Below are 1,094,496 nucleotides of genomic sequence, written 5' to 3'. Positions count from 1 at the left end.
TTTTAACATATTGAACGCCAAGAAAAGAGGCTTTTGTAGTATTTTTCCTCCTATATTTACATATTGGAATGTAATTTAACGTATTGAAGGTAAAGTATAGAGATTTTGTAGTATTTTACTACCTATATTGGCATTTCGGAAGTATATTTTAACGTGTTGAATGTAGAGTATAGAGAGTGTTGTAGTATTTTTCTTCCTACGTGACTACACCGGAAACGTCTCTGTGTTATTCGCTTTAGTAATCAAGCCGACTCTGAACATATGTTTTACTCTTTATTCTACGAGGTTTAAACATACACCATTTCAGTACATTCTTAACTTATTCCATACGCTATTTAAAACACATGCGATAAAGATAACGAGGAAACAAGTTAACTCTGAACATATATGTTATGCTCTATACGTGAAGGATGTTGTAAGCTTAAATTCATAATGGTTAATGTGTAGTATTTTTCTACCTTTTTACATTTTTACCTCTCCGAGGGGACAAAGTCCCCTAGGAGGGGTCTGTGGGTGGGTCTGTGGGTTCGTCTGTGGGTGGGTCTGTGGGTGGGTCTGTCTGTCTGTCAGGACTGCGAACGCGTTCGCATTTTCGGTGCAAAGTGTAATCACTGCGTACGCAGTTTCTCAAAGGGTTGGCAAAACCACCGTGTGACGGTGAGCGTTAACGGATGCATTTGCGGTTTGGTTTAGATGGTGTTTTTTCGCTCACCGTCGTGACGGTTTGGTGTATTACGTTTTTGTAATGTTTATGCGTAGGTAGTGAGTGTTGAATTTGTTGTGTTTGTGTTCTGATGGTTGTGCATGTTGAGTCTGTTGTGTTATATGGGCGTTTTCTCTCCAACTTCTTCTTAATGACTTTGGGACGGACCGAGTGCTGAGTGTAATGCTACCTCTCAACGTCCAATGGCAGGGTTTCCACCAGTTGTACACGGTATTCGTCTTAGTATCAATTTGCGATCGCATCGGGCGGGATTTGAACCCGAGACCTCCTGATTGACAGGCGGACGTTCTACCACAGAACCACCGACACTTGTTACGCCTTATTGAAAATTAGACCTTCAGCTTTATCGGAAGCGTATTTAATAGAGTACGAAATTTTGGTTTAATTGAAATAGAATTGAAATTGAAATTATTGCATCGAAGAAATTCTAATTTAGCGATTTCTCATTTGATTAAAAACAAATGCGCCACCCAGGTTTCGAACCCAGACCATTCGGCTTGGCAGTCGAGCGCTCTACCACAGAACCAACGATAACTTCAAGCTACACTGCAAATAAGACACTCATTGTAAGCATTATAGTTAACAAAGTCCTGAATTTTTTTACGAATGAAATTGTGAAGGCCTAATGTGGTTTTTTTACGAAAAAATTATAAAGACTTAATCTTGTTTAATATAATAAGTTGCTTTATTTCAATTTGGTACTTTTGTTTAGTGTTTTTTTAATGAATGGAGTTTAAGATTGTTTCTTCTATTATTTGACGTTTTATTTTTGCGGTTGTATATTTGTTTTATCTTTTATTCTTTTAAAATTATTTACTTCTTCCGCAAAATGGTTCATTTTTTGGAGGAACCTTTTTACTTATTTTTTGTGTATTAATGTTTTGAGAACCTTTACGTTTGGGAAAGGATAATTTTTGACGGAACCTTCAAAGTGTATACGTCGCATTTTCAAAAAATTTAATGGTCAAATCTTGTTTTAGCGCAGTCAGCAGATAAGATAAAGGGTAGAACCCGTTAGTTTTTTGTAATTTATTTAGTTTTTTTCAGTCGTATATTCTTATCTATTAGGTTTAGCGTATTGGTTTTCAAGCTTAATAATTCATTTATTAACAACATATCGAGTTGGTCTGGTTTTCAACTCGGTCGTAATTTATTTTAAACGTTTTCTCGGCTGATTAAGATGTTTAATGCAGTTCATCAATTGGGTTCGTTTGTGTTTATTTATAAAGAACCCTAACTATTCCCTCTACGGTCATTTATTGATATACGTTTAGTCAAGTGGCTTTCTGTGCTTTGTGAATGGTAAGTTTTTCGCTTCTTGTTAATAAGTTTTTTGTTGGTGTGGATATTTGGATATCTACGATTCCTAATGCAGTCATTGATATCCTGGGTGTGCGAGTCATTATATGATATGGGAAATTGGACGGTTTTGGTCTTTTTCATGCGGTATGTGTCACAACGTCAACAGGTTCCGACAGTCTACGAGTCGTCCACTACCAGATATCTACGGTATCTTGATCGGGCGATAGTTGAAATAAAATGAGCGTTAACTATGCGGCAAGTATTTCGTAAGCGACAAAAATACAAATACCCTCTGTAGATATTTCTTTCATTAAAATTGGCTTCGTATTATTTTTAACTGCTAAACTTGTACCGTAAATAGGGTTAAAGTCAATTGTGCATTGTTTTAGTACGTCTAACTCACTGTTGTAACTACTTAATTTATAATATTCTGAATAAATTAATCTCCGTTGTTTCGTCTCAATTATTTTAATTCAAATTAAAATTTTATACCGGGCGGGATTGAACCGGGATTACGTTATTAGTAAATAACTCTGAATTGGGGAGATATAACTTTGAGGGTCATCTCGAGAAATTATTACCACTAGGGACAATGCTTCCGAGGAGAGGTATATTTTGGCTTGCCAACTTGTATAGTATTTCTTTATCTATATTTGTGTATCGGAAATGTATTTTAACGTATCGAACGTAGAGTAAATTTTTTTTATATTTTCTTTATATATTTGCGTATCAGAGTTGTGTGTTGTCGTATTAAAAGAAGAAAAAGGAACTTTTCATAGTGTTATTCTACCTATTTACATATCGGAAATGTATTTATATTTTACCGTATTTAAAATATAGGTAATTGTTTTTATTGGCTTGACTTAAATAAAGCGTGAAAGTTATTAGTTTCAAAATGATATTTACAAATCTTATCCACACAAATTTAATTTAATTTTAATTTTAGTGTTTTATAGTATCTTTCTGACTATATTTGTGTATAAGAATTATATTTTACCGTATTTAAATAGTAATAAAAGCGAATTGAAAGTTTGAAGAAAATATGAATTAAGTCCGTAAATAAAATCCTTTTATAGTACTTTGAAGGACTCTTAATACGTTTTCAACTTGAATAAAATTAAAAACAATAATCTAAGATACCCTTTAAAGTTAAATTCCTTTAGAGTTTATCAGTAAAACCACTTTAAGTATTTTTTCAATCCTTATACCTATATTTACATATTGGAATTGTTACAAAAGGTTCTTTTAAACGTAACTTAGTACACTAATTAAGTATTTTTAATTTACCGTAATTAAAATATAGGTAAGTGGTTTTTATCTTATTTTATACCTATAATAATAATAATAATAATCAGCTAGGCTAATACCCAAGGCACCACCTTAGGCCTAAGTCATCATGCGACTTTTGAAGCCCTTAATTCAGGTGGCCGGGTTACAATGCGTAGGAGGGTGGTGGCAAGCCCTGCATGCCACGAGATCGAGCCAACAGCTCCCTACACTAACTATTACCGTTAACCTAGACAAGTTTTTATGGAAGGGGAAACCGAAGAACTCGGGGGAAAACCCCTTAAACCAGTGGGAAGCGATAAATAAATTAAAGCAATACATTTTTGGAGTTTGGAGATGGGTGGGAAAAAAAAAAATAAGGCTCTTCGTTTTTCCAACTGCTTTTCTGATGTACCCAAAAATGGACCAAAATAGAACAAAAGTACCCTTAAAACGACCAAAGTCACCATTTTCGGCCCTATGTACCCTATTTCGGACCAAAAGTACCCCAAACTGGACCTATTAGCTTTATTGTAATGTTAAACTCCCATAGAGATTCCCCTAAAAGAAAAAAAACTTGCGGTCCAATTTTGGGTACATGAATTATTTCGGAGAGGGAATCCATGTTTTAAATTCAAATTAACCGCGCGCCCGGGCAATCCGCGCCTCCCAGGTAATCCACGCCTCCCAGGTAATCCGCGCACGCGCGCGCTATCTTCCTGCCTAGGTTATCAATCATACAACTTACATAATTTCTACTTATTTCGTACGATAAAACGCGATCGAGATATTCGTTTTAAGAAATACTCGTGAGATTGGTTCAAGTGTCAAGCATACTACAATGATATTAAAATGAAGTTTAAAAATATTTCCATTCTACTTTAACAACGAATATTCCATGACGTCAAAACACTTCAATTCAAATTAACCGCGTCCCCCGGGGTAATCTGCGCACGCGTCGCCTAGGTTATCAATTTTTACATCATTTCAACTTATTCCGTACGATAAAACATGATAAGATATACGTTCAAGTATCTTTCGAGATAAGCGTAGATAAATGAACAAGTTGGCCTGGACACAATATGTTGATATACGGGAAAACAAATCGTCGCGAGAAATACCCTAAATACATTGACTTTTCGATGATTTTACCCCCATTTCATCCCTTAAATCCCGGATTTCGATCCCGAACCCAAACCCGAACCCGGGTTCGGAGTGTCGACCTCACTTTCCTTCTACTGGGGGGGGGGGGGGGGAGGGTTCAATTTAAAAGTGTTGGAGGTCAAAATGACACTGCGCCGAGGGTCTGCAATCGTAGAAACGCGCCAATGTGCAGAACGGTATTCACGAGAGAAAACACCAGGGGTTCTTACTCTACTTAGAAGTCACGGCAGATGGCCCCTGTTGTTGGAGTTACAATTTTTTCTGATAACACTTTACAGTTTTCTTGAGTACAAAGATGCATGATGCGTACGGTTAAGTGGCCAAATTACTTGTATAGTGTGAGCGGGGCTTAACGTACAAATAAGTGTTATTTCTATTTATTGTTGATAAAATGTGAATTTGCACACTCCATGTCAGGTTCGAATAAAGGGGGTCAAAAGGGGTAATTGTCGCCAAGCGCCATAAATCTAAAACGGGAAGGGGGGATACTTTTAATTTTAAATAAAAATTCCGAAATTGAAAATTAAGGTATTTTAACCTTTTTTAAATTACGGAAATGTTTTTGAAGCGAGGTATTATTGAACGCGAGATATTTGTGGGCTGGCGGAGCTGTGGTTAGCACTTTCGCCTCGCAGCAAGAGGAACCGGGTTCGATCCCAACTTGTGGCACTGTGTGAAAACTCGGAACCACTCCTTCCGCGTTGAGTTTACCAATTCTCTCGCCACCAGAGGTGGGCAAAAAATTGCGAGCGTTCGGAAAAATGAGCATATAGAGTTTTAAACACGGCTTGCTCAAGTGAGCGAGTACTCAAGGCAAACGAGTTTATTTTCTCTATCTCTAATTGAGAAGCCTCTGGGCGAGCGCCGAATAGTTCGCTCCGGCGTTGATGGCTGACGGCGCGCTGAGGGAGATTCCCCCCTCAACGGGTTAGTTCCCTCACTTTTAAGCGCTCACCGCGCGCTGAGCGAGATCTCCCGATCTTCGGAATAGCCCCCTCACTTTTAAGCGACGCGTTAGTACCCTCAGTAGAAAGCGCTGACGCAGCGTTAAGGGAAAATTACCGAGAGAAGGAATAGTTCGCTCAGATTTGTGCGCTAGCTACGCGCGGATTTTGATCACGGTGAGCGACGGTAAAGTTCGTTTACGCAAATCGCTCACAGCGCGGCGAGCAAAAATTTCAAAAATCAAACATTAAACTATTACTCGGCTATGGGTTTATTATATACTTTTTTTATTAATAAAATGAAGGGTACTCTAAACGTCGGGAGTTAATGATATCTTCGATTGAATAAAATTCAAAGGTTCTTCCTAATTTATCCAACGATAAACTAGACTGCAAATATTCCGTTTAGTGTTAAAAGAGCTTTATTAAATATTAAAAGCCACAAATTATAACAATAGGCGCTAGTATACAATCTTTTGGTCTTGACAAACTTGGCAGGTGAAATGGGCTACGCGGTACGCGTTTCTTCATTTTTAGGGGATTGTGGCTCGCGCTACTTTAATGGAAAATATTAATTAATGATCGGTACCATAAAAACAAGTGGACATTTACTAACCCCTAATCCAACTCATTTGTAAATCTCCAGAATTTAATAGACAGTTTTAGCAACTACCTACAGGGGCGGTGCCAGAAGATTCTTAGGTGTAGGCTAATAATGTTTAAAAAATCAATGTAACAAAAATCAACAGTGAAGAAGCTGTCAACGATCACCGTCAAGCTCAGCATGTGGGGAGTGGGGACCCGCTGGCTGCCGGGGAGTATGAACAAGGAGGGAGGGGGGTGGCATTACCAAGGTAACCTATTTAAAGTTACTATAGACAATAGGCTATAATCACTATGCTGTAAACATTTGTGTCGCGCGAAAGCGATCCAAATCTAACGACTGACGATTACGATAAAAATTACATCATTCTTCCGAACTTCAAAAGGGCGTTATTTTATTTCTGGGGGGGGGGGGGGGATTTCTATTTGAACTTGTAATAACTTACACACAAATATTTTCTTTACATTTTTCTGTTTTTATTGCTTACGATGTTACATTTTATATACAATATCGGAAATATTTCAATAATTATTTAAATCTTCGCTCTTGCTTGATACCTACAAAGATTCTCAAAGAAAATTGTGTGGAGCGTGTCATTTTCGCCTAATTTGGTTTGACAACAATGAAACGAAACCAAAATTAGTTACCGCCATACGCCAAACGAGGAGGCAATGAACACCGCTAATGCCCCACAATGGAACATTTTGAAATAAAAAAGGATCCACCGTGGAACTTCGGATGTCATTAGAAAGTGTTCATCTTGTAAAATACGGAACAATTAAAACAGCGAATATATTTTAGTTTCAATAGTTCAGCATTTTAGAATCACACAGCCTAATGGCCTTTAGACCAAACGAAGGTGGTCCTGAAAAGGACCGTTTTGGTTTTAGCCAATTATTTGGCTTCTTCTGGTTTTTGAATTTTTGAGACCTTTACGCAAGAACAACCAGCTACAGCCACTTCGGGGGCTTTGTTGGCATTGTCCAACTGCTCCTTATACAACTGGAGTTCAAATTCCATTGCCCCGTTCTTTAACTTGGCATTCATCAGCTCATCTGGCCTTTGGTCGAGTTCTTGTTCGTTACAGAAAATATCAAAATATTTTTCTGTAAATCGTCCTAAAATATAAAAAAACAAAAATTATCAATAATTAGTAACAATAATAATAACTATAGGTAAAACTAATTTGCTGTATTTACGTTTTAGCGATCGGCTTTCAACTTGAAGCTTGAAAAGAGGGGGGGGGGGGGTGGAACCTCAACCCCTTTCCAAACTATCCCAATCGTTTCAATTTTGGGACCCGCAGGTGGAGTCCAGACACGAAGGCGTCTCTTTCGGCATCTTAACGAAAAGGGAAAGGTTGACCACTCATAGGAAACGTCTCTTCGTCGCAGCGGGACATGACTAACCAAATATTTCCCCGAAATAGGCATTCACTCGCTAATTTAGGCTTGACTTATAATATACATATATAAATATACTTTTCGCTAAACTGAACCCCCCCTAAAAATGAGTCGTATAGCTTCATAGACTAGATCAAAGCTAGCCCTTCTGAAACCAAAATAAGTATTCTATAATAAAATACCATATAGGAAAACGGAGAAAACCATGTATATTCGGGCCGCGTCTACGGAACGTTAGCTCCAAAGTATATTTTTCTGGACTACGGATAGACTAACATGAAAACGTTAATCAATAAAAATAAAAATACTACGTAATATCATAAATCCATAATTTAATGGAAATAATTCACTAAAACCTATTTACAGAGTGACGTCATCACGGTAAAAAATCACCCCTAGCGAGATGCTGATATAGGGCACGTCATACACGAGAAGCCCTCTATATAGAGTGTCTCTTGTGGCTAGTTATCAGTAAACGTTTTGCATATAAAGAATAAGACGTGTCATACTTATGTAACAATATTATTAACTAATGGTATTATTAGCTATTTTTACTACATTTATTTACAATGTTTATTTATTCTGTGTTACTATTTACTAAGTTGCGACTAATCGGGCCGATTAGATATTATTGAACCTTGGAATCTATAGCCGACATATTCAGACATTAGAATAATATTAGTTAATTCAAAAGCATTGAATTGGCGGCTTGGCCCGATTCATAAAATCCTATTTGGCTCTGCAAACCTTTTTTCCCACTTTGGGCTTTTTTTTCCAACACTGCCCATTCCAGACAGCAAGGGCGCCACTTACTCCTTACTGCACCTGACAAAAATATTAAAATAGGGGGACAGTCGATGGAGGTTTTTTTCTATTTAGCATCGAACCCATTTTCTTCATTCTCGCAGTTTTCAATTTCAACAATAGCGTGTACTTCTTAACGTCATATGACGGGGTCAACGCCAGAATTACGAACTGACGCCAATGAGTCGCCCCTCCCTTGGGTCTTAGCCGTTTAAGATAGCCAATGCTAGGGCAATTTCGAAGTTTCCTATACTTATACCTCGCTTCGTAATCCTTTCTACAATAATAGTATAAATAGTAGGTTCCTTTCTCATTTCGTTACAGTTTCTTGTCGACTTTTCTCAAGTCTGCGTCTTTCGATTCGTATTTCGGTCCTTCCTTAGTTTAATTTTTTCGTGTTTTTTGCTTTAGCTGTTCATAATTTTTCTCGCCTTCGAAGTTTAATTTTTTCGAGTCCATAGTTTTGGAGTTATAGTACTTCGACTGTGGCTTGAGTTTTTTTATTCAGTTTCAGGCTTTAAGTTCGCTTCCGTATTTTACAAGATGAACACTTTCTAATGACATCCGAAGTTCCACGGTGGATCCTTTTTTTCAAAATGTTCCATTGTGGGGCATTAGCGGTGTTCATTGCCTCCTCGTTTGGCGTATGGCGGTAACTAATTTTGGTTTCGTTTCATTGTTGTCAAACCAAATTAGGCGAAAATGACACGCTCCACACAATGTTTTTGAGAATCTTTGTAGGTATCAAGCAAGAGCGAAGATTTAAATAATTATTGAAATATTTCCAATATGGTATATAAAATGTAACATCGTAAGCAATAAAAACAGAAAAATGTAAAGAAAATATTTGTGTGTAAGTTATTACAAGTTCAAATAGAAATCCCCCCCCCAGAAATAAAATAACGCCCTTTTGAAGTTCGGAAGAATGATGTAATTTTTATCATAATCGTCAGTCGTTAGATTTGGATCGCTTTCGCACGACACAGATGTTTACAGCATAGTGATTATAGCCTATTGTCTATAGTAACTTTAAATAGGTTACCTTGGTAATGCCACCCCCCTCCCTCCTTGTTCATACTCCCCGGCAGCCAGCGGGTCCCCACTCCCCACATGCTGAGCTTGACGGTGATCTTTGACAGCTTCTTCACTGTTGATTTTTGTTACCCGCACAAACTAGACATTAGAATTATTCAAACATTTTTATTATTACTAAAATTCGGTGTGAAATAAAAACGAAAAGAACGCTATTAGTTTCAAAACCAGGTATCTAAAAAATATTATTTAAATTTGATAAAAATTTATAACGTAATTCTTTTTAAAAATGGAAAATAATCGATAACTTTGTAACTATACATTGGCCGCTATTTGTAATATTTATATTTTTAGTGTAAAAGAAGTTTGAAAAACGGCAAAAAAGAAAATTCGCGTAAATCAAGTTACCTCAATTTGGAACTAAAACAGTTTTAATATTGGCACAGGCTGGCCATTATATTAATTCCAACCCCTCCCTTTTTTCCTGAAAAAAATTATTATTTAAAAACCGTGAATCTTCGCAATTAGCTTGATCATTTGATGATATGGTTATTTTTGTCGATGTCATAAACAATGGACAAAATCGAAGATGGTTATATGCACAGATATTGTATTATATTTTACATATACATTAAAAATAATCTTATTATTAACTTATTCATACCGTCAAATGTGAAGTTTAATTTTTGAAATGTTTGCTCTTCGCGATTTACCGTAAACGAACTCTGTCGTCGTTCACTGTGATTAAAATCCTGGTGTAGGTAGTCAGGAGCGGCGTTATAGGGGTAGGCAACTAGAGCTATAACCTACTTTTGTGTTCAAATAGGGGCCCACAAATCGATCTGACGGGGCCGAATCAAGTCGATTTTTAAATTCAAATAAAATATGTGATGATAGTTAATACTGTAAAATTTTAAAAACCGCACTAATATCAAATAATAAATAAATTAAGTGAATTTGCAAAATTGAATTTTAAGTCAATACATAGAGGGGCCCAATATTGAGGAACAGGGGGCCCACAAATGATAAACATTATTAGCCTACACCTAAGAATCTTCTGGCACCGCCCCTGTAGGTAGTTGCTAAAACTGTCTATTAAATTCTGGAGATTTACAAATGAGTTGGATTAGGGGTTAGTAAATGTCCACTTGTTTTTATGGTACCGATCATTAATTAATATTTTCCATTAAAGTAGCGCGAGCCACAATCCCCTAAAAATGAAGAAACGCGTACCGCGTAGCCCATTTCACCTGCCAAGTTTGTCAAGACCAAAAGATTGTATACTAGCGCCTATTGTTATAATTTGTGGCTTTTAATATTTAATAAAGCTCTTTTAACACTAAACGGAATATTTGCAGTCTAGTTTATCGTTGGATAAATTAGGAAGAACCTTTGAATTTTATTCAATCGAAGATATCATTAACTCCCGACGTTTAGAGTACCCTTCATTTTATTAATAAAAAAAGTATATAATAAACCCATAGCCGAGTAATAGTTTAATGTTTGATTTTTGAAATTTTTGCTCGCCGCGCTGTGAGCGATTTGCGTAAACGAACTTTACCGTCGCTCACCGTGATCAAAATCCGCGCGTAGCTAGCGCACAAATCTGAGCGAACTATTCCTTCTCTCGGTAATTTTCCCTCAACGCTGCGTCAGCGCTTTCTACTGAGGGTACTAACGCGTCGCTTAAAAGTGAGGGGGCTATTCCGAAGATCGGGAGATCTCGCTCAGCGCGCGGTGAGCGCTTAAAAGTGAGGGAACTAACCCGTTGAGGGGGGAATCTCCCTCAGCGCGCCGTCAGCCATCAACGCCGGAGCGAACTATTCGGCGCTCGCCCAGAGGCTGCTCAATTTAGCCCTCTCGCTGAACAAGAGCAGCTGGAATTCGAATTTGAAGCGCTCGCTCATTACTGCAGGATTTTCAAAAACGAGTGCTCACTATTTTTGCCCACCTCTGCTCGCCACTGGTTTAAGGGGTTTTCCCCCGAGCTCTTCGGTTTCCCCTTCCGTAAAAGCTTGTTGAGGTTAACAGTTATAGTGAGTGTAGGAGGCTGTTGGCTCGCGTGGCATGAAGGGCTTGCCACCACCCCTTCCTACGCATTGTAACCCGGCCACCTGAATTAATGGCTTTAAAAGTCGGTTGATGACTTAGGCCTAAGGTGGTGCCAAGGGTATTAGCCTAGCTGATTATTGCTTTGGCCGTGAGAGGGCTGAGAAAGGAGCGCGAAATGTTGTTACTTTTTATTAAGTCGCATCGTCGCCATTTGTGTCTTTTTTCGGGTTATAGTTTCCCAATGAGGTCATCAGGCAATTGCTCGGGCAATTGCCTGCCACCCTCGGCAACATTCCCAGTAAACGACGTTGCAGTTACGTTTTCAAGCGTCTGGGAGGCAGAGTTTGTGGATGGCCGTTTGAGGAAGACCACCAAACCCCCAACGGGTGGTCGGAATACTTCCGCCACGGGTGTCCTCACCCCTGTCCCCACGTATCCCCCCGTTGGCGTGGCCGTTACACATATCTCGTCCTGATTAATCAAATGGACGAGAGGACACAATCGACTAAAAAAACCCTTGAAGTAGTTGTTCAAAACGATTCGCTAGTTAAAAGCGTCCGCTTACCTACCACTCAATCTGCCAACGGCCGCCGAGAGAGGGAGCGATAGATTTATGTCGCTAATTGACTGCTTGCTCGTAGCGTCGTTGGCACACATCGTAGCCGCCATGACACACTAATTTCACGTCACAGATCACGAAGCGAAACGCCACACGATCCAACGAAATAATCACGTGACCGTCATGAGCGTGTTAATGTCATGGCCGTCCTGTACGCGTTACCATGGCAACGAACACAAGCTACACCCACAAGCGAGCCACGAATAGTTCGTTTAAAAGTAGTACTCTCAGATTTCTCTATTTTTAAAAAATATAATAAAAAAATAAATCGGTCTGAGCCTGATCTAAGCCTGAATTAGCGGAACCCAGTATAGTACCCACCCGTCTTATAATTTAAACTCGTACCTTAGATTCGAATACTGAGAGCTTTCCCATTGACGATTTTTTCTGAGTTCCAGCGGGAAGTGGCTAAACGCTTTCGGCAACGCGCGAGAGAGTGATTTCGAATCTAGTGCTTATTTTGCTTAATTGTTAATCCAGAGCTCTGAAAATACTAATTAAAGTTTCGTGTTTTAATTTAATTCTCGAAGACCTATAAATTTGTCCGAGTTTCGCGTTTTAATTTTATTCTCGAAGACCTATAATATCATTACTTTAAATTTGTTAGTGTTTAGCTTTTTTGCCCCCTTTTCATTGTGGACTTTTATACCTTTTCAAGTAATTTAACTGCATTATAGTCCATAGATGGTTTTTATTATCTTAAAATCTCGTGGCTTGATTTAAACATAAGAATGACGAAGAAAATTGCACGCTCTAGCGTCGCGAGTCACGCGTTTTCAATTTATAACATTCATTTTGACGTTTACCATTTTGGGAGGCTCTCGAATTTTTCGGAAACTAGCTACATACCAACGAGAGATTTCTCAAAGTCTAGAAAGTGTTCGGATTATTTAAGATCGCTAAAATGAATAATTCGTTAAAGAAAGTTCTGAATGACCTGCGGACAGACGGCGTACAATGCGACACAGTTTTGAAACGCATCCCGGCGGAAACTTACTTCCACTGCTCCGAACAGAGAAAAGAGACGATCAGCCCGGTCCCACACGAGTCGACGGACAAAGCCTCCAAAATAATACTGTATTCATGCAGTCCATTCTTCAGGTACGCGTGACTAGACGTACATGTAGCAACGGTTTCTTAACCTAAAATAACCTAACCAACTCGCAGCGAAAAAATTGGCCCAGAGAACACGGAGAAGAAACTCAATAGCGTAATCCGCAGACAACGGATTTCCGACACGCTAGTTAATCTAAGCTAAGCCGATGTGGCGCTTTCGATATGATCTAACGAGACTAAACTATTTAGGTCCTTTCTTACCAACTGGCAAAACGGTCCGCAAGATCGTGACGAAATAGGCATCGGAGGTATACCCATCGAAGTCTTAGAATCAGTCGTGGAGTACGCCTACACCCGAGAATCTCAGATCGATGACGACAACGTCGAAAGGATCTTTAAGGGAGCTAATCAACTCTTGGTTAACGGATGGGTTCGAGACTGCGAGCATTACATGATCAACATCATGGGCTGCGAGAATTGCATTGGCTTTCTCAAATCCGGTACGGCTCACTTTAGTCGCAAACTGGCCGGCGAGGCCCAGTCGTTTATTTTGTACAATTTCGAAGAAGTATCGACGTTAAGCCAAGAACTACTCGAGTTGTCCCTGCAAGAAGCGCTGGAATTGTTTCAAAACGATCATCTGAACGTTCGGGACGAAAAGGTTGGACATTTGTAGAACCGTTTTAATGATTTTCACGCGCCAATGGTTGTTCGTTGTAGGTCGTCTGGAGAGCCGCGCTTCGCTGGTTAGAGTACGACCGACCACATAGAGTTCCTCAAACGGCGTTACTGCTAAGGACAGTGCGATTGGGACTTCTGGACACTGAATACATCACCCACGAGATCATGAAGCGCGATTACGTTTCGTCAAACAAGCTCTGCGCGCCAGTCATTTTTGAAGCTTTGTGTTTTTTCCACGAAATGGATCATTTGGAGGATCTAGGTCGCGTAGCCATTACACCGGAGTGCGCCATTCCCAGAATGCCTCAAGACCTTCTCTTCGTGATTGGGGGCTGGAGCGGTGGCGAGGCTACAGACATCATCGAAGTGTACGACACTTGAGCAGACCGCTTCACGCAAGTCGGTGTTAATTATAGAAATGCCACCGTTGCCACGGGTAATTATGTTTACGTAATTCGTGACCAAAGGTGCCGGACATTGACCCTTTCGGACCAAGGGCCTACCACGGTTGCGTCGTCACGGGGCACGAAATTTACGTCATCGGTGGCTTCAACGGGTCTCGGTATTTTCGAAGTTGCCGCTGCTACAACGTCGTCACTAGAACATGGCGCGAAATCGCTCCCATGAACTGCAAACGGTGCTTAGCATTTCGGAATAGCTATTTGTACATTAATATAATTAACGGGCTCCGTTGTAGATGTTACATCAGCGTGGCGCTGGTTGACGGATTCATCTACGCCATGGGCGGATATGACGGGCACCTCTACGTCATTGGTGGGTTTAACGGCGTCCACAGACTGAGCAGCGGGGAAAGGTTGTCACCAGGATCGGAAGCGTGGGTGTCCATCCCTGATATGCGAACCCCTAGGAGTAATTTTGCAATGGAAGTAGGGAAAACTAGTTTTATTTTAAACCAAATAAATTCGAATTTGGAGTGAAAACGAAGAGTTTTAAGGTGATTGACGAGACGATATTTGTCGTCGGAGGCTTCAACGGACTCACCACCACCACCGAGGAGGTTGAGTATTTCGATATCAAGATTGGACGGTGGTTCAATGCCACGGACATGAGTCTGCAGAGATCCGGCCTGGACGTGCGCGTGGTCCGCCAGGTCCCCAACGCCGGCTCTTACGCCTACTGCCACCGAGACCAACTGGCCGAGGAAAAGCGACAACGCTTGATAGGACAAATTAATCCCTCGACGCCTCTAAATACCATAATTGAAGGCGATGACGAAGATGATGACGATTTAGAAGATGCGCATCTAGACCGAAGAAGCGTGTTGGGGACACCTTGAAATAACTAATTATGATGCCAAATTTTACCATCATTGAAAATGTATATAGACCGGTGAAGCCACCCCTCGAACACGTGTAGAGGAAGCTTGTAGCTGAGTGTAGAAGTATCTTTATCGCGTACACTCTAATCTCAGCTACAAGTTTTCCCGTTCACGTTTTCAAGAGGGTGGCTTAACCACGGTCAATTATTTAAAATACACAAAAGTCAGTGCCGTCTTTCCCATTGGGCAAATAGGGCACTGCCCTAGGGCCTCAAGATTCTGGAGGGCCCCATTTTCAACTTTTGTAAGGTGAAAAAGATGAATCTTACAAATATTGTTTTTCACATTTTTTAAATTGTAGTATTGTCTATTTACATTTTACAAATTTTTAGACTATCTAAAACATGTCTTTTCGTGATATAGACGGTGTAGACCGTCGCATTTTTTTATTTGAACCAATATTTGAAGATTCGGGCGACGATGGACTTTGCATTGGAGGTTAAATGCCTAGTTTTTCTTCTGCCTGCCCCTCTTTAAATTAGGCCAACATGTTCAGCGGTTGGCCTACCACCGGGGTATTTGTGCTCCAATAAGTTAATTTAAAGGGGGACAGGCAGAAAAAAACCTAGGCCTTTAAGAAATTGTCTGGAATTATTAGGGGCCCCGCGTATCGCTTTGCCCAGGGGCCCCCAATCACGTAAAGACGGCCCTGACAAAAGTCGGAAGAATAAAAATTTTAAGTGTCGATACACCTGTTTGTCACTTATCACAAATCTATAGTGAGCGCTTACAAGGTTACTACCCGAGGTGTTACACACCGATTTTGTTTGGGATTGGTAAATTGAACAAGTTGGCAAGCCAAAATATACCTCTCCTCGGAAGAATTGTCCCTAGTGGTATAAATTTCTCGAGATGACCCTTAAAGATATATCTCCGCAATTCAGAGTTATTTACTAAAAACGTAATCCCGGTTCAATTCCGCCCGGTATAAAATTTGAATTTTAATTAAAATAATTGAGACGAAACAACCGAGTTTAATTTATTCAGAATAATATAAATTAAGTAGTTAGAGTAAGTAAGTTAGCGAGTTAAACGTACTAAAACAATGCACAATTGAATTTAACCCTATTTACAGAACAAGTTTATCAGTTAAATATATTACGAAGCAAATTTTAATGAAGCAAATTTTAATGAAACAAATATCTACAGAGGGTATTTGTATTTTTCTCGCTTACAAAATACTTGCCGCATCTTTAACGCTTATGTTATTTCAACACTCGCCCTTGATGAAGATACCGTAGAATAGCTATATTCGACATCTGGTAGTGGACGACTCGTAGACTCCCTGTTGACGTTGTGACACATGCCGCATGAAAAAGACCAATACCGTCCAATTTCCAATATCACATAATGACTCGCACACCCAGGAAATCAATGACTGCACACCAATAAAAAATGAATTAACAAGAAGCGAAAAACTTACCATTCACAAAGCACAGAGAGCCACATGACTAAACCACAGCTCGTATATCAATAAATGATGGTAGACGGAATAGTTACGGCTCTTTATAAATAAAACAAACGAACCCAATTGATGAACTGCATTAAACATCTTAATCGGTCGAGAAAACGTTTAAAATAAATTACGAAGTAATGACGACCCAGTTAAAAACCCAGACCACTATGTAAACAACTCGATATTTCAAATCTCAGCGTTTTTTTTGGATATTTCGCAAGCTAATGTGGTTTTTATATTGACAGAACTTCCTTTTTATCAGTCATTTGAAGCGCAACCCAATGTAAGGATATTTGACATGATTTCTAGTCGAAAACCAATTTTTTCTGAGTGAGTAAACGGGTATCTGTTTCTCTCAACTTTTTGTTCTTACATAAATAAAGATCAACCGGCTTCAAAGTTTAAATAGGTACACCATATTTCACCAAATTAATCCAATTACATTGAATGCCGGTGTACGAAATTACCTTTAGATTATTTTAATAAAACTTCGGTCGTTCCTAATGATCCATGTATGTACTTCGCCCCCCCCCAGGAGAGATGCCTGAAAGAAACACTGGAAATATGTATCGCGCAATATGGAAACCGGAAACGGATTTACGTCACTTCGCAACGTTAAAGGGACTTTCAAGAAAGACCTAGTCGATTTGAAATACGTCATTCGGTGGTAACTTTGGCTTCACAACGAACGGCGACCGAATGACGTATTTTAAATTGACTAGAGGGTTAATTATGATAGGGCTCAGAGGAAGAAGAACATGAAAGATCACTGTTAACGATCGCTGGATGATGTATGGGGGAAATATTTGGTGGGTGAACAATAGGAGAGCAAACAACTATCCAACAATCAACTCCATGAATCGGAAGTGTTATACGCTGCTGCTGCGCTAAAACTTCTCCAGACCACCGAAGAAAAATCAGAAATTTTATTTGCAGGAATTAGAATTAGAGATAGGTTAGGCCTTTTCCCACCAAAGGCAAAACTGAATGACTATTTAAGTGATAAAAATGGTGTTGCGCGTAGACGTTGTTAAATGATATTGGTTTTATGCAAATATGTACATATTTTATCGGCTGCTTTGCTTTTCCCAATCGAGGAATAGATCACAGTAAACGAAACTAGGTAGTGACTTCTCAGATTTCTATGGGTAGCGATTGAAAGGCTGAGAAGCATTGCTGCGTTCAACAAACAAAAGCGTAAAATAACCAGGCGCGTAGGAACGTTTTGGATTAAGGGGGGTACAGCTTGGATGCTAAATTTGGCACCCCCTCATCAGCATCCTTTTTGCGCCCTTTCAAAAACAATTTGGTGCCCTTTTCATACCACTTTGGCACCCCTTTCCAATTTCAAGGGGGGTACCTTGTACCCCTGTACCCCCCGTTCCTACGCCACTGAAAATAACCCAATACTTCTTATTGCGTTACCGTTCGTTCCGATAGTTCTTTTTATAAATTCAGCTACGCTTGCCGAGCTTGTTTTTATGTTGCTCTTACGTCACGATGTCATAGATTTATTATAAATAGTTTTGACACGCGCACGTGAAAATCTGAGTTTTCTCGCGCGCTCGTAATATTACCAAAGTTAAAGTTGTAATTGACGGCTTTTAATATTCATTTTGCGCGAGAAAATACCTCTACATGTTATGGTCAAAAAAGCACGCAAAGAAGGCTGTGTGCCCAAGACATGTACCGGTAGTGTCGCGCGCTAAAACGTCATTTCAAAATCCGTCAATAGCCACATTCAAACCAGAAGGCCACGTTAATTTATAAAAACACCAATTGCTTATAGTGACGTAAAAGGTTGTTGAACTCCAAAACGTTGAAAATCCGTATAAAATTAATCAATCAAAATGGAGGCTAACAAAACTCTTCTACGTGCCCGTTCAACAACCAAACTTTTATTAAACATATCAGAAAAACCTGCTCGTCGAACAGGTTAATTTGATACGGGACGTCACAACCGGAAGGATCAAAAATCATTCAACAACTGTTATAGTTATCTAGATATGTAATCGGGTATCAATCAGAAAGTTGTTGAACGTACCCGTGATTTCAAAAGACCGATATACATACGAAAGGAGAAAAACCATTTGCGGAGGTAACGCCATTAGAGGTGGATTTTTAAATACCCGAAATCTTACCAGATGGCGCCAACAGTCTGACACGGTTAAATATTAATCGTTTCTACGTCGAAGTCTTCACGGGTTGATCTTTCGTTTACATTTTGATATAAAGCATGGCTTAAAATAATGTTAGAACTTGTATTTTATTTTAGAAATCAGTAACTGTTAATTGTCGCCATCTAGTGACTAGTGTAAATGAAGCATTAAAATCAAACCTCTAATGGCTTACCTGAAAATGTTTGTTTCCCTGTAGACATTTTACGAATCGCGGAGGGCAGTATTTCAGGGCCAATTTTAATATAAAATCTGAAATATATGAATAGTAAGGTTTTATTATCTTTTCCGAACGAATAAACAAGATACATTCGAAACGATTTATTTCATCAGTAAATCGCTTAACTTCATTTTAAATACCCTCAATTTTAAAATTAATTATTTCCAAAGAGGTCAAAATAATGATAAAGATTCTAATATAATAAAATATAAATAATTCGCAACTCCTCTTCTCAAACTACGTACATTTGCTCACAAAAAACTTACTTTTTTTAATCAAAACTTGTTCCAAATAACACTGACCTCATGGCAACGGAGTGCAAGAAGTTAGCTGACTTCTCACGGAGCAACGTCCCAAAGTAAAATGTGATTCTCTCCTGGATTTGCTCTGATGAGATTGTCTCTGGGATCTGATAGATAACCCTATATAAAACGCGATTCTATCTTGGAAGTTTTTCAATAGCCTAATGCAATGCGATTCTCTCTGGGAACCATCTTCGATAGCCCCAAATAAAATTTTTTTCCAGGAAGTACTCTTGATAAACCAATGGAATACGCAATGATTTGGAGCAGTTGAAACAGCCCAAAGAAAATCGCCATAGAAACTTGCATTTTTTAATTTAGCAAAGCTATTGGAAAAAAAAAAGCGATTTTCTTACACTTTTACTCCAGGAATTTTATTTTTGAATTTTATGAGAAATTCATTTTTTTCAGTGATAAACTGCGTTTCATCAAATATAACAAAAACCTGACTGCCGAAAGTGCCTTCTAATTTTATTTCATGCTGCGAATTTTTTAAATAAACCGCAAAAACCAAGTACCCATAAAAACCTATATTAATAAACCACTTTGACAATTTCTATTTAAATGAATCGCAGATGATATGTACAATTAATCTACTGAAATTATGATCTTTAAACTTCATAAAAATATGATATTAGGCACAATTTTACGCATATTTTAATATGCAAATGAATACGAATAACCGAGATATCACAAAACCAGGGTAAATATTAAGTAACGCAAAACTAGTTACGCTAAACTAATAATAAATGGTTTTCTATAGTACAGTGGGCTACTTATTTTGACATTGCTTGTGAATAGAATTTACTTAATAAATTCATAACCATGGCTTGAAAAGAAAATTTTATCATTCTGAAACGTGCCCTGAATAATAATTTTAAATCACTTGCGGGATATATAAATAAAACTCTATTTGAAAAGGCATGAATAAATAGTTACATTTTGGTCAAAATTGGTCCTTTAGTAAAAATAAAACAATAAAATATTACAGCTATTATTAAATTTAATTATAATTTTTTTCCGTAAATGTTTAAAATATGGTCACTAAAAATCCAATATTTTAGAGTTAACTAAAATTTTTTAACATTAAATTTCATTTTGCGTAGTTATTAAATCATATCTATGGTTTTAAGCTATAATTTGAAGTATATAGAAACCACGTTTGTTTTTACTTGACGTTAAAATTATATATAACTGAAAAAAATTGCTTAACTATGCAAATTAAACAAGTGCTTATAATAATTAAGAACATCAGTCTAAAAACAAGGTCTACTTGCTCTTAGTGGTTAAAACTATTAAAAATTAGGATGTTAAAAAAAACACAAATTTTAAATAATTTTGTTGTTCGGCAATCTGTGACTCAAATCCTGTATTACTTCTCAGGCGCACCCTTATTTCTGCTATCATATACTTTTTTATATTTTAAAAATATAGCAAACATTCGTACAAACGTCAGATCACAGATTTTGGTTTGTTTTTTTGGGGGGGGGGGGGGGGGGGGGAGGAGGCTTTTAACAGTCTATTTAGTTGTTGGCTACAATACCTCCATTCCTTGGAAAAAATTTTTACGCATTAAAACACAAATACCACCCCGCTTCAGGATGAGATCTCTTCAAGTTCTTTAAGTGTATATGAGCAAATATCTTTGATAATGCACCACACTGTTGTGATATCCCTATACTTTGATATTTTTCTTTATATTTAACAATTTAATAGAAAAAGCTTTTTTCTTCTCTTCAACATGGTATAAAAATCAATGTATACTGATTAACAATAAACTACCCATAAAAAACAGCACACCAAACTGTTTTAGTTCAGATTATCTTTAAAATATAAAACGGTTGAAAAATTGGTCATGTAAGAGCAGGGAGATATTTAAATCTTCCATTATTATCAGAGTCTGTCTCCAATTATGATTCTTACGCACTAAAAATAGATGATAAACAATTTCTGCCTTGGTATGGGGTGGAAATATACAAAAGTTATCGCTTTTTGGAGCGTTTCTTCTTCTTTTTCCGACTAATAGAAGTAGAAGCGTCACTATTTGTTGAAGGGGTATCAGTCACTGGGGACGGAAGTTCGTCCGTTTTGCACTCTGCTAAGTTAGCTTCTTCCTCAACACCTTGACCACCACCATCACCAATTTTTTTACGGTCACTTTTTATCTTTTATTTAATCACATTTAACGAGCTGCACCATTGGACCAAGAAATAGTACTATACTCACCATTTTCAGGTCTATCGTCACTTTGTTCCGATAATTCTAGCGAAATTATCTTCTCGGTTGTTGTTTCAATCTAAAAGTGGATAATGAAATTAGCCCCTCAAAATGTTTACATTCAAAATAACAACAATGCTCTTAAAATAAAGCAAGCGTATCTCTGAGATAACTAAAAACTTAAAATAAGCGTGGAAAAAATTTAACTATAACATTCCCTGCGGTACTGATATAAACCAAATATCTACAATGACACCTTCAAAAGGTATTAAGTCTTCCGGTTTTAGTAATACCCGTTGAACTAGTCGGATGTTATTAAAAGGGTGCGTCTAAAACATAGACATGCCTAACTATGGAAAATATATACATCAAAGAAAGGTGGATAATCTACGCGCAACTTGTATGAAGTTACAGGACTCATGCCTGGGAGAAATAAAAAACCAACGGAAATGGTGCGTGGATTAAAAATGAAAATATTTTGCTGATGCATATACACGTAATGCATACAAAATAAAAGGCCGCAGAAGATGATTCCAGTGGTTTAGTTATTAAATACCTCTTTTTCAACCACTTTCTCTACGAATTCTACTGTCCGTAGCTTAGATAAGCCTGTTTCCTCATCAATATATAGCTCAGTCTTGCGTACGATTATTTTCTCATCAACAATTATGTCTCGTTCCACTACCCGAGTTTCCCCATCTTCCACTTTCATGATCAAGTGGGGAAAATCTTCAGATGATGGCTTTAGCACAAACTCCTCCAAAACATTGCAAAGTTAAAAACCAATGAAATTGGGCCAGGGGAAAATACACCTTATTTCGTAGGAAAAAGTTACAAAACCCAATAATGGTACTAAAATGTAACGCTGAAGGGGAAATATTATTTAAACCTTTAACAGTTAAAAATGGTTAAAAGTTGGTACTCACTGTTTCCTCCTCAACATCTCCGTTTTTGGTCCGAGTTACGTGATTTTCACTCTCCATACCTTTTAACAATAGAAAATGTAAAGCAATTTCAGGGATGATGAATAAAAATAAATTTATCCTAACCGTCAATATCAATATCAATGTCAATCGTTGAAAGTCGTTGAGCCACGGGTTTCCTTTCCATAGCTTCTTTCAGTTCTTGTTCTTTCGTGATAACAATTTGCGCTTTCATGGCATCTTCCTCCAATGATTTCAATCTTGCTTGCCTCCAAGCGGCTCTCTTCTCAGCTTTCAAAGCTCTCACTTGGGCTGGCGTTAAATTTGAATAGCTCCCATCCAAATCGCTATCATCCAAATTATTGTTCTCTCTTTTGATCTTATCCTGTAATCTCTTTTCGGCTTTGGCTGTTCGAACTGGAATGGGAATACCACTGATACCCAAACTGTTTGGCCTTGTAGCGGTAGAATTTAACCTTTTAAGGAGAAAAGGTAAATTAATAAGAAAGACTGAAAGTTTGATAATGAAATTGGTGAAACCTTACATTTCTTCTCGAGATTGTATAGCCATTCCATCAACTTTGTCTAAAGAACCTAAGGCCTTAACTTCATCAGTATCATCTTCGAAGTCTTCTTCAATAGATTTAAAGAACTGAATTTCTTCCTGGGTCATACTGGCTATTTTCTTCTCTGAAATGCAAGTATTAAAATTCAAATACTGAAATTAATTTAATGGAAATTACGCGATACTTTACCTTCTTCCTCTTTCATTTTTTCTAGCTCATCCTCCGAGAGATAACTGAATCTTCTGAAGTCACTATTGGCAACAATTGGTAAGGAAGACGTTTGCATCGCTTGTTCGAAGCGCTTTTTCTTCTCACTGAATGTCAACCTTTCGGGCTGAGATGTTTCTAGATCATCCGCATTTGTCTAATGAACAAATCATTATTAAAAATTATTAAGAAAATGAAACAAACAAAGTATACATAATGGAAATAAACGTGCCGTTCGATTACGAGGAATAGGTGGTTTAGCACCCGGTAGTCTGGAATGGCTAATTGGATCCAGCAATGAATCACTGCTCAGGTTTAATTCCGTATCTCCTCCAGAAGGTGGAAATGGGGAAATGTTATTTGAAGGGGAATAACCTCCGATGCGCCTTGAACCAACAGGCTGCGTGTGGCCCAAGGGAAAAATGTAGTATAATTGGAAGAGGATACGAGCAGAAATAGAGAGGGGAGAAGGATTTTTTTGGATTTTTAGACAATCACCAAAATAATAATAATACAAATCAAAGGAAGAAATTGTGCAAAAAAAAAAAAGAAAATTATTAGAATCAGTATTCAAAAATGAAAAAAATTGTAAAATATAAACAAAAACAGCACATGCTTATGAGCTAACATCAACTGATCAACATTGTATAAATCTGCCCATGCTTCTAATAATTTTTCGAACTTTTTAAAAAGTATTTTTTTTTCTTAGTTATCAAAAATCTACTTATTATTAAGCTGCCAATATATAATATATTTGTTAAATTAAAATATTTCCCCAAAAATCAAAATTACAGTACTCCTAAAGGGTTAAAAATAAAAAAGCACAACTAAAATATCACAGAAGGGTATAGAAAAACACATATTTCACATTTTTTTTAAAGGAAGGTTTTTGGCAGAGGTTAGGACTGTAAAAAAAGAAGAATTGGCTTACAACAGGATTATATCGAAGAGAAAGAATAAATAAAAAAAAATAGCTAAGATAACCCCAAAAGTTGCAGCTTTTATAACGCGTGAAATCAGAATGAATCAGTTAGTGTATCTTGGGAACTTAAAGTATTATTAATAACTACCGTGCTCGTCTGAGGTTCCACAACATGTTTCGTCATAATGATGGTAGTAGTTTTTTGCTCTCTGACTGTCCCTTCGGGAAGGTTCAATTCGTCATTTGATAAAGAGTTAGCGGACTGCAAGACAGGCTTCACTAATTGTTCAGCAGCTCTGACAACTTCCAAAACTTTCTGATCAACTGATTTACGACCATGTGGAACAACAGCGCCGGATACACTCTAAACATTGATAAAACGTTCGCTTAAATATCAGAATTATAAAAATCAATTGATCAAAGTATTTATACATCAGTTTCTGGTGCCACTTTAGCCAAAGTTCTGTCTGATGGAGATGGGTCTTGAGCTTCTCTTTCTTTCCTTTGCCTTTCCTACAAAACCATAAGAGGGATTGACTGAAGCTACAAGCAATTAACAATATAACAAAAAATAGACATAAGATTTACACTAACAAGTTTTTCCAAATCTTCTTTTTCCCACTCCGCAGTTTCTTTTAAAACTTCTTGTTCCTTAAAAAGTTTTTATAATTATAAAAATGATATACAATGTATCATTCCTATGAATATCTTACAAGCCTGACAGCCTCCGTAGAATCATCTTCACGGTCAAGTGAAGATGTTGATATGGCAGTAGAAGGATAGTTTCTACTTCCCAACTCTCCACTGGGACTTTCTATATTGCTAACCAAGGTATCGACATCAGCCGGATCGTACCCCTCGCAAACTAGAAGGCTTATTTTATCCCCTGAATTGCGCAGCGCATTGACTGCTTCCAGATGAGATGCACCAAGTAATGATATTCCATTTACCTGTATTCAAACAGTATTATAGTTTTAGGTTGGAAACTGTGGTTTTACTACAATTACTCACTTCCACAATTCTCATTCCTGTGCGTAACCTCCCATCTCTTGCTACTGCTCCATCAGGATTTATCTAAGAAATGAACATCATCGTTTACAAAGTAATAAATATAGGGATTTGACAGAAAGAGGAGAATACTCTTGATATGAAGACTCCCTCATCATCTTTATTGAGTGGATTTCCAGCATGCCCTCGCGCTCCTCCTTTGATATTCATTCCCAGTTTCTCATTTGGCTGTTTGTAAATCACAAACTCCTGAAAAATTATATCCCAATCCCAAATAAGATTAAATAGTGGAAAACCAAGTCTTGTTAGAGAGAATTTAAAACCACACTTGAGAACGAGTAGTGAGAACGTGTAGGTAGAAATGTAAACTCTACTTGGTAAAGCCTGATCTACACTCTTCAGTGGCATAGTTAAAGGGGGTTCTACGTTAAAACGTCATTAAATCGCAAGTTTTGTTGCTATTACTGTCATAAATTTTCACCCCTCTCTTAAATAAGTTTGATCTCCATCACCTACACCACTGACTTTCTTACACATTCTCCCTACTGGTTTTCTAGAGCAGGTGTAACCTCTCTATTAACTAAGTAAACAAAATCAACATGCAAAATTTCTAAACCCTTACGGGTTACTCAAAATCTACAGGCACTATGAATACCATGCCTCAAAAAAAGCCATTCTGCAAAAACTATAAAATAACTTAAAATCATTGAGAAAAAAAAAAAGAACGCTGACAGTTTATTAAAGTTTATTGAAGGGGCATTAATAGAATAAAAATTATAAAACTGTCAGTGGATCTTAGATTCCAATTACTTCTAAAAACACAAGAACGTAATAAATGATAAAGCACAATGTTTTTTAAAACTTAACGTAACACTTATCGTTTACTTTGGCGTTTACTACAATAATAGATAAAGCTTAGCATTTCACTAAATCACGCAAAAAAAAACAAAAAGGTAAAAAATTGGTCAAAGATCTAAGCTCGAGATCTACTTACAGTGAGGCAGACAGGCTCAAACGAATAATTCTGCCACACAAGAAACGAGAGCATGAGTAAAGAGAGAAAAGGAAGAAAAAAAGGAGCGATAGAAAGTAGAGATACTTGGCACAAACTATAAAGCACACACCGAGGGAATACTAACGTAAACACGCAATAAATATCTACACATACCATTTTGCCAACTTGTTTACACTTAAATATTCCACTTAAAAACAGGGCTAGGTAATCATACTGAACTGAATGTATTAAACATTGTTTCAGTATAAAAATGTTTATTTTGTTATTAAAAACAAAATACAGATCTTCCTGTCCCAGCTATTATTTAGCACGAGTTTTGAGCATAAAATTTATGATACATTTACATCTTTCAAACCGTTACTCAAAAATTTCTTATATAGTAGGAAAAAAAAATTTAAAACTGTTTCTAAAAAATTTCCACCGAATCAAAAGAACAACACAAGCAAAATATAAACTGAAGTTTTACCCTGTCGTGCCTACAGACACAATAGCACTTTAACCAATAATAAATAAGAGATTCCTTTTAAACGAAATTAAAATGAAAAACAAAAATGGTTGTTTGTGGTAATAAATAATAAAAAGCAATGCCCGGGTTAAATAAAAAATCAACACTTTGGCAAAAAATTTATCTGTAAACTATAAAATGAACCTCAATTAAAGAGGTATATACGGTATTTTAAAATAAATGATTTCGAAGCTCATATTGCATCCCGTAATTTACATTTAAAGCATCAAGTAAATACATTAATAATCTAATATAGTTTTGAAATAGATTCAAATAATTTCATTAAAAGTAGCTCAAATTACGTGTTGGCAAAAATATAAAAATTCTATCAAATTAGAAAATATAAATACATAATTTTTGCGTGAAGTGGAAAATCTACAGGCACCTAACTTAAGAAAACATAAGATTTCAAGTGGATTCATCTATTGATTAAGAGTATAAACATTTCTCAGAAATTTTTACATTTATACTCCCTGGTTAAGAATTTGATAACATTTTAAGTAATGGAAAAGTAAAGAAATTTGGCACAGCAAGTCATTTAAAAGTTAAGCGAGTTTAACAGTTATCTACACATTAATCATCCCAAACAAGGCCGCTAGATTTAATAAATAATTTAGCCAATAACTGAACTGTAATTTTGGTGGCTTCAAATCTAACAGCCACGTTTACCCCATGGCGATTTCGCTTAGCTCAAGCTTAAAAAATATTAAAGAACCAATAAAGGTGATTAAAGTCCAATTAAAAACAAAGAAATGTAGAATTTTGAAGATAAGCGTATCGGTGAAAATGAGAACAGACCATAGTAGACCAACGAAAGAAGATTTGCGCATAAAGGGTCAAAGGATGACTAGCTTATCATCGTCAACTAATTGGTTTCCTACCTGCCAACCCTTTGGCAGAGGATCGTGCCTGATCCGCAGCGTCATCTCATACGTTGGAGCCAAAAGAGACAGAACAGCATCTTGATGCGTCGCTTTACTAATATCTTCACCATTGACCTACATTGAAATGGGTGTCTCATTAGGTATGAATAACAAATTTAAACAAAGTTTTTTTTTAACTTACCATCAGTAATCTATCACCAACTTTCAATTTGCCCGTATTAGCAGCTGCTCCATCAGGTACAATCTTGAAAGAAAAAAAGAAATATATTTAATACGAACTCTAAGAAAAACCTTGATGATGTTTACCTTTGAAATGAAAATTCCAGGTTCATCCCCACCAAATGGGTGGCAAGAATGGTTGGAACCTCCAATGATACTAAGGCCAAGAGGACCGCCAGCTTTAATTAAGGATATGTCCTTCACGAAAGAAATAAAATTATTAATCAAACAGCAGTAAACATTAAAAATAAAAATAGCTTACCTCTTCCATGGGAGCAGTAATGGAATGGGCATTTTGGGTAACTCTGGTGGTGGTGGTCTCGGTAAATGTACTTTTAGTTAAAGATTCTGTCACCTTACCCAAATTTTTAGGGGTGGGTGGAAGATCTGATCCTAAAGGCACGTAAGGGTCTGGCTGTTGAATTGTTACAGTCACTAAAGGACCTTTCCTTAAAGATGACGGAGTCACGTTACTTTGCGTTTGAGCGATATTTGTCGTTCCGAGAGTTTGCAAAGCGGAACTAGGTTGATAAACACTTGAAACTGGGGCTTGTTTAAACGTCGAAAAAGTAGAAGTTGGGGGGTGAGAATAAGACACATTAGTATTATTGGCCACTGATCCGTTTGTCAAGTTCATTCCGGCTGTTGACGTAATTAAAGATGGTGGATGACTATATGTAACTGTGGTGGTGGTAGAACTGGCTGTCACAGCGGTATATGGTTCATTCCTTAAGCCAGGGAGTTTTGTATAAATTGAGTACATGGGTTTATCCGAACTAGTATAGTTATTAGTCACGAGGTTGGCCACTGTCGTCGTTGGCGTTGTTATTTCAGGTCGCCGATAGCTACCCAAGTAAGATGGCCTGTTAGCCATATAAGAGCCCGAACTATATATGCCGCTGTAGGGTCTTGGTAATCCAAACAATTTGGGTGATTTTTCTCCCAATTTTGGCGCATTTGGGTCATAAGGTACAACCTTAACAATTGGATAAAAAATTTGTTAAACAGTTACAATAAAAAATTATTTAACAAAATAAATATATAGAATATTGAGGAAAAATTACCTGTTCCCTTTGTACAACAAGCCTAACATATCTTTCCAAGCCTGTAAGCATGGAAATAACTTGATCGTGTCTGGCCCCCTCCACATCTACGCCATTAATTGACAAAATTTGATCACCAACACGAAGTTTACCATCTCGATCTGCTGAACCACCTTCAGCAATTCTAGATATGTGCACACCCTGAATGAAAGTGGAAATAAATTAAGATTTTATTCCAGCTAAAGAGGTTCGAGATACACTCTTACGTCGCTTCCATCTTTGAAAGGAGTTCCATCCCTACCACCAGCTATACTGAAGCCTAGGCCATTCTGGTCTCTGATTAATGTCGAATATAAAATCTGAAAATATTAAGGGAAGAGTCAAGCAAATGTAGAATTTTAAGTAGATTAACTAACAGACCTCTAGCCTTTTCTCATACTGAGGTGTTTCGGATTCAACCTTGGCATTTATACCATCAGGTATCGTTAAATTTGGCGGTACAGTTTTGGAAATATGGTTCTCAACTACTTTTTCTTCTATAGAGACAGAGGGTTTTGTGTCATGTTGAATGGCTTTGGATTCGTAGCTTTTAGGTTTTTCTTTCTTCACTTCCTCGTGCACCACAATTGGTTTTTGCGTCACTTTTGGAGGTGGTGGTGTGAATGAAGAAGATTTTACGGCTTCAAGCTTAGCTGGAGTTTCAGCTCGCGAATTCACCGATGTAGCATCCTTAACCAATAATTAATAACTTATTATAATAATAATAATTACCAAATAGCTAGGCTGAAAAACCTCTCATATAGAATTCGAAGTAAACTTACGGCATTTCTGGAAATTGGTCTAGGCACTTCTCTCACGATGACAAGAGTCAATTTATTTCCAGCAGCTTTAAGCGTATTAACTGCTTGATAATGATCAACTTCAATAACATTAACATTGTTAACCTGAAAAATAAACAGCAAAAATTAGGGCAAACCTTTCCAAATTAAGTTTAGTTTAAAAAAATTTGAACTTACAGAAGTGATTTTATCACCAATTCGTAGTCCAGCTAAATCAGCGGGTCCACCCTCAGTTACCCGCGAAATAAAAATTCCTTCATCACTGCCCTTGTAAGGAGTAGAGCCTTTTCCTCCAGCTATGCTTAGACCTAGACCAGCATCTTTCCTCTCAATAGAAATCTCCTGACTCTCCTCCATCATATCAACCAAGTTAGAACTTGAACCATCTTTGAAAATCAAAAAAGTTAAATGTTTTAAAAACGATACGTATTTAACAAATAAGCCTTACCACTCATGGGAACAGAAGTATGTTCAGAGTCTATTGATCTATGCAATGATGAATTTGATCGGGGAGGGGAGGGTGGTGGAGGAGGCAGAGCTTCGTCATCTTTCTTGAGAGCTTGGGCCAATATACTGGCTACCTATTTAACAAGAGAATCTACTTTAAACAACCCTATAAGCTGTTTAAACATTAAATCTAATATTTTATGCAAAATTTCTAATAATAAAATGAGCTGATACAAAATTTGGGCCTCTAAATAAGGAATTGAAAATACACCCCATAAAACTGATAAACTAATCTATTAACCCAAGAACTGATAAGATAAAATCTGCAAAAATTGTTAGAGCACTTACTTTTTCCTGAGCTTCTTTGGAGTTAACCAAATGTACCCTCTTGTTCTTTAAGTGATGCGGCGTATCCCGCCTGTGCAGCCTGTTATGTTTCTCCGGTTGATCATCTTCGGGCTCATTTTCATCTCCAGTTGATACAAAACCAACATGTTTTTCACTGGACTAATTTATCAATCAAAAATAAAACATAAATCAAAAAGAATAAAAAAATTAAAATTTTATGTACTTTTGAAACTTGCTCTACTGAGCTAGCGTCATTGTCATCATCGTCTTCATCTTCCGAAGATGATGAGGACGATGAAGAGGATGAATCCTTTTCACTGACATTATCCACTTGTTGGGCATTCCCATCATGGCTATCGTGGCTAGCGTCCATGGAGGAGCCCTCTGTTAAAACTTCTTCGCCCTTAGAAGTATTTGGTTCATGGCGTATGCGGGCATTTTCATCTTCAGAGAGGCTACTTCTTCCTCCATCATGAGATGTTCTTGTTCTGGGTTCTTGGCTCGTATGCGCTTTAGGATGTTCGGAGGTCTCTGAAGATGATGAACTGGTTGAAGTTGTACTTGTTCTTTGAGGTCTAAAACTTTCAGTAACTCCATTTTCTTTCTAATATTTAAAAACCAGGGTAAATTTAATTTCCTTTAAGTTTTTAAAAATTCATAGAGATAACTTACAACATGCTCTTCATCGTGTCCAACAACGTGTCCATCTATATTTTTCCCTTTTTGGTTAAATAATTTCTGGTGCCTGGCCTTAAGGTCTTTAGGGTGGGGAGTATCGTGCCTTACAAACTGCGCCTAAAAAGAAATGAACGCTAGCCTTAATATACTATTATAAAAAAAAAAAATTCCAAAACTACAGGTTACCTTTCTTCTCTTTTTTAGAATGGTTGTTATATCTAAATTAAACCTGACTTCCATACCAGTCTCTACAGTTTAATCTACTTTAGAATGACGCGAGTGACTGAGCAAGAACACAAAGCAACCATTCGAGAAGAATATAACACCCAAAATGAGAAGGGAAACAATAGAGTCCACACCGAAATATATGGGCTAATTCAGCCTTCACCCCAAAAAAAATCTGTTCCTCTTGGAACAGATTTGAAACCCCGAATGGAACCTCTTTTCTAATACAAGTGACACTGGCTCAAAACCCACCAATAGAAAACGAGATAAGTTTTGCCTGAACTAGAACACAATTAACAATTGCTTAGTACCATAAATTATGTCTTTTCGTGTCAGACAAGGGCTATAATACTGCAATTGAGCTTATTTTTTAAACAGATGCGAGAAAAATTGCTGGGTTAAAATAAATTAAATAATACCCCTTCAGCTAAAATCTCGCGTAGCAACTCGGCATAATTGAAGAGTTACGAAACTAACTCTTTAAAGAGTAAAGGGATCAAACAAAATAGAAGCATAACAAGCTCACCGCATCTTTATCTTCCTTATCCTCCTCACTGTCTTCCGCAAATTTCACCGCAGAAACTCTTTCCGAAGCTTTATGGTCCCAGCTGAGTCGGCTATCTTGGTCTACACTGTCCCGCAGCAAATTTTCTGAAGAGGACCATTTAACTACACAGTTTAAAAAAACACAAAAAACCAGCACGAACGAAAAAAAAAAAACAAAAAGGAACACATTGATCTTATACAATTATCACCAATTAGGAATTATTTTTAAAAGATAAATTTTGTAACTATAGTACTGTAAGTTAAAAATAATCCTATATTGGCCTAGCTTGTGCTTATTTTAATAGGACAGTGACACAAAAGAAAAAAATATTAAATAAGCTTGAAAAAGGAGAGAGAATACGAAACAAGAACACGAAAGAGAAAGAAACAGGAAATCGGTTATTAAATGAGGAGATTCAAGATTAGAGACTCTTAAGAAATTTAGAGTTAGTTTGGAGGATGACATTTACCCATACTCTCTGGATGATATTCCAGTTGCGGAAGCAAAAAACACGTTAAAACTTTCATTCCCGTCCTTTGATCAATGTCTGTTTGAAATTTCAGCATTGATTGAGACTATTAAAAGTAAAAATTTATGTTATGATGTCAATCACATTTATTTATCTCTTATTAGTGTAAAGTACCTGGTTTTCAGCTAACCATAAAGCTTTCAAATTCAAGGCAGTAATTGTTATTGGTAAAAACTGCAATCTGATTGTAATGAAAAATTAAGTTAAAAACGAGATATTGGCTAATTTATTTGTAAGGACACCGAAACACACCTGTTGCCAGACACGTCCATAACGTGCAATTCTTTTAATTTACCCATTTCAAGGGGCAAGTAGGATACGCGATTGTCCCTCAATGAAAGAACACCCAACCTAACTAAATTTCCAATTTGGGGAGGCAATTCCGATAACGAATTGCGATCAACGTTCAAATTGGTCAATTTAACTAGATTCCCAATGCTGTCAGGCAGTTCTGTTAGGTTGTTTTCTGTCAAAATTAACTCTTGCAAGCTTATACAGTTCCCGATTGCTGGTGTCAGATTTAATAATCTATTTTGGTCAACCTATAAACAAAAACTCTGTAATCAAGCGATGAAAAACTAAGAAATGAAAACTAACGGTGTATGAAAATTCTTACTTTGAATATAGTAAGCTTTTTTAAATTGCCTATTCCTTCGGGTAAAGTTTCTACAGAGTTTTGGGAAAGAAGGAGATCGGTTAAACTTTCCAAACCCGAAATTTCTTCAGGTAGATATTCCACTCGGTTTTCGCTTATATCTAAGCAGGCTAGCTTTTTACAATTGCCAATTTCCTGTTAAATAAGTTTAAAATTTAAAGAAATTGGAATAATATGAAGTGGGGAAAGATAAACTTTAAAAATTCCTAACAACCCCAAAGACAAAAATCTATTTTAAGATTCAAAATGTTTATTTACATTGGGTAGAGTGGTGAGCTCGTTGCAATCTAGCCACAGTTCTTGTAAGCTAGACAGTTGTCCTACTAACGGGGGCTGAAATAAAAGAAATATCAAAAATGTACAAGAGTTACCTAAACATTGAGATTTAAAAATAACTTAAAAAATTTATTTAACACTGACCAAATCTTCGATTTCGTTACTCCCCAAGTCTAATCTTTCCAATTTAACTAAGAAGGCAAACGATGCGGGTAGAGTTTTAAGTAAATTCTCTCTTAGTTCCACAGACTGAAGGTTGGTTAAGCTACGCAAAAAGAAAAATAATTAATCGAAGTTTCCCAGTGTTGAGAGGAAATTAATTTATCAATTCAATTTGATTATTGAAATGACTTCGGGGGCTCCTAAATCAAATTAATTTCGGATTACCTTCCAAAATCGGGTGGTAACTGGGTTAGAGAAACGTCATTCAAGCCTAGCACTGTCAAGTTACGGAGCTGTACAAACCCCGGGGGAAGCCTAAAAGATAATTCGTCAAAATTAATAAAAGTGATTAGGAAATGGGGAATGTCAAAGTTCATTTAAACGATGTTATACAACTACATTTCAAGTGGAAATATTGCAAAATAAATATATTTACTTTGCCAAGGGATTGCTACTAAAATCGGCAATTTGGAGGGATTTGAGGAATTTGATATTTTCAGGAATATCTGGGATATCTGAAAATTATAAAAAAAAAATGGAAAATTTAACATTTTCTAGTAAACGGTGGCGTTTTAAATGAAAAAAAAAAGATAAATTAATAAAACTTCCGGCAAAACCCCTTCCCTCCCCACTTTGAATGGTACCGAGAAGGGGTTTCCGCTTCCAACTCCCCCCCATTTGTCGTAGCTTCAACTGTACTAAATTTTCACCCCTCCATGACTCATTTTTGGCTACGCCACTGCCCACTTTTAATATAATTTTTTTTTCATTTATAGATATTTCCACAAGCCTCACTTTCAATGAATTAATGTTAGCCAAATAATAATAATAATAATAATAATAATAATAATAATAATAATAAAAATGATTTTATTGGGTTTCACCTTCAGGACATGCCTGATTTACAAGGAGGCCCGTAACATAAAGTATAAAATAGTTTCTATATTTAATTAAGAGTTAATTTAAATAGAAATCATTTGTCTTTTAAAATATGTAGACGCAAATGGTGTTTAAATTCACTTAGGGGTTTTAATTTATTTATAACAGTTGGCAGATTATTCCAAGTATATAATAAGAAATAACAGCAAAAGTTTTCTTTAAATATAAAATTTGCTAGGTCAACAAACTGACGTGGAAGATGGGCGTTGGAGAAGAGACTGATATAGCAATCAAACTTTAACAGAACCACACTCGAGCGACAGTTCCGCGGTCAGGGGGAGACGAGGTAAAGTCTGCGCGGGATAAGAGTCGAGCTTTCGTATCAGAGCAGCGTGTGACAATGGAAAGTATTGTGTAACGGCTAGAGAAGCTACAAGGGCATTAATTCGCGCTGACCAGGTAGATGAAAAGGATCACTGTACAATCGTATAACGATAAAGGTCACGCTCGGGTAAGCGGAAAAACCACACCCACAGAGAACTCAACCCCTTTGGGAGAGAATTGGAAGCGCGCACATTTTGTTTCAAAAGCGACGAGGTTTTTCAACAAGCAGGAAATTGAAAGGAACGGTAGCGTGCCCCCAACATCACCGAAATCGCAGCGAGGGGAAAATTATAGGGCAGAATTTTAATTCAAAAAGAATCCCCGAAACTTTTTCGGGTTGTTAGATATGACGAAACTTTATTATATCTAGCGGCGTAGTATAGCCGCAACAACAAATCCACGCGTAAAACGAAAAATGTATGTGCAAAGTTAAACGAGGTTATCTCGTTCCAGTTTAATTACTGGGGGGTGTGTTAGCTCAATTTGTATCAAGACTTATGTTTGCTCAAACCCACACGAATTGGCTCAAAAGGGCACTATCGCTATAAATCTTCCTCGTCTTTGGAGGGCGAAAATCATCAAAACTTGTTAGAGAAGAGCTTTCGGTATCATTATTATTTTTATAATATTTTGTTGAAATTATAGAAACAGGGAATTTAGTTTAATAATTGGCAAGCGACGAATTCTAATAGGGTGGAAACAATTTGGATTTAATCTTTGTAGTTTTGGAATGTCATCTATCTCAAAGCGCGTAATTGCAATAGGTAAACTTGTCAAGTATGAAATATACCCCAAAATATGAAAATAGCGTAATTATAAAAAAACATTTATTTTCTACGGATTTCAATATACCTGAATACCCTGTAAATTTAAAAATATATTATTTAGAGACCCAACCAAATTTTACTGAAGAGTTTCAACTTATATATTTAAAAAACAACAAAAGAAAACCCGATTGTTAAAATATAACAAACTCGGCATTCAAAAGGGCATCCATGACCTGGAATACATTAATATTACACAACCTTATCCTTTTCCTTCGATTAGAAAAAAATGCCTATTATTGAAACTACAGAAAGTTTCAAAACTAAAAAAAAAAGGTCGTCTACACTCCTTCAAAAAATAACAACGTCTTGAAAAATATATATAGATATCAGGGAAAGAAAAATGCGCGTAAAGCATTCTGAATATAAAAGGCGAACTAGAAAGTTGGGGCTTCGATACCTCAGTTATCGTTAAGGCCGAAGAGGAGAGCCCAACAGAGAAGAGAGTGAAAGATAATCTTTAGGGAAGCTGAAGAAGCGGAGAAATCTTGTTCCAGTCTGCCCCAGGTAAACAACGAAACGATGCGCGAAGAGAAAAAAATTGGGTTAGGGAAAGAGAGAAAATCCTGGAAACGGAACAACGATAGTGACTTTTTGGAGCCGTTAAGAATCCTGGCGAACCTGGCCTTAGGAAGGAGGATGGGAGAAAGGGGTTGTTCGCGGATAGAAGATGACGTCAATGTGACGCGCGGGGAAACGCCTAATAGGTCTAATTTAGGCCGCCCGTTACAGAAATTTGGAGCCCGCCAGAGCTGCCGACAAAGAAGTCATCTTGAAGGAATCCACCCGTAACTACGATTTATAAGATGACGAAACAACGACGCTTGGTCGGAAAGACTAAGCCCACCCCTTGGCATTCGTCGAACTGTCAGGTTAAAACGCGACGTTTACTTTGGAGGATTGAAATTATCCCCTTTTATTTCATTTAAAAGATCCATCTTTTCGGTTTTAAAGGTACGCCTTTTTGAAAGAGGAGAGTTTGTCGATAAAATACCATTATCGAGATGGTTTTAAAGAATATTAAAGGTTCGGGGTTCGTACTGAATTTTAGGATTTCAAATCCCCGACTTAACCTGGCCGTTTTTTAGCAATATACCTTTTGGGTAATATTCAATACAAAGCGAAACAAATTTAATTATATTTTATAACAACATACTGAGAGTCTCTCTCTAGCTCTCTCTCCTCTCTCGCCCAAGAGAAGATACCTTATTTTTCTCAGGGTTGGCAAAAAACCGGCATTTTTAAAATTGAAAAATCCAGTATGGTTAAATCCGGCTGTAACCGGTGGTTTAAACCGGTTAAAACCATTAATAAAAAATGATCAAATTGCTTATATCAAGCCCTCATTGCTCAAAATTCCCGATTTAAAAATTACGTTTTTGCGCGTGACAGTACCTTTACATTGTGAGGTATAGCAGACTTATTTACCCGCTTTTATACCCTAACATGGCAGCGTATTTTCACGCGCAAAATTAATTTTAAGATACCCTAATTGCTTATATGTTAGCTCTCATTACTCGCGACAAAAAGTGAAGGTTAAGTTTTGTCAATGTTTCTAATTAATTTATCAATATTTTTTTAATAAAAAAAAGTAGATTTAACCATGGATTTTATTTGGTGGTTAAATCCGGCTTAAACCAGGGTGGTTTAAACCAGTCTGGCTGGCTCTTGCCAGCCCTGATTTTACTCTGTTGACTAATAAAATCCTTGACTTTTTACGATATTATTTAAATGCGAGACTTATCCCTGACTTTTTACAATATTATTTACGAACCCCGAGCCACGCAAAACATAATTCGCCAAACCACTCTTAAAAGCAAATTATAATTTTCATCTCCCTTTCTTCAATTTTGAATAAAAAATATATCCATTTCCGTCGCTTTGTTGTATAAAATGCGGGGATGAATCAAATTTTACTTTAGGGAGAAGTGACTCTTACTCGTTTAGGTCAAGGACTTTTACTGGACTCCTTCAAAGAAAGATAAACAAATATTATCCCGCTGCTCATCAAAAAGATTTATCATCATTATACCAAGACTGGATATTAAATTCTCCAGTATAAACTCGCGGAAAAAATTAACATCTATTCCGGATTGCCACTGTTTTTTCATATTCAAATAGGCGAAACTATAAAGTCCAGGCCTGGGGGCTGAAAAGATGGTAGTCACGTGACTTTGTAGAGAACTGCAGCGCCATCTATCCCAAGAAATACGAATTATTATTAATTTTCTTTTGCTAATGTCGGTTTAAATTTTGATCGATTCATCTAAATAATCTAATTATTATTTAAAACATCTTGTGGAAGTTATTTAGCTGCCTGCAGTATCTGGATGGAATAATTTTTTTTCTTTACCGTCGCACGGCCAACTATGAACACGAGTTACCGAATCGAAGTTGGCTTTGAGATGGTAGTCACGTGATTTTGTTTTCCCATTTTAACTTTATAGTTTCACCTTTTCCCTGACCATCGCCGTCGATTTTCCCTGACTTATTTTGTGGGAAAATTTAAAATTTTTTACCCTACATTTTAGTAAAGGTTTATTAGCAACCTAACTTAAATTCCCTGACTTTACCCTAATTTTTAGACGATTTTTTAAAATTCCCGGACTTTACCCTGATATTTAGACGAATTTTTAAAATTACCGGACTTTTCCCTGATTTTTTACACTAATTTTTTAAATTGCCCGACTTTTCCCTGATTTTTACACTATTTTTTTTAAATTGCCCGACTTTTCCCTGATTTTTACACTAATTTTTTTAAATTGCCCGACTTTTCCCTGATTTTTACACTATTTTTTTAAATTGCCCGACTTTTCCCTGATTTTTACACTAATTTTTAAAATTCCCTGACTTTTAGACCCATATTCAATTTCCCCGACTTTTCCAGGAATTCCCAGTACCGTGGCAACCCTGTATATTTTCGCTAGATAAAATAAAATATTACAAAAAAAAATTCCTAACAAATGAGTGAAGAGAAATTGAGAAACTTTCTGTGAAAGTACCGTATTAAAAGCGACCAAATATTTATATTATCATACGGGTATTGTTCGTAAATTCCAAAATCAACAGCGTTAAGGTAGAGAAACTGGAATCGATGAAATCCAAGACTAAATAACCCGTTTTATTTGAGGGGACAATTTACGGTATAAAGCGACTTAAAATATATAATAACGGGCGCCTTAGTCGCCTCCGAGTCTTTATCGATCGATTTACGTGACGAGGAGGCGATTCGGGACATTGGAAACACTCTGAATGTCGAATTATTCATTGTGGCTCGTCGCTATTCATTCCATTAGATTTCGTGCGAGGACTGAAAGAGGCTCTTGGACAAATATTCGCGTTTGAAGAACGGCGCGACCTAAATTATGCAAATATTCCGGGACGATTGTTCCCGTTCGTTTATTCCAAAAAAATTCGTTTTATTCGTTAACTATTCATCCAATCAAAAGACGCTACTTCAGAACTCTGCAATAATAATATAATATCGTAGTCTATTAAATAATTTTGAACATTCCTGAGTATATATATATATATATATATATATATATATTCACGAAAAACCAAGTTATTATAGGGTTCAGTGGCGTAGACAAGGGGGGGTTTCCCTTGGGTCTACCTTTGACTGTACTAAATTTCCACCCCCTTCTTGACCCCCTCTTAACATTCACATACTTCGACCCCCCCCTTGACGAATTTCTGGCTACGCCACTGATAGGGTTGCCACAGATTTTTTAGATTTAAATTTCCTAAATTTTACAGGTTTTCCTTAGCCATTTCTGGAGATTTTCCCCGACTTATTGTATGCCGAAATTCGCCAATTTTTAACCAATATTTGAGTAAAGATTTCCTATTTGCAACCATTTTCCAGGTTCTCTATTTTTTGTGACTTTCCCCGATCTATTTTATGATAAATTGAGAATTTTTAGGAACTATTTGCCACCAAAATTAAATTCCCCGACTTTTGACCTTTTTAAAAATTCCTTATTTTTAGACTTTTTAAAAATTCCCAATTTCTACTTTTCTCAAAACCCCTAATTTTTTTATTTTTCTCTTCAAAATCCCTAACTTTTAGATTTTTTTCTTTAAAATCCCTAATTTTTAGACCTTTTTCTAAATTCCTCATTTTTAATAGTATTTCTTCAAATTCCATGATTTTTCCTAGGTCTACAAACTTTAGCACCGAAGAAATTTCCATTTGAACACCTAGCTGATTATTAGTTATTAAGTTATTAGTTAAGTTAATACCAAAGGCACCACCTTAGGCCCCAGTCAACTATCGACTTCTAGTGCCTTTTAACAGGTGGCCGGGTTACAATGCGTAGGAGGGTGGTGGCTAGCCCTTCATACCACGCGAGCCAACAGCTCCCTACACTAACTATTATATAATTAGCTATGCTAATACCCAAGGAACCACCTTAGGCAAAAGTCATCTAGCGACTATTAATGCCTTTAAACAGGTGGCCGGGTTGGCAACAGCCAACCAGACTGGTCAAAACCACCCTGGATTAAGCCGGATTTATCCACCGAATAAAATAAAACACTTTTTTAATAAAAAAATTGAGAAATTAATTAGAAACATTGAAAAAAATGAAACTTAACCTTCACTTTTTGTCGCAAGTAATGAGAGCTTGACATAAGCAATTAGGGGATCTTCAAATTCATTTTGCGCGTGAAAATACGCTGCCATGTTAGGGTATAAAAGCAATGTAAAGGTACAGTCACTCGCAAAAACGTAATTTTGAAATCAGGCAATTTGAGCAATGAGCGCTAGATATAAGCAATTTGAGCATTTTTTATTAATCGCTTTAAGCCACCGGTTACATCCGGTTTTAACCATACTGGATTTTTAATTTTTAAAAAAGCCGTTTTTTTGGCAACCCTGACAAGTGGCCGGGTTAAATGATTAGGAGGGTGGTGGCTAGCCCTTCAGGCCACGTGAGCCAATAGCTCCCTACACCTCACTATTACCGCTAACCTCTACAAGTTTATATGGATACGGGAAACCGAAGAACTCGTGGAAAAACGCCCTCGGAGTGGTTCCAAGTTTTCACCCAGTGAATAATAAAACTAGCAGATCCCAGGTCCCTATGTACCGAACGAAGCGAAGCAAAAACAGCGAATCACCGTAGACCATTCCTAGAATCTAAACAAAACAGTAAAGAAGCGATCGTAGGCTGGCGAAAACGCTTATGGGGGGTATGGTAGGAGGAGAATTTGGTAAAAACGACGGCGAACTCGCTCTTTTAATTTAATATACACGCAGAGACGCTTACGCTGAGAAAGCGTGTTCTCTCAGCGACGCACGAGATACCGCTAAAACTACTTTACTTTTGTATCCTCCGAGATGAAAGAAGATGTAAACGGAAGCGAAAAGACATCTTAGGAGAAAGGGAGAGGGGGGGGGAGGTGGAGGTAAGAACATTTTAAGACGGCCAGAGGGGGCGGAGGGGGGTGAAGGGCTTTTTATTCTTCCATCGGAACGGCACGCTTTAGAAGACCACCGGGAGGAGACACGATAGTCTATTAGAAATATATCAAATGGAATCTGCAGCGAGACCGACGATCAATAGATTTAACCCGCCTACATGACCCGTCTAAGGTCACGCGTCTCGCCGAAAAAGGTTAAGTTATATATAACCTGTTGGAAAAATCTAATTTATTATTCCGCCGCGAAATAACGTTTCATAAAAGACATCTAGTTTTATTACTCTCCTTCATTATTTAAAATAGTTTTCTCAATTCTAAATTCAACGGTTAATTCATTATAACAGAGTTGCCACCAAATTTTCAGATTCAAATTCCCCGATCATTTAAGAGATTTTTCTTGAATTTTTAAGGCCAAACTTAAAATAGACATATTTCAGTAAAAAGGTTATTGTTGAAAAGTTTAGCCAATCTTTCAAGGAAATAAATGATAATCATAGAATTTGTCATAGATCTAGAATAAAATTACTTTCAAAAAGTGTCAAGATAAAAATTAATTCCCTGACTTTTCCCCGAATTTTTACGAATTCTTAAAATTCCCGGGCTTTTAAGGCCCATTTTTTAAATTACCTGACTTTTCCCTCTATTAAAGCAAACTTTAAAAATCATAAAAACTATTTTAGAAACTAAAAGAATATTAATTCATTGTTTTCAAAGCGGACGTTATCACCGTTGAAGTTTACTAAAATATTTTATCAGTTAGCTAATCTTGAATTAAATTAAATCTTAACTAAATTTAATTACTATTTAATATTTTAGTTTGCTCAGATTTTCTGTATTTTAATTTTTTTAAGAACCTATTTTTTGTAAATTTTTATTTTATCATTGAAATACATTGTGTGATTTAAATCTACGATTTTTTTAATTTAATTTGTGTTTTACTAAAAAATTCAAACATTTTTAAATTCCCGGATTTGTATTTTTGGTGGATTTGTTATATATTCAATTTCTTTCAAAATGTGAAAACCGCGATTTCCAAATGTGAAAACCGCGATTTCCAAATGTGAAAACCGCGATTGGAAAATGTTAAAACCGCGATTGGAAAATGTTAAAACCGCGATTTAAAAATTATAAAAACGCGATTTAAAAATTATAAAACCGCGATTGGAAAAAGTTAAAACCGCGATTGGAAAAAGTTAAAACCGCGATTGGAAAAAGTTAAAACCGCGATTGGAAAAAGTTAAAACCGCGATTGGAAAATGTTAAAAACGCGATTGGAAAATGTTAAAACCGCGATTTAAAAATTATAAAAACGCGATTTAAAAATTATAAAACCGCGATTGGAAAAAGTTAAAACCGCGATTGGAAAATGTTAAAACCGCGATTGGAAAATGTTAAAACCGCGATTGGAAAATGTTAAAACCGCGATTGGAAAATGTTAAAAACGCGAGTGGAAAATGTTAAAAACGCGAGTGGAAAATGTTAAAAACGCGATTGGAAAATGTTAAAAACGCGATTTAAAAATGTTAAAAACGCGATTTAAAAATTATAAAAACGCGATTTAAAAATTATAAAAACGCGATTTAAAAATTATAAAAACGCGATTGGAAAATTATAAAAACGCGATTTGAAAATGTTAAAAACGCGATTTCAAATTATGCAAAATAATAGCCGGGTTTTTCGTTGAGTGTGCGAGATTTCACTGAACGTCCGACCCCTCTGTTAAAAAATGTATTGACAATTTATCCAACGGGAAGATGGCGATCATCAGCTAGAACCTACGGGTGATGTCAGCAGGTGGTTAAAAACTACCAAAGTACGTCGTATGGCTCATTCGGAAACATCTCCAGAGTAATTTCAGTTTCATTATTTTTCCCATATAGAACGTAGCCCGCTCAAAATGATACATCAAAAACCGAAATTTATTTTTCGATAAAGAATGAACTAAAGATGGAGCCACACTCGCTCCCAAACGGATTCTTCTTCCCCGAGAGACGGCGAAATGTTTCAAATATTGATTCAACCCAAGACATTCTGCCGGCAAAAGTCTAGTAGGGACAATAAATTGTCCCTCATACACGCGTGGAATTCGGTATATTTGGAAATTATAGCAGAGGTTTAGATTGAAAAATAATCCCCGTATTGGACACTACTCCCATCTATCGTCTGTCGTGGGCGTGAGCGAGAATACCGAAACTAGGCCGCCATGAAAATGTATATAGCCTATCATCTACTGGAAAATGGAAAGGATGTGAGGGGGGGAATCGCCCCCCCCCCCTTCGTCCGACTGCACTACCCCCTCATCTTCAGATATTGCGTTTTTTGGAATTCCATTACTCAAAAAATAGCTTAGCAGCATCCCTTTACAAAAATATTTCCATTTTCGTCAATTTCTAAGGTTTATATTTATTGTAAATCAAGGGTAACTTAAAAAATAGTTCCATTATTCGCTTATAAGATATCAAGGTTAGAATGTATTTATTTAAACTAAGGAAGAATTACTATTTCCTCCTCGTACGGAGAGGATGGAAGGAAAACCGAAACAAGAGTGTGTTTTACTCGTAATTTCAGAGAACCAATGCCGATTTCGACGGTATTTAAATGGGAGCACACTGTTAACGCGTGACGTGGATTGGGAGAATATTGACGAAATTGAGATTAAGCCTAACTATAAATGATGTAAGTTTATCAAATAAATGCGGCCGCCAACGCAATCAATGGATGTTACGAGCACCCTCTAAAAAGTGAATTTCTGCGCAAATGTTATATGTATTATCTATTATAAAATGATATCGCGTTACAATTAAAAAAACTCATTCCCGCTAAATGCGTAAAAAAACCAATTCCCGCTAAATGCGTAAAAAATTCCCGCTAAATGCGTAAAAAAAATTCCCGCTAAATGCGTACAAAAACCAAATCCCGCTAAATGCGTACAAAAACCCAATCCCGCTAAATGCGTACAAAAACCAATCCCGCTAAATGCGTACAAAAACCAATCCCGCTAAATGCGTACAAAAACAAATCCCGCTAAATGCGTACAAAAACAAATCCCGCTAAATGCGTACAAAAACAAATCCCGCTAAATGCGTACAAAAACAAATCCCGCTAAATGCGTACAAAAACCTCTAAAAGCGTAAAAATAATAGCATTTCATTATGAAAACAGTATGAATTGATACCAAATCCAATGTACTATTTTTTTTGGTAAATATGGAGCAATGGTATGGAATGATGTTAGCTTGTCGGCTCAATTAAGCTCGATGCATTTCAAACAGAAAAAAATGACGAAGCGAATAAACTGCACGCGCGCGCGATTGAAAAGGTCGGCTGGTGTAGATGCGGATGACGGCAGTTCCCCAGGACGGAATGCCCTTGCCAAAATGTTACTAACATCAGAGCGCAACTAGGCTGGGGAGGGCTATAAAACCAGTATACTCCATTCATACAGAAGCCTCGAAAACTGTTTCGAAACATCACATTCCAGAAAGATATCACGCCGCGATTACAGGCGGAAGACGAGTTCGCGACTGAAATTCAATCAGTACGCGAGCAACACCCCCGCTTGTTGTCTTTTCCCTGTACACCGCCGTACTGCGTGGGGAACACTTTTACAGGCGCCTAAACTGAGAGAGCTGATTCATACTTCCACGTATAAATAATATTTTATTCGTTATCGAAATAAAATGTATTATATTTTACCGGAATATTTCCAATATTAAAACGTAATTTGTAACAGGGATGCTATTCTGTAAAAATCAAAAATGACCAAAAAATCATAATCCGTCAAAAATGACAATGAGCGTGCTGGTATAAAATCGGGTTCGGATTTTCAAAATCTAAAATTATAAAATCGGGTTCGGATATTAAATTTAATATAAAATCGGGTTCGGATATTAAATTTAATATAAACTCGGGTTCGGATTTTAAAAATTTAATATAAACTCGGGTTCGGATTTTAAAAATTTAATATAAAATCGGGTTCGGATTTTAAAAATTTAATATAAAATCGGGTTCGGATTTTAAAAATTTAATATAAAATCGGGTTCGGATTTTAAAAATTTAATATAAAATCGGGTTCGGATTTTAAAAATTTAATATAAAATCGGGTTCGGATTTCAAAAATATAAACTCGGGTTCGGATTTTCAAAATTTAAAAATATAAACTCGTGTTCGGATTTTCAAAATCTAAAATTATAAAATCGGTTTCGGATATTAAATTTAATATAAACTCGGGTTCGGATTTTAAAAATATAAACTCGGGTTCGGATTTTCAAAATTTAAAATTATAAAATCGGGTTCGGATTTTCAAAATTTAAAATTATAAAATCGGGTTCGGATTTTCAAAATTTAAAATTATAAAATCGGGTTCGGATTTTCAAAATTTAAAATTATAAAATCGGGTTCGGATTTTCAAAATCTAAAATTATAAAATCGGGTTCGGATATTAAATTTAATATAAAATCTGTTTCGGATTTTCAAAATTTAAAAATATTAAATATCTTATATGACGAATCATTACTGGCCGTGTATAAGTGGGCGTTTGACGAGCGTCTTTCGACGTGACTAACAACTCGAAAAACAGTTTCCTCCTATTATGCAAACACAAGGCGCCGATTTATGAAACAGCAGTAGCGCTCGATTACAACGAGAAGAGTTTTAATACCGAAAGATCGATAAGTTCAAAGGGAGGGGAGGGGCAATTCCTCTAATTAAACACGAATCTAATTACGTCAGGGAAGGAGGTAGTTCCCTAATTACGCCAAAGGATGGCGTAAGATACCGCAAGTATAGAGGGTATATCGTATATCCTCTCCATATATGTTATTCGTTTGGAACACGTACCTTTTTTCAAAACACATTTCGGGAGTGATTTATAAATAAACAAATTCCCATACTACTAAATTTTATATTTTATATCTTTCAGGGTTCGTACAAAATTTCCGGAATTAATTTCCCTGACCAATTTTCCAAAATTTCACTGGACATTTTTGTAGAATAAATGAATGGTTTGAAGTAAAATCTTGCAAAATATTTAATATGTATTTTTCCTGGGTCATTTTCAAAATTCCCCGACTTTTCGGGGTCATTTTCAAAATTCCCCGACTTTTCGGGGTCATTTTCAAAATTCCCCGACTTTTCGGGGTCATTTTCAAAATTCCCAGACTTTTCGGGACCATTTTCAAAATTCCCAGACTTTTCGGGACCATTTTCAAAATTCCCAGACTTTTCGGGACCATTTTCAAAATTCCCAGACTTTTCGGGACCATTTTCAAAATTCCCCGACTTTTCGGGACCATTTTCAAAATTCCCCGACTTTTCGGGACCATTTTCAAAATTCCCCGACTTTTCGGGACCATTTTCAAAATTCCCCGACTTTTCGGGACCATTTTCAAAATTCCCCGACTTTTCGGGACCATTTTCAAAATTCCCCGACTTTTCGGGACCATTTTCAAAATTCCATGACTTTTCGGGACCATTTTCAAAATTCCATGACTTTTCGGGACCATTTTCAAAATTCCCAGACTTTTCGGGACCATTTTCAAAATTCCCCGACTTTTCCAGATCGTGTCTTTAGGGATGGAATAATACAAGCGGCCATCGCAAACAGAGTTATTTTGATGGCTTAGAGGGATACTTTTCTCAAGAGAATGTTATATACTTCTGTTGACACTACTTCAATTATCAGGATTAAGGATACGCGGGCCTAAGGGCGGTAATCTATAACCTTTCAGCCATTTCACATTTAGATAATTAGAAGCTAGGTATTCCCCAGATTACTCGTCTTGCGAAGAACCGCGTGTGTATCTTAAAGACTAGGCTTAATTAGTTTTCAAAAGAATAATATCTAAAGTGTTCCCTTCATCAACAAAGCCATAGAAAATCGAATATTCAGCGCGAAATTCCTCCATTCTCAAAGTTTTTGGAAACTCCCACCAGAGGGATCGGGATGACCCTATTCGTAAGAGTATAACAATATTTTTAGATAGAGAGGTGGAATAAATACGCGTTTGTTAGTTCCGAATATATATTAAAAAAAAACGTATTTGAGGCGATGAAGAGGCGAATTAAGCACGAGCGGAACAGATGTAACAGAGGCGGCATCAGATCTGGGTTACTCGCAGCAAAAACGTACGGGTGCGATTATTATGATTGCGTTATTTTCAACGACCCATTGCTATAATGACGAATATTCAACGTGTTCGTCTCCAATGCGAGACAAATTTTCTTAAATTTCGGGTAAAACTCGAACCCCTCTTTAAATATACAGGATAATTATATACAGAGAAGGGGGGCGAAAAGCGTGGGAAAATATGCGAAATATTTGAGGCACGACCCAGACACGTCTGCGAGCACCCAACCGCCGCCACACATGCCCGAATGAAAGGCGAAATTGGCCCCAAAAGTGGCTGGGCCACCAACGTACGATGATAGGGACAAAGCTTTTTCCGGATCGTATTGATGGACAAAACACACATTCTTCGGAATCCCACCGGGTTCGTACTAGTTTTGTCCTTTTCCTGCAAGGCTTTTGACCCGAGGAATTGACGCCGGACCAAGTTACCCCAAAGTATAAGATTTCACTTCCAAGGAAGTTGATTTGGTTAAAAATAAAATTCAAAATCATTGAGAAGTAGTCAGTTTGTTTATTAAAAATAAACTTCAACAAGTTTAGAAGATAATGTCTTCGAAAGCTTTAAGAAATTGACATACTTTTTGAGAAAAAAATCAAATTCAAATATAACCGAATAACAATAATTAAATTTTAATACGATTAATCTTAAGTTCAGTTTTAGTTGCTAGAAATTACAGGGTCCCCACTCAAATCTTTAAAAAAATATAGGAAAATAAGAGTATATTTCTAATAATTTAGGACTTAATAGGATTATTTATTCAAAATTATAGGATCCCTACTCAAATCTATAAAAAATATATCGAATAGGATTATAAATCTAAAAATATAGAATTGGATTATATTTCTAAAAATATAGAAAAAATAGGATTATCTAAAAATATCGAATAGGATTATAAATCTAAAAATATAGAACTTAATAGGATTATTTTTCAAAATTAAAGGATTTCATAGGACTATTATATTCCATTTCATTTACTAACTTTATGCATTCAAAAACCAAATCTATATTTAGTGAAATAAATATTTGATTTTCACATTAAAAATAGAAACTATTTAACCATTTTATAACAAAAATATACTAGTAGCTAACCATGTTAACAATATCAAAAGTATATACTAGAATGACTTTGTATATGAATTTAACCTATAGCTAAATCTAGCAATTTAACTGACGTTGTGAGTAGCGGAATTTGAAATGGGCAAAATATCAAAATTATAGGACTTTTGGGGAATTTTGCTAAAATATAGGATGTTATAAGACATTTTTGAAAACATTGGATTTTATAGTAATTATAGGACTTCTGGGGTTTCTGGTATTTGTTTATTTAAAAATAAATTATTTAAGAAAATAACAATTTTTGAAAAATAAATTCAAAGATGGATAAACAACGAATATCAATGAGTAATTAAATTTTAATATAATTTATCTTAAGTTAAGTTTTAGTTGCTACTAATTATGCAGGAAAGAGTACTAAAAAAAATATTCAAATAAAATGAAAACAGATGTGATGAAATTTAACTATGCCCATTTTGAGAATAGTTAGAAAAATACGATCTTTAGCGGTCACCGGTTTTAGAAATTATAAATATATAGAAAAACACCTTCATTAAAATTCTCGGAAAAATCCTATCCCAAAATTCAAACAGTTTCGCCTAATTTATATAATCCATATTTCAACCTTCGCAAACGGCTTAGGACAAGAGAAAAATTATGTCAAACCAGTCAACGTAATTACGTGAAACGGCTTAAATATCCGACAATAAGAGCGCCCCCTTCCGCGAATAACAAATGATTTTGTTTTGTAATTTAAATAACTTCCAATTACGATGACATCGCGTCGGCAGCTGAACGCGTAGCCGATAAACAAAAGAACGGGTAGTTGTAGGAGGCCCCATTATCGAAATGGGAAAGCAACGGTTCGGTAATGTTCGATCAACGGTCTCGGGGGGGGGGGGGTGCAGAAATATTGAGAAGCCATTAAAAGGGAAAAGAGAGAGGTAGCCCGGCTGTCATCAATTAAGGCGAGGGCCCTTTTAATCCCCCCCCCCCCCGCCTTCCCACGCGCTAAATGCCTCTTTTCCCGGGCCTCCGAAGAGGATCTCTTTACTCAAACGGTTTCCGCTTCCGATTATCAGCGACTCCAACGAGACCAATTTCTACTTGGCAATTCAACCGTAGCCGCTCAAATGGGTAAAGTCTGTCTTAATAGAATACGATGGCGAACTATCAATTAACCCCTCCCTTAATCTAGGGTTCACTTTCAAATCCACTTTTGTGACCAAAATACAGCCTACGTAACGATTAGCAAACAATTTGCAGTTTACGCCGGGTAATTAACGTCTGAAGGTCGATTCGGGGTGTTCTTACTCGTGTGTTCGAGGGAAAACGAAAAGATTGGCGTAGCAGTACGCGGGTTAAAATGGAAATAAAAAGTAGGAATGTCAGATTAATTTAGTATTCGGAGAATCTTGCCAACAACGGTGCAAAAAACAACATTAATAATTAATGGATTGGTTCTCGGAAATGAAATGGTTCTACCGGAAAGTAAAGACCACTGAAATTCTATTTGCTAGACTCTCAGGGAGTGTAATATCGGCGTGACGTATGTCGCCGTCCCCCATGCTTTTTCCTATAGTTAAAAAAACTGCCCTCAAAATGGCGGCTCTAAAGCTACTACTCTATAGGTACACGAATAATAACAATTTTCAAACAAAAATATATAACTCCATAGAAAATCATGGACATTCATTTTTGAAAGATATTTTTGGTCTCTTTCATTTAATGTACTGAAGCATGTCAGATTTGTTAAAAAAATATGTAAAACTATTTATACAAAACAAATTACGTTAGCAAATTCGATAAAAAGTGCCTTCAATATAGTATCGCTCGGTAGCTTTGGGCTATGGCCGCCATTTTGAGGGCAGTTTTTTATCTATAGGAAAAAGCATGGGTGACGTCGACATACGTCACGCCGATATTACTCTATAATCAGCTAGGCTAATACCCAACTCACCACCTTAGGCCTAAGTCATCAAGCGACTTTTGAAGCCATTAATTCAGGTGGCCGGGTTACAATGCGTAGGAGGGTGGTAAAATTAATACGCAAAAATTGAAATCGAATCACTTTTTTATTTATATTGTTATGTATCCAATTAATGTCTTTTCCCTGTCTAATTTAAAGATATTTGGTTAAAATTTAATAGTATAATTAAGTTTTAATTATTTAAAAATTTTATTTGAATCGTTACCAAATTATTTTCCTTGCAATTTTGTAATTCCTACATTGTAATTACATGCTGTGATTAAAATCAATAAAAAATAAATTGATTTAAATCAACCAACACTGACAAATTTTATCGTCAAAGATCACAATATTTGTAATTCAATTTTCAACATTATATTGGATTCAAATTCCCTGTTTTCCCTGACCATTTTAAGGCCAAAATTAAAGTTTTTTTTTAAACTTTTACATTTATCAGAAGTTAATAAATTTAATCAACTTATATTTCAGTATAAAAGTAATTTCAACGTTAAAAAACCTTCCAAGGATCTAAACAATAATAATAGAATTTGCCATAGATCTAGAGTAAAATTTCCTTGAAGTGTCAAGATAAAACTGAATACAAATTATTAAAATTCCCCGACTTTATAGGCCCATTTTTAAATTCCCTATTATAATTTATATAAAAAACCAAGATTTCTACAATTTAACCACCTATTGTCATACTGATAATCACGCAATATCATAATTCCGGTGGTAATGAACCAAGGCACCCCAACACAAAGGTATTTTGACGCTTACGTAAAAAGATTACGACTTATTCTTAGATAATAACTCTTAAAAAAAGAAGATAACTACACGCAAAGTCAAATAACTCAAATGAAACGAAGCATTTAACGGAAAACTCGTTAGATCCGAAATATTTACGGTTAGCGCGGCTCGTTAATTAAGAATATAAGCACGCCGCTATTCCAATGTTTTTGTTGCAACTACAGGCTCCCGCGCCCCCCTGCTTTTCCCCTTCCGTCAAGGTTACACCCTTTGGCTTTTCAAAAACCGGGAAAAAGTCCAAAAAATGTCGCTAGGAGAGAAAGCATTATTTTCATAGTAACCCAATGTATCAGAAAACGTGGTTTTGAGGCAGAACCTGCGCCTCGGAATTTGTTTTTTTAATGCCTATTAATCGTGCAGTCGAGCTGAAAAAGTTGTCGAGGGGAGGTAGTTACCGAAAAAAAATAAGATCAAAACCCAGAGTAAGGCTAAGACTGGAGGCCGGTGTCAACGGCCCTACAGACACGATTTCACTGGCGCTTCATTACGCGGACCGAGACTGGTTTTGGCCATCAAAAATCCTCTCCGCTACAGTAGACCAAAATATTACCTCACACTTCACAAAGCAGGTGGGGAGGAGGTACGGTTGTGACGTTGTCTCTTAACAATTACTATCAGATGATACTTGTTTTAAAGTTCATACTTCAAAAAATTTAACATCCCCCCCAACTTTTTAAAAGGGTGGAAATCAATGTCCACTATATATAATTAAAACAGAAGCTACCTTAGTAGAGACCTCTCAAGTACATGGTTAGTAATTAAAACTCGGTAGAAAATATACTGGTATTATATAAAAAAAAATTTAATGCGGGATAACACGACCATGGATGGTTTAAAATATAAATCACGTCTCAAGATCCTGGCGTAGTTGTTACGAAAACTTAAGATTTTAGGCATACATAATAAGCATTTATCTGGCTTTCTTAAGTCATCTTTTGTGGCTGCCATGAACGCGTGGCACGACTATAGCGCAATATCAAACATCGCATTGAGGAGAGTAAAAGAAAACACCTGTCTAAATGCGTGGAAAGGGATTTCTTAGAGATTTATTATAACCCTTGTAATTTCACTTTAAAAATGTTTTTGTGGGTCAAGAATTGCCAGATGCAAACCAGTTTTCTTTTATATTTTTAGAGTGTAAAAGTTTTTTTTATACATAATTTATGGTTTCTTTAAGGGTCTATAAAAGCAAAGACATCTCACCTCCGCCAACCTTCGGAGGGGGCTTATTGATAACAAACCCATCCCTCTTACTAAGCCACCCAAATTCTGACACTTTTCAGATAAACAAATACCCTATTCTAATGATAAAATATACAACTATTAAATATTGACGGTACTAGCAATTTTATATAAACTCTTTCAAAACTGCGCTCTTTAAATTGCTTTTGTTTTGTTTTGTTATAAATGGCCATTTTTAAAATACTATTACTCGAGTAAGCAATTTTTGAAGGAACAAAACACAATCGCTTCGGAACTTTCCCTTTCTTGTACCGGTAATTCAATACAGGAAGTTTGAAATTTAGAATTGAAAGGGTTTTTTTCTTTTTCCGACACAAGGAAATTGAGACAAGCGCGATACAATACAAATTTTTCACTTACCATTTTTGCTGACATCTATATCCACTAGATTCATTAAATTGGCAATATCAGGAGGGAGCCGGCCAATTTCATTGTCGCTAACACTTAACCTCCGTAGTTTCGTTAACCGGAAAAGGCCCTAGAATTGTGTGTATTTTAGTTATCAAGTATAAGATAACGAAGCACTATCAAAACAACTACGAACTGCCATTTTAAAACCCATTTTGGCTCCATTTAGAGAGTGAAGATATTTAGCATAATTATAATTTGGGACGCATTCACTATCCTTACTCAAGAGTGAAAAATGTTTTACTGAAATGGGGAAAGTAGTATAGGGTGAAGTCGGTTACCCCAAAAAAATTAAACCCGCCCTCACCCAATCGCCGAGCAAAGGCTTAGCAATTTGACTTTGTTTTAGCGCGTTCCGTTGAAAAATTGTTCTTTAACCCATTATTTTTGTTATAGTTTCGTGGAAAATGGGTTCGACTGGTAATAAATTAAACATTTCAATAAATCTCTTACCCTGGGAAGATCTCTGATATGGTTAGCGTCCAAAAGTAACTCCTCTAAAGTACGGGCGTAGCGCAACACATCGTCAGGTACATTAGGCAAACTACAGTGCCGTTTGTCGATATATTCCACTAATAATAACAAATTATAATTAGAATACGATCATTTATAGCTTTAATTACTTCCAAATCATGCAATTTCAATACGAAACATGATAGTAATACTAAAAACAAACCTTGACGATTGCAGCCCCGAAACAACGGAATGCAGCGAAACATGGTTAGTTAATCCTAAGTCGTGGCTGACTTTCGTTATGGAAACATAGCTTCGTTAAATAGTCTTTAAAAACCGCAATTTAATAAACATTCGATAAAACAAACTTTTAAAACACAAATCCAAGCTAAATTCTCAGGATGCCGAACAGAATTTTAGATAAAATTTAGGGCTGGCGGCGCTCGCACCACTTCACTCCCCAAAAACCCGAATTTTGAAAGAGAAAAATTAGACCCGTGACGTCATCCAAACAAAAAAATCTCTTTATTTTTCCCTAAACGGCGATAGTGCTGCCATCTCTTGGCCAGCGTGAGTATCTAAGTTAGTTTGCTTTGCAAGTGACATCTCTTGAGAAGTTTTTGCCATCTATTGGTTCATTTGAACTTTCTGGATAGAAAAGTTATTAACAGTAAATTTATACATAAATGTCTAAGCTATGCATAGTTACACTGCTAAATTACACTTTATTTATATTTGATATACAAAACTAGGAAAATAAAACCCAAACCGGTAAGTCCAATAATTTAAACTTCGCTCCATGACAGACATTCTTAAAACGCTAAGATCAAAGGTACCATAAGTGTATAAACAAAGAGTATGGAGGAAATAGAGATAAAACAACCTTCCTAGATTTAGGCTGAGGGCAAAGGCGTAGTGATGGGGGGTAGGGGGGGCATACGCCCCGGGCGCCGACGGCCCGGGGGGCGCCAAAGAGGCGCCTAAAGTATTAAAGCGGATATTGGAATCTTGAAAAATTTTTAATATATATATATATATATATTTATTTTGTTATTGATAATGATTAGGTTTCGTTTAGAAACAAGGAATTTTATGGCGGAAATTGGGGCCGACGTAGGAGGGGGGGGGCAAAAATTTTGGAGTTTGGCCCTGGGCGCCAAATAACCTCACTACGCCACTGGCTGAGGGTACAATCAATGAAATTTGTACACCCCTAAATTGGCCTTCCAAAAATTTCATAAATCACATTTTAATTTTTAACTTTCCAAAACCTTCATAAATTATAAATATATTATACATAATATAATAATATATTCATATAATTCAATGAAAGTTTTTTAATTAAATACTTAATTAGACTTGTTATTTTCTAAACACTGTTCTGTAGTCGTGAAAATCAATAGCAAACTTGCCATACAAATTCATAATCTTAAATCTTCTCGGAGAGCTGTGGGCTGCCCCGGATTTTTACTTTTGTATCCACCCAAATATGTGCCTTCCGCCGCCACTGCTTAGCCTAATAATGGAAACAAAACTTGCTTAAAGGGAATATAACCTGTAAAGCAATCTTTATGGAAGACCCCTTCAATTTTTAAAATTATCCTGTACAGTGGCGCCAAACATTTTTAAAGCCAAAGGCATGAGTGGCCAGAGCTGCAAACGTTGGTGTTCCACACCAAATACCTGAGATTATATTCCCTTTAAAGCCTATAAAATTTCAAGAATAACATGACAGAAGTGCAATTCATCGGAAATGTTCACTTTACTTGTATGGGGTTAACATATAATTTCAAAATCGATCGAGTTTTAAATTGAATGCTCCCCACCGAAACGAATCAAATCAAATTTCAAAATTTTGGAGAGACCAAAGTTGGTAGGCTTTGTGCATAGTATAAACAGAGAGTGTAAAGATTATGAGAGGCGTCTCTCTTTCAAAAAAGCGTACTAACTTTTTTTTTCCCAAAAATGTCCACTACTACCGTAAGAGCGATGGCGCCACCAGTGGCGCCGTTCTCACAGCGCGTGCGTTTCGATGTTAGCAGAGAGTATAAAGTCGCTTCGCTATAGAGAGGCGCCTCTCTTTAAAAAATCCGTGGTACGATTTTATTTGCTGAGAATGTCCACAATTCCCGGCCGTTTGATGGCGCTAGTAGGATCTCCGGCACGCGCTAAATTAGAGTTTGAAAAGACGCAAAAAGGAAGATTGTTTCTTTGGTATTTTTGCGAGTTAATAAACTAATTAATTTATTTTGAAATGTCTTGTTCGGCTAAAAATTGTAAATCTAATAAAAAGGGAACCTCGCGTCTGTCTTTTTTCAAGTTTCCAAGGGATAAAGATCGGTGAATACGCGTTTTAATTTAATATTCCTATTCTTATACATTAACATTTCTTAAAACTTATAGTTCTGCATTGTGGCTGCAAAATGTTAACAATGAAAAGCTCCAAAATAAAACTACAGATTACTTACACTTTAACCACGTACTTTGCGGTCTTCATTTTACTGACGATGGTTTTATGAATATCAAAACCAAAAACAGGCTTACACCATTCGCTACACCTACTATTTTTTTGGAAAATTCCAATGAAACCACGGTTTTTCCTAGGCACACTGAAGGTAAAAACATCTTCCGCCATGGTCTCTTACTCCTTAATGTTCATTTATAATTAATTCAAATAGTAGCAAATGAAAAAGCGCCCGAAGATCATGTTAAAACTACAAACGGGTGTAAGGAAAACGCGTCTGAAAGTAACCCAGTACTACAAATGCATAATTATGTCCTCCAAAATCAATGCAACAAAGCAAATAGTAAGTTATATAAAATATTCCCAAGGATGAACACTAGCTTTAAATGAATTTTTTTTTACAGTGGATGAAATCAATTCCTACGGAAAAAGGGCTTTGAATTTAAACCCAGAACTATCAATTCCATTTAAATATATTTGTATTGAACATAATTATAGCTATTCAACTAAACATATTGACAGTGAAAATGGTAAGAAAAAAAAACACCATTTGTTAAAATTGATTTAATTTAACTAATTAAGTTATTACACTAGTACCAAATATAGGAGCTGAATTAGAAGTTTCAGAAAAGCCAGTTAAAAATCAAGCTGTTCAAGTTAGTGGGTTAAAAACCAAGAGAGAGTCGAGACTTCTCAAAAGCCTGCGCAAGAAGGATGCAAAAATGCAAAGAATGAAAAAGCAGTTGGCAAGGTTAAAAGAAAAGCTGGCAGACAGTGGAAAAATATGTGATACCAAAAATGCCACTAGATTCTTGTCTGATTTTTCTAAAGAACTATTTGATTCAGAATTAAAACTGAGACAACGGAAAAAAAAAGGAAGAAGATACTCAACCATATTAAAGAAATGGGCTCTTTCTCTTTTTTACCACAGCCCACAAGCTTATAGAATGTGGCAAGCTGTTTTATGCCTTCCAACAAAAAGAACACTAGAGAAATGGTTGGCTCGCATGAAAATTTCTCCAGGTTTTGACCATAAAACTCTAGAAGCTCTGAAAATTAAGTTTCAGAATAAGAATAGAAGCGAAAGAGCTGTTCTAGTTTCTTTTGATGAAATGAGCCTAAGAGAAAAGCTGACTTACAATAATGAAAACGATAACATTGAAGGTTTCGTAGACTTTGGTCCATATGGAAGGTCAAAACAGTACGCAAATCAGGCCCTAGTGTTCATGGTGAAAGGCATAAAACTGAAATTCAAACAACCAATTGGTTACTTCCTCACAAAAGATGCTTGTCCCGGACAGACTTTGAAGATATTGCTTCATGATTGCGTAACTCACCTAAAACGTATCGGCCTTATTGTCAAAGCTGTGGTCTGTGACCAGGGAACAGGGAATCAAAATTTGTTCAAAAGTATGGGGATATCAGTGGAAAAGCCATTCATTGAAATTGAAGAAGAAAATATTTATTTTTTCTTCGATCCTCCACATCTCTTGAAAAGTGTGAGGAACAATTTCAAACGGTATCCCATAATAGTGGAAGACAATCTAGTTTCTTGGGCAGTCCTAGAACATTTTTTCGAAATAGACCAAGAAATTGGTAAGTTTCGAAGCGCACATAAGCTGAAACGTAAGCATATCAAGTTACCAGCTTTTTCTAACATGAAAGTCAGTTTAGCTGCCCAAATTTTCAGTCGAAGTGTTTCTAATTGCATTCAAATGGCCTGTTCACTGGGATTAGGAGAGTTAACAATTGAAAGCACATACACAGCAGAGTTCCTCTTGCATATGAACGACCTTTTTGATTGCTTCAATAGCAGGACATTAAACAATGAAACACGCTGTAAGAGAGCCATGACTGATCAATCCATCCACATACCAATGCTGAAAGAAAAATTGGAATGGTTTAATACATGGAAGCCTCAGAACTGTAGGTATAAAACCTTACCTTGTATTGAAGGGTGGAAACTTTCAATTCAGTCTTTGCTACTCCTATGGAATGATCTAAGGGATAATTTTGGTTTTAAGTTCTTACTAACTGGAAGAATTAGTCAAGATTTTTTAGAAAACTACTTTGGTTCCATTCGCCAAAAAGGAGGTAATAGAGATCATCCAAATCCTCAACAATTCCGGGCAGCGTATAGAGCTGCATCCGTCAATAATCTCCTAAAACCATCAGATTCAAATTGCATTGACGATTTAGATGACTTTATTTTAAACATAGACTCGTTTAAAGTACCAGCTCCAGGACCCGATGAAGATTTGTCTAATTATGATAACCATTGGGTTTTTCAAGATAAAGGACAATTCACTGACGAAGATTTCGAAATTTGCAAAGCTATTGAAAGTCCAAACCTTCTAAAAGAAAATGTTCTTAGTTATATTTCAGGATATTTAATTCACCGCTGCTATTCAAAACACCAATGTTCTACTTGCCTTAGTCAGCTTAAAAAGGACAGTCCAATTCTTGATCCAACAAATATACTGGCATACTATAAGGCATACAAATCAGCAGACAACTCGCTTTTTGGTAATATCATCGTACCAACTGACAATTATTTGAAATTTGTAACTGAGGCGAATGAAGTATTTGACACCAGTTTTAAATTACTTTCACATATGACTAATATTAAAGGGCGTTTGGAAAGATTCATCACACGTAGACTTCACAAGGAATGGTTTCAGATTCCTAAAGACTCTACATCATGTTCAACCATGTTTCAAAGTATGATATCTTTTTTCATAGAGTTCTGCATCCACAGTGCCCTTAAAAAGCAAGATCTTGATCATCAATATGTTAAAACACAGAAACGATTAGACCGGAAACTGTTAAAAATTCAGCACTAGTTCACTGATACTGTGATACAGGACAATGATTAAACATTTATTACCCTATCTGTCGGAAATATTCTTCCTTAAATACATGTTCTCATTGTTTAAAATATCAAACTTTATTTATATTATTCAAAATATATCAATTTTAATTTATATTATTATTTAAATTATTACTTTTTGTAATTAACTTTGTTTTGGTATATTTTATTAGGCAGTGTCTATTCTCACGTCCCCCGTGAAAATAGTCATCAGGCTATTCTCACGGGGGGCGTGAAAATAGTCATCAGGCTATTCTCACGTCCCCCGTGAAAATAGTCATCAGGCTATTCTCACGGGGGACGTGAGAATAGTTAACAGGCTATTCTCACGCCCCCACGTGATCAGCGTTAAACTCGTATAACCCCGTAGCGGCATTCTGGTCAATAAAGAGGTGAGTAACCACATTTTTCTTCCTATTCTTTAGTCCAAATTTGGTTATATTTCGTATTCTTTAGGCCAATTTAAATAAACATATATGTATTTTTTAAATAAAGCTTGATAATTTAAATGATTTTCTATAGGGACGCCTGCTCTACAATATATTCTTAGTGGTTTTTCTTCACTAAGCCTAGGTCTTCGTAGTTATACTTCACTAAGCCTAAGCTTAGGTCATGGTAGCATGGAGGAGACTGACTTGCCTCTGACCTATATCAGATAAGTAATAGCTATGTGTAAAGTGTTTTCACTTGATTATTGAAATTATTTTCTTTGGTTTTTAGATCATGGCATAAATCAGGTAAGTAGTTGCCATGAGTCCAGCTATTTATGAGTTTTTAAGTTTCCTTATTTCCTTTATAGATTTCCTTGGTCTGATCCGGAGATTTGGTTCGTTTTAGTACTGTGAATTCGGTGAGTTTTGTAGTTTGAGTAATTTTTGGGCAATATTTTAGTAAGATGTCTAAATCTCGTCCAATCTTCGGCCCCCGTGTTGCACCTCAATGCTTGGCTCCTGGAAGAAATCCTCTAAAGGTTCCTTCTGGCGGTAGCCCTTTTTGTATATTGGGAGCCCGAAGCATTGGAACAAGATGAGGCATCGGGGTTCTTTAGCTCTTTGTCTAAAGAGTTTCGGAGGGATTTTTCTTTGACCCCTTGCTGTTCCCCGTTGAGTAGCGTATAGGGGTTCTTACTGCTATTCCTACGGGAGAGTGGTGCATGAAGCTGACTCGTGCTGGCCACCGGTTCTTCTCTCACTGAAGAAATTTGCTGAGGGTAAAACTGGTATTGCGTTCAATGCAGCGGTTGTGAATCTCTACCGTAATGGTGAAGATTCTTTGGCATGGCATTCTGACAGTGAGAAATGTGTTCATAGCACCATTGCTTCGCTCTCTTTTGGGACAAGCCGAAGTTTCCAACTTCGCTCCATTGGCTCGCAGGGCATCGGGGATTGTATTGATGTTTCCCTTACCAATGGCTCCCTACTTGTAATGGAAGGGTCATGCCAGCGGTATTGGCAACATTAAGTGACAATAGCGAAATTTGTCCGACACCCACGGATAAATATCACTTTTCGGTAAATGGGTCCAGCAGTTTCTGGACCAATTCTTTGAAATCCCACCCTGCGTTGCTTGCCCGGCCCCCAGGCTCCTTCTGGGCCATTTGCGTTTGCGGCACCTTTTGTTCCATCTTTCCCCTCTCCTTGGGCTTTGGTGGCTCCTGCTCCGGGCTTTAGTGCTAGGGGATTTTTTTCCCAGCTGAGAAGGCTTCCTCTGGGGAGTCTTCAAAGCTATCCTCTTCTCCTGCTTTTGGGAATTCCTTTCTGGCCAAGAAACATTCCTCCGGGAAGGTTTTGGAGCCATCCCTTGGTTTTTCTTTTCTTGAGAGTGATTTTCCTCTTCTTTTGTCCAGGTCATCACTGGCTATTCTTGCTTTGCTAGCGCCTGCCCCTGGTCTCGTCCCTGTGGCTTCTCGCAAGCCTGCATCTGGTCTCGTCCCCGTGGCTTCCAACTTATAACTAATTTTAACTGGTAAAGAATATTTATTGTCTAACATAATATACTAATTTATTTTAGCATGAAAATTCCCTGTTTTAAGAGGAACTTTTTACCGCCAAAAGTTTTTATAAATATAAATTTCAGTTAACTGTTTATTTAGGGACATTATTCGAGGTTATAAAATGATTTAATATGCAAAAATATAAGTTTATTATTTATAATTTTTGGTTATGGATAAAAACAAATAACTGATTTCTTCCCCAAACACCAAGCTGTTCATACTTATCTAATTTTAATATTAAAAAAGTCCGTCCCCTGAAGATATTAATTTATTTCGGCTTACTAAAAAATCCCTACTGTACTAATTTTAGTATAGTAGGGATTTTTATCCTAATTAATTAAATTATTAATTTAATGTGGGTTTTTTCTTTTTGCTCTCCTTAAATGCAGCCTCCACGTGGCGAGAGTGGTAACACTTACTACTTTAGTTAGGTTGGCACAGTTACAATGAAAGTGGTTTTGATTTGGCAGGACTTAGTAAAATAAAAACACTTTAATAATCTGTGAAATCAAACCTAGTTTTTGAATAAGTGGCTAATGGCATTTAAAATTTTCGAAAACATTACTTGTAAATATTAATTTGATTATTTCTAATTCAAAAATAAAGTTGCAAGAAAAGAAAATATCCACTAGCACTGAAATCTCAAAGAGCCTTTCTAGCAGTACTTATTAAAGCATAGTTATACTTCAAATCATCTTTGAAATGAGGTTTTTAATGTTGGTAACACTTATTTTTGTACATATGTAATAAATGTTTGCCTTTACAAATTTTGTTTCCTTTTTTTGGTCAATTTAAACAAAGAAGACGCGTTATTAATATTTTATTAAAATACGAGTACATTTGAACAAGATAAAAAACGATTAATGGAATTCCAGTTAAAAGGTTAAATAGATATTTGAATAAATTACAAATATTAGTGTAGGTTTCGTAATTATAGATAATTTTTTGTGTTCCAAAAACAGCTTGGTTACTGTGTGGGATTGTTCTTCAAAATTAAAAAGAAATTTTCTATGAGACTTTTGTATTATTTGAATGTCTTAACTCCCTATGCAAGCAGCTATTCAATGTGATGACACACAAAGCCAAAAGCAACACGGCTCTTTTAGTGGACTAATGATTATTTATTTTAAAGAAGTTACTTCAATTAAATAGTTTTTGACATCAGTATTTTATGGGGTAAATTTATAATTTATCAAGCATATTTTACTTTTTTATAGGGAAAGTGTCAGTAAATGCAATCAAATAAACAATATAGGGTCCAGTAATTAAATACATAGGGCCGTTTAATTATATGCCATTTACGATGATTCTGGCTACATACCCCTATCATTTTCTTACTTCTTTAAAAATCATGTGTCGCTTATTTTCATCCACAAATCTTGAACAATTCTAAGTCCACCAACTCCTTATTTGCTATAACTACCAAAGGATTAAAGTACCATCGTAATTGGTTGCATTTAGCTTCAGGTAACAAATTTGGTATAATAATCTAAACTTTTAAATTTTCCTAATATAATCACATTATTTAGTTAAAAAATAAGCAACGAATAAGATTAAATACATAAAAATAATTCAAAAGTTAAAACTTTTTTAAAATCAATAATATTGAATGTAAAACTAAATAAATCACATTGTTTAATTGTTTGAAATGAAACTATTACTGAAATTTTAAAAATCTGGTTAAAAGCCTAAAACGGAAAAAAAAAATATTTTTGGAGGATCCAACAGATTTATTTGTAAAACGTTTATAAGACTTCTGTCGTTTTTAGAAGTTCAAAATACGAGTTCGGGTTTAGTCTTTTTTTTAACAACACAGACTACTTTCCTCTGAATGCTGGAAACTGGATAAGGGGCAAATCGATTGACAATTTAATGTTTCTTCAAATTTTTAAAAATATTGCAGTTTTTTTCGATTTTAACTTAGGTTTGAGTGTAATTTAGATAAATAGCTAAAAATTAGCCAATTTCACTCGTTAATCCTAGTTTTAAAACAAATTAAACTTCCCGCCAACAATTCAAATTATAGGATCGCGCTCAAACTTAATTTGACGATTAAATGCTTTTATTTGTATATAAATTGAACTACTTCAACAATGCCCTTTACAATTTCGTTTATGAATGCTAAGCTAAGAGAATTTAGGGCTTATTTCACATTTAGGAAAAGCTACAATATTGAACGATTTGGCGGGAATTTGAAATACCTTATTTGTTGACAAGCTAGCAGTAATTTTTATTTTCAAATTTGGATCTGTTGAGTCACTTTTAGAAACCAAAATAAATTATTATAACATTATTATATCTTTATGCTTAAAGTTTAACTATTTCATGAGGAAATAATTTTTATTAAAACTTTAAAAAATATTGGGAAAAATAAAAGAACTAAGACTTTGGAATAGAAAAATTCCAACACCAACGAAAGAAATAAGGAATGGGTGGCTTTCACTATTGTGTCAAAGGACTTGGTCAAAAGCTCAGGAACCTCTGAAGAAAAATGAATTTTCCAAAACCAATTTCTCAAACTAATTATATTATTTGGGTAAATTCGAATAACAGTCGGTTAAAATAAGTAATATTAGATAAATTTAACTATTTGGGTAAACTGGTATAATTTTGGCTATAGATGGGTTTGACTGGACGAAATCAAATTATTTGCATAAACTACAATTATTTTGGGGGCAAAACCAATCATCATAACTCGATATTTAAGCCAGAAAATCCAATAGTTGACCGGTTGCGACCTTTAGGAGCTCAAGTTCAAACTCAAATATTTTATTGTGAAGTCAATATTGATTTAAGGTATTCGAGGGCCAAGTCTTCATGCGACTTATACTCATTAGTACTGTGTAGGATTTCTGGCTTCAACTTCAAGAATTTAACCAACTCCATGAAAAAAACTGTAAACGTTTAGTCATTGAAATTTGCTATCATCCTCCAAATGGGAGCTATGCAAGTTGTCACCTAGATTTTAAATTTCAACTTCAAATATTGGTAGATGAACTGGGAAGTAATGAAATTATATATCTTGGACATTTCAACTCAAACCTACTTGGAACCATAGACTCACAACTCTCGCATACACGTAGCTTGAAGTCAGCTACATATGAGTTTCACCAGTTGATATCAGATGCAACCAGAATCAAGAAGAAAACTAGTTCTCTAATTGATCATATTTATACTAACATACACTCAAGAATAAAGAAATTAATTAACGTTCCATTGGGGATTTCAGAACACAACCTAAATGTATGTACTTCTAAAAGGAATATCCCGAAAATTGGGAAAAAGCTTGTGAAAGTCTGAGATTACAGGAAAGCAGTGGCAGTCTTTTGTTAAAGACATGCAAGTCAATCTTAACCAGACATCAAAGACGCTGACAACAGAGTCATTACACTTAACTCCATAATAAAAAATACCTTGAATATACATGCACCTTTTGTGAGTAGAAAAATAAATGCATCTAACCCACCATGGCTAAGTAGAGAAGTCCAACATTTAATGCACTTACGAGATGTCTATCGCAGGAAAAGTAGAATTCCAGGTCAAAGATAATTTGAGGCTCAATTCAAAGCCTATAGGAATCAAGTGACGGAGAAAATCCGAAGAGATAAGTGAAAATACTTTCAAAATAATATCCATGTTGGAAATAATGGAACAAGTGATGTCTGGAAAACTCTAAAGCCTTTTTTAAAGGCTAAAAAGACAAATTAGAGATGCACCGATATATTGGCCTATTTTTCTAATATCGGAATCTGTGAATATTGGCCGATACCGGTATTAGAAAAATATATTTAGAAAATTCTCTATTAACTAATGATCATATTTTATTGGATTAGCCGCACCACTTCAGAAGCTAGATCATACCTTTTTTTAGACAGCTTTGAGATAGAAAATATGTATCACGTAAAATCAGAAGTAAATGAACCGAAGTTATCAGACTGCTATACTCCCCATGTTGGAGGTGTTTTCCTTATGAAGTTACATTTTGACCTCGAATTTAAAGTTTTGCACGCTCCTACGCCAAAAAAAAAAGGTTTTTGTTTTATGAAACCATTTTTTATACATAGAAATAGCTATACCCACAATTCTCAAGTGCAATTTATCGCTTTAAAAGACTGAGATGGAAATTAGCTTTTTTTGACTCGATTTTCTCATCATTTTCATAAGGAAAACGCCTTCCAATTCTTGGTGATATTTTGATAACTTTGGTTCATTTACTTCTGGTAAAATTAAAAGAAACATTCGGATAAAATGGTATGAAAGTGTATTGAACTGTCGTTTACAAAGATTTTATCACATACACTAAAGTTATGATGGATAACTTTGTTAATATTGGACAATATATCGTCCGATAGTACCACCGATATAGCTGATATATCAGCTATACCCTTATCAGTGTACCCCTAGTATAATTACAATAGAATCACGAGGAAATATCTTAACCACTCCCAAAGAAATTGCCAAGGAATTCAGCAAATTCTTTGCAATGACAGAAACAAAAATAGAATCAGAAGAGTTCCAGCACAGTATAAACCAAGGCGAATCTAGAAAAATATTTGACTTTCAACCTGTTACCTAGTATTCTGAAAATTTCCTACTGAATCAAACAAGCATGGGAATATTTATACAAGTTTCGGTGTTACCTTGCCTTTCCAAGTTTTTGGAACCAAGGGTGAAATTGTTAGGATCACGGATGGCTCCAAGACTCACTCAGGGGTGGGTGCTGGAATTTATTGTCAGACTAAGAAGTTTGGCTTCTCTGAGAGCCTTGGCGTTGTTAGACTGAGATTTCGGCCATCTGCTTCTGTGTTGACTTCTGTCTTAAGAAGAAGTATCGGGGCAAAACAGTCAGGCTGCCCTTAAGGCTCTTAATCAGTTTAGTAATACTTCTAAGCTCATTCTTAGCTGTCTGGATCTCCTTTCAGAACTGGGCACCCATAATAGGGTTCATCTATATAGGGTGCCTGGTCATAAGGGGCATCATGGCAATGAGATAGCCTTCTAAGAAAAGAGCATTTGAGTTGCTCTCGCTCCCTAAGAGTAGTATCAGGGTGGTTTTACGTTACTGCCAGCTTAATAGACATCTGCATCTGATTGATATCAGTGAGAGTCCTATGTGCAGGGCATGCCTTGCAGAGGAGGAAACTTCGTCTCATTGATTCTTATGCGGCTCAAAGGTTTGAGCATCTTGGTATGCATAGGCTGGAAACGAGCGATCTTTCCCGCCGAAGCAAATCGTGCGCTTAGTTTCAGAGACTCTGCTTTCCCATCTTTAAAAGGCTGGGCCTGCACAATGGTCGAAGTGCTAGATTGGGTCTAACCCAACTCTTACTTACTACCTTGTCTCTAATCCAATAGAGCATTTCTTGTTTGCAGCTTGTACAAACACATTTTTTTCCAGACAAATAACCACCTATATAGACTGCAGTCAGGCTTCAAACCAGGCTATTCTACCTTCTGGAAACCAAAATAAGTCGACTTACAAGGGCTGCGTTCATCAACAAAAAGCTCAGCGCTGATCTCAACGGTCAGCGGTTTTTTTACTTCCGGTTTTGACGTCACGTTGATCATCGGAGACTCAGCAGAAACATCGGCTGAGCAAGATGGTTTTGCCGTTGCTCATCGGTGTCATGACGTCATTTGACAAAGTTAAAGGAGGGGCAGCAGACGATATTTTGTTCGTTAAGTCAGCGAACCATAAAATTGTACAACAACTTTTAGATTTTTGTGATTAAAAGAACTCAACGATAACTCAACGGTTTTTCTCTGTTGATAGTTGTTGAACGCAGCCAAGGAGACGACCCAAGGTGTAACCCACCGATTTTGTTTAACGTAACTTCAAAATTCCCAAAGGGAAAAGTTCCGCTGGGCTTTCGTTTTGCCATGGCAACCAAAAAGGTTTTTGACAACACCAAATCCAAATTTCTCTATTTGATTTAACATGGGAAAATCACATATTTCACAAAAAAATTTCAAAAAATATGTAAATTGGGAAAATTTTTGTATTTTTGGGTAAGAGAGACTATTTTTGGGTGTACCAATTCACCCCAGAGGTGGGCAAACATTGTGAGCGTTCATTTTTGAAAATCCTCTCGAAACGAGTGAGCACTTCAAATACGAAGGTCGGTTGCTCTTCTTAAGCGAGAAAGAGAAATTGAGCCAGCTCAGGGTGATCGCCGATTAGTTCGCTCAGTCAGTGATTTTTCACGGCGCAGTGAGCGAGATTGGCCGATTGAGGCGCTGGCCTGCTCAATTTTAAGCACCGCTTCCCCTAGCGGCGAGATAATTCGTTCACTAGAAAGCGCTGACGGCGGGCTGAGTGAGATCGCGCCGAGAGAAGCACTATTTTTTTAACATTGGAATTTCTCATCCCACTGAACGACGGGGTAGACTGTTTCCCGGAATTCGCTCAAAGTGCTGTGAGAAAAAAGTTTCATTTCTTATAAATTATTTCATAAAAAAGTACATTGAATAAAAAAAATCGTCAATTATTTGTATAATATTTTCTCACCGCGCTGTGAGCGAATTCCAGAAGAAAGACTATACCGTCGCTCAGTGGGTTGAGAAATTCCGATGTTAAAAAACTGCCGCTTCTCTCGGCACGATCTCACTCAGCCCGCCGTCAATGCTTTCTAGTGAACGAATTATCCCACCGCTGGAGGACGTGGCGCTTCAAATTGAGCAGGCTAGCGTTTCGATCAGCCGATTTCGCTCAACGCACCGTGAACGATCAGTGACTGAGAGAATCTCACGGCTTTCGGCCCGAGCTGGTTCAGTTTAAGAGAGAGAAAATAGCATCGCCAGTATTGAGCACTAGCTTACTTGATCACTCAAATTAAAAAGGTCTGAGCGTTCATTTCAGAATTCGCTCACAATTTTCGCCCACCTCTAATTCACCCAAAAATACAAAAAGTTTCCCAATTTAAATATTTTTTGAAATATTAATTTTTTGAAATTTCTTTGTTTTTTTCCCATGGTAAATCACATAGAGAAATTTGGATTTGGTGTTGTCAAAAACGTTTTCGGTTGCCATGGCAAAACAAAAGCCCAACGTAACTTTTCACTTTGGGAATTTTTAAGTTACGTTAAGGTCTACTAATTCACCAAGTTTAAGCAAAATCGGTGGGTTACCACTCGGATCGTTTCCTTGTCTTCATTGTACGCCTTCAAAGGCATTTGTTGAGCTTGAGAAAACATTTTATCCTGTGAAAGAAAATTAATTAAATTATTAGATATTTAAAAAATTATAAGAATAATTTACTTCATTCAATCTTTCCAATGCATGCAAAGTTGAATTCCATCTAGTAACGCAAACCACTTTTAAATCTATACTAGGCATGTGTAAGTCCGGATTTTTGGTTTTCGAGTCAAGTTAGAGTTTAAAAATTTTTAATTTAGAGTTTCAATTTTATTGCTAGTTTTCGAGTAATTAGGCTTAACTTAAAAGGAGGTTTAGAGTACTCAATGATTTAGGTTTAGGTTTCGAGTGCTCGAAAATTTAGTCTTACTTTGAAGTACTCGATTCTCTACACTATCAAAATTCTTTCATTGAGACTTATTTACTCAAAGTAAACAAAATAAAATAATTTTTCGATAACACTGGTTCCAAAATTTCCTCGTGAAAAGAATACTCGAAACTCGAACGAGTACTCGACCAAAATCGAGTGCTCGCACATGCCTAATCTTTACCTGTTTTAGCAACCAATTGGCCTGTTTAATAGTTTTTTCTGAAAAAAATTATGATTGTGGTGGAATATTCAATCAGCTTAGTATCGTTTCCATCTTGGTTCAAACCGTCCTTGACTGTTAACTGTAAAGTATGAGCTAGGCATCGTACTTGATCCCAATTCATAGCAATCATTGCCAATTCCTCTTCGGGAAGACCTAACTCACCTAGTAAGAAAAATCCAGATATTGAATGAGTTTACATTCAAATTGATCAATAAAATTCGCTTACTGTAAGAATCTTTCAATCCATCTCCATATAGTATTTCCTCATCCGAATCATCTTTAGACATTTCAAGGTCATCTGTTGGTTCATTTTTTCTTTGTTTAACTGCAGTCCAATCAAAGCCTATTTCTTCCACAATGTTAAAAGCTGAAGTAATATTAGAAGCGTTATCCGCCATGACTTTGCCAACCTGAAAAAAGAAAAAGAAAAATGGTAATTTCCATTGATAAAATTAAGTATAAATATATTTTACCTTTAGGGGATCAATATTCCATTCTTTTAGCACTTGAACAACTTTATCTCCTATATTTTCCCCGGTATGTCTTTCTCCAAAAGATTTAAATCCTAAAGTTAACGATTTCAGCTCCCAAGAGTCTAAGTTCGTAACATAAATAATAGTTAATAGTTCCAGTTCTTATTTAAAAAATGGATAATTGCATACCAGAATGAAAGTGGCATTTAACACCAATAATACCTTCTCTTGTACGTGAGGTCCAAATACCATGAAAGGTGTACGGTTCCTTCATCTAAGGTTATTGCAGGAACAACTTCATTTTCCACTGCGTTCTTGAGATCTCTAGAAATTGTTCTCCTAGACCAAGTATTAATAGCAGGATTCAATTCGTGCATGAATTCTTGAAATGCAGGGGATTAACAAAATTTTTAAAATATAAAAATAAAATAAAATAAAAAAATTTCTATTAAAATTGGTATAGTTACTTTCTGTTAAGACTAGAGGCATTCCTGATGTGGTTGGTTATATAATTCAAAACTGCTCTCCAGTATTTTTTTGGAATCCAAGCATCATTATTTGTTGAAATTTTTTATGATGGTCTTTTCACAGCCTTGTTTTCCAAACCAAGGTCTAAAAGTGTATTAGGGAAATGCTGAGTGCAAATTAAAGAACTTGGAGGGCTGTCAATGTCATTAGATACATTTGAAGGCTTTGCAGGTGTCTCGTTTGATATTTTAAATGCACGGAGTCTCTGTAATTTAATAAGAAGTAGAGGAAGTTATTTTTAAGTTGAAAATTTTAACCAGAAAAATTTAAAACTTACTTCAAGATGTCTTGTGAATTTAAAAGTTGCGTTACAGACATTTCCATATATAGTTTTATCACAATACACACATTTCAAGACTAAATTTGAATAGGTATTTGTTTTTTCGCTGAATGAATGTCCTTCATATGTGAAATATTTTTTGAAAGTTGTCTCCCAGCACTTGTAAGTTCAAAAACCAACCCATTTTTTCTTTTGATTAAACGAGTAGCCGTCTCATTCCCTTCACTTTCATATTCAAATTCCGATAAAGAAGTTACAATTTCATTTTCCAATGAATCGTACAAATTAGCGGTTTCTTCTGTGACACTATCTTTCTCTAAGTCTTCAACGTGAGTAATCAAACTTAATGGGGTACTTTAGCTAAGTAAGCTGGTACTGTTGCTTACACCTACACTAGAATCTGTAACTGGAACTAACACTTCTTTTTTTTGCTTACTTTGCTTTTGATCTTAGAGTTACTTCCACGCAGATGTAACATCAAGTACTGTAAAGATTTTTACGTCCATGTTAGTTACTGAAGATTTCTTGACATGTGGGCATTTTGGTATGTTCTCTTTTCAATGCTTGATTCAAATTTCTAGGATCCAAACCGAGTCGGATGGACCCATCAGGTTTAGGAACAATTACTATGGGATGAACCCAATCCGTTGGTTCTGTGATGGGTTTAATTATATTTAACTTAACCATCTTTTCCAGTTTGTGTTTTAATGGTTGTCTAAAGGCCTGAGGAATGATCTTGGTGCCGCTATTTCCTGGATTGCATTAGCTTTCAATTTTAATTCATGATAACCTGGAAGGCATCCAACCGCTCCAAAGCAATCTTTGAATTCTTCTATTTAAGTATTTGGTGTGACAGTTGAATTGTAAAATCCCTTCAAATTACAGGTATTTAGTCTAGGTATTTCTTCCAAGATATCAAGGCCTTTGACAAGGTTTAGTCGAACTGAATCTTTCTCACCAATAATAGCAACTGTCTTGAGCGTTGTCACGTAGAATTGTAAAACCATCGACACTTTTGTAGACTTACATAAGATGTTGGCAATGCCCAACATTGGAACTTGAATCTGGTTATAAGCCATCACTTGACGTTGTGGTCGTATTAATTTAGGTGGGTTTTTCAGTTGTTGATACGTGGATGCTGGGATGACATTGACCTGTGACCCTGTGTAGATTTTCAAAGTGGTACGCAGTTATTGTAGATGCAATGGGGTCAGCCATACATCATGTGTTGTACCTTTATTGGCTCTAAGTGTTAATAGATTTTTGTAAAATGGGTCTATATCATAATGGTTGTCAGCACCGTGTTCATCATATTGTTCCTCTTGCAAATTATACAATAGCTGATCTTCATCACTGGTATTATCATCTTGATGCATTAATTCATCCTCTTCGTACATCATATAAGCTGATTGGCAACGCTGTGAAAAATGATTACGTCCTTTGCATCTTGGACTGGTAGTACTGTAAGCTGGACAAGTGCGATAAGGATGTGTAGTACCACATCGATTACATACTGGAGTGTAGTCGTTATTCCGTTGTCCGTATCTTGAAGCTGATGCTGATCGTGTATGTTGTTGATGATGTTGATATTGTCTATTATTGTTATGTATTGGTGATGAGTCCTCCATTGGCTGCCTCTTCCAGTAGTATTTGTTTGTTGTGCTCTCCTGGATTTTTTACGTAATACATCCACTGAAATAGGTTCTTGCCTTTCAGGTATATTAGTAGCATTAGTAGTCGTATGTGGCATCATTACTGTGGAGATCACCAAGAGTAGTATGACAATGTAAATAGACTATCAATGGAAATGGATAATCATTTCGTAGTTATTAAAGGTTTTTATTATGATAGTACGACTTATAAATAAACATACAACATGGTGTCAGAAGTGGAGTGAATGTAAGGAAAAGGAAACTTCATTCAAAGGGAACTAACAGTCATTAAGCCACTTTTAAGCCTCGTGTCCCGTTAGCCTTGGCGTATCTCTCTTTCAACACAAAGTCGCCAGCAAGATGGATGAAGGCAGACAGCCTAGCGTTATTGCAGTAATGCTACCTAAAGCAATGCTAGTGACAGGAAACTTAGCAGATCATTTCGTTTCGTTTAGAGAAAGCTTTGATGATTATGCTTTAGTGACAGAGTTGGCTGCAAAACCATCTGCAGTACAAGTTGCTTACTTGCATTTGCTCATGGGAAATGAGTGTAAGAAAGTTATGAAAAGATTAACGCTAAAGGTGGAAGGAGTAGCCACAACGGAAGGGATATTGGATGCCTTATCTAAGCATTTTAAACCAAAAGTGAATGTATTATATGAAAGGTCAGTGTGTCAGATGGAAAATGAATCAGTAGATGAGTTCTATGTACGAGTCAGGGCGTTGATCAAAGAGTGCAACTACGGGCGGTTGGCAGAAGAAATGATACGGGATAAATTGGTCATGGGCTGTCGAGATAAGGAAATTTGAAATCTGTTCCAGTTGCCAAAGCACTTACTGCGTTACGAACTTGCGAACAAGCCAAGTCTCAATTATCGCAACTAGATGCTAAACATAAGGAGTATAAAGTTGAAGAGACAGATACAGTTCATGCATTCCAGAACAGAGGCCTTAGGGGTAATCAACAAGGTGGCAGAGTACACAGGCAGGGCCAATTTCGAAATATACAGGGGCAAGGTAGAGTAGAGGATGTCAGACCAGAGACTCGACTTAGACCTTGCTATTACTGTGGAGGGGCACACGATCATAGTCAAAACCAAGAGCAGTGTCCAGCTTATGACAAAAAACGCAATTTTTGCAAGGCGTTCGTATCATATTAAAAGAGAGTGTCAAAAATGGAAAAGAAGTCAACCCGGGCAGTCATCTCAGCAACGACCAGGTCAGTCATCACAGCAACGATTCTTGCAGACACAGGATATTCAACATGCTGAGCTAGTGGCAGAAGAGGAAGAATTAGAAGATATAATTATAATGGAGGACATAACTGTGGTGAAGAGTTCAAGAAATAGACCTACAAAATATTTTGGGAAAGTACAATTTCAAGATGACAATTGGCGAGTAATATTCTTGGACTGTCAAATAGATATAGGGGCAGCGTGCAATATCATTCCTATTACAGATCTGACTAGGATCAAAAGAATAGATGCACCAGTGTTACCACCCAAGTCGGTGTTGAGGTTATATGATGGATCAGAAATACATCCATTAGGAGAATTCAAACTGATATTTAAGGTGGTCAGTGGAAACCAACATCCATTGCCCTCAGCGTTAGCATCTATTGATCTGGGGTTGGTCACAATTCATGTGCAAGAGAAATTCAACATACACCATTCAGAAGGTGTTAAAGACTCGAGTTGTCAGGAAATAATGCAAATGTCAGCGACTCATCGACGTCGGCATTGGACATAATAAAAGCACTTCCTCAAGCGTTCATTGGCCTAGGTGGTTTACCTGGCGAGTACAAGATAGAGATAGATCCAGCTGCAGTTTCAGTACAAGAAGAGTGTCAGTGGCTTTGCTGGAACTATTGAAGAAGCTAATTATAGCGCCAGTTACGGAGCATACTCCATTGGTTAATAGCATTGTAATAGTGCACCGAAATGGAAAGTTGAGGTTATGCTTAGATCCCAAACCTCTCGTTTTATACACATGCATGTTAAGAGAGGGCGCTGATAGTACAAGGAGAAAGAGGGATAGGGAGGGGAGCGGAAAATGGAGGAGATGGAAAAACCATGTATGTCCGAAGTCAGAACAATCTTGTCTCACTCTTTTAGAAATATGATTAAGGCTCCCCTACATTAATTAAATACAAACACAACAAATGGAGACGAAGATGGGATTGGATTAAAATAGATTCTAGAAGAGCTTTAAATAATTCAACAAGGATCCTCAAGAAAAAAAAAACGAGACAAGAGGAGGTACACACCAGGAGGTGAACTAAGCCTAAGAGAGTCAACTTTAAGCTATCAATCCTCCACACAAAGGTGGCAAGCTACGCCTAACTTATTTTTTTTTCAACTCGGAATTTTACCAGATATTAGAATATGCCTTCCATTAGCAAATTAACTCCTTTCAACGCAACAGAATCTTGGTCTCAATACTCTGTACGATTAAAAGCATATTTCCACATCCATGATATAACGGATGATCTAAAGAAAGAATCTTTCCTGATGAATTGGCTCTTCTAACTAATCTTGTACTACCAGCGGAGATAGAAACTGTGCCCTATGAAACTCTCATTGCAAAATTATATGAACACTTCAACCCCACACCATCCAAATATGTGGAGATTCAAATTTTCAATCAGAATAAGGAAACCAGAAGAATTCTGAGCTTCATTGACTAAAAAGATATTGTGAATTAATACGAACTCAAATGGGGGAGAGGCTATTGGAACAATTAATCAAAGGTATAGCCAATGATGAAATGCAGCAGAAACTCCTAACAAAGGACTCCTATCAGCGTATCCCCTACGAAAACTCAATAGAACCTGCAGGAGTCAACTTACGATCTTACTCAGGAAACAAGCTGGGCATACTGGGAAAATTGACAGTACGAGTGGAACATGAAGGAAGAACAACATAGCTCTCAGTCTTAATCGTTGATGGAACTGGCCTTAATTTATGTGGCCGAAAATTGATTTATTCAGACCTCAACATTCTTCCTCGGCCGAACCACGTGACTGATCAACGCTATTCAACAATGGCTGCAACAACAGAACCAGCACATCCGAGGCAACGTGACTCTTGAAACAATACTTGAGAAAAATAAAGATGTTTTTGCTCCAGGAGTGGGAAAACTAAAAGGGATTCAGGTTCGCCTACACATAAAAGAAGATGCGATTCCAGTTTTCTGCAAGGCAAGGAGCATTCCCTATTCAAGAGCTGAAGCAGTGGAAGAGGAAATTAGACGTATGCAGAGAGAGGGAATTATCGAAGAGATACAATACTCGGAATGGGCATCACCTATTGTTCCGGTAAGGAAACCAGATGGCAGCATTGGCCTATGGGGAGATTTCAAGAGCACACTCAACAAGCAACTTAATGTGGACAAATATCCAACTCGCGGGTTGCCGCTTTTTCTCCAAATTGGATTTACGAGAGGCATATAATCAAATTGAATTGGACGAAAACTCACGTGAATATGTGGTCGTCAACACACCATGTGGGTTGCTCCGATTCACCCACCTCACACAGGGGGTAGCCTCATCATCTGCCATTTTCCAACGTACTATGGAATCTCTTTTACGACCACTCAAGAACGTCCTGCCTTTTCAGGATGGCATTCTCATAGGCGGAAAAACAAAAAGAGAACAATTGCTACAGCTGGACAGAACACTGACGACTTTAAGAGACAACAATTTGAAATTAAAAAAGGAAAAATGTAAATTCTTTGAGACAAGAGTCGACTTTCTCGGACATACTCTGGACGCAGAAGCGTTGCATCCGCAGAATGTCAAGATGGAAGCAATCACCAAAGCACCAGCTCCAAAAGACTTGGAAACACTTCGATCTTTTTTTGGCCTTCTAAATTATTATGGAAAATTTGCTTGAACACCACACAAGGGTACAGGACCAAACCTATGTGGAAGAAAGTCGTTATTTTCTACTTTAAACATTTTGCAAATTCAAGGGTAAATCAGACCAGGATGGAAGCCCCACCAGCAAAAACATTTGCTCAAGTACTGGACAACAACAAGGAACTTTTCTCTCCCAGATAAGGAAAACTCAAAGGAGTAAAAGTACACCTCTACCTTAAGCCGAATGCTATTCCTAAATATTGCAATGCTAGGACAATACCTTAAGCAATGAAAGACCAAGTAGAGGAGGCAATCCAACGTATGGTAGATGTGGGTATACTGGAACCAGTATCATTCTCTGACTTTGCATCACCAATAGTACCAGTGCAAATCAGGCAAAGGCTCCATGACAGTAAATGCCAATCTGGACATTGAAATGTACCCATTACCACAACAAGAGTGCATTTTCGCAAAGCTTGCAGGAAGTAAATATTTTTCAAGACTAGACCTCAAAGACGCATACAATCAGATAAAACTAGATTACGAATCAAAAAGTTTCATTGTAATTAACACATCAAAAGGATTATTAAGATAAAAAAGATTACCCCATGGTATATTGCTCCTTCCATGGGTTGTTAAATTATTACACACACTTTTTGCCCAACAATGCCACAACACTTGCCCCATTGAACGACCTACTTCGTAAGGACAACAAATGGAACTGGTCAACGAAGAAAAATGCTTTCCAAATAGCAAAAGCTAAAATGAAATCTTCAAAACTGCTTGTGCATTATGATGTCACGAAAGAGCAAAATTTAGCCACCGATGCCTCACCAGTTGCATTGGGTGTGCCAATTTATCATGTCATAAACGGAATCGAACGACCAATAGCATAGCCTCACTACTGCAGAGCGCAACTATTCGCAATTGGAAAAAGAAGGTTTGGTACTCATCTTTGAAGTGACTAAATTTCGAGATTATACTTATGGAAATAAATTTATTTTGTATACCGATCACCAACCATTAGTCACTCTATTAGCTCATAGCAAGCCGGTACCTCCTATGGTAGCTGCTAGAATTCCAAGATGGTCTCTTTTACTGTCAGCATACACGTATGAACTCAAATTCCGAAAAGGGAAATCCAACTGCAATGTAGATGCACTTAGCAGACTGCCGATATCAGGTGCAGCAGATGTAACGCCAGTGCCTATGGAATACGTGTTACTATTGACAGCTATTGATGAAGGCTCAATCACCGTGCACAAAATGATAAATTTTACGACAGCAGACGAAACACTAAAAACACTTGCTTGTTACATGCGCGAAGGATGGCTGCATAAAGTCTCTTCGGAACTCAAACCTTATCATACGAGTTCAAAATTGTCTATCAAACATTGATAATATTCTACGTGGCAACAGTCATAGTTCCACAAGTTTGCCAAACATTGATTTAGATATTGAGAACAAAGTGAAGCAATGCACGATTTGTCAACAAGCTTCAACGATGCCTCGCACTAAATATGTTCCATGGCCCATACCTGCATCACCTGGAGAGACAGTTCATGCTGATTTTGCAGGCCAGTCAAAAACATATACATTTTGATAATTGTGGATGCACATACCAAATAGATCGAATTAGAAGTAACACAAACCACATACACTGACGCTGTAATTCACTCACTTCGCCAATATATCGAACGTTTTGGTATAATGACAACGCTGGTTACAGACAATGGAATTTGTTTTACAAGGAAATCATTCCAAGATTTTACATCCCAAAATGGAATTACACATCTCCGGACAGCACCCTATCACCGAGAAAGCAACGGTCAAGCGGAAAGAACTGTCCGTACTGTCAAAACTACCCGTAAGAAATTGGTAATGGAACCACTGAAAGCATCGATTTTTTAAATCATGGGTTAAACATTTTCAAAACAGGAGATATCGACACACGTCTAACATGAGTTTTACTAAATCATCACTGAACACAAAACCATACAGGAAAATCCCCGGCTGAATTAATGCTTGGTAGGAAAATCAAAATTCGACTTGATTTATGTATTCCACAATGGTTACAGGAAACTACAAAGCCACCACATTCAGATAAACTGACAGCGATCCCGAATTCCCCCAATACAAATGATCAACCCACCTCCAAACAGCAATACCAAATATCTGACCCTGTATATGCCAGAAATTTTGGCATTGGAAATAAATGGTATGAAGGCTACATAATAAGGAAATTGGGGACAACTATGTTCGAAATAGCAAGACCACAGGGAAATATCCAACGTCATTTTAACCAAGTCAGAAGACGCAAGATGGAATCTGAATCTAATCACAAACAAGACTGTGATCAGGCCCGGACTGGCCCGGGCGGCTAACCGGCGATTGCCGGTCAGATCGGGGCCAACTCAAATTAGGGGCCAAAGAGGAAAAATTTGGCATTAATGGGAAATGGGGCCCAGACGATTGCATAGCCGGTGGGGCCAACTACTAGCCAGTCCGGTCCTGACTGTGATAAACCAAAACCTGAATTTACAAGCAACACATCACACGGTTCAATTAAACCCTTCACAAAGCCAACTGCAACTACCTGTAGTTCCACAAACGCCAATACAGCAGAGTACAATCCAGTCTCGTCTCAATTTCATGCCATTAACAGTATCTAGAGCTTACAAAAAGACCCAAACAGAACCAAAGTACATGCCGCAAGTACCTCAACCACTTTTCAACCAGTACGAATCCAACCAGCCGAACAGAAAAGAAACCATCACGTTATATACACATGCATGTTAAGAGAGGAGAAAGAGGAATAGGGAGGGGAATGGACAATAGAGGAGATGGAATGCAGAACAATCTTGTCTCACTCTTTTAGAAATACGAATACATGTTGTTTAATATGATTAGGGCTCCTCTACATTAAAAACAAACACAACACCTGTAAATAAAACGATCTGGAAGAGTAACTTACAGATGCCAACGTTTGATACGATCTCCGATAAATTACGAGGAGCAAAGATTTTTCAATTTTGGACGCGAAGGATGGTTTTCACGAAGTCAAATTACCAAAAGAAAGTCAACACTTAACCACGTTTGGTACTCCTTTTGGCAGGTATTTTTATAAGTGAGTGCCCTTCGGAATTTCTTTGACTCCAGAGGAGTTTCAACGTCGAATTTGGGGGGTGTTGTAAGGTCTTCCCGGGGTTGCAGATGATAAAGTAGTCATTGGTCGTGGCGCGACACCAGAAGAATATCACAATGCGAACTTGAAGAAACTGCTAGAGAAGGCAGAACACGCACATTTGGTTCTGAATGAACGTAAAATACGGCTGGCAGTATCAGAAGTAACTTATTTGGGCCAAATTATAAAAGCAACAGGGATCAAATCAGATCCGGCGAAAGTACAAGCCATAACAGAGATGTGTCGACCGAAGGATAAACAAGAGTTCCAGTTTCCTGGGATGCGTAAATTATTTGGCACAGATTTTGCCTGCAATGTCCACAGTTAGCGAACTGTTACGGAAATTATTAGAAAAGAAGTCAGTTTGGGAAGACGGTCAAGACAAAGCTTTTACAACGCTAAAGGAATTGTTGACTAAAGCTCCAGTCTTGGCATATTACGACGTAAACAAAGAGGTCTCAATATAGTGTGATATCCCGGAAAATGGACTGGAATTTCCCCCCATAGCTTGGTAGGTTCTTTCGGTTCAAGCTACAAAGTGAGAAATAATATAAACACAGTAACCATACGAGTAATAGCAAAATTCATACTTTGTAGGTCATCAATATGAGTTCAGGTTTGATGGCAACATTAGAGGAAACATGATAACAATCGGCAGCCCTGGAAAAAAAAAGATAAATTAACATTTGAGCAGCTTTGTCAAAGCTTTTACAACGCTAAAGAATTGTTGACTAAAGTTCCGGTCTTGGCATATTACGACGTAAACAAAGAGGTCTCAATATAGTGTGATATCCCGGAAAATGGACTGGGATTTCCCCCCATAGCTTGGTAGGTCCTTTTGGTTCAAGCTGCAAAGTGAAAAATAATATAAACACAGTAACCATAGGAGTAATTGCAAAAATCATACTTTGTAGGTCAATATGAGTTCAGGTTTGATGGCAACATTTGAGAACACATGATAACAATCGGCAGCCCTGGAAAAAAAAAGATAAATTAACATTTGAGCAACTTCGTCAAGCGAGCGTGCACTAGAAGTACTTTGGCAGTTTGACTTTCTAGCAAACGGGATTGCTTTCACAAGCCAGGCGCTAAATTTGAATACTACACCATCAAAATCCAAATTTGCACCACTATAATAATAATAATAATAAAAGCATGCCTGAATTACATAAGTACTCAAAATAATATTAAGGTTTGATAATGGTAGGGATGGTTTTACCCAATTTCGGAATCTATCGTTAAACTTTAATGGGGATGTTGAATGGAACACCCAACTTTAAATGGTCCTTCTAGGGGTCCAGTTTTTAATGAAAGTAACACTAAATTATAAGAATAATATATTTTCAAGCTGTAGAATTGTATATTTATATTGAAATGATAGGGGTGTGAAAATAACAACATGGGAATAAGCATCAGAAATCTAGTCCTAGCTGCTTGGCAGCTCATTTGATACTCATTCTTTACAATATTCTAACAGTTTTAACTAGCCAAAACGTATTTTTTAATGAAAGTAGAAACATTAAATTATAATAATAAAATATTTTCAAGCTGTAGAATTCTATATTTATATTGAAATGATAGGGGTGTGAAAATAACAACCATGGAATAAGCATCTGAAAACTACTACAACAGATTGGCATTATCTTCTGCAATATTCTAGTAAATTTTAAACTGCGCAATTATATTTTTATATGATAGTATGAGCATTCACGTAACATAATTTAATAATATTTGTTTGTATGGGGTACTTTAATCTATGTTATAATACATAATTACTTACCCCTTAATTCGAACATGACCGTTTGAAATTGAACGATATTTTAAAAAGTATACTTCTAATACTTTGTTCTGATTGGTTGGCTCTGCTTGTCACGTGGGGACGTGAAAATAGCCTAATGACTATTTTCACGCCCCCCGTGAGAATAGTCATTTTGCTATTTCCACGGGGGGCGTGAGAATAGCCACGGCCATTTTATTATTTTTTTTGTAAAATTAATAACTTACCTTGTTAATATTGAAGACTTGGCCAGACCATAAAATATTCCATGAATTTCTTTTGATATATTAAAAAGTATAGTTGTTAATATTGAAATGAAAAAAGGAGTGATTTTTCTTGTACTTACTTTTTATATTTCTTACGAAATCAACTGTTTTACTTAAGATTTAAATAATTCAACATCACAGCTGAGTTCAACTTAATCTACTGAGAGCAAAATTTATTTTTCTTTGATAAGCAATTTTACAGTGCCATCGTGTGTCCGGGAATTGCAAACACTGTCGTCTGCTTCTTCAACGCCCTTATGGGGAAAAAAAATACCACGAAATTTTTACATTACGGGGATAGGAAGAGGCGCCTCTCTGTAGCGAAGCGACTTTATACTCTCTGATGTTAGGTTTAAAAGAGACGCAAAAACTTTCCAGATTTTTAATGCTAGTTTTACAAGGTTTTTAAATAATTTAGTATGTCTGGGGTATATTGTTCCGTTTTAAATTGTAAAATATCGAAAACAAGAAATCCTTGTTTATCTTTTTTTAAGTTTCCAAAGGAAAAAGCCTGGTAAATTCGCATTTTCATTAGATAGGCTTATTGGCATATTAACTTAATATAAATTTTAGTTCTATTTTGTGGCTGAAAATTGTAAATAATGAGGACTTACAAATAAAACTACGGAATATTTACACGTTAACCATAGAATTTGCGCGAATCATTTCATTGATGCCAGTTTCATGAATATTAGAACCAAAAATAGGCTCACACCATCCGCTGTGCCAACAATTTTCAGTCTTAATGACTCTACACCATTGGAAATTTCAGAAAATGGTAATTTCAATTCAAGCCTTGCTACTCCTCTGGGAAGATCTAAATGATAATTTTGGTTTTAAGATTTTATTAACGGACAGGATTAGCCAAGATTTTGTAGATAATTTTCTTGGATCTATAAGACAGAAAGGAGGCAACCGTGATCATTACAATAGACAACAATTTCGAGCTGCATACAGGGCTGCCTCTGTAATAATCTCTTGAAACCACCGGATTCTAATTGCATTGATGATTTGGATGAGTTCATTTTAAACATTGACACTTTTAAAACTGCAACTCCAGGACCGGATGAAGATTTCTCCAATTTTGAAAATCTTGTAGTCTCGCAAAGCCAGGGGCAATGTTCCGATGAAGACTTAGAATTTTGTAAATCTATTGAAAGTCCAAACCTGCTAAAACAAAATGTTCTTAGTTACATTTCAGAATATCTAATTCACCGCTGCTACTCAAACCTTCAATGCTCTTCTTGCATAAGTCAACTCAAAAAATACAATCCAATTGTTGACCAAACAAATCTGCTCTTTTACTTTTAAGCTTTCAAACCAGCAAAGAATTCTTCTATCAGCTGTTCAGCAGCCTCATCGTACCAACTGATAGTTTCTTCAAATTTGTAACGGAGACAAATGAAGTATTTGACACCAGTTTTAAGCTTTTATCGCACATGACAAATATTAAAGGACGTTTGGAGAGATTCATCATTCAAAGAATTGACAAGAAATATTTTAAAGCTAATGAAGATTCTCCATGTGCAACTGCTTACCAAAACATGATATCTTTTTTCATAGAATTCTGCATACATAGTTCCCTTAAAAAACAAGATCTCAACCATGAATACATGAAAACCCAGAAAAGATAAGTTAGGAAACTGTTAAAAATACAATATTAATCACATTTTACCAACTTCAATGTTTCCTCGTATTTTTTAACTTATACCGCTCTGTTCTCGTTAAGCCTCGGCCATTTCATAAAATTTCCAATGAATTTCCTTGGTTAATCAAACAAATTAATTCTTTTAGTATCAAAATATTATAAATAGTCCGCTTTCTTGTACTTACGTTTCTTTATTTTTCATGGAATTGAATTTTACTAATTTTAAATTAGCATAATTAAACTATGTTTAACAGCCATTACTGATGAAAAATACTTTCCGGATGTTTACAAAATTTAAAAATTTTCCAGTAGCGACATCGTGTGTCGGATAGTATCGTAACCTCTCCTATGGGCGCGTGCACTCAAAATCTTGTACGAAATTTTAACGTTACGGGAATAGGAAGAGACGCCTCTCATAATCTTTACACTCTGTGGTATAAATTTGGTCCACAAGTATCGCCGCCTACCGATCGAGTTTTAAATTTAATATTCGCGACCGAAACGAGTCTAGGTGGCGTAACAGCGCCAGCTTTTCCGAGGTAGCGCCTGTTATAGACATGTCTGCTTGTTCAAAATTATCTCTGCACCAAAATACAAGTGCTTCAAGTTTTAACCGAAATTCTAAAGTTGTCTGCTATTTCTTCATATATTAGGTTGAGCGATAGGCGATATTAAGGCATATGACGATTGACGCTATATTTCCTAAGCTTGCTGCTTGCAGCCTATAATAACACGCACAGCTTCCGCTTAGTACGTTCTTTCTATAAAATCGGGTGAAGGAAAGCATGTTCCTGTCGCGTCACGAACGACGTCATAAGCCGCGTTTGCCAGAAAATTTTTAAAGCTCGACGAAATTTGACGAAATTCTTAAAAAACTTTTTAAGCGGCCTAGCGGGGTTTTTCGATTTTTTGCCTGTTATAGCAGAGTATAAAAACTATTCTTAAAAAACTTTTTAAGCGGCTTAGCGGGGTTTTTCGATTTTTTGCCTGTTATAGCAGAGTATAAAAACTATTCTTAAAAAACTTTTTAAGCGGCTTAGCGGGGTTTTTCGATTTTTTGCCTGTTATAGCAAAGAGTATAAAAACTACGTAACCGTAGTTTTTATACTCTTTGGTTATAGTAGACTAGACGAGAAGTAATTTATTTATTTATTAATTAAACAAAACAAACTGCTCTAAAAGCCACAACTAATTTTGAGCATCAAAGTATAGATATTTTTATACAATATAAAATAGTATACAAAGTAATGAATTACATAAAACAGACTAAAAAATATGTTGTATGATATTTTTATGGAAATAACCAAGTGAAATCTTTTAGATTAACTTTTTGAATATTGTGTTAAGTGGCAAAATTCAAAATTTTTATATACAAATTAGGTTCTTCATAAATTTTGGTGCTATAAAGGTGTGTAAAATTGAATTTATTCAAAACTTAGCTAAGGCTTAGTAATCCCAGGGTAAATGATAAAGCCTGAATAGATTAAAAATGTTAATCAAAGTACTTATTTTTTATTGAATTTAACATTTTTATTTCTAAATCACTACTGCAATTTTAGCGACAGATAGCTCTTTCTTTAAGAGTATCGCAGTATTTTCCAGGAGAGTGTCGAACGATTTTATGGTAGACTTCTTTGTGTTTTTGTTGCGCTCCATGTTCGGATCTTTTCTGTACACACTTGGTCATCCGGTACAAAGACTTTATCTTGGCATTTGCAATCTAAAATATACCAGAGTACAGCTCCAACGTGCTTACAATAACCGGGTTTACAGCCCCACAAAACTGATTCAACTAACACAGTTTGCGTACTTGATTTAACAGCAACGTCATATTTAGAATGCAGTGGAATGAACCTTCAACTTTGCTTTTAATGAATATGCTTGTAGTAGCAGTTGAATTTACACTGGAGCGTGATGTTTAGTAATAGAATGTTTTTAGAAAATCTGTGCCACTATCTTTAGCTGTTTGGTCCAAATTTCTACTGGCAATGTTTATAGATTTAGCTTGATCGCACTTCTTTCGGCTAAAATTACCAACATCATGGTTATTGAAAACGTTTTATTATCACAATACCCAGGATAATAAAAAATTGTTAGCACACAGCTCCAGTACTCTTGTAGACTAGATTAATACTATAAAGTTTATAGTATAAACTGTATTTGTTTTGACCTAGGCTTAGCGAACAAGGTCAAAATCTGGGCATTAATTTATCTTCATCGTGCTATAAGAGAGGGATTTCTACAAAAATGATAGTATTAATTATTATGTAATAATAGAAAAGTAAAATAATCGACTGACTTACTTTTAATTAATATTTGGTAATCAGATACGACGTGAAGCTCTCTAACTCGAACATTGCCCTAGGTTCAAAAAACATATCCTTAACTCCCCCAGTAAATGACGTGCCAGGACCCATCTCTTACAAGTTGGGCTAGCACAAGAAAATTTATAGAAAGAGCTATTTGGTAACCTATTAGTAGTAATTTTAAAGTTATTAGAAGAGTGTATTTCTTTTAGAATTAGTTAAGTAACTCTGCCAGATGGCAGAGTTTTCAAAAATTGCCTATAGGCTCATTGAATGCTCTTCCCCACGGTAATCTTTAGTAAAAGGCGAAAGATTAAAGCGGCTGAGGAAAAGCCCGAGCGTTTGTTAAATTATATTAGGGTGAACATAGTTTCAAGTAAGATTTCAACTACACTCAAGCCTCACATAATGACCTCTAAACAGTTACATTTACTTTTTTACTGTAAATGTTAATTAATCTATACCTTCATATATCATTATGTTGGTACTTTATATTGGTACTTTTTTATATTGTTGGAAACATAAAGTTGATTTCGTGGGTCATTCGTTTATTTAAGAATGCAAAAAACAAAAAAAAAACAATTTTTTCGGATTTCTTTTTGACCCAAGGGAAAGATTTTGGAGCTTTCAGCAAATTGAGTTGTGTATTTGATATTGACATTTAAATTGATACTTGACACACAGTTACTGACCATTGGCATTGTCGCATTTTTTCTTAATAACTGGTACAAATGTAATTCGCCATAAATAAACAAAATAATTAAATAACGAACAAATTTTTTAACTTAATTTATAAAAGGTTTCGATTTATTAATTTCAATCGAGAACCAAAATTTAGAAATTAAGGAAGATTTTTTAATTATGTTTGAAATTAAAGTTTAGGGAACTTAATTTGTAACTGTTTTACTGAATAAAGTTGAATTTTTTCTTACGAATAGTGAAAAGAGCGCCAGAGAGCTTCAAAGTGTGGCCTACTAGCCCCTGAGATATATAACAAACACAAATGAGTAAATAAGAAATGTGCAATGAGTTTAATTAAACACAGAAGAACAAAGTGGGAAAATGGTAATTTTGTACCAGTTACAATAAATGTTCAAAGTTTCTTCCTTCAACTCTTACACAAAGACGACTGCGTCGAAGGAGGGAATTGCGTACTTGTTGAAATACTCACGTTGTGTTCCGAATCTGTTCACTTTGTTCTTCCGTGTTTAATTAAACTCAATGCAACATTTCTTATTTACTCATTTGTTTTTTGTTATTTATCTCAATTCCCACGCATTTGCAAATTCGTCGTACCCCTGAAATCGCATTTCCCTGCTGCTTGGTTTTGCGCTTGTTGCAACCTACTTACAGGGGCTAGTAGACCACACTTTGAAGCTCTATGGCACTCATCGTAGGAAAATGGGAAAAAAAACAGGCATACTTCTCAACTCACCCCTTACAACTCCTTAAAATTTTTGCATAACCTTATGAAGCACCCTGTATAAAAATATATGAATGGAAGGGCAGAAAGCCACACTTATCGGTCGATGGCTGGAATCGTCCGTAACCGGAATAGAGCGAATCGAGAATATTAGTATCAAGGGTTGTCTGATTTTAATTCATGTGATTGAAATCAGTTATTTCAATCGCGATTTAAATCATCTATTGGATGTATTTCAGAAAATGTACAAAAGTAGTTTCTGTAGCAACGCTTATTCTATAAAAATAATTAAATTTAATTAAGATTAATTTAAATATTAATGTTTCATAAATTTGAAATAAGAAATGTTACGACAAATGTAATGTATGGCGGGTAGAATTTTGAAGGTCAGGAATAGTGGTGACTATCTTAATAGGGTCTCCGAGCAGTTATAAGAGTTTAACAGACAGTCTACTTTAGCCAGTTTGTACGCTGCAAATAAGGTTTGAGCCGTTCAACAGAGACCACGGCGGTCATTAACCTCGTGGTATCTTTAGTATACGCAAGCCTTCCATCGTGTGTCCATCTTTAGCAGTGGCGCACTCAGAAATTAATTTAGGTGGCCCTGGCGCTTGTGGGAGGCTAGGATTTTAAAATAATTGGAATGCCTATGTTCATATAGGGGTCGGGTCTCAAGCCCCATCCTGGGTGCGTTTCTGTTTTTTACCAATGCAAAATATTAATGAGAGTATAGTTTGTTAAATGACTAGATCCGGTAGTTCAGACGCCCGTGTATTTAAAATTGATACTTTTTAAAGGTTGCCTGTCGATTCAAATAAATGTTTAAATCATGACCTTTATAGAGTATATCTACGGACAAATTTACGAAAAAATACAGAATGATATGGTCGGAGTATTAGGATTTCAAATGGGACCAAACAATCCACTTTCTCATTCCCCCGTTTAAGGACAAACCCCCTCATTCTTCAAGACAGATCATTTCTTCGAAGGTCTACACTAATTCCGGTCAATTTCGCTTCCTCCCCTTTTAGGGCCTCTAGCGAAATGGCTAGAAGTTGTTGTGCGGAGGTCATCGGTGTATCCAGTAATCTTGGTTCGTTCGCGCTGACCCCGCCGGGAATATTTCCTGTAAGCCTCTGGCTCTCCTCTGACCCCCCCCCCCGTCAGATTAACCTTTTGGGTTTGTTTTCTTCCAATTTTTATTTCCTATACAAACGGTTTCTTTTTAATATTTATAAAAATTACACATTTCATTATGGGTCATTCCATACGATTTCGACCACTCATGTCACCATGGGTCAATCGATTTTTTTTAATTTTAAACACTGATAGATCTGTCTAAAAAACGGTGATATCCAAGGTTTTAGCTGAAAATATTGAGAAGTTTTAGAATAAACACAGTTTAACCGAAACCCCACATTTTTTGGTATATCGTACCATTATTATATAAAATCATCTTTTCCATAAGCAGATATAAAAAGGTGAGTTTTACGAAGTGAGAAACATGAGCCGTTGAGTATTATTTTAACACAACTTTAGTTTTGTGATTGTATACGTAAGTAATATTGTTTTAGGGTTAGTAATTGAAAATATTTCAAAGAACCACTCCTGACTATACATATAAATTATTATTTTTTCTTTAAATTGTGAATTCCGCCTAAGATTCAGTGAAAAATGAACTGGTCACAGCCGAGGTTGCCCCCTAAGAAGGTTAAATTGAACCTATCACACATTATAGATGATATAAAATGAATCTTTTGCAAGTGTTGATACTTATGGTATTACAAAAGGTAAAAATAAAATTCGGAAGCATTTATTGTACCATGTGTTTCTTAATGTATTTTCCAAGCTAACCAAAATGGTGGATTAGAAAACATCAATACTGAAGGGTATATGGTTTTTTCTAGTTATTTATAGATTAGGTTTAATTTTCAGTTACAATAAACATTACAGGCGATACTAAAAAGTTCAATGCCTCTATTTAACACGCAATTATTTTCAATTAAATATTTTATCAATTTACTACTCAAAATTAAGGGTTGAAAAATACATACATAAGTTAACAGTCTGTCATGGCCTAAGCGGAACGACAAATGCCATGTACCTCTTAACTTGATTTTGCGACTATTATGAACGCCTACAGCGACTTCTTCCAGGGCTAGATCCTTTATTCTTAAAGATTATGATTTAGAAAATATTCGAGCATTATTTATCACACATCGTTAAATACGTAGTAATAATTTCTAAAGGATTTAAAACATTTTTTGTATGATATCAAAAATAAAAAATTTCAAAATAGTTGAATTTCAAGAAAATGGTTATTGATTTATCAAATAAAAACAAGGAAAATACCCCTTTTCTTTAAGAGCTTATTTTAAAGCTCTTTTATAGAGCTATCTAATAGTGTATTTATATTTCGTGTTTTCAATTGGCCACATGACCCTTTAACCCCTCGAATTAGACCCCCCAAAAATAAAAAGGTACATTTTGACATCCAATAACCTGTAATCAATTCTAGTTAGGACTATATAAACTCCACCATTGAATTGGCCTTGCCAAAATGTGTAAGAATGTGTTATTTTGTTAAAATAAAATATATTTATAAAACGTTATTAAACTTAAAGCGAAGGGGTACTGAAATCGAGGTACGATATACCAAAAAATGTGGGGTTTCGGTTAAACTGTGTTTATTCTAAAATTTCTCAATATTTTCAGCTAAAAACTTGGATATCACCTTTTTTTAGACAGATCTATCTGTGTTTAAAATTTAAAAAAAAATCGATTGACCCATGGTGACATGAGTGGTCAAAATCGTATGGAATGACCCTAATGTTAATTTATATCGGTTTTGTTAGTGTTCATTTTAGTGAATTATTTAAGTCTCTAAGCTTCACTTGTTCAGCTATATAGCACTCTCGAATCGTTTACGTTAAAACCAGTGGCGTAGTCAGGATTTTGTTTAAGTAAAAAAATAAAAATATTTGTACGTTTCGAGGGGGGGGGGGCATGTGCCCCCTGTGCCCGGTATGTATTAAATTACGGTACGGGGGTATACAAATAAAGATAACGAATGTGTCCCCCTTAGCTACGCCACTGGTTAAAACGTCTTATCAACTCGGGGAACGTGATCTAATAAAACCCATAAAAATATATATTTCATCACTGTTACCACAACCAAAGTCGTGGATATTTTAAACTTCGCCTCAAATATTGTCCCCTACATAACGGTAGTAGTTAAGTAATTATTAGATTAAAACATGTGATACCTCTATCAAAAAAAGTAATAAAATTTTACAAAAATGCTTCTAAAAGCGCTTCTAGGTGGCAGCTAGGAGCAAAAAACACAATTAGAACGTAGCTAGCCTTTAAACACGCTAACGAAGGGTTGTGTACGAATTTCATTGGACGAGCGTCACGAGCCTTTACTCTGAACGTTTTACTGGCGGGGGGAAGACAATTTCCGAATTTTCCCCTTCCGACGGCAGCAGGCGCTAAAGCGTCTAGCCAATGAAAAATGTACACAAGAAAATCCACGACTTTGACGGGTTGCGTTCTCCTTGTGTGGGGTGTTGTGTTTGTTGCTCCTAGGTGGCAGCACCTTCCGGGGTAATGGCGTTTTCCATTGGGACTGCTCCGAGCGTGATCCGGATTTGCCTTCTACGTCATCGCTCTACCACGGAGAACTCCGCTAGGTGCTCGGAGAACTAGACTTCCAGCCCTCCCAATGGAATACGAATTTTTCTCGGAGTCACTTTGCTTAAAAATTGCTCTTTTTTGGTTGCCCCGTCCCTCGAGTTGGGGCAGCTCGGATCAATCCGCGAGGGAGCAACAGTGCCAATGGAAGACGTGCCTCCTTTTTGGAGTTGCCCTTTTTGTCCCAATGGAACACGTTTTATATTTAGGAGCGCTCCAGGAGCGCTCAGAGGACTCCAATGGAAAACGCCATTAAAGCAAAGGCGAGTTGACCACATGATTAGTAAGTTAATAATCACGTGATACTGAAAAGCCAATCAACGCGAGAAGTTCCCAATTTGCCTCACCTTTTAGACTAGATTTTGATGCTCACTCAACTTGTTTTGATTTATACACTAACGACATCTAGTGCGAGCGAATGCAACTAGACAGAAGCCGCCCCTTGCTTTAAAGTTAGGTTAAAATATTTTCGAACACTAATATCAAGTAGAGTCTATAGTGCCGCTTGTAAGAACCTTGAAGTAGAGTATTTATTATTTTAACAGAAATATAACAAGAATGAAATTCAAATTTAAAGTAACACAGAAGTTTAAACTTTATTTATTCTTCACCACATCCGCTGCAGCTACAAGTTAACAGAATGGCAACAGTGTTTTTAAATAAAATAATCTGTAACCAAGAACCTCACAATGGACAGAAAAAGGTTGAAAATTATCACGTTCATTTTTATTTACGAGCTTCAGTACAAAATCCGCAAGAGGTGTGTGTGTGTGTGTGTGCTGACTGCTGATATTTAGCGATGCCATCTACCGATCAGTTAATAATGTTCCTCGGATGATCGTTTATTGACAAACGCCAGTCGCTTTACTGGTCTCGGTATAACATTGATGTCGAGCATAGTTCTTTAATTTTTTTTGGAAAGGGTTCAATTTTGATTTTCAACGATTGGTTGAAAGTTTTCAGTTTTTAGAGGAGAACGGTTTTGTCGAAATGTAAAATACAAAATTCTTTTCCCTGATTGGATAGTTTAAAATCGTATTATAGTGCCATAGCGGAGAGTGTTAACTACAGTTAAAATTAATTGTTAATTTAAATTACAAAAATTATATATTTTTAATATGAATTTAAAGTACTATAATTTAGTAATTAATTAATAACTTTTTAAAAAAGTTTATTTTTCATAAACTCAGGAATCCATAACGCTACTTGGAATGAATAACGGCTTCGATTCCCCGCCGTTGTGGCGGAACATAGTAGGCGGAGCTTATAAGCCTTTGTTTGTCACTGAATTTGACGTCATTTAAGGCGGTATAAGCGTTTTTAACCCCTCCCACAATGTTCCGCCACAAAATACCACAGGGATATGGGGAGATACTCATTCCAAGTAGCGTTATGGATTCCTGATAAACTTTATAGTGTCGCCATCTACAGGTCTTTTCACACGAGCCAACTTTTTGATACAACTAGATGAGTCAACTTGAGTTGAGTCAACTAGTTGGTTCGTGTGAATAAAAGTTCGATGAGTTGATCCACCAAAAAAGTACGCGAGAAAAAAATGGATCACTGATCCATTTTTGCTGACTCAGCATTTTGATTTGAAAAGTTGGCTCGTGTGAAAAGGTCTGTCTCAAATAATGTCAGCAAATCCTACAATACTAATTTAGCGCCATCCACGGCATCTACGTGAAGTATTAAAAAAACGACCGCCATGGTGGTCATATTTTCCTAATTCCTGTAATTATAATGGCTCAAAGATGTTGTGTGAAGGGATGCAGAAGCTTAACCGGTAATTTAAATGAAAGTGGGGAGAAAATAAAATTCCATAGAATACCAAGACCAATAGTTAATCATTGCGAAAAAACTAGAACTTTATCGCAAGCTAGAAATAAACAGTGGCTTAGACAACTAAGGCTTAGCACTGAACTAGCCCGAAATCATCACCGGGTATGCTCCACTCATTTTTACTCAGGTATTTGTTTTTCTTTAGTTTTTTCTGAAATAAGTGAGTTTGGAAAGTTATAAAAGCTTATTTCCAGGAGCTCCAGCTGCTCTCTTTGATGATTCTAATCCCGACTGGATTCCAAGTAAACACATGAGTTTGGATGAAAGTATAAATTCAAAAGATGAGGCAAAGCTTTTGTCTAGGGCTAACCGTTACAAAAGGAAAAATAACAGATCAAAATCCAAAACAAGTAAGTTTGAAATTATATTAAAATTTGGATTGAAGTTCAGTTAATATTCTGTAGAAATATTTACGTAGCTTGTGAACTTTATTTTAGATACCAAAGTACCTTCGTTTGTTGGGAAACAGCATTCAACTATCCTTTCATCAACCAGGTCCTCAGTTAATGAGGAGTCATCGGATTTAATTAACGAAATGTTTAATATGGTTGCTGGGGAATCATCAAATAATGTCTCGGCTGACATATCTGCCATCCTAAACAGTACCACCATTGAAGGTACTGAATTTGTTTTTAACAAATCAACTGATGTCAGTCTTGGTTTGAACGAAGTCAGTGACGATAGTCAACTACAAAAATCCCTAGAATCTAAGAGTGTCTCCATTCAAACGGATTTGAACAAGAAGATTTTCGATGCTAGTCAAATAAGAAAAAAATCTCCGGAAACTAATAGTGTTTACATTCAAACGGAATATATTTTTTCTATTCATGTAACTACACAAACTGATAAACTAGTTGAAGATGGGAGCACAAACATTTGCCAAGTTGTGTGAATCATTTCATTTAGAAGAAGCTATGATAGCTTTAGGAAAAGCTGAAGCCCAAATGAATGAATTAAGGGCAACGTTAGAAGAGAGACAAACACTCCTTTTGAGTTACACCAATGAGATTCAAGACAAAATTTCTGAGCTAGAGCGGTTACGTCACCATTTGGAAATGAAAACCTTTTCCAAGAATTACTTTGTTGGAAACCACGATAAATTAAAATTTTTGACAGGTCTTGAGACTTATGAATTTTTAATGGAAGTTGTTGACGAAGCAAAACCATATCTATTTCATAACTCAGTGTTTTCAACAATGTGTTCTAAGTTCTAACCCTATTAAAGTTAAGGCTTGCTCTCACGAATAAAGACTTTGACGTATCTGAGAGAACGGTGGGAAAGGTGTTCTATAATACCTTGATGCTTTGGCAACAAGACTAGTAAGATATGTTCACTGGCCAGAAAGGCACATTTTGCAAGCGACAATGCCAATGTCTTTTCGAGAACATTTTGACACGAAAGTTGTGGTAGTAATTGATTGTTTCAAAATATATACGGAAAAACCATCTAGTGTAATCGGACAAGCCGAAACGTGGTCAAATTATAAGCAGCACAATACTGTGAAGTTTCTTATTGGCATCACACCTCAAGGCACTATCAGTTTCTTATCCAAAGGATGGGGTGGCAGAGTCAGTGATAAACACTAGACTGAAAATTGTGGATTTTTAGAGAAACTAATACCTAGGGATGTAGTTTTAGCCGATAGAGGGTTTTACATTCAGGATTCTGTTGGGCTTTATTTTGCTACAGTAAAACTCCCAGCCTTCACCAAAAATAAGAAACAATTAGACCTAAAAGCTATAGAAGAAACACGAAAAATTGCGAATGTACGTATACACGTAGAAAGAGTTATTGGTCATTTACGTCAAAAAATTTCTATTCTGCATAATAAAATCCCAGTTGAACTATAGGGACTTGGCAGTGCTACGTCACAGTTTTTTTTCAATAGTTTTTATCGTGGGGAGAAAAATATGACCATAATGGCGGCCATGGCCAAAGCTACGGAGTGCCAAGTCTCTATTACATGGTACCCCAGAGTAAAGGCTTGCGCCGCCGCCGATAATTTTGATAGAGCCGATCGCGCCGCCGCCGATGGTTCGAAAATCGGCGCACGCCGCCGCCGATACAAAGAACGGCGCGCCGCCGTTTCTTTTTTTCTTTATACACTTTTTTTGGTATATTAAGCTTGGTTTTCATTTACGCAAAAATAACTACATTTGAACATGACGTCGAACGTCCAATTTTATTTTTCGGATTTCGGTCGACGCAGAGTAATAGCATTTTGTTAGCGTCAAAAGATTCCAGCATTACTATCTTGGCTATAGACGGAGGCCCACTTCATGAACGGTCCATGGGATCCACGTCATTGGGCAGGTTACCTCTATAGCCAATCTGAGACTGCTAATTTTTACCTCTCCGAGGGGACAAACAACCACCGTGTCTGTCTGTGGGTCTGTCAGGCCTGCGAACGCGTTCGCATTTTCGGTGCAAAGTGTAATCACTGCGTACGCAGTTTCTCAAAGGGTTGGCAAAACCACCGTGTGACGGTGAGCGTTAACGGATGCATTTGCGGTTTGGATGGTGTTTTTTCGCTCACCGTCGTGACGGTTTGGTGTATTACGTTTTTGTAATGTTTATGCGTAGGTTGTGAGTGTTGAATTTGTTGTGTTTGTATTCTGATGGTTGTGCATGTTGAGTCTGTTGTGTTTATATGGGCGTTTTCTCTCCAACTTCTTCTTAATGACTTTGGGACGGACCGAGTGCTGAGTGTAATGCTACCTCTCAACGTCCAATGGCAGGGTTTCCACCAGTTGTACACGGTATTCGTCTTAGTTTGAACCCGAGACCTCCTGATTGACAGGCGGACGTTCTACCACAGAACCACCGACACTTGTTACGCATTATTGAAAATTAGACCTTCAGCTTTATCGGAAGCGTATTTAATAGAGTACGAAATTTTGGTTTAATTGAAATAGAATTGAAATTGAAATTGAAATTATTGCATCGAAGAAATTCTAATTTAGCGTTTCTCTATTGATTAAAAACAAATGCGCCACCCAGGTTTCGAACCCAGACCATTCGGCTTGGCAGTCGAGCGCTCTACCACAGAACCACCGATAGCTGCTTAGATTCACTGAAATTAAGACAGGCATCGTAAGCATAATAGGTAATAAAGTCTTTTTTTATTAATGAATTTATGAAGGCCTAATCTGGTTTTTTTTAAAGGTTAAATCTGTTTTAGCGCAGTCAGCCGAGATTAGAGGGTTAAAGGGTAGACCCTGTGGGTGGTCCACTTTGTTAGTTTTTTTTGTTATTTAACGACCTATATATAGTTGTGTTAATTCAAAGGAGATAATTTAACGTTAAATGCTTTAAGAGCTGGCGGTTAGTCAAGTGGCTCTCTGTGCTTTGTTGATGGTAAGGTTTTTGCTTCTTGTAAATACAGGGTCTTTTTTTTTGCTCGGAAAAGTGTTTTTTTTCAAAAACTATTTATAGTACCGATTTCAAATTTGGAAGGTCAATTCTCTATACCGGGGGACATCAGTTTGAGAAATTTGAGCGTTTTCGGTAATGTTTTTCACCAATTTTGAAAAATTATTTTTCGACCACTAGGTGCGAGATAAAAAATTTCTATTATAAAGTTGTAGGCCGTCATCGAAAACCCTTAAAAATTGTTCACTCGACGAAAAACAATTTATTTATCAGTGAAAATTCGAGCTTGAAAAATTTACAAGTTGGTGAAGCCAAATTACGATTGTTTGAAACCGGATTTAGACTTCGAGAACAATGTACTCGCGTACTTTGTGGCATATCCTCGTCACAGTTGCGCTAACGCCGCTGCTGATTTGGGTTGTTCTGCAAATCGTGTGTGGAAAATTCTTCGTAAGAATCGCTATCACCCATACAGAGCTACGCTCCACCAAGGACTAATTGACGGAGACCATCAAAGACGTTATGAATTTAGCAACTGGTTACTAAATGCTGTCCAAGAAGATAGACAATTTTTGCGCCATGTTTTGTTCTCCGACGAAGCGTCATTTTCTAGAGATGGGCCCTTTAATCATCAAAACAGCCATCTTTGGTCTGACATCAACCCACATTGGGGTTTTGAATATCATCACCAGGTTCAATTTGAACGGGTCAATGTTTGGGTTGGACTTGTTGGAAACCGTTTGATTGGTCCCTTTTTCCTGCCGACGAACCTCAACGGCCAAAGGTATTTACATTTTCTACAGAACGAACTGAGTGACGCAATCTACGACCTTCCATTGGCTGAAAGACGTCAGTTGTGGTTTCAGCAAGATGGCGCCCCTCCGCATTTTTCCCGGCAAGTAACTGAGCACCTCAACAACGAGTTTCCTGAAAGGTGGATAGGGAGAAATGGTCCAGTGCATTGGCCAGCAAGGTCACCTGACCTAACACCGCTGGATTATTTTCTCTGGGGATTCGTTAAAGCAAAGGTATACGCCACGCCCATTGAAACTAGGGAGGAACTCATTAGACGAATAATCAGTGCTTGCCGAGACGTCACACCAGAAATGGTAGAGAAAGCGTTTGAGAACTTAATTGTCCGCGCACAAACCTGTGTTGCAGCCAATGGTGATATTATTGAAAATGTTTTGTAAGAATTTATGTGAATAAAATATCTGCATTTAAAAACCAAACGTGTACATTTTTTCAAGTGTGAAAACTCTACTACGTTTGTATTAGACTTGTTCCCTTTTCAATTATCGTTTCAAACAATCGTAATTTGGCTTCACCAACTTGTAAATTTTTCAAGCTCGAATTTTCACTGATAAATAAATTGTTTTTCGTCGAGTGAACAATTTTTAAGGGTTTTCGATGACGGCCTACAACTTTATAATAGAAATTTTTTATCTCGCACCTAGTGGTCGAAAAATAATTTTTCAAAATTGGTGAAAAACATTACCGAAAACGCTCAAATTTCTCAAACTGATGTCCCCCGGTATAGAGAATTGACCTTCCAAATTTGAAATCGGTACTATAAATAGTTTTTGAAAACAAACACTTTTCCGAGCAAAAAAAAGACCCTGTATATTTGGTGTGGATATTTGGATATCTACGATTTCTAACGCAGTCAATGATTTCTTGGGTGTGCGAGTCATTATATGATATTGGAAATTGGACGGCATTGGTCTTTTTCATGCGGTATGTGTCACAACGTCAACTGGAAGTTGAAATAAAATGAGCGTTAAAGATGCGGCAAGTATTTCGTAAGCGAGAAAAATACAAATACCATCTGTAGATGTTTCTTTCATTAAAATTTGCTTAGTATTATATTCAACCAAAAGTGGATATAAAACAAAGTCTGGGAGGACCCGGTAGCCCTGTTCCATCAAAAATGAGGATCCCCCAAGCATGCCCCTAGTTTGTGCCTACCCCCTTTGGCGGAGCATTACAAATGGCGCTTTACTCGCATGTACCTGCGTAAATCGGCTGATATATTATAGTTCTTCTTCAGTTCCTTATCCACCTGATTATATAGTCTTTGGGCTGGATTTGGTGCGTCTGCTCTTTGAGAAAATTCACATGTTTGGCAAGGCTTAGTTAGATAATTGATAAAAACATTTTTGTTTTGTTTGAATGGGGTGTGCGGCTTAAAGTGTTTAACGAATTTAAAAACAATGGAACTTTAAAAGAACTACTAGAAGATATGTGTTCTCAACACGAGTTGTTACATTCGCATTACTCTGAAGAAAGAGGAGGATAGTGGCTTTCTGTACGCATGGAATAATTGGGTATACAATTTAGTACTTAATGAAGAAGGAATTGACCCAGTTATAATTTATGACCCAATATATGCAAATGAAGTCTCCAATGTAGTACATTGGATAGCTTGGCAAAAAACCTCAATAAAATCCCTGTAGTTTTGAGGGGAATTAACAACGGAGGTTTATTTATTGCACATGATTCCCTAATGCCATATGTGTCAACAGTTACAAAAATGGTTATCGGATCAGTTTCGCCTCTCACCTGGTAGAAATAATCCAGGGAAAACAATTAAAGAAACTACTTCAGTTGTGAAATATGATTAAAATTTAAAGAAACATTTTTAACTATAATTCGAAAAGTCCCAGCGGTGATTGAGAAAAGTTTCAATATAAAATATTATACACGACAGGCTACATGGGACATTATCAACTGAAGTTAGTAATTTAATCGGGGTGCAGTTATCCACTTTTTATTTCTTCAACAGTGTAAAATCTTCATCACAATTTGTCTCCTTAGCAGCTTCATTTGGCTCACATTTACGTTTAGCACATTTAAGTTTATTAGTTTTAAAACAATTAATTTCATCCCCCTTTTCTTGAGATACAATAGGGACTTGGCAGTGCTACGTCACAGTTTTTTTTTTCAATAATTTTTATCGTGGGGAGAAAAATATGACCACAATGGCGGCCATGGCCAAAACTACGGAGTGCCAAGTCTCTCAGTTTGCGATTCTGCATTATTACCTTGGTTATTACTATCATTGATTAAATAACCTTATAAGGTTATTTAATCCATGTTACTATACTAAAATTTATCTGTACATCCCTATCTACTGGAATTTTAGTTAAGCCTTGGTTTAAATCTTCATTGGTTTGTATAGTACCAATTGAATACAAATCTTTTATAAATAAATTACACTGACTAAATATACTTTTCGGCTTTAAAGCTAACTCTTCTGGTGTATATTTCTCACGAGCTTGAGCCACGCTGAACTTAACAGAGGCAAAATTTTTGAAAAAGGAATAAATTAACCAACGTGACAACGTCTTCGGGAATTTTACCAAGGAATGCTTCTTGGTTTTACCGCTAGGTTAGCTAGCATCGCCGATCTGAACTATTTCCTCTGACCGTGACGTCATGAGACATAGGCCAAACGTAACAGAGTCGTTCCTGATTGGCTCAATCATTGTATAGGGGAAACAGCTCCTTATTTTTGAAGGAAACCACTGAGAAAGCTAACGAACCCTTTTCCTCCCAGACTTTCTGTTTTATATCCACTTTTGATTCAACTGATAAACATGTACTGTAAAAAGGGTTAAATTCAATTGTGCATTGTTTTAGTGAATCTAACTCGCTGTTGTAACTACTTAATTTATAATATTCTGAATAAATTAAACTCGATTGTTTCGTCTCAATTATTTAAATTAAAATTAAAATTTTATACCGGGCAGGGTTTGAACCGAGAATACGTTTTTCGTAAATAACTCTGAATTGCGGAGATATCTTTGGGGGTCGTATCGAGAAATTAATACCACTAGGGACCATACTTCCGAGGAGAGGTATATTTTGGCTTGCCAACTTGTTTAATTTAAATTCAATAAATAAGGCATTTGATATACTGCATTTTAGACGTCCAATACGTTTATAAAATCACATCATATTACTTTAAATTATATTTAAATGGAAAATAACATAGCAATATGTATGTTCGCCGTGCGATGATAACCTTCGGCAACAAAAATTATATTAATCGTAACTCCGATTTATTTTAGATTGGAAGGCTCAGAGCGTCAGTGGCGTAGCCATAAATTCGTCAAAGGGGGTCCAAGAATGTTAATATTAAGAGGGGTGTCGAGAAGGGGGTGTCAATTTAGTATAGTCAAGGTAGGCGCAGGGGTTTGACATTGAACCCTACTTGTATACGCCACTGCAGAGCGTTATCGTGGATCACGACCAAAAAAAAAAACCCATATCGAGCCTTCCACCGAATTTCGACCCGGCATAACTGCGAATAATTTTGGTTGTCGTTTGACGTCAGGCCAGTGGCCTACCTCGGAAGGACCATGGACTAATTAATGTACTTAGCACATTAAAACAAACGTTTTACAAATTGAGCCAGTCCCACGTGTTTTCCAGCTGCCGAGTTACATTTGTATTTTCCCTTCCCTCACCCCTTTTCCTTCTTCCCCGGTTATCATTAGTTAGTTAGTTCCTAACTCAGCCGCCAGAGCGCACATTTAACAATCGCCCGAAGCAAATATTCGGGAACGTGGCGTCCCTGTGTGAAGTACATAAATTAGTCCATTGAGTTGGGAATATTAATCTAGAGATACAATCAAATCTGCTCACCGCGAAACAAGTTTTTGAAAATTACGAATGTTATATGACCCGTGGCGCCATCCAAAGGACCATTATTTTGAAAAAAAAAATATTTTCGCCGTAAAAAGCGTCTTATATGAACGAACCATTGAGAGATAGACGGCGCCACGGGTAGAATGATAAATTTTTCTCATCATTTGGGAGCAGACGGCAGTATTCTTATTTTTTTAAACTTGTTTCGCGAAATACTGAAATCCGACGTTTTGATTGGACCTATAGATTAATATTCCCAACTCAATGAGTACGAGTTGGTATTTGCCCTTGCCCTTTTGGTCGCGTGTTTTTTAAACTGTCGTTACAAGAAATAGCTCTAAAATTTATACAAACGCCGCCGCCGGTCATTTTGGCCACGCCGAAGACGCCGCCGCCGTAGGCCTAAACGCCGGCATGAGCCGCCGCCGGTATATTTGGGGTCAAACGCCGCCGCCGAGCCATATCAAATCGGCGCAGGCCTCTACCCCAGAGAAGGATCAAGCTCAGTGCCGGATTTAGACTACTGGGTAACTGGAGGCCCTGTGCTTAACATACTTATAGAGGCCTCCATGGAGGTACTGGAACACAGGTTCCCAGCAAACAGGCTCCCTTTCGTGCTTCGACCGTGGCGCCTAGCGCAGCTGCACAATCTGGACTGGCTCTTCCACTCCCCCAGGAGTCACCTACCCATTACATACTCCCCGCCATGGGTGCCACCAGAGGCCACGATCATTCCGCGGTGGCTATCTACTCCCAAGGAGGCATTAAATTTTGTACAGTTACGTCAACTATTCTTTGAAGCCTTAGATCCTCACCTCACAGACGCAACGGTGATATATATACGGACGGCTCCTGATTCAGGTTTCACGGGTGCGGTATTATCGATTCCATCTCTCAAGGTGGGTGCGACTTCACTGGTTGACTGGGTTCATCCTATTAGTAGGATAGAACTCTTCGCTATCCAAATGGACCTCTCATACGCGTTCACGCATCTTAAAGGACCTGTAATGATTTGTTCAGACTCACAACGCTTATTCATAATTTACGCGATTGGTACATTAGCCCAATTACCTTCTTGCTGTGTCCGGCTCACGTTAGAGTTCCTGGTAATGAGTGCACCGATCAGCTAGCGTCTGTTACTCGGTTGATTCGTCCTTCAAAGGTAGACTTCCTTCTACCTTCTACTCTTGCGGAATTAAAGGGTGCCTGTGCGTGGTTGGTCATCTCCGCGTGGACACAGCGCTGGCAGTCTATTCCGGGCTCCTGGCCCCAACGCGAAGTGAAGCCATTCCCGAGTTCTAGGTATGTCTTCACCGTTTAACTCTCGCGGGCGTGACGACACTACTGGCGTGGCTCGGGTGTGGACGGCTACCCACCAATTCTACCCCCAGTCGATTTCATTTAAGCCCCACCGACTCTGGCCCGCACTGTGGGCCACGGGAAGATACTCAGCATGTTTTATTTGACTGCCTCAAGCACCGTTAGTGCCGAGGTTCTCTTCTACAGACATTAAAAGTTTGTAAATTGCGCGCCTGGTGTGAAGGCTTCTCGCTATATACACCATTCTCACTCTCCCACGTTATTCTGCCCCCCCCCCCCCCTTAAAGGTCCAAGTCGTAGAGCATCAGCGGCGTTAAAGCAAATCGCGGCTTTAAGATGTTTCAATATTATACAGGATGTTTAAAAATTCAGTACAGAAAATTTGAGGTGTTGTAGGGGTTGAGTAAAGATGTTTAACTGTCTTCGTGGCGATCCTCTGCAACGAATTGGACAAGCGCTAGAGTGTTTTAAAGTTCGGCCTGAAGACGCCTAACAGTACAGTAGGCTGGCTACCTTACGAACTCAAGAACCCAGATAGGTAAGCCGATTTCAGGGGTAGGAAGAAAATGGGACTTTATAAAATAAAGAAGCAAAACATTATCGTGTGCGAAACGTTATTTTGCTTAATGCTCAAAATTTCGTCCTCCAACTCTTAGAAAAGAAGGCAGCTGCGAAGAAGAGATGGACGTATATCCTCGATCACTTCAGGTGGGGTAGGAATGGGTTCCACAGCGGCGTTAATTATTACAACTAATTCCACCTCTGATTTGACTGGAGTTTCCTAGACAAAATCTTTCATCCAGCCCACAAGAAAAAGTCTAGCATCTTTAGATCTGGCCGGCCTGGCGACTGGACCTCCTCGACCAATCCATTTCTGTGGAAATTTTTCGTTGAGGAACTTACAAACCTGCAAGGAAAAGTGAGCCATAACCTTGTCATACTGTTACCACATTTATCGTAAAATTTCTAAGGAGGCATCATCAAGAAGGTCAGGTAAGTCATTACGCGGAAAAGCACTGTACGTCTTCCCATTGACTTTTGGCGGCAACATGTAAGGACCAATCAAATCGGCTCCGTTAATCCAGCCCAGAAGTTAACAAATAATATTTCCTGGTAACCACGGGTAAATGTCGCATGATGATTACATGAGCCCATTTGAGCTGGTTGTGAGTGTTAAAAACACCATCCCTGGAAAATGTGTCTTCGTCACTGAAAAGTGCAGTGTTGGAAAAACGGAATCTTGGACGGAACGTTCTACAAACCATCGCGCAAAAATCCACACTCAATGGGAAATCGGTTGCTGTAAGATCTTGCACCTTTAGTCGATGATAAGGGTGCTGTCCGTCATCGTGAAGAGCACGAGAAGCAGAAGAATGATTGTATCCGGGTGGCCTCTGTCATGATTGGCTGCCTGTAAGCAAATCAGGTTAGTCTCTTTACTAAAAAGTAATTACTACATTTTAAAGTAATTACAAGTAGTTTAACTATACCAAATGTTACCTGTATGGCGTCGGTCTCCGCAATCGTCGATGGACATTAGCGAAAATTCGTGGGTTCATAATATTCTTGTTTGGATACCTTTCACGGTAAATTTGTTGAACAGAATATGTATTACCATCCGCTACGTAAAATTAATGCCCACACGTTCTTCAGTCGTGTAACAATAACGCTCCATTACGTGTGGTAATTTCACAATGATTGAGAACATCGGCCAAAGCCTTTAAATACCCTACTTAACCCTGACGATACAATTCAGTAGAACATATTTCCATATTATTTTCACGAGTCCGATATGAGACCTTTTGATTTTTGAGAATCCCTAATGAGTTCGTTTTTGCGCGATATTGTTGCCTTGGCCACTGGGAAGCTCTGCGGCGCAGCGCAACCCGTGCCGTCATGGTTTCTTCTTAGCCCAGACAACCCACTTTGATCACGTGCTGTTCGCGCTATCTCGAACAGCGCTGGCCTACTGGGAGGATAGTATACTGAATTAACGTAATTGATTAGATAAAGTAATTTAAGCCAGGCTTTTTCTGATTGGTCAAAAGTAAAAACTAGCATCTAAAATTTTCGAAGTTTGTTGTTAAATAACCTGGCTGTCAGCTTTCCGGTTTCGTCACTTTCATTTGACTTTTGAATCGAGTCGCGGCTCGCGCGCGTAAGGATAGGTAGGCCTAACGGAACTTACCAAAGTAAACTTGTCTATATCAATCAAATCCTATATGGGAAATTGGATTGAAATTTTGAAAGGAAAGAAAAAGATCTTATTTAAAAAGGTTGGGGGGACTCGAGGGAGCCAGGCGCTAACTGAACCTTGATAGCGCAATAACTCAGAAAATCCGCTACCTTTCGGAGGAGAGTGGAAGCTAAGAAGCGGCGAGGCCCCTTCAAATCTCGAGGCCCTGTGCTGTAGCACACTTAGCACATAGGTAAATCCGGCACTGATCAAGCTAGTATCGACAAAATAGCTTTAGTAGCATGTGCCCTTATAAACCTTTGCCCGTCAGTTGTTCCATTGGAATAATTTAATTTTGAAGTAATTGGACGTTATCAGTCTTGTGATTGCTTAAGAATAACAAAAGTTAAATGACTAAATTGTAAAATTTATTTTAAACCAATTTGGCTATTTTATTTTATAAAATCAGGTACTTAGGAGATTAAAATCTGGTACTTTTTAACTAGTGTATTTCAGTTTCCTTTTTTTTGGGATTGGCAAGTTTTAACACAATCTGGACAATACCATTTCTTTTCCTTCGGTGGAACTTTTATTTTCAAGCACATTGTGAAACCATTGTAGTTTACAGTTCTCCCCATCACAGGCAATCATTTCAGAACCATAATCTTTTCTGTTACAGTAGCACCATTTTTCATCACTATGATTGAAACAAAGTTTGCGTGGAATTAGAATGTTTGACTTTTTATCATTGACGAGAGCTTTTTGCCATTTTTTGATGGGCTGAACATGCTCAACTGAATAGCATAATGACTAGATTCTTTTGAAGTATTATTTGTTTGACTTAAAATGAGGCTAGTTGCTTGACTAGGAATATGTCCTTGGCTATTCTTTTGGGAAGTTACAAGGCAAGTTGGGGTGGAACTTGGGTTAACTTGAATTGTTGAGCAGGACTTAGAGGTGCTTGTAAGGTTCCCTTGACTATTTATTAGGTGCCTATTTGCTGGACTAGAAATATTTCCTTGGCAAGTGGTTAAACATGTTTTGGAAGGACTTATTTTTGTTTGTCTGATGACTGGGATTATCTGGTCAGGCACTTTTACTTGACCTTGACATTCAGTGTTGCTTGATGTGTCCGGAATGTTTTCCACTGGACAGATCTCTCTTGAGAAACATTTTCCTAGCAGCTCATGTAATATAGCACATTTAAAAAAAATTCAGCCTTTGGAAAGTTCAATTCCCAAAATTCTACATCTGGATTAATCGTCTCAATGTGGCAGTGCACTGTTGTCCACACGCAAAAATCAGCGTAGAGCGCGGCTGTAGTAAATATTTGTGTTTGTACCTGATAATAGTACGGATGGCTCGAGATCTTTTTCAGTTTATATCCCTCATGATTTGTATAGCGTTCAAATTTCATAGTTTGAGACGATACTGATTTGTTAATTTCGCTTCGATAAAAATTGTACCTTTAACCAATATATTTGTATAATCATATTTTGATGTGATAATTAATATTCGCGGTCACGCGCGAGCATTCTTTCTCATGTGACCAAAATGGGAAGATACACTACTGATAGGTTTGTTACATAGGGTATCAATAAATTAAAAAATAAACTAGTTAATCATGATCAGTTTTTAATCATATATTTTTCTACTTCGCCATCTAATCTTACATCGATAATATTAAGCCAATTAACTTTATTTAATTAAGTTTTTAATTATATTATTTTTATTCTCAAAACGTTATTTAATCAGTTTAATAGATATTTAATCTTTTTCACGATTTAACTAAAATGACCGTCTCATTTATTATGTTATTTTAAATAGTTATAACTTGCTAATGAATTGTTGTCCTCATCCACGCAAGAGATATCGCTGAGATTCTCAGCTAGTTTTATTTTTCGAGGCACTCCACCCCAGTAAGCCCCCCAAACCCTTTTTTCCATGCGAGAATTTCCGTGGTACCCTTTTCCCCGCAAAAATAACCGACGTCAATCTGCCAGAACGAAAATTGGAAAAGTTCATTTATGGCTAAGGTAGAGAACGCGAAGATAGAAAAACAATGTTGGACTAAACTAAAGAAACATAAGTTTAACTGTTATATCCCATTTCTACTAAGAAAATGACAAAGGGAGAATTATTTCAAAGAATGATACCAAGTATAGACAAAGGGAGAATTATTTCAAAGAATGATACAAAGTATAGACGTGTAATGGAACTATTTATTTCTAAACATTACCGTATTTCGCGTTCAACTTTTTTCATTCGTTTTTTGTAATGTCACTTTTCGGGCCGAATTGCGCCAATATGACAAGGCAGAATTATTTCAAACTGCTACCTTTAAATCTAGGTTAAATTACCTATCGAATGATACAAAGTGTAGGCGTGTACGTCCTAAATAACGTGAACTATTAATTTCTAAACATTACCGTATTTCGCGTTTAACTTTCTTCATTCGTTTCCTGTAATGTCACTTTTCGGGCCGAATTGCGCCAATATGACAAGGCAGAATTATTTCAAACTGCTACCTTTAAATCTAGGTTAAATTACCTATCGAATGATACAAAGTGTAGGTGTGTACGTCCTAAATAACGTGAACTATTAATTTCTAAACATTACCGTATTTCGCGTTTAACTTTCTTCATTCGTTTCCTGTAATGTCACCTTTCGGGCCGAATTGCGCCAATATGACAAGGCAGAATTATTTCAAACTGCTACTATTAAATCAAGGTTAAATTACCTATCGAATGATACAAAGTGTAGGCATGTACGTCCTAAATAACGTGAACTATTAATTTCTAAACATTACCGTATTTCGCGTTTAACTTTCTTCATTCGTTTCCTGTAATGTCACTTTTCGGGCCGAATTGCGCCAATATGACAAGGCAGAATTATTTCAAACTGCTACCTTTAAATCTAGGTTAAATTACCTATCGAATGATACAAAGTGTAGGTGTGTACGTCCTAAATAACGTGAACTATTAATTTCTAAACATTACCGTATTTCGCGTTTAACTTTCTTCATTCGTTTCCTGTAATGTCACCTTTCGGGCCGAATTGCGCCAATATGACAAGGCAGAATTATTTCAAACTGCTACCTTTAAATCTAGGTTAAATTACCTATCGAATGATACAAAGTGTAGGCGTGTACGTCCTAAATAACGTGAACTATTAATTTCTAAACATTACCGTATTTCGCGTTTAACTTTCTTCATTCGTTTCCTGTAATGTCACTTTTCGGGCCGAATTGCGCCAATATGACAAGGCAGAATTATTTCAAACTGCTACCTTTAAATCTAGGTTAAATTACCTATCGAATGATACAAAGTGTAGGTGTGTACGTCCTAAATAACGTGAACTATTAATTTCTAAACATTACCGTATTTCGCGTTTAACTTTCTTCATTCGTTTCCTGTAATGTCACCTTTCGGGCCGAATTGCGCCAATATGACAAGGCAGAATTATTTCAAACTGCTACTATTAAATCAAGGTTAAATAACCTATCGAATGATACAAAGTGTAGGCATGTACGTCCTAAATAACGTGAACTATTAATTTCTAAACATTACCGTATTTCGCGTTTAACTTTCTTCATTCGTTTCCTGTAATGTCACTTTTCGGGCCGAATTGCGCCAATATGACAAGGCAGAATTATTTCAAACTGCTACCTTTAAATCTAGGTTAAATTACCTATCGAATGATACAAAGTGTAGGTGTGTACGTCCTAAATAACGTGAACTATTAATTTCTAAACATTACCGTATTTCGCGTTTAACTTTCTTCATTAGTTTCCTGTAATGTCACCTTTCGGGCCGAATTGCGCCAATATGACAAGGCAGAATTATTTCAAACTGCTACCTTTAAATCTAGGTTAAATTACCTATCGAATGATACAAAGTGTAGGCGTGTACGTCCTAAATAACGTGAACTATTAATTTCTAAACATTACCGTATTTCGCGTTTAACTTTCTTCATTCGTTTCCTGTAATGTCACTTTTCGGGCCGAATTGCGCCAATATGACAAGGCAGAATTATTTCAAACTGCTACCTTTAAATCTAGGTTAAATTACCTATCGAATGATACAAAGTGTAGGTGTGTACGTCCTAAATAACGTGAACTATTAATTTCTAAACATTACCGTATTTCGCGTTTAACTTTCTTCATTCGTTTCCTGTAATGTCACCTTTCGGGCCGAATTGCGCAAAAATGACAAGGCAGAATTATTTCAAACTGCTACCTTTAAATCTAGGTTAAATTACCTATCGAATGATACAAAGTGTAGGTGTGTACGTCCTAAATAACGTGAACTATTAATTTCTAAACATTACCGTATTTCGCGTTTAACTTTCTTCATTCGTTTCCTGTAATGTCACCTTTCGGGCCGAATTGCGCCAATATGACAAGGCAGAATTATTTCAAACTGCTACTATTAAATCAAGGTTAAATTACCTATCGAATGATACAAAGTGTAGGCATGTACGTCCTAAATAACGTGAACTATTAATTTCTAAACATTACCGTATTTCGCGTTTAACTTTCTTCATTCGTTTCCTGTAATGTCACCTTTCGGGCCGAATTGCGCCAATATGACAAGGCAGAATTATTTCAAACTGCTACCTTTAAATCTAGGTTAAATTACCTATCGAATGATACAAAGTGTAGGCGTGTACGTCCTAAATAACGTGAACTATTAATTTCTAAACATTACCGTATTTCGCGTTTAACTTTCTTCATTCGTTTCCTGTAATGTCACTTTTCGGGCCGAATTGCGCCAATATGACAAGGCAGAATTATTTCAAACTGCTACCTTTAAATCTAGGTTAAATTACCTATCGAATGATACAAAGTGTAGGTGTGTACGTCCTAAATAACGTGAACTATTAATTTCTAAACATTACCGTATTTCGCGTTTAACTTTCTTCATTCGTTTCCTGTAATGTCACCTTTCGGGCCGAATTGCGCAAAAATGACAAGGCAGAATTATTTCAAACTGCTACCTTTAAATCTAGGTTAAATTACCTATCGAATGATACAAAGTGTAGGTGTGTACGTCCTAAATAACGTGAACTATTAATTTCTAAACATTACCGTATTTCGCGTTTAACTTTCTTCATTCGTTTCCTGTAATGTCACCTTTCGGGCCGAATTGCGCCAATATGACAAGGCAGAATTATTTCAAACTGCTACTATTAAATCAAGGTTAAATTACCTATCGAATGATACAAAGTGTAGGCATGTACGTCCTAAATAACGTGAACTATTAATTTCTAAACATTACCGTATTTCGCGTTTAACTTTCTTCATTCGTTTCCTGTAATGTCACTTTTCGGGCCGAATTGCGCCAATATGACAAGGCAGAATTATTTCAAACTGCTACCTTTAAATCTAGGTTAAATTACCTATCGAATGATACAAAGTGTAGGTGTGTACGTCCTAAATAACGTGAACTATTAATTTCTAAACATTACCGTATTTCGCGTTTAACTTTCTTCATTCGTTTCCTGTAATGTCACCTTTCGGGCCGAATTGCGCCAATATGACAAGGCAGAATTATTTCAAACTGCTACCTTTAAATCTAGGTTAAATTACCTATCGAATGATACAAAGTGTAGGCGTGTACGTTCTAAATAACGTGAACTATTAATTTCTAAACATTACCGTATTTCGCGTTCAACTTTTTTCATTCGTTTTTTGTAATGTCACTTTTCGGGCCGAATTGCGCCAATATGACAAGGCAGAATTATTTCAAACTGCTACCTTTAAATCTAGGTTAAATTACCTATCGAATGATACAAAGTGTAGGCGTGTACGTCCTAAATAACGTGAACTATTAATTTCTAAACATTACCGTATTTCGCGTTTAACTTTCTTCATTCGTTTCCTGTAATGTCACTTTTCGGGCCGAATTGCGCCAATATGACAAGGCAGAATTATTTCAAACTGCTACCTTTAAATCTAGGTTAAATTACCTATCGAATGATACAAAGTGTAGGTGTGTACGTCCTAAATAACGTGAACTATTAATTTCTAAACATTACCGTATTTCGCGTTTAACTTTCTTCATTCGTTTCCTGTAATGTCACCTTTCGGGCCGAATTGCGCAAAAATGACAAGGCAGAATTATTTCAAACTGCTACCTTTAAATCTAGGTTAAATTACCTATCGAATGATACAAAGTGTAGGTGTGTACGTCCTAAATAACGTGAACTATTAATTTCTAAACATTACCGTATTTCGCGTTTAACTTTCTTCATTCGTTTCCTGTAATGTCACCTTTCGGGCCGAATTGCGCCAATATGACAAGGCAGAATTATTTCAAACTGCTACCTTTAAATCTAGGTTAAATTACCTATCGAATGATACAAAGTGTAGGCGTGTACGTTCTAAATAACGTGAACTATTAATTTCTAAACATTACCGTATTTCGCGTTCAACTTTTTTCATTCGTTTTTTGTAATGTCACTTTTCGGGCCGAATTGCGCCAATATGACAAGGCAGAATTATTTCAAACTGCTACCTTTAAATCTAGGTTAAATTACCTATCGAATGATACAAAGTGTAGGCGTGTACGTCCTAAATAACGTGAACTATTAATTTCTAAACATTACCGTATTTCGCGTTTAACTTTCTTCATTCGTTTCCTGTAATGTCACTTTTCGGGCCGAATTGCGCCAATATGACAAGGCAGAATTATTTCAAACTGCTACCTTTAAATCTAGGTTAAATTACCTATCGAATGATACAAAGTGTAGGTGTGTACGTCCTAAATAACGTGAACTATTAATTTCTAAACATTACCGTATTTCGCGTTTAACTTTCTTCATTCGTTTCCTGTAATGTCACCTTTCGGGCCGAATTGCGCAAAAATGACAAGGCAGAATTATTTCAAACTGCTACCTTTAAATCTAGGTTAAATTACCTATCGAATGATACAAAGTGTAGGTGTGTACGTCCTAAATAACGTGAACTATTAATTTCTAAACATTACCGTATTTCGCGTTTAACTTTCTTCATTCGTTTCCTGTAATGTCACTTTTCGGGCCGAATTGCGCCAATATGACAAGGCAGAATTATTTCAAACTGCTACCTTTAAATCTAGGTTAAATTACCTATCGAATGATACAAAGTGTAGGTGTGTACGTCCTAAATAACGTGAACTATTAATTTCTAAACATTACCGTATTTCGCGTTTAACTTTCTTCATTCGTTTCCTGTAATGTCACCTTTCGGGCCGAATTGCGCCAATATGACAAGGCAGAATTATTTCAAACTGCTACCTTTAAATCTAGGTTAAATTACCTATCGAATGATACAAAGTGTAGGCGTGTACGTTCTAAATAACGTGAACTATTAATTTCTAAACATTACCGTATTTCGCGTTCAACTTTTTTCATTCGTTTTTTGTAATGTCACTTTTCGGGCCGAATTGCGCCAATATGACAAGGCAGAATTATTTCAAACTGCTACCTTTAAATCTAGGTTAAATTACCTATCGAATGATACAAAGTGTAGGCGTGTACGTCCTAAATAACGTGAACTATTAATTTCTAAACATTACCGTATTTCGCGTTTAACTTTCTTCATTCGTTTCCTGTAATGTCACTTTTCGGGCCGAATTGCGCCAATATGACAAGGCAGAATTATTTCAAACTGCTACCTTTAAATCTAGGTTAAATTACCTATCGAATGATACAAAGTGTAGGTGTGTACGTCCTAAATAACGTGAACTATTAATTTCTAAACATTACCGTATTTCGCGTTTAACTTTCTTCATTCGTTTCCTGTAATGTCACCTTTCGGGCCGAATTGCGCCAATATGACAAGGCAGAATTATTTCAAACTGCTACTATTAAATCAAGGTTAAATTACCTATCGAATGATACAAAGTGTAGGCATGTACGTCCTAAATAACGTGAACTATTAATTTCTAAACATTACCGTATTTCGCGTTTAACTTTCTTCATTCGTTTCCTGTAATGTCACTTTTCGGGCCGAATTGCGCCAATATGACAAGGCAGAATTATTTCAAACTGCTACCTTTAAATCTAGGTTAAATTACCTATCGAATGATACAAAGTGTAGGTGTGTACGTCCTAAATAACGTGAACTATTAATTTCTAAACATTACCGTATTTCGCGTTTAACTTTCTTCATTCGTTTCCTGTAATGTCACCTTTCGGGCCGAATTGCGCCAATATGACAAGGCAGAATTATTTCAAACTGCTACCTTTAAATCTAGGTTAAATTACCTATCGAATGATACAAAGTGTAGGCGTGTACGTTCTAAATAACGTGAACTATTAATTTCTAAACATTACCGTATTTCGCGTTCAACTTTTTTCATTCGTTTTTTGTAATGTCACTTTTCGGGCCGAATTGCGCCAATATGACAAGGCAGAATTATTTCAAACTGCTACCTTTAAATCTAGGTTAAATTACCTATCGAATGATACAAAGTGTAGGCGTGTACGTCCTAAATAACGTGAACTATTAATTTCTAAACATTACCGTATTTCGCGTTTAACTTTCTTCATTCGTTTCCTGTAATGTCACTTTTCGGGCCGAATTGCGCCAATATGACAAGGCAGAATTATTTCAAACTGCTACCTTTAAATCTAGGTTAAATTACCTATCGAATGATACAAAGTGTAGGTGTGTACGTCCTAAATAACGTGAACTATTAATTTCTAAACATTACCGTATTTCGCGTTTAACTTTCTTCATTCGTTTCCTGTAATGTCACCTTTCGGGCCGAATTGCGCCAATATGACAAGGCAGAATTATTTCAAACTGCTACTATTAAATCAAGGTTAAATTACCTATCGAATGATACAAAGTGTAGGCATGTACGTCCTAAATAACGTGAACTATTAATTTCTAAACATTACCGTATTTCGCGTTTAACTTTCTTCATTCGTTTCCTGTAATGTCACTTTTCGGGCCGAATTGCGCCAATATGACAAGGCAGAATTATTTCAAACTGCTACCTTTAAATCTAGGTTAAATTACCTATCGAATGATACAAAGTGTAGGTGTGTACGTCCTAAATAACGTGAACTATTAATTTCTAAACATTACCGTATTTCGCGTTTAACTTTCTTCATTCGTTTCCTGTAATGTCACCTTTCGGGCCGAATTGCGCCAATATGACAAGGCAGAATTATTTCAAACTGCTACCTTTAAATCTAGGTTAAATTACCTATCGAATGATACAAAGTGTAGGCGTGTACGTCCTAAATAACGTGAACTATTAATTTCTAAACATTACCGTATTTCGCGTTTAACTTTCTTCATTCGTTTCCTGTAATGTCACTTTTCGGGCCGAATTGCGCCAATATGACAAGGCAGAATTATTTCAAACTGCTACCTTTAAATCTAGGTTAAATTACCTATCGAATGATACAAAGTGTAGGTGTGTACGTCCTAAATAACGTGAACTATTAATTTCTAAACATTACCGTATTTCGCGTTTAACTTTCTTCATTCGTTTCCTGTAATGTCACCTTTCGGGCCGAATTGCGCAAAAATGACAAGGCAGAATTATTTCAAACTGCTACCTTTAAATCTAGGTTAAATTACCTATCGAATGATACAAAGTGTAGGTGTGTACGTCCTAAATAACGTGAACTATTAATTTCTAAACATTACCGTATTTCGCGTTTAACTTTCTTCATTCGTTTCCTGTAATGTCACCTTTCGGGCCGAATTGCGCCAATATGACAAGGCAGAATTATTTCAAACTGCTACTATTAAATCAAGGTTAAATTACCTATCGAATGATACAAAGTGTAGGTGTGTACGTCCTAAATAACGTGAACTATTAATTTCTAAACATTACCGTATTTCGCGTTTAACTTTCTTCATTCGTTTCCTGTAATGTCACCTTTCGGGCCGAATTGCGCCAATATGACAAGGCAGAATTATTTCAAACTGCTACCTTTAAATCTAGGTTAAATTACCTATCGAATGATACAAAGTGTAGGCGTGTACGTTCTAAATAACGTGAACTATTAATTTCTAAACATTACCGTATTTCGCGTTCAACTTTTTTCATTCGTTTTTTGTAATGTCACTTTTCGGGCCGAATTGCGCCAATATGACAAGGCAGAATTATTTCAAACTGCTACCTTTAAATCTAGGTTAAATTACCTATCGAATGATACAAAGTGTAGGCGTGTACGTCCTAAATAACGTGAACTATTAATTTCTAAACATTACCGTATTTCGCGTTTAACTTTCTTCATTCGTTTCCTGTAATGTCACTTTTCGGGCCGAATTGCGCCAATATGACAAGGCAGAATTATTTCAAACTGCTACCTTTAAATCTAGGTTAAATTACCTATCGAATGATACAAAGTGTAGGTGTGTACGTCCTAAATAACGTGAACTATTAATTTCTAAACATTACCGTATTTCGCGTTTAACTTTCTTCATTCGTTTCCTGTAATGTCACCTTTCGGGCCGAATTGCGCCAATATGACAAGGCAGAATTATTTCAAACTGCTACTATTAAATCAAGGTTAAATTACCTATCGAATGATACAAAGTGTAGGCATGTACGTCCTAAATAACGTGAACTATTAATTTCTAAACATTACCGTATTTCGCGTTTAACTTTCTTCATTCGTTTCCTGTAATGTCACTTTTCGGGCCGAATTGCGCCAATATGACAAGGCAGAATTATTTCAAACTGCTACCTTTAAATCTAGGTTAAATTACCTATCGAATGATACAAAGTGTAGGTGTGTACGTCCTAAATAACGTGAACTATTAATTTCTAAACATTACCGTATTTCGCGTTTAACTTTCTTCATTCGTTTCCTGTAATGTCACCTTTCGGGCCGAATTGCGCCAATATGACAAGGCAGAATTATTTCAAACTGCTACCTTTAAATCTAGGTTAAATTACCTATCGAATGATACAAAGTGTAGGCGTGTACGTCCTAAATAACGTGAACTATTAATTTCTAAACATTACCGTATTTCGCGTTTAACTTTCTTCATTCGTTTCCTGTAATGTCACTTTTCGGGCCGAATTGCGCCAATATGACAAGGCAGAATTATTTCAAACTGCTACCTTTAAATCTAGGTTAAATTACCTATCGAATGATACAAAGTGTAGGCGTGTACGTTCTAAATAACGTGAACTATTAATTTCTAAACATTACCGTATTTCGCGTTCAACTTTTTTCATTCGTTTTTTGTAATGTCACTTTTCGGGCCGAATTGCGCCAATATGACAAGGCAGAATTATTTCAAACTGCTACCTTTAAATCTAGGTTAAATTACCTATCGAATGATACAAAGTGTAGGCGTGTACGTCCTAAATAACGTGAACTATTAATTTCTAAACATTACCGTATTTCGCGTTTAACTTTCTTCATTCGTTTCCTGTAATGTCACTTTTCGGGCCGAATTGCGCCAATATGACAAGGCAGAATTATTTCAAACTGCTACCTTTAAATCTAGGTTAAATTACCTATCGAATGATACAAAGTGTAGGTGTGTACGTCCTAAATAACGTGAACTATTAATTTCTAAACATTACCGTATTTCGCGTTTAACTTTCTTCATTCGTTTCCTGTAATGTCACCTTTCGGGCCGAATTGCGCCAATATGACAAGGCAGAATTATTTCAAACTGCTACTATTAAATCAAGGTTAAATTACCTATCGAATGATACAAAGTGTAGGCATGTACGTCCTAAATAACGTGAACTATTAATTTCTAAACATTACCGTATTTCGCGTTTAACTTTCTTCATTCGTTTCCTGTAATGTCACTTTTCGGGCCGAATTGCGCCAATATGACAAGGCAGAATTATTTCAAACTGCTACCTTTAAATCTAGGTTAAATTACCTATCGAATGATACAAAGTGTAGGTGTGTACGTCCTAAATAACGTGAACTATTAATTTCTAAACATTACCGTATTTCGCGTTTAACTTTCTTCATTCGTTTCCTGTAATGTCACCTTTCGGGCCGAATTGCGCCAATATGACAAGGCAGAATTATTTCAAACTGCTACCTTTAAATCTAGGTTAAATTACCTATCGAATGATACAAAGTGTAGGCGTGTACGTCCTAAATAACGTGAACTATTAATTTCTAAACATTACCGTATTTCGCGTTTAACTTTCTTCATTCGTTTCCTGTAATGTCACTTTTCGGGCCGAATTGCGCCAATATGACAAGGCAGAATTATTTCAAACTGCTACCTTTAAATCTAGGTTAAATTACCTATCGAATGATACAAAGTGTAGGTGTGTACGTCCTAAATAACGTGAACTATTAATTTCTAAACATTACCGTATTTCGCGTTTAACTTTCTTCATTCGTTTCCTGTAATGTCACCTTTCGGGCCGAATTGCGCAAAAATGACAAGGCAGAATTATTTCAAACTGCTACCTTTAAATCTAGGTTAAATTACCTATCGAATGATACAAAGTGTAGGTGTGTACGTCCTAAATAACGTGAACTATTAATTTCTAAACATTACCGTATTTCGCGTTTAACTTTCTTCATTCGTTTCCTGTAATGTCACCTTTCGGGCCGAATTGCGCCAATATGACAAGGCAGAATTATTTCAAACTGCTACTATTAAATCAAGGTTAAATTACCTATCGAATGATACAAAGTGTAGGTGTGTACGTCCTAAATAACGTGAACTATTAATTTCTAAACATTACCGTATTTCGCGTTTAACTTTCTTCATTCGTTTCCTGTAATGTCACCTTTCGGGCCGAATTGCGCCAATATGACAAGGCAGAATTATTTCAAACTGCTACCTTTAAATCTAGGTTAAATTACCTATCGAATGATACAAAGTGTAGGCGTGTACGTCCTAAATAACGTGAACTATTAATTTCTAAACATTACCGTATTTCGCGTTCAACTTTTTTCATTCGTTTTTTGTAATGTCACTTTTCGGGCCGAATTGCGCCAATATGACAAGGCAGAATTATTTCAAACTGCTACCTTTAAATCTAGGTTAAATTACCTATCAAATGATACAAAGTGTAGGTGTGTACGTCCTAAATAACGTGAACTATTAATTTCTAAACATTACCGTATTTCGCGTTTAACTTTCTTCATTCGTTTCCTGTAATGTCACCTTTCGGGCCGAATTGCGCAAAAATGACAAGGCAGAATTATTTCAAACTGCTACCTTTAAATCTAGGTTAAATTACCTATCGAATGATACAAAGTGTAGGTGTGTACGTCCTAAATAACGTGAACTATTAATTTCTAAACATTACCGTATTTCGCGTTTAACTTTCTTCATTCGTTTCCTGTAATGTCACCTTTCGGGCCGAATTGCGCCAATATGACAAGGCAGAATTATTTCAAACTGCTACTATTAAATCAAGGTTAAATTACCTATCGAATGATACAAAGTGTAGGTGTGTACGTCCTAAATAACGTGAACTATTAATTTCTAAACATTACCGTATTTCGCGTTTAACTTTCTTCATTCGTTTCCTGTAATGTCACCTTTCGGGCCGAATTGCGCCAATATGACAAGGCAGAATTATTTCAAACTGCTACCTTTAAATCTAGGTTAAATTACCTATCGAATGATACAAAGTGTAGGCGTGTACGTTCTAAATAACGTGAACTATTAATTTCTAAACATTACCGTATTTCGCGTTCAACTTTTTTCATTCGTTTTTTGTAATGTCACTTTTCGGGCCGAATTGCGCCAATATGACAAGGCAGAATTATTTCAAACTGCTACCTTTAAATCTAGGTTAAATTACCTATCGAATGATACAAAGTGTAGGCGTGTACGTCCTAAATAACGTGAACTATTAATTTCTAAACATTACCGTATTTCGCGTTTAACTTTCTTCATTCGTTTCCTGTAATGTCACTTTTCGGGCCGAATTGCGCCAATATGACAAGGCAGAATTATTTCAAACTGCTACCTTTAAATCTAGGTTAAATTACCTATCGAATGATACAAAGTGTAGGTGTGTACGTCCTAAATAACGTGAACTATTAATTTCTAAACATTACCGTATTTCGCGTTTAACTTTCTTCATTCGTTTCCTGTAATGTCACCTTTCGGGCCGAATTGCGCCAATATGACAAGGCAGAATTATTTCAAACTGCTACTATTAAATCAAGGTTAAATTACCTATCGAATGATACAAAGTGTAGGCATGTACGTCCTAAATAACGTGAACTATTAATTTCTAAACATTACCGTATTTCGCGTTTAACTTTCTTCATTCGTTTCCTGTAATGTCACTTTTCGGGCCGAATTGCGCCAATATGACAAGGCAGAATTATTTCAAACTGCTACCTTTAAATCTAGGTTAAATTACCTATCGAATGATACAAAGTGTAGGTGTGTACGTCCTAAATAACGTGAACTATTAATTTCTAAACATTACCGTATTTCGCGTTTAACTTTCTTCATTCGTTTCCTGTAATGTCACCTTTCGGGCCGAATTGCGCCAATATGACAAGGCAGAATTATTTCAAACTGCTACCTTTAAATCTAGGTTAAATTACCTATCGAATGATACAAAGTGTAGGCGTGTACGTTCTAAATAACGTGAACTATTAATTTCTAAACATTACCGTATTTCGCGTTCAACTTTTTTCATTCGTTTTTTGTAATGTCACTTTTCGGGCCGAATTGCGCCAATATGACAAGGCAGAATTATTTCAAACTGCTACCTTTAAATCTAGGTTAAATTACCTATCGAATGATACAAAGTGTAGGCGTGTACGTCCTAAATAACGTGAACTATTAATTTCTAAACATTACCGTATTTCGCGTTTAACTTTCTTCATTCGTTTCCTGTAATGTCACTTTTCGGGCCGAATTGCGCCAATATGACAAGGCAGAATTATTTCAAACTGCTACCTTTAAATCTAGGTTAAATTACCTATCGAATGATACAAAGTGTAGGTGTGTACGTCCTAAATAACGTGAACTATTAATTTCTAAACATTACCGTATTTCGCGTTTAACTTTCTTCATTCGTTTCCTGTAATGTCACCTTTCGGGCCGAATTGCGCCAATATGACAAGGCAGAATTATTTCAAACTGCTACTATTAAATCAAGGTTAAATTACCTATCGAATGATACAAAGTGTAGGCATGTACGTCCTAAATAACGTGAACTATTAATTTCTAAACATTACCGTATTTCGCGTTTAACTTTCTTCATTCGTTTCCTGTAATGTCACTTTTCGGGCCGAATTGCGCCAATATGACAAGGCAGAATTATTTCAAACTGCTACCTTTAAATCTAGGTTAAATTACCTATCGAATGATACAAAGTGTAGGTGTGTACGTCCTAAATAACGTGAACTATTAATTTCTAAACATTACCGTATTTCGCGTTTAACTTTCTTCATTCGTTTCCTGTAATGTCACCTTTCGGGCCGAATTGCGCCAATATGACAAGGCAGAATTATTTCAAACTGCTACCTTTAAATCTAGGTTAAATTACCTATCGAATGATACAAAGTGTAGGCGTGTACGTCCTAAATAACGTGAACTATTAATTTCTAAACATTACCGTATTTCGCGTTTAACTTTCTTCATTCGTTTCCTGTAATGTCACTTTTCGGGCCGAATTGCGCCAATATGACAAGGCAGAATTATTTCAAACTGCTACCTTTAAATCTAGGTTAAATTACCTATCGAATGATACAAAGTGTAGGTGTGTACGTCCTAAATAACGTGAACTATTAATTTCTAAACATTACCGTATTTCGCGTTTAACTTTCTTCATTCGTTTCCTGTAATGTCACCTTTCGGGCCGAATTGCGCAAAAATGACAAGGCAGAATTATTTCAAACTGCTACCTTTAAATCTAGGTTAAATTACCTATCGAATGATACAAAGTGTAGGTGTGTACGTCCTAAATAACGTGAACTATTAATTTCTAAACATTACCGTATTTCGCGTTTAACTTTCTTCATTCGTTTCCTGTAATGTCACCTTTCGGGCCGAATTGCGCCAATATGACAAGGCAGAATTATTTCAAACTGCTACTATTAAATCAAGGTTAAATTACCTATCGAATGATACAAAGTGTAGGCATGTACGTCCTAAATAACGTGAACTATTAATTTCTAAACATTACCGTATTTCGCGTTTAACTTTCTTCATTCGTTTCCTGTAATGTCACCTTTCGGGCCGAATTGCGCCAATATGACAAGGCAGAATTATTTCAAACTGCTACCTTTAAATCTAGGTTAAATTACCTATCGAATGATACAAAGTGTAGGCGTGTACGTCCTAAATAACGTGAACTATTAATTTCTAAACATTACCGTATTTCGCGTTTAACTTTCTTCATTCGTTTCCTGTAATGTCACTTTTCGGGCCGAATTGCGCCAATATGACAAGGCAGAATTATTTCAAACTGCTACCTTTAAATCTAGGTTAAATTACCTATCGAATGATACAAAGTGTAGGTGTGTACGTCCTAAATAACGTGAACTATTAATTTCTAAACATTACCGTATTTCGCGTTTAACTTTCTTCATTCGTTTCCTGTAATGTCACCTTTCGGGCCGAATTGCGCAAAAATGACAAGGCAGAATTATTTCAAACTGCTACCTTTAAATCTAGGTTAAATTACCTATCGAATGATACAAAGTGTAGGCATGTACGTCCTAAATAACGTGAACTATTAATTTCTAAACATTACCGTATTTCGCGTTTAACTTTCTTCATTCGTTTCCTGTAATGTCACTTTTCGGGCCGAATTGCGCCAATATGACAAGGCAGAATTATTTCAAACTGCTACCTTTAAATCTAGGTTAAATTACCTATCGAATGATACAAAGTGTAGGTGTGTACGTCCTAAATAACGTGAACTATTAATTTCTAAACATTACCGTATTTCGCGTTTAACTTTCTTCATTCGTTTCCTGTAATGTCACTTTTCGGGCCGAATTGCGCCAATATGACAAGGCAGAATTATTTCAAACTGCTACCTTTAAATCTAGGTTAAATTACCTATCGAATGATACAAAGTGTAGGTGTGTACGTCCTAAATAACGTGAACTATTAATTTCTAAACATTACCGTATTTCGCGTTTAACTTTCTTCATTCGTTTCCTGTAATGTCACCTTTCGGGCCGAATTGCGCCAATATGACAAGGCAGAATTATTTCAAACTGCTACCTTTAAATCTAGGTTAAATTACCTATCGAATGATACAAAGTGTAGGCGTGTACGTCCTAAATAACGTGAACTATTAATTTCTAAACATTACCGTATTTCGCGTTTAACTTTCTTCATTCGTTTCCTGTAATGTCACTTTTCGGGCCGAATTGCGCCAATATGACAAGGCAGAATTATTTCAAACTGCTACCTTTAAATCTAGGTTAAATTACCTATCGAATGATACAAAGTGTAGGTGTGTACGTCCTAAATAACGTGAACTATTAATTTCTAAACATTACCGTATTTCGCGTTTAACTTTCTTCATTCGTTTCCTGTAATGTCACCTTTCGGGCCGAATTGCGCAAAAATGACAAGGCAGAATTATTTCAAACTGCTATTATTAAATCTACGTTAAATTACCTATCGAATGATACAAAGTGTAGGCATGTACGTCCTAAATAACGTGAACTATTAATTTCTAAACATTACCGTATTTCGCGTTTAACTTTCTTCATTCGTTTCCTGTAATGTCACCTTTCGGGCCGAATTGCGCCAATATGACAAGGCAGAACTATTTCAAACTGCTACCTTTAAATCTAGGTTAAATTACCTATCGAATGATACAAAGTGTAGGTGTGTACGTCCTAAATAACGTGAACTATTAATTTCTAAACATTACCGTATTTCGCGTTTAACTTTCTTCATTCGTTTCCTGTAATGTCACCTTTCGGGCCGAATTGCGCCAATATGACAAGGCAGAATTATTTCAAACTGCTACCTTTAAATCTAGGTTAAATTACCTATCGAATGATACAAAGTGTAGGTGTGTACGTCCTAAATAACGTGAACTATTAATTTCTAAACATTACCGTATTTCGCGTTTAACTTTCTTCATTCGTTTCCTGTAATGTCACCTTTCGGGCCGAATTGCGCCAATATGACAAGGCAGAATTATTTCAAACTGCTACCTTTAAATCTAGGTTAAATTACCTATCGAATGATACAAAGTGTAGGCGTGTACGTCCTAAATAACGTGAACTATTAATTTCTAAACATTACCGTATTTCGCGTTTAACTTTCTTCATTCGTTTCCTGTAATGTCACTTTTCGGGCCGAATTGCGCCAATATGACAAGGCAGAATTATTTCAAACTGCTACTATTAAATCAAGGTTAAATTACCTATCGAATGATACAAAGTGTAGGCATGTACGTCCTAAATAACGTGAACTATTAATTTCTAAACATTACCGTATTTCGCGTTTAACTTTCTTCATTCGTTTCCTGTAATGTCACTTTTCGGGCCGAATTGCGCCAATATGACAAGGCAGAATTATTTCAAACTGCTACCTTTAAATCTAGGTTAAATTACCTATCGAATGATACAAAGTGTAGGTGTGTACGTCCTAAATAACGTGAACTATTAATTTCTAAACATTACCGTATTTCGCGTTTAACTTTCTTCATTCGTTTCCTGTAATGTCACTTTTCGGGCCGAATTGCGCCAATATGACAAGGCAGAATTATTTCAAACTGCTACCTTTAAATCTAGGTTAAATTACCTATCGAATGATACAAAGTGTAGGTGTGTACGTCCTAAATAACGTGAACTATTAATTTCTAAACATTACCGTATTTCGCGTTTAACTTTCTTCATTCGTTTCCTGTAATGTCACCTTTCGGGCCGAATTGCGCAAAAATGACAAGGCAGAATTATTTCAAACTGCTACCTTTAAATCTAGGTTAAATTACCTATCGAATGATACAAAGTGTAGGCATGTACGTCTTAAATAACGTGAACTATTAATTTCTAAACATTACCGTATTTCGCGTTTAACTTTCTTCATTCGTTTCCTGTAATGTCACCTTTCAGGCCGAATTGCGCCAATATGACAAGGCAGAATTGTTTCAAACTGCTACCTTTAAATCTAGGTTAAATTACCTATCGAATGATACAAAGTGTAGGCATGTACGTCCTAAATAACGTGAACTATTAATTTCTAAACATTACCGTATTTCGCGTTTAACTTTCTTCATTCGTTTCCTGTAATGTCACCTTTCGGGCCGAATTGCGCAAAAATGACAAGGCAGAATTATTTCAAACTGCTATTATTAAATCTACGTTAAATTACCTATCGAATGATACAAAGTGTAGGCATGTACGTCCTAAATAACGTGAACTATTAATTTCTAAACATTACCGTATTTCGCGTTTAACTTTCTTCATTCGTTTCCTGTAATGTCACCTTTCGGGCCGAATTGCGCCAATATGACAAGGCAGAACTATTTCAAACTGCTACCTTTAAATCTAGGTTAAATTACCTATCGAATGATACAAAGTGTAGGTGTGTACGTCCTAAATAACGTGAACTATTAATTTCTAAACATTACCGTATTTCGCGTTTAACTTTCTTCATTCGTTTCCTGTAATGTCACCTTTCGGGCCGAATTGCGCCAATATGACAAGGCAGAATTATTTCAAACTGCTACCTTTAAATCTAGGTTAAATTACCTATCGAATGATACAAAGTGTAGGTGTGTACGTCCTAAATAACGTGAACTATTAATTTCTAAACATTACCGTATTTCGCGTTTAACTTTCTTCATTCGTTTCCTGTAATGTCACCTTTCGGGCCGAATTGCGCCAATATGACAAGGCAGAATTATTTCAAACTGCTACCTTTAAATCTAGGTTAAATTACCTATCGAATGATACAAAGTGTAGGCGTGTACGTCCTAAATAACGTGAACTATTAATTTCTAAACATTACCGTATTTCGCGTTTAACTTTCTTCATTCGTTTCCTGTAATGTCACTTTTCGGGCCGAATTGCGCCAATATGACAAGGCAGAATTATTTCAAACTGCTACCTTTAAATCTAGGTTAAATTACCTATCGAATGATACAAAGTGTAGGCGTGTACGTCCTAAATAACGTGAACTATTAATTTCTAAACATTACCGTATTTCGCGTTTAACTTTCTTCATTCGTTTCCTGTAATGTCACCTTTCGGGCCGAATTGCGCAAAAATGACAAGGCAGAATTATTTCAAACTGCTATTATTAAATCTACGTTAAATTACCTATCGAATGATACAAAGTGTAGGCATGTACGTCCTAAATAACGTGAACTATTAATTTCTAAACATTACCGTATTTCGCGTTTAACTTTCTTCATTCGTTTCCTGTAATGTCACCTTTCGGGCCGAATTGCGCCAATATGACAAGGCAGAACTATTTCAAACTGCTACCTTTAAATCTAGGTTAAATTACCTATCGAATGATACAAAGTGTAGGTGTGTACGTCCTAAATAACGTGAACTATTAATTTCTAAACATTACCGTATTTCGCGTTTAACTTTCTTCATTCGTTTCCTGTAATGTCACCTTTCGGGCCGAATTGCGCCAATATGACAAGGCAGAATTATTTCAAACTGCTACCTTTAAATCTAGGTTAAATTACCTATCGAATGATACAAAGTGTAGGTGTGTACGTCCTAAATAACGTGAACTATTAATTTCTAAACATTACCGTATTTCGCGTTTAACTTTCTTCATTCGTTTCCTGTAATGTCACCTTTCGGGCCGAATTGCGCCAATATGACAAGGCAGAATTATTTCAAACTGCTACCTTTAAATCTAGGTTAAATTACCTATCGAATGATACAAAGTGTAGGCGTGTACGTCCTAAATAACGTGAACTATTAATTTCTAAACATTACCGTATTTCGCGTTTAACTTTCTTCATTCGTTTCCTGTAATGTCACTTTTCGGGCCGAATTGCGCCAATATGACAAGGCAGAATTATTTCAAACTGCTACCTTTAAATCTAGGTTAAATTACCTATCGAATGATACAAAGTGTAGGTGTGTACGTCCTAAATAACGTGAACTATTAATTTCTAAACATTACCGTATTTCGCGTTTAACTTTCTTCATTCGTTTCCTGTAATGTCACCTTTCGGGCCGAATTGCGCCAATATGACAAGGCAGAATTATTTCAAACTGCTACCTTTAAATCTAGGTTAAATTACCTATCGAATGATACAAAGTGTAGGCGTGTACGTCCTAAATAACGTGAACTATTAATTTCTAAACATTACCGTATTTCGCGTTTAACTTTCTTCATTCGTTTCCTGTAATGTCACCTTTCGGGCCGAATTGCGCAAAAATGACAAGGCAAAATTATTTCAAACTGCTACCTTTAAATCTAGGTTAAATTACCTATCGAATGATACAAAGTGTAGGTGTGTACGTCCTAAATAACGTGAACTATTAATTTCTAAACATTACCGTATTTCGCGTTTAACTTTCTTCATTCGTTTCCTGTAATGTCACCTTTCGGGCCGAATTGCGCCAATATGACAAGGCAGAATTATTTCAAACTGCTACTATTAAATCAAGGTTAAATTACCTATCGAATGATACAAAGTGTAGGCATGTACGTCCTAAATAACGTGAACTATTAATTTCTAAACATTACCGTATTTCGCGTTTAACTTTCTTCATTCGTTTCCTGTAATGTCACTTTTCGGGCCGAATTGCGCCAATATGACAAGGCAGAATTATTTCAAACTGCTACCTTTAAATCTAGGTTAAATTACCTATCGAATGATACAAAGTGTAGGTGTGTACGTCCTAAATAACGTGAACTATTAATTTCTAAACATTACCGTATTTCGCGTTTAACTTTCTTCATTCGTTTCCTGTAATGTCACCTTTCGGGCCGAATTGCGCCAATATGACTAGGCAGAATTATTTCAAACTGCTACCTTTAAATCTAGGTTAAATTACCTATTGAATGATACAAAGTGTAGGCGTGTACGTCCTAAATAACGTGAACTATTAATTTCTAAACATTACCGTATTTCGCGTTTAACTTTCTTCATTCGTTTCCTGTAATGTCACTTTTCGGGCCGAATTGCGCCAATATGACAAGGCAGAATTATTTCAAACTGCTACCTTTAAATCTAGGTTAAATTACCTATCGAATGATACAAAGTGTAGGTGTGTACGTCCTAAATAACGTGAACTATTAATTTCTAAACATTACCGTATTTCGCGTTTAACTTTCTTCATTCGTTTCCTGTAATGTCACCTTTCGGGCCGAATTGCGCCAATATGATTAGGCAGAATTATTTCAAACTGCTACTATTAAATCAAGGTTAAATTACCTATCGAATGATACAAAGTGTAGGCATGTACGTCCTAAATAACGTGAACTATTAATTTCTAAACATTACCGTATTTCGCGTTTAACTTTCTTCATTCGTTTCCTGTAATGTCACTTTTCGGGCCGAATTGCGCCAATATGACAAGGCAGAATTATTTCAAACTGCTACATTTAAGTCTAGGTTAAATTACCTATCGAATGATACAAAGTGTAGGTGTGTACGTCCTAAATAACGTGAACTATTAATTTCTAAACATTACCGTATTTCGCGTTTAACTTTCTTCATTCGTTTCCTGTAATGTCACCTTTCGGGCCGAATTGCGCCAATATGACAAGGCAGAATTATTTCAAACTGCTACCTTTAAATCTAGGTTAAATTACCTATCGAATGATACAAAGTGTAGGCGTGTACGTCCTAAATAACGTGAACTATTAATTTCTAAACATTACCGTATTTCGCGTTTAACTTTCTTCATTCGTTTCCTGTAATGTCACCTTTCGGGCCGAATTGCGCAAAAATGACAAGGCAGAATTATTTCAAACTGCTACCTTTAAATCTAGGTTAAATTACCTATCGAATGATACAAAGTGTAGGTGTGTACGTCCTAAATAACGTGAACTATTAATTTCTAAACATTACCGTATTTCGCGTTCAACTTTTTTCATTCGTTTTTTGTAATGTCACTTTTCGGGCCGAATTGCGCCAATATGACAAGGCAGAATTATTTCAAACTGCTACCTTTAAATCTAGGTTAAATTACCTATCGAATGATACAAAGTGTAGGCGTGTACGTCCTAAATAACGTGAACTATTAATTTCTAAACATTACCGTATTTCGCGTTTAACTTTCTTCATTCGTTTCCTGTAATGTCACTTTTCGGGCCGAATTGCGCCAATATGACAAGGCAGAATTATTTCAAACTGCTACCTTTAAATCTAGGTTAAATTACCTATCGAATGATACAAAGTGTAGGTGTGTACGTCCTAAATAACGTGAACTATTAATTTCTAAACATTACCGTATTTCGCGTTTAACTTTCTTCATTCGTTTCCTGTAATGTCACCTTTCGGGCCGAATTGCGCCAATACGACAAGGCAGAATTATTTCAAACTGCTACCTTTAAATCTAGGTTAAATTACCTATCGAATGATACAAAGTGTAGGCGTGTACGTCCTAAATAACGTGAACTATTAATTTCTAAACATTACCGTATTTCGCGTTTAACTTTCTTCATTCGTTTCCTGTAATGTCACTTTTCGGGCCGAATTGCGCCAATATGACAAGGCAGAATTATTTCAAACTGCTACCTTTAAATCTAGGTTAAATTACCTATCGAATGATACAAAGTGTAGGTGTGTACGTCCTAAATAACGTGAACTATTAATTTCTAAACATTACCGTATTTCGCGTTTAACTTTCTTCATTCGTTTCCTGTAATGTCACCTTTCGGGCCGAATTGCGCCAATATGATTAGGCAGAATTATTTCAAACTGCTACTATTAAATCAAGGTTAAATTACCTATCGAATGATACAAAGTGTAGGCATGTACGTCCTAAATAACGTGAACTATTAATTTCTAAACATTACCGTATTTCGCGTTTAACTTTCTTCATTCGTTTCCTGTAATGTCACTTTTCGGGCCGAATTGCGCCAATATGACAAGGCAGAATTATTTCAAACTGCTACCTTTAAGTCTAGGTTAAATTACCTATCGAATGATACAAAGTGTAGGCGTGTACGTCCTAAATAACGTGAACTATTAATTTCTAAACATTACCGTATTTCGCGTTTAACTTTCTTCATTCGTTTCCTGTAATGTCACTTTTCGGGCCGAATTGCGCCAATATGACAAGGCAGAATTATTTCAAACTGCTACCTTTAAATCTAGGTTAAATTACCTATCGAATGATACAAAGTGTAGGTGTGTACGTCCTAAATAACGTGAACTATTAATTTCTAAACATTACCGTATTTCGCGTTTAACTTTCTTCATTCGTTTCCTGTAATGTCACCTTTCGGGCCGAATTGCGCAAAGATGACAAGGCAGAATTATTTCAAACTGCTACCTTTAAATCTAGGTTAAATTACCTATCGAATGATACAAAGTGTAGGCATGTACGTCTTAAATAACGTGAACTATTAATTTCTAAACATTACCGTATTTCGCGTTTAACTTTCTTCATTCGTTTCCTGTAATGTCACCTTTCGGGCCGAATTGCGCAAAAATGACAAGGCAGAACTATTTCAAACTGCTACCTTTAAATCTAGGTTAAATTACCTATCGAATGATACAAAGTGTAGGCGTGTACGTCCTAAATAACGTGAACTATTAATTTCTAAACATTACCGTATTTCGCGTTTAACTTTCTTCATTCGTTTCCTGTAATGTCACTTTTCGGGCCGAATTGCGCCAATATGACAAGGCAGAATTATTTCAAACTGCTACCTTTAAATCTAGGTTAAATTACGTAGATTTAATAATAGCAGTTTGAAATAATTCTGCCTTGTCATTTTTGCGCAATTCGGCCCGAAAGGTGACATTACAGGAAACGAATGAAGAAAGTTAAACGCGAAATACGGTAAGGTTTAGAAAATAATAGTTCACGTTATTTAGGACGTACACGCCTACTCTTTGTATCATTCGATAGGTAATTTAACCTAGATTTAATAGTAGCAGTTTGAAATAATTCTGCCTTGTCATATTGGCGCAATTCGGCCCGAAAAGTGACATTACAGGAAACGAATGAAGAAAGTTAAACGCGAAATACGGTAATGTTTAGAAATTAATAGTTCACGTTATTTAGGACGTACATGCCTACACTTTGTATCATTCGATAGGTAATTTAACCTAGATTTAAAGGTAGCAGTTTGAAATAATTCTGCCTTGTCGTATTGGCGCAATTCGGCCCGAAAGGTGACATTACAGGAAACGAATGAAGAAAGTTAAACGAGAAATACGGTAAGGTTTAGAAAATAATAGTTCACGTTATTTAGGACGTACACGCCTACTCTTTGTATCATTCGATAGGTAATTTAACCTAGATTTAATAGTAGCAGTTTGAAATAATTCTACCTTGTCATATTGGCGCAATTCGGCCCGAAAGGTGACATTACAGGAAACGAATGAAGAAAGTTAAACGCGAAATACGGTAATGTTTAGAAATTAATAGTTCAATTTATTTAGGACGTACACGCCTACACTTTATATCATTCGATAGGTAATTTAACCTAGATTTAATAGTAGCAGTTTGAAATAATTCTACCTTGTCATATTGGCGCAATTCGGCCCGAAAGGTGACATTACAGGAAACGAATGAAGAAAGTTAAACGCGAAATACGGTAATGTTTAGAAATTAATAGTTCACGTTATTTAGGACGTACATGCCTACACTTTGTATCATTCGATAGGTAATTTAACCTTGATTTAATAGTAGCAGTTTGAAATAATTCTGCCTTGTCATATTGGCGCAATTCGGCCCGAAAGGTGACATTACAGGAAACGAATGAAGAAAGTTAAACGCGAAATACGGTAATGTTTAGAAATTAATAGTTCACGTTATTTAGGACGTACACACCTACACGTTGTATCATTCGATAGGTAATTTAACCTAGATTTAATAGTAGCAGTTTGAAATAATTCTACCTTGTCATATTGGCGCAATTCGGCCCGAAAGGTGACATTACAGGAAACGAATGAAGAAAGTTAAACGAGAAATACGGTAAGGTTTAGAAATTAATAGTTCACGTTATTTAGGACGTACACGCCTACACTTTGTATCATTCGATAGGTAATTTAACCTAGATTTAAAGGTAGCAGTTTGAAATAATTCTGCCTTGTCGTATTGGCGCAATTCGGCCCGAAAGGTGACATTACAGGAAACGAATGAAGAAAGTTAAACGAGAAATACGGTAAGGTTTAGAAAATAATAGTTCACGTTATTTAGGACGTACACGCCTACTCTTTGTATCATTCGATAGGTAATTTAACCTAGATTTAATAGTAGCAGTTTGAAATTATTCTACCTTGTCATATTGGCGCAATTCGGCCCGAAAGGTGACATTACAGGAAACGAATGAAGAAAGTTAAACGCGAAATACGGTAATGTTTAGAAATTAATAGTTCACGTTATTTAGGACGTACACGGCTACTCTTTGTATCATTCGATAGGTAATTTAACCTAGATTTAATAGTAGCAGATTGAAATAATTCTACCTTGTCATATTGGCGCAATTCGGCCCGAAAGGTGACATTACAGGAAACGAATGAAGAAAGTTAAACGCGAAATACGGTAATGTTTAGAAATTAATAGTTCAATTTATTTAGGACGTACACGCCTACACTTTATATCATTCGATAGGTAATTTAACCTAGATTTAATAGTAGCAGTTTGAAATAATTCTACCTTGTCATATTGGCGCAATTCGGCCCGAAAGGTGACATTACAGGAAACGAATGAAGAAAGTTAAACGCGAAATACGGTAATGTTTAGAAATTAATAGTTCACGTTATTTAGGACGTACATGCCTACACTTTGTATCATTCGATAGGTAATTTAACCTTGATTTAATAGTAGCAGTTTGAAATAATTCTGCCTTGTCATATTGGCGCAATTCGGCCCGAAAGGTGACATTACAGGAAACGAATGAAGAAAGTTAAACGCGAAATACGGTAATGTTTAGAAATTAATAGTTCACGTTATTTAGGACGTACACACCTACACTTTGTATCATTCGATAGGTAATTTAACCTAGATTTAATAGTAGCAGTTTGAAATAATTCTACCTTGTCATATTGGCGCAATTCGGCCCGAAAGGTGACATTACAGGAAACGAATGAAGAAAGTTAAACGAGAAATACGGTAAGGTTTAGAAATTAATAGTTCACGTTATTTAGGACGTACACGCCTACACTTTGTATCATTCGATAGGTAATTTAACCTAGATTTAAAGGTAGCAGTTTGAAATAATTCTGCCTTGTCGTATTGGCGCAATTCGGCCCGAAAGGTGACATTACAGGAAACGAATGAAGAAAGTTAAACGAGAAATACGGTAAGGTTTAGAAAATAATAGTTCACGTTATTTAGGACGTACACGCCTACTCTTTGTATCATTCGATAGGTAATTTAACCTAGATTTAATAGTAGCAGTTTGAAATTATTCTACCTTGTCATATTGGCGCAATTCGGCCCGAAAGGTGACATTACAGGAAACGAATGAAGAAAGTTAAACGCGAAATACGGTAATGTTTAGAAATTAATAGTTCACGTTATTTAGGACGTACACGGCTACACTTTGTATCATTCGATAGGTAATTTAACCTAGATTTAATAGTAGCAGTTTGAAATAATTCTACCTTGTCATATTGGCGCAATTCGGCCCGAAAGGTGACATTACAGGAAACGAATGAAGAAAGTTAAACGCGAAATACGGTAATGTTTAGAAATTAATAGTTCACGTTATTTAGGACGTACACGCCTACACTTTGTATCATTCGATAGGTAATTTAACCTAGATTTAAAGGTAGCAGTTTGAAATAATTCTGCCTTGTCGTATTGGCGCAATTCGGCCCGAAAGGTGACATTACAGGAAACGAATGAAGAAAGTTAAACGAGAAATACGGTAAGGTTTAGAAATTAATAGTTCACGTTATTTAGGACGTACACGGCTACACTTTGTATCATTCGATAGGTAATTTAACCTAGATTTAATAGTAGCAGTTTGAAATAATTCTACCTTGTCATATTGGCGCAATTCGGCCCGAAAGGTGACATTACAGGAAACGAATGAAGAAAGTTAAACGCGAAATACGGTAATGTTTAGAAATTAATAGTTCACGTTATTTAGGACGTACACGCCTACACTTTGTATCATTCGATAGGTAATTTAACCTAGATTTAAAGGTAGCAGTTTGAAATAATTCTGCCTTGTCGTATTGGCGCAATTCGGCCCGAAAGGTGACATTACAGGAAACGAATGAAGAAAGTTAAACGAGAAATACGGTAAGGTTTAGAAAATAATAGTTCACGTTATTTAGGACGTACACGCCTACTCTTTGTATCATTCGATAGGTAATTTAACCTAGATTTAATAGTAGCAGTTTGAAATAATTCTACCTTGTCATATTGGCGCAATTCGGCCCGAAAGGTGACATTACAGGAAACGAATGAAGAAAGTTAAACGCGAAATACGGTAATGTTTAGAAATTAATAGTTCAATTTATTTAGGACGTACACGCCTACACTTTGTATCATTCGATAGGTAATTTAACCTTGATTTAATAGTAGCAGTTTGAAATAATTCTGCCTTGTCATATTGGCGCAATTCGGCCCGAAAGGTGACATTACAGGAAACGAATGAAGAAAGTTAAACGCGAAATACGGTAATGTTTAGAAATTAATAGTTCACGTTATTTAGGACGTACACACCTACACTTTGTATCATTCGATAGGTAATTTAACCTAGATTTAATAGTAGCAGTTTGAAATAATTCTACCTTGTCATATTGGCGCAATTCGGCCCGAAAGGTGACATTACAGGAAACGAATGAAGAAAGTTAAACGCGAAATACGGTAATGTTTAGAAATTAATAGTTCAATTTATTTAGGACGTACACGCCTACACTTTGTATCATTCGATAGGTAATTTAACCTTGATTTAATAGTAGCAGTTTGAAATAATTCTGCCTTGTCATATTGGCGCAATTCGGCCCGAAAGGTGACATTACAGGAAACGAATGAAGAAAGTTAAACGCGAAATACGGTAATGTTTAGAAATTAATAGTTCACGTTATTTAGGACGTACACACCTACACTTTGTATCATTCGATAGGTAATTTAACCTAGATTTAATAGTAGCAGTTTGAAATAATTCTACCTTGTCATATTGGCGCAATTCGGCCCGAAAGGTGACATTACAGGAAACGAATGAAGAAAGTTAAACGAGAAATACGGTAAGGTTTAGAAATTAATAGTTCACGTTATTTAGGACGTACACGCCTACACTTTGTATCATTCGATAGGTAATTTAACCTAGATTTAAAGGTAGCAGTTTGAAATAATTCTGCCTTGTCGTATTGGCGCAATTCGGCCCGAAAGGTGACATTACAGGAAACGAATGAAGAAAGTTAAACGAGAAATACGGTAAGGTTTAGAAAATAATAGTTCACGTTATTTAGGACGTACACGCCTACTCTTTGTATCATTCGATAGGTAATTTAACCTAGATTTAATAGTAGCAGTTTGAAATTATTCTACCTTGTCATATTGGCGCAATTCGGCCCGAAAGGTGACATTACAGGAAACGAATGAAGAAAGTTAAACGCGAAATACGGTAATGTTTAGAAATTAATAGTTCACGTTATTTAGGACGTACACGGCTACACTTTGTATCATTCGATAGGTAATTTAACCTAGATTTAATAGTAGCAGTTTGAAATAATTCTACCTTGTCATATTGGCGCAATTCGGCCCGAAAGGTGACATTACAGGAAACGAATGAAGAAAGTTAAACGCGAAATACGGTAATGTTTAGAAATTAATAGTTCACGTTATTTAGGACGTACACGCCTACACTTTGTATCATTCGATAGGTAATTTAACCTAGATTTAAAGGTAGCAGTTTGAAATAATTCTGCCTTGTCGTATTGGCGCAATTCGGCCCGAAAGGTGACATTACAGGAAACGAATGAAGAAAGTTAAACGAGAAATACGGTAAGGTTTAGAAATTAATAGTTCACGTTATTTAGGACGTACACGGCTACACTTTGTATCATTCGATAGGTAATTTAACCTAGATTTAATAGTAGCAGTTTGAAATAATTCTACCTTGTCATATTGGCGCAATTCGGCCCGAAAGGTGACATTACAGGAAACGAATGAAGAAAGTTAAACGCGAAATACGGTAATGTTTAGAAATTAATAGTTCACGTTATTTAGGACGTACACGCCTACACTTTGTATCATTCGATAGGTAATTTAACCTAGATTTAAAGGTAGCAGTTTGAAATAATTCTGCCTTGTCGTATTGGCGCAATTCGGCCCGAAAGGTGACATTACAGGAAACGAATGAAGAAAGTTAAACGAGAAATACGGTAAGGTTTAGAAAATAATAGTTCACGTTATTTAGGACGTACACGCCTACTCTTTGTATCATTCGATAGGTAATTTAACCTAGATTTAATAGTAGCAGTTTGAAATAATTCTACCTTGTCATATTGGCGCAATTCGGCCCGAAAGGTGACATTACAGGAAACGAATGAAGAAAGTTAAACGCGAAATACGGTAATGTTTAGAAATTAATAGTTCAATTTATTTAGGACGTACACGCCTACACTTTGTATCATTCGATAGGTAATTTAACCTTGATTTAATAGTAGCAGTTTGAAATAATTCTGCCTTGTCATATTGGCGCAATTCGGCCCGAAAGGTGACATTACAGGAAACGAATGAAGAAAGTTAAACGCGAAATACGGTAATGTTTAGAAATTAATAGTTCACGTTATTTAGGACGTACACACCTACACTTTGTATCATTCGATAGGTAATTTAACCTAGATTTAATAGTAGCAGTTTGAAATAATTCTACCTTGTCATATTGGCGCAATTCGGCCCGAAAGGTGACATTACAGGAAACGAATGAAGAAAGTTAAACGCGAAATACGGTAATGTTTAGAAATTAATAGTTCAATTTATTTAGGACGTACACGCCTACACTTTGTATCATTCGATAGGTAATTTAACCTAGATTTAATAGTAGCAGTTTGAAATAATTCTACCTTGTCATATTGGCGCAATTCGGCCCGAAAGGTGACATTACAGGAAACGAATGAAGAAAGTTAAACGCGAAATACGGTAATGTTTAGAAATTAATAGTTCACGTTATTTAGGACGTACATGCCTACACTTTGTATCATTCGATAGGTAATTTAACCTTGATTTAATAGTAGCAGTTTGAAATAATTCTGCATTGTCATATTGGCGCAATTCGGCCCGAAAGGTGACATTACAGGAAACGAATGAAGAAAGTTAAACGCGAAATACGGTAATGTTTAGAAATTAATAGTTCACGTTATTTAGGACGTACACACCTACACTTTGTATCATTCGATAGGTAATTTAACCTAGATTTAATAGTAGCAGTTTGAAATAATTCTACCTTGTCATATTGGCGCAATTCGGCCCGAAAGGTGACATTACAGGAAACGAATGAAGAAAGTTAAACGAGAAATACGGTAAGGTTTAGAAATTAATAGTTCACGTTATTTAGGACGTACACGCCTACACTTTGTATCATTCGATAGGTAATTTAACCTAGATTTAAAGGTAGCAGTTTGAAATAATTCTACCATGTCATATTGGCGCAATTCGGCCCGAAAGGTGACATTACAGGAAACGAATGAAGAAAGTTAAACGCGAAATACGGTAATGTTTAGAAATTAATAGTTCACGTTATTTAGGACGTACACGGCTACACTTTGTATCATTCGATAGGTAATTTAACCTAGATTTAATAGTAGCAGTTTGAAATAATTCTACCTTGTCATATTGGCGCAATTCGGCCCGAAAGGTGACATTACAGGAAACGAATGAAGAAAGTTAAACGCGAAATACGGTAATGTTTAGAAATTAATAGTTCACGTTATTTAGGACGTACACGCCTACACTTTGTATCATTCGATAGGTAATTTAACCTAGATTTAAAGGTAGCAGTTTGAAATAATTCTGCCTTGTCGTATTGGCGCAATTCGGCCCGAAAGGTGACATTACAGGAAACGAATGAAGAAAGTTAAACGAGAAATACGGTAAGGTTTAGAAATTAATAGTTCACGTTATTTAGGACGTACACGGCTACACTTTGTATCATTCGATAGGTAATTTAACCTAGATTTAATAGTAGCAGTTTGAAATAATTCTACCTTGTCATATTGGCGCAATTCGGCCCGAAAGGTGACATTACAGGAAACGAATGAAGAAAGTTAAACGCGAAATACGGTAATGTTTAGAAATTAATAGTTCACGTTATTTAGGACGTACACGCCTACACTTTGTATCATTCGATAGGTAATTTAACCTAGATTTAAAGGTAGCAGTTTGAAATAATTCTGCCTTGTCGTATTGGCGCAATTCGGCCCGAAAGGTGACATTACAGGAAACGAATGAAGAAAGTTAAACGAGAAATACGGTAAGGTTTAGAAAATAATAGTTCACGTTATTTAGGACGTACACGCCTACTCTTTGTATCATTCGATAGGTAATTTAACCTAGATTTAATAGTAGCAGTTTGAAATAATTCTACCTTGTCATATTGGCGCAATTCGGCCCGAAAGGTGACATTACAGGAAACGAATGAAGAAAGTTAAACGAGAAATACGGTAAGGTTTAGAAATTAATAGTTCACGTTATTTAGGACGTACACGCCTACACTTTGTATCATTCGATAGGTAATTTAACCTAGATTTAAAGGTAGCAGTTTGAAATAATTCTACCTTGTCATATTGGCGCAATTCGGCCCGAAAGGTGACATTACAGGAAACGAATGAAGAAAGTTAAACGCGAAATACGGTAATGTTTAGAAATTAATAGTTCACGTTATTTAGGACGTACACGGCTACACTTTGTATCATTCGATAGGTAATTTAACCTAGATTTAATAGTAGCAGTTTGAAATAATTCTACCTTGTCATATTGGCGCAATTCGGCCCGAAAGGTGACATTACAGGAAACGAATGAAGAAAGTTAAACGCGAAATACGGTAATGTTTAGAAATTAATAGTTCACGTTATTTAGGACGTACACGCCTACACTTTGTATCATTCGATAGGTAATTTAACCTAGATTTAAAGGTAGCAGTTTGAAATAATTCTGCCTTGTCGTATTGGCGCAATTCGGCCCGAAAGGTGACATTACAGGAAACGAATGAAGAAAGTTAAACGAGAAATACGGTAAGGTTTAGAAATTAATAGTTCACGTTATTTAGGACGTACACGGCTACACTTTGTATCATTCGATAGGTAATTTAACCTAGATTTAATAGTAGCAGTTTGAAATAATTCTACCTTGTCATATTGGCGCAATTCGGCCCGAAAGGTGACATTACAGGAAACGAATGAAGAAAGTTAAACGCGAAATACGGTAATGTTTAGAAATTAATAGTTCACGTTATTTAGGACGTACACGCCTACACTTTGTATCATTCGATAGGTAATTTAACCTAGATTTAAAGGTAGCAGTTTGAAATAATTCTGCCTTGTCGTATTGGCGCAATTCGGCCCGAAAGGTGACATTACAGGAAACGAATGAAGAAAGTTAAACGAGAAATACGGTAAGGTTTAGAAAATAATAGTTCACGTTATTTAGGACGTACACGCCTACTCTTTGTATCATTCGATAGGTAATTTAACCTAGATTTAATAGTAGCAGTTTGAAATAATTCTACCTTGTCATATTGGCGCAATTCGGCCCGAAAGGTGACATTACAGGAAACGAATGAAGAAAGTTAAACGCGAAATACGGTAATGTTTAGAAATTAATAGTTCAATTTATTTAGGACGTACACGCCTACACTTTGTATCATTCGATAGGTAATTTAACCTTGATTTAATAGTAGCAGTTTGAAATAATTCTGCCTTGTCATATTGGCGCAATTCGGCCCGAAAGGTGACATTACAGGAAACGAATGAAGAAAGTTAAACGCGAAATACGGTAATGTTTAGAAATTAATAGTTCACGTTATTTAGGACGTACACACCTACACTTTGTATCATTCGATAGGTAATTTAACCTAGATTTAATAGTAGCAGTTTGAAATAATTCTACCTTGTCATATTGGCGCAATTCGGCCCGAAAGGTGACATTACAGGAAACGAATGAAGAAAGTTAAACGCGAAATACGGTAATGTTTAGAAATTAATAGTTCAATTTATTTAGGACGTACACGCCTACACTTTGTATCATTCGATAGGTAATTTAACCTTGATTTAATAGTAGCAGTTTGAAATAATTCTGCCTTGTCATATTGGCGCAATTCGGCCCGAAAGGTGACATTACAGGAAACGAATGAAGAAAGTTAAACGCGAAATACGGTAATGTTTAGAAATTAATAGTTCACGTTATTTAGGACGTACACACCTACACTTTGTATCATTCGATAGGTAATTTAACCTAGATTTAATAGTAGCAGTTTGAAATAATTCTACCTTGTCATATTGGCGCAATTCGGCCCGAAAGGTGACATTACAGGAAACGAATGAAGAAAGTTAAACGAGAAATACGGTAAGGTTTAGAAATTAATAGTTCACGTTATTTAGGACGTACACGCCTACACTTTGTATCATTCGATAGGTAATTTAACCTAGATTTAAAGGTAGCAGTTTGAAATAATTCTGCCTTGTCGTATTGGCGCAATTCGGCCCGAAAGGTGACATTACAGGAAACGAATGAAGAAAGTTAAACGAGAAATACGGTAAGGTTTAGAAAATAATAGTTCACGTTATTTAGGACGTACACGCCTACTCTTTGTATCATTCGATAGGTAATTTAACCTAGATTTAATAGTAGCAGTTTGAAATTATTCTACCTTGTCATATTGGCGCAATTCGGCCCGAAAGGTGACATTACAGGAAACGAATGAAGAAAGTTAAACGCGAAATACGGTAATGTTTAGAAATTAATAGTTCACGTTATTTAGGACGTACACGGCTACACTTTGTATCATTCGATAGGTAATTTAACCTAGATTTAATAGTAGCAGTTTGAAATAATTCTGCCTTGTCGTATTGGCGCAATTCGGCCCGAAAGGTGACATTACAGGAAACGAATGAAGAAAGTTAAACGAGAAATACGGTAAGGTTTAGAAATTAATAGTTCACGTTATTTAGGACGTACACGGCTACACTTTGTATCATTCGATAGGTAATTTAACCTAGATTTAATAGTAGCAGTTTGAAATAACTCTACCTTGTCATATTGGCGCAATTCGGCCCGAAAGGTGACATTACAGGAAACGAATGAAGAAAGTTAAACGCGAAATACGGTAATGTTTAGAAATTAATAGTTCACGTTATTTAGGACGTACACGCCTACACTTTGTATCATTCGATAGGTAATTTAACCTAGATTTAAAGGTAGCAGTTTGAAATAATTCTGCCTTGTCGTATTGGCGCAATTCGGCCCGAAAGGTGACATTACAGGAAACGAATGAAGAAAGTTAAACGAGAAATACGGTAAGGTTTAGAAAATAATAGTTCACGTTATTTAGGACGTACACGCCTACTCTTTGTATCATTCGATAGGTAATTTAACCTAGATTTAATAGTAGCAGTTTGAAATAATTCTACCTTGTCATATTGGCGCAATTCGGCCCGAAAGGTGACATTACAGGAAACGAATGAAGAAAGTTAAACGCGAAATACGGTAATGTTTAGAAATTAATAGTTCAATTTATTTAGGACGTACACGCCTACACTTTGTATCATTCGATAGGTAATTTAACCTTGATTTAATAGTAGCAGTTTGAAATAATTCTGCCTTGTCATATTGGCGCAATTCGGCCCGAAAGGTGACATTACAGGAAACGAATGAAGAAAGTTAAACGCGAAATACGGTAATGTTTAGAAATTAATAGTTCACGTTATTTAGGACGTACACACCTACACTTTGTATCATTCGATAGGTAATTTAACCTAGATTTAATAGTAGCAGTTTGAAATAATTCTACCTTGTCATATTGGCGCAATTCGGCCCGAAAGGTGACATTACAGGAAACGAATGAAGAAAGTTAAACGCGAAATACGGTAATGTTTAGAAATTAATAGTTCAATTTATTTAGGACGTACACGCCTACACTTTGTATCATTCGATAGGTAATTTAACCTAGATTTAATAGTAGCAGTTTGAAATAATTCTACCTTGTCATATTGGCGCAATTCGGCCCGAAAGGTGACATTACAGGAAACGAATGAAGAAAGTTAAACGCGAAATACGGTAATGTTTAGAAATTAATAGTTCACGTTATTTAGGACGTACATGCCTACACTTTGTATCATTCGATAGGTAATTTAACCTTGATTTAATAGTAGCAGTTTGAAATAATTCTGCATTGTCATATTGGCGCAATTCGGCCCGAAAGGTGACATTACAGGAAACGAATGAAGAAAGTTAAACGCGAAATACGGTAATGTTTAGAAATTAATAGTTCACGTTATTTAGGACGTACACACCTACACTTTGTATCATTCGATAGGTAATTTAACCTAGATTTAATAGTAGCAGTTTGAAATAATTCTACCTTGTCATATTGGCGCAATTCGGCCCGAAAGGTGACATTACAGGAAACGAATGAAGAAAGTTAAACGAGAAATACGGTAAGGTTTAGAAATTAATAGTTCACGTTATTTAGGACGTACACGCCTACACTTTGTATCATTCGATAGGTAATTTAACCTAGATTTAAAGGTAGCAGTTTGAAATAATTCTACCATGTCATATTGGCGCAATTCGGCCCGAAAGGTGACATTACAGGAAACGAATGAAGAAAGTTAAACGCGAAATACGGTAATGTTTAGAAATTAATAGTTCACGTTATTTAGGACGTACACGGCTACACTTTGTATCATTCGATAGGTAATTTAACCTAGATTTAATAGTAGCAGTTTGAAATAATTCTACCTTGTCATATTGGCGCAATTCGGCCCGAAAGGTGACATTACAGGAAACGAATGAAGAAAGTTAAACGCGAAATACGGTAATGTTTAGAAATTAATAGTTCACGTTATTTAGGACGTACACGCCTACACTTTGTATCATTCGATAGGTAATTTAACCTAGATTTAAAGGTAGCAGTTTGAAATAATTCTGCCTTGTCGTATTGGCGCAATTCGGCCCGAAAGGTGACATTACAGGAAACGAATGAAGAAAGTTAAACGAGAAATACGGTAAGGTTTAGAAATTAATAGTTCACGTTATTTAGGACGTACACGGCTACACTTTGTATCATTCGATAGGTAATTTAACCTAGATTTAATAGTAGCAGTTTGAAATAATTCTACCTTGTCATATTGGCGCAATTCGGCCCGAAAGGTGACATTACAGGAAACGAATGAAGAAAGTTAAACGCGAAATACGGTAATGTTTAGAAATTAATAGTTCACGTTATTTAGGACGTACACGCCTACACTTTGTATCATTCGATAGGTAATTTAACCTAGATTTAAAGGTAGCAGTTTGAAATAATTCTGCCTTGTCGTATTGGCGCAATTCGGCCCGAAAGGTGACATTACAGGAAACGAATGAAGAAAGTTAAACGAGAAATACGGTAAGGTTTAGAAAATAATAGTTCACGTTATTTAGGACGTACACGCCTACTCTTTGTATCATTCGATAGGTAATTTAACCTAGATTTAATAGTAGCAGTTTGAAATAATTCTACCTTGTCATATTGGCGCAATTCGGCCCGAAAGGTGACATTACAGGAAACGAATGAAGAAAGTTAAACGAGAAATACGGTAAGGTTTAGAAATTAATAGTTCACGTTATTTAGGACGTACACGCCTACACTTTGTATCATTCGATAGGTAATTTAACCTAGATTTAAAGGTAGCAGTTTGAAATAATTCTACCTTGTCATATTGGCGCAATTCGGCCCGAAAGGTGACATTACAGGAAACGAATGAAGAAAGTTAAACGCGAAATACGGTAATGTTTAGAAATTAATAGTTCACGTTATTTAGGACGTACACGGCTACACTTTGTATCATTCGATAGGTAATTTAACCTAGATTTAATAGTAGCAGTTTGAAATAATTCTACCTTGTCATATTGGCGCAATTCGGCCCGAAAGGTGACATTACAGGAAACGAATGAAGAAAGTTAAACGCGAAATACGGTAATGTTTAGAAATTAATAGTTCACGTTATTTAGGACGTACACGCCTACACTTTGTATCATTCGATAGGTAATTTAACCTAGATTTAAAGGTAGCAGTTTGAAATAATTCTGCCTTGTCGTATTGGCGCAATTCGGCCCGAAAGGTGACATTACAGGAAACGAATGAAGAAAGTTAAACGAGAAATACGGTAAGGTTTAGAAATTAATAGTTCACGTTATTTAGGACGTACACGGCTACACTTTGTATCATTCGATAGGTAATTTAACCTAGATTTAATAGTAGCAGTTTGAAATAATTCTACCTTGTCATATTGGCGCAATTCGGCCCGAAAGGTGACATTACAGGAAACGAATGAAGAAAGTTAAACGCGAAATACGGTAATGTTTAGAAATTAATAGTTCACGTTATTTAGGACGTACACGCCTACACTTTGTATCATTCGATAGGTAATTTAACCTAGATTTAAAGGTAGCAGTTTGAAATAATTCTGCCTTGTCGTATTGGCGCAATTCGGCCCGAAAGGTGACATTACAGGAAACGAATGAAGAAAGTTAAACGAGAAATACGGTAAGGTTTAGAAAATAATAGTTCACGTTATTTAGGACGTACACGCCTACTCTTTGTATCATTCGATAGGTAATTTAACCTAGATTTAATAGTAGCAGTTTGAAATAATTCTACCTTGTCATATTGGCGCAATTCGGCCCGAAAGGTGACATTACAGGAAACGAATGAAGAAAGTTAAACGCGAAATACGGTAATGTTTAGAAATTAATAGTTCACGTTATTTAGGACGTACACGCCTACACTTTGTATCATTCGATAGGTAATTTAACCTAGATTTAATAGTAGCAGTTTGAAATAATTCTACCTTGTCATATTGGCGCAATTCGGCCCGAAAGGTGACATTACAGGAAACGAATGAAGAAAGTTAAACGCGAAATACGGTAATGTTTAGAAATTAATAGTTCACGTTATTTAGGACGTACACGCCTACACTTTGTATCATTCGATAGGTAATTTAACCTAGATTTAATAGTAGCAGTTTGAAATAATTCTGCCTTGTCGTATTGGCGCAATTCGGCCCGAAAGGTGACATTACAGGAAACGAATGAAGAAAGTTAAACGAGAAATACGGTAAGGTTTAGAAATTAATAGTTCACGTTATTTAGGACGTACACGGCTACACTTTGTATCATTCGATAGGTAATTTAACCTAGATTTAATAGTAGCAGTTTGAAATAATTCTACCTTGTCATATTGGCGCAATTCGGCCCGAAAGGTGACATTACAGGAAACGAATGAAGAAAGTTAAACGCGAAATACGGTAATGTTTAGAAATTAATAGTTCACGTTATTTAGGACGTACACGCCTACACTTTGTATCATTCGATAGGTAATTTAACCTAGATTTAAAGGTAGCAGTTTGAAATAATTCTGCCTTGTCGTATTGGCGCAATTCGGCCCGAAAGGTGACATTACAGGAAACGAATGAAGAAAGTTAAACGCGAAATACGGTAATGTTTAGAAATTAATAGTTCACGTTATTTAGGACGTACACGCCTACACTTTGTATCATTCGATAGGTAATTTAACCTAGATTTAATAGTAGCAGTTTGAAATAATTCTACCTTGTCATATTGGCGCAATTCGGCCCGAAAGGTGACATTACAGGAAACGAATGAAGAAAGTTAAACGCGAAATACGGTAATGTTTAGAAATTAATAGTTCACGTTATTTAGGACGTACACGCCTACACTTTGTATCATTCGATAGGTAATTTAACCTAGATTTAAAGGTAGCAGTTTGAAATAATTCTGCCTTGTCGTATTGGCGCAATTCGGCCCGAAAGGTGACATTACAGGAAACGAATGAAGAAAGTTAAACGAGAAATACGGTAAGGTTTAGAAATTAATAGTTCACGTTATTTAGGACGTACACGGCTACACTTTGTATCATTCGATAGGTAATTTAACCTAGATTTAATAGTAGCAGTTTGAAATAATTCTACCTTGTCATATTGGCGCAATTCGGCCCGAAAGGTGACATTACAGGAAACGAATGAAGAAAGTTAAACGCGAAATACGGTAATGTTTAGAAATTAATAGTTCACGTTATTTAGGACGTACACGCCTACACTTTGTATCATTCGATAGGTAATTTAACCTAGATTTAAAGGTAGCAGTTTGAAATAATTCTGCCTTGTCGTATTGGCGCAATTCGGCCCGAAAGGTGACATTACAGGAAACGAATGAAGAAAGTTAAACGAGAAATACGGTAAGGTTTAGAAAATAATAGTTCACGTTATTTAGGACGTACACGCCTACTCTTTGTATCATTCGATAGGTAATTTAACCTAGATTTAATAGTAGCAGTTTGAAATAATTCTACCTTGTCATATTGGCGCAATTCGGCCCGAAAGGTGACATTACAGGAAACGAATGAAGAAAGTTAAACGAGAAATACGGTAAGGTTTAGAAATTAATAGTTCACGTTATTTAGGACGTACACGCCTACACTTTGTATCATTCGATAGGTAATTTAACCTAGATTTAAAGGTAGCAGTTTGAAATAATTCTACCTTGTCATATTGGCGCAATTCGGCCCGAAAGGTGACATTACAGGAAACGAATGAAGAAAGTTAAACGCGAAATACGGTAATGTTTAGAAATTAATAGTTCACGTTATTTAGGACGTACACGGCTACACTTTGTATCATTCGATAGGTAATTTAACCTAGATTTAATAGTAGCAGTTTGAAATAATTCTACCTTGTCATATTGGCGCAATTCGGCCCGAAAGGTGACATTACAGGAAACGAATGAAGAAAGTTAAACGCGAAATACGGTAATGTTTAGAAATTAATAGTTCACGTTATTTAGGACGTACACGCCTACACTTTGTATCATTCGATAGGTAATTTAACCTAGATTTAAAGGTAGCAGTTTGAAATAATTCTGCCTTGTCGTATTGGCGCAATTCGGCCCGAAAGGTGACATTACAGGAAACGAATGAAGAAAGTTAAACGAGAAATACGGTAAGGTTTAGAAATTAATAGTTCACGTTATTTAGGACGTACACGGCTACACTTTGTATCATTCGATAGGTAATTTAACCTAGATTTAATAGTAGCAGTTTGAAATAATTCTACCTTGTCATATTGGCGCAATTCGGCCCGAAAGGTGACATTACAGGAAACGAATGAAGAAAGTTAAACGCGAAATACGGTAATGTTTAGAAATTAATAGTTCACGTTATTTAGGACGTACACGCCTACACTTTGTATCATTCGATAGGTAATTTAACCTAGATTTAAAGGTAGCAGTTTGAAATAATTCTGCCTTGTCGTATTGGCGCAATTCGGCCCGAAAGGTGACATTACAGGAAACGAATGAAGAAAGTTAAACGAGAAATACGGTAAGGTTTAGAAAATAATAGTTCACGTTATTTAGGACGTACACGCCTACTCTTTGTATCATTCGATAGGTAATTTAACCTAGATTTAATAGTAGCAGTTTGAAATAATTCTACCTTGTCATATTGGCGCAATTCGGCCCGAAAGGTGACATTACAGGAAACGAATGAAGAAAGTTAAACGCGAAATACGGTAATGTTTAGAAATTAATAGTTCACGTTATTTAGGACGTACACGCCTACACTTTGTATCATTCGATAGGTAATTTAACCTAGATTTAATAGTAGCAGTTTGAAATAATTCTACCTTGTCATATTGGCGCAATTCGGCCCGAAAGGTGACATTACAGGAAACGAATGAAGAAAGTTAAACGCGAAATACGGTAATGTTTAGAAATTAATAGTTCACGTTATTTAGGACGTACACGCCTACACTTTGTATCATTCGATAGGTAATTTAACCTAGATTTAATAGTAGCAGTTTGAAATAATTCTACCTTGTCATATTGGCGCAATTCGGCCCGAAAGGTGACATTACAGGAAACGAATGAAGAAAGTTAAACGAGAAATACGGTAAGGTTTAGAAATTAATAGTTCACGTTATTTAGGACGTACACGCCTACACTTTGTATCATTCGATAGGTAATTTAACCTAGATTTAATAGTAGCAGTTTGAAATAATTCTGCCTTGTCATATTGGCGCAATTCGGCCCGAAAAGTGACATTACAGGAAACGAATGAAGAAAGTTAAACGCGAAATACGGTAATGTTTAGAAATTAATAGTTCACGTTATTTAGGACGTACATGCCTACACTTTGTATCATTCGATAGGTAATTTAACCTTGATTTAATAGTAGCAGTTTGAAATAATTCTGCCTTGTCATATTGGCGCAATTCGGCCCGAAAGGTGACATTACAGGAAACGAATGAAGAAAGTTAAACGCGAAATACGGTAATGTTTAGAAATTAATAGTTCACGTTATTTAGGACGTACACGCCTACACTTTGTATCATTCGATAGGTAATTTAACCTAGATTTAAAGGTAGCAGTTTGAAATAATTCTGCCTTGTCGTATTGGCGCAATTCGGCCCGAAAGGTGACATTACAGGAAACGAATGAAGAAAGTTAAACGCGAAATACGGTAATGTTTAGAAATTAATAGTTCACGTTATTTAGGACGTACATGCCTACACTTTGTATCATTCGATAGGTGATTTAACCTTGATTTAATAGTAGCAGTTTGAAATAATTCTGCCTTGTCATATTGGCGCAATTCGGCCCGAAAGGTGACATTACAGGAAACGAATGAAGAAAGTTAAACGCGAAATACGGTAATGTTTAGAAATTAATAGTTCACGTTATTTAGGACGTACACACCTACACTTTGTATCATTCGATAGGTAATTTAACCTAGATTTAATAGTAGCAGTTTGAAATAATTCTACCTTGTCATATTGGCGCAATTCGGCCCGAAAGGTGACATTACAGGAAACGAATGAAGAAAGTTAAACGAGAAATACGGTAAGGTTTAGAAATTAATAGTTCACGTTATTTAGGACGTACACGCCTACACTTTGTATCATTCGATAGGTAATTTAACCTAGATTTAAAGGTAGCAGTTTGAAATAATTCTGCCTTGTCGTATTGGCGCAATTCGGCCCGAAAGGTGACATTACAGGAAACGAATGAAGAAAGTTAAACGAGAAATACGGTAAGGTTTAGAAAATAATAGTTCACGTTATTTAGGACGTACACGCCTACTCTTTGTATCATTCGATAGGTAATTTAACCTAGATTTAATAGTAGCAGTTTGAAATAATTCTACCTTGTCATATTGGCGCAATTCGGCCCGAAAGGTGACATTACAGGAAACGAATGAAGAAAGTTAAACGCGAAATACGGTAATGTTTAGAAATTAATAGTTCACGTTATTTAGGACGTACACGCCTACACTTTGTATCATTCGATAGGTAATTTAACCTAGATTTAATAGTAGCAGTTTGAAATAATTCTACCTTGTCATATTGGCGCAATTCGGCCCGAAAGGTGACATTACAGGAAACGAATGAAGAAAGTTAAACGCGAAATACGGTAATGTTTAGAAATTAATAGTTCACGTTATTTAGGACGTACACGCCTACACTTTGTATCATTCGATAGGTAATTTAACCTAGATTTAATAGTAGCAGTTTGAAATAATTCTACCTTGTCATATTGGCGCAATTCGGCCCGAAAGGTGACATTACAGGAAACGAATGAAGAAAGTTAAACGAGAAATACGGTAAGGTTTAGAAATTAATAGTTCACGTTATTTAGGACGTACACGCCTACACTTTGTATCATTCGATAGGTAATTTAACCTAGATTTAATAGTAGCAGTTTGAAATAATTCTGCCTTGTCATATTGGCGCAATTCGGCCCGAAAAGTGACATTACAGGAAACGAATGAAGAAAGTTAAACGCGAAATACGGTAATGTTTAGAAATTAATAGTTCACGTTATTTAGGACGTACATGCCTACACTTTGTATCATTCGATAGGTAATTTAACCTTGATTTAATAGTAGCAGTTTGAAATAATTCTGCCTTGTCATATTGGCGCAATTCGGCCCGAAAGGTGACATTACAGGAAACGAATGAAGAAAGTTAAACGCGAAATACGGTAATGTTTAGAAATTAATAGTTCACGTTATTTAGGACGTACACGCCTACACTTTGTATCATTCGATAGGTAATTTAACCTAGATTTAAAGGTAGCAGTTTGAAATAATTCTGCCTTGTCGTATTGGCGCAATTCGGCCCGAAAGGTGACATTACAGGAAACGAATGAAGAAAGTTAAACGAGAAATACGGTAAGGTTTAGAAATTAATAGTTCACGTTATTTAGGACGTACACGGCTACACTTTGTATCATTCGATAGGTAATTTAACCTAGATTTAATAGTAGCAGTTTGAAATAATTCTACCTTGTCATATTGGCGCAATTCGGCCCGAAAGGTGACATTACAGGAAACGAATGAAGAAAGTTAAACGCGAAATACGGTAATGTTTAGAAATTAATAGTTCACGTTATTTAGGACGTACACGCCTACACTTTGTATCATTCGATAGGTAATTTAACCTAGATTTAAAGGTAGCAGTTTGAAATAATTCTGCCTTGTCGTATTGGCGCAATTCGGCCCGAAAGGTGACATTACAGGAAACGAATGAAGAAAGTTAAACGAGAAATACGGTAAGGTTTAGAAAATAATAGTTCACGTTATTTAGGACGTACACGCCTACTCTTTGTATCATTCGATAGGTAATTTAACCTAGATTTAATAGTAGCAGTTTGAAATAATTCTACCTTGTCATATTGGCGCAATTCGGCCCGAAAGGTGACATTACAGGAAACGAATGAAGAAAGTTAAACGCGAAATACGGTAATGTTTAGAAATTAATAGTTCACGTTATTTAGGACGTACACACCTACACTTTGTATCATTCGATAGGTAATTTAACCTAGATTTAATAGTAGCAGTTTGAAATAATTCTACCTTGTCATATTGGCGCAATTCGGCCCGAAAGGTGACATTACAGGAAACGAATGAAGAAAGTTAAACGAGAAATACGGTAAGGTTTAGAAATTAATAGTTCACGTTATTTAGGACGTACACGCCTACACTTTGTATCATTCGATAGGTAATTTAACCTAGATTTAAAGGTAGCAGTTTGAAATAATTCTGCCTTGTCGTATTGGCGCAATTCGGCCCGAAAGGTGACATTACAGGAAACGAATGAAGAAAGTTAAACGAGAAATACGGTAAGGTTTAGAAAATAATAGTTCACGTTATTTAGGACGTACACGCCTACTCTTTGTATCATTCGATAGGTAATTTAACCTAGATTTAATAGTAGCAGTTTGAAATAATTCTACCTTGTCATATTGGCGCAATTCGGCCCGAAAGGTGACATTACAGGAAACGAATGAAGAAAGTTAAACGCGAAATACGGTAATGTTTAGAAATTAATAGTTCACGTTATTTAGGACGTACACGCCTACACTTTGTATCATTCGATAGGTAATTTAACCTAGATTTAATAGTAGCAGTTTGAAATAATTCTACCTTGTCATATTGGCGCAATTCGGCCCGAAAGGTGACATTACAGGAAACGAATGAAGAAAGTTAAACGCGAAATACGGTAATGTTTAGAAATTAATAGTTCACGTTATTTAGGACGTACACGCCTACACTTTGTATCATTCGATAGGTAATTTAACCTAGATTTAATAGTAGCAGTTTGAAATAATTCTACCTTGTCATATTGGCGCAATTCGGCCCGAAAGGTGACATTACAGGAAACGAATGAAGAAAGTTAAACGAGAAATACGGTAAGGTTTAGAAATTAATAGTTCACGTTATTTAGGACGTACACGCCTACACTTTGTATCATTCGATAGGTAATTTAACCTAGATTTAATAGTAGCAGTTTGAAATAATTCTGCCTTGTCATATTGGCGCAATTCGGCCCGAAAAGTGACATTACAGGAAACGAATGAAGAAAGTTAAACGCGAAATACGGTAATGTTTAGAAATTAATAGTTCACGTTATTTAGGACGTACATGCCTACACTTTGTATCATTCGATAGGTAATTTAACCTTGATTTAATAGTAGCAGTTTGAAATAATTCTGCCTTGTCATATTGGCGCAATTCGGCCCGAAAGGTGACATTACAGGAAACGAATGAAGAAAGTTAAACGCGAAATACGGTAATGTTTAGAAATTAATAGTTCACGTTATTTAGGACGTACACGCCTACACTTTGTATCATTCGATAGGTAATTTAACCTAGATTTAAAGGTAGCAGTTTGAAATAATTCTGCCTTGTCGTATTGGCGCAATTCGGCCCGAAAGGTGACATTACAGGAAACGAATGAAGAAAGTTAAACGAGAAATACGGTAAGGTTTAGAAATTAATAGTTCACGTTATTTAGGACGTACACGGCTACACTTTGTATCATTCGATAGGTAATTTAACCTAGATTTAATAGTAGCAGTTTGAAATAATTCTACCTTGTCATATTGGCGCAATTCGGCCCGAAAGGTGACATTACAGGAAACGAATGAAGAAAGTTAAACGCGAAATACGGTAATGTTTAGAAATTAATAGTTCACGTTATTTAGGACGTACACGCCTACACTTTGTATCATTCGATAGGTAATTTAACCTAGATTTAAAGGTAGCAGTTTGAAATAATTCTGCCTTGTCGTATTGGCGCAATTCGGCCCGAAAGGTGACATTACAGGAAACGAATGAAGAAAGTTAAACGAGAAATACGGTAAGGTTTAGAAAATAATAGTTCACGTTATTTAGGACGTACACGCCTACTCTTTGTATCATTCGATAGGTAATTTAACCTAGATTTAATAGTAGCAGTTTGAAATAATTCTACCTTGTCATATTGGCGCAATTCGGCCCGAAAGGTGACATTACAGGAAACGAATGAAGAAAGTTAAACGCGAAATACGGTAATGTTTAGAAATTAATAGTTCACGTTATTTAGGACGTACACACCTACACTTTGTATCATTCGATAGGTAATTTAACCTAGATTTAATAGTAGCAGTTTGAAATAATTCTACCTTGTCATATTGGCGCAATTCGGCCCGAAAGGTGACATTACAGGAAACGAATGAAGAAAGTTAAACGAGAAATACGGTAAGGTTTAGAAATTAATAGTTCACGTTATTTAGGACGTACACGCCTACACTTTGTATCATTCGATAGGTAATTTAACCTAGATTTAAAGGTAGCAGTTTGAAATAATTCTGCCTTGTCGTATTGGCGCAATTCGGCCCGAAAGGTGACATTACAGGAAACGAATGAAGAAAGTTAAACGAGAAATACGGTAAGGTTTAGAAAATAATAGTTCACGTTATTTAGGACGTACACGCCTACTCTTTGTATCATTCGATAGGTAATTTAACCTAGATTTAATAGTAGCAGTTTGAAATAATTCTACCTTGTCATATTGGCGCAATTCGGCCCGAAAGGTGACATTACAGGAAACGAATGAAGAAAGTTAAACGCGAAATACGGTAATGTTTAGAAATTAATAGTTCACGTTATTTAGGACGTACACGCCTACACTTTGTATCATTCGATAGGTAATTTAACCTAGATTTAATAGTAGCAGTTTGAAATAATTCTACCTTGTCATATTGGCGCAATTCGGCCCGAAAGGTGACATTACAGGAAACGAATGAAGAAAGTTAAACGCGAAATACGGTAATGTTTAGAAATTAATAGTTCACGTTATTTAGGACGTACACGCCTACACTTTGTATCATTCGATAGGTAATTTAACCTAGATTTAATAGTAGCAGTTTGAAATAATTCTACCTTGTCATATTGGCGCAATTCGGCCCGAAAGGTGACATTACAGGAAACGAATGAAGAAAGTTAAACGAGAAATACGGTAAGGTTTAGAAATTAATAGTTCACGTTATTTAGGACGTACACGCCTACACTTTGTATCATTCGATAGGTAATTTAACCTAGATTTAATAGTAGCAGTTTGAAATAATTCTGCCTTGTCATATTGGCGCAATTCGGCCCGAAAGGTGACATTACAGGAAACGAATGAAGAAAGTTAAACGCGAAATACGGTAATGTTTAGAAATTAATAGTTCACGTTATTTAGGACGTACACACCTACACTTTGTATCATTCGATAGGTAATTTAACCTAGATTTAATAGTAGCAGTTTGAAATAATTCTACCTTGTCATATTGGCGCAATTCGGCCCGAAAGGTGACATTACAGGAAACGAATGAAGAAAGTTAAACGAGAAATACGGTAAGGTTTAGAAATTAATAGTTCACGTTATTTAGGACGTACACGCCTACACTTTGTATCATTCGATAGGTAATTTAACCTAGATTTAAAGGTAGCAGTTTGAAATAATTCTGCCTTGTCGTATTGGCGCAATTCGGCCCGAAAGGTGACATTACAGGAAACGAATGAAGAAAGTTAAACGAGAAATACGGTAAGGTTTAGAAAATAATAGTTCACGTTATTTAGGACGTACACGCCTACTCTTTGTATCATTCGATAGGTAATTTAACCTAGATTTAATAGTAGCAGTTTGAAATAATTCTACCTTGTCATATTGGCGCAATTCGGCCCGAAAGGTGACATTACAGGAAACGAATGAAGAAAGTTAAACGCGAAATACGGTAATGTTTAGAAATTAATAGTTCACGTTATTTAGGACGTACACGGCTACACTTTGTATCATTCGATAGGTAATTTAACCTAGATTTAATAGTAGCAGTTTGAAATAATTCTACCTTGTCATATTGGCGCAATTCGGCCCGAAAGGTGACATTACAGGAAACGAATGAAGAAAGTTAAACGCGAAATACGGTAATGTTTAGAAATTAATAGTTCACGTTATTTAGGACGTACACGCCTACACTTTGTATCATTCGATAGGTAATTTAACCTAGATTTAAAGGTAGCAGTTTGAAATAATTCTGCCTTGTCGTATTGGCGCAATTCGGCCCGAAAGGTGACATTACAGGAAACGAATGAAGAAAGTTAAACGAGAAATACGGTAAGGTTTAGAAAATAATAGTTCACGTTATTTAGGACGTACACGCCTACTCTTTGTATCATTCGATAGGTAATTTAACCTAGATTTAATAGTAGCAGTTTGAAATAATTCTACCTTGTCATATTGGCGCAATTCGGCCCGAAAGGTGACATTACAGGAAACGAATGAAGAAAGTTAAACGCGAAATACGGTAATGTTTAGAAATTAATAGTTCACGTTATTTAGGACGTACACGCCTACACTTTGTATCATTCGATAGGTAATTTAACCTAGATTTAATAGTAGCAGTTTGAAATAATTCTACCTTGTCATATTGGCGCAATTCGGCCCGAAAGGTGACATTACAGGAAACGAATGAAGAAAGTTAAACGCGAAATACGGTAATGTTTAGAAATTAATAGTTCACGTTATTTAGGACGTACACGCCTACACTTTGTATCATTCGATAGGTAATTTAACCTAGATTTAAAGGTAGCAGTTTGAAATAATTCTACCTTGTCATATTGGCGCAATTCGGCCCGAAAGGTGACATTACAGGAAACGAATGAAGAAAGTTAAACGCGAAATACGGTAATGTTTAGAAATTAATAGTTCACGTTATTTAGGACGTACACACCTACACTTTGTATCATTCGATAGGTAATTTAACCTAGATTTAAAGGTAGCAGTTTGAAATAATTCTGCCTTGTCATTTTTGCGCAATTCGGCCCGAAAAGTGACATTACAAAAAACGAATGAAAAAAGTTGAACGCGAAATACGGTAATGTTTAGAAATAAATAGTTCCATTACACGTCTATACTTTGTATCATTCTTTGAAATAATTCTCCCTTTGTCTATACTTGGTATCATTCTTTGAAATAATTCTCCCTTTGTCATTTTCTTAGTAGAAATGGGATATAACAGTTAAACTTATGTTTCTTTAGTTTAGTCCAACATTGTTTTTCTATCTTCGCGTTCTCTACCTTAGCCAAAAATGAACTTTTCCAATTTTCGTTCTGGCAGATTGACGTCAGTGCAAAAATAACCCAATCGTCCCAAACCCGCCTGTACCCATTTAAAACCCCTGTATCCAATGGCTGATTTACTCTCACAACGAACAAATAAATATACGCTCGTCCTTGAGCCCCGATTTCCCTCTGTCCCAAAAAAAAAAACACGCGAGCCTTCTACAAAAGTAAAATAGCGCAAAACAAAAATATTAGAGATAAAGATTGCAAGCCCCCCCCCCCTCTCCGGTAGGGTCCGCGCCGAATGCATCGCTTAGGGACATAGGAAGTAATTTTTTTTTTCTTTCGAGTGTAGCCCCCCCCCCTAGTTTTTGGAAAGGATGATATATTTTCTCGCTAAAAGTGAATTTGAACCGAGGTGCTAACCACTTCCTAAAATTCTGTACACCGATTACGAGAGTACAGCCTTTGGTAGTGCTAAATCTGTAATCAGTTAGGTAATCATTTTAGTACGGTCAAAGCTACAGGCGTGTACACCGATTACGGCAAGTGATCAACCCCTCGATTTGAACGGCCACGTTTAAGATTTTTTTAAATAATAACTAAAATGGTGATTTAAAATCTGAGACGGTCAAGTTGGTAGCTGCACAAATAATGCTATAGTTTCACATTTTTTAATATCTTTATCTGTTTTGTTATAAAGTTTTGGTCCCAAATAAAGTACATGTCTCTGTCCAAACCTTATACACATTTTCTTTATTGCTACATTACAATTTCCAATATTTATAATGTTTTTTCTTTAGTTAGATGGAGGGATAGTATTACGTATTTTAATCATGATTAAGCCGATTAAATCAATATTAAAATATTTTCTTGATTAAATTAGGATTAAAAATTTCAATCGTGATTAAATCGGATCAAAAATTTTATCACGATTAACACGATTTAATACATTTAATCGAATTTAATCCGATTAATTATGCGCTCAAAAGAGGAGTGAACTGCCCCTCGGGATTAAAGCTATTTCATAACATTATCTATCATGTTATTTACCACTTTCCAAATTTAATATATATCATCTGACAAATAGGCTTTCATTTGGCGGTATTTGGTTGAATTATTATAATTTTTAAAAAATTTATTGATTTGGTTGGGGTTTTAAAATGTTTAAATAATTAATATTTAAACTAATTAGAAAAATTATAATACGGTTAAATTCACTAAAAATAAAAAAAATTCTGTATAGATAATAAAAAAAAAGTGGGTAACGGCCAGATAATGCCGACCTCTAGGTGGGACGAATAGTTTTTTACCTAAATTCTGCTATGTGAAAGTATTAAAAATAAAGCAAGGACAGTAGATACAGGGACGAGAAAGTGTATTGGCGGCCTCCGTTGGAATATATCACCTAAAATGACCTAAACGCAAGGAGAGTTAGTTGTAAACAAACAAAATGGCGGTCACCTAATTTTAGCGGTTCTTGACGAGGCTTAAGTGTTCAAAACAAATGGGCATTTTTTTAATTACGCTCGTAGTTTTATTTTTAATTTAACATCAAAATGGTAAAAACTAACTACAATAATACTGTCCATGGTGAACCACGTCTTAACAATGGCCGCGGTTTGTTTACATCTAACTCCCCCTGAATATGAAGACGTTTAAAATCGAAATTTTTTTTCCTGCTTTCTCGTCCCTGTATCTACTGTCCCTCCGATTCTGAGCGCTATTTCTATAATTTCGGTTCATTTACTTCTGATATTGAAGCCGCAGAAATTTGAAATCCAGCCGTAAAGTGGTTAGATTCAAATAACGCGCCAGCGACTGGAGGGGAAAGGCGGCGAAAACGCTTCGCTTGCGCAGAAGCGTGCGCGTACGAAGTATACAAGTTTGAGCGTCGAAAGTATGGTAGTTCGCGCGTACGAAGTATAAACGTTTGCGAGTGTCAAGTATGATAGTTCGCGCGTTAAGCTTGTTTTCCACTGGCGCGCGCAACGACGCGTTTCTCAGCTTTGAAACGTTCAAACGTTTTTACGCGCGTAAAGAAAATAACATTATGACGCGCGCTAGTGGAAAACAAACTTTAGAAGTATAAACGTTTGCGAGTGTCAAGTATGATAGTTCGCGGGTACAAAGTATCCTCGTTTGCGTAAAGTATGCTCGTTTGCGTAAAGTATGCTCGTTTGCGTAAAGTATGCTAGGTTGTGAGACAAAAGTATGAGATATAGTAGAAAAGTATACAATAGTGTGAAGTAAGAATTTTGTCCGGTTTGGCGTGCCATACTCTTCGTTTATAAAAACGCGAATAAGTAAAAAAGAGAGTCACTAACTGGGGGAAAACTAAAAGTTTTATTATGGAATAATACGCGGTATATATGTATCGGCAATCTCGTCACCTTGAAGTCCTATCGACCGGTACACCGCGTATTATTACCTAACGTAGTTGTTTCTTCGGTTATTGCGTGGTTTTTCTTGTTCGCGCTGTTTATCAGAGCCAACCGAATGTTTCAGAATGGTGATGGCCCTGATTAAAGCGCTTACGCTATTTCAGCATGTAGTTACTTACAAATAAAGTACTATTATTTTGAACCTCAAATCAGTGCAAATGCAGTCCGAGTAAAAAGACAGTTAAATGAAATAAGGCAAGGTAAAAATCCACCGAATATTAAAAATAGAAAGAAGTTAGACATTAAGTTGCCATTTTTAAAGTAAAATCAGGAAGAATTGTCGATGCCTAAATATAATTTTTACAATGAACTAGTGTTTTTTTTTGGTTCAAAATCGAAACTAGTTCAATAAGAACATTTTAATAATATTTTAAAATATTTTAACAAGCTTCAGGCAACCAAGAATTGCTATATAAATCGATTTAGGATAAACGGTGGTTGGAGTTCTTTATTCTCTTCAGATTCGGCAAATAAGGCCGCTTAACTCAGGGCCAGACTGACGTTTAGGGCAAGAGGGCGATGGCTCCTCGCGCCTTTTCTCAAGAAACAGTTTGCCGACCTAGTTCAGAACTAGGAACCCTACGTCCGACTAAGGCAACTTTACACCGCACCTTTACGTAACCAGCCCAGCCTTAGCTAAACTAATGAAATGTATAAATTTAATTTAGTCCTCCAGGAAGCCACATTTTTTAAAACTGTTTATTGTCTGGGGTTCAAAATTAAGGCTAGCTGTAAAAATGTGTCACACATTCATCACCATTCATGATTATCGCTGAGCAGCCCTTTGGTACACCCCCAAAACAACGCCCCTGATTCCGAAGATATAATACCAAATGATATCAACCTAAGTTCCATTTTTATAAAGTTGTTCCAATATACGTTCCTTTAACCTTACCAAAAATTTGGAGCTATTAAATAGCGAGCTAACTCATGAACCACTCACGAAAAAACTCGACTCATAACAATTTTCAAGCGAGCAGACTCGGCTCGTTTTAGCGCTTAATTTCTTAGCTTGTGGTTCGATTTGCTCGTCAAGAAACTAGATCGACTCGTTGCTCGCTCGATATGACTTTGGCTCAGCTCACGACTCGGCTCGTTTTCCGCTGGTTAACGAGCGAGCTCTAAAACTCGGTTTGATAATTTTTAGCTCGATTCGACACTCGACTTGTTTACTGCTAGCTCGACTCGCTTCGATTCACATTGAGCCGGGCGGAGTTGTGAGCCCTCATGAACTGGCTCGGTTCGTTGACACCTCTACTCCAAGCTATACCTTTACCTTTGGTTTCCATGAAATCTAAGGTGCCAACCCCCAATGCTTCCCACCCTTTGAGTGCCACCCAATCAGATCGCCTGTAAAGCTTTTGAAAATTTTGGTTGGAAATTTGTAAAAGCAGTGTTTCGCGATGCTAAACACCCTGGCGGGATTTCCTATAAGCTCTTTCGATCGTCCGCTTAATTTTCAGTTCTAGATGGCTCGAAAAAAACCCCAGCATTAATGCCTAAAAATGCTAAAAACCAGGCAAGTCAATGTAATTTTTACATAAAAGAGTTGCATACGACTGGAGTCTAAACTGAACTCGTTGAAATTGAAAACAATGAAGATATTTTATCTTGGGACTCCAGACTAGTGTATAAACATTCACAATTTTCATTGAAACCAAAGTTTTGCACTACACTATAAAAACTTTTATTATTATATACAAAATATACAAAAAGTCACACGTTACATGTTTCGGCACTATGCGAGTACGCCGCCGTTATCAAACGCTAAAGCAAATCTCGCATAGTGCCGAAACATGTAACGTGTGACTTTTTGTATATTTTGTATATAATAATAAAAGTTTTTATAGTGTACTGCAAAACGTTGGTTTCAATGAAAATTGAGAATGAAGATATTTTTAAAAAAAGCAAAGCGTTAGAAGACTTAGATAAGGTAGACCTAGGCTTAGTAACTGAATATCCAAAATCTGTGGAAGAGAAAGAAACGAACACTGAAATATTCGGATTTATAATTCCTTTAAGAAAATGGGATCTCCGAGAATTTTCCATCATTAGAACAGAAAACTAAAACATTAAGTTTTGATTTTGGTATACACGTGCGCGCGGAGACTACGAACTTAGCTGCTAGCTATTTCGCGGAGAGCGACGTTTTTAAAACCAGTTTTCGCATGTACCTCGTGCAATGCCCTAAATTTGTAACGGTCCGCGAAGGGGGTCGGCACCGCCGAAAGGGGTTAAAGTAGTTTCTCAGATTACATGGCGCGAACGGTAATAGTTAGTGTAGGGAGCAGTTGGCTCGCGTGGCGTGAAGGGCTTGCCACCACCCTCCTACGCATTGTAACCCGGCCGCCTGTTTAAAGGCATTATAAGTCGCTAGCTGACTTGGGCCTAAGGTGGTGCCAAGGGTATTAGCCTAGCTGATTATTATTATTTAACTTTGCCTCCAATTCGAGACTTTCTGTTTATGTCTATTTATTTTTGCAAATAACTTTTAACAATGACAAGGAAGGCATGGACGGATCGGAATTACATGCCCTTTTAAAATTGGATGCAGTAATCCTTCCTGCGCGTAGTCGCTGCGAAAGTTTGCTTGTTGATTGTAGCTTTGTTTCCCTTTCGGCTCTACTAATTTGCTGATCTGTGAGATAAATGTTTATATTTTCACAGGCAAGCAAAAGTTCATTAAATGGCAAAGCCACGTTTTTTTTTCAGAGTACAGGTCTGGTAAATAAGTTGTATATTTTTCATCAACACATTTGGGTTTGAAACTTTCGTAAAACTCAGGCAGGGTACAAAATCTCGCAGCTCTGGGATCCTTTTGAAAAAGTCGACCATTTCTCACGTTGATTTCCTCTAGACTCATGGCAGGAATTTGTTTGTTTCTTAATATTTGATTTTATACTTGAGGACTTTAAACTTGTACCAGCTTGGGCAGAGTCTATTGACTCATCAAGAAGCTTTTGCTTAGCTCTGGCAGAAACTAATTCCAAATTAACTACTGGTCCATATGTGATGTCTTTCATCGTTGGAACTTTCCAGTACGCTTTTTTACCCGTCACTGTTACAATCTCTCTGTATCGAACAGCATATTTCACATAAAATAATCGAGCTGCGATATGAGTGCAGCACTCATCCAACTCCAATCCTGCCATGCACGCGCAATGCCCTAATTTTATTACCCCAAACTCATTCGAAATTATCCAAGTTTTCAGCGGAGTTTCTCTCAACCTTTGAGAATGTAACACCTACAGAAGATACAGTAATTATTATAGGTAAATCTATACGTACCTATGAAAAAATAAGTCAACACTTACCCTGCATTTTACTACAACATTCTTGGACTTTTCAATTACTTTAACTGCAACTTGTTGCACGAAACCGCAAACCTTTATAATTTTTTAGTTGTTCGTAAGTGAACGACGAAATCCCATAAATTAGATAATTATATATATATCTGGGTAAAGAATGCTCGAAATTCGTGTTTGTACCTTGCTCTACGTTCTCCACAGTACAAATACATTCACTCTTTTTTAATTTATAAGGGTAGACCCTTATATTTATATGAGAAATCTTCTCTAGATATCGTTTTTGCATAATGGGGGTTAATGAATCTAAATAGTTTTTACTAGACATTTTTCCAGAAGGCTTCATTTTTATTTTATTCACGATTCCACGTTTAAAAGGAAAAAAAGATGACCATAATGGCCGCCGTGTTAGTTGATAAAACTTCCGCTAGAGTACGGTTTAAAAACGATACGTACAACCTGACATCACACCTGTGCGACCCCCAGCTGCCAAGTCCCGGCGAAATCTCCGCTGATCAACTCCAGCTCGAAATCTTCGCCTTGTTTCAAGAAACTTACCAAGTAGGCGATTTGCCGACTTCGAAGTTCGACCGCAGCAAAAAGACGTCTGAAAATATTTGTGTGCTTTTTATTTGTTAGAACTCGGATGGTAATTGTTTTCCAACGGATTAAAGTTACACTTGCCGGCATTGAGAAAATATTTCAAAGACTTTTGGCAATGGTCCAGTTAGAGATTGGGGTTTTTCTAACTGAAAACATAACCGGTGGGATGAATGGAACTGAAAATTTTAAACTAATTAAAACTGCGCGCGATAACTTCATTGAACTGACATCTTAAGTTCTTAACCGTAATGATCAATAATTTATTGAACCCAATTAATACAAAACTTCACTTAAAGGGCAGTAGCAAGAGCTACACGCTGACAAGAAAATGGACCATTTCGGTCTGAGTAATTTCCGCTATAGATGAACTCAGATAATCATTTCAATGGTAAAAGCGTTGCCTCCGTTATATCAAGGCCTGGGTACGCTTATATTTTCGCCCCCCACCGTGGATTTCCAATACGCCACAATTTCTCTCTAGAGGCACTATGAATCATTGTGAAATTTGAAATTTAGAGCGTGCGCATTTCGTTTTTTGCAAGGGTGTTCTTTGGATCTTTCTTCCAATGATTCGCCGTGGTGGTTATTAATAAGTAAGTACTTAACTAACTGTATTTTATTCCACATATTAACAAACGTTTACTTACATTTGTAGTAATATAAAATGGTTGTCTGTTCAGTTCCTAATTGCGAACAAAGTGATTGGAAGAGAGTAAAGAAACGCCAAATTGGTCAAGAGGAAAATATAAGTTTCCATTCATTTCCTATTAAAATGTCAATGAGAAAAAAATGGATTTGTGCAATTTTTAACCTCCAACAGGATTACGATCTTTCATTTCATGAGGAACTTATATCAACTAAAGGAGAAGCTAAAATCTGTAGCAAACATTTTAAAGGGGCTCCAAAGTTCGGTGGCAAAAAAAAAGAAAATTGAGCATGCTTTTCATTCCCCCCAACCCCTCAATCGGCCTGACAGAGGCGGGCAGAGCCAACCGTAAATGTCGCACTTTACTGACTTTACACACATTTAGTATATCAACTAGTCGAAAACGTCTATTAAACTACGCTGTGCTCCATGTTTCGCTAAATGAATTTGAAATAACGAAGGCAACACTGAAAGAGAGTTCTTCACCTCCCCCCCGCAAAGCATTCATATTTTTAAGGAATCATGAGGGAATTTCGTTGACTTTTTTCGTAATTTTTTTTCATAACATCAGAAATGTATTATATATTTTATTGAAAGGTATAATATAATTACACTGCTGTATAAAAAAGGGTGAGGTATAACTGTCACATGGAAAAGTATCAAGCGCGTATGTAAGGGGAGGTTTGGCAAGCATTTTTACGAACCTTGGTTTGGAGGTAATTGGAACCCACCCCCACGAAATGTAGATGACCGGAAGGGGGTTAAAATGATCGGAATTCAACCGAATACAGTAAAAATAGTAATAAATAACGAGCGTAGGTCTCACGTATACACCTTCCAGCCACGTTCGAAAGATTATCTGCCGTATACACCTTCCCACCTCGTAGTAAATCGCATCTCCCGTATACAACTTCCCGCCTCGTTTCCACCTTCCCGTCTCGACTACACCTTCCTCCTATCTCGACTACACCTTCCCGTCTCGACTACACCTTCCTGTCTCGACTACACCTTCCTCCTGTCTCGACTACACCTTCCTCCTGTCTCGACTACAACTTCCCGCCTCGTATATGCTTTTTCGCTTCGTATCCGCCTTCCCGTCTCGTATACACCTTCCCGTCTCGACTACACCTGCCTGTCTAGACTACACCTGCCTGCCTCGACTACACCTGCCTGTCTAGACTACACCTGCCTGCCTCGACTACACCTGCCTGTCTCGACTAAACCTGCCTGTCTCGACTACACCTTCCCGTCTCGACTACACCTTCCTGTCTCGACTACACCTTCCCGCCTCGTATATGCTTTCTCGCCTCGTATACGCTTACTCGCTTCGACTGCACCTTCCCGTCTCGTATACACCTTCCCGTCTCGACTACACCTGCCTGTCTCGACTACACCTGCCTGTCTCGACTACACCTTCCCGTCTCGACTACACCTTCCCGTCTCGACTACACCTTCCCGTCTCGACTACACCTTCCTCCTGTCTCGACTACACCTGCCTGTCTCGACTACACCTTCCCGTCTCGACTACACTTTCCTGTCTCAACTACACCTGCCTGTCTCGACTACACCTTCCCGTCTCCTATCCCCCTTTCCGTCTCGACTACACCTTCCCGTCTCGACTACACCTTCCTCCTGTCTCGACTACACCTTCCCGCCTCATTTATGATTTCTCGCTTCGTATCCACCTTCCCGTCTCGACTACACTTTCCTGTCTCGACTACACCTGCCTGTCTCGACTACACCTTCCCGTCTCCTATCCCCCTTTCCGTCTCGACTACACCTTCCCGTCTCGACTACACCTTCCTCCTGTCTCGACTACACCTTCCCGCCTCATTTATGATTTATCGCTTCGTATCCACCTTCCCGTCTCGACTACACCTTCCTGTCTCGACTACACCTGCCTGTCTCGACTACACCTTCCCGTCTCCTATCGACCTTTCCGTCTCGACTACACCTTCCCGTCTCGACTACACCTTCCTCCTGTCTCGACTACACCTTCCCGCCTCATTTATGATTTATCGCTTCGTATCCACCTTCCCGTCTCGACTACACCTTCCTGTCTCGACTACACCTGCCTGTCTCGACTACACCTTCCTCCTGTCTCGACTACACCTTCCTCCTGTCTCGACTACACCTTCCCGCCTCGTATACACCTTCCCGTCTCGACTACACCTTCCTGTCTCGACTACACCTTCTTAGAAGCTCCCTGGTTGCACCACTTTTTACGGATTGTGGGAGCCTTTAAGCCCTCCCACTTGATGTCGAAGAAGTCAACTGCAGGAACATCATACAGGCCATAAATGATTTTGAAGGTGTCAACTAAGTCAGCGCGAAGACCTCTGTCCTTAAAGGGAATATAACCTTTGGTATTTCTGTCACCCTCCGAGGGTTCCAATATTTTTCCGCTGCCTCCCATGGCTTTTCACACCTGCGGCGCTGATAATCGCTGATTGTGAAGGGAATAAAGGAAATTTATGGGGTCTTCCATAAAGAATGCGTTGGAGGTTCTATTCCCTTTAAGGGACAGAAGACCCAACCTTTTTAACCTCTCATCATATGGTAAGGTTCTGAACCCTGAAACTAGCTTCGTGGCCTTTCTTCGCACCCTTTCCAGCTTCTCAATGTCTTTGACCAGGTGGGGGGACCAAATGCTGGAACAGTAGTCTAAGTGAGGGCGAATGTAGACACTGTACAGGATTTTGAAAGATTTGACACTAAAATGAGAGAATGATCTCCGCAGCATATATAAAGCCCTTGTACCGCGCGCGGAAGCGGCTTTGCTATGGGTATCCCCGAACATATGGTCGGAAAGCATGACCCCAAGGTCCCGAACCACAGCATGCGCCTCTATCGCTTTACCCCCAAAACTGTACTGATAGCGAGGGTTATTAGCCCCGCAATGCAGAACAACCGATTTAGTAGTATTGAAGCTCATACCGTTCGAGGAGACCGAATGGGTCAAAGCATAAATGTCACGTTGAAGTAATAGCGAATCAGTCGGTTAAGCTATTTTATGACCAATCTTATTGTCATCGGCAAACAATTTGAGAAAAGACTCCTTGATTACCAGAGGAAAGTCATTAATAAATATAACAAAAAGAGTTGGGTCTAACACAGATCCCTGAGACACCCCACTGGTCACCTCACACCATTCGGAACAGACCCCCAGCAGGACCACTCGCTGCGTTCGACCACTCAAAAAATCCGCGATCCAATTGACAATCAAAGGTGGAACCCCTAAATACTCAGTTTTCGAATAAGCAGCGAATGCGGGACCGTATCGAAAGCCTCATATACACTTTCTTGCCTCGTAGGATCGACCACCGTTTGTATACCCCTTCCTCTCCTTTATTGAATATCCCTTCCTAGATAAACTTTACAATGGCTTTTACAAACACACCTTCTGGCTCTGTGTATACCTACCTGTGTTAATAATTTTGGCTGAAACGGCGTTCCATACATTACAAACATAATGTTGCTGATCCACCAGGCCCGTACATGGGGGGGCGCCAGGGGATGCTCAGCGCCCCCAAATGAGTACTTGAGCATCCCCAACTTACTAATTTCATAGGTGGGGAGATAAAAATTACTCAAGGCATTGGCACCCCCTAAAATAATTTGAGTGCCCCCGAGTTTTGGCGGCTGTGTACGGGCCTGTGGTCCACGTGAGTTAAATTAACTCTAACAATAGCTCTATGCCATTTTTTACATTTTTCTAATTTGGTCTTTTTCTTAGGAAATGGGTAAAAATTTGCACCTTTCACAACACTTGTATCCAAACTTCTAGAGTCATTTCGACAGCCACGATAACAACAGTTCTTAGTCACCACCATTTTTAATGCACTTAAATTAGAAACTAGTCCTAAAATTATAACTTATTTTTAGTTCTTTATTAAAGGGCAATGCAAGTGGTCATGCAGGGGGGGAACTATGTTTTCTTCAACAAGCCTTAAAGGGAATATAACCTGCAAAGCAATCTTTATGGAAGACCCCTTCAATTTTTAAAATTATCCTGTACAGTGGCGCCAAACATTTTTAAAGCCAAAGGCATGAGTGGGCCAGAGCTGCAAACGTTGGTGTTCCACACCGAATACCTGAGGTTATATTCCCTTTAAGTAGGTTTTCCAAGGATGATTTTATACAGCGCGAAAGCCTTATTCTCCTTGGTGTAGCCACGTGGCGCAATTTCGCTCTCATTCGCGAATTTTTCGATTTTCTTCGCTGAGTTAGCTCGCAATCAACGAACCCAGGAATTTAGGCCTAGCTTAATTTATTTATTATGGAGAAAAGAGCTGGGTTAGTTTCCGAGAGTTGGACTTTGATATTTTCGATTTAACAATGTTTTGGAATAAAATTATTTGTGAATTGAACATTTTTAATAATGGAAGTTGAAACATTAGGCCTTGGACGCGGTAAATCTCTGCCGCTAGCCTCACATTGGATTAAGAAAATTCAACACCACACACTCCTATATCCCGTCTCCCTTAACAATTTCCCTATCATTATACCCCGACAGAATATTTATCTTTTTTTATTACATTTATTTTGTAGAAGTTTAGGATCCGATTTGTCGGTAAGCACGGAGACTTCACTTTCCTCGGCCATTTTCGCGACTAAAGAATGCATGGATTTTGCGTAAAAACCGCGAGAGGCGCATTTATACAAAATAAATTCGGCAAATATGGTTCTGCTTTTTTACAGAGGGAAAGGCTATGGCAGATAGCGCATGCGCAGTCGTTCTTTTTATCTATAAGATAATTTACCCCCTGCATGGTCACTTGCGTTGCCCTTTAAATTTATTACCGATTCTACCGAACTTTGGTAAGCCTTTGCCAAAAACGCAAACTAACAGAGACAGCTCGCTCTGGACTGTGACGTAGTTACGCACAAGATTCAGTCGCTCTATAATAATAATAATGGACACAAAACTTGCTTAAAGCCTATAAAATTTCAGGAATAACATGACAGAAGTGCAATTCATCGGAAAAGTTCACTTTACTTGTATGGGGTTAACATATAATTTCAAAATCGATCGAGTTTTAAATTGAATGTTCCCCACCGAAACGAATCAAATTTCAAAATTTTGGAGAGACCAAAGTTGGTAGGCTTTGTGCGTAGTATAAATTTGGGTCACAAGTATCGCCGCCTACCGATCGAATTTTAAATTTAATATTCGCGACCGAAACGAGTCTAGGCCAGCTTTTCCGAGGTAGCGCCTGTTATAGACATGTCTGCTCGTTCAAAATTATCTCTGCACCAAAATACAAGTGCTTCAAGTTTTAACCGAAATTCTAAAGTTGTCTGCTATTTCTTCATATATTAGGTTGAGCGATATTAAGCCATATGACGATTGACGCTATATTTCCTAAGCTTGCAGCCTATAATAACACGCACAGCTCCCTATGGCACGCCATCCTGGTCAAAATTAAGTTGAAATATAGGGTGATGGTTTGGAAATATAGGGTGATGGTTTGGACATGGACTAATTAACAACAGGGACGGCCCAGATCTATAACATTTCCCTATAAAGACCCCTATGGCACGCTATCCTGGTCAAAATTAAGTTGAAATATAGGGTGATGTTTTGGAAATATAGGGTGATGGTTTGGAAATATAGGGTGATGTTTTGGAAATATAGGGTGATGTTTTTCAAATATAAGGTGATGTTTCGGAAATATAAGGTGATCTTTTGGAAATATAGGGTGATGTTTTGGAAATATAGGGTGATGTTTTGGAAATATAGGGTGATGTTTTGGAAATATAGGGTGATGTTTTGGAAATATAGGGTGATGTTTTGGAAATATCCCCATCTCTCGCTTTTGCTTTAAAACTATTATTTGCAGTGCTACCGCTCACTTATCGTGAAATCAAGGAATGCGACCCTCCTAGTGTTTCGAGAAAAGATAGGTCTATAATGGACGAGGGTCTATTTTTCCAACAGATCACCCTATATTTCCCAAAGATAACCCTATATATTCAAAAAGGATCACCCTATATTTCCAAAAGATCGCCTTATATTTCCAAACCATCACCCTATATTTCCAAAAGATCACCTTATATTTCCAAACCATCATCTTATATTTCCAAAACATCACCTTATATTTCCAAAAGATCACCTTATATTTCCAAAACGTCACCCTATATTTCAACTTAATTTTGCACAGGATGGCGTGCCATAGCTCCCGCTTAGTACGTAATTTGGTAACTTACTCTAATAACATAATAGTAATTATTAGTATTATTATTTATTAGTATAATAAAGAATAGTAAAAACAACTTTAATTACAATTTGTAATTAAAGATGTTTTTACTATTCTCTCTAACTCGAACATTGCCCTAGGTTCAAAAAAAATATCCTTAGGAACTCCCCCAGTAAATGACATGCCAGGACCCATCTCTTACAAGTTGGGCAAGCACAAGAAAATATATAGAAAGACCTATTTGGTAGCCTATTAGTAGTATGTTTATAGGTGTTAGAAGAGTGTATTTCTTTTAGAATTAGTTAAGTAACTCCGCCAGATGGCAGAGCTTTCAAAAATTGCCTATAGGCTCATTGAATGCTCTTCCCCACGGTAATCTTTAGTAAAAGGCTTTTATTGTGTATTAAATTATTTACAAAACAAAAAAAAATTGATTTGTAAAAAAGCCCTAACTTAATAACTTAAAATATATTACAAGTTAATCATACATTCAATTTTAAACAGACAAAAATATAGTTCTTAAAATGCAATTACTCTGATAATGATAAAATTTTCCTTACAGTATAAATTTGATTAGAATAAAAGATCTAGGTTTTCGACCCCAATAACTCGAACTATTGGCAACTCAGCGCGGCACCACTTATCAAGGAAATCAGGTTTCTTCAACTGTTGAAGATCAGCCCTGGCCCGTAATATAATCCTCGATCTTGCTTTTGCCAGCATAAGGAACGTTGAAACGTCCTTCTTCCCATATACTTTTGAATTTCGAGCATCCCATGCTTGGAACCGCAATTCTGACGCGATAATTCGGAAAACGTAACGGAGAGGAGTGACGACTGGGACCGTCTGTTGAAAGACGGCAGCGCTTGCGGAGATGAAAGGCAACCGGAAAAAGTATCGAAAGTGTTGCCACATGCGTTGGACGTTGGTGCAGTCAAACAGCGCGTGAATAATGGTTTCAGGAGCCGGACATAATGGACACTTCCGGGAGTCAGACATGTTATGCTGTTGAAGGTAAAACCTTACTGGCAAGATCCGATGGACAGTTTTCCAGAGGAGATCTCTTCTTGACGACTCAATCGCCCGATTGGAGGCCTCCCAGAAAATTGATTTCCAGTTCATTTTGGGTTGATCCCGGACCACTTTGATTTCTACTTCTTTTCGTAGAAGGGCGCCAATCTGTTTGTTGGAGGACTTTTTCCAGTCGAAATTCTTGTCTTTGTTCTTAAATTCTCTCGTTAGCCTGGTGAAGTCTTTGTAAGACTGATGGGTTTCTCCAGCATGAGGCACGCGTTTGTCCCAAGACAGGCCAAATACAGTAACGAGAGTACTTGATAGAAGGTAATTCACGGTGACGTTGACGGGATGAAAGGGAGTAGATAAACAACGTGCGTTCCTCGTGTAAGATAACGCCAGGATTTCGTTTTGCAGGTTCGGGACCCCAAGACCGCCTTCTTTAGCTGGCAAATACAATGTGTTGCGAGATACCCACTCAGTTTTATTCGTCCATATGAATTTGAACATGAGAGCCGTGAGCTTAGCAATATCATCTTTGGCGAAGGAAATCAGTGGGACACCATACGTTAAAGATGGAACTGCGATTTGACGAATTACTTGAGCCTTCCCTAGGAGGGATAGGTCAACTTTTTCCCAGGAACGTAGAGCCTCTCGGAAACGACCAAGAAAAATCTCTTCATTTAACGGGGAAAGTCCATTGCTACAGAAGTGAATTCCGAGTATCTTCAATGGCTTATTTGTGTAGGCAATCTTCGCCGATTTCGGTAATTCAATTGCTTCACCGTGGCCCAGTTTGAGGGCTTTCGTCTTTTCCATGTTGACGCAACTGCCTGATGATGAGCAAAAGTCCTGGACCGTTACCATAGTTTCATACAAGGATTCGCTGTCTGCCAAGAGGAAGTTAATGTCATCGGCGTGGCTGATTGACTTGTTGTCATTTTGTCGGGAAAAGCCTGGTCCATCGATGCCCCGAATATTTCGGCTTCTACGGATATTGGCAAGAAGAACTTCTATGGTAATGGTAAAGAGTGCTGGAGACAAGGGACAACCTTGTCGGACACCCCTTTTGATAAAAACCTTTTCGGTTAAATGGCCGTTTATCGAGATCTTACTATAAGAATTCTTGTAGAGGTTCTTCAGTGCAAGAATGAAACTGTCCGGGATTCCAAAACTGGCCATGGCGTTGTAAAGGAAGTTGTGATCTATCCGGTCGAAAGCTTTATTCAGGTCCAGCGCCACCAAGACTGCGGGAACATTCCTCTTGTCGATATGCGCTAGCAGGTTACGTAAATAGAATAAATTGCTGTATAACGTACGGCCTTTGACTCCCGCGGTTTGCGTAGGACCTATTATTGATTCCATTACCGAGGACAGACGGCTTTCAAGTATCTTGGCAAATAATTTCCTGTCCACATTCAGCAGCGTTAGAGGCCTCCAGGCTCCGAGTTCTTGCTTCATTTTTTCGTCCTTGCATAACAGACTTATCATACCGGACTTAAAAGAGTCCGTGAAGTGACCATTCTCCATACTAGTATTGAAGACGTTAGTGATTACGTGTTTCAGGGTTTCCCAGTACATCAAATAGAACGAAACCGTGAGGCCATCAGGTCCTGGAACTTTTTTACGAGAGAAAGTCTTAAGGGCCGCGGTACATTCAGCGACAGATATTTCAGCAGTCAAGGTAGCTTTCCTGTCTTCGGGAATCTTTGGAAGATCTCGTAGTAAGACGTTCTGCTTGGGCTGGTCCGTGGCACCTTCGTCATAGAGTTCTTGGTAGTATCTTTGTACTTCCTCCCGGATTTCGTCCTGAGTGGTTAAAGTCGTCGTGCCAGCTTTGATTTCCGATAGTACTTCTCTCTTACGAGACATCTTTTGGCGACAGTAGAAGTCTGAATCAAATTTCGTTTCCAACGCTATTTCTTGACCATGTTCCTTCGATCTTTGTAGCCGGAGTTTAGACTCATATAATGCGTGAAGTTTGCCTCTAATGTCAGTTAGTTCAGATACAACGGGAGTGTCTTGGTCTTCTTTGGGTAGACGTTCTAGAAGGGACATGGACCAACGTAAGAAATGTGCCTCTTTTCTGGTAGACGCAGCTCGGGTTTTGCCCTCCTCACGGAAGAGATCAGCGACCTTAACTTTGAACTCCTCCCAGTCCTCGCAGGACTGCACTCCTTCGATAAGATCAGTGATTTTGGGATTCAGGGCCTCAACAAAGTCGGCATCTTCTAAGACGGTGTCGTTGAGTCTCCAGACGCTGTTGCCTCTAGGAACTGAGTGCGGGATACAGACCTCCAGGATGACGGCACGATGGTCCGATACGTACGACGAAGAACTGCCCAGGGAGGTGATAGTGCAGTCTTGAACATGGGAAACCAAGTCTGCTGGCACGTAAATTCTGTCTAAACGACATTTTACATTCTTCGCTTCCCAGGTGAAAGATTTAACTCCCGGATTACGAAGTCTCCAGATATCGACCAGATTAAGCGAATCCATTTTCTGTTCCAGGGTTTTCGCCGACGCATCGCCGAATAGGTTACCGCCTTCCTTGTCAAGGTCGATGTTCGCTACACAGTTAAAATCTCCGAGAACGAACAGATGCGAAAACGGGCCGTCCAAGTAATGATGGAAACTATTAAAAAAACGGGTCCTATCCCCCATCGAATTCGGTGAATAAACATTTAATATTCTAATCCTGGAGGCGTTAAAGTCCAAGTCGACGCAAACAACGCGACCGGAATTATCCAAACGGAGACTGCGGAAAACAGCGAGAGATCCCTTTTTAACAAAGAAAGCGGTGCCACGGCTGAAATTGCTGCCCTCGCTAAAAAACAACTCCTCTGCGTTAAAAAGTTTTTTTAAGAACTTAAAATTGTCAGACCTAATCAAATGGCTCTCTTGAATGCAAAAAATATCAAGTTCTACTGTACGAAAAAAACCCGCAATATCCTTTTGTTTTTTAAGACTACGTAACCCCTCTACATTAAAAGTTCCAATTCTTAAAACCCCCATAAAATTGAATAAATTAAAAACAACAAAGGCATATCAAAAGTCAATAAAAAAGTTCAACTGCAGTTACTTCTTACGCGCATTGCCGCTCGAAAAACTGCCTGGACGCTTCGGATTGGTCCGAACTCTTCCTGGTACTGTACTAGGTGGTATGGTCTTCAGTTGACTGATCTTTGGACGTGGAGGAATCTGCGTGGTCGATGTCTCTGATTGAAGTATTTTGTTATCGGTAGGTGGTGTCTTATTTTTCAAAGTATCGCTGTAGGAACGGTTAGGCCCAAGGGCGACTTCGATGGGCGGGAGATCTGGGTCGTCAGCCCATAAGGGCGGGAGCTCAGACGTGCTAAGTGAGGCTGCATTCAAGGAGGACAGAGATGAGTGCTGGTTTGCCCTGGACTCGTCGAGAACTTCGTCTCCTTCATCGGTAGGAACTGACTGGTTTGGCGGTGGCTGGGATGCTGACTCACTTGTCTCCTCCTCGAAAGAAATAAGGAGACTGTTTTGTACCTCGTTGCTAACCATAGACTCTTCATCGGCTATTTTGTCTTTAGCCGATAGTACTTCGGGAGATTCCTCTACTGGAGTGCCATCAGCGGTCGATTTCGAAGTCTGGGAATTCTCGTACGCTTCCAAAGCCACTTCAGCCGCTTTCTGGACCCAACGACGGTCTTCCGTGGTACACACTCGAGCAAGATGATCACTATCTCCGCATTTATAACACTGGCGCTTGACACCTCGGTACTGGATATTTACCCTGAAACTCCCGGCAAGTATGACGTTCGGGACAGGCGCTCTCATCTTCAGTTTGACAATTCTATTTCCATTCGTGAGTTGCGGGAAGTCTTTGTCCGCTTCGTAGTCCCACGAGAGGACATCGCCATAAGGTCGCAGTCCTCCGCTGACGACGGCTTGGTCAAGTTCATAAGGGGCACCGATAACGGTGATCACCATCTCATCTGAATCAACTGGGGAGACTTGGAAGGAACCTTGGCCAATCGTGATGGAACCGGAACTAAAAATTTTATCATATTCTTCTTTCGATGAACAGGTTACGTGGAACACGCCTCTACCTTTCGGCTGACAACACCTGATTGACGCAGGTCCAAATTGGTCGAAGAAAGCCTTTGCGACATCCAGAAATTTCAGATTGTCTCCTCCAACATCGAGCTTGAGAGAAAGCGGACGTTTCAACCGCCCCGAGGACGGCGCCATGATTCGAAAACACCCGACTGCGCGATAAACTGTTAAAAACTATTAAAAACCAAACTCAATTTTTTAGTAAAAGGCGAAAGATTAAAGCGGCTGAGGAAAAGCCAGAGCGTTTGTTAAATTATTCTATGGTGAACATAGATTCAAGTAAGATTTCAACTACACTCAAGCCTCACATAACGACCTTTACAAAGTTAAATTTACTTTTTTACTGTTAATGTTAATTCATCTATATCTTAATATATAACTTTGTTGGTAGTTTATAAATATACCGTTCAAAACAAAGTTGATTTCGTGTGTCGTTCGTTTATTTAAAAGTAGAAAGGTAACGAACTTTGTCGGATCACGTGGTACCATAGGATTTCTTCTTCACTCGCGGGTAATTTTTTTTATTTTTCATCAAATTGATTTGTGTATTTCATATTGACATTTAAATTGATTTATGACGCACAGTTACTGCTAATTGGCTAAATGTAATTCGTCATAATTAAACAAAATAATTAAATTAAATTTTTTACTTTATAAAATGTTTCTATCTATTAATTTTAATCACGAGCCAAAATTTAGGTTTTAAATTATGTTTGAAATTAAAGTTTAGGGAACTTAATTTGTAACTGTTTCAATGAACAAAATTGAATCCCAAGGGAAATCTCAAAAACTCCAACCGATTAAAATATGAAGGAACCCTTAAAGAAATTAAGTGAAGTTTCATCCGCTGTGTTTTTGGAATATATGCATATTATTCGACCTTTTCAGATGAAATAATACCGAGCAAATAGTTTATGTGATGAAAAATTAATCTTTAAAATTACTTCTTCAATTTTCTTTTATTTCTAGAAATTTATATGATTGAGGTTTTAATTTCACCTTATTTCAGTAAAACAGTTACAATTAAAACCTATTTTAGCTCCCTAACCTTTAACTTCAAAGTTAACTTCTAAATTTCAGATTTCCCCCCGAAATGTAAAATAATCGATTCAAAGTGAAACTTATTACGATTATTTTCGGTGTTAATAAATCGAACCATTTTATCAATTAAGATTGCAATTACGTTGATAAATAATTAAATTTTCTGCTAAGTGAGATTATATAACCTTAAAAATTCAATTTTGATTCCTTATATTTATTTTAGTAAATTTAAAGAGGAACGGTGGAGCTTTAACCAGTTAGATAGCGCTATAGCCCATTAAAAACTAAAATTTATGGCGGAAACCGCATAAAAAAATATTGAGTGGTTAATTTTTAATAAAATAAAGAAATTTCGGGAAATCGAAAAGCGCCCGTCCGCCGCGACACCTGGTGAGAAGTCGGTGAGACAGAAAAACAACGTAAAAGCGCGCGCTGCTGAACACGCGAAAAATTTGTTTTTCACGCGCGGCGCGTTCCAGTTATAAGAGACCTAAGCCTAAATTGCGCGATTTTAAAAGTTAGGATAGTTCGCAAATCGCTCATACGGGGTTAGGGGCGCTGGCGGCAGCCCCTAAGATGGCGGCAAAAATTCAAACCCAAACACCTGGCGTTATTTTTCGTTTCAACTTTTTGGGCCAAAAGCTATTTTTTCAAGACAAAAAAAGTAGGTATATTGAACGTCTTGTTACTCTTTTGATACGGAAATAAGGCCATTTTTGGAAAAGCTTGGCCGTTCCCCTTTAAATTTAAAATACTCGTTTCCAATTAACCATCAATGTTCAAATCCCAAAGTTGCTGGAAAAATCCCACATCGGCTCTGCGGGTTACGTGGTACTAGAAAGGTATAATATATCTCTTACGACAGTAGTTATCCATCTCACTGTCCTGCTAATGGCTCAACTGATTTTGAGGGGGGGGGGGGGGAATATAGTGGGAGGCGAAAATCATCATATAGACAAGTTCAGGGCCGTCTTAAGGCATGGGCTAAATGGGCTACAGCCCAGGGCCCCCACCCAGTTTTGGGGCCCCGGAAAGGCCAGTCCTACAGCCTCTACACTAGGGATAAGGGTTTAGTTGGTTAAATATTATTTATGCTCATTTAATATTATGTATATTTTAGTTACGTCCAAAGTAATTTGACTCATCGCCACATCGCGTATCATACGGTACCAACAATTTCTAAAACCTAACAGTGAGTCACTGTTGAGTAGGACTATGTTATACTTTGAAATTAAAAGTTTTGGTTTGATTATTGTGTAGTTGAATTTAGACAACGGACATACAAAGGCTGACCGTTGGGGATCGCAAAGGTCTTAAGAAATAATTTAGCCCAGGGCCCCAAAAGGTCTTAAGACGGCCCTGGACAAGTTTCTAACATTATTCCAGAGGGAAAATGATTAATTAGTGCATATTCTTATGCAGCGTAATTTTAACATTTTACATGATAGAGGAAAACAATAGACGCATTCACATATTGCCTACAGGGAAATATGCAAAAAGGGGCGAAATTCACCCGAGGTACCTTCCTATTTAAAGGGAATATAACCTCAGGTATTTGGTGTGGAACACCAACGTTTGCAGCTCTGGCCGCTCTTGCCTTTGGCTTTAAAAATGTTTGGCGCCACTATATAGGGAAATTTGAAAAATTGAAGAGGTCTTCCATAAAGATTGATTTGCAGGTTATATTCCCTTTAATAATGTTTGAGGTAGATGGCGACACTATAAAGTTTATGAAAAATACACTTTTTTAAAAACTTATTAATTAATTACTACATTATAGTACTTTAAATTCTTATTAAAAATATATAATTTTTTAACTTTAATTAACAATTAACAGAAGTTAACACTCTACGCCATAGATGACACTATAATACGATTTTAAACTATTCAATCAGGGAAGATAATTTGGTATTTTAAATCTCGACAAAACCGTTCTCCACTAAAAACTGAAAACTTTCAACCAATCGTTGAAAATCAAAATTATGACGTCATGCTGCTATCAGAGCGCCATCTACTAACAAATAGCACCATCACCACGTTACCTCGGATGAATATTACCCCTTTAAAGTCGTCTTTGCCCCTTAAAAATTGTAAATCGATCTATACGCGTGGTCGGTATTCGGTGGACACATCCGCGTCGAGCCTGCAAAGGTACGTGTTTCATTTCGTGGATACTTCTCTTGTAAGAGATTTATCATAAACTTCTGGTGATAGCTGGTTACAGGGAGTATGACATTTCATGTTTACACATTTCACATTTTTAATATCACTAAATATATCAGATATATTTAGTGATATTAATTTATCGATGAAAATATGCATAATTTACCTAATGTACTCAGACCCGTACCGAGCCGCCAAAACCCGAGGGTGCTTAAATCGCGGCTTAAATTATTTATGGATTGTCTATTTTTAATTTAGTTCATACTCCCTTTAAGGATCTTCTGCTGGATTTATAAAGTTATCGATGAAAATACGCGTAATGTACCTAATGTACTGTAATAAAGATTCATTGTACTTTTATTTGAAATGGCTATTTACAGCAAAGTATGAACATTTCAGTAGGCAAAAGTGGATGACCTATATTTATTGCCATTTTTATTAGCGCCATCTGGTAATTCCGGGGGTGGATCTTCGGGGATTTCCTCCTTTGAATAAGAAAAGACAAAATGAAGTTCATATTGGTTAAAAACAAACATATAGAAGGCGTCGGTAAAAATAACTTTAAATCTTACCAAAACTTCGTGTGCTTCCCAGAAATCGACGGGTAAATCCACAAGAGTGTCTTTTGTTTCCTGAATTTCGGGAGCGTGCTTCGTCAGCACATTTTCTCCTTTGGCATGAAACACGTTGTTCGGATCTGATCCAAAACAATTTGAATTAAAACCAATTATTAGGGTCAATTGAGAGGTTAGAGCCAAGACCTATCTATGCCGTATAAGGTCCCAATCGTTGTCTGCCCCTGGTGAGAGTAAATTAAAGGGAAAATAACAGTGTCTAACGCCCGCTAGTGGAACTAATATGAATTACGGTAAAGTGAATAAAGGTTGTACACTACTATCAAGAATCAGGGAGAATGAATATGTCGAGACTATCGACGGACACGTTGAGGCCCTAACCCCGTCACGCTAAGGGGGGGGGGGGGGGGTGAGGCGGTCTCGGTCTTATTTTTTGCGTCTTCGCAGCAGCGTTAATCGCGTCGAAAAACGAAATTTTTAAGAACCAATGAGATTGCAGTATTATTTTATTTTATTAAAGTGGAGCATACCGGGGGCCCCAACGGGTGGAATTGGAGAAACGCTAAAAATAATCTTGACATATTCATTCTCCCTGAGTATAAATAAATACATTCTTGAATCTTAATATGTTAATATATTGTATAATTTTTGTTTAAATATTAGGATATTAACTAAAAAGAGAAAACAAATATAATTTTTAGTGTTGTAATTTGGAAAATTTTCTGGAAAATGGCGGAGGCCTTTTTTTCCGGAAAATTTTCCGTATTTTTCTGAAAATATTAAAAAAAAAGTTTTAATTCCATGATTAGTCTAATATTGTATGTAAATTTAAATAAAGCAGCATTTTCGCCTAATGTTTTCGAATCTAAAAGTAAAACTAAACCTCTAGACTAGATTTAAACTGATTAACAATGTGACACTACTATTTTTTGTAGTATGTTTACTGTTATTAGACATTTTATATCGATAAAGAATTAAAGAAATTAAAATCCCTTAAAAAGTAATTTATGTTTAAATTTTTTATTTTTCCGATTTGCGGAAAATGTTTCGGAAAATTTTCCGCATTTTATTTTTCCGGACAATTAACAACACTAATAATTTTACTATAAAACAATTTATCTTATGGCGCAAAACTACTAATTTGGTTAGAGGTCGGCGTTTGGATAACAATTAACCGTTTGTTTGGATAATATCCATTAACAAAAATTATCCAAAAATAATCAGTTATTTTTGGCTTTTTCCCATATTAAATCGTTTTTGTCCATGGATAATATCCATGGATAAACGGTTAACCGCAATTTTTATGATTAATTGAAATTTTGCCAGTTAATTTATCTGCTCCGCCGATCTCTAAATTTGGTTATTTTAATTCGAAAAACTGCCATACCACCAACCGCGAGATTGGGCACAATTATGTCTTTCCCACCCCGACTTCGACCCTTTTGTAACTCAAGGAACTAGTCACCGTCTGGATGGGTAACTCACCGGCCTCGAGTTTGAGTTTCACGTCGATCTCGGCCTGGTTCTCGTTAAGCAAAGAATGTCTTCCGAAAGTCTGCGTGGCCGCGGAAGAGTAGTAACTGGGTCGTCGGAAACCAGATCCAACGGAGACCACGGCTTTGGAAGTTGAACTGTAGACGGGCAATGGCGAGTCGTAGAAACCCAAATAGGAGTGACGGATCGATTCCAAATCGTTCAGATCGGGGGATGGCATCTCGGCGGTGCTCGTTGTCTTCCGAAATTCTGGAAGAATGGTGGCTTCGGCGGGGGTGGTTTGTTCGATGTCTTCGCGAGTGGAAGAACAAGGTCCCGAATGAAAGCCTTCGTCTTCGTTGTCCGCCAACATTTTCTGTTCAAATAGTTGGAGCGGTTTGGCTGGGCCCTCTTCTTCGTCCTTAACATGTTCGTCTTGACCTTGAACATCTTCTTCCTCACCTTGAACATCTTCTTCCTCACCTTGAACATCTTCTTCCTCACCTTGAACATCTTCGTCTTGACCTTGAACATCTTCGTCTTGACCTTGAACATCTTCGTCTTGACCTTGAACATCTTCTTCCTCACCTTCCGCTATATCTTCGAATTTTTCGTCCGAATAGTCGTGCTGTTCGTCTTCGTCTTCGTCGGCGACTTCTTCTTCTTCAAAAGCTTGTTCTTCGTTGTCGTCTTCGTACCGATACTCGTCTTCATCTTTGTCCCGTTCCGGCGGGATGGGAGACGCCTCCCGATCAGCGGCGACTAAGGAAGCACCGGTAACAGTCTGGCCCGGTGTGAACCCGAAAATAGTGGCCGCTTTCACGTTCGAAGATTTACGTTCGCACTCAACAGGAAGATAATTGCGCCGTCGAAATGTCTCGAAGTTACCCACGGCCACGTACGTTTGTCCGTCTGACAGTTCGTCGACCCCATTCAGAACGTGGCCGTTCAAGGCGCATAGTCTGAACCCACTGTTGGAACGAAATAAACGCCGTAAATACAAATAAGACTCTCGAATTGATTTCGCAACGAGCCAAGTTGATCCGACATATTTACTTTCTAATGTAGGTGATTTCTGGCAGGACAGTCTGGCTTATACGAGTCAATACTTTATCCCAGAAAATCAACTGCTGCTTGCTTAGAAGGAATTTGGTTGGCGTGGCTTTCGTTTCCCCGTTACTGTAAACACTAGGAAAAGGGAAAATATAATTACGGTCATTTCGTGTCCACTTTACTTTATTACTATTACTCGGCGCCACTCGTTAGACGCTGTATAATAGAAAAGCTAGATCTAATTATTTAAAAAAGGGGGCGGAAAACCTTGACCACGGGTCGGCCGAAACGCGATAAACAACCGGTCCGAAACACGCGTGTACGTCCAGCTAGCGGAACGACCCTCTAACTATAGACCCATTTCCCTTCATAGGAAAAAGAACAATCTCATCGACCGCGATAAAAGGGGATTGGTTAGGTTTCGGCTACACAAACTATAAATTCGCGGGACTATCAACATTTATATCTTCAACCAAATCTGCGTTGAAACCATTGAATTTGAATATTATAGATACAGTTACTATGGGACCCGTCTTAAGCCGAATCTGTGTTGAAACCATTGAATTCAACACTTTTAGATGCAGTGACCTTGGGACCTATCTTCAACCGAAACGGTGTTGAAACCATTGAATTCAGCACTTTTAGATGCAGTGACCTTGGGACCTATCTTCAACCGAAACGTTGTTGAAACCATTGAATTCAGCACTTTTAGATGCAGTGACCTTGGGACCTATCTTCAACCGAATCTGTGTTGAAACCATTGAATTCAGCACTTTTAGATGCAGTGACCTTGGGACCTATGTTCAACCGAATCTGTGTTGAAACCATTGAATTCAGCACTTTTAGATGCGGTGGCCTTGGGACCTATCTTCAACAAAAACTGTGTTGAACCCATTGAAATCAACACTCTGTTGTATATAGCTCGGATTTATCCTTAACCGAATATTCGCTGAAACCAATGAATTCAGCACTTTTAGATGCGGTGACCTTGGGACCTATCTTCAACAAAAACTGTGTTGAACCCATTGAAATCAACAATCTGTTGTATATAGCTCGGAATTATCTTTAACCGAATATTCGTTGAAACCAATGAATTCAGCACTTTTAGATGCGGTGACCTTGGGACCCATCTTCAACAAAAACTGTGTTAAACCCATTGAAATCAACACTCTGTTGTATATACCTCGGAATTATCTTTTACTAAATATTCCACACTTTTAGATGCAGTTACCTTAAGACTTATCTACCACCGAAACTGGTGGAAAACTAATGAATTCAACACTCTTAGATGCAGTTACCTTATGACTTATCTACCACCGAAACTGGTGGGAAACTAATGAATTCAACACTTTTAGATACAGTTACATTGAGACCTATCTTGAACCGAATCTATTTGGAAACCACTTAATTAAACACTTTTAGATAGTTACCATGGGACCTATTCTACCGAATCTGTGTTGATACCAATGAATTAAACACTTTTAGATACAGCTACAGGACTTAAGACCTATCTTCAACCGAATCTGTGTTGAAACTATAGAAATCAACAATTTTAGATGCAGTGACCTCTCTGATTAAACCCCTTTTATTTATATATTACGGCAACGCATATAAAATTATTATTGAACATTACGCATTCTAGTTCAAGGCGTACAACTCAATTTCTGTATTTCCTCTTTTAAAAACCCAAAAGCAGCACACGGGAAAAAGCCTCTTTTATTCATTACCTAAAAAGGTTTATGTTAGTTGAAAACGAGCTCGATTTATATGGCATATTGCGAACAGAAAAAATATGCGAATATACTCTCGAAAGTCCAGCATAATAATGCTTTCCGAGTCATTATTTAGAGCTCGAAGTCGCGTTCCTTTCATTACAACAGGGCGGGTCTCCAAACATAGCAGTACCGCCAGAGAGAGCTGGCAATGGACAAACAGTTGTCCTAAACCGACTGTACCCCTTTCCCGCCCTTTAAACCACCCTTAAGAGAAGCCAGGGAAGAAAAAACGTTCATTGTTATTGTTTAACATCGTGTCCTGGTCGCGAGAAACGTATATCGATTGCGTACGTAAATTGAACTGTAATGATGAAGGCTAAAAAAGAGCAGATATGTCTTACTAAATCGTTATTGGTTCGTTGGAAGACTTGTTCGAGTTGCCTCTTTTTCGTAGATGCCCGGTATAGATGGGTTTGGACGGTGGCTAACAATAAAGAAAAAAATGACGTTAATTCCGATCATATATTTTCCATATACGCCGATATTGACGACGTACGGTGAAGTTTGATGGATTCGACGTTTTGAACAGTTTTCGATGCGCATTTTGGACGGGTTCTTGATACCTGCCCAAATAAAAACGTGTTTATTAGGCGATAACTCAGTTTTCTTTATATAAATAGAGATTAATAGAGATTGTAAGCTTCCCAAGCCAGGGGCGTAGGAACGTTCTAGAAGTTGGTGGGGGCAAAGAGAAACGAAAAGGGGTCTAAAGAATGGGTTTGATTTTTTAATGGAGTGTAGCTTCTCCGAGTGCATGTGTACTTTTTACTACTATGTAAATTGTTGGGAAAAGACTGAAATTTAAACACAGTGTAGTTCTATAAGCTTAATATGAGTTTAAAATGAGAATTTGAGCCTTTTGAGGATTTCAACAGACCAAAAAGTTGGAGGGGGCAATAACATTAGTTGCCCCTCCCAGCAAATTTCTAGGGAGGGGCATTGCCCCCCCCCCCCTGGTTCCTACGCCCCTGTCCAAAGCCATAAGTTGTCGTTCACGATCGGACGTACGGAGCTTAAACTCTCCAATAGCGTGCGAAGGACTTTGACGGGGAAAAAAAATGTAAGCCAAAGAGATCAGATTTATAGCTTTTTGAAATAGGGGAGAAGTTTTAATCGTCAGAAAAGTTCTTTTGTTTTTGTAAAATAAGACTACCAATTTCCGTGACGGACTTAAAAAAGGAAAGTAATAAATTTTGTCCTTAATTTTCTAGTTAAAGCGCGGAGTTTGGTAATATTTTGTTCTTTCAAAGTGTAAAGCAGCCGGTCGCCAAACATTGTTTGCATAAAACTGTGGAGGCTGTACATTAAGAGTTTCGAGTCGATAATCATACATAAATTCGCGTGCGAAGGCGACTCGTGGAGAAAGCTTGTTTTCTTCGGGCACGAAAGCGGCGATTTAGTTATTTTCGTCACGCTTTCTTTAGATTATTTATTGCCTTCAGACTAACTTTACTCAAAAAATGAGAACGCTAGAAGTCAACCATAGAAACGTTAAGGTATCGTAATTTTACGCGTTTCTAAATAATACCAGAAGTACATAGTATTTTTTGTGAGAAGTATCAATCTAGGACGTAGAAATGAAAAATATATCTTCGCCCTCTTGAGGCAGTTTGCCAAGGACGCGATTTTCCCGCCAATCAGCGGAAGAGTATACCGCATCACGGCTGAAAATTTAGTCCGCTTTTATTCGAGGGGTCGGACATTTACCAAAATCCCGTACACTTTGTCTAAAATCGCAAAAGCCAAAATCTTTTAACTGTCTCTATGGTAAATTAACATTGAAATCCCAAAATCACTTCAAAAATAATGATAAAATCGCCAAAATCTCTACGAAATCCCGAAATCCCGAACAAAATAATGGCAAGTGTCCGACCCCTCGTTTATTACTCCACCAAACGATGTAAAATGTAAATATTGCAACGCTTTAGGTTATTTACCTATATACAAAACACGTTATTGGTTATTTAATCGCCCCATTGTCTTCCAAACCCATTATGAAAAATCAGTGGGAGATTGTAAAGGTCCATGTTTGAGGCGAATTGAATACTTCCATATATTATATACTTCTGATAATAATAAATAATATTTGACGACGTAGTAACGCTAAATACAATTTTTCTAAGCTAAATGTTCAAGCGTAAATTACCAACTGATTCCTAACTAATAATTGACCTTAAATTATCGTCTGATAAATAGCGTCACCATGCACTTACCATTTTTCATTCCTTCGGAAGGCTTCGATTCCCGCAGCGGCGTATTTCTGGCTATGTTTGAGCTCTTGAAGCGATAAAACTTTACGGCCGGTGTGAATGTCATAGATTGTTCTAACTGCTCCGAATTTTGGCTGGAGTTTTTCGCTTAAATGGTTCAAGAATGACGAAAAACTTTTCGTTTGTTTCTGATTAAGGACGAATTTCGCTCCGTTAAAATGGTCGTGTCCATTCAAAACAATCGTGATACATTTTGTTTCGCCTACGAAATTCGCGTTAGCTCTACTAGATTCGTTTCTGAGATGCACGACGGAAGAACGCATGGCATTTTTTCCTCCAATGCATAGCTAAAAGGACAAGACCCGTGGCTGTGCCAAAATTTAGCTGTCTCGCCCCTTTTCCAAATTTATCCACACGTTTACAGCACGTTTATCCACCCGGAACCATTCTGGAGCTCTGCGCGACCCTCCAATGGAAATGAAAAATCCAGTTGCTTAGCAACGCTTAAACTTGTCTCGATTAAAATTCCCGAGAGCTACCGCCATCTATCGCGGAACCGTAGAGTTAGCGGCGATTATTTCCACGACACCTCGCGATGATTGCTCCCAATTCCCCGGTTTGATTTAAAATTTTAAATAGTTATCAAAACTAAATCGCATCTAATACATTTAAGAAACAGTCATGAAAGCAGTAACAGCCATCAAATATTTTTTACTTACCGTTCTAACTCAACCTGATGTGATATTTGGCACCTTATCTAAAAGTTCCAAAAGTGATAAAAAGTCTAAGCCCCAGGTCAGGCTCTTCTTGAGAAGGGTTACCCAAGATAAAATTCGTAGTACCTACCTGTATCCTGATAATTAATTTCTTTAGCAGACTGTGTACTCGCAACCTGGACAATTTGATGTATTTGAACGTGGTTTGGTGACAGAAGAAAGTCCGAAATCAAAGGATATAGTCAGCGAACACAAATCGTATTGTTTAAAAACAAATAGACGTAATTTTCAGGGAGATAATCTGGTATACGTAACGCCGGTAAAACCAAATTAAAATGAAATTTAAATGTGTAATATATGGGTATTAAGAAGTTTTTATTATATAGTGGAATAACCACGGTTACGATGTGGCCAAAATATTTTCTCCAAAGTTTACGTGGGTTTCTCCCGTTTGGTTGCAACTAAAACCCAGTGAACTATCATTAGATGGAAGTTATATTCATGGAAAGCACGATATAGATCAAGGGTGGATGAAAGATGTCAAGTCAAAAAATAAGAAAGTGAAAATTGGTAAAAGACTGGTCAACTTAATCATTTTTTTACCTCTAAATTACAACTTATTTCTAATTTTATCAGTACCCAGAATAATTTTGGAGCAATGGTCCTCAAATAGTCTGAATAAATTATTTTCTGATAGTAAAGAACAGCAACAAATCCTGCAACAATTGAAAAAACTGGCTCGTGTAAGCTTTTCTTGTTACTTGAAGAAATTAAAAATATTGTTGCTAATTAAAATGCAAATATTTAGTCTAGCGGTTTCGATGGCTACGTTTTGGAAGCGTGGAGTCATTTAGGCAAGCCTTTCAAACTGTAAGAAAATAATATTTTGTATCATAAACTGCAATAGAATACAAACTTTGCCACAATTCCAGAGAATTACGTAAACTAATCAACAAATTTGCGGATGACCTGGCAAACAACAATCTCGATTTTATTTTAGTCATTCCACCACCTTTGACGCAATCGTAAGTTGGGTTTGTAGTTTAATATTGTTTTATAAACGTAATCTTATCAATTTAAATTTGGTAGAAATTCTCTCGGCAACTTTCTGAAAGATGATTTTGAGGCACTTTCTTCGTCCGTAACTGCATTTAGTATGATGACGTACGATTATTCAAGTACTGAAAGGTAAAACGTATATATTAAAATGATGGATTTTACATTTATTTCCATAAACATACCTTTTTAGACCGGGTCCGAATAGCCCAATCCAATGGGTTAAACTATGCATCGAAGCTCTTACGAGTGATACGTCACTGAGAAAGAAAATTCTAACCGGTTTAAATTTCTACGGAAATGATTATACAAGTATCGGAGGCGGTCCTATAATAGGATCAAAGTAATTAGATTGAAAATTCTTAAATAATTACAGTAGAAGAGAGGTTTCTTAACCCTAACAAACTTATTTTTTTACAGATATATAGAAGTATTAGACAAGTACAGGCCTAAATTTCATTGGGACGAGATATCGGGAGAGCATTTTTTTGAGTATCGAGCTGGATTTGGCAAACAACTAGTTTTCTTCCCTACGTTAAAATCAATTCATTTAAGATTAAATGCTACACAAGAATTAGGTACGGGAGTTTCCATTTGGGAAATTGGACAAGGTTTGGATTATTTTTATGATTTGTTTTAACTTCTCCGTTAAAAAAAGTTTTCTATTGAAAACCTTAACCATTCCATTAAACTAAATAACGCAAATTTAGATTTCGGTCCTAATTTACTTTGTACCTCTGATTTAGAGGAAAAATAAAGTTTTTTCCATTTTTACAAATTGTTTAAAATTTATTTTTTTTTGCGTATCACTTGGAAGATATTTTTCAACGTACATTTTAAACCTCCAGTTCCTCCAAACGGTACCAGAAATCCTACCGGAACATTTATTACATAAATATGTCAAAATATGACTCGACACACACTTTCTTTAGTGTAAATATTAATAAAAAGGAACGTTAAAGAAGATTCAATGGAAGAATTTCTTTCGGTGGAAGGGATTTTTAAATTTTAGGAATAATTGTCTTTGAGACTCCTTCAATAACCAGGTCCACTGAGAGAGAGCCCGGGCCCCAGGAAAATATAAAGCCCCCCTTCAAGAGAGTCATAATTACTAGAGAGATTCATGAGTTTGTACCAAACCAGGGCCCCCGGTAATAACTCCCTTTCTCGTTGGAGCCCTGTCAGTAACTTTGTTATAAATTTAAGTATTGTTTGGGGCAATCTATATTTTCATCGTCGACTTCCTCAACGTCGATAATTTCTTCAATCCGGGCTCGTTTACTGCCTTCGTGCATTTCGTTTTCCTCGTTATGAATTAATTCTTGACTAGAAGATTCGTTAGGGTTATTTTTCGTACTCTGCTTTTTAAATCGTTGCCTTTCATTTTTCCACCAATTTTTTAAACTGGCCATCGTCACTTTCGGTCTAAGTCAAGAAAAAAAGTGAAAGTCAGTTGAGGAAAATTCGTCAAAATCAAAGATTGCGAATAAAACCGGCAACCGTTCGCGAGAAATTAAAAATAATTACCTATCTTGTTGTCTAACGTGTCCATTGTTGATTTCTTCCACGTATATTTCCAAATTCTTAAGGGTGGGATTTCGGCTTTGCCTAAACCATTCCCTTAATTTGGGCAATTCGTGAACCGGATGAAAAGTTAATCTTCCGTCTTGGGGTTTCTCCGAATTGGACGCGCCAGGCGGGCCTGCCAATTTCGGGAAAAAATAAATTAAATTTTGATACGAAAGAAAACTTTTACCGGTTAGAAAATTACCTGGATTATCCGTTCTGTATTTGGTGTACCAAGCTCCGAATTCGCCGCATTTATCTTTTCCTAATTTGCCGCCGTGTCTATTATTGACTATATTGGATATAAGCGGCTGCAATCATTAAATAAACGAAACAAAAAAAAACTAATTTAAAATTGAAATGTCTAATTCGTTAAGCAAAACGCAATTTGCTGGCGAGCCATTTGAATTTTATATCGTTGTTAAGAGCGGTTTAGAGTTTTTATCTCTTCTTTAATTTACACAAAAAGGGTTTTTCAAGGAATTAATTACCAAATAGGCGACCGTAGGCTACAAATTGATCTTTTTTTTCTTAACTCGAAAACGATCCCATTGACGCCAGTCTAGAGCGTCTTCCGAGAATCTCTCTTCAGACTTCATTAATTTTATTTTAATTTTAAAAGATTTTTAGCGCTTTAGGCTGAAGAGAGTAAAGACTGAAATTCTAAATTAAGGTTTTAATACCAACCTGAGACATGGGACATAATTTGGCTAGTTTACTCTGAGACATCTCGCGCAGTAACTCCAATACCGCGCAACGAACTCCCGCATCCGTCCATTCTTCGGGTGGATTTCTGAAAATTGCGCATTTTTTTAAAGTTGCACGACTCTCCGATAATTAAAATATTATTAATTAAATAAAAATCACCACAGTTAAAAACATGACGAAGCCATTTTTATTCCGTTATGGAATTATATAGTTGTTCATTTTTGGTTTATTATTACTTTTCTTTCCAACATTTTTTGGGTTTTATTTTTGGTTTATCATCCTTAAATATTTCCATCCGTTTCGTTTCAATATTTTATTACACATTTCAAATTATTATTTTTATTTTTTTTTACTTTTACTCGTGTTTATACCGATATCGAGTTTAGACTCCTACTTTAAGAGTGTTTTTTATTACGTAAGGAATTACGGAAATTATATATCGTATTAGAGATGGATTTCGTATTTTTTTCCGAAGAAAATTATCCAAAATATATTGAGAATCGGTGGTATAGGAAACCATCTATAAATGAATTATTATTTTGTAAATAAACGTTCATTATTTGGTTTGGCGTTTTTTTTTCATAATAATTAGCGGAACGAAAATTCACGCTATCGGTATATTATTCAATATGGAGGGAATAATTGTAACAAACAAGATAATAGTTATATCTATTGCTTTTCGGATAATTATTGTTTATTTTCGAGTTCATCGCGTGTTGGGCTCAAGAGATAAATCTCCATTTTGGTATTATTACTGGCTTATATTATTTTAGTTTATTATACTAAAAACATTGGTTTTTCTAATAACTGGCTATTAAACTTAACAGTACCGCTAACAAAAAGTACTTTGTTAAACAATTTGTTTTCCAGTTCTTTTTTTTAATTATTTTCAAAAATTCATTAATAATTTTTCAATAGCTCCGTGTAACTAATTTCTTATACTCCTACGCAAAAATATTGTAATAAAAATATTTTAAAAACTTCGTACAATAAAAAATAAAAATTATATATATATACTACAAGTAAAAAAATAAGCGGGTTTTGTTTTGAAAGGGGTTAAAAATGTGACAAAATGTATACTAATATATATATATATAGATATATATATATACACCAGAGCCTCCTTTTTTACTGTATCGTGGACATAATATTGGACTATATTTCATTTATGTTTTTTTGTTTCGGTACAAAATACAAAATGGTCTTTTCCCTTCATTATTATTATAATTCTTCTTATATTTTGTAAAATGAAAAAATTGTCTAAAAAATAAAATTTGTTCGGGAAACAATTTGACTGTGAAATAGTTCAGAAGTAAAATCGTCGGTTATACTCATTTCTTAATATATAGTAAATACGGTTAGATCTTCATTAGTTTCGCGTACATTATAATTTTGTTCAAAGAGCGAATTTATCATCAGCCCGGGTTCAAATTTCTACACGTGAATTGTTCATGTTTTCGTATCCACCTCGACTAGAACCTAACAACGCAACTTTTAAGCTAGTAAAAAAATCTCGGAAATAACGAAATAACACCAACAATATTTACAAAACTGTACAAATATTTAATTTATATAATATACGGTCTAAGTACCTAACCCGAGAAAAATTCATTCATTTATTACTCTTTTTTTAATAATACTTTTTTGTTTTCCAGAGGATAATCGAGAAGAGTGGTAAGGGGAAGAGTATCTCTGGGGGGTGAAACGACACCAGTTTTCGTACCGCGACTCCTAACTATAATTAATTACTACTATTCTTATTTTATCAATATGAGAATGGACTCGTTGTCGCTCTCGTTGGAGGGGTTGTTACTGAGAGCGTTCGATTTTTCGGGGATTTTTCATTCGAGAAGCGGGAGGGGCGAGGGATGGTGGGCTCTTCCTAAGACAGTCTCAACAACCAATATCACATGGCGGCGGAAATGCCCCGAATGGAGGCGTTGGCGCTTCCCGAGTCCACGATGGATGTCGGGGAGAGACCCCGAAGGGAGGAGGACCCGTTTCCGCCTCCGGCCGAGTCCAGGATGGCGGCGGAAATACTTCGAATGGAGGCGTTGGCGGCGTTTCCGGCGTCACGGATGGAAAGGCCGTGCATGTTCGCGTTCTCCGATTCCCTGATGGCGGTTTGCATCAGCCGCTCGACGCCGTTGTGAGGGAAGTTGGCCAAGTGTAGTCTCTTGAGCTTGGCTCGCCGGTTTTTGAACCAAAACTGAATGTTCTTGGGCTCCAGTTTTGGGAATTTGGTGCGGTAGGGCATGAGGTTCAGTTCCTGGGTGTATCGCACGATTTGGCTGTGGCTGGGATGCGTGCTGGAAGAGAACCAGTACTCCAGCCGAGGTACTTCCGTCACGGGGTCGATGAACGTCCGGTTGCGTTTCCGCTTCTCCTCCAGACTGTTCACTTGCAAAGGGACGCACACGCCGAGTCCGTTCTCGCCGTGTCCCTGAGTCGGCGCGCCACCGACGCCCGCCGCGGAGGTCGGAGTCGAGTTGGGGGAACCGGAGGAGGTCGGCGACAAGTCGTCGGCTTCGGCGTTTCCGTTGCTCGGCATCGGGGCCGTCTCGAGTGGCGGAGAGCCCAGCGATTCCCTGTTCGGGGTGACCGAGGCGTTGTCCCCGAGGCCGGGACCATCCTCGGGCTGATCCATCAGAATGTCTTCGTCGCCCGATTCGCTGGAGTCCAGCGAATCGCTGCTCGAGAAGTGAGGTTCTTGCTTGATCAGCACGACTTTGTTGTTATTATTGCTATTGTTCTCCAGGCAGATTTTGTTGATGTTGTCCAGGCTAATGTTGTTGACGCGCGTCGGGGCATCGCTCTTCTTGTCGGCTTCGTCCTCGCCGCCACTGCGTTCCTCCTCGACCTTCTGCCTCTTGACCGATAAGTCCAGAGTGTGGACGTAGTCGTCGTCTTCGTCCATGTTCTCGTCGCCGGAGTCCATCGGGTCGTAGCCCATCGAGGACTCCTGGTTGTGGCCGCCCACGTGCTCGTAATCGACGTGGAAGGGGCTGCCCATGACTAGCCGATGATGCCCCGTGGTCAGTCCGCCGTTACCCGTATCGTAGCGCTCCCCCGGATGCGAGTGGTGGCTCTCGCCGGCCATCTCCTGGAAAGGGCTCCTGAGACCGTTCGAGGTGCCGTCAGCGTGGTACCGCTGCTCTTGCCTCTTATGCGCGGCGCGCGCGTTCTTGAACCAGTAAACCACGTTGTTGATGTCCAGCGGTTTCCGGCCCCGGCGAGACTCCAACGAGTTCAGTTCCTTGACGTACTGCTGGATTTGCACGCGGGAAGGGTGCTGGTTCTCGCCGAACCATTGGTGCAGTTTGGGAAGCTCCAGTTCCGGGTCGAAGGAAGTCCGAATGCGCGTCCGGTGTTGCGACAAGGGCGGCGCGCTGACCAGGCGCGGAGGACTGGTGGTGGAATAAGTAACTTCCGGTTGTTGATTCGGCACCGTCGGTTTGGGTTGAATCTTCTGGAGTTGCTGCTGGAGATGGACCGCTTGTTGCTGCTGCTGGTGTTGCTGCTGTTGATGGAGCACCACTTGGCGGCAATGATGGAAGACCTGCTGCAAGTACCACTGGTCGAACCTCTTGCGCGTGTCCTCGGAGATATCGCACTCTATCCGCCCTTTCGACAGAGCAGCCAAGATTGTCTGAAACGAAACCAAAAATTAGCATCATTTTACGTTACTCGTCGAAGTCGACATAAATTACGAGTACGGTAATTAATAATAATAATAATAATCAGATAGGCTAATACCAAGGCACGACCATAGGCCTAAGTCATCAAGCAATCTTTAAAGCCATTAATTCAGGTGGGCGGGTTACAATGCGTAGGAGAGTGGTGGAAACGTCCTTTGAAAAGTCCTAAAGCGCGGATCAGTATGTGTTACCAAATTAATAGGTAAACACTATTCGCCATGAGCTCTCTTAAATTCGTCTGCGATAGTTTTTTCAGGGTTCATACGGCTATTGGCCTTCCGATTTCCCTGATAAATCCAGGTTTTGACACGAATATTTTCCTGATTTTCCAGGTACAAGATAAAATAAAATTAATATTTACAGAGTAACTCATTTCATGATTGTCATTTAAGTTAAAATGGTTCAATATTAATAAAGAAGAAATAAAGGAAAATCTTTAATAAGAAAAACTTATTGATGTAAATTTGTATTCATTAGGGCAAACTTTCTGAAACCGCATAAATTTCCCTGATATCCCTGATTTTTACAAAAAAATGGGAATTTCCCTGATATTACCCTGACTTTTCTATCGAAAATCAAATTCCCCTGACTTTTCTATCGACAATCGAATTCCCCTGATATTTCCCTGACTTTTCTATCGACAATCTAATTCCCCTGATATTTCCCTGACTTTTCTATCGACAATCTAATTCCCCTGATATTTCCCTGACTTTTCTATCGACAATCGAATTCCCCTGATATTTCCCTGACTTTTCTATCGACAATCGAATTCCCCTGATATTTCCCTGACTTTTCTATCGACAATCGAATTCCCCTGACTTTTCTATCGACAATCTAATTCCCCTGATATTTCCCTGACTTTTCTATCGACAATCTAATTCCCCTGATATTTCCCTGACTTTTCTATCGACAATCGAATTCCCTGATATTTCCAGGTTTTCAAGGTTTTCCAGGTTGTATGAACCTTGTGTTCTGAATTTGGTGACGTCACTGACGTTATAACTTGGTCCGAAACAGTTCTTTGAACGGTTCCGGACTTACGAATATTTTTCCACCTATTATAACCAACTAATACTTTAAACCGCATTAGACGATGGGAAACTCCCACTAAAATAGCATAATTTTAATAAAATTGAATCGTGACGATAAACAAAGAAGAATAATTCTAAATTAATAGTTAACATCGTCGGGATATTGAGTAAAATTAGAACGGTTACTCTTTTAGGATTTCCTCGAAAATTGCATTATCTCTAAGAACATCTTATTCCGTATAAATGAGAGATGAAACAAAATTAAAAAAAAAGTGGGAGAGTAAAGAATAAAACTTCGCCGAATCAGCTATTCTCGTTTTAACATGATTAAACTGTAAAGCGATTAGCTCTTACGACTCCTCTTCCTAAGAAATTTCGCTCCATCGTCGTAGCTAGAGGTGCTTTGGAACTGAAAATTTTAAAACTTAAGGGAAAAATAGCTCCTCCTTCCTCCCAATAAGAGAATATTTAAAATTATTTCCTACAAGTTACATTCACTAAAACCAAGCATCCTTAAAATGTTTCGCGATCAATTATTAAGAGTCGAGACTGCGAAGCCTCAAAAATGGTCATTTAACTAATTGAAAAGATCAGCGCTGATGACAAAACTTCGAAGGTAAACGACGGTAGAAAACCTTTCGTATCCCGAAAGGAAAGGATCATGTTTATTTACGTTTAAATTTTAAAATCTTTTCGGTTGATATCGAGGGAAACGAGATTCATCCGGGACTTCTTCGTCGTCCCCCCCCCCCCCGGCCAACTTTATCTCTAAGTAATATAGAGATGTATATAAGCCATAAGTTAGATATTTACAACTTTCGAAAATATACGTTGGACTTAAAAGACGGAGATAGTTAAGTAAAGCTACGGGGGGATGGGACGAGGGGGTTTAAATAAGCGGCCGCCGTATTTTCTTCGTACTAGTTGACGTACGCTGGGAATGGATAATTCCTATATTACTAGAAAATAAATATCAGAGCATCCTGTAGGTATTAGTCGGCAGTATAAGTGACGGGATACGGGGGGTTCTTAAGGCATTGACGGCGCTGACGGCTGAAAGCGTACGTAGACTGTTAGTAAATTATTCGTAAAACATAGAGGCGGCCCTCCCACCCACTTTCACTCTTTCGTATCGCGCGAATTAAGAGAATTTTATCCCAGGGCGGGTATACCTTTCCGCCAAAGCCAGTCGCAATTAACGCCCCAACTGACGTTTCAGACCAAGTAGGGTTGCACGTAGGCTCGTCTCGGCCGAGAAATGTCAGGTGAAAGCGACGGGGCATTATCCGCCCGTTCTTTTATACCCGCGGCCAGGAGGCAAAACTTTGAAGCAAAACCTGCAAGATTTGAATAACATCCAGAGGAATGCTTAATCATTATAGACGCCCGCGTCCCTCGCGCGAAATAAAACGAAAGTCGGGTGGGTTCGGGGGTTCCTTGTTAAGAAAAGCCCCCCTTCGGAGCGGGGGCTCTCTCCGCCGCAAATCCCGTAGAGAGGAGAAAGGAATACCGGGAGGAGAAATATCTCTCTCGGAAGCGATTCGTAAATAAAACAAGCTTTAATACCGTTATATATTAGAAAAGCGTACACTGCGGGGCAAAAGTCGTCGAGAAAGAGAGAACGCCGAATTATTGCCGCCGCGAGCCCGTAAGGCGAAGAGTGCCGTCCGTATAGCGAAAACACAGGGGCGAAACTAACTTTTCCACAGAAGTATCCCGGAGAATCTTTCTCTCTTTATCTCGGGCCCACTCTTCGTCGTCGGCGACCCTCGGAGGTATATTAAGGAGAAACTCTAGCTCATCTCTTCTTGGCTTTTCCCTCTTAGAAAATTCGACCCACAACCTCTTAAAAGGAAAGACACCGGCGTGTGACGAGGAGGGTTGAGAGAGAGGGGTTTAACAAGGTAGCGCGCGCGGATCTTTTAAAGTATTACCCCCGCCCCCAAAAGTATAAAGTCAGTCCGCTCGTATAAAAGAGGCAAGGTGAAGGGGGGACTATTTCTGCTTAGCTTCGTCGAAAAGGAGCTTTTAAAACTTCAAAACCTGCCATTAGATTATGAAACGCTAATAATAACCTATTGACCAAACGAACTGGAGGAGTCGGATACGCTCTCATCCTTCCTCTGGAAACTCCTTTCTCCGTTTAAGCGTGTATCAACCATCCTTTCCCCTCAATAGCCGCGGCCGGGGGTACCACTCGTTGGGGTACTCTTGGTCCCTTTCATCCTTTTGGCCATCTCTCTTCATCTTCTCCTTCGCCACCATCCTCCTCGAGTCTTTGCGCCGTCCTAGCTCCGGGCGCGCTTATTTTGCAGTCCGAGTCTCGGACGAATACGAGGATATAGGGATACGCGTCCGGGGGTGGGCTGCGGGGATTGGGGGTGGGGAGTCGCTTCGTAAAAGATCAAACGTTAGAAGCCGACCATTTCCTACGTACCGCGCGGGAAAGAGAGAAGCGAAGGGGTGGGGGGAGGGGTGGCCGGGGTTCGGGATTTGTAACCCCAGAGTTTGATGAAAGGAAACTGAACCAGAATATAATCCCTTCTAATGAAGATTAAATTACGCGGACGGGCACAAAGCGTCCCCCGCCGTATCCCCCCTCCCTCTCCAGGAACTATTTCCAAACGCGGAGAGTTTTATACCTCTTTTGGCGAGAGTATCCACCCATTTTAACAAAATACAAGTTCCTCGAAAGATAGCCTTCGGTCCGGAGCGTTTTACGGCGAGACCACTCTCCCGCTAACCCCCTCTTTATATATCTTTTTGGCACAAAGAAGGGGATCGGCGAGAGGGAGAGCGTTCGGCTTCTCGGCTCCTCCGCATCCTCATCCTCATCCCTCAGCATCGCTTCGTAAGAACTGTCTAATGTTTGCCAAATTAATTCATTTGCTTCGAAGAGTGAGGCTAATAATGATATTAAAAGCGTAAGAGGCCACCCGAAAAGGAATCAAACGAAGGGGCTTATAAAACAGCGAAAACTTCGGGGCGTAAGACCACCACCCTTTTCTAACCTTCTTACTTATTCGCGGGCGGCGTTCCTGGGTGGGATGGCTTTTAAAAGAGACACCGAATAGCTGGCCCCGATCGACGCTTCAAAAGGAGGAGATATTTTCGGGGCTACAAATTGAAGGGAGGCCGGATAAGAAAGAGGGTACGTACCCGAGCAAAAGGTACCATTCAAAGACGGCGCGAGGGGAAGGAAAGGGTTCATTGGGGTATTTTAAAAGAAGACGGCAGGGGGGTTCCTTATTAGTAGGAAAGACGGCCCCCTAAGAAGATAGCGATATGTAGAAACGAGGATGAGATAGGCCCGTTGACGATCGCGTCTCGAAAAAGATCCATCCAGAACTGTCATATATATAAAGCGATTCGTCCTGTCCAAATTCCTCCTCCCGGATGAGGGTTCAAACCCGTGGTTTTGCCTAATGAGAAGGTTTGGTCGTCGCTTAAGAGAAGGCGGCGCCCATCCCCGCTAAAAACAAGGAAAGAGCTTATAGCAAACAACTCGGTTTTAATGAAATTATAAGAAGGAACGCGGTCAAAGAGATGATGGCGGGAATGGATGGAGACTTAAAATCCCCCGCTCACTTCGATAACTTTGGCGGGAAGAGGTTGGAAGCCGGGGATCGCGCTGCGGAAGCGCACGAGGATTTACTCGAAGCGGGACGCGAAAAAAGACCAAAGAGCGAAGAGAGAGAGAGGAACGCATGATCCCGAAGAAAATTGAAAAGTTGGGCGGAGGTTCGGGAGGGCTCTGGAGATGGCGGGAGGAGCGGCGAAAGATGAAAGCGAAGCGCGGAAAAGATTTAAGACGCCGAGACTAATATCCGCTCACCTTTTAAGTCTTTTAAAACCCGAACATTACTTCAAGAAGGCGAAAGGAAGAAGAAGAAACGGCGGAGGAGGCAAAGAGTTAACGCAATTATTCGTACATTCCCCACCTCCTCTCGCTCCTCCCGCTGCCAGCATCTTCTCGGGATCCCATCCTCCGTCTTTTCTCTCATTAGTCGCGCTCTTTTTCGTCAAAATAGCCAAAAATCGTCTTTCCCTCTTGTCGCAAAAATTAATTTCCACTCGGCCGTTCCTAGCCCCCCCCCCCCCCTCCCTCTTCGTCTCTTCTCAGGGTTTTCTTTTGACGAAAACTTTTCGTTTGTCCGATTATAAGGAGGGAAAATAATTCCTAATAACTGAAGCCTTCCGAAACGCCAGGAACTAGTCATCGAGATCTTAATACGATTTTCGAGCGCGGGACTGTTTGATGAATTTGCTAGCTCTCCCCCCCCCCCCCGGGCTACTTCGCTCCTTTTAATTCTTAAAACCCAAGCGCCCCCCCCCCCTCTACGTCTTTACGTATGACCAGTCTCTCTTTCCGAGCCGGGTCAAAAGAAAAATAGAGACACTCTTTTAGAAAGTTGTTACTAATATCGTTCAAAGAGATGAAACGGAATTATCTATGTATCGAAAATTATACTAATTATTTGACGGGGGAAATTTTCTCTTTAAATATAAGCGAAGTTATTTTCAAAGTTAAATATTAATAAAATTGAAGAGTTCCTATACTATATAAAAGATTTCACGACGACCCGACTAAAATTAGTAACAAAATACGTCAAATTTTAAATTCTTAAAATAATATGAAACACTAATTAATTAAATACTATTAATCTAAAGAAACCATTTTAATACGTCATAAGCACCAAAATATTAAAAAAATTACCATACTGCTAAAATAGGCCAAATTTATAAATTATAAGTGAAAAAACTAACTTTTCGAAGGAAATTTCAGTCAGAAGGCCCGGGTCCGAAATTTGACTGCACGGCCCTAGGTCTGTTTTATACCCCTTCGATACCCAATTTTAAATGTGACCAAATTCGACAAAGTTATACTTCTAAATATCAGGGAACCGAGTTAGGCCCCTGTTACACAATCGGGGAAAAGTTGAATCTATACGATGGCTGTGGAGTTTGGCATATCCGTCGCGTACCCACAGCGCCAACGGGAACAAGAACAAAAGAGTACCCACAGCGCCACGAGAACAAGAACAAAAGTGGCCACAGCGCCCACGAGAACAATAAAAGAAGTGGCCACAGCGCCCACGAGAACAATAAAAGAAGTGGCCACAGCGCCCACGAGAACAATAACAAAAGAGTACCCACAGCGCCCACACAGAAAAGAAGAATTAAGGGTATGCCAAAAAACAATATCGGATAAATAGAGTTTTTTTTTGCGAGTGGAAGGCGTTTGACAAGATACTCTCCTTCCTTCTAATTTCATCCTCTCACCGTGCACCATCTATGTCGAAACGGGATAGAAACGAACCCGGAACCCGTCCGACTAATAATCTCCCGTACGGCTAAAATCACCATCCATCCTTAGCGCGCACGGAGATATTTTACGCCCCCGTTTCTAGGAAAATAAAAAACTCTCGTGTCCCATCTCTGGCAAAGTTAATCCCGCGCCCAACTAGCGAAAAAATGGAGAAGACACTAGTCTCGAATGAGAAGGGAGAAGGATCATCATCAAAACTCCTTCGTTTAAAAAATAAAAACGTTAAAGCTCACTATACGCTAACAGAGAGAGAAAAAATGAATCCGGGGTGGCGTGCCAAAAAATATCCGCGACTCAAAAACGACATTAAAAATATTGGAAACGGTTGCTTGTTGCGCGTATTAGGAAGATGAGAGATTTACGGGATTTGCCGTAGAGAGAAAGAATTTTCTTTTCTCTCCGGTCCGGGTACTAGTCTCATCCTCATCCCTTCTCTCTGCCCCCGACGGTATCTCGGAGATAACTTTTTTCCTTCTCTCTCTCTAACCGGATGGCTGAATTAGAGGCTAAGGAAAACTTGTCATTTTAAATAAATGATACTTGGTTGGATATAGAGTTTAAATCAATATGTAAAAAAGAAGAGCGAAAAATGGAGAGAAGGAACGGAAGAGGTCCCTTCCACCCCCTCTTTTTTAGCGCACTGAAAAGAAATCGCGGATAATAAGGGAGAAAAGGGTGGTGGCTGTCAGCTTTTTTCTACCCTCTCATCTTCCAGTATACCCCGCCCCTCAAGTAGCTCGAAGTGGGAGTTAGTCGATAGGCGGGGGACGAGGTACAGTTGACGTCACGAGGATTTAGTCCTTAATTTCAGCTTACGCGCCCGGTCGCGGGCAGTTTTTATTCGAGAGAAAATAAGGGGATAAAAGTATAGAGACGTTCCTCTCTCATTCTTCGCCGCTCTCACTAAGCTCTGGATTTCTAATAAACCCGGCTTGACGACTTAGAATAACCGTCGCAAAGATTCTTTTTTTTACGCGAGTGTGTGCTTTCATTTTGTACGGCGTAGGGGGGCGGTTGGAAGGGGGAAGGCACGCCAGGTATTATAGCGAGCGTATAAGATATTTATTTTAAGGATTTGAATATCAATCTATTTTTATTTAGATAAGGAATTAAAGTTTTTGAGAGAGGACGGATAGGAAAGGGGGTGGTCCTGTTTGGTTGGGAAGCTCTACTCGAAGGGGTTTAATAAAGAAAGGTATACATATAGGGGAAAGGGGGAAGAGGATTTAAGCTAGTATTTTCTTGCGAGAAGCGGGCGAGATTTGGGAGCGCTTGAGCCGAAACTTCAAAATTATTTGAATAATAACTCCCTGGAAACGGGGCGAGGATGATGGAATCAAAATCTTTCCTCTTCTTTCTACTTATTAAGGCGGGATTAGACGGTTGCTTTCGAATGAAAAACGCCATCCGAACTCCTTCTCGAACGAGAAAGGAGATTAAAGAGCGACTGACATTTTTAAGACGTTATTACGGTTGTGGTGGCGAAATAATGAGGCTGTAAACCTTCGGAGAACAATAATATCGTACCTCGTAAAAATCCACTTTTCAAATAGTCAACATTGTCTCGTAATGTAGTATTTTATTCAGGGTTGCCACAAAATTTTCAGATTCAAATTTCCTGTTTTCCCTGACTATTTTAACAGACTTTCCCCTGACTTATTAAGGCCAAAATTTTCCTTTTTATATTTTACTTTTATCAGAAGTTAATAAATTTAGATGAACTTATATTTCAGTAAAAAGGTTATTGCAATGTTGAAAAAATTAGTCAAACATTCAAGGAAATAAACGATAATCGTGGAATTTGTCATAGATCTAGAGTTAAATTACCTACAAAAAGTGCCAAAATAAATTTGAATTCCCTGACTTTTCCCAAAATCTTTACCAATTCTTAAAATTCCCTGACTTTTAAGGCCCATTTTTAAATTCCCTGATTTCCCTGACGTGTGGCAACCCTGTTATTAGTATTTTTTACAACAGTGTATATTATGATAAAACAATCACCCCAGAAAGTATTTTAAATAAAATTACGATGTTATTATTCTCGGAAACCAATTTTTTGTAATATTTAGTCAGATGTTTATTACCTTTTTATTTAGTATCGATATTGCATTCAAAATAAAAAGTACTAAGTAGTGGGAACGGAACCCAACTAGAGCCAGTTCGTACTATAAATTGTATTTTTTATTATTTACTTACACTAAAAATATAATCAGCTAGGCACCACCCTAGGCCCAAGTCATCTAATGTCTTTTAATTTTAATGCCTTTAAATCAGGTGGCCGGGTTACAATGAGTAGGAAGGTGGTGACAAGCCCTTCATGCCACCGAAGCCAAGAGCTCCCTACACTAACTATTACCGTTAACAACAACCAATAGTTAATTATGTTCCTTTGAGGCCCTAGACGAAATTTTATCACAAGGCGCTTGTAAGTAAAAGTGGTTTTCATATATTTTTTTATTGTTAAGTATTTTTGAGGCCACCAGAGATTACATTTTGAATAATTCGCCAACTGACATCAACAAGTTTTTTTGGCAAGGGGAAAGCGAAGAACTCTGAGAAAACCCCTTTAATAACTTGCAAACTAAACGCAGAAGAAGTGGTTCAGAGTTTTCACACAGTGATATTTGCGAGCTATATTAACCTAAAGTCATGGATTAAGGTTATTTAATCCATGCTAAGGTTAAGCTGGTTGCAAGTGCAATATGCGTAGTTGACTGTGAAATTAAAAAACGACTTCGTTATATTTGCATATTTAATAAAATTGTAAATTGTAAATATCATCGTTTTATTAAATATGCAAATATAACGAAGTCGTTTTTACCTCTCCGAGGGGACTTTGTACCCTAGGAGGGGTTATACAACCACCGTGTCTGTCTGTCTGTCTGTGGGTCTGTCTGTCAGGCCTGCGAACGCGTTCGCATTTTCGGGGCAAAGTGTAATCACTGCGTACCCAGTTTCTTAGAATCAGGGAAAAGGTTTTTCCAAAAGCGCCCTCTTTTTGTCATTGGGTGTAGTATAATTTTTTAATCAGCCGGGATTCGAACCCGAGCCCTCTTGCACGACAGGTGAGCGTTCTACCGCAGAACCACGGATACAGTTACGCTTCACTGAAAATTAAAAACTCTTCCGCGGAGAGGTATATTTTGGCTTGCCAACTTGTTTTAATTTCACAATATTAACCTAAAGCAGGGTTATTAAGGTGTATTCTAATAACCCTGTCTAAAGTCAATTTGATTTTTGAGAATGCTAAGTAGCCTTCGCGCTATTTATAAATGGATTTATCTTAGTTAAAGTATAAAGAACCCTAAGTAAATAAAAAGTATACGAAAAGGTCGTTCTTACCTGGTCGATGGGGCAGCCGGAATTCATGAGCACGCTTTGGGATTGAGCCAGTAGCACCTGCAGTAGCTTCTCCTTGACATCGGTGGCCGCGTTCGGTTTGGGACGACTGAAATGAGGGGAAAAGCCCCATCTGGAACTCTTTCATTCATCCATTGCCATCACATTTTATATAAGCGTAATAACAAAGAGCATACATACGCGACAAATATCTCTACAATTCTTACAACCAATTTATATAAATCAAATCAGAAACCGAAACGATGACTTTGTTTCGTCCTGTTTGTTAATCGGAATTATTCCCACCATACATATTTCATATTCAATATTTTTTGGAAAAAAATAACTATTTTCGGCTTCGTCAGTTAAACTGGGCGTTACGAAATTTAAGGAGTGGCGGATAGAAGCGTTAGACTCCACCGGCGTATATGGAGAAGAGCCAAAAACGATGATTATAATGACGGAAGATAGGGAGGATGGAGAGACCCGCGTTTTTTGCTCTCTCTCCCGCGAAGATCGAGGGGTAGTAAGCCGCTACTACAGTCGACCATAGAAGGACGGTATTAGTCTGCTCCGTGGCCAGTATTCCCCCGTCCGCTATGCGATAGCGGACGACGGGTTCTATTTCTTTATTAGCATCATCTGGATCGGAGCGGCGGAGCGAGCATCATTCTCCGCCGCTAAGTTAAAGGTCTTTTCCATAAAGAGCGGATCATACGGGGAGATTAACCTCTTCTAACGCCACCTCGTGTTTCTTCTTATCAAACTTATTTTCAACACCCGTCACCCACCCCCCTGCCCCCCCCCCCTTAATGGGAAAAACCTCTTTAATAATAATAATAATAATAATAATAATAATAATAATAGAAAAAGAAAGTTAAAGGTTATTGATTTTCATAGTTCAGACGAAACTTATTGTTACCCAATCTCAATTTGATATCCCGCATGAGTGAGTAGGCTTAGCTCGAAACGGCTAAATATTTAACGTGATTTAAATGGATTGCATTTTCACCAACTTCTATTTCAATTTTGATTGTCCTAATTCCATTAACTTAGCTTATTATATTAAAAACTCTTAAAATTGCCAACTTTTAAATTAAAAACACTTAAAATTGCCATTTTTTAAATTAAAAACTCTTAAAATTGCCATTTTTTAAATTAAAAACCCTTAAAATTGCCATTTTTTAAATTAAAAACCCTTAAAATTGCCATTTTTTAAATTAAAAACACTTAAAATTGCCATTTTTTAAATTAAAAACACTTAAAATTGCCATTTTTTAAATTAAAAACACTTAAAATTGCCATTTTTTAAATTAAAAACCCTTAAAATTGCCATTTTTTAAATTAAAAACACTTAAAATTGCCATTTTTTTAATTAAAAACACTTAAAATTGCCCAATTTTAAATTTTATACACGAATTTAAAATTTGACTAGAAATTCAAATATTCCTTTTAAAACAAAAAAAATAAAAATAAAAAATTATCAATGCTATCCAACGAATGACTTAAATTATTGAAATTACCCTAAGCCAACTGGATATAGAATCTATCAAGTCTTAACAAAAACCGTTAAGCCGTAATTTTTGTCCTAGTCGTCGTCGATTTAGATACATTTAAGTTCAAATTGAGATTGGAGAAGACCTTACATAACACGCGAGTGGTTTGTATATAGCTAAGAAACGCGGAAGTAAGAAAAAAAAACCCCCCGAGAAGAGATGGAGGAAAGGATAAAGAACCCGGAGGCTATCTCTAAGGCGACAGAGGTAAGGTCGGGGATAGGTGCTCACCTGTAGAGTCTGATCCGGAGCATAGCGACGGTGGTAAGTTCTCCCAGAATGTCGCCGACCGTCGCCTCGGAGTTCTCGGTGATTTGCTCGAAGGTGAGAGGTCTCCAGTTCTTAATCTGAATGGCTCCTGCGGAAACCAGTCCGAAGAGAAAAAGAAATAAATATGCAAATCTGGAACAAAGCTTCCTTTAATTACTTCTAAGCTTCGGGAAATCTTTTCGTAAAGGTCTCTTAATCCCTCGTGTTTTAAAGCGAATCTCCGTCTGAACCCCCGCGCTTCCCTTCCAATTGCCGGATGACGTCTTCTGACCCGCGGAGAAATACGGGAACGAAGAGAGATGGAAAGACGAGCCCGCTTACAAAAACGGCGCGCCAAAAGCCGACTACTTTTAATTTTACGGCCGCCGACGGAAAGAAAACCCTACTCATTAACGAACTTTCTTTTCGCACCCCCATTTTAACACCAAGGTATTACTTTTGTAATCTTCTCCCCAACCGATTCTCCTTCTCACCTTCCCGATTCCAAACGATCAAACCCCTTTTTATTATCCCCGCTCGCTTTCCGCGCTTTAAAATGCTATAACCTTTCGAGTCAGTCTCCAGAGAGAGAACGAAAATTATTACACTTTCGACAAACGTTTTCACTTTCGAAGCGAAATTTATAGGCTTAAAATAGACCTAACGCCTGTAGAAATGTTCTAACCGCGGTACACCGGTGTTAAGGGACGAGTCCTCTACCAGGGGTAACATATCTTCGTCAATTACATATTACATCAATTCCCAATTTAGACATGGCGAAGCCTAATGCTGGAGTAATTTGATCTGAGGTTTAGTAATTTGATGATTTGGATCTCAGGTATAATTATTTGATGATTTGAGGTATGGTAATTTGAAGGTATTGATCAGAGGTATGGTAATTTGAAGATATTGATCAGAGGTATGGTAATTTGAAGATATTGATCAGAGGCATAATAATTTGAAGATATTGATCCGAGGCATAATAATTTGAAGATATTGATCCGAGGCATAATAATTTGAAGATATTGACCCGAGGCATAATAATTTGAAGATATTGACCCGAGGCATAATAATTTGAAGATATTGACCGAGGCATAATAATTTGAAGAGCTTGATCCGAGGTATAGTAATTTGAAGATATTGACCCGAGGCATAATAATTTGAAGATATTGACCCGAGGCATAATAATTTGAAGAGCTTGATCCGAGGCATAATAATTTGAAGAGCTTGATCCGAGGTATAGTTAAGCTAACTATATAGATATAGTAACACTAGCGTAGTTAACAAATCGTAGGTCAGTTAATTGGCTCGATGCCAAATATTTGTAGAAAGAATTAAATATAAATTTGGTCATAATTTAGCTAAGAATTTACCTCGTACAATACAAAAAATCGGGGGCTTATAAAATATACCTCAACTAAATCGAGGCAATTCGGAACTTCAAAGGAACGAAATACATTTAAAAGGGGCTAGGCGAAGAATTAAGCCTACCCCAATGGAAAATTACCGAAAAACACTATATATATTGATATATTTTGTTATAGAGTAGAGATTTTTTTTGGCAATCGCTAAGATCTTTAAAAATTTATTCCGCTAAAGAGTAATGCTTTTAAAATCAAACCGGCTTTCCGTCTTTTCATCTCCAGCGTATAAACAGAGAAATCGCAAAGTCGAACTCGGAAATCTTTCGCAGTAGCAGCTTCCGCCCGCGAGAGTAGATAGAAAACGGAGGAATAAAAAGAAATGGAAAGATTTAAATAAAAAGAGAAATCATTGTCGGGGAAATAATAGAGATTTAAAAAAGAATAAAAATACTAAAAAGACACATTTGCAGAGGAGCGCCGCGGAGTAAAAACTTTGTCCAAATTCCCCAATGATTTACGCGCACCATCCTGGGGGGAAAGGGTGGGGAGACCGTTATACTTATATACGCTTCCGTACGCGCCCAGTCAAAGAGGTATTAAATACGGCGCTAAGTTTTCGTACGGAGAAAACTTTTATTATAAAAACGCAGGACGAAAGGGTGGTGGCAAGTTTTTGGCGAGGTTTTTCAAAGAATAGTGGCTTAGTGCTAAGTATATTATAAGCCGCTTTATACAGCGCGGGGGAAGGAATACATTCAAAATGTTTCGGTTTCTAGGACGGTACGCGGATAAATATGGAAGGATGAGAGAGAAAGATGGGGGGGGGGTCAATCAGATGAAGACGCAATTCAACCCCCTTTATATAAACTTGGGAGTTGGAAGACACTTTTGTAATACCTTTATACTCCTGGCTATAAGAATAAGTGTATATTAAGTTGCTTCCTTTTTTGTTAGGCCTTTCTGTTAGGAGGAGAAGGAGGGGAGATAAAACTCTTCTATAAAGAAACTGGAAGGAACACCAATAAGATTAGAAGCGCGTGTTCTTAAAAATATGCCACCGAAATCCCCCCAAGGGTGCTACGACGGTTATACGTTCCTTCATCTGATAGAATACAAACTCAAACTCTACCCCTTTTGAGAACTATAACCCGTATTGTCAGCTTATATAACATTCCCTCCCTCGATCCTAATTCAAACGCAACAGTTCTTTTCTTAAAAAAAAATAAAAATCTCGGGGGTGGTTTTAACTTTTTAAGATATATTTATACTATCCTGAATATATCCGCTCAAAATCTTCAATACGCTATAGATGCAAAATTGTTTCCACTAAAAAGACTTTCCAAATAACGTGGAGGAAAATAAAATTGGTGTAGATTTTTATTTGAAAGAAATCCCACGCTAATGCCAAGTTTGAGTAGATATAGAGGAAGCGAAATAAAGAAATTGTCATTTTTCCGTCGTGTTATTTTTTCTTTATAAATCCGGATTTCGAAGACGATATAACATTTTTTTTTCCAATCTAAGATATAGATATTCGAAGAACAGACTCCGTATGAAATAGTTAATCCCGACTTGAAGAGTGTGAAGAATATACGGGGTGGAAATAAAAATTGTATCTTCTTAGGAGGAAGGGCAAAATATCGGAATTGGTTTTATACTATCGTACACGCGTGGAAAAAAATAATAACATACCGGATTCGAATAGATTGATATCGGGAGACGATCGTAAGAGGACGGTTGAGGGGGAAGGTAGGGAACGGGGTACAGTTTGTTCGTATCAGGCCCCTTTTGACTGACAATCCGCAAACGGTACCGTAGGCAAATAAAAAAAAAGATTGTCAGAAAAATATGCATCTGCCAAAAAATATAAGGGATAAGAAGACTCCGGAAGAAAATACCGAGAGAAGGAATATTGTCATACTTTTGGCGCGTAATACGTATCGAAGGAGGTATTTACTTATACAAGCGAGGGAGATAGGGGGGGGGGGGGTTGGTTGGAGTTTCGCGCTAAATAACCTTCGAATATTATGGCTTCCCGTGTCTCGCGTATCAAAGGATAGCTTGTCTCCGCTCGAGCTATAACATTCTTTAGGCCGTGAGGAGGGAGACACGGATAGGAAGGCGGTAGCTGTCACATCCCCGGGGAGGGCCGGAGTAGATCCGAGCACACGCGGGCTTCTCCTAATCCTCTTACACCTGACGTGTGTCAGCTCCTAAGCCCGGATTCCAAGCTCGCATCCACCCGACGACGGTACTATCGGCGGCGCAACAAAACCAGCTACGACGGAACCCGAAAACGCGCGAACCCCTTGCCACGTAAACCCCGTCTCCCCACCCCCCGCTCCCTTACCTTCTTTCGCCTTAATCCAGCTTTAAATAAAACATGGGGCATCCCCCCCCCCTTCTTCAGTTGTCCGTAGACTTTTTATACCGTCGTCTTCCTCCGAAGTAAAAGTTAAAATCCGCTTTGAGAGGCCAGAGAAAACAGAGCGCCGACCACCTTCGCCAAAAATGGCGCCTTAATACCAACAGCCGTTGATAAGTTTATACATACATTATTTGCCGCTTTCGCAATTGGCTACTGGCCCGGATAAGGGTGGTATACAAACAAGAAAGGATAAGTCGACATCCTTAGTCCGGCCAGTCTTACCGAGAATCCGGTGTTGTCTCCTTCCCCGCGCCATCGACAAACAGCGGAGTCAAGATTCGAGAAAGCGCCAAACTCATAAACTTCACGGCGCTAATGTAGTCTGTAGATTAGATTTTTTTTTCTATCCCCATCGCCTCGTGCGTTTTTTTTTCTTTCTTTTCGTAGGATGTCTCGGGTCTTTGCTGATTCCTTATTTTTTTTTACTTCCTTTTTCTTAACTCTCCATCCTCCGGCTATCCCCTCCCCAGATTCATCCCTCTCCCGGAAGATCATCCGCTACTTGGGACAAAGGCGGGGGTGAGGGTGAAGTTGACGCGAGAAACAACGAGTCGGGGGTTGTCAGATAATCTCGGGGTTTTCTCTAATATATCCCGAAACCTAAGTCCATCCCACTCGTCCTCATCTTAGTCTCCTCCCGCCGAGAGCCCCCTGGCGGCGTCGGCGAGAGATTGGGACGCTGCGCCGGGGGTATTAAAGTGCCAGCGGTAGAACAGTGACAGCGGAGTGCAGTTTAATCCTGTAAGTCAAGCTCCTACTCGCGCATATCAGATTAGGATGGCAGGGCCTAAAAAGGGATCCGAAGGTATACCGGGATGAGGAGGAGAAGATGAACGGAAAGAAGAGCGCTAGAAATGGGATTTTAAAAGGAAAAAGCGCGTACGGATATAGTCCGGAGAATTGGGGAAAAGGAAATCTATATATACGTATAAACTTCCCTATTTTACATTAGCGGGCCACCCAACAAAAAAAAAAGAGTTTAAAAAAAATCCGACTGCCTTTTGGCTGATTGTTAAGCCAAGGTAAATGGGTAAACTCCCGAGGAAAGAAACTCCGTGTGTAAAAAGTTTCTACTTTTTATCCGCTGCAGATATTTCTTCTGATCTTATTTGCCTGTTTCCATCCCTCGATATATATAATATATATAAGCGGGCTTCTCTCTTTGCCCGAGAAAACTAGATCTCTTTAGTGTGGAATAGAGCAATCCCTTTTCTCGCATTACCATTTACCAGTTATCTCGCGCGAAGATGAAAGAAAAGCGACGGATGGGGTTACGAGTTTGAAGATTTTTTGATGCGCCCTAGAATATTTACGACCAGTGTCTTAACACGAACCATTAAGAGAAACGCGAAGCATTACGAAAATTAAAATGGTATTTGGTAGACAAACAAACGAAGAGATAAATTTATTAATTAAAATAATAGGTATGGATAAGATCGTATTTAAGTAACTGAGAACGTGCGAATTCACGTATAGCACCCTCTAGTATCAATCGCGAGATAATTTGGTTTATTATTTCGATAATAATGGTTACTGAACACTTCGAGTTAATGTAATTATTCGTCACTTCGATTCAAATATAAATTTAACAAAAGTGGAATTCATCGCGTTAATTTAATTATTCATCACTTCGATTCAAATATTCATTTAACAAAAGTGGAATTCATCGCGTTAATTTAATTATTCATCACTTCGATTCAAATATTAATTTAACAAAAGTGGAATTCATCGCGTTAATTTAATTATTCATCACTTCGATTCAAATATTAATTTAACAAAAGTGGAATTCATCGCGTTAATTTAATTATTCATCACTTCGATTAAAATATTAATTTAACAAAAGTGGAATTCATCGCGTTAATTTAATTATTCATCACTTCGATTCAAATATTAATTTAACAAAAGTGGAATTCATCGCGTTAATTTAATTATTCATCACTTCGATTCAAATATTAATTTAACAAAAGTGGAATTCATCGCGTTAATTTAATTATTCTTCACTTCGATTCAAATATTAATTTAACAAAAGTGGAATTCATCGCGTTAATCTAATTATTCATAAATAGCAGAATTCAGTTAAGGAAAAGTTTTAAAAAAGTTCGTTACAGATGGCGTTACTGTTTCAGTCTGGATTACGTAATACTTTTTGTTTGCGCAAATAGGTCGACTCATACGTTCTCAGAATCTCAGTAACTTAAATAATTAACTGTTATGATATTTTCATGGACGTTAATAATAATCCGCTAGACTAATTATCCAAGGCACCACATTAGAGCCACGATTTCGGAAGCTATTATTCCACTCGGGGGAAAAACCCTCCAGCTAGTGGGGGGATGGGGGAGACGTTCTTTGTCTTTTACCCAGTGTCACAAGATGGAATCGAACCCGACTTTGCTTGCTGCGAGTAGAAACTGCTAACCACACAAAGTTTCTTTATTGTTTCAATAAGAGTTCAAACAATCGAAATTTAATCTTTATTTATTTACTATTTCAATTTTATTCAAAATAGTTTTATTTGTAATTTCATCGTTATTTTTTTTCTATTTATAGCTTATTTCATTTTTTTATTGAAGAGTTATTTTTTAGTAATTTCATCATCTCTATTTCTTGCTATTTACGACGATTTAAATTTTTGTATTCGAAATTTGATCTTTATTCAAATCTAAATACGATTTCATCATAAACTTACTCTTAATTTTATTTTATAATAGATAATATGTCTGAATATTAGAGGGAGAGATCTTGATATCGCACGTAGATACAAACGAATTGGATACCACCTGACCAATACTCTCGACAAAGTATATATATTTTGAAGAAAACTAACAAATTGTAAGTAAAGCGTTCTTACCCCTTGCACCGATGACTTCGCTGGCAGAGTAGCCGAGTCTGATTAAGGCTGTCCGGACCAAATCCGAGAAGAGTGTACAGCTGGGAATAATGGCATAGCTGTCCAACTCCACCGTCGGCTCCGTGGCTTGACTACACGCTTGTTCCACCAAACAATGAACTGGAATGGATTTACCTGAAGACGAAATAGAAGTCAATATAAAAAACATTCAAAAAAATCAATCTAAACCGTCAACGCAATCAGCCTGTATATTTCCATTAAACAGGGTTGCCACAAAATTTTGAGATTCAAATTCCCTGACCATTTTAAGAGATTTTCCAAATTTTTCTTTTATATTTGACTTTTATCAGAAGTTAATAAATTTTAATGAACTTATATTTCAGTAAAACGGTTTATTCAAGGAAATAAATGATAATCATAGAATTTTTCATAGATCTGGTCTAAAAAAATACCTTAAAAAAGTGCCAAGATAAAATTTAATTCTCTGACTTTTTACTAATTCTAAAAATTCCCTGACTTTTTAGGTCCATTCTTAAATTCCCTGACTTTTCCCTGACGTGTGGCAAGAAGTCAATATCAAAAAAATCAATCTTAACCGTCAACGCAATCAGCCTGTATATTTCCATTAATACAAATTCCTGGTACGTACAAATTCATTTTGTAGCTTTCATTGTAAGAAGTAAATGATGCATCACTCCCCAAACAAAACAAGAAAAAAAAAACAAAAGTAATATATAATTAAAACGAAGAATAATTAAAAATCTAAAAAGTCCGCTCACGCTCGGGGAAAAAGCTTCAAATAGCGTTTTATTTTAAAAGAGCCCAGAAAAAAAACCGTTTTTAACTCCCAAATCCTAAAGGCGAGATGCTATTGGGAGAATGGATGAGAAAGAAGCTGCTAGACTCTCTTGGGAAGTAGAGGGGGGGATGAGAGTAGGATAGAAAAGGCGCATCTAGTGCCACCGAAGAAGAAGAAAAGAGAAAGGGGGGGGGGGGTGATGAGCTGGGAGACGTCGGAAACGGGATGAGATAGAGAGGGATGAGGAAGAAGGAAGCTCGGGATGAGACGATGCGGGGAGAGGATGGAGATTTAGGATTTTTTTCCTCCTTTCTTTTATACGCAACAGATTAAGAGCGCAGAATCCAAACAGCTTCGGGCCATAATCAATATTAAGCCTTATTTGTTTTCACTGCGCCAGCCAAGACTGTCTTTTCAAGAGAAAAAAAAACCGGTTTAAAAAATGCCGCTAAAATAAAGAGATGGAGCGTCATAAACTGCGAAAAAAACGGTAATATATATTTTATACTTATATATACCGGAATACCTCTAAAGAATGACACGAGGTGATTAGCGAAGGGAAAAGATTTCGGTAATAAGCCCGGGGAAATTTGGACATAGGCGTAGGCTACGCCCCCCTTTCGAATCTTTTTTTCTTCGCTTAACCCTTAAGATAAAAGTTAAGACGAGCACGTCAACTACGTTTAGATTTTTATTTCGAAAGAGAGAGAGAGGTTTCGAAAATTAAAGGAGCCACGATGAAAGCTAATAACAACCGAGTTGACTCAAAGACAAGTTTAATAAAGGTCAGACTGTACCCCCTCCTTCAACTTCGTCCGAGCTGTCAGTTGATTTATTAACTTTACCCGTTACGTCTAACAAAGAATTGAAGACCCTCGTATTAATTTCTCTTACCGTCTCGAGTAATATTTATTGCCAGTGGAGAGAGGTTAAGAACGACGTAATACGTCAAGAGAATACGCGTAAAGATATCAAGATTTTACTGGCCATTTATTAAACCCCGAAGTAGTAACTAGCCGTATTTCTCGAACTTAATCTCACTAATAAAGACGATGCAAAAATTAAAACGAATCCCAGGAAAAGAGACAAATTGTAAGTTAGTAAAGAAAATGAAAAGCGATTATATTTCCAACCGCGTCAAAACCCAACCAAATCCCAGGTTACAGTCGTTTGACGGATATAAATGGTCTCCACATTTGACCCTTTTTTCACCACCGTAAAGACAGTCAGTTGGGCAGAAAATCCCCAAATCCCCGAACCGGTCAAAAAGGACGTAAACGAAAATAAAGATCAATTTTATTTATTTAGAAAAAACGTATATACTTACAGGTTTTTAGCCCCGCGAAAAATAACAACATATACCAGTCATAGACGTTAATTCGTGACTGTTTTTATGCCCGGCAACAAAAATTAACGATTAATTTTCTGGAATTAATGCGTCAAAACGCGCAAAGATACTGAGGAAAAATAGAGTGCAGGTTTATCGAGTTTATCCCTCTTAAGAGACTCCGTAAATAAAAGATGGTTTATATTTACGAGATACTCAACAGTCGCAGTTTTTTTTAAAGCATACTGGTATTTGTCACTAAGCTGCCACTATTAATTAGAATTAATGGGTTTTTCGAAAATATTGTCGAATAACAAAAACAAGAACTTGTCGTACGTAGCGACTTAACAGCCCTACTAGAGCGATTTCAAAAGATATTTTACATATTGACATTCTTTATCTGACAGTTACCCTTCTTATAATACGCAAAAAAGTTACCATTTGCATATTCTTGAAGAAAAAAAAACCCCAAAAATGTGAAGCGTGTGATTTGAACCGTCGACGGAGAACGCCTAGAGATAGGATTTATATTTTATTTTTAGCCCTTTATTTCTAACAAATAATCTACAGCTTAAGCCCGTGAAGTAGGCCGTCTACGGAGAACGCGTAGAGGCACTTTACATTTTTTTCAAACGTGAAACCTATATCCATTAATCTAAATAAAAAAGTGAAATAAACCATCTACGGAGAACGCATAGAGGACGTCTAAATTTTATTTGGAATGCGAAATCTAAATTTCATTTGGAACGCGAAATCTAAATTTTATTTGGAACGCGAAATCTAAATTTTATTTGGAACGCGAAATCTAAATTTTATTTGGAACGCGAAATCTAAATTTTATTTGGAATGCGAAATCTAAATTTTATTTGGAATGCGAAATCTAAATTTTATTTGCAATTTGAAATTTCAATCAATAATCCTAATAATGTAATATAATTTAATTAAACAATTTAATAAAATCATTTGAATAGTGAAATTTACCAGAATTATCAGTACGGGCTTGATATCTCTAACAGGTAAGTTCCCCCGCCTTTGACTGAATTCTCTACGTTCGAGAGCAATAAGAAATTGGTCTTTTGGCAGCACAGCGATTCACGATAAACCCTCCTAAAAATAGCCCAAAAGTAATATACATCTTTTCTCGGTACAAAAACGATACGAAAAGTTTCCCATTTACGTAACAGACATCAAAAAATTCGTTACAAGGGCGTTTTAAAGGAAAGCTGGCATCGAGGATGATATAACAAAGGCGGAGTGAAGGGGAGGGGGTGGATGGGGGGGGGGCACGCGAGAGATGGAGCGTAATAGCTAAATCCCAAGCCGCGAGTTTCGCAAATCGTCTATAAAGCAGCGACCGGTCTGCCTTGTTAAAATTGTCTTTAATTTTTGGCCTTGTTAGGCGCGGAGACCATAAAGGACTTTCCTTAAGCGGGCATTTCGTCGGAAAGCGGGGCGAAGGGGTCAAGTCTGCGGCGGAAAGAGGCGGTCGCCGCGTCGTCGGTGATCCGGGGGATCGCGGCGAATTAGGGCCGGCGAAGGCGCGGCGTCCGTGTCAAACGCGGCGTCGGCGTCGGGCGCGGGTTTCGCATTCTGATTAAACGTTAATTTAAAGCGAACGAGGTCTGATTACCCAGAGGGACGTTTTGAAAATGACCCCAGGGAACCCTTTGATTGGCCTCTCTTTTATAATCCCGGCTGCTTATGGATTGACTCGTCTAAACCCGGCCACATCTCTCGCGGGAGCCGAACCTTTTTTCCCCGTTAAGTACGACGACCGGCCGACCAATTTTGCCGAGCCTGATGCCAAAAACATTCGAGCAGGCGCCCATTATTAAAGAAGGCTCTACTACTTAATAAAGCTTGTTAACGGGGAGCGGTTATTAAAGATGGTTCGTATTTGACGTGCTCGGGACTCGAGGCGTTTTACGCCTACCTTTCTCTCCCAATCGCCTTATTTACCATATAGGAGCTTTTTTCGACGGCGTTGTCACACGCGAAGGGCGTAGGAATAAATGTTTTGGCTTTTTAGGGGCTTCCGAAACGCGAACCGAAGCTAATAAGGATTTAAGGAGGTTAAGAACGACCAAATATTTCCGCGCGTAACTCGTATCGCGCTTTTTACGAGGCATTTATTAAGCCTAACACGCGTAAGAATAAAAGACGTCAGGCTTAGGAAAACGTCTCGGAATAGGTTGAAAGGTTCGACGTACCTCAGAGCATTCGGTCTTCTTAACCTCGCTAACGGGAAGCCCTAGCTCGATCCATATCTGGGCAACTTTGACTGACTAGGGAGACAATAAGCTTCGGCTAAAGATTAGCCGCTAACCAAGTGACGGTTGATAGGTAACCCCAATACGTCGGCCGGCATCGAAACCCATATTTGACAAAAGCTACCGTGTCCCGCTCGTCCCCCCCCCCCTCTGCCGCTACTCGGTCGGATTGAGGATGATAATACCCCTTATTACGACCAAAGAAATTCTTTACCGGCCTTCGAAAGCTCCCGGAGAATTGCGCACGTTCAATTAACGTCATCGCTACTTCGATGCGGATCGCTTCCACATGGTTATTGCGATACTTATGGGGCCCCAGCTGAAAATGGACGATAATAGGGGACCTCACAAAAAATGGGCGATAATGGGGCCCCCAAGTAAAAATGGGCGATAATAGGGGCCCCCAAGTAAAAATGGACGATAATAGGTGCCCCCAACTACAAAATGGACGATAATAGGGGCCCCCAACTACAAAATGGACGATAATAGCGGCCCCAACTACAAAATCGACGATAATAGGGGTCCCCAACTACAAAATGGACGATAATAGGGGCCCCCAACTACGAAATGGACGGTAATAGGGGCCCCCAAATACAAAATGGACGATAATAGGGGTCCGCAACTAAAAAATTGACGATAATAGGGGTCCCCAACTAAAAAATTGACGATAAGGGAACCCTAACTAAAAATGGACGATATTATTAACGAGGTCACTAAATTTATCAATCAAACATAAGGGTAATAGCAGTTAGCAATAAAAATTTGTGAAACTAAAATGACTCGATGGGAAAAAGGGATGACATTAGTCAACTGTCGAAACTTAGTTTTCTTAGCAACAATCAAGCTGGTATTACAAGATTGAGTGAAAGCAAAGTCGAGACTTCTTCTACGTCTTAACAAAAGCCACTATTAGCAGCGTAAAAAACCCTAGACCCCCCTCCCCTTTACAGTAATATATTATCCCGCTGCGAAGGAATCCGAAGTAATTAAAAGATCAAACTCTACAGAAGTATCTCGACGTTGTTAACGAAACTCCGAGACGAAACAGTAAATAGCGGAAACAAAAAAATACTATTTCGGATTTAATTTTCTTGCTCAATCCTTAACCAGTTTGGACAATTTGGACTTACTGGGGGGCGGGAGGGAGAGGAGGTTCAAAAGCCAACCAGAGAAAAGCTAAGACAGATAACAAAACAAGAATCGTAACAAATAAGCGAGATCCTTTAGCTTTAGCCGGAGTTCACTCGCTTTTTTAACAATCTCGGATTCGCGACGAGACCGAGACAGACTTTACCATCACCCCGCCTTGTAACGTAACTATCCGGTAAATATATATACCGAAAACAATCGAGTCCGCGGATACGGGACGGTTAATTCGGAGTCGCAGACTTTACCATTTGGCAGCCGTCGAGTGGACAATCGGGTTAAGTCGCCGTTACGTCATAGTATCAAGCATCTTCAAACTCGGAGCAGATAGGCCTTATACCGTCTTCGGCGAGAGAAAACGAAGCTAGATATAAACTCGACGCGGAAAAAGACAAGTCAAATAATTGGCACCGTTGTTTAGCGGGGTTTCCTAAAGCCTTCTTCCAAAAATCCTTCGTTGAGCTTAAGTCCTTTTAGACTTTGACTTTAGCGGGTAGAGCTGGATGGTACGGGCGAAACGAAGGAAGGGAAAAAAAATCTTAGGCTTTAGTCGTATTTCCTTGTCTTTCTAATTTCTCGCTTCGATCCTCGGCAGATCCCTCTTCAGAAATCCCTCCCTCCCCTTTTTTAGGGTTTTTTTGAAGAATGGGGGTGTAGAAGGTTTATAAAAGAAGGATTTAAAACTATCGCCGCTAAGGCTTCGTAATGAAGGGAAGTTTGCAACGGGTACACCTGACGCGGATTTATTCGGAATTTTCCGCCCGTTTTCCTCGTCGTCAGGGTCACCCTGCAGTTCGGAAGATGTGGCGAGATGGGCAAAGCGTCCGGAGAGTAAAAGGGATATTGGCAGATTGCGGATTTTGCGAAACCCGGAATTATAAGTGAGCCAAGGCCACGTCGGATTAAAAAAAAAGACTAGTGAAGAATTTAACATACGAGAGAAGAAACCTACGCCGAAATCGTTCAGAAAAGTCGAATCCGTACGCGTCGAAAAAAATCTGGTTTGTTGTTTGCCGTACATTGAATGTATATTCTTTTGAAGGTATAATCTTCTTGGTTCGTTTCACACTCGACGAAAGATATGACGAAATCACGATGGATATTTTCAATAACGGTACGGCCAAAGTTTGTCTCCAAGTTGATGTGCCAAAAATGTTATTCTTAGTTAGAATAGTTGATTTTATAAAATGTCTTTACGCTTGCCCAACTTGTTGAAATGTTGCCCTGGAATAGTTCAGCCAATGTCTAAGAATGAGTTCATAAACTCTTCAGTGGGAGAGAAAACTGATCCACAGCTGAAGCGGGGAGGCAACATTACAACAAGATGGCCAAGGTTATTTTATAAAAAGAAATATTCTTAGTATTTTGACGCACAATAGGTAGGTACAAGCTAGGAGCAACAACAAACACAGCACCCCACACAAGGAGAACGCAACCCGTCAAAAGTTGTGCATTTTCTTGTGTACAATTTTCATTGGCTAGACGCTTTAGCGCCTGCTTCCGTTGGAAGGGGCAAATTCGGAAATTGTCTTTCCCCCCACCCGTAAAACGTTCAATGTAAATATTCGTTAAATGAAATTTGTACACAACACTACGTTAGCGTGTTTAAAGGCTAGCTGCGTTCGCCTTGTGTGGGGTGCTCCTAGGTACAAGAAACGTGTACTTTAACTAACGGTACGGCAAAATATCCCGTCTCCAATCCGTTAAACCAAATTCTTACTTAGAATTCTTAGTTTTTTGACGCACCCTAGGTAGGTACAAGAAACTTGTACTTTAACTAACGGTATGGCAAAATATCCCGTCTCCAATCCGTTAAACCAAATTCTTACTTAGAATTCTTAGTATTTGGACGCACCCTAGGTAGGTACAAGAAACACGTATATGGTCTAAGTCATTCTCTTGGAAGCCTTGGCAATGCCACGCGATTTTTTTCTGACCAGTAAAAGACTGACGGGAAAAAATGTATTAGGTTTAACGTATATTTTCACGTCGATGTCCTCGTGAAAAGCAGGCTTTAAGAGCGTATGACGAGCGCCACTCTAGAGGCTCTCCCGCTTTCCGTTTTAACACTTATGGTTGAATCGGATACATTTTAATCACAAACCCATAGGGTTTAATCGAAATTCAATGGGGAAATTTAACAAAGGCTCATCTATCTCTTAACGGATAGAGGCGATATTGTATAGCGTATAATTAACATAATCATTATTAATTGAAAGAGGGAGAATTATTCTCTCCGCAATTGTCCGTTCGAAGTACGGCGCGAACGGCGGCTCATTTGGCGCTGGAAGCATCCTCCTTCATATTTTAAAGGAAACTCCGCATGATTCAATATAAGCGATGACCAAAACGTGGCGCAACTAGCCCAAGAAAAACAGCGATATTTTTCATAATGACGCAATAAGCCGGAATTAATTCATAAATTTAAAAAATTAACGCAACTTTAGAAACGTCCCCTTAGCAGGTTTGGCAAGAGCCAGCCAGACTGGTTGAAACCACCCTGGTTTAAGCCTGTTTTAGCCACCGTAGAAAATCCATGGTTGAGAAATGAATTTGAAATATTGAAAAAACTATAATAATAGCTAGAAATAAGCAATTAGGAGAACTTAAAATGCATTTTGCGCGTGAAAATACGCTGCCATGTTGGGGTATAAAAGTTTGTAAATAAGCTTGCTATACCTCATAATGTAAAGGTACTGTCACGCGCAAAAACGTAATTTTGAAATCGGGCAATTTGAGCATTTTCGAAGTAATGAGGGTTAGATATAAGCAATTTGAGCATTTTTTATGGTTTAACCGGATTAAGCCACCGGTTACAACCGGTTTTAGGCATACTAGATTTTTAAATTTAAAAAAACCATGCCCCTTAGAGACGAGATATTCCATTCGGTAGAAACCATAATACTCGGCTTAAACTCCTAAAGAGGCATCTTTTTATAGAAAGGATTTGTTGAGAAGTCGTATATACATTCACTTAAGACTCGTAAAGAAGAGGCCTGAGGGATAAAGTAGAAGGTTGAGATTCGGAGAGAGGGACAGCCAATATCCGGCGAGGACCACCTACCCCGCACGCGGATATAACCCCCCCTTATCCTCGTCCTCTCTATCTTCCCAAATTTTCGATTTATTGTCTCTTCTTTCGGAGACAGAGAGGGACACAAAAGAGCAAAGTGAGGAGAAAGGATCAGAGTGTCCGAAGTCCTTAATCCTTGATCCCGAGACGCGCCTACGAATTAACCTCCCGCGCGTCGAACGGAGCTTCTCCCGCCGACAAATCCCCCTCCGTCGCTTACTTCGATATCAAACCGGGCAAACTCTTTACGGGATTAACTACTAACTTTTAGCCTCGCTTTTAGCCGTATATTCTCCTTCCAGCTACCCACGTTACTTTTCCATCTAAACTTCCGGGTTTAAATTGTACGTCGCGACGGTAGCGTTTCGTACAACAATCAAACTAGCGAAGTTACTTTTTTATATCTTAGCTCAAACGGGTTGACAAATTCGACTATATACCGTTACGGTTTCCTTAGGCGGGATGCCATCTATGAACGCGATGGACAAATATTTGTAAAATAGTCCTATAAATATTAAAAGGCGTCTGTGATTTAACTGAGCAACGGTTCTCCATTTTACGCTGTCCCAAATACTTTCACAAACCAAGTAATTTTTTCAAACAGAATCAATTATAATTGACTTCTAACTTAACCCGACCGAACCAAATCTATTCTTAACCCAACCCAAGCTAACCGAATCTTTTATTAACCCAACCAACACTATTCTTAATCTAACCTAACGAAAGCTACTTTAAACCTAAACTATTCTTAACCCAACACAACCTAGACTATTCTTAACCTAACCTAACGAAAGCTACTTTAAACCTAACCTATTCTTGACCCCACCCAACGAAAGCTTTTTTAAACCCCACCCAACCCAACCTAACCTATTCTTAGCCCAACTCTACCCAACCTAACGAAAGCTATTCTAAACCCCACCCAAGCCGACCTAACCTAACCCATTCTTAGCCCAACCCCACCCAACCCAACGAAAGCTATTCTAAACCCCACCCAACCCAAACTAACCTAACCCATTCTTAGCCCAACCCTAACCAACCTAACGAAAGCTATTCTAAACCCCACCCAACCCAAACTAACCTAACCCATTCTTAGCCCAACCCTAACCAACCCAACCCAACGAAAGCTATTCTAAACCCCACCCAACCCAAACTAACCTAACCCATTCTTAGCCCAACCCTAACCAACCTAACGAAAGCTATTCTAAACCCCACCCAACCCAAACTAACCTAACCCATTCTTAGCCCAACCCTAACCAACCCAACCCAACGAAAGCTATTCTAAACCCCACCCAACCCAAACTAACCTAACCCATTCTTAGCCCAACCCTAACCAACCCAACCTAACGAAAGCTATTCTAAACCCCACCCAACCCAAACTAACCTAACCCATTCTTAGCCCAACCCTAACCAACCCAACCTAACGAAAGCTATTCTAAACCCCACCCAACCCAACCTAACCTATTCTTAGCCCAACTCTACCCAACCTAACGAAAGCTATTCTAAACCCCACCCAACCCAAACTAACCTAACCCATTCTTAGCCCAACCCTAACCAACCCAACCTAACGAAAGCTATTCTAAACCCCACCCAACCCAAACTAACCTAACCCATTCTTAGCCCAACCCTAACCAACCCAACCTAACGAAAGCTATTCTAAACCCCACCCAACCCAAACTAACCTAACCCATTCTTAGCCCAACCCTAACCAACCTAACGAAAGCTATTCTAAACCCCACCCAACCCAACCTAACCTATTCTTAGCCCAACTCTACCCAACCTAACGAAAGCTATTCTAAACCCCACCCAACCCAACCTAACCTATTCTTAGCCCAACTCTACCCAACCTAACGAAAGCTATTCTAAACCCCACCCAACCCAAACTAACCTAACCCATTCTTAGCCCAACCCTAACCAACCCAACCCAACGAAAGCTATTCTAAACCCCACCCAACCCAAACTAACCTAACCCATTCTTAGCCCAACCCTAACCAACCCAACCTAACGAAAGCTATTCTAAACCCCACCCAACCCAAACTAACCTAACCCATTCTTAGCCCAACCCTAACCAACCCAACCTAACGAAAGCTATTCTAAACCCCACCCAACCCAAACTAACCTAACCCATTCTTAGCCCAACCCTAACCAACCTAACGAAAGCTATTCTAAACCCCACCCAACCCAACCTAACCTATTCTTAGCCCAACTCTACCCAACCTAACGAAAGCTATTCTAAACCCCACCCAAGCCGACCTAACCTAACCCATTCTTAGCCCAACCCCACCCAACCCAACGAAAGCTATTCTAAACCCCACCCAACCCAAACTAACCTAACCCATTCTTAGCCCAACCCTAACCAACCTAACGAAAGCTATTCTAAACCCCACCCAACCCAACCTAGTCTAAGCTATTCTAAACCTAAGCAAAATTAACCCAAACACTAGGCGTTGACCAAGGAAAAGAAACAAGAGGATGTAATCTGCATTAAATTAAATTAGGAAGCATTGCCGAAAAGCGTACGTGCATTGATATTATTTGATGTGAAAGCATTTTAAAACGCCCCACGAACAACCACAATTCGGCTATTTAAAAATAAAGGAAAAAACCAACCCCTTAATTACACGAAAACATTACGACACCCGGAATTACCCAATCAGGCCGTATTAGCGCATTAGTATTCAAAACGACCGTCTAAAACTATCTCATTTCTGGCTCACCCGGCTAAAACCGCCATGAAATTGGCATAAATCTACAATCACGATTGTTCTACTACTTTTGCAACACGCGCGGTTTATCCGCCCCCCCCCCCCTTTAAAATCTACAAAAATATTTTGATAACAGCTTCAATGGCCAACACTGCTTCTAAATCGATCAATCTATTGCCAAATCACTGACAAGTGAATAGTATAAAAGAGCTTTTTGCAGCGACGGGTTTATACCGGATAGAGGTTAGCTTTATTTTATATACCGGTACTTGACTTATTGAAGATTTTCTAATATATTGCGAGTGACCTTGAAAAAATATCCTTCTACGCAATACCGACTAATCCCCCTTCGGAACAATATAGAATAAAAACCATTTATAGAGTTCGGTAAATTTTCGAATAATTTAGCTGGAAATTAAAAAAAAAAGGTTAGAGCGAAATTAAGCAACGCGTGAAAACGTGTACTACGCGTTTTAACTGACTTAATTTCTTTTACCGAGTTGAAGTCGGTGCTAGAAAACGTATAGGGTTAACGTATGTTAGTCTACACACCTTATAAGTTATAACTACACTTTATAGCGCGCTTATGATCGTACAATAAAACTGGAAAAATCGTGGACGGTGCCAGAAAATATACAGCTTTATATATATCCACTGTTATTCAAAATGCATCTCAGAAGAAACAATAGTGCGGTGAAAAACCTACAGGGTGTTTCAAAAGGTTATGCAAAAAATTTAAGGAGTTGTAGGGGGTGAGTTGAGAAGTATGCCTGTTTTTCCCCATTTTCCTACGATAAGATAAAAGAGCGCCAGAGAGCTTCAAAGTGTGGCCTACTAGCCCCTGGAAGTAGTCTGCAACAATTGCAAAACCAAGCAGCAGGGGCTTGAAATACTGTTTAAATTTACTTTTTTACGCTGGTTACCTCGATTTGTTTACAAAGTCCTTTTTTACCTATCACACGAACCCAAACCTTAATGTTCGCGTTTCCCCGCTGCTTGGTTTTGCGCTTGTTGCAGCCTACTTCCAGGGGCTAGTAGGCCACACTTTGAAGCTCTCTGGCGCTCTTTTCACTCATCGTAGGAAAATGGTGGAAAAACAGGCATACTTCTCAACTCGCCCCCTACAACTCCTTAACATTTTTGCATAACCCTTTGAAACACCCTGTATATTATAGTGATTTCACAAAAGTGTAATTTTGCCATTTTACATCGTCAGGGGAACGCTTCCGCGGTTTTGCGGAAACATAGCGCCCACTGTAATTTAGATAACTGCCAAGAAAAGGTACATTTCTTCCGTAAGAGATGAAGTTTATTTCAAATAACGTTTAAATATGATAAATTCGGTGTTTAATTAAATCATTCGTGAAATTAAATTTACCGGCTCAACTCTTACTTCCTAGGCGTTTTAGCGTACGTGCTTAATCTCCCTAATACGGAACTATCAAAATACACCAGTTTAAAATGTGTTTAAAAAAAAGCAATTAGATGGAACTACACGTGCGAAACTGCGCGTATAATAAACCGGAGAGCAAGTTGTATTTCCTTATACGAAAAACTAACTTATGGAAATTGGGGAAATCACCCCCTCCCTCAAGTAATAAACACGAAATGAGAGCTGACAATTCGCCCAACTCCAGCTATATTTAGGCTAATACAAAAACGCACGTGCGAAAATCAACGGTGCCCAATAGTGCGTATTGTTACATAAAACGTTTTTCAATAAAAAAATAAGAGTAGGATTATTAGAGAAATATTTCCAGCATAACGGGTATTATCGATAATACGTGATCTCGACACTGAAAAACACAATATACGGAAAACCAGCGGCCACGCACCGATTAATGCAATATTTTAACGAAAAATCGCGTAAACAATTGATAGCACGTAATTAACTAGGACAGAGTAGTCAACGTACCTTATAATTAAAAATTCGGAAATTTTTCGCAATATCTAGTGTCAATAATTAAAGAATATTTTTTACGCCTTTTTCTCACACAGGTTATAATATTTTTTTGTCACCACGCGGTAACCGCGCTTTCGAATTGAAATATTCGCCAAGTCGAAAAAAATAACGCGGAATTTATTTGAAATTATCACATCTCAGTGTGTCAAAGAGGCCGTTAAACGATCGTTTTAACGTTAGGCTTAACGCTAAAAAACTGTTTAAATCGATAGATATTTTTTTCGACAGAGTACTACCGCAAGTTGGACCAAAACGACAATCGTCTCACTCTAGTTAGCACAACGACGCGAGGGTACAATTCATTCTTAATCTTTCAAATTCTCTAGATATAGTCAAGATATCGCTATAAGACATAATCAACCCGTTACGAATGGAGGGATTTTTTTAAATGTTTTATTACCTGTTAAATTGGTACAATTCGGAGGTGTTAACTTAACCCCCATCGCCGAAAATATTCAACCTACGAGGTACTGAAGAATAATTTGCAACCATACGAATGTCACCGTACGAACATTACGAACATTAGTCATGCACTATTCATATTTAATAGAGAAACCCCGTTGAGGGTTCACACCGAAAGTACGGACAATAATATATTGACAAATTAAAGTTGAAAAAAAGGGCCTCTGTGGTAATCAAGGATACGGCTTTTTTCAGAAAAAAATCTGTATAAGACTCCCGCGGTTTGCTTACGCAGTGTATCTTAAACTCAACACGGTCCAATGACGTTGCGTATAAGACTACTTTGGGTTTAAAAGGGGGTCTTTCATGGGGTGTAATAACTCCTCCTTATCGCGTAATTATACATTATTAATATTTAAAAGTATTTCGCCGGAGGTTTTAATAGATTTCTACACTCTTAAGGGTCATTTAATATAAGTTTCCATTCGTTTTAAATTCATTTAACGTGTGGTTGCTTGCTTTAAAATCTCTCCGGGGGGTTCGTTTAAAAATGAAAATGTATCAAAGATAAAGTAAATATTTTCCATTGATGATACATGATAAGCCAAGGACGTACAAATATCGACAGGGATTTTCAATATTAAAACGTTTACACTAAAAAGGGGGAAATTTTACCCTATGAGATATTACGTTATTTTCTGATATTTGAGTCATCAAACCGCCTCTAAATTTACAGATTTGGAAAATTTGTTATTAATGTAAAATTTCGATTAAATCTAAAATTACAATTTCACTGTATAAATTGCACAATGTGTCTATTTTCCGTACTGTAATCTGAGTACCAAACAGATTTTGAAAAGCTGATATTTTTTCCATAATTGAAAAAAATATGATTTAGGGATTTAAAGTGTAAAATTTCCATTCAATTTTCGATTTTAAAACGTGTTTCTCCCGATTTTTCAACATGATTGAGATTTCCCGCGTTGATTTTGACATTTTGGGATCCGATTTAACTTAAAAGTTTGGGATTAAAAAATAGTGTAAACATTTATAGATGTTATTATAGTAAACCAACTAGCATGAAAATCATAAATCTAAAGGCGCTTGGAAGCAGAAAATCGTAAAATCAGGTGCTTGTGAGCAGAAAATCGTAAAATCAAGTGCTTGTGAGCAGAAAATCGTAAAATAAGGCACTTGTGAGCGGAAAATCGTAAAATCAGGTACTTGCGAGCGGAAAATCGTAAAAGCTAAAAGCGCTTGATTTTTTTAGAGTTTTAGAAAAGTAAATGGATTTTTTATATGCATTCAATCATTAACAAATAGCTATTCCACCCAACCGTAATATAAGTTTCAGATCGATTGCGTTTCAATGTTAGATTTAACTCATCGGTACCCCAGAGATGGGGCCGCTCACCGGGCCCCATGAGAGACGTTTTTACTATAGACAACCATTTGTTTTTGGTAAATACCAGGGCCCAACCGAGTATATGGGCCCCGGAAATTTGTACCGTCTTAAACCAGTTTATTCCGCGACACAGATTGCCTAATATAGCTCGGATATTTCCTATTCGAGATCATTTACATGACGATGTGAAACTAAAAATGAGACCTCGGCCTTGGGTTATATTATAGATTAGGTTCAGTTACTTAGGACGCGCTATTTAAACTGGTGAATAACTAACTACACTCACAAGGAAACTACCCGAGGTGGTTACCACCGATTTTGTTGAAACTCGGGGGTTCGGTAGACCTTATGGTAGTATGAAAATTCCCAAAGGGAAAAGTTGCAATGGGCTTTAGTTTTCCCATGGCAACCGAAAATGTTTCTGACCACTCAAAACCAAAAAATCTCCATTTAAAAAAGCATGGGATTTTCTCGGTTAAAAAATTAAATTTTCAAAACTTATTCGAAAAGATGAATTTGACCTATTTTGGGTAAAATTGATCAAGGATTTTGGGTAAAATGGATCAATTTTGGTTAAATTTTAACAAAATTTGGGTAACCGAGAAAATCCCATGCTTTTTTAAACAAAGAGGTCAAAAACATTTTCGGTTGCTAAATGTAGGAAAACTAAAACCCATTGTAACTTTTCCCTTTGGCAATTTTCATACTACCACAAGGTCTACCGAACCCCCGAGTTTCAACAAAATCGGTGATAACCACCTCGGGTAGTCTCCTTGTCAGTTAATTGATCTTAATATTTATTAGGAAATGGGGTGACCATACCGCCATCAACCTCCTGAAAACGAACAACCACTTGAAACTAAAATACATACAAGCTACTGGCTTTCGTGCTCAGCCACTGTAAAAAAATCACGAATTTCCGCGGAGAAGATTTCAATAGTTGATATTCTTTAGACCATTTTGATAGTCGTATTCTAAGAAATCTGTTTCGGATTTGTCAACTTAAAAGGCGACAACTTCAGTTAATTGCCAAAATCACTTAACAGCGCATGAAAACTGAGGAAAATCAACTATTCCGTGAATATTTCATTCGAGTTGATGTACAAAACAAGCCCCGTACTCGTGATGATCGGGTACTTGTACAGTCTGAAGGACTTTGGGAAATTTTCATCTAAAGGAATTTTGTTAGCAGCATATCTAAAGGAGTTTTGATTTTTTTCTCCCAAAACTCCTTAAGATCAGATTTTTTGCTCCCAAAATTCCTTAAGATTTTGATTTTCTTGCTCCCAAAACTACTTTAGATTTAAATTTACGGGGGTTTCTGGGAACAGAAAATCTAATAGAACGAAGTTTCGGAACAGTAAATCTATAGCTAAAGGAGTTCTTTGAACAGAATATCTAAAGGTGCTTAGTAACAGAAAACTAAAGCAGGCGCTTCCTAAGAACTCTCAGTAACAAAAATTAAATGGTTTCAAGGCCGCGTACATCAGCACAAAGAGATTGACAAAAAACTTTAAACCGATAATTTAAAAAACAAAAACCGCTTTTAAAACATTAAACAAAGGTCCCCGATTTCATCCCACCTCAATAAGAGACTTAAAGGTTACGACATTCAAAGCGAAACCCCGAAATGATTTTTTGAGGCGGCGGTTGATTTTCGCAATGTTTAAGCGCCACTTAATAATATAGGTTTGGGAGACGAAAGAATTCGTCGGCATTAAGGGAGTTAACCGCCAATATAATCCCCGGGTAGCTCGGACCAATATCGAAAAACCCCCTCAATTCTCGAGAAGATGAAAAGAGAAAAGAATTGCTATAAGCGCGAGCGACCAGTTTAGAAAGAGCGGCTCGAAGATGATGATGTACGCTGGATTTCCTCGAATCCACGTCAAAATGACAAGTGGGGAGAAAAAGAAATAACAGGCCATCTCTAGAGAGGGTACGAGTCCTTTATATAATACCCGGCGAGTAGGCGAAAGGCGCCCACGCCGAAAGTGAAACGGACAAACTTATAATTATTTCAGAAACACGCGAATTCCTACACCGGGTTAAATATAACAAAACAAAAGTATCATTGAAGCACCTACAGTGACTTAATCTTCGAGTCTATTGCGAAATACCCATTTTAAATTTAACGTACATTACCGAAGAGTTTTAATACGTGGATTTCGTCAGTATGGAGAAATTAAACCCACACGCCTGCACGAATGGTTTCTGGGAAACGTCCAGTAAAGAATTCAGTAAGGATAATGTCACGTATTGATATTTTTATACATCGGGCCACAAATTTAGGAGTTTTCTTTAGGGCAAAATTACAGTACCCATATCCTTCAGACAATTGGTGTAAGTGCTATATTGTATACCCCTATAACCATAACCGGTCAGTACTTAAATAAATATATTACCAAAGTTTAAAATAAAATGGTTATTTCGTTATTTCCAAAATAGTCTCATCGTATAAAATTTAAGTTTTATTAGAAATAACCGTTAAAGTCAGAATTTTTATATCGAATAATCGCGGATAACTCGGTGTTGGTAAAATCGTTTCATTCACATTCAAATATATTTAAGTGAAATAAGGATAACCATTTTTAAATGAAATTCCCACTAATGTAATAAACGTAAATGGACTCACTGTTGGCGACTGAGATGGCGGTGGCCGCTACAACGGCGTTGGAATCGTTGCCGCGATCTTGCAGAAGACCCAGCATGACAGTATAGTGTGTGGCTGACGCTACAGATATCGCAAAGGTTGTCGGGTTATTGACGGTTTTTTTTGGGATTACGATTATGGAAACTGGTAAGCTATATTATATAATGATTTTACGGAGGAGGGAGTTTCCCTATTACAATTAATAATTCGATCTTTTACTTAGAAACTGAAAGTTAGCAAACATCCGCCGGTTACGAAAGCGCCGGGGACTTGAACCAATCAGCGAGTTACAATAAATGCCGTACTCTCAACCGCTTTTCCTCTTCGCGTTTCTACAATTATTTAAAGTAGCTAATATACATGATGCAATATATTGACTTTTATAAGTGACTCAGAACACTAACTAGAAAGTTTACCTTAAAATAGCATCGGTTATTATCTATAAGGTGTTTTTAAATTTAATACGGGGAAAATATTTAAGATGGGGTTTCTCTAAGACGAACGCGAGCCCAATCGTAATAAATTTGACAATTAAACGATTTATCAAAATATTAAACAGAAGCATAAAGGTACTCTTTTTTCCGCGTAAGTCAGTTAGCTCAAACAGACAAGCGACAACCGACGGATCTGCCAATACATTCAATTACTATTCTCATTGACAATAAAAAAACTTAACCAAGGTCTCGCGTACCAATCCCGGCAGCAAAAAGACATAAATCTCACACTACTAATAAAAACAGTCGGGTCAAAGAATCAAAAGAAAAAATAAATTCATCGTGCTGCCGAATTAATACCGGAATAAAAGAGGTCCCCCCGCGCTTAATCCAAAAGATGTAAAAATGGGGGGATGCTAGATATAGGGGGAATAAAAACCATTAAAAGAAACCCCGCTAAGAATAAATAAAAGCCAACTAACCTTCAAAATGATTTTTTTTTAAATTTTCTCTTCCCAAAAAGAGAGAGAGAGAGAGAGAGAGAGAGGGGGCGGAAGAAAGCCAAATCTAAAGAGGAGATTCTTTCTTCTGACTCTTTATTTTGACAATCAGTTTTCGCAGAGATTTAAAAAAATTCTTGGGCGTATATTTTTTCTTCCAAGTTTTTCTCTATTCGTTTATTTCGAATACGACCTTATACTATACTCGACGCGACTTCCTAATATACAATAATCGGTAACTCTAGCATCAGCCACCGATGCGAAAGTCTTTTTCGAAGTGAGCGCGCACCACGTGTGGGGCGACTTGACTCGGCTGTTCGTCGGCGCTCACGCACGCGGAACTTTTAACTTCGTCCTCTTTCAAGCATGGAAAAACGGGCGACTCTCCTCTCTCTTCTGTCTCCGTAGTTTTACTTCTTCTGGCGCTCTCTCAACCGCCCCCCCCCCCGCTTCTTCAACAGATTCCCCCCTCAAACGACCCCCCCCGCGTACTCTCCGCTTTGGCTCCCCCTCTTTCAAATCCGGCTATATTTGCTCCCGCGTCTTATCCCGATTCCCGTTCCGTTCCACCCCCCCCCCGTCTCATCCCAGAAATGAATTAACGGGGTCGCGTTCGAGTCTGTTTATCACCCTTCTTAATCAGCCATTTTTATCGGTATTTACCGCCTTTATAACTACGCGCCGGATTTGAAGATTTCGAAACTGAGACGCTTATCTAGCTAAGATTTTAACACGATTATCAATCTGGATTGTTTAAATTTTAAACAAATAGAAGTTTCAATAAACAACAGGGTTCCATACAGATATTGGCAATCCGATTTTCCTGATATGTCCAGGTTTTTCCACGGAAATTTTACTGATTTTTACAGGTGCAAGATAGCCGGCTTCAAATAAAATTACGATTTACCAGTGGCGGATACATAAGGGGTGCACCCCCCCTCCCCCTTGACGCTTAAGCTTTGCATGTGACTTGATGATTTGTTATTAGTTTTGTCTTGAGTTTTTTCTGTATCCGCCACTGCGATTTACAGAGTTAACTCATTTTATGATTGTCATTTAAGTTAAATTGGTTCAATATTATAATATAAAAGAAAAATAAAGTCAGGGCCCCCACTCAAATCTTAAATTTTTTTATAGGAAAAATAGGATTATATTTCTAAAAATATAGTTCTTCATGGGACTATTTTTACAAAATTATAGGATTTTATAGGACTATATTATATTCCATTTAATTTACTAACTTTATGCATTTAAAAACAAAATCTATATTTAGAGAAATAAATCTTTGATTTTCACTTAAAAAATAGAAACTATTTAACCATTTTATCACAAAAATATACTAGTAGCTAACCATGTTAACAATAACAAAAGTATAGACTAGAATGACTTGGTATATGAATTTATCCTATAGCTAAATCTAGCAATTTAACTGACAAGGAGAGTACCCGAGGTGTTTATTGCCGATTTTGTTCAAATGAGATATGAAATTTCCCAAAAGGAGACGTTGCACTACCCATTCGGTTTGTCATACCAACCGAAAATGTTTTGACCACTTAAAACAAACTTTTTTTCTTATTTTACCCAAAAATCGTTACAATTTTACCCCAAAAATGTTCCAATTTATCGAAACGTTGGAAATTTGCCTATATGTGGTCCAAATTACCCGATTTGTGATTTTTTTTTTAAATTGTCGTAGGTGAAACCCAGAAAATCCCATGCTTTTTTAAATGGAGATTTTTTTGTTTTAAGTGGCCAAAAACATTTTCGGTTGCCATGGCAAATCTAATAGGTAGTGCAACGTCTCCTTTTTCGAAATTTGGTCTACATTACGCCCGACTTTGAACAAAATCGGCAATAAACACCACGGGTACTCTCCTTTTGAGTGGTTGGATTTGAAATGGGCAAAATATCAAAATTATAGGACTTTTTGGGGATTTTGCTAAAAATATAGGATGTTATAGGACATTTTTTTAAATGTAGGATTTTATAGGAATTATAGGAACTCTGTGGGCCATGTAAGAAAAAGTTATGGATGTAAATTTGTATTCATTAGGGCAAGCTTTCTGAACCCTAATAAATGTCCCTGATTTTTACCAAAAAAATGGGAATATCGAATTCCCTAATATTTTCAGGTTTTTCAGGCCTGTATGAACAAAGAGAATAAAGCTAGTCTTAAAGTTAGGGAATTTTAGAACTAATTTCATTTTCACCGAATGTTTATCTTTTATTTTTAAGTTAATTTAATAACCAACAATACTATTTTAAATTTGTTTGTTATTATCTTGGTTGTTTTTATTGAAATATATCATTTTAAGTTAATTTAAAGGAAAAGTCCAGGTTTGGTAAAACTTGGGTCTATTTGAAAGATCATGTTTAAATAAACTCAAAAATATCAGTCGTAAAATTGTATCTATTTTTAATGACGAGTAATTAATTTTTAAACGAGCGAAATTTACCGCCAAGCGATCTGCCATTTTTTGTTTCGCGGTGACGTTTTAGGACTTTAATCACGCGCTGTTCGCGCTATAACAGGCTTTAACAGCGCTCTGTTTCCCGCGCGCGGTCTGCGGAGGGAAGGCGAAAGAAAATGGCAGCTCGCTTGGCGGTAAATTTCGCTCGTTTAAAAATTAATTTATCGTCATTAAAAAGAGATACAATTTTGCGACTGATATTTTTTAGTATATTTAAACATGATCTTTCAAATAGACCCAAGTTTTACCCAACCTGGACTTTTCCTTTAATAACCAACATTTAATTTTAAATTTGTTTGTAATTATCTGATTTTATTTTTAAAATATTTGTAATTTGTGTTTGACTTGGTGATTGCCAACGAAGCTTTCCTTGGCAAACGTCATAGATTAACATTGGCAAGTCTTTAAGAGGGGCAACGTTTTTAGTACCCGCGCAAATGTTAAGAGCGACACTTTACAGTTCTGCATATCTTCATCATATTTTATTAATCTGTCTATGTACGGATAATTCCGATTTCACAACTTAGAGTAAATTTAAAATGATTAGTTACCCCCTTAATTTTGTTATAAAACGAAGCGCTTACGTTTTAAGTACCCAAATATAAAATTTCGTCGCTTTCCGCTTCGTATAGTTAATTAGATATAATTACTATAACGCCAAAAACAATTTTAATTTTAATGTGGTAATTGACGTCATTGACTACACGTTATTTCTCATTGGCCGCTATCCCCAACATTGAGTTTAGGCTTGGATACAAAATGTTGGTGCAACTGATTCCGTGGTCAAATCTGGAAAATCTATAGAATTATGGGATTCTACTACTGAATTGTGTACGTGGGTGCTTACATTTTTTTAAAGACTCGCGCTAAATAAATATTATCTAGCAAGGATATTACAAGAATTATCTTGGTGGGATAGTGGGGACTATAGAGTCTACCAGATGCAGTGGGAAAAATTCAAAACAAAACCATAGTCCATGACGTCACGTAAATTTAATTTTAATATGAAATAAACTTAAAGACGGTATTTCATAAATGTAATTTAATATAAAATAAACTTAAACAACGGTATTTCATCAAGTGAGTTACATTTTCAAATGAACGAGAAAAATATAAAGTAGTTAAATTTTTATTTCAAAAATCTATTTGCAACTTACTCTTTAAGACTAAGTGTTAAAATAATCTAAAAACACTACGTAGTGCACCTTGAGCGTGTCAATTCTGAGATTGAGCCCGTGTAGAGGGAACGTCTAGAGAAGGCCAATTTCAGAATACGAATGATTTTATAGTGGTTATTTCGTTACTTTAAACTTATCAATACCCAATTCGATTAAAATTATTGGAAATAAATTTAACATGAAATAAGTGTTCAGAAATCAGACGTTCTCCATAGCCGTTTTGTTGTAGGAGCTTAGTCTCGGATCAGAATGTGTAGAGGATATCAGAGGGTGATGACAAATGCAGGGTCCCGCCTTGGTCCCGCGCCCTTTAGAAAAGGAATTTTCCCAAATTCTTCCGTTTGGAGTAGATGATGTTACAAATTACTCCTCTAGTTCGCGGGAAGGGCTCGTGAAAGCGCAAATTCATTAAAAACCGTTATAGGCCTTTAATTGAGCGGGAATACATCGAATAAAACAAAAGAGCGGCGCGCGATGAGCCGATTGATCGACGAAATCGAAAATCAGCTAATAATTAAGCCAAGGCCGAGGATTACCATTATCTCGCTCTACGACACAAACTCGGGTGACGCCGTACATACACTCCGCGAACTAGCGAACGGATACAAACTCACCGGCAATTAAGACCGCGTCCAAAGCTAAACAGAGTTTACCTCCTCTCCGCCTCAGACTGAATATTCAGTGAAGGATATATTAGCGGGGGAAGAGATCCGATAATATATCCCGCGCTAAATCCGCCTAAGATTCGCCGGGGGTCCTATAGCTCCGTTCCCCCTCGAGCCCGCTTAGACACAGACACAGAGGTCGGGGCGAAACGGCGAAGATGAAGTTGAGGAGGCCCGAGAGCGTCGTCCGGACGAGGCCGGGATCGACACATTATATCCCCTCTCTCTGGCGTCTTCTCATCCCCATCGACGGACGGAGCTGGCTAATACATCCCCAGATAACATTCTTTCGTCCCGGTACGCGTGGTTAGGCATACCGAACCGGGATTAGCAGAGGACGACGCTAGTTCGCCTTAATCCCAAACACCCAGCTCCGTCTCTCGCCTCTCTCCATCTCCTACTAGATATAATACACGCCGAGAAACTCTGAAGAGAGGGAGAACCGCGGGGGTCGTCTGGGGAGTCTTAAAAATGGATAAATGCCCGTATAAGAAAAGCGAGGCGAGGGCCTTTCAAATAAGAATGTTATAATAAGAAACGCCGCTGGAGTGACTGAGTGTGTGTGACTGAAAAATTGACGCGGCGATTAGCAGCTATCCGAAGACCTGGGATAAAAAATATGGGAAGATTATACAAGGTATATTTATAGAGAGAAGATATCACGGATGAATAAATACATAGATTAGGAACGATCCTAAAACGTGTTGGAACAGAGTTCGTCGGAGATTTTCTGATCTAAAATCACTTATACTTTTCCAGGTTATTTTGGACCAATATCATTGACATTTTTAATAATTTTCTTCGTTATTTTTTTCAGCCATAATTACAAAAACTAATATATAAAATAGTATTCTGAGATTTTTAGGGGATAGTTTTAATTGTTAAATCCCTTACTTTTCCAGGTCATTTCGGACCAATTTTGGGTTAAATATCATTGACATTTTCTTGGTAATTTTTGTTCATCCATAATTACAAAAACTAATACCAAAAATAGTATTCTGAGATTTATAGGGGATAGTTTTAATAATTAAATTAACTAAACCCTTTACTTTTCCAGGTTATTTCGATCCAATTTTGGCTAATATCATTGACATTTTTAATAATTTTCCTGGTTATTTTTTTCAGCCATAACACCAAAAACTAATATCAAAAAAAGTATTATGATATTTTATTATTAAATTAACTTTTAAAAATAAATAATTTTTTAACCTTCTTCGTGACGTTTTATGAAATTATTTAAATCCGATTATCTCCGGATTATCCATGTACGGACGTAACGAACCCACTAAGGAAGTAAACCGTTCTAGTAACTCAATGGTTGGTTCTTAATGCAAAATTTCTTTCAAAATTTGACTTCGTTTTATTCTATAGCCTAATTTCTCAAATGTGTGTTATTGAAACTTAAGCCGTTACACGAGGGTTTTAATAAAGTAACTTGAAAAATCAAATTTTGCTAAATTAATTTGGGATACTGCATTCATATCAAATGTAACCCGGCCACCTGAATTAATGGCTTTAAAAGTCGATTGATGACTTAGGCCTAAGGTGGTGCCTTGGGTATTAGCCTAGCTGATCATTATTATTAGTATCTTATGAAATAACGTTATTATGGGAAATGCCACATCATTCTATAGAAACTATTTACAATTACGACATTTTGTGTTTATTTCTATCTGAAAAATCTCTGTAAAAATAATTCGCCCAAAAAATGCTATTAAAATATCATATAACAAAATTATGTTTTTGGTTTTTAAAGTGGATATTTTAAAACAATAGAAACCAGCAGTTACTTAATACACCGTGGAAAGAGTAAATAGCATAACGACCAGATGCGTAGCCGTGGGAGTCACTGGGGAGGGGATACGTGCCCCCCCCCCCCCTAGAACTAAAACCCAGAGATCCAACAGATTTCAATCAATCATTTAACAATCTTTTAATTATCAGTTTCAAGCGAATCAATGCAAAAAAAAATAATACGTTATGAGGTGGTTTCTTTTCGGTTGTTCCGGGATTTCGGAGCAGAGTAAGTATAGTAATGCTATGACTTCATTTTACTCTTGATTCTATGGTGGCGAATAGTTCGAATCCGAGTAAAAACGTTATTCCAAAATGGCGGCCTGTAGCCTTTTTAGCAGATAAATTCTGGCTAACAGACGACAAAATCCGATTTACTCCTTTAACCTCGACCTCCTTTTCAAAAGGAGTAAAAAGTGTAGCCCTAATACTCCGGAACAAGCGAATAGTTTATGGGGCGGAGTAATTATCATCCCCGGAACTGGCGAATAAACCGTTTTAGGGTAAAAAGAGTACACTTTTGGTCCGAGAACAAGTGAAAAGAAACCACTAACAAGGAGAGTACCGGTGGTGTTTATTGCCGATTTTGTTCAAAGTCGGGCGTAATGTAGACTTATGTGAGATATGAAATTACCCAAAAAGGAGACGTTGCACTACCCATTCTATTCGCCATGGCAACCGAAAATAGTTTTGACCACTTAAAACAAAATAAGATTTTTTTCTTATTTTACCCCAAAAATGTTCCAATTTACTCAAACTTGATGAAATTTACCTAAATGTGGTCCAAATTACCCATTTCGTGATTTTAATTTTTTTCAATAATTTTCGTAGGAAATCGATAAAATACCATACTTTTTTAAAATGGAGATTCTTTTGTTTAAAGTGGTCAAAAACATTTTCGGTGTCCATGGCATATCTAATAGGTAGTGCAACAAAATCGGCAATAAACACCTCGGATACTTTCCTCGTTAGTGATCAAACAGTTCGGAAAGAACAGAAGCGCCAACAAAACAAGGAATTCGGGCTTGCGATCCAAACGTGTGTAGTGGTGTTGCGGATAGGGCGATTGCCAAAAGTCATCACGCCTTTATTTCGAGAGAAATCCTAGCGACCGTAAGTACGATTTTAATTCGTCTGAATCATCGCGACGAAGAAACGCGCCTGCGCCAAATTATTTACCTGGGCGGGGTCCGCTAATCGTTTCCGTCTAAAAGGTGAAGTGAGACTTACACGCTCCCCCCCTCCGCCCCCACCCCATCTACTTGAAACTGGCTGCGCTTCAGATCAGATATATTTCTTGAATAAATCGTTACCTTAGTTCCAAAATCAAGTATCTCAAATTGTTTGTACTTAATTTTTTTTTAAGTTTTAAAATTTAGTTTTACGCCATGCCTTTTAAATAGGAAAAAAACTGTAATTGTGACACTATACCGGCACTTATTTCCAACAATTTTTACTATAAATGAAGGTTGAAATAGCTCTTTCAAAAAACACCATTAAAGGAAATTGGTTTAAGCAGAGTTACCTAATTTTTGAAATAAGGTAGTGAAATTTGTCAACCGGGCGATTTCCCTGTGTGTTTTTTTTAACATTTTATCGCGCGCTCCTAATGAGATAAAACAACAATTGTTTATTCTTAAGAAAACGAATTCGTAGAGGTAACATAATTACAGTGTCGACAATATGTTCCAAACCAGAGAAATAAGACCGACGATACGCTTAAAAATAAAATTGTTATCAACATTTCAAGCTAAATTTATTTTTATTTTAGAACGTGTACAATGAAGGCTCATTTTTAAACGCGTCTTAAAGTTTTAATTATTTCAAGCTAATTAAGGAAATATATATCAGACGTTTCCCGTAATGAGTACCTAATAGGTATCTTAAAGGCCTAGGTTTTTTTCTGCCTGTCCCCCTTTAAATTAACTTAGTGGAGCACAAATACCCTGGTGGTAGGTCAACCGCTGAACATGTTGGCCTAATTTAAAGGGGGGCGAACTTGTAGGAGCGAAAATTGTACACAATAAAGCTACGTCTACAAGTTTCTCCTATACGTTTTTGAGGGGCGGCTTAACCACCTAAGGACTACATTGGATGATAAAATTACCGAATAAGTAGATTAGTCTAAACCCTAAACAAATTTGAAGAAATTACAAAAAAAACTTACAAATAGTTCGTACCGATAGGTCTTCGAGCAAACAAAAAGTCGCGAAACTCGGACCAAATAGATCTTCGAGTGAAAAACTAAATTGAATTAAACAAAATAGCCAGAAATTCCAACGGTAGACCGGTTTCGTCCTATTTGGGACTAGTCAGTACCGTGCGGGAAATCTGGCTCGCGACTATAACACCGAAAAATTTCAAAACGAGTTGCATAGCAACGGAAAGCCGAATTGGGGGTTGAGTGGTGGAGATTAGTATATACGCAATGTTAAGTTAAAAGGAACCACCTATGGACTGCATTGCAAAGGATGATAAAATTACCGAATAAGTAGATTAGTCCATTAAAAAAGGGATAATACAACTAAACCCTAAACAAATTTGAAGAAATTTTAAAAAAAACTTACTTTTCTTGGTGTGATTCACGTAATCTTACTATGTGTACTATTCTCAGTGTACTCCCGAGTAATAAAAGTATAAGCAAACTACGGTAATCAGATCCACGAAAATAGTCGAAATTCGAAAATCAAATATTTTTAAGCTCAACGTGCTAACGTGCATGTTTTTTTGCGGTAAAGTCCAATCTTGCCACTTTGCAATATTAATAGGCCTTTCTATAAAGTAACATTGGCCTTATTGTTTTGAGGTTGCTAACGAGTTACGGGTGACGTATCGATACCTTTTCACTACGAAAGGCCCTGAACATAAGGCTAAATTCGACGAGGCACCCTGTTCAGGGTTCTACAAAATTTCCGGAATTAAATTCCCTGACATTTCCAGGTTTTCACTGACTAAATTGCCAAATTTCCCTGTCCATTTTTGTAGATAAAATTTATGTTTTGAGGTAAAATCTTGAAAAATGTTAATTATGCAATTTTAATACATTTTTCAAAACATTATTTGCCGGATTTGTTTTTGGACAATTTTAAATTTCCCTGACTATTCCCCGACCATTGAGAATCATTTTCAAATTCCCTGACCTTTTGGAAACATTTTCAAATTCCCTGACTTTTCCCTGACCATTTGGAAACATTTTCAAATTCCCTGACTTTTCCCTGACCTTTTGGAAACATTTTCAAATTCCCTGACTTTTCCCTGACCTTTTGGAAACATTTTCAAATTCCCCGACTTTTCCAGGTATTCCAGGTCGTGTACATAAACTGAACTGAACTACGTATTTCGTGACGAATGAGCTACGTAAAAACCAGTTCAGCAAGCATAGCTATATATTTTATAGAAAGGCCTATTTCAGGATATATATAATTAGGAGCTGAAATAAATAAAATGAAAACGGGTACCAAAACGTCCGCAAATACCGCTTGATTATCCTAAAAATGCAAATTTTCGTGAATTTTCCATCTTCATTGCAAACATCGCAACAACAAATATCCGCGAAACACGAGGATTACTGGAGCCAAAATATATTTATAAAGTCACGATCGAGATAAGGCGTTAATTTTAACGACTATTGGATTAACGGAGCGCCACTAAATATATATACGTACCGAAAACAGAAATAAGGGGGTCTAAATCATGAAAGCACCAGTAATACCAACCGAAACTCTGGTATATACGCCAAATTGTCAGTCCGGCGTAAAGCCAAATCTCCCACTCTGGCTGGTGTCGGATAATTGAGGGAAAACTCCAAAGGATTAAAACAGGCGCGTACTGGATGTATACTTGCTTCCTCATCCACCTCGCGAATAGTTCCGCGAAAATATATTTATAGAGAGGGAAAGCTCGGGCTTAAGCTTATCCGGGAGACGGCGAGATCCAAGTCGGTCGGATCGCTCTAATCCCATAATCCCTGGCCCACTACCGCCGTATTAGAGATCGACTAAGACTAGGAAGGTTCTTCTCTCAAAGACGTCCCTTTCATTCCAAAGTTCAAGGAAAGGGGCTTTGGTTCTAGCTAGAACTCCGCGGACAGTTCATTCCGTAAGCGGGATTAAAACGGGACGAGCTCGCCTTCTGACAGGATCAAAACCGCCCGGATGATACTTCTGACCATATCGGCAGTGACGTCATCGGAAGGTTCGGGTCACAAGACTCATAGCTTGGCTGCGAAAATTATTTTCGTTGGACCAAGGACAGTAGATACAGGGACGAGAAAGCAGGAAAAAACAATTCGATTTTTAACGTCTTCATATTGATAGGGAGTTAGATGTAAACAAACCGTGGCCATTGTTAAGGCGTGGTTCACCATGGACAGTATTATTGTAGTTAGTTTTTACCATTTTGATGTTAAATTAAAAATAAAACTAAGAGCGTAAATAATAAAATGCCCATTTGTTTTGAACACTTAAGCCTCGTCAAGAACCGCTAAAATTAGGTGACCGCCATTTTTTTGTTTACAACTAACTCTCCTCGCGTTTAGGTCGTTTTAGGTGATATATTCCAACAGAGGCCGCCAATACACTTTCTCGTCCCTGTACCTACTGCCCTTGGTTGGACCGTTGCTAAACGTGACGTAGCACCTTTTTGAACACTTTTAAGCTTGTTCTTACACAATAGTTGATTTTATCAAATAAAAAGTGGTCTTAAGCTTGTTTCCCACTAGCGCGCGTCATAATGTTATTTTCTTTACGCGCGTAAAAACTTTTGAACGTTTCAAAGCTGTTGAGAAACGCGTCGTTGCGCGCGCCAGTGGAAAACAAGCATTAGCCCAACTTGTTAAAATTTTGCTCTTACATCACAAGACACAACTTTATTAATATATTTTTCGCAAGAGCGATTTACATGCGCGCTAAAAAACGCTATATTCCTCTGGCACGCGCGCTCGTTGACTTATGAACCACATTTAAACAAGGAGGCCACGATATTTTATAAAAACAACTATTCGTATAATATCGCCCTGCTAACTACAATGCACAACTGGATTTGTGATATCGGCACATGAGGAAATCATATCATGTTAAACTATAAATTTCAGAGTGAAGGACAATTGCTAACCTTCCATTGATGACTTAGGCCTAAGGTGGTGCCTTGGGTATTAGCCTAGCTGATTATTATTATTAGTATTACTTCAAACAACGCAAGGGGAGTTGGGAAAGGGCTAAATTGTTGAAAAATATAGGTTTCAAATAAAATTAATAATGCCGATTATAAATAAGTTCAACTACAAGGTTTCCACAATATTTTCAGAATTAAATTCCCAGACTTTTTCTTGACCATTTTACTTTTATCAGAATTAAATTAATTTTCTTCAACTTGCAGTTCTTCAGGATATGTGTTAACTAAAATGCATTTAATTTCATCGGCTAAAACCATAAAGTTTAAGGAACTAAATAATAATAAAGAATTTATCACAAAACTATACTAAATCTACAATCACTAAATATACTAAATCTACAATCACTAAATAATATACTAAATCTACAATCACTAAATAAAATAGTAAATCTACAATCACTAAATAATATAGTAAATCTACAATCACTATATAATATAGTATATCTACAATCACTAAATTTCATATATAGTAAATCTACAATCACTAAATGTTATAAATAGTAAATCTACAAATATTTTAAGATAAATTTAAAAATAATTCGTTGACTTTTCCCAGAAGTTTTTATAAAACATTCCTCGACTTTTTAGACCTATTTTCAAATTCCCAGAAACGTCGCAGCCCTGAAATATTTATGTAAATCGGGGTATAAATATGATATATGAAATTTAACAATTATTAAAAGAGAACGGTCATCATTAGGATTCAGAACGAGCAAAGATATTAAGCAGCGCATCTATAAACTTCAAGGAGGCCTTAATTCCTACGAAACTTAAAAGGGTAGATAATAGATAAATACGGGTCGGTGGGGGGGTCGGAGAGGGTTAACATGACTGGATGGATCCACGAGTGAAGGCCCCGCCGTAATTTAATAGTTGGCAGATTCCAAAATTCTTAGTCGATAAACTTTCCCCAACCCTCGCGAGATTAAAATTCCCGCCTTTACGCTAATATGAAATGAGCGGGACCTCCAGGTTAAGGTGGCTCTTTCAAACGGGAATCAATCCGCGCCTATCCTTTTGAAATCTCCCACCAAAAGGATTCTATCTATCACAGAGAAACGGAATCTTGTTTACACTTTCATGTCGGACTAGATTCCGATATTCTTAATAAGTATAGACGGTTCCTATCCTACTACGCCACTGACTCAATTAACAAAAATTAAACGAGTCGCCCGGTAACACTGCGCGCGTGTCTTTGTATAGCTGCTCAGAATTGGAAGAGAATCCGATAATTATAGCGAACTAAAGCGGTCAAAAGAGTTATTTCAGCTCCTTTGCCACTGAAATATTGGTTGATTATCTTTCATCCCGGAATTAAGTAACGTTTAAACAAGGAATTTATTATAATATTAGATTTGCGATTAACTAGAATTTCATTGAAGTTCCTGCACTAATATTACGTATGATAACAGCGTATCAGTTGCGATGAATGTACGGGGTTAGCCTCCAGTTTAACTCGTACTAGCTTTGATATAGGCTTGTTATAATTGTCAATTGTACGTGGGTACATTCTTTTGGTAATGTTACATCCGTAATCAATCGTTGCCAATTCAATGATACAAACTTATTTAAATCCCAGACCACCTACCCCAAGAAGGACTTGCATCAACCTCTAAAAAGTGATCTCGTTGCCAATTCCGCGATACAACCGTATTTAAATCACAGACCACCTACTCCAAGAAGGACTTGCATCAACCTAAAACATTATGTGGCTTTTTTTACAGCAAACCGAAAATGGCGTGTGAAAATCCGTTTAATTTACAAAATAAAAATAAAAAGTCGTGCGTGAACCAGCTTCTACAATACATTTTTTAATGTCACGCGTTCGCGTCTTTGTACCTTTAAAACTGCCTTTACTTGCCGTGAGATGGCGCACTCTTAAAAAAGCCGCATCAGATTCGAGACAAACAAAAATGAAATTAATACCCGTGTTTAAATCAACAGTCTAGAAAATACGGATTTATGGTTGCGCAATGTGAAAAAATATGAATATCATACAAATATTGCAAGGTAGTTTCACACAATCGATTAATTGAAATTCAACAAACTTTTTTATTTTTTTGGATAATAATGATATGCACAATGACGTAAATGAGGTTAGAACTTTCCCATAAAATAACGGAGTATTTAAAAATGGCATTTTACATATATTGAAAATTCTATCGGTAACGATATCTAAAAGTCGCGGCGGGGAAAAACCAATGCAGGATCCGACGCGCGAGCAACTTCCTTTAAGCAACCGGGTATTTTTTTCTCTCGTCGATGATAATAATATAAACGTTAACGGAAACTAATAGCGTATTACGAAATGATGAGTAACAACCGGCTACGTTAAAATAATCAACGAATACAAACGTCGCGTATTCCCACGGCACAACCCCCCAAAATACATTTTTTCCAACCGAATTAAACAATTTTTTCAACGTAAAACTCATCGCGATTCGGCGAAATGTAAAATTAAAAGAAATGTCGAAAAAAGTGCATTCCCATGATATTAGGGGAATAAACCCCCGCTAAAATAATCAAACGATCAGGGTGGAAAAAAGGCTAGAAAAAATTAACAACATGAAAAAATACCTTAAGTCTAAAATGACAAGTTTCTTACGCAGACTGCACCCCTTCATTAGGCATTCGACCAAAGTGCAAATCAGCCTCGTCTTCTTTATTAACGTAACAAAATAAAAAAAAATCCCATTGTGACAAATAAGCCGTCGACGCTAACCCCTTCTTTAGTGTCTTTATCAGGCCTTTAAGTCTTTCGTTACCTTTCGACCGAGGCACCCTTTAGATACGTAGAGGGGGAAGAGGGCTGCAAATTTCGCATAAACTTAACACGCTTTCGTGGCTACGATTCTCGGGCAATCTCCAAAACTTGGAAAGGCAAGGCTAATTCGCTAAAATCCCCACCTAGATAATATATAAAGTAGTAGCGAGTCCGGTTTTTTTCATCCCGTTCGACGGAGGGAAAAAAAGGTTCCATCCAGGATGGGATGGAGATGGGTAAAAAACCGAACCCTATATTAGAGAAGAAAGAAGGGACGCTGGGGATGCGGGGAGGATGAAGAGGATGAGACGAGATGGGTGAAGCGATGGGGATCGAGGTTCAAGAGTTGAAAATAAAAAAAAACGCGAAAAAAAAACCTCCGGACTTAAAGAGTGGGAGGACGCGGGACGTTGTATATAGATCTGAGGGAGGGGGGTCTTTTTTGCTCCGTCTCTCGGTTAGGGGTGTGATGAGCGCCAGGTGACACGTGCTGGCTGTCACGTAATCCCGAGGAAATGAAATCCACGAGTCCCCTGTAATTGCATTTGGGGCCGGTTAATCCCGGGCTCCCTGACAGCTTCCCCTCCCAAAAAAGCGGCGCGCGCGGTGGGCGGATTCATCCCAATCCTCCTCCCGAGCGTCCTTTCGCTCTCGGACTCGCCCTTTTTTATCTGGAGGAAGAGGAGCAAAAAACTGCGGGGATGGTGGTGGAACGCGCGCGGGTTTAAGGGCAGAAAGAGACGCTATAGGGATGAAACCATCGGGAAAATGATGAGTCGGGATTAAAAATTTGACACGAGTCTAAGGCTAAGCCACAGAGATGGGTCTCTCTCTCTCTCTATCTATGTCTATATAAGACGTAATACGGATATTATAAAGAATACAGGGTCCCCTTTTTCCGGCGGTGACTTTGGAGCGCGGCACCGCCTTCGAAGGAAATGTCAGGATCGCGGCGAGCGCGTATCCTTTGAGCCGGTATACCAGTTTTAAAACTGAACGAGTTAAAACAAAAAGAGGAAGATGAGGAGGTGGTGGGATCGGATGCTGGGACGGAGACACCGGGAGAGCGCGCGCCGAGCTGATGGAAAGTGACAGTGGATGATTACGGGAGGTGAGTACCCCATCGGGCCGGCCCCAGATCTCGAGCGAGAGATTACAGTTAAGGAAGATGCGAGCTGTGAAAAAAATATTTTCCCCCCTTCTTAAAAAAACCTAAGGGGAGGACTAGCTACCCGCCTGTATCTATATAGGGTTAAGATATCGTTAAAAAATTGTTTTGTGTTTTATTATTCAAGAATGGAGTTAAAATTATAAAGAACATTCGACTACGCTAACGGTATTAAACACGAGACTGAACTCGTGCCAAGGTTGGATGATTTAAGTCCATTTGATTTATATCGTGTTTTTAATTCATTAATTTAAATCACATTTTATTACAACGGAAGAATAAAAAGTGTGAAAAATTGGTTCCAAAGCAATTACAATACAAAGCAAATCTGATCCAACTAAATTATTAAATAGTAATTAAATTTAACTAAGATTACCGTTAGTTTTATCCATTAAATGGAATATAACCTCGGGTATTTGGTGTGGAACACCCAACGTTGGCAGCTCTGGCCGCTCTTGCCTTTGGCTTTAAAAATGTTTGGCGCCACTGTACAGGAAAATTTGAATTATTGAAGGGGTCTTCCATAAAGATTGCTTTAATTCCCTTTATTTTGATTGGAAAAAAGTAATTATATGTTGAAAATCAATGAATTTAATAAAATAAAAAATATATTTAATCTATTGATTTAATTTTTATTGAAAAAGGTAGTACCAACTCTGATTAGTACTTGTTCAGTTAATTTGCAAAACAAATATATACGATTATATGAAAATTCAGAGTGACCAGGGAAAAGCTTTGAAACATTTATAGGTAAAATAGGAATTTTATAGGCGAACTAGAGGAAAATATAGGAAACTAAATAGGCGAATTAGAGGAAAATATAGGAAACTAAATAGGCGAATTAGAGGAAAATATAGGAAACTAAATAGGCGAATTAGAGGAAAATATAGGAAACTAAATAGGCGAATTAGAGGAACATATAGGAAATTAAATTAGCGAATTATAGGAAAATATAGGAAACTAAATAGGCGAATTATAGGAAAATATAGGAAACTAAATAGGCGAATTAGAGGAAAATATAGGAAACTAAATAGGCGAATTAGAGGAAAATATAGGAAACTAAATAGGCGAATTAGAGGAAAATATAGGAAACTAAATAGGCAAATTATATGAAAATATAGGAAACTAAATAGGCAAATTATATGAAAATATAGGAAACTAAATAGGCTAAATATAAAATAGGCGAATTATAGGAAACTAAATAGGCTAAGAAAAAATAATAAGGTAATTATTGCATATCGGTATACTTTGACTCGAATCACCTAGAATATTGATAATGTTTTGTACACTGCTTTCTTGCATTATTGGGCCACTTAGCGGATTTACAAAGCTCGTATATTTCAAGATTTTGTTTGAAAAAGGCAGTATTTACACTAGATGATGACACGTACAAAAGAGTTCTTTCATTTTCAACGGACCGTGAAATTATGGGAAAATAGGCAAGAATAAAGGAAATTATAGGAAGGCATTAAAAATATAGGAAAATATAGGAAGTCTGTTCACCCTGGAAAATTAAATATTACTGCACGTTACATCGACTTTCAAATGGGACCGAAAAAGGTCGATTTTATACTGTATTTATACGTATTTTATTCTCAAAAGTTTGAGTAAACAGTCCCTAAAATATAAGGTCGTTGTTAAATAAATTAAAAAATACCGGTAATGAATGCAAATATTCAAATATCAAAATTTAGAATACCGCAAAATCAAAAAATAATGCACGGCAATAACGGTATAAAATTATCAGTCTTATTTCAGTCGCGCATTGCTTCGAGTTGCTTTTTCGTTCAAGAGATTCCAACGTTGTATCCCTACGCCGCGCCGTAAGTTCCGAGTCGTCAGTCAAGAGCGACTGAATAGTTGGTAATCGTGAGGGCGAAACATTTCTCGTTATAACTTTATCTTATCTAACTCTCCCAAGGCAAAGTCGGTATAAATTTGCGGCCGTCTCTTTAACCCGAGCTTTAATTACGTTTAAAAATAACTTAGAAGGCGAGCGGAAAGACTCTCGCGTCGCTTTACTACTAAGCAGAACGTACCAGTCTCCTCAGCCTGCAGGCGCTAGCGGGTGACAATAGATACGTACGGGCGTTCAATTCGGTATTCGCTTTCATCTCGTCGGGTTGAGAGGCTCGAGAGGTTTTAAGTCGCTTTCCATTTTAAATAGACACGGCGCTTCGCGAATTAAAAGGAGACCAGGGATGAACACACTCGCTGTTTGTTTACCACTAATAAGATGGCAGGATCTTGTTTACAAGACGCGGAGCAAAAATACGGACTGATTCCCTGCCTTTTAAACGTAACCCAGGCTCTTTAAACTTCTAAATAACTGGCGCGACGATGACAGATCAAAGGTACGTCTCTCTCTCCGCTGGTTTTAACATTAAAATCCTCCGTTTTCAAAAGACGCGACATCAATGCGACGGTATAAATGCGTTTTCTTAATTCCGAAAACAGCGGCGAATTCTTTTGTGGAAACTTGAACGGAGTTTTCACTTTCGCCTCTCTGGAGGAAATGTATTAACCTACCATACATCAAAAGGAACTACTTTAAACTTTTGTCAATCGCGAAGAGCTCAAAGTTTTACAATAATAAAAATTGGTTACAATGAAGCAAACTCTGTCTTCTTCCTATTTAATTAATTTTAAAACATTTAATGTTTTTCTGTCGTGTCTAGTTGATTATTTTTTACTTTTATCGGTAAAGTAAAGAATTATAACATTAAATAATTTAAATTTAATAAGCAAAAACTTATTTTTAATATATTCCATTGATTTAAATCAACGGTAATATTTACAAAAAAAAATTATTTAAATCCAACACTAAAGAATCCTGGAACCACGTCACTATATATTTAAAAGGATTTCCAGGTGGATTTAAATTTGTGTCATAGCTATATAAAGACAATTTTCTAAGACGAATACAAGAAGATATTTCAGTACAGACAAGCCCCTGCATTTTATCAATCACCCTGTACATTAACGTAATAAGCGCATTATAACAAACTCTTCAATCACTCTCCATTCCTGAACACACATTCGGATGGATTAAAATCCCTTCTATACAGCAGACTTGGAAATAGCGGGAGTCTTGGGGCCAATGGCTCTTAAAAAAAATCAGGTGGCCCTTAAAATAAATAATTCGAACGGGGGTTGCGGGACACAATGGCTCCCAAATTAATTAAAAAATATTTATTACAAATATCATGGACATTTCTGGAAATTAATTTTTTTTACGCCGCTTCTGAACCCCCTTGGGCCAGTGGCTCTCAATAAAAATAAAGTTATGGGGGGTCGGGAGCCCGTAGGACCCCTGTTAAAAATATCACTATTTCCAAGTCTGCTATATAGCATCCGGGTTGAACCTTTGATTGTTCGCTCAACAAAATGTGGATAAACATATGTACAGTAATTGCCAACAGTAGTGAAATAGCATTAGATGTATAATGAATTTTCAAGCCTTTCTCAGGTTTTCCCTGACCATTTTTGTACAATAAATGAAGGGTTTGAGGTACAATCTTGCAAAATGTGTAATATGTATTATAAATACATCTTTAAAAAATTTATTTGCCTGATTTTTGGAACAGTTTTCAAATTCGCTTACTTTTCCAGGTTTTCGAACTCGTTGCAATTGCACGACTTGTGTGGAGAATAGCTCACAGTTCTGGGAGAGCGTTAATAGCGAGTTTAACTATTTAAAATAATACGACTAAAATAATGAAAATGAACTTTTGGAATACATATACATGATTCGGAAGCACGTCCTCCTTCTCTCCTTTTCTTACAAGGAACTGTTCTTTTTCAGGGCCAAGCTCTTACAAACTGGTTTTTCCCATTGCGCGTTTTTATTCCCCTTTAACCCCCTTGGACAGTGTCCGAATTCTTCGCAAAATTTTACTGGTGCAGTATCGCCATCTAGTTACAAATATTCAAGACTCTATTCATAACAACTTGCAATAGTCAAGAAACTGTAGGAAAAGTAGCCTAACTGTTCGAAGATGCTGGGTACAGTTAATGCACTAAAACGTTATATTAAATTACAATTAATAAATCCAACTATAATGATAAGTCAAAATTGTAAAGGCCTAACCAAAAATATAATATTTCATGAACTCCAGCCTAATACGAAAGGATAAATTAACTAAAAACCTCTGTGTACAATAAAGTTTTATTAAAAAACTAGACGACTAGTTTCGCGGCCCATTAGGGAGCTTCCTTAGGTTTGATGATTTATATCAATTAGGATTTGAATTAAGTTTTAATAATTTAAGGCATATGTATATTTGTAGGCAAAAATAAACCGATTTAGCCAATATTTGTGATGGACGGGCTTCTCTCATTTTGAGCGAAATTGAGCGGTAAAATATATTGTTAAAAGAGCGCAAAATGAAAATGAGAGGAGCGAAAATTTAACCGCTTAAAAAAGAGCGAAATGAGACGAGCGGATATCACAGGAGTGAGCGCGAGTGGTGTTCGAGCTGAGCGGTGCCCATCACTGCATGAATTTCACAATTACTGTCGATTGATATATTATTTACCATTTTTATCAGTTCAAGTTATGTAGATTAACAAAATTTGTCCAAGATCTCGCATCGCCAATATTGATATTGGGGTAGTTCCTATCGATTGATGTACTATTCAACCCTTCTAACCCTATCATTTGGAAACTTGCGCAGAATACTGTGAAATCCCAAAAATGGACACTGACCAAAGTTTAAGACCTCCAATCGCGTCGTACTTGGGATATCAAGGACTTTTAATTTCCTATCAATTAAAATATTATTTACCCTAACGATGGAATAGTTATTAAAATACGACGATGGCGGACTAAACTAGTACTTGCAAATTCCAAAAAGGATCGGGTGTTAAAAAACGCCGAGTTGAAACATAAAACAAGATGTCACGGACATTTAGGTACACACAATCCCTACCGATGTATTAACGATATTTCAAATATTAAATTTAAATTTGAACAAATTCGAAATTCCCAATTATCTTTTTCTTTTACATTAAACCCAAGAGGAATTTTATCGAAAAATAATTTTCGAGTTACCTGGTTTTGGAAAAAAAGGTAGAGAAACGCGAATGAGGTAGATGGCGCCTGTATCAATTGCCACGAAATTGAAATATGACAATAGTGCGTACGTAGGTTGTGGGAGGTTGTGGGGTCCAGCGAATTGGCCAGAAATCTCACTTAAAATTAAAATTTCTTATTGCAACTGAAAAAGTAGTTCGGAAATGATCAGTACTACCTAAAAATATAATATTCAACCAAGTTGGTCTTATTTTAAAAAAATAATGTACATTTAAATTGAAAATTGCCCACAATCACTAAAATGGGCCAATGCCCCACTTCCGGGGCCCCGATCTCACAAATGTTAACAATTCCAACGATGGCATGATATTTCCAATTTATTGACATATCACGTGTCTTTGTACCTTTAACGTACCGCGAGGGATCGTGCGAACACCTACGACAGCGGCGGCGTTGGACACCATACGTGAAACCAATACACACAAATCCACAACAGATTATGTGTAAAAAAGTGGTTGAGCCGACGGAGAAGGAAAAGAGAGGGCGCTTGTTGGTGGCTCCTAAAGTAAGCGGGGAAGGAAGGGGGTAAAAAAGAAAAAAACCAAGGCTTTGATGACGGAGACAAATTAATACGACTAGATGAATCCCCCTCATTAGCATGTTTTGGCGTAAGGCCCATCACGAGGCTCCTAAATCCCATTATCAGACGCCAAGAGTTGCAGCTAGTACCACCAAGTCATGTACGAACCAAGCTAGACTGATTTCTGACCGTCCAAAATTTACAAAACTTATTTGTTCAGATATTTCGTTTAGTTGAAAAAAAGGCATAGCTTGTCCCGATACGTAGCAGATACGATATTTTGGAAACATTCACGGAAAAATAATAAATAATTTACCATAAGTTACCATGTTTTTAAACTCTCACTAGTAATAACCGATTGTTTTACGAAAATCAGTAATCAGGTGTACAAATCATGGGTAATCACGGGAAATCACGGGAATTCACTTAAAATAACCGGAAACCACAAAAAATTGTTGAGTAATCAATCACAGGAAATCATCGAAAGATTATCAGCAATCACTAGTAATAACCGATTGTTTTACGAAAATCAGTAATCAGGTGTACAAATCATAGGTAATTATGGTAATTCACTTAAAATAATAACCGGAAATGACCGAAAATTGTTAAGTAATCACTGGAAATCATCGAAAGATTATCAGCAATCACTAGTAATAACCGATTGTTTTACGAAAATCAGTAATCAGGTGTACAAATCATAGGTAATTATGGTAATTCACTTAAAATAATAACCGGAAATGACCGAAAATTGTTAAGTAATCACTGGAAATCATCGAAAGATTATCAGCAATCACTAGTAATAACCGATTGTTTTACGAAAATCAGTAATCAGGTGTACAAATCATAGGTAATTATGGTAATTCACTTAAAATAATAACCGGAAATGACCGAAAATTGTTAAGTAATCACTGGGAATCATCGAAAATTGTTGAGTAATCACTGGCAATCATCGAAAGCTTATGAGCAATCACTAGTAATAACCGATTGTTTTACGAAAATCAGTAATCAGGTGTACAAATCATAGGTAATTATGGTAATTCACTTAAAATAATAACCGGAAATTACCGAAAATTGTTGAGTAATCACTGGAAATCATCGAAAACTTATAAGCAATAACTGGAAATCACCGATTGTTTTACGAAAATCAGTAATCAGGTGTACAAAATATTTACGAGTGACTACCCCCTAGACATCCAGGTCCGTTTTCTTGAGGTTAAAATATAAGGGCCCCAAACAAAAAATAACTACTCAGGTATTCCACCAGTAAGTAAATTTATGAACGCATCACGCGCGTGGTTATACGTTCCTGAATTCAAGTAATAAAAATATATAAACGTAAAATCCAATAAATCATAATTTCAAAATAATTTTAAAATATCAGGAAAAAATGTTGGAAGATTATTCAACTCGGAAGAGAAAAATCCATGTATTTCAAACTCGATAACTCGAGGTTTTTTCGTCCGTGTTAAAAGTGTAATAGATTGGGGATGAGAATTAACAATTCACCTCATGGTCGCAGTTAATTCGAGCGGCTATATCGTGTCACGCTAATAACTATATAGCCGAATCGGCCGAATACGCGATCAAGTGTAGCACCGTTTAGCACACGGATAACAATATACGACGCTTCCTAACACTCGCCTCTTGTTAGACTGCCTGTCTAATTGGTCATAAACCGAATTACATATTCAAACCACGATCTACTCAAAATTCGAGAGGAAAAAAAATGTTCCACCATACCAGTATATTTCCCCCCATTCTGGCTCTCGCAGTCAGAGCGCCGTTGAGCAATTACCGAATTAACGAATAAAGCTCAATCCGTTTTCCATCTTCCTCGCACGGATTACAAATTAAGCCATTACGCGTTCGGGGAAACTATCTAACTTCGTTCTCCCCTCTTTTAAGTTACTCTATATTGGCGTACGCGTTCGGGGGACAAGCCGGCGTTCGGAGAGCGTCCGTAAACGCCTAGCTATAAGGCTTTAATCCTTCGCCTTTTTCGCAAACTGCTGAAAAATTTTCCAACCGAAATTCTCCCATTATCAAGGATCGTTCTTATTTAAGAGATTAAGCCCGACGTGTTTTCTACACGTTTAACACCGCGGCGCTTAATATTTTCAAACGTATTACAGAAAAATACTTTACTCCCATTATATTACTTTGAAAAGCGAATAAAAAATATATATTTAAAAATGGTCGACCAACCGCGACGAGCAAATTCAGCCAGAAAAAAATATATCTCGTATTTCTCTACAAGTGGCAGATTATTGCCAGCTAATTAAGTCCAGAGATCGCCTTATTATCTGATAGTCGAAGGGGAAGCGGGCGAAATGGTAACGTTTACGCAGCGCCTAATTACTCACGGTGCGCGGTGTTGGATTACCGCGTCTTTGTTGTTTACGCGTTACAAAAATGGCGAGGGTCGGTCGGCGACCAACTCCGATCCGAGTTGTTGATAATGTAACGCGTGCACGTTTGATGTGTAACCTACTTGGATTTTGCGAATTAATTATGTACGGAGGTTAAGCGAAGTCCCGTAGTATTGAGCGCTGTGGAATTGTCTGAGCGTTCGTAAAGTCTGTTACTTAACCTCTCTATTAGTGAAACGACATTTCCTCATTTCACTTACACTCGTAACAAGCCTAATTGCCGAATGTGAATTTAATAAGATTGAGAGCAAAAGAATTACCAAAATAATAATAAACACATTGTTTTTCAAAAATTCTGACGTATTTCGAAGCAGCAAGATTTTCAAACTGTCATAGGGTTAATAATTTTAATAAAATTAACCCTTTAATTAATATTTAATTATTTAAAAGCAATACTTTTCCCTGGCTTTAGTACCGATTGAAACGGATAGATGGCGTTCCTATTACGGAAGAGTCAATATTTCGTTGAAGAGCCTTAGTGTGTTCTGCTTTAGTCACGTGGCGCTACCTGAAATTCAATCGGAATTTTCAAACGATTTTGTGAACCTTTAAGGTTCAAAGACTGGAAACACGGTGATCACGGTAAAGGTAAAATTAAAAAAATACCCTCGAGTAGGTTGCAAATGACGTCATTTCTACAATGGAAGTCTATTGTCACCCCCTTACCAAATATATCGCGAAACCTTCCATATTAAGTCAAATTTTCTTTCACTAAATACCGAATCACAGCGTTCAAAAAAACAACCCGAATTTCTTTATTTGACCGTGAACGAACAAAAATTGACCGTGAAGAGATTAAATTCCAATTTTGTAATTCGCGACGCTAATACTTTGAAGAAAAAAAACGCGACACTAAAAACACAATATTTGACTAAATGGAAAGCGAATTTTTTCCGTTAACTATATACTAAATCGCGGCTAGGTCAACATTTTAAAATAATTGAGACTAAATTGAGTAGAACATTTGAGAAATAACGATTAGCGAGACTCCTCATTAGCGAGTTTATCTGGGTTAAATGATAAACTCCCAGTCTCGACAAATGTAAATGTTTCCACCTACCCCGTTAAAAATACATTAATACTTGATCCGTACAATGGAGTGTCAGCCTTGGTGTTCCGCAGTTTTTACACAATTACTACTTATATCCGATTTATTTCCGACTAGTAAGCGTCAATATATATTTTTTCACGCATTCCCAAGCGAGACCCGTTTGCTTAGAACCATATAATACGACTTTTCAAGGAGGCGAAAGGATTGACAGAAAAAAAAACAATAATTTATTCTTTTTCTGTCGAATCAGGAAGTACAAATACCGCGCGTTGGAGAATTTTGACGCAATAATTGAAACTACACTATAAGCGGCGAGAAACGGGGGGGGGGGGGGATAATAGGTGTAGTCATTCAAAAGCCATTACATTTGTATCTTAGCAACGCTTAGCCATCTTTCCGTTACTAATCTGAAGGGCAGAAATTGACACCCCCAAACTTGGATCACTCTTTTATATATTTATGTACGTTGTAGACAATTTATATATATATCTATGGACAGCGATTTCTGTGAGGGTGGCGAAATGAGTAAGGAGGCAGGGGGGGGGGGGGTGCAACCGTGCCTCAGTGTTTTCGGCAACCTCTCGCCTCATTACACGCTCAGTGCGCTGGCCGGTTCGCTTTCTCCGCTACCAATATATTTACATAAATAATGATCCCGCGCGGGGTAAAATAAGAGAATTCCCTCCTTCCTACAACATTTTGTCACTCTCCTATTAGAAAGTCGTTTCCATAGAGTTTAATCGCCATTGGGTCCAATATTAAGTTGACAATGACTATGTTCTACCAACTTAATTTCGGATAGAAATAATAAATATTTATATTGTTAATAATCAGCTAGGCTAATACCCAGGGCACCACCTTAGGCCTAAGTCATCTAGCGACTTTTGAAGCCTTTAATTCAGGTGGCCGGGTTACAATGCGTAGGAGGGTGGTGGAAAGTCCTTCATGCCACGCAAGCCAACAGCTCCCTACACTAACTATTACCGAAGAGCTCGGGGAAAACCCCTTAAACCAGTGGGGAGAGAACTTGCAAACTCAAGGAGTTGTTTCGACTTTTCACCCATTGCCACAAGCTGGGATCGAACCCGGCTTCTCTTGCTGCGAGGCGAAAGTGCTAAGCACTCCACCACCCCATTAGCGGTTAGAGTCTTTTCAACATTGGGTTGAAGTTTAATTACGTGCTGTTTAGTTACCACAGTTTTTTCACAATCATATTTCCTGACTTTTTCAGGTTTTCCCTGACCATCTCCGGAGATTTTCCCCGACTTATTTTGTGCCCAGATTTTGTATTTTTTAACCTTTATTTTGTAAAATTTTTCTATTTGCAACCGAAATTAAATTCCCCGAATTTTCCCTAATTTTTGTACCCATATTCAAATTCCCTGACTTTTGCAGGAATTCCAGGCAACCCTGGACTTTAATAAAATTTAAAAGTTCTATGAAAATTCGTGGCTGGATTATAAAATCTTAAATACGCATTGAAGATTGAAGTATGTGGTCTTAAAATTTAAATTATTTAAAAAAGGGATATTTTATTTTATTACGAATTAACGTGAAAGAACGTCCAAAAATACGAAATTTAACAGAATTTAATTACTAAGAACTTACAATCTTTATGACAAATTCCTAAAACAGTCTAATCTATCCAAACCGTAAGGACTAAAAGCGTCTATAATTATAGTAACGTACCCATAAATAATATTTTGAAGCTACCGTTAAACAAGTTTTAATGCTATTCTTTAGAAAAGCGAATTTATTTCGGTTTTAATTATCCTTTCAATAGAAGTGGTTGTAATGAAGGAAATGTTGATAAATCCATTGACAACCATTATCCCGACCACAAGCTATAATTTCAGTGGGGGTGTAAACGAAGAAGGATTAAGTACTTTTACCCCCCTCCTTCCCTCCCCCCACACACTCCAAATTTCAGAGTAGAAGGGCACAACGTGTAGAAAAACACGCCGTTTTCGACGGGGACAATTTTCGGCGACTGCGAAAGAATCAAAACGAAGAAATTCTTCAATTCAAGGAGAAAGTTTTCTTTTACGCGGTATTTTTTTTTTCTCTTTTTCCGTAAGTAATACACCCATAACCAAATAGCACCGTAATAGGCCGAGATACAAATACAGTCTGCGCCCTAATATATTCAGTATTAAGAAGCCATTACGGTGGCGGGTTATTCAGGAATTCCGTTAATTTTCGCTTTCAGTACCGTTTCTATTAAAGGGTTTAGAGCGAGGCAGCGTTGCCAGATCGAAAATCTGAAATTATCGTATCTAGGCCAAAAAATTATCGATTTTCCTGGAAAATTATCGTACATTTCTTTTTGGCGATAAATTTTAATTCATACATAAATGCGTTGAATTTAGATGATTTTTTAAAGCACTACAGGAGTTTTATTTCAGGGAAATAAACAAAATGTCTATTATCATTATTAACTGAACTTAATATGTTTAAAAATGTTTCAAAAAATGCGGTAATAGCTAGGAGTAATAAATTCACACTCTGGACTACGCGTACAGAAAATGTATATCATTCATTTTTAAGTAGAAAAGTTATATAAATTAATAATAAAATATAAATCGTTCGTAGGTTTTTAAAAAAATCTAAAGATTATCGTACATTATAGTACGTTGAGGCAGAATTATCGAAATAATGGTACAATATCGTACGCTATGAAAATTATAGTACGCCCTAAATTTTTGATTAAATTATCGCACTGTGCGATAATTATCGTACGTCTGGCAACGCTGGAGCGAGGCGTGTTTCTTTGTTGCTTCGTTATTTTGACTATAGGCGCTCTCGGTACTTGTCTGATGAGGAGGCGGCACCCCGACCCGCTAACGCAACCCTTCTTTACAGGATTAACTTTAATAAGAAACTCATTTCGCTAAGAGTTATTTCTGCTACCGCTCGTTTACACAATTAGCCGAAAAAGAGTACACGTCTATACTTTTGCGAAATACCGAAATAAGGGAAAGCTTTAAAACAGATTTTAGGAATTCATTAAAAGAAGTTAAACCACCTGAATTTTGAAAAGAAATTTGTATAAATTGCGACATCTTCCGAGAAATTCCACTTAAGTCCCGCAGTTTCGTTCGAACTATTGAGAAAGATTTCACTTTTATTAAAACACCGGTTATGTTGTAAGTGATGAATGATGTAAGGATGGAATTTGTCAAATGTTTATTCCGTACCTCAACACGATTGATTTAGCAATTTGTTTGCGAGTTGGGAAAATATTAGATTTTGTTGATTTATTCACTATGATTGAGTGGATATTTTGCTTACGTAGGATTTTTAGCCCTAAAAGGGATTTAATAAAAGTCCAATAATGGATTAAAAATTTTAAAATATAATTTTAGATGTTTTAAAATTGAGTACGATTTCACTGGGGATTTTGGATTTTAAAATCGGATTACGGTTTTCAGTCAAGATTTCTATATTTTTAGATGTCATAAAATAACAAATAGATAAATTAACCCTGCGCCCGAAATAGATAAGGAGGAATTTGTAGAGTACAGACGTACTTTCTGGTGCTGGCTAATAATAAGGACTAATAATTTGGAAAAGAGTTGCAAAAATAAGAGCTACCCTTTTAGCAATATGACCAAATTCTCTAGCAAAAAAATATTGGTTTTTACTATTTCAATATGGAAATATACCATGAAGAAATGCGTGGTTTTTGAAAAGAACTGAAACAATAGGCAAAAATTTATTTCGTGGTGGCAATCTTAAAAATAGTTGGTAACGATTTTAATGATGAATAGCACGAAAAGTATTTATTTAAGAAGACTAAAATTAAAGAGCGTCTCGTTCTGAAACCAAACTAACTTAAGTGGTTTTCAAGTAACGTATTTGAAAAGCTATCCCGTTTCTTATCACTATTAGAAAACCCCACATCTTCGAGTTTTGGGTCTTACAAGGAGACTACCTGAGGTGTAATACACCGATTTTGTTCAAACTCGGGGGTTAAGTACACCTTAATGAATCATGAAAATTCCCAAAAGGAAAAATTTCAACGGGCATTAGTTTTGCCATGGCAACCGAAATTGTTTTTGACAACACAAAATGGAAAATTCCATACCGAAAAAAACATTGGATTTTGAAAATTTCTAAAATGCAAAAACTAGAAAAAATTTATCAAAATTGACGAATTGATACATTTTTTCTAGTTTTTTTGCATTTTAGAAATTTTTTAATTTTTTGGAAAATTTTCCATTTTGTGTTGTCAAAAACATTTTCGGTTGCCATGGCAAAACTATTGCCCGTTGAAACTTTTACTTTTGGGAATTTTCATGATTCATTAAGGCCTACTTAACCCCCGAGTTTGAATAAAATCGTTGTGTTACACCTCGGGTAGTCTCCTTGTTAGAGAAAGCATTGTCTATAAAATATTATCTATCACTCTTAAGAATGGAAACAGATACTCTGAAATTGCTTACAGGGAAACAATCACCTTTCAAGTTTAAATATTTTATTTATAATAGATGCTATAAATTTTAACGTTTGGGGCTGAAAGGAAATTAGTACTTTGATTTATATACACAAAAACTACATAAAACAAATATAATATAGAACTCAGGATAATTTTGTCATAATATATGAATAATTTTCGTGGTTTTTAAATAATTTAAAAAGTCTTCGTTTCAAACTTGGTGACATCTGGTAAAGCTTGGGGTATATAAAAGTATACCTCAAATTGCGCTACGGCAATCAAATAATCTTTTTCTTTAACAAATATATATATCATTTTCATAAATTGAGAAAGCATATGTTAAAAGTACATAAATATTTCAGCTTCGGCAATTTTAGAAAATAGACCAATATATTTTAAATAATTTTTTCCAACATTTTAAACTTCAATACTTAAGAGACTATACATTATTTACTTTTATTTATTTTAACTTTTATAAATATATACAAAGTTTCATTACAGATCAAACAATGATATCTTATCGTTAAAATCTAATTCGGCATCTCAGATTAAAAAGTCTATCTGTTGAACGATCGTTTTATTAAAAATTATCAGTACTAAATAAAGATGGCGGCACCGATAACGAGCCTTTTCGAGCGTAAAATAACATTTATTTTCGAGTCGAGAATTTTTTTCTTTAATCCGCGTTCAGCAGAGCGAGGAAGATGTATTTTTAATACACGAAATATTTGATATAAGTAAGCTGCTCACGCTTCGACCCTTAAAGAATCTTCTGATAAATCAGTATTAGAATTTTTTTATCGTAAATTGATACGAGTACGAGATACCAGAAGGAAACAATTCTAGGCGATCTTTGTTAACAAAGGCGTGAAAATTCCAATAGAAACGTTCAACAATGAGCGATTTCCTGAAAACATGAATATTTAATCACTGGCCCGACTCCAATTGGCGGTTTTTACCAATAATTCCAGAAGAAAAATCAAATATTTTAATATTTAATTTCTTAATATATTACGAAAAATATAGATTTTTATCCGCGATGACGTTTTGCGAAATAATTCGAGAAGGGGCTAATTTTTTGCGCGTGTTCACAAGATTCAATTAACCTACATTCTCTCAAATAATGGGTTTTATGGTATGGTAAACATTATCGTTTCAAATGGCCCGTTATATATATTGTCAACACAGCAATTATACCAATTTACTTCGAATTATTGAAATGCCATATTATTTTAAAACGACTAGAAAATTATCTAAGCCTGATCTTGACCCAAATGGTTTATTTTATTTTTTAAAGGGTCACAAACACTTGAAATATTTGACCCGAATTTAAGGTAGCTCCTCCGCTATTTTCAAAATTCAAACTATTCACGATTAAATAAAAAAAAAATAATTGGATTGTTTTCTTCAAATAGATACGAAAAACCAATATCAAAAATTCCTAAAAGTTACGTTTTTAATTAATATTAATTCGAATTTCAAAATTCGAAATTCATTGAAATTTTAAAACTGAATAGTTATTTTTATAAATTAACTTATTGTTTTAAATGTTTCTTTTACGTCACTGTCTTTTAGTGTCACCAGAGGAATTTCAGATTTTCTAGCGCGTGCAAATCGCTAGTAAAGCTCTGTCTTGTGAAGCAACAGCAACCTGTTTTATTTATTTTTTTTATTAATTTCTTAACTTTGTTTTATAGAAACCGAGGGGCTAACCACTCTTAGAAAGTCTGTACAACAGATTACGCTTAGGTAGGGACTTCAAAGATTACGCGTAATCCCATTAGTACACCGATTACGCGGAGTGATCAGCCCCTCGATAGAAACATCTTATAGAGATAATTTAATATATATTCAGTGTATTTCTTTAAATTTAACTGATAAAATCTGATCAGTCAAAATTCTTAATTTAATTTAATTTTAATTTAATTTAATTTAGTTCATTTATTAGGTGTTTTGATTTGTATTTATATTACTATGTGTTGTGTATCGTCCTGGTAAGCACCCTGTAAAGGCTTTGCCTCCGTGGTTGCCTGCATTGGTTTTTCTTTGCGTAATAAATATTATTATTATTATTATTATTATTAAAAATCTAGGAAAAATTATTAGCAATTAACAAAATTAATTTTAATTTATAAGTTTTGGTTTAGCAAAAATTGTTTTTCATTTCGAAATGAAACGCATTATGTCGCAAGAAACGAGTTGACATCCATTTGAGAAAAAAAACAAGAGAGAAGGATAAATATTGGATGGGGGGGGGGTTGAATAGGGCGTAAGAAAAGGGCGCCGTTTTAAGATAAATTTGGGGATAATAGGCAATAAAAAGAGATTTGAGCAGGGGGTCACTCCGCGGGTGTATAGAATCACCCCTCTTATACGTGAATGGAGGAACGTAGATCAATGGAGACAAGGGATGAGGGAGAATCTTGTATAAACACACCGTGACGTTTACTGCGATAGCCAGCTTAAAGAGACATAAAAAGTGTAAAAGTGGGCACCCAAGGCGCCAAAGAAAACCATCGAGAGACGCCATTCCAGAGCGTAAACTTAACCCAGCCAGCGGCTGCGGGCGGCGCTTCCAGGTTATTAGGATACGGAACCGATGTTCAACTGTTTGTCGATAAGCCATATTTAGGTCTTCCCCGTATCAGCGCGGGCCTCGTAACAGATTTGATCTGGCGGGCCCCCGACGTGATCTACCGTAACCCCGCTCGGACACAATGGTTATACTTTTAAGGATCAAACCGCGCCGGGCTCCCTTACTTATTATTCGACTAGTTTGACTGCGTCGAAGAAGGAGATGTAGATCCTCCTAAGACTGGATCGGGGCTGGCTATAAAAAGAAGTCCCAGCCTGACTGAAATATATGGGTTATTTATACGCGAGGACCGTTAATCAGGCACCATATTTTTTGGCCTATTTTCTCCGGACGCGCTGAACTTCTATACTTTTATTTTCTCTTTAGGTCTCTTGGTAAGCGCCTACCTTTCTTACGTAAGGATAATATTTGAGGATGTCTATTGTGCTTCTGGCACCGCGACCTAGAATGCTATTTCAAACGCAAATTTGCATGTTTGGTGGAAAGACTACACGAGAATCGCGGAAGTTTATTTAACGCGGTTAGATCAATCCGCCGGTCTCACTTTCGGGTAAATCACCCGTTCTCGGAAGGAGAAATGGCTCGTGTGACAAACTATTTTTTATTTTCGTCAGTAAGTTCCAATTTTGAAGCGTACGTAAACAATCATTTGCAATTTTGTCACGTTTTTAAAAAGTAATAATTTAAATTCCTTATAGGATAAATGATTATATAGAACAAAATATTACCTAGGATAATAGAGGACAGATTTATAAAATAGAAGAAATTTTCAGCTTAAAAAAAGCAATATATGATTTAAAAAATAAAGTGCAATTTTTTAAATGGATAAAATTATTTGAGAGCGAAATGGAGGCGCTGATGGACCGACATTCATTTGTCGGTGAAAGTCGGCAATCGAAAGATGATTAAGCGATAGGTTACGCTCAGGAATAATGTTGTTAAATACGTATTTCGGGAGCATATACTAACTCAAAGTTATATATAGGGCATTTCAAGGATTTACCAAAATATAAGACAGATTTAAATATATAGGATTATATAGGAATTATAGGACCGCTAGGCGGGATGTACAGTAACACCTCTCCTTATCTACCTTTTTTGAATACCTTTCGCTTTTTACATTTTCCTGTTAATAAGAACCACCTATTTTTAGTGCCTAGCGCAGCCGATCCAACGCCGCCGTCGCCGATATTTTCTCTGGCGCCGAACCGCCGCTGAGTTACTTACTATTCGGCGCGCCGCCAACGATAAATTTTGCTCCCGCCGGCGTAATTTTTAGAGTTTTTCTACAAAACTTTATTTTTTCTTTCAAAAACATTTGGGAATTTGTTTTTAGAAAATTTTAAAAAGGGGGGGGGGACCTTTTTTCCCTTCACGCCGTTGAAAAAAATCAACAACATCAAGGATATTGATGCTTTTTGCTAAACGCCGCCGCCGACCGAAATTAAATCGGCGCTATGAACTGCATTAGCTTAACATTTCGTATATATTATTCTCCACCACTACCCCCTATTCGACTTTCCGTTGCTACGCAACGAGTTTTCAAATTTTTAATGTTTAGGCTTGGTTTGTCTTTTCGGTGTAATAGTCGCGAGCCAGATTTCCCTCGCGGTATACTGATGAGTCTCAAATAGGACGAAACCGGTCTACCGTTGCAATTTCTGGCTATTTTAGTTAGTTTTTTACTCCGAGATTCGCATCTTTATGTTTGCTCGAAGACCTATTGGTACGAACTATTTGTAAGTATTTTAATTTCTTCAAATTTGTTTAGGGTTTAGATTTTTTATCCCTTTTCATTATGGACTATTCTACCTCTATACCTTTATCTATTTTTAATTTAGAAGATTCCTAATACAATTTCACAATAAATTTCCGTGAATTTTACCAGAAATAAGCCATTAGAAGGTCTCATTCCGAGAATACCCAGAATAGACTGACGAGTAAGGACAATAGAGTTACAGGTATTTTATAATAAAAGAAAATTAGGTAAAATACCCTCAAATGGACAGCTTTATATCGTATCAAAAACGCACGAGAATCATCGTTGCTTGGATTGGAGCATAGCGCTGATTTAATTTCGGTCGGCGGCGGCGTTTGGCGAAAAACATCCGGCGGCGGCGGACCCATCAATTATTAAAAAATCCTCGGCGGAGTTGATTTTTTTTTCTGCGGCGGTGGCGGCGGCGTAAAGGGAGAAAAAATGTCTCCCCCCCTTAATGTCTTTGAAAGAAAAAACAATTTCAGCGGGTACAAAATTTATCGGCGGCGCGCCGAAAAGTAAATGACTAGGCGGCGGCGTTTCGGCGCCGTGGAAAAAATCGGCGACGGCGGCGTTGGATCGGCGGCGCTATCCTCTATCATGGATATATAGGCTAACGTGTTGGCTATAAGTAAAGCTACACGCGTAACCCGGAAGAGGTGGATAGGGAGGGGGTAAAGGTCAGAGATATTTGAATAAATTACATAATGGGAGCTCGATCGAGGAGGAGTCGCCCGACTCTCGTAAAACGAGTTGGTCAAGCGAATAAAGTCCTTGGCGTTAATCGCCGCCACTTACTATTGATCGGCAAATAAGAGGGCCCCCTCCCCCCCGCCGGAGAAGCCGGGGCGAGGACGGCCATCGTCCGGGAGCAAATGCGAACGCGCTCATACGGCCGACATCGAAGGCTATTTATTCCCCCGCCTCTCTTGCAGAAGCGAGTTCTTGAGGCACGGATAATACGCTTTAGCTGACAGCTAAGCCGTTTATATACTTTGCAATCTATTCGATCCCGAAGTTGGATTCGAGTTCAACTCTTATTTTGACGAAAAAAAATATATTTTGGTCTTGTTTCGGTTACGATGGATACTTTTATTAAAGGGAATATTTTTGCGCGATGTGTACGGAATATCTTTGAATTGTTACTAGTTTTCCGCACCGGCTCTGGATATAGGGCTAAAAACTCTCAGTTTATGATTTGCCGGGTTTATTATCACGAGGTGATCTTTTAAAGGATGGAAATTAAATTGAACTCAAAAATTATGTCTGTTTAATAATAATAATCAGCTAGGCTAGGCTAATACCCAAGGCACCACCTTAGGCCCAAGTCATCTAGCCACCTTTAATGCCTTTAAACCAGGTGGTCGGGTTACAACGCGTAGAAGGGTGGTGGCAAGCCCTTCATGCCAAAAGCTCCCTAAACCTACTAATAGCGTTAGCCCCAACAAGTTTTTATGGAATAGGTGTTTCTATAAAATACGGGAGGTCACGTGTAAATGTTTTTTCTACGTCACTAGCTATAGTTATTGAAGATAAGGAGCGTGCGCTCGAGTCGATAAAGATTTTGGAATTTGAAGTCGACGTGCGAAACGCGCGTGCCAATAAAGCACTAAAAAGCGGGGAAAAACATTTTATACATTCAATTTTTTTATTGATTTATTTTATAGAAACACCGATTAAGACGTTGCCAGCTAATATTTTAAAGTTAGTTTGGGGCTCATTCTTTAATTTTAAATGACGCTTTAAATCTTTTTGGTATATTTTAATAATTTATTTACTATTGAAATTATTATACTAAAAACATTTGCTCTCAGGTAGCGTAATGTCATATCGGTTACCATTCCACACCAAGAAGCAACCTACAAATTGGGATAACGGTTTAAATGATAGTTAACAAGTTGTTGGAAACAACTGGCAATAGAGTATCGCTCTGTAGCTTTGGCCGCCATTTTTAGGGCAGTTTTTTTTATCGATACACTCTTTTACGAAGTCGGCCATTTCATTACAGGCCTAATTTAAAATAGTACAGGCAAGGGCGCCTGTACGTGTTCATCAGCTCGAGACGTCGCGTGCACTTGACCGCGTGAAGCTATTTGAAATCAGACCTGTACTGCCGTGCAAAGCACAAAAGCATTAACGACCAAATTTTCGATTTACAGATGTTTGTTTTATTTCTCCTTATTTTATACGGTAACTTCAATTTTGAACTAATTTTCGAATTTAAAATTTTTGTTCTTAGAGAAATGACTTGTTGCAAAACGCATTATTTTAGGTTTTTGCATTATTTTCAAACCAAAAACGCATTAATGTGTTTATTATCTTTAAAAGTCAAATCAAAACGCATTTTTTTCGAGTTTTAAGACATGGTTTTAATGATATTTCTGAAATATCGTTTGGCCTGTAAATTTTTTAGTACCAGAATATAATTTGAGTTGAAAAATCCAAGTCTACTATATAAACTTGAAAGAAGTAAGTTGGGGTATGTTAAGGCAAAGAAAGTTTGAATTTCGCGGGTTTTCTCCATATTTTGGTTTTGGTCGTTAATGCTTTTGTGCTTTGCACGGCAGTGTAGTAAAATGGCAAAGAGTGTATAGGAAAAAAAATCAGTGACGTCGCCATACGTCAAGCCGATATTACTCTCTAGTCGAGATGATATTGTAGTATCGTCCAATCACTTTGGTCTTCTTCGTGTACCCTAGTTTACCGAAATAATAGCGTTGCTTCACAAACCGCACTCTACCGAAATAATAGCGTTGCTTCACAAACCGCACTCTTCGTAAGTAGTTTTGAAAATACCATGACTTAAGTCAATAGATGGGTTAAGCAACCCCTCGAAAACGTTTGGGAAAAACTTGCGGGAGTTTAGACGTAGCTTTATTCCGTACGATATGCACTCCTAAAAGTTCAAACTATCGTGTGACCGCGTTTTCAGACTCGAGAAAATTAATGTATTAGATAAACTCTTAAATTGGGCCAAACATTTTACGGCCTCAACCTGAGCTTATATGGCCTCAACCTGGGTTCAAATAATTGTCACGTGTTTGTATAGACAGAGCTAAACTAACACAGGATTTAATTAAATCCTTTAAATTTCATTAATTTAGAAATAATTCCATATTTATCAACGAAATCGAAGTTTAGCTTAACAGAAGCTATTGTGAAGATTGGCTTTAATAAAGTTAACAACTTGTCGTGGGGCGTGTTAACGGACGAAATTTGAATTTAGTTTCTACTCTTGTAAGGTTTCTAGAAATTGAATGCGGAAAACTAGTGCGGAATGTAGCGGGCTTCTTTAAGGACACTTGTCTCAAATTGGAGTCGAAGGCGCGCGGCTAAGGATCCAATCCGCGAATGATCTACGCGTTAGAATCGGAAGCCGGCCCGAGGACGAAACCCGGGGTGACATAATATAATACGGAAAAGGAGAAACTTGCCTTTTTTCCTCCGAAGTATAAATTCTCTTTCGCCCGAGGCTCGCTGCTAAAGGAGCCAATAAAAAAACACTATAATCCGTCGGGGTCACGCCATTTTTTCGTCGCTGCTGCCCTCTATCGCGATATATAGGAACTAAGCCATTCTCTCCTCATCCCTACAGCATCCCGGCTCTTCATCCTCCCATCGGCGGAAGAGAAGGAACCCACGAGGCATCGTTGTTGAAATCGTTTCTTATAGATATATTTTTGGCTCGGCACAAAGGGGCGCGGGTGTCCTCGGCCGCACCTTGTCGTCGTCGGAATGAAGTTAATATATCACCATCGCGAACCCCGAGATGCGACCAAAATACGGGGGATACGCGCGAATAGAAAAAAATATCGTAAAAAGCAGGTCTCGAAGTTCTCTATTAAGAAACGGGCTAAAGGCGGATGGTGTAAAGAACGGGGGGGGGGGGGGGCTCACAAATCCCATAGAAATCTCAGTTTCCACGAATAAAAGATTGAAAGGAGAGGGTCCCGCCACTATATAGTCGCTATTACCCGGCTGAACTGTATTAAAAACGGGAGGGCTAACAATGGAATAATGCCCTTTATCGGGCGATAATTTTCGGGGGCCCCAGCGGATCAAAAAGTCACAAATTATTGGGGCAGCACCCTCTCCGTTTATTTTTATCACGCGCGAAAGTGTGAATTCTAATCCGTAACCGCTACATTACGAAGGATCCACTATTGTCATCGAACGGGGAAGGAGGAGTGAAGTCTGCGATGACAATGGGATTACGCGTAACCAGACCAAAGCGGACTGGATCTGAATACGTTCTTCGCGCTAATTTTTGTGGCTGCATATTTTTAACTGAAATTTTTGCTTAAAGGGGTTTTTGAATCCTAAATGGTTTTCGAAAAATTATTTTAAAATTTTAAAATTTTATAGTAAAATTGCAGTTTTTCGATTTGTCCAGATTAAAAAAATTCGTAGCTGATTTTACGTTGAATTAGACTAAGATTTGTAAAACATTTTCTTGGAAAATTCGTACCCAAGTGAATTAGAAATGGTCCGTATTTTAGGTACACAGTTATTTATATTTTATTTTATCTTATGTTATTGCCATTTGGTTTAATATAGTCTACAATGATATTTCGTTAGCCGCGAATCCTACTTTAGTTCAAAAGTATTTAAATTACCAGAATCTGTTTTTTTTTAGTTAACTTCAGAAGTAATAATCAACAGAGAGAGTTTATGAGAGTGTGCAGTGGCGGATACAGAAAAATCTCAAGAGGGGGGGGGGGCGCTAAAAGACATCTTGAGCTATGGGTGAAATAACAAGTCATAAAGTCACATGAAAAGCTAAAGCGTCAAGGGGGGCGCCCCCCATATGTATCCGCCACTGACAAGGAGACTACCCGAGGTGGTTATCACCGATTTTGTTGAAACTCGGTGGTTAGGTAGACCTTATGGTAGTATGAAAATTGCCAAAGGGAAAAGTTTCAATGGGCTTTAGTTTTCCCATGGCACCCGAAAATGTTTTTGATCTCTAAACAAAAAATCTCCATTTAAAAAAGCATGGGATTTTCTCAGTTTCACAGGGTACTTACTTAAAAAATTTTTAAAAATTTTATTTTCAAAACATACCCAAAAAGATTAATTTGACCTATTTTGGGTAAAATTGATCAATGATTTTGGCTAAAATTGATAAATTTTGGTTAAATTTTTACAAAATTTGGGTAACCTAGAAAATCCCATGCTTTTTTAAATGGAGAGGTCAAAAACATTTTGGGTTGCCATAGGAAAACTAAAGCCCATTGCAACTTTTCCCTTTGCGAATTTTCATACTACCATAAGGTCTACCTAACCCCCGAGTTTCAACAAAATCGCTGATAACCACCTCGGGTAGTCTCCTTGTGAGTGTGTGTGATTGTAGGACTGATTCAACTGTGGCATTTTCCGAATTTTACCCACCAACTCAACTAATTATTTATAACTGTTCTAGGAATACCGTGAATTTCTAAAACTAAATAATGTATTCGTATATATATAATATATCATTTATTTTTGAAATTTCACTAAAAGAACCATATATTAACATTTTTAATTTCGCAATGTATAGCGGAAAGATAAAACTTGGGTGTACATCTGCCCCGATAATGATGCAAAACTAGAATTGGAAAGAGTTAAATAGTTTATTAAATGGATGGAGATCGAGGCGGAACGTACCACATACTCTCGTAATCCCCGCTATGACGATATTTTTGCCATAGACGCGTACCAGGAAAAAGAAATAATCTCAACGGCTCATCATAGCGTGTAATATAGTCGGCTTATGATTTTTTCTTCATTTTAATTTAAAATATTTAATATCGAATATAGTTCCAAGCGTCAAAACACGTGTTAGGGAAAAATGTCAAACAAAGCAAACTGAAATACTTTTTCTTAATTGGAAGTTTACGATAGTTAATTTATTCGAGATATTTTCGGCTGGATGAATTTAAAACAAACAAGAAAATTGATTATCTTGTATACAGCGTAACGTTAAAGCGAAAATAAAGTTACAAGTTCCATGGCGGGTCGAAAAATTTCATATTTTTCGCCACTGTTGGTTGATTTTTAAAAACCGTTCATCCTAGCTTAGTGGACGTGCAAAGAAAATTAAATAATAAATAAATAAATAATAATAATCAGCTAGGCTAATACCCAAGGCACCACAACTCATTACCAAAAGTTAAGAGTGAAAACTCCTATCTTCTACAGCGAAGATTTGGAGAAGAGTGAAATGAGGATTATTAAAGGGTTTCAGAATCTAAATTTTAAGGGTGGGGCTAAGTAATCACGTGTTTTTTTTGGAAGCGAGAAGATATGTCCGAGGGGCAGATCACTTCCATTTTGGGTGCGTCTTAATCATAGTAAAATGATTAAAAGAGGGTAATTGTGATTAAATCAGGGTAATCAAGATTAAAAAATCTAATCACGATTAGAAAATCTAATCACGATTTAATCAATCTAATCGAGATTAGAAAATCTAAACGAGATGTAATCATTCTAATCACGATCTTATCTTTTTAATCACGATTTCATCATTTTAAACATATTTAATCTTTTTAATCATTTTAATCACATTTAATCAATCAAAACTAGAGTACGATAATTTAATATTAATTATTAATATTGATAGTTATATCGCAATTGTGTTTGATTCTCGTTTAAGCATACTAATCACGATTTATTCGTTTCAATCAGGATTTAATCTTTTTAATCAGATTTATTCATTTAATCATGATTAAATCAGATTTAAACATTCTAATCATGATTAAACGTGATTTAATCAACATAATCGTAATTAAATTGAATTTAATCAAAATAATAACGATAAAATCGGATTTAATCTTTTGAGGGGTGCGTCGTTATTCAAGGAAGTGACCTGCCCCTCGGATATGTCCCACAATTACTACCCCCATTTTCCAAGATTTTATACAACCTTTAAAAGGGTTTCGAAAAATTTCGTAATTTCGCTATTATACCCGTTTCAGAGCGTTGTCAGTCAAACGCGAGTGTACGAAAAACCTTGAAATAATAAAATAAATCTCGGTTTAAGGTAAAGCGTAAAGTATGTATTCGTTTCGTAAGTATATAGTTGTCAATCTGAAACGCGCATTGCCAAAAAATGTATATATTTTAAAGCTCCGTCTATAAAACAATTTATTGATATGTGCGCGCGGGATAAAAGAGAGAGAGAGAGAAAGAGAGAGGAAGAGCCATTCTGGAGATTATTCCTAAAGCGAAATCCCCTTTCCTTATCTTTATGGTAGGCAATCCAGAAAACTGTTTATGGCCTCCCTCCGTTTATATAGACCTTAAGCGGATGCCGAAGTTCAGCCGCGCGCGACCGGACGCGAACGTCTACTTGCCAACATTTAATATTCGCCAAATAGTGAAAAACATTTAAATACACGGAATTAAGTTTATGGTTTTACTAGATAAAATTTACAGAGCTACCAGTCTTACCACATAATACTGCAGGTACGTGATTTCAAGTTTTTCAGGAGGGGGCAGAACTTGAATGTCCGGGGGGGGGCTGGGAAAACCGGTTTATTTAAAGGGCAAAAACGCGTCCAATTTATTTTTTTTTGATTTGTACATTTTTTGTGAACTTTTTTAGCTCATTAACATTCCGGGGGAGGGGAAATACCCCCTTTGCCCCACCCAAATGACGTCCCTGAAATACTGCCTCAAAAATATATAATTATAGGATGAAAAAAATCCCAAAATCATAGGATAATTATAGAACAACAAATTTCCGATTAAATATTTTTATGGGATTAAAATAGCAATGATTTGAAGTGTTGGCCCTCGTGGAGGTCAGAATTCCCAAGGACAAAAATATTTACTTTTTGCTTGTAGTATTTCTCAGTTGAATTTTAACCAATATGCCGAGGGAAAAAGGATAAAAATGGTATCAGAAATTTATAGGAGCAACAGGGCCTCCGAGAACGGGCCCGGGCCCTGGATAAATATTTATTTCGGGCCGTAACTATTGGAGATAACTATACATTTTAGGGGACAAGTATAACTCGTTTGTTTTAAATCGGGCCCCGATAATTTTTCGGTGCCCGAAAACTATTTAATAATAATAATCAGCTAGGCAAATACCCAAGGCACCACCCTAGGCCCAAGTCTTCTGGCGACTTTTATTGCCTTTAATTCCGGTGGCCGGGTTACAATGCGTAGGAGGGTGGTGGCAAGCCCTACATGCCACGCGAGCCAACAGCTCCGTACACTAACTATTACCGTTAAGAATTATAGGATGACTGTGAGCCTTGAATTTATGGAATTTTTATACCTTTCGTTTGTACGTGTTTCGCAACCTCCCTCCAATTATTTCCTTGGCAGGCGCAACGACTCGAGGAGCGAAGGATTGTGACCGATTTCACCATTTCGAAATGGTGATGACCATCTAAACTATATTTACTTTTTAGTTAACCACAGAAAGACCACGAGAGTTTTACAAGATTGACATCAGAGCCATCTTACGGCCAAAATAGCAAGCCTTTCTTCATAGCGGAAAACCCCTATAGAAAGAAGGGATTAAGGTTTTGGGCGGGAGATAACTCCGATGTCAACTATCAGGGAAAACCGTGACCTTGGATTTTGGTTCTTTGGAAATATTTTCTCACGAAAAAGAAACGATTTCGAACGGTCGAATGACTTAGGGAACTTTGGATCTGTCAATTATATTTGAGAACCGTAACCGACTATGGTCAATCTGCAAACCCTTAATCCTGGTATGCATACTACCAGAAGTATATTATATATTAGAAAAGAAGTGTCCATCTTTCCGTTAAGGCTATAGAAATTAAATATAACGTAAAACGCAGAAATTAGACTGCTTATTTACTTATATACGACATTGTAGTTGTTTTAGTAAGTCACTATACTCCGCACCATATTTTCTTCCGAAACGCATTTTGAAAAATCAGCTGGGTCCTGTTTCAAGCCAATAATTTTTTTCATAAGATATTTATATACTTGTGATACTACAAAAATTGCAAAACAATAACATTCAGTGGCGTAGGAATTGCCCCCTAACTTTATGCACGGTTAAAAATAAAAATTTATTAAATAAAGGTAGGAGCGATTTATTAGAATAAATATTAAAATACGGTCCTTAATTTTCTTAAGAAATAATGTTTTTTTATCAAAATAAACTTAAAACTTATTAAAATTTCTTCCATTTTTCTGTTAATTATCAATAGAAATTCATCTACAAAATTTCTAAATTCAAAAAATTTCTAAATGTGGTCCGTTTGTGGGGTGTCAATTTGGGTTTCTTATAGCCAAGGGATAGCCCTCCCAGACCGCCAAACGTTCCTACGCCACTGACAAAGACTATATATACGCTTCGCTTACTAGACAGGCGTGTTCCTAGGAAAAACCTGTTAACACCTCTGTAGCACTGTAAAAGCTGGGTTAATATTTGGACCCGCGGCTAGAGGCGCCACTAGTAACACAGCTCAAGCTAGGGGAAAATTTTGACTAGCGTCGAGATGGAGCCACAATCGGTATGCAAGTTGAGACATAGTAAGCGAAGCGTATATATAGTCTTCGGCCACTGATAACCGAGGGGTCGGACACTTGCCATTATTTTGTACGGGATTTCGGAATTTCGTAGAGATTTTGGCGATTTTATCATTACTTATTGAAGTGATTTTGGGATTTCAATGTTAATTTACCATGGAGAGAGTTGAAAGATTTTGCGATTTTAGACAAAGTGTACGGGATTTTGGTAAATGTCCGACTCCTCGCTGATAACAGACAATGCATCCAAGCGTTACGGACAGTTACGAGCTGATCAAAAGACAGCCAACACCGCAATTATTAAATAGTAAAATTTCGCGAATTTTGCAAACAAAACCCAACAAATATCCCAATATATACGTAGACGTTCAAGTAGGGTGTTACTTAACCTCGACATATTTCTATCGTTCAAGATAGTAGGAGCGAGACAAGTAGTGGGAGGCGATTCAGTACGGCGGGGGGGAGTCGGCAAATCTGCGTGGCGGATTCCAGAAGGGATTATCGTATGAAAATAAATCAGCTGCAGAGAAGCGGCTAGATTTTATTACGGCCGCGCTAGAACGGGGGGAGGGCGACGGGGGAGGAACACGGGATTAAATTCGATGGCTTCGCAACGATAAGACGGGCCTGGGACTGTTTCTAGGTTATATTACTTTATATTGCCGACACTACGGACCGTACCACGGCGGAGCGTAACGAGAAACGCAGACTGTACCGTTATTCCACGCCTTCAGCGGTACCGTCACGTTACGTCGGATTCCATCGAGGGGGAAATTATTTTTAAAAGCCCTAAATATTCGGCGCTGTGTGTCCCCCCGCCCGCTTGTCGGAATATCTACGTATATATTCGTCCGAGCTGGTCCCGTACTAGTAAACACAATAAAGAATAATCCAGGTTCGCGATAAATTCTTGCAGATTAAGGTGCTGTTGCGGGGAAGGTTATAAATATATAGATTTGTTGTTTTTATATGGAGGGGGGGGGGATAACGAACGTTGCGCCATCTATATTACCGCGCGGAGTTATATAGACCTTGGGATTTATTTATTTCGGAGATTACGTAAGAAAAAGGATTAAGGATTGCCCCGAACGCGGCCATAAAGCGAAAGCCGCTCCCGCATAAACCGCCCCTGTCCGGCCCTCCCCTCAACTTCACTTCCTCTTCTTGGCTAACAGTCCGTATAGGGTAATAATAGAAGACTGGATTTTTCTAATGATTCATAGAGATCTATAGTTCGCTTTAAATTTATTTGCTTCGATTGAAATCCTGTATTATAAGTTCGGTAAACTTTCAGGACGATGTAAGTCGTGCTTTTTTCCCCCAGTCGACAGAAACATTATATCAAAATGGTGTCTATAAACCACACTACGGTGGTAAACAAGGTTTACACTTTTGACTTTCTGACGTTTTCATTAAATATGTATAATAATATAATAATATAATGAGAACGTACGAGTCGGACCGTTTACAGAAGCAAGACTGAAAATAGCTATACAAATTGAACCGTCTTGAACGAAACGCCATATGTAGCTGATTTGTTTTCAAATATTTTTGACACATTGGTTTATAATCTACTAACTATTTTATTTATTATTATTTATTATTCAAAATTTATTAAATAATTAAATACAGCTTTTATTACAGTAAATAATGGGGAATATTAAAACTATTTTTACCTATACACTATGATAAATTTTAATAAGTTAAAATCTGCGTTACATGTTTCGGTTATATATTATTAAAGTTGCTAGGACTAAATTAAGAGTTAAAAGTTTCCGCAATTAAATATATAAAATTTTACCTAAAAAAATGTGCTTACAACAGAAACTATATGAAGTATGCAAATATTCACAGTTACATTATTCTGTAATGTATTTTGGTCTATACGAAATTTACTTTACTTAATCTAAATTAAACTAAATCCTCGTGATATAGAGTAATGGCACTCCGTAGCTTTGACCAGGGTCGCCATTTTTGTCGCGATTTTTTATCTATAGGAAAAAGCATGGGTGTTGTGCCGTGACGTCACACTGCCATTACTCCCACTTCGTATGCTACACGCGGTGGCTGTCTACATTTTCGACATCCCATAAATAAATTACGAACACTTTTTGTCATCCGAATTAAGTCCCAAATTGCGATATAATTAATACGGATTAACAATGGCGCAGACAAAATACCGGAGGGTAAATAAATATGAAAAATAACAGTCAAACAGTACAAAAGTCATCACCCCGACTCTATAGGGCGAGTTCAAAAAGTATATGTTGAGATAAAGTTATAACATTCCCCCCCAAATATAACGCTTTATTTAACGAACAACCCTACCAAAAACGCGCCTATAGAAAAATGAGATACGCGGAGGTAGGACCTTTTATCAAATTAGCCCATTCGACGCGCCGCGTCTAAAAATATAGAAATTAGTCGGCTGAAAAGCCCAATCTCCATCCCCGCTATCCCGCGCAAAATGGGAGATTGAAAATATACCCGAAAGGGGGTGCTGGGTGCCTGACAACGGAAGAAAGTAAGGCGGACATATACGACGGGGGAGAAATCTAGATTTTCTGTTAAAAATTTCGTGGATTGACGACAACGATGATCTATACATTTAGAAAGTCGTCTCCTGATCTATATAAACGCGTCGCGAGAATAGAGCGATAAAACTGCCTCGAGCCACGGTTATGGATTTGTTTTATCCCCCGAAAATAGAAACCCAGCGCCGCTATACGATTCAGCCCCAGTTGACGATAAACGGAGACGGTCGGGAGTGGGTGTAGTCTGCGCCTCGCGACAAAGGTCAATCTTCGGGGTTCCTTCTCTCTTTTGAAACACAGTGAGGCGAAGCGAACGTAGCAGGGGTGCGCGGGGGTGTCAATTTGATCGAAGGGGTGCAGGCAGCCCGTGCGGGGGGGGGGCTACGGGAAAACAAGGGTGATAAGGGCCCCGGCTTAATAATAGAGACCGGGAACAAAATGAGGGGGGTGTCAGATGTACGCGAGCTGGGGGGGGGGAAGTGGTAGAAATACCGGAGAGCGTAGGAAAAGGGGGAGGGGGGGACCCGGGACATTTATGTTTTATCCCAGATATATATAATAGGAAACTCAGTGGGTTAGAGCGGCTGATGATCGGACCCCGAAAACTTATCTCTTGGCCACGCATTGGTTTCTTAATAAAAAGAACTTGAAATATATATCTATATATCCAGTAGTTGCTGCCCTCTGCCACCCCCCCCCCCACCTAGTCGGACGTTAGAGGTCTTGTTTACACACGTGTGCCTCTCGACAAAATAATTTGTCGGAAATGTTGGCATGGCCGTCGAGAGCGGGCCTGATAAAACTAATTCCAGCCCCCAAGAGAGTCGTTATCATACTGGAGATAAAATATATTTATATAAACTTGGGAAAGGGGTCCCAGCTCGGGCCCCAGTAAAATTATAAATACAGGTCCCAAAGAAAGTGGGTATTGTTGGAGATAACCTTGCGAAAATGGGTTCAAACTCACTCCCCAGTAAATATATAATTGTAGTACCCAAAGAGAGTGGGTATTACTGGAGTTAAACTTTCGGAAAAGGGTCCAAGCTCGGGTCCCGGTAAAACTATAATTCGAGGCCCTAAAGAAATTGGGTATTACCATAAGTCTATAAGATTGACCATATTAGCGTCCTTCGTAGTAGTATATTTCATCTTTAACATATTTAGACACTAGGGTGCTCTGTGCTAAACAAACCTTGATTGCACAATAACTCTGAAAATCATTCAGTTAGAATATGTGATAAAGTGTCATACCGATTAGTATTATCATAAGTCTATAAGATTGTTCCATAAGTTTGTCACTTTAGGGAACATTTTACTGAAAGCTAGTAGCGAAGTGACGTCCTCACAAGAAGAAAATCTCCCCCTAGCGAGGCGCTGTCAAAGGCTACGCGTGACGCCTTAACAAGCGGACGCAAAACGGCGACGAAGCCACTAATTCAGTCTGTCTTGCGAAAAGCTCTCAGTAAAACTTTTGCATATGAAGAATAGGAAGTGTCACACTTATGTAACAATACTATACACTTATGTTAGTACTGATTACTTGAGTTAAACTTGGCTAAAAGGGTCTCAGCTCGGGCCTCGGTAAAACTATAATTCCAGGCCCCAAAGAGAGTGGGTATTACTGGAGATAAGCTTGGGAAAAAAGGTGCAAGCTCGTGCCCCAGGCTTCACGGGCCCAGGAAATCTGTACCCGCCTCCCAACTCTTTCGTCGGGCCTGAATGTATGATACGAGACAATCCAGTAATTTCAGACAAGAAAATTCTAACATAAATAATTTAAAGAAGCGCGCATTGGGAGTCAAACCACCTTTTTGGATTTTCAACAAATTCGTCGACACTTCTCATTTTAAATTATGAATGATGAATATTTAATTAGCGGGCATATTTCAAAATTAAGTAAGGAGGTAAATTTTACAAAATTCCATTATAAAAACACGTTAATAAGAAAAAATATTTAAATACCGCCGTTAATTTGATCAAAATCAGTCAATTTAAATTCGCAATTAAAACATACTAAAAAAAATAACTAAAATTTCACAATGACCGTAATCGTGGTGTATATACTTCAATGAATCGAGAGAGAGATTGAAAACCTACTTAAAGAGTTATTTCCGCGAGAGCTCGCCGAAAAACACCAAAAAATTATATTCAATTTCGGAAATACTTTTAACAGAACCGCGTTCGGTGTTTTCGTCACCCCCGCTCGGCCTACATAATTCGCTCCAAAGCGGGTGCTAATTACGCTATCTGGCTCTGGAATCTGAAAAGAACGCGCGAAACGGTGCGTTTCTTGAAGAGAAAACATATTTTGGGGTCGCTTTTTAAGCCTCGACAAAGAGTCGGAGTTGAAACAAAAAATACACCAAGTATTAAGAGTCCAAACTTCGCGGGTAGGGAGGTTCGAGGACCCGCGCGAATTAAAGCGTTGAATAAAAGAATCTTTGTAATTTATAATTAATGAGGGAAATGAAATAATATAAGGGGCCCTAGATAAAGCGAAGGCGGCGGCGGCGCGAGAGATCTGACGGGTTAACTGTTAGAAACCTCGCGACGAGTGGATCTTGGGAGAATTTAATTAAAGCCGAAACCGCGTCAAGGTTTTAAGGAATTAAGATTAAAGAGGTCGCTCGACCCTCTCAGGCACGCTCCAGGCCTACGTCTGCAGGCCCATACACTTGGAAATGACGAAAGTCGCCTCGTACTTGTCAATGAGATCCGTTTCTCGCTTTTCGAAAGGGAAGCTTTTCAGTGTCTCCATTTTTATCTCAAAACGGATACGTATGTAAATCGCTCGATACCAGTAAAATAACATTTGATACTAAAATCGTTACATTGACGATTTTGAAATCAAATTGGAATTCATTAATTGATAATATTTGTGTATTTTTATTTTAAGTGCGTGGAAGTTTGGTTGGGTTCAAATGTGATGGAAAATCGTAATATAGATATATTTACTGTGAGGTACACGAGGCCTAGGCCTAGAAGTACTTAGGGTCTACAGTTAAGGCCGACGATTAAGGTTCTACAAGGCCGACGATTAAGGCTCTACTAGGCCGACTATTAAGGCTCTACAAGGCCTACTATTAAGGATCTACAAGGCCTACTATTAAGGATCTACAAGGCCTATTATTGAGGTTCTAAGGCCTATTATTGAGGTTCTAAGGCCTATTATTGAGGTTCTAAGGCCTATTATTGAGGTTCTAAGGCCTATTATTGAGGTTCTAAGGCCTAATATTGAGGTTCTAAGGCCTAATATTGAGGTTCTAAGGCCTAATATTGAGGTTCTAAGGCCTAATATTGAGGTTCTACAAGGCCAACGAAGGACATAATAGAAAACTTTACCACAATTCTAACAAATATTTTACGCAACCTGCCATTCAAATTGAAATAAATAATTTTTTATTTTAAGTAAATCCGCAAGATTTGTTTTACTTAAAACACATCTCCAATAAGGTAGGTTTCGCGTGACATTTGGTCAATATGTCAACCAAGGTTCACAGGCACGCAGTGAGGGGGCAATCAGACGGATGACACTAAGCTTTCACTATAGAAAATGACGTCAAGCGACCAGGATACCTATACACGAAATCAACAGCGCATTTTCTCTAACCTTGAAGTTCTCCAAAATAAAATATTATAATTTTTACGAATAAGGAAGTAGGGTCCTCCGTTAGGACCTGTTGGTTGCCCAATACCTTTAGGCAACGTACAGCGCGTATGCCACCGTGCCACGTAGATACAGGCGCCATCTAGGGAATTTTTGAAGCAAGCATCGAAAATGATCGTAATCCGAGATCTCGGGGTGGTGCGAACGGAGCCGGCATCCAAAACCGGATAAGCGCCCTTGGAAGGATGATTTGGAAGACGCGAAACGGGAGGAGGAGGAGGACAGCGATGGGGGCGGATGGAGAAGAGAGAGAGTGAGGAAAGAGAATGGGTGGATGGCTGTGGGAGTGCAATCTCTTATCCGAACGGGGTACTCGACGCTCTTGCCCTTTATCTGCTGCTAGACCTCCGGTTAGGGAAAGGGATTGAGTCAGGAGAGAGATTTGGCCGGAGACACACTGATGGAGGGAGGGAGGACATTGAGGGGGGGGGGGTGCCGAAAAAACAGAGCCAAAAACGTCAAGATTTCGGTATTATCGACTCGACTCTTTTGGTTTACGGGCACGCTATCGGATAGTAACGATTTTAAGTATAATATTGATAACTTAATGGATTAGGAACGCTGATAACGTCCCCTAAAAGCCCGCTCGGATGGAAGATTATATATATATATATATATACACGTACTCTAGATTAGTTGGCAGTTCAGTCAACAGCCGCCAAAGGGGTACGGACTAAATTGAATCAACGTTATTATATCCCAATAATATATCTTTAGAAACAGAAAGCGGACTTGAAATATAACCCTATATTATAGCGAGTCTTCGTCCCACATTTTTATATAAAGAGAATGGTTTTGGAGACAAAGTGTCTATTCGACTATTGGACTAGTTATTAGTCGCGACCAAAATCGACATAAATTAAAAATTCTAACAACGTACCACAGTCCAATATTAAAATCTCCACCACCGGTCGTTATTTTTACAGCCATACAACGCGTTGGTTTCTCTAAACAATATTTATATACTCCGCGGCGAAACTACCGTAAAAATCCAAACTTTCCAGGACTAGACTGGACTCTTCCCTCTCCACGGGTTAATCAATGGCCGAGACTAAAACGTAGTTGGGTCCACGGACAATAGGAGGGTGTTGTCCCTCCCAAATCCAGGTAAAATTCGGAGGGGCGAGTATGATCTTCGTATCCCAGGGTGGCGCACCAACTACGCCGCTGCACTCCTTAATTTTTAGGAAACAAACATTCTCTGGCCAAACAAACATCGCTACAGAGGTAATAATCACGTAAAAGCTATAACCCCTTTTCAGGGCCCGTAAAAGGGGGAAAGGAGAGAGTACCCCCCACCGTCATCTAACCCCCGGTTAAAACGTACATGTATCCGCAATCTCACGCGTCTCTCTCCGGCTCGTAACTGCACATAGCGTCCTACGTTGGAATTTATTTAATCTGGCTATATATGGGAGACACGAGGAACCCTTCCTAAGAGAGGGGTAACGCGACAGAAACTAGGACCAGGCGGATGAGGGGGCGACCAAAGAGGATGGAGGAGAGACGCGGCGGGGGCGGCGCGGGGGATGGGGTTATACCTCTCCTAAGCCCGGGTAAACTCCCGGAGCTTATCGGAAAATCAATGGATAGACAAAAGGACTGAGCGGTCGTGTAAGTTTCCTTTTAAAACGGGCCTAGCGTTTTACATCATCAGGCGCGGAACCGGACCGCCAGCTTTTGTATTAAGTTATAGCCTCCCCCCGCGCGCGTATAGGCCTTCTCTATTTCCAGCACCCTCCGACCCCTACACCCCCCCCCGATATTTTACCGTCCCTCCCCGGGTTTTAACTAAAATACGGGGAGGGGATGCAGTTTTGGACCCAAGGAGGAACTAACGAGCAAATAATGTAGGGATGACCTAATAGTACTAAGTGCAAAGACTATAAAACGAAAAAGGGGTGGAGGATGAGATGCGGGCTATAGGTGCCCAGCCTCGTTACTTGACAGTGCCGCTCTACATCGGCGAGTGGAGCAGTCTGTACGGGACGATGGCGCGCATAGGTTGTCCGCGGCGGGGGTGGAGGGAAGGGATGGTCTCTTTCAGATTAGCTTTCTGTTTTAGGATAGGAAGCTCCACTCGTTTTACCCCGTCCTCGCCCCCTTCGCACCCCCCCCCCCCGGCTCTCACTCCGGGGTTATCTATTATAAAAGAGGCCTATTTTACGCAAAACTGGATGAAGTTTCTATTTCTCTCCGCTCTGTAACTGATGGTGGAGGGTCGCGAGGTGATGGAGCATTTTTGGGGACAGGCCGACCGCCAGGGACAGAGAGAAAACGGGCTAGATAGAAAAGTTATTAGTTATTAAAAGCGTTTAGTTGTAAAGCCCCCGAGTTTTCACTATAACGCACCCCATCCCGAAACTGCTGCGTATCCCCCGACTTCACTCCCCCCCCCCCCGTCCGAGTCGAAATTGTTGTCGTCGAAACGAAAGAGTTAAGGCTGGCTATGTTTTTAAAATTTTTATAGTACCAGAAAAATATTTACGTTCGAGGGGAGGAGGAAAGTTTTTGAGGTTGACCGGGACTTTAAAAATATTTACCGCTTTTAAAGGATTCTGGATTATAGCCACGGACATTTTTTAAAAACGGAAATTAGAAATACGGTGTCACTTCTACTTTTAATTTTTTCGGATTCGGTCGAAGCAGTCCGTGGTGGTTAATCCAAAAATATACTTTTGGAAACTTAATAGACGGGTTAAGCTATCCCTCGTAAACGTGAAAACTTTTAGGAGTTTAGATTGCGCGTAATAAAGCTACTTCTACAAACTCCTACAAGTTTCTCCTACAAGATTTCGAGGGGTGGCTAATAACCCGTCTATTCACAGCAAAAACTAAGTTAAAATTTTTATCTTAAACGTCCGAGGGTGGTGCTGGTTTCTTATCGTAACGGGGCCCACAAAAAGCAGGCTGGCGGGCCCTTTTCTGTCGGGCCCACAAAAAGCACGCTGGCGGACCCTTTTCTGTCGGGCCCACAAAAAACAGGCTGGCGGACCCTTCTCTGCCGAGACCGCACTTGTCCCCCTCTGCACGGTCTAAATCGTACACTACATGTCCGATTAAACAAAATCATCGAAATCAGATTGACATTTTAGACGAAAGATGGCATTGTATTCGGATTCGTACCAATATCGCTACTAATAAACCAAAATATCTCCATAACCCATAACTATATTAGCATAGGCAATATTCAGCGGTCCCATTGAAAGTTTTTACTTTCGGCGGCCTGCTCATTAGCAACTTCGGTATGGGATTTCACGCGTCTTATAAGAGATTAAATCACCTCTAATCGCAGACTGTCAAATTTGACAATCGAGATAATGAAGGATCTCTTTCGACGCGGTTTACAAAATGATAAAGCTTATAAAAGCTCAACGAGATTAAATAGAAATAACGACAAATTCTACTCCTAGGAAGAGTCTCTCGAGGTGAAATTCATCACCTCTCATTATGACGAAAAACGTTTTTCAGCTCAGAACCAGAAGACGCGACAATAATAAAATAGGCTTATTTTAGACAAATCATGCGTTAACATTTACATCTTAATAACCATAAGTAACGCAATAGACATAAGTATGACCGTTACTGTTTAAATCTTTTTTGGACACAAACTCTAAGCGAGTTCAGACCGGAACTTGGTCTGAGTATCATCTTATCGTTCATATTTAGAAATTAGGGTGCTCTGACTTTTGAGTTAACCTAAACCTAAAGTGCGCAATAACTCTGAAAATCAGTTCGATGATATATTTTCCTAATTACCATACTTATAGTTATTACCATCATTAACTTATGTTATTACGTTAACCTATGATAATAAAATTGATCAAAATGGTGGTTGTTGCAATTTTAAATTATCTTTAAATGTTTTGGATTGGTAGTAAAACAATAAAATTTCATAAGTAAATTTACTTTCAAATGAATTAAATAAATAAAAAGTACCATGTTTTACGCAAGATTTCACTTTTTGTCTTAAGTATTGAATACAAAGTTATTTCATTTTATATTTTAGAATTATCCTAATTTCCAAGTAAAATCGTAACAACCAAACTAAAGCAGGGCTGTTGATTTTTTTTAATCTGATTTTTATTGATTTCAATTAATTTTATTAAGGTTTTATACTTGTTTTTCTTGAGAAATTGATAAATAATTTGAAGGCGGCGATCACGTTAACTATAGTTTAAATAAATCTTTATTAAATTGAATGATTAATTAATAATAAAATATTTATTTTGGTTTCTCTGAATTTAAATTTTTAAAGAAAATACTTTAGTACATTTTTAAAAATGCAATAAATCAATGATTATTTTTAAAAATAACTCGAGTTAAATCGATATTTAAATCAGACAACCCCGTAACTAAGGTAACACATGGTGCAAATTTAGTTACGTCAAATGTAGTAAATAAAAAAAACCCCAAGAATTACCAAAAACAAAAACAACATTAAGAAAAAACAAACGTCAATCACAACGTTCAATCGTTATAGGGCTACGAAACAGCGGAGTCAAAAGTCACAACGCGGGTATAAACTAGGCGATATCTTTTGACCACGCTGTATCGTAAACGTGGAATGGAGTATAGTTTTTGGAGTAAAATTGCGGGTAAGGACAAAACACTTCGTACGTAGAGATAAATGTAGGAGGTCAGTCTTACTTGACACTGGTATTTGCTTGGCCGAGGAGTTCCGAAAATCTCCGGCGTTGGGCGCGTGATTTGTTCCGACAGAGGACGAAGAAGAAGAAGTGGCTCCCCCCGCGGCCCCGCCGGAGGGGCTCCGGATGACGCGGGCTGATCCCGAAGAGGGCTGATCCCCCGGATCCCCGTCCAGCGCCGAAGAAACGGCCATCTCGCCTCCTCCTGGCGCGACTCGGCGATCCGGCGGCGCGGCGGTAGTCAGCTCTTGCAGGGTGGCCACGGACGAGCCCGCCGACGGAGGCGGGGGAAGGGCCCCCGAAATGCTCGCCTGGTTCAACAAAATCCCCTGCAAAAAGAAACGGACAAGAAATAGCTCTTCAGTTACAGATATACAAGATTGAACCGGTTCGCACTTCATTCGAAATCGCGGGAAAGTGAATACAGTTCTGCTAGCCCCCAAAATGTAAAAAGCCCGTAAATTAAAGAATAACAGGATACAAATTAGGAAATTTTAAGATAATTAAAGGATAAAATACCCGAAAATTAAAGGATAATAACAGCATACAAATTATGAAATTATAGGATAATTAAAAGATAAAATACAGAACAGGATGCAAATTACAAAATCATAGGGTAATAACAGAATACAAATTACAAAATTATAGGATAATTGGTAGATTAAAATCACGAAAAATATAGGAGAATTGAAAGGAAAAATTCAGAAAATTATAGGATAATTAAAGGATAAACATCCCGCAAATTATAGGATAATTAAAGGCTAAAAATCCCGCAAATTATAGGATAATTAAAGGATAAAAATCCCGCAAATTATAGGATAATTAAAGGATAAAAATCCCGCAAATTATAGGATAATTAAAGGATAAAAATCCCGTAAATTATAGGATAATTAAAGGATAAAAATCCCGCAAATTATAGGATAATTAAAGGATAAAAATCCCGTACATTATAGGATAAAATCCCGTAAATTATAGGATAATTAAAGGATAAAAATACATAAAATTATAGGATAATTAAAATACAGAAAATTATGGGATACTTAAAATACAGAAAATTATAGAATTATAAAGATAAAAATACAGAAAATTATGGGATACTTAAAATACAGAAAATTATAGAATTATAAAGATAAAAATACAGAAAATTATGGGATACTTAAAATACAGAAAATTATAGAATTATAAAGATAAAAATACAGAAACATTTTGGATAATTAAAGGATAGAAATACATAGAATTATAGGATAATTAAAGGATAGAAATACATAAAATTATAGGATAATTAACGGATAGAAATACATAAAATTATAGGATAATTAAAGGATAGGAATACAGACAATTATAGGATAATTAAAGGATAGGAATACAGACAATTATAGGATAATTAAAGGATAGGTATACAGACAATTATAGGATAATTAAAGGATAGGAATACAGACAATTATAGGATAATTAAAGGATATGAATACAGAAAATTATAGGATAATTAAAGGATAGGAATACAGAAAATTATAAGATGATTATGGATTAATTGTAAGGTAAAACATCCAGAAACAAACGGGATAGCAACAAGGATAAAATTACCAATTTATAGGATAATTACCGGAATAAAATTACCAATTTATAGGATAATTACCCGAATAAAATTACCAATTTATAGGAGAATTACCCGAATAAAATTACTAATTTATAGGATAATTAGCCGATTGGAAATTTATAGGATAATTAGAGGACCAAAATTAGAAATTTATAGAATAATTAGAGGACTAAATTTTCAATTCATAGGATTATTACAGGATTAAAACTACCAATTTAAAGGATTGTTATTGTAATAAAACTACCAATTTATAGGATTGTTACTGGAATAAAACTGCCAATTTATTGAAAACTACCAGTTTTTAGGATTATTACCGGATCAAACCTACAAATTTGTAGGATTATTATATCTAATATAAGAGTTATCTGGGATGTATTTAAAAGAAAACTAAATTCTTAAATCTTTGCGCACGTGGAGATAAATATACACCGTCAGTTATCTCGAGAAAGCCATGCTTATCGAGAAAAGTAACCAAATAAATATATTTCATATCTTTTTAAAATTTAATCAGTTTGATTTTAACTGAAAAAATTAATTATAGGATATTATAGGACCATATATACATATATATATATACACACATATATATATATACAAAGAAATGAAACAGTTTTGCAATTAAATAGGAAACTAATATTTTTGGCGAAGCGCGCCTTGCCTTTTTATCAGCTTACATAATGAGGGAAATTTTTACAACGGTTGATTAGCCTTTTAAAAACCAGCGCCTAAACTCTGGTTTTCGAGATTATTCATTTATTAATGCGATTCAACCATTACATATTTTCGCAATCTTTCGGTCGACGAAAAACGGGGTAAAATACCACAGTAAAAGAGAGTCTTTAAATATAAACGAAAAAAATATTGGTATATAAGTACAGCAGTACTTTTATAAACTGGTTAAAAGTACCCTCGAAATGGTTAACGAGATCTGCCCTAAAAGTCAACGGAAATAAAAGGGTGTTGAATAGCATTCCAATATTTTTCAGCGCTTTTATAAGAATTAAAAAAAAAACATGACCACCCACCTATAATTTACTGACTTTTAAAATAGCGTCTACGGAATTTCCAAAAGCGGATTTTCTTAAATTTGTTTATTTTAATGAACAACTACAGTGGGAAAGGAGAACGTAAACCAAACGAGCTATTCGGAAACCTGACCTTCGTGTGTTTATAAAGCTCGCAACCCTTCGACATTTATAGGCGAAATCGTCCTAATAACTTTTCATCAGTGCCAGAAAAAAATTTAAACTCGAATATTTTCTTTTGAAGGTAAAAATGCCCCCGAAAGATCAATTTTGGAATTTTTGGCAAAAGGGGAGGAGGAGAAAAAGGGACGCTAGCATTCAAAAAGAGCAAATCCTGTTAAAAAAAGATCAACTGGGGTAAAGCTAAAGAGTTGTAAATCCTGTGTAATTATAGGCTTCGACTTCTTTCCAAAAGCGATACATACTCTGTTAGGTCGCTAGTAAACCCTCATCTTTTCAAAGTATTTTCAAAAGATTTCGGTTCTACTGGCGTATACGGGTTATAGGGGGCTATATGGATGGCGATGGACCCCTAGGGGTTTTCAAGGTCAGATGAGATAAAAAAAGTAAGGTCCATATCTGGCGAAAACCCGCCTTTTAAATAGTAGCCAGCGTATCGGGGAAAATATAGACAGCAGGGTCGCCGGGAGAAGGGAATACCGCGAAAATAATTACCACGGGGGCGCGATAAGCCACCGAGTCTATAATCAAATTGACATGAAAGAAGTAGGCCTGAACGATAAAAGAAGAAAAATAGAGAGAAAACATTTTATCCGCGTCTCCCAAATGCGAACCCAAATGTTTCTCTTTTCTTTTCTTTTTTTTTTCGTTTCTTCGAGGAGACTTTTCATTCAGCCGCCCCAAGGTTAGATGCCATTGGCTAGCTTCGAAACGATCAGAAAGCATCGCATCTCGGCGAAAGCCACGGAATGAAAAGCGAAGACGCCTTTGGGATTGATTATTATCCGGCGCCGAGGCCCGAAAGCGATCTTTAATAAAACTCTCCCTTTCAAAACAACATCCGCAAATCGTTTCCCATGGTTTCCCGTTAGGATATAAGCAGACGAGCGTTTATGTAAACAAAACATTTCGCCCAAACACACTCGGCGAACGCACCGACGCGTTTCGTTCGAAAACTGGGCGTTTATTGGTGAGCCGCGGTTTAAAAATGGAAGGGCGACAGGGTCCTATCGCCCCGTATAATCCCGTAGATGGATAATCTTCGATTAGCCTCTCGAAATTTCAGGGGAAAGATCAGATCTAAGGCCTAGCCCCACAATGATAGCCGAGGCCTAAGACTCTCGCTCGTAGGAATACGAGTAAGAATGACCAATCTAACTAACCCACGCGGGCGTTTAATTTCATCTTTTTTTAACCGCTAACTCTACGGTGTTCAAAACATGCCCGATTTATCAGCTTGAAAAATATGCCCGCGGATAAATAAAACAACGGAGGAAAATGATTACCTGAGCTTCAGCCGCTTCGGTTAAGGGTGTACTGGTGGTATGACATAAGTACGCTTCGGCAAACGCTTCTATTATTGCGCTCTGGAAATCCATGACCTCGGCCGATTTAAGACATTTATTTGTAATAAATGGTTACGTCTTTGACCAGCTAACTGGCCAAACACTTGTCCAGTTTGCGCGTGACTTTCTCAAATATTTAAGGAAGAGTGACACTCACAGCCCGATCATTCTCACACTCTTTGACAGACTATGCCGTGAGCTCGTCGGCTTCATTGGAAAAGGGGAGACGCAAAAAACGAAATACGGACAAGTGGCTCCCTCTCTCGTGGAAAAACTTACAAAATATAGTTCGCCGTGTGATGCGATATAGCTTAAAGCTTAAGACATAATCGTAATGAAAGACTTTAAAAACCTCATTAAAATTAATAAAACTTCTTAAATGTTTTTACAAATTTTCAAAGAGCTATTCACGTAGTTCGCGGATGAATTTTAAATGTAATGAGGTTTCCCGCGTGCTCGTGTCGTCTGCTACTAATCGGTCTAGAAAAAATCAATAAAAAGGCTTTGGCTCTCGATAAAGTGGAACTACCGAAGTAGCAACTTAAGAAATATTTATTTATGGAAAATTTAAATAAATTCGAATCTCATAGGCGAAAAATCTTTGATTTCCCGCCTAGGACAATGTAATTTTAGTTTCCGAAAAAAAAAAATAAACGAATTTTGGATTGAAAAACCGTTAAATCCGTTTTGTTAATTAGCACTGTTTAAATAATTCTACTTTTAGCATCGTCTGCTACGCCGCGCGTAGATCTCCCAGCATCCCGTGTCAAAAGAACCCAAAACAGTAGGGGATCGATAATCATCAATGAAAGTTGAACGCCGCCCTTGTGCTTATAAACTTCTTTAGTTATTTCCTTTGTTATTTAGTTCATAATGTTCCGGTTTAGATTCTTTATTTCAATTTTTGTTGTATTTACTATTGCGGATGGTACCGCGTTCAAAGAAGAAGAAAAAGTAAGTGTTTCGTGGCGTTTACCTCAGTACTAATGTGGGCCTCGGTTCGTATCTGACGGCTGAGCTAACTCTCAAGCAGCTGGTTTGCTTTCCTGCCTAACCTTTTTGACGTCTTTTAATGTTTCCAGTTTGACTTACTATTTTCGTAACCCAATAAGTTAATATAATGTCTTAATTTCAGGTAATTTTATACGTAAACAAAGTGGGACCTTATTTTAATCCACACGAAACATACCATTACTACAAACTTCCTGTGTGTAGACCCGAAAAGGTAATGCTCCTTCTTTATTTTTCAATGACATCAATTTGTTGTCATTTGGTGAACCACTTCATCCTTTGACTGGAAGGTTTAGAAATTTCCAAATATCAAATAATTCAAATATCTAGGTTTTGATTTAGCTAATTCGAAGCAAGAGCAGTTCATCAAATGACATTCATGAAAATATTTTGTATACTGCTCATTCGCTAATTCACATGATTAGAAACAATGCCCTATATTTGCAACTAATTTATTTGTATTTAATTTCTAAAATCAATTAATATTGATAAAAATATATAGTAGTGGCATTAATAGTATTTATTAACTACTAATTAGAATTTCAAAAGGTACCTTAGAACGAGGGACAGATCACTCATATCGATTATTAGTACACCCTTGTATGATTAAATCGGATTGAAATCAAACCTGTAGGTTTGGCTTACAAAGTTTCAAAATGATTAAATTGTGATAAAATTTTTAATCTTGATTATTGGGAGACCCTGTTAGAGAGTAATCTGTCCCTCACCCGAAATTGCTAAAATTGGGCCTAATTTAATAGGAATTTTTATTGGTATCATAAAAGTTTAGGGTTAAAATACTGATCCTTCAATGAAAGTAGGATTAAAAAAACAATACTTAAGTTAATATGTATTTCTTGGAGAAAAGTTTTTTTTAAACAACAATTTATAGGAATATCAAATTATTAATGTTCGTACTGAGCTTTCAAACTGGCACCGCTAATCTTCAATGATTTTGGGAGTATAGTTCACCTAAGAAAATACAGATGCATAATTGAAACTTCAAACTTTCAAGTTAGTTTTCACAAGGGGTCAAAAATGTTTTGTAAGTTTGTAAAATTTTAACTATAATATATCACGATACGGAGTTACGTTCCTCTCAAGTTCTCTATTTTCATTGAAATTTTAGAGTTGAGTTATACAGGTGAAATAATATTTTTTTTTAATTATTACTGTAATTTCGTACAAAATAGTTACTAGTAAGTGTTTTCATCAAGCTGTTGCCTTCAGTTTGCTTATTATTGTAGTTCTTATTTTAACTGTAAGATGGCACCACGCTCCAGACATAAAATTGGAAAAAGCTTATCCCGCGTCTATCAGATGTCTAGATAAAGTATTAATTATTGAAACAAGCATTTGCAAAACTGAAATAAAACGATATAGCACATTTAAAACATTATGGTCTTTTGGCAGTGATACTTTAAACAGCGTGTATTATCAATATTGGTTAAAAACCATTAGTGCGTCTGATGATGTACCGAGTCGTTTAGTGAAGATTAGAAATAACTACCAGGAGTGAGAATTAGGTGCGCGTTTCTGACAAAATTCCGTTCATGCCAAGAAATTCAAAGAAGCGAGGGGGGAGTGTGATTGTAAAAATAAGGGGGGGAGTACGTTTTAGGAGGGGGGGGGGAACGAGCGAAGAGGCAAGTTTGAGGAATCCTTATCTAAAGTACTGGTCGTTTAATGTGGCATAATCTAGCGAGGAACCCCGGAATATCCCTCGCGGCTTACCATATCAGTTCTTCGTACTACTAAAATTTCATCCTTTTTTCGGGTCTCCTCGGTTATGACTCTCGCGGCTTCAAATCGTAGAAACGTTACTAGAATTTGAATAACTACAAAGTTCTACCTTCTCCTCGTTCGCTTTCCCCTTTTATCTTTTAAAAACTGGACCATTTAGGAACGGGGGGGTTCCTTCTCTCTTCTCTAACTCCGTCTATGGGGGAAAACTACCTTAAAAATGGATAGCGGAGAAGGTATGAGTTTAAACGATCTTTGAAATCGAAAGTTCGCCCTTCTACTCTTATCTGACGCTTCCGGAGAAAGTCTAGACTACGGGTAAAATCTGCTTCAATTTAGTACGGCGTTAGTGGAGCCAATATTTCGTTTTCTACACTACCCACCACCCAAAAAACGGTGGGTATTCTCAGTCGCTTACCGCTGTTGCAATTCGCGATTTAATGTGCTAAAAGTAGACTTTCCTTGATAAATAAGACTTATGGATATCTTTTTTTTTGACAAAGTTGGGGGAAGCCATTAATTTCCCAATTTTTTTTCCCGTTGGTCTACCTTCATTTTTCCACGGGAATCGGAAAGGGGTTCGCCCCGGGCGATTTTTATTTCTAGAGATAGGAGAGAGTCCCAAGTTAAACTATTTCGATTTGGGCTTATTCCTCGTTATTCTGGCCCAAAATCGTAAAGGAGTGAGGTTACTCGCCAAAGAAAAATCCCTAAAACGTTCCCTTTTTAGTAGCTTATTTTTCCCCTGGCTGGCACCTTTTCTAATGATACCGGAATACCTCGAGGGCGAAAATACGCTAAAAACTTCTCTGAATCATTGCGCGCGCGGTCTCGGCCATTGTTATTGTCGCTACACCTTCCTCTCTTCGGCATCCACCCTTCGCCGAGGAAGAAAAATTCGTGATAAGCCAAGTTTTATATAAAAATGGCTTTATTGCCATATCCCCGCCGTACTTCGCGCAGACTAGGCCACTGCTTTTTTTTAACTTCTTTGTATATTTCGTTAGATATATATATATATATATCTTCTGATATATAGAGCGGGGAAGGAACGCTCTAGTAAAAATGGGGTATAAGGGGGACCAAAGAGGCATTAAAATTCAAATATTCCGCCCCCCCCCCACCCCACGGGTCCCCGTCCCAAAAAATGGGAACTGTAATCTTGGTGTAATGACTACAGGGGTTCCTAACCTGATAAGCGTGGATTGATAGTGCGGGATTCTTTTATCCGGCGATGGAGTAAGGCTCCATCGCCGTAGGACTATTTAGCCCCTCCGTCATCCCCTTGTAGGGCCTTAAATGGGACTGGGGGAATCGGCGGGTCCTAGGACCCCCGAAAAGTTACGCTTTACAACTTGAACGGTGTTGGACCAGCAGAAGCGCGTGAATGGCAAATTCCGCGGGTATAAGGTATTCAAACCACGATTTGGCCGTTTTAAGTTAACGTCGGATAGCCAGGGTCATTTAAATTCAAGCAGGCTGGAGGCTGAGTTTCCACTTTGGCGTCACCTTAATACCGCGCCTTGGCTCCCTGGAACCAGAGCCGAAACCAGAGTGAGAGAGAGATAGTTCTTGGTCATTACGACTATACGGGAGAAATTCATTGGAAGGTTCTCTTTCTTACTTATCTTCAGCGGATGTTCAATGGGCTCACCAGAAATTTTTGTTATGGGCTTTGCCTCTAAGCACCGTTCCCCCTCTCGTCCGCTTCTCCGCGGGTTCCATTTTTTGGAGGAATTTTTTCGCGCCGATCCGCGGTGGCTCACTTAAATTCTTATCTCGGGTAGAGCAGTTATAAAAACCGCTTGTATTCTAATGGTCTTTTTAGCCCTCATATCGTCTTCCTTCTTTAAAGCTGGCTAACCAATCTTTTTCCTCCCTATTTAACCATCCACCTACTAGTCGACCGTATTATATTGGATAAAGAAGATGAAGTCATATATTTCTAGGCTCTACCCCGCCCCTACATTGTGACTTAGTACCTTAAAGTGTCATCTAGCCCTTGGCTATGCCCGACCCCCGCCGAAGAAAGATATAAGCTATCAAGTTCCAATCTAGCTTTCTATCCAGGACTACCCCCGTAATATTCTGTCCTCAGTTCCGCAGACGGTTTTTTTCCCTCGGTCCTTACAAATTCTCATCCCGCTGTGACAGTGATAATGTGTCGCGAATTTATCATTACACTTTATCTGGTGAAGTGTAATGAAGTACGCATTTTTATTAGGCGATTTAGAAAATCTTGTTTTGGGTAAACAGGGAGACCAGAGTTAAATTGTTGTCGCTATACCGAAATGACCCTGGAGCGAAAAAAGTAAACACGAGGAAATATGAGTTTAAAATTGCCATATTTTTTATCACCTTCCCTCTAGGTGGAACATAAGAGTTTAACGCTGGGAGAGGTACTTGATGGAGATCGTATGGCCGTGTCCAATTATGATATCAAATTTAAAGGTTGGTTGGGTTTTTCCCTCTTACTACAAAATCGCTTTTTGTGCAATATTAAATTAATCATATTTTTTCCAGTTGATGTTGATGACGCGAAATTGTGCAACTTATCAATAACAGAAACGGAAATTAATCAGCTAAGAGAAGCTGTTGAAGATCTTTATTATTTTGAATTTGTTATTGGTAATTGTTATCTATTCATTATTTAATCAATAGGCACTTCAGTAAAACATCTTCAAGAAAATTGCCAAGAAGTAATATTTCAAAGAGCTAGGATATGCAAAATCTGTTTATATAGTGCTTGTTGAAATAATGGAAACTTTTCATCTGTAAAAAGAACGTTGTGTTTTTGCTAAGCCTTAATATGTAAAAAAAGATACCTGGTTAAAAGGAAACACTTGTTGCAAAAGTTTCAATTATTTCAACAAGCACTATACTATAAACAGTAACTTGCAGGTCCTGGCTCTCAGAAATATTACTTCTTGGCAATTTCCTTGATGTTTTATTGAAGCGTCTATCAAGGAAAATATTAAGATCATCCACCGATTAGATATCGACACTAGCACTGAGAACTAGGGGGTTATTCTATTTCCGCCAATGGGAAGGAGGGAGAGAGGTCAAGATTTTGCATTGTTCTTTTTCTCATTGGTGCAAATAGCGTAACCCCCCTAGTACTCAAAATTGTCAGTGGCGCCATCTAATCGGTGGCTGCTCTGAAAATTTCCCTTATTGGTTGTGACTAATGTGAAATATTTTGCATTTAGATGATCTTCCGATGAGAGAATTCATTGGCCATTTGGTAGAAGGAGGGTTCTTGCCACATAGTCATAAAATATATTTGTGGACCCATTTAACGTTTAATTTCGAGTATAATGATAATAAGGTAAATGTCTGGTCGTGATGAGGCGGAAAATGGATTTCTCCTGGTAGTTGACCTCTCCCTGAACACAAATGCGCGGCAGGTAGAATACTTCTACAGGCGTCTGACCTATATTTGGTCTACTTTCAGATTATAAGCGCTAATGTCAGTATACGAGATCATTCACCGTTAAATTTAGACAACATCAAAGCTCCAGCGCAAGTCACTCACACCTATAGTGTCAAATGGCATCCTACATCGTTAGTAATTTCAATAAATGATAAATTTTATATTCCAAAATTGATTGTAATTCTTTCTTACAGATTGACATACGACGATCGTTTGAAATTAGCCAGGAAATCGACCTTTTTCCCACGAACACTCGAGGTTGGTTTATTATAATCTTATAAATCTAGAGCGTAATTACAGTTATTGAAATTCTATTTTTTAGGTGCATTGGCTGTCTATTTTAAATTCGGCAGTTCTCGTTGTCCTTCTCATTGGTTTTGTCACGGTTATTCTGGTAAGTTGTACTTGAAAATAGGGCTATTTAACTTAATTATTGCACAAATAAAGCAAAATTCTTGTACGCAATTAACTTTTAATTGGTTCTAAAAAAGCATTCCGTGAGGACTGCTAAAAAAGTAGGTGGACTTATTTGCCACTAAAAATTACTTCAGTTGCAATATTAAAATAAATAATTTAACATATAATTAAAATTTCTTGATTAAATCTTCAATAAATAAAAAATAAATTGGAAAATTTTAACTGTTGTAATTTTTAATGGGAAAAACAGAGTGCACCTGCTTCAAGAAATCCTCTCGTAAAATTGTAATATTTCCTTTTCTTTTCACACGCTTTTTCTAGACGAGAATATTGCGAAATGATTTTGCCCGTTACAATATGGATGGAGAAGAGATTGAGTCGTTAGACACTGATGAGTATGGCTGGAAAATCATACACACCGATGTCTTTCGTTTTCCACAGAACAAGTCTCTGTTTTGTTCCGTTCTTGGTAAGATTTAAAATTCTACAAAGAAGCAAAGTTACGAGTGGTAATATTATATCGCTTTCAGGTGTTGGAAGTCAGTTCCTAGCTTTAGCTCTGGGTATAATGCTCATGGCCATTCTCGATATATTCAACGTTCACAAACACGGAGCCATGAACACGGCTGCCTGCATTTTATACGCTTTAACCTCTTTTATCGCTGGCTACGTTTCGTCTTACATGTATCATCAGATGGGAGGTCAAAAATGGGTCTGGAATATTAATCTCACTACATGCCTATTTTCAGGTACATTGAATTTTATCATACTTTTGTACCCAAACAAGCGCTTATTTTTTAAATACGTGAAAAGGTAGAAATGTCAATAATAAAAGGGGCCAAAAAAGTTTAACCCTAACAAATTTAAAGTAATGATAAAACTTTCGCGTATTTTAACTGCATTATAGTCCATAGGTGGTTTTTATTAACTTTAACTTATCGATTATTTTTAAGCCACTCGTTTATTTAAAATTTTCTAGTTTAAGATTCAATCAACCCATTTTTAATAATCAGCTAGGCTAATACCCAAGGCACCACCATAGGCCTAAGTCATCAAGCGACTTTTAAAGCCATTAGTTCTCGGTCTTATAAAATTTAAAAACATTCCGTCATGACACTATTGTTTTTAAAGTCAGTCGCGGCTCGCCGTGAAGTAGCTCTTTTTTTCAATAGATGTCGCCAGCGTCGAAATCAAAAAGGCGGTACTTTTTGCAAAGATAATTTAAACTCGTACCCTAGATTCGAAATCACTCTCTCGCGCGTTGCCGATAGCGTTTATCCACTTCCCGCTGGAACTCAGAAAAAATTCGCTCCATGGTTTGCCCCTTACCGCAACCGATGCAGCCCGATTTTTCTGAGGTCACGTGCCGGAAAAGGGTAAACGCTTCATAACAAAACCGTCAATGGGAAAGCTCTCAGTAGTCAGTATTCGAATCTAGGGTAGAGTTTAAATTATCTTTGCTTTTAGGGACCCCTTGTGTTGATTGTTCCATTTGTAAATTGGTCAGTAACATAAATTACAGCAATTATAAACAATATTTTTACATGGGATATATAATTTAGGTATGAGTTGTCTAACTATAATGTTCTACATTGGCTCTCTGACGACGTTATCATTTGGCTATTTTAAATTTTAGTTTCCTTTGACATAAATAGATGGCACCACGCTCTCCAGTAAAGTCGCGTTTTTCGAAGAATAGGGTAGATACATGGCCATCTCTATTAATAATACAGGTGGCTATGATAAAGCCGCCACTTGCTTTAATGCTAATTTTCTGACTGATACTCGCCCAGTTTTGAATTGGACTTGCAATCGAAATGAGAAGTTTATTAGCAAACTTTTTTTTATTTAAAATAAGAAAAGGGATAATAAGGTCTGAGAAGACCACAAGCCATATTAGCTTCCTTGGTGGTAGTAGTATATTTCGTCTTCAATATATTTAGACACTAGGGTGCTCTATGCTAAACAAACCTTGATTATACAATAACTCTGAAAATCATTAAGTGAAAATATTTGCAAAGTGTCATACTGATTATTATTATGTTACTTATGATTTTGTACGTCTGTAACCACCCCAAGTCATTATGCCTTTTCGTATGATCTTAGAGTTCACCCTGTTTCTTTCATTTTATGTTTTATACAACAGTAATAAATTCTATAAATAAGGGTAGAAACCTGTCCGAAGGTACTTCTCTCTTTTAGGAAATACATTTCCTCCAATCGCTCTCGTCCCGCCATCTTGCGGGGAACGGGAAAAAGGGTTGGCGCGAAAATTCAAAATTGAAATAAAGCAATGTCCTTGTTGTATGCCTTATACAACGTAATTTTTATATTTGAAATTCAATTTCAGTTCCTTTTTTCATAATTTGGAGTATACAAAACAGCGTTGCGTGGGCATACAACTCCACGCAGGCACTTCCGGTGTCCACAATCATTTTACTCTTAGCTATCTGGCTACTAAGTAAGTATTTCAGACGCAAGATATGGTCTTAAGTTTTATTTGCTAAAAATTCCCAAAATCCTTCCTGCCTTCACTCAGCAGGCTTTAAACTATTGATTTTTCCAAGGGATGTTTTTAGAGACCTCTTGAGGCCGAAATTTTCAAAAATCAATATTAAATTGTTGAAGTTAAATCCTTGTTTTTCAAATGTTTTTTAGTTGGATACCCACTAAATATAATTGGAGGAATTATGGGTAAAAATGCGAGCAAGGACTTTGCTGCCCCATGTAGAACTAAAAACATAGCTAGGGAAATACCATCCGTAACTTGGTACAGATCAGCGGTTGTTCATTGTGCCATCGGTGGATTTTTACCTTTTAGGTAAATCTAAACAAAACTTACAAAATTCCTTAAAATTTAATTTTGTCTCGTTTTTAACTGTTACAGTGCAATATCAGTAGAGCTTTATTACATATTTGCGACTGTTTGGGGACGAGAACAGTACACTCTATACGGTGTCTTACTGGCTGTTTTCCTTATACTGATTAGTGTTACAGCATGTATATCAGTGGCATTAACGTACTTCCAATTGTCAGCTGAGGACTACAGGTGGTGGTGGAGGTCTATATTTTCATCTGGGTAAGTCGAGAGTTTTTTAATATTGTCAATAATGTATTTGTGTATTTGTGATTGTTTGTATTCTGCGCATTGAGGTAATTATTGGGGGAAAAATAAAGAGTTTCTTTCAAACAATTCACATGTTAAACCTTAATTAACGACTTGCGCTGATGTTGTTTGCAGAGTAGTATTTCTAACTAGAAAGAAACAAACTGAAATGCTTTGTTAAAGAACATTGGGAATAAATTGTCATGGATAGTATTTTATTCCAAGTTCTTAACAACATTTCATTCAAGATTGGAAGTGCGTATCATCGATTAATTAACCTTCCACTCCACCCCCCTCAATGTCTAATTGAATAAGTGGAATTTCCCAAAGGAAAAAGGGTCTAATTTGGAAGGAAATCCTTCAACCCACTCTCGCAGTCTGAGAAATAGTTTAAAATTCCAGCCTTCCTTCGCCGATGATCATTTATTTAACTGTGGCACTTCTCCCCCCCGCACTACTACTGTTTGTGGGGAGAAGAAAGGGTAGCTTTTCGAATTTATATTTCTCCGTAGATTTCAATCTTCTTTGTGTAGAAGAATGCGTGTACTCTAGTATCATTAAATCTTGCTGTTTAGAAATTCGGGCAATGCTGAATAAACTTCTATTTAAAGGTCACGCCATCAGTAGGCGCCATTTTAAATCTTCCTTCGCGGCGCAAAAAAGGGGCGAAGAATTCGTTGAGGCAGGCATTTGTATGAAAAAGTTTTTACTTGGCACTTTTGTTTTAACTGCATTTTTTCCCCGTTGCGTGCCTTCTCGATACTACTAACTTTGTTTCCTAATTTTAGCCCTCGACCCTTAGCAACTTCTTTATCGAGGGTAATCCCTACCTCCACCTCGTTTTTTACCTCCTCATTTCTAGGGGTTTTTTTAGGGGTTGGGAGTTTTCTTTTTATATAATTAATGACTAAGTAAATTCGGTGAATTTGACGTATTATTACGCTAACAAATTAGTGCCTTTGTTTGAATCTCCCCTTACGCCGACAAAAGCCCAGTTTCCACTTGAAACTTAAAACATTTCTTCCGCGTATTTTCGGATTCAAAATGTCGCGCCGTACCTAGTGTAGCGGTTTACCGCTAGATGGCGAGAGCGTCAGGTTTTTTAAGAATTCTTTAGTCGAAAATCGCGTCCTTTGTGTGGGTCGACGAGCGATAGACGGTTTTTCTTATATCGGTTTCCAACTTCCATTTGACTGCTCTAGATCGCTCTGCTCAAATCTGCTCTGGGGCGTGATTCTACTCTTATCGTTAGCTACTTAACGAAAATAATTTTTCGTTAGCTAATATAATCTCAATGAAGCCAAGCCAACGAAAATTTTCTTTCGTTAACTCGTAACGAGAAGAGTAGAATCACGCCCCTGATCGGAGCAAAATATTTCGTGTTCCTTTTAGATTTTTTTGGCAAAATGGCAGACCAAGACGCGAAAATAGAAATTACTAGCAGACGAAAAACCACAAAACGCGGGAATATGATAATGGGATGTTCCATTTGCGGTTTTACTCTTGTCTATAGAGTGCCAGCAGCTTGAAACCCTGCGACGTCACGAATGTTAAACGTCTATTGAGAAAAAACGCGAGTTTTCATGACAACCATTACGGAAGCTACGGCTGTGACGTCACTAACTTTTAAAAACGCATCAACTGCTAGCACTCTATTGGGGCTAGATCTATGACGTCAGAGACGGATTCGGAGCGAATTTAGAGCAATCAAATGGAAAACGCTATTAATATTAATAACAGGGTTGCCACCAGTCAGGGAAAACAGGGAATTTGAAAATAGGCCTACAAAGTCGGGAAATTTTAAATATTTTAACTATAACCTGAAGATTCACCCACACTAAAATAAAAACTGAAATAAAAAGATTGAAATCCGATAAAAGTAAAATATAAAGTTCCTTAAAGAAAACGTCAGGGAAAATTTCAAAAAGTGCTAGGGGAAAAGTCTGGAAATTTGAAACTGAAATTTTCTGGCAACCCTGAATAACCAAGTTAGCTTATTTTTAAGTAACGGCAATTGTTTCTACATTATCGCGTCAGTTTGCACGTAAAAATAATTATTCACAATTAAGTTATTAATGAACAACATGATAAGTTACTTCGTCTGCTACCAAGTATCCACATCTCCCGCCGAACTCTATTGAAGTTAGGAAGGATAATAGTAAGTAATTAGCCATTTCAATTTACATAGAGCCTCGTAACGGCTTACGAGAGAACCTCAAACTAATATTTTTCTAATCAGTCAATTTGTTGATACGAAAATCCAATAGTTTGTGCTTCTCTATTCGCGACCGAAACGAGTCTAGGTGGCGTAACGGCGCTAGCCTCTACGAGGTGCCACCTATGATCTAGCGTCTGCTACAGGCAAATTAAAAAGTCATAAGAACGTTATTTCTTAAATACACGTATCAAAATATAAGCAACCGTTGCAAAATTTTATATTAAAATGCAAGTATCATTATTTATAAAGTCAAATTTACGAATAACGATGAGGAATAACTAATAGCGTCTGCTATAGCCGCTACCTATCTAGCTTTCAATGGCGAACCAAAGGGGGCGTAGCGTTAGTTTTCGGTCGCGAGTATAAACTGAAAGGCAAATTATAATTAATATATAACATGTCGAAATTACACCTAAAATATTGTAAACAGACTTATAAAATGCGAAATCGTAAACCCCTGCTATCATGGAGAAAAAAACTACTTCTGGAGAGTCTAGCACGAGCCGATTGTTCGAAGTGCGGCACGGAAATCCGCTAGAGGCGCTAGGAGTTACTCCTGGTTCGTAGGCTTTTAGCGACTCCTATTTTAGGACAGCCATTACGGAATTTTTATTAAGTTATAGTTATTCCGTTCAACTATAGGTGGCGACACATTACTAGGCACAAAGGTCAATTGTGCCGCTGTTCGCTTTTCTTCTCCAGAATAGTAGTTTCTTCCTCCATCCTACTATTGTCTTTCTCAATAACCACGCTATAACTAATTTGGGATAAATATTGTGATTAACAAGAGTGAAGTTCAACCATTCAGCCTCTGTATCGGGTAATACAAATTGCGAACGAGGCCAAAAGTTAACTTTGAAACAAAATACAGCGTAGCAGGAGAGTAGAGAGAGGGAGAGACAGAAATGGGAGGGAACGTTCCCTTTATAGCCGTGTCATTTAAATGATGTTTCACTCACTGGATGGCACTGTTTCGGTTATTCTTTTTTCCCGCCTTCCCCTCAGGGGTCGTTTCCCCACCGTTAGAGTAATCGGAAAAAGAAACTAAGAAGAAGCTGCTTTACCCCGAATTGCCAAACACGGTGGGCTGAAAAAATTTGATACTTTAGCTAAATTTTCTTCGTTTTGTAACTTCTGTTACTGCTATTTGTAAATTTCGGAGGTCATTGGTACCTCTTAGAGACGTAAAAAACTGGTAAGGTAGAAGGTATTTCGAAGGGGTTTCCCCTCGTCACCCTATAGACTACGATAGAATGAGAGGCGCAGACTTTATCGTCAGCCCCTCTTAGAATGAATGCGGCAGTTAACCTTTAGGCTAACGCGTAGTTTTTTTAGGCCTCGGCGTAGATAGAGAAGAAGAAGTAGTCGTGGTAGTAGGGTTTACGCGTTTAGTTCAGGGACTCGGCTATCGGGTGTCGGGCGAGAGAGAGCGCAGTCTCGCCTCGTTACCGGGAGGTCGTTTGTCTCTGTCGGCTTCGTCAACCTTCCATTCCCCGTCGAAACGAACGAGCCAACTTCGCGCTCCCTTCAAGCCTTTTCTTTCAATTCATTCAACGGCAGGACTCGAATCTCTTCTCTCCCTCCCCCTCCGGTCCTCAGCAGAAGCACGCTCTCAGACAAGCAATCCTTCTCTCTATCATTCGTCATACATCATGTTTCGCAAAACCCAACATTTTCTTCCCAAACTTGGCCTATTTCCTCCTCCTGTAATTTTTTTTACTCTTCCGAGCGCCTACTTCGCCATCTCTGAGAATCACACCCCCCCTCCTTTATGAAATGGACGTGCGTTTTGGAGCGTTATTAATGGTTTTTTCACAAGACGTTCCGTTACTTTTTAGTTTCGGGTATAGGCTTAGCTCAACTCTCTACGGACCCGGTAACTTCGTATTTCGTACTAGATCGGTACATATTTAGCCCTTTTTTTACTTTTCATTCCCGATATTATTAGTTCCGTTTATGGAGAGAGATGGCGCTAGTGGCTCGGTGATGCGGGGAAATAAAAGCCCCGTTTGCCAGATCACTTCGTTAAAATTAGGTTTTCAGTTTAAATTCGTTAAAAATACCATCTTTCATAGGTTTTAAATTTAACGTCATAAGAATTACCATATTTTATAGGTTTTCAGTTTAACTTCGTAAAAATTATCATATTTCATAGGTTTCAAATTTAACGTCATAAAAATTACCGTATTTTATAGGTTTTCAATTTAACTTCGTAAAAATTATCATCTGTCATAGGTTTTCAGTTTACATTCGTTAAAAATTATCATATTTCATAGGTTTTAAGTTGAACGTCATAAAAATACCATGTTTCATAGTTTTTAAGTTTAACGTCATAAAAATTTCCATCTTTCATAGGTTTCCAATTAAATTTAAAAATGGTATAAAACGAATAATTATGATTTAAAATTTTATTTATATTCCAATAATCAGGGTCAATCTAGTTTGTCAGTGAATTTTGTATTTACTTTTTCATAATTTGCTAAATCTTAGACGCAATTAGACTTGGTACCCATAATTCTTAATTATATACATCGTCAACGAAAATGCGTGCTTCGGGAAAAGGCCGAGCGAAATAAATAAATTACGAATAATAAGGCTTGCGAAAATTGTTAAGTCGGTCGGTAAACTGCAATTAGTTTGGTCGGTGAGCGCGACAATTTAATATATGTTGCTGTACAACGGTCTTTAAGCGAAGGGCGCGGGGAACTTGATACGCGGAATACAAGATCGTGCCAGAGTGGCTAGACGGTAAATCTTCCATTGGGTGTTTGATCAATGCATTAAGCTATTCGGTTCCAAATTTTAATTCTGTCTTTAATTATGGATATAAATGCAATTACCCCCCATCCCTGGCCGATTGCCAAGGATTGGAAGAATACCAACGGAAGATTTCCGACTAGATTGACACCAAAAGTCATTGAAATAAAATAATTTTTACTTAACCGTTGTGTGATATATATATGTAGATGTATATAGATAAATACGGGGTAGATATATAGAAATTTGAATTAAAGACAGGATTGAAGAACTATAGAGATATAGATCGGAGACAAATGCAGAACTGTAAAACTATAGAGAGCATATAGATGAGAGATGTAGAACTGTAGAGGTATAGATGAGACAAATGTAGAGCTATATAACTGTAGAGATATAGATGAGAGATGTAGAACTGTAGAGGTATAGATGAGAGATGTAGAGGTATAGATGAGAGATGTAGAGGTATAGATAAGAGAGAGAAGTGTAGAACTGTAGAGGTATAAATGATAGATGTAGAGGTATAGATGAGACAAATGTAGAACTGTAAAGGTATAGATAAGAGAGAGAAGTGTAGAACTGTAGAGGTATAAATGAGAGATGTAGAGGTATAGATGAGACAAATGTAGAACTGTAAAGGTATAGATAAGAGAGAGAAGTGTATAACTGTAGAGGTATAATTGAGACAAAATGTGGAAGTGTAGGGGTATAGATAAGAGGCAGAAATGAAGAACTATAATCTATAGAGATATCAATGAGATACCAACATGTATCCCTATATAGGTAGAACTCTAGAAAAAAGATGTTTTGGTAGAACTCTAGAAAAAAGATGTTTTGGTAGAACTATAGAAAATTTTGTATAGGTAGAACTATAGAAAATTATGTATAGAGAGAATTATAGAAAATTATGTATAGGGAGAACTATAGAAAAAATTTATTGGTAGAACTATAGTTATGTAGAATTATAGCAAAAGAGGTACGTAGAATTATAGCAAAAGAGGTACGTAGAACTCTAGAAAAAGAGGTACGTAGAACTCTAGAAAAAGAGGTACGTAGAACTCTAGAAAAAGAGGTACGTAGAACTCTAGAAAAAGAGGTACGTAGAACTCTAGAAAAAGAGGTACGTAGAACTCTAGAAAAAGAGGTACGTAGAACTCTAGAAAAAGAGGTACGTAGAACTCTAGAAAAAGAGGTACGTAGAACTCTAGAAAAAGAGGTACGTAGAACTCTAGAAAAAGAGGTACGTAGAACTCTAGAAAAAGAGGTACGTAGAACTCTAGAAAAAGAGGTACGTAGAACTCTAGAAAAAGAGGTACGTAGAACTCTAGAAAAAGAGGTACGTAGAACTCTAGAAAAAGAGGTACGTAGAACTCTAGAAAAAGAGGTACGTAGAACTCTAGAAAAAGAGGTACGTAGAACTCTAGAATGAGAGGTATATAGAGCCATATATGTATGTATATATATATATATAAGTTCGTTAGAATAAAATTCGTGGGTAATTTATCACTGGTGAAAAGTGTTACGGTGCCTAAAATTTAGCGTCGTTGGAGCAGCTACAGCGGCCTTCGCATTTGGTCTGATTTGAACTGCGAAGCGCCTTCAATTAATAACCCCGCGATTCTTCGCGGGGTTACAGTAGACGTCTTAAAGTTTACTCGGGGAATTAGGGAAATTTTTCTGAGTTCCGGCCATCATCCCACGCATTTAGACAAATGACTCCCCCGTTTTGCCCGCTCATAATTTACAAAACTGATTACCATTATGGCATTTTTGCTCGTAATATTTCAACATAATCCTGTCGACCACTAGCGCCAAAATAAAGCCTACCGTCGAGTTTTTGTTCTAAAAATATAGAAGCAATCGGGCATTGTAAATGAAACGCCAAATCCACAAGACGACTTCCATTATTTCTACCTGTTCTTTCATTGGAGAGAGACTTTGCTAAAGAAAGAGATTTCGAAAAAATACTCCCCAAGAGTAAGAGGGAGGAGAAACTGAAAAGCGAAACCACGTAACACGAGTTACAAGCGTTTTGGTTTTAAAGAGTTATTGATTTCAATTCAATGTCGAGTACTGATTTCCGTGCTTTTTCGAATATTTAAAGAAAACGCCTTGGGTGCTTTTCCGTATTACGGCAAAAGACTCCTTAAAGTGTGCAAGCAGCGCGAAATGTACACCAATAAATACTTTTCGTATTTAAAAAAAATAATTTGGGTTAACCGGTGAAGAAAATATATCTTAATTATATGGCGCCACCTAGGAGCAACAAACACAACACCCCACACAAGGAGAACGCAACCCGTCAAAAGTCGTGGATTTTCTTGTGTACCTTTTTCATTGGCTAGACGCTTTAGCGCCTGCTGCCGTCGGAAGGGGAAAATTCGGAAATTGCCCGTAAAACGTTCAGCGTAAAGGCTCGTGACGCTCGTCGAATGAAATTCGTACGCAATCTTTCGTTAGCGTGTTTAAAGGCTAGCTGCGTTCTCCTTGTGTTTGTTGCTCCTAGGCGCCACTAACAAGGAGATGACCCGAGGTGATTTTCACCGATTTTGTTTAAATTCGAGGGATAAGTAGACCTTTATGTAACTTGAAGATTCCAAAAAGTAAAAGTTTCGACGGGCTGTAGTTTTGCCATGGCAACCAAAAATGTTTTGGTAACTTAAAACCTATTTTTCCCTAAGGAGATTATCATGGATAAATCGCAGATTTTAATGGTTTCCTTCCTTCCTTTGAAAAAATTAAAAATATTAAAAAAATAATTATATTATAAAATTTGTACATTGGGTAAATTCAAGTTAATTTGGGTAAATTTGGGAAACAAATTACCTAATTGGGTAAATACAAGTAAATTTGGGTTATATTGTTTAAAATGGGTAAATGCATGTACGTTTCGGCAAATATATTAGTAAAATGTGTAAATTAGGTAAATGCAAGTAAATTGACAACATTTTGGTCATGGAAGGTAAATGCCATTTAAATTGGATAAATTTGGATAAACTTAACTTAAATTTACCCAAATTTATCCAATTTAATGGCATTTACTATTTGTCCTTCCATAGTGAAACTTTTGTCAATTTACTTACATTTACCTGATTTTCTAATCGGTTGTTGATAACTATAATAAAAATGTGTAAATTTTCAATCGAAAAGATGTCTAATTACAATTTAGTGAATAATATTTGTTGCTAAGACTCGGTCAGACCTAAGACATCCTCTATTGAGTCATCGAGGTACTACACTAGATCCGCCACTCGCTTTAAATAAATACTTTCCCAAAATTCCCGGCGCAATTGTTACTTGGTTTTGGCTTTCAGATGGCGTTATAAAGTGTGTGGGTGAATCTCATTGTCTTCCATTTTTGTAAAGTTTCGTTTAAGAAACTAAATTCTCCCCTTGGCCGTTGCGTAGAGATATTGAGGAGGAGAAACTTCGAAATTAGCTCTCTTTTCTATACTGTCGGGGCAAAGGGGGGGGGGGTGCCTCTTCCATAATGAACGACATTGCCCCCCGGCCCCAACCGGCTCAAAGGAGCTTTATTTTCGGCGCCTTTTATTCCTCTTCCGGCCGACTTAAAAACTTCTTTTCTTCCTTCCTTCCATCGAAACCGCGGCTGCCTTGGCGTCTTTTTATAGATTCGGATGTGGCTTTTGACTCGCGATAGCTTCCAATCCCCGCTCATATTTTCATCATTTATTTCTACTATGTGTACATTATTTCTTGGTTAATCTTGATTTGTAGAGATATGTAGGTGTAAATCAAGATTTGTCGAGATGTAGATGTAAATCTTGATTGGTAGAGAGATGTAGGTGTATATCTTGATTGGTATAGAGATGTAGTTGTAAATCTTGATTGGTAGAGATATGAAGGTGTAAATCTTGATTGGTAGAGATATGAAGGTGTAAATCTTGATTGGTAGAGATATGGAGGTGTAAATCTTGATTGGTAGAGATATGTAGGTGTAAATCTTGATTGGTAGAGATATGTAGGTGTAAATCTTGATTGGTAGAGATATGAAGGTGTAAATCTTGATTGGTAGAGATATGTAGGTGTAAATCTGAACTTTTCTAGATGCGTAAAAATAAATCTGAACTTTTCTAGATGCGTAAAAATAAATCTGAACTTTTCTAGATGCGTAAAAATAAATCTGAACTTTTCTAGATGCGTATAAATAAATCTGAACTTTTCTAGATGCGTATAAATAAATCTGAACTTTTCTAGATACGTTGCCATAAATCTGAACTTTTCTAGATACGTTGCCATAAATCTGAACTTTTCTAGATACGTAGCTATAAATCTGAACTTTTCTAGATACATAGCCATAAATCTGAACTTTTCTAGATACATAGCCATAAATCTGAACTTTTCTAGATATATAGCCATAAATCTGAACTTTTCTAGATATATAGCCATAAATCTGAACTTTTCTAGATACGTAGCCATGCATCTGAACTTTTCTACATACGTAGGCCTACATCTGAACTTTTCTAGATATGTAGCCATAAATCTAAATTTTTATAGATATGGCGGTCTGAAAATTCAAAATTTATACCTAAATGCGTAAATCTCGATTTTTGAAGATATGATTATATAAATCTCGATTTTTCGAGATATGAATATATAAATCTCGATTTTTCGAGATATGAATATATAAATCTCGATTTTTCGAGATATGAATATGTAAATCTCGATTTTTCGAGATATTAATGTATAAATCTCTATATATAAATATTGATTTTTCTACCTAAGACTATCCTATATTCGTATTCCTAATATCTCATTAGCTCCTCAACCTAATAGTGTTGTTCTATTATTGGATATAAATGTTGAAAAGCAGGGTACGTTTCCGCCTTAATGGATTCTATCCAACAGTAAACGAAGTGATAGTCCATCTCCGTAATTACCCGACACTTAGCAACGTCTCCTTCTCTCCGATGTCTCCTTGACGTGGCGCATCCCCGCGGTACGACTCCATCAAAAATTAAACGCGCCGAATCATAGCTGGAAGACTTTAATTTGAATGAAATCCCTCTTTCGCAGTTCTCCCTTTTAAAAATTGAATCAACCTTCCCTCCACTTCCTCCCAGTCGCCGGAAAGAGAGAAGAGAACGAGTAATCTCGCCAACATAACCTAACAATTAAGTCCCGAGTCGGGGATGAAGGTACAGTCAACGAGGTACGACTTCGACCCAGAATGTCCGTTTAGAAACGGGAGAACTTTTCCCCTCTTTGGAGGGCGGCCTTCTCAATCCTTTTATTCCGGGCGAAAAGTCCGAGACAGCGACACCGGATATGTTTGGCCGCGATAACTACTGAAAGCGTTTCCCGTTTACCCTAAGCGGACATCGGACATCTGAGTGTGTTTGTACGTAGAGGGGGGAGACTAACCCGATGGCGTTTGGTTCGTCGTGCGCACTCTGTGTGTCTTTGAAAGTCATCTTAAATTACATTATCAAACTTATTTCCTTCGCTATGAGAGTTTCCGCGGCTTGATGAAATTGGGAATCGGCTCTAAGATAATTTTTCGTCTTCTCTATTTCTCGGGAGATTTCCCCCTCCCACCTCGCGAATGTTTAGTACTGGCGTTTGACACTAGATGGCGTAAGACGTCCCTCAGCATTGCGCTGTATTGACTTGTTAGGGTGAATTGAATTCTGTCCACGCAGAGTCAGATAACAACCCGTACGCTTCTAAAACCCCCAACTTTTAAATAATTTATATTTTCATCGTAAAGAAAGTAAATTTAAATTAAGTAATTGGAACGCGTTAAGACGTGTTATGATTATTTTAAAAAATATTATTTTTAGTTGGAAGAGATGGCCAAAGTCTACCATCTACATGCTTATATTAAATAGTTTTAAAATTTATTAAAATTTTCTCACACACAATTTACAAATATTTGTAAACAGAATAATTGAGGAGTTTACCCTACCCCTGCGAAACCTAGAGTGCAGTTTCGCGGTCCGAGAATCCAAACAGGCTAAATTGTAATTGTGTGCTGATCGGTGCTTATTTAAATAAAATATTGGCCATGTTTATTAAGTCTTGAAATGTGCTTAGAGATCGGCGTTTGAATAAGAAATTATCAAATTATTTATTTTTATCCAAAAAATATCAGAAAAAACCCATTATTTTTGCATGTCAAATCGTTGTTTATTCGTATAAAATGTTCATAAATAAACAGTTAACCAAAATTTTTATGATTAATCGAAATTTTGGCAGTTAATTTATTCGTTCCGCCAATCTCTAAATGTGGTTATTTTAAAATAATTTGCGCCAAACATTTCTTCTAAAATTGTCAACGTTCGAACCTGGCGATACAACATGTATCGATACTTAATCGACTTGTTCCTCTGGAGTGCCTCTTTTATTTGGTTGGCGCGTTGCCATGGTAATGCCGAGAGAGATGACGCAAAGATGGAAAAGATGAGGATGAAAGTCGGGGTCTGTCCCGAGTCAAAATAGGCGCATTCTCGCCAACACCCTTAAATTGAGCGTCCATGGTGCCACGTTGGGAGAAGAAACGTCATCTTTTTGGGTGACGACGCTCCTGGAAGGGTGCAACGGATTTACTCGTTCCGGGGGTGAGGAATAAATCCTTTGGGGGGGGGGGGGTAAGGGGCCGGTGCACCCTGGGCGTGAGTTACGCGGAGGCGGTGTCCCGAAAAGAATGAATTTGTGAAAGGAGTGAAACGAGGGTCGACCTTTCCGCCACCTACGTAGACGCTAAGCCATTCATTACACCCTGCAGTCCTTCCTCTGCCAGCGGAGGAGGGGGGGCGTCAACGTAGATTCCTTTCACCCCCCTTTCTTGCACTTCATCCCAAAAAAAATATAGCAGTTTCCAGAGATAAAAAGATAAAGGTTAAAAGGTTTGGGAAGTTATCAACCTTTGAAAAAGCTTAGTTTTCACGGACGTTCACTTTTCACTTGTTTAATTTAATTATCTCCGCGTGTCACATGTAGTATTTGAAGTCAAATTGACCTCATACTGGTAGCTAGGAGCAACAAACGCTAGGAGAACGCCGCTAACTTATAAACACGCTAAGGCAGTGTTGTGTACAAATTTCATTGGACGAGCCTTTACGCTGAACGTCTTACGGAAAGGGGGAAGACTATTTCCGAATATTTCCCTTCCGACGGCAGCAGGCGCTAAAGCGTCTAACCAATGAAAATTGTACGCAAGAAAATGCGCGAACTTTAACGGGTTGCGTTCTCCTTGTGTGGGGTGCTGTGTTTGTTGCTCCTAGCTGGTAGGTCATTCTTAAATGACAATCTCTCCGTACATTTTATCGCTGATTTTTGACGGTAAAATTTTGGACCTAATAATAATAATAATAATAATCAGCTAGGCTAATACCCAAGGCACCACCTTAGGCCTAAGTCATCAAGCGACTTTGTATATCTTTTATATTTTAGAGGAGTTTGTAAATTAAAAGAAATTTTGGTAAAATAACTGTACTCGTAAAACTTCATTATTGAATAATTTAACTACGTTATTCCTTTTATATTTAGGGGAGTTTGTAAATTAAAAGTAATAATAATAATAATAAACAGGTAGGTTAATACCCAAGGCACCACTTAAGGCCTAAGTCATCAAGCGACTTTTAAAGCCCTTAATTCAGGTGGCCGGGTTTGTAAAACTTCATGTTATTCTGAACGTTGCGAAATTGAGCATATTTCGCGGGGATATCCAATAACAATCTACCTCAAGGTCCGCCAAATATGCCATTAAATCGGAAGTCTTACCCACTTATTAATATAGGCGTGTATATCAACTAATTTTCGAACCGAAAAGCTCAATGACCACATTTATTACAAACCCACAATTTCTAGTGCATTTTTATCTTGAGTAACATAGCTCTGTATTGTCTGGGGGGGGGGGGGGAGCTTTTTGGCAAAGTTCAGCAGCGCGCGATGAGTCATGGCGCGTCAGCCAGTGTCAGTGAAAGGTTGGCCCCTTTTTGTTTTCTCAAAATAAAGAGAGTCGGGGGGGGGGGGTCAATTGGCTGACATCTCGGAACCGAAGAAAATTCGTGTCCTGGCCTCCGTGATTGACAGCGTTAATTCCGTTTTTTTTTTGTCTCGACGTAATAGCGTTAGGTCTATTGAAACGAGATATTTTTGGGTCCCTTGGTGAAGAGGTGGGAAACTAGACAAAGCTGCGTTGTTCAGAATGGAAAATTTTATTTTGAAATTTACTGCTAGAATATTTAAGCCGAATTTTAACCTCGTGCGCTAGATCAGTGTTTACCAAACTATAAACGCATTCACATATTGCCTACAGGGAAATATGAAAAAAAGGGGGAAATCCACCCGAGATACCTTCCTATTTAATAATGTTTGAGGTAGATGGCGACACTATAAAGTTTATGAAAAATAAACTCTTTTTAAAAAGTTATTTATTAATTACTAAATTATAGTACTTTAAATTATTATTAAAAATATATAATTTTTGTAATTTAAATTAACAATTAATTTTAACAGTAATTAACACTCTCTGCCATAGCAGGGAAGATAATTTTGTATTTTAAATCCCGACAAAACCGTTCTCCACTTAAAACGGAAAACTTACAACCAATCGTTGAAAATCAAAATTATGACGTCATGTTGCTATCAGAGCGCCATCTACTAACAAAAAACGCCATCACTACGTTACCTCGGATGAATTTTACCCCTTTAAAGTGGTCTCTGCCCCTTAAAAATTGTAAATCGATCTATACCCCGACGCCGCGAAATTTTGACCGCCGGTGACGATTCGGTGATTTTCCATTGGCGGCGGCAGGTCGATCGACTTCTGGTCGGCGGCGGCGTTTAACCGAAATTTAACGGCGGCGGCGGCGTTTATATGGAATTTCGTTTTCATTGACATATGACGTTGGGGTGGCGGAGTGGTTAGCACTTTCGCCTCGCAGCAAGAGGAGCCGGGTTCGATCCCAGCTTGTGAAAACTCGGAACCACTCCTTCCGCGTTGAGTTTGCAAGTTCTCTCCCCACTGGTTTAAGGGGTTTTTCCCCGAGCTCTTCGGTTTCCCCTTCCATAAAAACTCGTTGAGGTTAACGTTAATAGTTAGTGTAGGGAGCTGTTGGCTCGCGTGGCATGCAGGGCTAGCCACCACCCTCCTACGCCTTGTAACCCGACCAACTGGATTAATGGCTTTAAAAGTCGCTTGATGACTTAGACCTAAGGTGGTGCCTAGCTGATAATTATTAAATACTAATTGTATTGTATCCCTCCCTTTTCTAGGAGCTTAAAACGTTAAGAGTGCACGTGAAATACCAAAGAAATAACAAAATTTTTGTTAAAGCTGCAAAGAGACTGATATCAATAGAAAATCTGGTAGCCCTGTTAAAAAATTACTGTTTATTTAGGCTTTATTTGAATGCAACTTAAACGGCGAGCACATACTATCTTGGGTATAAATTATCTTTCGTTTTCGTGGGAGCTGATGCATTTGTAGTTTAGTCTAAAATGTTTCGCGAGTCCTGCTGCAGAATATTTTATTAAAAAGAAATTTCGTTAAAAGACGCCATCGCCCATGAGCCATTACGGTTTGGTCGCCGAAATGAACAACAGCTCAACATTATTTAAATACTAAATCCGGGGGTTTTTCGCTATAAAAAACCAATACACGAATTGGCACCAACCCATTTGGGCTCCGCGGATTTTTTTCAGATACAAAAGGGTTCCGCCATTCAAAAAGTTTGGGAACCATTCATGAAAGATGGCAAATGTTTCTCTGAGAAGGAAATGTCGTGGCTACCGAATATTTGACTATAGCGTGTGAAATGAGCCTACAACGTTCAGAGAGGCCAATAATAGGGGTGCAGTCTGCACGGGAGGGGGCAGATGCTTCGGAACGTTTTGGTTCAAGGGGGGTACAGCTACAATATTGTATTTGACGCCCCCACCCCCCTTAATCGCAATGAAAAATAACTTATAATACATTTTATTTTTAATCCGAAGATTAATTACTCTGCACTTTCGAACTGAAAATATTTTATTTGGTAAAATTATGTTTTTCCAAATACTGTAGTAGAGGGTTCGTACAGAACCTGGAAAACCTGGATAAGTCCGGGATCTGTCAAATGGACGAAAAATGTCAGGGCTAAGTCGGGTATTTAAATAATTTCGTAGAAAGTCAGGGATAAGTCAGGGATTTTAGTTAGTCAACCAAACCACACATTAACAAAGAATTTTTATCTAAATTTCTAAAATAATAAAAAAATGTTCTAAAATATAACCAGAAAGGTCAGGAATGTTGGCAAAAATTGGTCAGGGATAACCTGGAAAAGTCAGGGATTTTAGATCAGAAAATTTCGTCAAACCCTGTAGTACCATGATTGTTTTTATAAGTAAATTACAATTACCTTCTTTATTGGTTGGACAAATGAACTTTTACAAGCTTATTTATTAATTAGTCAGTCCAAAACGTTTGGTAGGGCCATGGTAGGGCATAATTTTTTAGTTATAGTGATAGATTTTGAATTATTTATTTAGTACTCCCTACCCCCTACATTTATTGTAAGCTAGTGAATGTAGGGAGCTGTTGCCTCGCGTGGTATTAAGGTTTTTTCCACCACCCTCCTACGCATTGTAACGTGGCCGCCTCGTGCCTTGGGTATTAGCTTAGCCGATTATTATTATATTATCCAAACAATACGGAAGTTTTATTTATCTAAACAAAGGTGTTATTAATACAATGATTTATTGAAATACCATACAATATTTCATATAAAATATGTTATTCCGTGTCTTTAATCTTAAATGCTAATTCAATTTTAGGGAATAACTAACAAGTACATATCGATGAAATATCCTTAGTTAAACACTAATATTGATAATTTTATGCAAAATCTTTATGATCATTTTGAACTTTGCAACTGGACGGGCGTATTATTGGGTTTTTCGTCAATAAGAATATTATCAAAAGTCAAAATTTTAGCCAGAGATTCTAACAGTAGACCGGTTTCGCCCTTTTGGGGCTCATAAGTACTGTGTAGGAACTCTGGCCATACTCGGAAATCTGCCGATATCAGTAAAACTAATAAGTCTGATAAATTCTGATTGTTTATTAATAAGAATATTGTTCAGTGGAAAGCACTAGCCCTTTGATCATTGTCTTCAACACTGTAAGTCTCCAGCAAGGGGACGGTCGTGTTACCTTAGAAAATAAACCTTAAATGTCCGAACAATCGCTGTCTGTTACTCTTCTCTTGTTTACCCCGAAAGTCTCCCAGAGAACAGCGGTTGCAAAGTGACTTCTCGGGATGGACTTATTTAGAATTATCTCCTGTTGTTTTGTGAATATCAACCAACAAATCCTGCCTTGACCACTTCGCCGACTGTTTAAGTCACTAGTCCACTGGTTACACTTTGTCTGCAAGAAACGGACGGAGAGAAGCAATATTTGTAGGGGTCTAGGATTAGTGGAGTCGTGAAATCTCTATTGAGGACAGTGGCTTTGAACTCTGTGCATCTTGGTGATCTAGCTCCATTGGTTGGTTGTTGGGTCGAACCTGTCGCGAGAGTCCAGGCGTTCGCGGCTATCGTAGCCTCTCATTCGTACGACATTGACGTAAATTACAGCCGCGCAGGGCCTGCCTCGCGGGCGGGCCCGCAAGTTATTCCTGAAAAAATGGCCCTCGACCTCATGGACGCTACTATGAACTATAAATGCACTAATAAAGGTATGAAGTTCGTTCCCCATTGGACAAGGTATGAAGATTGACCTCCTTTGAAAACTTTATCCGGGCGCCCCTGGGACCCTTCATGAAAAGAAGGGGCCTCAAACGAGTTTCGCGGGCCCCAGATACCTTAGTTACGCCACTGCTGCTGACATCTGGATATATTTCGGACGAAGCCTTCAACGACGTAGATATGGTTGTCGCGGATGACCATTCCGTGGTTGACCCTCGGGTGTGATCACCGTTGCCAGTTAGAAACCCCAGATTAGTTAGAATATCGTAACACTTACACTGCACCCAACCGTCGACGGCAAAGACAATCTTGTAGGGCATTTTGGGGCTGCTAAATGGAATGTTAGCGACGAAGATTGAATCGCCTTCTCGATTTTTCTCTGTTGCGCTTCGTTCAGCAAGACTAGTACGCGCTAGGCTAATACCCAAGCCACCATCTTAGGCCCAAGTCATCGAACGACTTTTAATGCCTTTAAACAGGGCTACAATGAGTAGGAGGGTGGTGGCAAGCCCTTCATGCCACGCGAGCCAACAGCTCCCTACACACACTATTACCGTTAACCTATGGCAGGGCCCCCAGAGGTCCTATAATTCCTATAAAATCCTATAGTTTCAAAAATGTCCTATAACATCCTATATTTTTAACGAAATCCCCCAAAAGTCCTATAACATCCTATATTTTTAACAAAATCCCCCAAAAGTCCTATAAAATCCTATAATTTTGATATTTTGCCCATTTCAAATCCCGCCACTCCGTTAAATTGCTAGATTTAGCTATAGGACAAATTCCTATACCAAGTCATTCTAGTCTATACTTTTGTTATTGTTAACATGGTTAAATAGTTTCTATTTTTTTTAAGTGAAAATCAAAGATTTATTTCTCTAAATATAGATTTTGTTTTTAAATGCATAAAGTTAGTAAATTAAATAGCATATATAGTCCTATAAAATCGTATAATTTTGTAAAAATAGTTCTATAAAGTCCTATATTTTTAGAAATATAATCCTATTTTTCCTATAAAAAATTTAAGATTTGAGTGGGGGCCCTGCTATGGGGTTTTCGTTAAGAATCTCGGAAGATAATTAAGATAATAATTAAAAAAATGTTTGTCAACGTCTGCTCTGGGGTCGCGTATCTTGGTGGTTGGAGCACAACGCCAGGCGAACCGAACCGCCTTGATGAGAATTGTGAAATATGCAGTACGATTCTCCGACTCTCGCTCTCGCCTCGCTTTGAGAGCCTTGGATATCAGCTACTGGAAGACGTCATCCAACTGTAGACAAAGGAAATTCTCTTTGTCGCGGCGCCTCGGAGAGAAGCATCTGTCAATTCTGTAATTATATACCCCCGGGATGTATTTACTTACGGTACGGTGGTATATAAATCAACCAGTAAATGTCAATTCTGCCACATCCCCCAAGTTAGGTTCAAGTTATCGTCGTAAACGAAATCCAACGTTTGTCACAGCAAAGCAGTCGATCCTTCCAATTCGCCAAACGTTATTTCGAATAACCAAACTTTAGAAATATTACAAATAAACAACGAGCATCTAATATTAGAATTGATACAGACGCCATCTAACTCGTTCGCCTAAAAATAAATTTAAATTGACGTGTTCACGTTTCGCTACCTTATTTCCAAAACCAGGTAACTTGAAAAATTCGGTTTGCCTAAAAATAATTTTAAATTGACGTGTTCACGTTTCGCTACCTTATTTCCAAAACCAGGTAACTCGAAAAATTCGGTTTGCCTAAAAATAAATTTAAATTGATGTGTTCACGTTTCGCTACCTTATTTCCAAAACCAGGTAACTTGAAAAATTCGGTTTGCCTAAAAATAAATTTAAATTGACGTGTTCACGTTTCGCTACCTTATTTCCAAAACCAGGTAACTCGAAAAATTCGGTTTGCCTAAAAATAAATTTAAATTGACGTGTTCACGTTTCGCTACTTTATTTCCAAAGACAGGTAACTCGAAAAATTCGGTTTGCCTAAAAATAAATTTAAATTGACGTGTTCACGTTTCGCTACTTTATTTCCAAAGACAGGTAACTCGAAAAATTATTTTTTTTAATTCTTCTTGGGTTTATTAAGTTAATGTACAAGATGATTGGAAATTTGTTCAAATTTAAATTTAATATTTGATATATAGTTAATACTTCGGGGGGATTGTGTGTACTTAAATGTCCGTGACATCTTGTTTGTTTATGGGATTTGTTTTATTTTATTAAATAGCTTGTAATATAAAATCGGAACAGATCACATTCCATTTAGATCCTGAATTATTATATAAAAATTATTTGGAATAGGCGTTTTAAGTAGCACTGAAGCAATCGTTACCCCATCTTGTGACAGAAAACGTTACTAATCATTCACAGGGTTTTCCATTAAAGTCAGTGCCTATTAACCATTAGGCTGAAGCCTAGGGGGCCATGCGTCACAAGGGAAAGGGGGAGGTTGAGGGGCCCAAAGAAGCTCGAAGCCTAGGGGCCCATGCGTCACAAGGGAAAGGGGGAGGTTGAGGGGCCCAAAGAAGCTCGAAGCCTAGGGGCCCATGCGTCACAAGGGAAAGGGGGAGGTTGAGGGGCCCAAAGAAGCTCGAAGCCTAGGGGCCCATGCGTCACAAGGGAAAGGGGGAGGTTGAGGGGCCCAAAGAAGCTCGAAGCCTAGGGGCCCATGCGTCACAAGGGAAAGGGGGAGGTTGAGGGGCCCAAAGAAGCTCGAAGCCTAGGGGCCCATGCGTCACAAGGGAAAGGGGGAGGTTGAGGGGCCCAAAGAAGCTCGAAGCCTAGGGGCCCATGCGTCACAAGGGAAAGGGGGAGGTTGAGGGGCCCCAAAAAGCTCGAAGCCTAGGGGCGCACCAAGAGCAGGGGCCCATGAGTCACAAGGAGGAGGGGGTGTTGAGCAGGGGCCAATGCATAACAAGAGAAAGGGAGCGATTGAGAGGCCTAACAAAGCTCCCGACCATGGGTGAATAAGACACTGCTTTAAGGCCCTATAAACCTCGTTGACACCAAACCATTAGCGACCTGATGACGCACTTCAAACTACGCCTCGAACCAACTTGGTGCTGTATGCATAGACAAATAAAAGATTATCCAGGTCAAATATCCTCTCTAAAACGCGTCTACCTTTTTTTGGCGGCATGTTTTTTTTCCCTGGCAGCGCTGTTTCTCCACACCGAAAATGGCGCACATTTCGCTAATCCCCCGATTTTTCAACCTTTATTTTGAATTATTCGGTTATCTTACGGAGGAATATATTGGGTAGCCGTGCTGGATAATCTTTTGTTGGTCTATGCAGCGTGTAACTTCAAGATAACGACGGCGATAATCTCCTTCGCTAGCTAAATTTTGCCTGATGCCAAAGCCTATTGATATAGACCTTACTATAAATTCCTAGCCAGACCGGCCAAACACTTTTACAAAGACAACATAGCGCTACTTCAGTAGGACTGGCAAACTTATTTATTCTTTGATTTTAAAAATTCTACTTCTGCCCATTCCTATTTGATTGGTATTTTCTGAGGCGTTACCCATCAAGTCAATTTTCAAAATATAGTTAAGGTAGCCTACGTGAAGATAGTATATTTCAAAATATAGTAAGTCCATAACTGTAATATTTACAAAATCATTGAGATATAGTTATTTATTTATAATGGTTTGTATCAAACTATAACCGTTAAATGAGTAGGATTTTGATAAAAAAATCAACTATTTACCCAGACAACTAGGTTGGCAGGTTTGCCAGATAATCGATTTTTGAGCCTCCCTGGTTCATGAAAAATCGGGCCAAACCTTCTGCCTCTCTATACACAAAAGTAAAGTAGTATTTTATTGAATGGTCTATTTAATACTTTTATAGTGACGCTTACTTTGGCCAAATAATGACAAATCGTTGAGTCTGACTAATTAAAACACTGGCTCTTTTCTAAAGTTATTTTATATGACATTTGATATCAAAAACGATATTTCACTAGTATTTATCGCCATATATGTAACCTGGTAATCATTCAAACAACGAAGAGGCATGACCTAGTAGCTAGATATTTATCATAGGAAGGTCAGGGAGTTTAAAAATTGGCCTAAAAAATCAGGGAAAGATTAGCTTATTTAAAGAATTTGTAAAACGTCACAAATTCTGTGATTATTATTTAGTTTCTTTGAAAACTTTGCTATTACCATTATAGCATTGAAGCTCTTTCTGGTCTTCGAAGATTAGTCTACATCGTCCAATTCTTCAACAGATAAACATATTTGTATATTGGACTTGAAAATTTTCTTTAACCTCAGTTAAATTTCGCCAAGGAATTTGTAATTCTACTTCATCATAGCTACTCTGATATACAATAATAGTATCCTGTGCTAAATTTATATCACATTGTGCATCTACAACCTCTAAAACTATTTCTTTCTCATTGACCGGATTAAATAATATCAATTCTTCAGGCCAAGGCATCAAATATTACGCAGAATCATCTTGTTTAATTATTGTAGCAGGCCTAAAAGTTTAAAAGTGAAAATAAGTTTTGGCTAGGTATACCATTTGAATAAAAAATACAAAAATTTACCTGCAATATGGATGTTCCATATGCACATGAGAACGAATTTTGAACTTTTTATTTCTACAAGACGAATTTTGGTCACTATTTTTTTATTTCTACAAGATGAATTTTGGTCACTAACTTTTTAGTTCTACAAGAGATACCTAATAAAGCCGTTCTTTAGCTATGTTGGTTTTATTTTTATTAAATTCCATTATTGCTAAATTATTTATCTAAACTAATCTAAGCGGTTTAATTACAAATGACTCCCGGTGCGCGACGTAGATGTGCAGAATATCAAACCAATCTAGAACTACCAAATATTCACCACTACCTCGTCCCTGTAATACCATGTCCATGATGAAGGTCTACTTAACCCCTGAGTTTGAAAAAGAAATCGGGGAGAACCACCTAGGGATGTCTTCTTAGTTGAAAATAAAATTTTTCATGTCGTCAATAAGCTTCGGATTCGTCACTGTCGCCTACGTTGTCGTCAGATTATTCGCTAGAAAGTATTTTATAAGGACCTCTTGTCCGTTTTGAAACTAAACGCGCTCGCTTAACTGAACATACCTATCGCTTCGGTGGGTGGCTTCTTTGGTCTCTTACTGAAAAACGTTTTGCAAACTTTTATCATATTCCGCAAACGATTAGCCTTTTTGGTCGTTGCTGCGAATCTGTCCCATTGCGCCGAATCCCATTCGACCGAACACAATCCCATTTGACCGAAAAAGCCGCACTTTGGCGGATTTAGGATTCGGTCTAATGGAATTGTCCCATTCGACCGAAAAACCAGCACTTCTCCGGGTTTAGGATTCGGTTTTATCCGTTTCAGCATCTGTCAGAACAGCATGCAGTGTTACCTCACCTCACCTCACCAGGCAATTTTTAAAGTGGTCAAAGCAGACCAAAACTAAAAGAGGATAAAGAAAAACTATTTTTTTTTGCGGTCGCTCAATTGTGAATATTGCGTCGGTCGATTAGAAAAATACAAAACCCGCCTTTTAGCTAATTTCATCAAAAACATTGGCGGAATTCGGTCGAATGGGATTCGGCGCAATGGGAAGATACCGTTTCTGCGACGCAGGGGCGTAGGAACGTTCTAGAAGTTGGAGGGGGCAAAGAGAAACCAAAAGGGGTCTGGAGAATGGTTTTGAATTTTTAATCGAGTGTAGCTTCTCCGAATGCATGTGTACCTTTTACTACTATGTAAATGGGCGGGAAAAGACTGAAATTTAAACACAGTTGAGGTTCTATAAGCTTTTTATGCTTTTAAAATGAGAATTTGAGACTTGTGAAGATTTCTACTGACCAAAAAGTTGGAGGGAGCAATAACATTAGTTGCCCCTCCCAGCAAAATTCTAGGGAGGGGCATTGCCCCCCTTGCCCCCCCCCTGGTTCCTACGCCCCTGTGCGACGGAACGCTCTCTCGAAGGTGTCTTTGATTTATAGAAGACGTCTTCTTGGCCATCGATGTGCCTAATCAAGGCAATCTCCATTTCCCACATGGGTATCTTTCGATGGAAACCGTGCGTTTAATAGCAATTGGATGGCGAGGAATTTTACGATAAAGATAATGTACTTGCTGGCATCGCTGCTTTCGAGCTCGTTTGCTCGCTTTACGGGTCGATCCTGACGTCGTTTAGTTTAAGTACGCTTTAGTCAGTCATCGCTGGAATCGTCGGCCATTTTTGAAGGTCAAGAACTGACCCTTCCTTTCAGAACCAACCACATAAGCTCTTATGTACTTAAAAATATTAGTTTACCAAAATTAAAACTAACACCGTTAAACCCAAACTACTTTTGAAAATTAAAATGGAAATTTTATCCCCCCCCCCGTGACATGCGTACGTAGCGCCACCATACCGTTTTGGAGGAATTTGAAATAGGTGGTAGCATGGACCAGATATCTAAGGTGACTCACTGTTCCAGATATTTTGACACGGTAGGCGTGGCCTAAATCGGAAGGCTTACTGAGGTATATTAGCCGCTTTGAAGCGCCTCAAAAATTCTGTTCAACTATCACTACGATAATCTTAGTCGGGGCTTACGCGCAATAAAGTTACGTTAGGCTTAGTTTATTAAATTTTTTTAAGTTTAGAAATGAAATGGATTCCAGTGCTTTTGATAAAAAATACATCAGCCATATGCGACTTACTGGTTATTTTTACTTAACACATTCGTTAATTACGATTACTTAAACTTTTAAAGAATAAATTAAAAAAATAAAGGTCAAAATTGAACGTGAACGCTCCAGCTTCTCTATGAAACTACGCGACGCCAAGTTTGTCCACATTGAACTAAAATTAGCCGTGATTTTCCTATATATTCCCAGTACTCACGCGTAAATCGAAGTAAAAAGATGTCATACAACAAACACAGCACCCCACACAAGGAGAACGCAACCCGTGTGTACAGTTTTCATAGGTTGGACGCTTTAACGCCTGCTGCCGTCGGAAGGGGAAAATTCGGAAATTGTCTTCTCCCTTTCCGTAAAACGTGCAGCGTAAAGGCTCGTCCAATGAAATTTGTACACAACACTGCTTTAGCGTGTTTAAAGGCTAGCTGCGTTCTCCTTGCGTCTGTTGCTCCTAGATGGTATTGAGGGCGAAGCGTCATCATTTACAAGGGGCTAATGCGATGTCCGTGTCCGTCCGTCAATTTTAGTTAAACGAAGCTGGTTGCCGACGAGGCTTATCGGGAGCCTTTCATAGTGAATGAGGCCTCTTCAGCGGCGGATTCATGAGCGCGCCCGATCGCCATTCCGGGTAGAAAATAAGTCCCTGGCGGCGAACTTATTTATCCATCTCCTCGTGGCGGGTCCTCTTCGCCTTTATGACGTTTTTAGGCCTACTGAATTATTCCTCGAGTAAGCCTTAAAACCCGAGAAGTCGCTGAATAACTTATGACGCGCTAACGTGTTCGCTACTTTGCTTTTCTCCAGACGCCAAACGCGCCTTTATGTATTCGAGCCTCTAATGGCTATCTCTTCCTCGGTAAAAGGAGAAGGAAATTTACCTGATGAGTAATTGTTGGTCCTAATGTTGTACCTGTCCGCCTTGCTAATTTTCTTTGCCAATTTATAGCCCCTTAATAGTCAGTGGTCGCTGTTTCCAAATACGTATAAATAATTGATTTAATGACCGTACACATAGAATTAAAAGGTCCTTACTTGGAACGCAGATAGCCTTTAAACACGCTAACGCAGTATTGTGTACAAATTTCATTGGACGAGCATTTACGCTGAACGTTTAACGGGCGGGGAGGAGACAATTTCCGAATTTTGCCCTAACGACGGCAGCAAGCGCTAACGCGTCTAACCAATGAAAAATGTACCCAAAAAAATAGACGACTTTTGACGGGTTGCGTTACCCTTTTGTGGGCTGCTGTGTTTGTTGCTCCTAGGTTTCGGGTTTAGCTTTTTTATCCTTTTTCGTTATGGACTATTCTACTTATTCGCCTTTTTTTTTTCTCATTTTTAAATCCAACGTAACCCGAATGAAATAATATCTCATTCCAGCCTCCTCCGGGTGAGATTTGTATATTGTATCTTTTGACGCGTTTCCCGTTCGCCACCCGAACGCTTTCAATCAAAGGAAAGAGAAGCTAGCTCGTCATTAAAAAGTTGTTTATTTTCTCCCTTAAATGTGCAGCTGCCGTAATGAGGATTTTTCCCCCGCGCTATCTTTCATCATCTAAATTTAGCGCCCTTTCCCCCAAATCGTAACCGCCACTCCGCGCCGTATCACGTCACGCTGACTATACCGTCTTTACGCTTTCAACCGCTACTGTCGAGTGATATCCGATTCCCAGTATAGAACGTAAGTAGATTTTCGCTGAATCGCCTTTTTTTTAGCGCTGTTTGAACATTTGCGTATTTTGAAATTTATTTCTTTCTTGTTGACGAGCGCGAGCGTGTTTCGTTTGACGTGTTTCCGGAAGGCCTCCCCCCCCCCTTCGGGGTTAAACCCGGCTTTGGCCCCCGTATTCTTCCTCCTCCCTCTTGAACTCGGAATTAAAAATCTACCGGTATGGTAAATTATTGGCGGGTGTCACACAATGTATAAAAGAAGACTTCGATGGTACGCCAAGTTTCTAAGGGTGATTCACGCGTGGTATTTAAAATATTTCGGGAGTATTATAATGGGCTTCGCTATGCGCGACGAAACTTCGGAAGAAAGATGTAATTTTTGGCAGTGTTGGCTGAACTTGAGACAACACCTTCTTATTTTGGGCGTTTTTTTTTCCATTGCCCCCGTTTGGAAGCCAACCAATATTTTAGGTCTATTTTTAAAATATCCACTATAGGCCTCTCGGTACGGTACAGAGCGCCCTCTCTGGCATGTTTGACTTACTGTAAATTCCCTGATTTAATTCCCCCAATTTGGTTTTTAAAAAATTGGTTTGTTGTTGGTCTATTTTGCGCCTGTAGAAGTGTTCCACACGCGGAACACCAGTGTATAGGGAGACGTTACCTTCCAGGGGTTTGACCAAAATAAGCATTTTTCTATGAGAGTTGATTTTTTTAATTTTTATTAAATAATGCTGATTACTAAATGGAATCCGGTCTTACGCGAGTTACCGTACGGACTTAATCTCTGTAGTGTTATTGAAGAGTTGGCTGTTTTCACAGTGGTGTTTTCAGTAATGGAATGATAAATGTTATCTTCGCTTGTTTCTACGCAAAAAGAGCCTGTCGGTTCCACCTCAGTTCTCTCAGCCGTCACAATTCGCAAAGATCTCATTCCAACTGGCTACAAGCCCACTTTTCTTTACCTTTCGTAATCATATCCCTCCCTACACCTTTATAGCTAGTTATACCAGTCCCAGCCAAATAATAAGCAGGGTTGATTGATACGATTCTTTTAATACAAACCAAAAGTTTTTTTACGTAAATTAAAATTAAAGCAATCGATTTTTATTTATTCAAATTGGATTATATTGCTGTTTTAATTGAAATCAAATCATTCATTAAATTAAATCAATAGCTTTTTATTGAAATTGGCTTTTTCCGTTTTTTAATTAAAATCTAAATTATCTTAATTTTCTAAATAATCAAATCAATCTGTTTTTCTTATTTAAATTTAATTTCAATTTTTTTAAATTTATTAATTTTTATAAAATGTCTTTCAAATCTAATTGCTGGATAATTTTATTCTATCAGTTACGTAATCTAAAATTAAATCTTAATTATTAATTACTATTTAATAAATTCGAGGGCCAGATTACTTTGTTACGGGGTGTCCTAATAATCATGATTAAAAATTGAATCATTTTTAATCTTTGTACAGCCAAAGCTACAGATTAAATTTTAATATAATTTAATCATTAGAGTGAGCTGTCCCTCAAACAAATAGTTGATTTTATAAAATATCTTTACGCTTGCCCAACTTGTTGAAATGTTGCCCTGGAATAGTTCAGCCAAAGCCTAAGAATGAGTTCATAAACTCTTTAGTGGGAGAGAAAAGGGATCCACAGCTGAAGCGGGGAGGCAACATTTCAACAAGATGGCCAATGTTATTTTATAAAAAGAACTATTAGTTTGCTCAAATTTGTTTTCTATTGACCTATATATTATTTTCAGTAGCTCCATTTGGCTAATAACAGTTTTAGTTAAATCTAATATTTGTTAAAAGTAAGGAATTAAAATCAAATTGATTTAAGTCATAGCCTATTTCCTGGATGTAACGTCACGAAGAGCTTTACAATTTTGACCGTTAGATGTCGTTACTGTGGTATTGAAAACGCGTACTCTCTAAATTAAGAGGTTTCCCCCACGTGACCAACTTTTATCGCGAAGTTTGTAGCATTCAGCTCCGTTGAGGGGGATATTATTTTTATTTCTCGTGTCGGCAGAAGAGGGATGTTATCTTCCTTATTTCTTATTAGAGCTATAATTAAGATAATGAAATCTTTCTTTAAGAGCCTTCTCTCTGTCGGCGAAGTCACGATGCGTGTTAGCGCTTTGCATTTAGGCAGCGGGGGGGGGGGAGACGCAACCTTGCCCCCTCCCCCCATCTCTATCCCTTAAGAGTGTTTTTCTCCTTTTCTTTGTACGATTGTTTAGTCTGCTTCTTCGGGAGGAGCGGACTTCGTCTTAGAAGCATTTCGCCAGCGTATTCCAGATTCTAACCATTTTTCCGCTAACAGCGCTTCCTCTCTTCGTCAAGACAACGTGTCAGCTCGGCTTAACAGCGTACGGACGGGTTAAGGCTGCTCCGTTAGTTAAGCCCGCCGATGAGGGGCCTGGTCCGTTTGCAGCTTCGGAGTAGATCGGAGGATGGTGGATTTTGTTGGCACTTTGCCCGGTTTCCCGCGAATTCCGGAGGTTTTTCGGGGGTTGGCCCTGGACTCTCGCTTACGCTTCTATATTTTGATCCTCGACTTTGTAGGCTCATTACGGCGTCACGCGCCGCGAAACACGTGCGCCGTCGACGGACAGATGCGAATCCGCCACTCGCGAACAACACCCTGCCCCCCCCCGCTCCCCTCTGCACGCGCCACCACCATCACCCCCCCCCCAGAACCTTTCCTTTTCCTTTTGATGTTAAATGAACGACCCGGGGGGGATACGAGTGAGGGGGGGTGAGAACGCGCGCGCGCGCGAAAGTAAAAAGAGAGCGAGAGAGAGATTTGGGGATTTTTATTTATTTTTCGGGCGCGAGATGTCGCTTCCGTCTCTAAAAAAGACTCAAAAGAAACATTTATTTGACAGCGCGATGAATGTGAGAGGTTTTTCGGAGCCGTATCTCTCTTCCTTTGGCTTGTTTATACGAGCGCGTCGTTTGTGACACATTTCCCCAGCGCGATTACGACTTATTAATTAATTAATTTTGGCATTTTCCGTCCTGTTTACGGGTTTCTCGCGTGACAGTAGGTCCGAAGGGAAACTAACATCGCCTATTTCGTTTAAATACTTTAAAGTTACGAACTAGAAATAATGAGCTTTGGGTCATCACTTTTTTTTCGTAGTTTGAAACAACATTTGGGAATTCATATTCGAATTATGTGTCGACATTTTCGTTATAAACAGCTGTTTTCTATTTAAATGTTTTATAAAGAAATTTTTAGTGCTGATGTCTTAGCCTCGATTCGAAGTTTTGCTACAGTTTTACTTTACGGTTTTTTTGGGGGGGAAAAGTATTTCACAAATTTGCAAAATGTCTATAAATTCCGTGTCACTGTCGCATATTGAGAGAAATAGAAAATTATCCATTTTTCTAAGAAACATTAGGCTCTAAAGTCTACGATATTTGAATAAAGATTTTCTCTAATTGAAAAATTTCTATAAATTCCGTGTCACATTGAGATAAATAGAATTTTCTTTTTTTTTAAGAAACTTTTAGTGCTGATTTCTTAACCTTGATTTGAAGTTTTATTAGAGTTTAATTTAACGATATTTAAAAATTATTTCACAAATTGTAAAATTTCTATAAATTCCGGGTTACAGACTGTCACACATTGAGATAAAATTAATAGAAAGTTTACAATTTTCAGTTTTATTAGCGTTTTACTTTGCAATTTTTAAAAAATTATTTCACAAATTGTAAAATTTCAATAAATACCGTGTCACAGACTGTCACACATTGTGACATTGAGATAAATAGAAAGTTTTCAATTTTCAGTTTTATTGGCGTTTTACTTTGCGATATTTAAAAAAATTATTTCACAAAATGTTAAATTTCTATAAATTCCGGGTCACAGATTGTCACAAGTAGAGATAAATAAATAAAACTATTTTTTTAATTTCTTACTTCTTAGCTTTGATTGGAGGTTTTGTATACTTTTTACTATAAATGGTGTTGATGAAAAATTATTTCACAAATTCAAAAAGTGCTACAAACTCCGTGTGACACTTTGATATGAATAGAAAATTAGCTTTATTTTTTCAGTCGAATGTCATTGACTTTTGAACTGTTTCGCCGTGTTTCGAAGCCCTCGAACACATTTCGAAACGTAATTTTTTTCCTAAGGGGAGTTGGGCGCGGGGTGTAAGAAGGTTTGGGAGTGCTCCAAAGAGAATTTCAACAACCAGTCTAACTAATGGCTTTTTAAACCTCATTCCGTTTGTATCGACACAAATGCGTTCTGTCTCTATAAATTGTTATCGATCCGAACGATCTTGAGAAAGCACCGTCTTTACAACGGAAAAATCGGCTCGCGCAATCCTCGCTTGGATTACGAAATTTTATTTTTTTATTCACGCAAATCGGGATTTATTTAAAATGTAAAAAAAATTCGTTTTCGCTTTTATAGTAAATCCAACTTATTCCTCGGGGCCAGATTCGGAACAAACGATGTATACTTCACCCTTAAAATGTCTTGTTATCACCCATAGTTAGGGCTTTATGGGGCACGAAATTAATATTTTCCTGGAGCCCGGGCCCGTGCAGCCTTGGGGCCCGATTTGGGACAAACGATGTATAGTTCACCCTTAAAATGCCTTGTTATCTCCCATATTTAGGGCTTTATGGGGGCACGAAATTAATATTTTCCCGTAGCCCGGGCCCGTGCAGCCTCGGGGCCCGATTTGGGACAAACGATGTATAGTTCACCCTTAAAATGCCTTGTTATCTCCCATATTTAGGGCTTTATGGGGGCACGAAATTAATATTTTCCCGTAGCCCGGGCCCGTGCAGCCTCGGGGCCCGATTTGGGACAAACGATGTATACTTCACCCTTAAAATGTCTTGTTATTTCCCATAGTTAGGGCTTTATGGGGTACGAAATTAATATTTTCCTGGAGCCGGGGCCCGTGCAGCCTCGGGGCCCAATTTGGGACAAACGATGTATACTTCACCCTTAAAATGCCTTGTTATCTCCCATAGTCAGGGCTTTATGGGGGCATGAAATTAATATTTTCCCGGAGCCCGGGCCCGTGCATCCTCGGGGACCCGATTCGGAACGAACTATGTATGCTTAAATGTATATTTATCTCCAAAAGTTACGCTTCTATTATGACCTAGTAGGAAATTAACGACTAATTTCATCTAGATGACGGCCACGGCCACGGGTGATGGGGGGGGGGGGGAGGAGATTTGATCAAACTAACCGTAAACTGTACCTTAAATGGATTGAAAGCTACTTATAATAGTTTGAAATCAAATCCCTTAACCAGGGTTCAAATTGATTTTTAAACAATGACTTTTCAAGTCTCATTGATGGATATTTTGCTTAAATATTAATTAATTTTAAATACTATTTATTATTTTGGTTTAGTCAGACATGTTTTCTGTTTTAATTGTTTAACAACCTAATTTTTTTATTCCTCAATTGAAATAACATTGTAGGATTTAAATCAATGATTATTATAAAAAAAATAAATAAATCTTTATATAAATCAGTAAACTCTGAATTTGTCAAATAATCAATGATTTCTAGTACTTTTAATAACGTTGGGGAATATCGCAAATCCAGTGTTACGGAAAGAATCCTAGGTGGCGCGATAAACGGCACTCGAACTTATCCATCACCGCCAACTTTTGGCGGAAAATCGAAATACATAACCTTAGTTCCAAAACCATGTAAATTGACTTACTCGTATTTTTCCTTATTTTTGTGTGTGATTTTTTCAAGAAAAAGTCAACCTTCATTTATATTATAAAAATATTTAAAATTTTTATGAGTACATTTAAAGTTACACATTTATTACCGGTTTCAAAGAGTTGCTTAAAGGGGAATTGTCACCAAAACCAAATATTAACGAGGTTTGTTACAGAATGATAGAAAATATATTAATGATTATGTCCCTGAAATTTTATTGTTATTGGAAAAGTATTTAAAAAGTTATGCTACTTTTTCCGCAACCTACATCAAACGGCTCCAAAAATTTCAGAAATCACGGTTGAACCTACGTGCAGCACCAAAAGAATGAAGCGGCCAAAATTTGAGAAAGGGCGGCGTGTAAGGCATTTTTAAAACACGATGAACTACAATCTACGAATATAACTCTGTTAAAAAGCTAAGGAGAATGTCGTAGCAGACGTCAGTTCCGACTGAAAAACGATAAAACCGGGGAAAATAATATTTCGTTCACGAGATGGCGCTGCAGGTAGGTTCAACCAAGCGGTACTGAGATTCTCGAGTCGGGGAACACGAAATTTGTTTGCTATTAACAAATCAAATACTGGAAATATTAACATGAAATTTTTTGTGTAACCATTTTCGGACGTCCTCTATCCATTTAAATGGTTTTTAACCAATTTTAGGGTGGTGACAATTCACCTTTAAAGTCGATTTTATCCTACTTTAATCAAATTGTTGTAAACCGGTGATTTAATTCAAATATATTTTTTTGCATTAATAATTTATTCTATTCGTATATTTTATTTATGTATTTAATTTAGGGATTTAAATCAAAGGGTTTTTTAAATCATTGATTGTAATTAAATGAATATAAATTTAAATTTTAGTTCACGTGTTATTGAACCATTTGTCAGCAAAAAATATGTTTAATTTCAATTTATTACATTTTATGATTTAGTAAAAATTAAATACCTTAATTATAATATTTAAATAATGGTTACGTCAAATTTAATTTTTGAGATACGTGGCTCTAGAAATAAGGTAGTTCAATACCTACGAATCAAGTGAAATAGAAAAATCCGATTTAAATCAAATCTAATCAATTTTTAAAAAAATAAGCAACCCTAATTATAATATTTAAATAATTAATCTCAATTATTTTTTCAGGGTACCTGAAAAACCTTGAATTCCGGGAAAAGTCTGGGAATTTGAATATGGATCTAAAAATCAGGGAAATGTCAGGGAAGTTTAAGAAATAGTCTAAAAATTAGGGAAATGTCAGGGAATTTTAAGAATTAGTCTAAAAATTAGGGAAATGTCAGGGAATTTAATTTCGGTTGCAAATAGGAAACCTTTAATGAAATTCAGGGTAAACAAATACAAAAAATTTCCACAAAATAAATCAGGGAAAATCTCCGGAGATAGTCAGGGAAAAACCTGGAAAATTCAGGGAATTTGATTGTGAAAAAACTGTGGCAACTAAAATAACCAAAATCCGATTTCAATCAAATTAATAAATTTTATTAAAAAATAAAAAATCAACAACCTTAAATAATGGTTAATTTTTCGAGATTCTAATTTCTCGAGATTTTAATTTTTGAGATTTTAATTTTTTGAGATTTTAATTTTTCGAGATTGAAATTTTTCGAGATTGAAATTTTTCGAGATTGAAATTTTTCGAGATTGAAATTTTTCGAGATTGAAATTTTTCGAGATTGAAATTTTTCGAGATTGAAATTTTTCGAGATTGAAATTTTTCGAGATTCTAATTTTTCGAGATTCTAATTTTTCGAGATTCTAATTTTTCGAGATTTTAATTTTTCGAGATTTTAATTTTTCGAGATTTTAATTTTTCGAGATTTTAATTTTTCGAGATTTTAATTTTTCGAGATTTTAATTTTTCGAGATTTTAATTTTTCGAGATTTTAATTTTTCGAGATTTTAATTTTTCGAGATTTTAATTTTTCGAGATAATAATTTTTCGAGAATTTAATTTTTCAAGATACTTGGTTTTGGAATATAGGTAGCAAAACGCTTTTAACGTCTTTGGAGCGAATCTGGCCAAGAATAGAAAAAAAAAATCAAAAGCGGTTTATCGTCTCCTCGAGATAGGGACGATTCCGTTCGTATTAAACCCGAAAAAATGATTCGGAAAGGCTTACCCTTTTATCTCGATATATATTTTTTCCTTCCTTCTTTTCAAGTTCGCGGATATCTCTCTCTTATTTTTATTCTTTATTAATTAAGGGGCTTTTGTCCGTAGGCGTATCATTTGCCAAAGTGAAAATAACGGCTCGGGGACGGGCGAAGCTCGAGAGAGAAAGATGGGAGAGGATGCGACGACAGAGAGAGAGCCGCGGTTGCTAAGACTCATCTCCATTCATAAAGCGTGATAAGCGTTGAACTATGAAATTGTTTCAACAGCGCGGTTTGTTTAAAAAGAAAAAGTCGCGATGATTCAGATTCGAAGTTTTTTCTCTTTTTAGAGAGGAGATATTTAATAAACTTTTCCCTCCTTTCTCTGGATTTTTCACTCTCTTCAGTCATTGGTAAAAGATGGAGGCTTCGGGAAAAAGAGACTAGTTCCTTAGCTTTTCCTTTAAGTTGATTTCCGTGTTCTTCTCAGGTGAAACTAATGCGATTTGGACGAATGTGCTTAGAGAGGAGGATTTAATGAGAAGTGCTTTCAATGGAGGTTGTAATTAATTTAATCCAATTAATTTTAATGATAATGTAACTAATTGAGTATCGTGGGACCCCATAGTTATAGTTGGATGACCCCGTACACATTTTTTCGATTTTAAAGCGAGTGTCGGCTCGACGTGAAGTAGCTCTTTTTTCAACAGATGTCGCTAGCTTCGATATCAAAACAAGATACTTAAGCTACATTTTGAATCAACATTGGTTTTTACACATTCCTAAGGGATTTGTGTGTACTGGGCCCACGTAGACAATGCCATATTCCACAAAACTCTTCAAAAATTAGGTATAGAAGGGTCGGTGATATGTCAATCGAAAGCATATGGCATGCCCTCGATAGTTCGTTATACATTTTTAGAATAGCAGAAAAAGAAGTTAATCATTTTCCCATTTTAGTTGTTTTTGGCGATTTTTTCCTTAAAAAGTTATTTTTTTTAAAGTTATGACCGACTTGGTTGAATATTATATTTTTAGTTAGTACTGATCATTTCTGAACTAAATTCTCGGTTGCAATAAGAAATTTTATTTTTTAGTGAGATTTCTGGCCAATAGGCGAAACTATGATTTTGTTATCCCACTTTAACAAGTTGGTTAAAACTAGAGGTCGGTAACGGTTAATCATTATCCATGATTAAATTGATTTTTTTTGGGAAAAAATGTAAACAAAGAAATTTACCGGTTAATATTTCGGAAAATGATTAAAAAATATGTATTATTCGTAAAATTTGAGCTTTTTATCGAAAAAAACGTCGTTTTTCCGATTATTTTTAAAAATTTATAAAAAAAAATAATCAGATAATACAGAAATATAAATTACTTGATCAAAACGTTTTACGAATAATTTTGAGAGCTTTATCTATTGAATAAAAATTAACCATCACCGACCTCTAGTTAAGACCAAATTTACTTTATAGTTTCAAGATTAGCTAACTCATAAAACTTCAATATCCGTTATTAAGAAAGAGCCATTAATTGTATAAAAATTATAAATTCAATAAAATCAAAAATCCGATTTAACTCGAAAAAAAATCGATTGATTTGAAAAGAGGCAACCCTGACACAAATAAATTTAAAGATTTACTTAATTTATTTTATTACATATAACAACATGCAACCAATTTACTTTAAATCATGATTTTAGTAACCTCTTCGTCAAAATATTGGTTAAGTTATCAATGGCATGGAGAACTACACCAGATAACATCTTAGTTTTATTGATATTATCTTGAAAAGTACACTAATGAGTAATGAATGACTACACTAACAAGGAGACATCCCGAAGTGTAACCCACCGATTTTGTTCAAACTCGGGGGATTGGTAGACATCAAATGGAAATTTTCCCATTGAAAATAACATGGGAATTTGACCGATTCCAAGGGTTCCACCCTGTGAAACATTTTACAAAATTGAAAAAAAAAATGAAAATACCAAAATTATAAAAAAATTGATAAAAATTGACCAAAAAAATCAAAATTGGTCACATTTGGATCAATTTTTTTAAATATTTTCACAGGGAAATTGGTCAAAATCCAATGTTATTTTATATTGTCAAAACATTTTTCGTTGCCATGGCAAACCCGTTGCCCATTGAATAATATCCCTTTATGATTTTTCAAGGTACATGAAGGTCTACCAATCCCCCGAGTTTGAACAAAATCGGTGTGTAACACCTCGGGTCGTCTCCTTGTAAATAAAACCTTCGTTTTTACTGATACTATCTTGAAACATTGTTTACTCTTGCACCTGAATGAATCGGAGAAATACTTTAGGAATGGCTCTGATAATTTAATTTTCTATTAACGTTATCAAGGATTTTTAGTAACGATGAGAGTGTGAAACCATCGCTATCGTATCTTCACCGTGGTTGTTTCGACGAAAAATTAGCGTGTGACGGGGTTTTTGGGGGGGATGGTGCTTACGTGGGTAGGTCGCGATTTGCAAAGTGCGTAGAAATTGCGGGGAAAAGTATTTTGGCTGGCAAAGAGCTATCTTGTTCGTAGGCTGCCGCCGAAAAATCTTCCATCGCTCTGTTTCTCTGGCGACTGCGTAATGAAATGGGCTCTAGCGACCGTTTCATCTCGTTTGTATTCGAAAAAGAGAACGTCGGCCCACTCGCGAATTCTAATTTTATTCGATGTAAAATGTAACCATCGCGGATAAAACCCGAGTTCTCTTTATCGAGAATTTGGGGAATTGCTCGCTATAATTACCAGATTTCTCTTCGCTGGCAGCCGCGGGGGGGCCGCCCACCAAGATCCGATCGAGGGACCAGCCCCTACGGTACATGAAGAAAAGCAAATCGATTTCTTAAAAATCAATAACATTCACAAAAAAGTTTTCTAATCTTCAGAAATTTAAAAAGTAATCGAAAATAATCTTGGAAAATCAAAAATAATCTTGGAAAATCAAAAATAATCTTGGAAAATCAAAAATAAACTTGGAAAATCAAAAATAAACTTGGAAAATCAAAAATAAACTTTGAAAACGAAATATAATCTTAGAAAATCAAATATCTTAGAAAATCAACAATTACCTTAGAAAATCAACAATAATCTTGGAAAATCCAAAATAAACTTGGAAAACGAAATATAATCTTAGAAAATCAAATATCTTAGAAAATCAACAATAACCTTGGAAAATCAAGTATAATCTTGGAAAATCAAGTATAATCTTGGAAAATCAAGTATAATCTTGGAAAATCAAGTATAATCTTGGAAAATCAAGTATAATCTTGGAAAATCAAGTATAATCTTGGAAAATCAAGTATAATCTTGGAAAATCAAGTATAATCTTGGAAAATCAAGTATAATCTTGAAAAATCAACAATAATCTTGAAAAATCAAGTATAATCTTGAAAAATCAAGTATAATCTTGGAAAATCAACAATAATCTTGGAAAATCAACAATAATCTTGGAAAATCAACAATAATCTTGGAAAATCAACAATAATCTTGGAAAATCAACAATAATCTTGGAAAATCAACAATAATCTTGGAAAATCAACAATAATCTTGGAAAATCAACAATAATCTTGGAAAATCAACAATAATCTTGGAAAATCAAGTATAATCTTGGAAAATCAAGTATAATCTTGGAAAATCAAGTATAATCTTGGAAAATCAAGTATAATCTTGGAAAATCAAGTATAATCTTGGAAAATCAAGTATAATCTTGGAAAATCAAGTATAATCTTGGAAAATCAAGTATAATCTTGGAAAATCAAGTATAATCTTGGAAAATCAACAATAATCTTGGAAAATCAAGTATAATCTTGGAAAATCAAGTATAATCTTGGAAAATCAACTATAATCTTGGAAAATCAAGGATAACCTTGGCAAATCAAGTATAACCTTGGCAAATCAAGTATAACCTTGGCAAATCAAGTATAATCTTGGGAAATCAAGTATAATCTTGGGAAATCAACAATAATCTTGGGAAATCAACAATAATCTTGGCAAATCAACAATAATCTTAGAAAATCTATAAAAATCGGTAAATGTTTAAGGCATATCTGAAAAAACAGATTATTTTAGAAATCATAAAACCATTTCTAATCAAAAGAAATCTTTGGTAAAATTAATCTTCCATGAAAATCTTAAAAATTCAAGGTTTTCAAATTTTTTAAATCACTGGGAATTCAAAGAAATCCTTTGAAATCATACATAAAATTTGACAATCAGATATCTGCTGTGATATTTTTACTTAAGTATATTCCAGTCCGCAAAGCTAATGCCACCAAATAATCTTGGAAAATCAAAAATAATCTTGGAAAATCAAAAATAATCTTGGAAAATCAAAAATAAACTTGGAAAATCAAAAATAAACTTTGAAAACGAAATATAATCTTAGAAAATCAAATATCTTAGAAAATCAACAATAATCTTGGAAAATCCAAAATAAACTTGGAAAACGAAATATAATCTTAGAAAATCAAATATCTTAGAAAATCAAATATCTTAGAAAATCAACAATAACCTTGGAAAATCAAGTATAATCTTGGAAAATCAAGTATAATCTTGGAAAATCAAGTATAATCTTGGAAAATCAAGTATAATCTTGGAAAATCAAGTATAATCTTGGAAAATCAAGTATAATCTTGGAAAATCAAGTATAATCTTGAAAAATCAACAATAATCTTGAAAAATCAAGTATAATCTTGAAAAATCAAGTATAATCTTGGAAAATCAACAATAATCTTGGAAAATCAACAATAATCTTGGAAAATCAACAATAATCTTGGAAAATCAACAATAATCTTGGAAAATCAAGTATAATCTTGGAAAATCAACAATAATCTTGGAAAATCAACAATAATCTTGGAAAATCAACAATAATCTTGGAAAATCAAGTATAATCTTGGAAAATCAAGTATAATCTTGGAAAATCAAGTATAATCTTGGAAAATCAAGTATAATCTTGGAAAATCAAGTATAATCTTGGAAAATCAAGTATAATCTTGGAAAATCAACAATAATCTTGGAAAATCAACAATAATCTTGGAAAATCAACAATAATCTTGGAAAATCAAGTATAATCTTGGAAAATCAAGTATAATCTTGGAAAATCAACAATAATCTTGGAAAATCAACAATAATCTTGGAAAATCAACCATAATCTTGGAAAATCAAGTATAATCTTGGAAAATCAAGTATAATCTTGGAAAATCAACTATAATCTTGGAAAATCAAGGATAACCTTGGCAAATCAAGTATAATCTTGGGAAATCAAGTATAATCTTGGGAAATCAACAATAATCTTGGGAAATCAACAATAATCTTGGCAAATCAACAATAATCTTAGAAAATCTATAAAAATCGGTAAATGTTTAAGGCATATCTGAAAAAACAGATTATTTTAGAAATCATAAAACCATTTCTAATCAAAAGAAATCTTTGGTAAAATTAATCTTCCATGAAAATCTTAAAAATTCAAGGTTTTCAAATTTTTTAAATCACTGGGAATTCAAAGAAATCCTTTGAAATCATACATAAAATTTGACAATCAGATATCTGCTGTGATATTTTTACTTAAGTATATTCCAGTCCGCAAAGCTAATGCCACCAAAGGCAAGAAATAGCCATTTTCCCTCTCTATATTCCGATAGATGTCATTCGATTAAATAGTGTGAACTGTAACCTTTCCCCGGACTTACATGAATCATCAGTGGACCATTATCTCTTATTCTACAGGGTGTCTCAATTTGCTGCATCAGTGCGTTTGTATCAAACACAAAAGAAGGTAGAATTTAGAATAGGTTTAATAACAATTAAAAATTTAAAAAAATTATATTTTTTAAAAGTATTGCGTAAATAAAGTTGTTATTTTTAATTTCATTCTTCTGATTTTATACGTAAATAGCCCGTAAATTTTAGCTTAATTAAGAATATAATTTAATTTACAAATATCTCCAGGGTTGAAAAAATAAGTTTTATACCGCTAGGTGCTAGATCAAACTTGTATAAATAGTAGTTTGTTCAGCACCAAATTGAGGTAATTATGCTCAGTGTCGCATTATCCATTAGGTTAACGGTAATAGTTAGTGTAGGGAGCTTGATGACTTAGGCCTAAGGTGGTTTTTGGTATTAGCCTAGCTGATTATTATTATTATATTCGAGAAATAGTTTGTTTTAAAGGGGAACGGCCAAGCTTTTCCAAATATGGCCTTATTTCCGTATCAAAAGATTAACAAGACGTTCAATATACTGAAGCTTGTTTTCCACTAGCGTGCGTCATAATGTTATTTTCTTTACGCGCGTAAAAACGTTTGAACGTTTCAAAGCTGAGAAACGCGTCGTTGCGCGCACCAGTGGAAAACAAGCATGACACGTACCTTTTTTTTTGTCTTGAAAAAATAGCTTTTGGCCCAAAAGTTGAAACGAAAAATAACGCCAAGTGTTTGGGTTTGAATTTTCGCCGCCATCTTGGGGCTGCCGCCAGCGCCCCTAACCCCGTATGAGCGATTTGCGAACTATCCTAACTTTTAAAAACGCGATTTAGGCTAAAGTCTCTTATAACTGGAACGCGCCGCGCGTGCAAAACAAATTTTTTGCGTCTTCAGAAGCGCGCGCTTTTACGTTGTTTTTCCGTCTCAAAGACTTCTCACCAGGTGTCGCGGCAGACGCGCGCTTTTCGATTTCCCGAAATTTCTATATTTTATTAAAAATTAACCACTCAATATTTTTTGATGCGGTTTTCGCCATAAATTTTAGTTTTTAATGGGCTATAGTTCTATCTAACTGGTTAAAGCTTGACCGTTCCCCTTTAACTTTATATACACCCTGACAGTCGTAATATTCCAACGCTTCTAGTGTCGCGCAAATTGAAATATCCTGTACAGATTTGATTCATCTAACAATTCTACGAATTTCTGGCAAATATTTGTTGTGCAATTCCTCGAGAAAGAATTAATGTCCTTTAATCGCGTAAATGGGTTTCATTTGCTGTAATTATTCCGCGTTGTTATTAATAATGCATTCTGGGGGGGGGGCTTATTTATGGGACGAGCTAGGATATAGATGGAGCCACAAGCGCGTTCGTCTCTTCTCTATTTAATGGAATTAACTTCATTAAGATAGACTTTTATTGGCCAAATGAAGCGTCTAATTAATGCGTTTAGTATGTCCGGGCAAAGCGTGGTTTTAACAATGTATCCGTACACATTTTACCCGTACGCGAGACCTATAGCTGTACTTAGGATTCTAATTAATCTAAATGTCGTATTCTAATTTTCCACCCGTATTTTGAATCGCTTAATAGACAGAGAGATTAAGCCCGGGTCCAATTAAACGCGAAGGTAGAACGGCTACATTTCGATAGAACGTGAATTATTATGGGAGAGGTTAAGCCCACGCTGTAGAACGTATAGGAATGTAGACGTACCTTTATTAGGCTTAACTTTTCCAATATTACTAGGATGTAGTCGCGTCTATTATACGCACTAGGAATTAATATTGCCGTTCCAACTGAGCCGAAAATATACTACACTTTGATCTTAGTCAAACAAATAAGAACCATCTTATTAGATTAGAAAACTATATTTAACGAAATTCATAAAGCTTTATCTATGACAAATTTGTTTAAAACATCTCATAATTTTACTATATTTCATTTAAAACCCATCATGCTTCTACTACTATTTGGTTTAAAACCATCATGCTTGTACTGCTATTTGGTTTAAAACCATCATGCTTGTACTGCTATTTGGTTTAAAACCATCATGATTTTACTATGCTTATTTTGTTTAAAACCCATCATGATTTTACTATGCTTATTTTGTTTAAAACCCATCATGATTTTACTATGCTTATTTTGTTTAAAACCCATCATGATTTTACTATGCTTATTTTGTTTAAAACCCATCATGATTTTACTATGCTTATTTTGTTTAAAACCCATCATGATGTTACTGTGATATTTTGTTTAAACTCATCCTGATTTTACTATGATATTTCATTTAAAACCCACCATGATTTTACTATGATATTTCATTTAAAACACACCATGATTTTACTACCATTTGGTTTAAAACCCATCATGATTTTACTATGATATTTTGTTTAAACTCATCCTGATTTTACTAAATTTTGTTTAAACTCATACTGATTTTACTATTTTTTGTTTAAACTCATCCTGATTTTACTATATTTTGTTTAAACTCATCCTGATTTTACTATATTTTGTTTAAACTCATCCTGATTTTACTCTGATATTTCATTTAAAACCCAACATAATCTTACTTATGATTTGGTTTAAAACTCAACATAATTTTTCTATGTAAGGTTTGTTAAAAACTCATCATTAATTTTCTATGTAAGGTTTGTTAAAAACTCATCATTAATTTTCTATGTAAGGTTTGTTAAAAACTCATCATTAATTTTCTATGATTATTTTGTTTAAAACTCATTGTGATATAATGAAAGTTATTTTTTCGACATTTCATTTGAAAACCAAATATAAGTCCCTTAACAGACCCTTTCCCGTAAAACTTAAACCATTCCTTTTAATGGATTAAAATGTTTTTCCCTTTATTATGTTCGACCAACGCGCAATACATCCTTGCCCGCACGGGGAAGTCCGGGCTGATCCAAGGGATTCCAGTATGAGGTGAAAGCTTAGAGTCAGAACTGAATTCCTCGTGAAACTTAAACGTACGGGCGGGTTAATAATAGAGAATAGTGAATGCGTCCTTATATTCTAGAAATTTCTCCTTTTCATATATAAGTACGTAAAAGGAGCTTTTATTCGTCCTGAATATTTCGCAAAAGTATTTTCTTTATTTATTTTTTGGGGGTCCGCAAACCCTATCCTTAGAGAAGTTAGGTATAAAGAAGTTGGGATGAGTAAGAAAAGGATGAAGTTAGACCTGTCTAGATTCGTAGCGAGGGATGCTCGGGTAGGGAGAGAACGAAGAATCTCAAATTTTCATATTAGGATGCCAAGCATTTACTTTACGCAACCAACAGCTGTCTTTGTCTCTCTCTCTCTCTGAAACAAGAAGGCCATCCATTCCATCTCTCCATCTCTCTCCAACATCTCTGAACCCTATTTGGTTCCAACACACGCGTAATCTTCAATAGGGTTATTTTTCTCTAACGTTTCTTAAAAATTCCACTATATATTCTCACGGGAATTTTTTTTATGTATTATCTCTTATACGTAACATAACTTCGTGTGGCATTCCAAACTGAGTTCGTGCGCGAGATTCATCTATTGATTTATGTAAAGAAACTAAAAAAGGAAAAAATACGCTCTTATATTAGACGTACTCGACAAAAGAGTATTTATATTTCTGGACTACATTCAAGCCGAATCGTTGTTTTTGACATAACAAAATAGTCTTTTAATCGAATTGCGTCATATTTTTTACGTGTAAAGCGTTGCTGTTCGCTTTAGTACCGTTTCGAACCGCTAGATGGCAGTCTTAACGTGATAGCGCTGCCATTGAAACCTAACCGTCTAAAATGGAGTTTCATATTTATGGTGGATCAAGTAATTTCACATTTATACCACCAGGTTTATTTGAAGCTTCGGGAAAATGGCGCTAGTTACGTTAAAACGAAGCTGTGTCACGTGCTACCGGGCAATTTTTCGATTTAGAATATACTTCTTATGAGCCTTTTCTTCTGTAAGTTGGATGAATAATTCATAAATAATCTGATATATGCTCAAATATTCCCGATATATCTTAAATATTTTCAAATATTCCCGATATATCTTAAATATTTTCAAATATTCCCAATATATCTTAAATATTATCAAATATTCAAAATATATCTTAAATATTATCAAATATTCCCAATATATCTTAAATATTATCAAATATTCCCGATATATCTTAAATATTATCAAATATTCCCCATATATCTTAAATATTATCAAATATTCCCCATATATCTTAAATATTATCAAATATTCCCCATATATCTGAAATATTATCAAATATTCCCCATATATCTTAAATATTATCAAATATTCCCCATATATCTTAAATATTTTCAAATATTCCCGATATATCTTAAATATTTTCAAATATTCCCAATATATCTTAAATATTATCAAATATTCCCAATATATCTTAAATATTATCAAATATTCCCGATATATCTTAAATATTATCAAATATTCCCCATATATCTTAAATATTATCAAATATTCCCCATATATCTTAAATATTATCAAATATTCCCCATATATCTTAAATATTATCAAATATTCCCCATATATCTGAAATATTATCAAATATTCCCCATATATCTTAAATATTATCAAATATTCCCCATATATCTTAAATATTTTCAAATATTCCCGATATATCTTAAATATTATCAAATATTACCCATATATCTTAAATATTTTCAAATATTCCCCATATATCTTAAATATTTTCAAATATTCCCCATATATCTTAAATATTTTCAAATATTCCCGATATATCTTAAATATTATCAAATATTCCCCATATATCTTAAATATTTTCAAATATTCCCCATATATCTTAAATATTTTCAAATATTCCCCATATATCTTAAATATTTTCAAATATTCCCCATATATCTTAAATATTTTCAAATATTCCCCATATATCTTAAATATTTTCAAATATTCCCGATATATATATCTTAAATATTTTCAAATATTCCCCATATATCTTAAATATTTTCAAATATTTCCGATATTTCTAATTTCCAGAAAAATCGAAAATATTTCCGTTTATTTCTCGAGATTTCCAATATATCTGTGGATTTTTCTAGATTTCTCATATTTCTTTCGATTTCTCAAGATTTCTCATATCACTTTCGATTTCTCAATATTTCTCTATTTCCAGAAATATTGAAAATATTTCCTATATTTCTTGTGATTTCGAGATTTCCGGAATTAATTCTATCGATTTCTCACTGTTTGTACCAGATTTCTGAAGTGGGCACCCCTCGGTAGAGTAAAAAGTGTCACAAATACAACATAAATTCTACCTTTATTTTACGGTGTAGTTAGCGTAAAACTGCAAAGCATTGTTTTCGCCTATAGCTCTAAATTTAAACGTGTCTAATGATCTAATCCTTAGTTCCCACTAACGCGCGTAACGGCGTAAATTTCATCTTCGTCACGTACAAATGTAAAGAGGGATGGTGGAAACTAAACCTAAGGAGAAATCGTGATGCATTTACAGTAAACCAGGGTATACACGCGGACAAAATATGTGACTACACAATACTCTGTTTTAGTATTGTATTTTGCCGTACCCTAATTTATCATCAATTTCTAACAAATGCTAAAATTCAAGCTTTAATGGTAGGGCTGTGCGAGTACTCGATCAGCATCAAGTACCTTAATCGGGTACTCGAATACTCGAATAAGCCACCTGTAAAACTCGACGATTTGTTTTTCCCGCCGACAATATTCGGGTAATTTACCATTCTTTGGGTACTTGACAATAATCTCTTTGCTCGGGTAGAAAAACGAGGGAAATAAATCCCAATTAACATCCCTTTCAATAACCTTGAGTGATTGGCTGCCTGGATTCGTATATAAAATTTTTAGTTTTGGTTTCTGTTTTGAGAGAGCTTGGAATTCTCTCTGCCGCGAGTGCCTGAGTAATGTTATTTGGCTTAGCGTTTTGTGAATTATTTTTACCTTTTTTAACTTGTTATTTGTTACCTAACATCCATTTAAGTAGTAAATAGTAGGCTATTTTAAATTTTTCTAAATTACTCGACTACCCGAATAGAACTCTTCGATTAATCAAGTACCCGAACAATTTTTAACTACTCGAGTACATGAACGGGTTTTTCTGACTATTCGAACAAGGAGAATTTGGAACCCGACTCGATCAAAATATTACTAGACTCGACTTCCCGATGAAAAATGTATTAATACTCCAAACACGACTCGATTGCGTAAAACAACTACTCGCACAGCCTTTTGAGTGGCCAAAGAATCGTCTAAATTCTATGTCCCTTAAAAATATTTTCTAGCTAGACGCTGTCGTCCAAACGTCTACGGCGCTCCGCTTAACCTCTTTAAAGAAATGAACCAAACCTTCTAGAGTAATATTAAGCCTTCTAAATTCTGCAAACTTCATATAGCACTTATTTTTCATTCTCCGTAAATTATGGAAAGGTGGAGAGAGAGTATAAAAACCGTCTACCTTAACTTCCTCTCCTCCACTTCCACCTTTCGGGGAGATTTTAAAACCTCTCCTTTGTTCTGGTTTTTCATCCCGGCAAAACTTCCGCGCCATTAATATCCATTAGACTAGGCCGGTGTTTTCCTCTTTTTAAAAGAGAACAGAGATCCAGTGCGTGTACCACCGCGGTGAATGTATAGCGCGAGAGGAGCCGAACCATCGGAGCGCGCTAAAGGTCTCATTTATTTTGCTCGTATTTCTACGGGCACCAGCTAGAGAAGGGGACATCTTGACAAAAAAAGACCCAATGAGGAAGGATTGCCGACCAAATACCTCTACTTTCTCCCTCAGCTACTCCCACCAACGAACGAACTCGATAATCTACCGTCTCCGAAGGAACTCGACGCCAGTTCGGTAAATACCGTCCAGTAGTTCATATTTTATCGGTTGCTGAACTGCGAAAGGAGGGAGATATGGTAATAAATATGGACTGGAATGTAATTTAAATATTTTCGACAATTTTGGGCAAGCAATGACCGATTTTTTGAGGAAATTAGTTTTTCGGTGAAACACGTCCGCTTAAGTGAAATTACACCCTGAAAGAACAATTTTCTGAGACGCATTTACGTATGAGAAAGTGGTTTTGTTTGATCGAACAAACCAATGGTCAATTGGAAAACGTTTGTACACCTGATTACTGGTTGTCGAAACACATTCTGTAATTTCCACTGATTTAATTATTCTGTGATTTCCACTAAATTTTCTATTTATTTTTGTGATTAGCACTAACTTCTCTCAATGTTGGTGATTTCCAGATATTTATCTCAATTGCACAGTGAGTTCCACTGATTACTCAATTTTACAGTTAGTTCCACTGATTACTCAATTTTACAGTGAGTTCCACTGTTTTATCTCATTTGTACAGTGAGTTCCACTGTTTTATCTCATTTGTACAGTGAGTTCCACTGTTTTATCTCAATTGTACAGTGAGTTCCACTGTTTTATCTCAATTGTACAGTGAGTTCCACTGTTTTATCTCAATTGTACAGTGAGTTCCACTGTTTTATCTCAATTGTACAGTGAGTTCCACTGATTTATCTCAATTGTACAGTGAGTTCCACTGATTTATCTCAATTGTACAGTGAGTTCCACTGATTTATCTCAATTGTACAGTGAGTTCCACTGATTTATCTCAATTGTACAGTGAGTTTCTTTGTTTTATCTCAATTGTACAGTGAGTTCCACTGTTTTATCTCAATTGTACAGTGAGTTTCTTTGTTTTATCTGAATTGTACAGTGAGTTTCTTTGTTTTATCTGAATTGTACAGTGAGTTTCTTTGTTTTATCTGAATTGTACAGTGAGTTTCTTTGTTTTATCTGAATTGTACAGTGAGTTTCTTTGTTTTATCTGAATTGTACAGTGAGTTTCTTTGTTTTATCTGAATTGTACAGTGAGTTTCTTTGTTTTATCTGAATTGTACAGTGAGTTTCTTTGTTTTATCTGAATTGTACAGTGAGTTTCTTTGTTTTATCTGAATTGTACAGTGAGTTTCTTTGTTTTATCTGAATTGTACAGTGAGTTTCTTTGTTTTATCTGAATTGTACAGTGAGTTTCTTTGTTTTATCTCAATTGTACAGTGAGTTTCTTTGTTTTATCTGAATTGTACAGTGAGTTTCTTTGTTTTATCTGAATTGTACAGTGAGTTTCTTTGTTTTATCTGAATTGTACAGTGAGTTTCTTTGTTTTATCTGAATTGTACAGTGAGTTTCTTTGTTTTATCTCAATTGTACAGTGAGTTCCACTGTTTTATCTCAATTGTAGAGTGAGTTCCACTGTTTTATCTCAATTTCCACTGATTCCTTTCAATATTCTGTGTTTTACTTAAGTGAATTCCAATGATTCTCTACAATTTGTACACCTGATTACTTAAGTAGTAACCCCATAGTTGTTAACATACTCTAAAAATTGACAATTTTGGTCAACCACCTATCACGAAAAATATAATTTCTCTGAAGTAAAGAATATTCCTTCGAAAAAAATGTATCTACGACAAAGCGTTTCTGCAAGAAAGTATAGTAACCAAAAATAGTAGGAAAAATCTTACGTAGGCCACAAAATATCCCTGCATGTACAGGGGTGTCACCGAGAAATACTGGCGACTTGGTGGCTAAAACCGACTCCTGACTGACTCTGTTCATATTTTGTTTGGGAAAACGAGCTAAGTGCGTAAATTATTCTTCCCGTAAAATTCTTTCCGTAAAACCTTCCTCTAAGTGCGGCGTGTTTCCGTCGAAACCTTCTCTCTCTCCATCTTTGAAGATCCACTTTCACTCCTTCTTAGTTCCGAGGACCGACAAAATTGTTCCCTGGAAGGTTTTTCGACGTCGTGGTTGTTTATCCGCTCCTCCGCCGTACACGTGGCGTTTGCGCCGAATGATGGATCGGGTTTTAGGTTGGACTTGAAAGGGAGCCGCGCGTGCCGTTATTTCGACGTCGGCCCCCTCCCCAACTGTTGCGTCTCTCTAATTATATTCGGATTAGATGGACGAAAAAGCCTTTCACATTTTGGTCGACGAACCCTGTCAAAATGAGATCGTGCGGGGACCGTCATTATGCTAATGAGTTCATCTAGGCATCGCGAAAGTAATTCAACTGGCTATAGCTACTGTACTATAATTTCGCGGTTATTATTGATCTATCATAGTCGTTGCGATTTACACATTTTTTTGTTTTACAAAAGAGTCGATTAAAAATTGGGTTTTTTTTGTTTAATTATCCTCCGAGTATTTCGTAAGTCTTATCATTACTTTAAATTTGTGTAATTTAACTGCATAGGTACTAGTTTCAATTTCTAATTTTGTCAGCCAAATCGTAATTTAAAGTTAAGTTGTAGTTCATGTAAATTAAAATTTGTTACCATCTAATAATTAAATAAAGTCTAAATTTAATTCTTCTATATTTGTAATAGCCACTGATTCTTTAAAATCTCTTAAAATAATATTGTTCTTTATAGATAATCTCGCCATTTCCAAAGTCTAAATTATGTCCTTTTGTTATCCATATATGGTTTGCCATACCGTTTTATTTATCTCCAATTTTTATACACTTTTTATGTTCATCTTATCTTACTTTAAATTTTCTTTTTGTTTGACGTATGTATTTTTTTTACATTCACAAGTTAATTTATATATAATAACAGTTTCATTATTTTCATCTATTTTAGGTCTATTTTTAATTAGGATTGATTGTAATGTTTCTGATTTTTAAAATACCACGAAGTACCAGTCGTGATTTCAAGACTTAATTTAATTATAAGTTGTATTTAGCTAAATCTAGAACGTATTTATACTTGGGGATAATGAGAATCATGGTCGAATTTACCCCAGTCAAGATAAGGGTTATATAAACCTTGTACCCTAGATTCTAAAACAGAGATATTTCTAATTGTCTATTTTGTAACGAAGTGATTACCCACTTGCCGGGCAAGGATGGGCACGCTCCGCTCATTTTAGAGAGGCTTTGAGTCAGAATGAGCGGCAATTTTAAAATAATTGAGAGGAAAAGAGTGGAGCTGCTTCTATATTTAGTTATTAATGTTCGAGAGCGATCGATAACCTAAATTTGAGATGGATTAAATGAACGCAAGAGAGGAGAGTCTATTTCGGGCAGAAGGTGAGCGGACCTTAGAGATGAGCGCTGTACTTAGTCATGGATTGAGCGAGAGAAGAGTCGAGCTGTCTTTTTCAATCTTAAAATCTCGATAAACTGAGGCGAGCGAAAACTAAAATGCGGAAAAACATCCAGAAAAGTTTCCGCAAATCTCAAAAATAAAAAATTCAAACATAAATGACTTTTTAAGGGTTTTTAATGTTTTTAACTTTTTATCGATATAAAATGTCTAATAACAGTAAACATACTACAAAACATTAATAGTGTTACATTGTTAATCAAACCTGCCAACCTAGTTGTCTGGATGAAAAATGGATTTTTGATCGAAATCCTACTCATTTACCGGTTATAGTTTTATACAAACCATTATAAATAGTTAATTAACTATATCTCATTGATTTGGTAAATAGTTCAGTTATGGACGTACTAGGTGTTTTTTTTTCGCCTGTCCCAGGACAAAAAGTGTAAACTTTTTACCCTAAATCGTTTTATTCGCCTGTTCTCGAGGTAAGATTTACCCTGTCCCGAATTTTGTTCGCTTGTTATATAGAAAATTCGTCTGCTTAAATTTCGTTTCATGAAAACCTAACGGGTTATGAACATCTTCACATGTGACAAGCTTTTAATAACGAATATCCAATTGTTAAATGCTATTTAATGACTTTAAAAGTTGCTTGATGACTTAGACCTCAGGTGGTGTCTTGGGTATTAGCCTAGCTGATAATTATTATTATTAAATAAATAAGTCCTATATTGCACCACCGGTCGCCATCTTAAAAACAAAACAAATATATAACCTTTAACCTCTAAATACTCCCTTCTTACTCCAACTCGTTTTTTTCGTCAAGATAGAATTGGAGTAATATGACGTCATAGGGCTACACTTTTGAACCTGCTCTAAAAACCCAGAACAGGCGAAAATAAAACCACCTACTATATTTTGAAATATTCTATCTTCACGTAGGCTACCTTAGCTCAATTTGGAAAATATACTTTAAGCGGAATAGATGTTACCATAAGAAATTAAATGTTTAAAATGTTTGTCTCCTCGTCACGAGAATAAGCTTTTTATTACATTATTGGCAAATAGAAGCAACAAACACAAGGAGAACGCAGCTAGCCTTTAAACACGCTAAGGCAGTGTTGTGTACAAATTTCATTGGACGAACCTTTACGCTAACCGTCTTACGGGAGGGGGGGGACAATTTCCGAATTTTCCCCTTCCGACGGCAGCAGGCGCTAAAGCGTCTAACCAATGAAAAATTTACGCAAGAAAATGCACGACTTTCGACGGGTTGCATTCTTCTTGTGTGGGGTGCTGTGTTTGTTGCTCCTAGTTGACACGCGCGTTTCGCACGTTGACTTCGAAATCAAAATTCTTTATCGACTCGAGCGCGAGCCCTCTATCTTCAATAGCTATAGCTAGCGACGTAAAAAAATATTTACACGTGACCTCCCATATTTTATAGAAACATCTATTATTAAAACCAAAGAATAAATAAGTTTGCAAGTCCTACTGAAGTAGCGCTGTGTTGTCTTTGTGAAAGTGTTTGGCCTGTTTAGATAGGATTTTATAGAAACATCTATTATTAAAACCAAAGAATAAATAAGTTTGCAAGTCCTACTGAAGTAGCGCTGTGTTGTCTTTGTGAAAGTGTTTGGCCTGTTTAGATAGGATTTTATAGAAACATCTATTATTAAAACCAAAGAATAAATAAGTTTGCAAGTCCTACTGAAGTAGCGCTGTGTTGTCTTTGTGAAAGTGTTTGGCCTGTTTAGATAGGATTTTAAAGAAAGGTCTATTAGCGTAAAAAGCTTGTATTCTAGGTTAATAATTTACGCTTTCTCGTTGATTTTTCAGAATTTTATATTCTTTTGGTAGCTCTAGTATTTATCGATTATTTAGGTAATATGATAGAATTAGTTTAGGTTTAAAGTGGTTTTTAAAGAACTGATTAAGTTTTCTACGTTCGTTCCTTACAAAATTTAAATAGGAAAAAAGGTAAGCTACCAGTAAACACGTTTGATATGAGCGGTTAGGAGAGAGAGATACATTATCTAAACTGCTCTTGAGAGGAGCTTGAGATAGAAATATGTCAGGTTAGAATGAGCGGCTTGCGAGTTTAGATGGAATTTTCAAAATATGCCCTTCACTGCTTCTCCGTCGGTTGCTGTAAGTTTCGAGCAACAAACACAAGGAGAACGCAGCTAGCCTTTAAACACGCTAATGCAATGTTGTGTACAAATTTCGTTGGACAAACCTTTACGCTGCACCTTTTACGGGCGGGGGGGTGGGACAATTTCAGAATTTTCCCCTTCCGACGGCAGCAGGCGCTAAAGCGTCTAACCAATGAAAACTGTACGCGAGAAAATGCACGACCTTCGACGGGTTGCGGTCTCCTTGTGTGGGGTGCTGTGTTTTGTTGCTCCTAGCTGTAAGGCGCTATCTATAGTTGGTTACCATGGTAACTATGAATCTAATTTTTTAAGAGTTTCGGTAGGTTGTGTTTGTAAACGCTATTGACTACGCGCGAGACTGTGATTTCAAAACTGGACTACGAGGTCTATATTATCTTTGGGTAAGTCAAAAGAGACCCAGTAGATGGCGGTTCTAAATTTTCTTTGGTAATTTTGCGTTGCTTTTGCACCCAAAATATATTAGGAATATTACCAAAAAGGTCGAGGATAACCTGGAAAGGATTTTAGATAAGACGCGAATACTGAAACATGGTTTCCACACGTCAGGGAATTTAAAATGGGCCTAAAAAAATAAGGGAAGGTCAGGGAATTTTAAAAATTTGTAAAACGTCAGGGAAAAGTCAGGGAATTTAATTTTCACTGGACACTTTTTGAAGGTAATTTTACTCTAGACCCCTATGGCAAATTCTCTGATTATCATTTATTTTCTTAAAAGATAGGCTAATTTTTTCAAAATTGCAATAACCTTTTTACTGAAATACAAGTCCACTTAAATTTATTAACTTAAATAAAAGTAAAATATGAAATAAAAATCTTGGCCTTAAAAAGTCAGGGAAAATCTGTTAAAATGGTCAGTGAATCGTCAGGGAATTTAAATCTGATAATTTTGTGGCAACCCTGTGAAAATACAAGTGAAATTTACTATTGATAGATACATTAGTCGATAGACGTAGCTATAGTAGCTGACCCGTTTCATATAAACACCCAAGTTGCTATTGACGAAATTGCGTTCATCCCCAGCTACCGTTATTGGACATTTTCCCAATCTGACCCTGAAAAACTCAATTACATTTCTTACAATGATGGATTAGGGGCTATACACGGCTATTGATCCCTGCTTAAGAAAGTAATTTACGTTCAACATATCACTTTCTTTTCCAGGTAAATCCTAGGTCTTAAGAAATTCCCATGACAAAAATCTAGTATATTACTTCTTATGGTAATTTAAGCGTTACTTACTGGTTTATCTTAAAGACCTAGGTTTGTTTCTGCCTGTCACCCTTTAAATTTACTTTCCTTCCAAACAAATACCCTGGTGGGAGGCCAACGTGTTCTGCTTTTGGCCTACCACCAGGGTATTTGTTTGGAAGGAAAGTAAATTTAAAGGGTGACGGGCGGAAGAAAACCTAGGCCTTTTACGATTATTTTTGTTGGGTGGAAATTTTTACAGCACAATTCACATTTATACATAAATTTACTTCTAACTAAAAAGTTTGTAAATTGGCGTTTACTAGTTTTTGCCATGAGTCAACGTGGTCGACGCTTTCTTCTGACGTTTTTTACTTACTTAAGCTCTCTAACTACGTTGACATCTGTACCAAAGGACACGCTATAGGTGGGGTGGTGGAGTCGTTAGCACTTTCGCCGCGCAGCAAGAGGAGCCGGGTGAACACTCGGAACTACTCCTTCCGCGTTGAGTTTGCAAGATCTCACCCCACTGGTTGAAGGGGTTTTCCCCCGAGTTCTTCGGTTTCCTCTTTCCATTAAAAATTGGAGGGAGGTACCAAAAAACGTACAACCGAAAGGTATAAAATTCCATAAGTTCAAGGCTCATAGTAATCCTATAATTCATAACGGTAATAGTGAGTGTAGGGAGCTGTTGGCTCGTGTGGCATGAAGGGCTTGCCACCACCCTCCTACGAATTGTAACCCTGCCGGCCACCTGTTTAAGGCATTAAAAGTCGCTATAAATGACTTGGGCCTAAGGTGGTGCCTTGGGTATTATCCTAGCTGATTATCATAATTTTCGCTTTGTGAGATTGTCTCATTTGTCTCTATCCAAAATGCCCGTCTTTTATCAATGTAGTATATTGGACTGGGCCGTCTCGAAAGCGTCCTTACAAATTGAAGGATTTAACAGACTCCCAGACATTCGAAACAGACACGCTCCAAATCTTAGACTGGATGGCGATATTTCGTCCCAAGAAGTAAATAACTATATTTTTTAGTTCATAACGCAGTCTGGCTTTCGGTTTTCGAAGAATAAAGATTTGTGTCCTGGCCATATTTTCGTCCACGTCGGACGCGAGTTACGACTTATTATTGAGTGTCCTTTTGTGGATGCGGGGCGGAGGGAAGAGAATGACCTAACCCGGTGAGACCCTTTGCGCGCACCCCGACTTCTTTCGGAAGGACAGGACGGGGCCGGGAGTGGGTGCGTCGGGTAAGAATGAACTGTAGGCCCCCAACCCCTCCTACCCTATATCTCATTCTTTTCTCTTTTTAATATAAAATGATGAATGTCCGTTTTAGCGCGGGCTTCTTTCCAAAGAAAGGGCGAGCCTTCCCACTTCCGGTTTGGCACATTTTTCATCCGGTTGTTCCTCTCCCCGAAGAAACCAATATATACCTTCCGATAGTAATAGGCAGCTCAAAATCGCCCCTTAATACCTGATAGTTCAGTCAGGGGTATCGCGGGTTTAATACGCTAGGTTTTAAGTATGTCAGGTCACTCGTAGATCGTCTGCCGATTTAAAAATAAACTTATTTGCGTCATCGGAATTTCTCGTATGTATTATATATATTTAGCGGTTAGTACCGTGGGATCAGTTTTGTATTTTGTACTTGTAAGGAAGTTGATACTGGTATCAATCATTTATACCGCCTTTGAACTTTGGGCAGGGGCTAGAACCACCAACAACCTTTCCTCCCGGTTAAAAAAAAAGTTAAAAATGTAAAATATGGCACTGTTTATGTGGTAGGTGACAACTTATTTATAAAACCGGCTTTAGTTATAACAATGTTTTCTTATTTTAAAAAACTAGGTCTTGTAAGTAAAAAATATCTTTCTAAGAATACTTCGGTACAATGTCAGATTTTGCAAGGGTATTAATTAATTAATTAATCTGAAATTAGATTTGATTTTTGTGCAGAATTTGGATTGAGCTTATTTTAGTTAAATATTAAACTAAAATATATTTTATATTCTCCCTAAAATCAGGGTTGACTGATTTCAATCGTGATTTAAAACAATATTTAAATCAAGTGCATAGCCTCCAGAGGTCCTATAATTCCTATAAAATCCTATATTTTCAAAAATGTCCGATAATATCCTCTATTTTTAGCAAAATCCCCAAAAAGTCCCTTAAAATCCTATAAATTTTATATTTTTCCCATTTCAAATCCCGCCACCCAATTAAATTTCTAGATTTCGCTATAAGATAAATTCCCATACCAAGTCATTCTAGTCTATACTTTTGTTAGCTGCTAGTATATTGTGGTGATAAAATGGTTAAATAGTTCCTATTTTTTAAGTAAAAATCAAAGATTACATCAAGAAATTTAAAATTATTAGGCTACTTACGGTATATCAAAGATTTATGTCACTAAATATAGATTTGGTTTTTAAATGCATAAAGTTAGTAAATGAAATAGCATATATATTCCTATAAATTCCTTTATTTTTAGAATCATAATCCTATTTTTCCTTTAAAAAATAAGATTTGAGTGGAGGCCCTGCAAGTGATTTTTTTTAAAAATCATTGATTAAAATCACACAATGTATTTCAATGGAGGAATAAAAAATGTTAAAAATTTATTCCTAGAAAATTAAAATAAACAGAATATCTGAGGAAAATAAAATATTAAAGTAATTAAGATTTAATTTAATTCAAGATTAGCTATCTGACAAAAGTAAAATATCCGTTAATTATACAGGAAAAGAGCCATTAATTACAATTAAAATCAATAATTAAAAATCAATAATTTAAATAAAATAAAAATAATCAGATTTATATAAAAAAAAATCGATTGATTTGATTTTTATTAAAAAAAATCAAAAAAGTACCAACCCTGCCTATATAAAGTCATTAGTTGCAAAAGTGAATGTTTTCCTTTGCGGAGCGACCATTTTGAATTCTCGATTACCGATTAAATTAACGATTTGTCCAACCACATACTAATCGATTAATCGATTCTACTCGTATATCATTTCATCGTAATTATTGTAAACGATTAATGTTAATCGAAAACTACGTTTTGATCGTTCGAACAAAGATGATAATAATAATAAGGCAATTTCTAGGAAACGGCGTGTTCCTTTCGAAATTTCCAAAGAAACGCCACTTGTATTTCAACGGTGATAAATAAGCGTTTTTTTAGCCAACTTTCTTTGGGAGCCTCCATCGAATTTCAATCTCTCTATTACATTGTGATGGGAAAAGCATTATTCTTGAGCGATATATGACTGGGGGTAGGTTCCCTGCAAAGGGGCACCGTACAAACTTCACTCTCTCCGCATCCAACTACTTTAACTCCAAATATTTGGGGGGGGGGGGGCATTTTGGCGGGATGAAAGATATCGGCTTATTCGGGAAATATTACCGTCATTTTCCGTCCGGAGTAGAAAAGGGAAAACTGGTGGCGTCCATTCGATTCCGACTCTTTTAAATTGCTCCCAAAGCTTCTGCCAACCGCGTAAATTTCTATTATTGGGCTGGGTTTAAAAAGTGAAAAGAGCCACCGCTAGGGGACGTGGTTTTTCTAATACGAACTTGAGAGCCGCCAACCGCATTTTTATTTTACTTTTGAAAAAGGAATGGAAATTTTTATTTGTAGACGGTAAATATTGTGATTTGTTGGGAATAATTTTAATTTATTGAGGTGCTGTTTAAACTAAAGAAATATTTGGTTATCGAGTATCAAACATTTTTAGTAATATTGAAGTCGAGTCGAGTTATCGAGTACTTGATTAAGGGTAAACTTTCTCTTATTCGAGTCGAGTAACTAAAAAAACCTCGAGTAATATCCATATCTATAACTATAAGTCTTAAAGTTTGTCCATTTATTTATTTGTATGTCATGTTCCTAAAAACTCGAGAACGGTTGAAATTTTAACTCAATGTTCAGGACCTGATTTCCAACTAAACGCGCCTAATTCCAAATACCTGACATGGTTTTATTAATCTAATTCAATTTTATTTTTATTTTACTCGGCTTTGGACTTTCGGCTCTTTGCTTCCCTTATCTATTTGCCGGCTGGTCTCGCCTTTCAATTATTTCCCTCGACTTCCACCCATTTGCTTCCCTTATCTCCTCTCTTGAGTTCCTTGCGCCCGTCCCGACCTTTAACCTTTTTAACGCGTTAGTGTGGAATTCGTAGAAGGAGACTTAGTGTGAAATTCGTAGATTTTTAAGTAGTTCAGGACTTTTTGCTACGCGTGTTGCGTTTACCTTTCTTACGTACAAATCAGATATAATTCATTAAAACTAAGACCCCGAGTGAAGCCGGGTATTAAAGCTCGTAATTATATAAATTAAAGTTATTGTAGTTAGCACTTTCGCCTCGCAGCAAGAGGAGCCGTGTTCGACACCAGCTTGTGGCACTGGGTGAAAACCCGGAACAACTCCTTCCGCGTTGAGTTTTGAAAGTTTTCTCCCCGCTGTTTAAAGGGGTTTTCCCCCGAGCTCTTCGGTTTCCCCTTCCATTAAAACTTGTTGAGGTTAGCGGTAATAGTTACTGTAGGCAGTGGCGTAGCTGATGGTCCGCAGGGCCCGCGGTGCAAGGGGGCCTCGAGCTTCGGAGGGGGGCCCCGCTAACCTTAAAAAAATTAAAAAGGGGGCCTCTGAATTCTCAGCTACGCCACTGAGTGTAGGGTGATGTTGGCTCGCGTAGCATGCAGTGCTTGCCACCACCCTCCTACGCATTGTAACCCGGCCACCTGAATTAATGGCTTTAAAAGTCGCTTGATGACTTAGGCTTAAGGTGGTGCCTTGGGTATTAGCCTAGTTGATAATTATTATTTAAATACTGAATTAGACTCGCTATTTTCTAAACGCTGCTCTATCGTCCTGAAAATCGGTAGCAAATATGCCACGCAAATTCATAATTTTCTCGGAACGCTGTGGGCTGGCCCGTTTCTTTCCTTTTGTACCCCACCAAATATTTTCCTTCCTCAACCACTGGTCTCCAAAGAGTCGAACTTTGGTGACCTCTTGCAAATGGCGTAAAATCGTTGCGATCTTCATTGTGGCTATGACCTTTCCTGCAATTTGTTCGCCCAGATCGAAAAAAGTTAGTCCTCTCAACAAACCAACGGGTTCCCTGTACGTGTCTCCAAAATAAAAAGAGTGGTGGTGTCCGCCCCGTCAATTTGCACTCAATCTCTGTTCGACTATCCGTTTTCCACTATTATACTCTCTACACCAGTTCTTCCCTTTTTTTACACACAGTCCTAAGGGATTTGTGTGTACTAAGATCACGTACCTTGTTGTGCGCCGCCGCCGCCGCCGACGTATCTGACATAACGCTTGAACCATAAGGTTTAGAAGGGTCATTGCTATGTCAATCGATAAAAAAAATCAGACCATCAAAAGCCTAATATTTATTTTGCCACTAGGGCCCACAAGTTGGTAATTTTCCCATTTATCAATTTTAGTAGATGTTCGAATTAAAGTGTACATAACCTTTTTAAATTAAGACCGACTTGGTAGAAAATTATATTTTTAGTTAGTATTGATCATTTCTGAACTACGTTTAGGGTTTCATTTGGAAATTTTAATTTTAAGTGAGATTTCTGGCCAATTTGCGGGACCCCACAACCCGCGTACGCACTATTCTGATATTTGAATTTCGTACCAATTGATACAAGCGCCATCTAACTTTAAAAACATGGGTACCTTATTTCCAAAACCAGGTAACTCGAAAAATTCGGTTTGTCTAAAAATTATTTTAAATTAACGTGTTTGCGTTTCGCTACTTTATTTCCAAAACCAGGTAACTCGAAGAAAAATGTTTTTGATAAAATTCCTCTTGGGTTTATTAAGTTAATGTACAAGATGATTGGAAATTGTTTCAAATTTAAATTTATTATTTAAAATATAGTTAACAAATCGGGGGGGGATGGTGTGAACTAAAATGTCCGTGACATCTTGTTTATTTCCGTGGAAAGGATTCGTCCGGGTCTAAAAGCGGACTTCAAACGAAGTTCCGCGGTCGACTTTGACCCTCTTAAGGTTTGCGGTTCCAATTTTATCGATCAGCGACCTTCGATTGGTCCTGCTGGATATAGCGTATACCTTTTGAAAGGCTCGCCTTTTGTTTAGGCCTATTGGTTAGCCGTCTTTCGGATCTAATTTCCCCCGCCAATATAATTCCGTCGTACGGTCTTCGGACACTGTAGTCGAAGAAAAACGACGTGGTAAAGTTATCGAGGCTTACGGCGGGGTGGGAATTGAAGGTCACTCGCGGCCAATCGCGCGCGGGATGATGGATTCTCTAAACGTCATTCTATTAATGTCATCTTAACATTTCTTTTTCTTCCCTTTCCTCGTCACTTCCGGCGGCAGCTCGACGTCGGTCTTCGTCTTCTTCTACGCTTTGTTCTTCTATTACCGGCGTTCCAACATGGAGGGGATCTTGCAGGCGGCCCAGTTCTTCGGTTACACCATTCTCACGTGCTACGTCTTCTTCTTGACGCTGGGCACCGTTTCTTTCTTCGCTTCTCTGCGTTTCGTGCGATACATCTATTGCAATATTAAGATGGACTGATCTGGACGCGATCCTCTAACAAGCCACCTCATTTTTTATTTCCCTCGTTTAAAATGTCGCCCATTGCCAAAATACGCTTTCTATTAACACCCGTTATTTTATATAATTATTAATTAATAGTTTATTATGATTAAAGTAAGCGCTTTCAGTTAGCGTGAGCGTCAGAGCCTGACAAAATTGTAAACGTTTTTCTTGGTGGATTTTAGATTGCTACCTAGCGAGAAAAGCTTAGAATTTGGAACGGCGCGTGGCTTTAGTGTCAAATGAAAGTGTTTATTAAAATTATTAAAGTGTCGAAAATATTTTGCCAGGCTCGTTGGTTACCTTTCTGGCTATTTGGCAACAGGTAAATTTTGTTTAAATCGAATTTTTATTAACTACGACCTCGTGTTTTTGACAAATATCTTAGTTATTAGAATTCTCCGCTTTAGTTAGAGACGCCAGTGGACGTTTTTTCCCTTAAAGGCCTAGGTTTTCTTCCGCCTGTCACCCTTTAAATTTACTTTCCTCCCAAACAAATACCCTGGTGGTAGGCCAACGTGTTCTGCTGTTGGCCTACCACCAGGGTATTTGTTTGGGAGGAAAGTAAATTTAAAGGGTGACAGGCGGAAGAAAACCTAAGCCTTTAACTAAAAGTTAAAATCCGCTAATTATATTATAACTTTGTTTTAATAAAAGGTTTAATTAATAAATTATCTGTATTATGTATTTTTAAATAATTAAAACAACCTCTACTGCTTTGTAACTAAATCGAAATAGTCTAATATTTGTCAAAATGTTGACGTCAGTTAATTCAACTAAAATTTTGAACGGCCTCAGAATTTTTATAAATATTATTTCGAAATTTACTTAGAAATTAACAAATATACGTGAAAATTATCGAAATCATTATCCGTAGTAATTGTAAAGAAATGCTATATTGTCGGATTGCATTCGAAATATTATATAATCATAATTTAAACAGTTGTGTACCAAATCTATTTTGTTTCATTTCCAAAATGAGATATTTTTGGACAAAATCTGGAAAAACAATGTTTAGACTATAATAACTAAAATATTTAGCGAATTTGGTAAATTTTTAACCAAATAAATAAGTAATTTACACCGGCTTAGTGCGGGTAAACCAACATGACCGACTCAAATGCCTTTGTCGAATTTGCGCGTGAAATCATCAAACAGTACTCCCCATAAATTCAATATAAAATATTTTTTATTTTAAATAATATTGTTAAAGTTATTTTGTTTGTTTCGAAGCATTTGAATATTTATTTGTGTATCGTTTGAAATTTCTAGAGAAATTTTTCACCAGCCGTACAAATAGTAATAAGAAACACCAGTCATTTTTTCACCCACACTCCCGGATCTCTTTTTTGGATTCCTATTTTCGAACATACGTATAGTCACTTATAAATAAATTCCTGTAAATTACACTTTGGTTTAATTACAAACCATTTTAACGAACTGTAGAATATATAAAATACTAATATTATAGTCACTTTTAAAACGTTTACGTTTCTCATTTTGATAAAAACTATCGATACTCTGTACAAAAAAACAAGTGAAATGTCATTTATTTAAAAAAATAAAATCACGTAATATTGATAAATTAATTTGTTGTTGTTTTTTGCCGTTTGAAAAGTTTACTGTTTTACATTTTTTTAAAATCCTCTTTAAATATTATTTATTTCCCCTTTAAAAAATTATTTAATTCCCTTTAAAAGTTATTTATTTACCCTTTAAAAAATTCCCCGTTTTAAAATTTATTTATTTCCCCTTTAAAAAATTCCCTGTTTTAAAATTTATTTATTTTCCACTTTTTAAATTATTTCCCCCCTTTTAAAATGTTTCTTTTCTAATTTATTTTCCCCTTTTAAAATTTAGTTATTTTCCATTATTCAAATTTAGTTATTTCCCCTTTTTAAAAATTAGTTATTTCCCCTTATTAAAATTAATTATTTCCCCTTATTAAAATTAATTATTTCCCCTTATTAAAATTTAGTTATTTCCCCTTTTAAAAACTTAGTTATTTCCCCTTTTAAAAAATTAGTTATTTCCCCTTCTAAAATTTAGTTATTTCCATTTTTAAAATTTAGTTATTTCCCCTTTTAAAATTTAGTTATTTCCCGTTTTTAAAATTTAGTTTTTCCCCATTTTAAAATTTAGTTATTCCCCATTTTAAAATTTTGTTATTTTCTCTTATTAATATTTAGTTATTTTCTCTTATTAATATTTAGTTATTTTCTCTTATTAATATTTGGTTATTTTCCTTTATTAATATTTAGTTATTTCACCATTATAATATTTAGATATTTCCCCTCTTTAATATTTATTTATTTTCCCTCCTTAAAATTTATTTTCTCCTTTTAAAAATTTAGTTATTTCCCCTTTTAAAAATTTAGTTATTTCCGCTTTTAAAAATTTAGTTATTTCCCCTTTTAAAAATTTAGTTATTTCCCCTTTTAAAAATTTGGTTATTTCCCCTTTTAAAAATTTAGTTATTCCCCCTAGAAACTTAATTGCGTTGAACGGCGATTTATGGTTGTTATAGAAAGTGTTTTTTTGAATTGACGGACGAACTTCGAAGATCAAGGACGCCTCACCAATGGGAAATAAGTGAGTAATAATTCTTTAAAAATATTTATTTCTTTGTCCAGCATGAACGAACTTAGAAGAAGTCGCGCCTCGTTTATATTTTGGTCGCTTTCAACAGATATCGTTAATATCCCGCGCGTGACAGCTAGCAACATTTATTTCGATATTCCAGTGGTCCATTACTATAGGATAACTCCGTGAAGTTGCCGAGTCTTCCAGTCGCAGTGTGAAGGTCCAATTTGGACACTTTGCGGGCTGGGCGGGATGAACCGCTAGTTGGTATAGAGCGCGTCTCTCGCTAGATGGCGGAGGCCAATTTCTCAGGATTAAGATAAACCATTCTTTTGTAGTCGAGACGCCGGCGCCGCTCGAGGGATGAAACCTGGAAAACGTTTTTCTGGATTCTTCAGTAGACGTCCCGGAAGGCGAAAGTGAAAACCCTTGTAAGCTCTCTCTCTGTGTTCTTCTTTTATACACTTTCCCGACGAACTCGGATCGAATCCGCGGCCCACTCGAATCCGAGAGGACTGTCTCCGTCACCTGACAATTCGAGATAGGTGATCCTACGGGTATAGTTTGCAGTCCACCTCTTGGTCTTTTGGAATTGATGGGTGGTACCGTTGTCGAATCGAGAACGAGCCAGGCCGCAGACTAAGATGGGAATCCGATCTGTAATAGAAGACTTTTGACCCTAAATTTTTATTTTCCCAATAAAATTGTCTACTGGCCCGCAGTCTAAACCGTCCCAAAATGTACAGGGATAATTCGTACCGATTGGTACCGCTAAATGGCTATTTCAATGTGGGAACTTCGAAGGAGAAGGAGAGAAACATCTATTTGAATTACTTACACGGCCTGATTGGTTGACCGATTAAAGCCAGTTTCGTTGTTTGGAAATCGCGATGGTTTACTAATAATGACGATAGATGGCATTATTAGACGTACTTATTTCAAAATTCCCCAAAACTCGGAACATCAGCGGGATCACCCAATCCGTAGATCATCGCGTTCTCCATTGTTAGTTGGCTCTTCGGTACGGGGGTATATAAATCCATTAGTCAATGTTAGTTGGCTCTTGAGCTTCTCTTATCTCTCTCCATATTTTGCTCTTGAGCTTCTATCTCTCTAATCTTTTGCTCTTGAGCTTCTTGTTCTCTCCCCATCTTTTGCTCTTGAGCTTCTCTCTGTCTATCTTTGGTTTTTGAGCTTCTCTTGTCTGTCCAGCTTTTGCTCCTGAGCTTCTCTCTCTCTCCATCTTTTACTTTTGTGCTTCTCTTTTCTCTCTCCATCTTTTGCTCTTGAGCATCTCTCTCTCTCCCCCATCTTTTACTCTTGAGCTTTTCTTCTCTCTCTCTCTCTCTCTCTCTCTCTCTCTCTATAGCTCTATCCCTCCCTCCCTCCATCTTTTACTTTTGAGTTTCTCTTTTCTCTCTCCATCTTCTGCTCTTGAGCTTCTATTCTCTCTCCATCTTTTGCTCCGGAGCTTCCTCTCAATCTTCGCTTTCTTTTTGCAGCAGCATTGTAGGCGGCGGACATTTGTTTGTAGATGGTTCCGCCATTATTTATCGCGCTTAAAGACAGCCGTTTTGCGCTTTTAATGGTCTTAAAGCGTGTTTGGCGAAGGGGAAATTTCTGCGACGTCCCCCTCTTTCAATACCCCCCCCCCCTCCTCATTCCTTTATTCTCTTCCATCCTTCCGCCCCGCCCTCAACAAAACCCCCTTTTCGTTTTTATATTTTTGCCCTGGCGCGCGGACTTTGTAAGTTTCGCCATATAAAATGTTTGAGAGAGAGAGAGAGAGGAAATGTAAGATTTTTGTCGTATTCCTCTTTTTGGCGCTCTGGTTGCAGCCGGGGACGTGGGAGGTTTTATTTTAAATGGGTTTATTTGACCCGATTTTCTTGGATAAATAAACGTTAGTCTCTCTGTAACGGGGATGTATATTCCCACCCCCACCGTATGACCAGCAACGATTCCTAGCATGTACGCTATTTTCCCGCTAATGGAAAAAATTCCGGCTTAAGATTTTTAAAAAGGCGATAAAAATACTTTATGTGAGCCCTTATTGCTAGATTACATTTGTTCGCGTCTTAAATTCTCTGGAAAGTTTGCCCGTTTAAAATGCTTAGAAAATATTATACGCGTTATAGTTTTTGTCGATTGAGGGGGAAGTTCGTCCTACGCCATTATCGCCATATTGTCTATTTCTTGGAAGATATTTTCTGTTTGAAAAGGCTCGTACTTTCGTGTTGTTTGTCTTTTAAAGTATGGACGAATAAATCCTTATAGGGACTAACTAGTTTAATTATATTTATAGATGAGTACGATGATAACTTCGTTTATAAACTAGTGTGGCCGATCTAGTGTATTATCTCGATGAATCAATAGATGTCGTTGTTGGTAGGTGAGTCCTACCTAGTGTTTTAGGTCTGACCGAGGCTTAGCTCCGACTGCTCCGTATTTATTTGTTTAATTAAAATAAACATGCTTTCTATTAGTGTTGTTAATTTTCCGGAAAAATAAAATGCGGAAACATTTTCCAGAAAATTTTCCGCAAATCGGAAAGATAAATTAAATTGAAAAATTAAGGGTTTTTAATGTTTTTAACTTTTTATCCATAAAAAATGTCTTATATCAGTAAACATACTACAAAACATGAATAGTGTTACATTGTTATTCAGTTTAAATCTAGTCTAGAGGTTTAGTTTTACTTTTAGATTCGAAAAAATTAGGCGAAAATTCCGCTTTATTTAAATTTGCCAACAATATATTAGATTAATCATGGAATGAAAACTTTTTACTTTTTTTCGGAGAAATACGGAAAACTTACCGGAAAAAAAGGCCTCGGTCATTTACCGGAAAATTTTTCGACTTACAACCCTACTTTCTATTTAACAAAATAAAGGTGAAATGGGATAAGGTCCACGTTTTTATAGATTGTAGTAAATTATTATTTTTAAAGACAATAAATGATCTTTGTTAAATTAAAATATTTGGCGCTGTTGCGGCGATAGGGGGCGATACTTAACGGGGTTCCTTTTGCCGTAACACTGAATAGCATCCATGAAGGAGTTTCTCCGCAACCGCCCTTTGCTTTAAGTCACTCCAACCCTGTCAATAAAATATGCTTCATTCGACCCTTTACGGATTTCTTAGTCCACGGACGAACCAAAAACCGTTTAAATTTCCATGTTAAACAAATTCTTACAATGGCTCGCTTACTAAACCGAAATCGATGCGATGACCTTTCGTAAATAAGACAGAGCTTTTTATTGGCAAAGCATTAGTTTATAAGTCGGATATGTTTTATCTGCGTGGCGCTCCCGGGGTGGCGCTCCGAGGTGGTGTAATCTGAAATAGTCCCACTAATTCGGAGTTCTAGGCTAGATAAGAACCCCCTTATAAAAATTCAATTATAAAATTTCTCCATAATCGTAAAAGGAGGAAAGATACGGGAAGAAAACTGGTCGATGTCGGTGGCCGATAGATGGGGTGGCGGTAGCTAAAGGCGTCGCGTCCATTACGCTTATTTGTTTTCAATCTGGCCAATCTCTTTAATTCGGTATTCTCTCCCTTTCCTTTCGCCCTCGCCAATGCTTAGTTCTCCCTCAAGGATCTCGCTTCGTACCACCCCCCCCCCCCCCCTTATTCCTGTATTCACTCTCCCCTCCCCAACCACTCTTTTCACCTCAACCCACACCTACTCATTTTCACGAAGGTTATGCAATCGTCACTTTACGGTCAGGTTCCAACATAAATATTAATAATGAATAATAATTATACCATTTCGTATTTGATAAATTGTTTAGAATGTATATGTATATATATTTTTTAAATTCTTCTTCTACTATTTTTAAATTAATAGCATTTTTTTAAATTCTTCGTCTACTATTTTTAAATTAATTGTTTTTTTTAAATTCTTCTACTATTTTTAAATTAATTGTATTTTTATAAATTCTTCTTCTACTATTTTTAAATTAATTGTATTTTTTAAATTCTTCTTCTACTATTTTTAAATTAATTGTATTTGTTAAATTCTTCTTCTACTATTTTTAAATTAATAGCAATTTTTTAAATTCTTCTTCTACTATTTTTAAATTAATTGTATTTTTTAAATTCTTCTACTATTTTTAAATTAATTGTATTTTTTAAATTCTTCTTCTACTATTTTTAAATTAATTGTATTTTTTAAATTCTTCTTCTACTATTTTTAAATTAATAGCAATTTTTTTAATTCTTCTTCTACTATTTTTAAATTAATTGTATTTTTTTAAATTCTTCTTCTACTATTTTTAAATTAATTGTATTTTTTTAAATTCTTCTTCTACTATTTTTAAATTAATTGTATTTTTTAAATTCTTCTTCTACTATTTTTATATTATTGGTATTTTTTTGAATTTTTCTTTACTATTTTTACATTATTTGTAATTTTTTTAAATTCTTCTTTACAAGCCTAGGATTTGTTTTGCCTGTTTTCCTTTAAGTTTACTTCCCGCCGCGCAAATTTCCTGGTGGTAGGCCAACGTGCTCTGCGGTTGGCCTACCACCATGATATTTGCGCGGCGGGAAGTAAACTTAAAGGAAAACAGGCAGAAGAAATCCTAGGCCTTTAACTATATTTAAATTATTTCATTTATGGTATTTTGAATTACAGGTGTTTACTACTAGGTGTCGCCTTCGTTGCCTTGAGTTTTCATCGAAAGGACTACCACGAAAGCTTTCCTCCAACGACTAGAGTAGCTTTTTAAAAGAATTCTAAGAAGGTGATGTCACCTATGACGTCATCTGAGACTTATCCGAATTTTTTAAAAGTACCACTGCCAACCTTAATCAAGTCCTTTGAAGCAAGTTATTTTTACGTTATTTTTTTAAATCCGATAGATGGCGATGAAAATATTTCCATTCAGTAGACGCTTCAGTAAATCATCCTCCCAGGAAATCGCCAGGAAGTAATATTTCAGAGAGCCAGGACCTGTAAGTCACTGTTTATATAGTGCTTGTTAAAATAATGGAAACTTTTCACCTTTACGGTAGCAAAAAGCGTTCCCCATGGCGTTCCCTTTTAACCAGGTAGTTTTTTGGACATATTAAAAAAACACTGTTCTGTTTAAAGGTGAAAAGTTTCCATTATTTCCACAAGCACTAAATAAACAGTGACTTGCCGGTCCTGGCTCTCGGAGATATTAGCTCTTGGCGATTTCCTGGGAGGTTGATTTATTTAAGCGCCTATTCTAATAATTATCAGCTAGGCTAATACCCATACACCACCTTAGACCTAAATCATCAAGCGACTTTTAAAGCCATTAATTCAGGTGGACGGGTTACAATGCGTAGGAGGGTGGTGGCAAGCCCTTCACAGTGGCGTATCTAGGGGGGGTGCCCCGGGTGCCACCCGTTTGGTTCTGATTTGGGGGTGACACCCGACCATGAAAAAAAATAAAAACTTACTCCAACTAGAGACTACCATGATATCCGGGTGTCACCCATGCTAGCTACGACAGCTCCCTACACTAACTATTACCGTTAACCTCTACAAGTTTTAATGGAAAGGGTAAACCGAAGATCTCGGGGGAAAACCCCTTTAACCAGTGGGGAGAGAACTTGCAAACTCAAAGCGGAAGGAGTTGTTCCGAGTTTTCACCCAGTGCCACAAGCTGGGATTGAACCAGGCTCCTCTTGCTGCGAGGCGAAAGCGCTAAATCACACTTTCTAGACGTGGATGGTGGAACCTTCATTATATCCCTGAGCCGTCTTGTTTTTAACCCTATTAAGTTGTTTGATTTGGGAATTTGGCCGGACGAGAATCTCTCTTATGGTTAGCAAAGGGGGAGAGAATCAGGTAGTGTCTGTTTCGTCTATAAGAAACCCCGTACGTCAAGCTTCTTCCAGGCATTCTATTAACCTAAGAACCGGTTAGGGCATCCGTCCGCGTATTCTCTAGACGTACTTTTATCGCTGAACCTCCCCAATAGCGTTGAAATCAATCGCGAATAAGGCGAGGCTAATGAAGAAGCTCCGAGCGCGAAGTCAAAGAGAAGGAAGCCAGAGTTTTAAGAAAAGGTTGCTTTTAATCTATTTAAGGAAAGTATTTCTCTTCTTGCCTTCTTCTTTTAAGCATTTGTTCCTGTTTGGCAACTTGCCTGAACACCAAATGCTAAAAAGCCAAGAAAAAGATTTTTTTTATCCTTCTTCAAAATTCGGGACGTGGTGTTTCTTTGCGGAGGGATGAGGATGGAGGATGGAGGGAGCTTGAATTTAGCAACTGCGGTGGTGTAGTAAGAAGCATCCATTATTTCCCTTGGAACAAGACTACGCCTATACACGCGTATAGGCGTAGCTGCGTGGCTGTCTCAAGAATGAACCTTTTTTGCTTAAAAAAAAGTTTTAGAACAGTGCCGCCTGGTGAGTTTGGATGGATGTAAAAACAAGTTGATTAAGCTGTAATTTTATACTCTCCAATTTCCTCACTCGGAATCTCGCCTATTTTGTAGAATTTGTGGGGGGGTTTTTTGGGGCCGAATAGACAAATTAATTTTAGGGTTTATTAATATTAATATTAATGGTAGGAATAGTGCTTGTAGACATCCAACAAAATCTGGAATAAATCTGAAAATTCCAAAAGTCTCGAAATGAGTGCTGAAAATTGAAAATCGTAATCAGTTCAAAATTAATTTTAAAATTATCGAAATAGTCGAACCTTTTCATAAAATCTACGATATTTAAAACCGTGTAAATAAAATATTAATTTGGGTTACGCTTTAGATAAATAATAATTAATATAATAATAATAATACCCTAAGTCATCAAGCGACTTTTAAAAATCGATATTGTATTTCCTATGATATTTAATTTGATGATAATGTAATGGTGAAATTTCACCTAGTTTTTGAAATCGATATTATGAAGCTATTTGGAAAAGAATGTACGCTAGCGAAACAAATATAGAAATTATAGTTCCTTGGAATATTCACTTATTTATAAATAACGTCTATTCGATGGTCCGACAAATCCCGTACACTGTAGAGTTCTTGAGAGTTCAAGGGTGAGTTCCAGAGAGTTCATTGGTGAGTTCGGGAGAGTTCAGGGGAGTTCATAAGAGTTCCAATAGCAAATGTACACCTGAGTTCTTGAGTGTCTTACCCCTCGGGCTGACCTATACGCGTTACCATGGCAACGAACAAAAGCCCCACCCACGAGCAAGCTACAAATTTTAAGTTATACAGGGTTGCCACACGTCAGGGAAATCAGGGAAAAGTCAGGGAATTTAAAAATGGGCCTAAAACGTCAGGGAAATGTCAGGGAATTTTAAGAATTGGTAAAAATTCAGGGAAAAGTCCGGGAATTCAATTTTATCTTGGCACTTTTTGAAGGTAATTCAACTCTAGATCTATGACAAATTCTACGATTATCATTTATTTCCTTGAATGTTAGGCTAATTTTTTTAATATTGCAATAACCTTTTTACTGAAATATAAGTTCCTCTAAATTTATTAACTTCTGGTAAAAGTAAAATATAAAAGAAAAATTTTGGCCTTAATAAGTCAGGGAAAATCTGTTGAAATGGTCTGGGAATAGTCAGGGAATTTGAATCTGAAATTTTTGTGGCAATCCTGTTATATTTCATATACTTCTAACAACATTAAACGGGACAGATCGTGAAATATTTTCAAGATTCATTGACTTATAACGGTTCCAAGTCGGTAATAGTTTTTCTTATCTGTAAAAAAGAAATAATTGTGGAACAGACGACGTCACTGTCGTGTCCGCGCGTGGAACGCTCGAACGAGCGAAAGGATTCGCCTAAAATACTATAGAAAATTGCTTTATCCGTGGCCCACGAAGATAGTGATTGGCGAAACAGGATGGCCGATTACATCTCGTCCCGCGCGGTGGAGGATGCCAGCCCCGAAGTAGGCCAAAGATAAAAACTACTTTCTTCTTCTCCATCTCTTTCTCTTCGCTGTCTCTCGCGATCCTCCCACGCCAACTATTTTCCCTGCTAAAGGTCAGTTTGGAAACTCGAACTGCCAAAGCTAATTTTTGGCTGACTGCGTTCTTTTTAAAAAAACCTCCGCGCGCGAGAAAGAACGGGTAGAATAAATATTGGAGCTTAAACGAGCTTAGGGAGTTATCTTGTCCCTCGTAGACCCGCCAAGAGCAATCTTAGAAGGGGGGGGGGGGGGGCTAGCGGCTGTCGCCACGAATCCCCCCCCCCCACTCTTTTATTATGAAAGTTCTTTCTTAGCTTTTAAATATAAATTGTACTTGTATATTTTATAAATTAGGGAAACCTTTGAGGAAGATTATTTTTCCAGGATGGGACCAAGATTGTCCTCGCCGTCTTCGACGTTCAATTGAGAAGTTAATCACCCGATCAACGTGTACGCCGCTAACGCGTCTCCCGCCAAAGTTGCCGTTTCAACCGCGAAGGAGCTTTGCTTAACCCCCGTTAATAAGTAGATTAATATTTATTGGATCAATAAAGTGGCGTTGCTTTCCCGACGGAATTTTGGAACCTGGATTACGTTTTTTTTTTGGAGGAGGCAGATAAAGAAAACTGGGTGGCGGGGGGGGGGGGCGAGAAAGGGGGCGGATGCTCTGGCTCTAATCGATTGCTTTCAATTGTTATTCAAGGCTGGATTTTGGGGGCCCAAATACATTCCATTGAAAATCGATTTCTTTCGCGATATATCGCTTTCTTAGCGCTCTCACCTTTCAGAAGCGCGCTTATGCTTTACCCTCCACCGCAAGAGGGTGTTGTAGTCGTGACATCGAGAGCCAACTTTTGGAATTATTCATATTAATTAATATCATATATGGCGTATAAATTTTTACCTTAAGTGAATTATAGAATGAACGTATATTTTAATTTTTCTTGGGAACTTCATACCAAAACCGAGGGGTAAGACACTCTGCGAACTCGGTGTATACTGCCGTACCTTTGACAGCGCTAAATGGAACTCGCGAACTCTTGAAAATATGTACCTTTAACAGTGCTAAATGCACGAACTCAGATTATCTGAGACTGTCTTACCCCTCGACCAAAACACATTTAATCATATGTCACATAAATAAAGTTTAATAAATTACTATTTTCATCTGGAAATTGGAGAAAAAAAACAAATAAGTAATCGTAGATCTTTTTAACGATGTTGAAATATTAAGGTTTTTCATCGAAATGTTTGTTTCGAATTTAAACGAAATAGACCATTCTATAAAATCCGAGCTAAGCCGGGCAAAGACTGGAAAGCTATTGCTGTAGGACTGGCAACTTTCATTATTCTTTGGTTTTAAGAATTAGGCTTATGTTCCGTCCTTATTCGAGCTAGACATATTACATTTATATAGCTTGAATAAACCAGCCAACCAGTGTTGCATGTTTGCCAGATAAAAGATAATAATGAGCCGCCCTGGTTCATGAAAAATCGGGCCAAACCTTCAGCCTCTCTATATTCAAACGTAAATAACCACATAAGTAGTATTTTATAGAATGGTCTATTGTGTGTAAATTTTTAAAAATAAATTCACTTGACCCATGCGCCATGGTATGACTATGTTTCATCGTCATAGTGTCCACATACAGTCACGTGACAATTGTTTTTTTAAAGCTACATATTTCTCTCACTAGAGGCGCTTATCTTTTGGGTTATGTCGTCAATTCTACGTCACTCTAGAGTCTACACCTAATTATTTATAAGTAACTGACAAACTTATATAAAATAATTGATATAGGGCTGTGTGATGATAATAATAATAAAATACACTTTGTTATATTTAAACATGTATAAAACGTTTAATTTTAAGCCTCGGTTTTTTAATTAAAAGTTTTATACATGTGTAAATATAACCAAGTTTCTTTTATTATTATTATATAAAATAATTTTAGACTTATGATATTACATGATTCTTTTGCTATGCGTTTTTTACAAAAAATCCTAATGGATTTGTGTGGACCTTCACCTACTGTGTTGTCCGCCGCCGATGCCGCCGCGGATCTGACATAACGCTTCAACCATTATTAATTTAAATTTCGCTACCTTATTTCCAAATAAAGGTAACTCAGAAAATTGTGCTTGTCTTCAAAATAACTCGGAAAATTGTGCTTGTCTTCAAAATAACTCGGAAAATTGTGCTTGTCTTCAAAATAACTCGGAAAATTGTGTTGGTCAAAAAATAACTCGGAAAATTGTGTTTGTCTAAAAATAACTCGGAAAATTGTGTTTTTATAAAAATTACTCGTAAAATTGTGTTTGTTTAAAAATAACTCGGAAAATTGTGTTTTTATAAAAATTACTCGGAAAATTGTGTTTTTATAAAAATTACTCGGAAAATTGTGTTTGTCTAAAAATAACTCGGAAAATTGTGTTTTTATAAAAATTACTCGTAAAATTGTGTTTGTCTAAAAATAACTCGGAAAATTGTCTTTGTCTAAAAATAACTTGGGAAAATTGTGTTTGTCTAAAAATAACTCGGAAAATTGTCTTTGTTTAAAAATAACTTGGGAAAATTGTGTTTGTCTAAAAATAACTCGGAAAATTGTCTTTGTCTAAAAATAACTTGGGAAAATTGTGTTTGTCTAAAAATAACTCGGAAAATTGTCTTTGTCTAAAAATAACTTGGAAAATTGTGTTTTTATAAAAATTAATTTAAATTACCGTATTCGCGTTTCGCTACCTTATTTCCAAAACCAGGTAACTCGAAAAATTCGGTTTGCCTAAAAAATAATTTAAATAAATGCGTTTGAGTTTCGCTACCTTATTTGTGAAACCAGGTAACTCAAAAAATTCAGTTGTGTTTATTAAGTAGAAGATGATTAAAAATTTGTTCAAATTTAAATTTAATATTTAAAATATATTTAATATATCGGGGGATTGTGTCTGTAAATGTCCGTGACATCTTGTTATTATCCAGGCAAGGCTTAAAGGCCTAGGATTTCTTCTGTCTGTTTTCCTTTAAGTTTACTTCCCGCCGCGCAAATATCCTGGTGGTAGGCCAACCGCAAAACACGTTGGCCTACCACCAGGATATTTGCGCGGCGGGAAGTAAACTTAAAGGAAAACAGGCAGAAGAAAACCTAGGCCTTTAATATTCAAATTCCTTTAAATGAGAGTGCAGCGAAATTATTACAAGTCGGGGCCATCTTGTTTTATCTTCCCCGGTATTTACCAGGTCGTTGTAGAATTTTGATTAAGACTTGACAATCTTGTTCTTTGGGACGATTTTAGGTAAATCGCTTCATGTTTAAAATAACAAAGGGGGGGTTGAATTTTCCCCTTCCCCTCGGTCGCTTCCCGGGCGTATAGAATCTCGATTGGCTTTGTAAAGTAATTCAGGCTATTCCGAAAGAGAGCCAGATCGTTTCTTTGCCTAGAAAATTTATTCCGAATCATTTCAATATTGAATCCTTATTTTTTCTATAGCGTAGAAAGGGAAATAAAATAAAAAATGGAAAAAGTATTTTTGAATATTTTCCTTCGTCGACTTTCACTTCTGTTCCTTTCTATTGTTCAACTTTATTTCCGGGACGAACTTTGCCGATTTGAATTCGCCCCGATGATTTTATTTGTTCAATTTTTGTTTGATGTAACCAATAACGATTCTTCATTTTGCGACGTTTTGGGACCGTTACGGTTTACACTTATTACAAATGTTACGGATCTCTGATTGGGAGCAATCGACCCTTGCGAAAATGAGTGTCTGGGAATTGGGAAATAGGTGAAATGTCATGGAATAATTATGGAATTTGGAAATGGGTGAAAAGTCAGGGAATTTAGAAAATGGGTGAAAAGTCAGGGAATTTAGAAAATGGGTGAAAAGTCAGGGAAAAATCAGGGAATTTGGAAATGGGTGAAAAGTCAGGGAATTTAGAAAATGGGTGAAAAGTCAGGGAAAAATCATGGAATTTGGAAATGGGTGAAATTTCATTTAAAAATTATGGAATTTGGAAATGGGTGAAAACTGAAAAGTCAGGGAATTTGGAAATGGGTGAAATTTCATTTAAAAATTATGGAATTTGGAAATGGGTGAAAACTGAAAAGTCAGGGAATTTGGAAATGGGTGAAAAGTCAGGGAAAAATCATGGAATTGGGAAATGGGTGAAATGTCATTGAAAAATTATGGAATTTGGAAATGGGTGAAAAGTCAGGGAAAAATCAAGGAATTTTAACAAATATTAATTAAGTTAGAGAAAAAACATGAAATTTAATTTATGTTGCAACTGAAAAATGTTTATTAAAATGAAGGGTACAAATTGCCAAATTGTGCCTTAAATAAATCAGGGAAAATATCTGTAAATGGTCAGGGAAAACCGGGGAAAGTCAGGTAATTTAAGTGTTGTTGTAACTGGAAAATGTTTATTAAATGAAGGTTAAAAATTGCCAAATTTGCGCTTAAAAATCACGGTTAACCTGGGAAAATCAGGGAATCCAAATTTTAAAAAACTGAGGCAACCCTAGACTATGTTCAGACGATTTTTAGAGTGTATCCCAATCCCCCCTCATGATCTGACAGTAATCTCCTCCCCTTACAAGTCAATCAACACAGTCCAGTATATCATTGGTTTCCTAATACTGACGTCATCCGGCTCGATTTAGTCATTCATTCTAAGTCTAAATTAATACATTCTAGATATTAATGGTTGACGCAATATTGTAGTTTCGATATGAAAGTCTAAAATAAATCGTTTGTTGACGTAGCCAGTACTTTGATTAATGAAGCTTCGGCACGAACGGAGGTCTCTCGAAACTACACATTATTAATCCGTCTAATATTACAGAAAGTTTGGGACTTAGGGTGGGGGCTCGTTTTTGAATTGATTTCTCGCGAACTATAATGTTATTTTCTTTTAATAATTAACTAAAAGGTATTCCATTTGTAAATTTACCCCAGTACAAATTTTATTAATTTCAAGTTAGAAGAAACCACCTATGGACTATATACTATTCTCCGCCACACCCCCCCCCCCCCCTTTCGGCTTTCCGTTGCTATATGCAACGCGTTTTGAAATTTTTAATGTTTAGGCTTAGGTTCTCTTTTAGATTTGACAGTCGCCAGCCAGATTTCCCGCACGGTACTGATGAGTTCCAAATAGAACGAAACCGGTCTACCGTTGGAATTTCTGGCTATTTTTTTTTAATTTAGTTTATTACTCGAAGATCTATTTGATCCGAGTTTCGCGTTTTTTGTTTGCTCGAAGACCTATTGGTTATTAGTAAGTTTTTTTAATTTCTTCAAATTTCTTTAGGATTTAGCTATAGTATCACTTTTAATTATGGACTAATCTACTTTTTCGCGTATTTTATTAATTTCAAATCAAGGTAGGAAAATTTAAGAAAATGAAGACCGGAATAGGAATTTAATTTCGGAATATGTTGGGGCTACTCACTTCCGGTAAAGCTATGACGTAATCAGGGGCGACTAGAGTGGGGGAATACAGTACAAAATTTGATTTGATCAACCGAGGTATACTTATCCCCGCACAAGATGAATTTTTAGTGTTGTAAGTTAGAAAATTTTCCGGAAAATGACCGAGGCCTTTTTTCCGGAAAATTTTCCGTATTTTTCAGAAGAAAAGTTTTCATTCCATGATTAGTCTAATATATTGTTTTCAAATTTAAATAAAGTGGCATTTTCGCCTCATTTTTTCGAATCTGAAAGTAAAACTAAACCTCTAGACCAGTTAAACTGATTAACAATGTAACAATATTAATGTTTTGTAGTATGTTTACTGATATTAGACATTTTATATCGATAAAAAGTTAAAAAAATTAAAAACTATTAAAAAGTAATTTATATTTCAATTTTTTATTTTTCCAATTTTCGGAAAATTTTCTGGAACTTTTTTCCGCATTTTAATTTTGCGGAATATTAACAACATGAATTTTATTAATTTCAAATCGAGGTAGGAAAATCAAAGAAAATGAAGACCGGAATAGGAATATGTTGTGGCTACTCGCTTTCGGTAAGGCTATGACGTAACCAGGGACGAATAAAGTGGGGGAATACAGTATAAAATTTGGTTTGGTCCCTCGAGGTATACTTATCTCTTCTGGGCCCCGAACTATTGCCGGGGCCCGTTCTCGGTGACCCTGGACTAAGCCTCGTATTGAAATATTATTAACCGAAAGTTTATCACCTTAAACACTGACATAATAAAAACCTACGGAAATTAAAACCGCAGGGCCCCCAGAGGTCCTATAATTCCTATAAAATCCTATATTTTGTAAAATTTCCTATAACATCTTATATTTTTAGAAAAATCCCCAAAAAGTTCTATAAAATCCTATAATTTTGATATTTTGCTCAATTCAAATCCCGCCACTCATAATGTCAGTGAAATTGTTAGATTAAGTTATAGGATAAATTCCTATTCAAAGTCATTCTAGTCTATACTTTTGTTATTTTTAACATGGTTAGCTAGTATATTTTTGGGATAAAATGGTTAAATTGTTTCTATTTCTTTTAGTGAAATTAAAGATTTATGTAACTAAATATAGATTTTGTTTTTAAATGCATAAAGTTAGTAAATAAAATAGCATATATAGTCTTATAAAATCCTATAATTTTGTAAAAATAGTCCTATAAAGTCCTATATTTTTAGAAATACAATCCTATTTTTCCTATAAAAAAATTGAAGATTTGAGTGGGGGGCCCTGAAACCGGTGTTTTAGCAAGGCCAAACTTAAATAACTATCAACTTTATCCTTAACAGACGTCCTGTTAAATTCACTTACAATATACGTGTGTCTGATATATTGTTTGTCATTAATTTTTTTTAATAAAATTTAATTTAAAAATTACGTTGTGTTTCTTTATCATTTAAATTTATAATATTTATAAACTGCGCTGTCTACAGTCGAAATTTTATTTAAAAAAAACTATGACTTAATCCCGTAATCCTTTTAATACCAGAAATATATAATATCCCGAGATAAGTATCTAGCTAGACCATTAAAATGAAACATTATCTTCGCAGGCTCAACGCAGATTTCAATGGGCACGAGTTTCCTGTCAAACTGCAAATGAACTAAAAGACTGAATACTCTTAAGCCTAGGGCCCGCAACTTAACCAAAAGGTAAGGGAGCCCCAGACGAGGCTAGAGGTCAGAGAAGACCCTAATAGAAACATCAAGGGTTTCAAATGATTTGGGTACATTTGTTCGAATTTCATTCGTCCGAACGGTGGTACAAATGACCGAATGATCATTTGTCCGAATGCCGGAAAACAGGATCGTATGTCCGAAAATGTATTTCATTTGCCCGAAAAATTTATCACAACTTTTGTTGGTGATTTAGTCGTTCAATGTATGTTATCTTTACTGGCGAATTTCATTTGTTCGAATAATCGTTTGTCCGTTTTTTCGAACATTAGGAATTGGTTGGTTTTTTTTAAAATATTGTTAAGAAAATAGTAACATTAACGTGAACCTAACCTAACCTAACCTAACCTAACCTAACCTAACCTAATAACATATCCACAACATTCAACGCAATTCCCACTTACTAACAAACAACGATATTTACAATGTAGTTTTTTATTTATAAAATAAAAAATTTCATTTATATCAATTATTTGTATAAATGTTCCCGGTGTAATCATCTTAGAAAGTGATGCATTTTCGAATGACGCATTTGGAATAATTATCGGTAACCCTTGAAGAAACGTGTTTCAAGCGTAAACAATAATAGGATATGTACTTCTAAGATCCAATAGAAAGCAACCGCAGAATGATGTTTCATCAAAATACGATTTGCTTAAAGGGGAACGGCCAAGCTTTTCCAAATATGGCCCTATTTCCGTATCAAAAGATTAACAAGACGTTCAATATACTAACACGTACCTTTTTTTGTCTTGAAAAAATAGCTTTTGGCCCAAAAAGTTGAAACGAAAAATAACGCCAGGTATTTGGGTTTGAATTTTCACCGCCATCTTAGGGGCTGCCGCCAGCGCCCCTAACCCCGTATGAGCGATTTGCGAGCTATCCTAACTTTTAAAATCGCCCAATTTAGGCTTAGGTCTCTTATAACTGGAACGCGCCGCGCGTGCAAAACAAATTTTTCGCGTCTTCAGCAGCGCGCGCTTTTACGTTGTTTTTCTGTCTCACCGACTTCTCACCAGGTGCTGCGGCGGACGCGCGCTTTTCGATTTCCCGAAATTTCTTTATTTTATTAAAAATTAACCACTCAATATTTTTCGATGCGGTTTTCGCCATAAATTTTAGTTTTTAATGGGCTATAGGGCTATCTAACTGGTTAAAGCTTGACCGTTCCCCTTTAATGGGAAAATAAAAGTAATACTTCCTCTCGAAGACTCATTCACTTCTGATATTAGGTAACTTTCATTTTAAAAGTCCGCGTCGATCGACTCTTATCAGTGCGAGAAAAATAGCGTATATCGCGCGTATGTACGGGCATATCGCGCCATCTTTCTTTCGTTCGAAATGGTAAAAACCATTTTCAAAAAGCCATCACGACGGAGATTTAGACCTACTGATAAACCTGTCGATTTCCCTTCACGGATATCTCGCCTTTGGGGAAGATGAAGACAGATACCAAAATAGCAAAACGGGGGGCACACGAGCCCACCTCGTTCTATCTCTTCATTGTTTTTCCTCATTCGCGAACATCCCAGTACCTGTGTTTTCATTCCCTTGATATGAAAAATATTTCGTTACTTTTCTGTCAAAAACTCACAAATGGACTTGTCCATTATTCATTTCAGACGTTTGACGAAAATGCGAAATATTTCTACGCCCACAATATACCAGTTATACTTTACTCCGTAAATAGAATAGACTGGTTCGCAAATTACTTACGGGGAAACAAACATTTAGAGGGAGGAATCCTTAGAGGTTAAGTATTTATTCTATAGATTTTTTGGTGGGAAAAATATTAATTTACCTTTCCATTGGAAAGATTCAACTCGACGATACAATTTCGATGGGCTTAAGAAAATTAAAAATAAAAGAAATTTTCCACCAAATCGCTTCACAACTCGAAAATTACATGAAATGTAGTATTTACATTCAAATAGGGATATTTACAGTACTAATATTGGTGGACAGCAAAAGTAACCTCTCCCCCCTCTTCAGTTCTCTGAATAAAATCGTATTTTATTGGAAAATGCATTTCTTAATATTGTCCAAACAGTAACTCCCGGTCTGTCATTGTGTACCTGGCAATAACTAAAATCGATAAAATTGCTTTATTCAAACATTTATTCTTTCTCATGGTTTTGTTATTCGTCTTTTATACCCCTGTACCCCCTTATTTTGACGCCACTGATTTACTAATACGAAAACAGTTAGTAGGTATAGAAACATATTTTTATAAATAAACCCTTTCCGGAGAAGGTATTACATGTTTTAAGCTTAATAACTTCCGGTTTAATCAACCATCTGTCCGTCTTACAGTAAGCCTATAATATTGTACCATAAGTCTATAATATTGTACCATAAGTCTATAATATTGTACCATAAGTCTATAATATTGTACCATAAGTCTGTAATATTGTACCATAAGTCTATAATATTGTACCATAAGTCTATAATATTGTACCATAAGTCTATAATATTGTACCATAAGTCTATAATATTGTACCATAAGTCTATAATATTGTACCATAAGTCTATAATATTGTACCATAAGTCTATAATATTGTACCATAAGTCTATAATATTGTACCATAAGTCTATAATAATGTACCATAAGTCTATAATAATGTACCATAAGTCTATAATATTGTCCCATAAGTCTATAATATTGTGCCATAAGTCTATAATATTGTACCATAAGTCTATAATATTGTACCATAAGTCTATAATATTGTACCGTAAGTCTATAATATTGTACCGTAAATCTATAATATTGTACCGTAAGTCTATAATATTGTACCATAAGTCTATAATATTGTACCGTAAATCTATAATATTGTACCGTAAGTCTATAATATTGTACCATAAGTCTATAATATTGTACCGTAAATCTATAATATTGTACCATAAGTTGGTCACTTTGGGGAATATTTTACTGAGAGCTAGTAACAGAGTGACGTCATCTCAAGAAGAAAACCTCCCCCTAGCGAGGCGCTGTCAAAGGTTACGTATGACGCGTTAGCAAGCGGACGTAAAACGGCGACGAAGCCCGTAATGCAGTCTGTCTTGTGAATAGCTCTCAGTAAAACTTTTGCGTGTGAAGAATAGGAAGTGTCACACTTATGTTAATATATTATACACTTATGGTCTTACGTTTAATGTTTGAAATCCCCCTTATTTCGACGCCACTGATTTACTAAAACATATTTTTAAAAATCAACCCATTCCTGAGAATGTATTACATGTTTCAAGCTTAATAACTTCTGACAGGAATCCATAGCTCTACTTGGAATGCTTATCCTGGCGTATCGCGTATGGTAAGATCACTCTGACGACTTTGGCCCCGCCTGCGAGAGACAAAATCCCCTTTGCGCGCGCTTCACTCTCACGTTGTTGTTGGTTAAGTTAACATAGTGACGTCAAAAAAAACCGTCAGCCACATAGAGACGAAAATCTACCGCGATAAGCATTCCAAGTAGAAGTATGGATTACGGTCACCCTATACTCTAGTACGTTTAGAACCTAAGCCGCTTCACGCTGATGTTCGTTGCTATGGTAACGCGTATAGGTCAGTCATGACATTACGACACCCATAGCGGCCACGTGAGTATTTCCCAGGATAGTGGGCTGCTTTTGGTTTAACTTACGTTTAATAGAGACGGTGGAACAAATAAATTAAACGCCGGGAGTAGTGGCGTACTCCTGTAATCCCAAGCGTCTGGGAGGCAGAGTTTGTGTATGGCCGTGTGAGGACGACCACCAATCCCCCAACGGGTGGTCGGAATACTTCCGCCACTGGTGTCCCCACGTATCCCCCCGTTGGCGTGACCGTTACACATATCTCGCCCTGATTAATCAGGTGGACGAGCGGACTGAATTTGTCCCACACGTTACAATTCAAAAAATAAAAATAAATTAAACGTCAAAATTTCGATTAATCATAAAAATTTGGTTAACTGTTTATTTATGAACATTTTATACGAATAAACAACGATTTAACATGCAAAAATAAAAATTGTTTGGATAATTGTCGGTTATGAATAAAAATAAATAATTGGATAATTTCTTATTCAAACGCCGATCTCTACGTTTAATTTTTCTTATATTTGTAATATTTCGAAATGCGCCTAGCTAGTTCGCAATCTGTTCGATTCGAAGGTCAGTGTTTCCATTTTGTTTTTTGTCGTGTTATGTGGAAATGTTTATTTTTCTCGGCGCTGTTCCGCCTTTTCACTCTTCTTCATCTTTCCGTAAGAGTGGCTGGCGCGTCAGAGATTGAACGTCGTCCAAATGATGAAGTTCGTTCTTCAAAGCCGCTCTGTTTGTTGTCGTCTGCCGCGAGTCATCCATATTCGTCTGCCTGCGCCCTATACCTTCCGCGTATGCCCTGTAGGCCTAAAAAAGGCAAAAAATGGCCGCGCTTTGTAAGAGCCCTGTCAAAGCGCGGGGACCCTCTTGTCTAAACAAAACACTTACCGCTCGCCAGTTCTACTTCCTAATAATCCGTTAATTCCCCAATCGCTCGTAGCCGTTCGCTTCGGTGCCTCGATCGCTTCGAGAACGTTATTGATCGAGCTGGCAACCCTTATTCCTAGAGAGAAGTGAGAAGGGGGGGAGTAATAATCACCCCCCCCCCCTCCTCCTTCGGTTGCGATTTACGCGAAATTGGATTGTCGATGAATATTATAATCTCATTTTTATATTTATCTATTTGTTATTTTTCAAGTCCGATTTTTAATGTAATTTTAAAATAAATTTATGGTTATTTTTAATAGAAGTTTTATATTTATCTATTTGTTATTTTTCAAGTCTGATTTTTAATGTAATTTTAAAATAAATTTATGATTACTTTTACTAAAAGTTTTATATTTTATACGTTTGAATTGCAATTTATTTATTTGGTTTTGTAGAGGAAATAATTGGGTTCTAGTAGTGGAATGAATTAGTTTTTTTTCGTCTAAAATTTCTTTTGAAACAGGGAGGATTGTGCAGGTAGATATTATTATGTCTATTTACAAATAAAATATATTTTTTTAAGAAATTTTTCAGTGTAACATTTGTGTAATATTGTGTTTATTATACATACATATAAATTTTTTTGTTATTAGTTTTATCACCTTATTATACAGAGAGGTATGCTCAGTCAAACCTTTTTTTAAATACTTGGAGAAGCCCATAGCCTATTGGCTGAGAATGTTTTTGCCTGGCAGCGCTGTTTCTCCACCGAAAATGGTGAAATATTTTCCTAAACTGATCGGCGGATTTTTCGACCGTTATTTTGAATTAGAGTTTTTAACTCAATAGACTAGTCTCGAGTTATAGTTTTACTTTGGAATCCGAAAAAATGAGGCGAAAATGCCGCGAAATTAAAATTGGCGAACAATATTACGCTAATCATGGAATTAAAAACCTTTTTCGGAAAAAAACGGAAAATTTTCCGACTTACAATTCTATTTGGAATTATAATTTTGAGCTTTTCGCAAGTACATTTCCACTTCTTTCTCGCGCCTTGAAATTGGAAGACAAACTGAATTAGGGAAATATTTAAGAACAGCCACTTAGATGGCGCCACTAAGTACTATTGGGCAATGAAAAAGCGTGACCTTTCACACGCTTTCCCATTGGTGGAAATAACTTAACTGCCCTAGTACTTACGACGTTAGTGGAACCATCTGATCGGTGGCTGCTTTAAAAAAATTAAATAATTAGTTTTTGTTTCTTCACCAGTGTTTCTTTCAGACATCTCTCCGGGGGGGGGGGAAGTCTACCGCCCCCCGGAGCTTCCCCTTTTTCCGACGCCACTGCCAGGCGTGCAGGGAGCGCTACGCTCGCCACTGGATACCGGCACCCCCGAATGTCTGGGAAACCTTCTCTGAGGTTTTTCCCTCGATTTCTTCCGGTATTCTCTTTAAGAAATGTAAGATGACTTGTTTTAAATTAATTTAAACCACAAACAAAAAACCCTCATTAGATTCCGATTTCAGAATCTAAACCTCGTTGACACCTAAAAAGTGATCGACCGGATTTTGTAGTTCACACTACGTCGCAAACGAACTTGGCGCTGAATGTGACGTTGAGATAACGTCGTTGAGGAATTTCCTTGGCCACTGTGCCACCCTATAATTAACGCCCATGGCATTTCAATAATTGATGCCTGTAACTACCCGTGGTATTTCTTTAATAAACATCTGTAACTACCCATGACATTTCTATAATTAACGCCGGTAACTACCCATTACATTTCTATAATTATCTCCTGTAACTACCCATGACATTTCTATAATTAACGCCGGTAACTACCCATTACATTTCTATAATTATCTCCTGTAACTACCCATGACATTTCTATAATTAACGCCGGTAACTACCCATTACATTTCTATAATTATCTCCTGTAACCACCCATGGCATTTCTATAATTATCACCTGTGACTACCCATGGCATTTCTATAATTATCGCATGTAACTAAACATGGCATTTCTATAATTATCGCTGTAACTATCCATGGCATTTCTATAATTATCGCTTGTAACTAACTATGGCTTTTCTATAAATATCGCCTGTAACTACCCATGACATTTCTATAATTATCGCCTGTAACTACCCATGGCATTTTTATAATTATCGCCTGTAACTATCCATGGCATTTCTATAATTATCGCCTGTAACTAACTATGGCTTTTCTATAATTATCGCATGTAACTACCCATGGCATTTCTATAATTATCGCTTGTAACTAACCATGCCATTTCTCTAATTATCGCTTGTAACTAACCATGGCATTTCTATAATTATCACCTCGAACTAACCATGGCATTACTATTAAATATCGCCTGTAACTAACCATGGCATTTCTATAATTATCGCATGTAACTACCCATGGCATTTCTATAATTATCGCTTGTAACTAACCATGCCATTTCTCTAATTATCGCTTGTAACTAACCATGGCATTTCTATAATTATCACCTGGAACTAACCATGGCATTATTATTAAATATCGCCTGGAACTAACCATGGCATTTCTATAGTTATCGCCTGTAACTATCCATGGCATTTCTATAATTATCGCCTGTAACTAACTATGGCTTTTCTATAATTATCGCCTGTAACTACCCATGACATTTCTATAATTATCGCCTGTAACTACAAATGGCATTTTTATAATTAATGCCTGTAACTTTCCATGGCATTTCTATAATTATCGCTTGTAACTAACCATGCCATTTCTCTAATTATCGCCTGTAACTAACCATGGCATTTCTATAATTAACGCTTGTAACTACCCATGGCATTTCTATAATTAACGCTTGTAACTACCCATGACATTTCTATAATTAACGCCTGTCACTACCCATGGCATTTCTATAATTAACGCTTGTAACTACCCATGGCATTTCTATAATTATCGCCTGTAACTAACCATGGCATTTCTATAATTAGCGCCTGTAACTACCCATGGCATTTCTATAATTATCGCCTGTAACTACCCATGGCATTTCTATAATTATCGCCTGTAACTATCCATGGCATTTCTATAATTATCGCCTGTAACTAACCATGGCATTTCTATAATTAACGCTTGTAACTACCCATGGCATTTCTATAATTAGCGCCTGTAACTACCCATGGCATTTCTATAATTAACGCCGATTAACGCCTACTTGGAAAACTGATGATAGAAGATTCTACAAATGCCCAACGTTTGGAAACAAATCCAAGTTCTTCGCTACCAACGATACTGCCTCGAACTTGTACCAAGGTCTGTGACTGAAGTAGAAGCTGATTTAACTTTATTACCTTTAACGTATGAATTAAACCAAAGTGTGATAATGGTGTAAACGTTAAAGCAATCTGAAGAAATGTTAAAAAAATTTAACGTAATCTTGCTGGCGGTTTAATTCGCAATAAAATTCCGCAAATCCCCTACAACAATTTGTTCACCGAACCACCCAGAATTCGTTTTGTCACAACCAAGTTCTACCACTTGGTAAACCATGATCCTACACCTAGAAGATATAAGCCACGTTATACTTCGACTTGTCCAGTTCGTTCGCTTATCTGTAACTCTCTCCGGACATTTTCAGACATTGGGCAGTCAATCCGAATATGACTAACATCTTCAAGTGACGAACCACAGAGAGGAAATTCCCAAATATGACAGCAAACCTTTTCGCGAGACATTTTTTTGTCAATTTCTAGTCGCAATTTCGCTTTCGAGATTTCCCTCCAATGAATGAGTTAATGTTTCGTTGTCTAAAATATCTTTGAAACAGAGAAGAGCAGAACTCACGGTCTAAATATTAATTTCAAAGATATTAAAAAATTTATAAAATTAGGATATATTTGAATAAGTTGCTTTTGCTGAACTGGAATAGTGCAGGTTATTTAGACATTAATTTTCAGATATCTAAAGATAATCAGTTAGGTAGATCCGGTTAATTTGTTCCATTCACCCACCCAGAAATCCAATCTATATTGTATCTTATTCATAGGATGAATTGATATGACAGGTTCACCGGAATGACAGAATGTATCTGATTCGTTATCCCAAGTAACTGATCTAAACCTTTCCGCTATAATTAATCTCATCACATTTAGTGCTCGGCATTCGATTAATTTTTATCCATGAATAAAATAAGCTCGGCGATATTTAAATAATATTTATTTAAATAACCAATAGTTGAATAAAAATGGTAAAATGTTTAAATAATCGAAAGTGAATAAGCCTATTATTTAAATAAAACAAACAATTATTTAAATAAATACCACTTTTATTCAAATAAATGCTTGGTTGCGTAAAAAAAACATAATTAAATAAGTTAAAATGATATTCTTTTTACCAACGTTTTTTAAATAAATCGGAATATACAGGGTGTTTCAAAAGGTAATGCAAAAATTTTAAGGAGTTGCAGGGGGTGAGTTGAGAAGTATCCCTCCCCCCCCCCCCATTTTCTTACGATGAGTTAAAAGAGCGCCAGAGAGCTTCAAAGTGTGGCCTACTAGCCCCTGGAAGTAGGCTGCAACAAGCGCAAAACCAAGCAGCAGGGACTTTAAATACCGTTTAAGTTTACTTTTTTACGCTGATTACCTCGATTTGTTTACAAAGTCCTTTTTTACCTATCACACGAACCTAAACCTTAATGTTCGCGTTTCCATGCTGCTTGTTGCAGCCTAATTCCAGGGGCTAGCAGGCCACACTTTGAAGCTCTCTGGCGCTCCTTTAACTCATCGTAGGAAAATGGGAAAAAAACAGGCATACTTCTCAACTCACCCCCTACAACTCCTAAACATTTTTGCATCACCCCCTGAAACACCCTGTATAATCTTGCAGAATCAAATCAAAATAACCTATATCAACTGATGCAGATAATCTGATATATGAATTATCTCAACTATTACTCCGCGTAATCGTTGTACAAACTTGTAGCATTGACTGTACTAAAGTGGTGATGTAACTGATTACAGAATTAGCGTTGCCAAAGGTTGTACTCAGTTTCATGTGCTTATAATCTTTGTACAGAATTTTGAGCCGCATTCACACTTTGCTTTGAAATCGATTCAAAACGTTTCGAAGGAGTTGCGTGAACCGATTCAAACCGTTTTCTACCGCTTACGTGTGAACGCGGCTTTAGTGGTAAGACGGGAATGAGACATTTTCTTGATGAATATCTTAAGCCAAAGTTTTAATATCTCAAGCCAAAGTTTTAATATCTCAAGCCAAAGTTTTAATATCTTAAGCCAAAGTTTTAATATCTCAAGCCAAAGTTTTAATATCTCAAGCCAAAGTTTTAATATCTCAAGCCAAAGTTTTAATATCTTAAGCCAAAGTTTTAATATCTCAAGCCAAAGTTTTAATATCTCAAGCCAAAGTTTTAATATCTCAAGCCAAAGTTTTAATATCTTAAGCCAAAGTTTTAATATCTCAAGCCAAAGTTTTAATATCTTAAGCCAAAGTTTTAATATCTTAAGCCAAAGTTTTAATATCTTAAAACCCCTCAACCTATTGTCCAAAATGTAATTTTGCATTTTACTTATTTTATTTTTAAATATTTTTCCACATAATATTTCTTTTGTTGGCGAGAAAAACTGTTGTGACATCCAATCCCTTTCAACCAACGTCAGCCGCGTTATTTTCTATTGTATTTCACTTTCTAGTATATATTTATCCGTCAATTGAACAACAAAACGTCAAAAATGGCGCTGGAAAGAGGCCAGCAGCGACGCATATATCTCGAGAGCCTAATAGCGGATATTTTCCGGCTTTTCCAGTAACAAAATGGAAACAACTTCCTGGCTGCGCCGAAATCTACCGGGAAATCTCGCGAGAAATTTCAGTCTTTCCTCCTCAACTTTGAGGTTTTTAAAAATCCGTCACTGAAAAGTGCCTCTTTTCTTCGGAAGGGAAACCAGCAGACAGACGACGGAGTGAGGAACTCCTTTATGCAGCCGCGGAAGTAACTTAATGAAAGAGTTCGCTACGAAACATTCCCTCCGTCGAGGAAGCCCAAAAAAAAAGAGCGATACTTAAAGTGGTACCAACTTATTCGGCTTTTTTCTACGCGGAGAGTTTTCCATTCTAAATGAGGCAAGACCTATAGCTCATAGGGGACGTTACCGGAATCACCCTAGTCCCCTACACCTTCCGTTCTAGAAGCGCCGGAGTTCACATCATTGTATACAGATTTTTTTGCAGGGACGGAGCAATTAAATTGTTGTACTAAAACGCCTATGATGTCTATAGATATATTTTATTTACTATTTTTATGTTTTAAGAGTTCTTAAAACAAGACGACCCAGTCTAAATAAAAGTTACAAGTTTTAAATGTTTCACTGTTAGCCCTAACTCGTGGGTAACCCTGAGCAAAAGATGGGTATCTTAGGTGCAAGGTATCTACTGGTGTATCATTTAAAAAGATCAACCTAGCGGATATCAAAAGGTCAAGTTCTGGGGCCCAAAATTAAGAATGCTACCTTGAGACATAGATCACCCAAGTATCTAGCGGATATGAAAATTAAGAATGCTACCTTGAGGGCCTGATATTTTGAAACGAGGTATTACCTTAAGGATTCAGAAGTAGCGAATTACCAATATCTGGACCTCAAATGTACTAGAGCTACGAATAGTGAGTGTAGGGAGCTGTTGGCTCGCGTGGCATGCAGGGCTTGCCACCACCCTCCTACGCATTGTAGCCCGGCCACCTGTTTAAAGGCATTATAAGTCGCTAGATGACTTGGGCCTAAAGTGGTGCCTTGGCTATTAGCCTAACTGATTATTATTATTATTATTATTATTATTATTATTATTATTATTATTATTATTATTATTATTATTATTATTATTATTATTATTATTATTATTATTATAGATCAAATGAGAACAGAATCATTTATTATTATTATTATTTTATAATTATAGTAAAAAAAAATTAAGATAATTTAGATCAAATGAGAACAGAACCTCGAGGTACTTACGAAAATGCATTAGTAACATTACTACTATGACAACAGCGTAGATATTTTACATATTTTGAGGATAAATCAAATGAGAACAGAACCTCGAGGTAGAGAATAGCGCCGATTTTAATTCGGTCGGCGGCGGCGTTTGGCCAAAAACACCCGGCGGCGGCGGGGCGTGCCGATTATTCAAAAATTCTCGGCAGCGTTTTTTTTCAGTGGCGGCGGCGCGAAGCGGATAAAATATCTCCACCCTTTTTGAAAATTTCAAATCAAAATTCCAAAATTTAAAAGAAAAAATAATAAAGTCGGCGGAGGGAACAAAATTTATCGGCAGCGGTGTCGGCGGCGCGCGGAAAAATAAATGACTCGGCGGCGCTAGGCTCTGACTCGAGGTACGTTAGTAATTTTACAACCATAACTAGATCCTAGAGTCGCCGATCGAACACCTTTAATAAAAAACAGTCACCGTAAAATATGACAACGCCACTGTTTTGCGCTATATGGCTGTAGGGGATATATAAGTACCCAAAAAACGCCACCAAAAATGACTCCACGAAAGTTACTCTACGACTTCTTTAATATGCCGGCCAAAAGTATTTTAAGGTTTGTGTCGGAGATAGGACTTTTCTAAGTCATAGGTTAGGGGCGCACAATGGACCTAAGGTCGAAGTGCATGGTTGGGCATTCATGCCTCCCCGCCCCCTCTCAATAATAATTATAATACTCTTTCTTAGGCCAATTACAACCATAACAAAACTTGGACTAAATAGTAAATAAGAGTTTAACTCGAAATATAATTTCTTTTGCAAATAAAAAAATACTTGTGAAATCATATTATTTTACTTTATATTTTATATTAGTAGTGGAAATGTTTTTCAGTTAGTTTTTGCCATAAATACGCCTTTTAAATGATTTCTTTAATCGTATCATAGCAGTTCATTATCCTTTGGTCAGAAGCGTGCCAATTTGTCAAAACAATTTTGATCTTTGTCAAACTTGGCATGCCATTGTATGATTTAGGCTACTACGATCAGAAGCAAATTTGGCACGTCATTGCTGTGGTCAGAAGAGTGCAATGTAGGATGAACGCGCGCTGTTTTGGCAAACGGCGCATTCCTCAATGATTACCGGTTCACTTTAATAAGTTCTCCCGCCGAGAAACGTTTGCCAAGTATTTAATTCTCGCCGCAATTTCCTAATCTTTATCGCTCATCCAATGCATTAGACATTCCGAATAAAATACTGGGCCGTAGACTTACAACCTCGTAACCGCTGCGCTCTAACTTCGTCATTTACCATTGGAAAAACGTTACCGTAACGCTTCTAAGTAGTCCATCGAAAAGTGGCGTATCGAGTTCTGAGATGTAAATCTCGCGTAGACTCGTAACTTGGCAATAGTTTATAAAATCGGAAAGTTCCAACTCTAAAGCCACGTTCACACTAGAGCCTAAAACCAAGTTTAGGTCGGTTTGTATGCCAGTTTTGACCGCCTACGATAATTCTTGGTTCACACCTGCGAAATCGCTTCACCCCGGTTCGCTTATAGCCGAGGCTTAACGTCATTTCAAATTATGACTAGAATTTTGAAAATACTAAAATATATCCCAAAACAATTAGTTAATCATGTTTACTATACATATAGTAATATTATTTGACATTATTTAGAATTTTATCCCCATTATTTTGAAAAATACGAGCAATTTTACTTCCCCGCCTTGTCGTTTTGAAAGCGATTCTAAGCGAACGGACTTCTAAAGTTCTAAAGTTTATTGAAACTAGCAAAAGGCAATGCCCATCACGCTAGTATGAAAGAGATACAGAATAAAATGTGTAATAGTGAACACATACAAGATTATATATACAGTATATACAATCAACTGAGCAATAATAAAAAATTACTACTGGAGTTCGAGAGGTCGCTTTAATTCCCGCAGAAATTTCGAGCGAAGAGGAATGCACTTTAAATGGTCCGGTAGCAAGTTCCATTCTTTTACAGAGGAAGGCAAAACAGAGTTCTTACGAACTGCTGTCTTAAAAACCAGTTATCTAAACGAAGTGAATTTAAGGGTAAGTGTGATTTAAATTCGCCTGTGTGAACGTAGCTTAAGAGGGTTTCGCGAAATATTTGATCAAGATGGCGGCCATCACTAAAAGGCGAAATAAATACGTCACGTGAAAGTCATACGACGCAGCGAGAAATCGCCTTGGACTTTTATTTTGCTCCGGTGGGGGATAAGGTAACGTGAGATCCCCCTCTGTTTCAGTGCGCCGTAACCGGCTTAGTTTCTATTTATAAACATCGAAAAAGGCGGAGGGTCTCTTTTTTTAATTAAATTGGTGCGAATTTTAGTATTCGGGCCAAAGCCGTCAAAATCTTCTTTATTTCTCACGCGATGAAACCGATGGAAGTGTTCGTAGCTATAGTTATACTCTGGAATGAAGAGAGATTAAACCCGTTCGAGGATTATCTTCTGGGTTTTCCCTTTTTTACAAGTTTTCGAGGAGCCGAAATTCACTTAATTAGTTCCGCGTTCGTATTGAGACACCATAAGCCTATTACATAAGTGTGTCAGGAAGTCAGAAATAATTACTGATAGCTATGTGTGAAGTGGCGTAGAATTGACGTGGAGAAAAATACCATTTATATGGTGAATCAACGAATTTATAATCAGCTAGACTAATACCCAAGGCACCACCTTAGGCCCAAGTCATCTAGCGACTTTCAATGCCTTTAAACCGCGGTGGCCGGGTTACAATGCGTAGGAGGGTGGTGGCCAGCCCGAGGGGCTAACCACTCTTAGAAAGTCTGTACACCGATTACGCATAGATTAGCACTGCCAAGGGCAGGGACTTCAAAGATTACGCGTAATCCCATTAGTACAGTCAAGGGTACGGCTCTGTACACCGATTACGCGGAGTGATCAGCCCCTCGGGCCAGCCCTTCACGCCACGCGAGCCAACAGCTCCCTACACTAACTATTACCGTTAACCTCTGCAAGTTTTTATGGAAGGGGAAACCCCTTTAACCAGTGGGGAGAGAACTTGCAAACTCTACGCGGAAGGAGTGGTTCCGAGTTTTCACCCAGTGCCACAAGCTGGGATCGAACCTGGCGCCTCTTGCTGCGAGGTGAAAGTGCTAACCCATCCACCACCTCAATTCTGGCACCACGTTTAACATAAACTAGTTTGATTGGTGCTAGCTACGTTACGTTAAAAACCAGCTCTCGGCACTTTCTCGCTTTGACAACAAAGCAACGAGCGCCTAACTACTTAGCCTGAAGTCCAGTGGTATAGTCGGGCCAGGGCGGGCCAGGGCGTCGCCCCGGTGCTTTTTTCAAAGGCAGGGCGCCGCCCCGCCTGGGTTTTTCCATTTTGCCAGGGCGCGCCCTGCCTCTTTTTTTCAACTTGCCAGGGCGCGCCTTGCTTCTATTTCATTAAATGAAAAGAGACTTAAAACGGTTTTAAAATTAACAATTTATTTATTTAAAAAATCCAACGTTTCGGAGGAACTGTTCCTCCTTCTTCAGGGATTTTTACAAGTCTGACAGTATAATGGTAAAACTTTGGGACGAAAAACTATTTATGCGCTTTATACATATAGTGGCTACTGTTCTATAGCCGCGAGCGTTTTTTCTCGAAGGCGAGTCGACCGTCGAAGGGTTATATGAGCAACGGGCTCGATATCCTCATTCGCGCCCGAGGCTACTATTGTCAATCTCTTCACCAAACCCCCACAAATGCTAATATAGATTGTCTTAAGTCCAAATTAATTACTTCCAAATTATATTCCGATTGTGAAATTTCGGATTATATTAGTTTAATACGTTTATGTGTAAATAACACTTGTTTCTCAAATTCTCATTTCAAAATGAGTATTATAAACAAATCGATGGCATAGCCATGGGTTCACCTTTAAGCCCATTATTATGTAATTCCTTTATGGAAAATTTTTAATTACTTGCCCTCAGTTCTGTCCCCAAAAAACCTAAATGTTTTTTCCGATTTTATGACGATACCTTTTTCGTTTGGCCCCATAGCTTAGCTTGTCTCTCTGAATTTCACAATCATTTAAACTTAATCAATCCAGCCATTCAATTTACCATAGAAACTGAACAAGACAGCGAACTGCCCTTCCTTGACATTCTTATACATAACATCAGTTTATCGTAAGCCTTGCAATGCCTTATCTTATTTACACGCGAAATCATGCCACCATCCTTCCCAAAAAATAAGTGCTCTATCAACATTAATTCACCGCGCTTTCACCATTTCCTCAAATTCTTCCTTCCTCTCCTCCGAATTAAATTAGTTAAATCCACAGCTTTATATCATTCTTTTTCGGAATCCCAAATAGTTCACATAATAATGAAAATATCAAAAAAAATCTCTAATACCGTCTGTTTCCAAACAACTCTAGCTCCTGTAGTTTCAGAACGTAAAAAATCTTTCATCCCAGCATGTAACCCCTTTTATCCTGGCTTCTCTCAAAAACTAGCCAAAAATCTTAAATCAGTAGGTCTCGATCGTATTTATCTCCCACCACCCAAATTGTCAGCTTTCTTATGTAATAACAAAGAACCAACTGCCCCCTCGACAAGGCCATTATTTATAAAATCTCCTGTGAATGTGGTGATTATTACATTGGGCAATGCCGTCGCCCATTTCATCAAAGGCTTAAAGAACACAAAAATATAAACAACCCGTACAATAATTCTCCCCTTAGCGAACACCTTCGTGTTTTTGGCCATAATGCTAGGTGGGACTCAATAGACATATTAGCTCAACCAAAATTTCATAAAACCCATTTTAATGTACGCGAATCCAGCGAAATTTAAAAAAATAAATCTGCGCAATGTTTAAACCGTGACGATGGTCCCTTTAACTTATCCACGTTATCTCCACGTTTTAAATGTTTTTATGGTCCTCACCCTCTCCCACACAACAAACCAATTCCTCCTCTCGCAGAATCCCCTATTCCGACAATAGTAGCCTCGCGCGCGAACGAAGATATCGAGCCCGTTGCTCCTATAACCCTTCGACGGTCGACTCGCCTTCGAGAAAAAACGTTCGCGGCTATAGAACAGTAGCCACTATATGTATAAAGCGCATAAATATTTTTTCGTCCCAAAGTTTTACCATTATACTGTCAGACTTGTAAAAATCCCTGAAGAAGGAGGAACAGTTCCTCCGAAACGTTGGATTTTTAAATAAATAAATTGTGAATTTTAAAACCGTTTTAAGTCTCTTTTCATTTAGTTTTTCACAATGTGCTTCTCTTCACTTCTATCTATTTCATTAATCATTTTTCTCGAATAAAAGGGTGTGTGGATTTATTATATATTTTGCCCGCAGGAAAATACCATAACAATTTCAAATAGTTACCTACGTACGGTCAGCTTCGATCACGCTAAAAATCGAAGTTGGACGTACATTTATAGCGGCCGGTACAGCCAACTTCGATTACGCGCGAAATCGAAATTGGCCGTACCCAGGTATCGCCCCGGTTCTTTTTGTTTTAGGACTACACCACTGCTGAAGTCCACCAAAAATGTGTCTCTATGTTGGATTATTATTATTATTATTAAAACATGTGGTGCTATCTCGCTATTGACTGATTTCAGTCTCACGTGACACGACGTCATCCATGCTTTTTCACATAAAGTAAAAAACCCGCACAAAATGGCGGCCATATCCAAAGGTACGAAGTGAAATTACTCTATGGGTGGCCGAAGCGCAACACTCACAAGGAGACATCCCGAAGTGTAACCCACCGATTTTGTTCAAACTCGGGGGATTGGTAGACGTTCATGTATGATGAAAATGAGAACTGTACGCAAGAAAATGAACGACTTTAGACGGGTTGCGTTCTCCTTGTGTGGGCTGCTGTGTTTGTAGCTCCTAGCTGCCACCTACCGGCCCCATCTTCATCGCGTCTTTCCCAACTTTTAAAAATTGTTTTTTTTGGGTTAATTAAAGTTGCTTATTCGGTATTAATTAGCAGGAATAGCGGGTTTATCGATAAATGTTTCATCATCTCTGAGGTTGAGTTTGACGCTATATTAGCGGCCATTTTTTATCTGCCATTCGGGTCGTTTCATTAAGCCTTGGTTTCAAAGAGAGACGATGGAAAGGGGTATCTCTTTGATGGAAATCTCTCCGTTCTATGAAGAAAAATAACAGAAACAGCCAATCTAGCTTCGGTTTCTGTTCCTTTCAAAAGAATTCCTCCACATTTTTTATACCCAGTGCGTTGGGAGGGGGGTATGAATAAGGGGGCGGGGGGGGGGGCAAATCGCGTCTGTCTCCGAATAGAAAGGAATTCCCGGAGGAAATGATCAAAAAGAAGATGAACATTATTGGCTTTTTTTATTCGCTGTTCTATCGTTATTGGCTGCCCAAATACACCAAAAAAATAAAGCTGGAAAACGACGAAAATTATCTGACTCACTATAAGTTTCTTATAGGTCAGATTACGATGAAATTATTATAAAAGAATAATTATAACAGTGATTTTTGTAAACACAATTCACTATGACAGTGTTGTTCCGAGCGATTTCAAGAACGTATAGAGTAGTAGCATTCCGTAGCTTTGGCCATGGCCGCCATTGTGGGCGCACATTTTTTATAGGAAAAAGCATGGGTGACGTCGTGTGACGTAGCACTGCCATTACTCTATACTTCCTCCAATCACAGAACTTAATTTCAAAGCATTTTTTCGGGAAAAACGTACTTTTCGATTTTCCGCTTAGTACGCCATCTATGAAACCAATTTTCTTCCTTTTTTAAATGTCAAAAGATTGCATCCGGCACTGTCAACAATTGATAACAGCGTGAATGTCGCTTGCAATACAGGGGCTATACAATAGGAATTCGGAAAAAACAAGCTGCTTTGTTGGGGAAATAGAGCGTTCTATAAAATCGGTCCATAACCTGTCAAACCTTTCATACAGACTATAAAGCTAGTTCAGCAGGACTAACAACTTTTGTTATTCTTTGGTTTAAGAGAATTCGGCTTACGTCCTTTCTTTATATGAATATTTTAGGGACGTACCTTTTAGGAGTTGTAGGAGGCACCCTAGTGTGTTGAAGTATGTTTGGGGTTAAGGATATTTTCATGATCTAAGTTTCTTTTAAACCCGTGGATTTGGGACTAGTATTTTGCTTATTTGCCATCATACATTTATTACAAAAATCATTAAAAATAGGAAAAACGGCGCGGAAAGCCGGAAATTAGTGAAGCCTAGGCTAGCAACTACACTACTCCTAAAAATCGACTGCTCTCAATTTCTTACGGGTTTGCCAGATAAATATTTTTCTCTCACACGAAAAACCGGCCAAACCTTCACCTCCTCCGAACTCAAAAGGGGGAAAGCACACCACACCGATTTTATACAACGCTCTATTATACCACATACTATTTAGAAAACTTTCAACGAACTCCAAAAAGTTAAAACGTACTAAATATATTCCAAGTAATATCAAAACGTATTTTCGTACCATGAATTTTCCAAACTTACTAAATACGATTAAATAAATCCAAAACGTATTTTCGTACTAAAAATTTGAAAAAGTTTTAAAAACAAGTTGGCAAGCTTGCCAAAATATACCTCTCCTTGGAAGAATTTTCCCTTGGGTGTTGTAGAAAAATTGATATGTGTAAATTTCTATAATAAAAATATTGCTAAATATAAGTTATGAAAAAAATATATATAATCTCGCACGTTAAAATTTTTGATGTTATCGAGCGGGAAAAATTATCAGTTGTATATTGGAAGTTGTCCACGCGCGGACGTTTTGAAATCTCTTAAATAAAAAGTGAAATATTTATTTTCGAAGTCATCATTATTTTTTCTTCACGGTTCCAAGTTAGGTTTAGTTAGGCCTAGTTTATTCAGTCGGCTAGGCAATACTATAAACAGTTGCTCTCCCATTATTACAAAGTAAAATCTTTAACATATTTGGTGCCGAAACCCTGGAACGTCATTTACGTGCCTACTTGGAAGCTGCGATGGCTGGAGATCAGAAAAAGAGGTTTATAAAGAAGCGGGAAACTACCCGAAGAACTACCACCAAAATTGTGGACGTAATAGAGAATGAATTGAGTGAGAATCAGCCTAACGTACAAGAGCTTGAAGACGCTGTTGGGCAGTTGCAGTCCAATTTCAAAACATTAGTGGAACTCGACAACAAGATTGAAGACTTGATCACTGACGAAGATGAATTTGAGATCGAGATCACCGAGACGGAAAAATATATGGATAGAGTGGCGATATTTAAGAACAGAGCAATGACATGGCTCGAAAAGAAGGCAACTGACTTTAGAACCCCACGCTTCGTATTGGTTCGTTGCAAAACAAATTCATTTAAACGTATTTCGTCGAAGATCAGTACGTCAGTGTTTTCTTCCCAAGACAGCCCCAAAACCTTTCGCACTGAGGGTTGAGGAAGGGTGGTCAACTCGTTTACCCCGGCAGCGCATTCTCCTAGCATCCCACGTAGCTCTCCGGAATTTGTTCTCCATTTTCCCATATTCATTCCAGCGTCCTTTAGCACGATTATGGCGTCCGAGATCAATTTGTGGGCCTTGGATACTGATTCTTCACCAGAGATGAAATCATCCACGTATAATTTTTCATTTAATTCCTGGCAAACTTCAGGATATCGCTCTTCATTTTTACGTAGATGATTCTTAATCGTAGCGTTCTGCGGCTGGAATTCACTCCAAACGGCAACCGAGCGAATCGATACGTTACTAATTCTTGGTTTTCATCGTCGGCAGTACTTCGCACCCACAAAAATCTCAAGGCGTCTCTATCGACTTCACGGATACTTATTTGGTGAAAAGCCTTCTCGATATCGCCAGTGAAAGCTATCGGTTTCTCTCTAAACCTAATCAAAACATCCAATAACTCTGGTAGAAGAGAAGGTCCAGTTTCCAGGCATTCAATTAGAGATAGTTCATTCTTGCCGTGTGAAGAAGCGTCGTAAACTATCCTCAATTTGGTAGTTGTATTATCCTCTCTCATAACTGCTCTGTTTGGGATATAGTAAACCGGAGTAAATGCTCTTGGAAATTCCACACATGGCGCTTCCTCAATAATTCCAGTTTCTCGCTGCTCAAGTACCAGTTGGTGGTAACGCTCAAAATCCGTGGGATTTCTTCTCAAATTGCACATTAGTTGAGAAAATCGTCTCTTCGCCACTCCGTAGTTATTGGACAAATCAAACTTTCTATCGTTCCATGGGAGGGCTACTTCGTATCTTCCACCCGCGTTTCGAAGATTACTCTCAAATCTATCTAGTTGCTCCTTGGCTTCTAAGTTCGGTTCGCTGTCACTCAAAATTCCTATCGAATCAGATTCCCAAAAAGCTCGCACTTGGCTCGATATTTCTTCTTCGACGCTTACTCGCAAAACAGCGACCGTGTTTACTCCGACCTCCACGGTATGTCGCGCGTCGGTACCGTGAATCATCCATCCAAAAACCCTACTCAACGCCACCAAAGAATCACCCAAGCGCAGTCTTTCGTCCTTTACGACGTTCCAATAGAAGTTTGAACCAATTAGCACTTCAATCGAGGAATCCGCTGTCGAAATTTGACTCTTCTCAGAGACGTCCGCCAACTTATAACCTCGCTCGGACATCTCCTTCACTATATTTCCGCTGGGAATCGCGAATACCGCTCCACAGATCTTCGGAGTTTCTATCGCGACAATTTCCACAGATTTAGTAGGATCGTTCAAGCTTTTTAAAATCATAACGACTTTTCTTCTGGTAACTCTTATCATATGGTTTCTTCTTAAACACGAAAAACAAAGTCTCTTCTTGACAGCCAAATTCTTCTTTTCCCCGGTGATAAACTTGTCGCAATCGCTTGTATAATGAGTATTACTCTCACAAAAGTTACACCATACTGATTTTTCGGCAACAACATTGAGTGACGCGGCGGAAGGTAAAACATTTTTCTCTGAGAAAAACTTCGACGACGTACTTGTTTTTTCTTGGGGTCCCGGCTTCGGTGTTAAGGTAGGTTGTCTCAAAGCGTAACCGTGTTCTCCGCTTACGATTTCTCGCTCCAGAAAACCCTTAATCTCGTCATATTGCCATTCCGTGTCGTGGTTCCGACGAGTTCTGCTAAACTCCACAACGATGTCTTCTGGTAGACGAGTTCCGAGCTGGTGACTTAAAAGACTTCCGTGGGTATCCTTGGGAATGCCAAGAGCCTCCAAACTTCGCGCTTCAATTTCACAACTGTCGTATAACTGACGAAGAACCATGATTTCCGATGATTTCTTTACTGTTGGCAACTTCAACAGACGTTCCATATGCGAACTGATTATTAAATCCTTACGGCCAAATCGTTCCTTGAGATGGGCAATGGCGATTTCGTAGTTAGCGGCGGACTTCTTTAATTCTCGAACCCCTGCTGAGTCAAATATAGATAATAACGACAACTCTTTCAAAAATATAAAAAACGTACCAAATTCCCTGTTTCTCTCAAATGTTTCTGATAAAGAAGTTGAACAGCTAATTCACAACCTGCGTACAGATTCTTCGCCCGGATTTGACGATATCTCTCCTAAAATCTTAAAACTCGCGGCTGAACATATTAAAATTCCGTTGGCGTACTTAATTAATCTATCCTTTAAACTTGGGCTTTATCCGAATACCCTAAAGCAGACTATAATAGTACCTATATACAAGCACGGAGATAAAACCCTACCTAATAGTTACCGTCCAATCGCTTTGCTTTCTGCTCTTGCAAAAATATTTGACAACGCTTTCTACTCGCGTCTTAATAGCTTCTGTACAAAATATAAAATTATAAATGACAAACAATTTGGCTTTAGAGCAAATAGTAATGTTGAGGTAGCGCTTAACTGTGTCTATAAAAAAATAATTAACAATTTTGATCAAGGTAACTATGTAATAGGTGCTTTCCTAGACCTAAAGAAAGCTTTTGACTTTGTCAACCACAAACGTCTACTACGAAAACTATTTTTAATGGGTGTTAGGGGCTCCAGCAATGACTGGATAGCATCGTACCTCTCTAATCGCAAATGTAGAACTAGAATAAACGAGGAGCTCTCCAGTGAAACCACGATTAAGTGTGGCGTACCGCAGGGATCGGTCTTGTCCCCAATACTTTTCAATTTATATTTGAATGACCTGCTAACAAAAGATATGGAACAAGACTTTATTCTCTATGCTGACGACACCTTGGGTCTGATGGCAGGAAAAAACTTAAATACAATTATTGAAAAGCTTAACTTAAAACTTGATTATATATATAGATGGCTAAAAATAAATGACCTTGAGCTCAACATTGATAAATCGGTTTATATGATTTTTTGCAACAATAATAAGAATACTAACTGTGAAAAAAAAAATAATGATTAACAATATAGAGCTTGCAAGGGTTCCCTCGTATAAATACCTAGGTGTTATTTTCGATGAAAATTTAACTTGGAACCATCATGTCTCAAAATTGGCAAAAGATATATCGTATAATATTTATTGTATAACTAAGAACAGATCTGCTTTGACAGACAATATTTGTAAACAACTGTATTACGCCCTCATTTACTCTCGTATTTCCTTTTGTATTTCAATTTGGGGCAATACTTCGGACTCAAACTTAAAACGTATACTGTTATTACAAAAAAGAATCATTCGCTCAATAGCCCGTGCAGAGTTCCTGGCCCATACTAAGCCCCTTTTTATTTCGCTGCAACTATTTAACATTTACCAGATTTATGAATTTGCCTGCCTAAATTATATTTTTAGATCAGTAACCACATACATATGCAATAACTTTACTCTAAATAATAATATAATAACCTATACCCGTAGACACAATTTCCTAGTAGTACCAAAAGTAAGAACCGTCAAAAAAATCAAATCCATATTTTATAATGGAGTAAAACTTTTTAATCAATGTATGATAAAAGATCTAAAAACCATGACTCAATTTAAAAAACTAGCGAGGGATTTTATAATATATAGGGCATCCATAAGACCCTAATCCCTTTACTTTTAGTGTTTACACAGTTTTCTTTATTTATTGTTTTTTTCATTGTTTACTACACTGTTCTCTTTTTTTTATTGTTTTTTGTTTTTTTTTTCTTATTGTCACTTTAATTTTTGTTTTTGTTTTCTAATTTAAACTATAATTATGTAACCTAGGAAACGCAAACAATTATAACCGGGCAAAAAGTCATATTTGACTTAGCCCTGTACAAAAAATGGTTTGATTCCTATTTTTTCTCAAGAATAAATAAATAATTATTATTATTAAAAAAAAAAAAAAAGCTCAATCCGGATACGACCTTGGCGGCGGTTCCTTCCAAGTAGCCCTTGAGATAGGTGAATTTATCTATGGCGTTGAGGTGATTGTTTTTGTGGATAGCAGTCTCGTACTGGCCCTAAAAGTTCTACCAAAGCGAAACTTCGCCGTTAAATTTGCATATTTCCAGCTTTGGAAGTCGAACCGGTGGACCGGGAATAGCTGCTGGAATGTCTTCGTTGTTAACATCGCGATGATCTCGGACGCCATAATCGTGCTAAAGGACGCTGGAATGAATATGCGAAAATGGAGAACAAATTCCGGAGAGCTACGTGAGATGCTAGGAGAATGCGCTGCCGGGGTAAACGAGTTGACCACCCTTCCTCAACCCTCAGTGCAAAAGGTTTTGGGGCTGTCTTGGGAAGAAAACACTGACGTACTGATCTTCGACGAAATACGTTTAAATGAATTTGTTTTGCAACGAACCAATACGAAGCGTTGGGTTCTAAAGTCAGTTGCCTTCTTTTCGAGCCATGTCATTGCTCTGTTCTTAAATAGCACCACTCTATCCATATATTGCTCCGTCTCGGTTATCTCGATCTCAAATTCATCTTCGTCAGTGATCAAGTCTTCAATCTTGTTGTCGAGTTCCACTAATGTTTTGAATTTGGACTGCAACTGCCCAACAGCGTCTTCAAGCTCTTGTACGTAAGGCTGATTCTCATTCAATTCATTCTCTATTACGTCCACAATTTTGGTGGTAGTTCTTCGGGTAGTTTCCCGCTTCTTTATAAACCTCTTTTTCTGATCTCCAGCCATCGCAGCTTCCAAGTAGGCACGTAAATGACGTTCCAGGGTTTCGGCACCAAAGATGTTAAAGATTTTACTTTGTAATAATGGGAGAGCAACTGTTTATAGTATTGCCTAGCCGACTGAATAAACTAGGCCTAACTAAACCTAACTTGGAACCGTGAAGAAAAAATAACGATGACTTCGAAAATAAATATTTCACTTTTTATTTAAGAGATTTCAAAACGTCCGCGCGTGGACAACTTCCAATATACAACTGATAATTTTTCACGCTCGATAACCTTATATTTAGCAATATTTTCATTATAGAAATTTACACATATCAATTTTTCTACAGGTGTATTAACTACTGGACACGGTACTCAATGATAGTTCGCCATCAAAAGCGTCCTCCAAAAAATGTTATCCCGGTGCTATCCCAACCAGTAGATTATTTTTTAATTTAATTATAAATATTACAAATGTTATTGCATTAAACAAATTTCCAATATCAAGAGAACAAAAAACCAACGTTATTAAATTACCAAAGCAACAAAACGAGAAATAGAAAATACAAAATTTAAAATTGTTAGAACACTCACGAAACGTATAATATACGTGCAAGAAACTATTTTATAGAGAAAAACCAACCCATGGTATTAGAGGTCTTAAGCAATCAAATTTATATGGAAAAACAAAAGTTAAAGCGAAAACCAAAACTATAAGTGAAAGCACTAATAAAAACTGCGTGGGCTCATGACGACAAATCAACGAAGCCGATAAAAATCAATGCAAATAAAAAATCGTAGACATGAATTATCCCCCACATTATCAACAAACAAGAAAAATAACCAATAGAAAAATATATAATAATAACCCAACTAAGTAACAAGTTAATTAAAATACTTAGGAATCTAGAAAAAGTCAATATAAATACCCACAGTAATAAACATTGTATTAACAGAAATATGCAATAAAAATATATCATAATAACCCAATCAAACAACAAGGTAATTCAAATACCTAGAAATACTGAAAATTTCAATCCATATACCCACTGTAATGAAAATTGTAATAGAAAAAACCAAAAACACATTACCGTTAACAAATCCCGGCTTTTAACGCACACAAAAAAATCCTTAACTGAATAGTGAAGGCAAAACAACAGCGCATATCTCAAAATATAAAACCAGCGTAACCACATTAATGAAAATTATCACACATTTAAAGCCGATAAGAAAACACGTAAAATAAATTACGAAGTTACGAGTAAAGTAAGCAAAACGAAAAATGCGGGTTGTATATATTCGCCGACTCGCCGAGGCTTAAAAAACTATGTCATATTTTTCCCCTTTTTTACTTAGAAAATAAAGTTCCAGTGTATCTCAAAACGCTAATAGATTATGTTTCGATCCTTTCTTAAGCCGTTTTGCTAATATTTATTATTTATTAACTATATTTAATTAGGTTAAGAACCATTTTAAGACGCCTCGAAAATCGCGTAACGCTATGGGAAAATATTTTTTTTACCGCGACTGTACCTCTCACTCGGTGATTCCAAATTCCGCCACTGGAGGTCTCTATCACATGCAATAGCATCAATTAACTACGAAACGGAAAGCAACGAAACATTAATAGCTGAAAACTATTCGTGAGTTCTGAACCGTTAAGAGAACGGCCTAGGACTGAGCTGTGACGTCACGCAAAAGTTCTGGATAGTTCAGAACTTTTGTACGAATAGTTGTGATTCGTACGATTTGACGTACGCAGCCCGATGTGCAGACGAATTTTAGAGATTTCAACCTTGAGTTCCGACCAGTACTTGCTCTTGAGCAGGTACCATTTAGAACGGTTCCGAACGGTTCAACAAGAGGTTCTTGTCTGCGAATAGTTTGCATTTGGGTAGTTCTAGAATTTTTTTGCCGAATAGTGCGCATGGGGACTGGTTGAATGGTTCAGAACTTACGAATAGTTTTCAACTATTATATTTGGATATTTTAGTTAGTGTAGGGAGTTGTTGGCTCGCGTGGCATGTAGGGTTTGCCACCAAACTCCTACGCAGTGTAACATGGCCCCCTGAATTGATGCCTTTAAAAGTCGCTCAATGACTTAGGCCAAATGTGGTGCCTTGGGTATTAGCCTAGCTGATTATTATTCTTTTTATAATTAATCGAATTAAGGTGGTAGCAAATAATTTGCAACTTACTCTTTAATTGTTTGACTTGTACGTGTATTTCCACTATTAGATTTTTCTTAAAAACATTAATTCCTTAAAATTTCTTTGGCATGTAATACATAAATAAACATTATAAACCAAATATGTAATGTGTAAATATATCTATTTTCAATGTCTAACATATCCGTCTATTATTATGGATTTTTGATCGTACCAATAATTTCTGAAATGTTTTACTAAGTACCCGATAAGATTTTCCAATAGAACGTAGTGTACGAGGGGCATTGTAGGTACCATTAGTTGACACGGAAAAAGAAAAGCAAGCCCCGAAGGTCGGGGGAAACTTTCTCCGATAGAAGAGAAATAGCTCAATGTAGACGGGGGAAAAAATAATTGGATAAAAAATGGCCGCGAGATAGAAAGGAGACGGGAGGCCCAGGATGGAAGATGCTGCGGGGATGGATCTCCTCCTCTCGCTCTTCCGCGGCTTACTGCTCTATACAACCTCCTTCCTAGTGCCTGTACCCCCACATTCCGCCTTTAACACCTCTGTCAGGTAGCCCCGGTCTCCTCGATATACTTTATCCCCGTTATCAGAACTAGTAAAAGTAAAGGCGGGAGGTATTTTAACATCGCTTACGTTCACTCGTACATCCTGGCGTGGGTCGCGACTATAGCTCCAACGACGGGAATAGATTTGAGTGGAGTAGGCGTGTTAATGCTAGATCCTAGTCCGCCGTCCGACGTACATTGATTTCGACACCGCCCAACAAAAGGAAGAGAAAGGAATGTATATAAATTGTCTTTTAGAGCCTATGCCACCACCCCAGTGCCCTAAAAAAACCCCGAGAAAATTATGGATTTTTCATTACAATCTTTTATTATTATTATTTATAAGGAATAAAAAAGGGGGTTTTGGGGATATGACGCCGGGGGCTTTAAAAATATATGTATGGACGCCCGAATGTATTATATTATCCAACCCCCCCCCCCCCCGCGTTATTTTCATTGTTACCGAGTGATGAATCGTCGTTTCTAAGCTAACCAATATTTTTAAAGTTATTTCATTTTTAACGCCGATTGAATACAGGCCAACGACGTACGCCGCTTTGGGATTTATAGGCACTTGGAGCCAAACTGTTGTATCTTCAATTTAACCGAGTTCTATGGTGTACCGGTTGGTTGTTCGTATTTGAAAACGAATTTTAGTGTGGAATGGTGGTGATTTTGAAGGTAATTTAAGAAAAGTTCGTTTCATAAGCCTAAATCATATTTTCGTTGACCGGTCAGATTGGTTTCAATTTGGCAGTGACGTAGTGGTTGGGGGGGAGCTTGGAACGTATTTTTTTAAATTTTAGAATTTGGTAAGAATTGTTAGAAATACTTGTTTCACACTGACCAATTCTGTTTAATAAATGATTATAATATAACTTTCGGATGAACTTGTAAACTTAAGATATTATTTATTATCATAATTAATCAATGTTTTGAACTTTGATGTTGGTAGATTTTGTGGCATACTTTAACTGTGTTTATTTTTTTTGGGAAATACGGTAGAAAATTAGGCATCTATTTAGTAAGTATTAAGTTTTAACACTAAGATTTATTTGAATACTTTTTAATTTAACATATTAACTATAACACTAAATACCTTAAAAAAATTATTTCTAAATTAATTGAAGCAATATTAGGCCAAAATATATACAAATTTAACGAATTTGAATTAATTTGTGTTAAAGTTTCCACCTTCTGGGAGGATTCACGGAATGACCCACACGCGAATTAAAATCTATTAACTTGTTTTAACCTTTAACATTTTATATTAAAACCAAAAACTGAAAATGCATTTTTCATATAAAGTTCGTAAGCTTTGGAATGTGAAGGTACAATTTATCTTCGGTCTTAAATAACGTTAGCTCTACCTGACTGCTTCATGATAAAAAGTTACCTCTATAACTTTTTAAAGGTACAAAAAAATTCCTCTTAAATTTACGAATCAGATCCTGCGAGGTCCAATTTCAGTTACTATGCCTTCGCGATTTAGATTAGGCCCTGTTAAATTACGTTCCTATAGTTAAATTAATTAAGGTTTAAATTAAGATTAAATTAGCTATGAACATTTCCAGAGTATGGACAAATGGAATTGAAACACTTAATAATTTAAAATTTTAAAATTGCAACAAATATCACCAGATCGTTGCTTTCACCTGAAATCGAAGTTATTACCTTTTCGCTTTAAGAGACGCGAGCGACTTTCTAGGCTTTGTGTGTGTCCTTGATGGATTTACCGGTGTAAGTTATTGGCAGAATGTCCGTACGCGAAATTATAAGAAGGACAACGGCCAGGGGCGCCGTCTCCTCATTAATCGTTTTTGGAAGCGCGGATGGAAAAGGAAGCGATATCAATTTGATGTATGAACGAATTTCCTCGTCCCACGTGGCGCGACAAAATGCCGCTACCGGTATTCATTTAAAACCTTTGATATCTTGATTGATGGCCGTGATGCCAAAAGGGTGCGGATAGATACCAAGAATCCCCTTCGCCCAGTTATAATTTGTAATCATCACAATTTAGGTGTAAAGTAACAAAGAAACAAATTTATTCGAGGCATCATGACTTTCTTAACTACAAACAATAACGTTTTTATGTTGGTTTACTCTTTCGCCGATTTCTTTTTAAATTGCTTTTGAATATTTAGCGCCAAACAGGGTAGACTAAAAAACTAAGTAACAAAAAGATACTAATAACAATAGGTAATAATAAATACAATAAAAAAATAACTATTGTAATTAAAAAGTGGTTGGTTTAAACTGAACCGTTTCCTTTTCTAGGTATCAAGCACCATCCCTGTGTTCTTGTAAAACAAGAGCCATAAACTACCGGTTCAAACTCGGGCGATCATCTCTCAAGCGACCCCTACCTAAAAGCTGTTTGAGAGAGGGCATAGGTCCAAATAGACCATAAAATAGCCAAAGTATTTCTTACTATCAAAGTTATCTTCAAATTTCAAATATTCCCAATTTAAAGTTATAATTTATTTTGCTAGCATATGATTAAAATTTGATTTTATATTTTATATTTCTTATGAGGGAAATTTAGTTTGGAACCAAATCAACGTGATTGCCCGAGTGTGTAATCTTTAAATTAGCGTTGTAATCGGAAAATTTCCCGTAAAATGACCGAGGCCTTTTTTCCGGACAATTTTCCGTATTTCTCCGAAAAAAATTAAAAAGTTTTCATTCCATGATTAGTCTAATATATTGTTTGCAAATTTAAATAAAGCGGCATTTTCGCCTCATTTTTTCGAATCTGAAAGTAGAACTAAACCTCTAGACTAGTTTAAACTGATTAACAATGTAACACTATTAATGTTTTGTAGTATGTTTACTGATATTAGACATTTTATATCGATAAAAAGTTAAAAACATTAAAAACCCTTAAAGAGTAATTTTGTTTAAATTTTAAATTTTTCCGATTTGCGGAATATTTTCCGCATTTTATTTTCCCGGAAAATTAACAACACTACTCTAAATCTTTCATCTTCATCTTCCTTTCTTGAAGAAATTACTTTTTCGATTCACAAGATTCTTGAAAAAATCCCGTCGCTTCTGTTAAGTTGTTTAAATTCGTTTATTATTAATATTAATATTATTTTTTTTCAAAAAGTGGAATGCTTCACCTCAATTTTAACTTATTGATGAAGGTCTTCGCGGTTCCTTGACAGTGGTATCCAGTTTGGTCAAGATCATCTTGTGATTTTCCATGTCTTGCTCAAGACACAGGCTCAGAACAGAATTTTTCAGTAGGTAGTTTGTTTAAATTAAATAGCAACATTTTATGAAAAAAATAGCCCGCAAATTATGGCTTTCTCTTCTTAAGAACAGAATTACATCGTCTTGCTTTGGAAATGCGAGTGGACAAATTCAAATCTCAGTTTTTTCTCAAGTTCTCTAGACTTAAGCCGAGTACGTGCGGTACAATATGGCATACAGAATCAAGATATTGACATTTCAAAATATGGGAAAGAAATGTGGGATCTTATAGGGCAACGCAAGTGGCCATGCAGGGGGTAAAATATCTTATAGATAAAAAGAACGGCTGCGCATGCGCTATCTGCCATAGCCTTTCCCTCTGTAAAAAAGCAGAACCATATTAGCCGAATGTATTTTGTATAAATGCGCCTCTCGCGGTTCTTACGCGATAGCAAAATCCATGCATTCCGAGGAAAGTTAAGTTTTCGAGGTTACCGACAAATCGGATCCTTTATACAAAAAAAAATGTAATAAAACGCAGATAAATATTCTGTCAGGGTATAATGATTTGGAAATGGTTAAGGGAGACTGGAAATAGGGCCAAGTGTGTGAGGCTAGCGGCAGAGATATACCGCGTCCAACGCCTAATAATAATATTCAATTGGCAAATAATTTTTACAAAACATTGTTAAATCGAAAATATCAACGTCAAACTCTCGGAAACTAACTCAGTTCTTTTCTAAATAATAAATAAATTAAGCTAAAGAAAATCGAAAAATTCCCTAATGATAGCGGAATTGAACCACGTGGCTACACCAAGGAGAATAAGGTTTTCACACGGTATAAAATCCTCCTTGGAAAACCAACTTACGACTGGTAGAACAAAACATAGTTCCAATCCAGCGCCACCCCCCCCCGCCCCCCCTACATGGCCACTGGCGTTGCCCTTTAAGCACCAAGTGTTAACTTTCCAAATTGTTATACCCCCAAGATAAACACCATCAGGTAGTTTTTGATCCTCAAGAATTTGAGAGCTTAGGTTTAGTAGAAGGCAAATGCCCGTTTTGGTTGACAGCTGCATTACCTATAGCATATGTAACATACTTACTCATAAGTGTGCCAGAAATAACTTTTTCTCAATGAGACCTTGTTGCAAGGATATGACGTAATTGACGTCACTTCCCAGTCGATGACGGTATTCTCGTCATCAAAACTAGTTCTGGCGGGGAGGGAAGGAAGTTAAAACCAGTTTTACGCGACGTTAGTCCGTATTTTCTTTCGTGGCTGTGAAACAAGGTCTCATTTAAATTTTTAATACAGAGATGTTAAACAGAGGCACACTTATAACTAATTATGTTACATATGCCTATAGTGGAGCTTATCACGGAAAAGCCGTTTACATTGAACTTTTTTTTTCGAAGTCGCGGTTAACTCTAACCCGTGAATACTATTTCCAAGGAAAATTAGGACTGACTAGGTCTAGCTGGTGCGATTCCGTCGTGCATTTCCCAAAAGGAATAATAATTATCGGGATTAAATTTGACGTTTCCAGTTGTATTATTTTCGAAATTTTCTTATGGATAAATATCAAAATTTATATGATAATTTGACAAATTTAAGGAAGTTCGATTATTTTATTAGTTGACTAATCTATTTTCATAAAACATCATCACGGATATCTGCCTGAAGGTAAAAAATTTCTGGTTTCATTATTAGTTTTTAAATTTCCATATCGAGTAAAAATTTCGCAAAAAGATGGGAAAAAATTAAAGATGCACTTATGTTATAAATAATTAAGAAAGAAAACACCACTTAAATTACACAGTAAATTTAAAATTTAATAAAAACTTAAATTTTATATACAACTAGTTTCACTTCTACTGAGAAGCATCATCAGGTATGGTAATGGAAATTACAAAAAACAAATATAGGTTTTTATTAAATTTTAAATTTACTGTGTAATTTAAGTGGTGTTTTCTTTCTCAATTAAACTATACACAGCTTTATTTATTATATTAAATATTAAAAAAATATATTTTTTAAAGCTTTCAGCAAAATGTCTCTACATAAATTTAAGATAATGATTTCAATTTAAATTAATTCGGGGTGTTTCAAAAGGTTATGCAAAATTTAAAGGAGTTGTAGGGGGTGAGTTGAGAAGTATGCCTGTTTTTTCCCATTTTCTTACGATGATTGAATAGAGAGCTTCAAAGTGTGGCCTACTAGCCCTTGGAAGTAGGCTGCAACAAGCGCAAAACCAAGCAGCAGGGACTTTAAATACTGTTTAAGTTTAATTTTTTACGCTGGTTTCCTCGATTGGTTTACAAAGTCCTTTTTAACCTATCAACCGAACCCAAACCTTAATGTTCGCGTTTCCTTGCTGATTGGTTTAACGCTTGTTGCAGTCTACTTCCAGGGGCTAGTGGGCCACACTTGGAAGCTCTCTGGCTCTCTTTTAACTCATCGTAGGAAAATGGGGAAAAAACCGGCATACTTCTCAACTCACCCCCTACAGCTCCTTCAAATTTTTGCATAACCTTTTGAAACACACTGTATTGCACCGTCCGTGTCTGCTACCTTTGATAAAATATTTTTTTTTAATAATATCCTGACTGAAAAATCATAAAATATATAACGTATATTGTCTGCAAAATAAAACGGGAGTGGCTCTTTCTGGAGAGCGTTTTTCGTGCGACATGGGCCTTTGTCTCCTCTTTCGCGCCGTTCATCTTGTCTTTGCGCCAAGTCGATCTAAAGCTGCTTTGGCGACAAGGCCCCTTTTCGACAACAGGCGGAAAATCTACTTCTCTCTCTCTCTCTCTCTTAGATTTTGCGTTGTTTTGTTTTTCTCGCCTTTCGCCATTTTTCTATCTGACCCAAAAGCGAATCGCCGAAAGAAAATAATGCTAGAAGAAAGAAAAAAACTGGCGCGGAAATAAGATGAAAATGCGGATTGAGGGAAGAGGGCCTTTTCTCTGGCCACTAAATGGGGAGCGACGTCCATTTTGCTTACAACAACGCATCGCCCGCGCTACTTAACTGCCCTCAGTTTAGCCGCGTTCACACTAGACAGTTTGGAAAAGTTTTAAAACGGTTTCGAAAGATCAAATTAATCAATTTAGTTGTCCACTGTATTAATAGGCATACTATAAATACTAGTGTTGTAAGTCAGAAAATTTTCCAATTTTTCCGAAAAAAAGAAAAAAAAGTTTTCATTCCATGATTAGTCTAATATAATGTTTACAAATTTAAATAAAGCGGAATTTTTGCCTCACTTTTTCGAATCTAAAAGTAAAACTAAACCTCTAGACTAGCTTTAAACTGATTAAGAATGTAACACTATTAATGTTTTGTATGTTTACTGTTATTAGACATTTTATATCGATAAAAAGTTTAAAAAATACCCTTAAAAAGTAATTATGTTTAAATTTTTTATTTTTCCGATTTTCGGAAAATTTTCTGAAAATTTTTCCGTATTTTATTTTTAAAATTAACAACATTAATAAATACATTCGATACCAAAATTTTACAATTCCACCTTTTGAAACCGTTTTAAAAAGTTTCCAAAGTGTCTAGTGTGAACGTGGCTGGTCTCTACTCAATTCGTCACGGAAGCTCCCTCTCGCTTGCACTGGACACTCGGACCTTACCGGCTAGTATAGCTCCGAAGCTTTGGCTATGGCTGCCATTTTGTGAAGGGATGGTACAACCTATAGTAAAAAGCATGGTTGACGTGAGACTCAAATAACTCTATAGAAATTAAGCCCGGTAATAAACATGTAAGGTTCCTCATTTGTAGACCTGGTAAATTTATTTCAAATAACCTTAATATGTTTTAATTAACGAAATAATCATAATTAATTAATTTGTCTTTTTAAGTGTTAAATATTTTCCCAATAATTAGGGCTGTTCGATTAGTGGTTTTAGGCAATCGAGTCGGTTATCTAGTATCAAATTTCTTTCATCGAGTATTCGAGTCGAGTAATATTGAAGTCGGGTCGAGTAATCGAGTCTTTGATTAAGGGGAAACTTTCTCATATTCGAGTCGAGTAACTAAATAATAAACGAACGACACACGAAATCAACTTTAGTTTTTCAACGGTTTGTTTATAATGTATCAACAAAGTGATATATTAAGGTATGTATTCAATAACATTAACAGTAAAAAAGTAAATGTAACTTTGTAGAGGTCGTTATGTGAGGCTTGAGTGTAGTTGCAATCTTACTTGAATCTTTGTTCACCAAAGTATAATTTAACAAACGCTCTGGCTTTTCCTCAGCCGCTTTAATCTTTCGCCTTTTACTAAAGATTACCGTGGGGAAGAGCATTCTATTGAGCCTATAGGCAATTTTTGAAAACTCTGCCATCTGGCAGAGTTACTTGTAAATCAAAATATAATACACACCTCTTAGATATACCAATAATCTGAAACGTCAAAAATTAATAGAGTGATAAAGGTAATGTTATCCGGTACTTCCATGTTAATTATCAGTTGGCTTTTTCTAGGGCTGTTTGAGTTTTAGGCAATCGAGCTGGGTATCGAGTACGAAATTTTTTTCATCGAGTACTTTCTCTTTTCGAGTCGAGTAACTAAAAAAACCTCGAGTAAAATTTTTACGAGTCGGGTTATCGAGCACTTGATTAGGAGCTGGTTTTATTCAAGTAATTATGAAATTAAATTTAAAAGGAGTATAAAGTAACTTTCAATGCTGAAAAATATTCCTTTAATTTATATTAACCACAGTTTCCACAACTTTGTAGGTACGGTACCCCCAAAAAGTTTGAACTTTGAAGCAAAGAGGATAGGAAAAACAAATACTCGACTAGTAATCGGGTACCCGAATATGCAAATTTTTGGTACTCCGTAATCGACGAGTATTCTCCAATTACTTATTCGAGGTCCAGTTCGTGCACTCGACCTCAAAAAGGCCCAGTACTCGATGTTGTTTGAGTACTCACACAGCCCTACCAATAACCGTAATTAAATTCAATTAAAATATTGTTTATTGCCTGTATAGTAACACGCGCTTGCACATTTTACAATTATACAGAGTACAAGTTTGTGAATATTAATAAGGGTACTCATCATATTGAAGTCATTCGGAAACTGAAATTTATCTGCTCCGAAAATTCCAGAAATCAGCAACAGAAATACACGAAATCCACCGAAAAATATTAAGAAATAGGAATTCCAAAAAGATTTGGATAATCCAAGATTGAAAATCGAAGTTCAAATAAAAACCAATTGGTAAAAAATCCAAAAATACAGTGCAAAATCCTTGGTTTCCAACTCCCGTACACTTTTTCACCTTTGCAAATCGTGATTGAAAATTATGAAATCGTGAGTAAAAATTATAAAATTGTAAATAAAATGTATGAAGTCGTTATTAAAAATGATGAGAAAAAACACGAGAACAGCTTTAATGGGGGAAAATATGCGGTACTTCGGCCGATAGGCCTTCAAGGCGAAAAACTTTAATGCGACTAACCGACAATTTGAAAATGTTTAAACATTTTCAAATTGTCGGTTAGTCGCATTAAAGTTTTTCGCCTTGAAGGCCTATCGGCCGAAGTACCGCATATTTTCCCCATTAAAGCTTAGTTTTATCCCCTACTTATTGGTCTCTTTACTTGTTCGCGTTTTTACTCCTCATTAAAAATGATGAAATCGTTATTAAAAATTATGAAATCGTTATTAAAAATGATGAAATCGTTATTAAAAATTATGAAATCGTTATTAAAAATTATGAAATCGTGAGTAAAAATTATAAAATTGTGAGTAAAAATTGTAAAATTGTGCTTAAAAATGATGAAATTGTGATTAAAAATTATGAAGTCGTAGTAAAAAATTATAAAATTGTGATTAAAAGTGATGGAAACGTTATTAAAAATGTAAGAAATCGTTATTTAAAATTAGAAAGTAGTTAATAAAATTTTTAAAATCGTGATAAAATTTAAAATGAGGAATTCGCGATTAACAATTATGAAATCGTGATTAAAAATTGTAAAATCGTGATTAAAAATAATGAATTCGTGATAAAAAATAATGAAATCGTGATTAAATATGAAATAGTGATTAAAAATTATGAAATAGTGATTAAAAATTATGAAATCTTTACTAAAAATTATGAAATCATGATTAAACATTATGAAATCTTTACTAAAAATTATGAAATCGTGATTAAAAAATATGAGATCGTGATTAAATTTTCATGGTTAAAATTTAATGTTCATATAAATGTTATTAACAAAATTATATAAATACGGTTAAACAACAGTTTTATTGATTTCACATAAATGGCTTCGTGCATATGTTATTCGGTTTTCAAGATTTCGCGTGTGGTTCTGATATTTTCGTTAGCTAATTCAAATTTCTATTTAGCGTTCGTTTTATTTAATTTTTTAAAATTAATCACTATAATTACGATTTGCGAAACCTTCCAGATGCTTAATTTCATTTGGAAACAGAGGGGGGTGGGGGTAGGGGGGAAAGGCTAATTTGCATCTCTGGCGAGTTGTTATTCATATTCGAAATGCTGGCCACGTAAAATTACAAGTTTTTAAAATCCAATTAAACACGAGGCTCTTTTCAATGTAGGAGTTTAAAACGGGTCTTATCTGAAATGGAAGTGGAGGGAGATGCGGTACCAAATAAGCCGAAATTTCTACCAAGCGCGTTAACAAATAGGCGGGGGGGGGGTGAAGGGGGGTGGTGCTTCTTTAAGTATGTTTCATCCGGGCTAGACTTAATTTGCCGTAATTAATGCCTCCGAGAAATATACAACGAACCCCGAAGCCCCTTCAATTTCGTTGGTTGACTTAACCGCTATACCGCCGTATCTACGCGCTAAAATGTCGTAACTCGAAAAATAGAGATAATTTGGTTAAATGTTAATTTATAAAGATAAATTGCTTTTTAACGAAAATTGACATTTTGATTCATATTGTTTTGACGCCCAGTTTGAAATTAATGTGGTTTTTGAAAACGATTTGTACTTATTTTCGCGTTTTTTTAAAGGATTAATATTTCTTATCTAACATTTTCATTTTAAAACTTTGAAATATTGAAATTTGGAGCTGCATTGTTTATCTACTAAAAATATAAAAGCTTAGATAAATTTGGGCTAGCAGTTTTGGCGGCTATTATCGGAATATTTAATATAATAACAGTCTAACTATACCCTAGCGCCGCCGATACAACGCCGCCGTCGCCGATATATTCCAACAAAAAAATGGAAATTTTCCCATTGAAAATAACATGGGATTCTGACCGATTCCTAGGGCCCCTGCGAAAAATTTGAACAAATTTCAAAATTTCGAAAATGCCAAAAAAAGAAAAAAGGAAGTAAAAATTGACAATAAAAACATCAAAATTGATCAACTTTTGATCAATTTGTGGTCAATTTTGAAAATTTAATATTTTGTATTGTCAAAAACATTTTTCGTTGCCATGGCAAAACGGTTGCCCATTGAATAAATTCCCTTTAGGATTTTTCATAATTCATGAACGTCTACCAATCCCCCGAGTTTGAACAAAATCGGTGGGTTACACTTCGGGATGTCTCCTTGTAAAGGCCTTTTCACACTAGCCAATTTTTTGACCCAACTAGATGAGTCAACTTGAGTTTAGTCAACTAGTTGGTTCGTGTGAATAAAAGTTCGATGAGTGGATCCACCAAAAAAGTACGCGAGAAAAAAATGGATCACTGATCCATTTTTGCTGACTCAGCAGTTTGATTGGAAAAGTTGGCTCGTGTGAAAAGGTCCTAAGTCTAACTCATGCATAGCCTGAAAAAAATGATAATAGAAACGTTGTCTTATATTTAACCTATTTAATTTTAAAATATTACAATAGATGGCACAATTTTTTCAACGCGCAAAGCCTTAGAAAATGCAATATATATAAATAATAATATAAAGTAATTTTCTATGCAGAAATATCGTTATTTGATAATTTTAAAATTTAATAACTTACAGTAATTCCTCTAATCTCTAATTCCTACATTACTTCGACAATTTATAAATAATATTATATTTCTATCATATTAGATTTTGACTAAGATATATATATATATATATATTAAGCTCAATTTTTCAAAAAATACTCGAGTTACTTTATTTTCGCATTCAGGCGGCGAATTACGTCAGTAGGCCAGTCTCAGTATGGGTCTCGAAAGGCAAAGGCTAGGTTCAATCCGCGCTATTTGAAGAAAAGCGGAATGTGTAAAAGGCGAGTAGAATATTAAAGCGAAATCTTGCGGAATTTGAGCATATTTTCTTAAAGTCTTTTTCATTTAAATTTCTCGGATGTTTTGACAATATTTTGGGGCAGAATTTTCGAGCTTTTGAAAGGGTGACATTTCGGTCTAGCCCCGCCTCGCTTGAATTACAAAGAGAATGGGAAAACGGGGGGCGAGGGTCCCCTTTGTTAGTTTCTCGACTGAATAATTGCCTTTAAGCTACATTAATTTTTAATCCCGTCATGAATAGGGAAGAGTTTATAGATGACGAAAAGTTTTGCTTCAACAAATTTATCCTTCATTTTTCCTATAAGCGGGGTTTTTAGGGACCCTCTTGTTGTTGGTGTGGGTTTTTTTATCGCAATCTCTTCTTAATTAAGTCTAGTAAATTGCCTCAACCCGCCCTAAGAAAGATTTTGGCCCGAACAACGGTATAAACAACATTTAGCGGTTGCTGTTCGTATATACAAAAAAGCCCTCTTTTATAATTTAGGTTTAATTGAATTTATGCGCCTATCGTATACGCGTGGCGGGTAATACATTGGCAAATTTTTTGCCCTTTTGTTCGGCGTGTATTAAAAAAATTGCCGGCACGCTTGTACGCGAGAATTTCGTAGAGTGTTTACGGTTTAAATTAATACGTTTTTGCCGCTTGGCGGCGCCTGGTTTGAATTCGAAATTAAAATAAATAGGCGTAAATTAAAGAGGGGAGAAAACTGTTCCGATAATGCCGTAAGTTAGCGTTTTTGGCGCATTGAAAAACCCGTGTTCTGTGGATGTACGTTATGCGCACTTCTAATTTGATGGACCTCAGACAATCTAAATTAAGCCTAATACAAGTGTTTTAACTTGATGTCATAGTGACGAGGCACAGGGACTAATTCCACGTCACTCCAAACACAGCCATCAGTAAATATTTTGACTAACTAACGCACTTAGATAATATATTTATAGACTTATGGTGTACTAAATGGTATTAATTTAATTAATTCAATGAGTCTATCCGAATCGCCAAATTGGCACGGGATTTTGTATTATAAAACCAAGAGTTAACTGTAAAATCGAAACTTTAAAGAAAATCTATAAATTTTTTACCTTTTTTTTCTTTTTTTTCTTCTTTAACATTATGTATTTTTGTACCGGTATACTCTCTGTTTTGCGGCTTAGCCTATGATCCCATGCGTCACAATTTATATATATATAACAATAAACTATTATTATTATTATTATTATTATTATGCTGTACTATTTTATACTTATCGATCAAAAGTTTGAAGGTATTCACGTTTAAGCAGAAGGACATAACGTATCTCACAGACCATCTTTGTACACTGCTAATGTTATTCTCTCGTACGTTTCGGAAGATAAATATTTTGGGATAAATTCTTCATTATAGTGTCTTCTATAACTATTTCTTTGGAAAAATATGGCTGAGAAGTAAGTTAATGTCCCTACAAAGTGTAAAATTTAAATTTTTTCCATACCTCATTTATTTCCAGAGTTGGCCAACTTTAGAATTAAGAACGAAATACTATATTTCATTTGAAATATTGATTCTAAAGAGAGTTTGGTTATTTTTTGGTTACAGCGCATTTCGGGTTAGCACTTGCCAAAAGAAATATTATTGATTTATATATATATATATTGATTTATATATTTTTATTTATACATTTTTATATTTTTATTTATACATTTTTATATATTTTTATTTATTCATTTTTATATATTTATTTCTACATTTTTATTTGTACATTTTGATTTATACATTTTGATTTATACACTTTGATGTATATATTTTGATTTATACATTTTGATTTATACATTTTTATTTATAAATTTTGATGTATATATTTTGATTTATACATTTTGATCTATAAATTTTGATTGATATATATTTTTTATCTTCTTATTAATTAGAGTAATTCTCCATCTCCCTCATCTTATCTTTCCTCTCTTTTGTACTCTTCACAATGTCGTCGGTTTTAATCAGTAAACTACTTATCATTGTTTGCCTTTGAGATGGAAGATCGTCCCGGGTTCCACGCCCCGCTAGTTTACCCTCCCCACCCCCGTGACCAGTGACCAGCCCAGGTCAGCCCGTCATTATCACTCCCCACCCACACACCAACTCCTCTCTCTCTCTCTCTCTCCCCGAGAACAATAAAAAAAGCATAATGTTATTAAGAAGAGACGGGGGGCGGACACGCTAGAGGGGGGAAAGTGAACTTTATCCTCTCAGTCGTCGGTCGTTGCACATTCAGGCTCTACTTAAGAATTTGTAGGCCAGCTTCTAATCCTAAAGAGGTTTATCCTCTTCCGACCCCCCGCCCTCCTTCCCTGGCCCCCCTCCACCCTCCGCCCTCCCTAGCCCCCCTCTCAAAGGTAATTAGCGAACTCGGGCGACGCTCATTAAGAGAGAGAAGTGGAGAGCCCTGTAGCCCTTTTTCATTATTTTCTTTTTCTCGGTATTTGTTGTTTTTCGAGAAAATACTTACGACGAAAACACAATCACCCTCTGGATTAAAATAAAAAACAACAATTCGGCGGAAAGAAGCGCTCAAAGTCAAAGAAAGGCTTTCGCTATACCGTATAGCTAACATTAGCCCCTTTTTACACGGTGTTATAACGAAACAAGTTGGCCGCCTATATAATCGGTTTCACTAAAATTAACGTATCAGGTTTTAAGGTTTTGTGCAGGAAATAATGTAAAATGTAAATTATGGACAATAAAGAAGTTTAAAGCGTGTGGCGGGGTCCAAATTTTTGGGTACTTGTCCGTATTACAAAAAAAACCCTGTGTCGTATCGCCCCCTATCGTTGCCGCAGCGCAAAATATTTATGTTTAAAAATTATTCTTAATTATTTAAAAAATACTTAATGTATTACAATATCTATTGATAATCATAATTTGGGTGAGTACCTTTTCATATTTTAAATTGTTTTTGCTCAATCGAAAATATACTTACGTTTGTTTGGAAAGCCACTTGCTTGAAATTATGTAAAAACAGTTAAAAAGTTAATTTTATCTTTTCATGCGCAATTTTAAATGCAAATAAAACTTTGCTTAAAATAGTTTCAGAAATTTTTATTATTTCTTCTAAGAAATAAGAAATAATTTATTCATTTCCTGCCAAATTAAATTAACTATAAATAAAAGCATTTCAATAGAATCACCCTAGTGGTTCCTAGTATTTTAATTCTGATAGTGTTACAGGGCTGCCACAGCTTTTTCACAATCAAATTCCCTGACTTTTCCAGGTTTTCGCTGACCATCTCCGGAGATTTTTCCTGAATTATTTTGTGCCAAGATTTTTTTTAACCTATATTTTAGTAAAAAATTCCTATTTACAACCGAAATTAACTTCCCTGACATTTTCCTGATTTTTAGACTAATTTTTAAAATTCCCTGACTTTTACAGGTTTCCCTGACCATCTCCGGAGATTTTCCCTGAATTATTTTGTGCCAAGATTTTTTTTAACCTATATTTTAGTAAAAAATTCCTATTTACAACCGAAATTAACTTCCCTGACATTTCCCTGATTTTTAGACTAATTTTTAAAATTCCCTGACTTTTCCCTGATTTTTAGACTAATTTTTAAAATTCCCTGACCTTTCCCTGTTTTTTAGACAAATTTTTAAAATTCAATGACTTTTCCCCGATTTTTATACCCATATTCAAATTCCCTGACTTTTCCAGGAATTCCAGGTTTTCCATGTACCGTGGCAACCCTGTGTTAAACTTGAACATCCGTTTCAATTTTGATAGTTATCTGAAATTAAGAAAAAAATATTGGACCCTAAACCAAAAAATCTTTAGAAAAAAATTAGCCCAACAACCATCGTATTCGAGTAATGATAGTAGGAGTTTTTTCCCGCTGATATTTGCCCAGTCTAACAGACCAAATATACTCGGACAAAGTTCGCGATACAGCACTGTCATTTAAGGTTGAGAGAATTCAGCCTTGGGGGAGAAAAAGCAGCGCATTTTCTTCGTTCCTGTCCAGACGTTGTTACGCTTCCACGGAATTTTGCTGACGTTTCGTCAAGTTAACTTGTCAATACCATTAACGCTTTCATTCGAAAGTCTACGGAACTTGACTTAACCTCTGTATTAGGCGGGAATACTCGTATAGAAGTAACGCGTACGGTAAACAGTCGGCGTCCAATAAAGCTACTTCTACACGATCTCCGCGCGTGTTTAAACTCTCCATTATGTTTTGGAGATAAATACAAGGCGTTTTTTCAGGTTTGGAAAAGGCATCTTTTTACTCCGAATCCCGTCAGAGCGCGTGCCAAATTTCGCGGGAAAATTTCCTTACTTTTCCCCGCTTTCTTATCCTCCATTTTCAGAGAACGCGCTGAGAGAGAGTCCTTATAAATCATTTTGGAATAAAAGAGGATTTTCCATCAAATAGCTATTTCGAACGAATACATTTTCAGTTGGCCAAATTAGGCCTATGCGGCCACCTAATTTCCGACGGCCTACTTTCGCATTCTGAAAAGAGCAATATCTTTGCCAGAAAACCCTTCTTCTAGGTTTTGAAGAATGGCCGCTCTCCAGGTTCCTTGCCAACTCTTCAGCGATTTCCGCGAAGTGTGTCCCAAGATGAGAAGGAATATATTAGGAAATCAGTTGTTTGTTAACGTCGTTATTACTTAATGGAGGACTTCTAATTTATAGACCGATATGCAAATTATTTACAAGGAAACAAACATTTAAAGCGAAGCCCGCAGCGGTTCGATTTTCATGTTTTGGTTTCTACTTGTTGGTGAGAAGGGAATGAATACTTAGTGATTTTATCGAGAGTGTAGCCACTTTGGGTGCGATAAAATTGCGAGAAATCGAAATAATTAATTTCCGGAAATCTTGAAATCCACAAGTGATATAGAAAATATTAGAAATCCACAAGAGATATAAGAAATATTAGAAATCCAGGATAAATATTAGCAATCCAGGATAAATATGAGAAATCCAGGATAAATATGAGAAATCCAGGATAAATATTGGAAATCCCGGATAAATATTAGCAATCCAGGAGAAATATTGGAAATCCCGGATAAATATTAGCAATCCAGGATAAAAATGAGAAATCCAGGATAAATATTGGAAATCCCGGATAAATATTAGCAATCCAGGATAAATATTAGAAGTCCAGGTGAAATATTGGAAATCCAGGATAAATATTAGCAATCCAGAATAAATATTGGAAATCCAGGATAAATATTAGCAATCCAGGATAAATATGAGAAATCTCGATAAATATTGAGAAATATTGTAAATATTGGAAATATTGGAAATATCGGAAATATTCCCAAAACGCATAATACTAGTGCTATTTTAACCGATCTTTTATGTAAAAACTTTAAACGAAAGGTTTACTCTGGATAAATTAAGTATGAAAAGAAATAGGGTAAAATAATTTTATCGGTTAATTATATTTTTTTACTTTTCAGTATGTTGGCTATTTAAAAATAGGTCTCAAGCTAACGGCTTTTGAACTAAATTGTACTATTTTGTATGTATTTTATTAATTGTTTTCTTATTAGTGTTATTTTATTGCATTTTCATATGTAGGAATGTAAATAATCCTAACTGATGTCAACAGTGCCGTAGCCAGGATTTTGTTTCGGGGGGGGGGGGGCACGCCATTGAAAAAAAAAGTAAAAAAATAAAAATATTTGTACGTACGACCATACGTTTCGGGGGGGGGGCATGTATCCCCTGTGCCCCCCCTAGCTACGCCACTGGATGTCAAATAGGGATTGTTTCTACAATATTGACTATGGTCTAGAAATAACGGCAATTTTGGTCTAATATCTATATCTCCAAAAGATTAATTTTTAAGTATATTGCCAAATTTGTTTAAATAAATGATATTTTAAAATAAATTTTAATATCCCTCAACACTTCACAATCCCCTCTTTTATACGTTATTAGAAAATAAGCTGATCCAAGATGGGTAACAGATTCTGTGATAACGAACAAAATTCTGTAACTACACTATCGCCATCTGTAGATTCGTTGCTGAACCACCAAAATTAAAACAATGACTTGTTTTCAGTGCATATCGATCGTTATCCATTGAAATGTTATTGGATAACGATCGTCGTTATTACGAGCGAACTAGAATAAAGCTTTTCTAAAAGTATTCGCGCATCCCAGATTCTTACAGGAAACGAATTCCTAATTTAACTATATATAACGGGCGCCGTTATGGGGGCTTCCCGGAAGAGCCCCGCTAGCGATAAGAACGCGTCTTCTCACTTCAAAAGTCGGTCTTTATCGCGTAGGGTTCAGCTTCCAGTTCGAGTAAATGCCGGGGAAGGGGTAAGGTTTGCGTTAAATCATTTTAAATGTAACTTTCAGCTCGATTTAGGCTGAGGATGTAAACGCGAGGACCCAAGACTGAATTTGAAGAAGGGGGGAGGGGGGAGGGGCGTGGAATGTAAAATCGCGCAGGGGCCGAGTTTGGAAAATAAAGCGCGTTCCTTTTGAGAAATAATTTATCTGTTGCTACATCGCGAACTCTTCCCTAATAAAATATGGAAGATATGGGGAGAGGATCCGAACTAAATTCTTCTCTCTTTTTTCCAGCGTTCGATTTTCGGAGTGTTCAAGCTTTACTTGATTGTAACTCATTTTACAGAAATGTTAAATTTCCATAAAGAAGAAAATCAATATGTATGGTTTACGAACGGGATTTTCTAAAGATTGTGGAAATGCGGATGTAAAATATGTTTATTGAAAATTATGTTCAACCGATCTTAGGTATTTCAAGTTGTTTTCTATAAAACAGATTTTCTAGCGCGCAATTTTGCTTTTTGATTTAACATAGCGGTAGCTCTCTTAGTCGGGGTAATTCTAAATTTCACAATACAGTTCAGTTAACATCAGAACTATAATAATAATTATTTCCATCAGATATAAGGTTGTAAAAGTTATTTTCTAAAATAGATTTTCTGATACGAAATTATCTTTTATTAATCAGCCATAACGTTATTTATTGGGGTAGATGGTAATTATAAATTTCACAATACAGTCAAATTAATATTAGAACACTAAAAAAATTATTTTTATCAGATCTGAAGTGTCCTAAAATCGATTTTCTTAAACGCAATTTCGTCGCCGTTAAAACAAAACCACGTATGTTTTCGGTGGCCTTTTTGAGAAAAATTAATTTTTAATTTTGCAGGGACTTGTGAAATCGCGTGTTAGGTTTTTACACGCGAGTTAATTTTATAGTTAAATAATTTCGTTTCAATATTGAATTGATGAGGATTTTAATTTAAAAATATTTTGCTAAAGGGGAATTTTTAGAGATACGTGGTCTCGCGTCATATGTAGTGAGATAGGAGCTGACAATAAGCGAGATACGTGCTTTTGCGCGAAATAAGTTGTGAATATCAAAGATACGTTTAAATGTTTTCTCGATTTAAAAAACGAAATTCAATTGCAACCTATTAATGTTTTTAATGTTATATGTGTAAATTGGGGTGTAGAAACTGAATATGTCAATTTTTACAAAACCACGTATCTCAAGTTAGGTGGTTTTGTTTTAAAGGTGACGATTTTTATTTTTGATAGAACATATCGTTCTTTATCAAAGTAATTCTAAATTTCGCAATACAGTCCAATTATAATCAGAACAGTAAGAAAATATATCGCCATCAAATCTGACGTGTCCTAACATCGATTTTCTTAAGCGCAATTTTTATTTTTGATAGAACATATCGTTCTTTATAAAAGTAATTCAAAATTTCACAATAGAGTTTGATTAACAATTTAACATCCGGCACTAAAGTAACTCAAGAAAAACCAAAATCAATTTCAACCGGTAGATGTCTCTATTGTCAACTGAACAAAAAGAATATCCGTTTGGAAAATATCCTGGAATAGAGAGATCGAGAACGCGAAGAGAACTTTTTAGTTTATTTGGAATCTTTGTCAGTCGTTGAGATCCATAACCGCGTCAACTGCACCTCAGGGGAAATCTACATCCTTCTCCCTAGCTCATCCCAGATCTTTCTCGGGCGTTCGGAAGTTCTAGGCATTTACGGATGAAGACGTATGTACGAGGGAGAGAAAGGGGACTATTTCGTCTTTAAAAGGCTAAGCGCGACATAAAACGGGGGGGGGGGGGGGTCCTGGGTGACTCCGGGCGTGACATCACTACGGTGGCGCGCGCCCGGGTTAAGCCACAGACAAATGCGTCGAACGGCGGAATGGACCCATAATTCAAGTGTCGCATCGTCGCTCTCGTTTATTACCGGGGCCCGCGACCCCGACCCCCTCCGCCTCGTTTAAATCTATAGCCGACGTTCCAAAATACTCCGTAACGCCGTGGTAGAGCCTCTGACGCGGAAGGGGAGCGCGTACGCGTACGGGAAGCCTCAACGGGTCGTTACCGATAATGGCTGAGAAACTCGGGAGAGAGATGAAATATATACATATCTTTTGCCGAATTTGGGGATCCTATATTTAGGATCAGTAATTACCGGGTGCGGGTTCTAGGCGGCCGGGGTTGCGCCCTTGTTAAGCTTTGATTCGCGCGCCGTTTCTCTATATTTTTCGTCTGTTTTATCGCCCCCGCTATTCTTTATGTGACGAAATTTTGTCAACTCCATTCCGTCTTGCCACGCCAAGTTCTCACTCGGCGCTTCTCGGAGAAGACGAAGCCTTCGCTACCGCGGCCGTTAAGGGGGAATGCTTGCTAGTAGGGATTTTAATCTGGAGGCTCGTTAGTTATTGCTCTCCGTGGGAAGTCCCAGAATTCCCCGCTGAAAGATTGTCCCCGAGAGTTCAAAATGTCGGATTTGCGAGAGTGGGGATGGGGCATAGATCATAGAAAATGTACAATATTTGGTCGTGGTATTTCGGTTTTATAACAGGATGTTATGCAAAAATTTGGAGGAGTTGTAGGGAGTGAGTTGAGAAGTATGCCTGTTTTTTCCCCATTTTCCTACGATGAGTTAAAAGAGCGCCAGAGAACTTCAAAATGTGGTCTACTAGCCCCTTCAAGTAGGCGGCAACAAGCGCAAAACCAAGCAGCGGGGAAATGTTAACATTAAGGTTTGGGTTCATCGTAGGAAAATGGGGGAAAAACAGGCATACTTCTCAACTCACCCTCTACAACTCCTTAAATTTTTTGTATCACCTTTTGGAAACACCCTGTATAGTTAACTGAACCAGGCTTAAAGGGAATATAACCTCTATTATTTCTTGTCGGCACCGGAGGGTTCCAATATTGGCCACTCTCTCCTGTTATTTTGGACATTTTAGACGCCGTTTAGTGGTTGCATATGTAACATAATTACTCATAAGTATTGATACAAGGTGGGTGCAAATAGAATATAGGAAAAACAATACCCCCCAGTTCCTATTTTCCGGTGCAACCACCCACTTCTGGTGCAAGCTTTTATTTTGGTGGTGCAAGGTGGGTGCCAATAGAATATAGGTATCTGATACAATTTCGGGTTGCTGGGGGGCCAACTTAATGGAGTCGAAAGGCTTATTCCTTGTGCTATGAAAAAGGTTACCATAGGTAATTCCTAAAATTGGTAGTGTTGTTATTCTTTTTGGATATTTTCCGCGTCAAGATATCTACCATCCATTAAAGATATTTCAGCCACAAAAAAGTTTACTCAAAAGAAAAGTATTAGCATAAGTGTATAATATTATTACATAAGTGTGACCTTCTTTTTCTTCACATGCAAAAATTTTACTGAGAGCTATTCACCGTTTTGCGTCCACGTCACACGTAGCCTTTGACAGCGCCTCGCTAGGGGGAGATTTTCTTCTTGCGATGACGTCACTCCGTTACTAGCGCTCAGTAAAATATTCCCCAAAGTGACAAACTTAGGGAACAATATTATAGACTTATGGTATTAGGTATGGTTTTCATTAGAGCAAAAACGCTGCGATGGCGACGTCGACGCGAGAAAATATATTTAACTTATCTGAGAATAGAGAGGATAAGCAATGCGCTCTAGAAGTTTTAACAACAACGTCGGGAGTACCTCGACGTTAGAGAAGAAACATTCTTTAAAATCGGTTAAGCGCTCTTTCAGTTCGCCGGCTAACGCAATCAAGTACATTTGCATTCGAATTTAAAAAAATTACACACTTTTCGCTAACCCAGAGTACATGACGCATTAAAAACGTCGTTTGAACAATACTAAAACAGGCGTTATATGGGTATGAGCCTATCATAAGGTCCCATTAAGCAAAGGTTCAGGCCAAATCTTTGACGACCACATACCCGTTATTAAGAGGTAGGTATTCAAAATCTGCACCTCCTAGTGGCTACGTCCTCAACTATGCATTTCTGAAATAAATTTCGCAGGGTTGGACATAAGGATATTATTTTAATTAGTCAGCCTGACTAGTGAATTTTCTATCTTAATTTAGAGTTTATTATCACTTTATTTACATGACTTTGGCTGATCACAATTTTATTTAAATAAAATGGGATTGCTGAATTTATGATACGCCAAATTCGCCATTATTTATGAAAAATTTAGGTAAATTTTTCACTAGTCAAATTGACTAGTGAGCCCCCAGATTTCGATTAATTTGAGTATATAGTGCTTGTTACAATAAAGGAAATTTTTCACCTTTACGGCAGCTAGGAGCAAAAAACACAACACCCCACACAAGGAGAACGCAACCCGTCAAAAGCCGTGCATTTTCTTGCGTACATTTTTCATTGGTTAGACGCTTTAGTGCCTACTGCCGTCGGAAGGGGAAAATTCGGAAATTGTCTTCCCCCCCACCCGTAAAACGTTCAGCGTAAATGCTCGTCCAATGAAATTTGTACACAACACTGCATTAGCGTGATTAATGGCTAGCTGCGTTCTCCTTGTGTTTGTTGCTCCTAGACGGCAGCAACAAGCGTTCCCCATGGCGTTCCCTTTTAACCAGGTAGCTTTTTTGACATGTTAAGGCTTTTCAAAAAACGACGTTCTGCACAGGTGAAAAGTTTCCATTGTTTCCACAAGCACTATATAAACAATACCTTGCGGGTCCTGGCTCTCGGAAATATTACTTCTTGGCGATTTTCTGGGAGGATGATTTATTTAAGCGATTATTCTTGACCTAACGGAGATTTTAAAAGCTTACGCTCACCAGCCTTAACCCCTAACGGAAATATTTTGCCCTAATGAAAAGCATCTTTAAAGGGACGATAAAGGAAATATAAAAATTATCCGTAGTTATACAGGGTGTTTCAAAAGGTTATGCGAAAATTTTAAGGAGTTGTAGGGGGTGAGTTGAGAAGTATGCCTGTTTTTCCCATTTTCCTACGATGAGTGAAAAGAGCTACAGAGAGCTTCAAAGTGTGGCCTACTAGCCCCTTCAAGTAGGCGGCAACAAGCTCAAAACCAAGCAGCAAGAAAGTGCGAACATTAAGGTTTGGGTTCGTGTGATAGGTGGAAAACTCGGAAAAACTCCTTCTGCGTTGAGTTTAGAAGTTCTCTCCTCGCTGGTTTAAGGGGTTTTCCCGCGAGCTTTTTGGTTTCCCCTTCCATAAAAACTTGTAGAGGTTAACGGTAATAGTTAGTGTAGGGAGCTGTTAGCTCGATCTTGTGGCATGCAGGGCTTTCCACCACCCTCCTACGCATTGTAACCCGACCACCTGAATTAATGGCTTTAAAAGTCGCTAGATGACTTAGGCCTAAGGTGGTGCCTTGGGTATTAGCCTAACTGATTATTATTATTATTATTATTATTAAATGACTTTGTAAAAAAATCGAGGTAACCAGCGTAAAAAAGTAAACTTAAACCGTATTTAAAGTCCCTGCTGTTTGGTTTTGCATTTGTTGCAGCCTACTTCCAGGGGCTAGTAGGCCACACTTTGAAGCTCTCTGGCACTCTTTTAACTCATCGTAGGAAAATGGAAAAAAAACAGGCATACTTCTCAACTCACCCCCTACAACTCCTTCACATTTTTGCATAACCTTTTGAAACACCCTGTATAAGTGATATAATAAATGCATTTTGATCAAAGTAGGTGCTTCGTAATAATTGAAGGCAAAAGCGTGGTAGTTTCCGAGAAGGGAATCTGAGACAACGGCCTTCATTCCGGTAGGAAGGACTCAATATTACGCGCGTTGAACGGGATTAGACGGGTTCGCCTAGTTTAAAATATGTACCGTAGATGTATATCTCGTTAAAGGGTGTTGAGAATAATGCTTCGTGACGTCATAAAGGACTCCCACTTAATTAGTTAGCAAAGTCGCTCGATGCGGAAACTGGCTCTCTCGGGCGGGGGTCGTGCGGGGGGCATCTTTCTCCGCAACGCGCGCGGAGTGTATTTCGCTTTTAAGCCGCTCGGTGGCCAAACGATTAGTTTTCGCGCGTTACGTCAGTCTGGATTGGCGATCGGTCGTTTTGATTCCCCAAAATTAGTTTCGCTAACGGTGATTATATTCTTAGGGCATTATCCAGGCCGCCCCTTGTCCTCCCGTTGTTCTATACTTCTCCCAGATTTTCATCAAAATCTCAAAACCTTTAGAACGAGGTGGGATATAATACCAGCGAAGTCAAAGTGATTGTTTATTACCGGTTCCCCCAAGCGTACTGACAGATTGCTCTACAAGGCTCACGTTAAATTTTAATGAATTCATAATATAACTATAGATATATGGTCTATTGTGAGGCTTAAAACCACGCAATATACAATGCTATATATTTCTATTATGGAAAGCTTATGTGCAGAAGGTGGAACTTTAAATGAAAAAAAAAACCGGAAACCACAGACAATTTCGGGCAGGATAAACCCTTTCGACTAATATTGTTACCAGAAGTTTATAATCTTTATCTTTCTACAGAAGTTTCCATCTAGACCATTAAAAATTAAACTGACTTTGGCCTATATTATTACCAAAAGTTGATATAGTTTCTCTTACGACAGCAGTTACCATCTAGATCATTACAAATTAAACAGATTTATAGTGTTACCAGAAGTTGATAATATAGCTTTTACGACAGCAGTTACCATCTAGACCATTACAAATTAAACAGATTTATAGTGTTACCAGAAGTTGATAATATAGCTTTTACGACAGCAGTTACCATCTAGACCATTACAAATTAAACAGATTTATAGTGTTACCAGAAGTTGATAATATAGCTTTTACGACAGCAGTTACCATCTAGACCATTACAAATTAAACAGACTTATAGTATTACCATAAGTTTATAATATAGCTTTTACGACAGCAGTTACCATCTAGACCATTACAAATTAAACAGATTTATAGTGTTACCAGAAGTTGATAATATAGCTTTTACGACAGCAGTTACCATCTAGACCATTACTAATTAAAGATACTTATAGTATTACCAGAAGTTTATAATATAGCTTTTACAACAGCAGTTACCATCTAGACCATTAAAAATTAAACAGATTTATAGTGTTACCAGAAGTTGATAATATAGCTTTTACGACAGCAGTTACCATCTAGACAATTACTAATTAAACAGACCTATAGTATTACCAGAAGTTTATAATATAGCTTTTACAACAGCAGTTACCATCTAGACCATTAAAAATTAAACAGACCTATAGTAATACCAGAAGTTTAAAATATAGCTTTTACGACAGCAGTTACCATCTAGACCATTACTAATTAAACAGACTTATAGTATTACCAGAAGTTTATAATATAGCTTTTACGACAGCAGTTACCATCTAGACCATTAAAAATTAAACAGACCTATATTATTACCAGAAGTTTCTAATATAGCTTTTACGACAACAGTTACCATCTAGACCATTACAAATTAAACAGACTTATATTATTAACAGAAGTTTATAATGTATCTCTTATGACAGAAGTACCATATAGACCACAAAAATTAAACATATTTATAATGTTACCAGAAGTTGATAATATATCTCTTACATGAAACATGTACGGTGAAATGTATTTATTTATATTTGGATATAGAATGCCTATGTAGAGACGGTCAAAGAAAGTCGTGTTTTAGTTTTCATCGTGAACGAGACTGGAGAAAACAGCTTATGGTAAGAGCGTCAGGTTTATTGGGAGTAACGCTAAAAATCGACTCAACATGGTCATCCTCCCCTAGTATAAACAATCATGTATTTATTTATATTTGGATAGAATGACTATGCTGGAACGATTGGCGAGTATCATGGTCTACTTTACAACTGGAAACAGATGAGGGAAGGAAGACGTCACCGGTGGGCGTGTCCGTAGAATACTTCAGTTTTAGGGAACCAATGCCATACGGGACTGATTTGGTTTATTTTGTAAGTAGCTTACTCTTCGAGCATGAAAGTGATTGGCAGCTAGGAGCAACAAACACAAGGATAACGCAGCTAGCCTTTAAACACGCTATCGCAGTGTTGTGTACAAATTTCATTGGACGAGCCTTTACGCTTAACGTTTTAGACAATTTCCGAATTTCTCCCTTCCGACGGCAGCAGGCGCTAAAGCGTCTAACCAATGAAAATTGTACGCAAGAAAACGCATGAGTTTTGACGGGTTGTGTTCTTCTTGTGTGGGGTGCTGTATTTCTTGTTCCTAGTTGGTAGCTAGGAGCAACAAACACCAGGAGAACGCAGGTAGCCTATGAACACGCTAACGCAGTGTTGTGTACAAATTTCGCAAATGATAAGTGTCACCCCTCTATCCAGCTCGTACACCGCAGTTTTGCAAAAAACGCGAAAAATGGCCAATTTCAAAAAAATTGTTTTGATGAAAATAATTTGGTCGCCAACACCAAATTTAAGAGGGACCTTTCTATGTGTAAGGAGGTGCTTATTAGAAATTTTTATTGAATTCTGAGATGGACCCTTTGTAAAAACAATGTTTTGCGCTACCCCACCCCAAACAGCTCTTATATCAAAAGCTAGAGCCCATAGAGTAAATTGGAAGCCAAATTCAGAATCTGTAGGTCTTTTTACCTAAGAGTACCAATTTCCATATTTTGAGGAGCTTTACGAATCATGTTATTGAAAAAAATGTTTATTAAGTAACGAAACTCTAGCCAAAATGCATAAAATTTCAAAAAATCATAACTTTTCAAATTTTTGAAACTAGCCCGCTAAACTCCAGGAGGCTTCATATTTAGGGTAAATAAACCAGGGAAACAATTTTGGGCGAAATCCATCACTATCGAGCAACAACGCTTGACGATTTCACGTGGAATGACCCTAAACCTAAAATCAATGTCGAAATTATCCCCAAATAGGTCCATTATATAAGCTTTTAATTTAGTTCACTGTTTTACAAGTCTAAGGAATAGGTGTTTCTATAAAATACGGGAGGTCACGTGTAAATGTCTTTTCTACGTCACTAGCTATACGTGACCGAAACTAGTCTAGGTGGCGTAACGGTTTAGCCGCTACCTATCAAGGTCTCAAAATTCAATGGTGAATCAAAGGGGGCGTAGCGATAGTTTTCGGTCCCGAATAGTTATTGAAGACAGAGTCGATAAAGATTTTTGAATTTAAAGTTCACGTGCGAAACGCGGGTGCCAATAGAGTACTAAAAAACTAAAGCTCGGGATGAGGTGAAAAACATTTTGTAATTTTATTTTTTTATTGTTTTATTTTACGGAAACACCTATTTCGGAATTTCTAGAGCGTGTAAATCGCACGTGACAACACTATTAAAGATAGTGATATTTCTACTTTTTATCAATAATGTATTTAGGTAGAAAAACCACGCTTTCATCGTTTAATTTTACGTCTTTGCCTATAGGTAAGTGGAGAAGTTTCAAATTGTCTGTTAAATTTAAGGCATTCGTTTTTGATTGTTTAACGCGTGACTAAACGTAGTTGTATTTGCTTGAAATTTCTCTAGAAGCCCAAAGAAATGTTTCAACCAGTATTAGTATTCATAAAGTAACCTAATCTTAACCTAAGCCTAACCTTAACCTTATATAACTTAAATATAACCTAAGCTAATCCTAACCTAACCTCAGGGGCGTATTATGATCCTGTGTGGCCCTAGGAGCATATTTTCTCACAAGGCGCTTTTAAGTAAAAGTGGTTTTTACACACAATCCTAAGGATTTGTGTGTATTAGTCTCACGTACAGTGTAGCCGTTGCCGCCGATGCCGCCAATGGCGCCGTGTCGCGCATATCCCTTCAACGTTTAGGACTAGAAGAGTCAATGATATCTCGTTCGAATGTACATACATTACCATTGATTGCCTTTCATAAAGTTTTCAAATCGGAGCCCAAGAAGTTGGGCATTTACCCAATTTACTATTTTCGGTGATTTCGCTTTATGTGGTAGATATCTTCTTTAAAATTAAGTCCGATAACGTTAAAAAAAATATTATTGGATAGGTTAGGATTCAGTTGAACTACAACTTCGGTTATATCAGTAAATATTAAATTTAAGTACAGTTTTCGGGGTTATTTACCGGGTCCCCCAATGTTCGTGGTTTTATATTTCCGCCTGAAAGTCGACATAATGTTCCTTAATTTAAGTCCGATTTTCATGAAAGTTATATTTTTGAATAGCTATGGTTTACATATAGCCTAGAAATGCAATTTCGTTGCTTAATTTTAATTCTTAGTAAGGTTTTTTGGACCGCGTATAAGTACCCCCATCAACTCCAACAATGGAAATACGTGTGGTTATAGAGAATTTACGCGAATTTGTGATACCGGCGTTGCAGGTTGCTGTGAATAGCTCAAACAAACTTAACAAATTAGAAGGATTGTGTGTATTCTGACCGTCGTACGTCTTGTTATGTTTTATTGTTATGTGATTTTTGAGACCCCCCAAGACGTTGAGGCCATAGGCGCGCGCCTAGGGTGCCTATTGGATAATCTGCCACGGCCTAAACTAACCTTAGCCTAGCCTAACCTTAACCTAGCCTAACCTTAACCTAACTTTAACCTAACGTAAACTAAACCTAACCTTAACTTAACCTAACTTAAGCTTAGCCTTAACCTAACCTAAGCTTAACCTAACCTTAACCTAACCTTAACCTAACCTTAACCTAAGCTTAGCCTTAACCTAGCCTAACCTTAACCTAACTTTAACCTAACGTAACCTAAACCTAACCTTAACTTAACCTAACCTAAGCTTAGCCTTAACCTAACCTAAGCTTAACCTAACCTTAACCTAACCTTAACTTAACCTAACCTAAGCTTAGCCTTAACCTAGCCTAACCTTAACCTAACTTTAACCTAACGTAACCTAAACCTAACCTTAACTTAACCTAACCTAAGCTTAGCCTTAGCCTAACCTAAGCTTAACCTAACCTTAATCTAACCTTAACCTAACCTAACCCTAACCTAACCTTAGCTTTAACTTAACCTAAGCTTAACCTTAACCTAACGATACCTAAATTAATTTAAAAAAACCAGATGATTTAGGTTTAGCAATCAAGTCGCGATTTTTATAGATCCAGGAAACGAAACCAAATAACGTAATCCGTAGCCAATGAAATTCCAAACCGTGGCTTCATTTAGTCAAAGTTTCTTTTAAATCTACAGTAAAGTTACATTTGTGGTCAATCAACGCCGAATATATACAGAAATTTCCTGAAATTTTACGTATATTGCACGCACTGATAAACGTGCTTAATTGGCATCGTGTGAAAAATAGGGGTTCTTTAATGATGCTTCTGATATTCGGTCGCCTCAGTGACGGCTCGCTAGATACAACGTGCTTTATGGTTAAAATGGTTTTGTTTAACCTCGTTAACCTATTTTTGTCATAGGTGAATGGCGTATTAATTAATGTTATAATTAAATGGAGGTTGGGATATATTGTGGAATAATTTCTTCTCGGGACAGTTAGTGTAGCTCGCCAAGCGTCAAAATATTTTCGAAGATGATATCAGAATGTGATCTAAATGTTCCGTCGAATAATTCCGTTATTTTGTTGAATTAGCTAACCCAATTTTAAGCGACCGGCGAAATTGAAGTAATCACGACGTCGTGTTTTTTAGTTTTATTTGATAGCACGCGCGCGTTTTTATTTCCGGAGGCGCGTGCGAAATTGAACGAGCCCTTCAATATTAAAATATTAAGCATAGCGCGCGCTTTAAAATATCACGCTTTTACAAGTATGTCCTGGCTCTCTGTATTACTACTTCTAGGCGAATCGCTGAACAGGTTTTATATAAGCGTCTATCCAGACCAATCAGACGTAAGAGGATCCGGGTTCGATCCCATCTGGGTGAAAACTCTTTCCGCGTTGAGTTTGCGAGGGGCTTTCCTTCGAGTTCTTCGGTTTCCCCTTTCCATAAACACTTTTTGAGGTTATTATATATACTGACTGGTTATTAACCTATTTAATTATTATTAAGTATATCTTATCTATGAAAGTTACCTAGGTTTGTTTGTTTAGTGCAAGTAGAGTAAAATTTGAAAGCAAATTATTTAAAAAATAACAAAAAGTGTACGCATTTCCCAAAGGATGAATCTAATAATTTCCGTTTAATTGACTTCAATTTTTTTAAGTGTTCCTTAATAATTAATTAACTTTTATTATTTATTCATTAAATAAATTCAAAATCCATATTTTAAATGTCGAATTTCCAGTTTGCGTTTAATTTTTGGTCATTTTAAAATTGAATTAATTTCGCAGACTATCGGTCCGTAACCCTTCGTAATAAAGAAGGTCCTTGAAATCCACTCGTGAAAATGACAAAACGCCCCCCCCCCCCCCTATCACTGTACGCGAATACAAAGGAAGCCAAACTCTGTAGATTTTATTTTAGTACAAATACGTAGCGGCACCCGATAAATTGTCTTCGTTCTTTGTTAACATCCGAGATTCTAATCAAATAGAGCTTGCGGACAATTTTAAAGCGACCAATCCTTCCGGTTTAATTCTCTGCCACTAACCCCCCCCCCCCCCCCGCATCCTCATCCTCATCCTTTTCTCCATCTCTCCATCAACACCTCCCCTCCCGCTCGTTCTTTCTCTGGTAATTGTGGGCATTATTCGATGAAAGGAGGATGCTGCAGACCCAGAGAGAGAGATGCGGATATACTTGGCGAAACGTGTCGATTGCCCTGTGTTACCCCCCCCCCCGCCTTCCTCATTTCAATTACCCCCTTTTAGTCGTAACTAAAACTCGTTAGCAACGAAGTCCCTATATTTTAATGTAACTTCTCTTTTCTTTTTCGTTTCCCGCCGAAAATCGACCTCATCGCTAGCCCCCCCCCTTCCTCTTATAGACCCCCCCCCCCCTTTTACTGGAACTTAAACCTAAATTCCGCCCCCCTGCCCCGCCCCATCGTCGTTTCGAAGAGAAACAAAAAGGGAGCAAAAATTCGATCGAAATCAACGATCGGTTCAATTTGGAGAATTTTCTGTTATTTTCTCTTCCAATTGAAGTCCTCTTTTTCCGGAAGGCAGAGTTTACTTTCATCCGCTTAGTAAGAGCTACGGGCCGATTTCCCTACTTTATACGATACCGTTATGACTTCGCCCCTCGTCTACGACTGGAATCGACTTCGTAATAGAATTGAAGTCCAGGAAACGGGTACAGTTTGCGCCATTCGATTGCGAGTTTTCGGTTGATCCTTTTTTTTTACCTTCGGTGAGGAGAGTAACTTGAAAAATAACTTCAATTTTCCAGTCGTCTGGACCTTTTTTTTTGGGAATATTATTTTTTTGGGGGAGGCGAAGGTAAAGGGGAGAGAGAAGGGGGGTCTGGCTAGGTTTGGTCTCTTTTTGATGGCCCTTTAATATTATAACAAATTATGTGGTGGAAAGCGAGGCCTGGCCCACACCGATTTTACCCTCGAGCTTATTTTTTTTATCGTATGTGTCTCTCAATATGGCCGCAATTTTTTTCAGGCCTTCCTGCGTCATCGTAGCTTTTGGCGTAATGCGACGACGTCGATACTGCAAAGTTTTAATTTTACAAAAACATTTGGTGTAGAGTTAATTACCTTCTTTAAAAAAAAGTTTAAAAAATATTTACAATAGAATTCTGACAAGAAAAGATGTTTCAGGAGAAGATGTCTTATTTTCGGAATTATAAAGTTTTTGTTCTTAATGAGATAATTAAATATAATAATAATTAAATATCCATATATATATTTAATTGCGCAGGAATTAATCCAATTATAGAAGTTTATTTTAAACTTCTGCGCATGATTGCGTACCAGAGTGATTGGCAGGTCTCGAACCTACAACGGAAGTGATATGTATTCCTTGGTTTAAAAGAAACTTATATTTAAATGAAATTTAATTAGATCATAATTCAAATTGATATTCAAAAACTGTTTATTTCCTGTATATTTACTTGATATTCGTACTTAAACAGGAGTTTTTATTACACATACACACCTTATTTATTTATATTTCATAGACTAAATAAACATTTTTAGATTAAAGCGTAAACTATATTGCAACATTACAATGTCAAAAGTCCAAATATTTTCTAAACAGTGGATCTATAATAATTTTTCAAAAGGCTTTCAAAATGTTATACTAACAAAATAGTTTTACAGCGATACCGGGGGAAGGAGAGTATAGAAATAAATATATTTTTATTGTCATTAAAAAATTTTGAAGACACAATTCAATTATTTTAAATTACCTTTTCGCAAAATATCTTCCGTTAAACCAGATGAAAATAGATTCTTATGATATTCCCGGCCAACTGAATTAATGGCGAATTGGTTTGCCGTCTCTGTTAGTACCGCAACTAGTAAAGGACGTCAATTTCCTTTATTTAGATTTATAAGCAATTCAATCTGTTAAAAGAGTAATAAAACACTTAATTAAAAATATGGAGTAGACTACTTACCCTGATTTTCCATTGTATAAATCCTAAAACATTTTTATTTTTTTATTGTATTAAAGTGTTGGTTGCACGAAAAATCGATAGTGATAAAAACGAATTAATGCGGGCTTGTTTTGAAGCCCAGGACGTTCTCTTTCCAAAAATATCATTGTCGAAACAAATTTCCAAGCCTAAGTGTATTAACTTTGAGTCCGAAACTGACCTTTTTCGCTCCCCAAAATCCTGAAATATTCGGCGAATTTTTCTCCTCCGTAGCACGAGCATTTTGGGGCAAATCAAAGCTGTAGTTTTATTCCTAAAATAGAAGGAACTGAAGTGGAGAGATTCTGTTTACTTGTAGAAGTTTTTAAACCAGAGGTTTTTAATCATAATATTAGGCTTCGAAATAAAAAATATTTTTTTTTACGCGCGTGCTAAGCGGCGCGTGTGACCCGACGTTTTAAGAAGAATTTACAAGGAGCCTTCGGTTTCATATCGTTTTTCTACTACGTAGGCTTGTGTATGCCTATTTCAATTATTACTGCGTAGGACTTTTTCCTGGGTGTTAAATCAACCTGCTTTTAATCCCAGATGTAAAGAAATGTATTACAGACAATTAGCCAATGATACGCTTCGCATTTTCTGACGTCATGGGTGCCGAGAAGTCTGGAAATTCGTCGAAAAACTCGATTTCCACCATTTCGACTTCTTTTTATAATAATTCAAAGACCACTTAACCGATTTTGATGAAATTTTCTGTACTTGCTATAAAATGTTTGCTCTTTCTAATGAACCATTAATTAGCCATAGCTAAAATTTCGTGCAACCAACACTTTAATTTTATTTAATTTTTCAAATTTGTTTATTATTTATTCTGTTTTCTTTTTGTTTTTTCTTTTTTTTAATATGTAAAAAATTAAAATGTTAAAAAAAAATTCTTAATGCAAACGAGGGCTATAAGTTGCAAGTTGACTTGGCCCACGAATATGTACGACAACTACAAAATTAATAAAACAATTTGAATTTGATTTGATCTTCATTTCGGGCACTGACTCCATGAACGAATTGGTCTTTTTAGTTTTACACGAGCCTAGTATAGGCTAGAGTAAAACTCCCGTAGCCGCTACAGTCCCCGCCGCCGCCGCCGCCGTTCGCAAACACGCCGTTTTCGAACGCCACGGTAGGATTCTCACCGTCCGCAATAAGGTCGTTCTCTTACGCCACGGTAGAATCCTACTACGGTCGCGTTTTAAACCAGAGAGGGAAAGGCCGTAGAAAGCTAGCCATATTCTCCTATAGTTATACCAGATTTTCGTCCCTAAAATTAACGCGAGTTCGACAACTAACAACCTAGCAAGCTGGGCAATCGGGATTCGGCGATCTTCTGCCGTTTCCGTCTCTGGCGTTTTGGCGTTTTCGTTCGCACACGGTTTCCGCAACAGCGCTTGTCTCTCGCTTCCATTCGGGTGGGGGAGGGTAAGATATGGCGGCTCTCCCACCGATCGCTCCTTTCTATTGTTGGCCAAGGCTGGTAAAAGCTGGCGACTCTTCGGAGCCCAGCCATTCTGTGGAATTTAAGAACTATCACCTTCCCAGAGCCCCAAGGTGTGAAGGGAGGGGAGGGGGTGGCATGGGTTTTCGTAAGTGCATCTCAAAACTTGGTGAAATCGCTTCTGTTTGTCTTTTAACCCTTTAGCCCAAACACTCTGGGTAATTTTTGAAATTGTCACCCCTATATTTCCCACAAACATATTTCGAGTGGTTCCCATATTTTCCACAAAAATATTTCGAGCGGTTTTTTTCGACCGTTTATTTTATTTCTTCATGTTTCCGTTAACGGTTATACTACTATTCGTTGTGTTCGTAAAGCTTGGCTCGTGTGAAACTATTATTTGGGACTGCCGGGCCCACTTGTTACATACCCTATTATGGCCAGAGAAGGAGTAGTCACTCTTAACACCTATTATACAAAGGTTTTCACTCCAGAATTTCCTTCTCTAGTTAGAAATATATTATATACTTTGGTTTCCACTCACAAGTCGGGTTTAATGTAGACCCATATGAGATATGAAATTTCCCAAAAGAAAACGTTGCACTAAACGTTAGTTTTGCCATGGCAACTGAAAATGTTTTGACCACTTAAACGAAAAATTTTTTTTTCCTTATTTGACCCAAAAATTATTACAATTTTACCCCAAAAATGTTCCAATTTTACCCCAAAAATGTTCCAATTTACCCAAACTTGATGAAATTTACCTAAATGTGGTCCAAATTACCCATTTCGTGATTTTAAAATTTAAAAAAATTCGTAGGTAGGATCCTGTAATTGCTGTAAAACCGAGAAAATCCCATGCTTTTTTAAATGGAGATTTTTTTGTTTTAAGTTGTAAATTTTTTTTTGTTGCCATGGCAAATCGAATGGGTAGTGCAACGTCTCCTTTTGGGACATTTCATATCTCATATAGGTCTACATTACGCCCGACTTTGAACCAAATTGGCCATAAACAGCTCGGGTACTCCCCTTGTCAGTTCTAAGGGACTCTCTTGAAAATCATCGAATGAGCTGTAGAGGATACCCCTTATAGGATATTAAGGCCAAGATTATTATTATTAGATTATAATAATTATTATTATTAAGCAATTTGTAGACTCGGTTACTTAAGTGACTAACATTTCGATTCCCACTGTTCTAAGTTTAATAACCCCGTGCAAACGTTGTATCGTTGATCTATTCAATCAAAAATGAATTAAGGCTAACGCGAATCAATTTTTGACACAATACATATTCTCTTTGCCCAAGTTGCAAAATAGCATCGTATAACTATATAATAGTGCTTTATAATAGGCCTTTCAATAAAACCTGTTCAGCACTCGACAAGGAGTATTAACATTCAGCGCCTGGACTAACAGATTCCTTTTTGTATAGTCTTTGTCACTTGTGGTCGCTTGGTGCCTGAAATAAGGAAATATTTTTAACGCTGTAAACGTTAGGACTAAGTTGGAATTCGGCATCATAGAAATAGATAATAAGTCGGGATTTCATTAACTCTTATAAGAATGTTTCCTGCACATAAAGGAAAGGTCATTTTTATAGTTGAAGTCACTGTAGAATGTGTAAGATCAGAAGTTTATAATATAGATTTTACTAGAGAAGTATCCCCATCCCTGTATTATTATTATTATTATTCTTTATTGTGTACATTAGAATTATTACATGGTCATAAACAGGCATACTTTTGCTAATGCTATTTCCTTGAAACAGCTACTTTCGCAGGTTCTGGTAAAATTTTTGGAAGAATGGAATAGTATGAGTTTCAGTTAGACGAAAATCAAGATAAAATGAAATTATCTATTTTAAAATATCTGGCGATTCCCTGATCTTTTAAGCCTATTTTCAAATTCCCTGACTTTTGTCTAACCCTTTAGGATTATTTTCTAATTCCCTGGCGTATTCCTGACCTTATTGGTTTTTTTTTTCAAATTCCCTGACTTTACCCTGACGTTTCCAACTATTTAGCATATTTTCCAATTCCCGGACCATTTTATGTTTATTTTAAAAAATTTTGACTTTTCCCTGGCGTTTCGTGGTCGTCTTTTTCAAATTGCCTGGCGTTTTAGACCTATTTTACAATCCCCCAACTATCCCCGGACCCTTTAGAAATTTTTTAAAATTCCACAACTTCCCCCTGACCTTTTAGACCTATTTTAAATTTCTCCAACTTTCCCCTGACCTTTTAGACCTATTTTAAAATTGCCTGACCTGTAGTTCTACTTTTAAATCCCCCAGATTTCGCCTGACCTTTTAGACCTATTTTAAAATTCCCAAACTTTCCCCTGACCTTTTAGACCTATTTTAAAATTGCCTGACCTGTAGTTCTACTTTTAAATCCCCCAGATTTCGCCTGACCTTTTAGACCTAATTCAAAATTCCTCAACTTTCCCCGGACCCTTTAGAAATATTTTAAAATTCCTCAACTTCCCCGTGACCTTTTAGACCTATTTTAAATTTATCCAATTTTCCCCTGACCTTTTAGACCTATTTTAAATTTCTCCAACTTCCCTCTGACCTTTTAGATCTATTTTAAATTTCTCCAACTTTCCCCGGACCATTTAGACCTATTTTAAAATTCCTCAACTTCCCCCTGACCTTTTAGACCTATTTTAAATTTCTCCAACTTTCCCCGGATCATTTAGACCTATTTTAAAATTCCTCAACTTCCCCCTGACCTTTTAGACCTATTTTAAATTTCTCCAACTTTCCCCTGACCTTTTAGACCTATTTTAAATTTCTCCAACTTTCCCCTGACCTTTTAGACCTATTTTAAATTTATCCAACTTTCCCCTGACCTTTTAGACCTATTTTAAATTTATCCAACTTTCCCCTGACCTTTTAGACCTATTTTAAATTTATCCAACTTTCCCCTGACCTTTTAGACCTATTTTAAATTTCTCCAACTTCCCTCTGACCTTTTAGACCTATTTTAAATTTCTCCAACTTTCCCCGGACCATTTAGACCTATTTTAAAATTCCTCAACTTCCCCCTGACCTTTTAGACCTATTTTAAATTTCTCCAACTTTCCCCGGATCATTTAGACCTATTTTAAAATTCCTCAACTTCCCCCTGACCTTTTAGACCTATTTTAAATTTCTCCAACTTTCCCCTGACCTTTTAGACCTATTTCAAAATTCCTCAACTTCCCTCTGACCTTTTAGACCTATTTTAAATTTCTCCAACTTTCCCCGGACCATTTAGACCTATTTTAAAATTCCTCAACTTTCCCCTGACCTTTTAGACCTATTTTAAATTTATCCAACTTCCCCCTGACCTTTTAGACCTATTTTAAATTTCTCCAACTTCCCCCTGACCTTTTAGACCTATTTTAAAATTGCCTGACCGTTTATTCCTATTTTAAAATTCCCCGACTTTTCCCTGTCCGGTAAGAGATTTTGTATAAACTTCCGGTAACACTTCTTTTAATCCATCGACGAATATAACAATCGAGCTAACGCGGTGATGCGAACGGGCCCATTCTCGTATCTCCATTTTGGCGTATGCCTCTCCCCTTGTCGATTATTCCTTCTTTCTCGAGCAGGGGTCGAGTTATTTAGCTCTGGAAGGGTGTGTTATCTTAGGGGGGGAACGTCTTAGAGAAAGTGGGGGGCAGCGGCGTTCTCAGGGATTTGTGGGAAAGTCGTCACTTCATAAATATTTTACGACGCTTTAGTCGAATATAACTGTTGAAGCGACGGAGCAGAATCTCTCCCCGCTCCCGGCCGACGACCAGAAAAAATACGTCTTTTAAAAAGTAGAGGAAAAAATCACTTTCTCAACTTTGTTTATTTTATAGGACGTAAATTGACGTGTTTAAAATAAACAAAGGCGGGCAATTAAGAGGCTCTAATTAGTTTCAGGGCAGAGGCGCTCTTCAATTCGTAATGAGTCCTTCCCTCCTGAGACGCGCTCTCATTAAATACGCCTGCTCAATTAATGCCTTTCCTCACTTTGAAATTTAATCACGCGTACCTTCTCAAATTCGACGCCTTTTACAAAAGTGTATTCCCCCTGCTTGACAATTTTATGACCGTCTTTCAATTAACAAACTATTTTAGCAATTTCGTTTATTAATTTCACAAACGGACAAGAAATTGTTATAAACATAATTAACATAATTTACAGAAAGTATGTTACTGTGCCACAACTCGAAAAATCCACAAAACATCCCCAAATACGAATTCGTATTTTGGTTAATACTCAAATTCAGGGAAAAATCTACTTATACACAAAATCCAAGAAAAAATTCCACTTATCCACAAAATCCAAGAAAAAATTTCACTTATCCACAAAATCCAAGATAAAATTCCACAAATGCCTTAAAAATACAAATCCATCGATGTTTTTCAAGATACAGCTGGTTTATTGAAAAGTTCACAAATCTATGGAAAATTTGAAAAAATCGGAGATAAAAATGAATAAATCCATAAAATAAAAGAGACCAATTCACAAATCCACAAAACAAAAGAGACCAATTCACAAATCCACAAAATAAAAGAGACCAATTCACAAATCACCAGTTTCAAAATCCAAAGGTATTTTCAAATACCACAATCTGAGCCAACTTCAATAATTTTGACACGCGCTTTTATTTTATCGCAATTGGCCAGGATGGTACTTTTACGCTATTTTTAAGAACGCGCTGCCTTATTCAGTGCAAATTGTTTGAAACCGATAGATGGCGGTAATGTTATTGAAACTGGCAAATTGCATAAAATCCAGGATAAAAATTTACAAATTTCGAAAAACAAAATCCATAAAAAATGCAAATCCATAGATTAAAAAAAAACAGTTAAAAATTTACTAGAGCTGCATATTTTTATTATTATTTTTCTAAATATCTGTGTAATCCCCCCACCCTTGGTGAATTTCTGACTACGCTACAGTATTTGTACTAGCAAGTCATATTTTTAAGGAGTTTTCACCAATGCTTAGATAAGGGATAAAATAGTGAAATTTGATAACCCACGCTAAAAAAAACTACCGCAGCGCCATTTTGGGTTTCTAGGGACTCTTGTTTTATGTACTGCTTGCTTTGTCGCCTCCCAAGAACCCCGAAGTGACGCCGCGGTAGATATTTTAGACGTCTCACTCCCCTAAATTGTACTTTTCAACATCCGGCCATTTTTAAAGTTGACGAATAAATTTTACTTGTCAACTTTAAACATAAAATATGTTATTAATAGATTAAAATTATTCTTCATTAATGTTAAAACTATTCCTCATTATTGTTAAAATTATTCTTCATTATTGTTAAAATCATTCTTCATTATTGTTAAAATCATTCTTCATTAATGTTAAAAGTATTCTTCATTAATGTGAAAATTATTCTTCATTATTGTTAAAATTATTTTTCATTATTGTTAAAATTATTCTTCGTTTTTGTTAAACATTATTCGTCATTTTTCTTAAAAATTATTCATCATTTTTGTTAAACATTATTCTTTATTTTTGTTAAAAAATATTCCTCACTTTTGTTTTTATTTATTATTGAATAATTAGTAAAAAGAAAATAAACTGATTTGTAAATTATTTTAACCTGGACACAGATAAATGTTGAAATGATTAGAAATTTTCTACTCTAATCAAACACGAGCCAGGCCAATTTTCCAGGACTCACACCCCTGATAACCTTGCACTACTGAAATATAAATGAGAAAATCCAGAAGTTGATTAGCCTTAGTTATATTAAACATACACTATTTTAAAATCAACTAGTACCATTCGTTACTTATGATAAAAATGAAATTAATTTAAAAAATAGTAATATTAAACATACACTAATTTAAAATCAACTACTACTATTCGTTACTTATGATATAAAATTAAATTAATTTATAAAATAGTAATATTAAACATACAATAATTTAAAATTAACTAGTACCATTCGTTACTTATGATAAAAAATGAAATTAATTTATAAAATAGTAATATTAAACATACACTAATTTAAAATCAACTACTACTATTCGTTACTTATGATATAAAATTAAATTAATTTATAAAATAGTAATATTAAACATACAATAATTTAAAATTAACTAATACCATTCGTTACTTATGATAAAAAATGAAATTAATTTATAAAATAGTAATATTAAACATACACTAATTTAAAATAAACTAGTACCATTCGTTACTTATGATGTAAAATGAAATTAATTTATAAAATAGTAATATTAAACATACACTAATTTAAAATCAACTACTACTATTCGTTACTTATGATATAAAATTAAATTAATTTATAAAATAGTAATATTAAACATACAATAATTTAAAATTAACTAGTACCATTCGTTACTTATGATAAAAAATGAAATTAATTTATAAAATAGTAATATTAAACATACACTAATTTAAAATTAACTAGTACCATTCGTTACTTATGATGTAAAATGAAATTAATTTATAAAATAGTAATATTAAACATACACTATCTTAAAATCAACTATTACCATTCGTTACTTATGATAAAAAATGAAATTCATTTAAAAAATAGTAATATTAAACATACACTTATTTAAAATTAACTAGTACCATTCGTTACTTATGATAAAAAATGAAATTAATTTATAAAACAGTAATATTAAATATACACTATTTTAAAATCAACTAGTACCATTCGTTACTTATGATATAAAATAAATTAATTTATAAAATAGTAATATTAATTATACATTATTTTAAAATCAACTAGTACCGGACGTGAATTATTATCCTATTTAGAGCAACTTGGGGAAATCGTTGGTGAACCGGCCTGCTGTTTCCTTTAATCCCATTTTCCCCATTTCAGTCAGGTGTGAACAAAAACAAGCATTATTTTTATCGGGGCGTTCGGATTATTTTGGAAATATTTGCTTAATCTTTCTTTTAGCGAGTGGGCCGTAAATATATCTTAACGACCCCAGTAGTTAAATAAATTCAAGCAGGATATCGTTGTAAGTTCGGTGAACGTAAATTTCATTAGTCGTAGCCTCTCATATTCAATAAGTCGTTAAGAATTTGGGAGCGATGATGGGATTATTAATTCCCGAGATTCGGCGTTCTTTCGTCCGTGAAATCTCGTTAGGATGATGTATCTCTTCTTTTTCGTCGATTTTCTTTTATGGCGTTTGCCTCAAATAATCGTTATATAATGAAAAATAAGAATTTAGAAATTGCCCACGTATAAACTATGTATTAATATATTTTTTAATTTAACGTCAAAATTCAAAATGTTTTTTTTTTAATTTCTAAATTTCTAAAGTAGCAACAGGTAGAAAATGAAGCCAAAATATTAAATATAGAATGTTGAATAAATTTTGAAATTTCCCACGAATTTGTATAAAAAATAATGTATTTTTTACTTAAAGGGAATATAACCCGCAAAGCCATCTTTACGGAAGACCCCTTCAATTTTTAAAATTTCCCTGTACAGTGGCGCCAAACCCTTTTAAAGCCAAAGGCAAGAGTGGCCAGAACTGTAAACGTTGGTGTTCCACACTAAATACCTGAGGTTATATTCCCTTTAAGAGAATGTATATGTTGAGATTAATTACCACAGACGGACGCAACTCACGCTCGTCTCACCAACCGAAATAACTAAATAGTTTTTGCATAATTTTAATAGATGCAGCTAAGATCCATGATATAACGAAGGGGTCAAATTCCCATTTTGGTCTAAATTTGAGACGAGCTCGTACCGGTAATTTGAGCTACGCTAAAAATATTCTCAACGTAATCATTATCCCTAGGTATCAGGGTTTTCAAAAACCACTAATGCTCAAATTGACCGATTTGTGAGGTATAGTAGGCTTATTTACCCGCTTTTATACCCTAACACGGCGGCGTATTTTCACGTGCAAAATTAATTTTAAGGACCCCAATTGCTTATATCTATCCCTCATTACTTCGTGAAACGATGTAGCAGACGACAAAAAGTAAAGTGAAGGTTAAGTTTTAGTTTCGTTTTGGAATTAAAAATAAATAGTATTTAAATTTTTAATATTTCTAATTCATTTCTCAATATTTTTTTTAATAAAAAGGTGGTTTTAAACAGGGTGGTTTATATAAGTATGGCTAGTTCTAGCCAATCCTGCTAGGTATAAACAAATAAAATTATAAATTTTTAAAGTTTTTCACCAAAATAACATTTTACTCAAACTTTTATTAAATATTTTTAATTTAGAAATTTCATAAATATCAACAGATGAAAATGGAATATACAAGTAGAAAATAAAAGTTTTTCATCCGTTCTCACGCGTATCTATTCAACAGCTATCCGTATTTTTTGAGCAGTTATCCTTTTAGTAAAATTGACCGCTCCATAGCTACCGCCTCTCCGCGGTCGCTCTTTTCAAAAAACAGATGGCGTCCCATAGTTGCCCCTGCAATGATATAGGTTACATAATAACGGAAAGGAAAAAAATACTAGATCGTAGATACTGGCCTAAGCAAAAGAAATAAGAACTACCCCAAAACGTGAGCCAAATTCCGAAAACTTAAAAACAGTTGAACTTTTTTGAAAAAAAAAAGTCTGACTGACTTTGGCGTTTAGCTACAGACGTTAGCAAGATGATCATTGAATATCATCCGCAAAATTCGGAACGCGTGGCCAGCTGGTTTTGTTCGCACGGTTCCTCGAATTTTTATACATTTTGGAATAAGCCTAATAACCGGGTAAATTTAACCGTAAGTAACGTAACAAGAATAAGTATGACACTTTTTTTTTATCTCATTACCACTTTTCTGTTTGACAAATTTGTAGAATTATTAGCCTGTCTATAATAATTGTTTATCGAGGGGTTATTCACTGTTGCAAAATTTTGGTCAACTGATTTCAGATTTCATGTGATTTAACTTTTGATTTAACGTTATGAAAGCTACTGATTTGAAATGATTTTAGTGATTTCACTGCTGATTTTTACACCTGATTTCAAAAGTGGTTAACCCCTCGTTGTATATAAAAATAATATTAGTAGTTTATTGTACAGGAAATACAAAATACACTTATTGTATCCTGTGTCTTGTGCAATAATAAAATTAAATTAAAGACAATAAAGTTAAGAACTTCACTTAACAATCAAAAGAAACAATCAAATTAGATAATTTTAAATAAACAATCAAATTTGAAGAATGACATTTAAATTTCAGAATAATTAATTTTTTTTGTAGTTTTTAAATTCCTTTTCCTTGCTGGCAGCCAAATCCATCGTCAGCCCATCCAAAACGAATTTAGTTTTCAAATTTGAAACAGGTAAGTGATTTTAAAAATCAATTTTACTTTCCGATTTAAAAACGCATCACTATTTCGAGCGAGTAAGTGTTAGTTTGCATTTTGAAAGCGTTTTTAATCTCGTAAACAAGCGAACAGAGGTAATTACATTCCCAGAAATTAAGTTCGCAAAGTCGCTACCAGGCAGCGCTGTTGAAATTGGTTTTCACGTCACGGTGAAGAGATGATGTAGTAATTCGATATAATAAAACATTGACCCAAGTACCATACTTATGGCTATTGTATTAATTATGATTTAACTCTAATTATGGTTTTAAATTAATATTATCATTAATATTAATTAATCATATTGATTTATAGAATAATTAATATTGATTAATATTATTATTAATATTGATTAATATTATTATTAATATCGATTCTTATTATTATTAATATAGATTAATATTATTATATTAATTATATTATATTATTATATTTAATATTCAATGTGAGGACTCGTCCGGTATAAATTGGAACTTTTGCTGGTCGAGTACCTTCAACGCCCAGGAAAACAACTTAATTTATAGATTATTTTTCGGTAAAATACTAACTCCAGTTTCGGCCTCCCACGCTATTCCAAATTTTAATAAAAACTGTCCCCACAGTAATGCCTCCCCAGCAGACTTTCCCCACATATATTTCACGTGCCCCACTGACTGTCATCATTTTTATAAATTTCATTGAAAAAACTATTCGAGACTTTGATAAAACCTTCTAATTCAATATAAAAAATTATTGGGTTCTAGACCTAACTAAAGATGATTTCTATTTTGTCAAATGTTTAATTCTAACTACAGCAAAATTATTAATTTATTCTCTCTCTGTGTCACGACGCTTTGCAACACCCTCTAAATTTTTTGAAAAAAACGATTCAATGAAAAAATCAAAAAATTTGTCTTAAAGGGAATATAACCTCAGGTATTTGGTGTGGAACACCAACGCTTGCAGCTCTGGCCGCTCTTGCCTTTGGCTTTAAAAATGTTTGGCGCCACTGTACAGGGACATTTGAAAAATTGAAGGGGTCTTCCGTAAAGATTGCTTTGCAGGTTATATTCCCTTTACTGAATAAAGTAAAATCAAACCACTTTTGCATAGTAAAAATTAAAAGAACATTTTATTTAAAATGCTGGTCACGACTAGTTTCGCTTAGATGATGCTACCGAACGGTAAGCGAAACTAGTCGTGACCAGCATTTTAAATAAAATGTTCTTTTAATTTTTACTATGCAAAAGTGGTTTGATTTTACTTTATTCAGTATTTTAATGCATAGGGTTAGTTACACTATATTTATTATATTCCCTTTAACTGAAAACTGCAAACAGGGCTTAAACCTAAAAAACATAGCGCATACCCTGAATAAAGTAAACATCTGTGATATTGACCCAGGCTGATAACCCATATGACTACTAATTTACACTAATTTACTCAAAAAAAATTCCAGATTGCAACAAGCTATTTCCAAGGTAAAATCTTATACTGCTTTGAACTTGTAAAGTGTTAATTTACCCTTGTTATTATATAATTTTGCATACCCCTGAATTATACATACTTCCCCGCTTCCAAAAGCTACCATTGTCAAAAATGACCCAAAGACTCAGATTCAAATTCCTTAAAAAAAAACCGCACACGTAATATTGTTTCTTTCTTCCACCATTTGTAAAACTTCATTGTAAAATAAAAGATGTCTTAACCTAAAAAAAAATAAAAAAATATTGACTAATATTATTAATAATATTGACTAATATTATTATTAATATTGATTAATATTATTATTAATATTGATTATTATTATTATTAATATTGATTATTATTATTAATTAATATTATTATTAATATCGATTAATATTATTATTAATATTGATTAATATTATTATTAATATTAATTAATATTATTATTAATATAGATTAATATTATAATTAAAATCGATTATTAATAATATTGATTAATATTATTATTAAAATCGATTATTATTAATAGTTATTAACATTATTTTTAATATCGCTTAATATTTTATTAATAGTGATTAACATTATTTTTAATATCGTTTAATATTTTATTAGTATTGATTAATATGATTAATAACATAGATTAATATTATGAACAATTTTGATTAATATTAATTAAAATTGTTATCAATATTGAATAATATGAAGAGTTTCTTCAGCATATCTGGAACAATTAAGGACCATAAAGCGACCCTGAAATGGCCACAAGGCAAGGTTTGGGGTTGGTTGATGGCACCCAAGTGCTATTTAGGGGGTGTTGAGCAGTGGCGGCTTAAGAAGGCTGGGTTCCCGGGGCGGCGGCAGTGTTTTGTGACACCCCCCAGGACCGTGCAGAAGTTTTCACGGGTCCGTCTTCTTCAAGTTTAATCGTTCTGATTTGCACCCCCCCCCTCGAGCTTCTCGGATGGCACCCCCTGTTGCCCTGGTATCCGGGGCGGACCGCCCCCCTTAGGCCGCCACTGGTGTTGAGCGCCCGACCTCAGATACGGACCTGTCTAGCCCAACCCCGTACGTTGTAAACGCTCGAAATTTCCCCTCTTAAGCCTTTAGTAAATAGATTTATCGGCCTAGCATTGAAATCGTAAATAATATTTCATAGCAAACCTCTTTCGGATTGTACAGCGACACTCCAATATTTCAATTTATCGTTTGGCTGTAAGAGTGGAATTGGAGGGTACGCGAGAAGAAAGCGGAAAAATAATATCTGAACCATTAATTTTGGGCTTTAGGCCTTTCTGGTAATTTTTTCTAGCTTTTTTATTTTTAAAAATAAGGGCAGCTCTCAATCCGCGTCATTTATTACGCCCAAATACGAACAGAACCGATTTCGCTTTTATTGTTAAGATGGCCGTCACCTGGCAGAAAGGTTAGAGTACGAAATGGGGACGCCGCGAACGCGTGGCGAAATGTCAGCTGAATGTAAATTGTATTATAGAAGCCGGCTGCATTGAAAAAAAAACGCGTCATGAAAGAAAAAATAAAAAAGGGATAAATAAAAGAAACGAGGGGGGAAAGAAAACCCCAGCTGTTACCCCCCTCCGAGTCTCTCTCCATCCAAGCCGGCTGTTCGCTTACATCTTTCTACTCCCCTTCTTTCGGATAGCCCCACCTTGTTTTCGAATCTCGATCTCCCCCACGGATGGGGAGAGACGCGTTCGGAAAAGATAGAAAAAAATTAGTTGAGCTTTAAGGCACTTTTTGACACGATCACGATATTTCGAAAAATATTTATCCCCCCATTGGCTGATACGTACCACGTGACTACCAAACCGACATCGACCAAATCGAGCGTGATTCTATCAAAACGCGTTTTACGTTATTCTTCCCCTTCTTTCGATAATGGACCCGACCACTTTTAAACGCTGACAGAAGGCGTGGGACTTTTTTTACCATCGTACCGAGCGCATCGTTCTATAAAAATGGGGCTCTTTTATTTTCGGAGCATTTGGGCAATGGCAAAAATTGTCCCTAAAAGGGGGTGCTCCGTTACGACCCACTCTCAGGGGGACGCGGAGAGAGTCGAAGGGGGCAAGGATGATTGGGTGACGTAAGCCCTCGGAGGGATACAGCTCTTCGCCCGCCGGCACCCGGTTTACCTACGATTTTTGGCGGGACTTTAGTTTTGTTGTTGTTGGAAGTCAAACGCGTTCGCGTGTCAGTTGCCAAAGACGCGTTGTTCTCCCTTTTCCCCCGACGGCATCTCGATTAAGATTTATTAACGTTACTTTACTTCTGTATGTTGTGGATATAATCTACTATAAAGTGTGATCTATCGAATGCATTCGTGACATTTGTGATTGTTGAAAATACAAAAAGGATAATCCTGGAGCTTGTCAAAGGTACGCTAATTGCTAAGCCTAAAATGTCAACCACGGTCGTTCTACCCGGCATGCTACTAGGTAAATGAAAATCAGTTTTTTTAAACTATTATTAAGATGTCGAGTTTATTATTATTTTGGAACGGTTTTATTAGTGATTTAGTGCTTTTAAGACAATTATGTTTGGCTATTGTGGCCGGCATTTATGTAGAGACGCGTGATCGGGAAGTTGAAAACTTTTGTTTCAAACAACGCTACCATAATTTATGCCGTTTCCTTTATACCTATACAAATCCGGAAATAAATATGAGGGCTACGCAACAAACGAGTATAACTTTGATTATTTATTTTAAGTTGTCATAAATCATTAAATGGAGCATTATAATCTAGGGGGTGATAAAGAAAAACCATTCCATTAATTAAAATAACATTAGCCTGAATACTAATACTACAAGTAATCACATTAATTGGGGTTGAGAGGAAAATCGATAAAAACCACCTGGGCGATAAAATAGTCCTTATTCATTATTGTGCCTCGGAAATCAAAGCTCTCCCCGTTAGTTACATAAGAACAATAATTGATTTTCCGAGCTATTGCGCAATCAAGATTTAGTTCTCAGCACAGACCCTCTTAGTTTCAAAATATGCCTAAGGCGAAATACTTGTACCAAGGACGATTATATACTACTCAGCCTGGGTGATAATGTCAATGCAGAAAAGAGGCTGGGCTCCCAGTAATCCTATATTTTCCTATGATTCTAAAAGGATCCTATAAAGTCCTCTAATTTAATTTTTATCCTATATTTTCTATTTATTTTTTTGTTAGCACATTCGGTTAAAGCCCAACTGATAAAAGTTTAAGAGATTTATAAAAAAAAATATTTAATTGATCATTGTTTTCATGAAAATTAAAATCATGAAGGAGGAGATTTGAAAATATTTTGAGTTTTCTTCTCTGATTTGTCTTACCTTATGACACCCTTATTTTAACCCTATAAACCTCCTTTAATTTGGTAATTTAGTCCTTTAATTATCCTATAAATTTGAAATTTGTATCCTATAATTCCTCAATTTTTTGTTATGTTATTTATGGTTTCAATATTAAAGGGAGAGTTACCAGGGTTGACACTGGTCAAGGAATTTGAAAATAGACCTCAAATGTTATCGAAAGGTCAGGGAATTTTAAGAATTCGTAAAAAGTCTGGAATTTAGCCTTTTCAAAATTAACTAACTTTGAAAGTAATCTTACTATAGTTCTGTGACAAATCCTGTGAATATTATCAGGGTTCTGAAGTTGTATTTAACAGGTGGTAAATTATGTGGTAAATAACGTGATGGTATAAAATGCAGGCCCCCAGAGGTCTTATAATTCCTATAAAATACTATATTTTCCAAAATATCCTATATCATCCTATATTTTCCAAAATATCCTATAACATCCTATATTTTCCAAAATATCCTTAAAACATCCTATGTTTTCCAAAATATCCTATAACATCCTATATTTTCCAAAATATCCTAAAACATCCTATATTTTCCAAAATATCCTAAAACATCCAATATTGTTCAAAATATCCTATAACATCCTATATTTTCCTAAATATCCTAAAACATCCTATATTTTCCTAAATATCCTAAAACATCCTATGTTTTCCAAAATATCCTAAAACATCCTATATTTTCCAAAATATCCTAAAACATCCTATATTTTCCCAAATATCCTAAAACATCCTATATTTTCCCAAATATCGTAAAACATCCTATATTTTCCTTAATATCCTATAACATCCTATAGTTTTAGTAAAAAGTCCTATAAAATTCTATAATTTTGATATTTTGCCCATTTTCCTAAATATCCTAAAACATCCTATATTTTCCTAAATATCCTAAAACATCCTATGTTTTCCAAAATATCCTAAAACATCCTATATTTTCCCAAATATCCTAAAACATCCTATATTTTCCTTAATATCCTATAACATCCTATAGTTTTAGTAAAAAGTCCTATAAAATTCTATAATTTTGATATTTTGCCCATTTCAATTAATGTCACTCAGATAAATTGCTAGATTTAGCTATAGGATAAATTCCTATACAAAGTCATTCTAGCTTATACTTTTGTTATTAATAACATGATTAACTACTAGTATATTTTTCTGATAAAATGGTTAAATAGTTTCTTTTTTTAAGTTAAAATTAAATATTTATTTCACTAAATATATATTTGGTTTTTAAATGCATAAAGTTGGTAAATGAAAAAGCATATAGAATCCTATAAAATCGTATAATTTGGGAAAAATAACCTATATAAACCTATATTTTTAGAAATGTAATCCTATTTTTCCTATAAAAAAATTAAGATTTGAGTAGGGGCCCTGAACATGGGAAATGTGGTAAATAACGGTTATTTACACTATAAAACCTTTAAGATTTAGAACAGGCTGGTAGAGTTATGAAAATAAAGTTTAAGATTTTCTTAAGGTTTAATTTATTCCTTTTTCGAATGATTTTCTTGATTTCACATATTAATATATAATATTAACCAATATTTACCATTATTTACCAATGTTATGCGCAATATTCGAAAAAAGTTGTATTTTTAGAACACTGAATATTATTTAGTTCTTTAAATGGCCACAACGGCGTTTGAAAAATTCCGCCCGAATTTAGCACGTGGTAGCAGTTACGACCAATCCTATTCTGTAAAATAACGCGCGAAACAGATCAAATTCAAACGCCGGTGTGACCTTTCAAAAGTTTTGGTTGTTTTTTAACCGTTACAATAAAAAGTCTTTGTTAAATCATAACCTTTATAGTAAAATATACGTTTTAGTAAATTCATTAAAATTTAAATTAATTAATTATAATCGGCTAGGCTAATACCCAAGGCACCACCTTAGGCCTAAGTCATCAAGCGACTTTTAAGGCCATTAATTCAGGTGTTCGGGTTACGATGCGTAGGAGGGTGGGGGCAAGTCCTGCAAGCCACGCGAGCCAACAGCTCCCTACACTAACTATTACCGTTAACCTCAACAAGTTTTTATGGAAGGGGAAACCGAAGAGCTCGGGGGAAAACCCCTTATGTAAAAACTATCTAATTTTGGACTTAAAAAGATCGAGGAAAAGTCAGGATACCCGAAAATATCGTGGCAACTCTGTTCAGAGGTGTAGCGAGGGGGGGGGGGAAACGGCCCCGGGTGACGATGTCTAGGGGCGCCTTCACATTAACTGTTAAATGGATTTATTGTATTGTATATTAAACTGATTTTTCTTGAAACTTTAAAAGTACACTTTTTTTATGAAATAAAACAAAATAATGTGAGCAAAGGTCTTTTACCGTACGCCAGAGCAGAAGCTGTAAGATTTCCTTCTTGTTGCGCGTATGAAAATCCCCTATTATCCTTGGGCATCAGCTGGATCGGAAGCGAAGGCATGGATTTATAACAACCCCCTCCTTTCGTTTCTCCATCCCTCCTCGATTTCTTTTCCTTGGCACGTAAAGTCGCTAGTGCTTCTGCGCGGATTCTCGTGACGTGTACGGGCAACGGAGGAGACGCTCTCGGCGGCGGACGAAAGCGTCGCCCACCAGGATTTCGAGTCTTTCAGGACGACGGCGCGTGTGTGTGTGCAGAGAAACGCAACCCCTCGAGATCGTCCCCAAAAAGTCCCAAAATACGCGTTACTACCGAAAGGGCCACTCAATTTCGGGGCTCTCTTCGCTTCTTCAAATCGTCGCTAACCGGCAGTCGGCTTCTTGCTGATTCGAAACGAAGATTTCTAATATTCTCTATTAAATTGACAGTTTTTTTTAAAAGAATTAATCAAGTAATTTAAAGACGCGTCTAGCATCGGTCACTTTCCAGAAGTTCCTTTTTATTTAATTTATTTCTCTCATTTTTATTTTTTATATTAATTTTTATTATTTTTAAGACTTTTTTTAAAAAAAAACAAAAGACTATATGTAAATATACAGAATTGGATTATTGACAAACGTTATTATACCGCAAAAGTGGTGCGCGGAATCTGAAAGTGTTTTTAAATTATCGCTAAAACGTTTCTCTGGGATGTTATAAAAGTTGCCGAAAGAGATATTATTTCGCCAAGATTCTAAGGCGAAAACAGTCGCCGTGTTATCAATTTATCGCCATCAATTTTTCAATTTTTTTTCGTCAAAAAGTGAAATATTCGAATCCGACGTATGTACTACGATGCCAACGAGTTTTTGACTAACCATCGTGATTTGTACGTCGATTTAACCGGTATGCTCTTTTTTTACTTTATTTTGTATTTATTTAATTATCCCCGTAAGTTGAACCGCGGACCTTAAGTTTGTTTAAATAAATTCGATTATATAAACTATATTTGGGGTACTCTGAACGCTGGAATCTGTACTCTTTAATTTAATTAATATTTGGTGACGGATAAAGTTCAAAGCGTTTCCATTTTATCGGGTAACCGTATGTTAGGGATATGGGCAATGCTGGTTCGATTTGTTGTTATGGCAAATTGTTGGATTCCTGGGTCAAATATTTCGTTGCCTTCCCTTCAAGTAATGTCGATAGTTTTTTTTGCGTTAATAGCTAATCCAATAACCTTTGATTAACTTGTAAATTTGTTTACGACGCGATCGATCGAGTATCGTAACCGATCAACCGTGATAACGCCTTAAAGTAGCCAATAAAAAAACTGTGATTACCGATTTTTAAACCGGAAATTTTTAATTTTCTAAATCAAGATTTTGTCAGTTTCTCAAACGTAATTTTAACTATGATTTTTTTAAATTATTTTCCTTTAATACAAAAACCAATTTAATGTTTTTAAATGAGATTAATATTACTTTAAATGGGATTAATATTACTTTAAATGGGATTAATATTACTTTAAATGGGATTAATACAACATTATATGGGATTAATACAACTTTAAATGGGATTAATACAACTTTAAATGGGATTAATACAACTTTAAATGGGATTAATAGCACCTTAAATGGGATTAATACCACCTTAAATAGGATTATTACCACCTTAAATAGGATTATTACCACTTTAAATGGGATTAATACAACTTAAAATGGGATTAATAGCACCTTAAATGGGATTAATACCAACTTAAATGGGATTAATACCACCTTAAATGGGATTAATACCACCTTAAATGGGATTAATACCACCTTAAATGGGATTAATACAACTTAAAATGGGATCAATATATAACGTAGTGTGTTGAAATTTATATTATTTTGGATATCCCCGCGTTTTTGGTCTAAGTTAACGATTTAATTATCTAATATAATTGAAATTTTAATTCCACTTAGAATTTAAGTATAATAGTCATCGAGGGTGCAAATTGAAGTTGGGGACACCCCAAAATGCTCGTTGGATCGGGTCATTAACTGCTGCGCCTTTAGACTTTCTAATTACTTAAAATTTGTTTTTAGAAATGAATATATTTATGGAACTGCGTGCTCGTGAACAAAATCGCATGTTTGACGAAGGGGAGGGGGGCGGGGGGTAAGAATGAGAAGAAAAAATTCTCGTGAATCGCGAGCGAGGATAAATGGTTTTGAACATATTTCTTACATAGACAGCACTCTTTTTTTATACAAATAGTTTCTTCGCGATAAAAATGAATAATTTCGGGTCTGACGCGGGGAGAGAACGGAGTCGTGCCAGCTGACACGGCACGCGATGTCTGGTGTTGCCGACTTTACCCTCAGCCCACCTTGATATCCGCTATCTATCGGAGACGTTAGGTGGTCTCTGGAGTAACTGTGTACGATGCTCTCTGTCAATCCGTAATAAATTTCACGCTTGTCTAGTCGCGCTAAGTCTGGCCGCTGCGTAAGGACTAGGCGCACGAAATATTGTATAGTCTGCCTTCATTTCGATTTTTCCCGCTTTGATATGGCGCAGCACGCTAACACTACGAAACAACGCACCAACTAAAAATTACGATAAATCTGCCAACCCACCCCCCGGCATAATAGCACTCAAGTTGTGATGGGAATTTTAGGACAAATCTGCTCTATTGTATTCTAGTTTGTAGGACATTGTACGACAAATAGATCATTTTTAATTATATCTTAAGGTTTCTTTTCATAAATTAGATTTTCGCGCGTTTAAGGGTAACAGGGGAAATTTAAAATAAATCAGGGTTGGCCAAAAATCGGACTTTTTCGGAAAAATCAAAAAATCCCATTTATACGATAATCATCTGATTTTTTCCAAAATAATAATCGGCTCCTTTTTAACCGCATTTATGTACGAATTTGTTCGATGTGAGCCGTCAAATTTTTATGTGGAGTAAAACTATACTTTTGTTTCTGCCTATAAATAAAAATGACACTTTGAACTCTTATCCCTCACTTTGAAATGAGACTAATTACGTAGCAAACAACTTAAAATTGGATAAAATTCAATTTGTATAATTGTAAATATAAATACTGCTGTATATACTGCTTACAACCTGTAAGTATTGCTTTGAAATTAAACTCGTACTGCAAAATCCAGCGCAACATGTGTCGCCAACTTCATTCAATTTTAATTTTTTTAATTTGATAATTATCATGATTTTTATCGATGATAATTATCCATCGATAATTATCAACCAACCCTGAAAAAAATGTGTCGGTTAGCTTCCAAACAAAGTCTTATTTTACGAATTCGGATGTGCTGCGTTTGAAATCTTAGAAAATTTCATCAGGTAAAAAAAATTAATGTTTCTTTTAAAAGAATGAATTCCAAATTCTTTATTGAATATCACGAGAAATTTTCAGCTAATGTAAGTCTTTCGTGCAGAAATCACAAGCTAAACTAAGTTGAATGAATAAAATAATAGTAATTTATTAAAGTAACGTTTGGTTTTCCTTTTGAACGGAAACTTATTTTTACCTGAGCGATATTTATTTGAATAAGGTAATCTTTAATCCATTTGTTTTATTTGCGTAACCAGTACAAACCCTAATAACTAATTAATTACTAATATAACTAAAATTTGCAATAAAACGTCCCTTTATTGACGACAGCCTACAGGGTTGGCAAAAACCGGCTTTTTTTTAAATTAAAAAATCCAGTACGGCTAAAGCCAATAATAAAAAATGATCAAATTGCTTATATACTATTCGAAAATGCTCAATTTGACCGATTTCAAAATTAAGTTTTTGCGCGTGACAGTACCTTTACATTGTGAGGTGTAGTAGGCTTATTTACCCGCTTTTATACCCTAACATGGCGGCGTATTTTCAAGCGCAAAATGAATTTTAAGATTACTTCGTGAGACGACAAAAAGTGAAGGTTAAGTTTTAGTTTCGTTTTGGAATAAAAAAATGCAGAATATTATATACTGCATTTTTATTTGAAATAAATAGTATTTAAATTTTCAATATTTCTATTTAATTTCTCAATATAATTTGAATAAAAAAAGTGGTTTTAACCATGGATTTTTTCGGTTTAAACCAGGGTGGTTTAAAACAGTCTGTCTGGTTGTTACCAACCCTGATTGGCGAAGGGTGTAGACTTGATTGCCCATCCAACGTGGTATCGAGCGAAGCAACTAGCGAGACCTGGCTGCCTCGAATTTTGGTGTTTTGTTTTGTGTCGTACGTGTCGGTATTACCGCTGAAATATTTAGAAGCTCACGCTATTTCGGGGGTTCGCCGTCTTCTTTTTGGTTTCTTATAATAGGACCTTAGAAATGACGGTACAAGGTCAGGCTCGTCAGCGTTCCCTTTCTTCTGACGTAGACCATCCAGCGCAATCCCCCTCGAATACCTATAATAATCTTCGAGCGTAGCGTGCCAGTCGTTTGACTTTGTCCGGCCATTATTAGCCAGATATTGCGTGTCCGCCTCACCGCTTCCACGCTTAATTTCCCACCATCTTGTTGTACGCGACTGATAATCTTCGTGTCTCGTTATACCCCCTAGATATACAGATTTCTGATTTGACCCCCTTTTTGATATCAATAAATGGTTTAAGTAATATTACTCGAATGTTATACCAAGAATTTATTTATTTCAACTTGGGGATAATTACTATTGCAAGGTCCTGGAAAACCTGGAAAAGTCAGGGAATTTAAAAATGTTTCCAAAAAGTCAGGGAATTAGAAAATTATTCTAAAAAGTCGGTATATGTTTACGAAATATAGCCCAAAAGGCGGATTCGGCTCATTGGGACCTTTTGTTTTGTTTTTTACTTCTGCCCCGAGATATAGCAGGGTACGCAAAAAACGTTATACCTAAACAAAATTGCTACAGGTGTACTAACGGTAAGGTTAGGTTAGGTGATGTACTATCAAAAATAATATAAACGTGCAAAATTGGGCTGTAAACCGCACAATTGGGGTATTTTCGATCGATTGGGACTCAATTTTAAATCGTTTTCGAACGAATGGGATTTCAGTCGAATGGGACCAAAGCAAAAAGTCAGGGAATTTAAAAATGTTTCCAAAAAGTCAGGGAATTAGAAAATGATTCCAAAAGGTAAGGGAAAAGTCAGGGAATTTGAAAATAGTTCCAAAAGGTCAGGGAAAAGTCAAGGAATTTGAAAATGGTCCAAAAAAGTAAGGGAATTTTAAAATAACCCCAAAGAAATCAGTCAAATAAATTTTTGAAAGATGTATTAAAAATACTATTTTTCGTTAAACCATTCATTTATTCTACAAAAATGGTCAGGGAAAATGTGGAAATTTGGTCAGGGAAAACCTGGAAATGTCAGGAAATTTAATTCCGGTAATTTTCCGTCACGTGATTTGAGAAACGTCATACCTAGGAGTATTATACTCTTTTACACCTAGTTTAGACTTACGTCGTTGGTGAAACAAAGATAACGTTTTTAGATAGAAAAACAAGTATGAAAAATGAACTTAAATTTCTTAAATCCAGTTTTAAAAGAGCATTATTAAATAATTAAATTAAATTAAATCAATATTAATACATTTTCAACATCAATTGATCATTTAACCCCTTTCATATTGAATAGAAGCTGTTTTTGATAATTGTATAAAATATAAACACGATTTATTTATTTACGTTGTTAAAATATCTTTTGTGTACCAGTTTATTTCCGGTAGTTCTATTTCGCTTTAAATTGACCAGTAAGGCCATCTATTGGGTAAGATTATCCCAACCATCGTACTAGTACGTTTAAGTCATTGGTTTATATTCTATAGCGGATAAAGAAAAATGTGGCGTCTGTCAGTTTATAAAACATCTATTTAATTATTCAAAGCGTATTTTTTTGAGAACTCATTCTTGTTGACTCTGCACGGATCTCGTTGTACCCCGGAGTGAGTGACTTTGGGATCTGTACAGCTGCGCTCCGTTTAACTCGATAGCTCGCGGATTTAATATCGCCTTTCGATGGTACGTGCCAGTTACGAACAATTTTTCCACAGATTTTGGAAGTTTATGGAATATAAAACAGAAAAGATAAAGGTTAACTTAGTTAAATCTCTTCTTATATGTGTGAACGTATTCGTTTCGCGGTCACGGGCCAATTTCGATCGCTTCTGCTTGAAGTGTCTATAGAAAAATATTTGGCAGTTTTAATGTAGGTGGAATAGTTTCCACATAATATCGGACGTTTTACCCTGCAGAGTTGCCACATGTCAGGGAAAAGTCAGGGAATTTAAAAATGGGCCTAAAAAGTCAGGGAAATGTCAGGGAATTCAATTTTATCTTGGCACTTTTTGAAGGTAATTTAACTCTAGATCTATGACAAATTCCACAATTATCATTTATTTCCTTGAATGTTTGGCTAATTTTTTCAACATTGCAATAACCTTTTTACTGAAATATAAGTTCCATCTAAATTTATTAACTTCTGATAAAAGTAAAATATAAAAGAAATATTTTGGCCTTAATAAGTCAGGGAAAATCTGTTAAAATGGTCAGGGAATTTGAATCTGAAAATTTTGTGGGATCCTTACTGATTATTATTTATTTATTTATTTATTTATTTATTTATTTATTTATTTATTTATTTATTTATTTATTTATTTAAAAGTAGAAGAATACTTTTCAAAATAGAGATATTTATATACTTCTGACGAAGATAAAATCTTAGTGAACCGTGGTTTCATCGGGTTTTGAAAATGTCTATACAACCTGATGCGAGTATATAAGAACGGACATGGTCAGTCGCCGACGAGTTTTTCCGCACGCGTGACTCGCGGTAGCTCTCTTATTAAGCCTTAATACCCGACTATAGTTCCCATCCCTCCCTTGTATACACTAAGTCACCACCTAATACTCCGTTCAGAGACCAAGGAAAGGGTTAAGTCTACTTTAGTTTGGCCTACGTTATATTATTTCTACTTGGCCTGTCTGGCCAGTGAGATTCCCATTGTCGGCTCGCGGCAATAAAGTTTTTGGGCATTTTCTTCGTGGAGGGAGGCCACATCGCGTAATTCGATTTATTGATTTCTGAGATATTTTTGTCCCTGGCAGCATCGGCCGTGGCAATGTCGGAGGTCAGCAGTCAGCAGCACCCGGGCGGGGGCGGCGGCGGACTTCTCCAGCAAAAGGACACCACCTTCACCAAGATCTTCGTCGGAGGACTTCCGTACCACACGACCGACAAATCGCTGAGACAATTCTTCGAGTCGTTCGGCGACATCGAGGAAGCGGTTGTCATCACCGACCGACAAACTGGCAAAAGTCGAGGCTACGGATTTGTAAGTTTTTTTTGAAATTTTTCGACTTCTCATATTCCGTAGTTTGTACAATGTTTTTGCGCGCAAATCCGGAGATGGATTTTCGTAGCGAGGCTAAAAATAACCAGCTTAATTCGTTTTATAAGCTTAAAACTTCACTGTTTTCCTCGGGTTTTCCCCTATTATTTTCAAACTCCGCGTTGAAAGGAGAAAAGAGGATTAACCCGCCCCCCGAAAGCTTTTCCAACTCGCTCTCGTAATCCGTTATGAGTGATAACTTTGCCTATTATTTTGATCTATGTAAAGCCTTCCTTTATTCGGCCTAGCACGCTCTACTTTGGTATTACGGAAAATATATTTATATATCTGACTGGGCTAAAAAGATCTTTCTAAAAAAATCATTTTTTTTACGCTGAGAAATATATTACTTTTATATTTTACTCTACACATGCGAACAACGAATTGCTGTTGAAGTGGAATATAATAATGGGTGGTTTTACATCGTTATAACCGTACGCGTGTGCTCCATTTTTCACGAGTACGTATGCTGGTGTAAAACCTTAACGAGATTTTTAACCAAAATATATTTTATATAATTTATTTTTTAACAATTAATGATTTTTTCCAGTCAATTAAATAGATACTAGGATTCTATCAGTTACATAATCCAAAATCAAGGAAATCTTAATGAAATTTAATTACTATGTAATATTCCAATTTGCTAAAATTTACCGTGTATTGAAGTTGTATTAGAATCTACTTTAGGTCATTTTATAATTATCTTTTGAAATACATGGTTATTGAAATCAATAAAATCTATATTTTCAAAAATATCCTATAACATCCTATTTGTTTAGCAAAACCCCCAAAAAATCCTATAAAATTCTATAATTTTGATATTTTGCCCATTTCAAATAATGCCACTCAGTTAAATTGCTAGATTTAGCTATAGCATAAATTATTATACAAATTCATTCTTGTCTATACTTTGGTTATTGTTAACATGGTTAGCTACTAGTATATTTTTCTGATAAAATGGTTAAATAGTTTCTATTTTTTAAGTGAAAATCCAAGATTTATTTAACTAAATATAGATTTGGTTTTTGAATGCATAAAGTTAGTAAATGAAATAGCATATTTAGTCCTATAAAATCCTATAATTTTGAAACAATAATCCTATAAAGTCCTATATTTTTAGAAATATAATCCTATTTTTCCTATAATAAAATTGAAGATTTGAGTAGGGGCCCTGAAGTGTTCATTTTCTTACATATCAACAATAACTTGAGATCATTTAGGAATTATTTAATATTTTAATTAACTCACAAGGAGACTACCCGATGTGTTACACACCGATTTTGTTCAAATTCGGGGCATTGGTTGTAACTTGAAAAATACTAAAGGGATTTTATTCAATGGGCAACGGTTTTGCCATGGCAACGAAAAATGTTTTTGACAACTTAAAATGGAAATTTTCCCATTGAAAATAACATGGGATTTTGACCCTGTGAAACATTTTACAAAATTTAAAAAAAAATTAAAATACCAAAATTATAAAAAAAATTGATAAAAATTGACGAAAAAAATCAAAATTGGTCACATTTTTATCAACTTTTTAATTTTTTTTCACAAGGAAATCGGTCAAAATCCCATGTTATTTTATGTTGTCAAAAACATTTTTCGTTGCCATGGCAAAACCGTTGCCCATTGAATAAAATCCCTTTAGGAGTTTTCAAGTTACATGAAGGTCTACCAATCCCCCGAGTTTGAACAAAATCGGTGTGTAACACCTCGGGTAGTCTCCTTGTCAGTACTTCGGTCAATGTGCGTTCCCAGTGAATACAAAAAGTAAAATTAACGAACGAATCCATTATTATTTGTCTAATACAGCTTCATTCCCCTCAAAACCGTGGCTATTTTTTTTAATAATTCGAGTTTTATATAGTTCTTTCTGCCATATAAAGTATTTATCTAGATAGTCTTTCAATAAAAAATACCATCGATTTATAATATAAATTAAGTCTTTAAACGTGATTAGAATTTCTGTCTGGCATTGTCAGAATGTTTGAAATCAATATTTCCGTATTATAAATTGTTAATGTCCTTTATATGGAGAGTTTGCGTGATACGAATGATAAAAAGACATTTTATCAGACGGTAAATTACATTGGTAAACGATCGATCCAATACGCCCTCTTCATTGATTATACGCGGTTTAAGGGATACGTTTGTTTTAGGTAACACAAAGCAAATTTACCTCCTGACAATTAGAAGCTGCTGAAAATTATTATACAATTTCAATACCCGAATATTTCCGCTTGGCTAATCTTGTGAACGTACACCTTCAAAAAAGTGTTATTTTATTCACGTATGGAAGGATTTAAGCGTCTTAAATTGAGCCTTTGAATATTTAAATAGTTCAGACGCGCGCGCTTTAATATTAGGTAGAAAAATAAAATCGGAAAGGGAGCGTTTAAAATAAAATAAATAATAATAAATAAATTAATAAATTAGGTAGAAAAATAAAATCGGAAAGGGAGCGTTTAAAATAAAATAAAAAAAATAATAAATAAAAAATAAATAAAAAAATAAATAAAAAATAAATAAATAAAGTGTTATTTTATTCACGTATGGAAGGATTTAAGCTTCTTAAATAATATTGAGCCTTTGAATATTTAAATAGTTCAGACGCGCGCGCCTTAAAATAAGGTAGAAAATAAAATCGGAAAGGGAGCGTTTAAATTTTGATGCGAATTTTTGATGTTTATTGATTATTTTGTTGGCGGGTTTTTGGCAGCCATACGCGGCTCCTTACACCCATCGCGCGTGGCTTTTATCCGAACAGCGTGTACCTTGTACCCCCGCCTTCCAACGAATTGAAAGTACGTTTTGACGTGGGATGATATAGGACAGATTCAATTAATTACGTACCCTTGACTTGCCTTTAAAAACGCCTCGATTTTCGCGACTACAAATTTGCCAAATTAATCGTATCCATCAAGCGCAGCCTTGGCCGTTCTCAAGCGCCCGCGAAATCGCGATAATTAAGCTGTCATCAACAAGTATCGGAAGCCTTCCTCGTTACCAAGTCGACGTTTCGCCCGCTAAAGAAAATTTTTCATTAAAAATTACGCTATTGCTAATTTTAGAAACCTTTTTTTAGTTATGTTTGTTATAAATTCCGTTGATTAAGAATGAAGAATAATATCAATTTTCCATTTATAATATTCATTTTTAAGCCGGGCTTATATTTACTCGAATGCAGGGTGACCAGACTTCCTATATTTTTAATGCCTTCCTATAATTTCCTTTATTCTAACCTATTTTCCTATAATTTCACGGTCTTTTGAAAACGAAAGAACTTTTTTGTACGTGTCATCATCTAGTGAAAATACTGCCACTTTCGAACAAAATCTTGAAATGTACGAGCTTTGTATATCCGCTAAGTGATCCAATAATGCAAGAAAGCAGTGTACAAAACATTATCAATATTCTAGGTGATTCGAGTCGAAGTATACCGATATGCAACAATTATCTTATTATTTTTCCCATATTTTTCTTATCCTATTTAGTTTCCTATAATTCGTCTATTTTATATTTAGCCTATTTAATTTCCTATATTTTCTTATAATTCGCTTATTTAATTTCCTATATTTTCCTAAAATTCGCCTATTTAGTTTCCTATATTTTCCTAAAATTCGCCTATTTAGTTTCCTATATTTTCCTATAATTCGCCTATTTAGTTTCCTATATTTTCCTAAAATTCGCCTATTTAGTTTCCTATATTTTCCTAAAATTCGCCTATTTAGTTTCCTATATTTTCCTAAAATTCGCCTATTTAGTTTCCTATATTTTCCTAAAATTCGCCTATTTAGTTTCCTATATTTTCCTAAAATTCGCCTATTTAGTTTCCTATATTTTCCTAAAATTCGCCTATTTAGTTTCCTATATTTTCCTAAAATTCGCCTATTTAGTTTCCTATATTTTCCTAAAATTCGCCTATTTAGTTTCCTATATTTTCCTAAAATTCGCCTATTTAGTTTCCTATATTTTCCTAAAATTCGCCTATTTAGTTTCCTATATTTTCCTATAATTCGTCCTTAAAATTCTTATTTTTCCTATAAAATTTTCAAAGCTTTTCCCTGGTCACCCTGCGAATGGCGTAAGGTCGCTTACGATGACGTCATTATTCAAAATGGCGAAACGAGCGTTTAATCCGCAGTCCCTACCGAGTACCGCCGGTTATTTTGATCGTGTTTCGAGAGACGCGGTATTTACCCTTTCCGGCGCGCTTTTAGAGCATCAGGCGGTAGTGACGCCTCCTTATTCAAATTGTAAAGGGTTTTAACATTAGCTTCGGAGCGTAATTAAGGCAGATCCTTTCGGGACTCTCTCTTTCGTTTTAAGCGTTATTATTCGTTTGGAAGGCCGCTTCCGATTGGACGAGGCCGCGCCACGTGACCCGCAAACGCTCGTTAGGGTGTATTATTCACGCCTTTATGATCCACATTTTTGGGCTGCAGCCCCGTATAATTAGATAGTCTTTAACTCGGTCTGCACTGCTTGACTCTTTGCCGGGAATATCGACGAGCTTATGGTCTCTCGGCCTTTGTTTAAGCCTCTTTAAATTATTATTTTGCCTCTCCTCCGCCTCCCATTCTAAATTTGCATATTTTGCAATTTCTTCGGAAATAATTTTAGCAAATTACTAAATTGATTCGAAGAAGTTTGGATGCTGTTTAAATCCCTAATTTTGCCAAATTAAATTTCAATCGTTATCTCACCTAATGCTTCTTGCCTTTCTATATTTTCCAAAAAACTCATTAGATGATATATACATACGATATTTGGCAGAAACTATAACTAAACTAAATTATAACTTTCGTGCGGTGATATTTGGCACAAACAGATTTTTTCGTGCTGTGATATTTGACAAAAACAGATTTTTTGTGCGGTGATATTTGAAACAAACAGATTATTCGTGGCACGGTAATTTTTGACCAAAACAGATATTTCGCGCGATGATATTTGACAAAAACTGATGAAACCAAATCTTTTTTCGAGGCATTCTGATGACGTAGCTGACTGCTTTTAAATTAAACACCGTTAATTACGCTTTGAAACTTTCCATTTGTTGGTTTTTGGGCATTTACGAGAATAGAGACTTGGCACTCCGTAGCTTTGGCCATGGCCGCCTGGTCATATTTTTCTCCCCACGATAAAAAACTATTGAAAAAAAAAGCTGTGACGTAGCACTGCCAAGTCCCTATAGTTCTTAGGCAGGCGACGTTTATCTATGCATAAAAATAGTAACTTTGCAGGTATCCATTGTGGGGAACGTGTCCTTGACCAACCTGCCAAAAAGGGAAATGGCCCTTCGTCTGTTTCCCTCCGTTAATGAAGCGAAACCATATTTCATACCGAATTTTAAAAAATACCGCATTTTACTAGACTTCTTCCTACAGAATAGATGTTATTGCTCTTTACCATCAGTAACTTAATAAGAATAAGTATGACGCTAATATTTTAAGATAAGCGGTTTCGTCAATGACCATATAAATCATTACGTGGCTAAGGACTGAGAACTCTTCGCGAGATGTTCTTGGTTTTTTGAAATGCCAAGGCTTATTATAAATTGAAAACGTAATTTTTACTGTTGAATTCGTGATTTTTTAAAAATAATGATAAATTATTGAATCCGAACTTAAAATCGACTATATTTTGATGGTAGTTATTTTCGAATTTCAGGCTCGTATTTATCACACTAAATTGATAGTAATTTCCCCAACGAAGAGTTTTATATTCCGATCACAATCACGCAATCACTCGGCGACAGACTATCATTAACCTAAATCGTTCAGTGTCATACTTATGTTTATTACGTTACTTATAAGCGGACTTGTAAACTTTGGTAACGAAAAAAAATCCTTGCTTCGGAATATTTTGGAAGGTGGGCTTTTTCGTCGGGCATATTTTCCCACGAAAGCGCGGACACGAAATCGAAAATCAATATTTTCTCGATTATGAATGAAAATGGCACAAAAGAATCCGTTTTTTGCCCCCTCGCGCATTGCCCGAACGCGACTGTAGTTAGAAGCCTTGATTCTCTAATAAAACAGAAAGCTTTTCCGCGATAAATTTTAACGCGGCTACATAATTCCCGTGATTTAAAAAGCGTTCAATTCAATTTAATAGATTAATTTTATATTCCATCCAGAGTTCTACTCGTCCGCCAATTTTTAACAACGTTTTTTGGAGTTATTAATCTTTCCTTTTTTATAATATTTTAACGCACACTGTTTCGATAAGTTATTTGAATTTACAAACGTCATGTTAAAATGGAATTATACACGGTTTAGAAAATATGCAGATTTTTCCTTGTATACAATATTTTAATGAAACGTGACGGTTTTTAAATTTAAAAATTCGTATAAACTTCAATCAAGTAAATAAACTATAAAACCGGTATCTGTAAAAACGTTAAAAAAATTTAATCTAAAAAAAAAGTCGCCTGAAAAAAGTTTTTTGTGTTAAATTTTGACGGAGTGTATATTTCGGATTCAGCATATAGTCGTTGCCTTAATCCGGTCGGTCGTCAGGTTTTAACGATGTTTACCATTTCATAAAAATCTCCCTTCTCTTGTCGAAAAGGGGTCCTTTTTATATTTTGACGTGAGAAAGGTGCCCTCCCCTCTCTTGCCGTAATTCCATCCCCCTGTCTTTTATATCAGGAATTTCGGAATAATCCGGTAGAGTGAGAGAGCAGGAGGCGATGGGGAGGTTAGGGCAGATTTTGTCGGCTATTCCGGTATAGACATACAATGTATTTCTCTTTTCCGGTTTCGCGGAAAAGAGGAGGTACAGTGGGACACCCGATGCCAGATTTTCCTGCCAGAATTAAATATCTGCGCTCTCTCTCTCTTTTCCGGTTCTCAGGGGTTCCATGCCTTCGAGGACGACTTTTTTTTATGAATTGTCAGTGTTTGTTCTGCCGCTTTACTCGTGAGTTCAAGCTGCGCGGCTATATTTAATGGAAATAGAAAATAATTTAAACAGGGTTGCCACACGTCAGGGAAAATTCAGGAAATTTAAAAATGGGCCTATAAAGTCAGGGAAATTTTAAGAATTTGGAAAAAGTCAGGGGATTCAATTTTAAATTGACACTTTTTAAATTTAATAACACTCTAGATTTATGACAAATTCTGTGATTACTATTTAGTTCCTTAAAGTTTTGCTAATTATTTTAACCTTTGTACTGAAATATAAGTTTATTTAAATCAATTAATTTTGGCTTTAAAAAGTCAGGAAAAATCTATTCAAATGGGAATTTGTACCTCAAAATATTGTGGAAACCCTGTTAAAGTAACGAATGAACCATGCCTACAGTCCAAACTACCGCAGTCGCTATACGCCATTAAACGTGCAAAATTGTCATCGCCTGATGAGAAAACCGATTATATGTACAAAGTATTGGTCGTATTTTACATAATTGTTTGGGTGCGGTGAATTTATAAAAGTGAAACGAATTTTAGTCGGTTTAATGGAAATGAGAGGGATTTTTAGTCGGCTTAATTGAAATTAAATGAGATTTTAGTTTTTTTAATGGAAATGAAATGAGATTCTAGTTTTTTAATGGAAATGAAATGAGATTCTAGTTTTTTTAATGGAAATAAAATGAGATTCTAGTTTTTTTAATGGAAATGAAATTAGATTCTAGTTGGTTTAATGGAAATGAAATGATATTCTATTTTGTTTAATAAAAATGAAATGAGATTCTAGTTTGTTTAATAAAAATGAAATGAGATTCTAGTTTGTTTAAAGGAAATGAAATGAGATTCTAGTTTGTTTAATAAAAATGAAATGAGATTCTAGTTTAATAAAAATGAAATGAGATTCCAGTTTGTTTAATAAAAATGAAATGAGATTCTAGTTTGTTTAATGGAAATGAAATGAGATTCTAGTTTGTTTAATGGAAATGAAATGAGATTCTAGTTTGTTTAATAAAAATGAAATGAGATTCCAGTTTGTTTAATAAAAATGAAATTAGATTCTAGTTTGTTTAATAAAAATGAAATGAGATTCTAGTTTGTTTAATGGAAATGAAATGAGATTCTAGTTTGTTTAAAGGAAATGAAATGAGATTTTAGTTTGTTTAAGGAAATGAAATGAGATTTTAGTTGTTTAAGGAAATTAATTAATTGAATTTTAGTCCGTTTATTGATAGTGAAATAATTTTGTAATGGAAATGAAATAATTTTGTAATGGAAATGAAATAATTTTGTAATGGAAATGAAATAATTTTGTAATGGAAATGAAATAATTTTGTAATGGAAATGAAATAATTTTCAATGGAAATGAAATAATTTTATAATAGAAGTGAAATAATTTAATTATGAAAATGAAATAGTTTAATTTCATAATTAATGGAAATGAAATAATTTTATTTCACACGAAATGGAAATATTTTTTCTCAAAGTTGCTCTTGCGGCCTGCGGTCCTTTCTAGTCGGAACTCTTTATCGTATCTTTGACAGACACTATGAAATAAAATACTTTGTATTCGCGGGCCATTATTCGATCTTTATCCGCGAGCAAAAGCGTTTTTGATATAGACACTCACCATATAAAGAGTGTGTCTCTCCGATACCCGGGGACAATTAATGGCCTATGACAATCGTCGCGCTCCATAGTTTTATTATCACTCCCGTTCGCCCAAATTATTATAATATGTAAAATATAAAAAAACACATAGTTAGATATAAATGCTTGGCCGGGAGGGGGTAATGAAAGCCTACCCAATTGTAGGGCTAGTCCAAAAACGCGTGACGCAATTACCATCCGTGGGTCTATCAGCGAGCCAGAGTGTAATTTTGTCTCCGTCGGAAAATCTCCATGAATATGTATTCCACGTACGAGCAGCTCGCGCCGACCACAACCATATCAGCGTCTAATAAAAAAAAATATATATATCCGGACGGGAGGGGAGGGCGGGGTTGTATTATAGACATATATATATATATATATATATATATATATATATATATATATATATATATATATATATATGAGAGACCGAGCTAGATTTTCTCAAATTGCTATAGTGGATCGAAAACGTTAGCGGACAGCGATGGTAAAGGCGGGAGGGTATGGGCTAATTCGGTATATGGGGGATTACGGAAACTGTCTGGCGCTTGACTCGGCTATATGTGTACCCGTCCAGATGCTGACAGCTGTTCTTTTACATTCGCCAATCTCCCCCCCCCCCCCCTGGCATCCCGCGAATTCATCCCCATCTTTCGCCCCCCCCCCCCGTTCCCGGCGCTCCTTTCGCTTCAATGAGTTTCAAAAGTGTTTGTCCCCCTCTTCATTTTTGACATCCCCCTGATATATTTTTTTCCCGCGCTGGCGGTCATTTTTGGCTGCGGTCCGCTCAGAAATATTTTTTCCGCTCTTTTTGGTAGGAAGCTTGGGGGGGGGGGGGGGTCTTTCTCTTCGGCTTCCGACGTACGCTTTTAGTCATTAGGGTTGCCTAAAAATTCATACGGGCAGAATAAATGTCGTCCGTCGGCTTCTGTTGGAGACATTTGGGGATGAATAGCGGTCCCCATCCCCCATCGCTCCGCGTCTCCATCTTCCCGGGCCACCTCTCCTCCATCCGACACGAGCAGCCGCGTCTCACGCGCTCCGCGTGTTCTCCGCTTTGGCTACTATATTTTGAGTCTCTATTTTTAACGTTTACTTTTTTTTTGATCGGGACCGTTTTTAAAAAATGCGACTGCGAAAAGCGTTTGATGGCCTTAAATTATCTCTCTTGCGCGATAGAAAATTACTTTGTTTGACGTGGAAATCTACCGTCTTTGTTTTTAAACGAATGTTAAAGGACGAAAAAAGACGGGTTGAAATTTAAACAGCGATTTCCGGCTGCTTTGATGGTACTGCCTATACGTTCCCGTTTTAACATCCTACGCTTAACCTCTCTCTGATTTATTAAGCCATTTTCTCGTTCGAACGCTACTTTGGTTCGTGAGTACGTGGGAAAAGTTCAATAAAAATTGGCAATTTTTCGAACCCTTATTCCTAGTGTTGTCAATTTTCCGGAAAAATAAAATAAAATTTTTCCGCAAATCGGATAAATAAAAAATTGAAACATAAATTACTTTTTAAAGGTTTTTAATGTTTTTAACTTTTTATCGATATAAAATGTCTAATATCAGTTGACATATTGCAAAACATTAATAGTGTTAAATTGGTAATCAGTTTAAACTAGAGGTTTAGTTTAACTTTTAGATTCGAAAAAAATTAGGTGATAATTCCGCTTTATTTAAATTGGTAAACAATATATTAGACTAATCATGGAATGAAAACTTTTTATTTTTTTCGGAAAAATACGGAAATTTTTCCGGAAAAAAGGACTCTGCCATTGCAACACTACTTATTCCTAACAAATGCGATCTAACGAGGGAAGTGAAGTCAACACGATCAACTTGGTACACGGGAAAATTTTTAATTAAAAAGAAAATGGAAGGCTTTTTCAGACCATGTTATCGTATTAGAATGTATTCAAGGAATAAGTCTATATTTCCCATTTTGATTTTAATTAAAATTTTCCATGTACTAGTTTTCCGTCATTTTACGTATAAAGTTTATTTAGAACTTAAATTGTATTAAAAATATTAGTCTGGAACTCATTCGTATTTTATCAGTAAATAGTGGAAAACTTTTGGTGCATTTTTATCTGTGGGATTTTTTCATTAGGCCACATTTATTATTTTCTTTAGCGGGGTGAGGTAATTTAAGGACTTTGAGTAATATTCTCTTTTGGCTGGATGCTCAGAGAGCGGCGTATACGTGATCCGGGAGTAAATGACAAAGTGGGCGGTCTGTGTGGTTTTTTTTTGTTTTCGTGGGTCCTGAGGAATTTCTTGGCGAAGGTTTAGCTCCGTGGGTTGACTGTGATCCACCGGTGTTTTCGCTGACAGAATATTTTTATACGGTTTGGCGAGTTTTGCGCGGTTTTCAAAACATACTTTCAATTTAAAATAGAGGAAGAGAAGGGCTCTCTCTCTCTCTCTCTCTCTCTCTCTCTCTCTCTCTGTGCACACGTATTTTATTTTATTTCGGTGCTCTTTTTACGTTTATCAATTTTACGGGCCCCAAAAACCGGTTTTCTAAACCAAAACACGTTCTTATTCGGTACATACTTTTCGTAAACCCACTATTTCGGGCCTAGTTCGCATTTGGATCCGTTCCATATTCCTATATACTAAACCACTTGTACGCCATTATGTTTTTCTCTACAAAAATTTGGTTTCTTTTCGCATTCTTTGAGGTCATTTATTTCATTTCTGCTTTAAATAATGTTGTGGGTCGGTTTCTGATAAATGGAATGATTTTTAGGCGTGGCTATCTCAAAATTATAAGGGTTTATTAAAGCTATATTTTTATATTTTATACATTAATTGGTTATTGGTTTCTTCGGATAAGTATTTATCGCCCTGTACTACTTATTCTCTCGAATCACGTACCTACGCGCGTAATAATAATAATCAGCTAGGCTAATACCTAGAAACAGTTTCGAGCCTACGAAGTTACATAATTTTTACATCCTATATGTTATACTTAGCTTATAAGAAATTTGTATATACTTCTGGTATCATGTATTTGTAAGTGTGCCTTGGTCTAACTTTTGTAATTTTATTTGTATTTTTTCGAATTTTCACCTACAGTTTACAGACAGTACATTTTAAATTAAATTATTTCATTATTTAAAACTTATAAAGCGTCTTCTTTATTACTTTATAAGCTAAAGAAACTATTTCCAACCACGCACTCTTCACAGTATATTTATAACCACTTAAAGTGTCAAAATTCTTATAAGCGCCAGAGTAAAAAATAAATTTTGGGTGTAAATGTGAAATCGAAGACGCGGGGCTATTTGAATTTCCGCTTCGAGAATAAAACGTTTGAGCAACAGTTCTTATGACGCAGCCCTTGCGGGAATCTGTTCGCGTGCTAGTCCATACCATCACGTATTCACGCGCGATTGCTCAAATTACCTTCGTACGGTCTTCCTTATATCATCTTGGAAGTCTCGAATTTATATTTGAACCCATTTGACTGGGCGCAGACTTCAACCTCGGCGCGGTTTTTTCGCATCTCCCTCTTCATATTGAACCCCCCTCCTTCATCCGGTGTGGACCTCGGAGAGAGGTTCAAAATTTGGAACTTTGCGGAGGTCCTCCGATCGAACAGCTGTCCCTAGCAACGTTTTTACCCGTCAACGTTGGCATGCGCCATATGCCATCCTAGCGAGAATAATAATCGGCTACCTCCCCCCGCGACACACCTCCACCGCCGTTGCATTTCCCCCCGGCATTGCCTCTCTATAGCTGGCGAACTCAAATTTTGTAGAATCATTAATTTCGGGCCTATTTTAAGGCCGATGTATTTCGCTTCCACGATTCCCTATAGCGCCGGGAGACCAGCCAGCCTGGAAAAGGGGATGGATGGGGGGCGGGAATATCGCGGAAAAGCTTACCAGAAATTCGATTTAGCTAACGGGAGGGGGGGGGGGGAGACGCTTGGACAAATATGGCTAGTTTGGTAGCCGTTAGAGGGAGGATTGGAGATTTAGTCGGCGAGAAAGAGAGAGAGCTAGAGGAAAGGTTTAACTTTAAATCCGTCGACGATAACGTATCCCGTTTATTAAAGCTTGTATAGAATCCGCGTCGCCTGTTAGGTTGGCTTTGCCGCGCGACGTCCCGTGTTCCGAGGGAAAGCGGCCAATCTTTCATCTTATGGATGACTTTCGGGCCTTAATGCGACGTTAGCCGCCTCGCTTCGTGCGCGCCTGGAAGAAGGGATTTCGCGGACGACACGCGCCCGACTCTCACACATGGCGTGGCACCATTGGTGCTACCCGCCCGGGGGGGGGGGGATTTGTAAGGGGAACTGCGCAGCCAAGGATGGTAAGGAACCCCCCCATCCTTCCCCAACACACGCTGCAGTAGATACAATTGATTGGAAAGCTGTGTAAGAGATGGCCTTATTCAATACGAGTTGGGAATATTGACGTGGATTTCACTTTGGGCATAGATTTACCAGATTTGCTGGCTACTTATAAGACGGATTATTTTCGGTTTATTTTTCGATAACCGTTTATATATATATATATATATATATATATATATATATATATATATATATATATATATATATATATATATATTTGTTTTTAACGAATAAATACTTTAATTTTAATTGCCCGATAGGGAATTCTTGTGGAAATATTAATTTTACCAATTATTTCGCAAATTCCTAAAGTGTGTTGTTTCGGCGATTTAAAGTTTTAATAACGGTTGACAGTATTCCGTACAAATTTATAGCAGTTTTCTTATTTCTTTTGTAATTTCTCAATTAAATGGAAATCGATATAAGTACTAGAAAATATATCCAACCATAATTGATTAAAAACATTCTTATGAGATTAATAAATATTATTTCTTTAAACATTTGCCATTGAACCCTATAAGGTTTGTATTTGTATGCAGGGTGACCATATATCGTATTTTTTTAAATAATTTTTCCTATATTTTATAATTTTTCCTATATTTTATTATTTTTCCTATATTTTATAAATTTTCCTATATTTTATTATTTTTCCTATATTTTATAAATTTTCATATCTTTTCAATGTGTTCCTATAACTTACTGTAATTACACTATTCTCCGATTTCTTATATATTTGTGGAATTTTTCGTTCTTCAACTGTTACAAATTATCTTTTGATATCAAATCTATAAAGTTAAAAATAATTTTAGAAATATAAGAAATATTTCGCTCGCACAACCAATTATTAAACCAAATTCAACCAGAAAAACATGGATTTTCACTTCATAAGTACTTGAAACCCAAGGTTCGTAAAAATACTTGTATATATTTTTCTTTAATTTTAATACACTTTATCCTATATTTTACCTTTATTTAGCAAAAAATCCATGTTATAAAATCCTATAAATTGACTGCAAATTTTCCTATTTTCATATAAGATTTTATTTTTTAGTTTTCTGCAGTCACCCGGCGTATGCCTAACCTATATCTTATAAATCCCTATTGTAATAAAATCTTTCATCTTCGCGATGCCTACATTATGCCTATTCCGTTCTATCATACTTGTAACCCTAGAACGATAACGGAATCGACTTATTGAACAGTTAGATCTCTTTCGTATCCGTTTAGCTTACAGACGGCTATTCGAACATCCCAGTAACGTTCTTACGGCGGGCTGCCGGCAAGATAGACGACCACTTTTCCTAGCGCACCATTCTCCCGAATCGCCCGCTCCCCATTTCGGAGAGATCACTCGGGAAGCTCCCCTCCACTACAATATACACACGTATCTAACGTTGTAATAGGATCTAGGTTCCCTCTCGACCATCGGCAGACATCGCCCCCCCCCCGCCCCTCTTATTAGACACTCTTAAAATTAATGCGAAATCGAAAACAACCTGGCGGCTCTCCCGCCCGCAGCAATTTAATAGATGATGAGATCCTCTGCCGGTATCGTTTTCCCTATCGCGCCGATCTGGACCGTGGCCGGCCATTTCGTTGAAAATTCTCTCAAAGACTCTTCTCGGCCCCGAACTTTTAAAGAATATTATTCGACTAGAATTACCGCGAATGGGTTTTGGCTAAGCCTGGGGAATTCGCCTCTTGTTTTCCCGATATATTATGGCGCCGCCGTCCGCTTGATTTTTCTGTTTACGCTATACTTCTCCATTTAGAAATTTTCTCGGCCAGACACTCTCCGGAAATTACTTTATCCGATCATTTCTCTCTTTTCCCCGAGAGTCGCCGTTTTAACGAGAGCAAACCTCTTAACGCCAGGTTTTTTAATATACGCTCTATGCAAATTATTTAAATTTTGCAATTAAGAGTGTGTTTATTACGAACTATGTTGTGGATAAAGTTAACCGTATTATTTAAACGTGAATTCTAAAACTCTCACGGCACGACTCCGACAAATGTAACGCACCGTGACGTCACTTTGTTAGTTATATAGTTTTAGTCAGTGGAATGTTGAAGCTTATTATATAGTCGGTATAACTAAATATTTTACTCACGCGCTGAATATGTCCCCTTTGGTCTTAAGTTGGTCACTCAGTCATTCATTGAATTGCTTACGTTTGTGCGACGAATAGGCGTATCCTGTAGATTGTTTGTCACGCAAACTACGTTCACAAACACGATCGCGTGTTTGTGTGACCAGTTGATATAATAAATATGCTTTACTTATATAAGGAACCTTTAGATTTCTAAGAACCATCTGGGAGTTCTGGTCAATGTTATATTTTCAATCCGATTTACGAAATGTTGTATAAATAAATGTAATATTTTAATATTGGTTGCGTATCTATGAAGCAACTATACAGGGTGTTTCAAAATGTTACGCAAAAAGTTTAAGGAGTTGTTAGGGGGTGAGTTGAGAAGTATGCCTGTTTTTTCCCCATTTTCCTACGATGAGTTGAAAGAGCGCCAGAGAGCTTCAAAGTGTGGCCTACTAGCCCCTGGAAGTAGGCTGCAACAAGCGCAAAACCAAGCAGCAGGGACTTTAAATACGGTTTAAGTTTACTTTTGTACGCTGGTTACCTCGATTTGTTTACAAAGTCCTTTTTTACCTATCACACGAACTCAAACCTTAATGTTCGCATTTCCCTGCCGTTTGGTTTTGCGCTTGTTGCAGATTACTTCCAGGGGCTAGTAGAACACATTTTGAAGTTCTCTGGCGCTCTTTTAACCCATCGTAGGGAAATGGGGAAAAAACAGGCGTACTTCTCAACTCACCCCTACAACTCCTTCAAATTTTTGCATTACCTTTTGATACACCCTGTATATTTTGAACCATACAATAGTCGTAGGAAAACCTCGATTTGACTTGGTTTACACTAAGCCGTATTTTCATTTAAAAAATTCTTAAATTTAATTGTTACTATCCTGTATTCGGACCTTAATTTGCATTAGGAGAAATGAGTAAAAAATTAACCAAACTATTCGAAATTTCGTCCCCTAATTTTAAATAAAATAAATTTTTAACAGCCTTGTCGCTTCTTGACAAATGTTTAATTTTAAACTACCGGTACTTTAGAAGTATCGGACCAATACGTTTCAGAGTGGCGCTTGACCGCTGTAAAAAAGGGGGGGGGGGAGGTGACTTAACCCGTTTGGCGTTAAGTCCGGCTATCCTCCGCCGATAATTGAACAAGGTCCCCGTGATCAGGCGAGCGTGCAAGATTCATCGACTGTTGACATCAATTTGGACCATTTGTCACAGTCCCTCGAAACATATTGTGTTTCTCGGCGACTCTCTCCGTTGTACGTTTCTCCCAAATGAGTACGATTAATAGAGCTGACTCGGTCCGCGGGCGGGCTTGATTTTGAGCGTCTGGAGTGGCCGGGTGGTAGGAGGGTGGCCCACCCTGGAGCCATTGTTTTAAAGTGTCTGAGAATGAGAAGAAGAATCGTACGTCCCGCTTTTAAAGAAAGGTTTCCGTTTTGGCGACCTTCTTCGAGGAGGGCGGGGGTCCCGTTTTTTTCCCTTTCCTGGTTGGGTCTTAGGATTTATTGGTCCTTGGAGAAAGTAATTGTTCTCCGCTTTCCCCGAGTGTTTTTAATTGCCCCTGCAGCGGCACCACCGAAGAGAAAAGAGTGGGACACTCTTCGGTACTTTATCTTTCTCGCTTTTTCTTTTTATTACTTTTCGTTCTCTTTGGGATTCAAAAAGCCTGCCGCCATCGCCGCAAACTTTTGGATTTTATGGATCACGACTTAACCGGCCATTCTTCCAGATCTCTTCCTCCCCCTTAAAATAAAAATCCTGTTATGAAGTCTTCAAATTAATTAAATTTGTCGAGGAAAAGTTTTAAGGAACTGCTCTATACAGTAAAAAGGATATATAACGTATCAAGACTTAAGTTATTTGCTCAATTTAGACTTAAAAATGACATTTGAAATTTTAATCAAGGGAGCTTTTTGACTGGTCAATTTGGGATAGGCTAGAGAAAAAAACCTAACGGAAATTTTTAAGATTAATTTGATAATAATTTATGTACGGTTCTAGAATCTATGAATTCGCGGAACATTTGGAGCTGGGTAATTTTTGTACAGCAAATAATTGATTTTCGAAAACTTTTATATTTGTATTTATTTTTAATTTTAAGATATGTTTTTATGAATCCCGCGATTTTTAAATCTATCTATAGAATGAGTTTTTCGTTAAACATTTGTTTTCTTTAAATTTTTAGTTTTTAACCAAAAACCTTTAACCTGTTCAAATGCTTGGTTCTTCACGTTTCAAATACTTGTTTCCAGTTAACAAATACTTGTTTCCAGTTAACAAATACTTGTTTCCAGTTAACAAATACTTGTTTCCAGTTAACAAATACTTGTTTCCAGTTAACAAATACTTGTTTCCAGTTAACAAATACTTGTTTCCAGTTAACAAATACTTGTTTCCAGTTAACAAATACTTGTTTCCAGTTAACAAATACTTGTTTCCCCTTAACAAATGCTTGCTTCTTAACGTTTCAAATGCTGGGCTCACTACGTTTTAAATAATTGGTTCCCCGTTGTTGAAATACTTGGTTCCCCGTTGTTGAAATACTTGGTTCCATCTTTTCAAATACTTAGTTCCCTCATTCAAATACTTAGTTCCCTCATTCAAATACTTGGTTTCCACCTTTTCAAATACTTGGTTCCCCCTTTCAAAAACTTTATTTCCACATTTGCAAATACTAGGTTCCCCCTTTCAAATATTCCACCTTTTCAAATACTTGGTCCCCCCTTTCATATACTTGGTTTCCACCTTTTCAATTACTTGGTCGCCCCTTTCAAATACTTGGTTTCCACCTTTTCAATTACTTGGTCCCCCTTTCAAATTACTTGGTTCCCCCTTTCAAATACTTGGTTTCCACCTTTTCAAATACTTGGTTCCGATTTTCAAATACTTGGTTTCCGATTTTCCTTTTATCTCGAAAAATGTCTTTCCTCCCCTAATTATTTTCCAGATTTCGTTGGTAGCCTTTTAACATTTGCAAATTATTTTCATTACGATATTACCAATCGTCGTGGTAAATGTCCTCCTCTACTTCGGGATTATTCTGTTTTTCCTGGAAAGGGGATCGCTCTGTAGTTACATACGTGTCGCGAAAGCTAAAGCAATTCATTTAACCGAAGATAAAAGTCCCCAAAAAAATAAGAGAAAAGCTCGCTCTCTGTCTTCTCTCATTTATTTTTATTTAGTTCCCCCATCGTTCCCCACCGCCCTGCAGTTTTGCATAATAGTTTTTATTCAAATTTATTCAATTTGGCCCTTAAACCGGAAGAAGGGAAGGGGAGGGGGGGGGGTGAGGCATTTGGCTTTCCTCTATAACAACAAACGAGAGTAAAAAAAAGACTAAAAATGAACTGAAGCAAAGTTCTCTCTTTCGCGAATGTTTTCGGGGTAGTGTTGTATTTTTGAAACAGTTACGCGTTACGTTTTGAATGTATAATTCATTTGGTACGCTTTACGCTAGACTGCGTCGACGTTCGCCTGAACTGGGACAAAAGTCGAACTTTTCGCAAATCCGTACCCCCGCGAAAAGGTTTATTTAAAAGCGACGTCACTGGAGGATTTATTAGTAGGGGGTTGTAATAGTGAGCCCGCCTTTCGCGGCGCTGTAGGGTGACCATTCGATGTAGCCGAACTGTTAAGTTAAGGCTAGTAGCGGGGGATGGAATGTGCCCCCCCTCGGCTCGGTCGGAATGATAAGAACGATCATCTGGTTTGATATTCCGCGCTTGTTCCGCGTTAATAGTAATTCCGTGACGGGAGTACCCGAAGAAGATAGCTGTAATGTACGCGGAAGAGAGAGATGGCGAAGAAACGTTTGATTGTGTGTTTTGAATTTGTGCGCGCAGATGTTTCGCCCAGTTTTTAACTGCTGTTGCTGCCTGTTGTTTCGGGGGATACTTGCCTTTCACTGTTTAGCGTTGCTGTTGCCCGCTTTTATGAGCTCAAACTACGATAAAGAAACAGTTCATTTTCTTTTTTTTTTTACGTTTAAAAATTTTCTCTTTACACGCGGCTTTTTAAGCGAAACTGCGATCGCTTAAGTTTTAAAATAAAAACCATATAAATACAGGCCACAAATTGGAAAATTGGCAAATATAAAATTTTTATTCGCATCTTTGCATTTAAAAAAAATTTAAGTCTCTGAAATTTGAAAGTTTTTTTTTGGTTTTATAATTTTATCCACCTGCTTAATTTATATATTTTTTAACCAATTCAGTAATGTAGACGCGCCATCTAGTTTCAAAAGTCCCGTTTCTACAAAACTTAAATATTATTTGCTTTAAAAAAACTGCCGTAGATGGCGCCACAATAGCTACTTAAGTGTTATGAATTTTTATGCGAAAGGAAACGGATATATCTACCATGGATTAAAAAAACTAGATTTTTTAATCCATGTCTCTACTTTTCAGCAACGCGCTCTTTTCGGATTTTGTGGGTGGAAAATATTTCGTAAACGCCATCTGTTGGTCAATAATAATAATACAACATTTACAAACATTCAGAATAATTATATTGCATATTAAAATTTTATTTAACTTTTTAATAATATTAATTTCATATTAATAAAAATTAAAAAAAAATTAAAATTTATATTTTTTAATATTTGGTATGTAAATAGTATAAACATATTTATATATATGCAAATTTAACGACGTTTTTTCCTTTAAATTACAACCAGCATATAGACTGCTACAAACCACACTTTCCTTCAAATACATATTTATATTTAACATTATTTATTTTAAAACGAAACATTGAAATTGTACTCGTACAGGTAACCTTTTATTTCTACCAAATAAAGTGGCTACGGGCTCCACTTTAATTTCTCCCTCTAACGGATATGGCATCGCGATATAGGCAAATCGCGATGCGTTGAAATCATAAATATTTAACGCTTTTATTTCGCGGGATTTGAAGGGAATATCGGAGAATATCATTAACATGAACACCGTAAAAATAGAACTTAATGAAACCGGAATGTATATATATTTTTGTCAATTTTTTCTTCTTCTTTACGATTTAATAGATAAAGCTTCTAGATTCATCATCAGAAGAACGTTAGCGGGCCCTCAAAAAAGGCCACCATTAAGGCCACCCTCTTTTCACACGCGTTATTTCCTACCCACTAATGAACTTTTCCATTCCGTAGAAAAGTCACCCAATTTACCAGAAACCTATTTTCTCCCATTTCCCATATAATTCTAATCAGGAGGTATAAATCGTTGAACGTTGATTATCTTATAATCCTTTATAAAAATACTATCGCGATGTTAGTATAGGAGATTTTATTGAATCGTTATTTTTTTTCTTTAATTGGAGAAAACGTAATTAATTCCGCATCATTAATTCGACGGCCGTTTTCATTAATGGTCTCTCTGTCTCTCCTCCCCCTTCTGTCTTGTTTTCTTCCCAGCTCCACCTGGTTTTATCTCGGAACCACGAGGGGGTTGGAAGCTTATATATATATATGTTTGTCTTTACTCGCGGGCATCGCGTCCCAGCGCCATATTCTCGATGCGACGGCCGAAATGACTCTACTAATGATCCGCTCATTTCCCCTTTTTCCCCATCGGCTCCCGTTATTGTCCTTACCGACTAATAATTTTCACAGATTCCCCTCCTTCCAGCGACGTTTGTTTCGGGAAGCCGTTCCCGCTATACGCCACTATTACGTTGATGTCGCGATGGGCGCTTTTTTTTACGTAGCCGCTTCCTTTTATTTGGCTTGTAAGTAGGTTATACATTGAGCCAATTGCGACGTCAAGTGGGAAGGTAATCGCGGAGATACGTCCTACCGGACGAAATAAGTATTATTTTCCCTATACTGATAAAAACGCCGATTTTCAAATACGTTTCGAAGAAAAATAGTCCTGGCGAAATATAATAATCATATACTAAAATTAACTACGTTTATAAATAGTTTCATGTTATTAATTTACATCATGATAAGTGTTCAATAATCACTTAAGTATAATCGGGTATAGAAATATTTGGCAATCACGGGATCATATAGTGATTTACTGAAATGAACTTTGGTTTATAAATAAGTAAATGTTAATTTAGATCACGATAAGTGTTCAATAATCACTTAAGTATAATCGGGTATAGAAATATTTGGAAATCACGGGATCATATTTATAGTGATTTACTGAAATTAACTTTGATTTATAAATAAGTAAATATTAATTTAGATCACGATAAGTGTTAATTATAATAAGAATAATCGGGTATAAAAATCTCTGGCAGTCATTGGAAATTATTTAAGAAAATCAGTGGAAATCACCGAAACATTGCGTGAAATCATTGAAAATCACCAAAAATTGTGAAAAATCATTGGAAGTAACCAAAACATTGCAATAAACCACGGAAAAATTTGGATTAATCACTGGAAATATCGTTGTTTTTCTAAAATCAGTAATCAGGTGCGCGAAATCAACGATCAAAATTACACTAATTAAGTAATTATCGTAATGAAATTTAGCTACTCTACTCGTTTGATAGTACGGGCTTAGTACAGGGTTGCCATGGTACCTGGAAAACCTGGAATTCCTGGAAAAGTCAGGGAATCTGAATATGGGTATAAAAATCAGGGAATTTTAAAAAATAGTTTAAAAATCAGGGTGCAAATAGGAAACCTTTACTAAAATACAGGGTGTTTCAGGTGTCAGTGCAATAATTTTGAGGTGTTATAGGGGTTGAGTAAAGATGTTTGACTGTCTTTGTCGCGATCCTCCGCGACGAATAGGAAAAGCGCTAGAGAGCGTTAAAGTTTGGCCTAAAAACGCCTAAATGTAAGCTTTCTACGAACATAAGAACCTAGATAGAAAAACCGGTTAGGCGTTTTTAGGCCAAACTTTAACGCTCTCTAGCGCTTTTCCTATTCGTCGCGGAGGATCGCGACAAAGACAGTCAAACATCTTTCCTCAACCCCTATAACACCTCAAATTTATTGCACTGACTTCTGAAACACACCCTATATAGGTTAAAAAATACAAAATCAAAATAAGTCAGGGAAAATCTCTGGAGATGGTCAGGGAAAACCTGGAAAAGTCAGGGAATTTGATTGTGAAGAAATGTGGCAACCCCGTAGTATTTTCTAAATTAGGGTCAAAGTGTTATATTTATTACGCCTTAAAACTCTTCAGTTATCCGAAAACCCGCAAAATATCGTGAAAAATGAAATCGTTTGTTTTCATCATTTCTTAACCTTCTTGTTTACGTGGCGAATCGGTTCTAAGGCTGGGTTTCGTTGGCAGTATGCCCAAACTTTGCCTCTTTCCAATACGTATGCCTAAAATAAAATACCGCAAAAAATTACGTATGCTTGGCTCTCGGCGTTACTAAGGGTGCTCACCGCGGTGGGTGGCTGCAGACGGCATCAGCTGACATTCGAACGACTCCGGCACTGCCCCCTCCTCGGCCCTCGTCCGCGGTGTCAGCTCGCTCGACCCGGCGCGTCTCCTAATAAATGTCGCGCATCCTCGATGTGTCACTCCGCGGCAGTCTGCGGTAGCGGGCACGTGTGACACGCGGTAGTGCGCGCGAAATGCCGGCGCGTCACTCAAAAGACGGAGGCAAATGTCCCCTCTCTCTCTAGGCCCGATTCAGCCAGCCAGGATTTGAAAGATCTAGCTTGTCTATCCGCGATAATTTTCTCTCGTTCGGCCTTCGCAACCACGCTGAGACGTACGGAGAAGATTCGGGGGAGATTCATTGAATAAACACATTCTTAATCGGAAGGCTCGAGAGCAGCTGCTCGCCTCCCCCCCTTCCCCTGGTTCCCCTTCCAACAAGAACAATAATATGGTCCGTCTCTGATTCCTTTGTGCCTTTATTATTACTAGAGGATCTGTGGTATTTATTGATGGAACCTTCTTTATATTCTTAAAACACTCGGAAATTGTTCTTCGCGCGTTTGAAGTTTGGAAAAAAGTAGCCTTAGTCTCACAGGCATTAGAACGAGGCTTCCTGGAATAAAGGAAAGCGTTAGGGATATGTTGGGGTTTTAAATAATATCCTTAAAATCCGGGAATTTCTATGGTCAAACGTACCATTCATCGTCAATTTTTTTGCCTAGCAAAGTTAGCGAAATTTAATACCATCTCTAGTTTTTGCAGGATTGCAGGGCCCCCAGAGATCCTATAATTCCTATAAAATCCTATATTTTCAAAAATGTCCTATAACATCCTATATTTTTTGCAAAATCCCTCAAAAGTCCTATAAAATCCTATAATTTTGATATTTTGCCAATTTCAAATCAAGCCACTCAGTTAAATTGCTAGATTTAGCTATAGGGTAAATTCCTTTACCAAGTCATTCTAGTCTATACTTTTGTTATTGTTAACATGGTTAGCTACTAGTATACTTTTGTGATAAAATGGTTAAATAGTTTCAATTTTTTAAGTGAAAATCAAAGACTTATTTCTCTAATGTAGATTGGTTTTTAAATGCATTAAGTTAGTTAATTAAATAGCATATATAGACCTTTAAAATCGTATAATTTTGTAAAATAGTCCTATAAAGTCCTATATGTTTAGAAAAATAATCCTATAAAAGATTTGAGTGGGGGCCCTGGGATTGCCGCAGTACCTGGAAAACCTGGTTTTTCTAGAAACGTCTGGGAATTTGAATACGGATCTAAAAGCCAGGAAATTGGAATACGTGTCGAAAAGTCATGGAATTTTAAAAATTAGTCTAAAAATCAAGGAAATGTCAGGGATTTTGAATATGGTTCGAAAAGTCAGGGAATTTGAATATGGGTCGGAAAAGTCGGGGAATTTTAAAAATTGGTCTAAAAATCAAGGAAATGCCAGGAAATTTAATTTCTTTTGCAAATTTAGGTTAATAAATACAAAATATTGGCACAAATAAGTTAACTAAAATCTCCGGAGCTGGTCAGGGAAAACCTGGAAAAGGGAATTTGAATCTGAAAAAACTGTGGCATCCCTGTTGTAATATTTTAAGATTTTTTGGTTATGTCGTTCTTTCACCTAAAAAAGTTATTCCTAAAAACGTCCAGGAATATTATAAAAAAAGACAGGGCTATCCTGGAAAAGACGGGGATTATAGATCAGAAATTTCGTACGAACCCTGACAAAAAATAATTGAAAAGTTGCAATTTTAAATTAATATTTCCCCCTTTATCTTCAATGTACCGTGAAAATTACACAATGCAGCTTAAATTTTATATAACCGTCTATAGTTCTTAAAAATCAAATTCATACACTCAGCTTCGCATAGATTATGGAGGTAAATTAATACGCGCTTAATGCCAGACGCCGGAGATCATATTTTCCTATGGAGTTCCTTGTGGGTCACTTTTCTTTGAGCACTCGTGTGCTGCGGGTTGAGCACTTCTACAGGCGTTAGTAGTTCAATAATAGACTTGGAAATCTTGGTATAAATATGGACTAGTTTATGGCCATAAGCGATAATGTAATACCCCTGATTAATTACCCATATTATTAATCTACAACTTAAATTAGGATTAAATAATTACCAAATAACTGGTATTCGAAGAACGTTTCAAATTACTTTGCAATGAGTAACGTTTTCGATTAACCAATATCTCGTTTCACTTATAATTTTACAATTCGTGTTAATTTTTAATTAGAAAAGATTTCCGCTTCTGGTTTTACGGGGCGCCAAAACACTCGATTCAAATCTAATTTGAGCTCGAGATCGGATCCCGTCTAGACCAGCGCTTAGACCTAATATCGAATTTCTCCCAAATCAGCGATTGAATGGATCAACAGAGAACCACCGAAAATCCCCCCACTTTTACGGTTTTATATACGTAATGGCGAGGTTAAGACCGCGAAATCCGTCTAGGCAATACTCGAATTAGGCTTAAGAATCGAGTTGGAAAAAGGCAGACATTCCGCGCGTTTTTTTAGCCGTATTTCGTCGTGGCGTGAACCTCTCCATTACGTATATAATATATCTCGCTAGGGAAGCGTCAAGCTGATACGAAAGCGCGCTGGCAATAACCCTTTGGAAATATGCGCCCATAAAAGCCGCCGCCGAAGGAATAGCGGAAGTAATAAAATTTTGGCGCTCTCGCAGGTTGTCCCTTTTATAATTAGAGCGCGAAGGCTGGCTCGGGGTTATTGAAAGCTACCACCAGGGGAGAGAAAAAAAGCCAATCGCTGGATCTACTCTATTTCGGGGAGAAAGGGGAGGGGGGGGGGTGTCCATTCCGAACGGACCATTGGGACGCTTTGGGCGTTTGACGTTAGCTATGACGTGAAATGATCCCAATTGCTGGCTTGTCTTTTTGCGGGATTCCTTTTTATAGGGACTAAAAGAAGGGTCCTCGCCTGGAAGAAATAACTTTAATCAGCCATCCTCTATGGCAGCTTTTTTTCTTCCCATTTTAGAAAAGTTCCGATTATATATGGTTTCAATTACAGACCGAAGTCAACTTTTTTTTAGTGAGTGTGATTTTACGTCAAAATCTTTTTCCATCTACGGGATCTTGACTTTTTTTGGCAAATGGACGTCGATAGTCGTTAGTTTCTTTATTGGAAATGAATATCCATAGTCGTTAACTTCTTTAGTGCTAATGAACATGCTAATGTTTAGCGTCTTTAGTGCTAATGAACATCGATAGTCGTTAGCTTCTTTAGTGCTAATGAACATGATATTGTTTAGCGTCTTTAGTGCAAATGAACATCGATGGTCGTTAGCTTCTTTAGTGCTAATGAACATGATATTGTTTAGCGTCTTTAGTGCAAGTGAACATGATACAGGGTTGCCACACGTCAGGGAAATCAGGGAAAAGTCAGGGAATTTAAAAATTGGTCTAAAAAGTCAGGGAAAAGTCAGGGAATTTTAAGAATTGGTAAAAATTCAGGGAAAAGTCAAGGAATTCAATTTTATCTTGGCACTTTTTGAAGGTATTTTAACTCTAGATCTATGAAGAATTCCACGATTATCATTTATTTTCTTGAATGTTTGGCTAATTTTTTCAACATTGCAATAACCTTTTTACTGAAATATAAGTTCATCTATAGAAAAATTTTGGCCTTAATAAGTCAGGGAAAATCTGTTAAAATGGTCAGGGAAAACAGGGAATTTGAATCTGAAAATTTTGTGGCAACCCTGTGATATTGTTTAGCGTCTTTAGTGCAAATGAATATCGATATTCGTTAGCTTTTTTAGTGCCGATAGCTTCTGTAGTGCATATACTAATGCCCATCGATGGTCGTTAGTTTGTTTAGTATAAATGGTCATCGATGGTCGTTAGCATCTGTAGTGCAAATAAAGGTCGATAGTCTTATAGCCATGCTAATGACAAATTTTGGTACTTAGCGTTCACACTGAACTCTAAGTTGGCTAAGATAGCTAAGTGAAAATCATAAAGGACGCTTATTTAATATGGTAATAAATATAGAATGAGGTTAGTAGAAAAGAAGCCATATAGGCGCTCAATTGAAATCAGTCTTTTCTCGACATATAATCCTCATTAAACGTATCTATCGCGAACCCTGTTTTTTTTTCAAATAGTAAAATCTATGGAGCGCAATCCAGGTCAAAATTATAAATAATAATAAAAAAACTGTAGAGAAAAATATAAATTTGGTAAAAACAAATATTTCTGTTGAGAAAAAATAGTTTTTCTCAACTATTTTTTCTCAACAAAAATATTTCACAAAAGTACTTTTGATTTTTTTGCATTGAAATGTAAAAAATATCGATATTTTTATTGCCAAATGTGCGGAAAAAGTCAATATTTTTTTATTTATAATTTTGACCTAGATGGCGTTCAATAGATTTTACTATTTTATATAAAATCGTTTGCTAAAACCCCGAGACGGTGGCCCGACTTCCAAATTCCCGCAAACAACCAGGTTGTAAACTATAACATTAACGAATGAAATTGTGAAATGGCAAATTTAGTATCCCGCGTATAAAATGAATTAATGACACGATCTTCAACAGATGCCGCTGGCGTGTTAATAACGAAGCGTCATTAACGAGTTTTACGCGTAAAGTTATATCCCTAACAATGAACGAGCGTGCGTAATCCACGGCTATGGCCGCGAAATTATACTAGCCACGTCATATTTCTCGGTGAGGACTAATTAAATATTCGTGAATAGCGAGGCACAATACGATCTCATCCACGCTCGGGCATAAAACATCCGCGGATTCCCGGAACGCGGGTTTCGGATGCAGGGGTCTCTGACTGAGGTATTTCGCTCCGCAGCAGCGGCGCATACCGTCATTCTTTTGACGGCGGCTACGGCCAAAACGCCGCGCGTTCCCTCTCTCTCTCTCTCACTCGCGGCTCCTTCTCAATGTTGCCTTTAAGCAATTTCGAGAGTTTGTCTACTCAGCGTCTTCTACAGCGAAATTTTTTTCACTAACCTACCCCCTTTTTTTCTCATTCTATCTTATTTCTGCATGGAGATTTTTCGTTCCGCGGATGGGGTAAAGACAGAGAGAAAAGAGAGGAAGGATGCGTGGTACCTCTTGCCGCATCCTCATCTCCTCATCCTATCTCCGCTCACGGATGATGTCGTAGGAGCATCATCTGAGACGGGGTTATGACCGGTGTCGCGTGGTTCAACCGTCTTACGTAACTTTTATCTCCCCTCGTCTCCCTCCCTGAATCCCTTCTTTCTTAACTTCGTCTTGGCCCCTGTCGCTGCATCCCCGTGTCGTCTTCATCTTCTCTAACTTTCCACCGTTCCATCTCGGCTTTTTCTCGCGCCGTCGTGCTTTTTTTTATTTTAACCTACGCGTATTTCAAAATAAGAAATTCTCTCTCTCTCTCTCTCTCTCCTCTCCCTTAATTCCTTTTTGGCTGTTACATTTTACAAAAAAAAAGGGATAATGTTTTTATATTTATTTTTTTACGTTTGTACTTTTGAGGGTTTGGTTTTTTGAGACGAGGTTATACGACGCGAATGTCCTTTCCACTTATTTACCCTTTTTAGCATCATACCTTCTAGATATAAAAGTTGAAAGGGTCTATTACTTTCGACGCTGTTGTTGGCGATGATGCTGGTGCTAGTTCCGAATGGGTCCCCGCGAAACGTTGATTTATCGTCAACAGCGCTTCGTTACAAATTAATTGGACCGTAGCTCGATTGCTATTACCTCCCTCTATCTAGCCACACCAGTACCTAAATTCGATAGTAATATCAATTTGAGCAGTCGGGTGCTCATTAACTGAAGAGTTTGAAATCTGTGAAAGCGAAATGTTAATTATTGAAATATCCGTTTGTTTAATTTTGGAACCCATAAAATTGAGTATTTGATTTCTCTGAAACCGTCTAAGTAATTTGAGGTTCATAAAAATGGGGCATTTGATTTATCCGAAACCGTCTGGGAAATTTGGGGTTTATATAAATGAGGCATTTGATTTCTCTGAAACCGTCAGGGAAATTTGGGGTTCATAAAAATGGGGTATTTGATTTCTCTGAAACCATCTAGGAAATTTGGGGTTCATAATAATGGGGCATTTGATTTCTCTGAAACCGTATGGGTATTTTGGGGTTCATAAAAATGGGGCATTTGATTTATCTGAAACCGTATGGGTAATTTAGGGTTCATAAAAATGGGGCATTTGATTTCTCTGAAACCGTCTGGGTAATTTGGGATTAATAAAAATGGGGCATTTGTTTTCTCTGAAACCGTTTGGGTAATTTTATGACTCATTGGGCATTTGATTTTAACAAAAATTGTTAATGATAAATCAATAGATAGGGAATATCTATTGGCGATCGAAGTTTTCCAAAGTTGTCGCTTAGCTTGAGACCATGCTGTGAAAGTATATTATGGACTAGCTCACCTTGTTTTGCGGTTGTTCGGCTCACTTTGTGATATTACCAACTACAGGTTTTTTTAGCCTTAATATTTAATTAGGCTATCCCTCTCGATGAAAAGCCAAATTGGTATTTACAAGTTTTTTATTATTTGTATACTCTCGAGCTTTTGAATGTTCGTCTCAATATAGTTGATGTCAATTCAATCGGCTTCTATTACGCTTTTAAAAGACGAGTTGAGTTATAAAGAATAGGCAGTTAGCATTGAACGGATTCACGTAAATGTTATCACTTTAAATGCAATATAATTATTATCATAAGTAACATAATTCCTATGACTTACGGTTGATTCAAACCTGGAAATATCAGGAAATTCGATTTTCAGGGAAATAAAAGTATATTTTGTAAAAAATATCAGGGAAATATTAAGGAAATTCCATTTTTTATAAAAAGATCGGAAAAATAATTACCATATTATTTTTCCTTTATTTTCCTATTTAGTGTCCTATATTTTCTTATAATTCGCCTATTTTATTCCCTATATTTTCCTGTAATTCGCCTCTAAAATTCCTATTTTTCCTATAAAATTTTCAAAGCCTTTCCCTTGTCACCCTGTTTTACTTAACGGTAATAGTGAGTGTTGACTCGTTTGGCATTGAAGAGCTTGCCATCCGGCGCAATTTAACCCGGGTACCGGAATTAAAGGCAATAAAAGTCGCTCGAAAACTGGGGCCTAGGGTGGTGCCTTGGGTATTAGCCTAGCTGATTATTATTACATGTTTATACGCTAGTGAAATTCGCGCTTTGATGGATCGAATTTCACTTCGTCTTAAATGAATGTTTAATAATTAATGCGGACTCTAGTTTCAACCTTTATCATTTTTAAAATTTGATAGGAATCGATTTATTTTATATATCCGGAATTAGGTCTACTGCCACGTTTATTATTCATTATCTTCATAAATTATTTAGCGCGATTCAGTGAGTCGACAAGAAAAGCCACGCGGGAAATACAAATTAAGCCGACGAAGCCATTGTCCAATTTAGTGACATTTTTATGGATGGCGCAGTTTGCGAGTTTAATCAGCTGTCGTTAGGTTTAATAACAGGGTTGCCACACGACCGGGTCGAAAATCAGGGAATCGAAAAATGGGCCTAATATGTCGGGGAAGGTCAGGAAATTTTAAGAATTTGTAAAAGGTCAGGGAATTCTATTTTATTTTGACACTTTTTGAAGGTAATTTTACACTAGATCTATGACAAATTCTATGATTATCATTTATTTCCTTGAAAGTTTGACTAATTTTTTCAACAATGCAAAAACCTTTTTACTGCAATATAATATATAACAATTTATTAACTTCTGATAAAAGTAAAATATAAAATACAAATTTCGGCCTTAAAAGGGGAACGATCAAGCTTTAACAAGTTAGATAGCCCTATAGCCTGTTAGAAACTAAAATTTATGGCGAAAACCGCATAAAAATATTGAGTAGTTAATTTTTAATAAAATAAAGAAATTTCGAGAAATTGAAAAGCGCGCGTCCGCCGCGACACCTGGTGAGACAGAAATACAACGTAAAAGCGTGCGCTGCTGAAGACTCGAAAAATATGTTTTGCGCGTTCGAGTTATAAGAGACCTAAGCCTAAATTGCACGATTTTAAAAGTTACGCTAGTTCGCAAATCGCTCATACGGGGTTAGGGGCGCTGGCGGCAGCCCCTAAGATGGCGGCGAAAATTCAAACCCAAACACCCGGCGTTATTTTTCGTTTCAACTTTTTGGGCCAAAAGCTTTTTTTTTTCAAGACCAAAAAAAGGTACGTGTTAGTATATTGAACGTCTTGTTAATCTTTTGATACGGAAATAAGGCCATATTCGTAAAAGCTTGGCCGTTCCCCTTTAAACAGTCGGAAAATCTCTCAAAATGGTTAGGGAATAGTTAGGGAATTTTAATCTGAAAATTAAATAATGTGGAGATGAGTGAGATCGGAAATTCTTCGCAAAGTAACCAGCATCAACTTTGCTCCGGAAACACTTCATTCGGGGAAAGCTAATTCTTCCGCGGATTGTCGCGATTGAAAAAAAAAATATGTCGAATCCGAGAATGTCAACTGGCCGTATCCAATGACTTATTCATCGAATCTGAGCGTATTGTATTGATTTATGAGAGTGGGCCTTTGTCGCGCTTGTTACATCATTCGCGGTGATACGTGTCTCGAATAACGCACCCCATTTACCAAACTAGGTTTTTTCCCATTCGTCCAGATGGAAGCTCTCTCCTATATGGAACTACGTGATGCAATTTTCCAATTACGAAGCGGGAAGTAGTTTTTGGGTTAAACTCTCCTCTATCCTCCGCCGAGAGTTCTACCTCGTAATCGCTCCTTCCACAAAACGTGTTCTCGCTTGTTCAATTCATTTCTTATCTATTTTCTTTACTTAATTAAAAATTGATCTCCGAACCGATTAAAGGCGAAATTAAAGAGTTTTATTAGATTTTTACCTAAAATCGGAAAATATCTCACTAGCTATGACAGGGTTGCCACACGCCATGGGAAAAAGGGAAATCAGGGGAAAGTCAGGGAATTTAAAAATCTGCCTAAAAACTCAGGGAATGGTCAGGTACTTTAAAAATCGGCCTAAAAAGTCAGGGAATGGTCAGGTACTTTAAAAATCGGCCTAAAAAGTCAGGGAAAGGTCAGGGAATTTAAAAATCAGCGTAAAAAGTCAGGGAAAGGTCAGGGAATTTAAAAATAGACCTAAAAAGTCAGGGAATGGTCAGGGAATTTAAAAATCGTCCTACAAAGTCAGGGAATGGTCAGGTAATTTAAAAATAGGCCTAAAAAGTCAGGGAAAGGTCAGGTAATTTAAAACTCAGCCTAAAATGTCAGGGAATGGTCAGGTAATTTAAAAATAGGCCTAAAAAGTCAGGGAATGGTCAGGCAATTTAAGTCGGCATAAAAAGTCAGGGAAAGGTCAGGGAATTTAAAAATTGGCCTAAAAAGTCAGGGAATTTAAAAATCGGCCTAAAAAGTCAGGGAAAGGTCAGGGAATTTAAAAATCAGCGTAAAAAGTCAGGGAAAGGTCAGGGAATTTAAAAATAGGCCTGAAAAGTCAGGGAATTGTCAGGTAATTTAAAAATAGGCCTAAAAAGTCAGGGAAAGGTCATGGAATTTTAAGTTTTTGTAAAACGTCAGAGAAAAGTCAGGGAATTCAATTTTCACTTGACACTTTTAGAAGGCAGTTTTACTCTAGATCTATGACAAATTCTATGATTACCATTTATTTCCTTGAAAGGTTGGCTATTTTTTCAACATTACAATGACCTTTTTACTGAAATATAAGTCCATTTAAATTTATTATCTACTGATAAAAGTTAAAAAAATAAAAATAAAAATATTGTCCTTAAAAAGTCATGGAAAATCTCTTAAAATGGTCTGGGAAAACAGGGAATAGTCAGACAATTACAATCTAAAATTTTGTGGCAAATAAATTATCTTTAGTGATTATCTTTAGTGATTTTTCACTGAATTCTTTTTAAATTTGCGTATTGTCGAACAATAGAATTGATCTATTATGACCAGAAGTTTATAATATCTAAATGGGAACGAATTTCCAACATCACTGGTGAAAATTTACCACGTGTTTTTCTCCATCTAACGTTATATAAAAAACCATTTCCCAGATATAATAGAAATAAATTGCTGATATTTAGCCCTGCACAATTTTATCTTTCGAAACGTATTTTGAAATATCAGCGTTTCAATCAAATAACAGGATAGGGAAATTGATATTTATCACTACGTTAATTATCGAAAAAGCCACTAAAGCTTTCGATTCCCTTTCACTTAAATTGATTAAATCGTACTTTGAGAAAAAGGATTTTCTTATCTAAAAGTCCACGTCTTTTTCTTTTTTAAAACATTTAGTTTTTTCTTTTTTAAAAACATTTCGTTTTTTATTCTGATAACCGCGACTACGATTTTCTTAAGAGATATTTTGCCGCGTATCACGTTACCGAGTACGTTTCATCGCTGTCATCTCAAATTCAGGATGAAAATGTCGGTAAAATGATCATAACGACTAAGTAAATGACCTTGCCAATAATCCTCGCGTTACTCGAAATAAATTCCGTTGGAAATTCGTATTGGCTAACACTTTCGCTTCCCATTTCTTGGAAATATATGGCGTTACGTTTCTTTCCTCCGAAACGATACATATTGCAGCGTGACCAATAACGAATCATTTTGGAGAAAAAAAATCTATTTTTTCTTCCCCGAGTTGGAATATTTTCTGGTTTCCTGTTTCGAGACTGCCTTCAGGCGCTCTTCGTGATTTTCCCCAAATTTCTCCTCGAAATTGATCCGGCCAAGTTGCTAAGAATAGTAACTACGCCCTTGCAGTAGACTCTGAAAGACCGAAATTGCCTGTGGAGATGTTTTTCTCTCTTCGCCGCGTCGCTTTGTTGCCGTGCAGGGAAATATCTCTTCATCTTTGGGGGCAATCATTATTTTTTTTTAAAGAACCCGAGAATGATAACGATGAGTGAAGGAACAGATCTAAGGATCTATCGAATATTTTTTCAACTCTTTTGCTATTTCAATTCATTTTAATACGAAGAACTTAAAAAAAAAACACACTTTTCTCGAGGGTTTATTGTAATAGAAATATATTAATACCTGAAGTTTATAATATATTTTAAGGGAGAAGTGTCCACCTAAGCTATGAAAATGAAAGCTGTACCTACACAGGCTTAATGCAGTTTACGATGGGCGATAATTACCCCAGGGTTCATATACGACCTGGAAAAGTCGGGGAATTTGAAAATGGTTCCAAAAATTAAGAGAAAAGTCAGGGAATTTGAAAATGTTTCCAAAAATTAAGAGAAAAGTTAGGGAATTTTAAAATGGTTCCAAAAATTAAGGGAAAAGTTAGGGAATTTGGAAATGGTTCCAAAAATGAAGGGAAAAGTTAGGGAATTTGGAAATGGTTCCAAAAATGAAGGGAAAAGTTAAGGAATTTGAAAATGGTTCCCAAAATTAAGGGAAAAGTTAAGGAATTTTGAAATTTCCCCAAAAATTAAGGCAAAAGTCAGGGAATTTGAAAATGTCCCCCAAAGTTCCGGAATTTGCAAATAATCCCAAATATCGGGCAAATAAATTTTTGAAGGTTGTATTAAAAATTCATAATAAATCTTTTTCAAGATTTTACCTCAAACCATTCAGATATTCTACAAAATTGTTCAGGGAAAATTTGGCAAATTGGTCTGGGAAAACCTGGAAATGTCAGGGAATTTAATTCCAGAAATTTTGTACGAACCCTGTACCTGCCAAACTGTTAAATTTAAAAATTGCACTTTTTTTCCGAACCGCGTTTTGAAAAATCAACGTGTTTCAAGTGAATAATGGAAATGGTCACTTCTCTTGTAAGACATTTTTATCCACTTCTACCAATACGATCTGATATTTACGTTATATTATAGCTCGCGTTATTTTTCTTAAATTGGAGGGGGTGTAGAAAATGATGTAAATGTATAAGTAGCGTGAAAGCGCGATTAATATTACGAAGCAAACTCTACCCGTTTCTAGAGTCTGAATTCGAGTGTTAGGTGAAGCTACGTTCGAATTTAATATACTTTGTTAAATTGCATTTGGACGGAGTTCCCTTTAGATTCGCGATCCCCTCGGCCATTTTTTTCCCTTCGAAAGAGCAGCTTGTAATGGGCTTAAACGAGACGGAATATATCCGCAGCTCTTTTGTGTAATGAATTCCTCGTAACACGGGCCTATTTCGAGGGTCCTTTTCGTTGCTTAAGGCTAAAAAGAGGAATCGGAACCACGCGGGGGGCTTATTTTCAATTCTACGCTTCTGTTCCGGCTACTTAAGTACGTAAAGGCCCGGGAATATTTAGATTTCAGGTTGAGTAGAACCACCGCCCACCTCATCACCCCAATCTCTTCTACGCTTTTTTTGGGGATTTCTGGAGGGCCACTTCTTTCGTATATTGTCGAAGATGGAGTTTCCGGTTAAAGGAAAATGAGCTGTGTTATGTATGGAACTGTTGCCGATAAAAATAGACCAAGAATTTAATTTTCTCTTTTTTATTATTTTTGCCTTTTTTGCGGGGATTTTGTATGGTCGAAATTTAAGTTGGCAATGCTCAAGTTATACGTTTTTATATTTAGAGTATAATTTGGAATTTTGCTAGATTAGGTAAGAAGTTTAACAATTAATAATATCAATAATGTATTTATTTATGCAGGGTTGCCACACGTCAGGGAAAAGTCAGGGAATTTAAAATTGGCCTAAAAAGTCGGGGAAATGTCAGGGAATTTTAAGAAATGGTAAAAATTCAGGGAAAAGTCAGGGAATTCAATTTTATCTTGGCACTTTTTGAAGTAAATTTAACTCTAGATCTATGACAAATTTCCTTGTATGTTCGGCTAATTTTTTCAACATTGCAATAACCTTTTTAATGAAATATAAGTGCATCTAAATTTATTAACTTCTGATAAAAGTAAAATATAAAAGAAAAATTTTGGCCTTAATAAGTCAGGGAAAATCTCTTAAAATGGTCAGGGAATAGTCAGGGAATTTGAATCTGAAAATTTTGTGGCAACCCTGTTATAGTTAAGGATAATAATTATGTTGTGCAGATTATAAGAAACGATGTTTATGAAAATTATATGCAAGAAAATACACAATTTTTGACGGGATGCGTTCTCCTTGTGTGGGGTGCTGTGTTTGTTGCTCATAGCTTTAACAGTTTCAATTTTACATCAGAGCCATCTATTTTCCAAAATTATAGGTTATTTTTCCGGTGTGTTTTACGCGGAAAGAACCCTTATAGGAGATGTCTCTGATGAGAACTCAACTCGCCCACCCGATTGCCAACTATCGATTGGAGCAGGAGGTGATTATGAGGCTAAAATGAAACGCGTATATTGGAAAGGGAAATTGAATTTGAAATGAAACAGCCAGATTATTATTTTTTTCGCTCTCGCGCTTAATGCTCAAAGTCGTATATGAAAAAGAGCTTTTGGTCCATTTATTTATCTTCCTTTTCCGGAAATGGGACGGCGAGAGGCTGCTTTAATTGGTATTTTCTCGGAAGTGAGCTTCAGAAATCGATATTGATTCGCCGGGAACCTTTTAAAAATGGGCAAAGTATAATTAAGCCGGTGCCACCCCAAAACCCCACTTCGCTCTCGCCGCTCTCAATTATAATCGTTATCTTTTAATCCTCCATTCATTTAATACTCTTCCAATTGTTCTAGTCAAACATTCAAATTAATCCAATATATTCCAAAGTTTCTAAGTTTGGCGGTGAAGGGCTGTACTCTGAAAATTCGTTTCATAGGTTATTATTGATTATATTTAGCAAAAATTTTAAAATTCAAAAATTCAACGCTAAAGGCGTTCCAAAAAACTTAAAATCACTGCTTGAAAAAAATCTCAACTGGATTTAAAATTTTGGATGCACCCATATATCGGCCTATTTGTCTAATATCGGTATCGGCCAATATCGGCTTAAGCGAAGCCGATATTGGCCAATACCGATATTAAGAAAAAAATTCAGAAAAACATTTAAAAATGAGAAAATTCTCGATTAACTAACTAATGATAATATTTAATTTGATTGGCCTCGCCACGTACGCCAGACTTCAGATGCTAGATCATACCTTTTTTAGACAATAATAAACAACGATATTGGATTTGTGATAGAAAATATGTATCACGTAAAATGAAAATAAACATATTCGGATATGCTCTTGCAAACTTTTTTTAATAAAAAAACCAGAATAAAATGGTATGACAGTGTACTGAACCGTCAATTACAATGATTTTATCATATACACTACTGTTATGATAGATAACTTTGTAAATATCGGCCAAATATTACCGCCCATATATCGGCCGATAATATCGTCCACGAATAGCCGATGTATCGGCTGTAAACATATCGCTGCATCCCTATTTAAAATCCAAAATTACGTAAGATTTTAATTTCTATTTAATATTAAAAATTAAATAATGTATTTCCCAAAGAAAAAACTTTGAGATGGCCAGGGAAAACCTGAGAAAGTCAAGGAATTTAATTAGTGTTGTTAATTTTCCGGAAAAATAAAAAGCGGACCATTTTCCAGACATTTTTCCGATTTGCGGAAAAATAAAAAATTTAAACATAAATTTCTTTTACAAGGGTTTTTAATGTTTTTAACTTTTTACCAATATAAAGTGTCTAATATCAGTAAACATACTACAAAACATTAATAGCGTTACATTTTCAATCAGCTTAAACTAGTCTAGAGGTTTAGTTTTACTTTTAGATTCGAAAAAATGAGGCGAAAATGCCGCTTTATTTACATTTGCAAACAATATATCAGACTAATCGTGGAATGAAATCTATTTTTTTATTTTTTTCGGGAAAAAAGGTCTCGGTCATTTTCCGGAAAATTTCCCAACTTGCAACACTAAATTTAATTGTAAAAAATCCGGCAACCCTGCTTAAAGTTAAAAGTCAGAAACAGAACAAAAATAATCTTTCTGGTTTTCGCTATCCGTCCATATAATTTTGATTTAAGCGCTCCTTGCTTAACCGGAAAATATACATATAGGAAATGGGCTGTGGCCTAACCTAACCTCTTTTCCAGGCCCTCCCTCCCCCCCGAACTTTATATAGAGGCAACTTTGTCGGGGGGGGGGGGGGGGCGTTATTTATTGGGAGACAACTGCAACGGCCGAGGGGAGAGCGACGAAGGGAAACCGCCAAAGAAGCGCTTTTTATTCAACTCACACCCGCCAAAGAAATAAATGTCTCTTTTCGCGCGCGGTGTCGACCTATACGCCCTCTTTTTTTCGAAAAAGGAACTACGCGCTTTCCGTGCCGCAGTTGTGCCCGGAATTTATCCTTTGTTTTCTTAGCTTATCCGCTCGTAAGACGTTACTGTAAGTCTTCGCGACGTGATGTCACACACTGGGATGTTGAAAAATATATTTTTTATTTATCGTATTTGCCAATTTTGTTTGTCCCGTTTTATACTGGGTTATAAACTGTAAATGATAAAACCCCTGGGAGTGAGCCTCTCCCTGTACACCGGTGTGTGACGTGTGGAACACTTTTACAGGCGATAAATTGGTTATTTTTTGAAATTTATTTTGCCCATTTAAACCAACTTGTAACGATTATCGGAAATATAGAATATTCAGATAAGTAGGTATCTCCATATACTGACTATGGTAGTCACTTGAAACGTGTACTTTAGCAACATAAAAATATATTTTATTAATAAGTAAATATAATAATCAAAGTCATCTAGCGACCTTTATTGCCATTAATTCAGGTGGCCGGGTTAAATTGCGTAGGAGGGTGTTGGCAAGCCTTTAATGCCACGCGAGCCAACAGCTCCCTACACTCACTATTACCGTTAAATAATATTCCTAGACAGTTTAATTTTTACCGCGGGCAATAAATTTTATGCCATAGTACCGTGTACACTCGAGCCTGCAAAGTTACACGTTTCGTTTCTGTCCCGTACAGATATATTATTCAATGGCACTAATTCCTTTTCTCTCCGTGGTGAAACTAGCGCTCTGTCTCGAGCCATCTTGTTCGCGTGACGTCCATCCTCCGCTGGCTTCTGATGATGCTCCGATTTTTCTCGGGAAGTCCCCGTTGGTGCGCGGATCCTTTAAATCTCGGAGCAAACAAATGATATTTACGGCGAAGAGGCAGCTCGGTCGCCGGCCCTTTTTATTCCGTGATTTGTAGTCCGCCGTTCACCTCCGCCTCGTAAAAATAAAGCATCTTTTTAGCACCTCTTTTTTCATTTATACTTCTTATATTATATATATATATATATATCCGGCGTCTATGGGCTGAAAGTGTCGTAAAAATTGAAAATTGATGACTTGAGAGAGGCCCCGGAGCATCCCGGAGCATCCTTTTTCATCTTCACCGCTCCCCCCTTTCCGTACGCTCGCCCCCTCCCAGCTATATATAAAAAGGGAGGGTGGATGTAACTCCTCCTTCTTTAAATTTTCAATAAACCGTTTATCCGAGGCTTTGTTTTAGGCCTATGCCGATAAAAAATGCTTTGTCTTGATTTATTCCACTATATAAAGTTTCCATCGCTCTTTAAGATATAAAGTAGATCAAGATATCGCCATCATGGCTGATTTGCCTCGTCTTCAATTTAGTCTTCCCAATAGGCTTCCGCCAGTTATTACCCGCGCAGACTTCACCTATTACCTGACATCGAAGACGGGCTAAAGACAAACCCGCGAAGGTGGATTTCATCCGCGGACTTTTCTTTTCTTATTTTCCATTTTCAGCTCGCCGAGAATTCATCCTTTTCGTTCTTTCTTTGGTACATTTATTTTTCTTATTATTTTTTCCTTTTGTAAAGACGAGAAAACGCTTTTTCAATCTCTCCTATTTCCTCGTAACTGCGAAACTTTATTGACTGAAAAGTTTTCCCGTCTCTTAAAGCGCACTCTCTTTTCCATAGATAGGTTTTCGTCTATTTCTAAAAATATAAAAGCCATAAACAAAAAGAAAACAAAAACAGGGAAAAAAAAGCGGGCGAAACTTTTTCAGAATGATGTCATCTCGAAGCGCTTATTTACGCGTTCTTGGAGACGTGATTGAGTATAGGTGGGACAAAATTTTAACGGCTGAAAGTTTGTTAAAGGGACACCTCGGCGTTTGGAAAACAGTGGGCGAAAATCAAGTAGCTCATCCCCTTTCGTACCTTGTAATAGCAGATCCGCCCTGTTATTTTCTTGGATTTTTTCGTGCTGTAAATTTCCAACGCTGGTCTAGCCATTTAAGAATATCTTTGGTAGAGCAAAAATATATCCCTATCGAACTCTGAAGAGTAAAAACCAAAATAACCGTTTTTTAATTTAAACCGGGTTTTTTTTTTAAACTGGCTTATATATTACTTTTAAACTGTACATACTGTTGTTAATTATCTTAAATTTAATTTGAGTTATAAAATTTAAGTACCAAAATTATATGCACATATTAAAAAATTAACTTGTAAATTTTCTGGGACAGTACTTTAAGGGATTGTACTTCTTTGTTAAATACTTTAAACAATCACACAAGTTTAGATACTTCCTCCGTGCCTAATCGATTATTATTGGCCAATAATCAACTATAGAACAGCAGTATCGCTTTAAAATGCTTAGTTGTTGATTTTTTCCCCGTTTTCAATATTACTAAAGTCTCGCGAGAAACGAAGTTTTAGTTTCGATTATGTACAAATATTATGAAGACGTTTTAGTTTTAGTTTCGTAGTGTTTTGGTACGAAAATGTACAAATATTTGGGAATAATGTCGAGTGAATTTTAGGAAAGTTAAAAAAAAACCAAAGAATATTAAAAAAAGACACTTATATTAAACCATGATTTAAACCAGTGTGTTTCTGTTATACTTTGTATCATATCTGTTTCAATAAGTACAACACAAAGAAAACTCGCGAAACAATTTTTAAAATTAAAATATTTTAATAAAAATGCCATGTTTTTCAAATAAAAATAATAATCAGCTAGGCTAATACCCAAGGCACCATCTTAGGCCCCAGTCATCAAGCGATTTTTAAAGTCATTAATTCAGCTAGCCGGGTAACAATTCTACGTAAGTATAATTAAATCCATTCTTGGTAGAGTATTTAGTTAAACTTAAGCTTAACACCACCAATGTAAATTGTCCATTAAGCGTAATTCGATAACTATTAGGACGTCACCGTTGTACAAAAACTGTTTGAAACGGGTCATTTTTCACTTTTTGATAGAAACATTGAAACCCACTTATAAGGACTTGGTAGTAACGGAGAATTACGTGTCTACGAGTTGGATTTTATCTGAAGTTTTGAATCGTCCGATAATGGAAGAATTACCGTATGAAACGAAGGGGGGATGGATACACGCGTTGTTACTTCGCAAGTACTTGTAACACGCCGTAGAAGAGAGAGAGAAAAGGAAGATGTATTGTAGGGCGCTCTTGCCCTGTAGGAGACACGGGAAATACGGATCCGGCGAAATTGCACCGGGAATTCGAATCGTGTTCTCCTCCGACTTTCTGCCGTAGAGGTCTAGAGTAGCGTCTAGTCTATTACCTTCTTTCCAGCCCGGCTTCCATCGAATTTTCACGCGCTTCAGACGTAAGCTCGAACGGAATTGATAGTCACCCGACACTTCGGGTAGAGTCCGGGATTAGGAAGTCCGGCCTACGATCGCGCTACTTGGTTAGGCGGGGCGGTGTGAGTACGGCGAACGCGCTATCCTGCCGGGGAGATTTAACGTACGTTGGCGCGCTAACCGGGGAGATAACGGTTTCCTATAAATAAAGTTTGGTTTTCTCGCGGGGACTTTTCAGTATTCCCATCGGGGCAGCGGCGTCTGGTCGTACCGAGCGCGACTTCGTTAACTCAATGTGCCCGGTGCTCTGGCGGCTAATGAAATCGGAAGCGCCTTCTAGCGGTTGGTGTCCAAATAAAAAAGACGGCGCTGTTGACTTAACGAACGACCGTTCCACTCGACTCGCTGGTCAGCGGACGACACTTGATTTGACGCCTGTCCGATGGAAAATCGCCTGGGCAGTTACCTTCGTGACGCCTCACCGGCCTAGCAACGTCGGGTCCGTCGCCGTTGACGTCGTTATTTGTCTCGAGCGATTGAAATTTTTAGTACGCGATGTTTCGATCGAGACTATAAACGCTATTACCAGAAGTAAATGAACCGAAGTTATCAGACTGCTATACTCCCCATGTTGGAGGCGTTTTCCTTATGAAGTTACATTTTGACCTCGAATTTGAAATTTTGCGCGCTTCTAGGCCGAGGAAAAAACGTTTTTGTTTGTATGAAATTATTTTTTATACATAGAAAAAGCCATACCCACAATTCCCTAGTGCAATATACCACGCCAAAAGACGGGGATGGAAATTAGCTTTTATTTGACTCGATTTTCTCATCATTTTCATAAGGAAAACGATTCTGAGCGCTATTTCGATAACTTCGGTTCATTTACTTCTGCTACCAACCGGGAAATTCTCCAGTTAATCGGTTAATTTCCCTTTCCCGCTTTGGTACGTATTAATGATACTCGATCAATCGGCTTATCGATGTGTGATTTCGGATGGAGAATCAACCGTCGATTGTAATCGGTTAGCTTTTACGTATTCTAATACACGTTTCTCGATCTACCGCTATCTAAGACGATTTTCAATGTGCTATATCGCGTCGGTTTAATCGGATGACTCTAACCTAGGATTGACGTTGGAAGCGCTACGTTGTCACTAATTCGGATGAAGTCCTGCCTTAACTTGGCTCGTAGGTTGACTACCTTTGAGGAAAATTGGAGCTGCGGTAATCAAGCCATTAATTCCGGTTTCAATCATCTGAATTATACCGATTTCATCCAGGAAGATACCTAATAAAATTGTTTTAGTTATTAAAATATTAGCTTTATAGTAGTACAAAAGCTTAGATATTGGTTATTTCCCGGAAAAACAAAATGCGGAAAAATTTCCAGAAAATTTTCCGCAAATTGGAAAAGTAAAAAATTCAAACGTAAATTACTTTTTAAGGGTTTTTAATTTTTTAAACTTTTTATCGATATAAAATGTCTAATAACAGTAAACATACTACAAAACATTAATAGTGTTACATTGTTAATCAGTTTAAAGCTAATCGAGAGGTTTAGTTTTACTTTTAGATTCGAAAAAATTAGACGAAAATGCCGCTTCATTTAAATTTGAAAACAATATTAGTTAAATCATGGAATTAATTTGTTTTCGGAAAAATACGGAAAAATTCCGACTTACAAGTAGTTACAACACTATATTTCACTAATAACTATTAACTATTTAAGCCTGTTGCGTAACCTAGTTAGTTTCTAATATTTGTCCAAATTTTTTAGATGTTGAAATCAAGCTCTAACTTCCCCCTGAACTCTCTTAACTTAAAGTACAAAATCTCGAACTGAACCCAAAAATTTTAAAATTAAGCACTGTGATATAAAATATGATTTTGGACCTAAATAATCCAGCTTCACTGTAAGGCTGCAACCCTATTTTACTGGCATTCTTTTCATTCGGACTATACTACGGCATATATCCCGGAAAATTCCAGGTGGAAAAAAAAGGAAAATTCCGGCCTGGACAAAAGTGAATTTAGTGGCCAATAAATATTTATACCACAGAACTTTCAGATTGAAGCTACTTAATTAAGGCAAATAGGAATGGTCAGATTCTGATTAACATTAGAATAGTCTGTTAATTTTTTAGAATAATGAATTCTAACATTGTAAGTTCATTGTAAACTGAGACATTTTTACAATTAACTTCTTAAAAATTTAATTCCAATTACTTTTTTAATCTTGGAAAGGCGATTTTTCTTTATTAGCCACTTTTTGCCACTAGCCTGGACTTTTCTCCAGCAAGGTGGCTTTTTAAGAACACTGTTCCCCCGGTCTTGTCCGTTGTATGTCTCTTTTTGTCTCTGGTCATCGCGCGCCCTAATTATCAGCCGAGACTCGTATATACCTCGGACGGGGAAAAAATATATATTTTTTTGTTTTATATCTTTTATTCGCACTCTCGCGTATAGTGGCTGGCCACTTTTTATGTGGAAAATGTGTAGCTTGTAAAAGTAACCCGGAATCTGATACTGCGCGGGGAGAGATATCCCACTCGACTTTCTATCTTTATTACTATCCGGCGTGTTGGGGGAGCTATAAAACTAAAGGCGCTCGCGAGAGGAGCAGTTTTTCCCGTATAACTCTCTTAGATTTACTTTTATAGTTCAGTCCTTCTCGGTGCCTTATATTCCACAATTTCATTTTATACTTCCTGCCGAAAGATTGTATTTCAAATCTCCAAATTGGAATTTTCGGTATTAAACGTAACGCGATTCTTCGCCAAATGTTTTTTTTTACTTTGGCGTTTTAAATGGGATCTTTTAAAGCAAAAACAACTCGAGAATTCGTTCTTGTTTGGTGGTAGATGTTTTTCTAGGAATTTTCCCATTTATCGTGAAACCGGGCTATCACAAAAACATAGTAAACGCCAATTTTAGAAATTCGAGATAATTAAGTTTTTTTATTTTAATTTACTTTAATAATCAGCTAGGCTAATAGCCTAATACCCAAATCACCACGCTAGGCCCAAGTCATCTAGTGACCTTTAATGCCTTTAATTCTAGTGGCCGGGTTACAATGCGTAGGAGGGTGATGGCAAGACCAACATTACACGCGAGCCAACAGCTCTTTACACTTACTAACTACCTACCGTACCTAATGTAAGTGTGGTACTTATAATAATAATAACAATTAGCTAGGCTAATACCCAAGGCACCACCTTAGGCCCAAGTAGAGATCGGCGGAACAAATAAATTAACCGGCAAAATTTCGATTAACCATAAAAAATTTGGTTAACTGTTTATTTTTGAACATTTTGTACGAATAAACAACGATTTCACATGCAAAAATAAATGGGTTTTTTCATTTTTTTCTGATATTTTTTAGATAATTGTCGGTTATGAATAAATAATTGGATAATTTCTTATTCAAACGCCGATCTTTAGGCCCAAGCCATCTGGCGACTTTTAATACTTTAAACAGGTGGCCGGGGTATATATTATTGACGAATGATTTTTAGATGGTTCGAATTATTACAGTGAGTAAACAATTCGCTTTTATACTTAAATTTACTATTAACTCGAAATTTTCCAAATTGGCGTTTACAAGGTTTCGCAACGAGACAGCCCACTTATTAAAGCCAGTATATTGGAATTGTTAAGCCCGGTTCAAACGAGTGGTATTTTCTTCCTAATCTCTGTTCTTTGGCGAAAATACGGAAAGTGACGATTCGTTCACACTGGCAGATAAAACGGAAAACGGCCATGTAGCGCGTATTCCTGTAAATGTGAACGAGACTTAAAAAGTTAAATTGCGTGTTTCCATACGAGTCGAGTTTTGAGAAGCGGGTTAGATGAAAGTACCTTTAATTAAATCGGTACGCGTAAGGAACAATCGCATTTGTTGTGGTAAAGAGTTAAAACGATAAAAAAAATAACAGGTAGCCAAAGAAAAAATAATAAAATTTGGTTGGGAAAATTAAGGTAAAATAGTTTGAATTAAAATGTGAAAATTCCATCTTTAGAATAGTTGGCTGTTTTTTTAGTATAGAAAAAAATTCTCCAAAAATGGCGGCTATGTTAGTATTCAGAAGCATTCAACTTTTCGCGACTTTCCATTTCAAATCTAAAGAAAACCGACGTGACGTCCATGTTAAAAAATTAAAATAAAAATGTATACAGAAGGTTGACTTTAACTTTCTTACTTTATATGGAAAAGGGACTATTTGATGTCAGTTTTCGCATTATGGGAAAGACACGTAGAACTGACTTTATATTGGCCTAGACGAGCGTATCTTAGACTTTTGCATATTTTAACGGAATCATTTTTAAATTGAAGTTGACTGCCGCCTTCTCAAGCGGAGAAAAACTTGGAAAGAGAAGGAATTTTTTCTTCCCAATAAGCCCTGTTTATTTTAACGACACGGTAAGTCTAGACCGTTTCTTTCGCCATTTTAAGTTCTGGAAAGAATGCGCTTTTAAATGATGGAGGCTCCGCCCCCTTTCTGCCCCCCCCCTTCGGATATTTCCTCCCCCCGCACTTTTTCTTCTTTGTTACAGAGTTCGGAAGCCATTAACGGCGAAACAGGGGTGTCTACTTAGCGCTGTCAAACTGGTCATTGGCTTATATCGCCAAACTTCAATGAAGCTATTTATACGTAAACGAGCTCTCTTTGTATTAAAGAAAGTCCGAGGCTTAAGCGTTCCTCGCGTAAAGGCGGAAACGAGGGTGAAGTTTGCTCGTTTCGATCTCTTCCCCGATTCTACCGTACGTTGTTGGATACGTCAAACAAAGAAGGCGTTTGGAATTCTTCTGGATTACGTACGTAGAAGGTTTCCTTTCCCCAAAATTTCGATCGCCAAGGTTTACTGTTAAGCCTTGTAATGGTCAGAAATGGGATCGTGGCATAAATATCTTTCATTTTTTGTATTTTTTTTATCCCATCTCGTTACTTAAGCTTCGTTCGCACGACTATTTTTTAATTTATCTCTCTGACGACAAAGTAGAGAAAAATCCTTTCGCTTATATTGATGCGGGGGAAAACATTTCTCCTTATTTATACACGTTGTAACTTCGCAGTCGTTATATTCCGTTTCTTCGCGAATTTGAGCGCGTTGTTTTGATGAGGTTTAAATTCGCTTTCTAATTAGGTTTAATTAATCTTAATTAACTTTTGACCAGACGCGAGAAACGGTAGCTAATTAAGTCAGTGGTAGATGTAAATGGGGCTTATGTTTTATATAAGATGTTGTGTCATATTCCCATTTTGTGGACTTTCATTTTGCGCGTTTTCGGTTTAGGGTACTCCCGTAATGAACGCGTAATACGAGTGTTTTAGGATTATTTAGATTAGCAACGCTTTCTTTCAATTTGTACGCGCAATCTTATTGTTAATTAAGTCTTTGCTACAAAAGTTTCAACCAGAACCCATAAATGTAAATTTATGGATTGTGGGTTTCGTAGTTGCATGATGAGATTATTCCAAGGGAATAGCATATTTTTAAAAACGACTTCGTGTTAGACAAACCTCAATATAAACTAAATCTCTCAGAGGCCAACACGAATGCATTAACTGACTTATTTGTCGAAAATTAACTTTGATGGCAGTAAAACACGAGATAACAATTTTGCCGAACAATGATGATTAACATAATGATAAAGATTCTTAGAGAAAGCCCCCTAGTGTTAATTAATTTTCGTTCAATCGCTCCCCGGAAGGTTCGCGAGATTCCTCACATTAGCAGACGAAAAAATACTCTTTTTTACTAAATTTACTGTAAAAAAACTGGTCACTGTACAATATTAATATCTTTATATAGGGTCAGAGTTGCCACGGTACCTGGAAAACTTGGAATTCCTGGAAAAGTCAGGGAATTTGAATATCGGTATAAAAATCAGGGAAAAGTCAGAGAATTTGAATATGGGTATAAAAATCAGGGAAAAGCCAGGGAATTTGAATATGGGTATAAAAATCAGGGAAAAGTCAGGGAATTTTAAAAATTAGTCTAAAAATCAGGGAATTTTATAAATTAGTCTAAAAATCAGGGAATTTTATAAATTAGTCTAAAAATCAGGGAATTTTATAACTTAGTCTAAAAATCAGGGAATTTTATAACTTAGTCTAAAAATCAGGGAATTTTATAAATTAGTCTAAAAATCAGGGAATTTTAAAAATTAGTCTAAAAATCAGGGAATTTTAAAAATTAGACTAAAAATCAGGGAATTTTATAAATTAGTCTAAAAATCAGGGAATTTTATAAATTAGTCTAAAAATCAGGGAATTTTATAAATTAGTCTAAAAATCAGGGAATTTTATAACTTAGTCTAAAAATCAGGGAATTTTATAAATTAGTCTAAAAATCAGGGAATTTTATAACTTAGTCTAAAAATCAGGGAATTTTATAAATTAGTCTAAAAATCAGGGAATTTTATAAATTAGTCTAAAAATCAGGGAAAAGTCAGGAAATTTGAATATGGGTATAAAAATCAGGGAAAAGTCAGGGAATTTGAATATGGGTATAAAAATCCGGGAAAAGTCAGGGAATTTTAAAAATTAGCCTAAAAATCAGGGAATTTTATAAATTAGTCTAAAAATCAGGGAATTTTATAAATTAGTCTAAAAATCAGGGAATTTTATAAATTAGTCTAAAAATCAGGGAATTTTATAAATTAGTCTAAAAATCAGGGAATTTTATAAATTAGTCTAAAAATCAGGGAATTTTATAAATTAGTCTAAAAATCAGGGAATTTTATAAATTAGTCTAAAAATCAGGGAATTTTATAACTTAGTCTAAAAATCAGGGAATTTTATAAATTAGTCTAAAAATCAGGGAATTTTATAAATTAGTCTAAAAATCAGGGAATTTTATAAATTAGTCTAAAAATCAGGGAATTTTATAAATTAGTCTAAAAATCAGGGAAAAGTCAGGAAATTTGAATATGGGTATAAAAGTCAGGGAATTTGAATATGGGTATAAAAATCCGGGAAAAGTCAGGGAATTTTATAAATTAGTCTAAAAATCAGGGAATTTTATAAATTAGTCTAAAAATCAGGGAATTTTATAAATTAGTCTAAAAATCAGGGAATTTTATAAATTAGTCTAAAAATCAGGGAATTTTATAAATTAGTCTAAAAATCAGGGAATTTTATAAATTAGTCTAAAAATCAGGGAATTTTATAACTTAGTCTAAAAATCAGGGAATTTTATAAATTAGTCTAAAAATCAGGGAATTTTATAAATTAGTCTAAAAATCAGGGAATTTTATAAATTAGTCTAAAAATCAGGGAATTTAATTTCGGTTGCAAATAGGAAACTTTTACTAAAATATAGATAAAAAAATACAAAATCTTGACGCAAAATAAGTCAGGGAAATTCTCCGGAGATGGTCAGGGAAAACCTGGAAAAGTCAGGGAATTTGATTGTGAAAAAACTGTGGCAACCCTGTGTTGTTTAATAAGAAAATTAGGTGCAGGAAAATTATTACATTGAAAGGAAGGTTGCTTAGTATTATCGATGATCTTAAGTGTCTTACGTGCAAATGCTCATCGTTAACGACCGTAAGCCTCTTTCTTGCCCGTCGATATTTTTTCTTATAAATGCCTAACGATGAAAATGTCATTTAACTTACAAGGAGACTACCCGAGGTGGTTATCACCAATTTTGTTGAAACTCGGGGGTTAGGAAGACCTTGTGGTAGTATGAAAATTGCCAAAGGGAAAAGTTGCAATGGGCTTTAGTTTTCCCATGGCAACCAAAATGTTTTTGATCTCTCAAAACAAAAAAATTCCATTTAAAAAAGCATGGGATTTTCTCGGTTTCACAGGGACTTACTTAAAAAATTTGAAAAAATTAAATTTTCAAAACTTACTCAAAAAGATGAATTTGACCTATTTTGGGTAAATTGGATCAATTTTTGTGAAATTAAAAAAAAATTCGGGTAACGGAGAAAATCCCATGCTTTTTTTAAATGCAGAGGTCAAAAACATTTTCGGTTGCCATAGGAAAACAAAAGCCCGTTGCAACTTTTCCCTTTGGCAATTTTCATACTACCATAAGCAGGGCTCCCAGAGTTCCTATAATTCCTATAAATTCCTATAATTTCAATATGCTCCTATAATTTCCTATTTTCACAAAATTGTTCCTATAAATTCCTATTTTTTCGAAATTTTCTAGTTTTTCTATAGCTATATCCAGAAATTCCTATAATTTTAAAAATAAGGTATTAGAAAACAGCCTTAATGTTTGGGAAAAATTTGCCTTCTAAATAGAGCTTAGCTCGGGCTTAGGTCCGGTGTTCCCGAAACCCTCAACGGTTGGGCTCCCAGAGTTCCTATTAATTCCTATAATTTCAATATACTCCTATAATTTCCTATTTTTTCAAAATTGTTCCTATAAATTCCTATTTTTCGCTAAAATTTTCCTATAAATTCCAATTTTTAGCTAAGATGTTCCTATAAATTCCTATTTTTTGGCTAAAAATGTTCCTATAAATTCCTATATTATTTTTAAAAAAATCGCTGGGAGCCCTGCATAAGGTCTACTTAAGCCCCGAATTTCAACAAAATCGGTGATAACCACCTCGGGTACTCTCCTTGTTAGAAACTAAACAGAGTCGAGTGTTCGCGTAAAACTAACCGAGACAGCCATTTTCCTTGAAACAATAAATACGTTAATTTGAAGCACGCAACATTATACTTTAATTTATAAGCGCGTTTTAGTAGCGCGGCTCTATTGAAACTACTCCCAATTTGATCATAATGCGCGTCTTTATGGACCAAAAAGGATCCTTTTTCCTTAGTACTTCTCGAAATATGCTATAACACAAAACGGGCAATTGTTATATCATTTAATAATCTCAATTTTTGATCAGTCGGCGGTGTTCCCAATAATTGAAAAGAAATTATCCGGATACAATCTCGTATAAATTACAAAGAAAGAACATTGTATTTCTCAAAATATCCGTCTTTAGCTACAACTCCCCCTTATCCGACCACCCCACGTAAAAAGTCGATAAAGCTTTTGTACTGTGTATATATATCGACAGTGGATGTATGGCTTTTTGACCCCCTTCCCGCCCGAGATTATGAGCTCGATATAATGTTGTACATTTCCGATGGATGAGAGAAAATTTAGGGCGCAGTCTAACGCAATCTCGATCGAGCAACGGCCAAAGAAAAGCATATCACCGAAGGAGCATTAAAAATCAATTTGTTCCGTTTATCCCGGTCCATTGGTCGCTGCGTAGCACGTGACTAAGCCCACTTTAATACGTAGATATTTGCTATATCGAATCTATAACGGAGCGAAATAGAAAAAAATCTTTGATTCCTTTGTACGCGAAATTTTGTGCGGGGGATTTTAATAACATATCTCCGTATAAGGGTTGATGGTATCGTTTTCCTTTGAATACCTCGAAAGGGGTGTGTGAACTGACCACGTGGTCAAGGATTCTTACAACCAGCAATTACCGATATGCTTCAACAATGAGTTTCTGCCTGACACGAAGTTTTACATTGAGATTCAGTATATTCGATTTACGCGTACCTAAACTGCGACTAAATATATATACGTTTTTTCAGTTACTTATAGGAAAGTATAGTTAATTTTCTGACTTTGTAGATGAAATTACTGGAAGTAAATAAAGAACATACCTTTAATTAGGGGGTTAGATGAACTATCCTTGCAGCGGGGTTTTATATAGTCCCATTTCGATTTACGCGTACCTAAACTGCGACTAAATATATATACGTTTTTTCATTTATTTATAGGAAAGTATAGTGAATTTTCTGACTTTGTAGATGAAATTACTGGAAGTAAATAAAGAACATACCTTTAATTTGGGGTTAGATTAATTATACTTGCAGCGGGGAATTATATCGTTCCAACAGTCCGAAAAATACATAAACATAAATACCAAGAATTCGTAGAAGTAAACGTGTAAAAGTAATTATGTTGCTATAGCCGTCATCAAAAATTAATTAAAAGCAGAAATTACAAAAACAACGAACGATAATGTAACAGGGTTGCCGTGTCAGTACCTATAAAAATTACCACATAAAGTCAGGGAATTTTAGGAACTAATCAAAATTATCACATTTTGACTTTAAAAAGTCAGGGAAAGATCAGGTAATTTTAAGAACTATAGTCACAATTGCCAGATATTTGCTTAATAAGTCAGGGAAAAGCGCGGTTAATTTTAACTTTTTAAGAACTAAAGTCACAATTGCCCGATATTTGCCTAATAAATCAGGGAAAGCGCAGGTAATTTTAAGAAGTAAGAACTATAGTCACAATTGCCAGATTTTTGCCTAATAAGTCAGGGAAAAGCGGAGGAAATAGTCAGGGGAAAGTCGGGGAATTTTAATCTGAAAAGCGGTGATAACCCTGCTGCCTAATTTTATTCGATTTACGTTATATAACTAGCTATATAGTAGAGATATCTATAGGTACTTCGTGTTAATATAAAATGAGGCTATAAGTATTTCGCATACTCGTCCTGCACTTTTACCATTAGGGATATTCACTTAATGAACCCATCTAAATTGTGAATCGCGGTGGGGGGGTCAGGCTACCCCCCGGCCTCTCTTTTATGGCCCACTTTTTGCGGTTTAGCTTTTGAAAATGATGATCTCGCGGTGATACGTTGTAATAGTAGAGTTTAGTATAGTAGTCAGTCCGCGCGCGACTTCTAAAAATGGGCTCTCTATTCTGCCCATTACGTAGAAACCCGCCCGCGCATCACCAACGTCGATTTCCCCCTCGAACGGCTTTACCGAAGAAAGATCCACCTTAATCGATAAAGCTCGAACAGACTTTACCATATCCCTCCTTCGAATTGCGGTGTCAGATGAACCGGGAGAGATGTCCCCCTCGCAACTACAAAGCGAGTCATTTTCTCTTCTTTTCTTATGTTCGAGAATTTTGGTCCGTTTTTATCGCTGGTCGAAATAGCCGCGGCTGATGCCATATTGTGTCCGGCCCGATTTTCTTTTCTTTTTTGCCTCTTCCTCTAGTAAAGTGGAAGAGGCTGTTATTTTCGCTCCTGATGTATGCGGTGGTGGGGAATAATACAGTGGAAGCTCTAGGTCCGTATAGTCTATAGCTCTGTATAAGGCCAAGCGCCCACTGCTCTTCGTAACGTCTACGTACTACCTTCCACAAGCCTTTGCTTCGTAACGGAGACAATGCCTTGTGGAAGGCAGGACGGATACGAACCGGAGAGCCAGTGGGCGCCTAGCCTAAGTCCCCAGGAATCGACGAATTATCTTCAACGGCACTCGCTATACATTTAATTCAGGCGTCATTCGATTGGTATTAGTTCTCTCTATCTAGCTATGCCAGTGTTGAGCCGCGGTTTTTAATCAAAGGGGGATATTTTGCCCCCCGATTGGAAATTCCGGCGTAGAGGTCCCCGGAATCCACGAATTCTCTTCAACGGCACTCGATATAAATTTAATTCAGTCGTCATTCGATTGGTATTAGTTCTATCTACCTATGCCAGTGTTGAACCGCGGTTTTTAATCAAAGTGATAAAATCAAGAGTGCTAGGAAGAACAAGCGACTATTGTGGCTGTGCCTTCTTGTTTTTATTAGAAACCCGCCGGATTGGTTTTTTTACCCCGATCAAATCGTCTCTTCGCTAGCTATACGGGGAAGCCCGCGTCGTGGAAGGAAAGGGGCGACCAATTCGAGTCCAGTCAGGCGAGAGCCGCAGTCGCGCGTCGCCCCTTCTAGAGTCCCTCCCCCGGTCCGTGAATTCCCAAACTTCATCGCGCTCTACTTGTATATATTACAAGTTTAATTGGTCGCTTTGTAAATGAGGTTTTCACTCCCGTATCCTCTCTCTCTCCTCTCTATCGGATTATCCAATTTTCGCAGTCCTCTTCCAATAAGCCCTCATCGGAATTCCCGCAACTTCGCGGCGTCTCATTCATCTAAATGAACCTATTTTGCCCAAGAAAGGGTTCCCATTTTTTATTCTTCTTTTATTTATTTTTCCGCTTATCGATGGCCAATATCGAAAGAAGAGTTCTTTGAAGAGCGCTTAAGGAAATCGGCTTCCGCCTGCCAGAGCGCGATTCTCCGTTCATTTGTCGAGTGGGTTTAATGGCCGAAATTTATTTCGATGAGCGGCGAGATGTATATCTCTGTTGCTCGAAATACGTGGTTGTCATTTAATATATCGACCGAATCTGTTTAAAATATCTTATATACGCGAATTAGGTTGCTATAAATTGTTTGGGAAATTAAGCCCTGGAAATTAGCTCTTTCCATTAGCTAATCCTATGTATAGGGAAATTTTCATGAATAGCGGCCCGATGAACAGGAAGAAATTTATTAAGAATGAAGAAAAAAATACTGGATAAAGAATGTTTGGTTAAAAATTTGTGAAAAATGTTTTAACATATCCTCTTAATCCGAGTACAATAGCCAAAGTAATTACAATCTTTGCAAAAACGTTTCTTAAATTTTCTCAGGTTTTTGATAAATGTGACCGAAACGATCTAGGTGCTAGCTTCTCCGAGGTGGCGCCTAAGATCTAGCGTCTGCTACAAATTAAAAAGTCATAGGAACCTTTTTTTGTTAAATTATCTTATCAAAATATAAGCAAACGATGCCAAAATTATATTATAATCATTATTTTTAAAGTCAAGTTTACAAATAACGACGAGGAAAAACTAATAGTGTCTGCTTTAGCCGCTACCTATCTAGGTTTCAATGGTTAACCAAAGGGGGCGTAGCGTTAGTTTTCGGTCGCGAATATATAAGACAAATAAGGAAACATTTCCAAATTAAAGACCAAAAGAGTCTTTTTCAATAAGTCAATTTTCCAAACGAATAATCTGTGAAAAGGATAGAACTATAAGTAATAATGATATCAGGTACCTAAGACCATGAAAATGCAGACATTCTAACCCCACCCAGGCATCTAGGAGCAACAAACACAAGGAGAACGCAGCTAGAATTTAAACACGCTAACGCGGTGTTGTGTACAAATTTCATTGGACGAACCTTTACGCTGAGCGTTTTACGGAAAGGGGAAGACATTTCCGAATTTTCCCCTTCCGACGGCAGCAGGCGCCAAAGCGTCCAAACAATGAAAACTGTACACAAGAAAATGCACGACCGTTGTCGGGTTGCTTTATCCTTGTGTGGGGTGCTGCGTTTGTTTGTTGCTTCTAGCTGGCACATTTTATAGCGAAAATTCGACTGCTTTCGATTTTTGATGACACTTTTTTCACACAGAAGATCGTCTTAAATCTGAAGATATTACTACATATTCTTAGGTACCTTAATAAATTCACGCTATAATATATCTCGAAACTTTTCTATAAATAGCGAATGTGATAGAAATGCCAGAATTATTCTAAAATAAGTAATAAATTTCTACTCGTTCTAGGAACGTTAAATCAAATAACAGCGTTATACTCTAGCCGCCCGTTTAAAGAAAATACCGTTATATGTATATTTTTCATAATTTAATATTTTCTCTCGTACGCGGGGATATCCCATATATAATAATAACAATATTAAGCCAAATATAAGTTAAGGCCCCAAAGCGGCTCCCGGCGTTCCGTATTTTCGGAGAACTTGAAAAGAGGAAATCGAGTCGAAATCGGTTTAATAAATGGCCGAAGGAGCTTGGTCCCCCTCTATTGGACGGAAGTCAACAAAACGCGAATCCGATCTCTCGCCATAAGCGCTCGTAACTGCCGCGGCTATTTCCACCTCAGCCTCTTTCGCGGCGTCCTTGGGCTTATAGGCTCTCATTTGGGAGATAAGCGAAAATGAGCTATGTCTCGTCATTTATTACGAACCTTCACCTGACGATCGCTAGCTTTTTTTTATCTGGAGGTAAAGGGAAAAAGGTAAAATACCATTCGCGTCATTTTATTAAAAAATAGCCTCACACCATCATTTAGGTGATTTCTTTCGGGTTCCCAAATAGGCGAAACTATAAAGTCCAGGGGGGCTGACAAGATGTTAGTCACGTGACTTTGTGGAGAACTGCCATCTATCCTAAGAAATACGAACTATTATTCATTTTATTTAGCTAATGGTGGTTTAAATTTTGATCGATTCGTCTAACTTATCTATTATTATTATTTAAATCATTTTGTAATAGAAAAGTGTATGTTAATTATCTGGAAGGAATATTTTTTTCTTTAACGTCGCACGGCCAACTATATATTTACACGAGTTACCGAATCGAAGTTGGCTGTCACGTGATTTTGTTTTCCCATTTTCCTATTCTCCCTTTAACGGATGAAGTCCATTTGCTCCTTAGGTTTATTCAAACTTGATATTTTTCTACCGTACCAACTACTACAAGGTCCAAATATTTTTTTAGCCTTAACCAAATGAACAAGATTATACGAGATACTAAGAAGCGGTAATTGGGTTAGGCCATCCTCGCTAAATTCCAGTCAAGGTCAAATTCCACCACTTAACTTTACTAGGAGAGGTTCCGCTTTTTGTAGGATTTATGGCCCGCTGTTTATCCTGAACTACAGGATCCTTGATTTTATCAACTTCTCTCGCGGTAAAGCGTGTTAAAGAAAATGAAGCCAATTCACATTGAAATTACTTGCCCAGCTGGCTAAGTGTGTCTTTTATAAATATAATTCCATCTGCTGTTATATTTTCGAAACTAATAATTGGAAATAACAGATGCTTATTTTTTTCGCGTTTCAGCTGCTGTTGCAAAGCTAGGTATGTTGGTAGACCACACACCAACCACCTCAGGGTCTGCGAACAGACTATAGTCACTATAGTCTTTTTTTCCTATTCAAAAGACTTTTAAAAACCCCGTTTAAAAACTAAATCTTAGCAATAAAACGCGGATGCTGGTCAGAAAAATCGGCCGTACGCCAAACTTTACTCGAGTGATTAAATTAGTCACGAAAAAAAAACCCCCGTTAATCTCCAGATACGTGTATGATTGGTAAATGAACGGGAGAGGGCTGGGCCCGAATTTTTGGCTGCGTTCCGAACAGAAGCGATCGAGTAAGGCGATCTCTTCAGCGTCGTACAATAATAGCTCGAACGGTGTCTCATTAGCCCGTTCCATAGTGCGCCACTTTTAACAGCGTCGTGATGGATCCAACCGAACGTCGTTAGTTTTGCGCCACTAGAATTGGCCTATTCCGAAAAAGGCGGTTGATCAGATTATTCGTTGAGCTTATTGACAAGCTAGGCGAACTCGGCGTGGTGACAAATGGCAGGAACTCCATTACGCTAGTTATAGAGCCTTCGAGTCGAAAATTCAGTCATTATACGTAAACGTAACCCTCCCTCTTTTTTCATTTAAGAAAACGTCGCGTCGAAAATTACACTTCGCGAAGTACCCCTACCGTATTGCCTTCGTACGTTCTTCGTCGTTCAGAAATATATATATGTATATATATATACCTAACCACTGACGATCGCCCCGAGCCTACGAAGCCGTAGAGCGCACCTCCTTTCTTACCTTCCGTGCGCGGTGTCGTTCGATGTTAGAGAAAACGGGGAGCTATTGTCTGAAAATGCGGCAGTTTTTAGCCCGGCAGAGAAAAATGCTCGTTCTCGCTGAGGCAGCGGCATTTTTGGAATAATGCGCTTCCAGGAATGAACGAGACGGAGGGTTTTCGTTTCTCAGAGACGCGGAGCCGGGCTCAGCGCGCAGGACGCTTATCAAGTTTTTACTTTAACGAGCGATGAAGATTGACGAATCTAATTTAACGAGCGCCTCTTTTTCATCCTCTCTCGCTCTACGTACGACTGGTCCCGCTAAAAACTTTGCGAGATCCCATTTTAGTCTCCCTTTAATTGTTCCCCGTGTATCTATAGCTTATTGCGCCAGCCCTAATCACGCTAATGGATTCTTCAATATACACTTTTCCATTTTTATTTTCGCCCGATAACAAGTTTTATTTAATAGCGTGCTAATTTATCGCGTACGGCCTAACTTTCATCAAAATAATATTAATAAGAGCTACGAATTTTACGGGGCTACGCTGTAGTTCATAAGTAGAACAAAATACAGCGATTACGAACATTTAGGGGTGGCCGCTATCTTTGGTTTTTACGAGCGCCGCTTTTGTGAAGGTTAATCTAGATTAGTATAAATTGTTTATTTTTTATAACGATCTTATATGAGGTTGAAAGTCGTCGGAATTTTTTTAATAGTATTTGGTTTTACTTTAGCAATAATTCGATTTCTTGGTTTTTTAATAAATTATATAAATAAAATTAGTGTTGTAAGTCGGAAAATGACCGAGGCATTTTTTCCGGAAAAGTTTCCGTATTTTTGAAAAAAAAAAAGTTTTTATTCCTTGATATTGTTTGCAAATTTAAATAAAGTGGCATTTTCGCCTCATTTTTTCGAATCTAAAAGTAAAACTAAACCTCTATACTAGTTTAAACTGATTAACAATGTAACACTATTCATGTTTTGTAGTATGTTTACATATATTAGACATTTTATATCGATAAAAAGTTAAAAAGTAATTTATGTTTAAATTTTTTATTTTTCCGATAAAATTAACTAAATAAAATTAATGCTGTATAGTATTGTAATCGTTTTTCGAATAAACAATATAATGAAAATTAACAATAAATTGGTAAATTTAAGTATATTACAACTAATATAACGCCATCTATGATCTTTGATTATACATTGTATTAAAGATGCCAATTTTTTTAATACCTGTGGAGGAAAAACGGTAAGATCTGTAGAAAATTATCTTATAAACGGCTTAAAGTTAACTCGTTCAAAGATTGATTTAAGTCTTGTTTCGTTTTCTCGATAGAGTTATACGTTGGAATGCTATAAAGAAAATATAAAATCTAATATATTGGAGAAGGAAATTGGATAAGGTTTTTGTCCGGGTTCAGACGGCCAATTCCATTTTAGCAAAGAAGCGTATACACTTCTGATTTTTTTAGGGGTAAGGGACACACACACACACACACACACACACACACACACACCAGTTTTATCTTTTCTTTCGATAGTCTGGTAAGTAGGATGTAAGTTCCTTTAGTGGGATATTTTATCGTACGTCCGCGCTCTCCGCGAGGATAGAGATCGATAAAGCGATTTGCTCGAGGTTTAAGTTGCTTCGTAATCGCGGCGTCGGCGGAGATATGACAGCGTATAAAGAAGGAAAAGAACCCGGGACAATGTTTACGCCTATTTGGCTAACCGGTATTCGTACACGTCGGCTTCACAAAAAAAAGGAGGTAAAATATAAAATATAGTTCGGCGCTTAAGTCGCCATTTACATTCCTGAAACCGAATATTGCCGAGTAAAAATACTTGAATTTTTATTTCATTTCAATTGATTTATTAATTATTTCATTTCAATTGATTTATTAATTATTACATTTCAATTGATTTAATATTTATTTCATTTCAATTGATTTATTAATTATTTCATTTCAATTGATTTATTAATTATTTCATTTCAATTGATTTAATATTTATTTCATTTCAATTGATTTATTAATTATTACATTTCAATTGATTTAATATTTATTTCATTTCAATTTATTTATTAATTATTTCATTTCAATTGATTTATTAATTATTTCATTTCAATTGATTTATTAATTATTTCATTTCAATTGATTTAATATTTATTTCATTTCAATTGATTTAATATTTATTTCATTTCAATTGATTTAATATTTATTTCATTTCAATTGATTCAAATCAATTGAAACGAAATAAATATTAAATAATATTTATTTCATTTCAATTGATGGAAAATTAATTTCATTTCAATTGATTGATTTTTAATTTTATTTCAATTGATTGAATATTAATTTCATCTCTGTAAATTTCATATTTATTTAATTTGAATTAATTTTATTTCATTTGATTGAATATTAATTTCATCTCAGTAAATTTCATATTTATTTCATTTCAATTAATTTAATATTTATTTCATTTCAATTAATTTAATATTTATTTCATTTCAATTTATTTCATTTCAGTTAATTTCATTTCAGTTAATTTCATTTTAGTTAATTTCATTTTAGTTAATTTCATTTTAGTTAATTTCATTTTAGTTAATTTCATTTTAGTTAATTTCATTTTAGTTAATTTCATTTTAGTTAATTTCATTTTAGTTAATTTCATTTTAGTTAATTTCATTTCAGTTAATTTCATTTAATGTAAGATTAATTTCACGTCAATTAATTGAATATTTATTTCACGTCAATTAATTGAATATTTATTTCACGTCAATTAATTGAATATTTATTTCATGTCAATTAATTGAATATTTATTTCATGTCAATTTATTTAATATTTTTCATTTCAATGAACTTATTAATACTTAAATTTAAAATGGTAATATTATAATTAAACTTTGTGCCCCACTATATCTAGCTCCATATTGCTTCAACAGAAAGCGACGAATACCTCTATATACTCACCCTTCATACCATGGGAGACATTTCGTAGATATCCAAGGTCCACTCTACCGTCACCCAAAATTTACGAAATTAGTCCCATAATCATAGTATAATTCGGCGCCATCTACGAACGCGTCAGTCTAAAAAAGAACGAAAAACGCAACGCGGCGAGCGTAAGAAGCGCGATTAAATAAATATTTAGGATCCGTATACAAATACGACTACAGAGGTCGTTGGTTACCGTCGTTATTTGGGGCAAAAGTCTAATTAGGTAAAACGGCGAACTCCGTATTATAAATTCGTGATGTAAACCAAAGCGACGTTTTCGCGAATTAGGCAATTGTATAATTGTTGGGCGCCAGCGAAGACGCGCTTGGCCAATTAAATCAATTCTCATCTATAGACAGACCGGCTGATCAAAATGTGAGTGGGGCGGAGGGCCTCCAAACTCTCCCCATTCGTTTGCGGATCCATCTAGAATGTTGAATAATGGCGCTACAACGAGGATCCGTATCTAGCAGCAGCTGCTATTGTGGTAAACGGCCCTTACGCCGGCCTTTCCTCTTGGAGTTCCAAGATGCTATAACCTGGTTTCCATGACGCCCGAGGAATCTTATATATATATATATATATATAATTCAGCCAGCGTAGGTGTAATTAACGCGAATCGGTTTGCCGGCCTTTCCTCCATCTAAGACGCCATCGGAATATTATATTCCTGCCCGCCAAGTATTCCAAATGAATCCTTTCTCGCACCACGCGCTTTAATTAGCTACCGACAATTTCTCACCGCTTTCTAGAATCTAGCATAGCTGTCTCGATTCCAATTTCCATTCTTACTTTCTATTCTTAAGCTCTTCAGTTTAGCAATTGATTTTTTTCCTTATATTAAGCGTCAAGTTGATAAGAATTCTGACGAACGTAGCGCGAGTTCTTTCGTTCTCTCGCCGACTTACGGCATTCTAATTTCCGCTCATTTTATTAGGGATTCTAGGACGCCCTCGCTTCCGGTCAAACTAATTACGGATTTTATATAGGGTTTCGCTGATTGTCAAGCTATTAGGTAAGACGAATAATGTAGTGCTATGGTTCATATTACCAGGATAATCTAAAAAACATATTAATGGGTGCTCATCAAAGGTAGTGTACTAGTGGTACTAAAAATTCAAGGTCAAGGTTACAAGTGTTATACTTTTACTTACTTTGTTACATATGATTTAACAGGGTTGTCACGGTACCTGGAAAACCTGGAATTCCTGTAAAAGTCAGGGAATTTGCATATGGGTATAAAAATCAGGGAATTTTAAAAATTAGTCTAAGAACCAGGGAATTTTAAAAATTAGTCTAAGAACCAGGGAATTTTAAAAATTAGTCTAAGAACCAGGGAATTTTAAAAATTAGTCTAAGAACCAGGGAAATGTTAGGGAAATTAATTTCGGTTGCCAATAGGAAACTTTTACTAAAATATAGGTTAAAAATTACAAAATCTTGGCACAAAATAAGTCAGGGAAAATCTACGGAGATGGTCAGGGAAAACCTGGAAAAGTCAGGGAATTTTATTACGAAAAAATGTGGCAACCCTGTTTAATCTAAAATTCTTCGTTTGTAAGTATTTTCCTTAAATTACAATTAAAACTTATTTCTTGATGGATATTTTCTAAAAATATTACCGATAAAATATATTGTTTGTAAATAAGTAAATATTAAAATATATAAAGAAATTATAATTTTAAATACACTTTTTTTAATAAATGGATACTTTTCTTAAAATATATATTAAATATTTCTGGTAATACCTTTTTCCCCCAAAATCGGTGATATAAAACTTACTTCACGAAATAACTTGAATATAGTCATATTTGTTGTCTCGATTAAGACGCTGGCCGTACGTTTATTTGGATGGAAAATAATGAAAACGTGTAATCACGATTAAATAATTACAAGTCACGGTTGATGGGCGAAATAGGTTTCTTTTAATTCGCGTAGTTGGAAGCCGACCCTCATTATAAGCGTAATTGTACAACGCCTTGATTACCACCCCCTTTTAGTCAATTGAATAAAGTCGACACGCGCCGCGACAATCGTACCGGCTCGGCAGCGAAATCTCCAGCGCGTCGCTCTTTTTGTCAGGAAGTCGTTCTGGTCTAACTCGACTTAATGAACGCCCTTGGCGAGTTGGGCAGCCTATTACCCCGACTCTATCGACCACTGTCTCTTTTGGAACGGAGGAGTATTCTGTCGGAGAATTTCCATCAACGTAACCTTGTTATCAAACCCCAAAGAGCAATGATATGTTCCTAATTACCTCGGCGCTGTCTGCCGCGATGCCATTTAGCCTTCTCCTTACCAACCGGCCCCGGAATAGTACATTAGAGAGGAACTGGGCGTGAAAAGGTTTTCCATAACACCGCGGACTGCATTAGTAAAAGAGGGGCTGCGCTAACTAACGTAATATCTCTTCGCGTACCACTACTTGGCCGACGCCATTTCGGGTCCTCTCGAGCCACGGTCACACTAGAGCTTGTAACGCGGTTTAGGTCGGTTTGAATGCCAGTTTTGACCGCCGACGATAATTCTTGGTTCACTCCGGTTCGCTTATAGCCAAGGCTCAACGTAATTTCAAATTATGACCAGAATTTTGAAAATACTCAAATGTATCCCAAAACAATTAGTTAATCATGTTCACTATACATACAGTATTATTATTTAACATTATTTAGAATTTTATTCCCATTATTTTGGAAAATACTAGCAATTTTACTTCCCCGCCTTGTCGTTTTGAAAGCGATTCTAAGCGACGAGTTGCTTCCCGAACCACGGCCAACTTCGATCTCTCGCGCTACAGCGGCCATCTCATTCGTTGACGTTTCTGTGTTAACCTATGAGCAAAATATGTGTATGACGTCAGCGCCCCTAGCGGATTATTATTTTTAGTATAGTTTTACATTGAAGACAATATAACCACCGAGCGTTACGCTGAACTCCTACACGTTATAGTACAGTTTATAGGGGGAAAATCCTTGCTCGCGGAATTTCGACGAATGTGTTGGCCGCTGTAGCGCGAACAGCGCGTGACCAAAGTTGGCCGTGACGAACCAACACGAAGCGATTTCTCACGCTGGGGGCCTATTCTGTAAATATTCGAAATCCAATTTTCGATCGAAAACTAGATTTCGAACTTCGAGATCTCGACGAATGGTATTCGGTAAAGATTTCGAATAAGCATAAATCAATGCAAATTGTCGAAGTCGATTTCGACATGGTATAGGGTATCGAGATCGAATTCCCATTCGAATTTTTACAGAATAGGCCCCCTTGTTTTGAAAACTAGTTATCGAAAACGAAGCGATTTTAAGGGTAAGTGTGAACCTGGCTTTAGCGAGGCCACTATGGCGATTTAAAAGCGACTGATAATGGCGGCCTCCACGCTTAAGTTGGTCTATTATAGCGAATAGAACTTTGTCCGGAATACGTCCTTGGTATAGCGGTGGCCGGTTTCGTTAGAGGCGAAAGATTGGGGCCTGGCGAAAATTGCACTTCCGATTTGGGGAAAGCCTTCAGCGGATCGGACCATACGGCTATTATTATGACGCTTGGCTGACTCCACTTTCGTCCGTATGGATCTGATCTATAGAAAAGCCGCGATACAGACGCCAATTGTCGGGAACCGCTACTTTCTTTCTCCCTTCCCCCCGGCTCTTCTCATTGTTACATCGACGCCCATAAAGAATGTCTTCTAACGTATAAGCCCGATAAGAAGGAGCTCCGAATATATTGTCATTCTCATTTTTTATCACCCGTTTTATTCCCAGTAAAATATAAATTTTCTCGCCTTTTTTTTTCTAAACTATTTATAAGAAAGCTTCTTCAACGGAGTAGCTTCGTAAATATGAAAATATCGGAGGAATATGTAAAACAAAAGTGAGCTCCTAAGAAACTCCGAGTTAGTTTCACTCCTATTTCGAAAGGAGTAAGTTTACTATACTCTTAGTCGATCCCGAGTATATACTCGCCTTTTCTTCGTAATGCAAACCGTTTATCTTCATAGTCAGCCCACCCCGACGGAGGTACCTGGAGTTCTATCGATGTCCGCTAAAACAGGGACCATTCCTAAAGATCCTCGCCTATAATACTTAAGAGTTAGCCCACCTTTGGTGCGGTCGTTTTTGACTCGACTGTCAACTTCATCCGCGCTCAAACGCTTCGTTATCCGAACCCCCGTTAATCTCGCCCGTAGAATGTACGGGAGTACCTTAAAATACCTCCCCGGAAATCGTTTTTGCGCCCCCCCCCCCTTCTAAATGGGATCGGCAGAAGCTGCGTAGAAAGGGTATTAAGGGGAGATCGCCCCCTCCGGTTTCCCCTTTGTTCCCGGGCACCTCCATCCGCTCCTTTTCCTTTCCCGGCGTGTGTGGGGGTGGAGGTAATGGGCCATCTCCCCCCTCCTGCCCGCCCGAGTACAGAGCGCCAGGAGCGGCGTGAACTTAACGCGATCTGTTTTTCCTGGCCGTGTATCCCGGAGTGTTGTTTACGAGTACTACGCCCAGAAATTGAGGATACTTAGACGAGAGGGTGCAAGATCTTCGACCTATCTCTCTCTCTGGCTCTGTTCCTTTAAAGTTTGTCGATGGGGAGTGATGGTGTTTTGCGGTTTGGCAGATTAAGGCGAACTCTATAGTCAGTGTACGCGAAATGCCGCATTTCGGGGTCGACCAGGGGTGCGAATTTTCTTTTAGAAATGTTTTTATTTTGTTATTGCCGTAACATTGTTGCAATTACCCTTAATTATATTAAATATAACATTGATAGTTACTATGGTAGTTTTCTCGGGTTACGGGCGCTACCATAACTGGCGTATTTAACCATAAAAGTATGGGCCGCGATACTCGTAGAGTGATATCACACAAAGTATTTGGATCAAACAGTTAACAATCGTAATTGAAATCTTCGTTCACTAGACCAATGTTAAACTTATTTTCCTTTATTATCTTTCAATATTTAAATATTATCTTTCAACATTTAAATGTTATCATTCAACATTTCAATATTATCTTTCAATATTTGAATTTTATCTTTCAATATTTCAATTTTATTTTTCAATATTTCAATTTTATTTTTCAATATTTCAATATTAACTTTCAATATATCAATATTATCTTTCAATATATCAATATTATCTTTCAATATATCAATATTATCTTTCAATATATCAATATTATCTTTCAATATATCAATATTATCTTTCAATATATCAATATTATCTTTCAATATATCAATATTATCTTTCAATATATCAATATTATCTTTCAATATATCAATATTATCTTTCAATATATCAATATTATCTTTCAATATATCAATATTATCTTTCAGTATATCAATATTATCTTTCAATATTTCAATATTATCTTTCAATATTTCAATATTATCTTTCAATATATCAATATTATCTTTCAATATATCAATATTATCTTTCAATATATCAATATTATCTTTCAATATTTAAATATTATCTTTCAATATATCAATATTATCTTTCAATATATCAATATTATCTTTCAATATATCAATATTATCTTTCAATATATCAATATTATCTTTCAATATATCAATATTATCTTTCAATATATCAATATTATCTTTCAATATATCAATATTATCTTTCAATATATCAATATTATCTTTCAATATATCAATATTATCTTTCAATATATCAATATTATCTTTCAATATATCAATATTATCTTTCAGTATATCAATATTATCTTTCAATATTTCAATATTATCTTTCAATATTTCAATATTATCTTTCAATATTTCAATATTATCTTTCAATATATCAATATTATCTTTCAATATATCAATATTATCTTTCAGTATATCAATATTATCTTTCAATATTTAAATATTATCTTTCAATATATCAATATTATCTTTCAATATTTAAAACCAACAGAAGTTTCCCTATATTTTCCAAAACAAATGCCATCTATAAACTCCTATAAATGGATTCAAAATTAAAAACAAAATTGTAAATTTTTTAAGGCTTTCCTATGATCACTAAAATTGAAATGAGCAAATATAACAACCCTTAATCATTTCAGTTTTGCATAGTTTCGAAATAAATTTAAATTGGGATTATTATTCCCTCATCGCCGTATAAACCACGCTGGTTCTATTCCGGGCTTCTACATGGATAATTAGCGAAAGGGCTATTGCCTCGTGTCCTTTAACTTTGATATGATTGACACACCGAAAAATTTGTCGGAGCGCGAAAAGACGAGGAGAAACAACTCCTATCTTCGGCAACTTTTCATATTTCCTCTCCAACCCAGAACGAGAGAGAGAGAGGAATCAAAAAGATAAAAGTATGTTTGATGGGCCCTTTTTCAAAGTCGGAGTTGGGTGGAAAACGGCTATCTGCTTGCTGAGGATGCCTAAGCCTTTTTAGCGAAAAACGATGGTTTGGAACGGTCTTCTTTACTCGTCGTAGCTCTAGATTTCAAGGGTGGGAAACTGCGGGGGGGATTCATAGAGCCTTATGCTATAATCTATTTCCGATGGACGATTTTTTCCGGACGCAGGAACGTGGGGTTTTGCGGGGGGGACCAGTAGAATTTTTTTTCTAAAATCCTTCGAAGTTTGAAAAAGGGAAAAATATAAAAAAAATTTACAGGAAAGATTTGGTACGAAGGTTCTCCGTTCTTAGATTAGACAGTTTCATTTTTTTTCGTAGGCGTTCTCTTAAATTTTTTTTATTTATTAGTCCTATCAAGCTTATTTCGTTGAAGCTTGAAAAGATGAGGAGATTTTTTTGGGAGCGTGAAGGAGCCAATAAGGGGCTTATGGGGGATTATTTTTCTCTCGTGTAGTGTGGAGACAGTTTTTGATGTCAGTCTTTTGATTTTAATGCGTTTTGGTTTCGTATCGGTATTGGCGCGATTTATAAGTGTTTGGAAATACTTGACACGGATATGTGTCGTAAATATTTAAAGGTATTTTTTTTTTCGTTGCCGCGTTGACTGAAATCTTTTCCACGTGGATTTATTTTCGTAATAAATTACAAAAATCTGTCGTTAATTCCATACCTTTTCCTATACAAAATTGCGAAATGCGAGAAAAAAATCGTATAAAAATCACTCAAGAAAATCGTCAAATCTCCTAGAAAAAATAAAGTCAATAAATTATATTTTCTATTTGAATTTTTGAAAAATATTATTGGTCTATATAACACGTGAATTTTCGGCTTTGTCTCAGACTGCTCTTCCGAATAATTTCAATAAAATCCTAAAAAAATATTCAATTTATAATGTTATTAATACCAAATTAATAATTAACCGTAAAAAGCATTTTTAAATTCAAAATATAACTTTATTATAACATAAAATTAAAATTAATTAGAAATGTATATTGTGACTATTAATCCGCTTTCATTATTTTATTTTATTTTATTTTATTTTATTTTATTTTATTTTATTTTATTTTATTTTATTTTGTTTCGTTTTACGATTTGATTCTACCATTTTTGAGTCTAGTTACGAATCAATTAAATTTATAACCTCATTTTATCTAGTTGCAAATCAAATAAATTTATTTCCATATTGCGCAAAACAATACAGTTTCAAATATGGATCATTAGTAAACAACGTATACTTTAGGCAAACACGTCATTGATGGATACGCGAGAAAATAAACCATCTTAGTAATAATTCCAAGAAACCTTTTTCAAATATCAATAATAACATCATTTATATGCCATATATTTTGCAAAATTGGCGCGTTTCTAAACAACGGTTCACTTTGAAAAACACGTTCTTGATGGATTCATTTATGTATAATAAACATTGTATAGGGAAAAAATATTTAAAATATACGGTTTGGTTGTTTTTGGGAGAGGAAACGTCTTAAAGGAGGGAGATTGATGAAGGGATTTTAGTTCGAACCCTCCCCCCCCCCCCCGTTCCCTATCTTAAAGCCATCTTTAGAAAATGCCGAAGTTTAGACGAAAACTATTTATAAAATGAGAAATTCATCTTTCCTTTTTCCGCGTTTTAAGCGAAATGACTGGTAAATATTTCTCCCGACTCGTTTTTCCCTTACGTGAAAAGTCGTAAAAGATGGCGCTTCGATCGTCACTTTTGCCTATAAGATATACGTTTCTTCGTCTACTTTTTCCAAGTTTATTTTTATCTTTTTCCTCTCAAAACGAAAAAGCCATTATCGGCCATGGAAAAATAGAAACAATTTCACTTCGATTCCACCCTCCTTAGCACGCCCCCTAATTTTCGCCGTACTAGTAAGTTACGCCTCTCGCAAACTAAACCCCCTCCCTACCCTCTACTTAATTGCTGTTTCGACCCGACGATTGACTGACTATCTCTTTCGAAAAACGATCGAGACTTTAATGTACTACGTCGCTTATACACTTATAGAAGACGGTTGAGATCTTTAAACGGAATGACGTCATCCCCGTCTTTACCGCGTTGTCATCTAGAGTTGGGTTTGCCGTAATAGGTCTAATAAAAATCGCCGTTAAAGCTAAAATAAACCATCCCTACTCGTTGCGTATTTTTGGGAAAACAAGTCTTTTAGTCTCGGCGGCCTCCGAGAGAGGCTTCCTTTTCATAAAAGTTCAAAAACCGAGCTGCTATTTATATTTATATTTTCCGAAGCCTGTCTTCCGCCTCCTCCCCCCTCTTTGACAAGCGTCGCTGGCCTTTTGTTAAAGTTATCCTCACTCCTAGCGCGACTTGAGGGATGTGAAATATTGACAATTTTATCTTGGCGCGACTACTGCGTAATACACTAAGAGCGAGCTTTCTACCCATTTTCGGTCACCGGAGAATGACTGTTCCCGTCAATGTAAAAATAAGTTTCAATCGCGTCATATAGGCGTCTAGAGTTACTTTATTTTCTTCACTCTGGGTTTATTTAAATTGCGTTGATATTTATCAACATATCTATTAGATATCTATTAAATAAGGGTTCGTACACGACCTAGAAAAGTCAGGGAAAAGTAAGGGAATTTGAAAATGGCCCCAAAAATTCAGGGAATTTGATAATGGTTCCGATAATTCAGGGAAAAGTCGTAGAATTTTTAAAATGTCCCCAAAATTCAGGGAAATGTCATGAAATTAGAAAATGGCTTTAAAAATTAATGGAAAAGTTAGGGAATTTTAAAATGTCCCCAAAATTCAGGGAAATGTCATGAAATTAGAAAATGGCTTTAAAAATTAATGGAAAAGTTAGGGAATTTTAAAATGTCCCCAAAATTCAGGGAAATGTCATGAAATTAGAAAATGGCTTTAAAAATTAATGGAAAAGTTAGGGAATTTTAAAATGTCCCCAAAATTCAGGGAAATGTCATGAAATTAGAAAATGGCTTTAAAAATTAATGGAAAAGTTAGGGAATTTTAAAATGTCCCCCAAAATTCAGAAATTTGCAAATGATCTAAAAATCTGGCAAATAATTTTTTAAAGATGTATTAAAAATACATATTAAATATTTGGCAAGATTTTACCTCAAACCATTTATTAATTCTACAAGAAAGGTCAGGGAAATTTTTTCAAATTGGTCAGGAAAAACCTAGGAAAGTCAGGGAAATTTGAAGCTCTCTGGCGCTCTTTTAACTCATCGTAGGAAACTGGGGAAAAAACAGGCATACTTCTCAAATCATCCCCTACAACTCCTTAAAATTGTTGCATCACCTTTTGAAACACCCTGTATATTATGATAACGACTATAGAGAGAATGGATAATTATATCTTCATTGACGTGTTAACAAACCACCCACGCGTAAATATATGTACTAAAGTTTGGTAAGCGGATAATATTTATAAGCTGTTCTTTTTGGCAAAGACAGAGACGAGAGAGATAGAGAGGGAAAGTCGCTGATGACGTATATCCGGCAAAGTCATCGTCTCAAAATGTCGCCCTTTTTAACGTCGTTCCAGCTCGTGTTTTTCCCAAACTTTTTTCTTTAAATATTTTCAGTTTTTATACATTTTCCCGTCGACTAGAGCGACTGAAGCTGTGACAGCAGCTGCCGAAACTGCTCATAATCGGTCCAGTCGCGGATTTAAGTCGCGATTTTCCGGAGAAGCGAAGGGATTTTTGATATCGGCGTATGGCGCCACCCATCGCCCAAAAAAAAAGCGAGCAAAATCGTTCGAAAATCGCCAAATATTACGTTGCGGTAGAGACAGAGAAAAATGAAAAAGAATTGGTCCGAGAAAATATTTCTTTTTATGTATGAATCTATCGCGTATACGATGTCCACGGTGGCTTTCCGACCAAAACAGACCTAGATATAATAATAATAATAATAAAAAGAGTATACGTTTCTCTTAAAAAAAGGGGGTGGAACGACGGGGTAAACTTTGCGAGGTTTTTGTTACGAGCTATTTTGAAAAGTTTCTAGATAGTGGAATCCGGGTAAAATAGCCAGCGGAGAAATATCCGTTATAAAAGTTTGGCCGCCTTTTTTTGTTGGCCGCGTTGGGAGTCGATCTTATTTTCGCCAATTGTCTTCCGCTTGCGTGTTTTTTTTGTCTGACCGGCGTTGAAGCCGACTCGAGGCGGATGGCTAGACAGGCGGCAGTCGGGTTTGATAAAATTCCGGCCGACAGAAAATGACTCTTTTTCCGATAGAAAAAAGGCGAACGGACGAAAATCAACTCTGTATGATATTGATGATGCGTTTTTCGAAAGATTCTTCTGTTTTCAGTTTGTGTCTGCGGTTTTGTTATTAGATGATTTTCAATAACTGGTCCGATTATTGAACGACTGATAAAAGTCGCGAGAGGCGAAGTTTTGTTCTAAAAAATATTTATTTGGTAATAGAAAAAAATTAAACCCATTTGAAAGAACGTAGAAGAACAACGCGTACTACATTTAGTATGTTAGAGAAAGATTAAGCGCGTTCAAAAGAACGTGGAAGAACAACGCGTACGTCTGCCGCGTTAAGGAATTTACGTTTTTGTATGGGTTTAATAGAGAGATAGAGGGATATTAAGTTAATTCAAAACAGGGTTGGCTGATTTAAATCAATGATTTAAAAAATCAATGTTTTAAAAAGTCATTGATTTAAATCAATGATTGTTTAAAAAGAATCGTTGATTTAAATCAATTTTTATACAGTATTTTTGAAAAGGAAAAAAACCTCGCCAATTGCTATAATTTAGGTTTAAATATAATTTTTCTTGTACTTCCCCCCTAATGTTGCATTGGATTCTACCTGTGGGTGGAGATTCCGCCGAATTTATTTTGTAAAGTACCAAAATAGGTTTTAAAAAGAAAAACTTTTATATGATTATTAGCTTGAATTGAATAAATACATTATATAAATATATATATATAGATTTAGATATAGTCTTTAAAAAATTATATAAACCTTTGAAATTTTAATTAAAATAAAAAAATTAATAAAAATTAAAAAAATCAATAAAAATCCGATTTAAATAAAAAAAATCGAATTATTTGATTTTTTTTAAATGAAAAAAATTGCCAACCGTGATTCAAAAGAACGTGGAATGACAACACGTACTACTTTTAGTCTGTGTACATTAGAGCTACGTCCGTACGCGTACACGAATATAATTGTTGTATGGGTTTAATAGAGATAGAGAGAGATTAAGTCCATTCAAAAGAACGTGGAATGACAACGCGTACTACTTTTAGTCTGTGTACATTAAAGCTACGTCCGTACGCGTACACCAATATAATTTTTGTATGGGTTTAATCTCTCTAATATATGTATCTAGATAATATTACTGAATTAATTTAAACTTTAGATCATATTTAATAATAGAGTCGTTACGGGTTCTTTGAACCATTTGAAACCTTTTACATACCTACAATTTCAGCCCTCTGAAATGACGGCAAACGTCTTTTGAAAAGATTTGACGTACAGTATTCCTAGTAAATTAATACGAATTCGCGTATAACATTTAATATTTAAATTCCTAAAGTACGTGTGGTATGTAAAGAGGAAAATGTTATATTGTCGGCGTGAATAATTTCGTCTATACTTCCTTTACTTATGTAAATTAATTTAAACGACGCGCTTGACCGCTTTGTCTGGGAATGTTAAAATCGCGTAATTTGTTCGTAGTAGTTAATTTAAAAGGAGTTCCTATACCGTCGCCGTTAAAACAAAACCACGTATCTTTTCGGTGGCCTTTTTGAGAAAAATTGATTTTTTTTTTATTTTAAAGGGACTTGTGAAATCGCGTGTTAGGTTTTTACACGCGAGTTAATTTTATAGTTAAATAATTTCGTTTCAATATTGAATTTATGAGGATTTTAATTTAAAAATATTTTGCTAAAGGGGAATTTTTAGAGATACGTGGTTTCGCGTCATGAAGTGAGATAGGAGCTGGAAATAAGCGAGATACGTGCTTTTGCGCGAAATAAGTTGTGAATATCAAAGATACGTTTAAATGTTTTCTCGGTTTAAAAAAATAAATCCTATTGCAACCTATTAATGTTTTTAATGTTATATACGTAAATTGGGGTGTAGAATCTAAATATGACAATTTTGACAAAACCACGTATCTCAAGTTACGTGGTTTTGTTTTAACGGCGACGATACACGGCTCCGCTATATTAATTAATAACTCTAGCCATTTGTGTTTGTCTCGGCTGGTGTAGGAGATTCCTTCGTCTTACCACAATACACACACGGAGTCAAGTCCCGAGTAATAAGAAGGACGCCCTCTGGCGGTTTACCTTCGATTAATTTCGTTAGCATCCCGACTTATTCCAAAAATAACAAGAGTCGAGAGGCCTTAATTTCCCCTCTCTTTAGTTTCCTCCTCGCCGTCTTACCCCTTTTTGGCCAATTTATGGAACACGGCAGAGAAGAAGAACAAACTAGCGGAGGGCTAATTTTCGCGGCGGAGACGCGCTAAAAACCCTTTTTTCTCCTCTCTTCTCCTCATCAAAGCATTCGATCACGGAATGACCGAGATAGAATGCCTCGAGTATAATATAGTCTTCGCGAACGTCCGAGCGATTGTCCGTCTAAGGGCGATACGGAGCGTACAGTCTGTACGTCCTTAATCGTATATAACGGCTGGTTTATTTTTGCCGAGAAACATTGTGGTCGAAGATGGAAGTGGGAATTCAGGCGGGGGAGTGTGCGACGGTCTTAAGTAATGAAATGTGTTTGATTGTCAGGTGACGATGGTGGACCGAGAAGCGGCGGAGCGAGCGGTGAAGGAGGCCAATCCGATTATCGACGGCAGGAAAGCGAACGTCAACCTGGCCTACTTGGGGGCCAAACCCAGGGGAAACGTCCAGAACGGTAAGCGCGCAGTTTTATCCGATTAACGGAGCTAACCCTGGAAATTCGCGGCGCCGGGAAATAAAATCGAACATTATATATAGCGGACGGAAGGAGGAAAAAGTAAAAAGTTACCTCCAACTTTTTAAAGCACCGAAGAAAATTTAACCGTTTTCCCCCTAGCCTAGGTGAAGACGAAGATTAGCACCTGTTACGAAGGCGATAAGTTATCCTTTGGGGAATGCGCTCTCCGAGTTCCCAAATTTGGAGAAACGTTTTAGTAAACTTTTTCCTCTCTTACTGGCAACGTCTTTTTGGACATTGTCGAAGAATTTAACAAGTTTTTCCGCGAGCCGTTGCGGCCATACGCCGAGGGGGCGCCAATCGATTGGTAGGGTCACCGGCTGAATGGAGCGCCCTCTTTTCTTTCGGGTTCAATTGGCAAAATGGGCCAGCTGACGGGATCTTTTTCCGCAGCCGAAAAATAAGAGGAGGAGAGTATTTGTCCGAGAATAGATTGTCCAGTTTATTTTCAAAGGATTACGGTTAAGCCTCTAGTCGGGACACCTTTTGTTTTGTCGCTTCTATATCCAGGATTCCTTTTTCAAATGCTCCTCTATACGGACCATCGCTTTTTTCAAAATTGCTTTCTTAGTGCTTGCATTCGATTTTTTCCCAGCTTGAGATTAAGTGGTCTATTGTAAAATATTTATTTTAATCAATGTTTTCAAGTTCGGGTGTCTTATAAAAGGAAAGCTATTGTATATTATTGGTAGGCACATTTATCTAGATATTTTATATAAATAATTACATTATTGGTAGGCACATTTATCTATATATTTTATATAAATAATTACATTATTGGTAGGCACATTTATCTATATATTTTATATAAAAAATTACATTATTGGTAGGCACATTTATCTATATATTTTTATATAAATAAGTACATTATTGGTAGACACATTTTTCTATGTATTTTTTATATAAATAAGTAAAATAAGTACAGGCACGTTTAACTATATATTTTTATATAAATAAGTACATTATTGGTAGACACATTTATCTATGTATTTTTTATATAAGTAAAATAAGTACAGGCACTTTTAGCTATATATTTTCTTATATAAATAAGTACATTATTGGTAGGCACATTTATCTATATATTTTTATATAAATAAGTACATTATTGGTAGACAAGTTTATCTATATATTTTTATACAAATAAGTACATTATTGGTAGACACATTTATCTATATATTTTTATAAAAATAAGTAAATTAAGTACAAGCACGTTTAGCTATATATTTTCTTATATAAATAAGTACATTATTGGTAGACACATTTATCTATGTATTTTTTATATAAGTAAAATAAGTACAGGCACTTTTAGCTATATATGTTCTTATATAAATAAGTACATTATTGGTAGAAACATTTATCTATGTATTTTTTAATATAAATAAGTAAAATAAGTACAAGCACGTTTAGCTATATATTTTCTTACATAAATAATTACATTATTGGCAGGGTAAAGTAGAATCCTTATTAATATTTTAAATTAGGTAGTCCATTATATAATTAAAGAAAAAAAATTAAAATATAGAAAATTAACGTCCGAATTATTTTAAAATATTCTAAATGTATTCAATAATTATTGTTGAAAGCGTAAAGCCTCTTAAATCCGCTAATTTATGGATCCACCCCGGAGAACGCGTCATAACATTCCGAAAGATTTACATAGATAAACGTCCCTTCTAATCTGTCCCTTCATTTTGATATATCGCGAAACGGCGACGCCAATTCGAATTGTCTGGCGAATCAGGGACACGCCAGTCGTCGGTACTTATAAGCCCGAGAGATAAGAGGGGTATGATTATAACTTATGCATTTCTAGGTAATAATCTCGATTCAGGCTATAAATCTCCGCGTCGGAGCTGGGAGGGAGGCAGCTAGGGGGAGACGGAAACTGTTTGATCCGCGTCCATTAATTCTAAATAGACCGGTGAGATGCTCGGGGTGAAGGGTTGCCACATCGTTAAAACGAGAATCCCGCCCTCCCTACCACCCCCCTTCGACTCATTTGGGGGGGGGGGGGGGTGGGCACACTCTTTACGGGGACCCAAGTATAACAGTGGTAAAGAATCCGTATACAAACACAATGAGCCAAATGCTATACGATATTAAAACGAGAAACAAAAGGGATATATTTATAACTGGCCAATTCTGTCGAGCGGGGTTACGGCTTCGATGGTGTGTGGCTCGGTCTTGGGCGTGGACAATATACGCTGTAAGGGACTCCGTATTAGTAGTGATTTTAAGGTGGGAAGAAACGTTATCGTTCCTGTGAAACGCAGATTTGCCACGGTACCTGGAATTCCTGGAAAAGTCAGGGAATTTGAATATGGGTATAAAAATCAGGGAAAAGGCAAAAGTCAGGGATTTTCAAAAATCAGGGAAATGTCAGGGAATTTAATTTCGGTTTCAAATAGGTAACTTTTTGTTAACATGGTTAGCTACTAGTATATTTTTGTGATAAAATGGTTAAATAGTTTCTATTTTTTAAGTGAAAATCAAAGATTTATTTCTCTAAATATAGATTTTGTTTTTAAATGCATAAATTTAGTAAATTAAATAGCATATATAGTCCTATAAAATCCTATTATCTTGTAAAAATAGTCCTATAAAGTCCTATATTTTTATAAATATAATCCTATTTTTACTATAAAAAAATGAAGATTTGAGTGGAGGCCCTGTACTAGCTAAGGCAGTGATTGCAGAAGTATATATTATACTTCTTACTAAAGAAGTATCCGTATCTAAGCCATTATAAGGAAACGTACCTTCGCGTACTCCTCCTAGCGATATTAACTTATTTTCAAATCCTATTTTCCCTCTGTAATAGTTTAAGAAAAACGTACGAAGTAGTTCTTCCTTTACTATTTTTCCTTCTAAAAAGTCTTTTGAAAAATTAGTAGGAACCTGTGAAGAAACATGTTTCAAGCAAATAACAATATACTACTTTCGTGAAATATACATTAAGTTATATTAATGATGGTAACCGTGAACTCGAATTAAACGACTGACTTATATATAGAAGGATTGTATTCTTAATAACGTTTCAATTAGTGTATCTCCTAAAATAGGTAGTTTTCTAACTAAATGTCTAAAACTGTAACAATTGTTATGGTTGTACATATCCAGGTGGAGGAAATCAAATCAAACGTTGAATTATTTGTGAGTGGTATTCCCAAATAGCCTAAAAGTATTAGAGAATCCACTGTCAGTGTGTCGCTTACCGTACTAAAATGTACCCTTAAATAGGTCCCTTTAAAGTATAGTTCGTCCGTGGGATATCGTCGTTCCATTGGATTCGTTTTCCCCTCTTCAACTTCCCTTGACGTGACTGTTCACGCGTCGTTTCCCCCAGCTGCTGTCCCCAAACATCTCTCCCAACTCTTCCTTTTAGTCGCGGTTAACGCGGCACTACTTTATTTCCTATCGGTGTATCCCTCCGCCGTAGCTTCACGCCTACGGTACAAAAAGAAAGCTTTCCGTTTTCCTATTCCACCAAAATTACCCCCGCATTCGTTTAATCGAACGAGCGCGCTTTCCCGTATTAACAAAAACAGTAAGCCTTTGTTTCGCTTACGATGCCTAGCAATCTCGTCCATCTTATAATTTATAAGATTTTATATCGAGCGTAGCATTTTGCGTTTGATGGTCGTGTTCTCAAAGTGGCTTGTTAGATCGATATTGTTACGGTTGTTGTTAGGGGGTGCTCCGAACCGAGAACTTGTTTCCGTACACTTAGCGAAGGACTGAGGCTGGGGAATCCGTTGTTTCGCGTGGCGCTCTTCGCGTGCTGGCGCGCTGATGACGCTTTGTCATTTCGGACCCATCCCAGACTCGCTTCTCTCTCTCTCTCTCTCTAGATAGATCGTTTTCGCACCGATGCGGGAATGTTGTATATTAGATATAATAATATATTAAAAGAAATAGGGGGCATCATCATTTTTTATCCCGTCATCTTCGCGCGTGTTGTCCTTAAAGATATATCTCTAGCGCCTTTGTTGCGTTATTCCCGTTTATAAGCGACGCACGCTCGGCTGCGCCTTCCAAAAATATATCCCCCGGTGGGTGGCTTCGTTCGGGTTTGGCGTACTTCGCGACATTGCCCTTGGAACACTTCTACAGGCGTTTTCGTTTATTTTTCATCTATTTTTTATTAGGCTTCTTATAACCTAAGCAGGGTTGCCACGGTACCTAGAAAACCTGGAATTCCGGGAAAAGTCAGGGAATTCGATTATGGGTATAAAAATTAGGGAAAAGTCAGGGAGTTTAAAAAATTAATCTAAAAATCAGGGGAATGTCAGGGAATTTAATTTCGGTTGCAAATAGGAAACTTTTACTAAAATATAGTTTAAAAAAATTCAAAATAAGTCATTGAAAATCTCCAGAGATGGTCAGGGAAAACCTGGAAAAGTCATTGAATTTGATTGTGAAAAAATTGTGGCAACCCTGCTAAGTATATTCAAAATATTTTTCGAAATTTGTTTTAAAAATTGTATCTAGAATTAGCAAGTGAGAATCCTTAATCGGTGTAAAAACCTGTACATAATTTCAATTATAAATAGTTCGTTTATAATCCCTTTAGAGCGCCAAGTTCGTTCACGGCGTATTTTGGAACTATATTATCAAAATGTGAAACCGAGGCTTAGAGAATCCTTTAAAAAATATATATAATGGTTTTTATTAAAACCGATTAATTTAATTAAAGCTTAAGTTTAGCGAATATTTATCTTAATTATTTCTCCTAATCCTTAATTGAATTTTATATATATGATTTGTGAATATACGTAAATTATCAAAAGTAAATGAACCGAAGTTATCAGGCTGCTATACTAACTATGTCGGAGGCGTTTTCCTTATAAAGTTACATTTTGCCCTCGAATTTTAAATTTTGCGCGCTCCTAGGACAAAAAAAAGTTTTTGTTTTTATGAAAACATTTTTTATACATAGAAATAGCTATACCTACAATTTCCAAGTGCAATTTATCGCGTCAAAATACAATTATGGAAATTAGCTTTTATTTGACTCGATTTTCTCATCATTTTCATAAGGAAAACGCCCTCTGATTCTGAGCGCTATTTCGATAACTTCGGTTCATTTACTTCTGATATTATCTAATCAAATAAAAAGCATTAAATAATGTTTTTTTTTTCTGTTTCAGGCTTTCCATTCACGGTGAGAGCAGGATATCCAACGGTCGTTCCGGGGCAGTATGGGTAATTAAAAACATTTCATTTATTTCTCAAAATATCATCTACACCGCATACATACCATTCCTAAAAACCATTTTTCAGTGGTAAACATTGCTCTCAAATTAGTATGGTATATCCATTCATTTTCTCGTACTACCTCCTTTCTTCACCAAATTAGTAGGATTAGAAAAACCGTAAACAAAATTTGGTTTTGTCGGCTTGTTGTTTCCCTAATGATCAAGTAAAATCATACTCATCTTAAGGCCTTTTCACACGAGCCAACTTTTTGATCCAACTAGATGAGTCAACTTGAGTTGAGTAAACTAGTTGGTTCGTGTGAATAAAAGTTCAATGAGTTGATCCACCAAAAAAGTAAGCGAGAAAAAAATGGATCACTGATCCATTTTTGCTGACTCAGCATTTTGATTTGAAAAGTTGGCTCGTGTGAAAAGGCCTTAAGAAAATATAGTTTGATGTTGATAAACACAAAACACGTTTACACCGAGAGCATAATTACCTTTAGAATGTTTTTAATCATAAATATTAGATTCCCATTCAAAAATTCATAATTAAAATGCCAAAATACGCTTTCATTTTCATTTTCAAAGCAATTTAAATTCTCAGTAACAAGGAGACATCGCGAGGTGTTTCTGCCCGATTTTTTTCAAACTCGGGGGTTAAGTAGACCTCCATGTACCTTGAATGGTCGGTCATTAGTTTTGCCATGGCATCCAAAAATGTGTTTCGCAACTCAAAATTAAACTTTCGCTGCGTAAAATAGCATGGCAAAATCACGTCTTGTATTTAATTCATTTTACCCAATTTTATCCATTTTACCGAATTTTATCGATTTTACACAATTTTATCGATTTTACCCAATTGTTTTGCCAAAATTTTAATTTTTTACAAGCCGTGATATTCCCATGAAAGTTTAAATTTTAGTTGTGACACTTTTCCTTAAGGGGGAAGACTACAGTGGCCATTGTCTACTTTCGCGCTCTTTCAAGCTGAACTTTTTTAATTTTGTATTTTATCTTATAAAATTAATATTTATGTGTAGAACAGCCTCTTGTTTAGTGATCAAAATAATTTTGACAATTTTAAATTTAAAAGTAATTAAGTTATTACGTTTTAATTCGGACCCCCGGAGATAAACAAGTTGGGCAAGCGCCCAAACTACCCTTTAGTTAGGACCTTATATCTCTTTATCTATTAATATTAGAATTATCAAAATTATTTTAAGCAATAGAGGAAGGTTCAGCCTAATAAGAAAAATATAATTCAATGATGTAATTGTTCAAACCGAAACGTTCAGCTTGAACGAAAATGAGGCTTTTACTATATCTTCCCCCTTAAAGAGCTTTCAAGGTACAAAAAGGTCTACTTAACCCGCGAGTGTGAAAGAAATCGGAGAGAAACGACTCGGGATGTCTCCTTTGTAGTCTTGGCCTCAAACGATAAACAAGCTTACGGACGGGAGCAATGACGTACCCGGAATTGTAGTTAATTATGTATTCTCCATATTTTCTTACGTCACGATGAGAAAAGATGTAATAACAAAATTTACCCTTTTCATACTTCCTCGTATTATGTTACTTATGTTATTAAATTAATAAGCATACTTCGTTTTCACGAGAAACCGAATATCAGAGCGAAGTCAATTACGCTAATCGCGGTGACGTCCCAAAATGGCCCTGAATGGGACCAAAAAAAACTCCACTTTCTGTTTGCGTTGATCGGCTGATTTCGTAGGCTTTAGCCTCCCAATCAGAGGGTGAGGGGGGGGGTTACTGGGGTAAACATACATTTCAATTAAGCTTCATCCGCCCTTCCATTCCTTTACTTAAACAAACGAAAAGTTTGGCGCTTTCCGACCCGTTGAATAGCGCGTCGTACAGTTAATTATTCAAATGAGCCTAAACCTCCTTTAAACTATCTCGTTTTGCTGGCGTTAATAGGCGAGAGGTTTAGTTCTCACCTACGACGACGCCGAAGCTAAAGAGCGGGGTATAGTCTGCACTCTCGATAGTCCTTACGCCTTTCACCGTGACTATTGGGTAAACAGTGAACTGGATTGCGGTAGTTTTAAGGTCCGAATGATTCGAATGACCTTTCCGGCCTTTGCGCTGGCCATCTAGTGTTAAGAAAGGAAATTAATTTAATACGATTTCACACTCGACTCGGCGTTCAACCGACCCCACCGTCTTCGTTTGTTTTATTGGCGTTTTCTCGCTACTTTTCCGACTTTTAGGGTTTGATTATTTTCGTCGTGGCGAGAATCGTTAAATTCAAATTGAGGGAACGCGCAATTCCCAGCGTTATTCGCCTATTTTATAATCATTAGCACCCATTTCAATTTCTTGGGCGGTGGATCGTTAAAAATATTTATCTTTCCAAACCTAGTTGCTACGGGTCAGGGAAATAAAGAAAATAAGTCTAACGAGTCAGGGAATTGAAAAAACTGGTCTAAAAAGTCAGGGAATTTTAAGAATTTATAAAAAGTCGGGGCATTTAAAAAACAAGTCTAAAAAGTCGGGGCATTTAAAAGACTGGACTAAAATTTCAGGGAATTTTAAGAATTTATAAAAAGTCGGGGCATTTAAAAAAACTGGTCTAAAAAGTCAGGGAATTTTAAGAATTTATAAAAAGTCGGGGCATTTAAAAAAACTGGTCTAAAAAGTCAGGGAATTTTAAGAATTTATAAACCGTCGGGGCATTTAAAAAAACTGGTCTAAAAAGTCAGGGAATTTTAAGAATTTATAAACCGTCGGGGCATTTAAAAAAACTGGTCTAAAAAGTCAGGGAATTTTAAGAATTTATAAACCGTCGGGGCATTTAAAAAAACTGGTCTAAAAAGTCAGGGAATTTTAAGAATTTATAAACCGTCGGGGCATTTAAAAACAGGTCTAAAAAGTCAGGGAATTTTAAGAATTTATAAAAAGTCGGGGCATTTAAAAAAACTGGTCTAAAAAGTCAGGGAATTTTAAGAATTTATAAACCGTCGGGGCATTTAAAAAACAGGTCTAAAAAGTCAGGGAATTTTAAGAATTTCTAAAAAGTCGGGGCATTTAAAAAACTGGTTTAAAAAACAGGTCAATTTTAGAATTTGAAAAATGAACCGATATGGCTTAAATAGGAAAAATTTCAATTTTATGTTGTCAAAAACATTTTTCGTTGCCATGGCAAAACCGTTACCCATTGAATAAATTCCCTTTAGGATTTTTCAAGTTACATGAAGGTCTACCAATCCCCCGATATTGAACGAAATCGTTGTGTAACACCTCGGGTCGTCTCCTTGTTAGTTGAGTAAACAAATGGTATCATTTGCAGAGTCATTAATTTGTTTTATTTTATGGAAATGTTCATTCTATTTTTGTATCAGTTAGTGGTAATAGTTACTATTAGAAGTGTAGAGTGACGTTGAATTCACGTCATAACAAAAAAAAAATAGTGCGTTTATTGAGAAAAATCCAAAACTCCAAATAAATATATGAGGCAAAGAGAGCGTATTAGGACTAACGGTTTGGTCTGAAGTCCAACAAAATATTACTGGTCATTTTAGAAATGGCTCTCAATATAAACTGACCCTTATATGAAATATAATTATAAAGTTATGGTATTTGTCAGTGGTGAAAATAGGTAATAGGATGTCTAGGTAACGGTACAACTGTTTTGTTACTTATGATATGACATTTTTTAGAAGTACAAAGTGAATACGTGATAGCAAAAGGATATAATAAATTTTGCAAAGTAACCTTTTAACTTATTTTGCGAGGAAAATCGCCCCCTGTAAACGTACCTTCAGAATCGAGAACTAGATAAATATTTGCCACTAGATGGCGCACGTTACACGCCACTATTAAAAGTAGGGTATTTCTAGAATCGAAGCCATACCCCCAGAATCGAGAACTAGATAAATACTCGCCACTAGATGGCGGTACACGCCATTATTAAAAATGTGGCTTTTCTATAGTGAAAGCTCATACCTCCAGAATCGAGAGCTGGATAAATATCCGCCACAAGATGGTGGTACACGCCACTATTCAAAATATGGCTTTTCTAAAGTGGAAGCTCATACCTCCAGAATCGAGACCTAGATAAATATTCGCCACTAGATGGCGGTACACGCCACTATTAGAAATAGGGTATTTCTTGAGTGAAAGCTCATATCCCCAGAATCGAAAACTAGATAAATATTCGCCACTAGATGGCGGTACACGGCACTATTAAAAATATCGCTTTTCTAAAGTGGAAGCTCATACCTCCAGAATCGAGAACTAGATAAATATTCGCCACTCGATGGCGGTACACGCCACTATTAAAAATATGAGCTTCCACTCTAGAAAAACCCTACCTGCAGATTTCAGACCTAGATAAATATTCGCCACTAGATGGCGGTACATGCCACTATTAAAAATATTACCTTCCACTCTAGAAAAGCCCTTCAAAGGAAAGGAAATAATGCACTTTTGGCGACGCTGTATTTAAAAAAAAAAAACACCGATTCCAAATTAAATTTATATAGATCTCTAAAAAGACGCGTTATAAATGAAATTGAAAAATATCAAATAAGAGGGAGGAATTTGCCGTCGCTTTAAAAATAAGAAGTGTGGCAGAGCCCCTCTACGCTTCGATCGGAGCAGAGAGAGTGAAAAATCTCCGAAGTTTACATTCCAATATTGAAGCCTGCCCTAGAACGGGTCGATTCTCCAAGCTCTCTCTCGTCGGATAGAAATGAAAGAAAATCCATTATTTACGGTAAAAACCTTTTTGCGACCCCCAAATCAACCCTCCTCTCGCTTCGCGCCTTATCAGGGAGGGACGTGGGCCCATTTTTTTGGCACCACTCGACCATATTTACCGTAACGTTTTAGTAAATCCAGTAAAAGTCCGTATATTTTTCGTCAAAATAACGACGTAAAGAGTTCAGGAATATGCTCTTAGACAAATGGCCCTTAACATCCAGAGGACACTTCTGGGAGGTCGGGGATCTTGGAGCTGTTTACACTTCCGCTTTTTGTTTTAAGACTTCTCTTGATGTCGCCATTATGGACTTAAGAGTGCGATGATAGTATCTATATAAAGTTTAATTCGTTGCTAGGTTGTAACGGAAGAATATCCATCTAGGCCCTAAAACCGAGGGGCAGGTCACTTCCATTTTGGGTGCGTCTTAATCATAGTAAAATGATTAAATCAGGGTAATCGCGATTAAATCAGGGTAATCGTGATTAAAAAATCTAATCAAGATTAGAAAATATTATCACGATTTAAACGAGATTTAATCATTTTAATCACGATTTAATCAATATAATCGGTCGAATCGAGAATTTATCATTAAAATCAAAACTAAAGTACGATTTAATCATACTAATCACGATTTAATCCTTTTCATCAGATTTAATCCTTTTCATCAGATTTAATCATTTTAATCAGATTTAATCATTTTAATCAGATTTAATTATTTAATCATGATTAAATCATATTTAAACATTCTAATCATGGTTAAACTTGATTTAATCAACTTAATCGTGATTAAATTGAATTTAATCAAAATAATCACGATTAAATCGGATTTAATCCTTTGAGGGGTGCGTCGTTAATCAAGGAAGTGACCTGCCCCTCGCATAAAACACGAATTTTCGTAAGTTGAATAGGCCTGAGAATTTGTAGCTAGACAGGCACCTAGCGGTTCTATAAAAATCCCACCTACGTAACTAGTGAAATCGTACCTACTGACATCGAAACTAGTCCCAGCGTTAAAAGTATTTTTCTGATGCAACAGCAGAAACGACATCTTTTCGTTGATTAGTTTAGTCTTTATTTATTTTTTAGTCCGTCGCGAGCCCTACTTTGTTCCAAAAGTCCGTAAACCTTACAATACCAATACTTATTTTAATAATATTATTATTCATTTCCGCCGTGTTATTCCACCACTATTAATTTTAATATATATTACAGTACCTATATATAATAAAATACTACCAAACTTCCTATATTTGCTATTTTTTCTTATATTTTCAATGCCTTCCTATAAATTCCTTTAATTTTACCTTATCTATACTATATTCCTAAGTGTCTTCTGTCTGTCTGTCTGTCTGTCTGTCTGTCTGTCTGTCTGTCTGTCTTGCGTCTGTTTCTCTATAGACGTCCGAGCCGTTCAACCTAGGACCTCCAAATTTCTCACAGCTATTCTTATGGCGCAAAGGCAGCGAGTCGCGCTATTTACATCGATTTCCAATTAAGTTAAGTAATTAAATCATGTATTTTGCCCCTGGAAAGGTGCCGTGAATCCTGCAACCTACATACACATGTACAACCAATATTTTTCTGCCTCAGTCAATTTCGCGGCTGCGCTGGGGGGCGGGGGGATAGGGTTTTGTTTATGACTCAGTCTTCACGAGATTTTAGTTCTAGCTGGGGCCCGGCCGAAGGACGGGCTACCCAGCTAGTTTCCTATATTTTCCTTTAATTTCACCAGTTTTCATTCATTTTACTGGTTGTACTTATTTTAATTTTAAATTTTATTTTGAATTTCCACCAAACAATAGTTGTCATAATACACAAGAATAATAACTTTTGTTTTTCCGTGTAGTATAATCCAAAAACCTTTCGTCGTCGTGTACCCATATGTATCCTATATTTTACTTTATTTGGCCTATTTTTATATTTTCCTCTATTATGCCTATGGTGTTTTCCATATTTTCCTTTATTTTACGCCTTTTTTATCCTATATTTTCTTATAATTCGTGTTCGGATTTCCTATTTTCCCTATACATTTTTCGTTTAATTTCCCTGGTCACCCTACGGGAGCTATTATTAACTTTGAGACGAGTTAAATGTTATCTAAATATTAATAAAATCACGTTTAACGCTAATTACACTTAAAATCTTAACCACATTAAATAAACATTATTAATCCGCTTCACCGGTCGATACAAGCATCCATTTTGTTTTAACCCTCTCGTTCTATGCTGAAGATAGCTCAGCTATACAGTGGAAGCTAGGAGCAACAAACACAACACCCCCCACAAGGAGAACGCAACCCGTCAAAAGTCGTGGATTTTCTTGCGTACGTTTTTCATTGGCTAGACGCTTTAGCGCCTGCTGCCGTCGGAAGGGGAAAATTTGGAAATTGTCTCCCCCCCCCCCCCCCCCGCCCGTAAAACATTCAGCGTAAAGGCTCGTGACGCTCGTCCAATGAAATTCGTACACAACCCTTCGTTAGCGTGTTTAAAGGCTAGCTGCGTTCTCCTTGTGTTTGTTGCTCCTAGGTGGAAGGCATTCGTTGATCTGTCTTCTTATAAACCGTCCATGTTGAAATTCGCGCCAAGATCACGGCACGCGACGTAGATGGTATTGAGTGCGGGGCTGCGTCATTTACAAGGGGCTAATGCGATGTCCGTGTCCGTCCGTCAATTTTAGTTAAAACGAAGCCTGTTGCCGGCGAGGCTTATCGGAAGCCATTCATAGTTAATGAAGCCTCTTTACTCTTTAGCTATAGAGGCGGATTGATGAGCGCGCCCGATCGCCATTCCGGGTAGAAAATAAGTCCCTGGCGGCGAACTTATTTATCTATCTACTCGCGGCTCCTCTTCGCCTTTATGACGTTTTTAGGCCTACTGAATTATTCCTCGAGTAAGCCTTAAAACCCGGGAAGTTGCTGAATAACTTATGACGCGCTAACGTGTTCGCTACTTTGCTTTTCTCCCGACGCCAAACGCGCCATTATGTATTCGAGCCTCTAATGGATATCTCTTCCTCGGTAAAAGGAGATGGAAATTTACCTGATGAGTAATTGTTGTACCTGTCCGCCGTGCTAATTTTCTTTGTTCATTTATTGCCCTTTAATAGCCAGTGGTCGCTGTATCCGAATTGATTTAATGACCGTACCCATACAATAAAAAGGTCGTAACTCGGAAAATTGAGTTTCGAAAAATTCGACTGTGCATTTTTGTAGTCTTTAAGAAAATAGTATAGGGTTGCCACACGTCAGGGAATTTAAAAATTGGCCTAAATTTTCAGGGAAAGGCCAGGGAATTTTAAGAATCAATAAAAAGTCAGGGAATTCAATTTGATTTTGACACTTTTTGAAGGCAATCTTTCTCTAGATCTATGAGAAATTCTGTTCCTTGAAAGTTTTGCTAATATTTTAACGTTGCAATAACTTTAATACTGAAATATAAGTTTATTTAAATTTATTAACTTTTGATAGAAGTAAAATATAAAATTAAAAATTTTGGCCATAATTTGGTCAAGGAATTTGAATCTGAACATTTTGTGGCAACCCTGTGAAAAATCCGTTTTTAAGCTTTGGTTAAGAAACCCGTAAGATAATAATAGGATTTGGAAAAAAAAATTATACAAGGAATAGACATAAGCAGGATTTATTTGTTAGAAAATGTTTTAAACTAAAGTTACGATTAAGTTTACAGCTATGGAAAAGGTTTCAGACAGAATTACGATATTGTTATTCTCACGAAAGTCTCTATAGCCGCGTTCACACTAGCCACTTTGGAACCGTTTTGAAACGGTTTCGAAAGATCAAATTGTAAAATTTTGCTATCGAATGTATTTATTGTATGGCTATTAATACAGTTGACACCGAAAGTGTTCAATTTTATCTTTCGAAACCGTTTTAAAACGGTTCCAAAGTGTCTAGTGTGAACACGGCTTATGTAATAAGATATATATTAAAGCGTCACTATCCAAATTCGGCGCATTATCAAACAACTCCAGACTTCCATTAAACCCTACAAAAGATAAAATATTTCATTTTAACGGCTTAAAGTATTTTCGAAACAAATAGCTTCTATTTTCCGCGAAATTTCGCTAAATGTTCGTTTAATAAGCTTTACTAATTTACGCCGCTTATAAACCAAATTAATGTCTGGAAATTATTTACGGATTATCTACGCTAGGATAATTTCTAAATATACGAATTCGACCGTTTCCATTTCTTTTTGACCTACTTTAAAGACACGGTCTTTCAAAATATAAAAGCCACTGTACATCTTCAATTTTGCATCGTGTCTTCTCGGGGGCTCCTCGGGGGTTTTAGAACAGCCAAAACTAGCGAACATATTCGAGGAAAATTCTAACCTAATTTCGCCCCGAAAATCTCGATCTTGCAAATGCAGAAAGTTTGTTTTCTCCTTTGTCTTTTTTTTCTTCCTTTCATTCTTTTTGAGAAGACGAGAAAGAAAAAGCTTTCTTCTTATCCTCATCCTCCCCGCACCCCCCCCCCCCCCTCCGAAATGGGGGATCTAGGATTTTTTTTTTATTCACCCTTATCCCCCTCCCCGTGTTCTCCATCTTATCCGAAGACAGTTCTGCTCCATCGCTATGTGCGAATGGCGCAATCGGGGGTGACGATTGCGGAAGGGGGGGCCTGATGTTATTGGTCGATAAGTTCGATAACCATCCCATTAGTGTCGCGCGCTCTTTTTTTCTCATCCTCCTCCTCCTCTATCTCGTTCTCTCCTCCTTCCCAATGCTCCCATCTTCATCTTCTATACCTGTATAACATCCTTTGCTGTTTCGTCCATTCTTCTTATAACCGAAACTATCTCGATTGACACTTTGATCAACGCCGAAATCGACGGGTAAAGTTGGCGATGGTGGACGCTTAGTCGTAATGTCAGTTTAAAGGGATAAGACGTGGTTCGGCTTTAAGCGACTTCTGGGTGGGACCCCGCGATGGAGACGGGCCAAGATGCTAGGAGGGGGGAGGGAGATGCGGTGGCGTCGGCCGTGTGTCAACGAGTGTTGCCATGGAAACCTTTCGGTTCCGCGTCGTTGATTCCCAACACCCGCCAACTTTCGCGAGATTCGATACGGGACGATTTCAATTTCGCTTACATCCTCCGTTCTCTCTCCATTGCAAATTCTTCGCCACTGTATTTTTGTATACGGGATGTTCGGAGTGAATTCTGCCCTTGGTACAGGGTTCGTACAGAACCTGGATAAGTCAGGGATCTGTAAAGTGGAGGAAAAATGTCAGGGATAAGTCATGGATTTAAATAATTTCGTAGAAAGTCAGGGATAAGCCAGGAAATTAAATAATTTCGTAGAAAGTTAGGGATAAGCCTCGGATTTAAATAATATCGTAGAAAGTCAGGGATTTAAATAATTTCGTAGAAAGTCAGGGATTTAAATAATTTCGTAGAAAGTCAGGGATTTAAATAATTTCGTAGAAAGTCAGGGATTTAAATAATTTCGTAGAAAGTCAGGGATTTAAATAATTTCGTAGAAAGTCAGGGATTTAAATAATTTCGTAGAAAGTCAGGGATAAGCCAGGAAATTAAATAATTTCGTAGAAAGTTAGGGATAAGCCTCGGATTTAAATAATTTCGTTGAAAGTCAGGGATTTGAATAAATTCGTAGAAAGTCTGGGATAAGTCAATGATTTTAGTTAGTTAACCAAACCACACATTAACAAAGAATTTTTATCCAAAAATAATAACAAAAATGTCCAAAAATATAACCAAAAAGGTCAGGAATATTGGCAAAAATTGGTCAGGGATAACCTGGAAAAGTCAGATAAATTTTCGTACGAACCCTGTAGAAAGTGTTTTATGATTGAATGGAAATTAAAGCTCAATATTAAACTTCCAAAATCATAAATTGGTTTTTCCTAGACTGTTTTTAGCCAACTTTTCCTTTCCATTTAATTGCTAGAAAGTGCATTTTCTTTTCATCCCTGTTCGAATGGCTACGCTGAAATTCCAGTCACGTCGCTGGCGTGCTTTTTCTGAAATTATAGCTTGTAAAACCACCTTCGCGTTTTTTGGAAACTGTGCCGGCGACTGTAGCTTCCGAGTTAAGTTACGCCGAAAGAAATCGCTCTTACTAGTTATTTAAAGGAAAGATCAATCTCGACAATTCGATACGAACGTGCCTTTTATTTATTCATCGATTTTTCAAAAGAACTCTCTTCAATTAAACTGCTTTTAATACAACGTTGCTAAAATCCAAGTTTTGCATTGTTTCTTTTTAAATATTAAAGGGGAGCGGTCAAGCTTCAACCAGTTATATAGCCCTATAGCTCATTTAAAACTAAAATTTATGGCGAAAACCGCGTCAAAAAATATTGAGTGGTTAATTTTTAATAAAATAAAGAAATTTCGGGAAATCGAAAAGCGCGCGTCCGCCGCGACACCTGGTGAGAAGTCGGTGAGACAGAAAAACAACGTAAAAGCACGCGCTGCTGACGACGCAAAAAATTTGTTTTGCACGCGCGGCGCGTTCCAGTTATAAGAGACTTAAGCCTAAATTGCGCGATTTTAAAAGTTAGGATAGTTCGCAAATGGTCCATACGGGGTTAGGGGCGCTGGCGGCAGCCCCTAAGATGGCGGCGAAAATTCAAACCCAAACACCTGGCGTTATTTTTCGTTTCAACTTTTTGGGCCAAAAGCTATTTTTTCAAGACAAAAAAGGGTACGTGTTAGTATATTGAACGTCTTGTTTATCTTTTGATACGGAAAAAGACCATATTTGGAAAAGCTTGGCCGTTCCCCTTTAATCGAAAAAATCGTCTGGTAACTTGACCAGGGGCCAAATATTGATAAATACAGGACATGACTTTGGTACCATCACGCGTACTAAATTGGTCGTCAACTAAAAGATACAGGCGGCCATTTTAGTAGGGGGGAGAGGGGTTTATTAAAGATATCAGGAACAAAATCTCGCAAAACTTTCCGGTTTCCCGAACGCCATCTAGTGTTTGACTATGTCGGATTTCGGTAATAAGTGGCGGTTGTAATTCGAAAATCCTACCATATTGGCCCCTCAGTTTTAGATTAATTTAAACGATTCTAGGAAAGTATATGTTTAACATCATATAATTATATATATTATACTAATTATGAACTTAGTATGTATAAAAATAAGTACTTGAATAAATATTCCACGATATTTACTACGACAACGTGTATTTTTTTTGAAAACTGTCCCTAAAAAATTTACAATATGGTAGGGCCCCCAGAGGTACTATAATTCCTATATTTTCAAAAATGTCCTATAACATTCTATATTTTTTGCAAAATCCCCATAAAGTCCTATAAAATCCTATAATTTTTATATTTTTCCCATTTCAAATCCCGCCACTCAGTTAAATTACTATATTTAGCTATAGGATAAATTCCTATAGTTAAATTACTATATTTAGCTATAGGATAAATTCCTATACCAAGTCATTCTAGTCTATACTTTTGTTATTGTTAACATGGTTAGCTACTAGTATATTTTTGTGATAAAATGGTTAAATAGTTTCTATTTTTTAAGTGAAAATCAAAGATTTATTTCACTTAATATAGATTTTGTTTTTAAATGCATAAAGTTAGTAAATGAAATGGCATATATATAGTCCTATAAAATTATAATTTTGAAAAAATAATCCTATTAAGTCCTATATTTTAGAAATATAATCCTATTAAGTCCTATATTTTAGAAATATAATCCTATTAAGTCCTATATTTTAGAAATATAATCCTATTAAGTCCTATATTTTAGAAATATAATCCTATTAAGTCCTATATTTTAGAAATATAATCCTATTAAGTCCTATATTTTAGAAATATAATCCTATTAAGTCCTATATTTTAGAAATATAATCCTATTAAGTCCTATATTTTAGAAATATAATCCTATTAAGTCCTATATTTTAGAAATACAATCCTATTTTCCTATAAAAAATTTAAGATTTGAGTAAGGACCCTGTAATTGCTAGCAACTAAAACTGAACTTAAGATTAATCATATTAAAATTTAATTTCTCATTGTTATTTGGTTAACTTTTAATTTATTTTTTTTTCTCAAAAAGTGTGTAATTTTCTTAAATATTTCGAAGACATTATCTTCTAAACTTGTCGGTGAAACATTTTTTTAACCTTGATTTCGAATATAATTCTTAGTTTTTTAACACATCCTTGAACAAAACTTGATCCCGTCTTACCAAAGGGTTTAAAACCGATGGATTTTGAGCCTCTAAGCGACCATTTAACCCGAAGCGTTTGCCAATAGCCATTGAAAGAAAGAATGATATTTTGCAAAATACTTTCAATTAAAAGTAGAAAAGTACTTAAAGCGCTCATTTTAAAATGTAAAACGGCTATAAATAAAAATTTAACGACTTGCAATGTTTTAAAAATGTCTAAAATTAACGCCAAGCTCGACGAAGTCGACTGTTTTTATGGACATAATTTTAGCTGACGGGAATAAGTAGGTCGTTTGCGTGTGTGTCCGCTACACGCACATTAAAAAAGCAGACTCCGTAGCAGCTGATTTTAAGGGTAAATACGTTAATAACAACTAGTATCTTTTTGGCGAATACTTTTGCTCTGCCCCCCCAACAGTTTACCTAGACTTTAGGCGAATACTTTTGGTCTGCCCCCGAACAGTTTACCTAGACTTTAGCTAGGACTGAATATAAAAATTTCTAGTGATGTAGCTCTGCACAGCTTATATATTAGAATTATCTTCACTTTTAAGAAAGCATTGCGTAGCAGGGTTGAACCAGGTCGGGGAAAACAGGGAAAAGTCAGAGAATTTAAAAATAGACCCCAAAATTCAGGAAAAGTCAGGATGCAAAATTATAAAAAAATTTGGGAATTCTACAAATTTATAAAATGTAGGGAAATTTTTTATTAATTTTAAAAAGTAGGTAAATTTTTATAAATTTTAAAAAGTAGGTAAATTTTTATAAATTTAAAAAAGGAGGGAAATTTTTATAAATTTTTAAAAAGTAGGGGAATTATACAAATTGTTAAAAAGTAGGATAATTTTACAATTTTTTTAAAAGTAGGGGAATTTTACAAGTTTTTAAAAACTAGGGGAATTTTTTCAAATTTATAAAAACTTGGGGAATTCCTCCAATTTGTAAAAAGTCGGGATATTTAAATTATTCTTCAAAATTTTTTAATCATAATTTTACTTAAGTACTGTGATAAATCTTATAATTATTATTTAGTTCCATAAACACTAGTCATTTTAAAGCATTGCAATAAAGCGTAATTAAAGCATAATTTTTGCATTAAAAAGTTTGAAATAAAGTAAAATATAAAGTTAGAAATTTTCTAATTTTGACATTTAGAAGGACATTAATTTTAAATCTAAAAATATTGTGGCCAGCTGGTATTCCAGAAGATAATCAGAGAATTAAAAATATAACTTTTATCAGATCGGACTGTTAATAAAGGATAGCTTAACAGATGGAGCAAACCGAAAATAATAACGTCCGCAAATCACAGTGACGCTAAATACTTTTCCTCCCCACCATCGAACGTTTAGCTTCCAAACCGTTATATATATTTTATATACATTTGTGTAATAATTCGCGAAGAGCTTAGTGACCAACGGCGATAGAGCAGAAATTGAACCAAACCATACATGTAACAAAAGCCGCTAAAAATATATTTTTTTTCGGGTTCATCCGTTGGAAAAAAATATCGGATTACCGCCACCCGACCCGACTATAGTTTCACCCGATACTAAAAAGAACGTGATACGACTGTCTTTTTAGCCTTTGGCAGTAATATCGGGTAAGGCTTGCTTCTAGTATAGATTCGCAAACTTCACCTCTCGCCGCTTCGAACTTACGCTATCTGGTGATATTTGATCAAATTCGCGAATCGAACCGAGTCCCAACTGATACTTATATCGAAAGTGGGAAGTTGGGAAAATCTTCCTCGCGTACGTTAAGCTACCATTTCGCCTTTGGGCGAAGTGTCAAGTGAGTGGGTTGCTGAACTAGATTGATCTTGGGTTTTCTAAAGCTTTCGGAATCGGAGCGGAAAGGTTTTTGCAATTTTTTTCTCTCAGTATTTTTGGCTATAGCCAGGGATCTCGTATAATAGCCGCGCTGGCTTCGCACGCGACAATGGCCTTCCATTTATGTATAGCCGCCGCAAATACGCGTATTGTGGCGAAGCCAGCTCCCCCTATACTATAGAAAAAGGAAGCGTAGCTCCCTCTGGCGCGGCTGTTGGCGCGGGTCGATATAGTTCCGTCCCGCGCCGCTAGGCGGCGTATAAAAGTTTTTCTTCGGAGAGATAAGGCGAGACATTTTTTTACTCCTTTTCGTATACATAAACTCTACCTTCTTTTACTTTGTTTTGCCTTGATCCTTATGTAAAAACCGATGTTTTGAATCTGGAAGCAGTCGCTCTTTGACGGATATTTCAAAACCGCCCAATTTGGCGGTTTCTCCTATGAAAGTGTGCGGGATTATTTTTTCCGTTTTTTACTTAGATTTTATTTCAAGGTAGTTTCGCGCTATTTCTATATGGTTATTTTATCATTAAAACATATCCCTAGTATGTAATTGTTTTGTCGAGTGCACTAAGTTATATCATTATAGCACCGCCACCTGCCGGATTTTTGATGCTAAAAAGGTTTAATTTCAATTATTACAAATATTTTAATTTATCTCGGTACATGGACAGTTATGTGGACATAAACTTAACTTATTAATAATCACTATTCTTTGCGTACACTTATTGTCAATATACATCGCGTCAGGGTTATTCGGCTTTAGTGGTTAGATTACGGAGGCATTCGAATGGCGCCCATAAGTCAGACTTTCTTTCCGCTATTACTCAGGAGTGCCATCTAGGTTATTTAAATTGAGTAAACTTTGCTATAATTTTAATAAATATTTATTTATTTATTATAGAAGTAAATATATTAGATTAAATTTTGAGAATTGTTTTCTTTTTTACGATCTTCTATTTATGCGCGATAGAGGGAGCTGTTAACAAATCAACGTAAAATCTCCATCCTTCACCCAGATGGGAGGGTAGAAAGTCTGATTTATTGAGCGACGTGCGTTTCGATCAGGGATGTGTTTAGCGTTGTGTGTTCAAATAAGTTTAAAACTGTTCCTCTATCTAAAATTTTTAATCGTAACCCTAAACTTCCAAACAAACTTTTCACTTAAAAATCAAATCGCAATTGACTAAAACATTTTTAAAACGCGCGTCAAAACTTTAAAAATCTCACATGAATAGTTGATTTTATAAAAACAAAATGTCTTGTCCAACTTGTTAGAATGTAATTGTTGCTCTGACGTCACAAGACCAAGATTTATTAGTATATTCTTCGCACGCTCGATTTGAATAAAACGCTATATTCATCTGGCGACTGTAGCGCGCGCTCGTAGACTTTTAAAAGTAAGAGACTGTGACGTAAGAGCCACATTTAAACCAGAAGGCCACGCTACTTTATAAAAAGAACTATATTATCACGCGAATATATGAAATCTACATTAAACATTTAGCTTTAAACCTCAGGTATTTGGTGTACAGGCAAATTTGAAAAATTGAAGAGGTTTAAAGATTTCTTTGCAGGTTATATTCCCTTTAATATAAAATTTTGATATTAAGGCAAAATCTTTATGTAAGATGATTGTATCTAGTATAGAGGATTGTAATTGTTTTGCGTGTAACTTAATTTATATTTTTAATTTAACTATACGACTGTCTTGTAAAACAGATTATTACGGTGTTGGTCCATTTGATCGAAAAATATGTGATCGACAGTCGATCATTATACGTTGCAATTGATCGAAATTCCATTTGATCGAATCCCATTTGTCATTTGTTTCATAAGATCGAACCTTCAAATGATCGAATTCAAAAGTATTTATAGTACCAGTTGGTACATTTTTATTTTACCGAATGTCAATATGAAGTGCAGAAGGAATAATGATCGAATAATTCATTGCTTAAGTGCAGAAGGAATAATGATGGAATAATTCATTGCTTTAACTGTATTAAGCCACAAAGATGAAGAGATTTCTACTTTATACACTATATGATGGAATTTTTTATGACATCGACGATAACGGCCCGTTGTTTTTGATATATATAAATAGGGTCAGGTTAGGTTAGGTTTATGTACGCGCGCCGTAGGCGCGTATGCACCGTTGCCTTTTCGATTTACTCCCAAAAACTAGTAGTTTTACCCTACAGTAGCTTTCGATCAAATTTCGTTCGATCAAATGCAATTCGATCAAATGGGACCGGTTCGATCATTTGGGAATCGATCAAATAGACTCAAACCATTATTACGAATGGGAATATCCCAATAAAGCTTTATTTTTTACAGTGATAAAACTGTGATATAGAATCGTAATCCAACCTCTTAAAGTTGAATAACCCTGATCGCGTATTAAATCAATGGTTTCCAATATGGTGATTTCCACCACCATTTGGCGTGGTTTTTATTTACATAATCCGAAAAAACCTTTTCCCTAGCAACATTTCCGTTTTCAAAGCGTGTTGAATGCCGCTCGCCAGTTTATCCTATATACTGTTGATTCGTCGAATCCGAAGGTTTTGCAATTTCTTTAAAAACCTACAGGTATTTTTTCCCATTCTACCGTATGAAGGTAGAGATAGTTTTTCTGGTCTTCCAATATGGTAGTACTTGGAGAACGGCTAGCGGGCTTTTAGAGGTCGCTCGGGATCATTTTATTGGTTTCGTTTTCTTACTTTCCTCTCCTTTTTTTTGCTTTCTTTTATTACTTTCTCTTTTACGCTGTCTGGTAGCCCCGAAAATTGGCCGCTAAAGAAACTCGACATTTTATTTTTCAAACCATTTTTGATATCTGACCAAAATTAAAGTAAATTATTTTAATTCATATTATTCTTTATATTCTATATGTATTAAATATAATTAACCTACGCTTACAAGCCTTTTAGTGTATTTGCATAGCTGGTAAACAAAGTTATAGGGGTGTAACCATTATCCTAGCCTAGTAACATAATGATAAGTATGACACTTCCTATTGTTTCAATTAGTGTTGTAAGTCGGAAAATTTTCGGAAAAAAACAAAAAAGTTTTCATTCCACGATTAGTCTAATATATTGTTTGCAAATTTAAAAAAAGCGGCATTTTCCCATCTAAAAGTAAAACTAAACCATAGACTAGTTTAAACTGATGAACAATGTAACACTATTAATGTTTTGTAGTATGCTTACTGATATTAGACATTTTATATCGATAAAAAGTTAAAAGCATTAAAAACCCTTAAAAAGTAATTTATGTTTCAATTTTTTATTTTTCCGCATTTTATTTTTCCGGAAAATTAACAACACTAGTTTCAATGCTAATTTTCTAACCGAACCTATTTTCAACACTGACCCAGCTACGACTTGGACTCTCAACGGAACCTTGGCATTAGTATAATTCTATTTGGGCATATTTTAGACACTAGGGGGCAATAGCTGTGATAATCAGTTTGGTATTAATCTAGGCTACTAGTCATACTTATAGTTATTACGTTACTTATGGTAAAACTAATTAGCATCTTCAGACTATTATAAAATAAACTAATTTGGTATTTTTAAGCCAAGAAATTATACAAAAGATTTGGTTAAGTAAAACTCTATTTTCATCGTTTTAATACATTTGATAATATAAATAAACTCCGTGAACAGAAATAAACGCGTTAATTTAAGTAAAACAAATTGAAAACTCAACGAAACACGCTTTACTTTCTACGTAAATAAACGTGAAACTAGCTAAATTTAATGCCAACTTTTCAAAAAACTTACGGATGGTCTCCAAGCCAACGGCCGGAAGGTTTAGTATAGAAAACCCCTCCGCACGCTTGGTTTTATTTTATTTTTTCTCCACCGTCGCTGAAAATCCACCGGGGACTAATTTCGAACTTTAGGGTAACGGGCATTTTCTCTTTAATATTACCTGTTCTCGAGTATCCCGTTGAAAGTCTTTATTTCCTTTTTTAAGTTTCCCCTTCCTTCCCTTTGATACGGAGTTAAATTTGCTCCGTAACTTCGAACTAGCTTTATTCTATATTTTTTTAGGGACAACGGGGGTTTTACGTAAGGACGGGGTGAACAAAGGTTGGCTCCGGAGGGGAGGGCAGAAGTTAACGGGTAATTGGAAGACACGCCGGGGAATTGGGTAAACTTTACTTTGGAAATTTAACCAACTGTACGCGCGATTAAACTAAACCCCTTTACTGAAAGCCCATTCTTTCCCTCGGGTAACGTTTCCCGCTTTCGTTTCGTACAACATTTCCACATTTTCTTCGATTATTTTTATCTAGCGTTACGAATTTTTTTATTATTTTTTAATATTTCAAAATTAATTATTAATTACGGTAGAGTCACTTCTAATTTAATAAATTAATGGATTTCCGTCCGCTAAGCAGACGAGGTTTCTGTTATTAACCACAAAGCATCTTCTTCGCTGATGGAGAATTCAGCTGTTTTGAGAATACAGGGTTGGCTTTTGGATTTAATTTAATTTATTGATTTTTATAATTTAATGGCTCTTTTCCTGTATAAATAACGGATATTTTACTCTTATCTGTTAGCTAATCTTGAATTTAATTAAATCTTAATTAAATTTAATTATTATATAATATTTTAGTTTGCTCAGATTTTCTATGTATTTTAATATTTTAAGAACCTATTTTTAGCCATTTTTATTCCTTCATTTAAATAATGATTTAAATTATGGTTAAACTTTAAATCAAATAGGCCTTTCTATAAAATAAACTACGCTTGCTTAACTTGTTTTTATGTAGCTCATTCGTCACTAAATACGTAGAAGCTCAGTTTGAATTTACCCTATGTCCGGGGATTTTCGTACTAAAACGTCATCGATACGTCACCCGTGACGCGGGCCAATGTTGCTTTATAGAAGCCCTATTGATTTCAATCAGAATACCAGGATTTAGTATTCAAGTAAACAAATCGTAGCGACTGTAGTGACGTAAGAATGACGTTGAAATAAGAAATAAAAGTCGCATGATGACTTGGGCCTAGCTGATTATTATTGATTATTATTTTATAGATAAATATATAAAGCAACTGTCGGCTCTATGATTGCCACCTGTATTATGATAAGGCCCTTGTTATGAGATGGCAATGAATTTATCCGATTCTTCGAAAAAACTACTTTACTGAAGAACGTGGTGCCATCTATTAATGACAAAGGAAACTAAAATTCAAAACAACGAATCGATAACGTCGTCAGAGAGCCATTGTAGAGTATTATAATAAGACTACTTATACTCTATTTTGTGGACTTAAACCTAAATTATGTATCCCGTATAAAATATATTGTTCAAAATAACTATAATTTAAATTATTGAAAAATTTACAAACGAACTAATCAACGCGAGGGGTACTTTTATGTCCCACTTTTTGGGTCACAATGTAGCTTTAGCATCTTGTTTTGATTTCAACGCTAGCGACATCTGTGGGAAAAAAAGAGCTACTTCACGTCGAGCCGACACTTGTCTTAAAATCGTGGACCAACAGATCACTACGAGCAAAGGGAAGTGTTGAAATATAACTGACGCTTGTATCTTCATTTATATCTTATACCCCGGAAACAAGATAGTGCGTTCGAAATAATTTATCACGAGCAATTTATCGGAGAGGGAAGTAAGGATTCGAAGTACTATCCCCCCCCCCCCTCGTGTCTTCTTCTCTTGTTTTGGCGAGCCGGACGCCGACTATCTTGGAAAAGATTTATTGGAGCGAAATCCTCAATCTTCGCTCCTCTGATCCGTAAAAGATCTTGCAAAATATTTATTTCGACACTTTTTACGGCGATACCTTTATCTGACGGTTCAATCTCGCGTACAGCTTGTACCCTCTATTTAAACCTTTGACCTCACTGCCTTTCACTCCGATACACTCATTTACTTGATTCGCTGATTTTTTCCTCGAGTTTCTTCTCATTCTGAAGCAATGCCAAATTCTTATATATATATAAAACTCTAGAAACTATCGTTACACTCACGTTCGAATTCGATAGGGTCCCGTCTCAAAAATCCACCATTTGAAATCCATCATTCTTAGCGAATTTACCACTTTGGAAACTTTGAAATTCCGATTAAAAGCAACGGCCGAAAAAGTCGTCCGAAAAGAAAAAGATGAAGAAACGGAATCGAGAAAAGTAAATCGGTTTTAATTCGTCGGCTCATTAGACACGATAAATAAGAGGAAATAATCTCTCCATTGGGGCGTGGAGCCCGGCACCAAGTTGGCCTTCCGAATAAGGCAATGCTTTCCTTTATTTTCCTATAATTTAACCATTTTTCCTATATTTTCCTATAATTTAACCATTTTTCCTATATTTTCCTATAATTTAACCATTTTTCCTATATTTTCCTATAATTAGATATCATTTTGTATTTCGCGTGGTTTTTTCTCATTTCCCGCGGGCCAAGTTCGCTTTTCATAATACAGATGGCGCTTAATGTACTAAATTCCTTTGATAAAAACAAAACCACGTATCTTTTCGGTGGCCTTTTTGAGAAAAATGGATTTCTAATTTTGCATTGACTTGTGAAATCACGTGTTAGGTTTTTACACGCGAGTTAATTTTATAGTTAAATAATTTCGTTTAAATATTGAATTTATGAGGATTTTAATTTAAAAATATTTTGCTAAAGGGGAATTTTTAGAGATACGTGGTCTCGCGTCATGAAGTGAGATAGGAGCTGAAAATAAGCGAGATACGTGCTTTTGCGCGAAATGAGTTGTGAATATCAAAGATACGTTTAAATATTTTCTCGATTTAAAAAAATAAATTCAATTGCAACCTATTAATGTTTTTAATGGTATATACGTAAATTGGGGTGTAGAATCTAAATATGTAAATTTTTACAAAACCACGTATCTCAAGTTACGTGGTTTTGTTTTAACGGCGACGAAATGTAAAATGCTTTTCCAAAGAACTGCACTGAACTGAATTAGGAATATCGTCGTCTGCTTATTAATCTGACTTTACTGAGGCTTAGCTTTGCCTCTTATATTAAAACAAATTTAAATTTTAGATAATACTCCTATATTTTCCTATAAATCGACTGTTGAATTTCCTATATTTCTATAAATATTTTGGGGTTTTTTAGTGGTCACCCTGTTAATGAAATCGATAGGGAAAAACCTAAATCAAACCCCAATGCGAACTAGACTGTTCCATATCCGGATAAAGTGGAGGAGCTGGCTCGCGGGGGGATAGCATGGGCCAAGACGCGAAGGAACTCCCAGATTACTTTTTCTCCTTCAGCGAACACCGGTATTTTCTTCCGCCATCTTCTCCTTCCCGTTTCTCGCTCGCAACAAACGCTTTCCTTCACAATGGAGCTAAACTTAAGATTGCGCGGCCCGGCTGAGTGAGACTGGGAGTAGGTATAAAAAAATGCTCGGCTGATATCGACATTCGCGATGGGAGTACGTCGATCGTACCCTCTTCCCTTATTCCCAGCGTACTATCGGCTAAGGTGTCGGCGAAAACGCTTGTCGGGGGAGTGTAGGGGGTGGAGCGACTGTGAGAAACTTTTCACGCTCGCGCGGCTGACTCGGAACGCTCTTGTCACAAAAATTTGAGGTTACTTCGTTATCGGATTTTCCAAAGAATATCTAAGAACTTTTTGATGGTAGGTTCCGATACGGGGGTCGCCGGAACAAAAGCGACCGGAGGATTTGCTCTCTCACGCACCCTTCGAGTCGATTCTTCGGATATCTCAGCATCTCCTTTGTTCTTTATTATCAATACACCTCCGCGGCTAAGTTTAAACTCTCCGTTATAACCTCACCCCGCGACTGATAAGCAAACAAGGCTAATTCTTCGGAGTTTTTCTCGTCACCGTCAGCCTTCTGCCACCGCTTCTGGATCAAACCTACGACGAAATTCTGGAGCCCGGTTATTTTGGTTTCTCGCGATCTTCGTAGACAGTGAGTGGCAGTATCCCAAAGAAACGGACTCCCACATCTCACGAATATACGCTTTTTTTTGGCTTTGGATTTAGCGTAAAAAATAGCGCTGTTTTTTAGTAGGCGAAATATACATTCGGTTCCTCTAATAAACAGTATCTTTTTGTGATACGATACGACTGACATCGTTTTTTTTTCTTATTTCAAACGGATACGAAGTATCAAGTTGGTTCGTTTCGTCTTTGACGCTGTCAACGGTTGGCACCCATTGTTTTAGCTTCGTAAGACAAAGCCTATAGAGTTATCGTGAGGGATTAATCTTATCAGTTGAATATGCCTTTTCAGTTAACGTAGATAAACTTAGCAGCCAACGCGAGAACCTCACTACTGGATTTTCGTCTACTAACGAAGACGATTTGACATTTTGAAACCCGAAACGTACGCTAACCAGCGGCTAAGTAAGCTTCTCGCATTGACCGTTAGGAACACTGAAATAACTAATTAATTAACAGGACGCTCGAATTTAATGTTATTAATTGTTAATTCATCGAAATTAACTTAATTTTAAGTGTTAATAAAGGACTTCTTTTCCACTATATTTAAATATGTCTATTATTACTAATTAACGTTTTATCCGTTTTTCAATCCGTCTAATATTACTAATTATTTTATCGAATTTTTTAAATCCGTTTATTATTACTAATTAACGTTTTATCCGATTTTCAATCCGTCTAATATTACTAATTATTTTATCGAATTTTTTAAATCCGTTTATTATTACTAATTAACGTTTTATCCGATTTTTTAAAATCCGTTTATTATTACTAATTAAAGTTTTATCCGTTTTTTTAAAATCCGTTTATTATTAATAATTAAAGTTTTATCCGATTTTTTAAAATTCGTTTATTATTACTAATTAACGTTTTATCCGATTTTTTAAAATTCGTTTATTATTACTAATTATTATTTTATCGCATTTTTTAATTCCGCTTATTATTACTAATTAACGTTTTATCCGATTTTTTAAAATCCGTTTATTATTACTAATTAAAGTTTTATCCGTTTTTTTAAAATCCGTTTTTTATTACTAATTAAAGTTTTATCCGTTTTTTTAAATACCGTGTATTATTACTAATTAAATTTTTATCCGTTTTTTTTTAATCCGTTTATTATTACTAATTAAAGTTTTATCCAATTTTCTGATCCGTCTATTACTACATTACATATTAACAAAAGTAAATGAACCGAAGTTATCAGACTGCTATACTCCCCGTGTTGGAGGCGTTTTCCTTATGAAGTTACATTTTGACCTCGAATTTGAAATTTTGCACGCTTCTAGGCCGAGGAAAAAACGTTTTTGTTTGTATGAAGCCATTTTTTATACATAGAAATAGCTATACCCACAATTCACAAGCGCAATTTACCGCGTCAAAAGACGGGGATGGAAATTAGCTTTTATTTGACTCGATTTTCTCATCATTTTCATAAGGAAAACGCCCTCCGATTCTGAGCGCTATTTCGATAACTTCGGTTCATTTACTTCTGATATTAATGAACTAAAAAATTATACAACTTAAAAATTTTATGATACTTACACTTTAATAGACGCGTGACATTTGACTTTGACCTAATTAATTGCCATTCGATTTCGAAAGTTATAAAAAGACAAATTTAAATAAATCTGTATTACAACCTTCAATTTGAACAATTTAACGTACGTAATTGTCAAGTTCGAACTCGACTTTCGGGTGGGGGTCATCAGGGGCAAGGGGATCGTGGGAGAGACTAGATAAATCCGTGTAATTGCGAACTAGAGGATAAACAATGGTACAATGTTAATTATCCACTTTCCTCTCTCCGCGCGTTTAATCGACGCGTTTCTCTAATTTTTTTTCTCTTTCCACTTTCTTGGGGGAATTCCGAAATAGTTATTGGTCGCTCTCTCTCTTTTTATAAAGAAAAAGAACAAGATTCTCTCCTAATTGGATTCCGGCCTTATTAAAAATTGAAGCTCCGGCTCCGACGGGGAAATGTGCGAGCTGTAGATTACGGAAAGGAAGAGAACGATGAAGATTTATTTTTTCGTCTTTCTGCTCTTTCCGGAAACAGCTGCGCTCCTCCATCCACCGCACCTCCAAATCCGATTTCATCCGCTATTACAGGGCCCCCAGAGGTCCTATAATTCCTATAAAATCCTATATTTTCAAAAATGTCCTATAACATCCTGTATTTTTAGCAAAATCCCCCAAAAGTCCTATAAAATCCTATAATTTTGATATTTTGCCCATTTCAAATCCAACCACTCAGTTAAATTGCTATATTTAGCTATAGGATAAATTCCTCTACAAAGTCATTCTAGTCTATACTTTGGTTATTGTTAACATGGTTAGCTACTAGTATAATTTTGTGATAAAATGGTTAAATAGTTTCTATTTTTTAAGTGAAAATCAAAGATTTATTTATCTAAATATAGATTTTGTATTTAAATGCATAAAGTTAGTAAATTTAATAGCATATATAGTCCTATAAAATCCTATAATCTTGTAAAAATAGTCCTATAAAGTCCTATATTTTTAGAAATACAATCCTATTTCCTATAAAAAAAATTGAAGATTTGAGTGGAGGCCCTGCTATTATTTCTCCGAGCGTCACTCCAGCCAGGTTTTTAACATTAACGACGTCTTGACCTCTTCATTTTCCATTTATTTATATCGTATGGTAAAAATGTTTTTATTCCATAACTATATTTTGGTAAATGGGAAAGGCTTTTTCACCATCTCGATAATTTCATCTTATAAATAAACAAAATACATAAAATTAAACGGTGAAAGTTACCGATATCAATTAATGATATAGAGAGATAAGTGGTTAGCATTTTCGCCTCGCAGCAAGAGGAGCCAGGTTCGAAACCAGTTTGTGGCATTGGGTGAAAAACTCGGAACCACTCCTTCCGCGTTGAGTTAACAAGTTCCTTTCCCGCTGGTTAAATGGTTTTTTCCTCGAGTTTTTCAGTTTCCCCTTTCCTTAAAAACTTGTTGGCTCGCGTGGCACGAAAGGTTTGCCACCACCCTCCTACTCAATTTAACCCGTCCAGCTGAATTAAAGGCAATAAAAGTCGCTAGATGACCTGGGCCTAGGTTGGTGTTTCAGTCGTATAAAATTAGCAGTATATTGATATGAATACTTATCACGTAAGAAATTACTTAGGGATTTGTGTGTACTGGTTTCACGTACAGTATAGCCGATGCCACCGTGTCGTTCATATCTCTTTGACAATTAGGTCTAGAAGGGTCAATGATATGTCAATTTATTGGGTAGAGCATCTTCTTGGTAGCCCAATATTGAGTTTTGGGACAGGGGGCCCAGAACTTTAATAGCGTCCATTTGTGTGATTTTGTATGACTTAGGCCTAAGGTGGGGCCTTGGGTATTAGCCTAGCTGATTATTTTTATTTTTAAATTAAGTAAAATCACAATAAATCATCAAAGATTAGTGGAAATGACCTTAAATTTATGATAAATCAGTGGAAATCACTGAAAAAAAGAGATAAATAATTGTAAATCACTGAAAAAAAGAGATAAATAATTGTAAATCACTGAAAAAAAGAGATAAATAATTGTAAATCACTGAAAAAAATAGATAAATAATTGTAAATCACTGAAAAAGAGATAAATAATTGTAAATCACTGAAAAAGAGATAAATAATTGTAAATCACTGAAAGATAGATAAATAATTGGAAATAACTGTTAATTACCAAAAAAGGGTGATCAATAATTGGAAATGAACGATAAAGTTTGATCAATAATTGGAAAAGACCGATAAAGTTTGGTCAATAATTGGAAAAGACCGATAAAGTTTGATCAATAATTGGAAAAGGCCGATAAAGTTTGATCAATAATTGGAAAAGGCCGATAAAGTTTGGTCAATAATTGGAAAAGGCCGATAAAGTTTGATCAATAATTGGAAAAGACCGATAAAGTTTGATCAATAATTGGAAAAGACCGATAAAGTTTGATCAATAATTGGAAAAGACCGATAAAGTGTGATAAATAATTGTAAAAGACCGTAAAAGTGTGATCAATAATTGTAAATCACTGAAAAATGTGATAAATAATCGGAAACCATCGAAATATGATGATAAATCAGTCATAAAGTGTACACAATGACGAGGAGTATAATATTATGTCCTGTACCATCTTGTTTCTTTTTACATGATTCAATCCATCTCGGCGCATCCTTCGGGGTTCCTCCACAAGTACGGACATAGTTCCATCACTCTACGCTTGGGGGAGGGGACGAAAACCAAGTCTTTCTTTTGAAAGTATATATTTCCTCCGCGCTTTAATTGGGAGGAAGGGGGATCGTTTCTTATTTAGGTTTTGCAAAATATCGCGACGTCGAGATGGATATTCGCCATTTGAAGGCATCCCAAAAAAGAGTGCAAGTTTTATTTTGCCGGAATTAAGGTTCGGCTGGCGCTTTCAATTTCATTTGACGGAATAGAGAGAGAGAGAAAGCTTCAAAGGTTGAATATTTTGTTTTTAGAATACCACCTGACACTTTCTTCCGTAGTGTAAAAGAGGGGGTACATTCTGTACGTAGCTCTATCTAGGTTAGACGAGAGGGGGTTTCGCCTTGGCCCCGTTTCGTCCCCTCCGCCATCGTCTCGTCACTTCCTCCTTTACGGCTACTCGCTTCTGCGGAGAATCTGCCATTTGAATTTTTCCACTGTTACTATAATTAGTTTTGATGTTCGCTATCCCCGCTTGGCGCGCTCAAATCGCGCCACTAAGTCGGCTACGGAATTCTGGTTTTCCTTCTCAGCATCCATTCGATAGTCTTACATTTCTTCGGAGAGACAGCAAACCAGAGAGGAAAAAATAAGAATTTGGGGAGCCGTTTTTATTTTCTTCTTAACGAGAATGAAGAATGAAGGGAGGGGGGAGAAAGACAATTGTAATTTTACTTTTTTGCCTCTCCGTTCTTATACCCGGTTGGCTCGGTCTCTTTGATCTTTTTAACGCCCTATTAAATTTGTAATTTCGTTTTAATCCTGATATATTTATTTGTCGCTGTTACTTTTACGCCTCCCGGTTTTAAATAATTTAATTTTTAATTTATTTTTAATCTACCGAATTGGGCAAGATCGGATCGACTCTTCTACATTAATTCCCCCGAAAGTAGGCTGACCACAAAGTCAACGCGTGCTGCGGGTAAGTGCGCAACAGGCGTTAGTAGGTCAAAAATAGACTTGGTACAAAATTTCAAATTTTAAATAATTAAAACCAATAATTTATTATGAAAAATACCAAATTTAATATGAAAACTACCTAGTTTAATATGAAACATACCAAATTTAATATGAAAAATACCTAGTTTAATATGAAACATACCAAATTTAATATGGAAACTACCTAATTTAATATGAAAAATACCTAGCTTAATATGAAACATACCAAATTTAATATGGAAACTACCTAATTTAATATGAAACATACCAAATTTTATATGAAAAATACCTAATTTAATATGAAAAATACCTAGTTTAATATGAAACATACCAAATTTAATATGGAAACTACCTAGCTTAATATGAAACATTACAAATTTAATATGAAAAATACCTAGTTTAATATGAAAACTACCTAATTTAATATTAAAAATACCAAATTTAATATGGAAACTACCTAATTTAATATGAAAAATACCTAGCTTAATATGAAACATACCAAATTTAATATGGAAACTACCTAATTTAATATGAAAAATACCTATCTTAATATGAATCATACCAATTTTAATATGAAAAATATCTAATTTAATATGAAAAATACCTAATTTAATATGAAAAATATCTAATTTAATATGAAAAATACCCAATTTAATATTAAAATAAAAATAAATATTAATATCACATAATCGTTTGCCCATTTTCGTTTTCCTAAGTGTTGATACGCGATAAAATATTAATTTTATTTACATAGATTGCTCGATTAAATCCGGATTTCGTGCTAGATATTAAATGGACCATCCCCGTCGAGAAGCGAACGCAAATGGCTCGTTGCCCATTTCATTCAATTACAATTTCATTTATTTTTATACGAATCCGACAAAAATGCCGCCGAAAATGCTCGATACGCTCTCCGTGTTGCCAGTACAAACAATCTCGGAACAATCGCTCTTTCAGAACGTCTACCTCCCAACAGAGACTTAATATTATAAAAATAAACACGCCTTTAAGTGTTTATGTGAAAAAAGAAGAGACATTCCTGGTACAAACAACAGACTATGGGTCAGTTACCGCCTCCGATTCACGGAGCGGGGAAAGTCCGTTATAACGCGTAATGGAAGTCGTTAGTGTAAGGCTTAACGGGTCAACGATTGCGCTCGGCCTTTTGACTTTCACGGCTGATAATTCATTTCTTCCCCCTTTTTTTAACTCTTTCGATTGTTTGGAAGAGACCGTAGGAAAAAGAAAACCCGGAGTGAAATAAGAATGCTTTAAATGAAAGGGAGCTCGAGCAGGAAGGCTCAAAAAGTGGGGGTAGGCTTACCGAAAAACCCGGCGTCAGCGACTGTCAAGAAACTGTAGCGAAAAAGAAAAGTCTGTTGTTTTGGCTCTCCGTTCGGGGCCCTTTCGCGGAAAGAGCGTTGCCAGGAGAAGGTTACGACTCAACGGAGCGTGTGTCCGAAGCCTTCGTTTTCTTCCGTAGGGAAGATTTCTATATTACTGAGCCCTATCTAGCCTGTCAAAGAACGCGGGGGGGGGGCGAGACGGTCTAAGCGGTTTCCTTCTGGATGATGTAATTCGTCCCCCCCCCCCCCCCCTGTCCCTCGGGCCACGGAGGCGGGGTTATTATTTGGCGACGAGACAAGCTTAGCGCGCTGACGGTCCACTGATTTGTATACAACGCGCCGCACTCTCTACAGATAATAATATAAAAGTATCTATACGCCTGTGTGTTAGTAGTGGTTGGCTTAGATAAGATTAGTCCCTTATTCGGCGTATCTTTTTCCCGGGGAATTCGCCCGATTTCCCTCCTTATCGGGATCTCTATTTCTCCGGTTTTCACATTTTCCTTATTCAATCGCGACGACTATTTTTAACGCGACGGAAAAGTTGCCGAAAAATTTGGTGTGAGTGAACGCGGAAAAAATTGATACCGCGAAGTATTAGCAACCCCAACCCGATTGATTAAACGTTTTCCAAATCTCCATTCAAATGCATTTTTTACTTATTTTGAAGAATACGTCCTTAAGCTTGGTTAAGAAACCCGTAAAAATTCCACTATGGAACCGTTACCGTAAAGATAATAATAGGATTTGGATAAAATTTCATGTAATCCTATAATTAATTAAAATTCCATTATTTTCCTATTTTTGAAAAAAATTTCGTATATATTTTCGTATTTAATCCGTTGATATAAATGGCAATCAAAATCAACAAATTTAGAAAATATTTAAAATGCAACTACGATAGTTATCGTATTTTCCACCCTATTAGAATTGTCTTTAAAACCATGAGTTTCAATTTCATAAGTATTTGAAAATATCCTATAATTTCTTTTGTTTCCCAAAAATATCCAACATTTTAATTTATTTTTCCAATAATATCCTACATATTATTTAATTTCCGAATAAAATTCGATATTTCCCTTTAATTTCCCCAAAATAACCAACATTTCCCTTTAATTTCCCCAAAATAACCAACATTTCCCTTTAATTTCCCAAAAATATTTTACATTTCCTTTTAATTTTTCAAAAATATCCTACATTTCCCTTTAATTTCCCTAAAATATTTTATATTTCCCTTTAATTTCCCAAAATATTTTACATTTCCCTTTAATTTTTCAAAAATATCCTACATTTCCCTTTAATTTCCCTAAAATATTTCCCTTTAATTTCCCAAAATATTTTACATTTCCCTTTAATTTCCCAAAAATATCATACATTTCCCTTTAATTTCCCAAAATATTTTACATTTCCCTTTAATTTCCCAAAAATATCCTACATTTCCCTTTAATTTCCCAAAAATATCCTATATTGTCCTTTAATTTCCCAAAGATATCCTATAATTTCCTTGATTTCCTCAAAGATATCCTATAATTTCCTTGATTTCCTCAAAGATATCCTATAATTTCCTTTTGAGAATTTCCGCTGTCACGCTGCTCCAAGTACCTTCGCGTAAAAAAATACAGGTGTTAAATCCCTGATATTTGCTTTAGAATAATATTATCTCTACCATAATTCATATTTTTTGCATCTAAGAAACGTAGGAGCTAAAAAAAATTTTATATTTCTTATTATATCGCGAATATGATGCGTCTGGAAAGATTATACGGAAGAATGCTTGGTAATTCAGCGGGGGTTTTATCTTTCTCGCTGTTGATTATTATGATAAACCGTGTAAAGAGAAGTTTTTCCCCGAGGCTTCCGCAGTTGGCTTTTTCAAGCCGCCTGATGGCTTTATACTCATCTCGCTGGTAGAACTCCTTTTTGTTGCCACTGCGGGTAAACACGGCGATGATGTAAGAAAGTTTACTTACGCGCTTCTATTGTGTGGTTTTGAAAAACGCCGGAGTTATTTAAGAGGAGGGCCATTTTCTTTACAAACACGGCGGCGAGTATAATCTTGGCCCCGGGGAGGTTTACATTTCGGGGAATTCGTTAATGAGCCGCGCAATTTGGACTTAGTTTAGTGTATGTCTCCTTTTTAAGTGGTTTTTTAATGGTACTCTTATACGCGCTGAGATGGGGGGAAAAGTATCTTCTTATAGTATGTTCTCCTAATTGATAATCGATACCGACTCTGCGGTTTTAACTTTAACGTTGCAATAAGCTACTTTAGTATTTATTTTGGCGCCATCTGGGGCTTTTTTTTCTTAAACAGGGTAATATTTAAGTTTTGTAGAAATGGAAATTACAAAGTATGATACCCGTCATTAAAGATTCTTAATTTTTTCCTATTTTAAATCTTGATTTTTTCTAACATTTTCTAAAAGTTATATCTTTCGATTTGCAATGAAAGAATCGGTTAAATTTTCGATTCATTTTAGTGCATTTATATAAAAATTAAGTTTCCTTATTTTTAAATAGTGTTGTTAATTTTTCGGAAAAATTTCCAGAAAATTTTCCACAAATCGAAAAAATAAAAAATTGAAACATAAATTACTTTTTAAGGGTTTTAAATGTTTTTAACTTTTTATCGATATAAAATGTCTAATATCAGTAAACATACTACAAAACATTAATAGTGTTACATTGTTAATCAGTTTATACTAGTCTAGAGGTTTAGTTTTACTTTTAGACGCGAAAAAATGAGGCGAAAATGCCGCTTCATTTAAATTTGCAAACAATATATTAGACTAATCATATAATGAAAACCTTTTGGATTTTTTTCGGAAAAATACGGAATATTTCTCGTAAAAAAAGACCTCGGTCATTTTCCGCGGAAAATTTTCCGACTTACAACGCTAGCCTTAAAATAATAAAAATTATAAATATTAAGAAACATAAGTTTTTTAAATATATAAACAAGTTTTTCTCGGATTATGAGGTTTTTCTGAATGCTAGTAATGTTCGTATTTATTTGAAATATGTGACTACTTGTTTTGGGGTGGATCCTGTATCATTCCGGGAAGGAGGAGGGGTTGGTTTTGTGGAAAGATCAATGGGACACCCGAGGGCGATAGTCATCCCGAGCGTTGGTTCCTCTAACTAACCCGCGAATCTGATTACCGGCACCCCCCTTCATCCCCCTCGCAGAGAGAGAGAGAGAGAAGGATAAATCACTTTTTGGGGTCCCCTCCGCACCCTTCTCTTTATTCCAGTCTCTCGTCAGGACCGAGATAAATGAGGCCCCTCTAGCTCCTCCATCTCCATCGCCTCCCAACAGCGCCACGGAGTGATTCTTTTCCCGCTTCATAAGAGAGAGAATAAAGCGTATTTTCGGAATCAGGCGCGAAGAATGGTGCTAATAACTACGGCCCCCAAACCCCACCTTATCGCCCACTTCATTTTCAACTTTTACTTTCATTTCTCATCAAATTTGCCCTCTTTTGCTCAAAGTCAATTCTCCGCCACGGAAATATTGTCGAAAACTATCGCTACGCCCTCTGTGAGTTACCGTGGAAAACTTGATTTAAATTTTAATCTGGTTTTTAAGCGCCACCTAGGTTTGTTTTGATTTAAATCTCGGTATTTAACGCCAGCTATATTCGTTTCAATTTAAATCTTGATTCTTAGCGCCACCTAGATTAATTTCGAATTAATTCTTGATTTTTAGCGCCACTTAGATTAATTTCGATTCAAATCTATATTTTTAGCGCCACCTAGATTAATTTTAAATTAATTCTTGATTTTTACCTCCACCTAGATTAATTTCGATTCAAATCTATATTTTTAGCGCCACCTAGATTAATTTTAAATAAATTCTTGATTTTTACCTCCACCTAGATTCATTTCGATTTAAATCTTGATTTTTACCTCCACCTAGCTTCGTTTCGATTTAAATCTATATTTTTAGCGCCACCTAGCTTCGTTTCGATTTAAATCTTGATTTTTACCTCCACCTAGATTCGTTTCGATTTAAATCTTGATATATAGCGCCATCTAAGTTCATTTCTATTTACTAACTTTTTAAAAATGGATATTAAAGCCACTCAAATACATACAACAAACCTAACCTATTATTATTGTGATAAGCTTATTTTCCGTACGCAGAATGCGTTTTAATTCTGTTTATTTTTGTGTTTGCAGCGCCTTGCCGGCTCACTACTTGTATCCTTCAGCGGCGGCCTACCTTCCGGCCCCGGCCAGCTTGATAGTTCCTCCGCACGGTCCTCTTTCTCCGGCCGCGGCCGCGGCGGCAGCTGCCGGCCACTTCTACGACTACGCGGCCGCGGCGGCGGCGGCAGCGGCGGCCTACACTCCCCCCTACCCCAACGGCCTGGACGCCTACAGCTTCCCCACCGTCACGTCGACGGGGGCTCCGTCTGGGGCCGGTGGCGCCGGGGCGGCCGCCTCCTACTTACCCCCGACGGCCTACGCTTACACGATCCCTCAGGGGATTCCGGCCGGTGCTCCCGGTGCCACTTTCTCGGTGCCGTACGCTAGTCAACAGCAACTACAAGAGGCCAGAATGCAGTAGTTTCGCCGCGATGTCGGGAAAATAAATTATGGCTGACGAAAAATAATCACCGGGACAAGTTTTTTTCGGATTTAACGGTAAAACGAAAATAATCACCACCAACAAAACCAAACACCAAATATTATAGCTCAAATAATTTTTAAATACCAAAAAAAATCATCTTTAGATTTGAAGAAGGAAATACGAAGAGGGACGTAAAGATGATATCAATTTTATTATTTTATATATTCGTTAAGTTATGATAGCGTAAAAGAACAGTCTACGAGAAAGATTAATAAATAAAAAAGCACAGACCCGTTATTTTGCTTAGTTTTTACATTTTTATTTAAAAGAGAGCAAATGCGTCAATTGTTTCGGTTCTTTTTAGTTCTTCAAAAAACGAACGAAAGAAGTTTTTAAATTATTTGTCGTCATTCAGTATAAAAGTGAATTTAATAAAAGTACGACTGCATAATATGATTTTTTTTTAGAAAGTAAAAAAGCCCGAGCGAATTTTAATAAATGACATATCCCCGAGGGAAGAAAGATATCTATAGACAGTATGAGTGGATTTAACGAAATATCTTTTTATTATTAGTTAATTAATTTAAAATTTAGTCGCCACTTTTTATTAAATTTAGCTTTAATTCTTTTTCCTTCCGTAGTCATACGTCGTTAAATATAATTTCTTTAAAAATATTGTAACGTAAAAAATGTCGGCTATTTCACTTTGCCATTAAAAAAAACAAAGACATTGACATAAAAAATGTTTCGTCGACTGAAAAAAATATAAAAATGAAAAATAAAAATTTTTACTTCATCTTATATGATTCAAAAAGGGCCAAAATATTCGTCGATATTTAAAAAAAAATCCATTATATATATATATATATATCTATATATATAAAACATATTATCCCCGAGACGAGATTATTTAAATGTGGGTGACATTTGGTTCATCGTCGGGGAAAAAAATCGTCGCCTCCAACTTTCCACACGTCAATGGTGAATTTGAACAAATGTTCGGAAGAAAACAGAACGATAATAAAATAAAAATATTTGACTAAAAATAAAATATGCAAAATCATATTAAACATCCGCGTCTTCAAGTGCCTATTCAAATGGAACAATTAAATAAAAAAATAAATTGAATCGTATATATATACACGTATACGATTTTTTTAGTTTTCCACCCTGATATCTTAAAAAAAAAAGAAAGAAAAAAGTAAAAAATGAACCTAGAGCAAAATGGTATAAGGTATGGACAAGTGCCTTTTTTGATAAAAGGGTATTTAAAAAAAAACTAAAAAAAACACGAAGGCGTTAAGCCTTGTCTATGCACGGTTACATATGAAAAACTATATATTGGAATGGACGTAACCGATTAATTTTATTCGTCGAATAAGAAATATTTTAACCGATTATTTAGGTCAAAGAAAAAAAGAAAACACCTCTCTTCCAAAGTACAGGGTACCATACAAAATTCACCATATTCTTCCCTTACAATATTACCTAATTATTTTTAATATCGAAATTCGACGAATGAAATTGTGGTTTTTAAAAGTTGGTGAATGTAAATGGTGGCGTATTTGAATTAAGAAAATGGTCTATTGGCTCCTTATAATGAGGGGGTTAATCCGGGGGCGATAATAAAAAATAGCCACATACCTTGATTAAAAAAACGTTATTTTACCTCAATCGTACTGTAAATCTATCGTCGTAAATCTCTGGCAGCGCGCGACTTTGACCCCCCTATTGTAGGAATATCACTAGTCCCTTTTCAGTAGATGATACAAATTAAAATGAGAGAATACAGCGCGTCCGACACTGTGGAATTCATTTTATGTGTTATATAAGGTGGGCGAAAGTTTTAAGGTATAAATGTATGTTACTTATACCCCTTATATATTTAAAAAAAGAACGTTTAATTAACGTTAATTATACTTAACCAAATAAATAAACCCAACGTACTTACTCGATATTGTTAATAATAAATAAAAAAATGCCCATTTTGAAATATTAAAAAAATGTATAAATAACAAAAACCAAATCGCACTATGAAACGCAAAACACATTATATGTTGACCTTTTTTATATAAATATTATATATGAAAAATTATCCCTCATTGTAGTATTTTAGAAGTACAACGTCGAAAGAGTGGTTACACTTCGAGAGAGAAAAAACCAACAAGGAAAAATATAAACCACAATGTAAAAAAAAACCCAAAATATATATATACTTTATTATTATTCTAATTTATTTGCACATTATAGGCTTAGAACATGAATATTAACACAATGTTAGCTATAAAAAACGTAGTTTATAGTCTAAAAAAATATAGGTGATATTATACGAACTCTACAAAGGTAATAAAATGTTCTGGCATTTTTTATTATATACAGTAGCATTTTTAGATAAAATAATTATAAAAACTTGTATTTTAACGGGAGTGAGAAGGGATTTATTAAGTGAGGTATCGATTGCATTTTGTTTTCTTCGCCGGAACTACCTAGTTGTTTATTTGTTTTTGGCGATTGTTAAATTATCACTGACGGTCTTAAATTTAAACTTAAAATTTTAACTGAAAAACCAAAGCGGCTTCTGGATTCTTACAAAAAAATCCCATGTCAGCCCCTTTAAAGAAATATATATATATACATGAAATTGTCATAGCTTGGCCCTGTTAAATGTGGCAAAGTATTAAAAAAAACCCCCATGGTCCCTTCTTAAACTGTTTATAATTTAATTCGTCTATAGTTCATCGAGCAATATAACATTTGAGCCTTAGATCAAGTAAAAAAATATAATAAAAAAACAACGTACGAAAACCGATTCTATATTTTCTAGAAGGCGCGTAAAAATATTGTCATTTCTTCGTCTATTATTGAAAAAGTAAAAAATAAAATTCCGAATTCTGATTCTCGTAATAAGACGTAACTTCTGACGTAACGCTTAGTTTCCCCGCCGTCTTTTTAAATATTCAAACGCACGGTGCCAATAATTGTTTTTTAACCATTCAAAGAAAAATCATTAAATCCTGGAACTGGTAAAATATTAATTAATACCAAAATCTGCGTATCTCGCTCTTAGCCAATTTATGTCTAGAAGATCCGTCCACTATGTCTAGGTGTTATTTATCTCTGTCCTTTCCCCAAACCCCAGCATTCATCTCCCCGTTCTATTTCAAATTCAATTTCAGAAAACAATTAATCATTTTTAACGTACACGCGAAGATAATATCCTCTTTTCCCGAAAAATGGTGCTTTTTTTAAGTATGCAAAACTAGAAAAACGTAAAAATATATTTCCAAAAAATTAATAAAAAAGGTACATTGTAATTCCGCCCAACAATAGCTTTCTAATTAATTTCGATTAGATTATAATAATATATTTAAAAATATATAAACAAGCTTCTTCGAAATTGTCTTCCAAACGAGAAATTAACAAAACAAAATGAATGCTTTTTCATCATTTCAAAGTGGAAAAACATATTTCCAGAATTTGATATTAATTTTTAAAAATACATCTTTTAAATTAGAAATATATATTAAGAAAATTAATAGCTCTTCCCAGACTTACGCGTTGGAGTCGTTTAAGAATCCGATATTAGGTCGTACAATAAAGCCAAAACCAAAAAACAACTTGCTTTTTTACGAAAACAATTGTACCTATATTTAAATTATGAGGGAAAAAAACAGGGAAAGCTGTAGTTAATTTTGTTTTTAATTTAGGGGGCGATCAGGTACCGATTTCAATTAAAAATCTCCCCGTTTGTAAAAAAACCAACTTTGTCAAATTGTATCTGTGGTATATATTTCCCCCCATTTGTAGGTTTACCACTATCAAATTTAAAAATAAACAAAAAAAACTTAAAAAATAACCACTTAAAAAAAATGAAAAAAAATGTCATAAAAATCAACAATCCTTGGTGGAGTAATTTTTTTTTTATAATAAACGCGAAGACGAAGCCAATCTCGCGAATAACAAAAAAAAGCACTTTTCACGTAATTATAATATTATTATATATCACTCTTATAAATGTTTTCACTTCTTTTATTTATTATATTTATTATTAATAAGATGTAAATTTTTCATGTGGTCATAATAATTATATTATCCTAGAAATAATAATTGCTTCTAAGAAACGTGTACAGATACGTGCAAAAAAGGTTACACTAAAAAAAAAATACCGCGCTATTAAAAAAAAATGAAAATAAAGATGAAGAGAAATGTATTATACACAAAAAAACGAGTCATTGTTAGCGATGTTAAGAAAATAATTTCTGTTGTTATTTCTGTTGTTAAATGTTGAAGAGAAGAAAAACGCGCATTTTTTCACAAATCGCCTAATGTTTCTAGTCGCCGACCTATAGTAATTATTACTCTTTTTTTAAGTTATTTTTTTTTAATTATTACAAAGGGAAAAAAAATAAGCGCTGGTCAAGTTTGTGGCGAGTTGTGAGCGGTTTGAAAGCAGTTTTGTATCGCGTATTTTTTTTTGTACCGTTGAAGAGCGATGCTTTTTTAAAATAGCTGTGAGACGACGAGCTGCGATTTGCTTTATCACTTATAAATGGCCAGTAGATATGATATTATCAAGTGACCAAATCTTTGTATTACAACGGTGGCGATTCGATGGTCTATATAAATTTTTCTATTATCTTCATAATGTTCACGTATATTTACTCATTACTTGTCCGATGTCATAGCGATTATCATATTTTTCTCTTTTCATACCCCCCTCCCCGTGATAATGTATCGAGTTCGAAAGAGGATAATTATTATTATTATTTTTATTATTTTGATAATTGAAAAAAAGAGAGCGTGGAACTGGCGACATCTAGTTCATAATGACATTTTTGTCTATTTTTTTTCTCTTTATATTACTTAAATCGGCGGCGAATAACAACAATAATAATAATGTTAACTCGTACATTTTTCCCTCCCCACTTTTATTTTTGTCTTTGTACCATTCATTCAATTCTCATTGTCGGAGAACAAAAATAAAGAAATCTAAAATATTTTCACACATCGTATAAGAATATTAAATGTGGCTTTATTTTCTTTTCAATTCGCGGCACATTTCCAATCTTTGCTTAAAGGGGTACTACTGTCTACACAGGTTTTTTGCTACTTACTTTTTAAATATTTGCAAGGGGGTTTTTGGAGGGGGGGGAAATTATTTCCAAGGATTCTGTATTTAAGAATCCTCGCTGTTGCAAACGTCTCTTTTTACACACCATCCTAATTGATTTGTGTGTACTGGGCCTGAGTTCAATGTAGCCGATGCCTTATTTCCAAAACCAGGTAACTCGAAAAATTCGGTTCGTCTAAGTGTTCGGGTTTCGCTACCTTATTTCCAAAATCAGGTTTTTTAAGTTAATGTACAAGATGATTGAAAAGTTGTTCAAATTTAATATTTAAAATATAGTTATTACATCGGGGATTGTGTGTACTTAAATGTCCGTGACATCTTGTTTACCTATCTGGTGAAACGCGTTGAAAATCGAATTGCCCGATTTAAAAATTACGCTTTTGCGCGTGACAGTACCTTTACATTGTGAGGTATAGCAGGCTTATTTACCTCCTTTTATACCCTATTTTCACGCGCACAATGAATTTTAAGATCCCCCAATACCAGCTTCAAAAATATCAAATTTCTGACCGCACGCGAAAATGTTTTGCGATTTTAGCGACGTCTAGCGTTCGTATGTCATTTGAGCCTTTAGAGAATTTCGTGACGTCACGAAGACCGGACATAGTCACATAGCTATAGCCAAGGTCTATATAAACCTTGCGCGCTATGACGCTGACACTATGGTTTTGCAATGATTTTCTAAGAATATTCTTTGGCTTGTGAAAGCTACTTTTAGGATAGCGCAATTAATGTTAATTACGTATGCAAGTTCTTTTCTTTCCGTAGTAGTTTTTGCGGCCATCGAATAATATTTGACATTTTGAACTATCGAATAATCAGACCAAGGCTTAAGTGGATACCAAATTTGGAGTGGCTTTTGACTTTTTTAAAGTTCAAAGGCTATTGTCTTAAATTACATTGACATGATTTGATATTTGACGCGAAACGAAGGAAGGGGACGAATTGGCGCCTCTCCAAAAGAATAATAATAATAATCAGTATTATCTCTACTATATATCAAAGTTACAATGAATATATCCATGTTGAAGATAGTATTTGCCGGCATTTTCATAGTGTCTTGTAAGCTAAAAGACATTATATTTAAGTTTATTATTTTAATTTTAAATTTTGTAGTTTTTAGCCTATTGGAATGTAAAGGAGGAAGAGGTGGAGGTGGAAGTAGAGGAAGTATATCGAGGTAAGAAATTTCTGCGCTACTAAAGAATTATTAAAATTTCCTAGTTTTTTTATACAAACCCTGAAATGTGTTTAAAATTTTGTTTTTGCATATGTAGAGTGAACGTATATCGAAGCAGTGGCGGGTATTATTCAAACAATTACGGCGGTAGCAGAGGTGATAACTTTATTGATAACAACACTACCTTACATTCTGTGGATGGAAATTGATATATATCTTGATTCTTGACCTCTTAGGTTCCCCAATACCAGGATGGGCAATTGGTTTAATTGTAGTTGGGGCCGTAGGAGTCGTTGGCTTCATATTATTTTTCTTCCTCTGTTACCACACTTAGCGTAAACTTAAATCAAACTACCGTTATTTTTCATACATTTTTTACCCGCTTTTATAGTCTTTTAAAAGAAACAGATTTTAACTTTTAAAACAACATCATGCGAGGATAGGAAAATTGTTATTCCTTAATGAACAAATTAATCAAAACAATTTGGTATATTTTAAAATATAGCTTATATTATTTAATTCTCAGAACTTAATTTTTATATGTATGTTTTAAAAATAATTGTAGTATTATATTTTTTAGTTTCTTTAGCTTTACCCAAATATACCGTATATAGTGCCAAATTTAAAGTAATAGCTGGGGCCAATTACTTCGCGTAATAGTATTAAGCATGGCAAAATAATTCCTATATCTCTTAATCTAGACCGTTAACGATGGATCATTATAGAGTTATTTGTTAAGAATTATAATATCTAAGCCAAATAGACCTTTCAGTATTTTATTTTAAATATATTTTTCTCTACTTCAAAATACTTATTTTTAAACAAACTTTATTTGTTCTCGAGCACTTGTATTTAACACTGAGAATTTTACAGTTATCATCGGGTAGTTATTTATTATTTCATTTATAATAATAACCTTTATACTCGTAACTTATTTCAGACAATACAGTCATATTTGTGAGTGATGAAAGTCAAAATAATAATAATAATATCGTTTAAGTGGTCAAAAAATCTTTAGCCTTCCAAAAACTGCAATGAATGACCTAGTTAGTTTTAAATATATTTGGTGTTTTTGTCTTTAATCTCGAGTAGTAAATTTCTAGATAAGTAAATGTATGTTAATTGAACGTAATGAACTTGACCCAGCCTCTATGTCCCCTTGACTTATCAGCATTCATCCTGCCTATCGTAATATCTTGCCCTCATTATCATTGAAGGTGCAAAAATATTACTTTTTATAGAGCCGAGGCAAATGTTGAAATGATAGTCAGTCACGAGACTAGCTTACAGTATTGTTGATCGGTGAAACTCGCAAACATTACAGGATTCTGCATATTCTAGTCAGATTGAGTATTCTACCGTAAATAACTTTTGGAACTCCCAATTTTTAAATTAGAATTTTTTTCTAATTTGGATGAAATTTAATCTAATAATGGAACATGATTGAACGTTTATAAGACTAATTTTTTATGCGCAATGTGATTTTCAAAGTGAGACTCTGATCTGACAACAACGTGCCTTATAAAAAGATAACTGGTTCTTTTTCCATGAGAAACTTATGATTTTTACATAAATGTACTCTTATTCTACGTGTTGAAAGTTGTCATAAATTTATTCTCTATGAAAACTCAAATTTTTTTCATCTCACATTTTTAAAAAGTAACTTTTAAGCGTACTTCCGGGTGAAATTGACCAAATTGTATCAATATCTCGTGTTTTTAGTGCAAATCTCAACTTTTACATAAAGAAAATGCTTGCCATGTGTATATATGGTGTCCCTTTCAACTTTATAAAATCAATTAAAAAATTGTTAGTTTAAAAATGGTTTAATTATTTTACACTCATTCCAGAAAGGTTGGATGAAATTAAAGGACTTTATTTTTCAGATATGAAAATGGCTGACTGGAATAGTTTTAGTGTTTTAGCTCCACATGTCTGACAATGAACGAGGCTTTCCTACGTGTTAGTCTGAATATGTAGAAAAGCCTTGTGGAAGCCTATACATTCGTGACCAGACATATAAGGGAGCTTAAACGCTAATGATAAAGTACAAATGGGTAAGAAAAATAGAGCCCTGTTTATTTCAATCCTTTTAAATAATTATATTTAAAAATTGCTCTATCATTTCTATCAAAGCTCGACACGTGTCGTAGTATCATCTAAATCAACATCGCTAAGATCAATATCTTCTTCCGGTGGTAACTATAAAGAGGAATAAAAAAATTGTTTAAATTATGGAAATTGGTTGTAATTTAAGACAATATACCTCTTCATCTTTTCCATCCCATTTTTCGGAGGTTTGGATATTTGGCATTTTAGCACCCCTGACAGTCATGCTAGACCCTCTGCCCATTGCAACGGTCCTAAATATCAGCAAACAAAAAGTTACACTCTTTTCTAAAACATTTTGGGGTTTCCTCAGATTTACTTTAGAAATTCGTTAATTCCATCGTAACTGAATGAACCTCTTAAAAGACTATATTTCATTTTTCTAAAGTTTAGAACAGCCATTGCCTGTAAAAGATACAATTTCAAGGTTATCTTTTGGGAGGGTTTTTATATAAAGATTCTGAAACTTACGGGATACCCAAATCCTCCAATCTCCAAGGATTCTTCCAATTCTGGTTGAGCTATAGCTTGCGCCCAAATCCAACCCCATCTATTACGTTTAAACTTATCACCCAGTTGTTTTAACATATCAATATATTTGTTACGGCATTCTGATTGGCAGTCCAATAGTTGCGGCAATATGCTTATAATGCATAATTGGTTATTTTCGCAAGATTCTTTTACAACATTCTCATTTGTGATCTAAAAGGGTTTTTTCCCCAGATTAGAAATTGTGATTCTACGTCAATTTAGTCCAAGGCAAGAATACTCACTTCTAGAACTTCGGGTGGAGGAGCTGAACTGGATGATTTTTCTAAGGCCCAGTTGACAATATCACCGGCAGTCCGGCCACCATCATATTCTTCAGCCTCCTCTTTAGGTCCCGCTGGGAAATATTTTATAGTGGGAAACCCTTGAATTTTGTATTTTGAGCTCATAATAGTGTGGACTGTAGAATCCAAGGCCCCTAGTTTAACTTTTCCTTTCAATTCGGTAGCGGCCTCGGCCCAATGAGGGGCTAGTTTTTGACAATGCCCGCACCATGGTGCATAGAATTCAATAAGCCACATATCTTTGCTTTCCAAAACTAATTCTTTGAAGTTAGAATCTGTTAGTTCAACTACATCTTTACCATCGGACTAAAACGAAAAATAATAAAATTTGCGATAAATTAGGAATCTTTGGCAGTATTCTTGAAATACCAACTTTTTTGCCTCCACTACTGCCTCCCGTTCTACCACCTAGACGACCATCTACTAATTTTTTCAATTCTTTTAAAGCAGAGTCTACAATTCCTTGAGCATTTCTAGGACCATTATAATCCGTAGGATTGTTTTTATTGAGACCAAATATTTTGATAGTGGGGAAACCCCGAACACCATACTGTCCACTTAAAGATTGGTGTTCATCTGCATTCACCCCACCAACTTTTACAACACCCTTAAAATTTAAATAAAAGTTATCATATTGTTTGCAACGTTATTATTTTCCATAATACTTTTAAAGCGGTAGCTGCTTTTGAATACTCTGGTGCCAATGATTTGCAATGACCACACCTGAAAAATTTGCATTTTGTAAGATAAACTTCAAAGATTAATTTATTCACTCATACCATGGTGCGTAAAACTCGACTATCCAAATTTCATCACTGTCTAGTACTCTAGAATTGAAAGTTGTTGGGTTTAAGTCAATGACATCGGACTTTCCACTGTATAAAGTAAATACGCCACAGACAAACGTTAATATTGTTAAAACTGAAAAGAAAAACTGCTGCTTATTTTGTCCATTTAGTTTTGAAATAGAACTTTAAATCTAACCGGATAAATATCTATTCCCCATTCTTAATATATTCTTTCAACGTTCAAATTTCATACTACGTTCGCGAAAGTAACTTTCTGATTTAAAATGAGAAAGTAAAGAGGCTTAAAAATTGACAAGCAGAAAATCGTGTTTCGAATTGATTGGTCCACGAGTTTTAAAGTGGCTAGTTTCAAATAACAACAAATAGATGGCACTAAAAGAGTTTTATATATCAAAAGGTGCGTTTCCCTCGAGGGGTCGGACATTTGCCATTATTTTGTATGGGATTTCGGGATTACGTAGAGATTTTGGCGATGATATCATTACTTTTTGAAGTGGTTTTGGGATTTCAATGATAATTTACCATAGAGAGAGTTAAAAGATTTTGTGATTTTGGACAAAGTGTACGGGATTTTGGTAAATGTCCGACCCTTCGGTTTCCCTTGTGATCCAAAGATCATGAAAAATTAAGTTTAAAGTTTTTTTGGTTATACAAGCAGCAAATCCTTAACTGTAATTACATAAAATAGAACTATTTGGATTTTATATTTGAAATGTTTTTATTAGACTTCACCAATTTTGAAAAGTCATGGCCCGGTATTTTAGTCACGTGACCTTGCTATGTAATTTGCTTGCCATCTCGCCGGTTTTGTTAAACACTGTGAAATTTTGCGACTTTTTATTTTCTGTTTCTTTATAAACTTTTAACTAAATATTTTAAAAAGTTCAAATGTATTTTAGTTTGCGTGTGTTATAATGAATAGATTAGTTTTAAATGATGCCTTCTGAATAGATCAGAACATAAAATGTCTCGGTAAATAATATTGTCCTTTCTATAAAGTAACGTGTATGTATTCAAATAAATAAATAAATAATATACAATTAAAGCTGTGTCTTGTGATCTAACATTAATTTTTTTTACTTTTTATTCATTTTATTTTATAGAAACATCTATTCTGTTCCACAAAGCCAGAAAGCATTAAGCGTCTTAAGGTTATTTTTGATAAAAATCAAATGTTAAATGGAATATAAGATATTAAATTTATGATGGATCACATAATTTACCATTTCTGCCACCAGGGGAACTGTGTTACTCCATTTATTTATTTATTTTTTAAATTATTTGGCCGGCTAATAGAGTGTTGTCGTCTGAAACCCTGCGACGTCACCATTGTAATTTGCCTATTGATAAAAAACGGTAACTGTCATGGCGGCCACTATTAACACTACAGCTGTGACGTTACAAGTTTTAAAAATCGTATCAGACGACAACACTCTATAGACAAAAACGTTGTTTTTGTAAGGAAGAACTATGATAGATAGATTTTCCTTGGTTTTTGAATATATTCCTCATATTTAAAAAAGCGCAAAGTGGATTAATGATTTTTGCCTTTCGATTCCAAAGGCATAACATTAACGTTAAACAAAGCACAAATGTATTTATATCCTACTTTTTCTGTACAGAAAAAAATATAAAGTTCCTGTATTAAAATTTTGGAGTATTATTTTAAATTTTCAATTGGTATTTCAATTAGACTGCGCTTGTAATTTTATTTAAAATCATTTAGGACCCTGTCCTTTTTATGGTCGATCTTGCGAACGTCTGAAAAGGAAAATAGAGGCATAAACTAAGAATTATTTGAACATTTCTTGTGTTATGATCTCATGATCAAGATAGCAAAAGAAAATGATTTTATTTCCCTGCCCTCAAAATAAAACAAATTTGCGATTAAACTTTTTGTGCTTTACATGAAAAATTATTGAGAAACTCAGCGTTTGGCGGTTTTGAAAAATTTTGATTTCAAAAACGTTTTGTCTCTGGCAGCCTTGTTTATTGCGAAGCCGCCATTGTTTCGTCGTTTCCGTGGTGTGAAAATTGGACTGTGAAAGGACATTTACTAATTTCAATTAATTAACCTTGAAATTAACAACTTTACTAGTCGTGTGAGTTATTTAAGTGCATTGTGAACCGAAAAAAGAAAAGTTTGTGCGATTTAACATCAGTGGAATGATAATAAACGGATTTGTTTTGCAGTAATCTTTCTTTTCAAGATGGCTTCTTCGTCTCTTTGAACTTGGGCCTAGTGGTGTAGCCTAGTCTTAGCAAGTGAACCGCCGATCGCGCACGGAATTGACTAAAAAGTCACTTATTGTACTGTTTGTTAATTAATTGATTTTCATTCACATTCGAATTAACGGGAAATGCAGCGCATGAAAGGCCAAGGAAGCTCAGGTATAACGAAAATTTTAATCCATAAGGTCAACCCGTTTACCTAGGCCTAATTTTGGCCACATTTTAAGCCTTTGTTTGGATCTACAGCAGCAACAGCCAGACCTTTTCCAAGAAAATCCTTCCCTAAGAGTTGCTTACTATGTATATCTGCCATTAAGCCTTGTTGAAAATAAACCTACAAGGCTAGAATAATTAAATTATTGATCTCGAAACATTAAGGCTTGCATTATCTCTATCATGTACCAGAAAAAAGGATCCATGTGAACACAACAACAATTGCCCCTTTTGTCTATTGGGAGTTTTTGATACTGCTAAAAGAATTACTTAAATCCCGGTCTTTGACTACAATAATATTAAAGAATATATGCAGTGAGACTTTGAATGTTTCGTATTCATAATTGTCTCAAATTTTGGGTTTTCCCCTTGTTGTCTTGTTTTGCCATTCCAATACACTTTTATTAAAGGGAGCAAGTAATTAAATTGTGAGCAAGCGCAATGTTTTAGATAATTTCTAGTGCTACAGGAAATTCTCTAATATTTAAGGTATGGCGATACCTTAAGGGAATTCTTAAAACTTTTAGAAATGTAAATGTTATCAAAAACATGGATAGATTTGAATGGCAAAGTCAGTTTAAAATTAGTTGACCTTTTTGGTTCTTGCAAACAGCTTTGTAATAAATTGGTGACTATAACAAGTGATGATGAAGATTTGTTCAAAGTACATATAATATTGTCACAAGCTTTACTTATGAATTCAGTTTCTATCAGTAATAACAATTTGGCATTTTTGAGTTCGAAACGTTTCCATATAACTCTACAAAATTGTATGTATATATCTTATATCTCCATGCTCTACAAATTAAATCTGATTATTGATTGTTATCTAAAACATATTTGCAATTGCTAGACATTGATGTTTTTTAGATTGAAGGATTTGTGTTATTAATTAAATTTTTCTTTTTAGTGTCCAATGGCCCTAAGGATATGGTGAAAGATGAAGATTTTGATTCCTGGCGTAACCAACCTCATCAGGTAGGACTGAACACTGTATGTAAAATTTTATACTCTTTTGTGTGTTATTAGCACTAGCAAATAATTTTTTTTTAAATATTATTCATTTCTTTCTAATTGTTAAATTAATAATAAAGTGTTTTAAAATTACAAATAGTTTAGTACATAGCGTGATTAAAGATAAATTATAAATTGTATAGTTTGAAATGAAAGAATAGCTTTGGCTTTTTGCGCTCTCTTGTTCTAAGCTTGTAAATTCTAAACATGGCAACATTGAATTTTTCCTCCAATAGCCATACAATCCTCCAATGTCAACATCCAGCATGGCCGATCCTTATATGCCAAGTTACTACGCTTCCATGTCATTTCCGTACTTAAACCAAGGAATTGGGGAAGGGGCCTGGAGTAATGGAGGCGATCCCATGACGTTTCTCAGCGGATACGGCGGACAAATGGGTGGTGGAGAACAACACTCCCATTATATGGACGGCATGTTTAGTCAGAATAGTTTTGGCGGATACAACCAAGGATTTAACTTTTTTCCTGGTACCAGTGGGGATTATTCAGCGTGGGGTAATTCGAGCATGGGGGCTCGTAAACCAGCCACCCACGGAAATCACTATGATGATTATTATAGAGATTCTTACGACCAAGCCATGGATCGCGGAGCGTTAAAACACGTGGAACAAGGAATGGGTGGACTGTCATTGAATGATCATAAGAACGATTCTCAGTTTGTCAAGGACACTTATTCTAAACCAGGAGTGGCGCCGGGCTCTGGTAGCATTATGGCCGATCACCAAATAGCCAAGAAGTTTGTATCACCGGCGGTGGATAGTTTATCTTTAAGTAACTCTGGACAGGGAAATGTATCTGGACAACCAGTGGGGTCTAAAAAAATGACATGGGCTTCTATCGCGAGTCAACCAGCTAAACCGCAACCCAAAATGAAACCAAAATCTATTCCTCCCGCTCCTATGCTTCCGGGTAAACACAATTCCGCCAGTATGGACATTGGCACTTGGGAGAGCAAAAATGGAAATAGTGGGGGAGGAGGAGGCAATAGCGGTGGAGGAGGTAACAATAAAATGGGATCAGCGCCACCGTCTTCTCAGTCAAGGTCAGCACCTTGGGGTGCTCCTCGGGGTGGAAGAGGTGGAGGTGGCAATAATTCTGGCTACAATGGAAATTCGTCTCAACAACAACAGCAGCAGCAAGTGGCTTTGAATCAGTCTAACCAAGGTGGAAGCGGAGGTAGTGGTGGTGACGGGGGATTTCCCGCTCATCCGGTTTTGGACAAGCTTAGAATGGAGAATAACTACAATCCTAAGGACTTTGATCCTAATCCTAAAAATGCAAGATTTTTTATTATCAAGTCTTATTCGGAAGATGACATCCACCGGTCAATAAAGTATTCCATTTGGTGCTCGACCGAACATGGAAACAAAAGGCTGGACACTGCATTCAGGGAGCGCGAGGGTAAGGGGCCTTTGTACTTGCTGTTCAGTGTAAATGGGTCGGGTCACTTTTGCGGTATGGCCCAGATGGTGTCCGCGGTGGACTACAACTCCTCCTCGAATGTTTGGGCACAGGACAAGTGGAAGGGTCAATTTAAAGTGAAATGGGTCTACGTTAAAGACGTGCCCAATTCTCATTTGCGCCACATCCGACTAGAGAACAACGAGAATAAGCCGGTGACTAATTCGCGAGATACCCAAGAAGTTCCACCTGAGAAAGGAAAGCAAGTCCTTAAAATTATCCACAATTACCGCCACACCACCTCCATTTTTGATGATTTTCTGCACTACGAGAAAAGACAAGAAGAAGATGAACAGCGAAAGGTAAGACCTTTTTTTATTTACATATGGTGGTACATTATTTGAACTGTGTAATTTTTAATTAAGAGTACTTTATACCTTAAATAATATGTAATTTTCAAAGTTATGGTAGCTAAATGACTGAATTTAAAGCTGAAGTTTTTGCAAGTAAAATGTACAAAAGAAAAGTAAAAATTTGCGACTGCCCCTTTTTGGGAATTTAGCTTCGTAGTAATCCTATAAAATAACACATGTTAACAAATATATATTTTAATTTAAAAATTTTTGTGTCTTAGGATTAGCCAATTTCCACTGATTTTCTTTATGCTAACTACAGATGTGAAGAGTAAGTTTTACTAGTTTTAAGTGGCTAATTTTTGGGTAGCCCCCCCTTCAAGTTTTAACTCTCACTCTTTTCATTGCTTAGGTATGACCATTTTCAAAGGAGTGATAAATGAATACGATTAAACTTTCAATGGTTTTTCTTGTTAAAGTGACAGATATTTGTGGCATATTCTCGCTTCGTCAAAAAAAAAATTAAAACCAAAATTTTTCTCTCTGAAACCATTTTTAACCAGTTTCTCTGTGTAGTTAGCAGCATCATGTGGAACAGTTTCAACCACCATATTAAGCTGTCATAGTACTCCCTTTCCCCTTTTGATTTTCTTTCTATGCCTCGTATCATTTCGTCATCTTAAATCGTCAATGCGGTTTTATGCATTTTTGGCTCACTTGATTTAATTCAAATCAAGTCTTAAAGTGTGTGTATGTGCGTTAGGTTGGATTTCTCTCTACTACTACTATTATTATCTTGGCATCTTGGTTTATTTTGGGAACTCGTAAAATAATAATGGTTAAAAAGCGTGATTTTTTTTTTAATTTTTGAGCCCCCTACGATTACTTGTGAATCAATTATAAATATAACTAGATCTTCAAATTAAACAAAATGCGTGAAGTGCAAGAATGAATCGCAATTTTAAAAATGTGCACGCGTTCCGTTATTTTTTCTGCGTGTGATATAGTTAAAACGGAATTTCGCTTTTTGCGTTGTCAGAGGTCAGGTTGGCACCAACACCAACTTACCGTCAACTGTACACTTCTCGGTTAACGTACCTAGAAAAAAGATATATCCTATTCCAAAACACTTTGTTTTTAATTTCGGATAATAAAAAAAAAGATTGAGTGCAAATTGCGGGATAACAGAACTTCTTTTCTATAATACAGACCTGATTTAGAAAAAAAAAAATACAAAATGGAACTTCAATTAATAAGTAAAAGAAACTTAAAAAAATTGCTGGGCAAAATGAACGTAAAATAACACAAACTTAGGCAGGAACTTAAAAAAATTAATATAAACCCAAGAAATAGCGTAAAATATTGAAGGGTTATTGTATAAATCGGACTTGAAAAAATTCTTTAATTACTTTATCTTCTCTTCCTTGTTTATTGTCCAGCGCAGGTGTTTAGTTGAGAAACTTTGACCGTCCGTGCAATGTGGAATAATTAAATCTGAGTGTTTAAAAAAGATAATGTGGAAGTAAGGAAAACAACCCTCTTCTGATTAATAATAGTAAATTTTTATTTTTTTAACCCCATACAGAAACTGTTTCAGTTTAAAACATATATCCGGAACTTTAAAAAAAGGAAACTCTTTTTCATAAAGCCCTTTAATTTAGTTTTTAAAAAATTATGGACTCTGCAAATGAAAAAAAGGTGGTTTGTTGGTGCTTTTTTGACAGAAAGCAGTAGATTCTGTTTTAAATGTCATCCCTTGTTATGTAAATCTCAAAAGTTTTTGAAAAGTGGTTATTGTTGACAAAAAAATTAATCCAAGGAAATTCAGTCATTAGGTCATCTAATTGAACCAACCTTCCCCTGATAAAAGGTCCATTATAAATAGGGGTATTGTAATTGTTTCTTGTGGCCTAAAAGTAACGTTGAGAGATGGAAGTCAGGATGCCCAATAGCGCAACATTTTATTACCAAGTTGACTAATGAGTTTGTGAAGTTTAAGCTCTGACATAGTTTTCACCCCATTCATAATTTCATTTCTTTATTTTGCCTGTAACAATTCATTAGTAATTTTGTATAATTTGAGAGCTTTAGTTATTTTCTTCTAAAACCTGTACTTGTAACTAATTTCCATGGCAATATACAATTGATAAATCTATTTTTGCATCTCCGCGTCTCTTAGAACTGATGAGAATTTCCTTAATACGAATTTAGGGAAAGTGACATATTTTAGGAATATATCAATTGTATTTTGAAATTGAAATATCGGTATATTAAAAATAGTAAATATTTTATTCGCCATTCAAAAAGCAGGACTTATTTGTGTAGCCATGAATTGTAAATTACAGCCTTCTGTAAGTTAAGTACTATAACTAGTAAAACATTTATGAATCCAAGAATTAATCTTGGTTGGGTAAATAAAGGAGTAAGAAAAGAGATTTGGACCAGCCATAAATGTGTTTATTTGTAAATTTTTTCACATAATTATTCCAAAAGCTTAACTAATTTCTACAATTAAACGCTTTGTAACTGTATCTTAAGCTTCGAAGTAATTACGCAGTTGCCTTTCACTATTAACTTGTACAATGTAAGTAATTTTTAATTTTAAACACATTTTGGAAAAAAGCGAAGGATTTAAAAAGTTGATATCTCTTTGCTCCTCGGTAATTAAAAAAAATCAGTGTTAGTCGCTGTTATTTAAACTAAAGAATTGGGAGATGAAAATTATGAAATCATTATATCGCCTTCATCCTGTGGGATTACTTTTCCTCGGCCCAAATAATAAAAAAAAGAACATAAGCAGTATATCTTGTGTTTTATTATTTTTATTTAGTAAGCCATATGTATTTTATGGTAAAAAAAACTATTTTAAGCCCTTTACCACCCAAGTACTTTTGGATCTTCCTAACCCCGTTCCTTTGGGGAAAAATTTGTTCTTTGAAAATTGATTATTAAGGCTTACTTATTTCATATGTTACGAATAACAATTATGTTTGGGGATTTATCAAAAATATTAAATACTATTAGTTTCCTTAAAATTGTGTTTTACTTTTGCAAAAAATATTACAATCTTAGGTTTATTTCGAATTTGTTTTATTTACACAGGTAATATACTTATTAAAAAAGTACATAAAATATATCATTACCATGATATTATAATTCAAACAAATCAAATTAAAAACACCCGCGACAACGGGAGTTGAATTTAAATGATAAAGATGACCTTAAATAATTAACACCGATGTTATCCCGTTACACTTCAATTTAGTTTATTCTAAATAAAAACATTTTAAATGTTTAATTAAAATTACAAGATGGTATTAGGTTAAGGTGATCAAAATGGGATACTTGTCAAAACTGTACTGTATATAACATGAGGAATTCCCGTCTTTTAGGCACTACTTATTTATGATCCTGATTATTAGAAATGCCAACAGGAGGCTTAGGAATGTGATGGGTTTTTTTTCTTCAATATTTAAAATTTTTTTGCTGAAAGTAGCCCCAAATTAATTTTTTATTAACCCTTATAAAATCTATTTTGTTGCTTTAAAATTTTCCTGATGGTTATATTTTTTTCTTAAAAGAGCACCTTGTTTTTCTTTATAACTAAATTGGTTTTAAGGCCACATTCTTTAACCATTGTATAGGCACTAGTTACTATTTATTCTTCTTCGCTGTCAGAATCAGAGTCACTACCGCTGTCATCGCTACTTCCACTGCCCGAATCACTATCACTGCCACTTTCACCTGAACTGCTGTCATTTTTTTCCTCCTAAACGATGGAGAAAATGATCAACGAGATAGGTAAGCTTTCGCATTATTTCCTTTCGTAAATAACTCTTATTAATTACCTTTTTGTCATCATCAGAGTCATCGTCGTCGTCATCAGAGTCACTCGCCGATTCTTCTGATCCAGATCCAGAACCGTCACCAGATGGATCATCAGATCCATCCGAAGAATCATCATCATCACCATCGGAACTGTCGGAATCTGACTTTTTCTACAAGAGTCATCAAATGGTAAAATGAAATGACTTTCTCTACTTTTGATATTGTTTTAGTAGCGTTTTTACCTCTTCTTTTACTGGTTTGGTTGCGGCGCCAGTCAGAGCCAGCTTGGTTCCTTTTTTGGCTCCCTTAGCTCTCAATTTATAGTACTCTTTAAGATCTTCCTCGGGAAGATTCTAAAAGATGAGCGTGGTTATAATTTACCTCATTGAGTGAAAAAGCTAGATTAAAGCTTACGCTTAAAAATTTATGTAGATCTTTATTGTATTTCTTGAGCATGTCTTGGGCTTTCTTTTTATATTTTTCTTTCTCTGGTTCTGCCATACTTCTCCACCTTTTGGCTATTTCAGCCATTCTCAGTTTTGGGTCGATATTAGTTAAAATGCTTAACATTTCAGTAGAGAATACGCCGTATCCACTCTGTGGCGGCTTTTTGGGTTCCCCTTTGAATAGCTTACGCTTATTAGAAGATTCAACCGTTTCCCTATAAAGAATGACAAAAGTATTTTGTTAACATCTTAATGATGTAATTGGTATCGATAAGAGTTATTACTTTCTGGCAACTGGTGCAGGCGCAGTAACGCCAGATTCTGTTAGGTTTTTAGCTTCTTCAACCAATTTCTTGTATTTATCCTTCTTTTTCTCCGGTAAATCATTAAAATCTTTGGATATCAATCTCATTATTTCAGTTTTGGACAAGTTGGGATTTTTTTGTTGGTAAGCGTTGAATTTCTCTTGTTGATAAAACAAAAGCGGGGTGATGCCTTTCTTTTGGCGGCTTGAAAGTACAGCGGATTTAGGCATGATTCCATTAGGCTGAATAGCGGGTGTAGGAATGGCTACAGGAAGGCTGATTTTTTTCTCAACTTTCTCAGTAACCACTATTTGCTGGACTGGAGTTTTTTTCTTGTTCTTAAGGGCCAGTTCACCCTCTAATTTCTGACGGTCCTCTGTGACTAAACTATTTAAATAGACTTGATACTTTTCCTTGTATTTCTGATTAGCCTTAAAAAAAAACGGAGCGTTAGTTGCGCCATTTCCAAAAAGGGAGAAATTACGTACTTTTTGGGCTTGTTTATTGTACTCCAACCTGTCACTGTCACTCAGAATTTTCCACCTCTTTGAAATTTCTGCCATTTTCTCTTTGGATGGAACGTCTTTAAGTTCCCTCAACATAATTTTTGAAAATAAGCTGTATCCAGAACTATTTTGCCAAAAACAAACCAACAAATTAACTTTTCAAAAACCGCATTGGAAGTTAAGAGTTATTACTTAGGAGGTCTTTCAGGTTTGCCATCGTAGCGATCTTTCAGCTCTTTCTCCGCTTTGCTCAAGACTGGCTTTATTTGTTCTGGTTTAAATTCTGGGTGCACCTCCTGATATTGCAAAAGCTCAGCCTAATAAAGCAACCAAATTAAATTTTACCTTCCCAATATTTGCAGTTTGATCTTCCAAACTCGCTATTTACCTCGTAGCGGTGTTCTTCTTGAACAGATTTCCTGATCCATTTAATTCGCTTTCCATCTGAGAGAGCGTTCCATTGCTTCCTGATTCTTTCCGTTGCCTCCTTTTTATCCAATTGATTGTATTCTGGACGCTTAAGTCTATCCATTTGGAATAGTTGATAGGGAGTCATTGGTTTGGCGGGCCCTTCTTGAGGCGGGTGAAGAGCGTTGCTACTGGAAGCTGAGTTTCTGGATTCTGGGGCTGGGAATTCTTCCGGATGCTCTTTCCTTCAAAAATAGTTTGTATTAGTTCGGAATATTTCTTTCAGGGACTTATATAGTTAATCGTACTTGAATTTCTCGAGTGTTTCTTTGTAAGTTTCATTTTCTCTTTCGTAGCTGTCTTTGTACTTTTGCTATTAAAAAACCAAAATTTATTTTGTAAATTTTTTTAACAACATTCTCAAATATTCTTTTTAGTACTTTTTTCTTGTCAGGAAGTTGTTGGAACTTTTTGGACAAAATTTTAGCTAAGTCTGTCATGGATAAATCAGGGTGCTCCCTGCTATATTTTTCACGCTTTTCCAAAAAATATCTGAAGTACGGTGTCAGTGGTTTTTTTGGCAAATCTGGATGTTTCTAGATAAGAAAAAGGTTTATTTGTGCTTTGTAATGTGTCAATGTCCAGTTTATTATTATTATTAGTTGTTAGGAACCAACTTGTTTTTTGGAATTGCTATAAGATGCCCATGGGTGTTTCAACCATTCTTTAGCATCAATAACCATATCCGTTAATGTACGAAATCTTCTTAACTAGAATTTTTTCAAATTATTTTTTTAAATTTTACACTATTTGTATTTTTTATTTTTTGGAATGAGTGAATTTACTCTTGTCATGATTTGCGTCCACTTTTCTTTGCATTCTGAACCTGAATATGTTGAAAATCTGACTTTTTCCCAGTCAAGTTTCTCAATTAGGGTGCTATATTTAATATTGTCACTTTTGGGCAAACAAGCTGCTATGTTAGATATCAAAATGCTTAGATCCTCGGTGGTCCAATCAAATGCCAACACTATATGAATTTTTAAAATTATTTAGATGCCCAAGTTATTAATTTGGTTTCTCGGTTATTTACGCTTTTTGGGCTTAACCGCGACCACAGAAGCTTCAGAGTGCTGAGCGAGAGAATCGGACCCATCTAGAAATGTTTAATTTAGATTAAAATTTATATTATATAATTATTTTTATTATTTGTTTGATCTCAAAATGACGTTTTTGCGCGAGACATTGCCAGACTCAACGGGTAAAAGGGTAACAGTAGACTTATATAATTGCATTTTATTTTATAGAATATCAACTGATATTATTTTTTATAATATTTGAAAAAAAAAACGTTTGAACTCGTGGAATTTAAATCAGAGTCCGATCGTAGTCGGGCGCTTAGTGACCCCGAAGGGCGGACTGCCGCTGTCCCGGGTTTGCCGCCGCAACGGTCCAGGGAACATCTGGCGGAGAAGGCCACCGGTACGAAGCCCAATTGTAACCGGTGACGATGACGATGTTGGTCGCGGGGAGCATCTCCCGGCGCCCTCTGGGCTATCGTGTCGGGGTGCATTTTAGATCTTAACCCGTACCGGCGGAACCTCCGACGTGGACAGGGAGCGCCGAGAGCAGCTAGTAGCTTTCCCCTCTCTCTTTCCGCGCGCGCGTCTCCAGCTGGGTCGGGATGAGGGGCGTCATAGCCAACGATTAATGCCGAGAGGCCGAACGAAAGGCGCCGTTTCGGATTCGTGGTAACCTCCGCCACGCACCCCTCCGCGAGAGTTCGACGGTCGTTGCCGGTTCGTTTTCGTCATCGCCCCGAGTTTTGGCTTGGGAAACGCGCTACGCCGCTTCAAGAAAAGGGGGCCGCCAGATCAGTCCCCGAGTTTTTGAGTCAGTTTTGCGGCATTTCCGTTTGGGGAAAAGCTACGAAGAAAGCTCGGGACGGCTTTAGACGCTGAAAAAGTGGGGTAACGGGAGGATTATCTAAAAAAAATGTTTGACGTTTTCAAAAGGCGCAATATCGTTGTTATACGTTTTAATTTAGAATTATGTTATTTGATTTCACTTACAACCTGGAGGTTAAAAAACCCTAGGCGGATCTCTGACGGCGCCGTGGCGTAGTACGCGAAGGAGCTCTACGGTCGTAGGCGAAGTAGAAAACTTCGCGCCGGGGATAGCGGTAAATACCAAAAATTTATTTTAGTGGTAAGGAAGGATTAATTAAATTTTGTAAGCGTGGTAGAATCGTTGTCAAAATATTGCCGAGTTTTTTATGGTAACCGTTTCAGTAATAAGGCCGCGTCTCGCGTCGGTTTCTCTCGCCGTCAGCGAAACCGGTTTGAGCCGTACGCCTTTCGCCCAGGAACATCCGTAGTGGAAACGCAGGGTTCAAGCGCTGGAGATATTTTTGGGGGCATCGATTTGCGAGTTCGGGTGTAAGCTACGCGAGTTCGTTGCCAACGGGGCGGCCATGCTTAGCCAGCTTGCCGCGGTAGTGCGCGGTGCAGCCGAAGGACGAAGAGAAGGAAGCTTGGCTGAACGCCTATCCAAGCGATGGTGTTCGTCGTGTTTAGCTTCCCCCACTTCAACGGGCAAACGGCCGGCCCCCCTACCGTTCGTCAGCCCGTCGCGCCACGCGGCACGCTTAGCAACGAAGCTAGGGGAAAGGGACGAATAGCCGGGCGGAGAACCTGGAGCTGCTGCCAGCCTCCGCGTCAACTCTCGTACCCGTGCCTTCCCCTACTCCGTTCCGGGGAAAATGGAAACCGCCGAGACCAACACCCATCTTTGTCTCGATAGACAACCGACACTATTTTCCGACTTACGAGAAAAGAAGTCTTAATAAACATCTACGTACCTTCCAAAATTTCTTTTTTAATCTTAATTTTTCCAATTTCATCGGGAACCTTAGCTTTTTTAGCGATCGGTTCTTCCGGGTCCACAGTTTGTACGGAGAGATTTTCCGACGGCGTTTGTCGTTTGCCTCCCTTCCTACGCGAGGCGGACGGTTGGGTCGCCATTTTCGCGGACTCGATATACGCTGCCTCTTTTCACCGAAGAAGTTGACTGAATTTTCGTAAATTTCGCGTTAACTTTCGTTAAAACGTTAAGGAAATCAACTGTACCAGAAATTAACCTACTAGCGAGACGAATTAACTGCCTAAACCGTAGTTAGATATCCGCGAATTCGGAGCCGATTTTCCCCGCGCCTGTTGTATCAATGCCGGAAAAGCGCGCCTGCGCGTCGGGGTCGGAAAATATCGGAAAATAGAATTTTTCCGCGACGTCTTCGGGGCCCCGCAAAAACCCGGGAGACAAGCTCGGCTGCCGAGAAAACTAGGATTTTTGGACCGGGAAATCTCACACTCCACGATACTCAGACTGAAAGTAACCTCGTGGATTAAACTAATAACATTTTTCACTGAAATGGCATTTCGAAGAACATTTTCTTTCAAAACACAATAATTTTAAATATTTTGTTGTTTACGAAACTCTGGATTAATAAAAAAATTCGCTATTTAAATATTAATATTAGCAATTTATAATTAATTTATCACGTAATTATTTCTTGCGCTTGATTGCACATTGCAAAAATCCCAAAATTGCTTGCAGGTTTGTTTACTATTTTTGTTTTCTCTGACTAGTCGACTCTTCACACCTAATATTATTTACTCTGTTCAAGTTTCCCTCTAAAAGTCTTAATTTTCTAGATGGCACCTAAAGCGCATGTAATAAGTGACGTAAATTTGACATCATCGTTCGTAAGTCGTCTGCTTCTTAATCCTAACTCGTAAATTCCGCGTTTGATGGACGATAGGATCTTTTCCTGGTTTTCGTGTAATTTTTACAACAATAAAAAAATAATAAAAATATCGTTGTGTTTCTTATGCGATTTAAAAAATCTTAGTTAAATGACTTCAAATTAACTAATTTTGGGAAATCTATCCAACCTTGGATCCAACCGAGTCTGAGAGTTAGAAAACTCTAAGCCTTGGAGTAAAGTTAAAAAGCTTAGGTTCCGTTAACTGCTCTCGGATCTCAATTAATCATGAGTCTCGTTTTAAACAATGATTTTGATGAAGGTACCTCGTTTTAATTACGTATTAAGTCATTCTCGGATCTAAGTTTTTGCGTTTTGTTTTCAATTTTAATAAAGATTGCTCTTTATGTGGCCAACCACATCGAACAAGTGCTTGTCATATTATTTCTCTCAGTCAAAGAATTCGTGACAAACCGATTCCTCCCAAAGCCAAACTCACACTCCCTGAAATACTGGATTTAAGAATGATGAGTAGGTTGAGCAAACCTACAGTTCTGGCTAAAGAAAGGATACCTTGTAATACTCAATTTGGCCCATTGGAAGCGCCTGAAGTCTCGATTGATTTAGGAAAAAGCTCAACCATATACATGGTATAGTATTTAGGAAATAAGTTGGTTTGTTTAATTTAAATTTTTGGTATTTGAAGATTTTTGAAACTGATTATGAGGCACGATTGTTGGATACTAGTAATTATAATCTTTGCAACTGGATGAGTTTGGTGACATTTTCAAATGTTAATAACCAAAATAACATGGTTGCCTATCAGCTTAATCAAAGCATATACTTTTGTTCAATCAAAGAACTACACCCTGGTGATGAATTAATTGTATCATATTCCCATACATATGGCAAGAGAATAGGTCAGCAAAGTTTCTATTATACTTTCATTGTGATGTAAATTCATGGTTATAAAGAGTCAATATTTTATTATCTTAGAATATTATTGGATGAGGAATTTTGACGCTAATGGTATTCACGCACTTGATCAGAACACTTCTTGTATACGCTTTGGTAGAGATGATAGCGAAAACCAAATTGACTCCAAGGATCATCTTTCCATTTTATGCCCTGGAAATGTAACTTCATCTAACCTTTTTTCTTCTGGTCCAAGTCCAAAACCAATTGCGGATAGTATTATTAAAGTAGGAAGAAATAAAATCAAAAATAAGGCATCAAATAATATTGTGGAAAAAGCTAACAAAAAGATAAAGGAAAAAAATCCGGTTCAAATTGAGAAACCAAATAAAACTGCTTTAATTAACAGTAGTGCAAGATCAATGCGTACCAGGTTTCAATCCAGAAAGCAAAATAAAAGTGTCTTAGCAGGGTCTTTAAAGATTGATGATAAGTTAAGGAGAAAGGCTGTGGTTGTTTTAGAGAAATTGGATAGTACAACTTTAAAAAAACCCTTGAAAAGGAAAATGAAGGAACCACCTCTAAAGATAACAAATGTCATTTCTTTGGCTAAGAAATCTAGAATTTTAGATGATTTTCTGAATAAATCATCACTCAAGGATAAGTCGGTGAGCAACATAATTAAAAAATCTAAAAGTGGAAAACAAAATACAGTTTCTAAATCTAATATTGAGGTCAAAACAACAATCAGTAAGGATGAACCTGAAAGAAAAACAAAAATACCAGATTTTAAGACTCCAATTAAAAAAGCCAAACAGAAAATTCGAAATGAGTCTGAACAGAGTAAATTTTCCTTTGTAAAAGCCCCGACTAAAGAGAAGAGATTTAACAGAAAAATGGATACAGAGGATGACAAAAGACTAGACAAAGAAAAGTCACCACTTGCAAAGAGCTCCAGTATATTAGCTGAAAAAATAGGGAATACTCTAGTAATCTATGTCAAAGCTCAGAAAGAAAGTGATGCTTTAAAGGAAAATGCTCCTCAGTCCTTCATTGAATCCGCAGTTACTAATGTGGAAAATGTAATAGGAAAAGAACATTCTTATACCTGTGAACAAGTTAAGAATGATGGAAAGATTTCAATAAATGAGATAAGTCCCACTTTGGAAGCTATAACCTTAGTAGAGGATAAGACCGCTACAGCAGATGAGTCCCTTACCACACTTCACTTAGAACCAAACCAAGAAAATAAAGATTTATGCAAGATGTCACCAATGAATGAGTCCACCGAGACAGTTCACAGTATAACTCAATTCGACCAGGGCACTTCACTCGAAATTGAAACCATTACATCAGATCAAACTGAAGCTCAGTTTATCGGAGAGCCAGGATTAAGAAATGTGGAGAATGAAAGTGAACACATCGCCACTATGCCACTAAATAGGGAGAATATCAAAGATCCCAATGATTTAGTTGAAAATAACTCGCAATTAATTTTAAATTTCCCTTCTGAAGATAAAAATGAGCAAATTACTTCCGTTCAAAGTATTCCATCACCAAACCAAAGTCCAAACTCTGACATAGATGATCCCGCAAATGATGATAGTTTTTTATCGGAAAACCGTAATCAAGTAACAGCACAATCCATCGAAAATGTTGAGGATTTGGAAAGCCTTCTTTTAGCCATTAAAAGAAAAATTAATCCAGTTGTACCTCAGTCTGAAAAACCTGAATTAGTAATCGTCAATAGGACAAGTAATGTGAAAATACAACACGCAAATGATGAAGTAATTGAAGATGCCAGTGTTTTGGACAAAACTAAACTTGAAACCACACCAAAGCCAGTTACTAAAGTTAAAATGGTTAATATTAATGAAACATCGTTAAACGTAGCACCTCTCCCAAAAAGCTCTACAAGTAAAAGCTATCACCAAAAATCAGTTGATGAGCCTATCAAATCACCACTTTCTTGTACTACTAGACAAGTTAAAATTTTGCCATCCAAAAGGTTACCAACTGGTGGTCGTATTGAATACGCCTATGACCAAGCTAGTCAACGTCTTGTACCTGTAAGAAGTGTAGAAAATGATGGACTGACTAAATATGTACCTGTACCACCGGAAGAACTACCTCCAGTACGTAAACAACCAATTACTATGCGTCATCGTATAAAGGAATCAGTTGTCACAGTTTATAAAGCTTCCAAAACCTTATTGTCGGAAAGTCAAGTATGTGTTTTATAAATTCCAACCCATGTATAATATAGCTTTAATTTTGTTTGATCTTTAATTTCTTCTGATTAGATTAAAGAACGGCGTCTGAAAGAACTCGAAAGAGAGAGAAAAGAAGAGGAAAAGAAAGTGTTAGCCAAAGAACTTGTGGAGAAATCTGGTGTACAAGCCATTAAAGCTGACCCTAAAATAAAGATTTGGAATTGTTCAGTTTGTGAAACTGATTTTGATGACTGCGTCGATTTGGCATTTCATTTAAAGAACCATTTTGAAGAAGATGATGGGGAAAGCAGTTATGAAAACTTCACTTGCAGTTTGTGTCATAAGAAATACTCGGGACGTGCCAGAATTCATTATCATTTGAGATCTCATACCGTTGATTTCTACTGTAGGCTCTGCCAAAGAGCTTTTAAGTCAGAAATAATAGAAAAGTTTCACAAATGCCCTGCCAATCCGAAGCAATTTTTTTGCAGATATTGTTCTAAAGCTTATTCAACCAAAACTACCTTACTCCAACATGAAATCGAACATAAGACAGAACCAAAATTTGCTTGTGAGACTTGCGGGAGACAGTTCTATTTCCAGAGCAAATTAAAGAACCATTCCTGTAAAAAAAAGAAAAAGTATTCCATTTTATTGGACGAACTTCATGATAACAAGAATGGTCCTTATAAATGTAAAGTGTGCGATAAAAAGTTTCATCGAAGGAGTACTTACTTATCTCACGTACCAATGCATACTGGAGAGTACGAATGCCAGTATTGCGGGCGATGGCTTGGATCCAAGGTATCTCTAACGGAACACATTGTTGTATGTTCAACCCGAAATGTAAGGCGTTTCAGTATGACAGAATCTGAGAAAATGAATGAAGATGGAAGTATTAATTGCAGCTATTGCCACGAGGTATTTTTAAAGCTGCATTTTAGTCTTTACATTTTAGAATTCCTTTCAATTTATTTTCTAGAATTTCACAGATGTGTTGGAATATAGACGTCACTATTACAGTCATTCTTACCCCCATGAATGCCAAATTTGCGGGAATAAATTCAGAAATAACCATGATTTAACAAATCACAAATGCTTCTACCTGGAATTTAGGTGTAAAATTTGCAATGAAACATTTTCTACTTTCTTGGAAATGAAAAACCATCGCTTGGAACAAAATCACATAAATCCACCACTTATTGTACGAAATTTTTACTCAATTCAATTTCAATAGAACTAATATGTCGCATTTTTAGGATGAAAAAGAGTTGGAGGAATTGAAAAAAACACCTCACATTTGTGATATTTGTGGTGTTAACTATTTAACTAGTCAAAAACTTAGGTTCCATCGGTGAGAATTAATTTTTTTTTCTAATAAAATATAGTAAACCTGAAATGTATTCTCCTATTAGCCTTCTCCATATGGAAAAGAACTTCAGTTGTGATATATGCCATAAAAAATTCCTCCGCAAATCTGATATGATGACCCATCGAGATATCCACAGTGCTCCCAAGGTTAAATGCCCATACTGTCCAAAGTTAATGAAGCAGCTTAAATCGCTTCCTCCACACATTAGGTGGCACGAAAGAACTTTCAAATTTTCTTGTCATTTATGTGATAAGGTAAATTTATTGTAAATAATGTTTTTGAAAAATGTAAAAATATTAATTTTTTTTTTATCAACAGAAATTTTCTCAGAAAGGCAACTTGGCTAAACATTTGGATGTACACGATGTAGAAAAAAGATATTACTGTCAATACTGCCCCAAAGATTTTGCTTCCAGGGATGCTCTACGTAATCACGAGATAATACACGAAAGGGGAAAGATGTTCAAGTGCCAAACTTGTGGAAGCGCATTTATTAAAGCTCATTTTTTGGCAAAACATATTCGAACAATCCACGGTGACAACAACTATCGTTGCAAATATTGCGGAGTTATTTGCAAGGCTAAACCATCTATATTAAGACATCTCCGGAGAAAACATCCTAACCGAAAAAATGATTGGAAAAAAGAAGATTGTGTTAATCAAATGTATGGTGTACATGCAAAGTCAGATGTCAAGAAAGAATACCAACAAAAAAGAGCAAAGAGGGAGGTTGAAGAAAGTGATTCGGAAGATGAAGAATCTTACAATTCTCAAGATTCCTCAGATGGAGAAGCGCAAGAGAAGTTAACAATTGGGGATCATTCAGGAAAGGAAACTAGTCTAAATGAAGTGGAAGAATCCATTTTGCCCACTAACGAATCGCAAGATAATTTAAATGTTAGCAATACAACAGAAAATGCACAGTTAGCAGTTGAATCAATTGAAGAAACTTATGTAGTAAGCGAGGAACAAATACCAGCACTAGAGGAAAAAGCAAATAGCAAAATTTATGTGGATAATCAAATTCCAATTAGAGTTTCTGCTATTACTGTTAATTCTACAGCCGAGAACATTGAACATACTTATTCTTCAGAACTTCCTCAAAATCCAGAAGAGCATTTTTTTCAGCGCGCAAATGGGCAAATTATTGAAGGGCATGAATCTGAAAACTGCCACTATCAAATACAAACTTGCGTTAAAGATATGGATGGTCAGATATACACCGAGACAAACTTTGACACTGGACAAGTTTATATTGTTCCACATAGTGAAATTGTTGAAGAAGTTACTGAAGGTAATATGTCTCATTTTTAAGTTTGTTTTTATACTAAATTAATTTTTTTATAGAACATATAATTCTGGATGACATAGAATATGTTCACGCAACAGATCATGAAAATGTGATGGTCTATGTAGTGCCTACAGCTATGTAATTAAAGAGACTTTAAATAAAGTAATAATTTTTTTATTGTTACAGAGTTCAAAATTTATTCAAACATTGAACTAATATATCTCTTATCAATACTCTTTGTGTAGAATCTCCTTCGCAAATAATGTGAGTTTGATGAGAATCAACTTGGATGAGAATATCTTCCCGAGACTGAAAGAGTTCTGATGAATATTTAAAGCTAAAATACTTCAAGCTTGTAACAAGATTTAATTCTTACCAAATGTATAATATATCCATTTGGCTGGTCTTCCACCTTCACATCTTTAATTCCAGCCTGTAAAAAAAAATATTTTTGAAATATATCTTTTTTCATTGTAAAACCAAACATTGTATTCTACTTTATTTAATTTCTGTACAAATTGATTAATATCAACAGATCCCCACACATAATGAATTGGACAACCATTTTGTTCTTCTAGCTTCCTTTTAGCCCCTTGATTAAATACTTGAGGCTAAAAAATAAAACAAGTTAAGGATTCTTTTCTTTTATTGGAGACAAAACTAACTTTCAGGATATATTTATTGTCCTTCGCAACCAAAGAACCGGTTACAGTAGCTATGCTTAAACCAGGTTTTATTTCAGTCGGGGTCACTAAAGTTGCTAGCTGAGAAAAAGGAAAAAACTTTTACTATGATACGTAGGTGAATAGTGTAAGAGCACTTTTACTTCAGGGTCCAATTTAATTTTTTCAAATTTCCTTTTTATTGGTATATCAAGAACATCTCCTCTTTTAAATGTTAGAATAGGGCATTCCTTGATATTTTGGAAAAATAACATTATTTGAAGTCACATATGGTACAAAAAAAATATACAAATACCGCTTCTATGGACGAATCTGTAGGAATATGTTGCAAAGGTGTTTGGTTTAAATACTGCCTCGGAATAACCAAGTTACTAGGTTTTAATTCTCGAATTAATTTATTAGCTTGATTAAAATTTAAACTAGTGTCAATCGGGTAATTCAAAACCTTCATAGCTAAAGGCTGAAATGGAGCTATAGCTTCGAAGTATGGAAAATCTGGTTCTATAAAAAAATTACAATGGTAATTATTGCGAAATCACTTCATTTTATGTGTATACCAAATACCAGTAAAAATTGTAACGTTGTTATGGTTGTTTCCCCATAATTCCATAAAATGAACAGCGTCCCCAAAGCGAAGAGAAGGATGCCCCGCAAACACTATGCAAGGAGTTCTGAATTCATTGCTAAATTTCTCCGCTTTGATTCCTGGAAAATGCTTGAGCCTGCCATTTTTAACGAGTTGGGCGTGAGGAAATGGCTCTTCGGGTAAATATACTTTGGATTGTTTCGTTTCGGATAACCTAAAGTATAATACGCATTAATAATTATAATTTTTGAAATTTCTGAGGACTCGCCAGATACCATTCAGCCAAAATATTGGAATAAGCTAATGAATGATCAGCGACCGGTGATAGGAAATACATAGGAACCATGGCATTTCCCGTAGATTCCAAATGACCAGCCAAACACTCGAACAAATCATACGTGATCCCAGAAGGATAACAAGGTATCAGAACATTTCCTCCACTTCTTACTGTATGAGCTACATTGGATATATTTACACTTTTATATTATTTATTGGGTTTTAATTTATGTAAACTAGTTTATACCAACAACCACGCAGAGCTCCGCTAACATATTGTCAGGGTGAAATTGAGGGGTTTGCGTTAAACTGCTTAAGATAAGAACATCAGCTGATTTTAGAAAAGCATGCTCCATGGGTCTAGGATGCGTTGTTAAAGTAGATGAGGCTGATACATAACCAATCTAAAATATTTCAACTGGTTATAATATAATAAAACTTTTGGGTACCAACAAACTATTTAGTGTGAATAGCATATTAGTATTATCAAAAGTTATAATATTCATATAAGTATGACACTCTTAAATGTAATTTTTTTCTTTCTACCACCTTTCTTCACCCATGGACCAATTTGTGAATTAGTAAATGTATTCTGCCAATTCAAAATATTCAATTTCAAATTTAATTTGATATGACTGTGAAGGATGTATACTCGAGTGCCATACTAATGGTTATCATATTACTGATGATATGATATTATTTTACTAAACTATTGCCAGTTTGGTTTGGAGAACTGAAAAGCTGAACACTAAATCGGCTTCCAATACCATTTTTAATTTAAATAAAGCTTTATCACGTTGAATAATCACCTTTTCATGGTCACTTTGTATTATCCAATTACAGCTTCCCAAACAATAGCCTGAACTGAGTGGCGATACTTTTAAGCTACCAAAAATGTCCAAATTTTCAGCAAAACCCACTACCTTCACTTTCGATAAACTACTATTGACTTCTTTCATCGTGTAAAGATGCTTCCAAGATGGTGGTTTAATGGCATCGCACAATGGAGGGGGCAGAATCCTTGAAACATTGTTAGTTAAGTACCAGATATTTAAATAAGATGTTTAAGCAGTTTTACACCAGAAATAATTTTTACCATTGCTTCAGCAGAGCAATTCTTTTACCTCTTATTCATAGTTTTCTTAAACATATGAAGAAGGCACTTGGTCTCTGCTGAAACATTAGAATATATTTCCTATTTCACCTTAGAATGTCAGCCTGTTTCCATCGGCTTGCTAATTTCACTTTAGGAGTTCTTTCTATGTAATGAACAAGCTCCTCCATGAATTGTCTATTTCATTTATAAAATAATCATAAAATTAGTGATATACAAGATTTATTTTATTAAAAATTAACCTAGCTATCTGAAGGGTTGGTTCTGTAGCGTAAACAACTCCTTTAAAGTCTGTGCCCTCAGTTAAGTAAGGAAGTGCTAGCATATTTTGATAATTAGATATTAAAATGACATCAACTTCGGAGAAATCAACAAGGCCATTCTGGAAATTTGTGTCAAAATTAGACAGCGTTACTTGTAGGGTAATAATAAGAAATATTTACTTCTGGTAAACAAAATTCAGGAGGGCTGTCAACAAAAATGTGGCCAGCACAATCTCTTAATTCCTAAATACTTAATTAAATTAGTAATTTTATTTTCGTACAGGAATATTGCGAGGAGCGTACCCCTTCCAAATGGGGATCTTTACATTCTCTAGGAGTCCATGTGGGTAAAGTGGCTAATCTTTGGCTGGAATAATAAAAATATAATATAAATATTTCTGGGTAAATTACGATTACTTACCTATGTACTAATGGAAGGGGAAGAAAAAATAATACTGAAGTCATATCTAATGCACTGTCTAACATAACAGTTGTGTTTTTGAACTTCAAAACAGAACATGGTCTTGACGGATGGCCACTGAGACAGTACTGAAATTTTATAGTACGATAATTAAACAATATCAATTAAAAACGAATGCTGCAATAACTTACGAGTTTCATTTTAAAAGTCACAAGTTTACCCTCCCTGGAGCTTGGAAGTACTTGCAAAATGTTTTGAAATAGTTTCCAACATTCCATACAGATGTCGCTTGTACATGAAGCTGTACATAAGCCTTCAAGCACGGACCGTTTATGCTTCAAGTTAGATAAATAAAAGATTATCCCAACTCACCTTATTAGCGTATTTATGAACCTTGATCCCAACTAGCAGACACTGTGGCGGTCAGAGTTGCCAGTTGGGCTATTTTCTCGCCCAATTGGGCTCCTTTTTAAAGCACTACGCGGGAAAAAATGGCGTGGGCGGGAGGCGGGTTTTGGCCCTTTGGGGCTTGTTTTCATGGTTTCGACCGTTTCCACGAAAAAGCGGAAGCGCAGCGGTCCAGGGGGCCTATTCAGTAAATATTCGAAATCCAATTTTCGATCGAAAACTAGATTTCGAACTTCGAGATCTCGACGAATGGTATTCGGTAAAGATTTCGAATAAGCATGAATCAATGCAAATTGTCGAAGTCGATCTCGACATGGACATCGAGATCGAATTCCCATTCGATTTTTTACAGAATTGCCCCCAGGGGGTAATTATATCAATGAATGGTTAAAATGAGGGGAAAGTTGAATGGAAAACGAAGTGAAAGCGGCATCACAGAAGTGATAGAAGTCCAGGGCCTTCAGGAGATAAAAATTATGTGTGACTAAAACCTCAACTTTGTAGGGGTGTGCAAATACCTTTTTTTGGGGACCAAATCAAATATGAAATATTTTTTTTAAGATCATCAAATACCAAATCAAATATTTGAAAAGTCAAATAATTTGGTCAAATAGTATTTGGTTAAAAATATTTGATCAAATACCAAATAGTATTAAAATATCAAATACTAGATCAAATATCAAATAATTTGGTTTTCAAATAGTGTCAAATAGTTGTCTACAACCAGTTTCAATTTAAATAAGTAAAATAACTTAACCTCCATTTCATTTATATTTAACAATAAGTCAATTACCCAATGAAACTATCTTAATTATCATTAATCAATTAATCATCAAACTATTCAGTTTAACTATTTATAATTATAGATATTAAAATTACGATCCATGGTTTTAAAATTTAAGTAATAGAAATTAAAAAGACAGATACTTTATTACCAAGTCATAAAAAAGGTAGCTTTCGGCCCAAATGTTAACAATACTAGCACTTACAATATTTACAATTACATCGCTGACAATAAAAAATAATATCATCCCTTTTTTTGTATATATTTTTTATACAACCTATTTATAGTTTGTTAATTATAAAGTGATTCCATTGTAATATCCAATAACTACTTTTATAGGTTTAATTTCCTCCAACCAAATATGTGAACCGTGCCTTTATCTAGATTTATAAGTATTAAGTGACAATTAAGTCTAATAGAAATGGAATTTTAAATTGTTTCTTACCATTAGTGTAAGTTGTTCAAGTCTTAATCTTGAACTTTTCTAATTAACTTAAGTCTCAAACTATTTAAATAAAAGCATTTATTAATGCCGGTTTAAATAATAATAAATCTAACTAAAACAATAGACTAACTAGTAGTAAAGAACCAAGTTTCTTTTACACTGGTCCAGCTCATAATGCTTCTTGCTTTGTGTTTTAGTTTCATTTTCATATTTCCATTGTTCAGCCAATGGCCAAAGCGCACGAGCTTTAAAATTTTTGGCGGGAAAACCCAGACAACTTCTAGCGGTTAATTGATTATTTGACTAATTTATCTAATATTTGAAATCAACAAATTATATTTGAAGACACCAAATTATTTGATTTTGGAACTATTTGACCAAATACCAAACTATTTGATATTACCAAATACTTTTTATAGCTATTTTCAAATATCAAATTATTTTTTCAAGAAATAAAATATTTGACAAATAGTTTTAAACACTATTTGATTTGGCAAACCGGTTATTTGATTTGGTATTTGGTCCAAATAATTTGGTTGTACCAAATATTTTACACACCCCTACAACTTTGTCAAAAATGGAGTAAGAGTTAAAAGGGAGACTAGGGGATGAAGCCAAAGATAATTTAAACTCGTACCCTAGATTCGAAATCACTCTCTCGCGCGTTGCCGATAGCGTTTACCCACTTTCCGCCGGAACTCAGAAAAAATTCGCTCCATGGTTTGCGCCTTACCGCAACCACAGCCAACTTCGATCACGCACTGCCGCGTTATATAGCTCGGCAGCGCGTGATCGAAGTTGGCCGTGCCACAACCGATGGAGCCCGATTTTTCTGAGGTCACGTGCCGGAAAAGGGTAAACGCTTCGTAACAAAACCGTCAATGGGAAAGCTCTCAGTATTCGAATCTAGGGTACGAGTTTAAATTATCTTTGATGAAGCTGAGAACGGAAAATTTCACGGAAAGCCCAGGAATGCCTTTATCGTCGAGCTACCATTTCCGCCGTCTCTTTAGTGCCATAAACCCTAATAAGAAACAATCCATTGACCATTTAAAGGGAGTATAACCTTTATCGGAATTTAGGGGGGAAAGTTTTCCATTCCTCCCAGGCACCTAAGATAAAAACTCATAGAAGTGTTTTAGGGATAATAAATAAGAATTTTTTACCACGAATTTTCTTACTGAATGCGGATCAAGTCGATATTTAATAGATAGTTAGGGAAAACTACAAGAAGAAAACATATTTCAAAATATTGACTTAACTATTTACGTAATCACTGAGATATAGTTAATTCACTACTTACGATGCTTTTGTTTAAAAATATAACGGGGAAATCAGTAGGGTTACGACCTTAAATCCAAATATACAAGTAGATTTCTATTAAGACTTCGGCTTGAAAGCACGCCGTGATTGTAAATATTACAAATAAACCTTTTTAATCAGTCATGAAGTATCGTGTCTCTTTTATACAATTTTATATGGCACGCCAAACCGGACAAAATTCGTTTTACTCTCTCTCGCTCTCAGAATGGTAAATGGGCCCTCTCTCTTATATCGTTAGCTCTCTCGCTGTCCCAAATTACGAATATATCGCCCTCTCTCTGACATGCTCTAGCGCGCTCTCTCTAACATCGTCTTTCACCCTCTCTCTGACATCCTCTAGCGCGCGCTCTCTAACATCATCGTCTTTCACCCTCTCTCTGACATCCTCTAGCGCGCACTCTCTAACATCGTTTTTCACCCTCTCTCTAATATCCTCTACCGCGCTCTCACTGACATCCTCTAGCGCGCTCTCTCTAACATCGTCTTTCACCCTCTCTCTGACATCCTCTAGCGCGCTCTCTCTCTAGCATTGTATTTCACCCTCTCTGACATCCTCTGGCGAGCTCTCACTGACATCCTCTAGCGCGCTCTCTCTAACATCGTCTTTCACCCTCTCTCTGACATCCTCTAGCGCGCTCTCTCTAACACCGTCTTTCACCCTCTCTCTAATATCCTCTACCGCGCTCTCACTGACATCCTCTAGCGCGCTCTCTCTAACATCGTCTTTCACCCTCTCTCTGACATCCTCTAGCGCGCTCTCTCTAACATCGTCTTTCACCCTCTCTCTGACATCCTCTAGCGCGCTCTCTCTCTAACATTGTCTTTCACCCTCTCTGACATCCTCTAGCGCGCTCTTTCTAATATCCTTCAGCGCGCTCTCTCTAACACCGTCTTTCACCCTCTCTCTGACATCCTCTAGCGCGCTCTCTCTCTAACACCGTCTTTCACCCTCTCTCTGACATCCTCTAGCGCTTTCTCTCTCTAACATTGTCTTTCACCCTCTCTGACATCCTCTAGCGCGCTCTTTCTAATATCCTTCAGCGCGCTCTCTCTAACACCGTCTTTCACTCTCTCTCTCTAACACCGTCTTTCACTCTCTCTCTGACATCCTCTAGCGCGCTCTCTCTAACACCGTCTTTCACTCTCTCTCTCTGACATCCTCTAGCGCGCTCTCTCTAACACCGTCTTTCACCCTCTCTCTAATATCCTCTACCGCGCTCTCACTGACATCCTCTAGCGCGCTCTCTCTAACATCGTCTTTCACCCTCTCTCTGACATCCTCTAGCGCGCTCTCTCTAACATCGTCTTTCACCCTCTCTCTGACATCCTCTAGCGCGCTCTCTCTCTAACATTGTCTTTCACCCTCTCTGACATCCTCTAGCGCGCTCTTTCTAATATCCTTCAGCGCGCTCTCTCTAACACCGTCTTTCACCCTCTCTCTGACATCCTCTAGCGCGCTCTCTCTCTAACACCGTCTTTCACCCTCTCTCTGACATCCTCTAGCGCGCTCTCTCTCTAACATTGTCTTTCACCCTCTCTGACATCCTCTAGCGCGCTCTTTCTAATATCCTTCAGCGCGCTCTCTCTAACACCGTCTTTCACTCTCTCTCTCTAACACCGTCTTTCACTCTCTCTCTCTGACATCCTCTAGCGCGCTCTCTCTCTAACATTGTCTTTCACCCTCTCTGACATCCTCTAGCGCGCTCTTTCTAACATCGTCTTTCACCCTCTCTGACCATCCTCTAGCGCGCTCTTTCTAACATCGTCTTTCACCCTCTCTGACCATCCTCTAGCGCGCTCTTTCTAACATCGTCTTTCACCCTCTCTGACCATCCTCTAGCGCGCTCTTTCTAACATCGTCTTTCACCCTCTCTGACCATCCTCTAGCGCGCTCTTTCTAACATCGTCTTTCACCCTCTCTGACATCCTCTAGCGCGCTCTTTCTAACATCGTCTTTCACCCTCTCTGACATCCTCTAGCGCGCTCTTTTTAACATCGTCTTTCACCCTCTCTGACCATCCTCTAGCGCGCTCTTTCTAACATCGTCTTTCACCCTCTCTGACCATCCTCTAGCGCGCTCTTTCTAACATCGTCTTTCACCCTCTCTGACCATCCTCTAGCGCGCTCTCTCTCTAACATTGTCTTTCACCCTCTCTGACATCCTCTAGCGCGCTCTTTCTAACATCGTCTTTCACCCTCTCTGACATCCTCTAGCGCGCTCTTTCTAACATCGTCTTTCACCCTCTCTGACCATCCTCTAGCGCGCTCTTTCTAACATCGTCTTTCACCCTCTCTGACCATCCTCTAGCGCGCTCTTTCTAACATCGTCTTTCACCCTCTCTGACCATCCTCTAGCGCGCTCTTTCTAACATCGTCTTTCACCCTCTCTGACCATCCTCTAGCGCGCTCTTTCTAACATCGTCTTTCACCCTCTCTGACATCCTCTAGCGCGCTCTTTCTAACATCGTCTTTCACCCTCTCTGACCATCCTCTAGCGCGCTCTTTCTAACATCGTCTTTCACCCTCTCTGACCATCCTCTAGCGCGCTCTTTCTAACATCGTCTTTCACCCTCTCTGACATCCTCTAGCGAGCTCTCACTGACATCGTGTTTCACCTTCTCTGACATCTTCTAGCACACCAAACCAGACAAATTTCGTATTTGGTCTCTCTCTCAGACTGCATTTGCTACGTAAAATCGCCCGCTAGTTGACATCGAAAATCGCCCGCTATTTGACGTCGTATTTTTTTCCATAATAAAAAAGGCCTTTAATTTTATAGATATAAATTTCTTCAATTACTATAGGATATTTAATTTTTTCAAACTTTTTTCAAGTGTCTTTTTAATTTGTCTTGGAACCGATATTACAAATATTTTCTCCATAATAAAAAGGTCTATTGTATTAATTAAGTATATTTTTCTTCAATTGGATATCTTTCAATATCGTGTCTTATTTATAAGTTACGAAAGACAATATTTTAAATCATACATTTTAAATAAGTTATTCAAAATAGAAGAATTGCACATGCAATATTTTTTTCAATTTTAAAAACTTAAATGCAATGTTTGTAAAATAATAATAATATTTTCGGAGGAGCTTTCGAGCTCGTGGCTATTTGTCAACTTTTTTTTAAATAATATATTTTAAGGCGAAACCCATCAAATGTTTAGTACTGAAACTAATCACTAGATGTAAACAGCGTTTTAAATTTAAAATTAGTTTTTCTTAGCGTCATGCTCTACAGACTGATACTGTACTGAGTGAAAAATTTGCTCCCAGAAGTAAATTGTACATATTTTTTTGTAGTATTTTTAACTTATCAATCTCGGCCAAACAGGACGCAAATTAAAAATTAAGAATTGCTACGTGTTTTGAAGTGCTGAAAGTGTAACGTCATACATAAACAGAATTTATTAGGCGATAAATGTATCGAAAATGATGATTTTAAACTTCGGTATAAAATATTTGTTAGACAATAAATAATGCCCTAAATTAAAAATCGAATTACTCTGAAACTGGGTCTAATTATTTATCAAAAAAAAACCAACCACAGCCTTCTATCTATTATTGTAAAAAATTACGTTAACGAAAGAGTTAATCAAAAATTGGTTGACTCTGAAAACTGAGGCCCATATTGTAGTTCACGTTTCTGAAAACAGAACGAAATGTATTTAGTATTTTATTTTAAATACATTTTTCTTGTATTTTGAACAAAATACTGAATATTATTAGCGAAAATACTTTATCCACCAAATAGTCTCCATACGAAGTGGTTAGCCTTTTGCCTCGCAGCAAGAGGAGCCGGATTCGATCCCAGCTTGTGGCACTGGGTGAAAACTCGGAACAACTCCTTCTGCGTTGAGTTTGCAAGTACTCTCCCCACTGGTTTAAGGTGTTTCCCCCCGAGCTATTCGGTTTCCCCTTCCATAAAAACTTGTTGAGGTTAACGGTAATAGTTTGTAAAAAATAAATTCCCCTTTGAATCACCCATTGATAATGTACCTATTATTTCTAACGATTCACCAGAGAAGGTATACGATAATTTAGATTATTTTCCCCCAAGTCCCGAATCAATGTATGGCAATGGATTATTGAGTTGGATAAATTTGAAATAAAGAATATAACCATATATCAAGTTTCAATTCTTTCACTTACGTTTTCGACTTCAACATGGAAGGAGGCAACGATCCTACTCCGTCTGGGTTGATAGGCTCTTTATTTGTTTCTTATTTAAATCACCTAAAGTTATAACGGCGTTTTTGTTATTATTTATTATTATCGTTTTTGAGCTATTTGAGTTCGCGTGCTGGTATCACGAACGGAAACTGAACTGTATGATGAATGGATAGGCTTGAAGAAATATACTTTAGTGTAAAGGACCCCGGAAGTTATGGTGGAATACACGGTCTTTATCGGGCTGCCCGAGAGAGGGGTCTTAAAGTTTCCATAAATGACGTTCAGGAATTTCTAAAACGTCAGGATACGTATTCTTTACACAAGCCAATAAAACATAAATTCAGAAGAAACAAGAATGGAATAGACGAACAATGGCAACTCGACCTGGCAGACCTGCAAGATATCAAAAACCACAATAGTGGATATCGATACCTATTATGATGTATAGACGCATTTAGGAAATACACTTTCGCTGTAGCTACTAAGGATAAGAAAGGAACGACCATACTTAAGGTTTTTAAATCAATCTTGGAATCAGGTCGAAAACCAAAGATTGTGCAATCAGACCACGGGAACGAATTCCTTTGCAAGGGGGTACAACGGGAATTAAAACGTAGGGGAATCAAGTTTTTCGCAACGCACTCCGAAGTAAAATCTAGTATTATAGAACGATTCAATCGAACATTGAAGTCTCGAATGTACCGATATTTTACGGAGAAAGATACGTACAAATATATCGACGTATTACCGGGTTTATTGGAAGCTTATAATAACAACTAGCACAAATCAATTAAATGCAAACCCGTTGAAGTTAAGAATGAAAATTTGAAACAAGTGTGGCAAAATTTATACGGGAAAGTTAATTTTTCCCATCCCGTTTCATCCCCTTTTGAAATAGGCGACTTAATTGGTTCGTATAAGCAAGAATAAAACCACGTTCGAAAAGGGTTACAAAGCCAATTATACCGAGGAAATATTCAAAGTAGCGCAGTGCATACCCAGAGACCCTCCGGTATATAAACTGGAGGATTTGAAAACTGAGCTCATTTCGGGTGTGTTCTACAAGGAGGAAATACAGAAAATCGGGAAAGACCTCGAAAACTGCTTATTTAAAATCGAAAAAGTTCTAAGGAAAAGAACAAAACCAGACGGAACTAAAGAACTACTAGTACGTTGGCGTGGTTACGGTCCAGATTTGGTTTTTATTTTGGTCAATTTTCTCAGTGACAATTTAGATTAAATCATCCAAAACTGAAAATATAACTTAAGTGCTTAAATCTTTTGTAACATTTTATTTAAGTAGCTTTTAAATCCTTGTAGCTGGAGGTATTGGAAAATGTCACAAATGTGCCTTTCAATAGAATTAGTACAGAAACAGTTTTTCACATTTTTCTATCATTAAAAGAATACTTTTGAGTTAATTTCCCTTTTTTAGTTTTGTGGATGCATTTGATTCCAAAATTGGTTGGTTTTTGTATCATCCTTTCTAAAAAGGAGTATAAACTACGAAACCTCAAATCTGTTTTTATAATCCTTCATTTTATAAATGTATACAACATGGTGCCAAAATAATTTTTTTAATGCAAACTTAAAACCTGAAAGTATTTCACTTTTAAATAGAAAACATAGCCTATTTCCTTAATCTACATTCCATACCATAGATATAATAAAGAAATAGACCCAAGATTCTACGGGTGGTTAATACGGAGGCGACGCCAAGCAGACAACCGGCATATGTTCCGTATTCCAGGGGTACTACTTTTAAGCGACGCCTGTCCAGTAGGTGAAAAAATAAAAAATCATCACGTTTTCGTGTTTGTAATCTTTTGGGTACTCTGACGTGATTTACGAATATTTCGGCTGTGAGAATTTAAAATAAGGTTAATTTTAATTTTAGGTTGTAAATAAGGCAATTAATTCTTTCGAAACCCATATAAAAAGCTGCAGATGATCTTTTAATTAAGAGTAAATAAAATTAATTGATGAGATTATATTTGGCCAAAGGCTTAAGTAACTCGTGGACTATACAAGTCACAAGTGTTGTGGTTATGGCTTGTTATGAGAATATTCTGACTATATAATTAAATGAGATTCTAAATTGTAAGACTTTCTTAATAAAACTGATGCGATGATGTTCGATTCCAACTTCAAACATATGTTCGTGGAGATCTGGGAAGTACTAATTATCCTTGGTCAAAATTTAAAGGTAAGAGGCTAGCATCACCGGTCAAGTGGATGTAATTTCTTTACATAAAATAAAAAAAAATATTTAGACTATTTTTAATTGTTTAAATTTTATAGAAACAAAACCTGAGTTGGAATCGATTTTTGCGTGAGCCACCTTTTGTCATTTATATCCCGTTCTAAAAAGTGATCACTATTAATAAAATCATGATTTGAAGGTGTCCAATTTTCGCGATTTACAGCAATTATCCGTTGAGAAAGTATTGTAGGTTTAGATAAGGGAAACCTAAAGTTGTATAAAGATTTTAAATAAGAATGAATGTTTATCTAAATAATATTATAATAGTTCTTTTTATAAAATAACCTTGGCCATCTTGTTGAAATGTTGCCTCCCCGCTTCAGCTGTGGATCCGTTTTCTCTCCCACTAAAGAGCTTATGAACTCATTCTTAGGCATTGGCTGAACTATTCCAGGGCAACATTTCAACAAGTTGGGCAAGCGTAAAGACATTTTATAAAATCATACATATGGAATGAAGCCTTTTCCGGTATTGTTTTACTTGTTAAAAAGTTATTGCAATGCGTAAAAGCACAAATATTAACCATATTTACGAAATAAAAACAGATTTCCAGTAGAAAACAATTCTTTTTAAATAAGTGCGCTATAGAGGTTGTCAGAGAGGGTGAAAGACGATGTTAGAGAGAGCGCGCTAGAGGATGTCAGAGAGAGCGCGCTAGAGGTTGTCAGAGAGGGTGAAAGACAATGTTAGAGAGAGCGCGCCAAAGGATGTTAGAGAGAGGGTGAAAGTCGATGTTAGAGAGAGGGTGAAAGTCGATGTTAGAGAGAGCGCGCTGAAGGATATTAGAGAGAGGGTGAAAGACGATGTTAGAGAGAGCGCGCTAGAGGATGTCAGTGAGAGCGCGGTAGAGGATATTAGAGAGAGCGCGGTAGAGGATATTAGAGAGAGAGCGCGCTAGAGGATGTCAGAGAGAGCGCGCTAGAGGATGTCAGAGAGAGCGCGCTAGAGGTTGTCAGAGAGGGTGAAAGACGATGTTAGAGAGAGCGCGCTAGAGGATGTCAGTGAGAGCGCGCTAGAGGATATTAGAGAGAGCGCGCTAGAGGATGTCAGAGAGAGTGCGCTAGAGGATGTCAGTGAGAGCGCGGTAGAGGATATTAGAGAGAGGGTGAAAGACGGTGTTAGAGAGAGCGCGCTAGAGGATGTCAGAGAAAGCGCACCAGAGGATATTAGAGACAGGGGGAAAGACGATGTTAGAGAGAGCGCCCTAGAGCATGTCAGAGAGAGGGCGAGATATTCGAAATTTGGGACAGCGAGAGAGCTAACGATATAAGAGAGAGGGCCCATTTACCATTCTGAGAGCGAGAGAGAGTAAAACGAATTTTGTCCGGTTTGGCGTGCCATAATTTTACTTACTAGAAGTATAGGTCATTAACAGCGTGCCATAGAGGTTTTATCTGGATATCATCCTACTATTTCACCGTAGCGCCTCGTGTGGATTTTTGAGTAAGCTTAGTGCACCCTACCAAACACGTAGGGTTATACTCCCTTTAAGGGGAAAACCAACTTCGCGCTACTAGATAAAATTTCTCTATAAATTATGGGCAAAATTATAAATGTTTATTTTTATTCAGAACAGTCTATGGAACGTTCTAGATTTAACTTTCATCAATAACCCAACAATATATATCCCTTCTACGTAATTGTACAGAACTGGTACTCAAGTGTCTAAGACTAGATTTGTCTTAGTTCATCGTGATTGAAAAATAAACCAAAACACACTTACACCTACGCACCGATCTCTCATTGTATGTTCTGAACTATTTTACAATTTTTACACAATTCTGCCTGATAAGCTAATTAAAATAACGTGGCCGGGGTGATTGAAGAGTCAACGGAAAACTTTTCGTCAAAATAATTAATCCCCCCACTCTGGCCTAATTGAGTCACTCGAAGAAGCTGGTGCGGTTTCATAACAGGTCACCATCGTGCTGTTGTCCTTATAAGGACTGTATTTCCGCACCGCTTACACCGATAAGTGGTGTCCCACAAGGATGCGTACTTGGTCCCATTCTCTTTTCCATTTTCATAAACACATTGCCCACAGTCATCCTCCATTCCCAGTCGTACCTCTTTGCTGACGATACCAAACTCGCCCACCCTGTAGCTACGTCACAAGACCAACTATCCCTCCAAGGGGATCTTGACGCTGTGAGTGCATGGGCAAGGGACCACGGTATGACCTACAATGTCCTAAAAAGCAGAGTAAACCACCTAGGTAGCAAAAATCTGCGCTTCAACCATACCATGAACATGCGGCATGTCACTCGATGTCACTTCCCAAACCCGATTCACCCATCCGCGACCTTGGAGTATGGGTTGATTCATCACTCACCTTCTCCCATCACACGACAAAGGTTGTCAAGAAAATAAATTATTTGACGGGCCTAACCATGCGCTCCTTCTATTTTCGGTCCCCGCGCCTGATACGTACCCTATACCAGTCACTAGTGCTTCCTCAAATAAATTATGCCTCGGAGGTTTGGAGCCCGCAGATGGCTGGAGATAGAGACCAACTGACCAAAGCCCACAACCGATTCACCAAGCTAACGAAAAGGCTTGATACGCCTGAGATGCGGAACTCCAAACTTGCCATTGACGCGCAACTATTGCGACATACTATCAACGACCTTCTCCAACTCTGGAATATCTGGACTGGTAACTTTGCCTTAAAGGCAGATACTTTCTTCGACTTCCCCACTCTTCGAAAAACGAGAGGTCATAATGCCAAGATAGTCAAACCACATGTCCGTACTACCACCCGTCAATGGCACTTTTCCGTCCGTACAATTACCTTGTGTAATAAATTACCCAGCGATGTACTCCACTGCACCTCACGGCCGATGGCCCGACGCAACATTAGAAACCATCTCATAGACTCTCAGTAACCCCGCCCAGTTCCCATAATTTATCCCCTGTTTGTTCTATTGCCTTCCCAATTTTTCTTTTTTTTTCTTCTTCTATATCATATTATTGTCATATCTCCATAAGCCACAACCTGTAAGATTGTACAAAAGCTTACTGTAGCTTAGTAACTGTCAACGGAAAAAAACCCAATGGATTTATATATTTTCCACCGATGAGCTTTTTCGTCATAATGACGTCGTAAGTTGCTGAACGCTTTTATTCAGTCATCGGTGTTTTTTAAAATGGCGTAGTATTTATAGTAGTTTTACGTCAGTAATGACGTCAGTCATCGGAAAAACCGACTCTTCCAGCCGATGACTTCGGTGAGTAACCGATGACTATCGTGACGTCAAAACCGGAAACGCGAAAAAGCGTACAAGAGAAAACCATAGAAATCTTATAAGATTTCTATGGAGAAAACCGGTGTCAGCGATTGCTAACCGGTGAGAGTTGTTGAACGTACCCTAGCAGTCTATTATGTATTCAAATAAATAAATAAACTTGCCACGACAGAATTTGAAAATGGGCCCTCGCCCGATGGTTGCAAGAGTGGCCCCGTAAACCCAAATCTTCTACACCTTTATCCAAACCATCGAAATAAAATTTTATTTGTCAACTGTACAGCCGAACTGTACCTATTTTTTTTTATAGGAGCGGACAGAGCACTTTGGAATACGTTTAAAACTTGCTCCTATAGCGATCTCGATCCTTTGATCTGCTCAAATCGGCAGATCGGTTTTGAAATATATCAAAGCGCTCGATAGCAACTAATAAATGAAACACGCGAAAATTGATCGGAGTAGATCCGAAATTAAAAATTAAATATACAAATTTGTAGATTGTACAGAATAAATTATTATTATTACCATAGAAATCTTATACTCCTAAGATTTCTAGGTTTATTACACTCTAACCAGTTTCTGTTACACATTTTCGAGGTGTGGCTTAACCGGTCTATGATGAGTTGATGACGTGCCGTTACGCCGCTAGGTTTATACACAAATGCGCACGCGCGGTAGGCTAAAACATTTCGACCTTAAGTTGTATTATTATCGAGCGATTGGCTAATGGCTAGCGGAAAATTATAGATTACGGGTAAAAAGATTCGAATCATTTTTCAATAATTTAATATCTAATTTTTTAACTACAATCAAATACACTTAAAATTAACTCGGAAGTTTAAACAAATTTGGTTTTTATTTTGAATTTTTTAACATTTTATGGTGTTTATTTCCTTAATAAGTTAAGCCTAGCCTTACTGCTACTGGGGGTGTGTGACTCTGTGTGTAATAGTTCCTCGTTTCTATAGAATTACAGATTACCAAAATTAAAGAAGTTGCAATTAATTGCAAGTAATTACTCACGGATAATGGCAGAATTCAATAATTTCGAAGCTAATTTTGATGAAGAAACGGACCCTATTGAAGTGGATCCTGCGGCAGAATTTTTGGCTCGAGAGCAAGATGAACTAGCTGGACTAGAGGATGACATAATTGATAGTTTTGAACCAGGCTCGGCTGTTGCACCTCCTGTACTACCAAATAGTCAATCGCCAGATGAAGGCAAATAAAAGAAATTTAATCACTATAGTCAATATCTAAATAATGTTACTTTTATTGATAGGTTTGGATTTGGAGGATGGAGAATCTACTCCTTTCAATATGATGCAGATGAATGGGCCTCAAGAGCCTCCGTCAACCTTAGGCGTTCACCCTGTAAGAGTAGCAAGAGAAGAACCCGAAAAAATTAAAAAATGGCGAGAAGAACAACAAAAACGATTGGAAGAAAAAGGTGCGACTTCCCAATTTTGTAACTAAATTAAGTTTTACTTTTAATATTTATTGAATATTGGGTTTGTTATCAGATAAAGAAGAAGAAGTTAAAAAGTTGGAGCTTCAACAAACTGCGAAAAAGGAACTGGAAGAATGGTATTCTCGATACAAGGAACAAATTGAGAAGTCCAAACAGGCTAATAGGTAATCATATTAAATTTCAAATAGGCCCAATTTAAATATTTTTAAAATTTAATTTTTTTTGCCTGTGGCTGCTTGTACCATTTAAGCATATTAGTCATTAGCCATACATTTTATATATATAATTAAAGTGACAGAGTAATTTATTTTCATTGCAATGTCAAGGGAAGTCTCAAGGTAATATAATTTGAAAATTTCAAGCGCTTCTGATAATTTTAGATTAGCGTTGTGCATGCGCTTTGCTCTTGTGGAGCTGTTAAATTGCTTGGGAATGTTCAAAACAAATTAGCTTCATGTTCAATAAAAATCTTATAAATTTTAATGATATCGGGAAGTAAATAACAGTTAAATAATGGTGATTTAGTGATTGGAAATCTTTTCAATCAGAGATAGTTCAGTTCTTTAATCCAAGGCGCAAGAGTACACCCTAGACTGACTCCTTAACTGTTTAACAATATTAAATTTCATAGGTTGCTTAACAAATAGGTCTCAAACAGAAAGAAAGTTTTTAATTTTTAAGCATACAAAATAATGGTTTTACCTGTTACAGGAATGCCGAGAAAGAATATGTTGCTGAAAGAGATGCCGAAACAGCTGGTCAAGAATGGGAAAGAATTGCCAAATTATGCGATTTCAATCCCAAATCTTCTCGTAACTCGAAAGATACTTCTCGAATGCGTTCCATCATTTTGCAATTAAAGCAAAGTCCGATTGTCCGTAAGACCTAATTACGAAGAAAAAGGAAACATTGCGTGTATACTCTTTCTATAGTTGTCTAAAATGATATCTACTAATGTTATTATATTATTTTCTATAACGGTTCATTTGCCACTTTTTGTGTACATTAACTTAAAGGTCGTTTATTTCCTCATGTGTTGTTAATAAATGATAAAAAGTTGGTTATACCTCTAAAACAGATTTATTTTTTGTTTAGCTACAGTATTGGGAAAACACATAGCTTTCACATAAGCTAGTAATTTTGGGTACAGAAAAAAAACAATATTCAAACCAAAATTGTTTCACAGAGATCTTACGATACAATGCTCCAGTTTTTACTGGTTTAGTTTAAATATATTAATGAACAAAAATTCAATTCTGTTATACCTGAAAACTGAATGCTTTTGATTGCCTGAATTTTTTTATTGTGAGGGAATGAGAAATTAAGTATGCCATATATAAAATGAAAAGGTATATTTTTTTACCATCCTACTTTTCTAGTAAAATTCCTTAAATTACTGCACAATGATTACAATTTTATGAACTACATGTACAAAATTACAAAGAATTGCCTGGGAAAAATGATTTCTCAACTCCCAATAGCGTTAGTTTCAGCACTACTCATCGAGTTAAACCAGTGAAGGTTGGCTGCTCTTTTGGTTTTTATATTTATTTATATATATATATACTTGACGAATGATTTATAAAGTTAAGGTACTCGAGGTAACGTGGTAAAATATCTATTGCAGTTTACTTATTAAGGTAAAACGAAATAGACGTGTTACTTCGTTACTCCAGGCAACTAACTTTAATGGTTCCATGTACAAAGAACGAGTGAAAAGGATATTTTGTTTGATACATTTTATTTTAATGTATTAACTTTTGTTTCTCCTTGCCTAAGATACTGAAAAACTTTACAAGGCATAGGCATTTCAATAGCATGGTTGGTTTTTAAGATGCGTTTTTTTAGTATATAGTCAATTTACAAATTTACATACTGTCTGTACATGGCCAAGATAGTGAAGAGAGAATTGAGAGAGTTAAAATTAGTGTACTCGCTAACCAACGCCTCTAATATAAATCCATTTTCTGTCAACTTGAAAAGACAAGATAAAAAGTACATTGTAGAGCGAAATAAGAAAACTTATTCAAATTTAAACCACAATTTAAAATTTAAGTACAAGTAAAATTTTTTTTTATATATAATAAACGATATCTATTTTACAGAGGCGCTTTTTTACAAACTATATTTAAACTATAATACATAATTACTTTTTCTTGGAAATTTTTAGTTTCTTCCCAATTTAATTATTAGTATTAAAAATATTGATATTTTATACAGAAAAATTGTGGCTTAAATTTGCATCAGGTAGTTTAAATTTTAAATATTTTTACAGATGATAGAAGTTTACAAAAAAAATCTAATATTTGAAAAAAATTAAACAGAAATTTACAAATTTGTTCCCCTAATATTGAGGCTGGCCTCTTTTAGCGTTATTAATTTGATACGAAAGCTCTCCCTTTTCAAAATTATTTCGGGTACAATGAAGGATATTTTTATATATACCTTGGCCTATGACTTTGTATGAATGTGTACAATGAAATTTTCACAATATAGTGTATATTTTTTTCCCAGCTACAAAATCTACATTATATGCAACACTATGCACAAGACAAAATGGTTATTAATTACAATATAAAGCACTCCTTAAAAATACAAAATGAGAAAATAATAACAAAAAAGGAACATCTACACATTGTACAATTAAAAATACAAAAAAAAGGGGTTTCCACAGTCCTACTTTGACAAATATGTTGCTTAACGCTACAATCACTCTATTTTTGTAACGTTTGGTTTATAGTGAACAAGCTTATAATAAATGGAGCTAAAATTTCAATACAACCATATTAGTATTCTTTTTCTTACAAGACTTCACTAACATTTTTATAATGAATTTATTTCTATAATGAATTTATATGTCACGATTATTTCTAAATTTGTTTTAGGCAAGTGCTGAGATATCACTTTGGCAGTGTTTTCACGATTCACTGCACAAAGCACCAGGCACTGCAGTGACACAAAGGCTTGATAAGGGTCCAAATTCACACTAAAATTTTTATATTTTCTTATTTCGGAAAAATCCATTCAAGCTATTTAGCTTTGTAATTTCAAATAATTTAATATTTGTAATCGAATCTCACCAACCGTTCCGTTTTTTTTTATCAATACTTACAATGTGTTTGAAAATGCTAATATTGAAATCCTTTCATTCAATTGGGTTATATTTACCGCCTAAAAATTTAAGAAAATGACTCCTAAAATACAAGCTAACCTAACACTTATTACCTAAAGATAAATCATAATTAGAAACCAACTACAAATGTTAGTTGTTTGACAAAATTTTAAAATATGGCTTAGACGATCGTAGTTTGCGCACCACGAGTTAAAGAATTGGCGACTATACTACAGGCAGCCTGTGCCAAATAGTTGGCCATGGGGAAAAGGGTGCAAAATTATACATTTCTGTTGATTTCCCACCAATTATTTATATATTTATATAGTTATGTATATATAGATAGCTCAACGCCTTAATATGTACTAAAAAATTGATTTTTTAAGGGGATTCAAATATTTTAGTTTGCCAATGTTTCGGGATCTAAATTACACCTTTACAAGTTTCAGACTGTACAATACATTATCAAAAATTAGCTGTATTACAAATTACACCTATTTAGCACCGATTATTACAAAGACCATATTGTTATTTTTCGGTAGAATTAAACATTTTTTCCATACAATGTACATTATACACAGGCAGCTGACCTACTAATTTTAATTAAGAGAAATATATATCGCCGACTGCGAAATATATTTACTATAATTTAATTACCTAATTGGGTGGCCAATTCGTAATTAAAGAACTAACAAAATTAACTCAAAAAGGTCAATAACTTTTTAAATTAAACTAATTGATCCAGTAGTGAGGGAGTGAAAGAGGGGGACCTAAAAATTGAGCTTCACTCTTTTCTTTAAAAAGACGGACATGTTCACCTACATGTAATAATTTATCTTACACAGTCCAAATTAATTTTTTTTTCAGTATTTTACAAACTAACTCGCGTTTAAACAAAAATTTACATTTAGTCGAATATTTTACAAATGACTCCTGTTCAGAAACTAAGTCCTGCGTTATACATAAGTTAAAATTTCAATGAGACAAAGTATGCGTATTTAAAGGATGGGAGAGAGAATGGCTCTTTTAAACTTTTAAGATAGCCTAAAACTAAGCTGATAATAACGAATTTTTTAACCTAATGGGGAAAACTGAGATAACCGAGTGGCTAAGGATTTCATTTAAGATGATAATTTTATGTCTTTCCTTTAGATGATGATGATTTTGGAAAATGAATTAAAAATTAAACTCTAAAAAGAGAAGTTCTTTTTACAATATAACTACAAAATACCATCATCAAAGCTTACGTCGCAACATCCAACTTTTTTTAAATATTTCCCAATTATTAAACCCAAAAAAATTCTATCTCACACGTGCAATCCCATTTAACAACTAGCGTTACTTATTAGATAATTCGTTAAGTCAGCTGAAAAAATTAAAATAGAAAACATTATACAATTTAAAAAAGGTTCGCCGTTTTTAAGTGTAGCCTAGACTCTAGGTTTAAGAATAAATTGGCAGTCTAATCCTCTCATTTACGATTGGGTTTTGCGTTTTTGTTGAATGTTACATTTATACAAATCTTATTGAGACATTATTTCTTTTTGATTTTTCCTTTCCCTACAAGGTTCCATTTGGAGGGGCACCTATGGGTCCCAGATCGTTGTTCTTTACAAGATATTTCTCCAATTTAGCCAAAATGTGCTTGCCATAGGTGTACTTTCGCAGAGAGGCAATATGCGGACGGATCTTGTGCAACAAGAGTTTGCGCTGGTTTGGTTCGGCAACCTCTATCATCTTTTGAACCACATAGTTTGCGTACTGATCCTTCATCATTGTGTATAAGGCTCTGTTTTGTAACACACCAAACATTTTCTCAGTATGGCGCAATAATTCAATAGGGATAATTTTTTTTCAATATCCAATTAAATTGTAGCTTAATTAAGGGGTTATTAAATTTCGTTGAATGAAAGAAATGAATCCACTACTTCACAATGAAAGTAAAAAAATTAAATTTTTAAGGTGGATCATCTAATGTCACGTTTCAATCACTTGCATAAATAGGGATAACTGCGACTATGCTAAAAACTAGTCATATCGCTGATTAGAAAATAATTTTTTTAATGTAAGCTAAAAAAATTACATCATATTGTATAATTTACTAAATTTTCAGTGACTTTAAACTCTTATTAATTTAATAAAAGGAAAAGATATTGAAGGAAAAATTAACGTCTATAAAATTTCAAATAAGCTCCATTATTACTTACCCATCATGACATGTACAAACTTCTTCAATAAGAACAGTTCTTTCAGCTCTCGATGAGTGTGTTACACATTTCTCAACAACGTTACTATTTAATTAACATTTGAAATTAAATGTAATAAAAATAAAAATTGTTTCAGCAAGCAAAGCTGCGTTACCAGCAAAAGTCCAATTTTAAATCTACCTTGCTAATGCAAGTACCTTCCTGAGTTTTGGTTTTAAAATAGATAAAGTTAGAAATGTCACCAAATAAAAAAGCAATACCTATCCTTGCCCTTTTTGAGATATTGTGACAGTACTTATGTAGGAAGACCCCTTCTTGACAGAGAAACAAAAACCTTCCCCAGTATCAAGCTTTACCATCAAGGTCAAAAGTCAGTTAGTCCTAAAGAACCCCCCCTCCCTTCCTGGGCGTGGCCGAATTCCTTTGTGTACTAACATCCTACAGTATTAGCCTACATTTATCTCTTCTGCTATCAGCCCCCCCCCCCCCCCGCCAAGGGTCACACAAAGTCTGGACTATAAACGCCGTTAACGCCAATAGACCGATATAAACAAATTGCTTAAGGGTAAAACATGTAGAGAAGCCCTTATAGGTTCAAATTTAATGCATTTCTACTAGATTCCACCAAATTAAAAATTTCGACAGCCATAAGAAGAAACAAGAAGGGAGTTTAAAATTTCTACTTTTCAAACTTTTGGCGTCATATAGTACGAGTAATTAAAAATCGACCTATACTGACATTAGCCCCGTGAAAGGGTCTTCTCCCTCGTTAAATGTATATCGGTCTATAGAAAAGTAGCTATGAAAAGTAAAACCTACCTTGCAAATTTGTGCTGTGATAGTTGCAAAACTTTTCCTCTGACTTGAGTAACAATTTTGCTCTTATCTTCCGATCTCCCGTGTTCGAGTACGTGTTGTACCACGTAATTACCATATTGGTCTTGAACTAATTGCTCCGTATGTTGGTGGAGTTCTTCTAGTATTGGTAAAGTCTGTTCAGGCGTACAATGTTCCAATATGCGTTGAATAACTCGACAACCGTAAGGATGAGTTGACAGTGCGAAAACCTGGTGTTAAGCAAAGACAAATAAAAACGTTGAAGGTTTAGACAAACTATTCTCGTAAGACGATGTAAAAGTCACTTACTTGGCCCTGAAAGGCGTTGATGATAAATTGGAGTGCCAACGGATCGACGCACTCGATGCATTTTTGCACGACGTGATTTCCATTTTGGTCTTTGACGCATTTAAGAACGTGACCATCTAGTTCTTTGACCACTTCCTTCTGTAAGACGAACTGACAACGATGAAAGGAAAGAGAAAAAAAACTCGTTTGTTTAGGACATTTCGGGGTTACTGTATTCGGATTAACGTGACGCGTACCTGTTGTTCGGGAGGAATAGACTCCAGCGCCTTTTGAATAACCCTACAACCGTACATTTGCAAGGCGAGAGGAAGTACATGACCTTTAACCTTCTGGGCTAAAGCTTGCTTTTGTTCGGGAGTGCCAAACTCGAAGAACTTTTGAATGACATAGTTACCAAAGACGTCAGTCATTAAGCTGTAAGCGGCGCCCAGAATTTCGCTAAAAACCATTTGTTTCTCGGCGGGAGTCGCTCGCTCCAACTTCTGTTGGATGAATCGAGAGCCGTGTTGGTCTTGTGAAAACTCGACGATATGATTGGCCAGGTCTCGCAATTGAAGATTAGGATATCGGTTGTTTCTAAAGTCTTCCAACAGCCGGCTGCGACCAGTCGGTTTCTCTATACTAGAACTTAGAACGTGGTAGAAGAAATCAATACCCTAACGATTGAAACGAGAGCTTCGCGGTCTTTGGCCTTACTTCCTCTGAAGAGATCGGGTTGGGAACAAAGAATTGGACGATCCAAACATGCCGCCACCCAGTGGTCCATTTCGAATCATGAATTTGGCTTCGGCTCCTGGTGCCGCCGAACGCATACAATTGCTGATAGTTCCTAAGCTCAGGTTTCCCGTCGAGCCATTCAAAGAAGGCGGAGGAGACAAGGATTGACTTGGGGGAAGCATTCCAATAGGTCCAGGACCAGGCGAGGCGGACATCGTACCCAGAGGCCCGTAATATCCTCCTCCCTTTCCCGGAGCCATGTGGCGAGAGAACTGATTTTCGAGGCTCGCCGAGAAGCTAGGCCCGTTCGGTCCGCCTCCGAGTCCAGAACTGTCTCGACGGTCGAACGAGTCTCGACGAGGAGACCCAGAGTTGCCACCCAAACCTAGGTTCATAAGATCTATTTACGGTGGCTTTAGAAAAACCGCCTTAAAAAGTACGTTTTACCCTCCAAAAGACCCGCGAAGAAATTGACTCACCGCTTCCTAAGGAGCCCATCGCTGACGAGCCAATTGGCCCGAGAGCGCTGTTGCCGTAACCGACGCTTCCTTGAGTTTGACCTAAGCCCATTCCCAATCCAGATGGGAAGCCTAAGTGATTGCTGTTGCTTCCGGAGAAACCCATGCCGGACGTAACCGGGTTGTAGCCCATATTGGACGTAGCGGCTGTAGTGTATAGGGCACTGCCAACGGAATTCGTAGCGTTGTTAGAGAGCATATTCCCAGCAGCATTCGGAACTTGTTGCCCTTGAGATCCCATTAGCCTCAAACCACTATTGTTCATATTCCCTTCGCGGAATACCGAAACCATTCGATTAGAAACGTAAAAAGGACGAGAGTACGAATTGTAAAGAACCGTTTTAGGTACCTGGATTATTAGTTGGTTGACCAGCAGCGGCCGCGGGATTCATGAGAACCGGAGGAACTAAACGCATGGCAGCTCCCATACCTCTGGTATTACCCATCATTTGATCGTAATACGGAGGAGGTAGCATTTGATATTGACCACCTGTACCATATTGAACTTCGTCAATTTCAGTTTTTTAAATATCGTCTATATACGACTATAGCGGGTTTACGTACCAGGTCCTTGCATTCCTTGGACACTGTTACCACCTTGGGGCATTCCTTCAGGACCAGGGCCCTGGGGCGTCATTGGTCGGGCACCCCCGCCTCTCATCAGTTGCTGTTGAACTGCCGCTGGATTTTGTGGTTGACCTTGACCACCTTGCATCATCCCCGGTGTCGGCGCGGGAAACACCCCCCACGGTGGCATCCCGTAATACTGGGGCAAAACGGCTGGACCTAACGAGCGTTACATCGATCACAATTCGCTTCCAACTTAGCGTTAGTTAAGTACTTACCGAACTGGCCGGCCATGATTGTTCCCATTGGCGCGTAAGGGTCTTGGTTCATCATGTAAGGACTGGAAGTGTAAGGGGTGGCGGGCGGAGGCGGAACTCCCATGTTTTGACCTTGTTGCTGAGCGGGCGGCCCCATGTGCTGTTGGTATTGTTGCTGTTGGGCCGCCGCCGCAGCCATCATGGGCTGCATGTGCTGATTCCTTTGTTGCTGATAGAGCTGGGATAGGAGTGGAGGGGTTGGCTCACTCGTTCTCTTAAATTTGTTATGAGTTTTGGTACGAACAAGCGACAATTTTTCCGAAGAAAAAACCAACACCCTCGGGTAAATTAGCCAATACAAGTAGCGTTGGGAGCGAAAAAAAACCAGAAAACAACGGGGGTGGAAAAGAGACGAGGGCGAGGGAAGAACGGAGAATATTTAAAAAGAAGCAAATTAAGTTTACGAGGAATTAATAAAAAAATCAAACCAAAACAAAAAATGTAAAGCCAGGAGAGCGGCTTACGAAAAGCGAGGTTACTTAACGCGAAAACAACGACGACGACGCATCTATATATGTCTGTCTATTAACATTCAAATACGAAAGAGCTCCACTGACCTGAGAACCGTAATCGAGGATTCCCGGAGAGTCCATGGACTGCATTAGTTGCGAAGGATAATCGAAGTGTAACGTGTCGATACCGACCGGGTCATAACCGGTCTCGAGTCCGTGTAAATTGGGGCCCTGTTGCATAGGTCCTCCCTGTACGGATTGTACGACCATGTCGGATTTTGGCATTTTAGATACATGTACGTCATTCATGGCTACATTTTTATTTACGTCTTCTTCGCTGGGCGATGGCTGTCTACTGCCCGTATTACGACCATGCATTCTACGGACAAAAACATATCGTCAACGTAAGAATAGGGGGTGATTTGTTAGCGCCATCAACGTACTTGTAGCCTTTGTCGTCATCGAGGCCATTCTGTATGATTCCGTTGGCTTGGATCATGGCACCACCTCCGCCATCGTCGCCTTTCTTGCCATCACCGCCGTACGGAGAGTTTTTGGGGCCTTTGTTTTTCTCTTGATTTTCCACGGAGTTCTTCATTTTCGAGACAGTATCGATATTATTAGGAGACGATCATTTCGTAATAATTTCAAAGAGTTGATTTACCATTCCAACATGGAGCCTAGCTATTCGGGAATCAATGTCTTTGGTGGTGGGGGAAGTGCCCAAGACGTACTCGGCCATCTTCATCCCCAGCCCGCCGGTTTCCGACGATCTTGGCGAGAGCATGGCGGCCGCGTCGCTACCTGGGTAGGAACCGCTTCTCCTTTGGACCATAATTGGCTGGGACAAGGCGTGCTCGGCAAACGCCACCCCTGCGTACCCAAACAAAACGGTCAGAATATAACGTCACCGATAGTAAGGTTTGTTTTTCACCGCCACGACAGTGACCGTCAATTTTTAAAATCCTCATTAAATCTAATACAAGGATTAATTAACTAACTCCGCTACAGGATGTACAGTCCCGATAAAAATTTTCTGGTTGTTTTATCTTGGCAGCCATTTTGTTTATATTTTAGGTAGAGAACCGACTGGAGGGTTTTTAAAAAGAATACCTTCACGAAAATAATATGCAGTGACAAATAATAAGTTAGCACCATTTTGCAAATCGGATTCGAAATTTTAAAGTTATTGAAGAAATAGTGACGACGAAAAACAAGTAAATTAACCCTTATTTAATTTTTAGGTGAAACAAGAGCAATTAAATGAAATTAGGGTTAATAATTAGATTTGGTTTCTGAGTGTGATCACGCGTCGAACAAGCATAGACACGATATAATTTATTCTTGTTTTCGTTACTTCTTTTTAGAGGGTTTTTATTTTTCCGGCTTTGATCACGCCCAAATGGTGCTAGCACCTTATTTGTCACTGCATATTATTTTCGTGGAGGTATTCTTTCCAAAAAGCCCCCAGTCGGTTCTCTACATAAAATAAGAAACAAAATGGCTGCCAAAAGAAAACGGCCATAAACGTTTGATAGGGACTGTACTTCAAGCGGCAATAAATGTTAGATGTGGACCCAACAAAAACATCACCACGGTTACAAAACAAAGATATAGCTTGAAATCCCTTTCCGCTTGGTTCATGGGGGTATAGGCGAGTGTGTTAAGCAAATAAACAACGTATAAAGCTACATCCTTTAGTTAAGTTAATTAATCTAAGCCAAATCGAATTCTTTAGCGTCGACGCTCGCCGTGGCAGCAGCGTTTTATCTTTACTGAACAGCAGCCTTTAGGCCTAAAACTTTTTTCGCGTCAACTAACCGGAAGCGGCATTGTGCCCTGTGCTCCACGCTGTGTCTCTCCATTGGTCCCCGAGAAAGAGACCCTTGGTGGCGTCATCGGGCTTGGGTCCTTGGTCGTCGACACCCCACAGTTTTTTGGTCGATGCCGAAATCTGCTGCAAAAAGAAAAATACGGTACAAATTAGAATCATAAAGCATATAGCGGATATTTTGCGTACAATTTCAAGTACCATTAAGACCTTCGCTTATGATCCGGCATACCGCGAAAACTAGGTGACTCGAACGCGCGTAAAAGCGGGGATGAAACCGAAATTATATTAATGAAATACGGCTATGGAAATTGGGAAGGGAATAAAAACGATTTCTGTCAATGTGGAAAGGAAAAAAACAAGATTTTCGTTTGGTAACGCGCGATACAGGCGCCCCTACGAGGCCGGTAATGGTAGATCCCACTCTCAGTCTGACTCGTGACGTATACGGGAACCCAAGCTGGGGAAGAGCTTGTTCAGCTGGTTGCCTTTCTCCGGGGCCTACGCTAAGATAGCGTCCGAAATTCGCTTGGCAGTGGAGACAAGGCGGCTGGAGGGTTACGAGTACGCGCTTCTATTTGCACGCGTCGTTATCCCAATCCTCGCTCTACTATATCGCCTTTTCATTCGCGCTTTACACCGCGCTACTTCTTCCCTCCGAGAGATTACGCGAGGTATTCCTCCGCCGTAGCTACGAGTGTATTGAAAAAAGGGGCTGAAATGAATTGTATATATATCAAAGAGGAGAGGAGGCCAGCAGCCCTTCACCGTGGCGTGATATATAGAGGATGGGGCTCTCTCTCTTGGTACCGGCCGGGTGGAAATACGAGCGACGGGAAAGAAGGCATTGAAAGGGAGATGAAAAGAGTGGATGCTCGCGGGAGGTGGCAAATGCTTCGGCACAGGGAGGGCAGTCATCTCTGCTCTCTTATCAGGGACTCGCCTCGCCGACGATCCTACCATAGACGAAGAACGGCCTACTGTGAGAGCTCCGTATTTAGCACCAGAAGTACGTCATATACCTTCTAGAGAGAAGTTGCCGTCTTTACGTTATTCGATTGAAACCGCTGCTTTTTCAAAATAGGGAGCTAACAGTTCTACGTCACACGACGTTACCCGTGCTTTTTCCTATTGAAAAAAATCCTACCCAACATGTCGGCTACGCAGGGTTGAAAATAAAACCCGGTTTTTTAATAAAAACCCCAAAAGACCGGTTTTTTGGGTTTAAATCAGGTTTTTTTAAACTCTGCTTTATTTTACTTTTAATCTATTTTTCGCTTTTGTTTAACCATGCATACATATTACAAATCAACTAAAAATTAATATATGAGTATTATTACAAGCCTCACCATAAGCAAAAATAAAGATTCTTATCGAAAATCAGTAGCTCAAATAAAGTTCAATATAGGATGAAGAAGGGTTCACGACGACGGAATTTTTTCGGGTTATATACATGAGAAAACCTAAGGGGTGAATAGGAAGGTATTGAAAATATAGGAAATGTGGTCACCTTGTAAATGTTTTAGAAATGTAATCAGTTCGGTAAGAAAATGTACAAACATTTTGGAAAAATATTTAATTAATTAAAAAAATGATTAAAAAACCATTGGTTTAAAAAAAAATCACTTGGTGTAAACCAGCCAACCCTGCGGCTACAGTGTTAGTTCTCTATACGAGAACCAAAAAGTGATTTTATAAAGATACTAGTAATATAGTTTGTATATTTCTATAGTTTGCATAGGTAGACGGAGTAATACAAGCGATAAATTCGAGCCACGTTTCATTTTTACAGCTTATAAGTTTATTTCTCTAGGAAATAGTCATTTTCTCACTAGTTATCAAATATCATCCGGAAAATGGAATATCCCCATATCAATCGACATCAGATGTTAGACTACTAAATCACCATATTTGACGGCAGATGGCTCTGCCAAGCGAGTGTATTTAACGAAGAAAAGTCATAATTAAGGCTGCATTAACAAACGTCTTAATTTATTAAATTAACGCGCGGATCCCTTAGTTACGTTTGCATCCTAGATTGGGAATGGCACTTGGTATTTGACGCGAGCCCGGCGTCCGGGGTGTACTTGTTAACATTAAAATTTGAAGTCGAGAGAGAGAGAGAGGGAGAAAGTCGGTTGCCATGGAAATGGATAAAATATGGAGAAAGGATGAACTTTACGAAAGAAGCGAATGATTGCGATAAATCTAATTTTGCTCAATGATTGCGAGAACAAAACTAACCATCGGAATATATTGAAATAATTTTGGGGGGTGGGAGAAAGGGAGAAGTTTGGAAACATTTTCAAGAAACCGTGGCTTTAAGCGTACACCGGTGTAGTCTATTATTTTAAATAAGCTTTTATTGAGAAAGAAAACGAATTTTCTTTTCCACGCGGGAAGGTAAAAATAAGCGGTGAAGCGAATCGTTCATTCATCGAAAAACCAAATCGAGTTATGATTCAAATCCCGGACGAGACAGAAAAACTCTTCACAACACAGTTCATTGAATTTTGCCGTAGAGCCCCGGTCAATTTTATACACCTATAAACTCTCGAAAACTGGTTGGTGAATAAAAAAATATACGAAAAATAGATGGATGGGAACGTAGTTAAAAGCCGTCGTACCTCCTTCGAAATAGTAAATTTCAAAATTATTTGCGGCACGAAATGTTGCGAGAGTAAAAATGTTGGAACAAAGGTCTTAAAAAAATAAAAATCAAGACGCATAAAAAATAAAATGATGTAAATTTCGTACGACAGAGTCTCTTTGTTCCGCTTAAAAACCACCAAAATATGGCAAAGCCAAACTCATTTACTGTTGATCAAAGAGAAGGACGTAATTTTAAGAACGGAGGATGGATCTGTAGACATTTTCAACTTCGATAAAAATTGACGACGGGTAAAAGAAGACGCAAACGTAAATCCCATTTTAAAAATTCGGAGAATCCTATGAAATACCCGAAGGGGATAGGCCGACTAAACAAAAAAAATTGGCGGAAAAAAAGATCATTTCCTCCTTGTAGGGCTATATTTCCGTCCAATTCTGTCGCCAACCAGACAGAGGGGACGGGAAAGCTCTATTTTCGCCCCCCCCCCTTTAGGATCTCGGCCGGGTACAGCGAGGCGAGATTGCCACGAACGAGGAGGGGTTGGGGGATGACCGGCGTCTCCCGGCAACCGCCGTTCTCCAGTCAGCCTCTTCCCATCCCTCATCCCCATCATGGCGGATCAATAGGGCGTTTGCCCCGCAAAGCACCGACGAAAGAGAGCCGCCGACAGCGCTGCCCGAGAAAGCCATTATTAGAAAAGTTCAGGGAGAGTGGCTGGCTCGCGCAGACTACGATTTGGCTGGGCCCAACTCGAAAACCCGCTCAACCCCTTCAGCCTTACCTAATAAAGAGATCTTTAGCGACCTTTCTTTTCCTCCTCGCCGAAAAATCTTTGGAGCTGAGCTTCATATTTTAGGGAAAAAATATATATCCACGCTTGACGGGATAGCTCTCAGTCCGAACAATGCATGAGAATCGAGTGCCGCTTATGGTACCTACTAGCCGATAACGTTTACGTAATATATAAGTAAGGGATCAAACTATTTATCGATCCCTTTCAGCGTAGCTGTATTCAATTAATACAAATTTAATTGCCTATTAAATTGATTTAGACTATAAATTTCAATCCATAAATGTAGTTCGATTTCGCATAAATTATATACGATTAGGCAAGAATCAATTTAATTATAACGTTTTTGATTTCGTTCTAACTTTTCGATAATTGTAAAAACATTCAACAGTAAATTTCGAATTAAATCGATTTATCTAAAACAATTAATAGCAAAGCAAACATACTGTTTTCTTGACAAGTAAATTAATTTTGCACGAAAACAATCGCGGTTTTTTTTTCAGAAAAGAGCAAGCATCGGAAGTTAGGTACGCCAACGCGTGAGGTTCCCGTTAAACCTTAACCTCGCGAAATATTAATAATACGTCAAAACACAGCCCTAAAGCGAGCCGAGGGAGAGATAGAGGGGTCGAAACCTTACCGACGCTTGATACGAAGGGGTCCATTAGGGAGGGGGCCTCCCCAGTAAGGGCATTTTAAGCGTACAAGTAACTCCCTAACGAGGCAATTTACGTAGCCAGTCCAGCGAAACAAAGACCAAATACACAAAAGGCAAAATTGGATCCCAATCGATTCGGGCGTACAGTAGAGACAGCGAGCGAGAGAAAAGGGCGAATTCTAGAGATTCGTTCGAACTTCGAGAGACGAGCCTATTCGACCATCAGCTTTGTTCTCGCCCTAAGCTATTGTTTGCGTTATTAGGAACGGATTTCAACCGTCAGTCATTGCTCACCAAATAAAGGGGGAGATATTTGTCCAGTCGGACATCCAAAATTTAATACGATTGCCATTCCGCGACTAGACTAGTTTTAGTACATCGCTAATGTCATTCTAACCTATTCCGAAATTTAGAGAATATTTATTTCTGGCAATTAAAATAGACGGGTCGACACTTCTTTTTCTATGGATTCTTCATCCGTCTAAGTCCCAGACACCCCACAGAAATATTGCGCGTATTATTGCTATTGCTTGAAGCGAACTTTAAAGCTGGTTTCACACTCGACGGAAAATATGCCGGAAAGACGATAGTAAACGCCGAGCTGACAATTGATTCTCATTCGATATACCGCTAACGTTCAACTTTACGCTGCTATTTTCCGTCGAGTGTGAAACCAGCTTTAGATAAATGCGATTAATAAAACCGCGAAAATTGGACGTTTCCACCAACGGAACGAAGTTCTCTTTTACGATGCGAACGAAACTTATCCGCGACGAACACAAAACACTTCAGCCTGCATAGAACAAAAGGGAAGAGCCGGTATATTTAGGGGTAAAAACAGTCCCGTTCACACTCGGCTAAGTTGGCTAGGTAATCTTAGGAAAAGCTATATACGAAGAGCGTGACTAGGAGAAATAAGGAGCAATTGAAAAAGATCACGCGGACTCCTTATCTCCAAAAAATCAGAAGTAAATCAACGTTTCGCCACATTCGAAGGCTTAACAAAAACAAGACGGCGCAGGACATATTAGAACCCTCATTCGTCACTGCTATATTCACGAAGCCTCAGTTGTCTCGTAGTACTTCAAAAACACGTTAATTAATCAATATCTGTCATGTTTTAAAGCAACTGTCGGCTATATCATTGCCACCTGTATTATGATAAGGCCCTTGTTATTAGAGATGGCAATTAATCTATCTGTTTCTTCGAAAAAACGACTATACTGGAGGTCGTGGCAGGGATAGCAAAAACCCGGAAAAAATCAGCTTTTTGCCGGGACATGTGGGAAAAACTGATAAAAACCGGAAAAACCCTTTTCAGTCTAAATTAATCATTGATATATCTATTAAATTTAAGTGACTAATTTGGTCATTGCAAATAGGAGAGATGAAGAAGAGTGAATAGAATAGAAGAATATACTGCTTTTATTATTAATCTTTTATTTGAATTTTGCCACTAGGTGAAAAAAAAAACACGATTTTCCACACGGTTTCTGGCAGGAAAACAATAGTTGGGAAAAACCGCGGAAAAACTAGTCTTTTTCCACCCTTTGCAAAATCGTGCCAACCCTGGGTCGTGGTGCCATCTATTGATTTAAAAGGAAGCTAAAATTCAAAATAGCGAAACGATAACGTCGTCAGAGAACCATTGTAGAGTATTAATAAGACTACTTATACTCTACTTACAATTGTTAGTGGACTTTAACCTAATTTATATATCCTATATAAAATATATTGTTAAAAATTATTATAATTTAAGTTATCGTTAAATTTACAAACGAGCCAATCCCCTTTTGGGTCAAAATGTAGCGTAAGCATCTTGTTTTGATTTCGACTCTAGCGACATCTGTTGAAAAAAAGAGCTACTTCACGTCGAGCCGACACTCGCTTTAACGTAAATGTCCCAAAGGATGTTCCACGGGCTAGCTTCCTAAGGCAAAGTCCTCGTTAGCGAGGTGTTATTTTTTTTCTTCTATCCAGGGGCACCGGATATGAGTTTGTAACGCCATCTGTTATTTTTTGGAACTTTTATAACGTGATTTTTAGAAATCCTCTGCTATTTTTTCGATACCATTATTTATTTAAAAGCACGTGGGTTTGTTTGCCCCTGGATAGAGCGGAGATAAAAATAAATTTCCGGTTTTTCGGACTCACGCCGCTAGGTGGCGACGTGACAGGGCATTTGTGTGTTTTTTCGCCCGTGGAACATCCTTTAGTGTTTAATCCATGGTGGACTGAGCAACGTATAAAACACGTTAAAATAACTAAGCCTCGGTGGCGTTGTAAATTTCCATGTTGTACTACTAGGTTGCCTTTCGTCATTGTCGCATTTACATATATATATCGCGCGTTAAATCGGATAATTATACCATCAACTCAAATAGCGGACCAAATAGTTAGAATAACGCTAGCAAACGTGTAATAAACAGTTAAGATTGTAGATGCATCCTACCTAATAGTGTCCGGGGATAAATACCATTCCTATTCGCAATCATAATCCTATTTAACCTAGCACAATACTTCAGGGTTGCCACAATATTCTCAGATTAAAATTCCCTGTTTTCCCAGATCATTTTAAGTTATTTTCCCTGACTTTTTAGGGCCAAACTTTTACATTTATCAGAAGTTAATAAATTTAATCAACTTATATTTCAGTACAAAAGTTATTTCAACGTTGAAAAAACTTTCAATGATATAAATAATAATAGTAGAATTTGCCATAGATCTAGATTAAAATTACCTTTAAAGTGTCAAGATTAAATTGAATTCTCCGAATTTTTACAAATTCTTAAAATACCCCGACCTTTTAGGACTATTTTTAAATTTCCCAACTTTGTAGGTCCATTTTTAAATTCCCTGATGTGTGGCAACCCTGTTACTTCCACCGCCAACATCACCAGCAAAAATAGCAGTATCTTTTTCCACTCTAGAGGGAATGGGGTTAAAAGCATAGAGTCAAAACTCTTTAACGTCGGGGGATTTCGGAGCTTGGAAGAGATCGACTCTCGAGCGGATCTCTCTCTATACAAATAGGTTTCTGTTCTATTGTGCCGTTGAGATTCCTCCTATAAAGATAACCTCTATCCGTCGACTTTCGGAGAAATATTTTAGATAGGTCGAATGAAACCACCTAGCTAGTACTGCTTATTTTTAAAGTATAATTTTAACTTATACCAACTTTCATTAAAGAATTAGCTCATCCGATTCCGTTGATACAACAATAAATTCGGCAAAATCAATAAAAAAGGTTCATACAAAATTTCCGGAATTAATTTCCCTGACCAAGTTGCCCAATTTTCCCTGACCATTTTCGTAGAATAAATGAATGGTTTGAGGTAAAAATCTTGAAAATATTTTTCGTTCAAAAATTTATTTGCCCGATTTTTTGGATTTATTTTGAAATTCCCTTACTTTTTTAGAATCATTTTGAAATTCCCTTACTTTTTAGAATCATTTTCAAATTCCCTGACCTTTTGGAAACATTTTCAAATTTCCGGACTTTTCCAGGTCGTGTACGAACCTCGTTGAATTTGGTGTAATATTCTTTATCAATATTTTAATATTCCCTGACACTAAACCTTATTAACTTCAAAATTAGACAATTTCTTATAAGACATAACGACTTTTATTGCCTTTAATTCAGTTTAACGTGTAGGAGGGTATAGGCAAGCCCTTCCTGCAACGCGAGCCAATAGCTCCCTACACTTAATACACAAGTTTTTACGAAAAGGGGAAACCGAAGAACACAGGAGAAAACCCCTTTAACTAGTGGGGGAGAGAACTTTCAAACTCTACGCAAAAGGAGTTCTTCCGAGTATTCACCCAATACCACAACCTGGAATCGAACCCGGCTCCTCTTGCTGCGAGGCGAAAGTGCTAACCACTCTGCCACCCCAATTCAATTTTATATTTCGAATTTACTAATATTTTAGTATAACAGGTTATGTTTTAACTAAATTATTGGAACATTTGTAAAAAGAAATTATCATAAAATTTCAGGATAAATTTAAATTATCTGGGAATTTACAAATTCTTTAAATTCCTTTACCTTTCTAGGGCTTTTTACACTACACGCGGTATTAAAAATTAATAATAGTAAGCACAGACTTGATAAGTTTCGCTTTGACCTGTTGCGAAGAGTCCCGAACATTAATATTACTTAACTGCGCCTCGAAAATCTACGAAAACGCGTTAAAAAGCAATTTAAGCTAAAATAGAACGAATGTCTGATCATAAAAAAGGCAAGACCGTCCCCACCCAACGCGTGTAAAAGTCCCAAAACCCAATAAGCCCAAAATGGATGACCTCTACAAGGCTATAAAGAGAGGAGCGTTTTCCTCTTCCACCCACGAAACTTTTTCGAGTGAGGCCCAAAAATGAGGCTTCATAAATTATGAGCCCTCTCCTCCAACCTTCACTTCATCCAGTATAGATAGGTCCCCTCAGAAAACACGAGTAAAAGAAAGGAAAAGATGGGCGCATCTTCTCTCCATCTATCGGCTTCTTCCCCATCTTCATCCTCATCCCGGGGATCTCAGCGTCTAACAATCATTCTCTTTCGTTGATAGCCAACCAGCGGAAAGAGAGGAGAGACGCTCGAGATTGATTATATCAGAGATCGAAATCTTTCCCTCTATTTCTTCGCCATCCGAGGCACTTTTTATGACTGTCCAATATGGCCGCGTACCCAATTCCGCCACTCTCGAGGTCCGGAAGGATTTAAATCGGCAACTATCTAGCGTTGTTGCTGGCTTCCCATTAAGTGTCAGATAATGTTGGACCACTCCCTCCTTTTTAACGATTTTGTTCCCAAATAGTTGCCGCAAAAGAGAAAGGAAGGCTTTTAAGGGTCTTTTCTGACTCGAAGTGAACCGAAAGTGTACGATATTTAACGCTGTCAAAGAGGGATTTTAAAACTAACGGCTGGGATGAAAATTTTTGTAGCTCCGGAATGAAAGCATTAGCGGAGATCCTTTCGTTCGTGCGAAGCTAAGGCGGAGGTAAAGTGTGTAGTATCTAAAACAGGGTTCTCCCTTAATCTGAAAAGTAATGAGGTGAGGGTCTTCCTCTTCCAGAACAAAAATGTTCAAAATAGAATAAAAAAATGGAACGAAATGGAGATTAATGTAGAACAAAATGAGTTTCTAATTTGAACTAAATTATTTCAAAACGGCCAATTTTAGTTACAACATCCGAAAACCTGACAGTGTTATTTATCATTTAAAAAAAAAAGATTGTTTATGAAGAGCTGGCTTTGAAATTTTATAGGAAAAATAGAAATTTTAGTCGACTTATAGGAAAAATAGGAATTTTAGTCGCCTTATAGGAAAAATTGGAATTTTAGTCGCCTTATAGGAAAAATAGGAATTTTAGTCGCCTTATAGGAAAAATAGGAATTTTAGTCGCCTTATAGGAAAAATAGGAATTTTAGTCGCCTTATAGGAAAAATAGGAAATAAAATAGGCGAATTATAGGAAAACATACGACACTAAGTAGGGAATTTTTTGGTACATTTCACGGATTTACATAGCCCTTACATTTCAAAATTTAGTTCGAAAGTGGCGGTGTTTTCACTAGATGTTCTATGACAAGCACAAAAAGTTCTTTCATTTTCAAAAGACCGTGAAATTATGGGAAAATCGGTAAAAATATAGGAATTTATAGGCATTAAAAATATCATAGGAAGTCTGGTCACCCTGCGGTAATAGTAAGTGTAGGGAGCTGTTGGCTCGCGTGGCTTGAAACCACCCTCCTAAGCAATTTAACCGGACCATCGGCTTCAAAAGTCACTAGTTCCTTGGTATTAGCTTGCTTTAGTCCCATTCGACCGAAGGCGGTTTTTGAGGTGTCCCATTCGACCGAATTCCGCCGAAACGTGCGGTTTGTATGTGTCCCATTCGACCGAACGCTTTTATGTGTCCCATTCGACCGAACGCTGCTATATAAATTGGCTTTTGCTATGTTTTCAATTTAGTTACTGAAGTCGTTTGCAATGGAGCGGATAGCCATTTTAATATCTTTGTACTATGCATTTATTTGAAAATAAAATGGAATGAGCTTGAATTATATTTTTATCTTCACCTAGTCAAGAAACGTAACTGAACCAAAACTGAAATAGTAAACTTAACCAACTCTAACCTAACTTAACCTAACCATGGATCTTCGATAGTACATACCTTATAAATAAAATACCAAATCACCCCGCCAATTGAGCTACATTTTAAAATTCTTTCGGTCGAATGGGAATAAACGATTAGCTTAGCCAAGTTAGAAGTATTTTGTACCGACAAACCTTAGCTTCGACCACTTTGTAAAATGCCCTTAAACAAAAGTATAAAGTAAATTTAAAGCCGATGGTGCTTTTCCCTAAATTAATTGAAAATAGGGTACTTTAGATCAAATCCAGATTTTAAAGCCTGTTAGACAAATAGACAGTTTTAGGTATTCTATGGACCTGCACGTGGGAAAAGACGCAGCGCTAAACTTTATGAAAGGTTTATAACAGGGTTGCCAGTTTTTTCACATTCAAATTCCCTGACTTTTCCAGGTTTTCCCTGACTTATTTTGTGGGAAAATTTTGAATTTTTTACCCCACATTTTAGTAAAGGTTTTCTATTTGCAGCCTAACTTATATTCCCTGACTTTTGCCTGATTTTTAAAATTCCCCGACTTTTAGACTAATTTTTAAAATTCCTTGACTTTACCCTGATTTTTAGATTTTTTTTTTAATTCCCTGACTTTCCCTGATTTTTAGACTATTTTTTAAAATTCCCCGACTTTTCCTGATTTTTAGACTATTTTTAAAATTCCGACTTTTCCCTGATTTCAAACTAATTTTTATCAGGGTTGCCACAAAATTTTCAGATTCAAATTCCCTGACTATTCCCTGTTTTCCCTGACCATTTTAAGATATTTTCCCTGACTTATAAAGGGCAAAATTTTTCGTTTATATTTTACTTTTATTAGAAGTTAATAAATTTGGATGGACTTATATTTCAGTAAAAAGGTTATTGCAATGTTGAAAAAATTAGCCAAACATTCAAGGAAATAAATGATAATCGTGGAATTTGTCATACATCTAGAGTTAAATTACCTTCAAAAAGTGCCCATATAAAATTAAATTCCCTGACTTTTCCCTGAATCTTTACAAATTCTTAAAATTCCCTGACATTTCCCTGACGTTTTAGGCCCATTTTTAAATTCCCTGACTTTTCCCTGACGTGTGGCAACCCTGTTTATAATTCCCTGACATTTCCCTGGTTTTTAGACCCATATTCAAATTCCCTGACTTTTCCAGGTAGCGTGGCAACCCTGTATAATCACTTTGTTTCATAAAATAGGTCAATTATAACGAAGAGCATCACTGGCTCAAATTAAAGTAAGTGAAACTTGATTTCCATGATTAAAGCCCGATTGCCTAGTATTAAGTAAATTACGGAGAAATACAATATAATTGCCATTTAAATATTAAACAAATTATCCCAATTAATTTGTGGAAATTCAAATGATGAAATTAGGTCGAATAAAAGTGACTATTAATTTAAAGGGTTAAAAATTTTCGTAATCGGATCCGAGTGATTAAAATTTTACTTCCCTTCTAATGGTTAGAGGTTAGAATTATTAATTTTTACTAGGCTTCCATCAGTTAAAATTATTAATTTTTACTAGGCTTCCATCAGTTAAAATTATTAATTTTTACTAGGCTTCCATCAGTTAAAATTATTAATTTTTACTAGGCTTCCATCAGTTAAAATTATTAATTTTTACTTGGCTTCCATCAGTTAAAATTATTAATTTTTACTTGGCTTCCATCAGGTTTTGAAGCAAATATAATATGATTCCAAAAAATTATAAGCTAAACATAACCGATTTACATAACTTTAATTTTTAACTTTACTATTGAAATATACGAGTTCTGTCGTATTAATTGAAAAGGAGTTGGGATACCCTAAAAATTAACTTTTAAAATATATTTATTTTTGGCATTAAATCTTAAGACCATTTTTCTCAGATTGATTTAAAAAAATAAATTATAAGATTTCATAGGACAATTTTCAAATTATATTAAAATAATGGAATTATAGGATCGCTCTGAGCCCTCTTTATAAGCGAATACGCGCCACGATTTAGATCAAAACACGTCACTAATTTGAAGAAAAAATTATGGGCTCATCACGATAAAGTTACTAAGAGATGTCTCTACACTCAACAGAGTCAACAGGGGAAAAGAGCACCAAAACCTTTATCTAAATTCCGATTCATCCTCTAAATCAACCCCTTTCGAAAGTGAGTAAAGGTACATTGGGCAATTGTTTACATCCACAAACAGCCATATAATGTTAAACTTTGAAATATCGCGCTCGATATTGCCTATCGATTGATCGATCGATTTCTTATCCCTAACTGCGCGACAGACAGCTAATGACAAATTTCTGGGCCCCGACAGCTTAGCTTGATACCGACATGGGATAGTTCTCTCTAATACATTTGACTATACTACAAGTTGAAGATGTTTGTTTCAAACGAGGCTGCCAGATATTTTTGCCGTCCCCTCAATTGCAAATATTGTACCCCAGAGAACTATCCCTGTAAGGTATACCGACTAGATCCAATATTTGTTGATTAAATATCATAAAAAGGGAGTACGCTGCCTTCGGGGTTCCGTGAAAGGCCTAAATCTTACGAAAATATAATTTTAAATCAAATCGAACTTAATTTAAGAAATGTACGCAAATGCATACACTAAAATCGTCAAAAAGATCCAATTCCGGTTACCAGGGCTCCCAGCGATTTTTTGTTAAATATTATAGGAACTATAGGAAATTTCATAGAAAATATAGGAAATTATAGGAAAACTTTTAGCTAAAAATAGGAATTCATAGGAACATTTTAGCTAAAAATAGGAATTCATAGGAACATTTTAGCTAAAAATAGGAATTCATAGGAACAATTTTGAAAAAATAGGAAATTATAGGAGTATATTGAAATCATAGAGCCCAACCGTTAATGTTTTCTGGAGTACCGGACCTAAGCCAGAGCTAAGCTCCATTTAGAAGGAAAATTTTTCCCAAACGTTAAAGCTGTTTTCTAATACATTATTTTTAAAATTATAATAATTTCGGGATAAAGCTATAGAAAAACTAGAAAATTTCGAAAAAATAGGAATTTATAGCAACAATTTTGAACAAATAGGAACTCTGTGAGCCCTGGGTTACCCAATCGTTCAAATTAAAATGTCCTTTCGATTGATGTTAAAATTTTCCCGGTTGGAAAAAAAACGGCTTTTTAAAAATTAAAAATTAAGTATGGCTAAATCTGGTTATAAACGGTGGATTAAGCCAGTTAAAACCACTAATAAAAAATGCTCAAATTGGTTATATCTAGCCTCATTACTTCGAAAAAGCTCAAATTGACCGATTTCAAAAATACGTTTTTGCGCGGGACAGTACCTTTACATTGTGAGATATAAGCAGGCTTATTTACCCGCTTTTATATCCTAGCATGGCGGCGTATTTTCACGTGAAAAATTAATTTTAAGATCCCCAATTGCTTATATCTAGCCCTCATTACTTCCTGAGACGACGTAGCAGACGACAAAAAATGAAAGTTCAGTTTTAGTTTGAAATAAATAGTATTTCAAATTTTCAATATTTCTAATTCAATTCTCAATATTTTTTTAATAAAAATAAAGTCGTTTTAAACATGGATTTTTTCGGTGGTTTAAAAAAGGCCGGCTGGTTCTTGCCAACCCTGATTTAGGCCTATAGTTGAAACGTTACGTACAATACGGCGGCGGCGGCAGCGACAACACCATAATCGAAACTAATACCTACATATCCCTAGAGAACGTACGCAAAAAGAGGGAATGGACAAATAAATGCGAAGTCAGAACCGAATATTTAGATCCTGAAAAAGTTGCAAAATAGCGTGGAAATTCTTGGGTAAGGGGGAAGTCGTAAAGAACAAACTCTTCAAGGCTAAAGAAATAAATTTGCAACGGGCCGCGCGAAAGAGTTAAGCGAACGCGCTAAAAATATAAAAAAATTGTAAAAAATATTTCTGCATAAACCGGTTGGTAGTACGTACGGGGTCATTGAAATAAGGATTGCCCGCTTCGCCAAAAAATGACCATTAATAAACAGAAAAAAATCAGCGGGCAATCAAGTATGACTACAAATAAAAGGGATAAAATCGTGGATAAACTATATTCAAATTATATTAACTGTCAATTTGGCAAAGTGTCGAGAGAGAAGTAACTTTTAATGATACAGCCTCTCACGGATGGTTATTGAGGTTTTTTGAGGAGGTTGAAGCGAATGGTTCTATTTTGGTTTTATTATTTTTTACGGGAGAAAGCTACATAAAGGGTTTCTTTGTTTCAACGCGACGGTTATCTGATCCTCGAGAGGAGGGGTTAGTCCGTAATGGGAGTGGATAATAAAAAGTAGGCGGGGTACCCTTTTTCGACCCTCCCTCGCTGTGTCCTCCCCCGCTAAATAGAACCGGTACGTATGGGATGAGTGACCCTTTCCCAAAGTTACAGACCAAAGGGGGGCCAAAGCTGTTGCCAAAATATAAAGCTTTCTTTTACGTTTTTTTGTATAGTAGGAGTTGAAACAATGTCATTACTCTATCGCAATTATGGAAAGGTTCCACGTGAAAAGTGGCTCAAAGGCGTGGCCTGATGGCAAAATGGAGGTTATTATACAATTACGTCACGTGAACGCGACAAACAACCGTCTTTCGCAACCGTTTGTTTTCAAACAATGATCATTTGATTTAATATTTACATTTAAAAAATAATGTTCTTATAAAATTTATATATCTTGTAAATAAAATAATTTCGGTACTTTTGAAGTTGCGTAATTAATAAGATAATAATTCGAGTCTATTCCGATTGTTTCGCGCGAATACAGTTCCAGATCTATAAACTACGGACGGTAATTTATCTTTGTTAGGATAAAATTAATTAAAGATTTGCAAATTACCGACCCTATTTTAAGCTCTAGATCGTAATCTATTCTTAAAAATTCGATTTCAGGAGCGTAAATGAAATAGTCGCATTGAAACTAGAATAAAAGACAATAGCTACTATTTCGAAGCCGTTGAGTGTCATTTTACTTCAATTTTATCCTTAAGAATAGTTCGGGTTGGTATAAAAAGATAGTCAATGGAAAATCATTGATTTAAATCGCTTATTACACTATATATTTAAACAAATCTACAAAAATGGGTGCTGTTGCGATGAAAATTCAGATCAAAATAATTAAAAGCACTAGTTAAATTTAAGATTAGTTTAAATTTTGGTTTACATTACGCGTGCAAATTATCAATTAAGTTTATAAAGAAATGTTTAATAATTAATTAAAAGAAAATATACGATTTAAATCAAATAAGATTTTTTAAATCTCATCAACCCTGTTAAATATATAACAATATATATATATATATATATATTTTGTACTGGGATCACAATCGATTTCAACACAAATCGAAACTGCGTATTATCCGAAATAGAAACGCTCGAAGAATAGTGCAATTTAGAAATGAAAAAACTTACCTCTAGCTGATGGCCTGTCTCGAGTGCCAAGGCTTGGAAACCACTTTCAAGTTCCGCCGCGTCACCCCCTCGAACCTGCGCCAGCAAAAAGAGAAGACACGTTTCAAAATCACGTCAAAACAACGAAACTACAGTCGCGACTGAAAACTATCTAAAACCAAATATATTGGAAATATAGACCGATACACAAATGGCTTACAGGGAAACAAACATATAGAGGGAAGCCTTTAGAGGTTCGATTTTGACGCTTTCATTTATACTAGATGGCGCCAAATTAATAATATATATATAGGTAATATATATGTAAAAAAAACTAAGTTTTTAGATAATTTATATTTTTCATGATATCGAGCCAAATTGTGCAGGTTTCAAACCAAATCTTATTCAAGAAAAAAAATTGTTCGACAAAACTTATCTAATATCTACCAGGGTTCGTACAAAATTTCCAGAAATAAATTCCCTGACAATTCCAGGTTTTCCCTGACTATTTTTATGGTATAAATGAATGTTTTGAGGTAAAATCTTGAAAAATATTGATTATGTATTTTTAATACATCTTTCAAAAATGTATTTGCCTGATTTTTTGGGGGTCTTTTTAAAATTCCCTAACCTTTTGGAATCATTTGCAAATTCCCTAACCTTTTGGAATCATTTGCAAATTCCCTGACCTTTTGGAATCATTTGCAAATTCCCTGACCTTTTGGAATCATTTGCAAATTCCCTGACCTTTTGGAATCATTTGCAAATTCCCTGACCTTTTGGAATCATTTGCAAATTCCCTGACCTTTTGGAATCATTTGCAAATTCCCTGACCTTTTGGAATCATTTGCAAATTCCCTGACCTTTTGGAATCATTTGCAAATTCCCTGACCTTTTGGAATCATTTGCAAATTCCCTGACCTTTTGGAATCATTTGCAAATTCCCTGACCTTTTGGAATCATTTGCAAATTCCCTGACCTTTTGGAATCATTTGCAAATTCCCTGACCTTTTGGAATCATTTGCAAATTCCCTGACCTTTTGGAATCATTTGAAAATTCCCTGACCTTTTGGAATCATTTGCAAATTCCCTGACCTTTTGGAATCATTTGAAAATTCCCTGACCTTTTGGAATCATTTGAAAATTCCCTGACCTTTTGGAATCATTTGCAAATTCCCTGACCTTTTGGAATCATTTGCAAATTCCCTGACCTTTTGGAATCATTTGCAAATTCCCTGACCTTTTGGAATCATTTGCAAATTCCCTGACCTTTTGGAATCATTTGCAAATTCCCTGACCTTTTGGAATCATTTGCAAATTCCCTGACCTTTTGGAATCATTTGCAAATTCCCTGACCTTTTGGAATCATTTGCAAATTCCCTGACCTTTTGGAATCATTTGCAAATTCCTTGACCTTTTGGAATCATTTGCAAATTCCTTGACCTTTTGGAATCATTTGCAAATTCCCGGAGTCCCTGACCTTTTAGAATCATTTCCAAATTCCCTGACCTTTCCCGGTTTTCCAGGTCGTGTACGAACCCTGTCTACGCCAATCCAACCCAACCAATACTAAGCTAAGCGACAACTAAATAAAAAATAACTACATCAAAATTTCCCAATAAACCGTTGTACTATATTTTGGATAAGGTGTCAGGACATTTTCGGTGGAATGAGATTCGTGAAATACAATGGGATCACTCCGTTTGAGACTGTAAGCGACACCTGGCAAGACGTAGGTTATTTAAAAATCGGTCTCTAATGGCGTTGTCCCCTTTAAAAGGACCTTCTCAAACGTGCTTCAGTCTAGGGTGGACACGTTGACAGCAAACTGAGAAATGACTTAACAGTATGGCCGAAATGGGGCGAAACGTAATCTAATTGACCTAAAAATAAAGTTGGCGACACCCTCAATTGAATTAACGGGGTAGAGTTTACCAGGATCATCATTTCTGTTTAACGAGCGCGGGAGCGTTTCTTTGGCCACTTGATAGCGGCCATCTTTTACCAATTAATCCATAATGTCCTCTGGGAGCAAAAATCAGAAGCCATTTAACCCACTAATGAGGATGAATCGAAAGAGAAACGCCACCAAATTAATCGATTAATGAGATCGCCATTCGATTAATAAAAGTGGAGCTTCATTTAATTTCAGTAAAAATGGGCCCTGAACAAATTACTTCTTTAATACGCTTTTAATATTGTCATTAAAGAGTCTCAGAATTATTTGCATAAATTTAGACCGAATTTAACTTTTATGCCTCGTGATAACAGATAAAACCATCATATTCTGGAATTATTACAGCTAGGGCTGTGCGAGTACTCGACCTCGAATAAGTAATTCGAGAATACTCGTCGATTACCGAGTACCCGATTACTCGAATAAGCCGCTCTCTAAACTCTTCGAGTATTAGTTTTTCTATCCTCGTTGCTTCAAAGTTCAAAGAGGGGTTTTTACAAACTTTTTGGGGGCCTACGAGAAGTTGTGGAAACTGTGGTCCATTTAAATTAAAGGTATATTTTTAGCATAGAAAGTTATTTCATACTCATTTTAAATTTAATTTCATAATTACTTGAATAAAACCAGCTCCCAATCAAGTACTCGATAACCCGACTCGTTAAACTTATTACTCGATGGTTTTTTTTAGTTACTCGATTACTCGACTCGACTCGAATACTCGATGAAAAAGAATTTGGTACTCGATACCCGACTCGATTCCCTGAAACCACTACTCGCACACCCCTAATTACAGCCCTATTTCTGGAGATTAGTGCGGGAAAATATGGAATTCAATGTGACTGGTTTCTTACGGCTCGTAACACTAATTCTTGCACCGATCTAGCGCCCCATGGGGAAGGGTTGTTGATATCTTAATTTTATCAATTTTTTTAAATATTCATTTTTTTGTAATTGATACTTTTCTTGTATCGATAACCTAACACTAAAATTTCCACTAATCTTAATCAGTTACGCATAGACAAATTTCGCTGTTAATTATTCTATCTATACTAGAAGCCAATAATTAATTATGTGACTGTCTTTTAACAGAAATAGGCGCGTGTTCCGGTCCGGGGGGGGGAGGCGCTCTTCCGGTACAAGTTTTACTTTCCCTTGTCGAACCACCAGCCAGCCGGTTGCGGTGCAACAATTGTCTCACCCCGCGTTTTAGACTGCACAAGTAGCTTTTTAGGTACAAAAAAAGGGGGATGGGGGAACTGGAAAAGCCGAAGAATATTAATATATATTTGGGAACACCTTGATACCCTGGGTACAGAGTTTGAAGGGCCATAAAAACTAACCCGTCAAGATGGGCCTCCATTTCCTCTCACGGTTTGTTAAATATCTAAAAATATCTAGATTACATTAGAAAGGCTACCAAACAATAGTCCTCGACGATAAATAGGAATTATAGCTAAAAAATCTGCAATTCTTAGGAGATTTATAATTAACAATTCATAAAAGGTTTCTAGGGTAATATACGAATTCTTAATACCCTAAGACAGGACAGAGAGGAAACTAACCAGTTTCCTAATAATATAAGAAAATTAATTTTCAAGATTGTATTGTACCATTTCCGATCCGATCTTTTTTTTTTTTTTAAAGTGGGTATTTAAATGGGATGAATCGAAGAAATTATTCCACATTTTATTTTCTAGGTATTTGAAATTTATTGATATGGTGCTAGTTAGGTCGATTAAAAATAAAACTCTAAAGCCACTTTAAATAATTACTTGGATCAGAGTATCTATTCAAAAACTTATCACTGGTCAAAGTATTGAATGGAGGCAATGACCAGTGTTGTAAGTTTAAACGTATAGGATTGCCGATTCCACTAACGAAAGAATAAAAACTATGTCCAGATTGCAATTGTCATATCGAAATTTCACAATTATTATATAAGAAAACATTTAGGACTAATATAATGATGGAATTGTTAATACGTTAAGTACTATTTGTACTTTAATAACCTCAGGGTTTGGAAGTGGTAAATGACAGGTGTCATTTTTTAAAATATTGTGGCAAACACCGACATAACCAATAATACCAGATACCTTTACTGGCTAATATGGTGTTTTTTTTAAACCCCCCAAATACCATTAAACCAATTTAAGATTTGGGCTATTTTAGTAAAAATAATCACCACCAAGGCACCACCTTTAGGCCCAAGTCATCTAGCGACTTATAATGCCCTTAAACAGGTGGCCGGGTTACAATGCGTAGGAGGGTAGTGTAAAACCCTTCATACCACGCGAGCCAACAGCTCCCTACCAGGGTTGGCACATTTTTTTCCAGGGGTGGAAAACCACGGTTTTTGCCTGGAAAAAACCGGGTGGCAAAAATAATTTTTGCCGTGGTTTTTTCCACTTTCAATGGCAAAATTAAAAAAAAACGGGCACCTTATTTCTATAGATAAGAATTTAAGTATATGGAATATTATAGTTGTTTAAAACTTTAAATAGATACCTAAGCCTATACTTAAACGTAAATACTTCAGTAACAATTTAGTAATTTTAAGTCATATATCAATTATTAATTTCCCTTTAAAATATTTTTTACATTTCTGCCATTTTTTCCATTTTTTGCCACGTGTCCCGGAAAAAATTCAATTTTGCCGGGTTTTTTCCAACCCTGCTCCCTACACTTACTATTACCGTTAACCTCAACAAGTTTTTTAACAAGTCTTGTAATAAATGTAAAGCGCTTTCTAATTTTTAAAATTAAAAGTTAGTGTACTTTTAATCGTTGCATTCTTTTTCTATAATATATTTACCTTATTTACATAAATTATCATTAGCCACTTTTTACCACAGACTTCTCTAAAAAAGTGATATTTAGTGAAATCTACAATTGGTTTTTTTCTTAGGTCAATTTAAATTATCTATTCCCCAATTTAAAATATCAATTAAATTCCAACGTAAATGTTTCCAACATTTGACTTTGAGACTGACACGGAAAGAGTGAAACCCGAAAAGGAGGGGGGGGGTGGGGGTTGCCATTTTAAGGGCGGATCTAGGTTTTCGTAATCTCGTTCAATTTGAGGCGTGCATTTGCCTCGAAGGAGAAAAGAATTGAACTCGGAGCCGACGGCGGTTCCTTCAGGAAATGAGCGACAGGCACTTATCAACTCTGCCGGTAGCAACGACGTTTTTATACGTATAATTGTGGACCTTTCCTTCCCAAAAAAAAACAATCTTTTCACCGCGTCTAAAATATCACCAGAGGGAGTTATTTTTAAAAAAGGGGTTATAAATCGAAGATAAAAAACGGTAGGAAAGGTAACCAAACTTCCGACTCCGATTAAACAGCAGAAAAGTAAAAAACTTACAAAACTTTTTCGATTTTGGCCTTAGTTGGTTTAAAAAAAGAAATTAAGAGCCGTAATAAGAACCACCTACACAACCGGATTTACTGATTTAAATCAAAGTTATGTTTTTAAATAATCATTGAATTAAATCAATGTATTTTAATAGAGGAATAAAAAAGGCAAAACATGGGTTCTAAGGCAATGTGGGTAAATTAAAATAGTATTTAAATTTAATTAGATTTCATTTTAGATTATATAACTGACAGTAACAAAGTGTTAAACGATAAGACTGGAAAAGTCCGACAGGGTTCGTACAAAAATTCCGGAACTAAATTCCCTGATATTTCCAGGTTTTTTCTGACCAAATTGCCAAATATTCACTGATCATTTTGGTAGAATTATTATGTTTGGAGGTAAAATCTTGAAAATTATGGATTATGTATTTTTAATAAATCTTTCAAAAAAAAATTTGCCTGATTTTTTTAGGGTCATTTTAAAATTATCTTACTTTTTGGGACTATTTTAAAATTCCCTGACTTTTCTATGTTTTCCAGGTAGTGTACGAACCCTGTCCGATAAAAAAAAATACTGACAAACCCCGTTACGAAATGAAAAAATTTAATTAACTTCTATAAAAACCATAACACAGTTTTCGAGTTTTAGCTTCGATTGTGGTTTAAAGGCTATTAAAACTATCATAAACGTGTTATTTTTAAATCGTTAAGATCCTTAATGAAAAACCAACAAAGTGAACTTAACATCTCGAGTGTTTATCTAAGCAGAATTATTTGGGGGGCAGCCGACTAGCAGGGTTCGACCAATAAAGCGCCGTAAGCCCCCAAACAAAACCCTAATCTCTTCTAACCTCTTTAAAAATCGCGAAACCGAAAAGGAGGGTGATACAAAATTATAGAAAGACTTATTAGAATCATATATTCAAAGAAGATAATAGTTATTATCTGGATTTACGGAATGCCATTAAGTTTTCATACTTTACGCCCAAATAATAGGTCTCCTCTTCCCAAACAAAAACCGTGATATGCTAATTGGTAAGAGAGACATTAATTACTGTTTCATCTTTTTTTTAAATAGGGTTAGGCCCCGTCTTCCTCGTGGATAGATAACGACCGGAATGTTTTCCGGGTACAAAAATGGGAATTTGGCCACCCTGCTGTAAAAGAGGCAGACAGTCGAAAGAAAGTTCTGCACGAATCTAGCTAGTTTTTTCTTCACATACGAGTTCTGAACTCGTTTAGACTCGCTTCGAAATATTTTAAAGCATTGTTGAAATATTACAATTTTAAATAATTTCGAAATTAAATAAACTACTTTTATTATTTTTTACCATTTGAATACCATATTTTTTAAGACTGTCGATTTTAAAGGTTTTAATTGTAGCCGACATTAAAGTATTTCGATTTTTTTTATTATGTCGCTAGTGATCAATATCGAATCAGGAAACTTAATATATTAATGGAGGATGCGTTTGAAATGCGATCAAAGGGTTAACTCGCTATACGTCTAAAAACCTTTAAATTGGACAAAATGCAAGAAAATACTTGAAATCAATTTTATATTGATTTTAAAACGGATTAAAAGAAGGATGAACAAAAGTTACTGTTAAAATAGGATTCACATTTCCAACATTCGATTTTTTATTAAAATAATATATAAAGAAATAATTTGGCTAACGAATTATTTCATGAAATCATTAACATTATTTCTTCCTCGGTGAATTTTTAACCAAAAGAATTAAACCCAAAGTCTCTTTTAAAAACACGACCAGTAACACCGACGGTAAAAGTACTCTTCTGTATCAGAGTTTCAAAGGTTTTGAAATTAGTACTCTGTATCGGAGTTTTAAAGGTTTTGAAATTAGTACTCTGTATCAGAAGAGTTTGAAATACTACTCTGTATCGGGGTTTAAAATGTTTTGAAGTTAGTACTCTGTATCAGAAGGGTTAGAAGTACTACTTTGTATCGGAGTTTAAAAGGTTGTAAATTAGTACTCTGTATCTGATTTTAAAAGGTTTGAGATTAGTACTCTGTATCGGATTTTAAAAGGATTGAGATTAGTACTCTGTATCGGATTTTAAAAGGATTGAGATTAGTACTCTGTATCTGATTTTAAAAGGTTTGAGATTAGTACTCTGTATCGGATTTTAAAAGGATTGAGATTAGTACTCTGTATCGGATTTTGAAAGGTTTGAGATTAGTACTCTGTATCGGATTTTAAAAGGATTGAGATTAGTACTCTGTATCTGATTTTAAAAGGTTTGAGATTAGTACTCTGTATCGGATTTTAAAAGGTTTGAAATTAGTACTCTGTATGAGTTTAAATTAGTGTTCTGTAAACAACGTTTAAGAGAGTTGAAATTAGTACTTAATGAATGGAATTTCGACCCGAGTACAGACAGGAATTTTCAATCTCCGCTTCGTTCTGCTTACCTTATTGACGTATTTAGGGTAAAGAAACTTAAAACCCGCGTCCCTTTTAAAAAAACTGAATAGTTTGAGAATTAAGACAAGTGAATCTAACAGGGTTGGATCTAAATAAACATCTGGCAGATTCTCTAACAAGATTTTAAGTAGTGTATCCTTGACGAAATGGGTGCCAAGATTTTAACCGTAAAAAAAACTAGTAGGGGTGATTACCCCGCTTACCAAAAAATTACGTCAGTCGACAAATTTTGACATAACCGCGTTAAAAGAAATTAGTATAAAAATGGCACAGATTACAAATATAGAAAACAAGCCAATTCTAATTGGGAGTCAGAGTTGAAGGTGAAATTAAACATCCCACGCACGTTCAGCCATGTACCATTAAGCGAATAATTAATTCGAGACTGGCTCGGAGTGGGAGTTACTTAATTTCGAATGACAAAAGCGCCTAACTAAAGATAGAAAGGAGATCGGCAAAAAGAGATAGATATGCCCGTATAAGGCGTGGCTGATTACCCCAAATAAACATTTAAAACATTCTATAAATACGAATCAAACTTAATACGCCAAAATATTAAATTAATCACACAAAATGTCACTACAACTAAATATATATTCATATATATACATGTTATATAATAAACGTGCATAAATACCATTACAGGTATCCACATTCCAAGTTACTTAAGTGGTTAAAAATTGTTATACTCTTTTTTTCTAAACACTATTTCCGTCGTAAATTTATAAAAATAAGAATCACTGTCGGTATGGGAGCAAATCCCTTACCATTAAAAACGCGACAACATCACTGTTGTATTTCATGGCTGGAGACGACGGCGAAGTTGCGGGGAAATCTGCAGTCCGACGACGGGCGGATGAGGGAGCAATGACCACCCGGACAGAAAGCTAGTAGATTTCCATAGCGCGGCGAATAAAAATCCGAACCGACCCTCGTGGCGCAATCGCGGGATGTAACGCCGTTGCTGCTGCTAGAATCTCTCTCTCGAGCGCGGCCCGCGACGAGCGAAAGGGCAAAGGAAATATCCCCGGCTAGAAAGTATCCCCCAATATGAAACCGACAAGACACCTCCGCCACTACCGATTTCTACTCGATATATTATCGCAATATCTCTCGTCTTAGAATTCTTCCTACTAGCTTTCACGATCCCAGAGAGAATCCCCCCCCCCCAACTCCGCGCGCTTGGGAGCACCGGCTCAAAACGAGACGCCGAATCAATATAAACTAGCGCTTGGGTAAAGACGGTCTCGCGAAGGTAAAAAAAATGTACATCAGGCTGAGTTTGGGTATTAAAAAACCTTACTTTACGGAGAGAAACTCTGGGAGAGTGATGCGAAAAACCTGTTTTATCGTTAGCCCGTGCGATAGGCAAGTTCAGTGAACTAACTGGTAAGCGGGGCAGGTTGGCGGTGGCCAAGGCTTATTAAACGCGTTATCCAGCATTCGAAAACCGGTAAAAACCGAATAACTCGTATTATTAAATACAAGGGGAATTGTTTGAAGCCATAGAGAAGATTAATTTTTACCTTTTTTTTTGGTACGAATAGAGTGCCAGCAGCTTGAAACCCTACGACGTCACCAATGTTAAACGTCTATTGAGAAAAAACGCGAGTTTTCATGACAACCATTACGGAACCTACGGCTGTGACGTCACTAACTTTTAAAAACGCATCAACTGCTAGCACTCTTGTTCGCGCGCGTACTATGTCTGCTACGCTTTTACATCGGGTAATTTAACATCAATTAGAGTTGTGTCTACACATTTAACAATGTTTAAACGTACAATTTTGGAGTTTTATCACTGAAACGTGTTAAATATTATCTTCATCCTAATTACTACTTTTGTTCGGAATTAAAAGCTTATTAAGTAAATGCAGATGGGCAATTTAAAATTCAGTAAACAACCGCGCTCAATAGTTGATTTTATATAATCTTGCCCAACTTGTTAAAATGTTGCTCTTACGTCACAAGGCATTAGTATTTTGTTCACACGAGCGATTTGCACGCGCGCTCGTAACAGTAAGAGCCACATTTAAACGAGAACTATTCTCCCGCGGTAAAATAGTACATAGCCGGTTGGTAACTCTCGTGTCCGCTTGGTGGTGGCGGTATCTGTCGGGCGCGCTGGATAATTTCGTATTGCAAAAAAAAATCTAATTTTTCGAAGAAAGCGCGAAAGGTTTACACAGTCCGTCAGTAGAGCAAAACCAAACACAAGGGAAATGACGCCGGCAAGGTCTTAAGAGTTATCCAATCTTAATACCCCTACAGCCTACAGGCGCATTTTTTGGTTTAAGCAAAAGGGAGGCAGATGGGTGAAGGTCAAAAGTTGAACGCGTCTCCCGTAGCCGCTAAACGCTATTAAAGCGTTGCTTACGCGAACGTTGAACGAGTCTGTCTGAAACTAAAAAAAAAATACACTTAACGCGTATCGAAAACTATATCACGTCGTATAAAAAAATCGATATTCACGAGAGTATCAAATTCAAAACCGTGGAAAACTAGAGATGAAAGTCTGATCAAAACGCGGCGGGGGACGAAAAAATATCTTTGAGGATGGATAATAAAAACCGTGAAGAGAAAAACTCACCCCCTACATTAGGGAAAGTGAGAGTACCCCACGAAGAGCATCGTGGCGTGGAGACTTAAACTCCCCCCCCCTCTCTCTCTCTATTTAGCGACAGTCTGCCTGGCTGGGGCAACAAAAATAAAAAGAGAAAAGATTTTTTTCTGCGGCCGACATGAAAACGTTTTCTGTAAACGAATAATTTACTGGGCTAGTAGTGAAAACCAGCTAGAAATTCTGCCAACGCCGTTTTTATGGCTTTCTTCTCCTAAAATTCACGCCTACGGATTTCTCAGGAACGGAAACTACTATTCCTACAATTTATTGATTTACTCAATACAAAAGACTGTACCTCTCTCCTCAGATTCATCACCTTCTATAGGTTATTAATACGTCAATTTCGTGCCTTTTTCAAAGCACCCACACAATAATATCGTAAACAGTTTCATTCTGATTAATATTATCAAGTTTTTTTTTATTACTTATCAGGACAGAATGTTCTAGCGCTCCTCTCTGAACCTGACAATACAAACCGAATCTCGCTACATAATATGAACGCTAACTTGACGTAATATATACTTTGCAAATGATAAAATAATCCATTGCGGTACGTAACTTTCAATTTGGAATAAAACAGTTATGATAAAGGACTTCACTGATTCGATAACTAATTTCCTATCATTTAAAAATTTACTCATTTTTTGCGATGTAAATAATACTTGAAATTTTAGCTGATAAATTTAATTTTATAGAAAACTTTGTGGTATAAAATTAAAATACATATCTTATAAATATCAATTAGACATTCTAAATGATTATTCGTATAGTTTGAAAATAAATAAAAATTAATTCATATTTTAATTTGGTTTGATAGAAGAAAAAGGTAAAAATTAAATAAACAAAGCAGTAATTTAACGTTTTAGAAACCAATTAAGAATTACATACTATTGTAACCGAACTAACAGCCATGGGGAAACTGAATCGGGTTAAGATTTTTAAGACAGTATAGCTAGATTTGTGTTTTTTTTTCTTAAAAATCCTACCTATTATGATTAGTAGAAACTATCCCTAATAGTATAAAGTACAGAGAAAGATACTTCAGGGCTTCTAAGTATCTGTAGTTTACACCACCTACATCACCACCATACTTAAAAACATTTTGTGTCTATAAAAACTATCCTATCAGTATTACACCTTTACTTTGACCAAGACATTGCCTACCTCCAAGGCTGTGTCATCTCCGAGTGCCCATCGGGCTTGTTTACTGTAGCTTTGAAAGTCAGGATCTGTTTGTGGTCTTTGATAAAAATATCCCACCATTGCGTCGTCTTGGGATCTTGCACTGTGCCTTACAGGGGGTAGACTGCTCATTTCCGTTTGACCGTTGGCGAGCATTCCGTGCAGTCCGGTTTCCCAAACCACTTCATTCATACTGAAAAAGTAGAATCAACACATCAGTATCATACATTTCAACGTTATAAATAAATTTAATACAACATTGTTTTGGTAATATAAACACAGGTACAATTGTTGACTGCTTCATTTGCAGAAGCAACTAAAATACCTTACCATTTTATATATAAATCTAGTACTAACTATGAAAATATCGCACTTGATTACTAAGGGTCTCACTAATTGTCTCAAGTTACAAGACTTATCACACTATGATTTATAACAGTTATCATCTTTAAATGGGTTATCTAATTACTAAATATCATAATTCAGCGAGAGAAACAGGGCCCTGCCCAGAATTGTTATCACGAAACGGGGATAAAAGATATCTTACTTGGCTTTGTAGGTTCATTAACGGTCAAAATATTTGTCTTAGGCCTTTGTAACTGGTCTAACGACAAAATTTATCGAAATTACTGAGGCTTACATTTGGCATAATTGACGTCACATAAGCTTCAAACCACAAATATAGCAAAAACCAAAAACATATAACTAAATGTCAAAAAGGGGCTTCTCTTTAGCTTCATAATAAAAATTTCAGACAGGTTACGGAATGCGAGAAGGCTTAGGAACTATATAAGGGATTAGTATAGGCCTTGTCGTTAGAATGAAAACAATGGCAGGGTTGCGACTTTCGATAGCGCTAACGGTAGGCGCGGCTTTGAAGCGCTAATCCATAAAATTGAACGATTTATATTAGATAATATATACCTAAATAACATAAATAAGCTCTTCGCGACATTTTGACCAAATATTTGTTAAAAATTTCATATAATTTACCGTAAGATTTCGTGGATTGAGGGACCCACTTTTCTTTCTTCAAAACATGGCGGACATGTTAAAGAAACGAACGATTTTGTACCATGTGCTTAAAGTCAAATGACGTAAATTATAATCTGTGCAACACGTCGATTCTAAATATATTTTATATATTTCGACTAAACAACTATTTACATTAAACTATTCGTTCATTTACAACATGTCACGGCGTATAAAATTCGAAAAATTAAAAGATTTTGACGATCTACAGACGCGAACGGAGTTACAGCGTAGCTTTCACCTAATGCGAGGTAAACGCAAAATTTTAGCGAAAGTGTCGGCATCTATTAGCTGGACTATCGTATGTAGGGCTGCTAAAAATTTTTGAGTTGCGCGAAATTTGAAGGTAAAATTTGGAGGTACGCCAAAAAAAAACAATTATGATTGTTGGCTGGTGCCACATCTTTCATTAACAATTATTATACATATTTGTACGACACTTAATAAAATATATAATTTACAACAATAAAAAATATTTTTAAAAGGCAGTACATTTAGTTTGGTAAAACGTTTCCATAGATATTTGAAAATAGTTAAATAACATCATCAGCAATCGCTTCATTCCCATATTTTTAAAAGAATTTTTCTCAAAAAATAGCACATTATGACACATCTAGAATAATGTTCCATATTTATAAACTTATGATTATGATATTTCAAAACGGACCCTCATAATTTACAGCCACAAATCAACAAAAAATGTTAAAAACATTCTTTAGTATTATACATCTAACCAAATACATAAGAAAATTGCACTTTTGTTAAAATTGAATTCGACTTTTTGAAAAGCCCATTTATAAAAAGTATATTTAAAGTTTATGTATAAATTAAGGATAGATTTAGGAATTTTAAAACACTTTCAACAAAATGATTGTATATGGAAAGCAACCTATGTTGAAATACAATTAAGAAACTACTATCTTATACAGTGATAAAATTTGTTCAATAATAACAGTCATTTCTAAAACCAAATTAAGAACTTGACTTCCTTTTGGACAAAGACAAATCGCTTTTGGAATGATTAATGCTTTCGTCATCTGATTTTTCCCCAATGCCCCAAGGCTGAAGTTCCGCGGAACCAAATATAATAAATACTATTGTAGTGAAAATATAACAACCAATGGCCAAATAAAACACTATCGACCATCTATATAAAGTTTGCTGTTGAATAAAATAACAAAAAAAAAAATTTAAATAACAACTAATGCAAGTCCTACCAAATTAGAATAAACACATACATTGTTTTGAGTTAATACCCCAACTACATAGGGTACTAGAAATCCTGCAATATTAGCAAAGCCATTTGTAATTCCCATCAAGGTTCCTTTAACACAGAAAAATGATTTACATCTTATACATATAAGTATTGTAATCTAACTTTGGTGTAACTACCTGCAAAATCTGGAGACATATCAACATGAGTGACGCAATAGCCAGGGTAACTAAATCCGTTGAATGCCATTGAGAGGGCAAACAAAGTTAAACTGACTTTGTGATTACAGCCTGATAAGATAACACCAAACAGACAGACAGCTGGTCCAATAAAAGCTAATATATACACGAAAAATTAATTAGATCAAATTATGTAAAATATTTATAAGCAAAGTATCTCACAAACTGCGTGACAAAATTTCCTAATTATGGTAACTTTGAATTTTCCCTTTTTTCGTACCACATCGGCCAAATAAGCAGAGCCCCATCCAACAATTGCTTGTAGTAAATACGGTAGGGCGTTGTAGGCCCCATTCTGTGTTTGAGAAAATATTAACACAACTAAAATCTTATTAGAAAAATATAATTTTTTTACTTCTTTAACATCAAAATGCATAATATTTTTCATGTAAGTTGGAAGCTCGGTAAGTAGCGTGTAGAAACCCCAATTTTGTCCAAAATGGGCGATAGCTAAAGCATAAACAGGTGGAGACCTTAATATAGCCTTCCATGGCGTTTTGGTTTTCTGAAATATGATTTATATAAGTTACAAATTAATAGTTGTTAAACTGACTAATAATAATCACGTTTTGTGCTTTTTCATCTCCCTGACTTTCTTCAATGTAGCGTACTTCTTCAGGACTTATCCTGGGGTGATCTGCTGGTGTTTGCGCTACCAGTAAAGCCCAGAAAATAAACCAGAGACAACCAGTAAATCCTTAAAAACGATAGGATATTTTGATTATTGATAACCGTATTTTGAGAAGGTTAAAAAAAACCTTACCAAACACGTAAAAAACAGAAGGCCAGCCTCCAAGAAAATCGGAGCTACAAAGAAAACCTGATATTGGCATTGCTATCACTGTTCCTATTTGAGCTCCACTGAGAAATTATAAAAAAAATTTAAATATTGATGATTGCTTTAAAATTACGGTTAAAATAATAGTTTTTAACCTATATATTAAAGTTGATTGTAAACCACGCTCAGATTTGGGCATCCACCTAATTTTTTTTTAAATTGTTCAAAAATTCCTTAATTTAATAAAAACAATTTCAAATACCTAGCCAACATAGCATGCATAGCAGGATATGTGAGACCCTAAGAGGAGAAGAATGATAAATTTTTGGAATACAAACATGTTATCAAAATATTAACTTTACCTCTCCTAAGCCTTCTAATATTCTGACAATGATTAAGGCAGATACATGAAATCTAGCTGCAACAGGGGTTACAAGCGTGAGAACTGCTGTTGTTAATACCCCTCCGCCAAAAAGCCATTTAGTTCCAAATGATTCCGCTAATCTTCCACCGGGAATTTGTGTTACAACATAACCATAAAAGAATGCACCTAATATAATGCCTTGCAAACTTTCATCCCATTCAAATTCTCCAGCCTAATATAATAAAATATATATTGAATTAAAATGCAATTCTGTAAAAATAAGAAAAAATGTAGTTACTTTTTCTGTATTTTCATCATCTGTGGAATTTGTAGAAACAGGGCATTCTTCACTAGCATTTTCTGATTTATTTGGAGCCATGACCATAGATACCTTGTAATAAAAATAAATATTGAGTTTTGAAAGGCAAAAAAGTATAAAATCTTGAAAATTAAATTTTTTAAACATACCATTGCAACATTTAAATTCACTCGTAGTGCGTAAACATTGACAAAACCAAGAAAGGCTAAAAATGAGAGTACATATCGTGCTGGCAAACGTTCGAAGAAACCTAAAATAATATAATTTAATTACAGTGCTAACCAATGTATTATAAGTCTACATTTGTACCCTTTTTAACAACAAAATTTTCGGACTCCAAAACGTCAGTTGTACTAGCATATTTAGCAATTTTCCCTAAAGAATCGTTATCACTAAACCGCTCATCCGAAGAACTATTTGCTGATTCACCACTAAGCAATTTTCTTGTTTCTTCCCTAGCATTGTGCCTCATCATATACGCTTATAAAACTTCTTTATTCAAATACCACGAGTTTTCAGTCATTTATACTAAACAGGTAAATATTAAGTACTTAAGGCAAAAGGTTCAACAGGTTGGAGAGAGTACCATATGGTTCACACAGGCTTAAAATCTTGTATTTTTAAAAATACGAAAGCTACTTTATGGTGGATATGAAACCAATTTTATGGACTTGAAAAGAAATCTATTAATCAAAAATATAACCGCACTTCTCTTATTATAAAAATAAATGAAATAAATTTCTACGGTCCAATCGTCATTCCAGCTGTATCTGTCAAATTTTGAAATTATAGGATCTATGAATTCTAGCAGACGACAATAAGAAACGAATCGATGAGTGCAAAATGATTTTTCGTCGAAGAATGTTTAGTACTATCACGGCCAACTTTGATCACGCGCTGTTCGCGCTACTACGGCCAACACATTCGTCGAAATTCCGCGAGCAAGGATTTTCCCCCTATAAACTGTACTATAATGTGTAGGAGTTCAGCGCCACGCTCGGTGGTTATATTAGCTGAAAACTATTCGTGAGTTCTGAACCGTTCAACCAGTCCCCATGTGCACTATTCGGCAAAAAAAATTCTAGAACTACCCAAATGCAAACTATTCGCAGACAAGAACCTCTTGTTGAACCGTTCGGAACCGTTCTAAATGGTACCTGCTCAAGAGCAAGTACTGGCCGGAACTCAAGGTTGAAATCTCTAAAATTCGTCTGCACATCGGGCTGCGTACGTCAAATCGTACGAATCAAAACTATTCGTCCAAACGTTCTGAACTATCCAGAACTTTTTCGTGACGTCACAGCTTAGTCCTAAGCCGTTCTCTTAACGGTTCAGAACTCACGAATAGTTTTCAGCTATTGTCTTCAATGTAAAAACTATACTAAAAATAATAATCCGCTAGGGGCGCTGACGTCATACACATCTTTTGCTCATAGGTTAACACAGAAACGTCAACGAATGAGATGGCCGCTGTAGCGCGAGAGATGCGCGATAAGTCAAAGTTGGCCGTGGTATCTCTGGTGGTACTATAAATAGTAGTAATTTAATCGCGGGAAAATTTTAAAACCGCCCCAAGGAAGTATTTATTAAATGATTTCGTTTAATATTAATATCTAAAGCTTATTATATCCCTGATTTAATTAATAAATTACAATTGTATATAAATTATATTTAATATTAAATTATAATATTATATTATTCCTTAAATTTAAAAAAATTATTTTAGAAATGGTGAGGTAAGAACTTACTTGGTATACATTTTGAAACGAAATCGATTTCCCTGGATTTTCTTTCAGAATCCCCAATTATTGAAGTAGTACTAGAAGCAAATGCCATTTTTTAATGGTAAAAAATGTGTGGAACGATGTTAAATGAAGTGCTTTCATAAACCTCATCAAAGAGATGAGACCTTGAGTAAATTTCAAAACAATGTAAGAATTAAATCTTATCAATGTTATCTATCTACCTCTATTGATAACCCATTTACCTACGCCATATGGGTGGTGACAAACATTTACCCTTTAAAAATGATTAGGTGATTATAATGTACTTACAAGTACTTTGTATAGCCCCCCTGTCTAATCCTAAAGAAAAAAATAGCATTAGTTTCGTTTTAAAGTCTTACAAATATATTTTCTTTTTCTTAAGTCTCATGAATAGTTTAATTTTTTTAAAGAAAATGTTTTAGACAAAAAATAACTTAATTTTTTTAAGGGTTATAGTATCATTTCATAAACTAGGAAAAAAAATTTATTACCAAACAATAAAATACATTTTGCTATGTAAATTATCTTTGTATTTACAGTAAAATAAATTTGTAAATTGTTTTCTTCGTGTGAAAGTTATAAAAAGGTATTGAATGTAAACAATTTTAGCTTTTAACCAAAAAATAATGAAATTCAGTATTAAGAAAATGTTCTACTTTTAAAATGAAGTTATACTGAAAACATTTTAAGCACACGTCGGACTAACTCGTCCACACTTTCATTTGTTCCTGAACCAATCACATCATCATTGACACAAATGGTTAAAAATAGCTTTATATTGGAACGAAGATTCTCAGCTTCTTGAGTTTCATTTGTGGGAAGAGTTGGTTCTTGCCCAAGGTGGACTAGAATATCTTTCAGGACACCATCAATAGCTCTACTCCCCCACCCAAATGAGGATAGTAGTTCGCTGTCTGATATGAGCAAATAAATCAACTGGGAAAAGTTACTCCTTAGACACTTCATCTCGCGACTATTGATATTAGAATCACACTTATTGTCATTAACATCTTTAGAAATGGGGGTTGGAGCATTTGCTTGAGGGATATAGAGGGTTGAAGAACCACATGATTCACTAGTTTCATAACCACACATACCACCATTTGGGTTGTCGAGGTTTTCATTGCTTTCTCTTGTCATATCAGATTTGGATTTGTGATATAGAACTTTTCTTACAATTCCTAGTTCTTCTTGATCTGAATTTATATGACACAGGTCATTTAAGTGCTCGTAAACATCTTTCTTATCTGAAAAGTTACTGAGACAATTGAGGCAGGTAACTCTCATTTCTTGATTAGGGTGGGAAGCCATATGCTGCTCAAAGCTATTTGGCATAACAATGCACTTGCAATAAGTACATTGAAGTTGATGTGCCTCAATGTTCCCAAAATCATTTAAATCATTAGATTCAGTCACTTTTATACAGCCTTTTTCATGCCAGCCTAAATCATTAATAGAAGTGAATCTTAGGGTGCAGAATTTGCAAGCGAGACTACCTTCAGCCTGACAATGTTTCATATGGGACGTCATAGTTTTCTTGCTGTTGAATTGGGCTAAGCATTTCAAGCAGTTGAATCTTGTTGGGCAAGAATGCCTGACGTGAGCTCCATACAAGTACTTGCTACTGAATTTCTCTGAGCATTGGTTACACACGTAACTTGCTTTTTCAGGAGATGGGTTTGCAACTGGTTTTATCATTACTCCACCTCCAATACTTTTCTTAGCTGATATAGACATTTCAATAGTTTTCTCAACAATTTTGGGGATTCCAGCATGTTGCCTCTCCACTGTTTCAGGAAGCTTGACTAGTTCATTTTTTGACATAGGATGTTGACCCTTATTGGCTTTCATGTGCCACAGTAAATGAGACTGAACCCTTTGATGATGAGTGAAAATTTTTTGACAAATTTCACACACATAGGGATTTAGAGAATTGATTGCCATTAAATCAATTTTTTGAGAGTTGAAGTGGCCAAGCCTGTGATGTACAAAGACAGTAATGTTGAAGAATGTTTTGGGACAAACTGAACATTTCATTTGAGGCAATGATGTATAAGGACGAGCATATGGTTGTTGACCCTTTCTCGCAGTTCCTCGATTTTGTTTTGCTTTCAGTCTTTCTAAATTTTCCTTGTGGGGTTTAGTTTTCCAGTGTCTTCGAAGGGCATTGATTTTTGTAAAAGTTCCAATGTTGCATATTTTGCAAGAGTACATCCCCCGACCTGCAGCTTCATTTTGGATGGTATACACTTTTCCCTCTTCTTCGGTGGACACTATTGTCTTTTTAGCTTTGGGATTCTGTACTTTAGCAGTGTTAGAAACATCAGCAATGTTTACAAGCTGAATTTCTGGTTCCGGTATTTCAATTGGTATAGGTGACTCTATAGTTATTGAACTAGCCGCCTCTGAATTTCCAAATAGCTCAGCATCTAAATCCTTAACTTTAATGCCTTTGTCTTCTTTGGCTCGGTGCTGCTTTTTAATGTGCTGTAGGCAACGAGAATTTGTTGCGTATCGTTTACCACATTTCTCACACTGAAACTTAAGACTCTCTGGGTGAGCTAGCTGGTAATGTTTCGACAACTGTTTTGTATGGCCAAACGTGATGGGGCAAAATATACAAGGGAAGGAATTGGGTTTACCTTTCAAATGTATCATTCTCATGTGTCGTTGCAGGGTGAACAAGTCACTGAATATTTTGCCACAAACTGTACATGGCACATTTCTTTTAGGGGGTGAAATTTGTAGAGTTGTTCTTAATCCCGGTGATACCTTAAGGGAAATTCTAGGCTTAGGAATTGGTGGGGATGAGAGTAATGGAGATTTTGGCATGGAAGATGGTTCATTGGTCAGACTATCTTCTTGAGGGCTGTTTTGCAATTTGCATTTACGCATATGACCTGCATAATGAGGGTGAGATGGAAAAGTTTTTTTGCAGATGCGGCAGTAAGAGGATTTTTTTAATGGAGATCGAGGTAATTTGAGTTTAACCTTAATCCTAGGGACAACTCTGACAGAAGTAGCTTTGTTGGGTGATTTTGGTGACAATCTTGGACTTGCAATAGCCGATATTGAATTTATAGACTGTTGAGCAGTGCAAAGCTCCTTGACGTGGATATCATATTCCAGTCTCTTCGTAAATTGTCCATCACATTGGTCACATTTCAAGGACACTTTTTCATCTAAGCCAAACAATTCTTGTTTGAAATCCTTAGTTTTTACTTGATTCTTTAATATATCTTTTTTGGGACAAAAACGATTTGTATGCGCTTTAAATAGAGTAAGGCTAGCGAATTTGATTTCACAGTGTTCGCAAAAATAAGTGTCTCTGGGTGAATGGTCTGAGGTTGGGCTGGTTACTGGCACTTGATCAATCTTGTTTTCCCTTGGACTGGTTTTGACCTTCTTCATGTTACAGCGCACCATGTGCATATTTAAGTGAGTTTTTGATGGAAAGTCTACTTTGCAATACTGACAGTTGTGTTTAGGATTGTAAACAAATGGTAGCCCTTGATTGTTTTCGCCATTGTGAAATTCTTTGTAATGGTTCAACTTATGAACTGGCAATGCAAAACTTTCCTTGCAAATGGCACAAATAGTACTCCTGAGGAAAGACATAACTTTTTCATGGGATATATTGGAATGATCTGTTTTTAAATGGGCATTTCTGTCTCTTATTTGAAAGAACTCTTTCAAACAAACAGGACATTCTGCATTGGTCTCAGTGATCTTTTCTTTACTGGGGGTTTTGAGTGTTCTCTTTATGTTTTTTGTCACATTTTCTTTGATGGTCTGGTTTATTTGATTACAGTCATCTATATTGTTTGACAGTAAAACTTTAGGTTTTTTTATAATCATTTTCTTTACTTTCTTGATTTTTATAGAGTCAGATTTTTCTTGTAGATTTAAGCCATTATGATATTTCAAACAGTGATCATAGCAGTCAATAACAGAAGGGAAATAAATGTCACAACTTCTGCATAAAGCTTGAGAGCTGCCGCTCAATTTTTGTTTCTTCACTGCAGCTTTGAAACTTTTTTTTATGGGGCTCTTTTTATTATCATTAACAGCCGCTTCCTCTATATAATCTTTAGTTATGAGGGTACTACTTAGTTTTAGCTTTTTGGTGACTACATCTTCATTTTTATCATCAGAACTGGGTGGAGACACGTGATCTAACTTGATAATTGGAATTTTCATCTTCGGAGGAGTTTTCAATTTCCCAGGGACAGTTTTCTTTGGAGTTAACTTTGGCAATTTGAGAGTAGTTATATCTCGGACTGGTTTACACGGCACTTTCCGATTAAGGTGCTCTTTCATGCGGTATGGAAAAGGAAAATAATGATCACACATTGGGCACTGATAGCCATTCGGAGTCAAGTAAACAGAAACATCAATCTCAGAAATATCTTCTTGACTTGCTTTATCAGTTATTTCAGTTACCTGGTTATCAGTGTAACTCGCTTCTTTAGAATTTTGAGTTTTATTTGGTTCTTCCAGATTAGTAGGCTTGACTTTTTTCCTCTTCTTGGGGATGGGTTTGTCTTTGATGAGACTGGGAGAGATCACGGGATGATCGTAATTCCTATGAACCTTTTCCATGTGCCGGTCATACAAATAACTAAACAGAAACTTTGAGTCACATAACTCACATTTTATAACTTGAGTCTCTTCAGTTTCTTTAAAAGCACTACTAGATCTCTTTTTTGGGCCTTCACTTACAGGATCTAGATCTTTCAATAGTAGTTCTGATAATGGAATATCACTTTCATCATTTTCCTTATTTGAAGAAATTATTTTCACACCACCCATACTCTTTGATTTAGCCGGAGTAGATACAGGTTTGGTGCAATTACCTTTCAATTTATGATAGTACAAATTGTATTCCGTAATGAATTCATTATTACAAGATTCGCAAATATATGGAGGGGCGCTGCACATAATTTTTCTTTTCTTATGCATGTTATAGTGCTTCAAATTTTTATATTTAACTCCGCAATTTGAACAGTTTGATTCTGGTAATTTCAATAATTTAGTTTTTCTATTTGGGTTATTGTCATAAATTATGTCTTCCATATTTTCTTCTTCAATGATTTCTTGTTTAATAGTAGTCTCAGCTTCGAGTTGACTCAATTGAGCTAGGTCATGCTCTTCATCCGGAATAATGGTATCATCACTATCTATGGATTCACTCTTCATCACCATATGTGCGACACTGTCATTGGTTTCAGTTTCCTCCACCTGTTGCTTCAGTTTTCTTACTGTCCTCCAACATCTCAGGGCATGTTTTCTGAATGTTGGTATACTCTTGAACTTGGCTCCACAATGTTTGCAAGTACGGACTGTTTTGTTATAGATTCTAGGTTTCTTGCAACTGTGATCTAGCAAACCTTGATTAGATGAGAAGATTTGACCACATTTTTGACAGGCTTCTTCATTTTCTGAATCGCTTTCACCAATCCCTTTTCTGGGTTCTATATGATGACCATTTATTATGGTGTCTTTTTCATCAATAACCAAGTCACTTTCATTATCATCTGCTTCTGAAATGTAACTTATGTTATTAGTTACATTATCCTCGATAAATGAAGTGATATTTAAAATTTCGATTTGATCAGTTGTGTCTTTGGGGATATAATGCTCTTTTGATTTTGGATTTTCATAGTGTGTCTTGTTGGTATCATTTTGATCAGTTGTATTAGTAAGGAAATGTTCTTTTTCATTTTCATATTGATTGACATGTTCTTGCTTATTATTTTCTTCATTCATTATGTCCTCTTGCATTTTCTTTCACATTCACTGAAATTATTAAAAATTAAATCAATGCATATTCACAACTGATACATGTATGAGGTTTTATATTCCTGCTCATTAAAATTTAATATATTTCTTGAATTATGGAGAATAATACATGTATATTTTTTAATGATTTTGTAGTTTGAATTTTGGAGGTTTTATATATACATAAATTTAAAAATTATTCTGTCTTAGACCAGCTTGCATTCTTGACTAAGTGGAATAATAAAATATAAACACCAAATTAAACCACATTTAATTAATACAGATTTTACACTAACACTTGTACATTAGGTATACTAATATCATAAGTCCATAATTTTGCTGCTTAATTATCAAATTATGCTAATATCATAAGTACATATGCTATATCCCACATGGCGTAATATCCGTAAATCACGTGCATATTAATTTACTTGGAAATTCAAATCGTTTTTCACATTAAGAAAATTAATGCCATTTTAAGTTCGTTACTAAGATTACACTCCCGGAAGCTATTGTTACAAACGTTCTAAAATGGCGTAGAACACTACATCCCAACACGAGAGGAAAGATAAAACAGTGAGCAAGGAGAAGAGAGCTGCAGCCAAAAACGGCGTATTTTCATAGCGGCCCCCGAAGCTTCGGCGCTCACGAAAAATATATCAACAAAAAGAATGAGAATGTCATCGTAACATTCCAGGTAATAAGTTTCCTTTTACGTTGAATCATAACTTTATTGATTACTGTTTGGAATAATATCCATTAGATTCTGGAAAAACCGTGAAAGAAATCTTTTGTTAGTAGAAAAAGAGCGATCTCTCCCCAAAATCTCGTTCTTAGAACGACGATTCAACGAGGACCGTAGAGTCAGTCGAGACCGGAGAGAAATCGAAGGGAAACCTTGTATTCTCAATTTTTACTACCAAACGAATCGAACGGGTTAAATAAAAAATCGACTATTACAAACGTAAAATTCAGAATCTCTAGTTTTATACGGTACCTAATTTAAGTATAATTTCTTACGGAAAATCGTTCAAAGTTGAGAAATTGCCTCGCTGGCCTCCGGTCCAAAATATGATCTTCTCTCTTCCACCATTCGCGCAACCACGGAATTTTGAAATATCTACCCTGCCTGTGCCGAACCTCTGGCCCGCTTTGCGAAGCTTGCTCGCGTCAGCTTCGCCTCTTTATATTATTCCCCGACACGGCAAAGAGTTCTCTTCCTTGCCCCCATTTTTGATCGCTTTCTTTTATCTTCACTAGTCTACTCATCTAATAAATAACCAATAATTTATAAATTTTAATACATGAGTCACGTTTAACTCTTAAATGTGTGCGGTTTTTCGCCATTTGAACCCAATTTGGCGTTGTATTAAAGCCGCGCATTGATACAAATAAGTCTCGTATACGGTTTACCTGTATTCAAACATGTGCGACTTTATTTACGCTTTAACAAAATTAATATGAAGTCTTACACAATCTGAAATATCATTTGAAATTTTAATTGTGATCTATTTTTAACTTGAAAAATACCTTATCTTCACATTTACATGCACTGGCAAATTAAACTAATTAGTATAATTAGATATTCCCCGTATTGTAAAAATTTAATAAAACTTGTTTATCTTACAGAAAAATTACAAATATTAATCACCTAAATTTCTATGCTTCTCAATAAAGCGAATTTTATGAAATGGAATTTTTGGGAAGGAATTTTCAACGTATCGATAGAAAAAGCCTATTGTATGCCGTCTTCTCGTTATTACTTCTTTTTCGTCATAGTAAGAAACAATTTTTTGTTATTTTTTTAAGCCAATTTCATTATCAGTGAAACAAATTCGCCTACATTAAGCTGCCCAGAGCTACACCACTGCAAACTTTTTACATTCAGTCCCGGCAAATTTAAAAGAATTCGCGTCATGATTTTGTAATTTATTTGGAGTTTACTCTACACAGCACTGCTGTAACAGCAGAGACAATAAATAGTTAGCTGCAGAGCTGTTTCATGACACGGCACTATATCTGTTTAATTTATCAATTCTTTTAGTTAACCCTTACAAATATATCGTTTAGGAACGGTAAATATTGAAAACATATTAAATTACAATTTCACCAAAATTAACACACTATATGAGTGCCAATATCTTGTTCTCTAATATGTACCTATATAGCTGTCTCTCTACTAGTGAAATATTTCCTCAAATTTAAAATAATACGTGTAACTCGAAGCTAATTGAATTAGTTCTTCAATCAAAACCTCCAAAACGTTTTAGATTATTTTCTTAATCAATCAATATTCTTAAAATACACCCCCAAAATTGTAAGACCTTATTAAAATTCAAAGCAACCTCTATTTATAGACATCGGACACTTCATTTTGGCCTTTCGTATTGTTTTTCCTTAGTTTCGTGCCAATCAACGGAGATGTCCCCTTCTTCCAATGAGGGCAAAAACCAAGCGAACTCCGTGAAAAAGAAATTTCAAAAATATTTTGGATGGTTTTCTGATGGTTCGTTTTATTATAAGTGCGAAATGTACAACAATAGTCTAATACCCACTAAATTACTAGTTCAGAATGCTTAGCTTAAGGGTTTAAGCTCACCTGTAATTATTCTTAATATACTCACAGCAGTGGGAACCGACATGTGGATCTGGGTTGGCATTGCGGCCGGAAGCGTTTTTGTTTTTTGCCTAATCCTTTGGACCATCATGTCCTGTTGTTACTGGGTTTGCTCTATCGGATCCAAAAGATCCAACGTTAGATGATTATGCTTTTTCAGCATTACATGATTTTTTTTAATATCGTTTTAAAGGAATCAAAATGTGATTTTTACAACAAGCAGTTTATGTTACAAATTAAACTGCCATTCCAATAATTAAGTCGCTCATATTTGAAATAATAAGTTCAGTTTACATATTTTTATATATATAATCATTTTGTGCAAAGTTTTTCCGTTTTCCCTATATTGATCTGAACTAATACGTGCCTTCCAACCGCATATTTTTTTACACAATGTTTTATAATAACCATTTGTAAGCAGAAGCTCATTGGCTTCGATTTTAAGCAAGTTATTAAACTCAAAATTTTATTAAAACTGAGTGTGATATTACTGAAAAAATGACGTATTGGGGGATCTTGAAATTCATTTTGCGCGTGAAAATACGCCGCCGTGTTAGGGGGTATCTCTCATTGTTTTAAAACACTACCCAATCGTCACACACCTTAGCGTCATGTCTCGGAATATTTATTCTCTTTCCTCCAAAATGTTTATTTTTTTACTCGTTCCCTCGATGCTTATGGAGCCTTTTGTATAAATAAATAAATAAATACGCCTGCTATACCTTACAATGTAAAGGTGCTGTCATGCGCAAAAACGTAATTTTGAAATCGGTAAATGATTCATAAGTGACTGTAAGCCTTTGGAACAAATTTCAAATTTTCCGCCTAGACTCTAGACTATAGATGGCAGTGTAACCTCTAGCTGCGCATTGCGGAGGTCGCCCATAGAGATGGGCCATCTGCGTTTTATTTAACGTCGTCTGCTATCTCCTTAACCGAGATTGTAGTTTGAAAGCACGCTTACCGTGATAAAAATGTAAAAGTAAATTACATTTTATAAAATACAGTCATTAACAAGAACTTATAGTGTAAGAATAAATGGTTAAAAAAAGTTTATTTTTTAAGCATTATTTTCTGTGTAAATGTAGATAACATTATATTATAAAGCCATAATTCTTCGACAGTTGTTCTAGTAACTTCCTCTTCTCCTCTTCTGGCAAGAAACAAGATCGGGCTGCGTTGAAATTCTAAGAAAAATGTATATGGTAGTATTTTTAAATTTCGGCACTAAGGGGCCCTTTATTAAAATTACTGCTTTCGCAAAGTGAGCTTCGGATAACCCCATGTTTGATAACAAATGATATTCATCATCCAACAGTTTCCCAGTGATAAGGGGATCATCTTTACTTATAGAAAAATTTGCATCATCTTCAGCAAATCTAAATTAATTACATTATGAATATTAAAATTTGGTTTTAAACTTGAGGATTAGAAAAAAGACTTTGTTATAGGGTGCTTGACGCATGTTAAAGCCACTGAACCAGTGAAAATACTAGAATAGGGACAGCACTCGATGTGTACCCTGCTGTTCAAGAGCTCCTGATATATTTCAAGATCTAGCAAAACCCTATAACCATGGCCAATGCGTTCTGCTTTTAGATCTTGTAATGCTTGACGAACATTATCTGCACTTCCTGCCTCTGCCGCATGAACTGTTCTATGTAAATCAAATTTTTCTGCTTCCTAATATATCATAAGAATTGAAATTGTTGTACAGATATTCGTTGCTAAACTTTGTCATCTTTACTTGAAAAATATTGATATTAGCTTGCATAACTTCTTTGGGGTAATTTTTGTCTTCTGCCTCATCACCAGCTATATCTATAGCAACTACTCCTTGACCTTTAAACTCTTTGCACAATTCCAATATTTGATAATTCCATTCTTGAAAAAAATAACTGACAGATTATAATTAATTTTTTTTTTGAGAGCTGTATGTTCATATACCAGTTGTAAAGCGTAAACAACAAAGTATCACTCTAGCTTTAATCTGGAAATCAGACTCTCCTCTTTTCAAGCCTTCTAGAACATGCTCAATCACCATTTTAGGTGTAAAAGCTTTTGGGTCCTCGAAAGATACTTTGGGTTCAATATGGGTGTTAGATAGTAAATGTGGACAAAAACGAGTTTCAAAATACAAAACTCCTTGTTTCGCTTGATCTTCACACAATTCGTAAGCCGCTCTTTTTATTGCTTCACCATCCCCTCTAATTGAAAATAAATAATTATAATCGGGAAAATTAATGATATTTGCTTAAGCTTTATTTAATTAGAGTACCTAAATACCGGTAGAAAAATTTCAAAAGGTTCCAAAAACGTTGCCAATGTTCCAGGTCTCTTTACTTGTATCAAATTTCTCAAGGCTTTCACAGATTGGGCTCCTAAATCCATTCCTTTCTTTCTGAAATAATTTACAAACTTATTAGCTAAAGCTAATGTTTGCTTTTCTAATTTAAAAATCAAGTTTACTTTGCTAGATCCCAAATTGTTTCTATTCTGAAAGCACCCTCCAAGTGCAAATGCAATTCTATCTATTTATATATAAATTTTAAATATTTAAATGACAAAGTATAAATTTTGGTACAACCATAAGTATATGACCCCTTAAGTATGTTACTAAAATAAAGCCATAAGTAACATAATACTTACTCGACTTCTTGGTTTTTTCGTTTTATCAAATTTTTGATAGAAATTCAAGCTTGTGTTAGCCATTTTGATTATAAATTACAGTAAAATGTTTCCAAAAATAATTCCTAATTCATAAAAAGGATATTGTAAATTCACATTAAAAGACAGACAACAATGATAAAACTAAAATACCGACGGTAAAAATAATGAAGAATCCTGTTTAATGGTCTTAATGTAGTGGTCAGCTCAAAATCCAGTTAAGGGTGGGAAGAAAATAGCTTCTGCGACGTCACAAATTACACCCAAATCCAAATGACATAACACTTCAAATTATAAGGACTTTGGCTATAAGAAAGAACGAAATTGCGCAAAAACTTCTATCCTTACTGATAAATGCTATGGACGTTACAAATACCTGATGCCCTTGTGCATAATTGTTTTTGTAAGTTTGTAACTTTATTAAAAAAAAATCCTATAAACCCTCGTTTGATAAGATTTCCTTAATAATGCGCGCATCATTGTTGAGAAACCTTTCTCTTGATGTATTATAGAATCTAAACTCACAAAGAAATGTCTCGATTTCTGCGTTGGTATCTAGGCCTAATGGAAAAACACCCGTGGAAAACTCAATCCGTGACAACAGGTAGATAATTTATGAATTTATGCCAACAACGCAACCCCCTTCTTAATTATATATTTTTTATTATAATTCGAAAATTCCGCCCCCTTGCAGGTGTGATTTTGGCATCTGGCGATCTGTTATGTCAAGTGGGGGTAGAGAAAAGAAGCCCACGGGCCATTGACCCGTGGAGGGTAGCCCGTTTTGGCCTAGTTGGGGCGTTATACGTGGTAATTTCAAGGTCACATTGCCCTCAATTATTATTTGCTTACCTAGTATTCCTATAAATATTTCAAAGGGTCCAGGTTTGAGAGGATGGTACAGCGTATTGGAAAAATTATACGGCAGCGCGGGGCGGACTGTGGGATTGAAGAAAATGATAACCGACCAAGTACGGGCAAATTAACAGACTGGCTTAGCAAGTTAGCTGCCTCACGTTGACGGGAATGGGGATAAAAGTCTGTTGTAATTCATTACAGACGCTCTTCGCCCCTGCATTCCTAGGCGGAATCCTCTCCCTCAACGCTTTATTACGTGGCGAGTCCTTGAGCCAAGTTAAGGGCTTATTGCAGAGGGTGTGTAGCTGGCGTTACAGACTAAAATATCGATTATTTCCGGGTAATGTTTCACAAAGGTCTTTTGTTTTAGGACTATGTTGACGTGATAAAAGTCAACTACATGATTTGGCCGGGAACTCAACTGATAACATTCTATATAATTCCATTTCAACACAGGTAATGTCTTACTCTTCTGCTTTGATAGTAGCTTTGAAAATGAAACTATTTTCTTTTTAGGGTGCTTTTCGTTAATTTCATAGCATTGATATTTAACGTTTATTTATCATGGAAAACCAACGCTATTGAAGCTGAAGAAACGGAAGAATAAGTGTTTAAGCTAATGTGAATATTGTATAGAAATAAATGATTATTTCAGGATAATAGCTTGGCTTTATTTTTTTTTTTAATTCCGTCTTAAAATACAAAGATACAAGATGAAAATTAGACACAACTTAACCTTTTTTCCGCCTAAATTCTTTTCTGTGGCATTTATGACACACGAGCCAAATGTTTAAAAATAAGAGGATTACACAAACTGAAAAAATAGTCCGGCAGCCTAGGGAGTAACAAAATTTTTGCCTCAATTTTGAAGCGGCGAGGAAAGCAACTTGCTCCCGACAACAACCAAGAATGTGTCGCCTGCCACAGGCCAGAAATGAAACGAAAACATCGGAAGGTCCATTTTGAATATTTTCTTTAACGTTGATATTGATAAAGCCTTCCCTAGAGCCAAGCACGGATAGTTATTTCTTCTTTTGAGCCTTTTCAGCAGCTTTGGTGACCTTGCCACCAGACATATCTTTGCTCTTCACCGCCTTGATTACTCCTACAGCTACCGTCTGCCTCATGTCACGGACAGCAAAACGACCCAAGGGAGGGAATTCCGTGAAGACTTCCACACACATGGGCTTGCTCGGAACGAGCTCAATAACGGCGGCATCCCCGGATTTTAGGAATTTGGGGTTGTCTGCAATGAAAAGAAAGAACCAGATTTATTTAGTACATTTCTTGCTTGATTAAAAAGGGTAAAACCCACTACTGGCATTTTAACAGGCCTAGATTAATTTTGGGTAGATATTCCTACCTTCCAATTTCTTGCCACTACGACGATCGCACTTTTCCTTGATTTCTCTGAACTTGCAAGCAATATGAGCAGTGTGGCAATCAAGAACTGGAGTGTAACCATTGGCGATTTGTCCAGGATGGTTCAAGACAATGACCTGGGCAGTGAATTCTTCAGTAGCCTTTGGTGCGTTATCCTTGCTATCTCCACAGACGAAACCTCTCCTCAATTCCTTAACAGAAACGTTCTTTACGTTGAAACCAACATTGTCACCAGGAACAGCTTCAGTCAAAGCTTCATGGTGCATTTCAACAGATTTAACTTCAGTGGTGATGGCCACTGGAGCAAAGGTGACAACAGTGCCTGGCTTTAAAATACCAGTTTCAACACGTCCTACTGGCACTGTTCCGATACCTGAGAAAGAGTGAGAAAAACTAAGACTTTGCAACTAGACTGATAACAGTTTCACAATATTTACCTCCAATTTTGTATACATCCTGGAGAGGTAAACGAAGGGGTTTGTCCAAAGGCCTGGATGGTGGTTCCATGGCATCGAGAGCCTGCAAGAGGGTCTTGCCATCAGCCTTGGCTCCTTTGCGTTCCAAAGTCCATCCCTTAAACCAGGGCATGTTGGTACTTTGTTCTAACATGTTGTCTCCGTTCCAGCCAGAAATCGGAACAAATGGAACAGTGGCTGGGTTGTATCCAATCTTCTTAATGTAGGTGGAAACTTCCTTTTGGATTTCTTCAAAACGAGCCTTATTAAAAAAATATCATAAGTTAAGAAGGTTCCATTATTTACACATGTGCACTAGATATTAATACAAGGTTTCTCAGATTTAAATTTTTGGTGAAATTTTTCCACAGCAACATCGGTATGGTGCATTATTCATCACTGTAGTAGGGGAAAGACTAAAAAGTACCATATGGTATACATACTTGATTGTATGGTGGTTCAGTAGTATCCATCTTGTTTACTCCAACAATCATTTGCTTTACTCCCAGGGTGTAAGCCAAGAGAGCGTGTTCACGAGTTTGGCCGTTCTTGGAGATACCGGCTTCAAATTCACCAGTACCAGCAGCTACAATCAATACGGCACAATCAGCTTGGGATGTTCCTGTAATCATGTTCTTGATGAAATCACGATGTCCAGGGGCATCAATAACGGTGACGTAGTATTTTGGAGTTTCAAACTTCCACAAAGTGATATCAATGGTAATACCACGTTCTCTCTCAGCCTTTAGTTTGTCCAACACCCAGGCATATTTGAAGGAACCTTTACCCATCTACGTAAAGAGGCGCCAAAATTTAACATATGGTAGGTAAAAAATTGTCTTTTCAGTAGGCAAAAATTCACTACTTACTTCCTGGGCTTCCTTCTCGAACTTTTCGATGGTTCTTTTATCAATACCACCACATTTGTAGATCAAATGACCAGTGGTCGTAGATTTACCAGAATCTACGTGTCCAATGACAACGATGTTAATATGAGTCTTTTCTTTTCCCATCTTTATCGTTTATTTAGCTTGGCTTTTCAGGTAGGCAACCTGGAAAGATAATTAAATAAGAAAATTGTCAATGTGCTCATCCCTAACTACTGAATTCTACAACATCTAGTTTAGGTTTATCTCAGAAACAGGAGAATCTAATTAGAAATATGATAGTTTAACGTGAGTATCTAATTACCGGCTCAACAAGCAAAAAAATAGGAACACTTTATTCGTGATTTATCGAACGTATATCGAGGAATTCTAAGATGGCGGCTCGCTAAGATCCACCTTGTTTTACAAGACAATGTAATCGCAATTCAGAAATACTACTGTTTACAATGAAAGATCCTAATAAAAATGTTATAACAACTAACTATTCCGCCGTTTAAATAAGTAAAATAATTTGAAAGATGGGTTAGAACGTATTTCAAAACCGAAAGTATAATGAAAAATACATGTCAATGGCGCCGCCACGCCATGTTCACCGGTACCTCACTTCTCAATTTCCTTTTAAACCCAAATTAATTCGATTAAAACACGCCGAATATTAATTTCAATTAAAAGACTAGCCTTAGATTAACCCAAAAATAATAATATTTATTAAAATCTTAACTTACAACTATAGATGTTACTAGATTTTTCTACAAAGAACGGAGAATGAATCCTTACCGCAGATCGCCACGAAGGAAAGAGAAGGGATGACGAATTTGATCACGTGTCTTATACGGATCCCCAGAAAATTGTGGTAGGCGTTATGACGTCACTACTGATATAAAATAGATTAATTATCTTAAGTGAGTTTAGTTTTAAACAAAGCTTTTTTAAGTGGTTTGTATTTTATTTAGAAGTAATAGTTAAAATCTTTTAATGTCATATTTCGTGTTAAATTAAATTAAAAAATGTATTTTGTACGTTTTGATTGGCTAGATAAATTACGCATTTTGAGTCGTCTGCTCTTTATTCAGTTGCAATATTGCATATTGATTAATGAACATGAGTCGCGCTTGGCTTTTTCTCACGTTACTTTAATGGTTTTTTGTTGATAATTGTTATTTTGTTTGTATCTGTGTAATACTAACATATTTAAAACAAATATTTTCGTGATCAATATGAGTGGCTTCAATAAAGCTATTCGCTTAGTTGGCCATGTTTTCAAGTCTCTGGAAATGCCAAATATTGTAAGTTTTCTATCTCTTTGAGCGCGATGATAGAATGTTGGAGAAATCAGGCAACCAAAATCGAATATATACAAACTCAAACTATCATGTAAATAAAGCTATTATGATCTAAATTTCAAATTCCATCAATTACAGAAAAATATGAATCCATTTGAATCACCAATTCAAAGAAGAACGTCATCCCAATTTTATACTGATTGGAGAATGCAAAGAGATGCTAAGAGACGTAGAACCATCAAAGAATATGCCAAAGTTAGGCTTCAACTGAATTCTATGAGAAAAAACAACATACTACCTAAAAAATTTCAAGTATATGCTATTTTTAACTTACCGCAAAGTTTAATGTCCACTCAATATCTGGAGACTGGGATTATTTGGCTTTAAGCTATATGCTCGGTTTTGTTCAGTAGAGGTAGAATATAATATTGATAAATGTAAAGGTGCTGTGAACTTCATTATATAATCAGACACTTGGTGCTTGTTCTAATTTCTTTTCTTAAGCACTTGCTTTATTGAATTTCCTTTCCTTTTTTAATAGCTTAGTGTGGTTTCATCATCTGGTTTTAGAATTTGTCTGTTTTAAATTATTAATTTTCTTTTTATGATCATTTTGTAATGATATGAGTTCGTAGTTGATTTACTACATTTTCTTATTACATTACTACTGATTTTCATTATGATTGTGGTTTTTGAATTAACTCTTTGTAATGATGGTTTCAAAATAACTCATTTTGGTTACTGAGGATATAAGAGTAGACCATTCAAAAGGCTCAAGGTTTTGACTAAACAATATTCAGCGCTACTGAATTTCTTTAGTAAGTGCAAAACACACTTCTTACTATCCCGCTATTGTGTTTTTTTAATTAGTTGTTTCATATGATACTTAATTATAACAGGAATCCTTACCTCTACTTAAAATGCTCATCTTGCCGTATCATATATGGTAAGATTACTCTGACAGCTTTGATGAGATTCAAAATTCACTTTGGGCAGGCTCCCCGCTGTCACCCACATCGTGACGAAAATCTGCCGCGATAAGTATTCCAAGTACAGGTATGGATTCCTGATTATAATCAAAGCGCCACCTTGAGCCTGGTATATTCATACATTCTCAGTAACCTAATTAAGTTCTTGGTTTTTTTAAAGAGACACACTGGCATTTGTTTTTAAGAAGTTTCACATGCTTGTTTCCAGAATATAAATCTGAGTGGAATTTTTTCAAACACCGGTGTGGCCCTTTAAAATAAGGGTTAATAAGCTTTGGCACAACTCGGATATTTGTCCCTTTCGTATATGTGACTTTTATCATGCGGTTATTCTTTGCCTTACATTAGGGGACTAAAATTATTCACCCTTTAGTTTTATATGCCACTCATGCGCACGAGATAGCATGTGTAATAAATAAAAAAATTGGCCCTCAATATCTTGTGTGGCTTATACTAATGTGAAGGCAGATTTGTTCCCCTAATGTTGTTTAACACCCTCTTTTTATCTGAAAACATTTCAAGAACCTCATAAGAACATCCTTTCCTTAAATTGTTCTCTGTTTGATAATGATCGTATTCTAATAAAGTTCTCAGAAATATAAATCTCATTTTAATGTGATTATTTTAGGAAATTGTCAGCAAAGAACTCCATGCGTTGCCTAAAGATGGTTCAATCACTAGAGCACATGGTCGTTGTGTCATTACATCTCGGGCCAGGGGGAAACTTACGAAATGGAGAATGTCCAGAATCATGTGGAGACAACTTGCTGACTACAATTGCTTGTCGGGGGTAATTAGAGCTATGTGGTAGTTAATTGCGTACAGAAAAAAGGTTATTTTCTGTTTATGACGCAAAAATTTTGATTTCCAATATTATTCTACATACGAGTCGAGAATGGAAGGATTTAGAATAAAGATTTATTTAACAATTTGATATGTCACTATCGGAATAAATACGCAAAACATTTACACCTTTTGAAATTACCAAATTAATTTCAAAATAACAACAACTAAACTTCTTTTAATTATAATTATCTGTTTAACCGGATAAAGGGTCTGAATATATCAACTGTACAATATATACGTACATATTTCCTTGAAATGTATTTTTTTGTGGAAGAAAATTGGTCAACAAGAACATCATTTTAACTATGAGTTAAATTATCAGTATATGAATCTTACAACAGATGTACATTTTTTGGGTAAATTGAGGGAAGAAATATCTTAGGTCAAAAATAATCCAAGTCTAAAAATATTCGTTGGAATTATATAATGTCACTCTTATTTACATCTTCCAAACATTTTAATTAACTTAACCCATTGTTAGTTAATTAGCGACTTTTCATGTATGTAGCACCCCATCAACTAATATTTTTCATTTTTTGATATGATATAAAGCGTTTAATATATATCTTCCCCTTTCAGCCTTTGGATATGATTTTATTGATGATATATTTAGATAAGCTTTTTGTCTTTTTCCACAATTTCTCAGTTATAAATTTTGCAAACAAACCATTTTAGATTCCTATCACAGAAAATATACTGAAGTTTAATCATATATATTCGAATATTTATCAAATATTGAAATCCTAGTGTGATCTGCACAAAAGCTCGCAAATTTTTGAGTGTTGCTATAGCCTTATGTTGATATTATTAAACTTCAGGCTACTCTTGTGTATAAATATTAATTACGCTACCTTACCACGTTAATTTAAATTTTTGGCACTGATTTTGTTTTACAAGAATGGTATAATATTGCAGGTAATTTTCTAGCAAGCTTACCAAAAAATGGGAAATTTTTCACAAAGCCCATTTACAGTAATTATTAATTACTATGTACGGTCTTCATACGAGTGACAATATATAAACACATTTAAAATTGAATTATCGTTAATTATTGCCGATATGTTGAACTAATTGATGTAAGTCTCGAAATTTTATTATTTTCACCCCAATATTAGGTTGGCTAATATAGTTCGATGGTAAATGTTGTAACCAAATGATACCATATAACGGTAACGTCATGGTTCAAATTAAAAACGCACTCCCCCCAGCTCTCGCCATTCCCTCAAACAAGAGTAGGGCTTCCCTGTATGACAAGGCCGACATCTTTCCGCTTCCGTCGGGAGCAGACCAAGTACGCGATGATAGTCAAGCAAGTGGCGCTCAAGGTCGCCAAGAATATGGTGACACACAGGAGTTGTTGTTGGGTCGAGCACGAGCCTTGGCGTCGTTCGACGGGTGACATGGGGTGCTCGGTGAAAAGCGGGATGAAACTGTTCCAGAAGGTCATCCGTCTCTCTTTGTACACCTTCTTCATCTCCATCGTCGAGCCTATGGAAGCGTATTTATGCTGACCGGGAGAGTATTGCTGCCACGTAAAGTTCACCGCTCCAAAGTCCGGCGTTGGGTTTCTGTTCAACGAAAAATCTCTTTGTGAAACGTTTAATGAATATTTTCCGGATGGGGCTGTCCAGTGGCATAAATAGCGCCCCCGCAGAACCCACAGGGCGGGAGGCAAACGTTTATGACTAAAATCGGTGCTATTTAAAAGGGCTCCGAGTCGTTTTTCGGGGGGGGGGGGGGGGCGGAGTTCCTAGCTACGCCACTGGGGCTGTCTTTAAAGGAAGTGACCGTGGTTCAACCATGGTTCAACGAATTTCCCATTTCTGCTATTAGGCGGATACTTTTCGCTTAGAACAGTAACCCTATGATTTAATTTTATTCCTATTCTGTGGTGACAAATAGTTCGAGTCGAGGTAAAAACCTTTCACCAAAATGGCTGCCTGTGGCCATTTCAGATAAATTCTGGATAAGCTGACGATTTTATCAGGTTATCTCGTTTTTGGGGACGGGTAGAAACTATGACCTTGACGAATAGTTCACAGTGCAGACAGGGCCGGATTAACGAATAGGCCTGGGCCTAGGGCACTAAGCCTACAAGGGGCACCAAGAGGGTTCGAAAAAAATAAAAGTACAAACCTTTAATCATTTGCTTTTCACAAAATATTTTCCGGAGTAATTTTAGTAAATGCGTCCACCCCTATGAACCAAAAACGTTTGATTGTCACATTCTCTGACGAACTGCCGTCTAGCCTTGGGTCTAGCTAATGACGACATACTAAATCTGGCAGCAAAATTAATTTCCCTTCCATTTCTCAATTATAAATTGAGGTAGCGCCTAGGGGGCACCAAAATTAACTTGGGCCTACGGCCCCATAAAGTCTTAATCCGGCCCTGAGTGCAGAGTAAGTATTTCCACCAAAACAAGCGAATAATTTAAATTCGCGTAAAAGGTGTACACCTTTTGTTCCAGAACAAGCGAAAAGTATCCAACTGTTGGTGATACGTTGAAAACTAGTCCTAGCGCGTGTTAGCACGAGGCGGGGCTTAGTCTCAATTTCGAATTTCCCACGTAAGGACCAAACCGCCATCTCGGATCGGAACGGTTTGAAAAACCTCGAGCGGCCATATTGTCTGTGATATCTCCTAGACTCCTAGTCTCTAATCGTGGTGCTATTAATTTTTTTAATTAATTTAAATAACCAGTTAAACTAAACTTCCAAAATTATGTTAGACAAAATGGCCACCGGCACAACTCGCGATAAAAAAATTTGCTCGTTCATCGTCATCAAACGTCAATCGTATAAGGCGTGGCTTAGACTAATACGTCACAAGAATACACACTATACCTAATCCGAAATAAAAGTTTAATTTAAAGGGACTTTCAAGAGGCGTATAAGACAAAAAAGTAATTTTGTCTTTATACATGTAAATTTGGGAGGGGCTCGAAATTACTTTTTTAATCTTAAACGCCTCTTGGTTCAGATTTGAAGGTTAATATAGCGATATATTGATATTTGGTCATATCAATTTTCAAGGTCACCGGAAGTGACGTCACGTGGTTCGTATTTCCGGAAACCCCCATTTTGACCCTTAAGACAAACAGTTTTTGTTACAAATCCCTAACCTAATTAAAAAATACCTTGACCCATCGTGTACCTTATCACATGCTTATTTTGTCATGGGCTCTTGGACTATTTAATTTGTGTGTAGCGGACGCTAGATTCTAGGTGCAACCTCGGAGAAGCTAGCGCCGTTACGCCACTTAGACTCGTTTCGGTCGCGAATTAGAGATTATTTATGGGAATATAATTCGATATTGAAAATATAGATGGCGCTTTATTTTCTATACTAAAGGGCTTACTGTGATAATTATTTTGAAAACAATGAAATCTATTTTCCAAGGGTTACTTGTGTATATTTTTATGTAAATATGATTATTTCTCGGGTTAATAATAATAATAATCATCAGCTAGGCTAATACCCAAGGCATCACCTTAGGCCTAAGTCATCATGCGACTTTTGAAGCCCTTAATTCAGGTGGCCGGGTTACAATGCGTAGGAGGGTGGTGGCAAGCCCTGCATGCCACGAGATCGAGCCAACAGCTCCCTACACTAACTATTACCGTTAACCTTGACAAGTTTTTATGGAAGGGGAAACCGAAGAACTCGGGGGAAAACCCCTTAAACCAGTGGGGAGAGAACTTGCAAACTCAACGCAGAAGGAGTTGTTCCGAGTTTTCACCCAGTGCCACCTAGGAGGATTCAAGTGTACCTGGAGAAGAATTCTGGGACATAAAACTACAACGGAGCCATCTAGTGGGGAAAATGTGAACTATGACCACGTGTTTGGCTTAGGAACTGGATAAAAAATTATATTTTTATGGCACCTAGAATCGCTACGACAGTTGTCAAAGCAACAATATTTCCCCATAATTATATAGTTTTCGGGCAAATTTCTTCGACGTGGCCTAAGCTAAAAACCGTTAAAGTTCGAAATACTGTCTAGCAGATAAATGTTTTGGTAACTCTTAGCTTACTTTGAAGTTTTGTAGGTGGCGCTAAAAACGTTATGTCCAAGTATTTGACACACCAGGCGACAGCTGTAGCCGAGCCGCGAGGCATTGGTCGGGGGAAAACAAATTTCTTCTCCAGGTACACTTGAATCCTCCTAGGTGCCACAAGCTAGGGAATTTTTGATCCGAAAAGGAAAATTTTAACACCGCGAAAATGAAATTTCCCTTTCACGGTGGTTCTGGCATCACAAGCTAAAAATCGTCTCTACTTATCTTAGTTCCTAATCTTAAATGCACAAAAATCATCTCGCAAAGTAATTTTTCAAGCCAAAAATAGCGGTCGATTTATTTCTAACTAGTGTTGTAAGTCGGAAAATTTTCCGGAAAATGACCGACGCCTTTTTTTCAAAAAATTCCCCGAAAAAAATTAAAAAAAAGGTTTCATTCCATGATTAGTCTAATAATGAATAATTAATAAATTCATGGTCTAATATATTGTTTGCAAATTTAAATAAAGTGGAATTTTCGCCTCATTTTTTCGAATTTAAGAGTAAAACTAAACCTCTAGACTAGTTTAAACTGATTAACAATGTAACACTATTAATGTTCTGTAGTGTGTTTACTGATATTAGACATTTTATATCGATAAAAGTTAAAAACATTAAAAACCCTTAAAAAGTAATTTATGTTTAAATTTTTTATTTTTCCGTTCCGCATTTTATTTTTCCGGAAAATTAACAACACTATTTCTAACGCTCATCGGATTGAAAACATATTTCCAGTTTACAATTTTTTTTCAGTACGGTTTCGGTAATTTGGAACAATAAGCAAGTAGTGCGAAAACTGTTCGCCGCAAAGCATCATTTATAAAGTTATAGTTATTTGAAATTATACTAAAAACGACAAGCAGAAAAATACCAAACTAGTTACTCTCTTCTGCAAAATTTTGTTACTCTGCCCACGTGCCCCTCTGCAAATTTCGGTAAAGTACCTATCAGGCTATCACCGAACACACGACGAGTGTAAAAAGGTTTCGACGAATACCTAATTAAGTGCGGGGCATTCCGCGCCACCCCAACCTCATTCCCGCTAATCACGGTGGGCCGTCTAGAATCGCGACCTAGAGGACATATTACGAAGAAAAATAGAATATATTTTGTCCCCACAAACGGAAAATCGCTATATTTCGTGTATCCTACCATACCACAAACGGAAAATGGGTTAGAAAACGTTAATTTAAAAAATTTAATATTTCCGCGTAATTTCATTTCCGCAAAATAATTTTGACACCGAAATGTTCAGTATGGGCTAAAGTATCCAAACAAAAAACAAACCCCTACAAGCTTACCTGTAAGTCAGTGCTTCCACTTGGACAATCTCATTTATCCCTCGGTCGGTTCTAATAAATCCCTTTTTATCCCTTTCACAATTTTTAAACTAAAACAATAAGATTTATAATATTTAGGCCTTATTTAAAGAAAAATATTTCTTAAATATATTTTAAAATCTATGACACACTTCCGAATCCCAGTTAATTTCATTCGTGGATTCCAATAAATCTAGAGGTGCGGTATTTGAGTAGACCAAAATATTTCTAGCAAAAATTAGAAAAATTCCCAAAATCTTTAATTTTCCCTTTTTCCCTCTCTTCCAAAATAAAATCCCTTTTAGGTCGGAAAATCCCTAAAAAGGGATAAAATCCCTCAAAGTGGAAGCACTGCTGTAAGTATAAGCAATAAAAAAGGTACTACCATGGAAGTGCTCTCCGTCGGCAATGGGAAAAATAGCAGATGGCTTTTTCATTGTTTTTGTTTCGGGGGCTCTGCCCCAATACCACCCTTTGAGGCGTCTACCCCCGTTTTGAGACTTTACCCCCATACCCCCGCTTTGAAAAAAAGCGATTGTTTGACATGTTGGTACCGCTATCCTTATAGTGACATTTCTAAAAATGTAATTTTACTACCAGGGAATACGGCTTGTAAAATGTTTCCTATCTGTATAGAAGGCCACCATCATTTTAGTCCTTTCTGAAAAGATGTGTTTTGTTCGTTTTCCTCCCGTATATTTTCCAACAAATAAAGAAGTAAAATTCTGATTTTCAAAAGGTTTTCAAAAGGGAAAAACGCTACGACGGCGAGCAGTCCAGCGTTGCCAGACGTACGATAATTATCGCACAGTGCGATAATTTCATCGAAATTTTTAGGGTGTACTATAATTTTCATGGTGTACGATATCGTACCATTATAATTCTGCCTCAACGTACGATAATGTACAATAATTTTTCAATTTTTTTTTGAAAAACCTACGAACGATTTCAATTTTATTATTAATTTATTTAACTTCTACTTAAAAATTAATGATATAAATTTTCTGCCGAATTAGCTGCGTAGTCCGAGTGCGAGTTTATGCATTTTTTAATACATTTTTAAACCAATGAAGTTTAGTTAATAATGATAATAGGCATTTTGTTTAATTCCCTGAAATAAAACTCCTATGGTGTTTTCAAAAAATCAAGTTCAAGTTCCAGTTCAAGTCATTTATGTATGAATTCAAATATAGCGCCAAAAAGAAATGTGCGATAATTTTTCAGGAAAATCGATAATTTTTTGGCCTAGATACGATAATTTCAGATTTTATATCTGGCAACGCTGGCGAGCACTGTTTGCGGCGGATTGAACGCTACGCACCGCAACGAACGGTTCGGTTTTTATATCTTTAAAATTAATTATTTGCGGCGAATATTTTTGGTACCATTACGTTCCCCTTAAAAAGTACTTTGGTAAGGAGGAACCTATTGTAGTGATGAGTCCCGGATAGTTTTAAAGCCGACCCGATTAAAAAATACAAAATTGAAACTCAACCCGACCCGGCTCGCCAAAATTATCCATTTCGAAAACCCGGTCCGCCACAGTTGTAAACCGGCCCAGCCCGAGAAAATTTTTAAAATTTTAAACCCGACCCGAACAGGCCCGATAAAATTGAAAACCGGCCCGACCCGAAAAACTTTTTATGTTTATAGTATACGCTTGTTTTAAATGCTAGAGCGGCCTCCCAGATTTCAATTTTGTCAGTAGATGGAGCTTGGAGCTCTTTGAGAAACGGTTAAAAATGAGTGAACGTGCCAAGAGTATGATTAACACGTGATAATGATTCGCTTTCTGTATGTAGAGATTTGCTGTTTCGAATAAAATAGAAACTTGAAGGCCTGATCACTAATATATAAAAAGCCCGACCCGACCCGACCAGAAAACAAAATTATAAAATTAAATCCAACCCGACCCGAACCGCCAAAAACTTCGATATCGATAACCCGACCATTGAGTTGGGAATATTAATCTAGAGATCCAATCAAATCTGCTCCCCGCGAAACAAGTTTTTGAAAATTACGAATGTGTCGTCTCCTCTAAAATGACGATAAAACGTTATCATATGACCCGTGGCGCCATCCATTATTTTTGAAAAAAAAATCTTTTTGCCGGAAAACGCGTCTTTTTTTTTCAAAAATAAGAAAGACTTTATTGGTGTATATGGCAGCGGAGGCCTTCACACCATGTGCATCGTACAGAATTAGACTACAAATTGAAAGTATATACAAACAGCGATAAGAAGATAAATACACAAACCAAAAACAAAACTATTGTACCCGGCAAAGTTAACGAATGCCAACGGAGCCGAGCAGATTACACACGTCCGAAATAATCGGTAGTACCAGGGAGCACTAAACCTGGTAGTAAACCTCGAGAAAAGGCCATACGGAGACCCGATACAGAGTGGAGAAAGTCAACTGCCAAAAACGAATGGCGGGGACCGCTAGCCGCCCGACATTCAAAAAGAATGTGGTGAAGCGTCTCTATCGCCGCGCACTGACCGGAGCGACACACCGAAGACGTTCTTAAGCGAAAACGGAAAAGCACCGCCGCAGTTGGAAGCCGGTCACAGTTAACACGTGCTACTAACGAGTCTTGCCAACGTGGCAACCGAAGACCCGCAATACGGTCCCGTGACGGATCAGTCTTGTACCACCCGACGCCCCGAGCCGAAACAAAGTGGTTCCATGAAACCTGCCAAGAGTCCGTAACCAGAACCGAAACCCGTGTTTTAAGGTAGCTTTTGGTGCGAGGCAAAAAACCATCGGCCGCGCAGGATGGTCGATAGCCGCTACTGTGCCACATTGTCCGCCATCTCGTTCCCTGGGATACCGGAATGAGCCGGACACCACAATAGTTTAACACGCCCGGAGTAACCGTGACAGAGGCTCCGGAAACGTAGCACTTGAGGGTCAGGGCCGTCCCCCAAAATCATAGCCAAGGCCGATTGGGAGTCGGAGCATACGACTATGTTCCGGAGACCTTCACTGCGAGCGAAAGCCACCGCTTGATTAATGGCAAAGAGCTCCACCGTGTTAATCGGGTGGCCCGGATGCACAACGAACGGACGAGCGACATCGCGATCAGGAATGCAGAAGCTGGCGCCGGCACAGCTGGATACGTCCTGGAGGGAGCCGTCGGTATATATGACCACGGAATCGCCGGCCATGGCATGGAGTTCGTAAAAGAAGAGCTGGCGCAACTCGACATCCGAGAACTCTGACTTTGAGGAGCGCAGCCAGCGACAGTTGACGTCCGCCTGGACAGGGGTCCAAGAAGGAAGGGAAATAGGGCTGGGGGAAGGAACCAAATCATGAAGCCAGTCAAGATTAAGAGTGACAAGTTGACGCCAGTATTTGAGAATCGTTGGAGTATTATGTATCGTCCAGAAGTGTTCAAAGTGACTGAGAGTGGCCACCGAGCCAGTTATGTAGCGCCTGTAGTAGTCGGGAGCATCGGCGGCTGCGGCCAGGTTGACAAACTGCATACCCAGCAGATCTCTACGGTGGGAAAGCGAGATGATCGCCGCTTCAGCTTCCATTAACTTAATACTCGTCGACTTGGGAACACCCAAGATGACACGAAGCGCAGCATTTTGGAGACGGTCCAAGCGCCGTAAGTGGGTGGCAGCCGCGGAGTTATAGACGATGCTAGAATAATCGATCCGGGAGCGAATAAACTGCAAATACAACACCTTGAGGGCGCGGCGAGAGGCTCCCCAACATGTACCAGAAACCGCGCGCAACAAATTTAGCCGTTGCATGGACGATTGATATAAGGCATCAATGTGGGCGCGCCAGGTCAGTTTATGATCGAGGGTAACACCGAGGTAGACAAATTGTTCCACCCTCGCCAAAGGAGAGGTCCCGAGTGAAAAGTAGATGTCATCGTAAAAGGCCGTGATTCGTTTGCGGGAAAAGACCATGTATTTGCACTTAGACGGTTGAAAAGTGAGGCCCCATTCGCTACAGTACTCCACCATATTGTCAAGTGCAATCTGTAAGTGCTCCTGCAGAGTGACGGCATGAAGACCAGTGACCCAGAGCGCCAGATCATCGGCGTGCTCACCGTGTAAAACGCCCACTGGGCAAGAGTCCGTGATGGCCCCGAGGATGACGTTGAAAAGCGTTGGGCTAAGTGAACTCCCCTGCGGCGCGCCTCAAACGCGTCTTATTTGAACGAACCATTGAGAGATAGACGGCGCCACGGGTAGAATGATAAAGTTTTCTCATCATTTGGGAGCAGACGGCAGTATTCTTATTTTTTAAAAACTTGTTTCGCGAAATACTGAAATCCGACGTTTTGATTGGACCTCTAGATTAATATTCCCAACTCAATGGTTGGGTCAGCCACCTTTTAGCGGGCCCAAAACTCGGCTCTAGCCTATGGTTCAAAATAGCTACGGTTTCTTAGCGTTGTTTGTTTAACCTCATGGGTGTCAGAAATCCAGAAAATTAATGTATTTTTACTAATTAATTAATTAATTAATTAATGATGTTATTTAATTAACAGACAATCAAAATTGTGTACTATAAAATAGTTACGGGCATTGAATTTCAAATAATATGAAGCCTAGGTCAATCCATTCGGAAAAATCATTACGGTCGTCACTTATTGGAAAAACCGATTCATCATTTTCATCAACGAACAACGCTAAGTCGAAACCGGAAACGCGTAAAACCTTTAGTCGCTTCTGTATTTAAAATTTTAAGTCCACAGGATCGTTTGAAAAATTCGTATACAGGGTGATTGAAAAACTCATATAAAAAGGTTATGCAAAAATTTGAAGGAGTTGTAGGGGTTTTTTCCCTTTTCCTACGATGAGTTAAAAGAGCGCCAGAGAGCTTCAAAGTGTGGCCTACTAGCCCCTGGAACTAGTAGATTACGCAGAGATTACTTATTCTTAATGAAAAGCGTACATACCGATTACGCAGAATGGTCAGCCCCAGTGGCGCACCCAGGAATTTTTCTGGGGGCCCGATGCATCCCAAAACATTATTAGGTAATGATAAGCAAAAAACGTTTTATGAAGGCGTCGGTCATACTTATTTGCTTCTTCTTCCTGGTGCGCCACTTAGCTCCTCCTTCGCAAAACACGTGATTCTGTAGCCCCATCCTCAAAATTCAAATAATTCTATGGTCCTTTAAATGGCCCAAGGCATATTCTCAATCGGAAAATCGACTTATGTTTAACGTTACTAGCTTAATTGCCCCACCTTCTGATATATCTGGTGGCAGAAATAAGGTAATTACACTCTTTTTAAATTTCGCGCGTAGCCAATCTTCGTATCAAAAAATATAGGCTTAAAAGGAATACAATTTTTAATATTTCTATCGCCCCCAAAAGATTTCCAATAGTCGCCTCCTATGGTTTTTGAAATTTTCGGCACAGCTCGGTGGTTTGTTGCGGTGGCAATCCCCGAAAGTGTCGGGGTCTTCTCGGAGGTTATATTCCCTTCGAGAGAGTGTCTGTCTCTTACCCGAATTTGGCGAAATCCGTCCACATTCGAATCATGTTTTTGCTGATTTCGGCGTCTTCCGGTTGCCGGAAAGTGTTCTTCAATTCTAAATATGGCAGCCCGAAAATGTAATGGAGTTCGCTCTCGTGATACGAACCTATATATTCCGCCATCACCAAAGAAAGAAAATAAAAAAATCTCTTTATTTTCGCTGAGATTAGGACTTTATTTTGTAGGGGGGACACCGTTCCTACCCAATATTCCCCTCGCCGCACCGCACCTTATCTAGAGACTAGAGGAGAGAAGAATTCGGTTTTCCCTCTTTTTCTCCTATTCCCGTTCGACAGTCACGCTCTATTTTGATTTCTTATTTCCCCCTTTTATATATATTTTTCTATCATTCATTCCGTTCCCCTTCTCGTCTCGCTTACGCGAGAGGCTCCGAGCTTTGTTAGGGCTCATTCGTCGCCGTCCATTTTAATGGATCGTTATAGATTTAATCCACGCTTCGGCCAGTTGAAAGTATTGGCGGCCGGGCATTGTTCGTTTTGGCGGCCTTCCAGCGAGACTGTCCGCTGACTGGAGAAGGAAAAGAGAGATTGCGTAAAAGAGACGCGGTTACTTACCGACCCAGCTGGTATTTTGTATGCTGATGTCGTCCGAACTGGAGTAAACAAATTCGTACATGTAGACGGGTTGGCTGGAATGCTTGGAGATCAGTTTAGCGAGTTGAACTCCGGGAGCTTTCAGGCCCACGTCCGATATGATCTGTTTTGTCAAAACGCAATTTAAAAGGTGCCCCGAATAATGGAATTTATACGGGTTCATACACAATGGGCCGGCCAAACTTCCATTATAGATTTCATCGGCGTAATGTTTAAATCTCGTTGTAGGAATGGGGGGAGGTTCTTGACAAAAAAAAAACATAGCTATATATCAAAGGGTTAAAGAGTGGTTTTCACTATACAGAGGGTTTCAAAAGGTTATGAATTGAAGGAGGTGTAGGGGGTGAGTTGAGAAGTATGCCTGTTTTTTTTTTCATTTTCCTACGATGAGTTAAAAGAGCGCCAGAGAGCTCCAAAGTGTGCTGGAAGTAGGCTGCAACGAGCGCAATTACCAAACAGCGGGGAAACGCGAACATTAAGGTTTGGGTTCGTGTGATAGGTAAAAAAGGACTTTGTGAACCAGCGTAAAAAAGTAAACTTAAACAGTATTTAAAGTCCCTTCTGCTTGGTTTTGCGCTTGTTGCAACCTACTTCCAGGGGCTAGTAGGCCACACTTTGAAGCTCTCTGGCACTCTTTTAACTCATCGTAGGTAAATGGGGAAAAAACCGACATATACTTCTCAACTCACCCCCTACAACCCCTTCAAATTTTTGCATAACCTTTTGAAACACCCTGTATATTTTGCGGAAGCAGTGTTCTTTCTTTCTGAGAAACGCAATGGACGCTTCAATAAAAGTTACTCGGTTTCTACTCCCCTCTCCAAATTCATCTGGGAAGGAGCTATTTCCGGTCGGTCGGTTAAACGGTTAGAATGGCTAGCCAAAAAGTCATATTTAAGCCAATTTGAGAAGCGTTTTTGCCCTCATGAGAATTTTGCGTCAGATAAGAAACGCGTCGGCTCACGTGTATAAGCAACATACTAATGTTAATTTTCTATAATTTATTTTAAGGTAAAATATATAATGTTACTAAAACTAAGTATAAGAAGGTAATATTTTTATTATTATCATCCTCTTATGGTATAAATAATTAAAATTATATGTAATATTTTTATAAAGCGGGAAATTTTAAAGCTACTCATGGAGGCAGAGTTAATTCATTTCGTATAAAATTATCTTTTGGAAAAAGATGAAAACTCATTCCTTTAGAACTAAACATTACATTTGCAGTACAGTATGCAACAAGTGTTTCCTTTTAACCAGATAACTTTTTTGGCATGTTAAGGCTTAGCAAAAAACCGATGATACGTTTGAGAAAGTTTCCAGCTTTCTAATATTTCAACAAGCACTATATAAATAGTAACTTATGAGTCCTGGCTGTCGGAAATATTACTTCTTGGCAATTTCTGGGAAGATGTTTTATTTAAGCGCCTATTGTGGAAAGGTAGGATTGGTTGAAAGAGACGCAACATTTCCATACCGAAATTTTTATTGCAATTTTCAACAGCCTTTAGACGTTATATTTCGTAATTAGACTAAATACTGGTTTTCACTAGGGCTAAAACGTCGTCACGGTGAACGTCTAGGCCAAAAAAAGTATTAGACCTAATGGAGATTCGTTTTATCGAAACCCGCCTTCGTGGCGTTTTTGCCTTAGTGAAAACCTGCCGTTAGGTCTAACGTGTACTTTTTGCGTCGACGCTGTTTGGTCCTATTGAAATTACTGTAGAAACTCTGGACATTTTGGATAAACCTCATTTGCACGCTCGTCAGTAGAGCGTAAAAAACATCAATAACCGCTTCAGCTACAAGCTTGAAAATGAGGCTTGTTACTAGTTGTGGATAATTTCCAATTTCGCTGATTTTCCAAGCGGAAGCGGAAATTATCTCTTTGAAACAGATTGACGTGGAAAATGAAAATTCTTGCAGCTATAGGAGCGGATTTTAAGTATTTTTATCCTCTACCAGCGGTCATGAAAATGGGACTCAACAACTTCAAATATTTAAAGGGGAACAGTCAAGCTTTAACCAGTTAGATAGCCCTATAGCTCATTAAAAACTAAAATTTATGGCGAAAACCGCATAAAAAATATTGAGTGGTTAATTTTTAATAAAATAAAGAAATTTCGGGAAATCGAAAAGCGCGCGTCCGCCGCGACACCTGGTGAGAAATCGGTGAAACAGAAAAACAACGTAAAAGCGCGCGCTGCTGAAGACGCGAAAAATTTGTTTTTCACGCGCGGGGCGTTCCAGTTATACGAGACCTAAGCCTAAATTGGGTGATTTTAAAAGTTAGGATAGTTCGCAAATCGCTCACTAAGGTACTGCTGGCGCTGGCGATACGCCTTAAGATGGCGGCGAAAATTCAAACCCAAACACCTGGCGTTATTTTTCGTTTCAACTTTTTGGGCCAAAAGATATTTTTTCAAGACAAAAAAAGGTACGTGTAAGTATATTGAGCGTCTTGTTGATCTTTTGATATGCAAATAAGGCCATATTTGGAAAAGCTTGGCCGTTCCCCTTTAAAATATTTAAAAGTGAAGACTGAGCCACAAACCGTAACCAACGTATGACGCTCGAGGTACGCAATTTACAAAACTGCCATAAATTGAAGTGATTTGAACTTCGGTAACACCGGGTATTGAGTGCCAGTTTAAAATCCAATAGTTCCCCTTGGGAATAGGAAGCGTCATCGACTGGTTCAATACGGCGGCCAGAGAGAGGTCTCGAGACCCGTGACCCGAATTCTCGATTGAAAGGGAACAGGGTGGTCAACGGGGGTGGTCGCTGTAAATTTGGGGCTTTCGAGGGAGCTCGTCGCTTACCTCAGCCAGGATGAGAGCCCCGATTGGTTTTCCGGAAGAATTAGCTTGATCAATGATGATTTTTTTCCTCGTGTACTCGGTGTAAACGGCGTGGACGACGGCTTCCAAATTGGCCTCGCTACTGCTGCAGTTCTCCGACAGCAGATGCTGCAAGTACTTCTTAACTTTCTGTTTCGTCAACTTCACCGAAGACGGATTGCTGTCTGGGGAAATGTGCCAAAAATTAAAACGCGCGACGCCTATGTCACCTAACACGCCCCGAATGTTGATCTAACGTTTGAATAAGAAAGTTTTACTCTCTCTGCTTATAATACATTTTAATCAAGTTTGAACCTGGACACGAGTAAGCCTTGGCGTTTAACGTTTATATAGTTTGAGAAAGTTTTCAGTGGAACTTACAGTGGCTCATCCAAACTGAGACCTCGTCCCTGGTGAGTCCCGTCATGAATGGCACGGGGTGGATCTTCCCTTTGCGGACCATCGTTTCCGGGTCTCCCGGAAGGAAGTAGCGGTCAATTACGGGGGCAAAACGGATGGACATCGCGTTCTGTCCGGAGAAAAGAACGAATTATCTCGTTGGGTTTTCGTTTTCAGACACAACTATCGTCAGTGTTCCTACACTACATATCTGGAATTTCGTGGAATTTTACAATTAACCGTATAGGCAAGAATGCATTTATTTATACTCAGGGAGAATGAATATGTCGAGACTATCGACGGACTCGTTGAGCCCTAACCCCGTCACGCTAGGGGGGGGGGGGGGGGGAAAGGAGGCGGTCTTATTTTTTGCGTCTTCGCTGCAGCGTTAATCGCGTCGTAAAACGTAATTTTTTAGAACCAATGAGATTGCAGTATTATTTGATTTTATTAAAGCGGAGGAGCATACCGGGGGCCCCAAAGGGTGGTATTAGAGAAACGCTAAAAATAATCTCGACATATTCATTCTCCCTGGGTATAAATAAATACATTCTTGGTATAGGTCAAAGAGTTCTAGTTTGAAAATCGTATGAAGTATTTTCTTGGTAGTGTTTTCATTATGATGCATATAGTTTCTATACAGGAAATGAAAGTCTGTAAAATTATCTTTAATTATTTAGATGTTTTAAAGCTTTTTCAGCTTTAATTATTAAGTCAGATTATTATTTAAAATTGTTGAGAATTATTCCATGCTGAAATATTACAGCGTTTTTTTTGTTTTTTTTTTGACACCAGCATATTACAGCGTTTTAAATTTGAATACTCCCGATTCAGTCGGGCTAGTTAATAATTTAATACAGGGAAATTTCGTCTACCCTAAAATCTACAAACGCTTATTCCAATAGCTTTTGCGATAAGATAAATGCACAAAGCACTCTGCGTCTGATTTTCGAAATCGAAATATTAATATTATAATGAGCTATAACATGGCGTACCTTTCGTTATTTTTAAACGTGATACCTACGCACATTCCCAGTACTTAGCTTATATTTACCGATAGAGGGACGGAAATAAGCGTTTGCGCGCTTGTTAGGAAAATACAGTGGATCCAAAATAGTCAAGCTACCAGTCGCTTGCTAAAGTCTTCCAACCAGTCCTGATATGTACTTAGCGCAAGCCCATCTTCAAGGGAAAAGAAGACAGATTCTTAGACGTAAAAAACATGGAAGTACTCTGAGGTTCTTCCGCGGTAGATGCTGCCGTCCTAGCGCTTTTGTTGACCATAAACTTTAATAATTAGTCGTATAAACAGGGCAAAGGAGGGCGCGATAAACGTTTTAGGGGACCCGCAAAGTCAATATATATCCTATGTGTGCCTTCGCAACCACCTTTTGTTTTATAGCGATGCCAAAGTGAGTTTTATTTCTTTACCGCGAAATAGAAGACTAGCGTTATATCTATAAGGATTCCGGTAAAGGCTGATAGTGGGGTAAAATCTACAGGCGTTTTCGGGTTCGTAATAAAGTTACGTTAAAGGTTCCAATTTAATAAAAGACAAGGCACCTCCTAACGTTTGTTCCGTTTCATCTAAATACATGATACCGTAAGTGGATAAGAATATAAGTGGGACATATTAGGATAATTCTTCAATTAAAGATTGTCGCAGAGCTATTTCGCAATACCAAACCGGAAACGGATCTACGTCACTCCGCAACTTTTTCATATTCCTACGCGCGCACATTTGGAAGCTTCATTTTTAAATTCCTCACTCGAAGGGCGCAGAATCGATTTTAAAGCCGTCTTTGGTTCGCTCTTACTATTTTTTGGTATTCTAATCATTTTTTAATTTAATGCGATAAATTCCGACGATATAGCCAGCCGCCACAATAACAAAAAAAAATAATTGTCAATACTATTTTCATAAGGGACCATATCATTGGTAAAAATCAAAGTCACGTGAAATAATAGAAAGAGCATCTTAATTCCAAGTATTAAAAGCAACTATCAACATGACATTTTTACCAAATAGGGGCCCTTTCGTTTTAAGTATTGATTTTTTAATTTATTTAAATTTTTATATAATTAAAAAAATTATGCTTTAACTATTGGTAAAAATGTAGAAATCTGGCAATATTTTCAGAGAACTTGTAAAAATGGGGAAAATAAAAAAAAAATTATAAAGGGCCCTTTTGATATCCTGCGGGGAGCTAACATTTTGTCGTTACGCCACTGTGGCAACCGAAAATGTGTTTGACCTCTCCATTTAAAAAAGCACGCAGGGCTTGCCACCACCCTCCTACGCATTGTAACACGGCCACCTGATTTAAAGGCTCAAAAAGTCGCTTGATGACTTAGGCCTAAGGTGATGCCTTGGATATTAGCCTAGCTGATTATTTATTATTATTAAATTTCGTTTGGCTGACAAGGAGACGACCCCAGGTGTTACACACCGATTTTGTTCAAACTCGGGGGATTGGTAGACCTTCATGTAACTTGAAAAATCCTAAAGGGATTTTATTCAATGTGCAACAGGTTTGCCATGGCAACGAAAAATGTTTTTGACAACTTAAAATGGAAATTTTCCCATTAAAAATAACATGGGATTTTGACCGATTCCAAGGGTCCCCCCCCCTGTGAAACATTTTACAAAATTGAAAAAAAAATTAAAATACCAAAATTATAAAAAAAAATTGATAAAAATTGACGAAAAAAATCAAAATTGGTCACATTTTGATAAATTTTTTAAATTTTTTTCACAGGGAAATCGGTCAAAATCCCATGTTATTTTATGTTGTCAAAAACATTTTTCGTTGCCATGGCAAAACCGTTGGCCATTGAATAAAATCCCTTTAGGATTTTTCAAGTTACATGAAGGTCTACCAATCCCCCGAGTTTGAACAAAATCGGTGTGTAACACCTCGGGTCGTCTCCTTGTGAGTTTAAAGATCTGGTGTGACCTTCACCTTGGCTAAATATTCTTCTTACCAGCGTAGTTAAACCGACGAAAATTATGTCTATTTAACGCTGACTGAAATGTTTGACGGAAGCTATATATACGTGAAAAATTTCCTGGTATATAAGAAAATGGGGGCCCTTCATCAAAGCGAAATATGTCTATACCGGAATTCCAGCTTTGCGGGCGATCTGTTCGGCCGGTTGACTTTTCAAGCATTGAACTATGGCGTCGCTGCTCTCGCTGTTCGGACATCCGACGTCTCGAGCCAAACGTTGAGCCTGTCGCTTCGGGTGACGTTGGACGGCCCATTTGGCGACCGCGCTCCCGCTCTGAGCGATGGCTGCCGTGAACATCCCTATTGAAGAAGCCAATAGAGAAATAGAGAAAATGGCAGGGAGGAGAAAGACGTTAGTGAAGTCAAAGGAAAAACGTCGTCCCCCGCACGCGCTCTTCCATCTCAAACTTGTTAACTTTTAAAGCAATGGTATCCCCCCCTCCACTCCGTCGCTTTTATCCCCCCCCGTCCTGGCCCAATTTGTTATTTGTCACCGGCGAAAACATCAAAAACTACCGAGTGCTGCCGTATTGAATAAAGTATACCACCCTCACCCGATCTCTTAGAGTATACAGGGTTTTTCAGTTTCCGGGCTTCGGGTCAATATTTTTTAGAAACCGTAAAATTAACCGTATTAATTTTTTTTACATTTCTCAAGTTTGGAGAAAAAAAAACCAAATACCATTTTGTAACCGTGAACGACAAATTTTTCATATAAATAAAAATACTCTGAATATTGCGAAATTTAATTAATTAGGTGAAAACTATTCGTAGGTTCGGAACCGTTCAAAGAATTGATTAGGACTAAGCTTTGACGTCACCAAAACGTACCGGACAGTTCAGAACTTGTTGTACGAATAGTCTTAAATTCCATTTTAACAGCACGTATTGACTAGTCTAAAAAACTATTGCAGACGAATTTTAGAGAGCTCAGCCATGGGTTCTTGATGGTACCAGCAGTACCTGCTCTTGAACAGTTCCGGAAGGTCCGGTTGGACCGGTTCCCGCGAGCAAATAGTTTGCGTTTGAACGGTTCCAGAATGACGAATAGTTTTCACCTATTGTGTACGCTGTTAAACTATAACTATAAACTCAGTTTCTATAGGTCACCTAGCGGCCAATTCGTTAATTTCTTAAAATTGATCAGCTACATACTATATTAAACGAGTCGCATATTAGGATGAAAATTTAGGGTTTTTTACATGGAGCTAAAACGTTTTTGATGATAGTTTACAAATTTACCTTGGACGTTTTTGCATCATCACCTATCGGCAACAAAATTCCGACCATAAATATATCTAACCCCGAAAATCAAGAAATCCATAAGAAAGATAGGAAATTAGATAATTCTTGAGAAATATTAAAAATTTCTGGAAATCCGGATAAATATCATAAATCTCGGGAAATCCGAATAAACATGATAAAGTTCGGGAAATCCGGATTAATATGATAAATGTTGGGAAATCCGGATTAATGTGATAAATCTCGGGAAATATGGATAAATATGAGAAATCTCGGGAAATACGGATAAATATGATCAATCTCGGGAAATCCGGATTAATATGATAAATATTGGGAAATCCGGATTAATATGATAAATGTTGGGAAATCCGGATTAATATGATAAATGTTGGGAAATCCGGATTAATGTGATAAATCTCGGGAAATATGGATAAATATGAGAAATCTCGGGAAATACGGATAAATATGATCAATCTCGGGAAATCCGGATTAATATGATAAATGTTGGGAAATCCGGATTAATATGATAAATGTTGGGAAATCCGGATTAATATGATAAATGTTGGGAAATCCGGATTAATATGAGAAATCTCGAGAAATACGGATAAATATGATCAATCTCGGGAAATCCGGATTAATATGATAAATGTTGGGAAATCCGGATTAATATGATAAATGTTGGGAAATCCGGATTAATATGATAAATGTTGGGAAATCCGGATAAATATGAGAAATCTCGGGAAATACGGATAAATATGATCAATCTCGGGAAATCCGGATTAATATGATAAATGTTGGGAAATCCGGATTAATATGATACATGTTGGGAAATCCGGATTAATATGATAAATGTTGGGAAATCAGGATTAATATGAGAAATCTCGGGAAATACGGATAAATATGAGAAATCTCTGGAAATGCGAAAAATATATAAATCTCAGGAATACGGAGAAATATTTATAATATCGCAAAATAATATTTATTCTGAGAAACATCGTAAATATTACCATAAATCTCAAGAAATATTGGGATATTTAAAAATACAGAAACGCAATGGAAATATTTGTAAATCGGAAATCTGTTGTACATGTTTTTTCCTAGCTCCTCGAATTGAGCAGCTCATTCCGTTGTTTGTGTAAAATACGCAACCGAAATATAGATACGCCCTGTACACGCAATATATATCCTACGGGGATTTCTCGTTTTAAAAAGCCAGGGTGAAGGGGAATTTATTTTTAGAATCTGATGCCAGTATATAACCTATCAAATGCGGAAAGAATTGCCTTCATTATACGTTTTTCTCTTCTCTCTCTGTCTAACAAAAGACGTCGGGGGAGGGGGGCACAGAGGGGGTAATAGGCCGTGAACGCGGAAAAATTCGTTCATTGAGAAACCTTATACATTTTTTATTCCCGACACCGCCTTGTATCGCACCTTTTTTAGCCTTTGTAGCTCCGGGAATATCTGGTTGGGGAGTTTATTACGGATGCCGCCCCTCCATTAACTAGAAATGTAAATGGCTTTTTGGAGGTCTTTAGGCTTATAGGACTCGTCATTTTTCACACTTTCCAATAACCCAATTACCCTATCACAAATGGAAATGTTTCTACACCGTCCTATTGAAGTTTTTTTATTGACCCATTTGGCGATCCGCGGACATAATTTGATTTCCGTAAGGCGCGCCTTTTGCGCCTATCCAATCTAGCACTTCAAAGGAAGCTAACAGACATACTATAATTTCTACATTTTTCTTTAGTTCTAAATTATCCCACCAAGAATGTATTTATTTATACCTAGGGAGAATGTCTATGTCGAGACGGTTTTTAGCCTTTCTCTCAATCCACCCGTTGGTCCCCCCAGTACGCTCCTCCACTTAAAATAAAACGAATAGTCCCGGTATTTCATTGGCTGCTTAAAATTTACGTCACCTAACGCGATGGTAATCAAACGCCGATGACGTTTTGTCTTCCCCCCTGCGCGAGACGGGGGAAAGGCGTTCAACGTGCCCGGCGATTGTCGCAACATAATCATCCCACATAAAGTTCTGTAATAAGCCTTTCTATAAAGTCATTACGCTTGCCGAACTTGTTTTAATGTATCGCTTTCGTCACGAGATACGTAGGAGTTCAGTTCAGGGGTACGTTCAGCAGCGCTAATCGGTGACATCGGTTTCCTACTGTACGCTTTGTCGCGTTTCCGGTTTTGACGTCACGATAGTCATCGGTTACTCACCGAAGTCATCGGCTTCAAGAGTCGGTTTTTCCGATGACTGACGTCATTACTGACGTAAAACTACTATAAAAGCTACGCCATTTTAAAAAACACCGATTACTGAATAAAAGCGTTCAGCATCTTACGACGTCATTATGACGAAAACGCTCATGGGTGTAAAATATCTAACCCATCGGGTTTTTTCCCGTTGACTGCTACTGAACGTACCACAGGTTTGATGGTTAGATCTTTATAAACAGGGCAACTCGTCGAATTTTAATTCGTGTCTTGTTCAAATTGTTAAAATGTTCCACGCGCTCTTTTAATATTTTAGCGTAAAAGGCTCGTGCATTTTGGTTATTTCAGGGAGCACGCGCGAAATCGCTCGAGCCCATTTACGCTAAAATATTAAGACGCGCGTGGAACTTTTTAACAAGTTGAATAAGACAAAAATGGAGTTTATGCTAGCGTCTATTGGCTATCATAGTGAAACGTCACTTGTACGTCACGAGTGACGCACCCGATACATCTAAACAAGAAGGCCATTGTTACTTTATAGAAAGGCCTATTGCATTTGGCATTCTACCAAGAATGTATATATTTATACTTAAGGAGGATGACTATGATGAGATTATTTTTAGGATTTGGTAGCGTTTGTCCGAATTTTATTTATCTGATTTGTTTCGAAAGATGAAATTGTAAAATTTTGGTGTCGAATGTATTGATCGTATGCCTATTAATACAGTTTACACAGAAAATGTTCAATTTGATCTTTCAAAAATGTTTTAAAACATTTCCAACGTGTCTAGTGTGAACTAGAGGACATAGTACTGTCTTGGCAAAATTGTACCTAGAAAAATCGTCTCTAGAAATTCTTCATAATCACCTATTGACATCGTAGCTACTGAACCGTACTATGCAACTGCGCTTTTGCAATCTCCGTAACTGGAAAAATACGATTTTGCATATATATACCACCTAACCTAACCTATATCTAGCGACATAAAAAACGTCAATATCAATATCTCCCTTTCAAAAAAAAAATTATTTTTGGGATAAAAATTTAAATTTGACCTACAATAGTTATTGAATTCGGATATATGAAACCAAACTCTTTAGGTATATTCGAATCACTATTTTAAGAACAGGAATTTTAACAAACGCTACTACTACACTGAAGGTGATTAAATTCGTACATGTACAAATGAAACTATTTCGGTTTTAAATTTCGAACAAATGAGTAATCGGACATTTCCAAGATATTTTTTGTGCTGCTCTTAATAGAGAGGTTAAGCAGAGCGCTCTTGAAGTTTGAACGACAACGTCGAGCGTGATCATTCTCCACGGTTTTCTTTACGCGTTTATACTTCGGAGTCCGAAAACGACGCCATACTTCTATCGAGCTAATGTGACACGTACTATAATATTTATAGCGTTTATATAAAAATACTGAATATAACATCTTTCCTGCTCGTCAAATCGAGAGATAATTATGGCAGGTTGTTCATTTTCTAGCAACGTGTGTTTTAGAAATCGTAAATACTGCTTTGAATTGAAATGTTCCTAAGCCCAGGGCCGGACTGGCTAGTATTTGGCCCCACCGGCTACGCAGTCGTGTTGGCCCCATTTCCCATTAATTCCAAGTTTTTCCTATTTGGCCCCCAATTTGAGTTGGCCCCGATCTGACCGGCGATCGCCGGTTAGCCGCCCTGGCCAGCCCGGGCCTGCCTAAGCCTCGTATTTTATAGGCGAAATTGGACTACGAAGACCCATTGAAAGTAAAGCAGGGTACACGAAAACCAATGTTTGTCATTAGACAATGCTAACAGCCATACAAAAGGCACGTTTTAAGATTGCTTAAACAAGTTTTTATTTTCGTCGTGTACTCGGGTTTATTAAATATTTATAAAATGTGTTAAAATTATATAGTAGCTGTACATGCTTTCTTTAACAGTCAAAGTTAAAACACGCTTAACAGATTTTAAAGAAATTAAATTCACGAACGTCTAGATACTTCCGACGTTGTCGTTCAAACTTCTAAAGCGTCGTGCTTAACCTCTCTATTCCCCGTCATGCTCAAAGAAAAAGCTCTTTCCAACCTCCAAAAATTCAAATCAGTCCGGTATCTCAATGGTTCCCTAAAACTTCGACGTTTTTATTGACTTTAAGGGGAGGGGCATACTGGCCAGCGGATTTCGATATTCACTATACTCACTAGGAGACATTCCGAAGTGTAACGCACCGATTTTGTTCAAACTCGAGGGATTGGTAGACCTTCATGTAACTTGAAAAATCCTAAAGGGAATTTATTCAATGGGCAACCGTTTTGCCATGGCAACAAAAAATGTTTTTGAATAGAAGAAAAAAAAATACTACTTTTGATAAAATTTTTTAAAATGTATTATTTTTTTTTTAATTTTGAAAAATAATTTATTTTAAACAATTTCGAAATATTTTTTCAATGTTTGTACTTTTTTTAATTTTTTGAACATTTTTCCAATTTTAGCCATTTTGGTTCATTTTCACCCATTTTGTTCAAATTGATCAAAAATTGATCAATTTTGATTTTTTTCGTAAATTTGTATCTATTTTTGGCATTTTCAAAATTTTTAAAATTGTTAAAATTTTTAAAATTGTTAAAATTTTTAAAATTGTTAAAATTTTTAAAATTGTTAAAATTTTTAAAATTGTGAAAATTTTTAAAATTGTGAAAATTTTTAAAATTGTTAAAATTTTTAAAATTGTTAAAATTTTTCATAGGAATCGGTCAGAATCCCATGTTATTTTCAATGGGAAAATTTCAATTTTTTTGGGGTCAAAAACATTTTTTGTTGTCATGGCAAAAGGTTGTCCATTGAATAAATTCCCTTTAGGATTTTTCAAGTTACATGAAGGTCTAACAATCCCCCGAGTTTGAACCAAATCAGTGGGTTACACTTCGGGATGTCTCCTTGTCAGTTGCAGGTTAAGAAAGGCAAAATATCTATTACATTTACTGGAAAGATACTAGCACGAATTTCCGGTTAATCGGCGGCAGAATTTCGAATTTGGCGCGTGCATTATATAATTTTGGAAAATACCGTCTACCGCGTGATAATTCAAAGTGATAATTAATTATTCAACATAGATAAGATTTCAAAAACAGTTGTAAACAGTACTACAAATGAGGCACACCAAAATAATACGTTTGGCGATTCCACGATAAGTATAGAACGGGTAATGCCAAGATTACCACGTTGATAATTGTTCACGAGCATAATTCTAAAAATACACTACAATTAAGCATAAAAATAATAATCTACATTAAATATTTATTGATCACTTTGAAATTTACGCAATAGACATTTCTAAAACGAATTAATATAACACGCGTAGGAACCTTTAGGAATTCAACAGAAAATAGGCTAAATTCGAAAATCCCTCCGCCGATTTACCTGTAATTCGTGTTAGTATCTTTCTGCCAATTATACTAGATATTTTGCCTTTATTAACCTGCAAATGAGTATAAAAATGGTCTGAATAGTTCATGGACAGCGCAATAAAACGTGTACAATCCTATACAATTAGGTGCCCTCTGCTTATTTTCGGGAGACCTATCTATTCTCCCTAATTGTAAGTAAATACATTCTTAATAATATATTACTTAAAATACTACCAGATTAGATTAGTATTTATATGTCTTTTGAGATACGAGAGTATAGATTTTGACAAATCTCGATTTATACAGAGAGATATTTATGTATTCAACTTGATAATTTGATATATATGTATTTAAATTTTATGTTTTATATAATTTCTATCTTAAGACTATCAAGGTCACCCTAAGTTTGAAACGAATGGGATTTTAACGTTAGACAAATGACTGGCCAAATTTTGGCCACATGAATCCATCTGGTGGTGAAAAATTTAAACTTATGCAAAAATCTCCCCCACGTTAATACGGTGTACACGGATTGTACACCTTTAGTCAGAGTAATACCGGCGATAATACCGTGTACACGGATTGTACACCTTTAGTCGGAGTAATATCGACTTTAATACGGTGTACACATCCGTGGTTTGGCGAGAAAATCGAGGTTGCGAATTTGCGAAGGTACAAGTTCCATTTTTATAGCCTAGATGGAGATATACTAACAGATTAGAGATATAGTATGCAGGGTGCTCCGAAAATGGTGGTAGAACCGACGTTCTAAGGGTTCCACGGATCATTTTAAGTCGAAAATTGTCTATGACATTTTTTGATTTTGGCCACCATTTTGGATTGATGTACGGATCCCCCTTTAATTTTACTATAATTTTTTAATCAACGTTAATAAGCCGTTTCATTCATAGTTTTCTTTGGGGGGGGGGGGGGCACGCTCGGGCTTTTTTTTACCGTGGCATTAGATTTGATAATTTTTATAGGCTTAGTAAAACCGATTTTCAGTTGTTTTCTAAAAGATTACAGTTCAACTATGGCTATGTACTCGGCTAACGAGTGCACTGATATGTTAAGCCCAGTTCACACTATACAATTAATTGGCCACTTAATTGAAACCAACTAATTGTAAGCAAGAGAATTATACAGTGTGAACAGAAAAAGTTGGAACAATGGTTACAATTTATCTGTTCACACTATTCAATTTTCTTGCTTACAATTAGTTGCTTTCAATTAAGTGGCCCAATTAATTGTGTAGTGTGAACTGGGCTTTACTCGCGTTAAGTTTTCGCAATGGAAATGACGAAGCTGGCTCGCGTTGGTACACCGAATGGTTTCCTAATAGTAATCGTGAAAGCTAAACAAAGATTATGGGGAACTGGAAGTTTTGAAACTCCAACTACCGATCATGGAAGGCAACGAAGAATAGCAGTAGAGGAACAGATTTTGGATATGATAGCTGATGACCCTATACCCTAAGCACCAAACGCGTGGCAAGAATGCTGGACATCTCTTACAAGAACGTTTGTAATACGGTTCACGACAACTCGCAGCATATCCTTATCATTATCAAAGGTTCAACATTTACAACCGAACGATTTTCCCAGACGATGTATGTTTTGCGAATGGATGCGGGAGCCACACGAGGTAGATGATTCGTTCCATCAACGCATTCTATGGTGCGATGAGGTGCAGTTTACGAGAGGAGGTGTTCTAAATCTACACAACCTTCATTATTGGGGTCGGCAAAAACTCGCACGCTATTCTAAACGCAAAGTTCCAAGAGGAATGGAGAGTTTACGTCTGGGCAGGAATAATAGACGAGACTCTGATTGGTCCATTCTTTCTTCCACCTCGTCTGAATGAAGACCGTTACTTAGACATTTTGCGCAACGAGGTTGAAGGCGTCTTGGACGACATGCCGCTGTACGATCGTGGGAGGCTTTGGTTCCAGCACGATGGTGCGCCATCCCATTTCGGACTACAAGTTCTCGCGAATCTAGAAGAGAACTTCGGCGAAAGTTGGATTGGTCCAGAGAGACCTACGCCTTGGCCGGCGAGATCCCCTGACCTAACTCCTTTCGACTATGACCTTTGGGGCCGCGTCAAGGATTTGGTTTAAACGACGGAATTTCCTGATGAAGAGACCCTGCGCACCAGGATCGTTGACGCGTTTAACGTAAAAAAAAATGGAATTATGCAACGCGGTACTTCACCGATCGCAATTATGCCTAGAGCACGAAGGGGGCCATTTTGAACAATTTCTAAATTTAGGGTTTGAAGGTACAGACCCTCTGATTTCAGTTAATTCTACCTTGAAAATGTTTTTAGATGAACTAAAACGAAAATTTCATTTAAAAACCCAATTATACTTTATCACTAACAATGTAAGTTCAGTCTAAGCCTAATCTTGACTCGACGCGATCCCTATAAATTTGGTGTTGTTGTAATTCCATTTTCAGAACAGTTTTAAATAAAGAAATAGGAGTCGTCCAACAATCCGAAGAAAACGTTTGTTCAACACCAAAATCCTTGTACACGCGGTTTTTGTATCGCATTTTTTAAATGTAATGAGCCTTATTGAACAAAGCTCTTAGCTTATTCATTATGGATTACCAATAAAAAAATTCGTTGTCATTTCACTTATTTTCGTGGCGGAGTCTTTAAGTTTACACAGTAGGGGATTTCCCATTAGGCACAATAGGCCTAGGGCGGCACATTTCTAGGGGTGAAAAAAGTTCTGGGCCATCGGTGGAAAATTTCCTTCATCAAATAAATAGTGTTTTTTTTATATTTTAAAGGCGCCATTTTCATTAGTATCTAGGGCGGCAAACTTGTAAATACGGCCCTGAGTTTACAGTATCAGAACTATTCAGAAGAAGCATTTACTATTAATGAAACGGCTTATAAACGTTGATTAAAAAAGTACATCAATTGAATTTTAATTCCAAAACGGTGATCCAAATCAAAAATTCTCACGAAACTACATCGGAACACCATGAATATATCTAGCTATGAATATCTAACCCTACGATATAGCCCTTCTATCATGTCGATTTGATTTGGGTGGAAACTTTCGAGACCAGTGACGCGTTTTCAGCCAATCAGGAGACTGAAAGAAATGACGGCATGCTCCACACTCGGTCGGAGCAGATGTGATTGATCGCGTGACTAGATAAGCCCAACCCAAATTTTAGCGGGAGGTTAGAGAGATTATTGCTATTGTATATTCATAGCTAGATATATTCATGGGAACACCCTGTATATAGTTCCGAAAGAGCTTACATTTTTCGCCGGAAGATGGCGCCAAGGTCAATTGAACGTGGAAACCAGGAATAAAACGTTTAGTATATACTAATGGCGAACCGGGGCGGAATCAGTGTTTCCTTTGGGACACTTTTACGTAATCGAGCGCGACCAAGTTTTAAAGTGGGCTTTCTCTCGGGTCGCGATAAAAAAGTCTCGAATACTCGCCATTAGTAAGCGGAGACAGCATATGCAATCCGACGCAAGCTCCACCCGCCGAGTTGCCGAAAATGGTAATTCGACCCGGATGTCCTCCGAAGGCCTTGATGTTGTTGCGGACCCATTCCAGAGCCAACAATTGATCCATCAGACCCGCGTTTCCAGGAAGTACGTTGTCGCCAGTGCTCAAGAAGCCTATATGGACGAAACAAAAACCCAAAATGAATATGTGCCTAGATGTCACAGGTAGGGCGTGGTTAAGACTTAACGTGGGAGTGGCGTAAAATAAAAACGTTTCATATTTTCACCTTTTAAAGGGAATGTTACCTATTTACAAAGACTGAGCGCCATCTACTATCAGAAAATTCTTTGTATGTAATTTCTTTATCTCCCATTTGTTCAATACATAAATAATATCTGCTTCCGGATAAATACCCTAGATGGCGCCACAATTAATACTCAAGTGGCGTATTTCTCATTTCTGCCACCAGATTTATCAACAGCTAGGGTATCTGGGGCTAGTTACGTTAAAACAAAGTGGAGCGTGGTAGCAGACGATATTGGCAATATCAAAGACGCCAAAGTTTGAAATGATTGCTCTTTTGGGGGTTTGAAATCCCATTATTTTTACATTTTAAATTTTTTATCTTAACACGGTGTCATATTTGCAAAGGTCTGTATATCGTTATTTTAAAATGTGAACGTACATGGCGACTTAAGGTTAGACATTTTTATCGCCATCGGGGGCTCTTGGAAGTCTCCCCCTCCTCACGCGAAATCCAAAAAGCTTCGGAAGATGCGCGAACCAGGCCAGCGCTTATTGGGTAATGGATTTTTTTCCCACGTCCCGCCATCTGGCGAGGTCTACAGATAAAATTCTTAGGTCGGAAATTCGACACAGCCTCTCCGCGTTTCCTCTTTCTTATAAGTTTTCTCTCGTTCTGTCTTTTTAAGTAAAGTTGGGAGGAAAAATGTTTTAGAAGATATGGCATTTCTGATAAAATGGTCTATTTTGACCTCGTATTTATATAGGAACTCAATACGTTTGAAAAAATTTATTCGTTCGTTGCAGGAAACCTTTTGTTGTTTTTAAAACATTGTATAAAATTGCTTTACGCTAGTATTACCGTTCAATTTTTTTTTATTTTATGAAATATTTTTTCATATTCCTACGCGATATGAAATGAATATTTTCTTTGTAGATAAAAATTTCGTTCAATTGGAAACCAAAAAAAAACAAAATTGGTACAAAAATATTAAAACGCAAATATGTTAGTTTTGCTAAAATTAGATTTTAATCAAAATGTATTTATATATACATCATTAGAGTTGGAACCTTTTATAGCTTGAAGACGACGTCACGACGCCATATTTCTATCGAGCTAATGTGACACGTAGGTACTATAATATTTATAGCTTTTAAATAAAAATACAGAATATTACATCTTTCCTGCTCGTCAAATCGAGAGATAATTATGGCAGATTGTTCCTTTTCTAGCCACGTGCGTTTTAGTAATCGTAAATACTGCTTTGAATTGAAATGTTCCTAAGCCTCGTATTTTATAGGCGAAATTGGACTACGAAGACCCATTGAAAGTAAAGCAGGGTACACGAAAACCAATGTTTGTCATTAGACAATGCTAACAACCATACAAAAGGCGCGTTTTAAGATTGCTTAAACAAGTTTTTATTTTCGTCGTGTACTCGGGTTTATTAAATATTTATAAAATGTGTTAAAATTCTGTTGTAACTGTACATGTTTTCTTTAGCAGTCAAAGTAAAAGCACGCTTAACAGATTTTAAATAATTTAATTTTACGAACGTCTAGATACTTCCAACGTTGTTCAAACTTCTAAAGAGTCCTGCTTAACCTCTCTATTCCCCGCAGGGGCGTAGGAACGTTCTAGAAGTTGGAGGGGGCAAAGATAAACGAAAAGGGGTCTGGAGAATGGTTTTTAATTTTTAATGGAGTGTAGCTTCTCCGAATGCATGTGTACTTGTTACTACTATGTAATTTGGCGGGAAAAGACTGAAATTTAAACACAGTTGAGGTTCTATAAATTGTATATGCTTTTAAAATGATAATTTGAGTCTTTTGAAGATCTCAACTGACCAAAGGTTGGAGGGGGCAATAACATTAGTTGCCCCTCCCAGCAAAATTCTAGGGAGGGGCATTGCCCCCCTGCCCCTCCCGGTTCCTACGCCCCTGATTCCCCGTCATGCTCAAAGAATGAGCTCTTTCCTACTACCAAAAATCTTCTCTAAGTAGAAAAATATACATTGTTGATATTTTGGAACAAGGCCTAGTCTGGAATTGGGGTTTGCGATTTTCAGATCTAATGAAATAAATCTTGGAATGTGTAAATGTTATAAATCTAAAAATTTAGTTACTATACTTTACAAGTTTTTTGCTAACGAATATTTATTACAATATTTTTTAGAGTTATAAGTCGGAAAATTTTCCGCCTAATATTGTTCAAAAACTTAAATTAGCGGCATTTTCGGCTCATTTTGTCGAATCCAAAAGTTAAACTAAACCTCTAAACTAGTCTTGAATAAAAACCATGAAAAATAAATATTAGTTTTCAATTTTTATTTTTCTGATTTGCGGAAAATTTTCCCTAAATCTGAAGTCTACCAACGTGATTGAATCTCACACCTTTCCAATTCGTGCCAGAAGAAAATTCAACTTTCAAAAGGATTTTCTAACTGAAGAATAAATTTTGGTTTTTGCAAATTTCATTTCACTAAACATTTAATTACTTCATTATTTTTAAAAATATATTAATTATATTTAGAAAGGCAATATTGTAATGACAATACAATACTTTCGCTGTTAAAAACATATTAGAAAATGCGAATTATTTTCAATGCCAAATTTTGATTAATGCTACATTGAGAAATTTTAATTTACAACGCGATGAAGATTTTCGGGTGCAATTTTTAGTCTCTTAGACAAAGGTCTAAAAGAAGATAAATTGGTTTCTGTGTCCTTTTTTTTTTGCAGGAACCTTAGTTTCTGTCTCCTATTGTTAGCCAAGATGTGTCCCCCTGCAATTCGTTCGTTTCCCGACATTGAACGAAAGTGGTTTGAAAAGCCCACTGTTTTTTTCTCTTTGCCGAAGAGAGTATCGCTTCACTGGTATTCTCTGACCGTCCAATAAGTTACTGCACTCCTTGATTCCGCTTCCTTCCCTTAACTCGACCCAACGAACGTCTAAATTTCAAGATTTCAGCTTCGCCGGTCAACCGCTATTTCTCCTAACCCGCGAAGATTCAAATGTTACCCTTTATCTTTACTACGAGCTAACCCCCGGGGCGCTTTCTTCCCAAGGATGCGATGAAAAAACGCCGAGTACGAATACTGGGATCGTTTTAACTCGGTTTCCACGACGACGCTTCAAAGGAAGCCGCTTTTTTAGTCGATTGGAAGGAAAAGAAAAGATTTAGCGGAGGCCCATCCTCCCCAAAAACGTCACGCGACACCCAAAAAAAAGGAATGGAATTCTTTCAGCGGCTTTTTAAACGTGAACTGATCTATCGTATATCACGTATTTAAACGAGGGGCCAGGAATTAATATTAGGGAATACACTGAAGTAAGAGCTAAACGGATAAATATAGCCAAAGTGGCCCGCTATTGCTTAAAACAAGTTTCCAAAAGTCCAAATATAGTCGGGCTCTTTCTTCTACTCGTGAAACCGAACTGACGAGAAAAGCGCAATAATAATAATTTAATATTAATTAAATTAAATTATTTTAAAAATTAATTAAATGAAATTAATTGAAAAATAATGAAATAAAATTAATTGAAAAATAATTAAATAAAAATTAATTGAAAAATAATTAAATAAAATTAATTGAAAAATAATTAAATAAAATGAATTGAAATACTAATTAAATAAAATTAATTGAAATATTAATTGAAATTAATTCATTTTAATTATAATTTTTAATTCTTAATATTAATTTAATTCTGAATGTTAATGAAATAATAATTTAATTCTTAATTTTAATTAAATATTAATTTAATTTTAATTTAATTCTTAATTTTAATTAAATATTAATTTAATTTTAATTTAATTCTTAATTTTAATTAAATATTAATTTAATTTTAATTTAATTCTTAATTTTAATTAAATATTAATTTAATTTTAATTTAATTCTTAATTTTAATTAAATATTAATTTAATTTTAATTTAATTCTTAATTTTAATTAAATATTAATTTAATTTTAATTTAATTCTTAATTTTAATTTAATTCTTAATTTTAATTTAATTCTTAATTTTAATTTAATTCTTAATTTTAATTTAATTCTTAATTTTAATTTAATTCTTAATTTTAATTTAATTCTTAATTTTAATTTAATTCTTAATTTTAATTTAATTCTTAATTTTAATTTAATTCTTAATTTTAATTTAATTCTTAATTTTAATTTAATTCTTAATTTTAATTTAATTCTTAATTTTAATTTAATTCTTAATTTTAGTTCAATATTAATTTAATTCTTAATTTTAATTAAATATTAATTTAATTCCTAATTTTAATTAAATATTAAAATTCTAAAATTACCTTTATATTTAACATTCTAAAATTACCTTTTATATTTAAAATTTTAAAATTACCTTTTATATTTAAAATTACCTTTTATATTTAAAATTCTAAAATTACCTTTTATATTTAAAATTCTAAAATTACCTTTATATTTAAAATTCTAAAATTACCCTTTATATTTAAAATTCTAAAATTACCTTTATATTTAAAATTCTAAAATTACCTTTATATTTAAATTCTAAAATTACCTTTATATTTAAATTCTAAAATTACCTTTTATATTTAAAATTCTAAAATTACCTTTTATATTTAAAATTTTAAAATTACCTTTTATATTTAACATTCTAAAATTACCTTTTATATTTAACATTCTAAAATTACCTTTTATATTTAAAATTCTAAAATTACCTTTTATATTTAAAATTCTAAAATTACCTTTTATATTTAAAATTCTTAAATTACCTTTTATATTTAAAATTCTAAAATTACCTTTTATATTTAAAATTCTAAAATTACCTTTTATATTTAAAATTACCTTTATATTTAAAATTCTAAAATTACCTTTTATATTTAAAATTACCTTTTATATTTAAAATTCTAAAATTACCTTTTATTTTTAAAATTCTAAAATTACCTTTTATATTTAAAATTCTAAAATTACCTTTTATATTTAACATTCAGCCCCATTGGATAGAGGGACCCGACGGCGACGTCACAAACAACGTAATTATTATTGGGGTATAATTCCGGCGGAATCTATGACGCGCCGAACTAAAAAGGAGTCGTGCGAAGTTGCGAAAGACCATATTACTGGGCACTTTCGTGAGCCATGTTTCGAGTTTTTTATCTTTTCACTTCTTCGTGATTTATTACGAGGGCCGTTTAAAACGTTTTTGCCCCGGCTGTGGAATTTTTACCCGATATATATAGTTTGTCTTTCACTCTTTTTAGTCGCGTGTGAACAGTAATTACAAGTTTAAGCGCTTCAGATTTATCATCCGCGAACTGTGGCTGGCTGAAGTATATTCGTAACGGACGAGTTCGTGTTTAAAGGTCCGAAAGATTGCGTAAAAAATGACCAAAAGTCCGATTAATAGGTTTATCAATCATGATATTTTCGTATAGGCCTAACGCGAAACTATAAACTTTATTGTAAAATACATTTTATCAGATTTATCCATAGACTTTTTGCACGTTTGTTAGAAATATATTTATCGGCTAGCAAAGTTAAAAATGTACTTAATTTCCCAGTGGTCTCCTTGATAAAAAATAATTATTATTCTTTAAATAGGCGCTTCAATAAAACCCTTTCAAAGTTTCACGAGAATGCATATATATGGTCCTTGTAAAACGGCAAAAGCTCCGCTATGGTAAAAGCTCCGCTATGGTAAAAGCTTGGATGAATAACGGACGGGAAAAACTCGTGTTAGGCCTAACGGATAATTTTTGCGACATGGCATGGTCATGACATTTCTTAACCTTGGGATACGTCAAGTTGATAATATTTCTTGCAAGAAATGTAAGATTTCTTGTGATCTCGCGAACTTGACGGTTTTTAAAAAAAACCTCAGAGATCTTACAAGATTAGTAAGATCGCTTTAGAGGTAGTTTTAAATAAGAATTCAAAATGGCGTCGAATGGCGGTGAATTATTTAACATAGACCTCAAAGACGATGATACGGGAATAATTTGTAAATCTAAAGTTCTTGCCGAAGAATTTCAGCGAATTTTGAATGGTAAATATATCTTAATTGTTCTTCGAGGCTTTTATAATATTAAATCAACATTTCGGCGTACTATTTATGAAATAGCATTTGATGACAAGGATTAATTAATTGACGGATTTTTAGCGCGCGACACTACCGGTACATGTCTTGGGCACACAGACTTCTTTGCGTGCTTTTTTGACCATAACATGTAGAGGTATTTTCACGCGCAAAATGAATTTTAAAAGGCGTCAATTACTTTCTACATCCATGCTCTGACAGAGCCGCCATTTTTTTGGAACTTCGCGATCTTTTCAACTTGACGCAAAACTCGCAAAATCTTATAATAAGAATTTTTCTTGCTAAACCGTTTCTTATAATAAGGAAAATATCTTATCCACTTGACGTACCGCTGGTTTCCACTAGCGCGTATAACGGCGAGTAAGTCAACTTTGGGACCAAGCATTAGGCTTATTCGAGATTTTTCGCTTCGACGCCTTTTGGAAAAATTTAAATGAATAAAAAGCGCATATTAATTGAATTGCAAAATAATATTATATGTTATTAAGTATTACCATAATTTATTTCGCACGATTTTAGGATTGCCAAAAAACGGGGTAGACTTTATGTAAAAATCGTGCATATTTTATTATTCTGGTTTCGTACATGACGGTAAAATTGTTTATCATTCGATTTACCAACGATGTCCAATTTTACGCAGCTAATTTTCCGTTGAGTGCAATATCATATTAAAGGCGATGGAGAACGTTGACCAAGAAAATAGTTTTAGGTCTAAAGCTGGTTTCACACTCGACGGAAAATATGCCGGAAAGACGATAATAAACGTCGAGCTGAAAATTGATTCCCATTCGATATACCGCTAACGTTCAACTTTACGCTGCTAATTTTCCGTCGAGTGGGAAACCAGCTTAATGAGGGGTTTAGAAGTTGACGTTCACAACCGCAGCGATTTTCCCTAAATGAAAAGCAGTTCTAAAGGAAAATTGAGGGTCAGTCGTAAAACTAATGCGAAGCAATTTTCCGGTCGAGCTTGATCGCCGTGATTGCGTCGTATTTTCCGCCGAGTGTAAGATCCTTTGAAATAGGTATGTCGGCTTTACCCTGGGCAACAGTGTACCGCTACTAAAACACTTTTACAGGGGTCAGTAGGCTAATAATAGATATATAGGGATCTTTTCAGTAAGATTATTTTTCGTTAAAGGTCAATTGTCACCACCCTAAAATTGGTTAAAAACCATTTAAATGGATAGAAGACGTCCGAAAATGGTTATACAAAAAATTCCATGTTAATATTTCCAGTATTTGATTTATTATTAGCAACCAAATTTCGTGTTTTATCACCCCGACTCGAGAATCTCAGAACCGCTTGGTTGAACCTACCTGCAGCGCCATCTCGTGAACGAAATATAATTTTCCCGGTTTTATCGTTTTTCGGTCGGAACTGTCGTCTGCTACGACATTCTCCTTGGCTTTTTAACCGAGTTATATTCGTAGATTGTATTTTTTTATAGTTTATCGTGTTTTTAAAATGCCTTACACGCCGCCCTTTCTCAAATTTTTGCCGCTTCACTCTTTTGGCGCTGCACGTAGGTTCAACCGCGATTTCTGAAATTTTGGAGCCGTTTAGTTTGAGGAAAAAGTAGCGTAACTTTTTAAATACTTTTCCAATAACTATAAAATTTCAGGAACATAATCATTAATATATTTTCTATCATTCTGTAAAAAAAACTCGTAAATTTTTGTTTTGGTGACAATTCCCCTTTAATTATTTTTTTTCTTTTGCCTTACCGAAGGGTCCGAGTCGATAATTGAGCGTGACCACGACGACGCCTCCCATCCAGGTGAGCCATTCTCCTGGGTAGAATCTGCCACCACTCATTTGGTAGGAGCCGCCGTGGAAATAGACCATCACCGGCATCAGCGGTTCCTCCTCCCTAATCGATGACGAGAACGAAGCCTCTTCTCGCGCTATTGGAGAGTCGTTTTTCTTTCTCCCCTCTCCGTCTTCCCGGTCCTCTTGATCCGACGCCTCGTCTTGGAGAGGATTGACGAGCCTGTTTCTGGCTCTGGCCGCTTCGCGCTCCAGGTCCTCCTCAATCGGGTCTTCGGACGACGGCTGCGGGACATCATTTTCGCTCGACCAAGTCACGTTCTCCTCCGAGCTTTTCCTCTAAAAGCGAGATATGTCAAGAGTGAAGAAAAAAAGTGGATCAGGTTGCCTAATGTTTCCTTTGATCTTCCCCATCCCATCGCATCCATTCCCCTCCGCGACATCCCTAACTTTTCCAACCCGGAACAAGATGCCTATAATGGTAATTGTGGTCAATTTTGTTTCTCCCCTAACCCGCTGGCCGATCTGTCTATTCTGTTGTCTAGACCTAGACGATTTCGTTTCTCTTTTTACATTTATAGGATCCAAAGAAAGCCGAGGCCTAGTAAGCTATTAAGTCTATGTATTGATCTTATAAGTATGGTTTTTAAGAAATATACAACAGCTCGCTGTCAAATCAGCAATATAGTTGGTCTCGCTATGGTGTCTCGCTATAAGCCTTTTTCCTAAGAACTAAACCATTTAACTATGATTGTATTTCATCGAAATAATTTCTGATAGCTATGTGTGGAGTTACGTCAAATTGACGGCGTATACCCAAAGAGATAAGCGCCTCTAGAGAGGACAATAAGCAACTGAAATTCATATAATAACGCGCCGTTCTTACGCTTCGTCGCGATAAGGCCAAGAGTACATATTAACCGTAATGACGCAGTCTGAAGTCCACCAAAAATGTGTGGTCATTCTAAAAATGGCTCTCGAGAAAGATTGGGTACTGACACACTTATTTGAAATAATATTATAGACTTATGAGTATATCTATGGAATAATAGATGATTTTTAGAGGCCACCCATATCAACAATTATTACTAATTAGGTCATTTTCCTAATTGGTCAAATCAGTAAATTCCTTAATACAAAGAGTCAGTAATACTCTCTGCGCAAGCGCAGTGATTGAGGCGGCATCTACTACCAGAAAGGAGAAGTGCTTAGTCGTAATTTCTTTTTATCCTCTTTTTACAAAACTTAAATAATGTTTGCGTTCGAAAAAAAAAAGCCATAGAAGTTATATCCATGTATCCGTATTTTACAATCACAGTCCATTGTTTCAACTGGTGGGATTAGGCTCAAATTTAGACGTATTTTAAACTAGTTGATCGGATCAACTTAATTAACTTGAGGTTGAGGGGGCAGAACTTGAGCTCCGCGGAAATTTAATATTTTTTGGATTTTTAATCGAAATAGTTATTGCCCCACCCAAATGACGTCCTTGTGTTGAGGTTGCTTAAAAAGAGATTTACGTCGGCGCGTCATACGACCACCTCGTCTCCTTCCTGCTAAAAATAATTTCAATTTCGTTGTTTTTATTTTTACGAGAAGAAAATGGAGATTTTTGGTATACCGTGTTTTCCTTGATGATCCTAGCGAAGGATCATTATAAAGTCGTAGTTTAAACTTAAACGGGGATGCGGTAAAGTCTACCGCGTATCCTTCTAACCCAGATTACCAACTAACCGCCAGCATTTTTATGTAGGTAGATTTCACGTGAGGTCATCATCTCTAACGCGAATGGCTAATGTCACCACCCATCCCTCAGTAACGCCCCACCTTTGTGTCCCCTCCGCCACATCTTAAGCAAATTTATCGTTCAAGCTCCTTATGGAGTCGTGAAGGCGTAAAAGTCTAGTCCAGAGAAGGTTTTGTTTTTAACGCTAGACCGAGTCCAAATTAGCCGAGGGCCCGCGCTAAAAGACGGTGAGCTGCCTCGCTAATTTACCATCTAAAGGTCCACCCAAAATGGCCATTCAAACGGCCAAGGTAGGGCTTCAAAATGAACCGTATATACAACAGTCAATCTCTACATTCGCCGTGGTTGCTTACGCTAAAACGCGTAATAACTCGATTCAAATCGCATTATCTCTAGAAAAGAGCGTTGGAACCATAGATATATGAAATACGGATACCTTACGTGGGAAGAACACGGAAGAGACAACTAGCAGACCCATAATTTCTGGATGCCCTATATAATAGTGCCATCAATCGGTGACCAAAATTAGTATTTGGAAAATATTATTTTCTTTATGCGCTACGTAATAGTGCCATCTATCGGTGACCAAAATTAGTATTTGGAAAATATTCTTTTCTTTATGCGCTACGTAATAGTGCCATCTATCGGTGACCAAAATTAGTATTTGGAAAATATTATTTTCTTTATGCGCTACGTAATAGTGCCATCTATCGGTGACCAAAATTAGTATTGGAAAAAAGAACGCGGTAGATTAAGCCTAATAATGTGGATAGCCCTAGAGTAAAGTGGAGTTCAGCGCCCTTAAATGAATACTTGAGCATCTCCAACCTGTTTTTACTATAGTTTTGAATAATTTGATTTTCGCGCGTTTAGGAAATATTGAAAACAAAACTATAAAAATTTCGGCAATATAATGCGAAATGTTATGAAACCACAAAAATTACATGCTTTATATAACAATATTTAATTAATATAAAATTAAATATGTCATAACATTTTAGTTTATGATATTTTAACTATATAAATTAATGGGAAAAGAAAAAGGTTTCTTCCAAGCTCGAGTAACGCACCGAAGGTCAACAATCCATCAAAAAATGCTAAATACGCGACGGTCTCTCAATTAAAGAAATATTGAACCAGCCAATCAAACGTGTTTCGACAGATATAGCATAACATTTCCTTGGTATTTGGGGGCTACAATAGGATACACGAAAAATAGAAAAGTGATTGGACGATACTATAGCAATGGTAAAACGTCCATAGGACTGCAGTTCAAGCTTACTATTTCATCGTCGTTTATCCTACTATGTTAAAAAACTATTAGCAGATCGTCTAGTTGTTTTAAAGGCTAGTGTGATCAACTTTAAATAAACTACCTAGTGTTGTAAGTCGGAAAATTTTCCGGAAAATGGCCGAAGCCTTTTTTCCGGAAACCTTTCCGTATTTTTCCGAAATCAAATAAAAAAAAGTTTTCATTCCATGATTAGTCTAATATTGTTTGCAAATTTAAATAAAGCGGCATTTTCACCTCATTTTTTCGAACCTAAAAGTAAAACTAAACCTCTAGGCTAGCTTTAAACTGTTTAACAATGTAAAAATATTAATGTTTTGTAGTATGTTTACTGTTATTAGACATTTTATGTCGATAAAAAGCCTAATAACGTAGATCATAAAGAAAATAATATTTTCCAAATACTAATTTTGGTCACCGATAGATGGCACTATTACGTAGCGCATAAAGAAAATAATATTTTCCAAATACTAATTTTGGTCACCGGTAGAGGGCACTATTACGTAGCGCATAAGGAAAATAATATTTTCCAAATACTAATTTTATGTCGATAAAAAGTAAAAAATAAAAAAAAACCCTTAAAAAGTAATTTATGTTTCAATTTTTAATTTTTCCGATTTGCGGAAAATTTTCCGCAATTTTTTCCGCATTTTATTACCAACACTAAAACTACTAGTTTTAAACGCTGTTTCAAGGCATTGGAGCACCCAAAAATAATTTGAGCTCCCCGAGTTTTGGTGGTTGGGTACGGGCCGGCTTCTTCTTTCAAGGAAAATATATATGGGGGTCCGAAAGCTACCAATAATAAATTTTATTTTATTTTATTAACCTCCATGTATTAGCAGAACTTTTATTAAATTTTACTTTAAGTTATATCGACCATGGAACGAAATTTTAGTATTTATAATATATGTTTTCCATTGAAATATTAATGCGAATGCGCCTGGAGAAACTACATCGAATATAAGACTATCGTCGCGAGCGAAAATCTCGGTTGTAAACTCCGCCCGTTCCTATGTGAACCATCAGGGTCATCTTAGTCTTTAGACATTCGAATTAGTGTATACATATATCATTTCCTGGTCTAAAAGTGTAATCTTAGTAAATTTTGTTCCGTACAATACATAAAACATAAGTAACAAAATAACCATAAGTATGACACTTCATTTTGTCTTAATCGAGGGGTCGTACACTTGCCATTATTTTGTACGGGATTTCGGGATTTCGTAGAGATTTTGGCGATTTTATCATTACCTTTTGAAGTGATTTTGGGATTTCAATGTTAATTTACCATAGAGAGAGTTAAAAGATTTTGCGATTCTAGACAAAGTGTACGGGATTTTGGTAAATGTCCGAGCCCTCGGTCTTAATGCTTATTTACTTACCGAACCTTTTTTCGATACTGACTTTCTCACTGAGCTCCTACTTGGACTTGCAAGCTGCAACCAAACTGAGTAGTATATTATCGTCCTTGGTAGAAGTATATTATTGCCCTTGTTAGTAGTATATTTCGCCTTGGCTATATTTAGACACTAGGGGGCTCTGTGTTGTTCTAAACCTTGATTTCGCAATAACTCTGAAAATCATTTCGGCTATGTTCTATAATTGTCATACTTATAGATATTATGCTACTTTAGTTAAAAACATTTAATCCGTATTATTTTTATTTTCTCAAGAAACGTATTTTGTACCTGATGACGAAAAACATGAAAATTAACCCTAATTTAATTTTTAAGTGATTTTGTTTCACTTAAAAATAAAATTAGGGTTAATTTTCATGTTTTTTATGCTAACTATTTCTTCAATAACTTTAAAAGTGCGAATACGATTTGAAAAATGGAACTAGATTTGGTTTCTGAGTGTGAACACGCACCGAACAAGCATAGACACGATATAATTTATTCTTGTTTTCGTTACTTCTTTTTAGAGGGGTTTTTATTTTTCCGGCTTTGATCACGCCCAAATGGTGCTAGCACCTTATTTGTCACTGCAAATTATTTTCGTGGAGGTATTCTTTCCAAAAAGCCCCCAGTTGGTTCTCTACCTAAAATATAAACAAAATGGCTGCCAAAAGAAAACGGCCAGAAACGTTTGATCGGGACTGTGCATGTTTCGAGGGAATAATACCTAGCACGGTATTTCTTTATATTGTATAGTTCAGCTTTAAGCCATTGCCGCCATCTTGATTAAATTTCTCGTTATTTCTTGTAAAACAGTAGGCACTTTCAAGGACCAGTTAAACTCGGACATAATCTGACACTGTTGCTAGCGCGAGTCGGTCCCTTGGTTTTCCACTTCCCTTAGTATTAGGTGATAACGTGGGTATACACCCTTCTCTATTGGACCGATTGCTTCTGCGTGTAAATCGGCCGTCGCATTAGCCTAATTAGAATTATCGAATTAGCGAATTAAGGCCCGGATGGATTCCCTTTCCTTACCGGATATGTATACTAAATAGGGAACCACCCTTATTTTAACGCTTGGTTGATTTAGCATCCCTCTGTTTTTGGGGTGAGTACAGCCCTCGCATCTACGTTAACCATCCTTAAAACAAAACGAAGGTTTCGCGATAAATTAGGTTAAGATGGCGGTCTTAGCTCGAAGTAAGGGTGTAATTGGGAGGCTGCGTAACGCTAGCCTTCCACTAGGTAACGTCAAGTGAGAACAGAAGCGTATAATATCTCTTTTACGAGATAAGTATGACCTTCGTAAATTTCAAAATACGATTCGGTAGAAAAAGTAGTGTGGGGAGAAATTCATCATATAGCGAGTATCTAAAACTATTTAATAGATAAAATTTAGTAGTTAAATAAGTACATATCCCTACGCAGCGTAAATTGACAGCCAACGGTATCTTCATTGCAGTGGTGTACCGATGGGTTTTGGGGTCCTGCTCAAAATTTTCATATGGCACCCCCGATGTATGTCATTAATAAAATAAATTAGGAATAAATATTCATTTATCCCTTACTTATTACGTCGTTGGTTCTGTTCTATTGATAATTATATACTGGTAAAATTCCCAACGAAATCCAGATGAGTTCGTCCTTTGACAGTGTTCGGTGTTTAAGATCATTAAAAACGAAGTTCTACGCTAGCATTAATTCGAAATGACAAACGCATCTAAAAGACCTTTAGGAACATTTGAATATAAGCAACGTATAAAGTTGGAATAATTTTGGGCCTTTTGGCGCCCCTACAAAAGCATCCTAGAGTGGTGCCCGGTTTACCATGATCCCTCTGCCCCTATAGGTACGCCTCTGCTTCATCGAACCTGCGACGGCACGTATTTCATTTAAATGACCTAATAATAATAATCAGCTAGGCTAATACTAAAGGCACCAATTTAAGCTCAAGTCATCTAGCGACTTATAATGCCTTTAAATAGGCGTAGAAGGGTGGTAGCAAGCACTTCATGCCTACACTAACTATTACCGTTAACCTCAACGAGTTTTTATGGAAAGACGAAAATGAAAAACTCGGGGGGAAACCCCTCTAGCCAGTGGGGGAGAGAACTTGCAAACTCAACGCGGGAGTAGTTTCGAGTTTTCACCCAGTGCCACAAGTTGGGATCGACTCCTCTTGCTGCGAGTCGAAACGCTAGCCACTCCAAACATTATAAACTTCTGATAAAACTACTAGAACGAAGTTAAAGCCTTTTAAACTTTCTTCGGAAAAAGGTAAACTTTTTCATTCTTCAAACACCATTCCTACAATTGTATAATTTAATTCTAGAGCCTTTAAGATTGTGTTTTTCGGAGCACTAGCCCACCTCCGCATCCCCGAAGGCCGATTTCCGCCTGCACCCCGAAGATATCAAAGCCAGTAATTTGACTCCACTTATTCGACGGGTCTAAAATACTCCGCTGAAAGCTTCGCCCGTCGAGGAAATGTGTTTAAAGTTAAACGCCTGGAGAGAGAGAGACAGCTATACCGTTCTGCTCCGGTAGAAATCGAAACTGGAAAGACGCGAATCGGGTGAAGACGCGTTTTAATGGAGCGCTGATACGAAGGTAAAGACTGCGCGGATTAGATTTGCGTCGTCGGTGTGGCGTGTGGACCGAAACGCCGACTCCGACGCCCGGGAATTTAAGAATCCCAAATGACTTTAGCCGTAGCTATCGGATTAAATAAACAGTGTTTTGAAAGAGGCAGTGGCTGAGGTAGGCTTTTCGTCCTTTTGGAAAGTGTACCAACTAGTAAATGTTAACGCGTGTTCCTGGGATTAAATACAACATTTTCGGGGATGTCTTTCGACAATTTTAGACCTTTTATTTTCCCGCGAAATTCTCGAGGTTCAACCAGGGCCGGACTTAGATATCCTGGGCCCATACGCAGATAAGGAGTCTGGGCCCCCTTTTCACGCGCTGCATTTACTCTTATCGCTGGAACTACGCTGTGCCTGAATTTCCCTGATTCAGCGTAGAAGTCTGAGCTCTACGGTTATATTACTAAATAAAAGCTCTTAACAATCGGCGACTAAATATGCGATAATTATGCAACATTGCGATTTAAGGCTGCGTCCGTAAACTGTCAGGCAGAAATTTTGGTAATATTAAAACAAAATCTTTTACCTAGGAATTTCTCCAATATAAATTACGATTGATATTATAGATTTATGCCTTCGAATACAGTAATTATGGTCACTAAATACGGCACTGGGTTCAACGCTTTAACTAGGGTTCTTATAAAACGTAGTTTGTTGTTCGAATCCGTTGCTAATTATGCGGGTCGTTTATTCTGGAAGTTTCTACTCAGACACGAGGGGGGGGGAGGGACGTCTGATGTTGAAAATCCCCTCTCTCTATTGTTCGATATTAATGAGAAACGTGTGTTGGTAACGCTGACTTATATGTTATACGCATCTACATCACCAGATTAATTTTAATTAAACGTATTTTAATTTATGCCGTTTCGCCACCGTTGCCTCGACCTATGACCTTAAACTAATTACAAATTTTGCCTGGCTAAGTTTAGTAATTATATATATATATGTAATTTTTGAACGAGAAATGCAATTCGTCCTCTCTCTGAATACGAAAAGTGACCTAATTTTAATTAGGTTTAAGAAAAGTACTAATTCGAGTGAAAATTACGGACGTTTATTCAGAGATTTTTTAAAGAAAGCTGCATCTTTCATTTTAAAATTGTGCCATTGGTTTAAAATAGTGTTGTAAGTCGGAAAATATTCCGGAAAATGACCGAGGCCTTTTTTCCGGAAATGTTTTCTTATTTTTCCGAAAAAAATAAAAAAGTTTTAATTAAATGATTAGTCTAATATATTGCTTGCAAATTTAAATAAAGCGGCATTTTCGCCTAATTTTGTTTTGTAGTATTTTTACTGATATTAGACATTTTATATCGATAAAAAGTTGAAAACATTAAAAACCCTTAAAAAGTAATTTATGTTTTAATTTTTTATTTTTCCGATTTCTGGAAATTTTTCAGCATTTTATTTTTCCGGAAAATTAACAACCCTAGTTTAAAATTTAAAGAAACGGATCTAGGATTACCAGCAGCTTTTCTAAATTTTTAACAACTCTACGCGATTTATATTTCATAAAAATAAATAATTTAAAAACGTGTTTTTCAAAATAAAAGTAAAAACATAAATCGCTTACGAAATCGTATTTTCCAGATTCCAGCTTAATATTGTTTTTAATAAATTTAAAATGATTTCTTTCAAAGTTCCGTTTTAGAAACTAAAGTAACGTTGTAGCTTTAGAAAAAAAGACTTTTTAGACATTAAATGGGAGACGCGATCCAAATCTAAATCACATTCGCTTCTCTTTCTCGGAATATTTTAGTAGCGAAGCCTCGCGGAAAGTGCTAAATATTTAATGTTAGTTCCCAGGCTCTTTTCGATACCTTGTCAAAATGGTGAACGAGTGAAGTGAGCCTTCCATAAGTCCGTTTCCGCTAGAAGGCGCTGACTGCGAAAAAATATCATCTTTCGGAGTCGATATCTATGGGAAAGCTCTTAACGTTTTGAGCCGGTATCCTCGGTAAAGATCAACGGCTGAATAAATATCAAAGCAGCGCGCCGGAGATAGAAGTGAATCGTCCTTTTTACGGAGGAGAGCGACCCCCACCGACGGGAAAAAGAATTATTCTTTATTACGCGGAGATAGCCTATAGCGACATTTATCTGGGGGCTGTCTCTACTTCATCCGCACTCGAAATAAACGAGTTTCGAATAAGCCAGTCGCTGCAGCCTGCGCGAGATATTTTTTATCACCCCCCGCAGACTCGGGGTGAAAACGATAAAGAAATTTGTTATAATTTTTTTCTATTCTGTTTTTATCTTAACCTAAAAAAGAGTTCCTATTCAAACGCGTTTATCATACTAGTTTCAAGATTTATTAATTGCGAACGAATATTCAATAAAGGTTTCAATTTGCCCGATCTCAAAATTATTAAATTGTAACGTAGCAACCGTTAGAAAAATTATCCACGCGCGTCTCTCGAATTAAATCGCGTGTTCACACGCTCCAAAATGGCTTTTTCCAACCCTTAAACTAGTTGTAACTATTGTTTGAAATAACGTACGACTTGGAATTTTTTTACACGTTCTAAATTTGCTAATATCTATCGAATGACACCAACGAAACCCCTGGGCTCTTTCAGGAAAATTAACTTCACCACTAGGGGTCGCAACTAAAAACTTTTGGTGCTGCGTCATCCCCATTATTTCCTTATTTGGGCTCTTTGAGTATGGAAGAAGTTGGTAGTTTGGGGTAAAAGGTGTCCCAAAGCGAGCGAATAGTTTTGGCCTATAATCAAATAAAACCGTCAGCCACATCGAGACGAAAATCTGCCGCGATAAGCATTCCAAGTAGAGGTATGGATTCCTGCTAGTAGTTAAAGGATCTTGTGGAAGCAAATCAAAATAAACAATTATTAAATATCTAAAGCAATTTTACCGGGGGATATTTACAATCGAAAACCGTGAGGCATCTGAAATCTACTCACTTTCCGTTTGTCGATTTATAAATAAATTCAGATTAGTTTTCAATGTAAACTATCCGGTTTGCCTTTTGACCGGTATCAACTGATCTGACAATTTCAGAACGTAAGTGCGGAAAATCTGATATCTGATTTATCACAATTATTTCCTCGGTTCTAATAACGCAACTTCGATCTGAGAATCAGTTGGAATGCAATGAGGAAGATATTAATGCAATGAGGAAGATATTAATGCAATAAGGAAGATATTAATGCAATTAAGAAGATATTAAAGCAATTAGGAAGATATTAATGCAACGAGGAAGATATTAATGCAATGAGGAAGATATTAATGCAATAAGGAAGATATTAAGGCAATGGGGAAGATATTAATGTAATTAAGAAGATATTAAAGCAATTAGGAAGATATTAATGCAACGAGGAAGATATTAATGCAACGAGGAAGATATTAAGGCAACGGGGAAGATATTAAGGCAACGGGGAAGATATTAATGCAATGAGGAAGATATTAATGCAATGATGAAGATATTAATGCAATGAGGAAGATATTAAGGCAACGGGGAATATATTAATGCAATTAGGAAGATATTAATGCAATGAGGAAGATATTAATGCAAGAGGAAGATATTAAGGCAAAGAGGAAGATATTAAGGCAATGAGGAAGATATTAATGCAATGAGGAAGATATTACTGCAATAAGGAAGATATTAATGCAAAGACGAAGAATTTTACTCCAACTGTGGTTACACAACACTAGGGGCTTTCTCACTTATTTTTTAATAACGGCGCATGACGAAGCTCGGTGGCTCGAGTTAATTAAAACGTGCCACCGAGCGTGCGTCGCGTGCCGTTATTAAAAAATAAGTGAGAAAGCTAGGAGGAGTAGCGGACCGGGGAAATTTCGGTTTTAACAGTGGCTCAAGGGTGGCGGGAGTCCCACCTTCAAAAAGAGATTCAAACGTGCTTTGCGCCATCTCTATTCGACGAAGACAACTATGCCAATATTTTTCTATTCTTTCGCGTCAGCTGCTACATTTTTGTAAAATTGGTGGGATAGTGAATTTTCCGAGTAGATTTATTTAAGCTAAAGCTTATATATTATTCTATTTTGACAAAAATAAGTAAACTTTTAAGATGACTCGGATTGGTCGCTATGAGAAGTGTCGTAGTGATACAAGATCTCGCGAAAAAATCCATATGAAAAATATTAAGTTTGTTATACCAAAATTTAGTAGAAATCCATTGAAATTCCAAAAATGGAATGGTCCTTTAAAATTGAATTTACTGAAATGAGAGCGAAGGTATCGTACCGCGTGTCGATATGTAGCAGCAGACGCTAAGTTTATAAAAATATTGGTATAGTTGTCTCCGCCGAATAGAGATGGCGCGATGCGCGTTTGAACCCCTCTTTGGGCGAGCCACTTTTAAAACCGAATTTTTCCTGTTTGCTGGCTTTATTCGTTCAAGGAAAAAGCTTAAAGTTGCGCAGTTGAAGAAAAAAATCCTTATTTCCTCCATAACGAGAACTAAAATAAGCGTCTCCCGAAATTGATATTTTTCTTTCATAAATTAGTCTAAGACTCTCTCACTTAGACTTTTCCTCGTCTAACCACACTGACCTCTTTCTGGCTTAAGCACGATTGGTGGAATTGTTGCTCTATTGCGCAGTGAATTTTGTGGATACAGGGTGTTTCAAAAGGTTATGCAAAAATTTGAAGGAGTTGTAGGGGGTGAGTTGAGAAGGATGCCTGTTTTTTTCCCATTTTCCTACGATGAGTTAAAAGAGCGCCAGATTGCTTCAAAGTGTGGCCTACTAGCCGTTGGAAGTAGGCTGTAACAAGCGCAAAACCAAGCAGCAGGGAAATTCGAACATTCAGGTTATTAATTAATTTTAAAAGGAACTCCAAAGTGTGCTGGAAGTAGGCTGCAACAAGCGCAATTACCAAACAGCAGGGAAACGCGAACATTAAGGTTTGGGTTCGTGTGATAGGTAAAAAAGGACTTTGTGAACAAATCGAGGTAACAAGCGTAAAAAAGTAAACTTTAACAGTATTGAAAGTCCCTTCTGCTTGGTTTGGCGCTTGTTGCCGCCTACTTCCAGGGGCTAGTAGGCCACACTTTGAAGCTCTCTGGCGCTCTTTTAACTCATCGTAGGAAAATGGAGAAAAAATAGGCATAGTTCTCAACTCACCCCCTACAACTCCTTAAAACTTTTGCATCACCTTTTGAAACACCCTGTATTTTCACCATACCTGACAAGTACAATTGATGTGATACGCGGTCCAAGTAACTATATGAGCGGCGATATAGCAACTTTGGTCTTATCATCATTCTCTCTCCTCCAATGGTAACAAATCGAATTATATAGGCGGTCCATCACATCTTTCTCCAGGCTTCCATTTATTTCTTATATTACCGAAATGAATATGATTCTAAATAGAACGGGCACTAACTCAGAAGGGGCCGAAATCCCAATCAACTCGAAATTGGAGTATTGGACTCTTGGCTTAATTAAGAAATACATCTTTACAAATGCGAGGGAACTCTCGCCCTCGCGTTGAAAGATAAATCGCTCGATTGGCAAAAATCTTCTCGGCTTCATAGGCACTTCGGGCTCTCTCCGCGTACAACAGCGAAAGATTTCCCCCTTCCTCCGTCGTTTTGGTTGGGGGCGCTAATTACCGAGCCGAACCCGTAAAAAGGGCCCTCCCCTCTCCCCCGTCGATCGTTTCTCTTCCAAAATCACTCTCGAGTGAGTAGCCACTTTCGCTGACTCGAGTAGATCATTTTCGGCACCCTCAACCCCCTTGACCCACTCCGACCTTTATTGACTCCCCCGGACCGATCTTATTAGTGAAAGCTCGCTAATTCGCGACCAATAAATTCACCCCCCTCCCCCAACAATGCGCGTGATTGGAAAGGAAACTTGGTAGCGATAATTAGTGACCACCGCTCGTTATCGGGTATTTCCCGGGATTAAGTCGCCACTATTTACGACTAGGAGAACCTTGATTTGAGCTGCAGCAGGTGGCGCTCCGTGTTCGGAAATTCAAAATATGGGCGGACTATTCTAGAGGCTTCAACTAAAGCCTGGTTTTCACTTGGCGGATTTTGGGCGAAAAAGCCCGGCGTCGACGGAAAATGGGCGAAAATTTCCGTCGACGCCGGGCGGAAATTCCGTCGGTTTTCGGTTTTGTGTGGCGATTTTCATTTCTATTTTTTTCGCTCAGTTGGGCGATTTCGCTCTTTTTCAACCAATCAAAAACCATTTTCGAAAGGTGACTGTGACGTCAGGGGGGATGGTTAATGCTTTTCTGTGAATTTTTTTAACGTGTTTTTTTTTCATGATACCCTTGTTGCCTTCTTTTCCAGTATGTTTCTTTCACACAAACCGATCTTTCATAACTCATATTTCTTTGAACACGATAGATCATGTAAAATAACATTAAATTTAAAATGTTTACATGAGCTTTAATCAATAGTTCACTATTATGATCAGATAAATCATCCATTTTTAGGCCTAGGCTTAAATCTCCACTATCAGACGAAAACCGACGAACTCGCTGGCAGAAACAAAAGCGCTTTATTTCCGCCAAAAAAAAAACGCCAAGTGAAAATGCTAAAACGCCGACAGTGAGCGAAACGTCGAAAACCATATCGCCGACGTCGAACTTTCTGTCGGTGAGTTTCCGCCAAGTGAAAACCAGGCTTAAGCTGAATATTAGTTGGTAGGAATGAAAATAGGCCGGAGCTTTTAAAGGAATGAAGAGAGCGCGTTCCGATACCGACCTTGGTGTAGATGTTGAGCGTCAAACAGTCCTCGCTCTGCTGGTATCGATGCAGGATGATCCGCCTCAAGTATCTCTGTCCGTTCTCGTCGGTCGCCAGGTCCCAGGCCTGTCTCTGCCGGTCTTGCAGACAGAGCGGCCCGAATTTGAGAGCGTCCAAAACTTGCTCTCCCCAGGGTTGTTTGGCCACCGGCGCCTGCGTGGAATAAATAATCATCCGTTTAACGTCTTTTGATCCTTTAGTTGTAGTAGAGTCCCTTTAATCTACGACTATACTTCGCCGTATAAAATTAACGGGTGATAAATTGAACCGCATTTTCATCATTTCAGCGAAATTTTAAGTTAGCCAGACATTTCAAAGTGTTTAATATACTCGAATAAATTATCGAAGAGCTCAATCTATTATTACAAATTAACGTAGAAAAACGGGTTACAGAATAGAGTCTCAGTTTTAAAATTTAGAGGGGGCATTCGCAAATTACGTAACTCAAATATCAAATTTTAATAGATTATATTCTGATTATATCCATTAAAAAGGCCCCCATTATTACATAACAAATACTATCCTTAATTATAGTAGCATCATTCACCTTAAAATCAATTAAAATTAAGTATTATTTCTATTGTTGCTAAGCTATTACAAGTAATTATAAAATTTCTTAAATAAATGAGAGTTTCGGTTCCGGTAAAAAATAATGATTTGTGAGGTAACGAACTTTTGTGACCTCCCCCCCACTGTATCCCCCTCTGTATCCCCCCCCGAAACTCCCGCTTTTATTGTTTAATTGTTTTAAGTTATTTACGAAAGACTTACTAAAAATTAAATTTTTTATTTTAATCCATGGAAAAAATATATTTAAAAACACATGGATATTTCTTTATTAAAGATTTTAAAATTGAGCTTTCGACCTGTAGGTCTTTGTGAAACTAACAGAAAAATTAAAATAAGTATAATATATAGTCATACTTAAAAAATATGTTCTACACTAAGATAATGAGAAGACAGAATATAATTAAACCTACAACAGATTTTAATTTTTAATTATTGGAATTCATAATTACTGATATTAGGGGTTTCCGAATTTATATATGGAATTTGTGGAAACTAAATTATTATCTAATATTCGAAATTAAAAGACATATTAAACTTTGGTTGAGATACGTCGATGATATATTTATTTTATTAAAAAATGTTTGGGGGGGGGGGGGTAGTTGATAAACTTCTGGTATTTGTTAGTTCGTTGGATTGCCAAAAAACACCCATTGTAGGCAATTTTCAAATTTTAATTATTATCATAGTAAATAGGTAAAATTAGGAATTTTTAAAAATGTAAAACATAGAATTGAATCAATTTATGATACACCGGAAATAGATAAACCAACCATAACCACGCAATTAATTGACTCTGGCTACCCAAAAACCCTAATATCAGGAATCATGAATTCCAATAATTTAAAAATTAAAATCTGTTGATAAATTTAATTCCGTGTTAGTGTTACCATATTTTAGAAATTAAAGTTAGACACTTAACAGTTTATTAAGAGTAAATTTAACATTAGTCTTATTAGTTAGGGGGAATTTAAAACGTATTTTTAAAAATAATTCAACCAAAAAATTTAATAAGCTAAAAACAAAGGAACAATGTATCGTTTATAAATTTAATTGTAGTTGTAAAAAAAACATATATTGGTGAAAGCAAACGCCCCTTAAGGCATTAAAAGTCGCTAAACGGGTTAGTGAACATAAAAATTGTATAAAGATGGGTGATCCTGAAAAACGGTATGGCTGACTACATTTGGAAATCTACAAAAAATTAAAACCACGTGATTAATTTTAATGAACCAGAAATCTGGTATATGGAATCAAATTATTTTAAAAGACCATTTATCGAAGGTGTTTACAGTGGCGTAGCCAGGATTTTATTTCGGGGGGGGGTGGCACGCCATTGAAAAAAAAAGTAAAAAAATAAAAATATTTGTACGTATGACCATACGTTTCGGGGGGGGCATGTGCCCCCTGTGCCCCCCCTGGCTACGCCACTGGGTGTTTATATCATTGATATCGGTAATCTTAACCGTGATGATGTCAAAAAAACAGCGGTACTATGGAGGGCGTTCGATAAAAAATCTTGTACGAGTTGTACCCTAATTTTAGATACTATAGGTTGTTTGCGTAATTTGTCGGTTTAATTATATTCTGTCTTCTCATTATCTTAGTGTCAAACATATTTTTAAGTATGACTATATATTGCACTTATTTTAATTTTTTTGTTAAAATCTTTAATAAAGAAATAGCCATGTGTCTCGTCCGTTTAAATTGTGTTTAGCTTCATACTGCTCCTGATGGGTTACTTCTCCCTGAACACCGATGTAATGCATGTAGAACACTTCTACAGGCGCTTTGACCTATTTCCGACATACTAACGTTCTAAATTATAAATTTTTCATTATTTTTCCGGAGAAAGGTCCCGTTTAGCCCTAGTGAATTTTAGTAAAAGATAACAAAAATAGGCGTATATTTGAGGAAATTTTAAGATAAGGTTTAACCAGAAAAAAAAACTTTTCACTTTCTTATATAAAGTAAGCAGGGGTTGCTGGGTATTATCCTAAGTACCACTTACGCAAAACCGCCCGGCCGTTTTTAAAAAGGGGGAATGCTTCATTTTGGAAATGCGCTTCTGTATAAAAAACGGAGAAATATCGCCTCCATAAATCTTGATATTGCTCATTATTACTTTCAATTTATTCGTCGGGAAACCCCTCTAGTTAGTGCGAGAGAGAGGGGGATGAAAAATGCCTCACCCCCCCCCCCCCACGTCCCCTTTTTTAATATAAAAACACGACCCGCTTCCGAGACTTTACTGATGGAAATACTACGTTGATAACGGAAAAAAGTGTAGGCACTACGTCTAGGAAAGTCGAGCTTTCCCGAGGCATTTTTTAAGCCTAACGCGTCTAAAGTTAGAATTGGCGAGGCTTATAAAATTCCTCGAAAAAGCCTGATAATCTTCAAGTATTTCCATAGCGTCCTTAACTTCGAGGTAACGGCGACTAGCCTAAACCTTCTTTATGGATTTAGCCCTAGCGACTCTCATTAGGGCCCTTTATCGCGGCGGCATTCGTCCGGATTTTCTCAAGTGAGTTTTCAGGGCAGGCCGACCTCTCGCTTCAATTAAGAAGCGTTCGGCCGAGGCCCGTCTAGCTAACGGCTCGGAAGATGCCGGAAATGGGCTAAAGTAGGCGCCCTTTCGACCACGTTGTTCGTTAAGCCTCGCGTCTGCTCGTACTCGGGGGAAATCTCTAGAACTGCCGCGCTTATATTCTTGACCGGAGTTTGCTATACGCCGAAAATGTCCATATATTTTGTATATTTAAGCTAATACAACCGAGAGCCGTCCTTTCGTAAATTACGATTTGCCACTGAGGGCGGGAGTATTGTCATTCGGGGTGGGCCTTGCTATTGGCGATTGGATTAATTATAACAGTTGTTACTCTTCTTCTTTTGCGTCTGTTTTTCTTGGGAGGTTTAACCCCAACCAATTTGAACTCCCATAGGACCAGCGGATATGATATGTCTTGCCTGGTAGTTTTAAACGCGAAAGGGGCCTAGAAGTCGCCAGATGACATGGGTCCCTTACAACAAAAATGTATAAAAATACACCTAGGTTAAAATAAAATTAAATTGAAAATTAATATTTGGATTTTTCCGGAAATGGAATTAAGGACTTCCTGTTCACTGGGGTATTGCTAGATGCGAAACATTTCAATGAAATTGGACAGAAGGAGTCTGAAGGACTCAAATAATAATTTTTATACCCTTAGGAATGTTCCAAATTATCCGACATGTATTCACCATTTTGAACCCTCAGTTTTATTTGACTGATCAAATCAGCTAAAACTAATTTATTTAAGTAAATATTTTTTAATTTAATTTAATAGCTTTATTGCTTTAAAATAAATTTAAGAAAATATTGATTATAAATAAATAAATCGATCACTAAATCAATAAATAAATAAATAAATAAATAAACAATAATAAATAATAATAATAAATAATAATAACTAATAATAATAACTAATAATAAATAATAATAATAAATAATAATAAATAATAATAATAATAATAATAAATTATAAATAATAATAATAAATAATAATAATAATAAAAATAATAATAATTATAATTATGAATAATAAGAATAAAAATTAAAAATAATAATAATAATAAAAATTATAAATAATAATAATAATAAAAATAATAATAATTATAATTATGAATAATAAGAATAAAAATTATAAATAATAATAATAATAAAAATTATAAATAATAATAATAATAAAAATTATAAATAATAATAATACAAATTATAAATAATTATAATACAAATTATAAATAATAATAATTCAAATTATAAATAATAATAAATAATAATAATAATTAATAAGATTAATTCAACTTTTAGTTTCTACTACTGTGAGAAGGAAATTAGAAATTTTGCAGAAATATATGAAATTAATAAATTCCAAAAATAATTTAAAATGCAAATACGTTTCAAATCATAATTTTTTATTTCTCTTTTTAAAAGTCCAGAACAGTGGCGCACCCAGGTGTAGGGGCACCTCCCCCCCCCCCCAGGAAGAATAAATGAAGCATGACCGAAGCCTTCATCATACGTTTTTCGCTTATTAATACCAAAAAAATGTTTTGGGACTCAACCCCCCCTCCCCAGAAAAATTCCTGGGTGCGCCACTGGTCCGGAGCAACTCGACATATCGTCAAATCCCAATAAGTAACCTTTCGCTCACCCTCATCATACCCCCTCCCCGTCACGGTCCGCCTTTGAATATGGTCCCTCGAGCCACATTCTCCGAGTTATAGAGTGGATTCGGATCAAAGCTCTTAGCATTCATTTCCAGCCGACCCCGTTATCTTTCAAATGTCAAACCAAAGACCAAAGGGGGTATTATAAGCGTTGATGTTTCATATTTATCCATATCTCTAAAACGTACATTTTCGCTTCTCGGCTTTTGCGCGCCAATCCTTTTCTTCACGGAGATTTAAATTCGAAGGCGCCAAGACCGAAGAGGGAGGGGGGGATACCGAAAATGTGGGAGAGTAAAGAGGATTTCACTGTCTGTTGAGCGTCGGAGGCAGGAGAAGCTGCCCAGAGCAACCGAATCTCTCTCGAACAAGCGTGATTTATAGAAGAATTTGATGTTAGTTTCTCTCCGGCTTTTCTTATCGTTTCCTTCTTTGGAATTTCTCGACTCGCTCGCCCTTCTTCATTCGCTACGTTATATCTGAGCGAAAGATTATTTTTCCCGGGTATTTTTCTCACCTTTTCAGAGACGCGACTCTTTCCATCTTCCTCCGCCTCCTTTCGGGATTACCAGAGGACTACTTTTCGCGACAAATGAATTAAATTAATTGATCTCGAGGGTTGGAACATTTTTTGAAAGTTTGAGACACTACACGCGGAATTTAAATTCCAGATTTCCAAAAGAATTTCTAATTCTTAAATTACCATTTTATATCGGATTTTCTATGTTAAAAGGACCTAGGGTCGAAATGCGCGGCTTGCCACTCTTTCAATAATAAATGTTAAAAGAAGTATGTTATAAATCGAAAACTCGTTTGCTAACTCACCAACTAGGAGCAACAAACACAACACCCCACACAAGGAGAACGCAGACCGTCAATAGTCGTGGAATTTGTTGTGTACAGCGTTGCCAGGTCAAAAACTGAAAATTATTGCACCCCTGATCGAAAATTAATGAATTCTTGGAATAATTATTTCATTTCCTCTTATAGGCCGTATTCAAAGAACTTGTAGTTATTTAAAATTTTAATATTATTTTATTTATGAAACATGAGCCAAAACCACCCAATTTAGAGATAATAATATCGTGCTGGAGCTGAGTATAGCAGAACTGTCAAACTGCCGCAAACTGAGTTTAGTAACTTTAGTTGTGAGTTACAGCTCCAGACAATTTTGTTTCTATGGGGCTGAACATGAATTAAAATCATAATAAAAATTATTGAAAATATGGTACAAAGGAAACTATTGCATAAAAGCGTACCACGGCTAAAATTATGGTACGACCGAGATTTCTAAGTAAAATTATTGAAGTGTACCATAATTATGGTACGCCTGGCAACGCTGCTTGTGTACATTTTTCATTGGTCAGACGCTTTAGCGCCTGCTGCCGTCGGAAGGGGAAAATTCGGAAATTGTCTCCCCCCCGCCCGTAAAACGTTCAGCGTAAAGTCTCGTGACGCTCGTCCAATGAAATTCGTACACAACCCTTCGTTAGCGTGTTTAAAGGCTAACTGCGTTCTCCTTGTGTTTGTTGCTCCTAGCTCACCAATAAGCCCAAGCTTATGTTAAACCTGGGGCGCGTCAAAATTAAAATTCTGAGAAGGAATTTTTCCCTTGAGAAGACTTCATCGTGAGAAATTTTCTGCCCTTGAGAACTCGCTAAAAAGTGTCAAATGTAAAAAGATTCTTTTAAAGATGGCGGCTTACGAGAATGCCACGAACGTTGTAAACTAAGCCTTTGACAATAAATATTATTTTTACACGATTTGTTTCATCGGAAATTAACTAACTATTCTATATTCTCCGAAATTCATTTTCGTCCACAAAAATATCATAATGTTTATTATCTTCAGCATCAAGTAAACTGATTAGAATATTAGCTGCCATTTCTATTTTTAAAATCCCCCCTTTTTGACCAAGTGAGAATGCTCGGAGGCTTTTAAAAAGATAATAATAATTAGATAATGTTTAGATGAATCGATCAAAATTTAAACCGCCACTAGCAAAATAAATGAATAATAGTATTTCTTCGGATAGATGGCGCTGCAGTTCTCCACAAAGTCACGTGACTACCATATTTTCAGCCCCCCTGGACTTTATAGTTTCGCCTATTCACGAAGTAGCGCCGAAATATCTAAACCCATACGAGGAAGCGGGCAATGTTGGAAATGTTGGTGTTCCACACCAAATACCTGAGGTTCTATTCCCTTTAAAGCGATCAATTACATAGCATGTAATTTACGAGTCGCAATGTTCAGGTAACACAGCTCTGCATTAGACATAATTAGGCCCTTGATTATTTCCTTCAATTCAATTACACTTCTCTTGATATTTTTTATTGTTTTGTTAAGTACCTTTGCCCGGGTATCAAATTTATTTGTTAGGACAGGACCTAGGCAGTGGTGTATAGCGACGGTACAGCAGGTGAGGAGAGAGCGAGAGAGAGAGTGACCAAAATCTGTAGGTACGCTATTATGCCTAGGACCTAACACCTGAGGTCACGTGACTACCATCTTTTCACCCCCCCTCCCCCTGGACTTTATAGTTTCGCCTATTTCTAAAATCTTAGCCCTAACTTTAACAATTTTAACCAAATTTTACATCGAATATTTGTATTTTCAAGTTGATTTGGTATATGGAAAATATAAAATGCAATCTATTATAGTGACCCTGATAAAAAAAATGACGTACTATTTTTTTGTTGGATTTCTCATTAACTTGGGGCCTTTTATTATCCTCGTGATTGTTTTTAATCGAGCGTATGAGATTTCCTTTCTTCTCTCGAATCAAATTATATAACTTCAGTCCATGTTCTCTCCCGGTGAATGAATGGGAGCCCTACAAAAAAGCATCGCGAGAAATCTCAGTTTCCCGTCGACCACGGAACAAGCTGGGCTTAGGCCTTCATTGATTGTTTAATTAGAGCCTTAATACCCGCGGCGAGAAGAAAGGCGGCTTTTTAATTCCCAAACACCTCGTCCTTCGGATCATCCGCGGAAGGATTCCCCTATTATGACCGCTTTTATCGGTCCGCCTGCAGCGCTCCGATAGAACCCTCTCGACGAAGCGAAGGTCCTTCTTTTCATTAAGCAGCCTTTCTTTGATGAAGGGGATTTATACGACGCCAAGGACGAGCGCTAGAGAGTTTTAGGATAAGGAGCTATTGACGTCGCCATGGAAAAAAATGCTCCTTATTGTTCGCAGGGTCTCGACTTCCGACTAAAAACCCTTAAACCTATATACTTTCGATGCCTATTTACAGAGATATCGGCGTGCCATTGGGTCGGACGCTTGCCAAAATTTGAGTACGGCATTTTGAATCTCGAAGTGATTTCGGAAATCCGAAACTGATTTTAAGATTTTAAAGTAAGATTCTCGATTTTATTCCTGTTTTTAACGCTGATTTGGAGATTCAGAGTAAGATTTTTGTGTTTATTTCCGTTTATATGTTGATTTCGATAACTCGGAATATGATTTTCACGATTAATTACTTTTTCTGCTGATTTTGAGATTTCAGAGTAACAATTTCAAGGTGAATTCCTTTTTTTTGCTGATTTTGAGATTTCAGAGTACCAATTTCAAGGTGAATTCCTTTTGTTGCTGATTTTGAGATCTCAGAGTACCGATTTCACGGTGAATTTCTTTTTTGCTGATTTTGAGAACTCAGAGTACCAATTTCAAGGTAAATTCCTTTTGTTGCTGATTTTGAGATCTCAGAGTACCAATTTCACGGTGAATTCCTTTTTTTTTGCTGATTTTGAGATTTCAGAGTACCGATTTCACGATGAATTCCTTTTTCTGCTGATTTTGAGATCTCAGAGTACCGATTTCACAATGAATTCCGGTTTTTGCTGATTTTGAGATTCAGAGTACCAACTTTACGATGAATTCCTTTTCTGCTGATTTTGAGATCTCAGAGTACCGATTTCACGATGAATTCCGGTTTTTGCTGATTTTGAGATTCAGAGTACCAACTTTACGATGAATTCCTTTTTTGCTGATTTTGAGATCTCAGAGTACCGATTTCACGATGAATTCCGGTTTTTGCTGATTTTGAGATTCAGAGTACCAACTTTACGATGAATTCCTTTTTTGCTGATTTTGAGATCTCAGAGTACCAATTTCACGGTGAATTTCTTTTTTGCTGATTTTGAGAACTCAGAGTACCAATTTCCAGGTAAATTCCTTTTGTTGCTAATTTTGAGATCTCAGAGTACCGATTTCACGGTGAATTTCTTTTTTGCTGATTTTGAGATCTCAGAGTACCGATTTCACGGTGAATTTCTTTTTTGCTGATTTTGAGAACTCAGAGTACCAATTTCAAGGTAAATTCCTTTTGTTGCTGATTTTGAGATCTCAGAGTACCAATTTCACGGTGAATTCCTTTTTTTTGCTGATTTTGAGATTTCAGAGTACCGATTTCACGATGAATTCCTAGTTCTGCTGATTTTGAGATTTGAGGGTGCGATTTTCACGATGAATCCCGTTTTTATGCCAATGCCTTACCCCTCGATTTCTAGCCTCGTTGCAACCACATTAATATCGTAACAATTTCTTGAACGATCAGTCATTTGAAGAAGATATAATCACACTGTAAATAATGTCTTCCAATACGTTTTTGTTATACAAGCTATAATTAATAGAGAGGTTAAGCTCTGGCCGTTTCGAACGGTTACGTTTTGACTTTGTTCTCACTTTGTTGTAGAGGTGTCAGGGCACAATAAGTGTATAGCTTTCTCTACCTGACGAAATAAAATTTATATTTTCCCAAAGTTAACTTGGAAGTGTCTTCAATTGAAGCACTTCTACGGATGCTTGCTTAGCATGGCTAATCTCACCAATACCCGCGCGGTAGATGCTTTAGTGGCTTAGGCCAATTTATTCAACTTGCATTACTTAGATAATTAATATCATAAGTAACGTAATAACAATAAATATAACACTGACCTTCCAGACCTAAACCATTTTGGACCTGCAACTGAACTAACTAGTATATTATCATCTTTGATAGTATTAAATTTCACCTTGTGCATATATAAGACACTGAAAATCAGTTCGTCAATTGTCATAATTATTTTTATTATGTTACGTATGATAATACTTGTATACAACCATACCATACTATAGTTGAAAAATATGTTTTATAAATAAGTAAATATTACTTATATAATTTCTACATTTCGAAGTAACACCGGTGGTCACAGGCGTATCGAGGGTATATGGCGCCCCCTATGTCAAAAAATAATTATAAATAGCTTTGATATTTTAAAGATAGGAGTGTGTTTGGAGCCTCCCTACGTGAAAAACAACTTGGCGCCAGTTTCAAAATATACCCCCATAACTCGATGAACCCGGGTCGGTACGCCTATGTCGATGGTAAATGTTAAGCCGCGATACTGTGTCCACATCCGCGGCTTGGTAAGTCGGCCTCATTGAAAATTTCATAGCCAATGGCGGATTAAAGGGGAACGGTCAAGCTTTAACCAGTTAGATAGCCCTATAGCCCGTTAAAAACTAAAATTTATGGTGAAAACCGCGTCAAAAAATATTAAGTGGTAAATTTTTAATAAAATAAAGACATTTTCGGAAATTGTAAAGCGCGCGTCCGCCGCGACACCTGGTGAGAAATCGGTGAAACAGAAAAACAACATAAAAGCGAAAAATTCGTTTTGCACGCGCGGCGCGTTCCAGTTATACGAGACTCAAACCTAAATTGGGTGATTTTAAAAGTTAGGATAGTTCGCAAATCGCTCACTAAGGTGCTGCTGGCGCTGACGATACACCTTAAGATGGCAGCGAAAATTCAAACTGGGCGTTATTTTGAATTTCAACTTTTTCTGTCCAAAACTATTATCTCAAGACAAAAAAAGGTACGTGTAAGTATATTGAACGTCTTGTTGATCTTTTGATATGCAAATAAGGCGATATTTGGTAAAGCTTGGCCGTTCCCCTTTAACTACCACCCGGGCTCCTAGACTTTAAAAAAGTACCACCCAAGTCATCTAGCGACTTTTAATACCATTAATTCCGGTGGCCGGTTTATAATGTCTATACATGTATAGGAGGGTGGTGGAAAGCCCTTCATGCCACGCGAGCCAACATCACCCTACACCTACTTTTACCGTTAACTACAAAAGGTTTTTATGGAAAAGGGAAACCGAAGAACTCGATGGAAAGCCCCTTTTACCTGTGGGGAGTGAAGTGGCAAACTCAACGCTACAATCTGGGATCGAACCCGGCCCCTATGATCAATTTGATCATAATCCCTTTAGCCCATCTACCTCTAGGCAAGCTGCGGGTCCCTATAGGCTTAAGTGTACTCAGCCTATTGGTTGATCAGTCACTGTTTATAGCCTAGACGAATACTCTTATCGTAAGGGATATAATATTTACGTTCTGATATAACAGAGTCCGTCGAATCATTTCACCGGACGTAAATTTCATTTTGGAATACTACTTGGAGGTCTTTAAGTCGATATCGCTATCGAAATCGTATTTTCAAAATTGCTTTACGCGTAAATTGCAAAATGTGTATATCTGTCGGGCACGCAGTTGTTTTTTTTTATTATTATTTCGCTGTCATACTCTCCGTACTCGTGATAGGAAATGCCACTTCTGGGACTAGGATCTCAACTTCCATATTCACGGTAAATAAATGAAGTTAAACATCAAGGTTTATTTGGGGAAATAAATCAGACTGAATTTCATACTGGTCATTGTCTCGCATCCGAAATTTTCTTTAACAAAATAATTAATCTGTTTGTTGTTCGTTTTTTTACGGTACATATTTGTATTAGCAAAAGTAAATAATATATTAATATTTAAGTATTCATCTCCCTAATGTAATTATCTTGAAGCACATACCTTCGCTGATTTTTAAAAATAAGTGCGGGCAGGAAATTCGTTACTTTAGAAAATTAGAAATTAAAACTGTTTATAGGGGAAATCTTATTTATAAATTATAAAATATATATTATAAACTTCTCAATATTTATTTTTCATTTATCTTGCACTAGATGCAAAGATAATATATGCATAAGAAAAATAGCATTTCCCCTTTTAAACGTTTGTTTTTGTTAGATTCTTCCGCATTAGCTTTTTTTGTTCGTATTTTTTCGACTTACTGCATAATAGATTGTGTTTTTCAACGTATCAGCGCTAAACGAATTAGTAATTTGAATATTTAAGACTCTATATTTCATTTTGCGGATTAAGCAAAAAAAGACGTATAAAGGTACACCAAATGTTGGTAAATGTATATATATATATATATATATATATATATATACATTTACCAACATGTATATATATATATATATATATAACATGCATTGACTTTTGACTATCTAACTATCGGTTATTTGGGCTTAGTTTGTTTGAATCGATAGTGGTATAGTTCTACACAGTATATAATTTCTGGAATGATATAGGGTCGCTAGAATGGCCCGTATTGACCGATAATTTAATCTACGAACTGTATCGAACGATCATTTAACCCAATGATATACTTTCACGGGCCAGAGCACAATTAAGGACATACACTTACGAGGAGTGTACCCGAGGTGTAAATCACTGATTTTGATGAAACTCGGGGGGGTATGTAGACCTTGGGGTAACATGAATTTTCGCCAAGGGAAAAGTTACGCTGGGATTCCATTTTGCTATGGCAACCGAAAATGTTTTTGACAACTTAAAATGAAAAAATCTACATTTAAAAAAGCATGGGATTTTCTCGGTTTCACAGGGGGGCTACTTGATGAATTTCACCTAAAATTGTTCAAATTTAGCATTTTAGTTGAAATTAAAATTTTTAATTTTTTTGGGTTTTCAAAAATTTTCAAAAGGTACCCCCCTGTGAAACCGAGAAAATCCCATGCTTTTTTAAATATAGATTTTTTCATTTTATGTTGTCAAAAACATTTTCGGTTGCCATAGCAAAAAGGGAGCCCAGCGTAACTTTTCCCTTGGCGAAAATTCATATTAGCCCAAGGTCTACCTGCTTTAGTCCCATTCGACCGAAATCCCATTCGACCGAAGGCGGTTTTTGAGGTGTCCCATTCGACCGAATTCCGCCGAAACGTGGGGTTTTTATGTGTCCCTCCCATTCGACCGAACGCTGCTATATAAATTGGCTATGTTTTCAATTTAGTTACTGAAGTCGTTTGCAATGGAGCGGATAGCTAATAAAGGAGGGTATTTATACATCAATAATAATTATTTATTACGTCTTAATCTCAAAATGAAGTATCACTCTCCCTACTAGATGCAGTAGCTATGAATTTAGCTATGCCATTTTAATATCTTTGTACGATGCATTTATTTGAAAATAAAATGGAATGAGCATGAATTATATTTTTATCTTCACCTAGTCAAGAAAAGTAACTGAACCAAAACTGAAATAGTAAACTTAACCAACTCTAACCTAACCTAACCTAACCTAACCTAACCTAAACATGGATCTTCGATAGTACATAATTTATAAATAAAATACCAAATCACCCCGCCAATTGGGCTACATTTTAAAATTCTTTCGGTCGAATGGGATTTCGGTCGAATGGGAATAAACGGGTCTACATACCCCTCGAGTTTCATAAAAATCGGTGATTTACACCTCGGGTACACTCCTCGCTAAAAAAAATTGCCTCTATATTCTATAACGGTATAAAGATCTTCAACACAATAATTAAACAATTCGTTAGTAAAGTCATACGTATACGAATGGTTCCTCTACGAATTTCGAAATTTGGGCTAATTTCTTTCTTACCAAAAACTGGAAAATATTTTGTGGAAGAGGACTTTTAGCGATAGAAAAATTTAGAAAATAGGAACAAAATCCGAACTATTGTGAAATAAAAATTAAATATTTATTTTAACTAAATTATCCCAAAAGCCGACTTATTTTTTAATTATTCCATAAACTAAAATGCGTACTAGCATTGTAAGTTGTAAACCATTTTGTAAGCCGCTCTTGAATAGAAGAATCAAAATATTTTAGCTGGTACTACTTTCCCCCGGATTTATTGAAAATAAGATACTTTATAGGGACCAAATTTGAGATGGGTGTAGGGACCAAATAACCAAATAGAGACGTTTAGGTATTCGAAGGAGCCGGTGACAAGGTCAGCGAGAGTGTGTGGTATCCTTACTTGAAACCTGAGGTCCTTGAGGGGAGGCTCGGCGTAGGGTATTCCGAGGTAGGCTTCCACTCGCTTTCCATTCGGAAGGGAGACGAATTTGCCCCTGACGACGCCGGCCTCCGTCCTGGTGCTGACCATCTGATCAGGGTCCGGTTGCGTGAAGGTGTCGAATGGCCAAAGCGACGGCAGTTCGTCGTCGTAATTGTCCACTTCGACGGCATCCCCGGCGGCTCCTTGTCTCCCGGAAGCGGAAGACGCCGCGGAAGGAGGGCTGGTGTCGTCGCGTTTGGAAGCTCGCCCGGACGCGTCCGTGAAGAGGAGAGTGGCTTGGAACAAAGCGGCCAGGATTAGGAACATGGCGATTAATCCTAATCCCGTTTTGGTGTACCGAGCCAGAATTGAGTCGCGTCCGCACCGCGGATAAGCGCCGACCGATTCTTACAGATAAAACGATTCGAGACGTTTTAAATCGCGACCAAAATCAACTTGATTCGAGACGCGAATGGGGAATAAAGCTTTCGACGCGCGTGTGTGCTGGCCCGCGTTCTCGAGGCGACCCGGGACGCGCAAATCGGCTGTCGGCGGTGGCCTGTGACGGCCAGAAACGCAATGCGTTCAACCCCAACTCGGCGCGCCGCTGCTCTCCGGCTGGCGCTGCGACTCTCCTTGTTCCACAGGGCTGCCGGACCCCCTTTTTAAATCGATACCGCGGAATGAAACTGGGCTTCTGGATTATGTTGTTTCCATCCGCTATACAGTGCCCTCCCCGTATCGACCCTACCTGACGATTCCTCTTCACTCTATCTGACGGGTAAAGCGTACGCTACCTTCCACGGCGTGCTAGTTTAACGTTACAAGTAGCGCGGTAAAGGGGCCTTTTATCGTATAACAAATACATAAACGGAGGCCTTTTTTCCAGCCCTTTTGTGCCATTTTTCTCTCGTCGCTTTTAGTGGGACGCGCGTTTTATTCCCTTCGCTTGTAAAAGTCGCGATGAAGAAACGATGTACCGCCCGGATTGGGGTTTATCTCCCTGGACATCCCTCTTTTTCCCCGTTTCGAGAGATTGCTTTGTATAAGCTTAGCTCCCAATTAGTCAGTTCGCTCCGTCTCTCAATCTTCCTTCGAGGAGGCAATTTGTTAAAAATGCTATTTAAATTGTAACGTTTCCCGCTTCTTATTTTTAATTTCGGATTAGGAAGTCTTAATTTATCGGTACGTGGCTATTTGATGACCACTCGTTTAACAAAAATAACTTATAGACGCTAAAAGAAATAGGAATTTCTTTAAAATACGGGAGGTCACGTGTAAATCTTTTTTTCTACCTCACTAGCTAAAGTTATTGAAGATAGAGAGCGTGCGCTCGAGTCGATCAAGATTTTGGAATTTGAAGTCGACGTGCGAAACGCGCGTGCCAATAAAGCACTAAAAAGCTTAAGCTCGTGACGCGGGGAAAAACATTTTATACATTTAATTTTTTTATTGATTTATTTTATAGAAACGCCTATTATTCGCTTGAAAATAAAAATCGTAAAAAGGAAGGTTTTTTAAATTAAAAACGCGTGAATCTCGATGATATCGCTAATTTTTTCGTCGCGCGTGTAATTATTTATTCTGATCATAAAATAGAATAACACGGGCTCAGAAATATTTATCCGTTTTGGTCTTAGCTAGGAGCAACAAACACAAGGAGAACGCAGCTAGCCTTTAAACACGCTAACGAAGGGTTGTGTACGAATTTCATTGGACGAGCGTCACGAGCCTATACGCTGAACGTTTTACGGGTGGGGGGGGGGGAGACAATTTCCGAATTTTCCCCTTCCGACGGCAGCAGGCGATAAAGCATCTAACCAATGAAAAATGTACACAAGAAAATCCACGACTTTTGACGGGTTGCGTTCTCCTTGTGTGGGGTGTTGTGCTTGTTGCTCGTAGGTCTTAGCCAATACGTTCATCCCTTCCAAGTAATAATTTATACTATGAACCGTTGAAGTTTTTACAATTTAGGAGCAACAAACGCAGCACCCCACACAAGGAGAACGCAACCCGTCAGAAGTCGTGCATTTTCTTGCGTACATTTTTCATATTGTCTTCTCCCCGCCCGTAAAACGTTCGGCGTTAAGGCTCGTCCAATGAAATTTGTACACAACACGGCGTTAGCGTGTTTAAAGGCTAGCTGCGTTCTCCTTGTGTTTGTTGCTCCTAGTTCAAATCAATTTCCTTTAAGATCTATTAGCGGATAGAATAACGTATATTTTTATATTTCTATTCGTTACCCCTGGTAGCTGGCTCGCCTAAAAGTTTCGTTGTTGCGCGGATAAATATTTAGCAAGGCGTATTGGGCTATTTTTTCTTTTGCCAAACTAAACGAAATGTACGACGAAAATCTTCTAAAGAATATAGTTTGTTTAACAAATCTTTATAATTGGTTTATTTTTACAAGATTCCCCGCATACGGTAATAATAGTTTGACTTTATTTCTTTTACGAGCGTTCGCTATAGTTTTAGGAGGGAAAGAGTCTATTTTTACGCCACGGCGTTAGCTTTACGATTCGCCGCGCTTTAGCTGAATATTTACGGTTCATTTGAAAGCGCAGATTTTACCATCTCGTACGCCTGGCGACCAAATGTCGTCTTTTTCGAAATGATTTGGTCCCTTGGGCGAAAATACGCCGTAAAAACAAGACAATTTCAACTCGCTTCCTCGATCGAGCATCAAATCCGAGTTAACAACCATCAAAATAATAAACCTTTGCTACTATAAAATAAGGATAAATTTGGTGGTGTATATACACTTTTTAATACACCGATTGCATTCCTCTGTCAAATTTCCAATTCTTGGAATTTTAAATTTCAAAGAGAAAACTTTTTTAAGGTAATGTTTTCAAACAGCTACGAAAAAACCCGAGTTAGGTACCGGCTGGCGAATATTAATTTTTAAAGAGGAAAGTGCCTTTCAACTTCTAGGTTTGATAGTTTTTTTGGAGAGGGGGATGGAAGGGAAGGGAAGGGAAGGGAAGGGACCCCCCCCTTCCTTCGGGCCTTAACTGCTTCTTAATACCTGCTAAATGAAAAAGTAACTGGGCCGGAAATGAGGCCTTAAAGTATTAAAAACGAAGAGGGAAAAAATGGCGATGAAATAACGCGTTTCTCTTTCTCCCGCTATCATTGGTTTCATAACTGAAAATAATATTTCTTCTCTGGACGCGAAAGTCATTACCGTTAAGTCCCGCCAGATGGCGTTCATCTTAGGCAAATTTCCCGCTTATTAACACTATTCGCTCATTTTTGACTTGGTAGTGTAGTCAAAGGCCGCGTTTGAAGGTGAAGGTAACGGGAAACCATTTTATTTTTCGATCCAGCTATCCTTGATTGTTCAGTCTTATTTCCACTTACATAGTTTCTTACTCAGATGTAATATCTTATCTCGTAAACTCGTTAGGCCTAGCTAGATCTCTCACATCGGTGCTGTTAAGTTTAGTCAAGAATGTACTTATTTTTTAATTGGGGAGAATTACAATGCTGTGCTGGTCCACGGTTTACCCCCATTTCGCCCAAAATAGTTCTCCCAATTCCAATTTCTCCCAATCCCATTTCTCCCAATCCTATTTGTCCCAATCCCATTTGTCCCAAAATAGTTATCCCAAATCCCATTTGTCCCAAAATAGTTATCCCAAATCCCATTTGTCCCAAAATAGTTATCCCAAATCCCATTTGTCCCAAAATTACACTTGGTATAAACATGAATCTAAGTTTTATTTTAACCTACCATAAAAACATATATTACATGAAATAAGTCCAAGTAATTCTTTATATTACTACAATTAGGATATGCCTACTAACCTAATCTAACCTAACCTAACCTAACCTAACCTAACGCCAAGTCAATTCACATATTTCCAAAACGGTATTTTTTTCGACATATCGACTCGTATCGATGAGATCTAAAACCGCGCAATTACCATATATTTGGAAAATAATGATTGGGAGAAAGGGGAATCCAGATTTTTGGGAATATTGATCGTTGGGAGAAATGGGACTCAATTATTTTGGGAAACTTGATCGTTGGGAAAAATGGGAATACATATTTTTGGGTTAAATGAACTCCGGTTCGGAGAAATGGAATTGGGACAAATGGGACACCATGTTTTTGGGAGAACTGATAACTTTGGGAGAAGGTAAAATTGGAATAAATGGTCCACGGGCATCATTATCTAATTTTTGCTTGAATCGCGTCCGGAGACATCAGTTTTAGGGAACCAACTCAGCGTTGCCAACCGCACTATAATTATAGTACATTTCGACAATGCCGTAACTAGCTTTACTTGGGCCCTGTGCAAAGTTCAATTTTTGGCCGGGTTGGCAATTTATTTTATTTAAAAAAATCAAATAAATCGTTTTTATTTATATAATTCGGATTATTTAGTATCATAATTTAACCTAAAAAAATATGTTTTAATTTTTTAATTTTTAAAGACTATTTTGGTACTTAACAAAATAAATTCGGTGGAATCTCAACCCACAGGTAGAATCCAATGCAACATTAGGGGGGAAGCACAAGAAAGACTATATTTAAACCTAAATTATAGCAATTGGCGACGTTTTTCTCTTTCAAAAATACTTTATAAGAATTGATTTAAATCAAGTTGGTTTAATCAGCCAACCCTGATTTTTGGGCCCCTTATTTTTTGGGAAAATTATTAAGACAAACACAGAACGAATTGTGCAAGGAAAATAATTCAGATCTGACATTTTATGGTACAAGTTTGTGAGAATAATGGTGGTTCTATGCTTCACCATTTTAAATTTCAATGTAATGTAATTTTTAACCGAGCCCCAGGTCAATTCAAATTATAGACGGTCATATTTAAATTTCTTTGCGGTTTTTTAATATTTATTGAATTTAGTAAATATTTGATGTTTATTGGCTGAGCGAGGTGTTAGGCTTAAATGATATTCATGATTGATTTTCAAGGGCCACACCGACATTTACCAAAATCTGGGTAAAAATTCAGTAACTCCGCTCGAGTATTTTCGCACTTTTTCAGAACTATTTCGCGAAGGAAACTGGGGGAGGAGATCACTTCCTTGATTATTAGGACACCCTCACATGAATAAATGATTAAATATAGTTAAAATAAAATCTTTAGCTTTGGCTGTACAAAAAATAAAAATGTTTAATACATTATTAAATTTTAAATTATGATTATAAGGAAAGCATGCAACAGAGTGACCTGCATCTCGGGAAACCTCTAAAATTCAAACGACAGCGTTCCACTTTAATAGCCGCCGTCAGTTCCGTTCATTTAGTTTGCTTAAAATTCATTGAAATTTTAAGCATATGAAAAATCTAAGATGATCTTCAGCCAAGTAGAAATTGAATTGCTAAGGTGGTAGTCACGTGATTTTGTGAAGAACTGCAGTGCCATCTATCCTAAGAAATACGAACTATTATTCATTTTATTTTGCTAATGGCGGTTTAAATTTTGATCAATTCGTCTAAATTATATATTTATTAATATTATTTAAAACATTTTGTAATAGAAAAGTGTAAGTTAATTAGCTGCAGTATCTGGAAGAAATATTTTTTTTTCTTTAACGTCGCACGGCCAACTATGAACACGAGTCACCGAATCGAAGTTGGCTGTGAAAAAGTAGTCACGTGATTTTGTTTTCCCATTTTAACAAGTTGGTTAAGACCAAATTTACTTTATAGTTTCGCCTATTCTTGCTCAAATATTTCTTTTTGTAAAATAACCTTGGCCATCTTGTTGAAATGTTGCCTCCCCGCTTTAGCTGTGGATCCGTTTTCTCTCCCACTAATGAGTTTATGAACTCATTCTTAGGCATTGGCTGAACTATTCCAGGGCAACATTTCAACAAGTTGGGCAACCGTAAAGACATTTTATAAAATCAACTATTGTGATGGGGTCTTCCACAAATAAAGCCTTGAGGTTATACTCCCTTTCAAATATTTAAAGGGAATGTAACCTGCAAAGCAATCTTTATGGAAGATCCCTTAATGTTTTTAAATTTCCCTGTACAGTGGCGCCAAACATTTTTAAAGCGAAAGGTGAGAGCGGCCAGAGTTGCAAACGTTGGTGTTCCACACAAAATACCTGAGGTTATATTCCCTTTCAAATATTTGACAATGTTTGAATTTTATATTTTGTCTCAAAGTGGCCCAGTTGATTTTCAGTGACGTCTTAACTTGTAATTTAAAAGGCGGCCAAAAAATGAAACTAGCATTTTAAAACTTTTAAATTCCCTTAAAATAATTGACATTTTCCTAATGGACAAAGAAATTTAAATGTAGACGGTGACTCGCCATATTAAGCTTGAAGAATAATAAAAATGAGGGGGCCTTATTTTCAAATAATATAGACACCACCACAGCTTCGAAAAAAGAATTTTACATATTTGTTTTTAACCTCGTTTATGGGCCCCCCTTTGGCTTCTGGGCTTAGTTACGTCACTGCATTTCGATATTACCTTACGATTTTCTCTATACAATAATTTCAATCGCGTACTATATCGTACGCTTTTTGCGATAATTTTACTATATTTCCGATATTTGTGCGATAATTAAAAAAAAAATTAGAAAGTTCTTTTCTGTTAACTTAGGAACGCCGTTTCCAGTCTGTTATATTACTCCTAGTAGCTAAGAATGGAAATATTATACTCCTTGGAGTGTTTGGTTTCCACCAAAGACTATATATACGCTTCGCTAAATAGACTGGCATGTTCAATGGTTCAACTAGCATACGATAGCAGACGCTGGTCAAAATTTTCCCCGCGCTTCAGCAGTGATACTAATGGCGCCTCTAACGGCTGGTCAAAGGCTTCACCCGTGTTTAGTCTTTGGTTTCCACCTTAGACTCGAAAATACTGCGGACTAATCAAGCGTGTTGTAGGAACGAAATAGGCCGTAGTACTTGGAAGTCACTGTGGGTGACACATGGCGACTAATCAAAGCTGGCCGTACTTTTGGGCTTCGATAATATACTGGCAATGCTGGAACCAATGAGATAACGGGATGATTTTTTTTGGCGGGAAGGAGTTTACTGTTAAATTACGGTACAGGGGTATACAAATCTTTTAGTGTATGTTAAATTACGGTACGGGGGTATACAAATCTTTTAGTGTATGTTAAATTACGGTACGGGGGTATACAAATAAAGATAACGAATGTCGATGCGGGATTTGTCACCTGTCTGGGCTAGGTGGACGCTGGCTTAGGGTACTATGATGATAGGCCTCCGGTGGTATGGTCTCTGTTACTAGGTACACCGGGCTATAAATTCTGACACACTGTTAGAGCACGAGCAGGGATTGCAACACGGAGCTTCTAGTAAAATAAATATAAATATAAATAAATAATTCGTCAGAGTGTGCAATAACTGGTTGCTTCACCGGGGAGTCGGGGTCCGGCTCTTGTAACCCATAAGGGTGGTGGCGCACTGGGAGATGTTAGCTCTGGTCAAATGGTCCTATCTCCACCTCCGACTTCGGTCAGGTAAGGGCTGGAAACTGAGTTTCGGCTCAGGTTAACGGAGAGGGTCCGTGCAAACTGGCCGCCTCGGCGGATTGGGTAGCCTGATGTGGGGTGGCGGGCCTCCGTATGAGGGCACGGCGGTCCTGTTTCCCGGCCTTTTGGAGTCACACCGGGATCTCCGGTGCCAGCTGTGCGGGGTTACTTGGACTGCTGTGTCAAAGGGTTTACTCTTTACCTACGTAGGTAGGGTGTCGGCTGGAGTTGCTACAGCATCCACTCTTAATCCCACTGCTGTGGGACTTGGTCCACCCGTTGCTGCACCTTCTGCTGGGTTGAGTGGCTTGCGTCAAAGGTACGACCATCGGTAGTAGGGTACTACTACCCATGCTGGATTTGTCACCTGTCCGGGCTAGGTGGACGATGGCGTAGGGCACTATGATGATAGGCCTCCGGTGGTATGGCCTCTGTTACTAGGTACACCGGGCTATAAATTCTGAAACACTGGTATAGCCCACAAAGCTTGCACGAACAGGTCACAGTCAGTTTCTCCAGTGATAACGTAAGTGGTTTTTAACTCAACATAGGGAAATCTGGCAGACCAGCTATGTGCGGGTATGGTGTATGAAAAAGCCTGTTCACACTTGTAAGTTAATCGGGTAGCTAAGTTAAGATTTTTTTATAAGTATTGGTAGAAGGCCTAATCTCTAGGGGCTACGCGTTTCATCCCGAGTTATCGCATCTAAGATAAGATAATTTCTTAATTAGAAATATTGGATTTGGGAGTTTCGTTATACACAATACCATTTACAATTTTTCCCCAGAAGAGTTTGATATTTAATAAACGCGTACATTTCTAAGAAATTTTTATTTCGCGAGATGAGTCGCGGGGGAGGTGGAAAAGTATTGAAAATAGATATCGATACGAAAGATTGGAGATTCAGCGAAGAAAAAACGCGGAGAAGAGATAGGCGAAAAAATGACGGAGCGAAACGGTGTGGCGCTGCTCGAATAACAGCTGATGCTAAAGCGAATCGGAAATTGGCCGAGTTGGAAAATCAGTTAGAAAATCTGAACTCATTATTGGAAAAGGAAGTTTGGCAAGATTTGCAGTTCGCGATAAGCAGCCTCCGCCGCCCCGGGGAAAATACGAACGTCCAGGACAAGGAACACGATGATGGCTTCGTTTTAAATCGGAAGAAGATCCCCTTCTCCTCTTATTCCCCTCTGATGCCACCAACGGCGAAGAAGGCTTTATCTTCGCTACCAGGAGAATCCGATTGTACCCAAAAGGAAAAAATAAAAAATCCCTACGCTAATTTATTGATGAAAATTTTAAAAGATCAGGAAGCCTTGGAGGGAGAAGTAATATTACAACCCCGTTACGGAAACAGAAGTGAAATTTTGGAAAATCATCCGGGGGGAAAGAAACATTTAGAAGAGCGAAAATTATTACCCCACGAAAATATACAAAAAATAAAAGAAGAATTTCTAAGTTGGTTTTCCGCCGTGACGGATAATTTTTATTCACAACAAAATTTGCCAGATATAAAAGTTTTTTTTAAAGAAAATGAGTAACTGGATGTATGCAACGTAAGCCCCTAGATTAATTCATATAGAAAACAGAATAGAGAGAGGGTTTAAGTATATTTGTATTGATTTATTAAAGTTTCTTAGACGAAGAGCGTTATCTAACTGGGATGAGCGTTAATACATCCCAAATTGTTTTTTACGGTCCACCTTCCGCCATCTATCTTACGCGAGCATAACTATATCAATATTTAAACCTCGATTGCTTTCCGAACCGCCTGCTGCCATCTATCAGTGCAAATTTTTAACTCCAATTTTTACGAAACTTTTTAGGAGTACGGAACTATTCCACTATTTTAAACACGGTTTATTAAATTAAGCCTAACTAGAAATTTATGCCATATTTTGGAGAATGAGTTTGTGCACAAATCGTTTAAGATTTGATTGAAAATTACAGCTCTGTTTACTATTTCTCTTTATTCATTGCAACACGATGAATGGCGCCACTGACAATAAAACGAATAAAACTTAATGCTAATATTGATAGAAATTAATACGAAATGACAAAAGATCCTTAGGGCTATGGCACGCCAAACCGGACAAAATTCTTACTTCACTCTATTGTATACTTTTCTACTATATCTCATACTTTGGTCTCACAAGCTAGCATACTTTACGCAAACGTTTATACTTCGTACGCGCGAACTATCATACTTGACACTCGCAAACGTTTATACTTCGTACGCGCGAACTATCATACTTGACACTCGAAAACGTTTATACTTCGTAAGCGCGATTTATCATACTTGACACTCGCAAACGTTTATACTTCATACGCGCGAACTATCATACTTGACACTCGTAAACGTTTAAACTTCGTACGCGCGAACTACCATACTTGACCACGGACTTTACGCTAGCTTGTGAGACAAAAGTATGAGATATAGTAGAAAAGTATACAATAGTGTGAAGTAAACATTTTGTCCGGTTTGGCCTGCCATATATGGCCAAAGGACGATGAGGTAATTTAATAGCTGAAATGTTAATATATGAAACTTTTTCTTAGGAACTAAAATGTCTCCAAATTATTTAATCGTAATTTAAAACCCATTTTAAGAAACTATTTAATTTACCTTGGTTTACTGATATTGTGCGCTAATTAAATGTCCGTTTTTATAAATTTTACGAAGAAAGTAAGGTAAAAAATTCCCGTCACCTAAGAACATTAAATAATGATACGAACAAAATCTTTAATTTCAGAGTAATTGAATATAATTTATTTATTTTACTTAGTAACGCTTATAATACAAATTCTATGTTAATTAATGTTATTATTTACTACTTATAAGAGACAAAAATTATAGCGCCCAACGTGGGGCTCGAACCCACGACCCCGAGATTAAGAGTCTCGTGCTCTACCGACTGAGCTAGCCGGGCCATGCATAAAGAGAAATATTTTTCCAGCTGAATCATGCGCCCTAAACCAGGCTAAATGAATTATTATCATTACTAGTCGGTGCCGTCATCTATGTTGCGAAAAAAGTCGGTCTACGGCTGTGGGGTGGGAATAACAAGAGTTGAGGGATTGTTGTAGATAGCTTTCACACCAGCAGCACAAGTTAAAGAAAATTAACACAACAAAAATATTCAAATAAAATGAGTACAAAAAAATAACAAATGGTCATAATGGACCAGAAATAAATTCAACAGATTCTCACCGCTAGAGTCAGATGGCGCCGTGGCAGTGCTGTTCCAGCCAAAAATGAAAAGGTATTTTCCCCCCTTTCCAAAACGTATTTTTGAAGGGTGAAACGCAAGGTTCTTACAAGCGGTGAAACGTACTTTACGTATTTTATGGTGCGTTGAGAGCGCCATCTACTGATTTCAAATTAAAAAGCGCGCGAATTTTAAAAAATAAAGTAGCGCGAAAATTCAAAACATAAAAATGACGGACATTTAATAAAGAAACACGCTACAATTTATGTTTAAAGCAAGAAATTTTATTTTCAGGTACACAGTAGTTATTTTCAGGTACATAATAAACAGTAGTGTTATTTTCAGGTACATATAAACAGTAGTGTTATTTTCGGGTACATACAAAAGTTATTTTCGGGTACATACAAAAGTTATTTTCAGGTACATACAAAAGTTATTTTCAGGTACATACAAAAGTTATTTTCAGGTACATACAAAAGTTATTTTCAGGTACATACAAAAGTTATTTTCAGGTACATACAAAAGTTATTTTCAGGTACATACAAAAGTTATTTTCAGGTACATACAAAAGTTATTTTCAGGTACATACAAAAGTTATTTTCAGGTACATACAAAAGTTATTTTCAGGTACATACAGTTCTTTTCAGGTACATAGAAAAGCTATTTTCATTTACATAGAAAAGTTATTTTCAAGTTATTTATATTTACAAACGAATTATTTACACTACATTAAACCAGAGATATTTACAGGTACAAACAGTTATTATAGGCAAAAAAAAAACATATCAGTTAAAAAACGTATTGTTAGGTCAGTTTAGACATCAAGATGAAGGATAATTTTTGATTTCACTAGTTTTTCGCTCGGCTGCCACTTAAAACAAACCCCGTCCTTTTTCTCTTTACTAATTAACTCTTTAGTTATAAGGAGATAATTAGTCGTTTTTGTGCTTAGTGAATTTCTGTGGTCGTTTTTTATGAGATTTAATTGAGAAAATACTCTTTCAACGTTAGCGCTTGAATGTGGCAATGAAATCAGGGCGTTAGCAAAAAGAGAGAGAGTAGGAAACATTTGATATCCTAAATAATTTTTTGTTTTAGTTACTTCAGACCAAAATTTTTCTAATGTTACGTCTGTATTTCCCAAATTTTTAATCGGATCTAAGTCTGGTAGCATTCGCCATTCTTCATTTAAGGTTTCTAATTTATTTGATTCTACTATGTTTGGAAAGTGTCTAGCTAAAAGAGCGAGACTAGCTACATCGCAAGATACGGCAATATTAGGCTCCAAACAAGAAATTTTGATTAACACTTCATCATCGAATGAAAATCTATCTTTAATCTGAGAACACAGCTCTTCATAAAAATCTGCGACCCTAATATAAAACATATCCAAATCATTCGAACAAATTTTGCCCTCTGAAATCATGATTTCTGCTTTACTTCCTACGTAAATATTTTTAGACGGAAGCCTTTGAAAACGATTTTTTGGGTCAATTTTAGTGACAGGAGTTTGATCAACATATATTTTTTGTAAATAGTTTCTCAGCATAGAAAAATAATTAACTTTAAGTTCAGTGTGTAACTTAGTTATACGTGGCGACTCGCTCTGAAATATTAGATTCATTTTGTTTATATGCCCTAAGGCGTAATCCAGGAAAGCATAATATAATTTATAGATTGGATTTCTAAGTGCGTTTAATATTTTCGCGGTCGAATCAATTTTGTCTTCTAAGACCGCCGATTGAAAAAAAAAGGGATAAGGGCGTTCCACCGCTCTAACATTCTGGAGACAACCGCTCCCAATGACAACCAACGCGTTTGGCATGGTCTTAACAATTTATGAGGCTTAACCCTAACGTATTCTTGAAACTCTTTAAAGTCTGTGATTCGCTTAGCACTATGGCTGAAATACGAATATACATCGCGAGCTAAATGTTCCATAGTTTTAGGCAATTTTAAACAAGCATAGGACGAGCACGTATTAAAGGAGTGGCTTATGCACCCTATAACAAACAAATTTGGGCACTGTTTTTTTAAAAGGGCTTTAACCCCTTCCACGTTTCCCATCATAACTGGAGCATTATCGGCGGCATAGCCAATCATATTTCCTATGGGAATTTCTAATTTACCCAAAAAAGCTAACAATTTGGCCACCAAAGTTTCCGCATCGGCATGCGGTACTTCAATCATTCCTAAAATTAAACCTATCTTGTACCTTCCCAATTTCATTATCAAAAAACCTCACGACAATAGCCATACATTTAATAGAGCCTACATCAGTTGTTTCGTCAAGAATTATAGAGTAGTAATGATTTATTATTTTTAGCCTTAAAATATCAAGGGCCTCATCCCCTATAACACCAACAAGTTTGGTTGTTTTTTCTAGCGCATTTTAGACCTTGCGCTATTTTTGAATCGAGAAAAGCGCTTTGTAGTAACTGGGGTAAATGGAAGGTTGTGTTCCGCTATAAAGCCTGCCAATTTCAATTCAGCCGATCTGATTTGACTTCGTAATGGGTTTTGTTTGCTTTGATTACAAATAGCATCAGCTATGCCTTTCTGCCCTACTTGGGCGCCACGTGCTGACTTGAGATTTTTCACGTGTAAAACCGTACTTTTGTGTCGGTTTATATGGTTAATATTACCATGAAACTGCTTATTGCAGGGTATACAAAATGAACAATTGTTTTTTTCTACTAGCCATTCTTCATTTCCCTTAAGTCATTCTCTTCTGAACTTAGCAGAATTCAACTCACTTTTCTTCTTTGAAGATTTTTGAAATGATGGTTTGTGGGTCTGGTTTTCTATATCAGAGCCGGATTCAGCTGATTTTTCCCTTGTCCCGGTAGAATTTCCTCTTGAAAATCATCTTTGGAATTCGACTTTGGTTCTGAGTTAATTGACATTTCTGGGGTCCACTGATTTTAATTTTGGAGTCGACAATACAAATTTCGTCACCAGTTTTGAATTTGCGTTTCGGCGCTGGGTGTCCATCCACATCGTTGTCCTCTTTTCTTTTGCTACAACCGCTACTGGTCCTGGATACTGGTTTGGGACCTAGCACTTTGTCGTTGGGCTTACTTTTTATAATCAAAAACTTATCCATAACTAAACTTCTTAACCTAAACTGCGGCAAAAATACATCGGCAACACGGAGAATTAACTACTCCTAGAATTTTTTATAAATTAAAGTTTTAATAGCACGTAAGATCTTCTAACTCTTTTCGAAAACATGACTGATGAATATAATGAAACTTATATGCTTATATAGGATTGTAGGAAATTTGACTTGCCCCCCCCCTGGGGGGGGGGGGAGAAGTCAACAGTGTCAAAACTCAAGGCAGGAAATTACTTGCTGGGTATGTGCTAGAATTCACTAGAATTACGATGAAGCGCGGTAGAATAATGGCCGAGGGGGGGGGGGGGCAGTTAAACTTCAATAAGAGATAACACTTTCTTTTTGTATGATTCTTTTCTCTGCTTTCCCCATTCCACTACCGGATATTAACTGACCTCCGACTGATAAGCTTTAAACCCCACTGCAAATATTACAGGTGTTGGTTTTTGTAATGGTACCACTTAAACCACGGTAACCACCTACTGTGAAACTATTACTATTTTTGAAAAAAAAAGGGGGATATATTTAGGGCATTTCAATGGTTTATTACTCTTTTCGAGAGTTTCATATTTCAATATTTTATTATTTATATACGAAAATTTTCAAAATGTATTAAAAACCATTGTATTTTGGCACTGAAAAAATGAAAACGTAATAAATACGTTAAAAAAATTCCAAAACGTATTTTGGTACTTCAAATTTCAAAACGCACTAAAAAAGTACAATTGTACCGTCCGGAACAACACTGCGCCGTGGGTACTGAACTGTCAGGGGGGGTGGGCAGAATAACATAGTGTGGGGTGCGTAGAGCCATAGACTAAGAAACCTTTCTTAGGCTATGGTAGAGCCTTCACACCAAGCGCGCCAAGGGAAAAAAATATATATATACACAAAAAAAACCAGTGACAAAGCGAGAAAAAAAAAAGAATAATGAAAATGCACAATATAACTATAAAACACGACCGAAAGGGGTTCTCAGATCCGAATGGAACGTCAGAGTATGACGCCGGTGGCAGCGACGACCTCGGCGAAGCCCGCGTGAACCACCTTGAGGACCCCATCCAAAGAAACCGGTAGATGCCTCTTGTGGAGGGCCGAGTGTAGGCGCAGCCGTGGTGCAAGCTGGTCGGGGCAGTCGAAGAGAATGTGTTCCACAGTGTCAACAGCACCGCACTTCGAACAACTGTCTGTGGGAGACAGGTTGAATCGAAAAAGTAGCGTCTTTGTCGGAAGGCGGTTGCAGCCGAGACGCGCCAAAAGAGTGTCATCGTGTCGCGTAAGCTGTAGACGCATGATTTCGTGTGAACCCGGGTTCGGCTTCGCGCGATAGAGAGCATACGCGGACGCACGAGTCCTCCAGGAATCAGCCCAAGTAGTGGTCCGGACCTTGCTGCACACTGACTTCAGTTCGGAGAGCGTCGCGGGGAGAAAGAAATCCACCTTAGATGGCCGCGGAAGACCGTTGACTCCCGCAAGTCCATCCGCCGTTTCGTTGCCCTCCACTCCTATGAGCCGGGCACCACAGTAGAGTCACCGAGTAAGGGTACTTGTCGCAGAGATCGTGAATTGCCGTGACCACCGACCATGGGAAAACTACTACACAGTCTACACTGGGTGGCGCTGTATGCACCGAAATTTTTTGGCGCGACCGTATTGAAGCGAAGTTCTATAGGCTTATATTACCAGTCCTGTACTACAGGACCTGTAGTAGTTTTCCCATGCAATGATGCACGGCAGACTTGTAAATAGTGTATATTTTGAAGAGAGTCCACTGGACCAGGACCCCTCCGCCGATCTATTTTTTCGACGAGTTCAGGACTCTTCCCTCTTTCTTCGCCCCCCCCCCCCTCGTTTAAATTTATATGTTCTTTTATCTCTCTTCATTCCTCCATATTATATTCGAAAATGAATGGCACCTAACCAGGCAAAGCCTGAAAAAAATTTATTGTAATTATAACAGAGACAGTCAGTAATCGAAGTTTATATATTTTCATATATAATCGTGATCGGGTAAATTGAAATGCTCGTAAATATTATCACAATTAATTTAACCATGAAAGTCTTTATTCCAAACCCATAGAGCTTATTTTTTTTCTACCTTTATTCATTTTAATAAAGCAAAATTTTGGTCTTCAATGGCACTGTTACAATTACTGTGCCTAATGTAATACAGAGCAAGACTATTAATTATGGACTAATAATTTCCATATTTCGTTATTCTTAGACTAACGAAGTATGGAAATTATTCCCCACACGGGCCTTACCTGTTTAAGTTAGAAGAGGTTTTTCCCTGGCAGGCCCAAGATTTCAAAATTTTTCATTGGTCATTGTCAATTTCTATAGGCCTCATGTGCACCATAAGCCTATCAACCCTAAGTTTGAATCGAAAGGCAGTGTTGGTTCTCTCTCTGACGCGATCCCCGTTTGGGCCCGTAACTTTGGGCCCTTGATTTCTCAGCAACCACTGAGTCCACAGTTACGATAATAAAGGGCAGGGGTGAGGCTGCTATTATGCCCTGTGCCATATTGTTTATTTCAAAATTTATGTTACGGTTTTCTCTTTTTAATGGCGGTTTTCCATTTTCCTTTTTATAACGGTCGAATAAAAATACTTTCTGTCGATATCATCTTGTAGTCTATGTTATCTTCAAAGGGAACGTATACACCTTTTTGTTGATTTTTTTTTGAGGAGTCATGCATGATCCTTGATTTTACCCCTTAAAACAGCATTCTCCATATACTCCGGACAAAGATTCCCCACCGAGAGTCTGAGGTATTGGCGGACGAACAAGACTCGTGGCCTGTGGCCAAGAAGAGGCTTCCAATGCCCTGTCTAGACGTATTGTCTAGAATCAATGCTCTCAAAGCAGTACTGTCTTTGCAACTTTGTGTAGTCTGTTTACGGAGTGGGAAGATGGTCTGCATTTTGGAGCAGCGTTAAAATATATCGAGATTGTCTTTATATATATTTTTGTAGGCACTAGGAGGTTTTCCGTAATTTAGATGAGAAAAGTGAGGTTGTATTTTTGGGGGAGAGAGTTCCAAACTGGGATTGTTCGGTTGGCAAAGTGGAGCTTTCGGAGGGCAGTTCAAGCTCGAGGAATAAATAGTAGTCCTGGTAAAAAAATCATGTTCTTGTAAGTTGTAAATGGTTTGTACCAGAAAGGATGGGGAAAAGTTCACCCATGTCATTAGTAGTGTGACCGTGACGTTTATGAAGCGATGGGCTAGAGTGGAATTTACTGCGGTCGGCGGCAGATTTATCTTTTAATTTGGGGACCAGTTTTTAAGTTTATTGATTTGTCTGTTAAGGTAACACCCCTTGCAGTGGCGCCGATCCCATGGGGGCGGCGGGGCCGAAGCCCCCATTGGGAAAAATCAATGGGGGCAGAGCCCCCATTGGTAAAACCGCCAATGTTAAAGACATAGAAATCTCATAGATAACTAGAATGCTGCCGTGTAACTGGCAAATGGGCCAAACGCCGTGGCAGACGATAGCCAGATCTCAGCCAATCAGAGCTCAAAGAGTGGTTCTGCCAAGAATTTAATGTCACCAGAGAGAATGACGTCACCTATCTCCCGCTATAGTAGCGGATCCAAGGAGGATTATTATCCTCCTTGGCGAAACCACTCTACGGCCTCTCATTGGCTGAAGGTTCAAGGCGAACTGGCGTCAAGCTCGGCCGTAGGCGGCAGCATTCTAGTTACCTATGAGATTTCTATGATTAAAGACCATTTACTTTTATGCATCCGTAGCAAGAAAGTGTTGCCAGCAGCCGCATTCCAAGTTTATTAGTGAGCTTCGGCCCCCATTAGGAAAAAAAGTGATCGGCGCCACTGACCCCTTGTCCCCTTTGGAATGGGGGCACCAACGGGAGAGTTTCGTTTGGCCGACTTCTCATTTGGCCGACCACAAAATACACGTTACGCCGACTGTCCATTTGGCCGACTGCACATTTGTCCGACTGAGAAGTCGGTCATATGGACAGTCGGCCAAATGGACTGCTCATTTGACCGACTGAACATTTGTCCGACTGTCCATTTGGCCGACTGAGAATTCGGCCAAATGGGCAGTCGGCCAAATGGACAGTGCATTAGACCGACTGCTCATTTTTCCGACTACTCATTTAGCCGACTGCTCGTTTGGCCGACTGCTCGTTTGGCCGACTGCTCGTTTGGCCGACTACTCGTTTGGCCGACTACTCATTTGGCCGACTACTCATTTCGCCGACTGCCCATATGTCATTTAGACGATACTAGGTGCGTTTGGATAGGTACTGTCCTCTAGGTCGCGTTTTAGAAGGCCCAGCTTGGTTATAAAGAACGGGGCTGGGGGGCGCCGGTCCGGCCCCCCAGCGCTCGAGCGAAGTGAGTGCGCGGCGCCGTCTGGCGCCAATACTTAGAATACATTGCCCGTTCTATAAGTCAACCTAACACTAAAGACATAGATAAGGACAGGCTATAGTATAAGAGTCAGTGAAATGAGCAGTCGGTCAAATGAGCAGTCGTTCAAATGAGCAGTCGTTCAAATGAGCAGTCGGCCAAATGAGCAGTCGGTCAAATGAGTAGTCGGCCAAACGAGCAGTCGGCCAAACGAGCAGTCGGTCAAACGAGCTGTTGGCCAAACGAGCAGTCGGTCAAATGAGTAGTCGGACAAATGAGCAGTCGGTCAAACGGGCTGCTCATTTGGCCGACCAGAATTTCAGCTAAAAGAGTAGTCGGCCAAATGAGTAGTCGGCCTAATGAGTAGTCGGCCATATGGTCTGCTCATTTGGCCGACCGAAAAGTCGACCAAATGAGCTGTCGGCCAAATGGGCATTCGGACATATGAGCAGTCGGCCAAATGAAAAGTCGGTCAAATGAGGAGTCGGCCAAATGCGGAGTCGGCCAAATGCACCCCACCCGCACCAACTCCCGATGTTTTCGTTTGTTCAAGGATCCTATATGTTAGAAGCATAGATATAAGAAATGTATATAAAGGTCTAGATAAATTTCGGGGCGTCTAAGCCTAACATAAAATACGGAATTGACACCTAGCAGAGACCATAGAGGAATTGGAGCGAGATGGATGACGTTGAAAACGGATTCGGGCAACACCCGTAACCCGTACAGTCAAATTTTATATGTCTATGGAAACATGCTCTAGAGTTTTCCCTTTGGCGTTGCTATTGGTCCGCGATAAACAGCTGAAGCCCCACAACTACCAATAAGAGAGCTACGCTACAATGTAATATTTTAGGGAAATCCTTTGTTGTTTCACAATTCGCAATCACGAGTGAGACCAGTGAGACTAAGGAGAAATACGGAAGCCAATGACGTAGTTTCCAACGTCTTACGGTCTTTTGTACAAAATTTTTTTAATAAAGCAAGTCGTTTTAATTTTAAAGAATTTGTAGGTCAATAAAATTGAAGTAAAGTCTCCCCGAATTACAATACAAAAATATGGGAGCAGTTTTGGGACTTTGTACAGTAGGCCAGGTGAATATTTGTTATTAAATGTTTTATTAGCCTTGGTTTGAACATTAATCAGAACTTCAGAAGTGTATAATGAATCTCGGAGTGAGAGAGAGATGTCTCATTATCGTAGATTGCTAATGTTGTTTGGTAGGAAAATTATCTTCCTAGATTTTCAATGATTTTACCATTTTAGGACCTTATGTTTTGTAATGAAAAATTGTGGTTTCCTGAAATTATGACATGGGGGAAATATTGTTTATTAAAATGCAAATATATCTACACCATATACTTGTTACATTTTACGTGATCAGGTGGAGTACTAGTGTACTACTCTCAGTATATTTTGCGTTTTATGCTTTGGAGATTTGGTCGGAAAGATATATATAATATAATTCTGGTATAATCTTATACATTACCTGATTTTATCATCACCACTTGATTTGACTTTAAAATTAGACTATACACTCTTTTATATTCTTATTTGTGAGAGCTGCCATTTTATTACAGGTCTGATTTCAAATAGCGCATGCAAGGCCGCTTCACGCTGTCAAGTACACGTGACGTCTCGAGCTGACGAGATCGTGCAGGCGCCCTTGCCTGTACTATTTTAAATTAGGCCTGTAATGAAATGGCCGACTTCATAAAAGAGTGTATATGTTATAAATTTTTAGTTAAGGTTAATTCTATAACAGAATCATATGCAAAATTATAGCTGGCCTGTTGCTGTGGTAGCGCAGCATGCAGTCTCTGTTGTTCAGCGTGTCCATCATGCAAAAATTCTACATCAACGAGAATAATGTATGCCATAATGCTACTTCTAACCACGATAGTAGCCTGCATTATGCTTTCACCGTCTCTTGAAAATCAGCTAAAAAAAGTAATTTAATTAATTATTCCATCAGGGTTAATGTGATTTAAACCAAAGTTCTTTTACCCTGTATTAGGTACCATTTTGTGATGGTGTAAGTTCAATACCTGGTGTCAGTAGTGTAACTCTAGACTGTCAAAAGGCAGTTGGTTACTTGGCAGTCTATAGAGTATGTTTTGCTCTGACGTTATTTTTCCTGCTGTTCTCTGTGCTGATGATAGGAGTTAAATCCACTAAAGATCCGAGGGGTGGCATTCAAAATGGGTATGCATTTTTTTTCATTGCAGTGGTTTTTTTATTACGAGGAATTTGTGCTAATCTTATCTTAATTGCAATTTTAGATTCTGGGCCATAAAATATTTGATTTTAATTGGTACCATGATTGGAGCTTTCTTCATTCCTGAGGGAAATACGTTTGGAACTGGTGGGAATAAAAATATACTTAAAATTACTTATTTTAAATAAATACTGTCTCTTGACTGGTCTATTATTATCTCTTATAGTTTGGATGTATTTTGGTTTGATTGGAGGATTTTGTTTCATTCTGATACAACTGGTTTTGATCATTGACTTTGCTCACAGCTGGGCTGAAAGCTGGGTTGGAAAATACGAGGAAACACAGTCTAAGGGCTGGCATTGTGGTTAGTTCTTGCATTGCTAATACTATTTTGGAAGGATGTATTAGATGTTATGGTATAACTCAATAATGTTTTACTTTCAGCGCTGCTGTCATTTACGTTTCTGTTGTATGGCATCGCTATTGCAGCTGTTACTCTTTTCTTTGTCTATTACACTAGCGTAAGATTTCAGCAAATACCTGTATTCAATGCAATTAGCTTTAAGTTTTGTAATTTATAATTCTGATATTTTTAATGAAGGGAGGAACTTGTGCTCTTCAGAAGTTTTTCATCAGTTTTAACTTGATCCTTTGCGTTATTTTTTCTGTTCTGTCAATATTGCCAAAAGTTCAAGAAGGTTGCTTTTAAATTTGCAGTTATATTGAAAGTATACAAAAAATTTACCAATTTCTGGAAATTGCAGCTCAACCTAGATCGGGACTTTTACAATCGTCAGTCGTTACACTTTACACTTTCTACCTAACCTGGTCTGCTATGAACAACTCTTCTGATAATGAATGCAAACCCCATATTTGGCAAACTTCTGGGAAAGGCTTTGATGGCCAGAGCATAGTCAGTTTGGTCATTTGGTTCGCATGCATCTTGTATTCTAGGTACACGAGTTCAAAAATTTGTTCTTTTACCTAACAAATTTCCTAATTGTAGTTGTTTTTATATTCAGTATTCGAACATCCACAAACAGTCAAGTTAGCAAATTGACAATGTCAGAAAAGATCTTGGTGAAAGATAATGGAGCTGGTATGATTATTTTTGACAATTTTCGTTAGCACAATGAGCTTTTTTGCAATGGTTTCTTGTGTTTTAGTTGGCAGATATGTTAACTTATCAAGGTTTAAATTATTTTGCATGAGCAAACATTATTATCATTAGCATACATCCCCTAACTCCTTTTTCCTATTGTAGCTTTCTTATCAGTTCTTAAACTATTGAATTTAACATTATAGTTCTTAAAATACTGAAGTATTTTCTTCCACTCCTTTTACCTTAATTTCCAGCAAAAGGAGCGACTCGTCTCGTTGAAGGGGAAGGTACGTTACTTTAACACGTTTTCCGCATTTTTCTGCCAACTAAAACACATTTTTCGTTTTGGTTTAAAAATTTTACCTATTTTGTTTTTGCTGAAGTGTAGGCCTATTAAATGTTATATTCTACAAAAAAACTAGAGTACAATTCTATAGCAGAGGGTTCTGGTGGTACGGACGCAGAGGCCAATAATGTTTGGGATAATGAGGATGATGGAGTTGCATACAGCTGGTCATTCTTTCACCTCATGTTTGCCCTGGCATCTCTGTATGTCATGATGACACTCACAAATTGGTACCAGTGAGTATAACCTTTATAACCAATTTGGCGGGATGCTGCTTTTTGTTTGATTTGGCTCAAATCATTTCTTTGAAAATCAATAGGCCCGATGATAAATCTGATGATTTGATTAGCAATCACTCTTCAATGTGGGTGAAAATAATTTCGAGTTGGCTCTGTATTCTCCTCTACATTTGGTCCATGGTGGCCCCCATCTTGTTACCAGATCGTGATTTTAGTTAATTTATTTGTGTCACTCCTTTAATGTAGTGTTAAGGTTTAGATTCACATTAAGCATGTGGCTTAAAAGTAAAAACTTTATTAGGCAGATGTCCTTGTGCAAGTCATTGATGTATAAATTTTTTTTTGCGCTTTAAAGTTGTGAAGAGATGTATAATTTTAATACTTTTTGGGGTACTTGGATTCCCTGTAGCCCTTTTTTAATTTTTCCTGTAGAATATTTCAAAATATACTGAAATTACATGTAAAAATATGTCCTATTTAAATAAAATGGTAACCTCATCCTTTATTCATTTTTATACATCGGATACAAATATTTATGGCATTTAACTTAATTTGAAATAATATTCTTAACTTTTTACATTCGTTTTCTATCAGGAAAAAACAGCTTGTTTCAAAAGAAATTACAATAATTTTCCAGTTTAAAAATTGCAATACACGTACTGAAAATATTATGAAACATCCTATAAAAGCTAGGATGTGGTATTAATTCACTTTTTAAAAATAGTTCTAGTGTCCCTTAAACTAGTTTTTTTTTACATAATTCTTCTGTATAGAGAATTGAACATGTACATCACACTCGGCCCTTGTCTACTTGAATACCAATTTTTGTGTAGCAATTTACAATATATAAAAAATTTCATGAAGAAATGGGAGATTATTTTAACAAAAACAAACATTTTTGTTAAGTTGTTGAATAATTATAAAATCATTTAAAAAAAATAGGAAAAGAGAAATGAAAACAAGCATTGATACATTTAAGAATAATGTTTCAGAAGTATAATTTAAATCACACAACTCATGGAAAGTAAGAAAAAACTAAACAAAGGGTCAGGGTAAAATGTTTAGGGTTGAGATGATTCGTTAATGATTTTCTTCTGGTAGGTTCCAGATCGTGTAACCAGGGTGGTTAAACCCTTCAGTGTGTTGTTAGAAGAGTTTTCTTCCTTGACCGTCAATACTGAACACAGTATTGGAGAATCAGTATTTGATCTAGACGCGTTGATTTTATCTTGATAAGCCTGTTGCTCTAAAAGATTTGCGAGTCTATCTTCTTCATTGTGATTCATCTGGGTTAAGAAATCTTTCCTTATTAAAGTGGTTATTATTGGTTTGGTTGTGGTTCCCATCCTGGCATTGTGCTGTTTGATATTAATGTCCATTTCTTCCGCGCATTCATTCTTGCAATCATCTGGCTCAAGATCTGGTATTACAGTTTCATTTGTTGAACTCCCCATGGTGAAAATATCTTGTATTTCTTTCTTGATAAAAACTTGAGTTGATGCTTGCATTCTCGATGTCAGTGTTTGAATAGTGGTGGACAATGACTTGCCAGATGTTGGACTAGACTTCAGCTTAGTTGGTCGAATAATAGGTTCCACCGTACTAGATGGTTTCCTAACTACAGTATCTTTTGATGTGTTCACTACACTTTGTATGGAACTAAGTCTGTGTATTTGATCAATCATGTTCTCTACTTTTTTTGAAGGCACTTGAGTATGATTTTTTTCAATGTGAGTTTTCAAATCTGCACGATCGAAAGATCTATAGTTACACAGGCGACACTGGTATCTGGTCCAGCCCACATGGGTGGCAACGTGACGGCGCAGATTCGATATGCTAGAGAACTTTCTGCAACACTTCAAACAAGAGTTCCTCTTAGCATTCATAAATACTAGCAATCTTCTTTCTATAGCAGCTGGTAAGCCAGCAGATTCTGTGGGAACCGATTTATCTTTGTTCGTAGTGACAGATTCGACACAGTTGGCTGATCGCCACTTTAAAGACTGACTATCTACAAAGTCCTTGTTTTCTTTCTTATTTGTGATCCTTTTTGGTCTGGTGGCGATTGAGCCACTCGAACCAGGAGCGCTATTAGTAACTAGTACTGAACGAGTAGGCAATTTCTTGTTGGTAACAAAAGATGTTTTCTTGCAAATGCATTCATCTTGAAATGGGGAGTAATATCTTCGACATTGCCCGCACCGTTTTGATCCAGGCATGACTGATGGTTTGATAGGCTTATTACCAGTTTGATTGGCCTTGGCCTTAAGGCAAGCTTTTTCGTGGCTTATTTGAGAAGATTTACGGTCAAAAGATCTTTGACAAATACGACATTTATGCCAATGGGACTTGGAAGCCTTTGAGACAGTTTTGCATTCTTTTCCATGAGAATTACCATTTACTTTCTTATAATAGGCTTTTCTTCTGATGGTATCTTTCAATTTCTCTACTTGTTGATTGCTCTTTTTATGATTAGACATCAAGTGTCGTTTAACGCTTTGAATCTTTAGAAAGGTTGTGTTGCAGATTGGACAAGGGAAGTGTAAACGCTTGGTAGCATGAACTATGGTCATATGAGAGTAGAGGCTTTTGATTGCTGAGAACTTTATATTGCATCTCAAGCAAATCATCTTCTTACTATCACAGTCATCACGATTGGCCAGTGGATTATCCTTCGTGGCTGTTGCAGCTTTGTTTACATTGATTTTCTTTTGTGGTAATTTATCTTCAGGCTCTATTTTCTTTAATTGTACTGCACAAGGTTTGGTATGGTCATCTTTTACTATCTTTGAAGGAATTGCAAGATCCCTCTTTGTTATGGCTTGTAATTTTACATTTGGATTGCTACTAATAGGATGCAGAGAAATCATTTGTCCCTTAGGCGCAAACGGAGCGTTTCTAGTGATTCCTGCAAACTTATTAGGTGGATTTTGCTTCTTAGGTTCAAATATCTTTGGAGAAGACAAAGGAACTTCAGGAACTTTAAATTCTGTCTCATTTTCCTGATCATTCTCAATTATTTCCTCATCACTCGGGTCTTGTTCTTCATCAGACACACCAAGGGGTTCTATGACTACAATCTTTTCTTCATCAGTGAGTTCGGTTCGAAACTCTGAAGTTAATCCTTTCTTCTCTTTGCAATAGAATCTTTTATGGGCCAATAAGTTTGCAAGACACCGAAACAGGTTGCTGCATATTTTACATTCATAAATTATGTTACACTCATTGAGAAGGACATCTTTGACTTCTCGAGTACCATCTTTTAGTGCTCCAATAATCTGTTTCACATTTTTTGCTCCAAGATTAATTGGACAATGTAAAATAGAATGATCTTCAATTGGTTCTTGGGGTTTGTCATTTACTGAAGCATTAAGTATCAGTTCTTTAGCCTTTTCTGAACCACCTCTTTGTGTCGGTTCCATTTTTTTAAATATTTTGTCTCTAATTACTGAAATGGAGACAAAAGCTTATGTTAATTAGAGAAGAGTTATTGAAAATTAACAAGATAAGTTCCTAATTCCAAAAAAATGAAATGAAGCCCCAAATAACTTGTTGCAAAGTATTTTAATTATTTGGATCACCAAGTGGGCCTTCAAACGCCAAGCAATACCTAATTGCTAAAAGTAAAATCCCAATTCACACAGTGGGGTCAGTATATCAGCAAGATACACCATTCTTGGTATCAGTGAAATGACCCATGGCCTTTTCTTGGCCACTAGGTCATTGACTTCCAAGGGTCCAACTACACTCGGCGACATGAATGTTTAAAGCTAAGTCCTTATGAAAGCGACAAAAAGTACTTAACTCGTTCCGGAATGGTCGTTCGAGAATCGGAGGGTCACCGCTATCCGTCAGTCACCAAGCTAGAGCACGTTGTTGATATTACGTTTCGGAGGTCGAGCGTTCCCTTTGCTTTATGCTGATCAAAATGAAAACCTGATACGGAACGGATTTCTGTCGCCTTCTTTAAACATACTTATATTTTTCAAAAAACCTTAACTACAATCTTCTTGAGTTCAGTGTCCCCGAAGTGGCATGAAATTGGGACCACCCGTTTAGGGGTTGACCATCACGGCGAACGAACGCGGGCTGAAGTTCCTGACGACCACCGACCGAACGCAGCACGGTATTCTTCTGGTACTTTTTCAAGGCCGAAAACACCCCAAATTATAGTGACCAAACTACTAGTCAGTGTTCAACCAAGGATACTGCCGCCGATGTATTTCTATGATTCTATCAAGCACGGTGAAACAAACCACGGAATACCTTTGTGGAGACGCACCCCTTTAATCATATAATAACGTAAACATGCTTCTCTTAAAAGCGCTGCACATAATGGTGAATCAGTGCGCCCTGATAGTTTAATTGCTTATTCAAAATTGTAGTATAACATATCATCGAGATCGAAATTTAAAATGAAAATTGCAAAAATTAAATAATTAAAGTTGGTTGTATATAAACCTTGGGTTGAACCAATTTTTTTTTTACAGTTTATGTCCGCTCTTTTCGCCGTTTCAGAGTAGTTGGTAAGCCGGAAAAAAATGGCGACTACCATTGCGCCAAATTCGTTAGTTAGTAAAAAGAAAAAGCATTTCATTGGGGTTCCTGCTCCTCTGGGTTATGTTGCTGGTGTTGGGAGAGGGTAAGCTTTATAAATTTTTATATATAGTTAATTATTTAAATCTAGATGTTTGTTTTTCCTCACAAGCCTTTTTTAATTAAGCCTTGGACTTCAAAAAATAAACCATGTTTTATGTTTGTAATATTGTCCGTAGCTAACTTGAGACGCATTCGCATAAAACTGGTTTTCATAGCGTTTTCCTTGATTTTATTGTCAAAACTGGCAATCATATTGTAAGGTTTGATATGACCATGGCTCTAGTTATTTGTTTTTTTTTTTAATTCTTTAGAGCTACTGGGTTCACAACTCGATCTGATATTGGACCTGCGAGAGACGCGAGTGATGTTCCGTAAGGGTCTCCTTGTTATACTTTTTGAAATTTATAATTATTAAATTCTTTCTATAATATTTGGCAGAGATGATCGTCATGCCCCACCAAGTAAACGGAAGAAAAATCAAAATAAAGAAGAGGAAGAGGATGATGATGAAGATTTGAATGATTCAAATTATGATGAATTTGCTGGATATGGAGGCAGTCTCTTCAGTAAAGATCCTTATGATAAGGATGACGAAGAGGCTGATCAAATTTACGAAGCTATTGATAAGAGAATGGATGAAAAAAGAAAAGAATACCGTGAAGCTAAGTTGAAAAGGGAATTAGAACGTTATCGTCAGGAAAGACCTAAGATTCAACAACAGTTTTCAGACCTAAAAAGAGATCTTTCTATGGTTACTGAGAGTGACTGGAAAAATATTCCCGAAGTTGGTGATGCGAGAAATAAGAAACAAAGAAATCCACGACCCGAGAGATTTACTCCAATGCCAGATTCACTTTTGGGTAAATCAGGTTTATCTAATGAGCAAGTCACTTCACTGGATCCTAGGCAACAAGTAGGTGTTTACAAATGAGATTGTTAGTTAAGAGGTGTTTTTTGACATTTACGTTTATTAATTTTAGGGCCTAACTACTCCTTTTCCTGGTACAAACGCACCTGGTGGTCTTTTAACCCCTGGTTGGGCTACACCCAGTACTGATTTGGATTTGAGGAAAATTGGTCAAGCTCGAAACACACTTATGGACATCAAATTGAATCAAGTACATTTATCTAGCAGTATGATTAAAGTGTCACAAAATTAATGATATTATTTAATTTAGGTATCTGATTCAGTATCCGGACAAACTGTTGTTGACCCTAAAGGCTATTTAACTGATCTCCAATCTATGATACCTACTCACGGTGCAGATATTAGTGATATCAAAAAGGCTCGTTTGCTTTTGAAATCAGTGCGAGAAACCAATCCCAACCATCCACCTGCCTGGATTGCTTCAGCTAGACTGGAAGAAGTTACGGGCAAAATTCAGTCGGCTAGAAATTTAATCATGCAAGGAACTGAAATGTGTCCCAAATCTGAAGATGTTTGGTTAGAAGCAGCCAGACTTCAACCACCCGACCTTTCTAAAGGAGTAATTGCTCAGGCAATCCGACAAATCCCCAATTCAGTCAGAGTGTGGATTAAAGCCGCTGATCTTGAAGTAGAGACTAAAGCAAAAAGAAAAGTGTACCGTAAAGCTTTGGAACATATTCCTAACTCTGTTCGTTTGTGGAAAGCAGCTGTTGAGTTGGAAGACCCGGAAGATGCGCGAATATTGTTAAGTCGAGCCGTTGAGTGCTGTACAACTAGTGTTGAACTTTGGTTGGCCCTAGCTAGATTAGAAAGCTATGAAAATGCTCGTAAAGTATTAAATAAGGCCAGAGAAAACATTCCAACAGATAGGCAGATTTGGATAACTGCGGCCAAGCTTGAAGAAGCTCATGGAAATATTCATATGGTGGAGAAAATTATTGACAGAGGTTATTAATTGCATTTATCAGTATTGAAAAGGCAAAGTGGTGTTATGTTAAAATTATGTTATTTTCAGCTATCACATCTCTAAGAGCTAATGGTGTGGAAATAAACAGAGAGCAGTGGTTGAAAGATGCTGTTGAATGTGAAAAATCGGGGTCTGTCCTAACTTGTCAGGCGATTATTCGTACAATCATTGGAATTGGAGTAGAGGATGAAGATCGCAAACATTCTTGGATGGAAGATGCAGATTCAGTAAGATTTGTTGTAACCAAGTTTTTTGTCTGGGGTAATCACCTGTTTATATTGTTTATTTTAGTGTGCATTGCAAGGAGCTTATGAGTGTGCCAGAGCCATATATGCACATGCGATATCGGTTTTTCCAAGCAAGAAAAGTATATGGTTACGAGCTGCTTATTTTGAGAAGAACCATGGCACCAGAGAATCGTTGGAGGCTTTACTTCAAAGAGCTGTTGCTCATTGTCCTAAGGCCGAAGTTCTTTGGCTGATGGGGGCCAAATCCAAATGGCTAGCTGTAAGTTGTAAATTGATTTATTAAATCTATTACACATTTTTAATTTTAAATTGCCATTTCCTCAGGGTGATGTACTCACTGCTCGTAGTATTTTATCATTGGCTTTCCAAGCTAATCCCAACAGTGAAGAAATTTGGCTCGCTGCTGTTAAACTGGAAAGTGAAAATAATGAGTTTGAAAGAGCGAGACGGTTGTTAGCGAAAGCTCGAGCTAGTGCATCAACCCCCAGGGTCATGATGAAATCTGCTAGGCTTGAATGGGCATTGAGAGAAATGAAACAGACTATTTCTTTAATTGAAGAAGGCCTCAAGCTTTATCCTGAATTCCCCAAATTGTGGATGATGAAGGGACAAGTACTGGAGCAATTGAATAAGAACAGTGAAGCTAGGGATACTTATAATATTGGGGTAAGGAATGATTTTCCAATCTAACAATGTTTTCTTAATTAACGTCACATTTAATTAGTTAAAAAGGTGCCCAACATCAATAGCCTTGTGGTTGCTATTAGCGAGACTTGAAGTGGCAAATGGAGCTTTAACCAAAGCAAGATCAGTTCTTGAAAAAGCCAGGTTAAGGAACCCTAGCTGTCCTGAACTGTGGCTAGAAGCAGTCCGTGTTGAAATACAAGGAAATAACAAAGAAATGGCGCACTCCTTAATGGCTAAAGGTATTTTTTTTTCAACTTTCATTTATTTTTAATCGTAATTTTTCTTTTGTTTCAGCTATGCAAGATTGTCCAACATCAGGGATTTTATGGGCTGAAGCAATATTTATGGAATCTAGACCCCAAAGAAAGTCTAAAAGTGTGGATGCTTTGAAGAGATGTGAACATGATCCTCATGTTTTATTAGCTGTTTCTAAGTTAGTTTTTTGTAATTTATGTTTTTGTATGTTGTCTTTAATTCAATGTACAATTTAGGTTATTTTGGACTGAAAGGAAAACAAATAAAGCTCGTGAATGGTTTAACAGAACAGTCAAGATAGACCCTGATTTAGGTGATGCGTGGGCTTACTTCTATAAATTTGAACAAAACCACGGAACAGAGGTAGTAAATTTCACAAATGAGTGCTAATGATCAGTTGTGTAATCCTTTTCCCACCAATTTAGGACCAAAGAAAAGATATCAAAACTCGATGTTTGAATATTGAACCTCATCATGGTGAGCAATGGTGTAAAGTTTCAAAGAGCATTGACAACTGGAGAATGAAAACTGAAGATATTTTGTTGGAAACTGCCAAAATGCTACCAATTCCAACATAAGTATGTTTCTCTAAATATCATAAATGAGTAAAAGCACAAATGGATGCAAAATCCACTTTATAGGAAAAACAATAACATAGTACAGTAAAATTGTGTAGTTTTACACTGAGATGTTTTCTTGTTTTGACCAAATTATTCTATATTATTAATTTACTTTAATCACGTATAATGTACAAATACACCCAGCAGTAACTGCACAAGGCCTATCCTTTTAATTTGCACTGACAAATTTAAATATCTATGTTATGGACTTAGCTCTACAGTAACATATTTTGGGGCTTTTCCAGTAGGTTTTTAAAGTGCACCAGCCATTGGGCACCCACTGCACCATCCACTACTCTGTGATCGCAACTTAAAGTTACACTCATAACTTCAGAAGTTCGATACCTGTAAATTTTTTTTTAATTAGATGTGTCCCATTAAGTTAAGTTAGGATTTTAATTACCCAGATGGGCTTTTTGTGCAAGGTAGAACCTTAGTTTCAGCACCACCAACGGCTAAAATGCAAGATTGAGGGGGATTAATGACCGCAGAGAAGTTCTTCACTCCGTACATGCCTAGATTAGAAATTGTAAAAGTTCCACCCTGGAAAATGAATTGTATCATCAGTGAAATTTTACTAATTTAAAAAACACAAACTATACCTGAAATTCTTGAGGTTGTAATTTTCCTTCTCTAGCTTTAGTAGCTAGAGTTTTAGTGTCATGGTTTATAGCTGCTAAGCCCTATTTAAAAATTAATTATTAATCACGTGAAATTTCACCACACATTCAAAGAATTATTACTTTCTTCTCAGCCCCAAATATTATGGGGGTTATAAGGCCCGCACTTGTACTGACTGCTACACTAACATCTACTGTATTATATCTATTCAACAAATGATTGAATTAATAGAAAAAATCTTATCATTTATAGCTAAAAGGACATACTGCCTAATGAACGTATCTTGCCATGAAGAATTAACCTCTGGAACCTTCTTGCAGGCCAAAGCCGCAGCTTTCACCACAAAATCATTTATGGAAAGCTTTACTTCTTCTTTACTCAGAGATTGATTTAATTCTTTCCTTAATCTAAGGATTAAAGAGTTATTAAAAATTTTATTTGTCTTTTTTTTGGTTTAGTTTAAAGTCATACTTCACAACTGATTCCATTTCTACATCCACTGACAAATAGTAATGAGGGATAGTTTGTTTCGACTGTAGTAATCGTTTAGCAATGACTTGTCTCATATTGGAAATTTGAGCATCTGTGAATGACCCTAAAGCTGGTATTGCTCCCGCCCCCATTCCAACTGGTGCTCCCGCTATGTCTTGTGAAATTATACGACCACCAGGACCTGATCCTTGAATAGCTCCTAGATTAACTCCTTTCTCAGCTGCCAATTTACGAGCTAATGGGCTGGCAAATAGTCGTCCGGCAGCTCCAGAGAGGGAAGTAATTGGTGAGGGAGCAGCTTTTGGCGCTAATGGAGCTGCAGCGGGTGTAGGACTAGGAACGGGAGCAGCAGCAGGGGTTGGTGGACCTGATGGGGCACTCGTTGCAGGTTTAGCTGGAGCTGATGTGTCAATGTAATCTTTGAAAGCTATGACATCTGTTTCATTTTCCACTATTATGCATAATAGCTGTGAAGAAACAAATTGTAGTTCACATTTTCAATTTAATTTATCAGTTTAGTTTATACTTTTCCAATTGGAACGTCTTTAGCACCGGCTGGCACTAGAATTTTGGCAAGAAATCCTTCCTCAGGGGTTTCAAATCCCATTGTAGCCTTATCAGTTTCAATTTCTGCTAACAAATCTCCTTCATTTAACTTGTCGCCTTCCTTTTTCTCCCAAGAAACTATGGTTCCCATTTCCATGGTTGGTGATAAAGCTGGCAATGGCACTTTGTGATGGGTTGGGAAGTCTGAATCTGTATTTTTTAAATATGAATATATTTGTCTATTACTTTTTCCAAGGGTACTAATTTGAAATTATGAAACGTGTTAACTACCTGAACTGTAATTTCGAACAACCCGTAAGTGCTGTTTACTGTCATATATCTTATTGCTTGTTAGAGTATTTCTTGTGATTAAGTAGTGGAGTTTCGATATATTCCTAAAATATTTGCCATATGTATTAAGTAATTTAGTGTGGACTGCGTTTTGGGTGTAGCGCTCTTATTTTTCTCTGTAACATTGACTTGACCTAGACCAAGTACTAGTTAACTTACCAATATTTGCCAGGTTTTAATAACCTGTGCCCTGATTGTCTAACATTATTGATTCGATTTGAACTTCTAGCTATTAAATTACTACACCTACAAACTACTGAGGCGGTGGAGATCATTGTTTTTCCGAATTCTAATAAACAAGACCTTTAATAAATAATTTCGATTAGTTTTCCTATCACACTTCTCATCATTCGCCGGGCAGAGGGCGCTACAAGCGCAGGTTGAGAAGAAACTTTCTTTGGCCACGGCCAACTTCGATCACGCGTACCGCGCTTTAGCGGCCCCGTAAATCGCCTGAATTTACCGTGTATATATTTTCCCACCAGGCTTTCGCTACGACCAAAATTTAACGTTAGTCAGATAGGAAAAATCCACAAAAAACAATTATTTTTAAATAAATTTTAAAAAACATTGAATTAAACCAAATGTAGGTTAATATTTAACTATTAGTATAATATGTTTTTCATGATTCTAATTTTTTAACGGTGTTTATAAATTATAAAAGAGTTAAACAGAAACCAAGAACATCCTCTAGATGCTGCCAGCAACATAGTATTATTGTTTAATACTTGAAACACATGTAAATAAATAAAACCAAAAGTGAAAAGAAGATTCAATGTAACTTCAAGGTAAATATATTATTCTAACATTTTATATTAAATAATATTAAGTTAAAATATATTATAATTTTAGGTTTCAACAAGTTTTAAGCTTCCATCTTTTTAAACCTAGAATAATATTGTATGTTTACTAAGGACCAGTTTGTAATTTTATCTGACTGAAATTTGTTTCCATAATAAAGGTACAAACCTGAACAGAAATCATCCTCCTTGAAATGCAGGCTGAATATCATCTATCTTTTACCTATTTAGTTCCGAAGATGTTAGTTTTAAGATTCTTACTCTTAAAAACTAAGAACGGTTATAAATTCGTGAATTTGCTATATATATATATATATATATATATCTCTCTCTCTCTATATATATATATATATACCATTAATAAAGATTTGTTATTATTAAAGATTTATAAATTATAAGAGATACATTATTTACGCGTCAAAACGCTCTAAACACCTCTACAGGCTTCAAAACTAAGTATTATAATCTTGGAGGAATAAAACAAGTATACTTGTTTTATTCCTCCAAGTTATAATATGGCGCCTTCGCGTAAAAAACGCGTCTCTTTATCTTCATTTAATATTTATAAGGTAATATTTTTTTAATTATGAATTATACATAAATATATTGCAAAAAGATGGTTTAACTTACTATACCTTGTATTTTCTAAATAGGAAAGTGGAAAACCGAAGAAAAAACATTTTTCCGTGATTTCGCTTGTATTCCCCGCCTCTGGTGATAGTAATTTTTTGGTCGTATGTAGCGCGCCTATCGAGATTATTCATACACGCAAATTAACATTAGATGCGAGGCGATTTACGGGGACGCTAAAGCGCGGTACGTGTGATCGAAGTTGGCCGTGCTTTGGCGCAAAGCTCAATGACCGGTCGCCTGCTAGTTTATTTGGCGTTTACAACAAATTTAACAAAAAGTGTTGAAATATTTCCTCGGTTTTAAATTGTTTGAAATTATAATAATAAAGTAAAATCAGTGGTTAATTTTTCTTAATTTTAGCAAAATCTTTTTAAAATGTTTATATATTTAAGCAAAAAGGTAACTTTTCACTTTTGCATCATAATATTTTAGACAGACCAAGGCTGTAGTGTTTAATGTTTTTTTTATACGGTTTATTTAATAGATTGCTATTCCAAATAACACTCAAATTCGTTGTATTGCATGGAATAGAGATCAGGGCTATATAGCTTGTGGGGGTGATGATGGGCTTTTGAAAGTTTTAAAGCTAGAAATGGGTAAAGATGGAAAAGTGAGGGGTCTAGCTGCTCCAAGTAATTTATCCATGAATCAGTCTCTTGATGGACATAATGGTTAGTAAAATTTAAATATTTTGGGTTTAAAAGGTAGGGTTTTAATTTATATAACCTTATCAGGCACAGTTCAAGTAGTAACGTGGAATGATGTCTTTCAAAAACTCACATCAAGCGATCAAAATGGTTTAATCATTGTTTGGATGTTATACAAAGGTACAACATTAAAAGTACTATTGTCCAACCATGCAGCGCCTTTATTCTTATGTTTTAATTAAAGGTTCGTGGTATGAAGAAATGATTAATAATCGTAACAAATCAGTGGTCAAGGGAATGACGTGGAGTAGTGATGGGCAAAAGATATGCATTGTTTACGAGGATGGAGCTGTTATTGTAGGGTCTGTAGATGGAAATAGAATATGGGGTAAAGAATTGAAAGGAGTTAGGCTATCTCATGTTGAGTGGTCACCAGACACAAAACTGCTCCTTTTTGGAGTGGATAGCACTGAGATTCACATTTATGAACAAAATGGAAATTATCTTGTCAGTAATAAAACACTTATACAATAGTTAGAATACCATTAGCTTAATTTTTATTTTCATTAGTCAAAAGTACCTCTATCATCCATACAACAGTCATCTAATATAAACCCTCGTATTGTGGGGTTTCATTGGTATAATGGCAAAGGTGGCCACTCAGAACCTGGTCTGCCAGCTTTAGCAGTTGCCTATGACAATGGACGTATTTTGCTTATGAAAAATGAAAGTGACGATGGTATGCTCTCTTAAAGTGCTATAGTAGAATATTAAAAGCATTATTTCTAAAATTTTAATATAAATGTCAGAGCCGTTGATTGTTGATACTGACATGGCAGTATCTTGTGTCCAGTGGAACCACTGTGGCAACATTTTAGCAGCAACTGGCAAGCAGTTTGGTTCTGAAAATGAGAAGAAAAATGCTGTTAAATTTTACGATCCTTTAGGGCAGGTATTATAAAGCCGTGCGTGGTTCCTGACTTCTACTGAGTAATCCTCATTCCAATTATTTTTAAGCATCTGCACACTTTAAGGATTCCTGGTAAGGATGTAGTCAGTTGTTGCTGGGAAGGAGGTGGTTTAAGAATTGCCTTAGGTGTCGATTCATTCGTTTTCTTTGCTAACATTCGTCCAGATTATAAGGTGAGATGAATTTGGAAAAGTAAAATTTATTTATACCTTTTCTTAATAACTGCTATTCTTCAGTGGTGTTATTTTTCAAATACTGTCGTTTATGGGTTTACCAAAGCTGAAAGGGTTGAAAGTACTGTCATGTTTTGGAATACAAACACGAATGATGTAAGACTGTTGCACTTATTGCGTTGTATGACTTGCATAAAGTTATCAATAATTTATTATCCATAAATGCTTCAGAAATGTACCAAATATGTCAAAAATCTAATGGGAATGGCTTCCTGTGGAGATTTTTGTGTTCTTGCCACTAAAACGGATGATGGAAGCAATCAAGTAGGTTATTCAACCCAGTTTCTTATAGTTTCTGTAATTTAAACACAGTTTTTCTATAGTATGTATTAGTACTGTGCAACGCTATTGGAACACCATTGGATTCGCGTTACATTGAAATTGACCCTAGATTTCTAGCTATGTCAGAATCTCACATATTCGCTGCCTCCAAAGATGCTATTTATTCCTGGCATTATCAAACACCCAAAAGTCGCACCATTCTTGACCTGGCAACCGTAAAAGCCAAAGCGGGGCAAGAAAAGTAAAGTACTTTCTTAAACTTAAAATACAGTAATTTTATTGAATTATTTACAAGTTTAATAATAATTATTGATTAGGAGCTTTCACGTTGATGATACACCATCGGGTGTGTTAGACAGTAGTACCAAAGAAGGGAAAAGAATGTACGAAGTAAGATATTTAAAAAATGGGTCACGGGGGGTAAACTTCTTGTTTTAGAAAATGAATTCCTTCATCATTGTTGCGAAAAAAGAAATTAAACATTTCTGTGTAAAATTTTCAGCCCACTCTGGATTCAATATGTTGCCTCACTTGTTCAGAAAAACTCTTAGTCATTGTAAGTTTCAATCCTTAGTTTTATGTTATCAAGATATAATTGTTAAATCTCTTATATTCTCCAGGGTCGTGAATCCGGTTCATTTCAACGTTATGCCCTTCCTAGCTTAGCTTTAACGCATCGATACCAGTTGCCTTGCAAACCAAGCAAAATTAATTTGAACAGCAATTCAACGTAATTCATCTTACAAAGTTAACTATTGTTACAAGTGTTTGTTAAATGTTGATGCTTTTTCAGTCGTCTGTCCGTCATTGATATTTATGGCATTCTCATTTTGTACGATTTGGAAGCTCGAGTTACCAATAGCTCCGGTCAAGTTTCCATCGGTGAACAGTTCATATTTGAAAGAAGAGATGTTTGGGATGTCGAATGGGCCTCAGTCAGTTTTTTACGTATTTTTAAGTTTCACTTTAAAATACATAGATAATTTAAGATGCTTGTTGCAAAACAGGACAACAGTGAAATGTTTGCCTTGATGGAAAAGACAAGAATGTACATATTTAGAGGCCTTGATCCTGAGGAGCCTGTTTTGAGCAGTAGTTATCTATGTTCTTTCAACGATTTGCAAGTCAAAGCTGTTCTTCTCGATGACCTGATGCAAGATCCAGAAAATCCAAATGTTGAGTACATCATCGACTATGAAGTCAAGGTAATTGGTTCTTGTGTTCTGGATGAACTGAATCAGAATACATATATCGTTATTTATACAATATAGCTCTTACTTCTGACTGATTTGAAATTTAATTTGTAGTCTTTGAGAGACACGAGGGATCTGTTGGAAAAGGTTGGAATTACAGAAGCCTCCCAGTTTATTGAGGATAACTCACACCCCAGGTTGTGGCGTTTACTAGCTGAAGCTGCTCTTCAGAAAATGGACTTCGAGACAGCAGAGAGCGCTTTTGTGCGGTGCAAAGATTACGCTGGCATCGAATTTACAAAAAAAGTGTCAAATTTGACTGTATGCTTACATTTCGTATTTCTGTTCAATATTTAAATATCCATTTAAAAGAAGTTTCCTCTTAATCCTAGAATGATAATCTTAGGAAAGCTGAAGTTGCAGCTTACTTTAAGCAATTTGATGATGCTGAAAAGCTTTATTTAGATATTGATAGACGGTAATTTTCACTTTGAAGTTAATTTGAATAGTTATAAATAATTTTATCATCCCCCACTTAACCAGGGATTTGGCCATTAACTTGCGCCGATTACTGGGTGACTGGTTTAGAGTCGTTCAACTTTTAAAAGGTAGTGTCAGTGGCGTTGATGATAGGCAACTGGAAGAAGCATGGAACGCAATCGGAGATTACTACGCAGACCGTCAAAAATGGGAAAATGCTGTGACATATTATGAACACAGTCACAACCATGAAAAACTGGCGGAATGCTATTATATGCTCGAAGATTATGATGGACTGCAAGCTCTTATGAAAGAACTACCTGAGAACCACAAACATCTTCCAGTTAATATTAACTTTGAAATTTTATATTTATTATCTTCTATAAATTTCTTAATAATATTTTTAACTAGGAAATTGCTTCCATGTTTGCTTCAGTTGGCATGTGCGAAAATGCAGTCGAAGCTTATATTAAAGTATGTTTTGATACTAATTTAAACGTGTTTAATGTTATTTATGAAATGATATTTCTTTGATTAGACTGATCAAATTAAGAATGCCATTGATTGCTGCATCACGTTAAATCAATGGAATACGGCAATTGAGTTGGCCAAGAAACATAATATTCATGACATTGACACTCTTCTAATGAAATATGCCAAGCATTTGTTAGAAAAGAAGAAATTCTTGAGTGCTGTGGAGTTATATCGAAAGGCCAATAGATTTTTGGATGCAGCTAAGATGATGTACAAGATTTCTGAGGAAGAAAGTCAAAAAAATTCATCTCCACCCTCTAGGCTGAAGAAACTGTACGTTCTGGCTGCCTTGCTAGTGGAAGAACATAAAAGTCACATTCGGAAAATGGCCAAAACTAATAGTGCAAAATCGGGCAGATACGTAAGTAACACAATTAAATTAATTATCCAAAATGAATATTTAATTAAGATAATGAGAATAATGTAAATATTAACTTTGGTAATAACATATAGGTATCTTCGACTATAAATGCGCTGCTTGAAGATGAGAATCTCCCTTATTCTGATACGAGGTCCATTGATCAACCTTGGAGGGGTGCTGAAGCGTACCATTTCTATTTACTGGCTCAAAAACAACTATACGAAGGTTACATGGACTCGGCAATGAAGACAGCTCTGCATTTAAGGGAATATGAAGATGTTGTTAACGCTGAACACATCTTTTGTCTCTTAGGTGAGTTATGAAATTTTTTCATCATCTATAGATTAATTTATTATGATTATTAGCAAATCATTTTGATTTTGTGTAATGGCAGCCCTCGCAAGTTGCGCCAATCGATCATTTGGGACTGCATCGAAAGCCTTCATAAAGTTGGAGTCACTAGAGAATGTGACGACAGAGAAACGTCAAGAGTATCAAGATTTATCAATGGAGATATTTCTAAAGTAAGCAGTCTACTTTTTTTATCTTAAATCTGTTAATTTTAATATTAAAAAATGGGAGGAAGCTAGAATGTATTTAGGTACCTAAATATAGCATTGCCTCTGGTACCATCATCGCATACTTGGTAGTTAAAGTTTGTCTTCATTTTACTAACACCACATATACAGATATTTCCATTACACTTAACAATTTTTTGAATTCCTACCCATTTCAATGGATTTCCTTTGTCTATCACGGTTAAATGGTAAAAAGTTATTTAAAGGTAGTTCTCTAATTTTCATCCATTTAACATCTCATAGAAAATTGTTAAAGTAATAAAGGTTACCTATAAAGTTCTTATCTCCATTTTGCTTATCTCTATTGGTAAAGTCACAAAAACTTCGAAAGGGTTTTTCACTCCCTCTTGGCAGTGGCTTAGCCAGGATTTTAGTTCCAAAGAGGGGCGATCACCCCTTGGAATAAAAAATAAGAGTAAAAAGGTTTGTTCATACAACATAGATTTTGGGAGGGGGACACGCGCCCCTTATTTGTAGTTCTTAGGAAGGCATGTGCCAGGGTGTAACAGAGTAATAAAATTTCAATTTTCAACATTTCTCCAAAATTATTTTGGTGGAACACAACTATAATTCAAACATTAATGAGGTTAATGGGGAAAACCCAACATGGACACATCCATCCAAATTCCATTACAGGGTTCATACTTTTTACAGTGCCTAGAGTAACCCTTACCTAATAATATTTGGTTAGTTGGCATCAAATAAAGAATTTAAAGAAATTTTTAGGAACTCTTTTTATTAATATTGTAGTATAAGCAGAAATTTGTGTATTTCTGGTATAAGCTAAGCTATTTATTATAGTCTTTGTGTGCGTTTGCGTTCCCTCAGTATATTCGACACAAAAACTGAGACTGGTCCCACTAACTTTAGACCCTAAATGGGAAATTAGGAAAATGGGACCATTTTACATTAGATCTACAAGTGATATAGCGAAATAGGGAAATTCGAAAACCACCATTATTTTCCTGACATTTCAAACATTGGATCTGTCATCATTTCAAGTTGTTTTCAATTAATTTTAATTACTAAATCATGAAATTAAAATTCTTGAAATTAGTTTTACTCGCTCGTAGAAAACTGTTGGGGGAAATACAATTGGAAGTAAAGTTGAACAGCTGCAGCCAATAGGGAAATATCACTCCGTAGCTTTGAGCATGGCCGCCATTGTGGGGGAAATTTTTTATCGATAGGAAAAAGCACGGGTGACGTAGTGGCACGTCATACTGTAAACTCCCTATAGAAAGCTGGGGCTGGGCTAAAAATCCACTGGTCGCGAGGCAGGCAGAAAGATATTGAAATTACTGGCAAATCTTTTAGCTTCAACCAGCGTGCTCAACGCACGAATTGAACTTCGGCACATACAAAGGCTTTTACGCGCGTAAAGAAAATTACATTATTGAAACTAAGCTAAGGTCGGGACCGCTACACTATTCATACCACGAAAATTCATTTTCTATCTTGATTTAAAGAGATATGCAGGGCAAAACCCAGTTTCTTGCAGTGGCGTATACAGAAAAAACTCAAGTCACATGGCGGTGGCGCGCCCTCCCCTTGCCGTGAGCCGCCGGCGTCAAGGGTCGGGCCCCCCATATGTATCCGCCACTGGTTTCTTGTGTGTAGTTAATTACCAAGGCGGATGTTAAATTCTGTAGCTTACAGCCCCTCTTAATATTGTACCTTTAAAGTAGAATCTTAATGCGATTACGTGGTACTACTTCTATCACCACAGTAAGATTCTACTGAATAGGACCAATAACAAGAGGGGCTTGGACACTACTAAAACAAAAGCAAAAAATTCGAGTCAAGCCACGTCTGATTAACCATATTATTCCGTTTTTGTTTGTTTACGTTGTCAATTAGGCATAGTCCCAAAGACGGCCGTTCTGCCAAATCTGAATGTACCAGTTGCGAAACTATGATTCCTGATTGGTACGTTTTCAGTTGTTTCTCTTGGTATAAATAGACTTTGTTTCGCGCTTAAAAGTGGGCCCCGTGAATTTGAACATAAACACGACTGGCTACGCTGCTATCACGGTTGTTTGTTAGTAGGCTGTATATTTTCTTTGCATCTAGTTACGGCAACAAAAATATAATTTCCTTTTTCAATTTGATATTTTCTAAATCGGCATTCGGGAGGTCGTTCACCGATGCATTTAGTAAGGTTTCGCAGATTCTGCGCAAATGTAATCGGTCCAAACCTTCTCCAGCTGAATCGTGTAGAAAGACAATAAGAACCACCTACAATCGCTGCTGGGTGATGGGGAATAGCGGACTTAGTCAGGCGAAATGGCGGCGCCCACGTTTTGGAGTGAAACAAGTCTATAGTTTTGTATTTAACTTTTCTTAATTTTAACACACTTTGGTCCGCAATAAGGTGTTCCGTTTGTCCAAGTTGCAACAGTAAGTTTACAATTTGCGTGGTTACTGGGCGGCCAATTATGGATGTGACTCAGCAATGGACTTGCAAGCTCTGCAAACACAGCGCTTTCAAACAGGATATGATCACGAGACAATATTGTCTCTTGTGTCACGCCTCTGTCGCTGAAGACACCTCGGATATTGACAATATGAGCGTCATCGGCTCTAGTATTTAACCCAATCGGTCATGGGAGGTCATTTGGTTATCAGACAACCTTGGTTTCTTTTGGAAAAAAATTTGGGGTATTTGAGAGGTACACAATGATTTATACGTATTTCACTGATCTCAATATTGTCAGTCCTACCAAAATCCAAAAAGTATTTTTACAAACGCACGTATTCAACAAATTTTATTCTGTGATATATTTATTTTAATTACCCGTTTCAACGAACAATTCCGTCCATGGCATTTTTAAAACACTAACGTACAACCAGTTAATATATATCATTTTCTTATAGAACATATATTTTTCCATAGCGCAATTAGAATACTAAATATCAGAAGCGTATAATATCTTAGAGAGAAGTAACCATCTTCGTAATGTTATATCCGGGTTGCCACAGTACCTGGAGTATATGGAAAAGCCGGGGAATTTTACGAACTAGTCAAAAAGTCAGGGAATTCAATTTAGGTTGCAAATGAACAACGTTTACTGAAATACGAGCCAAATTTTCGCTTAAAAAAGTAAGGGAAAATATCCGGAAACCTGGGGAAAGTCAGGGAATTTGAATCTAAAAAAACTGCGTGCCATCATTGACTCTTGCTGATTTTCAAAGTAGTTTTAGAAGAAAAATAAAGGGTAATAATGGAAGTGAGTATCCATACGCAGTACGATTTCTACATTTTACGTTGTTAGGTCGAGTAATCCAGGAGTTTAGGGGCACGTGATGGCAGGAACAGTGGTCGGTGTAGCAAAATCAGTTGGAGGCTGCTTTACGCACTCATTTTGTTTTTTGGAGTAGTGTTTAGAGTAGATGGGACAATTCAGTTCACTAACCGCTATGCGATTAATCAGGGGTGAGATATGTGTAAAGGCCACGCCAACGGGTGGGATGCGGACGGGACACTCGTGGCGGAAGCATGACAACCACCCATTGGGGGATTGGTTTTCGTCCTCACAAGGCCGTCCACATTTTCTGCCTCCCAGACGCTTGAGATTACAGGACTACGCCACTAGTCCCGGCGCATTCACTTCTCCTTGGCACAATTTTCAGTTTTTATCGCCTCCAAAGTGTAGATGGCGACATGTTTCCCTGTGCGTTGTCTGCCATTAGGCAGTATGTACTCCCACAATAAGCGAGTTTCATTAACCGCACCGTAATCTATTGGATTTAAAAATAACTATTAGGATGTACTTGTCACAAGAAAGAGAAGCCTAAGCTGACGTCATAAGTCACCGAGGTCAGCCTGGTCAGGATGAGGTATGACGTCAAAGTACCATCCTCCTCTGCTCGTTCGTTTAATTGGGCGTGTGTCAGATATTATTATTATTTAAATTATCGAGCATTGAAACTGCCTCGAGCCTGAGATGGACAGATGGTACGTGTTTCATTTTTATAACCTGGATGAATACTTTTCCGTATAAGATATATTATATTCTTAAGTAAATATTAATTATCATTGTTGATTCCATCCCCTGATCATAGGAGTTAATGTTACAGATCAGTTTTCATTGTCGGTTGGGTTTGAAATCTGTCAATATATATTTGATTAAAATATAAACAACTATGGAAAACGCTTTTTGTTTCTGATTTAATACTTGACGGATTCACACGCTCTCATCAAACATTCGATCTTTCAACATTTCAATTTTTTTTCAGATTCATTTTAATTACTAAATCATTAAATAAAAGAAATCAGATAATTTCAACAACAGCCAAGGCAAAGACAGTCAGATAAAATGACGGAAAGGACAATGAAGTGTAGCAACAACCAGAAAAAGACCAGATAATCTCTTCTTTTGGACGGTTAATAACATTTTCGTTCTTATTAGGTCTTAACGAAATTTTATAGGTTTCCCTATAATACAACGTTTTTAAAGAAAGCGTGAAATATTACATTTACATAATGTATTTATTTATTCTTATTGAGAATTACTATATTGAAAATATATACGCGGGCGTCATGCTCGAATTTTCCCCCGGAACGAAATGGGGATATAAAACGGCACCAAAGAGATACTACTATGATTTGTTGTTTTTGGGCGATGATGCTTACTTTTAGAGCACGCTAAAGAAACCCGCCTAATTTATTTTGTTTTTTAATTGTAAGTTTTCAGGTTCGCGCTCTTGGGGAGAGACTTATTTCTTCTTACTACCACACCGACTGAAAAATGTAGTAGCTAACTTATTTTATTTTAAAGATGAGACTGTTTGCTCGGAACACTTATTTTATTTTATGAAGTTTCTTGGGGTCCTTTCTTAGCGGAGCCCAAGTAGCAACTGCCCAGCGAACCTCCAACTTTCCTCTCTTCAAAATACAAATTTCGCCAGGTAGTGAAAGGGTTCGACCAATCACTGCCCTGATAGCTAAATTTTCCATTTACAAAGTTTATAGAGGAAACGCTAGCTACGGACAGTCCGGCGAGGATATGAGTCAGGTCAAAAGAATGTGGACGGTTGAAACCCGGCCGAAAAGATAATCCTTTTTCTCCGACTGTCCGTCGCCAGCGTTTTCTCCTTACAATAGAGTAAATTTTAAATTACAACGGTTTTTTAATACCAAAAGTCTATCTTATTTTTAAAGTTTGGTTCACTGTTAAGTTTGATGTATTTTGGAAATTTTACATTTAAATTTACATGTGATGGTATTTTAATTTTACATTTTTAACGTTTAGTTTTAATTTACATGCTCAATTTTTATTTTACATTTATTTTTATTATACATAACATATTAAAAAAAAAAGAATTCGAAATGTGAGTTTTCACACACGCTTTCCTAAGTCCTCTCTTCTTGAGTTTATTTTTGACCACCTTCACGGGTTTTTCCTGATGGAACTCACCTGACCATCTACGCTTATGATATTGCGTGTTTTTTACCTGGATGTTCGTTGACTCTTTGCGGCGTCACACGCAGGAGGCTCTTTTGGTTCTTTTTTGCCACTAGGATACATTGAACACGTGTATACCAATGGTTCTCGTGTCCCGTTTTCTTATCTTTCGGGGTACTAGTTAAAAAACACATTTTGAGTACGAGGAAGATTGGTAGAAACACTTAAAATCGTCTCAACATGCTTAAAAAATACATTCTTGAAGATGTCTAGTCATAAAAAGAGTTAGCACTAAATGAAGGAACTAAAATAATAAAAATGAGTTTCATGATTTCTAGGACACCCTTAAAAGAGTAATTCGAGATTTGAATGATTAATACGATATTGAATGATTAATTCGAGATTTGAATCATTACTACGATATTGAATGATTAATTCGAGATTTGAATATACTACGATATTGAATGATTAATTCGAGATTTGAATATATTACGATATTGAATGATTAATTCGAGATTTGAGTGCTTAATTCGAGATTTGAATGATTAATACAATATTTGAATGATTAATGCGATATTGAATGTTTAATTGCTGATTTGAATGATTAATTCGAGATTTCAATGATTAATTCGAGATTCGACTAATTAAATAGAGATTCGACTAATAAAATCGAGATTCGAATGATTAAATCAAGATTCGAATAATCAAATCGAGATCGGAATGATTAAATCTAGATTCGAATGATTAAATCGAGACTTAGGTAATGCGGTAATGCATCCAAGGGGTACTCATTGGATCCGAGAATGGGGATGCTAAAGCAAATGGAAGCTCTAGTGTACAGCCCTCTCCGCTTGTCCATTGGAGGCAGGATGATATCGTGCAATTGTTCGATGTAAAATACCATTGTTCTTCATATAGTCCTGAAATTCACCACTAGTGAAACAGGTTGCGTTATCGCTGACTAATTTATGCATTATTCCTTAACGAGCTAAGTTTTGTCTCAGAAATGTAATAATGGAATGCGAACTTGTGTTATTCGTTACTCCAATCTCCAACCATTTTGATGTTGAATCAAACATTATTAATAGTTATTTCCCATTTATTGGTCCAGCGAAGTCTATATGAACTCGCGTCCATGGTTGTGATTCTTCTTTCCACTTAGAATATTCAGCTCTTGGTAATGCTGCGATCTTTTGGCAAATGGAACATGTCTTAATTTTATCTTCTATGTCCAAAATTTAATTCAGGCCACCGAACTTTACTTCTGGCTAACTGCTTGGTTTGTACGATGCCTTGGTGAGTACTGTGTAATTCATTGAGTATAGCTTCTTGGCATATCTTTGGAATTACTACTTTGTCGGAGGCTAGTATAACTCCCTGATGAATTGTGAAATCGTATCGTCGTTTCCAATATGGTTTGAAAGGCTCTCTGACATTGTCAGGCCATCGATTCTCAACGTGTTGGTATACTTGTTTCAAAATCGGATCGTTGAGAGTTTCTTCAGCAATTTTGCTTGCAGACACAGTCACACAGGTCCTTCTTTCAACTGTGATAGTGCGAATACATATTCACACGGGATAGGTGTCTTTGCTGGCTCCAATAACAGTGGTAGTCTACTTAATCCATCTGCATTCGAATGATTGCTTCCCTTTTTATACCGTATCTCATAACTGTATGCTCCCAACATGAGTGCCCAACGTTGAAGTCGGCTTGCTGCTGTCTGAGGTATTAGCTTTGACTGTGAGAATATAGTGATCAATGGCTGGTGATCAGTCAATACTATAAACCTTCTTCCAAGTAGATAGTCACGGAATCTTATCACCCCAAAAATAATGGCAAGGGCTTCCTTGTCCACTTGAGCGTAGCTAAGTTCTGCTGGCATCAAGGATCGACTTGCGTATGCCACAGGTTTTTCTTGACCATCAATTATTTGTGAGAGGACTACACCGACGCCTTTTGGAGACGCTTCGCATGCAAGGTATAAGTCCAATTCTGGATTGTAATGAATGAGAAGATTTGATGACACTAGGGCTTTCGTGGCTCTTTCAAATGCTTCTTTTTGCTCCTTTCTCCAATACCACTTGGCGTCTTTGCGTACAAGTTCGTATAATGGTGACAGTAGTTGAGCACAATGGGGAATAAACTTTCTATAGTAATTTACGAGCCCTAAAAATGCTCTGAGTTCTTCTACGTTATTTGGTTGTGATGCGTATCTGACTGCCTTCGTTTTAGCTTCCTGTGGGTGCAACCCATGTTCATCCAGCCGATAACCCAGGATATCTAATGAATTTCGCAGAAAAGTGCATTTTTCTTTACGTAGTTTGAGTCCACCCTTTCGAAATCGTTCAAGCACGGCTTCCAATTGATTTAGGTTATCTTGTTCATCAACACCTCCCAACAAGATATCGTCTTGAAAAGGGGATACCCTGTTCAATCCTTGAAGCAACGTTTCCATGGCACGTTGGAAAGCGGCGGATGCGGAGGCTACTCCATACGGTAGGTGATTGTTTCGAAACAACCCTTTTGAGGTATTAATTACTACCAATTCTTTGAATGCATCATCCAATTCGAGCTGGATATATGTAAGCTTCTTTCGTGTCCAGTCTACTGAAGACTTTGCATCCGGCTAAATTTGAAAATATGGCTTCAGGTTTGGGCATAGGGTATTGTTCAATGTCAATATTTGGATTCGCTATTATCGAAAAGTCTCCACACAGTCTAACAGTCCCATCAGTCTTCATGACTGTCACTATTGGTGCGGCAAATTCTGAGTGAGGAATACTAGTGATAAGTCCTTCCTCCTCTAATCGCTTTAACTCAGCTTCAACTTTAGTCTTCATTGCGAATGGCATACTTCGAGCTCTACAAAATACTAGTTGACTATCTTTCTTCCTGTACAAATGTACTCTGTAACCCAATAATTTTCCAGAACCACTAGAGAACACTGCTTCATTCTTCTCTAGTATTGCCGTCAAGGTTGTGTTTGCGCTATCTAAGTGTGCAACTGTCTTGAGGTGGGGTCTATCCTTCAAAACCCACTTAGGATATATCTTCAATGTTTGAATCCATTTCCGTCCACACAAGGTCGGACCATTGCCTTGATATATGACCAACGGTAACTCAGCTGATCTACCTTCATATTGTGCCTTGACAGTGGTTCGCCCTTTAACTTGTAAGGTCTTCCCATGAAAATCTCCTAGAGTGATTTGAAAGTCTTCTAGTTCTTTTAGGTTTAGTATTGTCGTAGCAAACTGTTCTGAGATCAACGTGAAAGCCGATCCGGAATCCATCTCGAATTCAATGTCTCTTCCATTAAATTTACAAAAGACCATCCAAGGTTTTGGTATATTTGAATCACTTGTAATGTCTCGTACGACTACATTCACTCTTTCATGGTGTTCGTCAGAAAATGCTTGAGTTTGACGGCTATTGACATTATTGTTATCCTCATTTTCGTCCTCGACTGAGTCTTCCACCATAGGAGTTGTCTGTCTGTAATAATATGGTACAATTGGTAATCAGACACAATGTCTGCACTCGGTGCCCTGTAATGAGTGCTAGCGTGACTATTTCCTCCTCGCTGCGGTGCTCTTCTTTGGTAACCACGATGTCTGGTACTTAGAGTTTCCTTTTTGAAAGCAAGCACGTTCTAAATGTCCTTTCTTTTGACAATGTCTGCATATGGATTGCAAGTATGGACATGCAGATGAACCGTGATCAGTATTATTACATCTGTTACACTGATTGTTCTCTGCTGAATTCCGCTGTTGAAATCTATTTGTACGTGGCTGTGGAATCTCATTCCTATCGTGATGCGATCTCGTTTGCCTATTTCTATAGGTATGCGATCGGCCATAAATCTTATTGATGTTCTCTTTGTTATTTCCTCCACCATTAGCGGCATTCATTTCTCTAGAATCCCTTGTGGCAGCTTCCATTGCCTGCGCTATGGTTAATGCTTTGTCGAGCGTTAATACTTCTTCCTCCAGTAATCGGATCTGAGTACGTTCATCCTGGATACCGGCAACGACCATGTCTCTTATCATGTTGTCTAATTCTGTTCCGTAATTACAATATTCAAATAACTTCCGTAGTTCTGCAACATAGATGGTTAATGTTTCATTGGCTTTACGTTGCCTGTTTCTAAACTTGAGTCTCTGAGCTGCTTCTGATGGTACTGGGTTAAAACGTTTCTTCAGTATCTCTACTAATTCATCAAAAGTCTTATCGATAGGTTTTTCTGGCAAGAGAGTATTCCTTAAAATTCCATATGGCGTCCTTTTCTTCTCGACGTTTCGTTACGTTGCCTGTCACCTAAGCCAAATCCTATTTCTCGCTTGATTATCCAATGCCTTGTTACCTTCCTTGATGTTTTGTTATTGCACCTACACCTCTTCCGTGGAAACAGTAGCGGCGCTAAGGGTGGGCTGAAGTGGGCTTTAGCCCCCCTGCATTTCTGAGAGGGGACACATATTTATATTAAAAGGGCCACATATTTGAATTTATGAATTTTTTTATCTCTAGAAATTTGTATTATTGCTAAGAAACGTATTTCTGGAAAACAAATCTTTCAAAATCAATTTGTTTACTCAAGAAGATAGTAGACCATTAACAGACAGATTCGGGAGGAAGGGAGCGGAAATTGAGAGAAAGTTGAATGTCCAATAGAAAGAAAAGAAAGCGGCTTAAGGGAATTGAGGGAAATACGCCGGGCATGCACGTGTCCCCTCCAGGTCGGATACAAGGTCAGTAGGGGTCCAGTAAACGCTACGAGAGCCGCAACAATATAAAACGACCTTGCACTTCTCGCTTGCTGGAAAATATTGGGTTTTTTCGATTTCACCACTTTTGCGAAATATGGCCAACCCAAGGTTCCCGCTAAGGGCCACAAAATTCTTAGGGGCCACAAAATAATAAGCCCACCTGTGAAAAAACCTTAGCGCCGCTACTGCGTGGAAAAGCTTGTTTCCTTTATCCCCGACGCCATTTTTGTGCATTGGTTCTTGTATATTACGGAACGAGCTTTTACGTATATGGATATAACTGCTTTATTACAATGATGAATATATACATAATATAAAATGATGCATGACGCTTGTGTCGTAGTACCGGACTAACTAACCTCCCTCTAGTTTCCTATCTATCTCGTTGACTTCTTTTACTATATGCGCCACCTAGCGGTGTCTATCTAAAGAGTCTATGATGTCATACACTACAGCGTCAAATTTGATTTCATAAATTGTAATAAACAACTTTTCGATTGAACCAAAATAAATTAAAATTAGAAAAATTATTCACCCTAATTTAGTTTAGCAAAGTAGTTTGTTATCGATGAAGTATTATTTAAAGAATTTCAAGTCATCTTTTTGCCTGCTGGACTGACATCGCCGGAGTTCCTCGTACGATTAATGTTTTTCACGCTGCTACAACGATAGGAGGCGATACTTTAAGGAATTTGTATCATTTAATAAGGAAAAACCTCCTAGGGGTTTTCTTTGGAGCCGCCTCTTGCTTAGAGAGTACGTTGGATCTTATTCGATCAACTTGGCCGAAGTCTAGTTCAACATCTGCCAAGTCATTGTCGACCACCATTCGAACACTGACTACAAGAACAAGAATTCTGGTAGTCAGTGTTCGAATGGTGGTCTACAATGACTGGCCAGATGTTGAACTAGACTTCATACAAATGTCTGCTCAAATTTTTATCGAGAAAGAAATTGAAAGTGTAACGAATTAGCAAATAATTTCCATCTTTTTGTTATATTAGCCAACAAAAATTTAAAGAGGACCAATTTTCTGAACAATAGGCTGGTGTTTTCATAAAATCCGGCTGTGTTGTTTCCCCCCCACCCCGACAAAAATTGTCATCTCAGTCTTTGATGGGAGTTCAGTTCGGTACGTTCCAGTTCTAAAACTTTCGACGCGACTCACATGAATGTATCTCAATAAGCTGGCAAACATGTTTCCGAAAAATCAATAAAAACCAAAGACTACATGTCCCTTCCTAGAGTATACCATCTCCTAGGCAGTTCTTTGATGGGGATCTTATGAAAACGACTATTTCTCTCAATTTCGAATTTCAAAGATATCAAGGTGGATGGAATATAGGTTAAAAGTGTCATTTACGTTAGTTCGTATAGTCTTACAAGTTTTTATACGCAGGATTACAAGAGTAATTGTTATGCCAGGAAATTATTTTTAGCTCTTAATTTGTAAGCTGAGAATGTCTATCTGTGGAAATACCGCGTTGCTATCTTAAATAAAGATATAGTCTCCCATCCCCCCAATTTTCCAATAAATTGCCTTTTTTACTATTGCGCCATGAAGTGCTAGCTACGATTCAAGTACCATAGGGTATCTTCTTTGGCAACTCAACTTAAGCGAATTTGGTTTATGCTAAAAATATGAAAACTGGTGCCTATACTATAGTTTCAAAGTTATGTACTTTTTCGATTATTAAAAGGTAATGCTATTTATGGAAATTTTTGAATAATTCGTTATTCAAATTTAATTTTTCGAGATAATTGATTTTGGAATTAAGGTTATCGATGTTTGTACCAAAACAAGCCAGCTTCGCGCAAAACCGGCCTTTAATAATCAATTCCAAATCACACTATTTTAGGCACTAGGTTTGATTTATAAGTAGGAAAATAGTGGTTGGGAATAAATGATAAATGACAGACGTTCTAATTAAACTAGAAATCCCTTTTTGTAGTACAATTCACCCTTAAATTATTGATCTATTGTCCAAAACCTACTATCAAACCAGCAAGCCTGGGTAATTTTGACTTGCCTTAAAACGAAAAGGTTTTTGGTTTCAACCACATGTTCAACATGACGTTTTTTCAAAACCATTCGCAACTGTTAAAATAATTAAATTAAATATATAACTAGGCGTATAGATGTCGCTAGTTTACAGCTCCGGTTTTTGGGTATTTCGATCGATTTCTTCCAAGACGAAATTTCTGTAGAAACAATAGGATTTGAAAATATTCCCTATGTAGACTGAAAGGCGTTCTTAGTAGTGATCACGGGGGTTCGTAACATTGACCCCGTGTACTAGATATAAACGTTAAGGGAGACATTTCGCGATAGAACATGATGGTCCTCTAGCCTTTGCTAATAGTATCCGATACGATTGAATTGACGTATAAGCCCGAATCATCGTTCGTATAACGCCAATGCCTAATCAAAGGAGGGGAAAGGGGGGCGCCAGTTTTGGCGAAAAAACTTGCCAGGGTATAGAGTAGAGTAGTCATCTATGGCTAGACCGAGCACAGCCTTTGAAAACCCCGTCGAGTTGCGTAAGAATCTTGATCGATTACTGGCCGCGCTTGCGCCGCGTGCTTTTCACTTTACAAGCCAACGCTCTCGAGGATATCAGTAAACATTAAATTAAACTTTGACATATCAAAAAGTGCAATAGAAATACCCATTATCTTCCCGAAATTATTCTTTTTAATTACCGCTAATTCGGGTGAAATATACTTTATATAACGCTTTCTTAGCCGGTGATTTACGATTACGTTCTTAAAAAGTATTTTCTTAGCGTGTCTAATGGTATTTTTCGATTACGTAACGGATCGTTCCACTCCCTCCTCTTAATTTTGTCTATTATGAGTAATACGTGACTAAGAAATAATAATTTGATCTCGGAATTTACCAACATCGATGTAGCGTAGTCATGTCTTCTCCGGGTGTATTGCGTGTGGAACACTTTTACAGGGGCTAGTAGATCAAAATTAGGCCAAAATTTTAAATCGCCGAAAAACCTATTAAAATTATTTCTTCCGCGTACAATTTTTTTATCGTTCATTTTTTGAAGTATTTTTCTTCGATACGAGAATAGGAAAGAAAAGATGAACCTGTTTAACCCGGGTCTAATATTAGAAGTATTCCCCCTCCCTTGTCAAGTAGTTAAACACCACTTTTAAGTTCTCGGCCTTTTAGATTTATTCCGAATAAGCGGATATTTCTTCCCAACGTTGTAGCACGCTGACTGTACCCAAACCGGGCTTACGACGTAAACAGCGAGCTAATCCGGGGTTAAAATCTAATTGTTCCAGGGGTTTCTGACAGAGGCTGTCTTCTGGAGAAGTTGTACGCCTTGGGCGAAACCCTCCTTTTCCCAGTGCCTTTTCCCAGCGTTCCACCCAGAATCCACCTCATTCATGCCTTATACGTCTCTTTAATTTACTCGCTGTGGCATTTTTTTATTTTCTTAACATGGATGGAGAAACTGCGATGGTTCACGTAGGGTCGCCGCATCCTCGCTCCCCTCCCCCTCCCCCCCCGGCTACTTTCTTCCGCAGACTGCCTCCTTTTCGGGGCTCTGACGTCAAGCAGTCGATTCATCCGATTGGTCGCCGGAATGACGCGCAATATCACCTACTCGCTCCTCTCTCTTTTAAAAGTCCCCGTGGCTCCTCTCTTTTTATCATTATACGCCGCGACCCCCCCCCCCCCATCTCGTCATCCCAGCCTCTTTCCTTATCTCGCTCTTCCTCCCCCCCCCCGTTTCTTTTAAAACTTTTACCAGGATAACTTTGGAGCGTAAAAACTTGGCATTTTTCGCGCATATTTGATAAATAATAGCTTTACATATCGTGCGTCATTGTTATTTTGGGGGGATTTTAATTAATAGTAGTTGAATGGTTGCGGCGTTCGTGAACTATGGTGTATATGCCAAGTTTAGAAGTCTTATTACTCTATAAACGGTTTTCTTTTGTCGGATGAACGGTTTATTAAGTTATTATTATTATTATTAGTATAGGCTTATGGCTTAGGATTTAAACTGCGTTAAAAACGGTGTGTTTTTCATCCTTTTTCCTTTGGATCTAATGATTTTTTCAAATATTTATTTTGGAGTTACCTTATTAGGCTGATTTTTGCGGGATGTTTCGAGAATGATCAAATGTCTTTTATACTAATTTCCAAATAATAGGCCATGTCCTTATCGACATGGAATAAAATACACTTATGAAGGGGTGGGGTTCCGTTGGATATAAAGTTCTTCTGGTACTGACAAAGACTAAAATAGGGTAGTGGTTTCTTTTGTACAATAAACTATCGTCCAAATTATCATCTTCGTTAAACTAGGGTAAATGTAGACTGAATATTTCCTAAAACTGATGGAATATATATAATATATATAAATATTTGTGTGGTACAAAGAAATTTTATATTACTCATATTATTATTCACACGCTTTTCCTAATAAAACCAAAACAAAATGGCGGCCACGATCAAACTTAGCGAATGGTAGTGCTCTATACTCCGGGCTTCATCCAATCGAATCTCTAATGTTTAGGATATATTAATATTTTCCATTTATAATATTATGAACATTAATGTGCCCTTGGCAATATCGTCGCGATTTACACCGAATGAAAACGATTTGAGAGAAGCGACGGTCGGAAATTCGATTTTCATCTTAATCGACCTAAATTGAAGGGGACCAAGTGCGAGGGGGGGGGGGCGAGGGGAACGTAAATCGCTTTATAAACAGTGACGGAAAAGGAATACCACACGCTTCCGTATATAAGTAATAAAATTTGCAAACTACACACTCGTATACGCGGTACATACGCTGCAGTGTATTCGTCTCCTTTTCCCAGGCACAAATATATAGAAAAAGGGAGGTGACGAGTCCCCCTTTTAAATAGAAGATTTGTTAATAAAGCAACCCTTCTATACTCTCCCATTCCTACTTCATTAGCAACGCGTAAATTTAAGGTTATACGTTTTAATTTATACTCCTCCCAAAGAGCGAAGGCACCTTGGTGCATTTTATCCCACACTTTTCCTCCGCGATTTCGCCCCCCCCTCCGTTTCCTCTCGCTTCCTCTTTCCAGCCCTCCCCCGACGTCCGAACTGCCGTTGCTACCCCCCCCTTTCCCGCCGTTTCAGTGCTCCCCGCCCCAGCCGTCGATACTCCTCCCGAGCTTCTCCGGCGTGTTCTCTCGGCGAGTGGTCCGAGAGTGACCGGGCTGCCAGAAACGGGAGGGAAAACGGGAGAGTGGTTTGCCCCCGCCGCGCTCTGTGCTATGGTTGCGCGAGTCGCTGTCCCCAAACATTGGCGTAAGGCCGTCGTTCGGTTTACAACTCTCTCTCTCTTTGCCGAGGCCCGCGCGCGAGTTAAAAATCCTCGAAGGAAAAAAAGTAACGCGATGGAATACGACGAACGCCGACCGGAAAACTAAAGACTAGGAAAATATCTTCCAAGGGCTGAACTAATAGCACCGACTACGATTCAACAACAACCACCGACGTCAAAACCAGAGGAAGAACGCGAAAAAATATCGCGGATAAACCGTTAGATCGAAAACCGGCTACGCTGAAAAAAGTAGGCTTAACTTGCTCCCCCACTTTTTCCCTAGGCCTCTCTCTCTTCTCTCTCTCTCTAGCAGTATTCCGCAACCAAGTCTTAACACTCTCTCTCTCTCTCTTTCTCTCTCTCTCTCTCTCTCTCTCTCTTTCTCTCTTTCTCTCTCTCTCTCTCTCTAGTTCTCAAACGAGTAAGGAACTTATTTTAAAAGTGACAGACGAAAATGTTTATTTTATCAATTTAATTCATTTAAAAACGCTTGGAAAAGAAGAAAACTTTCGTTCGCTTCGATTTGAAATAAAGGAAAAAAAAGTAGGAGGGAAGGAAATTTGAAAAGCCAAGGCTTAAAAGAAAACTCCGATGGACTGAGTGCGGGTTTCGTTTTCGCGAGATTCTCTTTCGGTTGTTTTTAACCTCGGTGATCGTGGAATACTCTATCCGGCTTCGAGTCCTCAACCCGAAGGAGGCGTCGCTCGCCACTCGACGAATTGGGACGATTTCGGTCCGTAGCGGCGGCAGCGACAACCCTAAAAAAAGTTTCTCCGTTCTTCAGTCACCACCGTAAGCGACGCGTCGGAAAAAGAAGCGCAAACGGCAGGGGCGATTCTCGCTACAGAGCGCGCCCCGCCGCGAGTGCACGCCAATCGCCATGGCGGCGGACCCTTCGCCGGCCTCGCTTTCACCAGCGACTGAAACGGTGGTGCCACCAGCGCTAGGCCTAAGAAAAGCCACCGCCTCTTCCGCAGACCGCTGACGCCATTACGGTAGGCGGCGGCGGCGGGGGACAGGAGCGAATTTCGGCATCGAGTCGCTTTACGCGCGAACTCGCTAATTTAGGCCTAGTTCGCCTTTTTTAAAAAAACAACACCCCGATCATTTTCATTCAAATTCCCCCTGTTGGTTTTCTTCCCTACCGACCCCGCTCGAATTTAAACGCGACTTAGATCTACGTTCTTTTTGATTTACACCCCCTTTCATTTTTTTAAAAATTACTACATTCGGGTTTTTTTTTGAAATTTAAAAAAACCCACCTATAAAAATAATACTAATTTTTTAATCTTAAAATAATATTTTCTTTAACATTCTCTTTAACTATACTAAAATTTGTAACGAAAAAAAATTAGTAAAATATCACGTTCCATTTTGATATTTTGAATAGAAAATGATTATCTTCGGCCCTCCGTCGCGAGTTGATAAAAACGAGTATCATGGAAAGCGCCACGACCGCGTCGGGATTATTCGTTAAATAAATATTGAAAAGGCCGAATAAACAGAACGAAAGCGGCAAAAAAGAAACGTCATGAAAAGAACATTGCGGGATTTCGAGCGTTTCCGTCGCGGGTGACGAAAGATTGTAAATTATCCGCCAGTGTTTGTATTTTTCATTTTGGGTTTCGGTCGAAATAAGAAGAGACGAATAATCAGACGGGGTTCGTTTTCGTTTTCGGTTCGTTATTGGTCTTCCAGAGGAACGGTCGGTGTCAGGAAAATGTAGAAGCTGGGCCTCGGCTAGCGCGGGCCCTTGGACCAAGACGCCTTCACACGCGAACACTTTTTAAAATTTCAAGACGGGATTCTACCAAAAAAGCGGCGTGACTTTTGTAGAAGAGAATCGTAAAAGTATGTCTGAAATCAAGGGTGTCACCCCCGGGGCACCGCCACCGGCGCCTCCTCCGGACCTGCCTGACTTGAGCCACCTTACGGAGGAAGAGCGCAAGATCATCGAATCGGTCATGGCCAGGCAAAGGGAGGAAGAAGGAAAAGAAATGGAAATACTCAAGTAGGAACCACGTTTCTTGACTTCATCCAATATTCGCCAAAGCACGGCGCTTTCCCGGGGACATTCGCTCAAAGCCTCGCCTCCCACTTCGCCCTTTTTACAAATACTACGCAAATCGCCGCTATATATTATGGTTTTTTTTACAAATTCCAAAACGCTTACTATATTTCATTTTGGTATTAGTCTATATTGGACGCAATGTTCAAGAAACATTTCACCCAAAATATCCTAAGCCTCAATTATTCAGTTTTCTTTTAGAACATTATCTCCGGTTTGGCTGTAGTCTGGATTTTGTAGAATAGTACGTAAGGGGGTAGTCGAAGAATGTTTCGTATTTTCAGATTTATGTATTTTAAAGCCTAAAGCCATTAGATTATGGATTTAGGTCAAGGACAGCTCTCAATTTTCGATATATATAGGCCTAGACCTAGTTATACGAAAGGTGAACGAAACGTACAACGAATTGGAACTAATGAATTAGTTTATTTCTCGTACGATATTTATTTTTTAGATTTGAAAAAAGGTTTTGATAACAAATAATTTTTAAAAGTTAAATTCCAGAATTTCTTTTATTATATTCTTAAAATTGGTTTTATTAAAACACCGACGGTATGAATGTTAGATATCCTCTCACGATGGTGGTAGTACTATGGGGAGAGTTCTCTCGATTTTTGCCTTTGGTCGATTTTTGGTTTCGTGTCCAAGTCAATTAGCTTATTAACATGCCTGGAAAATTTAACGAATCATCAATGTTGACCCATTTTGACTGCAATCGGCGGCCACTACGAGGGCGCCCTAGACCCGACCAATTATATATACGCGGGTATAACCATTTCTGGCTCGTTAATGATCCGAAATCCTTCGATTTACTCGACTCCGATACCTTTGGCCGAACCGTAACGTGACATTTCGGCGAAAGGCGGTGGGTGATATCGCGTCCTAGTTTCACCTTTCTCTGCTTTCCGCACACTCTCGGCTGACTCGCAATTCGAAAACCCCGAAAAAATAATGAGATGTGGCGGGAACTCTCCTAATCGTGATCAGCCTCTCTCTCTCTCTCTCTCTCTCCATTTCGATATAAATTTAAATAGATTTTTCATTAAGACAAGGTTGAGATTCGACTCCTATGTAATGTCGTATTAAAAGCTATTCCGGGCTAGTTCTTAATCGTAAAAATCTGCCTGTTTTGCGATCACATGGATTTATTTCGTTGTTATATTTTGGTATTTTTTTTGTATTTAAAACGGTCGTACAATTTTTATCTTGATTGACGGTTTTAACTTTAATCGGTTTCTCAGCTTTTGGTCTATCTTTGACCTACTAGCGCCTGTAGAAGTGTTGTACACGCTGCACACCGGTGTTCTGGGAGAAGCGCGCTACCAGAGTAAAACGTTTTTATATCTTAATTTTGGACTATTTTTAAGTTTCTGGAGCTTGTAAATGTGTTACAAACGCTAGGAATTAATAAATTAATATTTAACTATATTTCACGGTTTTACGTTTTTGGATAAGGGAGGTGGGGAACCTCTTGGGTACAAAAGTTATTTTCAGATTAGTTGTGAAATATTTAAATACACATTATATAATATATTTAGAATTAACTTCATATTTTGCACGGATACATTTCGTATTATAACCTAGATTTTAGATCTTGAAAAAATTAAGTATAAGATATAGTTGTGTACGGAAAAATATAATCAGAGTTGCCACGCTACCTGGAAAACCTGGAATTCCTGGAAAAGTCAGGGAATTTAAATATGGACTAAAAACCAGGGAAAAGTCAGGGAATTTTAAAAATTAGTCTAAAAACCAGGGAGCAGTCAGGGAATTTTAAAAATTAGTCTAAAAACCAGGGAAAAGTCAGGGAATTTTAAAAATTAGGCTAAAAATCAGGGAAAGTCAGGGAATTTAAGTTAGGTTGCCAATAGAAAACCTTTGCTAAAATGTGGGGTAAAACATTCAAAATCTTCCTACAAAATAAGTCAGGGAAAATCGGCGGAGATGGTCAGCGAAAACCTGGAAAAGTGTGAAAAAACTGTGGCAACCCTGATAATTTAATATTTTTATAGCGAGATATTAAAAAGTCTGCTCGGATCGTCGTGATTATTCGTGCATTTTCCGTTAATCCCTCCGGGGACGTTGTAAGGAACGTTTTGGCCGCGTTAAAAGAAGGGACCAGGGGGGGGGGAGGGGAGGGGGAGACGACTTCTGGACATGATATAAACAAAGATCGATTTAGGGGGACTTTCCTTCGCTTTCTTTCTCTCTCTCCTCGAGGTCGGAGGACATCTTTTTCTTCGGTGGGTCGTGTCGTTCGTAGAATGAAGGGGAGTCGTCCAGACGAAAGTGACCCTTGTAAATAAGTTAAGCTACCCCTTCCCTTCCCTCTATCCCTTACGATGACCCACCGCGTCCATTCAATGTCGCGGACCCATTATTGAGATTTCATATCGTCGTATGAATCGATTGACCACTTAATCTCTTAATCTTTATATACTATTTCAATTGGTAGATGTTCTTCTAAAACGTTTGTTTTTATCTCAAAACTTTTACGAAGCACTATATTTAGAAATTTCACTGCCTATAAAAAGTGAAAGATTAAATAAAATTTAAAAATTTTGACGATTTATCCCTTCAATTTAACTAAAGCCACTTTCACACTTACCCCTTAAATCGCTTCGTTTAGATAACTAGTTTTTGAATCCAGCGTGAGAAATCGCTTCGTGTTGGTTCGGGAAGTAGCTTGGTCAAGTCGGTTCGCTCAGAAACGCTTTCAACAAGGCGGGGAGTTAAAATTGCTCGTATTATCAAAAATAACGTTACTAAAATTCGGAATTACGTAAAATCATATTACTGTATGTATAGTAACCATGATTAACTAATTGTTTTGGGATATATTTTCGTAATTAAAAAAAATCTGGTCATCATTTGAAATGAAGTTCAGCCTTGGCTATAACCAAACCAGCATGAAGCGATTGGTGGATCTTAGAATTCATTTTGCGCGTGAAAATACGCCGCCATGTTAGGGTATAAAAGCGGGTAAATTGCCTGATATATATCACAATGCAAAGGTATTAGTCACGCGCAAAAACGTAATTTTGAAATCGGTCAATTTCGCACGTGCGAACCTTGGATTAATTAATCCAAGTGCGAACCAAGAAAAAATGGAAGACGCGTCGAACTGAGTTCATAACCGATTTTACCGTCAAGTGTGGACCAGGCTTTTGTGTACCGTTTTGAACGTTGTTAAACGAATAATTTGTTGGTAACGAAACTGGGCTTTGCATTGAGTCTTTTGCTCCAGCACTTAGCGGATAATTTTTTTCCCTCCAAACTTGGCGCAACTTACAAATTTAGGTCCTATCTTAATTATTATTAGCCTCTAAACATTTTACAAAGTTAACTATATTAACTATGATAATGTAGCTTTTGCGATAAATTACCTTTGAGACACCTATAGCGGATATTTTAATTTGAGGCCTCCTGTTCGTAGCGTATCTCCAAACTAAGGCACCACGAGGCTTTTCGGGGGCGTAACGCGAAACGCGGCGCATCGCCGAATGCACAGTGGCGCCATCGCTTGTCAAGAGAGTAATAAGGCTGATGTTTTGTAAAATGCAAAAGACTATATTGTGGGAATCGATGCGTCGGTTTAGTCGATGACGCGGTTGGGTTGGATGTAACTATTGATGGGAGTAGATGTTTTCATCGCTCACCTTATCGGTTGGTGGGCTGGCCTTTTTATTGTTTTATTATGATTTAAATGGAATGGGCGGTTTTAATTTTAGGCTCGTTTGACGCGTTTCCCATTATAACACTCGGGATAATGTATTAGTCAAACTTCAGGGTTCTACCACACAGTTGGTCAACCGAGTCGCTCGGAAAATTTACCCAATTTGTCAGGAAAATTGGGAAAGTTTTTTATTTAAATCAAAACATTTCGTACTAATCTTTCCGCTTGAATAAAAGCTAAAATTTAAATTATAAACACTTTTATTAACGTTAATCAAATAATTTAGAGCTATAAATACAAGTGGAATCAAGAATCTGTTTGGATCGAAGGATTTTGATCAAATATAGCGCAATTTGGATTGTAATTTATTTTCTCAAAGTCGAATTGGGATCTACCCAATTTTGGACATAGTTTTGGAATCAAATTTTACCCACCATTTTTGTAAGGGATCTTAGAAACAAGCGTTCTAAAGGATTTTGACAAAAATGTTTTAATTTCAAACATCCTACAAATTATATGGAAAATTTTCCGAACATTTTTGTTACGTTAGTTTCATATTTAAATTTGTCGTCAGGAGAAAATCCCCAACATTTAACACGTAACAAGTCTATCTTTTATCCTCTCCTAAAACGATTACAAACTGGCGAGGAGTTTACGCGGGTGTCGCGATTTCGTGAAATATTTGGCGTTGCGGGGTATAGTCGCTCGAGGAGGGTGGCCTAAACTGAGGTGAGGAAAAAGGAATCTGTGAAAAAGGCTACCTTTGTATAAAACCGCGAGAAGAAAAAGAACTCGGCCTCACACACACACGTTGAGCGGCGAAGAGAGAGATGCTAGAAAAAATCTCCAATCCGTAGTCACTCCACGTTTTCGTGGTTCGTGGCCAAAATTGTTCATAGGTTTCGTAAAGCGACCGGCAGATTAGATATAACGTGATCTGACTTGATCTTTGACTATAGGACGCGGCGGGGGGGGGGGGGGGGCACCGTGGGCCCCGCAACCACCGTAGGCTATACAAGCGGGGTGAACGTTAACAGCCTCCTCGCTTGTCATTAGACTCGTTCGATCCCGCGGCGTATCCTCATAAAGTTTGATTTCTTTTTGCCGCCGCTGGAGGTTGACCGTATTCGTAGGCGTCCGTACGATGAGGATTGAAATCCCGTAAAGCTAGCCTGACGCCGTGACTGCGTAACCCGTTACCACCTATAGCTAACTTTCCCTCGACGTCACTTCATCGCCGCCTCGCCTTAAGACGTGGTCGCCATCTTGTCGAAATATTCTTATATTCCGTACGTCCTTCCTCGAATCGAACTAAGCCTCTGCTACGTACGGGCCGAGTTCTATAGCGTTACGTGTGGGTTAACCTTTATACCGAACCCAATTCCGCAGTCTCTACAAAATCGGGCATTAGCCAAAATCCGACCTTAAACGGAGGGGGCGAGCCTTAAGCGGGATTAAGGATTCCTTTAGTCAGCCCCATAATTCGCGAAGTGAATACTAAAAACAAACCATGCCCCTCTTTTTTTTGGCGAAGGGGGTGGGTCCATCCCGACCTCCTTTATTCCGCCTTCTTGGGTTACTTCCTTCGTCTCGTCGTTTTCTTTGTTTCTCCATCTTCCGCTCTTCCTCCTCCTCCTCCGCTTCTCTCTCTTCTTTGGGACCTTCCTCCCCATCGTCTTCTTCCACTATCACTCGGCGTCCCATCTTGCTCGTTTCTTATACGATGATCCCCGAAGTAATTCCCTCCCCTTTTTCTACAGGGTGTCTACATTTTTATCTAAATTTAACAAAGATTGAATTCATAAATAATTATTTAAGGAACGGATTTAATTATAATTTTCGCCGAATTCGGAAAAAAAAATATTAAATTTGGTGCAATATTTTCCCCGTTACTAAGTGTTAGAGGAATATTTATGATATTTCGCGAAGTATTCAAATACTAACCTTCATGTAAATGTCAGGAAATTTGAGGATAGATCTGAAATCCGGATTATTTTAAAATAGACCTAAACGTCAGGGAATCTGAAAATAGACCGAAAATACAGTAAATTTGACAATAAACTTAAACGTCAGGGCCTTAAGGAATAGATCTAAAAGTAGAGAAATTTGAAAATAGACTTAAAAGACAGATAATTTGAAAATAGCCTAGAAAACAGAGAATCCTTAAAGACAGAATTTGAAAATAGTCCTAAAAGACAGAATATTTTGAAATAGATTTAAATCCAGAAGCTTAGAAAATAGACCTAAAAGTCAAGGAATTTGGGAATAAATATAAAAGTCGGAGAATTTTAAGAACTGATAAAAGTGTTAGGGAAAAGTTAGGGAATTTGAGAATAGATCTAAAAGTCGGGGAATTTTAAGAACTGATAAAACTGTTAGGGAAAGTCAAGGAATTTGAGAATAGATCTAAAAGTCGGGGAATTTTAATAACTGATAAAACTGTTAGGGAAAAGTCGAGGAGTTTGAAAATAGATCTAAAAGTCGGGGAATTTTAATAACTGATAAAACTGTTAGGGAAAAGTCGAGGAGTTTGAAAATAGATCTAAAAGTCGGGGAATTTTAAGAACTGACAAAACTGTTAGGGAAAGTCAAGGAATTTGAGAATAGATCTAAAAGTTGGGGAATTTTAAGAACTGATAAAACTGTTAGGGAAAGTCAAGGAATTTGAAAATAGATCTAAAAGTCGGGGAATTTTAATAACTGATAAAACTGTTAGGGAAAAGTCGAGGAGTTTGAAAATAGATCTAAAAGTCGGGGAATTTTAAGAACTGATAAAAGTGTTCGGGAAAAGTTAGGGAATTTGAGAATAGATCTAAAAGTCGAGGATTTTAATAACTGATAAAACTGTTAGAGAAAAGTCGAGGAGTTTGAGAATAGATCTAAAAGTCGGGGAATTTTAAGAACTGATAAAAGTGTAATTAAAAAGTTAGGGTATTTAATTTGAGTTAGAAAAATAAATAAAAATTAAACGTTTTCCAACTTCGGGCTTAAAAATGTCTTGGAAAATTATCGTAGAAGTCTGTAAATTTAAATATGAAAATATTGTGAAAACCTTGAATTAGGTTAACTAGCATTGAGCTCTGGTAGATAAAGCTACGGTGGGTTGGAAATATCTGTCCTCCTCAGGTACTTAAATATATTCTTGTTAGCACCTAGCAACAAAAAACATTTTAAAATTCTTTCCCACTGAACTTATTTGAAATCATTTCAATATATCTTAGAAATTCACTAATCTATCAAAACACTCCAATTCATATAAAAATATAGAAGTTCAAATGAGAAGTGTTTTAAAATAATATAAATTGGACATGTTACAGTTTATAAACCGTTACTTTTCACTTTAATTTGGAGGCTACTTAAAATGGAGTAAACAAAAAACTACCCTTCAAATTCGCCGAAATAAACCATCATTTAACTCCAGCTTCCTGAAACTAAGCGGTCCATATTTGATTTCAGAAAAAAACCTTCAAAATGAGCCAAAATTAATTGTCAAGGGTCAACATTTTTAACGATGAACCCGTTGTATTAGAAAAAAACAAGCTGTAACATTTGTTTTTTTAATATTCTGGATTTTTATATCATAAATTAGAATTTTAAAACATTTCGTTTTTTATACTAATAAAATGTGTAATTTCTAATTTTCGGGTCAATAATTTTATTTAAGAAATTTGAACTCGGTACAGGCAACAATATAATGTCGCAACTCCATCTATCGAAACGTAGCTGAACCAGTGGCGTAGCCAGGATTTTGTTTCGGGGGGGGGGGGGCACGCCATTGAAAAAAAAGTAAAAAATAAAAATATTTGTACGTACGACCATACGTGCCCCCCTGGCTACGACATTGAGCTGAATTAGTCTTTTCTTATCAGAAGCAGCCACGCACTATAAGCTCGGCTCGATCTATTGCCCTCGAAAACGAATTTGGTACCTTTTTTAAGGCAATGGGGCTAAACCCCCAAATTTTGGAAATCAAAATAAGCGAGTCGCGAGTTCCGATGATGATGAAGGGGCGTTTGAAGAAGGGGGGGGGGCAGAAAGAAGCGATTAGCCAATCGTAAGCTTACTTCCGTCGGTTTGATTAGTCTAGTCACGAAAGGGTCACGTGGGAATGCCTCCCCCCTTACCCTTGCCGGTCTTATACAAGCTATTAACTATAGAAATCATTACGGCATAAAACTATAAGAGAAGCTAGCGTTGTTTTCCTTCGATATGTACACTAGCGAATTTAATTCCCACCCATTGTTTTGGAGCGTAGATTTTTAAGGTGACTCTATTGTCTTTCTCGCGTGTACAGTTTACGCCGTTAATAAATTTCGGTGCGCGCTTGGCAGTTTATTTTTCATAAGTAACATAATAACCATAGGTATGACGCTTCCTATTGTTTCAATGCTATTTCTTTAACCTAACCTACTTTCAACACTGACGCGGGTACGAATTGAACTCGTGACTGAACCGAGTAGTATATTATCGTCCTTGACATTAGTATATTTATATTTGGGCATATTTTAGACACTAGGGGGCTCTATGCTGAACGAAACTTATATTGGGCAATAGCTTTGATAATCAGTTCGGTGATAACCTAGCCTATTTGTCTTACTTATAGTTTATTCAGTATTCGCTTGAATCATGTACTTTCACAAACTAGCGCTTATTTTTAAATTACGTTTTTGCGGCGTGAAATTCATCGTGTGGTAATTTTATAATGTAATTACCGAGGGGAATTAAATTTATAAATAAATACATTTGTTAATAATTGAAATATACGATAAAAATTCTTGAAATAGATGATAATACTTGAAACAGATGATAATACTTGAACCAGATGATAATACTTGAAACAGATGATAATACTTGAGATAGATGATAATACTTGAAACAGATGATAATACTCGAGGCAGATGATAATACTTGAAACAGATGATAATACTTGAACCAGATGATAATACTTGAAACAGATGATAATACTTGAACCAGATGATAATACTTGAAACAGATGATAATACTTGAGATAGATGATAATACTTGAAACAGATGATAATACTCGAGGCAGATGATAATACTCGAGATAGATGATAATACTTGAAACAGATGATAATACTTGAAACAGATGATAATACTTGAGATAGATGATAATACTTGAAACAGATGATAATACTTGAAATAATTGATAATACTTGAAATATATGATAATACTTGAAACATGATAACACTTGAAATAAACGATAATACTTGAAATAAACGATAATACTTGAAACAGATGATAATACTTGAAACAAATGATAATACTTGAAATATATGATAATACTTGAAACAGATGATAATACTTGAAACAGATGATAATACTTGAAACAGATGATAATACTTGAAACAGATGATAATACTTGAAACAGATGGTAATACTTGAAACAGATGATAATACTTGAAACAGATGATAATACTTGAAACAGATGGTAATACTTGAAACAGATGATAATACTTGAAACAGATGATAATACTTGAAACAGATGATAATACTTGAAACAAATGATAATACTTGAAACAGATTATAATACTTCAAACAGATGATAACAATCTAAGTTCATAATTACCATCCACATAAATGTGTCAATTCCCCAAGGTTACGCGTGTTAAATGTGTATGCAGGGCCACTAAGTCTTCTAGAATGACCATACATTTCGGCTGTACTAAAGTCATTAGGCCTATTACGTGCCATTTCGATGCGCGCGTGCAGGAAGCATCACGAGGCGTGGAACAAGAGCGTGATCATTTTAAATATTTTGTTCTTGCTAAAGTATTTTTATATCTTTTTCGATTTGACGTCAATTCTAGGTCTCTCCACGCGTAGCTATCAGTAATTATTACTAACGCACTTATAGAGCGTCTTTATAGACTTATGATAATAATAAATGGCCAACTTCCTGAGTGTTAGAAGTTGGCGAAGTCCCCAGATGCGCCGTATTTATATTTACGCAATGATTCCCTCGCTAAAACCTTTTTTAATTTCATTTTTCTCTCCGAGTGCGTTTCAGTTTTAGGCCTTTTTAGAAAACTGTTTCGAGTGTTTTAATATTTACCTAAACGCGTTACGGATCCAGCCTCCGGGATGAGATGAGCGAGCGAAAGAGAAAGATTCCGTTTTTGATTTGCTATGACGATTTGTTCCGCAAACATTCCCCAAAGGTTAAAGTTCAATAGTTTACAATATAGCAACCCCCGAAACTTTTACGTTCAAACAAATCGTTTAAAAAGGATTTGACCTTTGCGATTTCGGCTGTCCCGTGGCCAAACTATAGTAACGCCATTTTTAAAATAAATTACATATTTCGGTTTCATTCTGTTGATAAACATTATGTCTTATGATATGGTAAGTCGTATTTATTGGTGTATTTCATCCAGAAATGTTTCAGGCGGGTTGAAATTCTTCTAGTATTTGTACAATTCACTTGAATATACTACTAACTCGAAATTTTCAAAATTGTCGTTTACTAGGTTTTGCCTTTGGGCAGACGCATTATAGAAACCTTTTAATATTTAATTATAATCATTGTTCTACCATTTGAACTGAAACCAGTTGAACAAATCGTGGGTAATTTCTTAATAAAAGCACTGGATTGTGAAAAAATTAGTAGAAATCACGCCGAAAATGTGAGTAGTTAATTTAAATCGCCGATCAGAAATTACTAGCAGACCACATTATTGGCGAGACAAAGAGGGGGGGAGGGAAATATACTCCAGAAAGGGGTATCCTAGAGTGACCTCCGATTGGTAGGCAAGGGCTCGTTTCATTGGGTCGGGGATCTTAGAGCGGGTATTTATGACATTTTTCCGACGAGGGAATTAGCGAGTACATCCGCCATTGCTAAATATAGAAACTGTATTGATTGGTCGTTTCGAAATATGTGTGAGAAGGGGGGAGGGGAAAGGCACTATTTTAAGCGACACTTGGTGACAACGACAGCCAAGACCCCCCCTCCGCGATTCATTGTCGGCCTACGGTTCCCTTTTACGGCTCTTCATGAAATCCCAATTATAAATGGAACTCAAAACAATCATAATTCTCCATTAGCTTTAATACAACTTTGGATATTTCTAAGGAATGCTCGATTTTACATTTTAACTTCTAAATAGATTATTTACCGGATGAAATATTTTTGAAATTCTCTACTGTTGAAGTATAATGTGAAATGAAAATTAATGATTATTTTATATTTTTAACTCGGTTTATTTTCGATTTTTTTTTAAATTTTGGATAGTTAATTATTAATTAGAATTTTTTGGCGTTATTCATAAATTTTAAATTAATATTTTGTTTGGTTTTTCAAGTTTTGTGTTTGATATTTAAATTTATTTCCTCTTAAATGTCAATTTCGGGTACAAATAATTGATATTAAGCTAAAAAACTGAGTGGTAAAAAATAATAATACCTGAAAACTGTTTAGAATACATTTTGATACATTCACTTTTTAAATTCGTTATTTTCGCTTTTAAAAGGATCATTTTCTAAATGTCTATAGACCTTACCACATCTTTCCATACTTTATCAAAAGTATATAAACATCAATATCTTTCTAATATTACTCGCTTGCAATGTGTACCTTCGCGAGTTCACAAAGCGTTTTCAAAATACGTTCCGGAACATTAAAAAGTGCAGGAGAAATACATAATTATACCTGTTTCGGGGTTCCAAATCTATTTCGCGGGGAAAATGATTAAATATATCTTTTTAACATTTTACATTGTTTGGGGATTAATACGCGTGGTCAAGTTTGAGCAGTGAAGCGGTGTATACTTACGCGGCTGCCCGGAAAACTCTGCTATATTGGACGCTGCTAAAAGGTATCACGTTTCATTTTTATATACTTGATACTTCTTTGGTATTATATGTTTCTGGTGTTATTGAAGACGGACTGTCGAAAAGTATTTACCTTTTATAACGGTAACCGTGGGAATACCGCGGGAATGGGCGGTGATCAGATTGAAATCGTATTTTCAGTTTGGGGAATGGTCGAAAAGGGTCATTTTGAAGTCGGGTATGGTCGGGAATGGATTTTCCCTGTAATCGCGATACTTGGAATCGGGAATTGGAATTTTCGGGAATGGGCGGGAATGGATTTTCCCTGTAATCGCGATACTTGGAATCGGGAATTGGAATTTCGGGAATAGGCGGGAATGAGAAAATTTAAATGGAATGCGAATATATCAACGGCAGTAGGATGGGAATGGATTTTGTTGTTCATTGTAAAATTTAAACAAATATATACGTTAATACGTTTTTGCATACAAGTATTGGTAGGGATCACGTACAATATATATATATATATATATAAAGATATAATAATAATATAGTGTAGACTAGTCATTTTCAAGCCGCGCGCGCTGTCATCATCTGGCTGATGTATAAGTGAAGCGCGCTCTCTTTGAGATTTTGGTCTCCACCCCTTCTTAGCATCCGCATTAACCATTGAAAAATCTCTCCCGGATTGAATCAAGTGGCGAAGAACACCGCTTCCAAAGCGCGAAAAATACCCTACTAACCCGACATCAAGCTCGAAGTCGCTCGAGGGGGTGAAGTCAACGCGGATTCCTAGTATCTCTCCCGTGATCCTAAAAGCCTAGTTCTTCTCCAATCTTAACGGATAAGCGAGAAACAAAAAAAGCACCACGGAGAAGCTGAACTCGCGTTGCCTATCTATAGATATTCGGGTTTTCAAAAAGAGCGGATCGTGGTCGCGAGCTCTTTCAATTTGGAGGCATTTTTTCCTCTCTCGGCTGGAGGAGACTCTTTCTCTAAATCTATTGAAAGCGTATTCGACTAATTCTTCGCGATCATTTTTGTTCGCGCGCGCGCTTGTGAAAAGAAAGCCCGTCGAGGATGCCGGGGCTAGAAGACCCCTCCCCAAATCCCCATCTTTCTAATAAAGGATGAAGAAAACGAGCCTATAATGTTTTAAAAGCGCGCGCCCGATCCTCCCCCGCCCTCGTCCCGAGCTCTTCCAACTTTTTTCTTTTTTTTATTATACTTTTCCGACCCCCCCCTTTGCTGGGTTCCCCCCTTCTCTTTTATATAATAGGCTAAGACGTCCCCCCCCTGCCGCTATTGTGGAGCGAACTGCGCCGGCGCGTTACGTCGCGTCGCAATTTTCACCCGCATCCCAGTCATTGATTTTTTCCGAACGCTAGAATCCCTTTGACGTCAGAGCCGTGACGTCATCGAAATAGGGGCACGTGATATTATCTCGCGCCCCGCCCCCCCCCCCTTCTCTCTTTCCACCTTCGTCCGCGCCTCCTTTACATCAGATTCTGGCTGTTACTAAAAATAGGTTTTTGCGAACCAAGAATGTGTCCTCCTCTTCGTCTTTCTACAAGCATCGCGGACGCCCGCCTCGCGACGTAGACGCGTTCGTAGACCAAACCGACAATTCCAGCCTCTAATGTTATCCGCCGAGGTTTGGCATTCGCGGCTCGCTGGAAGGCAGGGTTAGGTACGTCACGGAATAACAGCCGACGCCGCTCCTAAGTTTCCCGACGCTCCAGTTCGCCACACTTTGACCAAGATTTTTCTTTTACTGTTTTTAGAAATTTCTCTAACGTCGCTCCACGCGTTTCAAACCGACAAAAGAACGCCATTCTTTTGTCCCCGCGACTTATACAGGTCGTCCCCGTGAAATCATTTCAAAAAACTATAAATTCCAGAATTTTGAAATGTTTTATAAATAGAATGAAACATTTAGGCCTACTCTTTCTATTTTACAAATTTTTATAAATTTTTCTGTCAATAAGAAACGCTTTATGTAAAAACTACAATCATAATTTAACTGGAAAATATCAGATTATTGGGGACATCTGTTAAGACTAGGGGTAATTAAGAAACTACCTTTAATGGCGTTACCTTCTGAAGCATCTTGACCATTATCAAATTTGTATCAGTTGTTTGTAATAATAACCAATACAAAATTGCTCAAAATATTGGTTCAATCTATAACTAAGAAAATCATTTTAAAGTTTTAATGAAATTTTCGTTTAATTTTAATCAAAGTTGTGCCTGAATCGTCCATCGTTGGTACCGCATACATCCTTCTTCGAATTAAAAAAATTATCAAATAAATTTTTTAAATTTGTTTAAACGCTCAAATTTACGATTGTACCCTCGTGAAATGATCGAATTAATACGGTCAATAAATTATACGTAACAAACTTGGAAGTTAAAAAAAATATGAAGGGAATTTTTGAAAGATAGGAACCATAGAGAAATGTATTTATATTTTTGGAAACCCCCTCTTTCGCCGCTTCGACCGTACATATCCGTATATTAGAGAGGTTAAGAGCCCAAAATACCTCTAACGCGTCCGACCATTAGAAGGCATTTCTACTAGAAGCCTAACTACTTTTATCCCAACACGCGTGTTAGGTTTAAGAAAGGCCCCAGAGAACGGGCGGATACCCTCGACGTATCCTCCAGACGTATTTGACGTTCCCGAAACTCTCTTATTAGAAATATAGCGAAAGTGTGGCTAAAAAAGAAAGAAAGCGCCGGCGAGGAAAGTTTCGGAACGCCATTTTTCGTCGCTTATAGGTTTCCATGGCAACTGCCTCCAATGGTCGCCGCGCTATAGATAACTTCTTATCTGTGAAACTGTCTATTTATGCTCTCGGTGAAAAGGCGGGGATGGCGACCAGTCCCGGAGAACGACCAGGGGGGTCGGGGGGGGGGCGATGGATGGCGCACGCGGGGGGGGGGAAGGGGCGAGTGAAATCCAGCTGGCGACAAAATGGCTGCCACCGTTCCGCGCCTTCTTTCAGTGCACTTCTTGCCCCCCCCCCCCCTTCGTAGAAATTGGGACTTTTTCGCCCCCCCCCTTCCTTTCCCAAAGTTTCGCTTCTATATACGGTCGTTGGAGATATGTCCCGGTTTTGTTGTTAGCGTGGTAGAACGCAGTTTTAACCCTTCGCGGCGCCTTCGTCCGTACTAGCCGCCTAAACCCGGGTACCGTTATATTTCAATAGAAGGTTGATTTCTTTATCATTTTTCGTCGGGCTGTCCTAATCGTATAGCGGCAGCATATGTAAGAAGTGTTAGCATGAGGTGGCAGCCGATGCTGCCTCGCAAAATAATCAGAATTTGATAGATTGATAGACTGCCATATCAAAAAGCTACACTTACCAATTTAGAAATGTTCAGATTTTTCGGAAAGGTCTCGCTATTTGTCGGTCCTATACGGTACGGTTCATATTTTAGGATTTTAATCAAACCACGTGTGCTAGCGTTCATTTGACTTCGAACAATATTTTAAAAGTTTTATTTTGAAGTGGGGTTTTTCTAGCGTTGTGAGATTTTATATTATTATAACGTAATAACAACATCACCGAACTGATTTTTAGAGTGATTGCTCAATCAAGCTTTAGCTACGCGCAGAGCCCCCTGGTGTCTATATATGCTCAAGGCGAAATATACTACTAACAAGGACGATAATATACAATTCATTTCAGTTGCGAGTCCCATGTCCGAGTTGTCCCAAAGTGTCAGTGTCGAAAATAAAATAAGCGTTAAAATAATAGGCAGTGCCATACTTATTGTTATTATGTTACTTATGATTATACATGTATCAGTCAAAATCCCATTCGGTAGGAAAAACGTATAGAAGGCTCTTATGCCAATTGTACCCGTTTAAAGAATTTTTTATTTAAATTTAGGAATTTAATTCGTTTAGTTTTAACTATCGGCAAAAGTTTTGAGATTTATTTATATTACCATTTTGGTTTATTTTTGACCTAATAGCTCCTATAGGGTGATCGTTTCCACAAAAAATGAATATTTATTTAATATAACCCGACTAGTTACAAAAGTTAATTATATACATAACATTAATTAATAGTTAAGATGACCAGCTAAGCTAGCCGAAACTAGTCAGACTAAGGCTTAAGCCTTAATAAAAGTTTTAAATATATGCAAATATAACGAAGTTTTTATTTTTTAACCTACAATTTATATACATAACAGCATAATGGCTTTAGTTTTATGCGCAAAAATATTGCAAATTGAAAGAGAAAATAAAGTGTATTTTAATATATTTTTGAAATATCTTGTTTCAACCGTAAAACTACATTGATTTAACACTGAATTAATCTTAATTTTTCCATTTCTACCCAACTTCAGGTTTGGCTCACAGGATTAAATTTTAGTTTTATTATTAATTACTAATTAAAATTATTGATGTTTATCAAAGTATTCAATTTAAAAATAAAAAATGTGAAATAAAAGTCAGTTCGAGTTTGCACACCATTTCGACACCGGTGTTCAGGGACAAGCGACCTACCAGGGGTTAATAGTCAATTTGTCATAAAAGGAAAGGAATTAATTATCAATTAAACTCTTTGTATACTTTTATTCAACTTTCGACGTTGTCCGAATTAAAAAGGCCAATGCTAGAAAACGCTAATTCTTACCAGGGAAAATATATAAAAGGAATAGTAAGTAATAACATTTCCGGAAGTTAATAGGCCTAAGCAACCCAGAGTTGATAAAGAGGCCAAGTTGCTATTCCTCTTTTATATATTATATAGCTTTACCGCGCGCAGACTGTTTTACCACCACGTTTTCCACGTAAAAGGATTTGGTTTAAACTACTATACTTTTGGTCTAGTGAACTAATAAGGTAATTCCTGGATATCTAACCATATATTTCGGAATAACGCCAAAAAATATACAGAAAAGCATTCAATATAAACTGATTTATGGTCAAAATTTGAAATTTCTCCGACGAACGTTTTCAGATTATTAACCACAGATTCCTTAGAAGTAACGCGTTAATATTTAAGATAATATATTGTAATTATTAATTACGTGATGCTCTTTGTCAAGAGCGTGTCCATTGTATATCATAGGTGAACTAAATCCGCGTATAAAAAGAGCGGCTTCTTTTCTCGCTTCAAAGTTGTGGACATTTATTTCGCTTGATATATTATGCAAGAATCGGCTAATAAAAAAAACCCTTTTCTCTATTTCGGCAAACCAGTCCTTTGGACAGATAAAGTAATTTTACACGGAGCCGCAAACAAAATAGGAGGGGCTCAGCGAGCGCTAAGGGGGAAGGCGCCGCGAGGAGGTACGGGCTGTAGGCGCTGCGGGCTTAGCCGTTAGACCCTCTGGCGCGCCATCTAGTTGGAAGGCCGAGAGAAGGGCCGACTCCTCTTATTCGGAGAATTTTCATTTTCTGCCGCCTTTTGTAGCTAGGTGGCGTTACGGCCGCTTCTAGCTTTCAATAAAAGTCATTTTGCGTCGAACGAGAGAGAGAAAAAAAGAATTTGGTAGATCGTTGTTCGTTGAATGCAACGTGCCCCCCCCCCCCCCAGTCTCTCTACTTAAAGTATAAAACGCGTCGGGGGGTGTTCGTTTCTAGGCTTCGTTGACATCGCTCTCTCTCTCTCTCTCTCTCTCTCTCTCCTCGATGTAGATTATATGTTCAGTTGATAAGTTCACTTACAAAGGCTGGGGTAACGATGTCGACGTTTGTTGGGATTAGATGTAGAATCTGAAAAATAGTCGCGATTATTATTTTATATTAACGCCTTAGTATTCTGTTTAAAATGATTGAAATTTTAAAACTTATTCCCTATTTAAAATGTTAAAATTTGTAATAGAAAAATTTGCTTAAATCTCATTCGACATTATCTTGGAAAATTTATTTTATTTAATTGTTCTAAAATTTTAGACAAAATCGTTACGAGAAACTAACTAAACATGGTATCATTCAATACCTCGTAAAATGTTTTGCTTTTAAAATTTTAAACAATGTGAGTGATAAAATACGCAAACCGATTTCAAATTGACCTTTATAACAGGCTTATTTACCCGCTTTTATGCCCTAATGCATGGCGGCGTATTTTCCCGCGTGAAATAAATTTTAAGATCCACCCATAGTCCATAATAAAATGGGACAAAAAGCTAAACCCTAAAGAAATTTGAAGAAATTAAAAACTTACATATACCTCGTCCCAGTAGGTCTTCGAGCAAACATAAAGACGCGAATCTCGGACCAAATAGATCTTCGAGTAAAAAACTAAATAAAATATCCAGAAATTCCAACGATAGGCCGGTTTCGTCCTATTGGGGACTAATCAGTACCGTACGGGTAATCTGAATCGCGACTATTACACCGAAAAGACAAACTAAGCCTAAACATTAAAAATTTCAAAACGAGTTGCGTAGCAACGGAAAGCCGAATAGGGGGAGAGTGGTGGAGAATAATATATACGAAATGTTAAGTTAATAAGAAACGCCTATGGATTGCATAGAAGAAGGCCATAGGTGGTTCTTATTAATTTAAACAATTTGAGTCAAGACCATGAGTGGAGAGTCTCGGAAAAGATCAGTTTGAAAAGGCTTAAAGGTAAAAAAAAAAGAAATATGTAAATCGGGCTGATTTGATTTTTGTAGGGGAAAGCGCTTATTCTTTGGACATGAGAGGGGACTGGAAGCAAAGCTAAAAACTATCTCAACATAACCATTCTCCCTCAGTATAAATAAAAACCATTCCGATCTGATACTGGTGTGAAAAAAATCAAATTGATTTAAAAATATCAATTAGGTTGAAACATATTAAACAGCAATAAAAATGAAGAAGAATAAATATAATCTGTAGCAGACTTGGAATGACTTCTCACTCTGGTTGTGTTTGTACGTTGAAGAGGCAGCCAAATATATGAATACCGGGAAAATACTTATCCCCTCTTCCATTGAGTCTCGAGCTGACGTCACCAGCGTGTGACGTCATTTTTGTTTCTGGATTGGTGGAGGGAGGGGGGAGGGGAGCTATGACGTCGTGATTGTAACATTTTTTCGCTCGCTACTCCTCCCTCGCTTTGTGTATGACAATTTCCCCGTGACTAACTTTCGGAAGCGTGTCTGACATGGAAACGACTATAGTCGAAAGGTGTTGGCACATTATCACGTTTTTCAGGTTTGTTTTATTTCTCCAAATTTGCGTCTATTTCGAGAAATTTTTTTAAAGAGTTATTTTTCCACGCGCTAGTTTGATTCGCTGGATTTATTAATTAGGTAATTTAATGTGAGCTAAATGATTTTATTCGAGATTTTTAAGGTTACGTCATATTTGACGTCAACGACACTGAAGTCAAATTTAATACGTTTCTGGTATTAACATATTTTGTTTTGGGGTTTTGAGAGTTTATGAATTTTTGGAGGAATTTGTGGGTTTTATTTTGAGGATCGGGTCCTTTTGGGTGGAAATTTCAGGATGGGTGCTGCCAGAGAATCTCGACAATGAAAGTTTCATTGGGTACTGATCTATTTTTTTCCAATGGATTTCTGCATTTTTTCCTGGATTTTGTAGCGTTATCGATATTTGTCCAGGATTTTGTAGGGTTATCGATATTTTTCCAGGATTTTGTAGAGTTATCGATATTTTTCCAGGATTTTGTAGAGTTATCGATATTTTTCCAGGATTTTGTAGAGTTATCGTTTTATATTTTTCCAGGATTTTGTAGAGTTATCGATATATATTTTTCCAGGATTTTTTAGAGTTATCGTTTTATATTTTTCCAGGATTTTGTAGAGTTATCGATATTTTTCCAGGATTTTGTAGAGTTATCGATATTTTTCCAGGATTTTGTAGAGTTATCGATATATATTTTTCCAGGACTTTGTAGAGTTATCGATATATATTTTTCCAGGATTTTGTAGAGTTATCGATATCTGTCCAGGATTTTGTAGGGTTATCGATATTTATCCCGGATTTCGTGAAGTTGTAGATACTTTTCAAGATTTTCGAGGATTTGTGGATTGAACAAAAATCCAGGATTTTCTAAGAGGTTTTAAGGTTTTTCGCTGAGTGTTCTTGATTTATAGGAATGTCCGACGCCCTCGAATTTATGCCATCAAACATTTTTATACCGAAGTACGACGGCGAGTGGATTCTAACCCAAAACCCAATTTTCTTTAGAGTCGTTCCACTCCGTAGCTTTGACAATGCCTTCCATTTTTAACGCAAATTTCCATCTATAAGACGGTGCCATGACTCTATACTGACAAATAAGTAAAGGGATTAGCAAATTCATAATCATCCGCTTCTCTCCGTAGCGCGTATCCCCGATCACGTGATCGCGGCGAAGGCTGTGACGATAATAATAGATAACATTATGGGGGCAGGGGGGTTGAAGACGCGTAAGTGTCCCCATTGAAATTTGATGCCTGAACAGTTATTGGATCACAAATTTTCCATGTTCCCATTCTTCTATCCCCCCCCCCCTTTCCATTCCTTCAGCCACTAAGCTCTTGGTAATAAAATAATGCTGATGCATTTTTCGTCCGCCTGTTTCGGAAGGCGCTGGCAACCTTACCTCGTTCCGAGTTGGAAGAAGAAGGAAGGGGGGGGGGGGGCGAATGGGGGTGGGGCGGAGGGAAAGAGCATCACCTACTACCCTTTTCAATAAAATTTTCCTCCTTAACTTTAGCTCGACCATCCAATTGGGGAGAGCTTTTTCATTCACGTGATACTTCGATCAATATCCCAACGGGCAGATATTTTTTCTCTCTTTCTTCAGATATACAAAATGGTAGATGCCGCTCGCCGCTTATTTCCCCCTTGTTTTCTATTTTCTTTCGCTAAAAAAAATACGAGTGTAAGCGGGAATCCGTCCTTCGCTACTCCGAAACCGCGCCAAGAAGTTGGCAATTTCGGGGCAAAAATCGCTAAATGAGTGTTTTGGACAACACTGCCGCGAAAATACTAATAGGCGGACTTAAAAAACCGTTTATGTACCATTTGTTTCGTGGTAGTGTAGTCCAAGACAGTCATTTTGTCGCCGTGTAGGCTACTTTATGTAGGGGCAGTATTAGGCTTAACCGCTAAACTTCGGTGTCTAGGAAGAAGAAACCCACCAGGGGTTTTTAGCTTACCCGACGGATAAACATAGCGCTATAAAATTCGGCTATAATTTGAAAAACAAACAATCTAAAAGAAGTGTAAATAGCGCAAATCTGAAACAAAATTACGTTCTGAATCTGAAAATCGATGTTAAAATCAGTGTGATAATTTTAAATTTTTTCGAAATCCATTATGAGGTTCTACCCCTCTAGCAAACCCTACCACACGTATGTAATTACGGATTAAAACCATTCTTGGTAATTTCCTCCGAAATGAAATAAAAGTGCTTGTTTATATCTTTAGCTCCGAAATTGGAGTTTTTATTTAGCTCCCTTTTAGTTGGCGATAGGGGCGTGGAAAGTCTGGTTATCTCGGGCAAGGTCTCTCACTTCATTACTCGGCGACCACGGGGCATCTCTATGGCGGGGTGGGCAGTGGCGGCCCAATAGGCCTTGCACAGGTACCTTTTTGGGCTTCCCATTTCGCAATGATAAACTGCGCGAGTCCATCCAAACTTGCATGAAAATATAATAACGTCTGAAAGGTTTTGCTCGCTGGGGGAAAGTCCCCTCCGCTGGTATATAGAGAGAGAGAGAGGGGAGGGGGGAGTCGCGGCAAAATGCCCCCCCCCCCTTCCTCATTTCTTGTTCTCATTGAATGAGTCCTCTTAGCAAAAAGAAGGCCGAAATATGGCGCATGAAGATAAATGAACTCTGGAAGGTTTTTCCCTTCTCCAATATGTCGGTACCCTCGCCAGGACTGCCTTTATTATTATTATTATTTCGGGGGTCCAACGCAACGCGCCCGCGTTCTCCCGTCAACTTTGAGTCCTTGGCCAACTCTCTATCAGTGTTTCCGCGGTTTTCGTATTTCATCTTTATATATATATTTTTTCTTGCGGGTGCGTGGAAGATTTTTTTGTTGATATTTTTTAACCAATATTTCAAAGATGGTTGGTTTTTGGGTTAAATGGTCCAGTCGTTTTCTTTCTGATGTTTTTTTTTAAGATGGATTAATCGGTGTAAATTTGTCCGTATTAAATATTGCTGTTTTTAGCGGGTTGCATTCGATTTACAGTAATGGGTGCCACCATTTTGTTTTAAACCGTATCGAAGCAAGGCGATTTTTTTACTGGTCAGTGGTTCTCAATGTTGGCAGTAGTCCAAGTACCAGTTTGACGCTAAATAGCGGTTTTGTTCCCCTGAAACCGACGTTTGAAAAATCTAGTTCTCCTCGTGGCAGCAGATCCGACCAATCCTATTTTGCAATTTTTTCAACCATTTCCCCGATAAACTAGTAAAATTACATATATTCAGCGACTAATTAACACTTTAAAATGTTAAACCAACATCATTTATCCTTTACATTAATTACTCTCGAGGGGCTTGCAACTTCGAAAACTAATACCACCAGATTCCTGATTTCCAAATATTTATAATTTTTCCACTGGATTTCTGTATTTCCCGGTATTTCTCAAATATTATCGATATTTCTCAAATATTATGGTTATTTCCCAAATATCACCGATATTTCTCAAATATTTACGCATTTCTCAAAATTATAAATATTTCTATGGATTTTCCAATATTTCTAATATTTCAACGGATTTTCCGATATTTTTAATATTTCTACGGATTTTCCGATATTTTTAATATTTCTACGGATTTTCCGATATTTTTAATATTTCTACGGATTTTCCACATTTGCCATATTTCTTGTGGATTTCTGCATTTTGAAATTTCAAATATTTCCTAGGATTTTTCGCGATATTTCTGGTGGCGTTTTGAAAATATTTCGTGTGGATTACTGTATTTCGAGAAATATCTCAACGCATATAGATACTATATCTATATAGTGTTAACGGATAATGCACAATAAAATATTCTTAACAAACACTCAATTCGTTCCTTTCACAAACTCCTTTCAAGCACATAATCGTGTATATATTAAAACACTAGACGACATAGATGGCGATACTATTTCATTCGGGTCACTATAAAACTAAAAATTGTAAAAGTATAAAGTAGAGCTGTTTTGGTGGAATATACGCGTATGTATACTATAAAGCCATCCCTAAAAATATCCGCCGCAGCAGCCTTTTAATATCCGAATATTTTCATACTTTCGATTCTGCATAGCTTGGCATCTATTCTCCGTTCGTATACGATAGATCGGAATTCCCCCCCCCCTCCTCGACCGTCCCCCCCCCCCTATTTCTTTATTTTTTATATTATCACCTCCCTCCATTTTCTCCCTCTCCCCCTCCTTCCGTTTCATCCCGATCCGCGGATCAAGGGAAGATGAAGAAGAGCGGGAGGAGAAGATGCAATTGGTTCTTCGGAAGCGAACTTCCCCGCAACACCTTCATTTGACTGCGTGCATTTGGGGAGGCGTGGGTATACGATTTTCTTCATTTAGCTGTTTTACCATTCATTTTGGGTTACGTTGATCACGCTAAAACCCGCATTTCGAATACAGTGTGTTTCTGTTAAGTCGGTCACAAATTATCAAATTATAAAATATCTCTTCTAGGTTTAAAACCAGGGTATTATTGAGTGTAGGATTAATATAAATAAATTTACGTATAAAATTATATAAATAAATTTACGTAAAAATTATATAAATAAATTTACGTAAAAAATTATATAAATAAATTTACGTATAAAATTATATAAATAAATTTACGTAAAAAATTATATAAATAAATTTACGTATAAAATTATATAAATAAATTTACGTAAAAAATTATATAAATAAATTTACGTATAAAATTATATAAATAAATTTACGTAAAAAATGATATAAATAAATTTACGTATAAAATTATATAAATAAATTTACGTAAAAAATTATATAAATAAATTTACGTATAAAATTATATAAATAAATTAACGTATAAAATTATATAAATAAATTTACGTATAAAATTATATAAATAAATTTACGTAAAAAATTATATAAATAAATTTACGTATAAAATTATATAAATAAATTAACGTATAAAATTATATAAATAAATTTACGTATAAAATTATATAAATAAATTTACGTATAAAATTATATAAATAAATTTACGTATAAAATTATATAAATAAATTTACGTATAAAATTATATAAATAAATTTACGTATAAAATTATATAAATAAATTTACGTATAAAATTATATAAATAAATTTACGTATAAAATTATATAAATAAATTTACGTATAAAATTATATAAATAAATTTACGTATAAAATTATATAAATAAATTTACGTATAAAATTATATAAATAAATTTACGTATAAAATTATATAAATAAATTTAGAGAATAAAATAATTTAAAACCACTATATTTTACAATTAAAAGGTTTTATTTAGCTGTGTTTTTGTAATAAAACCTTTTAATTGTACAATAGTGGTTTTTAATTATTTTAATCTCTTAATTATGTACAAGAAATGTCCTTTATTAGTTTAGTAAATAAATTTACGTATAAAATTATATAAATAAATTTATATATAAAATTATATAAATAAATTTATATATAAAATTATATAAATAAATTTATATATAAAATTATATAAATAAATTTATATATAAAATTATATAAATAAATTTATATATAAAATTATATAAATAAATTTATATATAAAATTATATAAATAAATTTATATATAACATTATGTAAATAAATCTATACAGAAAATTATATAAATAAATTTATATATAAAATTATATAAATAAATCTATACAGAAAATTATATAAATAAATATACATAAATTGTTCCATTTTTTTCCGATTTAACCATTTTATATGACCCATAACTACAACCCACTGTCAACTATCCAATATGGCGTTCAATAGGCGGTAAAATTAGGTTCAAATAGTTTTCAAGTCTCGCGATATATTAACTGTAAACTCCCTGTAATAATAATGTTAATCTTTTAGACAAACCTTAAAATAATTACCAGAATGTGATGTGATTGTTTAAATCCATTATTCTCGTACCACGTACTCTACAATATGTACTGGGTAATGTTGCAAAGGTTGTGTTACGGGCTTTCTCACGAGTTTAAAAATCGAGCCCGACGAAAGAAGAAAATCCGGTACAAATTGTACAGTTACCTGGTAGGGCCCGGATTGGTATCCTTCTCCCCTTAAATCTTGTATATTAATCTCCAATAATGAAAGCTATAATGGGCGCCCGGAATTATTGTTTTAGCAAGGACCCGGCCCACTCTCGGTGGCCTTGATGACAATTTGGTATAATTCCGAAACTTGAGTGAAAGGTATTATTCGTGGAATCGGCTGAAAACGTGGTTAATTTCTGCTCAAAATAGTGGGGAATATTTATTTTAGGGAATTTTCGGGAAGAGGAAGGGTGGGGGATGGAACTCGGAGTTGGTGTGGGAAGAGAGGATCCATATTTCGTACGCGCGGTGGAGGGGTCAGGGCCCGGGCGAAGGGAGGGCATGGGGCTGCTCTTAAAGCGCGCAACTGCGAATGCGTGGGCCGTACGCCGAAAAGGGAGTCCGTCTGGGACACGGAGGGAGAGTGTAGGTGTCTGCTTCATTGGCAGAAAACGTCCGGGAGACAGCTCCGGAGCGAGATGTGACTAAGACCCGACGTCATCGTGACGTCAATGGTCCCGCGACTCCGGGAGGAAAGCCAGAAGCTTAATTTATCAGTTTACGATTCCCTCAGCCGATTTTTCCTTCATCCGGCTTTTCAGCCATTCTTGGAATGGTCAATGAAGGGCTAAGTGTACGTTTTTCGGGCCTAATTTCATATATTTTACTTTTTGACTGATTCATTTTGGTAAATAAGTTTATAGTAAGGCTTGTTTGGGATAAAGTCGGCAACACGGCGATTTTTATGAATTAGTAACGATATCCGGTCGTTTCGTGAATTCTATTTTGCCTTGAAGAAAACGTTAATAATCCCTAATTTAGATAGGCATATACTTAATTTAAGACGTTCAGCTCCGAGATAAATGGAGTTGTTCTTAGCAATTATTCAGAGCTCGAACCGCGCGCTCCCTTCCTACGAACTTAGTTGAATGGATTGATGTATTCGCTGGCTCGGGGATCTTTCTTTGTCGCGGCCACTCGAAATGTAAATAGCGGGGAGGCCCGGAACCCCTCCTTCGCGGCTAGGCTTTCGAAATATTCCAGAGCCGTCGTTCGAACTTCGCTTAACCTCTTAATTAGAATAATGGAGTCAGAGGCGAAGGATCGGAGTTAATTTAATTATTAATACGCCCTGTTGCGTCCGTGATTTTTGCAGAAAGAAACAGGATGAGGTTCAACTTCTGGAGAGCGCCATCCGGAAGCGGAACGAGGAATCCCGGAAGTTGGGGGCGGAGCTGGACGCCACGTGCCAAATTTGCCTCAAGACCAAATTCGCCGACGGAGTGGGCCACATTTGCAATTACTGCAACGTCCGGTGCTGCGCCAGATGCGGGGGGAAGGTCTCTCTTAGGTCCAACAAGGTGAGACGCCGCCACTCTGCCCCGCGTCATCGAACCCGCCCTCATATCTCGCCTACTTTTTTCAACGATTTCTTTTTAAAACTTAATTCTCTTTCTCGTCGTGTTTGCCCGATGTCCGCAGGTTATATGGGTTTGTATAGTTTGTCGGAAGAAACAAGAGCTATTGATTAAGACCGGTCAGTGGATGCACGCTTCGGTGGCCCCCGGGAAGGAAGGCGAAGAGCCGCTGACCCCGACGTCCGAGAGGAGGTCCCACTTCGAAAGAGGTCACAGCGCTGACAGCGGGATGGTGGGCCCGGGAGGGGGAATGGGCCGCAGAGGCTCGCTTCAGAGATCCGGAAGCACGCAGTCCAGGGAACTGAGGAGGCAGTACTCGCAAGTAAGTCCTCGTAGCGTCCGACTTTGGATGGAAGACGATAATCTAACGAGAATGTACTCTTAACTATCGAATAGGAAAGGGAACATCGCGCAACGTCCGGCGCTGATTTGAGTCAACGCGGTCCAGAACGGGGAGGAGGTTTCTACGACAAACCAGGGGAGCCAAGATCTTCCACGGGGCCGCGCGGACGCCCTCTACCGCCATCGGAGCGAAGTCCGCCCGGGAACGTCGGTGATTCCAAGCGAAGAAGGTCCTTGACGGACGGGGGTGAGCTGGACGCTCGACATCCGCACCGCGAAGTCAGCGAACGATCGAGGCCGACGCGTCGAGACGGGGTGCCAATTTCGAGGGATTCTTCGCCCGGTCGACGAGGGGGCAACGACGTCGAGCCCGACTACAGGACTAGAGAGCACCACACGGAGCGGGACCGGTCCCGAGAGGGACGGAATCGAGGGGTTGGCGGCAGGGATCCGTCGGCGGATCGGCTCGGGCGGGAGGAGAGGAGGAACAGTCGCGGCCACGAGTACACTAGGGGCCAAGATACGGTGAGCGGTGGTGCGCCTGTCGGTGGTGGACGTACGGGCCGAGAGAGCGGAGGAGGAAGACATCGCGACCGAGTCAGGGACGAAGAATCCGCGCGCGACGGCAGCAGGGAGGGGTCCCTGGAGAGGAGAGGCCACGACGACCGGAGAGTGCGCGACCACGACCAAAGATCGAGAGGGTGTGCCGGTAGTTTAGGAACGAAAGACGGTGGCGTCGAATCTCCGCCTCACAGACAGAGGTTAGCCAGCGGCTCCGAGTCGGTTCGAATGTCCGGGGGCCATCCGACGCCCGATTACAGGAGTTCCGGAGGGACGAAAGGAGGGACGGGATACCACCACAACCACAGGAACCACCTGGATCCGAGTTCGGCCGCCACGGACGCCAGGATAGCCAGAGGTCACGGGAACAATAATAACAATAACAATAGCAGCGGCAGCAGTCGTCGGAAAGTGGACTCCGTGGTGCGGAACGACTCTCTGAGCTCGGACCAATCGGAGTGCGTCAGGCCTCCGCCGCCGAAGCCCCACAAGCACCGCCGGGGCAAGAAGCAACGACAGAGATCCCTCAGCAGCTCCGACGACGAAATCAGGTCGACTCCCGAGTGTTCTAGCTGCGAGGAACAAGAAATCGAGAGTGAAAGTGTCAGCGAGAAAGGTAAAAATGACAATCTCTTCGCGTACCACGGCGCCCCTTTCCTTCTCGGCCTACCGTCCGCAACTCGCGCGACGCTAATACGATTTCCTCCGAGTCTCTAGTTTTCACTCGGAATGATTCTGAAGGTTGAAAGCGACCACCTCGATAAGTTTTTACCCAATTCTTTTGAAATTTTAATACCCTTTACGTTTGAGATATCTAAAGTTAAATGAAAAAGGGAACGAATTTACAGTTTCATTGTAAAATGTTTTTTTTATCAGCTAGGCTAATACCCTACTTAGGCCTAAGTCATCAAGCAACTTTTATAGCCATTAATAAAGGTGCCCGGGTTACAATGCGTAGGAGGGTGGTGGAAAGCCCTCACGCCACGTGAGCCAACACTCACTATTACCGTTAACCGAATAGCTCAGGGAAAACCCCTTTAACCAGTGGGCAGAGCCTTTCAAACTCAAGTTGTCACCCAGTGCCACAAGCTGAGATCAAACCCGGCTCCTGTGGCGAAAGTGCTAACCACTCCACCACCCCACTTTTCAAGAGCATTTTTCAAAAATATACAATAGAGAGTGTACTATAGGAATCTATACATATTTAGCCGCTAGTGGCGTGACCTTATTATTAAATTGGTAATTTTGACAACAAGTATTTATTCCATTGGTTATCTTAACCTCGCGTGTTTTTAAAACTGAAAAAACGCGTCGTCTACAAATAGATCCTCTAGCGCAGCCACGCCACTAACGGCGAAAGTTTCAGCTTATTTACTAGCACTATTACTAGTCCGATGAAACTGTACAAACTCATTCATCCTTGTACAATTCAAAGCAAGGTTTATTTAAGAAATAACTAACAATTTGAGGTCAGAGGCATCGAGATGGTCGCTTTAGACGAGCCTTAAAGTATATCCCTCCATGTAAACGCGACGCGATTGAGGTGGCCGGCCTGTAAGCTATTAGGGCTGCAGGGTGTGAGCCTTAATCGCTCTCCCTCTAAATCAAATTCGTCCCAGCCCACATTCTTGTACACACACGTCCCGCTTGAAAGTGGCTACGCTCCACTGTCCCTGTCCGACGACCAAAAATTATAATTAAAAGTTACCGCAACTTTTATAACATTAACTTTCTTCTTTACGGACCACCCAAAAAAACTAGAACAAACAAACGCGATTATTATGTCCATTTGAAGTTCGTTAGCGAGGATATTTACAGCGGACGCTACTCGACGGCCGTATCCGACACCATGACGATGGAGACGGAAATAAACCCTTTATAACGGTTTCAATCTCGTAACGCCACTACGGCCATCTCTCTTAACTTAGTCGAACCATTTAGCAGACGACAGTCTTTAGAGGTCCCAAAGCGTTTTATTGATAAATACAATCGCGTCTCCCGTAACCCGATGACCAGGACAGAAGCGTAGATAGGGGGAAACGTAAAATTGTTTTAATCGAGTTTAATGAGGTCTTATAAACAACAAAGAGTCACGAATTTAATCGGATCCCATCCCTATCTTAAAGGTACACGAGTAATTGGTCCTAATTATATTTTTACCTGTACCTTTTACGACATAAAATCTTTTGTTTTGGCTGTCAGTAGCAACTACTTCGTTATCCTAATCTTAACTATACTCAGTTCCAGATTAAGAAAGGCAAAATATCTAGTATATTTTGGTGGGAAGATACTAGCAAGAATTTCCTGTAAATCAGCGGCGGGAATCTCGATTTCGAATATTTTCTGTTGAATTCCTAAAGGTTCCTTCACGTGTTATATTAATCCATTTTAGAAATGTCTATTGCGTAAATTTCAAAGTGATCCATAAATATTTAATGTAGATTATTATTTTTAAGCTTCATATAGCGTATTTTTAATATTATGCTCCTGAACAATCATCAAATCGCACATTTATGTACGGCAACGTGTTAATCTCGGCATTACCCGTTCTATATTTACCCTGAAATCGCCAAACGGTTTTTTTAGGTATGGCTTATTTGTAGTACTAAACATAAATTATGACCACTGTTTTTAAATCTTATCTATGTTAATTAATTAATTGTCACTTTGAACGGTATTTTCCAAAATTAAATAACGCGCGCGGGTATACTTAGAAAATCAACTGTAAACCGGCCAAATTAGAAATTCCCGCCGCCGATTTACCGGAAATTCGTGCTAGTATCTTTCCACCAAATGTACTAGATATTTTTCCTTTCTTAACCCGCAACTGAGCATACAGTATAACGAAAAGTGACATAATTACCAAAAGTGTGTCAATGTAATCGTTTTTCAAATGAATGTTTCGCGCGAAGGCAAAGTTCGAAGGGGAGTAGGGAGGATATTAATTGGGGAGAGAATGAAGTTCAAAAGTAGAAATTGTGTCGCCTAGCGGGAGTTTCGATAACTAAGGAAGCACTGGGGAAGGCAGCAAGCAGGCTTGTTGATTTTTTCCCAATCGAATCAGCTCGGTAATTCGTTGGTTTCACGTCCGTTTCTCCTCTCGTACGGGTGTAAATTAGACAAAGCTATTCACCCAAATAATATGTAAATAAATACATTCTTGATTTAATAATAGAAATATACTAAAAATATACGAAATTAATTAATGGCTTAGAGTAATGTAGAAACAGTCGAGAATTCTTATTTCGAATTTCTTTCAAAAGTCACGTATCTCGACGTGCTTGATCTTTGCTCTCAACTAGCGTCGTGTTAAGGTTGCTTTCGCGTAACTGTGGGCGCCGCCATATTGTTATAAGCCTTATCGAGAATAGGGGATTTTGAGAGGCCAACTTCGAGTCGATTCCGTGGCTCGGCAGCGTGAAGCGTGGGCGGACTGCGGGAACGATCCCAGTTTTGAAAGTTCCTTTTCATCCTTTTCTTTCTGCCGACGGAGAAGGTGATTTAGAAGTTTCCGAACGTCAGAATTCTCGGACTTTTTTTCGGGGCCGCTGTTTCCCCGCGTGCGCCATGCGTGTTTGGTCTTTGGGAGTCCTTTATCGATTGGAACCGAGTTATAGTCGAATCGAGCCAAACTCGTTCACCGCGTTTACTCAAAAGCGGAGAACGGACGCCGACTTTACCCTCCCGGCGGACTTAACCCCGACTATCGACTAAGTAAGGAGGACGCGTCGAGCATTGGCGAGTCCGGCCGCGGTCCTTGGCTGGGGCTCTTTGCAGTGAAGCTCGATCGATCGGAGGGGCGAGGGGGGCGGAGCGAGAGGGGAAAGAACCATTTTCTAGTAAAGGTGAAGAATTCCGAAAAGGTGTCGAGCATGGTAAAGATCGGATACTTTCACGTTGACATAAACTCAATTTTTTTACACCTTTCTCTCCCTCTCAATCTTTATACCTCGTTCGTCAGAGCCCCTTTTCGCGGGCCGAGAAGCTCTTTAAAAGGGGGGGGGGGAGGAAATGAATCGTACGTATGTATGAACGCGCGCGCTCCTCGTTGCTCGCGGCGGCGAATCCGCGTCACGTCCTGACGCGTTCGCCATCATCTCTTCCTCCCCCTTCCTTCCCCCTTTTCCGTAGTGAGCCACGTGATCCAAACTAGCGGCGAACGGCGGTACTACGCCGGCCTTGTCACACGAATGATCACTCGCTTAATTTCGAATAATTTTTAATGAATGTTTCTAAATCCGAATTCGTGTCTCTCTCTGAACTCTAATCCTCGCACGTGTCCTCGGGATGTTCCGCGACCAAATCTAGATTAGCCGCTATTTCAAACTGAGGGGGTGGGGGAGAGGTAAGGCTATAAACTAGCTCGGTAGCCGTGGGTTACCCGGAAACTGTCGTCTGCTACCTACGCCTTTGTTACGGCGAAAAATAGAGGAATAGGAATTCTTGGAATATGTTAGGGCTACACCATTTCGGTTATTTAAACAATGAGTACATAACGGGAGTCGTTTTGCCAGATCGTTTAGGGTTCTCAACCAAGAAGCCAGAGAATCGAGGTGGGGTGGGTGGAAAGGTTGGCAAAATACGGGACAAGATACGGCTTTTTGCGCCATCTACCTAATTTTTGTGGCTATGTTGTTAATGGAGGAAGTGGATGCTGCCGTCTTTCATTAGATAACGTAGATCCTAATTGTTAATATTTAAATTATCTTACGACTGGCAATATTCCAAGTTTCTAGAGTAAAGCGTATAATTTTTAGGATATAATACAACTGAAATAAATGTAAATATAATTTTGTATCATATTTCCAACCTTAAGCTTTTGCAATGATTGGCTAATATATTTCCTATTTTTGCCTTTAACGTGGCCTTTTTAAACACATTCCCTAAAATAGAAAAATTAATTGTATAAAATAATTATAAGATATGTTAAAATAATTACAATTTTATTTTCTTTTGACTTTTGAAAGTCGATTTATGTAACAATGGTCCATGCTTATTTTCACCACGTGTGTAAAATTTGAATTACTCAACAAAAACCGCATGGCCGCTGATAATAGATGGCGTTAAATAGTCGAGGGGTCCCGTATTTTGCAGAGGCGCCTGCTGAAGTGTAGCTCATTGCAGCAGAACCAAAAAAAACCCCTCTTTTCATCTCCCGTTCTGTACTCCCTGATTTAAAGAAGTATTCTATTGAGATCATTGAGTTGGGAATATTAATCTAGAGATCCAATCAAATCTGCTCCCCGCGAAACAAGTTTTTGAAAATTACTAATGTGCCGTCTCCTCTAAATCGACGAGAAAACGTTATCATATGACCCGTGGCGCCGTCCATTATTTTTGAAAAAAAAAATAATGGATGGCGCCACCGGTAGATTGATAAAGTTTTCTCGTCATTTGGGAGCAGACGGCAGTATTCTTATTTTTTAAAAACTTGTTTCGCGAAATACTGAAATCCGACGTTTTGATTTGACCTCTAGATTAATATTCCCAACTCAATGATTGAGATATGATTAAGCGGAAGTTAACGATAAAATTTCATTATTTTAAGAACCAAATCTTGTAAGAAATAATCTTAGACAACTTCATTTGATAAAAGTACGGATAATTAAAAAAATTAACGACGTATTTTTTTATTCCTATTTTTTAACGGAATGTTACGAGGGCAGTGCCATCTTACATTATTGGCATATACTTCCTTGAAAGTCGCTTTTGCAGGAAATCATGTCAACTTGACCAAAGATAATTTAAACTCGTACCCTAGATTCGAAATCACTCTCTCGCGCGTTGCCGTTAGCGTTTACCCACTTCCCGCCGGAACTCAGAAAAAATTCGCTCCGTGGTTTGCGCCTTACCGCAACCACGGCCAACTTCGATCACGCGCTATATAGCGCGGCAGCGCGTGATCGAAGTTGGCCGTGCCACAACCGATGGAGCCCGATTTTTCTGAGGTCACGTGCCGGAAAAGGGTAAACGCTTCGTAACAAAACCGTCAATGGGAAAGCTCTCAGTATTCGAATCTAGGGTACGAGTTTAAATTATCTTTGACTTGACGTACCTCGTGACTCTGGTCGTAGCTATCCTAGGGTGCGTCTAGTTTGTCAAACTGTGTTCTGATAAAAAGATTTTTTTTCTGAGTCAGAAAAATTCTTAGCGTAAGAATCGAAACAAACACGTTTCTTTTACTAAGAATAATAATAAAATTCATCTAAAATCTCAAAACAATAAAGCACGTGTTTTTGTTAGGCCTCGGCTCTAGAGCACAATTTTAAATGAGTAGGTACTAAAATAACTGTTAGACATTATAAATCAATGACCAATAATGACGAAATATTACTTACCATTCATAAATTCTTTCGTATTTCCACTGTTTTACACGTGAAATATAATTTATATCTGTTTCGGGATCATATAGACTAACAATTGTAAGTGTCCCATCAATATCAGCAGCACTACACTCCGCCATTTTGATTTTCGTCGGCAAGGTAACTCGAAACTATTCTGAGTTTCTGACTATTTGGCTCAGAATGGTCAAAAACTAATGATTCTATTTCCGGTCAGAAGAAGTGTCAAGTTTCTCAGAATGATAATTTTCTGAGCTTCTGAGTGAGAATTCTGACAAACTAGACGCACCCTAAATAATTAAATAGAAGACTTTTTTCACTACAATTATTTTCTGTTGTTTTCAGTAGTTATATTTTCGAATGTTTACCCTGTAAACGTTAACATTTAGTAATTTCAAACAGTCGATATTGCTAGAAAGGTGTAAACCAAATATAATCTTTTTGAGTACGGCGAAACTAATTTATTCCTAAATTTCCCAATAACAGATTAACAAACTGTCAATATAACGCATTAAGGCGATTATGCCCAAAGGTTTCCTTCCGTATCATTGTAACGAATTAACATTTATCTAATAACTTTCTAGCGTTGGCATTCAACCGAAAAGTTTCGAAACCCAGAAAGGGCATTTTTAAAATGGTCTCGAATCTCTTAATAACTAGAAAACGAGGGTCGTCTAGGCTTGTATAGAAATATAAAATATACTAAGGCGCGTCAAAACGTACTAAAAGTTGGAAACGAAAGTTTCCTAACTTTTGAACTCGTCGTAACATTCATTTTTCAAGAGTTTCTTAGTGCGTCTTAAAATTTAGATCGAGAAACTCAGCCAAGTCACGCATTTGGTCAACTTGTAAGTGTTCTCTCTAATATTTCGACGTCAAAACATGTTTTGGGACTCGGATAATATATCCCAAATTATATGTAGGTCGTGGATGCTGTTTTGTATAAATCTTAAAGCAGCTTATCATACGAAGCAATAGTAAATTTCCAAAATATTTTGATCCCTTCAACTTTGCCGTTAAAAGCGTAGTTTTTTCTCTAACGTTAGATAAACTTTTTCCGAATCTGAAATTTATTGTAAATTTATTTCTATCTATTGAGATGAAATTAGTTAATAATTTTTCTTTAACTTTGAGGTCATTTCTCGCAACCTTTAATAACGTCTCCGCTCATTTCTTTAGAGATGAAAACTTGAAATGTTTTACTTTCAATAGGGGGAAATTTCTTCGAAAATTAAATTACATCGTCGTAGTTCAAGATGGCTGTATTCCAGTGTTTATTGTGACTAATCTCTGAATTTGTGTTGTGTTTATTAACTTAAATTTGCAATTTTCAGGCGGCGAGGCCGATGTCTTAGCTCACTCTCGGAAAAAGGAAGAACTACTCGACGCCAAAATCAAAAAATTTTTAGCGGTGAGCTTTGAGGCGCGAATTTAGGGAGACTATTTTATTAAACCCCCTCCCCCCAAATAACTTCATTAGTTAATTTCAAAAAAAAATTGGCGAATTTAATAGTTTCTTTCTAAAATTTTATCCCCCTATTTACATTTTCTCCACTTTACTTCTAATCACTGCTTTATTAGTCTATCGTTCCATTTGTTTCACCATCCAATTTTTCCCCTTGTTTAACATTATTATCATTTTCTTTGGTCTAGAAATAATTACGTCTATAGAATATATAACTATATGGACTTGCTTGTATGTAGCTGTTGTATGGTCAATTTTTTATCTTATCTACTAAACTTTTGACGTATTCCCAAACCATTCGTAAACCTCCCTTTAAAGTCGTATTCTGTTTGAATAATTTCCCGTTTTCTTCAATAGCCGCTGCATCCGAGTGTCAACCGAGCTACCAACGATATTGTAACCCGGCCACCTGAATTAATGGCTTCAAAAGTCGCATGATGACTTAGGCCTAAGGTGGTGCCTTGGGTATTAGCCTAGCTGATTATTATTATTATTATTATTATTTCGCGTCAAATTAATTGAAAAAATAGTTATAATCAAGCAGAATATTCCTTTAAATCCAGTATATTATTTTAAAAGTCCTTCGTTATCCCCTGTCGTGTATATTCCCAATTTAATTTTAATTTTATTTTTCCCATCCTAAATTTGGTTGATGTTTGTGGTATGATTGTGGTATAAAATTATTCTTTTGCAAAAAAAAACGGTATAAAAAAGCCACGATGTTTTAAATCCGCGGGTTTATTTGCCATTTAAATTATACCAGCGAAAAAGCCATACTAATGGAATCCAGCATTTGAAGTGTATTTTTGTTCCCCCGTATGTAGGACGCGTTTAAGAGAATTGGCGGTATAGGCTCTAAGGATGCACTTTCGAATCAGGAATCTTCCCCGTTTGTTAACGCATTAGGGTTATTTGTTTACGCGTTTCGCGTAGTAGACGCGCGGTTTCTAAGCCTCGGTACAGTACGAAAACGAAAGAAATCCGAGAGAAACGCGTCGCCATCCGAACCCATTAGACCTTTTATCGTATTATCAAGCTGCTTTTCGCATTTTGGAATGTTTTAAGTTGAAATTTGTAGCGCGGAATCGCTTTAAGGCGTCGAAAAGTGTGAGAATGTAGGCCGATTAAGATGGCAAAAAAGGGCGCTGATTGTTGGCGATGACAAGTTTGATGAGCGGCCGGTTTTTATTTCTCTCTCTCTCAGGGGAGGTGGATAGGTCTCGCTATAGGAACCGTCCCAACACGGAAGGCGGCAGCTCTGCCATTAGCAGCCGGAGGTCCTACCGGGACCCGTATACGGGCCATTCTCGTAACAACCCTCCTAATTCCCAAGGAGTCGACCACTCGTGGGATATTAGGGTGCCAGGGCATCGCAACATCAGAAAACCGGTACGTTGATGCCAAAAAATTAAACATCACCGACGGACGCTACTCCCGCCCGAAGAGCGAAACATTATCATTGGAAATTCTAGTATAACTACTCAAAGAATGGATAATGTTTCCTTTATTCATTATATTACGCTAAAATTATTCAGCTTCTTTCGATTAAAGTTTGAGCTTGCCAAAACGAAAAAAAAATATTTGCGAGAATTTACTGGGAGCCCACCTCAATTCTAATCGATTTCTTGAACGAAAAAAAAAATACAATGATACGCTAAGTAATTTATCCAAATGTACATTTTGAAAATTAAAGTTTAACGAAATTCCCGCGAAAATAATCGCGAATTATCGTCTACTGAGTTTCAATAACTCGGAATGGATGAGCTACGATTCAAACCCTCAACTCGGCTCCCAGCAATTTCGACGCAATTACTTAGACCTTAAATATTTAAAAAAAATCAATTGCCACTTTGGATATCTTGCAGCATGCTTTCTCAATAAAAAAATGAAATGGCTTCGATTAAAAAAAAATGAATAAAATTGACGAACATATCAAAAATCGAAATGTTCACTTAATGGGAAATGCATTTGAAGGATTTGATGAGCGCAATCCTTGAAAAAAAAATTAAAATGGCAAACGAAATCGAGATTCTTGAAAAAAGATAAGCATGCTCTCGAGAATTTAAAAGCCAATGAAAAAATATACGAAATCAAAAATAGCATGTTTAAAACATACCGAATCTTGTCAATACGATTCTCGTAGGGTCGGATTTTTACATCACACGCGATACCTAATTCTTAATAGAAATGGCGTTTATAATTTCATCGAGCCTTTAACGATACCGAACGCAATTAACGTATAAAGCACCCGTTTAATATTACGTTTAATTTTCCTTACCATTATATGCCTTATGTAAAATTCAGTTTTATTTTAAAAGAATAACGACGTTTATAATTAACTTGAGACAAATATAATTTTTTGTAACACTTAATATTAAAAATAACGTGAATCCAAATGAAGCAAATTATCTATAGCCTGCCAAATATCTGCACTACGCTACAGCACGAGAATGACATATCTTTCTTTTCAACTCAGTTTTTAGAAATACTTCACTCTTCGTTAAATTGTGGTGTTGTAATTAATTTATCAAAAGTTAAACTCTGTTTGATATATACTAAATAAACGATAAATATCGTTAGTGCGATCATCTGATATGTGTGCCTCCATAGGTAAAAATTGAAATGAGACCTTGTTTCGCGGAAAAATGTACTTTTAAAAAACTTAATCGCATCTATTTGACCTCCTCGAACTAATAATTTTTCAATGTTCGACTAATCAAAAAGGAAATTAAAAAATTTAAAGATTGAGTGTCGCGGCAACCATCTCAGATAAATTCCCGGTGGTTCTCGATATACGGTGGAAAATTAACCAATAGGCCAAGTAGGCTTAAGCCTAGGTGTCCGGAACTTGCCAAAAGGCATGGAGCCATAGAGGGTGCGAAGTCAGAGGGACCCCAATAACAACAAGGTTTCACGAAGAAAAATACCTTTACGTTACACGTGGTACAGTAGCTTGAATATGATAATCTTTATCAAGCAGAGTTTCGCTTGTAAAACCGTGATTAAGAAAGCAAATTGGCGTCACAGTCCCTATCTCGTTTCTATTTCGGTGATAAATGGCATGTAATGTGATGTAATGGCTCGACTATTATAGACATTTGGATTGTAGACTGTGACGATTCGTTCTGGTTGTACGCACGTTGTCTATCACTCTAGTACTATATATAGTAGTGTTTGCTTTAGTCGCATGTTTACACGCGAATGTTCCGTTCAAGAAAATGAAACGTGTTTTCTCTTTCTCTGGATCAGCAAAGAAATCAATACGCGAAGCCTAACCTTCTCTTTTTATTCTCATTATTATTTTGTCCGACGCTTATTTTTGTAGCGTTATTATTTATTTTCTATATATTTAGTTTCTTATTTACTGATCCCGAGTAAATTCGCTGTTTATTGATTTTATTCGATAATATTCCAACTTTGCAACGCCATCTCGTTGTCGCCAATTTAAAGAAGTATTAATTTCTATAACGAGATGTCGGTCTCGGTCGGAAAAAGGTGATCTCGGAGCGAGATGGTTTTGCATTGACGGAGAAGACGCCCGTCTTGGTTTAATCGGGGGTTTCTTTTCCGATGTTCTCTCGTGTTTGTCGTTGTTCCTGTTTCGTGGATGTGTACGCAGCATCCCGTGTCTTGGCAACCATCGGCGGACGGGACCCGCATGATCGGACACATGATCTTGAAGAAGGCGTACAAGGAAGGACACGGTGCCAGTGGTTCCAGCGCCGCTATTTTGGGCCTTAAAGTCATCGGAGGGAAAGCCCTGGAAACGGGCAGACTCGGAGCCTTGATCGACAAAGTCAAGAAGGGGAGCATAGCGGACACGGTCGGCCATCTCAGGCCAGGTAGGACTTATCCACGGTCACCACTCTAAAACCCACTGACGCCTTTTGTCACTGTCTCGCAGGGGACGAAGTACTGGAATGGAACGGCAGGTCCTTGCAAGGCAAAACGTACGAAGATGTTTATGAAATCATCGCTGAGTCTAAACAAGAGCACCAAGTGGAACTTATAGTCTCAAGACCACTTAGGTAAGATCGGAAGCTATCGCTTGCCTACCGGAAATTTTCTTTATTTCAAATATCTGAGATGAGGACATTTATCTGTTATACCAGAAGTATATGAAATATATCTTTAAGAGATAAGTATCGTCCTCCAGATACTGCTAATATTATTAGGTTGAAACATATACCTTCGCGGACTCCATCTGAATTTCGATAATAGTTTTCTGAAGAACAAATAGTACGGGCCAAAATTAAATCATATAGTGAATTTCTAACACTATTAATGTATATATGGGATATATGGTTTATAAATAAATACATATCCCTACGCAGTTTAAGTTCTACATTTAACTTCGTTAAGCGGAGTGATACACTCGGTAAAATTTTACCTGTGACGCGATGTTGATTGAAATTCGCGCTCACTTGTCAGTGGAATTGAAATCGGAAAGGTTAAGGTTTCATTTCAATTTTGTAGTTGGATACTTTTCTCTCGTAAAAGATAAATACTTGCTTATAAAATTAATTAATTAATTATACTTTTTCTCGTCGACAGTGACGTTGGACGGGCTGATTTAAGGCCGGGTAGAAGGCACGTCATGACGTCCAGAGGAAGTAAGTATCCCGTACATTAGATCAAAATGTTGGTAGTTAATTTCGCGTCTCGCTCATTTCCTCGCTCAGAGCTGGAACTCGATCCGCGCAAATACTCTGACCGACGTCCCAGCGTAACAGTGACGTCACCTACCTCACCAGAAATTGCTCGTATCAGGCCCCACTCGCCCGTCATCGGCGGACGAATACAGATCAAACTATGGTACGACCAACAGGCGCTTCAGCTGGTGGTCACGATAGTCAGCGCGGCCGAACTGCCTCCGAGAACGGTCCACCAAGCCAGAAATCCTTACGTTAAAATGTTCCTACTGCCAGATAGAAGGTAACGGATTCCTTCGAGCTTTCTTTTCGAACGTATCCACCAACTTCTTTTTCGTTCGTCTTCAGCGAAAAGAGTAAACGGAGAACTAAAACCATTGCCAATACCAACGAACCAAAGTGGAACCAGACGTTCGTCTACTCGCCGCTCCGACGAACGGATCTGAAAACGAGGGCCCTCGAGATTACCGTCTGGGATTACGACAGATACGGTGCTAATGACTTTCTCGGAGAAGTAAGAATAAACCCCGTTGCCCAGTCCCTCAAAACGTAATAACCGAGACACGTTTTTCGTCGTAGATTGTCATTGAATTGGCAGCCGCTCCGGTGAACAACGAATCGGAGTGGTACGTGTTAACTAGCCACGAAGATAGCCTAACAGCCCAGCTGGTACGAACCCATCGGTTTCATTTTATTTTGAACTCGGAAATGCTGATATCTCGTTATCCTTTAGAAACGCCAAAATCTCTTTTTGGATACGGAAGCCGCCAGCACGATCACATCCACAGACCACCTATCACCGCCTTCCACAATATCCAGGTTTTCCGATAGTGACATGTCGGAGTACGACTTCGAAGAAGGCATCTCGGTCATCAGAGGTAAAGACCCCGAAAATTGGAAATAAAACTAGATACCACTCGGAGTGATTGTCTTTTACGCAGATCTCAGGCTCAGAGGAACCGACGGTGCGAGTCTTAGTTCGATCGGAAGTAGTTGTAGTCCACCACCGGTCGGAGACGAAATCGAGATGCTGGAGAGGAGGTCCAGGAGGGACACGTCTCCGCAAACCAGGAGAAGATCTGGTTCGGGTATTTATTCATACGCCTGGAATAGAATAGATAATATTACGAGACTGGTCGCGGGTAACTAACGCTCGTTTGTTTTCTTTTTCTCTTCCATTCTCGCGAACGTCGTCGTCGTCACGCAGTGATAACTAGGGACGAATTATTATTCGGTTCGAGGGAACGCCGCGAGACGGTGATGTGGTCTGACCTTCACCCGACGTACCGCGGTCGTTCCCACTCGGCAGCGCCCAGCGAGGGGCTATCTCGTTCGAGGTCGCCTTCGCGAAGAGCGGACGGCTCAACCCGGTCCTTGTCCCCACCAGAGCTCACTTCGCCCATGATGGACCACGGGATGACGGGTTACGGAAGCGGAGGACGACACTCCGCCTATTCTCATTCCGCCGGAGGAACTCCGACGGGAACGCCACTGATCAAGAAACGACAACTGCCCCAGATCCCTCCCATCCTCAGGAGGGGTAGCCGCGACCAGATGACGCTCGACCTCGAAGAAAGGGCTAGGCAGCTCAAGCTCAAAATGCAAAGGCAGTCCGGATGTAAGTCGACTCGTTTCATTCTCCCTTATTTCCGAGAACAGACTCGCGTTTTTATTTATACGGTACTTTTACGCTCTCTTATCTGTCGCGGCGCAGCTATGACTCCGGTTGGAATGTATTCGGACAGCGAGATTACCTCCAGGCACAATTTCAACCGCCAACTCCACGCTCACCAGCACAAAGTAGGAGGAGGAGGAGTCGGTGGCGGCGGGGGCGGAGTTTACAGGTATTCGAGCGGGCCTAGCGCCGGCGGAGGAGGCACTTCCTCTTCTTCTCGAGGAGGAGGCACCCGGATGGCAGTGAGCATGGGTTTGGGTTCCATGATGAGCCCCGACAAGGAAGGGATGGAGTACGGGGCGGGAATGGAGAGCGACGGGTCCGAGACCAGCTCAGTCTCTAAATTTAGCATCACCAGTGCCTTTTCAACTCAGTCTGAGAGGCCCAGAGGTAGTCGGACCCTCAGGTAGGAGGACCATTTCTCATTCTATTACCTTATCCGAGTCTCTTTTTCACTTCCAAACCGTTACTTAATAAGCGAAAGTCTTTTGAAAAACAAAAACCATTAAGGGGAGTCTCTTCCGAGAGGGGGAAACAAACGCTTTTGACCAAGTGCCCGTGATAATTTCCATTTATTGATTATAGTAGCGCACCGAGTCAGGCACGTTTGCTTTCCTCGTTGTATTACGAACGACGCGTACCCACCCGTCGCGTATCATTTCATGACTCTGAGGGAGAAACACACACACACACACTCCTTTATTATTCTAGTAGATGATTTTTAGTACCTCGCGAACCAAATCCCGTAACGCAGCTCGTAACTTCTGTCTCTCTCTTTCTCTCCACCACCTTTTTTATTATCTTCCGTTTCTTTTGAACCCAATCCACGTATACGCTTCTTTCCACACTTCCACCATCCGCCATCACCACGAATTGAACCACTCTCTTCGTCCCGTTGGGTTTTCTCTTTCTCTCTCTTTCCCGGCCTGACTTCAGCGAGTTTACTTCCAGGATGCAAGGATACGGTCCCGTTCACCCTCCGCGATCCTACCGGGGCAACATGAACCGCAGCCTTAGTAACAGCGACGGTCAGAGCGACGAGAAGGCGGACGGCAGTCTGTCGGACACGGCCATCGGCTCCATCACCGAGAAGGGCGTCACGGAACGCCACGGTCGCCACGGCAACGCCAGCGGCGCCTCTCACGGCGGCCAGGCCGGTGGCGCTGGCTCGGGAGGCGGTGGCGCCGGTGGAGGAGGACGCATGGCTCAGTTTATGGGGCTTTCTAAGCGTAGCAACAGCACTTCTCAACTCAGCGTTGCAGGTAATTACAGAGATCCGTATTATCGGTACACCGGACGATATATTTACGAGTCCGTTTTGCGGAGACAGTGATTCGAATCGTCCCCGGTACGCGCGCCCGGCAACGCTTAGCTTAGCTTAGCTTAGGAAAACCTTTAGGGCTACTAACGAGTGCCGGCTCAAATTGGATCTCTCCGCGCCCCAGTCCCTTCAAATTCGACGGACAACGCGATAACGTACTTCGCGACTTTTTCGAAATATACGTACGAGCCGTATTGGAGCGTCACTGAGACGAGTCGAGCGACCGTCACGATAGAAGACTCCTCCCCAACCGCGATGACCTTTCTCAATGACGGCGTCGAGACGTTGGACGACGTGGCGGAGATCCACTTTGGCTCGGGCTTTGGGAATCGTAACTGTCTCCATTATCAAAAATAACCGAATATTGACAACAGTTGGTGACTTTAATATTAAGGCGATAGTGTCGTAAATAACAGGCCACACTATTAATACGTTTATGGATAATTGGGGCCGAGTGGCGGATACTGCCCGGGCATTTAACACCGCTAAAAAGACCCGTACAAACTCGCCCGCGTGGAATTTAAGACCAAAATCTGGCATTTGGTCGAAATTGATAATAAACATACTGCCATAATGGGCTGATCTATATAGCTTTGAACATTTTCCAGTCGGCTGACGTTATCAACAAAAACTCGTATTACACTTATAGCCTCCTTCGTTTCTCTCAAAATCTGACTTGGCCAGCTCAATAAATACACGAATCTCGTTATCCGCCAATAGTTCGCTTAGAATCAGTGAGTCTGTAAGCTTCGCAGCACCTTACAACAGTTAGCGTAATTGTTAGCCCGAATCGTTCTTTAAAAAAGGCGAAATGTCAGTCGTATCAATGTCCTTTTGGTGATAATGTTAATATTTCCCTCTCATAGATGTATTTTTTTATATAAAGTGTTTCTAGTAATGCTTAGACCAATAATAGTCCTACTGGGACTCTTCACTATACCTCAACCGGAAACGGTTTAGAATAAAACATGACCATAGGCTTTGAATGTTGCGAATCTTCAAAGTCTGAGACGTGAGATTCGAGTCCTCCTACAAATATCATCGGTCTATTACCGTATATTAGTGACGTAAGTTGTGTATTTTGAGATTCGGTGTTTCGAAACCCAGTTATACATTCTGGCAATTTCAATATCAGAGTGAACGTAGTTGTTGGTACTTTAGCCGTTGTTGCCCTGTAAAAACAGAACTCGTTCGCCCATCGTCGTGTTATAGTATTTGTTGGAAACTAGTGCCAAAATCTGCCCATCAAAATTACCATTCAATATGGCGATTTCGAAGTAAATTCAAGCTCAATGCTTATAAGGAAAATTTAAACCGTATTTAAGTGTTATATACCTGGTCATATCGTGATGTTTTATCGTGTTTTAATGCCAAATTAATGAATGAAATTGAACGGCTATCCTCGCCTATAAACTCTCTTAATACTTAAATAATAATAAACAAACATCGAAATTAAATGTCTGCTTAAAATTATTATAATTGTCCAAAAAACATTCGAAAATGTTGAAATACTTTGTACTGACTTGAATTCGAGCTTCGCTAGTGATACAACTGCCCTTTGAGGCCCCACATTATCCACGTCTCTTTTTCTATTCCACTTTTTTCGAGAAAATTAACAAAAAAATATATTACTACCTTTTCAATGATATATTAATATTAACGTGTCGATTTTTGGTCAATCTCACATATCCTGTGATTTTAAGTGGTCATCAACTGTTTGTTGGTCAAAATCTTTAAAAAAATCTATCATACCCAGAAATTATCAAAAAAGGATTTTCTAAATATATTAATCTAAATAGATGTTTTGAATTCCCTAAAATTTTGGACCATTTTTAAATCGGCCTGTTTGTGTGATATTTTTTCGGTCGAAAACAATGTTTCCGCGGGCATTTTCTGTTTAGTTAGACCAAACATCCGCAATATATACCGCTAAAAAAGACGTTTATATTTTGGTAAAAAGAAGTAAAATGGCTATAATTACGTCTATGAGACATTTGTGTCGCGTTCTAGATTAGTTGCTTTTCGGAGTCTATAGTTTAGTTCGAAGGCTGTTAGTTTTTGGTTACTCGGTAGATTATATGATCGGTGCTGAAAGTAACTTGATTGTCACTTATAAATCAAGATACGTTCACGTGCCTTAATTAGAATCATTTGCGCTTTTGGTACTAATGTATATTTACCGCTAAATAGCGTCGTTGTTTTTTTTTTGGTGTGCGCAGTTTGAAGCTTATATTAGACGTTGTTAGAACACTATATATCTCATATCACCTCATCTACGAAAAGCGCAAATGTTTAGCGGAAAGAACGGTTCAACGCTATGACACCAGAGGTCATTTTAGAGGTCATTGTTTTAGGTTACTTGGGTGCTAGGTTTTTCCACGTCATCGGTTTGGTTTTCTGCCGATCTGATGTGGTTTTTTATTTAAAAATAAATGTCTAATTGGTTTATCGGTTTTAAGAGATTCATTGATCAAATTTATGTTATGGCCAAGTCAGCTGCAGTGCTACAATTTTGCGATTTGATTAATGCTTGGGGAAATGGGGTGCTTGATTTATGTTTCTAGAACCAATGATTTTTATCGTAGTTGTAACCCGACTAGACGTTTTTATTTTTGGTTAACTGGACAATTTTTGGGACCCCATTATGTCTGTAAGTTAAGGTTTTGTAAAGGCCTAAGTACGGTTGGTACGTGAATGTTGCTAAGAACGATCAAAAAAGTGTTTACTATGGCAGCTGAGAGGTTAATTAGCATTAACGAAATTTAAAAGCTATAGGGAAGGTTATTACTATTGAATATTGACTCGTGGTTATTAGCGTTGACCGTCCTTTCGCCAGACGGAAAATGACCTTTCTTAGTTTAAATCCGGGTTATATCAATGACTACCTATGCAAACGTATAGCACCGAAGTCGATAGTGTTAGATACAGATATATAGGTAGTTGAATGTGTTTGTAAATAACCGTTGATTTAAATTCGCCTTGACCAGCGCCTCTCTTTCACGGCGTAACGGCACGCGGAAATGTGCTCGGTGACGCTTATAATACCATCTCCGTCAGTGGTACGGTTAAACCATTTTTGCTCAGCTTATGTTAAAATCGTATACATGGCGCCGCGTTTTTTTTCAATCATTAAGCTTTTAAGGAATACTGTAATATAGATGTCTAAAAATATATTCGGTTTAGTGTTGTTTTTTTTAACTTTTTTTCCGTTAGATATTTAGAAAATAGTTATAATCGGTTAATTGTGATTTATCCACTAATCCGAAATACAGCTTTAATAGCGTTAAACGAATAAATTGTTACAATTAATTAAAGCTATGAAATGTTTAAAAATATACGAGACATAAATCTATCGGTATATACTAATATAAATATATATTCTACGGTTGAAATGCTGAATATAGCGTATAGCTGTATTGATTGACTTTATCATTTTTTGGTTTAATAAACCCTTTTTTGCGTTCCAATGCCTAATTAAGTGTATTTAAATTTTTAAAACCATTTAATTTTAATACAAGTCTCCGTATTCGATAGACACCTCCAACGGCAACAAATTCGTTCTTGGTAAAATTAATTATTTATAATGAACTAATTTCTAAAAATATTATTCAAATAAAGTGATTTTTCCAATGGAATTACTACGCGAATCATTCCGCTTGAGGCGTCCATAGAGTGCGGAAGACTTTGTTTATAGGAAAATTAGCTTTAACAACGCAATACGTAGCGTTTATAGGCTTATAGCTTAGATATGTCGCACTCGAACATGGAGAAAATAAGTACACTCAAATATCGTAAATAAAATCATCGAAGAACGGGTAAGTTTTCTCAATGTGTTTTAGCTTGCAGGCATTGGTTTTCTTTTTTGACGCCTGGTAGGATTTATTTTACATGTGTTTATACGTTTATTTTTTCACTCCCTCCGATATAGTTGTCAATTATTGGTGTCAAATCACGATTTTGTGTTTCCTATTTTGGGCGAAATTGTCACGCGTTAAACCGTTGTGGAAATCTCTGACTGGCAGTTCATTGCGGAATATTTTGTTTAGAATTGTTTTTTCGTACAGACCAAAGGCGGGGAACTCAAACCTATTCGTATTAAAATTGTATTATTGTCATTTTTACGGAATTACCTTGGACAAAACTTGTAAATATTAATAAAGTAAAGCCTGGTTTTCACTTGGCGGTTTTTGGGCGAAAAAGCCCGGCGTCGACGGAAAATGGGCGAAAATTTCCGTCGACGCCGGGCGGAAATTCCGTCGGTTTTCGGTTTTGTGTGGCGATTTTCATTTCTATTTTTTTCGCTCAGTTGGGCGATTTCGCTTTTTTCAACCAATCAAAAACCATTTTCGAAAGGTGACTGTGACGTCAGGGGGATGGTTAATTTCCCGCTTCTTGCATCCGGAACTCGGCCACGTGCTTTTCTGTGAATTTAGGAACGTGTTTTTTTTTATACCCTTGTTGCCTTCTTTTCCAGTATGTTTCTTTCACACAAACCGATCTTTCATAACTCATATTTCTTTGAACACGATAGATCATGTAAAATAACATTAAATTTAAAATGCTTACATGAGCTTTAATCAATAGTTCACTATTATGATCAGATAAATCATCCATTTTTAGGCCTAGGCTTAAATCTCCACTATCAGACGAAAACCGACGAACTCGCTGCCAGAAAGAAATCGCTTTATTTCCGCGCTAAAAAAACGCCAAGTGAAAATGCTAAAACGCCGACAGTGAGCGAAACGTCGAAAACCATATCGCCGACGTCAAACTTTCTGTCGGTGATTTTCCGCCAAGTGAAAACCAGGCTTTACACGTATTATTACCATTTAATTGCAGAAGTAGCCGATATATATGTGATATTTTAAATTAAGCGTATAAGACGCGTTAATATCACCCGTTTTGCATTGAAGCCAATATAAAAAACTGTATGAGTTCAGCGCCACGCTCGTTATAGCGGGAAAATCCTTGCTCGGGGAATTTCGGCGAATGGGTTAACCGCTATAGCGCGAACAGCGCGTGATCAAAGTTGGCCGTGGTTCGATATAAGCGTCATATGACGGTTTCGCTTAAAGGCCGACTACCTAAATCTTCGGTTTACTCTGTCTTTCACTGGAAGTAGGCTGACTGCATGGCACACGTGTATTGCAGTAAGCCTACTTCCAGTGAAAGACAGAGTAAACCGAAGAGTTATGTAGTCGGCCTTTAAGCGCTTCTACCTTTTCGCTTATTATAGATGACGCCATAATTAACTGTCAGTTAGACGCGCTTTAAATATCGAAATGCGGACAGTTTGGCCCAAAATATCTTCGAGAAGACCGATAAGAAAGACCTTTGAGATGCAATTGATTTAATTTGTGGTACACTTGGGTGTGTCCCCCTCATTTGTTTTTTTCTTTTTCTTTGTCTCTTTCTATTGTCTCTCTTCCGTGTACCACTTTCGATTTCGCCTTCGTAAATATGGGGCGAAAAGGCCATAAGAAACGCTTAGGTTTTCGGCGTAAGCGCTCCACCACATTCAGTGTCCACCGGAGCGAGGAAGTTGCTCCCGAGGACTGCCGGCATCTCGTAAAGCAAGCCAGTAGCGTTTCGTCCGATGGCGAGGGAAGCCTAAGTGGGGACAGTACCGCGTAAGTCCTGCCCTGCACCAGGACTACACTATATCTATCTCTCTCTCTCTCTATCTAGTTACATTTTTTAAGTTCTTTCTTTTTTTAATCTAAATCGGAGTTAGAAGGGGTGCCGAGCTTTCTCACTAAACCAATTCGCATTTTCAATTTTTAAAATAAAATCGGAAAAATTATGTGGAAGCCATTACGTGGCGATTAACTCCTCGAACGAAAATATCTCTTCACGTAAAACCCAATTCCATGCGTAAAAAGAAATTTAATTGAAAAGCGTAGAAAAAAAAACAATAATCATAATGTTTGACGATTGCGATGATGCAATCCGATTTATTTAAAGTGAAGAATTTGGAAAAAGAATTTGAGCGTGCATTGTTTACTTACGTTACGAGGATTTGATATGGAAAAGGGTTGTGAAACGGTGTGTATGCTTCTATATATAGATATATATATATAAATATATGTATAAATATGGCAAGTTTCGCGTGCCTGATCTCAAAATTCGGGTAACTTTTGATTCGATGAAATTGACACATCGTTTCTCTAATCTGTTTTTCCTAACTGAGATAATCCCCCGCTAAGTAAACAATGCTCGCTCTTAGAATATAGCCGTTAATAATAAGAAGGAACCTTCATCCAGATTGCATCATCGCCGAATATTTACTTATTTATAAACGAAGAAAAGAATAACTGATAATTGTTCTTTCAAAATGTGCCAAAATCGCTTCCACGTTTTCCATAGAAGTCACTTGAATTTTAGTCAATTTTATTTCATAAATGATGACGGGGAAAGGATTCGAAGTAAAAGGGGATTCCCGATACAAAAGCATGCCACCAAAATCGCGTTTCCAAAGTTAGGTGGAGGCGCCTTTCTCGCGGGAGAATCTAGGGGAAATGTAGACGGACTCACGACGCGCCCTACTGAATCATTATACGTTATTTGGCCGTTTTGTTTCGGTATTTTTAGCTTCTTTTCTATCATTTTTTTGTTTTGCCATGATGAGAGCTTATTTATTTCGTTTGTTACTATAGTACTTTTCATTGTTCACTTTGCCTGGTATATACATTTATAGTTCGATATTATACATTGTCTTTTGGTATATTCCATATAGACACTTTTGCCTGAAGAATGACGAACTAAAAATTGCGCGCGCACCCTAGAGTTTTATTTGTCGAAGCACGCCTATTACAGCCGCCGTAACGGAAGATTCGTTCCGTTGTACTTGCGCCCGAGGCTTAGTAACTAGTCTAGATTTGTAGCCAAAAATCCACGGAGCATCGCGCATTCACTCAAAACCTAACTCTGTTTTTGTCCAATTTTTTTAGGAATTTTTTCTACGACAATTGTAACACTTCGAAATGGCGTGTGTGATCACTCGAAAATGATACAAAATCTTTTTGTTCCTTCTTTTTTGTATCGTAAATTTTTAATAAGCCTCGCTTTTTTTCTTAGCGATCGTTTAAATGGCAGAAATAATCTGAAAAAAAAGAGAAAACCAACTTTCTGAGTTTTCTTTGCATGATTTTTCATTTTCGTTGCAGAATTTACGGGTAGAAAGCGTAGTGGTAGTGGGATACAACGTAGTGAAGAAGTGGTATGTCCCCCTCTGAGTAAAGCACTATTAGCCGTTCAGGGTGCCCAGGAAATCAGCGCCACTCTATACGGTGTAAACACCCCGTAAGTAAGGGAACAGCCACTCCAGTACTGATCGTTAGAATCCAAAAAAAAAAAACAATTAAAGAAACGAACGCCAAATCTCGCAGAAAACGACTAAAATCTCGACGCTGACACAATCAGGAACCACGCGTTCTTTCCCTTTTTAAATTTCACGCGTAAAACACGCCCTAACCTTGTAACAACTAGCGCGATCTATAAACGACCCTAGGCAGTAAAAACTGTTATAAACGTGGGAGATTGTGGAGTTTTCTGCCCGTATTTTCCTTGGTTTACATTTAAAAAAGTGCTTCGAATCGTGAAAAACTATCAAAATGTCTGGTGCCTGTTTAATCGTATCGTCAACGTTCGAATTCAGTCCTTTTTTGCGTCTCTTTTCCGTAATTTTGTAAACGAAAACAGCCTCGTTTTGTTTTTTCATATTTTTGAATGCCCTTTAAATGAAAGGCTCGAGAAAGTGGTTGACTTTTCCCTGCCTTGGCGCATGCCTGCATATTTCCGCATGTTCTCGAAAGAATTGTCCGCATGAGGCTCTATTTTGACGTTTCGTGTTGGGTCCGTCCGCTGCTCCTCACCGTTCCACTTTTCCAATATGTTTATGTTAACGAAACTTATAAAATCGAAAGTTATTTGAATATTTCGGAGAAAATATCAGAAATACCGTTTCATATCGGAATCTAAATATCAACCGTCAATGGCGGCATGCTTTTATTATATATACTCATGACTCTATATATATATATATATATTATCGTAACCGTTTTTCTATATTTTTTTTGTATCACCGTGTATTTTTTCGTTTCTTTCTTAGTTTGACGCGAAAAGATGGTCGAACGTTCCGCTTGTGTTTGTACGAAAGAAACTATTCATTGTAGGAACGTTCACCTATCTTCCACGACTCGTAATTTCGTTCTGACTTTTTTGGGAAAACCACGAACTGAAATGGAGTCGAGCTACGGCTCTGTTTGGTAGTTTCCAAGGTCGAAAGGACGAGTCGTTTTGTTGTTTGGCTAGGTCGATGTTTTAGTGGCAGATCTTAAAAGTTAAATCCCAAGTTCAGTCGTGTTTCAAGAACTTGGGCTTCAACCTTTGAGTCTTAATTGTTAGATTTACAAAATTGGGAGTTTACGCTCGTATACGACTATATGAACGTAGACACCCTCCCGCGTTAGCGTTCCAATCACGGGCCTCTTCGTCAACCACGAACAAAAAGGCCTATTCGACATTTTCGCGAAACATTATTGGCCAATCTGGTTCGCAAATCAAGTCGCTCCGTGTGGATGGAGATAAACGTTCCGTAACGTATTGTACACCAAAGTTGGCCAAGTTTGGAAGAACTGCCGGTTTTTCCGAGCGATTCTTAAATACTAATTTTTATGTCGAATAGATTTCGTACGCGTACTTTCAAATCAACAAAACTGAATGTAAATATAATTCTTGTCCACCTTTATTTATGTAAATTAAGATATTTTGTAGCAGTAGAGGCGCTTGTTCAAAAATTACGAGTAATTTTCTTTACCGTTTTAAAGCGCGAAATATCAGCAACTTATCGTGGCGTATGTAAACGTAAGGTATTTTCCAAACTCGAGTAGAAAAGCGCGTTGGTCAAAAATGTTGGCTCACTCGAATAGGCCTTAAGACGCGTCTTCGTTGTTAACGGAAAGGCTTAACTCGTGATGGTTTGGCGCGCTATGGTGTGACCGTCGTTCTTTTTACAAACGGAGGTGTTCTCTGTCTCGTGGCAGTTGGGTGCCGACCATTAGATTGGCACCGGAAGGCGAATATTCCGGCTTCATCGAGGGTCTGGGGCCTGGTCAGCTAGTGGGCAGACAGGTCCTGGCTTCTCCGAGTTTGGGAGACATTCAGATCAGCTTGTGTGACCGCAAGAGCAACCTAGAAGTGGAAGTTATCCGCGCTCGAGGTCTACAAGCCAAACCAGGTGCCAAGATACTCCCAGGTACTTAAAATTCCTCCGCGTCCATCTCGAACCTTCGTCGTCCGTCGATTCCCCGCGCGGACGCCGAAAGCCAACGTCATATTGAGCGCGTAACCAATGTCTCTTTTGTTTCTTTTCCGTTGTTTGCGATACAGCTCCATTTGTCAAAGTGTACTTAGTGAACGGCGGAAAGATAATTGCCAAAGCTAAAACAAGCATCGCCGTACGCCGAACATTAGACCCACTTTATCAACAGCAGTTGGTTTTCCACGAACGATATAGAGGTTGTATATTACAGGTGAGAAACCCAACACGCTTTTTTTTACCATACGCGTTTGCGGACACAGGCCCGTTTATACCGCTTGAGAACCCCCAGGCCCGGTGTTATTTTGGGGCCCGCATTGCACCCGTCCTAGAGAGTTAACACCAAAAGCTATAACGTCAGGCCCACCCAAAAATTTATGATTTATGTAAACGTCCATTCTATTTCCTCCCCCCCATTATTTCCTGAAGTATGGCCCACCTAAGAATAATTTTCTAGAACTGCGCCTGTATAAAGTCCTGTAGTGGGCAAAATGGGGCTCTTAGCAAAAAGGGCACTAGGCGCGCCTAGTTCGCCTTGGTTTAAAATAACCCCTGGCTTGCGGAAGCATGTAGTGTATCTCTTACGAGAGAAGTATCCAGCTAGGTTAGGAAAATGAAACATGAACCTTCGCAGGCTCAATTTCCCCGCCAATAAGCCTTTCTATAAAGTCATTACGCTTGCCGAACTTGTTTTAATGTATCGCTTTCGTCACGAGATACGTAGGAGTTCAGTTCAGTTTTGAAGGTTGGATCTTTATAAAAAGGGCGACTCGTCGAATTTTAATTCGTGTCTCGTTCAACTTGTTAAAATGTTCCACGCGCTCTTTAATATTTTAGCGTAAAAGGCTCGTGCATTTTTTTATATAACAGGGAGCACGCGCGAAATCGCTCGAGCAAATTTACGCTAAAATATCAAAACGCGCGTGGAACGTTTTAGCAAGTTGAATAAGACATAAAATAGAGTTTATGCTAGCGTCTAATGGCTATCATAGTGAAACGTCACTTCTACGTCACGAGTGACGCGACCGATACATCTAAACAAGAAGGCCAATGTTACTTTATAGAAAGGCCAATTTGCGGAAAATGTCAATGGTACTCACATTTAAACCATTTCTTTTCACTTTAATCGAGAGTTTTCCCTATTTTTTCTTCGGCGAGAGCCTGCGTATATACACGTTTCAAGCCAATAACCTAAGATGAATCCTTTTTTTCTAAGATATATATAAAAATACTTCTGGTGTTTGTTATTTACCTTATCGAACCAATTAAACTGGAATATCCCTTACGAATTGTAAATGTTGTAGATATCGTCCTATATTTTCTTAAAGGGAAACACGCTTAGAGCGAAGTCCTTAGAGGTTCGATTTAATTTCTTTTATTTTTACTAGATGGCGCTAATTTGAACGTTTTAGTGGTAAGGGAATAATTACTACTTGTTTTAATAACAAAACACAACTACTAAACTATTTTAGCGATGTGTTATGGAATAATAATTATAATTTATATTTTTCGCCGTTTTTGGATAATTTAAAACTTCTACGTGTCAGACTGTTGGCGCCATCTGGTAAACTTTTGGGTATTAAAAACTTGGCCTCTAATGGCGTTTACCCCGTGAAAGGATGTATTTCCTCGTTGATTGAAGGTGTTTCTCCGTTCGAATAGGTGAATGTATGGGGTGACTACGGTCGTATGGAGAAGAAGACGTTTATGGGAGTGGCTCAGATCATGTTGGACGACTTGGATCTGTCGAACATCGTGATCGGATGGTACAAGCTCTTTCACCCCTCTTCGCTAGTCAATCTTCCCGGGACGAACCAACACTCTTTGGTCTCTCTGGATAGTTTTGGGTGATATTACGACTCCATGTCTGTTTCGAACCAAAGCGGTAATACTTATCTATTACGTCGCTGCTTCTCTGTGGTCGATGGGCGGCTACGCTACCGTATCCAAAGTGTCCGTATTCTAGCTGGGATATGTCAACAAAATTCATTCCAAAAATTGTCTCCAGGGTATTTCACAATATTACATATATACTATACGCGAATTTTTTAAAACGAATCAAATTACCTACGCTTCTTATATTCGACCGCCGGTTATCGACTCTTTCAGTTCCATTTTCCGCCTCTTTAGAAATACACCAAATACGAAACAAATTTAATAAGACAAACCAACAACCGAAAATAATTATTAAATCTTAACCAAAAAACTCCGCTAAAGTTAGCGATATTTAAAAATCCATTGCGACAAAAAAAATTAACTGGGCCTTTTTAGCTAAAGTCGTTATTAAGAAAAGAAAAAAATCCATTTTTACGTTTAAGAAGTATTTAAATATATATACACATAATATAAATATATATTGTCTGTTGTTTTAACCGATATTCGTTATTCGAAGCGATACAAAACGAGAAAATATTAAGATATTTAAAAAAAAAGAAAAAACAGTGCCTGGCATTTCTCTATTTTACACTCACACAAAAACACACGAGCTAAATACAATACTCTAGGTATGATAATTGTAGAAAGAACGGTCAGGGAAATAAATAATAATGTGTGAAAGGAATATAAATTATGAAAAAAAGTGATGTAAAAAAATATAATATGTCTCGCCGATGACTTAAAGCGGAAAAAAAATGTAAATGGGGTCTAGAATCGGTTTTAAACTATATTCGTTTCAAAATTTCAATGGTTTGAAATCTTCTTTGACGTCGATCAACTTATAAAAGGAAAAAAATACGAGAGATGTTTGTATTGAAATTATAAACAATATAAATTGCCACGGAATTTCTCGAAGCAAAAAAGTCATCTGAAAATAAATAAATGACGAGACTATATACATAAGTAAATAAAAAAAGTATGGCGCCCTGCGTATGGGTGCGTGCGAGTTAACCGCGCTCAGGGGGAAAAATAAAAGATGGTGTTTTCGTTCCAGCTAAAGCGCAGCTGTAATTAATTATATATAATTAAAAAAATATATATAAACCAAAAAAATGAAGCAGTGACTTGAGTGCGAGACACATACGCATAAACATCGATTAACAAAATAAAACAAATATCTTAATTTGTTTATTAAAAACCCCCAAAAATTCAGTGCCATTTGACTAATTAACACCAATTTTTACCCACAATGCAGTGGGTCAAACCGTGTACCTGGTTTTTAAAAGATAAAAAAGTATTCTCTAGTAAAAAAGTTACGGAGGATAAAAATATAGCAAAAAAACTTAATTCAAAGAATACAAAAAGTAGATAAATAGGGTGATTAACTCTGAAAAAAACAGACACTTTAAGCTGAAACTTAAATATATATATATTAATTACAATAACAATTACCCCAAAGAAAAAATTCCCACCACCCGTCAAATGAATTATAAAAAAAAAATACCGTTTCCCCCCGTTTTTGCTAAAAAAAAATCCCAGTTTCCCGTGGTAACAAAATTTTTCCCCCTGATTCTTCTAGGATATTTCACCGTTAGATAATTAAAAAAACTAAAATTGACTCCCTTTAAAATATGGACAAAATGGTGTGGATATGGAAAAAAGGGAGTATATTAAAATGGTGCTTTATATAGCTCAGTTCATGAGCCTTTTTATCATAGCTTAACAAAATTCATAGTATCGAGATATAATATTCCAGATCCATAGAAGAAGAAGAAAAATTAAATTAAAAACTTCTCTGTTTAATTTCATTTTATATATGAAAAAAAAATCGCCGTGCGTGATTTCCCCAGTTGTTTTTTTATTTTATGTTATAGAAAATGCAATGTTTGGCAGCACTGGCGGGGATTCTAGCCAGATCGTTATCCCTTACGGAGCTCCCGCCGCGAAAGGAGTGTTGTGAGTGGCGGACTCGTGTACGAAGCCAGTACGGGAACCGTCGAGAACTCTCATAGGGATACAGTCTCGAACCCCGCGGTGTTGCCAAGCGCTGTTACAACTTCCCTGTAAATCCGGGTATTTTTTTACTATAATTTTTGTGTCTAATTGGTATAGTGTGATTGTGATTATGTTCAGAATGGAATTAAATCGAGAAAGGAATTCGAATGGGACGTAATCAGTTTGTATAAAACCCAAAAAAAAAAACATAATACGTATACTTGTATTAATAACAATTGATAAAAAATCCCTTTTAATTTATTAATTACTTTTCTATTTTTTGACGCTCAAAATATAAGTAGCGTAGTTTTGGGTATCTGTAGCCATCTTTATATTTTAAATAATTTAGCAATGTATGTAAAATATAATTATTGTTAATTTTAAAGGATATTAACGTAAGATAATAGGATCGCGAAGGCTGAGCCAATTATGAAAATAAAACGAATATTGAGTTTTGGGATAAAAGGTTAAATCGAATACGTAAAGCGCTAAATTAAGTTTTTAAAATATAACCGAAAGAGAGAAAAAAAAAACATTGTAAATTTCTTCTGTAAATAATTTTCACCGTGAAACAAAAAATCCATCGGCCCTTTTTTATTACAACTAAAAAGTAAATAATGTCTAAGACTAATCGGCTACTGAAATTTCGCCAATTGCGAGTATTTTACAAGTACGTTGCGCGTAAGTACTACGTATTTTTTCGCGCAATTTCAATAGGCGATTTAGATTTAGTCACAGAAAACAATTAACAAGAGCTCTCACTTAGGCAGTATTATTACAGTTAATATGAAAAATAAACAAATTTTATAACGAAAAAACAAATAAGAAAAGTGTATTTCTGCGCATATCACTGGAGAATGTACCTGATTATGAATGATTGGGAAACCAGGTTTAAGAGGTATTTACATTTTCATTTCCACCGCGTTCTAAAAAATCTCTTCTATAATAGCAAGCGTTACGAAACCTTTTCTCTTTTGTATTTTTTATTTCAAAACTTATTTGGATGATCTGATTTATTGATGACGATTTGAAAGAGGATGGTGAACGGTGAATGTTCTGTCCCACGCTATTTAAAAAGCTAAAAAGTCAAGTTGTTTTTTCCTAAATGTTCGTGTCAGTAAAACCAATAGCCATGTTTCAAACAATTTTGTAGTAGAATGTTATTCTCGTCAATTTGAAATAAGAGTTAGCGATATGCATTTTTAAAAACGTAAGATGATAAAAAAACTAATTCTGTTCCTATATTATTAATTATATATAACTCCATATTGTGCCTTATAGAGTTCAACCAAAATATGTGCAGAAATTTGCGCTAAGGTAAAATTTGTTCGACTCATTTCTCGCATTATATAAGTTAAATTATTGATTTAAACTAGAGGTAATTGGCTATTTATATTGTCTTAATAAACGTTACACTTAGATAAAATTTATTTATTAAAGCAAATTTCGGTCCGTATTATAATTGAGATTAAAAAAATATAAGCCCTTAAGCTCAAAATGTCTTTCAAAGTATTAAATTAAAAAAAAGATGCATATCACAAAATATTTAGATGAAAAATTAAAAAAAGTAAATAACGGGTAATGTAAAGGTTATTGATGGTTCAACTTTAAATATTTAATAATAATATTTAGATTAAAATGAAATAAAAAGGAAGCCGTTTTTCGCGTAAAATGACCAAACTGAGAAGCGACGCCCTCTTTCAAATCGGAACCGATAAATTTGTTAAAATATAATTTCAAGTTTAATTTTAAATTCTAGTCCTGTAAAAGCCTAATAGATAGAAGGAAATGTTTGAATGAATTTTTTTATGGAGGTCATAGTCGAATCAAATTATGTATAATTGACACAAAGGGGATTTTAGCGCCATCAACATTAAAAGGAAGACAGTAAAATTAAAATCATTCAACATCAGACTCGCTTTGAAAACAGATATAATTCGAAATTTAAAAAGTTTTATCCGCGACTTTTATTCGCCCGAAAATAACAATTTGTTTTTATCGTTCTATAGGAAAAATATTTGGAGCGTCGAAAAATCTCGATTAATGCTATAACAAAATATGGTTGCGTTCGCCTTAGCAACCATTAAAAAATAATTAATCTAGCTATTTTCGATGTTCCTATTAATTTAATTAGAGATGTCAATTTACTATAAAAAAAACGGTGGTTAAAAACGTGGATGACGCTTTTTGCTTTTCTAGTTTCTAAAATTCCGACAAATAAATTGAAAAACCATATACGATAACACACAAAAAAAAAACACGAAACAAAAATAATAAAAAAATGGATGTTTGAATGCTGCCAAGTGGTTTTCTGCTGTGATATTTTTGTCTTTTGCTTAAAAAAATATTTAAATGTAAAATAAATCTTCCTTGTGTAATTATAAAATACAAAATCTTAAAAAAACCGAAGCAGTTAGTATAAACCGATAATTTTTTTCGCCCGTCTAAACCCCTACGTGTTTTTTCACCATGTTTTAATCGGTAGAATCGCGGATGAAAAGCAAACACAACATATTTAAAAATAAATATTAAACTAATTTAATTGTACATAATTTTTAAATATTATTACTTTTCTGATATAAAAGAAAACAAAAAGTTTCCTAGCCAAGTTTAAATATTGTTATTACGAAATATGAATATATTAGGGTTGAGCCAAGATTTAAAAGACAGCTCCCGCGAAGACGGGGAAGACGTTATTGCGCGTAGACTTTACTCCATTCACGCCTTCGACGGAACTATCGATTAAATCTCGATTCCGGTATATAGCTTTCATTAAGTTTTAACTTAGTAAAGAAAAACAAATGTTACATTTTCACGTGAAATATTATTTGTTATTTGCTTAAAACGAAAAATGTGTTAAATATTTACGTGTGAGAATAATTGGTTTTAATTTAATTGTGAATGCTGTTAATTTTTAAAAGGGAAATGGTTATAATTATCACAACTTTTTTCGGAATACGATAATGAATAACGAAATCGGAGAGATATAAAAAAGAGAGAGAGAGAGAGAGCGATAGTGAACTCTTAAAAGAATTTAAGAAACACACAAAAAACAATGAAATTATTATTAAAAAAAGATCTAGAAAAGGTAAAAACAATGAATTATTGGAATAAAAGGGATATAAATAAGTTATCTTTTAAATTTAAAACCAACGATATTCGTTTTGTTTTATTATTAATTTCAATTGTTAAGTTTTTAAAATTTGGAAAAAAATATGGTGCAAGGTTTCTCGGGCTGGGAATATTATTATAAATTAATTATTATTAAAATAAAAACAAAAACGAAAAATATATTAAATTATCTAAAGTTTAAGAAACCAAATGGAAATACTTCGAATAAAATATCTAAAACGCGTGTATTGCGAGGCAGAAAGACATTTCAAATATTTAAAAAAACCAAGGAAATAAAAAAAAAGTTTTTTCTTCCCCTCCTCTGACTATATTAACAGAATTACTGAAAAAATAAAAAACCAGGAACTGGGTGCCCATAAAATTACTTGTATAATAACATTGTCTTCTTTGCGGGTACCTACTTTGTGACAATTTACTGTGATGATAAAACAAAACTGCATAAAAAATTATTTCCTTCATCATATTGTATCCATTTTGATTTCACTTTTCGAAATAAAAAAAAATAAGAAATTAAATTTTTCGTAGTTAGTTTTCGTGAAAATATCTTTTTAAAATAATGGTTTTACGAAAATATAATATTACGTCGATTTTTATATTTGGTGAGTATCCCTTTAAGCATTTGAGGGTTTTTGTTTTGCAATATCAAGATAGATGGCGCCAAGAGTTCCATGAGCGAAAATTGTATCTTTTTCTTTCGACCAGCGTTGCCAGCCTGTACAATGATAATCGTTCTGCAGCGACGGAGACACTGTATGACACTGCAAATTTTACGATAATTCAGTAGAAACTAGTCATTAGACCGCTAGTTCGTTGCAGATTAGCCAAATGAGTAAGTTAGAGTAAGAATCCTTCACTATTTATTTTCGCTGGACAAGAACTAACACGTAAGTGGGAAGTGATAGTAAAAAATTCAAAATAAAAAGATTTGTACGTACAACAATACGTTTCGGGAGGGAAGCACGTGCCCCTGCTACCTGGCTAAGCCACTGGATAGATAACACACAAAAAAATAATTTCCAAACATTTCGTGATTGTATTAGTTTTTTTTACGATATAGGTTATTTTCAAGTGCACGATAAATCCAAGAAAATTACAATATTTTGCTTTTTTTGTTACGATGATACTCAGGGTGGCAGTTCTGCTGTCGCCGCTCCTTTTGTAGGTTCTGGCAGTCCCGCTCTTTCATCAACGCGTCTAGCCACTTCGGACACGTGTGAGATAATTTAATTATTTTTTCCCATTGATTTGCGTTAATTATTTATATTATTTAAAGACTGATTTGAACATTCTTTAAATCGAAACACAAAGGAGCAAAATGGTTACTCAAAAAAAGCAGGTAAAACTGTTTAACTTATAAGTTTTTTAATGACACGTTTTCCATTAAGCCTTTGCTATACAAAAATGCATTAGCTCTCTAACCTCCTTATTTAGGCTTAGTGGGGTTTTACCATAATGGTCAAAGCTTTCCAGATAAGACAATGGTTGTTTTGGCCATGGATTCATTTCATTGTTCATAATTCTTACTTTCAAAGCTTGTGATATTAATAACCCCTGTCAGTATGACATTACGTGATAGTCATGCTGCAAATGGATATAATGATAGAATCAAGCATGCACTTTTTCTGTTCTAGCATACACTTACGCCAAGGATTAGTACCTTAAGAAACTGTCATTATGTGTTTTGAATACCATCTAACAAAATATTTTGTTTTTTGTGCCCAACAAAAATCATCACCATTTATCACGAATAAAGATATCGCTTGAAATCCGTTTTTGCTAGTTACAACATTACCGTGATAAGGAAATGTGTATTTAAATCAAATGCGAATGCACTGTAGAGACATAGGGCTTTAGATATATCCTTTAGCAAAGATAGTTAATTAATCTATGCTTACCCTATTTTTTACCGTACTCTGGTTGTTGACCTTTCAGGCAAAACTCATAATTATAATTCTTAATATATTTAACAGAAAAAAGCCATGGAGAGTATTAACTCTCGGCTAGCCCTCGTAGTCAAATCTGGAAAGTATGTATTAGGTTACAAACAAACGTTAAAAACCTTACGGCAAGGAAAGGCGAAGCTGGTAATCATCGCAAACAACACGCCTCCATTAAGGTAAGATAGATATATAGATACAATGTTTTGTAATACAGAATAAGTAAAAATCCATTGTCTAAATTTTTTTTAGGAAAAGTGAAATTGAATACTACGCTATGTTAGCCAAAACCGGAGTACATCACTATTCAGGAAATAACATTGAATTAGGTACCGCTTGTGGAAAATACTTCAGAGTGTGCGCGTTAAGCATAACAGATCCAGGTAATTTCTTCCTTAATTGTAATTAATTCCTATATTTCTAATCTTATCTTTTTTTTATAACAGGAGATTCAGACATCATTAGATCGATGCCCTCGGAGCAGTAGCTGTAAAAAAATGAACTTTAATAAAAAAAAACCTTTCACCAACTGAACTTTTCATTTTAATTTTGAGCTAATTTGATATAAATGAAATTTTATTTATATTTCAACGTGTTAGTTTTAAATATATAAATTGGTTATATCAGAAGTATATATCTTATGAGATAAGTATTAATCTTTTACTGTTATTCAGTTGAAACGTGTATCTTTGCAAGCTACAATCAATTTTTCAAATATGTTAGGAGGAATTTGTTATTAGTGATTTGCTTAAACATCTTTAAATAATTAAGTAATTGAGGCATTGTTATGATTCTGTTATCTAGTGGTACAATTACCTGGAGGTTGTGAGGTACTAATTTAATTTATATGTTGTAGGCTTCATAATGGTTGGTTAACTGTTGTTAGTACATCTTAAATCTGTTACCTGAGACAACCAAAGTAATCAGCTTTAAAATTTATAGATATTTGTGACACTTCATTAATTGTTCAGTAGATGGCTTAAACGGCACTATTTTTAAACAATAATACTCGCAACTTACGTTCTCTCTGTGGAAAGTCAATAGTTTTCCGTCAAATTAATTAATTTTAAATTGCATATTATTTTAAAACGGCGACCCTGTTCTTTTCGACATGATGGCCAAAATAGTTACATCAGGTTTACTTAAATTATAATTTTTAAGTAAATATTTAAATAATTTTTTACAGGCTGTTGGTATTAAAGCCTGGAAACGGGGGCATTTATTGAGGGCTCGAAATTAGTGATTAAAATTAATAGTTGGCTGTATTTTATTAGAACATCCTTAAAGCAGAAATACATTTTAATTTCTTGGTTGGGGAATTAGTTCGAAATCCATCCGTCTGAACGTTTACTTTTTTTGGTCAAATTATCGGTCTGGAAGAAAGAAAATGAAAAAGTTAAACAGCTAACCATAATTACTATGAAAAGGAAAATTTTAAATATATCTTGGAGGCAAGTATTCATCTTACTATACTGCTTAAGTTAGTCTCATGAAACATGTACCTGCCTAAGCTCCGATATATGTATGTTTTTAAAGTTATGGAAGAAACAATTGTGTATAGGAAATTTGTTTTAATACTGGCTTTACCATTTCTTCGAAAAAATATGGTTTAGAAATAAGCAAATATTCCTAACTAGTGAATTTGTACAGTTTTTTTTGGTAACTTTGAGCCGTGATGTGGTTTAGCAGAAAAATCACGCCCATTGAAAACTGCTTTGATACTGGTAAGGTACACATGTTGCATTTTTAGGTCCTAGATGTATAATTATCTCATAATAAATATATATTAATCTGCTAGAAGGTTGGAAAGGTTAAAGCAGGGTTATTCCACTCTAGGAGGTTAGATAACGGAAGCTTTGGAATGGCGCCCATAAGTCGGACTTGATTTACCCATTGAGTTGGCAATATGGTACTTCTAGAGCTATAATTTATATCTGCTGTGGCTGGGGTCTTAGTTTGTCCTTTTATTTAATTATTTGTATGTCCTGTTCCTAAAAACTCGAGAACGGTTAGCTCTAGAGCTTAGAAATTTTACTCAATGTTCAGGGCCTGATTTCCAACTAAACGCGCCTAATTCCAAATATCTGACATGGTTATTAATCTAATTCATTTTTACTCATAATTCAATTTTATTTTACTCGACTTTGGACTTTCGCCTCTTTGTTTCCCTTATCTATTTTCCCGGCTGGTCTCGGCTTCCGAGTACGGGGGGAGGGGGGGGGGGGGGAGGGGGCAGGGCCGGCGCTAGGATTTTAGGGCCCCAGGTAAGTGTTCTCAGGCCCCTGCCCCCCCCCCCCCAAATTTTTACTAGAAAATTGTTTGTTTTTTAAATAGTCAGAAAATTTTAGTTAGACACCCGTTCCGGCGGGCCCCTTTCGGAGGCCCGGCCCTGGGGTACTTTTGCCCCGCTTACCCCCCCTAACGCCTTTAGGTGTAGTAAAGTTAATATCTAATAGTGAAGCCTGGATTCTATTATGGACTTTGTATTGCACGAGTCAAGGTCATAGATATAGGAAACGTATATAAAGGTCTAGATAAAATATTTCAAAGGGAGACAATACGGAGGTGACAGCTAGCAGAAACTCGTAATTTCTGCAGGCTATCCTTATAAGGCGCTATCTATCGGTAAGAAAGCTCGTGCTATCGTCGCGAGAGCCACTGTCTCCTGCTTTAAAATAATACTAAAAGTCACCAACAGATGGTGTCTAAAGACTACGGCCTGCGGAAAGGTCAAGCACTTAGTACTAAAATGCTAAGAAAGCTCGCGCTCTTGGTCACGTGCCTTCCTCGGTGTCTGCTAGGTGTCAATTCCGTATTTTATGTTAGGCTTAGACGCCCCGAAATTTATCTAGACCTTTATATACATTTCTTATATCTATGGTCAAGGTTAAGTGATGTAGGTACAAAGCGTGGTCTAAGGTGTTACAAATTTAAAAAGCCTGGCCAGCTTTGCGAACCTCATGAGATAATAAATTAATAATTCTGTTAAGCGCATGCCCTATGCCTGAGTCAGTTGCCTAGTTCACTTTGCCCTGACCTCCAGGCCCTTAATTCTTGGTTATGCGCAAAGCGAAAATACGCTGAATGGTCCGTAGCTTCTGGACCAGTTTAACATTGCCTGTCTCCTTCCACCAGGCACCGGCTGCGTACACAATTACTCTTTCGATGCCACGCTTGTAAATTTGTCGTAAGGTGGCCCCAGTAATCCCAGAGGTTTCGTGGGCATGCCTGGCTATACTTTGGGTGAGGGCCGCCACTTTAGTGTGGACTGCCTTGAGGTGAGGCAACCAGCTGAGCTGATTGTCTATAATCACCCCAAGTAGTTTAATTTGACTCACATGGAGAATATGGGTACCGTCTAAACGATAGATCGGTAAGCGGTCAGGTGCGCCCAGACCATGATAGGTTATACAGCCGGCCTTCTCCGGGGAAAAGGTGAGCTTGTATCGTTTGCTCCAATTATTGACAAGTGCCAGAGCTGCATTACCTCTGGACTCTAGATCGCGTCTGGACGTGGCACGAACCAGCAGAGACGTATCATCCGCGAAAGCCTGCGAGTCGCAGGCGTTTGGCAATTGCAAACGTAGTAGGGAATCAATAACTATGTTCCAAAGCACAGGACCCGCACAGGAACCCTGGGGAACGCCCCTCGAGATAGGACGCAAAATAATAGTATTCGCTGTTGGAACAGCAATGCGACGATCGGTGAGGAAGCTCTCGAGACAGCCATAAATATTGGCTGGACAGGAAGCATGCTTGAGGCGATGCAAGATGCCAGGAATCCACACTCTGTCGAATGCGCCTTTGATATCAAGAGATATAAGGGAGATGTACTCCCCCGATTTGGAACTCTCCCCAATGGAGGTAATAATAGCGATAAGCGCGTGAACAGTCGATTTGCCGTGGCAAAAACCATACTGTGCCTCGTGAATGAGGTTATTCTTAGACAAGTGAAAGTATAAACGTTGACTAAGGAACTTGTCAAGGAGTTTGCCCAACACACCCAAAAGACTTATCGGCCGATAGGACGACGGGTTAGAGGGATCGCGACCTGGTTTAAGTAGCAAAATAACGTGAGCAATTTTCCATTCATAAGGGAAGTGCTGAAGCAACAGACAAGCATTGAACAAGTTCAGCAAGAGTAGTGGCATAGCTCGAAAGAGCACCAAAATGATCTCTATGGAAAGCCCGTCGAGGCCAGGAGCCTTATGAGGTGGCATGGAGTAAATAATATTCTCAAGTTCGGGGAGAGTCATGGGAACGTCGTTGAGCGTGGTAGGAGCCGAAGCAGAATCATCTCGTATAAAAGTCTGATCATCAGTTTCAGTGCTCAAATCATAACTTATAAACAGGGCATCAAGAATCTCAGCACAAGTTTCATCAGCGGTCTCAGTAAGAGTACCGTCGCTTTGTTTCACAGCTTGTAAGGCAGCTTGCAACGCAATTTGTGCGAAGCCATTTTATAAGGCAATGTAAATGGGTTCGAATCATTGACATTAGTACAAAAGGCGCGCCAAGACGCCTGCTTAGAAGTGTTCAATAACTTTTTGTACACAGCTGTTTCTTTGTTATAAAGAAGTTTGTTCTGAGCGCGGAGGAACGGATCAGTGATCCGTTGAGCTCTCCGCCGAAGGGCTCGAACCTTGGTTTGTTGAGCAGTCAGTTGAGGGGTCTACCATGGGACAGAGTTGAACCGGTGACTAGTTTTGGGACGAATTTGCGAATCACAAACCTGACGCGCGGTGGCTGTATATGTAACAACGAATGAGTACAGTTCCACCGTAGTGGAAAGAGGCAGAAGATCAAGTGGAAGGAGAGCCTCCTTGGCCGAAACCTCAAAGGCAATCCAATCTAAGGTTATATTGATGGTTGCGATATTCGGTAGCAGACGGAACCGAAGTTCCGATTGACCAGGTGATGTAGCGGTGGTCACTTAGGGAGTGCTCATCCAAGACCTCCCAATTAAATATAAGAGGGGCTAGGTCATTGGACACCATGGTGAGGTCGATCCAACTGGAACGACCACTGTGGAAAAACGTAGAGATAGATTTGCGGTCATTGCATATATAGAAGTCCGTCTGATTGATAAACTCTATAACAGAGTCCCCACGATTATCAGTCGTCGGGGAACCCCAAAGAGAATGTTTAACGTTAAAATCGCCACAAATGCATTGCCTAGAAGTTGCATAAGACTTGGTAAGTTCTGTTAGTTTGTCCAAAATCGGACCAATGTCCTCAGATGGCGGACAATAAACACTATATACAATGAGAGTGGTAGCACCGGTTGCGATGTGGGCAACAGAAATATGTTCATCAGTGTAGAGGACCACTACGTCAAAAGTAGGGTTAAAGATTGCTATACCACATATGGTTGCGGGTGCATGACAGAGGCGACAGGCCAGGGGGAAGCTTAAAACCTTTGAATCTCTGACCATTGGTTCCTGGAAAACCAGGATATCAATTTTTCGATTGAGAACGAACTCCCGAGCTGCTGCTGTTGCAGCCCGACAGCGCGCCAAGTTGAGCTGGGCGCAAGAAATCATTTAGAGTGCGGAAGAAAAGACGAATGGAGCCTCCTATACTGGGGGTTCTCCATAGTCAGTGCGTAACTTAAGGAGTTCGACCTCACGTTTAAATAGTGGGCAGTTAGAATCGATGGACTGATGAGCGATACCATTCTTGGCGTTGTGTTCCGTGCAGGCACGGCAACACTTTGTTTTGGACTTACAGTCCTTGTAGGAGTGTTCCTCTCCACAGTTAGTGCAAAAATGGGTTGTAGAAACCTTCAGGGGACAGTCTTTTTGTTGATGACCGACCAAGCAGCATTTAAAGCATTTGGGTACGTAAATGTACCCTTTAATTGGACAGTTGGTCCAACCAATGAAGAGTTTGCCCTTTTCCAAGACTGCAGGAGTAGCTTCCAGTACCCAATTGTTGGAACGTTTACCCTTCCCGTAGAGAAGGTATTTAGCAGTCAGATCCTGGGGATCAATGTTTAATTCAGGGTTTTGTTCGATCAGAGAAGGAACAATATCCGGAAGTGGAATGCTGCTTTCCACTCCAAGGAGCAGAAGTTTAGGCTTAGTCAAACTGGGTTTGACTACATGTTTGAGTGCGTCGGATCTCTCCACGGAGTCCTTAAATTTAGTGGCGTCCTCGGCGGTGGAGCATTGGACAACCAATCCATTGCGGCCCTTGCGGACCGACCTAATGACAATATGAGCTTTACGTGGGTCAAGCTCCTTGCGAATTGTATTTTCAAGAACGTCCACAGCGGCATCCGTATGAGAAACCAGAATGACGTGGTCATTCTGGGCCGTTCGAGGAATGGGTTTCGGCAGGCGGATGGCACTGCCGAAAGCAAGTTGCTTGGGAGTAGTGTTTTGAGTGGGTACTGCACCGCGTTGGGCAACAGTAGCAAAATTGGTCTTGGTTGCTAAGAGTTGAGAGACAAAGTCAGACTTTTCTTCAACTCGTGCTTTCAGTTCAGAAATTTGGCATTGTTGGTTGCCGATAATTTACCGAAGGATATTGAACTGATCGCGCAATTCTTTTTGCGCATCCTTGGTAACACGGCTGTTTGCGTTGGCAAACACCGTCTCAATGGTGTCCGAAACACCACTGACTGCTGATAGAAAATAGACGACCAATCTAATCCTATGAATGAAGAGAGTCATTTCAACGTAACATGTTTATTTGAAACAAGAGAAAATTGAAAGCATATAATGACTAATGTATACAGTATATATAGGAAGTTAAAAAAGAACAATTTGTACTTTGCCTAAACGGTTGTTCACATTTATATGGTTTTTATTAGACGGACGAAGGTCACGTAGTAGAGGCGCCGTCGTTTATCTCCAACACCCCTTCTCGACGGTTTGAAACTAATCCTGCGTTCGCCATCAGTTTGTTGAGTCTGATTCTTGTCAATGGTTTTGTCAGGAGATCGGCAGTCATGTCTTTAGTTGGACAATACTGAACGTTGATAATGCCTTTTTCTTGAAGATCTCGAAGAAAATGGGGCTTTATGTCAATATGCTTCGTACGAGCATTTGTACGCTCAGTCAGGGACAGTTTAATACAACCCTGGTTGTCCCCGTAAAGGGTAGTTGTCGAGGTTATTTGTCGACCCAGATTCTGAAGGAGTTGACGGAACCACAAGACTTCTTGAGCTGCGCTTGCTGCTGCGACATATTCAGCCTCCGTGGATGCGAAGGCAATAGTCGACTGTTTACGGCTGGACCATGTAATTGTACTATCACCCAGTAAAAAGAGGTCGCCGCTTGTAGATTTTCGATCTCGTTGATCGCCAGCCCAATCTGCATCAACGTATCCTTTAAGTTCTGGGGCTGACGTTGACGTGAGTTGTAGTGCGACATCAATGGTACCCTTTAGATATCGCATTACACGTTTGGCAGCAGTCCAGTCACGGTCTCGAGGATTTGCCACTCGACGACATAGAATTCCAACTGCACTTGCGATGTCTGGTCTTGATACCGTAGCGATGTGTAGTAGAACCCCAATGGCCTTACGGTAGAGTGTGTTATTTGGTAAAACATCATCTTCCCCATCCAATTTTTGATACGCAAGATCCATAGGCGTTTTGGTAGGCTTCGCTAGAACAACCGGGTTGAGCGGGAACTCTTCCGCGGCTGGGGTGCCCGAAGGCTGGTTTTGAGGAGTTGATTCATGCATGTTGAAAGTGTTAATGTTCATCCGCCTCGTCCCTCACCCACCATGGAGCCCAACAAGGGGACCTCATATTGAGGCCAAGGGTACGCGACGAATATACCCGGACCCGACCAACACGAGGCAGCCGGAGCCCAGTTGACCTGACCTTAGAGGCGAGCCGGTCAGTAAAAACCACCTGACTACCCCAGACTCAGGGGTCGAAGCGACGTATTGTCTAAGAATAGCTGGGCCTAGAGCGCCCGCAGTCTAAAACCGCAACTCAGCCACCAGAACACCCTTCGCCCGAGCTACAGGACGCCACCTAAGGCAAAGAGGTGGGTTGCAATAACCAACTGGCAGCACGCAGCCCGACCCCAGCGATGACATGGGTCGAACACCGAAAGACTAGAGGAATCAAACTGCCATATAAAGCGTTCGGAATAGTGATGAGTGCCTTAGCTAAAATCCAGGCGGTCCCCATCTCGAACGTCGTTGGCGGGGCACCTGGACACTGGATGTAGAAATGGAATAGACTAGTGTAATTAAATTTAAACGATGCGTAATTTTTTTGCTGGGGGGGGGGGGGTAATTTATATTATTCCAAAAAAGCGATAAAAATTTTCGTGGAACCTATCCATCACTTATCCGGGGTAAGGTTAAGATGATGTGTGTTGCGAAAAATCGAAGAATTTCAAAGTTGAAAAATATTGTCCCGAACATTTATACGGCAGTTCTCAACCGTTAGGCAAGCGGCGGAAGCGGTTGAATTTAGTCTGACGCCCACAGCGGCCTGTCTGCCTTGAGTGGCCCTACCAGGAGACGAACTCCCGACAGCGTAGCCCACTGTTGATGGGCGCACTCAAGCCCCCCCACCACGACAAGGTAAAAATCGTCTGGGCCCCATTTGCCATTAATGCCAAATTTTTCCTCTTTGGCCCCCATTTTGAATTGGCCCCGATCTGACCGGCGATCGCCGGTTAACAGCCCGTGCCAGCTAGGAGCAACAAACACAAGGAGAACGCAGCTAGCCTTTAAACACGCTAACGAAGGGTTGTGTACGAATTTCATTGGACGAGCGTCACGAGCCTTTACGCTGAACGTTTTACGGGTGGGGGGGAAGACAATTTCCGAATTTTCCCCTTCCGACGGCAGCAGGCGCTAAAGCGTCTAGCCAATGAAAAATGTACACAAGAAAATCCACGACTTTTGACGGGTTGCGTTCTCCTTGTGTGGGGTGTTGTGTTTATTGCTCCTAGGTGCCAGTCCGGGCCTGATTATCACCATCATATCTAGTCCGGGATAAAAGTGGTCTGCGTTATGATAATGTCTCTGAGAAGAGTGTGAATGCGTTGGAGGTAGTGGTAATTTACTTTTGTAAAAACCACATGATGAAATTGTCGTAGAAATTTAGTGTCTGATATATTAAGGTACATATTTCAAACAAACAACATTAGCAGAATACTTCACTCGTAATGTAAATATTATAAACTTATTTACAATATAATTAGCCTAACTGTAAATTACGTATGAAACTTAGAAAAAATTATACCCGAACTGATTTACAAAGTTATTGCTCAACCAAGGTTCAGTTCAGCACAAAGCCACAAAGTCCCCTAGTGTCTATATATACCCAAGGCGAAATATTCTACTACCAATGACAGTAATATACTATTCGGGTAGGTTCATAGAAATCTCATAGGTAACTAGAATGCTGCCGTGTAACTGGCAAATGGGCCAAACGCCGTGGCAGACGACGCCAGATCTCAGCCAATCAGAGCTCAAAGAGCGGTTCTGCCAAGAAATTAATGTCACCGGAGAGAATGACGTCACCTATCTCCCGCTATAGTAACGGAACCAAGGAGGATTATTATCCTCCTTGGCGGAACCACTCTACGGCCTCTCATTGGCTGAAGGTTCAAGGCGAACTGGCGTCAAGCTCGGCCGTAGGCGGCAGCATTATAGTTACCTATGAGATTTCTATGGGTAGGTTGTAAGACCAAATCGGAGCTGGACCAAAGTGTCAGTGTTGAAAAAAGGTTCGGTAAGAAAATGAGCATGAATTAAAACGTATCAATCTTTAGGGTTTATACGTTAATTATGCTACGCTATTCCCTTAATTTTTATGCCATCTTTAGTCACTAGTTATTTTCAATGAATATCTTTCCTAAATTTGAAAGGAGTAATAATAATTTTGCGCGAGAAATAAACAAGACTGATATATTTAAAAAGATATGTATTCTATAGGAAGATAGATTTTTTTGTACATTAAATATTTTTTTTTACAATAACAAATATTCACAACGGTTTTGTGACTGATAAATTAGCTGGAAAGGAGGAATATCAGTATTTGCTCAAGTGAATTTCTGTTTATCAATTCTGAGATCTGATTTATCTTTGTTTGAAGCCTTATTAAACTGATACTTCCCCTTTGAGACGACGTTGTCATTTAGGAGCTTCATTTTGGTCCCTGGCGGGCAGTTCGTGGCTCAGTTCTTCTTTCTCGGCGCTCCTCATGTCCGGGAAAGAATGGCTGCTTCCGCCAGTTTCGGTCATCCTTCTCTCCTCCAAGCGGTTTCTCCTCCTGCCCTGATTAGGCGTCTCCGAAAGCATTCTTTGTAGCTTAGGCTTCCGAATACTCGAAGAGGGTGAGAGTCTTTGTTTCGGACTAGGAACGCTTAAACTAGAACCCAGGGTCTGTTTCTTTCGGGCTTGGACCATCCCGTACACGACGGCCGCTAAACTGTGTTGGGCCGCGTGTTGCCTGCCCATCGAACGTGTCCTCAACATTTTTTTGCCCATCACGTAATAAGTCTCCATTTCACCTTTCCCTTTGACGTTTATCAGCCCGCGATACTGTACGCGGTAACCGTGCTCCTCTAATAAGACCGCCGTGGTTTTTGGGACTTGTATGTGGTCCAAAGTACCCGTTGAGTCCATACGACTAGCTTCGTTTACCGTGTTACCCCAAATATCGTAAACGGGTTTTTTAGCACCAATGACTCCTCCAACTAATGGACCGTGACTTATACCTGGAAATTAACGAGTAGTTAATATTCTAGATTAATTAATTATTTTTAAAACAATTGCGCTTACCAACTTTTAACTTAAAATTATTGAAGGAATGTTTATTGACTTCGTCAAGGGCGTCTTTCATCGCGATTGCAAATTCGACTAAAGCTGTTATGTGAGAGAAGTCGTTTTGCTCCTAAATATTGGATTTTAATAATATTAATAACAAATAATATTGTCAAAAGTAAATAAGGAAAGATAATCATGGACTTCTTTTCATTATTTTACTTCCACCCCCGCCCCCATGCCTTAAATAATTTAAAATCTACACTTGTAGATAATTACATTCTACAAATTTTACGCTGCTATTTCCTTATCCAATTAAACCAGAAGTAAATGAACCGAAGTTATCGAAATAGCACTCAGAATCGTTTTCCTTATGAAAATTATGAGAAAATCGAGTCAAATAAAAGCTAATTTCCATCCCCGTCTTTTGAATGGTGGGTATAGCTATTTCTATGTATAAAAAATGGTTTCATAAAAACAAAAACGGTTTTAATTTTACCTAGGAGCGCGCAAAATTTCAAATTCGAGTTCAAAATGTAACTTCATAAGGAAAAAGCCTCCAACATAGGGAGTATAGCAGTCTGATAACTTCGGCTCATTTACTTTTGTTTAAACCTAATGAAAGTACAATATATACTTATTTGCCATTGTTAAATAGGTCTGAAATTCGTACCCAGAAGTCTCTAGAAGAGGCAATTTTTTTAAGGAAAGGCGCGATTTCGCGGCAGTTCTATTGGCTCTTTGAGTCACCCGTTAGAGCGCTCAGTTCAAAACACGCGAAGTTCAACTACAATGGAAGCTAGTCCAAAACTTTCCTCCTTCATTTATTTTTGAAAATTGTTAATTAATTTTATAATGACTGACTTTATCATCTGGATTTAGTCCAGAAGCGGCCATATACGTGCTGCTGATTGTTTTTACTTTTTCTATTGAAACAAAACGTGGATCGTCCAATAGCTGTTATCATAAAATGGTATGTTATTGGATTTAAATTAAAACCTTTAGTTTTGGATGTATTTATGTATATTTCGGGAGAATGACTATGTTGGAACGATTAGATTTACCGCAATTTTGCATGGAACGAGCGCGTGGAGGCAGCCATGATCAGGTGTCACGACGAAGAGAGATTTATAGACAATGGTTGCGATGGTTCGACAAATATTTAACATTTATAGTTATTCATATTTTTATAAATTTATTTGTTTATATGGCTAATTGCAAAATTTTTTGAACGAAAAAATTAAATTTTATAATATTAAAATAAAAATGCGTTCAACTGAAAAACTTTAATGATCACCAAAATATCTGAATAGGGCACTTTCCTCAGATTTCAATTTCATCTCAAAATTCTAGGTAGGGCACTTCAAATTACAGGTAGGGCACGACCCGAGTGCCCCCCCTTGGTTACGGCCCTGGAAACACGTCATAGTCATCCTCTCTCAACGTAAATAAATTGGAGATATATTGTACCTCATCGAAATCAAATATGATTTCATTAAGTAGCCTGATGCATTCCACTCCGTTATTAACTTCTTCGGAATAGAAATTGGCAAAATTTGGAATGGATGCGAACATCACGCCGCAGCAAGAGTAGGATTGTGCATAGAGCTCCTTCAATTAAAACAAAATTAAACTGCTGGTTTTATGTTTATTTTAAATTGAATGTAGATATCGCACCTCGTAGTTTCTAACATTCCCCAAAAAATAAGTGGCCACGTGGCCTGGAAGAATATTCTTTAGAAGTTGGTCATTGTAACACCTCAATTCGGTCATATCCTGTAATTCTTTACACGCCTGCTGTTTCCATAAGAAATCCAATCGGGAAGTTACTTCAATCTAAATTGAAACAGTAAATGGAAATACAATTTAGGCCACCTTTTTATAGTAGTATATTTTGAGCCCTTTCAATCTGCTTTTGTACGTGAGTCGTTTTTTTTTATATTTGCGGCCTAGTGACCAATTACTTTGTTTTTATAATTAGGTTCCATTTTATATTTCATTACTTTTAATAATTGGGACAAATGGCCTTAAGGGGGAAGACTACTGTGGCCATTGTCTACTTTCGCGCTATTTCAAGCTGAACTCTTTTAATTTTGTATTTTAATTTATAAAATTAATATTTATGTGTAGAACAGCCTCTTTTTTAGTGATTAAAATAATTTTGACAATTTTAAATTTAAAAGGAATTAAGTTATTACGTTTTAATCCGGACCCCTGGAGCTAAACAAGTTGGACAAGCGCCCAAACTACCTTTTAGTTAGGACCTTATATCTCATTAACTATTAATATTATAATTATCAAAATTATTTTAAGCACTAGAGGAAGGTTCAGCTTAATAAGAAAAATATAATTCAATTGTGTAATGTTAAAACAAAAACGTTCAGCTTGAACAAAAAAGAGGCTTTTACTGTATTCTTCCCCCCTTAATCTTTTTTTATTCGGGCCCCAACCAACATCTTTTTCGGGAACATATTGAATTTCTTCGTCTTTCACCAACTGTGGTCTTTTGGTGGATCCCAGTTAAGTCTGTGGACCACTGTACCATTTCTTCGATTTTCTACAACTGGGGAGATTTATTTATCTCGTTTTATATATTTTGCCATAAGTTAATTATACCTCTAGGTAGACAAATAAGCCCTTTCAAGGTGGAATCTTTGTCCAGAAAATGTGATGTCAAATCTTTTCTCTACGATTCCCGCGAAAATGAAAGATTTTAAAAATATCTCGGACCTAGCACCGCTGTGCGGTCGAGAATGAAACTATATTGGGCTGAGAGAAATAAACCAATAGCAAAAAAGCGTTCTTTTGCCTCTGCGGGGGGAACGAATTTTCTAAGGGAATACCGAAATTTATCTCTTTTGGGGAAGTTCAACCAAACGGGATTAAAGAAACGTCAGCTTCGGCAGTTCCAAGTGTATGTTAAGGCTACTTTGATACGCAGTACGGCGAGACATAGGTCGATTTGGACAAGCATATCCGCCATAGGCAGCATAGCCATTTGTCTACTTAGAGGTATCATTAACTTATGATTTTGCGCACAGTGAACAATTTATTTATTGTTGGGGCCCAATCTTTGATTTACTTTTATTTAAAGTTCAATAGAACTATCGTCAAAGTCAAATGTATAGTTTGTACAACCCGATTATCAATGGTTACTCTTTAGACCCGTCAAAGTTCAGAGTTTTTCCTCGTATGTTCTGGCAGCATGCTCGCCAGGGCACAGGGGGGCGAGATAATTTCATTGCAGCGCCGTCTATTACCCACTTATTCGCTTTTCGTAATTGGATAAACTCAGTTGGGGTCCCTTTAAACCCCATTTAGAGTTGGGGCTTTTAAATTTGTTTTGCCATTACCTTCGTTTCATGACCACGACGGAAAACTCTAACAATTTCAAGGATTACCTGAGCAACAAAACCACTAAGCAGCGCCGAAAATGTTAAACGCCAAAGGAGGGAGTGGCGAATAAGGGAACGTGGTGAAAGACATAATAGCGGTTATATTATCTTTAAAGGGGAACGGCCAAGCTTTTCCAAATATGGCCTTATTTCCGTATCAAAAGATTAACAAGACGTTCAATATACTAACACGTACCTTTTTTGTCTTGATAAAATAGCTTTTGGCCCAAAAAGTTGAAACGAAAAATAACGCCAGGTGTTTGGGTTTGAATTTTCGCCGCCATTTTAGGGGCTGCCCCTAACCCCGTATGAGCGATTTGCGATCTATCCTAACTTTTAAAATCGCGCAATTTAGGCTTAGGTCTCTTATAACTGGAACGCGCCGCGCGTGCAAAACAAATTTTTCGCGTCTTCAGCAGCGCGCGCTTTTACGTTGTTTTTCTGCCTCATCGACTTCTCACCAGGTGTCGCGGCGGACGCGCGCTTTCCTATTTCCCAAAATTTCTTTATTTTATCAAAAATTAACCACTTATTATTTTTTGATGCGGTTTTCGCCATAAATTTTAGTTTTTAATGGGCTATAGGGCCATCTAACTGGTTAAAGCTTGACCGTTCCCCTTTAATCAGCTTTGTTTTGCGTTTCGTGGTATGACAGACTAATAAGATATCACAATGAAAGAAAGCTCACCAATCGACTGTGATAAATGACCAAAAAGAAGTAGAGTAATAACAAGACGAAAATCCGTATTTTGAGAGAGACTAGAGGATTGCTACAAAAACAAAATCAAATTCATTAAATTAGACAAATCAATGAATTTCGGAATTGATTTTACTCACATTTGTCCTTCGCTCGGCATCCGCGACTCCAAAAAGTCACCGAAAACTAATTGTATAATGGCTATGAAAGCTCCTACCATGATGACCAGCATGGCCGATTTTAGAGTGTAGTTTAGCTTGAGGAATGAAGCGCAAGCTACCATTGTCAAAATCCACGTGAAGATGAAATACTACGACCAGAAATTTATATTTTATTATTTATATTACGCGATTCCCTTTTTCAATTGCAACAAAACCGCGATTTTTACCTGCAGATAATGACATTCGAGTTTGTCATGTCGATCCGAAGTTTTATTACAAAGTTCATACAAATCTACGTCCACCACTCCAAGCTATATTAAAAATTAAATAAAGTTCTGAATTAATTTGACCTAAGTTGGAAGAGTTTTTAAATATTGGGTATTACATCCAGAAAAATTTTCTTTAAGGGGGCAGTAGCTTTTTGTGAGGGGGCACATTTTTTTCGTTACCTAATTTCGAAAATTAACAGAAGTGGCACCGTGAAATGTTTTTGGTGTTCAACAAAAACAAACCTTGCTTTCTGAAACAGACCATTCTACAACTTGTATTTTATTAAGAAACTAGCCGAGAAGCCCGCCTTACAGGCGGGCCCTCAGCTAGTTGTGTGTTTCGAGGTACTCCACTCCAGTACGCCCCCCCCCCCAACCCCTTTTTCCCATGGGATAATTTCCGTGGCACCGTTTTCCCCATAGTCGATCCACCGCAGTAAGGCACCCTCCCCCTTTTACCCATGCGAGAATTTCGGTGGCAACCTTTACCCCATAGTCGAACCACCGCAGTAAGGCCCTTCCTCCAATTTTTTCCCATGTGATAATTACCGGGGTACCCCCTCCCCATTTTCCCCATGTGATAATTACCGTTCCTCCCCTTTTTTCCCATGTTATAATTACCGTGGTACCCACCTCCCCCCTTTTCCCATGTGATAATTACCGTGGTACCCTTTTCCCCATAGTAAAACCACCCCAGTAAGGCCCTTCCTCCCCCTTTTCCCCATGTGATAATTACCATGGTACCCCCTCTCCGCTTTTAACATGTGAAAGTTACCGTGGTACCCTCTCCCCCTTTTTCCCATGTGATAATTACCGTGGTACTCCCCTCCCCCTTTCCAATGCGAGAATTTCCGTGGTACCTTTTTTCCCCGCAAAAATAACTCTAACTCGCAGTCGTACTAAACCCCCCTGTACCCCTTTAAACCCTCTGTATCCAATGGCTGATGCATAAAGGCCACGGGACTAACGTACGCCGAGAGAGCCACGGGACTTTCAAATCGGAATTGCGTGTTGGGACTAACACGGCCCAACTCTCAGGGGCGACAGATTTTGAGCATTTTTAGAAACTGACATTTGCGTCACTTTTGAAAATTTTTAATAAAAAATTTAAAAACCAAATCGGAACTCAAAGCCGACTCGATGCGAGCCTCGCGCCCGAAAACCGAGAAATAAATCTCCAAAATCGGTTGACGGTTGACGAACCTACCACCCAACCAACAGCTTTTTATCTTCAAAATCGGTTGACGTTTGACGAACCTACCACCCAACCAACAGCTTTTTATTATATAGATAGTTACCTATAAATAAAGATCTAAACCTTAGACAAAGGCAAGTGGTCCAAAAGGAAAATTTAAAAAACTAATAAAGATGAAGGGGCAGATAATATTCTTTGAGGGGGAATTGATTAAATTGAGGGGACAGGCGGGGGCCAATAAAAATTTCATTTGAGGGGGTAACATTTATTTTTGAGGGGCATTGCCCCCGAATGCCCCCCCCCCCGTGGCTACGGGCCTGATTACACTGGGACGTGTTGTTTCTGTTAAGTACAAGAGTTTTGTTCGAGCCATAGACAAATAATGCATCCAAAACCTAGTAAACGCCATTTTTAAAATTCGATATATTTTTTTGATTTACATGACTTCTTTTGAAGTTAGAGGGGGAAAGCATCTCAGATCCGGGGGTGACAACTAATTTTTTTGAAAGCCCAAAAGCCCCATTTTATTTATTTATACTCTAATATTTATCAACAAACTCAGAATATCGTAAGTGTTGACTTTTGCGTGATGGGATTAATATTTGCTTCTAAAATGTTTTACCCCCTTACTTCAACAGTTTTTACGTAAGTGTTACTTATCGGTATGTCTGTTTGGAGGGTTAAATCGTATTCATATTTGAATTTACTATTAACTCGAAATTTTCAAAACTGGCATTTACTAGGTTTTGCTCATAAGGAACGTTACGTTTAAGATTTGTATGGGGATCTGTATTCTTGATTTTTCAAAAATCGTTTTGGAAGAAAAATACCGCGTTGGAAAATGTTTATTATTCGAGTCTAGGTGGCGCGGCATTGGCCACGCTCTTCCGAAGCCTATGATCTGGCGAATGCTATTGTTAAATTCGAGAAAAGTACCTAAATCTAGGAGTCGTAATCGATCCGTATTACCATAGAGGAAACACAAAACAGTGTAAAATTATAATATAAGCTAATTTTAAACTTTATAACGTTTATTTCATCCATCATAACCTTGTCAAACTAATGGCGTTTGCTAATACCTATCTAGTTTTCGACGGCAACCAACAGAGGGCGTAGCGATAGCTTTCGGTCATGAATAATTATTTTTTTTTAAATATTTCATTTATATAGTAAATACCATTAAGTAATACAATATTTTTGCAGTCATTTTTATATCATAGATCGAATAAGATATGTTATATATTTCTGATGAAATCTATTGATTGTTTTGATTGAACGGTTACGTAGCATATTGGACAAACTCGGAAGGATAACATTCGTTTTGTACCGAAAATGCCAGGTTACATTATATTGGAAGGAGTCTTATTGTATCGCAAAGAATGTATGTCTTGTATTGTAAAACTTTTATGACACGAATGAAATAAAAGGCGACGTACCACAGTCGAAGTGGACGCGATGAAAATGACGCTAATTGTACTGCAAATGACGATATTCCTCAGGAAGCGTTTTTCGTCCAACTGTCCGGACATTTTCTTGACGTTCTGAGGCGTACATTTAAATTCCGAAGCCATGGCCAAACTTAAGGTGACCATTAGAATGAACGTCGCCGTCGAGAAAGACACCCCCATGATTAGAGTCCTAATTAATTGAAAGGAAATGTGTGTGAAAAGCCGACGAAATTAATTGTCACGTAGGGGTGGATGACGTTGAAACGGGAACCCACTTTGGCAAAATAATTAATTGGCAGACCGCGATGAAAATCCAAACCAGGAAAGTGCAACACATGTTCGATCTGAAGACGGTGTCTCGAATGAGATGGAACTGTAATGAAGGAAACGAATTAGTTCAGCTTCTTAATAATGCTTATGCGGGGGGGAAACATTTGGGGGGGGGGGGTGAAATACGCTCTTGACGTCACAAGCTGCGGAGTGAGAGAGATAGAGAGGCGGTACGACCAAAAATGGAGGAGGGACAACTCGACATCTTGTGACGTAGATCGCACCTGCCCGTTACGACGAATGAGCCCCCTTGAAACAGCGTTGCCAGATTAATTATGGTACAATGCAATAATTCTGGATCGGAAATTTTATCAGTGTAATCATAATCCTATAATAAGGTCCCCGTAAGAAAAGGTTTACCATAGGGGCCCATGATAAAGGCGTTGTCCTGGAGAAAAGAAAATTAACATACGACGATAGGGCAGTACAGACAAATTTCTACATCTAAAATATTCTCTTACTTGATAGAGCAGCCACAAAACGGGTCTAAATCTCAAATTTGATAAATAAATACCTTCAGAAACGCAACTCTTATTTCTAATAGCCCGTTTTAGGTTCTGATGAATAATAATAATAATAATAATAATAATAATAATCAGCTAGGCTAATACCAAAAGTAGCATAAGACCCAAAAGTGTGTCAGAACGGTATAGTAGTTAATGAGAGTTTGTCGCAAAGTAAAAAGGGGAAACGAGGTAGGGTCGGAAAATACGTCATCAAAATCGAGGTACTCCAGCGCCGCCGAGTGAGGCGTTTTAGAACGTATGTCTACGGACGAGTAAATCGAAGAGAGAAAATCACGCCAGACTATAGACTAAATATAGAGTTGCTAGTACTATTCCAACTAGTAGGTTATGTAGTCTATAGTGTGACTAGGTCTCACTAGAAATGTTAATAGGCGCGAAGGTACAGCTGACACACTTTTGGGTCTAATGCTACTTTTGCTAATACCCAAGGCACCACCATAGGCCTAAGGCATCAAGTGACTTTTGAAGCCATTAATTCAGGTGGCCGGGTTACAATGCGTAGGAGGGTGGTGACAAGCCCTGCGTGCTACGCGAGCCAACAGCTCCCTCAACTCACTATTACCGTTAACCTCAAGATAAGTGTTAATTAAAAGTTTTTAAGCGATAAAATTGTGAAAAAGCCTTGGCTACGGTGCTAAGGGCTCGCGGCGGAGATTTATCCCACGTGGTTCTAAGTTCAAAAATGTTCGCGCACGGCTTGTGCGGATTCATTATGCATTTCGCGAAATTTATTTCAGAAATGCATAGTTGAGGACGTAGCCACTAGGAGGTGCAGATTTTGAATACCTACCTCTTAATAACGGGTATGTGATCGTCCAAATTTTGTCTTAGACCTTTGCTTATGGGGACCTTATGATAGGCTTAGGTGTAATGTATAATAATAAGAAGAACATACAATACACTGGTACCGATCTAGAATTAAAAATATTGATAGACTGAGCCATATTGTCAATAATTTTCTAATCCATTGGCAATAGGCACTCATGCGCAGCCCAAGAAGTTAACCTCCGCCCGTTCCACTATCGTAATTACATCTGGAAACGCTGTTCGCGAATGTGTTTTCCTTTGATAAACAGAGTATCGCGTAATCTTCTCACGTTATTCTCCATCTCTTTGCTATTGAAGGTGAGAGTGAACCACCTGACGTTATCTTTTCTCATCTTTTTATTGGATTCGATTTCGATGGAGTGATCGATCAGTTCGTCTATTTCCTCGCTGACGGTGGGGGCCAATTGTTTGTGAGAGGCGGATTCGACGGCCTCCTCCAGATCGGCCTCCTTTTCTTTGCCGCGGCTCTTGTCGCGGATACTGGCGCCAAAATCGAACGGGTCTTCGTCGGCCGAATCGTTCAAATCGTTCAGCTGCGAAAAGACACAGTCAGACAGACGGAAAAGGGAGAACTTTCAACACTGTATTCGGGAAATTGTACGTTAGCTTCGAAACGCTAAAGTTTGCCTAAGTGACACGCGAATTCGCGTGTTGAATTTTACGGGCAACAAATCTAGACTTAGTTCGTGGAACACTCGATAGATAGCGCCACCGTATCGGTATTTGCCTGTAATCAAAATTTTTAAGAATTTTTTTTCTCTGATATTTAAAGCAGGCGTAAAAGAGTGATTGGATTGGTAGGGAGTTTCACTATTGGGGCTCCTGTGCCACGTAGAATTTAGGGCCCCTTCAAGGATCAAGATTTATTTTAACTTTTAACATTTGTTGGTATCACCAAACAATGAAAGATTGGGAACTCACTTGTCAGTCAAAATAATACCAAAACAAAAATCAAACAAAGAAAAAATAATAATGATAATATACAGGGCTTGATTTAAATCAAAATTGTTTAAGTCATGATTTAAATCAAGTGATTTTTTTTAAATCAATGATTTAAATCACACAATTATTATTATTATTTCAATGGGTAAATATTTTTTTTTCAAAAAATAGGTTCTAAAAAATGAAAATACATAGATAATCTGAGCAAACTAACTAACACCGATTTCGTTCAAACTTGGGGGTTTGGTAGACCTTCGTGTAACTTGAAAAACCCTGAAGGTAAATGTCTACATAGGCAACCGTTTGCCATGGCAACCAAAAATGTTTTTGACAACACAAAATGGAAATTTTCCCATTGAATATAACAGGGGAATTTGACCAATTTTAATAGAAAATATAAATAAAAAAAATAATGAAAAAGTTCGAAATTGATTAAACGTTTTACAGGGGTACCCTTCAAATTGGTCAGATTCCCATGCTATATTCAATGGGAAAATTTCCACCTCGGGTCGTCTCCTGCTAAGTGAAATAAAATTATTATAGTAAAACCCGAAATTTAAAAGTAATAACGGGGAAATAATGTTATGAAATTTTTACGTCTAAAAACATAAAGTTTAACAACTGAAGGAACCATAAAATAAAAAAAAGGAAAAAGGTTAGAGCTAGATCAGATTTGGGGGCTATAATGACCCACAGTCACTCATAGAGCCAAAGTCCAGTTCATCACTCTAGTCTGCCTACTTCATTTTTGGAGGAAGAAAAAGGAGAACCGGAAGGGTGTGGCGCTTAGTTCTATGAGTGGATCATTTCCGCCTAGCGACATCTGTAAACGGAAAAGAAAACTAAGAAAAATAACAGAGCATAGTTCTCTCTTCCGAATACAGATGGCGTCTGACGTTAAGGAGTAATACTTGAAGGGCTAGACTGCAACCTACTGGTTGCCTTTCTCATAGAAACAAACTTCTCCCGTATGCCTTCTTTATTCCTCCAAGATTTTTCTCTTCCATCCCAATGAGTGTCAAAATTCTAACCCATTCTCAAACGAAAAGAAACTCGAGTAGCTTTTTGCGAATAGACAATTTGTTTCCAAAGAAACGTCCAAATTGTTGGTGGTGTACCTGGAACCCTAAGTAACATAATACTATAAGTATGACATTTTCTATTCTTCTAACGCTTTTTTTTATTTAAATCATAACGTGGCTATAAGGACTGACTGTCAACTGTTATTGGTTTTTGCAACTGTCAGGTAAGGATGCCCAACAATCACAGCCGACCACATATTTGACCATAAAGCCAAGGCTTATAAAACTCAATTCGCTTTCAAAAGCAAAAATTTATCTTCCTTGGGAAATATCATAATGAATACACTCTTTTATATCCTTATTTGTGAGAGCTGCCATTTTATTACAGGTCTGATTTCAAAAAGTGCATGCGGTCAAGTGCACGCGACGTCTCGAGCTGATGAGCACGTGCAGGCGCCCTTGCCTGTACTATTTTAAATTAGGCCTGTAATGAAATGGCCGACTTCGTAAAAGAGCGCATAGGCCTTTCTATAAAGTAACATTGGCCCTATTGTTTTGACGCGGATGCTGCGTCACGCATGACGTATCGATGACGTTTCACTACGAAAAGCCCTGAACATAAGGGTAAATTCGACGAGGAACCCTGTTTTTAAGCATAGACTGAACTTAACTGAACTTAATAATAATAATAATAATAATCAGCTAGGCTAATAACCAGGGCACCACCTTAGGCCTAAGTCATCAAGTGACTTTTGAAGCCATTAATTCAGGTGGCCGTGTTACAATGCGTAGGAGGGTGGTGGGCAAGCCCTGCATGCCACGCGATCGAGCCAACAGCTCCCTACACTAACTATTACAGTTAACCTCAACAAGTTTTTATGGAAGGCGAAACCGAAAAGCTACTTCTACGCATTTCGTGACGAATGAGCTACATAAAAACAAGTTCAGCAAGCGTAGCTTATTTTATGGAAATCAGAACATAAAATTTATAATATTTATATTATCATAAGTTAATGATACCTCTAAGTACACAAATGGCTATGCTGCCTATGGCGGAAATGCTTGTCCAAATCGACCTATGTCTCTCCGTACTGCGTATCAAAGTAGCCTTAACATACACTTGGAACTGCCGAAGCTGACGTTTCTTTAATCCTGTTTGGTGCAAGGCTAGCTTGAACTTCCCCAAAAGAGGTAAATTTCGATATTCCCTTAGAAAATTCGTTCCCCCCGCAGAGGCAGAAAAACGTTTTTTTTGCTATTGGTTTATTTCTCTCATGTGACTGAAATTATAACGAATGAACTCTCTCCCTCTCCCTCTCACCCTCCACTCCGCTAAGGCACCCTCACTAAGGTACGACTAGTAAAAGTAGCCCCTCCCAATATAGTTTCATTCTCGACCGCACAGCGGCGCTGGGTAAGGAGATATTTTTCAAATCTTTCATATTCGCGGGAATCGGAGAGACAAGATTTGACATCACATTTTCTGGACAAAGATTCCTCCTTGAAAGGGCTTATTTGTCTACTTAGAGGTATCATTAACTTATGATATTATATATATTATGTATTATATATTATATACACTGGGTTCGTTTTTGCAGGTTTTTTTGGTTTTCGAATTTGAGAACAAACCGCGTTTTCACTCGCATTTTTAACAATAACCTAGGAGCAAAAATCCAGCAAGTCCAGATACGTGACTTTCGAAATAAGAATAACTCGAGTGTTTTTACTTTTTAAAACATTTTATAGCGTTCTTCCACTATTAGATTATTATTGTTTAATTCTATCTATAAAACAAATACTGGGTTTTAGAATGCTTCATATAAATTTTGCGAAAACGTCCAATTACGTAAGTTTGCTGTGACCGAGGGGCAGGTCACTTCCTTGATTAACGACGCACCCCTCGAAATATTAAATCCGATTTAATCGTTATTATTTTGATTAAATTCACGACTATGTTGATTAAATCATGTTTAATCAATTAATAGAATGTTTAAATCTGATTTAATCTTGACTAAATTATTAATTTGGATTTAAATGATTAAATCCTGATTGAAACGATTAAATCGTGATTAGTATGATTAAATCGCGATTAGAAATTAGAACGAGAATCAGAATGATCATATTGGTGTTTGGAATGATTATAATTGTGCGTGATTAGAACGAGCTGATTAGAATAATTTAATTTGTGATTAGAATTATTATTTCCTATTTACCGCGCTCGATAAAATCTCTATTCAACCGATTATACTGATTAAATCGTGATTAAAATGATTAAATCGTGATTAAAATGATTAAATCGTGATTAAAATGATTAAATCGTGATTAAAATGATTAAATCGTGATTAAAATGATTAAATCGTGATTAAAATGATTAAATCGTGATTAAAATGATTAAATCGTGATTAAAATGATTAAATCTAATTAAAATGTTTAAATCTGATTAAAATGACTAATCTTGATTAAAAGATTAGATCATGATTTGAATAGTTAAATCTCGTTTAAATCGTGATTAGAGTGATTCAATCGTGATTAGATTTTTTAATCACGATTACCCTGATTTCAATTCAATTCAATTAAATTTATTTTGCTTTTTTTATGATTTTCAAAAAACGTTACTTATTTTTAAGGGCACGATTACCCTGATTTAATCACGATTACCCTGATTTAACCATTTTACTATGATTAAGACGCACCCAAAATGGAAGTGACCTGCCCCTCGGCTGTGACTAACATAAATCGACCAGTGTCATACTTATGTTTTACGTTACTTATGCTGGGATATATATATACTTTATTACTGATAACAAAATGGCTTACATTTTCGAAGGGTATTTCGGGTGTCCATTCCGCGTTAGCGTCCTCTTCGCCGTAAGAACTGTTCCCTGATGTTGATGTCCCATCGGACGTTAATACTTGACTGGCGGTACTGTTATTCCTGGTCGCCGTACTGTCGTGGCTGGAGTAGCGAGGCCGGTGACGTATCTGGGAATTAAAAGATTTATCGTTTTTCGTATTCGGTTTGACAGCGACGAATGTAGGGACTTTCCAAGTTAATCCCTGCCATCAACTTCTTGGAATTAGTAAACCAATCGAACCAAAAAATAGGTCAAATTGCCCCTGAAAATGTTCCTCTCTTATGGCGGGCTTATCTACTCGGGTTTTAGGGTTCTAGACAGTTTAAGCGTCACGTGTCTGGACGTGAAGAAATAGGTTTCCTACAGGCTTTCCTCCGCGTTTGAACGCTAAAATTAGAGAAGTTAAGCAAGCACTAGAAAATGAGTGCTTAGAGAGATAGTGCAGGAGTGTAAACCTAAGACTGGACCCAATAATACCAAATCTGCAATAATGCACGTTTTCCCTACACTGGCTTAACCAATCTAGATCTGAAGAATCTGTTGTATCAAAAGTTTATAATATATTTCTTATATACTGAATATAACGGTTCAAAATTTACCGCGTGTATTACATATCTTAAGACGTAAAATGAAAATTTATACTTATCTCCAAAGAGGTCTATAATATACTTCTGAGAGTATGTCAAGTAATCCGTCTAGACACTCCCTAAGCCTAAAAACTGTACGTTTTAGGCTTAAAAAATGGTTTCGAAAACGCCTGATATATTTGGAATCAAATAGAAAACCACGCCCCTCCACCTTCCCTCGTGTGATTTTAGAGTTCGGCGGTTCAGATAAATTAACCGCCAATATTTCAATTATTCATAAAAATTTCGGTTAGCTATTTATTTATAGATATTATTCACGGTTATAAAACGAATTAATATTCAAAAATAAGTTTTTTTTCGGATAATTTTCGGTTATGGATAAAAACAAATAAAACGGATATTTCTTATCCAAACGCCGAACTCTAGTTATGTTTGACGTATGTGCTATACGCACATTTTATAGCTCTAAGCTTCTCTATTAGGTTTCCCTATCAACCACCAGACAATTTTTGATCTGTAGATCTCGTATTTTCTATTTTTAGTTGGACATTTTTTAGCGTATTTCGAACCTTTGGGCAAATGGATTACTGTTTTCGCGAGCATTAAGTTTTAAAACCTCTTTGGCCGCTCTATTGGAACCTGACTTTCTGACCAAACAAAAGGAAACGAGCCTATTTAGGAAGACCTTCGGAACTTATATCGTTGAAACCTCGAGCTCATTATTTTGAGGGTTGGAAAATTCACGCTGGTCTTTCTTTAATACCATCCCCAAAAAAATAGATGGATTTTTTCTACTATAAATTCAGAATAAAAAGAACTTTTCATTCTTTCGTACTGGTCGCTCTTCTTCATGGTTTTAGGGAAACTTATAGAAACGAAAGGGCTTAAGCTCTCGACGGGATTAATTTAAGAAAAGGTAGAAAAAATATTTTTAAATTCATGAAACTGTGTAAAAAAATATCCTGGTTACGTTAGCTTGTATCAGAAGTAGATAAGATATATCTCAGAGATAAGTATTCAACTTCCTTAACTGATACTTGATTGATTTTCTAATACCATTTCAACGGTAAAAATGATTTTAAAATAATTAAATATTCCTACGAAATGTAATATTTACAATTTTCATCATTAGGTGGAGCTATAAACGTTTTGATAAGGAATATGTTTCAGCGATTTGTCGAGAAAACTACCTTGAGCCTTTTCGTATTTATTTTCCTCGTTGATTTAATCCGTTGAAACTATCGCGGCTTAGTAGGGATAAATGTAACATAACGGCTTACCGATCTTGTATTTATTTGAAGTGAGAGAAAAATGGTTAAATGACGATATTTTTTGTCTCTCGCGACAATGCTTCCGCCTACGCCTTTTTCATTTTAATTAGCTTATCAACGCGTGTGTAGGAAATGGAAAAGTACGTCGTCTGCTAAATCTAAATAAGCCTCGGTCCACGGGGTGAATGAAAGAGGAAAGTCCTTAGAGAAGTCATTGATTGAAAGAAGCCACGCGCAAATAATAAGATTGTTTTGGGAAGCACTTTGGCATTCAATTTCTTTCGGGTGCCGGAATATTAGGAGCTTTTAGCGACTGGAGAGCGGCTTCCCGCTGCTTTTTCTAACTCGTTTTAGTTCGCCCTCTTAAAGACCCCGGAGGAATAGCCAACCAAAATAGAAAAGATTATTGCCGCGGCACCCGTTATCGAATACCCAAAGGCAGTTGACAGCGCGCCACTCGCTGTCATTTACATCTGACCTTAGTCGTAGTAGTAGGTTTTTTTACCTTTTTAGGTTGGCTGGGCTCTGTCTTTTTGATGAGGTAGGTCTCCACTCCGTGCTCTCGCAGATAAGCGTCTCGCGTCTCTCCGCTTCCCCGTTCGACTTCGTAAGCCCCGTTCAAATAGCCCAAAGTGGCCTTCGAAATGTGAACGCGACTGAGAAAAAAGATGTTATATTAATTATCGATTCCAGATTTATAGGGCGTTTCAAAAGGTTATGCGCTACAAGCCTTTCTATACAATTTTGAAAGGGTTTTCTCAATCTGTACCATATATTTTATGGGATTCTGCGAAACATTTCTAATATTTTCGGTACAAGAAAAAATGCACTGAAATATTATATTTTATCATAGCCGCTTTTTAGAAGTGTAATACCTTATGGAAAAAGTGTGAGCCAAGTAGAGTTACGTCCACTGATACTACTATACAGGGTGTTTCAAAAGGTTATGAAAAACATTTAAGGAGTTGTAGGCGGTGAGTTGAGAAGTATGCCTGTTTTTTTCCATTTTCCTACGATGAGTTAAAAGAGAGCTTCAAAGTGTGGCCTACTAGGCCCTGGAAGTAGGCTGCAACAAGCGCAAAACCAAGAAGCAGGGAAACGCGAACATTAAGGTTTGGGTTCGTTTGATAGGTAAAAAAATTTAGACTTTGTAAACAAATCGAGGTAACCAGCGTAAAAAAAAGTAAACTTAAACAGTATTTAAAGTCCCTGCTGCTTGGTTTTGCAATTGTTGCAGCCTACTTCCAGGGGCTAGTGGGCCACACTTTGAAGCTCTCTGGCGCTCTTTTCACTCGTCGTAGGAAAATTGGGGGAAAAAGGCATACTTCTCAACTCACCCCCTACAACACCTTAAAACCTTTCGAAACACCCTGTATAGAGAGCAAATCCCCGAATTAGGTCTACTCTTCGTTTCTCGAGGCTAGCCGATAGCGGATGTCCCTATCTCTGATAATTAACCGTCGTTTTCGAGAGTAGTGACCGGTGACCGTGTGCACTCCGAGTTGGATAATTATACGGCTCTTCTTGCGTGTATAGAGTCGGTGATCGTATGGACGAGAAGACTAGTTTGATTCGATTACGCGCGTAGATTAGATTTGTTATAATATAATTTAACAATAGGGCGAGAACGCTATATTGTCTAGTTCAGTTATAGATAATCGATAACGTAAAATTAAATTTAACCAGAAAACTGGGCTTTCGCTGTTCCCGATATTTTGACACTGTAGGCGTAGCCTAAATCGGAAAAACTTACTGAGGTACATCAGTCGCTTTGAAGCGCCTTAAGAATTCTTTTCAACTATCACTACGAGTTGGGGCTTAGGAGAAAGTACGCGCGAGAAAGTTAGGTTAGGCATAGTTCATTCAATTTTTTAAGTTTATAAATGAAATGGATTCCAGTGAATTTGATTACAAAAACACAGTCATACGCGGCTTGCTGGTTATTTTTACTTAACACGATGGTTAATTACCATTACTTAAATTGTTTTTAAACAATTTCAAAAATAAAAGCTCTAAAACTTACTAAGCGACAACAACTGCGCCACTTTGTCAAAATGGAACGTGAACGCTCCAGCTTCTCTACGAAACTTCGTCGGAAATCACTAAGTTTGTTCACATTGAACTAAAATAACCCGACCACCTGAATTAACGGCACTAAAAGTCGCTTGATGGCTTGGACCTAAGGTGGTGCCTTGGGTATTAGCCTAGCTGATTATCATCATTAAGAATAAGCAGACGGCTTTCACACATTCAATTTAAAACTTGGTTGTTAGGCGACGTTAATTCTTTTTTAAACTACCCGTTAAGTCCATAGAGACTAGAGCGATACAAGGTGCTGCGTAATCGACCGCTTTTGGACTTTGCTACAGGCAGATTCCGTGAATTCAAGCTTGATGGGTAAGTACGGTCTGGTCTAAAATTCAACGCGGCACCCCTTAATATATACGTATACGCTTGTACGGACTTACCCGGGTATTCCTCCGGACTCCATGTGATTGGCGAGGGTAACGTCGTTGGACCAAACATCGAATTGCCATTTGTGCAAACCCAGAACGCCGCAGAGCACGGATCCGCTGTGAATGCCGATCCTCATATTCAAATTGACTCCGGCTCGGGAACGGACGATTCTGCGGAGATCCCCCCATTGTCATTAATCCCTGTGGATTAATTCAATCTGATCCGGCATCCGCGGGCGCTATTTCCCCAATTCTTCCCGAGATGGGATTAACGGAACGAATCGAGGAAAGAACGCGCGCGAAAGCGAGACCAGTTCGAGGTTCTTCTGTCCTCGCCGAGTAGAGTCCTCGGGTACAACTAGCGTATTTACTTGATGACTTGTATCATGTACAATCCCATTTCGACGCAACAGTGAGCGTGGTCGGATCTGGCTTCGGGTAATCCGCTGACGCAGTAGTAGCAGTCCCCCAACAGCTTAATCCTCAAGCAATGATTTTCCTTTTATTATGGAAAAATACAACGGAGAAAGATGAGTTAACGAAATTTGTTCGGCCCGAGGCGGGGTTGCTGTATGGGCTTAATTTGCGCTGATTTGCCTTTTTAATTTCGCGTCCAGCTAGCCACTAATTAGACGTCATGTCCATTGACGCCGCGTACTTCCGAACTCGATAATTAAACGCGTTACCACCGGAAGAAAATTAACCGTAAAGCGAGGGGCTAACCACTTCCTCAAATTCCGTACACCGATTACAGTGAGTACAGCCTTTGGTAGTGCTTAATCTGTAATCGATTACGTAATAACTTTAGTACAGTCATAGCTACAGGCTTGTACACCGATTACGGATAGTGATCAGCCCCTCGCCGTAAAGTAATGGCCGGTGATTTCGATTGCCCCAGTATTTCAATTTTAATTTGTTAAAATGCTTAGGCAGTAATGTGAATTCGCCTCATTTGAACTAACGCTCGTAAGTCTTGTTTCGTCATGAACTAAATGACGATTTTTGAGATTTATTCCCATGGTCTCGATTGCCGGATGTCAATGGCCTTTTTCTTATTAGTTAAAACATTATTAGTTAGTTACATATTTACAATTAAGGGAAAAGGACAATGTTGGGAGGGGGGAATTAAAAACGTCACCAGCGTGCACTTCAATCGCGTCGGAAGACGTAAGTTGTAGGGAGCCAATGAGAAACCGGGCGGATTTGATTTTGGTGTCGTGGGAAAGAGCTTATTCTTCGAGCATGAGCCAAAAGTAAATGTTTTCTTGGCTAAAGTTTGTACATACAATACATCCATGAACCTCTATTGCAACTAGTTAGAGTCGAAATTCTTAATACCTTTGACTAAAAAAATTATATACTTAAATTTCATTGGTTACAATAATAGACCTTCAGGTGACCTTCAATTTGATTGCTTAGAATTGGCAATCGCAATGATTAGAGTGGCGGTTTTTCATTTAACGGATAAAGAAGTACTTCTCTTATATCAAAGCGAACGTTGTTGGATATGTATTTGACTAAGACCCGGGGACAGTTTTTTTGGTGAATATCTCTTTTGAGGGGGTCCTTCGCTCTGCTTTATAAGATCTCGATACGGGAGTGTTTACCCGGCAGGAATAAAAGCCTTTAGACTCTGGCAAATGAAAGCGGAAAGCCGGATTCTTTGCCGCTGGAACGCCGTCCATTAAGCCTTTCAAATATTTTTGACTGCTTTCAAAATATTTTCTTTAAATTTTATACTAATGGGAATTCCAACTTCCAGCATCGCTTTTAGCGCGCTTGTATAAAACCAAGGTTGGCTCTCCGTTTTTATTTAGGTAAATGAGAACGTATTGACGTATACCTGACTCGCTGCGTACCTAAATGTCCAATATTTTTAGTTTTTAACCTTGAAAATAGCCAAATGAGGTAACCCCCTTTAAATTTATTCATTTATTTATTGTTCCAAGTACGCAAAGAAGTAACGGAATACCAGATTTGTTATACAGCGGATGCCAGCTTGGTTTGACGCTAACTACTTTTTCTCTGCCTGTTAAATTACCCCTTTCAGAAAAGAATCATAAACCAACACGATGCCAAGTGCAGTTGACATAAATGACCTATTTTTATATTGGCCTTGTCTCGTGGAGTCTGTTTTAGAAATATGGCTCCTTGCATTATTAGATTTCTGGGCTCTCAATGGAACTCGACGCGGAATAGAAAACTTCGAAATGGAAATTGTTGTTTCAACGTTTGCCTTAGTCGAGGTTTTCGTAACAGCGCGGGAAAAATAAGACAATAACGTTTAGCCTATTTTCCAAAACTATCATCTTAAGTAAGTTCCTAAATACTTCCGGTATTATCCCCTTGCCCTTTCATTAATACGATTAAACTCGTCTGAGATCGTACTTCTTTACCAACAAGTAAAAATCTTTTTTTCAGTTTCGTTTCGTAGCATAAAGTAATAGTCTGGCGGATGAAGATTGGCTGGTTGAAATTTGACGCATTAAAAGGCGTAGGTGGCGTTTACGGTTATTTAAATTCTTTCTGGGATTGTGTGTTTGGAGGAAACAATTAAGAGTGAAAATACGTACTTACATTGGCCAATTTATCAAAACGGGCGAAAAGGTCGTTGAGAACCTTGACCAGTTCCTGGGCCGAGCATTGACTGGCCAGCGCCGTGAATCCTTGAATGTCCGCGAATAAGATACTAAGGTGATAAATATAATCGTCAGTTTTAAATCGAATATAATAATTCACGCTATCAATGGCCACCTGATAGTTCAGAGCCATCTACAGGTGAATATCATAAATGAAATAATCAGACTCAGTCTTTCCCGGAAGATGGCTCTGGTGTCGAGTTCAGGGGCGGCGTTAGGTTTAGGCGAAACAGGCTATAGCCTACGTTTCTTTTCACATATAGGACCTCCTCAAGTCGATTTATACATAAAACTTTGAAAAATTTAATTTTGGAGTAAATATATTGGGGATCCACAATTGAGGAACAGGGGACCCACAATTGGGAAAAATCTCCTGTCGCCGCCTCTGGACCAGTTCGCCTATACCCACCTAACGTGATTGTAACAGTGAATGTAAATCCTGTGAAATTGGGCGCAGAGAATTTTCCCGTGGTCCACATCTTCCCTGGCGATGTCCGAAATGATTTCCAACGCCACGAATCGAGGTAATACCGATAGCAACAGTCGTTCCTGTAAACATTAAAGTTTAGAATTAACTATAAAACGCGTATACATGTAGTCAAAGTTTGATTTCCGTATACTTCTACGCCTATATATATTACCCACATTCTGGAAACTTCAAGATCAGTTAATCCTCGTTTAAATAAACCATGAACCATTTTTTTTAAATAAAGAATCGTCTATATTAATGAGGCGCTGATGGGTCGTGTTTTACAATGTAAAAATTGGAAGTAAAAATTCTTAGAAATCCTCTACGCGTTTTTGCTTTACGAAATGAATAGCAAACTTTAGCAGTAACCCGTTTCATCGTGACTATAAAATGATTTAAGCTCGTCTCGGGAGCCTGGCTGCTGTGGCGGTCATTAAAATGTAAGCCGATATCGACTCGAGGGAGTTTAGAGCGTACCTTTTCCGGCGCCTTTTATTAAATCGACTATACCGCAATTTAAAGATCGAGTTGCCGCGTATAGTCAGTTGGTGTGTCCCGCGATAGATTGGTTTTCGAGTCGCGGCGTGCCGGGTTCCGGCTGACCACCAATTTAAGTTAATAAGCCCATCAAACTAAGGCCTTCCGTTACACCTCGACCCCCTCACCCATTTACTTTACGAACCATTTGGAGGTTCCAATCCAACGGCGCGTCTCGGCGTTGGAAGTCGATCCATCTAGAATTACCCCCGAAGGAGCCCAACTCACGCCCGCCGAAAGCTTTTTGGGGGAAATTACCGACAGTTTCTTTATGGAACAATGTGTGAATGCTATAATAGCGTATCTTCACTTTTAGTTATTTTGGTGGTTTTACTTTGGGCGCGCCCAGTTGCTTTACTAGGCTCAGTAGGAGCATAGGAGCCCTAGACGAGCCTGGAGGAAGCAAGCTCAGAGGGGCCCTAATAATGCTCAAACCTAAGGGATCGGTGGTGGTATATAATAATCAGCTAGCTAATACCCAAGGCACCCCCGGGTTACAATCCGTAGGAGGGTGGTGGCTAGCCCTTCATTCCACGCTATAGCCAACAGCCCCCACACTTACTGTTACCGTAAATCTCCACAAGTTTTTATGGGAAGGGGTAACCGAAGATCTCGGGGGAAAACCCCTTTAATCAGTAGGGAGAGAACTTGCAAACTCAACGCGGAAGGAGTTGCTCAGAGTTTTCACCCAGTGCCACAAGCTGGGATCGAACCCGGCTCCTCTAACTGCGAGTCGAAATTGCTAACCAATTCTCCACCACACTAGTTATTGGTTGTTCAAAATTAAAGATCAAATTAGTAACCTAATGTTAATTTATGGGGGGGGGTGGGAAGTATGGTTCAAGTGTTACCGCCGCCTCTGACACCGCCTCAGGGTGAAACATCACAGATACAATGAAATCATCGTGGTTAGATTATAATATTATAAAAGTTTAAATTTCTTAAATTTCTCAAGAAAATTATTGCAGTGGAGCACATAGGGCTTGGCGTTCGGATAGAAAATTTTCAGTTCATTTCTTTTATATCCATTAATTAATTAACTGAATAAAAACTCATTAGTAGCATATTAAATCGTATAATAGACGTGAACAATATCCAACAGTTGATCGAATTTTTTATGATTAATTGAAATTTTGGCGGTTAATTTATCCGTTTCTCCGAGCCCTAGAGTACAGAAATGGAAATTTTGACTATGAATCGCTATATTCGGCTAGCTTTAGCAAAATGAAACAGACCCAAAATCCTTCAAAGGGCCCAAAAAATAAAACGGCAGGTCCTCCCCCTCCAATACTTGACCTACCTGACGTAAAAAATAGAAAGCAGACGAGCTTTAGCTACAAAGTTTGCGAGGGTTAGTATTTAGTGAAATTTTCCCCGTACAAAATGCGATCAATATTGAGTTACGTGAGTTTAGCTCGGAATTTATCGGCCCATAATATTGCACCGAAGGCTTTAATAATTTCTACGCGTATTTTGTACGTGCAACGAATTAGTAAATTGCGTAAAATCGAATTTCTGGCAAAACTATATATATATACAGCGTAATTACGTATACACGTATGTATCTTCTGATCTCGTTGATATGTTAGCGCGGGCGGGGAGTTTCCGAAATTAAATTTATCGAGACGTGTATGTATACGGCGCCGCCACTCGGAAAGTTCGTAAATTATTGGCGAGGTAAACCATTCCAAATTAAAAACATTCACCGCTCACCTGTTTTTCGTTTTCTTTCTCGATCTTGTATCGCGTTTCGATGGACCTCCTAGTCTCCAGGAAAGCGTTGCGCTGCGCCCTGTCCGTTAAGTACTTGGTGTACAAGCTGACGAAATTGATGCACAAGTACAATAAAGCGTTGGTTATGACCTGGAAAACAGTATATAATTTAACTTCTACTAAAGAAGTATCCGCCTATGATTTATAAATGAAAAATATACCTTCGCGGGCTTGAGTTTAAAAACAAAACGCGGAAAAATACACTGTTATAGTGTTTATTACTCCACCTAGCGATGTAAAATGTAAATATTACATCACCTTAAAACCACATTTTAGAAAATCATTATCATGACGCATTTCGACTTTAAAAAAAGGAGACTAACCGAGGTGTTTATCTCCGATTTGGTTCAAACTCGGGTGGTAAGTAAACCTTCGTGTAACTTGAAAATCCCTAAAAGGGTGGACAAGAATGGGCTTTCGTTTTGACATGGCAACCAAAAATGTTTTTCACAACTTAAAAACTGATTAATCGTATTTACCCAATATATGTATATTTTCTCATATTTACCAAAATTGACGTATATTGGTCAAAATGTACCAGATTTAGCCTTGATCTGAATTATGTAGCTAATTGATGAACCTTTTTTCATTTTTTTAAAAATATTGTTATTTTCCCATGTTAATTTTCATAGAGAAAATCAGTTTTTAAGTTTTGAAAAACATTTTTGGTTGCCATGGCAAAACGAAAGCCCATTCTTGTCCACCCTTTTAGGGATTTTCAAGTTACATGAAGGTCTACTTACCAGATGAGTTTGAATCAAATCGGAGATAACCACCTCGGGTAGTCTCCTTGTTAGAAACCCATTACAAATATCAGAAGGAGACTGCGAAGGCACACGTCAAAATAACATTAGCGGTATAGGATATATCATCAGTCTATAATATTTTTAATAAGTATGACTCTTCCTGTTCTTAGCGTGCAATTATTTAAACCGAGAGCTATTCACATCACAGGCACTATACTCGTAAAGTTACCGTTTTGCTCTCAGTAAAATATTTCCCAAAAAGACACTTATTTAATAATATTATACAGGGTGTCTCAATTTGCTCGATCAGGCCATTTTTCTAAAAATGTATTTATGCAGGGTTCGTACACGACCTGGAATACCTGGAAAACCTGGAAAAGTCAGGGAATTTGGAAATGTTTCCAAAAGGTCAGGGAAAAGTCAGGGAATTTGAAAATGATTCCAAATGGTCAGGGAATAGTCAGGGAAATTTAAAATGACCCCAAAAAAATCCGGCCTTTAATTTTTCAAATATGTATTAAAAATTCATAATAAATATTTTTCAAGATTTTACCTCAAAACGTAAATTAATTCTACAAAAATGGTCAGGGAAATTTTGCAATTTGGTCAGGGAAAACCTGGAAATGTCAGGGAATTTAATTTCGGAAATTTTGTATGAACCCTGTTATGCTAGGGTTCTGAAATTTTCAGGGTTTATTTGTTAGGTATGGAAGGCTTTGGTTACTAAATTTCAGAAAAATCGAACGATTTTGTGCCGTTTTGGAAAATTTATTTTTTCCCCGTTAGGTGTCACGCAAAATGTTTCAATAGAAAAGTTGTAGGGCATAGTCGAAAGTGTAAAAATAATTTTGGTTCGGTTGAAAAAGACCTATTTTTCACTGAGTTTGGAGGTCGGGGGAAAAAACAAGTTGTACTAGCAGGCAATAGCCTTTAACGTAAACAATCGTACATAATCACAACACACATGTACATTTATTTTAGGGAACTTATGCTTTCAGCTATGTAGTTAATAATCAGATCTGCAAAAAGTTATTGTTAAAGAAAATTATTACGTTCAACACCTAATTAGACAAAGTAGACAAAGACCGCGTCTTCCATTTCGACGTGGTTACGAGTAAGATCATCAAACAAAGATTTGTAGACCAAAAATTACGCTTATTTTTCTTTTGTTGTTTTTTAACGTGAAATATCAATTGTCCGAGTAGTATTTAAAGCGTTTACATTTCAAAGTTAAAACATTATCTCAGCTTGGCCGATTGTTGTCCAGTATACCTCTTTACACTCGAGATCAGCGCGCTCATATGCTAGAATTATTTTACGGAGAAGGTCGTCGTAATGCTACTCTAGTTAGTCAGTTATTTAGACGAAGATTTCCCAATTGCAGACCAAGTCATACGACGGTTCTTAGAGTGGTCCGCGACTTCGACAACTGGGGTAATATCAATCCGATGTTTCGTGGTCGTGGTCTCCAGGACATCGACATGGAAAACACCATGCTTGCCTACTTCGTCGCCTATCCTTGAGCGAGCGTCAGGACTGCCAGCTTTGACTTAGGGTTGGATCGAAACTACGTTTGGAGAACACTCAAAAGACACCATTATCATCCTTATCGAGCGACACTTCACCAAGGACTGCATGACGGTGATAGACAGCGCCGACTCGACTTCTGAAATTGGTTTTGCCTCATGGCTGACGCACACCAGGATTTTCACGATCAACTACTGATGTCCGACGAATGTTCATTCGGAAGAGATGGGCCTTTCAACCGTCAAAACCAACATATGTGGGACTACGAGAATCCACACTGGGGATTTCCTAACCGCCACCAAGTGCAGTTTCGCTTAAATGTGTGGGCTGGTCTGTTAGGTGACAGAATATTGGCCCGTTCTTCCTGCCTAATCGTCTGAACGGTCAAAACTACTTGGAGTTCCTTCAAAATGAAATATCCAACATGTTGGACGACATTCCTCTGGCCGAGTACAGACGCATCTGGTTCCAGCAAGATGGGGCGCCACCTCACCAATATCGTGACGTGGTTGCATATCTAAATGACGAGTTTCCTGGAAGATGGATCGGAAGAACTGGTCCTGTTCGTTGGCCTGCAAGATCCCCTGATCTAACACCACTCGACTTTTTTCTTTGGGGATTCGTAAAGGACTACGTTTACCAAACACCTGTGACGAGCGTTGAAAATTTACGACAAAGAATCATCGAAGCATGTCGCCGGGTGACTCCAGAAATGGTTCGGGGAGCATTTCGCAATATGCAACATCGTGCATATTTGTGCATTGCATCAGAAGGTGGCATTTTTGAAAACATTTTGTAGAAGTCATTAAAAAACATTTGTCACTTGGGCTAATTATTATTTGTTTATTTTTCGAAATCTTATAACTGAAATGCATGTTACCATAAGTGGATCATTCTCTCTAAGTAGACAAAACGCTATGCTACCTATGACTAGAGTCTTTGTCCGGGTCGGTCTGGCAGCCCTTTACAACCGCCCTATACTGTGTATCAACTCAACTTCACTCTGAATTTATACTGCCGAATCTAACGTTTCTTACATCTCTTATGGTACGTTTCACGTCTGAAACGTGTCCCGAGGGCCGAGAGAGATAAATTTTGGGGTTTGGCTCCTCGAATTTTTCCCCCCAAAAAACCTATACCATATTTGTTCAAGGTCAGTTTCAGAGCCAAGGGTAGAGTTTTGTTCAAAAAAAGGCCCTTTAGTTGCCGTCTTGACCACTCGGTGGCGCCTCCGCCGAAATATTTTCAAAATTTTTATCTCTGGAGTTTGCTCTCTTTACAAGTTCTGACGTCACCAAACCCAGACTAAGATACCCGACCGAGACCCGGAATTTGTTTACTTAGAGAGAATGATCCACTTATGATGTTACCTACAATTCGTTAAAGGCTATTGCCTGCTAGTACAACTTGTTTTTTCCCCCGACCTCCAAACTCAGTGAAAAATAGGTGTTTTTCAACCGAACCAAAATTATTTTTACACTTTCGACTATGCCCTACAACTTTTCTATTGAAACATTTTGCGTGACACCTACCGGTGAAAAAATAAATTTTCCAAAACGGCACACAATCGTTCGATTTTTCTGAAATTTAGTAAGCAAAGCCTTCCATACCTAACAAATAAACCCTGAAAATTTCAGAACCCTAGCATAAATACATTTTGAGAAAAATGGCCTGATCGAGCAAATTGAGACACCCTGTATATTTATGGCATTGTATAGCGTATTATACTATAAGTATTATCAAAAGTCTATAATATTTTTCATAAGTATGACACTTCCTATTCTTCACGTGCAATTTTATTTACTGAAAGCTATTCACATCTCAGACTTTATAATGATACCGGTTTGCTCTCAGTAAAATATTTCCCAAAAAGACACTTATTTAATAATATTATATATTTATGGCATTGTATAGCGTATTATACTATAAGTATTATCAAAAGTCTATAATATTTTTCATAAGTATGACACTTCCTTTTCTTCACGTGCAATTTTATTTACTGAAAGCTATTCACATTACCGTTTTGCTCTCTGTAAAACATTTCCCAAAGAGACACGCTTATGGTTTTATATAATATACTTATGGCTGAAAAAGTACTGGGGAATATCGATAAGGATAATGAAAATGGAATTGGCTTTTCTGCAATTTTAGTGACGTGGGAAACCTGCCAGGGAAACCTTTGTATGTGGAATATATTATCCCGCTGAAACCTTTCGTTTTCGCTCCAATCGTAAGCCGATTATTCCGTGAAACCGGTTCCTTCTTTGCAAATATCTAGGATGGGATTTGCAACTTAAAACTGTTGGCAAAGTTAAACAATAAAATATACCATTAAATTCAAAATATTATTTTTTTTTTTAAATTTGATATCGCCCAATACAATAAAAAGTGTTAATTATGTACAGTGCTTTGGAGTGGTTTTTGCACTTAATATATCTTTATTGCATATTTTGTTAAGTTATAGATTTCATTCTTTGGAGAATTGCTTTGGTCCCATTCGACCGAAATCCCATTCGTTCGAAAACGATTTAACATTGAGGCCCAATCGATCGAAAATACCCCAACTGTGCGGTTTACAGCCCAATTTTGCACGTTTATATTATTTTTTATAGTACATCAAATTTCGTTTTTAGGAGACGTTTTTTAAATAGGTTTACTTCTTATATAAATAAGTGTTGATAGTCTTATTGGAGCCAGTTAGCTAAAATGGAGAAAATAGCTCACAAAGGAGGGTTCGAATGAAGAAGTCGCGTTAGCCTGACTCGACGCAATTGCTACAAACTTCACCATTCACATTAAAAAATGAAATTGTTCGAATTATTGTATTCTTGATATAAATAAAAAGTTCAAAGCATAAATATATTTATAAAAGCGCGCCACCCTAGGGAAGTGAGAGACTAACCTAACCTAACCTAACCTAACCTTACCGTTAGTACACCTGTAGCAATTTTGTTTAGGTATAACGTTTTTTGCGTACCCTGCTATATCTCGGGGCAGAAGTAAAAAACAAAACAAAAGGTCCCAATGAACCGAATCCGCCTTTTGGGTTATATTTCGGAAACATATTGAATTCGGTCGAATGGGATTTCGATCGAATGGGAATATACCGGAGAATTATTGTATTTTACTAAATATTTTTAAAGCCAAGAAGATTAAAATTTTTATAATAACTTTTTAAACTTTGATGTAAATATTGTGACATTGTCGTGATACCTGCTTGTGTGTATTTATTTACCGTTGATGTTTAGGTTAAATAAAGCATTCCATTTTATTTATATTTAAACTTCATTTAAAAATAAAAATAACTTTTTTTTGGGTCCATTAAAAAGATTGTATCTGGTTAAATTTAGCGAAGCGTTACGTTACAAAATTTTAAAATTACTCTCCGGGTATCTGAGGACATTTATGCGTAAAATAACAAAGCTTTTAACAGAAACAGCAGGAGAAAATATTTAAAAAAACACGACGCATAGATGTTTCGCTATAGACTTTGTTTCGCGCCAAAACGTTGGCTTCGCCACTGAAGCCATTTCCTCTCACTATTTCCGCCCTCACCTACCAGTGGTTGTAGGTGCAAAATTCCGGCCATGTTCCTACAGTCATTTTAAAGGCTTCTGTTAAATTTCTTTATACATTTTGGACGAAATTTTAAGTATGGGTGCGAAATCCTAACGATATCTAAATTTTGTAAGTTACACCTTATATACATGTATATTTCTTTATAAATAGCTTGTCTATATCAGTAATATCAAAAGTAGCATAAGACCCAAAAGTGTGTCAGAACGGTATAGTAGTTAATGAGAGTTTGTTGCAAAGTAAAAAAGGGAAACGAAGAGGGGTCGGAAAATACGTCATCAAAATCGAGTTACTCCAGCGCCGCCGAGTGAGGCGTTTTAGAACGTATGTCTACGGGCGAGTAAATCGAAGAGAGAAAATCGCGCCAGACTATAGACTAAATATAGAGTTGCTAGTACTATTCCAACTAGTAGGTTATGTAGTCTATAGTGTGACTAGGTCTCACTAGAAATGTTAATAGGCGCGAAGGTACAGCTGACACACTTTTGGGTCTTATGAAACTTTTGGTAATATGATAAATCATAAACGTATCCTTTTAAATTAGTATATAATTAATAAGGATGCAACGGATAACCGGAACCGAGAAGAACCGAGTAAATTCTTGGAACCGGAACCGAAATCGGAACCGATAATATAAAAATTTGATAACCGTATCCGGAACCGGAATCTATATTTGTAAAAGAATGATAACTGAAAACCGGAACCGGAACCGAGTTTTTAATTGTTTTAAACGGTTCTATAACTTTATTTACCAACATTTAGCGCATATTGAAATTTATTAATTAAACTTCCTAATTTACTATTAGTTTTTCATGTACGCTCATCTATATCCTATCTCAGATAACTCTATGTTGGTTTCTACGTAACTGACACACCCTTCCGTATTCTCAATTGAAAATGGGCTCGTCCTCCAAACGTTTGCTTTAAAAACTGGCATAATCCAGAAATCCGCGATAGTTTTAATTTTATTTTCTTCAGTCAGAAAACTCGACACAATTGACGGATTTTGAAATGACGTTTTAGCGCGCGACACTACAGGTACATGTCTTGGGCACACACCCTTCTTTGCCTGCTTTTTTGACCATAACATGTAGAGGTATTTTCACGCGCAAAATGGATTTTAAAAGCCGTCAATTTCACAAATGTAGCAAAGGCCACAAAAAATATTTGTCGTCTACTGCCTTCCGAGCAATTGTTTAGTGTTCATGAAGTATGAAAAACAATCTGGAGTAACTTGAGTAAGCCTTGGCTCTCAATTCTCTTGTAAAATTTAAATCGTCACCTAAGTTTAAAAAAAATCCTTCGTCTGGAAAAAGGAAATTTGGGAAGGTCTGAGATTGACTGCTGTCTGGCATTTTCGATTTGAAAGTTTAACTTATTTTCCTGGTTGGAAGGGGAAGCGAGTCACGAGATAGGAAAAAGAGAGGGGGCGTTCCCATGACAACTACAGGTGTGTGTCAGCATTTGCCTCTTTCTGACTACACTTTTTTTTCTCTCTTTTTGTCGTGTTTTTTTTTGTTTGAGCGGCAGTAAACCTTATACTCAAACTAGGTTATATAGAATAGTGGAACTTCTCTTTCAATTCGGATAAACATCCCCCAACTTCCAACGGAATGCGTGGGTTGGAATAGGAGAGCCAGTTGTCGGTTTTAACGATAGATGGCGGTATTCCAATACAATCTTCCCCGTCTATACGGCGTAATAAGTTTGCTCTATCGTAAAAGTTCCGCGATTTTTTTCGCCTAGTGTTAAGTTTCGATAGCCTTTCTTTACAGAGAACCGATACCAAACTTTATCCGACTAGTTTCGCTGTAGAGATTGATTTAGCGCTGGCTCTATATAAGTTTTCAATTATCGGCTTGATAGCTTCTGCGTATTGGAAGCCCCGAAGTGGTTTCTCTCGGGAACACGAACCCGAATACAGTCACGATCCGAAATTAACCGGACCGTCTCCTAAAAACAAATACCCTCTTTTGCTTTAGGTATTTTTTATGGTTTTTTTAGCAACGTTTTCAATTTATATCCACGATATTGTATATATTTCAATGCTTGTAATATATTTTTAGCTTGTGATTAGCGCTCCTCTGGGTTTCAAAAGAGATTTTAAGCGAATAAAAAAATAATTTATTACACGGACCCCGAAATTAATTTTGAAGGTTGATATTACCTTTCTCAAGGTCGAGATCGTACTGTTATTAGTATCAGAAGTTTATAATATCACACTTACGAGATAAGAATCCATCTAGACCAATAAAATAAAACCTGTACTTTCTGCGGCTCGACACGGCTTAAACTTTGCTTAAATGTAAAAATTACACTGCGTATAACTATTAATAAATCATATTTTACCGTAGAAATAGTATTAGAAATCAATATAAGATGGGTTACGCCCGGAACTATTTTTTCTTCGCAAACGGTTTTGGAAACTCAACGGGAGTCTGCGTAGGTACATGTTTCATAGCATTAGCAAGATAGGTAGTTGAATACTTATAACGTAAGATATATATCATATACTTCTGATAGTACTTATTTTTAAGGGTGTGCGAGTCCTGTTTTTGGAAATTCGAGTCGAGTCTCGAGTCTTAGAAACTTGGACTAAAGAATTAGGTTTAAAGCTTTCGAGTCCAATACGAGTCCGGAATGTTTTTAACGAGTCCCATTCGAGTCCTAATTTTTATCGAGTTCAATTCGAGTCCTAAGTTATCGTGGCCAATTCGTCTGGAATTTATTTGCCGCTGTTTAAATAATCATTAAATTTGTAAATTTATTAATAGTGGTTTCTAATTAATTAGTATGATATATTTTAATTTTTAGGACTTTTATATTTTATTAAATAATAGAAAAATCAGTAATTCAGCAATCAGAATGTTGAAAAATATTTTTTAATTTGATCTTAATTCTCAATGACAACTTGTGGCAATTGGTATTCAAGAACAAAATTTAAAATTAAAACTATATATAACTATAGAACAAATGAAATGATACTGTTTAGGTTAGGGCTCGACTAGAAAAACTTATCACAGGTATATCTTTTAACTTATAACAAGTTAGCTAGACTATTACCAATTTAATTTTATACCACATTCCAATAATAATGGACTCACCGAGTAATAATGGACTCGCCGAGTAATATTAGACTCGCCGGGTAATTTTCAAATTATCTATTTACTCGAGTCCGCTTCGAGTAATTATGTACCCTTTTCGTGGGAATCGGGTACCCGTGCGAGTAATAAAATTACGTATTCCGAGTCCGAGTCCGAGTACTCGGACTCGGACTCGATAACGAGTACTCGCAATTTTCGAGTACTCGCACACCACTACTTATTTTTAAGTATAAGATTTTTGTAATTTATGATATAAAAATTTTAAAGGTCGAGATAGCCATTTTCCAAAGATCGCCCATTTGGGCACCAATGATTTAATCATTTATTCAGTAGGCCAATTACAGACCAGTTTTTTGTCGAACGATACTAATGTAGTGTTTACCTTTTATATACTTCTGATAGTACTTATTTTTTAGTATAAGATTTTAGTAATTTTGGATATAAAATTTTTAAAGGTCGAGATAGCCATTTTCCAAAGATCGCCCATTTGGGCACCAATGATTTAATCATTTATTCAGTAGGCCAATTACAGACCAGTTTTTTGTCGAACGATACTAATGTAGTGTTTACCTTTTATATACTTCTGATAGTACTTATTTTTTAGTATAAGATTTTAGTAATTTTGGATATAAAATTTTTAAAGGTCGAGATAGCCATTTTCCAAAGATCGCCCATTTGGGCACCAATGATTTAATCATTTATTCAGTAGGCCAATTACAGACCAGTTTTTTGTCGAACGATACTAATGTAGTGTTTACCTTTTATATACTTCTGATAGTACTTATTTTTTAGTATAAGATTTTAGTAATTTTGGATATAAAATTTTTAAAGGTCGAGATAGCCATTTTCCAAAGATCGCCCATTTGGGCACCAATGATTTAATCATTTATTCAGTAGGCCAATTACAGACCAGTTTTTTGTCGAACGATACTAATGTAGTGTTTACCTTTTATATACTTCTGATAGTACTTATTTTTTAGTATAAGATTTTAGTAATTTTGGATATAAAATTTTTAAAGGTCGAGATAGCCATTTTCCAAAGATCGCCCATTTGGGCACCAATGATTTAATCATTTATTCAGTAGGCCAATTACAGACCAGTTTTTTGTCGAACGATACTAATGTAGTGTTTACCTTTTATATACTTCTGATAGTACTTATTTTTTAGTATAAGATTTTAGTAATTTTGGATATAAAATTTTTAAAGGTCGAGATAGCCATTTTCCAAAGATCGACCAGTTTTTAGTCGAACGATACTAATGTAGTATTTACCTTTTGAACGAAATCAATGTTTTTGTTGGTGGTGATGATGCACGATAAAACGAGGTGCACGACTGAACTGAGAGAGCCGAACACGACGCACAGTTTGAGAGGCAGCGGCAGCATGGCGTAGGTCACGAAGACCACGAAGAGAATGTGCCACACCGCGTCCCCGTTTCGCTCGTTCCAGTCAATCATACCGGAGGAATTGAAATCCACTCCGAATCTTCCGTTTCCTTTCGTAATAATGAAAAAAAATCAACCTCTTAGATCTCCTCCGAATCGTGGGTAAGAAACAAATCTCCCAACTTTAAATCTATTGGCCTATATTGGAATTCATCCGAAATCGAAAGTATATCCTGGAGCGGACGAGATACGGAAGGATGATGTTGGCTATCCGACCGCGAATGCTTCCCGCCGCACGATTCTCGGTATGTAATTCCGGAGTAACGGGATCTTCCGTTTCCCGCATCATCCCTCATCGTCTTCCGTCTCTTCATCCCGGGGATTCTTAACCAAGAAAGGAAGGAGAGCTCATCCCTCGCTTACCAACTTTAGCTGAGAGTGCGGTTAAGGATGAGCGCCTCTTAGAAAAAGTAAACTTTACGCTAAGCCCTTCTTATCTTAAAACTGTACGATGACTAGCGAGGTAATTTTGAAGGAAAGAGTGTGTATAGGAATCGGGTCCACGCGAAATGTCTCCGAGGAGGAAATAAATAAACCTAATTTAGAATCATTCGGAGTAACGATCTTATACAACGTGTATTGAGGAAACAAATGTTATTGATTGAGACTTGATTATATTCCCGATTCTTTCATACCTTCTTTGAATAGTAAGGTTTTTTTTAAATGAAAGGTTAGGTTGATAGCGAGGGAAAGGAACTCGGCCTCCTGATATAAAGGCATTACAAGTCGCTAGCTGATTTGGGTCGGAGGTTGCGCCTTGGGAATTAACCATAGCTGATTATTATTTATTTTGTTTAGTTGAATTTTGGAATAGAACAAAGCGTTCTTACCCTGGACGTTAAGTATGATCCAAGTGACGACGGCTCCCCAGTGCAAGTAGTTATTGGCGAAACACTTCCATAAGGTGAGGACGCAAACGACGATGTTAAGGACGAGCCAGGGGGCGTTCTTCTGGACCCCTTGAACGGGGAATTCCGCGTTGTCCTGGAGCAGACAGGACACGAACAGGGAGACTTTGAGGATAATGTCGATGATGTTGACGATGATCAGGGATTTTTGGCGTTGGCGATGGGAGTACCGTTGGTAGGCCTTCTCGAGGTGCTCGTCGCGGAAAGAATTGGACAACACGGGGATGATGACTCCTTTCTTTACAACCCCTGACGAGCGTCGGCTAGAAAAGTCCTGCTCTTCAGCTCCTTCGATTACCGGTGGTGCCATATGTTTCCGCACCGTCGATGCCCTAAAGACGAACGACAACGTAGCTTTTTAGGCTTTAAAACTTTGGGTTTATGTTGATTTGGTAACTAGTCTCACCTTCTAATGCGGTTGCGCCGACAGATGGCGGTTGTGGATGAAACCGAACCAGGACTGCTCTTGGCGTCGGCGTTGCAGGAGGGGTTGATGGAGATGGCCACCGACGGCAGAGTGCCCGTGCTGGACTTGGTCCACGACCTGGCCGGACTGCTGACGGACCCCCCGTCGCACGACCCCAAAAGTTCCCTCGAAGACGTCCGCGAATCGTCATGGCTTCCGCCGTTGAGATCCGGCATATGGCTGCTGCTGACTGAGAAACTGACGGTCGGGATGGGCTTCCCGCTGCTGAGGCTGTTTTGCCGCTCTTTGGGTGGAGGGTGTAATTGAATGGATGGGACGGGATGGATGCTAGTATAGAGATCACCTTGCCCGCCACCTCCCGGGTCGCCCAAATAACTCGAGTCCCGAATTCGACGGAGCGCCTTGTACCACAGGAATCGAGGCGGACCCCTGTTAAAGAAAACCACATCATTTAATATCCTATTAAAACCAAATTTAATATCCCAGAAATTGCGTTCAGTTTTTTGTTATTATTCAGTGGGGTATGAGATTTTTATAAACCAAAGTCTTCAAATTACTGCAGTAATTCAATGGATAATAAAAGTCTCATGTTTCTGATGGATCATCCACCAGGTTTAACAGTAGCTTAGAGTAACTGACGTTAGTTACGTTAAAGTACGGTTAAACAAATATGGTAGCACTAATTAACAGACGGTTTTTCGAATAAGTATTATTGGAGTATAATTGAACGTCAACTAACAGTATAGTTTCGGCATAGAAATGAGGAGTACGAACCATTCCATCATTGAATTTGTAGCCACTTAGTTCTTATCAATATCACTTTCTGTTGGATGACGCCTATCTCTCAAACACTTTCCGCGTGAATTTATACACTATCCAAAGATATGCCGCGTCCACTTAAACGTTTTACTTCGCGACGGTAATGAAATCGCGCCTGCCAATGTGTCAGATCCGTGTCCGTATTGAAAGCGACTGGATAGACTAAAGAGAGAGAGAGGTGTTCAACCCGCTCGTTATCCTTAATGAATGCAATAACAAATAACCGAAATTCAATCTAGTTTTTTTGGTAGGTCCTCCCCCCCCCCCCCCTCTGAAGCTCTCTGGTCTCTACTACCTAAATTCCTCCGTAACCGGTATTCGGAGTAGCCGTTTATTAGAGTAATTATAAGTAAATTTCGCGCTCGATCGGAGACACGATCCCGTTTACGAGCCAAACTCGACATCTAGGTCAAAGGAGGGGATGACGGTAAAGTCTGTCCGTGATTGCGAGATACTGATTTGGCAAGTAACAGATAGAGTACGTCGGGAGGGACAGTCGTTGAAGTGTGCAGAAACGACTAACGAACTTGATGTCGTTAAATTCCACCAAAAAACTTCTGTTATCTCGTTTTTACTAGTTTTTTTTCGTTATCCACCATCACAATTAGAAAAGGGGTTTTACGGCGTGCCAGCGCCCAGGGCTCCTAGTGATAAAACGTGATTGCCCTTTCAATCGGGAACCGCCAGCCCATTGTAGTCGTCAATAGATCATTTAAGGACCTTATTTAAGTAATTATTTAATCGAAGGTAGTAAAGAAATGTACAGCGTGTTTATATTACATTTCAATTTACGTACAAATTTAGAAACGAGTTCGTAATACCGTTCAATGTATGAAAGTTAACTTTTTTATATTGAAATATTTATAAATAATAATAAACATTACTATACTAAACCCGGCTTTATTTACTTTTGCTAAAGAACACAGTCCCTAATATCCTTAAATAAACTGGTACAGTTTTTATATTAAAATATTTATAAATAATAACAAACTTTACAAAAACCCGGTTTTATTTATTTTGTCCATAATATCGTTAAATAAAACACAGTTTTATACTGAAATATTTATAAATAATAATAAACTTTACTTTACTAAAATCGGTTTTATTTACTTTACTAAAATCGGTTTTATTTACTTTTGCTAATATCGTTAAATAACCACAGTTAACGTTTTATTCTGAAATATTTATGAAAAATACATTTTAGTATAATAAATCCATGCACTTTTGTAAGCATCGTCTGAAAAGTGTATAAGCTCTTCGTTTCAGTGCTATACCAAATAATAAACCCCCCATAAAGGTAGATTAAACTGGAAACATATTCAATTGAAAATATAAATTAACTCAAAATGTAGGCTAATATCCCGGGTAATGTAACATTTGCTCTATATTTTTTGCCTAATTTCGGTTTTCAAAAAGTTATTACTCGGCAATTAAAATTAGGTACCTTTCGAAGCGCGGTATAATGTCGGTAATCAAAATTAGGGTTAAGAAAATAACAGCGTATACTTTCGATTATGATCTCCAAATATGATTGTAATTGCCGGGCGTTTTGTTTGGAAAACGTCAAACCTCTGAATTCGGTAATTTTATGGACGGGTTGCATTCCCTTCGTGGTGGAGCCCGCCATTTCTTTTTAAGCCTCGTCAAGGCTACGTGATTTTTGGCTGGTCAGCGGCCAACTTCCGATCGGTCGCGTAACCTGGTAGTATTAAGAGAGTCAACCTACGAGCCAAAGCGGCGGGCGATCCGCAACCGGTCTTATTTGATACACGTTTTAATCCTAATATCAGCCTTCAAAGCTAGTAATTATAACTATCGCAATTATTTTAAACATAGTAATCTGATATATTGGCATAGAATGGAAACCCGTATTTTTGGACGGTTGCGAAAGATTTTAAACAAGTCGGGCTAGTCTTTTAGAAATGACACAGCTACTATCAGACGTAGATAAAATATACCTTACGAGATAGGTATTCATCTCCCCCTTTAGAACTTTAGAAATTAGTGGTGAGTAACGTTGTACCTTTCCTATAATAATTTTATCACTATATATGAAAACAATGTTATTCGCAGGCTCCCGCTGATTTTCGGAAGTAAAAATAGTTCTAAGTAGTGTTGTTAATTTTTCGGAAAAATAAAACGCGGAAGAATTTCCAGAAAATTTTCCGCAACTTTGTTTATTAACTTTTTATCGATATAAAATGTCTAATAACAGTAAACATACTGCAAAACCTTAATAGTGTTACATTGTTAATCAGTTTAAACTAGTCTAGGGGTTTAGTTTTACTTTTAGATTCGAAAGAATTTGGCGAAAATGCCGCTTTATTTAAATATGCAAACAATGTATTAGACTAATCATGGAATGAAAACTTTTTTTATTTTTTTCGGAAAAATACGGAAAATTTCCGAAAAAAAGGCCTCGGTCATTTTCCACTGAAAATTTTCCGACTTGCAACACTAGTTCTAAGCGAAATAAATCATATTGTGATTTCCTAAAAAGGGAAATTATGATTTAGGCAGTACATTTTTGACATTTCCATCGTTAGGCTGATTAATACACTTTCATTCACTCTCATTGAAAACTGTTCGTGGCCTGCGATGGTAGATGTTTATATACTTCAGTTACTATTTAGCAATCCGATAATCAATAGATTGATAAAATTTGATAGTTTCAATTTACGACCGTGGTGAAATCGCAACATTCCCCCGTACAAATTTGACAAGTTAAAGGGGAGGTTAAAAAATATTATTTATAAGTTAAAAAAAAATTTTGCGCGCGTCGGGAGAGAACGTTCATGAATAAAATCAGGAGAGAAGGGGGGGGGGAGGCTGGGGGCAATAATTAAAAGGCCCTCTTGGCGCGTAATAGCCCCGAGACAGTCATTTTTAAGTGAAACAAATTATCAAATCCCTTTCGTTGCGACCGAAGCTTACGGGGAAATATATCACCTCTGCTGCAACGCAACGTAATCATTGTATATTGTTCTTACGGGCCCGCCGTAGATTGCGTTAATGTACCCGCGGTGATAAATTATTTTCGTTGGAAGGCCCCCGAACGCGAGACTGGAAATATATTGCTCGTACATTCATTTAAAATGTCTTTATTGAGGTATATCCGGAAGCGTACTGAAATTGAGAGGTTGAGCAATCGACGTTATGAGCGGTAAGGAACAAGCTTTCACAGTTCATTGTAGACCACTCAGAAGCTCCAGTATTTTATAAAATAAATTTAAATTATTCACAAAAAATATATGTCTGGTAATATTTTGAGACCGTATCTTTTAATGAAGTAATTATTAAAATAACAATTAATTGTTTCTGTTAGAGTAAAGCGATAAATATTTGTAAAAGAGAGGAGATCCTTTCACAGGGGTTACGCCATTAGAGGGCGATTTTTAAATACCCCAAGTCTTACCAGATGGCACCAGCAGTCTGAAATTTTGAAAAATAAAGTTTATTTCTTTCCTGGACAATTTTTTATTTATATTTTTGTACTAAACACCTCTAAAATATGGTTAGAAGTGTTTTTTGGTAATAAACCACAAAAATAAATAATATCATTGAAATCGAAACTTTAGTGGTTTATTTTCTTGTACAAATTTGTGAATTAGTTTATTTTAAATCAAACCGATAAAAAAAGTAATCTGTACCTACTAACTAAATTAAATTTTAGTTTACATTATTGATACAAGCGAAGTGTCAATAAATTAGACCTAATAAAAGAGGAATCAGACGGGTAAGAATCACTAACAACTTGTAAGTTCCCAACTAACGTACTTCGGCTACAAGAGTATCGGGTACATTCCTTCGAGTATTGTTTTATTAGGATGACCCTTGGTCAAGATGTAATTGAAGGGGTCGGCTTCTTTAACGCGAAGGTGTCGCGAAGCTAAATGATCCTTAACCTACTCTACTATTAGACGAGAAGGCGTTGAGAAGGTGACATTTCCCAAGAGGGCTATCTTTATTGCCCAATTTGGACCAGAGAGAGAGAGATAATGCCTCATCCTTCGCCTGACGAGGTGTTCAATTGGGCGGACACACTATACTCGCTCTTTCCCTCACAGATGGCGCTAATAAGTAGGAAAGGCTCGTCGCTAAAGGTATCGTTCCATTAAGAATATCTCGTTTCACTTCAATGCGAATAATTTAAATATGCAAATTTTTAGTGTTAAGCCTTTCTCATTTATCTTTTAACTTTAAAAAAAAACGTTTTTTTTTAGTGATACTTCATTTATTGTGTTAATATTCCATTTGTAATATTGTTACATTTGAAAAAAATCTTAATAATCGTATGCTACAGTAGCTATATTCCAAAAATTAAACTTCTGACTGGCGATATAAAAAAAAATTATTTTCTTGCTGGAATAGCGTGCAAAGGAATTAAATAACCCAGTAAATTCTACCATGAATATCTAGATATTACAGGGTGGAAAGGGCTTCGTTATTATGACGTAACTAACACTCTGTCGTTCAAAAATGGTTTTGCTGGGCAACGTTTAGAAACTTGGCTAGTTTCATTGCCAAGGTTTAGCGCGAAATTTATTTCGATAAACTTTTAATACGCATCTTTTCGTTAAACGAAAATACGTAAAAATATGAACAGCAAATACTTTTATGAACGATTATCAGTTGATTTGGCAGTAGTACAAGTATGTACCTGATTGGCTTAAATTATTATGTAAATTGCCAAACTGCACCGACCATCCTAACCCCAAATGGTAGAAAGTTTAATAATATAGTTCAATATTCATTCATACTACTATAAAAAAAACATATTAGCAGTGTTACCGATTTTGATTTGTTCAAAATTGCGACTATTATAGTTTGACCAAACAAAAGCGGCTATACCCATGGGCACCCGCAGGCAGGGCAAATGCCTTCCTTTGATAAGGAATGAATGCACTAATAAAGGTATGAAGTTTCACTCCCTCCCCCAGACTATACGTACGAAATTGCCTCATTTAGAAAAATGTCTATATCCAAAATATATTTTAAAAGCAAAGTTTTTTAGAAATCCCTTTACATTTAAAACCTCTTAAACGAATCTTTGAACTTGCTCGAGTAGTAGCTAGTTAAAAGGCGTACGTGTTTTCCACACATTCTTAAATAGGATCGCTTTCGACGAAGGATGAGGAAAAAACGAATTATATTTCCGATTTTTCCCGTTTCGATCTGGAGGAGTTCCGATTGCAGAGACCGAGAGAAGAGATAGAGAGAGAGTATGAATTGCGGGGGGGGCCTCCTCGAGATCCTCGCCCCCCCCTTCTCTTTTATCTCGTCCTATCAGCGCGGAGGGAGAAACTGATGAAGAATGGATACGATAGCTCCCAATTGGAGACTTAGCTGACGGTGTAATTGAACCGTCAGTGTAGAGTGAAGTCACGTCTTTGGATCGTAACCTTCCGTTTTCGGTCAAGCTCTCTTATAATGCCATAAAACGAAGATGTGGCAGAAACGAAGGGGTTTCTGGGAGGGGTACAATTTACAATCTGGAACTGATTGGGTTGGCGTCTGCTTTGACCTTTCGTTCCGGGTTTATTGCGTTTCAACAGCGGTTGCCGCATTAGTTTCCGACCTCTTTATATAACGCTGGTCACTCGACGTTCTGGGTACGCGACCTTTTTCTTCAACGCGTAGAAAACCTCTTGACAAAGCCTAAATGTTGACGTTAAGAAGGAGCGAAAACTTGGTAAATGTAATTAAATTTTAACCATGCCATCCTTATGTGCAAGTTAGTACCTTAGCTCCAGAACCAAGTATCTTTCTTAGCATTTTTTACCTCCTTTCGAAACGACATTTTAATCATTATTTAGAAGTATTCAACTTTGAACGCAGTTTCTGCCAATGCAAAATTAATTAAAAATTAATTGTATTGGCTTGTTTCATTCTGACCAGTTGCTTTGTGGTTGAATTTAAAAGTTACTGATAACTATTTTTCAACTGTGATAAAATGTAAATAATTTTTTTTAAGTTATCATAATTTTTATTCCCCGCGCCCATTTAGTTTCGTCAATGCACGATAGGTGGCGCCAATTTTAAATGAATTTTTTTTTTTTTTAATTTGCTAGAATTTACCAGCATGTGTAGCGCGTCAACAACGAAATGCCAGTTGAATAATTCTATTTTGTCAAATATAGTTGGAAAAGTTTTTGAAAATTTTCCAGATATTTCTATTTTTTTAACAAAATTATTTTTCGCGTTCCAATTTTGAAACTTAAGGGGGAAGAATACAGTAAAAGCCTCTTTTTCGTTCAAGCTGAACGTTTCTGTTTGAACAATTACATCATTGAATTATATTTTTCTTATTAGGCTGAACCTTCCTCTATTGCTTAAAATTATTTTGATAATTCTAATATTAATAGATAAAGAGATATAAGGTCATCACTAAAGGGTAGTTTGGGCGCTCGCCCAACTTGTTTATCTCCGGGGGTCCAAATTTAAACGTAATAACTTAATTACTCTTAAATTTAAAATTGTCAAAATTATTTTAATCACTAAACAAGAGGCTGTTCTACACATAAATATTAATTTTATAAGATAAAATACAAAATTAAAAAAGTTCAGCTTGAAATAGTACGAAATAAGACAATGGCCACTGTAGTTTTCCCCCTTAATGTAGCGAAGAATGAAATAAAACCCATTTCACGCGTTTTTCTAGATTGAACGCGATAAAGGTACGTCAGGACTGGCGCTTGGAGACATAATAAACCGTAACGTGGCGCTCAATTTTACCGACGACAAGAACAGGCATTAGTGAATAAAACGATTATTTGTCTAGTTCGTAACGAGTAAAGATCGCGCGATTACGGTGGGTAGTACTGTACTTAAACAAAGCAACTATGTTATACGAGCAATTTCGTGTTTATGAACGGTATTAAAGCGGGCGATTTGGCGGCCATTTATTATGGCCTCGGCCGGGCGAGCGGCGGCCTTGACTTTTATATTTATCCAAGACGGTTCGGACAGAGGGTTAAATATTATTTCTGGGCGTCCTTTCGAACCGACAATTAGGTACGAAACTTTTCGCGTGCTACCGACCCATTCATTCATTCATTGGCGGGGGAAAAACCAGAGGAAGATAGATTCGTAGAGAGATATCACGATCGAGAAATTAATGTGCTTGTTTTCTTATTTTTTCTTTTATCATTCGGTGTAGCGATTGACGTTCTCAAGGTTAACTCTAGCCTTTTTTTAAATTTACCGAGCGTGCGGTTTATAGAATAACACGAAAATCTTCGCGAAACTATAAAAAATCCAATTAGACGCGCCTCGTTGAGACTCGTTCGAATACAAACGAATCAAATAAAAGACTAAGAATGTTTTACGCGAAAATATAGAGTTTTCTTTCTATCCGTTTCAGTTTTATTTTATTTTTTCATTCGTTATTGTCTTAAAGGGAGTATAACCCTACGTGTTTGGTAGGGTGCACTAAGCTTTCTCAAAAATCCACACGAGGCGCTACGGTGAAATAGTAGGATGATTTCCAGATAAAACCTCTATAGCACGCTATTAATGACCTATACTTTATACTAGAAATCTACTTGTATATTTGGGTTAAAGGTCATAACCCTTCTGATTTCCCCGTTATATTTTTAAACAAAAGCATCGTAAGTAGTGAATTAACTATATCTCAATGATTACGTAAATAGTTAAGTCATAAACGTGCTATATTTTGAAATATATTTTATTCTTGTAGTTTTCCCTAACTATCTATTAAATATCGACTTGAACCGCATTCGGTAAGAATATTCGTGGTAAATAATTCTTATTCATAAACCCAAAAACACTCCTATGATTTTTTAACTTAGGTGCCCAAAGAATATAAAGCTTTATATTCTTTGGGTGCCTGGGAGGAATGGAAAACTTTTCCCCCTAAATTCTGATAAAGGTTATACTCTCTCTAAGAACCATTTTCTCTGGGTTCTTAAGTTAGGTGGGGTTTTCATTCGTTTGATTAGACGTTTATAACAAATATCTACGACGTAAAATGAAACGTTTGTCTTCGCGGGTTCGAGTGGGATTTTTACACCGCCCAAAAGTGTGAAATATAAAAACGACCCTGTATTGCGATTGTTATTTATTTATAAACCATATTTTCATCAAGGTATTAGTGTTATAAAATCACTACACGCGCTACTTTTGCTTCCGAAACGTATTTTGAAAAATCAGTGTTGGGTATGACTTATTAAGATTCCCCTATTGATCGTGGCGCCGTTCGATTTATTGATTTTCACAACATTATCATACAATTTTCACACATTTTAAAATTATTTGTTTACACCGGGGGTAATCAATTACGTAATCCGGTGTACAAATCCAGGGTGACCACAGAATATTTTAAAATCCTTTAAAGGAATTATAGGAAATTTATCAGTGAAATATAGGAAGTAAATTGGGATAAAATAAGGAAAAAATAGGAGAAAATTAATTATACCATAAGAGAAAACGGTTTTCAACATTGTTTAAAGGGTATATAACCTTCAAAATAAAATTGATAACCGAAAAAATTAAAATTGATAACCGAAAAAATTAAAATTGATAACCGAAAAAAATAAAATAATTAAAAGTAAGAAGCATCTTTATTATTATATTATTGATTAAAAATATCACTTAAATTCGAAAAAAGAAAATATCTAATGTTAAAATATCAACTATTTTAATTTCTTCTGACTTTTTTTTTGAAATATAGGTTATTATAGGAAATTTAATGAAATTATAGGAGAAAAAAGGAAAGACGTTAAATTATAGGACATATTGGAACTGTGATCACACTGAAAATTGTAGGTACTCACGATAAATCACTGAAGAAAATCACGGCAAATCACCGAAATAATGCGAGAAATCACGGGAAATCACCAAAAAAATTGTGAGAAATCAATGAAAATCACAGAACGTTTTTTAATTTGTACAAACGTGTGACGAGTGATTGCCCCCGGAAATGTAATTAAACCTAAAAACCAGCTCGTTAATCCGAATAGATCGTTATCAACTGTATTAAACGAGCACGATTTTTAGATAAATATTTAGTCAACGGTCATAACAATTTATCCTCGAGGGTGACATTTCATTTATAATTCCGAATTTTAGCTGTTACGCAAACAAAATCGGACATTGTGTCGTTTAATAGCGTTCACCTTTGACGCCGGCAGACTACGGCGGCCTTTTTGAAAAGCAAACCTTCCCTTTGAAGGAGCGCTTTTCCCGTTTATACACATCGAGTCAATTTGGGGCCGGCGGACAGAGGGCCGGGATGAAGTGACTTATATTATTATTATTATTTTTATTATTGAAAGGGTTACGAGAGAGGCCGCGGGGGCAGCGTCAAATCTCCTTAAATCTCCGCAAACTTGACAAGGGGAATCGTTCCAGAATTTCCCTCTCCGGCGCTGCGAGAAGACCATTAATAGATTGGGAAGCCCTAACGAAGAGCGTCCCTTCGTTAATCGATAAAAATAGAAGCTAATCTTTCGCCTACGGGCCGACGATAGAATCCCGAATAAAACGAGAGTTTCGGGGGGTTCAATGTATATCGGGGTGCGACTTTAGGAACTTTATTTTTACCAATCACGGGCTCGCTTCGAGTTTTGGGGGGCCTTATTTAATTAAGCCGCGATAAACCGCGCGGAAATTAAAACTCTGGATGCCCGCTCCAACTTACATGTACTTTTCCAAGTTTCTAGTCATGGTTTCGCATTCTTCCTCTTTGAACTCGGCCGTCATATTCGTACGCGAGACCGTCTCGACGCTTGTCGCTATCGCGAATTTTTACGCGGTGTTTGCTATGGCGATTGTTTCGTGACAATAATAAGCGGTAGATTCTGTCTGGGAAGGCGAGGGGGGGGGGGGGGGGGTTGCATTTTTACGTTTCGCGTTTATAATTTATGACAGTTGTTTTACAAGCGTGGCAAAATTTCGTCGGCGTTTTTCAAAAGACGCGTGTTCCAATCGATGGCTTTCTGTATCTCTACACGCAGTTCCCAGCTGCACACGCGAGATTTCCACCGAGTGTATATATATAGACCATAAATGGGTTAGAGTGTGCAATAACTGGTGGCTTTCCCGGGGAGTCGGTGGCTCACTGGGAGATGTTAGCTCTGATCAAATGGTCCTATCTCCACCTCCGACTTCGGTCAGGTTTGGGCTGGATACTGAGCTTCGGTTCAGGCTAACGGAGAGGGTCCGTGCAAACTGGCCGCCTCGGCGGATTGGGTAGCCTGCTGTGGGGCGGCGGGCCTCCGTATGAGGGCACGGTGGTCCTGTTTCCCGGCCTTTTGGAGCACACCGGGATCTCCGGTGCCAGCTGTGCCGGGTTATGTGGACAGCTGTGTGCTCGTCGTTGCCCTTTAGGAGCTCTCTCCAAAGGGTTTGACTCTTTACCTACGTAGATAGGGTGTCGGCTGGAGTTGCTACAGCATCCACTCTTAATCCCACCGCTGTGTGCGAAGTGGGGATTGGTCCACCCATTGCTGCACCTTCTGCTGGGTTGAGTGGCTTGCGTCAAAGGTGCGACCATCAGTAGTAGGGTACTACTATACCCATGCTGGGTTTGTCACCTGTCCGGGCTAGGTGGACGCTGGTGTAGGACACTATGATGATAGACCTCCGGTGGTATGGTCTCTCTTACTAGGTACACTTTGCTATGAATTCTGACACAGTGATGTATATATATACTTGATTTTAATCTCGTTATTATAAGCCGTTTTAAGAACTACTATTTCGAATGACCCGAAATCGTAGTTGAATCGCTCTCGTTTCAAGCTTTCCAACGATTACTAACAACGCTTGATTTAAAAAGAATAGCGATTCGAAATATGGCTTCCTAGATGGCGCTATTAAAGAAATGTTATCTTTCAAATTATGGGTTTAAATATAGGTTGCGCGTACTCGTTCGAAAGAGCGCAATGAGACGAAGCTAATACCGTTTAAATCGATACTGAAAAAGATTATCTTTATTCTTCGTTTTCGTGTAGTACGAACCACGACCTTTTAACCTTCCGTAATATCGAATAAAGAACATTTTCCATTATAAGAAAAAGAGCCCTTTTCGGAGCTATTTATAACAATAATTTCATTTTTCAGACATTCCCTCGGAGACGGCCAGCGTCTCTGAAGGGGAAGAGAACGAAACTTCCAATTTTCATCTTTCTATTACTCCGAAATAACATCCTTTCCGGAGACGAGTTAAAATCTTTCCATAAATCATTTCTCTTCCTACGCATTCGATTCCGCGCGTGCGATACTTTTGATGAATGTAGCCGACAGTTCATCGCCGCCTCGAAGCCACTGTTTTGGAATTTCCCGGGGGCAAAGTATCAGTCACTCTCACTTCTTCTTAGGAGAAGAGACGGTTGGCATAGCCCCCCCGATTGCGGTAATAAGATTTACTTTACGACGGAGGGAGTCTCTATATTCGGTTCGCTTTAAGACTAAAGACGTTCCGGAAAGAGAAACCTCCAGGGGGTTTCGTCTCTTCGCTTATTTCGTTCTGGTTCGGACGCGGAAATTGAGTGTTCTTCGTCTGCCTTTTTCGCGTCCATTGACCATCCATTCTGGACGCTGCTGGCAATCGGAACACGTCGCGACAAGGACACTGCTGATCACCTCGAGACCCTCTTACTCTTGTCGCTTTTTCCCCGACTATTAACGATCGGTCGCTAGGCCCGGTCGAGAGAGCCTTTATAGCCAGATAATATATTGAATTTTGTTTCGCCTTTTCTTCACGCGGATATAACAAATAAACGTTTGACTGCTCGATATTGGGGAGGTTGGGTTTCTCCACGTTTGAACGCGAGCTTCGAAGTTTTTACCTTGTTTCTACAAGTTTCCTTCAACGTATTTCGAAGATTCCTTAACCTCTCTATTATTATTTGGAAGGCGCGTGTTGTCGCGAAGACGAGACATTCCTATACGAGAGAAGACTACATTTTTAAAAGGCGCGACAGCTTGTCGTACGAAACAGTTCAGAAGGCCAAGTGGCGTGTTTTCAGTCAGAGCTCTTCTTGGTGACATACTTGGCCAACTTTTACTCAATTGTTTGAACTTTTGTAACGCTCCTAAAACCTAGAGGTCGCGATATTCGTTCTATTTCATTTTATGGGCTACCTTAAAGGGGAACGGTCAAGCTTTAACCAGTTAGATAGCCCTATAGCCCATTAGAAACTAAAATTTATGGCAAAAACCGCGTTAAAAAGTATTGAGTGGTTAATTTTTAATAAAATAAAGAAATTTCGGGAAATCGCAAATCGCGCGTCCGCCGCGACACCTGGTGAGAAGTCGGGGAGACAGAAAAACAACGTAAAAGCGCGCGCTGCTGAAGACGCAAAAGCTTTGTTTTGCACACGCGGCGCGTTCCAGTTATAAGAGAACTAAGCCTAAATAGGCGATACTATAAAGTAAATTTGGTCTTAACCAACTTGTTAAAATGGGAAAACAAAATCACGTGACTACCTTTTCACAGCCAACTTCGATTCGGTAACTCGTGTTCATAGTTGGCCGTGCGACGTTAAAGAAAAAAATTATTCCTTCCAGATACTGCAAACAGCTAATTAACTTACACTTTTCTATTACAAAAATGTTGTAAATAATAAAAATAAATAGATAATTTAGACGAATCGATCAAAATTTAAACCACCATTAGCAAAATAAAATTAATAATAGTTCGTATTTCTTAGGATAGATGGCGCTGCAAAGTCACGTGACTACCATCGTTTCAGCCCCCCCCCCCCCTGGACTTTATAGTTTCGCCTATTGCGCGATTTTAAAAGTTAGGATAGTTCTTAAATCGCTCATACGGGGTTGGGGCGCTGGCGGCAGCCCCTAAGATGGCGGCGAAAATTCAAACCCAAACACCTGGCGTTATTTTTCAACTTTTTTTCCAAAAGCTATTTTTTCAAGACAAAAAAAAGTACGCGTTAGTATATTGAACGTCTTGTTAATCATTTGATACGGAAATAAGGCCATATTTGGAAAAGCTTGGCCGTTCCCCTTTAAGCGACGTTATTATCAAAAGTGAATCTAAATACTAAGAAATACCTTCTTCGTTAAAATAAAAATTGTTTTCAAGTAGAGATTCAACCAGTAGATTAGTCAGGTTTTAATTAATTAATGAACTATCGTCAATTATTATTCGCGAACGAAACCTATCGCTACGCCCTCTTTTGGTTGCCGGTAAATAGATAGGTTTGGCAGCCAGAAAGTTGTGATGGATGCAATAGAAACTTTTGAAAGATTAATATTTGCATTTTATTGTAACTTTACACTATTTTGTGTTTCCTCCATGGTAACGCGGAGCAATTACGACACTAGATTTTGACATTTTCCCCTAATTTTATAATAGCAAACGCTTGATCATAGGCGCTACTTCGGAAGATCGTGGCGCGGCGGTGGGACCAAGACTCGTATCGGTCGCGGTTTAATTAGACCAAAAGTATAGCGTTAGAAGCAGACAGACATTAATTAACCGAAATCGTTAATTACTTATATTAATTACGTTACTTATGATTAGAACTATTATTTAGATGTTAGCGTTTCATCGGAACAAAGTCGTAAAATTGCTTCCATTTCCTCCATTAAAAGGAGTGCTAAGCCTTTGCGGTTTTTTTTATTTCATTTATTGACTACGAACTTATTCACGGGCATTATTAAAGGCTCAATTTAGGTCGTGCGGGGATTAATCGTCTCGTTATATAATCGGGCGCCATGTTTAGCTCATCATTAATTCACTCCTGCTGGAGAGTCTTTAACCCGGGTTGCTCTCGGCTTGTATTTTAATTTCAATAAGAGGCCGCTCGGAGGGCAGACTTCCTACGTCCGCTACTAGACTATACATCCCCTGGCAATTACCCAAATTTAAATTTTCATGAATAGTGATCACGGATGGAAGATTCGTTCCAACTGGAGGCGGCCGTCCACTCCGCAAAGCTTGATCTTGATTGGAAAGAAATTTGCATCTCTGCCTTAAAATAGACTTCCACAAAACTGATTAAGCTGAAGTTTCAACGGGTTGATAAAAACAAAATCTCAGAAACAATTGTTTGCTTGTATCGATGTTTTATACAGGGTATATCACTTTTTTGTCGGTCAAAACGTTTATCAGATTTAACTTAAAGGGGAACGGTCAAGCATTAACCAGTTAGATAGCCCTATAGCCCATTAAAAACTAAAATTTATGGCGAAAACCGCATAATAAAATATTGAGTGGTTAATTTTTAATAAAATGAAGAAATTTCGGGAAATTGAAAAGCGCGCGTCCGCCGCGACACCTGGTGAGAAGTCGGTGAGACAGAAAAACAACGTAAAAGCGCACGCTGCTGAAGACGCAAAAAAAATTGTTTTGCACACGCGGCGCGTTCCAGTTATAAGAGACTTAAGCCTAAACTGTGCGATTTTAAAAGTTAGGATAGTTCGCAAATCGCTCATACGGGGTTAGGGGCGCTGGCGGCAGCCCCTAAGATGGCGGCGAAAATTCAAACCCAAACACCTGGCGTTATTTTTCGTATCAACATTTTGGGCCAAAAGCTATTTTTTCAAGTCAAAAAAGGTACGTGTTAGTATATTTATTTATTAATCTTTTGATACGGAAATAAGGCCATAAAAATTTCAATCAGACCGGTTTCACCCTGTTGGGGATCATCAGTACTGTGTTGGAATTCTGGCTATCCTCTAAAACTACCAATATCAGTAAAACTATTATTAAAATTAATTTCCAAAACGTTTTTCATTAAGCCTTGTGATCGAGAAAATGCTCAGTTAAGTATAAATTTAAATCAACCTAACTTGTTGGTTCGCACCTGCGTATTAAGAAAATTACCATTAAAAGGGAGTATAAAGTAGGATAAACTAATTTCCGCTAGGAGCGCTGATTATTAACTGAAAATTCTCTAAAAACTCCTATAGTTTAATGGAAAACTCCTATCGTCAATAGCAAATTCAGCTGTCTAAGAATATGGGACTACAGAGATTTAAAACCCCACCTTTGCATTCTTTGTAGCGAAAATTCGCCTTTTTTTCATTTTCTTTAAGATAGGCGATCGCCATCTATGTTTTCGTTTCGTAATTAAATAGCAGACGAACTTTCGCTATATGTGCGAGCGCAGTACCAGAGGCTAACGCTATTGAACCATGAGATTATTTTATATATATATATATATTTACATAAATATTTATAGCGAAGCAATTAAAGGGGAACGGCCAAGATTTTCCAAATATGGCCTTATTTCCGTATCAAAAGATTAACAAGACGTTCAATATACTAACACCAGAGAGGGTAAAGTCGCTTCGCTACTGAGAGGCGTCTCTTCCTATTCCCGCAATGTTAAAATTTCGTTACCAGTTTTTGACGCACGCGCGAATAGAAGAAATTACAAATGAAGTTCAGGATCCCACTACCAGGGTGCTACAGGGTGTCGTTAGTTAAATTTTTTTAGAAGATTTTTGTTACATCCGCAATATGGCACCGATTATTTTCTTATTTCTGATACTAAAAAATGTAAATAAAATGTGAAATGGTTGTTTCATGTGAATTTATGACGCAAGTAAGTACAACTAAATATTTTTAAATATTATATTTGAATATTGAAGTGTCAATTCTTTTTAACAGCCTAAAATAATGGGAAACATAAATAGCCAAGGCCTAACAACAATAACAATAGAAATTAATATATTGGAAATGAAATAAGATCAAATAACTTAATGAAAATAAATAAGAAATAAATATATAAGATAAAGCTTCGAAGTAGTTAAAAAAAGACGAATATGAGGTATGAGTTTAGTGCTGTATCTTCATCAATTTCCTGTCCAGTATTTTCTGTGTCTTTTTGTAATCATGATCGAGATTTCAGGGCACTGTGCATGCAAAACTCAACGAAGAAACTTATCATGTTTTGAAATACAGTCGGACATGTTGAATCTATTGATGCTTGAAACCAAGTCTTGTCAATTCGACGTGTAATAAATTTTTCCATACGCTCTTTGACATTGGCATGTGAGATAGTAGTTTAAAGCTATAGTATCAAATACCTCATTTGTTTCTGTAATAAACTTTAAAAAATTGTCAGTAGGTACTATAAGGCTACCAAAAGAAGAGTTCTTTGTTGTTTTGAAAAACTTGAAGAAGGAGAGCACATTTGTAGGATCAATAATTGGATTGTTCTTTTTGAGTTGGCTGAGGCAAGAGGAGCATTGGTGGTTGGAAAAACAGCGATGTATTAAATATCCTGATATATAGCTAAGGACATTTTGTTTAAGTAGATTTGGACTTTCAATTGAACTGTATATGCTCTGTTCGAATGTGTTTAGAAGATTATGACAATTGCGTGTTTAAATCTAAAGTTCTTTTACCATTGTGATTAACAACTAAAGTAATGTAATTTATTAAAATTATTTATTATTGAGATAGACAGTTTCAAATTTCAATTACCATTTTCTGAATTTTCGCATGAAATACTGTTGGACAAAGTGTAATTATGTTCATCTAGAACATTCAATGTGTTTTCCTCTGAAATTGGTTGTGTTGCGTTTGTGACCAACGCGCTTTCTTCCAACCCATGTTCATATGTCGCGTATGGATATGCTATACATTTTAGTATATTAATTGTCAGTAAATTTTTTAAACCACATTAAGAACCCTTAGATGTTTTTCTTCATACTTCACTAACTGTACTGGAAAATGAGTAGTGTTAATAAAATATTGTTGGCACAGCTGATGGTATTAGACTATTTTTAGTTTTAATATTCATAAAACTCGTCAGTGAAATGATTAGAGCAAAACCTATGGTTAAAGTGTAGGTATTCCGTTGTTTTATTTGTCAGTTTCTCGTTGTTTACATTATCCAACTATGATAGGGAACTGAAATTTCAATAAGAAAGTTAAAGTAAAAATAAACCTATGTAAAAAACGCGTATTCACCGTTCTTTTTCCCTTGGAAACTTGAAAAATGATAATCGAGAATTCTTATTTTTCGTATTAGAACCATTTACGGCGGAACACAATGGTCCAGGCATATTTAAAACATTTAAAAACTACTTAAAATGTAAATTAAAAACGAATCAATTTTTGCGCCGTACTAAACTGAATATTGAATCGCGCGCTAGGACTTCCGGATACGCTTGCAGCGCCATCAAACGTTCGGATCCTATGGGCATTTTTGAACGAGAGACGCCTCTCAGTAGCGAAGCGACTTTACCCTCTCTGCTAACACGTACCTTTTTTTTTGTCTTGAAAAAATAGCTTTTGGCCCAAAAAGTTGAAACGAAAAATATCGCCAGGTGTGTGGGTTTGAACTTTCGCCGCCATCTTAGGGGCTGCCGCCAGCGCCCCTAACCCCGTATGAGCGATTTGCGAACTATCCTCACTTTTAAAATCGCGCAATTTAGGCTTAAGTCTCTTATAACTGGAACGCGCCGCGCGTGCAAAACATATTTTTCGCGTCTTCAGCAGCGCGCGCTTTTACGTTGTTTTTCTGTCTCACGGACTTCTCACCAGGTGTCGCGGCGGACGGCGGCTTTTCCATTTCCCGAAATTTCTTTATTTTATTAAAAATTAACCACTCAATATTTTTTGATGCGGTTTTCGCCATAAATTTTAGTTTTTAATGGGCTATAGGGCTATCTAACTGGTTAAAGCTTGACCGTTCCCCTTTAATACAATTATTGTACCATATTTTTAGGTGTGTGAAATCGGATTATACAATATCATAACTATCCCAATCTTCAAACAACACTTTATACCGAGTTTTATACTTCCTTTAGGGATCGAGAATGTATTATATTATTGCAAAGGTGATTAAAATAATAACCCAGACGGCGCGTGTTTCTCATCGAAAAGTAGCGTCCCTAATATGGCGGATGCTCGAAAGAAAACGGTATTTGGAAGTCAAGTCATTCGCGGCAGAAGCACGTCTTTCGCGTCCATTATCGGAAATGAAGGGAGAGTGGAAAATAAAACCAATGCAAATTAAACGACGCGCCTTCGTCCGCTTTTGAGAAACGATAAGCGTCATTAAGTTGGCTTCTACCACGCCATTGTAACGTTCAATTTGCGTCAAGTTGGCTTTTATAAAAAACAAGCCTTTTTAATTTAATGTTGACTTTTCCCTCCCCTGGTTCTAAGTAAAAATGGGTTCTAAGACCTTTTTTAAGGTTCCACGATAAATTTATTTAAGATGGTGGTCATTTGGAGAGAAGATAATAATAATAATAATAATAAGCTAGGCTAATACCCAATTCACCACCTTAGGCCTAAGTCATCGAGTGACTTTTAAAGCCTTTAATTCAGGTGGCCGGGTTACAATGCGTTGGAGGGTGGTGGCAAGCCCTGTATGCCACGCGAGTCAACAGCTCCCTACACTAACTATTACCGTTAACCTCGACAAGTTTTATGGAAGGGGAAACCGAAGATCTCGGGGGAAAACCCCTTAAACCATCTAGGCTAATACCCAAGGCACCTGAGTTATCAAGCGACTTTTAAACCATTAATTGGACCTATAGTTATAGGCAGCGGGTACACCCCACTGATGACGGTCGCACCACTGACAACCATATGGCAGGACGACGGACGCAGTGCAGCCCAGCGCGAGCTGGAACTCACCAACTGAGCCCAAAAGATGAGAAAGCAAGGGCCATGCAGTGTTAAGGGCAGGGACAAAATCCCCAGGGCCCGGAAGCGTGTTTTTAAGGGGCCCGATACAAATCGGCTTGCCCTTACTCAGCACCGCTCTTGAAAATTTCAGTTAGAAGGGCCCACGGTGACATAATTTACCGCGGGACCCGAAATTTCTCTACACGTTCCTAGGGCTAGGACCAATTGACTATAAGGGTAAAATCTTGCAGTTCGCAACCAATCTTGAGGTTTAATCAGCTACACTAATACCCAAGGCACCATCTTAGGCCTAAGTCATCGAGCGACTTTTAATGCCTTTAAAAAGGTGGCCAGGTTACAATGCGTAGAAGGGTGGTGGCAAGCCCTTCATGCCACGCGAACCAACAGCTTCCTACACTAACTATTACCGTTAAACTCACCAAGTATTTATGGAATGGGAAACCGAAGAGCTCGGGGGAAAAACCCCTTAAAGCAGTGGAGAGAGAACTTGCAAACTCAACGCGGAAGGAGCTGTTTCGAATTTTCACCCAGTACCCTGAGCCAGGATCGAATCTGGATCCTCTTGCTGCGAAGCGAAAGTGCTAACCACTCCGCCACCCCACTTAAGAAGGTATCGTAGCCTTTCACTAGACAGCCGCTGACGTCAAATGTAAGCTTACTTCATATATATAATATAGGTGTGGTCGAGGGCGGCAAATTGACGTAAATTACAATATCCACATCCGGGGGGTCGAAGGAGGCGCGTGCTTGTGTTTGCTCTTAAGATTTGTATCTCGACGAAGCTTGATAATAACATTAGGCCGAGACGTGAGGAGATAAGGGACAGAGGTCACGCGGATTCCAAACAGTCTCTCTATTATTCGGTTACGTACTCCGAGAGCATTTTCAAGTGGACTACGACACGCATACTAATTGTAATCCTTTCGGCAGTTTTCGTATGTACTTTTAAACTAGACGGAATAGCGAAGTATCAAAATGAAACTGCGAAAATCATCTAATTTAATATACGTTTATTCCAAGTAGAATAATTAACTTTGGAAAAAGGGTTACCTTTTAACAGATTAACTTACTACAACTCATTCAGGATGACTTTGAAAAATTATACTATCTATATTTTAATATTTACGTAACCCTAAAATCTAATTTCATTGGATTTAATATGTTAAATCGTTTTCACGTGATGTCAACATCTCTATAGTGGAAGGCTATAGAGTTATTCTCATTTTGAGTTTCTCCTCGTGGCCGCCATCTTGGACAAATGCCTGGTGAAACCGTTCGGTGTCATTATAATGACAATGTACATCCCTGTATTTGATTTTTGAAATATCGTCAAATACGGGTCGTTACCAATTATTGCTATAAAACGTTTGTCTGTTACTTTATTTTTCAACGTCAACATGCGCGTAAATAAAATAACATAATAACGCCAGCTAGTTGAAGCTACGAGTGTTTACACAATATAATTACTATTTTGAGAATATGGTAATGCGCGATTATTAACAACTTTAGTAGTTTTATGACGTGAGGCTAAATGTAGAAACGGTTCCCAATTTTCATAGATCCCAAAACCCCTAGCAACCCAAAATAATAATATTTTAGTATTCATATATTAAACTCATGGTTGTCTGATTTAAATCAAATTATAATTTTATTTAAATCACACAATGTATTTCAATGGAGGAATAAAAAAGGCAAAAAATAGGTTGCTAAAAAATGAAAATACACAAAAAAATCTGAGCAAACTAAAATATTAAATAGTAATTAAATTTTATTAAGATTTAATTTATGTCAAGATAAACGAGCTGATTAAAGTAAAATATTCGTTAATTATACAGGAAAAGAGTATGTGAATAAAAATCAATAAATTCAATAAAATAAAACAAAATACGATTTTATTTGATTTTTATTAAAAAAATTAAAAAAGGGCCAACACTGATTAACCTTATTTTACCTAACCTTAACCTTAACCTAAACCTAAACTTAACCTAACCTTAACCTTAACCTAAACCTAAACTTAACCTAAACTTAACCTAACCTTAACCTAACCTTAACCTCACCTTAACCTAACCTTAACATAACCTTAACCTAACCTAAACATAAACCGAACTTTAACCTAAACCTAACCTAAACCTAACCTTAACCTAAACCTAACCTTTATCCTAAACCTAAACCTAACTTTAACTTAAGCCTAACCTAATATATTATAGTATATTTGCTTCAAACCTGTTTAATTCGAGCCGTGGAAACACTACTGTCTACACGAAAATAAGCATATTTAACATGAAATGTTCGAAGGGTCGAGGACCTTTATAGAGGAAGATACGTGACAAATGGTCAAACTCCCTCTCCGAGCGACCGCTCAATTTTCTGTAGAATGATAATTATAAACGCGAACTCGAAATCATCAAGATATACGTTTTCATTTATTTTTAAATAAAAATATCCGCTTTGACGAATTGCGGCTATGCTAGAACCAAGAATACACGCATTTATACTTAGGACGAATGACTATCTTCAGCGATTCTTAGCGTCGCTTGCAATCCACATCAGGGTCTTACCCTTCCATAGTAGTCAAATGGGCCCGGTATCTCATTGTTTAACTTAAATTTATACGTCTTCTGACGCCATTGAAATCCACTTCTCTCGTTACTTGGGGAAACTAAACTAGGGTATAAATAAATACAATCTTTCTACAGTTCAACATTACCCGATATTATTGTCAAAGGATAAACGACATACGTAGCCTTATACCATTAATCATCAGTAACATTAATTTCTAGTAAACCAATTGGGCGAAGATAAGATGGATATTGAGAAGTTGAAGTTCGCTCCGAATTTGGGTCTTTTCGGATATAGATTAATAAAGTTCTCTTAAGAAGAAGATATGACAGTTTCGTTCGCGTGATAATGTAATACATTTGTCAAAATACGTAACCATTTATCCCGCCCGATAGGACAAAAATTGTTCGCTTAAGAGAAGCGGGAAACATTGATATAAATTTAGTTTATTTCCAACTGCTCCTATAGTATTTGGAGGATGCCTGGAAAATCGCCGCAGTCTTTTCGACGGACAAGCCAAGGCCTATTGAAAATGTAAATGCTTTCAAAAGTGTAAATAACGCTTACTTTTGGAAAATAATGATGAATTATTGAATCGGAAGATAAAAATAACTATTATTAACACTGCCTTCATTTCAGAAGATAGTTTTTTTTAATTTTAAACCTAAACGCGTGTACGCCATAGCTGCACACCAAGACTTGGTCTCGGGCTCAGTCTCTCCTCAGACCACCAAAATTTTTGTTTGGCCTTAGTCTCTTAAAAATTATAAGGTCTCATATCGGGCTCGTTACAAAAATATGGTCTCAGCTCGGGCTCGTAGTAATACACTATACTATATTGGACTCAGCTCAGGCTCAAAGAAATTTTCTTTATTTTAAAGGTCTCATCTCAAGCTCACAAAAATACGCTATATTATAAAGGTCTCATCTCGGGCTCAAATTAAATGACCACAACGTTTTTGGTCTCTTCTCGGGCTCGTATCATTCTCATAATAAAGCCTGGGCTCGGTCTCAAATCGAGCTCGGGCTCTTAGTGTGAGACGAGCCCGTTCAGCTATGGTGTACGCTCGTATTTCCCGCCATCAAACTAACGAAAGAGTAGTAAGGGACGAGTTTCCTGTTCGGAAACTTCCTATTTCGCAATCACTCCACGACAGACTGTCAGACTATCATTAACCGAATTCGTTTTGTGCCATACTTATGTTTATTACGTTACTTATGGTAAGATCTAAAACAAGTTGACTTTGTAATCCAGTTATAGAAACCCCCGAGGGTAATATTCGTTTTTTTTATTTCTTCTTCAACTGTTGGCTCAAGGTTTCCCAACTACTCGAAACCAACAAGTTCAATATTAGAGATAAGCTTACGAAAAGCTGGATCTGTAGCTTTGGCAAAGACATATCTAAACTTTATTTTATCTTGGCAAAAATGAGGGTATTTCCTATCACTATTTCGTTTCTTAGGCCAGTGCAATACGCTTTCCACTGTGTGCTGCCATATTTCGCTGCCCCATGTTTGAACAAGGAATCAGCGAGCGAGCTCTATCCTGTTGATATTTGAAGTTTCGGGTCCCTTAAGTATAAAATCCAATGATTCCGGTTAATGATAGTCTGAAGTTATACGGAACAGGAAATTCGTCTTTCCCTACTCTCGTTTAGATCTTAAATTTGCCAATAACTACCTTCAAGGAGCGAGTGTTTATAGTAGTTACTTTCAAGCTCCGATTCAATAATTCATCGTTATTTATTTGGGAAACTTTCAATTTTTCAATAAGCATTGGATCGAGGGGGTAGTCATATAAGTAATCAGGTGTACAAATCATAGGTAATCACGGTAATTAAGTCAATTAACTTAAAATAATAACCGGAAATCATCGATTGTTTTACGAAAATCAGTAATAAGTTGTACAAAATATTTACGAGTGACTACCTCCTCGCATTGGTCCATTGGATGATAGCTTCGAGGTCTTAGGCAGTTCCAAAGACTAGTAACAACAAGCAAATCGTTGTCAATCCTTAGCCACATAATGATTTATATGGTCATTAGTGTTGGGAGAAAATGAACCGTTTTTCTTATTACTTCTATTATATCACTTATATCACAGTATTCCAGCAAATACATGTATATCAGCTGTAAACTAATAGAGTTTGATGTCAACGTCCACCAATCCGATTTCAATACGTCACGGCTAATTTTTTTTCCATTGGCTACTCCGACTGATAAAATCGAATTTCGGTATAAAAAAGCAAATAAAATTAATTTTGTGAAAACATTACTTTGGAGAAATCACAATTATTTATTTTAAACTAAATTAAATCCCTTTATCAAGAAGGGACCAAGCGTATATAGTTGCTAATTCAGTCAGTACAAACTCCATTTTGTTTCAAAAAAGTGGAGTACCGCGTTCGTTTGTTCGGTTAGATTGGATTAGAAATTGTTTGTGAAGAAAGAGAAAAGCAAGTCCTTGTAACCAAATTAAATCGGAAAGAATCCAATATATTAGAGAGGTTAAGAACGAAAAATACGTCGAAGAAAAGGTGAAGGAAATCGGGCTTTTCCATTACATTTCTTAAGCCTATAGCGCTTGCAGACCTAGAAGTCGGACGGCTCAGGAAATGCCTTGGAAAAGGCTCGATATAATTCTCGCATTCATTTTCTTTCTCCGTGAAAAGTTCGATTAAAGGGCTTTACCGTTTTCTTTATTTGATTATTTCTTTACCTGATTAAATTAAAGCGCGAATTTCTTTTTACAGGAGCGCGAGGACGATCAAACGCGATTAAGTCGTAGGCTAGTCGACAGTTTAAGTAAAAGCAGGGATGGTGTAAAGTCGATACTGCTAAAAAGACTAGCGATTGCAAGGTAATTCTCCACTCTGGTATTTTATCGTGAACAAAAATCTTGAGGAACATTTTCGCACGTTTTAATTTGCTTCAGAGGAGTCTTTCGAAGGTTTCCTAATTTTTTTAAATTTTTCTTTCACTATTTTTTCCAAATTAAGAGTTCCTTTTTTATTTCTTTTTTCAAACCTTTTTATATTAACCGCAAATCGCCAAAACTAAATTAAAATTGAAGATAATTTCCATATGGACTAAGCACTTTAAGATGAATGGTAGGAGACGCGATTTCTATGATCTCGGTGTGGCCTTCGCAAGACATAAGGAAAATTTTACCATAGTTATTTTGGCGTGTGTTATTATTTTTATTATGGTCAAAACGAAAATACACAGAATACTCGGGTAAATTTGAGTAAAAAGTTTTAAAATATAGAATGAAGCTATGCTTCATAAAATAGCAAAAAAATTGTGTAGATTAGAAGCCATGAGTACCATTTTTAATATTTTTACTCTTAATGAAGGTTGAAATCTTCTTTCGAAAATTGCCAAGAAAGCTAATTCATTTGAGTCGAGTTGATTGGTTTTGGAACTAAGATAGTGAATAGTGATAACCAATGCGGATGGAAGAAGGAACTTTGACCGCAGCAGTGGCGTGACCGAGCAGGAGGTCCTCTATCCGTTGATCTGTCGAAACACGGCCAACTTTGACACTCGCGCAATAGCGGCCAACCCATTCGCCGAAATTCCATGAACCAGGATTTTCCCGCTATAAACCATGTTATAGACTTTCGGGGTTCAGCGCCACGCTCGTTTTTATATTGGCTTCAATGCAAAAACTATTCTAAAAAACAATTCCGCTAGGGGCGCTTGACGCCGAGAGATAATTTTGTTCGTATGTTAACATAGAAACTTCAACGAATGGGCTGGCCGCTATTGCGCGAGTTGGCCGTGGTCGAAATCAGCAGATCGGTTTTGGGCGATCTCGGTACCAGAATGCAGGAAATGGAACACGCGAAACTTGATCGGAGCAGATCCGAGCACGCAAATGGAACATAAAATGTTGATCAGAGCGATCTAGAGCGCTCGAGAGCAGTCAAATGGAAAACGCTATAATTTGACGTCGCATGTTTTAAAAAAATACACGTTTCCAAGACTACCAATGAAATGAAAAGGCGCCGTCTGCTAAGAGGACCTTTAGCTCGGTCAGGAGCAATGAGGTAGAATATGAACTAGAGATACAAACAAATCTGTGATTCGCGGGACACGTTTTATTTGAGAAGGATAATTAGGCTTAATTTTCAACTTTATCCAATCGTGTGGGCGCCATCTGTTTCTATAAGCAGACACTTTTGCAAAATATATTAAGGTTTAGTTTTCCCATAACACGATTTGATACATTTAATTTACTAGGCGTAACTCTCCAACTCAACAAATACTGTCCCGCGAAACGGTAGGTCCTGGAAGGTGGATTTAGATCTCTATTTAACCTACCTCATTGGTCAAGACGCAAAAAATATTTGTTAGGCTTAACACAATAGTGTAGACGTTTGCCGTCGCAAGGTTTTGCCCTCTTGAAATCCAGCCCTTGACATCGCTATTAAAGGCCCTAATACTTCGATGCCACCCAAAACACCATCGAAATGATTACGGAGTTCATACATACACCGCAATTTAAATTGGCTTAGCTGTAACTTTCAGATAACATTTGGCGTGAGAAAAAGGCCTATTGAAAATTAGGACTCTCTCAAAAGTAAAAATACGACTTATATCGGCGAAATAATGACAAATTATTGAATTGGAACATAAAATTGGCTATTGAAAACACTGGCATTGTTTCCGAAGGTAATTATTTCGATATTTGAGAACAAAAACGTGTTTCCACTGGTATTTATCGTCATCGACGTAACATGGCAGTCATTCTGACAACAAAACAAGATAAATCACTCGTTTCGTAGACGAGCTTTAAGGGCCTTTAAGCCCGATAGGCAAGGGCCGTAAAGTATTTAGAATATTTTGCTCTGTGTATTTCTATACTTATTACTATTAATTACTTAATCATCATGGTGTTCACTATCACAGATACTGACTGGTGTGACCCCAAGTAACATATCAAGATAAGTATGACACTTTAATACTAATTTTCTTACAGAAACTCTCCGACACTACAGCCTTTTTTGCGTGCTTTTTTGACCATAACATGTAGAGGTATTTTCACAAGCAAAATGAATTTTAAAAGCGGTCAATTGTCATAATTTTTTATTATGTTAATTATGCTCTATTTAAAAAAATTATTAGGGTAAACCAAGCTATAATAGAAATTTGTGAAGTATAAAAATAGCGTAACTATTTGGAACCATCAAATTTGATAAAAATATCTTCCGTCTTAGAAAATCCATCAAAACGGTACTCGACCAGAAAACGGTTCTATTTTATCGTATAAAACACCCGCTTTCTCTGATTACGTTAATCCGTATTCCAAAACCTCTTTAATTCCGTCTTATTCGTATATTTGGCAGACTTTCTTTACGAGGCCGTACATGGCGTGCCGTCTGGTGGAAAGTTGAGAAACTAAAAATATCCGGCGAGGATGTTCGCTATAAAAGGTTTTCTAATAGGATTCGTATATCTTTTTGAAAGGGGGCCGACGCTTTAAACGCGAATGGAGTGTTTTTCAGACATTCCTAAAGGACGAAAAGGCTCAATTTCTATAGCGCGCGAGCAGCGGAAATATAATTGGGCAACACGTTTGTACGAGCGAGGGCCGGGAAGCGGTACAGTCGGTTCGTATCAAATTCCAAGTTTGTGGAATGGTGAACAGACGACGCGAAACCCAATGCCTCAGTTGAAGCTAGTCGGCCGCCACCGGTAAAACGGCACCGCAGACTCATTAAAGGCTGGTATTCACTAGTGGTATAGAGCTCGGACGGCGAGCGTCGATGCAAAAAATTAACCTTAGTTTCCACTATAGCGCGATAAACAACGTATCATTCAAATATGAAACGTACAATTACATTTTAACGCGCGGAAAGAAAAATACATACATACGAACCTCATCGAGTACTCGGTCTTTTTTGCATATTCGGGTACCCGATTACTCGAATAAGCTTCTCTCTAACCGCGTCGAGTATTTGTTTTTCTATCCTCGTTGCTTCAAAGTTCAAAGAGGGGTTTTTACAACTTTTGGGGGGCAATAAACGGTACCTATAAAGTTGTGGAAACTGTGGCTCATTTAAATTAAAGGAAAATATTTCAGCATTGAAAGTTACTTTATACTCCTTTTAAATTTAAACTCATAATTACTTGAATAAAACCAGCTCGTAATCAAGTACTCGATACAAATATTACTCGAGGTTTTATTTTTAGTTACTCGACTCGAATAAGAGAGTTTCTCCTTAATCAAGTACTCGATTATTCGACTCGACTTCAATATTACTCCACTCGAATACTCGATGAAAAAACATTTATATTCGATAACCGACTCGATTGCCTAAAACCACTAATCTCACAGCCCTAAAAATACATAGAAACTAAGCATTTGCCTTGGTTTCTACAAGCGTTCAATAGGTGTTTCTATAAAATACGGGAGGTCACGTGTAAATGTTTTTTTTACGTCACTAGCTATAGTTATTGAAGATAGAGAGCGTGCGCTTGAGTCGATAAAGTTTTTGGTATTTGAAGTCGACGTGCGAAACCCGCATGCCAATAAAGCACTAAAAAGCTTAAGCTCGTGACGCGGGGAAAAACATTTTATACATTTAATTTTTTTATTGATTTATTTTATAGAAACACCTATTCCGTTTTAAGGCGCGTAAAGAAAAATACATTAGGACACACGCTAGTGGAAACCAAATTTTAAGCTGCATTTTAACGCTCGCTAGTAGCGGGTAAAAATAGTGAAAATCCGCTTCCGCTGAAAACAATTTCATTTTCCGCTTCGGTTCGTTTCAAACAGATATTTTTCGCTTCCGTTTGGAAAACCCGTTATATTTTAAATTGTCCGCTACTTAGCCTAGCTTTGAAATTTCACGATAGCTAGTACCTGCAGCGTATTTTAAGTATTTTTACCCGCTACTAGGGAGCGCGAAAATGTGGCTTTAGGAATAATATAATTATTTTGCGTCCAAGCTTACCGTCGCGTCGCGTCGTTTTTGCTATATAGTGAAAACCAGCCTTTACTATTCGGCGCCAAAGACGTTGCCGATAGGTGCCTATCCCACCACCGATAGGTTTAGAATTTGCCACTATTTTTTTCCTTAAAATATATTTCATAGAATTTTGGTATTTTCCTGGAAATTCTCTGCTGAAAAATTGACGTGTCCGACACCGGTCCAAAAGCAATCGGCTCTAGACTCTGAAGTTAGCAGCGTGGCCATTCGTAAACAACATATTATCGCGTGTGTTTATAAAATGCATTCAGTTTATACTGTATGTTCGATTTCAAAACCTTTTTGGTATATTTATTTTGTTGGTTTTTCGATTCGTTTCATTTTTTGATATTTTCTAGGAACTTTTTTATAAGCGGATGAATTTATATCCAAAGCGCAATCTATAGGCATACGTATTTCATTATAGAGTCGATTCTACACCTGCAAAATTTTAATTCCTTTTGGAAAAGGAAAGTTCTTCATTTTCGGTGTTTTAAAATAATCTGAATCTTTCAACACGGTTACCTTTTTGACCAACCGATAAAATTCAAGCCTGTCAGCGCTGTTTCTCCACACCGAAAATGGTGGACGTGGTTAAGCATCGTAATTCAGCCTTAAGGGAGGACGTCATTCTAGGTTTTACTTAGTCTTATCCCCTTAAAAGGTTCTTCCCAGAATGTAAATAACGGTTAGATCAATTAGTCTAAAATGTTTCTTGAAAATGCCTTTGATTCGATATGGGTTAAAGCCCCGAAAGGGTGAAACGCCGTAAGTGTTTTGGAAGGTTTTCCTAGAAAAGTATAAACAAGATTCCCCCTGAGAATGTTCCTAAAGTATGAACAAAATCGCGGATAATTGACAACCCCTAAAGTGGACCGAATTTCCCTCTTACTCGTAACGTACGAAGATAAAGGAAATCTCGCTCGCGAGGCCCCGAATTTACCTATCTCAGGAAGAATATTTTGGCATGTGTATACAAAGAATGGATGGTCTCCTCGCTCCTGGGCCCTGGCTTCGCTGCAAACAGCCCCTCTGCAGAGTCACCCATTGTTCTACTTCGGTCCTTCTACCTCCCTTTTCTTAGTCCAACCTCGAATGCCGGCGACCGTAAAAGGACAACGACGAGCTGGAGGCAAAGAGGGTAAAGGACACTGGTATCTTTAAGTTAGTGACAGAGAATGATCGAGTGCTGAAGCCAACCTCGAACAAGATAGCTCGGCGGGTTCACTATCTAAGTTTCGCGTCATCAACTACCATACTACATAAAAAAATATACTTCAATCCACTTTTTTATTTAACATTTTGGGCTTTACTTAGTTATTGTTTCGTTAAACTTCGAATATACAGACGAAACAGTTCACTTCAGTTGACTGATTTCAACATAACGTTTTGGCGCGTGACAAGTACCTTTACATTGTGAGGTATAGCAGGCCTATTTACCGGCTTTTATACCCTAACATGGCGGCGTATTTTCCCGTGCAAAATGAATTTTAAGATCCACTCGTTACTAAAGATAAGCTAGTAGTTAATCTCTTTTTGTTGCTCGAATCGGCTAGAATCACTACCAAATTACGTAAAAGTCAATAAATACCAGTGAAAACGCGTGTTGATCTCAAATTTCGAAATAAGTATCTTCGGAAACTAAGCGAGTATTTATAATAGTCAATTTTATGTTCCGATTCAACAATTTGTCATTATTTCGCAAAGCTAGGCGTCAGTTTTCATGATGAAAGCCTTTTCAATTTCAATAAGCCTTGGTCTCGATCTAAAATTAGATAGCGAAGGAAATTCCTCGCCGTCGATACCTGAAAGTTACACACAGCGCCAAGTTCGCTCGCGGCGAATGTGGGAACTTCATAATCAGGTCGATAATTTATTTAGGTGTCGAAATATCAAAACGAGCTGAGTCATTGAAGCAGAATGGGCCAACGGGTTTATCGTGGGCTGGCGGATTTCATTGAATATTGGCACAATGTCCGACGTCTATGCTAGGAATATGAAATACTCCTAGGTCTATGTAGCCGGATGTAGCCTCTTCACCCAAAATAACATCGTTATAGACTTTATGTTGCGCAAAAATGTGTTCGTCGCCATTTTGAAAGTACTTGTTATTTTCAAAATCGCCAACCAGAAGATCGATATTTTTGGAAATTATTTTTCAAATTATAGCAATATTCGTAGCTTTCTCGTGGGTGTGGCTTGTGTTCGTTGCCATGGTAACCCATATAGGTCGTCCATAATATTAAGACGCCCAAGGCGGTCACGTGATTATTTCGTATGATCATGTGAGGCGCGTCAAAATTCTAAGAATTCTTCCCTTGATAGTGAGAATTCTCACTTCTCAAAATTTTGACGGTCCTTCTCACAGGAAGTGACGTAATCTCTTCTCACGAGTTCTCTTGAGAAGAGTGAGAATGTAAAAATACTTTTTATTGTCCAAGGCTTAGTTTACAACGTTCGTGGCATTCTCGTAAGCCGCCATCTTTAGAAGACGCATGCCTACGACGCTACGAGCAAGCTACGAATAATAAATTAAACAATAATTTATCGTTATTTAATTGTATACGATAGTTTGTCTAAATGTTTAAACTATTTAATCTACATATTAAATATAAAATCTGACCTGCTCATACTCAAAACTTGGGTGAAATGACTCTAGCAGACGCCTTTAGGATGACTGTATAAACATGGGATTAATTTTACAAAAGCACCACTAACAGTCACTACCAGATGACGGGGAATTTAGTTAATGTTGGCGTCCACGTTATCGTGCGAAAATAAATCTTAAGTTTTGAACGTGGTATGACGATTCGCTAATTTTATCATCCGATGTTTACAAGAAGTCACTGGTTGCTTATTGTTAAAATTATTTTCTTATTTTGGAGGAAAGAATGTTTCGAATGGAAAATACAACAGCAGTGTCCATTTCATTAGGTTTCACTATTTCGAAACGCGGGCGAGAGGAAAGTACCGACGAGAATGTATCTGCAGTGTTGGATTACGTTATTTTTATCCTCCGTACTCAATGGCGCGCAACATTGTCGGATTGAGCGGGCAACATAGTACTTGGGAACGCGGAACATGTAAAATGAATGCCCGCGAGACATCCATTCTCTTTTAAGACGACAGCCGCTCTTAGTGTCACTTAGTTTTGCCCGGAAAGGTAGATTCCAACTTTACGCTAGACTAAAGGACTTCTTACAACCATAAGACTAAAATTACGATTAATAAGTGTGGCAATTAGTTACTGGTAGCGATGTGGGAAATGACGTAGAATTGACGTCATACCCGCGTTGAAACCAGTTTAAGTCAATTTGATTACCAGTTTTGACAAATGAAATTTTGACACACACCAGACATTGAAAACCCGTTTAAGTCGGTTTGATTACCAGTTTCGACCAATAAAACTTAGACCCACAACAGACATTCAAAACCAGCTTCAGTCGGTTTGATTACCAGTTTTGACAAATGAAATTTTGACACACGCCAGACATTGAAAACCAGTTTAAGTCGGTTTGATTACCAGTTTCGACCAATAAAACTTAGACCCACAACAGACATTCAAAACCAGCTTCAGTCGGTTTGATTACCAGGTTTGACAAATAAAATATTGGCACCCAACAGACATTGAAAACCAGTTTAAGCCAGTTTGATTTCCAGTTTCAACCAATGAGACTTAGGTAACTCGGTTTTAAGGGATGACGTGACCGTGGCTTGTGACGACAAGGCAAAGAAGCTGAAGACTTACTCGGAAATGCATGGTCATTTATTATTATATCTAAGTAAAAATTTAGAACGCGGAAGATAGTTAAGTTAAACATAATTATAAACTTATGTTACACCTGAACTCTTATTTTTGTTTGACCTCAAGTACATTTTCTTCACCGCAATATATTTCCTTGGCAATTTGCAAACTTGGCTCCGAACTATTGTCATTAATAAAACTTTGGAAATTAGCAAAGGCCCCAATAAAAAACGTCTGGTAAGCAAAGCCTGCGCATAATTCTCGCGTTAAAAGACGGCGAGTAACGAAGCCCAACTTCCAACTTCGCCACCTCATCGAGACTTATGGGCGCCAAATTACGAACTCATTGCTTCCCAAATCGAAGCCGAGAGCGACCGACGGTTCAAATTGAAAATAGCCGCGGCGGCCTGTAGTCATCGTGAAACCTTTTTGCCTAGATCCCGAACAATCTTAACGCGGCAACGCGTCAACTTAAATCGAAAGCGGGTTAATCAGTTGGAGACGACGGGGTTTGGAAGCAAAACCGAACCTCAAGGCGATCAATTTTTTTCTCAAGCCGATTGACTCGAAGCCTGGAAAGAGCAATATTAAACCTCGGATCGGCACCCCGGAGCTAGGCTGGCAATTGGAAATTTCTTTTTGACGCGCCCTAGACGCCCGAAATTAAGGGGAATTCCGAAGGAGTATTTCTTATTTTGCGGGGTTTTCTTCGCGGGATATACAGGGTGCTGACGCTCTGCCCCTTGTGTTGTACATTTTTGGGGGGATAAGCCGATTCCACTGCTTAAGTCGCCATCTACATAATTTAATTTCAATTAATTTCATTAATTTACTTCTTAATTTGAAATTATATTAATTATTTCTAAAATTAAGCTCTTAAGTTAAAATTTAGCCCCGATAGAGGACTCCATTTTCCTAGAACAGACAGCGGCAATCGAAAAGCCCTCTATATAATCTCGCTCTATTCTCCGGAAACCTGTTTATATCTCTTACTGAACCACTAATTAGCAAACTACAGTTTCTAGAATCCCGTGAGTTTCGCTAATTAATAGTTCGTAAATGAATCTAGGGATGGCGCCACGTTTGCGACTCCCGTACGATAGTCATGATGGCAAGGTGGGAATGGGAATGAACCAGACGATACGTTAGACTCCGCGGAGTCAGTGGCTCGATTGCAGAGATTTTATATAGCTACGCTAAGGGAGATATGTAAGTTTTTCGTGACGGCGTACACCCGTATCGTGTCGCCATCTTGTGGAATGCAGTAAAACTAACCAGAAACACGTGATCATTTTCGGGAAATAAATGTTTTTACTCCCTGCCACTAAGGCGCTGTCGTAGCAAAGGGAACAAAAGGGGGTAGACACTGTACGCGATTTTGCCGTTGCTCTAGCGTAGTGTTTCATATCTCTTTTTTTTTGGAATTTTGCTGGGCGCGTCCATGTTGAGTTTACCCCCCTTAACCCCCATTCTCCATATCCTGGGACCAAAGACCCGAGCCTAGACCCCCCACCGGTGGTTCCAGGTAATGGCCGACTAGCGGGCGGCCAAAAAGAGGGGTCGAAAAGACCGCGAAAAAGAGTGTATAGGATCTCTGCAGTGCCGTATTTCCGCCTAGGCCGTGCCCTAGGGGCCCATCCCTGGAAGGGGCCCTCCAGTGACAGTAATTACTGTCTTCGAAGGCATAAATCTATAATATCAATCGTAATTTATATTGGAGAAATTCCTAGGTAGAAGATTTTGTTTTAAAATTACCAAACTTTCTGCCTGGCAGTTTACGGACGCAGCCTTTAATCGCAATGTTGCATAATTATCGCATATTTAGTCGACGATTGTTAAGAGCTTTTATTTAGTAATATAACCGTAGGCCGGGAGTAGTGGCGTACTCCTGTAATCCCAAGCGTCTGGGAGGCAGAGTTTGTGGATGGCCGTTTGAAGAAGACCACCAAACCCCCAACGGGTGGTCGGAATACTTCCGCCACGGGTGTCCCCATCCCTGTCCCCACGTATCCCCCCGTTGGCGTGGCCTTTACACATATCTCGCCCTGATTATTCAAATGGACGAGAGGACTGAATTGTCCCACACGTCACAATCGACTAAAAAAAATATATATAACCGTAGAGCTCAGACTTCTACGCTGAATCAGGGAAATTCAGGCACAGCGTAGTTCCAGGGATAAGAGTAAATGCCCCAAAGTTCGTAAGTAAATACTGTCTATTCCCAAAACTTACAATACCCCAAAGTATTGCTGGGATCGCGCTGGCTAGTGCGAGGGTCAAAGCAACACCCGGTATAGGAAGGAAAGGGTTGTGTGTTGGTTGAGGCTTTGCCCGACGTCTAATTTGCATATTGCGTTTTTCGTGATTCTTCAAAAGAATTGGCTGGGCTAAGGGGGGGGGGGGGGCAAATACAGTTCCCTGATCTTATTTTTCTCCAAGATTTATTTCAAACATCCGCTTGTATTTTCTTCCTGTTTCCGAGTTTGAACAACGCTTGCTGATTTGTGATTGAGTGCTATGCTTTTTTCATCGACGAAGAACTATATTTTTAATAATTACATTAACCAAGATATGCCTATACATTCTTGCCAAGATTTATAAACATCTTGAAGGAAATTGCCAAGTAATATTTCCATCAGGAACCGCAAGTTACTGTGTATATGGTGCTTGTTGAAATAATGGAAACTTTTCACCTGTATGTTTTTTTTTTATTTACATATTAAGGCTTAGCTAAAACACGACGTTCTGTTAACGGGTGTAAAGTTTCCATTATTTCAACAAGCACTATATACACAGTAACTTGCGGGTCCTGGCTCTCTGAATTAATACTTCTTAGCGATTTCCTGGAAGATGTTTTATTTAATCACCTATTACAATACTTAAATATTTGGATGATTACGTTAAAATTTAATTATCTCTAAGAGTTCATTATCGTTTGTTAAACGAAAAGCGTAGGCCATTAGCATTTTACGAAAAAGTAAGATTTGTCAAAGTTTTAAAACCAGCGTTAATTATTGTGTATTCACGGCGTTCCGTCAAATTTAGCCTCTTCAAAAACGCATCTCGTCATACGACTTCATCCTTTTCCCGAAATTCGTAAAGACCTCATTACGTCGCTGCCTTCGGGGCTTAATTGCATCTTCATTAATCTCAGAAAAATCACGTTCCCGAAGAATGGACAAAAATGTCTTTACAAAAAAATATATCGAACTGGGACAATTATGAAAAATTCTCCATTGTTCCTCGACTTCCCGCTCCGTACATGCCCGTGACTGAAACGAACCGGCCTCTTTGAGTGACCATCGCTCCGCTTTTAACTACAACGAACGCCGCTAGTCTATGGATTAGGATTATGAAATTCCGGACCACCGCGTTGCTTAAAGGCCGACTACATAGTGATTCGGTTTACTCTATCTTTCACTGGAAGTTGGCTGCTTGCATAGCATATGTGTCTCGCAGCGAGTCAACTTCCAGTGAAAGACGGAGTAGACCGAATAACTATGTAGTCGGCCTTTAAATAGTCTTCCGCGCTCTCTTTAATATTATTATCTCCGGGGATCCCAACCATCCACCGCGACGGGAAATGGGGACATATTGAACAAATTATCAGCTAAGAGCTTTCCAATATGTCGACTCCGTACTGGCGTCACAGAGCCTAATTTCGTTTAAAGCATCTTTTAGAATTTAAAGAGAATATGGGACATTTCCGCTATTTCGCGGGTCTGTTGTTTACCTTCGACTACCGGAAACTTAAATTCTATCGCCATTTTCAGCGTCTTAAACTAAATTTAAAGTGTTAAAATTCTTGGGAGGGGCATTGCCCACCCTGCCCCTCCCGGTTCCTACGCCCCTGTGAAAGCCTGATATGTTTGACATTTTCTTTAGGCTATTTTTCCTTCTAACGTTAGGAGAGTAGACTTCCTTAATTCACGCTTCGATCATTTCCTTTTTAAGTACATTCCTGTTCATTAGGCTTAGCTTCAACTATTTGCCGACGCTGTTAATTCTGCTAGTACGCGGAATCAGCGGACGGCCGTGAAGTATGGCTTCGTAAGTGGTTGGCAGCTAGGAGCAACTAACACAAGGAGAACGCAGCTAGCCTTTAAACACGCTAACGAAGGGTTGTGTACGAATTTCATTGGACGAGCGTCACGAGCCTATACGCTGAACGTTTTACGGGCGGGGGGGGGGAGCCAATGAAAACTCTACACAAGAAAATCCACAACTTTTGACGGGTTGCGTTCTCCTTGTGTGGGGTGTTGTGTTTGTTGCTCCTAGTTGGCAGGCGGCTGTAGACGGGTGTTAACTCACTTTGCGCCATCTGTATGCCGTGGTGACAACTAAGAAGAAATAGCGATTTATTTGTCTCCACGGCATATAGATGGCGCGAAAAGCGTCGGAACCCCACCTGGCAGCCAATGAGGAAGCCAAGATACTACTGCTCCCGTATGTTAGTTTCCTTACTCCAAGATTTAGCAAACTCCTCTCCTACTTTTTCAAAAATCCAAAAGCATTTTGTTAATTAAATCGACCGCAAAGGGGCGAATTTAAAAGTATTTGGTATGTACCCTTCCTCTAATGATTATGAGGATCAAGCTACAGTCATTAAAACGGATCCTTAAGGACCTATACAGCCATTCTAGCAACTGCTTCCATTCTAGAAAGGATCGCTGATCAAATTGCCACTCTGTACGGCCGTATATGTACGTGGCAGTCCTCCAGTTTCTAAGATACGCCTTTCAGTGTATTCCCTCGTTTTTCTATCGAAGCTAATTTGGCGTTTCATCCGGGACTCGTGTCAGTTGGGCGCGGGCGCCAACCTCGTACATCTCGAATCCAAATAGCGCGAGTTCGGGGCTGGTTTTCTTACAGTCCCGCGTGAATAAGTTCGTAACTAGGCCATTTTGCGGCCGGCCTAACGCGATAAAAGCGAAGGACCTAGTGGCTTGGCTGCCTTAAATAAAGTCTCATCCTCCGACCGTAGATACTTTGGACTTTGCTTAAAAATCCTTTGATCTCCCCGGAGAGACTCGAGGTTTAAGCGAGGACGGGCGTTGACTTTTAATGGATTTTTCAGCAAACGAATTCCTCCTAGTTCGGAGGCGGGCGCGCGATCCTAGTACCTCTTGGTATAAATCCCCCCGTATATAAACGCGCTGCTACGAATTATGGACGGTATTTGTCGACTTTGCAAAATCGGCGAATGACGCGAGGACATCGCGGCACCGATGAAAATCACGTTTGTTAGGCTCGAGGTGGGTGGCGGGGTCGTATCTTTCAAAACTTGCCTTTTTGCGAGACTTAAAAACTTGAACGTAATGCGCTTTTCCAACCACCATATCTTAAAAGCGTTTCCAATATCGTGATCTTGGCTCTTGGGACATCATTTCTACTGTCAAATCTAATCTTCGCGTTGCAACGGAAACAAGGTGGCTGTACGCGTGAGACGCGAAATTAGAAAAAATGCTAGTTTCGCACACGCTTCATTTACTCTTGCGCAAACTTGGTTTTTGAAACTACCAAAGCGTGCGCGCTCGAAATTCGCTCGCGAGCTTTATGTGTACATCCGGCTTACTAAGGCTAGGTGCCCACTGGCTCTCCGTTTCGTATCCGTCCTGCCTTCCACAAGGCATTGTCTCCGTTACGAAGCAAAGGCTTGTGAAAGCTAGGACGGAGACGTTACGAAGAGCAGTGGGCGCCTGGCCTAAGTCAAAAACACGTAGACGAGCTTCGTGCAAGCTTCTAAATTCGCATTAAGACGCGTAGGGCTTAAACTGTCTATTACCGTAAGATTCTAAAATCTTCAACGGGCTTTTCGAAAATGAACCAATCTTTGAAATGTTGACATTTCCTTAATTACTCTCATTCCGTTTCCACGACTGCTTAAAAGTATTTCGAACGGTTGAGAATGAGCTAATTTCGAATATTGCAAACAAAGATGAGACGGGCTTGTGGCCATTTATGGAAGCCATTTATTATCGACTAATATATTAGCGACGCTTTAAATCGGGGCATACAATGTTAACGCGGTCTTCTCTTTTGTTCGAAGCGACATTTAGGACATGCAACAATGCTTAACCGCGCCAAAGGGCTAAATTTAATCTAGTCGGGGACCTCTAAATATGTTTACCACTAATCATAATCAGCCGGGCGTTTTAGTAATTGTTAAGAACACCTGCTTCTCTTCGGAGCGATAATAAATCTTTGCGAGAAACTAACGAAGACTTAAAGATGGTCTAATCCGTCACTCCCACCGCGCCTTAGACCACTCGTTTATTTATTCCGATAAGATAGTTAAAGCGCGCGCTTTCGGTTGGTGCTAGAGCCATCTCCCGGGCAAAAGTGTCAGCTATTTTAATTAGCGGGTTTTCTTCCGTCTCAAAACGCGTGTTTAGCGGAAGAAAAATTCGTGAGTTGGCCATTGGAGCAACTAAGTTGGAATTGTTCAACCCGTAGAACGACAACGAACTGAAAGATAACGCTGGGCAGTTGGTTAGAGACCTAATTTGAAAATTTGGTTCAGCGTTGAAGAAGCTGACTTTACCACTAACCTCCGCCTTCGGTTTAATCGCGAGCTAATCCCTGGGGCTAGTGGTCCTACGGGGATTCTATCGAGAAAAGAATGAAAGTACGCGTTGTATAAAAGGGTGGAAACGTAATCAGCCTCTTTCTCTCGTCAAAAGAGCGGCAATTAGCCATTGGCCACCCGGCCATTATTATCTGATCTCGCCGAGGACGAACTGGCCAAGCGCTCTCTCCTATAATCCTAGCTCTCTTCTCCAGCCGCTTAATGCTTGCGCCTAGAATGGGACTTGTCAAATGGCCGTCGGAAGGAATTAAGGCCTCCCACAGTCCTTCTCCGATGAGCGCTCCAGGATTATATACGTTCCCTGGCCACTTGTATAACAGTAAATTCATATATGTTTTTGGAAGGAAATACAAGTTTTCTAACGAAACTATTGAATTGTGTACTCTCGCTGTCTTCTTTCTTGGACACATGTATACTAGTAAATTAAGATATTTTTCGATAGGAAATACAAGCTTCCCATCGAAACTATTTAAATGTGTAGTTTTATCATTTTTTTTCTTTTTTAAATGATTGCGTATTTTTTGGTAAACAAAGCGATCAATCTCTTTTAAGAGAGTAATCTTAAAACCAAAAAAAAAATACTAGTAATACATTTAACGCGATACATTTCAATTTCAATATATTATTTCCAAGGTCCTTCGTTGAAATTTCATAATTTGAGCACGTAACGTTTTTAACTGGAAACATGTCTGCGAAAATCAAAATCTGATGATATTTTCATGGCCGTATTCCTTTTTTTATTTTAAATTATATATATTACTATTAATTAACATTCTACGTACGTTGACGGGTCTTGAATAATAATTACGAATACTTTTCACGATCGAGAAATTTAAATGCCAGCGCTTCTCAGTTTAATTTAGTACTATCTTGCCTTGTTTCTAATTTATAGGTTACAAACCATTCCCGAAATTATTTTCTTTTTCTTTTTGGTTGTAATAGCAGGCTAGCCCCTTTCGCGTTTTTGACATGAATCAAATCTGAATAATGACTACTATTTTGGCACCGGGAATTACCTCCTCGCAACCTTTGTAATTACGCCGGTTGGAACAATGCCTACTCTTAGAATTCACTCTGCAGAGTTGTAAGCCCTCTTTGTGAAATGCGTTTCCAGATTACCTAGTGGCAGAGGGGGCAGCTTGAACCAACCGCCACTCTAATCCGGACACCAAAAACCTTTTGTCGACGAGCAAAAAGATTCAAATTTCTATTCCAGGTGATTTTTGGTCTAAAAGAAGGTTGTCATTTGAGAAATTTGACCTGGACGTTATAGGAACTGCCAACAACTGGAGCCGTTTCTTTTTTCTGTTTGTTTAAACTACAAGATACATGGCTGCAAATTCCAAACATATCAAAATGTGTAACAGCAAGATCAAAGTAGTACAAAATGTATAACAGCAAGATCAAAGTAGTACAAAATGTAGAACAGAAATATCCAAGAGTTACAAAATGTGGACAAGAAAGATCAAAGAAGTACAAAATGTAGAAAAGAAAGATCAGAGAAGTACAAAATGTGGAACAGAAAGATCAAAGAAGTACCAAATGTGGAACAGAAAGATCAAAGAAGTACAAAATGTGGACAAGAAAGATCAGAGAATTAGAAAATGTGACACAGAAAGATCAAAGAAGTACAAAATGTGGACAAGAAAGATCAGAGAATAAAAATGTGACACAGAAATATCAAAGAATTACAAAACGTGGATCAGAACGTTCAAAGAATTACAAAACGTGGATCAGAACGTTCAAAGAATTTCAAAACGTGGATCAGAACGTTCAAAGAATTACAATATGTGAGATGGAAGTATAAAACGTTACAAAATATGGGGTAGAAAATTAAAAATATTCAAAAATAATTTCAGTATTTGACGTGAAAGTATAAAATATTATATGGAACTCAAGTTCGATATGCTAAAAAAATTGGTTATAGCGAAAAAACGATGCCCCAAAAAAGCCGTTTTCAAAATGTAATATTTTTTGTATGTCCAAATAATCCGGAGGGAAATGTTTACGAGTGAATCTTGGAAACTCGTTTATCTAATATTCACCGGGTGCGTTTCACTTTGCCTGGCTCCTTTGAATCGGTCGTCATCCCCGCTTACCCTCCATCCTCATCGACATAAAAGTCGAGTCGAAAAGAAAGCGGGCCCCGGCTCGAGATGTCCACCGAGAGGAATTACCAAGACGTGGGCCCTCACCGTCGTTTCAGGATTTTTAGGCCTTAGTATCCGCGACGGGCGCGCGCCCTTATTTATACGTATAAGAGCAAATCTCGAATGACAGATATCCCCGGATGGCACCAGACTCGCAACGTTTTATTGCTTTCGAAGTAGGCGTCAGGGCCCGTGGATTTCGCGCGTGATTAGGGTATTGAAGGCGCGACCGAAGCCGTTACCGTTGACCTTTGATACTTAGAAATCTGTCAGAACACTTATACGATAATAGGCTTACAAACTACCGAGGAAGTACTAATTAAATCAGTTTGGAAATTAACGAGAGTCGTTACGCGATCATTCAATGACTTCTTATTTTAAATTTTTGTTCAAACTTGCTTAACCATTTCTGCATGCATGCGTGCAGACTATAAATAGATTACGCCAGTAAAATAAAAGTTGTAGGAATAAAGCGTGATTCATGTTAAATATATTTTAATAAAAAATAATTAAGTAAAATAATAAAAACTAAATAAATAAATAGTAGCAGAAAGAAAGAATTTTCACTAGAAGTCACTCACTACAATAAAATTCCGAAAACAATAGCCTTTTCCCATTGTGCAATGCTGGATTTTAAGAGAATTTTAGATAGTATGTTGGTCAAGACTACCAATAAGTCAGGGTCATATAGTAACTTCACGAATCTCACCAGTGTTAATAGGTCTTAATCCCTCTAATTAGGTTGATCGGAAGCGGCGGCATTACAGATGTTATGCAAAAGGCCTCGTTGAAAATTCTGAATACTTTGACAACAGTGCCATGTTAACTTGATGAATTGGCCTTTCTATAAAATAAACTACGCTTGCTTAACTTGTTTTTATGTAGCTCATTCGTCACGAAATACGTAGAAGTTCAATTCAGTTTATGCTTAAAAACAGGGTACCTCATCGAATTTTCGTAGTAAAAACGTCATCGATACGTCACCCGTGACGCAGCAGCAACATCAAAACCAGAAGGCCAATGTTACTTCATAGAAAGGCCTATTCTCTCCAAAGTACCGTTATGGAGCGTATATAAAGAGGGATAACTCAATTTGCTGAAAAGTGGCCGGTAGCATTGCTAATAAAATTTTCAATACAAGATGGCGCTAGTTCTTATCCAATTTATGGCCAATTTGCTAATAGGCGACATTGATAGAAGCTTACTATCCTCAAATTATCTTCGGACTTTAAATAGAAAATGCTTTTCGTAATCCGCTTCGTTTACTTCGATTCATTTACTCGCGGTCATTGTGTCTGCTAAGTACATTTTTCACTACTTACATTGTAGGTATACGAAGCGTATAACAAAAAACGTTATCCATTGCTTTTACAGATCAGGTGAACTTTCCCTTGCCTCGAGTGCTTAGAATATCCGTAAGGTATTGCGGAAAGGTCCACGTTACAAACCCCAGAGCCAGTCGCCCACACTCCCCCCTAAACTATCCGGGATCTTCACTGGAGCCGTGCCTTATCGAGGCCTATATCGAAACGCAGCGAGAAGAAAAGGCGGCTTAGAGGGTAGAGTCTGTTCTTTTAAGCCAGCGAAGGCTTTAGTCAGGCGTGCTCAGTTTTTGGGTGTAGCATTGGGGCTTTTGATAGATGCTGGGGGGGGCGATAAAGGGGTGAAAACTTGATCTTTTCGCTTGGCCGAGCGAAAAGGGCCCGGCCACCCGAGGTGTTCGCCCCGCCGTTTTTACGCCTTGTATTTCGGCCTTTCCTCGTGGAAGTAGTTTAAGGCTTCGGGGTTGTTATTGAAGCGGTAAATACTCGGATATTGTAAGTCACTCTGAAAAGCTAACACCCTTTGATCAGTCTGGAATCAAGCCAATGTTTATGGTAAACGCGCTATTGGAACCAACCGCGAAAGTCCATAAGAGAACGAAATAATACCTATTCTTCCTAAGAGAATGAAATATATTATCAGAATTTTACAATATATATACCTCAGTGATGTGAGCTAGAGATTTTGGTGCCCTGGGTGGTCCCTTACTTTTTCGGCTCTTTCCTGTTAGCCAGATCGCTCCAAAAATATTGCCCGGGATATCTGTTAACACGCGCTACGACTTGTTTTTAACGTAACCAGCGCAAATCATCCTTAGATTCTGTTAAACCTGGTGGCAGAACTGCGAAAATCATTGATCCACCAGAAACATGAAAGTTCATGTTATTCGCTTTAAAAATTTACCTTCGCAGACTTTCATTGATTTTTAAAAAAGTACGTTTTGGAGGAAAAAATTATGATTTTTTAAAATATTACATCGTTAAAATATGATTTATAATATCCATTCGACACTGATCATCCTCAGGCGGAGTGATATAGGCGATAAATGTTGTCGGCGATGCGGTTAACACATCCGTGGTTTGACGGGAAAAGTTACATGTTCCATTTTTATATTTCATTAAAAACATTACGTTCATATTCAGCTTGTAATAAAGTTAAATTTAATCCTCCCAATCCTAGGTTTATTTTCAGACTAAATATTTGGTTCATATTAAGCACGTGAAATAAATGTAAGTTTCGATAACCAGGCAGTAATTAAAATGTAAGCCGCAGTAAATATATAGATTAGAAAAATTATTTAAAATATCGTAATATAAAGTTCTGGAATCGGTAGCTCAGAAGTTGATGAATTATTCTGATTTTCCCGCTATCTGTCTCGAAATCTACGCTTTTGTGTTTGAAATTCCACCTCTGTAATGTCCTTCCACCAATCATAGAAACCGGAAATTTAATAGTTTAATTCATAGCCGTTGCTCAATAGGAATAATCATATTAATTTATAGTATACTTAAATTAAAACATCCAGATTTCATTTAAAAAACTTGAATACTGTCTTTAGTCTAGAATTTTGTGGATTATTCACACAAACAACGACGAAAATGTCGTAGAGTAATATCAGAGCTTCGTGGAAGAGGTAATATCCGAGCAACTATGGGCGATATAACCGAATCCGGACAATTGCTGGATACAAAATTCCGTTCCAACAAAGGTATCGTATTTCCCATTCACAAGTGATATTTGAATCACACTACCAGAACCTTGGGTTAAATAAGATGGCCTTGGAGTGATATGATCTAAAACAAGATCTTCCAAGTCATCTTTGCCCGGAAACACATTGCGGCAATCCCTGGATTTCGCTTACAACGAGAACCTGACCATGCAGAATTGACAGATGCGTCTCACGCACGTCAATTTCTGCGCCACGTTATCGAGGTAGACTTGGGCAAAACTAACGCAGTCCGATACCATCAACTGGCTTGGGTGAAAGATTCGAAAGTTGCATGGAGTCGAAGAGGAAGAGAAACACCTTCACTCTAGATAATTTCCTCCAGGTAGACTTTAATATAATCACTGATAACATTTCGAAAGAAATAGTTAATCGCGTGTTCCAAGGTGTTGCGACAAGGCGAAGATTTCCGCGGTCTCCAGTTGGACAACGTCCACGCCTTCTTGAAATCGGACGTAGTAAACGAGAGAAGAGACGAAGTTTGGTCTTGTACTTCAAAATAAGTTGTGGGAATTTTTATAGTGTTAATTCTCTTGCGGTAAACTGTGTCGTTGGATCCCAAGGTAAGAATAAGCCCCGACTCTACTCGGCTGCTGAACGAATCAATTTCATATCATCATGACCGAAAAAAAATCGATAATACGAAATCTTTAACGCCAACGTTCCATTCGACAGAATTCCCCCAAGATATTAGAGACGTACTGATAACTAATTTCCGACATAGATTGTTACGACATTCAGGCGGATCAGTGGTTCATCACAAACCGAGAGCCTACCACGGAATAAGTCGCTCGCGACAGCTTCATCTACTTGGTTAGAGGATTCGACAGCGCCTATTGTGTGGTGATCTCTGTCCAAACGCTCAACACAGCGACGCAAGAATGGAGTTAGGTTGCATGAATAATTAGCGCTGTTAAGTCAGTGTGGCCCAAATGGTATAGACTTATCCACGCCACGGGAAGCGTGGATACGAACTCCTGGATTCTTGCGTCTGACTCGTTAACCAACCAGTGTAGCCTGATAGCCAAGATGCACAGAGTTAGAAGGGAAGTTATTATAATTATAATAATAATCAGCTAGGCTAATACCCAAGACACCACCTTAAGACCAAGTTATATAGCGACTTTTAATGCTAAGAACCTTTACTGAAAACAACAGTAGAAGTGGCTACAACATATGGGGATTTTCCAGAATTTGACGGATCTGATACGCCATGAACTATCTACAAATAACTTATGGATTTATATTTCATTGCAAACGATATTATAGAAGAGCCAACGGTAGATGCTGTTAACAGAAACAAAAATAATACAGATTTATTAACTGTATTGGCTTCCCAGACGTATTCATTGCTCAAAAGCCTAATTTCACCGAGGTACGATCAAAACCCTCTAAACAAGTTAAAATAAAATAATTATAATAATAATAATAATAATAATAATAATAATAATAATAAAAATAATAATAATAATAATAATAAAAATAATAATAATAATAATCAGCTAGGCTAGTACCCAAGGCACCACCTTAGGCCCAAGTCATGTAGCGACTTTAATGCCTTTAAACAGATGGCCGGCTTACAATGCCACAGTCCTAAATAGTTAGTTATCACATCCAAAGTCTCCAGAAAAAGTACATTATCGGTGACTTTAACAGAGACCACTTTCCGAAGTATACGATCTGGTGACAAGCCAGTTATGAACGGCCGGCGAAGTGGTTACTCATTGGGCCCACGGCGAGTAACCCAATGAGAAGTAATTATATAAAAATGATAATTTATCGAGCGATGTCTGCAAGAAATGTAGGAAAACCATACGACGACCAGAGTAATATGTCCAACACGAAGTTAAAATGCTCCCCTTCGTAGGCTTTCGCGGTATATATTCCGATCTCGATTTTTAAGGTTTCGTTTCGCAGGTAACTGCATCCTTATAAGCAGAAGCGTCGTCAAAGGGCCTACCCAGACGCGTACTTCAAAATGATTTGGGGTTGACCGTACTGGGTGTCACGTGCCTACCAACACTAAAAAAGACATGTATTTGGGCAACGCTGACAAGGAGACTACCAGAGGTGGTTATCACCGATTTTGTTGAAACTCGGGGGTTCGGTAGACCTTGTGGTAGTATGAAAATTGCCAAAGGGAAAAGTTGCAATGGGCTTTAGTTTTCCTATTATATTTAGTCTCTAGTCTGGCGCGATTATCTCTCTTCGATTTACTCGCCCGTAGACATACGTTCTAAAACGCCTCACTCGGTGGCGGTGGAGTACCTCGATTTTGATGACGTATTTTCCGACCCCCTTCGTTTCCATTTTTTACTTTGCGACAAACTCTCATTAACTACTACACCGTTCTGACACACTTTTGGGTCTTATGCTACTTTTGGTAATACATATATAGGGTGTCTTTTTTTCCTCTGACTGGGCATTTTTCTCAAAAAGTACAAGAGTTTCTCTTGTAACCTTACGTTTATGTTTTGATATTATTCTACGAATTGGCGCACAAAACTAGGTATTGCCCCATATGGACAACTTGTTTTTTCATCACCTCGTATCTTCGTGAAACATTGTTCTTTTTCAAGGGAATATTTTTCTTAGTACATTATCAGCGGTACTCTACAACTTTCTCATTGAAAGTTTGGGTCTAGCACCTTTTCACCAAAAATAAATTTATCAAAAACGTGAAAATTTTTCTAATTTTTCTGAAACAAATAACATGCTCTTTGGTTCAAATGCGTAACTGAATGTGTGCTTAACTGATTTTAAAAATAAACTCTTCTTCGTGAACGTGTAGGTACTCCCGATGTTGTCGTACAAACGTCTAGAGCGATTCGCTTAATCTCTTAAGGGGGAAGACTATAGTAAAAACCTCTTTTTCGTTCAAGCTGAACGTTTCAGTTTTAACAGTTCCACAATCGAATTATATTTTTATTAATAGGCTGAACCTTCCTCTAGTGCTTAAAATAATTTTGATAATTCTAATATTAATAGTTAACGAGATATAAGGCTATAACTAAAGGGTAGTTTGGGAGGTTGCCCAACTTGTTTAGCTCCGGGGGTCCAAATTAAAACGTAATAATTAAATTACTTTGAAATTTAAAATTGTCAAAATTATTTTAAGCACTAAACAAGAGGCTGTTCTACACGTAAATATTAATTATATAAGTTAAAACACAAAAATAAAACAGTTCAGCTTGAAATAGCGCGAAACTAGACAATGGCCACTGAAGTCTTCCCCCTTAACGTCTAAAAATTGCAAGCTTTTTGGCGCCCTTAAAAAAATTGGCGTTTTTACTTCGCGAGGTTTAAGACTGTTTTCACTGAAATATTTCACGAAAATCACTTCGTCAAGTAGTAAAAGCACTTTTGGCTAACCGTCAATTCCCGTACCGCTTAAAAACGCGTCATCCGTAGATCTATAAATTTGGTCGTTCCCATAGTTCCCGATTCCGCGTCACTGGGTCAAAAATATAAATGGCAAAATTGACCCTAAAAAAGCTCTCGACACAAATTATTAGTTCGAAATGAACCGGGGCTTTTAAAGCGCCGTTCATCCGCTAATAAACCTATTGGGAGGAAACTGGGCCGAATAACGGCGGGGAGGACTCCTTTACATCTCTAATGCCGTAAAAACGCGTAGGCGGAATCAAGATAATCTTCTTTGCCGTTTCCGATATTCTCACGCTGATACAGAGTCCCTCGTCAAATTCGCAAACTTTACCCGATTCCCCGGTTTGACCGGAGCTGCCAAGTATACTCTTCAAAAGCGCGCGAAGCGGAAACGGAAACCAGGCGGTGGATGGTAAGGAAGCGCCTTAATCGGAACAACATTCATCCGTAGTCTCTTGACATCAATATCTGCATTTTATTTTCTTCACAATGTACGCGTACGAAAAGTGAAAATATGGGCCGCGAATATTGGCAAACACTGCTCTATTTTGGAATTTATTCTCTCCTTCGGGGCATTCTTAGGAATCGACCGTCTAGAAGGGATCATTATAAAGGTGTTTGTCCAAATATGCGAGGAATAAAGATGACAGTCTCTTTGACTCGAAAATTTCTCGACTGTTTATCTTATACCAATCACACTTTTTCCTAAGAAATAAATGGTACAAAAATACGGCGGAAAATTGCGAAACGAAACCAGTTTTATATAAACATTGTTATTGATACATTTTATGTTATATTCCGTCTGCCAATTTTGACACGAACTTAATTCTCTAATTGGCATATTTTTTTAAAATAAGTCAAATTCTGTATCTCATTTTAATAGTTAGTATTTTCAACAGCTTAAAAATCTTTTTGACAACTAAAATGGAGAATTGGTATATGACATATTAAGTATTGTCAAGACTTATAGATAAACATTGAGGTAAAAGTCGTGTTAAAAATACAGAAAATCGCTAGGCATGTGCGAGCACTCGATTTTGGTTGAGTACTCGACTCGAAACTCGAAAACCATTAGAAGAGAAACTCGAAACAATTTCGAGTTTGAAATTGAAGCCAAAGCTTATATTTCGAGTATTCGATGAGCTTATTTTAAACAAGTTCCACCTCGCGAGTTTTCAAAATGAACTAAAAAATCTCTAGTTTTCAAAATGAACTAACAAATCTCGAGTTTTCAAAATGAACTAAAAAATCTCGAGTTTTCAAAATGAACTAACAAATCTCGAGTTTTCAAAATGAACTAAAAAATCTCGAGTTTTCAAAATGAACCAAAAAATCTCGAGTTTTCAAAATGAACTAAAAAATCTCGAGTTTTCAAAATGAACTAAAAAATCTCGAGTTTTCAAAATTAACTAAAAAATCTCGAGTTTTCAAAATGAACTAAAAAATCTCGAGTTTTCAAAATGAACTAAAAACTCGCGAGTTTTCAAAATGAACTACAAAATCTAGAGTTTCAAAAATAAGCTCAAAACTCACGAGTTTTCATAATAAACTCGAAAAATATTCGAGTTTATTTTGTACATCTATACACATCAAAGTGTGTAGATGTACAAAACGAAAATAAAACTAAAACCATAACGTAGAATGCGATACACAGTCTTTAAATTAAAAACTAAACTTAATTTTAATCAATAAATTTAAACAAATAATAAAATAAAATTCTTAAAATTTGTAGACATAGAAAAGTGGAAATATTTCGAAACATTTTGTAAAAACACTTGTACATATATTTTTTATTCTAGTGTGTTATTGTTTATTTGGTTCATTCTTTTTATATTATAATCCTCCAACGCTTTGTGGATAAACCGTACAAATCATCCCTTTCCCAGAAACCTGTGGTACGTTACGAAACTTCCCAGTAGTTGAGGTCCAATCTTAGCCAACACCGGCACCGGATATTGACCATCACCCTTTTTATAGAGAAAGATAATTTTCTGGGGCACCCCACAGAGCGACCATGAGCGGAACTGCTAAAATCTTCTATACTCAATTAATAGAAACTTCAAACACTTCGGCGAACCTAAGCGTACACGTTCATAATCGGATACTATGTGTGTCTGATCAAAGGCCAGCTTCCAACCTCTTCCATACTAGAGTATGAAGAAGTTGGATGAAAGCGGAAATGTGGAGGGACAATGCGTGAAGCGAAACTTTACCAAGAAGTCCTCGCGGTTGTAACCAGCTCTATTGGTTAGTAGAGGCGTTGCGTGCTAAAATGTACGTTCCTTCCAAACCGCTAAGTATTCTGGGAAGACTCTGTTTCATTCTGGAGGGAAGAGAGTTTTGCGCCCAACTCCAAGTCAAAACCACATCCCAATGTAACGCGAAACTAATGGAGAAGCCGTAACCCATCTATGTGTCATGTCTCCTGGTAGTTTGTATACAGCAGTCAAAATCTACAGGGTTTGCGCTTTGCAGACCTTTCGTCAGTCTTAACCACTCTATTAATACTCTAAGATAAACTTTTCAAAGACTCATGAAACAGTAGGTAAATAGTTTTAGCCCACTTCAGAGCTACACCTTTGCTGGAACTGAACCTAAAATGTTAAGTGCTGTTCAGATTATGCTATTTTAATGGTACCAAATTAGCGGTTCATGTTCGGTATACCAATTAATTTGTCACCCTACGCTGTTCACACTTTACACCAAACAATTATTCTCATGATTGCTAACGATTTTGTTTCTTCCAATGGCATTATTTGTATATTTTAAGGTCGTCTTCTATACTTTTTCCTGTATGAAATTTAGAAATAAGGTTTAGCCTGTCCAAATTATTTATGTGTACGTTTCGGTAATAGCAATATTAGATATTAAGCAGATGAGTGGGAAAATGTTCCCGCGTCATTGACGTTAAGGAATAGCTTCATTGGTTGATTTTCAAATAGTTGTACAAACAAAAAACGGTCACCTAACCGAAAAAACGTGTTCAACGTTTACTGTTGACACTGCTTAATTCACTGTCAATTAGATGGACAAGTTTGGTGTCCAAACTAAATGCCCTTTAAAAGTTTCGTAGTCAGTAGTGGTGTAACATAAGGCGGGCGAATTGTTTTCACATATTGTATTTTTGAATTTCGCAAAAAACCTCGATATACGATAGATAATAGTATTCCACATTGAATATTTATAATTCGACATCCTTGAACGGACACGTATTTGGTCGCGTCACTTCCATCTGATATCATCGCCTTTGACAATGGGGAAAACGATGACATTTTAAGGGTTAAAAGCGTATCTTTTGACCGGCGACTGTATAAAACGGAGGCTATGACAGAAGCCAGATTAATACGCGTTGCGTAACTAACTTTCCCTCGATTAATCGTGAATAATTAATGTTGCGGAAAATTTTGGAATATTTGAAAGTAATAGTTCGGGGACGTTTCTGTTCGACCCTGAATTTAAATATTTAAAAAAGCAGCATTCGTTATACCAAGGATACAAAGCTTTTTATAGCATCCCTTGGGATGGGGTGACTATAAGCTTAAGTGATAAAGCTTTTAACTAAATTGAGCCCTTTTCAAATCTAGCCCTCTTTCCGAGCCTCCCCCGCGACTGAATTATTTTCCTAGTGTTGTTGTTTTCGAATTTAAGCACGGGTACGTGTGCTATCACCTTTTCACCGTACTTGTACTACGTTAGCAGGTGTGTGTAGTTATACTAACCGGTTATTAATCATTCTTTATAGCGGTGCTGGTTACGCCTTTGAATTCATAATAGTGTTAGTCATGATTTTGCCTTGTGTGGCGATGAATCAATTGCTAGTTCGTGTGGCCATGTTGACTTTAGTTTTTGTAGATGAATATAGTCATATGTTTGCCTGGTTAGCTTCCAAATTACCGCTAATTTCTTTTAAATTGAACATAATCTCTAGGGTTCCAATAATGGACGCTCCGTCCTGTAGCTTTTGATATTATCCACACATAAAAATATTATTGTAAATTTTACAGTAAGCTGCGGTCAGCATAGATGCCAGCAGAATGCTGTTAATTTCACAACCAACTCTAACTGGTTTTTTTATTGTCATGCTTCTTGTTAAATTTACTGGACACTCTGCTGTTTAAAAATACGGCAGGATTAATTCATGATAGAAATATATACAAGACTATCAATTATTATAATAACAATAACTTTGTCAAAATATTGTCATATCCAATAGAAAAATTGAATCGATAATATCATAACTGACTACAACTCTAGTTGATTATTTTTAGCTCGAGCCTCTTGTACTTTAGAGTTATAGGGAAAACCAAAGGAAAGTAAACTATTAACTTGGTTTCAAATTATTAAGCACACGATGAACAAGGGTTGTAATTAATATAGCATTTTGCGTGGGATGCTACTTATACAAAAGAATATATAAAAATATGTTTATCAGATATTATTATATTTAAAACTAAAATGAACCTTGTGCGATTTTAAAAAATGTTTTGACAACTAAATAATAATTAGTTGTTTTATATACTAGCGCTTGCCGTTTATAACAGAAAAAAACAGCAACGTGTGGTAAATTTTACGCACTTTTGAAGTAAAACGTCAACCACGGTTTCATTTTGTTTATTTTAATATAACTGTCATTTTAAAAACAGTACGAATATGAATTTTTACAGTCACTACTGTTTTCTTAAAAATACAGCAGAAAGCTGTAAATTTTACAACAAACTGCTGTTAACCCACTTCAACTGCACCTTGCTGTAAATTATAAACCGTATTTGCTGTTTTTTCAACAGTAAGTTTTGAGTGTGTCGGCACTGCTTAGTGGATTGTTGCTGCGGTAATCGCTAAATTTGTTGGGGTTTGAGTTAAAGAACGCTTTGGAGGTTAGGCCGTAAGAATACGTGTTTCTATAAAATACGGGAGGTCACGTGTAAATGTTTTTTCTACGTCACTAGCAATAGTTATTGTAGATAACGAGCGCGCGCTCGAGTCGATAAAGATTTTGGAAATTAAAGTCCACGTGCGAAACGCGCGTGCCAATAAAGTACTAAAAAGCTTAAGCTCGTGACTCGGAGGAAAACATTTTAAACTTTAATTTTTTTATTGTTTTATTTTATGGAAACAGATTTACTTTGACATCTTAAATTAAATTGGATCCAATACAAAGTCAAAACTTATACGCGAAAATTCTCAAATTTATCATTGAGGTCGATAAGCTAAGATTTTAGACTGTAATTTACGAAATGATTATAACGGCTTTTTCGCATTCGACGTATACGGGGCATTTGCCTCGTATACGTCGAATGCGAAAAAGCCGTTATCCTTATGGGTTACCATAACATCTGCTAAACTTAGTTGCTTCAGCTGAGATGAAAATTTAACTGCGGTAAATTTTGGCAGCCTGGCATAAATAATAGATAAGTGCTGGGTCGTTTTCACTAGGACGAACGACGACACAAAACATATCCAAAAAGCTTGGTTTCCACTAGCGCGCGTAATAATGTGTAATTTTTCTTTAAACACGTGAAAACGTTTGTACGTCCAAAGGTTGAGTGATGCGCTAGTGCAAACAAAGGCTTAGGCCTAATCCATTTTTTGGCGTCAACGTGTTCTTGCCTCACAAGGAGACATCCCGAAGTGTAATCCACCGATTTTGTTCAAACTCGGGGGATTGGTAGACCTTCATGTAACTTGAAAAATCCTAAAGGGAATTTATTCAAAATGTTTTTGACAACAACAAATGGAAATTTTCCCATTGAAAATAACATGGGTTCTGACCGATTCCTAGCCCCCCCCCCCCCCGTGGAAAATTTGAACAAATTTCAAAATTTCGAAAATGCCAAAAATAGAAAAAATAGATAAAAATTGACAAAAAAACCCTCAAAATTGAAATCCCATGTTATTTTCAATGGGAAAATTTAATATTTTGTGTTGTCAAAAACATTTTTCGTTGCCATGGCAAAACGGTTGCCCATTGAATAAATTCCCTTTAGGATTTTTCATGATACATGAAGGTCTACCAATCCCCCGAGTTTGAACAAAATCGGTGGGTTACACTTCGGGATGTCTTCTTGTCAGTGAAAACCAGCCGTCCTTAATAGACTAGGTTTCTAAAAATTAAACACCGTAGCTAAAGCAAATTCTTATAAGAAAATTAGCCGCAAATATTTCCCACGGCACCCTTTAAACTATCAACGAACGAAATTAGACTATAGGTAGCTCAATCATAGCAAAGACGCAACCTCTTTTCAATTACTCCGCGTCCATAAACCGTAAAGGAATTCTTCCGTTCCCGCGTGTCCCTCCCGCACGCGTCTAATGAAACTCGTCAATCACAATAACCCCTAAAGAAACAGAAGATACATGTTTGCCTAATAAATTAGATACTCATCCGGCACCGTCAAAAAAAATCTCTAGCTCCCAGGAGGTCCTTGAGACCGAACATACCTCACCGTCTTGTTTCCATAGTTAAACGGGAAATATACGGGATGTACGGGTTAAATAAGGAATCTTGAGAATTCCCAGAGGTAACCCGCGTAAAATGAAACGGGTATCAAGTTGACTCTTATCTCGTATTAACTTCCATACCGAATTTTCTGGACTTCCGCGAGGAATTCTTTTGTAAAGATGAGGGAAATTTGTATGGTTAAAACCCGCATTTCATTGTTGAATTTGAAACCGTTATCTTTTATTGAAAAATGGAAGGGCGGAAATTTCATTTTAAATTTTTATAAGCGCGGATTTATTTTGACTAGTAGAAGCGTAGAATTTAATATGTGGTGATTTCTAATAAAATGTCTTAGGAATATTTTTGGATATAATTGAAGAGTACGGTGATTTGGAGCAATAAGAATCATAAAAGCTTTATATTCTTTGAATAGAACGGTTGCGTTATAAATGTAAATATACTCCCAAATTGACGTTGATATTTAAAATGCATTTTAAAATTTACATTCATAGTTTTCGGTTACGCAACGTTCAAATTCGTCTCGGAAATTTAAAAATTTAATAGCGTTTATAGCGGTTTATGATAAATAATTTGTCTTATTGTAAGAATTGTTTTTTTTTCTTTGCGTGTTAAAAGGTACTTAATAATTATGTATAAACAGTCGTTTAAATTTTAATCCCCTTGTACCCTGAGATATACCTGTAATATTGTAATGACAAAATATCGTGCAGCGATGGGCACTCTTAACTCACTGTGAGATCAGTGAGAGTAATTAAGAGGAAGTGAGATGCTTCAAACTTTCAAAGGAGATGAGATAGTTTGAATCCGTGGCTATAGAAAATGAGCAAAAACGATAGTTCGCGATGAGTCTGAGTTTAATATTAAGATAAGAGATAAATGAGATGCGGTGAGAGATATCGCAATTTTTTTTAAAGGTGCCCCTAAAGTGTTTTCGAGAGTGGAAATTAATTTTATCTCTTCAAACTTTCTCAAATTGATGGGGGTATTTTCCAAATTTAAATTTAAATTGGTTTTTTTTTGCTTAAATCGCAAACGGAGTCTTTGATTGATTAACTGGATCTTACTTTTTCAATTAAACTTCACAACTTTTTTAAAGTTTTCGATTAAAAAAATATTTTTTCGAAGATACTCTAAAAAATCAGTTTTAAGCCTGTTTCAATAATTAGAATTCGTAGCTTGCTAGTGTTTCAAATTTGTATAACTCAAAATTGAATAATTTAATAAATAAAGATATAATTAAAGCTTACTATTGTTATTTGAAAATACACAAACTGTCATATTGGATATTTTCCTTAGTTATCAATTCAAAAATATTGTTAACGATTTAATGACATATGGAATTTTACTTGGTATATTAGTTAAATTTACCACTTAGACGTATGCATTATCTAAAATAACTCAAAGTACAATAAATTTACAAATTTTTAAATTATTTATAAAATATATCGTAGATTTGAAAATGATAGATTAAGCCACCCTCACGAAAACGTGTAGAGAAAACCTCTGGGAGATTTAGATTGTACCGAATAAAGCTACGTTTCCTACAAGTTTCCCGTTCATGTTTTGAAGAGGGTGACTTATCCCACTCCCCAACAAACTTCTAAACTGAAAAATTGTCTAAGTACTGGAAAACTGGCTAAGTCTTGTACATACAACTAGGTTTATTGTCTAAGAATATTTACTTATATCTTACGGTAAAATACACCAATTTAGCATATAGACTCAAAGGTATGTTTAGGAAATATTTAAATAACTCTGAGTAGAATCAATCTAATTTTGAAATTATTACTCAAAATATATTCCAAGTTCTAACTGTCAGTTATAAAACCGTGCGAATTTGAATTCTTCACTACGAAAACGATACAAAAAATTAAATTATTCAACCCAGCGAGTAACGAACCATCGAATAATTCCATTTCAGCAGTTTAACGAACCAGAAAGGAAACAAATATTTAGGAGACTCACCAACGAAGATCAGAGTGGCATTGTTATGGCGGAGCGCTTCTTTCCTTTTCTAGTTTCGTCGCGAAAAGAATTCGTGTCGGACGAGAAATCGAAGCGAGATTGCCCGTCCCAAACTAGACGGATATTGGTCCCTTTTCGCGGCTGGTCCCTTTTGATATCCGAGGAAATGTTGGGAAGAAACACTTGTTGTCAGAATGGCCGTCGCACGTGCGCTTCTCGTCACGGCAGTTTGAAAATGAACTCGCGCGGATTGAGAGAGACGCGTGGGGCCAATATTCCCCGCCGACTCCTCTCCTTCCTCCCTTTCATTCCCTTCGCCACCGCTAGGCGGAGTTCCGTCCGGCGGGAGACCCGCGATAGAAAGTTACGTTGTCAATGGTAACGCCAGTTCGTCGGCCGAACTCTCCGACGAACGTCGCTCGACCACCGCGCCCAACGACGGCGGACGCGGACTTTACCCCGACTTTAACGTCGTTTCGACGGTCAACGTAAGGGTCTACTGAACTAGTAAAAAAACGCGCTAGGCCTATAAAACTAGGTTCGTTCGTCCCCAAACTCCCAATAAAATCCAACAGGCGTAAAAAGGAGGGAACGGGATAACTTTTCTCGTTCAAGTGGCGCTAGTTAAAGACTGGTGGTCTATCCAGCGCTACTTTGGGACATTATTAGTTTTCCACTACCTTTTCCTGGTAATTAATTGATTCTGACTGGCCCCTAAATTCCTAAATTCCCTAGTAGGACATTTCCGCGTAGTCTCCTCTTTTAGTACAAAACACTCATTCTGACTCGATTGGGAAAAACTAAAAACTAATGGGAATAGAAACTACACTATAAATTATTTAATACAGAATTAATTTTCAATTTTCCTTAAGCTCATATACGTTAAAATGTTTTGTTGCCATGGTTGAATTTTCAATTATAATGAATATTAAAAGTACGACTGATACTTCATGGTATTTTTATTAAAATACCATGAAGTATCAGTCGTGCTTTTAATACTCATTATAATTTCCTTAAGCTTTTAGAAATGTCGAAAGTTAGTTTTAACTGAACACCGTGTTATGGAACTAACGCTTACAACCGATTCTCAGATAACAGTTTCGTTATCGGAACCGAAAAAATAATTACTATAGATCATGTGTCAGATTATCCGCATTTACGCCTCGATATTGGCTGCGTTCAACAACTCTAAAAAAGCTCAGCGCTGAGCTCAACGGTCAGCGGTTTTTGTTGAACGGGTTTTTTGACTTCCGGTTTTGACGCCACGTTGATCATCGGAGACTCAGCGGAAACATCGGCTGAGCGAGATGGTATTTCCGTTGCTCATCGGTGTCGTGACGTCATTCGAAAAAGTGAAAGGAGGGGTAGCAGACGATATTTTGTTCGTTAAGTCAGCGAACTATAAATCGTACAACAACTTTTAGATTGTTGTGACGTATCTTTGATCAAAAGAACTCAACGATAACTCAACGGTTTTTCTCGGTTGAACCAAGAATGTATTTATTTATACTCAGGGAGAATGAATATGTCGAGACTATCGACGGACACGTTGAGGCCCTAACCCCGTCAAACTAAGGGGGGAGGGGGAAAGGAGGCGGTCTTATTTTTTGCGTCCTCGCAGCAGCGTTAATCGCGTCGAAAAACGAAATTTTTAACTACCAATGAGATTGCAGTATTATTTGATTTTATTAAAGCGGAGGAGCATACTGGGGGCCCCAACGGGTGGAATTGGAGAAACGCTAAAAATAATCTCGACATATTCATTCTCCCCGAGTATAAATAAATACATTCTTGGTTGAACGCAGCCATTATCAGATAAATTTATGAGTTAAAATGCTAACCAGATAGTTTAAAACCGAAACTAATTTGAATTCTTTATTCATTGTAAGCCGACCGAGAGATTTCAGAAGCCTCATAGTTATCGATTTTATCGATCCCCCTGTTAAATTCTTTTGGAAATTACTGTTAATTTTGATTTGTTATCCCAACTCTTATACATATACAAAACACATAAATCAGAATAACTGAATCTGGTTCATTCGATGATTAAGTTTGCACCCTTGATCGATTAAATGGATTAAATCACGTTTAAATCGAGTTAGTGATGAAGTCGATTAAATCACGATTAAGATGATTCAATCACGATTAAGCTTATTAAATCGCATTTATCTGATTAAATCACGATTTAAAAAATATATATTCCTAAAATTAGATCATGAATTAAACGATTAAATCACGATTAAGTCGATTAAATCACGATTAAGCTGATTAGATCGTGATTAAACACATTAACTGGTGATTAAATCAAGATTAAAAATATTAAATCAAGATTAAAAATATTAAATCAGGAATAAAAATATTAAATCAAGATTAAAAATATTAAATCAGGATTAAATCAAGATTAAAAATATTTAATCAGGATTAAAAATATTAAATCAAGATTAAAAATATTAAATCAAGATTAAAAATATTAAATCAAAATTAAAATATTAAATCAAGATTAAAATATTAAGTCAAGATTAAAAATATTAAATCAAGATTAAAACTTAAAAGATTAAATCGGATTAAAAATATAAAAGCGCCCGAAAGAGGAGTGATCTGCTCGTCGCTTGATCAGGAATTAGATACATGATCTGGCTAGCTGATTATCTTCCGATATCTGAAAATTACAACTTGAATGGCCTGATCGGTTGGCAGTGGGAAGCACTTTTTCGACCATTATTACGAGCATTAATAATTAAAATTAGACCTGCTTATTGTTGACGCAATTTGCCTAATATTGAACAACTTCAACAAGATCAATGACTGGACGTAGATATTAACATTTTTAATGGTATTAAGATAATGATCATTGGCAACATAAAAAAAAATTCAATCTATACGATGCTTTTCCAATTGAAGAAGCACATGGGTTATCACATTAAAATCTATTTATGAAACCGAGGTGAAAGTGCACGGTTTTACAAGAGCCTCGTTAGGGTTTTAATGAAATTTGTGCTCTTCTTGTAAAGTACTTCAAAACAACTTTCGAGTTTAAGCAATTTGTCTGGTCCTTACTTAGCATCTATTCCAATTCTGAACTATCTCTTAAATTTTTTTTAATGAGCGTTTAAAGGGAGTATAGTCTACATTGAAAAAGCATCTGCTTACTTAACTAACGCCCGCTTCTGTTAAATCAGGTAACAGAAATGTTAAATTAAGTTAAATTAAGGAAATTTATATTATTTTTAAAGGATAATTTAAGATAATTTATATTCCCTTTAAAGGATAATTTAAGATAATTTATATTCCCTTTAAAGGATAATTTAAGATAATTTATATTCCCTTTAAAGGATAATTTAAGATAATTTATATTCCCTTTAAAGGATAATTTAAGATAATTTATATTCCCTTTAAAGGATAATTTAAGATAATTTATATTCCCTTTAAAGGATAATTTAAGATAATTTATATTCCCTTTAAAGGACAATTTAAGATAATTTATATTCCCTTTAAAGGATAATTTAAGATAATTTATATTCCCTTTAAAGGACAATTTAAGATAATTTATATTCCCTTTAAAGAACAATTTAAGATAATTTATATTCCCTTTAAAGGATAATTTAAGATAATTTATATTCCCTTTAAAGGATAATTTAAGATAATTTATATTCCCTTTAAAGGATAATTTAAGATAATTTATATTCCCTTTAAAGGACAATTTAAGATAATTTATATTCCCTTTGAAGGACAATTTAAGATAATTTATATTCCCTTTAAAGGACAATTTAAGATAATTTATATTCCCTTTAAAGGATAATTTAAGATAATTTATATTCCCTTTAAAGAATAATTTAAGATAATTTATATTCCCTTTAAAGGATAATTTAAGATAATTTATATTCCCCTTAAAGGATAATTTAAGATAATTTATATTCCCTTTAAAGGATAATTTAAGATAATTTATATTCCCTTTAAAGGATAATTTAAGATAATTTATATTCCCTTTAAAGGATAATTTAAGATAATTTATATTCCCTTTAAAGGATAATTTAAGATAATTTATATTCCCTTTAAAGGATAATTTAAGATAATTTATATTCCCTTTAAAGGATAATTTAAGATAATTTATATTCCCTTTAAAGGATAATTTAAGATAATTTATATTCCCTTTAAAGGATAATTTAAGATAATTTATATTCCCTTTAAAGGATAATTTAAGATAATTTATATTCCCTTTAAAGTATAATTTAAGATATCACGATAAATTTTATCAAGATGGTGACCATGGTACAAAAGCAGGGATTGATGGGCTACACAGGGAAGCCTCTACCCTTTAACTATGGAAAATGAAGACATCACGTAAAACCTAATTGTAGGTAACTTCTAACCATAACACTAACTTATAAGTCACTAAGAATACTGTCACAGTATCGTGTGAGTTTCTCCCAATTTTAGTATTCAAATACGAGGGGTAAGACACTCTGCGAACTCGGTGTACACTGCCGTACCTTTGACAGTGGTAAATGGAACTCTCGAACTCTTGAAAATATGTACCTTTAACAGTGCTAAATGCACGAACTCGGTGTACAGATTATCTGAGACTGTCTTACCCCTCGTTCAAATCTAACTTTCAAACTGATTGAAACTCAGTTTTAAGGTGTGACAAGTTAAACTGATATCCTCGTGTATTATTTGATGGAAAGTCGCTACAAATTGGTAGTACAGTCACAACCATTAGCATAGTCGGAAATTGTCAGATACAGCGTTGTTTGGCCTTGCAAATTTGGTTGTTGCGGTCGTCATCCATCCGGAGACTAACTAGACGGTATTACACGTCGAAAAATGGCCTATTACGTATACAGCCTTGTAATAAGGGTAAGGCCTATTGACTCATATGTAAACGCGACGTTTCTCTCCTCTCGGGAGTTGTCCCAGACCCTTTTCGTCTAATCGAGCTTCGTCGCTGGAACGTCAAGAATGCGCTGGAACGTCGCTCGTCGAGAGCGAAAATGTCCTAACTCGCATTTCAATCCAAAATTCTAAATAATTTCTTAAATAAGGAAGTGTCTAATTACAACTAAGTCACTATAGTGCTATTTTAAAATTACAAAAACCTTAGTGACAAATTTTTTAATTACGTACTACCATATACAGCATTCACAATAATTGTTACCTGATATTAACATTAATAATCATTCCCACAATTTCATTCACTGGTTAATAGATGGCATTAATCGACTTTTGTGGTTTGAAAGGAGCACCCAAACAGCTATGACAAGCTTACAGCTTCTCACTCGAATAAAGAATTTTTTAAATGAATAAGTTCAAAAAGAAAACTAATCTTGTTAATTTACGTAGAAAAACTCACCGTTTTTAGTATTTAAAAATAGGATTTCCATTCTATTTAATCGTAGAAACTTATGTTATAATGAATACGTTCTAAATAGGTATGCAATGGTGTTGCTTTAAATTGTAATTTTAATGTAGTTGTACTCTCCTACTAACTAAAACAACCAAGACCCAGACTTAGTCCATGATTTTTCCAAAGCTATAAAGCCGCGTTCACACCTTCCCTCTGAAACGTTGCGAGCGCTCCCGAAACGGTTACATTTGAACCCCTTCGTGTGTACAGTTACCGTTACGCGTCGCAGCGTTTCAGATCGCTTCGTCTGAGCCGCTTCGTCGACCAGTTTGGCAGCGATTCGTGACGTCATCAAGTCGGTTTTTGTGAACCATGAGCTTTTTTAAGAAAATCGACAATCGTAGATTTTTTGTTAACTATAAAATTTTAATGAATATTTTAGAAGAAAATAGTCTTTGTTTAAAAAATGCATTCATTTTAAATTATAATGTTTTCAAACGTAACTCAAATGCGTGAGCAGACGAACTCCTAATTTTCTTCAAAACTCACTGAAAATTCGTACGTGTGAACAAACAGATTACCAAACGCTACGAACCACAGCGAGATCGAAACCAGGCAAAACGGTTTCGATTGTACGTGTGGACGTGGCTTAAAGGCCTAGGATTTCTTCTGGCTGTTTTACTTTAAGTTTTCTTCCCGCCGCGCAAATATCCTGGTGGTAGGCCAACCGCAGAGCACGTTGGCCTACCACCAGGATATTTGCGCGGCGGGAAGAAAACTTAAAGGAAAACAGCCAGAAAAAAATCCTAGGCCTTTAAGAGTCGTTCCGGTTAAAACCAACATTTTGGAGTTCCCACATTTTCCCTCTAACGTTTGTCCGCTAGCAACTTTTAAACGACACGCGGTGAATCTGGGTGGGCAGGGCAGGGGGAAGAAAGGATGTAGAAATATGTCATTTACAGGAACAGGAAAAACATCGAGAGAGAGAGAGAGAGAGAGAGAGAGAGAGAGAGAGAGAGAGAGAGAGAGAGAGAGAGAGAGAGAGAGAGAGAGAGAGAGAGAGAGAGATAGTCATTGTGGACATTTGGATATTTCTGAGGGCGACGGGAAAAAATAATTAGCGTAACTAAAGAGTTAACCTTCTTTCGAAAAATCGAGCAATTAGCCTAATTGGCATTCCCTCTCTCACTCCGAGCTGTCCCGCCGTTCATAAAAGGGAGCTTAAATGATTTTTATGTCACTTTATTTCACTGACTTTTAATTAATCCTTCCCCTATCCCCGCGACAGAGGAATTTTTGCTCCTAAATTCCGAGTGACCGTGGTCTACCTCTTCCGTTCAGACCATGAAACGTTGAGCTAGTTTGATGGCTCAAAAAAATGCTCAAAATAACAGACGTTAAGCAAACGCGGCTCGCACGTGCAAGCCGAAAGCGCCTGGTAGCACCGCTTTGTTCGTGGCAACTAGGAGCAACAAACACAAGGATAATGCAGCTAGCCTTTAAACACGCTAACTCAGAGTTGTGTACAAATTTCATTGGACGAGCCTTAACGCTGAGCGTTTTACGGAATGGCGGAAGACCATTTCCAAATTTTTCCCTTCCGACGGCAGCAGGCGCTAAAGCCTCAAACCAATGAAAAATGTACACAAGAAAATGCACGACTTTTGAAGGGTTGCGTTCGGTATATTCCCGTTGGATAGAATCCTATTGGGTCGAATTTCCAATGGATCGAATCAAAAAATATACTTTCCCAATTGATCGAATTCTAATTTTGCAATCCCATTGGGTCGAATCTCATTTATTCGAGAAAGGTTAGGTTAGGTTAGGTAAGGTAAGGTTAGGTTAGGTTAGGTTAGGTAAATTAGAAGAAACCACCTATGGACTGTGAGAAAGATGATAATATACGCGAAAAAGTAGATTAGTCCATAATTAAAAGGGATAATATAGCTATAAATCCTAAACAAATTTGAAGAAATTAGTTAAGGTAAGGTTAGTTTAGGTTAGGAAAGGTTAGGTTAGGAAAGGTTAGGTAAGGTTAGTTTAGGTTAGGTTAGTTTAGGTTAGGTTAGGTTAGGTAAGGTTAGGTTAGGTTAGCTAAGGTTAGTTTAGGTTAGGTTAGGTTTCATGCTTTCACTTGTGAGCAAACAAAATGTCGGTCGAATGGGATAGGCGGTCGAATGGGACAGTCGGTCAAATGAGAATCGACCCAATGGGACAAAAGCTTGCGTTCTCCTTGTGTGAGGTGCTGTGTTTGTTGCTCCTAGGTGGCAATAACAATCAGGGTTGGACATAAGGCACTAGTCACAACATTTGACTACTAAAATAAATGCTCTGACTACTAAAAGTAATCGAAATCTGGGGTTCACTAGTCAAATTGACTAGTGAAAAATTTACCTAAATATTCGAATGTCGAATATGGCGTATCATAAATTCATCATTCATCAATCCCAATTTATTTTAAAAAAAGTCATATAACTCAAGTGATAATAAATTCCTATTTTAATTCTGACGGGTAAAGCACAAGTTGGCTGTCCTTCTTGTTTTTATACCCCCATTTTTACCCCCACTAGTCAGTGACTACTAAAATAAATTAAGATAGGAGGCTCACTAGTCAGGCTGACTACTAAAATATATCCTTACGTCCAACCCTGATAACAATCCCGTTCACACCGAAATTCTTTGCTGCATTCGATCGTTTCCGGCGACACGTATTTACGCAATCAGGTTTTTCCGCGATAAATCGAATTTCTTAAACTTCGTGTATGTGTTTTGCGGGGGAGCACTCCTTTCAAATATTTCTCGATGCGGGATTGAAAGCGCCCGCTATTGCGAACTAAATAAAGACGCCGAAAAATAGATAAAAATATTCTCGCGGATAGAGTAAATAAAGCGGCTTTCGAAAAACTACAAATTCGATTTTTGACGCAAATGAGATCAGTAGGCGCGAATTTAATCCGAATGAGTCGCTTCCGGTGGCTGCCTATGGGGGGCGCTACCGTACCCATTTCTTTTCAACATCTTGGTTTCCTCCCAATTTTGATCCGTAGTTTTTTTACTTTAATCATTTATATGTCAATAAATATATATATTTTTACTGACCAAAATATAGAAGATGAAGTGATACTGGAGAGACATTTTAAATTTTGACATTTTTTTTCGGTATTTCGTTCGCCCACTTCGACGTATTTTTAGTGCGTTTTATTTGTTTCTTGGCGGCATGTTTAGTAAGGCAATAAACTGTAGCACTGAACATATTTCAGTTCTTAGTTGAACAAACTATGAAAATATTTGTGTTTAGAAATGGTGCAAACGAAAAAACGCTAGTTATGGCTTAAGAAGTAAGTTTTTCGCTCTGTTATTTTGACAGAAGAATTTATTATCTTTAAATTCCCTCGACGTTCTTTACGAAAGAAAAAAATGGTTTTCGAGCTCATTTTTTAGGCCCTTCCCCTTTTTTAGAACGATGTTTTAAGCTATATTTAAAAACATGGTAGAAATAAGTGGTTGTTTTGGCTTAAGTTACAGCGATGGTTAAGTTTGCGTCTTTACAGCCTACGCGTTCGGTCTCTGGGTTAAGATTACTCCGAATGTCAGAATGATCATTTGTTATCCCTTGGTTTTGGACATGTATATCGCTATTATCAGAAGTATGTAATATATATCTTAGAGATAAAATGAAATACGCTTCCCAAGAAAAATGACTACAGTGATTTTATAAATTTATAATATCGGAAAAATATGGTTTTAAATATGTAGATATCCGTTTTGGCTATCGACGGAAAATCGAGCCCGCAAAGGCCCTAGCTTGATACTTAATTTGTCTCGTAAGATATCACTTCTACAAGCGTTAGTACACTCAAGACACCATTGTTCATTGTAGAAGTTTACGCTCTGTTCGAAAAGAGTGTAGTTTCAATTACGGCAATAAAAACCTGTAAACCTCGACACGAGAGCCAAGTCAAAACGTCATCAAAGTGAGCTTTAGGGCTAGTTTTCACTAGTCCAAAAACGCCACGACGGTTGGCTTCGACGCAAAAAATTCCCGTTAGGCCTAATACAATATTTTTGCGTCCGCCGTCGTCCTGTTTCTGTCCTAGTGAAAACCAGCCTTCAATCGCGTCGAAAGACGTCATTTTTTGATTTGGGGGCCCTTTCGCGGCAAAGCTAAAAATCGTCAAAGATCTGTTTGCTAATTTCGACGGATTTTAAAAGTAATAATTTGATTTGGGTCGGCGGCGGCGTTTCGCGAAAATCACTCGGTGGCCGCGCGGCGCCGCCAATTTTACAAAAATCCTCGGCGGCGTTGAATTTTTTCGGCGGCGGCAAAAGTTTCTTCCCTCTTTTGAAAATTTTAAAAATAAATCCAAAATGTTTTTGAAGGAAAAAAAATAAAGTTACTTAGAAAATCTCAAAAAAACTTCGGCGGCGGGATCAAAATATATTGGCGGCGGCGTCGGCGGCGGTTCGGCACCAGAGAATCGGCGGCGCAAGGCTCTAGTTACCGGTAAAAGGTGACAACTAGGCGATTGTTATGGTCCAGTTTCGTTCGTTACCTTTGCTGAATAGTCAATGGAAGAAGTTGGCATTGGTGTTACCATCTACAGTTCAGATGCATAGTACGGGGGAAAGATATCATATATAGGTTAATAGTGGCGAAATTAGCTTCGCCTCAAATACAAATAGCAGTAACCGATTGGTATCCACGGGGTGTTACGGACTCGTAATAATCTTTTGCATTCTGGGAGATGCCATTCCAACGTGTTCTCGCTATTGGACGACCTAAAAGGGCTTTTTCTTATTTCCATTCGGAGCTATAGCAACGGAATATTTGCTTTAGGGGACACGTACCGCCGCTCTGGCCTTTCTCCTTTCATCCGAGAGATGGCGCTTTTCCCCGCGAGTCTCCATTTCACCCATTTTTACGTAACAGTACTCTCGTTTCCGATCGCCTCAATACGCTATATCCGGTTACCAATGGCTTTCTTCTGTCTATTCATAGTCTAAATAACGCGGCATTTAGTCTTCTCTCCGATGCTTAGTCTTCTCTCCGATTAAAGATGTAATAGCCAAAACCTTATTCTTTTCTCTTACTTTTCCTCGAATATAATCGACGAAAAACTGTAAACCAAGCTAAACCGATAATTTTATTAAACGTTTTTAAATTTAAATTTGCCGAACCAAATTATAGCGCTAATCACGGGGATTGACTAATTTTGCTAAATTTCTGAACTGTCTGAACTGCTGAATTTAGAAGGAAACCTTCTATAAATCCTATTATCTGAACTTTTTGACTATTTTGCTGAATGCTGAATTTCTGAACTCAAAATTTCAACAACACATTTATAGGCGTCAGAATTCAGCATTTAGCAAAATAGTCAAAAATTTCAGAAAGAACCGAAAATAAACCGTTCAGAAACCGTACAGAAGCCGAAATGAAGCGATTTGAAATTTCGAGTTCAGAAATTCAGCATTCAGCAAAATAGTCAAAAAGTTCAGATAATAGGATTTATTCCTTCTAAATTCAGCAGTTCAGACAGTTCAGAAATTCAGCAAAATAGTCAAACCCCTAATCACGTAGTATCCCATTAAATTATAATATATTATATATTATTCTACGTTTCAGAGTATGTGACGACTATTTTCAAGGCATATAGTGGAATATCGGGAATTCGATTAAACATTAACATCAATCCATACCTCGACTTGGAAGGCTTATCCTGGCGTAAGATCACTCTGACGGCTTTGGCCCCGCCTACGAGAGAAAAAATCCCCGCTGCGTGCGCTCCCTTCTCACGTTGTTGTTTGTTATGTTAACATAAACTTGGTTCACACTAGCCTTTGAGAACCGTTTTCGACCGTTTTGTAATGGTCAACTTGAAATTGTTTTGAGCCACTTCGATGGAATTATACTTTTCAAAATTAATTTTGATTTCTCAAAACGATCGAAAACGGTTCTCAAAGTCTCTAGTGTGAACGCGACTATTGTGACGTCAAAAAAACCGTCAGCCACATCGAGACGAAAATCTGCCGCGATAAGCATTCCAAGTAGAGACATTAATAACAGTTTTAAATATTTGTCGTTGATTTTAAGTGATTCTAGTTTTCTTAATATTATATTTCGCTGGTTTCTTTAATACGCTTCCCCATGTCGTATTGTTCATTTCGGGCGTTGTCTCTCCATTCCTTTGGCGCTGGCCGCTGAGGGTTGGGTAGGACTGCGTGAACCAGCTGTGCTTAGCCGAGCGTCCCCGTTTCTTTGTAAAGGCTTCGGGCCACATTCCGATAGCCACATTGGGAGCTATGGTGGTTTATGGCCAAAAGCTAACAGGCCACTTTGGAATTTTTGGTATCTGTGACTTTCCTAATGGCTTAAACGAATTGTTCACCTATTCTTTGGTATGCCACGTGTTCCCATCTTCCCGTTAAATCTCCCAATTACGCAGTTGGACTGCCAGGGTACCTTTTTAGTTTTATACTTTAGTATGATATCTTTGTATTTTTATGTTTGTAAGACTTCGGCGTTTCCTAAAATCATTGCACATGTTGTAAAGGCCCCAGTTATTCTTGGAAACGAGTGTAAAGGAAGTTTCTGTTTTAGTTTTATAGCGGGCGCAAATGGATTGTATTTTTGTGAAATCGCTCTTGCGAGCTTTTAAACATTATGTGTTAGTAAAGTATAGTTACTGTAGGTTATAAATCCTTCAGTTTCGCGTTACTGAAGCAAATTTTAGAATTTCCAGTTGGCCGAAAACCAGGTTTTGGCTCCTAATACGAGCAGCATTAAGTAAAGAGCAGATTATGACCTTTCATTTGTGATATCAATCGCTACAATACCGTAGATACCGGCTGAGATACCGACCATTATAAATACATCTTAGCCGCCATCTTGAATTCTTCACCATGTTGGATAGCTAAACGTCTATCGGAAAATCACAAGCGAATGCGCTATTTGGGGCATTTAGTTCACTAACTACAAGTAATCATCTCGTCATCTACTTTAAATGGGGATCAAATTCTATCGGAGGAATTTGTGGGTAAATTTAAATTGGGTCAAATGATGAGTGGGTGAAATTATTTTAAGCATCCGTTGTTTTTTGTTTTCAAATTTCTAACAGGTAAAAAAGGAAGGCTAAATCCCAAAATAAGCGGTGGTATACAGATAATGAATGGATATTTTTTCCTCTCGCTAAAGTTTGATGTTAAATATAGATCGTCAAGGTAAAAGACGGAGTCAAAAATGTGTCAAGTCGGCCCTAATGCTAGAGAGGGAAATCGTTTAGAGGCTTGTTAATATTTCCCCCGCGCGGATTTAGCGCGTCTTTAGAGCTCAGACGCGAGCTGGTAGGAAGATTGTCGGCCATGAAAGACACCTTTGATATTTCGGGGGTAATTCATTAACTCCCGCGTGACGCCAAATAAAGAGTCTTTATACGGTGAGCGATGCCGTGTCGTTTGCAGATTTTGCCGTGTCTTTTTATAGGACACCCTCGCTAAGATTTTTTTGTACTAGCAAAGCTTGTTGTGTTGTTCTTATTTGGTCTTGTAAAGCTATCCGTGTAACCGACAAGGTCCTTATCGGGTGAATGTAGCTTTACAAACGATAATTTCTTGTAGCTAATCCGCGTGAAATGGAACCAAAGTCCAAAGATAGACGAAGTATTATGTAAAAACCGACTAACTTAGGGTATTTTCCATCGAATTTATAAAATTCAGGGGTGACCTTTTTCTGTTAAGTAATTGACACAAAATCAAAATTACGTGTTTCAAGCTACCCTGCTAAAACGTACAATACTAATTTGCCAGTGACCATCTTTCAGGATTCAATCTGCAAAAGTGGACAATGGATACATAGAGAGATTATCTTTCAAGGTTTGAATATGAAGTTGACAATGGATACATAGAGCCATCATCTTTCAAGGTTTGAATAGGAAGTGGACAATGGATACAATCATAGAGCCATCATCTTTCAAGGTTTGGATATGAAGTGGTCAATGGATACATAGAGCCATCATCTTTCAAGGTTTTAATATGAAGAGGACAATGGATACATAGAGCCATCATCTTTCAAGGTTTTAATATGAAGAGGACAATGGATACATAGAGCCATCATCTTTCAAGGTTTGAATATAAAGTAGGCAATGGATACATAGATTTATCATCTTTCAAGGTTTGAATATGAAGTGGACAATGGACATATAGAGCGACCATCATGATTTCAGTTTGAAGTGGACAATGAATTTATAAAGCGATCATATTACAAGGTTTCAATGTGAATTCGGAAATGGACACCAAAAACGGCGATCTTTCATCTGAAGTGGACAATGGGTATATAGAGCGACCGTCTTTCATGGTTTCAAGGCCTATCACGATTTACAAATCCACAACGATTAAGCAATGATAGTGGTCATTTTAAAAGAATCCAATCTGAATCATATTTTGGCTTTGACACGAGATCTTCGACGAATGTTTTCGGATTAAGTTCCAGAGTAAAACCTTTTTAAACACTTTTAATTTTCTGTTTTACTAAAACAACATGTTTTCTGATTCGGGGCCGAGTTTTACCTCACCGTTGTCCGCGTTGAATAATTTAAGCATTTCCGTCGTACGTAAACCTTTGTTCTACAATTTATTTATCCGTTTTATCTCTGGGAGCTTTGGCTAGATAACGAAGGAAGCGTATTTTTTCCGCGTCTTTTGTGATGGGCACGCGCCGAAGGTCTTTCTCGCTCCATGTTTCATTTCAAGACAAATGATACTTCGGGACGAAGAAACGTTTTTCTAACACGATCCTTCCTCCAAATATGTTTTCTGGAAGACGTGAGTTTTTTCCCCCGTGATGAAGAGGGCGCAAAATTACCGCTTGGCACGCGGAAGGCTTTTCTATATCTTCTTCAAGTTTTCTTTTCCTGAGATTCTCGAAAAACAACGATTTACCAAACATTCCGCATTTTTTGTCCTCGCTGTTTATATAGTTAATTGTGTTTTTGTTACTGTTTGTTTTTCCTCGAATGGAAGTTTTTTGTACAACCATTTCGTTAATACATTGAAAATACATATAGTCTACCAAGTCATTGGGGGAATGAACTTCTCAAACTAATCTAATGAGGCAATAATTGGATTTCAAATTCGCACTTAGACCAATTGCACTGTGGTGAATTTCGATAGGTTTCCCCATTTTACGCGAAGAGTTCATAATCAGAATCGGTAGTTGATTTGGGCCTATGATGGTGCCTTGGGTATTCGCCTAGCTGATTATTATTATTAACTTTGGAAGAACGCCCGCGGGGAGGCGCTCGGAACTTTCACTCTAAAAGTCAATCAACATGAATTTTGTTGATCCACCATCGAACGTTTTATTTTATACTCCTTTCAAAGCAAAGCTATCACTACGCCCTCTTTTGGTTGAAATCGAAAACTAGATAAGTAGCGTATGTAGCAGACGATATTAGCGTTTGGCAGCCAGGTCAATATGTGCATTTTTTGTTAATTTTAAACAACTTTTGATTTCTTCATGGTAACACGGCGCAAATACGACGCCTAGATTTAGGCGCTTCCTCGGAAGAGCGTGGCATGGCAGCGCCATCTAGACGCGAGAATAGTTTTACTGAATCTTCAGATTGTTTTACAGCAGCTCAACTTATCTACTAAAATTGTCACAGGAAGCCATTTTGGGAAATCATTTTTACACCGACTCGGAGAATTTTGACACCGCTAGATGGCGTGGCGATGATATCCACACTTCCGTGTAAGGATGAAAACATTTCCAAGAGAATATGCTTGTAATTGTCAATGGTACCAAACTAGCTTGAACAAACTTCTAGAAATGAGCCGGATGCTGAAGCTCTCTTCTTTGCTTGTCGATCGGATTTAAGTTCGCTTTCAGCGCTAGTAACAGCCATCTGGTGTCGGATTTCGGTACTAACGTCGAAATCGATATTTTCTTTTAACAAATTAAATCGATAATTCAACGAAATTCTTAACTCTATACACCATTCGGACCGACAAACTTAGTGTTAAATCCAAAAATTATATTTTTCATTAACAATTATAAAGTGGAAAATATTTTTGTGACGTAATGAAAAGTTAAATAAATGAACCAAATTTAATTCAAATGGATAATTTTAAATATTATCACTGTCTATTCCCTAATTAAGCGACTAATCCATAAAGTATAAACCTTCTTTATTCCAGTAAACAAATCATTAGTAAATCTAATCAAAATCCAATTTGCAGACGATTACTCGGACATAGTTTGATACAATATAGACTATGAAAGCATTTAGTTTTGCTGATTGATTACCAACAAACGTAAAAAAAGAAATGAAATAATCGATAAGACTCTTTCGCGTTGAATACTAATATGTCTCGCTCGAAGTGACCGCTTCAATGGACCCTCGTAGCATCAAGAATGACCGATGGCCAACGGGAGTATAGTCGCGTTCGCGTTGGGGAAATTGGCCAAGGTCCCAAATGACTCCGAGCGCAGTTTGTGTTGTCTCCCAAATCTCAAACGAGGAGGCTGAATACGTCATGAAAAGGATTAGTGAAAGACGTCTCAAGGGGGGGGGGGGGGCTATGGGGGGATAAGGGTTTCTAATTCGGCTCCAAATTCTGTAGATGCAGGGCCACCCAACCTCGTTCCTGGCGATATTAACGAGAGTGCCCTACAGAAATAGAAATTAATGTTTCTATACGGCCGCGGTATAAAAGCCTAGGCTTAAGCGCGGATTTCGCTATAACAGGTCGTTTTATCGAGATGAAAAGTTTGAATAGCGTTAATGTAACTCCGTGTGATGGGCAAACTTAAGCTTTTATCTGTGTCGAAGATCTTAATAGATTTCCAAATTCGAAATACGAATATCAGTGGCGTAGACAAGGGGAGTGTTTGGGCGTTCAATCTCCCCCCCCCCCCTTGTGCTTTGACTGTACTACATTTTCAGCCCCTCTTCGACCCCCCTTTGAACTTTTACATAGTCTAACAACCCTTTTGACGAATGCATGACTACCACATTGATGAATATTGAATATATCAAATAAGAATATAAATATTTTAGTAGGTATTTAAAAAAATAGTTTACCCACGTATATGAAAATTAAAATTGAACTCTTAACTCTTCTATTGAAAAATTATAATCACTAATTCTACCTGCGCGTTTAATTGTAGTGTCTAATTTACTTTTAATTCAAATGACGTTATAATATATAATTGCATATGATCGAATGTATACCGGAGTTTTGGATGGCGCAGAACACTCTTATTTACCTGCTTTTGAACAATACAAGTAGAGGTATTTTCAGGTGCAAAATGAATTTTAACAAACCGTAAATAGAGCACGTAAATTACACTATAGAAATTTTTTTTTACAATTATTTCGTGCAGTTATAATGTAATTTAGGTTATTCTCCTTAAACATTTTGCTTGCCAGGTTTAAGTTCTATTATTAATATTTTTTGTTAATTACTGGAATTTTAATAAGGGGTTATGAAAAATTATAAACGAAGATTAATAATTGTTCAATAACTATTCATAGTTGAGAATTGAACCAGAAATTGTAATTAACAATAAATAATTAATAATATTAAATAATTATATTTATTGAGCCCTAAAATCATTATTATATTTTAACTTAAGTACGTTTTTAGTTGAAAATCCGCTATAAATAAAATGAAGAATCGAAACTAGAAAAATAAAAGAAATACCTTGTACTGACTCCTTCAGTCGTTTATTCCATCAACATTCCACTTAGCACTTCGAGAATTTTAATCAATGTATTATCATAACAGCGCGCCCAATGTGTGAATTCGGAATCAGTGATTATAAACCCACCAAATTTGAAAGCCGCGGTTGTGTCAACAAACACATCTACGCCAGCAGTGAAATAACCCACTTTCGGCGGTACAATTCGCGTGCTGCCAGCGCGTATCATGTACAATCAAAATACTGTACTATACCTGCCGTAATACGTGTATACTGAGATTGGTGCGTAATAAAATCTTCACATCTTTAAAAGATCGTATATCTATGTTTAAGATAAAACTTATTTTATTATATATAGTAAAAATATTATCGTCGGCATCTTTGGGCTTTCAAATAATCTTTTCGCGAAAAATTATTGGAATTTTACTTTTACGGTAAACGGCGAAACCTATTAATGTGACGTCATCGTTACTGTAGTAATGACATTATCACACTCATCAATCCCACGATTCCATTTAGCTTAAGCGCGCGTTTACTATTGAAACACTCTTATTGGGGTTATGCCATAAGTAACTTAACTAACGTAAGTATTTATATTAAATTTTCATGCACGTCTAAAATATATTAAAATTGCGCCACCCAGTGGAGAGTTCTTGAAGATTACTAAACCAGGACCGTGCAGAGAAATTTCGCGATAAATTATGTCGTCGTGGGCCTTCTAACCGAATTTAACAAGTACGCTCTTATTGTAGCGGGCCCTAACAAACATACTTGTGGGCCCATTTACGCTGGGCTACAGGTATTTCGACAACGCACCTTCTGCAAGGCTCGTAGCCTCGTACTAAACCGTATTATATCCCATATTCTCAGGTAGCTGAATTCATTATTGATCTAACTGCTATTGTATTTGCTTAATATTTTTCAATTCACAGACCAATATAAAAATTGAAAAATTTAGTGTTGTAAGTCGGAATATTTTCCGTATTTTTCCGAAAAAAATTTAAAATGTTTTCATTCCATGATTGGTCTAATATATTGTTTGAAAATTTAAATAAAGCGGCATTTTCGCCTAAATTTTTCGAATCTAAACTGATTAACAATGTAACACTATTAATGTTTTGTAGTATGTTTACTGATATTAGACATTTTATATCGATAAAAAGTTTAAAACATTAAAAACCCTTAAAAAGTTATTTATGGTTCATTTTTTTAATTTTCCGGAATTTTTCTGGAAATTTTTCCGTTTTTTATTTTTCCGGAAAATTAACAACACTAAGAAAATCACAGACTTCTAAACATTATTTATTTCTTAACTCTTATTTGTCAGTTACGAAAAAATTTAATTTACCAAAAGAAGTCAAATTAGCTACAAGTACAACGTTAATAAAGGATTATTTGAAAATATTTGACGTTATTGAATCTTTCAGCGCGAACTCGCCTTTGAAATGCCGGTAGTGCCGAAAATAAAACAAGCCGTTTTTAGAATTCTGTTCGTGGCCTATAAAACGAGGACGTGCCTGACAAGATGAAACAAAATACGTTAAAAAAGTTGGTGCTAGTGCGCTTGACCTCGGCGTCGCGAGACTGCCAACGAACTTGGGACACGATGTCAGTCAAGTTACAAACGGCAGATGACCACGCAAACTTTACCGTTACCCCGCCTTTATCTCGAATTATTTTTCAAAGCTTGGGTTTTATATATATGACGTATTTTTTGCTTGAAGCAAAAATCCAGAAATAGAAATTTCGGAGGTAGGGAGGGGGATCTATTTTGCATTTGAGAGGATTTGGCTGGTGTCAAACTTCGTAAATTGAAATAAAAGAAATGAATTCGGAGAAAGAGAGGAAGGTCTTTTCAACCGGGCCTCGCCTCGCTCTCCCAGTCGCGTTTCACTTTCTGTCCTTTTGACAGCATTCCTTCGTTCTACGTTTTCATGGAGGAAATCACTCTTTTTTTTTATCTCCTTTTTCTCCTACGAAAGATCGCCGTTTCGGTAACTAATGCATTTTGTACGTACGTTGTAGTACCGAGTATATTTTGGGTGATTTAACTGAATGTTTAAGATTTTTGAGACATTCTAAATCATGTAGTTTTAAACATTACTTAAATATATCATTCACTATATGAAATTTAGAGACACTAGAGCGTTCTTATGGCAGGATTCTATTTCCATTTCTACTTTTATACACTACTTAGTTTGACATAAATCTGTTCTAATGAGATAGATAAGAGATAACGATGAAGGAATAAAAAGGGCATTTAAACAATTAAAATATACAGGGTGTTTCAAAAGGTTATGCAAAAATTTTAAGGAGTTGTAAGGGGTGAGTTGAGAAGTATGCCTGTTTTTTCCCTATTTCCCTACGATGAGTTAAAAGAGCGCCAGAGAGCTTCAAAGTGTGGCCTACTAGTAGGCTGCAACAAGCACCAAACCAAGTAGCAGGGAAATGCGAACATTAAGGTTTGGGTTCGTGTGATAGGTAAAAAAGTACTTTGTAAACAATTCGAGGTAACCAGCGTAAAAAAGTAAACTTAAATAGTTTTTAAAGTCCCTGCTGCTTGGTTTTGCGCTTGTTGCAGCCTACTTCCAGGGGCGCTCTTTTAACTCATCGTCGGGAAATGGGAAATAAACCGGCATACTTCTCAACTCACCCCCTACAACTCCTTAAAATTTTTGCACAACCTTTTAAACTCCCTGTATATATTGAAAGGTAATAGTTCATTACAGCAGTTAATCCCCTACTAAAACTAGAAAAATAAAAATCATTGACTTATACATCACTGATAAAATTCATGCCAACTTTAGGTTTACGTTTAGTTTTCTACGTAAAACAAAATAAAAAATAACGGCATAAAGACTGCATTTTTTAATATACGAAAGTAGATAACTTTGATATTTTTTCCTTTTTTACACGCTACTCTAATTCTAAAATCAGATAACACGACTTAAGCTGGTTTCACACTCGACGGAAAATATGCCGGAAAGACGATAATAAACGCCGAGCTGAAAATTGATTCTCATTCGATATACCGCTAACGTTCAACTTTACGCTGCTAATTTTCCGTCGAGTGTGAAACCAGCCTTAAGCGAATTTGCTTTTTTGGGCGTTCATCGAAAGTGCATTTCAATCTCATTTGTAGTAAGAATATGAAAAATAGTTCCAATTTTGTTTTTAATTTTTTTTTTATTTTTTACTATTTTTAATAAGCATTGTGTAAAATGTGTTTTAAAACCTAAATATTTTTTAATAAAATTTCCTTTTTTTAGAAATTAAGGCATAGGGCATTGAAAAACCTCAAAAAATTCTTCGCCACGGCTTACTCCTTTTCATAAAGATACCTTCGTGAAGGAGCCCATCGATTTGACGATTTTGGAGAAAAGTCAATCATTTCTGATCAAAATGACGAAAATGAGCTGAGTTTCCCATCACTGTTACATCTAGGAGCAACAAACACAAGGAGATCGCTGACGTAGTTTTGTGTACACATTTAATTGGACCAACCTTTAAGCTGTACGTTTTACGGAAAGGGGGAAGACAATTTCCGAATTTCCCCCTTCCGACGGCAGCAGGCGCTAAAGCGTCTAACCAATGAAAAACGTACGCAAGAAAATCCACGACTTTTGACGGGTTGCGTTCTCTTTGTGTGGGGTGTTGTGTTTGTTGCTCCTAGGTTACATAATGAACCACCCTTTTTAATATAATTATCAAGGAGTTTTGGTCTAGCATATTATATATTGTTGCTATTAGCGACCGAAAACGATCGCCACGTCCTCTTTTGGTGGCCGTCGAATTAGCAGACGCTATTAAAGTTTGGCGCCAGTAACGCGACGATTTACGCCTATCAAAGGGCATGTTATTCTCAATTTTCCTCTATTGTAACACGGAGATTTTCGGCATTTTCTCAAATTGGACAATAGCAGACGCTACCTCAAAAGAGCGTGGCAACCGCAGCGCCATCTAGACTCGTTTCGCTCGTGAATAAGTACGGTGAAACTGTTTATGCCGGTGGCGGTCATGTTTTTTTTATCCGAGTGTCATAACAAAGGAAAGGTTAGGGACGGGGTTGATATCGAGCTGTGATCGAAAAGTCGCCAAATCGATTTGGCTTCTTTATCCAAAACTGACTTTTGTCTTTTGCTCGGGAACCCAAACCCCCGAAGCCCGGAAAGTCAATAGGGATGCCCTCATCGCCGCCACCGAGACAAAAAGGCGAGGAAAGATGGAAAGTTGCCTTCTTTCTGACAAAAGGATTCCACCGGAATAAAGAAATAAAGGCTTTATGGAAAATGGACTCATCCTTCCATCTTACGGATTTGTCAACAGACGCGATATTCTCCCGGAAGTTTCCGAGTTTAGCTTTGTTTACGATTGTGGCGCCGCTGACCTTTCTCGGGGATTTGAATCTTAGCAGCCAAAGAATCTTCCTGGTGGCTAGCTTCGCCCTGAACACCTTCCCGCTGGCGCTCTAACACCTCTACAGGCGTTATGACCTATTTTCCATCTACTAGAGTGTTTAGCTTAGCCAGATCCGAGGAGACGGGCGAGGTAGAAGGTTCGTGTCTCCATTAATTAATAATTAATATCTTAGGGCCCGGATTCATTGTTTTACTGGGGCCCTGCGTAAGACTGGCATGAATTTTTGGGAATTTAGGGTCCCTTTTTTTTCCTAAAGCTAGCAAAATATGTGGTCGTTTTTTTATCTAATAACTTTCAGTTGACGTTTAAGAACTATTTTAAAATTTATGAGACCGCTTGGTAGTTTTGGGTTCCTTTCGTAGTTTTTGGGCTCTCTCTGTAGATTTGGGGGGGGGGGCTTTGTAGATTTAGGGTGCCTTCTTAGTTTTTGGGCTTTCTGTAGATTTAAGACCCCTTCGTAGTTTTTGGGACCATTGGTAGTGTTTGGGCCCTCTTTGTAGTTTTGGGCCCGTTGGTAGTTTTTGGGCCCTCTTTGTAGATTTAGGGTCGTTTCGTAGTTTTGGGACCCTTTGTAGATTTGGGGTATCTTCGTAGTTTTTGGGCCTTCTGTAGATTTGGGGCCCCTTTGATGATTTACGGTCCCTTCGTAGTTTTTGGGCCCCTTGATAGTGTTTGGGCCCTCTTTGTAGTTTTGGACCCCTTGGTAGTTTTTTGGCCCTCTTTGTAGTTTTGGACCCCTTGGTAGTTTTTTGGCCCTCTTTGTAGTTTTGGGCCCCTTGGTAGTTTTTGGGTCCTCTTTGTAGATTTGGGGTCGTTTCGTAGTTTTGGGACCCTTTGTAGATTTGGGGTCCCTTCGTAGTTTTGGGACCCTTTGTAGATTTGGGGTCCCTTCGTAGTTTTGGGACCCTTTGTAGATTTGGGGTATCTTCGTAGTTTTGGGACCCTTTGTAGATTTGGGGTCCCTTCGTAGTTTTGGGACCCTTTGTAGATTTGGGGTCCCTTCGTAGTTTTGGGACCCTTTGTAGATTTGGGGTCCCTTCGTAGTTTTGGGACCCTTTGTAGATTTGGGGTCCCTTCGTAGTTTTGGGACCCTTTGTAGATTTGGGGTCCCTTCGTAGTTTTGGGACCCTTTGTAGATTTGGGGTCCCTTCGTAGTTTTGGGACCCTTTGTAGATTTGGGGTCCCTTCGTAGTTTTGGGACCCTTTGTAGATTTGGGGTCCCTTCGTAGTTTTGGGACCCTTTGTAGATTTGGGGTCCCTTCGTAGTTTTGGGACCCTTTGTAGATTTGGGGTCCCTTCGTAGTTTTGGGACCCTTTGTAGATTTGGGGTCTCTTCGTAGTTTTTGGGCCTTCTGTAGATTTGGGGCCCCTTTGATGATTTACGGTCCCTTCGTAGTTTTTGGGATCCTTGGTAGTTTTTGGACCCTCTTTGTAGATTTGGGATCCCTTCGTAGTTTTGGGGCCAATTTGTAGATTTAGGGTGCCTTCGTTGTTTTTGGGTCTTCTAAGATTTGGGTCCCCTTTGTAGATTTAGTGTCCCTTCGTAGTTTTTGGGTCTTCTGAGATTTGGGGCCCCTTTGTAGATTTAGTGTCCCTTCGTAGTTTTTGGGACCCATGGCAGTGTTTGGGGTCATCTTGGTAGATTTGGGCTTTCTTCGTAGTTTTGGTGCCCTCTTTATAGATTTGAGGCCCCTTGGTAGTTTTGGGGTCCCCTTTGTAGTTTTCGCCTCCATTATAGTTTTGGGACTCCTTTTAAAATTTAAGGTCTACCTGGTCTACCCCCTGGCGCCGCCACTGATGCTAGGGAAATGTTACGACAAAAGATTTCATCGAGTTTTAAAAGCGAATGTTTTGTTATTTTAAAATTTAATATAAATGGTAGAAAAACTAAATTTTTTTTAATTAAGAAGTGCCGACTACGCCCAGTCAAGAAAAAAAAGCGAAGAATTTTCAAGATGGGTAAAAAAAAGGTTTTCTTTAGAATTTATTTATTTCCCCTTAGATAAAACTAAGAGTTGTAAACTGCGAAGAGACGGGGAATTAAAGTCCTTGGAGCGTGCAATTTAGTTTCCAATAGCGGATACAGATGGCGTTGCCTACTCGACCTTACAAAAAGGGGCTCTCGTTAACATTGTTTCCGAATTTTTCTATTCTTTTGTTCAAAAAAAGTGCTAAAAATAAAATGTTTTTTATTGCGAGATGGACGAGAGAAGCTGTATTTGACAGCAAAAGGGAGTAATGAATTTGAAAAATCCCCGATGAGGATTACTTTGGAATAATTTTAAGCCTTGGGATTTGCGTAATTGACAAGCCCGGGGGAATTTCAAAACCGCTAGTTCCCAATTTGAATAAACATCACAAATCCGGATGAGCTTACAATGCTGATTGTGGAGAGTTTTCAACCCTCGTCTGACACAGCGTGAAGGGAGTTAAGAGTCTCGACGTAACCCTTCTCCTTAAGTATAAGGGGAAAACTGAATTTTTAAATCGATCAATATCGTAAGAAACGTAGAAATATTCAATGTCCTTCTAAGTCAAATCGTTTATGAAGCATTCCAAGTTACATTAATGGATTGTCGATTTTGATGAAGGTCTTTAAAGGGGAGAGTGTTTGGATAGTTTATTGATGTGTCGAATTTCTAAGAGTCTCAGATCAAAGTTTCCAATTATACCTTCGTAATTGGATAAACATCACTTTCGATACGTTAATGCATATGAAGAGATAAATATTTATAAATCTCCGGAATTTTTAAATCAAGGTTACACGCATTCCGAACCGTAGTGTGAAAAATCACATACCTCTTACAATAATCGAATCGTTCCATTCACACTCTAGTATGAAACCAAAGTGACCATGATTACCAAAAAATAACGTTCTTCCGATATGCGTAATACCAGAAGTATATAAGATCTATCTTACGAGAGAAGTAAACATCTAGCTAGGTCATAATGAAACAAAAGTAATAACAGTAAGTATGAGAAATTAACAAACATTATTACCTAAAAATTTTTTACTATTAACAGAGAGACACGCATGGATTTTTTTAATTTATTATAAAAATATTATTTAATCAATAATTGGGGTTACCGAACAGATTTTAGTTTAGTTCAGCACACACCCTAAGGTGAGTCCCAGTCAGAGCTAGGCAGTGTCAAAAAAAGGCGTAAAGCAATAGAAAGTGTCATACTTATGGTAATATGTTTCTTTATGTTATACACTAAAAGGCTAGAAATTCCCGGCCATTGTGGACACCGCAACACGAATTAACATTTATTACCGTTATTATTCTAACTGACTATGTTAAATGCAGAAACTAAGTTGCGTAGGGATATTTTTTCATCCCGATGTAATAGATTAGTAATTATAATTAAATATAAAATGAATTTCACTACGGACTTCAGAAACGTATTTCGCCAAATCAGCGGTAGTCTGCGAAGGTACATGTTTCAAAATTAATAACCTAAGCCGTATGCACTATGCAGGTATACTTATCTCGAACAGATATCTTATATACTTCTGGTAAATAGTTAGGGGGTTGTTTTCGATATTATAGGAAAACTACTACGTTATTTTGCGAGAAACTTAAAAACTTAAATATTAAATTTTGTTTCCCTATACTTAAAAATTTTAATCAAAAAGAATGGGAAACAAAAAGAGACGAATTTATAGTAGTTCGTCTTATCAGCCACGTCTGGCAGATGGCGCTGTGGAAATAAAAATATTGGAAAATCGAACGCGGCTGGTTATTTTTTTTCCCCCATTTTACGGGCAAGCCACCTCTATTCGCTGAAATATTTAACTCCACGCGTTTTCTTCCTAATAAATTATTTAGTAATGTCCGAGTTTATATAAAAAACCGCCAAAACCCTGGAGATCTACCCTATATCGAATTTACCCGAAATATTTGGATGGCGTGTAAAGGCAATGGCGTTAAATAATTAAATGCTTCCAAGAGTTTCTTCGCAGTAATCTTTATTTTTTCTCGGAAACCTTTTCTATAGCATCCCTATTCGGAAGATTAAATAAAAAATAAAAAACATCCCCGTAAGTATCAGGTATCCACCATTTTGCTTTATAATACTTTACAAAAAAAAAACGTTGAGCCTTGATTTATAAGAAATGCAAAAAGAGAAGAAGAAAATGTATTATTTGGGATTTAAGGGTCTTTTATAGCTATATTTCGAGTTTAAGGATATTTCTCTCGAGAATGAAAATAAAAAATATTCTTTCCCCATCTTTTCCCTTTCTTCCCATTTGTGGAAATTTCCACGCTACAATTTGGAAAGGCATCGTCATCCCTTCAAAGTCTATTACGAGTTCTGGTTTTAGTTTCCCGTGCCAAGGCCTAGTTGCGAAGGGAATCGCGTTTACTTTTCTTTTGTGGCCGAAAAAGTCTCGAATTTGGCGCCATCTTTCGACGAAAATGGGTATTATACGGCTCTAACCCCCCCCCGGCGGGAAGAGGGGGTGGTGGCGGAGGGGAAATGGTTTAGGAATTTATTTTCCCGCGGGTTAGCCCTCTTCACGGCGGAGATGTTCCCTGACCAACCATGTAATGTTAGAGAAAAAAATATATAAAATAAACGCTTGAATTGAATTTTATTTGCCTTCGCTGGTGCGTATATCTTTCCGGGTATATTTTGAAACCCGCTGATAACGTTGCCTCATTTTACATACATTTGACTAAAAATCTGGAGATTTATATGTGAAATAAACTCCAGTCTGCCGGGGGATTCGTGTTTATCAGAGAGGCGAATGATCATGGGCACTGGATTGAGTTTCACCAGAAGTATATAATATCTCTTACCAAAGAAGTAGCCATCTACACCGTTAGAATGAAACCTGGACTTGCCCAAGCACGAGGCGCTTTCAAAGGGAGAAAATGTACCGATAAATATCGATTTAAGAGCGTTAGAAATCACGGTCGTTTAATGTAGCTAACCCACTAAGCATTAACAACCAAAAAGTAATTTTAACTCAAAGAAACACCCAGGCTTTATTAATCACCCTGTTCATTGATTATAAACAATATTTCAATCACCCTTTCCTTTCGATTAAGATATCCCTGGCCCTTCTAAGCCTAATTCTTGGATAGTTATGGGGAATACGGCGGCGGTGGCATCGGCTACGCTATACGTGAGCCAAGTACACTCAAATCCCTTATTTTATGTGTAAAAATAATAAAATAATTTTTTTAGTCCCCCTTTTCAAATATTCGATTATTTGGTCCTCAAAAACGAATAGTCGCGAACATTTTCAAGGTCTATTCGGTTTCGTATTCGATCAAATTAGTGTTGTAAGTCGGATAATTTTTCGTATTTTTCCGAAAAAAATTTAAAAAAGTTTTAATTCCATCATTAGTCTAATACATTGTTTGCAAATTTAAATAAAGCGCCATTTTCGCTTAATGTTTTCGAATCTAAAAGTAAAACTAAACCTCTAGACTAGTTTAAACTAATTAACAATGTAACACTATTAATGTTTTGTAGTATGTTTACTGATATTAGACATTTTATATCGATAAAAGTTTAAAACATTTAAAACCCTTAAAAATAAATTTGTTTAAATTTTTTATTTTCCCGATTTGCGGTAAATATTCCGCAATTCGGAAAATTTTCTGGAATTTTTCCGCAGTTTATTTTTCCGGAAAATTAACAACACTAGATCAATTTATTTGGAGTAATCAAATATTTAGTATACCACTAAGAAATATGTGGTAATCAAATAGTACTCCGCTAATATTATATTACATGTGGTGTATACTTTTGAAGGGACCACTACCAAATACGAATACTTAAGTCTGATCCGTAATTACGTATTAAGTAGGAAATAAATACTATTAACGGGGCAATTTTCGTGGAATAAGGCGGCACACGTCGAGGATATAGTATCATCAATAAAAGCCGTGTTTTTGAAAGGCGAAGACGATTAATTGCTTCTATAATGGGATAAGCCTAAAGGAGACAATCTTTTAAGCTCGATGGCACTCGTCTATACCCCGCGGTCAAAGCGCGCGATCCGGTGAAGTCTGTGGCGATCGGATTAGGCCGGGTTACGCGAAGGTTAAACCTAATAACAAGTTGCGGGGGCCCTATCAAGAAATTGATGACTATAACAACGCGGAGACAGCTGCGGGGATGTTTTCGTTCGTCCTTGAATGATGTTGTTTTTCGGATTAGAGGTCTGCTCCGTTTACTCAAGATATTCTCTCCTTTTTGCGGCTAATTTGTCTTTTATTAAGAAGGAACCGGGAAATAGGCCTCGCAAGGCGTTTCCCTTTCTACCGTTTGTCGATCGTGTCTAGACAATGAAAGACACTAAATTGTCGTGTATGTTTGATATAGGCACAACTTCTTATTTGTTTAACCAAGGTACTTACGTCATTAGTGATGCTATATTTTACTATAATCAGGCCCTACAGGAGAGAGAGAGAGAGGAACGAGGTACAATTGACTTGAGCCGCACGCCTTGGGGCTCGGGCTTGGACCATTCACCAATGTGTATCCCCGAAAACGTACAGTTATCTCAGAAATAACGGCTCTCTTGGGGAACGAAATTATTACTTTACTGGGGCCCGTGCAACCTGGGGCCCGAGTTTTGACCACTCACCAATGTTGTTCCCCGAATACGTACAGTCATCTCTGCAGTAATAACATAACGGCTCTCTTGGGGAACGAAATTATTACTTTACTGGGGCCCGTGCAACCTGGGGCCCGAGTTTTGACCATTCACCGATGGGTATCCCCGAAAACGTACAGTCATCTCTGCAGTAATAACATAAAGGCTCTCTTGGGGAACGAAATTATTACTTTACTGGGGCCCGTGCAACCTGGGGCCCGAGTTTTGACCACTCACCAATGTTGTTCCCCGAATACGTACAGTCATCTCAGCAGTAATAACATAACGGCTCTCTTGGGGGACGAAATTATTGCTTTATTGGGGCCCGGGCCATCTCTGCTTATAGCTCTAAACTTACACTTACAGAATTGACTCGATCAACAAAACATTTCTGGAATTGCGCGATTTTACCGGCGAAGAAAATGGCTCGTGATTCTTAGAAAAATAACTGTAAGCTACTTGGTTTTTCTAAATGCAAAATGTAAAATGTTTTTGCAGTTCAAAATAAAAATACTTCTAATAATAATAATTCTAATTATTACTAATTTATAACTAATTAATTACCAATTAATTACTAATTAATTACCAATTAATTACTAATTTATAACTAACTAATTACTAATTAATTACTAATTAATTACCAATTAATTACTAATTTATAACTAACTAATTACTAATTAATTACCAATTAATTAATGGTTAATTAATTAATTATTAATTAATTAATTGTTAATTAATTAATTATTAATTGTTAATTAATTAATTGTTAATTAATTAATTAATTGTTTATTAATTAATTGTTAATTAATTAATAGTTAATTACTAATTAGTAATTAATAATAATTACGTAGGGATTTGAAAACCATCCTCGCAGTCAGCGTGGGAAAGAAAGCGAATGTTCGTCTGCTTCTGAGTAAGTGAGTAACTGAGTATCGCCATCTATGATTACTGGGGAGTAAATAGCAGACGAACTTTCTCTACAAGAACTGCGATGATGGTACCAATGGTAAAACATTTAGAAAAAGCATTTTTAAAATATTTTTAATAAAAACAAAAACAAAAATAACCAGCTAGGCTAATACCCAAGGCACCACCCTAGGCCTAAGTTATCGAGCGACTTTTAAAGCCTTTAATTCAGGTGGCCGGGTTACAAAGCGTACGAGGGTGGTGGCAAGCCCTGCAAGCCACGCGAGCCAACAGCTCCCTACACTAACTATTACCGTTAACCTCAACAAGTATTATGGACGGGGAAATAAGCCCGCTTAACCTCACAATGTAAAGGTAAACGTAATTTTGAATTCGGTCATAAAGCCCCATTTTCATGCTCGCTGGTAGCGGATAAAAATCGTAAAAATTCTCTTCCGCCACTCGCAAGCGTGAAAATAAAGCTAAAATATCTGTTTGAAACAGATCGACGCGGAAAGTGAAAAAGTGTATAGCTGAAGCGGATTTTGTCGATTTTTACCCGCTACCAGCGAGCATGAAAATGGGGCTTAAGGCCACGTTAATTTATAAAAAGAACTATTCGAAGTATGATAGTATGATGACTTTAGCCCGTAGTTAACGGTATTATTCCTTTCAACAACATTCAATCATCTTGATAATTATGAACATACACCGAAGCTTCGAATTTTAAAGAGTCGTAAATTTCCGCTTTTACGGCCCGAACGTTAAATAAACCATCAATTCAGGGTCTGGGCGTATTTCTCAATTGGTCGTCTCTCATTATACTCGTCACCTTTTTGCGCTGACGCTAACGTAAAACGCGACCCCTAGTTTCAATATTTGCCGCGGGAAAATGCTCTTCGTCAAATTTGGTTAAGAAGACGAGAGCGAGCCAATAATCGGAGACAAGCCATGCTCTAAACACCTCTCGCCCGCCATTAGAATCATCCGTCTCCTCGCGACTTATAAACGGATACGACCCCGTACGTTCTTCCAATATTACTTTGCCGTACGAGATCGCTTAATGAGATTAAGATTTAAACTCACGAAAACAGAATATTCGTATAGAGCCGAAATCCAATAAACTCTCGAATCTCCTCGGGGAAAATAGATTTATTAAGATGGCGGCCATGGCTCGAAGGGAAGGAGTGATGGGGGAATAAGGAAAAACACTGACCTCCCGCGATAGAGACGATGACGTAGAGATAAAGGAATTACTGTCTCGACGTCATCGCTCTTTTTATCCAATTACAATTCAAATCAAATTCCAAAATCCACTATTCGCGGACATACGTGTTTGGTATATGACCATGAAAATGTAAGTTTTTAATTCTCGACACAAATTTTTTTTATTTTTATATATAGGCTAAACTCCCGTAAGAGTGTCGCAACCGCAACGTGACCTTGTCCTGGGTGAAGTCGACTACCAGGGGCTTTTCGTTACGAGAAGAGTATCCATACTCCGAATAAATAGTTTTAGTTATAGGATGCGATAACGCGGCGCTACCAGATAACGAAATTTATATACCTCTCAAGAATGGGCGGGCAGTGTTACCGGGCGACCCGATTATATTTCTGTTAATCGAGCGAAAGCGGCGTTATGACGTCACGCGCGAGCTTCCGATAGAGTCGAAACGAAAGCTACCTTTTTCCCCCGTTAATTGGATTTCCGCGCTAAATGCAATTACGGCCCTCCCCCCCTGTCTGTTTTTTTATCGCAACGTTCCTCCCCAATTTTTATCGGCGGAAATCTCCCAACACCCTCTCGAGGGGGCGCGACTTACGTACGACGAGAAATCAGCGCCACCTGTGGGGGGGGGGGTTAGGAGGGAGTGCAGATATGTAGTAGTGCTTGTAGCAGCAGTCATAAAAGCTTTGTAAACATTAGCAACTATAAATTCGGCAGGTTCGTTCTCGGCGATATTAGAATATAAAACGACCGAAGCCCGCCGTCGGCCATTTTTACACTCTTAACGCTTATTGAAACCCAGAGATAAGAAATACCCGACAAAATCGCGGTTAAGCCTCACCTTTTAAAAAAATAATGGTGATGGACATTTGGATCTTTTAGTGCTTAGATGAAATTGCAATATTTCTCAAGTTTAAGCGTTTTAGGTCTATATTTTCGTATTATATAATGTTTTGATGTGGTCAGCGAGATTGTGTAATTTGCTGCCCACTGGAAGATTTCGCGCGACTTGCCATTATCGTCTATAAAACAACGCCTTCAATAAAACCATAAGTAACATAATTTCCAGAAGTTGCGTGACACTTCATATTGTTTTAATATAATTATAGGTTTTTTTATCGCTTGATTACTAACGACTACATTGGTAAATGGTCAAGTTGCGAAAAAGTTTAATGGAATCTTAAAAAAAACACACAATTAACCGGTTAAATTTATAAAAAATTAACAAATAAGTAACATTTATATACGCTAATTTTCTTACCGAACCTTTTTACCCATCTACGACTTGTATTAGTAGTACATTTTGCCTTGGGCATATTATACCCTAAGGGGCTATGTGCGGAACTAACCCTGATCACGCAAAAACTCGAAAAATCAGTTCGGTGTTAATTTTTCCAATTGTCATACTTATAAGATGTTATGTTACTTATGATAAAACTAATCTTGATTTCGAGAGAATATATATTCTTACGGTCCTTGGCAGATTTCCAAATGAACCCCTTTTATGGTGATGGCTAGCCCTAAAACCACTAGCGTTCCTAGGCTAACTTTTACCAAAAACGTCCGAGTTTTTATTGGAAGCGAAAATTAAAGACTTGGAGAAAAATTATTTCGTCGTAGGAGTAGTGTGGAAAGCTGGATTTCAGCGACCAACTTGAATTTCGATCACGTTTTGAACCCTTAAAATCGCTAAAAACATTATCGATTTCGATGAAAAAAAAAATACCAATTTTCTATAAATTTCTCGAGATTTTATGGCATAACGAGGCTGTGAAAGGACCACAACCCGAAAGCTCCCAAGTAATTTTAAATAGGTTTTTAGGGCCTGGCTTACATTTAGCAGGAATTTAGCGTTTGATCGTTTTTTGATTACCCGTTTAGAAAACAACAAAATGTTAAGTTAAAAGGAACCACCTATATGAACTGCATTGCAAAGGATGATAAAACAACAAACAGTATAGCTGCTTGGTTGCGTGAATAAAGCTTTTCGAAATTTCGACACTGAAGGCTTAGCTTTAAGTCTGTATTTCATTTTTAGTCACACCCTGCATAGTGTTTTCTTATGGTAGGAGCTTCAGAAGGTCGTTAACCTATCGTCGAATAAACTGTAGTGGTTACCATTTACGATCTGGCGAAAGTGAAATTGAAAACGTGTTTATTAGCTGTCATACGCAAAATGCACACTTTTTACTCCATCCCCGCCTTTGGTTTTCTGAATTCTTTGTTGGTAAGCTGGTTGTACAATTAAATCCTGGATCCAAGAGAGCTCCCCGCATACATCCTAATCCTATAGGTTAGAAGGTGAACTCAAACCTTAACGTATAACAATACCACGAAAGGCCCCGCGGGAACGGTTGTTAGTAATGGCTGAGCCCATCCTTAAAGCTAACCCTTTGCCGGCATTCAAAAGCGCTATCCACTAGGCCTGGTCCGGGCAATAGTGGGTAGGCGCGCTCCCTGTGGGAACTGCTTGTGTTTGGATGGTCGTCGGCGTCGTCCCGATCGGCCGTGGCATTATCTTGATTGCGTTTTGCTCCGAAATAAACGTCCGTCTTTTATACGACTTTGCTGAGAGAGAGCTCTCTTTATTCCCCTTTAAAAGGCAGTTCGCTTCTCTGTCGGTCTCCTCGCGCCGCGGATTCCTTAAAAGTCCTCTTCTTAACAAGAGTTTAATGGCGTCACTGGGGTCTTCTCATTTTTTTCCTACTACGTGTCTTTTTTCGCGGGGATAGCTCTATAAAAATGCTCCTTGTTTTGGTCCTTCTTCGAAAGAGTAATACGTCTTTTTGGGATCGAACCTTGCTCTGTTTTCGCTCGAAGGTCTTAGAGCCCTACAAAGTCTGGTAGGCTGGTCCCTGATGGAAAGGTACGTCTCCAAACTTTGCATCATAGGCCTTTGGGTTTAATTATTGAGTAGGTCATCTTTGAGAGAGCCGCGCTAGCCTTCCGGATATTAGCTACACTTCAAATATATGGTAAATAGTTTGGCTATATGTTCGAGAGGATACGGCAAACGTGGAGGAAACCGACTCTGAATGTTTATCAGCACTGCCAAGTTATCTTGGTGAAAAGTTCGTGTATGTTTGGTTTTATTTACGAACCACATTCATACTTTATGAAGACAGTATTTGGGTATATACACAGCGGGATACGTCCCTCACCAAAGTAACGGAACATCGAACCAATTATGTCTACACCAAGAATGTATTTATGTATACTTAGGCAGAATGACTATATTGGGACTAAGCGTCACTGGAAAACGTCAGTTTTAGGGAACCAATTAGATACCGGGATGATTTGTTTGGCAGGCCGGGACTTAATATAGTCATCCTCCTTAAATATAAATAAATATATTCTTGGCGTAGCTAATTTTCTAAAATGTTTGTAATGAACCCGAACTAAAATAAATTGTGAAGGGTATAATCCAACACGAAGAATTCAAAACACGTTTAAGATTATTTAAAAAAAAACTTAACGAAGTTCACACCCACGCCGCGAGCTATCTTGGCGCCACGTGTAACATCCAAGTAACGATGAATCTTCTTCCACAGATAATTTTTGCTTAAAGCTAAGGCTTATTAGGATTTTAAAAAGGGATCTTTATTTTATAAAGTTTCAAAATAGAATTCCGTGGGCGTTTACTTTATCTTTTAGGGAAAATTTTTCGAAAATTAAGTGGTAATAGTGATTTTCTTAGTAAAAAAAATGTAAATTGGACGTTTTTATGAGAAAATTAAGTACATTTTCTTAAACGAGTTATTCCGTAAAAGGTAAATAGACATACGTGAAATATCGATCTCGGCTATAGAAGCTACTATTTAGAGCGGTGGATCGAGATACCCTTCTTGGAATTTCGCGAAAGAGGGGCCAAAGCGGCGCAACAGGCGATAAGGAAAAGGCCACGTCGAGAGAAAAGAGACAACCCTCCCGGGACATTGTCTTTCGCTTCTATTTCTTTGTCGCATTCTTTTCAAGCCGTTAATTGTCAACTAAGCTCTAATTGGCACCAATAAAGTCTCGTCGAATAAACCTTGGTATACCCCACCACCCTACCCTCATTGTATTGTCGAACGTTAACTTTTCCCTAGGAGCAACAAACACAGCACCCCACACAAGCAGAACACAAGTACGCAACCCATCAAAAGTCGTGCATTTTCTTGGGTACAGTTTTCATTGGCTAGAAGCTTTAGCACCTGCTGCCGTCGGAAGGAAAAAAATCGGAAATTGTCTTCCCCCCTTTCCGTAAAACGTTCAGCGCAAAGGCTCGTCCAATAAAATTTGTACACAACACTGCGTTAGCGTATTTAAAGGCTATCTGCGTTCTCCTTGTGTTTGTTGCTCCTAGCTTTAAGTAACGAAACAATAAAAATTATATTTCCGATTGTCTTAACGCTAATTTCCTGATCGAACGTTTTTTCGACACTGACATTCTCAGTTTTGACGTGGACTCGCAACCAAACTGAGTAGTATATTATCGTCTTTGGTAGTATTATATTTCACCTTGTTTATATAATAATCAGATAGGCAAATACCTTAGGCCTAAGTCATCAAGCGACTTTTAAATACATTAATTCAGGTGGCCGGGTTACAATGCGTAGGAGGGTGGTGGCAAGCCCTTCAAGCCACGGAGGCCAACACAAACTATTACCGTTAACCTCAACGTGTTTTTACAAATTGGGTAATAAAAGGTCAGCCCCTTGCCGACGATTTGTTAATGAAAAGTAAACAATGACGCTCCGTTGATGGACAGGAGGCTCGAACAAAACTAAGCTGCAGAGCCGATAACTCTAAGTTTTTCCTAAGTCACGCTTGGAACTCGACTTCTACTCGGAGCTGAAAGCTTGCCTACTACGATCCCGCCAAATGACATAACTTTTGTCCTAAGTGGTCTAATATCAGTTGTGCTCGGTCTCCGGCTAAACCTAGCTGCGGACTCTCATAAAAATCTAACTCGCTGAGTCATTCGATCCGACCGTGCGTAGGCCCAAGCTGTTGCGCGGACAGGTAACGCTGGTGCGTGAGCGAGTGATCCAACTGTGTCCAACAAGATCTCCAATGAGTGCGCTGCCGCAGTGAACCAATGCAACGGTGCCTGATGACTAGGTATAAAAACCATTGACTTTTAATGTAAATATCGTAGGAATTGATGTACGGGAAATTGTTTATGTTGCGTTATTTATTTTATGTTTCAGTGTTTAATTACTGTTTGCTTCGCCCTATTAAACCCTGGTAAAACTATTTAAATCTAAATTTAATGATAGTTGTAAGCTTACCATTTTCTAGAGCAGCAGCTACGCTATCTCCAATAGTGAACGATACGCGTTTCACCCGGGAAGAACTTAATTGTAACGGCAGAATAGGTAAGTTAGCCCTGGTGCGATCAACCCTTTATTGCGAATAGAAAGTTGCGTTACAAGCTCGTAGGAAAACCCCTTAAACCAGCGGGGAGAGATCTTGCAAACTCAACGCGGAAGGAGTTGTTCTGAGTTTTCACCCAGTGCCACAAACTGGGATCGAACCCGGCTCCTCTTGCTGCGAGGCGAAAGTGCTAACCACTCCGCCACCCCACACTAGGGGCCTCTGTGATGAGAATTAAACATTGATTGCGCAATAACTCTGAAAATCAGTTTGATGATAATTATTGCTAATTGTTATACTTAATTTCGAAATTAAAAATAAGAAAAAACCACTGTTGTACAATTGAAAAGGTTTTATTATAAAAACAGCTACGGCCGTTTCGACGCCAAACACCAGCGTCGTCGTCAGGCTAATTAACAATTGAAACAATAACAAGATCTCGTCTGAGGCGATAGACAGAGTAAATACAATTTGAGTAACACTCGCAGTGAGTTAACCGTCAGGATAAAACCACAAAAACCGATGTAGAACGAGAAACCACCACACGGAATATATTAACGTATGGAATTGAACAACATACTATATTGTGACCCCAATTCGTGCGCAGGGCCATCTATGTTATTAATGAGTTTGTTTTCTAATTTCAATTTGATGATTTCCACCGATTCCCTAATATTTAGTTTGAAAGGGTTATGTTCCCTCCTGATTAATTTTACTTGCTCCGTATTAATGGAATGTAAAGGACCCCCCAATAGATGTACTACAATCACCTTGGGCCTTTTGAGTCTTAAGTCTGATTCGTGTTCTTTAATTCGAGCTGCTAGACATCTAAGAAGACACCTCAAGGGAAAGTTATGCCAACTTAGATTCTTAGTCAAATGCAACCGTGAGGGTGTGATACCAGTTTTCATCAAAATAAAATGCAATTTAATCGATCGGAGCTCGCAGAATGAAGTCCAAAGAACTATAAAATCAACATTCTACGGAAGATCATCAAAAAACGACGGGCTGAGATTGCTATAATTGAAAGTAAGGTTTACTTTCTTTACCAAGACTTACCACCCTGGGATTCCAAAGGTGAGAACGTTTGGTACACCAATTATTTGTGGAATAGAGATAACTTACAATTAGCCAAACGGGAAACTAAACTCAATAACGATCCGAGCAAAGCAATGTCCATTAGAGGGGAATGCATAAAATTACTAAATAACGCAAAATGTAAGAAGCAAGTCCCCAATCTAACACCAGAGGAGCAACTAGCATTGAAATCTTTAAAAAATGATAAAACCATCATAATCTGCAAAGCAGACAAAGGGGGTTGTACCGTGATCTTAGATAAAATTGAATATGACAATGCGGTTACTGAGACATTGAATGAAAATACTTACAGTGAACTCAAAAAAAATCCCAATAATGGTTTCCACATTAGAGTAAAAAATACAATAAAAAGTTGTTTACACCTAACCAAAGAAGAAAAATCAGCACTAACCCCGACCAAATTCTTAGCCCCGAGGTTCTATTTATCACCAAAAATACACAAAGAAACGTTAAAATATAGACTAATAGTCCCTAACATTAACTCATCGACTGAACTCATAGGAAAGTACATTGTGAAGCGCTTCGGGTATCTAGTGCAACAGCACAAACACAATAAAAAATCCCAAGGGATTTCTAAATGAAATTAGAAATTTAGATCTGAACGCTAATGACATTTGGTATCTTTTGATGTAGTGTCTTTATTTACGACGGTCCTAGTAGACCAGACGTTGGCAGTATTAGAAAAAAGACTCAGGGAGGAGAGGTTTAATGAACTAGAAATAGACGAAATTTTAATGTTGACGAATGTAGCTATATCCAAAACGTTTTTCCAAGAAAACGGGAAATTTTACACACAAAATCATGGACTAGCAATGGGATTGAGCCTATCGCCATTCTTGTGCGATTTGTTTATGGACGATTTGGAAACTAAAGCGTTAGCTCATTCCCCTTATGAGATTCAATTTTGGAGAAGGTACGTAGATGACATCTTTGCGAAGTGGAGTTTCGGCCTCAACGATTTAAATGTGTTCCTTGAATATCTAAATTCCATTAATATAAATATCAAATTCACAGTTGAAATAGAATCGGGGGGGAAAATTCCATTTCTTGACATTTTAATTTATAAAAACAACAATGTGTTATCCACAGCGGTGTTTAGAAAACCATTTTCTATCGCAGCGCCACCACACAGTAAATCCGCGCACGCTTTCTCCCAAAAGAAATCCGCTTTTTTAACATATACGGAAAGAGCCCTAAATTATTGTAGTGACCAAACCGAGTTCAATTATGAAATTAATTTCATTAAACAACTAGCTATAAACAGAGGTTTCGATCTAAATTTTATATCAAAAATCATTAATTATGTACAAAACAAATCTAAAACCCTCAACAATACAAAACTTAAACCCTTCGATAAAAAAGACAATATCATTGTACTACCGTTTAGCACCCTTACGGAAAAAAATTGGACATATTTGCTACAACAATGGAGTAAAACCCATATTCAAACCCATAAATAAAATTGCAAATTTATTTCCAACTAGAAAGGACAGCGCCACCAAATTTGAAGAAAGCGGTATTTATCTGCTCCGATGTGAATGCCAAATGGGTTACATTGGACAAACTAAACGATGACTAGCAGCTCGAATTAAAGAACACGAATCAGACTTAAGACTCAAAAGGCCCAAGGCGATTGTAGAAATAATTGGTGTACCAAACGTTCTCACCTTTGGAATCCCAGGGTGGTAGGTCTTGGTAAAGAAAGTAAACCTTACTTTCAATTATAGCAATCTCAGCCCGTCGTTTTTTGATGATCTTCCGTAGAATGTTGATTTTAGTTCTTTGGACTTCATTCTGCGAGCTCCGATCGATTAAATTGCATTTTACTTTGATGAAAACTGGTATCACACCCTCACGGTTGCATTTGACTAAGAATCTAAGTTGGCATAACTTTCTATTGAGGTGTCTTCTTAGATGTCTAGCAGCTCGAATTAAAGAACACGAATCAGACTTAAGACTCAAAAGGCCCAAGGCGATTGTAGAGCATGTATCGGGGGGGTCCTTTACATTCCATTAATACGGAGCAAGTAAAATTAATCACGAGGGAACATAACCTTTTCAAACTAAATATTAGGGAATCGGTGGAAATCATCAAATTGAAATTAGAAAACAAACTCATTAATAACATAAATGGCCCTGCGCACGAATTGGTGTCACAATATTGTATGTTGTTCAATTCCATACGTTAATATATTCCGTGCGGTGGTTTATCTTTCTACATCGGTTTTTGTGGTTTTATCCTGACGGTTAACTCACTGTGAGTGTTACTCAAATTGTATTTACTCTGTCTATCGCCTCAGACGAGATCTTGTTATTGTTTCAATTGTTAATTAGCCTGACGACGACGCTGGTGTTTGGCGTCGAAACGGCCGTAGCTGTTTTTATAATAAAACCTTTTCAATTGTACAACAGTGGTTTTTTCTTATTTTTAATTTAGAAATTATGTACAAGATTTGTCCTTCATTGAGTTAATACTTAATTTCGTTAAGTTACTTATGATTTTTCCTAATACTTATGATATTACAATATAACATTCGGATTAAATAAGCCTACCAAGGCCGCACGAGTAAAGGTAGTGTCACGTGCAGAGCCGTAATTTTGAGATCGGCTCAATAGAATGTTTCAAACATCCAGCAGATTCTTCGCGATAATCATTTGCCGCCTCATAAATATAAAGTAGAGTTCGTCTTTCAACTGTTGGGGCGAATCTGAATCGTTCGTCGCGAGCGCAGATTTCACCCTATTTCGCCTTCACCAACCACTTTGGCGAAATATCCAGCGGGAATTAAGGTGACGTCGCCAATTGCGGAGGCATACCTAGTGGAGGCGCAGCGGACCTTTCTCTCTGCTAACGAAGATGGACCTACGATATACGTGAGAGGCCATCACCGTCGTTATTTTGTCCAGTGTAGAAGCGGCAAAGTGCAAAGCTAGGATTTGTAAGCGCGAGTTTACTGAGTTGAATAAACAAGCCGAAGAGAAGGGGATGCTGGATAATGAACTTTTATTCGAGGATTAACGTTTTCTGTCCTTTCGCTCTCAAAACAGACCCGAACTCATTCTCGTTGGCCAAAAAAGCTATTTTAGCCTATCGAAAATTGTCCGTTCCGTTATCGATACGGGGGTCCAGGCCCGTAGCCAGAAAAATTTCGTTAGGGGAACTGTATAGAGGTCGGGGATGGTTAACTTTTATTCAATAGATAAAGCTCTCAAAATTATTCGTCAAACGTTTTGATCAAGTAATTTATATTTCTGTATTATCCGATTAATTTTTTGATAAATTTGTAAAATTAATCGGAAAAACGACGTTTTTTTCGATAAAAAGCTCAAATTTTCCGAAATATTAATCGGTAAATTTCTTTGTTTATATTTTTTTCCCGAAAAAAATCAATTTAATCATGGATAATGATTAACCATCCCCGACCTCTAGGGGAACAGTAGCTTTTTGTGAAGGGCCATATTTTTTTCGTTACCTAATTTCGAAAATTAACATAAGTGGCGCCGTGAAATGTTTTTGGTGTTCAACAAAAACAAACCTTGCTTTCTGAAGCAGACCATTCTACAACTTGTATTTTATTAAGAAATAGTTACCTTTAAATAACGATCTAAATCCTCGACAAAGACAAGTGGTTCAAAAAGAAAATGTTTACGAATAGAAGTTTAAAAAATTAATAAAGATGAAGTGACAGAGAATATTCTTGAAGGAGTAATGGATTAAATTGAGGGGGCAGGTGGGGGCAAATCAAAATTTCAACAGTTATTTTTTAGGGGGCCACCGAATGCCCCCTCCCCGTGGCTACGGGCCTGCGGGGGTCGCTTCTATTTGCGTATTATTTCGGGAGGAATTTCATCCGACTAAGCCCCCTTAAACTGTATATATAGTTCAAAGAGTACAATGACAGAAACAAACAAAAAACTTAGAAACCCTCGCGGATATTAGAGGCATTTTATTTTGTAAGCTATGTTTCAATCGAGTCGCGAAATTTGCATAAAACAATCTCGTTGAATTTACAGTAGGCGCTTCTTCAAGGCTACGGAATGCTAATATTTAAACAATGCTCTATTTTCCAAACACAAGTATTTCGATGTAAATTAGTTTCAACCTCCCGCTTATATTATAACGTAAGGCTAAAGATTTTTTCCCCGAGTTTAGATTTCGTTTAAAGATTAGTTCCTCATTTGTCCTGGCATCGGAGTACACTCCCGTTTGCGAAGGGCTGGGAGGAAGACAGGAACTGATTTTAATTCGCGAAAGTAGCTGGTCCTTCCCACCCCCCGTGTACCTTGGTAAGGACTGCAGAGACGCTGTCCCGGTATTTACCGTCAGGACGTAATCCGCGCTGCCACTCGGACTCGCCGCGTCTTGTTTTTCTATTTCGATCCGCGATACCCGTAACTTTAAATATCTCATTAAGATTCGGCCCTCTGGCTTAATTACCTCGTAACCGAAAAGCCAAACGACTAAAAAACAAACTTTTGATGAGAGGAATTAGCCGGCGTTTTAGGGGGCTCGACTTAATCATAATTCTATCAAGCGATATCCGACTCTACTGGAGACCTATTACGCAACGTGAAGGCTTACGTTACGTTCAAAGCTTATTATGGAACGTGTAGGTTTTCACTATATATCTACTAGTTAGTCCAAATATGTTGAAACATCTCGTAGAAGTCTATTAAGCAAAGTGCTATTAGCTAGTCCAAATGGGACGAAATTCTCGATCAAGCCTATTAAGTAAAGTGCGGGCTTCCACTACTTCTCTACTAGTTAATACAAATGGGTCGAAATTATCGTGGAAACTTATCATGGAACGTGCAAGCTTCCACGACTTCCCTACTAGTTAGTCCAAAAAGTCTAAAATAATCATGGAAGCCTATTAAGCAAAGGGCAAGCTTCCACTACACTTCTCTAGTAGTTAGTTCAAATGGGTCGAATTTATCGTGAATGCCCATTATGCAACGTGCAGATTACCAACGCGTCTCTTCTAGTTAGTCCAAATCGGTCGAAAAAGTTCGTGGACGAAAATACGACTGTGCTCTCGTTGAGGAAATTTATAAGTTACTGGGATACAGCGTCGAGAAAATGTCAATTTCCGCTTCCTCTATTGCACTAGGCCCGTGCGAAATTGGCGCCCCAACTAACCCCAAAGTTTCCCTTTTTGTCGTTTTTCGGGTCAGGTCATTGGCACTGATTACGATTGGCCCGCACCGAGATGGTGTATGTATGGATTATCGAGATTGGAAGTCAGCAAAGTCGGACTCTTAATTCTTTGCGCGCCGAAAAATAATTATCAGTTTGGGCTGGAGGGAGGCCGATCCCAATTAAAGACCCCGACCCCCCAATTTCGTTACTCAAGTTATCGAGTTTGAAATTTATTTGATTGCCGCCGATGGCGAAGAAGGCCCGAATTCGGGACGTGTCGCGACCGAAAGATCCTTCACTGCAAATCAGAACGCTCGAGTGGGTCAGCCACGTCTTCGCGGGATAATCTATTTTCCGAATGGACTTTCCCGGTGAGGAGATGCCGAGGCAGATTTCACTTCGCTGTTAAACGAGCTATACACGTTCAAATTAATTAAAAATATTCGTTTCAATAAAAGGAAAAGCCAAAATGTTAGAGCCACCGTTGGAGTACTTTATACCACGCGATAAAGTTAACAGACAAACAACTTTGAAGAGGGAAAATTAAATTTATTAGAAATTATACATATATACTATCATTCTATTAAAGTTTTAAGGGGGAAGAATACAGTAAAAGCCTCATTTTCGTTCAAGCTGAACGTTTCTGTTTCAACAATTACATAATTTAATTATATTTTTCTTATTAAGCTGAACCTTCCTCTAGTGCTTAAAATAATTTTGATAATTCAAATATTAATAGTTAACGAGATAGAAGGTCCTAACTAAAGGGTAGTTTGGGCACTTGCCCAACTTGTTTAGCTCCGGGGGTCCGAATTAAAACGTAATAACTTAATTACTTTTAAATTTAAAATTGTCAAAATTATTTTAGTCACTAAACCAGAGGCTGTTCTACACTTGCATATTAATTTTATAAGTTAAAATACAAAATTAAAAGAGTTCAGCTTGAAATAGCGCTAAATTAGACAATGGCCACTGTAGTCTTCCCCCTTAAATGAGATAATAAAAGTAACCTGATTATGGTTTGAAGGTAACTTTTAGTTTAATAGAGGATTTATAACGTTTTTATTTAATTTTATCTATCAACATTTTTACATCCAATTTGAAAGTTATAGCTCTAATAAACAATTAAATTTTGTATTTCGTTTGATGTATGCTCTTTTACCTTTGTAACCAGCCTTTTTCTATATATAAATAAACTTTATAGATATTATCACTGACTAAGCGTACAACGATTCGATTGTTGCGTAATAAAGTGTCCCAAATCAATAGTACCCTACGAAAGTCACTTAAAAACTCAACAAAGAGTAAAAAATAAAGCTCACATGGCTGTTTTCATAACCGAATCGACGTTGATCGTCAGTTCCGCTTTCGGAGAACTCATCCCGAAGTTCAATAAAAGTTTCCAAATGTCAGGCGTTTATCGCAAACGTTTCACCTCGAAAAAGACGAAATCAAACAAATTCAACGCGAATCGCGCTAGAGCTGTATGTAAATCACGCCGCGCGACTTAGGAAAAAATAGTTCGCGTTTTTTGGCGAACGCGGATCAGAACGTGAAGCGACGACCGGCGCACCATCTTCCCGAAGGAAACAACACTACACTCTTTCCTCTTGAAAATGACGTACACGTGAGTCTCGCAGCGACGGAGCAGATGGGAAAGAGGCACTCCCGATCCAGAGCGTAACTCTCTCTCTCTCTCTCCTCCGAACCCAAATCCACGCAAGCGCGTGAGCCCAGACTTGGAAACAAAACCGCTTACACTCGGTGTCTGCTTCTTCATCTGACAGTGACGTTCGAAGGTGGACGCCATTTACCGTTTCATTGGGTTGAGGTGTCAGCTGAGCCCGCGGGGTTGGCCTTTCTTTAACACCTTTGGCGTGTTGAGCTCTCTTTTTCTAGCACCTTATCTTCCGTGATTCTCTCTGCGCGCGGGCATACGAGAGCGAGCTTAACCAGCCTCCGAACTCGGCCCGGAATAAAGATGGAAAAGTAGATTTGGGAGGGAGTTGGGCGGTGTGGCGCTAAAAATTACGGGTTTCATAAATCAAACTAAAGCAGTTTTCCGTCATTTAGCCACGTTACGGCGCCAACTCCGAAACAAATTAACGTTTCCTTGAAGGAACAAAAAACGCGTCTTTCTGTTGGACACGAACTAAACCAATTTCAAAGATTACACTAGTCCGAAATTACAAAATTTTCCAAAGATTACAAATGATTTCGTCGTAGTCTTAAGGAAATCCACTTTGACAGTACTGACAATTTAGCTTGTAGAAACATTCGCGTTCGTAACATCGAGTGTTTAACCTCTTTAATAGTGGCCTTAATCTACGCAATAAATAAGCCTTATCCTCAGCCCCCATTGAAAGTGAAACTGTACCCACCTTCTCAAGCTTGCTACGGTGTGTCCGCGAGTTCTCTAAATTTCTTCGATTCGCGTATCACTTCTATCGCATTAAAATCTCTAAAGATGCTGTATTATCATAAGTCTATAAAATATTATCCATAAGTATGACAATTCCATTACTGAAGCTACAAAAATTTTACTGAATCCCTGTTGCAATACAGACTCTTTAGCGGGCTTCTAGCGTAGCCTTTAACCGCGCCTAGCTACGAGACAATTTATTTAATGCAATGACGTCATTCCGTAATTATCTCTCAGTAAAATATTTCCTCAAAAGCGATACTTATGGGAAATATATAGACTCATGGTATTATTTATCATGCAAAGAGCAGTAACGCAACGCGTAAAGTGTAGATTTATTACTATCTTGACCAGCTTGTTATACAGGGTGTTTCAAAAGTTTATGCAAAAAGGAGTTGTTGAGGATGAGTTGAGAAGTATGCCTGTTTTTTTTTTTTCATTTTCCTACGATTAGTTAAAGGAGCGGCAGAGAGCTTCAAAATGTGGCCTACTAGCCCCTGGAAGTAGGCTGCAACCAGCGCAAAACCAACCAACAGGGACTTTAAATATTGTTTAAGTGTCCTTTTTTTACGCTGGTTACCTCGATTTGTTTACAAAGTCCTTTTTTACCTACCACACGAACCCAAACCTTAATGTTCGCGTTTCCCTGCTGCTTGGTTTTGCGCTTGTGGCAGCCTACTTCCAGGGGATAGTAGGCCAAAATTTTAAGCTCTCTGGCGCTCTTTTCACTCATCGTTGGAAAATGGGACAAAAACAGGCATACTTCTCAACTCAACCCCTACAACTCCTTCAAATATTTGCATAACCTTTTGAAACAACCTGTATAGACTCATGGTATTATTTACCATACAAAAAGCAGTAACGCCAGGCATAAAGTGTAGATTTATTACCAGCTTGACCAGCTTGTTATATGTCTACGTGTATCGCAATGGGCAGAGCTGAATATCACTTAAGGGAATATCTCCGCTACTAGTTTAAAGTTACTCAGGGAAAGTTAGGACTATTACCGGTACAACTTTCAGATAAAAGGAGAGTCATATTCTCGAATTTGCATATTTTAAGCCGCCTCTTTGTTGTCTAACGTATTTTTGAAAAAAAAAAGACCAACGTCCTTTCAAAGAGAAAGTGTGTCCTAATTAATTTGAACGTACGAAACAAAGAAAGAATGACATTTTCCATACGGCTTTTATTAAGCTTTAAATCCCTCGTAGCTTTTAAATTAGATCCACGATGGCTTACGTACCAGTACACTTCGTAATAAAAGATAAATAAAAATAATCTTGTCGACACTTTGTAGCGGCGAAAGTCCAAAATTCGTCAAACCAAATTTTTAATTAAATTATTTTCTTTCCTGTAAAAAAATTCGTCGTTACTTCCACGTTCTAAATTTGTTTAGAACAACGAATTATAATCTCCTTTACCCGAATACTTTCCATGGCCATACTTTCTTGCGATTGTAGATTCTTCAACCGTCGATGTTCGTACATTCTTTTCTTGTTGACCGGTGGACCTGAACAAGCGGTTATTCCATAATAATTAATTAATTAATTAATTGCTTAATGTGATTTCTCATAGACTTTGAGAGCGCCACCATTTTGCACCAACCATATAGCTATCATGATACTGCTGTCCCATGACAAACTAGTAAACGTCATTTTTTAAACTCAAGGTAATTATTTTTTTATTTTAATTACATAATAATATCATATATAGCAATATATAATGTATAAAACCCCTTTAACAAGCAAACTCAACGCGGAAGAAGTTGTTCCGAGTTTTCACCTATAGTGCCACAAGTCGGAATCGAACCCGGACTACTCTTTGGTACAAGGCGAAAGTGCTAACCACTTCACAGCTCTCCTTGCGGTATAAAGAACTTATTAACAAAAAATTTACTGTAATTGTACTACTAAAGCCCAGTTCACACTATACAATTAATTGGGCCACTTAATTGAAACCAACTAATTGTAAGCGAGAAAATTGTACAGTGTGAACAGAAAAAGTTGGAACAATGGTTACAATTTTTCTGTTCACATTGTACAATTTTCTCGCTTACAATTAGTTGGTTTCAATTAAGTGGCCCAATTAATTGTATAATGTGAACTGGGCTTAATCCGAAATTCCCAAAATGGGCTTTTACTTGGTTTTGGCCATTAGACAGTCGGGTTGTTTGTCAGTAGGCTGTATATTTACTTTTACTATAGCTACAGTGAAATAAATACCATATCCTTATTTAACGCGGTGTTTTCCAAATCGACTGCCGGTAAGGCTAAGGTTGTCTAAGTGAATAGAATATTTTTCAATAGCAATACTTTAAATGGAATATTTACATTTGTTTAAAAATTTAACCCGAGCAAGGTTTGGCGCTCGTATTTACATATTTAAAATTTGTCAAGGCATATACGTCCCTTTATAAGCAAAAGGAATTTTTCAGAATAACCACCAATGAAAAACCCTGCTTTTCTTTTATTTCGCGGGTTAACCGGCAAAGAAAATTGGTTGTAATTCTTAGAAAAATAGTTGTACAAGTACAAAATTGGTTAATTATTATTAACGAAGGTGTGTAATATCAATATTTTCACTTATTTTAATTTAATCGAAAATATGCGTATAAATATTTTACGAAATATATTTGGTGCTAACCCTTGGCAAACAATAAAAAGGCTCAAATCGTTGCCGAACGAAATTGCTTTGGGCCCGGGCACGTTGCCATCGTTACCACAACGAAGCTACTCCCATTTCTGACCCAGTGGTTAGACTACTAAATGCGGTTAGATAGATGGAGTATATTTATTATATTCCTCTCATCCAGCAATCTGAGCTCAATTTGTATCTGACCTATTATCCCAATATACCTGAGCAGTTTTATGGCTTTTACGTTTAGTAGCTATATAATCTTGAAATCTTGATATGTAAAATCATAAGCCAATCATAAGGTCCCTATAAGTAAAGGGCTACCATAGGGGCCCATGGTAACGGCGTTGTCCTGTAGAGAAGAAAATTAACGTACGACGATAGGGCAGTAGCAACATCTTCTTTTTAAAAATTTCTACATCTAAAATAATATCTTACTTGGTATTGCAGCCACGCTCGGGTTGATAAATGCCAAACAAACCGCGTCTAAATTTCACATTTGAAAAATAAATACCTTCAGAAACACAACTCTTATTTCTAATAGCCAGATTTAGGTTCTGATAAATCATTTTGCAAAGACAAGTGCTAATTTTAAGTTTTAAAGCGATAAAATTACGAATAAGCCTTGGCTACGGTGCTAAGGGCCCTCGGCGGAGATTTCACCGGCGAACGTGGTTCTAAGTTGAAAAACGTTCGGGCACGGCTTGCGCGCATTCATAATGTATTTTGCGAAATTTATTTCAGAAATGCGTAGTTAAGGACGTAGCCACTTCGAGGTGCAGATTTTGAATAGCTACCTCTTAATAACGGGTATGTGGTCGTCAAAAATTTGGCCTAGACCTTTGCTTATGGGGACCTTATCTGATCACCATCCATCTGTCTGTTTACAATCAATTCATTAAACTATTTGGTTTGAATTTTGACCCACAGCAACTGATATGATGATAATATCTGAATGTAAATGTAATCTGATATCTGATTTATCACAATTGTTTTCTCAGATAACGCTATAGTTGGTGGTTTCTTTTAGCTTGTTCCGGGATTTCGAAGTAGGGTAAGAAGAGTAAGGCTATGACGTCATTTTACTCCGATTCTGTGGTTTGAGTCGGAGTAAAAACGTTTTTCCAAAATGGCTGCCTGTGGCCTTTTCAACGGATAAATTCTGGCTAGCAGATGACCAAATCCGATTTACGCTCTTTACACCTCCTTTCCAGAAGGAGTAAAAAGAGTAGCCCTAATACTCCGAAACAAGCGAATAGTTTATGAGACGGAGTAATTCTCATCCCCGGAACAGGCGAATAAAACGTTTTAGGGTAAAAAGAGTACACTTTTAGTCCGAGAACAGGCGAAAAGAAAATGACAGCGCCCAGCAAAGTCTATGTAAGCTTACCGAATAAACTTAAAAACACTGGCAGGAAAATGAGGCTGTGTAACGTTCCAAAAGCGATAATACCCAAATACATTCGGAAGTAGAAAACTTTGAATATTTCCGATTTGGCGAAAGCGAGTGCTAGGATGCCGCAATCCGTCAGCGTTATCCCGGAGAGTATCTAGCGGATGAACCCAAAAACTGATCAGACACCTTTTTCTTTACACTTTTACGGCGTTACTTACGGAACTTCCCATTTTCGTCAACGCTTCTCTAGCTCGCTCTATCTTGTTCGGTTCGGGGCTTAAAGTAAAACACCTGGCTAAATGCGAACAGAACTCGACCGAGATGCCAACCCCCTGGTACGGCCGTAGTTTTTATTAGAACAAGAACGACCGTGGTATGGATCTATTTATAAAAAAAAAAACATACCACAACCAGATTGACCAAAGAGACGGCGTTCAATTGGATGTTCCACCAGTACATGAGACCCATTAGGTTAACGATAATCATGGCTATGGTGATGATCACGATTAAGGCGGAAAAGACGTCGAAGCCCAAGACGACGAAGATGACCAGGAAGATGACCGCCAGAGAGAAAGCCAGGCTCTTCAAGGTCTCCCACCAGATGCCCAAGTACTGTTCGAAGAAGACGTGGACGAGACTGTAAGGAAAGACTCTGGCTTCGACGTCCGTATCGTTTCCACGGATGGTTTTGGTCAGCTCGTCCGACAGGGTTCTGGCCCATTCTAAGGCTTTGTAGAAATCCTCGGATGTCTTCAATACGGTGTGGTACGTCATGAAATTGGTAGCTCCGATGCTGTCCACTCCAGAGACGTTCTTTATCTCGATCGAATCTTTGTACTGCGCTCGACCTCTGGTAAAGGATAAAAGTATATAATAATAATCAGCTAGGTTTCCGCGTTTGTTTTTAAGGATTTTAGAGACTGCTTACGCTCTAGGACAGTTCTCGTCGGGAATATCCGAGATGAAGTAGCCGATGTGTTTGTCGAATTCTTCCCCAATTGGTCTTCTGGCTTTCGGGTCGCATGGCTCGCATTCATTGAATTCAACTGAATATTAAGTTAAATTATTCTTCCAATATTAACCGCGTTAAAAGGAATAGGATTTGACCTACTTTGTGCCGGTGTACACTTGTGTTTTGTTTCCGTGTGTATCATGCAACAACTGGGGGCTTTCATGTAGTCGATGTAGTCGTCGAGCCACGAGTTGACCGCCGTAGCTATGTAGGTTCTGTGGAAACATATTAGTGCTCCGCTATTTTGGCCAAAGGAAATGTCCCGAACTTCTTACCTGTTTCTGTATTTTTGCATTCCTTGGCTGTAGGCCACTAAGGAATTGGAATCGCAGCCGGCCATGCCGCATATTCGATTCTGGGCGTCTTTGTCGCTGTAATTATAGCCATCGGTGACCACCAAGTAAAGAGGAGGTCCCACCGTCAAGTATTCGTTGAGATATTTGAAGTACTTTAACATGTAAGAGTCCTGTTGGCGATAAATCGGGTTAATTTCGTGCCGAGATATTTAGTGGCGTAACTTCGCATTTTGGGCGTTCCTGAAGCTTGATACGATAGGCCACATTGAGAACAATTGATCCAAATTTCGGGCGCTCTAAGGCAAAAGGGGTTGACGCTTATAGCGAGACAGACAGACAAACAAACTTTCTGAAATATATATTAGATTGAGCTCTCGCTAGAATACGAGTTGAGAGAGCCAATATATGGATTTAGTCTATTCGCAATAAAGCAACGCCTAAACTTGACGTTATCCCTTCCCCATTTCTTGAAATCTATGTTTTTCTTTGGTCATATTTCACTATAATACCAAAGATGAGAGGTTTTCTATTGAAAGTTTTGTCTACAGGATGGCGAATGGTGCCAAGGCAGGTGATGAGAATTTTGTTTAACCACCTATTTGCGCGATTTCAACGAATCGTCGTCTAATTGTCAGTGATACGGACTATAAAATGAAGTTAGCCTATAGACTGTATCCAGAGCAAATGCTGGGAGATATATAACCGCTCCCAAGGAAGAAATAAGCACCGACTAAACACGTGACATCGGTCACAACGTCCATCCATCGCGATACTGTTGTAATTTTACCATAAGTAACATAATAACAATTAGTATGATAATTACCAAAAATTATCACCAAACTGATTTTCAGAGCTATCGTTCAATCAAGTTTTAGTTCTCCACACAGAGCCCCCTAGTATCTTAATATGCCCAAGGTGAAATATACTACTACTAACAAGGACGATAACACGCTACTCAGTTCGAGTGCAAGTCCAAGTCGGAGCTTCACCATAATGTCATTGTCGAAAAAAAGTTCGGTCAGGAAATTAGTATTAAGACAATAGAAAATGTCTTACTTATAGTTATTATGTTACTTATGGTTTGACCTATAAGTGATAAGCCAAGCCAAGACTTCGCTGGGTAAAGGAAGCGGGCCCCGCGAGGGCTTCAACTTGCTCTTAGGTGAGTATAATAAAATCTTCAAATACGCCATTGAATAGATTGCGATATACTTGACGCACCAGAGGCATGCTCAATTCTTGATCGAGTCCGAGTTGAATTTTGTCAATGACGGCGAGAGAGGAGCATAACCATCCCAGAAAGGCGAAAAGCTAAATTGAGAAACAGCTGATGAATACGTGCAAACGAATTAAGTAGCTCCAGGAAACGTACCACAGTTATCCTGACGTAATTATTGAGGAGCATCGGAGTGTACACATTTTTGAAGAATCTGTACAGTAAACTTTCCGGGTTTACGTTCCTTTTCTTGCTTTTGGATTTCACGCAACAAAACATGTCCAGTCTATTATTCTACAATGAAGACATTGCGTTTACTTGTTAGTACTTTTACCTTAAAGGTATATTATAAACTACTGGTAAGAGCGAGTTACTTTACCTCCTCCCTTTGAGTGTCGAAGGTAAACAAAGCCAAGAAACACGTCATTTGCAAGAAGAAGTTGATCAAGAGGGCGACACCCGCGTACAGGGCGAAGATCTTAACGGCGGGGGCGTCAGTCAGGGATCCGATGAAGAAACAACAAGACATGGAAACGCTGGACAACATCATACTGGGGGCGACTTCACCCACCACTCGACCGATATGTTCTTCCATCGTTTCGTTCGGTTGTCTTTCGTCTCTCTAGCGGGAAGAATGAACGGAGATACAGTTGACGTTTGATACTTCGATGTGATTCGACTCTTACTTGGAAGGCTTGAACCAGTATGAAGATATTGTCAACACCTACAGCTAGCACCAAAAACGGAATCACTTCCACGATGATTAGAGTAGCTGGAACTCCGGCGAAAAAGAAGACGCCCAGGGACGACGACACTGAAATCAACACTATCAAGACACCGACGAAACCTAGCGAGACTTTAGTGTGAGTCTGTAAAGAAGAACGTTATATTTGTTTATCTACAAAGTAGACCGAAATAGATCGGCTTATTAAAGTTACCAGAAGGGAGCCTAAGCTACTGAAATCCAAATCTCCCAGAGCTAGGGCGATGTAAACGAACATGATCAAGTAACTAGCCGCTACCACTGGAATATCTCCCTGACTGGTTCGTTCCAATTCGTCTTCAACCGATCGCTAATGGGGGAAACGCGTCAGCTACCAGTCGTAAACTCCGACTGATTGCTTGTACTGGACCTACCTCGGCTTTAAACGCGACACTCATGAGGGTGCTGTTCACATTGACCATGTACTTAATGAACCTAGGATTCGGCGAATTAGTTTCGTTTGAATAGGTAGATTAATTTGTATACAATGGATTACTCCGTTTCCCAAGCCAAGGCGTTCTCGTTGTCATCTTTCTTGACGTTGTTCAGAACGGGAAGGGTGATGACCAGAGCTTTGGAGGTGTGATACAAATCCAATTTATCGAGGACGTCGTAACTGCCGAAAGCGACTTGAGACGGTTGTAGGGGTCCTCCGTAACTCCCGAAACAAGCCGTCTTTCCGTCCTGACTATCACGGATATAAAATTATTTGAGAACTAATGGCTTACGGAAGCGGCATTGTGTGCGAGACGAACTTGATGCAATCTTTGTATCTTTGCAAGTAATCTTCGGAATAATTCGAGACGTCGGTGTTTATTTTAAACGTATCGTAGAACAGGAAGACACTCTGAATGATGCACTCTTTCTTGAAGGGAGAGAGTGGCTGTAAGCAAATGTCTCGGAGGGTAATATTTTTCCATTCGCCCGTCTTATCTTTGACTGGCACTTTTAACGCCTCCACGTCGCGTTGTAACTTGTACGCCTTCAAAATAATTGTACTTTTAAGCGGCCATCCTCGAGGATTATCGGAAATAACGCTATGGTAAACTACCTCTAAGAAGAACCTTCGTTCGAAGACTGGACCCCAGGTTTTGTTTTCGCTGTCTCCACCAGGAATCTCCGTATTATTGGCTTCGAAGTCCATCGTGTTGGTAGGTGTTATGATCACTTGTTCCACGCGATAGAAAGGCCTGGTTTAAAGATGGAGGGATATATCTCTGTCTGAAACAGTCGCGAGTTGAATAATTATTACCTGAAGTGCGTGTTGAAGTAATCCAGATCTTGCCTAGCGCGACTGGTGGGAGACGCCCAGAGTTCCACGGGGTCCGTTGTTACTTGGTACTTGATGATTCCCAGGCTAAGAATCACACTCAAGAGGAAGGCTGGAATCATCACTTTCAAAGGATTTTTGGCCACGAAGGTCCCCCAACTTTGGAAAAGGCGTTGAAGGCCTTTCTCCATTTTGGTGCCAATCTTATCCAAACAAGAAGCTCGGTATTCCCCGCGAAGCCCAATGGCTGGTTTAAGCCCGTGCGAAAAGTCGTCGTTACTTCCGTTCTTATCCAAGTGCGCTTCGCTTCCAACCTTTTTGCTAATATTACCTAAATTATATTTAAAAAATTAATGTGATTTTCTATTTAGTGTGGCTGGGTAGGTGTGCGGATCCGTTACATTTCCCTTTGGAAGCGCCTTGAGAACGAATCTGGATGATGAAAGCAATCAAGATAACCACGGCCATAACGGCTCCGAAAATAGCGGTGACCACCGACATCGTGTCCATTCCCCAAAGAGTCGGTTTGACGTTTTCGGGAGGTAGTTTTATTTGACTCGTGATGTCGTTCAATTTGCAGGTATCTTCGCAGTCCAAGCAAGAACAAATTTCGGAATCGGGCGTTGGTTTTTCGGAGCAACTGAAAAGGTTCCCCCATTGTTAAAATCTGTTAAAACGTAGGCAGTGCTAGATAACGACGTACTTAAAGGTGGGTTCTATCGCCGGGTTCATAGTTTTTCCATTGATTTTCAAAGGTTCGTCCGTCAGTTTAAAGGTGATTCTGAAGGGCGCGAAGGCTTTCGGATCACCGATGAAATCCACCCATCTCTGCGCGTTGCAGTTTTTCCCAAACTTGCCGCACATTAAATCGACGGCGTTGGAAGAAGGATTCAACTTAACGTTGCTGCACGAAGTGTACATATCCTCGACGAACCTATATTAATAGTATTCCAGGATTTCCCTCGAATTGGCAACTCATATTTCGATTTAAACAATGGAGCTTACGTTTTGCCGATATAAAAAGAGGTTGCCGTGACGATGTATTTGTTGAGTGTGGCGTTGAATTTCGTTTCGTCCGCCTGGACGAATTCGTCCTGGTTTGGAGAGCAGGCGAAGTTGCAGAATATCTTCCTGAAGTTAGAGTAGCAAGATGGACAACGGGATAAGAGTTTTTCGGCTGTCCCGAAGTTTTTGACCATGTCCACGATTTGCAGCTCGGAGCAGCATAACAACGGGTTGTCTCCTACAATAGAGACAATAATGAAGTTCTCTGTTTCGGCGGAAGTTGAATCAACTTTTACCATCTTGAAATAGACTGGGACACTCTGGTCTGAGTAGCTCCAAGTAAGAGGAATTTGTCAAACGCTCCGATGGCCGACGGTCTAAGCAGTTAATTCCTCCTTTAGACGTTGTGACGCAAGGGCCTCGCATGACGCATTTCCCCCTTTCCGCCGCTATCTGATTTAGAATCGATAGAAGTGTTAGAATTAAGGCTTTTTATTAAAGATTGCGACGCAGGGGCGGACTAAGAAGGTCCAGCCACGCGAGTGAGCGTAACACTCTCTTGACCACAACAAACCACTATTCAAATCGCCGGCCCTAAAACCGAAATTGGGTGGGATTTTGCTCACCTCAACACCTGGTCAGTCCGCCTTTGGTACGGCGCGTCTAAACTATTTATCTTATATGACTTAATTGTTAAATTAAAATCTAACCTAAAATTTCTAAGATTTAAAAGTGGTTGAGGAGAGAAATTTGATAATCATTACTTACGCGCGTCAGAAATAAGACCACCGCGAAAGCGGTGAATTTCGATATTATCTTCATTAACGAGATTTTAAGATTTCTCGCGGTAAAATAGAAGATTCCGTCAGAATAAGATCTCCAAATGTAGAAAATGACTCTTTAAAATAATCAGTCCATCTCAAAAACTGGGTTTTCTTAAAATGCCAAGCAACGTCTCTGGTTTGAAGAGAGAGAAAGAACGACCCGTCACTTTATAGTTATCTTTTTTTGGGTAATATTAGATATACCTTTTCATTAAGTGAGATAAGGGTAGTTTTTGTATCCTTCGAGATTAGGTAAACAATATCAGATTAGAGCCGAATATGGAAACAATCGCGCCTGAGAGGAAGCCAGCCATTGACTTTACGTGTATATCACGATAAAACTGATTGCGCCATGAATTTTTCACTTAATCAGCGAAAGTATCTTGAAGTGACCATAAAAATATCTCGCGAGCAATATAATTTTTAAAATAGATTTTTGATTTCTTTCCATTTTCACGTATAACTTTTACGAGCTGGGGTCCAAATACTTTCACAAACTAACAAAGGGTATTTTTTGGATTAAAATTTTACTTGTAAATTTTCTCACTTCTGGATGATATCAGATTTCCTGAGAAAGATAAAATACGCGAAAAAGTAGATTAGTCCATAATTAAAAGGGATAATATAGCTAAACCCTAAATTATAGCTATATTATCCCTTTTAATTATGGACTAATCTACTTTTTCGCGTATTTTATCATCTTTCGCACAGTCCATAGGTGGTTTCTTCTAACTTAACTTCTTGAGAAAGAGTATATTCATTCGCAAAAGCATTTGCATTTCTCACAATTTTTTACATATACTCGTGTGGGCTTACGACAAAATATCCCTCAAACCGCAGTCTTATTCAATTTGACACGAGGATAAACGATTACAATAACTGAAAATCCACGTTACGATAACACGTGCCATTACTACGATATTTTCTATTTCAATCACTCAAATCTGTTTTACGAATAGAGATAATTAAAGGGCCGTGATAAGTTCAGGCAAAAACGTTTAAAATATTTTACTTCAAAGCACTATTCTTGGAAATAATGTAAAGTTTTATACAATGTGGAATTGTTTGAAAAAGATTTGTTTAACCACTTCAAAATTTAGTTACAATTTTTTCCATATTATTAAACACGTAAGAAAGAAGGGGACTGATAACGAAATACTTAACCGGGAACTCTTGTTAATTTTCGGTTATCTTTATTTGAGGGGGGGGGCAGTGATAGTGTTTTAATAATACTCGGGTTACAGAGAAGGTGCTCGAGAAGACCTTTTGATCTTTGCTTAGTTTTCAACTTTCATTTCAGTCTATAGATTAAAAACCCCTCGTTCTTACGGAGACCAAGAAATTAAATCGATAAGGGCGCCACCTGATACGGCACCCACGGTATTCGCGAAACGTAATAGAGTAAGTAAGTAACGTATATAGCGTAATTTTGCTAGAGATAAATCAATCTAGACTCTAAGAATTGAGATTTTGCCTTCGTAGCCTCAAAGCAACTGTCGTCACTCGGCTCTATCATTGCCACCTGTATTATGAAAAGGCCCCTGTTATTAGAGATGGCCAAGAATCTATCCGATTCTTCAAAAAAAAAACGAATTTAGTGGAGAGCCTAGTGCCATCTCTTAATGGCCAAGGAAACTAAAATTCAAAATAGCGAAATGATAACGTCGTCAGAGAGCCATTGTAGACTATTATATTTAGGCAACTTATGCTCTATTTAGTGCACTTTAACCTAAACTATATATCCCATGTAAAAAATATTGTTGAAAAAACAATAATTTATGTTATTGACCAAATTAAAAACGATTCAATCAACGTGTGGCCCGTGTGGGGTCAAAATGTAGCTTAACTACCTTGTTTTGAATACGACGATAGCGACATCTGTTGAAAAAAAGAGCTAATTGAGTTGCTTTAAGGCGGATTCCAATGCGTGCCAATTTCCAGCTAAAACTGTCTCAGAATGTAAAATCTAAAAACTATACAGCCAAGAGATATTTTCTAATACATACATTTTCTAATACATACATTTTCATCTTTCTTAAAGATATAACGTGTTCTTCAGCTAATCGTCTTGTTTCAATACTAACCGTATAAATAAATAGTCTTCGGAACTTCCAGGTGAGTTCGCCTGAGAACCCTCCTCCGCCATCTTTTGTCATTTGGCTAAAAGGAAAATGAAAATGCTTTCGAAGTTTGAAATAACGTTTGTTGTTTATTTCGATGTGAAACTAATCACATCTAAATATTTCGAGTGGAATTTTGGTTTTGACCCGAAGCGTAGTTGGGTGTAGCGCTCGGCGAAACAGATAAATTAACCGCTAAAGTTTTGATTAACCATAAAAATTACGATTAACTGTTTATCCATTGATATTATCCACGGCTATATAGCAATTTAACATGTAAAATAATCGTTTTTTCCCGGATAATTTTCGTTTGTGGATAAAAATAAATAAAGTGATTATTTCTTATCCAAACGCCGAGCTCTAGTTGGGTGTTGGCGTCGTCATAATTTGCAGCGTATTTGATAGTTATCGATCAGGACTACCTATCAAAGACGTTTCTCTTCCAAAATACTAATAAGACATGTTCCGTCAATTAAACCTAATTAGTGACGATTTGGCGGCACTTTTAATTGGACCTTTCCAGTAATTTCGGTGAACTTTTACGAAAGTAAACCGGCCTCAAGACGTTAATTTTGTTTAACTCTTTTTCGATCACGGTTTTGGTTTCGATTTCTAAGTTGAAACAGTAGCGTTGCCGTAAATTCAAAGACGTCTTTTCTTATTTTTCTAAATGCAAAAACGGCGCTATAATCAGCGTTGACCCAAAATTCTACGATAGGTTTATCACAATTTTTAACTTCGACGCGAAAATCTTCCTTAAATGTAAATGATGCACCAATAGATAGCCCGCTAAGTCCCACCTTTTTGATCAGGGTTGTAGACGAGCCAGATCAAATAGCTAAACACATTCGATGTTAAACTTATAATAAGGCTGGACCATCTTGTTTATGTTAGGTACGGGCATACGTAACAAAATCACAAATAAGTAACATTTTCTTTAATGAAACCTTGTTTAAACCACTTCCAACGCCGTGACGAAAAACGCGTCAATTTTTTCTATGAAAATGTTATACAGAGGCATACTTAAGCGTGATAATGTTAGATATACACACTTGCTAAATTTCTATCTACCAAAAATAGACCGATTCAAATTGCTTTCAGGGAAACAAACATATAAAGCGAAGCCTTTAGGGGCTCAATTTTAAAGCTTTTATTTATACTAGATGGCGCCAATTTAAAATGTTTGTTTGGAAGGGAATAAATACTTCTTTATTATAAGCGATGTTTTAGGTACAAACAATAAACAAAGGCTAAACGTGGAAAACAAATCAACATGAAATGAACACGAAAATTGCTTTTTCGTGGTTTACTAATAATTTAAAATTTTTACGATTCGGACTGATGGTGCCATCTGGTAAGACTTAAGTTATTTGAAAATTGGCCTCAAATGGCGTTACCCCCTTGAAAGGATCTTCACTTTTGTCAAATGCGTATCGGTCTATTAAAAAGACACTTACAGCTCTGGGCACAGCAAATGTTTGTTCATTTCGAACTAACTTGTTGCTGCAATCTAGAAGCAACAAACACAGCACCCCACACAAGAAGAACGCAACCCGTCAAAAGTCGTGCATTTTCTTGGGTACATTTTTCATAGGTTAGACGCTTTAGCGCCTGCTGCCGTCGGAAGGGGAAAATTCGGAAATTGTCTTCCCCCATTCCGTAAAAGGTTCAGCGTAAAGGCTCGTCCAATGAAATTTGTACACAACACTGCGTTAGCGTGTTTAGAGGCTAGCTGCGTTCTAGTTGTGTTTGTTGCTCCTAGCTGCAATAGATTTCGGACCACCTTACGTGATGATAGATGCTTTCTTCTTAAGGCACTTCCTGACTTGACAACGTGCTCCAACAACGTTTCCATTTCATTAAATGCCTACCGTTAAAAAAAAAGGAAGCGACAAACGTAACAACGTTCCCTAATATCCACAAAAATTACCCGCATTTTTTGTATATCCCTGGAAAATCAATAACAATCTTTTGCGTATTCTGCATGATGTAAAAACCTTTTAAAAGTAACATTTAACCTTTTGGCGATGTCGTTCAATTTACAAGTATTTTCGCAGTCGACGCAGGAACAAATTTCAGAATCGGGAATTGGTTTTTCGGAGCACTTGAAAAGGTTTTTCGATATTGTTAAAATCTGTTAAAACCTAAGCAATGCGGAATAGTGACGTACCATATTATATGGTCAGCCTAAGCCTTGGATCCTATGCTAAATTATAGCGTATTGGAGAGGGAAACCTTTTTAAGTTGGGCTCACAAGTGTCTGGCAGTTCTGTACGGGGAGAGGAACAGGGGATGAATTTAGGGGGAACAAGACCAAACTCCCTTTAGTGAAATTGACAATTTGTTTTAAATATATTTAAGTTACATTCTTTTTTAAATATAATTAAGTTACAATCTTTTTTTAAATATATTAAAGTTACATTCTTTTGTTTTAAATATATTAAAGTTACATTATTTTTTTAAATATATTAAAGTTACATTCTTTTTTTAAAATATATTAAAGTTATATTCTTTTATTCTTTTGTTTCAAATATATTAAAGTTACATTCTTTTTTTTTAATATATTAAAGTTACAAAAGAAGCAAAAGATAAAGTAACTGTAAAATTTCGTCTACTGCAGACTTTAGGTGAGATCATGCAAGTCCTGATTTCTAGCCTTATTTGGTTATTTTTCTTCCGTCCGTCCGGTGGATTTTCCTTCAGCTAGTTTCAAATTTGAATGTTGATTTAGTTGGATGGACTTGTTGATATTTTTTAAAACGCCCGCGAATCTCCGAGGCCGTTTAACAATAAGAAGACACCATGCATATAAGCCCCGGAAACGAATAAAACGAAAGAATATTGATATTCAACAGAGAAAATCGTTAATATCATTTTTGGTATGAAAAGTGGAACATAATCAAAAGGTGGTAGGTTATGTTATAGAATAAGTCAGCCCAGCCATAATATAATTAAGTTCCACATCGTATGCGTATAATGTGTTAAGCTACTTCCCCAGGCATGACCAAAACACTATACTCAATATTTTATATCTTAAAGTGGAACCATTGAACCAAGTTTCGTGTAAAAACGCGTATATTACTTATGATTGTACGCCGCAAGGCTGCAAGGCTTGCTAAGAAGGAGGTTCAGTCACCCTTCGGTGACAAAGAAACCCCTACACTTAAGAGGCTCAGGCTGGAGGATCTTCACTTTTGTCAAATGCGTATCGGTCTATTAAAAAGACACTTACAGCTCTGGGCACAGCAAATGTTTGTTCATTTCGAACTAACTTGTTGCTGCAATCTAGAAGCAACAAACACAGCACCCCACACAAGAAGAACGCAACCCGTCAAAAGTCGTGCATTTTCTTGGGTACATTTTTCATAGGTTAGACGCTTTAGCGCCTGCTGCCGTCGGAAGGGGAAAATTCGGAAATTGTCTTCCCCCATTCCGTAAAAGGTTCAGCGTAAAGGCTCGTCCAATGAAATTTGTACACAACACTGCGTTAGCGTGTTTAGAGGCTAGCTGCGTTCTAGTTGTGTTTGTTGCTCCTAGCTGCAATAGATTTCGGACCACCTTACGTGATGATAGATGCTTTCTTCTTAAGGCACTTCCTGACTTGACAACGTGCTCCAACAACGTTTCCATTTCATTAAATGCCTACCGTTAAAAAAAAAGGAAGCGACAAACGTAACAACGTTCCCTAATATCCACAAAAATTACCCGCATTTTTTGTATATCCCTGGAAAATCAATAACAATCTTTTGCGTATTCTGCATGATGTAAAAACCTTTTAAAAGTAACATTTAACCTTTTGGCGATGTCGTTCAATTTACAAGTATTTTCGCAGTCGACGCAGGAACAAATTTCAGAATCGGGAATTGGTTTTTCGGAGCACTTGAAAAGGTTTTTCGATATTGTTAAAATCTGTTAAAACCTAAGCAATGCGGAATAGTGACGTACCATATTATATGGTCAGCCTAAGCCTTGGATCCTATGCTAAATTATAGCGTATTGGAGAGGGAAACCTTTTTAAGTTGGGCTCACAAGTGTCTGGCAGTTCTGTACGGGGAGAGGAACAGGGGATGAATTTAGGGGGAACAAGACCAAACTCCCTTTAGTGAAATTGACAATTTGTTTTAAATATATTTAAGTTACATTCTTTTTTAAATATAATTAAGTTACAATCTTTTTTTAAATATATTAAAGTTACATTCTTTTGTTTTAAATATATTAAAGTTACATTATTTTTTTAAATATATTAAAGTTACATTCTTTTTTTAAAATATATTAAAGTTATATTCTTTTATTCTTTTGTTTCAAATATATTAAAGTTACATTCTTTTTTTTTAATATATTAAAGTTACAAAAGAAGCAAAAGATAAAGTAACTGTAAAATTTCGTCTACTGCAGACTTTAGGTGAGATCATGCAAGTCCTGATTTCTAGCCTTATTTGGTTATTTTTCTTCCGTCCGTCCGGTGGATTTTCCTTCAGCTAGTTTCAAATTTGAATGTTGATTTAGTTGGATGGACTTGTTGATATTTTTTAAAACGCCCGCGAATCTCCGAGGCCGTTTAACAATAAGAAGACACCATGCATATAAGCCCCGGAAACGAATAAAACGAAAGAATATTGATATTCAACAGAGAAAATCGTTAATATCATTTTTGGTATGAAAAGTGGAACATAATCAAAAGGTGGTAGGTTATGTTATAGAATAAGTCAGCCCAGCCATAATATAATTAAGTTCCACATCGTATGCGTATAATGTGTTAAGCTACTTCCCCAGGCATGACCAAAACACTATACTCAATATTTTATATCTTAAAGTGGAACCATTGAACCAAGTTTCGTGTAAAAACGCGTATATTACTTATGATTGTACGCCGCAAGGCTGCAAGGCTTGCTAAGAAGGAGGTTCAGTCACCCTTCGGTGACAAAGAAACCCCTACACTTAAGAGGCTCAGGCTGGAGGACTCCAATCACTCGCCTGGACCTTCCCAATCTGCGGCCAAAAAGGCTACGGAGCGTCTGCCTCCTAAGTCCTACAAGGATGCAGTAGGGTTGCTTAAGATGGCCATTGTAAAAGATGGCTTGATGAGACACCTTCGGGTGAACCTCTTCCGCTGATCAGGAATTTCCACCTGGCCGGAGGTGCCATTACCTACCTCTGTGGTGATGCCCCAACTGTGAAGTGGTTAAGGAAGGCCTTTGACCAGAATGACTGTGTTGTGGAGGGCACGAAACTTTTAGTAATAAAAGCCAGGAAACTAGCGAAACCAGTCAAGGTTGCCTTCAGGAATAAGGATGTCTGGATCAAAAATCCAGAAGCCGGGAAAACTAGATATCTCGAGGCTAAGGCATTTAGACCAATCAGTCTAACTTCATTTCTCCTAAAAGGTCTGGAGAAATTAGTTGCTAGACATATTAGAGAGGAGGTTCTTAGTGTTACACCCCTCTCTGATGCTCAGTATGCCTATTAAAAGGGAAAATCTGCTTCATGGCATACTTAATTGCCTTGCACGTGCAACTGAGTTCAAAGAAATAGCGTTAGCTGTGTTTCTGGACATCGAGGGGGCTTTTGATAAAGTCTCTAAGGCTGTCATTCTTAAGGCTGCTAAGCGTTTCGTTATCAATGATACGTTGTGTCTATGGATCGATTCTATGCTGACTGGTCGGGTCGTGACGGCCTCCTTGCTTGGCGAATCACTGAGGGTCACCACTAGCCCGGGCTGCCCCTAAGGGGGTGTTCTCTTACCCCTGCTGTGGTGCCTGGTTGTGGATGAGCTCTCGGTGGGGCTAAACAGGGACGGCTGTCGCGGCTTTGGTTACGCCGACGATGTTGCGGTGATTATTACTGGGAAATTCCCACGAACCATTTAGGCTATGATGAGAAAAGCTCTCATCTCTGTGGAATGCTGGTCAATACTGATAAGCCGAGCCTGGTTTCCTTCACTCGGAGAAAGGTACAGAACTAGTTCAACTATATTTCATTCTTTGGGACCATTTTGGTGTTCAACTGAGGTAAAATACATCGGTGTCATTCTCGACAGCAAGCTAAAATGGAAGCCTCATCTTGATCTTATTATCAGGAAGGCTAAAATGTTATTCTGGAGAGTAAGGGGTACCATAAGCAAGTATTGGGGTCTTAGCCCAAAGGCTGTTTATCGGATCTATATTATGATAATCAGGCCCATGCTGACGTATGCAGCATTGGTTTGGTATTCGAGGGTAGTGCTTAAGTCAGTTCAGGCTGCATTACGCACGGTGCAAAGGCTGGCCTGTGTTAGCATTACAGGAGTTATGAGAACAGCCCCAAGCGCTTCTCTGGAGGTGCTCCTGAATATTCCACCGCTCCATCTTTATACAGAGGAGATTGCAATTACGAGTGCCTATCGGTTACTACATAATGGTTGGTGGAGGTCTGCTAATTGGGAATGTAGCGACACCAAATTGTTTCGACAATATTCTGGTCATTTACCGAACTTATTGATTGACAACATGGTTCCAAAGTTACACTTTGAAAAGCTGTTTAGTTTTTACTTTCCAAGTCGCTTAGACTGGACTGGCAACACAATTTTTGGAAGCAAGGGTGAAATTGTTTGGTTCACGGATGGCTCCAAGATTCACTCGGGGGATGGGAGCTGGAGTATACTGTCAGACTAAGAAGTTTTTGAGGGCCTCGGCGATTTTGCTACGGTTTTTCGGGCAGAGATTTCTGTCATTTGCTTCTGTGTAGAATTCTGTCTTAAAAAGAAGTCTCGGGTCAAGACTGCTCAGATTTTCTCGGACAGCCAGGCTGCCTTTAAGGCTCTTAATCAGTTTAGTATTATTTCTAAGCTCGTGTAAAGGCTGGCCTGTGTCAACATTACAGGAGTTTGAGAACAGCCCCCATCTCCTTTCAGAACTGGGCACCCATAATAGGGTGCCTGGTCATAGGGGGTATCATGGTAATGAAAGTGCCGACAGTCTGGCCAAGGAGGGTGCGGAGGCTATAGGTTCTTGGGTGCTGAACCTGCTATTCCAATACCCAATGGCCTGGTTCGCAGTCATGTGCATGACATTATGGCTGAGAGACAGTTCAGGCTTTGGCTTGAGTTGGATGGTCAGAGGCATGCCAAGGAGTTTATCCCTGGACCTTCTAAGAAAAGAGCAACTGAGTTGCTCTCGCTCTCTAAGAGTACCCAGGTAGCAAAATCACGTGTTTTTCACGAGTTTTGAAATAATTTATTTCACGTGTTACATCCACGTGTGTCCACGATGGATCATGTCCGCCTAAATCACGTATGTACGCATTTATTATCCACGTGAGTAACACGAGTTTTGAAATAATTTATTTCACGTGTTACATCCACGTGTGTCCACGATGGATCATGTCCGCCTAAATCACGTGTGTACGCATTTATTATCCACGTGAGTTACACGAGTTTTGAAATAATTTATTTCACGTGTTACATCCATGTGTGTCCACGATGGATCATGTCCGCCTAAATCACGTGTGTACGCATTTATTATCCACGTGAGTAACACGAGTAAAAAACTAAAAACACCTCTTCAACACCTTTCAATTACTGACATTACACTATCTTAACACCTTTTAACCACCAATGTTACACTTGTTAACACTAAAATAACACCATTTGAACACCAACCTTACACTTTAATAACACCACCCAAATACGTATTATACACTTCCTCAACACCCTTCTTACACTTCCTCAACACCCTACTTACACTTCCTCAACACCAATCAAACACTTGTTTAATAGTTGCTGACAAATATTTTGCGGTGCTTATTTGACATCGAAAATGAACGATACAATAAGGCCTTATTAATATTTTTCTACTGTTTAAGAAACAAGTTCAAACAACCAAATTCATAACGAAAAATCGTAGAATAAAAAATGTATTGTAGTGGGATAGTGGTACAATTATGAACGAATCAGTTTTCCTTTGATTAAAAATTAGTCAAATAAACTTTACAGGCGATTTTGTCAAATGAAATTCAAAATTTTAACAAGATGATTACTTTTCGCAATCCTCATTGTTCTTGTTGTTTTCTACTTGTTGTTCAGCGTTTAAGGTTTTGTTTTGTTTTTTACCTTTGCCCTTGCTCGATCTTTAAATTATATCGGTCGCTTGTTTCAACCATTCTTTAATGATCTCACCAAAATTTTATTTAACCATAAGAATATAACATAATTTACAGTTTAATAAAAAGGCTCATGCCTACCTTTGGTGAATTCTTGCTTGAAGGATTTATCATAATATACAATTTTTTATGCTATTAAATAAACTAATACACCGACCGAATTTATCCTCTTCTATCGCTTAGCAGAGAAAAGTAAAATGGCTACGATGGTACGTACGACCACCGTGCGGCGTCACTCTCGTCGATGGTGATATACTCGTTGTTTATTTTTAGAAGCAACATATGGTGTAATAGACTAGTTAAGATACTCGTCTAATGAGTGACATTTGACAGGGCACGGGCTCGAGTCTTGGCATTGAAGTTCGAGGAATGTAATTTTCATTTTTGGTGTTAATTTGTTGAGGTTACAGTATTAAGGGGTCAATAATTATTTATTTAAACGACTACATTGTTCTCTGTATTTTTTATTTTATAAGAGTAATTTTTAATTTAAATCTCTTTAATCAAATTAATTTTATACTCATTTTTAAATATATAAATTTTATACGTGATTTGTACTAATTATGTTTAGTAATTTATTTTGATATCTTTTTTTAAAGCATTCTTCTATTAGACTCTATTACAAAAAGGCATATTTTCGAGGGAAATACCGGGTACCTCAGATAGTGTACTATATTTACAAGATGGAGTGATACATTACAAAAGTTAAATTCCGTGGTATATCTTCCATTCACGCCTAGATCACGTGTAAATTTAATTAATTAATTTGTTTTCATGTTGTAACCCAAATCAACACGTGTAGCTCACGTGTCAATTTACTCTAATTTAATTTCGTGTATGGTAACCCAAAGCAACACGCGTACATCATGTGTAAATTTACAATCATTTAATTTCGTGTGCGGTAACCCAAAGCAACACGCGTAGGTCACGTATACATTTACACTAATTAAATCTCGTGTGCGGTAACCCGAATCAACACGCGTAGGTCACGTGTAATTTTACACTAATTTAATTTCGTGTTCGGCAACCCAAAGAAACACGTGTATTCCATTAAATTTACCAAATATCCATGAAATTTACACGTGGCTTTGCTACTTGGGTAAGGGCCTAAAACAAACTAGATACTTAACACTGACATAAATATAACAAAATCCTCAATAACTCTTATTTAACAGCCTGAATGAAAAACAAAACTTTGTAAAATAAACTTTAGGTGAAAAAATTACATTTAATAATATCTTCGCCTATGATAATTTACCATGTACATAGATAATTAAGTTCCTTATTAATTATATTTTGTGCGGTACACTTAGCAAACACACCCTCCTGTAGACCATTTTGCAAACGTGAAATACTATAAGGCGAGTATTTGTGCACGAATTTCGTTACGTGTACGGTAACCGAGACCAACACGTGTAGACCACGAGTATTTGTGTACGAATTTCGTTACGTGTGCGGTAACCGAAATCCACACGTGAAGGCCACGAGTATTTGTGCACGAATTTCTTTACGTGTACGGTAACCGAGACCAACACGTGTAGACCACGAGTATTTGTGCACGAATTTCGTTACGTGTACGGTAACCGAGACCAACACGTGTAGACCACGAGTATCTGTGTACGAATTTCGTTACGTGTGCGGTAACCGAAATCCACACGTGAAGGCCACGAGTATTTGTGCACGAATTTCTTTACGTGTACGGTAACCGAGACCAACACGTGTAGACCACGAGTATTTGTGCACGAATTTCGTTACGTGTACGGTAACCGAGACCAACACGTGTAGACCACGAGTATCTGTGTACGAATTTCGTTACGTGTGCGGTAACCGAAATCCACACGTGAAGGCCACGAGTATTTGTGCACGAATTTCTTTACGTGTACGGTAACCGAGACCAACACGTGTAGACCACGAGTATTTGTGTACGAATTTCGTTACGTGTGCGGTAACCGAAATCCACACGTGAAGGCCACGAGTATTTGTGCACGAATTTCTTTACGTGTACGGTAACCGAGACCAACACGTGTAGACCACGAGTATTTGTGCACGAATTTCGTTACGTGTACGGTAACCGAGACCAACACGTGTAGACCACGAGTATCTGTGCACGAATTTCGTTACGTGTGCGGTAACCGAAATCCACACGTGAAGGCCACGAGTATTTGTGCACGAATTTCTTTACGTGTACGGTAACCGAGACCAACACGTGTAGACCACGAGTATTTGTGCACGAATTTCGTTACGTGTACGGTAACCGAGACCAACACGTGTAGACCACGAGTATCTGTGTACGAATTTCGTTACGTGTGCGGTAACCGAAATCCACACGTGAAGGCCACGAGTATTTGTGCACGAATTTCTTTACGTGTACGGTAACCGAGACCAACACGTGTAGACCACGAGTATTTGTGCACGAATTTCGTTACGTGTACGGTAACCGAGACCAACACGTGTAGACCACGAGTATCTGTGTACGAATTTCGTTACGTGTGCGGTAACCGAAATCCACACGTGAAGGCCACGAGTATTTGTGCACGAATTTCTTTACGTGTACGGTAACCGAGACCAACACGTGTAGACCACGAGTATCTGTGTACGAATTTCGTTACGTGTGCGGTAACCGAAATCCACACGTGAAGGCCACGAGTATTTGTGCACGAATTTCTTTACGTGTGCGGTAACCGAAATCCACACGTGAAGGCCACGAGTATTTGTGCACGAATTTCTTTACGTGTACGGTAACCGAAATCCACACGTGAAGGCCACGAGTATTTGTGCACGAATTTCTTTACGTGTACGGTAACCGAAATCCACACGTGAAGGCCACGAGTATTTGTGCACGAATTTCTTTACGTGTACGGTAACCGAGACCAACACGTGTAGACCACGAGTATTTGTGCACGAATTTCGTTACGTGTACGGTAACCGAGACCAACACGTGTAGACCACGAGTATCTGTGTACGAATTTCTTTACGTGTACGGTAACCGAGACCAACACGTGTAGACCACGAGTATTTGTGCACGAATTTCGTTACGTGTACGGTAACCGAGACCAACACGTGTAGACCACGAGTATCTGTGTACGAATTTCGTTACGTGTACGGTAACCGAGACCAACACGTGTAGACCACGAGTATTGGTGCACGAATTTCGTTACGTGTACGGTAACCGAGACCAACACGTGTAGACCACGAGTATCTGTGCACGAATTTCTTTACGTGTACGGTAACCGAGACCAACACGTGTAGACCACGAGTATTTGTGCACGAATTTCGTTACGTGTACGGTAACCGAGACCAACACGTGTAGACCACGAGTATCTGTGCACGAATTTCTTTACGTGTACGGTAACCGAGACCAACACGTGTAGACCACGAGTATTTGTGCACGAATTTCGTTACGTGTACGGTAACCGAGACCAACACGTGTAGACCACGAGTATCTGTGTACGAATTTCGTTACGTGTGCGGTAACCGAAATTTACACGTGAAGGCCACGAGTATTTGTGCACGAATTTCTTTACGTGTACGGTAACCGAGACCAACACGTGTAGACCACGAGTATTGGTGCACGAATTTCGTTACGTGTACGGTAACCGAGACCAACACGTGTAGACCACGAGTATTTGTGTACGAATTTCGTTACGTGTGCGGTAACCGAAATCCACACGTGAAGGCCACGAGTATTTGTGCACGAATTTCTTTACGTGTACGGTAACCGAGACCAACACGTGTAGACCACGAGTATCTGTGTACGAATTTCGTTACGTGTGCGGTAACCGAAATCCACACGTGAAGGCCACGAGTATTTGTGCACGAATTTCGTTACGTGTACGGTAACCGAGACCAACACGTGTAGACCACGAGTATCTGTGTACGAATTTCGTTACGTGTACGGTAACCGAGACCAACACGTGTAGACCACGAGTATCTGTGTACGAATTTCGTTACGTGTACACTCTGTTTGAAAAGTCTTCGACAGCTGAAATTTTTGTTCTCTTTTTAATTCTGCTAGAAAACTATAATAGATAGTTCGATGAAACCTATTGCAACTTTTATTTATTTTCCAATATCTTTCGTTATTTATCGGTTTCGTCCGCCAAAAATTAATAGTTTGGCCGGAACCGTCAAAACTCATTTTTGACAACTGTTTAAATATTGGTTCTACGGCACTGACTCACGCGTTTTTGAATTCACAATGGTCGATTCATATTTAGAAAGTGGAAAAATTATCCCTCTACAACCAACGGTTGAGAAGTTATAGCGTTTCCAAACTCTCCTCGAAACTAGGAAACACCTAAAATGCATCAAGCGATTATAAATAACGCAACTTCGACGACAATTTGGAAACGCGATAACTTCTCAACCGTTGGTTGTAGAGGGATAATTTTTCCACTTTCTAAATATGAACCGACCATTGTGAATTCAAAAACGCGTGAGTCAGTGCCGTAGAACCAATATTTAAACAGTTGTCAAAAATGAGTTTCGACGGTTCCCGCCAAACTATTAATTTTTGGCGGACGAAACCGATAAATAACGAAAGATATTGGAAAATAAATAAAAGTTGCAATTGGTTTCATCGAGCTATCTATTATAGTTTTCTAGCAGAATTAAAAAGAGGGCAAAAATTTCAGCTGTCGAAGACTTTTCAAACAGAGTGTACGGTAACCGAGACCAACACGTGTAGACCACGAGTATCTGTGTACGAATTTCGTTACGTGTACGGTAACCGAGACCAACACGTGTAGACCACGAGTATTGGTGCACGAATTTCGTTACGTGTACGGTAACCGAGACCAACACGTGTAGACCACGAGTATCTGTGTACGAATTTCGTTACGTGTACGGTAACCGAGACCAACACGTGTAGACCACGAGTATCTGTGTACGAATTTCGTTACGTGTGCGGTAACCGAAATCCACACGTGAAGGCCACGAGTATTTGTGCACGAATTTCGTTACGTGTACGGTAACCGAGACCAACACGTGTAGACCACGAGTATCTGTGCACGAATTTCTTTACGTGTACGGTAACCGAGACCAACACGTGTAGACCACGAGTATTGGTGCACGAATTTCGTTACGTGTACGGTAACCGAGACCAACACGTGTAGACCACGAGTATCTGTGTACGAATTTCGTTACGTGTACGGTAACCGAGACCAACACGTGTAGACCACGAGTATCTGTGTACGAATTTCGTTACGTGTGCGGTAACCGAAATCCACACGTGAAGGCCACGAGTATTTGTGCACGAATTTCTTTACGTGTACGGTAACCGAGACCAACACGTGTAGACCACGAGTATTGGTGCACGAATTTCGTTACGTGTACGGTAACCGAGACCAACACGTGTAGACCACGAGTATTTGTGTACGAATTTCGTTACGTGTGCGGTAACCGAAATCCACACGTGTAGACCACGAGTATTTGTGCACGAATTTCGTTACGTGTACGGTAACAGAAATCCACACGTGTAGGCCACGAGTATTTGTGCACGAATTTCTTTACGTGGATGGTAACCGAAACCAACACGTGTAGGCCACGAGTATTTGTGCACAAACTTCATTTGGTGTACAAAAAACCCCAGAAATACGTGTGGACCACGTGTTATATTTCTCCACACGTCTGTTCCACTATAATAACCTAGTATCCACCAAATCTACACGCACTGTTGCTACCTGGGTAGTATCAGGGTGGTTATGGGCCTACTTATAGGTCACTGCCAGCTAAATAGACATCTGCATCTGATTGGCATCACTGAGAGCCCTATGTGCAGGGCATGCCTTTGTGTCGGTGATTTTTATGCGGCTCTAAGGTTTGATCATCTTGGTGTGCACAGGCTGGAAACGAACGATCTTTTCAATATCTCAGCGAAGCAAATCTTGCTCTTCGTTTCGGAAACGGGACTTTTCCATGTCTTAAAGGCTGGGGCTGCACAATGGATCTCTGGTCGAAGGGCGAAGTGGGGCTTGACCCAATCACCCAACCCCTACTAATAATACACAGCTACACTTAATATCATAATATCATACTTATGGATATTGCTTTGTACGTTAATCACACGGTTTATATCTAGAGCCTAGCGCCACCGATCCAAAGCCGTCATCGCCGATATTTTATCCAGTGCTGAATCGCCGCCGCTGAGTCATTTAATTTTCGCGGAACGCCCCCCCGAACCAAATCAAATCGGTGCTATGCTCTACTCACAGCTTCATTTACTGTCGTAATTATGTAAATTGTTATTTATGATTGTACGCAACCCGTCAAAAGTCCTGGATTTTCTTGCGTACATTTTTCATTGGCTAAACGCTTTAGCGCCTTCTGCCGTCGGAAGGGGAAAATTCGGAAATTGTCTTCCCCCCCCCGCCCGTAAAACGTTCAGCGTAAAGGCTCGTGACGCTCGTCCAATGAAATTCGTACACAACCCTTCGTTAGCGTGTTTAAAGGCTAGCTGCGTTCTCCTTGTGTTTGTTGCTCCTAGCTACCACCCTCCTGCGCTTTGTTTAAAGGGATAGTAAGTCACTAGAGGACCTGGGCCTAAGGTCGTGTCTCGGGTATTAGCCTAGCTGATTATTATTATTTATTTATTACCACAGTCTTATTCGTGTATTAAAGAAACTGACATTATTGTTGAGAATATAATTATTGAAAAGGAGGAATCTCTCCAAATGCAACATAATTTACTTGACGTAGCTCTGTGGTCAGACATACACGTATTGACTGAAAATATGCGGAATAAAATTTAAATTGAAAACCCGAAATTTTTTGGCAATTCAGATAATAGATCGCGACAGAAATAATTATATTCGTAAATTTTCAACCAATAACTTTTACCAAGAGAAAACTGAGCAGCAGGTTGGCAACCACTAGATCTCTCTTTGAATTTTCAATCTCTTCCGGTGCTGCAGGATTATGTCTCGCAAAAGTTTCGTCTATAAATTGTTTGGTATCTTTAATCCCAAATAAACGGTCTAGCTTTGGGTCATAAATAAGTTAACGGTTCAAAGACATATCGTCAATTGCAATAGATACAAGTTTTTCATAACTGTTCAGTTTTCTCGCTTCAAAAGTCAACCTCCCTTTAATCAAATTTATTATACCACTTTCTCCATCAATCTTGTAGGTTTTCAAATTTGTATAACACGGTAACTTTATTAAAGTCTTGGCGAATCTGTAACACGTTGATGACGAAAATCTAATGGTGTTGTATGCCCACCTAGGGTTTCTCTTGGGGAAGTTTAGTAAGAACTGTGCCTGGCTAGAGTCCTCTTCATTGGCTGCCTTTTCAATCATTTTACGGGAGCAAAAAATAATAATAATTTTTTGTTAAATCTTCCAATTCATTTTTTAATCTATCAATTTCTTCCTGATGAATCTTTTTTTTTTCATTCTATTTGTCAATTTTCTTGCAACGCTTGTGGCGGTAAAATCCGGCAAATTTGGTCCGTGTGTACAATCGTTTTCCCGTGAGCCAGAGTAACGGGAAAAGGGGGCAAAACTAGAAAATAGAGAAAACCAGAAAAACACTGCCCGTGTGAACCAGCCTGTAGGCTTCGGCGATCACTGAGGTGACAGTTGGGAGATTGGGCTCCTTTTGAAAGTACAATTAAAGCTAATATAGCCAAGTGGTTCGGTTTTTCTCGACCACAAAAATATTTTATTATTGATTTCTTGCCCAACTAACTCGCTAGATTCACTGGTTCATTTTCATTTGGGCGATGGGACGTCAAAAATACCTGGAAGCTCTGGCTCTAGTTCCTCCTCCCACCTTTTATTGAGGTGGGTTGGCGGAGTGGTTAGCACTTTCACCCCGAGTACTTCGGTTGACTCTTTCCTAAAAACTTGAGTAGGTTAACGGTAATAGTTATTGTAAGGAGCTGTTGGCTCGCGTGGCATTAAGGGCTTTCCACCACCATCCTACGCATTGTAACCCGGCCACCTGATTTTTAAAAAAAGGCAATAAAAGTCGCCTTGGGTATTTATTATTTTTTTTAATCTATTTCTATTTATAAGTGAGTTTTATTTAGTACCCTCGATCCTTATTGCGTGAAACCCTCGGTGAAGCCAAACCAATTTGTTACTCTTTTAAATCGTGTCGGCGATACCCCCGGAAACTTTTTATTTTTTAATATTTGAGCGTGGTTTCCCGGTTTACCCATAAATTATATTTTTCATAAAACCATATTCTCCATATTACGCATAAACTCAACAAAATATAAAAATTAATTTGTTTATTTGGCGTCTAAAGGAACGGTGGTTTAAAATAATAAGTAAAAGAAAATCTTATCATCTCAAGTATTAAATATTCCCATTAATGTTATTTTAAGTGTGTATGTACACTCTGTTAAATAAGTCTTCGGCCGTTGGGATTTTGGCACTTATTTGCGATTATCTGAAAAACTATGAATGATTTTTAATATTTTACTAATATCTTTCATACCTATGTCTTGATTCACGTGTAGCATTTCCATATCCGCCGGAAACGCGAAATATCGTTTTGGACAACTTTTGAAACCTGCATTTTTGGATTAAAAAGGGCCGATTCATATATAGAAAGTGCCATTGTTATCCGGCTACGTCGAACGGCTGCTAAGATATGGCCTATTCAAAATTCGGGTATTATTCGGAAAATTCTAAAATGCTCGAGGCGACCGAGAAATAATATCTTATTGTTGAGGAAAAAAACAACTTTCGTCGTTTCATCAAAAAGCATATATATTGATTTAACGAGTTGTTGGAACGCTGTGGTTATATGCCGGATTAATAATATTGATTAATTAGGCATTTTAGAATTTTCCGAATGAGACCCGAATTTTCAATAGGCCATATCTTAGCAGCCGTTCGACGTAGCCGGAAAACAATGGCACTTTCTAAATATTAATCGACCCTTTAGAATCCAAAAATGCAGGTTTCAGGGGCGTAACATCATTACTAAAAAAGTTGTCAAAAACGATATTTCGCTTTTCCGGCGGATATGGAAATGCTACACGTGAATCAAGACATAGGTATGAAAGATATTAGTAAAATATTAAAAATAAAATTGGTTTCAACTGGCTATCATTCATAGTTTTTCAGATAATCGCAAATAAGTGCCAAAATCCCAACGGCCGAAGACTTATTTAACAGAGTGTACGTTGAAAGTGTGTGTTTGTTTCCTTGGGTCTAACATGTATTAATGTTAAATAATTCTTGAGCCCCTTCTAATAATCTGACCTTATTGATATTTGGTATCCCTAAAATCCCCCAAAAACCAATGATGAAGTTAAAGTGAAAGCTATTAATGGAATTCACATTAAAATTTTGACTTAAGTATTAATCGAGCTACGGCTTAGTTAAAGAGACATTCTCCTTTGTCTATCCTTTTTACACTTCGCCAAAAGTGCCTTAATTCTGGTTCCATCCCTTCTTTGCGGAATCAGAGCCGTCTAAGGTCACTTCTAGCTAGGAGCCACAAACACAAGGAGAACGCAGCTAGCCTTTAAACACGCAAACGCCGTGTTGTGTACAAATTTCATTGGACGAGCTTAACGTTTTACGGAAAGGGAGAAGACGATTTCCGAATTTTCCCCTTCCGACGGCAGCAGGCGCTAAAGCGTCTGACCAATGAAAATTGTACGCGAGAAAATCCACGACTTTTGACGGGTTGCGTTCTCCTTGTGTGGGGTGCTGTGTTTGTTGCTCCTAGCTTCTAGCATCTTAGTATCCAGAAAGAATCCCAAGAACGCCTGGAATCAAACCGTAATGTAGAAAACCTTTCCTAACCCCTCACTCGCCTGGATCAAAACTAGCTGCAGGGCTATTATATATTTATATTATTATATTATTATATTTTGAATGTTTTGGAATCCCCACAAACAGATCTATCAAACGATATACGTTTCGTTTCTGATTGATGATATGTATTTGATTGGAATAAAAAAAAATGCATTTTTTCGCCAAAAAATATTTTCTTGGGTATTTTATTAATATAAGTAGAAATGACCAACATCGTAATTTTACTACAGAACTGTCTTTTTATTTAATATAATTAATTCTGATTTATATCTTAATAGGTGGATTTAGAAAAATAATGAAAATACTTTCTTAATTGCTAGTTTAATTTATATTTGCCGACTTCACCCGTTAAAGTTGGATTTACTAAAACACAATATTTTGTAGGGGAACAAACCATTTGCCTTTTTTGGGCCATTTAAATATGAAAGAATTTCCTTCAGTTACCATAAAATTTCTTAGAAAGTCTTTTTCATCGTGATTCTTCGGTTTGACCATAGTCTATGATTTAGTTATTATGTATATAGAAAGTTTGATTTTAATGAAATAATTGATTAATTTGTTAAAATAAAAATAGGAAGAATCTAAAGTATTCGTAAACACTAAGCTTAAAAGCAAATACGTGTACTAAATAATTTTAATGAAGTACTAGAATATGAATGTTTGGTAAATTTGATATTCAACTCTTTACTTAAACCATTTTTTACATTTGTCAATAGGGGTCTCAGAAATCACATTGCGCCTAGGGCCCAGAGCGATATAAACGCGTTGCTGCCCCCTAGGAGCAACAAACACAAGGAGAACGCAGCCAGCCTTAAACACGCTAACGCAGTGTTGTGTACAAATTTCATTGGACGAACCTTTGCGCTGAACATTTTACAATTTCCGAATTTTCCCCTGCCGACGGAAGCAGGCGCTAAAGCGTCTAACCAATGAAAAATGTACGCAAGGAAATGCACGACTTTTGACGGGTTGCGTTCTCCTTTTGTGGGGTGCTGTGTTTGTTGCTCCTAGCTGCATCAGATATGTCAAATGTAAACATTACGCAGCTAACGATATATTTTACATGAAGAGTGTATAAAGTTAAACTACGGGATAATTTTTAGTGTTTCTCCGAATCCCCCTCACGCTTTAGCAGGGGGATCCTTCCCCTAAAAAATAGCTGCCAAGTAAAATTGGAGTGGAGTCTTCCAACGTGATTGAAGAACAATACCATCGGATCGCATCCTTATAGAAATGGACTGAATCCTTATTAATTGTTGTTATTAAATGAACTGAGTTGTTATTTAGATTGAATCGTTATTAAATGGATTGAATCGTTATTAAATGTACTGAATCGTTATTAATTGAACTGAGTTGCTATTAAACGAACTGAGTCGTTATTAAATGAGCTGAGTTGTTATTAAATGGATTGCATCGTTATTAAATGTACTGAGTCGTTATTAATTGAACTGAGTTGTTATTAAACGAACTGAGTCGTTATTAAATGAGCTGAGTTGTTATTAAATGGATTGAATCGTTATTAAATGAACTGAGTTGTTATTAAATGAACTGAGTTGTTATTAATTGAACTGAGTTGTTATTAAATGAACTGAGTTGTTATAAATTAGATTGAATCGTTTTTAAATGGATTGAATCGTTATTAAATGTACTGAGTCGTTATTAATTGAACTGAGTTGCTATTAAACAAACTGGGTCGTTATTAAATGAGCTGAGTTGTTATTAAATGGATTGCATCGTTATTAAATGTACTGAGTCGTTATTAAACGAACTGAGTCGTTATTAAATGAGCTGTGTTGTTCTTAAATGGATTGAATCGTTATTAAATGAACTGAGTTGTTATTAAATGAACTGAGTTGTTATTAATTGAACTGAGTTATTATTAAATGAACTGAGTTGTTATTAATTGAACTGAGTTGTTATTAAATGTACTGAGATGTTATTAAATGGATTGAATAGTTATTAAATGAACTGAGATGTTATTAAATGGATTGAACAGTTATTAAATGAACTGAGTTGTTATTAATTAGATTTAATCGTTATTAAATGGATTGAATCGTTATTAAATGGATTGAATCGTTATTAAATGGATTAAATCGTTATTAAATGGATTGAATCGTTATTAAATTGATTGAATCATTATTAAATTGATTGAATCGTTATTAAATGAACTGAGTTGTTATTAAATGAACTGATTTGTTATTAAATGAACTGATTTGTTATTAAATTAACTGATTTGTTATTAAATGAACTGATTTGTTATTAAATGAACTGATTTGTTATTAAATGAACTGAGTTGTTATTAAATGAACTGAGTTGTTATTAAATGAACTGATTTGTTATTAAATGAACTGATTTGTTATTAAATGAACTGATTTGTTATTAAATGAACTGATTTGTTATTAAATGAACTGATTTGTTATTAAATGAACTGAGTTGTTATTAAATGAACTGAGTTGTTATTAAATGAACTGAGTTGTTATTAATTGAACTGAGTTGTTATTAAATGAACTGAGTTGTTATAAATTAGATTGAATCGTTTTTAAATGGATTGAATCGTTATTAAATGTACTGAGTCGTTATTAATTGAACTGAGTTGCTATTAAACGAACTGAGTCGTTATTAAATGAGCTGAAATGTTATTAAATGGATTGCATCGTTATTAAATGTACTGAGTTGTTATTAAACGAACTGAGTCGTTATTAAATGAGCTGTGTTGTTCTTAAATGGATTGAATCGTTATTAAATGAACTGAGTTGTTATTAAATGAACTGAGTTGTTATTAATTGAACTGAGTTATTATTAAATGAACTGAGTTGTTATTAATTGAACTGAGTTGTTATTAAATGTACTGAGATGTTATTAAATGGATTGAATAGTTATTAAATGAACTGAGATGTTATTAAATGGATTGAACAGTTATTAAATGAACTGAGTTGTTATTAATTAGATTTAATCGTTATTAAATGGATTGAATCGTTATTAAATGGATTGAATCGTTATTAAATGGATTGAATCGTTATTAAATGGATTAAATCGTTATTAAATGGATTGAATCGTTATTAAATTGATTGAATCATTATTAAATTGATTGAATCGTTATTAAATGAACTGAGTTGTTATTAAATGAACTGATTTGTTATTAAATGAACTGATTTGTTATTAAATGAACTGATTTGTTATTAAATGAACTGATTTGTTATTAAATGAACTGATTTGTTATTAAATGAACTGAGTTGTTATTAAATGAACTGAGTTGTTATTAAATGAATTGATTTGTTATTAAATCAACTGATTTGTTATTAAATGAACTGATTTGTTATTAAATGAACTGATTTGTTATTAAATGAACTGATTTGTTATTAAATGAACTGAGTTGTTATTAAATGAACTGAGTTGTTATTAAATGAACTGATTTGTTATTAAATGAACTGATTTGTTATTAAATGAACTGATTTGTTATTAAATGAACTGATTTGTTATTAAATGAACTGAGCTGTTATTAAATGAACTGAGTTGTTATAAATTAGATTGAATCGTTATTAAATGGATTGAATCGTTATTAAATGTACTTAGTCGTTATTAATTGAACTGAGTTGCTATTAAACGAACTGAGTCGTTATTAAATGAGCTGAGTTGTTATTAAATGGATTGCATCGTTATTAAATGTACTGATTCGTTATTAATTGAACTGAGTTGTTATTAAACGAACTGAGTCGTTATGAAATGAGCTGTGTTGTTATTAAATGGATTGAATCGTTATTAAATGAACTGAGTTGTTATTAAATGAACTGAGTTGTTATTAATTGAACTGAGTTATTATTAAATGAACTGAGTTGTTATTAATTGAACTGAGTTGTTATTAAATGGATTGAATCGTTATTAAATTGTAACGATAGTTTTGGGTTAATTAAAATAAATAATTAACATCGCCATAATAATTTAAATATTATAATATAGGCCTAAAACATAATTTCCAAAACGTTAGGAAAGGGAGTGTTGGGAAAGATGGTCAATTTCCGCTCCTGGCCAGCTGGTTTTTACCCTAGAACGTCCCCTCTTTCTTAACAATAGAACGCAAGGGTTTACACCTTTTGTTATAGTTTTTTAAGTATGTATATAGTTACTTTCAAATGTTTCGGGAAGATTCCATACGGTTCAAAATATCGCGATTTGTGAAAATACCCGGACGGTAGTGACGTAGATGGGAAAGTTTAGAAAGTGTGTGTCGTGTGGTGAAATACTGGACGGGAAAGTAAAATAAGTGAGAAGCGCAAAACGGCAGAACGAACTTGGACGTTCGACTAACCACGTCTATCCGACTTCGACCAGAAGCTGAAACTCTACGCTCCACAGTCGTGAACAGTTTAAATTAGGGAAGTCGTCAAGTAGTTGCCGAAAATGTAGTTTTCGTTCACCGATGGGACTCTTCGACCAGCCACCAACTACGCTCTGTCGACGGGATCGACCCCAGCAGCCATAGGACGCCGGAGCCGACGCTCTAATGAGCCCACGCAGAGATAAGTAACATTTGACTCGCTGGGTTACCCAGATTGCACGCGTAGGCCATTCGTTGGCATTATCAAGAACTTCGTGTTCGCCGTATTGAGGAGTTCGTCTCCACTTTCGATAATTAGTCGCGCATTAGGTAGTCAGTGGGGTACCCCGTTTTTGTTCGTCAAAAACCTAATTTAAAAATCTAAAACTATACTCGTCACTACCGAACCGAAAAATAACCAAGATTGCTGTTTATTATCTTCCACTTAATGTCAGTGCCGTTTTAATCATTTCGTTTAATGTATAATCTAAAGAATTTGTAATGAGTATAATATTTTAATAACATTTTAGTATAAGAATTTAGGATAGCGTTCAGCGTAGGGACTTTGGCCATTTAGCTTTTAGGTTTTTAGTAGTGTTTTAATTGTCTTGTAAGTATTTTATGTTAATATTAAACGTGTTTTTAATCTTTAAACCTTTGCGTTCTGAATCGTCCTTAATCATAAAACAGTTTTGATTAGATTTATTTGTAGCGTTATAGATTACGCTGGTCAGGATGGGTAATCTGCTATCTTAACCAGGAAACCGTTACAAAATGAACTGAGTTGTTATTAAATGTACTGAGATGTTATTAAATGGATTGAATAGTTATTAAATGAACTGAGTTGTTATTAAATGTACTGAGATGTTATTAAATGAACTGATTTGTTATTAAATGAACTGATTTGTTATTAAATGAACTGATTTGTTATTAAATGAACTGAGCTGTTATTAAATGAACTGAGTTGTTATAAATTAGATTGAATCGTTATTAAATGGATTGAATCGTTATTAAATGTACTTAGTCGTTATTAATTGAACTGAGTTGCTATTAAACGAACTGAGTCGTTATTAAATGAGCTGAGTTGTTATTAAATGGATTGCATCGTTATTAAATGTACTGATTCGTTATTAATTGAACTGAGTTGTTATTAAACGAACTGAGTCGTTATGAAATGAGCTGTGTTGTTATTAAATGGATTGAATCGTTATTAAATGAACTGAGTTGTTATTAAATGAACTGAGTTGTTATTAATTGAACTGAGTTATTATTAAATGAACTGAGTTGTTATTAATTGAACTGAGTTGTTATTAAATGGATTGAATCGTTATTAAATTGTAACGATAGTTTTGGGTTAATTAAAATAAATAATTAACATCGCCATAATAATTTAAATATTATAATATAGGCCTAAAACATAATTTCCAAAACGTTAGGAAAGGGAGTGTTGGGAAAGATGGTCAATTTCCGCTCCTGGCCAGCTGGTTTTTACCCTAGAACGTCCCCTCTTTCTTAACAATAGAACGCAAGGGTTTACACCTTTTGTTATAGTTTTTTAAGTATGTATATAGTTACTTTCAAATGTTTCGGGAAGATTCCATACGGTTCAAAATATCGCGATTTGTGAAAATACCCGGACGGTAGTGACGTAGATGGGAAAGTTTAGAAAGTGTGTGTCGTGTGGTGAAATACTGGACGGGAAAGTAAAATAAGTGAGAAGCGCAAAACGGCAGAACGAACTTGGACGTTCGACTAACCACGTCTATCCGACTTCGACCAGAAGCTGAAACTCTACGCTCCACAGTCGTGAACAGTTTAAATTAGGGAAGTCGTCAAGTAGTTGCCGAAAATGTAGTTTTCGTTCACCGATGGGACTCTTCGACCAGCCACCAACTACGCTCTGTCGACGGGATCGACCCCAGCAGCCATAGGACGCCGGAGCCGACGCTCTAATGAGCCCACGCAGAGATAAGTAACATTTGACTCGCTGGGTTACCCAGATTGCACGCGTAGGCCATTCGTTGGCATTATCAAGAACTTCGTGTTCGCCGTATTGAGGAGTTCGTCTCCACTTTCGATAATTAGTCGCGCATTAGGTAGTCAGTGGGGTACCCCGTTTTTGTTCGTCAAAAACCTAATTTAAAAATCTAAAACTATACTCGTCACTACCGAACCGAAAAATAACCAAGATTGCTGTTTATTATCTTCCACTTAATGTCAGTGCCGTTTTAATCATTTCATTTAATGTATAATCTAAAGAATTTGTAATGAGTATAATATTTTAATAACATTTTAGTATAAGAATTTAGGATAGCGTTCAGCGTAGGGACTTTGGCCATTTAGCTTTTAGGTTTTTAGTAGTGTTTTAATTGTCTTGTAAGTATTTTATGTTAATATTAAACGTGTTTTTAATCTTTAAACCTTTGCGTTCTGAATCGTCCTTAATCATAAAACAGTTTTGATTAGATTTATTTGTAGCGTTATAGATTACGCTGGTCAGGATGGGTAATCTGCTATCTTAACCAGGAAACCGTTACAAAATGAACTGAGTTGTTATTAAATGTACTGAGATGTTATTAAATGGATTGAATAGTTATTAAATGAACTGAGTTGTTATTAAATGTACTGAGATGTTATTAAATGGATTGAACAGTTATTAAATGAACTGAGTTGTTATTAATTAGATTTAATCGTTATTAAATGGATTGAATCGTTATTAAATGGATTGAATCGTTATTAAATGGATTAAATCGTTATTAAATGGATTGAATCGTTATTAAATTGATTGAATCATTATTAAATTGATTGAATCGTTATTAAATGAACTGAGTTGTTATTAAATGAACTGATTTGTTATTAAATGAACTGATTTGTTATTAAATGAACTGATTTGTTATTAAATGAACTGAGTTGTTATTAAATGAACTGAGTTGTTATTAAATGAACTGAGTTGTTATAAATTAGATTGAATCGTTATTAAATGGATTGAATCGTTATTAAATGTACTGAATCGTTATTAAATGTACTGAGTCGTTATTAATTGAACTGAGTTGCTATTAAACGAACTGAGTTGTTATTAAATGGATTGCATCGTTATTAAATGTACTGATTCGTTATTAATTGAACTGAGTTGTTATTAATTGAACTGAGTTATTATTAAATGAACTGAGTTGTTATTAATTGAACTGAGTTGTTATTAAATGGATTGAATCGTTATTAAATGAACTGAGTTGTTATTAAATGTACTGAGATGTTATTAAATTGATTGAATCGTTATTAAATGAACTGAGTCGTTATGAAATGAGCTGTGTTGTTATTAAATGGATTGAATCGTTATTAAATGAACTGAGTTGTTATTAAATGAACTGAGTTGTTATTAATTAATGAGTATGATATTTTAATAACATTTTAGTATAAGAATTTAGGATAGCGTTCAGCGTAGGGACTTTGGCCATTTAGCTTTTAGGTTTTTAGTAGTGTTTTAATTGTCTTGTAAGTATTTTATGTTAATATTAAACGTGTTTTTAATCTTTAAACCTTTGCGTTCTGAATCGTCCTTAATCATAAAACAGTTTTGATTAGATTTATTTGTAGCGTTATAGATTACGCTGGTCAGGATGGGTAATCTGCTATCTTAACCAGGAAACCGTTACAAAATGAACTGAGTTGTTATTAAATGTACTGAGATGTTATTAAATGGATTGAATAGTTATTAAATGAACTGAGTTGTTATTAAATGTACTGAGATGTTATTAAATGGATTGAATAGTTATTAAATGAACTGAGTTGTTATTAAATGTACTGAGATGTTATTAAATGGATTGAACAGTTATTAAATGAACTGAGTTGTTATTAATTAGATTTAATCGTTATTAAATGGATTGAATCGTTATTAAATGGATTGAATCGTTATTAAATGGATTAAATCGTTATTAAATGGATTGAATCGTTAGTAAATTGATTGAATCATTATTAAATTGATTGAATCGTTATTAAATGAACTGAGTTGTTATTAAATGAACTGATTTGTTATTAAATGAACTGATTTGTTATTAAATGAACTGATTTGTTATTAAATGAACTGAGTTGTTATTAAATTAACTGAGTTGTTATTAAATGAACTGAGTTGTTATTAAATGAACTGATTTGTTATTAAATGAACTGATTTGTTATTAAATTAACTGAGTTGTTATTAAATGAACTGAGTTGTTATTAAATGAACTGAGTTGTTATAAATTAGATTGAATCGTTATTAAATGGATTGAATCGTTATTAAATGTACTGAGTCGTTATTAATTGAACTGAGTTGCTATTAAACGAACTGAGTTGTTATTAAATGGATTGCATCGTTATTAAATGTACTGATTCGTTATTAATTGAACTGAGTTGTTATTAATTGAACTGAGTTGTTATTAAATGGATTGAATCGTTATTAAATGAACTGAGTTGTTATTAAATGTACTGAGATGTTATTAAATTGATTGAATCGTTATTAAATGAACTGAGTCGTTATGAAATGAGCTGTGTTGTTATTAAATGGATTGAATCGTTATTAAATGAACTGAGTTGTTATTAAATGAACTGAGTTGTTATTAATTGAACTGAGTTATTATTAAATGAACTGAGTTGTTATTAATTGAACTGAGTTGTTATTAAATGGATTGAATCGTTATTAAATGAACTGAGTTGTTATTAATTAGATTGAATCGTTATTAAATGTACGGAGTCGTTATTAATTGAACTGAGTTGCTATTAAACGAACTGAGTCGTTATTAAATGAGCTGAGTTGTTATTAAATGGATTGCATCGTTATTAAATGTACTGAGTCGTTATTAATTGAACTGAGTTGTTATTAAACGAACTGAGTCGTTATTAAATGAGCTGTGTTGTTATTAAATGGATTGAATCGTTATTAAATGAACTGGGTTGTTATTAAATGAACTGAGTTGTTATTAAATGAACTGAGTTGTTATTAAATGAACTGAGTTGTTATTAAATGAACTGAGTTGTTATTAAATGAACTGAGTTGTTATTAAATGAACTGATTTGTTATTAAATGAACTGAGTTGTTATTAAATGAACTGATTTGTTATTAAATGAACTGAGTTGTTATTAAATGAACTGAGTTGTTATTAAATGAACTGAGTTGTTATTAAATGAACTGAGTTGTTATTAAATGAACTGAGTTGTTATTAAATGAACTGAGTTGTTATTAAATGGATTGAATCATTGTTAAATGGATTGAAACATTATTAAATGGATTGAATCATTTTTAAATGGATTGAAACCTTATTAAATGGATTGAATAGTTATTAAATGGATATAATCATTATTAAATGGATAGAATCATTATTAAATGGATAGAATCATTATTAAATGGATAGAATCATTATTAAATGGATAGAATCATTATTAAATGGATAGAATCATTATTAAATGGATAGAATCATTATTAAATGGATAGAATCATTATTAAATGGATAGAATCATTATTAAATGGATAGAATCATTATGAAAAACATTATTCACCAAAGTAAGTTCAATTACTCCAAAAATTTAATATATTGTTTTTGTAAATTCTCTAATAAATGCATGGAAGACTTTTTTGTCGTTGAAGAACTCGTCGCAACACTGTAAGCTACGGTTCGGTTCAGTGGCGTAAATAGCGCCCCCGCAGATCCCGCGGCGCGGGGGGCCCCCGAGAACTAGGGGGCTCCCAAACGTTAATGATTAAAATCTGTAGTAGTAGAAGGAAAGTGAGGGTGTGGCATCGATCCCGGGGTCGGGGTCAGGTTCGGGATCGGGGTCCGGGATTTAAGGGGTGAAATGGGGGTTAAATCGTCGAAAAGTCAATGTATTTAGGGTATTTCTCGCGACGATCTGTTTTCTCATATATAAACATATTATGTCCAGGCCAACTTGTTCATTTATCTACGCTTATCTCGAAAGATACTTGAACGTATATCTTATCAAGTGTTATCGTACGGAATAAGTTGAAATGATGTAAAAATTGATAACCTAGGCGACGCGTGCGCAGATTACCCCGGGGGACGCGGTTAATTTGAATTTAAGAGTGTTTTGACGTCATGGAATATTCGTTGTTAAAGTAGAATGGAAATATTTTTAAACTTCATTTTAATATCATTGTAGTACTTAAATATGCTTGGCACTTGAACCAATCTCACGAGTATTTCTTAAAACGAATATCTCGATCGCGTTTTATCGTACGAAATAAGTGGAAATTATGTAAGTTGTATGATTAATAACCTAGGCAGGAAGATAGCGCGCGCGTGCGCGGATTACCTGGGAGGCGCGGATTGCCCGGGCGCGCGGTTAATTTGAATTTAAAACATGGATTCCCTCTCCGAAATAATTCATGTACCCAAAATTAGACCGCAAGTTTTTTTCTTTTAGGGGAATCTCTATGGGAGTTTAACATTACAATAAAGCTAATAGGTCCAGTTTGGGGTACTTTTGGTCCGAAATGGGGTACATAGGGCCGAAAATGGTGACTTTGGTCGTTTTAAGGGTACTTTTGGTCTATTTTGGTCCATTTTTGGGTACATCAGAAAAGCAGTTGGAAAAACGAAGAGCCTTATTTTTTTTTCCACCCATCTCCAAACTCCAAAAATTTATTGCTTTAATTTATTTATCGCTTCCGTAGGTATAAAATAAGATAAAAACCACTTACTTATATTTTAATTACGGTAAATTAAAAATACTTAATTAGTGTACTAAGTTACGTTTAAAAGAACCTTTTGTAACAATTCCAATATGTAAATATAGGTATAAGGATTGAAAAAATACTTAAAGTGGTTTTACTGATAAACTCTAAAGGAATTTAACTTTAAAGGGTATCTTAGATTATTGTTTTTAATTTTATTCAAGTTGAAAACGTATTAAGAGTCCTTCAAAGTACTATAAAAGGATTTTATTTACGAACTTAATTCATATTTTCTTCAAACTTTCAATTCGCTTTTATTACTATTTAAATACGGTAAAATATAATTCTTATACACAAATATAGTCAGAAAGATACTATAAAACACTAAAATTAAAATTAAATTAAATTTGTGTGGATAAGATTTGTAAATATCATTTTGAAACTAATAACTTTCACGCTTTATTTAAGTCAAGCCAATAAAAACAATTACCTATATTTTAAATACGGTAAAATATAAATACATTTCCGATATGTAAATAGGTAGAATAACACTATGAAAAGTTCCTTTTTCTTCTTTTAATACGACAACACACAACTCTGATACGCAAATATATAAAGAAAATATAAAAAAAAATTTACTCTACGTTCGATACGTTAAAATACATTTCCGATACACACAAATATAGATAAAGAAATACTATAAAATGTAAAAAGGTAGAAAAATACTACACATTAACCATTATGAATTTAAGCTTACAACATCCTTCACGTATAGAGCATAACATATATGTTCAGAGTTAACTTGTTTCCTCGTTATCTTTATCGCATGTGTTTTAAATAGCGTATGGAATAAGTTAAGAATGTACTGAAATGGTGTATGTTTAAACCTCGTAGAATAAAGAGTAAAACATATGTTCAGAGTCGGCTTGATTACTAAAGCGAATAACACAGAGACGTTTCAGGTGTAGTCACGTAGGAAGAAAAATACTACAACACTCTCTATACTCTACATTCAACACGTTAAAATATACTTCCGAAATGCCAATATAGGTAGTAAAATACTACAATATCTCTATACTTTACCTTCAATACGTTAAATTACATTCCAATATGTAAATATAGGAGGAAAAATACTACAAAAGCCTCTTTTCTTGGCGTTCAATATGTTAAAATAGATTTCTGAAATGCAAATGTAGGTAGTAAATACTACAAAATCTCTATACTCTACCTTCAATACGTTAAATTACATTCCAATATGTAAATATAGGAGGAAAAATACTACAAAAGCCTCTTTTCTTGGCGTTCAATATGTTAAAATAGATTTCTGAAATGCAAATATAGGTAGTAATTACTACAAAAGCCTCTTACTCTACGTTCAATACGTTAAATTAATGATATGCCTCCGATCGAATCGTTCATTTTTTCCTATTTAAATATACGCATTTAAATTAGAATTGCTTCTAGTGTTCGGCAGTCGATTAATTATTATCCACAAATTTTCCGATTTATTTAAAAAACGTTGGTAAAAAGAATATCCTTTTAACTTATTTAATTGTGTTTTTTTACCCAACCAAGCATTTATTTGAATAAAAGTGGTATTTATTTAAATAACCAATAGTTAAATAAAAATTGTTAAATGTTTAAATAATCGAAAGTGAACAAGCCTATTTTTTAAATAAAACAAACAGACTTTAGAGTTGATAAGATTTGTAAATATCATTTGAAACTAATAATTTTCACGCTTTATTTAAGTCAAGCAATTACATTTTTAAAAATGAAAGAAGTTAAACAATATAAAAATTTGTAAATATTGTAAATATTTTTAGGTAATAAAGAAATTAAGAAATGTTTTAATTAAAATATCTTTCATTTTCTACTACATTTTTAAAAATGAAAGAAGTTTAACAATATAATTATTCTAATATAATTTCAAAATCAGGTATTATTTAAAGTACAAATGCATAATTTAGTGAAGCAATTCTTATTTAAATACTTTTATTTAATTAATTTGTGTATCTGAAATGTATTTATTGAAAAATAAGTGGGTTTTACTATTTATCACGGTTTTTTATATATATATATATATTGGAATTGTTACAAAAGGTTCTTTTAAACGTAACTTAGTACATTAATTTATTTTGGAAGTTCAAAACGTATTAAGAGCCCTTCAGAGTACTATAAAAGGATTTCATTTACAAACTAAATTAATATTTTCTTCAAACTTTCAATTCGTTATAATTTGAATTTAAATGAAAACATCATGGATTATAGGTGCGTAATCTACTATTAGACCGAACGGATTAAAAAATACTTAAAGTAAGTGGTTTTACTGATAAACTAAAGGAATTTAACTTTAAAGGTTATCTTAGATTATTGTTTTTAATATTATTCAAGTTCAAAACGTATAAAGAGTCCTTCAAAGTAATTTAAAAGAATTTTATTTACGAACTAAATCCATATTTTAGAAGTTAGTTTGTATGAAATACTTACTAATACCTGAAAAATGGACTTTAGAGTTGATAAGATTTGTAAATATCATTTGAAACTAATAATTTTCACGCTTTATTTAAGTCAAGCAATTACATTTTTAAAAATGAAAAAAGTTAAACAATATAAAAAATTTTAAATATTGTAAATATTTTTAGGTAATAAAGAAATTAAGAAATGTTTTAATTAAAATATCTTTCATTTTCTACTACATTTTTAAAAATGAAAGAAGTTTAACAATATAATTATTCTAATATAATTTCAAAATCAGGTATTATTTAAAGTACAAATGCATAATTTAGTGAAGCAATTCTTATTTAAATACTTTTATTTAATTAATTTGTGTATCTGAAATGTATTAATTGAAAAATAAGTGGGTTTTACTATTTATCACGGTTTTTTTATATATATATATATATTGGAATTGTTACAAAAGGTTCTTTTAAACGTAACTTAGTACATTAATTTATTTTGGAAGTTGAAAACGTATTAAGAGCCCTTCAGAGTACTAATAAAAGGATTTCATTTACAAACTAAATTAATATTTTCTTCAAACTTTCAATTCGTTATAATTTGAATTTAAATGAAAACATCATGGATTATAGGTGCGTAATCTAGTATTAGACCGAACTAATTAAAAAAAATACTTAAAGTAAGTGGTTTTACTGATAAACTCTAAAGGAATTTTGTAATTTTCGAGAATAGCAAAGTAAAACTAAAACGTAAACCAAGTTTAAAACGAAACTAATAACCGGGAGAAAGGTTGAAATAAGTAATTTTTTTTGATTTTTCGTTTTTTAATTTTTGAGTTCCCTATATTATTATAAACTAAATTAAATATAATTTTTGAAAATTTGTGATAAAAGATCTGCTCCTTCGTGTTTTACATATATTTAAAAACTCGAGATTTTAATGAATTGTTTTCAAAGCATGAAAAATATAGCAGATCCTTTGATTTTAATTGTAGTTAGTAGTTACTTAAAAAAAAAGTCGCTAGCTGACTTGGAGCTGGTGTAGTTAAATTTTAAAAATGTGTATTTTAAACTTTGTTTGTAAAAGTTTTTTTTGAAAAGTTTAGTATTATAGTTTAAATTTATTAAATAAAATAAAATAAAATATAAATTATACATTTGGTTTAGTATTTTAGTATTGCAAGTAAAATTAATAGTAATTTCAATTACTTTTTTAGTTTTTTTTTGACAAATATGCAAACTATTTAGTTATTTCAAAAACAAATACGTCGAATTATTTGGTATTCGAAATACTATTGGTTAGTTTTTATATATTTAATTTTATTTTTCAGAACAATTTCTCTTTGTCTAGCTTCTTCTAACTTTAATTTAGATGGCCTTAAAGCCAAGTATTTAACAAATTTTGTAATCAAGTAGATGGAGCTTTAAACAATTTTTCAGTCATGTAGTCAAGGAAATGTTCAAATATACGTGTATTTGGTCATTTTGATGGTCAAATAGCCCAGTATGGAACTGCGAGATGATAGTCAGACATTGAGACGCGGGTGGCGCCCGTGCCCCAGCGTCCGCGCCCTCGCCCTGATGGTGCCCCGAGCCTCCGTCGACGTCTGAAATGTGAAATGGGGCACCGACGGGGCTGGCGCGGACGCTGGGGCACTGGCGCCACCCGCGTCTGAATGTCTGACTATCATCTCGCAGTTCCATACTGGGCTATTTGACCATCAAAATGACCAAATACACGTATATTTGAACATTTCCTTGACTACATGACTGAAAAATTGTTTAAAGCTCCATCTACTTGATTACAAAATTTGTTAAATACTTGGCTTTAAGGCCATCTAAATTAAAGTTAGAAGAAGCTAGACAAAGAGAAATTGTTCTGAAAAATAAAATTAAATATATAAAAACTAACCAATAGTATTTCGAATACCAAATAATTCGACGTATTTGTTTTTGAAATAACTAAATAGTTTGCATATTTGTCAAAAAAAAACTAAAAAAGTAATTGAAATTACTATTAATTTTACTTGCAATAGTAAAATACTAAACCAAATGTATAATTTATATTTTATTTTATTTTATTTAATAAATTTAAACTATAATACTAAACTTTTTCAAAAAAAACTTTTACAAACAAAGTTTAAAATACACATTTTTAAAATTTAACTACACCAGCTCCAAGACTTTTTTTTTTAAGTAACTACTAACTACAATTAAAATCAAAGGATCTGCTATATTTTTCATGCTTTGAAAACAATTCATTAAAATCTCGAGTTTTTAAATATATGTAAAACACGAAGGAGCAGATCTTTTATCACAAATTTTCAAAAATTATATTTAATTTAGTTTATAATAATATAGGGAACTCAAAAATTAAAAAACGAAAAATCAAAAAAAAATTACTTATTTCAACCTTTCTCCCAGTTATTAGTTTCGTTTTAAACTTGGTTTACGTTTTAGTTTTACTTTGCTATTCTAGAAAATTACAAAATTCCTTTAGAGTTTATCAGTAAAACCACTTACTTTAAGTATTTTTTTTTTAATTAGTTCGGTCTAATAGTAGATTACGCACCTATAATCCATGATGTTTTCATTTAAATTCAAATTACAACGAATTGAAAGTTTGAAGAAAATATTAATTTAGTTTGTAAATGAAATCCTTTTATTAGTACTCTGAAGGGCTCTTAATACGTTTTCAACTTCCAAAATAAATTAATGTACTAAGTTACGTTTAAAAGAACCTTTTGTAACAATTCCAATATATATATATATAAAAAAACCGTGATAAATAGTAAAACCCACTTATTTTTCAATTAATAAATTTCAGATACACAAATTAATTAAATAAAAGTATTTAAATAAGAATTGCTTCACTAAATTATGCATTTGTACTTTAAATAATACCTGATTTTGAAATTATATTAGAATAATTATATTGTTAAACTTCTTTCATTTTTAAAAATGTAGTAGAAAATGAAAGATATTTTAATTAAAACATTTCTTAATTTCTTTATTACCTAAAAATATTTACAATATTTAAAATTTTTTATATTGTTTAACTTCTTTCATTTTTAAAAATGTAATTGCTTGACTTAAATAAAGCGTGAAAATTATTAGTTTCAAATGATATTTACAAATCTTATCAACTCTAAAGTCCATTTTTCAGGTATTAGTAAGTATTTCATACAAACTAACTTCTAAAATATGGATTTAGTTCGTAAATAAAATTCTTTTAAATTACTTTGAAGGACTCTTTATACGTTTTGAACTTGAATAATATTAAAAATAATAATCTAAGATAACCTTTAAAGTTAAATTCCTTTAGTTTATCAGTAAAACCACTTACTTTAAGTATTTTTTAATCCGTTCGGTCTAATAGTAGATTACGCACCTATAATCCATGATGTTTTCATTTAAATTCAAATTATAACGAATTGAAAGTTTGAAGAAAATATTAATTTAGTTTGTAAATGAAATCCTTTTATAGTACTCTGAAGGGCTCTTAATACGTTTTGAACTTCCAAAATAAATTAATGTACTAAGTTACGTTTAAAAGAACCTTTTGTAACAATTCCAATATATATATATATATAAAAAACCGTGATAAATAGTAAAACCCACTTATTTTTCAATAAATACATTTCAGATACACAAATTAATTAAATAAAAGTATTTAAATAAGAATTGCTTCACTAAATTATGCATTTGTACTTTAAATAATACCTGATTTTGAAATTATATTAGAATAATTATATTGTTAAACTTCTTTCATTTTTAAAAATGTAGTAGAAAATGAAAGATATTTTAATTAAAACATTTCTTAATTTCTTTATTACCTAAAAATATTTACAATATTTACAAATTTTTATATTGTTTAACTTCTTTCATTTTTAAAAATGTAATTGCTTGACTTAAATAAAGCGTGAAAATTATTAGTTTCAAATGATATTTACAAATCTTATCAACTCTAAAGTCTGTTTGTTTTATTTAAAAAATAGGCTTGTTCACTTTCGATTATTTAAACATTTAACAATTTTTATTTAACTATTGGTTATTTAAATAAATACCACTTTTATTCAAATAAATGCTTGGTTGGGTAAAAAAACACAATTAAATAAGTTAAAATGATATTCTTTTTACCAACGTTTTTTAAATAAATCGGAAAATTTGTGGATAATAATTAATCGACTGCCGAACACTAGAAGCAATTCTAATTTAAATGCGTATATTTAAATAGGAAAAAATGAACGATTCGATCGGAGGCATATCATTAATTTAACGTATTGAACGTAGAGTAAGAGGCTTTTGTAGTAATTACTACCTATATTTGCATTTCAGAAATCTATTTTAACATATTGAACGCCAAGAAAAGAGGCTTTTGTAGTATTTTTCCTCCTATATTTACATATTGGAATGTAATTTAACGTATTGAAGGTAGAGTATAGAGATTTTGTAGTATTTACTACCTACATTTGCATTTCAGAAATCTATTTTAACATATTGAACGCCAAGAAAAGAGGCTTTTGTAGTATTTTTCCTCCTATATTTACATATTGGAATGTAATTTAACGTATTGAAGGTAAAGTATAGAGATATTGTAGTATTTTACTACCTATATTGGCATTTCGGAAGTATATTTTAACGTGTTGAATGTAGAGTATAGAGAGTGTTGTAGTATTTTTCTTCCTACGTGACTACACCTGAAACGTCTCTGTGTTATTCGCTTTAGTAATCAAGCCGACTCTGAACATATGTTTTACTCTTTATTCTACGAGGTTTAACGTATCGAACGTAGAGTAAATTTTTTTTATATTTTCTTTATATATTTGCGTATCAGAGTTGTGTGTTGTCGTATTAAAAGAAGAAAAAGGAACTTTTCATAGTGTTATTCTACCTATTTACATATCGGAAATGTATTTATATTTTACCGTATTTAAAATATAGGTAATTGTTTTTATTGGCTTGACTTAAATAAAGTGTGAAAGTTATTAGTTTCAAAATGATATTTACAAATCTTATCCACACAAATTTAATTTAATTTTAATTTTAGTGTTTTATAGTATCTTTCTGACTATATTTGTGTATAAGAATTATATTTTACCGTATTTAAATAGTAATAAAAGCGAATTGAAAGTTTGAAGAAAATATGAATTAAGTTCGTAAATAAAATCCTTTTATAGTACTTTGAAGGACTCTTAATACGTTTTCAACTTGAATAAAATTAAAAACAATAATCTAAGATACCCTTTAAAGTTAAATTCCTTTAGAGTTTATCAGTAAAACCACTTTAAGTATTTTTTCAATCCTTATACCTATATTTACATATTGGAATTGTTACAAAAGGTTCTTTTAAACGTAACTTAGTACACTAATTAAGTATTTTTAATTTACCGTAATTAAAATATAGGTAAGTGGTTTTTATCTTATTTTATACCTACGGAAGCGATAAATAAATTAAAGCAATAAATTTTTGGAGTTTGGAGATGGGTGGAAAAAAAAAATAAGGCTCTTCGTTTTTCCAACTGCTTTTCTGATGTACCCAAAAATGGACCAAAATAGACCAAAAGTACCCTTAAAACGACCAAAGTCACCATTTTCGGCCCTATGTACCCCATTTCGGACCAAAAGTACCCCAAACTGGACCTATTAGCTTTATTGTAATGTTAAACTCCCATAGAGATTCCCCTAAAAGAAAAAAACTTGCGGTCCAATTTTGGGTACATGAATTATTTCGGAGAGGGAATCCATGTTTTAAATTCAAATTAACCGCGCGCCCGGGCAATCCGCGCCTCCCAGGTAATCCGCGCACGCGCGCGCTATCTTCCTGCCTAGGTTATTAATCATACAACTTACATAATTTCCACTTATTTCGTACGATAAAACGCGATCGAGATATTCGTTTTCAGAAATACTCGTGAGATTGGTTCAAGTGCCAAGCATATTTAAGTACTACAATGATATTAAAATGAAGTTTAAAAATATTTCCATTCTACTTTAACAACGAATATTCCATGACGTCAAAACACTCTTAAATTCAAATTAACCGCGTCCCCCGGGGTAATCTGCGCACGCGTCGCCTAGGTTATCAATTTTTACATCATTTCAACTTATTCCGTACGATAACACTTGATAAGATATACGTTCAAGTATCTTTCGAGATAAGCGTAGATAAATGAACAAGTTGGCCTGGACATAATATGTTTATATATGAGAAAACAGATCGTCACGAGAAATACCCTAAATACATTGACTTTTCGACGATTTAACCCCCATTTCACCCCTTAAATCCCGGACCCCGATCCCGAACCTGACCCCGACCCCGGGATCGATGCCACACCCTCACTTTCCTTCTACTATCTGTGCTATTTAAAAGGGCCGCAAGTCGTTTTTCGCAGGGGGGCCTCGGAGTTCCTAGTTACGCCACTGGTTCGGTTGTGTTGTTACCGAAGTAAAATGTATTGTTTTTCTTACCTCCGGTAGTTTGAAACGCGTGGTATTATGAACCTACGGGTCTGGTCCTTCCAAAGAATTAACTATATGAATGTTTCAATAAGTCACGCTGTTGGATAATGATAGCCTGTCAAATCATTTTTTATAAATTATTTGATGAATATTAATGCTGTGGCTATAGTGAGCTGCAGGCTAAAAAAAAGACTATATATATATAGTACAGTCGGCGCAAGGATACCTCAGATCATTCCGGTCCGTCAACCGCGCGAAATTTGAATTTGGCCACTTTACGGTCAAATTCGAATTTTGCTATTTTCGTAGTCTTTTAGCGCCATCTAGAAACCGAAATTGTAATCTTTATTTTTAAATTTCATGTGGTCGTGAGTTTTATTACAGCCGAATTATTTTACTAAAGAAAGTTCGATGATGGAAGCTCCAAATATATTTTAACTAGCCCAAAAGGTTACTATAAAAAGCACGATAAAGGTTTATTGTTAACAAGTAAACATAAAACCATAATTTTAAGACAACGTACATTGTTGCTTGGAGACACAGGTAATAGAGTAGATTCGATTTCAATTTACCGCCACCACAAGGTATCGCCACCTGTGAGCGCAATTCCGACCCTTAGCATTTTTTTTATTGGATGGGCTACGCAGTTACGAGGAGGAAAAACGAACACCGCTGTCTATAATTGTTCTTGTTGTAAATATCTTTTGTAGTATGTTCCTATTAAACAGTTTCTATTTTACCTTTTAACACGCGCTATTCTTTACCAACCAACATCCGTAACAACAGGTACCTTCGTAAAATTAAACACCTTCGCCAAGACCAGCGAAACATAGTTTACTTGGACGAAACTTGATGCAACCTAGGAGCAACAAACACAACACCCCCCAAAGGAGAACGCATCCCGTCCAAAGTCGTGGATTTTCTTGCGTACATTTTTCATTGGCTAAACGCTTTAGCGCCTTCTGCCGTCGGAAGGGGAAAATTCGGAAATTGTCTTCCCCCCCGCCCGTAAAACGTTCAGCGTAAAGGCTCGTGACGCTCGTCCAATGAAATTCATACACAACCCTTCGTTAGCGTGTTTAACGGCTAGCTGCGTTCTCCTTGTGTTTGTTGCTCCTAGGTGCAACGCTGGACATAATGTATCAAAGGTAATTGTAATAGTAGCCTTCGGATGGTGGCGACATCTCTCGTTGCCGCATTGTAGTAATAGTGTACGCTTTTGTTAAACCACGGCCAACTTTGATCACGCGCTGTTCGCACTACAGCGGCCAACCCATTCGATGAAGTTTCTATGTTAACCTATGAGCAAAAGATATGTGGATGCCTGGATGGTTTGAGCGCCCCTATAGCGGAATATTATTTTTAGAATAGTTTTTGCATTGAAGCCAATATAAAAACGAGTGTGACGCTGAACTCCTACAGGTTATAGTAGTATAGTACAGTTTATAGGGGGAAATTTTTTGCTCACGGAATTTCGACGAATGGGTTGGCCTGGGGGGCCTATTCTGTAATTATTCGAAATCCAAATTTCGATCGAAAACTACATTTCGAACTTCGAGATCTCGACGAATGGTATTCGGTAAAGATTTCGAATAAGCATAAATCAATGCAAATTGTCGAAGTCGATCTCGACATGGTATAGCGTATCGAGATCGAATTCCCATTCGATTTTTTACAGAATCGCCCCCCAGGTCGGGGCCGGAATATGAAACCAGCGACCTTCTAAACGACAGAAACATTCAAAAATACCGTTACCAAGGCATGCCCAAGGTTACAGTGCCTGGAGTAACTGTGCGAGTCCACCGCAGGTATGTAGTCTGTGGAAACTACGGAGGGGTTATTACAGACGTGTGGTAATTATTTATCATTTCTGTATACTGAAAATTTAATGTTTGGCATTTTAGGTGTGGCAAAACCGAGCGGGCAAAACAGTAACAGCTATGACGCGAAAAAAAGGGCTTAACTGTTGGACTTAAAGAACCAAGTGGAAAAGGCGTACGTCTTATCATCTTACATGCTGGAGGGGAAACTGGATTCATAAACGATACACTTTTACTTTTCCAGTCCAAAAAAACAACCGATTACCATGAAGAAATGAATGCTACCTGTTTTCAGGAATGGTTTGAAAAGAAATTTCTTCCTAACATTCCAGCAAGAAGCGTTATTGTAATGGATAACGTGTCGTACCACAGTAAGAAATTAGAAGCTATACCAACCATGGCTACAAGAAAAGATGGTATCATCAAGTTGTTGAACGAAAAGCAAATTCCACATAATCCAAGAGCCACTAACACAATTGTTATGGATCTCGTGAAACCAAACAGACACTTGATGATATTGCTGCTCAACATGGCCATGAAATACTTCGCCTCCCGCCTTACCATTGCAAACTTAACGCTATTGAACTGGTATGGGCAGACATAAAAAATCAAATGGCAAAGCAAAACAAAACCTTTAAAATTAACGATGTCAAACAATTGATTGAAACTGCAATAAGTGAAATATCCGTCGAATAATGGAGCACTTGCGTAAGACACGTAACGAACGTTGAACAAATGATGTGGAAGGCTGATTATTTACGAGAGAGAGTGTCAAAGCAATATACATTCCAGATTACTTTTAGTAGCACCGAGGGAAACAGTTCGGAAAGCGAAAGCGACACTGATCATAGCGGTCCCGATTAATGTGATAATTGATTTCTTACTGTTTTATTTGTTTAGAATTCATTGATTTTGTTATAATAAATTGACGTTATATAATAATTATTTTCAGTTAATAAGTTTTCTCAGTGCCGTAACTAGGCATTGCCGGGGTTTGTAGCAAAACTGTGGTGGGGTTGGCTCCCGCCAAGGGCGCTAAAATGAATGTGCGCCAGTAGCGGCGCTAAGGGTGGGCTGAAGTGGGCTTTAGCCCCCGTGCATTTCTGAGAGGGGCCACATATTTATATTAAAAGGGCCACATATTCATAATTAAGAAGCCTCATATTTTAATTTATGAATTTTCATTATCTCTAGAAATTTGTTTTATTGCGAAGGAACGTTTTTCTGGAAAAAATCTTTCAAAATCAATTTGTTTACTCAAAAAGGTAGTAGACCATAAACATATAGATTCGGGAGGAAGGTAGCGGAAATTGAGAGAAAGTTGAAAAGAAAGGGGCTTATGGGAATTTACGGAAATATCCCAGGCATGCACGTGTCCCCTCCAGGTCAGATACAAGGTCAGTAGGGGGTCCAAAAAACGCGACGAGAGCCGCTACAATAAAACGACCTTGCTCTTCTCGCTTCCTAGAAAATTTTGGGTTTTTTCGATTTCACCACTTTTGCGAAATATGGTCAATCCAAGGTTCCCGCTAAGGGCCACAAAATTCTTAGGGGCCACAAAATAATTAGCCCACCTGTGACAAAACCTTAGCGCCGCTACTGATGGGCGCCATTTAGTTATCAAATTGATAGGCACGCAGACGCTCTCTAAGTTCGCCATTAAATATACATTTTTGCTTACAAATAGGGATTTAAATTTCAAATTTCGCTCCGAGTTGTACAGATTTCCGCCAAAAATGGTCTGTGGGCTTTGTACTTGTCTACACTTTTCGGGGTCCGTCTTTACTTCATCTCATGTTTGCCGGTCAAGGTGTATAGAATTTCTATGGGAGAGGCTTCTCAGTATTAGATACAGTAAAGAAGGACACCCGAAGGCCACAGAACAAAACAAACTTTTAATACACTGCGGCTTTGCCATATTTTTCTAGAAATGACCCTCCGAAATTATTGAAACAATAGCTTTTGATTTTTAAAGAAAAGTCAACTACGAGAATAATTCAAATTAACTTTAAGCGAAGCTATTCAAGTCACTGGCGACCTCTATTGAACTAAATTGAAACTGCTAGTAATCTTTTAAAAATATTAAAAGCAGTTTCAAATTAGTCTAATAGAAGTCACCATCCTCTAGATTGGCTTCGCTGAAAGCTCCTAGACTGAAAGATACGCTTTAATATTATTTCGTCACGTGTTTGTTTTTACTTTAAAGATGGTTTTCACAAAAGTTTAAAATTGAAACATAGGTCTAGCGCGTGCATTGTATATCACGGCGTTTTCGTTAAATTGCTTCGTTTAAGTTTGAGGAATTGGATTAGTTGGACAGGAAAATAAAGGGGCACCATCATGGGCGCACAGCCTTTTCACCCCTATGGCCACACCGGGAAGGTGCTGGTGAAGGTCGTTAACGCCCGAAATTTACAGAGGGGTCGCACTGGTCAAGGCTCTCGGGGGGTCGAAATCCCCCCTTGCTACACCACTGAGAGGGCGCCAAATCTTCAATTTGCCAAGGGCACCAGAACACCTAGTTACGGCTCTGGGTTTTCTCTAGTCATATCAAATAAAGTCTCAGTCTGTTTACTTGAATATTATTGCTCGTTTGTTTACAAAAAAAAAATAATTATGCATACTATTTTAAATTTAAGAATGATAGGAATGTCTTATCTTTTAAATTTGGTGGTCTCTACCACATTTTTGAAATATAAAAATAAAGATTCCAATTTCGGTTTCTAGATGGCGCTTAAAGACGACGAAAATAGCAAAATTCGAATTTGACCGTTCAAATTTCGCGCGGTTGACTGACCGGAAACGATCTGAGGTATCCTTGCGCCGACTTTACTATATATTAGCCTGCAACTCACTACATATTTAAATATTGAATTGATCAAATTCGCCAAGAAACATCTCATTTAATAGCTTAGATACCGAGCAATTTGGCACAAGATACCTTAAGTCGTAGATCAGTCTTAAAAATTACGGTATTAAATAGCCCGTGATTAATCGACTTAAGATAATGCAAATTTTGTTGCCGGTTCACTTCATAGGGGCTAAGAAATAAGGTTTCACAAATGATGGAAAACCCGTACATATTCAATCTTGTAGCCAAGAGACAGAGCAAACTATTTTATACAATATCTTCAGATCCAAAATTGTGTAAGAATTTAAGGTGGACGCTAAAAATACCTTAGGCATAGCGACAGTTCAGGTTTGTTAAAGTTTTAACCTTTAAAAGCTTCGGCTATTAGAAAATACGAACTATACCTAGGCATAGGTAAAAATATCGAAAACTGATATTTTTATACTTACCTACCTACCTACCTACCTAGGCATAAGTGGAATACTCATTCTCTTAGGTGTTCGTAGTTACCTTACCCAACGGTGTTCGGAGTTACCTTACTAGCCAGCAAAACTACCTTTGCCAGAATTGAGTTTATTTAAAATTTGTAAGAATGTGTTTTAAGAATACTTCTTAATATCCTACTTTAAATTTTTATCTATGTTTACAATAAACAAAGTTATCCGAGGAATTGTCAATATATGTTCTGAGTTGCCACATTTTTTCGATGATAAATAAAGAATATTTAAATTTTTACGATGATAAATAAAGAAGATTTTGAATTTTTTACGATGAAAAATGAAGAATATTTTTAATTTGTACTCTAAAATGCGTGGAAAAAAGATACTATTTATAACACAGGGACGCAGCGGAAAATTTCATTCCTCATAAAGATTAAATAAAAAAAAACGTGGAAAAACCATTAAAATATTTTATTGAAAGTAATTTTTAAAAAAGCAAATGTACAGTGTTCTTTGGAAATTTGGCACGACGTTGATTCGACTTCTATGGGGGCAGGGTGGGCTGAGGGGGGCAGGGCGACAATTATAACGTTTTTCAAAAACATTATTCAACTGGGCGCGGAGCTTCGTCTTAAAAATTTCGAACTATGATAGCTGTAACGCGGGCGCTTATAATAGTTAATTATCGTCTAAAACTTTAAACGTACACGTAGATAACAACAGACGATCTAGGAATAAAATGAACTAGAGAAGATGACTAGCCGAGACAAGTTCGAACATTTGGAACTCGTACGCGGACTTTATTTAAAAAATAATTATGACTTAATATATCATTATAAATACGATTCCCAGACCACGCTACCAAGGCGAAAGTAGCGGTTTAAAAAAGGGTTAACGGTGATGACCCTAACGTTGTCCAGGGGTTAATGATCGAGATTCGTAATTCGCTTTAGACTAAGGAAATCGCTCATATAAAACACTCCAATTTGGCCGCCAATTTATACTCCGCTTCGGCGTTATTGTAGGTTTCCACCGCCTGCAATTAAGAAAACCGGAACTAGAGCAGGGTTGCCACAAAAATTTCAGTTTCAAATTCCCGGACCACTTATATTCATTTTCCCTGAACACTTTTTATAAATTTACCCTGACCACTTTTCAAAAATTTACCCTGACCACTTTTCAAAAATTTACCCTGACCACTTTTCAAAAATTTACCCTGACCACTTTTCAAAAATTTACCCTGACCACTTTTCAAAAATTTACCCTGACCACTTTTAAAAAATTTACCCTGACCACTTTTAAAAAATTTACCCTGACCACTTTTTATAAATTTACCATGACCACTTTTTATAAATTTACCATGACCACTTTTTAAAAATTTACCCTGACCACTTTTCAAAAATTTACCCTGACCACTTTTCAAAAATTTACCCTGACCACTTTTCAAAAATTTACCCTGACCATTTTTTATACATTTACCCTAACCACTTTTTATACATTTTCCCTGAAAACTTTTACAAATTTTCCCTTTTTGTCATTTTATATTTTACTTTTATTAGATTTTAATCTTTTTACTTCAGCTATTATTTTAGTGTAGGTGACGTTTCCGGTTATAGTTTAAATTCCCTGACTTTTCTCAAATTCTTAAAATTCCCTGACATTTCCCTGACTTTGTAGGCTTAAGAACTTTCAAATTCCCTGACTTTGTAGGCTTAAGCTTTCCAATTCCCTGACTTTTCCCTGACCTGTGACAAAACTGTTGAGACATTCGACGGATTTAAATTACTTACGTTTTCGGTTTCCTTTTGCAGATCCTGCAGCTGTTTCTCGTGTATTTTCTTCAGCTTCTCCCTCTCCTTGGCTTGTTTGTGGGCGGCCATCTTCCTTTCGTCGATAAATTTCTTGGTGTTGTTGCTGTTCTTCTCTCGAAGCCTCCTCTCGCGTTCCGCCTTGTTCCTCAGCGTCTTGTCGTTGGTCACTTCTTTGGCCGTCTCCACCGAGACGCGAGCCTGCTTCGCTTTCATTTCCTTGTTCTCTCTGACGGATGGTCAAGGACAAAAATTGCAAAAGCGGTTCCCAAAATTAAATCGATTAGTACCTGTCAAATTTCATCTCGAGTTGTTTGAGTTGATGAATTTGGGCTATTTCCATCAGTTTCTTGAGTATATCGCCCTGTTGGTGAAGGTGACCTTTGAGGAGTTCCCATTCGTCGCGTCGATGGCGCTCCAGCATTTCCGACCATTGTGTCATCTGTTCTACCACTAACTCTCGAATTTGGGGGTCGTTGGCCAAATCCTCCTTACTCAGTCTACGAAAAAAGGATTTCAAATTAGATTAGTCAAAGAAACCAACTACAATCTATAGACAAGTCAAACTATGCCAATTAAGTTCAATGTTCGCTTCATAGCGACAATTTCTCCTTAAGGCGGGTATTTATCACAAAAACCTCCATTAGGCCTAACGCAACTGCTTTACCTTTTGGAAAACTACACCTTATTTCTAGCACCGCTTTAAGCCCAAGTGACAATAGGCCTAACGCAACTTCTTTACCCTTTCCTGGCACCGCTTTAAGTCCAAGAGACAAGGACCACGTAAAGAATCGCCCGCAAGTCCAGGCTCTCTGTATTAATACTTTCTAGCTAATTGACAAACGCCTAAACGTAGCAGTCGTTCCCACATTTCATTACGTCAACGAGTCTATGAAGTTTGCAATTGCTCGGTCTAGTTTTTCGCGGTGTTGTGGTTAATTTAAGTAAGGTTATATTAGATCAGGACAAGTTAGTATTATAGTAACCTAATTTTACTTAACCTAAGATCATATCGTTTGTCTTCTGATTGAACAAATTACTTCGTACGAGAGGATTTTTTTGACTTATGAAAAATGGGATCCGTTGCTACGTTTAGTCACACGCGCCGATTGCCGGATCGGTTTCATCGGTCTGTCGATCAGTGTACTCTTACTTTTTGTTGTTCTTCATAACTTTGTCGACGGAAGAACATTGCTGTTTTTGCACGACGCCCTTTTCCTTGTGGTGCCTTTTTCTGAGAGCTTCCAACTCCTTGTGGTGCTTCCGCACCTGCTTCAAGAAGGCTTTCTCGGTCTTCAAACTATCACCGGTCAACGGGTCTATTCTGAATTCTTCCGCTGCACCAATAAAAGAATATCGGTCAAAGGTATCTCGGTCAAGCTCGACCAGCGACGGCGAATACCTTTCTTCTCTTCCTCTTTCTTGGCCGACGTGGAACCCGAGCTGCCTAGTTTGAGATCTTTGGTTTGAATGTCGGTCTCTTCTATACCGATGGCTTTCATCTGGACCATGCGCTTCTCTTGGGCCGATAGGAAAGCCCTGGGGTCCGACAAGGCATCCATCAAGTCTGAAACGATACGCGTTAATCGAACGAAGCTTAACCCTTTCTTCTTCTACACCCAACCTCCGAGTCCATCCGGTACGTAGATCTTCAACTCGATGCAAATGAAGAGCATGGGAAGCGACATGGGAAAGTTTCCTTCCGTTCGTAGAGATATGTGGCGGTAGCCTGCAAACCAGGACAGAACGAGATTAACGTATCATCGCGTATACCGCCACGGAGAAGAAGGAAGGAAGCTTACCAGCTTGCAGTCCATCCATGGGAAGAATCCTTTGGCCTAACATTTTCCCGTTCTCGTCGAATACGCCGATTCGGATGACAGCCAAATCCGGTAGCACCACCTTTCAACAACGACAAATATTTGATTAACCCAGGACAGCTGACGAATATCGAGACACTAGAAAGAATTTACAGCCCAGGAATGGAAGTTGTGGCTCCCTATAGAGTAAATTGTTCCTCCTTCGTCACCAAAGGTTCCCGCGACCAAATCAGGTTCTTCTTTCCATTCCTGGGCATCGGATAAATATTACGAAAAGAAGACGACGGTACCTTTCTAAAAACGAAAGGTTCCTCGTTATAGACGGGGTTAAGACCGTTGGATGGCACCATTCTGGTCCGAAACTCTTTGCGAATGGTGTCCGTGGGAAGACCGTACATGTCCACTTCTACGTAGGTGCCGACTTTCTTGTCCGAGAGAAACTGTCCCGAAATGACGCGCACCGAGCACTGGGCGGCGATGACGCCGTCCACCGGCGACTCGGCGAAAGGGTCGAAGGTCTTGTCCGGCCGACGCATGAAATCCGGCTTCAGCAGGTATCCGCAACCGCCGTTGTATTCGAACTTGCCCTGGTTGAGTTGCATCGGCAAATCGGAGGTCTGGAAATTCAGGGCCACCATCTGACAGCCGGCGTTCCAGAAGATTTGAGGCATAAAGTTGCTAGAATCGGCTCGGGTACCCTTTGGATAGATGCGACTCAGTTGCCGTTTGTTGTAACTGAAAAACAGAAAACGGAGGTTCAGTAGGAAAATGATACCGAAACGGGTTTCAATACGGTTAATGGGAATTATACTTGACGAATTCTATGGCTTGAGACTTCAAGTAACCGAGAGCGGTAGTTTCGGCGAAGGAAGACATATTATGGTGAATGTTTTTCTCTGTAAACAAACCCACCGTTCAATGACGCCACTGACGTTTGCGAGTCTTAAGTATCTTTTACCTTCAGCCACGTCGAAACCTTGGAACTTGACCGGTTGAGCGTAATTGACTAGTGAGGACAAGTACGGATGGACATGAGTCGTGGCGCCAGTGTACTGGTAGTTCGCCATCGCTATAAGTTCATCCGGCTAAACGTTGGGGATTCGTAGGTCATTGAAGACGAATGTTATAATTTCGGAAGTAAAATGAAAGGAGGAACCTTCTTATCCTCTTCCTGCGTCTCTTCCGGGATGGGTGCCGCGATGGAGGCGTCTTCCCTCTCCTCGTCATCGTCGTTATCGAGTTGACCTTTCTTCCAGAGCTCAAGTTCCACTGCGGAAATAACGACAACAAAGGATTTGTGTATTTTCATCGGACAAACGTTGGCTACAACGAACTCAACTCTTTTCCGACTCCGGTTTCAATCGCTTATTTTTTATTATAATTTTCCTTTTGAGATCATTAGGACTAGGTAACGGAGACCCGGGTTCCAACTACAACACGACCGAACGAAAAGAACAATTGTTAAAATGTAAATTTGTCGACGGCCCAACGAATCTGAACGTACCGGAAAATTCGGTAAAGACTCACTGAGCAACAAATCTCCCAAAATTTCGTCGCAATATTTGGCCAGTTTGTACTGTTGCTTTTTACTGCGAATTTGAAAAAAGAAGAACGGCAAATGAGTAATTAAATTTTAATTTTTAAAATAAACATTGTATATTTTAAATCATTTACCAGCAGTGATTTTCAAACGATAATATAACGGGATAGTCCGAAGTGACGAAGGCACAATCTCTGATGGCGTACATCACATCCTGCTCGGAAAGATTCGAGTTAATTTCTCCTTAAATATACCAAACTATTCCAAGGTCACCTTGAACAATATATCGGTGCACATGGCTTTCCCGTGAGTGATGATTGGTTCCTCGTCTTCCCCTTTTCCATCCCAACAATCCAATTCGACGCAACTAAGCAACCATTAACAATTAATTAAAAGTATTCGCGAAGAAGGTCGCTTGGATGATGAACTCACCGACATCCGGTCAGCAAGACCTGTCTGTACATCTCGACCGAAGACTTTCCACCGAATTGTCGGCCACTCAGGTAAGTGTTGTGAGAGGAATTGATATAGTAATGTGACAAGGGTTGGTCCATGTCCATGTACATGTCCAAACGATCCAAGAACACCGGCGCGTTCTCGTCCGACATCAGGTAACGGATCAAACCGTCTTGCGTCAACCTTCCTTGCTTGGCCATTTCCGGGTTCTGCTCGTACGAAAGAATGATTTCGCGGGCGCGCTTTTCGTCGTAGAACGGGTACAGAATTTCGTTCAATCTCGGATCACGTTGGCGCTGACGGCATTACTCGGACTTAAGAATCATTTGCGAATAAAATTGAACCTTTAGAACACTTACCTCGTTTAGGAAGGTTATGAGTTGTTTCGTGTCTATGTAGTCCGTTTTACCGGCCGTCCTTAATCAAAATATCAGACAATCCTTAATATAATATTAACTTGTACAGTATGTAAATTTTCAGTTTAAATAGATTCCCCTGGCGGCCAACGCGAGAAGCTCAAACTGCTGGATTTTCGTCTGCTTAGCGGCCGATAAATCTAGAAGCGTCTGTTTAGCGGCCGTCCAATCTTGAAGCGTCTGCTTAGTGGCCGTTAAATCTTGAAGCGTCTGCTTAGTGGCCGTTAAATCTTGAAGCGTCTGCTTAGTGGCCGTTAAATATTGAAGCGTCTGCTTAGTGGCCGTTAAATCTTGAAGCGTCTGCTTAGCAGACAAATATCCAGCAGTTTATGAACTTCTCACGCTGGCCGCTACGTGGGTCTACGTAAAATTGAAAAGGCTAATTTTGGAGGCGTAGTTACATAGAATTGAAGAGTTCCTCAATGTCGTTGCGAGGACAAACTTTGTGATACAACTGACAAAATTTTTCGAATGTGAAATCCTCCAACTCGATAACGTCGTTCTAGAGGAAATTGGTCAGAGGGTAATTCGTCTCGAAGCTCAAAGGCCTAGGTTTTCTTCCGCCTGTCACCCTTTAAATTTACTTTCCTTCCAAACAAATACCCTGGTAGTAGGCCAACAGCAGAACACGTTGGCCTACCACCAGGGTATTTGTTTGGAAGGAAAGTAAATTTAAAGGGTGACAAGTGGAAGAAAACTTAGGCCTTTAAGCAATTATTTCCAGGTATACCTTTCCATTCGGTAATCCAACTTCACCGCTACACTGATGAACCAACTTCTCCGTTTTGCCAGAGGCGAATGTTTGAGCTATTCTGTTGCGATGACAAAGATACTCGAGTATTTGGACCAAAGATAAATTGTATCAAGAGCTTATTTAGGTTACTAAGAGCGGACTCTAAGATTATCTGACAAACAGCCCAATCGAATAACACCATCTAGTATCGGTGTTAAGAACATTTTATTTTATTTTTCGCGAACATTTTTGATTTAACTCCTAATTTAGCAACTTTAATGAACGCTGAATTTAAATTAATAATAAATAAGAAAATAGTTTGGTAGATTCAGTTATAGCACCAATAAAATTATTTATTAGACTCCCCGACAGATGTCATTACTGTTTCAATTTGAATAGCGATTCTCAATAACCTAAATACGTTCTTGACAGTATTTACCTTCGAACTGGTAATTTTCCATCGGCATCGGTTGAAAAGCCTAATCTCATCCAACTGTGGACAAAGATGGTTAAAAAACCGTCATTATAATTGACGGATATCGCGAATGTCCGTAATAAGCTTACTGTTTCCTCAAGCACGTGATGGGACACACATTATTGGCTTTGATGTTGTTTGTAATTTGCCTAAGACCCGTTTGCCACGCCTGACCAAAGAAACCGATGAAAGAAATTAGTACATATCTATACTCGCACCAAACCCAAAATGCCTACTTTGGCCGTTTCAGCGTCGGGACACACGACGTGAGTGTAGTTGATGTTGACCATGTCCGTTCCACTACAAATGGTCAGCGACAGGTCATCGAGGTTGCCCTTGGCGCGGCTCTGTAATTCGGCGAGTAGACGAGGGTCTTTGGGGACGCCTCCCGCTCGGATGTCGTTCACTTGACACAGCTCCAACACTTGACCATCCCGGTTGTCGCTCTTCCAAAATATGAAGAATCCGAATTCGTCCACTTTGAAAAGGGCGCCCGGTTCGTAGACCAATTGTTCTTTTTCCTTCGAGGGCCACCGCGGATATTTTTAATACATAAAATTATAATCATAAGTAACGTAATAATTATAAGTATGACACACTTTCTATTTTCCGACTGAGAACTCTCCGCGAGCTGTTACTAGACTTCGGAAGTTACGAGTAATGGTACTCGAGAAACGGTCACCGATAGCTTATGTGAAGGATAGTGTTAGTACGGGGTCCAAATTAAGTCGGGGTCGGGGTTAAGCCATCCCCGAAAAAAATAAGTCGGGGTCGGGGTCGATGTTAAGCTATCCCCGAAAACATTAAGTCGGGGTAAAATGTCGGGGGTTTTCGGAGTCGGGGTCGGGGTCGGGGTTAAGCCATCCCCGAAAACAATAAGTCGGGTCGGCGGAAAATATCGAGGGTGTTCGGGGTCGGGGTCAAGCTATCCCCGAAAAAAATAAGTCGGGGTAAAATGTCGGGGGATTTCGGGGTCGGGGTCGGGGTTAAGCTATTCCCGAAAAAAAATAAGTCGGGGTAAAATGTCGGGGGATTTCGGGGTCGGGGTCGGGGTTAAGGTATCCCCGAAAAAAATTAGTTTGAATCAGCTAATGCCACCATCGAAAAAAATAACACTAGCTTATTTATAACTAAAAGAACCAAATAATTTCGTGATAGAAGGTTTATAGTAAAAAAAATTATAAAATAAATAAGCTTCTTTCCAATTCCAAAGCTCAAACTTCAAACATACATTCCCGAAAATTAACCCCGAATTTATTTTTTATCTTCGGTATCGGGGTCGGGGGAAAATGTCGGGGGGTTTCGGGGTCGGGGGAAAATGTCGGGAGGGTTTCGGGATCCCCGTACGAACACTAGGAAGGATCAGCAAAAGCTTATTGAAAATCATAATTTCAATTTATTTTACCAAAAATATTGATAAATTATTGAAACGGAATATAAAATTGACTATTCGTTTCCGCGACAGCCTCATTAAGCGAAGTCGTTCAGTGTCTTACTTACAATCTATTACGTGACTTATGTAATAAGATATGATGGCTCACTTCTTCCCAGCGATCGAAAACGCATCCATTGAGTAGCGGCTCCGGGATGTTTCGGCGCCAGCAGAATTCAAAGGCTTTCGTCATTTCGACGATCAATTACTCTCGACTTTTCCCACGAAATTCTACGAAGACTCGAAGAACAACTCTTTCGACGAAATCAACTCCTTGGACGCTTCCATATTCTGTTCGCGTCATTTGTAAAAGCAAAATCACCAAATCATTACGATTAAACTATTTTTTTTTATATAACACTGTTTCTTTAGATTCTCAGAGATTTTTGCCAACTTTTTTAAGAATTTTTTTTAACTTTTAACCTTATCTTTTAGTAAACGTTGTCCATTAAATTAAAAATTAAATTCCCTGGAGTTTTAACTAGTTCTTAAAACGTTGCACGAATTTCCCTGGAATTTTAGATGAAAAATTCCCCTGACAATTTTACTAATTCTTAAAAATTCCTGGACTTTTCCTTGATTAAATTTCCAGGTACTGTGGCAGCCCTGTATAATAACGAATAAGTTCATAACCAGAGACAAGAAAACCATACCCCATTATACAAATCCGATAAACTACATAAACGCATTAGCCAAGTAAACAATTACCAAATTATGATCGACATTGGAAAACGTATAAAAAAGAAATAAATGTACGACTAAACGTAGCAACGATTCCCAATTTTCATTAATCAAAAATATATTTTCTCACAATGTAATTTTTTAAAACGAAATTCACATTTAGAATTATAGTATTATAATTTCACTGAGCTTAAAACTAAACCCGAAATTATCTTAAATGGAAAACTAGATATATCAATTCAGGGTTCGTACGAAATTCACGGATTTAAAATCCATCACTTATCCAGGTTATCCCTGACCATTGTTTAGCAATATCCTTGACTTTTTTGGTAATATTCCTGTAATTTTTCATAGGTAAAATACAAAGTGATTTTTTTTTAAATATCACAAACTTGATTATATTTTATAACAGCATACTGAGAGCGTCTCTCTCTCCTATCTCGGGAAAAAAGTTCCAGACATGAGCGCCCAAGAGAAGATAACGCATTTTTCTCTACGATGCAAAATTTGTTGTCTAATAAAATCCCTGGCTTATCACGATATTACTTAAATCCCTGACTTATCACGATATTATTGAAATCCCTGACTTATCACGATATTACTTAAATCCCCGACTTATCACGATATTACTTAAATCCCCGACTTATCACGATATTACTTAAATCCCTGACTTATCACGATATTACTTAAATCCCCGACTTATCACGATATTACTTAAATCCCCGACTTATCACGATATTACTTAAATCCCCGACTTATCACGATATTACTTAAATCCCCGACTTATCACGATATTACTTAAATCCCCGACTTATCACGATATTACTTAAATCCCCGACTTATCACGATATTACTTAAATCCCCGACTTATCACGATATTACTTAAATCCCTGACTTATCACGATATTACTTAAATCCCCGACTTATCACGATATTACTTAAATCCCTGACTTATCACGATATTACTTAAATCCCCGACTTATCACGATATTATTGAAATCCCCGACTTATCACGATATTACTTAAATCCCCGACTTATCACGATATTATTGAAATCCCCGACTTAGCACGATATTATTGAAATCCCTGACTTATCACGATATTACTTAAATCCCCGACTTATCACGATATTACTTAAATCCCCGACTTATCACGATATTACTTAAATCCCCGACTTATCACGATATTACTTAAATCCCTGACTTATTACGATATTACTTAAATCCCCGACTTATCACGATATTACTTAAATCCCCGACTTATCACGATATTACTTAAATCCCTGACTTATCACGATATTACTTAAATCCCCGACTTATCACGATATTATTGAAATCCCCGACTTATCACGATATTATTGAAATCCCCGACTTATCACGATATTACTTAAATCCCTGACTTATCACGATATTACTTAAATCCCTGACTTATCACGATATTACTTAAATCCCTGACTTATCACGATATTACTTAAATCCCTGACTTATCACGATATTACTTAAATCCCTGACTTATCACGATATTACTTAAATCCCTGACTTATCACGATATTACTTAAATCCCCGACTTATCACGATATTACTTAAATCCCCGACTTATCACGATATTACTTAAATCCCTGACTTATCACGATATTACTTAAATCCCTGACTTATCACGATATTACTTAAATCCCTGACTTATCACGATATTACTTAAATCCCCGACTTATCACGATATTACTTAAATCCCCGACTTATCACGATATTACTTAAATCCCTGACTTATCACGATATTACTTAAATCCCCGACTTATCACGATATTACTTAAATCCCCGACTTATCACGATATTATTGAAATCCCCGACTTATCACGATATTATTGAAATCCCCGACTTATCACGATATTATTGAAATCCCCGACTTATCACGATATTATTGAAATCCCCGACTTATCACAATATTATTGAAATCCCTGACTTATCACAATATTATTGAAATCCCTGACTTATCACAATATTATTGAAATCCCTGACTTATCACGATATTACTTAAATCCCTGACTTATCACGATATTACTTAAATCCCTGACTTATCCTTGACTTTTTCCCCAATTTGAGAATCCCCGACTTATGCAGGTTATCAAGGACATCCAGGTTCCGTACGAACTCTGCAATTGATTCTAAAAAAAGAAACCATTGGGAGTCGTTGCTACATTCAGTCGATCCGGATACGAATAGCTGTAATAAAAAATGAGTGAGAGAAAGAAAAAAGCTACCTATCCGATCGGAGGACAAATCAAATTGAGGAAAAGGTTCAAATCTCCGAGAAAGGAAGAAACCCGACTCCGAGAGTAGCGGTAGAAAAGCTTCGTCTAATGAAATCACGGAAGAAAAAGGCTGGACTCCTGTCGTGCCGCGCGCGGAGAAGAAACCTTTATCGGATTTCCAAAAGACTTTCTAATTCTTGAAGCGAGGCATTTTCCCAGTTCGAAGAAGCCCAACCGCAGCGACTGACCCCCCGCAATCACTTCGTCCAGCTGCTGACAAAGTACAATTTAGAACGTAGGCGGGAAGGCTGCTACACTGATCAAATCCAATTAGAAAAAAAAATCCGAAGAGAGCCGAGATCAATGCTATTTTTACGCCTACGCGGATTAGCGTACGGGTAAACTAAACAGTTCAATCAAAATTAAGAAAAAAGCTTTCGAGACCGAGACATCCCAACGTTTAATTAATCATTTGGGTGATCTATCAAATCGGCCGTAGATAAGACGCGTTAAATTCAATTTCAATTTTAAAAAATTAACATTTTGTTGCCACGTGTCGAAGGAAATAAAACTGAAGATGCGCAAAGCCAGTGTAGCGTCCGTCAATGTAGCAAACGTTGTAATAATTGGCTTACAGGTGGGCTACACGAACGTAGTTCTTCTCGTTTACAGGTGGGCTACCTGAACCTTTTAGAATACGAGTTCTTCTTGTTGACGCCATTACGTGCCTTTGGCAGAATTAATTAAAAATTTATATCTTTGAATTATAGAAATCCTTATCTTAGTTTTAAAAAAAACCCGTAACTCTAGCTTTATTGTAATCTAAGTTACGATGTTTTCAACCCGAAACTAATCCGAATTCATTTTAACCCGACAGATTGTGAGTAAATTTCACATCCCTCGGTTATCGATTTCACAGATCCCAGATTAATTTTTTTTCGAAATTTCAATTATTATTTATTTGGATTTACTTTCCACAAGACTCTACACACACTATACTAAACATATAAGCATAAGGCAAATGTATTCAGCGTGAGATAAAAAATAATAGAATCTACGCTACCTGGCGGAGAAAAAAAGCAAATCCTCCCCCCCCCCCCTCACCCTTACCACCTATACTACCTCTTTCCATCCGGTAACCTGCATTGGGGGATTTGTGCATAAGTTTCAGTTTTTCACCACCAGATGTAGCCAGTTTGACCAGTCATTTGTCTAACGTTCAGATCAGTTATTTGGTATAATGAATCAGATACAATTTGAGATCAGATTGCTGGGCGGAGGAATATACAAGATAATCCTAATCTCAGATCTGACTAACTGATTACCTTGAGATATATCTGAAAATTAGGTTCGGGCAGGAGCGTCATTTGAAGATTTTTCAGGAGGGGGCAGAACTTGAGTGTCAGGGGGGCTGGGTAAACAGGTTTTTTTAAAGGGCAAAAACGCGTCACATTTAATATTTTTTGAATTTTAAATCGAAATAGTTATTACATAATTCAGGATAATAGACAGAACAAAACATTTTCCCAAGATATTATATCTTGGGAAAAAGTTTTGTTCTCTCAATTTGTTAACTTTTTTTATCTCATAAATTGATCCACCCAAAATGACGTTCCTGCACCCGGGTTTGAACAAACGAGGTATAATTCTCTGATGAAATATAGCTATCTCGTTTGGGGCCCGTAAATTTTAATTTTTACCGGGGCCCGTGCCCACTCTAGTCGGCTCTGCTGTCAGGGTTGGCATAGAACCAGCCATACCGGTTATAGCCACCTGGTTAAAACTGGTTATAGCCACTTGAAAAAATCCAGAAGTTTTTGGCTTTTTTTCAAAAAAAATTGCAATATGAATATTTCAGTAAATTAATAGTTTTTATTTAGAAATTTAGTTTATTTTTTGTTTCATATTTAGAAACCGGTTTACTTTTACCAGTTTTTCGGTAGGTTTAAAGTTCCAAAGTCCGCTACCTCGCTTCTGTAGGTGCGTCATATACAAAAACTAGGGGGAATTTCCCGAGGAAATCAAAAGAATTTATATAGTTATTTCGCTTTATTTGTTTAGTTTCTTATTTACGACAATAACTGCAGACAATTTCTACTTACATAAGTAAAAGGTACTATTATATTTTAGCCGGTTATAACCAAAAAAAAACTGGTTATAGCCAATTAAAACCACTGGTCTGGATTTTTTCAATAAAAGCCGGCTTTTTTCCAACCCTGCTGCTGTTGGTCGTTGGAAGTACTAGAAAAACGTAACAGTACGGTTATTCGAATGCGGGACAGAAAACTGAGAAAAGGAAACAGTCGTTTATCATATTACGGAGACGAGCGTGGCAAAATATTGGTCGTAAACACCTTTCCATTTACAAAGGGTTCGTTATGCCCCAGCCACCGCAACTCCTTAACGGCAACGACGACTCTAACGGAAGGAGTAAACCGACGGACGTTACGAAGTCGAGTCGGAACGGCTCCTAATTCGCTCATTCTTATTCATTTGGTCGTGATCACAATGAGTGGAATCTCCGCTTGTCAGATCGCGGCCTCGTTTCGCCCTTGTCACCAATCGCGAGACAATAGGGCTAACCCGCTTCTTCTAGATTTATATCGGAACTAATAGATCCGCGTCGCTTTGGATTTTTCGTCGCTTGAAAACCAAAACCCCGTAACTTGAGATACGTGCTTTCAGGGCTTCCAGCGATTTTCTTTTAAATATTATAGGAATTATAGGAAATTTCATAGAAAATATAGGAATTTATAGGAACATTTTTAGCCAAAAAATAGGAATTTATAGGAACATTTTTTGCCAAAAAATAGGAATTTATAGGAACATTTTTAGCCAAAAAATAGGAATTTATAGGAACATTTTTAGCCAAAAAATAGGAATTTATAGGAACATTTTTAGCCAAAAAATAGGAATTTATAGGAACATTTTTAGCCAAAAAATAGGAATTTATAGGAACATTTTTAGCCAAAAAATAGGAATTTATAGGAACATTTTTAGCCAAAAAATAGGAATTTACAGGAACATTTTTAGCCAAAAAATAGGAATTTATAGGAACATTTTACCTAAAAATAGCAATTTATACGAACAATTTTGAAAAAATAGGAAATTATAGAAGTATATTGAAATTATAGGAATTTATAGGAACTCTGGGAGCCCAACCGTTGATGTTTTCGGGAACACCGGGCCTAAGCCAGAGCTAAGCTCTATTTAGAAGGCAAATTTTTCCCAAAGGCTGTTTTCTAATACATTATTTTTAAAGTTATAGGAATTTCTGGATATAGCTATAGAAAAACTAGAAAATTTCGAAAAAATAGGAATTTATAGGAACAATTTTGAGAAAATAGGAAATTATGGGAGCATATTGAAATTATAGGAATTTATAGGAATTATAGGAACTCTGGGCGCCCTGTTCTTTTGTAAAAGAGGTATTTTAAAAACTAATGGGTTGCAATTGAAAATTTTTGTGAAAATAGAAAAAAACATTTCCACGTAAATGTAATATATGCCCCAGGTTTCGCGCAAAACCACTTAAGAAAATCAAAAATATTTCGGCGGCAAAAATCAAGATTTTTGGCTGCCCAAATTCGGCGTAGGTTTTCTTCCTCCCGTCACCCTTTAAATTTACTTTCCTTCCAAACAAATACCCTGGTGGTAGGCCAACACGTTGGCCTACCACCAGATTATTTGTGTGGAAGGAAAGTAAATTTAAAGGGTGACAGGCAGATGAAAACCTAGGCCTTTAACTATGCTCTAGCAAAAACAATTATTTTAATCTAGGGTTTTAGGTTGTTTTACAAAAGCATGTAATTCAAGATACACGGTTTTCCATTCATAGATTGATGATGCAAAACCACGTAACTCGAATTTAAACTGTTAGGGCTAAATTTTCAGAGGTAAATGCCTTAATAACATAGAAATTTACCTTTTAACAAGAATTTTCAGTTTCTGAAATCTCAATATGGCAAAAAGGGTCTCCGAAAGATACGTGGTTTTGGTTTTCAAGCGACGATTTATACTAACTACTACTACTACTACCTGGAAAAAAATCTTTGCTGTAGTTATTTATAAAACCCGAGATATAAACGCCACGCGGGATTGCGGAGTAAATAGGTTTCATTTATTAAACACGTCTTTTTTCACTAAACATAATGAAAATGTATTACGTGCTGGACGAGAGCTTACGGAATAAATTATCTCGAATGGACATTACCATAAGTAACTTAGCCGGAAGTATGTTAGAGGGGTTCATTTAATAATAACATCAGATCATCATATTTAAAACCACGAGGTAGTAACGACATGTCTATAATATCATTCCGTAAGTGCGTCATTTGGTCGAAATAGTTACTGGTGGATAGATGTAGTGTCGTAGAACTTATATCATATCTAAGTAGCGCCTCTAGTAAGAATAATACTTAAAACCAATTACCACGTCTCCCTGCACTATGAGCACGAGAAGAGCGTGTATTACACACATTGACTTAGTTTGAAGTCCACCAACTGCCACACTTATGTTAATTATAATATCATAAGTAACATAATAACAATAAGTATGACAATTAACGAGATTTACAACCAAACTGATTTTCATAGTTATTGCGCAATCAAGATGTTTTCTCAGTACAGAGCCCTCTAGTGTTCGATAAGCCGAAATATCTGGTTTCCGATAGATAAGCGGAATATTAGGCTAAAATGATAAAAATTAAAAGTTTTTTATCGGCGTCACGAGCTCATGTTTTTTTTATCACGCATGATTCGCACGCGGGCTTTAAATCAAAACCAAAGCCCCTCGCGACTCCAGAACGTGCTCTCCGATATTAGACTTAAATTTGTATCAAAAAGTAGTCATCCAAAACGGTAAGTCACGAGTCCAGGTCACAGCTTAAAGAGAGTATCAGTGCAGAAAAAAGGTTCGGTTAGAAAATTTGCATTAAAGCAATAGGAAGTGTCATACTCATTGTTATTATGTTACTTATGATAATATGCTAATGCGCATTAGATCTAAGAACCATCAAAATGGCTTAATTTATATTTTAAGATTTTGGGTTAAGCAAAAGCAAAAAAACTATACTAAAAACTGTTCTAGTTGCAATCTACCATAATATAAATATTTATATACTTTTGATAGTATTAAGGGTAAATTCACGGACCGTAATACTTACACGATGTTACTAACGCCAGCTGATAATATTTAACTAATTAATAAAATTATCTACATCCACGAACAAGAAGTTAATAAATTGCGGTTAAACAGGGTTGGCACTTTTTTGATTAAAAAAAATACAACCAATCGGTTTTTTTTAATTTAAATCTGATGGTTTATTTATTTTATTGATAATTGCTCTTTCCTGTATAATTAACGGATATTTTACTATTATCAGTTAGCACATCTTGAATTAATGAAATTACTTGTTGAGGTTAACGGTAATAGTTAGTGTAGGTAGCTGTTGGCTCGCGTGGCTTACCACCACCCTCCTACGCATTGTAACCCGGCCACCTGAATTAAAGGCTTTAAAAGTCGTTCGATGACTTAGGCCTAGGGTGGTGCCTTGGGTATTAGCCGAGCTGATTATTATTATTTTTTATTTATTATTATTAAATATTTTAATTTTTTAAGAACCTATTTTTGCCATTTTTATACCTCCATTAAAATACAGTGTGTGATTTAAATCAATTATTTATTTTATAAAAATCGTTAAATCAAAGTTATTTAAATCAGCCAACAATGCGATAAGACTTCCTTAAATATAAGAAACTTTAAAGGATAAGTAGATTAGTCCATTATGAAAAGGGATAAAAAAGCTAAACCCTAAACAAATTTGAAGAAATTTTAAAAACTTACAAAAAGCTCGTACCAATAGGTCTTCGAGCAAACATAAAGACGCGGAACTCGGACCAAACAGATCTTCGAGTGAAAACTAAATTAAAAAAAATTGCCTGAAATTCCAACGGTAGACCGTTTTCGGCCTATTTGGCTTGAGACAATAGGTGGTTTTTTCGCTTGTCCGAGGACAAAAAGTGTAAACTTTTTACCCTAAAACGTTTTATTCGCCTGTTCTCGGGGTAAGATTTACCCTGTCCCGAATTTTGTTCGCTTGTTCCAGAGCTCTAAAGTTACACTTTTTACTCCTCCTCGAAAGGAGGTGTAGAGGGAGTAATCTAGCTTTATCGTCTGCATAAACGAAAACATGACTCGTTTAGGCCTCTTCACATGATGAGGCAAGCTTTTTATAAATAACCTTTAACCTTTAACTACTCCCTTCTTACTCCAACTCGTTTTTTTCGTCAAGACAGAATTGAAGTAAAATGACGTCATATGGCTACACTTTTTAACCTGCTCAAAAAACCCAGAACAGGCGAAACAAGTTGGCAAGCCAAAATATACCTATCCTCGGAAGAGTTTTTAATTTTCAGTGAAGCGTAACTGTTTCCGTGGTTCTGCGGTAGAACGCTCAACTGTCGTGCAAGAGGGCTCGGGTTCGAATCCCGGCCGATTAAAAAATTATACTACACCCAATGGGATAGTTCCTCTATGCTGATTCTAAGAAACTGGGTACGCAGTGATTACCTTTTGCCCCGAAAATGCGAACGCAGGCCTGACAGACAGACAGACAGGGTAGTTGTATAACCCCTCCTAGGGTACAAAGTCCCCTCGGAGAGGTAAAAAAAACCGCCTAATAACAACGAAAAGAGAAACTAATCCTAAACATTAAAAATTTCAAAACGCGTAGGGTAGCAACGGAAAGCGGAATAGGAGGACAGTGGTGGAGAATAGTCCATAGGTGGTTCCTTTTTACATAAGAAACTTTATACGTATCGGCGGCATTTAACACTGTTTTTGACATTTTGAGAAAACTAGGTTTACCCTAGCACGCGTACTCGATCACCAAATAAATAATGACCACATGGAAACAAAGCTCATTAGCTATTCACGGAATACAATTAGGGGCCACGCACGGAAACAACTTATTTTTAAGCGAGCGGACTAGGCAAACAATTACTAGCGGGTTTTATATACGTGTAGTAGGGGTGAAAATAACTAATCATAAATATTGTATTAGAAGCAACATATCGATCGAAACGTATTTAGTTGCGGCAGTCCAAAGACGATATTAAAAGTTTGCCTAGACCTCCGGGCTTCGGAAATAATAGGAAATGGGATTTTGGCCAGGACCTACGCCCATCTGGGATAGGCGTGTCAACCCCAAGATCCGACATTTTGGGGACACGATAGGTAGATGAAAAAAACGGAAAATGTTTAATGTCTTTACTTTTGATGAGAAAGAGGCGCGCTAATGGCGACATCGCGTTCTTAGCGCTCATCTCCGACGGTGGCTCCCCGCCGCGACTGATTTCTCAAAAGGAGTCATTAAAGAGAACGCCGCCTACCGGGACAACGGTAGTTCCGTTGCGGAAAATTATCTATCTTAAAGATCACCACCTCGCATTAAGAATTTAAGGAAACCTAGCTACAAAGATATCAAGAAAGATTATACCAAAAGTATTCGTCTTCCTGCAGTATATATACCGATAAATTTAGTCGTTTGAAACATGTTAATAGGTCTTTTTATAAAGTAACATTGGCCTTCTTGTTTTGATGTTGCTGCTGCGTCACGGGTGACGTATCGATGACGTTTAACTACGAAAAGCCCTGGACATAAGAGTGAATTCGACGAGGCACCCGGTTTTTAGGCCTAAACTGAACTGAACTTCTACGTATTTCGTGACGAATGAGCTACATAAAAACAAGTTCAACAAGCGTAGCTTATTTTATAGATAATAATAGTAGATCATTTAGCGGATTTCAAAAACCATTACATTAATAAAATATATTATTTATAAGTATTAATTAGTGTAATTTCTATATTTTACATCGTTATGTAATTTACCGGCGGAATGCTTCGATGGTATATATGGATACTTATCTCATAAATTATGTTATAAACTTATTGCTATACGAAATCTAAAAAAAGGTTGCGTGTTTAAAAAGCGCGTACTATGGGTCCGGGGTAAATCCCATAAAATTAATTTTATTTTATTATGGGGAAAATTGGCATGTAAATTTTTCATTCCCAGTCTCGAATTTATATCGATTTTAACTTAACCTCCCTGGGTCGGATTATTTCAGTGGACGGGAACGTCTAGCTAACTTGCTAGCGTTATGAAAGCCGCCTAAATTTATCGATTAAGCTTGAGCGGGATTTTTACTTAACTTCTATAATGTTAAAACGATTTTATTATTTCCTAAGGGTAACAACGTTTTTAGATTTATACGGGTTAGGCTTTAAAAATGCACTGTACAAGCTAGTCTTCCTCCACGCATTCTCTACACGTAATTATTGTATTTAACCTCTCTAGAGTACATGTTTATATAAAAAAAAATAATTGGCATTTGAAGGGAATGCTTTCACTTTTCAAATGTGAAAAATAAATTTAAAACCGGAATGCGTAGAATTCCTTTTGAAAACAAGTTGTATTCATCGTATTGTGGACAGAATATCTTACGTCATTACGAAATTTTAATATTTGAAAATACGGGATTGTTAATGAATACGAATACAACGTGTAAACAATATAGATAAATTTGTATCCGGTTATCTTACGACATAAGCGCATAAAACCATCTACGAATTAATTTTTTTTTGCCATCGATACTTTCAGGGTGAAATATCTTCCTAACAAGTTGGCCAGGTACAATATACAGATGATCGCGGATTTTAAAGAATAAATAACTGCCAATTTGTGATATATCTTCCCGTTGGTTATCCCTAACCAATTTTGGCCAATACCTATAACCTTTTGATTCATAATAATTCTGGCAATTCTTTGATTTAATAGTACTATAAGTCTATAAGTTTGTCACTTTGCGGAATATTTTACTGCGAGCTAGTAAAGGGTTCGTACAAAATTTCCGGAATTAAATTTCCTGACATTTCCAGGTTTTACCTGACCAAATTTTCTTGACCATTTTTGTAAAATAAATGAATTTTTTTTATGTAAAATCTGGAAAAATGTTGATTATGTATTTTTAATACTTCTTTCAAAAATTTATTTGCCCAATTTTTTTGAGGTCATTTTCAAATTCCCTTACTTTTTGGATCATAGTTAAATTCCCTAATTTTTCCCTGATCATTTGTAATCATTTTCAAATTCTCCGACTTTTCCAGGTCGTGTACGAACTCTGTAGTAACGAAATGACGTCATCACAAGGAAAAAATCCCCCAATCGAGGCGCTGTCACAGGCTTCGTGTGAATAGCTGTCGTTAAAACTTTTGCATAGAAGAATAGGAAGTGTCACACTTATGTAACAATATTATACACTTATGATAGTACCCAAAAGTAATTAAATTACCGTTATAACATTATTCCAAGATCATTAAAGGTTATTGATAATTGTTAATTTAGCAGTTAAAATAATATATCACAAAATAATTATTAAAACCGAAAATCATAATCTTGCTTTTTCATTGTCTAAGTGCTTTGAAGGGAGGGAATATGCTAATTTTCATCCCCTATTTTTCACCTGCTAAATTAATAAAAATATTTTTATAGTCAAACTTCATCCACCCGTTACTACATAACGTTATCATAAATACCGTAAAATATATAAGGCACTTTCATAAACCATTTTTGCTCCGTTACAAATAAAAAAAGATAAGGAGAGCTGTAAATAAATTGTTTCGAGTTGGGGATACGGTTAAACATAGTGGGTTAGGTGGACTTTTTTATCTTTATTAAACCATTCTAGATATAAGAAAGTAAATATTTATAATTAGTAATCATTAAGTTAGTAATTGAAAGGCGAGACGATAGCGGACAAATTATTTGCAGAGCTCCGTAAAGGTCAGAAACGTAATCCATTTCCTATTTTGGGTAAATATAAATGTTTTATGTTGGATAAAAAAACCTGTATAATATTACGTAGGCTTATTTAAAATTATTTACAAGCGAGCAGCGATGCGTTGTGGAAAATAAAATGTGCTGGCTAATATGGCGGTATAAATTAGCAATGGAAACAAAACGCTCGCGAAGTTGTGATGAATTCAGAAAAAAAGGGGGGAGGAGAAGGGGTGGGGATGGTGTTTTTTTATCATCCTTGACTGGCAGCGCGTGGTGGCTAAAAATGCGACTGGCTTTTTTTTGCGAAGAGGTTCAGCGCCTACGTAATTAAAAATACAGCCAATGTGAGGAAAAAAATTATATACATTCTTTCGCCACTACTATATTTACTCCCGTTATGTTTTGGCGAGGAAAAAAATACGAAGAACGCGTAGGTTTACTCTCCAAGGCTTACTAAGAATATAAATCTTATAATTGAAAACCAAATTGAAGCTTACCATTTCTCTTTACCGTCGGTTCCGAGAGTAGAACCACAGCGAGGAAATTCTCCGGGATTTATCGATATAATTCGACGCAAACACGAGCGACTAAAAGCTAGGCAGTAACCGTTATTTTCCCCGCCTACAAACGTAAATGCTTCCGCGGAAAGAACAAAACTCTTTTAGCGAATTTCTTCCATATTCTCCGTGAAACGCGCCTAGAAATAACGCGTAAATTAGAAGCGCCCTTTATCGGCCTCTTCTCTTTCAAAGCATCCTCCTCCTTCGGATGTAGATTTACCGATCCCGATTGTGGAGGAGACTAGCCGAGATTACTTGATTTCTTTTTCTTGAAAGAGCGAAACGGGGTCACCGAGAAGAGATGATGCAGACCGCGGCTATCAGTCGATATTTCACAACGGCACCGACGACGCAACTCCGGAGAACGCAAACGAGCGAATGCAGCTTCGGAGTGCCAGACCGATTTACGGATTTTTAACGAAGCCGCCTCGCGCTCATTAAAATAGTTCCGACTTCAATTCGTTATTAAAATCAGCTTATAATTAGTTTTTGTTTATTTGTTCATTCATTTGTTTAATGTTAAAGGCAGAGCGCGCTGATATCGAGGTATTTTGTTTGAAAATGATAAATAATTAGGTATTTTCTTTAAAAGTAGTTTCTGACGGATAAAGGTGTGAGACGCGCTTTTTTTAAAATATACAAATAGGCGCCGGCAAAATATGAAGCGTGCTTTATGAAAAATAACTTATAACTATGAAAAAAGAACAATATTTAAAAAATGTTCATACGGCTTATTAGGTTTCATCACGAAATGATATATGTATGGATTTTGAATGTCTAAGGCTCCATTGCTACCGAGCTGTCGATGTTCCTGGAGAAACGGGAGTGGCTTAAACTACGTCGAAAGAAGAACGTAACAAGTACTTTCAAAGTTATTGGCTGACCGCCGTCGCTAAGAAACCGCTGCCGCGGGGAAAAAATGGAAGACGTTCACTCGTTAAATAAACTTACCAGAAAATGGATATAAGAAACTCTTATACGTTTTCATTCTGAAACTACTCATGTTACGTATTTAGATGGCTAAAAAAAGAGAGTAAATTCGGTAATTAAACTTCTTTTCGCGACAAGGCTTAGGTTCGAATTGGCGTTTAGTTTAGCGTATTATGGCCCAACCGAAAATCTCTGCTGTAAACCACGCCCGTTTCTATGGGAATTACCACGGCCACCAGTCTTCCTTAGACATTCCAAGTGTACACATATCATTTCCTGGTTTCATTTAATTAACTTAGGACATTTTTCACATGTTTATATATAATTATATACAACACATAGTTCGTTTTGTCTTATTATGTCAATAGAACTGTCACATTTTGACAAATCTATCAAAAATTTTGACATTTCGATAAATACGACATTGGCTGAGTTTTTCTCTCAACATGTGCATAGTTTCAAACAAACAAAACAAATTATTTTTTCTTAGCTTTTAACGCTAGGAGGTTCTACATTTTTCTTCATCTAAAAATGTAATTTAGCTGGATATAAATATATTTCCAGGGGATAATGTAGATTAAATTAAAGCTTATTTACTTTTATGTCTAATTAAAATCTCTAAGCGTTGAATTAGAATACATGAAAATGAGAATTTTCTCTATAGTATTTACAAAAACAGATCATATGATTTATAATATTTGCATTTTGTATATGGGAATGTTGGCAAAACATAATAAATAATAATACTTAGATAATTTTATATTTTAACCAGTAATTAGGGTGGAATAATATTTTTTAACTAACATTTTTATACCACATTTGTTTGCTATGTACGTACCATGAATACTATTTTTATAGATAAATTTGGTGGGACTTTTTATTATGTTATCGCTGTTGATTTTTTTTTCTACCATGAACACTGAAATTTGGTGGGTTAGTTACATTTTCTAATTACTGTGGGTCTCTCCCTCGCATTCTCGCTACAAGATAAACAACTATCAAACATCAAAAGTTCTAATCGGCGCATTAACTATTTAACATTTACTAAGCAGGAAAAACTAAATAATTATAGTGACATAAAATGTGTTTATATTTTTGTACTTCCAGAAATCACTAATCCCCTGTCTGCAAAATATGTAATTTGCGACATATTTGACACATTTGTGCATTGAATTTAGAGTTTAATCAAAGGCTAGTCGATAGTTTTGACAAGATAATAAAGGGTAAAGTTTGTGTGCTTCCTTAATATCTTCGTCTATCAATTAGCATAGACCCAAATTTAGCAGTGTCAAATCCATCTGCAAAATTCATCTTGATGTTTCTTTTTGTAAGAGTATTTCAAATTAAAACATTCCTTACATAATTTTAAAATGACAACCTTTTTACATGAGCAAATAGCTTTAAAGCGGAAATGCCTTTATTTTTTACCATTGCGGAATAAAAAATAAAGTACCTCCCATTATTTATACTTTGTTTTACATATATAAACCATTTTCTCGTTTTTGAAACGGTATTAATTTTTTTTTTATATCACAACGATTTTGTTTTACCTAAACCCTTTACTAATTACTATTAACCATAAAATATTATCATTTTGGTAATCAAACCTAATTTATCTTCAATTATTTTCAAATATAAATGGAAAGCTCCTACAATGACACTTTAAATTCAAAGAAATTCGTGCTTGAAAATAAAAACTGTAAAGAAATCCGACACAAAACGAAAAACACTGGAAGACAAAACACTAACCAGTATTTCTTTTTATTGTAGCGTAATTAAGCTCAGTATTGAAGTAAAATTATGGCTTCTTTTGCTAATTTGGGTTAAGGAATGTGTGTTAAACTTTCCAATTTTTTTTAAATATGTAGGGAATGTAGAAAAAGGTTCCAAAGTATATCTATGCCAGTAATTACTAATGGGTTTTTTACTATATTATAACAATACTGGCAGGAGAATTCAAGACACACATGATTAACAATATCATACATAGGCTACTTACTATACGTCATCATCCAATATTATAACACTCCCTTGAGAACCCGTGCCAGCCCATTAAAATAAAATAGTAAATTCGATTTAAAGTGCAAGCTTGGCATAGTTATACAATTCACATACTTATTATTTTATATAAAATTCCAAAAAACCTAATAAAAATAACATTTTTTAAAAACCGAAGAAAAAAAAAACACCATCCTTCCCAGATTCAGCATTTAATAAAAATGAAATCACGGTTTGTCATACGTAATATTAAAAATATTCCACTTGGCACCAACGTCAAAATACAACGATTCACGTAGTTTTTATATATTTATACCATCAACATGTTTTGTTTTTCTCATTATATCAACACATTGGAGAAATATACAATAGCCTATACAGTGACAATGTACATTGAATTTTTTTTTCTCATTTTGTAACTTTCTTTTCTTACAAACTAAAAAAATACTACCGTGAAAGTGAGCAACATCATTTAAGGAGATAATATAAAGAGGGTCTGGGCTAAATTCTAGTTGCTTCCAACAACAGGGCCTTTTTAAGCAGTGATTTTTGTTTAGCAATCTAGTTTGACCATTTTCAGGCTCTAAAATGCGATCTTTCCCTTTGGTTTTTTTTTGTTAAATACACATTCTAAGCTCCAAAGCGCTTCTATACCTAAATTTTTAAGAAATATCTAAGACATTTAATTTAAAATATTTAAAAAACTTGCTACGTACGCTCTTTCAATCTAAAAAAAAATCCCGCTAACATTATGTAGATCCGCCTTATTTTTAAAATAATGATAAATGGAAGGGAAGGGGGAGACTCAGACTTTAAGGATGAAAGACAATTTGGAATGAATACAATGTGGAAACCCATTTTGTATGTATTTTTTTTCATAAAGGTTATTAATAATTTTGTTCTAAATTTAGTCCCTATTAACTTTGGTAAATAGTAACATTTTCGTATAAATGAGAAAGAAACTAGTAGAATAAATGGCGTTTATAGCTTCTTTCGCAAAGTTTATAATGCTTGATATATTTCAAAACGTGGCACCCATTTACTGACCTCAGCACCTTTCGGTCAAGTTCCTTCATATTATTTTGTCAAAAACAATATCCATAAATAGTCGTTGTTGGATTTTCATTTTATGCAAAAACTGATGACGACTCGAAGAGTTTCTTATGGAAATATTTTGTCTCATTTCAAAGTCGCAATAAGCTCTCTAATGTATGGTTTATAGAGTTGGTTTTTATCAGTTACACATTACACGCATCCTATAATGGATGAAATAAGGTTGAAAACCTGGAATAATCTTGGTAAAAAAGAAGATCAATTACTTTATTGAGTCATAATTTTTTTTTAATTTTAACTGTACCTGATTAAAGAGCTCCTGCCGTTGCTGCAAAATTTTGCCACTTTGATAACACATGAAAGAGATGGGGCAATGAGAGAAATAGACAGGGGAGTTCTTGTTAAAGTTCCGTTGTCTCAGGGACCTTAGATTCACATTTAGAAGTAATGGGATTAGGGTTACACTGAGATTCGTACTGAACTTTAGCCTCCTCGCACAGTTCGTCGTACTCTGCTATTATTTTCTTATTTGCCTTATGGAGTAATTAGATGTAAAAATATGAGTATAATAAAAACAATGAGGAGGGTGCAGGAACGTGTGAGAAGTTGGAGAAGACAAACAAACTCAAACTATCAGAAGCCCCTTCTGCTCTGGAAACTTTTTTAAAACTAGGAACAGTCAAGATTTAATTTTTTTTTACCTTAGGAATATTTAGATGGATACAAGGTGATAATTAACATAAAAATTGGATAGACTTTTGCTCCATTAGGTCAATAATACCTATAACTCGTCAATTTTAAGTTTTGAACTGACCAAAAAATGGAGAAAGCACTAGTTGCAGCTACTAGTAAAATACTTGGAAAGGGCATTGCTTCTTCCCCTGTTCCTACGCCACAAAACAACGAACCAAAGAACTAAATTTCAACTTACTTCTTGCCTCTCTTCGTCGAACCTCTTTCTTACGTCAGCATGTTGCTTTTTGAGTTCCTCTAGCTTTTTATCCAGCAGGGTATTAATCTAAAATTGTATTAAGTTCTGACAAAAATATAAAATTTGCATTTATAAAAATATTGTAAAGACCTTTTGCCTTTCAGCCACCGCTTGATCAATTAATTTTTGGTGAAGCTCTCTTTTAACGCGTTCCATTTCACTTTTGTCTTTGTGTTTTTTACTCAAATTTCTCATATCCTCTTTCGTCTGAGCCTCGAGCCTTTTCATTAGCTCAGTAACTTCTCTATTTCCGTTAATTCAAAATATTAATATGATTTATAATTATGATAATACATTGCAAATGACACATACCTGGACGCTAATGAATTAAGATACTCTATTTGGGCTGTTTGAGAAAGTTGCAACGCTTTCTCAATAGCATTGTACAGCTAAAATAATTTTTTAATCAATATAAATCTTTCAAATTTATTAAAAATAATAAATTTAACACTAACCGGTTCTTGATACTTTTGTCTAAGTTCCATTGTGGCCCTATACTGATCTTGGGAGAGAGTGCAAAGATTTTGCGAATGGCTTTGATTTAACTCTTGCAATTTAGCCTGATGCTCTACGCTCATCAACTGAATATCTACCTCGCTTCTTCTTTTCAAAAGTTGCCTACAAAGATACAGATTAATTCTTGCGTATATTTTTGACATTATCTTTACAAATTAGCCTACACTTCAGCCGCTGGTAGCTTCTTTGCCAACTTGTTGGTGGTTTTGGCCAGTTGCAACTGTTTACTTTCCCTGGCCTTGAGCAATTTCTCTTCCCGCATCTGTTGGAGTTCTTTCTCCTTTTCTTTTACTTTTTCGTGCTTCTTTTGCAAAAGTTGTAAATCTTTCTCCAGCTTGGCTAATATCTTTAAAACTATCTTATGTTCCTTTATTTTTTCCAAAGATTCAGCTTTAACATTTGCTTCGGCGGATTCTAAATTACATTTATATAGTTCATTAACTTGACCATTTTTCGTAACTAATGTACAAAGTAACAAACCTAAAAGTGAAGGCTGTTTCTCTAGTGAGTTATCATCTGGCAAACTCTTTATAGAAGTATTGTGTCCTTCTAAAATCATAAGATTCGGGCTTAAAACAATGTGCATTTAGGATATGAGTTATAAATAAAATAATTTACTAAGAGTATCCTGTCGGTTGAGCGTTGTGATGGGTAAGGGTGAAGTGCTCCCAGCCGTGGAGGTTCTGTGAACACTTCCATTTGCATTACCAGTAGCTGGTTTCGAAGACCCACCACCTCCGATAGAAGAGGACATTTTGCTGTTATCTCCCATATTTGGGTCCTTATACATCGTAACGTGACTTCCCCTGTCTTCCGACTTCCTTCCTTCACCAGGCTACGCGAATAACAATAATTTGCAATTATCAATATTTGCCACAACTGACTTTATAAAGGTTAGCCTACTTGAGAAAGACGCTTCCCCTTATTTTCTTCAGTTGATTCTTCAAGGTCATCATCATCCGTCATCAACGCTAATTGATGAGCATGTTTTTCAACCACAGACTGATAAGCAATTGGGTTGGCTAACGCATCAGCAAGTTCTAAGCAATTTTAAAACAAATGAGTATTTTGCATATTTACACACCGGAAAATTGACTAATATACCTGAAAGCCCATCTGGAATGTAATCTTTAACCGTAATGAGCACGAAGAGGGAAGCTAAAGTTAAAGGTTGACCAGACTCATTTCTTAGTTGAATGTGCCTATAGCCAGGACGAAGTCCCACAACTGGAAGAACTCTATGACCAATAAATTTCCCATTTTCTTCATAAACTGATATCCGAAGACAAGCTAGTTCTGGAAGCACAACCTGGGATTTGATGATCTCATTAGATTCTACTTCACTCTTAAGAGTTAACCATTAAAATGGTAGATAACCTTCTTAAAAACAAAGGGTTCTTCATCATATATTGGATTGATACCATTTACTTGGACCGTTTTGGTTTTAAACCTCCTTTTAACAGTGTCAGCTGGCAGACCATACATGTCAACTTCTACGTACGTCCCCACCCTTTTATCTGACAGAAACTGGCCAGATAATATCTGGAGAGTATAACTGATCTTAGTTTTCTCATACTATACAGCCTAATTTAAGGTATAACTGTACTTTGACTGAAACTGTGCCAGCTATGATTCCATCCACAGTCGATTCAGTGAAGAGGTCAAATTTGCGATCATTCCGCCTCATAAAATCAGGCTTCAGTAAGTATCCGGTGCGACAGTTGTACTCAAATATTCCTAAATTTAATTGCATTCCTAAGTCTAATGTCTGAAAGTTGAGTGCTACCATTTGGCAGCCAGCGTTCCAAAACACCTAAATAAATTTAAAAATAACATCAATACTAATTTCTAAAAAGATTAAATATTAATTATCACCTGAGGCATGTAATTACTAGAATCTGTGCGCATCCCTTTGGGATATATCCTACTAAGTTGCCTTTTATTATAGCTTTAACAGGCGTTAAGAAAAAAAACCATTGCATTCAACCAAAATACTTTGCCTTAAAAAAAAGGATACTTGACAAATTCAACTGGGTATTCTTTCAGAAGATTAGTAGCCTGCGTCTCTACAAAACTAGATATCTCATAGCTACGATTTCTTTCTAAGATTTCAAAAATACAATGAAAATTAGGACTATACTAAAGACTATAGAGGGTGCTTAAGGGTTTGTACATAAATTTTGCTTAAACGTGAGCATTCGAATAAATGGGTGGTAGATTTGGCAAAAATTCAAACTTTACTGTAAAATATTCAAAAATTGCATACGAACCCTATTAAACTAATTTTACTTACTTTCAGCATGTTCAAATGAATGAAAACGAACAGGCTGAATGTAATTGACTAAAGCTGACATTTCAGCTCCTGCTTCGGACTCCTTAGCTGCGGTTCCCTATTGGAACGAATAAATACGTCGGCGTATTTGAGCCATTTTTTTAATGGTGGTTACAAGGGCAAACAACCCTTGCACAAGAAAACACCCAAGAAATACCCCGTACATATACCAATACCTCGTTTTGGTCTTCAACCGCTTGCTCTACTACCTTTTCCTCATCACTGGCTGACTCGGTTTCCGAGTCTTCCAAATCAGGGGCATCGGCTACCCCGATGGCCCGTCCATTTGGAAGATCAATGGTGTCGCGAATGGGAGGGGGTTCTCCTCCTCCCCCTCCTTCGTCCTGAACATCTTGTCCTGGATCAGCGGCAGCGGCCGGATCTTCCTCACCACTAGCCGAGACTACAGCAGCCACTGACATTGCGGCTGAAGCTACGGAAGGAAGATCCGGCTTGCTTCGTTCGGGTGTCAAAGGTAAACAGGTGGAACTGTCATCGTCTTCATCTATACTGGTATCACCTCCACCTGATTTTTGAGCTGTTAACAGAACAACTCATTTAATTTTTTTTTCTATTTTTTTTTAAATATTAAGATGATTATTAAATTACTTCTAGGAAAATGTTTCTTCTTGTTTTTGATGATGATTTTCTTCAATAAGAATGTCGGTGATGGAAGTGGTTGATTGGGTTTTAACTAAATAATAAAATAATATTAATATCTATATGTATAATTCATAATATTTGTTTAATTCTTACTGGATGAGAGGTTAATGGGTCGGTGAGTAACATATCACCAAAAATTTTTCGGCAGTACATTGCCATTTTAGCTTGTTGTTTAGGCGAACAATGATTTTCAAAGGAAAGGATGACGGGATAGGGAGACGTTTTAAATGCACAATCGGCTATTGCTTCTAATACTTCCTAAAATAATAATTAATAAACGGGAATTTAACATCCATAAATCATACTTTAATTTACGTCGAATACCTTTAATAAAATTTCAGTGACCACAGTGTAACCATGGGTGATGATGGGTTCTTCATCAGAATTTTTACCATTCCAACAGTCTAATTCGACGCAGCGACAACCAGTTAGCAAACATTGACGATAAATCTCAACAGAAGAGCGTCCAGTCAATTGATGACCTTGTAGTAAATACTTGTAAGAGATTGAACAACTAAGCTTTTTCGTTTTTTTCACAATGCTTACCCGTAAGGTACGTGTTATGAGAAGAATTGATGAAATAATGACTGAGAGGCTGTTCCATATCTAAATTTTGGTCGAATTTTTCCGGGGCGACAATCGCGTTGTCGTCGCTCATAAGATAACGAAGAAACCCGTCCACGGAAAGAGTATCTAGACGATGCCAAAAAAAGTAAAGAGTTACCGCATCGACGCGTTTAGAAGTTGAACGACGCGTTTCTCACCTTTTTGTAGGGAAGGTTTGTTGGGTTCGTATTGCTTGATAATGTCTTTGGCTCTTTCATGATTGGCATAAGGGTAGAGAATTTCGTTCAGCCTGGGATCCCGTTGCGTGTTGTTGAGGAAATCTACCAACTGGTCCGTCGTCATGGCTTTCTTCTTGGCACCGCTTCCGCATCTTGCGAGACAAAAAAATGTCAGAGTCAGTAGCTTTTTCACACTACCTCGAGTATAGCTAAATAACAAAAACTAACATGGACTCGTAAATTTTCTCGACTTCCGTCCTACACGTTAAATGTTGATAAAAAGTAAAAAACATGAGAAAGTCCAACTTCTCTTGGCTGATCGTATCACTCTGTAGAAGCGTGAAAAATGTTTGGGATTAATAATTAGATACGTCATCGCTAAGGATCAATCGAAACACCAACCTTGCCACAAGGAAGGCCGCACGACTCCAGCGCTCGTTCCACTCTCTTCTTGTCGTCCTTGTGCTGGGCGAACGTTTTGAAGATACTGCGAGAAGATAAAAGAAACCATTAGTGAATATTTTCCACAACAATGTCCACTGCAAGTTGCTTTTGACTGCGGTACATAAATGTCGATTTCTTTCAAAGCTATCAAATTCCTCTCAGATAGCTATCTAAACGAAATGCTATCGGTGAAACTGCCCATATTTACGGACAGTTTAGGATATAAAGAATACGCTTTGGTCCCATTCGACCAAAATCCCATTCGTTCGAAAACGATTTAACATTGAGTCCCAATCGATCGAAAATACCCCAATTGTGCGGTTTACAGCCCAATTTTGCACGTTTATATTATTTTTTTATAGTACATCAAATTTCGTCGCGTTAGCCTTACTCGACGCAATTGCTACAAACTTAACCATTCACATTAAAAAATGAAATTGTTCGAATTATTGTATTCTTGATATAAATAAAAAGTTCTAAGCATAAATGTATTTATAAAAGCGCGCCACCCTAGGGAAGTGAGAGACTAACCTAACCTAACCTTACCTTACCGTTAGTACACCTGTAGCAATTTTGTTTAGGTATAACATTTTTTGCGTACCCTGCTATATCTCGGGGCAGAAGTAAAAAACAAAACAAAAGGTCCCAATGAACCGAATCCGCCTTTTGGGCTATATTTCGGAAACATATTGAATTCGGTCGAATGGGAATATACCAAAGAATACATTTAGTAATAGGAATAAAGTTAGGATAAAATTAGGGATGAATAAACGTAGATTCTTCAAACAAGTATTTCGACAGGCAAGTTAATAACGTCATGTTTTATTACGCCAGGGAAATAGCTCGGAATTTTCAGGCGGGGGATGCGGAGAGCTATAAAAGTACTATCGATGTCATCCCAATAAAGTTGGGTGAGTGGGTTTACGTCCACCAAAAAAAAATCATTTGTGCCGGCATCCAGTGAGCTTGTTAAAGCTATTAGTCGCGGGATATTGCGCGGGGCATCATAAACACACGGGCTCCAAAATGAGAGGTAGCTTCGGACGCGTCTTCGAACGTCGGAACGCCGCAATCTTATCCATTTATCAAACAACCGTAAAACGATAAAAGAAAAATTAATCACTGGCCTTGATATTTACCGCCTATACCCGAGTATAATATATCATGGAAACATTATGTTATTGCCCCTTTTCACCGCGATTTTTAATTAAAGATTATATTTTACGGTATGGCAATACGCTAACAAGGAGACATCCCGAAGTGTAACCCACCGATTTGGTTCAAACTGGAGGGATTGGTAGACCTTCATGTATCATGAAAAATCCTAAAGGGAATTTATTCAATGGGCAACCGTTTTGCCATGGCAACGAAAAATGTTTTTGACAACACAAAATATTAAATTTTCCCATTGAAAATAACATGGGATTTTGACATCAAATTGATCAAAGTTGATTAATTTTGATGTTTTTTCGTCAATTTTTATCTATTTTTGGCATTTTCCAAATTTTTAAATTTGTTAAAAATTTTCACAGGGGGGGGTCCTAGGAATCGGTCAGAATCCCATGTTATTTTCAATGGAAAAATTTCCATTTGTTGTTGTCAAAAACATTTTTCGTTGCCATGGCAAAACGGTTGCCCATTGAATAAATTCCCTTTAGGATTTTTCAAGTTACATGAAGGTCTACCAACCCCCCGAGTTTGAACAAAATCGGTGAGTTACACTTCGGGATGTCTCCTTGTAAGTTCAAAACGATGAACGGATAACCGAAAAAAATATCGCGCCTTGCAAATTCCTGATTATAAAATAAATATTTTCCGCCGAAAAAAAAACATAAATTTCGGGCTCAATAGATAACTATACATTATAAGGGTGAAGTATACCTCGTTCATTCAGAATCGGGCCCCCCGAGCATGAAAGGGACCCGGTAATTTGTACCGGCTTCCACCCTATCTTGTCGGTCCTACCGTTAACCGAGAATGACCGATTCGATCTTCAACTTTTGCTACAGATCCGCTTAAATGATTGATCTAATAAAATAAAAAGTGGTCTCACCCAACTTGTTAGAACGCTTCTCTTACGTCACAAGACAGATTTATTCTTCACACGAGCGATTTGCACGCGCTCGGCACGCGCGCTAGAAAAAGCTATAGTCTTCACGACTGTAGTTCGGGTTCGTAGACTTATGAAAGTAAGAGACTGCTATGTAAAACTATCTCGTCCCTCTCTCAGTTAAAGGTCTACAGAATCATTTGAAAAATTAAAGACGAATTTCAGGTAGCTCTTCCCCTTTGGTCACGTGACTCAAATAATTATTTAGCTCCGCCCTCAAAATTCAAATGATTCTGTAGCCCTTTAAGACATCAGACTCAAATTACTGATTAATAGCAGTCATTCTTACACTAATAGTTCGAAAAATGACCACGTCCTCCCTGCGTATTTCGGCAAATATATTTAAAAAAGTGTACTAGACGTTATTTCCATACCGTATTTTTCTAAGGCTTTTATTAAAAAAAAATAACTCAAACTAAATTATGGATCTTCAAACTTTAAAGAGTTCTTTTCAAGAAGGGAGAAAACTTCATTTCAACTTCGGTATAAATTAGCCACTGAAGGGATATGATAGAAATAAACACTGACCTAAAAAAGTAAGAAAATCCCCAATTCCGAAAATGGAAAAAGGGATCTTCCCAGGGCTCCATTTCTTTTTTCCGGAGTGAATTTTTTCTTCACTATATAAAATACCTATATAGTCGAGTTTCAGGGCGTAAATAAATAGCGCAGTCGAAAGCTAGATGGTACCACGCTCTCTACTTCACAGGCTATTAAACCTGGCAGAAATAGAAAACGAAATCAACATTTTCTACACAGCCTTCTCGCTTCTCCAGAAAATAGAAATCTTATACGAAAGAGAACGCTGCAATATTTTCCAAAACTTTTGATATCGTAGAGACGTTTCTATTTTTGCTGTAGAAAGAAGGAAAAACATCCAGAATGTCGTTAAAGATAAATGATATCCAGACTTTGAATGTCTGTAAAGCGAGGGATTAAGCCACTTATACCGCGTTTAAGCTTCCGACAATTTTTTTTCTTGGAAATAATTATAACAATTGAAAGGGCTAAGGTTTTAATTTAGACCCGAGTCTAGAAATCTCTTCCCAGTATTTATATTACTTCCTCAGTCTTTTGAATTTACGTTCCAACTAATTTTATTTTTTATTTTTCGGAGATTTTATATTTGTGGTTTTTATAATGGTTTTTAGAAGTTAGGAACTTTTAAAAGTGAAAATCTGAAAAGCTTGTTTTGGTGCTGTTGGTCTACGTTATTTTTCGTAAACAAATTCTTTGAAAATCTGGTCTTCCACCAAAATAAAATTTAGATTTAAAATCTAAATTTTAACAAATTCTATATATATATCTAAAAATCATTCAATTCAATTCAATATATATATATATATATATATATATATATTCGTATATTTATCAAGTTTTTGCTTATTAGTCAATTGGAAGCTCCGTTATGAGAGAATAATTTGTTGTACGTAAAACCATATCAATACAACTTAATATAATTAATCTTGACATTGGCTTATTTTTAAGTATACATTTTTCATTTTTATTTGTATTTATTAGCTATTTTTTTTAACTGCGTTATGACTTGCTGGTGCTATCTGTACTGTTTCATGGCACAATAAAAATCATTCAATTCAATTCAATTCAATATAATATTATATATATAGAATTTGTTAAAATTTAGATTTAAAACCTAAATTTCATTTTGGAGGAAGACCAGATTTTCAATCATATATATATATATATATATATATAATTTGTTGGGGGCGAAAATAATCGTATTTGGTGACAAATAAAAAAACAAGATCTGAAAAGACAACGAAAAGTGGTTCAAAAATGCCAATATTCCCGAAAGGAAAAACGAACGCTCGTAATAATTCATCTTATACTAAAAAGGAACGGCCGGAAAATGATCTAAAATTCTCCGGCAGCCCTCGCGAGCGTCAGAACGAAGCCACCAAGTTAAAAATAAATCCTCGGTGGAGGAGGCGAGGGCAGACGCGTGATACGGTGGCGCCGTACGCGGAATAGGAGAGCGTTTCATCAGCATCTTCCCGAGTATCGGAGCGTAATAAACGAAT

At 37.0% G+C, this 1,094,496-nt stretch overlaps 36 protein-coding genes, 9 long non-coding RNA genes and 3 other non-coding genes across 121 annotated transcripts in view; 21 read left to right on the top strand and 27 right to left on the bottom strand.

The window, feature by feature from the left end:
• Positions 1–16,151: 16,151 nt before the first annotated feature.
• scrib (scribble planar cell polarity protein) lies at positions 16,152–53,403 on the bottom strand. Of its 12 annotated transcripts, XM_090181035.1 has the most exons (40): positions 53,163–53,403; positions 52,940–53,058; positions 52,439–52,556; positions 33,797–33,875; positions 33,586–33,675; positions 33,343–33,463; positions 33,181–33,255; positions 32,884–33,057; positions 32,520–32,809; positions 32,382–32,448; positions 32,208–32,313; positions 31,718–31,860; positions 30,961–31,083; positions 30,512–30,892; positions 30,289–30,447; positions 29,942–30,074; positions 29,671–29,879; positions 29,476–29,598; positions 29,075–29,383; positions 28,921–29,013; positions 28,676–28,855; positions 27,874–28,587; positions 27,699–27,809; positions 27,574–27,636; positions 27,390–27,506; positions 25,983–26,012; positions 25,121–25,237; positions 24,992–25,054; positions 24,694–24,930; positions 24,575–24,631; positions 24,413–24,493; positions 24,129–24,344; positions 23,291–23,458; positions 23,041–23,215; positions 22,831–22,975; positions 22,412–22,761; positions 22,289–22,347; positions 21,372–21,441; positions 19,146–19,252; positions 16,152–16,368 (listed from the first exon to the last, which is right to left on the bottom strand). In XM_090181035.1, exons 1-39 carry the CDS (start codon positions 53,203–53,205, stop codon positions 19,182–19,184), a joined length of 5,979 nt encoding a protein of 1,992 aa, XP_090037161.1. In that variant the 5' UTR covers positions 53,206–53,403; the 3' UTR covers positions 16,152–16,368; positions 19,146–19,181. The 12 variants fall into 12 exon arrangements, with proteins under 12 accessions (XP_090037161.1, XP_090037160.1, XP_090037163.1 ...); XM_090181034.1 differs by lacking the exon at positions 16,152–16,368 and having other exon boundaries at positions 19,034–19,252; XM_090181037.1 differs by lacking the exons at positions 16,152–16,368; positions 19,146–19,252 and adding an exon at positions 19,443–19,471.
• Positions 53,404–58,581: 5,178 nt separating this feature from the next.
• Positions 58,582–60,981, top strand: LOC149936258 (uncharacterized). 2 transcript variants are annotated; one of them, XR_016472209.1, is made up of 6 exons: positions 58,582–58,664; positions 58,795–58,931; positions 58,993–59,009; positions 59,072–59,122; positions 60,119–60,237; positions 60,655–60,981. It is a non-coding gene; the product is annotated as an uncharacterized LOC149936258 (long non-coding RNA). The 2 variants fall into 2 exon arrangements; XR_016472208.1 differs by having other exon boundaries at positions 58,795–59,009.
• Positions 60,982–64,511: 3,530 nt separating this feature from the next.
• LOC149936257 (uncharacterized) lies at positions 64,512–80,158 on the bottom strand. 19 transcript variants are annotated; one of them, XR_016482297.1, is made up of 10 exons: positions 80,093–80,158; positions 79,974–80,022; positions 79,008–79,099; positions 78,877–78,943; positions 78,560–78,817; positions 77,760–78,500; positions 70,509–75,992; positions 69,272–70,436; positions 68,934–69,199; positions 68,759–68,848 (listed from the first exon to the last, which is right to left on the bottom strand). XR_016482297.1 is itself a non-coding variant. In XM_090180794.1 (7 exons), the coding sequence occupies exons 3-6, from the start codon at positions 68,738–68,740 to the stop codon at positions 67,977–67,979; spliced, it is 570 nt and encodes a 189-aa protein (XP_090036920.1). In that variant the 5' UTR covers positions 68,741–68,848; positions 68,934–69,199; positions 69,272–70,110; the 3' UTR covers positions 64,813–67,465; positions 67,952–67,976. The 19 variants fall into 19 exon arrangements, 1 of the variants encoding a protein (XP_090036920.1); XR_016482306.1 differs by lacking the exons at positions 79,974–80,022; positions 80,093–80,158 and adding an exon at positions 79,189–79,278 and having other exon boundaries at positions 70,509–70,692; positions 70,789–75,992; XR_016482302.1 differs by lacking the exons at positions 79,974–80,022; positions 80,093–80,158 and adding an exon at positions 79,189–79,278 and having other exon boundaries at positions 70,509–71,069; positions 71,148–75,992.
• Positions 80,159–80,173: 15 nt separating this feature from the next.
• LOC149936256 (uncharacterized) lies at positions 80,174–82,048 on the bottom strand. 4 transcript variants are annotated; one of them, XR_016482294.1, is made up of 5 exons: positions 81,846–82,048; positions 81,681–81,775; positions 81,551–81,595; positions 81,243–81,439; positions 80,174–81,179 (listed from the first exon to the last, which is right to left on the bottom strand). It is a non-coding gene; the product is annotated as an uncharacterized LOC149936256 (long non-coding RNA). The 4 variants fall into 4 exon arrangements; XR_016482295.1 differs by having other exon boundaries at positions 81,243–81,390; XR_016482292.1 differs by having other exon boundaries at positions 81,243–81,595.
• An 897-nt stretch (positions 82,049–82,945) lies between these two features.
• On the bottom strand, positions 82,946–84,161 carry LOC149936255 (uncharacterized). The gene is made up of 3 exons (XR_016472272.1): positions 83,964–84,161; positions 83,471–83,899; positions 82,946–83,380 (listed from the first exon to the last, which is right to left on the bottom strand). It is a non-coding gene; the product is annotated as an uncharacterized LOC149936255 (long non-coding RNA).
• A 29-nt stretch (positions 84,162–84,190) lies between these two features.
• LOC149936254 (U5 spliceosomal RNA) lies at positions 84,191–84,308 on the bottom strand. The gene has a single exon (XR_016472708.1). It is a non-coding gene; the product is annotated as a U5 spliceosomal RNA (small nuclear RNA).
• A 6,460-nt stretch (positions 84,309–90,768) lies between these two features.
• On the top strand, positions 90,769–92,734 carry LOC149936253 (uncharacterized). Its single transcript, XM_090153193.1, has 3 exons — positions 90,769–91,051; positions 91,119–91,274; positions 91,362–92,734. Exons 1-3 carry the CDS (start codon positions 90,826–90,828, stop codon positions 91,814–91,816), a joined length of 837 nt encoding a protein of 278 aa, XP_090009319.1. The 5' UTR covers positions 90,769–90,825; the 3' UTR covers positions 91,817–92,734.
• Positions 92,735–174,449: 81,715 nt separating this feature from the next.
• On the bottom strand, positions 174,450–181,757 carry LOC149936252 (uncharacterized). The gene is made up of 7 exons (XM_090154026.1): positions 181,200–181,757; positions 179,483–179,549; positions 179,328–179,410; positions 177,215–177,346; positions 176,171–177,129; positions 174,683–174,807; positions 174,450–174,595 (listed from the first exon to the last, which is right to left on the bottom strand). Exons 1-7 carry the CDS (start codon positions 181,517–181,519, stop codon positions 174,506–174,508), a joined length of 1,776 nt encoding a protein of 591 aa, XP_090010152.1. The 5' UTR covers positions 181,520–181,757; the 3' UTR covers positions 174,450–174,505.
• On the top strand, positions 181,741–183,746 carry LOC149936251 (chitinase domain-containing protein 1). Of its 2 annotated transcripts, none has more exons than XM_090154028.1 (9): positions 181,741–181,991; positions 182,073–182,231; positions 182,299–182,482; positions 182,549–182,655; positions 182,721–182,782; positions 182,845–182,937; positions 183,002–183,100; positions 183,162–183,311; positions 183,389–183,746. In XM_090154028.1, the coding sequence occupies exons 1-9, from the start codon at positions 181,878–181,880 to the stop codon at positions 183,606–183,608; spliced, it is 1,188 nt and encodes a 395-aa protein (XP_090010154.1). In that variant the 5' UTR covers positions 181,741–181,877; the 3' UTR covers positions 183,609–183,746. The 2 variants fall into 2 exon arrangements, with proteins under 2 accessions (XP_090010154.1, XP_090010153.1); XM_090154027.1 differs by having other exon boundaries at positions 182,070–182,231.
• Positions 183,547–185,473, bottom strand: LOC149936250 (uncharacterized). Its single transcript, XM_090154029.1, has 5 exons — positions 185,402–185,473; positions 185,222–185,327; positions 184,740–184,845; positions 184,496–184,670; positions 183,547–184,393 (listed from the first exon to the last, which is right to left on the bottom strand). The coding sequence occupies exons 2-5, from the start codon at positions 185,261–185,263 to the stop codon at positions 184,162–184,164; spliced, it is 555 nt and encodes a 184-aa protein (XP_090010155.1). The 5' UTR covers positions 185,264–185,327; positions 185,402–185,473; the 3' UTR covers positions 183,547–184,161.
• On the bottom strand, positions 185,468–283,553 carry LOC149936249 (homeobox protein dve-1-like). Of its 5 annotated transcripts, none has more exons than XM_090154021.1 (6): positions 283,301–283,553; positions 279,214–279,541; positions 207,088–207,261; positions 200,427–200,553; positions 198,643–198,772; positions 185,468–188,891 (listed from the first exon to the last, which is right to left on the bottom strand). In XM_090154021.1, the coding sequence occupies exons 1-6, from the start codon at positions 283,391–283,393 to the stop codon at positions 187,149–187,151; spliced, it is 2,595 nt and encodes an 864-aa protein (XP_090010147.1). In that variant the 5' UTR covers positions 283,394–283,553; the 3' UTR covers positions 185,468–187,148. The 5 variants fall into 5 exon arrangements, with proteins under 5 accessions (XP_090010147.1, XP_090010150.1, XP_090010149.1 ...); XM_090154024.1 differs by lacking the exons at positions 279,214–279,541; positions 283,301–283,553 and adding exons at positions 224,810–224,908; positions 225,504–225,583 and having other exon boundaries at positions 185,469–188,891; XM_090154022.1 differs by having other exon boundaries at positions 185,470–188,891; positions 198,643–198,748.
• Positions 283,554–283,996: 443 nt separating this feature from the next.
• On the top strand, positions 283,997–353,352 carry LOC149936248 (transmembrane 9 superfamily member 1-like). Of its 2 annotated transcripts, none has more exons than XM_090181260.1 (14): positions 283,997–284,314; positions 284,496–284,585; positions 288,484–288,565; positions 288,638–288,742; positions 289,324–289,442; positions 289,569–289,678; positions 289,742–289,805; positions 289,870–289,941; positions 290,286–290,433; positions 290,495–290,713; positions 292,315–292,425; positions 292,623–292,785; positions 292,852–293,043; positions 326,070–326,294. In XM_090181260.1, exons 1-14 carry the CDS (start codon positions 284,234–284,236, stop codon positions 326,197–326,199), a joined length of 1,686 nt encoding a protein of 561 aa, XP_090037386.1. In that variant the 5' UTR covers positions 283,997–284,233; the 3' UTR covers positions 326,200–326,294. The 2 variants fall into 2 exon arrangements, with proteins under 2 accessions (XP_090037386.1, XP_090037385.1); XM_090181259.1 differs by lacking the exon at positions 326,070–326,294 and adding an exon at positions 351,566–353,352 and having other exon boundaries at positions 284,000–284,314.
• Positions 353,353–389,548: 36,196 nt separating this feature from the next.
• LOC149936247 (uncharacterized) lies at positions 389,549–391,237 on the bottom strand. Its single transcript, XM_090153653.1, has one exon. The coding sequence runs from the start codon at positions 391,235–391,237 to the stop codon at positions 389,549–389,551; it is 1,689 nt and encodes a 562-aa protein (XP_090009779.1).
• A 12,939-nt stretch (positions 391,238–404,176) lies between these two features.
• Positions 404,177–404,295, top strand: LOC149936246 (U5 spliceosomal RNA). The gene has a single exon (XR_016472706.1). It is a non-coding gene; the product is annotated as a U5 spliceosomal RNA (small nuclear RNA).
• Positions 404,296–438,698: 34,403 nt separating this feature from the next.
• On the bottom strand, positions 438,699–447,281 carry LOC149936245 (uncharacterized). The gene is made up of 2 exons (XR_016482327.1): positions 446,873–447,281; positions 438,699–438,821 (listed from the first exon to the last, which is right to left on the bottom strand). It is a non-coding gene; the product is annotated as an uncharacterized LOC149936245 (long non-coding RNA).
• LOC149936244 (RNA-binding protein 24-like) lies at positions 443,335–567,646 on the top strand. Of its 4 annotated transcripts, XR_016482326.1 has the most exons (6): positions 447,085–447,794; positions 453,986–454,212; positions 526,808–526,934; positions 532,148–532,202; positions 565,637–566,104; positions 566,194–567,646. XR_016482326.1 is itself a non-coding variant. In XM_090181074.1 (5 exons), the coding sequence occupies exons 1-5, from the start codon at positions 443,580–443,582 to the stop codon at positions 566,025–566,027; spliced, it is 837 nt and encodes a 278-aa protein (XP_090037200.1). In that variant the 5' UTR covers positions 443,335–443,579; the 3' UTR covers positions 566,028–567,646. The 4 variants fall into 4 exon arrangements, 3 of the variants coding, with proteins under 3 accessions (XP_090037200.1, XP_090037201.1, XP_090037199.1); XM_090181074.1 differs by lacking the exon at positions 447,085–447,794 and adding an exon at positions 443,335–443,616 and having other exon boundaries at positions 565,637–567,646; XM_090181075.1 differs by lacking the exon at positions 447,085–447,794 and adding an exon at positions 443,336–443,556 and having other exon boundaries at positions 565,637–567,646.
• Positions 567,647–571,808: 4,162 nt separating this feature from the next.
• On the top strand, positions 571,809–573,968 carry LOC149936243 (uncharacterized). 2 transcript variants are annotated; one of them, XR_016482332.1, is made up of 5 exons: positions 571,809–572,223; positions 572,278–572,341; positions 572,439–572,497; positions 572,578–572,828; positions 573,583–573,968. It is a non-coding gene; the product is annotated as an uncharacterized LOC149936243 (long non-coding RNA). The 2 variants fall into 2 exon arrangements; XR_016482333.1 differs by lacking the exon at positions 572,578–572,828.
• Positions 573,969–574,148: 180 nt separating this feature from the next.
• On the bottom strand, positions 574,149–576,410 carry CaBP1 (Protein disulfide-isomerase A6 homolog CaBP1). The gene is made up of 9 exons (XM_090181124.1): positions 576,268–576,410; positions 576,063–576,204; positions 575,949–576,006; positions 575,657–575,890; positions 575,224–575,589; positions 574,922–575,152; positions 574,770–574,855; positions 574,608–574,704; positions 574,149–574,543 (listed from the first exon to the last, which is right to left on the bottom strand). Exons 1-9 carry the CDS (start codon positions 576,287–576,289, stop codon positions 574,472–574,474), a joined length of 1,308 nt encoding a protein of 435 aa, XP_090037250.1. The 5' UTR covers positions 576,290–576,410; the 3' UTR covers positions 574,149–574,471.
• A 1,638-nt stretch (positions 576,411–578,048) lies between these two features.
• Positions 578,049–584,128, top strand: Ythdf (YTH domain-containing family protein). 3 transcript variants are annotated; one of them, XM_090180541.1, is made up of 6 exons: positions 578,054–578,194; positions 578,286–578,483; positions 579,448–579,530; positions 579,788–581,335; positions 581,608–581,657; positions 581,739–584,128. In XM_090180541.1, exons 2-5 carry the CDS (start codon positions 578,453–578,455, stop codon positions 581,611–581,613), a joined length of 1,668 nt encoding a protein of 555 aa, XP_090036667.1. In that variant the 5' UTR covers positions 578,054–578,194; positions 578,286–578,452; the 3' UTR covers positions 581,614–581,657; positions 581,739–584,128. The 3 variants fall into 3 exon arrangements, with proteins under 3 accessions (XP_090036668.1, XP_090036666.1, XP_090036667.1); XM_090180542.1 differs by having other exon boundaries at positions 578,049–578,483; positions 579,448–579,515; XM_090180540.1 differs by having other exon boundaries at positions 578,050–578,483.
• Positions 584,129–584,408: 280 nt separating this feature from the next.
• Positions 584,409–590,188, bottom strand: LOC149936240 (nucleolar transcription factor 1-B-like). Of its 2 annotated transcripts, none has more exons than XM_090180827.1 (14): positions 589,680–590,188; positions 587,913–587,975; positions 587,665–587,849; positions 587,497–587,589; positions 587,260–587,415; positions 587,128–587,192; positions 586,800–587,064; positions 586,604–586,728; positions 586,394–586,535; positions 585,885–586,336; positions 585,569–585,815; positions 585,397–585,507; positions 585,175–585,324; positions 584,409–585,095 (listed from the first exon to the last, which is right to left on the bottom strand). In XM_090180827.1, exons 1-14 carry the CDS (start codon positions 589,840–589,842, stop codon positions 584,985–584,987), a joined length of 2,328 nt encoding a protein of 775 aa, XP_090036953.1. In that variant the 5' UTR covers positions 589,843–590,188; the 3' UTR covers positions 584,409–584,984. The 2 variants fall into 2 exon arrangements, with proteins under 2 accessions (XP_090036953.1, XP_090036954.1); XM_090180828.1 differs by having other exon boundaries at positions 584,411–585,092; positions 589,680–590,185.
• A 447-nt stretch (positions 590,189–590,635) lies between these two features.
• LOC149936239 (uncharacterized) lies at positions 590,636–596,692 on the top strand. The gene is made up of 11 exons (XM_090180531.1): positions 590,636–590,904; positions 590,979–591,232; positions 591,289–591,502; positions 591,579–593,725; positions 593,801–594,631; positions 594,693–594,914; positions 594,970–595,064; positions 595,126–595,336; positions 595,401–596,376; positions 596,430–596,535; positions 596,619–596,692. The coding sequence occupies exons 1-10, from the start codon at positions 590,871–590,873 to the stop codon at positions 596,513–596,515; spliced, it is 5,070 nt and encodes a 1,689-aa protein (XP_090036657.1). The 5' UTR covers positions 590,636–590,870; the 3' UTR covers positions 596,516–596,535; positions 596,619–596,692.
• IntS9 (integrator complex subunit 9) lies at positions 596,538–600,029 on the bottom strand. Of its 4 annotated transcripts, none has more exons than XM_090180532.1 (16): positions 599,908–600,029; positions 599,717–599,844; positions 599,599–599,662; positions 599,476–599,538; positions 599,275–599,414; positions 599,123–599,209; positions 598,728–598,938; positions 598,166–598,322; positions 597,918–598,098; positions 597,621–597,856; positions 597,352–597,557; positions 597,200–597,286; positions 597,039–597,137; positions 596,871–596,984; positions 596,750–596,806; positions 596,538–596,682 (listed from the first exon to the last, which is right to left on the bottom strand). In XM_090180532.1, the coding sequence occupies exons 1-16, from the start codon at positions 599,992–599,994 to the stop codon at positions 596,563–596,565; spliced, it is 2,037 nt and encodes a 678-aa protein (XP_090036658.1). In that variant the 5' UTR covers positions 599,995–600,029; the 3' UTR covers positions 596,538–596,562. The 4 variants fall into 4 exon arrangements, 3 of the variants coding, with proteins under 3 accessions (XP_090036658.1, XP_090036660.1, XP_090036659.1); XM_090180534.1 differs by having other exon boundaries at positions 598,842–598,938; XM_090180533.1 differs by having other exon boundaries at positions 596,580–596,693.
• A 13,001-nt stretch (positions 600,030–613,030) lies between these two features.
• Positions 613,031–614,910, top strand: LOC149936237 (clathrin light chain-like). Of its 2 annotated transcripts, XM_090180657.1 has the most exons (6): positions 613,031–613,114; positions 613,329–613,581; positions 613,643–613,810; positions 613,884–613,995; positions 614,158–614,169; positions 614,543–614,910. In XM_090180657.1, exons 2-6 carry the CDS (start codon positions 613,389–613,391, stop codon positions 614,718–614,720), a joined length of 663 nt encoding a protein of 220 aa, XP_090036783.1. In that variant the 5' UTR covers positions 613,031–613,114; positions 613,329–613,388; the 3' UTR covers positions 614,721–614,910. The 2 variants fall into 2 exon arrangements, with proteins under 2 accessions (XP_090036783.1, XP_090036784.1); XM_090180658.1 differs by lacking the exon at positions 614,158–614,169.
• Positions 614,911–614,957: 47 nt separating this feature from the next.
• On the bottom strand, positions 614,958–653,085 carry pum (pumilio). 4 transcript variants are annotated; one of them, XM_090180651.1, is made up of 17 exons: positions 652,859–653,085; positions 651,848–652,058; positions 640,318–640,392; positions 624,689–624,824; positions 623,532–623,740; positions 623,311–623,459; positions 622,973–623,246; positions 622,377–622,629; positions 622,096–622,317; positions 621,881–622,021; positions 621,493–621,801; positions 620,993–621,413; positions 620,533–620,923; positions 620,297–620,446; positions 619,970–620,217; positions 619,151–619,234; positions 614,958–618,732 (listed from the first exon to the last, which is right to left on the bottom strand). In XM_090180651.1, the coding sequence occupies exons 2-17, from the start codon at positions 652,055–652,057 to the stop codon at positions 618,504–618,506; spliced, it is 3,501 nt and encodes a 1,166-aa protein (XP_090036777.1). In that variant the 5' UTR covers position 652,058; positions 652,859–653,085; the 3' UTR covers positions 614,958–618,503. The 4 variants fall into 4 exon arrangements, with proteins under 4 accessions (XP_090036777.1, XP_090036780.1, XP_090036779.1 ...); XM_090180654.1 differs by having other exon boundaries at positions 622,377–622,593; XM_090180653.1 differs by having other exon boundaries at positions 624,689–624,821.
• Positions 653,086–653,275: 190 nt separating this feature from the next.
• On the bottom strand, positions 653,276–657,847 carry LOC149936235 (sialin-like). 2 transcript variants are annotated; one of them, XM_090180656.1, is made up of 14 exons: positions 657,798–657,847; positions 657,559–657,719; positions 655,960–656,060; positions 655,790–655,882; positions 655,490–655,723; positions 655,390–655,427; positions 655,283–655,330; positions 655,113–655,210; positions 654,916–655,046; positions 654,705–654,854; positions 654,512–654,644; positions 654,290–654,445; positions 654,136–654,221; positions 653,276–654,058 (listed from the first exon to the last, which is right to left on the bottom strand). In XM_090180656.1, the coding sequence occupies exons 2-14, from the start codon at positions 657,644–657,646 to the stop codon at positions 653,870–653,872; spliced, it is 1,545 nt and encodes a 514-aa protein (XP_090036782.1). In that variant the 5' UTR covers positions 657,647–657,719; positions 657,798–657,847; the 3' UTR covers positions 653,276–653,869. The 2 variants fall into 2 exon arrangements, with proteins under 2 accessions (XP_090036782.1, XP_090036781.1); XM_090180655.1 differs by lacking the exons at positions 657,559–657,719; positions 657,798–657,847 and adding exons at positions 656,120–656,338; positions 656,397–656,583.
• Positions 657,848–658,038: 191 nt separating this feature from the next.
• LOC149936234 (uncharacterized) lies at positions 658,039–664,652 on the bottom strand. Of its 3 annotated transcripts, none has more exons than XM_090180742.1 (2): positions 664,355–664,652; positions 658,039–663,375 (listed from the first exon to the last, which is right to left on the bottom strand). In XM_090180742.1, exon 2 carries the CDS (start codon positions 663,358–663,360, stop codon positions 658,246–658,248), a length of 5,115 nt encoding a protein of 1,704 aa, XP_090036868.1. In that variant the 5' UTR covers positions 663,361–663,375; positions 664,355–664,652; the 3' UTR covers positions 658,039–658,245. The 3 variants fall into 3 exon arrangements, with proteins under 3 accessions (XP_090036868.1, XP_090036867.1, XP_090036869.1); XM_090180741.1 differs by having other exon boundaries at positions 664,378–664,652; XM_090180743.1 differs by lacking the exon at positions 664,355–664,652 and adding an exon at positions 663,789–663,902.
• Positions 663,903–666,355, top strand: LOC149936233 (uncharacterized). The gene is made up of 4 exons (XR_016482280.1): positions 663,903–664,054; positions 664,987–665,135; positions 665,759–665,863; positions 665,984–666,355. It is a non-coding gene; the product is annotated as an uncharacterized LOC149936233 (long non-coding RNA).
• A 654-nt stretch (positions 666,356–667,009) lies between these two features.
• On the bottom strand, positions 667,010–669,584 carry LOC149936232 (adenosine deaminase-like). Of its 5 annotated transcripts, XM_090181581.1 has the most exons (11): positions 669,494–669,576; positions 669,018–669,056; positions 668,799–668,947; positions 668,624–668,727; positions 668,444–668,505; positions 668,253–668,375; positions 667,922–668,181; positions 667,722–667,858; positions 667,416–667,657; positions 667,227–667,353; positions 667,010–667,161 (listed from the first exon to the last, which is right to left on the bottom strand). In XM_090181581.1, exons 4-11 carry the CDS (start codon positions 668,684–668,686, stop codon positions 667,069–667,071), a joined length of 1,107 nt encoding a protein of 368 aa, XP_090037707.1. In that variant the 5' UTR covers positions 668,687–668,727; positions 668,799–668,947; positions 669,018–669,056; positions 669,494–669,576; the 3' UTR covers positions 667,010–667,068. The 5 variants fall into 5 exon arrangements, with proteins under 5 accessions (XP_090037707.1, XP_090037706.1, XP_090037708.1 ...); XM_090181580.1 differs by lacking the exon at positions 669,018–669,056 and having other exon boundaries at positions 669,494–669,584; XM_090181582.1 differs by lacking the exon at positions 669,018–669,056 and having other exon boundaries at positions 668,799–668,925; positions 669,494–669,583.
• Positions 668,954–670,234, top strand: LOC149936231 (mitochondrial inner membrane protein Mpv17-like). Its single transcript, XM_090181585.1, has 7 exons — positions 668,954–669,044; positions 669,154–669,245; positions 669,336–669,451; positions 669,520–669,612; positions 669,701–669,796; positions 669,870–669,955; positions 670,016–670,234. Exons 2-7 carry the CDS (start codon positions 669,173–669,175, stop codon positions 670,104–670,106), a joined length of 555 nt encoding a protein of 184 aa, XP_090037711.1. The 5' UTR covers positions 668,954–669,044; positions 669,154–669,172; the 3' UTR covers positions 670,107–670,234.
• Positions 670,235–670,372: 138 nt separating this feature from the next.
• LOC149936230 (elongation factor 1-alpha 1) lies at positions 670,373–673,096 on the bottom strand. 2 transcript variants are annotated; one of them, XM_090181577.1, is made up of 6 exons: positions 673,002–673,096; positions 672,207–672,389; positions 671,781–672,128; positions 671,320–671,599; positions 670,863–671,255; positions 670,373–670,745 (listed from the first exon to the last, which is right to left on the bottom strand). In XM_090181577.1, the coding sequence occupies exons 2-6, from the start codon at positions 672,348–672,350 to the stop codon at positions 670,522–670,524; spliced, it is 1,389 nt and encodes a 462-aa protein (XP_090037703.1). In that variant the 5' UTR covers positions 672,351–672,389; positions 673,002–673,096; the 3' UTR covers positions 670,373–670,521. The 2 variants fall into 2 exon arrangements, with proteins under 2 accessions (XP_090037703.1, XP_090037704.1); XM_090181578.1 differs by having other exon boundaries at positions 672,950–673,039.
• Positions 673,097–673,313: 217 nt separating this feature from the next.
• On the top strand, positions 673,314–675,425 carry mRpS14 (mitochondrial ribosomal protein S14). Its single transcript, XM_090152974.1, has 3 exons — positions 673,314–673,510; positions 673,646–673,819; positions 675,125–675,425. Exons 1-3 carry the CDS (start codon positions 673,442–673,444, stop codon positions 675,305–675,307), a joined length of 426 nt encoding a protein of 141 aa, XP_090009100.1. The 5' UTR covers positions 673,314–673,441; the 3' UTR covers positions 675,308–675,425.
• A 110-nt stretch (positions 675,426–675,535) lies between these two features.
• On the bottom strand, positions 675,536–739,903 carry LOC149936228 (fatty acyl-CoA hydrolase precursor, medium chain-like). The gene is made up of 10 exons (XM_090152973.1): positions 739,305–739,903; positions 725,340–725,534; positions 711,504–711,885; positions 703,445–703,630; positions 693,209–693,399; positions 690,071–690,218; positions 689,672–689,874; positions 686,808–686,949; positions 686,203–686,338; positions 675,536–676,910 (listed from the first exon to the last, which is right to left on the bottom strand). The coding sequence occupies exons 1-10, from the start codon at positions 739,650–739,652 to the stop codon at positions 676,565–676,567; spliced, it is 2,277 nt and encodes a 758-aa protein (XP_090009099.1). The 5' UTR covers positions 739,653–739,903; the 3' UTR covers positions 675,536–676,564.
• A 9,778-nt stretch (positions 739,904–749,681) lies between these two features.
• Positions 749,682–749,754, bottom strand: TRNAK-CUU (transfer RNA lysine (anticodon CUU)). The gene has a single exon. It is a non-coding gene; the product is annotated as a tRNA-Lys (tRNA).
• An 8,645-nt stretch (positions 749,755–758,399) lies between these two features.
• Serinc (serine incorporator TMS1) lies at positions 758,400–761,938 on the top strand. Of its 6 annotated transcripts, none has more exons than XM_090154691.1 (12): positions 758,400–758,629; positions 759,321–759,485; positions 759,553–759,740; positions 759,818–759,900; positions 759,980–760,117; positions 760,198–760,274; positions 760,355–760,451; positions 760,518–760,707; positions 760,776–760,852; positions 761,110–761,142; positions 761,296–761,437; positions 761,521–761,938. In XM_090154691.1, exons 1-12 carry the CDS (start codon positions 758,594–758,596, stop codon positions 761,657–761,659), a joined length of 1,365 nt encoding a protein of 454 aa, XP_090010817.1. In that variant the 5' UTR covers positions 758,400–758,593; the 3' UTR covers positions 761,660–761,938. The 6 variants fall into 6 exon arrangements, with proteins under 6 accessions (XP_090010817.1, XP_090010816.1, XP_090010815.1 ...); XM_090154690.1 differs by having other exon boundaries at positions 761,293–761,437; XM_090154689.1 differs by having other exon boundaries at positions 761,278–761,437.
• Positions 761,939–761,946: 8 nt separating this feature from the next.
• LOC149936225 (zinc finger protein 800) lies at positions 761,947–765,618 on the bottom strand. 2 transcript variants are annotated; one of them, XM_090154686.1, is made up of 2 exons: positions 765,246–765,618; positions 761,947–764,888 (listed from the first exon to the last, which is right to left on the bottom strand). In XM_090154686.1, the coding sequence occupies exon 2, from the start codon at positions 764,860–764,862 to the stop codon at positions 762,502–762,504; it is 2,361 nt and encodes a 786-aa protein (XP_090010812.1). In that variant the 5' UTR covers positions 764,863–764,888; positions 765,246–765,618; the 3' UTR covers positions 761,947–762,501. The 2 variants fall into 2 exon arrangements, with proteins under 2 accessions (XP_090010812.1, XP_090010813.1); XM_090154687.1 differs by lacking the exon at positions 765,246–765,618 and adding an exon at positions 765,051–765,204.
• Positions 765,619–765,930: 312 nt separating this feature from the next.
• On the top strand, positions 765,931–770,749 carry Prp6 (pre-mRNA processing factor 6). Its single transcript, XM_090154685.1, has 13 exons — positions 765,931–766,082; positions 766,351–766,410; positions 766,478–766,952; positions 767,020–767,157; positions 767,218–767,914; positions 767,983–768,161; positions 768,226–768,441; positions 768,507–768,848; positions 768,907–769,108; positions 769,164–769,302; positions 769,361–769,487; positions 769,550–769,702; positions 770,618–770,749. The coding sequence occupies exons 1-12, from the start codon at positions 765,982–765,984 to the stop codon at positions 769,700–769,702; spliced, it is 2,829 nt and encodes a 942-aa protein (XP_090010811.1). The 5' UTR covers positions 765,931–765,981; the 3' UTR covers positions 770,618–770,749.
• muc (dihydrolipoamide S-acetyltransferase muc) lies at positions 769,761–772,112 on the bottom strand. Its single transcript, XM_090154688.1, has 9 exons — positions 771,914–772,112; positions 771,695–771,798; positions 771,384–771,613; positions 770,837–771,324; positions 770,632–770,772; positions 770,488–770,569; positions 770,347–770,427; positions 770,148–770,287; positions 769,761–770,089 (listed from the first exon to the last, which is right to left on the bottom strand). The coding sequence occupies exons 1-9, from the start codon at positions 772,027–772,029 to the stop codon at positions 769,960–769,962; spliced, it is 1,512 nt and encodes a 503-aa protein (XP_090010814.1). The 5' UTR covers positions 772,030–772,112; the 3' UTR covers positions 769,761–769,959.
• A 1,324-nt stretch (positions 772,113–773,436) lies between these two features.
• Positions 773,437–782,590, top strand: Oseg4 (intraflagellar transport protein Oseg4). The gene is made up of 24 exons (XM_090154684.1): positions 773,437–773,586; positions 773,672–773,858; positions 773,922–774,014; positions 774,079–774,341; positions 774,405–774,573; positions 774,644–774,786; positions 774,852–774,977; positions 775,041–775,133; positions 775,209–775,301; positions 775,361–775,560; positions 775,637–775,709; positions 775,822–775,875; positions 775,940–776,049; positions 776,113–776,254; positions 776,327–776,524; positions 776,627–776,833; positions 776,905–776,990; positions 777,056–777,335; positions 777,404–777,466; positions 777,531–777,887; positions 777,980–778,199; positions 778,282–778,411; positions 780,326–780,394; positions 780,840–782,590. The coding sequence occupies exons 1-24, from the start codon at positions 773,563–773,565 to the stop codon at positions 781,057–781,059; spliced, it is 3,600 nt and encodes a 1,199-aa protein (XP_090010810.1). The 5' UTR covers positions 773,437–773,562; the 3' UTR covers positions 781,060–782,590.
• A 12,802-nt stretch (positions 782,591–795,392) lies between these two features.
• On the top strand, positions 795,393–849,793 carry LOC149936220 (regulating synaptic membrane exocytosis protein 2-like). 2 transcript variants are annotated; one of them, XM_090180659.1, is made up of 20 exons: positions 795,393–795,981; positions 821,867–822,071; positions 822,193–822,450; positions 822,525–823,647; positions 832,042–832,226; positions 834,457–834,679; positions 834,742–834,865; positions 835,392–835,450; positions 835,520–835,772; positions 835,838–836,003; positions 836,069–836,158; positions 836,223–836,367; positions 836,431–836,571; positions 836,697–837,107; positions 837,204–837,570; positions 838,101–838,426; positions 843,959–844,115; positions 847,509–847,741; positions 847,876–848,018; positions 849,467–849,793. In XM_090180659.1, exons 1-20 carry the CDS (start codon positions 795,824–795,826, stop codon positions 849,653–849,655), a joined length of 4,956 nt encoding a protein of 1,651 aa, XP_090036785.1. In that variant the 5' UTR covers positions 795,393–795,823; the 3' UTR covers positions 849,656–849,793. The 2 variants fall into 2 exon arrangements, with proteins under 2 accessions (XP_090036785.1, XP_090036787.1); XM_090180661.1 differs by having other exon boundaries at positions 836,431–836,577; positions 847,530–847,741.
• On the bottom strand, positions 796,608–801,469 carry LOC149936221 (uncharacterized). The gene is made up of 2 exons (XR_016482258.1): positions 801,224–801,469; positions 796,608–796,707 (listed from the first exon to the last, which is right to left on the bottom strand). It is a non-coding gene; the product is annotated as an uncharacterized LOC149936221 (long non-coding RNA).
• A 1,591-nt stretch (positions 849,794–851,384) lies between the features above and the next one.
• On the top strand, positions 851,385–855,262 carry LOC149936219 (uncharacterized). The gene is made up of 2 exons (XR_016482337.1): positions 851,385–852,572; positions 853,684–855,262. It is a non-coding gene; the product is annotated as an uncharacterized LOC149936219 (long non-coding RNA).
• Positions 855,263–855,954: 692 nt separating this feature from the next.
• RpL30 (ribosomal protein L30) lies at positions 855,955–857,277 on the top strand. The gene is made up of 5 exons (XM_090181223.1): positions 855,955–856,017; positions 856,080–856,142; positions 856,777–856,922; positions 856,996–857,126; positions 857,190–857,277. Exons 2-5 carry the CDS (start codon positions 856,122–856,124, stop codon positions 857,228–857,230), a joined length of 339 nt encoding a protein of 112 aa, XP_090037349.1. The 5' UTR covers positions 855,955–856,017; positions 856,080–856,121; the 3' UTR covers positions 857,231–857,277.
• A 9,386-nt stretch (positions 857,278–866,663) lies between these two features.
• LOC149936216 (adenylate cyclase type 8-like) lies at positions 866,664–959,076 on the bottom strand. The gene is made up of 22 exons (XM_090181195.1): positions 958,929–959,076; positions 902,604–903,053; positions 902,120–902,529; positions 901,116–901,339; positions 890,831–890,980; positions 888,521–888,660; positions 888,050–888,161; positions 885,844–885,971; positions 885,485–885,643; positions 883,522–883,672; positions 881,121–881,285; positions 876,609–876,872; positions 874,930–875,027; positions 874,643–874,844; positions 871,970–872,053; positions 871,722–871,891; positions 871,573–871,654; positions 869,167–869,325; positions 868,960–869,100; positions 868,354–868,446; positions 867,508–867,619; positions 866,664–867,443 (listed from the first exon to the last, which is right to left on the bottom strand). Exons 2-22 carry the CDS (start codon positions 902,837–902,839, stop codon positions 866,857–866,859), a joined length of 3,867 nt encoding a protein of 1,288 aa, XP_090037321.1. The 5' UTR covers positions 902,840–903,053; positions 958,929–959,076; the 3' UTR covers positions 866,664–866,856.
• LOC149936217 (uncharacterized) lies at positions 919,050–919,643 on the top strand. Its single transcript, XR_016472369.1, has 3 exons — positions 919,050–919,204; positions 919,286–919,391; positions 919,502–919,643. It is a non-coding gene; the product is annotated as an uncharacterized LOC149936217 (long non-coding RNA).
• A 36,596-nt stretch (positions 959,077–995,672) lies between the features above and the next one.
• On the top strand, positions 995,673–997,173 carry LOC149936215 (uncharacterized). The gene is made up of 3 exons (XM_090153652.1): positions 995,673–995,889; positions 996,232–996,511; positions 997,083–997,173. The coding sequence occupies exons 1-3, from the start codon at positions 995,673–995,675 to the stop codon at positions 997,171–997,173; spliced, it is 588 nt and encodes a 195-aa protein (XP_090009778.1).
• Positions 997,174–1,004,338: 7,165 nt separating this feature from the next.
• Positions 1,004,339–1,013,695, bottom strand: LOC149936214 (NPC intracellular cholesterol transporter 1-like). Of its 2 annotated transcripts, none has more exons than XM_090153952.1 (23): positions 1,013,521–1,013,695; positions 1,013,049–1,013,205; positions 1,012,753–1,012,990; positions 1,012,451–1,012,681; positions 1,012,149–1,012,387; positions 1,011,730–1,012,078; positions 1,011,529–1,011,667; positions 1,011,233–1,011,459; positions 1,010,974–1,011,165; positions 1,010,852–1,010,912; positions 1,010,653–1,010,787; positions 1,010,401–1,010,583; positions 1,010,094–1,010,336; positions 1,009,871–1,010,008; positions 1,009,720–1,009,809; positions 1,008,478–1,008,668; positions 1,008,302–1,008,417; positions 1,008,119–1,008,236; positions 1,007,596–1,008,040; positions 1,007,409–1,007,522; positions 1,007,185–1,007,344; positions 1,004,582–1,004,670; positions 1,004,339–1,004,511 (listed from the first exon to the last, which is right to left on the bottom strand). In XM_090153952.1, exons 1-23 carry the CDS (start codon positions 1,013,572–1,013,574, stop codon positions 1,004,500–1,004,502), a joined length of 3,921 nt encoding a protein of 1,306 aa, XP_090010078.1. In that variant the 5' UTR covers positions 1,013,575–1,013,695; the 3' UTR covers positions 1,004,339–1,004,499. The 2 variants fall into 2 exon arrangements, with proteins under 2 accessions (XP_090010078.1, XP_090010080.1); XM_090153954.1 differs by having other exon boundaries at positions 1,013,049–1,013,201; positions 1,013,521–1,013,614.
• A 45,381-nt stretch (positions 1,013,696–1,059,076) lies between these two features.
• norpA (no receptor potential A) lies at positions 1,059,077–1,081,007 on the bottom strand. The gene is made up of 24 exons (XM_090154645.1): positions 1,080,570–1,081,007; positions 1,067,410–1,067,591; positions 1,066,105–1,066,389; positions 1,065,958–1,066,037; positions 1,065,833–1,065,886; positions 1,065,391–1,065,472; positions 1,065,062–1,065,162; positions 1,064,604–1,064,661; positions 1,064,221–1,064,540; positions 1,064,062–1,064,155; positions 1,063,923–1,064,002; positions 1,063,753–1,063,837; positions 1,063,588–1,063,678; positions 1,063,405–1,063,517; positions 1,063,207–1,063,333; positions 1,063,060–1,063,144; positions 1,062,539–1,062,983; positions 1,062,231–1,062,330; positions 1,062,053–1,062,157; positions 1,061,831–1,061,995; positions 1,061,582–1,061,765; positions 1,060,719–1,060,928; positions 1,060,411–1,060,657; positions 1,059,077–1,059,656 (listed from the first exon to the last, which is right to left on the bottom strand). The coding sequence occupies exons 2-24, from the start codon at positions 1,067,491–1,067,493 to the stop codon at positions 1,059,588–1,059,590; spliced, it is 3,264 nt and encodes a 1,087-aa protein (XP_090010771.1). The 5' UTR covers positions 1,067,494–1,067,591; positions 1,080,570–1,081,007; the 3' UTR covers positions 1,059,077–1,059,587.
• A 2,749-nt stretch (positions 1,081,008–1,083,756) lies between these two features.
• The window catches only part of Plc21C (Phospholipase C at 21C), a 160,085-nt gene continuing 149,345 nt past the window's right edge, over positions 1,083,757–1,094,496 (bottom strand). Inside the window, exons 5-28 of one of the 5 annotated variants that reach the window (XM_090154359.1) lie at positions 1,090,303–1,090,387; positions 1,090,129–1,090,229; positions 1,089,880–1,090,052; positions 1,089,662–1,089,808; positions 1,089,440–1,089,597; positions 1,089,209–1,089,373; positions 1,089,062–1,089,146; positions 1,088,617–1,088,990; positions 1,088,414–1,088,510; positions 1,088,138–1,088,222; positions 1,087,996–1,088,068; positions 1,087,727–1,087,933; positions 1,087,498–1,087,662; positions 1,087,225–1,087,429; positions 1,087,024–1,087,160; positions 1,086,739–1,086,955; positions 1,086,601–1,086,669; positions 1,086,285–1,086,534; positions 1,086,060–1,086,204; positions 1,085,917–1,085,993; positions 1,085,695–1,085,848; positions 1,085,545–1,085,631; positions 1,084,918–1,085,146; positions 1,083,757–1,084,854 (exon numbers count right to left, since the gene is read on the bottom strand). In XM_090154359.1, the coding sequence (XP_090010485.1) occupies positions 1,085,015–1,085,146; positions 1,085,545–1,085,631; positions 1,085,695–1,085,848; positions 1,085,917–1,085,993; positions 1,086,060–1,086,204; positions 1,086,285–1,086,534; positions 1,086,601–1,086,669; positions 1,086,739–1,086,955; positions 1,087,024–1,087,160; positions 1,087,225–1,087,429; positions 1,087,498–1,087,662; positions 1,087,727–1,087,933; positions 1,087,996–1,088,068; positions 1,088,138–1,088,222; positions 1,088,414–1,088,510; positions 1,088,617–1,088,990; positions 1,089,062–1,089,146; positions 1,089,209–1,089,373; positions 1,089,440–1,089,597; positions 1,089,662–1,089,808; positions 1,089,880–1,090,052; positions 1,090,129–1,090,229; positions 1,090,303–1,090,387 (3,388 nt within the window). In that variant the 3' untranslated portion in view covers positions 1,083,757–1,084,854; positions 1,084,918–1,085,014. Of the gene's footprint in view, positions 1,084,855–1,084,917; positions 1,085,147–1,085,544; positions 1,085,632–1,085,694; positions 1,085,849–1,085,916; positions 1,085,994–1,086,059; positions 1,086,223–1,086,284; positions 1,086,535–1,086,600; positions 1,086,670–1,086,738; positions 1,086,956–1,087,023; positions 1,087,161–1,087,224; positions 1,087,430–1,087,497; positions 1,087,663–1,087,726; positions 1,087,934–1,087,995; positions 1,088,069–1,088,137; positions 1,088,223–1,088,413; positions 1,088,511–1,088,616; positions 1,088,991–1,089,061; positions 1,089,147–1,089,208; positions 1,089,374–1,089,439; positions 1,089,598–1,089,661; positions 1,089,809–1,089,879; positions 1,090,053–1,090,128; positions 1,090,230–1,090,302; positions 1,090,388–1,094,496 lie in introns of all 5 variants that reach the window. The other 4 variants (XM_090154355.1, XM_090154356.1, XM_090154357.1 and 1 more) reach the window with 4 other exon arrangements.

This window comes from Leiobunum rupestre, chromosome 7, assembly GCF_980474605.1.
Source record: "Leiobunum rupestre chromosome 7, qqLeiRupe1.1.hap1, whole genome shotgun sequence".
NCBI lineage: Eukaryota > Metazoa > Arthropoda > Arachnida > Opiliones > Sclerosomatidae > Leiobunum > Leiobunum rupestre.
The sequence above is the reverse complement of the archived record's forward strand: the minus strand, read 5'-3'. Positions and strand labels throughout refer to the sequence as shown.

Excerpts from the sequence above, each read along its gene's own strand:
- scrib (XM_090181028.1), bottom strand. The coding sequence starts at position 53,205 with ATGTTTCGCTGCATTCCGTTGTTTCGGGGCTGCAATCGTCAAG. Across the intron at positions 27,507-27,573 it reads TTGGTGATAGATTACTGATG|GTCAATGGTGAAGATATTAG; the intron begins GTAAGTTAAAAA and ends ATTTCAATGTAG. Across the intron at positions 26,013-27,389 it reads CTCTGCCAAAGGGTTGGCAG|AATTATTCGTTTGAGCCTGT; the intron begins GTAGGAAACCAA and ends CTTGTGTGGCAG.
- LOC149936257 (XM_090180794.1), bottom strand. The coding sequence starts at position 68,740 with ATGAAGGAACCGTACACCTTTCATGGTATTTGGACCTCACGTACAAGA. Across the intron at positions 68,589-68,655 it reads TAAATGCCACTTTCATTCTG|ACTCTTGGGAGCTGAAATCG; the intron begins GTATGCAATTAT and ends TTACGAACTTAG. Across the intron at positions 68,404-68,466 it reads GGAATATTGATCCCCTAAAG|GTTGGCAAAGTCATGGCGGA; the intron begins GTAAAATATATT and ends TTCTTTTTTCAG.
- LOC149936253 (XM_090153193.1), top strand. The coding sequence starts at position 90,826 with ATGGCTCAAAGATGTTGTGTGAAGGGATGCAGAAGCTTAACCGGTAAT. Across the intron at positions 91,052-91,118 it reads CTCCACTCATTTTTACTCAG|GAGCTCCAGCTGCTCTCTTT; the intron begins GTATTTGTTTTT and ends GCTTATTTCCAG. Across the intron at positions 91,275-91,361 it reads CAGATCAAAATCCAAAACAA|ATACCAAAGTACCTTCGTTT; the intron begins GTAAGTTTGAAA and ends ACTTTATTTTAG.
- LOC149936252 (XM_090154026.1), bottom strand. The coding sequence starts at position 181,519 with ATGCGTTCTTCCGTCGTGCATCTCAGAAACGAATCTAGTAGAGCTAAC. Across the intron at positions 177,347-179,327 it reads AACGAACCAATAACGATTTA|TGTTTACAGTAACGGGGAAA; the intron begins GTAAGACATATC and ends CCCTTTTCCTAG. Across the intron at positions 177,130-177,214 it reads GAAATCACCTACATTAGAAA|TGGGTTCAGACTATGCGCCT; the intron begins GTAAATATGTCG and ends TCGTTCCAACAG.
- LOC149936251 (XM_090154027.1), top strand. The coding sequence starts at position 181,878 with ATGAAAGCAGTAACAGCCATCAAATATTTTTTACTTACCGTTCTAACT. Across the intron at positions 182,232-182,298 it reads ATCTGGTATACGTAACGCCG|TGGAATAACCACGGTTACGA; the intron begins GTAAAACCAAAT and ends TTTATTATATAG. Across the intron at positions 183,312-183,388 it reads GGTCCTATAATAGGATCAAA|ATATATAGAAGTATTAGACA; the intron begins GTAATTAGATTG and ends ATTTTTTTACAG.
- LOC149936250 (XM_090154029.1), bottom strand. The coding sequence starts at position 185,263 with ATGTCTCAGAGTAAACTAGCCAAATTATGTCCCATGTCTCAG. Across the intron at positions 184,671-184,739 it reads ATACAGAACGGATAATCCAG|GCCCGCCTGGCGCGTCCAAT; the intron begins GTAATTTTCTAA and ends CGAAATTGGCAG. Across the intron at positions 184,394-184,495 it reads CACGTTAGACAACAAGATAG|ACCGAAAGTGACGATGGCCA; the intron begins GTAATTATTTTT and ends TTCTTGACTTAG.
- LOC149936249 (XM_090154021.1), bottom strand. The coding sequence starts at position 283,393 with ATGGATTTCCAGAGCGCAATAATAGAAGCGTTTGCCGAAGCGTACTTA. Across the intron at positions 200,554-207,087 it reads CGAAGTCATCGGTGCAAGGG|GAGCCATTCAGATTAAGAAC; the intron begins GTAAGAACGCTT and ends TGGTTTCCGCAG. Across the intron at positions 188,892-198,642 it reads CCGGCTGCCCCATCGACCAG|ACAATCTTGGCTGCTCTGTC; the intron begins GTAAGAACGACC and ends GTTTCGTTTCAG.
- LOC149936248 (XM_090181259.1), top strand. The coding sequence starts at position 284,234 with ATGTTCCGGTTTAGATTCTTTATTTCAATTTTTGTTGTATTTACTATT. Across the intron at positions 292,426-292,622 it reads CTTAGCTATCTGGCTACTAA|TTGGATACCCACTAAATATA; the intron begins GTAAGTATTTCA and ends AATGTTTTTTAG. Across the intron at positions 292,786-292,851 it reads GGTGGATTTTTACCTTTTAG|TGCAATATCAGTAGAGCTTT; the intron begins GTAAATCTAAAC and ends TAACTGTTACAG.
- LOC149936247 (XM_090153653.1), bottom strand. The coding sequence starts at position 391,237 with ATGGAACGTCTGTTGAAGTTGCCAACAGTAAAGAAATCATCGGAAATC.
- LOC149936244 (XM_090181073.1), top strand. The coding sequence starts at position 447,734 with ATGTACTACGATGCCAACGAGTTTTTGACTAACCATCGTGATTTGTAC. Across the intron at positions 447,795-453,985 it reads TTTGTACGTCGATTTAACCG|CATCGGCCGTGGCAATGTCG; the intron begins GTATGCTCTTTT and ends TGTCCCTGGCAG. Across the intron at positions 532,203-565,636 it reads GTCGTTCCGGGGCAGTATGG|CGCCTTGCCGGCTCACTACT; the intron begins GTAATTAAAAAC and ends TTGTGTTTGCAG.
- CaBP1 (XM_090181124.1), bottom strand. The coding sequence starts at position 576,289 with ATGGGGAATAGATATTTATCCG. Across the intron at positions 576,205-576,267 it reads GGGGAATAGATATTTATCCG|TTTTAACAATATTAACGTTT; the intron begins GTTAGATTTAAA and ends TTTTCTTTTCAG. Across the intron at positions 574,544-574,607 it reads GGGATGGAAAAGATGAAGAG|TTACCACCGGAAGAAGATAT; the intron begins GTATATTGTCTT and ends TCCTCTTTATAG.
- Ythdf (XM_090180540.1), top strand. The coding sequence starts at position 578,453 with ATGCAGCGCATGAAAGGCCAAGGAAGCTCAG. Across the intron at positions 578,484-579,447 it reads GAAAGGCCAAGGAAGCTCAG|TGTCCAATGGCCCTAAGGAT; the intron begins GTATAACGAAAA and ends TTTTCTTTTTAG. Across the intron at positions 579,531-579,787 it reads ATCAGGTAGGACTGAACACT|CCATACAATCCTCCAATGTC; the intron begins GTATGTAAAATT and ends TTCCTCCAATAG.
- LOC149936240 (XM_090180827.1), bottom strand. The coding sequence starts at position 589,842 with ATGGCGACCCAACCGTCCGCCTCGCGTAGGAAGGGAGGCAAACGACAA. Across the intron at positions 587,193-587,259 it reads AACTTCCTGACAAGAAAAAA|CAAAAGTACAAAGACAGCTA; the intron begins GTACTAAAAAGA and ends GTTTTTTAATAG. Across the intron at positions 587,065-587,127 it reads GAAACACTCGAGAAATTCAA|GAAAGAGCATCCGGAAGAAT; the intron begins GTACGATTAACT and ends CTATTTTTGAAG.
- LOC149936239 (XM_090180531.1), top strand. The coding sequence starts at position 590,871 with ATGAGTCTCGTTTTAAACAATGATTTTGATGAAG. Across the intron at positions 590,905-590,978 it reads AAACAATGATTTTGATGAAG|ATTGCTCTTTATGTGGCCAA; the intron begins GTACCTCGTTTT and ends ATTTTAATAAAG. Across the intron at positions 593,726-593,800 it reads CCTTATTGTCGGAAAGTCAA|ATTAAAGAACGGCGTCTGAA; the intron begins GTATGTGTTTTA and ends TCTTCTGATTAG.
- IntS9 (XM_090180532.1), bottom strand. The coding sequence starts at position 599,994 with ATGGAATGTTGGAAACTATTTCAAAACATTTTGCAAGTACTTCCAAGC. Across the intron at positions 598,323-598,727 it reads TACAAAGTGACCATGAAAAG|ATTGGTTATGTATCAGCCTC; the intron begins GTGATTATTCAA and ends GAAATATTTTAG. Across the intron at positions 596,683-596,749 it reads ATGGATATATTATACATTTG|TCTCGGGAAGATATTCTCAT; the intron begins GTAAGAATTAAA and ends GAACTCTTTCAG.
- LOC149936237 (XM_090180657.1), top strand. The coding sequence starts at position 613,389 with ATGGCAGAATTCAATAATTTCGAAGCTAATTTTGATGAAGAAACGGAC. Across the intron at positions 613,582-613,642 it reads TAGTCAATCGCCAGATGAAG|GTTTGGATTTGGAGGATGGA; the intron begins GCAAATAAAAGA and ends TTTTATTGATAG. Across the intron at positions 613,811-613,883 it reads AAAACGATTGGAAGAAAAAG|ATAAAGAAGAAGAAGTTAAA; the intron begins GTGCGACTTCCC and ends GTTTGTTATCAG.
- pum (XM_090180651.1), bottom strand. The coding sequence starts at position 652,057 with ATGAATGAAGTGGTTTGGGAAACCGGACTGCACGGAATGCTCGCCAAC. Across the intron at positions 621,414-621,492 it reads GATGGGCTCCTTAGGAAGCG|ATCTTATGAACCTAGGTTTG; the intron begins GTGAGTCAATTT and ends CACCGTAAATAG. Across the intron at positions 618,733-619,150 it reads GTTTGTACATGTCATGATGG|AGCCTTATACACAATGATGA; the intron begins GTAAGTAATAAT and ends GTTACAAAACAG.
- LOC149936235 (XM_090180655.1), bottom strand. The coding sequence starts at position 656,285 with ATGATGAGGCACAATGCTAGGGAAGAAACAAGAAAATTGCTTAGTGGT. Across the intron at positions 655,883-655,959 it reads TGAATTTAAATGTTGCAATG|GTATCTATGGTCATGGCTCC; the intron begins GTATGTTTAAAA and ends TTTTATTACAAG. Across the intron at positions 655,331-655,389 it reads ATGCATGCTATGTTGGCTAG|GTGGATGCCCAAATCTGAGC; the intron begins GTATTTGAAATT and ends AAAAAAAATTAG.
- LOC149936234 (XM_090180742.1), bottom strand. The coding sequence starts at position 663,360 with ATGCAAGAGGACATAATGAATGAAGAAAATAATAAGCAAGAACATGTC.
- LOC149936232 (XM_090181580.1), bottom strand. The coding sequence starts at position 668,686 with ATGGCTAACACAAGCTTGAATTTCTATCAAAAATTTGATAAAACGAAA. Across the intron at positions 668,376-668,443 it reads ACAATTTGGGATCTAGCAAA|AAAGAAAGGAATGGATTTAG; the intron begins GTAAACTTGATT and ends AAATTATTTCAG. Across the intron at positions 667,859-667,921 it reads TTGTTTACGCTTTACAACTG|AATGGAATTATCAAATATTG; the intron begins GTATATGAACAT and ends ATTTTTTTCAAG.
- LOC149936231 (XM_090181585.1), top strand. The coding sequence starts at position 669,173 with ATGTCTCGATTTCTGCGTTGGTATCTAGGCCTAATGGAAAAACACCCG. Across the intron at positions 669,246-669,335 it reads AACTCAATCCGTGACAACAG|GTGTGATTTTGGCATCTGGC; the intron begins GTAGATAATTTA and ends GCCCCCTTGCAG. Across the intron at positions 669,452-669,519 it reads TAGTTGGGGCGTTATACGTG|GGTCCAGGTTTGAGAGGATG; the intron begins GTAATTTCAAGG and ends AATATTTCAAAG.
- LOC149936230 (XM_090181577.1), bottom strand. The coding sequence starts at position 672,350 with ATGGGAAAAGAAAAGACTCATATTAACATCGTTGTCATTGGACACGTA. Across the intron at positions 672,129-672,206 it reads TCGAGAAGGAAGCCCAGGAA|ATGGGTAAAGGTTCCTTCAA; the intron begins GTAAGTAGTGAA and ends CTCTTTACGTAG. Across the intron at positions 671,256-671,319 it reads GGATGTATACAAAATTGGAG|GTATCGGAACAGTGCCAGTA; the intron begins GTAAATATTGTG and ends ACTCTTTCTCAG.
- mRpS14 (XM_090152974.1), top strand. The coding sequence starts at position 673,442 with ATGAGTGGCTTCAATAAAGCTATTCGCTTAGTTGGCCATGTTTTCAAG. Across the intron at positions 673,511-673,645 it reads CTCTGGAAATGCCAAATATT|AAAAATATGAATCCATTTGA; the intron begins GTAAGTTTTCTA and ends CATCAATTACAG. Across the intron at positions 673,820-675,124 it reads TACTACCTAAAAAATTTCAA|GAAATTGTCAGCAAAGAACT; the intron begins GTATATGCTATT and ends TGATTATTTTAG.
- LOC149936228 (XM_090152973.1), bottom strand. The coding sequence starts at position 739,652 with ATGTTCCTAATCCTGGCCGCTTTGTTCCAAGCCACTCTCCTCTTCACG. Across the intron at positions 689,875-690,070 it reads CTCAGTTTGGATGAGCCACT|ACAGCAATCCGTCTTCGGTG; the intron begins GTAAGTTCCACT and ends ACATTTCCCCAG. Across the intron at positions 686,950-689,671 it reads GGGCTCTCATCCTGGCTGAG|ATCATATCGGACGTGGGCCT; the intron begins GTAAGCGACGAG and ends TTGACAAAACAG.
- Serinc (XM_090154689.1), top strand. The coding sequence starts at position 758,594 with ATGGGAGCAGTTTTGGGACTTTGTACAGTAGGCCAG. Across the intron at positions 759,486-759,552 it reads TTGAAAATCAGCTAAAAAAA|GTACCATTTTGTGATGGTGT; the intron begins GTAATTTAATTA and ends ACCCTGTATTAG. Across the intron at positions 760,118-760,197 it reads GTCTAAGGGCTGGCATTGTG|CGCTGCTGTCATTTACGTTT; the intron begins GTTAGTTCTTGC and ends TTTTACTTTCAG.
- LOC149936225 (XM_090154686.1), bottom strand. The coding sequence starts at position 764,862 with ATGGAACCGACACAAAGAGGTGGTTCAGAAAAGGCTAAAGAACTGATA.
- Prp6 (XM_090154685.1), top strand. The coding sequence starts at position 765,982 with ATGGCGACTACCATTGCGCCAAATTCGTTAGTTAGTAAAAAGAAAAAG. Across the intron at positions 767,915-767,982 it reads GGAGAAAATTATTGACAGAG|CTATCACATCTCTAAGAGCT; the intron begins GTTATTAATTGC and ends TGTTATTTTCAG. Across the intron at positions 769,488-769,549 it reads AACAAAACCACGGAACAGAG|GACCAAAGAAAAGATATCAA; the intron begins GTAGTAAATTTC and ends CCACCAATTTAG.
- muc (XM_090154688.1), bottom strand. The coding sequence starts at position 772,029 with ATGATCTCCACCGCCTCAGTAGTTTGTAGGTGTAGTAATTTAATAGCT. Across the intron at positions 771,799-771,913 it reads TTAAAACCTGGCAAATATTG|GAATATATCGAAACTCCACT; the intron begins GTAAGTTAACTA and ends CAAATATTTTAG. Across the intron at positions 771,325-771,383 it reads AAGACGTTCCAATTGGAAAA|CTATTATGCATAATAGTGGA; the intron begins GTATAAACTAAA and ends GTTTCTTCACAG.
- Oseg4 (XM_090154684.1), top strand. The coding sequence starts at position 773,563 with ATGTTTATATATTTAAGCAAAAAG. Across the intron at positions 776,991-777,055 it reads TATTTAGATATTGATAGACG|GGATTTGGCCATTAACTTGC; the intron begins GTAATTTTCACT and ends CCACTTAACCAG. Across the intron at positions 778,200-778,281 it reads ACACATCTTTTGTCTCTTAG|CCCTCGCAAGTTGCGCCAAT; the intron begins GTGAGTTATGAA and ends GTGTAATGGCAG.
- LOC149936220 (XM_090180659.1), top strand. The coding sequence starts at position 795,824 with ATGTCTGAAATCAAGGGTGTCACCCCCGGGGCACCGCCACCGGCGCCT. Across the intron at positions 823,648-832,041 it reads TGAAAGTGTCAGCGAGAAAG|GGGAGGTGGATAGGTCTCGC; the intron begins GTAAAAATGACA and ends TCTCTCTCTCAG. Across the intron at positions 836,159-836,222 it reads ATAGCCTAACAGCCCAGCTG|AAACGCCAAAATCTCTTTTT; the intron begins GTACGAACCCAT and ends GTTATCCTTTAG.
- RpL30 (XM_090181223.1), top strand. The coding sequence starts at position 856,122 with ATGGTTACTCAAAAAAAGCAG. Across the intron at positions 856,923-856,995 it reads AACAACACGCCTCCATTAAG|GAAAAGTGAAATTGAATACT; the intron begins GTAAGATAGATA and ends AATTTTTTTTAG. Across the intron at positions 857,127-857,189 it reads GTTAAGCATAACAGATCCAG|GAGATTCAGACATCATTAGA; the intron begins GTAATTTCTTCC and ends TTTTTATAACAG.
- LOC149936216 (XM_090181195.1), bottom strand. The coding sequence starts at position 902,839 with ATGCCGGATCTCAACGGCGGAAGCCATGACGATTCGCGGACGTCTTCG. Across the intron at positions 875,028-876,608 it reads GCAAAGAGATGGAGAATAAC|TTCCATCTCATTCGAGACAC; the intron begins GTGAGAAGATTA and ends CCTTCATTACAG. Across the intron at positions 868,447-868,959 it reads TCATATTTGATTTCGATGAG|CTATTGGACGATCCACGTTT; the intron begins GTACAATATATC and ends TTATGATAACAG.
- LOC149936215 (XM_090153652.1), top strand. The coding sequence starts at position 995,673 with ATGTCCATTAGAGGGGAATGCATAAAATTACTAAATAACGCAAAATGT. Across the intron at positions 995,890-996,231 it reads ATTGAATGAAAATACTTACA|TGTCTTTATTTACGACGGTC; the intron begins GTGAACTCAAAA and ends CTTTTGATGTAG. Across the intron at positions 996,512-997,082 it reads GAGATTCAATTTTGGAGAAG|AAAGGACAGCGCCACCAAAT; the intron begins GTACGTAGATGA and ends ATTTCCAACTAG.
- LOC149936214 (XM_090153952.1), bottom strand. The coding sequence starts at position 1,013,574 with ATGAAGATAATATCGAAATTCACCGCTTTCGCGGTGGTCTTATTTCTG. Across the intron at positions 1,010,913-1,010,973 it reads GCCTTGGCTTGGGAAACGGA|GTTCATTAAGTACATGGTCA; the intron begins GTAATCCATTGT and ends GCCGAATCCTAG. Across the intron at positions 1,008,041-1,008,118 it reads GACGAGAACTGTCCTAGAGC|AGGTCGAGCGCAGTACAAAG; the intron begins GTAAGCAGTCTC and ends ATCCTTTACCAG.
- norpA (XM_090154645.1), bottom strand. The coding sequence starts at position 1,067,493 with ATGACGAAAGCCTTTGAATTCTGCTGGCGCCGAAACATCCCGGAGCCG. Across the intron at positions 1,064,541-1,064,603 it reads TCATAACCTTCCTAAACGAG|CGCCAACGTGATCCGAGATT; the intron begins GTAAGTGTTCTA and ends TAATGCCGTCAG. Across the intron at positions 1,062,331-1,062,538 it reads AACCTTTCGTTTTTAGAAAG|GTGGTGCTACCGGATTTGGC; the intron begins GTACCGTCGTCT and ends CGTTGTTGAAAG.